This window comes from Sarcophilus harrisii, chromosome X, assembly GCF_902635505.1.
Source record: "Sarcophilus harrisii chromosome X, mSarHar1.11, whole genome shotgun sequence".
Lineage (NCBI taxonomy): Eukaryota > Metazoa > Chordata > Mammalia > Dasyuromorphia > Dasyuridae > Sarcophilus > Sarcophilus harrisii.
The window spans coordinates 69,121,437-70,274,869 of record NC_045432.1 but is presented as its reverse complement, the minus strand read 5'-3'; the positions used below and the strand labels follow the sequence as shown (position 1 = coordinate 70,274,869).

At 38.4% G+C, this 1,153,433-nt stretch overlaps 2 protein-coding genes, 1 long non-coding RNA gene and 1 pseudogene across 3 annotated transcripts; 1 reads left to right on the top strand and 3 right to left on the bottom strand.

The window, feature by feature from the left end:
* Nucleotides 1–7,764: 7,764 nt before the first annotated feature.
* Nucleotides 7,765–10,093, top strand: LOC116420313 (ribonucleoprotein RB97D-like). The gene has a single exon (XM_031944760.1). It carries the CDS (start codon nt 7,982–7,984, stop codon nt 9,794–9,796), a length of 1,815 nt encoding a protein of 604 aa, XP_031800620.1. The 5' UTR covers nt 7,765–7,981; the 3' UTR covers nt 9,797–10,093.
* Nucleotides 10,094–134,709: 124,616 nt separating this feature from the next.
* LOC116420245 lies at nt 134,710–193,641 on the bottom strand. The gene is made up of 4 exons (XR_004230549.1): nt 193,427–193,641; nt 188,015–188,064; nt 137,244–137,340; nt 134,710–135,201 (listed from the first exon to the last, which is right to left on the bottom strand). It is a non-coding gene; the product is annotated as an uncharacterized LOC116420245 (long non-coding RNA).
* A 53,046-nt stretch (nt 193,642–246,687) lies between these two features.
* On the bottom strand, nt 246,688–1,115,537 carry DIAPH2 (diaphanous related formin 2). Its single transcript, XM_031944530.1, has 27 exons — nt 1,115,372–1,115,537; nt 1,059,890–1,059,922; nt 1,056,749–1,056,925; nt 1,041,706–1,041,810; nt 927,791–927,930; nt 907,272–907,346; nt 907,122–907,191; nt 903,205–903,341; nt 901,284–901,392; nt 879,976–880,086; nt 875,474–875,592; nt 873,219–873,335; nt 871,451–871,569; nt 868,742–868,806; nt 866,589–866,693; nt 863,126–863,437; nt 861,903–862,017; nt 759,370–759,468; nt 757,377–757,471; nt 725,669–725,770; nt 711,942–712,181; nt 665,212–665,341; nt 551,012–551,136; nt 470,778–470,942; nt 430,877–431,012; nt 386,178–386,270; nt 246,688–249,928 (listed from the first exon to the last, which is right to left on the bottom strand). Exons 1-27 carry the CDS (start codon nt 1,115,492–1,115,494, stop codon nt 249,864–249,866), a joined length of 3,282 nt encoding a protein of 1,093 aa, XP_031800390.1. The 5' UTR covers nt 1,115,495–1,115,537; the 3' UTR covers nt 246,688–249,863.
* Nucleotides 328,181–331,841, bottom strand: LOC100926088 (annotated as a pseudogene).
* Nucleotides 1,115,538–1,153,433: the final 37,896 nt, after the last annotated feature.

Here is a 1,153,433-nt window from a genome sequence, read left to right as displayed (position 1 = left end):
TAAGCCCATTAAAGAAATCCTTTTGGTTTCACTGCTAATATTATCAGTCTACCCTTGTGGAATGTCAACGCATTCTATCCCTGGGCCAGTATAGCACTGTGAAATTGACTTTACCATCTGGCGCTATGCATTTTTATCAGGTGTTTTTAATTAGGTTCCAATCAGTGATCTCTACCTTTCCCCACTTCCCTCTTATTCAGTGCCATTAAGCTGGAACTCATTTCCAGTGCACTGCAGTGTGCTGAGGTGGAACCTCAATTGAATAGGATTTTCCCCCAGGTTTCCACACCTTACATATGCTAGCAAAAGCCATGTCATGCTTGCCCAGTGGTGCATATAATTCAATTTTTGTTTTATTAAGATATGAAGCTGACCATTACGTTTAAAAGCCACACAGCCTTAAGAGACCCACGTGAAAAAAAATGGGACAATAGATAAGAAAATTTAAAAAACATCTGTAGGGGCTAGGGAAAAGGAAATTTTGAGCACTGGAATTGGGACCTTGAAGCTAACCCACTGGAAAAAAGAAATATTTTCTGGATATAGACAGGTGAACTTTTCAGGGTAACCCTCAGCTTTTCCTTTCTTACAGATGTATGTTCCGACGCTCCCCTAGTAGGATTTGCAAGTACAGGAAAATTGCTTCACATGGGCAGTGTCCAGGGTTTTCTATTAATCCCTAAAGGTCTTCCCCCTTTGCTTTATTTTGCTTTTTAAACCTAACCACTCTATAAAAGAAACACAAGGAAGTGATAGGAGATCATTTTTTCCTCTCTGATTTTATGGTGTGGTGGTGGAACTGAAGGAAAAGTCAATTTATCAGCTCTATATTAAAATTGATTGCTAGGAAAGATCAAGGTAGAGAGGATTTAAGGCACTCCACACATCCACTCATCTTCCAGGGAGGAAACAGGCCCCGAATGGTGCAGTGATCCAAGGAGTAAGGAGTTGAGCCAAGCTTTGAACTCAAGCCCCGTGATTCCAAATCTATTACCCCGATGTCCTGACCCATAAGCCGATGGCTCACTTCTTTTTCTTGGGGACATTAGATGCAGCCGTGGCCTTCTGCCCACCACCCCCACTTCCCATCTCTGCGCTTATTTCTGGGTTACAGATGTAGATATGTCAAAGTTAAAGGGACACTGATGCAGTCTACCAGAAGAAAAGCAAAATCATTGTGGACCAGGTAAGGCAGCCTAGTGAGTGGCGGGCCCAGGATGGTCCCCATCCTTCCAAGTAGCCACACAGGTAGCCTGAATAAAAGGAAGTAACCCCACTTGTGTATTTTTGATGATTAGGTGTGTAGGTGTAGACCCAGCTGTCCTGTGAAATTGTAAGAGGATCTGTCTCTAAACAAAGAGCTGTGGAAGCATCCAGCTATTGCTTATCCAGGCATTGAATGCTATTTTTCATCCTCTGAATTAGCTCACAAAACCTTTGAGGACCACTTGGGCTCTCATTATATTCCTAGCACTTACTCTCAGTGCCCTGCATAGTATAAACAGTTGAATAAATGCTTGTTGACTGACTGTTGGAGAGCTCACTTAGGGTAATGGTAGTGAGATTTCTTTTTATTTCCTTGACAGTGATTTTCCCAAAGTTCTAGTCATATCCTTTGGGTCCTCATTTCCCAAACTTGGCCATCACACATATGTACCATTGAGATAGCCAGTGCATCCCACCTTTCCAAGGGAGTATCACCTCATCCTTGGGCTAGTAGTAGGAAATGCAAAGATCAGCTATCTGCAAGGATCTTGTTCTCCTTCCCCCCTCCTAGTGTTTTCCAAAAAGGTGCTGATTATGAATTTCTGTGTGATATAACCCTGCTGCTCCCCCTGACTTAAGTGCTGGGGTTTCTATATGGCAAATGACTGCAGAACAAAGAAAAATTTTGCCCTTTAAAAGCCTGAGAGGGTAATTCTGCTCACTGGTGTCTAACTGCCCACAGGTTTGGAACATTCTGCTCTCTAAGCATTTTAGAAATGTATGCTGCAGTAGTTGCAAACTTTCCTGTTTAATTGGGGGGGGGGAGTGTCACTTGGAGTATTAGCTTCAGTCTTCATTACCCTAACCAATAACTACATTCTTTGCTAGCAGTTTAAGTGACCCTGAAATAATTTATATATTTTTAGAATTCTCTCCTAAGGCAGTGGAGCCAACTACAGATTATTAAATTCATTGAGTTTTTCCTCTTTACACATTTTCTCAGTGCAGGTATGCTAAGACATTTGGCAGAAATGGAAGCTCTAGCAGAACAAGCAGGGACTCGCACAGCCATAATAATTACAGGATAATGTAGAACTAAAATAATTCTTCTGAAAGTTGAAGCTTAATATCATCTCTTTTTCCCTCCAAAATTCCCAGTGGAACAATTGACTCAATTTCTCCAGGCACAAATCTTTCACAAGCTCTTCTTCACTCTGAGTTCTCCTTCCCCACCAGGCTTGGATGGCACATAGCGCATCTTCTTCCTCATCTCAAATAGTCAATAGCATTTTAACCCACAATGCTTTCTTCATCCAGTTTTATCCTCCAGCGTTCTTTGGGGGCTCCAGCTATCTTAGTGGGCTGGGTAAAAATCTTTTGACAGATTTTCCTTTCTGGGAGCCAACTGCAAGTCCAAAATACTTCAGAGTTGAGTCCTTAGTCAAGGAATTAAGGACCAAGTAGAGTTCACAATGAGACTTCTTCAGATGGGTTTATGAATGGGTTTATGAAAACCAAAAGCCCTGGAGATCAAATTCGCCTCTTATTTTTCTCACAACCATCATCACCCAGAAAATATTAAAATTTGACTGCCTTCAACTATAATGCATTACATACACACATATCCATAAATCATATACACACATGTGTGCGAATATACATGCATGTGCATATGCACATATGAGTGTACATATACATGTGTTTGTATATCTCTATATTGACAACTGTGTTTTTTATATTCTCTCTGATTTTTATTGGGTATAAATTGTCATTGTCCTGGTGAGTAGCTAATTGCAAGAGGCTGTGTCATAGGCCAGCGATGGTCTCATGTGATTTCAGACCACATTTCTAAGTGAACAAGTCACCTTGGGATTTGTGGTGGCGGTCGCCATAAATCTTTATTGCAGGTAAAGGAATAGACTCCAAAATGTGTCAGTAATTCATATGATGCTATGATAGCTCATTTAGCTGAAACATGATAAAGTGTGACAGATGCAGCCTGTGACTAATCATGACTACCTGCTGAAGTTTCTCTTTGGGGAAAGCATGGTATCAGGAAGAATTTTGCCATATGAAAAGCATCTGCTTCCCCTACCAGGAAAATTGCAGGGGTACACCTAGCTCTTAATTTTCTAAAGGAAGATGACAGAGCCAAGAGGGAGCTTACATATTTGGGGCTTTCTATTCCTATTTTTTAAAACATTTAATCAACATGATCCCCTTGGGCCAATAGGAGAGTTCCCATTTTCCAGTGAGAAACTGTCCATTTCTGCTTGCCGCTAGTCCCTCTACCCACACAGACATTCTTGATGCCAACAATTAATAAGTAGAGGACCTAGCCGTGTCATTTAACCTCTCTTTGCTACTTCACTGGAGAAGGAACTGGTGAACCAGTCCAGTGTCTGCCAAGAAAACGTGAATTCACAGAGTCCCAGAAAGTCAGACACATCTCAACAACAACAGCAAATCAGTATCTGTAAGCTTCCTTGGAATAGAAGAAAGATTCCTGAAAGGAAGGAAGGAAGGAAGGAAGGAAGTCTTCAGAGGCCTAGGTCCAGGGGAGGGAGAAGGAGGGCTTTCTTCCTCATGCAGTACTCTTCCTGAACAAGGCTATGTTGGTAAATGCTTAACAAACAGCTTTACAACCCATTTCAGTTTCACTTGCATTATTTATATTTACTCCATCGTTTTCTTACGTCTAGACCTTCAATCAAAATGAAAAAAAATCAAGCTCAAGTTGATAGCCTAAAGACATCCTAAGTAGAAATGTTCCCACTGGCTCCAGTGCGGTCCAGTCCCAGGAGTGTCCCTCCATCAGGCACCTGGAATTGGCAAGGGAGGGTATCCTGCCTTGGCCCTCTTAGGGATAAGTTTTTGCTGTATATAGGTAGAAGGAAATGGGTTCAGAAGGCTTAGGCTGACTACCTGGGAATGTTTTTGCCCATGAGTTGTAAGGAGAGAAGCCATTTCAGATAGCTTTTACAAGTGGCACATTTATCCATGTATCAATGATGCTACATGATGGAGCTTGCACCAGGGCAGTGGCTGTGAATCTCTTCAGCTCCCCTTTAGCTTCATTTCCCTTGTTTCTCCTTCTCTCCCTGGCTGTCCCCTCCATTCTTTGGAGATGAATGGGCTCCATGTCCTTTTCCTGAGTTCCCTGGCTTGCTCTTCCTTTCAAACCTTCCTTGCCTAAGCTGGGTGCGTAAAGCCTTACGTGGCATGACTCAGCAAGTATTCTACCTCAAATCACTCCAACAACTGTCCATCTTTCCACCCTTTTCAGATCACGAGGAAGAGTGCAGATGAGTCCCTACTGGAAATTTTTACTGGCAAATTTCATTTACGAGGTGGTTTTCTTCCAGTCTCTGTATTTTCTTGATGGGTCTGGGCAGCAATCCAGTCCTAAAGGCAAAGGCTCTGTCATTTCCCTGCACTTCTTACAAGGCCACATGCAAGTAGACACTTATTAAGTATCTTTTGATAGTTCTCATACCTGAGGTTTGGCCTGGCTCTGAACCAGATTAAAGATCCTGTAATGGTACCATTTGAGGAGAGTGTACAGTATTCCAGTGGGTTTTTCTAACAGGCACTAGAAATCCACATGCATTTCTCTCCTTGGAGAAGACTTACAGAGTCTGGTTACAACTTTTCCCCTCCCTATACACAGTCAGGCACTGAACTCCAGGGAAATCTCACCTATTGAATTTCTCAAGACTTCAGATTGGGGAGTAGGGCTAGCTCAGCCTGGATTAGATTAGGAACATTAACAAGCAGTATAGCTTTAATGGAACCCACTCTCTGAGAACAAAATGGGGGGGGGCGTGTTGGAGGCACAATGCAAAAGAACCAAGCAACCATGGCCTTTACAGATCTACTCTTAGTTCAAATTAGTATCTATTTCAATTTCATTACAACAGAGCGAAGTGGAAGAAATGGATCCCTCAGAACCACAAATCAATACATAAACCCCGATCAATGGACACGAGGCTCCTCTGGATATTTGCAATCTCTCAGAACAGTTTGGCAGACTGGAGCAGGAAGTAATCCATTAGGTTCTGAAAAGAGTTAAGGCAACAAAGAAAGGCTAGATATCAAATTCTCGCATTTCTCCTGCATCTGCTTTATGAGAGCCAGCCTCTGGAACCTCTTAGCATGTGACGCTGGGCTCTGCTACACATACGGAGGGTTGAACTGTTTAACCTTTAATTACTTAATAATTGTTGGCATCAAGAATATTGATCGCTTGGCTCCCTGTGTTTTCTGGATTGTGCTAGACCTGGTCTTTTCAAAATTACCAGTGATCTCTTGATTGCCAAATCTAATGATATTTTCTCAGTCTTCATTCTTCTTGACCTCTCTGCACCTTCTTCTTAATACTCTCTTTTCACCTGGCTTCTGGGATACACTCTCTGCTGCTTTTGCTCCTACCTATCAGAGAATACTTTGTCATTCTTCTTTACCCACTAATGGGGTGGGTACCCCTTGGGTTTGATATTTGACCCCCTTATCTTCTCAGTCTATGCACTTTTATTTGATAATCTCAGAAACTCTCACATAATCAGTTTTGATTGTTATGCAGATGATTCCCAGATCCATTTCTCCAACCCTGCTTGTCCTCTCATCTCATGTGGCTGACAGCTATGGGATGTCCAGCTGGGGACATCCAGTAAGTTATCTTCATAGACATCTTGAAGTTCACTTGGCCAAAACTCAACTCATTTAAACCTGCCCTTCTGACTTCCCCATTGCTGTTAAGAGTAGCGCTCTCTTCTTAATATAGATGTCACCCACAATCCCTCTTTCCACTCTCCATCCCCCCACCAAGGTTTATTAATATCTGATCTCTTGCTGAGGTCTGTAATATCTCTCATATACAGCCCTTTCTCTCTATGACACTGGCACCACCCTGACATGGATCCTGGACAGTTCACATCAGGTTGGTCTTTGGGCCACAAAGTCCACCCCCCCCCAATCCAAACCATTTTCCCCTCAGCTCTCATGGTGATCTTCCTTAAACTCATATGTGGCACTATCACTTCTCTATTCTCTAAGTGCCAGTGACTTCTTTTTTTTACTTCCAGGATAAAAAATAAAATCCTCAGGCATACAAAGCCACTCCCTACCTTTCCAGTCTGGCACTATACCATGCTTTCAGAAATCTCCTGATAATTTTGTGATGATAATATGATGATGATTTACACCTCTTAAGTTGTATGAGGATAGAGTGGTAAGAAGGCTGGTCTTTAAGTCAAGTAGACTCCTCTTCCTGGGTTCTAGTCTGGCCTCAGATACTTCCTAGCTCTGTGACACTGGGTCAGTCACCTCACCCTGTCTGCCTTAGTTTTCCTATCTGTCAAATGAACTGAAGGAAGAAGAAGGAGAAGGAAATGGCAAAACCATTCCAGTATCTGTGCCAAGAAAACCCCCAATGGGGTCACGAAGAATAGGACACAGTTGAAAAGTAACAAAGGAAAGCTTATGGTTCACAGGGTTGTTGTGTTATATACAAGGTGACCCATGGGAACTCTAAATGTTAGCATGCATTGCTAGGTACTAGAGGACATGGGAAAGGCAGGAGTCTTCTGTGCTCGGCAAGGTGATGATAGTTTTTGTTTCTTTGGGAAGAGGATGGGCAAGGAATATGATATTATAGAAAATATTAGAGCATCCAGAGGACTACAGCACAGAAGCAAACACAGAATCGGGCAAAGATGTTGGTGATAGAGTGCTTTGGTCTATGGATAGCGCTATTATTTTCCACCAGCGTTTGGTGTCCCCCTCCTGCCGAGTCGCTGGGGGTCCGAGGGCAAGGTAGGGGATGCTTGGGAGTTGGGGCAAAGCTTGAGGGCTGTGCGTCTAGCCTCTTTTTGAAAGCAACTTGAGAGGCATTTATGATTTTCTTGCAAGGCGGATGAGGGGAGGAAGTACTAGGTAGTGGAGGCCCGGCTCCTGGGACAGTTTGCTGGTACTGTTTTGACAAGAGTCTTTTGTGTGGAAATCTAATTGTTCTCAGATGTTACTGAGGGCCCAGTGGTCTTTTGGAAGGTGGCCCACAGTCTCCTAGTAACCAGAGTCATTCTCCTCTGCAATAGGGTTTTCCTACTGACTGCAGTCAGAGGCAAGGTTTAGGCCCTGGCTAGGGCCGGGCTGAGGAAGGGAGGAACCCCAGTTGCCTCTCCGGAAGCTGCAGTTACTAGTCTTCCCAGTGTAGGGGCGCTCAACTTAACAGCCACAGTCAGTGAGTGGAGCTGTTGTGAGCATGCGCACTGAGTGGACTCTGCACGCTTTCTGTATGGGGCTGCAAGGGCGGAAATGGGGCGGGGGGGGGGGGGGGGGGGGGGGGGGGGGGGGGGGGGGGGGGGGGGGGGGGGGGGGGGGGGGGGGGGGGGGGGGGGGGGGGGGGGGGGGGGAAGGAGGGCGTGGTGCACGCCACTATCCTTTTCCTTTTTGAGTTTTTCCTCACTTGCAGACTTTATGAGTCTGCTCTTTTGAGCTTTTGCATACTTACAGAACATTTTAAGAGTCTGCATCCTCGCAGACTTTTTGCATCTTTGCTCCCTTGCAGACCTTGTGAGTGGACCGGAAGTTCAGGGTGGACCGGAAATACAGGGCAAGCGCTACACACGAGCCTCTTTTTCCTTTTGGCGCCTTTCTTCTCTTGAAAGTCTCACTGCGCCGCACTGTGCCGCACTTGCACCTCAGCTTGCTGGCCGTCCTGCTGCCCCTTTTTTGTCTCCGGACCTCGTGCTGCTCTTGAGGCTGGCCAGCCACAATGGAGCCAGACCTCAGCTCGAGTTTTTCGGTGTTGGACAATGCGCAGCTTTGTAAGCTTTTTGTCGGGGGTCTTAACCCGCAAACTGATGAGTTTGGCCTGAGGAAACATTTCGAGGCCTTCGGTTCCCTCACAGACTGTGTCGTGATGATGAATCCCCAAACCAACCGTTCCCGCTGCTTTGGCTTCATCTCGTTCTCCACCATGAAGGAGGCCGATGAGGCCGTGGCAGCCGCGCCCCACATAGTGGATGGCAACCATGTGGAACTGAAGCGAGCCGTGGCCCGAGAGGACTCTTGCAGACCAGGAGCCCACGCGCGGGTCAAGAAGATTTTTGTTGGTGGCCTTAAAAGTGACATGGTCGAGAGTGACCTGGTGGAGCACTTTTCGCAGTTTGGACCGGTGGAGCGGGCCAAGATCATCCTCCACAAGCAGTCGGGCAAGAAGCGGGGCTTTGGTTTTGTTTACTTCTTTGATCACGATACTGCAGACAAGGCCGCCGTGGTCAAGTTCCACCCCATCCAAGGCCACCGAATCGAGGTCAGGAAGGCGTTGCCCAAGGAGGACACGAGTCACTGGGGCCTTGATCTGCCGATCCTGGGGAGCAGCTGCAGCTGGAGACCTTCCACCCGAGCTCGTGCAGGTCTTTCTTCCAGCCCAAGCCCTGACCCCAGTCCCAAACCTAGCACTAGTCCCAGCCCCATCCCTAGTCCCAGCCCCATCCCTACTCCCGAAGTCCAATCTGCTGAGGGTCTCAAACCTGCTGGGTGGCGGGGGCCCAGACTAGCCGGATGGTTTGGCCCTAAACCTTCTGGGTGGTCGACCCCCAAACCTATCGGGTGGTCGGCCCCCAGATCCGGTGGGTGGTCGGTCCCCAGGTATGCGGAAGACCCCAGAGTCAGATCTGCCGAGAGCTCCACCCCTGAATCTGAGGGGGGTGGTGCCTCTGCATCTGCCAGGAGCCCTGATCTGAAACCTGATGGAGACGCTGACTCCAAAAGTGAAGGAAGTATCATCCCCACGCTTGGTTGGATCCCCAGGCCCAAATCTAGTTGGGGCCCCCAGCGCAAACCCGGGTGGGACTCTGATCCCAGATCTCGAGGGGGACCCAAACCCAGGGGAGATGATGACTCCAGACCCCCGGGAGGGACCCATCCCAAATTTTCCTTCACATCCTGGGATCCTGGCTTCAGCGCCACTGGCCCTGCGTCTGACCCAACACCTGCCTCTGATTTTGGCGTGGGCCTAGAGCCCAGCCCTTCTTTTACCTTAGGCTCTAGCTCCAAATCTGAGCCTAAACCTAGTGCAGGTCTTGACCTCAAGAGGGCCCCAAGCTATTACAGAGGTTTTACCAAGCCTAGTATTCCCTCAAACCCCAAAGCCGGCCCTGGCCCCAGGCCAGGTGGGCTACTAGGCACCAGGCCTGGCGGAGGCTCCGGCACCAGGCCTGGAGGGGGCAGCAGTGGTGGCGGGGGCAGCAGCTCTGGCCCCAGGCCCAGTGGTCCAGGCCCCAGGCCCGGGGTATCCGGCTCGGGCCCAGGCCCAAGCTCAAGCCCGGGCCTTGGGCGAGGGAGTGGCCCTCGCCGCAACATAATCCGTGGGACACGCGGCCCTCGAGGCCGTGGCCGAAGCTTTGAAAGCTCTCGCGGCTACCGTGGGGGGAGCGATTACCGTGGGGGGAGCGAGTACCGGGCTGGCTACAGCCACAGCCGAGGTTTCCTTGGGTCTTTGAAGAGACGCTGGGGTAATTGGGAAAATTGGGGGGGGCCTCCCAGAGGTCCCAGAGGTGGGGCCGCAGGCCCTGGGGGAAACTAGGAAGGAAGCATTTTGTTTTTGTAACCAGCTAGTAAAATATGGCGGTTTCTTCCCAGTCAATCTTTGTAGCACCCCCTTTTGCCGATTCATGTCCACTGAAGTCCCCTGTTCTTGCCCCTCCCCATTAAGATAGATTACCCCATTTATGAATTTGTCTATTGTAATCTTTATTGAACTTCAACTCTTTAACTATCTTGTTTGTTACTTAGAACCTGATGGTTTTTTGCAACAGCCTAGAGACTTAATTATTCGTCCTAATTAATGGTACTAGGGAAGGTGGATTGGAACTAGTTTGGAGTGAGGGATGGGAGGGTGGCGGCGGCGATGGCGGCGGCCCGATGGCGATGGCAGCGATGATGGCGACGGCGGCGATGATGGCGACGGTGGCAGCGGCGGCGGCGGCAGCGGCGGCGGCGGCGGCGGCAGCGGCGGCGGCAGCGGCGGCGGCAGCGGCAGCAGTGATCCTGTGCAGCAATGGCAGCAACATGACAGCGTTGGCTTCAAGGGGGAGGATTGGAGGGAAAGAGGGTCAGCTGAAGGGGGGTGGGGTTCTAGTGAGAAGGTGACTTGAAAAGAATTAGCCATCTGTTCCAGCAGAAGTAGTTGTTTCTAGGAATGATTTAGATGCTCAGATTGATTGTAAGTTCAGGTGTGTTTAATAAAAGTTTGTTTGACAGCAAAAATGTCTGTTTTTTTTTTTTTTTTTTGATCAGTTGGTGAAGCCACAGTTCATTACTACTTAAGGGGTTCTAGTTTCCTGATTTCTTTGTGTGGATTCTTAAAAACAGTGACATTTTTATCAGTTCTAAGGAACCACATAAACTGTCTGTATATCGATGAAGTTCAACGCATGGCATGGTACTCTGGTGGCCCTCTAAGCCATTTATCCTCACTTACTTTGTCATCTTACATAATCATAGTGAATAAAGACTTTTAGTCTTTCAGATCTCCTTTTTCTATTTTGTTTAATTCCTTTAAATATTAATAGACTTTTTTTGTATTCTTCATACTTAACTTACCTGCATTTTAGTGTATTTCTTACATTATGATACACACATCTGTCCAATTTTTTTTCTTTTAGTGCTTGACTTGAGCCTACAAGTTTAGACATCTTCCTACATTTTTTTCTTTGTTTTTCCTGCCCCTCTCAATGTGTAATTTGATTTGAATGTCATTCCTCACTTGCACAAAACTTCGGAAGCAATATGCGCCTTGGGCTGAAATTTTTGAAATTTGTGTACATAAAATATTAAATGATTTTCTAATTCTATTCTATTAGAATTTTACTCATTTAGTTTTTAACAACTAAAAAGTTTCTCAGTCATGGAGTCACAGATTCAGAGCTGGTGGGAATGTCAAACATAGTATAGACTAATCCTCTGAATTTCCAGAGGAGAATGCCAAGACCCAGAGAGTTTGTGGTTTTCCCAAAGTTGCCCACAACACCAAGATTCTCAGTTAATCATTGAGCCATCCCTCTACCCTCAGGTCATCCATCTTAGAAGCCTGCTCTAGTCACACAGACGTTTCTATGAAGATTTGTGGTTAGTGTATTTACTTGTATGCCTGTCAAGAAATATTTGAATTAAGCACAGGTTTTCCATTCACTTACTTTAGGTGGTGAGAAATGAATGAAACTGGGGCACCTAATGCCAGCTTTGACTTGACCCAAACCAGGTTCAGTCTTAGGGGCTTCTCAGAAAATTCTGTTTATTTTGCACCTAACAGAGTTTCCACCACAGGTACCTTAAATCTTGACTCTGCCTAAGACTATGTGAGCAAAAAAGGGCCCTCAACTCCCATGTGCAAATCCAGCCGACAGTGTATATTTTTAGATAGGTTAGGGCCCCCATAACAAATGCTAAATGATGGGAAGGATTCAAAAAAGTAAAAACTTCAGTACTGAATATCTGGGAGATCTGAAGCCAGGCCAACAGAGGGAGAGAGCCGCTAGTCTGTCCTTTGGCCTGGAAGAAGACCAAAGCGAGGTGACTATGTTAAGGTCAAGGCACAGTGTGTATCCTCTGTGTGTACCTCTGACTGATATGACCAGTGTGATCACTGGGAGAGAGCTGGAAGCCCATTAGCCTGGGGGCTAAAGTCTAATTGGGAAGAGCAGTGTAGAACCTTCTATCCAGAGACTGGGTAGTGACCAACTAGCCAAGGAACCTACCCAGCTAGAAGCCATAGTCTGAGATCCCCTGGCATGGGGCTGGCCCAAGGAAACGGACAAGGAGGAGACACCATAATGGACATCCAAGATTTAGCTCAAACAGAAGCTAGGGAATGGATGTGTCCTCCCCTTCCCCCTTTCTGGTCTCTCCTCCCCTCCCTTTCCTCTCTCTCCAACTCCCTACTCTTCCTCTCTTCCCTTACTCTTTTACCTCCCACCTTCCCCTTGTCCCTGTCTCCCCTCTCCTCTCCTGCTCTTCTTCTGTGTGTGTGCAGTATGTATTTTCTATTTTTATATTATCAAAGATCAGGAACACAAACTGACTGGAGCTGTGTTTTTCTCTCTCAGTACTTAAGTCTATGAGCAGCCATTTGCACAAGGGTACCAGGACCAGGTCCCAGTTTTAACAGGAACTAAGCATAAGGAGCCCTATGCTTCTCTTTTGTCTATCTTTTCCTCTCTGTCTCTCTTTCTATTTATATGCACATACACTCACCCCCCCCACACACACACACACATTTGACAGTGATTTTTTGTGTAGTGCATATATTAAAAACTTATAACAGTAATTGAAGTGATAGTAAATGTACCATAAGTGGTAATGTGAAATAGATTTGGGAGAGCATAATAGTTCAGTCAACACAGAATTTATGTCTTAGGCATCCATCACAGATTACAAAGGTTTGCTCTTTTATTTACATGAAATAGCTTCACAGGCTCAAGCAAATACAACTAGGCCAGGCAGAGTTCTGAATGAATGAGCAATTTGCTTTTTGGGCACACAACATTTTATAGCTCAGGGGAGACAAAGGAGTGGGGCCCATGGGGTGAGATCCAGGGAGTAAGTGGAGGAATCCAGAAGGGATTTGCTAACTCGAGGGAAGGATGGGGAAGCAAAGGCAGGGATCTAGGGAGTGACAAGAATATATATTAAGATGTTGAGACTGTCTTAAAGACAGTCTGGGAAAACTTAAGTTCCCATCAACTTTGTCTCAAAGGTTGAAGACGGGATGAATGGATTAACTACTGATCAACTTCACATCTTTTTATAACAACAGGACAGTTTAAGAAACTGACCTAATCATAGTTTAGCGATTTCTGAGAATGGCACTTTATGGTTCACATCCATTATACGATAATATTGATACATAAAATACAATTGTAACATATAGTTCACAGTCAAAATATAGACATCTATACACACATATGTATGTATTTACATATACATGTAATTTTATATTTATATATTCTGAGAAAAAAACAGGAATACAAACTACCTACTGCTGTATTCCCTGTCCCAGGATCAGAATCTCAGAGGACCAAGAGGACAAGGAATAGGCACTGACCCAACATGAACCAGGCCTGAGGAGATCTACCCACCCCCCTTTGTCTGTCTGTTTCTTTTTCTCTTTCTCTGTCTCCTTCCCCAGAGAAATAGAAAAAAATATTCTCAATTTTTTATATTCTAGACTAAGTGTAGGGAGTAGAAATTTCATGAAACTTCATTTCTTTGAACCTGGTCTTGGGTTTCAGAGGGGCCTTGTATAAGGGCACCAGGACAAGGACTCAGCTAGAGTGGTGAGCAAGGTACCGGGTTTAACAGGACCAGCCTGAAGAGCTCTCTGTCTCCCTCCCTCTTCCCCTCTCCTCTCCTGTCTCTGGAAATGATTGTCTTTATATGTTGTGTATGTAGAAAATAATAGTATTTTGTAAAATTAATACTATCCTGTATATAATATGTATATATAGCCAACTAAATAAAAGTATAGATATAAATATAAATGAGTGTAAATATAAATTATATGTATATATGCTTATATGTATAGACTTATACATACATATATGTATGTTTATATATCAACTGTGTTTCTGTGTCCCTTGATATATTATAAAAGGGATCCTTGTTACTAAGATACCAGTACAAGAAATGGGTCTTTCCAACTTGAACATGAACCAGGCCTGAGGAACTCTTTTTGTCTGTCTCTTTCTGTCTTTCTCTTTTTCTGTCTGTCTTTGGCTCTCTCTGTGTGTTTTCTGTGTGTGTGTGAGAGAAACAGAGACAGAGAATGTATGTTTATATGTATGTTTACACACTTAGATACACACATGCTCACATACATTTCATATATTAGTATAATGTGTATATAAAACAGTACATGTTACATAGTATTATAGTATACACACATATTGCTCACTAAATTAAGCTGTGGTGATAGATTTCCAAACAAATTTATGCGTTTAAATTTATATTCCTGTTTATATATTGTGGGCCATGAGCAGAGACCAGAAACTTCCTGCAGCCATGTTACTCTAATCAGGGTCTCAGAACAGTCATTCCAAGGGTACCAAAATAAGGCCCGGGTATCCTAGTGACCACAATCCCAGGTTCACTAAGACCTCAGGCTGAGGAATGTTGCTGTCTGTCTCTCCCTCCCTTTCCCTTCTTTAACTAGATAGATATGTATATATAGAGAGAATTATCTATAGAAAGATTTAAAATAGAGGGGGGGGCTAATGGCTCTTTCTAGATAATGTATATATAATGCCTTCTAATGCATATAATATGCCATATATGTAGTATAGTGTTATATGTATGTAATATAATATCATATATAGTATAATGCCTTATAAATAACATATGCCATGTATAGTATAATGCCAGTATATCCATAAATATAAGTATGGAGATATATATATATATATATATATAAAGAGAGAGAGAGAGAGAGAAATAGATGCATCAAATAGGCAATGATCAGATACAGAAAATACCTGGATCTCTCTTTCTCTATCCTTGGGTTTGAAGCTCAGAGATCCCTGGTACAAGTGCAAATATACCAGGGTGTCATTTGGCATGAACCAAGCTTGAAGAATACAACAGCTCTTTGCCAATTTATCTTTCGATGTATATCACACACACACACACACACACACACACACACACACACACACAGAGTTTTATTTTCACTGTTTTGTCTATATATGTATATGTGTATATATTTATATATAGTAGTCTTATGTACGTATTCCATATATTCTATATGTATTTATATTCTATATAGAATATGTGTATATATATATTACATATATAATATCTATCTCTTATCAGATATAGATTCAGATATGGACATATAATGGATAATGAACAGAAACAGAAACTGGCAACAGACATATGATTCTGAACTTTGACCAACTTCCATCTGAAGAGGTCAGGCTGAACACATGCAAAGATTTTAATGTAGAAATCCACTGCCAAACCGGGAAGGGGGAGGCAACCAAGAGAGTGGGTAAGACAGTAAGGAGGGGGCAATATTTAGAGCTGGATTAATAATAAGCAAAACTAGATGCTACCTCAAAGGGTTAATGAGGAAAATGCCTTAAAAGGAAAAACCAAAAGCCTTCTGTGGTATCTGTTCAAAGGGAAGAGGGGCAGCAGAGTGGAAGAAGTTTGTACTTACCCTTGTTTTCTTTGTAAAAAAAAAAATCGGGTAGTAGAGATTTAAGGCAAGAGTAGAAAAAAGGCATAAGGGAATATAGCATAGAGTGAATTGTACAATCATAATTGTTCACATGAAAAACTAAGAGCCATTCCCCAAGTGGTAAAGGGTCAAAGGATATAAACATGCATTTTGAAAGGAAGAATTCCATGGTATCATAATTATATATGAAGGTTAACATTTATGAAAAATGACCGAGTGCCCCACATTGGGCTAAGCCCTTTACACTTATTTTTATGTTCCTCACAACCAGCCCAGGACGTAGTTGCTGTCCCTGTGTAATACAGATGAGGAAACTGAGGCACCCAAAGCTTAAGTGATTTACTCAGGTTCAATAGCCATAAGAAAAGATGCTCCAAGTTACTGAGAGAACAGTAAATCAACTCAAAGGATCCACATGACACCCATTGGATCGGCAAATGTGATGAGAATGTATAATGGCAAATGTTAGAAGGGCTGTGGGAAAAGAGGTCTGGGAGTGCTGATAGTGGTGCTCTGGAGTAATCCAGCCATGGAGAAAGCCATTTGGAAGTCCACCCTCAGAACTAATAGGTGCTGTCTTTTCTTTGATGTGGCATTGAAGCTATGAGGTCTACACCCCAAAAACGAGCAAAGAAGAAAAAGGACGCATATGTGCCAAGATATTTACGGCAGCTTATTTTGCAGTAGCAAAGAGCTAGAAATAGGGCCATTACCCGTCGCTTGGAAAATGGCTGAGCAAATTATGATATATAAGGAATGGATGAGAGAGGGCCAAGTGAAGGATTTTTTCCCCTTATTCATATAAACTGTTAAGGATTTTCAAAATAACAACAGCAACCAAAGGTACAAGTATCTTAAAAGAATGAGAGAGGTTGGCAAGACAGGTCAGCTCTCAGGAGGTAGAAAGCATCCCGCAGTGTAACACAGAAATGCTAGAGTAGGGGGCATCCCATCAGGACAATTGATGAATAAAGTGAGGAACAACAAGCAAGTTGAACCTCTGCCAGACTGAGAGAGCATTCTGTTCCCTCAACTTTGGACTGAGCACCTTGAGAACTCTGCCACCAATAGAGGGGGAGATAGCGTTGATGTTTGTTTTTGTTTCTTATGTAAGTTCTCATATTTATGTTGTATTCTATAAAGGATGTGACTGATTTAACTGTTCTTTTTAGAAAAAATTATATAGTTTCTTTGTTTTCTAGTATATGATATGTTTTTGTGGTGGTGCAATGTCTTGAAAAATAGGCATATTCTTTTTAAAATTTTGATTTGGGGAGATTGTGCATTCCTTCATGCACTTTGTAGTTTTTTTTTCAGTCTCCTTCCTCTTTGAAGTGAATACTTTGTCCTATGATCTCACAATATTGCCAAATCTAATGATCTTTTCTTATTCTTGATCCTTTTTTGAGAGCAGAGTTGGGTGACTTGCTCAGGGTCACACAGCGAGTAAGTGTCAAGTGTCTGAGATAGGATTTGAACTCCGATTGTCCCAACTCCAGTGATGGTGATGTATCCATGGTAGTACCTGGCTGCCCCTCTTCTCTATCTTTGACCTTCCATTGTGAGATGAAATGTTTGTAAAGCATTTATGGAAGTGCCTGGCACTTCGATAAATGTCACTTGATAAATACTGCTTATGCCTTGTCTTCCTTCCTGTAGCATTCAACACTGTCAGTCTCCCTGAATTTTGGGGATCCTGCTCTTTCCTGATTCCTTCTGATTAATGGTTTGTTTTGTTTTCTGAAATTACTTAAACAACAAGCCTTCTTCTTCTCCATCCCTCCCATTTACCTAACCTTTCTCAACTTTTATGATTTTATTTAAATGATTGATTTTTTAAATTTTATTTTGTTGATTATCTAGTAGGAGTCTCTCCCTTGTTTTGTCCCTTCTCTAGGCTGCTGAGTTCAATGATTAACTTGAAATCTTCTCTTCTATTCTTTTTTCCAACTCCTGATCTTTATTCATTTTCTTTTACTCCACCCCCCCAAAAAAAAACCCAAACAAACATCTTTCCTTTGTCTCCTGGTATTTATTTATCTTCCTCTCTGGTCTCTTTTCTTATTTGTTGGCACTAACCTTGTTTTCTCTATATTTTTACTGGGGTTCAGTTGTTGGCTCCTTTCCAATTGCTATCCCCTCTATCGGCCCCCGCATCCGTCCTTTTTCTTTCTGCCTCACTTTTACAAATGTTAGTGAGATGTTTGATTGAGATGAGTGTCACACATCATGGAGAGCCCGACCTCCTGCCCCGAGCACTCTCTGCCTCTTTCCCAAAGACCGTACCATCTCATTTCTGGCTCAAACTTCCCACTACCCTGGGTGCCAATTGCCCATAGAAATACATGCATTTCCTTTTCTTATGGCCACGGAGGAACAGCAATCTCTCACAGAAGGTAGCCTTTTGTGGACAAACTCCGTCTTCCTCCAACCCCCAACTTAAATCCCCATAGAAGCCCCAGTGTTCCACAATAAAGGCACAACTCCTCTGCCAAGAAAATGTTCCAGTTCTCTCTCTGGCAGGATAGTCCCATTTCCTACTCACTCCTCATTCCCAGTTTCTTCTCTCTGTTCCCCTTCCCCTTGGGGTGCCTTAGGGGTGCACGCCACTCCCTTGTGGGCAGCCAGGAAGAGTTGCCATCCTTACAGAAATCCCCCATTGGTTTAAAACATCAAGGTTTATCACACATTCTATGCTGTCCACTCTTCTGTGCTTCTTTGTGAAAGCTTCTTCTCTGCCATTCCTTTCCCCAAAAGGCATTGATTCATCCATCAGAAGATTCACTTCCACTTTGCCTTCTCATTTTTTATGATCCCCTTAAGGATTTCATCCCTTATGTCTGTTTCTCTCTTAAGGGTTCCTTTTTGCTCATTCCTTTATCTCAAAAGTCAGTTTTTTTTTTTTTTCTTAAAATTCTAACCTTGAGATGATGGAAGATAATGTTTACTTAATAACTACATTTCTAGTGCTTCTGTTGTAGTATTTATAAATCAAATATTCTGCTCATCTCTCTTCCTTCTTTTTGATTGGAAGGCCTCATATAACTCTTTGATTGAATCCCATCTTTTTTATTGCTAATTAGGCTTAGATCTGCAACAGCATGTCATTTGGGGTTGTAGCTTGAGCTTCTTTGCTTTTCTGAATATATTATTCCATTCTCTCAGATGATTCTTAAGTGAAACAATACTGGTTTTCAAATTTCCTTTTTATTTGAAGGCTTTTTCTCTAGGCCGCTTGCAACATTTGTTTGTCATTGTACTTGTTAATATTTAACCACTTGCACGTTTTCACCTTTGCAGGATGTTTCTTTATTGTTGATGATGTTGTTTTCTAATTATTCGAGATTTATGAATTCTTTCAGTTGACATTTTGTTTTCTGTATTTCAAAGTTCTGAATGCTTTTCCTCTATTATTTCCTGCTTTATGATATTTAGGATGTTTCAGTTCTCTATGGGAATCTTGGCATCAAGTTCAATCATCATGGCTTGTACCAAACCCTTCTGTTCTTTTATTTCTCTTCTGACAAGTTTTCTTCCATTTTACTATTTTGAAGTTTCACACCCATTAATCTGTTTTGCAATTTAGACTTCAAATTGGGAGGGATTTTCTATTACAAAATATAAATTTTCTCTTCTACCAATTGTATTTTTAATTCTGGGTTCAGAGATCCTTTCTGTATTGGGTAGGTGACTTTAACTTTTGATTTCTATTAAATTCCTCATTTCTTCTGTTGGAGATTCTTATTGTGTGATCTCTGAAGAGTCCACAGGATTATGTTTTTCATCAGTTATTATTGGTTTGTTAAGGGATCTTTGTATTTTCTATTAAGTTTTATTCATGGTGCTTTCTGTTATTAGAATCTTCTGTGTAGGTTTATTTGCTTTTACAGTAGGCTTTTATTGAATTTCTTTTTTTCTCTTAGGTGTTTCAGCCTTTTAAAAAAATGTTCAATCATTTACTTCCTGCCTTCCTTCTCTCTTCACTGATGTACAAACCTCCCAAAGCCGGGTTGCCTGGCTGCAGAGCCGCCTTAGCATCCTCACTTTTGAGGATGTGTAGGTCAATGGCCCGGGAATCTGATCTCCAGTTGTTGACTGACCTGGGCTCAGGTGAGTTTCAGTGGCCCTTTCTGTCTAACCAAAAGCAGCCCTGCATATTCAGCACACTTGATTCCTTCTTCTAGTCAATTGGTCAATAAACATTTCTTAAGAACCTTCCTCTCGGTGGAAGCTGTGCTAAGTGCTGGGTGGACAAAGAAAGACAAAGGGTGGGATCTTGCCCTTGAGGTCTTCTGGATCTAGTAGAGAGAATACACCAACAACCAAGAACAAACCAGATTTATACTAGAAACTTAGATCTCAGGGAGCAGACTGTAGAAATGAGAGGGATTCTGAATGGCTTCCTTCAGAAGGGGGGATTTTAGTGGAGACTTGGCGGAAATAAGGAGGGGTGAGGGGAAAAACATCTGGAACTGAGACATGGAGAATCACCTTGGAGGAACACAGAAAGGGATGAGATGTAAGAACACTGGAAAGGTGCTAGGGAATGAAAGTCATTGAATTGGAGAATTTGATACTGATTTTTGGAACTTGTAAAGAGATGTTGGAGCCATTTATTACATATGGGAATGATGTGGTCAGTTCTATATTTTAGGGCAATGACTGGTGGCTGAATGGAAGGCAGACTGGAATGGGGAAAGATTTGAGGCAGACAGATTCCCTCCCTGCCCACTAGCAACAATCACTATAGTCTGGCTGTGAGAAGATGAGAGTGTACCAAGCAGGTGACAGTATCAGAGGAAAGAAGGTAATTGAGAGATGAAACAAAGGTGAAGTCAATTAATTGTGGGGGTGAGGGTTGGCCAGAGAGGGAGAGTCAGAGAGATAGACAGACAGACAGACAGAACTTGAGGATGATGATAACTAGGTTGCTTGCGGGGTGAAGAGGATGGTGGTTCCATTGAAAGTAACTGGGAAGGAAGGTGAGAATTTGCAGGAAAAGCTCATAAATTCATGTTGGGATATGTTGAACCTAAGATGACAATAAGACACTCAGTTGGAGATGTATAGCATAAGCTCCTTAAGTAGGGATTGTTTCTGTCACTTTCCGTCCTCAGCATCTAGTTGATTGGTTGTCATACTTGATGCTGGAAGAAGATAAAGATGACATCATTTTTAGGTTTCATATCTGGTGTGGCAGCCTTTGGCTGATCAGAACAATAAGAGCTCGGAAGTCTGTTCCACAGAGTAGAGCCCAGTGGCCCACATGAACACTCACAGTACAAGATGGCTCTAAATCTGTGTAGCTCCCATTTCTTTTGAGCTACCGCAGTTCGCTATCTAGTACACAGCAAGGGGACAATCAGTATTTGTTGATTGGTCTGTGAGATTCTCACCTTGTTGGAAAGTTGTGTCTTTTCCCTTTGTAGTTTTCACTTTCATCATACCAAATTTAGTGCCTAATTCCTTTGAGGTTGAAGAGCTTTGCACACTGAGAAAAATATTTCCAGTAAACTGAGGAAGGATCTATTCCTCAGAGCATTATTATGATGGCAAGAAGAAGCAGTGTGCCTTAATGCTTAGGAGACTCTGCATTTAGGATAGAAATTAGAATTTCAACCCTTGTCTGGTTTCATGTTTATTTCTTCTTCTTGTTCAGTTATTCACTCATGTCCAGGTCTTCCTGACCCTGTAGATGGTATCACATCAGGTGCAATGCTGCTCATGGGATTTTCGTGGCAAGGATACTGGAGGGGTTTGACATCTCCTTCTCCAGTGGATCACTTTTTGTCAGAACTCTCCATTATGACGTGTCCTTTCTGGATAACCCTGTACAGTAGTGGAATTCATAGTTTCATTGGGCTATACCAGCCCGTCACTGCTATCAGAAGCTGTGTGGGCCACTCAAACACTCTCGGCAACCCATCTTCCCTCTGAAGACCCCAGGTGCAGGAGCAGAGAGCTAGGGAGGAGTCCATTTTGTGTGCCATACTTGAGACCAGTCTGTGCTCCCAGCATTCAGGAAAAGCCAAGCCCAATCTGGGCTGAACTCGGTAAAGAGAGATCGACGAATGGGAGCCTTTGAAGCTGAATACAGAGGACAGAGACAACTGGAAGATTTGGACAAGTTCTAGGCGTGGCATTCAGCTGTCATGCTCAAGGCCTCCCAGGACTACTTAGTACTCACATGAGAACCAAGCTCTAATTCCCAATGCTTATTGGCCTTTGGCATCTGCCTTCTGGATTCTGGGTCACTCAAACTGAAGGGCATCAGCTCTTCAATCCTTCAAAGTGACAGCACAATCTTGGATAAGTAATGTGCCCTCTCAGGTAGTCAGCTAAAGGGTGAGGCTTTTTCTACACAAGAAATCTCTTTTCTTGATGAAATCCCAGGTCTGGGGTAGAGGAAGCCTCCCTTAAACCCTGACAGTGAAAAGCGACATTTTGTTTATTTGTGGCAGGGTGGAAAATGCCTAGGCAATCAAGAAACTTATGTGGTCCCCAGGAACACAGAAAGAAAGGTTCCGTTTACTGCCTATTTAGCATCTGGTGATCTGCTTGGGGAGGGCATGAAACAACGGCCCTGCTTACCTCTTGTGGTAAGTTTCTTCCTCTGCAAATTGAGAAGTTGATTTTGGATGACCTTTAAGGTCCCTTCCAGACCTTTTAAGGTGACCTATGAGGTCTGGGAGAATTTATTGACTATAGATGCCCTGGCATCCAAGACACACACACAGTGTGGTTCAGCTGCTCTGTCCCAGGATTCTTCTTGGGCCTAATATTTGAGGTTTCTCTGCTGCTAGCCAGAGATTAACCTGAATCCACTGAGTGGAAAGATCACGATCCTCCACAAATGACCCACCCAGAAACTCAAGCCTGAGACAGAGACAGAGAGAGACAGAGGGATAGGGAGAGCCACAGAGGCATACTAAAGATAGAATTCCTCCTTTGAAAAGAGAGGCATTCATTCTCCTAAGGAATTTGATGGGATACAGATTGCCTCAGCTCCTTGCAAGGTAGATAGGAGCAGTGATAAACTCTCTTAGGGGCCTAAAGTAAAAGCTATTTCATTTTCATTTTAATTACAATGAATTACTCATTAAAGGAAAAAAGTCTGCAGTAGCTCTCAGTCTCACCTCCCAGGTCTTTTTCTGTCCAGGATGAGTTTATAGGCAATCCAATTTTATACTACCTCAGTCCGGGTTATTAGCATATTATCAGTGATGGTTATTCAGTCAGTCAGCCATGCTCTTTCAATAGATAAAATGACATCACTTTTTTTCAGTTGTGGATGCTACATTGCTTCCAATGTTTATGCAGATAAAAGCAGGTGGGGGAGAGAGGGATGATCATGAAGTTGTATTTTTATCTTTGACTATATTACTGTCAGGAGCTGAGATTCTTGATCTTATTGGAGATTTTCCACAAAGACAGTCTGGCATAAGTTAAACATAAAAGCATCAAATCAAGTTAACAAGAATGCAGGAATACTTGGAAAGATTTGGCCACGTGACCCAGTAGCCTAGAACTGCTGAGCATTTTATTACTTCCTGTGAGGAAGGGTCATGTTACTAATAATGACTTCCTTTAATTGGTGACAGATGAAGTTATTCTTAAGAATTTCTAATTTAAAGGAAGCCGGCCCCAAATAATTTGGTGCTGCAAATTAAATCCATCCTTTTCTGTACTGGCTTACAGTTAGTTCACAATCAGAGAAGCAAGGATAACCCACAAAGAGGTGAAAATGTCCCTAGAATGCAGCTGACCGCTTATCTCAGGGTCCTAGAGATATTCTTAAAGGGTTTGGGGAAGTGGTGTTATAACAGAAGGGTCAGAGGGCCCCCACCAGTGTGTTCCACCATTGATTATCAATTGATATCAATTAGCTTTTAGAAATTGTTGAAGTGCGATGTCACTTAGTGAGTACCGAGCACCTACTGTGTACCAGGTACTCTGCTAGGCACTGGGTAAGCAAGTACAAAAATGAAATAACCCCTACTTGGAGGAGGCAACAAGTATATGTAAAACTACATGTGGCAAAATCAATAAAGACAAATACATTCAGAGTATTCAAATACAAGGAAATATGGGAGGGAAAGTGCCAGCAACTACATGTATTAGAAAAAGCTTTGTGCCCAAGACGGTGCCTAATATGCAGCTTAAAGGTAGAGAAGGACAAGTAGAGAGGAAGTACGTCCCAACAATCTGAAATGACCAGTACAAAGGCATGGAGATGGGGATGTCACGTGTAAGGAACAGAGAGATGGGTTTGACTGGATCACAGAGTGCACGATGGGGAATCGTCTCGTGAAGCTAGGACAAAATGATCCCCAAACTGGAGGGACGTTGTTCCCAAGAACAAGGGGACAGTGGACTCAAGGTTAGTGAGTACATATGGCGAAAAAGTAGCTCCTAGCTGCTAACTGGATGTGGTGGAGTCCTTGTGATCTTCCCCTTGGGCATTTTGTAGGTGCCTGGAAGGCTCCCAAAATTCTGAAGCTGTTTTCCTCAGTGTGTTTACCTGGTCCTCAAAGACACAATAGCCCCTACTATTTCATGGACTCTGTTAGGACATCAATAAGACATCCAAATCCTCAACTGTTCCAGGTTCTAAAGGCACCCTTTTTCTTATCAAGGATGAAAGGAAGTGACAACAGCTTTATCTTCCCTTCCCAAAGAAGAGATCACCCTTTTCTCTAGGCTGGCTTACCACTCAAATTATCAGGTTCCAAACTGAGCTGTAATTTTTCCCCAAATTCGCAAGGCCTGAGTCTCTTCAGTCAGTTTCAATCCGCTTCTTGTGGACTTTCAACTCAGCCAATGGCTTTCAGTCCTTCCTTGATTAAGGGCTTTTAACAACCTGTTTTAATGCCTTTAATCACTTGATTGATTAACTGGAGATTTTCTCACTAGATTAAAGTAGTCACTTTAAATGGATTGAAATAATTGATCCAATTGACCCCCACCCTAAAAATCATATTATTTTTCTTTTGGCATAATAATATTCTATTATATTCATTTACCACCATATGTACAGCCATTTCCCAATTGATTGGCACCCACTTTATTTCATTTTTTAAAAAAATTCTGCAGTGATACTGTGAATATTTTATTAAATTCTTTTATTTCTTTATTCCTGCCATCCAACCCCTTTTAATATATTCTAGTAGTAGGATGAATAAATCAGAGTTTGAACAAATTAATCAGTTTTCCTGCATAATTCTGAACTCTCTTACAATTTTATAATATTATTTTCCAGAGGATTGTGGCTAATTAACTAGTCCACCAATAGTGCTTTGGTTTATTTGTCTTACCATAAGCCTCCCCCCCCCATTTTATCATTTTGCTGGTTATGAGGAAAAACCTCATATTTATTTTAATATGGCATGTATGTATGTATGTGTGTGTGTGTGTGTGTGTGTGTGTGTAAAGCTTCATATTTTATTGAATAAGGATCCTTCCATACTTACATTTTTGAGGATTTTTAGCATAAATTGGTTCTGTATTTTGTTGGACTTCTAAATTTTTCTTTATTCAGTCATATGGGGCATGCTCTTTATCTGATTAGTTCATATGTTTTTTGTTTTATGGTTAATCACAATTCTGTCTTGACTGATGTAATAGTCAAGGGATGATCTGGAGGATTATGTTTAGTTTGAAGGACCATAAGTTAAGCAGGACATTAATAAAATGAAACATGTCCAGAGTATGGCAACCAAGATGGTTAAGGACCTTGAATTCATGTCACATGAGATTTTGTTGGTGGAATCAGGGATATTTGTCAAAGGAAATGCTCTGGGGATCCACTGCAACTGTCATGATGTATATGAAAGGTAATCATATGGAAGAGGAATGTCCAAAAGTGGGATGGGGCCACCTTGAGAGTTGGTTAGTTCTTTGGATCTCTAAAAGCAGAATTTGGATGAACTCCTCTCAGGTACTCTATAGTGAAGATTTCTTCACTATAACAGTGGAAGTCCTATCCAACTCTCAAATTCTGAGATTCTCTGGAAGAGTATGCTAGCCTAAAAATTTACTCAGAGCTCAAGGGAACAATCTCACATCTCCTCTGGCAGTTCACCTCATCAACCATCCCCACTCTCTGCATTTATTAATATCTCCTGATCTACTGCTTCTTTCCCTGAGACTATAAATCTGTCCATCTCCACTATCCTTTAAAAAAAAAAGGAAAACCCTTTCTTAGACTCTAGTTATCATCCTTCATCTCTCTTCCCTTATCCGAGTTGTCAGAAAACATTCTCTCTTCTCAGTCTCCACTTCTTTTCACTTCCTAGTCTTCTGCAATCTAACCGCCAACCCCATTGCTCCACTGAAACTCTATCCAAAGTCACCAATGAGCTCGTCATTGACAAATCTGGTGCTATTATCTAACTTCATACTTAAGTTAGTATGTGACTAACTGTGACATCTGACACATTATCAACCACTTTTTTTCTCCTCCTGGGTGCTCCTTCCGCTCTAGGTTTTTGTAACATTGCTCCACCTCCCCACCACATCTTTTCCTACCCGTCTGACCTCTTCTTGGTCTCCTTTGCTTGGTTCTTCATCCATGGCACACACTCTAACTGTGCTTATATTACCAAAACTCTTCCCTTGATCTTTTCCTCTTTCCACAAATTTCAGCAGTTCCCATATGTTTAATTTTCATTTTGCTGAAGATGTCCTCAGGACAAGGAAGATAATGCCATTACAGGTCAAAATCCTTATGAATTAGCTTTAGAGCACTTCATTTCTTGAAGTACTCAGTTAGCATCCTTCCACATGCATCTAGGACACACAAGATAATCTGCAGGCTTGAGCATGGAACACATCTTGAGATACCTTCTTGCCACAGAAATTCTTCTTCTTACATATGGGGCACTCCCATATGGGGCAAACGCTGATACATTCCATATGTGAGGAGGCTGAACATATGCTCCCTTCAGATGGGTGCCTAGCCCTTGGTTAGGGATCCTCTTCCTGGATCACTCCAGTTTCCACTCACCTTTGGGGAACAGAATGTGGGGTTCTGCTCCTGAAGGAAAGGAAACTAAAACCCCTTTGGGGATCAGTCCTGTTTCATAACTCTTCTCAAAAACAAACACTCTTCTTCAAAACAAAGCACAAAACAAAGTTAAATGGAACATTCTCAATGATAAATCAAGTGACCGGAAGGAGCACCTTTAAAATAGATGAAAGGAAATTGGAATAACACAAGTTTATTCTGCAACATTGAGAAATCACTGGTAGAAATAGAATAATAGAGTAATGAGCGTGTGTGTTTGTAGTATATATCCATAAAGCTACACCCAAAATAACATACCCAGCCCACCTAAATCTAATCATTAACAACAACAACAACAAAGATGAAAAGAAATAGGTAACTGAGGCCCCCCCAAAAAACCCAAAAAATGTGGGCACATAATAGACTACCTCTTCCTAATAACAGAAATCTAAGAAAAATAAGTAAGTACAATTGCCAAGCAAAGAATAAATAATAAATCATCTCACATTTAGGGGGGTGGTGGATTTGTTTGTTTTTAAGAAATACCAACCCACATAGTTGTGAGGGAAGAGAGATAAATCAGAATGCCACATGGGCAAGCTTTTCAATCTCAATATGTCCAAAATAGGATACCCACCCCCAACCATATCTCTTACTGATGAAGAAAGCCTTTCTCTCCTGGTGACCCAGGCTCACAGGCTTGGTGTTACCTTTGATTCCTGACTCTTCCTCACCCCACATATATATTCAGTTGCCAAAATTGATTTCTTCCTCAGCTGTAGCTTCTGCTCCAATTGCCACTGTCTTAATAGGCCATCACATCACCTCTCACCAAGTTTATGGCAGTGACCTTATAACTGGTCTTCTTGTTTCATCTGTCCTTCTCTAGTCTGTCCTCTGAAATGCTGCCAAGTGCTGTTCTTCAAGTACAGGACTAGCCATGGCAATTCCTCTTGAATAAATTTGGATGGTTCCCTGTTGCTTTGAGGATAAAATATAAATCCCCTTCTTAACTTGACCCCACCCCATCTGGCCAACCTCATTACACAGATTTTGATTCCCATACATACTCTATGATCTATCCAGACTGCCTTGGTCTTTTCCTCATGGGACACTCTTATCTCCTCTGACTTTTTCTATACTGGCCAATCTCCTCTACCTAAAATAGACTCCCTCTTCCCCTCTACCTCATAGAATCCATTACTTCCTTTAAGACCCAGGTCAAGCGAGGCGGCACAATGCACATTCTACCAGGACTGGAGTCTGAAAGGGCTGAGTTCAACTGTGGCTAATTACTTGCTTTGTTACCCTAGGCAATAATAATTATAATATCTATATAGTACTATATACTAAGCACTTTACCATCATTTTCTCCTTTTAGTATTATTACAACCATGATAGGTAGGTCCTGTCATTATTCCCATTTCACAGATGAGAAAACTAAAGCAGGCAGAGCTTCAGTGACTTGCCCACGGTCACACAGCCAGTAAGTGTGTGTGGTCAGATTTGAAATCAAGTTTTCCAAATTCTAGATCCAGCAATCTGTCCACTGGGATCTGAAGCATCTTCTTTGTCCCAGGCACTGCAGTAGCTGCTGGGGATACTGATGCAAAAGTAAGGTAATGCCTGCCCTACTTTGAAAGTAGGGTTTTTGTTTTTGCAGATGCCTTACTTTATATCTTTTGATCCATCCAATGCTCCCATGAGATATGCATGATGATTTACGGATGAGGAAACCACAGATCAGTGAGGTTGACAGACTTGTTTATGAATGGCATGGCGTGTTAATATTGAAGGCAGAGTTTGAATCTGAGTCGTTCTGACTCTAAACCCTAGACTCTATCCACTGTGTTGTACTGTTTCCCATCTAGGATCACAGGATTTCAAGTTGGAAAGGACCTAAGACGCCATCTTGTCCAAACCATTCATCTTCAGTATGGGAGAATGGAAGCCCATTCATCTACAGATATCAATAGATGAACGTGCTTCCATCTCCATGTGAATGTTGGTTTGGGGGGTCCTAGGAAACCCCTTAATTCAGGGAGAATGAAATTCTATTTGGATTCAGGCTTCGGTATGATAGCTGCTGTCGAAATTTATAAACCATTAGAGATGCCATTATTAACTGCTGGATGAGCTTGACGGCCAATTTCAGGATTGTTTAGAAGCACCTGATACTGCAAAGAAATACAGCAAGAGCCAAAAATAGCTGCAAAACTAAAAATCATTCTTCTGTTTGTCTTTTTTCCATTGTGAACTTTTCTGAAAGCTGGCACCTTGGCGCTTTCAGTTGCTAGGCACCCTTTCAAGTAAATAAATCTTTTTCCCTCCTAATTCTTGCAAGACTAGATATTTTCAATTCTTTTCCCCTTTAAATTATCTACTTTGATAACTTAAGGGAATGGGTTATGAGTTCTGGAGTGGGGGGTAGAGGGGACAGGGAAATAGAGTTGAACAGAATGAAAATCTCCACCCCAAAATTTTAATAATATATGTTTAGGAAATTCAAAAGAAACTCAACAGAGAAGTTGTGTCTGTATTTCTAACACGTATTTGGATGAGATGCATACCCCTTCCAAAATACTGCCTGTGAGATTGGCTCCATTTGGAAAAACCTGACAACAATGATAAACTCCCCAATTAGCTGTTTCAGAGGCACCATCACGCAGTGCAATAAACTAACAGCTTGAAAGTGAAGTTCAATTTGATTTGGACTAGGTATGGAGGGTTGGAATTTTCTCTGGGCAAACTTACCTGCTTAAAGCACACTTAGAAAATAACTTTGATGCAAACCCAGGAAACCAACACACTTTGCTGGCTGATGGTGTCACAGCCATTTGGAAATTGGCTAAGGGTATTAATCCCGTAGGCTGTCACGAATGCCTACAGGCTGCCTTCAATAACATTGATTTGTCTGTCAAGATGGGGTAAGACGTCAACATCTCATACAACCCAATTAAGGCTTTCAGGATACACTACTTTTTGCAGGGAAACAAAAGGTCTGTCTCTTCTAATCGCTCATATAGTTTAATGTATGCAGAGGATATCGTCATATTATAACAATGTGCGTGTACATATTTATGTATGTATATACATACTCTGACCGTTCTTTGAGTTGCAGTGAGATCTGAGAGTAGAATCACTGCCAAATGGGAAGCAAATACCAATTGTAGAATGAGGTGTTACCTGGAAAGCCATAGTATCCTTTAAATGGTTCAACTCCCACCTGCCAAGCTTGTTGTTCTCTGCGTGATCCTGAGGCTTTTGGGCCTTTGGTAAAGGACTAGCTGTTGTAGAGGATTCCCCCTGCTAGTCTTGTACCTGTCTTCAGATCTTGGTGCAATTTCAGTGATTATGCAGATTCTTCCAAAGGTAGGTTTTTTTTAGCAGGCTGCTATTGACTGACTGGAACAATTAAAAACGAAGAAAACACAACTGGACATTTCACAGACAAGGAAATACAAGTTAGAGGAAAAGGAACTCTTCCCTATTCACATAATAAATGGCTGGATTTCATGGAATGATTCAAATGAAGCAAGATCAAATCTGCAATAGCCTTCTGTGGTGTGCATTTCTATTCTGTTTCTGAATTAATGGTCAAAAATGGCAGAGGAGGCTAAGAATCACACCATTTTATACCATTAATCAGCTAGCATTTATGAAGCACTTACTGTGTGTCCAGCACAATGCTAGACCCTGTAGATGCAAAGACAAAGAAGGAAAAAATCCCCAGTGTCAAAAATTCATATTCTAATGGAAGGAACGAGTACAGAAATGCATGGAAATATACAATACAAATCAAGAGAGAATTAAATGCAATGTAGTTAAATCCAAGAAAGTTTAGGAAGCAGAACTTTAACAGCTGAGGGGATTAGGACAAGCTGACATTGATTTTTAAAATGCATCCTAAAGGAATGGGTATTCTGTCAAGCAAAAGTTAAGGAAAGAGTACATTTCAGGTCTGGAAAACAGCTATTGTGGGCCAGAGTGATGGGAAAGGGAATGTGAGAAAAAGTGGGAATACTAGTTTGGAAGCAGAAATGCAAATGAGGCATTATTACTTTTTTTTATAAATAGTATTTTATTTTTCCCAATTACATGTGAAGATAGTTTTCAGAATTCGTGTTTTACAAGATTTTGAGTTTCATATTTTCTTCCCTCCCTTCTTCCTCTCTTCAAGATAGTGAGCAGTCTGATATAGATTATACATGTGCAATAGTATTACACATATTTCTACTACAATGAGGCCTTAACAACTAAACAAAAGACTATTTTATCCTAGAGGCATTAGGAAGCCATTGTAGTGGATTGAGCTAGAGGGTGACATACTAATGAATGAAAATCATTCATGGCAGCTATATAGAGGGATAGAGTGGAGTTGTTAAGGCAGTGGGTCCGGGACCAACATCATGGGCCTCCCAACCCTTTGACTTGAGCAAGGCATAAGAGGATCTGGGCCAGTCTGCTCATTGCTTCAGAGATTCTGCTTTAGGAAAGGGGGTCCCTTTGCTACTGCTTCCACAGTTTTCTACTGTGCTTTGAAATCTCTAGTTATCCATCTCTACAACTGGTTTCCCATTCTTTTGGCTGAACTGTTCACCTTGGCTCTTCAGCTCAAGCATCTCTTCCTGTATCACAGTTTTCCTGGGTTTTGAGTTTGTCTCAGGTCTAGAGAGATAAGGCAGAAAGACCAGTTTGGAGAATATTGCAATAGTCAAAGCAAAAAATGATGAAAACTTAAACAAAGGTAGTAGCCATGTGAGTAATTCAGAGTAATAGAAAAGGGATCACAAAGGACTAAAGATGTCAGTGACATTGCAAGATTTGGCAATTGATTGGATATGTGAGATAAGAGAAAAGGAGGAGTCTTGGATAATACCAGTGTTACAAACTTAGAAGACTGAAAAGATTGTGCCTTTGACAGAAATAGAGAAGTTGAAAGATGTGGGATTTGAGGCTGAGTTCTATTTGAAGTGGACATCTACAACTAAGCTCAAGAAAGAGACAAGGGCAAGGTGCAAAGATCTGGGAATAATCTACATCTAGATAAAAATAAGATTGGGAGAGCTGAGAAAGTCACCAAGAGAAACTGTAAAGAAAGAAAAGAGCCCAAGATGGACCCTTGGGGAACACCAAAATTTAGGGGCATGAGACAGATGAAGATCCAGCAAAGAAGACTGAGAATGAAATCATAGACAGGAGGAGAACCAGGGAAGTAAGTTGTCACAAAAACTCAAGAGAGCAGAGTAACGAAGACAGGGTGGTGTCAAATGCATTTACATAGGTTGAGAAAGATGAGGATTGAGAAAAGGTCCTCTAATTTAGAAAATAAGAGGGATTGAAGACCCTCTATGAAGACAAAGAATGGATTTAATTGAGTTGGGTTCCCATCAATTGTGAAACAGCTGAATAAGTTATGATATAGGAATGTAATAGAATATTCTTTTTATATAAGAAATGATGAGCAGGGTGAAAAGCCTGGAAAGACTTAACCTGACCTGATGCCAAGTGAAATGAGCAGAACACTGTACACAGCAACAGCAAGATTATGATGATCAACCAGAACACACTTAACTTTTCTGCAGTTATCTAAGACAATTCCAATAGACTTGTGGCGGAAAATCCCTTCCACATCCAGAGAGAGAACTAGGGAAACTGAATGTGAATTGAAGCATATTATTTTTCTTTTTTGTTTGTTTTTTATTTCTCATGTTTTTTTTCCCTTTTGTTCTGATTTTTCTTTCACAAGATGACTAACATGGAATTGTGTTTAAGAGAATTGTGCACATTAATCCTATATCAAATTTCTTATCATCTTGGGGAGGGGAAAAATGAGGGAGAGAGGGAGAAAATTTGACACTCAAAGTCTTACAAAATGAATGCTGAAAAGTATCCTTATGTGTATCTGGAAAAATTAAATACTATTGAAAAATTTTAAAAATAAATGTTGAAAGCTATCTTTACATGTAATTGTTTAATTCCTTGTTTGCATCCCCCCTAGACTGAACAGTGACTAAAACATTTAATAAATCCTTATAGTTTAATTGGTTGTTTGAATTTAGCCTTAATTCCCCCATTGGTGGTCAAGCAGTTCACCAACCTGCTTCTCTTGCAGTTGGATATATAGCCAGCAATCCATGACTCCTGACAGTTACCAAGACAACATCTCAACTAGAACCTTGCTTGTAAAACTGTGTGATGGGGTTCTAAATGCGAGATCACATTCTCACCTTGGCAATCCAATTTGCTTGAAGTGATGGCTGCCACTTGGCTTCTACTTTTTGAGATACCTTATCACACAAGACTGTGCATCCTTCTGTGGGGCTGAATACATCTTAATGACTAGTATCCAAAAAAGTGCCAGAAAGATATCTTCTGATGCAATGTAATATAGCAAAAGTCATTTTTCTGCTGCTGTAAGAATCCTGTTAGCTATGAAGAGTGTATTAATTAAATTTATTTTTAAAAAATTCAGGCAACTTTGAAAATCCCTTTATCTGTATGATGACTTAATTTCTAGATAAGATAGGCACCCTGAAAAGTCCATTTTTTTCCTTTCTAATTCATCTTTGGTTTGTTTTTGTTTTTGCTTTTTTTGTAAATTATAGGTTTTTACAATTACATGTAAAGATAGCTGTTAACATTCATTTTTATAAGGTTTTGAGTGCCAAATTTTTCCCCCTCTCTCCTTCCTTCTCCCCTCCCCAAGATGGCAAGCATTCTATAGGTTATACACATACAATTGTGCAAACATATTTCCGTATTAATTGTGTTGTAAAAGAAGAAAAAGAACAAAAAGGGAAAACTAATATAAAAACAGTAAAAATAATGTGTTTTGATCAGCATTCAGACTCCATAATTCTTTCTCCAGTGGACAGCATTTTCTATCATGAGTCTTTTGGAATTGTCATGGATCAATATATGGCTGAGAAGAGCAAAGTCAATCATAGTTGATCACCACACAGTTTTATTACAGTGTTTTTCTGGTTCTGATCTCTTTATTTTATATCAGTTCATGTAAGACTTTCCAGGATTTTCTGAAATCCACCTGGCTCATCATTTCTTATAACCCAATAGTGTTCCATTACATCCATTTACCATAACTTGGTTGGCTATTATTGTGCACACATAGGTCTTTTCCCCTTTGTTATGATCTCTTTATATTCTAACCTAGTAGCATTATCGCTAGATAGAAAGTATGCACAGTTTGATTGCCTCTTGGCCATAGTTCCAAATTGCTCTCTAGAATGGTTGGATCAGTTCACAACTCAATCAATTGTGCATTAGTGTTCCAGTTGTTCCACATTTTCTCCAATGCTTATCACTTGTCTATTCCTGTCACATTAACCAATATGGTACCTCAGAGTTGTTTTTAACTGGCATTTTTTCTAATCAATAGTGATTTTTAAATTTTTTTTTCATAGGACAATAGGTAGCTTTAGTTTCTTCATCTAAAAACTACCTTTGAGATCATTTGATCATTGGTCAATTGAGGAACAGCTTATATTCTAATATATTTTACTCAGTCCTTTATATATTTGAGAAATGAGGCTTTTTTCAGAAATACTTGTAAAAAGTGTTTCCCATCTTTCTGCTTTCCTTCTAATCTTGGTTACATTGGTTTTGTTTGTGCAGAAACTTTTATATTTCCTGTAATAAAACCAACTCATTTTGCATTTCATAATGTTCTCTATCTTTTGTTTGGTCATAAATTCTTCCCTTCTCCATATATCTGACATGAAAACTATTCCTTGATTTCCCAAGTTGCATTAGTATTACCCTTTATGTCTAAATCATATATCCATTTAACCTTATCTTGGTATACCGTGTGAGATGTCAGTCTCTGCCTAGTTTCTGCTATACTATTTTCCTATTTTCACAGAAATTTTTATTTGATAGTAAATTCTTAAAGCAGAAGCTGAAATCCTTGAGTTTTTCAAAACAGTAAATTACTATAGTCTTTTTACTACTGTGTCATGTGTATTAAAACTGTTCCACTAATCAAACACTCTATTTCTTAGCCAGTATCAATTAGTTTTGGTAACTGCCGCTTTATTATATAGTTTTAGATCTGGTACAGGTTGGCCACTTTCCTTGGACTTTTTTCCCATTAATTTCTTTTAATACTCTTGACCATTTGTTCTTCCAGATGAATTTTGTTGTTATGTTTTCTAGCTACATGAAATGATTTTTGGAAGTTTGGTGTGGTACTGGATGAGTAAATTAATTTTGGTAGCATTGTAATTTTTATTATGTTAGCTCATATGAGCATTTGATAAATTTCTAGTTGTTCATATCTGACTTGATTTGCATGAAAAGGGCTTTGTAATTGTGCTCCTACAGTTCCTGGGATTGTCTTGGCAAATAGACTCCCAAATATTTTATTTTGTCTACAATTATTTTAAATGGAATTTCTATATCTCTTGTTGCTGAACTTTCTTGGTAATATATAGAAATGTGGATAATTTACATGGGTTTATTTTATATCCTGTGACTTTGCTTAACCTGTTATTTATTTCCAGAAGGGTTTTAGTTGATTTTGAAGAATACTCTAAGTATACTATGATCATCTGCAAAGAATAATGATTTTGTCTCCTCACTGCCTATTTCTTTTCCTTTTCTTATTGCTAAAGTGAACATTTATAGTACAAGATTCAATAATAAGTGCTGACAGTGGGCATCATTATTTCATACCTGTTCTATCGGAATAGCTTCTAGCTTATCCCCATTACAGATAAATTGTTGATAATTGTAGATAGTACTTATTCTTTTAAGAAAAGCTTCATTAACTATATCTAGCCATATGAAAAGATACTCCAAGTCATTATTAATCAGAGTAATGCAAATTAAGACAACTCTGAGATACCACTACACGTGTCAGACTGGCTAGAATGACAGGGAAAAATAATGCGGAATGTTGGAGGGGATGTGGGAAAACAGGGACGACACTAATACATTGTTGATGGAATTGTGAATACATCCAGCCATTCTGGAGAGCAATTTGGAACTGTGCTCAAAAAGTTATCAGACTGTGCATACCCTTTGATCCAGCAGGGAAAGGGACCTGTATGTGCAAGAATGTTTGTGGCAGCCCTCTTTGTAGTGGCCAGAAACTGGAAACTGAGTAGATGCCCATCAATTGGAGAATGGCTGAATAAATTGTGGTATATGAATATTATGGAATATTATTGTTCTGTAAGAAATGACCAACAGAATGATTTCAGAAAGGCCTGGAGAGACTTACACGAACTGATGCTGAGTGAAATGAGCAGGACCAGGAGATCCTTATATACTTCAACAACAATACTATATGATGATCAATTCTGATGGACCTGGCCATCTTCAGCAATGAGATGAACCAAATCAGTTCCAATGGAGCAGTAATGAACTGAACCAGCTACACCCAGCAAAAGAACTCTGGGAGATGACTAAGAACCATTATATCGAATTCCCAATCCCTATATTCTTGCCTGCCTGCATTTTTGATTTCCTTCACAAGCTAATTGTACAATATTTCAGAGTCCGATTCTGTTTGTACAGCAAAATAATGGTTTGGACATGTATACTAATATTGTATTTAATTTATACTTTAACATATTTAACATGTATAGGTCATCCTGCCATCTAGGGGAGGTGGGGGGGGGGGAAGGAGGGGAAAAATTGGAACAAAAGGTTTGGCAATTGTCAGTGCTGTAAAATTACCCATGCATATAACTTGTAAATAAAAAGCTATTAAAAAAAGAAAAAAAGAAAAGCTTCATTTATTCCTAGTATTCTAGGAACTCTAACTCTCATGTTTTTTAAATAGGAAAGGGTACTGTATTTTGTCAAAAGTTTTTTTCTGCATCATCATATGATTTTTGTTGGTTTTGTTATTGCTGTGGTCATTTATACTAATACTGAATCAGCTCTGCATTCCTGATATTAATCCCACTTGGTTGAAGTGTATTATCTTGGTGATAAATTTCTATAATCTCTTTGCTAATATTTTATTTAAAATTTTTGCATAAGCCCGCTTTGTGATGGCCAGAAACTGGAAACTGAATGGATGCCCATCAATTGGAGAATAGCTGAATAAACTGTGATATATGAATGTCATGAAATATTATTGTTCTCAGCTACGCCCAGAGAAAGAACTCTATGACTAAAAACCATTACATTGAATTCCCAATCCCTATATTTATGCCCACCTGCATTTTTGATTTCTTTCACAAGCTCATTGTACAATATTTCAGAGTCTGATTCTTTTTGTACAGCAAAATAACGGTTTGGTCATGTATACTTATTGTGTATCTAATTTATATTTTAATATATTTAACATCTACTGGTCATCCTGCCATCTGGGGGAGGGGGTGGGGGGTAAGAGGTGAAAAATTGGAACAAGAGGTTTGGCAATTGTTAATGGTGTAAAGTTACCCATGCATATAACCTGTAAATAAAAGGCTATTAAATAAAAAAATTAAAAAAGAAATATTATTGTTCTGTAAGGATGATTTCAGAAAGGCCTGGAGAGACTTACATGAACTGATGTTGAGTGAAATGAGCAGGATCAGGAGATCTTTATAAACTTCAACAACAATACTATCTGATGATCAATTCTGATGATATGGCCCTCTTCAACAGATGAACCAAATAAGTTGCAATAGAGTAATAGTGAATTGAACCAGCTACTCCCAGGGAAAGAACTCTGAGAAATGAGTGTGAACCACTGCATAGAATTCCCAATCCCTCTATTTTTGTCTGCCTGCATTTTTTATTTCCTTCACAGGTTAATTGTACACTATTTCAAAGTCCCACTCTTTTTTGCAGCAAAATAACTGTATGAACATGTATACATATATTGTATTTAGCTTATACTTTAACATATTTAACATGTATTGGTCTACCAGCCATTGGGGGGAAGAGCTGGGGGGAAGAAGGGGAAAAGTTGAAACAAAAGGTTTTGCAATTGTCAATGCTGAAAAATTACCCATCCATATATCTTGTAAATTTTTATTATTTATTATATATATTTTCTGGCTCTTCCTGGTTTGGGTATCAGCACCATTTTTGTGACTTAAAGTAATTTGATAGAACTTCACCTATCTTTCCCAATACTTTTTATAGTAATGGAATTAATTGTTCTTTAAATATAGATAGACTTCATTTGTAAATCTATCTGGCCCTGGAGATTTTTGCTTAAGGAGCTAATTAATGGCTTATTTGTTCTTTTTTTTTTCCTAAAATGAGGTTATTTAATTATTTTATTTCCTCTTCTTTTAATCTGGGCAAGTTATATTTTTGTAGATATTCATCTATTTCTCTTAGATCGTCGGATTTCTTGGCACACAGGCAAAATAACCCCGGTTATTGCTTTAAGTTGTTTTTTTGGTGGTGAATTTACTTTTTTCATTTTTGATACTGATAATTTAGGGGTTTTTTAAAAACCAAATTAACCAAAGGTTTGTCTATTTTTATTCATTTTCTCATAAAATAAGCTCTTAGTTTTATTTATTAGTTCAATAATTTTCTTACTTTCAATTTTATTAATATCTCCTTTGAAGTTCAGAACTTCTATTTTGGTGTTTAATCAGATATTTTTAATTTGTTCTTTTTCTAGCTTCTTAAATTGCATGATTAAACTAAATACATCGATCTGCTCTTTATTTTATTCATGTAAGCATTTAGAGAGATAAAATGTTCCCTAAGTACTGCTTTGGCTGAATTCCATAAGTTTTTGTATGTTGTCTCATTATTGTCATTCTCATGGATGAAATTATTGATTGTTTCTACAATTTAGTTTTTGACTCACTCATTCTTTAAGATTAGATTATTTAGTTTCCAATTAATTTTTAATCTATCCATAACCCTTTATATCATGTAATTTTTATTGCATCATCTGAAACAGATGCATTTCATATTTGTCTTTCTGTATTTGATTGTGAGTTTTTCATGTCTTAATACGTGATCAATTTTTGTGGAGGTTCCATGTACTGCTGAGGAAAAGGTATATTCTTTTCTTTCCCCATTTAGTTTTCTCCAAAGGCCTATCATATCTAACTTTTGTAAAATTCTGTTCAACTCCTTAATTTCTTTCTTGTTTATGTTGTGGTTAGATTTATCTGCTCCTGAGAGGGGGAGGTTGAGGTCTCCCACTAGCTTAGTTTTGCTATCTATTTCTTCTTGTAACACTTAATTTTTCCTTTTAGAATTTGGATGTATATTTGGTGCATATATTTTTAGTATTGATATTACTTCATTGTCTGTGGATAAGTATCTTTTAGCAAGAAATAGTTTCTTTTTTGTCTCTTTGAATTAGATCTCTTTTTGCTTTTGCTTTTGATTATGTTCCATCTATTTTCTAGGTCAGTTGTTTTTCCAATGTAGTATTTTAGATTTTCTTCTATTTTTTCATTCTTTTGATTTTGTTTGCCCAATTCTTAATGTCTCACAGAGTCATTAGCTTCCACTTACCCAAATCCTAACTTTTAAGAAATTATTTTCTTCCATTGGCAATTTCCCCCATCCTTTTCCATTTGGCCAATTCTGATTTTAATGGAGCTGTTTTCTTCTGTGTTTTTTTCCCATTTGGCAAATTCTGCTTTTTAAGGACTTGGTTTTTTCCCAGTCAATTTTTGTGCTTCCTTTTCCATGCTGTTGACTCTTTATTCATAATTGCATAACTCTCATTTCTTTTCCCAGTTTTTCTTTTACTTCTCTTACATAATTTTAAAAATATTTTTTGAATTTTTTCCAAGAGGACTTTGTAGCCTCTAGGCCCAATTTATATTCCCCCTTTCAAGCTTTTCATGTGGGTGTTTTGACATTGTTTTCTTCTTGTGGATTTGTATTTTGATGTTCCCTGTTGTCATAGTAGATTTAGCTTTCTATGCTCAGGGCGCTGTTTTATTTTGTTTTGTTTTGTTTTTTTGGGGGGGCTCATTTTTAAAAAGTTGAGTTCTGCTCTTAAGGTACAGGGAACATTCTTCTAAGCTTCTTGCACTGGGGCTCAAGGGCCTAGTCACTGGCTTTCTGTACTGGGGCCTCAGGTGCTTGTGGCCACCTCACTGTGCTCTAGGGTACTTTGGGCTAGTTGTGCTTATTGTGCCGGGAGTTCCAGGATTGACAGTTTGCCTGCTGTGCTGCAGCTGGAGGCCTCACAGCTGACCTGCTGTGTCACTAGCTTGCTGACCATGTGGCTTTGGTGGTTGATGTGAGCAGTGTCTTTGAGCCTTTTGCTGGCTTGCCTGGACATTGCCTGCACTAGGCTGCACTTCTCTTTTATCCAGGTGAGATAAACCTTTCCTGAGGTCCTTCTAGGTTATCTTGGGCTGAAAAGTTGTTTGCGCCGTCTTTTTGTGGATTCTGTCACTACAGAAACCTAGGGAAACTTAGGAGAGGTCAGGCACTTTCCTGACTTCTCTTTCCTCTCTTGAATCTGCCCCTTCCATCTTTGTCTTTTTCATGAATATGTCACAGATGATAAATATCCAGTATGAAACTACAGACTTAAGGCAAAAACAAAAGATAAGAAAAGAGGGTTACATCATTTCATGCGATAAGGCTAAGACACTGAAAGATCACCTCACTCTTTTTTCTTTCCAGCCACTGTTTGAACTTGCTAACATAAAGGTAATAAAGCTCATTCCAATATGTCTTCCTAACCACTAGCTATTTAATATGACTTTATTGTCTGTCTCTGGTTTTTATCCAGTTCTCTCCTTTTATACCCAATATTCACAGTTGCAGCTTTTCCCTTTTTCTTTGACAACCAATTTCACACATTAATTATTCTGTCTGAAGAAAAATACTTGAAATGTAATCCCAGTCTCTGTTCATATTTTTTCCTGTCCCATCACCATTTGAGTAAGTGAAACATGTACAATTTTTACACGCATCTGCAAATCTCCATTCTAATCATTTTGATACCTTCTGAAAAATTTCACTATTATCATCAAATCACTTTTTTCTCCTTTGATGACAGTTTTGTTTTTGTGATTTTACTTATCCTTTGTATGGCTTATTTAAACTATTTTGTGCGTTGAATTTCCAGACAAAAAAGCTAAGTTTAGATGCAGAATCACATTTTTTTAATTAAAAAGGACCTGTACTTGAAAGGTGCCCCCTCTATATCATATTGGACAACACCGACTCATTCTGTGTTTTCTTCCCACTGCCTTTCATTTCAAAGTATTGAGTACATTGTACAATATACTATGTGTTGGATTCCCAATAATCATTGTGTGACTTGAAAATAAATAGTATTTGTTCCTTTTCTTGTTTTGCAGACCATTTTCCGTGGGAACTATTCAAGAAACATCTTACATAGCTGGTTGCATTAACAAGTACATTAAAAAGTATGACTTTCAAATATATTATAATCTAGAGAACCCTTATTTTTGTCTCTATATGTGCTTCCTGTTGTCTCTTCATATTATTTTCTCTACTTAAGATTGCTTGAATCTGTCAATTTTCAAATGTAGCAGCTTTAGCTGACTCCAATTTTCAACAAAACTGACCTAAAGTAAAACTGTTTCAAATATGACAGTGCTGATTTACAAGCTTTCATGGTCAAAGGCCCAAGCAAAATCTTGAAACATAAGGAAAACTGCTTGTATATCTCAAAACACTCTAGTAACTGCCAAATACAGAAGAACCACTTAAATCATTTTCTATGGGATGTATAAAAAATAGTCACTACATAATAGGTATTTTGAACCTGAGCTAAGCCAGAACTGCCAAGAAACTACACATCCACGTAAATCAATAAAGCTTTTTTCCATGCCAAAATCTCTGTGATATGCCTCGCATCCCGACTGGACATTCTCATCAAAAGAATATAGTAAATGGGGGTGATATATTACAATGAAAATAAATCAGTCTTCAGGCAATAATTATCAAGAAATTCATGTTTGAAGAGAACATTGAGACAATATTTGTTGTTTAGAAAAGATGATCAAGAACACAGCAACAAATGCTCGGCTGTTCTCCCCCTCCCAGAAAAAGATCATGTGATCATAGCATAACAGCTGAGGATAGCCCTTCCACTTTGAAGGGTAGGTTTCCCCAATGAAGAGCTACCTCCACTTCAAGGTACTCCATACTCCTAAAATGATAACTTGTGAATACCCATTAATGTGAGGAGTGACCTAGAGTAGTAAGGTAGAGAACACACAAGCAAAGGCATTTAATGAAATGATGTACTAAGAAGAAAAGCAAAAAATTATTTCTCCTGTAGCCTTGGGGTACACTCTCCCCCAAATGTAGATAATAACATTGACAAGAGCATACAAACATAGGTAATGCCTAGAAAGGCACACATGTAATAATACATATTTAGAATGGCACTCATTTTTTTCAGCGCTCCAAGGCCAGTGATGACTCTGATTGATAGTGTCACGCTGCTCTCACTTCAATCTTGTGTTAGATGGGCTTGCACCCTACTATTATTGTGGTCCCTACTGGGGATGCCACGAGATGCTATCCTCCTGTTGCCTACAGGACACTGCACCACCATAGTTGCCAGCACGTATAGTTTTAGACTCAGTTTGGTGATTTCATCTTCATGGAAGAGCAGGCCCCACCATGCTTTCTGTCCTTTAAGCCCATGCATAGCTTTTATTTTTACCCTGAACTCTTTAAAAAAAAAATAAAGCAGAGCCCTTACATGATCCAGGACCTGCAAAAAAGCCTCCCGTTTTGTTCCTTCAGATTCTTAGTTACTGGGGGCCTCCTCCCACCCAGCTAATGCCCTAGCTTCTAGGCCTTCCTTTTAAACACTTTTCTGCCTCTGGGGCTAGATTCCTTGATGAGAGACCTTATTCCAATTTTGGTGATTATGCCATATACTTTCCATTTTCGATCTCTCAAGGCTGCACTTGAACCAAAACAATAGTAATCTCACTTACATACTACCCTAACTCCTCTGGATTGCTTAGTTTTTCAAACCTTAAGTTTCTTTCTTTCTCCCTTGTGCTTGCATGGGTAGAACAAATTACAGGAAGTTAATACAAGACAGAGGCCAAAGTCATCATCTCTTTTTGTGGGTAATCACATTTGTGGTCCCTTTAGATGCAGTATGACTGAAGTCTGAAAGGGGTGTGGCTTTAGACCTCTCCACTTGGATCACAGGTGATGGTAGAGATCTAAAGCCCAAAGGAACTTGAGAAGGCATTGAGTCAAACCATCTCTTTTATTACAGAGATCCCTGAGACCAGAAAGGTTAAATGATTTGCCCTATGCCATGCAGACAGTAAAATGGAGGTTTTTGGAGTCTAAATCCAATGCTTGTTTTGCTACTTAGTATGACCAAACGCACTTAACCCTTCTGTGACTCAATTTCCTCATTTAAAAGGTTCTTTCCTTTCACTTTTAAAGCACGTGAAAGATTTTTTAAACTTGTTGAAGATTTGAAATTCAGTTGATTATAGGACCAGACAATTTTAGTACATATATTAAAATCACTTCTTTTCCCCCCTAATTTATACATGGTATCAAGTAAACTGAACAGAACAAAATTCAGCACATCTAGCTTTGATTTCTTTTTTTAATCCTATTAACCTGGTTCAGATTCTGAGCCTATGATTCTCCTTGTTGCCGGGGGTGGTGAAGAAGCAGAGCTGGAGTTTGTGATGTTGCGTTGCTTCCGAGATGTTCATTCTGTAAATAGTATATCTCTGAGCACCATACTTGAAGATTGTACTGTGACTGTTTGGTAGCCCGAGAATACTGAAGTCTTGTGGCGAAAGCACCTTGACGGCTGTGCTCTTTTGTACCGAATACCCCACCTGCAAAAGACTCCCATAGTCTATCTAACTAACCTCTTCAGGGAGGGAAGATTCACTAAGTCCTGAGGTACCTTCTCTTCCCTTGGGGCACTGCTAATGGTTAGATGTTTTTTCTGTTCTTCAAACCTGAAGCTGACTTTGCAAACCGCTTCCTCACCTACTCCCACCACCCTTGGATTCTAATATAATAAATTTGGCAGCTTGGAGTGCAGCGGATGAAGTGCTGGGCTTGGAGTCCAGAAGACCTGAGTTTACATGTGACTTCTGATAGCTGCGTGACTTTGAACAAATCACTTTACCCTGCTTGCCCGTTTACCTTCAGTATAGACTGGAGATCCTAATAGCACCTCCCTCCCAAGATTGCCGTCGGGATTGAACAAGATAATAATTGTTAAGTGCTCAGCACAGTTTCTGATGAGTAGTAAATACTAGCTGGTATTACAGTTATTAACATCTGAGTTTTGTTCCCACCCACCCCCAGGACAGCAACTGAGAGAATACTTTGGAAAAGGAAAACACCTACATGCAAAGTTCAATAAGGGTTGATGGATGAGAGAGAGGCTTAGCAGTAGGTTACAAACGGAAGAGCCACAAGGGTGACCAACTGGTCACTGCATTATTTTTAGATTAGAGCTGTCAGATGACCATCACTTTCTCCTTGTGCACATTTCCCATATTTCCATTTTTATGTTGCTTGAGTAAGAGACTTTCCACTACTAAGTTTTACCTGCTACCTCTTTAGATTCTTAATATTTCATCTCCTGAACTTTCCCAGCCTCATTTCATCCCATGACTTCTACGGAATAATAATTAATTAGTGGCTCCGGAAAGCCAGCTATCAGAGTGGTTTGCTAGCTGTTTAAAAAGTCAGTTGTTACCACTACCACATCAGATGGGTCACTTTTGTTCCCTTCCCTACCCTAGGTACCTTCCTGTCAAAAACAGGAATTTGTCATTGTTTTCTAAAGAGGGATTATAACAGACTTATGTGTTGTATACTTGAGTACTCAATCCCTATTTAAAAGTAATTGCAGCCATGAACTAGATTCATAATATACACTCCCTCATGGATTGAGAATGATCACCTAATAGAGGCAAATTACCTCACCCAGGAAGCCATGTGATTTGCTTCTAATAGAAAAAAGCAACTCCTCTAAAGTTTAATGATACTGAATTTGGTATCTTTTAGAAGTCAATTATTTCAGTAGAGAGCAAAATGGTCTTCTTGGAAGAGGTCATTTACCTCAAACCCATGAGCAGTTTCCATCAGAGAAGTAATAATGTATTTTGGTCTTTTAACTCCATTCTTCATTTGGATCCTCAAATCCCAACTGACCATTTGGAAGTTTTTGTCTCAGTCTGGTTCCTTAGCCTTCTAGAATGTCAGGCGGCTCTATTCATCCTTCAAGTGACATCCTTAGAATTGAATATCTCTGAAGTCCAGGATTGTGTCTTTGTTGTAGACTATATAGACACTATCATCCTGAAATGCTAGGTTTTTTAAAAAATTGAAACTTTCTGAAAAAAATAGTTTTTTGTCTCTCAATGGATACACAGATAAAATTTCATCACTATGGCTAAAGGTCAAATGAAGTGAGAAGTGATTGCATCTGTTTATGGAAGACCCCAGTCAAGTTGACAGGGCCAAGTATTAGCTAAAGTGATTGGTGTAGCCACACGAAACAAAGTAGATGAAAAATATATTTGATCCAGCTTGAACTGGGCTTATGTATGTGGTGCTTCACCACAAAAGCTTTCCATTATGCCATATATTACCTAATGCTTACTTCCCCACACACACACTTTTTTCCTTTTTTCCAATTTCAATTTTTTTTTTTCATTTAAGTCCCCAGAGTTTAGCTCAGTATCTTAGCCCACAGCTTGTATCCTCAGCACTAGCACAGTGCCTGGCACATGGTAGGTGCTTAATAAAAGATTGTTGGATTAGATTGTCTTACCCATGGTAAACACTTAACAGATGATTTTTCCTTCATTCAATGGGTCATTCATTTTCATGGTCACTCACGTGTTTCTATGGTAATTATTTCTACCACTTAGTGTTTTCTTGAAATTTTCATTTTCTTTAATCACCAATCACTTTATCACAACATACAGGGATGTGCCAAAGCCATCTAGAAGGGGCAAACTGACCATTCGGTTTGCTGGTGAGTACTGACACCTCAGAAATCCACCGAGCTACAAATTGGACTTGATTTATTATTTAGTTGATTGACTACACTTTAAAAAGTCTTAATATTCTTTACAAAAGTCCAACTTAAAAGTCTGTGTGTGTGCTCGCTTTCTGTAGGAGAGCTCAATTGTTAAACCCTTACCAGCATTGCTGTGGGCTAAGCAAAAATGTAGTACAAGGCTGAGGGAGTCAAGGTCCAGAACCCACTACCACTAACAAACAACTGGCGTTTGTGTAGTGTTTTTCATTCATTGTCTTATTTGCACTCACAGCACACCTGACTTTATGGTGGCACTGAATTGGGTGGATTGGATACAAATGGGGAAAACAACAGTCCCTGCTCACTAGGAGTTTACAGTCTGGAGAGGAAAGCAGGGGGGATTCTGGGATTTGTTCAGTAACAGACTGGAAGGAAATCTATGCATGACTCATTTTATCATTAGTAACACTTTCTTCACCAATTTCTGAAGTCTCCACAGTCAGTAACACAGTAAATCAAGCCCTGATTTGTAGCTTACTAATTTCTTGAGATGTAAATGTTCATTTTGAAAACTTAACAACTGGCCTTATTGAGAGAGGACCAGGAAAATGACGATTGAGCACAGATAGCCTTGAAAGAAGCTGATGATTTTAAAAGACAGAGATGAACCTCTGGGTGTTCCAGGCCTGGAGCATAGTCAGTCAATGGACACAAAGATGAAGGGAGTGGTATGGGAATGGAGGACACCTTATGAGGAGCAGTAAGAAAGCCAATTTGGCTGTACTATAAATAAAGTAAATGAAGGAGAGTAATGTATAATAAGGCTTGGAATAAAAAAGTGGAGCCAAGTAGTGAATGGCTTTGAATGGTAAACAGGGAGTAAGTATATTTGCTCCTACAAATAACAGGGAGCCCCTGGAGATTATTGATTTGGGAACAGTGGATCATGATCTGACTTGCACATTAGGAAGATCACATTGGCAACTGTGTGGACAATAGATTGCATTGGGGAGGGAGCCGAGTTGGGGCCAAATGAAAGGTTCTTATAGCATTCCGAGGTGAAAGGCAATGAAAGATCTGACCGAGATGATCGCCATAGAAGAGATACCTTGTATAGGTATCAGCAACAATATTTGTCAAGTGATGACATATGGGGATGGGTTTGGGTAACTAGGAGAATGGCAGTGTCCTCAACAGTAATGAGGAAGTTTGGGAGGAGGAAAGGAAAGGAGGAAAGAAAACAGATTCTGGTTTGGACATAGTCTGAGAAACCTATGTGAAATCCAGTTTGTTACAGGAGACTGGAGCTCGGTAAAGACATGTGACCAGACACATGAGTCTGGGGGTCGTCAGCTTGGAAATCACCAAGAAAAAGAGGAAAGGGAGAGATAAGAGAACAGACCCCAGGACAGAGCATTAAAGGTCCCACTCCCTTAGCCAACATAGCATGGCTGCTGAGATAGCAAAAGAAACTGAGTACCAAGCTCCTGCCCCAATCCTATCCCTTTCCCCATTCTCACATTTATAACTGGCTTCACTAAATTTAGTTTTAAAAAAAGAAAAAACTGAATTTGAATTTGTTGTTTGTTCTTATCTACATAAGTTCATAAACTATTGGTTACTCTTAAAATTTTTAAATAAGGGACAAAAGGGGGGTTGGAATTTGTTTGTTTTTGTGGCAAAGAGGTAGTCTATGTTTTCTCCCAGGAAAACAAAGTTCACTTTTTTCTCCTTTTCAACCTTAGAATTGGCAGTGTTGTTTGTTTGATTATGAATCACGATTTCATTCCTTTCTCCCTCGAATTCTCTCTCTGAAATGGTAGAGCAAGACAAGGAAGTACTGTGTACATGTTTAATTCATTAGCTGACCTTTTCCCAGGTAGATATTAAAGTAAAAGATGCAAACATTTAGCTATGCAGTATAGAAATATTTAGACATGGAATAACTGTACCCAAGGGATCGGGTCTAAAATGTGTCTTTGGTCTTACTTAAATTGATTTTCTTTTCTTTTCCCTTTCTAAAACCCCACTTGACTTTCATACCTGCTAACATTGACAACTTACTAAGGGAAGTTCCTTTCATTCCTTTCTCTAAAAGTCATCAGGAGCAATAGCACAAAGTAACCATTCTTCCGATACGATGACATAAGAGATGGGAAATACTCCATCTCTTCTGGTCTCTTTACCACCCCATCTCAGTCATTACCCCCACCAATCCCCCAGCCTCTTGGCAAGCTTGTGACTTACTCCTTAGTACCATACAGAGATAAATTCTGGAATCATTTGTCTTTTTGTTGACAATTTGTATTTTTAATTTTTTTCAATGTACAATTTTACGAAAAACTTTTTTTCTGATATGCCTCATTTTGTTTATCTTTTTTTTTGGCTAGGTCTATACCATGACTGAGAATGAATGGCAAGGGTGGTATTCTCATAGCTTTACTGGCAAGCCCCTTCAGTTTTCAGGGCACCTGTCAGTACAAGTAGATATATCATTCCCAGAATGCTTTGAGGAATTAGTCAATATCATACTTCTTTTTTTGTGCCATATTTCTAGTCAAACTGGATATGTCTACATTTCAACTAGATTTTACATAAACATATATATGTATGTGTGTGTGTCTCAATAGTTCATTGGAAATATAAACCTCTGTTACAGATGTGAGACTTCTTACCATCTGTGCAAACCTATCAGGCTTTCTTGAACCGCCTTCTTCTCGTCCATGTTGTTTCATAAATGTTATAGAGAGGATCAATTCCACATACTAGAGACCATTTTCTAGGTTTTTTGAGTGTACGTACTACTATTGTAGCATTGAGCCTACCTATTGTCCCCAACTCTCCTTATGTGATCCACTTACCTCCTTTTGTGATCCTAAAATTCCTCAATGATGATCCCTCGGCAGAGTTGGGAAGACCTGAGTTGAACCTCCTTTCAGATACTCACTCTGTGTGATCCTGGGCAAGTCACTTAACTCCCAGTGTTATTGTGAGGATCAAATGAGGTAATTTTTGTAAAGCACTTAATGCAATGCTAGACATATAGTAGGTGCTCAATAAACATTTGCTGTCTTCTCTTTTCTTCTTCTGACTCTAGGCCCCACCCTCTTTCTATTAGACTATTTAGTTGCTTCTCCAAAGGCATTATGAGAATGAATTCTCTGGCTAGAGGAGAGCAGAAGGATGTATCAGGAAACAAAGGGAATGTCATTACAAAAGATAGGCTTTTTAAAATGCTGAATCAAATGATTTTTTTGTAAACAATAAATAATAAGCAGTACCTTTCAGGTAGTTGTAAAGGTCTCATCTGTTAGATTAATAGTAACTAACATTTATAAAGCTTTAAAAGTTTCAAAACATGCTTCACAATGAGGAAACTGAGGCCCAGAGAGGTTAAGTGGATTGCCCAGGATCACATGGATAGTCTGTGACAGGAGTTGAACTGAGGTCTTCCTGATTCCAAATTCAGCTCTTTCCCACAGAATACCCTTTGTTCTCCTAGAAATCATTCTCAAAATAACTCGGTAAAGAAAAGAATTTTTTGTTGTTGATTTCATTTCCTTTAAGGAGTGTTTATTGAGATTTTGCTCTTGCTCCCTCAGTATTTGCAAGTTGGGCCCCCTTCGTCCAGCTTGTATTGTTGTTTTCAATATGTGTGGAGTGTGGGCCAGCCACTGATTTCATCTTCTTAAAGGTCTTCTCCATTACTTGTTAAACATTTTAATGACTTTTTTTTACATCATCTTCATTTTATAGACAGCTTTTCGCAGTCCTTCTTAATTCTAGTGCCTTTACTCTGGTAATCATTTCCTGGTTTGGTATTGTTTTTCACTCAAAGAAGACCAAAATGGTATCACTATGTTGGAGTCAAGGTACAATGTGTCCAGCTATGGCTGACACTATTATGAGCTTAGGCTTCAGATGCGCTACCACAGGTCAGGCACAAATAGTTGACATGAACATTTGGAATGGAGATGTCCCTAAATTTGCTCATCTCGCATTTCTTTTGAGCTACTGCAGTTCTGCTTCACACATATAGTATGGCACTTTCTTTGATGTGGCCGTGACATGCTGAGTGGTCCTTTACAAGTGTTTTTCCATGTCATGCAACCAATTCCGGAGTTTGCCAATGAGATCTCGAGAATGTCCATGTATCGCTTCTCATCACCATGTGAGTACTTGATTTGTATGAGTTCTCTGTAAAATACTCTTTTAGGCAAATGTACATTTGCCATTCAAACAACATGCCAGCTCATAAGAGTTGCACTTTCCATAGTAGAGTTTGAGTGCTTAGCAGTTTAGCTTAAAAAAGCACATCAGCGTTGGGTACATTATCTTCCCATATGATCTTTGCAATCTTCCTAAGATAATTCACATAGAAATATTTCCATTTTCCTGGTGCTGGTAGACTGCCCAGGTTTCACAGACATATATCAATGAGGTCAGCACAAGTGCTCTGTAGACCTTCATTTTGGTAGTCGATCTAATACCTCGTCTCCCATACTTTCCTTTGGAGCCTCACAAACATTGAGCCAGCTCTGACAATGTGTATATCAACTTCATCATCTGCGTGAACATCCCTAGAATGTATATTGCTAAGAAGAGGCAACTTATCCACAGTGTTCCAAATTTCTCCATTAGCTGTAATCAATGGTTCCATGTGTGGATGACGTGGTGCTGGCTAGTGGAGAATCTGTGCTTTCTTGGCATTATTGGTAAGTCAGAATTAGCACAAGCAGCAGAAAATCTCAGCCTTAGAGGCTACATTGATGGCGTAGTCATCTGTGCACAAAAAAAGTCAGGCACCAGTTTTCCTTTAGTCTTGGCTTGTAGCCTTTTCAAGTTAAATAATTTATCATCAGGGTAGTAGTTTACTTTGATGCCGAAGGCTCTTTAGAACATTGCTGGAAATGGCATATTACAAAGTGTGGAGCCTTGCCTCACTTCCTTGATGACTGGGAAAATGCTAGAATATTGCTGATTATCCAGAACCCAAGCCAGCATGCTGTTATGAATTTGACATACAACACTGATGAACCTCTCCAAGCAAATAAATTTTGCCATAATTTTCCACAAGCCCTCATGACTGATAGTTTCTAAGGCCTTGGCTAGCTTTGCAAACAAATAACGTGTGAAGAAGACCTCTGTTCTGCTCCTGGCATGTCTCTTAGGGTGTGGGGGTAGCAAATACTCTATCAGCCATTTCTTGAAAATTTCTTATTTCCTCCTTATAGTTTGCTTGGCATATATTTGTTTGCATGTCGTCTCCCCATTTGATTATGAGCTTCCTCTCTTGTCCCTTTTTATATCTCTAACACTTAGCACAGTGCCTTGTACTTAATAGATATTTAATTTTAAATAGCTTTTTATTTACAAGTTATATGCATGGGTAATTTTTCAGCATTGACAATTGCAAAACCTTTTGTTCCAATTTTCCACTCCTTCCCCCCACCCCTTCCTCCAGATGGCAGGTTGACCAATACATGTTATATATGTTAAAGTATACGTTAAATACAATATATGTATACATGTCCATACAATTATTTTTCTGTACAAAGAGAACTGGACTTTGAAATAGTTACAATTAACCTGTGAAGGAAATCAAAAATGCAGGCAGACAAAAATAGTGGGATTGAGAATTCTATGTAGTGGTTCATACTCATTTCCCAGAGTTCTTTTGCTGGGTGTAGCTGGTTCAATTCACTATTACTCTATTGCAACAGATTTGGTTCATCTCATTATTGAAGAGGGTCATTTCCATCAGAATTGATCATCATACAGTGTTGTTGTTGAAGTATATAATGATCTCCTGGTCCTGCTCATTTCACTCAGCATCAGTTCATGTAAGTCTCTCCAGGCCTTTCTGAAATCATCCTGCTGGTCATTTCTTACAGAACAATAATATTCCATAACATTCATATACCACAATTTATTCAGCCATTCTCCAATTGATGGGCATCCACTCAGTTTCCAGTTTCTGGCCACTACAAAGAGGGCTGCCACAGACATTCTTGTATATACAAGTCCCTTTCTGTTATTAACCACTTGATGGGCATCTATCCACTTTGGAGAACAAGGTGTTAGAATATAAATATGGTGATTCTTCTGTCAGCAATAATGAAAATAGATCATTAGAGAAACATTGACAAATCTGTTCCATTTTCTCTCTATTTATTATTTCCTTGCCAGTTTCATCTAGGAATGTACTTGGGATGATGTGGTTCATTCGGGTCTTATGCCAAGCTTTCTTAAGATTTGTTTTAGCTTTCACTACTTTTTCTTATGTTACTCAGCTTCCATCACCCTCTCGTATTTTACAAATGAAGGAGGATTCCAGATCAGTGCAATCCTTGCTTACCATCTCTTTCAACTTGGAATCATCAAGTGTTTGCTGGCTGCCTACTTCTGGACTCTTAACCTCCACTTTGTGATGCTGCTTTATATCAGTTAAGATGTTGCAGACAAAGGCAGCAGGGATAGTTAATATCTTCTGTCTCTTTTTTCCATTTCCTAATTTTAGCGTTATTTTAACAGGTTAAATTGAAGTGATTTTAAGTGTTCAATGTCAATTGTTCATCTTCAGTTTTTCTTCTAAACTGATTTTTATTTTTACCGTGGTTCTAACGCTTGTGATAGAAATGAACTTAGGCTACCGATTCTGATAAGCCTACCATTTCAGTGACAAGTCATTTGTTTCCATTAAGACATAGGACATTTTATTTCTTGTCATTTTTTCTGTGTTTATTATATCTAATTCAGTTCACTTCAATATTGATTTGTGAAGTACCTACTATGTGCTAAAGACTGTACTAAGTCCTGGGGATAAAAATAGAAAAAAATAGACCTTGCTTCAAGAAGCTTACAGTCTAATAGAGAAAGACAGTATAGAACAGAAAGATTGAAGAAGGAGGGAGTGGCAGTGTACCCTGCATAGGAGCATATTCCATGGAGTCAAAACCAAGGAGAGCTGCTGATAGAAAATTAAGGGCTATAGTACTGGGTCTGTATTCCAAAGAGTTAATATAAAAGGAAAAAGGATCCATCCATACAAATATGTTTGTAGCAGCTTATTTTTGTAGTGGCAAGGAATTGGAAATTGAGTGGATGCCCATCATTCAGAGAATGGCTGAATAAGTCACGGTACATAAAAGTAATAGAATGTTATTGTTCTATAAGAAATGACGAACAGGTGAATTTCAGAAAAGTCTGAAAAGACTTATGTGAACTGATGCTGAGTGATGTGAGCAGAACCAAGATATCATTGTACTAAACAACAAAATGATGTGATGATCTATGGTGTTCTCTTCATTTTTATAATATATGATCGTTCTCTCTGGGAGCAGGTTTCTTGGGGAGGTTTCAGGAGGCAGCCTTAGTTTTGTTTCAGAGTAATAATCACTCCAAATGCAGCCAGCTGTTTAAGTAGTTCTTTATTGTTTCTTCCAAAATAGCCCAGTTAGCTTTCTTTGGTTCTGAGAGCTCTTGTTGCTAGCTTCAGCCTCTCTCTGAATCTTGGTTCTGCCCAACTGCAGATTAGTTTCTCAATCTCCCGAACTGAACTCTCACTCTGTCAATCTTCCAAAGTGACTTCTGGCTCTAGCTCAACTCTGACTTGTGGCTTCTTCTGAACTGACTCTGACTGACTCACTAAAGCTCTTTTTATGCTCGGTGTAAAAGGTTGACTCTTCCTCCGAGAGTGGGATTATGGGAGGTGTGAATTCACAAAGTTACAAAGTTAACTTTGTGTATCTCCCATACTTGTGAACTCCAATGTGTGAGCTCTAATGTGTAAACTCTTAAAGATGCAAACCCAAGCACACAAGCATTGCTTCCATCAATTCCACTTAGTACCTTGTTTCAAGTTCTGGCCCAGAACATCTCCTTGTAGGATCAGATCAATCATACTGAACCATGCTAAATTAGATAATTATTGTCTCTTTCGATTCTAATGACTTAAAACACTTTGTAAGGATTCCAACAATGATCAACTGTGGTGGATCTTCTCAACAGTGCGGTGATTCAAGGCAATTCTAATAGACTTGGGATGGAAAAGGCCAGTCACATCCAGAGTGAGAATGATGGAGACTGAATGTGGATCGAAGGATAGTATTTTCACCTTTTTGTTTCTTTGTTTTTCTTTCTCATCGTTTTTTTTTCCTTTTTGTTCTGATTTTTCTTGTACAACATGACATATGTGGAAATATGTTTTGCACATATTTAACCTCCATCAGATTGCTTGCTATCTTGGTGAGGAGGGAGGTAAGGAATAAAGGGAAAATATTTAGAATCCTCAATTTTGCAAAAATGAATGTTGAAAAATATCTTTACATGTATTTGGAAAAATAAAATACTAGGGAAAAAATTAAGAGCTGTTTGGAAAGTTCTGTGCTTCACTCTCAAAGCCCTCCAGTCAGAGGGGAGAAACAACTGAGGAAGTAGAGAACTTGTACAGTATTGAAAACTGAGTCAGTCTGTGTGATATGTCCTTTCAAGTGATAAACTTATTCTAGGGCAAGCATGTTTGTTCCTGGTGAAAACCAAGCAGTGCCCTTGGTAAATCATGAAAAATAAGTATCCTGTACTTTCTGACTCTCTTCTTGGAGAGAACATTGTGATATTTAGGCCTGAGATTTCTGAGAAATCTATAACCATGGTGGACCTTTTTATTTCTTAAAATAAATATATGATTTTTGTCACCTCTCACTGTGTAGACTTTCCACTTAAAATCACCAAGTGTCCTAGTGTGTGTTGACTTAGAGGATTGTGTCAAGATCTTTGCAGATTTCCAACTCTTCATTCTCAGTAGCAGATCTTGGCACACATGTTGCAGTGATCTTCATAGTGGTCTTTTGTTTATGCTTCTCATTAGCTCTGCAAGCTGAGATGATGGCGTATCTCATGAAATGACGTTTCCTGCACTCTTGGGCAAGTGATGAAACTTGTAGCATATAGTAGCAAATTCCTTCTTTTTGTCTTTTGGTTAATTTGTTTTCTATATTGATGTGGTTCTGTCCCTTTAATAGCATATTAAATTGTTGGTCATTGGACAGAGGCTGCACAGTGTTAACTTCATGTTTCTGGACAACCTAAAACAGGTATACTTCTTGGACCCTCTGTCCCCTTTTTTCCCATCATCTAGGGAAAGCAGAAAGAAGTCACAGAGGACCGGGGAATTTTTGAGGGATTTTCTTTAATTAATGGCTTGCCCTACGTGGTCATTCTTCCTGGTAACCATCACACGATGAAGTGTGGATCATTCTCCACATTTAGCTAGCAGACTCAGCCTGTCCTAGGTGGCCTGCCAGAGCTTATCCTCATTACTATTGTCTTGTCTTGCTGAGTATAGAGTCACCTCCATAAGAAGATGAGGCATCAGGTCCAAGAAGGGCTTTATAGAGGTTCAGTAAGATTTTTTTTTCAATTTGTTTTTGCTGAGGCAATTGGGGTTAAGTGACTTGCCCAGGGTCACACAGCAAGGAAGTGATAAATGTCTGAGATCAGATTTGAACTCATCCTCCTGACTTCAAGGGCTGGTAATCTATCCACCCTGCCACCTAGCCACCCCCCCCTTTTTTTTTTTTTTTACAACTTTTAAACTCAAATTGCTTTCAATGTACTATGGTCAGTAGGTTACCGAGAGCCATTGGTAATGCTTACCAATACTGACAGAAATACAATGATAGATACATGTGCTAAAATGTCTAATCATGCTTTCTTTTGTGGACATTACATTTATCTTCATGTCTCTCCACAGCTACAATGCTATCCAGTGCCCATCAGAAAAGATCTTTATAAGATTCTCATACAGCCACATGTAAGTAAAAACTCACTTTATAGGAAAAATAATTGCACTGAATTTCTGTAATTGAAAGGCACTAAAAATCACCATAGCTTCAATTACTCACAGTTTGTGATGAAATTTCACCTCATGAAAATGTGGGAAGTTAACCAATTTATTTATTTCTTTTTAATGCTTGATACATGAATAAGAGTATTACGATGTTATTTAAATCTAATTTTAAAACATAATTTACATGATGAAAATTGTTCTACTTCTTAATCAGAGTCACTCTGGTGGAACTGCTTTAATAAAAATTTCTTTTTTAATATAATTTGGCTTTCCTATTAAGAAAGGAATTCTTCTACCTCCAAATTCCAACTTGTCTCATATTTGACAACCATTTCCCAGATCCTGAAATATCTAAGGGCAGGTGAAGAGGATGAGGGCTGATAGCCAGGTCTCATATCTCTGGTATTTTTGTCCTGCCTAATACCCCTTCTCCTAATGCTGGACTCTCATTTCCCCCATTTCTCTGTATCAAGATAGCCCCAAAAGACAGAGATGAATTGAAAGTTTTCCTGCCTGCTACCCTTCCCAGGCCTGTTCATTCATCAAAATGCACCCAGCCTCCTTCAACTCCTTCCTGCAAAGGTAAATTCCCTTCCCATCACCAAGGAGAAGCTAGGGCAGCATGAACAAGATATGCAACCTCAGGGAAAAGAAAGGAGATATGCAAACTAAACAGTCTTTTTATGGGTATCATAGGAGTGCATCAATTGTTGATACCAGGACCTGACAGGATGAAATTGCATGGATTAGCTGAATCAAGACTTAGGGGTCGATGAATCCTTTTTGGGAGAGATGAATGAAGCAATCTTCTTTGTGATAATCATTTCTTCCTAACAGGGACATTTTTTCTTTTAACCTACTCACTGAAATCTGGACTTGGTTTCTCCCCCCCCCCCCACTGTTTTTACATATAATTTCACTTTTAGAGAAAATGCCTGGGAATTCTTTTTGACATTTGCACACTGCTCTCCTCTCAAGCCAAGGCTCTTTCATTATCCAGATCCCTTCCCCTCCCAGACATGCATAACCTCCTTCCCAGTCTCCCTGAGGCTGGTGACCTTGCCCAGCTCTCCCTCACTTATATCCCTTTCACTTGTATGTCATGGCCTCACCTCCTCGATGACTTGGTCCTCTTCTAGAAGGAAGGACAAACCACCTGAAACGTGTACAAGAAGCTATTTACCTACCCACAGAATACTGACTGACTAGTCAGTCGTTCTGTACAGGGCAAACCGGCAACAACCACAGTGACCTTTCTAAGCACAGTGGGAAAAGGGAATGAAAGATGCTCCAGCCATTCTCTTAATTAAAATATAGTTGTAATAAGTTTCAGAGAAAAGTAAACATTTTCTAATAGGGATATTGTAAAATATGGCTATGGCTCCACTAGAAGTAACAGATTTAATCTTGGGAATATGTCCTTTTCATTTTAGCTACTGGACATGAAAGCATTTGAAAGTGGAAATGGACCTCACATTAATAGAACCAGTATGCATCACTAGAATAGTCTCATAGAGAGATGGCTGGACCCATTTTAGTTTTACGCATTGTGTTAATGAGTTTATCGGGCCTTTTTTAAGTTTTCAGTGACATATTTTGGGTAGAAATTAGATTACAAATGTAACAAACTGCTGTAGAGTTATAATCACTCATAAATCATCAAAGTATGAAGTTAAAAAATACCTTATCAGATGCTATAAGCAAAGTAATAACAGTAAATAATAAAACAATGAAAAAGATGATTACTCTAATGATATATCACATTAAGGAAAACTAGATGCTTAAAGCTCTTTCATATGTGTATGTGTTCTCTTTGTTTTCTCTTATAAACTCTCTCCCTCACACACACACACACACACACACACACACACAAGTGCGTGCACATGCACATCTACAAACAGCTTCCTTCTATAACCTATAACCTAACCAATTTGGACATACAATGGTTTTTGGAGGGAGAGAGGGAGGCAGGCATTTTAGTAATGTGTTGATAACTGATGAAATCAAGCTTTCATTCAGTCCCCAAGGTGTTTGAAAACACTCAGTTGAATGATTGCATGTCATTCTGTTGTTTGCCATTGAGATAATTCTTTATTTTTGTCCCTGTTTCATCGTATCATCTATAAAAAGAACAATAATGTTTTCTCAGATATGATTTTTAAAAGAGCTAGGAAAACAAAATGCTTTGTGAATGCCAAATATGCCATTTGAATCTGAAGAAGCACAATATTGAAAACGGGCATTTAATAGGTAGCAATAAGAGTAGAGAGCTCAAGTGTAGTCCCTGGTGCAGATTATAGGGGAACAGTGGGAGAGAGTTGGAAAGTAGGTTCCGGCTAGATTGTGAAAGGCCTCAGAAAGCAAGCCAAGGAGTTGGGATTGTATTCTGCAGGCAATCAGGAGCCACTGCAGGGTTTTCTGCAGGGGATCAATGTGATCAGGGCAGTGTTTAAGCAGATAATTCGAGTGAATTGGAATGAAGGAGATACGAGAGCCAGGGAGGCAAGTTTCAAGGCAGTTGTAGTAAGCTGAATCTCAAATCAGGGCCCTAGAGCTGAGTAGTAACAGGAGAGATGGAAAGGAAGATCTACATAGGGGAGAAATTAGGAAGACTCAGCAGGACTTGATGACTGGGGGAAGGGAAAGCAAAAGGATTTTTTTAAAACTACTTTTAAGGCAAGAATGATAGGAGTGCCAATCAAAATAGAAAATTGAGTAAGGTGGAGGGGTGGGGAAACAAGTACAATTTTAGACATAGTGAGTATGAGGTGACAACAGGGCATCTAGAAATTGGACAGCTAGGTACACTGGGAGCACAGTAGAGAGAAGTGGGCTAGACATGAAGACTTGAGGAAGTACACACACACACACCATCAGAACCTGACCTGATCATGCAGGCAGCTTTTAGAAACTTCTGGATAAGAAACGTTTTACTTTGATGACAGTGCTGTGACTGTAATTAGCATTCTTGTCAGTATGCTGGATTAAATAGTAATAATGATCTTTCCACCCATGAAAATCAAAACTTGTCCATTTGTCTAAGCCATCACAAAATTGGAGCAGTTTAGAAGAAGTAGTGGGCTTCTTGAAATGTGGACGGACCTTGAGCTGGATAGGTTTAATATACTTGGACTCCTTTTCAGTGCCTTTCTTTTATGTGGTTTGCATGAGAACCTGGGAACATGCTGAGGGCAGAGTTTGAGTCCTTTGTACATAGCAAGTGTTTATTAAATGTTTTTTTTATTCATACATTTGTATAGAAATACTTTCAAGGGAGGTATTTATTGGTCATTGTAGGAGGGAGTTTCTGCAGAAGAATAAGCCGTATGGAATGCTTTATATTCTTGTTGGTTTAAGAAAGTGATTTACAAGACTATATCATTCTTTTCTCTAGGATAAGCATTTATTTTAAATATCATTTGCAGCTTAATAGTACAGTAAAAAGAAAAAACCACCAAATTTCTGGTGATGTTTTGCAAAATGTTTTTTTTAAATGTGTGTATGTGTGTGTGTGTGTGTGTGTGTGTTAGGGTGAGAGAGACACAAAATACAGTTAACTTTCTGCTTCGGAAAGTCTGGCATTCTTCCATGATTTGCCGGCTGTAGGAGCCAAAATTTGATTCAGGAGTTGCTGAAAGATTCTCCATGCTGCTCTGGTGGCCCAGAGATTCTGGCTTTGGACAGCACCATCTGGACCCGTGTGAATGACAAAGTCAAACCTCCCACATGCATTTGCCAAGATGTGCAAATCAATTTCTGGGCAAGGGCATAGGCTGCCACTTGGGTTCTCAGTGTTCTCCTTGGTGCTCCAAGTACTCCCAAGGTGTCATTGTACAGACAGGGCACAGAGGATAAGGCAGGTTTTTCTGTGGCACAGTGTGTTGTAAATACTCCAAGTTGCCAGCTGCAATTCATCCTGCCTTTTGGCAGCCCTAGCCACTCAGGCCTCTACCTTCCTCTCCTGCCATTCGGGGAACCTCTCTTGCATACAAATGTCAACAAGTGTCTCTTCTTTGGCAATTCCTTCTTAGAGGACCAGTTCACTGATTTTCCTCTAAATGGCATCAGCAATGGCTAGTGAGGCGGAGCTGAGATCAGCGGGTTTTTCCAGCTCAGGCACATCTTTCTCAGCATAATGAATGGTCCTGCTTGTCCTTTGTCTGTAGCTTGCTGTTTTGGGGCTGCCTGCTTTACTTTTTCCCTGTCATCCTTGAAAAATGCCTGAGCATCGGAGTGATTGCAGCAGAGTCCTCGTCCAAAGAATGTGATCCTGGACTCTTCTCCCCAGACGTTGGTATCAGTGTTGTAACTTTCAAAGACAACCTGAAGAACTTCCCCAATGCATCATCTTGACAGCTCCGTACTGCAAATCAGGACTAAGTCGGGAGAGAAATATGGAAGATGTGCTATAATCGACACAGAACAAAGAATTGGAAGATCAAGGAATCATGGCTTTAGGGTTGGAAGGAAGCTTAGGAACTATTTAATGCAACTTCTCTCTTTATAGATAAAGAAACTGAGACCCAGAGAAGGGCGATACCTTCCAGAACCACACAGAAATTGAGGGTCAGAACCAAGAAGTGAATGTGGGATTTGAATTCTGACTCGAAATTCAGTGGTCTTTCCATTGAAGCTCACCAATTGCAAATGACATTCATCTTCATGCTTTCTCTGGAACAAAGCAAATTGGTGTGGCTCCTTTCCAAACTATATTTGCTAGGTCTTCTGTAATCAACAATAATTCTGTTTTCTTAATCTCTTGAAGGCCGCTTTTAATAATAAGAGTTGGCCATTTATATATAGCCCTTCACTTACATCATCCTCTAAGGAAAGTAACCCAGATGGTATTATACCCATTTCTTTTTAACTGATGGAGAGAGAAACTTGGGCTCAGGAAGGTTAGTTGAATTGCCCATAGTGAAACAGTAAAGTACCGTAAGAGGCAGGATTGGAAACAAGATCATCTCTCCTGACTCCAAAGCCAGTGTGCTTTCCATCATAGCACATTTGCCAGCTTGGCTTCCACCATCCCTAAAGTCAAATGGAATCAATCCACTGTTAAGAAATAAAAAGTACCAAATATTTCTTAGAAAGTAACAGACCCGAACTTGCCAGTTGAAAATGTTACTGTCCAGGGTGTTCACACAGGTGCAGGTCTGTCCAACTGAACTTACCACAAATTGGTATCTGAATAGTATGGATTTATCCAAGCAGTTTTCTAAGGAAAAGTCCATCCCAAGGAAAGAAATACTGTAGGATAATTTAAGGGACTTTTTACCTTTCTTGTGGCTGCATTTTATTGGTGAGTTGACTTTCTTGAGTAGATGAGATATTTCCATACATTTATTCTAAATAGGATCATAAATTGAGAGCCAAAAGGGGTCTAGAAGTCATTGAGTAAAACTCTTTGAATTTGCAGCCATAGAAACTGAGACACAGAAGGATTGGGTATGTGCCTAGAAGAATGTTATTGTGTTAGAAAGGAGATGGAGCTACAGGGATTCTTTTAAGTCTTTTATGAGTCTTACTAGATTTCAGAGCACTCTAGAACAGTTTTTCTACTCATAGGACTTGGGGATAGGAAGGCTCATCTACTCTAATACTTTCTTTTTATAGCTGGGAAAACTGAGGTTTAGAGGTCAGGGTGTACACGACTTTGACTCAAAGTCACATAGAGGTGTGACTGGGAGATTTCCACTGACCCAAGAAAATCAAATTGAGTTAGTGATGCACCTGGCTCCTTCAGGAAGGCAAGGTCATTATATATTTGAGATTAATTGTCCCCGGGACTTGTAAAGTATGCTTGGGGATTTGACCTTGTTCTGATACTATAAGTGAGATGCTAAAAAACTCAAGGTCCTCTTTGATCTATCTTACAGCCTTCATGTGAGTAGATGTGACTGTTAGTAAGATTTATATCACTATGTAAGCTTCTTGAGTCATTCCTTCCTTCATCCAAGTGCCATATTACAAGCAGGTCTCTGGTAGTAGCAGGGATTATAATGAATAAATTGTTATATTTTTTTCTTTGGGATACTGGAAGTTTGAGACAGAAGAGTTTGGTATTTAATCATCCTCATATAAGTTCATGTTCTCTACGCTCTCTCTTGGCCCTGGGAAAGACTGGAGATACCAGTTGGCTCTCAAGGGCTTTAGTTCAGTTCTGTGACTCAAGGTCCCTGCTCATATCGGCTTAAGTCAAGTGTTTTAGGGCCCTACACCTTTCTGAAAATGAGTTAGGGTTACTCTTGGGCTTCACACAAACTAACAAAAAGAGGGAAAGAACCCATATGAACAAAACTTTGCAGAGCACTTTCTGTTGTAATAACTAACAACATTGGACACTAAGAGAATGTCTATAGATCCAGGAATGGCTGAACAAATTATGGTGTACAGATGCGATAGAATACTATTGTGCCATTAGAAATGATAAAAGGCACAGATTGAGAGAAATCTGGGTAATTTTGTAGGAAGTGAGGCACAGGGAAGGGAGCAGAATCTGGACAACTAGTGATACCACTGCAAGAATAACAACTTTGAAAGGATTAAGAATGGTCTGATCAATCTAGTGACCGTTCACAACTCCAGAAGACCAGTGACAAAACCTGCTTCTCCCCTTTTTGGTGGAGAAATAGTGATATAGATGTGCAGAATGAGGCCAGATATGGTCAAAGTAGGATCTGATGTCACTTAATCATGAGTATTTGTTATGAGAGAAGGCTTTTATGGAAGGGGTAAGGGTGAAGGGAACTGGTAGAACCTAAGATAATGCTGAAAGTGATGACCCCTGTTTAAAAAAAAGAATGGCACTGAAACATTTTCAGATGCACAGAAGATAAACAGAAGTTTAGAGGGAGACACAAACAAGCAGAATCACTTTGGAACGAGAATGTTGAATTTGTTATATTCTAGTCGTTTGTTTCCATTTGCTAACTTTCTTCATCTGAAAATGGGAATAATAATAGCACCTACTTCCCATGGTCTTTGTGAGAATTAAATGAGATTATATTTGTAAAGTGCTCACATAGTGGTTTTTTAAGGTTAGCTCTTCTTATAAAACCATAATATATATATATATGTATAAATAATTGCTATTACTTTAAAAAATGCATACAAGCTGTATATAATTGAGATTCACAGTTTTGTATATAGACTTCTTTTTCTGTCCTTTGTGTATGAAAATGTTGATATCTATTGATGTTTGTTGAGTTAATCACAAGAAATTAAAATTTAAAGTTAAATAGAAGAACTGATTAGATCCTTCTTATTAATAAAATGTCTTTCTACATTCAAAACCAATTGTTCTGTGAATGAGTGATTGGCCACATGCAAGGGAAAAAGAGATAGGCCACAGGTATTAGTTATAAATCTGGAAGGCTTATTGCAGGATGTTTTGTGTAACTGATACATATATCAGGATAGATGGAGATGTTTCTGAAGGCTTCATCTTGGATCTTGTCTTTTACTAAGCATCTGTGACCTCAAAATTCTGGTGAGCTGTTTGGCCCATGTGAGAAAGGTCACAGGGCAAGGAATAATACAGAAATTCCCCAGATGTCCATTGAGGTCAGACTGTGTGGTAAGCCCTAGGGCTGTGAGAGAACCAAGGCGTTTTTTAAGCTTATTTTATGTTTTGCTACTTTACCAAAGTAATTATTTCTTTCAATTAAGTCAAATCTCTAGACTTCTTAAATAAACAATCCCAGCGTGTTTAAAAAGCAAGTTTTATTTCCTTTTTGCTTATGTTGATTCCCTTTCTTTTTCTTAATGTTTCTAGAATGGTATAAAATAATAGTGATGGTAGCTGCCATCTTTGCTCTGCCTTACTGGAAAGTCTCTGTGGATTTTAGATAGATACTGTTTACCATATGAAGGATGGTTAGGATCCATTTATTCTGATGCTTTTTGATGCTTTTAAGCAGAAATAGGTGGTGTACAACTCGGTCTCCATTAGTGCAAAAAATGAATCCTTTGAAGTCAAAACATTATTTGTATATTTCCATTAAGCTGGAATCAATTACCATATTTTATATAATTATAACTTTGAATAGTGTAAAAGTGAATATATGCAACCATTTTAGGGACTTCATTATTCACATTAATTGGGACTTAGCTATAATGTCACATATTTAAAGCATCTGTTGATAGAATACTATGATTTTTGTTTCTTTTATTATTAATACATTTTCTGTTGTATTTATGACTTTTTTTAAATTGCATTTACCCTCCATTTTTGGTATAAATCTAATCTGGCAAAAGTGTATAATTTTTTGTAGCATGTTAGTATTGCCTCTTTTTTCTAACATCTTATGTGATATTTTTGCATCAATGTTCAAATAGAGACATTAGTCTACAGTTTTTTTTTTCATTGATTTTCTTTGACAGAGGAAGTATTTACCTCACAGGAGAAGCTTGATAGGATGTTTCCGTTTCCTATTTTTGCAAAGAACTTTTGTAACATTGGAATTAATTTCTCTTTGAATATTTCCTGTAATTTTTCTAAATGCATATAGACCTAAGGGATTTTTTCTCCTCCTCTTCGGCAATTTCATTGTGGCTTACTCATTTTTTCTTATGCTGTATTCTTTAAGGTCTCTATTGATTTTTCTTTTAAGCTGGGCATTTCAAATTGTTTTCTAAATATTCATCAATTTTGTTGTTATCTAGTTTTTGGGCATATAATTGAGCAAAATACATAATAATAATTTCCTTTATTTTTTCTTCACTTATTATTAATTCTCCTTTTTTATTTTTGAGTATAATAATTCGGTTTTCATCTTTTAGAAATCAAATTAGCTAGTGGTTTATTTATTTATTTTTTTCCAAGAACCTAGCTCCCAGTTTTACCAATTCCATAAGATTTTTTTTTTCAGTTTCATTTATCTCTTCTTTAATTTTCTGAATTTCTTTTTTTCTTTGTTGTTTTTTTTTTTAATTGTTGCTTTTCTGGTTTTTACACTTCCATTCAAAATGCATTGATCTCTCCTTTTTCTCTTCTGTTAATGAAAGTGTTTAGAGAGATATGTTTTTCTTTCAAGACCACGTTTACTGCATCCCAAAACTTTTGGTATAGTTTTCAATGTCGCAATTCTCTTTGAAGAAATAATCTGTGATTTCTATGGTTTGTTTTTTGCCCCACCAATTCCTTAGATTTAAATTATTTATTTTCTGTTTATGTTAGTATAATTTTTTCAAATGTCTTTCATTAATTATAATGTTATTATGTCATGTTCATCAAAGGATATATTTCATTTTCCTTCATTTGTGAATTTTTTATGCCCTAATACACGGTTAATTGTTGTAAAGTTGTCTTGTACGGCTGAGAGATATGTCTACTCCTTTCAGTGCTTATTCAGTAAGTGCCAGAGAGCTATCCAATCTATTATTGTTTCTAAAATACTGTTCAGGTTCTTAAGATGTATCTTGTTTATCTATTTTTGTTAGAATGTCCTCGTTCTGAAAAGGAAATATTGAGGTTTTGATTTTTATTTCCATAATTTGATTAGCCTTTCTTTTAAGTATTTAGATACTATACCACTTGCTAGATATGTGTTAAGTATTGATGTTTCATTATCTGTGGTGTCTTTAAGCAGAATGTACTTTGCATGTATGTGTGTGTGTGTGTGTGTGTGTTCACATATTTTTATCTGGTTCAGATAATTTCAGAGTTCATAAGATGTTCTTCTCCCTACCTTTTCCTTTAAGTATATATACTCTTGTCTTCATGTACCTTGTTATATGAAAAAAAAGTTATTGCTCTTCTTTCTCATTTTCACTATGTTTTCTTTCTTATTTTAAAACAAACCAAGCAGAGAAATAGAACATTTAGGCCTTCTGGTTGTCTTCTTTATCTCCTTCTTTTATCACTGAAGATAGTTGAGTCCTGCAGGGACTCTTCTTTGCCTGTTAGAGTATAAGTACTCCATCATCATTTAGGTCCTTCTCATTGTTCAGATATGTTTACCTTTTCATGTTTCCCTTGTCTTCTGTGTTTGCATTTCAAAGGCTCTATTTAGTTATAGGATTTTCAACAAGAATTCTTCCAAGTTATCTATTCTATTATAAGTCCATTGTTCCTGCTATAGAATTATGTTCCATTCTTCAAAGTAAATTGTTCTGTTGTAAGCCTTTATCTTTTTCCTTATGCATAACTATATTCCAAGAGTTTCTTTCATTTATAGTAATTATATCATAGTTTCATGTGATCTAACTGTGGTTCTTTGGTACTTGAATTTTTTCTTTTTAACTAGTTATGATATTTTTTTCTTTGACATGCAATCTCTAGGTTTGACCCATATATTCCTTGGTATTTTCAGTTTGGAGCTCTTTTAAGAGATGACCAGTGGGTTCTTTGCATTTCTACTTTGGTCCCTGAATGCTAAAACCTTGCAAGATATCTTGAAGTTTCTAGGCTAGGACCATGTCTTAAATCCTGATCACTCTGGCTGTCATTGATTGACCAATAGGACGTCCCAGGCCAATCCTCTTTTGGTCATCCTTTGGGTCAGAGTGAAAGTCAATAGCAATTATTTCTCTTTTGGCCAGAAACCCTGAGGATTTTTCCCTCCCGTATTGAGACGTGTGTGTGTGTGTGTGTGTGTGTGTGTGTGTGTGTGTATGTATTTTTGATAAGGTAAAAGAAGCCATTCTTTGCCTCAATTTGCTTCAGTTCTTAATCACTGAATGGGTGTTTGTCTCAGTCAAATTGAGACCTGTTAAAAATCTTAGTTTAAAAAGACCAAGGTCTACCATGCATCCAGGGCCATCTCCAGTTATTCTGATCTGTACCTTGCCGCTGGACCCAAATGGTTCCCGAGGAGAAAGTGAGGCAAGTGACCTTGCCCAGTCCTCCCTCACTTGCATGTCACCTCCTTGATGTCATGGTCCTCTTCAAGAGGGAAGGACAAACAATGGTTTGTTCCCTGGCATTAATTGGTCTGGGTAGTTTGCTTGTCTAATTTCTTGAATTGTGGTATCCATACTTTTTGTTTAATCTTACAAATATGATTATTCTTAAATTCTGTCTCCTGTGTATACTTGCAGGATAACTGGTTTTGATAGTAGACACCTTACATGTTCTGCTAACTGTTCAGTATTTTTATATTCTTCATGGTCTGCTGAAGTCATTGAGTTTTCTTTCTTCTGACTATGTTTTTACAGTTCATTATTCACATAAGATTTTTCATCTTCTATTCTAAGCTATTTATTTTTCCAGAATTTTTTCCTTAAAAAAATTCTCATTTAAATTCTCATTTCATTTTTTTTCTTTAGATGTATTTCTTCCAGCTATTCTTAGAGTCCTCACGCCCAACCGGTTCTTTTCTCTTGGGCTCTACTTGTATTTGTTGTTTTCCCCCATTTTGGGCAGGGGTTCTCTTTTAGGGTTCTCTTAATCCGTGTGTATGTACATTATGGTCAGTGCTTTTATCTCTGCTCATATGTTGGTCTGCATTTCTGGGAGGGAATTTTGTGCTAGGGACCAGTTCTTTCCCCCTCCTCGAGTGGGCAGCTCTAGTTTGGTTTTTGTCCATCTGGAGTCTGGACGTTTCTGCCACTGCAATAGCGACATCTCTCGAGTGAGGTATCTGGGACCACGTTGTACACTGCTATGACCCCTGGTTTCTGCTACATCTCTTGGTAGCTCAAAGGTGACATTCAATCTTTGTCTCCTTTCCTTGCATAATTTCCAGTAGGGAATTGTTCACCATGATAAGCCCTGGTTGGAAGATGGAAACCACACTGCTTTATGCAAAGCCCCCCAGAAGGTGTGTTCTGCTGCGGCTCTGGGTGCTCAAGATATGCGCTGTCCCATCCTATCTCTAATGGAGCTGACTCTGTCCCTTCCTGCTATTTTGATGGATTAGGGCTGAGCTTCTTCTCTCTCTCTCTCTCTCTCTCTCTCTCTCTCTCTCTGCCCAGATTAAGAAGCTTGCATCTGCTTTTCCCTACCCTTGCATGGCACTTTTCAGGCCCTGTGAGATTATACTGGCTTTAGGTTCCCCTGAAGTGCTTGCAGTAGCTTCTGTTTCCCCTGGAGTGCATGCCCCTCTCTTAGAAACCACAGCTATCTTCTTGTTTCCCTCTGTCACTTCTGATCTTTATTCTAACTGGTGCCTTGTTGATAGCTCTTTGCTAGAACGTACGTGGGAGCACTGGGCTCCTCTTCACGTCACCATCTTGAACAAAAGGTGAAAGGCTTGCTTTAAAATTCCTTTCATGATATATGAGATGGAGCTTGGTAGCAGAAACTGAGAAATTGAGGGTATGGACAAAGAGACCCCCAAAAGATCCCGAAGCTGCAGATAGAAGGGAATAAAATGAAAAGTTCTGCTGCCTCGAGCTGATCACTTAGCCTCAGTTTTCTCATCTGTAAAATGAGAACATTGGGCTAAATGGCATTTATAGCCCCTTCCAGCTCTAAACCTGTAACCAAATATCCTGAATGAAAATGATTGCATCTGGAATAAATCGGGAAAAGGGATAGGAAGGAATATGTCATATATTACTGGGGGGGGGTTATGCTAAAATTTGGATAACACCCTTTCCTAAAGAACTTGAAATCGCTTTCCCATTTTAGCTCTGATGTGCATAACTTATTTCCATATATTAAAAATCTGTAATTTCATCAGTGAGAGCCCTCTCCCAAGCCCTCTATAATTTAGTAGCTATTCTTTGAGAGTTGCTGTGACTGAAACATTCATCCCCTGGGGCTAACCTAATGATGAGCCTCTCCAAACTTAGCTAGGCTAGTCCTCAGATGGCAGATATGCTGGGCTTGTATGTGAAGCCTTTCCAGCTTGATAGGCTCTAGTTGAGAGTCTGTTTCACCAACTTAATCTTCCAGAACCCAGGGTCAGCTCGGAGTAGCATGTGGTACCAGAGAAAGTCATCATGCACCAAGTTTGCTTCAGTCTCATCAAATAGTGGTGGCTGTTATTCGCCATGTTTCACAGATGGGGAAACTGAGGTGCCGAGTGATTATATGACTTACTCAGGACAAAGCTGCACAGGACCCAGGTTTCTCGACTCCTAGTCAAGACTGCATTGCCTTCTGACAAACCCTTTGATATTTCTTCATATCATTTTTTAGCCTCCAAAAAGAGTGATATAGAATCTGCTAATGTAGATATCTTTGACATGGAATATTTAGCAAATGATTTAGGGATGGGTTGCATTGTCCCAAATGCTTATTACAGAAAAAGAAAGTTGCTTTAGACATCTGTTTTCTCAAAAACTCTTGAGCTTTCTTATTGGTAGTATTTAAAGAAAATTATTTTTAGTTGACATTTTCGATTTTAACGAGGAATGAGCAAAGCATGTGTTGCCGCAAAACACAACATTTGCACTCGAATAAGGTAGGTGGTAGGCTCTAATGTCTCAACTGGTGTCTGGTCCCTCATACACATTCTACTTTTTTTCTGGCCTCTGTTCAGGTCATTTCCAATTTCTACTATGCCCTTGTCTTTCCGCTCCACTATTTCCACCTCTTGAAATCATACCTACCCTTCCAAAACCCAGATTTGTCACCTCCCTCATGAAGCATTCCCAGATTCTTTCCCCCCTCCCTCCCCCCGAGATCATCTTTTCTTCTTCAGCAATCATACTGGTCCTGGGGAAATGGCACTTTCTCTTATGTACTGCTAATCTGTTTTGTAGTCATTTCGTTTCTGCTGAGCCTCAGTTCCATTACCTATAAAATGACTGGGTTGAGCTAGCTAGTGATGTGATCCCTGTATGCTCCTAACATTCTGGGATCTTAGGATTCTGTGCACGTCTTATCTGTCTCCTAGTCTGTAAGCATCATGAATACAGGACTGTGTCTTATTTGTCTTTTTTATTCCCACAGCACCTGGTATGTTTCTGTGCACATAGTAGGCACTAAATAATTGTGGAATTCACTAAGCACGTGATATGCCTTTAACCCATCACTTTTGTACATCAGTCCACCAGAAGAGGGTCTGTAGAGATCCCTCACTTAAAGCCGCTTTGTTTCTTTTCAAAGCCAGTTGAAACTGAATGTCACAGCAATATTGAGTGACTGATTTCCTCAATCCATAAATCCATCTCTGACCTAAAAGGCTCTTGGAATATATGTCTTTTGCAGTTTTGGATGCTTTTGCTGCCTTCTTGCTGAACTTTTTGAGATGGACCAACAGAAAGGACCTGGGGAGGAGAGACCTCTTCAGAGGTCTAGAGTCCCAAAGATCTTAATAATAAGAACAACAATAATAATAAAGCCAGTTTACATACCACCTACTATGTGCCAGGTACTGTGCTTAGTGCTTTATAACTTGCTGTTATTTCATTTGATCCTTATAGCAAACCCTGGAAAATAGGAGCTGCCATTATCCCTATTTTACAGATAAGGAAACGGAGACAACAGGGTTAAGAGACTTGCCTGGAGGCAACAGATGTCGGAGGCTGGATTTGAACTTTGGTCTTTGTCACTCCAGGCCAGCACTTGACCCAGTTGCCCACCGTGCCACCTTGCTGCTTACATTTAGATTATAGAGATCAGTCATTCAGAGGCTAGAAAAACTGAATTATGAGAGAATTCAAGTCAGGATAGCAGGGCTCAGGAAGTCAAGTTTGTTGGGAACACTAGGATCCAAGGAGATGAGGCACGAGTGATAAGCCAGAGCGAGAGCAAACGTTTCCATGTGGAGAATTAGACTTCTGTGACCACAAGTCTTCAGTTAGTAGATATGGACTCCAGTGTGCATGTATGACCCAAGAGGTGTTGAGCTTTCAATTTGCCTTAGGATGGTTTCTCCAAACACAGGTCCCACCTAAAAGATCCTCACCCCATATCCCTGCCTCCTTTGCTCCTCCCCTTTTGTCTTTTGCATCCAATATGCACAAGGAGTGAACATTTAAATTTTTATGGCAATCAGGGAAGAAATAAGTATCTCCATTTTTGGAAATAGAATCATCATCTCTCTCTAGCGGTGTGGGTGTGTAGATAGTGACCTGCAAATACATTTATGATTTAAGTTTGTGAACTAGGTGACGAGGCATAGTGGATAAAGAACTGACCTCAGAGCCAAGATGACCTGAGTTCAAGTCTCTCCTCTAATGCATACTAGCCGTATGACCCTGAGCAACTCACTTAGCCACTTAGCACTGAAGTAAATCCTCTAGGACTATCATTAGAGAAAAGGCAGTGGATCTTCATTGGTTCATCTGATCCTCACCAGAAGCTCATTTCTCCAAATCAGCTCCTGTCCCTGTCCACTAAATATGATATTAGGTTCTGGGAATAGGAATACAAATATAAAAGGGAAGTGGTCTCTGCTTTCAGTGCTTTCAGCACTGTAGGGATGCCCCATTTTTCATAGATAAAGATAATTTTTTTTTTTTTTTAGAAAAAAAGCACAAAATACCCAGAAAAAGAACTCTGGGAGATGACTAAAAACCATTACATTGAATTCCCAATCCCTATATTTATGCACACATGCATTTTTGATTTCCTTCACAAGTTAATTGTACAATAATTCAGAGTCTGATTCTTTTTGTACAGCAAAATAATGTTTTGGTCATGTATACTTATTGTGTATCTAAGTTATATTTTAATATATTTAACATCTACTGGTCATCCTGCCATCTAGGGGAGGGGGTGGGGGGGGTAAGAGGTGAAAAATTGGAACAAGAGGTTTGGCAATTGTTAATGCTGTAAAGTTACCCATGTATATATCCTGTAAATAAAAGGCTATTAAATAAAAAAAAATAAATAAATAAATAAAGAAAAAAAGAAAAAAAAGAAAAAAGAAAAAAAGCACAATGCTTTGGAGAGGGAGCAGGAGAGACCACTTGAGGAAGTGCTTAAGGTGAATGTTAAAGGAGAGTTGGCAGCTTTTTTGGCTGTTCCATTGCTCTTAGGAGATCACAGTCTACCAGATCTAGACTCCTAGATTTTTTTCAGACCAGTTGTTGACTAGCCAGCCAGGCCTCCCCCATCTCATATATGCAAAATCTCTTTCTGGAACCAAGTTATAGAACTCTTTATTTGTCCCTGTTAGATTTTATCTTTGGTTCACTTCTGTTTCCTAGTCAGTCCAAGTTTGTATTTCCGTGGCGTGACCTCTGAGATCCCTGCTCATATCTCGCCCATGATGGTATACCAGATGAAGGAGACCATCAATAAAACCACACTTACCAAGACAGTGAACGTCATTAGCCCTGTTTTTCTTATTCTTAGGTGTTTTGTTTTGTTTTGTTGAGAGGATGGGTATTTGTCCATTGTCTACGAATGAAGGTCAGGAGATCTGATTTCATCCCCAAAGTTTAAATGCAATTAGTGGTTCAAACTGCCTGTAAGAAATGGCATGTTCTGCTACCTGTGAACAGAAGCAAGCTGTGCGCATTGGAAAATTAATTCATCTCCGGTAAACAAAAGGAATGTGTTTGCTGCTTTCACAGCTCCATTAATGGCCTGGCTGCCCAATGTCACAACCCTATTTGCTATTTTCTTCGAGTAATGTGAAAGTCTTCCCTCTTGCACACATTAATAAAAGAAGGCTATGAATGAAGACAGAAACTATAAAGCAGAAATCCAAGAATATGAGATACCCTCAGATTGCTTCAGGTCACATCCCATTATAATAAATACTATTAAAAATCAAAATCTCAGGACAGAGAACCAGAAAAAGATGTCAAAATCCTGGCTTATGAACCACTTATTTCCAGTGGTATTTATGGTTGCAAAATCTGAGCACAGCAGGAAAATTTAAAGTCTCCTGGAACCTCTGACCTGAGCTGGATCTCCTTTTATAATTGTCTACATTTTCATAAGATTAAAAAAGCAAAGTTAGTATAACACTAAAACAAAATGGTGATTTCTTCAACTCTCTTGCCCCCTGAAAACCAAGAACCATGCCACATAGTCTTCAGCCTTGCCTCGTCTTCCCTTGGTTCAGATCTTTAGTGAGCGTTCTGTTATATCCCTCTGAGACGACTACAGCTTGGCCTACATCACCAGAACCACTCAACAGTAAATCCTGTGACTCAACCTGTGCCCCAGATGGCCACTGAGCTGTCAAATCACTCACAGGTGGCAGGGTTCACAAGGAATAGGGTAACAAGAGAAAGAAAGGACAGCTATGGGGGAAAATGAGTTAAAGCCAATGAGATGAATGCCCACCCTTCTTCAATATTCAAAGTATCTGAAAATTGATTAGTGTTAGTACCCCCTTTAGTCACAGATTGCAAGCTCCTCCCTGCATGAGCACATGCACGTCTCCATGAAACAGTAAATGTCCTTTGAGGGTTTCTGTAAAGTAAAAATTCATTACTTTGTGGACATCCTGTTAAGGATCTTTTCCCACACCTAGCTATGCTGATCAGTGGAAAGTAGTATGTGGCCCATCATTAGGCCAGTGGGCAACAAGTTTCAATTCGGTAAAAGTGATGAAAGTTTGTTCTGTGAGATCAACTCCATGCCATGATGATGTTTTTGAACAGAATTTTAGTGCCAACCCCACCTATCACACTCACAACTGCACCCATTCATTCGCCAAATAGTACCCACCGACATAGCGAAGAGAAGGCCATCCTTGTGGCACTAAGCTCAATAGCCAATCCTGATACATAGAGCCAGGGGCAAGCTACTTAGCTTTTTTTTTTTTTTTTGGCATCCCAGACAATTCTTTGAGACTAGTTATAGATGAGTTGTAAGGATCAAAGGACTTTCCGTAAAAATGAAATCATAGGTCTTTACCATTACCCTAACCACTACCACCCCCAGCCTGAAAACCACTAAGTACTGTGATAGACATACTATTGGTTACAAAGCTATCTAGGTGTTTGGAACTTAGAAGGCACTATAAAGGAGATCTTTAATTTGACTTTAATATATTTAAAAATTATACATAGAGATGTGGAAGGAAGGCTACCTCTGCCAAAGAGAGTGATATGAGCAAAGGCAAAGAGATAAAAAAGTTCATTCTAAAGTAGGAAAAGAGCAAATAGTCCCTGTCAATTGAAGAATAAAGTGTGTGAAAAGGGGTTGAGGTCAATAGATTGGCTCATCAGTTGAGGGAAGAACACAAAGAGCCCCCAGAAGTTAAGGAGTTGGGGTATAATTCCATGGGCAATGGGGAAGCGTTGAATATTTCTGAACAGAAAAGTGATGCAACTGAAGTATTTGGGGGGGGGGAGATGAATCTAGGTACAAGGTACAGACTATAGAAGCTGTTGTAATGATCTTGGTGTAAGGTGGTAAGGGCCTGAAATGTTATGATTGGAGTGCAGAGGAAAAGTTATGAATGGAAGAGTTCCAAGTACATGGAGGCAGCTCAGCAGATCATCAGCAGTCTCTTGATTATGCACTACAAGAAGAGAACTCATTCCAATAGCCAACTTCATTCCTCATATCTCCCTTGAAAGATCCTTTTATGAAATTAATTTCAGGACACAATGTTCTCGGGTACAATTTAATATGGTACTCGGGTCCTTCAACTGCAGGATTATCAACACATTAGTAGGAAACCACATGTTATTACGCAATTTTACCTAAGTGTTGACTTTAATTTTGACAAAGAGGAGATTTGCTTCACAGTGGTGATTGTGTGCTATAGGCCATTGAAGGGGAGGGACAATGGAAAGACTTGAGCAAAATGGGAATCCTCCTCCCACCTTGGTTGTTTCCCCACGGGGGAATGCCCAGGTTTGTGCACTTGGTGGTAGCTGGGTCTCAAGTACTCTGACACTGATACAAAGATGTCATAACCACATAGTGAAAATGTCTGTTCACACTGTTTTAAAAGGCATATAAATAGAAGATGGTGTACTGGATCTAGAATCAAGAAGACAGATTGAAATTTGCATCCCAATTCTTGAGGAACTATTACTAGTCACCTCCTTCTCTGAGCCATGATTTCCTCATCTGTAAAATGGGAAGATCTGGAGTTACCTCCTAGGGTTGTGTCAAGGCTCAAATGGAATAATGTACATAGAGTACTTTGCAAATCATATGCTAGCTGTTATTACGCTGGGCACCCTACAATTCATTCCCACAAAGTAACAATAACCTGAGAAGATACCTGTCTGAATTTAATGAATGGGTAGCTCTAATGAGCTCAGGAGAGGTTCAACTTTCCTAAATAAAGTTTGCATGGAGCCAAGAGTTAGCAAGTTACAATCAAATTGGCCAGTCAAATGGAATGGACAAATTGTATTTAACAAAAGCCAATGATAGGGAAGGGAATGCAATTTTCTCTTTCCTTGGGAAGTCACTGGCTTATGTAACTCCGACATTCTGGTGAATGTTGTAAGTTTTCATTATGAAGACATTGGATTTATTTGAAATCTATTTTTAAAAAATCAATGTCTCTCTTCCACCTGAGGGTTAGTTTATGCTGAAAAAAATCACATTATTTTTCTAATATTGAAATAAGTGCTTCCCCAGCTAAAATAAATTATTTATTTCAATAGAAGAAAATTGACATATGTCTAAAGTGGTTTCGTTTCACATGATTTATTTTGTTTGCCGCATATAATGTTATCTCCTTTATGAATGAAGTTAAAGTTGGATTTTTATTTTTATTCTCCTTAGCTGTTATAATTTGGGCAATTTCTCCCTCCAGTAAGTCTTGGTTGCTTTGTGAATGTGTGAGCAGAAAACCAATTTATATAGGCACATGGTTGCCCAATTCTTATGTAACTAGCTAGCCATGCAGATTAATATATTCCCAAATATATTCCCAAAATCTCCACTTCACCAAGCAGCAGTAGAGCAATGAAGACTTAACAAACAGATTACAGATTAAATCCTATCACTTGATCAAGTGATTTAATCTGTAATCTGTTCGTGACTTGGGATGAGTATATCTCACTTAAAAAAAACCAAAATGAGTAAAAAAAGTATGTTACTATTATATAGTAAGAGGGTATGTGAGGCATGTACAAAAATGTTTGTGGCAGCCCTCTTTGTAGTGGCAAGAAACTGAGTGGGTGCCCGTCACTTGGAGAATGGCTGAATAAATTATGCCACAAGAATGTTATGGAATATTATTGTTCTATAAGAAACAATCAGCAGGATGATTTCAAAGAGGTCTGAAGTGACTTACAGGAACTGATGCTGAGTGAAGTGAGCAGAATTAGGAGATCATAGTACATGGCAACAACAAGACTATATGATGATCAATTCTGATGGATGTGGTTCTCAACAACAATTAGATGATTCATATCAATTTGAATGTCCTTATGATGGAGAGAGCCATCTGCCCCCAGAAAGAGAACTGTGGGACCTGAACGTGGACCACAACATAGTATTTCCACTCCTTTTGTTGTTGTTTGCTTACATATTATTTTGCTTCTCTTTTTCTTTTTTTTTACTAGTTTGATTTGATTTTTCTTGTGCAGCACAATAATTGTATAAATATGTGTGCATATATTGAATTTAACGTATATTTCTACCATGTTTTAAAGAAAATAAAAAGAAATGTTAGTGTTTCCTGTTAATAAAAAAGAGAGTATGTGAGGAAACCCTTGTGTCATCGGTGGGAAACATGGTAGATTTCATTTGAGTGACTTAGTGGAAGGAGAAACAGATGCTCTTTCTGTGTAGGTGATTAATTACTATAATGGCAAAAAGAAAATTGATGAATTAGGGACATGGATGACAAATATGGCACTGAAGCAGCATGTAGTAGGGACAGAAGATTCTGGTTATCCAGACATTTGTTGGAGGCTCTTTCTCTTGACTTACCTAAATAATGATTTCATCCTTTAAAAGAAGAGGGGAATTCGTCTCCTGAATCTAACTTTCAGTCACAGGGAAGAATTGGTTGCTGGAAACAATGGGGACCTTGAGGAGAAGAGATCAGTCTCTCCTAGAATGGGTGACACAGGAGAGGAAAGTCAGGCATAGTGTGAGAGGTCTCCTCCAGATCTGGGGAAAGCACATTTGAAGATTTGGGTTCTGAGAAAAGGAGAAACCGTACCCCGTGGACTGACATTCTACAGATCGTTACCCTAAGCAGAATGTGACATTCCCAAGAAGGAATTTGTGAAGATGCCAGGAGAAATAATTCTAAAGAGAAGGAAGAATAGGAGTTGTCTGGAGCGTGAGGTTGCATAGGGAACTCATCAAGCATCTTAGATATTTTAAAAATTATTTACAGAAGATAGAAGCAAAGGCAAGTGGCAGAATATTAATATTGGGACATGACAAAACCCTCTTAAAACTAGCACCCAGATTTCTAAATCCCATAATAAGCAAAAGCTCAAAGAAATAAAAGGGATTCTTTCATTTGGGGATTGTTGGAGTTGGGTTTGGTTTGGTTTTGTCTTAGATTATTTTGGAGGGAAGAGACGGCTCAGAGAAGGGATGAGATCACTGCTTTGGGGCTCATTAGACAATGGCAACAGACAACAGAGAGAAGCCCAATTGGCTTGATTCCTATGTTATTTCTGTCATCTCTGCCAATAATTCTCTTTAGCCTGAAAATGCCCAAACAGAAATGACTGAAATGATTATTGAGCAGCAGATCATGGAAAACAGAAGAGGAACAAGAATATAAAAGGGCACCCATCCTTATTTTTGAAAAAAGAGAAGAGAATGAATTATAGGCAGGCAAAAGGAAACACAGACAAGCTGGGCAGCTTTGAAAGTCACAAGTTTAATGGGTGATAGGAGTAAAGCATTAATAGATATGAACTAACACAGAGTGAAGTTAGCAGATCCAGGAGAAGAATTTATTCCATTGTAAAGCTTCGTGAAGAAATCATGAAGACTGCTGAACATCCTGACCAATCATGGCTCTTAAGGGCCCATGGTAATAAATATCACCCACCTCTTGACAGAAAGATGATGAACTGAAGGTACAGAAGAAGATAAACTTTTTTTCTAGCTATGTCCACTAAATAAAAGTATTTTGCTTGATTGTGCTCGTTTGTTTGTTTTTTCCTTTGTTTCAACCAGGGGTTGGGGGAGGGAGAGGGAGGAGAGACTGTTGGAGGGGTAGGTAATAAATATATTCCATCCAAAAAAGGGTTTCAGTCGAAACATTTATCAAATTGCAGAGAGGAAAACAAAAGAAATTACAAGTGGAAGGACAATCAAATAGGAGAAACATGAAAGTAACTCATGAAGATTATTTTATATTTTTTAAAAAAAGAAAATAGCACAAAATAGAAACTTGTGGTTTCATGTAAAATTCTCTTTATGTCCTGCCTTGTATGCGGAGATGTTTTTTTTTGGTTGAAATTCAGAATAAAGCCAATACAATTTAAAGTTGCATCCAGAAGGCCACCAGCATAGTGAAAGAGTCCATGTCATATGAACATTGCGAGAAGGAACTTGGGAAGTTTAGCCTGGAGAAAAGAAGACTTGGAGGGACTTGATAGATTTTGGTGAGAGGTAGAAGTGACAATCACATTCTCACACATTCTTTGTGAGATGATTCAGAGAACTTCCACAAAACTGCTTGTCTGCAAAACCCTTCATAAAGACCATTTTGGCATTGCCTGTTTATCACTGGCTGCTAATAGACTAGTCTAACACAATAACATGGTACAAGCAAATGCACTTCTCGTTTCTTCCCAAATTTCACTGGGGAAACAAAAAAGTAGCTAAGAAGATGAGACTTAGTTTACAGGGTTTGGTAAACCATATCCATCCCTATTCCTGGAACGCAAACAACCCATTATTTGTTTGTGAAATGTGCAGAACCGGGCTGCAGGGCAGGTTTCAATCTCAAGCCCTAGTTTGCATGCCTTTAATTTACTGGAGAGGGAAATGGCAAAGTACTCTGATATCTTTGCCAGGAAAACTCCACAGACAGTACTGGCATGGTATGATCCATGGGGTCATGAAGAGTTGGACATAACTACTGAACGATTCATGAAATGACATTTGTTTTGTCTACTCACGTGATTTTACTTCATGATGGGCATGGAGGAGGGAGATAAAAGTTGACATATATGGTCAGATCCTGGGTTTCCTCAAGCTTCAGTGTGAACTGGTGTCAACTTGGGGATTTTCATCTCATTTACTAAGATGCAAAACTCATCCTGAGCTCCTCCCGGTTCTCCTTACCCACCTAAAGAGTGGTGGTTATAATGGAAGGGAAATTGTGAATCATGTGGCGTGTGTTTGCTGACAGTATGTTATTACATCATCCTTGTCTAGAATCATGAGAACTGCTGCTGAGTAAATGGACAGGCCATCTTTGTGAATGCTTCTGCAGAATACAGAATAATGGGTTTGTCAGTGCTACCTGCCACTATTGGCTTTGGTTATTTTGGTAAGAAGAAAGAAATCTCATGGAAGGGCTTGGTTTATTTCCAGCTTCTTCTTCACCTTCCAGTTGCTTTGCTCTGTTCTGACAATTCTCAAGTTAGTTATCATAGGGTACAAGGAATTCAGGAGGTGATCTCTTTGAGCCAGGGTAAGGCAAGCTGATGTTGTTAGGAAGGATTTACAGGGAGAATGAGGATGTCCCTAATACATTGTTGGTGGAACTGTGAATACATCCAACCATTCTGGAGAGCGATTTGGAACTATGCTCAAAAAGTTATCAAACTGTGCATACCCTTTGATCTAGCAGTGTTACTACTGGGCTTATATCCCAAAGAGATCATAAAGAATGGAAAGGGACCTGTATGTGCACGAATGTTTGTGGCAGCCCTCTTTGTAGTGGCCAGAAACTGGAAACTGAGTGGATGCCCATCAGTTGGAGAATGGCTGAATAAATTGTGGTATATGAATATTATGGAATATTATTGTTCTGTTAGAAATGACCAGCAGGAGGATTTCAGAAAGGCCTGGAGACACTTACACGAACTGATGCTGAGTGAAACAAGCAGGGCCAAGAGATCATTATATACTTCAACAATAATACTATATGATGACCAGTTGTGATGGACCTGGCCATCGTCAGCAATGAGATCAACCAAATCAGCTCCAATGGAGCAGTAATGAACAGAACCAGCTACACCCAGCGAAAGAACTCTGGGAGATGACTAAAAACCATTACATTGAATTCCCACTCCCTATATTTTTGCCCACCTGCATTTTTGATTTCCTTCACAAGCTAATTGTACAATATTTCAGAGTCTGATTCTTTTTCTACAGCAAAATAACGTTTTGGTCAGGTATACTTATTGTGTATCTAATTTATATTTTAATATATTTAACATCTACTGGTCATCCTGCCATCTCGGGGAGGGGGTGGGGGGTAAGAGGGGACAAATTGGAACAAGAGGTTTGGCAATTGTTAATGCTGTAAAGTTACCCATACATATAACCTGTAAATAAAAGGCTATTAAATTAAAAAGAGAGAGAGAAAATGAGGATGTCCAAAAGTTCCTACTTCTTCCCCTATCCATTTATTTTCTTCCACCTTCTTTGATTCCATTTCCTCTAAATATGAAGACAGAATTGTCTCAGACTTGAAAAATGTGTTCCCCCAAGGGGCCAAGATGTTCTGCAACTGGATGAATGAGATTTTTTGCAATTTTGACCCCATAAGGAAGCAGTCCTTGCGGCTAACTATTTAGTTTACATGCTTTTAGTTATTTCTCCCCTTTCTTGCCTTTTAAGTGCTATTAGGATAGGAGTACCAAAGGCCTTTGGGACTATTTGTACATGATGCCACAAGGGAGAATGATGCTAGATTATCATCTGATGCCAAGAGCTAGAGACGTTTCCTGCCTCTGCCAGATTGTCTTTTACTTTCTTTTGCATGATCCATGATGTTATTGGAATTTCAGTTCTCAAGTATAAGATCTAAAGTTGAAAATAAATCAAGGCTTCTATTCTTTGGGAGTCTTTCCCTATCTTTCCTATTATCTAGAGTGCCTTGCATTCGAATTGTTACCCTTAATTTTTAACTACACTTAAGTTAAGTTAAGGCTTGGCAGAGACTGTATGGAATGACTTTATGGGAGTTTTTTTCCTGTCTGTAAACACAGCAATAGTCACAGGCACACTGATTTCTTTTGTTTCAATTAAAGCTCTTCATAGCCTGGTCTTTCCTACATTTCCCATCTTTTTTCCATCTTACTCACCTCCATGTATTCTGTGATCCATCAGCCTCCTTGTTATTCCTCACACATGACACCCATTCTTCCAACTCTGAGCATTTTCACTGGCTCTCCCCCTTGCCCAGATTTTTGTCTCATCTTACCTTATCCTCCTAGCTTCTCAAGTCTCAGCTAAAAATGGTACCATAAGCAAGAAGCTTTTCCCAGTTTCTTTCTCCCTTCCCTCTGACATTATCAACAATTTATCCACTGTATCTTATTTGTATATGGGTTGTTTACATTTTTGTCCCAGAGTAGATTATAAGCTTTCCAAGGTCAGGGACTTTGCCTTTCTTTGTATCCCTAGCACTTAGCACAGTGCCTGGCACATAGTAGGCTCTTAATAAATATTTGTTGAACTGACTTGTCTTATGTTTTCAAATAACATTGGGGAATGTGGACTCATCCATAACATACAAATAAGGGAATTTTCTAGTAACTGATGAAACTTTCCTTGATTTTTTTTCCTTTTGTGTATCACCTTCATTTCCAGATCCTTCTCCTTTTCCCCTACCTAACAAAAAAAAATCACAAGTATAAGAAAGGAAGAAGGTATATTTACTCATTTTTTCCTTTAGGATGAACTTGGTCACTATAATTAGGCATGATTCGGTTTCATTGTGGCTTTATTCTTTTCATTTGGATCATGTTTAATATGTATATTGTTTCCCAATTTCTGCATACTTCTGCCCACCATCTATCTTCCCATGCTTCTCTGTATTTCTCATGTTCGTTGTTTCTCATGATCAGTGATATTCCATTGCACTCATATACCACAAATGGTATTTTCTGATTCTTGTTTATCTAGTCTATCCGACTGCTCTACTTTTCCAAGTAGGATCACAGTCTCAAAAGGGTGGTGACCTATCTTTGAAGTCATGTAGTTCAACCTACTGATACAGATAAAGAAACTGAGGCCCAGAAAGGTTAAGTGACTTGCTGGGAATCTCAGAGGTAGTAAGATAAGAGTTTTAATGCTCATTACTTTATTGTCTGATCCTTGAAGTAGCAGCACTGGGTCTCCTGAATTCCTGGGCAGGTTTCCTTCTTTCCCTTGAGATTCGCAAGACCTTTCATTCCTGTACATGAATTTTTGTTATACTTTTTTATTGTTCGATAAGGTTTTTCCTTGGTAGATTGATGAATATAACAACAAATGTATAAATTAATTTTGGACGTATGATCATTTTTGTTTTATTGCTTCAGTCTGACCATAAGCAATGAATATTTTTGTCATTTTTGTCATTCTTTATTTCTTTAAAGAGAGCTTTGTAATTATATTCATATGCCTTCTTTGTGCCAGAGTAGATTAACTTCCAAATATTTTAGGCATCATGGAGTTATTTTGAATAGGATTTCTCTTTGTATTATTTCCTTCTTCATTTTATTATTGTTATCTGGAAATGCTATTTTTGTGTACTTGTGTGTGTCTTTATTTTTTGCTGAAATATTACTGAAATTTCATTTTCTCAGTTTCTTTGCCAGTTCTCTAAGGTATTACAAGTAGGCCATCATTTCCTCAAAAATAGGGATTGTAAGTACTGTCTCCTCTTAGCTAATGTTGCAATTAATTTATTTCCCTTGTCATATTGCTATTAACAGCATTTTCATTATTACATCAAGGTTCATTGGAGAAGAAAGGCTTCTTTCCTTTAGTCCAGTATTTATTGAAAAGGTTTCTAGGGTTTCCCCATTACAAACAATGCTGACTTTTGGTTTTAATATATCTTTTTTTTTTAAACTAATAACAATTAGTTTTGCTTCTTACTGCTTTATAATACAGTTTTTGATCTGGTGATGCTAGACCTCCTTCCTTCATATATTTTTCATTTTCCTTGAAATTCTTGACCTTTTATTCCTTTAAGTGTGTTTTGTCATTATTTTGTTTAGTTCTGGAAAGTAAACTTTTGGTTTGTTCTGATATGATATCTGTATATTTATTTAAGTAATGTTGCCATTTTCATTACATTAGCTTGACTCAGTCATGAGTTAGGAATATTTCTTTTATTTAAGTCTTCCTTTATCTCTATGAAGAATATTTTGTAATTATGTATAAATGGATCGAATATTTTGACAACTGCCCAAGAGGAGCTAAGTTGACTCATCTCTTCACTCCCAGAGAATAAACTCTAACCTTTGTATAACCCTGCTACCACACCTGACTTTCACCCCCTCCCTTTCTAATTATGGCTTAGAGCGCTTGCAGAAACCAAATATTGCTGCCATCATTTCCGCAAAGGATGGACATCATGAGTATGTCTGTGTGGTGACTGTTGTTTGTCTTATCTCTGTGGCTTCTTAGACCAAATCTTCCTTCCTTGGCCACCCTATTTGAATGTTGTATCCAAGCACTTAGTGTTTTGTGTGGCATATATAGTAAGCAATTAATAAATGCTTTTTCATTAACTTTGAAGTTTGGAGGTAGAAAAAGTTTACAGAAAATGACTAGCTATCTTGTCGGTCATGTGATCCACAACCTTTCTAGGCCTAGTTCAGTCCGTTTTTGGAGGGGATTTCTGGACAGATTATATGAAAAACCCAAAAGATTTTGGAGTATATTTTTGTGTATGCATTGAAAAGGATACGTCTGGCATCCCAGTAGGACTTATTTTCAAGTGAATGAGGTCACATGATCTGAGCCTTCTTATTGGCGATGCTCATTAAGATTTTCATGCTGATGGCAATGAAAACAAAAAGCAGTAGACAAAAATGCATTCTGAAGTCAATGTCTGCCAGTTCATTTTTTTCATCCTGCTCAATTCTCCTTTGTTGTTTACTCTGTGCCATAAAAGGACCACATGGACCCTCAGACTCCGGTGTAAAACTCTAAACTATCCCTACATCTGGACAGGTATTTAAGTACTTTGGTTTCAGTAGGCCCCTCCCTCCCAACACTAAATGCAAAAGGAAAACGTAAGAGTTGAAATTTCAGTAAGGGAAATAATGAAGGTGCTCTCATTAATTTTGAAAGCCCAAATGCTTTTAAGGGCTGCCTTATATTTATTTAAATTTTTCCTAGCAAAGTGGTCAGTGCAATTATTGGGTAGGGAAAGGGAACATTACTCGAAATGCATTTATCAGAGCCAGATTTCCATTCCTTTTCTAATTAGTCCAGTAAGGAAGAAAGTACAGTTTTAGAACGAGCTTTTGGATGGAGTAAATCAAAAGGTACCTGGCACCAGAAGAGTGTTTTAAGCCTAGGAGAATGGGAGTGGAAGAATCAGAATGAGTTGAGCATGGGGAGGGGAGTGGAAAAGCAAATGGGAGATTTTTCTGGCAGGGAGAAGTTAGAATGATGAGAAATATTCTGTAAAGAATAATGTGCAGACTCTGATCCAGAGGGTGAAAATCTGGGGTAGGAGGCAATATCCCACTGCAGGGCGATCTTTTGCTGTCTGTGTTAAGATGAGATCAAAGGCAAAATCTGAATTCACTTAGTCTTTAGGCTATAGGAAGAGCTGAAAATACACCCCCTCCTCTCGGTTTCTATTTTCTTGTTGATGACTTAACAGCATATGATTGCTGATTACCTGCTTCCTTCATAAGAGAGAGCAGTCATTCACCAAGCCCTTTCCAAAAATAGGTGACTTCCTCTTCACTTTGCAGCCTGGGAAGTGTATTTGTCTTCAGTGGGGTCTTGTAACCCCTTTACAACTCATGTTTTCACTTTCCACGGCCCTGATCTTGTTCTGTCTGCTTTTTATAACCTCTATTAAAAGAAGAAACATTAGTACCTTCCTACTGAAAACTACAATGACCTGAATTCCCACCCTAGCCTTTGTTAAATGCTCTGAATTTCTTAGACTATTGAAGAAGAGATCCAATAGGACTTTTCCAATGTATGTGGCCCATCGGTAATGTATTTCTCTATTTATTCGTGCTATCATTTTGCCAAATTGCTAAGTTGTTCATTTTTGTAGCAGCTTGGAGGTCAATTATATTTTCGTTTCCAACAACATAATATATTACCCTTACACGGGACTTGCCGCAAGGTGTCTGACACACTCTATTTATTTATATTAATGTGCGTTTTGCAACTTGAGACCTTTCTTGACTTTATGCAATAGATGCATTCCTAAAAAAGTTGAGTAGACATTTGTATAGTATCACATTTGGCCATCGGTTTTCCCTATAATTTTAGAATTGCATATCCAAAGAAAAATTGTCTCCAAACATATAATAAAAAATCACACTTAATCCTAACATTTACTTCAAGGTGGATTCCATTGTGTTTCTTCCATTCATTCCATTTAACAATTCTTAGTCAGATGCATTCATTCATTGCATACAAATGCAATACAATATAACTGGCATACATTAAACTCCTACTATAATCAGAGCACTCTGGTTCCCCTTTGGAGAAATGTCAAGTTTAGCTAAAACACAATACCTACCCTCATGAAGCTTGTACCTTAGCAGGGGATCGAGAGAACACACTCATTGTTCTAGTAGTCATTGTTAGAATATAATTGGATTTAGCAAATAAGAGATCAGTGATGATCTTTGGCAGAGACATTTTGATGAAATGGCATTAAAAGACACATTTCAGGAGATAGAGAAGTGAGTGGTTGATGAGGGATTGGCTGCAACAAATAAAGGGGACTCTTTTTAGGACTTTATCAATGAAAAGGTAGAAATACATAGGGAGAGAGTTGGAGGCAGTGTCGGGATTTAAAGCAGGGAGACCTGAACATATTTGTAAGCAGCAAAAGAATCCAAGTAAAATTTGGATATAAAAGGAGAAGCAAATTTCCATAAGAGATAGGAGGAGTGAACATAACAGGAATACCTTTCGGTGTTAGTCTTGGCAAGAAGAAAGCCTGTCTGTCCCTCCTAGATAAGAGCAAACATTCTGTCAATCTGCCTCCATGACACCTTTGCCATTTGTCTACTTCTCTATACTTTATAAGGACACCATCCTATTTCAAGCTCTCCTCACCTCTGGTCTGAACTCTTAGAACTGCCTCCTTGCTGGTTTCCTTGTCTCAAGTTCTCTTCTCTCCAATTCATCTTTTATATAGATATCAATATAATTTTCTTTTTTAACATTCATATACCATAACTTATTCAGCCATGTCAACATAATTTTCTAAGGTACATCTAGCCATTTCGGTCCCTTGGACATAAATCTTCCACGGGCCTACATTTATATGATTAAGTTATTTCAAGATTCCCAAGATCTATAGAAAAAGAATAAAACCGAGTAGTTTTCAAAGTAAGAAATGCAATTTGTCAAAAAATTCATAAAAATGCACACCTTTTGGCAAAGATGATAATATATGAAAATAGTCGTCATATAGCTTGAAGAAGTTAGGCATTAATATATGGGTCAGGAAGCTGTGAAATGATCTGACTGCTGTGGACATCAATTTGGAACAATATTTGATTACCAAGGATCATAGTCAAAATTGTTCAGACCCTTTGATCCAGTGATCCCACTACTTGGCAATGAAAGTTAAAGATAGGTCCCATCTGTTCCAAAATATTCATAGCAGCATTTGTGTGGTATAAATAACTGGAAACTAGGTGCCCATCAATTAAGAGATGGCTGAATGAATTGTGGTCTATAAATATAATGGAATATCACTGTGCTTTAAGAAATTGTAGAGAACAAGAATTCCAAGAAACCTAGAAAGAATACATAGTGCAGTGTGTACAACTAGGAGGAAAATCTATATAATTTTTATAGAAATATAAAAGAAAATAGTACTAAAAGGCAAAATTCAAATTAAATGCAGGAACTGGTTGTGGTTCTAGGGTATCCTTGGTAATATCTGTCTCCCTCTTCTCAACAAATAAGATGATGAAGTTTGAGAGTTGTTACATACGTGATGGACAGGGTTGTTTTGCTTAACTAATTATCTTTGTTACAAAGAAGGGTTGTATGGGTTTGAGGATGAAGTTATTAGTGAGTGAATATTTTAAGGAATAAAAAAAAATAGTACAGCTGTTTTTTTTTTAATTTCAATGGTTCCCTATTGCTTTCAGGGAAAAAAAAAACACTGCTTAATGTGGCATTTAAAGCCTTCCACTGTCTGGCTCCTACCAAAGTATATGTTACTTCTCTTCATACTCTCCAAATTCCAGAGAAACAGTCCTACCAGGTCATAAAGAAGGGATTGTAGCCATCTAACTTGAATTTGAGAAGCAAAGAAATGAAGGAGTTGAAAGGAGAAGTAGTTGGGGAGAAGGGAGGTGAGATGCCAAATGGTCCCAGCATCCCTCTTTGCATGCATACTGGCTGTCCCCCAGCTGCTCCTCCCTCATCTCTGCCTCTCAGAATCCAGCTCTTCTGTCAAGGTGCCACTTGCTTGTTGTCTGCAGTCTTCCCTGATCCCTCCTCTTCTGCTGTAGCTGATGATGTTCTTTGCCCCTTCGGATTGCTTAGTACTCTGTTTCTTTCATGTAACTCAATTTGGGCTTTGAATTTCTCATGCTCCTTGAGGGCAGGAGCTATCATTTTAACATCATCCGTCACCTTTGGATCTTCAGGTCTTAGCACAGTGCCCTGCACTGAGCAAACACTTAATACATATTTCTTGTATTGATGTGGGGCACAGATACGGAAAGAGGTGAGCTGTTGTGGAGATGGGTTTGACATCCCATCAATGGAGCTGTCATCAGTAGAGCTGCTCAGGAGCCACACAGAGTTCAGTGGAGGGGGAAGGAACGTGTCTCTTTGGAAAATATGGATGTCCAGGTAGAGCTATCCAGCAGGCAGTTGGAGGTGTGCAATTAGAGTTCAAAAGGAAAGGACTGCCTGGAGAAATAGATTTACAAGTTAGCTGTTTAGAGGTAACAATTGAAGATAATGCCTGCAGCAACATGAAGAAAAGAGTTCCTGGCTTGTTTGCATCCTGGATCTTTTGACAATCTGCCTGCTATGGTTATTTACTTTCATTCATAATCAAAGGAAATGAAAGATTTTGACTAGAAATTAGATATATTTATATATTTTGTATGTGTAGGTATACACACACACACACACACACACACACACACACACAATTTCCCCTCCAAGATCTTGGATATATCCTGAAATATGTTCTTGGAGGTCTGTGGACTCCACATTAAGAATACTTACTGACTATGTCATCAATTAGGAAGGCAGCCCAGAGACAGCTATCCTTTCCAGCTTTGTGTCATCTATAAATCGATCACTTTGCATATCCTCTCTACTTTTATCCCAAGTCATTGATTAAAAAAAAAATTCCTACAAAACAAGGCCAAACACAGATTCCTGGGGTACTCCACTGGAGCCTTCCTGCCCTGCTGACATTAGATCATTAACAACTACTTTACTGGTCATCCAAGAGTTCTGTATCCATCTGATTGTATTGCTAACTCATTCAGAGATCAAAGTTAAATAGTAGTGGGAGATATTTTATCAAAAACTTTGCTAAAAATCTAGATAAATAAAGCAGCTAGGTGGCAGTGGATAGAGCGCTTGGAGGATTTGAATTCAAATGTGACCTCAGATACTTAACACTTCCTAGCTGTGTGACCCTGGGCAAGTCACTTAACACCAATCACCTCAGGGGAAAAAAAAATTAGATTAAATAATTTTGTTTTCCTCTTGGCCATTGTTTATGCCTGGAGATTTTTTCTCTTGTGTTATTCCAGGTAATATTTCTAGCATTATGTCAGATAATGGAAGAGAAAAGCAACATCCTTATTTTATTTATATATTTGTTGGGGTGAAGTCTAATATTTTCTCACTGCAAATAGTAGTAGCTTTTGATTCTAGATATATACTTTTTCTCCTATTAAAAAAAGATCTTTGTATGACCACTTTTGGTAGGTTTCTGTTTTTAGAATAAATGAATAATGTAAATTGTCAAAGGTTTGTTTTTTTTTCTGGATTTGGTAATATGATTTTGTGATTTTATGGGATTTTTTAGGTTTTAGTATAAATTCTTTTCCTAATGTTTATGTATATTTTTCACATCTGTAGTATAAATCCAACCTGGTCTTAGTGAATTTTTAAAAATATTTATTGCTGTGATTTTTCTTCCTAAGTTGTATTTAAAACTTTTTCATTGATAGAGCCATTAGTAATATTGGTCTGTAGTTTTTTGTTTTACCTTTCTGTAGTTTCGGTAGAGGCCTCTATTTGTCTAATAAAATAGTTTAGTAGAATATTTTCTTTCTCAAAGTTTGAAGTACAGTTTATGTAGCATTAATATTAATTGTTCTTTGAGCATTAAATAAAATTCACCTGTAAATCTTTCTGGCCCAGAAGATTGTTTTTAGTACCTTTTTATGACTAGTGGTATCTTTGCTAAGAAAACTCCAAATGGGGTCACAGAAAGTCAGATATGACTGAAATAATTTATCAACAAAAACCACCAGCAAATAATTTTATTTTTTGAGATTGAGTTGTCCTCATTTTTCTATTAATATTAGGAGGGTGTTATATTTTAGATAATGGTGTTTCTTTGGAATTCTTAATTTTGTGAACATGTTTGTACATGATAAAATCTGATCTTTTTACTCTCTGTTGATTTTTCCTCAATAATTTTTCTCTTTTTAGTAATTTTTCTTCCCTTTTCTTTGTGATTTGGTGCTGTCACTTTTCCTAGTCATTCCAAATCACCAGCCTTGATTTTTGTTTATTAATTTTGTAATAGCCTTTGTTGATCATTTAATCTATTTCTCTTGTAATTTTCAAGATTTCCTTTGTTGTGCTTATTTGGGGTCTATCTCTTGATTTTCTGTGGGTCTTTTCATTGCATACTCAATTCATCGATCTCTTTTTCTATTGATGCTTGTTCTTAGTGATGCGGTTTTTCCTCAGAGATCTGCATTAACTACATCTCAGAAATGTTAGTAACGTTGTCTCATTGCTATTCTCTTTTGCAGAATTATTCATTGTTTCTCTGCTTTGTCCTCTGACCCACTCATTCGTCATGATGTCAATATGAAGTTTCCATTTAGGCCCGCCTACTTTTCTTGTGTTCTCTTTATTAGTTCTTTTTTTTTTTAAATTGCAGATGAACTTCCTTGCATTGCTTTAAGTAGCCAGTATTGGCATGAAAAGAATCCTGGACTTTTAAGGGTCCAGAAGCCAGGGTTCTAGATTGCCTCATGCCACTTACTGCATTAGCTTTGGCAGATGATTTGACTGCCCTGAATCTCACTCTCCTCTTCCGCTGAAGGAGTATACTGGCCCAGATGGCTTCTAAGTCCCACCTAAGTCCTAATGTACTAGAATCCTTTTGGCATTCACTAGCATGACTGCTTTTTTGTTAATGTGTTTTGATTCAAATCTAAGGAGGGTCGACTTGTCAATTAGTGGTTTCCCCTCTGGGCCACCGTGCTCTAAAATGGTTCTGCAAGCTAGAATGACCTTGGGGAGTCCCAGATCCCCCTGTCCCTTTCAACCAGCTCTAATCAATCAAATCTCTTTTCATAGGTGCCAGTTGTCACAAACTACAGGATGCACAAAGCCAAGCCAAATAGGGTTGGGCCCATCTGTTTCCCTGCTTTAGAGAATCCCACTGCAGTTTGTTCTTCTGCAGCTTTCTGTTGGCCCTTTTGTTGTGGATGCCAGGGGGAGTGCCCAATTGCATGTTCATGCAGAGGTAACTGTTGCTTTCCTCCATTGCCAGGAGGGCGTGTTCCCAGATCTCTTGAGATTGCCAGTTTTCCCCAGGTCTTCTGAGGGTTTCCCACAAGTGTTAAGCAGCAGGAGTGCTATACAGCCCAGATCTGGTTCCCGTGCCTGGCCCTGCCTTAGGGCAGATACACAAGCAATTCCAGAGATTCTCTAAAGACTTTTACAGAGGGATTCACTTTTTCCCTCTTAGCCTGAGTTTGCATTAGTGAGAAATTCTCTGATTTTGTGATAGCATACAGCTCTGACATCATGCTCAAAAGAGAAACAGGAGTCACTAATCAAAATCCCTATGGGCCACATATTGATACAAGTGGTATCCTTATGCACCTGACTGCATGCAAGTGATATGGTCTCTCACCAGAGGGGCACATTTTTTTACATCAGTTCTCAGGCTGTTGAAACTACTCATTTTACACATGGCGTTTTGCTAACTTCTCACATGACTTTGGATTGCAGCTATGAAGTAAGACTTAGGGATGTCCTTCTAGCAGCTCTTGTCCAAACCTAGAATGAGCAGCGATTCTGATTTCTCCGCTTTGAAAGAGAGGAAAGACTCTTTGAAAGAAAAATAACTAATATAAGTTTAATTGTTGAAAATAGTGCCTCAGTACTCTGTGAGATGGCATAGTATTTAAAAGAGTCCCTTGTGCTATTTTACCTTGCTGAGGAAGCTAGTTGATATCTCCACAGAGATATGAGTGCCGTCGTTTAGTGCTCTTTTGCTTTCTTGAGAGCCGTGACATTGGCGATAGAGGTCAACACAAAGGGCACATTTAACCCAAGAGAAAGTAATGGGTGTACGTCTCTGAGAAATGATTAAAGAACTTGAGTGGGCAGTTAGGCAAAAGAGGCAGCAGCCTGAGCCAGTTCAGTTGGCCAAAAAGAAAGACTGCCTAGGGATAGCAGTGACTGTGCTCTGCCAAGTTTATTACTCAATATTCTTAGGCAGGTCTGACTTCTACCAAGTTTTCTAATAGTCACAATACTACAATTGGATTATTTGATTTATTTGTTTTTTTTTTTTTAATAATTACTTTTATTTATTTATTTAGGGAGGTACTCAGGGTTAAGTGAGTTGCCTGGGGTCTTACAGCTAGTACCTGATGCTAGATTTGAATTCAGGTCTTCCTGATTCCATGCCCAGTATTCTATCCATGATGCCATTCTAGCTGCCCCTGATTTGTTTGGTTTTTTAAAAAAAATTTGTATTAATATGTGTTGTATTACCACACTTAAAAGATACTTAAAATCTCTGATATAGAGATTTTAATCTATCTCTAAAAACAGATTAAGTGGAACCCCCAGACGGGGTGCTTATGGCTTACAAAAAGGATCAGTTTCCACTTTTATGACTTACTAATTATTAACAGAAAGGAAGACCATATGGTCAACTTTTTAATTTTTTCATACTAATTTTAGACAGTACATAACCTGATTTTTGTTGCTTTTGGCTTTTACTTGGTTATTGTACTCATTGTGTAATCATTGCTTTTGTCATTGTGTCCAAGTTCTTAGAAGTCTTCCCTCCTTTTTTTGAATTCCCTATTATTTCTTGTTGCTCAATCTGATACTCCATATAATTAATAATAACACAGTTTTTTTTCAGCCATTATCCAGTTGCTAGATATCTATTTTGTTTGGGAGCATAGATTTAAGATGAGATGTCAGAGGTCATTTAGTTCAAATCTGTTATTTTAGAAATGAAAAATTTGGGACCCTCTGAGGTTAAATGACTTGCCCAAGGTCATGTAAGTCTAGAATTTGAATCCAGAACTTCTGACTCTAAATGAATTTCTTTTTCTTTCTTTTTTTGTTGCATTACAACTAATACTGATATGGCATGATATGTTTATTCTTTTAGTCATTTCCCGCATTTTGATGCCAACAACTTATTGGAAGAAATCCAGTTGGAGTTGCTTAAGATATGGATATGGATATGACTGTAACCATATCTTAGCTTTTGTTTTTGATTTTGATCTTTGTTCTGGAAAGTCAGTGATGTGACTATATCCAGCTAGCTGGTTTGCAGTGAATGCCCACTCAGCATCTGGGCTTTATTTATTAAACTCTAATAATTTTGTTTTGGGGATGTCATTTGGAGCTTGGCATGTGCAAGGACTTCTAAATCTTTTTGAAGAAAGTATTAAGAACAGAGATGAGAAATTTCTGTATCATCTCTGAGACTTTGGCATCTCTCGTTGCTGATAACGTTATTGGCCATCTTCTTCAATGCCCAGCTTTGCGTTACAGTCACCAATTATTTTCTAAATTTTAAGCTTCAACATCCCAAAACAGCATTAGCATATCCACCACCGAACATGAAAAAAGGGTTGTAGATCAAATGTGGATCTTCATTTCACACCACTTGTTTTTTGTTTTTTTTTAAGTATATAGTACATTCTAAAATACTTGAAGATTTTGTTTTTTATTTATATATTTTTAAGAATTTGTTCTTCTTCATTGTGCTTCTTTGCCAAATTCCCGATAATTTCTTTTTTATATTTTTCAATGTTTGATGAGACTGCCACCCTCTTCCTCCTTTCTCACACCTCACAGGACAGAGTCAAAAGAAAGTAAAAGACAAATAAATAAATACAAACAGAACTTATTCTTGATGTGGCTGTGGTCAAAAATGAATGTCTCTTCCTGTACCTTGACACTGTCACCAGGACTCAAAGAGATTGGAAATGTGGCTCCTCATAGGTCCTCTGCAGACATATTTTAGTCAGTCATAAACATGGTTTTAAAAATAGGTTTTCCTTTTTATTCTGAACTTAAACACCAAGTAGAATGGGCATTTGAATAGACATGAAACTGTAAGGCTTTCTGATATATAGCTGGCTTTTCATTTTAAGCTGTGATAAGGTTAACCTTGAGCTTTCAAAGCAGTCGTGTTTATCTGGCCATCTTTGTGGCAATCATATATGTAAAGTATTCTGAAAAGTTTAAAGTGGCATGTAAATGGTCTCTGAGGAGTTGTGCAGTGATTTTAATGACCCCAACAAGAGAGGCAGCGGCAAGGAAGAAATGAATGGAGGACCAGGAATCACCCATCTTGTGAATAGCAAGAGTATTTAAGGATTTTGTATAGCTGTGAACCATAAAATACCAAAAAGTCTCTAAAGACTGAACGTTTTGTTTCACCCAAAAAGCAATGGAGAGGTATATGGAAGGAAAGAGCAGAGTATGTCATATTGCTGGCAAATAATTCCACAGGAGTAACATAATGGATTTTATTGGAAAGATATCCCCTGCCTCAAGTCTCTCCCCATTCTGTTCCTTCCTTCATATAGCTACCACAGTGATCTTCCCCATTCATGCACTCTAGTGGTTCCACAACACTTCTAGGATCAAATCTAAAGTCTTGTGCTTGGCATTCAGAACGTGACAACCTGGCCCCAGTTTCTCTTTCTAGCTTCGTTGCATCACCCTTCACAGCTCTTGTACTGTATCTCATTCTGATCTCCATCCTTTTGGTCTAGCTGTCTCCCATGCATTTGCTCCCCACCCCTGCCTCTTAGCTTCAGCTCAAACACCAGCTTCTGTACACATCCCATCACCAGCTGCCAACACCTTCTCATCTCACAAGTCACCTTGTACCTGTTTTGTATGTATCTGTGTGCACACGTGCTTGGCTGAGAACAGAGACTACCATGTCTGGTACTTAGTGGAAGCTTAAAAAAATGTTTGTCGATTGGAATGTGAGACAGGATAAGAAGGGAGACCAAAGTGTTCGGAATCCTCTCAGACGGGCAGCAGGAGCAGTGAGGCGCATAGTGGGGAGGCAGGAGCAGGCATGTCCCATATTGAACCAGTGCTACCATCAGACAGGTGCTAGAGCTGCCCATCCTAGTGAAGACACAGAAAAGAAAGTTCTGGTGACCAGAGACCCATCAAGTGACTCAACATCAGAAATTGATATGATTTGATGGGTACAAGTATCATTAAAGAAAAGATGTTAACATCTGTTGGGGTCACACACCAAGGATCATGGGACCCTTTCTGTCTAATTTGCAGCTACAACCTCCAATATAGGAGTTGACTCCCCCATTAAAATGTGACTCCTTAAGAGCGGGGAGTAGCTTTTCTATCAGGACCCCCAGGACTTAGCTCAGTGTTTGACACTTTGTAAGTGCTTTTTCATTTATCCATTGATATCCATATAATGTCAGGAGAACTAGAGAAAGCCTTCCCTCCCACCGGACATTGGATATGGCAGTCATGGACAAGAGTTGTGCAGGATGCAAATGGGTCACAGTGAACACCGATGGAGTGAGAGATCTTTTAACAATTCTTGAAATGACATAAAATTATTTCTGAAAGGAGAATGGCAACGGATTGCCAATCAATACATTTCTTAGACTGTGTGCTGCCTGTCACACAGCTATTGGAAGAAGTGGTCAGTGTTCTTTTGTCCACTTGGAAGAAGGAAGGAAGGAGCCAAGCTTCTTTTTTCTTGCTCAGTCGTGAATAAAAAAAGACGGGTCTAGAAGATAAGAGGTCAGATGAGTTCCTTGTTGAAAAGCTCTGCCTACTGCTTCAGGGTATTTCAAGTTACACATATGTAGCTTTTTCCTGTCTTTCAGCTGCTCCACCCTCTACCCCCTCACACCTATCTCCCCTCATCACCTACGTTAGAGGCATTATTGCCCGAGACCCATCAGATCCAAAGGCTGTAGAAGCCAACCGTTTTCCATGAAAACGAGGGTTACAGAGAGACAATGTTCTTCTACCCATAACTGCCACTGAGACCGTCCTTCAGAATGGCAATTTAGACCAAGTATATTTTCTCCATCTATTTTTCAGCCTTGCAACACTTAATCCTCCATGAGGTGGCCTATTAACAATTCCAATTGTTCAGTATTTGGAAAGTCAAATGATACTTGTGAGGGCCCAGTACGATATCTCTCAAAGTTCCATTTCTTATTGAAGAAATTTTAATATGTTGTTTGAAATTCTCCAATGCAACTGATTAATGTTGCATCATTAACACGCGCTACCGATTACTTTCCTTGCAGACCTGCACGTTCAGAAAGCCCACGTGGGAAGATTTGTGTGAGACAGGCTGGGACGCTGGCCCCTGCTTCTCACTTGTGCTTATTTTCATACTCTTGTTGAAATGGCCCCATCTGAATGATTGTACCTCGGGGCCAAGATCACTCTAAAAACGTGTACTTCCCTTCATGCCTGCTTCCCTGAAAATAGAATTGATGAGAATTCTTTTTCTGTTGAAATAATTTACTTTCTCCAAAGTGAAAAGAATGACAATGTCAGAGGTAGGCCACACTAAATGCTAGCTGTCCTATATACATAGCAACTAACTTGGAAGCAGGCTGTCATGGCTAAGAAAAACCAAAACCCTTCCCAGTGATATCATGTAAACTATCACAGCCGGAGGAAAACATTCAGAATGGGACTATTTTTAGAGTATGGTGTTACCTTTTTTTCACATTACCCCTCAGCATGGCCTCTAAAGGTAGCCACATATTCTAATAAATATGCATCCAAGTTTCCTCCTGATTTTCTATCCTTCCCCTGAAAAGCTCTTCCTTTTTAACTTTAAACTTAAATACAAAATCAGAAAAGAAAAAACTCTGATTGCCACATATCCAGAAGGACATGAGAGAATACCATGTAAAGCAATATATCTTCATTTCAAGAAAACTTATACAATAGATGCCTGACATTATGTTCGGAGCGGTCCATCTTTCCTTGCTTGTTAGATTTTCTTTTGTTCTCTACTGTGTGCTTTTTACTTTATTCTTTTTTCCCTTCCCCCCCATAAGAAGTGCAGCTATATGTGTGTGTATACATGCACTCATACACAGTTACATACACATATGCTTGCACACATATATACCCATACATGTACAGAGATGTCTATGGTCAAATACTATATCCCCATATACACTCACTTATATGTAAGACCAGACTCTGCTTATTTCTACTAGTTCCCTGTTTCTCTGAAGGTAGAGAACATTTTCATTCATAAGTCCAAGTCTTTTCCTATTTCCTAAATCCACAAACTTGTTATTTCCTCCACCACAACAATTTTCCAACCTTATGCTGTCTAGTTATTTTAAATAGTCTAAAACAATATTGATTAATATGGCTGACATCTAGTATAATTTCCCTATTTTTCTCTTGCGATTAAATCTATTTTAGCTTTAACTTTGTGTGAAATCATGATTATTACCCTTGCTTTTTTTAACTAATAAATTTTGCTCCTGATCTTTATTTTATGTTTGTATCTCTCATTTTTATAACATTTCCTGAAAGCGACATATTGTTAAGTTCAAATTTGTAATCTACTATCTGTTTCCATTTTATGGGTGAATTCATCCAATTCACATTCTAAGCTATAATTACTTGTGTTTATATTTTCCCGACTATCCTTCTCATCCTATTCCTATCTCTTCTCATTCCTCTATTTTGCTTTTGCTCACTTTTCTAAAGAATTGCTTACTTTTGCAGAAAGCTATGTTGAACAGTCAGTCATTGCCTGTGGTCAGGTTTCTGTCCTGACTCGGAGCCAAACTGAAGCCAAAGCAGTAAGCCACAGGCTTACTGTGTGTGCTCAAGATAATCCATTTGTGGAGGAAAGTGAACTGAGTTTGATGAATTTCCCTTCCCCTTGCCCTGTGCAAGGAAAGGTTCCCTTTCCTTGGGACTGATACATCTGAAGGCCACTTTTGAGAGGGCTTAGCCAAGGTCTCCAGGAAAAGGCATTAAGCATGTCTACCCTTCTCTCCTCTACTTGCCCAACTCTTGAAACTACTTTGAAGCTATGAATTCGGTCAGTCATTTAGCCTGCCATGTGCATGTCCAAAATGAGGCTAGGTGTGTTTCCAGGTGCTGGCCAAGACTGGCTCAGAGCCCAAGCAGTGCCCTCTGACTTGGCTTTGGACCATTGCTCACTGCCCTTTGGTGGCAGAGATTTCTAAAAGTAGTCTGACAAGCCGTTTAAGAGGGCAGTAAATTCTCAAAAAGGAGTTGCTGTGAATTCCCAGGCTTACATGTATTAGGGCCACTTTTCTTCTCCTGTTTGAAGTCTGCTGAGGAAAGGCTTTTGTTGGCTTGGAGAGAGACTCCATAGGAAGGAAATCTTATTTTCCACCCCTGTTTTTCTCACGTGCCTCAGAGTTCCATCTCTTCCAATTACTGACAAAAGCCTTCTTGCTCTTGTAAGCGCACTGCAGAGCCGATCTCCCTAGGAGAGAATGAGGGCAGGAGGGTGTTCTGCCTTCAGCACCAACGAAATCATCACTTAGGCTCTCACTGCTGAGCCTTTGTTCCCGGGATCAGGCTGAGGCACATGGGCAGCTTTCAGATTACCAGGTGGTTCTTTTGGCTTCTCAACTGGGACCACACTTGACCCAGGTTGGCGTAAGTGAATGTAAGGCACGGTACACAAAAGGAAAAACCAATCGTTGCACCTCTTCAACTTATTTTCTAGTATTAATCCCTGAATTCCTCTGAATCATGGACATAACTGGAAGAGGCCTGCCAGATGTGCTTGTTCAGTCCCTTCCTTCCTCCTGAGGAGGCAGTTGAAGCTTATGGAAATTAAATAGGCCTTGCTCAAGCTTGCACTGCACCTCCCCCAGACTTGCAGCAGCTTGAAGGGAGCTTAAGGGCCATCTCTCTCTTGGGTCTTCTCTTGCATGCTTGACTACCTTTGATCTTATCCCTTTGCTAGATCTTCCTCCAGGTCATATTCGCTAATGGTAGCGGTCCCTTGAGATTCCATACTGGCTTCCCTCTCCTTTCCCTCTATTCACAATGTCCCCAAAAGTTGCAGTTCACTTTTAAACTTTCGCGGTCCAGGTTGAAAAGAGAAGAAGTTCAAGGATAGAGAGAATTGAGGGATATTTATTCATTATTAGAGGGTGCAAGACAGATGAAGTAGCAGCCAAGTAGACTAAGGAAGAATTAGAACCAGGAAAGAGGCTGGGTTCCAACCCCCCAGGGAGAAGAGTATTGAGGAAGAGAAAGTGATTGACTATGTTGAAGGCTGCATAGAGAAGGCAAGAAAGATGAGCGTGGAGAAAAGGTCTTTTGGGTTACTTACAGGATGCTAAATAGGAAGGGGGAAGATCATTGGTAGCCTTGGAGAGGGCAGTGGACAGTTTCAGTAGAATGAGGAGGGCAGAACCATACGAGGGAATAGAGATACAGGATTATAGCCAGCAACGATGGGGAGATCGTCAGGGTTTTTTTTTTTTTGAGGATGGGAAAGACATGAACAGGTCTATAGGTAGGAAAGAATAATGAGAAGTGGGGGCAAGGCAATCTGCTGTAGAAGAATGGAGGGTCAGACAGCTGCCCCTAGCAGGAAAGAATCTGCTCAGTGAAGGAGGAGGTCTGTATCCAGTCTCGTTTCACCACTGGAAAGCTGGAGTCAGAGCCATGTGTGCCTTGTAAGTATATTTTTCAGTAAGTGTAAAGGTGTATGAACAGGGATTTGCCTGTATGTGTAGATGCAATAGACACACAACCCTCCTCCATCCCCACTCTTTTAAGAGCTCTGGTGCACTTCAGACACTTGGGACCAAACAGCAATTGTAGATTTATCCAATTGCCGCCAAGGAGTGAAGAAATCTAGTGGATCCCAATTTTTGAGGCTCTTCCTTATGACTGTCCTTCATACTGGGCACCTTCGCTTTATTTCCTTCTCAGCTAGATTCTACCTAAAGATTGCATTCCCCCAAATAGCCACTGGAGATGAGAGAGAAATGGATGCATATCATCAGCCAGATGTGATTGTACAACCGGTAGACTCTCAAGTCTGTTTGTAGCTATGGTCCAGCAAGCAGGCTGCTTCTCCTTTGGGTTGCAACAAAGGTTACGCTGCTGACTATAATCCCTCTCTGCTTCCTAGCTTGGTTTATAGCCCTGACCATGTTTAACTGTTGAGTCCCATAAGTTCAACCGTGGGAACCTTGACACATTCCAGCTGTGTTGAGAGTTTTGTCTGTTCTGCAGTGATTAATGAGCACCATGCTTTTGTTTAGAGGATACGAAAAGGGGACAGAGAAGGAGCTGGTCACAAGTCAACAAAGCTTCTGTTCCTAAATATGACCTCAAAAAACACGAGTTCTAATCATAAATATGACCTGGGCAGCCCCTGGTGATTGCTAAATATAACCAGTCTGCCTCTTTGGATCCAACTGACTAGTCGGTTTGTTTAAATGACTAATTAGCTTAGTTAGTTCAGTGAAGGCACCTTCAAGTTTGCTCCAACCAGCTTGGGGAGTTCTTAAGTTCCAATTCTTAGCAATCCAGAGCATGCCTTGAGTAAAACAGCAGAAAGAAACCCTCCCCCCATCAAATCAGCATTTTAAGACAAATTTGCATAAGCAAGGAGGAGAGGATAAGACTTTGGGATGAGAGCATGTGACACAAAGCGGGAGAGGAAACCAGAAAGCATAGGAAAGCTGCACTTGGAAGGTTACCAGTGAGAGGAAGCAGGGTAGCCCCAACTGGAGAGGGTTTCACTTCTGGGGAAGTACCAGAATCAGTGCCATTGGATAACTCCCTAGTTTAACTTGTAATTTTTATTCTCTGGATGCTAAGCAATGTGAGTGCCCTCTAAATTTGGACACTCCAGGACTAACTCTCAGTTGACCAACCCCATTTACAATTCTACCAGATGAGGATTCTTGTGCCCATTTGTAGGACAGCTGCCTTTCTCTCCAACACACATGTGGTGCTGTCTGTGGTGTACTCCAGTGGCATTTCCCACAAGTCAGAAAGACAGATTCCTTTTGTCTGATGTTCTTTTCCCATCGACAGAAAACGACAATTGTCAGGTTGTTTCATGGATTCCTTGCTCCCTGTAATAGAGGTCGCTCTGCCAGTCTCTCTGCCTTCCTTTCCACTATTGTTTGCAAAGGGATACAAGCTGGGAAGGATCTATGTATTTGTGGGGTCACATGGCACTAGTTGGCCCTCTGAAAGAGTTTTAAGTTTTCACATGGTAGGGAGAGCAAGTTAAAATGTTCAGTATCCATTTCATCCCTGACCAGTCTAGCAGCACACATCCCATGCCTAGGACGGGGCCTAGGCTGGCACCCAGCAGGAGCCTAATAAATGCTTGTCACTTGATTGTTTCATCACTATACAAACGCCCTGGCAGGAGGAGCAGGTTGTATCCTTTTTCGTTATACTTAAAAAAAACAAGCAAGAAAAAAGTGTTGCCTCTTCAAAACTCTAGATTGAAAAGTGATGGGTAAGTGGTGGGAGTAATGCCAGCAGTTGCAATATTATCAGCTAGGCTGTGTTGTCCTGTAAGAAAAAACCAAGCAAAGAAAGAAGTGAGAGAGATGTCGAACTAGACAAGAGCAGTGATGTGGCTGGGAGGGAGCGCATTCTTGAAGGCTTTTCCCTGGGGGAGCCCCTTGCAGGCCCTCTCCTGCCAAACCTTCAGTTTTGGGCTTTCCTGCCTGTGACGGCCCGGATTGAAACACTGAATCTGAGCGATTAGAGGGGAGGCGAGGGAGACTGGGAATAGAATCCAGCCCCATCCAAGAAGAATGAGGAAGAGAGGACACGATTGAAGTTAAGACAAAAAGGAGAATGCTTGGGGAGTAGCCGCTTCAACTCCAGTGCCTCAAAAACCTTGAATAAATAGTTCAATACTTGGAACTACAGGTATTGGTAGTGATGAAATGGATTGCTTTGATTTCTCCCAAGGGTCAAAAAGTGTACCACTGATAGGCGCCAAGTTGTCAGAGCTGAAGAAAAAAATATGGGCTTGGATGACTTACTTCCTCCCATCTCTCCTTCAGTTTGGTCATTAACACTGAACGTAGATTTATGAGGACAGAGGAAGGAGATGGAGCAAAGCTAAGCCGAGAGATTGGTGGGATAGCCCTGCCTAGGATGATAAGAAGGAAGAAGGAGGTGATTTAGCAGGATTTGAACCCTGCCACCTCCAGAAAGGCTCAGCAGATCAGGAGGTGCTGTGATCTCATTTGGGGACAAAGGATCAGTCTCTGTTCTAAAGTCTTTAATGTTTTGGGGAAATGGGCCCACCTTGAGCCTGAATTGGCTACTTCCCTAAGGGACTTTTATAAGGAGAATGATAGTTAGCTTTCTGCCCCATTGCAGATACAGATATATTTGAGTAGCTCAGTGAAGGCCATGCAGGAAGAAACTCAAAAGGTAAGATGTCAAGTGTCTCTGGGAATCCTGTTTTTTCCCTGCCCAAATATTAGACATGCTGGCAGCCATGTATCTGGGATACAGATAATAGGCAGATGAGCCCGTTTAACCTCTGGGGCAGGAGAGCTCTATAGAACATTCGTATCAGATTGTGTAATGTTAGGAGAGAGTCACACAAGATGTCAGGAGCAACTAGGCTGATATCCATCAAATAAGACATTTGCCATTGTTTAGGAAATGCATTGACATCCAATTAAGAGACTTAAAAAAGAATAAGAAGGTCTATTTCAGCAAGCTGTCGCTTCGGGTAAATGAATGTCATAAAAGTTCTGAGCTAGAAGCAATATCGGAAAGCCCCCAGTCCAACTCCCTCCCATTACACAGGGGGAAAACTGAAACCCTGTGTAGAGAAGGGGCTTAATATCAAAAAATAAAGGACTAGAAGTAGATGTAAAACAGTTTCAGGGCAATTCTAACACTAGGCTGCTTGCTATAAGATTGATGGATGAGGAGCCAGAGGGCTCAGTTTGAATCCTTGGCTGTGTGATCCCGGGCAAGTCATTTAAGCTGTTTGTTTTCTTACCTGTAAAATGAAGGAATTGGACCAGATGATCTCCCATTTCCCTCTCACTGTAAAAACATGATCCTAGGAATCCCACGGTATTGTGGACAAGGCCTGATCAAACGTTATGGTCAAAATCATTCTGTAACAGACTGGGTGACTAGTGGACGGAAACTGTTGAGAATGAGAGAGATGCTTTTCAGAGTCCTTTCAAGAATACCTTGAATTGAATGTTGATATGGGAGGCCAAGTTCAGTGTGAAGCTTCCATACTGTGTTTTCAGGAGCCTCAAATGATTGTAGTGGTTGATCTTGGACATCTCCTAGGACGCTATCCTCCTGTTCTGTGGTAAGTTGTTGTTTCCACTCAGAGTTCTTCAGAGATAGAGCAGGAAGGGCAGAAAGAATGGAAGGGAAAGGGAAAGGAAGAAGAATTTTTGTAGCACCTCCTGTCCCAGGCACCGTGCCAGGCACTTCACAATTATTATCTCACTTCATCTCATTTTGGGACTGTTCTGTGAAGTGAGAGATGACGATAATAGCATGCCTGGAGCCTAAATCCCAATTCCCATCTGAGTACTACTGCCATCTGGCCTTGGGAATACATTGAAATTTTATAGAGTCCATAGAATTAGAGATTTCAAAGGGCCATCTAATCTTGCCCCTTCATTTTCAAGGTGAGGAAAGTGAGGTTCCAGGTAGTTATCCCAGGTCACATGGCCAGTCAGTAGCAGAGTTTGGATTCAAACCATAAGAAAGAAAAAACAAAAAAGTGGGAAAAGTATGTCTTGATCTGCATTTGGTCTCCATAGTTCTCTCTCTGAATGAGGAAGGAATTTTCCATCACGAGTCTATTGGAATTGTCTTGGCTCACTGTATTGCTTGAAAGTGCTAAGTCAGTCACGGTGCATCGTTATACTATGTTGCTCTTACTGTGTACAGTGTTCTCCTGGTTCTGCTCACTTCACTTTTTATCAGTCCGTGTACATCTTTCCAGGCTTTTCTGAAATCCATCCTGCTCATCATTTGTTGTAGCAAAAAAGCATTCGATTACATTCATATACTGCAATTTGTTCAGCCATTCCCCAGCTGATCAACATTGCCTCGATTTCCAGTCCTCTGTAGGGCCTCTGATTCTCGAGTCCCAATCTTGTCCCACTGACCAGTGTGGCTGCTGTGGTGTACTATTAATTCCCTTCTGAAAGAGTATCTCTGACTCAAAAACAATATTCTCATCTAGCGTTTCAATTGGCTAATTAATGCAGTGCTAAATTTCATTTGTAGTATCACTCATTATGCTTGAAAGACTGAGAAGTTACCCTTTGGCTTTCTTTTTACCCACATATTGTGTTGTGCTCTTCTCATTAAGCCCAAGAACACTAATTAATAGTGGGAGGTTTGAGAGAATGTTCTAATTCTGATTTGCAACAGATTCCTGTGAAGTAAAATAAAATGAAGAGGGGAAGTCCTATTTTTAGAATATGTGGTAGCAAATAATAGAATAGCACAAGTACATTTAAAAAATAATATCTTTGAAGCAAGCCCGGGTGCTAAAGTCAGTTGCATTATAGTTTTCCCAAAATAATCCATCTCCCCCTCTTCCTCCTATTTAATTCAAGGTGCATTTCAGCATCTAACTTCCGTGTCTATCCCCGATACAAATGATGGTGTACCGACTCTATTCATTGTCCATCCGGTTACACAGATAGTACATAGTACTATCTTGATATTGCCTGCATAGGTATTGTCTGGCTGTTAGGCTTTGTTCATCCACTTGATTTGTTTCTGGGTGAGGAGTTAAGCTTAATCCTTGAGTGATGACTGGTCCAAGGCTCAGCACAAAGTCACCTACAAACAGGAACATCTAGAGGACCTTGCCATCTTTAACGAATTCCTCTTTGATGTGTATTCTGTGCTGGATCTCCTCTCTGAAAATGGAAAATCCCTTTGACAGGCATATAGCTTCTCTGTTTTGTTCCATACTTGATATTAATAGTCAGATGATCACTGACCAAACAAATCCTGGTAGACATTCTGTTGAAACCAAGTCCAGCTTTGGCGAGACCTTATCAAATGCCTTTTTAAAAAAAGTTAGCAAACAATAAGCATGGTGGGATTTGGGGTTCCAAGCATCTTTAAGCCAGTTGTTTAATAGTAAAGATATTTTCTTCTAGAGTTTACCTTTCGTAAAAGCATGTCTGTTTCCCTCTCATCCCTTTCTCAGCATTGGGAGAAGTCACTATAAGAAGGTCTACATGTTTGACTACCAAAAAACCTCCCTCCAATTTAGCTCAAATTAAGTGGGCAAAGTAGCCAGATAGTTGGCATGCTTATATAGGAAGCAGGCCAAAAAGACCCATACAGATTGAACAGGGCACCCTGAGACCCACATCACTAGTAACAGAGCCAGGGTCTTACAGTTGTATGGAAGACAATTTGGTCATATCTCCATATAGTCTGGGTGATGTCATTTTTCCTCTCTCAACCTGTTTCTTCTTCTGTAAAATGAAAGAATTTGATTGGGTTTCCTTTGGTTTCCTTCTAGTCCACAATTGTGTGATTTATGGATGCTTCCAATATTGCTGCAAGATTGCCATCTTCTCATATAAAGGGAGATGATACAATTTATCTCTTGAAAGAATGGTCAGATGCTCTGGGAAGTGTAGTGGAAGTTAGAAAATTCAGAGCTGTATTTTTTTTTCTGTGGGGATCCCTGGGTCTCAGGACATTGACTTCCCATTGGTGTAAAAGTAAGAGTTGGTTTTTTGTATTTTTTCCATACGGAAAATTGCTGAAATGAAGTATTTTAAACCAAAGGGATCTTTAGTGGTTTGTAGACATTGTGTCACGTTATAGAGCTTCCAAATTTGCCAAACACATTTCTCATGATGATCTAGTAAAATAATTAGAGTCAGTATCTTTCTCCTAGATGACAAAGATGAGGGAGCAAAAACCCAAGGCTCTAAGAGCTTGTTATTTGCTGATGCTCACAGAGCTAATTAATGCCTATCTGAAGTGAGATATGAACCAAGTCTACAGAGTAAGTCTTGGCATTCTTTAGGTGATGTCAGAGGGTCTTCACCATCTCTCTGTTTTGGATCACTCTGACAACCTAGGGAAGCCTATCAACCTCTTCTCCCAATCATGCTTTTGAATGCATCCCACTCTTAAAAGAAACACATTAAAAAAATTAAAAACAAAAAAACAACAAACAAAAAAGAAACACATTAGTAGCCCCCAGCTCTACTGTCCCACAGGTCCTACCCGCCTCTTATCAATGTTCAGCTGTACCATGCTGCCTTAAATAGTTGGGGTTGTGTGAGAGAAACAATGGCAGCAAAGAGGACTTTTTCAGGAAAACCTCCAGGAGATGTCTGTTCCTTAAAATGGGTCTCACCACTACTCACGTTGGTATCTGCTTCTGGAAGTGGGATACTTTCCACATGTGTATTATTTACACAGTCTCCTGATTCCTCCTTGAATCTCTCCCTTCACCTAAAGCTCATGACTTCCCAAGAGAACCAAACCCTAAGAATGTGGCATCAATTCCTTGTCATTGATTTTTATTAAGCAGGACACATTGCTAATGTCATAAATCGAGCCTGACTAGAAGTGGGCTCCCTCGGGCATTTGATGAGTTCATTTTATTATTATTTGTTCTCCTCCATTTTTTTCTTACATTAAGCCTCTTTTGTGTTTAATCTCTTGAGGGTCTCAAACTTGGCAAAAGTAACAATTTTGCTGTGATTTATTTTATTTTTTGGTGGGGGAAGAAAATAAATGTATTGTTTGTTCATTTCCTTCTCACGCCTCCTCAGGCTTTTACCCATTCCAGCTTGTTTACTTGATGAAAGAAGTTCAATTGTTTTATGGACACTAACTTTGGCAAGGAGCCTGATCACACTTGCTGAGCCTCCTAGTAGTGATATTAAGGAATTAATTAAAATGCTGAGACCAGGGTACCTACCTAGAGGGGTGATGAATGAGAATTCTAGAAAATCATGGGTTCCTCTTCTCCCTGTGTTTCTGTGTTGATTTGTTACAGTACCTCGAGGACACAGTATGTCACTTTCTGTTTCACTATGCAAGGTGACATGAGGCAATATGACATGCCAATTGTTTTATGATAAAGCTATAGGGGAAAACATCCCACCTCCCGTTTTGCCTCACTACAAGATAAAGCTGCTTCAAGAATCAAATGAAGTTACAATGACCATAAGTTCCTTTCAGACAGAAGGGATCCAGGTATCTTTGCAAAGACTACTTTTTCTTTATGGACCCACTTGAGTGAAACTTGATGGTGAACATTTGGAAACAAGGCAATTTACTCCTTTCCAACACTGACATGAGTGCAACCACAGTGTGGTGTTTGGAGTCTGCTCTTCAAGATGTATGCTGCATGCTCAGAGGGACTAATAATCAAATTAGACCACAACAAATGGCAGTTTATAATGCTGAAAGTAATGAGAGGTCAAAGATCTCAGCTCCACTTGGCGTTTTAATTATCCCATCTGATGTGACTCCATAGGAACATTTTTAGAGAAGCAGTGTCACACAGCTTTCGATGGATACTTTAAGTTTCATTAAGAAGATTTACGCAACCTAGTAGAGAAATGTGAAATATGCTCTTTAATTCCAAGTAGGGGAGAGACTTAGTTGTCTACTTCAGGGGTGGGAAGTAAACAGTCTTAATTTGGTGTTCAATTAAAGTCACATTTGTGGAGCCCCTGCTTTCCCATGGATGCCGTGGAGTGAGGTACTGCCTAACGACCCAGGAGCTCAAAGGAAACAGCCATATGTTTCGGTTAGGTGGTAACTGCTGTGGGCCCAAAATCCCTAGTGGTAGGAGCTGACCTTGGGTGACAATAAGTGGGTTTGTAATTATTCTGGATCTCTGGATGACCCTTGGTTAGGAATGGCGTAGAGGGATTGCTGTTCTGAATTGGCTGAGCCTGGATGACCTCATTTGTTTCCTTTCTGCAACATTTATCTGTTAAACACCTGCCATATGCATCGTGATAGATGCTGTGGATTCAAGAACAAAACAAGGAAAGCCTCTAGGATAGCACAGGAGACAGTATTTAAGAAGAAAATCTAGGCGACTCTAAGGGGCGAAAGCAAGGAGGGAGGGCATTTCAGACATGGGGTGGCACTTGTACAGAGATGTGGAGGTGAGTAACGTCTTTCCTTTTTACATCTGCTTTTTTGGTAATCTCATCTACTTCTGTGAGTTCAGCTATTTCTATGCTAGAACTCTCAGATCTGTATAGCAAGGTTTCAAAGAATCTTGAGCTCCAGGCTGGCATCTCTAACTGGCTTTAGGATATATATATATATATATATATATATATATATATATCGCCAGGCTTGTCCAAGGAAGACCCAATACAGAGACTTAGGAGATCCTCAATATCTGATCTCATGATCAGAGATTAGGACATGTGCTATGGTTCATAAAAAAGTAACTAAGAAGTAGGGATGGGGGAAAATCAATACAAAGCTGGATCCCTTACGCTTTTTTTGGAGATAGTTTCCAGGTAGAAATGGTCAATAATGCTGAATGCTACCTAGAGATCAAGAAGAAAAAAGGTCATGTTTAACCAGTAGGAGACCTCTGAAGTCCTTTGCAACTCTGAAGTGAACCAGGTCTTAGATTTTTTTTCCTCCAGAAGCTGGCTTTCTAAAATGGATAGCATAGATGAAAAAGAGAAATGGGGGCAGGGCATGAAGGGAAGAAGTGGAATTGTAATGCACAGTAGAATTGCATTAGACATCCTTATTTACTTTCCCTTTTGTGTATATTTTTCCATTCCCATTAGGGAAAGGTCATCCTTCATAGGATGATATTACCAAATTGAATTTCTTGTCATTTTGCTTGTCTCCCCATAAAAAGGAAATAGAAGCTTAAAGTTCCCCATTTAGCAGTGGTACTGATCCTACTATGTGTCAGTCACTCAGTAAGTATGTATTAAGCACATATTGCGGGCCAGCAACTGTGCTAAGCCACAGCAAATAGAACAACAGGCAAAAAAAGACAGTCATTTCTCAAGAATCCCACAGTCCAGTGGGGAGACAACACAAATAACTAGGTTGGAACAACCTAATGAAAAAATACATTGGGAATAATCTATGGAAGAAAGGCTCTGGAATTAAGGTGGATTAAGCAAACCTTCCTGTAGCAGGACAAGCTGGGACTTAAAGGAAATCAGAGGTAAGGAAGGAAAGATATTTCAGGCCTGGAGGATAGCCAGTGAAGGTGGCAAGAACCTAAAAGATAGAACATTAGTAAGATTGTGGAGTATAGAGAGAGGGGACACTGAGATGTAACAAGACTGGAAGAGACTGAGGGGTAAGCAACAGATTGTGAAGAGCCCTGAATAGCAAACACAGAGTTTCTCCTTGATTCTAGAAATGACAAGAAGCTACCGAACTCTGTGGAGGAGAGAAATGGCATGTTCATATCTTCCCTTGAGAGCTGAATAGAGTCTTCCAGAAGACCAACCTCTGAAACTCTGAAGTAGTTACTTTATTTGAATTGATATTTCATACTTTCATGAGGATGGAAACAATGACTTATCTACATGCTAACTTGAAATAATATAGATGAGGACATGTGACCGTTTCAGGAAATTCATTATTCGTGATAATCAGGACCTTGTTGTAGTCCAGGAGTGAGGTGATGAAAGTCTGCTCCAAGTGGTAGAAGCCTCAGAGGACATTAGGAGGCCCTTGGCAAGAGATTGGATAGAGAAGAGAGTAAGAGTGAGAAGTTGGAGCTACCACATAGGGTAATTGTGAGTCTAGGTCACTGGATGATAGTCCCCTTGACAGTAATAGGGAAGTTTGGAAGGGATCAAGGTTTGGGGAGAAAGGGCATCCAGTATGAGCTGTGTGTGAACTGATTCAAGGAGCCCTGTGCTATGTGAAGTGTCTGGTGGCATCAGGACTCCATTTGCTTAAGTTACTTTATACCTAGATGAAACGCAATAACTACCCCCCCCCCCCTTTTCCTGTAATAAACTCCAGTGACTTCCTATCACTTTTTGGATCAAATATAAAATTATCTGGTTGGTTCTGAATGCTCTTCATAACCTGGCCATTTGCTACCTTTCCAGTCTTCCTGAAGAAGTACTAGGTTGGGGGGGGGGGGAGGAGCGGTTCAGAATGTGAAGAACTCATAATAGATTTTATCATAGCCAAAAGGTTTTCTTTATTGATGTGAAAAGGCTCACTGGCCAAATCAAAATGATTTAGCAAGGGGCTTTGAGTGAAGGAGCTTTTTTAATAGGTCAGAGAGTAAGGATGAGATCTAGGGAGCTAAGGTGGATCCTAATCAAGAACAAACTCAGATAATCATAATGTTTACTGAGAACTGCTTAATGAGACAGAAGGAGCCCTGTATGCCCCCAAGACAGTCTTGGGAATTCTATCTTTGTGTGTGACTTTGCAAACAGTTTGGGCTCAATTAAAGTTTTACCTCATTCCTGACGATGGAGCCTGGATGGGTTCCTTAAAGTTCCTGCTCCACATCATTCTAATGGCTTACTCCTTTCCAAATATCTGTGGCACAGTAACACAAGTCTCACGGATATTCCTTACACATGATATTCCATCTCCCATCTCTGAATGTCCCACGTACCACGAATGCTCTCCCTCCTCATCTGACTGTTAACCTTCCTGTAATCCTTCAATTTGGAGCTAGTCTTAACTTTTGCAAGAAAAAAAAAACTCTTCCCATCATCCCTTATTGCAGCATCTTCTCTTTCCAATTACTCTTTGAACATATCTGTTTTGCTCTTCTCTCTTTTCATTTTATTCTGTTTCTTGAAAATTGGGGAGGCGAAGGTGGGAGAGTGGTAGTTTTTTATATGCCTAGTGCTTAGCATAGTTTAACAGGTGTTTAAGAAGTGCTGAATAACTGCCTGACTTATGGCATGTGGCCATGAGAGGATAATCTGGTCTCCTTGAGAGAATAAGGGAAAAGTATGTGGTCTCAGTGCCGCCTAGCAGAGAAGGGTAGTGATGGGGTGCATGCCAACATGTTGTTGGAATTTCTAGGCACCTCCCACAGAGCTTGCCCAAGGAACTGAATCGTCTCTCAAGGATTACTGCTTTCCTGTGTCATTTACAGAGTACTGACTAGCTAAGAATGAGTGTGAACAAGCCCCATATTTATAAGAGGGAGTGCAATGATGGGATGGGGGAATTTCTTACTCGCTCTAGCAGTGCTCACTGGACAGCTAGCTAGAGTTAGTTATAGATTTCTAAACTACTACCTGTGAGAGAGGTTCTGAACTGGGCATATCTGGAGGATAAAGAATAACTAATGGTGAAAATGTGCTTTGTTCTACACTCTCTGGAGGTTGATAGCATATTTCATCATGAGTCTTTTGGAGTTCTGTTGGATCATTGTACTGATCAGTTAGTTTTTCGCAGGTGATCATTCTTGTAATATTGCTGTTACCCACGTACAGTATCTTCCTGGTTCTGCTCATTCCACTTTATGTTGGTTCATATAAATCTTTGCAGGTTTTTCTGAATCAAGTGTTTTTGAATTTTGAATGAAGGGGATACACAATTGTATTCCATCATAATGATATATCACTGCTTGCTCAATCATTTTCCCATTTGATGGTCATTTCTCAATTTCCAATTCTGTGACACCACAAAAAGAGCTACTATAGGTACGTTTGGATATCGGGATCCTCTTTCTTCTTTGATCTCTTTGGGATATAGACTTAGTAATGGTATTGTTAAATTAATGGGTATAAACAATGTTATAGCCCTTTGGGCATAGAAACTATTATTTTAATAGGATGTTGTTAAAATGCTTCATATCAGGATATTTTAAAACCAAAATTTTTCTTCCCTCTTCTTCCCTACTTCAGCACACTCTTCTCTCCACTAGTTTTGTTTTCCAAGAAAACCTCAATATCTTTGCTTAAAAGATAAACAGACCACTTCTGTAATCAACCCTAGGCTTTAAAGTAGCAGGATAGCAAGTTTTGGCTCCTTGATATGTGCTACAAATGAATATCATGTGTGACTATACTTGTGAATATGAGTTACTGAAAAGAGTTACACCACTCTTTTGGAATGCAAAAATGGAATGCAAATATTGCATCCTAGGTCTAAGGAAACAGTGAGAAAAACCATTCTTGCTAAGCTTGACTACCAGCTAGCTGTAAGATGAAGTCAATGGAGAATTTAGTCCCATAGGACTGAGTCTTGGTGGATTCAAAATGCCTTTTCTCTCCAAGGAGGTTAATAGTCAAGTGGTAGTAGTCACCAGCCAAACCACTTAAAGATTGAAAATGTAAACTCAACAATTTAATTCAACAAGAATTTATTCATTGCCTACCATGAGCCAGCTGCACAGTAGGTGCTCCCTTTCTCACCATGCTTATTTGATGAAGCACAAGAAGATGCTTCCCTAATGCTGGGAAGTTGACCATATGCATAGCCATAAATCCACAAGCTGGCCACCTTGTGTATCAAAAGGGGATCGGCCACCCCATTTGCTTAATAGTAGCAGGAATATGAATGAATTCAGCAAGGGAGTTGCGATTCAATCAGCTGGAAAATTTGTCCTGTTGTCTTCTCCTGTTGGTTGCCTGCTTTGTGTTTCTCTCTCTAGCTAGTATGTGACATTTTGAAGAGCAGTCCTGATGTCTTTTAGGGCATCTTAGTTGAAGTGATTTGAGTAATGGTCTTTGGTTAGAACCTACATGGCTATCAGTTGGTATTTGTTGACTGACAATCTTGTGTTAAACACTGTGGAAGATGCAAAAGAATGAAGATAAGCCCCATCCTCTCCATTACTCTGTCAAGACCAGGGGTGTCAAAATCAAATGGAAGTGAGGGACCACAAAACTGCAGATCAGGATCCCTGTGGACACGTATGGACTCAGAAAACTACATATGTGTATTGTCTATGTTTTCTTTCAGTTTTATTTATTTTGTTTTTTCTAATGACATTTTAAGCTGATTTGGGCAGCACTTGGGAGTGCTGCAGACTGTGTGTTTGACATCTTTGGGCTACAGTAGAAAAGAGGCAAAAAGAAGAAAGGTATGAGTACTAAGAGAAGTATTATTTTGCATTACATGGAAGTTACATTTCCTATTTCCAAATTAATGAGTGTACACCATATAAAACCCTGCATTGATTTGGGGTGGGGGAGGTATTCTGCTACCAAAATGATATAAAAAAATCAAAGGAGTCTGGCAAGTGAGAGAACAAAAAGATTAAATCTCATGAAGGCCTTGGCTTACAAGAAGAGATGAAAGGAACTTAAAGTGTAGCTTTACTGTGATCACTAACAATTTACACATATTTGAAAGATATCCCAAAAAATGTAGGAGGAATTTGTTACCTAAGAACAAGAAGGTCTAATTAATTAAAGTAAAGGAGTTTCATTGACTGGCTTCTCAGTGGGCTCAATTCAATGAGCAAAAGCCTTGTTCTTTCTCCTCAGCATTGTACTATCCCATAAGGAGGACACATTTTTCTGAACAGAGAGAACCTTGATAATGAGAAAAGTCTCCCTCCATTCCAATTCCTTGAGCAACCACTTACTGTGCATCCTTTATGTGCTAGGTACTGATCATAAAAACAATAGCATCAACAACAAACAGTTCCTGCTTTCAAGCAGCATATAGTTCACTTGAGTGGGAAGGTATAATTCATAGAGAAATACACATGATACACAGCAAAATGTGATTAAAGACAAAGGAACTATCTAGACAGAGTATATTAAGCAAGTCTGAGCAAGAGAAATCGTTTTCAGCTTCAGGGATCAAGGAAGTTTTTATCAAAGGTGTCAGTTCCTCATTTAATTAAACAAAGAATTATTGAATAACTTTATATAATAAATAAAATACATAATAACTTTTTAAAATATTTATTTCAAACTAAATACAAAATAAGAAAAAACAAAATTTAAAAAAAGATGGGGAAAGGAAAACTAAGAACACAAAACATTGTCATATGCCCTGCAGAACATCAGGGAGGATTCTGTAATAAATTTCCATTTCAAGAAAGCATATATCATAATAGAAGACATTATTATATTCATGACTGTCCATCTTTTCTTTGCTTCCTTGTGGGCTATTATTTTATTCTCTGCTATGCAGTTTTTACTTTATTCTTGTTTTCACATCTTTCATCCCTCCCTACATTCCCAAAGCATGCTACAGTTAAGAACACACACACCCCAGTAAATATCGATTTCTCCTTTGATCGAATCTTTGTTTGATTTTGTCTCATGAATGATTACAAGTTCTACTTTTTTTCTAATAAATTATACTACCAATCCTTATTGTGTTTGTATATGTCTTATTTCCCATCCTTACTAACTGTTCTACTTTAGTTCTACTCTTTCATTTGCTTTGCTTTTATTTAACCTCTCCCCAACTCATGAATCCCTCCATTATCTTATCTCCCCCACATTTTCCCTCTATCTTTATTTATCCTTTCCCCATTAATCTACACACTTAATTCCACTTCTGTAAATCTTTATACCCTCCTATATCCCATCTTATCCTATTTCCCCTCTGCTTATTTCTTGATAGATTTTAGAGGGTGCTGTACTCTTCATGGGGTGGGTGTGTGTGTGTGTGTGTGTGTGTATTATTGTTCTCTATTTAAGCCATTCCTCATGTGAAGAGGTTTTAAGTACTACCAGCCTTCCTTCCCTATCTAATGCCTCTGTGTCATTTTTGACTGCACATCATTTGTATAACATGAATACTATTTTTGCCTTTTCCTAGCCAGTTTTGTTTTTTAGAGTCAGATCATATTCAGCTCTGCCCCAGTCTTTCTTTTCAACTATCTGATGTCAATCTTAGACATATGGTTTATACTTCCATGTATAAAACACAGTTTGTCCTTGTTGAATCCCTTGAAATTAGTCTTTAATGTTGGCTCTTATACGTTAAATTTTGTATTGAGTTCAGATTTGGTTGAGACAAAATCTTGAAAGTTTAAATTTGTTACAAATATAGTTTTTATACTTAAACTAGGGAAAGCAAAAAACAGAGAAAGAAAAGTATGGACCAATTTTCCTAAAGAATATAGATACAAAAATTTTAAATAAGTTATTATCAAGGACATTACAGCAATATGTCATAAAGATTATATACTATGACTTGGTGAATTTGTACCAGGAATATAGGACTAGTTCAGTATTAGGAAAACTACCAGTTTAATTGACTATATTAATAAGAAAATCAACAAAGATCATACTTTTATATCAACAGATGCACAAAAAAATCTTTGACAAAATATATCACCCATTCCTGTTAAAAACATTAGAAAGCACATGAATCAATGGAGTCTTACTTAAAATGAGAAGTGATATTTATCCAAAAAATAAGAGTAAGTTATAGCGGGGATACACTTCCCAGTTAAATCAGGGGTGTATAAGGATGTTCATTATCCTCAGTACTGTTCAATATGTATTGGAAATTTTAGCCTTTGCAATAAAAGAAGAAAAAGAAATAGAAGGAATTAGAATAGGCAAGGAGGAGACAAAACTGTCACAGCGCGGAGTGATGGTATACTTAGAGAACCAACAGAAAAAAAAACTAATTGACACAATTAACAACTTCAACAAAGTTACATACTTATTATATATACATATATATGTATAATTTAACTCACATATATTATCAACATTTCTATATACTACCAACAAAACCCAACAACAGGAGATAAAAAAGTAAAGTTCCATTTAAAATAACTGCAGACTATATAAAATACTTGGGCATCTACCTGCCAAGACAAACCCAGGGATTATATGAATTCAATTACAAATCACTTTTCACACAAAGACAAATCTAAAAAATTAAAGAAATATTAATTACTCATGAATAGGCCAGTAATAAAATGCAGTAGAATAATAATTATAACTAAGTGAATTTATTTATTCAGTACTATACCAAACTACCCAATATTATCTCACAGAGCTTGAAAAAACAAAAATAAAATTCATCTGGTAGAATAAAAGGTCAGCAATATCACAGGAATCAACAATGACAAAAAAAGTGAAAGAAGGCAGCCTAGTAGTTCCAGATTTCAAACTATGTTACAAAGCAAAAATTATCAAAACAATCTGGTATTGGTTAAGAAATAAAGTGGTACATCAGTGAAAAAGATTAGATACAGTAGTAAATGGCTGTGGTAATTTAAAGTTTGAGAAACTGAGAGATACAAGCTTTTAGGGTAAGAACTCTACTTTGGTAAACATTGTTGGGAAACTGGAAAGTAGTTTGGTAGAAAGTAGGCATAGACCAACATCTTACACTGTATGTAAAGGTAAAAATAAGGTAAAAATGGGTAAGTGATTTAGATGTAGAGGATGATATCATAAGCAAATTAGAAGAGCATGGGAAAGAGTACCTGTTAGACCTGTGGATTAGGAAAGAGTTTATAATAAAACAAGAAATATAAGGGTCATAAGAAGTGAGGTAATTTTTATTACATGAAATTAAATTAATATTAATTAAGTAAAATTAAACTAAACTAATAAAACCAATACAGCTAAAACTAGAAAGGAAACAGGAAATTGGGGGGAAATCACTACAGGAAGTTTCTCTGATAAAGGCCTCCTTTCTCACCTATATAAAAAAGCGTCATTCATGAGTTGATAAATTGTCAAAGGATGTGAATAGGCATTGTTCAGAATAAGAAATCAGAATTATCAACAGTTACAAGAAAAATGCTCTGAATTACTACTGATTAGAAAAATACACATTAAAACAACTCTCAGGTACCACTTCACACCTATCAGATTAGCTAACATGACAGAAAAGGAAAATGGCTAATGCTGGAGGGAATATGGAAAAAACAGGGATATGCACTGTTGAGGATTTTGAACTAGTCGGACCATTCTGGTGAACAAAGCTTTAGAATTGTACATATCCTTTGCCTCAGTAATACCACTACTCAGTTTATGTCCCAAACTGGGCAAAGAAAGAAGAGGGCCTATTGGTGTAAAGATATTTATATCAGGGTGTTTTTTGGGGGGTGACAAAGAATTGAAAATTGAGGAAATGTCCATCAATTGAGGAACAGCTAAACAAGTTGTAATGTGTGATTGTGAAGGAATATTATCACAGTATTATAGGAATTATTTCCACACAATTAATTCCACACAAGGAATATTATTGTGCTGTAAAAAAATTTTGAGTAGGATATTTTGAGAAGAACATGGACATATATGAATTGATGGAAAGTGAAATTAGCAGAATCAGGAGGACATCACACACAGTAACAGTAATACTGTAAAGATGATCAACTGTGAAAGACTTAACTACTCTGATCAAGAAAATGATTCCTGACAATTCCCAAGGACTCATGACAAGAAACAGTCTCCTATTGCAATGTCATAAATAAAACTGGTAAGTTTTTTTAATAGGTCAAGTTTTACTACACAGAACAGAAACTTTCAGTATATCTTTGGCTTCTGTACTACATATGCCTACCTGGAATGGAATCTATGGGATATTGCTGCTAGAGCCATAAAATTTAAGAGCAGTCTACAATGACGGGGATGATCCTAAAGAAGATTGCAAAGTGGGTGGCTAAAGCGTCAGCTCAGGGTAAACAAAGGTAGTAGTTCTGCTGAGTCCTCAGGACAGGTAGCTGACCCAGCAGAGTAGCTGTTGGCTTCTATGACATCTTTCCTCCCTCCCATCCTGATAATATAGCCTTAGATGATACTGGTACCGGTATAGTCTCCTGCACAGATGGACTTTCATGGCTGCTTACAGAATGGTTGCATCTTTCGCTGGTGCTACTAGTATCTTCTGAAGTCCTGGGAGTGCTGCTGTTTTGGCTGAAAGAATCCACAGCCTTTCTGGGAAAGTGCTCGCTGGTTCTATGACAGCTGCGAGAATAGTTTATCCAACTCCAGAGAGAACTGATGAACTCCAAATGCAGATTGAAGCATACTTATTTTTGCTTTATCTTTATTGTTTTATTTTCTATCTGTATTTTCTTTTGCAACATAGATACTATAGAGTTACATTTTGTGTGACTTCATATGTATAATTAATATCAAATTACTTGCTTTCTCAAAGAGGAGGAAGGGAAGGAGACAATTTGGAACCCAAACTATTAAAAAATGATCATGGAAATTTTTATATGCAATTGGGAAATATATATATACAAATACATATATATGGAAAAGACTCAATTAAGCCAAGTCTTTCAAAGAATGTTTTTTTAAAATTTATTAAAGCTTTTTGTTTTCAAAATATAAGAACATGGATAATTTTCAACATTCACCCTTGCAAAACCTCATGTTCCAATTTTTTCCCCTCCTTTCCCCCACCTCCTCACCTAGACAGCAAGTCATCTAATATATGTTAAACGTGTGCAATTCTTCTATATATATTTCTACAAGTATCATGCTACACAAGAAAAATCACATCAAAAAGGAAGCACGCAGCAACAAAAAGATGAAAATACCATGTTGTGATTCACATTCAGTCCCCATAGTTCCCTTTCTGAATGTGGATAGCTCTCTCCATCACAAGTATATTGGAACTGGTCTAAATCACCTCATGCTATTGACAAGAGTCACATCCATCAGAATTTTTCATTGTATAATATTGATGTTGCATTGTTGATGATCCCCCGGTTCTGCTCATTTCACTTAGCATCTGTTACTTCTAAGTCTCTCCAGGCCCCTCTGACATCATCTGGCTGCTCGTTTCTTATAGAACAATAATATCCCATAACATTCAGAAAACATAACTTATTCAGCCATTCTCCAACTGATGGGAAGCCGTTCAGTTTCCAGCTCCTTGCCACCACAAAAAGGGCTGCTACAAGTATTTTTGCACAGGTGTGTAGAGGGCCACAACTCTGGAGAAGTATAGTTGAAACAAGGTGTTAAAAATGGAATTGATGAAATGATGGTTCTCTATTTCACATATATACTTAGTACTTAGTATGGTGATGGAACAGTTCTCTAGTTCACACATATTCAGTATGCTGTAATGATATTAAGGTATATAAGGGATGAGAAGGACTGAAAATGATTCATTCCATCTTGGACCGGTCTCATGGTGGCTGTCCTGCCTCCTTCACTTCTCCACTAAGAACAAGGACTGGGGCTGATCCCGAGGTCCTCCAGAAAGCTTGCCTGAATATTACACAGTTGTGTCCCTTTCTCTCTTTTAAGATCTCTTTGGGATAAGGGCCCAGTAGAAACACTGCTGGATCAAAGGGTATACACACTTTGATAGCCCTTTGGGCATAGTTCCAAATTGCTCTCCAGAATGGTTGGATCTGTTCACAACTCTACCAACAATGTACCAGTGTCCCAGTTTTCCCACATACCCTCCAACATTTGTCATTGTCTTTTCCTGTCATCTTAGCCAATCTGAGAAATAGGCAATGGTACCTCAGAGTTGTCTTTATTTGCATTCCTCTGATCAATAGTAATTGAGATCACCTTTTCATATGATTAGAAATGGTTTTAATTTCTCCATCTGAAAATTGTTCATATCCTTTGACCATTTATCAATTGGAGAATGTCTTGTATTTTTATAAATTTGAGTCAATTGTCAATATATTTTAAAACTGAGGTCTTTATCAGAACTCTTGGATGTAAATTTTTCCCCAGTTTATTGCTTCCTTTCTAATCTTGTCTGCATTGATTTTGTTTGTACAAAACCTTTTTAAGTTAATATAATCAAAATTATCTGTTTTGTGTTCAATAATGTAACCCAGTTCTTCTTTGGCTGCAAATCCCTTCCTTCTCTACTGATCTGAGAGGTAAGCTATCCTTTGTTCTTCTAATTTGCTTATAATATCACTATGTCTAAATCATGAACCTATTTTGACTTTATCTAGGTATTCAGATCTTAGGTATAGGATAATGTTTTCAATGAAGGTAGAAAGACAACAAATAGGAAATGACAGATCTGACTGTATAGTTATCCGTTCTCATTCTCATTCTTGAATTTCACAATTGACCAAATTTGACTGTAATGCTCAAGGAGGAAATGAAAATGACTTTTGGGAGAGTGGGAGGACTTCAAAAAAACACATCCTAGACAATTTTCAAAGAACTCTAGAATTACTTTCAAGATATGTCAAAGAAAGAAAATTCCAGATCAATAGAAAGGGATCATATATGATTTTAACTCCCTTATCTAAGATATATGTAAGTATTTATTAGTAGCTGATCAGCTAGATGCCTCCTTGGTTATCTCTGTAAAAACTTGATGAGAATATAGAGAGACTGTCTTTGATGAAAACATAGGAACAGACAGGCTTTCACAAATGATTTTCTATAGTAGATCATATCGTCAGTCACAGTTTACTGAGGGATGTAGAGAAAATAAAATTCCACAATTTATTTGATTGCAAGAAAGCATTTCCATTGGGTCAGCAAAATGCAACCTTAAAGTTGTATTTAATAAACATTAATTAAGTACTTCTTATTGCAAGGCACCCCTCAAATTAGATGTCCTCTTTGCATATGTTAAAGTCTTCTTCCTTGTTAGGTGTAATTACATAAACATTATGCACATTATCAGCATCAGGTTAGAAAGAAAAAAGGGAGGTTTTACTAAAAGTGTTCTCCACTGTCATGAAAGCTGTCCTGTATAAGTGTAAATCAATGAGTAATTTTTTTATTTGTTTTTCATTTTCAAAATATATACATGAATAATTTTTCAACATTGGACCTTGGAACATTCTTGTGTTTCAGATTTTCCCCTCCTTTTCCCCACTCCTCCCCTAGATGGCAAGCAATCCAATATATGTCATATTTATACAATTCTCTTGCTGCACAAGAAAAATCAAAACCAAAAGAAAAGAAAATGAATAAGAAAACAAAATGCTAGTGAACAACAACAAAAAGAGGGAGAATGTTATGTTGTGAGCCACATTCGTTTCCCACAGTCCTCTCTCTGCGGGTAGATGGCTCTCTTCATCACAAGATCATTGGAACTGGCATGAGTCATTCATTGTTGGAAAGAGCCACGTTCATGAGAACTGATCATGCTATAACATTGATGTTGCCATGCACAATGATCTCCTGCTTCTGCTCATTTCATTCAGCACCAGTTCATATAAGTCTCTCCATGCATGTCTGAAATCATCCTGCTGATAGTTCTTATAGAACAATAATATCCTATCACATCCAGATACTATAACTTATTTAGCCGTTCTCCAACTGATAGGCATCCACTCAGTTTCCAGTCTCTTGCCACTATGAAAAGGGCTGCCACAAGCAGTTTTGCACACCTGGGTCCCTTTCCCTTCTTTAAGATCTCTTTGGAATTGAATATAAGCCCAGCAGTAACACTACTGGATCAAAGGGGATGCACAGTTTGATAACTTTTTGAGCATAGTTCCAAATTGCTCTCCAGAATGGCTGGATGTATTTACAATTCCACCAACCAATGTATCAGTGTCCCAGTTTTCCCACATCCCCTCCAACATTCCTCATTATCTTTTCCTGACTTCTTAGCCAGTCTGAGAAGTGTATAGTGGTATCTCAGAGTTGTCTTCATTTGCATTTCTCTGATTAGTAGTGATTTAGGGCACCTTTTCATATGACTGGAAATGCTTTTAATTTATTCATCTGAAAATTGTCTGTTCATATTCTTTAACCAGTTATCACTTGGAGAATGGCTTGAATTCTTATAAATTTGAATCAATTTTCTATATATTTTAAAAATGAGACCTTCATCAGAACCCTTAAATGTAAAAATGTTTTCCCAATTTATTGCTTCCCTTCTAATCTTGTCTGCATTAGTTTTGTTTATACAAAAACTTTTAAACTTAATATAATCAAAATTATCTATTTGGTATTCACTTATGAGTTCCAGTTCTTCTTTGGCCACAGATTCCTTCCTTCTCCACAGATCTGAGAGCTAAACTATCCTATGTTCTTCTAATTTGCTTGTAATATCACTTTTTATGTGTAAATCATGAAGCCATTTTGACCTTACCTTGGTATGTGGTGTTAGGTGTGGATCATTGCCTAGTTTCTGCCATACTAGTTTCCAATTTTCCCAGCGGTTTTTGTCAAATAGTGAGTTCTCATCCCAAAAGCTGGGGTCTTTGGGTATGTCAAACACTACATTACTATAGTCATTGACTATTTTGTCCTGTGAACCTATTGTATTTTGAAGGTGCAAACTGATCGACTGCTCTGTTTCTTAGCCAGTACCAAATGGTTTTGATGACCGCTGCTTTATAATATAGTTTTAGGTCTGGCACAGCTAGGCCACCTTCATTGGCAATTTTTTTTCATTAATTTCCTTGAAATTCTTGACCTGTGGTTCTTCCAGATGAACTTTGCTATTTTTTCTAGGTTTGTAAAATAATTTCTTGGGAGTTTGATTGCTGTTGAACTAAATTAGTAGATTAATTTAGGTAGAATTGTCATTTTTATTATATTCACTTGGCCTACCCATGAGCACCTGACGTTTTTTCTAACATTTTACATCTATCTTTGTGTGGAAAGTGTTTTGTAGTTGTGTTCATATAGTTCCTGACTTTCCCTTGGCAGATAGAGTCTCAAATATTTTATACTATCGACAGTTATTTTGAATGGAATTTCTTTTTGTATCTCTTGAAGCTGGACTTTGTTGGTGATGTATAAAAATGCTGATGATTTATGTGGATTTATTTTGTATCCTGCAACTTTGCTAAAATTGCAAATTGTTTCCAGTAGGTTTTTAGTTGATGCTCTAGGGTTGTCTAAGTATACCATCATATCATCTGCAAAGAGTGATAATTTGGTTTCTTCACTACCTACTCTAATTCTTTTAATCTCTTTTTTCTCTTATTGCCAAAGCTAACATTTCTAATATAATACTGAATAGTAATGGTGATAGTGGGGAACCTTGTTTCACTCCTGATCTTAATTGAGAATGATTCTAGTTTATCTCCATTACATATGATGGTTGCTGATGGTTTTAAATAGATGCTACTCATCATTTTAAGAAAAACTGCATTTACTCCTATACTTTGTAGTGTTTTTATTAGGAATGGATGTTGGATTTTATCATATGTTTTTTTCCGCATCTATTGAGATAATAATATGATTTTTGTTCGTTTGGTTATTGATATAGTCAATTATGCTAATAGATTTCCTAATATTGAACCAGCCCTGCATTCCTGGTATAAATCCTACTTGGCCATAGTGTATCATCTTGGGGATGACTTTCTGTAGTCTCATTGCTAATATTTTATTTAAGATTTTTGCATCAATATTCATTAGGGAAATTTGTCTATAATTCTCTTTTTCTGTTTTCACCCTATCTGGTTTAGCTATCAGCACCATATATGTGTCATAAAAAGACTTTGGTAGGGCTCCTTCTTTCCCCAGTTTTTCAAATAGTTTATGTACTATTGGAATCAATTGTTCTTTAAATGTTTGGTAGAATTCACATGTAAATCCATCTGGTCCTGGGGATTTTTTCTTAGGGAGTTGATTAATAGCTTGTTCTATTTCTTTTTCTGTAATGGGACTATTTAAATAATTTATTTCCTCTTCTGTTAACCTAGAAAATCTATATTTTGTAGCTATTCCTCCCTTTCACTTAGATTATCAGATTTATTGACATACAGTTGGGCAAAATAACTCCTAATTATTGCTCTAATTTCCTCTTCATTGGTGGAAATTTCTCCCTTTTCATTTTTGAGACTAAGATTTTGGTTTTCGCCTTTCCTTTTTCTAAACAAATTTTCTAAAGGTTTATCTATTTTGTTGGTTTGTTCATAAAACCAACTCTTAGTTTTATTTATTAATTCAATAGTTTTCTTATTCTCAGTTTTATCAATTTCCCTTTTTATTTTAAGAATTTCAAATTTGGTATTTAATTGAGGGTTTTTAATTTGTTCTTTTTCTAGCTTTTTTAGTTGTAAGCCCAATTCATTGATCTTTTCTTTCTCTATTTTATTGCAAGTAAGCCTCTAGAGATATAAAATTTCCCCTAATCACCACTTTGAATGTATCCCACAAATTTTAGTATATTGTCCCATTACTTTCATTCTCTTGGATGAAGTTGTTGATTTTGTCTATGATTTGTTGTTTCACTCATTCATTCTTTAGGATTAGATTATTTAATTTCCAATTAACTTTTGGTCTATTTTTCCTGGCCTTTTATTGCATGTGATTTTTTATTGCGTCATTATCTGAAAGAAAATGCATTTACTATTTCTGCCTTCCTGCATTTGATTTGGTCAGTTTTTGTATAGGTTACATGAACCGCTGAGAAAAAAATTTACTCCTTTTTGTCTCCAATTTTCTCCAAAGATCTGTCATACCTAACTTTTCTAATATTCGATTTACCTCTTTAACTTCTTTCTTATTTATTTTGTGGTTCAATTTATCTAGTTCTGAAAGCACAAGCTTGAGATCTCCCTCTAGTATAGTTTTACTGTCTATTTCATCTTTCAACTCTTAACTTCTCCTTTAGGAATTTGCATGCCATGCCACTTGGTGCACACCATATCATCTGCAGTATTGATATTGCTTCATTGCCTATGGTATCCTTTAGTAAAATATAGTTTCCTTTTTATGTCTTTTAATAAGGTCTATCTTTGCTTTTACTTGATCTGAATTCAGGATGGCTACCCCTGATTTTTTTGCTTCACCTGAAGCATAATAGATTCTGTTCCAGTCCTTTACCTTCACTCTGTATGTGTCCCTCTGCTTTAAATGTGTTTCTTGTAAACAACTTATTGTAGGATTCTGGCTTTTAATCCAGTCTGCCATCCACTTCCGTTTTATGGGAGAGCTCATCCCATTCACATTCACAGTTAAAATAAGTAATTCTGTTTTTCCTGCCATCTTATTTAACCTGTTATGCTTTTCTCTTTCCTTTCTCCCTTCTCTCCTACCCAGTATTTTGCTTCTGATGACCACCTCCCTGAAACAGCCCTCCCCCTTTAGAGCCCCTCCTCCTTTTTTACACCTTTCCCCTAATACTTCTGTTTTCCCTTCTATTAGCCTTTTTCTTTCTTTCACATTTCCCGTCCTACTTCCCTATCAGGTGAGACAAAGTTTCTTTATAATAGCAAATATTTCTGATATTCTCTCTTAGAGCCACATCTGATGAGACTAAGATATATACAATGCTCATCCCCTCCCTTCTTTCCCTCAATTATAATAGATCTTCTTTGCTTCTTCATGAAATGCAATTTCCTTTATTTAACCTCCTTTTCCCTCTTTTTCTAGAATGATGCCCTTTCCACATCTAGTTTCTTTTTCATATTAACATAATAAATCAAGTTATACCCATACTCTATAAGTAGAGAAATTCCTATAAATGGGAAGGTTCTCTAGATGTTCTGTTTTGTAGATAGTGTTATGGCAGTTCAATCAGATGAAAGAGTACTCGATGGTGTACATGGTCCCAGAAAAAAGATGAGCTTAGAGATTCATACTGGATATTTGAAGGGAATAAAGAATGTATTCTTCAGATTATAGCATATGATAGGTAGATCATTGAATTAGATCATCAGTTGCAATGTGTGTGTGCACACATGTGCGCATGCACACACACAAGTATCTTTGTGTGTGTACATGTCTGCCTGTGAATGTGCATGTAGATAATATACTAGGTTTTTTTATTTCTCACACCCATGGTTTTTAAATAGTGTACCCTATCATTTTATTGATTTTGGTTTGCTACCTTCCATAAAGGAAATCTATCCCTCTCGAACAACAACAACAAAAAAAAGCTGGTATGTGCTTTAGAGATATCTTAGGTTAAAGACCCCTCCCCACCTCAACAGGCTTATTAGAGCAATAACTAATATTGATAATAATCATTGTCATTTAAAAAGTTACATTTTAAAGGATTTGTTTCCATCATGATCTTTTTTAGAATGTTGGTACTTAAAAAGTAAACTTCAGTCAGTAGGAAAATTTGCTTATGTGGGAAATTATACTTAAACTAATTGTAATGATGCAAAGTACAGAAATAAAGTATTGTTAGATGTGCACATTCTTATCATCTCTATCAGAAGGTAACCATGGGCAATGGTCACATACGATAAAATTGGTTGAATTAATTTAGATTTTTCCACAGGTCATTATCAACCTGTAGTATAGTGGATAGAACCAGAAATCTTTATAGTCAGGAAATCTTGGCCTCAGGTCCTGCCTCTAAATATGTTCTGCATTTTGGCACATTGATGACTCTTTTCAATGTCTCCATACCACTCTCTCCCACTATACACTACAAATGAGTAGCCACTCTGTAGCAGGGAAAGGAATTTCTACCCTACGGTTTATGTCACTAATGGAATCATAGTTGATTCATCAAAACTGGTATTTTAATCAGAGACTAAAATGAATGGGAGGGGGATTATTTCCTATTTACATATTACCTAGATTTAGTCTTTTTTTTTTAGCATCTCAGAGCACTAGAGTTTATCATCATGGCAGTGCACATCTCCTGTCTGTCCTACCTCTAATATGTTTTGTATTGGGGCTCTGTTTTACTTCTAAAAGTAGGTATTCACAATTCAGAAGAGCAGGTCATCGTGAAATCAACCTCATTGAGTCACTAAGATGGCTGAAATGTTCCAGATGCTGTTGAGATGCTGTTGTAGTAACTGGTCATACCTCCATGCTTTTAGGCTGGCGAAGGATTATATTATTCCTTGACTAAAGAAGGTTCCCAGGTCAGAAAGAGAGAGGCAGCTGCCTATTGGCATTTGTTAATCAGAGTGAATAGGAGGGATTGGGAGGGGAGAGTGTGCCATGTTGTTTAAAGAGTAATTATCAAATCCAAAGGCTTCTTTCTGCCTTCGAACAATTCTTGGAGCACAATATCTGTTCAGGAAAGATGTGGTACCTGACTGGCAAATCTTCATCTCTTTACCACCACCCCCAGTTAAATTGTTAAGATCAAAAAACTTTATAGGAGCACTTTCTCTAAATTGTACACACACACACACACACACACACACATACACACACACTCCATTTTACTCAATTGGGTTGAAAATTAATCTGTTACAAGTTTAGATTTTTATTTTTTGTCATTTAATCTTGAAAGATGAGCACAGGGTTTGATTAATGGAAAAATATTCCCTCAGCTATTCCTGGTGTGTACATCCAAGGGAAGTGCTTTTAGTAGATATCCATTTTAATACTTCTATCTTCAACAAATATAAGTGGCACCTCTTGACTCTCAACAACTCTGTTTTTCATGTCATTGATTCTACTTGTGTCATAAGAGTGCCAAGAAATAATTGGTTGACATTGACTTTAAATAAGAGAGTGCCATCTCTTCAGGTAGGAAACAATTTGAAATACCATTCATGGACAGCATCAAAGTAGGATGTTGTATGTGTCTTTGTAAAGAATGGATCAGAGCTGTTGAAATAGAAGTACAAAATAGGCAAATGGTAAAAGTCAAGACTGTGAGTATAAGGGGATCCAAAATATTATCCGAAATGTCATCTAGGAGCAACTGAAAGATAAAGACCGTACAAAAATTGCCCCTGACTCAGGGATCTCCTAAAGGTCTCTTCAAGACCTCCTCTTTTTCCATTTAGCTTCATTTCTACATGTATCTTTGATTTCCCCAGCAAAAGGATTCCTAAAGTGAGTTCAAGAAAAAAGCTAATAAGGAACAGATGAAATACAGCAAAATGATCACTATCTTTCCTTGTATCATAATGAATTTTACTCAGAAAAGTGGCTTCCAATGTGTATCCAAGGCTTCAGTTCATTTAAAAGTCTACGTCTTTGGAACTATTTGTTGAAACTTTTAGGTAAAGAGGAATAGTAAAGAATGAGGATGTGAGGGAGTAGGGGGTGGAAGTAGGGAACTGAACCGTCTTTCTCTGAATGTACCTTTTTTAAGGGAACATCCTTAAATTTCAGGAGTTCTTTGGAATGTAAGAGGCCACTAGTTCAGTCTATATCTACACAATATGGTGCAATGGAAAGACTGCTACCTATGCAGTTAAAGAAACTGGGTTCAAATTCTGACTCTGCTGCTTCATATCTGGGTGACCCTGGACAGGTGACGACTCTGGGTCTCTTTTCCTTTGAAAAATGAGGGCCTCAAAGAGATACTGAAGAAGGGAAAGGGACCTGTATGTGCCAAAATGTTTGTGGCAGCCCTTTTTGTAGTGGCCCCAAACTGGAAACTGAGTGGATGCCCATCAGTTGGAGAATGGCTAAATAAATTGTGGTATATGAATGTTATGGAATATTATTGTTCTGTAAGAAATGACCAGCAGGATGATTTCAGAAAGGCCTGGAGAGACTGACAGGAACTGGTGCTGAGTGAAATGAGCAGAACCAGGAGATCATTATACACTTCAACAACTATACTGTATGAGGATGTATTCTGATGGAAGTGGATTTCTTCAACAAAGAGAAGATCTAACTCAGTTCCAATTGATCAACGATGGACAGAATCAGCTACACCCAGAGAAGGAACATTGGGAAATGAGTGTGAACTGTTTACATTTTTGTTCTCCTTCTCAGGTTATTTTTACCTTCTGAATCCAATTCTTCCTATGCAACAAGAGAACTGTTAGGTTCTGCACACACATATTGTATCTAGGATATATTATAACATATTTAATATGTATAAGACTGCCTGCCATCTAGGGGAAGGGGTGAAGGGAGAGAAAGGAAAAGTCTGAACAGAAGTAAGTGCAAGGGATAATGTCGTAAAAATTACCCAGGCATATATACTGTCAATAAAAAGTTATCCAAAAATAAAATAAAATAAAATTATCCCCATCCCTCCCCCCAAAAAAAACCCGAGGGTCTTAGATTAAATGGCTTCTGAGGTCCATTCTTGGCTCTAAATCTCTGATTCTGTGATCTTTGTTTAAGGACTTTTGGGAAACAGGGTTTTCACTGTCCCTTAAGGTTTTCCCGATCGACTAACAGATAATAGTAAAAGGTGAGAAACAATTCATTATATCAAATTTAAATCTTTCTCTTTGCAACTTGCACCCATTTTTCCTGACTGATGTCTCAGGCCAAGAAGACCAAGTTCAATCTGTTTTGCACATAACAATCCTTCAGTTGCTTAAAGACAGTTATCTTCTGCCCCACCCAAGATTTACCTTCTTCAACCAGTCCTTTCACCTTATATGATAGGACTTTCACCTTCCTAGTTTACCTCTTCTGGCCCTTTCCTTTTGATCAGTGTCCTTCCTAAATTGTGGTGCCCCAAACTACACACAGTGCTCCATATGAGGTCTGACAAGGGTAATTCTCATGGAAGTCATTGCCACCCTAGCACAGCCTAGAAGCCTTATTGAGATCTAAAAAAATTTGATGAGATGCTGAAGCAAAGGTGCTCAGTAGGGTTCTCTGAGAATTCTCCTGAATTCGACAGTGAATTATCATCTTGGTAATGGGGCAGGCTGAGCAATTCAGTGACATTTTGGGCAGACAGAATAATTCTGTGTTGTGTTTAACCGTTTTGTCACATTGATCCCCCAACCTCTTCAGTCATACTCTGACTATAATGTTGAAAGGTAATTTTGTCTGGAATAAGCCAGTATAAAAGCGATGAACAAGACAAGAGTCCTTGGGTCAGTGACAGTGGGAAGGACAATTGAAAGAAAAGATTATCTAGCCCAGTTCCCCTCATTTTACAAGTGAGGAAACTGAGATTCCAGAAAGGGAAGTAACTTACTGAAACCAGAACTTCGTCTGCCATTGGACTCATTGTATTGTTTTTACTGTTGGTCTGATCTCTCCTTGTTTTTGGTTTTGTTTTTAATTTGGAGTCCCTAACACTCCATAAGTTCCAAGAACTTAGATTAGCCACTATTTCTATGAAGTACTCCTTGGTTCTATATTGTCTGGAGCCACCTGATACCTTCAAGTTTTCTTAAATAAAAAGAAGTTTTGGCAGGGCTACCACTCCTGGGAGCTGTGAACTGTCATTTTTCCAAGCCTTCCTTTCCCATGTCCCCTGTTCCCTCTTGTCTTTGTGGCTTAAAACTTAGGCTCAATTTCAACTATAACATTCAAGATATTTGTGTGCAGAAAGACATTTGTTCTTAAAGGAACAGATGTACCCTCCAATCCCATTACATCTCTAAAGTGCTCACATATAATGAATTCATATAACATTTTTTTTGGTCTCAGCCGGCATGACCATATGCAGAGAAGGGGTCCCAATTACTTATACTCTACTGTCTGTACCCTATGGCAGGGCCCACATGGGTTGTATCTGGCTGGATCTAGAAAGCATACTAGTCTGAGATTCTAATGCTCATTCCTTTCCACTTGAATCCACGCACGGGATATTTCTGTGCCCACATCACAAGCACTGGACTTGGGAACAAAGAACTTGTGTTGATTTTTTAAAAAACTGGAAAACGAGATGTCTGCAGGGAATTGACTTCTCCAAAGTCACATAGATAGTTAATGGAAGAGTTAAGCTTGGAATCCAACTGTCTTCATTTCAGGTTCAGTGATTGTAATACTCTACCATTTAGAGAATTAACACTCTCACTCTCTCTCTCTCTCTCTCTCTCTCTCTCTCTCTCTCTCTTTAGCTCATGAAGGGGTAAGAAAGACATGAAATGTGCCATCACATCCTATTTGCCATTTAAACACATGACCCTTGCAACATCATACACATGGGGCAATGTATGTAAAAGCACTATGTACCAAATGCACTGTAAAATGCATACGCTTCAGGCAGTAGTAGTGGATTAAATTGGCCAGAGCAATAAATGTCTGGTCATGGCATCTCTGGAAGACATTTGCCAACTACTAAGGGACAGCTACCATTTCAAATAGGAACAAAGCCTACCTGGAGGAGGCAAAGGTAGGAGCTAGGCAGTACCATAATACCCAGTACATTGCAGTATAAGAAAGAAAGATTGGCATTCAAATCCTAATTCAGTCTTTTCCCTGGTGTGGGCAGCCCCAGGCGAGTCTCTTTACTTTGGTCTTCCTCAGTTTTACCTTATGTACTGTAGGGGTGACACTGGTACCTCCCCACATTTGTAAGAATTAAATGACAGAACAAGAACTATAAATGCACTGAAATCCCTGGTCCTAAATTTGTGTAAATTTCATCAGTGTGATGAATTTCCTCAATATGGGAAATCCCTAGCATAGGAACCTCTTCTATGTATTCACAATTTGGCAAATCCTCCAGAACTTGGTCATTAGAGAGGTCAAGTGGTTTGCCTGCAGTCACACAGCAACCATGTGGTTATGCTGCTTGGACTTGAATCCAGGTCTTGTCATGCTGAGGCTGGATCTCTCTCTAGTAGGCCATTGGGCCTTTCTGACAGGATCTGAGAAATTTGCCACTTGCAAAGGAGAGGATATAAAAAGTTAAACCCTGGCAGTATATCAGAGGACACAGAAAGCATGCTTATCAAATTTATGGATGAAATAAACCTTGAAAAAACTAACAAATACACTGGAGAATCAAAACTCAGAAATATCTGTCCAACATGAAACCAACAATAAGGAAAAATGTTAAACTCTTGCTTGTAGGCCTAGGGTCCCTGCAAGCTCTGAAGTTCTAGGATTCTCCAGCCAAATGAAGGAAAATGTAGAAGGTATGAAGAACACCTTCCCCCCCTCCCTAGAGGTGGGGAGCACATTTCTCAGCATAAAAGGAACATTGATCATTTTCAAGCTGATATGCATTTATTCAACACTCATTGTGTAATATGCATGGTTCTAGTGTGACCACCATTATCAAATTGGGAGGGAGGGTGTTGCTTCTTTTAATAGCATTTTCAGTATTTTTAAAAGCAAAGTTGAGTTGCTACTACTTCAAATAGGAACAAAGCCTACTTTCAGGATGCAAAAAGTGAGAGCGCTAGGAGAAACTCGGAAATCAAGTATGTGTACCAGAGCATTGGCTGTTGAACTGAAGGGTTTGGGGTGTGTGGTTTTAGGAAGGAGTGTTAGGTTCTGTCAACAAAAAGTGTGCAGTTGGGGCAGCTAGATGATGCAGTGGGTAAAACACCAGCCCTGAAGTCACAAGGACCTGAGTTCCAATCTGCCCTCAGACACTTAACACTTCCTGGCTGTATGACCCTGGGCAAGTCGCTTACCTCCAATTGCCTCAGAGATAAAAATAAGAAAAAAGAAGTGTGTATTCTCTGCCTTATTTCACTTGATGCATGTGAAAGAAGGTGACAGCATCCCCAAATCTCAGTTTGTGTGTTTTATTTAGTTGATTAGTCTTGTCCGCCTCTTTGTTTTCTTTGTTTTCTTGGCAAAGAGCCTGGCTTTTCCTTCTCCACCTCCTTTTATAGATGAGGATACTGAGGCAAACAGGATGAAGTGACTTGGTCAGGGTTACACAGCTAAAAAGTGTCTGAGGCTGCATGTGAACTCAGATTCCCCCCCCCCAACTAGAGGCCCAGCACTCTGTTCTTTGCATCACCTAGAACATGCTTTACAAGTTCTTTTACAGTGGCCTTAAATCATTACCCAATGGTGCGCCTCTTTCCCCATACTGGGCCTAGCATAGAATTATAGAATTTCTGTTATAAGGGACCTTAGAGGTAAATATGTGTGATTGAAAATCTCCTGTACAAGGAGACATGTTTTCTCCAGAGAGGAGAGACTTGCTGCCTCCTGGGGCAGCTCTTGTGACTACATGGTTTTCCCTGACACTGAGTCTAAATCTGCCTCCCTTCAATTTCCACCCACCACTCCTAGTTCTACTCTCTGGGGCCAAGAAGAAGAAAGTATTTATCCCTATCTATTGAACAGGAATTCTTTCAGTAGTCAGAGGACAACAATCATATCCTCCCTTACATCTTCTCTTCTCTGGGCCAAACAGCTCAGTGCCTTTGTTCAGTCTCTGTGCTCACATGATCACCACCATGTTCAGGCCCTCATCCCCTCTAGCCCGGAGCTTTGCAGTAGCTTCTCCAGCCAAGCCTGGACACAATGGCCCAATATTCATTCTGCATGTGAGTACATGCTGCCTCTGTTGGCTCGTCCACCCAGTGTAACTTCATCTATAAAAGGAGGTTAGTAATAGCACCTTCCTCCCAGCATTGTTGTTGGGCTAAAATAAGAAATTTCTTAAGTGCTTGCTATGGAAATACTGGGTATTATTCTGGTTGCTTTTGTCAGGAACTAAACGAATTCCTCAAGAGTAGGTATCTTGTTAAGCTTTTGTCTCGGTAACCTTAGCACTTAGCATAGTGCCCAGTACCTAGCAGTTGCAGAGGAAGTGCTTCTGGATTGTTTATAATGGTCTCCAGCTCTCACTCACTGCTCTACTTTTCCCCTTCTAAACATACTCTCCTTTGTCAGTGTGCTCCCTAAAATGTGACACTGAAAACCAGACACAGAACTCTAAACGTGAGCAAGGCCAAAGTACAGTGGCACTATTGCTTCTTTGGTCTTCTGGAAACTCTCTAAAGGCATGACTTCTTAGAATTTTTCCACTTGTAACCTCTTTTTGCCCAAGAAAAGTTTTATGCAAGCCCAGCTATAGAAAATAGGTATATGTACCAAACATGTATTGATAATAAATTGTAACTTCATGACCCCTACATTTGGTTATGAGATCCCATATGGGGTCACAATGCCTTACTACATACAGCCTAAGACAGCTGCAATTGTACGCTTTTTATTCATGCTGAATTTTCAGTCCCCTAAATTCCCCATATTTTCTTTATAAAAAGTTATCTGGTGACCTGTACTTAGGAAGCTGATTTTCTGAACCTAGATTATATCGTGCCCATTATCTTCTTCACATTAGACTTAGCCCGTTGTTCTAGTCTGTTAAGATCTCTTTGGATGTTGGCTCTATCATCTAAGCGCAGGGGTCCTCAAACTACGGCCCACGGGCCACATGTGGCAGCTAAAGACGTTTATCCCCCTCACCCAGGGCTATAAAGTTTCTTGATTTAAAGGCCCACAAAACAAAGTTTTTGTTTTTACTCTAGTCCGACCCTCCAGCAGTCTGAGGGACAATGAACTGGCCCCCTATTTAAAAGTTTGAGGACCCATGGGAAGGTGTTAACTCTTCTTTGTATTATCTGCAATTGTTTCCAAGGTTGTGATGATGTTTGTCAATGTTTTCCAAATGCCATAAAGCACAAAGAATTATGGTCAGTTTTGAACTTGTAAAGTACACTGCAATGGATTCCTGAGGGTCATGTTGATATATGTTTCCTTGATTTGGGGAATTCAGGAGGTAGAATCTGACAAACGAAAATTCTACAAGGGAAGTCTGTTCAAAAAACATGAGAACCTCTCCCAGGCTGAAATCTGAAAACATAACAAAAACAATTCCAAAGAAGAAGAAAAAAGAAAGTTCTCTAAAGAGACCAATAAGAGAACTCACCAAACAATATAGATTTTAAGGAGACTTGTACAGAAATTAGAAGTAAAGTACACTCGATTTTTCTTTTGCCTTTGTTTTCTCTGACAAAGTGAATAACCTTTGGATTAGAAAGGAAGGAGCCAAAATGACTAGGTAAGGAGTTGATATCCCAGAAAAGGAGAAAGTAAAAAGAACAGCCATGGCACCTGGCCCATGTGACCTGCTACCTTGTGCAATAAAAAAAAAATAGCATCTATACACTGTTGGTGAACTTGAAAAGACTGGGAGTGATATGGCAGTTCTGGAGAAGGAAAAATTTCTGATTTTCAGAAAAGAGAATGGAATCTCCAGCTATGTAAGCCAGGGCTTTTTAAATTTTTCTACTTGCAACTCCTTTTCAACCAAGAATATATAGATATGCAATTCAAACATTTACTGACAATAAATTATAATTTCATAACTCCCACATCCAGTTACAGGACCCTATATGGGGTCATGATCGATAATCTAAGAAGCTTTGATCTAGGCCAGTGGGCTTGACTTCTTTTCTTGCTAGATTTCCAAAGTATGTCGCTGGTAAGTAGTATTAAGAAAGAGAAGGATCTTCAAGAATAGTCATGCTCAATCAGCTCTTTTGTGATTAACCAACTTCCTAAACTGGTGGATCAGGAAAATGTCGTAGGGAATAGTTTGCTTAGATGAGATTAGATTATGATATATATCATATACATCTGATATATCTGATATATATATATATATATATATATATATATATATATATATATATATATATTAGAGTAGAATATGATATAGTCTCTTCGATTCTTGTGGAAAAGATGGAGAGATGCAGGCTAAAAAGTGCAATTAAATGTAGGATGGATAGAAGTCCAATTAGATGCATTAAACCATTTGGCCAGATCAAATAAGACTAGATGTGATAGGGGTAAATATCAGATTCCACACTTTGATTCCCAAAACAGCTTTCCATGTAGAGGATGAAGATAGCATTAGCTCATCTGGAAAAGACCTGGGAGATACAAGCAAACCACCAACTCACTCTAAGGCCACAGTGTGATAAAGTAGCCAAGAAAGCAAATGTAATCCTAGGCTTTTTATTAAGAGGCAGACTCTCCAAGAATAAAGATGTGAAATTTCTGTATTCATCATACTATATTTGGTGTAGTAGCTTCTCTCCTGGGCCCTTTATTTTAAGAAGGATTAATATTATTAATAAGCTGGAAAAGCATGATGATGACAGTGGTCCAAGAACTGTTGACACATAAGGACTGGCTAAGGAAAATGGGGAGGTTTGGCCAGAAGAAGAGGTGGCGCGGGTGGTACATAATAACTGCCTTCAAATGTCTTAAGACCTGCCACATGGAAGAAAGATTAGATTTGTTGTGTTTGGCTATAGAGATGGGTCTTTGAATCGCAGGGTCTGAGTTAGAGAGAGACTAATTACAACATTCTCCCATTTAAAGCTATCCCAAAGTAGAATAAGAGTAGGTGGGTTGCCCCTTATTGGAGAGAAGTTTTCACCAAGGGTGGAGTGATTACTTGTCAGGTATGGTATAGAAGGGAATCTTTTTTTGGACTTGGGTGTTTTGTTCTGTTTTGTTTTTCAGATTTGGGTCAGTGAGGCCCCTTCAAACTACTCTGAAACTGAGGGATTCACCAGAGGGTTCATAGAGATTTTATAGCACAAAATATTTCCCCTTTCAAGGGTCATACATCCATTTCAGGAAGACCACCAGTCTGAAAGCTACAGGACGCAGAAAGCAAGCTATATGACATGTTTGCTGCTGAACTTTTTTTATTGCATTTCAGAAGGTGTTAGGGAATTATAATCAATGAGTAGACTTGAAACTTTAGAGACATTAAGAAATTAGAAGCTTCTGGTTTTGCTTTTTGCTTCCATCTCATCTCTTTTTTCTCCTGGTACATCTTTTAGGTTTTGAGGATTTGTGGTTCTTGGCATTTGTTGACAGCAGGGCGTGTCAGGATGTAGAACAGAATCACGATGAAGAGAATCAGGAGAACCAACGTAGGCAGCACCACAGTGGTGACCTGTTGCCGGGCCTCCATCATCGCCTGCCTGCGCTCCTTCTTATCTCTAGCGCTTTCCCTCTTGGGTTTTCCCCTCATATGGCGCATCCTGCCAGGGAACCTTTCGAGAGCCAGGTTGAACAAGAATCTTTCTGTTTGGCTGAAATGGAAAAGCTCTTGCTCGAGCTCCACCACTGCTGCTGGCAGTAGCTTCTCTCTGGTTGGCTAGGGAGCTGGGTCGGGTGTCCTGTCAAGAAAGGAAATGAGGTTAGTATGGCACAGTCTGGTTTCCATGAAGTTACATCAGTTTGGTGATCACCGATTCCCAAAGTGCCCACAAACCTACTACTTTAATATGTTATAGAATTTTGCCAAAATAAAAAGTCAAGCTTGCCAATCATCCTCATTTTCAGAAATAGAGATAACATTTGCCCTCTTCTAGTGCTATAGCACCTCCCCCATTCTCAGTAATCTTTTCAAAAGAGCATCGATAATCAGCAAGCAGTTACATGTCAGTCTTTTGTCATTACCCTAGGATGTCATTCCCTAGGGTGATCTGAACTTTTGGATGCAGCTAGAGGTCCTCTCTTAACATCTCCTCATTTATCTTGCTTCACAATTTCATATTAATTATCATTGTCCTATCATTTCCAGGCCAAGGATTGCTCCCCTTAGAAGAGAAAATGGAAGCCAAAAAAATTCTTTTTGTCCCATTCAACCCAAGCAGCAAGCCTATCCTTTCTCAGATCCTCACTTGCCCTAATTGATATAGCTTAGAAAAGAAAAAAAAAAAGATCATGGCGGGGGGTGGGGGGGAGAGTTGGCGGTGGTGGTGGAAGTGCCCCAAAAGGAAGAAGAACAATGTTGTCTGTGTGTTTAGGTAAAGAATACTCTGTTCTTCGGGGTTTTCAGGGCTTGAAGCATGTGCCTAAAAGCAAAAAAAAAAAACAAAAAAAAAACCCACAATGTGATTTTTTTCAAAGAAGTGAAACAGGTAGGAGCAGTATAAACCAATGCATGCAAAATATCTCCATTAATTGATGCTTCTTTCTCTTTCTGAAATTTTCTTATCACTGGAGCTTTGGAGCTAAGACTCTTTCTTTTTTAAATCTCCATTAATTGAAATAACATATGGGAAACATTTAGTTAACCTTAAAATATTGTGCTCCATATTCATCATTGACTGCAACCATTTCCAAAACATAATCTCTTCAGGGAGTCAGCAAAGAGACAAAAGGAATTAAGTGGCCCAAGTCTTTCTGGGCCTCTCTTTGATCTCACAAGTCTCTGTCCCTGGCACATGAGAGATGATTGATAACTGTTTACTGAATGAATGCATGCAGTCATGCATGGGTTACAGTTTCACTGATGCAATCTTTTCCCCCTTTCCAAGGGATCTGAGCCACTTCAGGCTCACTCAGTGTATACTTCCCTTTCTTTAGCTATTCCTAGTTCTCATTAAAAGAAGAAAAGCCAACACTTGGGAAGTGGCTGGTTGGTTTTTGTAATGGAGATAGGATGGTCCGTATGCCAAGCAGGTATGGGTTCCGAATTGTAGCAAAAACTTAGTCCAGAACCCCAAATAGCATTGTGCTGACAACGGCTATTTAGAGGAGGCTGGTCCCCTGGGAAGAAACCAATCCAATTCCTTCTAGATCTGTTTAGCTTCAAGTCCATGGACTTGATTCTGCCACTGAGTTACTGAACCGTTTTGAAGAGGATTAGGGGCATGGTTTGACCCCTGTCTAAATGGCAAATATATTAGAAGCTTTGAGCTGAAGGGCATTGAGGCAGACAGAAGAATGCAGTCCCCTTTGTTATTACAAGTACAAGTTATTACAAGCTCAAAGGCCATGCTGCATGGGGTATAATTTGCAAATGGAGATTTACCCAACAGTCCTCAGTGCAGCATTTTTTTCAAGGCCAGTCCCTAAGTTCAGTTACTCTGACACTAAACAATTCCAAAACTGATCAATGAGAGTCAACTTCAACTTACCCTATATGTGCAAAAATAGCTGTGAGGAAGGAGCTAGGGAAAGTTCAATTTCCTGGTTGAGGTTGCTCCCTATTTTGTCTGGCATTTTGCATTCAGGATCTTTATCTGTTCTGTTCAGAGCTACCCTCTTTCCCCATCCCCCCCCTCCAAAGTCCCACCTCACTCTGACTCCTCAAAATCTGTTTTTATGTTTGGGTTCAAATTGATTTTCCTGGGAAGGGGGACCCTGCCAAGGCGGGTGGGCCAACAGTTGGTTTTGGGACATGAAGAGAAATCGAAGTTAGCATGTTCACCTGGTGGCGTGACCACCAAGAGCAGACACCAGCTGAATCCTCTGCAGTCCACCTGTTAGATAGAGTCGGTAATCTCTGCCAGAAATAGCTGCAGCATCTGTAAGACAAAGAATAAGCAGGAAAACAGAGACAAATAATTGGAAATGGAAATAGCCAGTTTCTTTTTTGAACAGCATGTACAGCAGACCCCCCTTCCCCTTCACCCTCTCCCTCTGTTTCCCTCTTCCTTCCTTCAACATGTAAATGAATATTGGCCACTTCCCTTTTATGTCTCACTGACTAATTCAGCTGTTCCTTGAAACTGAACTTTGAAACATATGGGCACACAGACCCATCTATATGCAGAATGATTCTTTAAACAGCATGTGAACAGTTTGGCATTACATGCTAGGTATCACACAAGCAAATTTCTACCATATAAAAGAATACATTTTCCTTATTGTGACACTTGAGATAGCAATAGCAGTAGCAAAGGGAAAAAAAAGACTGAGCTTAACTTGAAATTGTTCTACCCAACTGTTGTACATTTTCTGATACGAGTATTAGTCTCCATTAGCTTCTTATTCCTCCTTTTACGTATGGAGAACAGGCGCTATCATGGGATCATTCTCAGGATCCTGAGACCAGGAAATTCATCCAGGTGCTGAAGTGATCACATTTGATCTCAATTCAACCCTCCCAAGTTTAGGCTTCTCTTCTCAGACCACGCAAAGTATTTCTTTTTGTCCTTGTGTTCTCTGGCTTATTTTTTTCTTGGAGTTGGAGGGAAGTGAAAATTTCTTCTTTATGGGACCAAAAGGGAGGCAGTATAACTATAGAATTATGGGAAAGCATGGGAAAGATCTAGGTAGGGGACAGTGTTTGATCTGCCTTGCTGGAAAAGACTTAAAATTCCTCCAAATATCTAAAGATTAATTTATTACAAAATTCAGTGCTTTTCAAGATTGTGTGATGGATTTCTGGATCATGCACACATTGTATGTGATAAAGAAATTTCTGACATTAATAGGTGGTGTTCAGGCAGGTCATGTGACTTAGAAGTGGGATTATGTATTTGAACACCTAAATAATAGAATATGGATTATTTTGGCTCATGAATTATTATTAATGGTTCTCTGTCTCTCTAAAAATAAAAAATGAAGAAAGGCACGAAAGACCAGAAAGTCTTCTTCAATTGATGAGCCCTATCACTCTTCACAGTGCCAACGCTCATTAATTTGAAATTCACTGGTTCAGTTTTGAAATTATTTCTTTCCCTAGGAATCATAGAGTCTTACATCTTAGTAAAAGTCAGTGGCTTTATCAAATTGAGAGATCAAAAGAAATGAAGGATTGGACCAATGTACTCCAACTTCTGGTCCCCAGAGTTAATTCTTGCACATTAAAAGGGCTTTGGTGGTTAGTGAATATTATGATATAGTTGAGATCTAACATAAATGGTAATGATCTCATGACAGATTTTACAAACTGATCGTAACAACAACTGGAGAGTACAGAATGAACTTGGGTCACATGATCTGGGTTCAATTGCATCTGTGGTCTTAGCAAGGAATTTAACCTCTCTGTTCCACAGACAGCTCTTTAAGACTCCGCATTGAATAGCAGTTGCCAATCTGCATTGGTGGAAGAAGGTGTTTCCTCACCGTGAGACGCCTATGAAATCATAGGCCTGGATGCTGCTCTCCTCCTCCATCCCCCTCCCAAATGTGGACTTTTGTTGCTCTCCCACTCAGTGCAATAATCTACTTCAGGTTCTGCATGATGTATTTCATCAATGTGATAGCTAGCTATCTGTGCTTTCTCATGTGATGCAGATATTGTTATTTGTTTAATTGATGGCAAATTGAAACTCAAAGAAAGGAATTTAGAATCCTAGAATTTTGAGGACCAGAAGGGTCCTTTTATATCATCTCATCTAATTCCTTCATTTTACCTGAAGTCCTGAAAAGGAGAGTAACCCCCACAGTCACATAGTAAGATGCAGTTCACACCATACAACATTGTCTTGGTAATGGGGAGTCGGGACTTAAATGCAACCACTTTGTTATATTTGAAAATAGACCCTCTGTACCTTTACGGTTGTGTAATTCTGTAATTCAGATTTCTTGCTAATTAAGCCAGACTGGCCTCATCTCTCACCCCCCGAATTATTTGGAAATTATAAAGTAGTACGTTGTGGCACTGCTCAAATATAAACCACAGGCAGCTGAAAACTAATTAATTACCAAGTGAAAGGTAGCCTTGGAGCAGATGATACCATATTGGGTTGTAAGGACAATTCTAAGTTTACTGATAAAATCAATTTTTATCAGCTCACTTACACTCCATAATAAGGCCACTGTGGTCCTTCCTGCTCAAGGCACATGAATGAGAGCTAGTGCAGATTTGATTTTAATAAATACTGTCTGTGGGAAGCATGGACAGGGAAGAACAGATGTTGGAAGCATATGATAACAGTGTGTCAGGATAAAAAACCTGGGCATTTCTGTGGCACACCTGGTGTTTATGATACTTCGGCAACTTTTATAGCTAAAGCATCTGGCCCTGTGCTGCTGTTCTTTAATTTTCAAATACCCAGGATCTTATGCCTCTTGCAGTGTAGACATGTCCATCCGGGACAAAAACAACAGCAACAGGAAACCTGGCATGAGTCTCATGGAGAGACTGCTGCCTCTCCACAAGGAAAACATGGGAAATCTGTTAGTGAAATAAACCAATACAAGAAAGTGTGACAATTCATCTGTCTGTAACTTTTTCAGGCAGAATATCTTTCTGAAGAAGAAAAAAGTGTTTAGTCTAGAGTAGAAAAGGAAAATATTTTGCAGTCCTGACAGTCCTGATTCCCCTGCCCTTCCATCTTCTCTCTTAATGCCAGCCGGAGCACTTGCAGGTGAATCTGTTGAAAATAAACACAACAATGTACTCTACATTCCCGTCCAAGGGCAGTTGGTTACCTTGGGACAGGACCGAATGATGCTGTCCATAGTATCGGTTTAACTGACTGATGTGTCCAAAGCCTATTTTTTAAGGCTGGGTCCATGGGATAGAATATACCAGATTGAAATCTAATGCCTTTGACATTTTCAGATGTCTTGTCAAGTAAAAACGGTACAACCAATATTTCTGTGTACGAATACTATCGTTAGTGACAACTCATATTAGGTTTTACAAAGGGTGGTCCTCACGGACACCCTGTGAGGTAACTAGGGATGTACACTTTTACAGACAAGGAAACAGCTGCTGAAAGTAAGGCTCAAGTAGGTGAGCTCTCCACTGCTCCTAATTTTGCCCTCTGGAGCCAAACAGAGAAAAGCTGCTTTCTCCCTCCCCCCGACCCCCATCAACAAATGGCTTGATCTAGAGTTTTTCCCTCTGGGTACAGAGATCATAGATGGTAGGGCTAGAATTCAAATGAAGCCTTCTTAATGTCAAGTGTGCCTGATTCTAAATGAAGAACTTGATCTGCTCCACCAGTCTAAAAGAGATAAAAATAGTTGGAGAATGGTCTTACCATCCCAATAGTGGATTGGCTGCTAGTATGGATAGCCGCCGGCTCAAGTTCCTTTAATCGCTCACTTCAGAGCTGATGCTGTGATGTCTGAGTTTACTCTGAAATCTGTACCTGGGACAACAGATTGTTAGGACTAGAATAGGCTAGCGTCACAAACTGAAGTGAGCACACGATTCCAGAATCTCAAGAGTCTTAAAGGAGTTCAGAGGCCTTTGAAGCATACATACTTAACCTCTTCAACAGGAAGTTATTCAGCTTTATTTAAGAGGCAGATCCTAACTCCCAGGACTGTCCATGTCATCCACAGAGTGAAGCAGCCAGATACTCCGAAGGAATAATGGGAGGTACCACGTACCAGACATATGGTGAAGCCAAGAGAAACTGTCACCATCACCATCACCATCACCACCTTGACCACCATCTCCCCTCAGATTCCAATAGGGATAACTCAGAACTCTGAACCCAAGAGCCTTGGGAATAGTATTGCCCTGGATCTATTTTTATTCCCAGTGTTTAAACCAGTTCTTTGAGTAGAATAAATATTTTAAAAATTCCTTTTTCATTCATTTGTCATCAGTAGTGCTAATCATTTGGATGTTGCTAGCTTCACATAATGTGGCATTTCCTGAAATGCAATATCCAGAACTTAACATATCTAGAAATCATCTCTGCCCAAGCAGAGGACAGAAGGACCATTTTCCACCTTGTTCTAAACCTTGCATCTTTTCACATAGTCAAGGAGAGCGCCAGCCTTATGGGATGTGGAGTCAGCCTGTTTGCTCCTTTGGGTCTCTCTCTGATCCCTACCTATTTTGGATACCCACTCTCTGGCCCTACCTTTCTCATCTTATATTTGTAAGGTTGATTTCTTTTTAACCCAGAATTAAATAGTTGACATTTATTCCTAGAAAATGTCATCTTCTGTTTGGCTCTAGTTCTTAACCTGTTGGGCTCTTTGTTAACTCTTCTCAGTCATCCAAGATGTTGATCACCCTCACCAGCTTCTTCTCATCAGGAAATCTGATGAGAATTGCCATCTGTGCCTTCAACCATATCATTTAAAAATAGTTCCCTGGGACACTCCAAACTGACCCAGAACCATAAATAAACAACATTCTGGTGTGTTTGGAGCAGTTGCATGCCCCTTCATCTCTGCTGGGCCCATGTTCTTTTACCATCTTTATCAGTGACTGTCATGGAGGACGCACTTATCAAATTATAGATGAAGTGGAGCTTAAAGACAGTGGTAACATGTTGGATGCCAGTTAGGAGCTAACAGCATTTTGCCAGTCAAAGACAATTTTATAAGGTTCAACAGCAAATTTTTTCTCTCCCTCCCTTTCCTCCCCCTTGCCAACACAGCAAAAATGTGATACAGGTTAAATATGTGCAGTCTTTTGAAACATCTAAAATGAATGTTCTTGATGAAGGGATATTGTCCTTTCTCTAAGTACAAACTTCCTTTTTGAGGCCCTCACTCATTGTTCCATTAATAATGGCATGCTTAATTAAGACAACTCTGAGATACCACTATACACCTGTCAGATTGGCTGGAATGACAGGGAAAGGTATTGCAGAATGTTGGAGGGGATGTGGGAAAACAGGGACACTAATACATTGTTGGTGGAACTGTGAATACATCCAGCCATTCTGGAGAGCAATTTGGAACTATGCTCAAAAAGTTACCAAACTGTGCATACCCTTTGATCCAGCAGTGTTACTAGTGGGCTTATATCCCAAAGAGATACTAAAGAAGGGAAAGGGACCTACATGTGCCAAAATGTTTGTGGCAGCCCAATTCGTAGTGGCCAGAAATTGGAAACTGAGTGGATGCCCATCAGTTGGAGAATGGCTGAATAAATTGTGATATATGAATGTTATGGAATATTATTGTTCTGTAAGAAATGACCAGCAGGAAGATTTCAGAAAGGCCTGGAGCGACCTACAGGAACTGATGCTGAGTGAAGTGAACAGAACCAGGAGATTATATACTTCAACAATACTATATGATGATCAGTTCTGATGGATATGGCCCTCTTCAACAATGAGATGAACCAAATCAGCTCTAATAGAGCAGGAATGAACTGAACCAGCTACACCCAGGGAAAGAACTCTGGGAGATGACTAAGAACCATGACACAGAATTCCCAATCCCTCTATTTTTGTCCTCCTGCATTTTTGATTCCTTTACAGGTTAATTTTACATTATTTCAAAGTCTGATTCTTCTCGTGCAGCAAAATAACTGTTGGAACATGTATACATATATTGTATTTAACATATACTTTTAACATATATAACATATATTGGTCAACCTGCCATCTGGAGAGGGGGTGGGGGGAAGGAGGGGAAAAGATGGAACAGAAGGTTTTGTAAGGGTCAATGCTGAAAAATTACCCATGCATATATCATGTAACTAAAAAGCAAAAAAAATTTTTTAAATGGCATGCTTTAGTTTTCCCAGGAAACAAACCCAAGTTCACCAGACTGGTTCCAAAAATCTTTTCTTTTTCCATTTTTGAAAATCAAGTCAAGTGCCCTTTTCATCAACTTTCAGAAATCACTAATGGAGGCTTAAAATCAAATCAGCTAGCTCAGTATCTTAGGATATAGATCATCTATGCTCAGAGGCCATTGTCTCTAACTCCCATCTTTACTCCTGGCCCCAAAAGGTGAGTATTCATGCTCCAAAGCTGGCTTCTGCCCCACCAGGAGCCCATTTGGCACCCTTGCTGACAGGCTGCTCTGCTCCATCCCTGGGATTTTTTACTTCTGAATAGTGAATTCTCCTTGTGTGAAGATGAGGTATGAAGATTTGTAATCTGTCTGCCTGTTGGAAAATAGTGAATTTTTGATGCCTTAATTTTAGCCACCACATCAGGCTTTGTTAGGTATACTGATAGTGCTAAACTGATAGTACTAAATTTTTACAGCCCACAGCAGGAAGGAGTAAGGTCTTACCCAAGCTTCTTCCCTATCTGTTAGTAATGTATACTGATAAGGTGTTCAAGGTCCTTCAGGATAATCCTTCTGTAATTTCTGGTGATGATTATCTGGTCTCAAATTGCTATCATATAGTCCCCCATAAGCACAAATTTGCATGATACAGACCTTTGTTTTCTTCTCCTTTGTTGATCTGTTGCTGACTGAAACCACAGGAATGTTGCTCTTGGAAGATCTTTCAATTCCACGTTGTTTTTTTTTTGTTGTTTTTTTTTTTTTTTTTTTGATTTTTAGCTATTTCAAAGGTGCTTTCCAGTGGTAAATTACGTTGGGTTACATTTCAACAAATCTACTGAGTGGTATTCCCTAATCCCCTCACAAATACTGGGAATTCTGAGTGTTCTTAATGTTGAGTAAAAAGAAAGGCTGTTTACTCCAGGGATGATGGATAGCATTCTAACAGTCCGCTCCCCCCACCTCCCATCCCCTCAGCAACAAAACATCTTGTTGTGTGTGTGTCCATAACTACATTTCAGCTAGAATGTACGGATGCCAAGAAAGCTTAATCAGTCTTCACTGTTGCTCAGTGAAGCAGTACCTGCTTCTTTCAAAATTTCTCTGGATTCTGTGGATTATTCTGTATTTCATGTATGCCTCTTTATCCTTCAACAAGGAAACATTAACCTTTGTGCAGCTAATTTAGGGGGATGGGCCCCGTGTTTTGTTAACATCGTATTGTTGGGCTGTTTGTGAGGGGGATATTTTCTAGAACTATTCCGGTCAATTTTACAATTCCATAATTGTGAATTAAGAGTGTTGCTGCCTAGAAGTCAGTTGTTTTAAGCATGCTCTTTCCTTTTGGCTTTATCATTGTTGATGTGTTGTTGCTGTAAAAAGAGACAATGCTAAGATATTTTTTTCAGGGAATACTACCTAGAATTTGGTTTCATATGTTGGTGATAGCAGAACCTAAAGGTTCTTGGTGTAGATGCCATAATATAATTATTTTAACATGTCCAAGAATTGGAGAGTGTCATTGAATGAAAAGAATTATGTGATGAACAGGATGGTAACATCAAATGATGTCCTACTTGCCACTTATTATCCTGGACCAAGCAACCGTGCTACTACAGTAGGATGCTAGACTGTGATAAATTGTGGATCTAAATGGGCTATTAACAATAGTGACCTGCATGCAGGAAGTGATGGAAAAGGCATGATCAAGTACATGTATGACCAGAAAAAGGAGTGATGAGTGATATAACAAGAACAATAAAAAAGCCATGGCCATCCTGCACCTAGCCCCAGTATCCCTGAAGACAACTTCCAATGAATTGAGGAATTCCTCTATGGCAGACATGGAGAAGAGGTTCACAGGACAGGAAGACACAGATGCACTGTGATCTTCTACAACAGGATTGGTCATGCAGTTACTCACATTGATGAGATGACACATGTAGAGAAGTATACTTTCAGACTGAAATTATGATCTCTCTGAAGTGCATTAGAACTGTAATGATCAATAAAATACAAAAAGAAATGTAGAGATTGAAGAGGCTCTCTAGTCCAACTTTCTGACTTTAGAGATGGATCGATTTGACCAAGATCATGTGGGCTGGAATTAGAATTCAGGTCCTCTGAAATGCTTGCTACCATAATACACTGTATGGTAGATGGGTCAGGATGGTTACAGTCAGCTTCATTTGTGACTGCTGACTCCATTCTGGCATGGGCCTTCGCTAAAAATTCTTTCTTGGTCAATAAGCATTTATTAAATGCTTACTGTGTGCCAGGCATATAAGTGCTAAGGGTAAAAATAAAAGCAAAACTGGCCTTGTCCTCAAGGAGCTTAATCTCATTAGGGAGTATCCTGCCACATGCCTTTCTAGAAGACGTGGGGGGAGGCTAGCACCCAGATTAAAGCTTCACGTCACAGTGGTATCCACACTGGGCACGTAACTCCTTTCGGTCAGCAGCTCTGGACTATAATAACAGCTTGTTGAGGCTGTTGGGATAGGTATTCCCAAAGCAAAACAAAGTAACAACTGAGGATGTTTTGCAGTGCTCCTTTTTTGTGACTACTCATTGGGGTGGGGATCATAAGTTCCCTGTGTTCTGAATTTACTTTTATTTGTACCATGTGAAGCATCCATCATCTATTTACTCTGTGTCAATAAATAGGAATAAATAGCATTTTGCATGGCTTCTGAACAATATCAGGGGCTGCCAAAAACGGCTCCATTTGGGCCATTTCCTGATCTCACCCAGCCTCTGTGAGCACACAGATGTCTACTATTCTCTAATGTGCATTGTAATGCTGAAAATTTGCCAAAGGTCTTGGTACAGTTGGGGCAAAGGAAACAAACCAAAAAAAAAAAAAATACAACTGCTATTTCTAAAGTCTGCTGCACAAAAATTTAAGCTAAAACAATAAAAGTTTGTCCCCCTCAGTATCCACTGAGATTGCTTACTATTATAAGGACCCAGGAACCAATGAAAAATTGTTAGCAAATAATTCCTTATTAGCAAAGAAATTACACAATCATGGCGTTATACATAATTTTAAATAAGCAGCTTCTCATAATTATGAAATGTAGAGTTATAGAATCTAATTTAAATAATTTTGCAATTCTCTAAGGTTTTTAATCACGCCTATAATTTTGTTCAGGAACAAAGATTATAGGTTTCCCTTTTGTGGGAGAAGACAATTTACTTATCAACAGATTCTTATCATAATGGCTATGTCTATTTTCCTTTTTGGCCCTCATTTTAAATTATTTTTAATATGCTAATGTTGCCATTATTTAACAGTGTAGGTACGCATCAGACCTGTCATTGTATTCTCTTTAAAATGGCTTCTGTTCAAATTAGCTCCAATTTGATTGAAGGATAGGGCTGAGGCTCGTGAGTGCTGCCTATGGTGTTGCTGAAAAAGAAGACCATCTTGGTATCTCTACTTATACACTAGTGGCTAGAAAAGTTTGCTCCTTTGATTAGGGGCTTTGCCCACTATGTGGAGAGCTTTGTCATTCACCACTGACTACTCTTCAAGTTAAATTCCCAGTCAGTTTCCAAAGCAGTGTTCATACTACCTGCTGCAGTTCCTTAGCTACCCATTGTTAAGTTGCATCGCTGAAAATGGGGCTTTAGGGTACCCTAAAATATTTCCCTCAAACGGCACATTATCCCAGGGAAAATAATGAAGGAAAAGTAAGATCTGCGGACATTGATTTTTTCATCACCATTAGAGGCATTAACTTTTATTAATTAAAAAAGGAAGTTTCTCACTTTTATGTCTAGTGGCCCTAAATGTTCCCAATTGCACATTTAGCTAAATTACAACCATGACACAGTCTGGATTTCTTTTTTAGCAACTCCTTCCCTGTCCTTTTTGTTCTCAGAATATAACCAACATTCTTCCCTTGGACTGAACTGCAAGCAAAGTTCAACCATTGGTTAGCCCATACCTATTTTATCTAGTTTCATACTCAATGAAATCTCAATTCACACTCAATATACACACTCAGTGCAATCAAACGCCTTCATGACTAATTGAGAATGATTGTCTTAGTCAGGATCAAGTTGGCAACCAGCAAAATTCCAGGCTACTTTATTTGGCGGAATGCTCTTCTGTACTGGGGAAAAAAAGCTGTACTGCCTCTGTCACTCTCAATAAATGTTTCTTCAAATGAACCTGTCTGCTCGGAAGCCAAACTACTAAGAGACCATGGGCTTAATTAGTTGGCTTGTAGAGTATGGCCTCCAACACCTTGGTTGTTGTTTGAGCTAACATTTTCTAGACCTGAGTTCAGGGGTCATTAGACCAAATTAAGGTCAAAACTCTTATCTTGTTATTGTTTCAAGATCCCATCGAGTGTCTTATGTAGGTTAGCAGCCACACAAATGATGCTATACCAAAAGAAGTTTTCAGCATCATTAGATGATTAGCTGAAAACTAAAGAGAAATAAGGCATGCTAGAATGGTTCTTTCTCCACCGTGCTGGAAGGTGTGACTGGTGGAAAGGCAAAGGTCAAGTGCGAGGCCATGTCTTGCATTCCACTGTCAAGCTTTAGACAGAGCTAGCATTGGGGAGTTAAAGGACCAACTTTCACCCCATTCTTCTCCAACTGAACTCTAGGGCCTAGAGAATGTCTTCTGCATGTTTCTGTTCTCTATAGAACCTAACATGAAGCTTTCTCTTCTGTAAAGAGCCCACATGTCCCCTTTTCTTCCCCACCTACAAAGCAAACAGGGCTACAGTGTTCCCAGGAAACACAGATCATCTTTATCACATGGGGTCACATGGTGCAGATAAAAGAAAATGCAAGTACATCGGGCCATCTAGTGGGATGGCATAATTACTTTGCTAGGTCCATTGTCTAAAATTCTCTACCTTTCAGCCACTTTTCTCTTTGTCCTGGTTTGTGTTCAAACTAGGGTCCAAATCATCTCACTGATCATAAAAAATAATTGCCACTGTGGAAAAATGTTTGTCATTTTACCTTTTGGAAACCTTGTTTTCCTCCATAAATGAAGGCCCACCAGGTAATTCGCTTATGTCCTCTAGTTGGCTTTCAGGCCCTGGTCCAGCTAGATTTTCTTGGGTAAAAGAGAACTGCTGAATTAGTTACATGACTTAACCCTATTCTCAAGCATTCCTCCAGTCTTCCTCCCAACTTAAGCTTGAGCTCACTTGGTTTATCTCAGTGGAAAAGTGCCCAAAGGAAGGCTTTGAATGCTCTGAAGTTCATGAATCATCAAGGAATGTGATGGCTTCCATGCAGTCTGGATTTTCTAATGTTTCTAGTGCTTCCAGTGCGGTGCTCCTGCCTTTATTATCCTTTTCTATTAACATGTTGGATTCACTCTTCTTGCCCTGAACTTGAATTGAGGTTTCATTTTTTTTAAAGACTGTTCTTCTCCCCCACATCTCATTTTCCTCAGGACCTAGCCATCCCTTTGTGTGTCTGACTTCCTGTGTTTAGACTTAACCTTCACCAAGCATTCTGGCATCCTCCTCCCTCTCAGCTTCTTTGGCCATGCAATAATAAATGTGTTAAACAGAAACACTTGATGGGCTTTGTGCTCTCTGGCTTTCATCTTGAAGACACAAAGTTCCTGTGTAATCATTCACAGTTCTGTTAGGATCTCTCTCTCTCTCTCTCTCTCTCTCTCTCTCTCTCTCTCTCTCTCTCTGTGTGTGTGTGTGTGTGTGTGTGTGTATGACATGTTTGTGACAGGAAGGTGAATTTCTGAGGCTCACCTCTTTGGTCTAGTTCCCCCTGGTAGCTTAAAAGCATAGGAGACTGATGCTGTTTTGCAAGTGTACAAAGATCCTGAGCCTTTAGGAAGGACTACACTTTGCATTCTCAATAAGATTCTTTACTGTTTGGGTTGCTCATGGCAAAGCCAAGGAGGATACATTTATGTATGAACAAATCCAAAGCCTTTTAAAATATTCAGTGGCTAAGTGTGTATGGAAAAATATCTTGATATTATTCATGCATGGAGCCCATGAATCTTTTTGAATTTGTGATATACAGCTCAGACCGGTTCTTAGACCGGTTAGTCCTGAGATCTGAGTTAGTAGCCCTGTATAAAGACAAATCTCAAGCCTTTTGTCAGAGAGCAACTGTTTTAAAAAATGTTCCCAGTAAATCCAGTGTTATTGAGGGGCACTCATCTAGATGAGAGATTCTTACCCTGGAGTCCAAGGTCTGCAAACTTGGGTTGGGAAAAAAATTACATCTTTATTTTAACTAACTTCTAGTAGAAATTCATTATTTCCTTTCCATTAAAAAAAACATTTTTAGCAAGGGTCCACAGGTTTCCTCATAGCCAAAGAAATTCATGACAAAAAAGATTAATCCCTGCCCTCCACTCATCCACAGAAGCAAACAACAACAACAACAGAACAACAACAGCAACAACAACACAACCACAACAACCACCACCACCACCACCACCACGCAGTCTTTTGAGCCATTATTATTGCTAGGCCATCTGATGTGTCCCGTGGCTGGGCACCTGCTTTTCCAAGGTCAAACTGAGCTTTGGCTGCCTATCCTGCAGATTAAGGATCAACTGGAAGCACATTAAAATATTCAAGGGACATGTAGCCTCAAGCTTTTCCTGTAAGAGTACTTAGTAGAAGCTGGTACACTCTAATATGGAGATCATGGAGGTACTTGGGGACACTGGAGCTCTCTGAGATTCCAGTCTGATCCTTAGGATGTTGAGACCAAATTGGTGAGAGGAATTATGGATGGACCATGAAATATGGGGTAGCTACTCTCCACGTAAGGCTATGTGATATTTTCCCTGACATTCCCACATCTGAGTAGTCATGCAGTAATATTCCAAGGCTAGGGTTAGACAGGGTTGAGAGGAGATTCTCTCCTCTCAATTTCTTTTCTTTCAACATTAACAATACCCAGAATTCCCAGTAGCTCCATGATATTTCATTGGTAAGAGGGAATGTCCAGTTGAGGAAACTCCCCTTTCCAATGAAGGTCAGTGCTTCTTCTGCCACTTATGGTCTTAGAGAGTTGTTGCGATGTTCAGTGACTTGCTTGTGGTGACAGATCTTGTTGACTCTGGGACCGGCTCCATCCCCTACCCCGCCCACTACTTCTATATTCCATGCACCAACAATTGTATTGATGGTTACCGGTGGAAGGCCAGAATCATTTCCAGGCCTGCAGTGTTTACTTTGCTCTCTGGGGTCCTCGCCCTTGCCTTGGGTCTTCACTTGCTGACTGCCCATCATGACCCCAGTGCCCTTAAGTAGCTGCAATCTGCAGAGCTCTTCTGCAACAGTGATTCTTTTTCCAGAATGCAATTGATTTTCCTCACTGCAGCACACAGAGACACAATGCGCCCAGTGATCCATGGCTTCAACACAGTGTGCACAACAGCCTTGCCACAGGAGATGGGAAGACGGCCACTCTCAGGGCTGCCTGCAAGCCTCACAACAGACAGGAGACCCATGCAGACTTTTCCTCTGAGTTTAGGCTCAGAGTGCAATTGCATCACTAGAGTCAAGTGGGAGCTGCCATGTATTCCCAGAGAAAAGTGAGGAGTTTCAAACTACCTAGAAGAGCCTTTTCTGCGCTGCGTTTATCTGAGGCCAACTGAGGAAGATTATCCAATAGGCAAATGTTGTTTCTTAGTGCTTTCCCACTTGATGGGCTCTCCCTCTGGGCAGATGACTTCCAAAAAAGGTTCTGGATGTGGAATCAATTAAACCTGACCCCACATCCTAGCTCCATGGTGGACTATCTGTTTGGCTTTGGAAAAATCTTTTCGCTACTGTAGAACTCGGTTTCCATAGCATTCATATACCATAACTTATTCAGCCATTCCCCAACTGATGGGCATTTACTCAGTCGCCACTACAAAGAGGGCTGCCACATGTGGGTCCCTTTCCCTTTTTTAAGATGTCTTGGGGATACAAGCCCACTAGTAACACTGCTGGATCAAAGGATATGCACAGTTTGATAAGTACTTTGGGCATAATTACAAATTGCTCTCTAGAATGGTTGGATCTATTCACAACTCCACCAACAATGTATCAGTCCCAGTTTTCCCACATCCCCTCCAACATTCTATCTTTTTCTGTCATCTTAACTAATCTGAGAGGTGTGTAGTCATATCTTAGAGGTGTCTTCATTTGCATTTCTCTGATCCATTGTGGTTTAGAGCACCTTTTCATATGACTATAAATGGTTTTAATTTCTTCATCTGAAAATTATCTGTTCATATATTTTGAATTGGAGAATGGCTTGATTTCTTATAAATTTATGTCACTTCTGTATATATTTTAACAGTGAGGCCTTTATCAAAACCTTGGATGTAAAAATTTTTCCCAGTGTTCTGCTTCCCTTCTAATCTTTTCTGAATTTCTTTTGTTTGTACAAAAACTTTTTAACTTAATCAAATGAAAATTATCCAGTGTGCAGTTTATACTATAATCTAGTTCTTCTAGAGTTCCTTCCTTCTCCATAGATCTGAGAGGTCAGCTATCCTTTATTCTTCTAATTTGCTTATAATATCACTCTATGTCTACATGATGAACCTTTTTCTACCTTATCTTGGAATAGGGTGTTAGACGTGGGTCAGTGCCTAGTTTCTTCCATACTATTTTTGAATTTTCTCAGAAATTCCTGTCAGATAGTGAATTCTTATCCCCAAAGCTGGGGTCTTTGGGTTTGTCAAACACCAGATTACTATAGTCATTGACTATTTTGTCCCGTGAACCTAATCTGTTCCACTGATCAACTGCTCTATTTCTTAGCCATTTCTAAATGGTTTTGATGACTGTCACCTTATAATATAGTTTTAGGTCCGGCACAGCTAGGCCACCTTCATTGGCATGTTGTTTCATTAATTCCCTTGAGACTCTTGACCTTTTGTTCTTCCAGATGAACTTTGTTATTGTTTTTCGCTCTGAAAAGTAGGGTTTTTTTGTTTTGTTTTTTTTTGTTTTGTTTTGTTTTGTTTTTTTAGCAATTTGAGTGGTATGGCACTGAATAAGTCAATTAATTTAGGAAGAATTGTAGGACTCACTTTCTTAAGCAGTAAAATGGTACTAGATGACTCTGGAAGCTTTTTCCAGATCTAAGTGGAAATTAGGAAAATACACATCTCAAAAGCACCTCTGACTGTAGCAACATGCCTATGTACAGCCATGCTGAGCCTCCGTGGCCTCATCTCCGAGTACCTACCTCATAGGCTTTGGGAATGATCAAATGAGATAATGCATGTAATGCTCATTGCAAAACTGAAAGCATTTTCTAGTTGTTGCTTTGTTAGTATCTCTAAAGTCAAACTTCATACATTATGGCTTGTTCTCCCTAATCCCAAGGTTGGCCTTGATTGTGTTACTTGTGAAACATTAGTACTGCAAGGCACTGGATCTCTGAGGGGAGAGGGACCATGAAGACTATCACTAAAAGGCAAATAAATCTGCTCTACAAAACCCTTACAAATGGTCATCTAACCTTTACTTAAAGACCTGCAGAGAAGTGAGGCTGGCCCCAGACTGCCAAAAGCCCTGAACACCAAGCAAAGGAGTTGGAACTTTACACAGATAGGTAGACAGTCAGGAAGCCCTGCACATCCCTTTCAGTAATGATTTGGCCAAATCTGTGTCTAAGAAAAATTCTCATGACAATGGCGTGATTTTCAGAGGGGAAAGAGGAGGGATGCTACTAGGAGATCATGGTCAGAGCTATGAGGGAGTACCGCTACTATGATGGTGACTATGGAGTGATGGATGTGGGAAATGTTGCAGAAGTATTATCAATAGGATTTTGTAATTTTTTGGGTATGTGGGATGAGGCAGAGGGAAATCCAGCGTGAAAGATTGGGAGAATAGGTGTAAGAAATGGCTTAGCTGAGATGGGCAGAGCTTACTTACTAGCCATGCTTGCCTCAGCTGATCCTTTCTCCTCATCAGTCTTCAATTTTCCTATCTACAAAATGAACTGGGTAGTTTTGATGGCCTTTAGCTAAGGTCCCTTCCAGTTCTAGATAGGTGATCTTATGATAATAAGCACTCAGAAGATGACAAGATCACTTGTGGCATAATCAGTCAACAGGGATTTCTTAGGTGCCCACTTTGTGCCAAGCACTGTATAAGGTGCTGCAGTGGAGGGTGTAGCAAGACAAAAGCACAATGTTTCCTATGCACAAGATGAGCCAAGCCAGAGGGAAGGCACTGCACACGAGGAGAATGGCCACAACAAAGGCAGGAGGCGCGGCATTGTGTGGAGAAGGGCAGCAAGTTTAATTGGGCTAGAACAGTATGCTGGGAAAGAGAGAGAGAAGGCCATGATCAGAGATCCCAGTCTAGCTCAAATGAAACAATGTCAGCATGGCCAGAGAGAGGGGAACAGACACCAGGATTCAATTCTGTTTAACTTGAAGAACAGCAAAGGACCTTTGTGGATCAGCCTACCATATTCTTCTGATTTGCTCTTTAAAGAACAATACTTTTGAGCCAGATTCACCGTGATGTTACTTTAATATGTAAGTGGCACTGGGGAGCCAGGAATCGACCCCTGACCATGCCTGTACAGCTCACTTCCTTCCATTCTCCCCTTCAACTTTCCAAGAAATTTACCCCTTTCCCTTTTTGGAGCAGACTTTGCTTTACAGAACATGGCAGGGCAAATGGGGACATCAAATCAAATGAAAAGGGAAAGGGCAAAAATGCCCATGCTTGATTCTGCACTTGGCTTTTCTTACCATTTTCTTCTAGAGGTATGAGAATTCAAATTCATCTCCAGCCTTGTACTGTCTTTTCCTTTGTTCAGCTCCTATAAATTAGATCCCAAAGTCCCAGGTTCAGTCTGAAATCAACTTTTTCTCACCCTAGGCTAAAAAATGAGCTCTCTTCTACTTTTTCTTCATTTATGAGTCTCAACTCAAATATCCACCTAGCTTAACATTTCTGCCAATAAGGAACAAGGAAGCCTGCCTTGCCCCTTCTCCAGAAAAAGGCCACTGGATGGAAGGGGGCACTAAATCAAATGCACACAAATCCTTCCCTAATGTAGTAAGTTACTTGTGCTCTTCCCCTCCTCATAGTACTTTGCACACATTTCCTTTTCAATATGTTGGATCACTCCAGTCAATTGTAATCTCTTGAGGAGTGGAAGGCAGGAGAGGATGTAGTCCAGCTATCTGATGTTATCACAGGAAGTGAGGGACCAGTAAGGGAGCTAATGAAATAGTACTATCTATCCCCTACTGTCCTTTCACAAAGCCTGAAGTTCTCTATGTGAACTAATTAGGCAGTTGCCCACTGAATGATTTTGGGCACAGCCCTGAAGGTCATCAAAAAGCTAAATCTGGAGACATCTCTAGAGTTTGAGGCATCCGGTCCCGGGGGAAGCTTTGTGGACTGGGAGGTGAGATGTCTTTCTTGAACATCCTCCATAAGCCTCCACATTTCGCAGCAGAGCTATGTGCTCAACACAAGAGTCTCACAGTTCAAGGCAGAGTAGGGATGCATGTTATCTAGACAGATATAGACACAGAGATGTAGCATGAAGAGGGAGTGACCGAAAGAGAGGAGAGACAAAATCAGAAAGAGAGAGATGGACAGACAGATGAATGGATGGACAGAAACGTAAAATGATTTTTAGCACCCAACTTTGTAATCTGCATTATTAATATTTTCTCCACCATGTGCTTAAGTCTAGACAATCAAACACAGTTCAAAATACTGATGTTGGAAAAAGACCTATCATCCACTTTTATTCCTATCGATCCTAAAAATTATTAAGTGCCCATTTCAAAATGTTTACCCTAGACTGTATTTTAACATTTTATGAATTTTCCTTGTTTCTAAGATTCCTATAAATGATATCTCATTTTGTCTTCGGGAGAGGAACATACCCCAAAGGAGTTATACTAGTTTGGACATCTGTCTTTCTGAGCTGGAAGTGTAATGTGCCATGTTCTGGGGGAAAGAGGGAGTAGAAACTTCCTTATTTGCAAGACTGCCATTAGCCTTTAAGGTTGGTTGGACATTTTCACTTACTTTAAAATACCATTATTCATGTCAAGCAAAGGAAAATACAGGGGCCCCTTACTCCCACACCCTTAGAATAACAAACATTTCCCAAGTTTTTATTCTGCTAAGCTACATTGACTTGATGGATATGGACAAAAAGATCACTGTAGAAACAGGTCTGTCATTTCCCAGAATAAGGTTTTGGGATTTTCTCTGATTCCAAACTTACTCAAAGTAATACAGTTTTAATAAACACCGAATTAATAAAAAAAGGCCTATTTTGAGCTTACAAATTGTTAAGACTATTTTTTGTAATGATTAACGACAAATCATTTTCTAAAGCTTGGATCATTCATCAAAGGAACAGCATGCCCTTAACTCAGGTGTTCTGGGAATCTCGAGCTCTACAATGCGGTTTTAACTCTGTCTGTAGCTGAGGAATTCCCCAGTCACCCCAAAATGTGAACACATCCACAGGAAAGTAGAAACTATCTACACCCAGCTCTCGGCAACTCCCTGCTTAGAACGATCTTAAAAAATTCAGCCATCACCAAATGGAAATCACTGTGCATGGAGTCCCATTTCAAAAGAACACTAGAAATGTTATCTGAAAAGGCCTATGTGGTGCTTATGTCAGTCTCCTTTCAAGTGCTTTGTGCCCGCTGTTATCTTAAAGGATTAAAAAAAAGTAAGAGCAGTAAATGTGGGTCTGCTCCAAAGCTCAGATGTTTATGTAAATGGTTCCCCCCCACACACACTTTTTTTTTTTGAGTCCGCCTTTAAAAGGAGATATGTAGGTAAACTTTATTTGAAACAGAGGAATGAAGATAAGCCAAAGACAAAGGCAAAGGAGAAGCTGAACAACCTGCAGGATTGTTTTTCTGAACTCAAAAAAGCTGTGATGAGATGATTGAAAAATAATGATCACATAGAATACTCTTTTACACACACACACACACACACACACACACACACCTGTGATGTACCTCACTTTCCTGTTTTGTAAAAGAACATAAGCCATTGATAAATGGTCAACAGATATGAACAGGCAGTTTTTAGATGAAAAACACAAAAACTATAGTCACATGAAATTCTCAAAATCACCTTTGACTCGAAAAATGCCAACTAAAACAACTCTAAGGTACCACCTCACATCTATAAGATTGGCTAATATAGCAAAAAAAATGAAAATGTGGGAAAATTGGGACACTGAAACTGTTGGTGGAGTTGTGAACTGATCTAACTATTCTGAAAAGCAATTTGGATCTATGTCCAAAGGGCTATCAAACTGTGCATACCCTTTGATCTAGCAATACCATAATTAGATCTGTATCACAAAGACATCATAAAAAGAGAAAAGGACCTACATGTGCAAAAATATTTTTAGCAGCCCTTTTTGTGATAGCAAAATATCCATCAATGGAGAAATGGGCTGAACAAACTGGTATGTGAATATAATGGAATAATATTGTGCAATAAGAAATGATGAGCAGGAATATTTCAGAAAAGCCTGGAAAGACTTCTACAAACTGATGCCAAATGAAATGAGCAGAACCAGGAAAACATTACACATGTTACCAGCAACCCTGTGTGATGATCAGCTATGAATGATTTGGGTCTTCTCAGTAACACAATGATCCGAGACAAATATAAAAGTCTCAGAAGGAAAATGCATCCAGAAAAAGAACTGATGAACTCGGAATGTAGATCAAAGCGTGTTTTCTTTCACTTTATTCTTTCTTATGTTTTTTCCCCCTTTTGATCTGTTTCTTCTTTCACAACTGTGACTAATATGGAAATTTACATGATAGCACATGTATAATCTAGATCAAACTGCCTACCATCTTCAGGAGAGGGAAGGTGAGAAAGGGAGGAAGAAAATTTTAGAACTTAAAATCTTGTAAAAAATAAATGCTAAAAATTTTCATGGCAGGTAACTAGGGAAAATTTGTGTGTGTGTGTGTGTGTGTGTGTGTGTGTGTGTGTGTGTGTGTGTATATATATTTAAATGAGCTTGAGAGAAAAATGGCAAACTGCTCCCTTATCTGCTAAGTAAACCCCAGATGGGGTCAAGGATAGTCTGACAAGACTAATAGATAAAACAACCACTATTTATGATATTATTGGTGTAGGGAGCTCCCAATGGGTTCTTTCTTTTTCTTTTTATGTTTTTATCTTATACAAAAAGAAAAATATCTTTTCAGAAGAGAAACTTTTTTTGCATTGTTTTATTCCCTTCATGCCCCTTCCCAGCCCTGAACGAAACATAAGAAACTTTGAGGTAAGGCCATGTGCTACATAATAAGCCTTGTGAATTAGGCCTTGAAGATCTTGGTTTCACTTTTAAAGCACTTTAAAAGTGTGTGTGTGTGTGTGTGTGTGTGTGTGTGTGCACGTGCACATATGCAAAATTACTTCCTTCTGGGGTTAAGGGTTCCTTCCATATGTGGAAAGAACTCAAGTTTGCTATTAAAACATCCTTCTACTTTCCTTGGTCCCACTTTCCCTCAGAACCTGCAGAATCCACATAGATCTCAGTCTCATTGCAAGGATGGGTCCCCATTGTCTCTCATCCTGTGACTCCATATTCTTTCAAATCTTCTTCCCCCTTAATTACCTTGTAACTCTTGTGCCCTAGAGAACTCTCTCCACATGCTGGATAGAATTCTGGGCCTAAAGGCATAAAGACCTGAGTTCAAATTCGCCTTCAGACACTTACAAGTTGTATGACTAGCAAGGCACTGCCTGCCTCAGTTTCCTCTTCTGTAAACATGAGATGTTTGTAAAAAGCACTTTATAAATCGTAACTATTATGTAAGTATTGAAATATTATGTTAACTATTATACAATATTAATATTATAGAAACAATTATATAAATATTATCTTATTATCATTACTATCTCTCTTTCCAGGCCTACATTAGCAAAAACACTGTCTCTTCCCTCCAGATGCTTTACTTCTAATTTCCCATTAGTTGAAATCTCCACATCAGTGAATTTTTCCAAAATCCTTTCAGTCTTCAGTTCCTGTAGTGCCACAAGTAGCGTGCACAGTACCCTGAAGAGGGGATATGTGGTTCTGTGTGGATGCAAGTCCCTTCTCTTATCTTGTGTCTGAAAAAAGCACAAAAGCATTGCTGAATCTATACTAAAACAAAGGCTTCGGCAGTGAAGCAAGAAAGACACAGGACAAGAAGAAGCTATACCTTATTCAGGAGATGAAAGGAAAGAAAACCTTCCTGTCTGAATTCCCTCACCACATGCCAGGTTGTGTACATTATACAGTAAAATATTTTCTCCTAGTCATCATTTAAGAAGTCGTCACCTGTGCCTTTTATCCATTACCCCATTGTTACAAGGGTTTGGGGCGTTTTTTGTTTGCTTGTTTGCATTATGATCTGTACTCTACTGAATATCTTTCTTCTGTGTTTGCTTATGTCATCTCTGTGGTGCAGCACAGAATCAATTTTTGTATAAATTCTGTAGATCCAGGAAAAATATAAGTATACTCAATGCTTTTCCCATTAAGTTCTCCCCATATATTTATTAGAACTAGTTTATTCAATAGCATATTTAGCTTGGTAATTTTTCTTATTTATCTTTTGGTTGTATTTATGATATACTAATAATAGGTTGCTAAAAACACTATTTTTTGTTTCTTTTTGCAAAGCTTTTGTGGGTTTCCTTTATGAATTTTGTTGCTGAATTAATAAGGCTACATGCATTTAAGATTGATATACTCTAAAGAGCATTTTAAAATAACATGTCATTTATCTTCTTTAGTACTTGATGGTTTGAATTTAACTCTGTTCAATACCATTTGTGTCATTCTCACTTTCCACTGTAAATTTTAGACCATCTTTTCACTTTGAATCTATTTAGTTATCTGTAGACTAAAGCATATCGTTGAATACTTGGACTCATTTGCATTTATTGGGGAGGTTTACCCATTTTTATTTAGAATTACAGTGATCAGATCTCACTTTTGTTTGGCCATTCTACCAGAAGGGAATGCATACTTTTTTTTATTCTTCTCATCATTCATCCCAAGTTGCTTTGCCCAATATTAATAATTCTCTCAGATTCTTAACCTTGAACTTCATCAACAAAAGAAGTGTCATGTCAGGGTTATCATTTGGGGATTCTGCTGACCCCTGCTTTCCCACTGAGAAAAAGTAATTCTTTGAAATGTGTAGTTATTTAGGGCTGTGGCATTGTAGTAGCCACTGATGTTGTGATTTAAAAAATACTTAGCTTTTTTGGTTGGGAGGCTTATTTGTTTAAAGATTTTCTTGAAATGGCTGTGTCCCTTTAAACTTTTCAACGTCTGTTTGCTTCGCAAATATCCATCTCTCATCTTCATAAAGCATTCTCGGTTTTGTTGGGTGAATAATTCTAGGCTCCTGGCTTGTATTTCTCAATTTTGCAAATGTTATATTCCAAATTCTGCATCCTCCCTTATCTTCCTTGAAAAGTCTGCTTCTAATTCTAATTCTCTGGTCTGTGGTTTTTGTACTTCTAGCAGCTTGTATTATTTTTTTCCTTTCCTTATAGCCCTGGAGTATAACCAGGATATGGTAAATCTTGGGTTCTTATGCCAACAACACAAGACTGACATTTATTTAGAGCTTTACTTGCATTCTCATTTCAGCTTCACTAGAATCTTATGAAATAGGTGCTGGAGATATCAGTGTCCCCATTTTACTGATAGGGAAACTGAGGCTAAGTGACTTGTCCATGATCACACAGGAGTTAAGTGTCAAACGTCTTCCTTACTTCATATGCAGTACCATCCCCTCCACTACACTGCTTTCTTTTTCAGGGTCTTATAGATTCTTTCCCTTCCTTATTGCTGTTGCTACTTCCTGAGATATTCAAATGTGGATATGGTACTTCCACTCTTCTTCAGTAATGAAAATCATTTAATAAAGAAAGGTTAGTGGGTCTTTTTTTTTTCACTGACACCTATTTATTATCCTTGCGGTTTCCAGTAAATGTCTTCTTGATAACCTCACTCCAAATTTCTGCAGGTTCATCTCCCCATCTCCCCATCTCCTGGTTTGTCCCTTTTGTTGTATCTTTAATCTTCTTTCCTACTCCTTGGTGATGGCCTGCCAATGAGCTCCAAATATGAACTGGCTTTGTCTTGGGCTGCCATTCTGTGGGAGCGTGCTAGAGGAGACGGGCACTTGGATGAACTCGGAAAATTGTTCAGAGGGCAACAGATTGCCGAATGACACTTGTGCATGCTAATACATAATTTCCTAATGACACATAGCAATTCATAATAGCCTCTTCCATTTCTCAGAAGACCTAGTTAGGAGCAGTAGATAGTGCCATGGAAACATTGGTTGAAGCTGTACGATTTTTATGCATCAAATGTAATTTGGGAGCCTGAAAGATTTCTGAAAAGTTCCGGGCATCTGGAAGCATGAACAGCACCAGGATCTCTGCCACAAGATCACCCCCCACTCCTCTTTTAGATTGTTGGCTGCCATTTTGGCACCCCTCACGATGCCTAGAGGAGATCTAGGATTACATAAGCTAGTCAGCAAAAACCTGTTGAAATGAGGAAAACTAGTTTCTCTCAAAGGCGTGATCAGTGGTTTTGTGAACGCTTTTATTTTGGAGGGGGGATGGAAGGGTGGGTATACCCACTTGTCAATAATTTGACAATCCTCTTACATAAAAGAGTTGAGTACAGCAATAATAGGCACTAAATAAGCACGAGAGAATAGCGTGTTTGGATTTTCAAAGCTATTGAAAAGACTATTAGAATATATACTTGGTCTATAATCATATTTCTATTCATAAAAGTTCCAGAGACATAAGCATGCTTGGGCTTCCTGGGACAATAAATAAAGTTGAACTTTACTTCTTGCAAATGGCACTTTAAAAAGTCAGAGCCTGTCAATAACAGAAAGCACAGGCCATCCAATTACCCAGAAAGACTCAGTCTTTTTATGATTTTCAAAATGCTCATAAGCAAAGGTGAGCTGAGGGACTGGCCTCCAAGATTGGTTTGTGAAAGACAAAGCACCCGGCATAATGTCAGAAAGATGACCGGAAAACGAATGCTTCTGACCATCCCATCAGCAATCTCATTTCCTCGGGGCAAAAGGCTGAAGATTGCATGGTAGCAGAGTTCAGTGGGGAGGAGATCTCGGGGTGATTCCTGGGGTGCTGAGAACCTTAGTGAGGGAGGAAGCCCTCGTGTCAGCTTTGGAAACTGAAGGGCCACCTACCTACTTCCTGGAGTACGTAGAGAGACTCTGAGTTGCAGCTTCTCTCTACTGAGATCATCTTGTCACCACCTGGAGAGGGCAAAAAAGGCCGTGGCACTACCTTTCCCTAGGGAATTGGTCTGGTGATCTAGCCATCAGTATGGAAAGAAATGAAGGTTCGGCAGCTAGTATTTGGAAAGCATTTGCTTGGAAATCTAACATTGGATCATATATTAGAAATTGAAAAACCATCAATAGGAGGGGGGAAAAAACCTCCACCAAACTTGCAAAGCAAGGAGTCCTCTCACAGCAGCCCCTCTGCATTTAACAAGGCAGGACGCCAAGGAGAAAAGGAGCCCCGGATTCCTTTTGTCCTGTGCTTCCTTCCAGGTTGCTGTAACATCCTGCTGCCTCTGGCCTCCTCACATCCTTCTGGCCTTTTGGGAGGTTACCAAATACTCGATTACTATAGGTGCTGATTATGATCTTGTGTATATCTAACCTATTCCACTGCTCCAACACTCTCTGTCTTAGGCAGTACCAAATAGTTTTGATGACTGGCACTTTAGAATTCAGTTTGGGGCCTGGCACTGCTAGGCACGTTCTTTTGCATTTTTTCATTAATTCCCTTGAGATTCTTGACCTTTTCTTCTTCCAGATGAATTTCATCATTATTTTTTTAGTTCTATCAAATAAGCAGTTTGATATGGAATTGAATAAGTAGACCAATCTAGGCAGAATTGTCCTTTTTATTCTATTACCTCGGCCTATTTCCAGTGGCTTAGATCTGACCTTATCTGTGTGAGAAGTGTTTTGTAATTGTGTTCATAGAGTTCCTGAGTCTGTCTTGGCAGGTAAACAACCCAATATTTTGTGTCATCTACAATGATTGTAAATGGAATTTCTCTTTCTATTTCTTGCTGCTGGGCTGGGACCTTGCTTTCTAATGATGGAATTAAGGGTTTATAAGATAAGACCCAAACTGACCTGTCAAAGAGTCCAATTTGGGGACTTGGGAGAAAGTAGAGGTAGTGACCCAAGTAGAGATGGAATGGCTGGAGACAGCCAGAGAGGCATCTGCAAATCACATGGGTCCCAGGTAGAAAGAGAAGTTCCGGGTCCTTGCCCCAATATTTATTCATCCCTTTTTATATTATTTGTTGTTGAGTTCACAGGGGATTGCATGTGGCTAAGAATTGGTAATAGGATCCAATAATGTTAACATCCCCACGTGTGCCCAGACTACTCAGATCTTAAGTGTTTTCAACTTTATTTGATCAACCTCTGAAACAAGACATAGGAGACACAAAGCAGAGGCCTCGGATGCCAGCTAAGCAAAGGCTTCCTGGGCGTGATGGGGTTCCATTACAATATGATGCTGCTCAGGGTTTACCCCATCCCGACCCTGTTAATTGACCTGTGATTGAGGCTATGTAGGTCAAAACCCTCTAGTTGGAGGTCACTTAAGATTGCTCCTTTTGCTAAGGGAGGGTCTTGTAGCCCAGTCAAGTCATGAAATTCAAATGTTTTTATTTGCAAAATAAAATGGAAGATATTTAAATTGTTAGAGCAGGTCAAAATCATTTGGCTAATGGTTCCCAGTGCAGTCACTGCCCTTTGTAATCTAAGTTGACACTGCTGACAACAGCATTTTCCCTAACAGATTTTTCCCTTCTGCAACCGACGGTACCCAAAGTCAAGCCAAGATGGCTGGCGGGTCCAGGTGGGGCTCAGGTGGGCTACCAGATGCCAGTGAGAATTCTCTGGCCCTTGAAGGTCAATGCAGAATAAATGGAAGAAAGGGATATATGGAGGGAAAAAAAGAATCGGGGCCAAGAGAAAGCTGTACAGAGTGGTCAGTGGTGGAAGTCCGCTGCTGCCGTCTACTCCTCTGGCTCGTGGTGTTCCCTCACCCACCCTCATGGTCGTGGGTCTTTCTGCTCTAGAAGAAGAGGAGGCAGCAGCACTTCTCTCCATGTGTTCCCAAATAGGGCAGACAATTCTCTTGACCCCGGTCTCCATCGAACCTTACCCTACTTGCCCACATTGTCAGTCCCTGAGTCTCTTTGATCAGATGAACTTAACCCCTGTTTATGTGCGATGGCCACTAGGAACATGACTCATCAGCCAGTGCTCGGTAACTGCCCACTCTGTGCCAGGGCCTGTGCTAGGAGCCTGAGGGTGGGACGAGCCAGGGACCGGACCTGTAATGGCCCTGGTACAGGGAGCCCTGATGTGTGGAAAACCATTCTGCCAATAAGGCTCTGCATTTTCTGTGCAACTTAGCATCGTAGACTCAAGCTCAAGCACCCAGTCTTCCTTCTGTCTCATACTGGCTGTGTGACCCTGAATAAGTCACATACCCTGTTAGTGGCCTAGGAAACACTAAGCTGTAGAAATAAAGGTACTTCTCAGGGAGGAGGTGCTAGGAGGTGGGGCGGATTCCAAAGGCCTCGGCAGCTGACACAGCTGGTGGCAAAGGGCCTGGAAGGCTGCCCTGAGAGCCAAGACGGCCCAAGTTCAAATCCAGTCCTGGGCAAGTCATTTAACTTCTAGCTCATATTCCTCATGGGGACAATGGTAACTGTGTTTTATGAGGATCAAAGGAGGTCCTATTTGTAGTGTGCATGTGTGTGCATATGCGGATGCGTCTGTATTGTGTGCATGTGCATAGGTGCATGTATGTGTATATGCCTAGGTGTGGACATGTATATATGTGCATATATGTGTATAGGAGTGTATATGTACACACACACTCTCACACTCACACACCTATTACAAGCAGAAGCAAGGAGAGGGGACATTCCAAGCATTGGCCACAGAAGAAACAAAAAAAGAGGATTTGGGCTACAAAACAGCATGTGTGGATGGGAGCCACCTATAATAAGGCCGAAAAGGCTGGTGGAACCCAGCTGTGGAGACCTCGAAATGCCAGAAAGAAGTCTGCATCTGATCCTAGAGGCCGAAGGGAACCTCTGGCATTTCCCAAGCAGGAGGACACACCAGTCAAAGCTGGGCCCCACAAATCTCACTTGGCAGTTGGGGGGAAGATGGAAGGCTCAGGAAGAGATGTGACACAAGCCAGTTCTTGGACCAGTTATTGGAGGAATCTAGGCTTGGGTACAGAGGGCCTGATCTGGGCTGACACCCCTGTGATTGGAGAGAAGAGGGGCAGGCAGAGCTCCAGAGCTAGTGCCAAGAAGCCTTGGCTTCTTGAATTTGGGGGGGGGGGGGTTAAAGGATGGTGAAGCCTGAGAGGGAAATGAGGACCTGAAAGTTGCCCCCTAGGGGGGCATTCACTGTCCTCTTGGGTAATCTCTTCCCCCCAAAGAACTAAGAGAAACAAAGAAACTTAGCTGGGACCACGCTGGACAAGCCTGAATGCAGGTGTTTGCCAGGCCTCTGTCTGTTGGCATTTGACTGGTGGGAAGCTCCTAGGACCATGGTGACGGCCCTACCTTCCTGTAACTTACAGCTGGGGTCTATATTCTCTTGCATTTCCCATTGTTTCCTAGATCAGTATTGGTTTTTGCTCACTCTTCAAGAGCCTAAGGTATTTTTACCCACCAAATGCTGGCTCAGGCTCATCAAGCCCTACCTACATTTCCCAAAGTTCTTAAGTAAATCCCTGAAATGGCAGCTGCCCTATACACTCCAAGCTCCTGAAAACCCTGAGTTGAGAAAAGGGAGAGAGGAGGGCAGCAGGTCATCTAGGAGCAGAGCCCTCTTAGGATTACTCCTCAGCTGCCATGGAGGTAGGAAAGGTAGAAACTTCCCCTGTCACCTCCCCTCTTTGAAGAGTTCCTAAGAGAACAGACCTCCTCTCCTGACAACTTGCTTTATGCTATAACTGAAAGGGATCACCCGGATGGAACCCCTCCTTTCAGAAAGAAGCACATTGCCTGAAGCCAGATAGCCCAAGGTGGGGCAAAGCTGAGGGTCTGTTTTCATCTTATATTACTGGAGGATACCCTTTACATTCCTTCCACCCTCTCCCCCCCCCCCATCCAGTATTATTTGACATTCAGACACAAAGGGTCTAGACTATCATGTCCTTCCTCCCCCAACTCCGGCCCAGTCCTTTCAGAATTCCCTGCAATGGCATTCCAGCTCTGTGATGGGAGATTGATCAGTTTGAGATGTCCAGGAAGGATTTGATTTTGAATTTATCAGAATAATAAAAGATAATGTAATGCCGCATATTCTTAATCAGCATATCAAGCCAATAGTCATCTGAAACAGGCTTTTTAAAGTATATTCCGTATTAATCATCGTGATCACAGTTAATTAAGTATAGAAAGAGGAGAAGAAAACAAACGGCTCTTTAAAGCAATCCCAGCCCCTACCTCTTTTTAAGTTAAGCTATGACAATTTCCAATTGATTTCCAGCTCTTTCTCTTAATCACATATCTAATTCCTCATTGAATCCCACTGCCTATTTATGCGTGCACACACACCCAATTACTAGCTGCTTCAGAGAATTTTAACTCTGCTGGATAGCTGCTGCACAAAATCCTCTCAGAAAAGCCAAAGTGGTAACTTTATCAAAATCCCCTGGATTTCTGTTCCTCGTTAGAGCAGAGATGTGCACCTCGGCCAGCGTCCGCTTGCCCTCTTGGCTGCGCGGCAGCTTTCCCGATGAAGCGGGGCCTCCCCTCACCCTCTCAGCTGCCGGGATACATGGCGGACATGGGCTCGGGATCCCTATCTGTAGTCAAAGCGATCTTGAAAAATGAGCCCGCCTGGCTCAAATAATTTTCACCCAAGCATGGGGGTTTAAGGGGCTACTTCTCACACTCAGCAGCAACTTCTTTTCTGAGGGATTACTTCTTCACTAAAGCCAACTGGATAGGCCCATTTTCTTTTCCTCCATGCATATAAATGAAGAAGGGTATTCTTGAAAGGAAAGCCAAATAGAGAGCGATGGACAGGGAAAAGAAACCTACTTACGACCACAGGACAATAACACTTTCCTATAAGAATTCATTAGATAGGGGCCCAGAATTCTGAAAATGTGGGAGCCATATTCCCAGTACCTGTATACCGAGTGTTGGACCCAAGTTCAAACCCTATCTCAGACACTCACTCGCCATGTGACCACGGCCAAACCACTGAACCTCTATATGCCTTGGTTTTTTCATCCACAAAATGGGGGTGCCGGCAGCCTCTACCTCACAGGTTTGTTATGATGGTCAGAGAAGATATCTTAAAGCATCCTATAAATGCTAGTATTATCATTAGTGTGCTCTCGCACTGTACCTGCACTGTGAATTGAAAGCATCATTAGAACCCTGGACTCCTCGACCCATCTTTGCCTCTCGGTCCCCCTTCCATCCACATGGTACCAAAGAGTGGGGCCACTCTGGAAGCTCATGTTTATCTTCACGGTACTTTCCTTTAGGCGGAGCCAAGAGAAAGGAGGCACACCCTGGCCATGTACAACGTAGATGTCTCAGATCAATATTAGGGGTTACCATCGTCCCTGCTGGTGCAGAGAGCAGGGGATTAGAATTGAAGACAAAGCAGCAGTAACCTTCCCCTGCCTCAGCCAAGAGCTCCCGGAAGTATGCCCGGCACCACCTTCCCTGCACCACATGCCAGAATAACAGCCTCGTCCGGAGGTCCTTGGTGGTTCAGAAGAGTTGATTAAGGCTCTCTGGCTGTCTGTGACATTGCCAAAGGATATCGTGGATCCTGAGGGAATTTCACTCATTGACTTTTTAAAGTGTTGCTTTATAATGTTTGGGTATTAATATCGTTTTCATTTCTCCTAATACCTATTCATCCTACTCTAATGTCTTCTCGGGATGTGGAGATAAGCCTGGCTTCTCAAAGGCTATGCCAGGAGAGCAGAAGTTCAGAGAGATCCTTTGAGGTCAGAAAGCCTTCGCGTAGCAGCCCCCCAACAGAATGGATTGCCGTCATTAGAGGCCAGGCTGCCCATGTTCAGAGATTTATCACAAGCCCGGACACCATGACAACTCATCTCTTAAATGACAGAGGAGCTTTGATCTCTATTGGCAACCCAGATCCTGTGCGTGTTGTTTACTGAAATTCTGCAGGCTCAACGCCCAGGCTGAAGTAATTCTTGTTTGGTCCAAATTAGTTTTTTTTAAAGGTTTTGTGAATTCTAAACCTGTTCATAAAATGTGTGCTTTGGGAATGGGGTATTGGATATCGAACTGCAGTAAAAACAGAGCAAGAATATGCCAAATGGTGGCACGAGACAGCATTAATTGGCCTGAATTCTGGAGCATTTTGCTTCGCTAAATTCTAAATTCTAAATGTGTACTTTGGTAGACCATAACACAAAGTTCAAAGTAAAATTAAGAACTGAAGCTAATGTCTGTACTTCTGTGTGCCACAAGTTTGAGTGTTTGCCTCGTACTTAGGGTTTAACTATATTATTTCCAAGGATGAAAAAAGATCTGGCAAATGATAGAAAACCTGGGGAGCTTGGCACTCAGTCAAAAACATACCTGCTAAGCATATGCTTTAGCAGCCAGGAGAGGCCTTAGGCAAAGCAACCATGACGGCTTCCGGGTTTCTAGAAACCCAGCAAAGCCTAACAGACGTGACTGCAGTCCTCATTGGCAGCCTTATGGGAGCTTCCGGCTCCAAATACTAGGGCTTTGGAAAGGGCTCACTTCCTGCTCAGCCTTCCCTTACTTCTGCCTGCTGGGAAGGTTCTGGTGTGTGTGTGGGGGGGGGGGGCACGTGGAGGTGGGAGTGAGCTGGATGGTAGGCTCCCAGCAAAGGAGTGTGTGTGCAGGACAGCTGCGTAGCACCGGAGAGCTATAAGCAAGTGAGTGTGCAAAAGAGTTGAGGGACCATTGGAGAACCACGCCAGCCACTACAGCTCAGACCCCAAGTTCTGGCCTTGCAAGCCCAGGTATGCTGGGAAAAACGATGACATCAGCCCCAACTTAGCTGATAAAAGTTATTTCCTTTTACAAGAAATGGCCTAAGAGGGTACCAGGTGGGGGGAAGAAGGAAACAGCAAGGGCTGAATAATTTAAAGGGAAGCTGAGGGTCCGCAGGAGGCAACGAAGGAATAGCTTTTGTACTTAGATTGCCAAATGCACCCAGTGAGAATCTCATAAAGAAAGCGTACAGCCAAGACGCCAATGAGCAGGTGAATGAGCAGGCGGGCTGCTAGCAGGTGTACCAAGTCATCAAAAACTCAGCTTTTGCTCACTCACCATCCTGTCCTTGATGGCCGTTCTTGCTGCTTCTCTCCTGGCACGCTAAGATTGTTTCAGCGCCCGGCCTTTTGAAACACAATTATCCACCACAGAGGAATCCAGAGGTTTAGCACTGGTGGGAGTTCAGGGGGTCACTGAGCTCTTTTCCCCATGACCAAAGAAGCAGGGCAAACAGAAGGATTTAATAAAATACTTAGATAGGAAAAGCAATGAGTAAAGCTAGCCCCATACAATTACCAGAGAAGGTTTGGGCTACCTGGGTGCTGGGGCAAGTCTAAGTTCTGTACAACCCGGCCCACTGAGGCCAAGAAAATGAAGCCCGGTTCCCATTCTGTGGATGTGCTGATGTTCCATCGGGACCTGTTTTCTCCCGGTCCCAGGTAAACCCACTTCCATCTCCAGACTTGACTCATTCTCGGCCTCAGTGTTTCTATACACAGACCATCACTCTTTGCCCATTCTTTCATGGGCTTGTGGGAGAAGGCAAGTTTAGTCCTTTGGCCTGATGAGTTTGACCTTTCTTTTTGTCTCTGCAATAATAGCGGACAGCCCGCTGTCCATCCTGACTTCTCTAACTGGCAAACACAACAACCAGTCCATCAGCGAGCGTTCGCTACCTCGGCCCTGGCACCTGTGTTGCGCCAGGCACCGGGCTAGGTGCTGGGCATATAAAGAGAAAAATGAAATTCTGTCCTTCAAAGAACTAAAACTATGTGGGTAGAGATAATCTGTGCCTGTATGCAGACGTATGTCTACCTTCCCCCAAAAAAATTCCCTTTGCTTGGCATAGGGGCACTAGCTGCGGGCAGAGGTCAGCCCCATATAGAAGCTGGACATTAAGGAGATTTGAAGGAAATGAGGGATTCTACGAGGCAGAGATGAGGAAGGGGTTGCTACAATCATATAGGGAACAGTAAGGTTTGTGCAGCTAGACATGAGGAGCAGGATAAGATGTATATAACAAAGCGAGAGGGGAGCTTGGAACCAGCTTGTGAAGGGTATTAATCATGGAAGAGTTTGGATCAGCTTCCAAGTCAAAAAGAGCCATTGGAGTTTCCTGAACGGGGAGTAACCCAGTCGGCCCTGAGCTTTAGGGCTATCAAAGAAGAGCATTGCCTCACTCACTTGCTTGATATGTACATTCTCTTGGCAGATCTTATCATTTCTCCTTTGACAACATGTCACAGAGCCACCAGCCTAGTGTGTGAGCTCTCACCTGGACTCTTTCCATAGACACCTGAATCATCTCCCTACTCCAGATGGACATCTTCCTAAGGGAACCTCCCGAAGTACATGATCTGACCCCTTCAATAGCCCCCAGTGCCCCTAGGATCAAACATAAGGTCTTCTTTGGGCTGTTTAACAACCTGGTTTTTTTCTGTCTTTTTATATTTAATTTCCCTCTATATGTCAGTTCCACTGACCTGCCAGCTGGCACACAAGACACTCCATCCCCTCACCCTGTGCCTTTGGGTGGCCCATTTGGGACTTTTTCTCTCCTCGTCTACCACTCCTGGCTTCCCATACTTTCCTTCAGTCCAGTTCAATAATTCAGTAAACATATATTAAGCACCTACCATGTGCCAGGCACTGTGGCACATGCTGGCAATCCAAAAACAGGCAAAAGTCCCTGACCTTGTGGCGCTTACAATCTGATAGGGAAGATAATGTGCAAAGAAATAGATACAAAGCAAGCTGTAGCAAGATATGGAAGATCTACAGACACAGGAAAAGCAGGCTGGTAATGGTGTGAAGCATGCATTGGTTGGGGACAATAGAGAGTTCATAAAAGTGGAAAGGGGAGAAGAAAAGCGCAAACGGATCTTGGAAGTGAGCAGTGACAGGGTGGGGGGGGGGGGGAAGTGGGGTTGTAGATAGTGGAAATGACAAGGAGTGAACTGATGGAAGATTCGTCATGAAGGGCAATTTCACAGGACTTGGTAGCTGACTTGCTAGAAACAATTGATTATTTCCACATTACTCGCTGCTCGCTACTCATATGGAGACGCACACTTCAAATACCAGGCCATTGGTTGACGGACCGTGATGCCATTTGAGCTTCGCCACCAATGCTCCATTCAAAGAACCTTCCTTACGACACCGATTGGAAGGAGTTTCCCCACTGGTGTGCCCATCAATGTTTAACTATCAGCTTTCCAAGGGGGAAAACTATACATATATGACACAGTTAAGTTTAATCTTCATTATTAACATTTTTTCCATCACTTTAAGACTACTCAATCAATAAAATAATGAATCAAATCCTTCGCAGCCTTTGTAGGTGGAAATGCTCACACTACAAATTTAATGATCAGTTCAGGGAGCCAGTCGGAGCCCAGTTCCCATATGCCCCTGCTCCTGGCTTACATACAACCAGCAAGGGAGATGGTAGGGTTTAGATGTCCCACTGAAAGCTTGGAGGTAGCAAAGATTTCTCTGGTTAGATGGTGACCTTTGTTTGGAGAGCCTCATTTTAAAGTTACAGGAAAGAGAGCTAAGATTTCTCTAAAAGGCCTTCCTTCTTGGACTAGATTCTACTCCTCTGGTCTGAGGCTCTGGTTTCTAATACAGCTAATGACTTCCCTCTGCAGTGCTAAATCAAGGTGGCTTTATAAGGGAGATGACCTGGTGAGTTTAATTATCCTCTAAAGGGCCTCAAGTGGAAAAGGTGTGTTTACTACATAAATAACCCCTTAAGGAAAAGGAAACTCTGGCTTTTTTCCATTATTGCCCTAAAAGCAGTAGTTATGGGCTTTGGGGGGGGGCAATTTGAAGACCCCCAACCTCCTGTTCTCTTGGAACCAAAATACTGCAGTGAGGAATTGTTCAGAATGGCCTGCTGAAGGAAGTCCTGATTTTGGATTTTCTTCCTTCAGGTTCTGCATGGAGACCTTTCTTTGATCCCTCTAAATGCAGATGCCTCCCTCCCCTCCCCTCCCTCTGCTTGGCGTATCTTCTCTATGTCTCCACTGGATATGAATGCAGTCCATCTTTATAAATGTGCTCGCCTCCCCCAGTAGAACACATGGCTCCTGGGAGGAGGGATGGGTTCATGTTTTTGTCCCTCTGTCCACAGTGCCAGGCACATAGTAGATGCTCCAGAAATGCCTCTTGGTTGTATATCTTTTACTTTACCCAGTAATTCAGCAACATAATTCAATTCCTTGAGTTCACTTTGGTACTTTCAGCCTCTGGCACATGGACACAGTAGTTGCTTATAATTGTTTAGAGAATCAAAAACAAGACCCAGCATCTAAGGCTCCCATTCCCTCCTGATCTATGTTGGGTATACCATTAATGTGCTACCCATAATGAAGAGGGAACCCCAAAACTGAAAATCCTTAAAGGAGAAAATCTCCTTCAACTCTGTCTCAGTGAGGGGACTCCACCCCAAGCACAGTTTCATCTTTGTTATCTGGGTGGGGTCAGCTCAGTCCCAAAACCCCATTGAATTCAATTCCAAATTCTAGCCCTAGCTGAAACCTAGGGAGGAAGCAACCTGGGACTCCACCCATGAGCCCCCTTCAACTTGTAGTCAAAGCCCCCTATTATAAAAGAGCCAAACTAAGACCTTCTCTTTGCAGCAGTTCCAACCCCAATGGTTTCTGCCCACTGGAATATTGTTTCCAGTGCCTCTTTACTCTCACCTATTTCCTTAACTAGACTTTAACCTGACTTCCAATCCCCATAATAAACCTCTTTTATCAATCTAGGTTTTCAAGTCTGTAAGTTCCTTTACAGGGGACTCTTGTGCCGCCAGAAGGGAATCCCCAAAACTCCCTACCCTTGCACCACCGACTCCCGACTCTAACCCTAACCCTCCCGACCTCAATTAGACCTTATTTAACTCCCTGACCACCAGAAACCCTAATTTCATTTGGGTACCCCAAAGCCAAACCTCATCAATAACATTTGATATTCTTTGTGATAGTGATTGATAAATAAATGCCAAATGTCTGCACACCATATGCTCATGAGTTTGTAAAAGTCACACAGTACATTTCAATACTAGAGAATGTAAGGAAATAAACACTTATATACTGCCTGCTGTATGCCATGTACTCTACTAAGCATATTTTTTAAACAAATCTTATCTTACATGATTCTCACATCAACCCTATAGAGTAGCTGCTCTTCTTATACTCATTTTACAGATAATAAAACTGCACATCTAGGAGGTGTCTTGAGACCACATCTGAACTCAGCTCTTCCTGATTCCAGGCTTAGCTAACCTCCTGTTCACTAAGAAGCCTCCTAATTAATTCTGAGAAATACTAAATGCCCAGCACAATATTGGGGGAAACCCATTGTGGGCTCCCATTCGGGTTTAAAAGCAAGCAGTCGTTAGTCATAAACAGCTTTGGCAAAAAGAACATACTCTTCTCCCAAACTACACTAATTGCTCTTTTGGAGAGTTGTATTTCTGTTTGCAAAGGGAGTTAGCCCCAGAGCTCCAAGAAGATCTGAAGTAGTACAAAAAGGTCTCCTGATTTTGTGTCCCAGACTCAGAGTCATGCTGGAATCACCTTGTACTATTTGAGAGAGCTGATAATAAAATTTTCAGTGTGTACATTTATATTTTAGAAACTGCCAAATGCTGTCAATCAAGACTTGATGTTTTGCTTTATTGATTGTCTATATTCAAGAAGATATCGGAGAAAAGATTGTTGTGTGTAAGTCTATTTTTGGAGAGCCGCTCATTAAACTTTTAGCAATATATCCCTGCGTAGACCCCTTTGTCCTTCTGGTAAAGTGTACGTACCCCTTCTCAGAATAATGTTTTTAAATGTGTCAGAAAATGTATGGGATTACAAAAGAAATCAGTCATATGTAAGTAAGATCTCTTGTTGTTTTGAAGCTGAGTTCACAGATCCCAGGTTAAGTAACAAACTTGAGCAAACCAAGTAGATAAGTAATGAATGCCTCTGAGGCCCGCTCTAGCCATCAGTCTTAAGCATTTATGAAGCACCTGCTATGTGCCAGGCACCGTATGTCTGTGGCTTAGAGATTAAGAAGCTATTAGGAAAAACATGATCTCAGCTCCTCGTTGCAGCAGGAAAACATCTCGGCTTGAAAATGGCCAAGAAGCTAGGGAGCAGCTGAGATGGTAGACTGCCCAGTTTAAGAGTTAAGGCTGAAAGCGTGGAGAGATGAATCAGTGCTGTAATGATTCTAAAAGAGGTGAAGGGCAAGCTTATGATCGTCAGTGATGATGCTTGTTTGCTAGACCTGCCCTTGCATCATGTTGAATGGTAGCTAATGAATGAGTTGTGGTGCTGTAATAGCTGAGATAAAATAAAAGGAGACAAATTTGAGAAAGAAAGCAGCTAATTGTTCATTTTCATAAGATTGAAAGAAAATTCTCAGTTTAAAATTCATTTTGTAACCCATTCTCCATTTTTTTTCATGAAGTCAAATAAACTTCAAAAGAGGGGGAAAAAACCAAGTTCTAAAAGGAATATACAGGTTCTTCACTCTCAAAGATATATGACTCAGTTTGCTCTCATTATTCAACATATAGCGATGGAGTCATAGTAAGAAAACTTTAGTTTTCTTTCTTTAAAAAAAAAAAAAAAAAACTCTTTACAAGAACTTTTTTTCCATAGAGAGTGCCTAAGAACTGTTCCTATGTCCTGATCCCATGCTCCTGGCACTCAAATCCTACCCAATGCTAGGTCATTTAGAGCTTCTTAAACTGTGGCTCGTAATCCATATGGGGTTACTCATTGTGGGGGTCATGAAACGATTTATTTTCAGTAAACATTTGATTTCTCTGCTTAATTTATATACCCGTTCAGCTGCGGTCCCATGAACATTTCTCAGGTGAAAAGGGATGAGGCTTAATTTGTATTAGTATTTATGGAGGGAGCATCTCCAAAGTAGTCCCTAGGGAGCTTCCAGGCAGAGCCTCAAGGAGCTCTTTAGAGAGCAGAGATGGGCACACATACAACCATAAAGCAGGAAAGAAAGAAGATACAACCACAAGCTAAATTTGATCCAGAGGAGGATGGGCCTGAGGAATGAAGGGTCTTGAAACTGCTGTTCAAGAATGAGGTGAGGGAGCTGGGGAGATTTAGTTCGGAGCACAGGAAACTTAGGAGAATCCGAATCTCTTTGTTCTCCTTCCCCTAGCACTTTCTCCAAGGCTTTTCATCCAGCAGCTGTGTCACAAATGATTGCTGAAGAGAACAGAACTGAATGGAATGAATGCTACCTTCAGAATAATCAAAGGGGTTTTTACTTGGTTTCCTCAGTCCCAGAGGCCACAACTAGCACCAGTGGGTAGACTTTATACAGTAGTCCAAAAGGAGAAGGTGCTGTCTGTCCCTGGAGGCATGAAAGCAGAGGATGGATGGCCACCTGTAGATTTTGTAAACAGAGTTCATGCTTAAAGTTGGGGTAAGATACATAAAAACCTGTCTGTTTTTGAGACAGCATTTCAGCAATATCAGACTGCAAATAGGGATGGGCTGGCAGTGCAGTGGGAGCCATGGGTGACTGAAGTGTGACTGAAGTGCTGTCCTGACACCCATAAAATGGAGGGGATCGGGGGATGCCCTTTTGGAGTCAAGAGGGATGCCCTTTTGGAGTCAAGAAGAAATGACTTCAAAAATCCCTCAAAACAGTTGCTGTGTGAACCTGAAAAAAATTGCTTAATCTATCAGTTGATTGTTAACGCTATGTGGGCTTGGAAAAATGTCTTTCCTTTGTCTTATTTCAGATTCCCTGCAATAAGCAGTTCCTAATTCTGGCTGATGGGAATTTAAAGAAGTGCCGTGCTATATCATGCAGATAATATCTGCACCCACTGTGCCACACTCAGTACTTTGGTTAATCTTGTGTCCCCTCCCTAGAATGCCATTAAGGTGGACTTTGAAGGCCCAATAGGCATTCTAGGAAGGGGACACAAGATGAGCCAAAACACCGAGTGTGGCCTAGTTAAGGGGACAGAGGACAAGTCCTACTGTAACATAGAGAAAGTGGAGGATTGTCCCATTACCTGGGGCCCTCTTTGCATTTGGATGCTTACATAAAAGCAAAAGCCCATCCACGCAGCTTTCCCAGCCTAGATCTACCCTCATATACTGTGGATGGAATTTGATTGAGCTTTTTGACTTCCCTGGTTCCCAATTCAGTCTCCCAATACCGCTGGGAAAGTTCTTCTTTCTGGATCATAGGCACTTTAGAGAAGGAGATTGTTCAGAACGTGGAGTGTAAGAGAAATGTGTTGTCATCCAGGCACTTATAACAGAAACTAGTGGGTCAATTAATTCCATAGCACAGGGCTTTATGTAGCAATTTATACATTGGTCAGACTTTCTCATATGTTAGCACCCTCTATTCCGTTCATAACCATGTGAGCTTGGGAGGATCGGAATTTCTATTTTCACTTGACAGATTTTGAGAACACCAAGAGAAAAAGAGACATTCATTAACTTGCTCAAGGTCAGAATTCCCACCTACAAAGATAAAACATTCAGCCGAAGGAACTTGTGAATGAGTCACAGAGCCTGCCAAGGATTCTCAGCTACTTGTCTTAACTGGTAGTTGCTGGACAGGTCTGAGCTTGGCTAAGATTGGGGACAGATGCTAGTGTCTGAAATGGCTTCCCTGCAACGATGCTCCACGGTTGGATGGGTGACGAGATTACTGATCAAGCAGGTCATGCGACCGGCCTGAGATCTCCAGGAAGTGTTCCCTCTGGAACCGAAACCTGGGTCCTTGGGCTCCAAGCCAAACTAATAGACAAGTTCTGGGCAAGGAAAGAGCACATCCCTGGTAACTAACTGCATTTACTTCTCTGCTACATTCTCAAAGACCTACCTCTTCCCAAGGGATTCAGCAACCGTTAATAATCAATAATCCATGGTTCTCTGTTGGCACAGCCTTTGAGAAGCTCTCTCCAAAGTCTACAGTGAGGCATCAGGGTAGCACATCTGACACTTAGCAAATAATTGTCATTTTGTGGGAGTCTGAACCTGTGGGGTTTTTTCCCCAGCTAGGGGAACTCCCAATTGGAAAGTCCCTCCTCCCCCAATCAAAAATCAGTAATCAGTTTGCCCTTTAAATTGTGAGCTCTTTCCTTTTTGTGACCCAAGAACTTAACATCACACCTGGCACATGATAGCTGCTTAAGAAGTGTTTACTATCTGACAATCCCCTATTGTGGTGACCTGAATCACATGAGCATCTTCTGAGCTTAGAAAAATGGAGGAATTGCAGGTGCAAGAATTAAGTGTTGGGAAGATATCAGGATCCAGGAATCCTTTCATTATCTCTTAAGCATCACTAAGAAGCATGCTTGTTTTACCTAGAAATAAGGTTGGTCCAAAGGAAGGATTCTGGAGGGCACATGCAAGACGGGTAAAATGTCTCTAGGAGAAAAAAAGCTCAACGTCATCATCACCTCACAAGGACCAGACAATTTAGAATATCACATGTCTAAAGCAAATGTGTTAGGTTGCACCATTTACTTGCTCCAGAACACCAACATTCATTCAGGAATGTGGATACTCTCCCATAACTTGGTCACTTTTTTTTTGGCTTGACCCAATGCATTTTTAATCCCAATTCAGGTAGAAAAACACTTGACTATGCTAAATCATTGTTTTTATATTTAACAGCGTCTCATATACAGAATCTATGAGCCTTGCATAAAATTAATGGCACACTCAGGTTCACAGCAGCCACTTGGCAATCATGGAAGGTGAGGAAGCCTTTGGAGAAGCCTACCAAGTCTCCAGCCCAGGCACTTGCTCTCCCAGTACTTGTGGCTTCCCACTTAAGGAAGGGCAGGGACTAACACACTGGCACATTCAAGGAAGCATTATCATTGTTCTCCGGTGTGCACAGTACAGACAGTCCTTCTCACAGTATCATTAACATTTCTTAGTCAAAAAGGGCATATAGTTCTGCCTAAGCCCTCAGAGGACAGAGTGTCCCTTTAATACAGGAAGTTTACTCCCTTCAGCAGTTACCACATATCATACTGTCTTTTTCTAATATGGCAGTGTCTTCTGTGTGACTACGGGTGAGTCATTGCCTCCGAGAAACTCAGGCCATGCCTTATAGAAGAGATGCCCATCCACCATAGTGGAGAGATTTTCCATGTTGGGAGTTCCCCACATAGAGAAAATCACAGATTCAGCTCCCCCCCTCGATGACATTTACTTGTTAAGTATCAAATGTCCTGCCCTGATGCTTGTAGAGTTTGTATAGAACTTATCAAAGGCTGTGGCAGCAGAGAACAAGGTCTCTCAGGTCTTAGCAAGTTGAAAAGGCTCCAAGTTCAGGCCCAGTTCTGTCTGTTGTTAGAGGATGTTCATAGACTTGTGACCGGGATGGTCACTTAGTAATGTTGGGGGACATAGTACTTTGGAAAACTATCTACTGTACTATGTTACAGAGCAGTTGGGATCTAGCACCAGCTCCAGCACTGCCATCCCCCCTCCCCTGCCAGCTGTTAATGTTTCCTCTCCCTGAAAATTATCCTGGATGTACTAGGAACACTCAGTGATGTGCGAGCTGTCTCCCCTCAGGGAATGTAAGCTCCTTGAGGGCAGAAAAGATTATACTTTTGAGTCTTTATCCCCAGTGCCGAGCACAAATGCCCGACACAGCAGCCATCTAATGAATGTCTGCTTACTTACTTATTTGATCAGTGGAGGGAATATCTCCACTTAGAAAATCACAGAGCCTTGAAATTCTAAGGAAGTCATTTGGTTCCACAGGGAAATTATTTTAATTGAGAGTACATTTCAGAAGAAGAAAAAAAGGAGTTAAACTTCATGAAATTTCACAGAAAGGAGGGAGAGAAGGGGGAAATGAAGGAATGAAGGGAGGAAGGATGGAAGAAATAGAAAAAGAAAGAAGGAAGACAAAAATGGAGAGGAAAGGAAGGAAGGAAAGAAGGCAAAATGAGTTCTGTTTGAGTCATGGTGAGTTTGAAGTGCTGAGGAATGGAATATAAGAGAGTGACTGCCGCTGGCTACTGTCTCCATCAAGACTATCACTAATCTCAGGAGAATCTACAGGAAGAAAGGGATCACGCATAGAAAAGCTAAGAAGAGGGTATACAGTTTGATAAAAAAAAATCTCAACCCTTCTATAACTCCTTAGATGGTTTTCAAGAGTTGCTTTGACCTTAAAACCCTTAACCCTGTGGCCCAACCTTGGAAGGAAGGTCATTATTACACCTCTCCCAGAAGTTTTCTTTGTCCCTTTTAAGATCCACTTTTGTTCCAGAAACGCAGAGGTTGAGAATAAAAATTACCACCAAAAAATGTGGGTGGTGACTGCCAAATTGTTAAACAATTGGATTCCAAATCTTGCTCAAGATGGGCCCTCCCCCCTTTTCCCTTCAGCATCCTTGATGGGGCTGCCTTTAGGGACAATACCTCCTTTGGCTTTCTCCAGTTTACTTTCCCATAGGTTCCTGCCAGTCTGAAGGCACTGTAGTGCTGTTGCCCAGACTGACCAGGCACCTCCTTCTCAAGGGACTTAGCACTGCCTAGCAAGACTGCAGAAAAACCTCGAGAGAATCATTTCTAATTACTGCAGTATCTGTGTTTGAGCTGACCTGAAGCCTCACAAATCCAACCTTATTTCTCACTGGAGTGGAGAGCCTTAGAGCCATCGGCTGCTTTTCTTGATCCACGACACTGGGCGATTTTTTCCAATCTGCTTGGGTCTCACTAAGCAGTATTGTAGATTTTGGCTAAGTGGGAGGAGATGGGAACCAAGGTTTGGGGACTTAATGGTCACTCGTCACGGGTGGTGTTTGTTTATCCGGCTTGAATGCTTCAGAAAATTGGATTTTGAGTAAGTTTTTGCCCCTTTAACTCCTCAATATCTATTCATTCCAACGAAAGAAATGCTGTGTAAAATGGAGCTTGCTTGTTAATGCATGAGTAGGCCCAGTGGACACACAGGCTGTCTGTCACTCTGGGAGATGGCAGGCATAGTCATCTGCCTCCAGAGAATGAGCAGAAGCTCAAGTGGGAGGAGGGAGAGTGATCAGAACCCAAAGGAGAGCTGGCAGAAGCCCGGGCTCCACAACAATCTGGGAGCCTGCCCTTCTCAACTGACAGCTTAAGCGTATCTTGTCCATTGAGTCCTAGAGAAGAAAATAGGGAAGACTTTGTGCCTACAAGTCCCTTAGTTAGACTGATTGGCGTACATTTTGTCTGACTCTTGACTAATGATTGCTAGTAGTCTCTCAAGAAGCTGGGTTGCGGTGGCTCCTAAGTGTTAAAGAAGGGAGGCAAAGGGAACTTTCCTCTTGACCCTTTCTCTTTAGATGGGATTGGGGTGGGGGTGCTGTGGAGAAGTGGCTCAGTGCATTTGCTAAAGGTTCAATTCATCTCCACATCTCTTTTCTAGAATGTATTTGACTAGGCTAGCTTAGGACCACTGAGAGATCTCCAAATCATTTCTTTAGTACAATGATTTAAGTTTGGGTCTGCCTCTTTTTACCATGATCTCAAAATCTCAGGTGAACTTGAACTTGTCACATCCTCCCCCGCAACTGGCTGAAATGTTTTGTTCTGCCAAAGAACTATAAACCTGCTACTGTGCCTGTTCTCCACTTCCCTCCTTCTAGGCATTCGGGGGCAGTGGAGGTGAAGGAGGGGAAAGGTTGGCAGCTGAGTAATTCTCAAGGTTGAAAAGTCATCCCAGAGCCCACATGCTGTGCCCCCATCACATCTGTGTCAGGGAAGGTAGATGCTCTTCTCTTACTCAGTCACCATTTCTTAAGGTATTTTCCCAGTGCTCTTCCAGGTGCTGGGATGCAAAGACAAAAATAAAACAGTCCCTGTCCTCGAGGAGCTTCGGTTCCTTTCAGAAAGGACAAGAAGCAAATATGTGTGAAATAGAAACAAGCTCATGGGGGAGGGAGGAGGACCTACTATGTAGCTTTGGGAGAAAACAGAGAATCCCAGAGGCTCAAAGAGAAGGAAGTTGAAGCCCAGGGGGTTCAAACATGCCAAAGAAGACAGGAGATGGGCTGCTCCAGGTCTCCTACCCCCAAATCTCCAGAGTGATAGTACAAGTGGCAGAATAGTAGGCTACTCTTCTCCCTTGGGCAGCTGTAACAGACATTGAGAACAGCTTTTTGATATGTAGGTTATTTTCATGAGCCTAATCAAGCCATTTGATTCCGTTAAGTGAGCTGGGATGTGGGAAAATCCTGTGCAGGCCTGACTGTCTGGGGAAACTTATCAACACTGTGTGCTCATTCCACTAGGAAATGATGCAAACAATTGTAGGTACAGCAGAGATAGAGAAGGGATTTGCCATGACTGGTGGTGCTAAATCAGCCTGCCTCCTTGTCCTCTGATTGCTTCTTTTATACCTCTCAGCATCACGTTATGATTCAGGTATTAACATTGAGTTGGGGGGGGGGGAGTGTAGAACCACCATGGTCAATTTGTGATCCTCAGTGCCCCCCAAAGGAATTAGGCTGTGATTATGCTAGTGTGGCCTATGGTTAGTACACTGAACACCAAGTCTTTAATTGTCTGGCCCAGCAGTCACACTGCGATCCATCTCCTTCTAATGGAAGGGGGCCTTCCAGAGTGCTCCCAGGGACATGCTCAAGGTTCTTACTCTAGGCCTATCATGTCTGAGTATCTGCACATATGTGTGGGGGACAGCAGTGGGGGCTTTTCACTGATCAATTTTGCTTCAACACATTATACAGAACACCAGTACACTCACAAGTGAATGCTTCCCCCAACACACACGTACGATTGCCTCAAATATTTAAGTAAAAGGGCTTGGACTCGCCCTTCTATACTCCCACCATTGTCCAATGTGCTTAGTCAAGGTTTTGTAACCCTTTAAATTTGTCTTCACGGACGTGGCTAGAGTCATTGTGTATAATGTTCTTTCATTCTGGTTCGGTTCACTGAGCATCACTTTGTACAGGCCTTCCCATATTTCTTTGAATTCTTCACGTTCACCATTCCTTAAGGAACAGTAATAGTCTGGAGCATTCACATACCTCAGTCTATTCAGCCACTCTGCAATCACTGAGCATGCAGATTATTTCCAACTCTTAGTGATTATAAATAGTGCTGCTATGAGTCTTTTCCTTCAGATGGATCTTTTCTTATTGTCAAAAATACCCTTGGGGTAGAAGTCCAAACCCAGGATCACGGGGTCAAAATGTATGGACAGTTTTGGAACTTTTCTTGTATAACTCTTGTTTTCTGAAACAAATGAACCAACCTAAAGCTCTACCAGCAGTGGATCAACTTGTCCATTTTTCCCAATCACTGCACCCCCCCCCCCCAGCCTTAAATTTTTCCATCTTTTGCTATCTTTGCCAATTTAATGACTGTGGGGTCATAACTCAAGAATTCCATTCTCTGATGGTTTCGATTCACTAATTAGCATTTTAAGTCTCTATTTGGGCCTGGATTTTGCTTTTGTTTTCAGTGCTGTTTTTATTACATGATATTAAAAATCTACAAAAGACTCATAACCTTCTAAAAACATGTTAACACTGAATCACCTTTTCTGGTTTACTTGCATTCAAGCAAACATAACTTCACCCTGTTAAGTTTCAGCCACTTGGTCAATTTGGATATAAAATGCCCATAGAGCAGTGGATTTCTGAATAGGAAAGAATGGGATTTTGCAACCTCACAGAAAGCTATCTTTTATCATCAGGCCTAGTTTTGCAGGGAAGGTAATTAACTATAGGATGCCAGGCATTCTCCCTTTTCCTGTTAAGCTTTTTGGAAATTTTTGGTTATGATTGTCTTCTGCATAACATATGGTACACTTTTAAAGATGTGAATTGCTTCCTTCTTGCTGCTTAGTATATTTTGCTTTGGATGCTAAAACTGTGGAACTTGGTCGATACAGTGTTCTTTGGTTTAAGCTAGAGTTTCTTTTTAGTGATGTGCAAAGTCTACTAGTTTTTACTCCACCCTTTGTTTCCATTATTTCTGGGCATGTTTTTTTTCTGTTATTTCCTTATTATATGACTTTAACACACTACTACCACTATTCATGTGCAGCATACCAAATTATAGAGTACATTTTTTCCCATTTATTTTGCATTTTCTTTTCCCCAATAATGTAGAAAAAAATATTTTTACCATTTGTTTTTAAAACTTTGAGCAGATAAGATGACTGGAAAAAATAATGATGATTGTTGGAGGGGATGTGGGAAAACTGGGACATTGATGCATTGTTGGTGGAGTTGTGAACAAATCCAACCATTCTGGAGAACAATTTGGAACTATGCTCAAAAAGTTATCAAACTGTGCATACCCTTTGATCCAGCAGTGTTACTACTAGGCTTATATCCCAAAGAGATCATACAGAAGGGAAAGGGACCTGTATGTGCACGAATGTTTGTGGCAGCCCTGTTTGTAGTGGCCAGAAACTGGAAACTGAGTGGATGCGCATCAGTTGGAGAATGGCTGAATAAATTGTGGTATATGAATATTATGGAATATTACTGTTCTGTAAGAAATGACCAACAGGATGATTCCAGAAAGGCCTGGAGAGACTTACACAAACTGATGCTGAGTGAAATGAGCAGGACCAGGAGATCGATCATTATATACTTCAACAATACTATATGATGACCAGTTCTGATGGACCTGGCCAACCTCAGCAACGAGATCAACCAAATCATTTCCAATGGAGAAGTAATGAACTGAGCCAGCTACACCCAGAGAAAGAACTCTGGGTGATGACTAAAAACCATTACATTGAATTCCCAATCCCTATATTTATGCCCACCTGCATTTTGGATTTCCTTCACAGGCTAATTGTACAATATTTCAGAGTCTGATTCTTTTTGTACAGCAAAATAACGGTTTGGTCATGTATACTTATTGTGTATCTAATTTATATTTTAATATATTTAACAACTACTGATCATCCTGCCATCTGGGGGAGGGGGTGGGGGGTAAGAGATGAAAAATTGGAACAAGAGGTTTGGCAATTGTTAATGCTGTAAAGTTACCCATACATATAACCTGTAAATAAAAGGCTATTAAATAAAAAAAAAAAGAAAGAAAAAAAGTAAAAAACAAAAAACAAAAAACTTTGAGCAGAATACGTTTTTACAAGATGAATAAAGTTATGAGAGTTGGACCTGTAAACACTAAAGTAATTAAGCAACAGAAACCATCATTGATGGTACTTTAAGCTGTAAGCTGTTATTTATAAGTAGTTCTCGGTCTACTTCTACTTCTGTTTTAGTCTCTTCGTTGCTAACTTCCAAATTATTTGGTCCTAGTACTGGTGTTCAGTCTTCATTACTGGAGTTGTCAAGTGCTCTTTGCATGTTGCCAATTATTTTTGTGTTGCAGGTAAGGACGGGGATTAGTACCTATGGTTTATGAGAGCGGTGATTAGCTTATTATGGAAAATGTGGTATCTTATTATAAAAGCTCGTTCTGATGAAACTAGAAATGCATGAGAAAGTTTTACAGCCAGGACAGAGACTGGGCAAAAAACAAAAGGTCAAAATCGTAGCCTCTCCCTCCAGCTCCTGAAATTTCCTCAGGTTTACCACTTCTGTTCCTGTCATCTGTCTTCTGTCTGACCCCCTCCATCAAATGAATGCAATCACTCTGCATCTCATCATCATCATCATCACCTCATACCTCTAACTTCTAAAGAATCAAGTAAGCTGATAACAGGTTTGGATGTCCTTCCTCAGCATAGACAAAAAGTGCATTCTTCAAGAAACAACATCCTGCCCTTCTTGTCTAACCTGGAATGATGAGCTGTATCCATAATGGGCTTTCCTGGCTTTCCTGGAGATGGGGGGTGGGGAAGGAAGGATCACATAAGCCAAAGGCAGAGAAATTTGAGGACAGATGGATCCACTTTATAACCGGTTGTGAAGGGAGAAATGAAAAGCTCAGCCAACAAATTGGATATATAGGGTCAAGGAGTTGAGAATAATACTAAGATTCATTCTTAACAGACTGGGAGAATGGTAATGGCTCATCGGGAAGAAGGAGTTTGGGGAGAAAAACAGGAAGTTCTATTTTCAACCAGCAGTAGGAAATGTCCAAAAATCATGGGTGATGTGGGACTGAAACAGAAAAGGGTTTTGGACTATATCTATAGAAATGATAGTCATGTGCATATATTTGACCCCATGGGATTGGATCCAAGTTCACCAGGTGATACAGAGGCAGAAGAAAATAGGGTCCAGGACAGGCCTTGGGAGATGCTCATGGTTAGTGGGCATGACCTTGATAAAGATCTGGCCAAGGAGAATGAAGAGGAGTGGTCAGACTCACAGGAGCAGAACCAGGAGAAGAAAGTGTCACAAAAGCATTGGAAGGAGCATCCAAGAGAGGATGATTGAGGCTGGAAGAGAATTCAAGAGGAATGAGGATGGAGAAAATGTCCTTAGATTTGGCCAGGAAGAGATTGTCAGTAACTACATCTGGAGTGATTTCAATTGAATGATGAGGTTTTTGTACCTCTAACTTACTTAATATAGTGTTTGGCATACAGTAGGCCCTTGATAAATGTTTGTGGACTGATTTCCATTCATCTTAAAAGTACACAGACCCCTTTTTAGGTAAAAGTTGAGGGGTTTTTTTAAATTATGAAATCTATTACAAAGAAATGATGGGGAGGCAAAGATTGATGGAAAGCCTAGGCCCCAGCCTTTCATCTCAACCAGGTAAAGGCTCATGAATTCACTGGAATGTTGCAATGTAGGCTTTTTGAGGACAGGGACTGTAAATTGGTATTTATTTTTATGAGCACTTTCTCTCCTTTTTCCTCCCCAATTGAACAATTAAAAAAAACCCAACCTCACAACAAACACACACAGTACAGCAAAACAGATTCCCTCCTCTATCACGTCCAAAACTGTATCTCGTTCTGCATTTTAAATCTGTCACCTTTTTGGCAGGAGGGAGGTGTCATGATTCATCTCACTCCTCTAGACTCATGGAATGATTGCATTAGTCAGTGTTTGGAAGTGTTTCAAAGTTGTTTTTCTCTGAAATCTTTGTCATTCTACAAATTGTTCTAATTCTTTTCACTCCATTTTAGATCAGGCCATAGTCTCATCAGTTTCCACTAATGCAGCCTTATTGCCTCTTCTCCCTTTCTGTTCTAGCTCTAGGGGGAATACTGAAATCATGCTCCCCCATCCCCTACTACCCCTCTACCTTGTCTCTTGAAACAGTCATTTCTTGAACACAGCTTTTCTGTGCCAGACATCATGCTTGGCATTAGGGAATTAAATGTTCTGTGAGTGTTCCTCTTCCCCAATACATGACAGGAGGATTCTGGGCATGCAGCACCACACCAGCAAATGGGTGATTATCAAAGAAATCTAGGCTATCAAGAACCATATGAAAACTGGTCCAAATCACTAATTAAGAGAAATGATCATTAAAGCAACTCTGAGGTTTCACCTCGGATTGACAAAGATGACAAAAGAAAACAACAAACACTGTAGGGGCTGAGAGGAAAATAGGCATACTGATGCATTGGAGTTGTGAATTTGTCCAGGTATTTGTAAAGCAATTTGGAATTATATCTCAGTTACTAAACTGTGTATACAGTTCATATCACTACTAGGCCTATATTATCAGGAGCTCAGTGGGGAAAAAAAGCTCCCACGTGGACAAAAATATCACTAAACCAAAATTGTTTTGTGCCGCAAGAAATAATGAAATGGATATTTCAGTAGAATTTGGACAGAAATTTAAAAACTGATACAGAGTGAACTGAGCAGAAATAGGAAAGTAATTTATACAATGGTAACATTATAGAGGAAAAACAACTTGGAAAGATTTTCAAATGTTTATCTTCATTCTGGGGGACTCATAGTTTATCTATGCACTGATAAACCATGAGTCCAAAAGAATGAAAATGAAAACACCATTCACCTTCTGACAAAGAAGTGATAAGCTTAAAATTTAGAAAGAGAAATATATTTTCCAAAATAGTTAATTTAGGTTTTTTTTTTTTTTTTTTTTTTTTTTTTTTTGCTATACTGCTATAGATTGAGCTCTTTGTTTTCCTTTTCTTTCTTTTTAAAAAATTTGTTAATTGGCAAAAGGGAGGTAGGTAGTAGAAGGACAGATAAATTTTTTTTTTAAAAAAAAGATTTGCTATTTGAAAAAAATACTATCTTAAAAATAAAATGTAAAAGGCAAAAACGATATTCATATAATCTAAACAAATTGTATCCTGGACGAAGGTGGTAGAGTAAAAAAAAAAAAAGAAGAAGAAAGACCAAGAAAAATTTGGACTAAACTCTTATCTTTTCAAGAGAAATATGAGAGGAAATATCCTGGAGAGAGAAAAACAACAAAAGCAAACTTTAGGAATTTGAAAATAAGCAAAATAATCAAAAGGTCCATGGTAGAAGACAGGAATAAGATTTGTATAAACAAAACAAACCATAAGGACTAAGTAGTGATTTTAAAGAGAAAGAAAAAGTTCCAATTCATAACAGAAGTTGAGAAAGAATTCACTCTTATTTCCCAATATGTGAAAGGATTAAACTCATTACAGCAAGTGAAAATGGTAGATTGAATAAGAAACAAAAACTCAACAGGTTTGATGGATACAGGAAAAAAATGAACACAAACCTCCATATAGAATGAACATGAAATATAAGAACTAAATGTATTATACTTCAGGTAATCACAACAAAAAAATTGATCTTATCTAGAGGAAACAGGAAACCTACATTACATTGCATGACACAATGACCATTGAACATCCAAGAACCAAATGGAACAACACCCTCATTCTGAAAGGAAAAGTAAACTGAATTGCACAATAATTGAAGAGATTTGAACCTTCTTTTTTCAGAGTGAGATAAATCTAACAAATTAACAAGAACAAAACAATAGGACAAATTGTTGGAAAAATCATATTAGAAAGTTATAGTATCTAATGAATTGGAATAGTAAAGAATATACAATTATCTTTCTATTTACACAGTACTGTTATGAAAACTAATATGCTATATATTTTTACCACGTTTAACATATATTGGATTACTTGCCATCAAGGGGATAGGGTAGGGGGGAATTGGAACGCAAGGTTTTACAAGGATCAATGTTGAAAAATTATCTATGCATATGTTTTGAAATTTCAAGAGGAAAGAACATATATAATAAGTGGAAACTATCAAGAAAAGAAAACTCATATAAAAAGCAGCAGTATTAAACATATACTTTACAGATCAAAACACAATAATTTTAAAATCTGTAAAAGAAACATGAGCAAAATATGCAAATCCAAATAGGCTAAGGACAATATTTTTTAAATGAGTGAGTCAAAGGAAAATCATAAAAGCATTAAGTAATTAAGTTAAAGGGAAAAATATAAATGACAACTTACCCAAATTTATGGGATGCTGCAAAAGAATTCCTCACGGGAAATTGTTATCCCTGAAAGCATCATAGGGAAAAATTAATTATCTATCATACAATTAAAATATTCTAGAGAAAATCAACAGATTAAGACCCCTAAAACAAACACAAATGAGGAAAATATGGAAAATCAGATATAAATGATTATAAATAAAGTAGAAAAAAGACTCTTAAGCTAATGAAGAAAACAAAGATTTTATTAAGATTATAAAACTAATATATATAACTGCATTCCAAAGAATGAGGAAAATCAGTTTTCTAAAATATAAAAAAGTAAATTCACAACAAATAGAGAAGGAATAAATTATTAAGAACTATTATGCATAATTTCATGCCAACAAAATTGAGACTTCATGTGTTCATTTAAAAGAAGTTATAATGTCTTTAGTTTATGCATTGCAGTATTTTTGGAATATAGTTTATTCTCCTCTCTCTCTCTCTCTCTTAAATCCCCTTTGTACTAAAAGAGGACAGTTAAAAAAAAATACAGTGACTACAACTGCTATCATATGCACCAATCCTACCTGTTGTCTATTGTCTTTCTAACAAGAGGGAGGAAGGAGGAAGCTGTATTGCATATTCTGCTTTCCAGGCCCAGTATTAATGTTCTACTCAGGGTTAGGATTTCCCTTTTTTGATTTCCCTCACCTGCTCAACATATTTTTAAATACATACATACATGTATTTACATTTAAATACATACATGTTGTCTCCCTCACTGGTTAGCAGCTCCTTTTGCGGCAGCAAAAAACTGGAAAATTAGTAGATGCCCATCAATTGAGGAATGGTTGAATAAATTGTGGTGCATGAGGGCAATGGAATATTGTTTTTTAAAAATGACGAAGAAGCTGATTTCAGAAAGGCCTGGAAAGATTTCTGTGAACTGATACTGAGCAAAGCAAGCACAACTAGGAATACATTGTAGATAATAACAGCAAAAATGTGTAATGATCAACTATGAAAGACTCGGTTCTTCTCAGTGGTTCAGTGATCCAAAGCAATCCCAATAGACTTGGGATAGAAAACACCATCTGTATCCAGAAAAAGAACTATAGAGTCTGAATGTTAATCAGCACACATTATGTTCACTTCTTTTTTTCTGTTTTTTTCCCCTCTCCCATGGTTTTTCCCTCTTGTTCTGATTTTTCTCTCCCAACATGATTCATAAAGCAATGTGTATTAAAAATAAATAAAATATAAATACATACATACAAAGATAAGTCTTTTAGAGTATTCATGGTTGAGTATGCTACTGAGAATAGCAGTTATTCACAGCTGGTCATCCCAGAACATTACTATTACTTTGTACACAGAATATTTCTACTGTCCTTGAGTTCATGGAGGACTTTTCAGGGTTTTTTTTTCTTTTGAGAGCATCACATCAGTTCCCTATTTTTTTTCTGCTGTGAGAAGAGAGCTGCTATGAATATTTTTTGTACATATAGGTCATTTGGAAACTAATGTTTGGGCAAAAGATCACATTACAAATAATTAAGAGATGAATGGAAGGAAATGCCTTTTGCAGTCGTGGTTGGAGTGAGAATGCATGATTCAGTGAAGAAGAGAGGTGATTATAAAATATAGGGTATTCAATTTCAGCTACATAAAATTAGAAAACTTACAGAAACCAAACTATGTAGCTATGGTCAAAATAAAAGCTAGTGACTTCCAAGTTTTTGTGGGGGAAAAACTATCAACATAGTGAATTGACATATTTGCTTTCTCCAATAGTTATACACCCAAAAGATATCAAATCACTAACAATTAGAGAAATACAAATAAAACAACTTGAAGTATTGCATCATGTCTGTCAAGTTGATTAGAAATGATAAAAGAGAGAAAGTCAAGGCTGGAGAGGCTACAGAGAGACAAGATTACAGAAAGTAGAGATCTGAACTGGTCTGGCCATTCTGGAAAAGAAATTGGAGTTATTATTAATTTGTTGATAACATTTGATATTCATCTGTGATACTGATATAGTGATTAATGAACATCGATGTTGTCAGTGACAAAAACAAAAACTAGGTCATATATATATATATACACATATATGTATCACTGTATAGGATAATACTGTACTATATGGAATGATAAATATTAGGGATTAAAATAAATATGTGAGAATTTATATGAACTCACAAAGAGCAAAAAGGCTAAATAATATGCATAGTTCCTTATAAGAATGTGAATTACAATCACAGTAAAGACAACAGAACTCTACTTAAATGTAATGATCAATATTAGTGCTGTATGATTGATGCTGGACTATATTTCCTTCTTGCTGGAGAGTATGGGGTACATTTAATTGTAGGCACAGTATGTGGCCATGCATATATTTTAGTTGTTAGTGTAACATAAGATATGGGGGCCAGGGTGGTGATGTGACTTTATCATACAAAAGCAAAGTAAAATTGTCAATAAAACAAAGGGAAATAAATCTATCCTATTTGTTTTTCATTTTTCTGTTATTTGTGAATAACTACTTGTGTTCATTTTTCTATATTGTCATTTTTTAGTTTCAAGTAGTCTCCTAGATGGAAGGGTTTGTGTGTTCTCTTTGTAGAGATTAATTTTGTGGAGTATCTAGTTTAGTATCCTCTGCCTAACAACTTAATAAATATTTCATCATGATGTTTCTTCTTGATTTGGAAAACAAATGTACCTTAAGTTTATATCAAAACTAGAGAAGAACAAAATGGAGAAAATGTTGTATTTGAAAAAATAGTAACTTAAAAGTCTCCAGGGACAAGAGAAGGGTTAGCATGTTAACCACATGGACAATTTGGAAAGGCTGTGGCCCTCTTGAGAACTTGATGTGCTCCACAGAAGGATAACGAAGTAGGAAAGCTTAATGCAAAAGTTGTGGGAGAGAGATTACTGCTGAGAACCACTTCCAATAGCTGGCAAGGGTGGATACTTTTTCTGTCTTTCAGTATTTCTTGTTTCATTCTATAATTAATGAGCATAAAATTGAGTGAGGTATTAACTCTCTAGGTTAAAGAGGTAGCGAAAATGTGTCCAGCTCAAGAGAATGTCCATTGTTTTCCCTTTTGGGGGGAAAAAAACCTGGCTTTACTTAAGAACACATTTATTTAGTTCATCAGTATCTTTTTTTCCCTAAGTGAAATATGTGGTGACTGGACATACTGTAATGAGCCAAATGATGGATTTGGTGGCTAAATTATTTTGGTAGCTCATGATTGTTAGTCTGTAAGTGATCTATAATCACAGAGAATATGCTTGTTGACAATTGACGGGAAGGAAAAAGGAAGAAAAATCAATTTAGATATAATGATTTAGCTTGCTAATTTTACTAAGTGACTTAATGGTTACTGTAAGTTTCTTTCACTTTCACATACCCCTTTCCAAAAAAAAGCATGATAGCTTTGGATAAGAGTACTGTGCACTGCACAGATAATTCCTATCTTACAAGTATCAATCTAACTAACAAAGGCTGAAGGTTTTCAGAAAGTCAGCTGACTGAAATGGCCATCCTATTTGACACAAGCAAGAGAATATATTTCTATCGGGCCCTTCACAAGTCATAATCCAGTCTTCCACCCTGAGCTAGAAAATCCAGTGTGTTCCTTGTCCATCAAAAATGATCATATAGTCTCATCTATTTAATAATATTTAGATCATGTTCAGCTGTTATCTGAAATTTTTAGTCATTATTACAAACCATTTCACTGCCACAAGTAAAAAGAGTAAGATAGCTTCCAGAAATGGGTTAAATTTATCCCAGCCACAATAAACTGTATTTCAATGGCAGTCTTCCAAGTAAGATAAAGAGAAAACAGATTGGACATCAGAAAACTTGGGTTTGAAACTTCCCTCTGCTACCAATTTCCTTTTTACCTTCAACCAATCTTTGACCCTCTATGGGTCCCAGGTTTTTGCACTTTAAAAAGAAGTTATTTGAGTATTAGACCTCTAGGCCATCCTTGTGGTCTAAATTTTGATATTAGAGTCAAGACTGGATCATAAGACCGTAAATGGAAACCTGGAAGGTACCTGAGAGATTGTTTCCTGTTCCCCACCCTACCCTCTACCCCTTACCCCATTTCACAGGTGGGGAATCTGGGGCATATTTGAAATGACTCACACATGCCTGTAGTGTGGGTATAAACTTGGGTTTCTGATTCCAGTTTTTCTACTATAGTACCCCATCTTTGCAAAGTGCCTAACTTACTCCTATGGGATATATTATGCGCTGAGGAGATCTGTGGCACATTGACTGTTAAGGAGTTGGGATTCTGGTTCTAACTGGCCTGGAGTTATGAAGACCCAAGTTTAAATATTGAATTGGACACTTTCTAGCTTTGGGACTCTAGGCAAGTGACTTAATTTTGCTCTCCTTATCTATAAAACGGGGTAATAATAGCACCTCTCTCCCAGGATCTGGGGGAGTAGAAAATAAAATCTTTTCGAAGTGTTTAGCACACTGCCTGGATCATGGCAGACATTTTGTAAATCTTAGTCTTCCCACTCCCTTCCATCTCCTTGACTTCTAGTGATGAGGAACATAAGGAAGCCATCTATTGTACTGTTGGCCGGCTTTATTTGTTAATTGTTAGAAGTTCCTTATGGTGAACCGAAAGACCCATCTTGCCTGCTTATGTTTTTCTGGACACATTACTGTTTCTCAGGGTCCCAAAGTGTGGAACTGGGGCCTATCGCAGTTTGGGGATCAGTAGGATCGTCACCTCTCAGAAACTGCCCCTTATAACCGTTGACTCGGGTTGCCTAAAGCCTCGTAGTCCTTCTGCTGCGAATTACTGTCTGGCTTACAAACAGCACAAGTTTTGTCCTGGACTCGTTAAGGCGATTCCCTCTCTCCCCTCCCCCCTCCCCCAATCATTTCAGACTGTAGGTGGAAATGGCGGCTTCCAGAGTTCCCTCGGGGACTCTGCATGTGGCAAGATGGAAAGCCGGGAAAACTGCTCAATTTTCTGGTCAATAGCCTTGGGATCCAAAAAGGTCTCTACAATCTGAAAACTAAGATGTTTTCCCAGCTTTGCATCTTGCCACATGCAGAGTCCCCGAGGGAACTCTGGAAGCCGCCATTTCCACCTGTATGGTCCCACACGAGGCTTCTGGCCCATTCACCAGTAACCACCTCTGTCTCTCCACCTTATTCTCAAGAACGGTGTGAAAAACTTTGTCTAAGCCCTTGTAGAAATCTCAACAGACCACCAAACTCTCCCGCTGGCTCTTTGGGCCCTAGGCCGCTTTGTCGGCCCCTTGGGACGCCCCCGTGTAAGTTGAGCAGCACCTCCCTTAAATAGCCCTTTACTCTGGTTTTTTAAACCACCACCACCAACCCCAGTCTGCCCTCTCCTACCTCAAGGTTTTTCAAAGAGCAAAGAAAAGGACTTACTCGCTTGGAGTCCAAGACGAAGATGGCTTTCCTACCCTCTTCTTCTTCCAGACTGCAGCTAAGCACCGCCTTTAGCCCCGCCTCCTCGGACGCCTTACCCAATGGCCAAGGTCAAGCCCCAGTTAGCCCCTCTCTTCCTGGACTCCAAAGTTGCGCCCAATGCTCCGGTTGGTCCCAGTAGAGTGGCAATCTGGAACTCTTCCCATTCTCTCCCCGTGGGATGTTAACTCTGGCAAACTACACTTCCTTGAGCTTTTTAGCTGCCGGATATTCATGTACAACCTGGTCCAGAACTCCATAGCCCTCTCCCACCCAGATCCTACCCTACTCCTCTGTACACACACCTACCTCCCACGCAAAGCACTGGCTGACCATCCTTTCTTCTTTCTTTTTTCCCCGAAGTGATCAGCAGCGTGGGAGTGTGTGGAGAGGGTGAAGAGGGGGTTGGAGACTTCCAAGGGAGGCGACCTTGTGAAGCTCCACAAAATTAAGTCAATCTGTAACATTGGAGATAGTTTGCTCAGCCCCAGCAGCCTCTAGAGATACATTTTGTACAGTCAGTCTTCTAGAACCAGAAAAAAAAATACAATACAATGAAAGCCTTCTTTGGAGATCAGACCCCAACGTGGAGGAACGGGGAGTCGTGTGCCATTAATAACTCACCTAATCAAAGAGATGAGGCTAGAAAAATTATATCTCGGGGACCTTTTTATTTTTTTCTTTCCTTTACTGCTGGCTGTACCATGACAGACTTCCATATCCAGCCTTATTCTCTCCAGGCCTGGAATCAGGGAAAGCCAATTTCAGATTTGACCTCAGATACTTAACACCAATTGTGTGATCTTGTGCAATTCATTTAACCTCTGTCTACCTCAGTTTCCTCAACTGGGAAGTGGAGATAACCTTTTAGCACCTACTTTGCAAGGGCTGTTGCAAGGATTAAATTAGATAATACTTGTAAAGTGCTTAGCACAGTGTAGGTACTAAATAAAAATGCTTATTCCCTTCTCTTCCCTTCATATACATTTCCAGTTACCTAGAAGTAAGGTGGTCTTTGACAGTTCATTCTACCCCTTAATACTATTAGCACAAGCCCAAATGGGCCATGCTACTCAATGACCAACATTTTCCTCTCTCATGTATTTATCTCAAATCCAAGTAATCAGTGAGGTTCCCTGTACAGGCATTTGGGTCCCCCCTACCTCAGCACCCCCTTTCCTTCTCCATCAGAACCCTATGCATTTCTAGAGTACTTATTTCATTCTTGGGACCCCTCATTCATCTTTTATGATAGCACTGGCCAGAAACTAGAGCACAAGAGAGCCTCTGATTATACCATATGATGGCATCCAAGAACATAGTCTTTCATATGTTAAATGGCTTTTTCTTCTCATTTTTTTTTATTTGTCTGCTGTCACTTTTCATAACCCCAGTCAGGGTTTTTCTTGGTAAAGCTACCACAGTGCTCAGCCATTCCCTGCTCCAGCTCGTTTTGCAGATGAGGAAATTGCAACAGACACGTTGAAGGGACTTGGCCAAAGTCACACTGCTAGTGACTGGAGCCACATTTGAACTTGGAAAACTAAGTTGTCCTGACTCCAGGACAAACACTCTGACAACTCAATCCACTGAGTCACCTAACCTCCCTGAGCACTAAGGATACAATGCAAATAAGACATCCAACCTCCCCCTCCTCAAAATTTCCTATCTTGATTGAGACCCCTTCCAATGGTTTTTGAAGAAAGCCATCTGTACCCAGAGAAGGGACAGTGGGAATTGAGTGTGGATCACAATATAACATTTCCACTTTTTTTTGTTGTTGCTTGCTTATATTTTTTTTCCTCTTTTTTTCCCCTTTTTGATCTGACTTTCTTGTGCAGCAAGAGAAGTGTATAAATATGTATGCATATGTTGGATTTAACATATACTTAAACATATTTAACATATATTGGATTACTTGCCATCTAGAGGAAGGAGTGAAAGGAAGGGAGGATGTTTAGAACACAAGATTTTGCATGGGTCTGTCCATATCCTTTGACCATTGATCAATTGGAAAATGGCTTGGATTCTTATACATTTGAGTCAATTCTCTAAATATTTTAGAAATGAGGCCTTTATCAGAACCTTTGCATGTAAAAAGTTTTCCCAGTTTATCCATGCATATGTTTTGAAAATAAAAAACTTTAATTAGAAAAAAACTACAACAACAAAATAAATAAATTAGAAAAAAAACTTTCTAACTTTCTATCTCACAGCACCTCAGAGTTGGAAGTAACCTTAAAGGCCTTCTAGTGTGACCTGAATCTTTCCAAACTTTGCATGGAGAGGGACCCATTCACTGGCCCCCAAGGCCAGCCAGTCCACCTTTGTGTGGTTCTCACTACTGAGAACTCTAGAGTCATCTAAGCCAAAACTTGCTCCTTGCTTCATATCTCCTGTCCTTTGCTCTGGTGTAAGTGACAGTTAGCAAATGGTTCCTCAATCTTTCCCTGTCTAAACATCCTCACTTCCTTCTCAGGAACTTGAGCCCATTCATCATCCTGGCTAGCCATTTGGACACTCCAGTTTCTCCATGACTTTGAATAAATGTGGTGCCAGAGTAATCCAGATATGGTCTGTTGAGGGCAAAGGATACAGCGGGACAGTGGCCTCTATAATCCAAGACACTTTGCCTTTCTTAATGCAACTGAAGATGGCATTACTGCTCTGACTGGTCTAGCACATGAAAAATTCATCCATACATGAAACATTTAAATTGCAGGACAAGGCAGCATATCATTAAGTTAGATTAAATCCTGAAATAGTTTTAGAAACATAGATTTCCAACTAGAAGGGACCTCAGAGGTCAATCCACATTTTTCACATGGAGAAACTGAGGTCTCAACAGGTTCTGTATCTTGCTGAAGGTCATAACAGCCAAGAAATAGATGCAAGATTACAGACTAGGGCCACTGCCTTCAGAGCCAACCAGCCATCAGTCCACTGTGTCAAAGTAACAAGAAATCGATGCTACAGCATTTCAGAGGAGGGCAGGATCATTTGGGATTGGACTGGTTGAGCAAGATTTCATGAAGGAAATTTCCTCTGAGCTTCTTTTCAGGTAGGCGAGGTTGTGATAGGTGGCAAGAAACTAGCACATTTGCAGGCACAAAGATACGGAGATGAGAATTACCATGGTGTGTCCAGGGGAAGATGAAGTAATGAGCTTTTCTTGGAGAGTAAAGTTCAGGTTGTCTAACCAGAATGGATTCATGTCTGCAGAAGGGCTTGATGCCCAGCTGAGAAGGTCAGCTTTGTCCCCTTGGCAGTGGGCCGATTCTAACTGGCAATGAATTTTAATATTTATGTTGCTTTGGGGCTGTCTGGGGCTTCTTGACATAGTTATCTTGAAGATGACAATTGAAAACCTGGCTTGTACTCTGCAGTTGGGTGTTGAGGGAAAAAATCCCTCTCACACAAGTTCCAAATTAGATCATGACCGAACTTTAAGGATTTCTATGGGCCTCTAAAAAGTAGCTGAGGCACATAGTATATTGGGTATATAGTATAGCTGGGTTCACGTACTGATTTTTCTATTTCCTGCATATGTGACTTGGAAGAAGCAACCCCTCTTCTCAAAACTGCTAGAGGTACAATGATCACTCTTCCCATTTGGGACTTAACTGACATAGTAGATTATAAACTATCCCTATTAGATTGTGAGCTCCTCAAGGGCAGGGGCTGCCTTTTGCCATTTTATATCCTCATCTCTTATCATAGTGACTGGCACAGATTTGGCACTTGATCAGTTTTGATTAATTGATTGATATAGTTGATAAAGCACTTGGCAAACAGTTATATGCTCTATCCTGTAAATATCAGTGGCTGCTGTGTCTGTGCTCGAGGATGTCAGAATGTGAAGCAGAAATCCAAATATGGCTCTCAGTCTTCAGATTGGTTTGCATATGCTGGAGGGGTTACTCTTTTGCCCCCTTCATCCTGTAGGTTTGCTCTATTTTTCCAGACAGACCTCTGGAAGGACCCTGTCTATGAGGGAAATTGAACTTTCCATGACAAGTTTCCATGAATACTACATGGGAATTTTCAATGTATTGGTTCTAATTACAATTGATTTCTTCCAGAAAATAGGTATTGGTTCCATCTGAAAAAGTACTTAATAGAGAAAATGCTCTGATGTAGCAGCTGTATATTCAAGTGATAAATAGACTGAATGCAAGTACCTGATCTTGGTGACAGTTTCGATATAATTGTCACTGTTTCATTTAATGGGCACAGCTTTCAGGACAAATTGGCCGGTGTGCCCATGAACCGGAGGGGATAATATGCAATTGTCATGTTTCTAAACTCACGTCTTGTCCTTTCAGTAACTGATTTCTATAATCTCTTTCTTAGAGTGTCCTCTGGAATGAATGAATGAGCCACAAGAGTGGCAAATGGGAAGGAGACTGTGGCCCCTGGATTTCAGGTAGGACTGCTTTTTTAAAATTTATATTTCAACCCAAAGAAGAGTGATCTTGGAATTTACTGACCTGCTTGTCTTAGATTCTGATGAATACTATGGGCTCTCAGCCATGGGTAAGTTGCTTAGAGGATTCTCCACTTTGGCTCACCTATTGATACTCTAATCAAAGGAAGAGTGTGGTCAATCTCAAGGGAAGAACACCTGTGAGTCCCTAATGGTTGGAGTGGCATTCTCACCATGCTTCCATATCCACCTGTGCCCCTTTATTCCTTCTTCCTCTCTTCCCTGTCTCTTCACCCACTTTCACTCACCTATTCTCTCATCTCTTTTTCTTTGCTGTTTTGCTCAGTTCTTGTGTATTGTTTAGACTGCCTCACTGTTGACCTTAGAGGATGAGGCTCCATTCTGGGAGACAGTAAGAAAGTGGTTCTGAGAACCAGTCTTCAGGAGTAAAATCAGTTTGTGGAAGTCCTTCAAGTTCTTTCATTGACAGACCACATGCGTGATTGTCAAGGTCAAATTGCTTGTTGGCATTAGCCACGGTCTAGTGCACAGATTCTCAATGTGTCATTTGGGAGTAGGACAAGAAAGTGCTTTCCTCCATTAGTCGGAGCTGTGAGGGTAGCAAGGGAGGCAGAGACTGACTGGGGAAAAGAGGGAGGGAAGGTAGAAAAGAATCTGAGCAAACATCCAGCTTGGGTTGTTTTTTCAGTCGGATATGTTCTGAAAGTTCCTTGAAGATGATGCTGGGGAAAAGGGGGGAGAGAGAGGAAGGAGGCATCTGTAGTGTTTAAGCAGTTCTACTCTGTGGTCACTGTTCCCGTTGACCCTTGGGCAGCCTGGTCACACAGAACATGACAATGCAGAGGGCCGGGATTTGTGAAGCTACCATCTGTGCGTGAGGCCTGTGAAGTGTCCCATTGAATGTTTCTCTTTCCCCAACAAAGACTGGGAGGTTGGATTCCCCGTGTGACGGTGTTGCCCTTGATGGCTCCCCTCTTCACTCCTCTATCCTTGCTGGCCAGTGGTAGCACGCCCCCCACGCAGCAGCCTCTTTCTACTTTTGGGCCTGGGCCTGAGGTTGGTTAGCCAGGCGGGCTCCATCTCCCCTCCCATGTGGCATGCCCTTCTGTGGTGTCAGCATAGTGGGGAGTGGCAAAGTACTAAGTCAGACCTCGTCTGTCAGAGCGCATTGTTGTGATCCGTCTTTTCCATGACACAATTTAGCCAGGAGCCTCTTCCAGCCTTGCTCTCCTACTTCCCTGAGCTGGCATTCAGAGGGCATGCTGTGACCCAAGGGATATGAGAAAGCAGGTCTCCTTCTTCCTTGAGGACAGCAGCTACCTGAACCCGAGGACTTGTTGAACACTGAACCTTTACCCATCAGCAACTTCCTTGAGCAGCAGACAGCTCACCAGAGTGGGGGACCTGGAGTAACTGCTCCCCTCTGTGGGCCTGGGGAGGCAGCCAGGCTGTTGGCTCAACAACCGGTATCTGATTTTTTTCCCTTGGTGAATCTGTCCCTTGAAGGGCCTCGCCTAGCCTTTCCAAGTGGAGAGTCCAGTCCAGTAGTTGCATTGTGAGGCTTTTCTTAAGACCTGCGAGAAGATCAGTGGCTCAAGCTCTAGAAGGTAGGAGAGCCTCATTTCTTGGCCTCGTTATCAGAGAGTGGAAAACAGCCGAGGATCAGTGGCATGAAAGCCACGTCTGTCAGCTGTGCAGTTAGGCATCCCCTAAATATAATAAACTGCGGGCGGCAGCATCCACCTAGTGCCACCCCAGCAGATTACTGCCTCAGCCTTCTGTGTTACAGTATGACAAGACCAGTTTCAGTGAGAAATCGGGCCTTCTTCACAGCTCTTGTGAAGTTATTACTAGCTTGGCCCTAGCCATGTGGGCTACAGCCACAAATGGGGAGCCTTTAAAATCAAACCACAGTAAAAAACAACAGCCACCATACTCACTGCTTCACCACTGGACAAACTGCCCCCATGGGCACCAGGAATCACAACCTCATATGGGGTCTCCTAACTGAATGTGGTCATCCCAGTTTTGATTTATTATCAGGAAATGTTTGATTTATTTACCTATTTTACATGCCCATGTACCCGGAGTCACATAAACATTTTTTGGGTGAAAGAGGGGAGGGGGAAGGATACAATCCCAAAGTGAGGAAGATGGGACACAGACTAAGACAGAGATGATTGACTTTCCATTTCTTTCAAGAGCCAATCTGCCTCGAAATGGCAATCCACAGGCTCCTAAGAAGAAAGTTTTGTGTCCTTATTCCTTCTGTAGCGCAGAGCTGTCATTGGCTGTGGCCTGCATTCATATTGGGAAACAACTATTCTCTATGCTGTTGGGATCTCTTATTTGTCCTGGGCTCACTGGCTTTTTGATCAATCATTTCCATTGGAATCCAGGGCCTCCTGAGGAAAAGGGACTAGAGCTGTGATTTCAGTGATATAGGGGGCTCCCAGATGAGAAAACTCCCACTCCCTAACCAGGTTGGCTGGCCTCTTCTCTTGATTAGAGAAGAGGTCTTGAGAATAGCCAAAGGCATCAGGAAGCCGAGTTTGTCAGAATTACCCAAGCCAGACTGTGCCATCTGTGAACATCAGACTTGGGCCTTCCAGGCTCTAGAGCCAGTGCGATCTCCCATGCCGGGCTGCCTCTCACGAATATCCCACCCCAATCATTTTTTCTTCTGAATTGGTTGTGATTACTGACAGTCCCAGGGCCACTTCTTGTCACAAGCTTCCATTCCTGAAGAGCAGTCATTAGCTGTGAGGAGTGCAAGCATCCCTTCTCGTTAAATGCTGGGAAGCCAACCCTTGTGGGCAGCTGTGGCTGATTATCAGGATTTTCAAATTGACTCCGCTGCTGAATAGAAGCAACTTAATTCTGTGTCTAATTTTAATCTGCATTTCATGTCCGGCCCTATTGTGTTAAAGCATTTGTTAACATTTAAAGAGGGGGAGCTGATGGTATTGATCCCTCTTGCTTAAATTGGCTAAGGTGATCAATTTGGGTTGTAAACTTTTCATGTTTAAATGCATTACCTTAATACCATTTAAGTATGATCAATTGTCAACCCCATTAACCCATAGTGTACAGCCCGGATTTGGAATTAATTCAGTCTTTTCAGGATGATGGCCTATGGAGCACATTTTAATAGTTCTACAGCAAAGCCAGTGGGATGGGTTCTTGTGGCCTGGATGTTTCCCTGCGGGCTTTGTCTAAAGTGGGCCTTCTTTCTTCTCTGGGGCTATTAGAGCAAATGACCAAAAGTCTGCTCCTCTCAGTTCCCCCCTCCTCCATTAACCCTTGCACAAATACATTGTAATCATTAAAAATTCAGCTTCACCAGCCCTTATGGTAGGAAGGATTAATGGATTGCCAGAACTTGGGAAGAGGAAGGGACCTCAGTGGCCACTCAGACTAATCCACATACCAAGGACAGCTTGGCTATGCCCCCTTCAGGCAGTGGTTGTCAAGCCTCTGCTTGAATCCCGCCTACCTTGGCACTCCATTTGGTTTTTGAACAGTTCTCATTGTTAAGGAGTTCTGGCTGACACCGAGCCTAAATCTGCCAGTCACCAGCTTCTACCCATTCCTTCTGGTTTTGCCTTCTTGGGCCAACTGGAATGAGGCTCATCCCTTATCCATGTGACCCCATTGAGTATTTGGTTCACTGCCAGACTCCCCTGAGTCTTCTCTTCTCCAAGTTAAGCACGCCCACCTCTTTCATGAATGTTCATATGATACTGATTCTGAGCCCTTCTCCCTTCCGGTTGGGTGCCTTTCTCTGGAAGTTCTCCAGTTTACCAATGTCCTCCTCAAACCATGCTGCCCAGAAGTGAAACTAGTACTGATGATGGGCTTGTTACCCCCCCATTTCTGGAAACAGCCCCTCCTAAATGTAAAGCAAGATCTCATGAGCTGTTTTAGCCACCATATTGGCCTGCTGTCTTTTTTCCACAGGGATGGTGTAGACAGTGCGATTTATCAGAAATCTCTGAATGTCTAGGTAAATCACATCCATGGTATTACCGTCAGGTACTCATTTAGTCATCTAGTCAGAAAAGGAAAAGAGGCTAGTGCGGCATGATGTGGAGCGAGGCTGACTCTTCAGGTTCGCTGCCAGTCATATCTTTCTAGATTCTAGAATTTTCCCCAGAACAGAAAGTAATGGCATAGGCTGTCATTTGCAGATTGTCTCTTCTCCCCTTCTTGTAAGTCCAAACAATATTGACCCTCCTCGGTCCTCCGTTGTTCTTTTATATCATACTGAATTGTCCAGAATTTTGCTTTTCTTACGACTCAGAAGCAGGCAGCATGTGCATCTTGAAATTGGTCTTAAATTTTTCTTCATTTTCTCCCAGATTTTCCCAGATTTTGCCACCCCAAATTCAAGTCACCCAGGATACTTTTTCTTCTCCTTGTTTGATTTCTGTTTCTTGTCACACAAACTTCACTCTGGAAAGTCAGAAGTCAGAAACTCATTCTGGGCTTAATAGCAGCATTTGTTGTTTTCAGTAATTTTGGTAGGCCCATTATTGAAGTCATGATGACCAAGTAGGAAGTAGGAAGCTGATACACTTTTAAAAGAAACTCCTATTATGTGTTTAATAATGCTGACATCACCTCAATCAGCTTCCCATTCATCAGGTAATCCTTGCCTCAGTTTTGATATTCTTTAATTTTTACTTTTGTAAAGTAACTTTGATGAGAGGGTATAATTTGAATTACCTTTGCAATTTTACAACTTTGAAATAAACATCTAATTTGAGTTTATTATGGAGCTGATGAGATTGAAATAATGACCCAGGACAAAGCAAATGATGTAAAGAAAGAACTGATGAACGGTTATTGCTCTGTCCTAGCAAATACTCTCTGTGCATCATACTTTAGTCATAATTGCGATAGGTATGCTCCCACACATAAACTATCACTAAAGGTTCTTTCTTGTCTCCTTTCAGTGGTGTATGAGTAAATGCTTAACAACCACTTCTGAGAAAAAAAAGTACGCTTGATGTACTTTTGATTTTATTCTCTGGTATTTATATTCTATCCATCATTTTCTAGACAATCAACAAAATCATAAAGCAAACTTCTAACTTGTGGCATTTGCTGAGGTGGAAGGGTCCAAGCTAAAAAAGTGAACAATCAACTCTCATGAGACTGTGGAAGCTGGCTCTGTCATACCCCTGTCCCTCTCTGTGTGATAATAGGCATCTTGTAGAAGGAAGACGCTTGCTTGTTGTTTGCTTTTTGCTCTGAACTGGAATTGAGCTTTTTACACCTGTTTTCCTTTCCCAAAGTATTCAGAAGTATTCTTTCCTTCTCAACCACCTAGACTTGAAAATCAGTCATTAAAATCACATGGGAAGAGGGATTTGGGGGGGGGGTGGAGAATGAATGCGGGAGCTAACGTAGATCTCATCTTTTCTGAGTCCAAAGAATTTCTCCTTCCTTGTTTTGTCACTTCAGTCAACTTAATCATGAGCTTGCTTTCTTCATTAAGCCAGGAGCCTTGGGAATGGGATCTATTGCAATGGGTTTATTATAATAACATTTCATCAAAACCATACAAGTGAGCTTTGTGGAAAGGGATTTCGCCCATCTGAGGCTAGGATCTATTTAGACAGGGATAGCCTAACACCCCTGAGACTGATGCCCACCCACAAGTCCCTGTCCTTTTCTTGCCTGCATGCTTTGCCTGGGGCTCGTGACCCTTCAATAGGGAAATTAGACTTCATTTCACATGTCTTTGCTCTTCTCTTTTCCCTCTCAACTATGCGGGGCATAATTCTGTTTGTCTCTAATCAAAAGCCCCTCAGGGGCCTTCCTCTGTTAGCCAGGAGGCTCAATGAAGCCACCAGGACCCAGTTTCTTTACAGCGTTGCTAATTAGCTGCTTTTCATTTCACCTCCACTGAACACCCTCTGATCAAACACCAAGCAGGGTCTTTTTCCCCCTCCTCTCACTTGACACTTTCCTTTTCAGGAACCCAAAGCTGCCGGAGCCAAGCTCTCTCTGTTACCATAGCTGGTCCGGGAGAGGCTTCTTACTGAGCCTCCCAGGCTTTCCAGGACTCTTTGATGTTCAAAAAAGGTTGATGAGCAAGGAAAGAAACCTCAGAAAGAGAAGTATCTCTCCAGGATCCTCAGGAACGAGCCTCGAACCAGTGTTCTGTGTGGGCAGTAGGGCTCCACCGTTATGGTGGGCCATGACGGACCCTACCTCCACCCTGCTTGGAGTGGCATTTGGCTTCTAGAAAACTGCCTCCAAGATCCCTGCCGGCTGGAAACTGCTTCTTGATTCCCCTGTGGGGCTCTGGGACATCGGTTTTTCCAGCTCTGCCACCAGTGTTGGGTGGTGGGGCTGGATGAGACTGAGGCAAAGGGGTTTTCTAGAGCAGGCATAGAACACCCACATACATTTCTAAAGAGGGCAAAATCTCTGAGCCTGCCTGGGGTACCTTGGGGGCAGGAAGAAAGGATACCGGGATACCTGTGCCAAAGCACCCTTTCCCAACTAGACCCTCCAGGGTGACTCGGCCTGCATGCTCAGAGTTCATTGCATAGTTCTGGCCTTGCTAGGACTCTCCTGGAATTATGGGTAATATGCTTTTCTTAAGCATTGATAGTTCTGAATTTGTGTGAAATGTGTTTTAAAGATATTTTAGAACTAGAGAAATCCATCCTTAGGAGGAATCAGTCTATCCAAGAGGTAGACTGGTTTACAGAGGGCCGGGTTGAAGAACAAACCCTTATCTTAGCTCTGCCTGTCCCTCGTTCTCCAGCACACTACCTACAGGCTACTCCAAGACCTCAGTTCAGATGACCCCTCCTTTAGGAAGTCTTCTCTGCCCCCCAAATTGTCCATTCTCACTCCATCTTCACATGATTGGCATTTATCTGTGGATCTGTGTTCTCTGTGCCTTCCCCCAACCCCAGCTGAATAGAACTTTTGGAGAGCAGGGAAAATTGCACTGTTTTTTGATCCTTGGGTTTCTAGGAGGCACACCTTTAGATGTTGATAGAATTTACTTCATGATACAGTTGGATTGAAAGAACATAGATTTCAACCTGGGAAAGAACTCAGAAGCCATCCCTTCTAACTTCTCCTTGAAAGTGAATACCCTTACTGAGAATGGCGGGGGATGGCACGGGGGGGGGGGAGGAAGATAGTAACTTTGCCCAAAACACACAGATAGTAAATAAAACCCAGCTTCTCTGAATCCAGATAAATCCTGTTCTTTCCACTGGACATGATTGCTTCCTCCTTCAGTGTTTTCAGCTCCCCCAGTTATTTAGAATTGATGATGAATTTCAGCTCACATCCTGTTCAAATGACCTTGTTCTCTCTGAAGAAACAACAGGAGTGACTTCCTAGTGTGAACGTATAAACTTTGGAGAGCCGTGTAAATGGGAGCCAGCCCCCAATCCAGAAAGGGCTGTAACTGGTCAAGGAATTGATCACATTGAACCTGCCGGTATGAAAAGCCTCATTTGCTCAGTCACTTTTTTCAGTTACTATATTTGTCTGTGAAGAATAAAACTGTACCTTTCTAGAAAGCCCGCAGTCTCATTTTTTAGTAATTGAGACTGCCCTACACCTTAACGAGGCTGAGCCTAGCTTTTCTTCAACAAGTATAAATTCGTAACTGAGCCATTTGTCAATCGTCCCATTTGGTCTGCAAATGAGCCGCTGGGCCTTGCTCAAATCAGAAAATCAGGCAAGGCCATTCAAATCCAAATTAAATGTTAACATACTTTAAAAGAAGTGAATAAAAGAAAGGACTTATGAAACATCCAGACTCAAAAAGCGTGTTGCTTTATGAATTGGGCCAAGAGAAAAAGAGCTAAGTCCCTTGTGGCCATTAGTTCATTTATCCTGATAATCAGAAGGCAAAGCCAATAATCCAGTTGGGTTAGAAGGAATACAGATATTTCTTTGTATTTCAGCAGAGTCATTCAGCCCCTTCACAGATGGATCAGTTTCTGTGTATGGGAAGCAAAAGACCACGTCAGCCGGGAGAAGGCTCTTGAGTTAGGATGGCAACATTTGGATACTAAGACAACACACATGATACAGGAAAGCATCTCTCCCTCTGTGGACTCTAATCTCGGCGCACCGGCCTTGCTTCCCCCGGCACATCTTGTCCTGTGACAATGCACAGCCTGCCTCTGCCTCTGTGCATTCACGGTCTCCCTGGACTTCCTCTTCTTGCTCAGCCTCTCCCTTCCACATATATACACTTAAGGCATTCCAGGAATTCACGTGGAGTTTACTTCGCCCACTTCTTCCACACTTTAGTTCACGTGCTACCTCCCGTAAGGCTTTCTCATGCAGCCTCGTGTCTCCCACCCAGCTCAACTATCCTCTGACATGACTTGGTATTTACTTTGTATGTGTTGCTGTGGTTTAGTCCTTGCTGTCAATGATACCATTTGAGGTTTTCTTAGCAGAGAGATTGTAGCCCATTTTACAGATGGAGAAACTGAGGCAAATGGGGTGGAAGGACTTGCCCAGGATCACCCAGCTAGTTAGTGTCTGAGTTCAAATTTGAACTCAGGTCTCTCCAACTGAAAGCCCAGCACTCTATCTACCAGGCCACCTAGTTGCCTGCTTGGTATATGTAAGAGTGGCTATGGAAGGGGGAGGTCCCCATGAGAGACTTCAGCAAAAGTTAAAGGTCTGGAGGACTAAAAGAGAAAGATGCAAAACATTCTGTACCCTGGAAAAGATCTGCCATTTAATTGTTCAGTTGCTTAATGAAGAAGATTTCTTACCTTTGTTTAGGCTCTTGAGATTCTCCGAGCAGCTTGGGAGGGAGACTTCCCCAATTGAAATCGAATACCCTCACTAGGCTGAGAAGGAAAAGGCAAGATCTCACCCACCGTACGCCTTGAGGTGGCAAGCAATCCGAAAGCTGAGGGAGGTTCTGAGGGAAGTCAAAGAGCAGACTTCTGGCTGTCTGCAGAGAAAGGTGGTTATTGTCCCAGCCGAAAGAGCCCTAGTGTTCCAGCTGAAAAGAGCCTGCGTTTGCCCAGCTAATGCTGAAACCAGAAAAGACTCTTGCTGCCCATTGGAGAGCTGGCACAACAGATGGCTCGTTAGGACTCAAAATGCCATGCCCCAAAAGAGCCCAGCCACCCAGTGGCAGCTTGCTTGGCACTGAGTGGCAGGGAGCGAGCCGGCTGAGGGGCCAGCACAGCTGCCCACTAACCTACTTGGCCTGGCCAAGCAGTGATGGGTTTGGTAAGTTGAGGTTCCCAGATCACCCACCCACAAGACGCTGTGCTCTGGAAAAACAAGTTCAATTGAACGACCTGTCCCAAGGAGACCCCATCCCTTATGAAGAGTCAGCCCTGTTAAAGAGTGGGACAGCTATTTAGCCTATAGCAAGCATAGGGACTCTGCAGAGATAGAAAGGGCATTGAGGCCCTCGGTTAGTCACATGTGCTTTCTACATGTCTGCTTCACTATCAGTTCATGGCCACTCTTGCCTTCGATGGACTCCGTGTTTATGAAAGGGGGGATTCTGGGGTTGGGAAAAGTGATTTGTAAGTGTCATTCATGGTGTGCTGCTCAAATAAATGCCTCTGCTAAAGAACCAGCGTTGTGTGCTGGCTGATCGTGAAGGGGGCAGTGCGCCGGTGGTAGTTGGTGAGCTTATATTAGAAAGACAGCCACCTGAGAGGGTTCCTTGTACGCTTTTGAAAATGGCTCTCTGGGGACCTACCCTGCCAATGCCAGAATAAACTGGACAAGTGTGCCTCAAGGGAAGTGCTGCATTGATATTAGGAATTTACTTAGAGGTATACCTGCTTGGGGTAGCTAGACTGTGCAATGGGTAGAGCACTGGCCCTGGAGTCAGGAAGCCCTTAGTTCAAATCTAGCCTCGGACACTTCCTAGCAGTGTTGCTCTAGGCAAGTCACTTCACCTTGTTTGCTCCATCTGTCAGATGAGTTGGAGAGGAAAATGGCTGACCACTTACTACCTCTGCTAAGAACACCCCAAATAAGACCTCGGAGAGTTCGATGCAACTGGAATGACTGAGCAGCAGCAACAGCAAGTACCTTTCATATTGCCTAGGCACGTGAGAACGTGGGTTTCAAGCTGCAAGGGACCTTAGAGGTCACCAGTCCCCTCACTTTCCATACACACGAACAAAGAAAGTCCTGGTGAGGTTAACAGAAATAGTGATTAATTCCACATTTGAACTCAAGTCCTCTGCCTCCAGATCCATTGTACCACTTTGCCTCTTCCGTTTAAGGGAAATGACTCTCAGGTTTTTGGCTGTGCCTCATAGTTGGCAGATTTAAGCTAGAAGATCCTTGGATCCCCAGCACCCAGCCCGGTGTCTGTAGTAAGGCACTTAATAAATGTGTGTTTGTTTTGCATTCAGTTGTTTCCGTATTGGGGCTTCCAGCCTTCACTCTGGGTTCCTCTGGGCTGCATTTCTCTCCTAGGGCAATGAAGCTACCATGGCAGAGAGAAGCTGGAAGGCCACCTAGACAGGACTAAGGTCCTAAGGCTGGCTTGTCCCTTTGCTGCACTTGGGTGGTAGCATTGGTCCAAACCCTCAAGTGACGTTAGACCGCTTTGGGGCACTTTTCTTGCCATGATCCTTTCGATGAGATGCTTCCCCTTGGTAGTTATTGCAATCTTGGGGTACTGCTGTAGTACAGAGGCTAATGGAGGAGCAGAGGCCCTCTCCAAATCAAATATGTGTGAGATCTGCCCTCTGCTCAGAGGCCAAGGCTGCCTCAGTTCACCCTCAGCTCTGGGATTTCAAGGCTTACACAGAGACGGGCCAAAGTTAAGAAAGCCAATGGCCCCCATAAGAAACGCCCTTTTCTTGTGGTCCCTTTTGGGAGGTGGCATTCATCTTTCTTTTGAACCTTAATCAGAGATTTAGCGAATGAGCTCATGGTCCCCTCAGATACAACCTGTGCAAATTAAAGGAGATAGAATTTTCCAGACGAACAGATGTGGAAGCTCCACAAGGACAGTATTGCAGAGAGTGTGGTGCCAGGCCACATGGCTCCTCTACGCAGGGAGAAGGGTAGCTTCTGGGATAGCTCTGACTCGTGACCTTTAGATAGCAGGGACCCCACTCCCAGAGCTCATTTTTCCAGTTAACAGAAATCTGAGAAAGAATCCAAAAACAACTCATGGAGAAGCAGTGGGGCCCAGGTATGGGTGTAAATGGATCCGATGCTAGGCCTGGAGTCAGAAAAACCCCTAGGCATGAAACGGCCTCTCTCAGTTTCCTCAACTGTAAAATGGGGATAATGAGGATAATCTATTTCCCATGTCTCAAATGTGCACTTAGTCCAGTTCCCAGCACGTAGTATAGTAGTAGGTGAACGTTAGCTAGTATTGTTATTATTCTTAAACGTTTATTATTCTGTAAATATATTATTGCATACATTACATAAATATGATCATTATGAATTGATTCTTTCTTGCCCTGGTTCAGGTGCTGCCAGTGGTGGAGAAAGTCAATGAATATGTTAAAGAGAGGAAGCATTGTTATGTGGTCCTCCGTTCATCATTTGCTTCTGAGGACTCACATTTTCCCTTTTAGCTGTCAGACTTTGTATCTATCTCAAGACAACTGGCTGACACTGTGGCCGGAGTGCTGGACTGGAAATCGGGAAGGCCCAAGTTCAAATCCAGCCCCAGATGCTAGCTTTGTGATCCTTAACCTCTCCGTCAATGTGGCTCATAGCTATTGTACTTTAAGTAGATCTTCTTAAAGTTATGGAGGGTCTGAGCTTCTCCATTTAGGAGGCCAACAGCAGGAGGCCTTACTGAAGGGTTGCAGGGGTTAATGAATTCAGCGACTACAAAGTGCTTTTTCCAAAGACTAAAATCCAAAGTAGTCCAGTGCATTACAATTCATTTAAAACAATAGATAAACAAGGGATCCCCTGCCGCCCTTGATCTTTAGTGGCAGGCGTGAGAGTGACCGAGTGCTTTTGGTCAGCTCTCATACCATGTACCATTTCAGAATTAACTCTTTCCGTCCCTGTGTCTTGCATCCATTGATTTGTCCATTGGGTGTTGAGATTAGTAACTCTGGGTCGGCCTTGTGTTATCCTTAACCTAGTCTGCTGGGGCCAGTGACTGATGAGGAGAGAATCTCTCATCAACCATGATCTAAATACTGTAAGCCTCTGAAGGACATGGAATATTACAGAGATGGTCAAGATGGAAAGTCGTGCTGGGATGGGGAAATAGATGGGGACTATATATTAAGATCAGCAATGCCGTGAATAGACTTTTAGTGGAAATTAATAGGCCTGAAACTTAGTGGATTCACTGCTTCCTAGCTGTAAACTACAGCATTTCATGAAAAAAAAAAATGGTTCTTACTCTTGCGTTCTGCCGTGCAGATGCTCACAGCGTGCAAGATTTTCTTTTAGGTGTGAATACCGAGAGCTTCATTCAGCCATTCTGAGATTCTCAGTACCACGTAGGGCACAAAATCAGGAGCCAGATGCTCACCAAAGGCATTCTTCAGTGCCGTCAAAGATGCCCTGCATAGAATCTTAAGTGAGAAAAGATTCCTTACACAGAGTCAGGTTCTCTGTGGAATCATGTTAATGGATAACTTTGTGTTGATTATATATAGCCTCAGAGCACCATCAGGTCTTCTCAGTGGGAGGGAGCCATAGCTGCCCAAGGACGGTCAGCATAACAATCCACAGAGGAAAAAGCAAGTGGATGAAGAATGCATGTTGGCCAGGTCTTCAGTTAGATGGACAACTTGAGACTCCATTGACTTGGTCCATTGGCATGCCTTACTTTGCCAAGCACTGAAGATAGGCAGTGTTTTGAAGAGGAAGGTATCAAGTTAAATTGCATTTGGAAAACTGGATGATAGCTGTAAATTGCTCCCTCTTGTACAAACTCAGAATTTCATACCACTTTCTCCTCGTCATGCTATGGTGCATAAAATGGGAAGGAATGTCTTTTGTTAAGTGCCTACTATGTGCCAGGCACTGTGCTAAATGCTTTATGAATATACCATTTGAACCTTACAGCCTGGGAGATAAAACGCTATTATTCTCATTTTATAGCTGAGGAAACTGAGGCAGACGTAGATTTGTCACTTGCTCGAGGTGTCACACAGGTAGTATCTGTGACCAGATTTGAACTCGGCTTTCTCAGTGAAAAGCTGACACTTTATCTGCTCTTCCACCTGGCTGCCTCATAATAAGCACCTGCAAACCAAGAACACAGCAGGATTGAAATTGCAGGGGACCCCAAACATTCTACGCTCAGGCATAGTAACTAAGGCAGCTGTAGAATGCTACCAATACAAGTGGAGGGGCTCCCTTTATCATCTGCCACAGAGCATACTCGGCTATTCTGTGCCTTCTTCCCGTGCCCAGATGGGTGTTCTCTGTTGGCTTCTACTCATGGGTGACTGAGAATCTCCAATTGGTTGCTGAGTGGGATGAGCTGATGGTACCTGGGAAAATATAAAATAAAATGCCAATCTCCAGCTTGGACACTCTTGGCTGAAGGGAATAACGGAGTCTCTCCTAGGCTCCCAGTGTCCCGAGGATCCTGCCCATGTGGCAGCTGGCTGGGGGCTCCTCTATGCCAAGCTTCTCTCGAGATCATTGACAGTTCTTGCCTTTTCCTCCAGTGAGCAAGATGGTGACCACTACAACATCCGGAAATCTGTGGAGGCAGAAGCAGCAGCGTCTCATGACGGGGCCCCAGCAGCGACATACACCAGCACGACAGCAATGATGGGCAATGTCGAGTGAAGCATCTGAGTTGGAGAGAAGCCGCCAGAAAGAGGATCAGGCAGCTTTGCCCTTTCGCCGACCTCTCAGTCCCAGAAGCTGATCAAATAGTGCTGAGCAAGGTGCCATTTGAAAGGGCTGATAGGTCACTTTGTCAAACCGAACCACCCTAGTTCATTAAGTACCTCCTACAGGGCAGGTGCTGTGCTAAGTGCTGGCCTTCACAGAAAAAGCAAAAAGATTCCCTGCCTTCAAGGAGCTTGTAGTCCAATGAAGATATCACAGAAAGTGGCTCATACAAGACCAATACAGACGATATGTGAAGTCACTTCCCAGGGGAAGGTATTAGCAGCAGGAAGGAGATGGTACTTGAGTTAATGAAGTGAGAAGTCCAAGAAGATGAGAGGGTTTTACCTCTGAGGCTAATCAGCAAGTTGAGATGAGAGGAGAGTTTGGGAGCAAAGCTAATGAATTCTGTTATAGATGGCCTGAGTTTGAATTGCTTATGGGGCATCCAGTTTGAAATGCCTGTTGGGTACTTTATGATGTCGGACTGGAGCTCCAGAGAGGGACCTGGGCTGGATAACTAGATTTGAGAATCATTGATGGTGATAATAATTGACCCCGTGGGAGCTGATAACTTGACCAAGGGAGAGAGAAAGAGAAGAGGGCCTAGGATAGAGCCTTGGGGGATGCCCGCAATTAGTTGCTGTGACACAGATAAAATGCAACTGAGGAGTGCTTAGCAGTAGGTGGAGACCCAAGTCAAAGCACTTAGACCGTTCCAGAGAGGAGGGAATGTCCAAAAAGGGAAGCCTTTCAAGTTGTTCCATGTCTTGATGCCACTCAAATGCCAGTTTCCCAGCAGCTTGTCATCATAGTTATGAGTTGTTACTGACTCGGTTGCTGCCTGCTGGGATTTCTGGAGATTGAACACTGCTGTCTGTAAGAATCGATGACCTGGCCCATACCCCATTCATGTTGTGCCTTTGCTATTTCTCTCTCTCTCTTTTTGCTTCCCCTCTTTTGGAAGAACTCCCCTGCAGACTTTGTGGCCATAAGCGTATAGAAGAAATATTATTATTAGCAACTTTGTCTGGGCAGCTGGGCTAGGGGCTATGAGCCTGAGAAACAGAGGTTGAGCTTCTGAACCTGGGCCCCTGTAATGCTGTCCCCATTCTCCTACCTGCCTGCCTGTTCCTTCTCAATCTCCTTTGCTGTTTGCTCATCCACATGAGCATTCCCCACGGCTCTTGGCTAGGGTCTCAGCTCCCGTCTACATCCCTTCTCTTGGTGATCTTGTCGGCTCCCATGAATTCAATGATCTTCCATCTACAGGTGCTTCCCAGATCTGTATTTCCAGCTCTACTCCCTTGCATGTTCTCTAGTCCCGTATTTCCATCTGGATATCTCAAAGCTAGGTCTTTCAAACTCAACATATCCAAAACAGAGCTCCTCATTTTTACCCCAAATCCACCACCCTTCTGAACTCTCCTTTTGGTGTTGAATATGCTCTTCTTCCTCTGTTGTCCCCCATTGGCACCCTTGGAGTTATCCTTAACTCCTTGCTTGTTACTCACTCTGTGTATTCCATCATTTACCAAATCCCATATTTCTCCTTCTCCCCTTCTCCTACATTTCTTGGATAAGTCCCGTTCTCTCTCCCCACTCACCCACCACCCCAGTCCTAGTCCTCATCCCCTCTTACTGGACTGTTACAATAGCCTCCTAATTGGCCTCCCTCTCCTAAACTTCCTCTTTCTAATCCAGTCCCTCCTCCCCACAGCCTCAAGAGTGATCCTCCTAAGGTCCTGGTCTGCCCTAGGCATCCTATTCGTGCCTCCCGGATCATAGATAAATTCCCATGGCATTTAAAGCAAGAAGAACCGATTTCTGTTCAATTTGCAGCCTTCACACTCTCTCCAATCCAACCCTACTGCCCTATTTGGCATTCTTGTTACATGACCCTCCCTCTTGTGTCGCCATGTTTTTTGTTTGTTTGTTTGTTTGTTTTACACTGCCTATCTCCCATTCCTCAAGTGCCCTCTCTCTTCACCTCTGGCTTTGGGAATCCCAATTTTCCTTTTGTCTACAGCTTAAATCCCACTTTCTGTATAACGTATTTATGTTCCTATCTAGTCCTACTCTGTATCTAGGCTGTATCTGTTTTCTGCCTACTCACAAGTGTATGTGGTTTTCCCCCAGGAGGATGTCAACTCCTTGTGGGCAAGGATTCCTTCATTTCACCTTCTATCTCGACTTGTGCTCATTATAGTGCCTGGTACAGGGCAGGAGCTTACTCGTTGTTGTTTGGGTTCTTAAAAAGGAAGGAGATGACGGAACTGAAGGTGTGGACGAGTTTGTCTACTCCAAAACAGTCGCGCTGGGAAATAGTGCTTAGAGATCCAAAAAGCCAACTGAAGTTAGACTCGGTCTTGATCTCATTTCAGTATCAATGAGCTCTGGCTAAAAGCCGAATTGTGGTGCTCCCAGCAAGCTGTAAGAATGAACATATTCCTGTAGGTCTACATTCTAGCTTAAGTACCACTTTATGCCAAAACCAGAGATCTTTCCATACAAAAGTATTAAGTGAGCATGGTTCCCTAGTGTAAAGGAGGCTCAAGATTTAAGTAATTCAAATATTCCTGTGAAATGCAAATACAATTTCACTTATTATTAGGCACTAAAGTCCTATAATCAGGTTAGACATTAGAAAAACAATTATTTTCTTGGAGCTGTAAATTCATTTATTTGCTAACTATGATTCCTAGCTATGGCATGTCCTCCTAACATATTCTCACTGAAATAACAGCAAAAGTAGCATACCACCATTTGTTTTTTTCCTCTTTCTGTGTCTTCTCTTTTCTTCCACAAAAGCCACAATAATAAATTCTGAACAGTTGTGCAAAGTTTTTCGCCTTAGGGTTGAAAGCAGTGCGTTGTCTCCTTAAAAATGAAAATAGCAAAGCTCTCTTAGGCTTTTTTCAGCTGGCGCACTAATGGGATCCATTTTCCACACTGGGAAACTGGGCTCCAGTGTCCAGCCCCTCCCCAGCTCCCAGACAGACTCCTGGGAACTCCACACTGGCCTGGTGGGTGGGACTGGGCCGAGTGAGCTACAGGGAATTATTTACAGCGTTTGGATGAAAGAGACAAAATCTTGCTGCTCTACCAACCTGTGGGCCTTGACATCAGCAGCTCCCAGAACAGGTCTTGCGGGCAATCACTGAATGAGTTGCGATGATGGGCGGGGAGGCCACACAACCTCTGGCAGTTTTCTCACACAACAAATGGAAGTAACGTATTCAGGTTGGAGACATGGAGGAAGAACTAGGAAGACAGTGAACAGGATGGCAGTGAGAATACTTGTTTTCTTCTCCCTCTTTGGCTTGGGTTTATTGGGGTTGGGGGGCACTCCAAGGATTAATTGCATGGATGCTTGAAATCTGACCCAGAGGTAAACAAAGTCACAGCAGAGTCGCCCCACTAAGAAGACAGAGTACAGAGGAAGGGGTTGGCAAAATGGAATGACAGGACTTAATATTGGTTTATGCTCCCTGTCTTTGTGCTTGGAGAAGGAAATTTTGATTAAGAGATGTATCACTTTAAAATCAACTGAAGGAGGAAAAAAGACAACAGAATCAGAAGCTAAAAGGATACTGGACTCTGTGGCCAGTACCTGTTGTTGGGGAGCTTCCCTGGGGGATGGCAGAAATGGGAACTCTGGAGTCTGAAGGGTTAAAGCTGAAGGAAGTCTTTCTTTCAAGAAAGGAGACGGGCCACTGGTCTCGGGACCATCAATGATCCCGACAGCTAGAAACAAGATTGGGCAAGTCGGGAGGGAAATGAGATCGGAGGAGGTGGGAAATAGTTATGCTGGAGGTGACAGGCGAGCAGATTGCACTGATGCTGGGCCAGGCCCAAATCTCAGAGCCTGGGGAGGTGGGCGGTGGAATGATATGGTCAAAAACCAGGGGAGATTATTGAAGAGGGAGAGAGAGAGATGACTGGAAGCTAATAAGCTACACACAGTGCTGGTGATCAGTTTGCAGGGCCCCGGACAATGAGATGCAGAGGAAGCGCCTACTAAAGTAAGCAGAGTAGAGGACATAATGGACCCCCAAATCAAGTTTGAGGCAGCTGTAAAAATGTGAGGGCAGGGAGAAAAGGCAGGGAAATATGCCAGCAGAGAGGAGTCCTGGAAATGACATGGTACCGGGAGAGGTAGAAGATATTACTGGAAGAGATTTGTAGCAGAATAGGAGCCAGAGCTGAGCTTGGCCACGCCCCGGCTCCAGAGGGAGGGTGGCAAGATTTCCCTTGGAAGAACTGTCTGTGGAATATGCCCAGCGTCTTCTCCATGATTCCCTTGCATAACACTAGCCTGCTGCTGCCTCGTGGGACTCCCAGACATGCCGCAAGGGAGCATGGCTGGCATTGAAAAGCTGAGAGAATACTGGGTTACTCCCCTGGCAAATAATGTGGCCCAGCCTTGGATGGGGGATCTGGAGGATCTTTTCCCCTCTTTAGTTTGGAAGGAACAGGCTGTTCTGTATCTTTTTCTAGTAGCAAGTAAAGACTGAGCACCCCTTAGGGGTCACATCCATCCAGCAGGGATTGGTCCACTGGCCCAGTGCAATACATGGCAGCTAGCTGTCAACATGAGGAGGTCTCGTGAGCGCAAACCTGGCTTCCGGTCATGGAGGAAACTGCCCTCTCTCTGGCACTTGTCTTCTACCGAGTATGCTGGGGAAGAGTCCATGAGCGTCAGGATAAGGAGGAGATTGTTCTCGTAGACAAGTGGTCTTGCTGCAGCTCTCAAGACCACCTCTTCCTTAAGATGCAGCAGATTTTTCAATACCTGTGGGCCCACTCAAGAGCTAGGAATCTGGCTCCAAGAGTCTCGTGTGTTAATAACCTTGCACGAGCTACTCAATTGCTCGTGCATGAATGCTCAGGGAATATTTCGGCTTTATCTACAATGTTGAAGAAATATTATGGGTTTTACTTTGTCATGTGTCTTCAGTGGTTTGAAATGTCAACCACTCTGCAATGTAGTACCCATCAGCATTGGATTTGGCTTCATTGGCCAAATGGCATAAATCAGAATGTTCTTTTATTAGGAATCCAACCAGAGTTGTGGGTATGGTAGCCATTTGGAGGTGCTGTAGAGAAACTGCAACCGAATTCAATTTTCACAACGTGCCCACTATGTGAAAGCAGTGGGCAGGAAAGGTGGACGTTTTGTCGTTAGCAACAGGCTGACATTTTGGAAAGCAGCTTGTTGGCACGTCCCAAGTGATTCAGGATCCAAGCGCCGCTACCTGATGCTCTTGGTTAGACCAAATCTTAGCGAGTCCTAAGGCCCTGTGACCATGTCAGTGGGAAATGGTGCTCTGAGAACAAATGAAAATAGATGCTGTCATTTTTTTCTTACAGTTCTTAAATATAATATGGTTATTTCCTTTCATGTGAGCGGTCGGGAGCTAGAGACAGCCATGGTTTCCGACAAGTCACTCACCCCCCTTGATGCACATACAATACAGCATTAGAAGAAGCAGCCTTGTTCTTCCAAGAAGCCAAGGGAATGTTTCCCATTTGTTAGAGCACCACATGGGCTTCACAAACAAGCCCGACCAGGGAAAAAAGGCCCCGATGCCCAGTCTCTCTGGCTTGGCAGGTCCCCTGTATTTTCAACTCCTCTACCCATGATGCCGGCCCACACAGCACCCTGAGTGGCCGCAAGGGCAAGACGGGAGCATTTTCTTTATCCCTTCCACCTTGGAAAATAACAAAGGTTCAGTTCCCTCTTCAGAATCCCTACTTCACCTGCACAATATTGGACAAAACCCTCACACTCCCATCCACTCAATCCCCCCACCCCACCTCTTCTTTTTCACCAAGAAGAAACCCAGGGGCTGGTTCTGTTTTTTAAGGCAGCTGGGAGTTTTCCTTTCCACAGACCAGACATGGAGGGTTCTGAGGATTTGGCTCTTCCACATGCACATTTTAGTCTGAAATCTCTGACTGAGTCTTCTACCATCTTCCAAAGGAAAAGAAGGGGCTCAGCCTCTTGAACCTGCAAATCTTGGCCCTTGGGTATGCACTGCCAACCTCCCATACACAGGTTCGAGAACTTTATTATTTGTGGCCACAGAAAATAGAATGAGGCTGTGGGGAAGGCAATCCTTCCAGCCCAGAAATGGGAAATGAAAGCAAGATAGCATAGTAATTAACAGAAATGAAAATGGTTCTGTGTTCTCCCCCAGATTTCTCATGGGTGATAAATAGCCTTAGCTGGAGAGATTTTCAAGCTGGAAATTTTCATCCCACTTGCCTCTGTTTTGCAAAGAAATTAGAGACCGAATATAAAGATGTCTGTTATTTATCTGTAGCATTGTGATAATAATAATAGAGCAGCAGTCCAAATCCTTATGGGAACCTGGGGCTCAGCGGGGTCATTCGAATGTAATTCTCTTCCCATCAAAAGTGCACATTAAACCTTGGTTCTGGAGAAGGATCGAGCCAATCGGAATCCCTCCCTTGCTTGGGCGGGGCAGTGGGCACTGCATTTACTGAGTGGGTTGGTGAGTGTTGCTCTACTGATGGCTTTGTTTTTCTTTGTTACAAGGGCAGGGCAACCGGCTAGGGCTGAGGAAAAGGACTTATGTGGCAATTAAGATGATGGAAAAACTGGAGATTTCAACATAATTTAAAAAAATAATAAAAGCAACAAGGAAAATATGCACAGTTACCCATGGGCAATGGACCTGGCTCAGTATTGAAAAATATGTGTGTGTGTGTGTGTGTGTGTGTGTGTGTGTGTGTGTGTGTATAATGCCTCCAACTTCCTCGGCCCTCCTGCTCACCCCCCTGCAGTGAGCATCCAGGAGTAGAGGAACATTTGCGATTGAGAGTGGTCATCACTGGTGATTTATTTGATCGAGGTTACTTAATCTGTGGAAAATTCAAATCTGTTTGCAAAAGGGCTATGCATCTTCAGAGAGGGACTCTCCAGGCCCTAATGCTTCCTCCCAGGGACTCCCCAGAAAGTGAGAAGACCAGAGATATGTACACCCCAGGAACCACCATTGTTCCTTCCTGCCCTGCTCACACATAGGCTGCTTATAATATACAAAGGGTAACTTATATGTTGAGAGGACCATGAAACTAGAAATAGAGGCAATTCTTCCCTATTTGCCATGCAAGCCAGGGAGTGACCTAGTCAACCCAGAGCTCTTTTCAAAACCTACGTACTTCTGACATTTATTAAGCACTTACTAGGTGCCAAGTGTCCAGAATATAGGTTCAAAAGTGAAACGGTCCCTGCCTGGGAAGGGCTCAGAGTCCAACCAGGTGAGGTTACCTGCAAAAATGTAGGTGTGGAAAGGAAAGAAGGTAATTTAAGGGTAGAACTCCATCAGAAAACAGGGGTGGGGGAGGAAAAAGCAGTTATTTTTTCGACATGTATTGTGCTGAGCTCTTTAAAGATAAGCACTCATTTGATCTTTGTAACAATCCTGTGAAGCGGATGCCATTATCATCCCCATTTTACAGTGGGAGAAACCGAGGCAGAGATTGAGACCCTGTGCAACTAGGTAGTATCTGAAAGATTGGAACTTCAATCTTCCTGATTCTAGGCCCAGCACTCCATCTGCCACAAAGATGCATTCTTAATGCAGAAGAGGGTTAATACTGGAAAGGCAGAAAGACAGAGTGTAGAAAAGCTGAGCCTCAGAGGCGACCAGACATTCTGGGAGGGAGAAGTGAAGAGGTAGGGCGTAACAGGCACATGCAGAGGCAGAGATAGATGAGAGGTGGAGCCTTCTACATGTCCAACGGTAGAAAACAAGAGAAGTCATGCAGGTGAATAATCTACATTAGTTCTGGGATGAGAGATTGAAGTCAGGTTGTGAGATTTAAATGCCACGACAGAAAACCTCAGAGGTCATAGGGGACTTTTGCACCCTTTATTGACCTTTTTAGGAACCAACTGGCAAAAAATTATTTTTAATTATGGTCAAGGGCACATAGGTGGCACAGTGGATAGAGCTCCAGCCCTGAAGTCAGGAGAAGCTGGGTTCAAATCTAGCCTCAGATACTTAACATTTCTTGGCTGTGTGATTCTGGGCAAGTCACCTAACCCCAATTGCCTCAGCAAAAGAAAAAAAATTATGTCAGTCAGTAAGCATTTATTAAGCACCTACTATAGCTTAGGCTTGTACTTCAGGAAAAAATTCCTTGGCAGATGAGTGGAGGATCGACAGAAGAGAGGATAGACTTGAGTTGGGGGGCTGTGTAAGGGATGATTGGAGCAGTCCAGAGATGAAACAGTGAGGGCCTGGGTTAGAATCGTAGCTCAGTGGAGAAAACAGCTTGAATGCAAAAGATGGTATGAGATAGGAATGACATGATTTGACAACTGGGTCTGTGAGGTGAGTGAGAGTGAGGACTAAAGGATCATCCTGAGGTTATACACTTGTGTACCGGGAAAGATAATTGGTGTCTGTGATAGGGAGACAGGAAGATATTGAGTTTAGAGTATGTTGAATTTGAAATGCCCCTGGGGTGTCTAGATAGGGATGGCCCCTAGATGCTTGATGATTTGGGATTGGGACTTCCAAGAGAAACTTGGAGTTTACATATATATATATATATATATATATATATATATATATATATGTATGACATCAGTATAGAGCTACTGACTAAACATGTGAGTTAATGAGGTCAGAGAAGAAGTAGAAGGGAGAGAGAGGAGTGGAGGGAGAGCCCAGAACAGACAGACTTGGGGGTACACTCAGCATTATGGAGCATAGTCAAGATGATGAACCACCAAGAGGAACTGAGAAGGAGAAATCGGGCAAGAGGAGAATAATGCGAGGAAACGCATGAAAATTCTGAGAGGGGACAGTTTGCAGGGGAGGGGATGGAGTGGGGGATGGACCCGCCCAGACATTCAGAAGGCTCTGGATTCACAAAAGCCCATCTGACTTGGCAATGACGTCATCACTACTGTCTTGGTTTGAGCGATGGGGTCACTAGTCAGATTGCAAAGGCTCAAGAAGCCGGAAAACAGGACATGGTTAAAGTCTGCCAGCCAGAGGTCGGAGTTAAGCGCTTCTTGTAACCTGACAACCCAAGAGTTCCTTTGTGGAGCAAAGGAGCTCTATATACTACTTTAAAAGGTATCTATATTATCCTTGGATCAGTGAAAATTTTCTTGAATTGATTATCATAATCCCATGGCCAAGCCGCAGACGTGGGGGCCAATGGCAGTCATGCCACCCATACCCATAGAGACGGGGTAAATGGCGTCAGCCTGGCGAGAGGGCTCTAGTGGAAGGCCACAGTACTAGATCTTTGGCCTTGGATAGATGGAAACATGGAAAGTGCTCGTAGGGAGTTTGTGGAGCAGTTTGGTGTAACTCAAATAGAAATTGATTCCTGAGGGCTGCAGAGTGACTTAGCATACCTTCTGATCATCCATATTCCATGTCCTTGGAGCATCACAAATTAACATTATCTACATTGTTTTTTTTATTTATTTCATCAAGAAGTTGTTAATTATATTTTAATCTGGTTCCTGATGCCCTGGGGAGTTTTGCAGTACCAATTAGGCCCGAGTTTGCCATCTCTATTAGGGAGGACACAGAACTTGGCAGGGCTAGGCTCGATGACACAGTGGGGATCCATCGTGAGTAAGCCTACAAAGGGATGCTATTGATGCTGATGCTAAGTATAGTGTGCTTCCATTAACCGGGATAAAAATCAACTGGACCGATACAGACGATAGAGATCAGGGAGGCTGGGCTGATATCAGCTCAGGTGGGATCTGAGTCTGAGGTGAGGACCTAGGCTTCTGCTGGTACTTCAAGCTCGTATCCCAGGGTGGGGTTTCTCCTCACAGACCCAGATCTCGAACTTGGTAGATGTTCTTCAAGAGCTGTCCTGACTCCAAAACTTGTGGTGAGTGGGTAGGTGGCAAGAGTCCATCCGCAGGCAAACCTTGGTTCGGTCTCCATTCAGCTTGATATAAGTGGTGAGACTGAGCCCCAGAGAGGGCCTGGGCTTGGAAGCCCAGAATGTCAGGGGACAGTGGCTGTAGGGCTCACACTGTACAACCTTTTCAGAGTTCAAGGCGGACTCTGAGACCCTGGTAATGAAGAGACTAAAAAGATGTCCGAGAGCTAGGGGAGTCCTGATGACTGAGAGGAAAACTGAGGGCCCAATGGGAACATCCAAGCCTCGGAAGAGCTTCTATCTTGGAGCCCCAACTCTGACTCTTAGTAATTTAAGGCAAGCCATCTCCCTCTGTGAAACCTCAATTTACTCATTTGTAAGATGAGGACAAACTTTGCACATCCTCCTTGCCTCATAGGGTTTAAATCTTTTAATACCATAGAAACCTGTGCTCACTTTGCAGTTTCTTTTTTTTTTTTTTTTTACAAATTGTTTTTGCCAAAGGGTTTAATCTGTTAGATTGTATCTGGCTTTCTTCCCTTAAAGATATAATCCCCTCCCCATCTTTACTGGGATGTGTTAGAAGGAAACTTATTCAGCTTGTTTACCTGAGCAATTCCGTTCAGGGAGCATTTATTATTGCCTGCTGTGTGCAAAACCCTGATCAAAGTTTTAAAAGAAAGAACATTTAGATAAAACAGGTCCCTTGGGGAGTTTACCCTTTGGTGGAGGAACGAAGATGCCCCCTATACACACACACACACACACACACACACACTCTCTCTGCCTCTGTCCCTTTGTCTCTTTAGCTCTGTCTCTGTTTTTGTCTCTCTCTCTCTCTCTCTCTCTCTCTCTCTCTCTCTCTCTCTCTCTCCCCTTTCTCTCTTCTCTGTGTCTGTCTCTTTTCTCTCTCTCTCTCTTTCCCCCCTTCTATCTCTCCCTTCTATCTCTTTGTGTCTGTCTGTCTCTCACACACAATTAAAATATAGAGTTGCCCTTAATCAGTCAATCAACATTTATTAAGCACTTAAACTATTAGGGGAAGACAAAACATGAAACAAGGCTTAAGAGTGGAGTTTGGGAGAAGAGAGAAGGAACTGGGGGCTGAGCCATGCTGGAGAAGTCCATGTGAGTGCAATTGGATGGGAAAAGCTTGGGCTTGGGCCCACTCCTCACATAGAAATCCGGGCACATCCCATCACTGAGGTCATCAGTGTGACCTCTGTTTTGTGCACCTAGAAAGTGGCAGCTCACTTGGGGCCACCACTGATGCTCTTTGCCCCATTCTCTGAGGAGGAAGTAGACCAAACGAACATACCTTCTGATCATTAATGTATGATGTACATCCATTCTCCTTTCCTTGGAGTACCTTGCAGACCACCCTTCATAAACCCACAGAGCCATCGTGCCAGATGCTGTGTCGAGCACCACAGATTCGGAAAGAGGCTGTCTTTTCCCTCCAGAGCCTTACAGTCTAATGGCTTATGACTATACGTGATCAATGGACCGAAGTTCTACAAAGTTGGAAAAGAAAAGGGTCATTGAGTCCCTCACAAGGAGAATCAAGGGGCTCTTGGAATTGGATTTAAAAGAATGGCTAAGAAATCGAAGTGTTAGCTCAGTGTAACTGGTCAAGAAGAAACGAGTTCCAGTCCTGCCTTGCATCTACTTGTCTGTCTCCATTGTGGCCAGTGAATCTCTGTGTCCCAGGCAGCTGTGGGAGACTGGAGGAGACACAGAAGGTGACCATCTTTGCTGGAAGATGACATTTCTAAAATAAGGGCTGTCTATGCCAGTGAAAATACAGGCTCACTATCTCCCCCTAAAAAAGATTTGCTAGATCTCGGCGGCGAGGGCTAGGCAGAAGGCATTCCATACATGCGATAGGGTGAACCGAGGTTCCGAGGGCATAACAGTAAGAAGGCCCAGATATCCTGAAGACCTCCAAAAGAGGAAAAGGTGTGGTAAACTAGGAGGCCGGGTGGGTGGAAACAGATGAGCTTGGGCCAAATTGGGATTAGACGGTGGACTTGGCTCTGCTTAGGCAAATGTCGAGTTTGGGACAACTTTCTGGAAACTTCTTGCAAGAGGCTGGTATTTGATATCGGCTTCCCTCCCAATCCCACCAGTTTTGAATGGAACTGGTTTTCCTTACATTCAGCTGGAGGGCTTAGAGTACTGAATGCCTAGTCGGTTCAGTCAAAATAAGTTACCCAATTCAGTAGGCAAGAAGTGGTTAATTAAGGCAGAGAAGCAGAGAGGCCCCAGGGGCAAGGCTTGGAATCAGGAGAGGGCATGTTAATTCTGGGGGACAGCATGTCTTCTGCTCTGGAGCCCCAAATAGGCCGAGGCTCAGTCAGTGCCACTTACCAAGAGCCCACTGTTCAGGAAACTGAACTGAGCAGGCGGGCAGAGCCAGCCTCTGGGGTACAAAGGGATCAATGTAAGTCTACCTGCTGTTCCCTCAATGAAAGAATTCTAGCTACAGAAAAGATCCTCTTGAAGCTAGAGCTTGCCTCAATATTCTTTTGCCTAGGGTTTTAGCGAGTAGAAGTGTGTGAGAAGGGCCTGTTTAGAAAAGAGTGAGTTCCCCGGCCTACTGAGGGAACGTGTATAAGTGGTTTTCCAGCTGGGCATCCATCATTGCCCATCCTACCCCTGCCTCCCACAGACATATCACCCACCGTTCCTTTGGGCCACTAATGTCCTCTCCCCTCCATTGAGCACCACAGCAGGGCAGCTGTTTTTTCAGTACTCGTGTGAGGAGATCCCCTCTCCCAGTAACCATTCGGTAGCTTGTTTTATGGGACCCTGTAACCCTGCCGAGGCTGGCAGGCCTCCTGAGGAGCCTGGGCCCGGTGTTGGGTTGGTCACCTCCTCAGGGTCTCGGTTCTGATTTTTGTGTGAGAAAGAGGCGAGGTCACTTCGGGGCCTGACATTTGGCTTGCCCTCTGTTTCCCTCAACACGGGCTTCAGTATGTCATTCGAACAAGAAGATAACACCGAAATCGGCAGCACTCTTCTCCCCTGCTTCACAGAACGGACCAGAAGCCAGACTTTCGTGCCTCCCACACAAAATTGACCAGATAGGCCCTCAGTGGGGACTAATAGGCCCCACACTGACTAAAAAACACCCCCCACCATCCCTGCCCCAGAAGCCCATCTCCAGTGCTTTCATCCACTGGCTTTTCTCTTAAAACAGGCTGTGATGTCAGCTTTGCAGAAGCAGTTGTGTCCAAAGACCAACATGGCTGACGATTCCAGCAATCTCTGCTTCAGCCCCAGCTTCTGTTTTGCAGCGATGCTGTGATCCGCTGCACAAGCCCCGGGTGTGCCAACCTTGCCGATGCTTCAGGGCAGCAGACCCTGATGGTGGCCCTGTTCACTCCCTGGGGCAGGCAGCCTCTCCCCCTTCCAGAAGTTGTACTCTCTGGCATAAGCCCAGCTGGCTGCTTTGGTTCCTGCATAGGAGGGCTGAGATAAACACAAAAGGACTGCCTCCTCCATCCCAGACACACTGCTGCAATCAAGGTAAAGCGTTCCTCTGGCCGGGAACCATTGAGGGATCTGTGGTAATAGCCCAAAAAGTGGACAAGAAATGGAAGGTTCTCATTACCAATGGGGTTCCTGCAGAGTTCCCGCCGCTGGCATTCAAGGCTCCTTTGCCGTAGCCGAGACAAATTAAGGCCAAGTTGGAAGCTCTGCCTCCAAAGGACAATAAAATTTGTAACTGCTGCCCATTTACAACAGGCTTAAGTACAATGCAATAGTCTATTGATTATGCTAATGACATCCCCAGAATTGAGATGAAAATATTTGCTAGTATTCTAATTTGTCAGATGTGCACATTGATTTTAAAAAATCAATCTTACATAATATGGCTAACATGTACTTAAAGGAGAACTCCATTGCAGTGGCTCTTTCCCATCATGCATCTAATATATTTCACCGTGGGTTGTGTTACATGAGGCTCTAACCCCTTGACAAAGCACATAATGAACTCGTACCTTACAAAGAGAAATGATTAACCTATTTCTAATTACCTTTGGCAATCCGATTATATCTGAGTTCTTCCCCAGCAATCACATTTTAATTTGCGGGAGTGGAATCGCTAACATCCCAGACTGGCCTCGCCCCCAGAGCCTCCCGGTAGGAAACAAAGAAAGCGGATGCCCCGGGTGCACCCGGGTCGCTGGCCCTCGAAACAAGAATCCTCCAAGAGCCCGCGGGAGCTTCTGTCGTGGCCCTCGGGACCCACCGGCTTTCTTTCTGCATGGATTCTTGACCTAGTTTGCACGCCTAGTTAGGAACTGAAATTGTTTGACACTGGCAAAGTGCCTCCAACTCAAGTACCAGACAAGACCAAATGAGGGAAATGAGGCATAAATAAATTCTCTTTGTCCAGGCTATAGACACAGGGGTAGGGAGGGCAATTTCTAGTTAATCTTCCAAGAGACCTCAGCTGCTGCTCCTGCTCCTGCTCACAGGGAGACTGCTGGAAGGGATGCCAAGGACTCTGTGCATTTCTTCCTCTCCCACAGAAGGGATCTGTCTCTGACTGCCTGTTTGGGACAGATACATAGATGGGGATTCACCTCAGAAACTACCTTAGAAAATCATCCCAGAGGCCCATTGTGAGAGCAGCCCAAAGGGCATATGCTATTTTTGCTTTACTGGGAATCCAGACCCCTTTCCCTCTGCCCCCAGAGTTAGATAGGCCTCCTCTGGTCAGGTAAGCCAGTCAGGAGGTCACCTGCCTAACCAGCCAATCGCTCTGAGCTGCCCCTGTAGCCAACTGCAGGACGATATGCATTTAGTACTTGGCTTTAGGGCTTGACTGGGGGCTATTTTCAAAGCTGCCTGTGGCAGCAGGCTGTAAAACCCTCCGGTACTTCTGGAGAATGCGAAATAAGACCCTCAAGCCCTTCTGGCTTCTGAAGTCAAGGCAGAAACACCCATCTCCAGCCTGAAGTAATGGAAAGCAGATCCAAAGATCTCTAGTTGGGGAAGAAAGGGTCACGGGAGAGGGGAAAAAAGGGACCTTCCCCAAGTGACTTTGATCATCTCAAGAAGGACCTCCTCGGGAAATGAGGCGCTGATTCCTGGAAGCATGTGGCTAATGAGCACTTTGCACTTGTCTCGCCCTCATTGCTCTCCAAAGAGAAGGCAGGGAGCTACTCGGAACTTATGTCGTCTCCAAGAGTGTCAGGACCATTAGGAGAACTGGCTGGTAATTAGTTTCTATTGTTGATTGCCCAACTATCTGGTCAACTACCAATTCCTCAGCCATCTGCTTGGAAATTTCTAATAGGAGAAGATGGGTCCAGGACGGCAAGCTTTTTCTGAATGTCTTTGGAAAGAGGCCCGGGCTCACAGGCTGATTGTTTCCTCCTCCTCTTCTTTCCAGATTGCACGTGGCACGATATGTCTGTCTTGCGAGAGAAATCCAGACCCAAATCATCAGAGATTTGGGGCTGGAGAACCGGCACTTAGGCAAAGGATATACTGAGCAAAGTGGAGGTTTAATCAAAGCAAAGTATCAAATTACCATAGGTAACTGCAGAGTGGGCTCACCCCACAAAGCTCAGCTCTTTGGTGTTTTCATTCCGGATTTTCCTTCTTTCCTCCCACCTCCCCTTTTTTCCTCCTCTGCTGGCTTCTCCGAGCTGCAGTAAATCATGTTGTGAAATAAGATGAGTCGAAATAGCAAAAGCATTAAGATTTCACATTCTGCAGCATAACAATCAACTGCCTTATGTTGGAATTCAAGCTTGTTAGGAAAGCTCACAAATATTATCGTCTCCTGTGGTGGCAATTTACTCTCCATCCAGAAAAGTGGCTTTTACTAGCAGAGCCAATATCAACCGTGCCTTGAGAACTGCAGCTGGGGTCCCTTGCCCCTAATACTGACTTCTGCACCACGGGATAGCCATTTTTATTTGTGAGTTACAGAAATGGCATCTGTATCTAAGGCAGTCCATTAATGAAGTGATAGGAAAGGTTCTTCAAGAGGGGGATTTATTTCAGAACAGCAGAGCTGTGCCTGGGATGCCCTGGGACCCAAGGCTGCCAAATGTGGTCTAAAGTTCAATAGCAGGATGTCTAGGCCAGAGAGAGAAGGGAAGAGGAGAGGGGGAAAAAAGAGGAGAGAGAGGAAAAGAGGAGGAAGAAGAGAAGGAAGAGCAGGAGGAGAGGAGGAAGGAGAGGGAAACAGGAGGAAGAAGAGGGAAGAGGAAGAAAAGAGAGAGGAGGAGGAAGAGAAAAAAGGAAGATGAGGAGGAGAAAGAGGAAGAAGGGAAGAAGAAGGGAACAAAGAGAGAAAGGAGGAGGAGAGGAGGAGGGAGGAAAAAAGGGAGGAGCAATAAAATACTAAAGATTCCAGGATCTTTTGATGCTTAATGACTCTATGGTACCCAGAGTATGGTACCAGTTTTAGCCTTCTCTCTTGTCCCTCTCATCCTTCATTTTGATTCTGAGAGTTTGAGGAAAGGTTGAGTTAGCTGGAACCCAACAAATTCTCTAGGTGCCTTTCCTGGAGGGGAGTGGAAAGAGAGTTCCTGGGTCCAGCAGAACATTTGATGTCTTTGGTCCACATGATGTGTATGTTCTCCGGTGGGGATTGAGAGGCCCTCAAAGAGGCCTCTAAGGAACAGATGAGCTTTTCCAACTTGACTTTAAGGGGCAAGTTTGTTCGTATCCCTCTCCCCTTCCCAATGAGAAAATGTAGTCTAGCAGCATGAGTGGAAAGGCATGAATAAACATGGTGACTCTGACCTGATGTTGAAACTAAATTCAAAAGTGAGTTCCTCCCCAAATCTGACATTTAATACTTCATGGATCCTTAATGAGGGCTAATTACTATACCTGGTTTGGGACTGGAATGGGGAAAAGGTTATAAATTGACAGATCAGAGGAGGTAATATGCTGAATAGGAACGAGTCTTCATTTCCCTAACAAGCAAATAGTTATCTAATTGGGATTTTGACTGCGAAGATTAACCTGCAAGCTGTGGTACAGCAGAGGTGATATTTGGATTCTGGAGTCTGTCGATTGTGAATTCCTATTTCTTGGCTGTTAATGGAACTTGTTTAGTAACAAGAGAGAAGAGGGAGTGGTGTGCTCTCTCGTTCAGCTGCAAGAATCCCAAGAGGAAACATGATTCTCTGAGGTTTGGGACCTCCAGAGGCAATAAGGATGTTTATTGTGACAGGTAGAGTGGTTCAAATCGCACTGGGAACACAACTAGGTGTGTGATCATGAACGAATCATTTCACCCCTCTGAACCTCAGGTAATCGTTTGAGATTTTAAGTTAGAGCAAGGCTGTGATCTGCCGTGGCACGTGTCATCCAAATCTCGTGTCCTTTATGTTGCCATACATACTGCCTGGAACGTCTTGCTGGTTTGATGAGCTAACCAGCCAGAAGTCTGAACGGGTATCGCTCCTGGAGATGGTTTCTTCTTGAAAACATTGGGGATCTCGTAAGGTGTGAGAACATTGCCTGGAGTTTAGAGATGAAGTCTCCAAGTAGTGGAGTCTCTTCACTGTTATCCCCTGGTTCACTCTCCAAAACACAAAAATGAAAGGTAGCTCTGAAAATTCCAGAGGGACAAGCCCTCTGGGCCTTGGACTGGAAGCCTTTCCCAACTTGTCCTCCCTGGTTTGTCTTTGAATGCACATGATGGGCCTGAAGGTCCCTTCTGGCTCTCAAAGTCTGTGACTCTATGATACCTATATAGCCAGATAGTCAATAAACATTAATGAAGGTCCTACTATGTGCCACACACTGTGCTAAATACGGATACAAAAAGAGGCCAAAAAAAAATCAGTCCCTGCCCTCAAGAAGCATGTAATCTAATGGGGGAGACAACAAGGAAACTGATACATACAAATAAGCTATATATACGTGGCAGAAACAAAAAATCCATAATGGAGGAGAAGCCCTGGGATTAAGAAGGATTGGGAAGGGCTTCCAGGAGGGAGGATTGTTGCTAAAACAGGAAGGAAGCCAGGGATGTTAGAAGGCCGAGATGAGGAGGAGGAGAGCCTTCCAGGCCTGCCTGGGGTGGAGAAATGAGCAGCCTTAAAGATGTCTGTAGATGGATAGACCTTTCTGATTTTATGTTGTGTCCCCCCAGGGAAATGTAACACCCCCAAAAAACTTTCTTTTTTTTGTAATGTTTTCTTTTTATGTCCCTCAGTGCAGTGGCTAGCATTTCGAAGGTGCTTAATAATTGCTTACTGGATTGGTTGTTGGAGTTCCTAGACTCTCTTTACATCTATGGCTGGAAAGCCTGAGCTCAAGCCTGGGCTCAATTCTTGAATTTTACCCAAATATCTCAATGTGAGATGCAGCACAGGGAAGGGCGAGGATGCTGGGGTGGGGGTGGGAGGAAGGCCTGGACTCAGATCTTGTTTCCTGTACCAACATGTGACCCTGGGCTAGGCACTGATCCTCCCTGTGCTTCGATTTCCTCCTCTGTAGAATGGGCTGAGGAGCCTTTAGAAGTCCCTTCCCACTCTTAATTGAGGAGCCTATGATCCTTTGAATGGCTCCTTTATGGACACTGTAAAGAAGCATGCTCTTCCAAGACCTGGGGTGCCAAAGTCCTTGCTGTGCTTGCTGGGAGCTGGCTGAGGGAATCCTGAGGGGAGGCAGCTGGCCACTTGCTGATCATTCAGCTCTATGCTGTTGACTTGGACTTTTGATCATGGTCGTTGAAAGAAGTGGATAGGACTCTGGTGGGAAGTCACTGCTGGCACTGGCGAGAGTATGGGCAAAGGCCGAGTGGAAGGAAAGCACGGATCAGAGTCGGGGGCCAGAGACTGCTCTGCTTTAGCTAGACTGAAGGTAACTTGAAGAGGAGTGGTTGGGATGAGAACAGAAGAATAAAGTGGTACCCTACCAGAGAAGGCCTTGAATACCACTGGGAATGTGGTTCTGCACTAATATGAAGGCCACAGAAGATCTCTGCATGGAGAGCTGCATGTTAAGTCTATCCTCAAAGCTGTAGTGGTTGGGAGCAGGCAGGAGAAGAATGGTGATAACTCTGGAGGAAGTCCATTGCAAAGAACAAGCAGGTGGTAAGTGGGGCTCATACCATGGTGGAAGCAGGGAGGATGGAGAAGAGGACCCAGAAACGGACTAGATGAGAGAAGGGAGACTCCAAGCTACCGCCGAGGGTGCTAACCTCCATGAGAATGTGAGCTCGTGCAGGGCTCAGACTGCATAGGGCTCTCCTTTGCATCCTCAGCGCTGGGTCTTGCATACCATTGGCACTTAATACGTGACTGTCACAAACAAGAGAGACCAGGTAAGTGGTAGGGGCAGAGAAAAATAAGGAAGAGCAAGTCAAGGCAGGAGAAGAAGCAGGCCAGACTTTTGGGGTGCTGGAAGGAAGCCAAGGAATCAGCGAGGTGTTGAATTTGAGCTGTTGGCTCTACGTACATGCATTTGTCCATCCGACATTCAGTGAATATTTATTGTGCGCTTGGCTATGTTCGGGGGATCATGCTAGGCCCTGGGAAAGGTATGAAGGTGGGACCAGGAGGGAGAGAGTTTGCATATAGGTGCTTGCAGATGTGGGTCTGGAGCTTCCCAGAGGTCAGAACTAGCAATGGTAATTTGGGAACCCATGAGCCGAGTGACTGCAGTGTTATATTCTAGGTTGGCCATATGTCTGGGGACCTTTGGGAGGCAGTGGTAACTCCCTAGTGCTCCTGCTAGTGGGTTGCTACCCATATTTCCAAGTGAAGAGTGATGAAACTCCAACTCCTCACATCAGCTCGTGTCCACGGCTCAACTTTCTAAGGTTGTCTAGTGCCACCTTGCTTGTTCCCGATGTCACTCCTTCATACCCCTACTCTGGGCAATCTCCTCGAAGATCCCAGTTTCGGATCTTGCCCTTAGTCTAGGCCCTGGGGATATAAAGCCCCAAATTGGCAAGTGATACCCCTTGAGGGATTGGTTGATGGATCACCCCGGAGTCTATGGCTTATAGTCTGTATTCTACAATATGTAATGAAAATCTTAGTTTGACTTTTTTAAATGAACAAGGCACCATCTTGAAATTGCAGCAAGTGGAAAATCCCTTCAGTGCCAGTGGTATTTCCATGTAATTTGGCAAAAGGAAAAATGATGTATTGTTCTTTAATTCTCATCCAATGCCTTATGAATGCACAAATAATCGGTGCTATTTAACAAAGTCGTGGACCCAGTTCAAAGGCAGTGTATCTTCTCCCAGAGAAAAAAAATGCCTTCCCAAACATCAATTAGAAACATTTATTAGCGGGATGCGATTGACAGTTCACATTTATTTCCGAGAAAATAGAATGACTCATCTTCAGGCTGGGATGCTTACAAGGTTGCAGGTAGGCAGCGCACTCCAGAGTAATTGCTCAAGACAAGTGACCTTTGGAGGCTAGCATTAGTCAGTTTCAGAAAGAGAAAGGGAACGCGGAGGCAAGACTTATTCAGGGCTCATCCTTAGATTTCTTCAAGGCCCCCTTGAGTTTAAGCCATCAATATGTGCTATGCATAAGTATTGATTGTCTTAATAAATGAAGGAAAATTAGACATAGAAAATCACTTGGAGAATGATTATGTATTGACTCAATCCATCTGAATAGTGTCTATAGATATATCTAGCTTTTTGGCTAAGAATGTTGTTCTCGATGTGTCTTTATATATGTATGTATGTTCATAAATACATTATCTATCTATCTATCTATATATATATATATATATATATATATATATATATATGTAGGTGTGGGTATAAATACATATATCTATATGTATATCTCACATAATATACACACACATATACTCACCTTTTGGCCTTGACCATATTCCCTTTTCTCTCCTCTCTTTTTAAATTCATGACTTTTTTTTACACTAGTCATTTTCCCATATATTCTCTCATTGAACCCTGTCTCATAATAATAAAAAGTTAAGACAAACTGGATAAAATAACCATTCCTGGCAGTATATGTGCCATGCCGCACCTGTGAGCCCCACTTTTCTTCCAAGATATAGAGTGTGTTTCAGCCTCCATTCTCCAGAGCCCAATTCATCTGATTTCATCTAGTTTTTAGTATTTTCTATCATTGTGCTCATGGTTGCTACTTTTCCCCTCAGTTGTGTTGTCTCTTAGAGGCAACCTGGTAGAGGCTGTTACATTTGCAGTCATAAAGACCTAAGGTTTGAATTCTGCTTTGGGCACTTACCAATTTGACTTTGAGAAGTCCCTCATTCTGTAAGCCTCAGTTTCTTCATTTATAAACTTGAAGAAAATGATCATCCCAGTAGGATTTCCTTCTTCCTATTTCATATGGTTTGGATTGTTTTCCATGAGATTTCTCTGTTTTGAGAACTATTCATTCCTTGTAATTTAGAATTTTGAGTGAACATTCAGTATGATATCTATGAGAATTATTCTTAAAATTTTGTGGGTGATTGTGACCTATACTTTTGTCAGTAAGGTACTTTTTCTGGTTCTTTCTTGTAGAGTTCTACAGATTTGGGTTTATAGTATCAGGATCTTTCAGCCATTAGCCAGTCAAGAAACATTCATTAAGCACCTACTATGTGCCAAACATTGGGGACACAAAAAGAATAAAAACAAAGATTGTCCTTTTCCTCAAGGAGTTTGCATTCTAATTGGGAAGAATTGCACAATAGGAAACTGAAGACTGAGATAGAGTGAGACTACACTTGATACAGGGACATGGATGAGAATTCCAAAGCAATCTGTGAGTAATGTACCAGTGGGAAATGGGGAGAACGTGTTGAATCCCTCAATGAGTCTGTTATGTTACTTTATTAACAATAACAAGCCTTGGGTCCAGAATTCCAGCTACTCAATCACATCTTTCTAAGTCGCCTGTAGGTGCTAAATTTTGAAACCTACAGTGCTCTCTTCCACAGTTTCTACCCTTTCCTTGCCAAGTCTACATAGCTCAATAAAGCTGAGCTCCTTAATAATGAGGCTTCTATAGTTTCTGGTAGTAATGACTTCTGTCTATATTGCTATTATGAATACCTGTTTCCATTAACAAATCATTTGATCACGGCCATTTGTTCACTTCAACTTTGCCAACCCGTTGTTTGTCGGTTGAGTTTGTATGGATATCGCTCGTGGGGTGATTGTTGTCTCTGCATCCCCAGTGTCTAGTACAGCATCCTGCTCAAACTGTGTTCACGATATCATCATTTCTAAGTGACACATTTAGAAGAATGTCTAGAGAAGGCTAACTAGGATGGTGAAAAAATCTTGATTTTGCCATAAGACAACTGATTAAAGGAAGTGAAAACGATTGCCTTGGAGAAGAGAAACGATATCCAAGAACTTAAAGGGCTAGTACGTGGAAAAGAAATCAGACGGGTTCTGTCGAGGAGACCCAGGAGCCAAGGGTAGGATTTGCAAAGGGGTTAAAGAAATGGTACACAATGAATGGAACATAGAGGGTAGCTTTGGGAGATGACGGGATGGATGATTACTTGTTGGGCATGTTGGAGAGAGGATTCTTGTTCTCAGGTAGGAGTTGGTTGGTATGGCCTCCTAAATTCAATCCTTACTCTGTGGACCAAAAGCTAGCATTTCCTCATTGCTTCTTCATTTACTGTGTTGAGACCAATTTCCAAAGACTGACCTAGGATCACGTCAGACATTATAGGGAGTTCATGAAGTCTCCTAATCTGTCCTGACTCCATTCGCTCGCTTAAGGGCATTAGCCTAGGTTTTAAGGTAAAGAGGTTCCATGAGCTTTTTAAATACCTAAACATTATGAATACACAGGAGGACAAGAACCTCAAGAAAGACTTAATGAAGAAGAATCAAGGAAAGTTCATGCCAGTTCTTACATTCTACCATTTTCACTACATCATTTCCTGGATTCTAAATGGTTCATTCTGGTACTGTGTTTTCCCAGGGACGCTAGTATGTTCACAATCTCATAAGATGAGGAGCTCACTTTCTCAAAGGTTTCATTAGAAAACAACGACACAAAACTACTTTTTGTTCTGGACCTTATGCATTCTAACTACCTCCTTTGCTACCTCACTTCTGTAAAATTGACTTCTTCATTTGGTGATAGGGGGTAGTCATTTGCTTAAAAAATGGTAACCATTTCCTAACCTTATTTCTACTAGTTGGGGGAGATTACATCAGAAACATAGCTGTTTTATATAATGGATGCTTTTCCTGAAAAAAGTTGAATTGGTATTTATATTCTGAGTGGCACAAAGGAAATTCAAACTTCCCAACATTTGCCAGGGATGAGGAAAACTAGTTTAAGTCTATGAAAAATCGATTACAGAAGATTTTCTGGTATCTGTAGGAGTTTAACAGAGTTCTGAATTTTCAGTTTGATCCTTCTCTGTTTTTGTCTTTAATTTCCTATTTTCATTGCTAGTTAGAAGAGGTAAAAGGAGGGAGAGACTCACTCTTTTATTTTTTAATTTTTATTTATTAATTTTTTTAAAAGTTCATATCCTTTATTATCTCCTTCACAGTCTAGTTTCCTTGGTTGGGGCTCAGCAAGCTTTCTTTTATTTTATTTTTAATTATAACTGTTTATTGACAGAACCCATGCCTGGGTATTTTTTTAACAACATTATCTCTTGCACTCACTTCTGTTCCCACTTTTCCTCTCCCTCCCTTCACTCCTTCCCCTAGATGGCAAGCAGTCCTATACATGTTAAATATGTCACAGTATATCCTAGATACAATATATGTGTGCAGAACCCAACAGTGCTCTTGTTGCACAGGAAGAATTGGATTCAGAAGGTAAAAATAACCTGGGGAGAAAAACAAAAATACAGTTTACATTAATTTCCCAGTGTTCTTTCTTTGGGTGTAGCTGCTTCTGTCCATCATTGATCAATTGAAACTGAGTTAGGTCTCTTTGTCAAAGAAATCCACTTCCATTAGAATACATCCTCATACAGTGTCGTTGTTGACATATATAATGATCTCCTTGTTTTGCTCATTTCATTTAGCATCAGTTCATGTAGGTCTCTCCAAGCCTCTCTGTGTTCATCCTGGTGGTCATTTCTTACAGAACAATAATATTCCATAACATTAATATGCCGCAATTTATTCAGCCATTCTCCAATTGATGGGCATCAATGGGATGAATGCATTTTTCCAGTTTCTGGCCACTACAAAGAGGGCTGCCACAAACATTTTGGGACATACAGGTGCCTTTCCCTTCTTTAAGATTTCTTTGGGATATAAACCCAGTAGAAACAGTGCTGGATCAAAGGATATGCACAGTTTGATAACTTTTGGGGCATAGTTCCAAATCGCTCTCCAGAATGGCTGGATGTGTTCACAATTCCACCCACAATGTATCAGTGTCCCTGTTTTCCCACATCCCTTCCAACATTCCGCATTATCTTTCCCTGTCATTCTAGCCAATCTGACAGGTGTGGAGTTGTCTTAATTCGCATTTCTCTGATTAATAATGACGGAGCATCTTTTCATATGGTTAGAAATAGTTTCAATTTCTTCATCTGAAAATTGTCTGTTCATATCCTTTGACCATTTATCAGTTGGAGAATGGCTTGATTTCTTATAAATTAGAGTCAATTCTCTATATATTTTGGAAATGAGGCCTTTATCGGAACCTTTGAATGGAAAAATGTTTTCCCAGTTTATTGTTTCCCTTCTAATCTTGTCTGTATTAGTTTTGCTTATGCAAAAACTTTTCAATTTGATATAATCAAAATTTTCTATTTTGTGACCTCTGGTTCTTCTTTGGTCATAAATTCCTTCCTCTTCCACAAGTCTGAGACATAAACTATCCTATGCTCTTCTAATTTATTTATAATCTCATTCTTTATGCCTAGGTCATGAACCTATTTTGACTTTATCTTGGTGTAAGTTGTTAAGTGTGGGTCAATGCCTACTTTCTGCCATAATGAGTTCTTATCCCCAAAACTGGGAAGACTCACTCTTTTAAAGCTTATTCCACTAAAATATTTTTTCAAAGTCTTAAGGAAGGTCTCTCAAAGTCATCTGGTGTACACTGAGTTAGCCAATTGCAATTGAAGTGCTCAGGACATCACTGTCAGCATCAACTTGAAGGGTTGTTAGAATAGTTCCAATTGCCTGAAGAACCCAATGAGCATCCCAAATTTTTGAGCAAGCATGACGGTGTCCTCTGAGTATCTTTCCTGGAGGTGATGATGGGAGTAGAGTGCTAACATGGGGCAAGCTTCGAAGACCCATGGCCAATGGCCAAATTGTGCTGGTCCACCTTAGCCACTTAAGTTTCTGTTGATTTTTGGACTCACAAGGATTCTCTACTGCAGAGTTTACCTTGATGAAGGTGACAGTTGCAGAATGAATATATATGGGCTTTAAAAAGTATATCTTATTCCCTGGCCGTCCCAAATTGATTATTTGGAAATCCTTTTGCATCTCTAGTTTGGCTGGAGGATCCCAAAATGTAGGGCTAGACAAGGTTAATACTTTCTAGGCCTTGCAATTTCTGGACTGAGATAAAATCTGAGCCATGTGTTAGCATAGTTGCTAATGTGGCTACATCAGAAAAATCCTTAAAAACAAACAAACAAAAAACATTTGGAAGAGACAACTTCCAGAGTGTAGTGGGTCCTTGTAAAGCCTAAGCTTTGATTTGGGGCTCCAGATTACATGGGTGGCTTTGTGATCGCTAAGGACCGTCATTGGTTCTTCCCGACCAGAGCAGGCACGGCAGCCCCCCCATTTCACAGACATTCTGATAGGGAACGGGCCGTGACCGAGTTTGCTCAGCTGGCAAGTGACCTGGGTGGGCCTGGGGCTCCACAGCACCTCCTTCAGCCCAACCGACCCTGTCTTGCCATGCAACAGCCTCCTCTGAGTTAAGAGATTGAATTCCTCAGAGGATTTCCATGACAGCAGATTAGAGCGTGAAACCAGCCACTTTGGGGGACACTTAGCGGGCTGATTCTTTGAGGTCATGCATTCAATTTGGGGCAATTACTGTCACTTTAAACCTTCAAGATGAAGGAAGATAGTATGTAATTAATCAAGCAGAGAGGCCCATGAAGCTTTACTGCTAAAGATTTAACGGAATGATGGACAGACAGGGGGATATGGGAGGGAATGGCTCAGAGGTAGCGCTGGGGAGGGGAGAAGGGCCCTCTCCATTCTTGGTGTTAGCTGCTAAGCTTTTTGTGGTGCACTGGAGCGGGGATGAGGCAAGCTGTCGGGATCACAGACCGAGTCCCACGTCCGGGGGCATTGTTCTGAATAGGGGATCCAGACAGCAGATTGAGGATTGAAAGCTTTTTCTAAAGAGCTGGGGGAGGGGCCCTTCGGTGGCCTTTGCTCCCTCAAGCATATACTGGCAGCCTGGAACCTTCTAGCTCTGGAAAATGAAGGAACAGGGCCTTTGGGAACTATGCCTGCCTGGAAGCATGGGATTTTTCCAGGGACAAAGAACCTCAGACCCGGGAGGGCCTCTAGTCCAAATCCTCCCTGAGTAGTGGTCTCTTCAGCATCTCTAAAGCCTGCTCATCCACTCTCTTAAAAGGATTCCCTCGAGGGGAAGCTTGGTTCACTTTGGGAGAGGCCTGGGGGTTAGGAATATGTATTTGACACTCAGTTGAAGTGCCACTTCCCAGCCCCCTCCCTATCCCCATCCCCATCCCCTTCTCCTCCAGGCAAAACAAGGACAGACGTAGCCTTCTTCTAAATGCTGGCCAGCCAAATACTTGAGGGTAGCCTGGCTGAGTCTTCCCTTCTCTGGGCTCCTAGGCCCAATTCTTCCAACCAAGCCTTGTCATAGGCTGCTCAAATCTTACGGCCTTGAAAATGATTTTGCTAAGTGGGCTAGAACTGAAGACAAGAGCTCAATTGTGGTGGCTCTACTCATCAGTATCAGGAAGGAAGGGCCAACCCAGGGCACACCTGGATAGTCTGGGAGGTAGAGGAAGGATGTTCAGGAGCCATTCCTGGCACAGGTAGGCTTGAGGCAGATAGTTAATTGGGGGGCAGGGAGGACTGAATACAGGAACTAGTCACAGTTCTGCTGTGGCTACCAGAACATCCTCCCAGATTATTAGGGTGTCTTTGACCCGGTCCTGCTTCCTCACCTGGCTAGCTCGCTGCTGGAGATGGGAGCCTGGGCCTTTTACTCTAATGCTCACTGCACCACATTCGTCCACCGACACTTGATACATACCAAATCTCATGCTCAGGGCAGGGCCTGGAAAAATCAAAAGAAAACCATCATCCCTGGGGGAATATACCAGGGAAGGCAAGGAATAAGTGTGGCTTAGAGGGGCGGAGCATCGCCAGCCGAGGGGACTGGGAAAGGCCTCATGTGGGAGCTGCCAGCACCCCCACCCATGCTTGGGAAAAAGCCAGGGATTCTGTGAAGCAGGGGACATGGAGGCAGGAGGTGGAAGGTCATGCATAGAAAACAAATAGCAGGACAGCTTGACTGGAGTGCCTGAGGGGAGAGAAGGAACAGGGGGAGCAGGACCTTAAATGCCAGTCTAAGAAGTCTATATTTTATCTTAAAGGGGGAACCTGTGGGGGAGTAGAAAGAAGCAAAGGTGTCGGATCCAAAGGACCTGGGTTCAGATTGTGGTTCTGATATTTATTATTTGTATGAACTTGGGCAAATTAGGTAACTTCCTCTGGCCCCGGCTCTGCTACTTCTGGAATGGGGGCATTTGACTGGGCCCGTGTCTAGGGCCCTTTCCAAGTTCAATGTAGTAGACTTCTAGCCAGCGGGAGATGATACAGGCTGACCTTTGTATTAGGAAGAGCAATCTGACGGGCTGTGTGGAGAAAATTGGAGAGGGGCCAGCCGAGAAGCAGGAAGAGCAATTAAGAGGTGATATTATTTATATTATGAAGGTTAATGATAATACACAATGAATTATATATGTGTGTATGGATATTATTAATCTATCATTATATTATAAAAGTGAAGACCTGAATTCCAGTAGTGGCTATGTTAGATGAAAGCAGCTATGTGACTGATGGCAAGATCATTCTGAGTGTGAACCCCAGGGAAAAGGATCACTTTACATTTAACAGAAATTGGGAAATTTGGAAGAAGGGTAGGTTGGGGAGAAAGTCACGTTTGTGCTGCTTTGCCATGTTGAGTTTGGGATGCCTGGCCAGGACCAAGGCTCAGCAGAGTGAGACAAAGGCCATATGTATCAATCTGGGCGAGAATGTTGGTGTCTTGATTGAATCCACGGGACCCGTGAGATCTTCAGGACGGAGCGGGCAGCGATTGAGAAGAGGGCCTCTGGGAGACTGTATTTGCTCGGTAAGAAGGAGAAGATGGTCTAGCAAAGGAGCTGAAAGGGCACAGTCGGAAAGATAGGAAGGGAATGGAGCCAGGACCTTTTCCTCCTGCCTTGGCTCTTTACCCAGACTCCCATCAGTCCTGCCCTACCCTCTGCCTCATTCAGTTAATTCAACAAACGTTTACTGGGTGCCTACTTGGGGTAAGAATTGCAAAGTCTCAAACAACCACATTTCTACCCATCATTCATCCATTCATTCAGCCTACAGTTATCATCTCCCTGCAAAATGGCAGACGAGGCCCTGGGAGAAAATAGAAAAATGATCACGGACTGATGTCTGCCCTCAGCAAGTTTGTGTATCTTGGAAGAGATAGGACACATGTACAAGGAAGTGCAGTGCATGCCAGAACCTTAGATATGTAGAAGAGCTGAGCTGACTGTTCCTGGACATCACCTGGTAGGGATGAAAAAGAAATGAAAGGAGGAGGGTGACTCTTGAAAACAGGTTGTGATTGGATGGAGAGAGCTTAGTAAGTGGGGGGGATGGAAACTCATTCCAATTGGAGAGAACAGCAGGATCAAAGGCCCAGAGACAGGCAACTGTGGTAATCTGGGAAAGGTTAGAATGGTGTCCCGGGAGTGTAGGACGTTCAGAGTGGACGTGTGGAAGAGAAGATTGATTTGAGCCAAATCCTGGAGGCCTTTAAGTTTCAGGTAGGGAAGTTTGGCCTCGATTTGGTAGTTGATGAAAAGTCATTAAAAGGTTCTGAGCAGGGGTTTGTCCCATTCATTTGATGAATTAATGAGGGAGAAGGAGTTAATGGCGGGTCATGGTGTCCTGTGCTATTCTTTCCATATAACACTTGCTTTTCAAAGGGTCTTGCTCGAGTAGGGTCTTTGGGAGATCCCTTAAGTGACCCCACGATTGTGGAAGGGCAACGTGAGGTGAGCATCTCTAGCTTGAGCTGTGGCTACAGCTTGGGGAAATCCTCCTGCATCTTCCCGTCAGCACAGGAGGAGATTCCAAAGGGTTAAACGCACAATTCAATACACCAAGATTAAAGCAATTATTGTAAATTAGCTTAATCATTCCTCTATGTGCCTTCAGAGGCAGGTTTTTTTTTCCCATTGTCGCTACCAAATAAATGAAGGCTTGTAAATACAGATAAACTTAATTTTTAAAGGATTATCTATGCTCAAAGGTTCCAATGCTTTTAATTAAATTTCCCCCCGTTGTATAAAAACGAATGGCTGTGTTGTGGCAGTGTGAGACGTCAGGAGGGCACAAATGAAGTGGCGGTAAAATAGTGGCCCACAGTGAGACATTTGGCTTATTTTGATTTCTCCAAGCTAGGAGCCTGCGATCGGGCAGCGGGAACCTTCTTTTTTCAGCATCTTCCCTGCCAGCATTTGGCTGACTACCAGTGCAGGGATGGGGCTCCGAGGTACCTGGGATGCAGCTGGGAGGGGGGAGTCGGAGGTCAGAGGAGGCAGAAGAGATGCTCCCTCCAGAGAGGGAGGGAGGGAGAATGAGCTGTAGTTAGGAGCCTTCTCGGTCGGAGACTGAAGTTCCTACTGACGGATGGCAAGGGGGCTGGAGGGAGGGGAGGAGATACCATTCACACCTCGTGCAGTGTCTCTGCTAGGCCCCCTTCACAGGCTTTCCTGTGCCTCTGCAATGCTAATTATATCTGCTTTCAGGAAATAGAAGGCTAGAGGAAATAGCTGAGAAACACACTCCAAATTTCACTCGCAGGAAGTCCACTGATTTTGTGCCTCTGTTGGAGGTGGATGGCACAGCCTATACACAGGGAGGAAGCGGCTCACTTGGGACATAAGAAACCATTTCAGGGAAAACAAGGATGGTGTAAAGGGGCCACCGGCACATAAGAGTTTCTTTTGTTCAGATTCTCCCCACTCCATGCTCTAGATGATCTCTGAATGGCCCAGTAAGTGGGCCCTGGGGATCAAAGGTGCAATGGGTGGAGCCCAGGGAAAAGAGGAGTAGGTCCAGGAAGCTGAGGGCTGAGGACCAAGGGGCTCTCTCTGATCCTATCTCAATGCACTTGAGGAAGTTGCTTCCCTCCTATGGGTCGGTTTTCTCACCTGTCGAATGAAGGAGATAGACTAAATGACCACTGGCGCCCTGAGCTCTAAAGCTTAAGCCTAAGAAGCAACCCTAGCCTCGTAAGGGCATCGTAAGGGCATTGTCTACTAGAGGGCCAGGAAAGAGGCAGATTTGCCGTGAGAATGAACAGCCTGTGCTAAAGGGCTGCTGAACCACCCAAGTCCTAGTTTGAGCTGTCTCAGGCTAGACTGCTGCAAGTGAAGCCACATGGCCTCACGCCTGGGGCTGGCTTGCCAGTTCTGAGCTAGCCCGATGATGGGGGAGAGGTTCAGAGCACAGAGGTGTTTGCTTGATGGTTGAGATGGTCATCTAGCAGTTCTTAAGGGACTCCAATGTGCAAGATGTGTTGCTAAGTGCTCGTGATCCAAGGAGAAACCCTTGAGGAGCGTCCAGTCTAATAAGAGACGGTGGATCTGTGATTAGGTCTGGAACGGGAAAGATGGGGACATTTCAGGCAGTTGTGGTGCTGTGAAGCAAGGCTAGCGAGCCTCTGATTTGGTTCCTGGAAGAAAATGGGCATGGGGATAGTTGCTGGACCTGAGACTTTATTGGTGCAGGGAACTCCCAGGTGAGAAAACTCACTCCACCATAGCAGGTCAGCACCGAGAAAATAAGGAATAAGTCCAGAATGCCACAGAATCTTTGCCAGAGGGAGAGACATGGAAAACAATATTAGTTAAGATGTTACTGAAACTCCAAACCATACATAGAGTCACTGTTGCTTGCTGGCTGGGTAGAGGAGATAAGGTACAGGCGCTCAAGGGTTTCTCCTTGGAAGACCCGAGTTCAAATGTAGCTTGAGATACTAGCTGTGTGGACAAGTCACTTAACCCCTGAGATGCCTTCAGTTTCCTCCTCTGTCAAATGGATTGTAATAGTTAGAACGCCTCTCTCTCAGATGAAATCAGCTGACGTTTGGGGAAAGTGCTTAACATAGTGCCTGGCGCCTAGCTGCTGCTTTCGAAATGTTATTACTATTAGGATTATTTTTCACTAGGTTCCAGCTAGAAAAAAGGGAGTCAGCTGGTTGTGTTGGGACTTGAAGAGTTGGAGATTTCTGCTGTAGGCAGTGAGAGGGCACTGCAAATTTTTGACTGGGAGGGGGGCAACACACGTGCTGTTGGAGGCCGTTGGTCGGAATCCCAGCTCTTTCTTGCTGTGTGACTTCAGCAAATGACTTTGCCTCTCTGGACCCTAGTTTCAAAATCTGTAAAACAAAGGGGTTGAGTCATAGACCTCTCGGGCCACTTCCAGCTCTAAATTTATGACTAGAGCTGCACTCCACTCACCATTTCAATTTGGCAGTTGTCTAGAGAATGGATTGGGGAGAGAAGCAGCAGGAAGACCAATTAAGAGGCAATTATAATAATTCAGGCCGTAGCCCGTACTATGTGAGTGAAAAGAAGGGAATGGATGTGAGCGGGACCGAAGTGGGCTGGACGATACAGGGGTGAAAACCACATTGAGCCATTATCGGCCATTAACTCCCTCTCCCTCATTAATTCATCCAATGAATCATGGAAGCCCCTGCCCAGAGATCAGTTCAATACCGGGTTTGTGAGAAACTCAGCACTCAATACTCTACCCTGTCGTACGGCAACACTCAAAGGAAGGATTTCAGGGTTAAAAAGATGACATTTTATTTCCCGGAGAACCTCAAGGTTACTGAAAGCCCTGGGCATTCTTCCCAAAGCAATCCAACGCACTCTCTCCTCCCTTCTGCTGGCCTTTGGGCCCAGCTCACGGTGTCTCTGCAGAGTCCTAGCTCTGCAGATGTAGATATTGGCATTTCCAATGGCTCCCTGGGGTGGGTGGCGAGGATTTAGCACAACTGTTGGTCTCTGTAGAAACATTGGGACCTTCAAGGGTCCTGAGGCCTCACTAATGGGTCCAGGTAAGATCCCGTGTCCTTTGGAAAGAACCTAAAGGAAAATGAGAAAAGGAGATCCTTTGGAGTCCCTTGGCCATCTGGCTCCCAGATGCAGTGGGAGGGCACCTGTGGTTCCCCAATAGGGCCCGAGTATGATGGAATGATAAGGGAGCATTTGAAACCCGGCAAGGGGTGGGGATAGGAGGCTGGTCAGCAAAGGAGAAAGGCCAGGCTTTCCCCGCCAATGGGGAGGGATCGTCCGGGAGCCCAGTTCCACCACCCGCCAGGAAACAGTAAAAGAAAGGGAGCTGATGCCAACGGCTGAATCGGAAAGCACTTTCCCTACTTACTCTGGGGAAGACCCATTTGGCCTCTGCCCGGGGAGTCCACCCTGTGATGACTTTGAGTGGGAAGGCAGCTTTTCCACCTGTCAAGTGGCCTTTCAGGGATTTGGCCCCTAAGACATTTGCCAGGAGGATGGGAATATTTACCAGTCAGCTTTGCTATTTACACTTCCAGAGGTGGGGGGGAGGGAGCGGGTGGGCTCTCCCTGGACCAGGATACTTGGAGGAGAGTGTTCCTTGCCATCTGGGAGGTGAGGGCTGTGCCCGCTCCCAGCTCTGGCTCCACCAACTGACCTCAGAGCAGGGCATTAGCTTTCCATTATTCGCCATGTCCTCTTTTTCCCTGGCAACATTCTTTGTGACTTGATGGTACTAATGAGATGATGGATGCACAAGTGCTTTGAAAAGGGCAAAATGGCACAAAATGGAGGGATTCCATTGCTCCACAGTGAAATCCCATACTGGGAGATGGTTCAAATATGAACACGCCCACCTTCAGGCCTCGATTCTTTCATTTGGGATGGGGGGGGGGGAGGGTCAGGGGAAGAAACATGAAGGCTGTAAACCAAAGCTGGATTGGTCCATTGAATTCTACAATGAGATACTAATATAGCACCTACTATGTGTCAAGCAAGGTGCTGAGGGCTTTACAAATTCGATCTCATTTAATCCCCCTGGAAATAGAATTGGCCAAAGGTCTCAGGGTCAGTAAGTTTCTGAGACTACAGAAAGATAATAACAATAATGACAATAACTGTCATTTATATAGTACTTAAGATTTGCAAAATAATTTATATCCTGAGGTGTCCTGAGCAAACCATGTGGTGCTCTTCATTTCCTTATAGGTAAAATAGAGGGGGGAGGTTTGGACTTGATGGCCTCTAGGGTCTTTTCTGGTCTAAATAGATGAATGGCTCAAGTGCAGAGGCAATGGCAAGTGGGGGGCAGGGGAGGCCTAGCACAGCAGACTGTGAGCCTAAGGCAAGAGGAAGTAGGGAGGAATAGAGCCTGTACCAGGGACTGGAAAGTGTGAAAGAATTCACACTGAGGAAATGGAAGTGGGAAGATGAGCATGGTGACATCGCAGGAAGTAGGCAGAATTACATCATGGTACAGTGACTGCCCAGAGATGGGAAGAAACGGGTGAGACTAGCACTGGCCTGACAGGAAACCACCGGAGCCCAGAGGGGTCCACGGGATCCTCTCTGGAGGCCTCCCCCCAACCCATCCCACTTCCCACCAAAGACATGCACTTGCCGACAGGTCAAGTAAATGTTGTTGGCAATGGCTTCTCTGGATGGCGTTTTCTCATAATCTGTTACTTCAATTGAATATATTTCCTTTTCCAGGCTTCTTAACTTTGGCAGCAGTATTGTTACAGGGACTCACTGTTGGCTTTTTTCAGCCTCCCTAGTAAAGATCCAGGCTATCTTAGCCCTAAGGAAAAAGGAAAAAAAAAAAAAAAAAAAAACGGTCCCGAATCCTAGGTGGTTCTCCTTCCTTTTTCCACAAGCATCTGCTGGGAGCAAGGTCCTAAAGAGAACCTAAGGCCTCAAAGGGACTTTCCTTCTCCCAGCTCAGGCCTGTCTAGCCCAATCAGGTTATCCTCTGTGGGGATGCTCATAGGCCGATTCGAAAGGCTTCTAGAAAATGGGTTTCCTTAACCTTCTCTTGAATATCCACCACCCCTTGCACTTTGCCCCTAAAGCCCATTTCCTCTGATAGCAGAGTTAAAGTTGGAATGAAAAGGGACAGGAGGCCAACCTCTAATCCTGTCCTCAAAAGAGGAGAGCTCCATGGCCTCTCCTTGGAGATGTAAGTCCCTCTTCCATCTCCAGCTCCAGGGCCGCATTTACATATAAATGTGTTTATTTGTTTTTTAAGTGTTTCTTTTTAAATATGAGTGCTATATTACTGACAAAGTAATTCCCTAAAGGCAGAGTCCTCTGATATGGCCTAGAATCATGTGCTTCTGTTCTCCTTCAGTGCCCTGCTGACTTACTTTGTGAATGCAAGGGAAAATCCCATCATCCTCTCCAAATACAGGCCCTTCACTTTGGGCATCCCCCGTTTGGTCAGAGGATACTCTCTCGGGCCGGCAGACCTGTTGAGATTTTCCCCAGCCCCTCTGAGCCAATTTCTTGTCTCCTCTCTGCTTCATCTTCCCTCTCTCTGACACATGGATGAGGCCTACCAACATAAGTGCAGAAGGCAGAGTCAGCTTCCAGTTCTCCTCCCACTCTTCTCTGATTTTAAAGAATTGTCCGCCCCAAACTTTAAACAGAGACCTTTCTCCCTGTCCTGTCACTGAGGCTTTTGTGTATCTTACACCCAGTGAAGACTCCCAGCTATTTGTCCTTTTAAGTGAGTTTGAGGGATGGAGCATATGTGTCAAAGGGGATCATGAGGACGGGGGCACGCATCTAGATGAACACAGAAATGTACACGAGTCGGCGTGTATCATAGTCGACTTTATTGAATAGTAAGTGTGTATTATCACATAAAGGTTGTTCCCCCCCCCCCCAAGCTATTCATGTCATTGACTGGACGCAGTTTTTATTCATAGCTGAAATGAAAGCATCTGCCCATGCGGTAGCTTACGGATATCGAAATACTGTGACTGGGCAGCTCTGCCGCCAGCAAGTCGGCACGGCCGGGGGGCTTCCCAGCCTTGAGAATCAGCTTGCAAAGAACTCCTCGATTGCAGAGGTAGTTGGTGGCTCTACTGTAGCCCACAGAAGGAGAAATAGGGGTGGTTCCAACACACAAGAGGGAAAATCCAATCCGAGTCGAGTGGTTTTGGACTGGATGATCAGAAGGGGGCAGACTTGGGCACGGCCAAGAGCGCGCATTCCACATCCAAACATGCAAAGTGGTATGTGCGGACCATGATGGGGGAGGAGTGTTTAGCCACGACCCCGGTTTGGCTTGAGTACCAAGAAGGAATTAGAAAAAGTTAAACTTGATTTCTATGCAGAGACTAGCAAACAGTAGAAGGGTTCGGGGCAGTTTTCTGTATAAATGGGGTCTGCAGTTTTAACAGCAATAGACTAACCATCCGATTTCAGCAGCATCAGACTCTATGCTCAGTGGGTCCCTGTTTTCGGGAGGAAATTTTTCTCATATGATTTTGTTGATCTGAGCATTGGCAGCAATTGGTGGGAGTGGGATCCCTAGGAAGTTTAGAAACAACGCTTTGTAAACCATTTCACTTGAACTTCACAAAAGGCCCTAAAAGATTTGTCGTTCTTGGAAAAAAGGCATTTGGGATTGCTTGGAATACAAATATAGAATCTATCAATAATGGTTCTTTGATTCATCTTTTGAATACTAGAAAATAAGGCAAGTTCACATCTTAAAAAGGTGATCGACACACGGCCACTGCTCTCCTAACTTCACAAACTCGATTCCATAGCAAAATCTCCTCCCCCCCCCCCCGCCCCCTACCCCAACAGCCAGAAAAGCTATCCGAGGCCCAAAGCAGTCCCAGCGTGGAATTTCAGAAAGGCTCGCTGAAGTCTACAACACAGGCACTGTCTGTTTACATGAATTAGGAGAATGTTCTATTATCAACCAGAAAACTGATATGGTTGTGAAAATCACAAGGTAAAAAGAGGGACAGAGTTGTACAAAATAGGCATCTCAAGATGCTGCTGCAAGTGCGCCTCTGCCACGGCCTTTCCCAGTCCCAGGCCATACAAGGCAAAGCTGAAAGAAGAGAGAAGGCAGCCTCTGTGGAGTCCCTTCTACAAACGCTTCACTTGGTTGGATGGTTCTCGAGTTGATGAAGTGCTTCTTTTGACCCATGGCTGATGTTATTTTCCTCACTCTTAGAATTCGGGTGTCATTACAGGCAAACATCCGGGCCTTTCCACTTTCAGAAGTCTCCTGTGATGACCAGGTAACTTCCAGGATGGAGTTCTGTAACCAGATGCCAAAAACGTCCCGCCATACATTTTCCAAATGGAGCCTAAACCATAACACGCAAGTCTAGTCTCCTGAGGGGAGAAAGAGGGATCCGTTCTCTTTCTCTTGGCATTTGTTTTTACAATGGGAATTTCTATTTTAGTCTGTGATTGGAAGAAGACTAAGAAGAATGAGAACTTTTAGGCAGCTGACTTGGAGAGCCAGGTTCCTTTGGGATTGTGAGAGCAGTGACCACATCTGAGGAGAGAGGACCGATTTTGATTTAAGCGGTAGAGTATGGCAGCCAAGGGGAGGTGGAGAAGGGCGCTATTGATGACAATGCACACTGACCTTCCTTTTAGGCTCCTCTGTTTGCCTTGGTTACCAGGCAGACTGTAGGTAAGGTTAAAAGTAAGGCTTTTAGAGCTGTAAGATTCAGCATTCCCCAAGTGCCTCCAGCAAAAGGAAATCCTGCCATTACTGGAAATGCTGAGGATCGCACTGGTTCCACTGGTGAGACTCGGCCCATTATCTCTCCAGCCCCCAGGAGAACGAAGCAACTCCACAGAACATAGCTCTTCTGTTCTGGGGACCCTAATGAGAACAGAAGAGAGGATTTCCCCCCCTAAAGCCAAGAAGCCGTGGGTCATTTTGTGGTCAGAATAACAGTGAGGCCCTCCTCCTTTGATGACCAGATGTTAAAATGGTCACACGAGAGACCTCTGATAGGTATCTGTTGGATGTTCCCCACCAGCCAGCTCGGGACTCTGGGCCAGGTTTCATGCATGCTGGTTTGAAGTGATCAAGGTGAGGAAATGAGGAACTGGGAGTACTTCTCTCTAAACAAATGGAGGGCTCCCCTGGAGGCTGGGGAGCACAAGGAAAGGCTCTCCCACTGCCTTAGACTTAGCTGGTACTCTCAGTGTTCCACATGGCATGGTCAGGGAGCAAGGAAGAAGATGGCCCTGGAATGAGGAGGGTGGGCAGGATCCTTTTTGTCTCTAAGACGTAAGTCATGATAGTAGAATTTTGAGACTCTTCCTTAGCAGAAACAGGGAAACGTGAGGTGCTTTTTCTCAAAAATAGCCGTATGAAGTATCTGTAGAAAGTATACATAGACAAGTGCACAATTAGAAAAGAGCCCCTTTAAATCAACTTGAAGACACCCTCCGGAGATGATTCCATCAAAATTGGGCATGATTTTTGAAGCAGTAGCAAAACTCTAGGCTGACGACGAAAAGTTGAATTTCAGCCAAAGCACGGGAATCCATCCGATTGCCCTGGAGACCAGAATCTAAATGACGTGAGTTCCGCAAGTGTTCCGGTGGCCTCTTTTAAGCCGTGTAATCAGGCCCACTGAGAGGCCCTGGTTTTGCTCTTCTAGGCATGGGACCTCAGGTTCACTTTTCCTCTTCTCTATCCAGCACTGCCTCTCTTTATTTTCTTACCTGTCCCTCCTCAGCAGACCACCTGTGAATACACTCTCAATGCAAGTCCTTACACAGAACACCCGCATTGCTGATTCTGGTAATTGTGTTTCTATTAGTACAATCAAGGGGCTTTGAGATTTAGCAGTAGATTTACAGAGACACAGAATTTGTATTTTATTCACTTTCTTCTTGGCCATATAAGTCCATGCCAAACTCTGTTCAAAATGCCGCTCGGTTTCTGTCGCCACTCTCCGAGGTCTTTGGCCACGGGACTCACGCAGATGCGATGGCTCCATTGTGGCGGGAACGTGACCTTTCTAAAGGTGCCCGTCTGTTATCTGTAAGACAGAGAACACAACCTCCGTAAGCATTACAGCCTGGCTATTCCATAAGAGCAAGAGGTTTTTCAGACATATCTGAAAAAAATCACTTCAAATAATCATGTAGGTTAACACGGCCCATAAAAGCAACACGGCTGCTGGGCTGAGTCCTATAGTTCTGTAATCAGCAATAAAATGATTTTTGGGGTAAGAGAAGTCAGAGAGATAAAAGAAAGGAGAGGTGACAGCAGATTCACTGGCAGAGTTGTTAGTGCAAAAGGCTCCAGGGATGGTTAGTACCTTTTGTGGGAAAGTCTTTTGATTTGACATATTTGCATTTTCTTTCTCAGCTGCACTAGAAGGTGAGCCTGAGAGAGCCTAGCAGGAATGGGTTTAGGCCTTTGGCCCTTGACCTCTGTATCCCTCAGACCTGCTAGCTAGCTTTTGCCCGGCTGTGTGACTGGAACAGATTAGGTAACTTATGTGGTCATCATGGGGACGAAAAATGAATATCCCTCCCCTCTGACTATCATGGGAAGACCAAAGTTTTCTAGTACCCAGAGTCACCGAAAATAGTTTTTGCTTTCATGGAAAACTGCATTTTGATGACGATTACTATGTTATTATCACCTCTGTTTTATACCCAAGTTACATACAATTGATGCAGGGGAATGTCCTTTTCTGACATAAGCCTAGCATACTGAGAATGGGACTAGGTCCCTAGAAATAATGCCCACCAGCAGTACTTCTGTACAGGCTAACACTTTATACTTATTAATTTGTTAATTCACACAACATCCCCAGGAGGTAAGCCTGTTTCCTTCTACCCTATTATCTCCGCTTTAGTGATGGTTACACGGCAAATCACGTGCGATTGGGGTTATAATGCAGAGTGAACACTCAAACATTAGGTCAGGCTTCTTTGGGAGCTGGACTTTGGAGACTGTATCCTTCTGGGATGGGAGCTGGCTAATGAAGATCCGATGACATTGGGCATTATGTCTGTCTCCTAGTAAGGTTGGCCGGGAGCACCTCTGGATTGATTCTAGCTCCTTGATTTGCAGAACAGAGGACAGCTAACTGGCTCTCCTGACCTTGGGCTCATTAGCACCGTGTTGGAATCATTGAATTGCCAGGCTTCTTGAGGCCCGGGTTACTCTGAAAGGCCCAGTGGGTTTGGCTGAGTGGACTTTCTTTACAAAGAGACACAGCTGAGTAATGGGGAACTCGGTGATTCTTTGAAAGATGCCATTAATACCGATGTCATTTTCCAACAAGCATAACAACCATAAGTGTAGAAATGACGTTCACAGATAAAATGACCGCTAACTTAGATCGCACCACTTGGCCGGAAAGATCAGCTCGGGAGGTTCTTTTCTCTTCCTTTTGGCCCCTCGAAGCCAATGAGATCACGACAGAAGCATTCCCACTTCTAGTGGGCTCCTGCGATGGAAGTGTTCTGTCCTAAAGCTGTGGCAGAGGGGCATCCTCATGGCTACCTGAGCCCCAAGGATGGTGCTGGAGGTGATGGTTTGGGGACTTCCTCCTACAGTGGGGCATGGGGAAGCCAAGGGCACCTCCTTAAACATAGCCGCACTGTGAGAAATGTAGTATCTTCACGTTCTAGCCTCTTGGGAAGGGACCAAAGCTAAGTCTGGTACTTTACAGTGCCAGGTGGGGACAGGCAAGGGAAGTGTTAGAACGGGGCAATTGGCTGGGCCATCCTTTGTCACCTTCTGATCTGAGGTAACGGTATGATTTGGGAAAGACACGATTTGACCGTGATGAGTGGGAGGGGAGTTGGCATTCTTGACATGGGTAAAATACGCTATATTTCGCCTGTTGTATTTATCGTATCACCTGTGTCTCTACAGAAGAGCAGGGAGACGGTTTCTGTGGCCCTGGTGGACAGTAGATAGGGCACTGGGCCTCAGATATCTGCTAGCTGTGTGACCCTGTGTGTCATTTAGCTCCAGGAGAAAACTGAGGCAGACAGAGGTTATCTTCCTGTCTGCCAAAGAGGACAGAGAGGGTTCTACAAACTAAGGGGTGGAGAAGAAGGGAACCAGTAAATGCCAGGGACAGGAGGGGAAGATGAAATGCAAGGTCAAAGACCAGCAAGTAGGCCATTTTGATTGGATGGCCAATAAGTGAAGAGCTTTAAATGGCAAGGTTTCAGGAGTTTCTGGTTCGGAGAGATATGGGCAGATTTGTCTAGTAGCTGTCCTTCTTAACCCTGAAAATTGCAAGGGACAAGTCTTTTGGGGAAGTATGCTGTCTTAATGTTACACCCATATGGTCTGGGTGCGATTGTAGTGAAGGTGAATGATGAAGGGCGAGGCCAGAAGCTGCTATAACCATCACGGCTGGAGGGTGGATTAGAAGCCAGTAGAACAGCGGGAGATTGCCATCGGTACACAGGGGACATGATGAAGGCCTTAATTAGAACCGTGGCTCTGTTAGTAGAGAGAGAGAAAAGTGAGGGGTAAAGGGTAGGATCGGGCTGAATACAAAGCTGTGATAGCTAGTGGTAGCATACAGATAAGAGGCAGTCATAGAACACCATGGTAGAGGAAGCGCTGGGCTTGCAAGTCAGGAAAATCTGGGTTCTGCTATGACCTCCAATGTCCAGAGGAGAGAGCTTTTAGCTGTGAAAGGGATACTTTGAGGAGAGGGAATAGACTGTGACAGATTGCCAGGAAAGATGGATGTGACTAGAAGAAGAGCCATCACTTTGTCAGAAATTGAAGCAGAGGAAGAGCAGGAATGGGAACTTTTGATAGTGAGTCTCCATTTTCTCAGTAAGGCAGGAGCCCTTTGTACAGTAGGATGGGGAAAAGAGGTTTTGGTTGGATAGCCATTGAGAAAGCATGCCAGGAAGTGGATTCCGGCCCAGCTTCTTCTTTTTTTTCTTTTTTTTTTTTTAATTTAATAGCCTTTTATTTACAGGTTATATGTATGGGTAACTTTACAGCATTAACAATTGCCAAACCTCTTGTTCCAATTTTTCACCTCTTACCCCCCACCCCCTCCCCCAGATAGCAGGATGACCAGTAGGTGTTAAATATATTAAAATATAAATTAGATACACAATAAGTATACATGATCAAACCGTTATTTTGCTGTACAAAAAGAATCAGGCTCTGAAATATTGTACAATTAGCTTGTGAAGGAAATCCAAAATGCAGGTGGGCATAAATATAGGGATTGGGAATTCAATGTAATGGTTTTTAGTCATCACCCAGAGTTCTTTCCTCTGGGCGTAGCTGGTTCAGTTCATTACTGCTCCATTGGAAATGATTTGGTTGATCTCGTTGCTGAGGATGGCCAGGTCCATCAGAACTGGTCATCATATAGTATTGTTGTTGAAGTATATAATGATCTCCTGGTCCTGCTCATTTCACTCAGCATCAGTTCGTGTAAGTCTCTCCAGGCCTTTCTGAAATCATCCTGTTGGTCATTTCTTACAGAACAGTAATATTCCATAATATTCATATACCACAATTTATTCAGCCATTCTCCAACTGATGGACATCCATTCAGTTTCCAGTTTCTAGCCACTACAAAAAGGGCTGCCACAAACATTCGTGCACATACAGGTCCCTTTCCCTTCTTTATAATCTCTTTGGGATATAATCCCAGTAGTAACACTGCTGGATCAAAGGGTATGCACAGTTTGATAACTTTTTGAGCATAGTTCCAAACTACTCTCCAAAATGGTTGGATTCGTTCACAACTCCACCAACAATGCATCAATGTCCCAGTTTTCCCGCATCCCCTCCAACAATCATCATTATTTTTTCCTGTCATCTTAGCCAATCTGACAGGTGTGTAGTGGTATCTTAGAGTTGTCTTAATTTGCATTTCTCTGATTAATAATGACTTGGAGCATCTTTTCATATGACTAGAAATAGTTTCAATTTCTTCATCTGAGAATTGTCTGTTCATATCCTTTGACCATTTTTCAATTGGAGAATGGCTTGATTTTTTATAAATTAGAGTTAATTCTCTATATATTTTGGAAATGAGGCCTTTATCAGAACCTTTGACTGTAAAAATATTTTCCCAGTTTATTGCTTCCCTTCTAATCTTGTCTGCATTAGTTTTGTTTGTACAAAAACTTTTTAGTTTGGTATAGTCGAAATTTTCTATTTTGTGATCAGTAATGATCTCTAGTTCTTCTTTGGTCATAAAGTCCTTCCCCTTCCACAGGTCTGAGAGGTTAACTATCCTGTGTTCCTCTAATTTATTAATAATTTCATTCTTTATCCGGCCCAGCTTCTTAAACTGTGGTTCATGACCCCCACATAGTGGGGTCATACAATTATGATTGATTACTGATACATGTTTGATTTGTATACCTATTTTATATCTCTCCCTCTATCTAGGGACTGATCAAAGGACCGTCATGCAGTAGTGAGGGCCCAGTTCAGACTGAATGATACAGAGCAGTAGTGGGCCAAATTAGCGTGCTTGTGCCCCTTCCTCCAGGAGGGTTCAGCATAACCGGAATGGGACCTGAGATGGCAAATGGCCAATGATTACAAAAAAGATCAAAGAGTCACTTTGCGGGATCGAGACACGGAAACTCATCGGACAGTTAGGAAGTGTGGTCAGAGAGAAACTTCCTTTCTGGGGGTAAAACACATAATCAGGTGGGTGAGAGTGAGATCAATAGTATACCCGATTCTGCATGCAGTTGAGGAAATGAGATGCCAGAAAAACATCTAATTCAAAGTATCCCTACTCAGAAGGAGAAGTCATCTCAGAGACAATGAGGGGGTGATATAGGGAAGGAAGCCCTCATGATATATTAAACAATTCCAGGGCAATTCTCATCTCAATGACACAGTTATACTTTGAAACTAGAAACAGGTAGTACTGGGTAATCGATCCCCTTCATTACGTGCAAAGAAATCCACCCAAGGAAAAATGAATACTCGCATTATGGCGGTGTCTTAGGCCAGCAGAAGAGATGGAACTTATTTTAATAAGGACGGTAATGGAAAGCAATAATATTAAAGGACTTCACAGACTACAGTGACTATAGACATACAACTCCCATTAACTGTAATAGGAGTTAAGCACATGAAATGATAACTAAATATACTCCTAAATGTCTTTCCAATTGGAACCATGGTCTAGGTACTCGCATGCTTTCACACGGAAAATTGTGATAGTAGAATTGATTTCATGTGGAAATTGCCCAGGGTCAAGTGTGGGCAGTTTCCCTGGACTAGGGAATGGAGGAAACATCTGCACGGTGACCGTCTTTGCTCTTTTCATCTTCGTGTTCATCGTTAGCTTGATTATTAAGAGAGAGTCTTGATAGTTGCAATGGATTTATTAATTCAGGGGCTTGTTATCAGCATCAACTCTGCTGTGCCAGGAGAAAAAGAAATGATATTTTCTCAAGCTGCTGCAGTACGATTCCCTCACTTTTCTCTGATCCTTCCCTCTATTAGGACCCTTAGAGTTGCAAGTCTAATAATATTGAGGTTCATTCAAACAAACTCAATTATGGTAACTTTAAGGAGATAGAGATCCATGATAAAAGGAAAAACACATGGCATAATAACATAGCTTTAAGGCACTAAAACTTCATCCATATTAAGCTTCAAATGTCAAAAATCTCTACGCTACCTTTTATCTTCTAGAAACAAGATAGTTCCCAAACATGCAGAACCAATCTCCAGAGATTTTCGATGACTATCATTTACATAATTGATAAGTGGACTTCAGAGAGACTGTACTTTTGGAATTCAGTCAAAAATATGACTCACAGGGGAAAACAATCTATTATTTAGTATTTCAACCACATAAAAAGTCTGCTGTTGATTACCTTTAGGCCCAATGCAAAGCACGTTTGGCCTTTAAACAAAATGTCATTGTGGATTTTTTTTAATTCTGAACTTGACAGCGATCAAGTAAAATGAGCATTTTGACATTACAAAGCAGAAAGGAAAAAGGATTCTACATGAAGTCATTAATCTGTTACATGTAGTTCCCTCCCCCCCTTTCTGGGACATACTACATTCAACATGTAACTACTGAAAGCTGTCCTGTTTATCTCCTTATCTTTTGAACTGCCTTTCTTTTCTCTTTTGTGCATTAAAGAAAAGTGTTTCGGTGACTTTTTTTCTTCTAACAACCTTATGTAGACTGCTCTGTGTTCTCCAACCTTTGTAATAATCACGCTTAGTCAAACAGAGGGAAGTCCCCTGTCATCCATACCCCAACATATCTGTCTCACTCTACTTCTTGAATTCATGGCCTTTCGGGCAATTGAGATTGTTTGGCTTTTCTTTCCAGTGGGCTGTTACTGTACAGATTATTCTCTTGGTTCTGCTCATTTCATTGTGCATCACTTCATCCACATCTTCGTAATTTCTTGAAAAGCATTCCTTTCTCATTTCTTATGGCGGGATAACATTCTACAATGCTCATATGCCATAATTTGTTTTTCCATTTCCCTTGCCTTCCCTCCCCCATCCTGATGAGTTTCCAATTCTTTGCTACAACAAAAAGAGCTGCTATAAATATGTCTGTATATATGAATCCTTTTCTTTTATCCCTCTGAGCTAGAGAGCCTACTGGTGCTATTATTGGGTCAGAGGGGATAGATAATTCCAAATTGCTTTGCAGAATTACCAGACTGATTCACAGCTCCATCAATAGTGCATTAAGGTGCCTGTTTTTCTGTAGTTCCTCCAATATTTGTCATCGAATCAGCATGAGGCAAGACCTCAGAGTTGTTTTAGTTTGCCTTTTTTCCCAATAATTAGTGAGTGATGTGGAATAGTATCTTTTGTAAGGTTTTAGATTGATGGGAATTCTTTCTTTAATCACTGGGGAGCTGATATTGGGGAAGTAGTTAACTGTATAATTCAGATATGAGACCTGAGAAGATTTTTCCCCCAGTTAACAGTCTTCCTTCAAATTAGTTTTGTGGGTGCAAAAACTTGGACAATTTACATTTCATCATCTTGATTGGTTAGGAACCTATCTCCTTATCTATAGAAGCAAAAAAGTTTTCTTTGCTTATTGTGCTAATTTGTTTTAATGTGGTCTAAATCCAACTGGATTTCCAGTTGGAGCTTCTCTGAGTATCCGGTGTGGGCTCTCGATCTAAATTTAACTTCTGCTGGGCTACTTTTCACTCTTATCAAATAGTGAGCTCTTACCATGGGAGTGGAGGACTTGAAGTTTATCAGATGATTTGCTGCTCAGGTTCATTTCTTGGGTCTTATGCACCTCATCTGGTGCACTGATCAATTTTTCACTTGTTTTAAAACTAATACTAAAGAGTTTTGATGACTGCTTTGTAGTCGAGTTTAAGATCTAGTACTGCTAGGCCTCTTGCCTTCCCATTTCATTTCCCCGTTATTTTTCTTGAACTTCTTGGCCCATTGACACTTCAGATCATTACCTTATTATGTTCTAGCTCTATAAAGTAATCTCTATGTCATTTAGAATGGCAATGAATTAAGGAAAACAATTTGATTGATTGAATGAAATAAGTGTTTATCGAGTGCTTACTAAAACATGGACATAGAATTGTCGCTCTCAAGGAGCTCACATTTGAATGCATATGGAAGGTTTTAGCTACAGGTCAGATTGTAACTCCTGCTCTTTCATGCCCTTGCTATTGATGGATTCACATATTTTGTGATGTTGAATCACGTGATAGTGCCAAGAACATTCTTTTCTGAGTCTTTAAGGGCCACAGCCATGGTATCTGCAGAAGCAGTTACCAAGCTGTCTCTCCACAGAGATTGCTTTCCAGGAGTTTGGCTGGAGACACTGTCATTCCCCAAACACCTGAGTTTCCAGGCCTTTCACAGGAATCAGAAGAGAGACAGTGGACATGACAGTGGTGGAAGATCGACTGATCTGCCTCATGCTGCTTCATCTAGGCAGGTTCGCCTGCTCCCTTCTCCAAAGGAGTCATTTCCCTGCATCCTAGGTTATGAGAGCCTTGCTGTGAGCAATTAAAATTTGTCCAATTGCTTAAGGCTTTCTATTTCTGTACGGGGTGATTTATAATTGTGTTTCTGTAGTTACTGTTTGCCTTCTGGGATATACTGCCAAATATTTGATACAATCTGTAGTTATTTTCAATTACTCTTTCTAGGGGTTTATTTTATATCCTGCAACTCTGAGTTATCATTTTACTTAACTGTCAGCTAACTCTTCAAATATACCATCTCATCACCTGTAAAACAAACAAACAAACAATAATGCTTCCCTCTTTGCTTTTGATAATTCCCTCAATATTTACTTCTCAGGTTGTGGTAATTAGCATCCTAGTGCTACCATCAAATGAAACTGGTCACTATAGACATCCTTGCTTTATATCCTTCATTTTGGAGAAAAGGCCTTTAATTTATCTCAGTTACATAAAATGGTGGCTCTTGATTTCAAATACATATTTCAAATAGCTTATCATATTAAGGAAAGGTACTTGCACTTTTTAGTGGGGGGTCTTTCCTCCCCTTAACAGAAAAGGATGTTGAGTTTTGTCAAATTGATATAATCTTGTAAATATTGTATTTAGAATTTTTCTTAGATTGAACCATCCCTGAATTCCTGATATGACTCCAAGTGCCTAACATCGTATCCTCTTTTAAAAGTTTTAGCCTTTTGGACAATGTTTTTACATCATATTCATTAAGGATATTGGCTCACAGCTTTTTTTCCTTCTGTTCTCTCTCTCTCGCTGGATCAGGTTTCAAGATGATATCTGTATCTTAGAAGGGATCTGGTAGAATCCCTTTTTTTGTTATTTTGGCAAACAGTTTCTGTAATGTTGCAATTAATTTCTCTTTGAACGTCTGCAGGAATTCACTCGCAAATCTGTATTGTTCTGGGGTTGAGTTTTTTGCACATGAGGTGAAAAATACATTTACCCTCTTTAATGGGGTCTATATTTAGATCATAAGACCAATTTGCTTGCCACCAGGTGAAAGATCTTTAGCTGGATCTTAACGAAGAGAAATGATGAGACGCTAGATCTCTAGACTTGAAAACATCTACTGGAGTCCTAGATCTCTGCATATGTCTTTAATAGCATCTCTTCTCTTGTCCTTCTGCCTCTAAGTTTGGTGGACATCACCCTTTCGCATAATAGCTTTTCTTCTTCACACATAGAGAGTGTCCCAAAACAGTGCAGTTTAGAGATCTAACAATGCACACATATACATCCAATACACACACATAATGCTCAAATATATGACTATCTTTGTTATATATGCCAGACTATGAAACACAAATTTGGTCACAAGTGACAAAAAAGTGAAAATCCTCCTCTTCCTCCTCTCTCTGCCAGAGTCAGTAAGGCTTTTCTATCAGTCATCTGGGAACAGTGTCCTTCATTTAATTCATTTTAAAAGAAAAAAGCCATCCTCAGAATCTTTCTATTTGTAGATGACATGAGTTACCTAAAAATCCTGGATAGGCCGCTGAAATGATTCTCATTGTTTGTCCTTCCCTTCAGAAAGGACCAGACGAACATCCCCGGGGGGATGTCTTGGCTGGCATGTGAATTAAGGCAGAATACTGAAACAATGTTTTCAGGAAGTAGCAGGGAAAACAAAGAGATAATCCCATTCAAAATAACTACAAATTGTCCAAATAAATCTGGCAGTGGATCATTTATCAAAGTGCATATAGGAGCTACATGAATATGACCTAAATAACTCGAGAGGTATCAATGTTCATGGTTGGGCAAGGTTCATGTAACAACATTGGTGTGTATGGGATTAGACTAACACGACATGATTTTGGAGATTAAGAAAAAATTCACCTGGAGGAACAAAAAGGATGAGGATCTCTAGGGAGATATTGGGGAAAAGAAAGGAGCCCAGAACCTCCTGCTTTTGGACTCTTCTATCCAGGGCCTCTCGAGCTTTCCAGGTATATAGGGTGTACCATTATCTCAGATATATATATCGGTACATAGGGATACAAATAAACCATTTCCTGAGAATCAATTTTAACTTCCTTATCACCCCATGCAGTTACATGACCCCATTTGCCTTCCCACCCCACAGTTTGAGATAAGGACAGCTAGGTAGTACAGTGGATAGAGCACCAGCCCTGAAGTGGGGAGGACCCGAGTTCCAATCTGATCTCTGACACTTAACACTTCCTAACTGTGTGACCTTGGGCAAGTCACCTAACCCCAATAGCCTCAGGGGAAAAAAAAAAAAGGTCATACAGAAAATAAATCAGATAAGGTAAAGAAGACCTAGGAGCATTTGAATACAAAAATATAGTATTTGTTAAACCCAAGGGCACTAAGTACTATGGTAAGGACTCCTTATTTAGCAAAAAATAGGCATAGACTAATACTTACTGGCAAATATCAGAATAAATTCCAATAGGCTATATCAGCTGAATATAAAGGTTTCCAAAATTGGAGGTCAAGGTATTCGAGATGGTGATAAAAGACAGAATGAACAATTTAGATTACATACCAATAGATGAAAAGCTTTTCTACCTAAGTAAAGGAAATGCAGATAGAATCCCAGGGGAAATCTTTAATTTGGGAGGAAAAAAAGATCTTCATGGCATTCCTTTCCTGAAAAAATGTATATATCCAAGCTATACAAATGGAGAAGAGCTAATCTCCAAAGGTTCTAAACAAACAATTCTCCCAAATAAAGAAATGCAAGCTATTAACAACCACATGAAAATGCTCTGAATCAATAATAAGAGAAACGCAAATCAAAACACCTCCCAACAGTCAGATCAGCAAAGGTGATCCAAAGTGTTATTAGGCTTAGCATTGGGGAATGGCAAGCTCATTAGTGTGCCGGGAACTTTTTTTTAACCATTCTGGAAAACAATTTCAATGTGTCCACAGAACATCACTCAAATAGTACGACGTCTTTGACCCAGTTAGTGATATTATTTGCCTTGTGTACCCCAAGGAGATCAAGGATTCCTAGGTCTAAAGATATTTATGGGAGCATTTTTCTTTGAAGCAAAAGTGGTCATCAGTTGGAAAATGACTGAATACATTGCCATAGATGAATGTAATGGGATTTGCCTGCATTATAAGAATTGAGGAACACGAAGGGAAAGAACCAAGAAAACAACTTATCCAAATTCTGCCTGAAAAATAATGTGAAGAGAAAGAATGCCGAGCCAAACAGTGCCCAATCAAGACTTGGAAAGAGGGTAACGAAACAGCGATATGGGACAATGTGGGAATCCTTCCGTGTGGCCGATGCGGAGATTTGTTTTTCTTGACTGTGCGTATTTCTTATCATGCAGGGCTCCTCCTTGGAAGACAGTGATGGGGATGTAAAAAATACAGCTTCCCCATCCCTGAAATACATGTGGGTACATACATGCACACACAACACACACACAGAATGAAATTGAACTACAAAACCACAATTGTCTCCCTCCAAAACCCCTTGCTGTTTTCCTGTTAAAAAACAAAACAACAAAAACAACAACAACCCAGTCAAGTCCCATTGGACCATGATATTGAAACTGTTTCTTGAAATCTTTACTGTGACTTTGTTCCACGAGACTATATATAGGGATGTATAACAATTATTAGATTTAATATCTGAATGAATTCAGGTTCCCATTAGAGCTAAATGCTTCAATGACCCCATTATTTTGCTTCCACCACTCCCAGACCCCAATCGACTTAATTATTCTGACTAACGAAACATTTAGGGCATGAATTCCTGATTTGTTTTAAACCAGGAGGGACGATGAACAGCGCTTCTCCTTAAAACAAATCACTGTGCAGAAGAAATGAAGAGCGAGAGGCAAGTCCAAGACTGACAGTAGTTCATTTACCTGTCTTGTGTCACGTTTATCTGCATCGCCCTCAAGCCCGGCTCATCAGGCATACAGTAGGCATTTACTAAATGATGATTGTTTAATGAACTCCAAGGATGCGGTGACTAGGCTATTTCTATTACTCTTTAGTTCCCGGTATATATCTGTGTTTTCCTTTTTCCAAGTAACACTCAAGACAGGAAGCCTCCTTTAGCAGTTGAAGGGGGACCAAGCTCAGTTTTGGCCCTCTGCTAGATCCACTCATCTTTAAAGTTACTAATGTACAATGGGCAAAGAAAACACTTTGTAGAACAAAGCCACTGACAAAAAGGGGCAGAAATAAAAGCAGCCCGGAATTTCCACCCTGACAGTCCCCGTGCAACGAGCATGCCCTTTTACACCCAGATAGTTAAGGTCGTGTTCTTTGTCTTCATAAAAAGACAGCACAGCAACTCAAACCACCTGTGCTGGGAGTGAGGACTGCCATAGGGAGAGAATCTCAGAGACTTGCAGTTAGAAGGGACCTCGAGGACCGCCAGGTAGCTGTCTGGATCTGAAATTGCAGCCCCAAGTTGTCAGGCAGCCTTCATGTGAACACCTCCAGTGTATACTAGTGGCACCTCTGGCTGCTACTATTTCCTCCTAGGTTGTTATTGTTTTGTGGCTAAGTTCTCTCTTAACATCCCCCCCCCCCCCCCCCCCCCCCCCCCCCCCCCCCCCCCCCCCCCGCCACAACCCATGCTGAGCCTTCTTTTTCCCTCAGGTTTTACAGCCATCCTTGAAAGGTGTTCCCCCTGTCACTGTCAGTGCCCTTCTTTGAGCATGCTTCAACCTGTCAGTTTCTTTCTTTAAAACATGGGGCTTCCAGCATGAATAAAGCGTGGGCTGCTTCAGGTGGAGAACCAGGCTTAGAATGTTGACTGCTACTAATCCTGAGCAAGGCCCTGCCCAGTCTGGGTCCCCATTTCCTCATCTACCTCTCAATGGCACATCCTGTTATTGCAGCCCAACATCAGAGCCACTGTTTTTGGCTGCTGAATTCTATCCCCGCATTCATCCCTAGAGCTTTTGTCGGGGACATCTGCATCTCAATAGACTTCCCTATTCTCTGGCAGATTTTGTGAACTTCTTTACCCCCCTGCCATTTGTTTGTATGAGATTTGCTCATGGTTCTAGATGTTTTTATGTTCCAGATTCACCCACCCAGTAGGTGAGTGACTCCTTGCCCCTGTGTTATCCCTAGATTGCAGAAGTATGCTACATTTGCTTTCATTCAAGTCCTGGTTCAAAATGTTTAACAGAACAGGGTGGAGGAGAGGTCCCAATGACCCCACCTCCTAAACCACCCAACCTTTGCCTCCTCAGATCTTCTAACCTCTTCTCTCATTACTGGTGGCTTTCAAAGACCCTTCCAGATTTCATGCTGCCAATTCTGAATGTATGTTAATAGTACAAAAGAAGTTAAATTTCTTTTCTCCAAAAGCGAACAAGAAACACATACGATAATGAATTGGAGACTTTTATAGCATCCATTTCTTTCTCATCAGTGAATGCATTTGTCCTTTAAAAGAATGAAAGTGACATCAAAGTGGGCCCCTTACCCCTTGCCTCCTTTCCCTAATGATATGGAACGGCTGCTGAGCCTGCAGTAAACGTGTTGATGTCCAGTTGAATTCCCATCATTTTACAATCCAATCTGATTCCTTAAAAAAAAATAAGACAGTCCCAGGAGACTAGCACCAGCTCCTGCGTCAAGGCATTTCCTGCCATCAGCCTTCACTGGGCACTTCAACCCCAAGTCCCTGATTCGACAGAGCACATACAGGGTAAGGGGAGAAGTCTCTGTTTGGCCCCTCTCCAAAGGTGCCCGATGGGAGTCAGTACTGATTCCTTCCCAGGGCTACCATTGCAAATGCCAGCTGCAAGTCCAAGGGGAAGCTTATGAGCTCTTCCTTATGACGTTTTATTAAAGTGCAGCACAAGAATGCAGCTGACTCGGTGGAATTTTTCTTCTTCTTCTCTCATTCCCCACGATCCATTGGAGCAGGTGGCAGTTTGAGTGACATTAGTTCTACTGCCGGCCAGTGATGCTTCTTTCCCCACCTTGTCCCTTTGCATGCTCTAGAAAAGGAATGGATTCCAAGATGGAAAAGAGAAGGATAAGTCATCTTTTTCATAAAGGAAGTTCTTTTATAATCAAGCTGGCAAAAGTCCTCAAAGCTGCCGTTGCTCTTTGCTTTTTGTCCTTATGGCCACCATACTTGCCTCCCTACACCACGACTCCTCCCGTGTACCACGGGCATCTTTTTTTCCTGTACTCTCCACAAATTCATGTATGGTCATCCATACATGCTTTGGAAAAATCATTTTCACAGCTCTGTGTGGAGGATGGGCTGCTGACAGGAGAGAGAGAGAGAGAAAGAATGCACTAGTTATGAAGTCGCCACTGTAGTCCAGACCGTGTGAGCGAGGAGAGGATGGGATGTGGGCAAGACCATTGTCACCAGATATTGCAAGTTTCTTCTTCAAGGGTCCTCAGACGCTGTTGCTTAAGGCTGTCTGCAGTATGCTTTTGGGTCCCTCGCTGTCAGAAATGTGCCGTCTCCTGTTGTTCTGGGTCTTGGGGACCGTGGCTTTCCTTAAAGAAAGCTCTCAAGTTCGTAAGATCTCCCCTCTTAATATTTGACTCAATTGGCTGTGCCGTGTGCATGCGTATCAGGGGTGGAAAAGGGAGGTTCCTTCCATTTGGGCAGCAAACTTAAAGTAGATGGTCTTTGGGCAAACACCTTCCCTGTAAGTGTCATCAAACTTGCTTAGGCCAGCCCTCCGCTGAGGGCATCACGTATCCCAACGTGCACAGATTATTTAGTTAGTAACGGGTCTGTGTGTCAAATATGAATGACTTACATATTGATGAGGGAAGGATAAAGACTCGGGATGATTTCCATCAATTTAAAGAGAGGCATTTATTACCTCATAGCAGACTTGAGGGCACAGAGACCCGGTAGCTGGCTCTCTGCTTCCAAGGTGTTTACATCTCACCCGAGAGAAGCAACAAGAAGGGCATCTGCAGAGGGCTCTGTGTTGGAGGTGACACTTGGGCTGACCCTAGAAGAGAGGCAGCGAGAGCTTTCTAGGTATGAGGGACAGCCAGCGCAAAGGCCCAGTGCTGGGAATGTTGTAGCTGGATTGGGACCAGTTTGATGGGAATGGGGAGCAACACGGAGTCCCTCTGGAAAGCTAAGTCAGAGACAGTTTGAGCAGGACTTTAAAAGCCAAGAAGATGGTCTTTTTCAGCCATTGACACTTTGGCATAAGTGTTCTGGCCCAATCTCTCTCTGGCCACTGTGTGGCAGAGGACGAGAGAGGGAAGGGCCAGGAGCAGGGAGATGCAGCGCATGTTGATAATCTGGGCTAGATGGGATGTGGTCATACCAGTGGAGAAAAACAGATGAGTGGGAGTGAGACCAGGGACTTCAGGATGGTTCTGAAGTTGTGAATTGGGTGACTAAAAAGGATGGGGGTACCCTCAAGAGGGGTAAGGAAGTTAGAAAAAGTGGGTTTTAGGTGAAAGATGACATGCTGGCTTGAGACGGTCCTGGGATCTCCACGGGGAAAAGGCCAGCAGACTAGTTCAGGTAACTTGGGACAGAGAGGGAGACAGACAGTTTGGGGAAAATTTTAGAGAGATTAGACGAGAAGAGGGGCCGGGACGGCCAGAACCCAGGGGCCTCGGAATGAAGATGCAGCTGCCAAGTCTGCGCAGGACTGGGAGGAGAGGCAAAGGTCACAAAAACATGGGGAGGAGGAAGAGAGCACAACAGTTTTGACAAGAGCAATTTGAGGCCTGAGAATGCCTTTGGATTCAGCAAACAAGAGACTCTCGGGGGCCTGGGAAACCACCTCGGGACCATGGTGGGCTTGGCAGCCATGGTGAAATCTGGGCTAAATGGGCATTAACTATTCAGGGAGCAGCTCCTGGGCCTCTATTCAGGAAGTTAGAAATACAAATCCAGCCTCAGATGCTCCCCGATGCTGGACAAGTCACTTTACCTCCATCTGCCTTCAACATGGAGGTAATATAATAGCATTCCTAGGGTTGTAGTAAAGATTTCTGCTTTGTTTCCATTTAATTTCCTGAGGAATTAATTAACTTCCCTGGGACTCCTAAGATTCCAATTTCACAGTGGACTTAAGAGCCTGGAGTATCTGTACCTATGAGTGCACCTTGGGTTATTTTCCCCTCTGAATGCATTACTTTAGCCACAGGGAAGCTCAAATTCCACTTTTCAGCCCACTCATGAGCCTCAAGAGGTCTTTCTGTGCAAAATTTTCTGACCCAGAAGAACTCTGTGGCATCTGGGAACTGCTCTGTTCTTCCATTCTCTTAAGTTTTTAAAGTTACTTCTTAAAAGCAGTTATTAAATAGTAAATATGTGAGATGGAGTAAGAAAGATATCGAGTAAAAATGTCTATCGTCCTTCCCTCCATGACCTCTTGATGGAACGTGATCTCCTGGTACCGATGAAAACTGAATCCTCACAGAGATCCGGACTGCTACTTCCTGCCTTCTCATCTAGAAGGTACTGACTTGGAGGATTAATCTACCAAATGCCCCAAAAAGCATCCCAACACATTGTCATTAATTTACCCATTCTCCCCTGATGTCAATTTGCCTTTCTGTATGCGCCATTTATGTATTTAAAAAGCCTAATGTTTATCATTATTTCATTTTAAAATTTTTATTTCCTAGTCTAGAGAGCCTTATTAATTTTTACAATATTCCCTTTCTGGCTTGTAAGAAAAATACAGTGGATCTGCGGTCCTTTCTGAGATGTTTCACTTGTATATGGCCTTATCATGAATTTAAAAAAAACCAATTAGCAGAATTTTAATTTTCCCACTGATGTCACAATAGAAAATATTAGTAAAAAAATCACTCAAGGACAAAAGCCTTTAAATTCCATCTGTTACAGATCTTTGATTACATGAGGGAAATCTGGCTTGGCTCAGGGTGTTCTGGGAGCTCTTAGTGATGTCAGAAGGGTGGATATTTTTCTCTCATCTGTCCCCGATACTTTACATGAGGGCAAGCAGAGTAAACTTCTGTGCCCACAAGAGTGCTCTTTTTCTACAAGTTCCTAAATAAGCATCTTCTTCCTCATGGCCCCAGCTCATCTCTTGGTCCCAGTAGGGCCCAGGGTTTCAGCTTTCTGGCCGCCTCCCCGAATACTCTCATCTCCTTAAATGACATCCCCACGAGCTCATCTTGGACCCGCTCCCCTCATTTGGACACACATTGTCGGCAGGTATTTCACTTCTGTTTCCTCACAAAGGATTGGCGCCGGCCCTTCGTCTAGTGTGCCGTTCTGGACCCTTTTTGTCCTGGGGCTGCACAAACATTTCTGCTATGTTTCAAACCAAGCTGTCCGGAGACGCTATTGTAATCTGGAAATGTCCAGAAGGTCCGAGGGGAAGGCTTAGCAAATGACAGTGGAGCTTTAAGGCGAGATGGGATCTTCAGGCAGCTGTGGATGGTGGAGCTGGCAGTGAAGGCCTAGTTGGGGTCAGAGGTTGGTGATGAGAGAAGTGAAAGGTTGCCTTATGTTATCATTAGGGTCGTCCATAAAAGGCCTCCCTTCTATCCCTTGATGATGTGCTAGGATGGCTAGCTATAGCCAAGGGTATTCCTTCCTGAATAAACACAGAAAAAACCATGTTGGAAAACTGCTCAAACGAGGAAGTGAAAGGTGTTTTGTGGTCTTTGACAACAACGGGCTATACTGGAGGCCCTACAGGGGGCAGCTGTTCTAAACCCTCTCCATCAAGACTATCAATCCCACTTGTACTTGTCCCTGAGAAGACTCCCTTCCCCCCTCCAATAGCTTGTGCTCCTCTCTTAAGGTGGCCAACACCCCACCCCTACACACACATACACACTGTAGCTGAGAGAGCTTGTGAAATGGGGCTTGCTGGAATGGCTTCTTTCTCCCAGTGCAGTTTCTTCTCTTAAGGCAGAGTGAATTAAGTAGCCGCCCTCAGGGTCCAGGGTGTAAATGACGCAATGGTCCAGGCCATCCAAGGTGGCGTGTAGTGCTGGCAGCCCCATCACTAACGGCCCAAGCGAATCTGTGACAAAGCAGTTCCAGAGATGAACCAAGAAAACATTGCTTGAATGTGTGTACTTCCTTGGTTGCTTCATTACTATCGGACCTAGTATCCATATAAATGAAAGTGAGCCAAGTTCTTTTCACTAACTTGGCAAGGACATTGCTTTTGCGTTCTCCTTTGTTTCTTGCTTCAGACACTGCAGCCCTGGCTCTTGGCCATCTTAACACCTCTGTTCTTAATTTTCCTCACTTCTTGCTGGTCCCATCCCATCGGCCTTCTTTTAGCAACACCTCTCTGTTAGAACAGTTCCACTCTCACCTTTGCAGCCGGCTTGCTCTCCTACTTAAAAAGCATCAAAGGAAGCAAAACATAAAATCCTAGGGGAGGGGAGACTGCAACTTCCTCCAGTCTGTGGTGACGGCTTCCTTTCCGGGGATGGAGAGGAGGAGGGCTCTCCCTCACGGCCCCGTTTCTGTGTTGATCTTGAGCCGAGCGATGCCCAGGGAAGGCCGAGCGCTCGGTGGGGAGCCTCTGGTATCTTTGTCCCAGGGACATTTAGGTCTCAATGGCCACAAGTGAGTGATGGAGGATCTGTGCTCTCATGTGGCACCGTTACCCCCAGATACACCTTGAACTAATCAGGAAGGTGCTGTAGTTTCCTCTCTTGCCTGAGCCTTCCTGGCAAGCCAAAAGCTGGGCTTCAGACTCCCTTTTGGTCCCATCTTCCTTCTCTTGAAAAAACAGCTCAAAGACTACCCAGCTGACCCCTTTTGGCAATCCTTTCTTACTTGCTGAGCAACAGCCTAATTAATGAATGTCAAATTCTATAGTGGGTGCCAGGAAGAGTGGGAATTACCTTTGAAGGAGTGTCTGCTTAGTCAGCAAAGGAACAGGCCTGGTTCTGGGCACAGGGCGGGATTGGGAAATGATGGCCGGCAGAACTTCGGTGTGTCGAGAGAAGCCTGTACTGAGATGGGCATGGAAGCAAAGGCAGGGTGTGCAGGGCATAGAATGCTGGGCCTTCCATCAGGGAGATAACTGGACATTTGGCCCCGATTATCTGTGTGATCTGCCTCCATTCCCTCCTCCTAAGCTCATTGCGGAGATTGAGGGAGATGATGTTTGGAAAGGACTTCGTACGGTGCCTGGCCTGCAGTACATGCTGTTCCCTTCTCTCTTCCCTCAAGCCTGGAGACCTACCGTGGCCACAGCTGCAGCACGGATAGCCGGGAGAACAAGGATCGCTAGTCTCTTTCCCTCTGGGACTTATTCTTTCCATAAAAGGTCATTTTGAGATAAAAGCTGAAGTACCCCTTTTTTGCCAGGAACACCATTAGAGTTGAGGGGGACCAACCCATGGTTCAGTCTTCCCTCTCTCCCAATCACAGGTGCAGGTTCTCACCTAGGTGGGGCGGCATCAGGATGGGTCCCTGGCCCCAGAACAGATAGAGATGATTCTCAAATGGCCCTTGGTTACTGCTCCAAAAAAATGGAAACAAGTGCCCGTGAGCATGGTAGAGTGGACACCGGTGGGTGCCCGAGAGCAGAGTTTGAGTTGGTGGTGGGGAGGATTCTGGCAGACATTAGTTCCAAAAGGAAGATTCCTTCCCTTTGGGTCCCCGGGATTGAATTTTGGGCAGGGAGACTTTGGACTACACACTTCAACAGAGGCATATTTTCTCCTTTTCTAGATTCAGAGAGGGAAGAAACGCCTACATTTTTTGCCCTTTGTAAAGTCAGAAATTGTGGCCTAATGGCCAAATCCAAGACTTGTTCCCTCTGGGAGCTCGTCTCCTTGTGAGATTTTCCCAATGCTGCTCTCAGTTCTCCTACTCCTTCCCACACCACCTTGGTCACCAAGTTTTGTCCCTTTTCTCTATTAATAGACCTAGCACCCTAGTCTGTGGTGGCAAATTCCCAAGCTTGAGTCTCTCCGTTCCCATCCATCTCTCACACAGCTCTGAAAGTAATCAGTCTAGATCTATTATTACTTGCTCAAGAGCTCCAGTGGCTCCCTGGTACTTGGAACAGACAGAACCTCAAGTTTGAGATATTTATCAAACTCTTCCCAACCCAGCTTTCCAGACTCTGCCGAGGCACCTGCTTCTTTCTATCTGAAGCCTCTCCTGATGCCCTTAAGCAACTAGTGCACATATGCACCTGCTCTCTTAACTAGCCGGGGGCAGGCATGGGTTCATTTCTTGTCTTGGTATGTCTAGAGCTCAGCCTCTGGCATGTAGTAAGTATACGAAGACGAAAAGCTCGTCAACTAGTTTGAGGGGCTCGGTCACCAACACGCCTTGCGGCACAGCCCACATCCCAGCGGTGCTTCTCTTTGTAAGTCTTGCTCCCTTTTTCTTCTACTTCCACCCAGAGTCATTCAGACTTCATATTGCTTTGTTATGGTCAGAGATTTTTAATGTAACAAGATGGTGTTTGAAAGAAAAAGCGTGGCAAGCACATGCTCCCAATTACAGTTAGCGAGACCATGAGCCCTGTACCCACCGGTCCCAATGACTTTCGTTTTTCCAAAGACGAATCCTTCTTCACACAAGTGTCTATCAGCCGAATTTCATCAACAACACATGGAATGGGCTTTTTCACTCCATAGCCCCATGACCTTCAATACTGAAATGGGAGAATGAGAGGTAGCGGGGAGTCTGGGAAAGCCAACTAGGTGGTGAGCCGGAAGGACTGGGAGGATGGTGGTGCCCTCAAAAGTAATAGAAAAATTGCAGGGGAAGGGATAACACCTCCTATTTTGGACATGTTGGATTTAAGATGTTTAACAGGCATCTGGCGATGTGACATTGTGGGTAGATTTGAGAATCATTTGTAGAGAGATGATAACTCTATGAGAACTTAGAAGATGCTCAAGTAAAGCAAGCACGGAGGGAGAAAAGAAAGGACCCCACTTTTGATTTGAGGGGGTGATCAGAATGACGATACACTAAAGGAGGGACGAGATAGGGAAGAGAGTGCTCAGGGGCGGCTGAGAGGTTAAGAAGAGAGAAAGTCGAGTCCCCCGTTGTAGACGACCTCGAGGCATGAAGAAAATCAAGGATGGGGGAGACATGGCCATAGGGGTACACACGGGGAACCAGGGAGATGAGGTGATTCAGCAAAAGTGCAGAGGTAGGAAGCAGATGGATCCTCATTCAGAAGAAGAGTTTTAAATGCATAAAATAATCTACGTAGGTTCTACTGCAATAATTATCAAAATCATGTGTGTGTGAGTATAAAATAAAATTCCCAAGTACATGGAGAATACATTGGAGCACAAGGGCACAGAAACAATCTTCCCAGAAGCGTGAGAAGACAATGGCTTTACCCAGAGGACAAACACTTTCGTTAAGCCAAAGGCAAGGGTCCTCAAACTTTTAAAACAGGGGCCAGTTCACTGTCCCTAAGACTGTTGGAGGGCCAGACTATAGTAAAAACAAAAACTTTGTTTTGTGGGCCTTTAAATAAAGAAACTTCATAGCCCTGGGTGAGGGGGATAAACGTCTTCAGCTGCCACATCTGGCCCGCAGGATGTAGTTTGAGGACCCCTGGGCAAAGGTATAAGCTCTAGCGTGCCCGATAAATGAAAAATAGACGCAGACTTTTATGCCAATTTGCAAGTATCTTCTCAACTCTGTTGTTTTAATTGATTTTCTATCCAAAAACATAACGACAAAGATGTGACACTGAAATTAAAAAGGAATTACTACATTTTATTAGTTGGATTTAAGCAAACAATAGCAAGTTCTGCCCTTAGATTAGATGGGGGCCGGGGAAATTATTGGCAGATCTCATGAGAATGGCATTATTCTCGGAAATTCTTTTGGGGATGGGAGTGGATTTAGGAAGGATGCTTTACTTTTAGAATCAAAATACTCAAATTTCATACAAATCAATTTCCGGTTTATCATGATGAATTTTCTTTGATTTCTAGAGATGTCCCTCACACGATTGGCCATGTGGATCTTCCATATAGTAGGTCTCATTTGCCTTTGAGAAACCTCTCTAAGTGGATGAAAATAGATCTACTCTCCCCACTACTGAGAGAGTACTGTATACTTCCACTTTAACTCAGTTAAAAAAGAAAGGACATATTTAGAAGGAAAGAAACGCCTCTGAATTCAATTTATTCAGTTTCCCCATTAAAACTAAGTTGAAAATTGGATATCCAATTTACCACCGAAAGGGTATTCACATATTTCTGTTCAATCCCTCATTGCTTCTAAATTCACTCAAAAGGCAAGATTATTAATTCCTCCTGACAGAAAATCAAGTTTTAATGAGCAGCTGACAGCCCTGAGGAATTACGAGGCAAATTTAATACGATAGTTTTGACTAAATAATGTGCTTTTACATATATGACGAACTCATTATGCAGAATAATGAACACATAGTAAATGTTAGGCGCTAGATTTGGGACAAGTGAATATTTTGATCAAAGGACTCCTTTTCACCCCTATCTTTCTTGATAACATCCCCTTCCAACCTCCCTCCCCCCCCCCTTACATACATACACATACATGGAGATCCTATAGCTTGGTGTGTGATTATGGAATATCTGTTCTGTTTCTTGTCTACAAGTACTGGGCCCGAATCACAACAGCTCTCTGCAGTACCTGCAGCACCAAAGTTGAGTGCTGAGTTCACAGAGAAGTGGGGGAATGGAATGGACTGAAAAACTCTCTTTAGCTAGATTATTTTACTAATTTATTTTTATCGCAAGCTTTCTCAAGCATCCTTGAAAAATAAGTTGGCTCTAGATGGCTTTTCTACAAAGAAAAGATGAAAAGAATTCTAACCCAATCAGTTAAGACAACCATTAGAATTCAGATAAAAGAATGTCACTACTGCCAATCAGGCAGGCTGTAAGGCCAGGTGCCCCTTGACCCTGGACTGTTCAAGCAATATCTTGCTGTTCATTTTACAGGAAAATTGACCATGTCATTTTTCCCTTTCAGGGGTGGTCCCTATAGAGAAACAATATCCAAACAGATCGCCTCATCGTAGGTACTCTGCTACTTTTAAAGTAGCCTAAGTTTTAGGGAGTGTTTTGGATAGCATGCCATACCTCTGTCCCACCTGGGGTTTCCCTTCCCTAAATCCCGCAAATCTTTTCTGCCCCAGCCTCCTAAGCAAGTTAGCCTTTTCCCCTGGCAGTCCTCTGAGTTACCATCTAGTAATCCTGTCAAAAAACAAAACAAGGTTAGTTCGGTACAGCCTGCTCTTGATAAAGTCATGCTGGTTTTGGGGAATCACTGCTCCCCTTTCTATGTCTTCACTGGCCATTTCTATTAAACGGACTTCCAGAAGCTGGCCTACACTTGGAACCGTCTACCTTTTTGGAAAACTGGGACGATAGTTGCCTATGTACCGTCCTCTAGTGAATGACTTGCATTCTCCGTAGTTTTCCCAGTATCACTGAGGGTAACTCATCAATCAAATAAACAACTTCTCTGTTGTCATAGCTAGAAACTTTCATATAGTAAATGAAATGAAAGGATTGAACCCAAAGCAACTGTTTCCCCCTTCACCTTTCCTGCTCTTTTCTCCTTTATATCTTCCTCATTTCCATCTTTTTCTTTTTCCCCAATGCGACCGAATTTGGTAAAACATAGAAACAAGCCTATACCAACAAATTTAACTAAAATCACAAGGCGACAAGTAGAAATTTCTAGTGAGCTAACAAGAGGCAGTTCAGGACAGGAACTGATGTCTTGGAATAGGAAGGATAAAGCTTTGGTGGGAGCCCCTGCCCAGTTCTCTCCACCTTTCCTTCTACGATCCCATCACAATTTCTCTACCATCCATAAAAGTGACCTGATTGCTATTTTCAAAGTGCTGAATTCAAATGCTGTGGTGGGAAAAAAAAAACCCAAAAAACCTAAGGAGTCTAGCGAGTACTCCATGCATGTGGCTTGGGGCCCTTGCTCATTGAATTTCACTTCCTTCCCTCCTTCTTTTCTTGACCTGGTATTTTTCCTCTATTTCCTCTCCTTTAGATTTAGCATTTCAGTATAGCCCTTCATCCAGGAGATGGAATGTCATGGTTAATTGAAGAGTTTGGTTACCCACAAGGAGCAGATCGTTTCTTCCATACCTAAGAGTCGAGGCGTAGAGCTGTTTTATTTTTCTCATTTCTCTAGCTGTTGGTTTTAATTTCCCTGCTAACTTTTCTTGCCTGATGGCTTAAGACAGGTACATGGACAGAGATACTATAATAAGGTCCGTGTAATTATATGATCTTCTATAAGAAGAGTTACAGAATTGTAAGCAAAAATTTTCCTGTGTCTCTGTGGCAGATGACTAGAAAGGGATTGGAGAGAATCCCTCCTCATTACAGAAGGTGCTTCCTGGTGAAGCTGGTGCCTCCGCAGCTGACTATTCCGAGTTCACCTCACGCTTAGAGATGGAATTGCACAACTTTGAAGCCAGAGAGTAATGTAGAGTCCAGGGGAACGCAGCAGCCACAGGTCTGGATTTTGTAGCCAACCTGAATTGTTGGATGGTCCTGTGCCCCTCTGTCTACTGGGAGTACTGAGACCATCAACAAACAAATGAGGCTGTGCATTCAAAGTGCTTTGTGAACCTTGATGGGCCAGAATAACGGCAAATATCACTATTGATATATGATTAATTTGGATATTCAGCTTAATAATAAGGATCTAAGATTAAGCTTATTGTTGTCACTTGAGTCAGCCCGTTTTAAAAATGACCCCAACCAGTGCTAATGGCCACCACCATCCCGGCGAGCCAGCCGCTTTCAGTGTGAGCAAGGTGTCGGTCAGCAGGCACCAATCGCTATGCCGGGTGCTGAGGCTACAATCCCCTGCTTTCATCCTGTCAGGGAAGACACATACACATGGAAGGACACAGAGGAGCTTGTTCAAAGAGGATCCTGGCAGTTGAGTCTTGAAGGAAGAGTTGGAGCAAAGGAGGGAGAGCGTTCCAGTCGGCAGGAGCGACTGCAGAGTTGGCGTGAAAGACAGCCGAAAGAGGACTTGCATATTAGGAATAGAAGGGCAACTGGGCTAGACCCACAAAGCTTCTCAAACCGAATTGCCACCCCATAGAGGGTCTCCTAACTGGATGTGAAATTATGATTTATTATCACTAAACGTTTGATTTGCATACCTATTTTATGTACTAATAAAAATTTCTCAAGCGAAAAGGGGTCCCAAGTGGAAAAAGGTTAAGAAGCCCTGGGCTAGACAACATCCTGTGGGAAGGGGAATACCATACAATGAGCTGAGAAAGGGAGCTTGAGGCCGGGTGATAAAGAGCTTTAACTCCAAAGGCAGGAGTCTTTCTATTTGCTCATATAGGCAATAAGGAGAGAAACTGGACTTTTTGGAACAGGAGACTGACACGGTCAGACTGAATCGATAGCGGGTAAGAGTAGCATATGTGATTACAAAGCACTAGAAACTCCTCTGGATTTGTGTCCAAAGTCAGAGGGCACAGATTCTTCTTGTCCCTTTTGCTTTCTGTTTCCATTCTGAGTAGCAAATTGTGAACTAGAAAACAGCTCAGAAAGTAACAGCCACCAAACAGTGATGGTTCGATACATCATTCACCCAAAGCCTTGCAGAAAAAAAGATGAGAAGACTTTTGAGGGCAATCATACTGAGGACTCACTGGGCTCTGCCAGGCCCCAGTTTCAGCTGATGTTTACAAAGTCTGTTGCTTTGCTTCCTTGGGGTCCCTTGCTTTTTTGTGGCCGGGAAGCATCAGGCAAGTGCTCAGTGTAGCCAAGCTTGATGTCCTTATCCTGGGACCATCTCCTTTGCTCTCTTTATTTGCCATATCTCTCCCCGATAGATATCGTGACCCTGCTTTTTCTTTTCTTCATCCTTCCGCAACTACACACCGAGATGACCATGACGTTGATCTTGCCATCGCCCACCAGTCCCAAATTCCAAATTGATGAACTCAGATATTCCTTTACATATCAGAACCTTTTCTCATTCTCTGTTTCTCTTTGTCTTAATAGCCCAGATCCTATGCTCAATCTTCCCAGTGACTTTTAGTCCTTCTACCCCTCGGTTCGTTCCCGGGCCATCCGCTCCCTTCGCACGGGTGATTTTCTTCATTTTCACCCCTTCCAGAATTGATTCAACTGGATACTCTTCTTTGCTCTCAGATCCCTAGCCTCTGTGTCCTCCTGCCATTAACACTTCGCTGAACCCCAACACCAGATCACGTCTATTGTCTGTTTGCTTCACTTCTACTCCTGTGTTGCTAACTGGAGCTAGAGGAAATCACACAATCTGGATTTCACTACAAGTTATTTTTTAAAATTTAGTGATAGTTTCATGATAGCTGAAACTCCTTCCCTCCCCCACCCACCCTGTAACACATCTCTTTAGGCCACTGTCTGCATTACAGTGAAGATGAGTCTAGGAGAAGGCCTGCAACTCTTCTGTGAGTGGCTAATGATTTTTTTTCACCTAGCCACAGAGCTATTTAATCATTAAGATTGAATCAGAAAAGCGATTGTCTTAAAGTGGGGAGCCAGGTGTTTTTTCCCCCTCTATTATTTCTAATTATGTTGAGCATTTTCTAAATTAAAGTGGTTTCTGTGTTATAATGTGGTAACAAAATTAAAGACCCGCTGATTAAATATAGCTCTTATTAACAACCGGCAAATGTGAAAAGGTTATCTGAACAATATCAAAAGGAGTTTTCGGTGTAGCTTTTTAGTAGAAGATCGAATCAACACATAGTGGTCGACTTACTTCACTAGATAAATTGTATCAGATAGAAATCAACCATAAAAAGAAACTCAATTCAGTTTATCTTCACTTAGATTCCATGAGAGAATTTCTGGCACTCACAGAGTCCTTTTCAATTTCTTTCAGTATAATGTGCTACAGATACAATCGATTAAGGAACTGATTAGCAACTACTTTAATTATTTTCCAGTAGTTTTGTTCATTATCGACAACAGAGTGCATTCGGAAACTTCCTGGGCTTTGTTTAAAAAAATAAATCCACCAAGGTCTCCCGGGGGGATATGTGTTACCAACCTGAAAGGCCAGATTCCCTAAGGATAGAGGGAAGAATGTGAAATACTGACATTGAGCTTATTCCCTAAGCCACGCCTAACTTAGAAATGCAGCAACTTGCACTTGATTAAGATATCACAAAAAAATCCAGATTGACTGAAATAAAATGAAGAGGAAGGCTGGATCACAGCAACAGTCCAGTTCTCGTCCATTCTATCGCTGGCAGTAATGAAGAGCTGAATTGTTACTTTGAGCATTTAACTCATTCCAAAAATCTAAACCTGACAAGTTAAAATTCAGCTGGCACGTCCTTTGTAATCCTCTCCCCTCTGGTCTTCCCTAAGTGTGACAGGGCAGAACTGGGTACAACAATTGACCACCCAAAGGGCCAGCTGTGACAGGATGGCAACATGCCGGTCGGGGCACCAGCAGACATGTTTCTCTCTGCACTACAACTCTACCACTATTAGGATACGAGTCTAAAAAAACTTCCTCCTTTGTAAAATGAGGGGATTGGATGACATTTTATAGTTCCTCGCAGCTTTTCCCTATGATTATTTCTAACTCCAAAGTCCATATTGTATTCTCTTTTAGGAAGCTTACCAGATTTTATACATAGGTGTTGTTATAAACTGATTCTTATAACCCAGACCCTCTTCCTTGCTCCCCCTCCACAAAAAAAAAAAAAAAAAATCAGGATGAGGCTCTGTGGTTATCATCTCATTAAACATAAAGCTTAAGTTTATCTGAGAGAAGGAGGTGATGGAAAAGGGAGTCCTGGAGGTTCTCACAATACATACATATATGAGTATATGTGAATGCATACACATACACATCATGTATGTAGTATTTGTCTCTCATCACTAAATTGAGTGTACCACTTTTGTGGTTGTTGAAAATAGTGCATTCTGTGCTATTCCGGTCAAGATGGCTGCTCCACAGAAGGAGGCAGATCAGCTACCATCCCTGCACCAAGGGACATCCAGAAACCTCTGGGCCACAGGAAACGAGCCCACTAAGGTATGTCTGCAGGCAATAAGAATAACAGACCCTCAAAGAAAGCCTCTGGAGAAAATGGCAACCTAAGAACTGCAATCAAACACTTAAGAAAAAAGCACAGTGAATTTTCCACCAGAACTCTGAGGGTAGAAAATGGAAGATACCAGATATCCAAACCCACTGACCTAGAAAACAGGTTGAGGAGAGAGATTTTAAGAATCAAGAAACTCTCTGAAAACCATGATTTTTAAAATTATCCCAGCCACTATATTTTAAGGAATCATGAATGAAAACTTCCCATATCTAATGGAACCAGAAGGCAAAGAGAAGCTAGGAAAGGCCATCAGTCCTCCCGGGTCAAAGGAAAACAATACTGCAGTTGCATAGAATTAAGAAGTTCCACTGCTAAGGAAGCACATTCAGGATTACAAAAGGCAGGAAGCTTTTGCTGTTTAAAAAAGGGTCTTGGAATACGATATTCCAAAAAGTACAGACTTGTAACCAAGCTAACTTTTTCTGCAATGCTGACTATAATCCTACAGGGAAAGAAAAATGGATCTTTAGTGGACTTTGAAGCATTCCTGATGAAAAGATCTGAGGTGGCACTTTGAGATACAAACGTAAGAGTCCGGGAAAACCGAGAAAGGTCAGCGTATTTGAAGAATTAGAAAGATGATGATGCGGTGCTAACATTCTCCTAGAGGGAGAAGAAACAAGTGTCCCTTCAGAAGCTTAATGTCTTCAAAGGGTACTGAGGGAATTAGATAATGAAAAAAAAAAAAAAAAAAAGGACTTGGGAGGAGGTATATTGATTCTGATCTGAGGGTTTTGAAGGGAAAAGAAAAGGGAAAGTAAAAGTAACATGCAAGTGTAGGGAAGAGGTGGAACTTGGTATTTCTTGTAATTGGGGGATATGAGAAGAAGAGTATACAAGGATGAAAGAAGGTGTGTGGGCAGGACCTGGCGGCAGCTGAACTCTCCTTTTATCTGAACCAGAGAAAAGAGGGCAGAGGAAATAGTCAGAAATAAAATATACTTTCCAACATTAACCCGAAGAATTCAGACAAAGTCGTGGTAGTTGAACGTGATGAAAAAGATGATCTCGGAGAAAGCTGGGCAACAAAAAGGGGATGGAATTGGGAGAAGTTTGACATCAATGACAACGTAAAGACGAAAGATTAAGAAACTCTGATCCACGAGCGATCTATGATGAAACGTGTCATCCGCTTCCTGACACGGAGGCAATGGGCTCCTGAGACAGACCCGGCCATAGCCGCTGGGTAGATGTGCTCTGTTTGACAGTGTTCGTTTGTTCCCACGGATTTTTTCCTCCAACCTTTCGTTTTTAATTTGGGAGAGTGGGTTATAGGGAAAGAGGGGAGGTTAGCCCCATACTAAAAAAAAAAAGGGCCTTTAAAATGTTGTTCAATACGCAAAGAACCTCAGACCAAAAAAAAAGTCTTAAAAAATAACGTGGAGCATATGATATGCTTTTCAAACAAGCAAATGGTTTGTAATGGTTTCTTATACAAAGCTCTTTTTGTGTGCTGCTTGCGTGTTTCCTCGCAAAAACCATTTCCCTTAAGTGTATCAGATGTCCGTTTCACTTGTTTTGGTTTCTGTATACCTTGACAGTTTCACTGAGGAGTAAGAATAGCTGATGTTTATAATGATGATTCTTAGTCATTTAAATATGTTCAATTAAATGTTTGGGAAGAAAGGAGAATGTGTACCACTTTTTGGAAAGATTTTCCTCAGTGATAGTTTTCAAAAGTATTGCTTAAAGGAGTTACACAAAATTCACTTATATGGAATGAGGTATCATTAGCTGTATAGGCAGTAGATAGAGCACACAGCCTAGGTCAGCAAGAACCCTTTCCCTAAGTTCAAATCCAACCAGAGACACTAGCTGGGTGACCCTGTTTGCCTCAGTTTCTACACCTGTAAAATGAGCTGGAGAAAGAAATGGCAAACCGGTCCATGATCTTTGCCAAAACAAAACCCAAACATAGTTATAGAGAATCAGACTTAACTGAAAAATGACTGACCATCTATAGATGATCATTAGATACGGGAAGAAAAATAGAAAAAAAGGAAGCAGCCAAGACTGAGGGTAATTTTTTAAAAAATCTAGTTCATCTCATCAACAGTGAAAGTTTTCACATACAGTTGTTGAGACAAATAGAGAGTAATGCTTATGGATATTTCTTGTCATTTTACCAAGATTTCAGCTTTCAAACCAGTAAGGATAATTTAGCTCTGGTAAATTATAATGTATTCAAAGCGGATTGATACATAAAAAAACCAAACACCACCTCCCGGAGATTCCAAGTGCATCTTCATTTGAAAGAGCTACTGTGGCTTTAGATCAGCTGAAACGGGCCAGATGCCCACAATGAGCATCCAAGGAAAGAATAGCACTCAGTTCTCTGGCAATCTTCAAAGAGATGGAGTTTGTCTTTGTCATTATGGTATTTAGCATTTCATAGACAGAGCTGGGGTTGCCATCCACGCTTTTTGTCCATGTGTAATTGGGGGCTGATTGGAGCGCACGTGGCTATTTATACAAATTCCCTTCAACTACGTTATTATGTATTGGGATTTTATTAATCAATCATTTTTCTTTCCTTTGATCATCCTTGAGCCACTATATGGTAGTTGGTTAAAGTGATTAAAGTGAGTGAGTATCTTTCATTAGAATTAATTTAAATCTCTCTCTCTGGTTGCAGATGATTTGCTATCAAGTCCACTGGAACTAGCCTGGATCACCAAGCTGTTGAAAAGAGTCCCATCCATCAGAATTGATCTTCAGGTAATCTTGCTGCTGCTGACCACAATGGTTCTCCTCACTTCCCTCAGCATCAGTTCAGGTAAGTCTTTCCATTTCTCTCACCCTATTTCCTTCCCATCACAACTCTTTTTCTCCCCCCTCCGTCTCCATTTGTCTCTCTTCCTGTCCTTTTCCCACATCTCCTCTTAACCTATTTCTTCCCGACCCTGAATCCTGCCCTATCACTCCCATGTCAACTTCTCTCTTCCGACATTCTCCTTTTATCGCCTCTCTAGTCTAAATTTCGGTTTTCCCTACCTGTCCTTTAGGCCTATCTCTTCCCCCATTGACATTTTTTTAAGTGCGTGTTTATGGTGTTTTCCCCTCTTCAATCCAGTGAATTGTTCACTTCCTCCTTTTTTGGTATAGAGAAGTATCAAACCCAGTAAAGGTGATCAGTGGCTCAGTTCTTGCAAACACTTCACTTTCCATATATTAAGTAATCAAGGCCCAGAATGATGTTAAAAAAATATTTTCAAGTGAAACCCTGAAATCTTTGCTTATTATGGAAGATGGTGAATATAAAGGCTTTACAAGTAGTAAGTTGCTACTCTGAATAATGTAAAATACTTATTTCCTAGGTGCTCGGCTACAATCGGAGGCTTCCGGCACCACTGGCTTTTCCTGCCACTCCTGACAGGATGCTTTGTGGGCTCCCAAGAATTCTTTGGGTCTTCCCCTCCCCAGCATTTAGCACATTGCCTGGCATATAGTAAACACTTAATAAATGCTGCATCATTGACTCAGTGCGTACTTCTGTAATGTGTTTTGAATGCCTACACTTTCTCTTCTTCCTTTCTGGGAACAACCTAAAATATTTTCTCACGAGCACAAATGAAAGAAAGCCGGCATCTCTTTGAAACAAGAGAACAGAGAGGAGTGAAAATCATGGTGACCTATTAAGTGCCTCCAAAGTTCTTTAAAGGGGAGCCTGAAGTTGGGGTGGGGAGTGACAAATGGATGTTTGTGAAAAGGAAAGAGGAGTGAACAAAATGCCAACCCACACCAGAAGCTGCAGACTATGGAAAGTGTGGAAAACCCACCACCCCGAGATGGAGGGAGGGCACTTTCCTGGGCCAGGGCCCCAACATTTCCGAGAGGGAACAAATATGCGCCATATTCCAAAATACCTTCTTCAGTTTGCTTACTTGGCCTGGGTGGATTTGAATATAACAATTGCTCATATGGCTCTTTTTGAGCTTTCACTGTCAACTCATTTTTAATCAAATCACACTCAAAAAGACCAGTGGGACAGATGCACACTTTTACGATCGCAGGGAGCCCTGGTTCATTCAGTATGGGGCCATCGAGATGCTTCCAGCGCTTGCCTCTGGGCCTGGAACTTTTGTTACTCTTCAGTCTCACTCTTTCTTTGTGACTAGTCCCTAGGCATCTTTTGGCAGAGATACTGAAACCATTGGCCATTTCCTTCTCCACTGTGCCCTCGTCGTCCAGATAAGGAACTAAGGCAAATAGGGCTCGAATCAGCCACCTAGGGTCACACAGCTCATAAGGCTCTGAGGATAGAACCGACGCTGGGTCAGTTCCCTATTCACGGCATCACCTCGCTTCTGCCTGGCATGGAGTCCCGATTTAATCAATGTTTACTGAATGGCTGGCTGACTGGATTCCTTGGAGAAAGCACCGGTCTGCTTTTCTCCCCCCCAAAAGCCATGTTTGGGAAGATTTTAACAAAACCCAAAGAGATTTGCTCATTCTGGAGACATTCCTGACTGCTGCAGAAGGTCCGCTCACACCTTTCAGTGTCACTGCCGTCAAAGCTGGCTGGTGGGGTGGGGTTCCGTCTAGCGAAAGAAAACAAACTTGAAGCTGAAAATGATTCCTGCTTGCTATCTCTAGTCCCTACCTGATTGCTTTCCTTGGAAACCTTGAATCCAAAGTACAAAAGAGAACAACTCCAGCCTAGAGTAGGGCCTACCTTACCCAAACAGCTCCTTGCCTCCCAAGCTCCAACCCAGAATCCCTCTTTTGAGGCAGCCTCTGAGCTCAAGATGGAGACAGACCGGGCAGTACTTAAGCTCCTGGCCGGCCTCGATTCACGTATGTTTTCTCTCCGCAGCATGTGCACGGTACCATACCCAGTCCCAAGTGTTCCAATGTACTCTTTGTCATATCACGGTTACAAAATTCATGACACTTCTTAAAAGCCGTGACAAATTTTCGTCTTATTTTAACAAGATATTTACTGGTGCCAACACTTAAATGTATTTCTTCCCAAAAGATGTGGATGACAATACTCTTTATGGAAAAATCAATCTACCCAAATAGTCATAAGACAAAGCAGAGTGTATCCACACGTGTTGAGTGAATACAAAAAGATCGACACGGTGCCAGGTGACCCAGTGGTCTAGGAAGTCCCTTTTCGGTATCAGACGTCCCCAACAGGCCTTTTCCCCTTATAGCAAAGCCTAAGGTTTTTGCACCAGCAAATTGTATTTGACATTTAATCTCAAAATGAAGTTAGTCTAAACCAAAGCTGAAGCAGGGAAGTGGGGATGAAGCGATGAGATTGTCCACAGGACACAATTTGAAAAATCATTTTACTTTCAGGCAATTAAAGAGACAATTTAGAATGCTTCCAGTGAATTTTTTGATCTGGTTAATTACATTAGAACAACCCTTCCAAATAGTGACGGGCTAATACGTTTGAATAATTAGCCCTCTCAAAACTGAATTGGAATGTTTTAATAGGAAATAATTCAGAAGTCTAACACTCATCACAAAGTCAACTAAAAGGATCTAGGAACTGACTTCAGGCATGTTGTCATTTTCTGTTCTGACACTACCAAGGGCCCGTGCACATCGATGCAAACTCCATCTACTAAAGCATCTGAAAATTCCTTCTGCACTTCCGGCCACGTATAGAAACACACACAAATGCAGATGCACGGGCTCCCGTTTCTATGGCACCTTACGTAAAAGGCCAACTAGGATAAGCTCTCCCAAGATGACAGGGAAGCTCAAAGCCGGGCAGGTGCCATATCCAGGGTCACGTCCTGAGCTTCTGACACTAACTCTGCCTGCCGCAGTTTTCTTGACTGGCAAATGGGGCTTATCACAACACCTGCCTCCCAGGGTTGTTTTGAGGACCAGCTGAGATCATCTTGTAAAGTATAGCTCAATTTCTGACTCCCAATAGGTGCGGTAGGAACACTAGTTATTATTACTACTATTATAGCTACCTCCACCACCCCCATGGGCTCTCTCTCTTCAATTGCAACTGAACCATACTTTCTACCACAATACACTGCATATTTTGGTGCAGATAGGTGACATTTTTATTAACATTCATGACATCAAGCTGAAAGAGGGTTTGTTACTCAAGGATTGGCTACGCTTAATGATCTCAGAATTTTCAGGATTCGAGGGTTGCCCTTTATGTGGAAAAAAGGACTGGTACAGTAGCATAGCAGCTGCCTTGGAATCAGTTGGTTTCTTCTCAGACAGGGGTAGGTGAGACTCTGGGCAAATCACAATCTGTGGGAGCATCCATTTCTTCCTTTGTAAAAGGGAAGATAACACTACTTGTACTAATAGCCTTGAAAACCTTATGAGAACGGGAGGTACAGCTATTACTCTTCTTGGGCACATTTCAAAGCCCTTTTAATACAATCAGAGTCTAATAAGCATCTTTCAGGAGCTCTCATTGGAATGCAGAGCAGTCCTCCCGAGGCAGCTATTGAGTCTATACAGGAGGTCTCTTTTTGGTAGGAAACGTTTAATGCTTAAATTAAGCATTTCATACAGGCTTCTGGAGCTCTCCGCTCTCAAATTCCGACGGATCCCCGAGATCGGTACGAACAATGTACAAGAGAAAAATGTAAATGGACCCATTCGGCGTGCTCACACTGCTTTCAATTGCAGTCAATTTCACCTTTACAATACAATTCAGCGGTCTATATTGATATCAAGCATATTATATAAATACAAAAAGAGATTAAATTCCACTATCTCAGGAAAAACCCAAACGCTCACATAGTTCCAAGTTTATGTCTTCATCAGACACTTCTGACCAAATACTGAACGATACTCCCATAATGCCTAAAGAATACTCGTCTAAAAACATAAGACATGGACCTTTCCCTGCGATGTTGAGTCATATTTCTCAACCCACCAGCTGGCATTATATATAGTGAGGATAAATTAGAAGCTAGTAAGACAAGAAATCTGAGACCAAAATCATAGGCAAAGAGCACTTTTTGCAGCACATCTGATGGTTTACCTACAGAACCCTAAATAGGCAATTCAAAATTAAGATAAGCAATTCATAATTCACAGAAGTTGTAAATCAAGACGATTTCTGTGAAATGCCAAAAGATCCCCAAAGTTTAGTAGATACTAAATTGTGTATACTCTTTGACCTACTAATACCAAGTAAAGGCAAGAAAAGGCTTTTAAACTAAAGAGATCAGAGAAAGAAGAAAATGACTTAATAATTATGAAAATATTGAAATCGAGCTCTTTTTTGTAGTGACAAAGAAGGCATAACTAAGAGGGAATTCATCAGGTTGAGAAACAGTAAACAAATTCAGGGATGTCAATAGGCTACATGGACTACTACTGTGGCATAAGAAATGATCACAGGGGCTTTTACAGTGAAACCTGAGAAAACTGTGTGAACTGATAGAGTGAAATGAGCAGAATTGGAAGACCGAGAGACTAACAACAGTAAATACAAACAACCAAAAAAGTTCGATCGATACAATGATGAAAGCTAGACAGTATGCAGCACCTACACAAAAGCTGACCGTGTATTAGGGCATAAAATCCTCATAATCAACTGCAGAAAGAGTAAATGCTTCCTTTTCATACCACATTGCAATAAGAATAATATTCACGAAAGGGGAAGGGAAAGAGAGACTAAAAACCAATTGGCCTGGTTACTTGGACTCAGGATTCAGAGTAAGGGGTGTGGGTGTGTGTTTGGACATGACTAGTGTAGAGATTAACTTTGCATGACTACAGATAATTCTGTAAGAATTTTGTTTTTTTTTTAATGTGGGAGAAGAGGATATAGAGAGAAAAATAAGATTTTTGTTCACTGAAATTAATATAAAATTTAAATTTGGAAATAGTAAATGAGATTGTTACAAAAGAAGACCTGTATGAAGTTATGCAGAGTGAAATTATGGAACCATGAGACCAATTGATACAGTCAGATATTTTTAAAGACAGAGTAGCTTGAAAGACTTAGCTCTGATCAGCACAATGACCAATTATACCTCCAAAGGCTCAGTGATGAAGAGTGCTCTCTATTTTTGGGTAGTGAGGGGATGGACTCAAAATGCAGAAACAGACATAGTTTTATACATGACCAAGGCTGGAATTCGTTTCCCTTGAATATTCATATTAATTCAGATGGGAAATATTTAACAAAAGAAGTAAAAATACAAGAAAATAGAACTAATATACTTTTAAAAACCAATTCAACATGCAGCCTACAGCGTGACTGAGGGCTTCATCTCTATTTTATTTGATACCACTGCTCTAAAGTACTGGCTTATATCCATAAATATACATAGCCAAATTTCTATAGGGGGATGTTTAGAGCAAATGCTAATGAATGATTTGAACACTGATTAGCTTCAACCTTAATATCTCTTCCCAATTACCTCCTTTCTTCTACTCAGAAGCATCATACAGGCAAAATATGTTTCATCTATATTTCACTTCTTATCACTCGATAATTCTGTTTCAGAGATCCTGTTATTAACAGGATTAACATACCACCCCCTCTTTTTAAAATCCTTTCTTCTTTTTCTTCTCCTCACTTTTGCTAGTTAAAAAGAAAATCTCTCCCCATTTCTTCTTCCAACACATGAGCTGATAACATTACCCTCATTATGTCTTATATGTAAATGGAGTGCCAGTGATAACATAGCAAGAAAAAGAAAATCTATAAGTTCTGAAGAGAAATTAAACATAGGAAAACCACCTCAAGTTCTTAAAAGTATCTTCAAGTTCCCTTCAGAATCATTATAAGTGCCTCCATCTACCACTTCATCTTCTTATATTTAAACCGGTTTTCCCCCTCAGCATCGGCCTATTTGAAAACATCAAGGATCTGTAATTTTGTCACTGTAGGCAAGGAGTTGAGCTACAGTTATAGACTGGTACCATTCTTTAATGTGGTCCTTGAAAGCTGCTGTAAATACAAGAAAGAAACTAGGGAGCTTAACAGAATCCTTGAAAACCTAGATATGATAAATCTCTGGAGAAAACTGAATAGGGACAGAAAGGAATACACCTTTTTCTCGGCAGTATACGGCACCTTCACAAAAGTTGACCATGCATTAGGGCATAAAAACCTTAACAGTCAACTGCAGAAAGGCAGAAATAGTAAATGCTTCCTTTTCATACCACATTGCAATAAGAATAATATTCAATAAAAGAGCAGGGAAAGATAGACTAACAACCAATTGGAAACTAAATAATCTAATATTAAAGAATGTGTGGGTCAGACAACAAATCACTGAAACAATACGTAATTTCATCCAAGAAAATGGCAATAATGAGACGACATCCCAAACTGATAGGTTACAGCCAAAGCAGTTCTTAAAGGAAATGTTACATCTCTAAATAGCTACAGAAATAAAATACAGAAAGAGATCAATGAATTAGGCATGCAACTAAAAAAGTTAGAAAAAGAACAAATTAAAAACTTCCAATTAAATACTAAATTAGGAATTTTGAAATTCAAAAGATAGATTAATAAAACAGAAACTAAGAAAACTATTGAACTGATGAATAAAACTAAGAGTTGGTTTTATGAAAAAAACGAATAAAATAGATAAACTTTTGGTTAATTTCATCAGAAAAAGGAAAGAAAAAACCCAAATCACCAGCATTGAAACTGAAAAGGGGGAACTTACCACCAATGAAAAAGAAATTAAAGCAATAAGTAGGAGATATTTTGCCCAACTCTATAAGTCTGACGATCTAACCGAAATGGATGCATATTTACAAAAATATAAAATGCCCAGGTTAACAGAAGAGTAAATAAAATACTTAAATAACCCAATTTTAGAAAAACAAACTAAATAAGCCATCAATGAACTCCCTAAGAAAAAATCTCAAGGGCCAGATGGATTCACAAGTTTATTTTACCGAACATGTAAAGAGCAATTAACTCTAATACTATGTAAATTATTTGGAAAAATAGGTAAAGAAGGAGTACTTCCAAATTCCTTTTATGATACAAATATGGCACTGATACCTAAACCAGGAAGGATCAAAACAGAGAAAGAAAATTACAGACCTATGTCCCTAATATATATTGGTGGAAAAACTTTACATAAAATATTAGCAAAGAGATTACAACAACTTATCAGCAGGATAATAAACTATGACAAAATAGTATTTATACCAGGAATTCAGGGATGGTTCAGTATCAGGAAAACTATTACCATAATCAATCACATCAATAACAAAACCAACAGAAATCACATGATAATCTCAATAGACGCAGAAAAACCTTTTCACAAAATATAGCACCCATTCCTATTAAAAACACTAGAGAGCACAGGAATAAAAGGGAGCTTTTAAAAAAATAATCAGTATCTATCTAAAACCTACAGCGCACATTATTTGTAACAGTGAGAAGCGGAATGCATTCCCAATAAGATCAGGGGTGAAAGAAAGATGCCCGTTATCACCACTATTATTCAACATTGTACTAGAAATGTTGACTTTAGCAATAAGAAAAGAAAAAGAAAAGAATTAGAATAGGCAATGAAGAAATAAAACTATCACTCTTTGCAGATGATATGATGACATACTTAGAGAATCCTAGAAAATCATGCAAAAATCTCCTGGAAACAATTCACAGCTTTAGCCGAGCAGCAGGATATAAAATAAACCCACACAAATCATCAGCATTTCTATATATTACTGACAATGCCCAGCAGCATGAGAAAAGAGAAATTCCATTTAAAACTACTGTAGACAAAATAAAATACTTGAGGGTGGGGGTCTACCTGCCAAAACAAACCCAAGAACTGTATGAACACAGTTACAAAATTCTTCTCACACACATAGAATCAGATCTAAACGATTGGAAAAAAATATCAATTGTTCATGGCTAGACTGAGCTAATATAATAAAAAAAAATGACAGCTCTGTCTAAATTGATCTACTTGTTCATTGCCATGCCAATCAAACTGCCAAAACATTATTTTATAGAACTAGAAAAAATAATAACAAAATTTATCTGGAAGGACAAAAGGTCAAGACTATCAAGGGAATTAATGAAAAAAAAAAAAAAAAAGATGGTGGCTTAGTATCACCAAACCTAAAACTATATTATAAAGAAGCAGCATCAAAATCATGTGGTACTGGTTATACCAAATAGAATGTAGAAACATTAGAATATAGGAAATAGAAATAGAGTGGTAGATCAGTGTAATAGATTAGATACGCATAGCGCAATAAACAAGGTCCATGGCAATCTAGTATTTGATAAGCCTCCAAACTCCAGCTTCTGGAATAAGAGCTCAAAAATTGCAGGAAAAAATGAAAAATAATGTCAGAAACTAGGCATAGACCTCTATCTCACACCCCATACCAAAATGAGGTCAAAATGGATCCAGGATTTGGACATAAAGGAGGATACCATAAACAAATGAGGAAAACAAGGGAAAATTTACCTGTCAGATCTTTGGAGAAGGGAGGAATTTATAACCAAAAAACCCTAGAGAACATTATGAAAGGCAACATGGACAACTTTGATAGCATTAAATTTAAAAGTTTTTGCACAAACAAAACCAACAGAAATGAGATTAAAAAGGAAGTACAAAGCTGGTAAAAAAAAAGTCTTTACAACCAGTGTTTTTGATAAAGGTCTCATTTCTAAAATATATAAATAACCACATCAAATTTATAAGAATACACATCATTCCCAATTGATAAATGGCCAAAGGATTTGAACAGGCAATTTTTAGATTATGAAATTAAAGTTATTTATAATTATATGAAGAAATGCTCTAAATCACTATTTATTAGAGAAATTCAAATGAAAACAACTTGGGTTTGTTGTTTACCTCTCTAATTGGCTAAGATGACAGGAAAAGATGATAACTGTTTGAGGGGATGTGGGAAAAATGGGACACTAATGCAAAGCTGGTGGTCTTGTGAACTCCTACCACCATTTTGGAGAGCAATCGGAAACTCTGCCCAAAGGACTATCAAACTGTGCATACCCTTTGACCCAGAAATGCCATTACTGGATCTGTATCCCAAGGAAAGCATAAAGGAGGGAAAAGGACCCACATGTGCACAAATTTTGGTAGTAACTCTTTTTGTGGTAGCAAAGAATTGGAAAGGGAATGGATGCCCATCAATTTGGGGATGGCCAAATAAGCTGAGGTACCTGAAGGTAATGGAATGTTACTTTTCTACAAAAATGATGAATAAGCTGATTTTAGAAAAGCCTGGGAAGATTTACATGAACTGATACTGAAGGAAACAAGCAGGACCAGGAATATATTTTACACAATAACAGCAAGAATGTATGATGATCGACTATGAAAGACTTGGTTCTTCTCAGCAGTTCATTGATCCAAAGCAATCCCAATAGACTTTGGACAGAAAATGCCATCTGCCTCCAGAAAAAGAACTATGGAGACTGAATGTAAATCAACATATGCTATGTTCACGTCTTTTTTTCTGTTTTTTTTTTTTTTTTAAATCTCTGCCATGGTTTTTCCCTTTTGCTCTGAGTTTTCTCTCCCAACATGATTCATAAAATAATGTGTATTAAAAATAAATAAACAAAAAAGAAACCATAAAGGTCCCTTCTTATAAAAGCTTCTCCATCTTTTTTACTATTGTACTTGAATGTTTATTTTTGAAGTAAAGGCTTGTTTTCCCTAAAACTAAATGAAAAAAAAACTCCTGTGGCTGGAAAATGGCACTATGATGTAGCCAACCAAAGCTTTCAAATGGGGCACCTCCTTGGCAGGATGAGTCTGAGCTTGCCCTTCTCTGGCTTAGCCTTTCAGAGCCCTGCATCATCTCTCTGTGTTCCACAATAAGTCAATGGAGTAGGGCCTGGGCTTTTCGATGGCATTTAAGATACAAAATCATCATTGTTCTATTTGATTCCTGCTCATTCCTCAAGATTTTATTTTTTCCTCTTACTTTTCCTCTTATGTACAGCATGATGGATGATGGGGTCTAGATAGAATGAATACATAGATGAAAAGTGGTATAATTCCTATCCTCCTCCAAAAACTGACTACAAAGTTTGGCTGGAATTCATGAAGAGGAAGTGTGTGAAATCACCTGGGAAGATAAACAACTCTAGAACCTCAACTGCGACCTAATCCAACAACAACAACAAAAACCAGAATGAATTTAGAATAAAAATATGAATGAAAAAGGTCTCTAATATGTTATATAGATTCTCTAGCAATGATTTCTGAGAAGAAAGTTTTTCTTCTCATGTTATTGTTACCTTCTTTCTAAATCCGATTTTTTTTTGTGCAGCAAGATAACTGTATAAATATGTATACATATATTTTAACATGTTTAACATGTATGCGACTGGCTGCCATCTAGGGGTAAGGGTAGAGGGAAGGAAGGGGAAAGTTGGAACAGATACCCATGCATATGTTTTGTCAATAAAAAGCTATAATTAAAAAAAAAATCCTGGCGGATGTTCTACTTCTATAGACTGTCTTTAGACAGTTCTGTAACTGACTTTAGAAACCGTTGGGAGCAGCAATCTCTAAGCTGATTGGCAAAGCCCAGCACTGAGATCAAATGTGCACAGCACTTGTGCAGGAACAACATTGCCTTCTCTGACTCTCACTAGTGGCCTATATTTCCTATATTTTATATATATATATATATAATATTATTATATTATTCCTATATTATTTATAATTGACTTGATTACAGCACTAAACATTATCTAAAAAAAATCTGGTGACAAGGGGAATTTGGACAAGTTAACTAGAAATGATTCCACAGGCATGTTCTGTCTTAATAAAACTAATCTCTCACTGAGACAAATGATAAAGGAGAGAACACCATGGAAAGCATGGAGGGAATCCAAAGGTCTAGGAAATAACGGTCTTTACCAACTTAGACTCAGAAAAGATCAGTATGTCTAGGAACCAAAAGATGGTTAAAGTATAACTAGGAATTGCCCTAAATGCCTATCCACAGAGTTCCAAGACAGGGAAATAGAGGAATCAAACAATCCATAGAACTGACAAAGAAGACATAACTAAACTAACAAAATTCACTGACATTTAACCTTGTATAACATTTACCTTTGCATTATTAGCTTCGTGTAATGTAATCAATAGTTAACGCCTAACCATAAAAAACTTACTGAAATATTAAATGTCAAATGTAGGAACATATAAAGGTCAATAAGTCAGACACATGTCCGAAGACTATGTTGACCTAAAGAAAAGTATATGATCATGATTTAGTATAAAAATAAAGCCTGAAGAAGCCTGGGAGAAGTGGGAGCATCACTTCCATCAGTTCCTCACTCAAACTACCCCACGACTCCTGTCTTCCTTTGACGCCGACCCTATTCCTCCTACTCAGCTCCCTGGACCCCCTGTAGAGGTTGGACCCCTGCAAGAAATGACTGAAGCATGTAAGAAACCCACAACTAACAGCTAAATGTTCAAAGCAATGCAGACCCGACAATAATCACACTTTAAAAAATAAGCAAGTGTGCTTGTCTCAGGGCAGATTTTCTGTGTCTCTCCTCCCCACCTCCCCTGCCCCGGCCTGCCAAACATTTAAGAAAAAAACAAAAGGAGTGCCTCAGATATTAAAAAATACACAGATGAGAACAGAAGGGATTTCAGAAAGGGACATAGGCAGGGTGGTTCTATTGCTGTGGTGTTAAATGTGATACAAATTATGGAGGGGCGTAGTTTCACATACTGTCTTCTTTTTCTGTTCTTCTTTGGATAGTAAATATTTGTTTATGTTAATATCTGGAAAATTCAAAACACAAAAGAATTATTTTTTTAAAACAGACTTTTTTTTATCAGTTCCAAATTTTCCTGAACTAACAGACTTATTTTTTTTTGGTCTTCCACATATGAAACAGGAATCAAAATGATAATAAATATTTAGCATTCAGATCGCTGCCTATTAAAAAGAAGTGTCAAAACATCTCATTCAATCAACAAGTATTTATTGAATACCCATCAATCAAAAGCAACAAATATTTTTGTGTGTATTATGTTCCGAGCACTGCACTAGAGCCTGGCGGGGTATAAAAGGAGGCTTTGCCATGGCCCCTATCTGAGTACCTTATTACCTAGGTAACAACACAAATGGAACTTGCAAAAAAATAACTTGAGACACTAGATATCTCATGAAATCGTCTTTGTATACCCCATTCTCACAGGGAGGTGATCCTGGCTTCTTAAGGGCAAGACCAGCAGAGCACAAGCTCAGATAGATCTAACCAAGCTTAAAAGGCTTTGAGGACAACCTTTACTAAGTAGAACGAATGGGTCTTTAGAGGGTGAGCCCTTAGAGGATGAAGAGTTCAGTTACAGCAGCTCCTAAAACATGGATGGATTTCCATGTTCAGCAGTTCAGGGTTCAGCATTCAGTGGTGGTTGTTACCATAACTGTGATGATAGACTTTTCCACATAAGAGACAGTGTAACTAATTAAATGATGAACTAGGTGACATACCAAAGTAATGAACACACAAAACAGATATGAAGGCAGGGAACTGCCTACATCTGAATAGAGAACTCAGAAGCATAAGACAAAGTTAATATAACTTGATTTTGTAATAAGGGTAACCAGCTTTATTGAAGACTTCTGACAGGCCTCAAAGGATAAATGGGAATAAAGAAAGGCGAAAGCAATAATCACAATCCTTACTCTTGAGCAGCGTAAATTCTACTGGAGAAGTCACCAATACAAATAACTGGGTACATATAAGACAGATACGGAGTATAATGCAAGATGATGTGAAAGGGGAAGACACACAGGGAGCAGGAAAAGCTTCCTGTAGAAGGTGAAATTTAAGCCGAGTCTTGAAGGTTTGGAACAACCACTGTGGAAAGTAGGATACAAAGCAGCTAAGGAGAAGTAGAGTGTTGCCTTGCAGGAATGAGAGCCCAGTTCAGATTATGTAACATAAATTAAGAGTGTGTTAGCACAATTTCATGATTTCTTCTTGTTCTGTTGGCCACATATGAATCCAAGTGAAGGCAGTGGATGGAGAGAGTAATTGAATGTTGGAGCTTGATAAAGAATAATTGGTGATGAGTACAGAAGGGACTTAAGTGTGGAGGATGGTGGAAAATTGAACTGGTTCACTAGCATCTCAATGAGAGAAAGTTTGTTTTACGTTCAAAAACCCCATTAAAAATGCAGTGGTCAAATTCTAATCAAAACAAATGTTGAGGTTTTATCTCCTACCCAGAATACTGGCAAAGATATCAAAAAGTGGGAATGGTCGACGTGAGAAGAACTTTGGAAAGACAGCCATACTACTGTACTTTTAGTGGAATGATGAGCACGACAACAAATAAGTTCCTAAAATGCCCATTTCCTTTGCTTCAGAGATTCTTCTACCAGTTTAAGAAGCAAGGAGATCAAAGACCAAAAGAAAATCTTAATATACAAGAAAATATTCATAACAGCCCTTTTTTTTTGCTAATAACAAACGACAAACAGAATAAGTTGGAGAGTAGCTACACAAATTATGGTATATGATTATAATACGATATCATTATGTTATAAGAAATGGTAAACATGATAATACAGAGAAGCATGCAAAGACTTACATGAACCAAAGAAAAATGAAGTAAAACCAGAAAAACAATATCTAAAATGACAACTACATAAATAGAAATAATAACTACCACAATGCCATAAAAATAAAATCACCCCCAAAAAGTACAAAATGAGAAACAATAGACTTGGCCCCAAAGAAGAGATATGAGAAGACACTTCTCTAAGCTCCTCTGCAAAAACTGGGGAACTTGGGGGATGGGGTTTCCCAATGTGGTTTATAATGTCACCTTAAATAAAAAAGATATATTGGTTTAGGTGACTTTTTCCTCTTCTTTTTAGAAAACTTTATTTTAAGGAATATTTCTCTGGAGTATATAGAAGTAATTAAAAAAAAAGAATCTTCAAAAAGCACATCAATAAAAATCTATTAAAAAAAAACTTAACTAAATGTTAGAATCTTAACCCAAAGCATTCTTTTCAGGATTTAAAGCTGCTATTATAGAGGAAAAAGAGAAAGAACAGGGAGCAAAATCTGCTTTTTGTCCCCTAAAGTAGGTGAAAACTAGATTAATAAGGAGAGGTAGTTATCCAAGGAACTATGATGCAGTGACTGCTTGTTAAGAATTCTGGATATGTGATCTTGGTATGTTTTTTCTAGTCAGGAAAAAAAGATGAATTGACCCTGAGAGCAGAAGGTGAAGGTCTGAACTCTAAGAAAAGTCATTTCCTCAGTAGATGCTAGCTCAATTCTCAGTATCAATGAGTTCCTGGGATTTGCCTCTCAGAAAAATTCAATTCGGTTAATTAAAGTGCTAATTACAGCAGTCACCTTCTATATTGTTTTACCAAATGAACCTCATGGTATAAGGTATATGTCAAAGAATCTACTTAACGTATTAACTGTTAGATAGTTTCATTGTGAAACTTAGAACTCAAATGGTCGACATATTAGTCAAAATAAAAATTCTAGATCACCTACAACATTCCTGCATAGCATTTGGGTCTGTCACCTTTGGGAGGGCAGCAATCAAAAAGGAGAAGTTTATTCAATCTCTTTAATATTAGCTTATCTACTGAAAACCAAGAATATATGTAAACATTCACTGCTGATAAACATACTGGTATTATTTAAAACACTAAGAAAATCCTGCTTCTTCAAGTTATTCGGGTCTTAACAACTTTGGCATACTTCAAATAACCATTTTCTAATCAAAAGAGATATCCAGTTAGTGCTCAATAACTGCATGCTCTTTTCCTATATTTTATACATAAGCCTATTAAGAAATGAGCTAGAGGAAGCACAACCAAGAAGAAGTTGTCTGATTTCTCTCCTGTTTCTCTCAGAAACAAAATCAAATCAAACCTCTAAAAGAATTCTGGAGCTACAGAATCCATAAAAAGATGGAGTGAAACAGTTTTCCATCCCAAGAGAAAGTTCCATCCCAACAGAAAGACTACAGGAAAAGCCTTTCTCACTTGGCTGAAAGGGGAGCACAGCCCAAGACAGACAGAATCCAGGGACATCTTTCAAGAAATTATCCAGCAAACTACTCACATCAGGAATGAGCTCAATAGGCAACACTACCTATATACCATGAAAGGTATAGCACCCTCCAAAATCTATAAAGAAATAAGGGGGGAAGGAGAGGTTGATAGGGAAACAAAGGGTGAGGGAAGGATCCCTGGATGGGGAGAGGTTAAGTAATAGCAAGGTAAGTTATGGAGCAGAATTTAAAGAGTGAGTAAGGAGAGGAAAGATATGTGTGTGTGTGTGTGTGTGTGTGTGTGTGTGTGTGTATGTGTGTGTATCTATATATGTATATATAAATATATCTCTTAACTATAGCTTATCTGGGATTGATGGAGGGAATGAAAGGGAGAAAAAGAATAAAGTAAATAAGATGCACAGCAGAGAACCAAAGAACAATTTAAAGGTAATAAAGAAAAAATGGACATTCATGAATATGATTTCTTCTACTAATACATATACTTTCTTTATCTGGTAATTTGTTGTTATATATTTTGAATCCTCCCTGATGTTCTGCTGGGCACATGATAATGTTCTCTTTTGTTTTACTTTATTTTGTTTTGTATTCCTTTTCTTATTTTTTTCTTACTCTGTTTTTTCCAAAAAAAAAAAAAAAAAAAAAAAAAGAAAGAAAGAAACTATCAAGCAAAACTGCCCTGAGATCCTACAACAGAGGGTAAAATACTCATTGAAGAATCTGCCGATTACTTCCTGAAAGAGATCCCCAAAATGATTCAGAAATATCAGGTCAAAAAGAAAACACTTCAAGCAGTCAAAAAAACCACTCCAAATCCAAAGAATTCAGATATCAAGGAGCCACAGTCAGGATTACCTAGGACTTAGCTGCTTCTACGTTAAAAGATTATAGGGCCCAGAATATGACGTTCTGGAAGGCAAAGTATTTTGGATTACATTCAAGAATCAACTACCCAGTAAAAATGAGCATAATCTTTCAAGGCAAAAGATGGATATTCAATGAAATAGGGGACTTGAAACTTTCATGATGAAAAAAAAAACAAACAGAGCTGAATAGAAAATGTGAGTTTCAATTCCAAAACTCAAGAGAAACATAAGAAGGTTATTAAGAGAGAAAATAACATGGAATTTAATAAGGTTAAACTGTTTATATCTTTACATAGGAAGATGATACTTGTAACTCAATAACTGTATTTCATTGAGAGCAATTACAAGGAATATACTTTGACAGAGGGCATACTTATAACTTGACTTTGTTATAATTAAAAAAATAATGAAAAAAGGATTGCAGTGGGAAAAGAGGAAAGGGGAGGCAGTATTAGGTAAATTTTATCACATGAAGAGGCAAGAATGACCTATTACAGTAGAGTGAAAGAAAGGAAGCGATGAGTACTGAGTAATCTCATTAGCTTTGGCTCACAGATGAAATAACACGCTCAGTTGGGAATGAACTCTACCTTATCCTATAGAAAAGTAGGGAGGGCGAGGCAGAGAGATAGAGAAAGTATAAACACGGGGAAATAGGATGGAGGGAAATATACAGGTAGTAATCATAACTGTGAATATGAATAAAATGTAATGAAAATTAAATGGAAGCAGAGAGTACAATGGATTAAAAACCAGACACATACAATAGATTATTTACAAGAAACACATTCGAAGCAGGCACAGACATGCACGCACACACACACACACACACACACACACACACACACACACAGCAAAAGGCTGAACCAGAACCTATTACACTGTATCTGAAGTCAAAACAAATCAGAACAAAAAAACAGGAGTAGCAATCCTGATTTCAGATAAAGCAAAAGCAAAAATAGATCTAACCCAGAGACAAGAAAGGAAGCTACATCTTGTTAAAAGGTACCGTAGACAATGAAGTAACAACAATACTAAATATATATGACCAAATGATACAGCATCCAAATTCTCAGAGAAGCTGCCAGTTACAGGAAAATATAGACAGGAAAACTGTACTAGTGAAGAACCTCAACCTCCCCCTCTCAAAACCAGATAAATCTATCCACAAAATGAATAAGAATTAAGGAGGCAAATAGAATTTTAGAAAAGTTAGATATGATAGACCTCTGAAGAAAACTGAATGGGGATGGAAAGGAATATACCTTTTTCTCAGCACTACATGGAACCTATGCCAAAACTCATCATGTATTAAGGATTTAAAAATCTCACATTCAAATGCAGAAAGACAGAAATATGAAATGCATCCTTTTCAGATCATGACGAAATAAAAAAATCACATGTAATAAAGGACTATGGAAGGTTATCTTAAAAATTAATTGATAACTAAATAACCTAATCCTAAGGAATGACTGGGTCAAATATCAAATCATAGAAACAATAATTTCATCAAAGAAAATGACCATAATGAAACAACATTCAAACTTTTGGGGATGCAGCCAAAGCAGTTCTTGGTAGAAATTTTATATCTCTAAATGGTTACATGAAAAAAATAGAGAAAGAGCAGGTCAGTGAATTAGCCATGCAATTAAAAAAAGTTAGAAAAACATCAAAATAAAAATCCCCAACTAAACATCAAATTACAAACCCTGAAACTTAAAGAAGAGATGATTAAAATTGAAAAGAAGAAAACCATTAAACTAATAAAACGAATAACTGATTTTATGGAAAAAAAACCCCACAACAATAATAAAATAATTAAACCTTTGGTCATTTTGATTTTAACAAAGGAAAGGAAACCAAATTACCAGTTTCAAAATTGAAAAGAGTGAATTCACAACCAAATGAAGAGAAAATTAAAGGAATAATTAGAAGCTATTTTGCCCAACTATATGCCAACAAATCTGACAAGTGAAATTGATGAATGTTACAAAAATGTAAATTGCCAAAATTAACAGAGGAGGAAAAAAATATTTAAATAAACCCATTATAGAAAAGGAAATTGAACAAGTCATCAGTGAATTCCTAACAAATAAATCTTCAAAAATAGGCAAAGCAGGAATCCTACCAAATTCCTTTTATGTCATAAATATGGTACTGAAACCTAAAGCAGCAAGAGCCCAGAGAAGGAAAATTGTAGGCCAATTTCCTAAATGAATATTAATGTAAAGATTTTAAATAAAATATTAACAAGGATGTTATAGCACTTTATCACCATGATAATACTCTGTGACCTTGGAATTTATAACAGTAATATAAGACTGGTTCAATATTAGGATAACTATTAGCACAACTGACTACATCGAAGCCAAAGCCAACAGAAATCATGATTATCTCGAGAGATGCAGAAAAATCCTTTGAGAAAATACAGCACCCACCCCTATTAAAAACACTAGAAAGCATAGGAATAAATGGAGTTTTCCTTAAAATGCTAAGTAATATCTATCTAAAACCATCAGGAAGTATAATCTATAGTGGGGATGTGCTAGAAGCTTTCTCAATAAGATCAGGGGTGAAACAAGGATTCCCACTGTCACCACTATTATTCAGTCTTGTAGGAGAAATGTTAGCTTTAGCACTAAGAGAAAAAAAAATTGAAGGAATTAGAACTGGCAAGGAGGAGATAGAAATATCATTCTTTGCAGAGGATATGATGGTATACTTAGAGAATTCTCGTGAATCAATTAAAAACCTTCTTGAAATAATGAGCTTTTTAGGATATAAAATAAATCCACACAAAGCATTCACATTTCTACATATTATTAACAAAGCTCAGCATCAAGAGAGAGAGAAATTCCATTTAAAATAACTGTAGGCAATAGAAATTATTTTGGAGTCTACTTGTCAAGACAAACCCAGGAACTCAGTTCATATTGAACACAATTACAAACTACATTTCACACAAATAGTCCCTGGAAAAATATCACTTGCTCACGGGCCAAGACAATACAAAAAAATGACAATTCTATCCAAATTAATTTAATTATTCAATGCCATACCAGTCAAACTACAAAAATTATTTTATAGAATTAGAAAAATAATAACACCATCCATGTACGTGAACAAAAGAGCGAGAATATCAAAGGAAAAAAATGCAAAGAAAGGTGGCCTAGCCATACCAGATTTAAAAGTATATTATAAAAAAAGGACAATTCTCCCTAAACTGGTCTACTTGTTCGGTGTCATACCAATCAAACTGTCAAAAATTATTTTATAGAGCTATTTTCTCTATATAGCTATATTTATAGAATAAAAACAATAACAAAAATCATCTGGAAGAACAAAAAGGTCAAGAATATCAAGGGAATTAATGAAAGAAAATACAAAGGGAAGTGGCCTATGAGTACCAGACCTAAAACTGAATTATAAAGTGTCAGTCTTCAAAACCATTTGGTACTAGCTAGGAAAGAGAGTGGTGGATCACCAGAACAGGTTAAGTATATTAGACAGTAGTAAATGACTATAATAATCTACTATTTGATAAATCCATAGACTCTAGCTTCTGGGATAACAACTTGACAAAAAACAAAAACCAAAACAATTTGACAAAAACTTCTTGGGAAAATTGGAAAATAGTATGGTAGAAACTAATCATAAATCAGTATCTCACACTGTATACCAAGATAAATTGAAAATAGGTCCATGATTTAAACATAAATGCTGATACCAGAAGTAAATCAGAAAAGCAAGAAATAGTCTACCTGTCAAATATATAGAGAAGGGAAGAATTTAGGAACAAACAAGCGATAGAGAACGTTATGAAAGACAAAATAGATAATTTTGCTATATTAAAGTTTCTGTACAAACAAAACCAATGCAACCAAGATTAGAAAGCAAACAAAAATAGGAAATATTTTTTATACCCAGTGTTTCTGATAAGGACCTCATTTTCAAATATACGGAGAACTTGATCAAACTTATAAGAATTCAAATCATTCCCCAATGGGTAAATGGTAAAAGGATATGAACAAGCAGTGCTCAGATGAAGAAATTAAAGCTATTTATAGTCATATGAAAAAAATGCTCAAAATCCCTACTGATTAGAAAATGCAAATTAAAACAACTCTGAGGTACCACTTCATAGCTATCAGATGGACTAATATGACAGAAAAGGAAAATGATAAATGTTGGAGAAGATACAGGAAAATCAGGATACTAACACATTGTGAGTAGAATTGTCAACTGATCCCATCATCCTGGAGAGCAATTTGGAACTACGTCCAAAGAGTGATCAAACTGTGTATACCCTTTGATCTGGCAGTGCTACTACTAGGAACGTATCCCAAAGAGACAATAAAAAAGGGAAAAGAGCCCACACGTAGAAAAATATCGATGGCTCTTTTTGTGGTGGCAAAGAAATGGAAATTGAGAGAATGCTGATCAATTGGGGAATGATCGAACAAGTTGTGGCATATGAATATAATGGAATATTATTGTGTCACAAGAAATACTGAGCAGGCTGATTTTTTGAAAAACCTGGCAAGACTTACATGATGCTCAGTGACATGAGCAGAACATAGTACACGGTAACAGTAACGCTGTGCAACGATCAACTCTGATTAACTTAGCTCTTCGAAGCAATATATACAAAACAATTTCAAGAGTCATGATGGAAAATGGTATCCACATTCAGAGAAAGAACTATGGCAACTATAGATCAAAGCATATTATTTTCACTTTATCTTGGGTGGGAGGGACTTTTCCTTTTTGTTCTGTTTCTCCTTTCACAACATGACTAATGTGGAAATATCATTCCATCAATGCCCATGTATAACCTATGTGAAATTACTTGCCATTTGGGGGGGGGGGAAGGGAGGGAGAAAAATCTGGAGCTCAAAATCTTATAAAAGTGAATGTTGGAAATTATCTTTACATGTAATCAGAAAAAGTACTATTTACAAGAAAAATGAAATCAATATTCTCTACCAATTGGTAGCCTAACTAGACCCTTCTAACATTTATCTTTTTGGCAAGGCTATGATAAACCACGGCAGTTAAGGACCAGTAGCTTCTTCATTTAGGGATCTTTGCTGGACAGGGTTGACCACCAGACCATCAGGTGAATTACTAAATAAGCAAACACAACTTTGCTGCAGAAGGATCACAAGGCACATGAGGTTTCGGGAAATTCCTGCTTCAAAGTATTCAACATACATACAGGCACTTATGAGAAACACCTCCTGCATAAGAAAAATAGAACTTTTAACAATAATCCTAAGGATAAAAGATGACAGAATTTATGAAAAACAATTTCAAGAAATACCCAAAGCTGTCCAGAACTTTGTTCCAGCAGGAACAAAGGAGGAGAAAGAGCACAAACGTCTGTTTCTTGCTCCTCTTTGCATCAGGAGGGAAGGTAGGCTGTCATCCACAATGTCGCAGAGAGGATGTGAGGAGCTATGATTGCGCTATCATCTAGGAGAGGGAGGGAAGAAGGGGGAGAGAGAAAGCGAGACAGAGCGAAAGGGATGGAGGGAGTGAGGCAGAAGGGGGAAAGAGAGAGGGGGTAGAGGGAGAAAAAGAAAGGGGAGAAGACACAGGCGAAGCAGAGTCCAAAAGGCTTCTACTTCTCATATTGGCCAAGTGGAGGAGAAAAAGAAGAGAAAAGGAGAAACAAGCCTTGCTCTTCTGGTCATCTAAAAGCAGAGTTAGAAAGGGCAAAAGGAAGAATTCAAAGGACTTTATGTCTTGAAGTCTTGCTTATGTTTCCAGTTCAACCACCTCTTAGACTTCTAGAAGGCTCCTGTTTGCCTGCTCTCATTCAGGGGTCATTTGAAGACTCTCCTCACAGAGAGGTAATCCTTTTTATTCCTCCCTCACTGATCCCTTACAGAAGCTATTCTAAATTTTCTCATCCTCAGTAAAGCCTCATCTCCTCTTTCTCCTCCTTCCCCTTGTATCTCAACAAAACAATTTGCTTCTTTACTAAGAAAATAGAGACAGCACGGTTTCCATCTTCTCCAATTCTCACCATCACCTCTCCTTCTCTCCTCCTTTTCCCACTTCTAATCCAAGGTGGCCTTTCTCCTTGTCAAGGCCCAACCCCAAGAATTTGATACTACATCCTATCAGTCGGTTGGTACACATTTATCAGCTGTCCACTTGGTCAGCTAGGTCAGGGGCTGTCTTTTACCTCTTTTTGTATCTTCAATCATTTCTTCCCCAACTCTTCGAATCTTCTCTATCAGTTGGTCTTTTACCTACTGCCTTCAAATCTGCCCAACTTTCCCTCACTCTTAAAAAAAACCAAACAAACCCAAAAGCCTTCACTAGATACGTCATCCCTTCAGGCTATCATCCTATATCTCTTATCTCAGCCAATATCCTTGAAAAGGCCACTTATGTACACCCACTGTCTGTACTTTCTCTCCTTTTACACTTTAACCCCTTGCAGGGCTTCTGACTTCACTATCAGAAAGTGCTTTTTCTAGAGTTTGCAGTGATTCCCTAATTGTCCAATCCGATAGTCTTTTCTTGGTCCTAACTCCTCTAAACCATTCAGAATGTCTGAAAATGGCCACAGTCTCCTGGTTAAAACTGCTCTCTGGGTTTTCGTGGTATCGTGCATTTCTGGTTCACCATCTATCGCCCATCTCCTTGCTCTTTCTCGGGCTCTTTTGCTGGCTCATCATCTAGAAAAGGACTTTTAATTGTGGGTGTCCCTAAGGAACTGTGTAAGGCCCTCTTCTCTTTCTACTCTGTTTCTCAGTAACCTAATGAGCTCCCTGTGGTTTAACTCAGTTTTATGCTGATGGGGATTAGGTCTACATAATTCATTCCCAGTGTCTCTGCCTGGCTTCAGCCCCGCAGATATTTCAGGCCGGTACCTCGGAGACACCTTGAACTCAACATGTCTAAGATTGAACTCAGAGCTTTTCCCCCAATCTCTCCCCCCTTTTCTGTTGAAGGTAACTCCCATCCTTCCAGTCTTATTACCTCAATGTTATCCTTGCCCCCCATGACCTCAGGTCATGTAGCCATTCATTTGCCAAATGTTGCCATTCCTTCCTCAATAACAGCTAGTGGCACAGTTCAGGTCCTCTTCTTCCCTAGATTACTCCCTTACCTCACCTCTTACCTAGATTATTCCCACTTCCTAACTGGCTCCCTGTCTCAAGTCTCCCTTTACTCCACACTCCATCCTAAATACAGATCACAAAGTCTAACCATGTGACTCCCCAACTTAATCAATTCCCATAGTCTCCTACTATCTCTAGAATTAAAATCAAACTCCTGCATTTAGCTTCCACCAAAGCCCTGCAAACCCATACAACTTCCCAGCCTCCACCCTGGACACTCTACTTCCATGCTGGTCTTTCTGGTTCCTCACACACATCACTCCATCTCCCACCTCTGGGCCTTTGCACTGGCCACTGTCATGTGTGGAAACCTTTTCTACACATATCTTACATAGATACCCACGTGTTGTGTTCTCGGTTCTTGCTGGCACAGATTGTTTCATCTTTTTGAACTTGTTTTCCCAGGTCCTAGCACATAGTAGTTGCTTAATACATAAAAATTGCTGAGTTTTTCCCATCCCTCACCCCATGAGAAATAGGTGTAACATCTTATCTTCTTACATGCAAGTTCTGCCGGCATCACTCCTGGCAGTAAATAAGACACTTCTGATTTAAATGGTCCTGACCAAAGCACCTGCGTCACCATGAGTTTCCTGAGGGTCCACTCTTAAGGCAGGAGCAAAGTGAGGAAAAGGGAAGAGCTTCTTCTGCCTCAGATTAAAAGACCTCAGCTGCCAACTTCCGACGCCATTGCCAAGGATGGCTGAGCATATTCCTGCTCTACAAATTGTGTTCTTAGATCTCCTAGATGTCCAATGTACTGGGGTGGGGGAGGGGGAGCGACACATCAGAACTCGGGCCCTTCTGAGGATCAAATAAGGTGATGTATTTGAAAGCTACTTAAAAACTGTAAAGCACCATACAAATAAAAGGTGGAATTTACATCTGGTCATTTAAAGTATGTTGAAAACAATGATCTGAAGAATGTTGAGACAGAAATCAGACTGGAGCAATCAGCCCTCCAGACTTCTTGCTCGTGTGTGTGTGTGTGTGTGTGTGTGTGTGTGTGTAAATACAACTGCTAATTAGAGACAACTGACACCAAGAGAGACCCAAAGACCTCAGTCCTCAGCCAGGCTTGGGATTACAAAAAGCAACAAGCAGTTTAAAGCAAAACCAAGATAAAACAGTTCACAAAATGCACCATTTCAAAATCCTTTGAAGGTGGATGAATTTCCCAAATTCTCTCTCCCTTTTTTCTAGACATCAAAACACTCTCCTTTCAATTGGACAAGCTGAAGAATGATGAAAGGCCTAAGGAGAGCTAAGTCTAAAGTGAAGTCTAGCAGCTACAACAACTCAGGTTACATTTTACGGAACTGAGGATCAGAGAGGTAGAGACGATTGCCCAGACGAACACAGCTAGTTAAGTGTCCAGCGTCCGAGGCTGGATTGGAAGTCTGGTTCTCCTGACTCTAGGGCCAGTGCTCTGCCACTGTGTGCCACTCTTGCGGTGCATAGGGCCACCTTCAGTCACCCTGATCTATGTCATGCCATGAACCCACAGGCTGGAACTGCATGGACATAACAGAGTAATGGGCAGTTAATCATCACTTAAAGGCACAGTGGGATCTGGGCATTGTACTCAGTCCAGGGGACACAAAAGGTAGTGAATTCACAGTCTAATGGGCTCTCAACACACAGTCACGTACACAGAGGGGAGAGAAAGCCCCGAGTAACTGGGAGCTAGGCTCCCGGGGAGGCCCTGACATGGAATTTTGAGGGAGCTACCTTCTTTGGTGTCTGTGAAGTCACAGGTGAGGAATCTCCTCCTCCCAATGGAATGGGCACATTGGTTTTTTTGTTCAAACTTGCACCCAGAGCGGGCAGGCTGGCTTAGATGTCTGACAAGGCAGCCATTGACAAGAAGGATTCCTGGTCTTCCTCACCCCTCCCGTCCCAGTGGGAAGCAGGCAGGCCGTGGGCCATAAATCACCACCTTCAGTTCTTTTTAGATTTTACATGGAACATAGAGTCAACTCTCAATGATCTACGCTAATGGAGGGGAACCGAGGCATGGTTAATTCAAAATGGCAAATAATCTCCAAATCATTTATTTAGATTTGGAAAGCAATTGAAAATCCTCTGGGGCCCGGGAAGTGCGAGTCATCATTCAGGAAGATTAGACAGCGGTATGGCGGTATGGCGTCAGAGCCCCCTCCCCACACGGCTGCGTCACACTCGGCTCTGGCAGCTTTCATGGGGGGGGGGGGGTCTGAGGCACGAGCCCCTGGAACATCCAGGGAAGCAGGAGACAGCGGAGGTGGCAGGGGAAAAATCGGCCATTTTCTCTTGAAAGGTAAAGGGCTTTTTAAATTCCCCCCTTCTCGCACTGACCTTTAAAAACCATATAAAATCTCTAGAATGCAATTAGCAATGGATAAAATAGACTGGTGAATCTCCAATCCGTTCCAATCGGGCACCTGCTCTGTCTGATGCAGGGGGAGAGGGCACAGAGACCTGACGGTCACAGGTGGGGAAGCAGCAGCCTGGGGCCCGGGCTTGCTGTAAATCAGCAAGACTAACCTCTGCTGGTAATTTAATAAGAGCAAAACCTACAGATCATGGAGTCGACAGTAAATCCTGGGCATTTGTTAAAAAAAAGCTGAACATCTATACAATTACTGCCCGCCCCCAGTCTCTGTTTCTTCTTTATCATAAGCCAAAACCTAAGCCTTTGTCTCTGAGACGTAGACACATCCGAGATCTCTCGAGGGAACCCCCCCAAAGCTTAAATCGACATTCTCAGCTCAGTCCTCCCGTCAGAGCCAAGCGCTCTTTCAGGGACAGCTTAGGAGTAACCACTGGAGGGGTCCAAAGAACAAGACTGAGCTCTCCAGTTAGGCAAATGATGCTGATTTCTCCCAATTGCTTGAGTTTGATGGAATAACATGTGTAGGGTTCAGAGGAAATCATAGAAGTGCTTAATTTTTTTGAGGGGGGGGTTGTATTAATGAAACAATAAGACAGTAGGTAAGTGGCACAATGGATGGAATGCCGGGTCTAGAGTTGGGAAGATCTGAGTTCAAATTTGTCTTCAAATACTTCCTAGCTGTGTGACCCTGGAGAAGTTACTTAATCCCGAGTACCTCAGTTTCCTCACCTGTAAAATGAGCTGGAGAAGGAAATGGCAACCCACGCCAGAATCTTTTTTAGGAAAACTCCAAATAGGATCACAGAGTCAGACGTGGCCGAAAAAATAACTGAGCAGCAACAAAGAAAATTTGAGTCAACTGAGATCTCGCACAAGAAGCTTTAAACATTATGCTTCACAGAATCAGTCCCTGTATTTTTCTGATTATGGCAGGGATCTTGCTCTACTGAAGTAAAAACAAAAACTTTCCAGACCATTCCCAGGTCTAGAATAGGCAGCTTGCCCATTTCTACCACCCCGAATCATGGTGCTTCTTCAAAGGTCTGCTGTGATGCTCTGCCTACTTCCTCCCATCATTCACCAGATGGAAGTTCCCTATCCCCTCAATGGCCTCTTTACTAGCTTTAAAAAAATATTACCTTGGTCCTTTTTAGAATGGAGGCTCCTTGACAGCAAGACTGCCTGGCCTTGATTTTCACAGGACCTAGTTGGCACATTGTCTTCCTAGAGCATTCTAAGCACCTGAAGATGATTTGTCGAGTTGAAAAGAAAAAGCCTGGAAGGAGACACTGAAGGGCACAAGTAATGTGCCCAAGATGGGAGAGCTATCACCCTTCTTACATCTCCTCCATGACCACCACAGAGCGCATTCTCAGTTTCCTCATCTGGACCTATTATAAGGGAGATAAGGACATAGTTCTTGATATCTGCCTTTGGAAACTGAGGATGAATCAATAGCCCAAGAAGCCTGTCATTGCAATTTTCCCGACTGGAAAAAATTGGGTGTAGGAGTATGTACATAATTTTTATGAACATATATTATGTACATAATTGTACAGAAATGTGCAATAATTATGTACATAATTATTATACACACATACCTGGATGTACATTTCCCAGAAGGCTTCATCATTTCCTTCCTCCTATATACCTTTCCATTGGTCATTTTCTTTTACTTCTCCACTACCAAATTCTAGCATTCCTATTTACGGGAATACACATCGAGCGGCTACCTATAACTTCCAGGGGCAAATACGAAATTCTCTGGTAGACATTCAAAGCCCTTCCTAAACTAACTTCCCTGTGTATATCTCCCAAGTCTCCTCTCCCCCCAGTTTTCTTAACCCCCTTTTTGCCTGTCACTCCTCTATACAGGGACCAGCCTCTTTGGCACTTTCAGGACCAAGACACTCCATCTTTCAGCTCTCGAGACGGTCTTTGGCTGTTCCTATGCCTGAAATGCTCTTACAGTAGCTTCTGGCACTTCCCAACTAAAATCCCGTCTTCTGGAGGAAGCTTTCTCCAGCCATATGGAATTCCCATAACTTCTCTCTCTCCATCATTTCCTGTTTCTCCCATCTCTAGCTCATCTGTGCATCTTTATTTGCAAGTTGTTTCCCCCTTTGGATGTGGCTGACATAGCTAATGAAGGGGCCTCAGATGACATGCTTTAGGAGAGCAGCAAATGTTAGAGATCGGGAACGTGAAGATTTCCCACTGGCCATCTTCTCTGGCAAAAGGTTGATTTAGGAGAAGAGGCTGCTGATAAAATGCAGAGATACAACAGACGCCAAGAGCGGTAAACACACAAGCGAATTGGGAGAGCAGGTAGCTAGCGAGGGAGGGGTTTTACCAATTAATGATGGAAAAGCCAAGTTTCTTAGTGGGACTCACAAATACCCGGAAGAAAAGGAGCACTCCATGAGCTTGGGGCATGCCTCAGCTGCCAGGCTAAATACTGAAAGGGAGTTAGCTACCAGGAGGAAAGGTGGGGTCTGGGGTCTGAGAAGAGAGACATCATGTGGCACAGGAAAAGGATTAGGGGAAAGACCACGAGACAGAGTGTGTTGGCGGAAGTTCAGAGAATGTGGCATCGGCCATAAAGGAAAATTTGACCTCAGGGGTTCAATGTGTGACCGGGTGGAACCATGAGGCTAAAGTGATTTCTATCAGAGCCTTTTCCATGGTTGTTCCAGGGAACAATCTTATAGCTGCTCCAGTTTCTCTCTGCCCATCACACTCATCATTCAGGACTTTATGTATTAGACTCAGCTTCTCAAGGACAGGCCTGTCTTTTGCCTCTTAGTATTTCCACTTCTTACCACCTTGCCACATAATAGGTGCTTAATAAATGTTTATTGAATTGTGTTAAGACGTGTTCAGAGTACACAGAAAGGGAATACAGATAAAGAAGGGGCTGGTCTACAATCAAATTCCGGTACAAAGGAGAGAAGACCTGTCAGATCATTTCCAACACTAATTCTATGATCTGAAATGCTTTCCTCACAACAATCCTTTGAGAATTGAACAGTCACTCAATAATCATTTACTGAACACCTTCCGTATGCCAGGCCTGGTGCTGAGCACCGGGGATACAAAGAAAGGCTAAAGGCAGCCCGTGCCCTTGAGGGGCTCAAAGAGGTGAGCTCCACAGCTCCCGAAGGGGATGTGACTTGTGTGTATTCTGCCAGCACTGGGACGCAAGTCCATTTTTTACTGCAGTGTGCTCTCCCTGACGCCACGCACACATCACTGTGTGACCAGATCTGGACTGTGAATTAGTATAAAGGGGAAAATCAAGGCCGTGGAGTTTGGTGCTGGCCACACTCAATAGCAAAGTTGATATTTCCATATACAAACCAGTCAACTTCTTCCAAGAAGCCTCTCTAGCTTTTCCTTGCCTACCTTGATCATGAGAGCAAAGATTCAGAACTGGCAAGGGGCTTGGAGGCCAGTCAGCCACACTCCCTCATTTTTATTTGTTTGTTTTTTTTGTTTTTTTGTTTTTTTTTTTACAGATAAGGAAACTAAGATGATTTGCTCAGGGTCCCACCACCGGTAAGAGGAAGAGTGAAGCTGTGAATTCAGGTCTGACGACTTCCAATCCATCACTCAAGAAGCTGTCTCCTGATCTTTTCCTCTTTTCTGACTTTCTCAACGCATTTCTAATGGCATCACAGAGATTTTCTCACTTTAGAGCAGCAAGCCACGTTAGGGTCCCACATATGCATGGTGACCTCTACCCTGCCACTCTAGAATTGTTTCATCTGTGTAAATCTTGGCTTCCTATTAAGACTCGAAGCTCCCTAAGGAAAAGGGTGCTGCCTCTATCTTCTTTTGGATGCTTCCAGAGAGACTTAATAAATGCCTGGGGATTGGCCCCAGATGATTTCACACATCCCTTAGGGAACAGAGTTCATAAAACTGGAAAGGGCCCTGCTCATTTGGATGCCCTAAAGGACTAATTGGTTTCAATATGTACAATGGAAAGAAAGCTGCACAGAAAAGAAATGGGACTTTGGCCCCAATTAGCTTTCAAAGGTGATGCTTTTCACTAATTACCCAGCAAGCTGGACCCTTCTGAAGAAGAGTTTTAGCCCTGGGAGTCCAACTCTGTTAGATAAGAAATGATTGCATCCAAGGCCAAAACCACAGTTAACAGAGCTTTGTTTCTGTCACTTCGAGGCCCCAAATGCCTTCACGTTTTATTAAACCCTAAACTGGAGTGGGGTGGGAGAGAAGAAATGCAATGAAGGAGACAAGGCGTCTAGGTTTGCAGGCATCCTTATGCTTTTTTTAATAGACTTTCTAACCATGGAAATCAGACGAGTCTATTATAATTTCTATCTGTTCTCTACGCCAGATACGTAATCTCATTAGTTCTGACAAAGGTCAGGGAACTCAAAGCAATCAGTACATACAGTAATATGTTTTAATTCCCTTCATTTACAATCCGGATCCTCAGGGTTGCTGCATTTTAAGCCCTCGCTGGAACAAGCATCAGTCTTCACAAGGAAGAAAGGAAGGGCAATCCCCAACTGAGGAAATTGGTTTGCAGGAAAGGGCAGAGAACAAAAAGTTGAAACGGCCTGGCTGTCTTCTAGCCAGATCGCATTCACTCAATTCAAATAAGAAAGGACCCAAGCAATGCCAGCACTTCTGACCACCTACTGGCATAGGCCCCTCCTAGCTACGTGACTTTGGCCAAGTCACTTCATCGCCACCAACCATCAGTTTCATCAAATATCTCAAGTTGGATACCTGCTTTGAGTACTTGAGGGGATTTAGAAGGAAAGGAGGGTAAACTCTTCTGCTAAGTGTAAACCGCCAAACAAATGTAAAGAGCTGGGAGAAAGAAGCTAGGAGGAAGGAGCTGTCCTAATACTATTCAAGCCTCTAAAGCGCAACAATGACTTTTATAAACATGAAAAAGAGATTCCATCTACTTTCATAGCCACTGCTTTAGTTTAGAAGTTCATCACTTCTAGCCTGGACTACCATAAGGGGCTCATCATTCCTCTCCCCATCCTCTAGCCCATCAGACACAGCTGCCACAGTGAGGTTCTTGAAGGTTAGGTCTGCTTAAGTCATTGCCCCGTTCAATCAGCTCCAGTGATTCTTTCTCTATTGCTTCTAGGATCAAATGGGAGCTCCTCCCATGACATCACCTTTACAGAGTGTCCCTCAATAACCGAATTATCCATTCCTTCCCTTCATATATGCTCTGGTTCAGCAAACTAGCCTTCTGGCTTTTCCTCCGGCAGGGCATGCTATCACCTCTGTCCTGGCTGTCCCTATGTCTGCCACGTACTCTTTCCCCTAGCAGAAGACTTGGAGAAGCCCTTACTTTTATCCAGGCACAGCTTGAGCACTACCTTTTATAGAGAGCTGTCCACACCCTCAAGTACCCTGGACACATTTGGCATTTATTCACCATATGTTTACACCGTATGTGTGGTCTCTACTGACAAAAATGGAAGCTCCTTGAGAGCAGGGACAATTGGATTTTGGTCTCTGAATCTGTGATATCTAGAATGGTGCCTGACATGTAGCAGGCCCTTTATAAATGCTTATTGATTGACTGATTATAGCTGTCTGTCCTCTCATTAAAATGGCACGATTTTATAAATCTTTCAAAATCCAGAAAACCAGAGAATTCATAATTCTTTTTGATAGGAAAGTTAACTTGTCATCATGAATGTAACTTACAATAAGACCAAGTACTGTTATGAAATTTCTCTTTATTATAATGGAACTGGGTTTTTTTTTTAATAAACTTAAAACCCCTTTTAATTATGCAGGAGATCTGGTTATCTAAATTACATGATGATGACAGAGAATATTAAATTTAAGTCGTTTTTCCTATTGGTGCTAAGTAATATAAATATTGATATACACTATGTAGGCTCCTGCTCTCCAGGAGCTTACAATGGACTTAGAGAGGGATAATGCACACAAATATTACAATATGAAAGATACAGATTAGAGAAATCACAAAGACTTTGGAGGATCCTTTGAAAAAGACTTTCAGAGAGCTGGACCTTCAAGAAGAGGTAAGATTTTGATCTTAGAAAGCTAAGTTTAAGAGAATGGCTTTAATATAGTACATAACGGGGAACCACTAACGGTTTTTGAGTAGAGAGGCGACAGAGCTCTTTTGGTAGTCTTTCTTGGAATTAGACTAAATGATTTGGATTATTGGGGAATGTTGAGATTATAGAAATCATTTGCTATTTCATTTACCTGAAACAGGCAAGAGAAACCCAATAAAACATTTGCTTCTTAAAATTATGAACAGTCAAACCGATAAGCAGGTTGACCACCTGCTCATGTTCCAGTCTTATTATATCTTCTGGGAGAGGCACATACTGCAATTTTAAAGTGATCCATTCTAAAGAAAACCAAAAACCGTGGTTGCCAACTACTGTAAAGGAAACAAAGCCTTTTAGGCCAAATCTCATACCTAGAGAAAGCTAACTCCTAACTGGAACAATCCGATCCTTGAGATAACAATGAACTTCAGAGAAATGGAGATATATCAGTTTTCAAGTTTAACAGCCAGCTTAGATCATAATAATTAGGAAGGGCACTGACAAGTGAGATCTGCTGCCAGCTAAAACTGCCTATTACCATTTTTATACAAAGTATTTGGCATTTTCAATAAGTTGGTATAGATGTAAAGTCGGCTTTAGCCTGTTATTCATTCAGTCAGGACACAACAGATAGAAAATCTTGCAACTTCTTGAAAAGGTAAGTCCGAATGTTCCCGGATGGATGAGTTAAAAAAAAAAAAAGCCCTCATTTGCCACATTATGCTTCAGCAGTCACTGTGGCAGAATTGACCTTTCCGTATTAAGCACTGCATATGCTTATTCTTTACAAGCCATCCAAATCATTTCCAAAAGCTCGGAAGGTACTGGGATCTATATCGCAAGTTCCGAGACTGTTGCTTACACAAAGAAGGGGACTATTAACCACCACTTGTTTTTAGAAGGGATGAAGGTCTAGACAGGGTAACAATGTGAAATGTACCCTGTCTAGAATACATGCTTGTGATTCCAGCCAAGTGATGCCTTTGATAATGTAGTTGCTGGGCCTTGGGTTGTTCCCCTGTTCCCTCATGATGGATGCCCTTTCACTGGTTACTGCTCCCTGGTGAAAGTCACCATTGTCAGCATCGTGGCACGACATGACTAGTGTCACCCCCCGTAATGATCCTGCTGCTGAAATAGACGTGGCATAGAACAGAAAGGGCAGCATCAGTCATCGGAGAAAAGGATTCGGAAATACAGAGCCATTCATTTCTAAGGAAGCCTGAAGGGCCTCTGGTGGGGATGAGGCATCTCAGTATCTTAGAGACAAGCTAAAACTAACCAGGGTTACAGTCTCATATCTGCCCTACTGAGTTGCCACTTAAGACATGTACCACATGACAAGGAGCTGCTGCCCCGGTCTGTCCTAGTCATAAGGCCTTTAACAAAAGACTTTTCTTTGGAATATGCTTTAGGCTATGAGAAGGACCATGGTGGTCTCAACAGAATACCATGTAGATGACAGTCCTTGAAAAAATCCCAATCTAGGCGCTTCATTCCCCTGAACGAAGTGGGGGGAGTGATACAGAAAAGCAAAGACAAAGCATGGGATTGGGTGGGAGAAAGAAGGGGACATCGAAGATGTCCAGACTTGTGATTTCAGTGCTATAGGGAACTCTGTCTCAGATCTCTATCTAACCTAGTCTCTCCCCTGAACTCCACTTGAACTGGAGATCCTGTTGGAGTAAAATAGTCACACTCAAAAGGCTCCAAAACAGATTTAATCATCTTTTCCCTAAAGTCTTTCCTTACTTCTGGCAAGGACACCACTAGCCATCTGGTCACCCAGGTTCATGAGACTACTTTCATGTGTGATTTTTTTTAAACTCTCCATGTCTCACATCGATCCTCTCCTCTTTACCTATGATCACCACCTTAGCCTTGGCTTTTGTCCCCTCTTGGTAGAACTTAGTACATTGTCTACTCATTGGTCTTCCTGCCTCAAAGTGTCTCTCCTCTCCAATCCACCTACCATAAGGCTCTGAAAACGAATTTCCTTAAACACAGTTGCAACCGTATCACATCACTCTTCCCAGTGAACTTCAGTGGCTCTGGAATTCCTCTAGGAACAAATACAAACCCCTCCGCTTAACACTTCAAGCCCTTTACAAGTGGCTACATACTACCTTTCCAGCCACAGTGCCAATTCTATCCTTCCTCATACTCAACAGTCTTTCCCAACAGACGCCCCAGCAGGCATTCCATCTCTCCTCTTCAGGCCATCTACGCAAGCCTGGAATCCACTACTTCTGGATTTTTCCTCTTTGCCTCTGGAGAGTCCTGATCTTCTCCATAGCCATCTCAAGCAGCACCTTCTTCAGGATGGAAACCTTGTCATCCACCTTTGGGACCAAAGGCCAAGAAGGCCGTGTTTCAGGGAGCTTAACTCTTTTAGCTCTTAAGTGATTACTCTGGCTGGGGCCTTCACTGTCCTGGTTGGTGAAAATGTTGCACGCCTGGCTATGTCCAGTTGTGCTTCATATTTGAGGCCAGAAACATCAAAGTTGCAGCAAAACTCCTGAATGGGGCTCAAGACAGATTAAAATGAAACTAGGAAATATTTACCAAAGTAAATAAAGATACACTATGACACAGATTATATTTTCTAAGTCATTTTATGGTCCACAGGAATCCATTTCTCTTTGAGTTTGCTCTCTTTTAGGTTTGCCCTCTTGCCCTCCCTCCATCACCAGCCCCAACAGCCTCAATCCCTGTCCAGCCCTGGAACCATAATCAGGAGCTGTGCTTTTAAGGAAGCTAAGGATTCTAAGAGGTAGAAGAGGGAAAGGAATATAACCTGAAAAACATAGGAGGGGGCAGCCAGATGGCTGGGGTTTCAGTCAGCAACACCCAAGTTCAAATCCAGCCTCAAATACTTAACACTATGTGACTCTTAATCCAAAGTGCATCCAAAAAACCCAACATAGGAAACCTCTTATGCAGGTTGGTGGGAGATGGAATGCTGTACCCAGAAAACTTTGAATGAGTTCGTTCTGAATGGACACAACAGTGTGGGCAACGTGGAATAAGACAAAAAAGTTAGTGGGTCAGATGACGAAGAGTGAAGGCTGAGGATCCTGTTCCGGATCGGGCAACAGGAGATGCCAAATATTGTTAAGAAGGTTAGCAATGTTATGTCTGTGCTTTAGAAATAAGTGTGGCAGCTCCATGGAGAATGGATCAAAGAAGGACGACACTGAAAGCAGACAGACAACTATGAGAAGGCCAACTGGGCAATCTAGGCAATAGAAGATGATGCTCTGAATGACAGTGAATGAATAGAAGACAGAAGAATTCCTGTGGATTCAGGACAGATTAGACTGGGAGTAGAAGCTTTTGGAGGAGGGCTGGGCTAGGGGAGCTACAAATGGGGTTCCATTTTCAACATGATGAATTTGAGATGCCAATGGTATATGTAGGTAGAAATGCACTTTAGGGGAGCTACAGGGCATAGATAAATTTAGAAGACATTGGCACAGAGCTGACGGTCTGATAGGAGGATAAGATACAAACATAGATGGCTAATAAACAACATTAGTTAATAAATGCATCCGTGAGTATTAGGGCAGTTAGGAGGAGTATTTGTAGACAGAGGACAAAGGTATGAGTTGAATATGAAAGAATAACTAAAGAATAATTAAGGAGTGAGAGGGAAATGTACTGGGAGAAAGGGAAAGGATAAAGGTAGAATGAGGTAAATTATCTCCCATAAAAGAGTGCAAAAAGCTTTTATAATGGAGGGAAAGAGGTGGGGAAGTGAGCAGACTCGGTGATCTTACTATCACCTGGCTTATCAGCCCTGGCTTAAAGGGGGAATAATGTACACATTCAGCTGGGTAGAGAAATCTATCTCACCCTACAGGAAAGGAGTAAGCTACATAAGGGGACAAGAAAAGGGGGCTGAGCTGATACAAGGGATGGCAAATTGGGGTAGGAAGGTAGTCAGAAGCAAAACACTTTTAGAAGGAACAGGGTGAAAGGAGAGAAGGGAATAAATAAGAGGGGGATAGAATGGAAGATAATAACAGCAAGAGTAATTGTGAGAAATTTTGAAGCAAGTTTCTCTGATATATACACATACACATACACACACAGAAGAGAATCAAATTTATAAAAGAATCATTCCCAATTCATAAGTGATGAAAAGATAAGAACAGTTTTCAGATGAAATGATCAAACCTATAGTTGTATTAAAAATGCTCTAACTCACCACTGATTGAAGAAGTTCAAATTAAAACAATTCTGAGGTATTGCTACCTCATACCTAAGACCAGCTAAAAGGAGAGAAAAGGAAAATGACAAATCGTGGAGGGAAAGTAGGAAAAATGAGACATTGATGCACTGTTGGTGGAGTTGTGAACTGATTCAACCACTCTAAAACAATTTGGAACTATACCCTTTGGGTATAGTATCTACATCCCAAAAGGGATAAAAAAAAACTAAACAAAATGAAAAGAGAAAGAACAAGACCCTCTGGTAGCATGCCCATGCAATTGTGATATGGGATCATGAGGGAATAATAGTGTTCTGTAAGAAATGATGAGGACGCTCTTAGAAAAACCTGGAAAGATATACCTGCGTCAATGCCAAGTGAGAGCAATATTGTCACATGATCAGCTTGGCGTGCCTCAGTTATTGTCAGCAATGCAATGATCCAAGGACTCTGAAGGACTTAAGATAAAAAATGTTATCCGTCTGCAGAGAAAGAACTGATGCTGTCTGAGTACGGATTGAAGCATACTTTCTACAAACTTTCTTTATTTTCCTTGAGCTTTTTTTGGTAGGGGGTCTCTATTTTCTTTCACAACATGAGTATTATGGAAATGTTTTACATGATTCCACATGTATAACCTAGATTCAAATGCTTGCCTTCTCAGAGGAGGTGGGATGGAACAGAAGAATATGAGAATCTGGAGCTCAAAGTTTCAAAAACAAATGTTAAAAACTTTGAGAATATATAACTGGAGAAAAATAAAATACTGCATGAATTATTTAAAAGAGAAAACAAGCAAACCAATAAACACATCAATGAGGTTGAAAGCATTGATGTGAAGCCTGAAGGTAAAGGTCATTAATGAAATGGGGAACGAGAAAAGGCTTCGTGCAAAAGGTGGTGGTTGAACTGAGATTCAGAGGATGTACAGATTCCAGACACAGGGTCTGGAGAGGGAAGGATGGTGCAGGCAGGTATGGCAATATGACTGCCACAATGTATTTCTTTACCCTCAAGCGGAAGAAATCTGTAAAAGAATAGAAAAGTAAAGGAACCTGTTTAAGTAGGTAAAGCCAGCAGAATGACGTAAGGTCATCTTTTTTTTTTTTCCCAAGTCACCAAATATTTCTCCAGCATCTACTGTGCAGGCAACACTACACTAAGTAAGATGCCTTAGAGAAGATGCCATCTTGGGCCCTACAGATCTCACAGACTAGCAGGGGGAGAAAACACCACCTGTCACAGTCACAGTAGATATTATTTAATGAGAAGTGAATCTGAAGAGGTACAAAACCAAATGCCGCCTGAGATATTGGAAGGCTTCCTGGAAGAGGACTCATCAGATATTCAAGAGGTCGAGCAAATGTTGGGGAGGGAGACTACTCCAAGCACAGGTGAGAGTGAGAACCAAAGCCTAGAAGCAGAGAGGAGGACAGAATGTCTGATGGGGCTGACTGGAGTGGGTGGGGGCTCCCCCTCCATCCTCCATTTTAAGGAGGGTCCCAAGGGTAGCAATCTCACTTCTCAGCCAGCTTCAGGACTGCATCACGGCACTACCACCCTCACAGCGTAGTGCAATCCCTAGTGTGGTGAGAGGAGCTGGTGCTCTTAAACAGAGTGAGCACAGAAAAAAAGAAACCATGGAGGGCAGATAAAATAACTAATAAAAATCTGAAGATAATCCAGTCAGTCAGTCAAGACACAGCAACTTCTCTGTCGTGCGGTAGGGTCAGGAGTCAAATATGTAGAGAGTGGCGAATGAGCCCCTTGCCAGGTCAGGGTTCGATCTCTCCATGGATCAGTCCCAGGGAGCTTGGAGTGCCCTGAAGCCAGCATGAGGAGGCCGCTCACGACTGGGCCGCTGCTGGGCAGGGACAGTGCCATGCAGTGCCAGCAAAAAGCGAGTTGCCCTCAATTACGGCAAAGAAGAGCAAAGCAGCCGGCTACAGCGGTAAATCGTTTGAAGGAATTTTCTCCTTTTGCCTTGCTTCCATTATGTTCATGGGTTTTCTTCTTCCCCTTGCTTTGCTTCCTACCTCTACTTGGTTCTTGCCCAGCCCTTTCCTTTTTCCCAAAACAGAGCCACTAGAGTTGGGGCATTCGTGTTCCAAGTCAGTGTCCTGCCTGTGACACTTCTCCCTTTTCAATGCCTTAGTCTTGTCAGCCATAAAAAAGGACGACAAACCTTAGGCTACTTGCCTCAAAAGGCTCATGGTGAACCTTTCAGAACTATATCACTGGGGGAAGTTATTATCGGCATCAGTACAACTAGAGATGAGTGTTAGGGAACCTACTGTGTCCAAGATGGCGAATTAAGACACCTGTGTTTTGGTTCCAATGTGCCACCAGTTAGACCCAGAGGCCACCAGCTCACTTGGGGAACACTTCATTTCTTTGGTGCTTCTAAGCCTTATTATCCACCCCAAGGGAGCCTGGGTCATAGAGTCTTAGATTTGAGTTGAACAGCACTGTTGAAATCATCTGTCTGACATCCTCACTGGATCAATGATTGAGTGAGGGCCAGAAAAATGCAACAACACGTCCAGGATGCAGAAGTGCAAGTTGGCCAAGCTGGGAGTGAACCCAGACCCTGGCACTTCTCAGCATGGACTTTCTGATCTTCTTGACTCCTGTTTAGCAGCTGCTCTCCGAGGCCCCATCTGGCTCTGAGATCTGTAGAGCTACGTGCCAAATCAATGAATTTCACTTAACTAGTACAACTCTCAAAGCAACAACACTAAAGGTCGGCCTCATCCACTTAAGGAGGTCTTGTCTTGGAAGCATCTTTTATCCAATCACTTGTTCATTAGGACATTGTGTGTGTGTGGCGGGGAACAAATGACAGACATGCCCTAGCCAGACCCAGATATCTCATCCCTGCATGTTCCCTTGGCTTCTAGTCATTTTTTTCCTTTCCTTAAAGAGCCGGAGGAGGAAAAGCTCCAGTCCACACATCCTTAGATTCCCGAGACCTTCCTCCCCAAATGATCTAACAGTACTTGATATCTAGGCCCCATCTTTATTAAAGTCGACTGGAGTCACACAATTACTGTTCTGATGCTAACTTTCCATACTTCAAAGAGGGCTACTACTGAAGACAGGGGAACAAATTGATGTTGTCTTTTAGTCAAACAAATAAAAAAGGAGATGTTTGGTTACAGGGCAGAAACACATTTCAAGGACTCTGAAAGTGGATCACATTCACTCGCAGAAAAAAAATACTGATTAAGCACAAAGAATTTATAGAAACTAAGGACAAAGAATCCCCACTTCTCCAGAATGAGCAGCAGTGTGGCATCCACAGTAGAAAACAACAATTGTCTTTGTGGCGGAAGATCTGAGTTCAAGCCCTAATTCTCAGGAGTACTACTGTGTCCCCTTGCACAAGTCACTCTCTTACCCCAGTTTTGTCCCCATTTTGTGCTGACCGTAATGACTATTTGGAAACTTACAGGGGGAGAACCGAACCAAAACTGATGGAGGTCTTGCAGACGGACCAGGTCTTGGGAGAATCCTGGGAAAATTTTCCTGACAGATGAAATGGCAGATCAACCTGAGTCCCCAGGTGCCCAGGTTGAGCTGCCAGCTCTGTCCATTCCTGGGTCTTCCACAGACAGGGCAAGGACAGTCTGGGGCTGGTGGAGGCCCTAACTGTGATGGGAGAGGCAGATTTCCCAGGGATCTCGGTGCACACTCAACTTTTGGTTCAGTTAGCCAGGAGCTGTCCAGGCCAGCTCATAATGACTTTACCAATTACATGGGAGTCAGGATCAATATAAAGTTTTGTTCGGGAAATCCACATTAATGTGAAGGAGAGCTAATATATTGCTAGTCTATCAATAGCTATAGCTGAATAGTCAATGCGATTATAAAACAAGTTTGTCTGAAAATGAGTTTGAACCCACAAGTGAGCAGGATCAGAGACTGTATGACAGAGAACAGGTTGGATCACATAGAGAGAATGTGCACAGTATTTCTAAGGAATCTAAGCTGCTCACAGAAGGCCATTTCTACAACGGCAAGGTTTTCCTGATGATCTTATGTGGCTCTGAACATTTCAAAGGGCCATCAGTGTTGGTAACCCAAAGGACATTGTGACAACATTTGATGGGTACGAGGACGGTGCAGCCAGTACATTATCAAGAATGACTTGTGCTAGAGGACTGACATCAAAGACATTAACCGGAATGCACCCAAGAGAAGGAGGTACACCAGGCCAGACTTCAATCTCTCCACAGAGTAGTCCCAGGGAAGTTGGAGTGACCTGGGCCAGCATTAGGAATGCCACTCATGCAGATCGCTGAGAGTGCCAGGGCTGCTGCAAAAGTTTCTCGGATAGTTAGAGAAGCAGACAAAGGAGCCATTAGGTGGAACTTCTCTGGAGGATTTATGGGAACCCACGTTTAAGAATCTTAGAGCCCCAGAAGCTACGGAGGGGCTGTGATCAAGAGCAGTGCAGGAAATACTCATATTGGAAAAAATCATCAATCCATCAGAGTAAAGAATAATGAATTACAGACCAAGCCTGATTTTAGTTGCTTTCTGATCTTTGTTAGATGGAAGGAAATCCTATATTCAATGAACTTGTGATTCCTCCCAAAGCCTCTGAACTGCCTTGGAGGGGGTGTTTGGGGAATACTCGATAGACCACTTTGCCTATAGCACAGGGTAACTGAAGGAAATTAACAGGAGATAAAGCAGGTCCATCCTGTAGGGATCAAAAAACAGACGGCCTTATGTGCCAGATGAAACTTTATCCTGAAGATTTCTGAGCAGAAAACTGACATGATCAAGGATGATTACTCCAGTAGTGAGATGCACAGGAGAAAGGAAGGAGAATCTGCTGGCGGTAGGCAGAGCAGTGAGGAGGCGACTGTAAAGTGAGAGATAATAAAGGCTCCAATGAGGGTAGTTAGTGGCAATGGGAACATAAAGGAGGAGGCTGATGCAAGAAGCATTTAGAGAGAAAATGAGCATGATTTAATGATTCTGTAGATTAGAAGCTGGTGCAGGAGAGTGATGAGTCAAAGATGGCTCATCTAAGTTTGAGTCTGGAGAAGTAAAAAGATGGTAATGTCAAAAAAAGTGAGAAAACACAGGAAGAAAAACTGGGCTGCAGAAAATATGGAAGGGTCTGGTTTCCAATATAGTGAATTTCAGGTATCACTAGTACTATCGATGAAGTTGTTCCCATGAAAGTTTTGAATGGAAAAACACACCAAATGAAATGTCTAAAACTGCTACTTTTCAATTCAACATTGATGACGTTCTTTCTAACATAACTGGAACTATGTGAGGTGTAAGGGGCAGAATCGTGAAAAAGACAATCCCTGCTCTGGTTATTTGTGTTGCCTAATTATAAAGTCCATTTTAGAGCACCCCAAAGCTTACAAAGGAAGGCTTATCTAAAATAAATGCTCTTCTGTCAGTCAGACTGAACTGCCTCCTAAAAGCATCAGTTATCTGACTCACAAAGGCCTGCCCCAAAGCTGCCCACTGCTCACAGTGTACAGACTCAAGCGCCACTCCATTCGTTCTGGAACTGAGACTTTGGGGACCAAAGAATTAGCATAATACTCGGCATTTATTTCATGTGTGTGTATATACACATACCCACATATACACACACACACATACATATAACATATGTATACAGAATACTATATATCATTCTGGGCAGTTAGGTGGCACATGGATTGAGGACTGGACCTGGAATCAGAAAGACCTGAATACAACTCCAGCCTTAGACGCTTAAGTAGCTGGGTGACTTTGGCCAAATCACTTGACCCTCTTTGCAGCTGGATGTCTTCTGGGAAATGAGCTGGAGAAGGAAATGGCAAACTATTCCAGTATGTCTGCCAAGAAAACCCCAAGCAGGGTTCCAGAGTAAGACTCAACTGAACAACAACAACATATTATATAATTTACATATAATTAATATTAATCATGCTGTTAAAACTCAACAGGATCAACTCAGCAATCAGTTATTATGACATTTGAAAAGGGAGAGCAATCGGGGCTCTCAATTAAATTTCTGCTTCTGAAATTCCTAGGCTAAGCCAAGAATACTGGAGACAGGGGCAGACCTGAAATTGCAATCACCCATGTGCTTTTCTTAAGAGTACTCTGCTGGGGAGGAAAACACTATTTTTTACATACGTACATCATATTTGCAATGGACAAGAAGAACCCCGGTAGGTCAGCTATAAAACTCGAGGAGAAGTCATGGCATTTCCTTTAATCCCTTGTTTTAAAAGTATGTATTTTTGTACCTCAAATTTCATAATTCTAACATTTAATGATGATTAATTGTAAAAGACACGTGGAAGCCAATAATGCAGCCAAACGCTGCATTTGTAATTCATGTGAAACAACATAATTAGTTCTCCACGGGTTCATCGATATATTATTCTACTAAACAGAATACTTGAAGGTCCCACTTGAGTTTTAAATGCAATATGAAGCCTTCCTTGATTTTAAGCATGGCTTCCTCTGTGTAATATTCTCATAATTATTTTCCAGCAACAAGAAATATTAGGTTGATTATTTTTATTCTAGCTGTTATCCTATCATGCTGTGAAGAAAGCAAATGCATGAATTCATTTATTTCAATACAAAAGTGAAGCATGGTAGGCACCAGTTTCAAATAACTAGAAGAAACAAGCAGAATAAAGAGAAAGGTTCCAAGGTGAGAAACTTCATCAGCAAAGGATGGATTGCAAATATTAAATAATAAAAATGTTATCAGAACATAGCAAACATTTTATTCCTGGCAAAAGCCAAAACAACAAACCTCCAAAGCTGTGAGTTATATATTCAGAAAGAGAAATCCACTCTCTTCAGTTCCTAATTTATTTATTTTTTACTGAAGATAAACTGCCTTCCTCTAAGTGCAGCCTCCTTCTAGTTTACAGAAACAACAACTCCTTTATCTGAGAGCAGTGAGCAAAAAAGAAGCTCTCCAGGACACAGCTGTCTCTGTTCTGGGACTGAACTGCTGGACTTTAAATAACGTTTCAGGATGGCCCCTCAATAGAAATCTCCCCAAAGTGCTCCCGGTTTTTGTCCCTCTGGCCCTCTGTAATTGCTGTTTCTGGCAGATCCATCCCTTGCAGAATACACAATGCTTGGGGGGGGGGGGTAAAAGGCCCAAGCCACGAAGCTGACTTCCCATGTAAACATCTCAACAAAGTACTTTGCAGCCAATGCCAGTAGTTATTGAGGAGTTCTGTGGTCCCAAAGAAGAGGAATCGTGTGGGGCCTGGCATCGCAAACTGCTCAATGGGCCAGCCACACATGCACCAAGTTCATATAAATATTGCCAAAAGGAGAACGCCAGAGGCACCACAGGTATCCAGAGCAGGGCTGCAGAGAAGAGAAGCACTGGGAGGGCTGGGCAGGAAGCAGTCTGGGGAAATCTGCAGGTGTGCAAAGGTGGCAAAGTGATGGAACTAGAGCTACCCAAAGAAGAGGCCAAAGGGGGAAAAAGCACAAGAAAAACAAAACAAAACAAAACAAAAAACAGCACAAGGAAAAATAAATTTTAAAAAGCACAAACAAAACAATAGCACAAGAAAAAAAAAAAGAAGAGAAAAAGCCCCAGGGATGTCCCTAAGTTCAATTAGTAAGAGAAGTACTTACTAGCAAGTGGGAGCCCACAAAGTCTTCATCTTGTATTTGATGTAAACCACCACCCTGTCCAGCCTAGCTTGCAAAAGGTACCTCGCTCAACACCACTTCTGTTTCCTTATTAGAGGTTTTACACTCAGTTTCATTTTGAAGCAAGAAAGTACACACACACACACACACACACACACACACACACACACACATACAGAGTCCAAACAAGGGGAAAAAGCTCTGAAAGTGATGGAGTGAGATAGTTTTTTCTCTCTCCATAGACACAGAGATTACAGAAGCAGTCCCTGCCTTGCAGGGGGGCTGAAGATGCAATTATTCTCCACTTAACCAATAATAAAGGACCTCCTTCAGAAAGTTTTGCTTGTGGAACAAAAATTCCTAGTGTTCCTACTGATGGAGAGCAAAATGAATTGGCTCAGTGGGTGCTGAAAACAAACCAAACTCTACCTTTTTATAACTTCTATTTGCCGACCTAACTGGCCACGACCTCGTGAAATACCGTGAGATCTAAGAATTCAAATTATATGGCCCATACATTATACATAGCTCCAAATTGGCTCTACTGGTATCCCCAATACCTTGATTGATTGGCTGATGGTGGAGTTTTAGGAAACTGCAACATACTACACCACAAGACTTGCATGTAAAAAGTAGAAACATCACTGATGGCACATCTGTCAAAGAAGGTAGATCAGTCACATAGAATAAACTCCAGTGACTCCCTAGTGTCATCGGATCAAATCTAAACTTCTCTGTTTAGCTTTAAAAGGCCTTCATAATCATGTTTCTAGGCTCGATAAACCTCATTGTCCTACCCACACTCCCCAATTCAGCCAAACCGGCCTTTCTGTTCTTCACTCTTATCATTTCATCTCTTATCTCTGGGCCTTTGTATTGACTGTTCCCCATGCTTGGAGTGCACTCCCTCTGTACCTCCAACAGCCACAATACCTTCCCTTTTTAAAGATGCAGTTCAAGTACCACTTTCTACATGAAGCTTCTCAGAGCATCTCAATTGCTAATGTCCTCCCTCACAATCCATTCTGTGTGTGTGAGCACACACGCATACCTACCTTGTGCATTTCCTTTACATTCTCTCTCTCTCTCAAACTGGGGCTAGATATAGAAAAAGGGGTCAACTTCATAGAAATGATCATTAAAAGAGCTGATGATTTCAGGCTAGAAAATATAGTGAGAGGAGAGATCCTTGGGTTATAATGGCAATCAGGCTGAGATGGATGGTGACTCAGCAAAGGAGACTGACAGCCATAATATTATAGAGAAAAAAAAATGTACAAACATACATTATACATAAAATGAACTTAATATGTGTCAATATGGGGTAGCACTGTGGTACAGTGAATAGAGCGTCAGGCCTCATTTTCAAATCTGACCCCAGACATGAGTTGTGTGATCCTGAATAAGTCACTTAAGCACTCTTTGCCTCAGTTTCCTCACGTGTAAAATGAGCTTGAGAAAGAAATTGCAAACCATGACACTCTTTGCCAAATAACCCCCCGACAGGGTCATGAAAAGTCAGAAATGACTGAAAAATGAATAACAAAAAAGCGTAAATATAAAAATAAATACAAATGTGAAATAAGTGATGCAGGAGGGGTGTGTGTGTAGGTGTAGGACCTTCCTTTCCCGATCACCAATCATTATCTGAATCATATTCTCCAACTGTGGTTACACCTAAAGCTTCTGTTTTCGCTCTACTCTCTCACTTGATGATATCATGAGCTCTTGTGAATTTAATGGTCATTTCTAGGAAGATAACTCCTCTCTTTCCTGCAAGAACATAATCCTATCTCAACTCCCTATTGCATTTTACCTGGCTTGGTGCACAGGAATATCCAACTCATTATATCCGAGACAGAAGTTAAAGTCCCCTCGAGCCATCTTTGGAACCTTGCTGTGGTCACGCAGATGCCCCAGGCTCCCAAGCTCCACCTTCTCCTTGCTTCTTCACTCTCACTTTCACCCACAGCCGGTTGCTTACCATTTCCATCGAGACCTCTCCCATCTATTACCTCCTCTTCACCCATTCCAGTTCAGGCCTCATGCCTCTCATCTAGAAGATGTTCCCCGACTCCAGCTTCTCCCTATTCCAATCCATTCTCCATAGAGCTACTAATATGATGTTCCTCAACAGCAGGTTTGCCCCTATTACCGGCCACTGTTCAATAGCCCTCTCTTGGACAAGACACTTAGGTTCTGGGTGCTCAATTTCTCCATGCGTCTGGGGGATAAAGTGATAAAATGTCTGTAAAGTTCTTTATAAACCTTCAGATACTCTGCAGTTTTATCATTATGAGCATTAGCGCCTTTGGGAGCTCTGTTTGGCTGTTCCCAAACATCCCATCACAATCTGGCTTCAACCTGGTCTTCTAACTTTGTGACACACTCAAGTGCAAGAGAGCCAGACTCCCATTTCTATATGGATTTCCAGACAACAAGCATCAATTAGGCAGAGCACTATTACTCCCATCTGACAGATAAAGAAACTGAGTCTTTCTCAGGTTCTTGCTTACCCACAGTCAATGAGTCAAGAAGTAGAAGGCTCACATTGCAGACTAACCTCCTTTCCCCTTTTTGGACAGGACTGCTAACCTAAGATATAAGGAGACCCCTGGCAAGTAGTTTACCAAGATTTCAGCAAAACTTTGTTTTTTGTCTTAGCAAAAAACATTTATTTTGGTGGGTTCGTTCAGTGAGAGCTCAAAAACGGTCACAAAAATGAGCAGCTTGTAGACAGAGCTCAGGACACTTGGAATTTCTGGAGACTAGCTTTGTACACAGGCCTCTGCTTTGTGTACTCTGCAGTGCAGCAAGAGACTCACGCCAATGCCGGCTGGCCTAAGATCTCTCTCCTCAGGACATTTAGGAGTTCTCCCCACCTGACAGATAAGAATCAGGCTTTTACAATCTGCTCCTTGCTGCTCAGCTACCCGCCCCCCCCCCCCCTTTCCAAAAATAAAAGGCAAGACGTTAGGCAAGCTTCTTTAAAACAGAAAATGATTTTGGTCAGGAATTCTATTTCAAGTTCAAAGATTTTCGAATCCCAGAATATTTGTAACTTGGAGACATTTTATGGTCTGTTCTCTGCAGAACACAGGAGTCACAGTTATATGGACTTTTCCAAGATTGTTTTCCTTATACCTTGTAATATTCTCCCCATGTGCCAGAGAAGGAATAGAGTTCTAGAGGCTCTTAACATGTCCAGTCAGTCAATAAGCAGCAGGCTAACATTCAGCACAAAATCCCCCCCCCTCCCCTCCTTCCTCTCCCCCACTCCCCGGCTACTCCCACCCTTGTTGCTGCAAGGAATTCACTAAGATTTTTTAGAAAAAAAAAATTTTGGTGACAAATTACATTGGATTGTTTCAGAAGTTGAAAGCAGTGTCAGCGATGACTAGCTGGAGCGCCAGGACACTTGAAATTCCACAGCTTTGCTGTGTGATCCTGGGCAAGTCATTTAACTCATTTGTGGGAAGAAAAAAAAAGCACAGCTTTGTATTCCATGTCTTCTCTTCACGTACTTGGTGGTATAGGGAGACTCACGTTAATTACAGACAATACCAATAGCCCATCTCACAACAATTATGAATTAGAGTTTGTAATATTCTCCCCATTTGACAAATAAGAACTAGAGCTTTTGAATTTCCCACAGTAAGGAAAAGGTTTACATACCAGGTCAACCACATTACTTGCCTCCCTTCTTCTACCCCTTCACCCCAAGCTCCCCCCTTCCAGGATTACTAAGTGAAGTTTTTTAAAATTGTTTTTACTTTTTGTGGTTTTTCTGTATTTGTTTTTTATTTTATTTTTTGTCTTTGTTTTGATTTTTTAGGTTTTTTTGGTCTTTGTTTTGATTTTTTGTTTTTTTTTTCTCTTTTTACTTTTGGGGGTTGGTCTTTATTTTTTTTGTGTTTTTTTTTTTTTTTTTTTTGTCTTGGGGATTTTTTTTTGGTTTGTTTTTGGTTTTTTTGTGTGTAGAACAAAACACCTATGGTCTATGAATTTCATTTCACTGTTTTAAAGATTAACCAATCATAGACATAACATGAGAACAAGATTAGCACTCCAGGACACCTGTAACTTTAAATTGTAGAATCCAACTTTGTTTCTGCACTCTGCTGTACATAGGATTCACATTTGTATAGGGTTTACTAAATAGTTTTCTTCCCAACAATTATGAGGTAAACATTAATATTCTCCCCATTTAATAGATTAGAATCAAGTTTCTAGAGACTGTGACTTGCTCTTAGCAAATCAGTCAATAAGTATTTAGATGAATATTTAATGTTCCTTTTTTTTTTTTTTGAACAGTATCACTAATTCAGCACCTGAAGAGGATGCTGAAGGGTTGGAAGGATTTTGGCTAAGATTTTTTTATCTGAAAAAAACTTACTTGGGTAGCAAATTATATTTTTTCCAAAAGCTGAAAACACAGAAATGGCTAGCTCAAAGATCAGATTTTTAAGAACTTGCAGTTAACTTCAGAGCCCAGTTTTGTCGCACCTCACTCCTCATTCTGCACTCTGTAATATAGGAAGGCTCACACTTAAATAGAGTTTATCAGTAGCTTTCCTCACAATTATGAGCTACATTTTGTAATATTCTGCCCATACAACAGATATGAAATAGAATTTTGGAAGTTGTTACTTGCTCATAGTCACAGTAAGTACAAGGCTTGCATTTCAAATGACTCCCCCCAACACCCACCCACCTTTTATTAGGATTAGTAAACTAGTGGACTAGTGGACGAGGAGAATGGTACAGGGAATGAATACACATTTCAGAAAAACTTTGTTTCTTTTTTTGTTTTTTGGTTTTAGGACAAAAACGTTCATTCTAATTTCATTCTGTTAAAAGTTGAAAGTAGCTGAAAACAATCAGAGAAATGGATGACAGAGAGAGCAGATCATCGGGAATCTCGAGACTTGAAGTTAGAGTCCATCAGTTCTTGTAAGCTCTGAAAGCTTTTTCCAGGCCATAGATGTATTTTGCAGGGATACAATATTCTTCAAGCAGGAGATGACTGAGAAGACTGATCTGGTTGCCTTGGATTTGGACTTGAACAGCATTCCTGTCTTGAGGGATCTGGCTGACCGTGGCACTGGTCTGGCCACGTTGCTTAAGAAGAGCAGCTACATCATAAGGATCCAGTCCATAGGTCTTCAGATTCCGGATCAGGGTGACTTTTTTGTTGAATGCTCGCTGCGCCAGGATGATTTCAATAGGATATATTTTTCCTTTCTTCACAACGGGCTCTTGTCCATAAAAAGTCACTTTATAGGCAGACTGCAGTCTCCCCAGGCATCTTGCAAAGAGATTATCCCACGGAAGTCTGTCCAGGTTGAACTGCTCCGATTTCCCCAGGAGGCAGTCGCACAAGATGGAATCCAACTTAACAAAGTCTTTGCACTCTGCATCAACCAGCTTGTTCCTCTGGACGTAGTCCCAGAGGGTCCTGCGGACCTCACGGGCAGAGAGGATGCTCCCTCTCTTGAAGCCGGAGTCTTGGAAAAGAGCAGACATCCTGGCTGGGACGCAGTACAGGGATTTGATCTCTGGAGCATAATAGGACCGTTCCCCCTGCCTAACCTTCTGGGCGACCCGATAGTCTGGAGCCGGCTTGGGCACGATAAAAGAGGTGATACTGGGGTGCTTCCAGTCCACGGACACAATGCTTTCTACCCCTTTGCTCAGCTCCTTCAACTGCAGGATCTGCTGCTTCATCATCTGGTGCAGGAATTTGGAGAGCTTTCTGTAGCTCGACTTTTTCATGTCCAGCTGTTGCCCTCTGGGGCAGCAGGAAAACATGTGGCTACCCAGAAAGGTGCTAGTGAGCAAGGGCAGGTCGGCCTCGGTGACCCGGCTCTTCAGCGCGTGAAAAAAACAATTACGCAGCAGCTCATCCATCTGCTCTTGAAGGCTCTTATCGCTGGTGGAGGCCTGACTCGATTCTGCCACACCAGAGCCCTCCGCGGCTTCTACGGGAGGATTCTCTCGTGCCACCCTGATTCCCTTCCCCCGTCGCACCTGTTCCCGAACAACAGGGTTCCCCCGGGCCGCCCCCTCCTCTCTGGCATTCTCCTCGAGCTCCGGAGGAACCCGGTCCAACGGGATGACGGTGGGCGGGGATGACCTATCGCCTATGTGCCACAAACAGTCGAGGTAGGTGTGGAGCACAGTGAAGCCTTTCCCCTTGAGATCAGAGGCCAGCATCTCAGCGGAGGACATTTTGGCTACCGCGATGGCCACCGGAGCCCTGTTCCCAACCAAAGCGATGGCGCAGAGATCCCCCTGCTTTACCACAGGCAGGCCGCCGGAGGGTACCACGATCTCCGGCAGCAGGAAATCCGCTCCTCCTGCCAACTTTCTCAGCACGGTCGGCCATGTTGTGAAGGCCGGCAAAAGATCGGGGTAGGCCCAGAGAGTGTAAACGGTTGGATACAGGTTTTTCTCTACTTCAAAAAAAACAGGGTTTCTCCCACTCACATATACAGTCGCGGCGTTTCCTTTGTAAAGGCAGAGTCTCATGATGCTGAGCTCTTTCCTCCCAGGAATCCGTTCTCTGTCAACGTCCGGAAAAGTGACGGCCACGTCGGCCTGAAGCCTGCGCCTGTCAGAGCCCTTGATGGCAGCGTTTGACTTGACACGGAAGGACTTGGCGAACATGGCTGCGTTTGGGACCTCTGGAGAGCGGGGCCAGAGGTTTGGAGGCGCTGGCTGGGCTCTGATCGCGTACCTCGGCCTTAAAATACCTGCGAGGGCTGTGGCCCGAGCTGCGACGCCTGCGCCTGCGCGTGCGCATGCGCCTTCCTATGAGGGCGGGGCTGGGGCACACTTCCTCCAGCTAAGGGTGGGGTTTCCGGCCCCAAGGCTCTAGGGCTACCTTCCGATCCTTTAAAGGGCCCGGTCAGAAAAAAAGGAACCCTTTCCGTTCCTGACCGATACTTGTGCCACAGCCATAGACCGGCAGAAGGGGCCGTCCCAGAAGCCCTAGCAAAACTTTGGAGAAAACACTTGATAATTGTAGATAAAATGGATAGATATGGTCTAGATGATAATCCAATTAGATGCTTCAAAACCCTTGGGATAGTGGAACTCAAAGTGTTAATTAGACACTGTTAACACAGCAGGAGGTAGAGTACCACAAGAATAGCCTGGCCTATTTAACATTTTGTTTCAAGTACCTGGCCTAGCTTTGAAGGCCGGTCAATGAAAGAGAGAGCCAACACACAGAAGGCCAGGTTTTTGTTTTGTTTTGTTTTGTTTTTTTAATTTAATAGCCTTTTATTTACAGGTTATATGTACTTGTCAAGTTCTTAAAAGAGTCATGGGAGGAAGGAATAGTAAAGAAAAGCATATGACACAAATTTTCTTCTCATTGAGTAGTCTTTGTCATTCTGATTGACTAATGTAAAGTCACCTAATTTTTAAACTACCGATGAATGAATGCCCAAGCATTATTAAGCATATGATGTGTGCCAGGCACTGTGCTAAATTTCAGGGATGCACAGGAAGGCAGAAACAGTTCTGTCTTTCAAGGAGCTTAAATATTTTGATTCTTTTTTTTTTTTTAATAGCCTTTCATTTACAGATTATATGTATGGGTAACTTTACAGCATTAACAATTGCCAAACCTCTTGTTCCAATTTTTCACCTCTTACTCCCCACCCCCTCCTCCAGATGGCAGGGTGACCGGTAGATGTTAAAAATATTAAAATATAAATTAGATACACAATAAGTCTACATGACCAAACCGTTATTTTGCTGCACAAAAAGAATCAGGCTCTGAAATATTGTACAATTAGCTTGTGAAGGAAATCAAAAATGCAGGTGTGCATAAATATAGGGATTGGGAAATCAATGTAATGGTTTTTAGTCATCTCCCAGAGTTCTTTCTCTGGGCGTAGCTGGTTCAGTTCATTACTGCTCCGTTGGAAATGATTTGGTTGATCTCGTTGCTGAGGATGGCCTGATCCATCAGAACTGGTCATCATCTAGTATTGTTGTTGAAGTATATAATGATCTCCTGGTCCTGCTCATTTCACTCAGCATCAGTTCGTGTAAGTCTCTCCAGGCTTTTCTGAAATCATCCTGTTGGTCATTTCTTACAGAACAGTAATATTCCATAATTTTCATATACCACAATTTATTCAGCCATTCTCCAACTGATGGGCATCCACTCAGTTTCCAGCTTCTGGCCACTACAAAGAGGGCTGCCACAAACATTCGTGCACAGACAGGTCCCTTTCCCTTCTTTATGATCTCTTTGGGATATAAGCCCAGTAGTAACACTGAGAAGGCCAGGTTCTAAATAGATCTCCACAGCTACAACTCTGGGGAGAGACTAGTATGATCATTTTTAATGATCACCCCAGAAGCCTTCTCTTCTCTGGGCCAAACCCTGTCACTTCCCCAAAGCCGGGAAATACATTTACATTACAAGCAAAAAGTGAAACTACTTCCACACTGGATAATTAAGTAAGGTGAAGTGAGACATTTAAAGGTCTAATTTCTCATCTTACAAGCTCTTTGAGCCCTTGAAAAATCCTGTCCGAGTTCCCATTTCTACCCTGTGCAGAGATCTGAATCCTCAACTGCTCCTATTCCTTTTAACAAGGAGGCAGGGCTCATTCCTAAGTCACAGACCAGAGATCCAGGAGCCGCTGGGGCCCAGGCCGGGAAAGGCAGACTCCTCTGCCTCTCTAATTGCCAGTGTCTCCACGTGGAGGAGAACATCCTTAAAGAACTGAAAAATGGCAGCTGACCGGCTTTCTCTTTAGCAATAGCGGGAGATTTCTGCAATGGCTTTGGGCCTCTCCATCAGCTTCCTTTTTGACAAGAAGCTTCTCTTGTCAAATGAGGAAGGGGGAGCAGACTGAATGCCATCAGTTCAGAGAGCTCCAAGCCCCGGCCTGCTTCTGTGCTACCTTTCTCTCCAAAGACAAACTGAGTCTGATTAAAATCAGTGTTTTGACAGCCCATGTTTCTCCTCTGGTTTTGTTTGCTTCTTTAAATTGATGACAGGGGCACACAGTTGAGCTGGCAGTGGTGATGAAGAGGTCAGGCACTGAATTCAGTACCTTTTTCTCTTTCCTTTGGCCCGAATGGCCCTTTGAGCTCCCCAGTTATTCATATGGGCAGGAGGTGGGGCCCGACTGGCCTCTTCCACTCTCTGATATGAGGGCAAGCTGCACTGGCACTTATTGCTCAAAGTCCACAAATTCAATGAGTTCAGATAATCCAGGCAGAGAGACAGGGAGCGAGCCAGCCAGCTAGCAGAGAGCTTTTCAGTCTCAATCATTGTTTTCTTTTTCTCCTTCTCCGCTACTAATTCCAGTATGAAAACCTTTAAAAATTAAAAGCCTTCTTCCGAAAGGCAATCTTGTTTTGTGCCCGTACAAAGGAGCAGGAGAAAAGGTACTCCCCTCAACAGGGTCCGGGAAAAATCTGATTATTTCCACCACGCTCTCCTATTATTCACCTGTCAGTAAAATATGTCCTCTCATTGTCTCTGTCTGAATGCTTATTTTTATTGCACTCGGGCTATATGGTCATTTTTGGATTTATTACCAAGTTCTTGAGGTCTCCCCTGCCTTTTTTTTTTTAAGCATGTTTTTCTCTTCTTTAAAAAAAACACAAAAAACTGGGCCACATGCCTCTGAGGAGAAAGCAGTACATTATTTCATTCCCACCTTTTCTTCTTTTTTGGCATCTCTGAGGCCTGCTATGCCCAGAAGTGCTTCCACTCAAGCTGGACCATCAAATCAATTATCACAGCAGTCTGCTTTCTGAATATGAATGGCAATGAATGACAACAGGCCAGGCAAACTTTCAGCTTTGATTTGTCATTGGTAATGTAAATCTTTCCCTCCCCCCCCCCCAAGTCTGTTTTGTTTTATAGACATTTCTGAAGAAGGAGCAGTTTGGGGCTTGGTCAAACTCTCCCCCTGCTGTCGACAGCTGCACGGCATCAAATCCGCCAATAAAAGCTTTACCTTTTTCTAGGCAAAGTCACAGGGAATGATTATTGCCAGAAAACGTCTTCCACTGTCCCCTTGGTCCGCTTGTACCAAAGAAGGGCCCAGTAGAACCACCTAACTCGTTCGGATGGGTCCAAATGCCTGGCCCTAATGGTTCTGTGCCACATGGTACTCATTTTCCGATTAAGTGCCCTGTGAGGAAAGCTGCTTGAATTGTTCAAGGGGGGGGGGTGAGAGCCAGGCTGCTCGTTCACAAAGGCCAAGGCCAGTTCAGGGCACGGGCAAAGAGTGGCGCCCTCTAAGCGGGGCTACGGGGCACCTCCAGTGAGGAAGCCCGTATGCTCCATGGGACTTCTCAGGTGGCTCAAGGTTCTTCCCACGGCCCAGTAGTGAAGCACTCTCACCAGCCCTTTGGACACAAGTTCTTACAGCCGGTGGTTGGAAAGAAGATGAGTACCACAGCTGGGCACTGGTCACGGTCCAATCAACCAATAAGTATCTAGCAATTTGCCTATTATGGATCGTGCAACTTACTGGGCTGAGGGGATAGAGGGCAAAAGAAAAAAAAAAACACATTTGCAGGCCTTAAGAAGTTTATATTCTAAGCAGGGGGAATAATATGTATATACACATGTGAAATAGATACTATGGGGTGGGAGGGCAAGCACCGGCATCTCTAGAATCAGGAAAACCCCGATAGAAAACAGGGGTCCAACTCTGGGGGGTCACGGCCCCCTGTGGCAGTGTGGTAAAACCTAGTAGCCACTTCTCTTTAGATGCATAAGAATTATAGGCTTACAAAGGCAGTCATTTAACTGGAAATACAGTTATCAAGGTTTTAAAAAAAAACAGACAAAAATGAGCTAACAAACTTCAAGAATCCCTGAGGCAGAAGGTGGTACTGAGCTAGGTCTGGAGGGAAAACAGTGATTCAGAAATTCTGTGTCTCACTCTTTTTGAAGCTTTTCTTTGACTGGGCCAAGATCTGCACTCAGGCCTCCCCTCACTGTCCTTCTATCTCAGCCTTGACCCTATAACTAAACCTTCACTGGCTCTGCCTGGGAATCCCTCGTCCCTATGACCAAACCCAAATGCTCCACCGTCTGCCTTCGTTGCTGAATGTCTCCGGCTAGTCCCACGACCGGACTCGTCGGGCATCCGATCTCCACCGTTCCTCCTTGGGGAATGCAGGCCAATTCTCTGATTCTTCCCTGATCAAGATTCTTTATCTCCCCTTCAGATTCACTGGCTTCTTCCTCACTGCCCACAAACCTGTCCATAGCTCCCTGTCCTTAGGCAATCTTCATTAGACCCTCCCACCCTCTAAAGCTATGGATTCCTACTTCTTCTCCCTTTCAATCTCTATTTGTTGTTGCCACATCTTCTCTAACTGCTATTTTGCTAACTCTCTGCAATATGATTTTTCTTTTTTGCCCTTTTTTTTTTTTTTTGCTGAGGCAATTGGGGTTAAGTGACTTGCCCAGGGTCACACAACTAGGACGTTTTAAATGTCTGAGACCACATTTGAATTCAGGTCCTCCTGACTTCAGGGCTGGTGTTCTATCCACAGCACCACCTAGATGTCCCCTGCAATATGATTTTTGACCCCATAACTACAACAGAACTGTTTTTTTCCCTAGGTTACCAACAATCTCCTAACTATTAAACCTGGTGGCAGGTTCTGAGCCTTTGGGTTCATTTACTTTCCTCCTTTGGCTGACATTGCTTTTCTCTCTACCTGTATGGCCACTCTTCTTCAGGGTCTCCTTGGCTAGAAACTTAACTATCCCCAACCACTTAATGTGGCCATCACCCAAGACTCTGTGCTTGCCCTTCTCTCTATATAATCTCTTTGCGATCTCCTCAGCTCTCATGGATTCAGTGACCATATCTATGCAGAAAATGCTCCAACACAACTGGGCAACACTCATCTTTCTTCTGAGCTCTATGGAGTCCTGTGTTAGCAACTGTTTGCTCAACATCTCCACCTGGATGTCTAAAAGGCATCTTAAACTCAACACTGCTCTGCACTAAGTAACTGCTTTATAAACCCTTGACTGATGTCCAAAGGAGAACTTCTTACCTATCCCCAAAAGCAAATCGGTCCTTCCTCGAAAGGTTTCTTTCTATTGAGGCTGCCACCATGCTTCCAATACAACTCAGGCAAGGTCATCTTTTGTCTTTTTCTTACACCTTCCACCCCAATTGCATTCCATGCATTCTAACTTCCCCACATCTCTCAAGCATTCTCTTCTCACCGCTCCATTTCCATAGCCACCACTCTAGGGGAGATGCTCATCAGCTATCGTCAGGAACACGCACAGCCTCCACATTGATTTTCTTTACTCAAATCTCTTTCCTACCTCCACACAGATGCCAAAATAATTTTTCTAAAGCAAAGGTTTGATGATGTCATCCCCGGGCTCAAGTATCATCCATGGCTCCCTATTTACTTAGAATAAAAAAAATAGAAGACTCAGTCTAGCATTTAATAAAATCCTTCGCAGTCTGGCCCTAACTTACAATACTGTGCAAATGCCCTGGGATGTTTCATTTGGTTTCATTTTGTGAAAACAGTAGTCAAATGTATGTGACTCTACTGATACTAAGCTGACTCAGAATGTCCGATTTTGACCAGTGAAAGCTAAAATGGCTGGTTTCCTCGTTTTTAGCCAGCTCTCTTGCAGTGGAGTGCTGGATTTCAAGCCACACACATGTTCCAATGCTCCCTTTGGCTGTGTTTTGCTGATGTTCTTTTCCCTGTCAGTTTTCTAAGAATAGATATCACTATGAGGAAACATTCCAGAGTTGTAGCTCTTCTAGGACCTACTTCGATGACTTTTAGAGATTCCACAGTAGCTGCTGGTAGTTACGGAGCAGTTAGGTGTGACAAGGATCATTCAAGTTCACAATGAAAAGAGATAAGCAATACTGAAGCACAAAACTGTGGTGGGAAATTAAAATCAAGAACTGACTTTTGTTACCACAAAAGAGCTGAATTAATTCTCGGAAAAGAAATAAAGCTCTTTGGTCAGATCTTAGGGATGGAAGGACCAGTGCTGAGCTCTCTTCAGTGTCGTGCAGATGGAAGAAAAGAGAGAAAACCAGAGTTCTCAAAAGCCTGCTATCCGGGACTATGAAGAACAAATAAACTACTTAAAACCAAACTTGTCAAGGGCAAGCAAGACAAAGAGAGGAAGAGAGGAGAGTGGCACTGCCCACTCTGGTGTCCACCAGATTGTAAATCACCCTCTCCCCCAAACAGTTTTGGGGCTTTTTGCTTTTCACTTGGGCTTGGAAGTCTCATCCTTCTTGAGGTGGTGGTGAATTGTGATGAATATGTTGATATGCCAAGAAGCAAAATGGAGCCGAAATTATAAACATTTTGAAATGGAGATAGCATATCTCAAACTGATCTGGGCCCAGGCCACACATCACAAAGATTGGGAAACTTATCCAAAAGAAGGAAATAAAGATGGCAGTGGCCTGGAAATTCCCTTGCTTTGAACAAGACTCAAAAACTGGAAGCCGTGCTCACTGATAGACTTGACAAAATGGACAGCTCCTTCAATGTTTGCTTCATAACCAATGTAATACAAATGTGTTTTCCTGAAGAACGAAAGAATATGTTCCAAAAGTTTGGCCCCTAATGTCAAATCATGGCAAACAAATGGCTACAACTAAAAGAAAACATATTGAATATGAAAAGTTTGGTTTTTTTCAACAGTGCCCCAAAGTATAAGGTCTATAAGGTAAATCCATATTTATAATGATTTGACCCCGTCCCAATTAAGTAAGCACCAATTTCCCGTGCCATGTACTCCATCAAGTTATTAAGTTGCCTATTCCCTATCCTCAGAAATCAACACTGTCTTTCCTCTCACACAGCTTGTGGGCATTCTCTCCCTCCTGGTGAAATGCCCTCTGGCCTTACCTCAGCTTCTCAGAAAGCCTTGAAACTTTCTTCCTTCAAGGTTTAGCTTAAGCCACATCATTAATTAAAAAGCTCCCAAGTCATTAATGCTCTTTTCTCCCTTCAAATTCTCCTTTCTGTATTTACTTCTCTTTTTACATATTGTTTTCCTTCAGTAGAATGTAATGAGGGCTGATGCTTTTTTTTCTTTTTTCTCCTTAGCCTAAGAGTGTAATGTACATAGTAGGGGCTTAATAAGTGTTTATTCTAAAATACTATTAACCTTATTTTTTGAACCCTAAAACACATGAAACTTGACTAAAATTAAGATAGAAAATTACCACTTTCATACTACTCTGAGTATGCATTTAGAGGTGCATTTAGAAATTAACTATGTTTCTACTAATTTATTCAATATTTCATTCAAAATATTCTTTACATAATTACATTTCTTAGAATTTAGTTTAAGAACTGCAATTTCAAATTAGGTGATTTCAAGTATACCTATATACCTAGATCTGAATCAAAACAAATTTTTATCATCATCAGGCTGAAAAAAAAAAAGGCAGAAAAGCCAAATAATATGTTGTAAATTAACATAAATTTACATAATCACCAGCTCAAAAACAGAGTGGAATCTCATTTTATTTGCTACTTTTGTTAAAAAAAAAAAACCCTCAAGTTTTGCAAATAGTGCTTTCAGGATCATCTCAGCAAGCATCTAATAGTGGGCTAGGATTTCTGTTATTATTAGGCAGGAGCATTGTGAGCTGAATATGGTAAATGTGCACACGATTCCAGTTCCCTGGGGATTAGCGTACAATTGTGACTCTACCCTAAGATTAATTATTACATAACAAACATTCCTCATATGCTAAGAAAGACGCAAAGGGACTTGGCAAATTCCCACTTCCCAGAAACTAAAGCAGACTAAGTCCCATTGGTGTCCCGTTTAAGGGCCAAGTTTCACTAGTTTATTAAGTAATTGAGAAGAGATACGTTTTAATGTTCTTTTATTAGAAATCTCATGAAGGACTAGAACTGGAAAAGTGCCCATGAGGTTGGCATTAAATCTAAAGTCAGTAATAACCTCTGCATTACCGTACTTTGGCGAGCACAGGCTCACACAGATGTACGCAAGCCATTCCCTCCTAAGATGATTTCAATCAACTGGAACACATTCATTAAGCACTGAGGACATACAAAGTACTGGGCAGACAGAGATCAACACTGGGATTGCTCCTTCTCTCCCTCCAGAAGCTGCCATTCTCAGGGGGCAAAAACCAAGTTCTCATCAGAAGCAAACTACTTGATGGGCTTTTCTTTGGAAGCTCTTCTGGAAGTCATATTGTATAATCGAGGTGGAATGAAATTTGAGGGGAATTTCTGTCACCTCACGGACAAAGAAGCGATTTAGTCAAGGTTAAATATAACGCGGGTTAGATGGGAGGTCTAGAGACAGACACACACACACACACACACAGCTCAGGGCATGCAGTCAGGAAGAACAGACTTCAGATTAGGGCTCAGGCACTTCCTAGCTGTGTGACTTTTGTCTGCTTCAGTTTCCTTAATTGTAATTGGGGATACCTAGCAGGGTTGTAGTGAGGATCAAATGACAAAATAAGTATAAAGCTTTTTAGCACAGCGCCTGGCACCCAGTAGGTACCACATAAATGTTATTGTTGTTATTATCACCTTCATCACTCTCTGTGTACCTCCAGCTGAATCTTATAAGATACACTCACATGAATTTTCAAATACAATATTTATACTGTTTCCCTCCCTCTCCCTCAAAGCACCATCACTGTGTTGTCTTCCTCTCCTATGGGCTGATTAATAATAATTAATAATAGGAATGAGAATGCCAAGGTTATTTTTTTTTTTTGCCAATTCAGGAAGGCTTCTCCTGCCATACAGAGATGCAGCTCGGCATGCATATTTACTCAGTCGGCATGGGATTGCAAAAGTAAAACTCATATTTCAAGAGTGAATATCAATGAGTAGCCCCAGAAGAAAGGTGTTTTCTCTTTAAATAACTGAGTGGTTTAGATGTATTCTTAAATATCTTTCTTCCTACCCACTTTTCTCTCAGACTTGCCCATTTCCATCCTCCCAGTCACTGGGCTCATCCCTAGCTCCTCACTCCCCCTCACCCCTACCTAGAGTAAAGCACTCAATTAATAAATGCTTATTGCTTAATCAGACAAATACAGTATGGGACAGCTCACACCTTTCTCATTTTACTCCAGCAAAAGAGCAGGAAAGGCTTTATTCACAATATAGGAAGAGTAAAAGGACAAGAAGAAAGGAACACCTAGTTTGCTCCCAGAGCCAATCTGCTTGGATCTCCAGGAGCATTAAGTATAGGGAAATAGCAGAGCCCAGAGAACAAGCCTCCTTGGGAAGCTCCCAGAGATAAAAAGCTGCAGGGTTAAATTTACACATCTCCTAAGTCTTCAGTGAGTTAAGAGCAGAATTTCTGTGAATTATACTGGCTCTGTTTGGAATTATTCCCATACATTGCCCCAACCCCCTAGAAGTAAGGTGTGGGGCTATCACAGCTGAGATTCTCAGACAACAGCACTGTATGTGAATGAATTGTGCAGAGAAGCAGAACTTGCAGCTTCTCTTTAGCCCCGCCCATTTCTATAGGGCACTTGTAAATTAAGTCTCCCAAGATAAAGAGCAAGTCATGCATGAAAAGACTAGGTGCTCCAGATCTTATCCAGGGGCCCTGGGGGCTGACTACCTGTCAGAGAAGGTGGAAGCCTGGATGAAGCCTTGCTAAACTGACAAACCACAGATAAGCATCACCAAATCAAACTTGCTTTGCTTTGTTCAACCCTCTGAACTTTAATTACCTCATATTTAATTAATAAGGCTAGGCTAAACCAAAGCTTAGATGAAAGGAGGGAAACTTGTTTTCACGATTTCCCTATTCTAATGGCATCCCAGAGCTCCAGGAGGTCAAGCAGTGGGTCCCAGAAAGATAGCGATCCAACACTCCCTAAAAATGGCCAGAGGAGAGACTCTGCATCCCTTGAACAAACAGTATGAACAATTAAGGGCATATTAGAATCAGATCATCAGAAATGGACAGAAAGAAAATTTTGCTCTGAGCTAGTAAAAGAAAATATGTCCTTTTCTGGTTTTTAAGAGAAAAAGATACAGGATGAGGAATGCTAGTCATTAACGCTCTCCCCAAGGATCATCACTAACCAGTCATTCTTGATTTGTGAGAGGTCACCTCTCAAGTGGGCGCCAAATGCATCCTGTGCTATCTGCAGCCATCTTCCAGCCACGAGCTGGAGCAGAGCAGGGGAATGCAAATGCAGAAAATTATCTTTGTGACCCTACACCAGACTTTTTTTGAAATCTTGATTACATGTGATTAAAAATTTAACACTGAATATCAGCACAACCGATTCCGCTTGCTTGAAAACAATTTTGATGTCATCAATAAGCATTTCCAAACAACCTACTGTGGAGCAGGCGCTGTGCTGAGCTCTGGGAACGCAGAGAGAAAAGCAAATGGTGTCAGACAACAAGCAGCTTACATTCTACCGGGGGAGGCAACAGAAATATAGATAAACTAAATGTCCAAATATGCTTGGAGGCAGTGATGAACGGAAGTTGAAGCAGCAAGGAGGTGAAATGGGGGTGGCCTCTAAACATAGGGGAGATCAGAAAAGATTTCATGGAGATAAGGCTTGAAGGGAGTTTGGAAGGAAGCCAGGAATTCAAAGACCCAGAGATGAGGAGGGGCCAGGTGGCAAAGAACTTTAAAAGGCAAGCAGAGAGGCTTCCATTCCAGAAGCACTAGCGAGCCACCTGAGTTTACTGAGTTGAGGAGTGACCTAACCAGACCTGATCTTGAAGAAAATCCCTCTGACAGCTGAAGAAAGATGTACTGGACTAATGAGTGGAAGCAGAGAAACCAAGCTCAGGTGAAACATGACAATGGCTGAGTGGGAATGGGAATGGAACAGCTGGGAGAGATGGTATGGTGACAGAACTGAGGAGATGACACAAATGACAAGTTATGTTGTGGGGGGAGGGACAGTGTGGAGTAAATGTGGATAATGCTGATTTCGGGAGGGTGATCATAAATTTTCAGTCACTCCCCTCTAAGTCTTCATTGTTGTTCATTCTTTTTTGGCCACGTGTGAATCTCTGTGAGTCTACTTGGGGTTTTCTTGGAAGAGATCCTGGACTGGTGGGCCAATTCCTTCTCCAGCTCATTTTCCCAAGAAGCAAACTGAGGCAAACAGGGTGAAGTGACCTACCCATCATGACACATTTAATAACTGTCTGAGGCTGGTCTGAAACTCAAGAGGAGGAGCCTTCTTGACTCCAGGCTGGTGTTCTATCCACTCTGCCTAGCTGCCTCTAACTCTTCATTAAGATTCTTTATTCTGGTTTTCTGGATTAACTTTATTAAGCGTGAAAAGGATAGAGTGGCTTCTTCCTCCACTGACTCACAGAGGAACTTGGAAGACTGGCATTTAGGGAGAGAATTTTATTGATGGTTTAACTGATAGCAATGCCTCACCTTAGCCACCAGTTCCCAAAAGGGACTTGAAGTATCTGAGGAAATTACCGAGGGGGACGTGAAGTCTTTTGCTGATAGTCTCTCTCTGGAAGAATAAATTCTAGGTTCTGGGTCCACAGGCTTCAAAGTGTTTGGAGACATTTTGCTCCAAATTATCATGTGCTTCTGGTTCATCTCTTCTTCAATAGACTTTGGGCTGAAAGACTGTCTGAAAGGAATGCTACACTGGGGATTCTGGCTTCAGGCCAGAAGAGCTTGAAGTTGGCAAACAAACTTCGAGAATGATCAAACCCTATAAATTCCCTAATTTGAAAACTGCCCCAAAGAGTCAGCCCCTGTCCTTTAAAGGATTTTCTTTTATAGCGCCGGGGTTAAAGGTTAGATCTTTGAATCCAAGGGCTCCTGATAATAGTTACATGGGAATAACTACAGCCTCCTAACTTTCCCCTGAAAAGTCCCAAGCAGATGTGAGAAAATGGAGCAGGGACCATATGGAGGATGTTGGGTGTAGGAAGGAGCTGAGCAAAGGTTAATTCTCAGGAGATGCTGTCCAAGAAGAGAGACAGTAATAAAGTACATGGCCGTGAATGTTTATGTAAAACTATGCCAGGTGTGGATATGAAAGTGATTGAGAAATCTCAAAGCCAGGAGGCAAATTTGACATCACAGACACTACGGGGATTTGGGGCAATGGGAATCACGACTAGAAAAATGGTTATAGAAAAGTAGACTTTATTCAAAAGATAGTATAGTGGATAGAGTGCGAGGCCTGGCATTAGGGAGATCTGAGTTCAGATTAATTGTATAACTCAGGTAACTCACTTAATTTCTGTGTGTGCTTCAGTATCCTCCTCTGTAAAATGGAGATAATAATAGCACCTAGCTTTCAAAACTGTGGTAAGGATCAAATGAGAGAAAACATGCTAAGTGCTAGCTATTATTCAAAAGGGACCACAGAAGTAGCATCAGAGAGGCTCTGTATGTCAGGTAAACATGCATGTAATGAAATTCAGGAAGCTGGGTTCAGAACAGTTAGATTAGGTTTCGTGAGGGGACAATCAGAAGATCAGAAACAAACCTTCTGAAAGAGGTGGACTGTGGCACACAGTATTTATTCTGTCAGAGAGAGACAACTAGCAAATCAATCAGAATAAGAACCAGAAGCCATGGGAACATGTTATATACCACTTAGACAGAAGAAGGAAAAATACAAATAAAAGAACAAGCAAATCTCAAACTTGGCATGAGGCATGATGGAGTAAGGACTTGCACAGGTTCACAAGCTAGCAAAAGTAGCAGAACCAGAACCTGAACTCAGATCTTGTGACTCCAAGCTAAACACTGTTTTCACCACACTATGCTGCCTCCCTCTGTCCTTGTTTAATAATAATTACATTCTTCAAAAGCCAGAGGGTAACGAACAAAGGGAACTGCTATTCTCTGGATGTGGTTCTAACCAACAAAGAGGAATGGGCTGATGAAGAAGAAGTGATGGAAACCTTTGGAAGGAATTAACTTTCCCATCTTAAGAGTTCGTGATGGGGAGTGGAAAAATTATAAAACTCAGTTTCTAAATTTTGAGAAAATAGGTTTCAAAGGATTCAGAGAAAATCCAGATATAATTGAATGACCTAAAATTCCTCAGGGTACAAATCAACCAAAGAGAAGTGGGAATCTCTCAAACATCAAATCCCAATAACATAACAAAAATTATTCCAATGAGAAAAAAGAAGGACTTATCTAAAGTGACTTATGGAAACACTGTCAACTCCCCACTCCACCATACAGCTTAGCTATGTAAAAGTAAAGAAAAAGGGGAGGGCAAGTTATTAAAAATGAATACAGAAGAATGACATTGTCTTAGAAGAGAAGTTTCTGAAGTGCTGATGCTCAGAATGGAGTCAGGCTGGAAACAATGAGTCAATGAGGAGCTCGTGGTCTAATGGAGGACAAGACATGTAAACAGCTATATAGACAGAAGATCTGTACTTGGTGTCAAGGAGACGTAATCTCAGAGGGAAAGTGATGGAGCTGGGAGAGCGGTGGGAAATCAAGAAAAGACCTCTAGGACAATGGGGGATTTGAGATGAATCTTGGAGGAAGCCAGAGAAGCCAGGAAGCAGAGTCTTTACTATACTCAGGCAAGAAACAAATTAAAGAAGGAATGAGACCCATGATTATGGAAAATAAGACAATCATGGAATAGGGAGAAGGTATAAATCTACAACTATTATTTTATTTGTTTTTTCATCAAAGGAATAATATTTCCATACTGGCTAGGATAGATTTAACAATCCTAGATAAGAGAGGAGATAGTAAGAGAGATAGGAAATGGATTGTATGCCTCTTTCAGATATGTTAGGAAATGATTCTTAACCAAACAAAACTGGGTACAATTATAAAATATAAAATAGACAATTGATTACTTGAAAGGAAAGGCATATGCACATACAACACTAATGCATCTAGGATAGGAAGGGAAGTATGGTCAAATGGGGAAAAAATCCAAATCTTTGTATCAAATTTCTCTGATAAGGATTTAATATCCAAGATATACAAACTATGTGTATATGTGTGTATACATACATATGCACACGGATTTATATTCTATATATTTATTTCTACTTATATATGCATTTATAGTATATATTATATTTATGTATAATTTATGTTTATACATATACATTGTTATATATATGTATGTATATACATACACATACACACACATATATAAATAAAAATTCATGACTAAAAGCCATTCTCCAGTAGCTAACTTGTCAAAAGATATGAACAAATAAATCTCCAAAGAAGAAACACAAAATATTGTTAACCACATGGGAAAAACTCTAAATCATTAATGATGAGAGAAATGCAAATGAAATCAGCCAACTTTTCACCTGACACATTGCAAACTGACAAAAATGACCCCCAAATAGGAATACTCGATGTGGGAAGAGTTGTGGAAGGATAGGCACAATAATACATTGCTCAGGGTGGTATGAAATGGTACAATCATTTTGGAAGGCAATAATGGAATTAGGCAAATCAAGTGAACTAAAACTGTCTATATTCTTTTTTTTTTTAATAGCCTTTTATTTACAGGTTATATGCATGGGTAACTTTACAGCATTAACAATTGCCAAACCTCTTGTTCCAATTTTTCACCTCTTACCCCCCCACCTCCTCTCCCAGATGGCAGGATGACTAGTAGATGTTAAATATATTAAAATATAAATTAGATACACAATAAGTCTACATGACCAAACCGTTATTTTGCTGTACAAAAAGAATCAGACTCTGAAATATTGTACAATTAGCTTGTGAAGGAAATCCAAAATGCAGGTGGGCATAAATAGAGGGATTGGGAATTCAATGTAATGGTTTTTAGTCATCACCCAGAGTTCTTTCTCTGGGCGTAGCTGGTTCAGTTCATTACTGCTCCATTGGAAATGATTTGGTTGATCTCGTTGCTGAGGATGGCCAGGTTGTCCATATTCTTTGAAACAGAGATTCCATTACTAGGCTTATTATGCCTCAAAGAAGCCATCAATAAGAAACAAATAAATCCCTATGTATTCCAAAATATTTATAGCAGAACTTTCTGTGATAGCAAGTACATGCCCATTAATTGGCAAATAGCTAAAGAAACTGTAGAAGATAAATGTAATTATTGTATCACAGAAGATGAATGTAACAGAACAATACTATACTGTATACGTATGTGATGAATGTAGAGACAATTAAAGATCTATATGAAGTGATGCAAAGTTTATTCAGCAGAGAGAAAAAAATATATTGACCCCAACAATATAAATGGAAAGAACAATGACAAACCAAAAAAAAAAAAAAAAACAAAAGTGTATATATCAAAAGTACACATATTAAGCCTCACTTGAATAAAGAGAAAAGAGAAGATAGCCCAAATTCACATTTTCATGGAGCTGAGAGATCCACATCTATTACCCACTGCTCAGGTTTCTAGATTTTTTTTTCAATGCATCAATCGATTATGCTGATTTTTTCCCTTCCTGAAGAATATGATTTGTCATATGGAATGTCTCTCTGGGAGGGAGAACAGAAGGCTCCATGGGATACTCTGATGATGTAAGAAACAGAAAACATTAATACAAACTTTAACAAAAGACAAAAAGAACACATAGTTTCTCTCAATTGGTTCAACTTGTCAAGTGTACAAGACTTACAGGATGAGCAGATATGCGCGCTGAATTGCTACTGTTTATCTTTGAAAATTTGTGGACAGTGGGAGAGGTGGCAGAAACACATCTCACCCTCAAAATTCAAAACAGAAATAAATAGAAAAGGATAAAGTTGCAAAATATAGACCAGAAGCTTCACTGAAAGCTTCGGACAAAATCCTATAATTCATCATTAAAGAGATGGGTGATAAATAATTAGAAAGGAAACAATGGTCACTAAGAGTTAATCTGATCTCATTTCTTTTGTTAACAAGGTCACTAGCCTGACAGATCTAGAAAATGACAGTTTACCTGCATTTCAGTACAGCATGTGACAAAGTCTCTCAGTGTATCTATGTAGATAAGAAGAAGAAATGTGGGATGGATGATAGCACAGACAGATTCTCAGCAGGCTGAATGACAAAACACAAAAGCTGAGTCCTCAATAGGTCTCTAGTTCACTGGCCTTGGGCTTTGCAGTATGCAGTATAGCCATGTCAGAGGACAGAGTGAACATTCAGAAATATCCTGAAGGTTCGAGTAATGCATCAAATCAAGCAGAATGCAATTTAACCACTAAAGCCATCAAAGTAGAATTCTAGATGTTCAGGATGAGGGTAGCTTGGCTGGGCCACAACCTATGGAAAATGCATGTAGGGTTTGGGTGGACTTCGGCCTTCCCGGTTGCCATGCTACATTGGTTAACAAGATCTCAGGTTGCATTCAGTGAGTAGGTTATGAGCCTTCAGTAGCGAATGGGTTCTGGCTTGCGTTCAGTAGGAGAAGCTGCATTTTAGGGAGCAGTGAAAAAGTTGGAGCCAATTCAGCAATATAATCAGCCTGGGGAAGAGCTTTGAGGATATATCTTATAAGGAGCAGTTCAAGGAACTGAGGATGTCAATTCTGGAAAAGATACTTCTCTTCTCTGGGAAGTAGGATTAAAAATATAATCTGCTGGGCTTCAGAGGGCAGAATGAGGTGAAATAGGTGAAAGTTGCAAAAAAGACAGATTTGAGCTTGATGCTCAAAATGGTGGTGTAGGGTTGGGGGCATTGTATCTTTACCACTGGAGGTTTCCAAAATGGGTTGCCTCTAGAGGTAAGGGAATCTTCCTCACTAGAAGGGGTAATGAGCTATGTGACCATTTGTTGGCTCATGGAATGCTTCTCAAGTATGAGGTGAATTCTGAGATCTTTTCTAGCTCTGGGCTTCCACGTGAAACAGGACTAGACTCCATCTGGCATCTTTCCCCTCATGCTCAAGCACATAGCCCCATTCCACAGTTCTGTTTTCCATCAGTGACTCCAGAACTGTCTGCCTCCCCACCCTGAGACCACAAAGTGAAGCTGGGAGAGATAATGGGCTTTTACACAGTTCATAATAGGCAGAGAGGCAATAAGGTTGGGGCTGGAAGAAATGGACTGAGAGAAAGGCTTTTTAAAGCATAGTCAAATACCTACGCAAAGGATATGGGACATGTTAGCCAACTTGCCCATCAGTTAAATGGTCAAGTATCCCCCTAAACATTTCCTTATCCTTTGCTTTCCTCTTTTTCTTTTTTAAACTCAGTCCCACATCTGAAAAGACCAATGTCAACCCTGCTTCTCATAAAAAGCATTTCATTATCCATTTCTACTCCATCTTAAAGTGATCCTCCTGCAATGAATAGTGTATTTGGAAACTTTTCTCAGTGAAATCAACTCCAATATCTCTTTGGAAAACTGGCAGCTCCTAAGAGACATAAAGCTACTTCTCACAGACAATTTCTTAACCTGGATATTTCCTACAGTTTGGAGACAGCAGAAAAGTACAATTTCACTGTTCCTGCTGCATTAAGTTTTTGCATTGTCCTGAAAAACCCCTGAAAAGAACTACTGAAATCTCCATGACATGACATTATCTCCAGATGTTTGAATCTCCTCTGCTTGTGATTTTTAAAGAGCCCAAGAAAGAAGTTTTGAACTGTGAAGGAAAAGGTAAACTGCACATTGCCAAACACAATCAAAGAGAGTCCAAATTGAGACACTGTCAAATAAAGTTTCAAAATAACTTTCAAAAATAACTGAAGATTTCAGAAGCTTAAATCATAATGTTTGGTAATATAAGCTTTAAAAGCTTAAACCTTCACAATGACATGACACGACATCCCTGTGTGACACACCAAAAGAAAAAAAAACTAGAGTAATGATTCCTAAAAATTCGTTATTCATCACATTCTAGGCCAACTCCACGTAACAATATTAGATCTGTGCAAAGACCCTTGTGACTCCACATATTTCACCTCATGACTTCAACTCAGCTAGATGTCTTCAAACAAAGGCGAAATTACCACTCGCTCTGGATGCAAGTAGATGAGATTTTTATTCAGGGATGGGCTAAACCCACCTTATCTCCAAGGTTCTTTCTAACCCTGAGCTTCTGTTACTTTTGGATCCACTTCTTCTCTCCTGTTTCACCTTTGAATTTTCTGGTGCAGTGTAGATTTAACTACTTGCTGCTAAGCCTTTTCTATTTGATGGTTAACCCTTATCCAGTCCAGGGGGGACAAAGGGCTGATTTTACTTGGGGACTGTCTCGATTGTAAATAATCTACCAAGGCTCAAATGAAAAAAAAAAAAAAAACAATCGCAAAGACGTTAGAAAATATGTAACTAAAAACATAGCCATCATTATGTCGTGTGCAGAATGCTGAACCAAGTACAGGTCAACATCTCCTCCCTCCACCCTTCTGCCCCCAACCCAGTAGTTCTTTTTCTAACAGTGGCTCAGTGCTGGGCTGTGGTTACAAGATGAAAATTTCCCCCCAATGAGACTTGAGAAAGCGCCCAAATCACATTTGTACTTCATCACTTGTCATGCAGGTCATGATGAGTGTGTCATGTTATAAAGAAATGGAGTCCACTCCAAGTCTGTATTCTTGCTTCTTTCTTTAGAAAGTAATAAGGTAATGAATAGATGCTACTTTCAATGATCTGGATGTCCTTCACTATTAGAATCCATTGAATTCAGGCAATGGATAAATATTCATGAATGTACACTCTTCTCAAAACAGGGATTTAGACAGTCTATTCCATTAAACATAAGTTGATTTTTCTTCCAGGTGTCAGCTAGGGAATCAACATTTCGGTCAGTGGCCTTTTCATGATGTTTGTCCTAATAGATGCCACCTGGAAGTAAAAGCAACTTATGTTTAATGGAACAGGCTGTCTGAATCTTCTTTCTGGTAAGGGGATGGTTTCGTGAAGAAATGATTATGATATGAGAAATAAGAAAGACTTATAACTTCTATTCCGACTTAAATGATATAAATAAAAATCACCGATGAACAAACCACTGTCAAGTTTGTCTTATGTATCTCTTTACAGAGCTTGGGGCGCGTGGTTTCATTCAAATAGGAATTCCCAATGTAGAAAATGCCGATACTGATGCTGACCTGCAACTCTGCATCTTGGGGGTTTGCTTGGGGGATTAAGAGGTTAAATCATTTGGCCAAGCTCACACAGCTAGTTTGTGCCAGGGGTGGCCTTCCAGACTCCAGTGCTACGCATTTACCAACTATACTGTGCCGAGCTTCAGTTATGTTAAGTGCTACCGGAACTGGATCAATCTGTTTCCAGCCAATAGTTTCACCGTTTCACAAGCAAATATCTTGCTTGGTATCTCTGGACCACCCTAAGGCCAATTCCCGAAGAACTGATTTGTTTAGCTACATAGCCAGTCTGATTGGGTTGATAGCTGCTATTTTAGTCTGCCTTTTTTTAAGGGTCCCAGGGATATAACCATAATGATAGTATCCAAAAATGCTTTGGAGATATTGATTTCCTAGTGCTAAAAACAACATATGCTATTTTTTTAAATAAGAAGAGCACTTCATATTTATAGAATGTTTTAAGGTTTGCAAAGTAATTTACATAGATTATCTCATTTGATATTCACAACAAACGCAAGAGGTAGGTGGTATTATTGTCCCTTTTGTATAGATGGAAAGATTGGGTTTCATGGGAAGTTAATTGCCCAGGATCCCACAACGAGTAAATATGTGATGATAAGAGTAAATCGCCTTCTCCCTCGCTTCAAGTCCACTGCTTCATCCGGGATACAGTCCTGTCTATTCAAGCATAGGATCTTGATAAAGCCACTGCCTTCTCAATTTCTTTCACAAGCTAAAAAATATTCTATTTCCTACAACAAGCCCCTTCACTCACTTCATATTTCTCTGCGCCACTGTGATTCCCATAGCCATTTTAAGAGTCTCATGATGACCAAATTCCTACATATGATGTGGCTTTAATGATGAGTTTGAAAAGAAAGTGCTGACATCTCTTCATCCTGAAATAATAAATTATAAATGCCCAGGCCTGCTTGACACAATAGCTTTGAAAATATAAACTCCTGTTGCTTTGCTAACAGAAAAGAGGCTCGTTCTGTAGTGTCAGTGCCATTGTGCCAGGCTAAGAGGGGGAGAAGGGCATGGGCAGAAGGCTAGATGCAAGCTGGCTTGGCTCCTTTTGAGTCTTAAGGATCCCAGAGCCCTCTCTGGCCCCACTGCCGCTGCCTGATTGGAAGCTAATGCTTGCAGAGCAGCACTGAAAAGCTTGTAAGGTCCCGGAGGGCGGCAGAAAGAGCCACACACACAGAGGTAGGTGATTGATAAATGTCTTTTGCCAATGATGCCGATGAAGAGGAGGCCAGCAGCGGCCACTTCTAAGTGGCAGTAGCCACAGGCTCCCACTCAGGGTGTGGTGACCTTGCGTTGCACCCTCTGGCAGCTGCACTCTGAGACAGAGCAGCTGGGAGGGTGCGGGGCCTCATAATGCCGCAGAACCCAAAGTGGTACAATCTCACTTCAATCCATTAAGGGGGAAAAATGTATTCCCCCGGCAGCTTGCTCTGATTGACGGCTCTTCTTGACTGACCTAATGACCCTTCAGCCAGAGAGCCTTCCCATGCTCCCTCCTGAAAAGCGAGGAAGGAGAGTTTTACTCTAAGCAGCAGTTTCTAAGCCCCAACAATCGAACCACAGGGCCATGGCTTCCAAATACCAGCACAGACATGTGTTGGAGGCTAGTCACAGCAGGAAGGCCGTCAAGCTGAGTTTCCAGCTTTTATACTCCCCCTGCAAATCAGCTTGGACCAAATTGTTACCCGACTACAACATGTAACAGGTTTAGATTAAACATCTCATTGTATACGCTGTAGATACTATATCATCCCTACTGGGATTTTCCAAGGGGCTAGAACAAGGGGACGCATGTATTTACATAGGATTTTATCAGGTATCGCAATCTAGTCCGCAATCTTTCTTCCAGTTTTTAAGGTTGTTGATCATCTTAGGGCTATCTTAGTTTTATTTCCTCTCCTGTTCCTTTGGACCAGATGAATACATGCGGCATATTCCTTAGAGCAAAGATGTACAGTGGGGACAAGCTCAAAGCAGGGCCACCTGAAATCCCACAATAAATCTGAGGTGAAGGCCTATCATGATATACTACAGGATGCAATTTTCCCTTGAAGTATCACAGTTATCTTCTACTTCCTTTATGGCTAGGGATCTATAAAATACAAAGGTAGAAGCATTCATTTAGTTATGCTAACAGAAAAAGAACAGGGACAACCATCTTTTAGGGAATTTGAGGGGGAAATAAGGAAATAACTTTCAAATCTTTCCAAATTCGATAAGCTTAATCCTATGCAGTAAGTTAATAGATGATATGACTTCCAAGAATTATTGTGTAATGATCATGCCTAGTGAAATCCAAGGTGAGAAAAGCCATGAATAACTTCATCTGATACTCAAATAAAGCACATGACCAACACCAGAACAGTCTGGCAGTAAAGTAGACTGGTTCATTATGAACCATACCTTCCCGGGAGGAGAAGGGGAAAAGGTAGAGGAAGAGGGAATGAGGGAGAGAGAGAGGGTATCTGAGGTGGGACAATACTATCCCATTATTTTTGAAGGAGAAGATAGTTTTAATTATTTCTTGGTGGTCTTCTGCTCTCCAGGATGGTTGTCTATTTATTGACTGATTGCTCCTGGAGTGGGGGGAGATATATGGAAATGGCAGGAAGACTCGAGTGGTATTTCAGGACAGGGTTCTTAGGTGGAGGATGACGAATTCAATGTCTTACACATTCTAGTCCCCCACTTTAAGGAATGAGTTAGAATTTGGAGTTGGATCATTTGCTTTTCAAGTCTTGCATCTGGTTAAATTATAAAAGCTCTAACTGGACATTTCTGGAATCTAAATGCTCCCGTAGTTTTGTTATTAAGGAGGCACTACTATAACTTCAACAATAACTAAGTATTATTAAATGCATATGAGTGAAAAGTGTTTGGTACAGGAAGATCAAAAAGGAAAAAGGCCCTGCCCTCAAGTAGTTTATTTAAGAGATTGGGGGGGGGGGGAGAGATACTACAACAGAGACAGAGATAAATATAAAGTAGTTTTAAAAGGAGGAGAACATTAATAGAAGTGATGTGTGTGTCCAAATTTATTACTTATTTTTGGGAGGCAACTGGAACTAAGTGACTTGCCCAGAATCACACAGTTAGGAAGTGTCTGAGGCTGGATTTGAATTCAGGTCATCGCTCTATCCACTGCACTACCTAGCTATCCCATCTTTCTTTTTAAATGTTGAGTTCTAAATTATCTCTCTACCTCCCTCCCACCTCTTCCCCACCCAGCGAGGAGGCAAGCAATACGATATGAATTATAGATGTGAAGTCATGTAAGCCATGTATCCACATTAGCCACGTTTCCAGAAAAATAAAGTGAGAAAATTATACAATTGGCACTCAGAATCCATCAGTTCTCTCTCTGGAGGTGGACTGCATTTGTTTTCATCATTTGTCCTTTGGAATTGCCTTGGATCACTATTGATCAGAATCTTTCAGCTAAGTAAGAAGACTGATTTTTAAAAACAAGCTTTATAGAACTTGGGCATCTCAATCAGTTTTAAGAGAACAGTACTATGGGAGGTTATATGCAATTTTGGTGATACTACTACTGCTCAAAACACTGTTGATGTTCTTCTTTTGCAATTGCCTTCAGAGCAATTTAAAATCATACCCAAGGCCATACAGGTGGTTAATGCTCCAGCCTAGTCCATAACCCACATTGTTCCATTGCTTTTGCTACTACACCGCACAGGTCAGATGGCATCATCACAGACAACCTTTATCTGTGAGTTACATCACACAGGATTAGAAAGCCTTAAATTTACAAATTACTGGTTTGCACGGGGTCTACTGCTCTTCTTTATTGATGCTAGCAGAACTATGAGCCTGGATAGTGACAACAGTTACGTAAAGCAGCAGATAAATCTCAAGTCCCTGCTGTGTCCTAGAGATACAAAGACAACAATGAACTAGCCATCACCTGTAGGGAAGTCAATACATCTACATAAAGGCACATGTGTAGATGTGTAGAGATTCAGAAAAACACTACACCAACAAGACAAACAACAGCCGAATTAAGTTTTTAAGAGCTTAAAATTGCTCTAAGACTTCTGGCCCTGGGTCGCCTTCTCTCTAAATACATCCCCCCTCTCCATAATCTCATCAGTTTTCATGCACTGAACTAGCTTCTCTCCACACGTGATTCATACCATTTCAGTATTTCCTCTGAGTTTCATTGGTGGAGAACTAACTGCCAATTTCCTCCTCTTCTTTTAAGATGTAGCACAGGAACTATCTTCTTCATGAGGCCTTTCCTATTCCCTTCCCTACCCCCACCCCAAATGATACTGGCCTATCTCCCAAATTATTTTGTATGCAACTTCTTTGAGTATGTATTTTTAAAAATTATATAATTTTTTTCAAATAGCAGAAATCCATCATCATTCTTTATCTCTTCTCCCCTCCCCCTGCAATTGAGAAATACAAAAGAAAGGAAGTACAAAGAAAAACAAAAATGCTGTTAGATACATATATAATCCAGGAAGACAAATCTCCCCATTGGCCCATTCAAAAATAATGTTTCATGCTGCACTCTTATTCCTTATAACATGCTTCATCATTTGTCCTTTGCAATTGTGGCTAATCATTATGCTCATCAGAGTTCTTAAGTCTTTCAAAGTTGTTTGTTTTTATGATATTTTGTTATTATTTGAATTTTGACTATGATTGATCCTCAAGTTTCTTTCACCTCCAGGTCTATTATTTTTGCCTTATTATGGTATACATTTTCTTCTATTTTTTTCTTCAGTTTTTTGGACTTTGTTTTAATATTTCTTGTCATCTCATGATGTCATTTGACTTCTCTTCAGTCCACTCTAATTTTCGGGGATTTTGTTGCTCGGACACAGTTTTGTCTCTCTTCTGTAAAGCTGATAATTCCCTCTACAATTTTGCTTCCATAACTCCTATTCCATTTCAAAATTTGTTTCCTCTAACACTTTCATATCATTTATAATAATATTTTTAAAGCCTTCACTTCTCTCTTCCAGGAATTCTAGTATACACACGCAAACACACATATATAATCCATATGTCTGTGTCTATATGTATGCTGTGTATATGCATAACCATATAAACATGCACAACACACACAGATGAATCATCTGTGTAGAAAGGACTGACTGAACACGATGGATGACGAAGTAATAAGTAAGATATTAGTTTCCTTTATTCTTCCTTACTTCAGGTACCATACCGACTGCTTTCAACCACCTAGCTGTCATCTTCTATGGCATCACTCCTACCTATCTTCTTCCTGGGTTAGCGTGCTTTCTCACAATTGTACCAGGGTCTTTTTTTCATGAATTAGATGACACTGAGATTTTATATGGAGAAAAATTCACTCCTTCTTCAATAAAAATAATTGAGTGTATTTGGTTGAACATGAGACAATATTTGGAGCCCTAATCCCACAGATGAATATATAAGATTTTTTTACTCACTGTAGGCCTCTGCCTATGAGACACCTCAACTCTAGAGTCCAATCTAGAATTAGCATACTGAAAATATTATTAACACTCCAACCTTCACCCCTACATATGGAAGACAAATAGCCACAAATTGTAAATAACTTCAGATGATTTATATCAAAAAGAATTCTACAAAATTCTATTATCAACATTTAACAGTTTTAGTGCAAGTCAGTTAAATGAGAATTCTAAAACTCGTTCAACTGAATAAGAATTAGGCCTGTCGGACAAAAGTTCATAAGGGGTTAATTAATTCACACGAACCACATAGATCAGCTAAAAATGGGCTCATTATTCTAACCCACCAACTTGGCTCCTCCGTCTTGTCCTCAGCCCATAAGCTAAGCTGTTCAGGTTGATCTGTTTGTTTGAAATAGCAAATGTCAAGAAAGCGAACCGCTTTCACAGAAATGACTAGTCACAGACTCTATGAGACTATGTAGGGAGTGTGGAGAGAGGATGGGGTATGGCCAAGATACACTAGTGCAGAGAAAGAAATAAGACTTACTAGTTTGTCATAGCTGAAAACATTTCACAGGCTTCCATATTTGTAGCTCGCACACGTGCACACACCCACCCGCCTGCCTCTCTTCACAGTCTCCACCTTAGTGAAGCAGGCTGCTTCTTTCCTCCATAAAAAGCATTCTTCTCAAACTAGTAATTTGAGGTTCCTAGAGGCCAAAGGTATTCTTACAGTCCAAGTTCATCGCTACGTATACACCCTTTCTATACCTGTCTTTATGCCATTCTCAATAATAAAGTATTCAGTGGGTACTGTAAAGAATATCTAAGCTATATAAAAAAAGCCTTGAGGAAGATGGTACTATCATCTACTGTAAAGAAACAGCTTTTTAAGCTTATTAGGTGGGTGTAGGAGACTGTAATAGGATTATGAGTTTTGGTTTAGCCTGTCCATCATTTCCAAATCCCCATAACTAAAGGGAATATCTTCATAGGGGTCGGAATTTAATATTTGAGCTGCTTTATTTAATTCTTCCTATTTCATAATGCTGAGTGTTAATTAGTTCCACCCACTTTCTTCAGGCGTGTCAATAAGGAAACTTGGAAGCCAGGAACCTGCTGAATTATGGATTAACCAGTTCTATAATAGGATGTTCAAGCAGCCTAGTTGGCTAGTGTGGGGCATAAGGTTATCACAGCCACAGGAAAGCATTAAAAAGACTTTCGTGGGTTTCTCCTTCAAAAGAGTCACATAACTGGGCACATACAAACTCTATTTCCAGGGGTCAGGGGGTGGAGGTAGCTCAATGAAATGGCAAGACGAAGCATTTGTTTTTTTCAGGGTCAGAGAGATACAATTACATTGATTTCAAATGATAAACAACATTTTTTTTCTTCCCATCTCAATAGATAAGGGTTAAGAGTGAAAATTTCAAAAAAAAAAAGTATGAATAACTCTTCCAAGCTAGAATATGACATCTTTGTATCAGCATTCTCAATTTTGGAGACATACTCTGACCTCTTTGGTGCTGTACAAGCTATGGTCTTAGCATTTATTTGTTAGAACATACCCAAATGTATGCATTTTGCCTTACTGCCACTGACATGATATACATAAAGGATGACATTAAAGCTGTATACCACGGCAGCAGAACTGAGGCCAGGCGCCAACCCCCCTGCAACATGGCAGTCCTCTTTCGCCATCGAGCCAGTTCAGAGAAGACTAGAACTTCCTCCAATCTACTCCATGATCTGGCTAACTTATGAAAAGGGAATCTGTAAAATGAGGTTTTGTCACACACTCTTGGAAGTCTTCTTCATGCAGGGGGGGGGGGTTAGATAGTCCTGTGAAGCAGGTGTTACCACCATTCCCATTTAAAAGATGAGGAAATTGCATCTCAGACAGGACAAAGTAACTTCAATATTCTATTCAATCAGCCTCGGGAGAATATTTTAGCTTGTCAAGGACCTCTGTCATCTGATTAGTGCTAGCTATCCCATACAGCTCTGGGTCATCTTGCAAGTCTAAGAGGAAGAAAAATGGTAGATAATGTTTGCCCAACTGATTCCTGGAGCACTGCACTGGAGACTTCCATGAATGGGCATGGCAACATTAATGACTACCCTTTGGATCCCTTCATTCAGTCAGTTCCAAATTCATCTCATTGGTGGGGATCATGCCATAGACAAGACATCTGAAGGGATTTCGTAAGTCTAGTCTAGGGAAGATATAACTTCTGTCTTCAAGTATTCAAAGTACATTCATGTCAGAGGAGAGATTAGATCTGATGGTCTTTTCCCCAAAAGGCAGTGGAATCAAGGCAGATTTAGACTCGATGTAAAGACAAACTTCCTAAAAATCAGGGGATTACGGATCAGCCCCAGTACCTGTGGACTCCGAGAGTCACTTTTTAGGAAGGGATGTTGATAAGCTATAGAACATCAAAAGAGGCTGCTAGTATTTTAAATGATCTAGAGGTCAGAAACTGGTGATATCTATCCTAGAGAATGGGAGACTTATGACAAAAGACATATACTTGGGTGTCATTTCTTCAGGTCCCTACTCAGTAAAGAAAGTGCTAGGGGAAAACTTCTGGACAAAACAGTGTTTCCCTCTACTTGGTATCTTGTGGCAGCGTGTGGCACAACTGTTCTCATGTGACCAGGGGGTCAGTGATCTGGTAAAGGCTGGAGACTGGAAAGAGAAGGCCTCTCAGAAGCCAGTTCATCTTCATTCCTGTTATAGCTTTTGTCCTCAGATTTTTCCCAATCATTCTAAGGACATGTTTTAAAAGGCCAGACAAGAGCATGGTGTTTTCTAAGTTCCCAAGCAAAACTCATCTTTAATACTGATATTTTCCTGATGAGGTAATGCGGCTGTTAATCATGGGAGATCATAATCTTAGAAGAAAAAAAATTGCACATAACCCACAGAACAAGTCAAAGATTCATTGTGGATATAAATACAGTGGAACATATTTCTAATTTTGACCTGCTTGTGAAGAGTGGAAGAATAGACATCCAAAAAACACATATGACTGGAAAATGAGAGGGAGAGTTCATATATGAAGACAGGAAAGAGAGCTAGGGAAACTTACAATGGTACCCTCAAGACTTTAAAAGAATCAGTGAATGACACTGAGAGAATGGGGAAGATTAACAGAAGAGCATGGTCAAGAGTTGTACAGGAAAGCATGATTTGGACTGGTGAAGGTGATTACTACATCAGTGGGACCACCCCACCTCCAATCCATTAAATGAAATTAGAGAACGTAAGGGACAACGAACTCCATTAGACTCTGACTGGATTATCTGTATATGGAAGGGCCAGAAAAATTCGTTCAGTATTGGCAGAGAAAATGGTATTGCTTCTTGGTGAGAATAGTTTTAGTAAGAATTCAAAAGAAGAGGAAGAGAGCTTGCAGAGTCAATGGAGAGCCAACTATGGAGGAAAACCAGCTCTTGAGAGTTCCCTCTTCACTTTTACTCACACCTTCTCTAAAGAACAGCAAGGTGGGATAGAGCATTTCTTACTCCTTTTCTTATTAGCAATGTCTTCTTATAGGAGCAGCATATAGCAGAAGGGAAACATGAATTCACATGCAGTCAGACACGAATGAATGAAGCCTTCTAAGAAATTCAGTTGTCGAGGCAAACAGAAGCAAGTCAGAAAGGCGTATGATGCCAGGAGCTAGAATCCTGCTTGGGACATGGCCAAGACTGTCACTGACCTGAGGATATGGGTTCTAGTTCTTTACTAAAGATCACAGCAGTATCTTGGCCAGATCAGCTGAATTCAAAGATGGAGATAGTGAAGAATAAGAAAGTATCAGAGCCCTAGAGGGTCAAAGCTAGCCCATGGGGAAAAACTCAGACAGGAATGATCAGATGGCTATCAAGGATATCTAATAGCTATGGATTAGCTTTGGAAGCTTCTTCAGCTTTGGAAGTGTAAGCAGTTCTTCTTTGTATGTATGTGCTATGGCCATATGGGCTCCCCAGTCATGTGTCTCTTTTCTTATGAATTCTTCCTGGTGTCCATTCCTCCCACTGATACTGGGTGTATCTGTAGAAGAGTATATTCCAGGTTTTGTGAGGGGAGGAGTTTTATTACTACTGCTCTATAGCATTTCAGCGAATGCCACTTGCTGACTACAATAAAGGTAACACACTGGTGGGGACTTGTGAATTATAGTTTCAGTTTTTTTAGTTGCCCAGTCACTACCTTTATACTAAGCTTAGAAAACTCCTACATCTCCTTACAGGAATGGTGATTTAACTATATTTCTCTTATCTAGATATGTGAAACTGAGTTTCTGAAATAATGTAAGACATAACACTGATGCTCATTACATATTTGAATTTTTCACAATTTACACAATAATAACAATATTGTAAGTAAAGACAAACGACTGTGAAAGGTTTTGGAACTTGGATTGATGCAATGATCAACCACAATTCCAGAGGACTATCAATGGACTCACTTTCTAACAGATGTCATGGACTCAAGCTGCAAAATGAGGCACGCATTTTTGAACTCAGCCGATGTAGAAATGTGTTGCTTAATCTTTATCACAAAATTAACTAAAAATAAGTGTCGCAGTGAATTACAACAGCAGAGTGTCTAGCAAAGTGCTACAGGTAGATAGATAAACAGTTTTAAGAGATGGAGCTAGCATTTGAGATACCACTGCAAAGCTTGGTAGAAAGGAATGAAAATAATTCCCATTCTGATAGCACTTACTATGTGACAGGCACTGTGCTAGGAGCTTTACAAATATTCCCTTGGTATTGTTATGATCCCCATTTGACAGAAGAAGAAACTGAGGCAAACAGAAGTTACATGACTTGCCCAGAGTCATACAGCAATTAAGTGTCAGAGGGTGAATTTGAACACAGACCTTCCTGGTTCCAGGCCCCTTAGAAGACCTTGCTGTGACTCCTACCTCATTTACCTATTAACTGTGTGTCACTGTGCAAGATATTTAACTTCTCTGGGCATCAGTTTTTTCCATCCCCCAAAATGAGGATAATAAATAGCAAATACCGACGTACTATCTAAGTACTACTTTTAGTCTTATTGTTATTCCAATGGTATTTTTAAAAATATACTCATTACGAAAGGTAGAGTGAGTGGCAAGTTTGATGCAATTTTACTAGTGCGGTAAAAGAATGATGGTTCTTTAGACAGCAGGCTCTGGAAAATTTTTTAAGAGACTGAATTATTCATGATGTGATCTTAAAACATTGCAATACTGTGCAGAAACAAATATTTCTTCTGCTCCCGTGTGAATGTCCAACAATGATCAAAGCGTCAATCAACAAAGGTAACACTGAATAGTATTAACATCACATCTGGCCAAGCAAATTATGTTCCAAACATGAATGCCATATGTTACACATACACATACAGATGTTTCTGTATGTGTATGTGTGTATTTAAAATTCCTGATGCTCCAAACTTGGGAGAATAATATGAGCTATAAAAACAAGTTCATTAATTTGATAATACAAATAAACTTAGTACAAGCTTTTCAAAATCTCCAGACCAGCCTGGGCATTCCAGACCCTTTGGGAAATCAAGTCTTCTAGAAAGCCAAAGTTTGGGAAGAGTTGAGGACATGGCACCTTTAAGCACTAAAGCTTAATTAAGCCACTTTGGACATAAGTCTTTATTGAATATATCACATACTCCCCTACCTTTTGAAATAGAGAATATGAGACATAATGTACCATTTTCTTAATGACCGATGGTCATCATGATGTCAATTATTCAACCGAGCCTTAACTAGAGAAATGCCCTGGAGGCCTATCCAGGTGTATATGGTGTTCTATTCCCACATGGCTGTGCTTTCGGAGTTCTTACTCATGTTCTTAGTTTTTATGCCTCTTCCTTTGCTGAGAACGTTCACTTCTCACTGCTAATTGGCATGCCTGTCTCTTACAGCCCATCTCCCCTATTCTAATTTGTGGCTTTTAATATGCTGTGGGATGGGAAACCAGCTAGCTGAGCTTGTTAGCACTGCTGAAAATGACAATAAACGGGCCCTGTATGAGGGCCTTTTCCAAGAGTAAAACACATGGGCTTTAGCACATAGACTTTGTGACCCTCTGTTTCAACTGCTCGAAGACCCTCGTGGCTTACTTCTGAAGTTGTGGCTGGCTTCTGCTTAGATAAGATTGCCAAAAATTCCATTTTAGATGGGGGAGGACTTACTGCATTGCTATTGTATTGAATCCCAAATTATTTAATGAGTAAGCTTGGTCTAGCTTTCATCCAAGACAGTATTTCATAAATTAGAACTCTATTTAAAATTATGAACCTTATATGGCAGAAGTAAATGTATACATGCTTAAATACTGACACTATACATACACTATGGTCTTAGCTTACCAGAGTGCCTGGAACAAAGTAGCGGCTTAATAAATGTTTATTGATTATTTGTGTGCGTGTGTGTGTGTGTGAGAGAGAGAGAGAGAGAGATTGAGGAAACACCCTTTTAGGAAAAACACAACTTTTCTCTGTCCCTTCTTTGAAAAGCATGAACTAGGTTCCAAGAAGAGTGATTGGTACCCTCTGTAGAGATGCTGAGCAAATCTATAAAGTTTTAATACCTAAAGAGGGGAGGCAAGAAAAAAATATGATGGAAGACAAATGAGATAGGAACATAAAATCTTTGTAAATTATAACTAAATTCTAGCATTATCTTCTACAAATTATTGTATACTCAACTAATAGCTTATTGTGGTTCAATAATGGATCCATGGTACTTTGTATTTTCCTTTTGAACCCAGGAAGGGAAGAATTCTGTAGTTAGATTGCTTCTAGTCAACAAAGGAAAAAAGATACTTGATGCTCAACTTCTTTTACAAGCAAGGGATGCTTCTTTTTCATTGTCCTTACTTCTGGCAGGCCTGTTCATCAACAGCTAAATTATGCACAATAAGAGGATGAGACTTAGGGTATGTGAAAATGAGCATTTATCCTCTCCCTGGCCAGAGGGATACTTTGGATGATCTCAGCAGGAAAAGTATCGCTTTTGACAACCTGATGAATTTATCATTTGTGGACAACTCTTGGATATGGATAGCTTGTATTTCCGTATAAGTGTCAGGAAGACAGATGAAAACTCACATAGGAATTTGCTGTTTCTGTTTCCTAAGAGAACCAAGCCAGCCCCAGCCATCATGATCCTGAAGACTTCAAAGTGGCCAGATGCTGATGGGCACAAGTAATGTCTGTTCATATTGGAATAACAACATGGAGATATCTGTGGGAATCTCAATAGTAGCACATCCAAGCTGCTCTCCTAGAGATTTACTTAACTATGTGGAATTCATTTTTTAGGTCATTTCAGGCCATTTAGTACTAAGATATTCAATGAATTCAATGAATTCCAGCTCCCATAAAACAAACACTAATAATTCAGATTTTCACTGGAACTCATGATGTCCATTAAAGTCTCACAGCGAAAGAAGAAGGAAGATCAGAATATAGCCATCGTTCAATAAAACGTATCGATAGCAGCAAATGACATTTCAGTCAATCACTCACTAAATGCCAGGCATGGTGGTGAGGACAGGAGATTTAAAAACAAAACAAAACAAAACAAAAAAAAAAACCCAGAACTAGTGAGAGCAGATTTCCTCATCAGAGCTCCTGAAAGACTGGGATGATGGCAATAAGGCTGCTCTAAGATCCACTCTGAGTTCTCATACAACTTGAGAAAATAGAAAGTTCATCTTGGGTGGAGATGTTCCAACAGATGGCAACAACAACGTCCAATATAACACACTCCCTGGTTACAGCTAAACTCCTCAGTAATTTGGAGTTATATTTTAATTATGCATTTAGTCAGTTTTACTGGATTAGTAAATGAAATCAACAATCTCTTATCTGTCTTCCTATTAAGCAGATCCAAAACCAAACGAACCTGGCAGATATCACTTCTCTGTAACAAAATAGAACACAACTAAAAGAAACAAAAAGAAACTGTTTTCTCAGAGGGATTCAGAGAACTGAATCCCAAAGCTACAGTGTGACGATCACTGGAAAGTCTGTGGACCTAAAACAATACGATGTTGTCTAAGTTATCCTGGGATTTTCATTCAAAGTCTCATCATTATCCTTCATTTCCCTTCCAAGCAAACGAATAGCTTTTCGGGCTCAACATCACATTTAATTCACACATTCCAAATGTGAAATAACTACAAGAGTCTTCTTTGCAACTGTCATTAAATGAGTAATGATCTATTAAATGAATAATGGGAGGAGTAGCAGCAATAATGAGAAGAATAAATACCACGCATGCTACACTTAAAGGAGCCATTCATTATTTCATCAGTGTGGGTACATCCCCTCCACACACAGATCACAGCCCCTCCATACCCAGATAAAGAGATTTGGGGATCTGTTAGAGGTGAAAAAGCCCACCCCTTAATAGGCGGCTATCTAGCAATGACCCCCTGATAACATCAGGCCTGGTATCCACTTGGAGGAAGTGCCAGAGGCAGCCCAGCTTGAGTCATGTGTGTGACCTATTCCACATTTTCCTTGTGCTTTTGTCCTGAGGTAAGTAGGATGGACATGAAAATGGATGTGACTTACCTAAGGTAATACTCTAGCCAATGACAGGTTTTTCCTCTCTTTTCCTTGCTCCAAATCATTTCTTTTATTTCTCTTGCTTTTATTGTCTGTCGCTTTCTTATCTTTTTTTGCATATCAAACCATACATCCTCCCTGTAAATGACTTTTTTCACCTCGAGGTACACATCAAATCAAACACGATAGCTTCTTCATCACCCTGCTTGTGTCCCTAGTAGGGGCAAAATGGAGCAAACCCCGGGTCTCGTTTTAGGAAGCATCCCGGCCTCTGAAACTTCCTAGCTGGGTGATTTAGGGCAAATTGTTTAAATTCTCTTTAACTCAGTTTCCTCACCTATATAATGGAGATAATACAGAAATCTATGTCCCATAGATTTGAGGGTTTTGAGGATAATCTGAGATAATAATTGTAAGACACTTAGCACTGTCCCTGGAACACAGTAAGTGCTTAAGAAATGCTTGTTTTCAAATTTCCTTCTCTTGTCTGCTATGTGTAATTTTTAAAAAAAAATGTTTCATTGACACTCTTTCTTTTTACACCACTGTCATGACTTCCAAAACAATGTCCACTTCCTAAATAAAAGTCTTTTCTTTTCAACTCGTATACTGACTGACTGCAACAAATAATTACAGCCCAACAAAATACATAAAACACCAATACAAAATTTGTATTGTATTGGTCATGGCTGAAAAACACGTCTCCTTAGAGACCTCCAGTGTATCAGTCCCCCACCAAGAGGTGGGAAGCCTGCCTCCTATCAGTCCTTCTTTATCCCGCTCTCACACTGGGGCCTGCCCAGCCTCTGTTGCAAAGAAATAGCAATTCTGTGTAAAGGCCTGAAGAGTTTGCACGGCCATAATGACGTGCTAAATCAGCATGCTACAAAGCAAATCTCAACATCACTTATAGGACTATAAGAGGCCTCTGATATTAGAAACTTGAGAAAGGAGCAAGAGCTTGAGCAAAAAGTACTACAATGGAGATGGAAGAACTGAGGGTGTGGAAGAAAATAGGGTGCTTCAACTTCTTTCTGGAAAGCAGAGACTGAATACACAGCTCCTTTTCACTTGGCCTGATCTTTAGAGATTTATTATTCTAAAGCTTTCAAAGTCACTAAAGGAGCTCACTACTCAGCAGGTGGGGATTTCCAAGCACTGTCAATATTCACTTGCTCCCATGGGAGCCATTAAATTCTATACCAGGTTTGGAGGGGGTGGTGATGGTGCAGAATATTTTTCAGAAAGCTGTAAGGTTAAATCTTGCACCCACTCCAATTAAGCATATCCCTGGACTGCCCTCAACGTTTTTTTCAACAGGTCTACAGCACAATTTTATAACATGCTGGGGTATATTTGTCTCTTGATACACATGTACAATTTCTATTAGCATTAATGGGAAGAATCACCAAGGGAAATAATACACATACACACACACACACACACACACACACACACACACACACACACCACATAATGTCATGGAAATAAAAGGGTTTTATAGCCATTATTCATTTCCAGACCTCTTGAAATTCGAGGAAATCAAAGTTTAAACAAGAAAAATAAAACAACACAAACTAGCTTTATGCTTACTTTGCACCCTTTATTTGGACGCCACATCATTCAAGCAAGGAACATGAACTGATATCCACACAATACCCAAGAATCATTTCATCTGCCTAAGAAAAGGGGCAGCTGCTTCACAGGCTTAAACAAGCTCCCCAAGAACGGAAGATAGTATATGATAAATACCGTAGCCAATTGAAAATGCACAAGTGATTTGGATAAGTAGAATGTAAGACACCCAGCATCATGGCAAGCCGAGCACTCTCACAAACATTTGTGCGTCCTGCTAATCTGAAGCACAATGGAGATTCACTCAGGGGCATCATGGTGGGCCCCAATTCAAACATAGTTCCCTTTGGTTCCTGTGCCTGAAACTCTCATTCTTCACTTAGCCATTGAGTGTGGCTTTAGTGTGGTGAAATTCTCTCGGACTGTAATGGGAATTGTTTTGTTAAGAGCCTGGTAATTCCACTGAAAATTGGGGGTTGGATGTTCCAAGTCCTCTTTTTGGAAAGGCAATTACTTCTCATGCAAAGTAAAGCTCATCAGCATGCCAAGGAGTTGTTCATATTCTAGTCCAACCAGCAGATATGATTTAGTTTTATCACTCTGATTACAAAAATCATCAAATAAAATGCACATGTAGTAAAAACAGATTATGCAACAAATACCTGTTCTCAAATAGCCCTGGTTTGAATGCTATTATGAATAGGCTTTCCATTCTGTAGATGATCCATATTTATATTGATCAATAAAAGCAGAGACTTCAAGCCTGCAGTACTATCTTTGTACAGAAAAGCAGAGCACATTTATTATTAGAGAGCCCTTCTTTATCTTTATCATGTTTGGGGTAGTGCTATAAGAGGCTGTAGGTAAAATAACAAAGTCATCTTAGTGGATACTTTTCCAATTCTTGGCTTTAAAAACCCAAAAGAAAAAAATCATTAGCATAGCAAGTGACAGGAAATTAAATAAATTAAAAGATGTCATCAACAGAATATGGTCCTGCCAAAGGACCGATAATGGTAGTACAACATTATCAAAGATTAGCACTGGGTTTCTGAAAGGTGGTACCAAGGCAAGAGAGATATTATTGTCAAAGCACAAAGACATTTAGACAATAATAGCCTAGTATATTAACCCGTCAATGGTTGAGTATTGCCATCTTATCTCGCAGACAGAACAAATGATTCTAAAGAGTAATACTATTCCAGAGTCTCTGCATACCTAGTGGGAAAATTGGATGGAAATGGTTTTGACAACCAGCTTAGACATTTCAGAATCTAATTCACCCTTGTTGCTGGTACATAGTAGGTACTTAATAAAAGGTTACTGACTGATACAGGGACATACAACTTGAACAATCGTCAGTGCTGGATATCTGGTTCTAAACAAGTTGGTTTCTTATTGTCTAAAAACGATTTTTATTTCTCTCTTCCAGAGTGTGCGAGAAGCAGTGGGCTGATAAATTTTATTGGCCGACATGAATTCCACTCCATAAGGCATGGAAAAAAAAGAAAGCAAGATCATCATTCTCACTTTTGGTAAGTTTGAGGGAAAAAACCACACAAAAACAGCAGAGATGGATACAGCCACAAACTACCATGTCCATCAGTCTGATAATACAGATTTTAAAAAATCTGCGACATACATGAACTGATGCTAAGTGAAATGAGCAAACAAGAAGATCATTATACAATTCAACAACAATACTATATGAGGATCAATTCTGATGGAAGTGGCTATCTTTGGCAATGAGAGGATCCAAATTAGTTCCAATAGAGCAGTAATGAACAGAACCAGCTACACCCAGAGAAAGAACACTGGGAAATGAGTACAGACCACAACATAACATTTCTACTCTTTCTGTTATTGTTTGCTTGCAGTTTTGATTTTTCTTCTCAGGTTATTTTTACCTTCTTTCTAACTCCTATCTTTCTTGTGCAATAAGATAACTGTATAAATACGTATACATATATTGATTTTAACATATGCTTTAACATATTTAACATGTATGGGACTATTTACCATCTAGGGGAGGAAGTTGAGGGAAGGAGGGGAAAAGTTGAAGTTTTTGTGAGGGTCAATGTTGAAAAATTACCTATGCATATGTTTTGTATATAAAAAGCTATAATTTTTTAAAAATCTGCTAGGGGAGTCAGAGAGTTTTTTACTTGTGGATCGGCCTGGAAAGAAAGACAAAAAGAAAAAGAAAATAAAGAAAAAAGGAGAGAGAGGGAAAGAAAGAAAGAGAGAAAAAAGGGGAAAAGAGAAAGAAAGAGAAAGGAAGGAAGAAAGGGAAAGAGAGAAAAGGGGAGAGAGAGAGAGAGAGAGAGAGAGAGAGAGAGAGAGAGAGAGAGAGAGAAACACAGAGACAGACAGACACCCAGAGAGACAGACCCTCTGTAATCAGGAAATGATTTACAGCTAGGGAAAAGGGAAGAGTCTGTTGTGTGCTTTCTTTTTTCCTATTCAAATCTGTGTGAGAGGCTTTCAGGACAGCAAACAGAAATGAGATGTCAAAGCTGAGTAAGGCACATTTGGCTTCATTTTCTTTCTCTCAGTATTAAATTGAAACAGAAATGGCAAGACTATCTGGCAAATTGCCCTAACTACTTATTTTTTTTTAATTGTATTTAATACTTTTCCCCCACAAGGCTTTTTAACAGCGACCATTTGATAAACATGAAGGTATTACAAATAACTGCAATGGGGGAAGGGGAGAGGGAGAAGAGTGTGGAATGATGACAAAAACACTTTCAAGAGACTGGCAAGACCAAGCCAAGCCAAGCCACCTACTATCTCCGTGATTCTGGGCAAGTTCTTAAAGCTTTCTGACCTCGAGTTTGCTCAGATATAAAATGGCCAGCAGAGTTGTTTAAGGGATCGAAGGAGATTATACAAGCAAAAAGATTTCAGCAAGCTCCGAGGTACTACATACGTCTTACCTTTGTAACATCTGACGACCCATGACAATGACTCCTAAGATGTGCTCGTAGGCTCAGAGATCAGAGGGAGAAAAACTAATAATAACTGAGGATGGTAGATTGCCCAAGGTCCCAAAGCTAGGGACACAGCCAGAATTTGACCTTGGTTCCTCTGGCTCGGAATCTTGGTCCAGAGTGTCATGGGTCCATCACAAATAGCCTGTGGTTCTCTGGAGAGTTTGAGAGTTGAAATAAAAGGAATGGTCGATATTTACAGAGCATTTTAAGGTTTGCAAAGCACCCCTGCAAACACTTTCTCCTTTCAAGAGGCTGTGACTTGCCCACGTACAGATGGGTAAGGTATGAACACAGGTGTTTCAGCCTTATATTTCGGCAACCGATACTCTGCAGGCCTCTCTCAGAAAGGGATCTCACTGCTCCCTTCATCATCCAAGACACATAAGCAAGCTATTCTTTGTCAAGAAGCAGGAGCAATAGCTTTGCCCTGCCTGTCCATGTTCTATTGTTCTGATGAACAGTACGCACTCAGTATACTGACATGGAGTCGACCAAAAAGGCAGCAATGCCCTTTAAAAACACGACTATGCATTGTGCTGAGCCTCTTCAAACAGACCTTAAAGCTGCAACTTCCCTGCAGAAAGCACCTAGAAAAACTAATGGCACAGAATGCCACCACTGCAGCTATGATATTTCTGAAGTAGGACATTCAGCAAAGGGCACACCATAGTCATGTTTCTAGAAACATTGGGCTTAATTCCTCTGCCAAAGATTTAATAGCTTACTGGAGCCAAAAAAAAAAAACATAAAAAAGAAAAAAAAAGAAAAAGCCTCAACTCTGTGAAAGAACAATTAGCTCTATGATGGAAATTTCCTTAAACTAATATTAGAAAGAAAATATTTCAGAATTGGTTGTTTCCACTAATTTCATACTCCAAGGCTAAAAGAAAAGGTCATGGCTAAATTGGTACAAAAGCAGTGTGGCAAGTACTGCCCGCTGGGGCGATGAATACCATCTGACCAAGATTCCTTTACCCCTACTCCTACCAGGACAGGGGCCAAATATTACAAAGCCCAAGAAGAAGCAAAACAAAGCCTTGCATCCCAAGCAGGCTTCCCCTCCCTTCTCATCTGCCAGAACCTATAACCTATAATCCTACCCTCCTTCCTACTAGAAGGAAACCTATCTGAGAGTCAAGACAAGAAGCAAAGTACTCTGCAACATAGGAATGCTCCAATACAAATGGGATTAAATATTAACTTACCCAAATAGGAAGTAGGACATGGCACATATTTCAGTATAAGAAGATCAGTGGCTGTACCACAGAGATCCCCCTGTACATGGGCCACCACATTAATATAAACCTCTCTGCATAGAACAAGAGAGCTTGAGCTTCTCAAAGGCAGACACTCTGTTTTTGCTTCATCTTGGGACTGAGCACATTTTCTGTATATCATAGGCACTTAATAAATGCTTGCCGAATTGGACTAGATTCAAAAATTGGCAGAAAAATCATTCAAACGTAATGTTCTCAGTGAAACAAACTGGTTTAGACAACATTGTATTAAGCAGTCCTGCAGATACAGGCTTTGATCATAGACATGGCTGCATTATTCTGGCCAAATCCTCAGGCCTCTCTTGACCTTGGACAGCTCCCTAAGTCTCACCTACAAAGTCGTCAACAAGTAAGCTGTGCTACATGGGTAAAGGAAGCATCCTTTAGGCACGGTTCCCCAACTTGAGAAAATCACCACTCTTTAATGTATTCCTGCTATAATTACAGTGCCAGCCAAATCTCTCATTGCTAGGGTGCTTCTATATTTACAAAGCACAACAGTCCTTACAACCCCAGGCAGTTTGGCATTTTGCTTTGCACACTCGAATGGTAAAGAATCCTCGCTAGAATATGGCTTAATTGTAGGCCTGCTCCAATGTACTCTAGCATTTCTTAGAAATGGATTTAGAAAAATACAGGAGAAAAGACCAATATCCTTCAACATCTAACCCACTGAAAGCCAGAGTTGATTTTTTTTTAAATTATAGACACGCCGCATTTGTCAGGTAGGAAAGAAATGTACAGAATAATTGGAGGAAATGTTTTGCTAAAGATTTCACTCCCAGGTAGTTTCATCTTTGGACAGAATTTTTTTTCCATTTAAAAATAAGAATTTCACAGTCAACTCTTAATTATCTAAATGGAGCTTAGTGTAGTACCTACCTTGCATATGGAAAAGTAATCAACAGATATTTGACCAGAGTTGATTTGCATGAAATTATTTATTTAAATAATAATAATAATCGTGATAATGCAAAAACACAGCTCAGCTGTAGAGCACTGTGATCGCTGTAGCTCCTGAGTTCCCACAAAAAACAGAGAAAAGCAAAACTTGCTGGAAGACAAGTTGAGAAAAGCTAAGCATGGAAATGGGACTTTTTCCAGGACTTTTACGTGGGCCCTGTCATGTGTGTCCTTTAAATGGCCTTTCCTCATTATGCCCCAAAAGTTATCAAACTGTGCATACCCTTTGATCCAGCAGTGCTACTACTGGGCTTATACCCCAAAGAGATACCAAAGAAGGGAAAGGGATCTGTGTGTGCCAAAATGTTTGTGGCAGCCCTCTTTGAAGTAGCCAGAAACTGGAAACTGAGTGGATGCCCATCAATTGGAGAATGGTTGGATAAATTGTGGTATATGAATGTTATGGAATATTATTGTTCTGTAAGAGAAATGGCCAGCAGGATGATTTCAGAAAGGCCTGGAGAGACTTACATGAACTGATGCTGAGTGAAACGAGCAGGACCAGGAGATCATTATATACCTCAACAACGATACTGTATGAGGATGTATCCTGATGGAAGTGGATTTCTTCGACAAAGAGAAGATCTAACTCAGTTCTAGTTGATCAATGATGGACAGAAGCAGCTACACCCAAAGAAAGAACACTGGGAAATGAGTGTAAACTGTTTGCATTTTTGTTTTTCTTCCCAGGCTATTTTTACCTTCTGAATCCAATTCTTGCTGTGCAACAAGAGAACTGTTGGGTTCTGACAAATGTGGCGTGTCTATAATATATTATATCTAGGATATACTGTGACATATTTAACGTGTATAGGACTGCTTGCCATCTGGGGGAGGGGAGGAGGGAGGGAAGGGAAAAGTTGGAACAGAAGTGAGTGCAAGGGATAATGTTGTAAAAAATTACCCAGGCATACGTTCTGTCAATAAAAAGTTACAATTAAAAAAACAAACAAACAAGCAAATAAACCAAAGTTATCTGCTCATAGAAAAAAAATAAAAATAAATAGCTTTCCTTCCCACCTTTGCCCACCATGTTCCTAGCTTGTACCAATGAAAGGACAAGTCCCCAAAAAGTAAACAGGATAGGCCATTGTAAACACTCATTGTCACATATTTTCCCCCGTTAGAAAAAGGAGTACAAAAGTCCCCACAGCAAAGATCCTGAAGTTCAAACCTTGTCTGAGCCCGATTTCAGAGAGCTACCAAAGAAAGAGAAAGGCAGAAACCCCGAGGCAGACTGGGAGAATTCCCAAAGCTGTGAGAAATCACTGAGGTAGCATGAAGGAAAGGTAGGAAACAGAGAAGGAATCCCCCAGCCCAATGATGTATGGAGGGTTGGAAAAACAGTTATTCAAGTAGCAGTTTTGAGGCTAATTTGCAAAACAGGTGAAAATGTGAAAGCTGGCCATACTTTCAGCTTTTGGTCTTTTTTTTAATCTCCTTTAAATTTTACTTAGCCAAAAGTTTTATTCCTAACTAGGCCATGCAAACTAATCAATACCGTTTATGGACTCTGAGGAAAAAAAAAAAAAAAGCTCACACTGCTGGATTTGGTATTTCAGAATACCAATACTCCTTTATACCTCACTCCTTCCATCCCACTCTATCCCAAGTTTCAAGAGTATCTTTAATTCCCTGGAAAATCATTGGCTGGAAGAGTATTTCAAAACTGATTTTGAATGTAAAGTCCATTTCCTTTAGTGCCCGTCTAACACAGAGGGAGCCTCCTGGAACTCATGGGCAGATAAGGGGAAGCATGACAGCCCTTGTTTGGAGCTCCCAGCAAGGTCTCGTGACCCTCCTGACACCATTGCCTTTCCTGATTGGAATCCGCAATGTGGTGGCAGACAAGACTTACCCTTTTGTAACCAGAGGTTCAAGTCTACATCACCCATATGTGTCTTGAGAAGACAATTGCTTGCATATGCGGCAGAGCTTCCTAAGAGCTTGAGAGGAAAAAGGACACAGGTGATTCCAGACTCTTGTCTGGAAGAAATCCCAAGACAGAAAAGACTTTGGGAAATGGCAGACGTGGAAAGGAGCCGCTTGCTCAAGAAATCGCTGATTTCCAGCTTGCTTCACCAGAGACTCCAGGGAATGAGTGCTTGGGAATGAGATCACAGTCCATCTGTTTTATCTGTCTGTCTGTCTCTCTTGTGGGGGCACATGCAGAGCAGAGATTCTCTTTTGTGTAATAAGCATTTGGCGGGAAGGAATCAAGCCTTTGGAGATAAGCTAAACTCCTTCCTTTTTTCAGGACAGTACCAGGAAAGCAGCTTCAAGCTAAGAACAAAATCCTTTTCCCTACTTTAGCAATAGCTGGGGAGGTACAAGTGGAGGCTCATGACCTCCTCGCATGGCATAGCTAAATAACCGAGGGAGACATATGCATAACCTTCATGGGAAAGCTCCACAGGAAGCACTTTTATTTAAGACTTCTTAGCAAACTCAGCTAATATAGCCATACTTTGAGAATCAGGGAACTAACTATTTGATACTTTTTCTTTTGATTTTTACAATCTAAATCTCGCAGCATAGGTCTACTGTGTGACTTACCAGAATCTCAGCGCTGCTGCTGCTGCTGCTGTTAACATGCTCAGGATTTCATGCAATTCAATGCCTTTGTCTGCTGTGAATATTGTGAGTAAGGTACCCATGAACTGAGGGGGTAAAGTCCATTTTCCAAGGTGGGTCCAGAAATGAACAAGGATAGGAGATAACAGCAGGAGAGCACATACAGACTTGGCCTTCCCAAAGAAATCTTGAACCTTGGGGAGCTGTCCAGGAGGAAAATGGCTACAGGAAGTGAGCCCATGCCTGGGCTCCCTACTAGTACTGTGACTTTTAGAGGAATGTCAAACTACTGGGGGGGCAGGGGTGACAAGAGGATGAAGTCGAGAAGGAGTTCTTCCTGTTGCTTGATTATCCTTTTTTTTTTTTTTTTTTTTTTTTTTTTTTTTTTTTTTGGTTAAGCAAAATTAAGATGATCGTTTCAGTGCCATTACTTATCTGGGACTACTAGCATGATAACCAAGTATAAGCACACCAAGATCTGAGTCAACTTTTGAGTTTTCTAAATGGTTGGGGGCAAAGAAAGTCATCTATATGATTTACTATGAAGAATCCTCCAGTCATAGACAGTGCTGAATTGGTTGGTCCGTGGGCTACAAAACATCCAATCATTTTGTTAAATTGACCATAGAGTCATGCTATTTTAAAACAGGAAGGGACTTTGAGGATCATTTGTCCATCCTCCTGAGGCCCATGGAGAAAAAATGCTTGCCTGAAGTCACATAGTAACTGACAGAATCAAGGGGAGACTATGGCTCTCCTGTCTTTTTTATTCCATTTTTTTAGATGGCAATTCTATTTTGGGAGACACACAGACGCAGAGAGTGATCAATAAAATCTAGGCCTTCATTAAAGAATGCAATTGCCATGTATTCCATATTTTGATAATATCCCCTAACAATAACTTAATGTAGCCCTAGACTGAGCTTGCTGAATTGAACACAGATCATGATATACACCATGACTCGGAGGTCAAATCCCATCTTAGCTACTTAATACCTGTATAACCCTGAGAAGGTTAGACTAGATGGACTCCAAGGTCCTTCCTAGCTTTAAATTTGTGATTCCACACTCAAAAAGACTGAAGAAAAAAAGAACTTTTTTAACTTGGTCCAAAGGGATCCAAAAAAATTAGATAAAGCTAAGTATGCGGATGAGTGATTACATCGGATACCACTTTCCCTCAATGCCCTCTCAATCTTCACAAGTTGTGACAATGTCTTTTCAGAAATCTTCTATGGAGTAAAAATCACTGAAAAAAACAGTCCTGACAATGAGCCGCTTTGCATTCTATAGCGCACTGCCCTCTGGGAAGAATTTTTCTAAGGCCAACCTACGGACACATTCTTGTCATTGTAGCAAAGCTAGAGGCTGATCCAGTTTTTTTCCATTTCATGGTCACAGATTCTGATGTGGCAAAGATGACATTAAAGGAACCCTTTTCTATCCCCCAAAATGGGGCTCATTAAGAGGTTGTTGTTTGGCAAACTTTCTTAGTGATATAATTACTTGACCCTTCCCAAGCTATCACATTCTCTCCTTTGTTTAAAGGGAGAGTGGGAGATGACGCTCTGGTCACCTGAGAAGCTGAACATACCTCAAGAAAACCAAATGTGTGAAAAATACAAAACACCAGGTGTACTTGAAAGGAGCCTTATCTGTGGCAATTCCCTGTCCAGGTGTTGAGAATTCATTTTCATTCTGACAATAAAATGAAATCCACATACCAGGAGGGGGACTTACAGTTAAAAACAAGCTCTCATCTTTGTCTTTACCTTTTCTCAAAATCATTTTTCCATTTGATTTCAATTAGCTTGTGATATTGCAGTAAAATTAAATCCACAAGCGCTACCAACAGTCAAGTCCCAATTATTTGCACCACTGAAGGTGAGCACTGGTGTAAATAATTGAAAAGCATGGATTATCAACACAATGGGGTCATGGGCCTTTGTTCACCGATATACCTTTCCTTGTGGGAAGCATCTCTCGACACACAGATAACTGATGAACCAATCGGGGAGGAGGGGGACAACAAAGATAGTAAATAGGAAAACATTCTTCATTTGGATCTCGAAGGGAAAGTAGATTTGCACTGCATGTAAGGAAAAAAGTTCCAGAAATTAGCACTGTCCAAAACCAGTACTGTATTATTCCTCCTTAGCAAAGCCCCCATCACCGGAAGTGTTCGTGCAGAAATTATACAACAACCTTTCAGGGGTCTTCACAGACGGGTTTTTTGAACTGATGTGGGGAAGTTGGGCTCCAGGATCTCTCCAGTTTCTAAGATTCTCTGCAAAACATGTACAGTTGCCAGAGATGTACCACGGGACATCACTGCATAATGGACATGGAAACAACCTGAGCCCAAAAGGCCTAACTTTCCAAACAACTTCGTGCAAATCCTATCCTTTTTTGCCTCTTTCCTTTTGGTTCAAGATCTACCCTGACTCTGAAACCACTGCTGAAAGTTATGAATAATGTATGACATGAAAGATGCCTGCTCACTGTTTAGAAAGAACTAGATTGTTACATGCTACATACGTACAAGGCAGATAATGGAAAAGACTTATAAGCCCAGAAATCTCAAGGCCACACCTTTCCACTGAAAAGCAAAAATGGTATGCTGGCTTGTCATCTTGGGACAAACAACTGAAAACTTCAGAACAGCCCTGCTCACCGCCTGAAAACCCCCAATTCCGATTGGATCGATTCGCCCAGGAAGCCGGGGCCAAAGTGGGATGGTTTGTCAATTACTCGCTTGTCAATTCCCTGACTCCTGCACACCTCCCTCCATTAGGGACCACTGGAGAGACTGACAAGAAGGTGCCTTGAGAAGCTCTCAGTGCCCTTTAAGTACAGAACATTATCATCATCCTTATTGCTACTGCATGAGCTCTTTGTATTTCCTCCACTAAGTAATTGGGAACTTTGCACTGAGAGCAGACCTGTCGCGGTAGAACAGAATGTGACTGGAGCTCAGAACGGCAAGAGACAACAGGCAAACATACGCGTGAAAGACAGGAGGAGAGTCACAGCATAGGCTGAGGTGCCAGAGTTTGTATCCATCCGCCATTCTTCTTCCCCTGTTAAATCGAGGTGGCACCAAATGGAAAGGTCATATGGGATATAAAACTACTCCCAAAATGAACTTGGCTCCGGCACAATTCTACTTAGAGTGCAGTACCATTCAAGTTACCACATTTTTCAGCACCCTCTCTCTCTATTCAAAGTTCAGTATGATGCCAAAGCTCCCCTAAAGGAAAAGGCTCACAATGCCATAAACCTCCTCCCATCTTTACCAGTCTTCTCCTCTGCTTCCAAGTTCAGAGAGAGGGACAGACTTACTCTTACCTAGGATACCATAGCTACTTATTATAACAAGTTTGCAGCTGGAAGGGATCTTGCAGTTCACCCAGTCCAAGCTCCTTATTTTGTAGAGAAAGAAACTGAGACCCTGAGGGATAAAATGAGCTGCCTGCTCTCATTCAGTAAGGAACCAGCGCTGGGATTTCAATGAGGTCCTTTGATTTCCCATGTCCCATGCTACCTCCCTTGTGCCCATACTTTCATCTGCGGTCTGTTTCTTCTCAGACCTTCAATTTCTCTGTCTACAAATATATCTACAGATCTTGGTGCCAGGAAAAAAAAACCTCCTAACAATTGGAGCCATCCCAAAGTACAAAGAGCCGCTCAGCAAAAAGTGGGACCTGCTCGTTGGAGGGCTTCAAGGAGAGGCTGGCCAATCGCCTATCAGCTATGGCAGAGTGAAGAACGCCAGACCATATAACTGCTCTTAGTATTCCATGACTTTTCCATGACCTCCAGGACCCAATACAAACTCATATGCTTGGCATTTTGAGCCCTTCCCAACCTGGCCCCAGTCTACTTCTGCAACCTTATTACAACTCCTCGTCTTCACTTACTCTTCAGGTGATCCCATCTCCTCTTGATCCCCCACTAAGAATCTCTAGTTTCATTCAGCTTCCAGCCTGAACACTTCTTTCCTCCATGAGGTCTTAGCTGATGCTTCAACTCCTACTTCCTATCCCCCACCCAAAAAGGATTTCTCTTTTGTTCATGCTCTCACTCCTTATTTCTGCATGTGTGAGCTCTGGGAGATCAGATGCTATTTCTTTTTTGTTCTTGTTTCCTCAATGCCCAGAGCAGACACTGGTAAAGAACTGGCACTTGATAAATGCTTCTTATCTATGGATTTTGAGGACAGAAATCTGAATCTGTAAATAGCCGAGGACATGCTTGGGTGATGGGGAAGCATCAGATTGTATTCTGTCATCTTTGCTCCAGAGACACACAGAAGATGATCCCTGGCCCTTGATGGTGAATGATAAATGACAGAGGAAGACTCTCAAAAAGAGAACCGGAAGTCTCTCTTATGACAGGATGATGGCTATCTGGTGCCTTGTGTCATATGCTATGCAACCTTCCAACCAAGTCATCTCCAGATGCAGTTTGGATCTTGCATCAGAGAGGGAGAGTTCCGTTGAGACACAGAGCTGCTAGCTACACATTCAGAAAAGCATGGCTGCCTCTACTCCACATTACAGTGCTGTGTGACTCAGAGTGAACATGACACACAGCCTTATGTCCCAGAAAATTCTCAAAGACTGGAAGTTGCAAGGAAAGGACCAATCTACATGAACAAAGGCACTTCCTCCCATTTCCTATGCAGATGAAAACACTTTCTCCCTCACTGCCCAAATAGAAAACCTATTAAATGTGCGCCGGGGCCAAGCATCTATTGCTGAATCATAACTAAGTAGGTGGTCATGTAACTTAAGTCACTGGCATGGCTACGAATTTGAGACAACCACCAAGAGAGTTATTGTTATGCATAGAGAGTTATTGCTGCATAATTATTATTATGCAATTATTATTGCTTGTTTTAACTCTATCCCATACACTGATATCAAAAGTAAACCTGCTAAATTCATATTCCCATGAGAGTCAACTGAAACTGACCTTAAAGCTGCTGTCCTGCAGAGATCACCAGGAAAGAAATGGGCAGTCGAGCAGATTACATGACATCACAGAGAAGACAAGCCAAGTGATTGAAATTTTTATAGAGAACATCAACAGCGCTTGATTAGAACAATTTTGCATGTAAATAGGACATAACGTGCCCTGTGTTCAGTTTTTCCTCTAGCTGTTGTCAAAGACTGTGAGCAGGAAGAGAGAGCTGATTCCAATCTTCACTTTTCTTGCTTCTTTGATATACAACCTGAGCCTTGTTAATCAGCATATGTACATATCCCTCTAAAATTAAAATGCCCTTAAGAAAGTAAATGGAAAGGAAAGTTTAAAAAAAAAAAACCAAACAAAAATTATCCACCAAATGAAATTAACACAAAAGACAAAGAAATTTTATATAGTGCAAAGTGATCAGAGAAAAAGAAATCAAACAAAATAAGCCTCCAATTAATAGCATTTAACAATGAAAACAAAAGTATGCTCAAGGCTAAGCAGGCAAAATCAGATACGATCATAAAGAAAGCTGGGAAACGGGAATGAAAATTCTAACATCTCTGTTTGCTGTCTAACATGCTGCCATTCCCAGGACAGTCCGTACACAAACTGCTATTCACATAGGGCTTCTTTTCCCTCCAGATGAACTCCAAGCCCTCAGCCTCATTCTAGACAATAACCAATATCTCCCAGAACCCCCAAGGGTCACCATGAAGAACTATCTCCACAACAATATCTTCACTGCCGATTTCCTTTCATATCCTCAGGGGGTTCATACATAGATACAGATTGTTCAGGGCAATCCTAAATTAAAAATATATTGACAAACTGACTCTTCCCTTTCAAACCACTGAAATGCCTCAAAAGTTCCAACACTTCGGTGAATTGAGTCATTAAACAAGCATGTAAAAATAGACATGTCACAAAATTGAAAATCACAAGCTAAAGAAATGGCTCAACTCTTTGAGCAAATGCCTGCATATTAGCCCCTGTTAGGATGTGTGGTCTAGTAGGAAGAGGGCTGTGTGAAAGTGGGTAGGGTACTGAATTGACAAGCAAAGGACTCAGTTCAAATCTCAATTCAAGTATTTATATCACTGAACCTTTCCATCCTCATCCACCAAAATGGAGGAAGCAGAAGAGATGGTGTCTCAAGTTGCTCCTAGCTAGCTGTATTCTGGATCTTTTCATATGTGTGCCATGGAGTGTTTGTTCACAATTTGACCATAAAACATGCCGATCTTGTACTGTGATAAAAGCACACACGGCTCTGGTGTATGTGACAAAGACAAAGTTGACCCACCAGGCTTCCATATTTTTGATTTGGAAAACAATCACCAGACTCCGCTTTTTCTCCTTTCACTGTCTTTTCTTGCTTATAGGCTCAACTGCTTTTGCCTAAAACAATCTCTTTGCCACCTCCTCCTTAACACTCCTCCTTTTTTCTCTCTTTTGAACCATCAGCAGCTACCTCAGGATCACTCTTTATTCCATCAAAGAAAGGATCCTGGTCACCAACTGTCAGTCTAAGATTAGTGTTAGCGCCACCTGGATATCCAGGGAAGGCGTGCCATCAGTAATACGGACCACCACAATCGATCAAAAAGGCCTCTATTAAATTGATGACTTCAAAAAGGGCTTAGCACGTGGGGGCAATATAGAAAGGTTTATTTCCCTTCCACCTCCCCACAGCTACTCTATTCCCTGGACAGTGCTGGCTAAGAGGGTACAACTCAAAGGTCAAAGAAGTTCTTACCTTAAGGTGTTTGCCTTTCAATGGACTTTCAAAGCACTAAAGCAGGGCTCCTCAAACTTTTTAAATAGGGGGCCAGTTCACTGTCCCTCAGACTGTCGGAGGGCCGGACTAGAGTAAAAACAAAAACTCTGTTTTGTGGGCCTTTAAATAAAGAAACTTCATAGCCCCGGGCGAGGGGGATAATCATCCTCAGCTGCCGCATCTGGCCCACCGGTCGTAGTTTGAGGACCCCTGCTAAAGTTACCACAGAGTGTGAATGTTTCTCCAAAGTCTCCATTCACCTCCCTAACTTCTAATTAAATCTGCTTTTTCTTAAACACCAGTTTTCAAAGTACATTAAACATAGGTATTTTATATGTAGCTCTATAAACAATTATATTTCTCATTTTTAAAACTTCACATTATGTGAATATTTTCTCTTACTTTTAACTGTGTATGAAAAAAAAAGCTTTTGAGATTTAAACTTGAAATAAAACTGCTACATATAACACTGAAAGGGAAAACAACTTCTGAGTTTTTAATAGAATTCTACAATGTGGCTTGCCTATAAACTGGGCTCTTCCTGTACCCAGAGGATCCGGCAGCTGCCCTACCTATCATATCAATCTACCTATCTACAATACAGTAAACTACAACTGTAGATGGTTTTTATAAACTGAATCAAGAAAAGGGTGATGAAGAATCATCTTTCCAATGATGGCTTAGTTTCCTATAAAGGGAAGTGATGTCTTTCACTTAATAAAGGTATGTTCAATTGAACTGAGCTGTAAATCAAGCAGAGTTTTTGATGACCATTTGTCTAATGGTTCTAGGTGTGCCTTAGACTCAATGACCAACCCTCAGATCTCTGAGCGTTGGGTCATCTCAACAATCTTGACTGTTCAGTGAAGCTGAACTTGGTCATCTGTTTAAACACACACAGCTCAGATATTCTGGGTGTACAGACATGATTATAATAGTGATGATGATAACCAACATTCATATCGAGCTTTGAGATATGCTAACATTTGATCCACATTACCTCACTGAATCTAATTCCAATCTCCCTAACTGGAGTGAGCAGAGAACTCCTGGTACAGGAAACTCTCTCTACTGAGGTGGGCTGGCAATTGGAAACTAAATGTCTTAGAAAGTTGTCCAGAGAACTATGCTCAAAAAGTTATCAAACTGCGCATACCCTTTGATCCAGCAGTGTGACCACTGGGCTTATATCCCAAAGAGATCATAAAGAAGGGAAAGGGACTTGTATGTGCACGAATGTTTGTGGCAGCCCTCTTTGTAGTGGCTAGAAACTGGAAACTGAGTGGATGCCCATCAGTTGGAGAATGGCTGAATAAATTGTGGTATATGAATATCATGGAATATTATTGTTCTGTAAGAAATGACCAGCAGGAGGAATACAGAGAGGCCTGGAGAGACTTACACGAACTGATGCTGAGTGAAATGAGCAGGACCAGGAGATCATTATATACTTCAACAACAATACTAGATGATGACCAGTTCTGATGGATCAGGCCATCCTCAGCAACGAGATCAACCAAATCATTTCCAATGGAGCAGTAATGAACTGAACCAGCTATGCCCAGAGAAAGAACTCTGGGAGATGACTAAAAACCATTACATTGAATTCCCAATCCCTATATTTATGCCCACCTGCATTTTGGATTTCCTTCACAAGCTAATTGTACCATATTTCAGTCTGATTCTTTTTGTACAGCAAAATAATGGTTTGATCATGTATACTTATTGTGTATCTAATTTATATTTTAATATATTTAACATCTACTGGTCATCCTGCCATCTGGGGGAGGGGATGGGGGGTAAGAAGTGAAAAATTGGAACAAGAGGTTTGGCAACTGTTAATGCTGTAAAGTTACCCATACATAGAACCTGTAAATAAAAGGCTATTAAATTAAAAAAAAAAGAAAAAAGAAAAAAAAAAAAGAAAAGAAAGAAAGTTGTCCAGAGCATAAAGGTGAAACCAACCAACCGATCGATCCACAAGCATTTATTATGAACCTCCTATGCACCAAGCTCCAGAACTAGAGATACAAAGAGAAAAAGCAGCAGTCCTTGTCCTGGAGTTTCCATTCTATAGGGTGATGTGATACACCCATATACATAGATGCAAAATAAATACAAGGTAATGGGTTGAGGGAAAGACAGACTACAGTAGCTGGAAGAGATCAGCAAAAGCTTCAGAGAGAAGGCAGAGCTTAGATGAGTTTAAAAACCACAGGTTCTTAAGAGTTTCTTGTTCAGTACAATCCAGGACTGTGGTCAGACAGACAATTCAGGTCAGGGGAAAGGGAGGACTGAAACCTATAATAGTCGGGCTGCCTTCAAGACCAGATCAGCTCCCCTATTTTCTGTACCACGCTCCCCTCATTTTCTAATATTAAGGTGATTGAATCACATGATCAATGATATCAGATTAAAATGACCCAAATCCAAAGAGAAGACTTCATTATTGGAACTTTGGGACCAAATGACAGTCACTGCAGGGACTATAGGAACTAGTCATTATGGAAAAGGTGGACATTCATTTACAAATGAAGGAAATTTCTAGTTGAATGCATTCCATTCTCTCTGAATGACACTAGACCATTATACAGAGAAAATAATCGTTCAAATCATTTTTTTTACATAGAATCTACTTTGAAGATGACAAGGAAATGAAGGTTGCTATAAAAGGAGTGCTTTAGAGGTCACAAAGAAAATTATGGAATCAGTTTAAAGGGAGCTAGAGAAAAGTAAGACAAGCATATTAAATTTAGAAAGGGCTATATTAAAAATGAAGCATTTTCTTTAGGCCTTTGCTATTTTTCAAAATAAGAAGGTTCAGATTTATCTTCATAACTGTTTTTCTGGGGGAGGGGTAAAAATGTTTTCCCCATACTAAGGTTTTTTAACCTTTTTACACCAAATTTTTTTTAACCACCAAATTGGTGGTTTTTAACACCAAATTGGATTGGAATTAGGGCATACGCTTCATGGTTTCAGCAAAGCGAGGAGCACCATTATCTACTTAATATCTCTTCTGAAATCCCAAGCCTGTAATTCTTCTTTTCTTTGCTGCCTGGCCCTGTTTCTTGTCTCTGTCTCTTCTGAGGTACGAAATGACACCTTTTATATTTGTACCATTATCTTGCTGAGATAAATACATATATATATATATGTATTTATATATGTATATATATATATATATATATATGTACACACACACATATACACACAAATACATATTGCATCTAGCGTTTTCTCTTTTTTCCATGCTATAAATCGAGTTGTCCCTTGGGACTCTCCTATGAAAATTTCAGTATCAAAGCATCGCCGATGTAAGGCTGTAACAGCCCTTAGAGATTATCAAGTCCAGCTTCCTAACTAGGACAGAATCGGAATCCATATCTTCCCACTTATTTCTTTGTTACTTTTTCTTTTTTTTTTTTTTTTTTTTTCACAGTGTTACTGCCTCTTTATAGTGATTACAACTACCCATAAAAAATCTAGATATGGTCAAATTAGTGATCAACAGTTAAGTGAAAGTGGGTAGGCTAAACCAGGCTAAAGCAATTCTACAGCAATAAAAACTCTTACCATATACAGACTGGATACATAAAGAAATTCAAGGAGGGAAGGATGTGAAAGTGTTCTGGATGCAGAACACCTTTAATCGGTGAGTCACAAACAAAATCCAGATTATCAGGAGTCCATGCTTTGGAAATCTAGAGGGCCTCTGTGCCTCTCAGCCTAGCAGATGACCTGATCTCCCATTCCAACAAGCAGTTCTGTCCACCCCCACCTCTTCACATTTTCCACATATTAATTTCTCTTCCTTTGCTCCAGCCTGAGAGAAGGTAGCTCTTGCTCTCCTTGTCTGGGCTGATGCCCTCTCCTCGTGTCCCTGATTCCATCTCTGTCTCTGTTTGCTTTCTTTCTCATTTTAAAATGGCTTTAGCCCACTAAAAAACAACTTATAAAAACATAAGAGAAGTAGAGTAGCTTTCCTTTTAAGAAGTACAACTGGGTTGGTACTGAAATAATTCATACTCTTTCTTTTTCTCTCTATTTCTGCTATGATAGTTCAGGAAACAGCAGTGCAGCTAAGGTACTATTACTAAGCATGGGAGGGAACAAAATTAATTTGTACATTCTAAGACAACATTTAATTTCCTTTACTACCTTCTCCTGTCTCTTATCTCCATGCCATTCCAACCTGCCAAACCACCAGTCTCCCCTCAATCCAAACTTATCTCAGAACTAATTTTTTCTGGGAAAGTAACCCAATTAGCAAGAAAGCATATTCATAGGTACCCTTGGGCAAATAATTTCCCATCAACACTTAAAATAAATTTTAAGAACTCAGGAAATCTCAGACAAGAGAAAGCTAAATTATTCTAATACCTTCTTTCAAGAGAATGTATTTCAAATAGGAAAAAGAGCACATTTGGGGTATAGGCTGCATAGCGTCTGTTATACCGCAAGCATGCCGTGACTAGAGACTCAAGTCTAACTGAACAGAATACTAATGGCGGAATGGATGAGCACCAGAATGCCCACTGCCGCTTGCCCTGATCTTTAATTATCAAGCACAGAGAAAAATCTGCATTTCAGATTTCTGCCAACTTATCCAACCCATTAGCTGTTCCTTTCTTCTTTAGGTGGGTTCCTATGGGCAGCTGTACATGGCAGATCATTTCTTTCAACCATTCAACAGAATAAAATTGCTTTAATATTTACTGCTTTCTATCTTGCTGACATGCCGCTGTCTCTAATTCATCTGCAGCCAATGTGCCAATATCTGAAAATATATTATCAGACACGTGGTCCATCCAAGCCAACACTGCTGCAATTTTGTCTGAGCGGACCTAATTAGGAAGTAAAACAGGCAAGAAGGCCCTTTGCTGACACTACTCACTCTCCTCTATTTTTGTTTACTTCCCAGTACAGCTGGAAATCCAGCAATAAGCCTTTTCTATCCAAGCGCTTGGTTATTCTTTAGCTAATTCAGGAAAGGGAAGACAAGGCAGCTTAGCAGAGTCTCTGTATCCATGGTCCGTGACCCACCAAAGTCCCTTTCCACCAGGGGCAAGGGAAAGGAAGAGGTGGCTCCTGCTTCCATTCTCTAAAGAGCAGCTTCAGTTGAACCCCACAGATTCCCATTCAAACGTCAGACAGGAAACAGATCCCAAAGCCAAAGGTAAAAGGTGAGAGGATTTTCCGACTTCTGAGCTTACCTGGGTTGCTCTTTGGATAGCTGGAAATTGAGAGGGTTACAAAATAAAAAAAGCAAGATCAGGGACTGCATGGCAGTCCACTCACCTGCAAAACACCATCGTGACATCTCTATGGCAAATCTCACTTAACAGTTTCATTCTACTCCTGACTGGAAATGCCCATCTCATCAAGCAAGAATCTCAGAAAATGACAACTTACAATATGCAGAACTGAGTGCAGTTTTGAGCCCCCACTCTAGATGGGATTTAAGTGCTTTTTGAAACTATAAGTCAAACCTTGTGATGTCATGTTGGTAGTCTGTTGAACTTATCTAAGCAGAGCTGTCGGCTGAGCCCAGTGAGGCAAAGCCTCTAGGACAGGCTGTTCTGTGACATGTTGGGGAGGAGCCTGTATTATGGAATGATGGCCTACCTGGATTTCTCTGGATCCTCTTCCTTCGATCTCGGAAAGCTGCACCTGACTGCAGAGCCTCCAGCAGATTATCCATCACACCCGTCTCACCCTCTGAAAGAAAAGAGAAAGCAGAATTAATCCTGGAGCATTTCAAATGAGAAAAAAATTTAAAAGCTGGAGAGGTCAGATTTGCATAATACCCCTAATTTCAAGACACAGATTTTTGTTTTTTAAACAACATGGCTCCTATGACTCTTTGGTACCATGGACTAACTACTGTGTTTATTATATACCATTAAGCAAAATTCATCTTTTCAACTGGAAGAGCTGGTCCTTTGTACTACTGATGATGGCTTGAGATGCAGATAAACATTAGCTGATCAGTGAGCTTCCTATGAAGATTCTTCGAAAACGCTCCAAAGGGAGAAACCACTGGTCTCCTTTAATGCAATCAATGCCGAGGGAGTTCTTTGATGAGGCAGAGTTATACAAGGTTAAATACTGATTGTATTAATATAGCAGGCATTCAACTGTCATCAGCTATGATCTCCAAAGACACTGTTTGCAAAACACATTTCCATTTTATTTCAGCTTAACCCTTCCATTTGCCCATTCCACAAGGCTGGCATCAGCGGGGAGGAAAAGTTGACCAGTATTATTTGAATAACACAGCCATTCTAAAGAGGGAGATAGCATCCAGAAACAAATTCTTTCTCCCCTTCTCCCCCAACTCTGCGACTCAGAAAAAAAACCTTACTTTTCAAAATATTATAGCTAAGAAAGTATATGTCAAAGACTCTTTTTGTTATATAAACCGTGTCTAGGAAAATATCTCAAACACATTTTTCAACAGTTTTTTCTCTTTTAACTTGTCGTACTTGGTCAATGAAAAGAAAAAAGTCTCGACGGTGCCTGGAATCTTGCTCTTTCAGTTTAAATGACCATCAACTCTATTGTTTTGTAAACTCCTTAAAAGACAGGAGGCCAGTACAACTGCCTCCTAATGCATGGAAAACAAAGTGGGTAAATCTGTTTCTACTTTTGAAACTCTCTCTGGAAAGTCATCCTTGGATCCATGATCTGCTGAAACCCTCTGATTTTCCCTCCACTCTCATCCCTCAGCCTGATCCATCCCCAAGCCCATTGTCCGCCAAGAGGCTGAGCCCTCTGGGATGGCCCCAGCTGGTACCCGCTTCCCCTCTAGCTAGGCCTCTTTCTATCTTTTGGACTACGAGTAATTGGGAGCTTGCTCAGGAGACACTGCATGGCGATACCAGGCAAGGAGGAAGAGTGGCCATGCTCTTCATGCCTTGCTCCAACTTGCAGAGCGTCCCTTTGCCACTGTCATTCAGCCAACTCTCCTCTCCCTGTTGATAAACCTTGATAGGATCTGCCTTCTCTCCATTCTCCGTCATGCCCCAGTGGCTAACTATTTCAACTAAACACTACTAGCAATTCTTTAATTCCTTCTTCCTACTTCAATTCTTGTCTGGCCAAAGCCTTCAGCTTCTATGCACTACCTCTCTTTCTCTGTTCCTGTCAAACTCTCCTGAAAAAAGTCACAGAATCACAGAACTTGAGAGCTGGAAAGGTGGCCATCTAATGCAACCTGGACTTGAAAGGCATATCCACTAGAACATACCTGACAGTCATTCAAATTGCATATTCATAATCATTTAATGAGGTCTTTCCTGATTCCTGTCCTCTTTTCCCCCAATCCTTTAGAATATCAGTACTCTCTCCCACTCTCATTGGTTCTATTTTCAATTTTAAGTAGATAGACCCCAGATCTAAATATCCAGGCCTAGTCTTTCCTCTGTACTCCAACCCCGTATCCCTAACTGATTTGGGGGCATCTCAAATTAGATGTCCCACAGCTATTTCAAACTCAGTATGTTCAAAATAGTACACATTACTTTGCTCCCCGAACTCTCTTCTCTAACATCTCCATTATTCTTGAGAGCAGGCCAATTTTCACGTCACCGAGTCTCAAGGGTGTCATTCTTGCTTTCTCAGTCAATAAACATTTACTATGCCTACTTCATGCCAGCTTCAGTGCTAAGTTCTGGGGATACTAAAGCAAATAAGAAGAAAGACAATGTTTGCCCTCAAGGAACTTACAGACTAATGGGAGAAGGGGAAGTACTCAAAAAAGTTGAGAAATCAGAGGAGAGGAGAAGGGACTGGGTAGAGGGACATGATGGAGAAGCAACATAGTTGGTGGGGACTGGGGAGAAGATATTTTGGAGTTCGTGGCTCTGCCCTCTGGGCACAGGGTCCAATCAGAGAGGCAAAAAGGATGATACTGATGAAATGAGACAGTACCAAGGTTGATTCAATCTTGGAGGGTAATGAAATTTCCCTATGACAGGTATTCCTTACTCATTCACCTCACAGAGCTAATCAGTTGTCAAATCTTGTTATTTCTATCTTCCCAACATCTCTCTCATATCTATCCCCTTCTGGCTTCCCATAGCACACAGAGAACACCCTAATTCTGGCCCTCATCTTCTCTCACTTGGACTGTTGTAATACCTTTCTAATTAGTCTTCCAGGCTCAATTTTCTCCCCATTCCCATCCATTCTCCACTCGGCTGCCAACATGATTTCAGCAGGTCTGACTATGTCACCTCTTCCTTCAATAAAGTTAGTAGCTCCCTATTAACTCTGGGATCCAATAGAAAATCTTTTCTTTGGTTTGTAAGGCCCTTCACAACCCGACCCTTTATTACATTTCCAGTCTTCTTATATTTAACTCCCTTTTATGTAGTCAGATGACCAGTGTATTGAGCAACCATGGATCCAGAGGACTAATGAAAAGACATAATGTCCACCTCCTGCCCGAGAAATGAAGGATTCAGAGTGCACAGAATCTCTCTCTCCTCTCCTCTCCTCTCTCTCCCTTCCTTTCCCTTTTTCCCTCTCCCTCGTTTTTCATCAGGGGTTTTTGTACCTTTATGTGTCCTGGACTTGTCTGGCAGGTCAGTAAAGCCCCTGAACCCCTGATCAGAATAATGTTTTTAAATGCATAAAAGATACAGGATTACAAATGTTGTTACTTCCCTGAGGTGCTAAATTGGATAGAGAAAATCACGCCACTGCTCTAACTGGGTCCACTACACTCCCACAAACTTGCACCCCTGCCCCTTTCCTCATCTCCTATCACTCAGATGCCTTCTGCCATGTCTCCTTTTTCACTGCCGTTGCAGCTGAGGAAGCGGCCTTCATCCTTACCAAGGCTTTCGTCCCTTCATGCTCGCATTACTGCCACAGCCTGCTGATGGATCTACCTGCCTCAGGCCTTCTCTTCAGCCCAGTCCATCCTACTTTCAACCCCCAAAGAGATTTTCCTATAGCACAAGTCAGGTCATGTCACCTCTAACCCCACACTCAGTAAATTCCAGGGGCTCCCCATCACTTCCACTGTATCTCACCAATAAAAAATCAGTTCTCTGGCATTCATAGCCCTCTGTAACATGACTCCCCTGCCCCTCCCACACCCCTTTCCAGTCTTTGCACACCTTCTACCCCAACAGGTTCTCTTTGATCAGTGCCACTGGCCTCCTGGCTATTTGCAAACTGGACAGTCCAGCTCTCAGCTTCAGGTCTCCAAGGCCTCGAATGTTTTCTCTCTTCAGCTCTGACTGCTGACTTCCTGGTTTCCTTCATACCTTCTCTAGCCCCACTTAACCCTAAAGTCTTCACTTGGGTCATGGTTTTCTCTTTCTGCAATACATGCTCTTTTGGATATATTTGTTTGTTGTTGGGAGGTCCTGGGGGCTGAGGATGCCTTTGCTCGTCTCTGTGCCCAGGGCTGAACACAGACGGTGCTACATATTGGGATCTCAATAAGTGTTCACTGACTGACTTAGAACACGAGGGCCTGGAAGTCAGGGAAGGTTTATGTCTGTATTTTGAGATCCTAAGCATCCTGCCACCTATCAATTGTATAATGCCAGCTGAACTGAATAGAAGAACAACAGCATCTCAAAGTTGGAAGGAACCCACCCGGTGGAGAAACCATCTAGCTCAACGGAAACCTGAATGTGAATCCCTTCAACTTCATCCTCAGCAAGTGGTCATCCAACCCCTGCTTGAAGATCCATGGCAGTCATCGCTCTGCTGGATGATTCTTTCACCTTAGTTATGTTCAACAGTTCCTTCCATTTGGGAGGATAATAAAGATTGAAACACTCTCAAATTGTAAAAAGTACAGTCTCTAACACACACACACACACACACACACACACACACACACAGTCCTGAAAGAAGATGGGACAATTTCTGATTATGTTCTTCATTTCACACTTCAAGATGTTACATTTGTTAGAAGGAAAGAGAAGGTGAGAGCTTGAAAAGAATCTCAAGCCTTCTAGTTCAACCCCTTCATTTTACAGATGAGCTCAGTGAGTGGAAATGCCAGCATTGTTTATCCAATGACAAGTCTTTGGAATTAATGACAACAAAAATTTCCCCAGGGAAGAATAAAAGGAAAGAAACTGAACATCCAATAGCTGCTTGACAAACACAAGGAAAATGAAAGGTGGAAATAGGCCTTCAGTGGTTATGCGGGGTCAGGTCATGCAGAGTTTTTGAGAAATATGAGTATTACAGGTAAATTTTAATCCAATGATGATCGATTTTTAATCACAAAGCAAGGAATGACTTTTAAGTTACTTGTTAACTTTCTTACTGAAAATTATCGTTGCAATAGCAGATGAATTTAAAATGAAATAATTTACTCACTTGAGATTTTTTCTTGAAAAAAAGACTATTGTAATGATTGTCAAAAAGTTTTCTGTGGGTGAGAGAGAGAGAGTTGAAGAGGGAGTAAGAGAGAGAGTAATGAAGAATGAGGGAGAGAAAAAAGAAAGAAGAGGAGAGAGGCAGAGATACAGAGAGAGGGTAGAGAGAAGGAAAAAGGGGGAAAGGAGAAAAAGAGGAGAGAAGAAGAGAAGAGAGGAAGAAGCAGAGAAAAGAAAGAGAAGAATGAGAACAAGAGAAAAAGCAGAGAAAGAGAGAAATCAGTGCCCCACATTTATGTTCTTGCAAAACATAAATAATGTACTGAGAGAAGGCACTTCTTTTTTCTCACTTATTCTACAATAAATTTAGAAGAAGTTGACTGTTCTTGATGACATGTATAACTCCACTAAAGGAGAGCAAGATAAATTTAATTGGGAGTTCAGTTTGCCTGTTTGAAACAAGATGGCAACTGATCAAAGTTTCTAAAGGTATGTGTGCCATCAGTAATTTTAAAGGTATTTCAATGAAATTCAGTAAGGGAATAAGAGTTTCTGAGATAGATGATTACACTGATCAAGGTCCATAGTTCACAACTACTCATTTTTAAGTCCAGGGGTTTTGTAGTTTGTTGTTTTGTACTCCTGTAAAAAACAGCGATATTTCTGAATTCAAATCAACCACTGCCTGAAGATATTTGACTTAGTTTACTGATGTAGTTCTATGGCACACTCAAATGCAGAATTAAAGCTTTCCGAAAAACTCAACCTATTTATGAGTGAATTAAGCACTTCCCGGGAAGTATGTGCCAAATGTTGGGGATACAAAAGCAAAAGGGAGAAAGTTCTGCCCTCAAGAAGCCTACAGTCTAATAGTAACAGCACATATTAAGCAGTGGTATCCAAGAAAAGGTGTTTAGGTCTGGGAAGTCCCAAGGAGTAGTCAGTGCAAGGTTTGTCAACAGGCCCTGAGCAGAAGCAATGGGAGTGTTCAGGTGATAACAGGTCCCACAGCAACAGATGAGGAAAGGAGAGATCTGTGATGAAAAGGCAGGGTTTTAGTATGGAGGTGGGTGTCAATGCTTCTCCTGGGTATGGTATTTGGAAGTTCTGTTTGGAAGATGGAGCTTTTTTTTACTCCTTCCTTCCTTTCCAAACTATTAGCGACCAAAATGCCTTGGAGTTTTTTCTGTGTGGCCAGGCTTGGACCTATACTATCTACTTTAAAGAATCTTTGATAATAAGAAAGTCCTCTGTAAACCTTAAAATGCAAGGGATACATTAGAACTTCTCCTTCCCCCTTCTACCTCAAATGGCTAGTAAATTCTCACTGTTGTTGAGCAATCATACTCCATGATCCCACTTGGGGTTTTCTTGGCAAACATATTGGGAGCAGTTTGCCTTTGCCTTGTCCAGCTCATTTTATAGAGGCAAGCAGGATGAAGTGACTTGCCCAGGATTACAAAGTTAGGAAGTGGCTGAGGCTGGAATTGAACCCAGGTTTTCCTCAGGATTCCAAATCTAGCACTCTATCTACTATGCCACCTAGTTTCCCCTCAGTCAACACATCACTTGATCTCTTGTTTATACTTATTTCTTTGCTCTATTTGATTGTGAGCTCCCTGAGTGCAGAGACATTCTTTTGCTTGACTGTGCATGGCACACAGTAGACATTTAATATTTAGCAACTGAAAAACTATTTTTACCCCTAAGTTCCCATTCTTTCATCCTCAACATCCTCATTCTAATTGAGTCCTACTCCAATTCTACCTGCCCCTTTTACTGTACCCTTCGGGATTCCCATCACATACAAAATGAACTAGAGTTTACCCTGGAACTCTACCTTTTATATTCCTTCCAACAACTTATACTCACTGACACCTAACTTCCTCTAAATAATATTGTGTCCTTGGAATAACAACGTCCCCTAGTAAAAGGCAGTGAGCTGAGGAGAAGAAAACAATGAGCCAGATGCTGAACTCTTTAAGAAAGGAAGGAGAATGACCTGGAGATCAGTACACAAAAGCCATCACGATCTGAATACGATAAAAAAAATGAATTAAGTGAACATCAAAGGAAGAGTAGTTGTTGAATGATGGCGGCAAAGGGAGAAATGAAGTTTCATAAAATAAGGAATATTTTATGACTTTTTCTCCAGGAGATTTAATGTCATTAGGAATTGCGAGAGCAGACAGAAGTGGTGCTAGAGCAGGAGCTCTTAAGCTTTTCTTATGTTATAAATCCCTTTGGCAGTCAGGGAAGCCCACGGATCCCTTTTCAGAATAATGTTTGTTGACTATATTTATAATGGAAGGAAATGTTAAATTTTAGTTAGAGGTTAGTGAAAATAAAGATTTACCTTTTTTCCCATTCAAGTTCACAGAATCCCTAGTATCTATCCACAGATCCCTTTGGGGGGATGTTCTTCGGGGGACTACAAGTTAATAACAGCTGAGCTAGAAGGAAGTAACCATGAATTGTATTCTTAAGAATACAAATTTCATCTGTCAATAAAAATTTATTAAAAATAAAAAAAGAATACAAATTTCATGTGTAATGACAAATGGTACTTTCCATAGAACTCTGGGCAACCAAAAGTTTTCAGTTTTGGTATTATTAGCCAAAGACCAAGCAGTGGAGAAAAAATTGAGTTTGTGAACAAGGTCAGCAAAGTGACCTAATGGAAGGAAGAAATATAATAATAAGCAAGCTGTGGAAAGTGGAATGGTCCAAAAAACCCAGCATTAGATTCAATTTTTTCAATACTATCTATCCAGCCTGATCTAGAGTAAGAAACACACAGCAAGATACAGAAGGCTGCTCACTCATAAAAGAAAAGGAAGACTAAATCCCATCTTTGGGCAGACAAAAATGAGGGCACGGGCCTGACATTTTGTCCAACTGTACAATACAAGGTGGAACAAAGGGTATCCAGTAATGGAAAGTCAGAAGAAGGCTGCAAAAACACAGCTAAAGTAACACCTGTAATTGGGACTTAATGTTGGTAGATAATAGTGCTCATAACATCAGGGAATGATTGAAAGAAAAAAATCCAGCAACATAGGGAATTGCTAGATAAATAGATGATCCAAAGGGAAGAAGAGTTGTTATTTTTAACCCAGCATTCTACAGAAGGCAGGGATCCTTTAGTTGATAGGATAGCTTTGTATGTCAACTTGTGTGTGTGTGTGTGTGTGTGTGTGTGTGTGTGTGTGTGTTGCTTAATTGAAACTGGAAGAAGAATAGCGATAATGGAGACTTAGAAAACAAACAGATGGTAACTAAGATAATAGACTATGAAGTTATGGCCATGTAGAGAGTTTAGGAAAATTAAGGAATTATCCCAAAGAGATTCAAAGAGGGCATGTATAAGGATAGAGAAGGTTCTCAGGGACACCATGAAAGCAGATGTCACTGTTCAAAAGAAAAAATATTCAATGGGGAAATGAGGGCCAGGAGCGTGGAAGAAATGACTAGAAACCATAGGATGAGCTAAGGGCAAAGAAATAATTACTTTATATTCAGGAGTTGAAAATTGGTAAAGCAAAAACAGACAAACATTTGGCTCCCAGGGTAAGGTGGTACACAGTGCATACACTGCAAAGTCAAATTAATCTCAAAGCAATTAAAGTTGAAGCCATAGGGAAGGAAAACCAGTTAGCTGCCAACTCTGCACCTATCTTATCTGTTGGTCCCGGACAGGAAACTGTTTTCCACGTCTAAGGTAAAATCCCAAAGTGCAGTTTCATGGTGAAAGCTACTCTTAAATAAAGAATTACTGCCCTGGTTATTTCACCTAAACTCTCAGAGGGGCTACTTGGAGGTTACAAAGTTAAGGACTATTCAGGCTCAAAAAGGCAAATAAGAAAGATTCAAGGTTTCCAACTGTGGCAGATGACAGTAGTATCCGCTAACAGATAAATTCTGCTGTCCAGATCATTTACTTTACATGATCATTTAATGAAAAAAACAATTCAAAGGCCTAAAGAATACAAAGTTTGAAAGGAAGTCACTACCCATTCTTTTTTTTTTTTTCTCTTTTAGTTATTCAATCCAATTGAACAAAATTGGTGCTAGATAAAGCTGTAACGAAGGTCTCTCTCAACAGCATTCTCTTCCCACTTTTGTCATATACCTTATCTTTTTTGGTCACTCAGTAATTAAGCATTTATTAAGCACCTACTGTGCCAGGCACTGTGCTAATGAAGGATATAAAGAAAAATAAAAGGCATTCCTTCCTCTCATGGAATTCAGCCTAATGGTCTTTTCTCCTTCCCCTATGGTACCTAATTTCAGCCCAGATGCTCCCAGTATGGTCACCCTACCCAGGCCTACTTACTTGGTACAGTTAAAAAAAAATCTAAAAGATTAAAATTGATTTATAATTTGTGTGATTATGGTGGCTGGTTCAACATACTTTCCTTGAAATATTTTAAAAGCTGTCATTGCTAATCCAAAAGAATGGTACTCTACTGGTGACATTTCCACGGAGATTTTCTTAACCAGAGACCACTTCCTGAAAGTTTGCCTGGGAGGAGACACCCATTACAATAAACTATGGCTCACATAATAATAAAAGATAATAATTTTATTCTTTTCCCCCATTTTTTTGGTCAGTTGTTGTTGTTAGTCCTTAGTTCTACAGGACCATGACATCAGGGAAGTGATGCCACAACAAGCAAGTGAATCGGTCTGAAGTGAAGGAGGGCTGTACAAGGTCACCTGCCTCTCTTTTCCCTCCAGAGTCATCTGGGTCCAGTGGCAAGAGATAGATCAAGCTGACTGGAGATGGCCCTCTGCAAGATTAGAGAAGAGCCTTAAACATTCTGTCAAGAAACTGACATTCAAAAACCCTGAAAGTTAAAGCTTACCAGAAAAACCACTTTTGCTTCTGGGTAAAATATGTCACATTCAATATTTCAAATATTTAATATTTTAAAGTGATCTTGAAATATTTTTCGCGAATCCTATTCAATAAACTCCAGTGACTCTATTATCTTCAGGATCTAATACAAACAGTTCTTTGGGGTTCTGAAAGTTCTCCATAACTTGACCCCTTCCTATCTTTCCAGGTGTCTTATACCCTATTCCCCTAGATTTTCTCTTCAATCCAGTGACACTTAGCATCCAACATGCCCCACCTTCCAATGCCAAGCTTCAGCATGGTCCCCAGGCCCACAATGCTCTACCTCTTCCTCTCTGCTTCCTGGCTTCCCTAACTTTCTTCAGATCTCAGCTAAAGTCCCACTGTTTGCAAGACAGCGCCCCCAGTTCTCCTTAGTCTTCATTTCCTCTGAGAATATCCCTAATTTATCATGTCTGTAGCTTATTATACATGGCTATTACATGTTGTCTCTACCAATAGAAAGTGAGTTTCTTGAGGGAAGGGACTGTTATTTTTTTTTTTACACTTTCTTACTATTCCCAGCACTTAACACTGAGCCTGGCACACAGTAGGTGACTACTGTTTTTCTGATATCTGTATTGATTGAAGTCATGAAATGACAGTAAAATTTGGAGGAAGATCTTTTCAATATTCTATTTTGATACCAAACAAATCAAGAGCCAGACAATGACAGTGGTATATCTAGAGGAGGTCATGCAAGAAGGATTCTGAACCAGGTTCTGAACCCACTGAGGAAAGAGAGGGGTATGTCTCAGAAGTGTGCAGATAACAGTCATCAAGAATTACTTTAAGTGCCACATATGGATTGAGTGAAGCACCTCAAAGGAGGAGAGGTTACTGAGTGATGGTAGCAGATCGAGAACCTCACGTGGGGTGGGGTTCCTCAGACAAAGTATAACATCACAGGTTACTAAATAAATACTAAGCTTTTTGGTGAATTCTATTTTTAAGAGTCAATTTGTAACTATACTACTTCCTGTTTCTTACCTTAGACATGCCAATTCCTAAATGTTGTGTGATATTTTGCAAATTGATCAGTTGAAAATTATTTTCAAATAACTAGCTAAAAGTCCACAAAATCAAAAGCAGGTATGGATACTTTAGGATTTCCATTCTTTGGGACTTCACATTATAAACTGGTGTATTCCAAAGATAACATGTCCACTGGGATCTTGGAATGAATTTGTTTCTTTAATCTAAAACTTGCTCTTGTTAAGATTTGTACACATTATGGAGAGGCAGCATAGACTGGTGCATAGATACCCTACAAATCAGGAAGACCTGGATGGAAGCCCTCCCTTGGACACTCAGTGGTCTAGCTGAGCTACTTAACCTTGCAAGGCTCTAGGCACTCTTCAAGGCTGTAAAGTCTATCAGGAAAAAGTTTTCTCACCCAGGAGTTCTCTAAACCAATCAAATCCCAAGTCCACTCCCAATCCTATAGTTATCAGATGCCTTCTAATTACTGGTTTAAATCACTACAGTGTTTTCTAGAAGTGGGAAAATAACCCCTGGGAGCAGCTAGCAGTTTATCTGTTAGGGATTAGGAAGATTAGGGATTAACTACCAATTTATTAGATCTTTACAACTTGACTTTGATGTTGGCAAGGGAGCTTGAAAGGAGAAGAATGGAGAGCTTTCCTAAGGGTGAATGGAACCGATTATGCAATCAAATCCTCAGCAAAATATTGACTGACCTCTTTTTTTCTTCTTCTTTTTTTTGCTGAGGAAATTGGGGTTAAGTGACTTGTCCCACAGTCAGGAAGTCTTAAGTGTCTGAGAGCAGATTCGAACTCAGGTCCTCCTGACTTCAAAGGCTGGTGCTCTATCCATCACACCACCTAGCTGCCCCTATTCCTTTACTTAAGAAGTGACAGGATATTAAAAAAAACCTGAGGACTGCTTGCTCTCCACTTATCAGTTGACAGCTAGATTTGAAGACAGCGACAGAGAACTCAGGAAGACAGACTCAAGTTCATTGAACTTGAACATTTACTAGCAATGTGACTCTGAGCAAATCACTTAACTTCTCTCTGACTGCTTCAGTTTCTCATCTGTAAAATGGGGAAAATAATGCAAGACAGCGCCCCCAGTTCTCCTTAGTCTTCATTTCCTCTGAGAATATCCCTAATTTATCATGTCTGTCTCCTTCCCAAGGTTGTTATGAAGATCAGATGAGATAATATTTGCAAAGAACTGCACAGGGCACGGATCACAGTAGGCAATCAATCCTTCCTTCCTACAATCTGAGAAAAGAGTCTCCACAATCGGTAAATTCACGAAGTGGCTGAGATGTCAAACAACTATTCCAATTCGTTCACTTAACAGATGAAGAAACTAGGTCCTCAAAGTGGCAAGAGATGTGCATGAAGACCCAAAGGAGTCACGATTCTTCTCAGGGGGTCGAATTTAGAAGAGACCAAAGATGTCATTTAATTTATCCTTTCCACCTTAGAGATGAGTAAACTGATGAAAGAGGAAGCAGGTGAAAACAGATTTCTTGACTCCTAATCCACCTTCCCTTTTCCTGCACTGAATCCCGAAATAATTATGTCACCATGCAAGTGGATGATTAAATATCAAAAGAGGAATACAGAGAATGCCATAGCAATTCAGAAAAGTGGGAAGATAAATTTGGGAGGGCACTGGGTAGATATCTCCTGGAAAAATTGGATCAGGAAGGGAATCAAGGGGTCAGGTACGTGAACCAAAGCTCAAGGTTAGAAAGGAGTACGTGGGACTACAGGACAGTGAGGAAAACCAGAATTACTAAAATGAAGCCTGGGGTTGATCAGTAGAGGAAATTCAGATTGATTGGAAAGATGGAGGGCAGATTAGGCTGAGCACTGAAAGGCAGGTTCAACATTCTGGAAGCCAAAGGAGTTATTGAAGTTTCTAGTAGGGAAGTGACAGTTGATGTAGATATTTCAGCAAGACTAACCTAGTAGCTTTTCATAGAAAGGGTTGCTGTAGGGACACCAGAAGTAAGATGGAAAATTCTCATCTTACATAATTCTGTACCAATAAAGCATCTGAGATCAGTAGTCATGTAACTTAAAAAAAAAGTCCACACCCAACTATGCCAGCTGTGATTCTTTTCCATGTAAGGTTAACTGGTCTAGTTTGGGAAAGGAGAGTTTCTAGTCAGGGGCCAAACACAGGCTTTGTTCATCACGTGTGGTATCACATTAATGCCCTGTGAAAAACTCTCCTTGTTTGACATGAAATATATCTCAGGAACAGGGAAAAAGATTAAAGAATTGTTTCCTCATAACAAATTTATTAGTACAGCCAACTTTCATATCACTGGTTGTCCTTCGTTCTGAAAGAGGACCAAAATAGCATCACTATGTAAGAGTTGAGTTACAATGTGCCTGGCTATGGCTGATCAGACCAATACGAGCTCGGAATGCTTGGCCATAGGTCGTACTGTGTGAACACCGGGGGGGGGGGATACTCTCTAACTTTGCGTGTCTCGTGTTTTCTTCAGACTAATTCGATTCTGCTCTGCTCAATGAGCACTGCACCTTCAACTTCACCATACTGGGAGGTCCCGGCCAGTGACTCCTACATCACACAATCGATTCTAAAGTTCTTAAGTGATACCTTGAGAATGTCCTTACATCACTTTTTCTGACCACTTCATGAGCACTTGCTATGTATGAGTTCTCCATAAAGTAATCTTTTGGCAGGTATACATTTGGCATTTGAACAGTATGGCCACCCCCATGGAGTTGTAAAAATGTTCAAATGTTATGCTCTCTGCAGGAGAGTTGGAATGCTTGGAAGTTTAGTTCAAGAAAGGAACTCGCTGTCTGGCACTTTATCCCCAGTTGATCTTGAGAGTCTTCCTAAGACAATTCAAATGGAAGCGATTCAGTTTCCTGGCATAAGACTGGTTATACTGTCCAAGTTTCACAGGCAATAACCAATGAAGTCAGCATAATGGCTGTGTAGACCTTCAGTTTGGGTGTCATTCTACTACCTCTCTTCTACACTTTCCTTCGGAGCCTCCCAAACAACGAGCTGACTCTGGCAAAGTGTGTGCCAATCTCATTGTCAATGGGGCCATCCTTGGAAAGTATACCGCTAAAGTAAGTGAACATTTGAAGCATTTGAAACTTCACCATTTGCTGTAACCGATGGTTCCACCTATGGATGGTGTGATGCTAGCTGATAGGTGACCTGTGATTTATTGGTGTTAATTGTTAGGTTAAAATGAGCACAAGCAGCAGAGAAATGAGCCTTACAATGGCTAGGGCTGGTGTATTTGTGAAAAAGCCACAGTCCTACTGGTTAGAAATAGCAAATTATATTACCATAGACTATATACTACTAACTTATTCCCAGACAAGTATTTTAAAAGGTGAAACCACCAGTTTTTAGGAAATAGATGCTAAAAAAGAAGGTTTATTTTTCACTGATGTTTTCACTGTTTTTCACTGATCAAAAGCAATTTTTACATTCTCCTATTTTTCCTGGTTTCAATAATAACAAAATCAAATTCCTCTCTTGCTTATTAAGAAGTGGGGGAGACTGAGCAAGTGGTTCACCCCCATCCCCCCAAAGAGTTGAAAGGGAAAACACTAATTCTTTCATTAAGATTTAGGACTAATGCAACAATGTCCTAAGAGCAATCTGCTCTTTTAGTTGGTCCTATATAATCTCATCAGTGAAATCTCAGAAAACCAAGCTGATTTAATTTAAGGCTCTGAAGGGAAATTGCAGTCCAGAAAGAAATCCCAAAGACTATTTTCATTAGCTGAAGAGTGGCAGCTGGTGACTTTAATAGAAGGAGAAGATGACTATTGCCTTCTCCCTTCAGACAGAGAGAGGCCTCGAATTGCCAAAGTGGCTTTCTTTGGCAAGAGAAGTGGAAGAAATGGATTAGCAATTGTTGAAAGCAGACTCTCTACCTCTCAAGGCCCTTGTGATACTTGAAAAACCTTTGTGACCCTATCTCATTCACAAGCTAAGATAACATTTCGACTGTATTCTATAAAGCAAAGAAAAAGAATGTGGAGAACCTGTTCATTTCTATAATGAACTTTCCATGATAAAAGCGGCAGATTGGGGACTGATCTCTATCCCATTTCCCAGAGTAGCTGTTCTAAAGCTCTTCTCTCCTCTAGCCTTCCACATCTCCCTCTCCTCCCAGCCTCTTAGCCGAGGACCTTGCCTCATATTTTATTCAGAGAACAGAAGCCGTCACTCCTGACTTTTTCCTCTTCTCCCCTTCTGACCATCCGTTATCATCATTCATTCCCCATTCTCTCCTTTACTTCAGTCTCAGATACAAAGACAGTCCTTCCCTTTGCCAAGGCCAGCACGTGGAGATAATCCTTGAATCTCACCCTGTCCCACCTTTTCCATCAGGATGAAATCATAATCATCCTCCTTTTCACTCTTATCTTCATTCTCTTTATCTACTGCTTTTCTTCCTGCTTCCTGCAAACATGTCTTAGTACCTCCTATTTGTAAAGAAAAAAAAAGTTTCACTAGATCCTACCCATTCTCTTTAGGTTCTGTCCTCTATGTCTCCTCCCTTAGTCAAACTCCTAGAAAAAGCTCTCTACACTTCTTCTCCCTGGCCATCTTTTCACTATCACCTGGACCAGAGACCATGCCCTGAAGTACTTAAAACCATTCAAATCTGCATGCCTTGCCCTAGAGCTTCCAGGATCCTGATTTCCGAGTGCCCCACATACCCCTTTATATCTAAGATGGCTCTAGACACGCTTTCCTTGTGTCCTTGGCCATCTTCTCATTTGCTACTTAACCCAATGCTTGACTTGGCTCAGTTTAATAAATTCTTTTGTAGTCACTGATTTCTTCACATCCACTCTTTGCTATCTGGTTCCCAAATTCATTACTCAATAAGCACTGCTCACCAAAAGGACTGCTCCTTCCTGACCTCTCTGTTGGCCACCCTCTCCCTTCTGTATGCTAGGATTTTTGTCACCACTGCTCTCTTAGTCCTCCTCCTACCCATGTGACCATCCTTCCATCTGCTTTGCTTATTTATCATCCATACCAGGGACCCTCAAACTTTTTAAATAGGGGGCCAGTTCACTGTCCCTCAGACTGTCGGAGGGCCGGACTAAAGTAAAAACAAAAACTTTGTTTTGTGGGCCTTTAAATGAAGAAACTTCATAGCCCTGGGTGAGGGGGATAAACGTCCTCAGCTGCCGCATCTGGCCTGCGGGCTGTAGTTTGAGGACCCCTGATCCATACTGAAACACTTCACTGACGGTGGCCCCTAAAGCTTTTTACTGGGCCTCCTCCTCCCTGTCTGCTGGCTCTCATTTAGTAATCCCATTAATTCTCAGAGACTGAGATATCAGTCTCTATGGACTACTCAGGTTTCATGTCTTTCCTGCCATTGGACATTTGAAGATGGAAATCCCAGAAACAGCTCAACTTCAACATGGCCCAAATGGAACTCATTCTCTTTCCTCCCAAATGTATGCTTTTCCCCAATTGCCCTCTTTCTATCAAGTGCACCATCCTTGCCCTCTTTCTATCAAGTGCACCATCCTTCAAGTGTCCTAGGCTTGCAACTTTGCCTATGATACTCTTTACCTCCCACTCACTCATTCTACACAGCCAAGCTGTTGTCAAACCTTGCCCTTTCTACTCTATAACATTCTCCCATCTGTTCCCTGCTCTCTGCCCAGACAGTCACTATCCAGGGTCAGACCCTTATCATTTCTCACGTAGTCTAGAGCAACTAGTCTCCGCCCCTTACACCTTCTCCTATTCCAATCTATCCTCCCCAGAGCTGTCAGAGTGATCTTCCTTAAGCACAAGACTATATTACTCCCCAGTGGCTTATTCTCACCTCTAGAATCTGACAGAAGTCTTCTGTTAGCAGTTGAAGTTCTCCAAAACCTATTTACTTCAGAAGTCAGTTCAAACACCAACTTCTACATGAGGCCCTTCCTGTTTCTCCTCGCTGCCTCCCACCCTCAGCCCCTCAAATCCAGTTTGTGGACGTACAGGTAGTCTTCCCTCAATAGGATGAAAGGTCCCTGAGGGTGCGGTCTGTTACTTTTTGTCTCTAAATTACTAGATTTGTAGTTACATGACTTGAGTTTCAATTCTGCTTTGGACAATTTTACTCTGGGAATGACCTTAGACGAGCCATTTAACCTCTCTAGGCCTCCATTTCCCCATCTATTAACTGAGGCACTAAGTAGTGACTCAAAGAACCCTTAAGGTAACTATCTCTCTCAAAATCAGATGATTTTCTTTTTCCCTCATGGTCACATCCAATCATTTACCAAGAGTAATTCAGGTACCGTGACCTCTTTCCCACATCACCTCAAATGGACAAGTTCATGATGTCAACAAATGTTTTCCCATTGTTGGCCTGAGTCCCCCCTCTATCATATTTTCTGTATCATGCTTATTACAAATGTAAGCTGTTGTGTCCCTTCTCCTGACCCTCCCCCAGGTCAATCCCAAGGTAAGCTCCTTCAGGGAGAGGCCCCAGTAGCCCTTTACCCAGCAGTGTGTCTGGGAGGGCCCACACTTCAACAGGTTCCCATTCTCCCTGAGGGTGGCCCTTCACTGGGCCAGGAGAGATAGCAATGCATCTCGGCTCTCCCAGCCTGGCTGATTCTGGGGCATACTACCTGCTAAAGGTGACAGAGAGCCCCGTCCTACCCACCCTCCTTCTTCAGTTCTAAAATACGCTGCAGGGAAGGTGAAGTGGCCATTCCAAGCTGAGCTCTCTCATCGTTCCCTTGCACAATTTGTAGCTTGTGCTATAGCCTGAATGTCTCTCTCTTCTCAGTGAAAGCAGAACTGAAAGCTACCTTGTTGCCTCTCAGCTATCCACTTCCTGGAAATTAAGGACTGAGTCAGGATCTGTTTACTTATTTTCAAAATGTTTGAATGCCACTGGTGGCTTCTGAAATCTGGTGTATTTTATTCTATGCATTTAAAAACATGGTTCTGAGAAGGAGCCCAGAGGCTTCGCCAGTCCCACTGCCAGGACTCCATGCATAATAACAGGTAAAGAAGCCCTTACCTAAGTAGGAGGCTTTGCTAAAGGGATATGGGCCTGAGTAGAGCAATATCTGCTACTCATTTTTTTTTTTACTTCAGCACTCATTCATAGAATTTGTCAAGGTTTTATGGATTAGTTAAGATATAAATATAGATATGTGTGTATAATATATATGTATATATATATATATATATATATATATATATATATATATATATAGCTATATCTCTATATCTCTATATGTATTAGAGTTAGGAAAAAAATGTTGATTTTCCCAAAGCTTTGATACATGCACTATTTCAATGAGAAGTGAATTGACCAATCCACTCATTAGACAATTTTTCAGAGGAAAATCCTGTCCTACACAGAGGGAAAAAAATCAAATTTATTCTTTTTCTTGGTGTGAGCAGCACATGGACTAATGATCACTTCTTCAATATTACCCAGAATATTTATATACTTGTCAGATTTCTCACTCCTTATTAACTGCAATTTTATGATGGTGTATTAGAGTTTTTCAGATGTAGAAAAACAAACCAACCCAGTTCAACCTAACACCTAATTACATTTCTCATGCTCTTTGTCATTTTAGTGACTTTCACGTAAGAGAATGTTTGCATGCCTTTTATTAATGTCAGATAATGACTTTTTTTCCCTTTTGATAAAAGAGGAAGGGACCTTTTCCATTCCAAATTCATTTTTTATCTGAACGGTTCTGATACTACACAAATTCGCTGCAAATAAAATTATTAGAATACACATTAGAGTCAGTGACCAGCGAAGCAGATTCTGAGCATTCCAGGAACACATTCATCAGTAAAGAGCATCAGAAAGACATTTTATATCAAATTCAACTTTTAAGCAAGACGGAATAATTCCAGAGTTCCTCAGATGACCAAAACAATTTACATAACAATCACGATTAGCAAGAGCTGTCTAACTATTGGCAAAGGCTGACAAGGGCAACTGCAAAGATATTCCAGAGTCTTAACTTGGAAGAAAGTGGAATAAAACAATTGGCATTCTCCTCTTTCCTCCTCAAAATCATTTCAATAAATAAGAAACTGAATAATTGAAGATCACATTGTGTCTAAGGACAGTCGAACTTGCTCACAATCAAGCTTTTTGCACTGAATGACAGGTTGGTGTTTCACTAATGCACTCTGACTAGATAAGAAATATCTTTGGGCAAACCCACCAAGATCTTTAACCTCTTTTCTGCCACAGATCTCTCTGACAAGCTAGTGAAGCCTAGGAAGCCCCTCAGAAAAAAAAAAGGATTTAAAAAGAACTAAAGACAGAGGATTAAAAAGGAAGTCAATTGTACTGAAAGAGAAATATTACCCTAATTTAAAAGAGAGCCATGGACTTCAAGTTAAAAGCCCTTCTAATTGACCCTTCTTCCCCAAATGTATTTAGGGAAGAGCCCAGCTAATCATTTCTCTTAGATTTTGTGGTCCAATCATTTTGTGACTTCCTCTCTTCGGAATCTCATCGGAACTGATCCCTCAGCACCCTGGAACCTACAGCGAAGCCAGCGTGGTCTCTCCTTCTCTGGGCTGGCTGCTCTTCTCATGAGCATAGGAGGTCTGGGATAGTAATGGCCAATTGTGGCTGTTTCACTGCCACTGAGAGGGCATGTAGTTGCTAAGAGAAATCTTGACAGATCTACCTTTTTAATCTGATGCCCAAAGGCCATCTATAGTTCTCTCCTGAACTCATTTCGGAATGATCTGGTTTTACAGGGTCTCTCTCTAGTCAATCCACTGATAAGGCCTTCTTGTAAATTCATTTTTCCCTCCACTGCCCCTTAGTGTTTTATGAGCCAAAGATGCTTATAATATACTGTCATCCTTCTCCATATTTTATAAATGAGGTTGGATTATAAATGAGTGTTGTTCTTGGTTACCATTTGTCTCTACTTGAGCAAAATGATCAATTATGATAGAGCTTTTCAGCGATATCAAACTTTTCTGAGAAACGAAATTTTATCAGTAACAAAAGAAAAAACCTATAATGTTCTGATCAGCTACTGATCAATTGATTAGCCAACCAAATAAACATTAAAAACATATTAAGCACATAGTACATGCCAAGCAGTATGGGCGGCTGTAGGGTAATAAAGTAATACAAGAGATGATCTCAGACCTCATTTTTAGTGGGAGACTGCATATATCCATATCTATACACATACAGGCACATATATACAAAAATAGGATTAAAAAAGCATTTTGCACGCACACACACAATATAGACAAGGAAATTTGGGGAAGGGTGGAGCTAAACAGCTAGAGGGGAACTCAGGAAAGGAGGTGTTTGAGCAAAGTTTTGAAAGAAATATGGGATTGTAAAGGACAGTGGTAAGTAGGGAGGGTGCTCTAGCTATAGGAGCAATCCTGTGCCAAAACATAGAGAGTAGACAGAATGCTGTGTGCAAGTAATACCAAGGCCAGTGTAACTTGACTAGAGAATATGTGAGGGAAGTGTAACATATGATAATGCTGGAAAGTCAAGCTGGGCCTTGTATGTGAAGAAAGGGTTTAAATGCCAAGCAGAGGACTCTGTATTTGATTCCAAAGGGAATAGGGAGCTACGGCAGGGTTTTTTTTTTGTTTGTTTGTTTTTGTTAGCAGGGAAATGCCATGGCCAGGGTTTTACGTTAAGAATATTACTTTGATATCTATATGGCAGATGGATCAGAGGAAGAGATGATTATGTCAATAGTCTCAGCAAGAAGCAATGAGGATCCAAACTAAGCGACAGCCCCATGGGGAGAGAGAAGGGAAGAGACACAGTGGAGATAGAAAAGAAAAGATTTGGCAACTGACTGGATGTGGAGATGGGATAAGAAAGAAGAAGAGGTTAAGTATGACTTAGCTTACAAAGCAGAAAGGAACATGTGCTTTCTGGGACTCTTCCTGAGGAAAGTCAATCTGATTCTCATGCCTTTTCTTTAAGCTAAAAATTTCTTTAAGAAAAAACCAAACCGAGGAAGACATAGTCCTAGAAATCTGGCAAAGTGTCAGTGGCCATTACAGACCTTCACCGGCACCCGGAGATGTGGCAAGACAGGCCAGAACGAGAGGAAAGCGACTGCAAAAGATGTTGGAATACACCCCATGCTGAATCTGCAGGGAAAGTTTGACTTGACAAAGTATTTCTAGCTACAGATAAGATGAGACACAGAAAACAGGTTGGCCTGCAGTGTCTAATCTAATTGTGTGACTACAGAGCAGAGGAGAATGGAAACTGAAGGAGATGGCCTCACTCCCTTCCGAGGAAAACTTAATCGCCGAGGCAGGTCTCATCATGTTATTTATAAATCGGAGAGTTTACAAATCCATTAGATCACCCAACAGAAAGTAATACATCAGAAGTAGGGCTATAGTCCGAAAGATAAAGGAAGAGAGGAGAGAAGCAGAGATATGAAGGGAAAGAAGGCACCAAAAATTTTAGGGGGGAAAGAAAGGGTCTGCCCAGAGATAACAAGCCACATATTGAAATTTGGAACTGCTTCCATCAAAAGAAATGAGGATCTTGCCTACCAAGAAAGAGCTTAAAACTTGTAAAGTGAGGCCCGGTGTTTCTGAAAAGTTTTGCATCCTTCCAATTAGCAAAGATGAAGCAATATCCAACTAAAGAGTGGAACAATAGCTTCCCTTTTTACCAACAACAGCCAGACAAGCATCGACTCAAACATCTCGAAGGGAAAGAAGTAAAATCCACATTTAAAACAGGTCTTTTTTAAAAAGTAAAGATTAGACACTGATACCAGGTTCTGCTTCACAAACAAACTGAAGGGAGTAGAGCTTCATTTGTCCTCCAGGAATCCTGTCTTCTATCAGGAAAGTGTAAGTGTGAAGTTAAGGGCCTAGTGTTGTTCTCTAAGCCCAGGGATTGGAGCACTGAGCCAGGAGTCAGAAAGATATCTGGTCAAATGGAGTCTCTGATATTTACGGGCAAGTCATTTAACCTAGGCCAGCCTCAGTTTCCTCAACTGTAAAACAGGTGATGATTGAATGAGGCAAGAGCTATAAAGGCTTAAGCATACTGCCTAGCACTTAATAGTGAATTAAGAAATACTTATTTCTAGGCATTGACCCACACTTAACACCGTACACCAAGATAAGATCACAATGGGTTCATGATCTAGGCATAAAGAATGAGATTATAAATAAATTAGAAAAAACATAGGATAGTTTACCTCTCAGACCTGTGGAAGAGGAAAGAATTTGTGACCAAAGAAGAACCAGAGATCATTATTGATCACAAAATAGAAAATTTTGATTATATCAAATTGAAAAGCTTTTGTACAAACAAAATTAATGCAGACAGGATTAGAAGGGAAGCAACAAACTGGGAAAATATTTTTACAGTCACAGGTTCTGATAAAGGCCTCATTTCCAAAATATATAGTGAAATTACTCTAATTTATAAGAAATCAAGTCATTCTCCAATTGATAAATGGTCAAAGGTTATGAACAAACAATTCTCAAATGAAGAAACTATTTCTAGCCATATGAAAAGATGCTCCAAGTCATTATTAATCAGAGAAATGCAAATTAAGACAACTCTGAGATACCACTACACACCTCTCAGATTGGCTAGGATGACAGGGAAAGATAATGCGGAATGTTGGAGGGGATGTGGGAAAACAGGGACACTAACACATTGTTGGTGGAACTGTGAACACATCCAGCCATTCTGGAGAGACTTTTAATGGTCTCTTCTAGGAGAGTGTTATGTAAAGGGGGCCAGATAACATTCCCCTTTGGGGTATTGTCTGGAGACTGTTTGCTATTAGTCTCCTCAGGGTTGCAAACCTGCTCTTTTTCTTTATAGAAGATATCGATTGTCCTTTTGATTTTTTTAACTCATTTTTAAAGCCTTTAGGGTCTGCCTTTAGGGCAAGAGGGTTACCAGCTTCCTCTGAAGAGCAGGGAAAGATGTAAACAGGGTTCAGGCAGCTAGGTATGGGAGTGCTCTGGGCAAAAGTCACCCCCCCCCCAAATGGAAGTGATTCAGCACAGGGGAGCTACGGAAGTGTCCAGTGGAGAACCCTGCTGTGTGGTTTAGCAACTGTCTTAAGGCTAGAGACTAAGCAGTGAAAATGTCACTACCTGAGGCCAAAGCCCCTAGTGGGGCTGTGGGTATTAGCAGCTGACCTGCGAATAGCCCTGTTCAGGTGGGAAGTGTCTCTGCCCCAAAGCAAATTGCCCTGTGAAAGTTCTATTGCCCCAGGCTGAGACCCCCACTGTGCAGATTAGAGGCTGCCCTGGGCTGTGCCCCCCTGCCGTGCAGGTTTGCAACTGCCCGAAGGAAAAGTCCCGTACTGTGAGTTGGGGCTGCACAGTTGTGCTGTGATCTATTCTGAGTCACTTCCGGTTTGGGGTGGGAATAGCCAGATCCTGTTAGGTTCTGGCATTTTTTAGAGTGGCTTTGATTTCTCTGCTGATCTACTGTTTTGCAGAGCAATCAGTCTATGCCAGTGTTGTCTCTGTAATGTTCTAACCATAGAGACCACTCCCACTGGGTCTGCACACTTTCTAGTTCTGTCCCTGCTTGCGCTGATCTTCTCCCAGGCACCTCAGGACAAACCTTTTCTGACGAAATTCCAGATTATCTTTGGCTGGTGAGTTGTACTTTTAGTCTTCGTGACTTTTACCAGTCAGGCACTATTTTTGAGGCTGAATTTAATGTTGGTTGTGAGGGTAACAGAGAGCTTAGAAAGTCGTGTATGCCTTCTCCGCCATCTTGGCTCCGCCATCCGCGCCCCCCCCGCCCCGACCATTTCTCACGCTATACTGGAGTTCCATAGAGCAGGGCCAATTAAAGCATCTGTCCAAAGACAGATACTTTTCATTTTCGATTGTTTTCAAATAAAAAGAGAGAAAACCACCTTTCAAACTGGATTGTTTAAATGCATCTATAGCTTCTGACATGTAGTAGGGGCAAGACAAGTTCTTCCCACCACTACATTTCTAACAAGCTTCAACTGGGCAAAAGAAAAGAGTGCAAGGGGTTTCTGGACCAAGGAATACCAGAGGGAACACATTTTCCTCTCACATAAGCACTGTTCCAGGAAATCAAACCAGGCCAGGCAGCACTACAAGCCTTCGGTTCACAGCTCGGGGTAAGAAAACCATGAAATTTGGCCGAAAGCCCTTCTTGTGATCAATATTGCATTTCATAAAATAATAATGGGTTAAGGAGACTGAGCGACCAGAACAAGTACACAGGAAGTTTCCTGAGGGCAACAATTGGGTCATCTTTCATTAAGGGCCTCAGCAACTAGTAGAGCACCTAGAAGACAGCAGGTCCTTAATAAATGCTTGCTGAATAGAAGAACAAAGGGGGTTGCACCATGAAAATGGGATCCACAAAACCCAAACGCTTAGGATTTTCAAACTTCTATCATATCTTAAATGGATACAGTTTAGGAATGTGATTTTTTTTCAATTTCAGATTTATACTCATACAAAAGACACCTCCTAAGATGTCCTTGGGCCACCCTTACATACTACAGAAGACAGAGTACTGCACTGGGAGGCAGGAGTGCTGGGTGCAAATTCTCACACAGACACTTACAATTTATGTGACTCTGGACAACTTGATTAGTATCTCTCAAGCTCAATGTCCTTGTCTATAAAATGGGGATATATAGACTTGCTTTTTTTCCCCCAGCTCACAATTCCATTGGGAGCAAAATGCTTTGGTGAACTTAATACACTGCAGCATTACATATGTGCTTCCCCCACTCAGCACAAGGCTTCAGAATAAGAGCTGAATTAGAATCTCTGCTCCGCCACTGCCTGGTACATAACATTACCCAGGAAGCATGAGGATTAAACGAGTTGATGTACATTAGCTGGCTCCTAAGAGTGTAAGGGCCACAAAACCTCACTATTATTAGCAGTAGTCTTCTCTTCAAGACAACTCTGAGTCAAAGTTTTCTCAGACCCAAAGGTTCAATTCATTTTCTTTACTTGAGGGCATCCCGAGAGAATCCAGTCAAACTTCAAAGACTAAGGACTTGATCACACTGGAGGGCTCTCAAAGGCACTCAGAGCAAAAGATGGTTTTGTTTTGAAAGTGGAGATTCCAAGTGGATCCTGATCCTGCTTTAGCACCCCACTTCTTTTGGTCACACACACATGTGTGCATGTATATATAAAATATAGGTTTTAAGGATAATCATGAGAGATTCTCTCCATGTCAGCTATTATTCGTATGAGCTGCCACAAATGGAGGCCCCTTCCTCGACCACCCAGAAACCACCTGAGCCGCCTGAATGAACAGCTTGATCAAAATATCACAAATCTGATTCGGTCCTGTGAGATGGAAGATGACCAGGCCTTCCCATGTACTCTTCTTCTAAGTTCTCCAGCCCCTATGCATCATCATGTGACCTAGCGATATAATTAAGGATTCCTAGGCTGAACCAGCTATATGACACCTGAAGTTTCTTTTTTATCATGTGTTTCCCGACTGTGCCACAAGGCCCCTGACAGCATCAATTGTCCGAATTTCCCTTAGGCCTCCATCTTAGCACAGTGCCAGGCACACAGTAATTACTTATCAAGTGCTTTTCTTAATCCGCTTGATCATTAATCTCTTATTAGCACTGTGAGGAGAAAAGGGACAAGTGGCAAAAGGTCTGACCCTGAAATAAGGAAGCCAGGCCTTCACATCCTGCCTGTCATGAACTAGCTCTGTGACCCTGTGCAAGTCCCAGCTTCCCAGCACATCCGATCCTTTAAGACTATATGCTAGAGGTGAGAGGGATGCAGATCTCCATCAGTGGAGGGAGTTTTCAAATTGGGAGTTCACCACTGAAATCTCAGGTTTCAATTAAAGTTAATAATTAGCATTATCGAAAAAAATAAGTCACGCCAATGATTTCGGAACTATTCTCATGACGCAGAGGGAATTGGTGTTTCAGATGGCCGGTCAATAGTCAACAGGCACACAATAAGTGCTTACCATGTGCCAGGCACTTTGCAGATCACATATTCTAATCGGAGGCCATGCTTTTCACTGGCAAAATAAGATATTTTCAACTTCAACTAAATTAGCTTGTCCTTCCTATTAAACACGTGAGAGCTTGTTTGCTTGTGAGGGGACTGGATCAAAATGGGAAACGCAGTTCTGTGGGGATAGTAGAGGCCCCCAGCCCACAGTTCTGGGAACCACTCTTCCTCACTCCCAAAGATGGGAAGCCACCGAGATCATTGACAAGAGCAACAACAACAAGTATAAAGGGCAGTTCACAGTTGGATAGCACCTACTATGCTCCAAGCCCTTTTCCAAACGCTTTGAAAATATCAGATTTGATCCTGGCAACAGCCCTGGGAGGTACGTGCTGTTATTATCCCTATTTTCACAGATGATGAGACTGAGGCAAACAGTATTAGATGATTTGCCCAGGATCACACAGCTACTAAGTGTCTGGGGCCATACTTGATCTCAGAAAGAAGAGTCTTCCTGACTCCAGGCCCAGCTCTCACCATATAAATGGTCTCTAGCTCAATCAAGCAGGTCTGTCAGCTGACAGACTCTTGAGTGAATTATGTAGCTTTTTCTTGTGCACACAGTGGGCACTTAGGAAATACCGTGGGAAAACAGTAAAAGGTTGGCTTGCCTTCAGAAGCAGGCAAAAATCTTTAGGACACAAGAGATCCTTAATTCTTTTCTTAAGCCACCCAGGAGACTCAAGGCTTCAATGGGGGAACAAACAATTTCCAAATTAAAAAAAAAAACAAGTCATTAAAGATTGTTGGGTAAAAGTACAGTTTGTTGCTACTGCAAATGTGTTTGCTGTAATTACTGACATGAATTTAAATGGATTTGACTGAGGCTATACTGGAGCTAAATTAATTGCAGCGTTGATGCATAGCAGCTGTTCTTCATGTTACACTTTTCTGCAACTGGAATGTGAATATCAAAATATGAAAACAAAGCAAGTTTCTAATAAATGAACAGGCCTCCTCTGGTGCTGGTTCTGTTTGCACATGCGGCATCCATTACATCCATAGGTCTGAGCTTGGTAGTACTGAATAAGAACCAAGCTGTGTCGAAGCAGTGACTACCCCACCAAGACTCCTTCGTGACTACCACGCTCACTTAGCCGTTTCTTCAGGACAAGGCAAACGTGCGTTCTTTTCTCAAATCCAATTCCAAGCCAGGTCTGATCCGAAGGTGGCACTGAGGCTGCTCAACACTAAGGAATCGAAGCCACGGCCCAGAGACTCCCAGGACCACAGAGGTCTCCTCTCCTGGCCCCAGAATTCCATAAAGCTTTAAAAAATTTGTCTTGGTGTGTTTGGAATGAAATTTTTAGCCCAATACAGAACTCATCTCCTAGCTTGGGATACATACACATCTTTGTATGCTATTCCAAAGAACATTCACTGCGGGTGTCAAAAAAACATTTTCCTGCTAAAGCATAGTATAGGATAGAAATCTCAGGACTTTCCTACGGAGTGATCGAGACCACGTACATCATTATATTATATTTGAAATTGCAAAACAAGCCTCCTATCTTGGCTGCTCAGGCAATTTCCAACAAGGTACAGTAAAGCCTTGATTAACTGAAAACCTCAACCTCCTTTTTGCTTTTTCATGTGCTTGATTGAAAAAAAGGCAAGTGACAAAAAACAATCAAAGATCACAGATCACAGATTAAAAAAAAAGAACTTTTTGGGGTATGTGGGAATAAGAACTATAGAATATCAGAACAAGAAGGGACAGTAGAGATAAATGGTATAATAGGTTAGTCAATAGGAAAACAGTGTTGGGGAAGTCACTTAAGCTGAGTTTCAGTTTCCTCATCTGTATAATGGGAATAATAAGAGCCTTGACATGTCAAAGTTGTTGTGAGGACAAGATCGGGTAATATCTGCTTCGCAAACCTTGCCATACTATATAGATGTCAGCGATCATTATGATTACTACTTTTATTAGTACTTATTACTATTAGTACTAGTACTACTACTACTAATAACCAAACAATTTTAAAGTGCTTACTATGTAGTAGACACTTTGAGAAATGCTAGGAATACAAAGAAAGACAAACATCAGCCTGCTCTGAAAGGATAACCATTCTAATATGGAAGACAGCATGTAAATAATGAAGTATACAACGAGAAATCCAAGGAATGGAAGGGTAATCTCAGAGGGAAAAGGATCGACATCTAGAGATTCCAGGAAAGGTTTCCAGAAGAAGGAAAGAATTTAGTTGAGTCTTCAAGAGAGCTAGAGAGACTAAGAGGCAGAAATAAGGGGAAAGAACATGCCAAGCATGGACAATTGGCAAGTCAGGAGACAGGCAAGGAAGCCAGGGTAGCTAATGGGAGAGTGCAGAGGGGACTAAGGTATAAGGAAGCTGGAGACCAGGCCAGGTTCTGAAGAGCTTTAAATGCCCCAAACTTAAATCTCTCTCTCTCCAGCAGAAGACTACTAGAAAAGCCTTCCAGATGCAACATGATGGACTGTAGTAGGTTGTGGCTGGAGGAGAGCGCAGAGAAGGAATCCTAACCAAGAAATAATAAATAGTAAAAGTAGAAAGGACCAGAGTCGGCACCGGTGTTGCCACATGGCTGAATGAGGAAGAGCTGAGAGTGGGTGACTAAGTGGTGCTCTTGACAGGAATATGAAAATTGAGTAGTGGGGAGAGTTGGGAGGGGGGGAGGGAAATAATGAGTTTGAAATGATAGCAGCTAGTATTTATGTAGTACCTACTGTGGGCCATGCACTGCATTCAAGTGTTTTACAGACATTATCACGTTCAATTCTGATAACAATCCTGTGAGACAGATCCTATGATTATCTCCAAAAGGAGGCCTAGAACAAGGCCATAGGGAACACCTAGAGTGAGCATACAGGGTATGGATTAAGATTGTTCCTAAATAGAATTAAGGAAAGGTCAAGCAGGTAAGAGAGCCAGGAGACAGCAGTGCCATGAAAACCTAGAAAGAAGACAGGATCCAGAAGGATGAGGGGATTGCCAGTGTCTGAGGCTTCAGAGAGGCCAAGAAGAATAAGGATGGAGAGAAGGCCATTGGATTTGGTAAAGGGATCACAGGGCACTTTGGAGAGGGCAGGTTCAGTTGAATGATAAGAGTTTAGAAGAAAAGGAGAGGAGAGGAGACGAGATAGAAGCCCTATTAAGGAGTTCAGCCACGAAAGGGAGGAGACATGGGATGACAGCGGGGACGGTTGGACCAAGTGGGATTTCTTTTTAAGAATACCAGAGACATGGGCATGTTTGTAAGCAACAAGGAAGGAACGAGCAGATAGGGAGAGAATAAAGATAAGACAGAGAGAGGACAGCAGGGGCGATTTGTTGGAGAAGTGAGGGGGAGAATGGATAAAAGGTTCATGTAGAGGACTTGGCCTTGGCAAAGAGAAGGGCTACCTCTCCATGCAATACTGGCATGGGAAATGAGATAATGGAGGGACAGCGACGAATCCTCTGTTTCAAAACTCTGTGCTGCTGCTATACAATTAGGTGGTAATGCAGCCAAGTGTAAGCTTGAGAAGGGTCTGCAGAAGATTTGTGAGGGTGAGATTGGGGGAGAGTGATAGATGGCATCAGAACACCAGATTGCCTAAATTTTGGACAACCAGTGAAAAATTTATTTTGCTCTCTCTGCATTTCCCTACCGAGCATTCTCTTTCTTTTCATCTCTAACTCCTGACTTTCCGAGCTTTCTTCAAGTCTCAGCTAAAATGCCTTTTTTCCACATGCCACTCCTCCTAACCGGTACCTTACCTCCAAGATGGTCTCCAATTTCTACTGCTGGCTCCCTTATTAAAATGTGAATTCCTTCAGTTCCAAAAGACTCATGATGGAAAATCCCATCCACATCCTGAGAAACAACTACAAAATCTGAATACAGATTGAAGCATACAATTTTCACTTTTTGTTTTTTCTTTCTCATGGTTTTCTCCTTGGGTTCTGATTCTTCTTTCAGAATCTGACTAATATGTAAATATATTTAATATGATTTTACACGTATAAGCCATATCAGATTGCTTACCATCTTGGGAAGGGAGGGAGAAAAAAAAATTGGAACTCAAAATCTTATAAAAATGATTGTTTAAAAATATCTTTACGTGTAATTGGGAAAAAAAATATGAGCTCCTTCAGAGTAAAGGTCAAATTTCTGCCTTTCTTGGTAACGCCGGCACTAAGCATAGCAATTGGCACGTGGTGAGTGCTTAGCAAATTCCTGTTGACTGACCAAGAAAGATAAAAGCAACCCTCAGTCCACCATGATTTCCCTCTGTTTCCAAAGAAAACAGTAAGGAAATCAAGTAAAAGGTACTAAAGTTAACAAAAGTCTGTTTGGGGACCACCCCTAAGTTCTGACTCAACTGTTAATACTTGTCAAGTATTATCACAGTCCAATTACCAGTGAGGTCATACATGATTGGAAAGAGTGGGTCAAATCCAAGTTGACCTTGTCACAATGAGTACAGATGGGGGACATCAAGAAGTTATAGCTAAATGAAAGGAGGGTTGAGAAGTGAGAAGGGGCAACATAGGAGCATTGCAGAAAACACCTTGGGTGTGGAATCTGAACACCTGGGTTCAAGTGTGCCCTCAGATACTTAGTAACCATGGCACTGAAGCTTTCTCACCCCAACCCCTGAATGGAGAACAGAGATGACGGCTGCCAGGACAGTCATAAAGAAAGATTTGACAAGCCTTAAAATAGCTGAGTGACTGGCGTTACTACTGTGCCCCTGCTTCACAGGCTGCATTGGGCGACAAGCAGAAAGTACTTGGTATCGATATATGATCAAAGGAAATGAGAAAGAAATGTTATTTCATGGGACAGTCATGTCGCTTTGCAGTTAGAGTTCATGATGAGGGTATGTGAAAAGAGCACCATGAAGACATCCTAACATGTGGCATGATGAAAGAAAAAGATAAAGAAATTATAGTGAGAACTCAACAAGACCCTGCACATGAAATCAATGCAGATGTTGGTACTCAGTCCAAAGACGGCCACGGAAGCAAAAATGAGGTTGGAGCATCTCACCAAGGAGAATGAAATGAAAGAGGCCAAAGGCTTGTCCACTGTCAAGAAATCTCATGGCTGCAAATCATGAACATTTTCTTTATGAAAAAAGTCTAAAAGCACTAGACATGGCAAAGACCTAACTAACATCAACACAAAAAATAGTACTGACTACATTCTCACTGAGAAGCAGTATTACATAGTGGGACAAGGGCACACAGTCCCAATTAGGAAGAACCTGGGTTCCAATTCCACTTGTGACACAATGGCTCTGTTACACAAGGCACACCTTTTGGGGTCTTAGGAAAGTCTAAGACTTAAAGTTTGGGGAAGGGAGTTTACTCCCCAAGAGTTCCCAAAACCAATGACTAAAGAATAATCAATTAGGCAATAAATGTCTAGTTACTAATGTAGTGATTACTATATAATCAGCTGTTTTTGTGTGACCAGATGATCAACATGTTAGATCAAAAGTCAAAAGCAACATTAAATTAGGGAAAAACCCATAAAGGTTGGAAGACTGTAATGACAATTTAAACAGATGGTGGGAAACAAGAGGAGGAAGGAAATGGCTGCATTATTTTTGACTATGTCCATTTTTAGAGACGCTTACCCGAGGTAAAGTAGTCACCACAAAATAAAAAGCTGAAAAGACTGCCAAATCGCTTGAACCAGCAAACCATTTCCTCATCAAGTGGGGATACATAATGCCTAAAAGGAACCCCAACTTCAAGCTCTGTTATGAAGCCACTGGTGCATTAAAATACAGGCCAAATAACAGCATGCACAGAATTGCTTTCCCAGAGAAAATCAGTTAAGGGGAAAGAAAAACTAGCAGAAACTTTGACACAGATGCCAAACAAGTCATAACACTGCAAGATCATTGGTAGATAACCCCCTTACTGGCAGACAACAAATACAGATGAAAGAAAACAGGTCTGTCAATATTCTCAAGTATTTATTCTGATTATAAAGAATAGAATCTAAAGAAGGGAAAGGGACCTGTATGTGCACGAATGTTTGTGGCAGCCCTTTTTGTAGTGGCCAGAAACTGGAAACTGAGAGGATGCCCATCAATTGGAGAATGGCTGAATAAATTGTGGTATATGAATATTATGGAATATTATTGTTCTGTAAGAAATGACCAGTAGGATGATTTCAGAAAGGCCTGGAGAGACTTACACGAACTGATGCTGAGTGAAACGAGCAGGGCCAAGAGATCATTATATACTTCAACAACAATACTATATGATGACCAGTTCTTATGGACTTGGCCATCCTCAGCAATGAGATAAACCAAATCAGTTCCAATGGAGCAGGAATGAACTGAACCAGCTACGCCCAGCAAAGGAACTCTGGGAGATGACTAAAAACCATTACATTGAATTCCCAATCCTTATATTTTTGCCCACCTGCATTTTGGATTTCCTTCACAGGCTAATTATACAATATTTCAGAGTCCGATTCTTATTGTACAGCAAAATAACGGTTTGGTCATGTATACTTATTGTGTATCTAATTTATATTTAAATATATTTACCATCTACTGGTCATCCTGCCATCTCGGGGAGGGGCTGGGGGGGATGAGGGGAAAAATTGGAACAAGAGGTTTGGCAGTTGTCAGTGCTGTAAAGTTACCCATACATATAATCTGTAAATAAAAGGCTATTAAATAAAAAAAAAAAGAATAGAACTATAACCTAAATTCCTAATGTGAGAAAGTGGCTGAAGAATGACCAAAGAAAGCATCTGTACCCTAGTAAACATGTACAAAAACATTCTATGTTCTGAGAAATGCATTTGTAAAGGGATTCTGGAACTGATTTGTTCATGATCTCTTCACGACAAAAAGATTCCAAACAAAGGGGAGACCCCCAAGAAGAGGGAAGTACTTTCAATCTCCCATTTCTTCTTTACCATCTACTATAATCATCTATATGTCAGATCTATCTGTGGTAAAATCATGAGAAGTAAATAGGTGGCCTTTCACAGGTGGCTTTCTACAGTTTAATCCATTTTCATAGTCATATAGAGGACTGAAAGGTACAGAAAATATGTGTTCCCCACTGAGTTCTACTGTTTGTTGACTTCAAACAGACATTTGGTTCCACAGAATGGAAGTAGTCATCTTTCCTTCAACAAGGTGCCTCCCCCACACAGGATATTAAAAAAAAAAAAACAAAAAAAACAAAAAAAAAACTTCAAAATCATAGGAGATGCAACCATGGAGATAACTGTTCAACAATCTGCTGAGGATCAACACCAACTGGGCAAAACTGAGGGAATATAGCCAGCTATGGTATTTTCCAGTGGTCTAGAAGTTGGCCAATGCGTATCACAAATGGAAGGAGGACTGTGAATGGATTCTCCAGTTTCCAAAATGTCAGCATACACCTCTTGGGCATATTTACTGAGCCCAATCAATAAGGACTTATTAAGTGCCTACTATGTGGCTAGAAAATAGGGATACACGTTCAAAGAATGAAACGATCCTAATTCATGAGCATGTAATTAAATAAATAATAGATGGGAAGGGAGGGCACAGAGCAGCTGGGAGGCTCCAGAGAGACTTCATGTTGGAGGTGAGGAGAGGGCTTTCCATTAATCCCTGTGGAAGGGACAGAGGTAGGAGGTGGAGGGTCTGAAATGAGGAGCAATGAGATGGACTGTAGCAGGCAGAAGGGGAAGAAGTTTATGATAAGGCTGAAAGCATAGGTTGGGGTCAGGTTGTGTAGCATTCTGAAAGCTCAAACAGATAACTTTATATTTTATCTTAGACAACAGAAACATCTGGGAGTTTATACAGGGGATGATAAGATTCTATGTTCACTTAAGGACTATTATTTTGACAACAGTATGGAGAGAAGAGACTGGAAACAGAAACCAGTTAAGAAGCAGTTGCAATTATCCAGGAGACAGTGGCTGAGGCCTAAGCAAAGGTGAGAGTTGTGTGAATAAAGAGAGGGGTTTGATGAAACTCATTTGCACAACCATGAGAAGGTTGACAGAGAATCTCTCCACCTGGTTTTGATCAAATTTCAGATCCCAAGCCAGCCTCGGTGAGATGCCTTAATTCTTTGATAACAGGTCATCAGATACAAGTGAGGCCCAAAGAGGTTCAATTATTTGCCAAAGTATTTTGTCATCCAGGTAATAAGTGACAAAGTCTGGATTGAAACTCAAATCTTCTAATGCCAATCCAATGTACTGCTTTTTATCACACTGAAGTGACTGCAAAGAGACTGAAGTACGGACCAATCTTAGGTTACGGAATATCCTTATGTTCCCAATGAACATTTTCATCGAGGACAGTCAGATTCTTTTATCATAAAAATGGCACATCCTGATGTTACAGGAAGGAGATATATTTACCTACGGCACTTAAATAATTGTTCCCCAACCCCCAAAATAAATCTACAACGTACCTTATTTTGCTGACATCTAAACAGTACAACTAAAATCATTACTGTCTGCTAGGTTTATTAAAAAAAAATAACAAACTGAAAAATTTCCCCTTTATAAAGTGCTCCAGAAAAGTAAGAAGGTGATTCATTTTGAACAGAGTTGCATTGCTTGAAATACCAGCTGAAAGCAGCAGGCCAGTTTAGGGCAACAGATAGGGAGCCAGCGAAGGTGATCACGGTTCTCTTCCTGGATTGCCTTCAGTCGAGATCCTTGCCTTACTAAGTGGCCGAGTTCCTCATTGATATAGTTCTGAGCTGCATGTTAGCATTTGTAGGACTTTCCTGAAAGATCCCCCCATAAAGGGTATGAAAAGAATCAACAGTGAGAATGGTATTTGAATGTCCTTTAGGTTAATACCATTTGGGGATTTTTCTGGAATCTATGCTGCTGGTCTTGACTAGGCTGGAAAGTGGGAAGAATTCTGCAAACAACCGAGTTCCTGTACTAGTGATTCAGTTATGTTTTAATCTGCACTGAATTAGTCCATGCATAATTTTTGGTGAGATTTCTTTTTTTAAAAGGCAGACAATTTAGAAAGACATCAAATATTTGAATGAAGCCTAATTCAGATTCTTTCCAGGTCCACCGGTCAAAACTGTTAATATGGTTTCAAAAGATGAATTCATTAATAAGTCTGACTAAAACAGCTCATTCTTTCTCCTTATGCTAGTAGTAAAAAGGTGATTCTAATTGCCACGGTAATCAGATATAATGAAGAACAAAACTGTTCCTGATTAAATAACATTTGCATCAGAATTAAAGTTAGAGTTTGCAGTTCTAGAAGAAAGCTTGTTTTTCAAGTATCACTTTTATATTTTAATGCACTTGGAAAAAAAGCTTCCTGGTTAATTTCTCAACTTTTTCTAAGCAGAAAGAGAACATTTATATCCTTTGGAAGACTGCTTAATTTAAGCACATAATCAATTTATTATTCAAAACATAATCAATTTCTTCACCTTTTTCTTAGAGTGGTCCTAAAATTCATTTTCATATATCCAGCAATCCCAAAATTGTGGTCATACCTAATACTTTGCAGAAGTTATACAAAGTCAGTCAGCATGCTGGAGAGAGGCTCTGAAAGTTGTTGGTCTTGGGATCCCTTTACACTTCTCAAAGTTTCTGAGCTTGTGTTTATGTTGGACCTATCTATCAATACTGTATTAAAAGTCAAAATGATTTAATATTATTCTGAACAGAGTTTCAACCCTTTGAAGGAATCTTCCAGGCCCCTTTCCCGTTCCCAGACTATCATGCATCATGAACTTTGAGAGCAGTGAATAGAAAGCGAGCTTTAGAACCGAGACCAGCTTGGTCCAAGTGCTTCCTGTGACAGAGATGCCACATGATCTTAAATAAGATTCTTAACCATACGTTCTTAAACATACAGGCAACACTCTGGGACTAAGTTGCACAGAAGCCATCGACCTGTGTCACAAGACGAAGTCCATCACTTGGAAACTCTCCATCGCTGAGATCAGGTTCGGTATCTCCCCCTAACCACTATAACATCATACACATTTTTCCCCACATTTATTTTTAAATATGATGATTCAACAACATACATCAAAATGCAGGATCTGAAGTTGCCCTTCAAATCATTCACCAAACATATTCAGGTTCTCACACACACATAATAGGTATACAGATCATTCACTGCTAAATAAATCATAATTTTGCAATGCTCACATTCAGTTATGTGACCCCATATGGGATTGTGAACCACAGTTTAAGGAGCTGGAGACTAAATCAACAAGCATTTACTATGTGCTAGTCCCAGAGCTAAACGAAGGTGGCAAAGACAAAAATCAAACAGTCTTTGCGCTCAAGGAACTTTTATTCTATTAGGGGATACCTGCAAATACATGGAGATGCAAGGGTCCCTGGGAAGGGCTACAGCAGCTGAAGGAGCTGTAAGAGTTCAACCTGCAGAAGGTGGTCTTCTTTTTTAGAAGGAAGTGAAGGAAGGATCCTGAAAAAAACTAGAAAGTTATTCAGTAGAGAGATGAGGAAGGAGAGTATCCATGCATAACAACCAGCACAAAGACAGAGAAGAGAGAATCAGAAAAAGTGGTGGCACAGCCAGGAAGGCAACATGCACATGTCAGTGGCAGAAAGTGAACCCAGGCCATTCTGCCTTCAAGGCTAGTCTTGACTCCAGTAAGAAGGGGTGTGTGTGTGTAAATGTTTACAATATTGCTTAAGGGCTCTCCTGATCATTATCTAAGCTACAGTACACAGCTTAAATAAATGTATGTATGTATATACATCATCAACATTATAAATGGTTAAATTTATACCACCAAAAATTTTTTTTGGGGGGAAGAGACCTTCTGAGGCTTCACTGTAGTGTGAAGGTGAGCTGAGTTTCTTGAAGCCTCACTATACTAATGGTGTGGTCTCTGGCAGTTACTCCCATGCTGATGGACTATTTGCAGCTACTTTGTGTTGGAGCCTTCCAAGATCACCCACAGTCAGACACGCTGTACCTTAACCCCAACACAGTGATGCTATTTTGGTGCCCATTGAGAATGAAGAGGCATGATCAGTAGGGGTGGATTACATACTTGCAGCGGAGGACCTGTTGAGCTTGGACCAGCCTGGATAAGACTGGAGATCCTCATTGTAAAATCAGTGACAACATAACTCTTCTGAAAAAAACATCTCCCAAGGTGAGTAGCTATGATCTATTTCAATGGAGGGAGCTGTGACAAAGTCACGAATGATCCAAGTATTGAAAATTACAAGAAATCTAAAAAGCAGAGGAACAATGAATGGGGGACGGGGAGGAGGCAATGGGCTGAAACACTTCAGCAAGAATAACGTGTTTAAACAGTCATCTAAGTACCAAAGTACTGGAACAGTAGATGCTCATCAATTAGGGAATAATCAAACAAGATGCTGTATGTGAATGTCATGGGAAATTATTTTATAGTAAAAGGAACAATAACTATTAAGAACATAGAAAAGTCTGGAGAGACTTAAGTGGACTGATAAGTAAAATCAAGAGAATTAAAGAAATCGCTAGCCCCAATGACAACAATGGAAAATGAAACGCCACTACCAATCACAAAAATGGCATCTGGACATTATGTCCAAGGACCAAAGATGACCCTGAAGAAGAGAGAGAATGCAATTTCACACTTTCATACTGTATTTCTCAAAATGGCAGGGCATCTCAAAAGCCATCTACATCGAGTCCAGCCCTCTGATTTTACAGATAAAAACTAAGGCTTATAGAAGTTCAGTGACCTGCACAGGTTCATATGGATCATCAACATCCCCCCTTTTTTATATCTTATATTCTAGAGAACAGTGTGGTAAATCTCCATTCATCAGAGATTTGGGTTCATAGGCACTTAATTTTCCTGAGACTCAGTTTCTTTATTTATAAAATGGGAGTAATGATATCCACAAGGTTGTTGTAAGGCTCGACTAGGACAGCAAAGTGATTTGTAAAAACACTCTTTTTTAAATGGCAGCGATTGTTTCTTATTATTAATAAGCGTCTGGGATACAATCATCGCCTCAATTTTTTGATTGCTTATTCTCTCTTGAAAAAAAAAATTCATTTGAAAGGCTTTCTTTGTATTTACTGGGGAATATAATTCCCTAGAAGTATAGTTTCAATGTTATTGTTACTTAATCCTGAGCTCAGCTATCAAACCTAGGTGATAAAAATAAGCATGATTTTGCTTTCCACAATTATTGCTACGGATAATTACATTCCAAAATGTTCTCCACTGATGAATGTGTATAATTTTACATGCCGGGCCGATATATCTTACCATTCTTACTTTTAGCATTCCGGGATCCTGACAGTGAGTGGTTTGCCTAAGATTACATTGTGGTGAAATCACTGAGAAAGAGAACAATTGTTCTCACTATTGGCTACTTCCCCAAAGTGACTTAGCTTTTGTTTTTAACCTATGGGATGCTTTCTCCACTGTTTGCCTTACAGTAAAGATTCTTGTCTTGGAGGAGAGGTAGTGGACGAAATGTAGGAAGTGACAGAGGAAAAGTCAGGCAACCCGAGTTCAGATCCCATCTCTGCTAGTTACTATTCCTGTGACCTTGGGCAAGCTCTCCTGTAAACTAAGGGAGGCAAGGTTGGGTTTAGACTAGATGGTCACTGGGATCCCTTGCAACTCCTATCTATGAATCAGAAAGATGGCCAAAAGATTATTATGAGGTTCAATGGGGGTTGACCAAGTCATTGAGAAGCAAGAGCATTGTTTTTCAAAATGCATGAATAAAATGGTATACATTACACATTGGCTTTGGTCGTTACCGCTACCTTTTGGGGCTTCTCTATCATTAATATTATAGCTTTCTTGTGATAGAAACTGGGGTCTTTTATTAAAAAGCAAAGGACCATGGGTAGCACTTCAGGAAGAAAAGAATGCCATTATTTACAGCTCAAGAGCCTGACATTTGTAAATGCCTGAATCAAGAGAGTAAACTGTGCCCAGCTCTTTTTGATTGGTCTGAATCTGAAGATAAGACAACAGAAGGCACAGAAGAGAAATCTGATTTGAAAATTTGCCTTTCTTGCTTGGGGCCCTGAGATGAACATGGGCTAAAAGCTGCTATTTTCATAGCTGTCCAGAGGCTTCAATCATTTTAGAAAAGGCAGTTAGCCACATCTTGGCATATTAAAAACAGAAGCTAAAACCGTGTGTGTGTGTGTGTGTGTGTGTGTGTGTGTGTGTGTATGTGTGTGTCTCAGACTAGGCTTTCTGTTTCTCTGTCACACTAATCCAGGGCTGACCATATCTGCAGAACAACTGTGGAGGGCTGTTCCGCCCTCTGGTCATGAGGTTTAATTGGGGAGTAAAACAGAATTTTTGCTTTCAGGATTGCAAAACCTAACGTTCTGTCAAGGACAAAAATTCAATTTAAAAAGCCCATGGAATCAGCAGAGTTACTGTGTGGTTTAACAAGAAAATAAGTGAAGTGATTAAAAAAAGGATGAAAATCACTTTCAAAATCAGTAGTGATGAGATGGTCCATAAGCATTTATTAAGTGTTTACTGTGTACTGAATGGAAGCTCTAACAGGATGGGCAGTAGGGAGGGTGGACATCCGAGGGCTGAGAGCTAAGTATTAAAGGAACTTTGGAGGTTAGCAGGGAGCCCAGCCTAGTGAAAAACATGTAAATAGATGGAGAAAACGGGTTTGGGGATGAGCAAGCTGGTTTGGTTGGCCATGGAGGAATGACCAGGAAATAGAGGCTAACCTGGAAAGGCAGGCTCTGGACCAAGATTGGGAAGAGTTTCGAATGCTCTAGTGACTATCTGGCGGCATGGCATGCAAGTGTGTGCACATGAGGTCAAGTACTTGTCTTCACTAGGATCTGGATTCCTCACTCCTGAAGGTGAAAGGAGGGAGAAGCATTATTTTTAAGACCTCCTTGGATTATAATCTATGTATATCTATATAATCTATGTAACTCTATGTACAGAGTTAGTTATTAATAGCTCTCTAGCTTGTCTTCCACTCCCTTTTTTACCATTATCATCTTCTTGCTGGTTCCAAACCAACTACATCTCGTCTAGTGAGGACCTCCTTTCACTTCCATCATCTTCACTATGGAACCACCACCCTGGGTTCTAAGTAGGAGGCTCAACTGCCACATCACCTGCCCCAACACGAGAGCTCTGGAAAGAAACTGGCAGATTTCTGAACCGGGTAGAAAAGGTAAGCTAAAGACAAATGGGGATGATTTTATGGGTGTGAATAATCTACTGCCTGGTGCATATCTCCTTACAATAGAAGAGCCAGAGGCAGGTTAAGTCAGTCCATGTTCAGCCAGATCCTTTGGAGAGGTCACGGCTCTCTGGGTCTCTGAATAATGGCAAAGGTCTGAGTCTCCAACTGGCAAAGTTGAGGCTCAAGGCTCAATCATTTTCTCCTTTCCCTATTTTTCCACTTTGTAATGTTCATTAAGTCCTTTTTGCCAAGCAAGCCGGTCCCACACTGTTCTTCATCAGGCCACGAGGCCAGGCTGTACGCTCCCTAACGATCAGGAAACTATCAAGGAAACATCCATTCATACCAGGGAGCTCTCATATCTCTAAATAAAGAATGCCACAGCACCTTAATCAAAAGCAAGTATAGGCAATTAATTTAATAACAGGAAAACTAGCTTCTACCCTTCCTTACCCCCCCTTCTCCCCCTACCACCTACCCACACATGAAGAAAAACAATCTGCTTTAAGCATGTATCCACCCAGATGCCCAATTTGATCTCCTGCTGTTTCAATGCCTTCTTCCCTGGTAGCTACAGTGAGAACACATCACTGCCATCCTGGAACAGAGAGGGTGGGCCTGATTCTCTACTTGGTTCCATCCAAACGCAAGTAGACTCTCCCCCTTTTTCCCAATTGATTTCTATAACTCAGAGTTAACTTCACACAAGACAAAACTCTCCTTTCCCTGTTCCTACTCTGAGCTATCTCATGCCCATCCATCTTTGTAGCTGCCCTGCTTTGCCCTTTTTCCATTGGGCCTTCAAGAAGGAAGTCCCATTCTGAGCTGAACAAACTTTTCTCTTGGTTCTCCTTCCTTTATGTCCACTCCTCGGTCTCTTTGACCAGCTCTTCATCCTAATGGGCCCTCTTTCCCTTCTCTTCTTTAAAACAACTTACTTGCTGATCTCATTGGCTTCCACAGGCTTAATGATCATCTCCATGTATATGGCTTCTAGATTTCTGGATCCAGCCCCAGTTTTCCCTCTAGTCTCCAATCCTTCAGCAGCAGCCACATAGTGCATATCTCATCATGGATGTCTCCTAGACATCTCACTTGACACATCGCAAACAGAACTCATTAGCTTTCCCTCTCAAAACCTTGCATTCTCCCCAAATCCCTATTACCGTTGAGGGCATATCATCCTTCCAGGCTTCCAACCTCAGCTTTATGCTTGATTCATTCTAACTCCACCATGACTACTTGATAAACCCCAGGGGTTCCCGTCGCTTTTAGGATCCAACATAAGCTCTTAGGGTCAGTTTTTAAATTTCTTCCAGCCCAGCCCAAGTCTGTCTTCCCAATTGGATTCTAAATTATTCCCCTCTCCACACTCTAGGATTGGGCCAAACTAATCTTCTTGATTCTCTTCAACCAAACACTCCACAATCCTGTCTCCACACCTTGGCACAAGCTGTGCCACATGCCTCGAATGTACTGCCATCTTGCCTCTGGCTCTTTGAATCCCTTCCTTCCTTCAAGGCTCAGCTGAAGTAGTGCTATGCATATAGAATTCTCCTGGCTACTAGTGTCTACCTCATTTCTAAAATAACTATTTTAAATTTGTATTTACTTTGTTCATACTTAATCGTGTATATGTTGTCTCCCCTGAGAGAATGAAAACTCTTCTTGAAGCTAAGCAACAGGGGAATAAAGGGCTGTTTTGGTCTTTTACATCCTCAGTATCCATTATGGTATTTGCCACATAGTAGGCTGTGAAAATACCTGCCAGGGTTCTATTTGCACTTTCCCAAATGATTGAGGTAAGTCTATATAATTTCTTTTTTTAATTATAGCTTTTTATTTACAAGTTATATGCGTGGGTAATTTTTCAGCATTGACTCCTGCAAAACCTTCTGTTCCAACTTTTCCTCTCCTTCTCCCCACGCCCTCCCCCAGATGGCAGGTAGGCCAATACATGCTAAATATGTTAAGGTATATGTTAAATACAATATACGTATACATATCCATAGAATTCTTTTGCTGCACAAGAAGAATCGGACTTTGAAAAGTCTAGATAATTTCTTAAAAACCAAGGAAATTGGTGCCATAGCTTGATTGGATCAAGGGTTAAGATTTAAGCCCTCTAGGTTGTGACACTGCCTTTTGGGAGTCAAAGGCCACTCCTTGGGCCCTTGAGGACATGAAAATGCCCGAGTCAGTTCTTCTAGCTTTACTGAAGTCCCAAAGACACCAATCACTATATTCTGCCCTACCACTGCCCTGCTGATCCAGACTCCTGTCTGGAGAAGAAGGGAGCTGTATATATCCAAGGTAAGTGTTATATCTTTGGTGAATACACTCATGCCATGGTTAAGTATACCTTTAGTTAACTGTTGATGAGCCTATGAGGACTGCACTTTGTTCTTCAGGATTACAGCTGAACTACCATGGGATACGCCCGAGTGAGGCCCAGCCTATGATGCAGGTGATTAACAAATGTTTGTTGAATGATGGATACAGTGGGCATTTAGGGCAAGACTAAGTAAATGACTTATTCCTCACTATCACTTCCACATCTTTCCTCTGCAGTCATCACTTAGCAAGCTTTTATCCTTTGAGGTCACATGGAAATAGTCAGGCTTTAGACTTCATCATCACTCCAAACTGTGAGACTTCTATAGCATTCCACTCTGGATGATCTCCCTAAATCAAAACTCGAAGGTTGTGTGTGGAGTCCCCAGATGTGCAACAAAAATAATAATATAATAAAAATGCTAATAAAAACTAACATTTGTGTAATGCTTACTATGTGCCAGGCACTATGCTAAATACTTTACAATTATTATCTCATTTCATCCTCACAGTAACCCTGGGAGGAAGATGCTATTATTATTGCCATTTTACAGATGAGAAAGCTAAAGCAAACAAGTGTTAAATGACTTGTCTAGGGTAACACAACTAGCCACAGGCTATATTAGAACCCGGGTCTTGTGATTCCAAGTTCAGTGCTCTCTCTCTACTCGACTACCTAGCTGTCTACAACTCAACATGCTTTGTGGATGCGCACTCCTAAAACTAAAGTGTGCGCCCCCCCTTTCAACAGACAGCCACTCAATAGAATTCTGTCAAATAAAAAAAAAAGCATTTACTGAAATGGGACAGTGTTTACAACTCCTCCCCTACCTCAGTTACATTCTAACCCAAATATACATGCATCAGTGGGAACAGTAGACACATACTGGAAGTATATTGGAAGATACAATGTCAAATGAGCCAATGTTACCCTCACTGAGCACCTTCTCTACTTTTACTCAAGAACTGATAAAAAAGTAATAATGATAAAGTAAGTGAATAAACCCATTACAAACTTCAGTTACTGTCTCTTGCCCGGGACTTCACAGCTGCTCAGTCATTTTTACTTGTTACTGATTAACTAATGTTATTAGTTGTTCTAAATCTTTTTTTAAAGTCTCTTAAAACTCCTGCCCCAGCACAGATTATAAAGTCGTACTTCATTGAGGAAAATTAAGCATTCATTGTGAGCCTCCTCATCTCTAGTGCAAAATCCTTCTGTATCTTCTTGACCCTTCATCAAATCAAGAAACATTTCTTAAGAACCCACTATGTGCCAGCCACTGGGCAAGGTTGTGCAGACACAACGGCAAAAATAAAATAGTTCTTATTTTCAAGGAACTTACATTCATGAGATCATAGCTTTAGAGCCAAAATAAATTATAAAGGCCGTGAAGTCCAACCCTCTCATTTTATAGAAGACTAAAGCACAGTGAGGTCAAGTAATTTGTCACACAGCTCTAGACACACACAGGTCTAAAGCGGAGAGGTAAACTTAGGTTCTCCTGATTCCAAGAAAACCCCTCTTTTCAGCACATCATGTGATCTATTCATCGTAATGGGAAAGATAGCACACAAGTATATAAAAACAAAAGCAAGGTAATTTAGTGGGAAAGGATCAGGAAAGGTCTCATGAACAAGTGATGTTTGAATTGATCATTAATGAAAATTTGGTACTCCAAAGGGAAGTAACAAGAAGGAGGCATTCCACACGGTGCTAAAACAAAAGCACGGAGGCTGAAAGTAGAATCTCAGGGATGAATAGCACTAATGGATACAGAAGGACTAGACTAAAGAGCGCATAAATGGGAGCCGCGTATAAGGAGCACAGAAAGGTGGCTTGGGGCCAGGATGTCAGACAGAGAAGTTCTGATCTAAAAGCCATGAAGGAGCCACTAGAGTTTCCTGAGGAGTGACAGGGCCAGATATGTGCTTTAGGAAACTCCCTTTGGTAGAACAGATTGGAGGGTGAAAAGATTTGAGGAAGGGAGACTAACTGGGGGAAGGTGGTACTAGAAGAAGCCAGGTGAGCGATGCTTAGGGGCTAAGGACATGGCTATTGGAGAGGAGGGAAGAAGAGACGCATGAGAGGGATTGTGAAGGTAGAATCAACAAGACATGGTTTGTGACTGGAAACGGGAAAGCGGGGAGATTGAAGAGCCAAGGAGGCCACTGAGATTTTGAGACAGTGTAGCTGAGAGGATGGTGACACTCGAGGATAATAGGTAAGTTTGGAAGAGGAGACGGTGTGGCAAGGAAAGATAAGGAGCACTTCCTACATGGGTTGAGGATGGCTGTAGAATTCCAGTTGGAAATCTCCATTAGGCATCTAGGGATGTGAGAGTAGAGCTTAGGAGAAAGAACAGGGCTGCAGAAAACTGGAAAATGGGCATATTCTACTATTTAAACAGAAAACAACTTAGCTGGCAATGTGGCAGTTATAAACTTACAAAAGCCATCCCTGAACTCAGATTGTCTCTGGATACATCCAGATACTTGCACCTTCATGAAGCCCATACCTTTGTTCATCTCCATCAGCTGTTTCTTCTTTTTCTGACGTTCCAGCTTTTCTTGCTCAGCTTTCTCTTTGGCAAGCTTAGCTCTTTTGCTCTTCTCCTCCATTTCTCTTCTCTTGTTGTTTTCCTTCACCGCTTCCTGCATTACAAAATATAAAACAAAATGTTTTATGATGGAGGGACTTTACTTATGATGGAGGAAGCAAAAATTTGGAGGGACTGAAGATTTTAAAAATCATGTTTACATGCAGAAAAAGGAGGAACTTCAACTGCCTGAAGATAAACTTGTGTGCTTTGCAGAAAAAAATAGTGGAATAATTTATCTCAAGACCATATCTCCTTAAGTATAAAATGTGAGAAGCAACCCAAACTTTCTTGAGTACCCAAATATTAGAAAAACAAATGATGCAAGTATTACTTCTTGAAAGACTAACATTTAGATTATGTTTTGATAAAATGAAGATTTAACATAATCAACTCTGCTAATAATTCATTATTTCATCACATACCCTTTTTTTTTTGTAAATATACACCTACTAATCCAGAGAACACAGCATCTGTAATATCATTACAGAGATGAAACATGTGAGATTATCACAGTGTCTTAGCATGTTTAAACAGATCATTAGGAATGTAAAAAAAAAAAACAAAACTTTTTTTGCTCCTGGGCCAGCAAGATACAATAACTGCCAAGATAAGAGGAGACCATATTTCAAGATGCAATCATTTGTTCTGGAAAGACATTGGACGCTCATGAGAGGATTAGACTATTCTATTAGCTCATCTGAGAGGCTAACTTGAAACAACCAGAAATGGTTCTCTCAGATCACACAGGGTTCTAAAAAAAAATAAAATAAACCAAAAAAATTTGTATCGATAATGATATTTTTATATCATCTACACAGAACTATCCTTTATAACAAAGAAGAAAAAAAGTAAAAAAAAAATGTTTAGGAAAATTAAAGAACACAATGAAAAAAATCTGCTATTATATCCAGTGTTCTATATCTATAATCCTTCACTTCTGCAGAGCAGAAAGAAAAATGCCCTCTCATACTTCTTTTTCAGGGGACCTAGCTTGGTCATTAAATTTCTCTCTAAGCACATAATAATGCTTTCTCATTGAGTCATACATTGAGTACAATGTGTTTTTGTCCCTGCTGCTTCTCCTTACTTCCCTCGGCCTCAGCGCTTTCAAACCTCATACTTCTCTATGTTTATCATATTCTTTGTTTCTTACGGCAAATTGATATTTTATTATATCAGCATACCACCATTTGTTTAGCCAATCCTCCAACCAAGGGGATCAGATTTGTTTCTTTCTATTTTGACAAAAATGGATGCCAATCAATATAAGGATAAATGTGAGACCTTTCTATCACTAACCTTCAAGAATCCACCTAACACTGATCTCTGGATAATCTTAATCACTTTTTAATAATAATTCCAAATCAATTCTTAAAATCGTTGGACAAACTCACAGTTCTATCAATAGCTCATGTTACTAACCATCTCTTCAACTTTAACTATTGTCATCTTTTATCACATTTATCAATTTGCTGTATATGAAATGAGAGCTCAGAAGTGTTTTGATTTGCATTAATGATATAGAGCATTCTTTTATCTGAATGATTATAGTTTGTAATTCTTTTGAGAACTATTTGTCTTTATTCTTTGATTACTGTCCTATCGGGGAATGACCTTTGATCTTATTTATTTCATTGGCTGCCTATTGATGTTGTATATTAGACCCTTAGCTAAGATATTTGATTCAAGTTTTTCTTTTTTACTAGCTGATATCTTCTTTTTAAAAATTCTACCTTCATTAATTCTGTCCATGAAAAATGATTTTAGTTTCATGTAATCTTTTATCTTTTGAGACTTCCTCTGTCATTAGTCGGTTCAGAGTTCATCTTCCAGTTATCGCTGTAAAAGGTACCTTTCCAGAGCTACAAGCATCACAACTGCTTTTTAGAAAAGAAACTTCCTTGAAATTGGTGGATTACCACTATCCTTCTGATCAAAAAGGTTCCCAACTCTGCCATCCTCAATTGCTCACTCTCACTTGTACCACCAAGCCGATTCATTGCCAAATCATGTCATTCCTACCTCAACAACACTTGTCGTATATGTCTTCTCTTCATTCATGCAGTCATAACTCCAGTCTGGCTCTTAGCTTTCATTTGGATGATTGTAATAGCTTTCTAACAGAACTTCATACTTCAAGGCTCCCCCAACTCCTATCCATACTCCACTCAACTGTCAAGGTGACTTTTCCAAAGCATAGCTATTCTACACATCACACAAATATAGTAACTTGCTAGAATTTCTGGAACATGATATATCTCCCACCTCCATGTTTTGCACTGGCTGTTGTCTCACCATTGGAATGCTCTGCCCCCTCTATCTTTGGCTTCCTAGAGGACCCAAGCTCAAATCCTTTTATCTGAAGGAAGCTTCTCCCATCCCCCTCAGCCATTAGTGCCTAGCTCTCCTATATTACCTTTTAACTACTCTCTCTCTCTCTCTCTCTCTCAGAAACCTTGTTTTGGCTTTTTTTACATCTTCAAAGTTAGTATGCAGTAAATGCTTACTATATGCTTGCTGTCTGACTTTTCTTTTTAGATTTTTTGATCATTGCCAAATCTAATCATTGCCAGAATAAAAATGGGAGAGTGGATCTCTGTGACCTTTTATGCAACCATAATTTAGAATTTAGAAATCACTGTAAATTATTTAGGAATGATATACAAATGCAAACTATGGTACTAGAGAGAATGGTGGACTGAGTTAAGGGGAATCTGAGTTCAAATCCTGTCTCAGGCACTTAATAGTCATTTGATCCTGGATAAGTCACTTTCTGGGTTGAGCATGCTCATCTGTAAAAGGAAGGGACTAGACTCAATGACCTCTGTGTTTTTTTTCCAGCACTAAATCTATGATGCTCTTATAAAAAACGAACAAAAAAAAACTGTGAATTATATCATCACAGCCTTATCAAACTCTGAACAAGATATACCCTGGCAGCTGAAATCACAAAGGAGAAGCTGGCTCTATTTCACAGAGAGAGAGTTCCCCAGACTACAAATTCAGACTTCAATATATCCTGGAGACTTTAGTCAATGAACTGAAATGGAATCACACCACTGTCAAAACCGATGGTGCAGTGGATAGGAGTCAGGGGGACCTGATATCAAATCTGGCCTCAGACACTTAATGCTTAGCTGTGTGACTCTGGGCAAGTCATTTAACTCCAACCACCCTCCCCTAAAAACAAAACAAAACAAAACAAAAAAACAAGACAAAATCAAATGAAAAAACAAACAAAACCAAACTCACTTAATTTATCCAGACTTAACAGTGGCCCATAAAAACTAAGAGCAACAATTTGTAATGGATTTTGTCCTTTTTATCCTAAAAATGGATAATCTCCAAGTTTCATGTAAGGAACTAGGCTAGAGAGTCTTTATTTATACATAGCAGAAGAACTCAAAATCGTATGGGAAGAGGACAACAACCACACCATTTCCTTCACCTTATCGGTACTAGAGGTATCCAGAGGATGTTTCCAGTCAGCCTAGGGCAGGGGAGTTGACATGTGAATACTTTTATTCAACTTTTCAAAGCAATTATTCTATCCCCCTCCACAATGGTCTGTACAACCCTAAATATAAAGCCATTCTAGTAGGGTGATGGCTTGTTCCAGGACCATTTTTATTTGAATCCCATCAAAAAGAAAGAGAAATGACATATTAGTAATAATAATAAGAGCTGACATTTGCATAATGCTTTCTGGTTGGCAAAGCACTTTTACGCACATCATCTCACTGGATCTTCAAAACAACATATGGCAATAGGTCCTATTAATATACTCATTTTACAGATAAGAAAAGTGAGACTCTGAAAGCTTAAGTGACTTTTTGCTAAGGGTCATCCAAATAGAAAGTGACTGAGATAGATCTGCATCTGGGTATTACTGATTCTGGGCACTAGACTAAAGAGCCTTTGTTTATATCATCTGAACCATAAATATTAATAAACTTGTAAAATAAAATTTTTGTTAAAAAATATAGGTTAACAAATGACCAATGGTAAGACAGTTAAAAAAAAACACAATCCTAACCTCCCAAAAAACGGACTTTCTGATCATAATTCAGGAATCTTTAAACATCACTGGGAGGTAGTCATGCATCATTACTGGGAACACCAAAGGTTTAAAGCTGCTCTGTGCTTTAGTATTATGTCATGGCTAAAAGGGGTTAATTGAGAGCACGCGTGAAGAGCAGACCGATAAAAAGATAAATGCATTTGAGAAAAAAGTAAACTTACAAACAAATCTATTTTCTAAGAACTGATGAAAAGCAGAAAAGTAACAAAAAATTTATTGCAAAATAGATTCACCACCCTCATTTTAAATCACTTGCTGAAATCACTCCTGCTTTGCTGAAAAATATGAATAAATTAAAAATCTTATTTCCCTTGCTGTGCATAATTAACAAATGAGACCTATGGACTAAAAATGTCATATGCAAAAAAGCTCATGTAAATGCTAAGACCTCTCATCTATTCCAATTAGGCTGCAAGAAATGGATGAAATGGTTTCAGAAAATTCCAAATAGTTCCAGTCTAAGGGTAGCAGCCACATTCAAGTCACTTTTTAATCTAAAGAAGCGAGTGAGTTCTTTCTGGGACTCTGTGATTCTGTGACAAGTGAGTCATACCACCTGCAAACAAAACAAATAACACCAAACTAGCTCTTCCAATTGCTTCCCCTCCCTTTCCTTTCTCATCCTATAGTTTTAGGGTCACTTTCAGAAAACATGGCCACTTTTGTAGGGATAACATCTGCTTCCCTATCCCAAGGAGGTTCTCCTGGGAAGACCCAATGTGAGCATGCTATCTGGTTGGAGTTATTATATACATTGTTTCTCTGATTCTGTTTACTTAAGAATATGTGAGCATTTTCATATGTTTTAACTTCATTATACATTACATTTCCCTTTCTATCCTCTAAAGTCCGGTCTTTGTCTCTCTTCTACACTCTGGTCTTACTAACTGCAATCCAGATATCTCAAGTTGGATATCCAATAGTCTCAAACTCAACACATCCAGAACTCATTTTCAAAGCCCCCCAAAGTAATCCTTTGGTAGTTTTATTGTTATAGTACTGAATACATAAAATTAGCATGTATTGTCATTTTTATTGTATTGGTATGGCCTGTCCATGAACAACTAATTTCTTCAATTTTTCAGATCTATTTCCGACAAAGAAAGTTTTCTAGTTGTATTCTTCTAGATTTTGTGTGATTCTAAATAAATAGACTCCCAAGCATTTTATATATTCTGGGGTTATTTTAAATCAGATTTCTCCTTCAGAAAACTAAGTACCTTTCCTCCCCAAATCTCCTTTCTTCACAACTTCTCTATTATCATTGAGGGCATCACCAAACTTCCAGGGACTCAAGCCTGAAACCTCGGTGTTATCCTTGACTTTTCACTCACTTTAAAAACCTTACATGGACAACTAATGTCCAGATCTTATTTCTACATATACAATATCTCTTCTAACCCTCCCAATCACTAATGACAAGGACATAACCCAAGTACAGACTGTCAACACCTTTTACCTGAACTATCTAAACAATCTCCTAATCGGACTTTGTACCCTAAGTCCTAAGTGTCTGTTGCTTTTTGTGTCTGTCTGTAGCTCTCCATTCCAACCCATCATTCATATAACTGCCATAGTGATTTTCCTAAAACGTATGTCTGACCATGTCGCTGCTCTACTTAATGCCTCTTGGATCACATATAACCTTTCTATTTAGCTTTAAAATCCATTCTGATGGTTTCAAACCTATTTTTCCAATACTATTTTACATTATTCCTATCCTTAAATTTTATGATTGGGGAAGACTAATATCATACTGATTTTTCTCACACAGAAAACTTAATTCTTTCCTCATACTTCTCCACTAGTTATGTCTCATGTCTAGAATGCACTTAACTACTCCCTCTTAGAATCTCATTTCATTCGAGGATCAACTCTAGTTCCATCTTTCACCTAACAACCCCATCCTTCTAGAGATTGATTCCTTTCTCACCAAAATGGCTTTGTATCTATTCTGGATATCTTTATAAACCTATAAGGGACTCTTATGTTTTGGATTTCCAGTGCCTAATATAATACCTGACACATGGTAAGTGCTTAATTGTGCTTGTTGGTTGGGTGACTGAAAGAATCTCAAAATTTCCTTAGAGGTCATTTAGTCTACTCCGTATTCATATAACAACACCATCACAATAACTATTGGCATTTATATAGTGACGACTATGTGCCAGGCACCATGCTAGACAATTCTCAAATATAATTTCATTTGATCCTCCAAACACGTCTTCAAGGGAAATGCTGTTATTATCTTCATTTTATAGTTGAGGAAACTGAAGCAAATGTCAATTAAATGAGTTGTCTAAGGTCACACAGCCAGTGCCTAAGGTTGGTCTTCCTGACTCAGGTCTAATGCTCTACCCTATAAGAAGATATTGATACAATTAAAAAAAGAAAAGGAAGGGCAAGATTCAAGAATGAAATGAAAGCAAAGTCAACAGGACTTGGTGACTGACTAAATGAGGGATGTAGATGGATAAGGCTCAAGTGATTCCAGAGCTTCAAGTCTGAGTGCTGGAACAATTGGTATGCCACTGGCAAGAACAGGGGAAATGGAAAGGGAGCTATTTGGGGAGATAGGATGAGAAGTTTGCTTTCCTCAATGGCTTCTTTATTAACTTTATTTTTGTAAAAACCAATTTTTAACACTCTGGGTTTTTTTTTTTAAATGTTGACTTTCAAATTCTATTCCTCTCTGTTCTTCCCCTCCTTCAGATGGAAGGCAGTCTGATATAGGTCCTACATGGACAATCATGGAAAACATTTCCCTATTATTTGGTGATTAACTTTAAATAAGGTTTGAGGCTAATGAGATAAAGAGATGCAGAAGAAGAAAAAAACCTGGTGCAAATGAGCTATATAAAACAAAACTAAGGATTTACAGAGGCTCAACGAAGGAGCTAGCTATATGAGAAAGGAAAGGAAATGACAAACACAAAGGTGTTTGATTTTGAAACACGAACGAGTGTCCAGGTTCCTTTTCTTCCTCAGCAGTCTCCAACAATCCAACGCACTTGATAAGTGCTAGTCTAGCATTATTTATGAAGAGATCTCAATGTAGGATTAGAAAATTGTGACTTAAATCCTGGATCTGCTACGAGCTACCTGCATACTATCAAACAAATCACTTGAACTCTCTCTGGCCAACAATTTCCTCATGAATGAATAAGCAATGTAAAATGAAGGAATTAGAATGGATGATCCCCAAGGGTTTTCTAGTTCTAAGTCCTATCATCCCCTCTCTCCTTCATTCCTTAAAAATACAAACAAAAGCAAAAATGCTATAATGTTGAGTCTATTTCTAGGATGGGACACAAAAGCAAATTTTTTTGGTAGCAAGATTACACTGTAACATCATTTATACAGAAACACCCACAAAGAACTCCATCCATTCCCCATATCAAATGGTAAGTCATGTAAGTCATCACTGGTGGTAATAAAAAATTAGCTTCAGGCCAAGAAGCAGGGTCAATTTGACTGGTGAGAAGAACCTGTTATGTTGCACCATTGGGTTCATTAGGTCAATAGCACCACATCATGACTTTTTGTTATTGGTTATCAGGCAGTGTGTCTGGAATGAAGTATTTAGAAGATGGGTCCAATGTATTCTGCCCTCATGAAACCACATTTGGAATGCCATGGTTAATCCTGGACACCACATTTTAGGAAGGAAAATGACCATCTGGAAAGCATCTGAAAAAGGATATATAGACCAGTGGTTTTAAATTCATATACAAATGGAAACCCCATATGTAAATAAAGACATTTCTCCAGGTGATCTCTCAGGTTCTCTCCAACAAAGATTCTGTGACTTTGTTGTGTTCCATTAAATCTTACTACTTCCAAACCATAATGTTAGACTATCAAGGCCTTTTTGCATCCTGACTGGATGATCTCTCAGGATGGCTATTTCTCCTAGCTTTGTGTCCTATTCATGTTCCAGGCAAACTGGTTTATCTCCTGTTTTCCAAGTTTTGTATTCCATTGCTTCCCTTTTGCCTACATAGACTGGCCTTCATGGCTGGAAAACACCCCTTCCTCTTCCACATCTCCTATAATGCTTACACCTTTCCTCAGCCTTTTTGACACTGCTCTTTTCCTTTATAGATCAATAACTTCTTTATATTATATTATGTTATTTTCTCTATATGTTATATACATAATATATAAAATATAATATGTGCTTCCTATGCAGGAGTGAGGACAGTATTGTCAAAAAGCAAAAGTATAGGGGTTGCATAGTGCAAAGAGCAGAGGAAGTGGGGGCAGAACACCTGAAGTCGAATTCTAGTTCCATCACTTGCTAACTAGATGATTTTGGCCAAGTCAAGTCTTTGTGCCATTTTTTAATACAGAAGATGGAAATTCTAGGCCATATAATACCTTCTGGGTAGGAAACTACTTTAGAAAATGGAAAGGATTAGAAAAATGGTAGTTATTAATAGCAGTGAATATTTGTTAATTTGATTATGAATACTCAATAAATGTTTATTTTAAAATAATTTCTAAAATAAGGAAAGAAGAATTAAATATAATTATCTAACTGCCTAACAATAAATTACTTATTGAATAACTTCATTCTAGGGCTATACTTTTATGTCACTTGAACAGTCCAGGTGAGAGATGCTAAGAGCCTGGAACAGGGTGGTGACCATGGGAGTGGAGAAAAGGAGATGTCTGCCAGAAGTGTTGTAGACAGAGAAAGGATGACACTCTATACAGAATAAATGGGAGTAAAGAAAGGAGGATAACTCTGAGGTGGTGAGCCTGGATGAATAGGAACATGGTAGGACTCTCAAGAGGAATAGGGAATATATCCCATATGGAACATATTAAGTTTGAAAAGTATGATGGGCATATATTTAGGTCTTCATAAATGTTTATGGAATTCAATTGATCACATGCTATATGAAATTTATTCAATATCACTAGTGTGGGCCTTTGTTTTCATTGTAGATACTGGAGTATTTTGCTGTTCTTTCTCCAGATCATTTTTCAGATGAGGAAACTGAGACAAAGAGGATTAAGTGGCTTTTCCAGGGTCACACAGGAAGTAAGTGTCCGATGCTATATTTGAATTCAGGAAAATGAGTCTTCTTGACTCCAGGGCTGAGACTATTCACTGTGCCATCTAGATGCCCGTAAAGGAGAACAAAGCAACAAAATGGATTAGAAAGCAAATTCCACCAAGAAAAACACTAGAAACAAAGAATTCCCAAGAGTTAAAATAAGAAGCAGATATAGAATTTATTTAAAAAAGAGAGAGAGAGAGAGAGAGAGAGAGAGAGGAACAATTCCAATCTCTGAAAAGATAACATTAAAAAAAATACTTTAAAAGAGATAAGTAATTAAATTACATTATGCTTAAAAGCACAATAATTAAATAATATCAAAACTCTCTATATATGTGTATATATATACATATGTAAATGTTTATATATGCATATATACATATACACACACCAAAAAAAAAATGGCATTAGCATATAAGTATTTAAAGGAAGAGCTAATGGAACTGCATGGATAAATAAACATCAAAGCTGGAGTAGTTAAGCACCTCAATGTGTCCTTTTCAAATCTAGATAAATCTAAGAAAAATGTAAACAGGAAAGAATTTAAAAAGATAAAAAGAATCTTAGAAAAATTTTACATAGTAGATTTCTGGTAATTATTGAAAGTAGTATTCATATACCTTGGTATGCACAGCAACTATATAAAAACTGACCTTGTGCTAGTGCAGAAAAACCTCAAGTGCACAAAAAGCAGAAATATTAAATATTATTTACTGGTCAAAATACACTAAAATTAAAATCAATAAAGGGCATTTGAAGAAAAGTGTCATGCTTATGTAAAGACTAAATCATATCATCCAAAAAAAGAGTATGTGAAAGAATAAGATTCAGAGAAATACTAGAGCATTGTATCAAAGAAAATAATAATGGGGCAATATATGTAACATTTTGGAGTGCACCCAAAGCAGTCATTAAAGGAAAATTTCTTTAAACACTTTTCAAAAGAAGGCTAAAGTGGGCCTGCCAAAACAAAACAAAAAGCAAATTAGATAAGCAACAAATTTAAAAATTTAAAATTTAAATTTATTTATTTATAAATTTAATAAAAAAAAATTTAAAAACACTAACCATAAAAAAAAATTCTGAAAACCATATTATCTTTATTGTTGTCACTAATATTTCAGAATTATGTCCAGGAAAAACAAAATCTTGAGTCTGAGTGGGAATAAAGGCCCAAATTGTGGTCTGGAATGAAGTTTATAGATAATGTGGTCAAGTCAATTCCACAAATATATATGAATACCTAAGGATGTGACATGGAAGATGTGAACAAATAAAGAGATTTTGGCAAGCAAATGGCAGGTGTCCAGGGTCTGTTTTTTGTTTTTTGTTTTTTTGTTTTTTAATCTTAGAAGATAGGGCAAGAATCAGTATGAGTCCAGTTTGGAAAGGTAAAAGGCAGCACGGAGCAGTTGTCAAAGTAGTGGCTTTGTAGTCAGAATACCATGACAAATCTTGACTGCCACCTGCTACCTTTGTAGCTACCAAGCAAGGCCTTAATGCCCTTTGAGTATCATTGCTAAAATGTCAGGATTGAACTTGATGCCTATTACATTTGCTTCCAGCTCCAAATGGATGGTCCTCTTATCTTCTGTAAGGGGCTGAAGGTACAATGAGAAAGTGAAAAGCAGTCCTTGCAGCAAGGGAACTTACATTCTACTGGGGATATAACATGTAAATAAACATGCTCCTAAAGAGGAGAACAAGAAAAAGCCTCCCTTGGGATTAGGACTTGAGTTGAACTTTGAGGAACCCTTAGGATTCTAAGAGGCAGAGATGTGGAGGTAGGAGACAGAATGCCTAGTTCTGAGAGGCTGGATTGGAGAAAGAAGAGACTGGAGGTAGAAAGAAAACCGGCAAGTTAATACAATGGGTATCCAGATGAGAGCTTATGGAGGTATGAACTAAGACAGCATCCATACTGGTAAGGAAAATGGCAATGTCCCTGGTCTGGAGGAACTTATATCCTCTGGCAGTGATAAACTATATATACAAGTAAGTGTAATACAAGAAAATTTGAGAAGGGAGAGTGAATGATTCATTTATTTTCTATTTTGGTGGTTAGGCAAGCTTACAAAAAAAATTGTACTGTTTGGTTAATCTGTTGTTGCCAATATGAAAGTGAAAAAAAAAAAAACCCTGAATTTAGCAGAAGATCTGGGCTCAATTTATGGTCCTGTCCTGGGCCTCAGTTTCTTTGAGTGTGAAACGAGGGATTTGGACTTGAGCACAGTTCTCTTCCATGTCTAAATCTACATTTTTTATATATATGACACAGCTCATCATTCTGATTTCCCCCGGTACTGTTGAGAAAACTTCTAGCCTGAACCTCTGGCACAAACGTGAACGTACCTGAGGCAAGGCCATTACGGTGGGTCCTCGGGCATGTGCCGCCTCACCATTATTGGATATCATTTGGGATTAAGAGCAAAGATGGAGAAAGTGAGTTTACACCAAAAGTTCCTCTAAATTCATGGCTATAAATGACTCTCTTGGCAGAGAAAATGATTCACAGAAGAAAACAATCTGCTGCCCAAGAAGCCTTTGCAAATAGGAAGCAAGCATGCGTTTCCCTCTCGTGTTTGTCAAGATTCACTGAAGCAGCCCTCTCGTATTCAACCCAAGCAGCTCACTGCCGAGCTTCCTTAGGAAACAAATTCAAAATTAATGCACTTCTCACATGCTGTCTGTATAGAGCTGGAGGTTTGACAGACAAACAGATCTTTGTGTACCAGTTCGGTAGTGAAGAGAATCTCTAAGGTAAATTATTAAAAACCAGAAGAAAGAAACAGGCTGTTATGTGCAAATCTCCTTGGATATTCAACTTGCAGTTGGTTACAAAGTGGTCATGCACCGATAATGAAGGCTGCCTGTGATCCCTAAGGCCTTCTTTTCAAAATTTGCCTTACAACTGCAAAAAACATGTGATCTGAAGTTAGAAGGCAAAGCTGCCTCTGCCGTCACAGTCCATTAGAATGCTGAACTCTGATTAGCTGGAAGTTCATCTCCAATCTGCAGCACAGCAGAGGTTGGAAGATGCAGCAGGTTTTTACAGACACATTTGTCTTGGTGCAAATTTGAGCATCCCACTTTCTATCTGGGAAAGATAAAAACAATTGAGTTCGACATGCCTCTGTGACCCTCTACTTGATAACATCTATGAAGTACTTTGAGCTCCTATAGAAAGGTGCTTTATAAATATAAGGTGTCTTTTATTTTTATCTTGCAGTGAAGAACTGGAATGAATCCCAAAGAAAATAATTGGTAGAATATTTTAATGGAAAAATGTCTACTGGGGAGGGAGGCATAACCAGTGGGGCTCCTGAGCTATCGGTCTGGGGTTCCTTCCTTGGTTTAATGATGTCTCAGATAATGGAAGAGAAAGCCCCGGCAGTAAGATTTCAGCTGGCACTAACGGTGGGCTGGGGGCTTAGCACGCTGAAGAAGGAGATGATGAGAATTTCAATGACCTTGGCAGGTAAAAACACAGGCACACAGAGCCCAAGGTCACGCTCATTCAAGATGCCTGCCCATGGGCCGGATGACACGGCGTCCTGCAGGAGCCAATTCGGACATTTCATCGCCTTTCTTATAAACAAATGTTTCCTCAAATCACACCATAGGTTCTCTGTGATTTAAGCCCTCCAGTTGCTTTGCTCGTGTGGAGAGTGGGGAGCTGGGCAGTCAGCAGCTCCCTCCTAATCCTCTTTCCTAGAGATCCAACTCTGCGTTCCTCCCACCCTTCGCCCACCTTTGGCGGTCCCTGCAGTACCCAGCACTGACAGATGAAACGGGCTGTCGTATTTGCCAAGATTGCTGATGACAAGGTGGAATGTTGTACAGGATGGAATTGAAATCTCACTGCAATGTAGCTAAATTGCCTCCCACTCGACTCTAGGGTACACTGCTTTCAGAGAAGGACATTAAAATGGCCCAGTGTGTTCTCCTCCAAACCGCCCTGAGGGTGAGGGAGTACTCAATGGGCACTTTTCAGGTCACTTATAGTATTTTCCAGGGTATTAAAAGTACGGCGAGTGGTCAGTAATAAAAGACTTAAAGGCGTTACCAAAACAAAGCAAACTTAGTTTTCTAGAGTAAGACCTATAATGCCTGAAAATAAACCCAAAGGGAGCTATACAAAAATCCAAACAAGCAGGGCTAGTCAAGGATAAATAAGGCAACTAAGCCTAGAGGGCAGGAGGAATCTCGGTCTAATTGGAAATACAAATGAACATAGATTTCTTGGACTCAGTCTAAACCCAGGAATTCTATGTCTCCTTCATTCACAACGAAGCAATATTCACTTATTTCTTCTACACTGAGTTAACAATGAACAATCCTTCAGCTAACCACAGACTATCCTTTACATCTGGATGCCTTGGGCATGGCTTGCTTTCACCGGTTTACCCGCCAGAGGCGGCTTGTCTCTTCTTTGGAGTAGGGTAGCACTGTAATAATTTCCAAGATTCATGATCTCTCAGGAATGAGTGTTCCTTTTACTGCTTGAGATCATGGTGCTGTGCTCCTATGCAACACCCTTCAATGTACTTAGTGCCCTGAGGACTTTTTTTTTATCAGTTCTTTAAATATTTATGGACATTCCCCATGAAATAAAATGCAAACTCTCCAAAACCACATGTAAAAAAGTTCTAAATCACAGAGAAGGGAAATAAAAATCTACATACCTCTGAAATTCTAACTCCCCACCCCTGTCAAAATGAAGAAGTTGACAAGAGAAAACAGTCATTGTCAAGGGTTGGCTGTGTAGAGACAGCCATCCAGATACAAGTGTTAAGAGAGCCCGAACTGGTCCAACTACTATGAAAAAACAATGTGGAATTATATATGCAAAATGACTGAAGCGTTGGCTCAGTGATATCACTGCAAGGCCTTTAAAGCAAAGGAAGTCAAGGACAAAAGGAGAGATCTCATAGATAGGAAAATATTTATAGAAGGACTTTGCCGGGTGGTAAAAAATGAAGGGAAAAGGTATCCATCCACTGGAATATCCACTGAAATCCAGAATCTCAGGACTGGAAGGGACCTTAGAAGCTACCCCATTTACCAACACCTGAATCTCCTCTACCATTTCACTAAAAATAGCCATATAGATTGTGGCCTAAGACTGCCTCACAAAGCAGCCCATTCCATGGAAGACAGCCCTAAGGATGTGCAAATTTTCCCTTTCAATACTCAAAATCTGCCCCATCACTAGCTTCAGGCCCTTCTGGGGCTAAGAATAACAAACTAAACCATTCCACAAGCACATGAATAGTTTTTATGTCCCTTTCTAAGATTTCTCTACTTTGGTCTAACTATCATCCTGCCTCTCTTCAGTGGGGGCACTCACTATGTACCAGGGCTTATCAAATGTTTTCCAAAGAAATACTGTAGGGAAGGGAAAAATAGCAGTTAACATTTATATACCATTTTGGAGTTCAAAAAGGATTTTGCTAAGAAAAACCCCATGGGGTTGGTAGTATAAGTATCATTAAGTGGTCTACTTACCCAGTCAAAAAAGAAAATGAGGTTCATTTGGTATGACCTGGGCTTGTGGCCACAGAGCAGATTATTTATGATCACTGCTTCCTTTTCTAGACGTTCCAAAACCATCTCCTTAATGACACATTTCTAGAATTTTGTCAGGTCTATACTTTGCAGAACTCTCCACGTCCCTTTTTTAAAAAGGGGGTTATTTCCCTTTCTCGAGAACCGTGGCTCCTTTATCACATTTCCTTGAACACTGGCACTGGCCCAACATTTACATCTGTCAGCTCTCTCAGTACCCTGCAATGAAATTCAGCTGGGCCTGGTGACTTGAACTCATTGATGAGTTCATCATCCCTATATGCTGCCTGATCTCACTTGCCTTGGTTCTCTACACCTTGCTAACCCATTTTATTCTATACTTCTCTATCTAAAGACCACTTCCATTGGAAAAGAAAATAAAAATAAAATAAAAGGTGAGAAATTCAGTCCTGTCACCATTGCCCATAATCATCACTGCATGGAGTCTAAGCAAGGAGTGGTTTGGATGCCTTTCCATGATCATTTTTAGGGCCTCAATGGAGCTTTCAACTCAACCCAACCCAACAATGATTTCTGATTGTTCTTTACCAGCCCCTGGTCATTTGGAAAATGACACAATTGTTAGAGTTGGCAATTTTCCTATTCAGCATGAGACACCCGCTCTCAGTTTTATTTCTGATGCTTTTTGTTTAATTGAGTTGTTATTGAGTTTTCTCTGCATCCACACTGAGCTCTCTAGATAGCTCCCCTTTTTCTTCCTCTTCATCATTTTTGTATTTCATGAGAATTTTATTTATGGAGAGGTTCCTTTTCCTCTTCCTTCTATATACTCTTTAATCCAACTACTCTGGGCTACACCATTGTTCCTCATGCTCTCCATTCTTCCTTACATCTACCTTTTAGTTTCCTGGGCTTCCTTTAGATTTCGTTTCAAATCCTCCTTTCTGCAGAAAACCCTTCCAGGTCCCTCCAGTTACTACTGCCTTCCCCTCTAATATGATCTCTGTGTGTGTGTACATACCAACACACATCTATATATCTTTTTCTTGTTACTTCAGTCATTTTTCAATCACCTGCAACTCATATGTGTCTATTTACATGTTTTCTTCTCCATTAGACTATAAGTTTCTTGATGAGCAGGACTATTTTCACCTATCTTTGTATTCTCAGCATGTAATACAGTGCCTGGCAGATAGTAAGCACTTAAAAAATGTGCTGGGACCAAATGATTTATTCTGCAACATGTTAGGCTACAGTGCTGCTTATCTTTTCTTTGAACCCTTTTACATTTATAAGTTAGATCTAATATTTAGAGTGCATGGTAAACTAGCATGGCTTTCCCTCTCCTTCTGCCATGAATTGTATGATGAAAATGTTCTCCAAGATTCCTTAATTTCCATTTCCTCCTTTCTGATCAGCACCAGGTCCAGAAGAATGGTTCCTTTTGTTGTTTCCTCCCCTTTTTAAAATGTGAAATTCTCATTAAGGCAGAGCCCTCACTTCCTTGCAGGATAGCAATCTAGATGACTGCAGATAATGTGGTGGAGTAGAGGAAGAGGAATCAGAAGACTGAGGAATGACTCCTCTGCGAGATGGCCCTTAAGTCAGTCCTTGAACAGAGTTAGGGGTTACAAGGACATTGAAGACAAAAGAGATGGCATGTGCAAAGGCTTGCATGTGGGAGATGGCACGCTGTGTATGGAGGAATGATGAGCATGAGAAGACGTGTACTATGCAGTAGAAAACACTTAAGTCAATGGGCAGGGTATTCAATAGATCTGAAGTCAGAGAACATGAGTTTCAATCCAAATTGGTATCCTATGTGATCTTGGGACAATTACTAAACCACTGTGGGCTTCAGGTTTTTCAGATGTAAAATGAAAGAGCTGCATAAGGATGACTTCTAGAGTCTCTTTTGAGCTCTACAGCTGTAATCTAATGAAGTCATTTGAAAAATGCAAATGAGTCTAAAGCTTCAAACCATCCACTAAAATGACAACATTTTTTAAAAGTAGTTCTACTATGCCCTAAGTGTTATCAAATTGTCCATCCCCTTTGATCCAGCAGTGTCTCTACTGGGCCTGTATCTCCAAGAGAACACAACGGAGGGGAAAAGATCCCCGGGTGCAAAAATGTTTGTGGGAGCCCTTTTTGTAGTGGCAAAGAGCTGGGGGTTCAACAACTTACGGGATGTGAATGTTATGGAATATTATTGTTCTATAAGAAACGATCAGCAGGCTGAATTCAGAGAGGCCTGGAGAGACTTACATGAACTGATGCTGAGTGAAGTGAGTAGAACCAAGAGAACATTGTTCACAGCAACAAGATTATATGATGATCAATTCTGACGGACAGGCTCTTTTCAACAATGGAGTGATTCAAGACAGTTCCCATGGTCTTGTGATGGGGAGAGCCATCTGCACCCACAGAGAAGACTGTGGGAACTGAGTGTGGATCACAACATGGTATTTTCACCTTTTTTCTTGTTGTTTGCTTGGGTTTTTTTCTCTCTTTTTGGGGATCTGATTTTTTCTTGTGCAGTATGATATATGTGGAAATATATTTAGAAGAACTGCACATGTTTCACATATATTCGATTACTTGCTGTCTAGGGCAGGGGAGATACAAGGGAAGGAGGGAGAAAAATTTGGAAGAAAAATTTGGAACACTAGGTTTTGCAAGAGTGAATGCTGAAAACTATCTTTGCATGAATTTTGAAAACAAAAATCTATTATTAATTTTTTACAAACAAGTAGTTCTAAAATGAAAAGTTGGAGTTCTCAGCACTACTTGCTCTTATGGGTCACTGACAACATGTGCTCTGTTACATGAAAGATTTAGTGACATCTCGTTCCTTCCCAAATTACCAAGAGTATGGAGACACTTACATGAAATGATACAGAGGAAAGGCATCAGGAAAATAATATGCATGATGACTACAACACAGTAAATGGAAAGAAGAAAAGCAACAATTTGTCTGAAACTGGACATCACAACAGTCTAATCAGCAAGCTGGACACCAGGGTAGACATGAGAGGGTAAGTTCTCTAGAGAGGTGGCAAACTAGGGATGTGCAATGCTACGTATAATGATAGACTTTTGCAATGTTTTTATTTCTCCTCTTTTTTACTCCAAGGGACAGAAGGATATATTGGGAGATTCAAGTGATGTAAAAAAATTCCAAGATAATAAAAAATGCATTGTAAAATGTGCATATACAGATCTGCTTACATGCTGTATCTTTTCAACAAAATGTAAGCTCTTTGAAGGCAGGGATTGGCCTTTGTTTTGCCTACCATAGAGATTTCTTTATAATAAACACTCCATAAATATATGTGTGTCTGATTGGACTGGATTATCGTTCAGTACAAATTTTTGAAAAGAAAAGAAAAATGAGGGCTGAGAGTGAGGTCAGCAATATCAGGATAATTTGTCTTATCATGCCATATAACTGACTCAGAAACTGATTAAAACACCTATTGAAGTGTGGGGTGCTAGTGGTGCTAGTGATGCAGACGGAGTGAGGGAAGAGGAGAGTCGTTATGATTTACATCTTGGGAGAGACTCAGACACATGGCTGAAATGTTACATCTTTAATGTACTAAAATGAGATGATAGGGGAAATGGTGCAAAAAAATAGCCTTCCTAATTGATCTAATTGTATTTATGGAACCCCTCCTACACTTATATGTTAGGTATCACTGGCCTATTCTCCCCTGGGGATAGCAGGAAGGAAAATGGGGGTTTGGGCCTAATTGTGACTCAACTTTCTGTCACCCCGCCTGCCTGGCAAGTTGCTTGAATTCACTAGTCCTGGGATGGTGGGACGGGGAAGAAATATCACATGGGACACCAAAGGGTGTTGTTAATAAGCAAGTAAAAAAAGAGTCTCCATCAATGACAGCTGTTCCCTCAAAGACAGTAAAATCTGATGAAGGAGAATTTAGAAGTCTTCCTCTGGTTTCTCCAAGGTCTCTCCTAAGAATATACCACGGTTCCTTCTAAGTGCTAAGATGGCCATCTGGTTTGGAAGCTGTCCCCTCCAAAACCCATGAGTCCAAAGAAACCCAAACCAAAACAAATGGTGTGATGGGCAGGTGAGACAAAAGCAATGTTACCCAACCATACAAGGCAGGTCCTTTTTCTGGGGAAAATTTTTTTTCTGGGGAAATTTTACATAGAGCTTCTCTTTGAAGGGCATCTTTTCCCATGTATTCACAAGAGTTATAAAGGCTTCTGCTTATCAGCAGAGAGAACTACATGGGTAGGTGTTACAAAAAAGGCAAATGAAGGACCGCTAGAAAAATACAAAGGAAAACAACACCTAGAATTCTGCAAAAGCCTAATGTGTTGTCTAGGAATAACAGCTACCATTTATATTGTGCTCTAAGGTTTACAAAGCGCTTTCCACCCATATCTCATGGGATTCTTACAGCAGGCCTGAGATATAAATACAATTATTTCCCCATACTGAGTCAGACTAGTAAATGATGTGACCAGGGTTGCCCACAGTTGTTAAGTAGCTAAGGCAGCTTTTAAATTCTGATTTTCTAGACTCCAAGTCCAATACTTTTAACTCAGGTGCTATTAACAGAGGTAAATGGGCGGAGGTCAATGGGCCCAGGTCTGGGAGTGAAAACCATATGACTCCTTGTCAAGGATTCTATAGAAGGGATTTCTATTCAATCCTGATGGCCTGGATTATCCCTCACATCCCCCTCTTTTTTCCTCCAAATCTAAGAATGAGAGGTTTAGGTTCTCCTGTACCAAACATGCCTCCCCTCAGTGTACCATACTGTCTGAAGAATTATTTCTATGGCTTAAGGTACTTTCTCAGGAGGCTTCTATAAAAAGGTTCACACCTGTAACTGCAGAGATCATCTGACTGATACCAAGCTAATAATAGGGCCGTGAAGGGACATCATGGATAATCCAACCATGTGGATGGAACAGACTGAAAAGCACCCAAAATACATGGTGTCTTCAGAGTCCTGAACAAACACAGCGGCACAAGTTGGTTGGTCAAATAGCACATATCAAGTACACGTTTCACTACTGGCCTAGTGCCTAGGACGGGCCTCACTGAGAGTAGATAAAGCAGATGCACTTTGAGGGTCATGAGACATCAAGAAATTTGCATGTAGTGACTGCGTCTTAGATTTTTCAAATTCCTCTGACTTCAAAACATACTTCTGCCTCCACATCCAGATTTATCACTTCCTTTATCACAACTTTTTGGCTCAAGTCCCATACTGAATGCTAATGACAGCCCTGATAACCAATGCATCTGAGTGATTTGAGGGAAAGAAAATTCACTTAAAATGAATTTTTATTTGTCTGAAATGCTGTTTTTCAGAAACTGGAAAGCTTGCTGATTCCCAGGACAAGGAGCATGAATTTGGCAATGATTTGAGGAAAATGATCGAGCTCCTCCCAGGGCTCTGCTCTTCTAAGTTTAGAAAGACAGCTAGTCAAAGGGACACAACATGGCTCGTTTTTCTGTAAGCTTCCTGCCTGGCCCCTCCCCGTAAGAGTCAAACTGTCCCAAATTACTTAACTGAGATAAGATGAATGTAGAGTTAACTCTGAAGTCCTTGAAAAAACACTCCTTTTTCTGACCTCTTGTATAATCCACCTATCAACAATTTCCAAGGTGTATTTGGACATCCAGACTATGGAACATTTCTGGGTTAGCTAAAGGCAAAGAAATTAGTTTCAAATATTACTTGCGCCACCTACTACCAGCTCTTTGGTCTCAGTTTACTGGTCTAAAATGCAGGGATGCTACTAAGCAGAGCACAGATTCTTAAGCATTTTTATATGTTATGGATCTCTTAGGCAGCCTAGTGAACTTTATGGTCTCTTTATCAAAATAACATTTTTCAATCCATAAAATAAAATATATAACATTCCAAGAGAAATGTTAACAACAACAACAACAACAACAACACAGTACTTACAACTGCCAGGCACTATGCTAAGTGTTTAGCAAATACTATTTCATTTGATCCTAATAATAATCCTGAGAGATAATAGCTATTATTAGACCCATTTTGCAGATTAAAAAAAAAACTGAGACAAATAGACATTAAGTGCATTGTCCAGGTCACCCATCTAGTAATCTAAATAAGGTTACCCAAATTGTAGAGGAAAAACTGTTCCCAGATCTCAGATTAGATGACTGTTAAGCTTTCTTCTACCTCAAAATCTAAGATCCTACGAGAATTATGGGAAGGCTTATACTATTAGGTTCTTGAAAAACATCCATGTAGAAAGCTTTAAGCTTTCCGTTATCTCAATATTTTAAATAAACTGTAACTTCAAACCCAAAGAAGAAAAGTCCTTTCAGCTTCTGTTAGGAGCAGCGTGAATAAGGAGACCTTCCACTTTATTGAAATTGACCAAGATCAGAGAAATACTGGAACGAAGGTCCAGCATGGGGTTAGAACCCAGCTCCCAAGGAATACTTTTTTTCATCTGTGATGGGCTTGCAGCTGGCTGGTTTGGGCTTCTTTAGGAACACAGGAATGGGGGCCAGGAATGAGGCAGAAAACATTGTGAGTTTGTTAGTTCTGTGGCTCCCTAGCAATGCTAATTTAATTGCTGGCATGCTCAAGGTATATTTGTCCAGAGATCACCATCAAAGGCACAATACTGTATGAATGGAATATCCAAATTAAAGTTGGACCTTTAAATAAAATTATAAAAACTCGCAAAAAATTGAAAGGAGAAGCGCGGTCTTAGGTGTTTCTTATAAGTTTCTATAAGTAGGTAAATGATGGTAGCAGAATTGGTTTCAACAAGTGCTCAAAGGCAAGGAATAACTTTATTTCATTGACTATTCCATCACCTTATTTTTTAAAGCTCACAACGAAGATAAGTAAGTACCCCTCACAAGGTAACCCTACTTTATTCCAAACACTAAAAGCAACTCACACAAGGGAAATGCTAGAAACTGACCAGCAAACACACCATTCTATTGTTCTGTAAGAAATGACCAGCAGGATGATTTCAGAGAGGCTTGGAGAGACTTATATGAACTGATCCTGATGCTGAGGGAAATGAGCAGAACCAGGAGATCATTATATACCTCAACAATGATACTGTATGAGGATGGATTCTGATGGAAGTGGATTTCTTTGACAAAGAGAAGATCTAACTCAGTTCCAACTGATCAATGATGGACAGAAGCAGCTACACTCAAAGAAAGAACACTGGGAAATGAGTGTAAACTGTGTTTTTGTTCCCAGGTTATTTTTACCTTCTGAATCCAACTCTTCCTGTGCAACAAGAGAACTGTTGGGTTCTGCACACATAGACTGTATCTAGGATATACTGTGACCTATTTAACATGTATAAGACTGCCTGCCATCTAGGGGTGGGGGTGGAGGGAGGGAAGGGAAAAGTTGGAAAAGAAGTGAGTGCAAGGGATAATGCTGTAAAAAATTACCCAGGCATGGGCTCAGTCAATAAATAAAAAAAAGAATATATGACAGGAAAAGGAGGAGGTAGGCTGGTTGTGTAGGGACATAAAAGTATTTAAAAAAGATGAAAAGGGCTTTTTTTTCCCTGGGGACTAGAATCACAGAATGTGAAGATATGAAGGAATTATGTTCTGCTATTCAGGTTTCACTAAATACCTCACATACAGTTTCACCAAAACTTCAAGATATTTTGGAATTTTTAACAATTTACACAATTGCAGTTTGAAATTATTTTCTGCATATAAAACAGAATTGAGAATAATGTAATGGATAGAGGGCTAACTTTGCAATCAGACCACACACTAACTGTGCGATTACTGGACAAATCACTTAGCATAAGTCACTAGTGACCTAGATGACTTTTAAAATTGTAAATTAAAAATGAGTTTCAGATATGTATGGCAGCTATTTTTACCAATGAAATCACAGATCTGGAAGCCCTCTAATATATGGAGGGGGAAGAAATGAGGAGTGTGTACAAGGGAACAGGTTGGTCTATAATCTTTTATTTTTGTTGAGATTTTGTTTTTTTATAAGATTTTCCTTTTTTAAACTCTCCTTTTCCCCATCTCTTCTTCATCTAGTTAATTATCTCTTAAAAATCTTTTAACAGTCTGATAAGTTTATAGATCAATTATGCCAAATATTTACATAACAGTTAATATCTATGTTATTTGAATTTTTTCTCAAAAAATAAGAAAACCTATAAAAAACATAGTAAAAATATCTAAAACAAGGAAGGACAAAGGAAAGCAAGAAGACTATAGGTCAATATTGCTAATTAATACTTCTTTGAAAATGTTTAAAAATACTCTAGCAATGTTGGATTTATATTAGGGATACAAGAATGGTCCAAGCTTAGGAAAACAAAGCACAATAGTACTCATATTAAAAACAAATAGCCCAACTCTACCTTGGAATATGGCCCAATGGGGCACTTCCTAATAAAAAGAGAAATAAAGCAAGGATGCCCCCACAGCCACTGTTAGCTGGTCATTCTGTTTTAGCAGTCAATAAATTGTTGAGAGCTCCTTGTAAATTTTCTTAGTGACAGTGTTTGCATACAAACAACAAAATAATTATGACTCTGATCCATTCACTAAGGCTCTTAAATAACAGCCTAGAGCAAAGAGAAAGCCTAAGAGGATTGCAAGAGCACTATGATTCCAGAACACAAAAACTGCATTTCACTAGAAAGGTTCCATGGCCAAGATTTTCCCAGTAGCTAAAAGATTCTACCTGTACTAGGTAAGACATTTTGCTTTATGCTGAAGTCCTTCATTTACTCAATGTTTTCATACATTATCTAATCTGATTGAGGTAGAGCATCTAAAGGGAAATAGAAATGCCTTTGAGAAGAAAGGCCCAAACAGAACTGCTTTCCCTTGCTGTGACAGCAGTAATGCCAGCCAGGACACCTACTGGTCATGAGAGTGATGGATTAAATTTGACCTTCTAGGCTTTCGTCCTCACTGGTATTTTGAAATTTCTCACAAAATTTCCAATTATTTATTCTTAGCCCAAAGAAAACTGAGCCAAATCAATGAAACTGTTTATGAATAATAGAAGACTGCCCCCAAACTACACACTTTCCAGCCTGCATAAACTAGGCTTTTTGGGTAACTGTTATTAAAAACACCAGCAGAAAATTATTTCAACTGAACACTCATCGGGAATAATCCATTAATTTAAAGACAGAAACTATAAGCAACTGAAGAAAATAGCCTCTGAGGATCTTCCATCAATGATTGTGAAGAAGTGAGCAGAAATAACAGGGTCCTGCTGATAACCCCTTCTATAGTACTAAGAAAACACTGTCTATGCTTCCAGATGCTGAAGAGCTCTGTCAAGATGGTCAGATGGTTGTGGGCTGTGCAAAGCAAAAAAGGACTCTATTTTTGTATTAAAAACTTCAGACAAAACCCATAGAAGAAAGAAACATCACTTTTTTTTTTCATTAGAAGAAGGGAAATAAATCCTTGAATGTTAAGGTCTTTGGCATTTTTTTTTTTTTTGCTTTCTATAACAGTCTTCTGAAACTAAAACCTAAAGAAAAACAAATAAAAGGAGGTGTATTATTGAAATTAGATTGGTCCTAGACAAATTTTTGTTTTTTTAAATCTTAAGTGATATTGTGATATGTGAGGTTTGTTTTTTTTTTTTTAATTACATTTCAGATCTTTTAAAGATCAATCTTTGTAGTAGCAATATTGGCCAAAAGACAGAAATAAAGGTTGAAACAAAGGTGTGCAGAACAAGAAAATAGAATGCTGAGCTTTGAAAATACTCCCCAAAACTGAGCATAGTAAGGTGGGACAGCTGTAGATTGATCTGGAAGGTGTAGACATTTTTCTTGAATTGAGAGAATACCTTCACATGGCTGCTTCTTATTTGATTTCTGTCAAAATCTTTCAGAAGTTGGATTGGCAGGGATCTTCCCAAGTTAACATTCAAATAGTTTACATATGATATATCAAAGTAGCCATCTGTGGGATTTTCTCATTTATTGGTACTTTATATTAAAAGCATAAGCTCCATCAATTTCCTGAGTGTCTTGGTTTAGCCAGGTATACAATCCCGTCTTCTGCAAATAGAGCAATATTAATTGCTTTGCTGCCAACATTTATTTTTTTGAAATGTCTTTTTCCTGTTTTATTGCTATTGTATAAATGTCACAACCAATGAAAATTAGGAGTGGCCGTGGTCAGTTTGCATCTGGGCTTCTTCCATTCTATAGCTCCCTTTGGGATCACATATGATACAGAACTATTTTCCACCGGTAGTATTCTGCTAATTTGAATGCATATTAACAAAATAATTCATCATTACTTTTGGATCATTTCCTTGTTTCCACGTGGGTAAGCCTAAACCATTTATTCACTATATCGTTATTTATTGCTATTTTTATATAGCATTAAAGCATATAAATGGAGCACACACATTTTCTGCATTTCTTCACAGGCTCTGGAGATCCTTTTCACCTCCTCCTTGCACTGACATATCAGGTCCCAAAGGGGTAGCTACTATAGTTTCTATCAGAATCCCAGGAGTAACTATGAGGGTTATCTTCATAATGTAATCACTCCTAAGTCAGCCCGGTACACTTTGCCCCAAAGTTGTTAGTTGACATTATTTAGTTCATATCACCCAGACCTAGACTCATCTCAGAAATAGGTTTTTATTTTATGGTACTGTTGGTATAAACTAGTGCCCCTAGTTTATACCTCCCAAAGCATGTGACCGTCTCCCCATCAGTAGTTGCAGAATCCAAAGGAAAATGGATACAAACTTAGAGAGCACATGTGCCAACAGAGCAACAACATACAGCTCTTGAAAATCCCTTTGGAGGAATCAGCACGTTTCTGTGAGGCAGAGTGGAGTTAATTGGCTAGGCTCCTAAGGGAGCTCCAAATTTGCCTTTCCTCATCAGTCTAGTATGTTCCCAGCTACTGATGAGCAGAAACTGTCCTCAGCCCTTGTGGTCCCAAGAACATGGCTAGTATAGCAATGGTAAAATCCAAAGCAGTCAATTATCCAATGTTCATGATGGCCTCCTCTGATTAAGACATGAAGAGATGAAGAAGCAGAGAATGGGGCCCAAGCCCTCTTCTCACTCTCCTACCCCAAATCCTTTTCAGAGGCTTGGCTACAGGCTTCTCTCACCTTCCAGTCACTTGAATCCCTGATTTCTAAACTGCTTTGCTATTTTCTAAATCACCCACAGAGTGACAAAGTCTCTCCACCAATCACAGCAGACTCCCTACTCAATGTTATTCTACTTCAGGGGTCCTCAAACTAAGACCCGCGGGCCAGATGCGGCAGTTGAGGACGTTTATCCCCCTCACTCAGGGCTAGGAAGTTTCTTTATTTAAAGGCCCACAAAACAAAGGTTTTGTTTTTACTCTAGTCCGGCCCTCCACCAGTCTGAGGGACAGTGAACTGGCCCCCTATTTCAAAAGTTTGAGGACCCCTGCTACTTCATCCAAAGGCTTTTCAAAGCATCCAAATTGACTTTTCCAATTTAAGGAAAGCCTACATATGACTAAGGGATTAATTCAGTGAGGGCATCGAAACCTTGTTACACCTGATGAACAGCTGATGTATGTTCTAACTTGGAAAAAGATTCAAAGCATAGCATCATGTCACATACTTTAAGTGGTGTAAGATAACTGATTAGTGACTCAATTGACCTCTTCCTTTACACTTTACTTTACCTACATCTTCTTGTGGCATGTCACCCATTATGAACTTTATGTAAAGTATTTTCAGCAAAGCAGTATATTTAGTTTCTTGTTTTAATTACTATGTAAACCTATTGTGTTTCATTGGGTTAATCAGTCCATATGCACTTAGAACCGTAATCTAGCTTAGAACGTTTCTTCTGTCATAATAATACCAGAAATGAATATAAACTTTCATTTTGTAATAACACTTTCCCCTATAAACATATATACATTATCTTTCCTGGGTAACTTTTGCACTATTCCCCTGTTTTTAAAAAAATTTTAATTTTTTTCCTCCATTTACAAGTAAAATATATTTTTAACATTCATTATTAAAACTTAGAATTCCAAATTCTCTCCCTTCCTCCCTTTCCAAAACCCCTCATTAATAAGAAAAGAAATTCACTATAGGCTATACATATGTAGTCATGCAAAACATTTCGTATTACTCAGGTTGTGAAAAAAACTGACCAAAAAAACCTTCAAAGAAAATAAACTAAAAAAAAGTATACTTCAATCTGCATTCAGTTCTTTCTCTGGGTATGGTGCATTTTTCATCTTAAGTTGCTCAGAATTGTCTTCTGATCATTGTATTGCTGAGAACAATTATGCCATTGACAGCTGATCGATTCACAATATTGCTGTTACTTTATGCACAGTACATTTTACTTTGCATCAGCTCATGGAAGACTTTCCAGGTTTTTCTGAGAGCATCCTACTCATCATTTCTTATAGCACAATAGTATTCTATCATAATCTCATCCCACCATTTGTTCAGCCATTCTCTTAACTGATGGACTTTCCCTCAATTTCCAATTCTTTGCCACAAGAAAAGAACTGATATAAATATTTTTGTATATATAGATCCTTTTCCTTTTTTTCTTTGAGATATAGACCTAGTAATGATCTGTAGGTCAAACGACTTGTTAGGTCAAAAGATATACATGGTTTTCTAGCCCTTTGGGCAAAGTTTCAAATTATTTTACAGAATGATTGAATCAGTTCACAACTCTATTGTATGCACTTTTTTCTTACCTCTTTTATGTGAGATAATTTACCCTTTTCTACTCCTTTCCCCCTTTTCCCAGTAAATTCTTCTCTTATCTCTTAACACTATTTTTAGATAACATCTCTTCATATTCAACATGTATCTGTTATGAGTTACAAGTATCATTCTTTTCATGCAGAAATGTAAAACTTTTAATGTTATTAAGACTTTCATGATTTCTCTTTCTCATTTATCTTCTTACTCTTTTCTACAGTCTGGTATGTGAAAGTCAACTTTTCTATTTAGCTTTGGTCTTTTGATCAAGAATGCTTCAAAGTCTCCTATTTCATCGAATATCCATTCTGTCTTCAAGGATTATACTCAGTTCTGCTGGATAATTCATTGTAATCCTAGCTCCTTTTGTCCTCTCAATATCTTATTCCAAGCCCTCTGATCCTTCAATGTAGAAGCTTCTAAATATTATGTTAGCCTGGCTGTGGCTCCAACAAACTAAAATTGTTTATTTCTGGCCACTTGAGGTATTTTCATCCAGATCAGGGGTTCTGGAATCTGGCTATAATATTCCTGAGAATTTTTCATTTGGGAATCTCTTTAAGGTGGTGATGGGTGGGCTCATTAATTTCTCTTTCACCCTCTGGTTCTAGAACATGAGGGCAGTTTTCCTTGATAATTTCTTGAAAGATGATCTAGGCTCTTTTTTTTTGAACGAGGTTTTCAGCTAGGCCAATAATTTTGAAATTATTTCTTCTGGATCTATTTTCCAGGTCAGTTGTTATTTCAGTGAGATATTTCACTTTGTCTTCAATTATTTCACTCTTTTCGTTTTGTTTTACTGTTTCTTGAAATCTTATAAAGTCATTATCTTTCATTTACTCACCTATAATTCTTTTAAAAATTATTAGCTTTTTATTTTCAAAATATATGCAAAGATAGTTTCCAACATTTACGCTTACAAAATCCCATATTCCAAGTTTTTCTTGCTTCCTTTTCCTTACTCCAGATAGCAAACAATCCAATATAGGTTATAAGCACGTGCAATTATTCTATATGTACTTCCACATTTATCATGCTGCACAAGAAAAAATGGATCAAATTTAAAAAAACAGTAAAAACAACAAAAAAGATGAAAAGACTATGTTATGATCCATGTTCAGTCCCCACAGTCCGATTTGTGGATACAGATGACTCCTTCCAGTACAAGTCCATTGGAACTCGCCTGAATCACCTCATTTCAACTATAATTTTTAAGAAATTATTTTCTTCAGTGATAATTTGTACCTCTTTTTTTTTCCATTTGACCAATTCCAAAGGATTTTTTTCAATGAAATTGTGCTTCTTTTTCCATGTACTTTTCTGCCAGTTTTGCTTTTCAAGGTATTCTTCTCCTCAGTAAATTTTCATACATCTTTTTATCATCTGTCCTAGTCTTCAGTACTTTTTGATGTTTTCTTTATTAAGCTGTTGATTCATTTTTCATGACTTTATTACATCACTCTATTTTTCTTCCTGACTTTTCCTCTACCTTTACTTGATTTTCAAAATCCTTTTTGAGCTGTTCCATAGCCTGAGACCAATTCTTATATTTCTTGGACCTTTTGGATGTAGGAGTTTTGAATTTGCTATCTTTTTCTGTGTTTTGATCTTCCTTGTCACCATAATAACTTTTAATGGTCAGAATCTTTTTCTGTGGTTAGCTCATTTTCCCAACTTATTACTTTACTTTTAACTTTTTTTTTTTTCTGAGGGAATTGAGGTTATGAGACTTGTCCCCAGTCACACAGCTAGGAAGTATTGAGTGTCTGAGGTCACATTTGAACTCAGGTCCTCCTGACTTCAGGACTGGTGCTCTATCCACTGCGCCACCTAGATGCCCCACCTTTTAACTATTTGTAAAAATTGGGCTCTGCATCCAGGGTAGAGGGTACAGAGTCCCAAACATCAAGGTTTTTGTGCAGTTGTTTTCAGAGATATTTCTAGGGATCTGTGAGTTTTCAGTTCTTCCAAGGTGGTATGAGCTAAGAGGAGGCATTTACTACTCTCCTGGCTTGTGCTCTAGTCTATGGGTAACCACAAGTACTCTTTTTCTGTTCTGGTTCTGGGAGGAAAGACTGATGTATTAGTGCTCCTTTCTTCCCCCGGGACTGCCACCCAGAACTGCAACTTAGATCTCAGATGTACAAAGCAACAGAATCCCATCTCCCTGCTAACAGAGAGACCCCTCTGATCTCCTTTTGACAAGTTGTTTGACTCTTTACTATCTGTGAACAGGGAGCTCTGGAAGTAGCCACTGATGCAGCTAATTCAACGGCTTCTGAGGCCTGTTCTGGATATGCTGGGATTGGGTCTATGCTGGTACAGTCTGCACTAGACTGTGTTCTACTACCACCCAGGTGCTACAGACCTTTCATGCTGACCTTTTAAGTTGTCTTTGACAGGAAAATTGTTTCACCCTATCCTTTTGTGGATTCTGCTGCTCTAGGAATTGTTTTATGGCATTATTTACAGATGTTCAGAGGGGCTGGGGAAGAGCTCTGGCAAGTTACTGCTTTTTCCTCTGCCATCTTCCTCTCTGTTTTTACGAAACACCCTTCTGAAAATTTTAATGACTTAGCCAATATACTACCTAGAGGGTTCATATAATTGGTAAGCAAAGGTTTTATCTTGGGTGTTTTAAAGATTTATCTTTTTGGCTGAAAGCCCGAATTGTTGTTCAAAGACTTCCTTGAAGTGACTATGCCTCCATGTAACCTTTTCAAAGTTCTGTATACATCTCAAATTTCTAACACTTGCCAACATAAAGCCTGCTGAGTTTTGCTGGGCATATAATTCTTGGTTCAGGGATCTTGCTTCTTAAATTTTTAATTCATTCATTCTAATTCCTGTACTCCTCTGAAAATTTTTTGTTGTGCTATGAACTATTTTACCTTGGTAAGTGATTTCTAGCCTTTTTTCCTGGCACCCTGTGGCATTTTTTCCCTTATCACTGTTACCTTGGAGTGTGACTAGGACGTGTCTCGGCATGCTCTTTTCAGAACCCTATGGATTCTTTCCACTTGTCTTTGATTTTATTTGTCAAAACAAGGAACTATTTTATGACAATTTTATGAATGACAGCATCCCTGTTTTTTATTTTTTTCTAAGGTCCACTGGGATGTTAAAATGAGAACATAACATCAAGATCTCATTTGGATCTGTTACTTCAGTCTGTGGATTTTTTTGGACAACATTTTAATTCAGTGATTTTTTTTTGAAACCTGTATTTTAGCTACTTACAATCATGTATTTCCTACTGTTCTTCCCCTCTCTAAAGTACTAAGTCTGTTATCCACTGTTTCTATGAATTTTTTGACATTTTAAATGTATTTGGCACTTTAGTCATTTCCTTCATCATTGCCTCTCGATTATCCTTCTACTAAAATGCTTAAAATATTTTTATCTTCTCTTTGGTCTTGTGATGTTCTTTATACTGCTAAAGCCTTGATTAATGTATTTTAATTTGTCTCTTACCAATCTGAAGATGTCTTGTAGGCTTACTCATGTGGGTTCTTTTTCTAACTTCACTTGATTCAGTTGCTCTATACTATTTTTAACTGAGTGGCAACTAGGTGATACTGCAGTGAATAGAGTGCCAGGCCTGAAATCAGGAAACCTCATCTTCCAGAGCTCAAATCTGGCCTTAGACACTCACTATCTGTGTGACTCTGGGCAAGTCACTTAACTCTGTCTGCCTCAGTTTCCTCATCTTTAGAGTGAGCTGGAGATGGAAATGACAAACCACTCCAATTATCTTTGCCAAGGAAAGTCCAAATGGGGGTGGTAATAGCATCTACCTCCCAGCATCATTGAGATGATCAAATAAAACAATAATTGTAATGCACTTAACACATTGATTGGCACATAGTAAACAGTCTATAAATGTTATCATTACTATTATCGTTGTCGCTCTTATTATTATCATCCTCATCACTTGATTCCCACTGAAAACATAATACTTCAGGCCATTACTGTTTCTCATCTAGAATACCTGAATGGCTTATTAATTGAAGTTTCTGCCCCTGGTATCCTGCTTTGTCAATATCTCCTTCCCTCCACTGTGTAAGTGCTTAAACTATATTTGCTTGGACCATATCATATCACTCCTTCATGAAGAATCCTGAAGAAACCCTCCTCATAGACTAGGAAGTACAAAGGCTCATTCCTCACATCCGAGTATAAAACATAAGGCTCCAACTTAATTGCCCAGCTTTATTAGACACTGCTTACATTCTTCATTCTAACCAGGACACAATTACTTAATCAGGAAATCTCTTTCTACACTTTTCATTCAATTTGTCAAACAGTTATCAAGAGCCTGTTATATGCGAGCTACTACTTGACTCTGGACATAGAAAGACCAAATCCAAGACTCCCTGGACTCAAGGAGCTGGGGGCTTATACTCCATTCGGCTAATACAATATATACATATATTATATATACTATATATATGTGTGTGTGTGTGTGTGTGTGTGTGTGTGTGTGTGTATACACACACAATAATATATATATACAATGTATATACATATATATGTATATATACATACATACATACACACACACAGAAAGAGAGAGAGAAGTTACAAGAGACAATGAGGTATAGCAGATAGAATGATGAACCTATATAATCAGTAAGCCCTATGTTCTAATTTTGCCTCAAATCACTCTGCTGACAGTGAATGAAAAGGTATTTCTTAAATGTGGAAACTATGCTAATCCCTGAGCTAAAAACAAAGGCAAGCACGCCAGTTTCTGCCCTCAAGAAGCTTAGATCTCAACAGCAGATAGCATTGCGGGGTGGGGGGGGGTAAGCGGGGCATGGTCAGGGTAGTCCATACCCTCAAGAAACTTATTCTCCTGGGAAGAGAGATGTCATGTTGTGAAGTGAACCATGAAGGGAGCCAAAGTGCTCTCAGAAAACTTAGTCTTTTAAAATCCCCAGGGGTCAAATTAATATTTTTAATAACACATATCGCAAACTTTAATTGATGATTCATGTCATTTCACACTGGGCACCAAAAAGTAGAATATTAAAATATAGTAAGATGAAAAAGTAACTCGAAAGTTACATTGATCACTCATTAAAATGCCTATTATTCTAAACAACGCAAATTGATAGTGCCATTGCCCATGACAGTTGTCAATCATAACAGCAGATGATAATTCGGAAATGTACAGGACTAGCATGTTTTTGACCACAAGAAGATTCAAGTAGCTCATTTTCTCAAAAAAGAATACCTAGTTCGCTTCTGAACTCAGCATGGAAAAACAAGAAGCTAAACTAAATTTTCAATCAACTGAAAAATACAAAGGTGAAAAAGAGTATAGTATAGAACATAAAGAGGATACAGAAAAACCTATTATTTCAGAAGCTGACAACCATGAACTTATTCTTCTGCCTTTACTCTCAGAGGTCTTTATATAAAGGCCATAAGAGATGTTTTATTAATGATCGGTATCTCTGACCAATATAGCAAGACCACTGAAAATGGCCAGCAATACTCATGAGTTCTACATAAAGTTACTTCTCGCTGATGTTCACATATAATTAAACATAAGCTTCATGTAGGGACTACTCTTTTCTGGAAAAAAATCACATGTTTAGACGAGCTGGTAAGTCCCAAGGTAATTACATTGTATTTCTAGGCATTGTTCAGTGTTGTTTTTAATCTATATCACTGTCTTGTTGTTGTGATCTCATTAGAAATAAGTAACTATTTGGATGTCTTGTTTTTAATCATGGCCAGAAAAACAGAAAACACATGTTTAACATCCTTCTTATTTGTAAGCTTTAATTATTACTTTTATTCTTTTGGTGAAACAGGGTTTTGCTTAACTCCTTGTGCATTATTATCCATCCTTCTCCCTCTCTGGGTAGTATATTTCCTTTTCTCATCTCCTTGATAACGGATTTCTTGTCACAAACACTAGGCATCTTTTCATTACCTTCTGGGTCAACTACATCTGTGACTCTTTAGAAACCACTATTCCTATGATTTATATAGCCTTATAACTACCAGGAGAATAGTGGTGTTAAGAGGGTAAGAATCCTGAGATAATCAAAAGGATGCACTATTTCCTGAATGTAACCAACTCTGATGTACATCTCCTACTCAACATAGACTTAGGTGCTTGTTCATTTGTACCACCTGTCTAAAATTCATTCTCTGATAAAAATAATTCAATGGGCTGCTCCTCCTATACATAAACACATTTTAAGTTATCTAATAACAGGTGAAATACAAACTGATGAAGCTTTATATGTAAAATTAAATACATGTCGACATGTATTTATCCTGACTTCAGGACTGGTGCTCTATCCACTGTGCCACCTACCTGCCTCAACTTTTACTATTTGTAACCTCATATCAATCTGACCAGCATGCTTTTTTTCATCTACTTTATTTCTCTACTGTGCGTAGTTAGGCCATTCTCTTTAAAAAAAAATAGGAATTATGATGGCAGCCAAAAAATAGGACATGTATATTGGGTTCAATGAAAAGGTGCTAATAATCGGCATTGTCTTTTCAATGATTCAAGAATTCATTTAAGCATAGGTAACAGTAAACCATATTTAATTTAATCCTACTCTGATGATTCAGAAAGTATATCAACCATCACTATAATAGCACAATGTGGAAGTTCATAAAGAAACACCAATGATAAATGCTGGATAGCGGATAATAATGTATTCCATAATACCCTTTGAAACTATATGACAACATAACAAATGCTCCTTGGTTTACTGTACAGATGTCTGTCTGTCTCTCTCTCTCATATTCAACCTCTCTTTCACTACATTTCCCTATTGCTTTCAAATATGTTTCTCTCTCTTATTCTTTAAACAAGGCCCCTCAAGATATCACCTCATTCCTTGCTTCTTTTTCTATTTAAACTAAAGTTGTCTACTTTTTCTTTCACTCCTCATCTCTTTGCATCCTAGTTTTTTATATCATCACTTACAGAAAACTAATCTCCTCTCCCCAAAAAACCACTGATTCTTGATCAATTTCTGATGGGCTTTTCTCAGTCCTCATCCTTTATCCTTCTTGCCTCTCTTGCAGTGTTTGAGAACGCTGACCACTATCTTTTCCTGGACATTTCCTCCTTTTTAGATTTTTATGACTTTCCTTTTCTGATTTTCCTTCTACCTTTCTGACCACTCCTAAATTTTCTTCAAATCTATGCAAATGACTCATAGATCTACATACCCAATTCTCTTTTCTAAGTTGAACATTAGTCCAGCATCACAAATTGCCTGCTGGATACTTGAAACCGGATGTCTCAGAGGAATCACTAATTCACAACATCTCTAAAGGAAAACTCATTAGTTTCCACCCCACCCACCAATCAGCCCTTCTCCCAAATGTCTGTCTTTCTGTTCAAGGAAGCACCATTCCTGTTTCCCAGGAAAGTCAGGATCACACTCAACTCCATCTCCCAACCCTACATATCCAGTGTTCTGCTCAATTTTGACATTACATCCAAAGCACATCTTGCATCTAACTTTTTCTTTGTCACCACTTGACTGAGAACACATCACCTTTCAACTACCTATTAAAAAACATTTTCCTTGGCTTCCTTACCTCGGATATCTCTACCCAGCTGCACCTGCTCCTCAATGGGATCAGCCTCCCAGAAACTCTAGCTTCAGGTAACACAAAGCTCAATAATCTATGCAAAACCTTTGCTGACTCTCCTCTGGACTACTGGTATTGTCTCTCCCCCTTACTTTGTATATATCCTCCAGAGTCTTTGCTATTTACATGTTGTCTCCCTCAATGGACTATGCTTGAGCTTCTTGAGACCTGGGAGCTTTTCTTTTCTTTTCTCTCTCTCTAGCACCCAGCACATGGCATGGCACACAGTAGGGATGGAATAGAAGGATTAGATCTAGCATATCACTGGAAGAAGAAATTTCCAGATGGAGAAATGCCTACTACCAAAGCAATTTAGCAGTCTAAGAGTGTTGGCTACAGTAGGGGACTGGCCCGGAATCACAGTCAGTATGAATGAGAAGCAGAATCTGAACCCAGACCTTCTGAGGCTCCAAGATCAGCTTGATCTTCACCCTAACAAGTTCTAATCACCCTGTTTGGTGACTGAATTTCTGTGAAGATTCTTTTCTCAAAGTGCTCTGTGGATAAATAATTTTTTTTCAGGCAATGCCAGGTAGTCACAAATAATGTTAAAATGATGGGACCCATAATTATTTAAGCTTCATTACAACCTAATTAATCCTCATATATTTAAAGGTATACTGTATGGGAGAAGGGAAATTCTGTTAAAGTTAGATTAAAAAGCAATGAAGGAATATCCATCATAAAACACAAATGGTACCTTTATTTGCAACTTTAATATATTTCTATATTTCCTCCCTGAATTCCTCTCTCCCTTAATCCTGTGGCTAACTGACTCATTAGCCATAAGCCTAGTGTCAGATGTGAACCTCTGGGGAATTATACCATGTAAGTTCACTTCTGAAGGTCAAGGGTTAACTTAAAGTCTTGTTTCAACCATCCTAATTCCGGCTCTGATGAAAGCAGTTCCATTTCAGCAAATCTTTCATAAACATCAAATATGTGTTGAGCTGTACTAGGACTGGAAGAGGTAAGAGACGGATATGAAACAGACAGATAACTATAATACAAATCAATACAAAATGGGATAAATCAAGTACTGACAAAAATGCTTTGTGATGTCCAAAGCAAGTAAAGTCACTGGTGATTGGGGCAGGAGACAAGGAAAGTGGCGGAGAAGAGATAGTCTTTGGTACAGTCTTTAAAGACCAGCAAGAAAACAGTTTGGACAAAGACAGGTAGGTAGGCAGGCACAGGGCACACATTGGGATGATAAGAGAGCAGGCCAGTTTGGTCTTTACTAACAGACTGTGCAACAACTTTTGAAAGGAAAACTCTGCAAGGATGGTAGAACACCACAAAACAATCATTTGGGAATTCCAACCACCATAAGAGACGGGGAAATTAGGGAAAAGGTACATTTCACGGACACTACATTTTAGAAAGAACATTAAATAAGGTAGAGAGTGTTCTGAGGAGGGTAACCTGGAAGGTTGAAAGGCCTCAAGTTCATGGACTGAGAATTGGCTGAAGGGCCTGGGAAAAGACAAGGGTCAGAGGAGACAAAATTGTTGATTTCAAAGACCTGAAAGACTGTATTGTAGAGAGAAGACCAGGTTCATTCTGCTTGATCACAGAGGAAAAAACTGGAAGTAATGGATGAAAGATGTAAAGACACAAATAAAGGCTTGATGTAATGAAACATTTTTAATTAGAACAATCTCAAATTGGAATGGGCAAGATGACAAATGGTCAGGGATATTCAAGATGAGATTCTCTGAGAGTATGAGTTGGACTACATGGCTGCTGGAGTCTCTTTCAACTTTGAAGTTCTGTTATTTGGCAAAAACAGTGGCATACCTGTATTGTGGGAGGATGTACACATGGGATCATATATATGTATAAATATACATATTTGTCTTGTTTTGAGGAGATGTACACACATACAAACATGTTTACACACACAGAGTTATAATCTCAATTCAGTAAGAGAAAAACTTAAGTGTTGTAGAGTGACATTTCCCCAGCTGATGGATTCAGGTGGCCTTGTTATCAACCTACAATCCAAAATTAATTATTTTGGGGAAGATATCGCCAAACTTAGATGAATAATTTATAAGTATTCACCCACACTTTAACAAAGGATAGTCCAGATTAGAAAATTTTCTGGGCTTGAACATGATAAAGTTGGAATTTTAGGGAAGATCACCAAGTAGCATCCCAAGTTACACTTGGTTACATGTACTTTTTCTCTCTTATATGAATGAACCAAATTAAGATTTAATAAGCCTATTCTTCCAAGTATACAAAAGACTCTCTGTCAAGTGTGATAACACCTTTAGAACACTGGGCAATCGTTCAGGAAATGGTCTCTGTAAAGCACTGCAAGTCTTGTAATAGTCTGGACTGCTTAATATATCTTCAAAAGACAATGAATTAAGGAGGAGGAATAACCCAGGAAGAGACTTTCTGACATCATTTTGCAAAATGATACAAGCTATATATTTGACTGATCCTGATGTTTTCTAGATCTTAGAAGATTATATTTGGATCTACCTTTAAAAAGTCTAAAAAGAATTAAAAATCCAGTTTCAGTTTATTTATTATAACTTGACTGAAGTCAAACTCCAATAGCGTATCACGGCACGGCATTTTTGGAAGTTATGTCAGCACAGCTTAAGCACATTTTGTGGGGCTGAAATGCTTCCAGGTTCAGCCTGGCAATAGATGTTGCCCCTGTTTGATCTATTACAGTTTGAGGCGTTCAGCCACAGGAAGCACACTTGTTGGCCAAGCAGAGAAGAGTGCCAAGCAGTGTCAGCAGAGGGCTCTCCCAAGAACTCAGCTACTATGAACTCAACACTAGTAAGCGCCTCTTTGGTAGGGGAAGTTTACCTGCTCAGCTGCCTAAAATATAATAGAAACAATTTCTAAGGCACCTTTCCAAAAATAAAGGAAGGCTAAAATTCTCACTAATGACATTAATAGCAATCAAGAAATTGCATAAGGACAATTAACAAATATGCACGGAGCACCTGGGTAAAATGCTGTTCAGTTTGGAGGACCAGTGCTGAACATTTTTTTTTGCTATTTGACCCTAAGTTAGTCATTTAAAGTCTGCTTGCCTCAGTTTCTTCATCTGGAAAATCAAAAGAATGATAGTTAAAATGAGGACAATAATAACTCCTTTTTAGGGTTGGTGTGAGGATAAAAATGAGATGCTTGTAAAGTACTTTGAAAACCTTAAAGTAAATGCCAGATGCTATTATTATTGTTGTCGTTATTATTACTGTTCGTGTTTTTTTTTTAATTAAAAAAAGAAGCAGCAACAAGAACCTGAATATTTAAGAGAGGGGAAAAACATATTTTCCATAATTCATTTTGATCCATAAAAACTGATGAAGTATAATACTTTCCTTGAACATTCTCCCAACAGCTAAAATTAATTTTAATGCCTAAGCAAAATATTGCATGACAGTGAAACATGTAGGGTTCACTGACAAGGGATATTCTATTCCCAAAATCTCAGAAGAAAAATAAAGACTATTTGTGCAGTCAACCTGCCGAAATCATTGACTGACAGAAGCACAGAGGGCGAGGAGGAGAACTACACGTGTACAGAGCACATGCGTTCCAGTCTGGGCCCTACCCTCAACCACATGTTTAATGGAAATATGTTATTAATGTTATTGATTAAATATGTTATCAATTAAGGTGACTCTGGGAAAATCATTTTACATCTGTTTATTAGTTTCCTAAATTTCAAAAAGGGAATAATAACAGTCTCTACAAAGTCTACGAAGACTTTGTATGACTGCTTCACTTAACGCCAATTCATGTGCAAGTTAAGACATCACTGTGATATGTCATTGATCCTCTTTGAAAATGAAGGACAAATAATACCAACAATAGTCTGTACCGTGACCTGATTCTAGCATAACACTCTGTACACAGTAGGTGCTCAATGAACTGAATTCAAGGCACAAAACCTAATAAGGAGCTTGGAAAGCAGAAATTCAGAGGAAATCCCAATTAGTGTGACTGTTAATTGCTGTTCTTGGTTAAGAGATGGGGAATATAGTTCTCTTATTTTTTAAACACAGGAATCATTTTTGTCTCCTACAATTCTTGTTTTGAATTTTTCTGCCACTGTATGTTCAATATTTTTGCCTCTATCTTCCGAAAGTGTAGATGAAAGGAAGTGTTCCCATCATCTATCTACATAATAGAGTCTTTTCTCTTCCCAAGAGAATATCTTAATCCCTATCTGGCCACACCCTATTACTGCTGCCAATCATTCCTATTGCCAAGTATAATCCACCATTCCTACCATTCCTCCTCAACTGCGAAAGGATCTTTGGGGACTCAATGCCATTTCCATGGTTCAATTCAACATCAGATTCTCATTTTATGCTATGCAAGAAACATTCATAAATCATGAACTTTCAATGTATTCGATGAAAGAAGATTGTAGATATTAATTTTTTAGTTAAGTTACATTAAAATATTATGCCGTGTAAGAATCTGGACCATTAAAGAAACAATTCATCCATTTTATATCAGATTTCAAAAAATCATCTCTAGTGTATAGCTGAAGTTGAAGCTAATTCATTTAGGGCCTCATTATATATTCACCCAGCAAACAATTTTATCCATGTCATATTCATAAGACTCCCTGTCATTGCCTGTTAGAGTAATAGAACACAAAATCAATGCAATCAATGGGCTCCATCCATTAAGAGAGTTTGGAAAGTTTGGACAAAGAAAACACGCAGGGCTACAGAATGTACTGGCCATATCTTACTCACCAGGAATAAGGTGCGGAAACTGCTGATGTCACCGAAAAATTCATCGATTGCCACTGTTTTGGTGTCAAAAATGAAGTATTCGCCAAGATTGTCATAGAGTTTTATCATGTTGTTGTGCATGGTGAACAGCTTTTCATACTGGTCTCTGGCACTCTTTGCAAAGCTGTAGGTTTGTGTTAAGGAAAAAAAAAAACCCAATGCTACATCCAAAGGCAGTTTTTACAAGGTAAGATGGATTTGTCATTTCTAAAGAGCATTTTTGCAGTACAAAAATATCAGAGGATTTATTTTGGAAATTCACTGGTACTGTATAGGTAGGAAGTATTTACTACAACTGCAAACCCTTCACCCCAACACTAAGAAGTCTCAAAGGTACTTAGAAAGAGAGTATGAGATATGAACCCCTGTATACAACCAGAGAAAAAGAAAGGGAAGGGACCTTGAGAGACCTATCTTCTCACTTATCCGTTACAATATACTTTCCTTACCATAGACTAGAATTAAGGTAGCTTGTGGGGGGGATGGAAGGAGGCAAAAGGCTACCACATCCCACCCCTAATGCACTGATCTTGTCACCAACTAAAACCACCAAGGTAATTTACTTACTTGTAATTTAACTTTCTATCAGATTCTATTTCTTCCATCATGCATTTGGGAAGCTGATTATTTGAGCCTAAGTACAACTTTATGTTTCTGATCCTTGATTATGAGGTCCAGCCCAACTCTTCTGAGATCCTGTTCAAACCTTTCAAGATTCTGATTGTCATCCATTGTGTAAGTTAAGCTCTCTAGTTTTACCATCTATATGGAGAAAATTCTGTACATTTTGCTATGTCTGACCAATCAGTATCCCACTGCTCTGGAACAGCAGACAAAGGACCACATGATCATGCCCCTGCCTCCTTATAACTGCTGAACCATCATCATGGTTTTAAATATAGATGTGCACAGGCTAAAAAAAATCTACTTTAGATAAATTGATATTTATATAAAAATTCCCACTAAGGAACGGTTTGCTTGTCACTTGAGGGCCAACTTAACTGGAGGATCAGAGAGGATCGTCACCTGAATGGTCACGACATTTCTTGAGGAACACATCAGAAAGGGAATGGCATTCTGCATCTGAGAAGTAGGATGGATTCGAAGCTTGCTCAGGTTTCAAACATATTTTCATCACATTCAAGAATTGGCAAAATTACCAAAAAAAATTACTCATTTCTCAGGATAGACCAAAAAAGAAAACCAAAAACAAACACAAACCCAGCAACCAAACCATTTCCCCCCAGTCTCTTTTCATGAAATAAAACAGAAAATAAGAAATCAGTCATACCAGGGACTTAACAGGCAAAACATTTTTCCAAGGTCATTTACTTGTAATCTGTTTATAATGCAAGGTATTAAACTGTTTGCATATTTCTGAAAGCTCAACATCTGTACTGCACAGTGGAAAAACCAAAAGATAATAAAAAAAAATGCCAAGACTCCAAGGTTTCCATTTAACACAATACACTTTTTTCACCTGATAATACTGTCCTTGAAGTTATATACAATTCACGACAACAGAAAATGTTCAATGAAATCCTAACAGACCGAGTACATGGACCGACAGCAAGGGCAAACGTAGAAAATTCTAGAAATGGTTTAGTTCCATTGTGTGGACCTTCATTTATCTTCCATACAACTATTTTGTGGATGAAATATGGCACAGATGGAGAGCAACACTAACTCCAATACTAGAGTCTTTGAAGTGAAAAGAATCTGGGTAACATTATCATCCTCATGAATTCATTCATCTGTCCTTTGAGGCATTCACTAAGTGCCAACTACTTGCAGGCTATTAAGCTATATGCTGTGAGAGAAAGGATGACATGACCCCTGCCCTGCAAAAAGTAACATGGGTGAGTGTGAAGAATTTGTTTTTAATAGTATTTTACTTTTCCAAATATATATAATGATGGTTCTCAACATTAATTTTTATAAAACTGTGTTCTAAATTTTTCTCCCTCCCTCCCTTAACCTTCACTGTCCCACAGGTTATGTATGTAGAATCATTTGAAACATAATTCCATATTTGTCATGCTGTGCAAGAAAAATCAGACCAAAAGGGAAAAACACACAAGAAAGAAAAAGCAAAGGAACACACAAGCAAGGTGAAAATATTGTTTTAATCTACATTCAGTCCCTGTAATTCTCTCTGGATGTGATTGGCATTTTCCATTTGAAGTCTATTGGAACTAGAATCACCACATTGTTGAGAAGAGCCAAATCCATCAGAACTGATCATCACATAATCAATCTTGTTACTGTGTACAATGTTCTCTCGGTTCTGCTCCCTTCACTCAGCATCACTTCATTAAGTCTTTCCAGGCTTTTCTGAAATCAGCCTGCTCATATTTCATTGCCTTAATATACCATAACTTACTCAGCCATTCCACAATTGATAGGCATCCACTCAATTTCCAGTTCCTTGCCACTTCAAAAAAGAGCTGCTACAAACATTTTTGCAAGTCAGTCTTTTCCTCCTTTTAATTCTCTCTATGTGATACAGATTCAATAGAAAGACTGCTGTATCAAAGGGTGTATAGCCCTTTGTGAAGTATGGAAATTTTAAAAAATCAATTATTTAAAGGACTTTTCCTTGTTCTATTAAAATAGATTCATAAATTCACTCAATTTGTCTAGCTTGAAATTTACTTTTTAAAAGACACATAAAATTAATAACAAAATCTTTTAACCACAGATCCTCAATAGAAAACAAAACACATCATTTTAATACTGTGACAATGTGAACTTAAAAAAAGCAATCATCTCTCACATCTAAGACATAAATCTCAAGAATTAACCTCGTGAAGTAATGAACTGGTTCAACCACTGGAAAGCAAATTGGAACTATGGGCAAAGAGCAATCAAGCTGTGCATCCCAGTTTGACCCAGCAATACCAGTAGGCATACCACTAGCAATACCACTAGGTCTATTTCAGAAAGAAATCATAAACAAAGGAAAATAAACTATATGTACAAAAAGCACTTATATCACCTCTTTTTGTGGTAGCAAAGAACTGGAAATCAAAAACATGTTCATCAATTAAGGAATGCTTGAACAAATTATGGCATATGATCATGATGGAATACCACTAGGCTATAAGAAATAATAAGAGAGGTAGTTTCAGAAAAACATGGCAATAGCTATATAAACTGATGCAAAGTGAAGTGAGAAGAACCGGGAGGTTACTATGCACAGTAACAACAACATTGTTAAGATGATCCACCGTGAGAGATATGGTTACTATGAACAATATAATGATCCAAGACAATTATAAAGGAATGCTTTTCATGATAAGGAATGCATTGATGATGAACACTGAGTACAGACTGAAGTATGGCTTTTCATTATACACACACACACACACACAAACATAACACATATGCATATACATACATATTTACATTTTTTTGCTTTTTATTTTGCAGTAAGTCTAATACAAAAATATATTTTGCATAATGTCACCTGCATAATTGATATCATGTTGTTTGCCTTCTCAGTATGTGGGATGGGAGAGAGAGAGAAAATTTAGAACTCAAAATTTAAAAAGAAAAAAAATGTCAAAAATTAATAATACACTTATAAAGATTTTTAAAATGAGGCATAACTTGAAAATTAACACACATTTTTAAATGACTTTAGCAGTGAGCAGAATCAGAACATAGTACACAGTAAACAGTAAGATTATGCGATGATCAACTGTGATAGATTTAGCTCTTCTCAGCAATGCAGCGATCCAAGACAATTCCAATAGACTTGGGAGAGAAAATGTCAACTGCATCCAGAGAGAGAACTATGGAGTGAATGGGGATCGAAGCAGAGTATTTGCAATATTTTGTGTTTGTTTATTCACTTTTTCTTTTTTTAAGGGTTTTTCCTTTTTGGTCTGATTTTTCTTGAACAGCATGACAAACATGCACATATGTTTAGAAGGTCTGTACATGTTTAACCTATACTGGATTGCTTGCTGTCTTGGGAAGAGAAAGCTTAGGGAGGGGGAGAGAAAAAATTGGAACACAAAATCTTACAGAAATGAATGCTGAAAACTATCTTTGCATGTATCTGGGAAAATGAAATACTAGAAGGAAAAAAAAGCTTTCAGCACTTAATTATACAGAGTGTCCCAAAAGTCTTAGTGCAACTTTCAGCTGCTGAAAATTGCATTAAGACTTTTGGGACACTTTGTATAGCCTTCCTTTTAACTAGCATTACCCATAAAGTTTTATTATATTCAAATTTATTTGCTAACAGCACTATTATTTTACTCGATCATACAGGAGGGTGAACTTAGGATTCAGCTTAAAAGAGCTGTAAGTCAACCATATACACACAGATAACAAAAGAGCTAATGCTTTTCACGTTTTTCTGATTGGAGAAGTTTTGTATTCATCAACTAGATTCTCAAGCTGAATCCATTAAAAGAAATACGTATATATTTTTTTAAGTTGCTTCAACATATAACTGGGAAGATGGTGATTTAAACAAAATCCCTTAGAAGAAGGGTACTCTTTACAGTATGCGAAGCCCATTTATAATTTTCCACAATGTGGACAAGTTCTGTTGACACAGAATTAGTTCCCTGAGAAGTAAAAGCCAAAGGCTTGTAGAGAAAGGAATTGATGCATTATCTCCTGTCGGAAGTGAGTCCAATTAGTCCTTGTACTTTCTCACCTTTTCAGGCTATACATTACTGACCCAAATTTTAATCCCCAAACCCATGAATTATAAAATGTCAGTTCTGTTGAATTGTTGAGAAACACGGAAAAATCAACGTGAGACCCACTTAACCTTCACAGAAGCTGGAGTTAGAAACATGACATAATTATCCATTTAAATGAAAGGAAGTCACAGATATATACTATATAAGAACTAGAGATAGCATTAACTTGTTTTCATATAACCTTTGAGAGAAAAGTTCCAAAGGAGAACTCCCATCAACCCCATTCCTCCATTTATTATGAAGTTAATTTATTCAAGGTTGAGTAATATTTGAAATCAATCTACTTAACAAAGGATCTAAGAAAATGATTAAAAAGCAAGTACAACTACTGATGAAAATTCTGTCAAGAATATGGGATGACCGACTTAAAAATAATACCAAGACAACAACATCAACTATACCTAATAGCTTTCATTTGAGTTCCAAATAATTGCCAAGTATTTCCTCACTGCTTCTCCCAATCAATTTTTTGACGAAGAGCTATGGCGTGGATGTGGGAATCACATCGTGCATATGCTGGTTCTTCTTATCTATAGTTTTAATGTGTTCTCCTTGGTGAAGGGGAGACCAGAAATTAAGGAGGGAAAGGACAGAAAGAAGAGGGAAAGACACGAGGAGAGGAGAAAAAGCTGGAAACCCAGAATAAACGTCTAGAGACTACTGGGGAAGAGAGAACAAAAAATAACCTTGTTCCAGTGAGATCTAATTCTGGGACAACTGAGAACAGAAACTCATAGGAGTATGGGAGTGGGAAAAGGACCCTGGAAAACTGGAGTTGGGGTCCCTCTATGACTGTAACAACATTTTAACCTCCATTTCCTTCTCTGAAACAGAGGGGGTAATATTGGTACTATCTTATCACAGACTCTCACTTTCTTATTACGAACAAAGCATTTTGTAAGCCTTTAAAAAGTGTCCCCATGCCATGGTTTCTGGGATCCCATATTAGTATTATCCTGGGCAGTGACTGAAAAACACTGTTAATTGACACAGGCTGAGGGACAAGCATAACAATGAAATGTTTCTTTCTTTCTTTCTTTCTTTTTTGACTTAGGGATAGCTTAACTGGCTATGTGATCACTGGGTACTCAATCTCTAAATGACTCTGTTTTCTCATCCATAAAATAATGGGACTGGGTTAGATCATATCTAAAGCATTTTTTCCCTGGATATTTCAGTGACACTTCAAACTCAACATGTCTAAACCTGCCCCTCTTCCCAACTTGCCTACTCTTGTCAAAGATGCCATCATCTTTTTAGCCACCAGATGATCTTCACTTCTTCCTTCTCTCTTATCCTCCATGATCCATCAGTTGTCAAGACATGCTGAATAATTCCAAAATATCTCATGCAACTCTCTTTTCTCTTCCCTACTCACTATACCAGAGGCACCCTAGTGAATGCATATCATCTTGCCTCTGCTTAATAGCCTCCTTTTTCCTAGCTTTCCAGCCTCGGCCAACTCTAATTCATCCTTCACACAACTGCTAAAGCATTTTTCCTGAGAGAAGTTCAGAATATAAACAGAAAAGCTACAAAAGAGTAGTAAAGCAGTACTAGCATTACAATGTTAAATCTAATCACCAATTTTAAAAAAAGCTATATGTAGTGTAGATCCACTGGGCCATAAACAAATATTTTCATATATTCTTCTTGCCTAAGGAAATGTTCACGTTGTATTTATCAATTTCATAATTACAAAAATCAATTAAGCAGTGTTCCCGAGGGCCAGGGCAGCCCCAGTCATTGCCTACTGCAAACTATTTTGTGGTTCCCTCCCGATTCAAACAGCAACTCTTTAGCCTGGCAATGAAGGCTCTTTAGGATCAGGCTCATACAGCCTTTCCTTCCCAGAATTCCATTCTATTCCATGTTTCATCCAAACCAGACTGCCAGTGGTTCCCTAATTGTATTCTGCCCTTTTCCAACTTTGAATTCATGCTTCTCCTTCCTCTATTATAAGCTACCTATCACTGAAAGAAAAAGCTGTGTATTTATTTCTTAGTCTGGTTCTGGTATCCCCCCCACCAGGAAGCCTTCTCTAGAGCCCCCAGCAGAAAGGGATCACTCCTCACACAAATGTGAGCGAGCATCTTGTCTGGATCTTTATATCGTATTATGTGTATATACCTTGTAAACCCATCAAGGATGTTCCCCTCTCTTTGGGGACTGGAGACCAAATCCTTTGGATTTCACTATACTTTTCCCCACCCTTATTTCTGTTCTTTGGACATAGTAGGGACTAAATAAATGTTTGATGAAGAGAATTGAATTCTCTGACAGGCCTATAAATTTGCAGCCAATTTTCTATATTCCTTCCCACTACTCCTCATCTATTTTTTAAAGTTCCCTCCCCAAACCGTGGATGAAATGAGTTAATATATGTAAAGGGCTCTGTGCTTCTTAAAAAGCATTATAGACATGTCAAATATCATAATTCCGTGGTGAGGAGAAATTATAATTTTTATTCCCTTCCTCAGCTCAATACAACCTAATTCAGCAATCATTCATTAAAGGCCTATTATGTTTGAGGCCCTCCTCTGGTCTACTGGGAAGAGACAAGGAGCCCTACTCCCCAGGGAGCTTACAATTGGTTTAACATATTCCTTAATTGTGCAACTGTGTTCTTTGACCTTGAAAGAAATGAGATAGTTTATATGAAAGATGATCAATAAAAATCACACGACTATCCTCCATTTTTAAAGGAAAAACTTTTACTAAAAACAAACAGCTCAAGCTTCAATGGTGTTTAGATTGACAGTGCAATTCTATCTTCAATGTGTGTGCCATCCTGAGCAAACACACTGTGATCAAACAAATTAAGTCATATCAGAAAAAATGTGCTTCCTTCTGTTTGAAAAATAAGAATCTTCTGTTTGCAACACAATCTTTACTTTCCTGTCATGTAAGTTTGTAAATATACAAAAATATTTATACATTGTTTAATCTGGGGGTTGAAGTTATGCTTGTTTTCCTGCTGGAGTTCAAAAACGTGTGTGTGTGTGTGTGTGTGTGTGTGTGATGTACACACATGTGCACATGCATGTAACTCCATGACTTCCTAACTTAGAGAGACTCACAGCTGTGCTCAAACAAGAATCCACTCCAACTGAGACCACGCAAGCTCTGCTTGATGACCTACAGCGAAGGGGAGCCCAACATCTCCTAGGACAATGTTACTTTTCAGGACAGCTCTAATTGTTAGGAAATTTTTACAGTCATCAAATTAAAATTTACTTCTTTATTCCTTCTATCCATTACTTCTACCAATCCCCACTGGGATCAAGTATTGAAAGTCCTTCAACTTCTTAAACAACCATTAAGTTGAGGCCGATCCAAGATGGAGTAAAGGAAGGAACTCATCCAATCTCTCCTCCAAACCATTCTAAATTCCTTCAAATAACTACTCTAAACAAATTTTAGAGCATCAGAACACCCAAAGGGATGGAGTAGAACATTTTTCAGCTGAAGGCAACTTAGATCAGCAGGAAAGGCCTGGGAAGCTAGAGTGGGAAATCAGCAAACAATCCAAGCACAGTCTGCACCAATGCAGCCCCCAGCCCCGGCCCCAGCCCCAACCCCAGAATCAGCGAGGTGGAACCTCTGAATCTGAATTGGCAGCACTGCTGCTGAGTACAGGACCTCTTGGCCCAGGGACACCAAGGAGGACTGGGAAGGTCTGTGACAACAGGGTGGGAGTCTGGCATGAAGTCATAGCCCAAGGTATGACAGCATACCCTTGGCCACAGAGTTGACAAAGTAGGACTCTGTTGCTTTAGCACACTAGATCTTACAGCTAGAGTGGGGCAGAGACACTCTGAACAATTCCAGGGTTGAAAAGAGTACCCCTAGAAAAAGCTCTGAAAACAGCCACACAAAAACCCTGAAGCTCGGGACAGGGCATCCTCTATCCTGGAAACAGACACCCACTTTAACAAAGAGTTAAAAGCAGAGTAATAGGTTACGACAGCAAGCAGAAAGAAAAAGTTTCTGACCAATGAAAGTTATTATGATGACAAGAAGGATCAAAACACACATTCAGAAGAAGATAATAAAGTCAAAACTTACATCCAAAGTCTCCAAGAAAAATAAGACTTGGACTCAGGCCATGGAAAAGCTCAACAGAGATTCTGAAAATCAAGTAAGAGAGACTGAGGAAAAGTCATGTAAAAATTGAGAGTGGTTACAAAAGGAAATACAAAAACATAATGAGAAGAAAATGATTTAAAAATCAAAATAGGCCAAATAGGAAAGGAGAAATCAAGATCCAATAAAGCAAAACCCAAAACCTGAAAAAATAGGAGGAAACTGTGAAATATCTCATTGGAAAAACAAATGACCTGCAAACTAAATCCAGGAAAGATAATTTCAAAAATTTTGTTCTACCCAAAAATCACGATTAAAAAAAGAGCCTGGACATCATCTTTCAAAAAATTATTAAGGAAAATGGTCCTGGTATTCTAGAACCAGAGGATAAAATAGAAATTGAAAGAATCCACTGATTTACCTCCTGAAAGAGAACCCAAAATAAAAACTCCCAGTAATATCATAGCCAATTTCCAGAACTCTAGGTCAAGGAGAAAATACTGCAGAAGAAAAAATTGAAGTATAATGGAGTCACAGTCAGGATAACATAATAGTTACCATCTTCTACATTAAAGGACTGTAGGACTCAGAATATGATATTCTGAAGAGCAATGGAGCTAGGATTACAACCAAGAATCACCTACCAGCAAAAATGAGTATAATCCTTCAGAGGAAATGGTGCACATTCAATGAAATAGAAGATTTTCAAACATTCATGATGAAAAGACCGCAGCTGAATGGAAAATTTGATTTTCAAATGCAGACCCAGGAAAAGCATAAGGAGGTAATCAGGAAAGTGTTATCATAAGGGACTTAATAATATTTATCTGTTTATATTCCTACATAGAAGTATGATACTTGTAACCCATTAGAAGTTTCTCATTATTATGTCAGCTTGAAGGAATAAATATAGAGAGCACAGGTGTGAGTTGAATATGACGGGATAATAGTAAAAAAGATAGAATTAAGGGGGGGGATGTACTAGAAGAAAGGGAAAGGGAAAAGCAGAATGCTGTAAATTAGCTGCCAAAAAATGAGGGAAGAAAAAGTTTTTACAGTGGTGGGAAAGAAGGAGGAGGAGACGGTGAAGGAAAGAACCTTATTCTCATCAGAAATGGTCCAAAGAAGAAATAACATACACACTCAATATGGATACAGAAATATCTTACCTTGCATGAAAATGGAAAAGGAATGGGGTACAGGAAGTAGAGAGGGGGATAATAGAGTGGGCATATTGAGAGAGGGATTAGTCATTAGCAAAACACTTTTGAGGATGGGCAGAGTGAAAAGAGAGAGAGAGCACAGAATAAATGGGGGGAAATGCAGGTATCATTTATAATTATAAAACAAATTTTTAAGCTAATTTCTCTTATAAAGGCTTATTTGACAAAAATAGAGGGAACCGAGTCAAATTTATTTAAAAAAAATAAGAACCCGGCTCCAATCAATAAATGATCAAAAAATATGTTCTATGCCCAAAGGGCTATAAGTTCATGCATCTCTTTTGGCCTTACAATACCACTATTAGGCATGAAAAAAATAGTTTAAAACAAATTTTAAAAAGAAAAAAGAGCTATATATACAAAACTATTTGTAGCAGCTCCCTTCTCAAGGTAAAAAATTGGAAACTGAGGGGATCCCCATCAATTGGGGAATAGCTGAATAAACTGGGGTGATTGTCAGGGAATGTCAATATGTTCTACAAGAAATGGCGAGCAGAAAGCTCTCAGAAAAAAAAACAAAAAAACTGTAAAGTCCTCCATTAACTCAAGCAAAGTAGAATGGATGGTATACAAAGTAACAGCAATGTTCTGGGATAAGCTGTGAATAACTTTGCTATTCCCAGTGGTATAATGATCCACAGCTACTCTGAAGGACTTATGATGAAAAATCCTATCCATACCCAGAGAAGGAACTGATTTGTATGTGAATATAGATTGAATCACTCTCTCTCCTTTTCTCCATCCCTCCCTTTTTCTCAAACTTTATTTTTCTTGAGGGATGTTTTTTTACTAGGGTGGGATATCTATGTTTTTTTTTTTTAACAACAAGACTTTTATGGAAATGTTATGCATAACAATGGGAGTTTGGGGGTGAAGATAAAGGAGAGACTCTGGAACTCAAGAGTTAAAAAAAAAAACAAATGTGAAAAAATGTAACTAGGGAAAATGTTAAATAAAACAATAAATTAATTAATAAATATGAACCAAACAACTATTAAGTTCCTTTTAAGTCTTTTCTTGACCATTATATGAATTCAGGTCAAGATCCTCTGCCCATCCTAGCTGTCCTTTACTGAACCCTCTAAGTTATCAATGTGCATCCTAAGATGTGTTATTTAGAACAAAAAGGAAGCCTTCAGGTGTTCTGAGCATAGTCCAATGGGGCTGCTGCTTTCCTGAGCCTGGGCAATATGTCTCCCTCTGAATGCCATCTAAAGAAGAACTGGCTTTTTTTAATTTGGGGGACCATCACATCACAATTAACTTCAAGTTGAGCTAGAGATGGACTAAAATCCCCAGATCTTTTTCAGATAATCTGAAGCTTAGTAATGCTCACTCCATCTTGTCATTATGAAGTAGCTGTTCCCAAGTGAAGCATATGACTTTTTGGTGAATTATAAAAATGAAATTTCTTCTAACTACATTTGGCCCCATTTTCTATCCTGGAAAGATCTCAAGTGATATTGAATTTGTCTTACAGTGTTAATTCTCTCCCAGCTTTGTGTCATCTGCCAATTTCATGAGCAAGCTATCTATGCCTTCATTCAAGTTTGCACGTGGTATAGAACCCATGGCCAAACACAGATTATCACTGGAGTACTCCACAAGAGACCTCCCGCTGAGACACCAGAAAACCACTGTGGATGACTCTTGGGGCCAGTCGCTCAAGCAGTTTGGAATCCACCCAATTACAGTATCACTTGGCTTATCATACATCTCCAATCTTTCCAGAAGCATCACACTAGAGACATTGTCAAGTGCTTTCATGAAATCAGAGTAAATTTATCTACATCATTCCCTGATCTACCCATCCAAGAACTCTGTCAGAAAAAGAAAGTTATTGTGGCACAGCAAGGGATTCTTGGTTCCAGTTAGTCACCTATAATCCTTTTCATAGTACATTCTAGAGTTACACCTGGAATCCAAGTCAAACTCATTGGTTTATGTTTAGCAAACTTCATTTGCTTCTTCCTCATGAAAATTGGTATAAAATTTGTGCTACAGATCACAGTAACAGTGACAATCATATTAGTCCATTCTTTCAGTTTCCGAGAACATAATTCATTACAAAATAACATTTTTCTTTGGGCAAGGTCATTAGTTATGAGCATTAGTCAGGAGCAGAAAAACACGCAGATATAACTATTGTGATGGGGGAGTACTCTGGTACTGTTCAGCCCACAATTGTATTTCCCTGCTACAACAATGTTTTGGAGTGGTTTGTTGAGTTGCTCAGTGAGGTTCATTAAAAAAAAAAAAGGCATGTGCTGAGTGAAATGAACAGAACCAGGAGATCACAACAATACTATATGATGATCAATAGTGAATGGATTCTCTTCAACAATGAGATGAACCCAATCAGTTCCAATAGAGTAGTAATAAAGTAAACCAGCTACACCCAGCAAAAGAACTCTGGGAGATGACTAGGAACCATTACATAACCTTCCCAATCCCTCTATTTTTGCCTGCCTGCATTTTTTATTTCCTTCACAGGCTAATTGCACACTATTTCAAAGTCCGACTCTTTTTGTACAGCAAAATAACTGTTTGGACATGTATACATATATTGTATTTAATTTATACTTTAACATATTTAACATGTATTGGTCAACCTGCCATCGGGGGGAGGACATGGGGGGAAGGAGAGGAAAAATTGGAACAAAAGGTTTGGCAATTGTCAATGCTGTAAAATTACCCAAGCATATAACTCGTAAATAAAAAGCTATTTAAAAAAATTAAAAAGAATTTCAAGCATAAAAAAAGGCATGGAGATCATTAACTATAGCTAAGCAACTCCTTTTTTGAAATAAGTGAAAATAGAGCATCTGGTTGGGTTCTCTTTCTCTGAGCCATTCTGGAGTACACGTTTCCTCTTGCAGGAATGAAAGGGGCAACGAGAATAACCTTTGTAAGTGCATACGGATACTCTAACAGATAGTTACATCTAGAAATAAAATATGTAAATGTCCAGTGAAACGGTTTTAAAAAACAATACACAAAATGCAGCTAGCCTGATGCAGCACAGATCAACATTAGACTTATCCTATCTGAAATAAGATTGCAAAAAAAAGGAAGCCCCTTTTTTATCAAAAATTAATTTTCCCTCATTTATATGTGTACAGATAAATTCTTTTATCCATGAATGCCTAGGCACTATTCAGTCAGAATAGAACATGCCAAAATATTGGGTTGTTTGTTACCTTGCCTTTAAAAACAATTTTTAAAACAAACACACATTAACTGAACAGCAGATGGCAAAGAAAATTATTTAGATTATAGTGGAGGGTGAAGCGTACTCAATGAGTTCTTTAAAGATGGAAACCTAGGCATAAGAAACGCCAGATTGAGAAAGCAAATGGAATGTCTAATCTGATCCTTTCATCACTATGGATATGATCCATTGTGGGTTTCCATAAATACATGATCATTCTTAGAGTGGAACCTTCAAGCTATTCTGCATATGTGTCTACATTTGTGTGGAGGAGGCAGAAATACGTTTTTATATCATAATAATGTTAAATTTTTTGGTCGTTAGCTTAGGATAAAAATTTTTAGCGATGTACTAATATTTTCTAACATTCATTAGTGGATAAAAAACTAATAAACAGAATGTACTAATAGAAAAAGTGTTGTGGAAGATGGTAGCATATTCATTTATTAAATAAAAGAAAACTCCATTTTCTGTGAACTCTCATCACTGGACATGCAGAATAATGGCTTTTAATTTTATCCAAACAGCAAATTCTTCCTACTCTCAATTTGGAAAAGAAATAAGAAAAACAGAGACCAGTTCCAGACAGGAACATTTGGCATAGAATCATTAAAATGTCTGCACATTTATTATTGATTGAAGCCTTAGAGTTAATAAAACACAAATAACATTTTGACTAAATCAAATTTTAACCAAGATTCATAAACTAAAGATGAATAATGACAGATGTTAGAGATCTACAGAAAAAAAAAAACATGGAACCTTAGTACTTAGGGGATTAATAACAATTTATCTGTTAACAAATGAAAATAAGAAGAAATCAAACTTCTACATATTATTTACTTGAAGCTTTCACTAGTCTTAAAGTAGCATAAACAGAAATCTGAAATTAATAATGACAGGGAAGTGAAGAGCTTCACTTTGTAGGTAGAATCTAACTTTTTAGAAATCTCTTCTAGGTTTTAAATTTTTGAGCCAACTCAACATAATGAAAACTATACAATTTCTCCAGTTTCACTCTTCTGTGAACATATGGGTATGTCTTCAACACCACTGCTACAAACTGTTATCAGTAAGACATCCCAGCTATGTCCCACTAGCATATCTCACTCACCTGAGACCAAGAAGGTCAGCCCTGGCAGACCAACTACAACCCAGCCCCACTCAGCAGTATTGGTATGGAATAAACAGTCCCTTGAAATCCTGTTTCAGCCAGTATGCTATTTTTCATCCAAGCACTGAATTGTACTAGGCACAGTATGTGCAAAGAGTACCAAGCATCATTCCCTTCGCTTGGGAAATTCAGAGGCAGATGCAAGTCACGCCAAGTCCAGAAACATTTACTGAGCACCTACCAAGCACGAGGGATACCTAGAAAGGCAACTCCCCAGCCCCCAAACCCAAAACAAAACACAACCCAGTTCCACTTCTCAAGGGACTGAATGATCAATCTGATAGTTGAGTAAAGTGATGGATTGGAACAGTGAGAGATTTGAGATAGCAGATTACTACAATAGTCCAAGCATGAGGTAAAAAAGATCTGCACCAGGAAGGCAGCAGTGTCAGAGGAGAGAAGGAGGCATACAAGAGCAATGATACATATATAAACTCAACAGGCCTTGGCCACCATTTGGATCTGGGGAGTAAGAGACAGTGAGTGAAGAGGTGAGAAAGCCCCCAACTGGTGAGCCTGGGTTACGGGGAAATGGTTGTGCTCTCGATAGTCACAGAAAAATTAGGAATAGGGGATGCAGAAGGGGAGGGAGAAGCTAATGAGTTCAGTTTTGAACACATTGAGTTAGATGTGGCCCACAGGCAGCTGGAGATGTAAGAGATGGAGGTCAAGAGAGAAGTCAGGACTACCTAAGTGGGGCAGAGAATCATCAGCACAGAGCAGATAATTGAATCCCTGAGAGCTGATGTGATCATCAAGTGAAAAAGTACAAAAAGGGAAGAGATAAGGGCCCAGGGCATAGCCTTAGAAGACAGAGTTCATGGCTCCCTTACACCTCATACAGTAAAGTAAAGAGAGAGAACTTTGGGGTTCAGCTTTTCAAGTTTCTAAACCAATTCCTTCCTTTCTTATTCCTATCCACCTGCTCATCTGTTTCATTACCAAAGAGCTGGATGGCTAACCACACTAGAGCCTGCCTCCTAAGAAAACACAAAGGAAAACTGACAGCTAGGTGAGGAGCGACTCAAAGGGCAATATACGAGTGGGCACAGTGACGATCATCTGATCACTTAGAAAGCATGAGGCCGTTTGTTCATAAGTCACATGTGGCCCTTGAGTGGAGCCCAGCAAAACCGCCGACCAGCCCTTACTTTCTTTCAGCCGATGCCTCTCAGGAGAGAACCTGTCTGGGACGGCAGAACCTGCTCCTCTGAGAGCGAGGGAGGTACCATTATGGACCAATGACAAATGGGCTTATATTGGTCACTAATCACCAGCCCAACAGTCAGCCATTTTACTGGCCCAGGAATCAGTCTCTTTTTGCATTAATGGGAAAGCAGGTCCCAAGTCCTGAACAGGTGGCGAGGTGATTATTTCTGCTAAGTTTCTAAATTTGTCAGGCATTAATGAGAAGCTAGTTTCCTAAGCTATTTTGGTGCTAATAATATATGGCTGGCTCATTCCATACACACATCCCCAAACAGTGATAGAAACATTATTAAGGGGAATCAGTGTTTATGGAGTGTTACATATGCTACCCGCTGCGAATCTTTTGCAATGTTATTTTATCGTGGAAAGCATAAGGAAAAGGTTGGTATACACAATGGCAGGCCTTGGTTTGTTCACTCAATGCCTCTCATTTCCTTGCAGATGGCAGCTCTTTTTGTTCTAAATTTGACAATATCAGGAGAAAAAAGTTGCATTTACTTGGGCAGATTCAAATAAAAGTTAAAGGGGGGGGGGGCAAGGGGAGGAATTTCACCCAATTCTTCTACTAGTACATAGATTAAATCCCTAAAAGGCTTGAAAAACAATCACTAAACAAAGGTTGAGTAACAAAAGCTACAATTCATTAGCTCCTATCCAATTTCTGGCATACTATAGTATGCACAAGGCATGTTTCATAACCTATCAACATGTTTTGACTAAAGTCTATGAAAGGTGAAATGTCACTTCTGAGTCAGGTGACAATCCCAAATGAAATCCATCAGGAACAAAGTGTCAGATCCCTAAGGTGACATCAGGAAGATAAGCTCAGCAGTACGTGTCCCCACTCAGTTTTGGGTCCCCAAACTATAAGTCCACTGAGCATAAATTCAGGAAGCTGTGGCATAAAGAGGGAGGTAACAGGATTTGAAGAAGCCCCAGCTGGGCATCCTGGCTTTGTACCTATTACCTGTGTCACCTGGGACAAATGGCTTCCTATCACCAAGTCAGGAATGTGAGAGGCCCTTAGGCCTCAGAGCCCTCCAGAAGATTTTGGTCACACATGATGACTTTCTGAGCAAAGACAAACATTAAGAGGCATTTATGAAACAGAAAACACTCCCATTTTCCCCATGCTCTGTTAAATGAGTAGGTTGGCCTCAGGGATATTGACGATCCCCTCTATTCTGAGTCTACGGCTCCATAAGTAGCTGCCACTACTACAGATGCTAATAGGAAAAATGTGAGCACATACAAGTTGATAGAGCTATCATGGGATGTTGGTCACTCAGCCGTGCTTTGTGCTGCCTGCATCACTTCAAACTCAATTTCCCCTTTAATCACTGCCAGGCCTTCCATTTCTCCCTTTGCCTCCACCTTCTGCACCTATTCTTGGCCATCATAACAACTTTGAGTCACCTCGGGATGTTCTCCCATATTATTATCTCTGCTCTGACATAACTTTTGTTTCCATCTTTTTTATGTTATTTTATTTTCCCCCCCTCAATTGCAAGTTTTTTTACAATCTTAGCATCACAGTTAACAATTCCCCAACCTCTTTCTGGTGCCATTCACCTTCTCTTTATCTGTGGTTGAAGAAAATCACATAGTGACTCTTCTCTGCTAAATGCAAACACATCTGTGTCTCTCCAGTACATAAAAACTAAGACTTGATCTTGACACCCTTTCGATCTATCATCTTATGGCTGTCTTTTCTTTTACTGTCAAGCTTCTAGAAAGGGCAATCTAAACAAGGTAAGGAGAGTCAGTTAGGAGGAGAGCACTCAGTGGTCTTTGATGAACTCATGTCACCAGATCCAAATGAACTGCATTCCAAGTCACTGAGAGAGCTGGCAAATATAATTACTGTGGGATGTTAAGTGATTTTTGAAAGACAGATGGAGAAAAGGAAAAGTGATATAGGACTTCAGATAAGCAAATGTTAACCTGATTTCCAAAAAAAAAAAAATAGGAAGGAGGGTGGAGTTTACAAACTATCGGCTGGTGTGCTGGAGCCTACCTTCTGGCTAAATTCTAGAATGCATTATTTAAGGAATGATTTAGATGTCTCTACAGCAGAAAGGAATCTAGAATAATGAACTAAATATGGAAGGAATAGAATATTGAAGGAATCTAGAATATGTGAGATTAACTTCATTTCCTTTTTTTTTTAACATCCTTACTAGACTAGGGCTAGATGACATGTTAAGGGAGGACTAGCACCTCCGGGATGAGGGTTGCCCATCTGCCTTTGGCATCTGCCTGCTTTACAAAATTGTTCACCCATGATTCCAAGAAGCTGTAGCATGGACAGCCATCATACCCTGGTAAAAACCGTGTCTGCAGATGGGCTAAACCAGGTTGAGACTGGCAAACCCCAAATTTATTAATAAGTTAGGGGGAAATTTACCCCAAGCATGCTAAGACTTCTCCCAGTTTAATAGGTTGATGAGAACAATTTACTCCAGTAGCCATGAAGGCAGCTGAAGCAGGTGTTGCGAGACACTTAGAGCACAGACATCACAAGCGCCACAGACATCCACTGCATTGTACGCCATCTCCAGGTATCTTGACTTTTGTCTTGCCACTGGACTTCCTTGACTTAGTAAGAGAGAATGGGGCTTATGATTTTGTACAATTCTGTCTTGCTTAAATCTAATTTCACACACAAGACATCATCTATGATGTCATTAGTCTGCTTTGAAAATGAGCAAACAACAAGTAGATTAGAGGTTTCAAGGAAATATTATATAAACAATTTACTTAGATTTTAGAAAGACAGAAAATAAAATAGACAATGTAAACTACTTGGAAGTATTTTTTTCCACGAATAAAACCAATGCAGCTAAAATTTGAAAGAAAACAGTTAAATGGGGGAAAAAAGTCTTTGCAGCAAATTTCTCTGACCAATGTCTCATTTCCAAGATATATAAGGAACTTATTCAAAGTTAAGAAAATAAGACCATTCTCTTTTCAATAAATGGAGAAAGGGTTTTAGGGTTTGAATAGTCAATTTTCAATGAAATCCGAGTTATCAAAAGTCAAAGAAAAATTCTCCAAATCATGACAAATTAAAGATATGTAACTTAAGGCAACTGTGAGGTACCACTGTATATTCATCATATTTGCAAAGTGGACAAAAAAGGATAGTACCAAACACTGGAAGTACTATGGGAAATTGGCACATTATTGTATTATTAGTGAATCTGAAAACTAGTCCACCATTCTGGAATGCCATATAAAATTCTGCCTTCAACGTTACCAGACTGCATATTTCTTAACCAGGTAATAATAATGCTAGGCCTAAAACCCTAAAGGATGAAAGAAAGAGGAAAAGTTACGACAAGAGTGAAAATATTTATAGCAGTTTTTTTTTTTTGTACCAGCAAAGAAATGGAAACTAAAAGGGTGTCTGCCAACTGGGGAATGGCTGAACAAATGATGGCAGAATATTATTGTACTTTAAGAAATAATCCAAGGGGGAGCCAAGATGGCAAAGAAGACACATATGACTTTCTAAGCTCCTCTCATGCCCTCATGGACCAACATTAAATTCAGCCTCAAAAATAGTGCTTGACTGGTAAAACACATGAAGGTTAGAAGCTCAACAACTTACCAGCCAAAGATAATCTGGAAGATCACCAGGAAAGGTTTGTCCTGAGGGGCCAGGAATAGACCATCTCAGGCAGGGAGAGACTGGCAAACAGAGCAGACCAGGAGTGGGGGTGACCTCTGCAGCAAGAGATGATTTTCCCATAGGCTGTGCTCTGCCTTAATTATAAGGCAGCAAAATCTGGGGGAGGGGTTGAAGGGAGGGAGGGAAGAAGTTGGAACAGAAGTGAGTGCAAGGGATAATTTTGTAAAAAAAAAAACTACCCAGGCATGGGTCAAAAAAAAGTTAAAAAAAATATAAGGCAGTAAACCAGCAGAGAAATTAAAGCCAAAGACCGAGGGTACTCTCTAAACAACGCCAGAACCTAACAAGATCTGACTATGACCACCCAAAACCGGAAGTAACTCAGGCAGACCTGTAACACAGTCCTGCAGCCACATCCTACAGTACGGGGCTTTTGCGGGGGCAGGTACAAATCTGTACTGCAGGGGGGCACAGCCTGGGGCAGCCTCTAATCTGCACAGTGGGGGGCATGGCCTGGGGCAATAGAACTTTTTCAGTGAACTGTGCTTCCCTGGGCAGGGACACTTTTGGCCCCTGTGGGACTATTCACTAGTCAGCTGCTAATACCCACACCCCCAGGGCGGGCTTTGGCCTGGGGTAGTGACACTTTCACTGCCCAGTTTCTAGCCCCAGGGCAGAACTTAGCTCAAACAAAGGGGTTTTTTGCAGAGTACTTCCATAACTCTGCCTTGCAGGCCTGAGTTACTTCCGGGGGGAACTCTTTCCCAGAGTACTCCCGTACCTCCCTTCTCTTTGTAGCCTGTTGGCAGGACAGCTACCAATCCATACACCTATCCTTGCTCTGTGGAGGAAGCTGGTAACCTCCTGGCCCTGAAGGCAGACCCTACAGACTTTAAAAAAAAATGAATTAAAAAATCAAAAGGATCATCGATAGCTTCTATACAGAAAGAGAACAGGTTTTCAACCCCAAGGAGACTAATAGCAGTCTCCAGACAAATGTTGGTCTCCAACACAAAAGGCTCTCCTAGAAGAGACTATTAAAAACCTTAAAAGAGAATTAGAAGAAAAATGGGGGAGGGGGGAGGAGAGAAGCTATGCAAGAGAGTAACAACTTCCTGAAATGTGAATTGGAAAAGGTAAAAAACTCCCAAGAAGCGCAGGAAAACAGAATTTGTGAGCTGGAAAAGGTAAAGAAATTCCCAAGAATGTTGGAGGGGATGTGAGTAAACAGGCACACTGATACGTTGTTGATGGAACTGTGAATACATCCAGCCATTCTAGAGAGCAATTTGGAACTATGCTCAAAAAGTTATCAAACTGTGCATACCTTTGGTCCAGCAGTGTTACTATTGAGCTTATACCCCAAGAGATACTAAAGAAGGGAAAGGGACCTGTATGTGCCAAAATGTTTGTAGCAGCCCTCTTTGTAGTGGCCAGAAACTGGAAACTGAGTGGATGCCCATCAGTTGGAGAATGGCTGAATAAATTGTGGTATATGAATATTATGGAATATGATTGTTCTGTAAGAAATTACCAACAGCATCCTGCCATCTGGGGGAGGGGCTAGGGGGGAGGAGGGTAAAAATTGCAACAAGAGGTTTGGCAATTGTCAATGCTGTTAAGTTACTCATACATATAACCTGTAAATAAAAGGCTATTAAATAAAATTTTTGAAAAGTGCTACCTTAAAAAAAAGAAAGAAAGAAAGAAAGAAAGAAAGAAAGAAATGACCAGCAGGAGGATTTCAGAAAGGCCTGGAGAGACTTACATGAACTGATGCTGAGTGAAATGAGCAGGACCAGGAGATCATTATATACTTCTACAACAATACTATGTGATGATCAATTCTGATGGACGTGGCCCTCTCCAGCAATGAGATGAACAAAATCAGTTCCATTGGAGCAGTAATGAACTGAACCAGCTACACCCAGGGAAAGAACTATGGGAGATGACTATGAACCACTACATAGAATTCCCAATCCCTCTATTTTGTCCGCCTGCATTTTTGATTTCCTTCATAGGCTAATTGCACAATATTTCAAAGTCCCATTCTTTTTGCACAGCAAAATAACTGTTTGGACATGTATACATATATTGTATTTAATTTATACTTTAACATATTTAACATGTATTGGTCAACCTGCCATCGGGGGAAGGGGATGGGGAGAAGGAGGGGAAAAATTAGAACAAAAGATTTGGCAATTATCAATGCTGCAAAATTGCCTATGCATACAACCTGTAAATAAAAAGCTATTTAAAAAAAAAGAAATAATCAAAGGAAGGATTTCTGAGAAATCTTTGAAGACTTGTATGAATCAATACAGAGTGGTATGAGTAGAGCCATCAGACCAATTTCCACAATAAGAACCTCAATATAAAATCAAATAGTTTGAAGAGACTCAAGAATTTTGATAGATGAAATGACCATGATTTCAGAAGACTGACAATGAAGCATACACGTGCGCGCGCACGCGCGCGCGCACACCCACACCCACACAAAATTTTTGCTTGATTTTGCAGATTTATTAAAAATATATTTTTCATTTTTGTCTACTTGGCACAGAAGATGATGAGATAAAAATGCTTACAAATTCAATATATTTTTAATTTTAAAAGATTATACTACAGTGTCACATAAAGCCTTGCATGTCACTCTTGTAATAACAGTAATAATATCTAGCACTTGTCTAGTGCTTTAAAGGTTTCCAAAGTACTTTACAAATACCTTCTCATTTTATCCTCACAACAACCACATCAAATAGGTGATACTATCATTTTAATTTTACAGATAAGGAAGCTGAGGAAGACAAAAGTGAAGCAAAATGCTCTTAAGTCCAACAGCTAAAAAGAATCTAAGACTAAATCTGCATTTAGGCATTCCTTTAGGTCTAGAACTCTATCTACTGCAGTCTTGTGGACGTGCTGGCACTTTAAATAAAAGTGGGATAGTCCATACTCTCAAGAAAGTGAGATTGTATACTAGATAATAGTACAATTTTTAAAAAATTAATTAGTTTGTATTCTGAAGTAAACAAATGTCAAATAAAAAGAACATTTCCATAAACAAAATAGGACCGAAAAAGGTTTATATGTGAAATAAGTCTTTATTATGAAGCAAGTCTCCATTATACCCAACTTACTTTTGCTTTTTTATATAGCATAAACATCAGCATGAAACATTCAAAGCTGTTCTGAATATGTTTCATTGTGGTCTTTCTTCTATTCATTTCTAAGCACTTTAGAAAGCTTCAAATAATCTTTAAAAAAAAATAGGAGCAACTGTACAGCTAACTTCTCTTCCTCCTATCTTTCTGCCCTTGAATTGAAAACAAAAAGGAAAAACAAAAATAAAAGTCTCCATTACAGTCCTCATTTCTCAACTATCTAAAGAAGTGACCCAAATGTATAAAAATATGAGCCATTCCACAATTGATAAATGGTCAAAAAACATGAACAGGCACTATTCAAAAGAAGTGATCTATGATCATATGAAAAAAAAACAAACTCTATATCATTACTGATTTAAAAAATGCAAATTATAACAATTCTGGGGTACTGCCTAAAACCCTATCAGATTGGCTAATACAACAAATGGAAAATGACAAATGTTGGAGGAGACATGGGAAAATTGGGGCACTAATCTACGTTTGGTGGAGCTGTGAACTGATCCAACCATTCTGGAGAGCAATTTAGAACTATGCCCAAAGAGTGATAAAACTGTAAACAGCCTTTCACCCTACAATATCACTACTAGGTTTGCATTCCAAGAAGATTTTTTAAAAAGGAAAGAGCCTATATGTATGTAATGTAAAATATGTATGTATGTAATAATATACATATGTATATCAGTACTTTTTTGGCAGTAAAGAAGTAGAAACTAAAGGGACGCTCATCAACCGGGGAATGGCTGAACAAGTTGTGGTATATGAGGATAATGGAATACAATTATGCTATAAGAAATGATGAGGACACTTTCAGAAAAATCTGAAAAAACTTACGTGGACAGATGCAAAGAGAGATGAGCAAAATCAGGACAACACTGTACACAGTAACAACAATACTGCACAATGACCAACTTTAAATGACTTGGCTATTTCCAACAATATGAAGAACCAAGAGAATTTCAAAGGACTTATGAAAAATGCTATGTCTAGAGAAAGAACTAACAGAGTCTGAATTCAGACTGAAGCATATTTTTTCTTAATTATTTTGTAGTTATTTCTTTTGGTCTGCTTTCTTCCACAACATGATTAATATGAAAATATGTTTTGTTTGATGAATATGTACAACTTATATCAAATTACTTGTCTTCCCAATGAGAGGGGAGGGAAGGAGCATGAGAAAGACTTGAAAATCAATTTTTAAAAAAAGAACCATTAAACTGTTTTTATATGTAACTGGAAAAAATAAACCATTTTTAAAAACATGATAAAGACTAACATGGAACAGGAATGAGATCTGTTCTGCTTGGCCTTGAAGTACAGAAATGGTAATATGTGAATTTTGCAAGAAGTCAAATTTCAGTTTGATATAAAGGAGCTTCCTATTAACCAGAGCTAGCAAGAGTTGAAATGGCAACTTCCAGAGAAAGTGGGATCTCTTTTATCAGAGGTCTTTAAGGAGAACCTGTAGGATCCACTTTTTGGGTAGAACACAAAGGAAACTCTCATCTAGACACAGACTGGAAGGGATAGCCTTGGAGGTCCTTTCTTGGAGAATCTAGGAAACTTTCAATATTTTGACCAATTTGTAATGTCCATTGGGAATATAGGATTAGAACTTTTGCCATTTTATGACTTTACTGACATTTTCTCGCATTTCAAGCACCACAGAACTTAAACGCACTTGTAAAATGTGCCAGTATTCTCTAGGGTTCTGCTAAAACTCCTGTCCATCTGTCTTAAGGGTGTGCTACCAACTCTGAACCTCCTTCCTTCTATGGTTAAATGAGCTAAAGCAGAAAGCCAAAGGCCAGGCAGAACAAAACTCTTGTAGCATAAAAGAACTCTGAAAATCCTAAGTAGCTCATTATGCTTTTAGCTCTGAGGGGTGGGGGGACTAGGGGGTGTTATTCAGTTGTCTTTGTCACTGTTGTATATACAGTGGTAAACAATGCCAGCTACCTGAAGAGTCCTATCTTACCCCATGCTGAAAAGTTGCTAGTGTCATTAGACAGAGCAAACACACAATGGCTACAAATGCAAGCTCAGGATTAGCCATAGGAACTCTGGCCTATCTTTCAATTGCCTATTTATTCCATAAATGTTTGCACTACTGAATGTTTCTATTATAGGGGATGGTCATTATGACACTTTTAGCTACACTATTAAGTTACTGGGCATCCAAATAAAAGCCAAGGAACAGAATTCAAAAACCATACAGAATTCAGCAATAATCCCCAATGTAACCTGGATCACAAGGAAAGAACCTGCATGTAAAGGGCTGAAACTCTGAATATGTGCACTGGAATCAGACAACCCAGCACTTAAGGCTAATTACCCATTGGACAATACTCTATTAGCATATGCTTGGAAAATGGCCCTTCTCACTATTCTGTGCTGGCTCAATAATTGGTGTATGCAGAAAATTGTAGGAGGGATTTAGGGGGTCGAGTAAGATAAGGTCACTTTGGCTGTGGACAAGGAGGAGAGAGGAGGTTGTGGAGAGCTTGTGGAGTTTTCGTCCATCTCCTTTACTTCTCCCCCTAAAGACCAAGGACTTTTGCTTATCCTGACTCTGGTTGATTCTAAGGCATCCAGAATGCTAACCCGGACTTCACACCTATATGTATATAACGATTCATATGTATGGCATATGTTGTGTTATTATGTCGTCACCTCAGATTTCCCGTTATGAACCAGTCTGCCAGGTAAAATCCAGCAGAGCCATCTGCAATCTCACTTGCAGATGAAGTGTTCCCAGACCTATCTCTCATCCTGACAAAGGGGGCCAAAATCAATTACTTTTCTGTAACTTACAAATTTCTTGATGTTAAAACCAGTGACAAACACAGAAATTTCTTGTTTTTGACACTTTCCTTCTAGATGCCTCTTGGCACATATATGTAATTTTGCTTTTCAAGACGTTATTAGTATTCCATAAAAACAAAGGTGAAGAATTAGAAAATACAAAAGTGCCCTTTGGGAGTAATTACAGAAAAACCTTTCCTGTACATTTTTAATGTACAATGTGTTTGTGTCTCATTTCGTCCAGTTCACAGGATATTATTTTTTTGCCCTGCCCTCTAAAACACCAGGAAAGCAAATGTTCAAACTTATCACAATGTATCACAAATAATATTTTAGATTTCTAATTGGGCCTTTCCACAGTTTTTTTTAAATGAACAAATATGAGAAAGTACAAATGTGCCTCCAAATAATTATGATACACAATAGAATATGCAAATTATATGAGATTAAGAAACCCCGCTTTTTATGAACTGATGTATTAGGGGATAAACGTGGGGTTCTAATATTTCTCTAATAAACTTGCAAGGAGATTTTCTTTTTTCTTTCCTTTTTTATTTTATTATAGTAACTTTTTATTGACAGAATCCATGCCAGGGTAATTTTTTTTTACAACATTATCCCTTGCACTCACTTCTGTTCCGATTTTTCCCTCCCACCCTCCACCCCCTCCCCTAGATGGCAAGCAGTCCTATATATGTTGAATATGTCCTAGTATATCCTAGATACAATGTATGTGTGCAGATCCAAACAGTTTTCTTGTTGCACAGGGAGAATTGGATTCAGAAGGTAGAAATAACCCGGGAAGAAAAACAAAAATGCAAACAGTTTACATTCATTTCCCAGTGTTTTTTCTTTGGGTGTAGCTGCTTCTGTCCATCATTGATCAATTGAAACTGAATTAGGTCTCTTTGTCAAAGAAATCTACTTCCATCAGAGTACATCTTCATACAGTATCGTTGTTGACGTATATAATGATCTCTTGGTTCTGCTCATTTCACTTAGCATCAGTTCATGTAATTCTCTCCAAGCTTCTCTGTATTCATCTTGCTGGTCATTACTTACAGAACAATAATATTCCATAACATTCATATACCACAATTTACCCAACCATTCTCCAATTGATGGGCATCCACTCAGTTTCCAGCTTCTATCCACTACAAACAAGGCTGCCACAAACATTTTGGCACATACTGGTCCCTTTCCCTTCTTTAGTAGCAAGGAGATTTTCTTGTAAGCCATCTTCTAGAATCTCAGAACACCATAATCCAATTTATGGGCACCCTGAATTTGAAGGAGCTCTGGGTTCAAATCTTGTTTCTATTACTTACTGCCTGTATAAATATAGGCAAATAATATCCTCTCTCTAGGCCTCTATAAGATGAAGAAACTGGACTAAATGGTCTGCCCTGATGGCTTCTAGTTCTCAAGTCTATAATCCCAAACTATAATTAAAAGCTTAGTACTTTATTTCACTTTAGCCCAGTCATTTCCAGGATTCTGAGTTTGTCATTTAAAAAATCCCAACTTTCAAAGAGTGACACATTGCTTTTCCAAAGATTTTATGTAGGGAAACTGCAGTCCTATACAATCTTCTCACAAATGATTTCATATTTTGAAATAATAAATGGCATTCACTGCAAGCAGATAAAGGTTAGATGACTCAGACATAGAATACACAAGCACATCCTTTGGAATTAAATCATAAAAGCTCTGCTGATGACATTTTTCCTTTTGTTTCTTTTAAAGTATACCATTTATCTTAGCTCCGAATACCTAACAAAAATGATTCAGAAAGATGCTTATTTCGAGAATTAGTCAAATCAAAGACCATGTGAGTTGGCAAGGGCATCTGGTTTACTCTATCCCTGAGCAAGCATCACCTCTGCAATACTCAACCTTTGCTTGAGGGCCACTAGTGAAAGCGGTCCTCCTCAAGCTCCCTCTTGAACCCACCTCCCCTCTACAACAAAGCTCTACCTTCTGGTCTTAAACTTCCACCCATCACTCCAAGTTTTGCCTTTGATGTACACACAGAGGACATATAATCTCTTTGCTACCTGAGAGCCTTTTAGACGCTTTAGATACAATGCCCACTCTCTTTGAACTTGCCAAGTCTCAAAAGTCTTTGCTTTTCAAGGCTAAATACACCCAAATCCTTCATCTAGTCCTCCTATGGATTGATCTTAAGTCTCTTTGCAATCTTGGTTGCTCTCATGTGGCTCTCACTAGCTTATCAATGTCTTTCAAAGATATGGCACCTAAGACTATACCTAATACGCCAAATATCATCCAACTGCTACAAAGTACAATAAAATCCTCAGCTCCCCAGTCCTGGATGCTATATCTCTTTCAATGTAGCCTCGTATCGCTATACTGAGCTTTAAGTTCACTAAAACAATGATAGCCTTTTCAAACTGCTCTCTGCCCATTCTTTGTTAACCTTCATCTGTGAAGGTGGCTTTTAGAACCCAATTATAAGTCTTATTACCTTTACAAAATTTGATCTTATTCTCTTTGACCCCATGTTCTATCTCACCAAGATGTCCTCGGACACTGACCATCACCCAACATGTCAGCTGTCTTTCTCTTTGCTTTGGGTGATCATGAAATGCGCCATTACTACTTATATTCAAGAAAATGATACCAATGTAAAAGGTTTAATTCCTGATATTATTATCAACATTACTGATCCCTTTTGGGTTTGGTCATCCAACAGTTTAGAATCTGGCCCACTGCACAGATGGCCAGCTCCAACTTCTCATCTTGTCCTCAATGATTATATGAAGCTCTTTCATTCTGCTAAAATCACAGAATACCAGATGTACATTCTTACAGGACCTACCAGTTTAGTAATGGCCTGCAAAAAATGCTACAAAAGAATTACTAGTTCTAAAAATTGCTACAAAAGTCTATTTTTGGTCCAGGCTACAAGCAAAATGGGTTAAAATGGACAAACACAACTCACAGAGGTAGTTATGAAAATATTTAAAGCCCCTGATCATAATAAACAAAAACTTTGTTTGGCAGTAGAGGGTTATTTCAGATTGGTATATGAGCACATATTTTGCCTCTACTTCATAGAGGACTAGGATTAAAAGATAGTTTGAATCTAAGTGAGTAGATTTTTTAAAAATTCCAAAGAATTCTAACCACCATAACTAGCTATGAAATGCTGTTGATGAAAGCCAATGAACATTTAGTAAGTATAGCTATGATATTGAAGAGATCAAAAGATCATTAAGATTAAACCCCTATTTATGTGACTCGTACAATTTAGTATATCAACAACTTACAAAATTTTTTTTGAAATATTAGATTTCAATAAGGTCTTCCAAATAACCTTGTAAGATGGTACGATATGTACTATAATCTTCATTTTTCAGGTAAGGAAACTGAGGTTTACATAGATTTAAAGACTTGCCCATGCCCAGAAGATCAGTATCAGAAAAAGATACTTCAGTCTTAGTTCAGTGCTTTATCTGGGGCCTAATTCCAAAGTTCTTAGGAAAGAAACAGCATAGGTGACACTTGAGAGATAAAAAGCAATAAAAGAAGGAATCATCAATCTGTATAAATGTTTTTCTCCTTATTATATAACCTCTATGCTTTGGCAATTTTTGAAAAATTCCCAAGGAGGTTTACTGGAGAAACACAGATTACACTGGAAAATGTGCTTGGATATCATACAACATTTACAGAATTAAAAGATTTACTTATAGAAATTTAAAAGAACTACTGACCCCTCAAAAAACCCCAAACAAAACAACAAAAATCCTAGCGCCTATTAATCCTCGAAAGTATGTTGGTACAATAGCAAGTATGAGAAAACATTTTGCTATTCCCAATTCTATTTTGAAACTACCACAGATCTAAAGTCTGGGTTTTGCCCTCCAGGACTGGATGATTTTAAGATACTGATTATGATCTTCATATCTCCAAAACATCAGCATTCCTGAAAGCAGTAAATGTAGCCACTGATCAGAGGGCGGCCAACACATGTTCTCAACTGGCAAACAGCCACAGATCTCAATCTGGTCTCACTTGTGATGTGCGTATACTTTAATACAAAGGCTGATGGTGTGCTTTTCTATTAATGCATCTCTGGATCATTAGCCAAATACACATTCTGACAAAAGGGCTCAGGACTTTGAGTCAGAGGTCAACAAGGTTTGAAATGAATACTGGTTTTAATTTCAACTAGAATTTTCCCATCAAGACAGGAGATGAGTTTCAACATTAGACTCATTTTCTCTGACTTAGTCTAAGGTGGGAGGTTCATGTACAATGACAGTGATTTGTAAACAACCCACAATGTGATTAACAGGAAGTCAGGAAAGAGGACAAAATGACACTGCAAACTTGCACGTGGCTGTGTATTCTCTAGGCCTGGAGTAGTTAAGGCCCAAGAAAAAAAGGTACTTGGCCTCCAGAACAATAATTCTTTTTCAGCATTATTTTGCCAAATCATTTGAGTTAAGCAAAATTAATAAGTGGAACCACTGACCTCTCTGAGACAGGAGCTGAGGAATTATTTGGCAAGAGGGAAAAGTGATGGCAGGGTTGAAAAGACTTCTGATGAGATAGATGTCAATGTTCCCCGTGTCTACTTGGGCTGGTTCATTTTCACAGATGACAATCAGAATGGACACTGTAATCCTTTTGGTTCAAGCTTGAGAGAGAGTCATCTTGAGTCCCACAGCTCTTATTGCAGGCAATTTGCTTTCTCATCTTGCCTAGGCACCCTGCAATGGCTTCTGTTACCTTTCTTTTCCATGTCCTGCTGTTCCCTCTTACTGAAGCTGTAGAACATCTAACTTTGATTGGCCTCAGATTTGTCCCAATTACAAACCTTCTTGAAGATTTTGCTCAAGGCAAAGTGAAATCCCGAAGGAACTTGCCTAATTTCTCCAAACAGCTTTCCTGCATAAAGCAAATTCAACAGTAGAGTCTGAAGCAAGGCCAAGATGAGGGAAGAAATGATATCTCTACCTACCACATCCTCTCCATCTCTCTGGCTTTTGGGGAAAAAGATGTAAAGCTTTTTCCATTTCATTTGGGATCAGACAAGAAAGGAGATGGTTCCTAAGAATAGTGAGAAAGGGCCCATTTACATTCTACTACTAAGGAGATATCTTTGAAATGGTGGTTGGGTATGGTTATCCAATGGCAGTGAAACAGATCTATAGTTTTACAATACTCACCTACTTTAAGAAAAAGAATAAATTCTATTTCTCTGACATTTTAAAAATGAAGCTCATGAAAAATAGAGCCAAGGATATAATCCCAATTGTCTCCATCCCAAATTCATAGCACATTTCTGTAATAAGAGAGGTGAGTGACTCCTGTCATCCTGTCTCCTCAGTCTTACAAGAACAGCTGAAGCAGTGTTTGTCTCATCCAGGGTTCCAACACTGAAAAATTCCTTCTACCATAGAACAAAAGTCTTCTCCATGGTGCTGCTAGTATGTGTTACAGACACCAAAGACACAGAATCTATATGGGAAACCTTTACCTAAGAGAACAGCTTCTATAATATGCAAAATGAAAACAGAGAAATGATTTCATTGAGGTCAAAGAGAACTGACTAATTTACATCTTCTTTATTCCAGAATATACATGTATACATGCTTAAAACACACACACACACAGAGAGAGAGAAAGAGCGAGAGAGAGAGAGATTGCTGGGGTTTAGCTCTGTCTTACTCCTTCTCTGTCTTAAGACAACTCTGAGATACCACTACACACCTGTCACATTGGCTAGAATGACAGGGAAAGATAATGTGGAATGTTGGAGGGGATGTGGGAAAATTGGGACACTGATACATTGTTGGTGGATATGTGAATACATCCAGCCATTCTGGACAGCAATTTGGAACTATGCTCAAAAAGTTATCAAACTGTGCATACCCTTTGACCCAGCAGTGTTACTACTAGGGTTATATCCCAAAGAGGTTTTAAAGAAGGGAAAGGGACCTGTATGTGCACCAATGTTTGTGGCAGCCCTTTTTGTAGTGGCTAGAAACTGGAAACTGAGTGGATGCCCATCAATTGGAGAATGGCTGAATAAATTGTGGTATATATGAATGTTATGGGATATTATTATTCTGTCAGAAATGACCAGCAAGATGACTACAGAAAGGCCTGGAGAGACTTACATGAACTGATGCTGAGTCAAACGAACAGGACCAGAAGATTATTATATACTTCAACAACAATACTATATGATGATCCATCCTGATAGACATGGCCCTCTTCAATAATGAGATGAACCAAATCAGTTCCAATAGAGCAGTAATAAATTGAACCAGCTATACCCAGCGAAAGAACTCTGGGAGATAAATACCACCACATAGAATTCCCAATCCCTCTATTTTTGTCCACCTGCATTTTTGATTTCCTTCACAGGTTAATTGTACACTATTTCAAAGTCCGATTCTTTTTGTACAGCAAAATAACTGTATAGACATGTATACATATATTGTATTTAACTTATACTTTAATATATTTAACATGTATTGGTCAACCTGTCATCTGGGGGAAGGGGTGGGGGGAAGAGGCAAAGTTGGAACAAAAGGTTTTGCAATTGTCAATGCTGAAAAATTACCCATGCATATATCTTGTAAATAAAAAGCTATAATAAAAACATATATATTGCATATATGTAACATAAAATTGTATTTTCCCAACATAATTTATTTATATATTTTCCCAACATTATTTCTACCATTGATCAAAGTCACAAAAGTACAAAGTTCACCACTAATGCTAGTAGACCTGGACAATGGTACAGAAAATCAAGGTAGCCTCTGCAATTTCTTTCTTTACCAACACAGATATTGTAATGGAAAATTCTGTTCTTGTTTATTCAAAAACAAAATGATGTGGAAGAAGGAAACAGAAAGGAGAAAAAAAAACAGGGAAATGAATTTAGAAAATTCTAAGACTTAATTTTAAGCATGATATAAAGGAAAGAGAATCTCAAGTCATGGCTTTAAATCTCAGCAGTATCACTTACTACCCTTGTCATCTTAGGAAGTCACTTCCCATCATTAAGTCTCAACTGTACAAAAAGAGCATTGGGCTTCAGCGTGGTGAAGTGGAAAGGATGATGCTTCTACCAGCTGAGCACCTGGTTTTAAATCCTGGTTCTCATGCCTTAATGCTCATATGACTTTGGCCAAGTTATCTGAGCTCCATGGGCCTCAGTAGACTCAAATGAAAGAAAGGATGGAGCCAGAAAATCTCTATGATCCTATGATTCAAGAATCCGATGAGCCGGCTCCCGATGAAGGGAAAACACTGACATGAGTCATCTCAGATGATGATTCCTGATAGGCTGAGGTTCCTACTCCCTATAATCAAGTAAGAGAAGAAAACAGCTGCAGAAACCTCAGGGAAAGAGCCAAGTTTCCAGAGGAAAAGGCTTCAGGGGGAGAACTCCATCACATGAAACCTCAAAATTAAAGTAGTCAAAGAAGGAAAGAGCTTAGAATTTTTGATTATGCTAAAAGATGATCTTATCCTCTTCAATATACGAAGAAAACTGAACAAAAACTGGTTACTCTCAGAGTTTACGGGTAAAAATTTATGGTAGCCCTAAGCTACCTTGCTAGATTACATGAAATTAGCAATACTTTTAAATGAAGACACCAACACTACTTACTCTAGTCTTATCAGTATATTAAAAGAAGTTCCTTACATCTTTTCAATTATCATGCTCAAACCTTGTCCAATTAGTTTTTCAGAGAAACAGTCGACCAAATAACAAAGTCACTATAATTGACTATCATACCTCACGCATTATTTCTCTTTAAATACATATAATTCGGAAGAGGAATGACAATTACAATAATATATTGCTAGTCCTTTCTCATTTGAAGACAGTAAAACAGACTCATCAAGCTACTTAACATCATATTCATATTACACTGGCAGTCAAATATAATCAATTTACAATATGGTGATTCCAGTAGGATTCTTCAAAACTTCTAAGAACTATGTCTTCACTGGCATAGTCAATTGCCTGCCAAAGGGCAAAAAGTAGCTCTTTCCTGCCACAATAAAAACAGAGGCTTAGGGGACCATCAGTGCCTACTGATTACCCTTGAATTGGTGAAGCTCCTCAGATTAGCTGCTATGATGAACACACAAGAGTCTGTAGCAAGCATTTATTTATTATCAAGCAAATAATTTACTATCAGTTTTTTTTTTTTTGTCAAGTTAATAACTTACTATCAGCCTGTGCAGACTAGCTTTTCAGGTTAGCAGGCTCTTTGAAGTTGACACTTTGTAAAGAGACCCTTTAAGAACTCACTGTCACCTCTAAACTACAATGAGGAATCAAATTTTGTGAGATAAACACCACTTTCCCCTGACATGACCTGTCCATAGGGGATTCTTCACTACTTCACTTCGAAGCTATAGAATTAGGACAATTATTCACAGCAATCTTTGTGTCTCTGTGCGTAACATACCCTTCTCAGAAAAGGTTACCAAAGTAAGGCAAAGGCAACATCAGGAACTCATGATTACAGCTTCATTGAGTTCCCACATTATTGCTACCATTGAAGTTCATCTGGATTTGATTTGTTTTGAGGTCGGCCTGAATGGTAGTCAGCCACCCACTGTGATTTTCAGTATTTTTTATAGATACTAACAGAAATGAATTGCATGTTTATCAACTGCAATTCCACATAGAATGTTTATAAGACTTGGTTGCAACTGTACTCATGACAATCATTCCAGCTCATCAAATCCAGGTTTTAAACAGAATATCCACCCTGATGATTAACAACAATCAGGTCTCTATTCATTTTCACAAGTCAGAAGTGGAACTGAGTGGAAGCACTGTTTTGTATAGATTTGCTTTGTCTCTGTGTTCCTCTTCAAGGTGGTTTTAAATAACTTTTTAAAAGTGAAAAACTTTGATTTTTATTTTTTTTATAAAACACAGGCATCCCAAGTTATTGCAATTGTATAGCTTATTTGGGAATTTTCCATATTCAGAGGGATGGGATTTGTTAGCAAGTTTTATGATTTTTTTTCCTATCTTAAACTACACATTTTTAAAGCAATTTTGCTCTAGGCCTTTTCACCTAATGTTAAGCCTCATGGCTTACAAGAATAAATAGAAACATGAGAAAATAATACAAAACACCAGTTGAAAGCATGTACAATTTAAAATAATTTCTATATCTCTAAACAGAGTTGTAACACAGTTCATTTGCTTAGGAACTCCTGCTTATTAGAAATATCCTGTGTCGCTTGGGAATGAGAATCAGAACAAGGAATTAGAATTTGTAAAAAAGAAAGAAAGGAAGAAAGAAAGAAAGAGAGAGAGAGAGGGAGGGACAGAGGGAGGGAGGAAGAAAGAGACAGGGAAGGAAAGGAGAGAGGAAGGAAGGAAGGAAGGAAGGAAGGAAGGAAGGAAGGAAAGGAAAGGAAAGGAAAGGAAAGGAAAGGAAAGGAAAGGAAAGGAGAGGAAGGAAGGAAGGAAGGAAGGAAGGAAGGAAGGAAGAAAAGAGAGAGAGAAAGAAAGAAAGGAGAGAGAGAGGGAAAGAAAGAAAGAAAGAAAAACAACAACAACCCACTACATACCACTTCCTGCTTACCATAACTCCAACTAAATCTGGATTGCTCACCAATAATTGTTTAAGAAAAGTGACAACAATTTAGCTTTCAAGCTGCTTAATGGAGTAAAGAAGTGTTATCAAATGTGGAAAATAGAACGCTGTTCATTTAGGAGTAAACCAATTTAATCCTAAGTAAGACAAATACTACGTATCCAAAGTTCAAACCTGCTTCACAAGTGTGGACAAATGACTTTTCAAAATAAAATTGAAGCATAAGACACAAACCCAAGATTACAAATGAATTGCTAAAAACATACAAGTAAGAGTAACATTCATACACAAATCTTAGCTTAATTAAACAAGACATAATTACATCTTCTGGTTACATTAAATGAGGGCAAAGCTAGTTACAGTCAACTTGCAATGACATCATTTAGGATTAGCCAAAGAGAATCAATTCTGCATATGCTAAATTTATATAAATATAACTACAACTCGTTTGTTAAAGAACTAAAAAGCTATTATGTAGAGCAATATGCTCTCAAACTGTGCACATACCCTTTGATCCAGCAGTTTCTCTACTGGGCTTGTTTCCTAAAGAGATCATAAAAAAGGAAAAAGGACCCACAAGTACACAAATGTTTTTAGCAGCTAAGGTATTGGAAACTGAGTTGATGTCCATTAGTAGGGGGAATGGATGAATAAGTTATGGTATATGAATAAGAAATGATGAGCAGGATGATTTCAGAGAGGCCTGGAGAGACTTACAGGAACTGATGCCAAGTGAAGTAAGCAGAACCAAGAGACACTGTACATAGCAACAAGACTATTCTGACATATTTGGCTCTTTTCAATAATGAGGTGATTCAAGCCAATTCCAATAGACTTGTGATGGAGAAAGCCATCTGCACCCAGAGAGGGGACTATGGGCATTGAGTGGGGATCACAAAACAGTATTTTCAGCTTTGTTGTTGTTGTTTGCTTACTTTTTTTTTCTTTTTGATCTGATATGTATAGAAGAATTGCACATGTTTTACATGTATTGGATTACTTGCTGCCTAAGGGAGGGGAAAAGGGAAAGAGAAAAAAATTGGAACAAAATTTTGCAAGGGTGAATGTTATACTCTATGAAATATTTTGAAAATAAAGTTAAAAAAAGGAAAGAAAAGAAAAGAAAAAGAAAATATGCCCAAAGGGCTATAAAACTGACAATGCCCTTTAATCCTGCAATACAAAAATCTGGTCCATGTCCCAATAAAAAAAGAAAAAATACCTACGTGTACCAAAATATCTGTAACAATTTTTTCCATGGTGGCAAAGAACTGAAAAATAAGGGGATAATAGTCAATTGGGAAATGGCTAAATAAATTGTGGTATATGAATGCAATGGAATATTACCACATTTTTTCTATGTAAAAAAAATTCCCATAATAATCAAGTTGTAAAAGAAAACATAAACCAAAAAAATTATCAAGAAAAACAAAAAAAAGTAGAAAAAGCATGCTCATTCTGAGTCATACACCATTGGCTCTAACTTAGATAGCATTTTTCATCATAAGGCTTTCAGAACTTTCTTGGATCATTATATTGCTGAGGACACCTAAGTATCCTATGATCATTCATAGCTGATCATCTTACAATATTACCATGACTTTGTGCATAGTGCATTTTACTTTGCATGAACTCATGAAGTCTTTCAGAATTTTTTTGACAACATTCTGGTCATAATTTCTTATAGCATAATAATATTCCATCATAATCTCACATTATTTATTCAGCCATTTCTCAAGATGATGAGCATCCCCTCAATTTCTATTTCTTTGCCCCCACAAAAGAGTTGCTATAAATATTTTTGTACACATAGGGCCTTTTCTTTTTCGTTTTTTCTCTCTTTGGGGATACAGACCTAGTAGCATATTACTAGGTCAAAGGGTATGCATGGTTTTATAGCCCTTTAGGCATAGTTCCAAAGTATTCTACAGAATGGTTGAAATCAGTTCACAACTCCACCAATAGTACATTAATGTCTCATTTTCCCCACATCCTCTCCAACATGTCATTTTCCTTTTCTGTCCTATTAATCAATAAAATAAGTAGGTAGTTTACTTAAACTGTTTTAATTTGCATTTCTGCAATCAATAGTGAGTTAGAGGATTATTTCATATGGCTATAGATAGCTATGATGACTCTGAAAACTGTTCATAACTTTTGATCATTTATCAATTGGGGAACAGCTCTTTTTTTTTTTTATAAATTTGACACAATTCTCTAAGTTTGAGAAATGAGGCCTTTTTTTTTTTTAATTTAATAGCCTTTTATTTACAGGATATATACATGGGTAACTTTACAGCATTAACAATTGCCAAACCTCTTGTTCCAATTTTTCACCTCTTACCCCCCCACCCCCTCCCCTAGATGGCAGGATGACCAGTAGATGTTAAATATATTAAAATATAACTTAGATACACAATAAGTATACATGACCAAAACGTTATTTTGCTGTACAAAAAGAATCAGACTCTGAAATATTGTACAATTAGCTTGTGAAGGAAATCAAAAATGCAGGTGTGCATAAATATAGGGATTGGGAATTCAATGTAATGGTTTTTAGTCATCTCCCAGAGTTCTTTTTCTGGGCATAGCTAGTTCAGTTCATTACTGCTCCATTAGAAATGATTTGGTTGATCTCGTTGCTGAGGATGGCCTGGTCCATCAGAACTGGTCATCATATAGTATTGTTGTTGAAGTATATAATGATCTCCTGGTCCTGCTCATTTCACTCAGCATCAGTTCGTGTAAGTCTCTCCAGGCCTTTCTGAAATCATCCTGTTGGTCATTTCTTACAGAACAGTAATATTCCATAATATTCATATACCACAATTTATTCAGCCATTCTCCAACTGATGGACATCCATTCAGTTTCCAGTTTCTAGCCACTACAAAAAGGGCTGCCACAAACATTCGTGCACATACAGGTCCCTTTCCCTTCTTTATAATCTCTTTGGGATATAATCCCAGTAGTAACACTGCTGGATCAAAGGGTATGCACAGTTTGATAACTTTTTGAGCATAGTTCCAAACTACTCTCCAAAATGGTTGGATTCCGTTCACAACTCCACCAACAATGCATCAATGTCCCAGTTTTCCCGCATCCCCTCCAACAATCGTCATTATTTTTTCCTGTCATCTTAGCCAATCTGACAGGTGTGTCGTGGTATCTTAGAGTTGTCTTAATTTGCAGTTCTCTGATTAATAATGACTTGGAGCATCTTTTCATATGACTAGAAATAGTTTCAATTTCTTCATCTGAGAATTGTCTGTTCATATCCTTTGACCATTTTTCAATTGGAGAATGGCTTGATTTTTTTATAAATTAGAGTTAATTCTCTATATATTTTGGAAATGAGGCCTTTATCAGAACCTTTGACTGTAAAAATATTTTCCCAATTTATTGCTTCCCTTCTAATCTTGTCTGCATTAGTTTTGTTTGTACAAAAACTTTTCAGTTTGGTATAATCGAAATTTTGTATTTTGTGATCAGTAATGATCTCTAGTTCTGCTTGAGAAATGAGGCCTTTATCAGAGAAACCTGTTTCAATTTTTTTCACAATTATTCTTGCTAAATGTATTTCCCCCTATTTGTTCTATTCTCTTTCTCCTTTCACCCTGTCCTTCCTAAAAAGTGTTATGCTTCTGACCTACCTCTCTTCCAGTCCACCCTTCCTTCTATCACCCCCATCTCTTATCCCCCCCCTTTCCCTCCTACTTTCCTGCATTCTAAGACAGATTTTTATACACAACTGAGTGTGCACATTATTCCCTGTTTTAGTCACTTCTGATGACAGTAAGGTTCACTCATTCTTCTTTACCTCTCTCCTCTTTCCTTCCAAAGTAAAAGCTTTATCTTGCTTCTTTTATGTGTAATAATTTACCCTATTCTATCTCTCTTTCCCTCTCTCCCAGTACATTTCTTTCTCACCCCTTAATTTTACCATTTTAAATATCATCCTTTTAATTCAACTAACACCTGTGCCCTGTCTCCATAAATCCCTCTAACTGCCCTAATAACAACAATGTTTTTGAGTTGTATGTATCATCTTCCAATGGAGTGATGCAAACAATCCAAGTTCATTAAATCCCATATTACTTCCTTTTCCCTTTGTACTTATGTTTCTCTAGAATCTTATCGTTAACAATGAAATTTTCCATTCGGCTCTAATCTTTTCATCAGGAATGCTTGAAAGTCCTTTATTTCATTGGTTTTCCATTTTTTTCTTCTGAAGGATTATACTCAGTTTTGCTGAGTATAATTCTTTATTGCAATCCTACTTCCCTTTCCCCAAAATATCATATTCCAGGCCCTCTCTCATCCTTTAATATAGACACTATTAAATCTTGATATACTGTCTGGAATGTCGCTATAATATTCCTGGGAGTTTTCATTTTGGGATCTCTTTTAGGAGGTAATCAGTGAATTCTTTTATTTTCTATTTTACCTCCTGATTCTAAAATCTCAAAGCAATTTTCTCTGACAGTTTCTTGAAAGATGATATCTAGGCTTTTTTTTTTTTTTTTTTTTGATTATGGCTTTCAGGTAGCCTGATAAATTTCAAATTATCTATCCTGGATTTATTTTCCAGATCAGTTGTTTTTTCAATAAGACATTTCATACACTCTTTTCTTTTTTTCTTTTTCTTGGCTCTGTTTTATTGTGTCTTGATTTTTCATAGTCATTAGCTTCCATTTACTTAATTATTATTTTAAGGTATTATTTTCTTTAGTGAACTTTTGTACCTCCTTTTACACTTGTTCAATTCTACAATTTTAAAAGTATTTTTTTTTTTCTTCAGTGGGTTTTTTTTTTCCCATTTAGCCAATTGTACTCTTTAAGTTTTTTTTTCCCCTTCAGTGAATTTTTCTCAACCCATTTGGCCAATTGTACTTTTAAGGCATTCTTCTCATTAGCTTTTTGTACTTCTTTTGCCATTTGGCCTAATCTGTTTTTTAAGGTGTTATTTTCTTGTCTACTTCATCAAGTTTTGATTCATTTTTCACAATGTTTTTGCATCACTCTCATTTCCCTTCCCAATTTTTTCTCTCTCTTACTTGAATTTCAAAATCCTTTTAGTTCTCTTTTATGGCCTGAGATCATTTAATGGTGTTCTTGGAGGCTTTGGATGTAGGTGCTTTGACTTTGTTATTGTGTTCTGAGTGCGTGTTCCTTGTCACCATGGTAACTTTCCATGATCAGAATCTTTTCATGTTGTTTGCTCATTTCCTCAATCTATAACTTGACTTTTAACTCTTTGTTAAAATAGGGTTCTGCTTCCAAGGTGGAGGATGCACTATGCCAAGGGTCAGGGCTTTTGTACAGCTATTCTCAGAATTAGTTCTAAGGATCCGTGAGTTTTGAGTTCTTCCAAGGTGGTATGATGTAAGGAGAGAAGTTTACTATTCTCCTGGCCTGTGTTCTGGTCTGTAAGTGACCACAAACATTCTTTTTCTGTCCTGGAACTGTGAGGAGGGTCTCTGCTGCAGTGTTGCTGCATATTGTGGTATGCTAGTGCTGTCATTGGCTTGGGCCTGCCACACAGGACTACAACCTGGATCTCAGGATAGGTAAAACAATATAGTCCTGCCTCTGTGCTAGTAGAGAGACCCCTGCAATCTCCTTATGACCAGTTGCTCCACTCCTTTACCGTCTGTAGGCTGAGAGCTCCAGAAGCAGTCACTGACACTGGTACTGATTCAGTGGCTTCCAACACCTGCACTTAGTTTAATGGGGTCAGGACTGTGTGCAACCTGCACTGGACTGTGCTCCAATTTCACTGTGGTGCGACAACTTTTCCTGCTGACCTAAGTTGTCTGGTTTCTGTGAACTGAGAGGTCTGGAAACTGTGATTGTTGCCACTGATTCAATCACTCCAAGGCCTGTTCCTGGTTTGCTGGGGCCCAGCCTGTACCTGACTGTGCTCCACTCCCACCCTGCTGCACAGAACTTTACTTCTGACTTTCTAAGGTGTCTTGTGCTGCAAAATTGTTTCACTCTATCTTACTGTGGATTCTGCTGGTCTACGATTTAAGCCTGAATGCAGATGAAAGCAAATACTCGTTCTACTTTTAGGGTTTTTTCCCCATTCTCATGGTTTTTTCCTTTTGTTCTGACTTCTTTCTCAACGTGAATGATGGGAAATACGTTTAATATGATCATGCATAGTTTTAAACAGTAAATTTCATAAGACTACCAATATTTGGAATGTAACAAAAATGTGAAAAGATTAAAGAAAAGAAAGAAAAACAAGACTGAAATCATCTGAAAGAATATTTCTTGTATGTCTTTTGCCATCCGACTTAATTTAAAAAAAAAACATCTCAAGCTCGTAAGGTTTAAAATCCCAACAGAAATTTAAAAAAAGTAGACAAGGGGGTGTAATAGTATCAGACCTCAATCTAGCTCATAAAACAGTAATTCTCAAAGTTATTTGGAGATTAGTTTAAAAAAAAAAGAAAAGCAGATCAGTGGAACAGACTAACTAAATAAAAATGAACTGAAAAGAAATGGACTAAGCATGGTAGACAAGTGTTTGATAAAAATAAGAAAGTAAATTTTGGGGAAAAGGCTTTCCTAAACTACAAGAACTACTGGGAAATGGGAAAGTCATTTGGCAAAAGTTAGATTAAAATTTCATACCAAGTAAGGAAATAATAATAATTTTAATAATATGAGCTAGCATTTATATAGTTCCTAAGATGTGCTAGACAGCGGCATTTTACAAATATCATCTCATTTGATCTTCACAAAACCCCTTCAAGCTAGATGCTGTGATTATCCCTATTTAGCAGATGAGGAAATGGAAACAGAGGTAAAGTAACTTGCTGAGAATCACGCAGTGGAAGAGTCGAAATTTGAACTCCGCTCTTTCTGTCTCCAGGCCCAGTGCTCTGTGCACTGTGGTACCACTTAGCTGCTCCATAGACAAACCTCTATCTAAATAAAAAACCTATATTAAAAATGGAACAGAAAGAAGTACTTTCACAATTTTAGCTTATAAACATCAATTATTTTAGTTTCAGACAGATCCAAAATGAAAAGTGATTAATAGCTATCCAAACAGAGCTTAAAAAACAGATATTTGGGAAGGTTAGAATGCTTTCTTACTGCCAAGCGTTCATGATTTCTGCAATTGCTCACAGATAAATGAATTGCTATTTAGAAGCCACATTAACAGGATACTTCTTCTTCCTGGCTGACTAAGCGGAGAGGAAGAAGGCTTCTGCTCAGATAGGCCTTCAATTCAACTAAGGATCCATTTCCTCACATACAAATAGACACAGATAAAGTAAAATGCTTTCCTAGCTCTACTCCACCATACTCACACATTGCAGAACACAATAAACATTTACCCAGCTTCACACACATACACATTCTTTAAAAAAAAAATCGAGATGTAAATCGAGGCCTGCTTTTTTTTGGAGGGGAAGGAGGAGTTTAAGTGTATTATCATATCAGTTAAATATTTGGAGAATAAATCATACTGATACTGGAGCTTCTTTAATGGAATTTATTTAGACATTCCCCTTTCACAAATGTGCAGAGGAGGAAGATGAAGAGATATAGTACCTCATTTCCATACTCCCAAAGGAATGCAGTCTGCCCCAGAGAGGGGAAAGGGGAAAGAAAAAAAAAATGACATATCCCCAAATCTGAGGATACACAAAGGGGTAGGTGGTGATGAGGGAGTTAACATTTCACAATAGCTCTCAAACCTAAAAGAAACATAGGCATATTTTCTAATATACAAATACTTAGATTAGTTAATGGAGGTAAGAAAAGATATTCTCTCATAATCTAAATTCTGGTCTGCAGAAAACAAGCAGGAGTCAGCTAGACTTAGAAAATAAACTGAATAACATGAATAAAGGTTTTTACTGATCTGAAAATCTAAGCCTTGGAAGAAAAGCCCCACAGCAGTGATTTAAGAAGATTCCTATCTCAAATCTGACACTAGGAAAAGAGGAGGAAAGGCCATGGTCTTCACACTTACTTCTCTGTTTATTGGATTCCCTCTATGGATCTACAAAATTGTGGTAGAGAAAAATGCCTATTTCTAAAATGAGGTATTGTCAGTGGAAAACTATTTCATCCATAGTTAAAAGCCAAAGCAGGAAAAGGCCCTGGTTGGCCTATAAAGAAGAGTCTTAATGGACCAAAGGGGCTTCTGATTGGGATTAATTCCCCCAGGGAACTCAATCATATCGAGTTTCCAGAGAATCAGCCACTAGCCCCAGGGCCAGTTTGTGGTGTTCTAGCACAGTGAATGAAGATTCCCTCATCTGCTCTTCTACCTTTGGCTTTGGTCTGGATACAGCACACACTCCTTGTCTTTTGGTGGGCCTTACACAAGATTTGGGGAAAACGAAGGCAAAGCATGAGGGTAACAAATGATTGCTTACTTCTACCTGAAATGCAGACATTCTAAAATGACATTTAATGTCAAGAAAGAGAAAATACAGGCTGACACGTGTTTGTTCTCTCTTCTCTCTGTGTGTGTCTGTCTCTCCCTCTCTCCTTCCTTTCCTCTCTCTCTCCCTCTTTCCCTCCCTCTATATGTGTACGTATGCATGCATGTGTATGTGTGTGTGTGTGTGTGTGAGAGAGAGAGAGAGAGAGAGAGAGAGAGAGAGAGAGAGAGAGAGAGAACCTCAACAATCTCAGAAAGTTCTAAATCTCTGATTAGGTATTTTTGGAAGTAAGTACCAATGGATAGACCATAAGACTAGCTCTCACGAAAACCTTAATGTCAATCCTGCCTCAGAGACCTATTAGCTGTGAGACCCTGAGCCAACTTTTGACCTTTTTAATCTCACTTGCTTCATCTGTAAAAGTGGAGATAATAATAGCACCTACATAACAGGAGTTTTATGAGGATCAAATGAGTCAATATATGCAAAAAGCTCTGCAAAACTGGAAGCCCTAGACAAATGCCAGCTCTTTGTAGTGAGTGATCCTAGTTTTTCAACTTAAGCTTAACATAAAGTTACCACAGACCTTGCCTGAAAAAAATGGAGTATTGCTTGCAAATGGGGCATCAAATAGAGGAAGCCTTGCTTCTAGTGGGAATGTATGGCCTATCTTCTATAGGTGAGTGGGAAAAGTCAGAAAGAGACATTTTTGTGGTTTTTCCTTTGGCTCAGTGGTGGATCTAACAGAAAATATTCCCTGCAGTGGCTCTGGATGATTGCCCCTCCTTTTCAACATACATGGGTCACCTGGAAATCTACTTCAGCAGTAATATTCAAGGCTATCTCTATTAAGCTTTGGTTCTTCCTTTGCCATTAAAGTCATCTGGGTTCAGCCAAGCTGCTCCTCTTGGTTTGGAATTTTGATTTTGTCACAAATATTTCTTTTGATGTTACTAGATAAGACATTTTTTCACATGTTCCTTTTCTCTTTCACCCTAAGCTCCATGAGGGTGAAGGACAATATCTTTTGGTTTTATGTAATTTCCAATGCTCTATAAATTGTGGGTTATTTAAATGTCATATATAAGTAAATGGAAACACAGTAGATTCTAATATATTCATGTTCTGTCACTAAATCTCTGGGCAAACCTGACCATATTTCTTGACTTCTCTAGATCTCCATTTGCCTTACTTGTAAAATGATAGTATTCTACAAAATGATGTCCTAGGTACCTTTCAGCTCTGAAATTCTATAAAATGAACGCAAAGTCTACTTTCTAGATTTGCTATTCTGAATTAAAGAATTTGTAGTCTTCTTTCTACAAAGTCAAGGGCACCCTATTATATTAGCAGTCTTTCAGGCGATATGAAAGTTAAATTCACTCTGGACCCCGGGGGTCCCAGGACAATGTACAGAAGCTGCATATAATTTAATAAGCCTCAGGGATTTTTTCTATAATCAAATTTGGCTCACTGAGGTTTATGCAGTGATCTCTTGATAAAGAAAAATAAGAATAGTATTTCTTCCTTGGTTATCAATTCCGTATATATATACTAATGAGGTATTAAAAAAGAGATGTTAAGATGTTTTTCTAGAGCTCATGAAAGCTGTGAAACTGACATCTTTAAATTATCCTCAGAAGAGGTCCAGTGGCAGTCCATCTTTCTCAGACTCAAGAGAAAGGTATCTTATCCATGTCTCTAAGTATCAATCTCTACTATTCATTTGACAGCTTTTCTCATCAGAAATTCAGATGACAAGAGGTGTTATTAATGTAAGACATAGTAGTATGTACTGTAAAGTGCCAATTTGTCAGTCAGGAAATTAACTAAGATGTCAATTCAACTCTTTTAGCTCCTGGTCATTATCAATCTCAATCATCACAGGAAAGAAAATGGAGCCTTTAGTGCTGAAGATGCATCAATTATTCTCTACTTTTTGAGAAATTAAGTGCTCTAAGAATTTGTACCAACAGTTATATACAATTCAGTTCAGCTTTTCCAGGTGCTACGAGTGCAAAGTCAACCCAACCAGATGACCAAACAAAAAATAAAAACCCCTACCCTTAAGAGGTTTGAATTCTATTTGGAGGAATAAAAATACACACAGATAATTATTTCCAAAATATTTAATATACTCTTATCCTAGAGAAGAGTTCCATCCCTTTGGAACCTCTGAAACCACTGCTCCAACACCGTACAATACAGACTTTAATGAGCAACAGGAGGTTGGAGGTGGGGAAAAAGAGACCCATGATCAGAGGCGAAGAATAAGTTAATCTATCTAGCAGCATACATCAAGGTCTAGAAGGAGAATGTGGAGCATTTGCAACATAGGCCAAGCCAATCTCTAAGTGCACCTGTAAATTCATAAGAGACAACTAATGGCTTTGCCAATGATGCCATGTTGCTGAATCATTCTCCTCCCTGGGCTACACTTGTTGTGACCAATGTTTGTTGGATTAAAAAGCTTTCTAGACATTATTATACCACTCTGAGTCAGTCTTATCACTTGACACAGCCTGCCCCCCCCCCCCCCGCCCTTAGACAAGATAATCAGTTCCAAAATTCTTCCATGGGGAATGATGGAGCTGTTCTTATAAGATGAACTTAGAATGCTCTAAGGCTACAGAAAGGGCTAACAGATACAAAATTGGCTCTCCTTTACAATGGGCTTAAGAGCACAATTCTACATATTGAGCTTCCTAATGAGGAATTTCCAGAGAAATTTGAATCACAAAAATATGACTTTCTAAATCCCTTCATATTTTCATTTTCTTTTACATTTAACTGGAGTTAGAACACACTGTTTATTATATGATTGATTCATTCCCATAATGAAATAGAAAAAAATAATCCCAAAGTCCAAAGGATTTTTTGGTTATATTTCTATACGGTTTCAAAATGCTAGTTATTCTCAATCCAAATGCATCAATCTCTGAGGTAGCTACCTCAGAAATCACAAGTGGTCATATTTCATTTTATAATTATACACATTTATTCAATAATTAACCAGTTATTAATTTTCAAAATCAGACTTTGAATAAAATCTAATTACTTAGATTACAGCCAACAAGGCTGAGGAAATAGCACATTGAGTGAAACTGGAGCCTTCTCAAGCTCTGAAATCAATCCAAGACAGCTGGAAGATTTAACTCTGTTCTTTATTTCTACAAAAACTATACATGTGTAGACCAAATCTCCTCCTTTGTCAGGAAGGCCGCAAGACTGACTGACGCATGTAGCACTGATGCTAAGCCACAAAAACTCCTTGGAGATAAGACAGAAATTACAGTAGGGAAGTTGAAAGATACTAAGTATCTTTCAAGGTACAGAATCCAGGCCTTAGTCCTCATCCCTGCATGATTCTCCTTTTCCTTTCTTAAAACAAAGACTAGTGATGCATATTTTGGAAAATGTATCTTCCAATTCAAACCTTTGGCATTAAGCCTTTTGAATCCCTCCTCCCCAAAAGCACAGTGATTTGTCAGCTAACATCTGTTCCGGTCAACTACTACCTGAAAATGAGCAATCCCCAAATCAACAGTGAAATGACCAAGCAAGGCGTTCTGGGGAATTGTGTAGGATACTTCCCTTTGTGAGTTCATGTTTGCCATAAGTACTGTTTTCCTGAATAAAAATCTATGGGGAAATTGACAAAAACACCTTATAGTCATTTTGATCCGCTGTTCCTATAATAAATCTAGATCATATGAGAAAAAGGAAAATAACACATCAGCACAACTCTTTTCCTTTCAATATCCACTGTCATTATGTTTAGTTTTTAAAATGAAGCAGTGTGTGGGCTCAAGAATAGTATGTAGGCCAGTAATTGTGGGTCATGTCTGGGGTGTCTTCCTCAAGAAAAGTATTTCCCAATAGGCCTTCCTGTGGACCTGTTTTTTAGCTCTGATTTGTTGTGTGTATAACATCCATATACCAGGGCTAGTTAGCTCACATCATTAATGAAGCCAAGGTCATGAGAAAGGGAACTCTGTATGAGCCAGTTAGCTCTGCACTAAGAAGAAACAAGTGATCCCTGCTCAGAAATCAAGCCTTTAATCCTTGCTGGCCATTGTGCAGACCGATGCTACTGCCAACAAGGGAAAGAGGAGCCAAAGAAAGAGCAGATGGTGTGGCTCCATCACAAGACACTCCAAAACAAGTGAGTGCTTGGAAGCCTAATCCTTCCAATCTTCCTAATAAGAGAACACGTATTTCTCTATTCAGAAACTACATCGGAAGAAGACAGTGGCCTGTACTGCATCTGGGAGCCTCTGAAATAACTACGATAATCTAACCAAAGTCCATCAATTCCTCTACTGATACTATATAAAGAACAGAAAACTATGATTTATGAAACATCAACACTGAGGTAACCCAGAGGTCAATTGAAAAATGTAGAGAGCTCTGGCAACTTAAGTGGCTAATAAATGGTTTTTCATTAGTTCATTCCTTCATGGTGGACATAAGCATTGACCACTCATAGACACAAAAATGGCATAAATGACATTATTAAGATCATATGCTTTACAAATGAGTGAGAAGGCAAGCTAACAGAGGGAAAGACCAAGTATGGCACTGCTTTCTCAAAGTATCCCACGATACACACACACACACACACACACACACACACACACACACACGGCCTTTCGGTATATTGGATGGATCCTCTATGGAGGATCTGGGGCAAAGTATGGTCAAGAGTCTCACAGGATAAGAAAGGATAGACAGTTATGAGCTGTCCCTGATTGGGGAGTACCAACATGGATAAAATGCTGATTCTTCCAAATATCAAAGCAACCCTTCAAAATAGGCAAAACATACTCTGTCTCTTCATCCTTTAATGCATACCAGAAATCAATGAGACACCTTAGAGGAAAATATGACTTTTTTTAAGAAACAAGAACTAAATACACACACAAATACACACAAAACTCTGAACAACTTTCTTACCTTCCAATTGTGATAAGGCATTAATACAATAACATCAATGCTAATAATCCTTCTGGCACTTTATTTTTCCTGTTTTCCACATGCCAGCATAACAACAGAACATTAAGTTCATGTTAAAAATTTTATGTCACCTTTGCCAACAGCTATTCTGTACTATACTTGATATCATATACAAAGTAAAGATCAGCTATAGAATGTCAAAGAATCAAAAGAACATAAAATCCAAACCAATAGGAGAATGATGATTTTCTGAGCATAAATTTTGTATGACACTAGAAATTACAATGAAAAAAGACGCAAGCACCTCCAAATAATCTAAAGACAGTAATTATACAATATTTATAATTCTGAATTTTCTTTAAAATATGTCATGAAAAGAAGCACAGAAAAGATTGTTTTAAAAAAAAAAAAACCCGAACTTCTGGTCATATTTTTTTAAAAAAACAGCAGAAAGAGGAAGATAATGTCACTTTTGCTTAACAAAATTTAAAAAGAATCCTAATCCTAATACTAGACAACACAGACCGAAACAGAAATTTACAGTGACAGTAACATTAGAAGATTTTCTTGCCCCGAATCTTTCATACCACATGCAACCTTTTAAGCTCTCTTTTTGATCAATCTTCCCTTACATTTAATTAGCAAAAGCTTATCTGACTTGTCAAGCATTTTCTACTCTAACAAGCTTGAATTTGTAAGCTTGATATACTGCTTAAGCATTTAAATACATTTTTAGGTTTGCCACTATGGTGGGTATTCAGTGGCCCCCTTATTTAAGAAAGCACAGAATCACAGCCTCTTGGAATTCAAAATGAGCTGAGGTGTCTACAACTCCTCCTATACCCTAATGGACCAATGAGCAATTTACCTGCGCCTGAAAGTCTTCATTTAAAGCCCTTTCTTTAAAACATCTTTTTGTAGAGTACCCAGTGATTTACATTATACATTCTATGTTCCAGCTAAAGTGGCCTCTCTGCTGTTCATTAAACTAGACATGCCACCCCACCCTACCCCTTCATTTGGCAGGGTGCCTCTGACGCCTGAAACACACTCTTCCTTTGGACCTCTACCTCTGACAAGATAACTCAGAAAGGACTTAAGCGGTTGTCAAGAGAGCCGTCAAGAGACAGCTCTGGCTGGCTGAGGGTAGGCCTAGGAACAATGGGCAGAACTCACACATGGGCAGATTAAGCCTCGGATGCGTATATCTCCAATGAAGAATAACTTCCTAAAAATGAAGGAACTGAAAGCAAATGGCACAGGGAAAATATTTGGGGAGGCTTAAGTAAGGAAAAAGAAAGAAAGAATGAGGAGTTTAAGAGAGGAGTATTTGTACCTACTAGAATTTTCCATGCTACCTTGAATTTTCCTAGGAGGCAAGGGCATTTTAACAGAACAAAACTGGTCACCCATCACTAAATAGCGTGATAATTTTTTTTTGGTTGTTGGCCACATTGTATTTTTCTATCAATCTAAATCAGTCTGCTTAGGCTGTTTGAATCATACCCTCAACTTTAAGACCACTTCTGTCCCAAAGGGAATATGGAGGGTCCAAGACCAATGATAAATCATCATTTCAATATCAAATCACCTCCTACTTGTACAAGGGTACAAGGTCATGTCTCTTCATTTCATCTACAAAAAGAGAATGATCAGTGACCAATGCAGACAAATCATGGCTCCAAAAGACTGATGATAAAGCAAGCACATTTCCACCTCTGGACAGGAAACTGATGAATGTTAGATACCAAACTGGGCACATGTTTTCAGACATGGCATATAACAAATTTCTCTTTTGCTTAACCAAACTTATTTGTTAAAAGGGACAGCTTTTATACTTCGTGTGAGAGAGATGTGGGAGGAACACAATATCAAAACTAAAAAGGAGGAGAAAAGAAAGTATTAATGAAACTTACAAAGCACGCAGAACACAGCAGAAGGAAGTTCAGTAGGGAAAACAGATAAACCTGTTACTTTTGGAATCACCAAGTAAAATACATTCTTTTAAAAAAAAATCTTGATCTGCATATAATAGAAATTCATGATATTATGTAAAAAGCTCTTTTCTGTTCTTTGTATACAAAAATGTTCATGCTTGGAGATGTTTGTAAAGTTCTTAATAACAAAAGAATGCTAAAATGAATCAATGAATGAATGAAAGCATACATGCAGGAATAAATGTTTGTTGTACTGAATTACCTGTCACCTACATAAACTGAATCTGAAAGGATCATCCAGACAATGAAAGGAGGGTAATTAACATCAACAATCTGTTTCGCTTCTAGGTTGCCCAAATAAGGAACTATTCTTACAGACATCAGCTCCCTTCAAAATCTCTTTGTGCAGATGAGAGAATATTTTCTTTTCTTTTTTAACAGAAGAAGAGATGAACTAAGGAAAGAGTAATAATGACTTTCCCAAGATTAGATAACTAGTCAGCGTCAAGGCTTTTGTTGTCATTGTTGTTGACTCTGCAATCTCAGGAGGCCTAATGACAACATGAGGGTGATGCCCTGACTTGCTCATGAACTGAAGTGTCTCCTCCAGAGTCACAAGAATCTAATGGCAAGACAAAAGTCAAGATGACTGCCAATAGCCCAGGAAAGCCCTAAGACAAATCATCTACCATCAGCTCCCAGATTTTGTCAGCTGAGCAAAATGCTTTGCAGATTCTATCATTGTAATGACAGTAAGAACCTGCATCCTTTGGCATCAGTGCGCTTTCCATTGAAGGAAATGGCCTCAGAAGATACAAGTCACACTCTTGCTAAGTACTTGAACTTGCTAAGTACTAAGAACTTGAACTTGAAAGATTTGATTTCTACTGGAAGAAGAGGAGTAGTAGAACTACTATTCCCTTCTCATCCTTTGGAAACTCGATATGCATTTATACATCAGTATCAGTTAGATGCCTTGCTTCTTTTGTTTTACTCATTATTGTCAACCAGTGTAGTTACCAAGGGGGTTAAATAGGTAAGTGAGCAAATCAGAGAAGCTCCCCACTCACTTTTCACAATCAAGCTGACTTGAACTTGACTGTCTGAAAAAAGGGAGAGTGTGGGACAGATTTACTTATAATAGAGGTGGTTACTAATTCCCTTAACAACTCTCTTTAAACACTTTAAAATCAGACACCTTGTTTGTTCACAAACTATTTTACTCGTGATATACTTAGCCAAAATAAAATCAGAAATCTAAAAATAGCTGATGGAAAGTCATTCATTTTTGTCGGGCCTTAATATGGTCCCCTGGAAGCTGCCTTTCTTCATCCTCGCTTCAAATAGAATGCTTTACAAGATCTGGGATTTCATGTGGAAGGATACTCCCTAAACCAATACAGCTTATAACCCTACCAAGCCTTGAGATGATAATCATGAGTTGCCAGGGGGAAAAAAAAAACAATCACCTGATCTCTAACTTGTTGGTGATGTTTCCCAGCAGAGCTACAGTGGTCCCTACTGGAGTTACAATGTCTTGCTGCCTGGACTTCAAAGTTTCTACATCTTATTGGGACCATCAGTTTGCATTATGCTAGTACAGATTTTCAGAATCCATAGTCACTTCCGTAATATGATGAGGCATCAAAATAGAAATGTTCAGGGAGGTGAGAATTTTATTCTAAATGTAATATTAATGTAAAAAGTGTTTACAAGTCAACATTTTACATTAGATATGCTCTCCCTAAATATTTATTTCGGACTTGCTGTGGCTACTGACCAGGGAAATGAATGTATGGCAAATTAATTGGCTCTGGGTCATACAGTTCTTGGAAAACTGGGCCTGCTAATGACTCAGAACCCAGAAATGCCCAGAATAACTAAGTTGTTATGGTAAAAAAAAAAAATGTGAGCATATTCATGCTAATATTAAGAGAACAATGAAAGGGAGAAGATTAAGGATGAAATCAATACAGGAAGGTTGGCTGTAACAAGGAAAATGTGCTGCAAATGATTCCTAGACTTTACAAATTAGCACTTTTTGGGTGTGAGGCAACTGTGCTGGCAGAGACAGAAACATATGAAGACAACATCCAGGTGTCTCCTTCCATTTACAATCCCATGAGATTTCTTTCATTCATTTGGTTGTTATACTGTTAGTATGTAACCTGACAAATTCAATTTCTCCAAAACCAAAACTTCAAAACTGAGTTTCTAAATGAGGAAACAAACCTTTGGCTTCCATAGCAGACAATTAAAAAAAATTGGAAAACCTCATGGTAGAATAAGAGACTACCTCTTTTGCTCCTTTTACAATTCAGAACATTAAATCAACTTCTCTTTGCCAAGGATATATGCTTAAACAGCATGGTACCAATAGTATATTTTTTCTTTTCAGGTTCTGCAGACTGACCTAGGAAGAAGGTCTGCAATAATTTTCCAAATCTCTTTAGATTTTATGACCAAGACAGATTCAATCATTTCCCTAATCATCTCTTTTCCTGCCTGTCTCCTATCATATTTCCACTGTTTTAGGGATTATAAAGCAATTAGTGGCCTAAAAAGAAGTGAATATCAATATGGTTCAGGAACTCTGGAAAAGGGCAGGGAGGTCTTTTCAATCACAAATAGCTCCAAATGCAGTAAATAGTAAGAATGTTAATCTATTAAAAACCCAATTCAAAGAAACACCAACTTGCTCCAGATGGATTATGATATTCCACTGCTATGTTTATATGTAAATATATATATATATATATATATATATATATATCACTTTTCAATATTTTATCTGCACATTATGCTCCACATGAGATTCAATAGCACTATAAAATGTAAAATAATCCTAAGGGGCCAAATGTGTTTGACTTGTGGTATTAAGTTTAAAGGAATATATATCCTGATAAAGAAAACCATCTTTCATTTTCCAGGGGACCTAATACAGACTCAGAGCACATTTGTACATTTCATTTCCCTTAGTTCTAAACTACTGTAGGTACAGGTGTAAAATGGCCATGGCTCACTTTAAATTAGTGATAGCTCAGAGCTATATAAAAGGCCTAGTAGTTTTAATTTTATTCAGCATGTCTCTACCTTAGGGACCTAGGGAAATGGAGAGAAGTGCATTGCATATTTATGAGGCCTTTGGGACCCTGACGGGCTTCCAAATGGCTTGTTTGTTGCAATCTGCTTGTCAAACTATTAAAGAAGTAAAATCCACACAGAATCCCCTATTGTATATGCAGACTTTTTCTGTTAATTAAATCAAAACTATGTAATTGCATACATCTCCCTTTTTTATGCCTTGCCTAGTGTTTCTGAGCCAAGGGTCACCGAACAGATTTCTGGGGTTTTATCTTTCAAGGAATCTTGGACAATTTTAACGTCTAGGTGGGAGAAGCCTTGTTGGAAGAAAGTCTTGAAGGTAGTTTGGTTCTAAAGAATCAAACCCAACCCCTTCATCTCTCAGATGAGGAAAGGGGGATCCAGAACCAGTGGCCCGCCTATGGAAAGTAGCAAAGGCTGAGCCCAGCTCTTCCAACTCCAAAATCGGGGTACTGAGGACATAATTCAACAAATCTACTTTGCTTCTGTATCCTCAAACTATCTGCTTAACTGGTACAATAGCATGATCATGACTGAACCTTTGCCCTGTCCATTCACAAGCTACTTCCAGCTTGAGGTAGCAGGCCAACCTGGCCTAACAGCTTGCCTGATAGAGGTCAGATCAAATCTCCAGCTCTGTGGTGCTGGATTTATTAAGTAATTTCAAGCACTGGTTCTTAAAAATTCACAAAATGAGTTGTTTATTCTAATTATTCATTTCTTCTAACTTCATTTGCTTTTATTCAGATAAAAATCAGCTTCTCAGCAGTCTTCTTTGATGCTTTGGATTTCATAAAACACTGACAGGGTTTTCAGACTCAAGAAAGACATTACCAAGCTCGTCAAGCCCACAAGCAGGCATGGAGGAGGTCAGTAATAAATGCTACCGTTAGCCAAAGTGCCACAGATACACACAAAAGCAGGACAGTCCCTTCTGGCAATGAGCTTACATACTAGCGGGGAGGGTTTATGACCCGTTCACCCCTATACAAAATGCACGGAAAATAAGCACACTCTACTGGGAAGGGGGTATCAGGAAAATACTCTACAAAGAGGGGGCACTCGGACTGAGTCTTGAAGAATTAGTTTCCAAGAGGCAGAGGAAAGCAAAAGTGACCTATCCTAGAACTAGGGCCAGTCTCCCTTTGTCTTAAAGGAGTGGGTGATAGAAAATTGCAAGCAGACCAAGTCTGGCTGAAGTGGTGAATGAATACTTGCAGGAAATTAATGTGCAATCAGTCTGGAATAATAAGTTGCAATCAAATTGGATTTGTGGGGTGAGGAACCAAGGATAACATCAAAGTTATACAATCTAGGGGACTGGAGGAATAGCAGTGCCTTCAAGAGAAAAACAGAAGTTTAGTTGACGGGGAAGATTATATGGGAAATGGCCAATTCTAAGAAGTGCTAAAAGATTTTACCAGGAATTTGGAGGGAAAAGGGGAGGAGAAATAGAATAACAGCTTGAGAGCACAGCAGGGGCAAATCAAGATTTTTGGTAAGAACAGGGAGGAAAATGGGAGACTGTTTGAAGGCAACAGGAAAGGAACCAGTTAAATTTCCTCATTTGATAATTGGAGAAACAAGGCCCAGCAACATTTACTGACATTCACTTGGGGAAGTTTGAGACATGGAACTAAAACTTGAACCTCCAAAGACCTTTACTCTCCACAGGGACCTTCATTTATTTATGCAACAAGCACCTACTATGTGCAAGGTTCTGTACTTGGTGTTGGTGACAGCAAGAGAAAAATGAAAACAAACAAACAACTCCTTTTTCTCAGGGTGCTTTCAGTCTACCAGGGAATACAATAAACAAACAGATAATTAAATGGATTATTTGAAAGAAGATTGACCATGAACACGAGGATCATCAAGAAAAGCAGCATGTAAGTGAGAGATTCCAAGATTCGGAGGGACAGGGAGATGGAAGCATATTTGGCAAGAAAACAGCCTGGGGAAAGCACACGGAGGTTTTCTGCCCACAATAATTTCAATGACTTAAAGAAAGGGATTTTCACCATAATCCAGAGGACAGGGTTCTACAGCTTTGGGAACTATATAGTCAAGGTATTCCCTGGTTTTTAATTTTTCCCATTTTTTTCTAACTGAATCACCACTCTAACCCTGCTTGTTCTTTGAGTTACATGAAAGAAGTTGAGGCACTTGAGGCTAGATTACCTTGGGTCTTCCCGTTCACATCAGCATAACTATTTACAGTTGTCTTCTTCCTATCACACCTATTTCTTAGATCATTACACTGATTCATAGCTGAGGTCTCTTCACATTCTGGGCAGAGAAAAGGGAGATATAGTCCAAGAACAACTATAAGAGTCAGTCCTGGACAGCAGCTTCCTTAGAGCAGGTGAGACCTGACACAAATAGTGTGAATTTAAGCCAAACAAAATGAAGAAACACTGGACTATAAGAAATAGGAAATTCCTGTGATCTTGTTCCTACGTGGAGATATTACTGATCCACAACAGCTTTACTTTGTTTCATTTTTAGATGCATGTTTGCTGGATGTCTGGTGCTAAGTAGGCCCAGACTCTATATGTTTGACTAAGCTGAGCAATACCAGATAAGCTAGCCGATTCTATGTGAAGAGGCAATCTCTCTTCTCTGAGCGCCATTTTTATCCAAGAAAGAGCTTTGTTTTGATTGTATAAGACAAAAGGGAACAGAGGACAACAACCAACAGCAGGAACAGCAATACTTGATGGCAGTAGCCAAGAGTAAACAAACAGAACCATGGGATTGTAGGCGAATTACCACAGGCTGAAATATCAGTTAAAGTTAGCAGTGACAAATTAGATGTTAATTGGAATACCTAGTCAATAGAATCACAAAGCAAATATTATTCTAGCCCCCAGGTGACCTAATTAGTCACTTTCTTATCACAATGCCCTTTAGAGCCATTTTTTATGTGAACACCACCCCACACACCTTAGGCTTATAAAAATAACTAAGAATCATAACACTGGATTTTGACCTGACTTAGCTGAAATTTGACTCCCCCATTTTCAGTAGCTGCATAGTGCTACAATTATTACCTAGAATGATTTAATGATGAAACGGGGAAGCTTCTGACATATAACCTGACCATGACAAGAACAAAAAGTTGTAAGGCGTTTCTCATTGCATGCAATGTGTTCCAAGAGAACGCACTGGGCCAACTTCAGGCATTCTACAGAAAAGATACCATACGAGAAACAGATGAATGAAAAAAAGGATCGACTACTAAGATGGCAAGAACAAGCAACAACAGATGGGTATTGTATGGGTTCCACGGGCATCGAGATCTCAAAAAGTGTGAAGAAAGTCTCTGACACATGGGGCGGGGTCCCTTGTAGTGAACCCAAGTTAGGATGGGGACAGAATGAACAGCCATGGATGGATGGGTTGCGGGCTGCACATTGAAAAATGTAGGCCCAGGGAACAAAGCACAGATCCTCTGGAATCCTGGAGGATTTTGTTATAAATTCTGATTAAATTCCTACCCACAATACACATTTGGATGACAGATTCCTACTTTTCTCAAAATCTATGACTAAGTGAAAGCTTCATATACCTGGTTCAGCAGCAGGAAAAAGAATGGGTTGTGTACAGCTAAGGAAAATGCCATAATGTTCCCAGGCAGTGTAGAATTCTCTAAAAGGATATTAATTGTTTCCCTGTCCTCATTCAGTATTTTTTATACCTACTCATTTACTATCCATTAACTTAATGAACGAGGTATTTACAGTTAGACCTCAAAGATCATTCATGAAAAATGTTAACCGATTCCAGATCTAGTAACCAGCTTTTGTAACACCAAAAAATACTACTATTTTAGTTATCTTTTATCACCCATCTAGGAAGGTGCAGAATCTAGGATTCTGCCACTATCCAACCTATATATTGACATGCATTTAAAGATGAGTTTATAGTAAATGTCATACTTGACTTTTCTAACAAAGTATCCCAGACACTTCAAAACAAGTTCCTAAAGAATTTTTTTTTTAAAAAAGTAGCACAGAAAAAAAGGAGGACAATTAATAGCTGGTCCTAAATATTAGCATGCAAATTTCTAGAGCAGAAGTTGATCACCAAGTTTCAAGTTTATTATGGTACTTGAGCTGTACTAAAATCAGTTTTGGAGACAATGGCAAAAACAAAAACCTAGCCTACTCACTAGACTAGGAAAGAATATTATATCTGACTTAAACTATATATAACATATACATATATGTATATTTCTAACATTACTGTGGTCTATTCCATTTTGCCAATCAATTCTCTTAATTGAAACTGCTCACTGTACTCCTAAATAATTAAACTTATTTAATAAACTAGAATGAGGGACCTTCTTTTTTTTTTTAACAAGGGTAGATATAGCTTAATAATAATATAAATAAAGCTTGACTTACCTATCCCTTTATACATGTAACATTTTCAGGGATGAACAATCCTCACGTAAGTCATGTAGGTTTAGGGCACATGTACTCACTGCAAACTATATCCCCCAAATCCCCACTTTCAGCTTACTATTTAATTTATTATGTTTCTTAATTCTCATCTTGGGTACTAAGGCAATGAGGGAGTATGTCCTGGCACTGCCTCATAAACTAACGGAAATGTATAATTTCTCATTTATTAGCTCTGAACTCTTGCTCCAGTTTATTAAATAAATTGGAAAATCGTATTTTTCTCATACTTCTGCACTCCTCCTCTAGTCTTGCAGACTAGAATAAACATTAATGTTGCTAGCTATAACATTTGTTAATAGGCTAAAATGAAGACATTTAAGTATTTCAATTATGTATCAAAGTGATAAAAATTACAACCAATGTCACTGCTTACCACTGTCAGAAAATGCTTATTTCTTAATGCTAGAAACCCAGGTCTCTCAGGAGAGTGATTCAAGATCTCTCAAGAATTCTCCTCGGGTTATTTTCTTCACAGAATATTTTCTCCACAAGATAAGAATGAAACTCTGTAGTCTTAGGAAATATCTTTTCAGACTCTCGAGAGGAAAGAAGACCTGTCTTCCTACACATATTTTCTATGTGTCAAGCTCGGGCAGCTCTAAACTACTTGTACTAGTTTCCAAGGCCTGAGGTGAGGGTAGGGACAAAGGCTTCCAATTGGGGGGGAAAATAATATGCTAAGGATGATGTGATTTCCATCTGGCATAAACTTTGGGGATATTTCTCAGGTTCTGCAAATGTGCCTACTTGCTTTTCCTTTCTGTTGCCCACAACCAAGGAAACCAGTTTTTTTCATGTGAAAAGAATGATTTGAATTCAATAATCTCTAAGGTCCCTCCCAATACTAATAGTCTATATATAAAAAGAGAGAACCAGCTTTTGTGTTCTACATTCCATGAAAACACCTCTTTTCTGAGAACAGTTTCCTTCTTTTCTATCCAATGGTCTCTCCACTCTCTCTTTCATGAAACATACAGTTCTATACATTTTTTCTAAAATTTGTTTTTCCTGTAAATAACTAGGAAAAAACAACAACAGAAAATAAAAAGGGCCCCCTCTATGTTTTCTACACTGAATCCCTGTGGACATGGGCACTTTCTTTCTTTCTTTTCTTTATTCCTTCATTCACAAAATGAGGGGCTTCAGATTCGACAGAGTTCCATTCTATCTCTGACATTCTATGAATCCTACTACATCCCAGAGCAAAACTCGAATGACCCAGAACTCACTCAAGTCTAGTTAGATGAAGTCTCATCTTCTTTCCAAAGAAAGTATTTGTCAATTATTATGACTTCTAATTTGAAACTCAATCCAACGTGCATTTATTCAGTATTGACTATGTGTCAAGCATTAGGTTAGGTAATGCATCCACAAAGATGAAAAAAAGAAATACCTTTTGCTTTCTCAGAGCTTGTAATCATCCCAAAGATGGAGATGGGGAAGAGAATAGCTACATAAAGACAGTTTGAATTATATAAAGTTTTGGGGGCAGAGGAGAGATCTAGCAAAAGAACACCAACGTTTAAGGAAAGAAAGCTTACTTTCAGCCTGGGGGACAAAATAAGTGACATCTGAGATGGATTTTGAAAGAAGAGGTCTGCGATAGGTAGAAATGAGGAAGGAGGCCATTCCAGACACAAAGGTAAAAGGGGATAGGAGACTGTATAGTCCAGTCTGACAAAAACATGGGACTCTTGAAACACACCACCAAATAAAGCTGAAAAGGTAGGTTGGAGTCAGGTGGACATGCAAAAAAGTCCATATTTTAGTCAAAAGGACCGTGAAGGCCTCAAGCAAGCAATGGTATGACCAGACGTGAGCATAAGCAAGGTTATTTTGACATACAAGCAAAGGCTGGGTTACAGGGGAGAGGGCCTAGAGGGAGGAAATTAAGTTAGGAGCCTGATTTATAATCAGAACCAAGGTGGTAGTGGAATGAGTAGAGGGCAAAGCTAGACAAGAGATTCTGGAGTCTGAAGGGGAAGAAGAACAGAGGGCAGCCCCACAGCACCACCCTATGGAAAGTGGTCTGGATTTAGAGGCAGAAGGCAGATCTTCAAATTGTACCTTTGCTATTTGCTAGTGGTATTTCCCGGAGCCTTGGGATGTTCTTCTACATTGACTGGTGGTGTCACCTCAGGCAAATTTCTTCCCCATCCTGGGCTTCTACAGAATGAGTGACTGTGACTAGAGGATTTCTCAAGGTCACTAATGTGATGACCGGCGTTAGCATCCTGGATACTTTAGAATCAGCCGGAGTCAGGATAAGCAAAAGTCCTTGATCTTTATTCTTTATCAAAGGGAGAGGAGAGAGTGTAGACACAGGAATCTCCTCTTTTTTCACCATGGAGAGTCACACTCACTTGTCCTACTCCACCCTTTTTCCCTCCTCCCAATCTCCCTATATACCAACCTCTCAAGCTAGCACAGAATAGTGGGAAGGGGCATTTTCCAAGCAAATGCTAATAGAGTATTGTCCAATTGGAAATTAGCCTTGATTGCTTGTTTGTCGGAACCTCAGTGCATGAACTCAAGAGTTTCAGCCCTTTACACACTAAGAACTCCAGATCTAGGGCCCTAGCTAAGATGGGAAGGACATCAAAGCCATCAATAGGAAAAGACAGTTCGGGGGGGGGGGGGGGAGAATAATAACTTGTTTTTGGACATGTAGGGTAAGAAGCCCGTGGGTTTAAGGGATGGCTATGCAGAACTCCAGTTTGAGTGAGAGATTAGGGTAGGCTGCCTAGATTTGAAAAATATCCAAAAAGGGGTAATCAGGTCATTACAAAAGATGGTAAGACTAAGAAAAAGCTTTTGGGGAAATAACAGGGTCACAAAGAGAGCCATGGGGGATGGGGAGGAGAGGGAGCCACAGGTGGGAACCACATAGGAAGACAGAGACAAACAAGTGAGGGAGACTGAGGAGTGGTCACGTAGGCAGGGAGGTTACTGGGACAGAATGAAGTCACAGCAACTAAAAAAGAAGAGAGTCTCCAAAAAGAAAGGGATTGTCATCAGGATCAAATGCTCATGGGCAAAGAAGAAAAGGACCGAGAGGGAAAAAAGTATCAAACATTGGACTCCGCACTGAAGAGATTGCTGTGGAGTCCTTGGTAAGAGTAGATTGAATGGGAAGGAAGAGGAGGCAGAGAGCCCAGAGAAGGGCTTCTCTGGGCTCGGAGGAGAGTGGCCTGACCTGTGTGTCAAGCAGGCTGGGAAAGCTGAAGACATCATCAGAGCTATGGTTTTAAATAGCTACCACAAAATGCAAAGGATTACAAAGAAAATCAAAGATCCTGAAATACAGTCATCAACATATTGTTTATAAGAACAAGTTCATAGACTCCCACTCTGGAGCATTCTTTCTTGGAGCTTAGACGTGATCTGAGTGAATGAAAAATATGAATGAAATAAGGATAGTGAAGGAAGTGTAAAAAATGACCAGGCCAGGGAAAGACTGTTTGCTTCTTTCTATATTCAAGCCAGAGAAGACCTGAGTATATTGTAGACAGTGGAGAAGGAACTCTTAGAAATAGCAAGCAAGAAAGATGAGATTTTTGCTCCTTGGTCCCTATTTGTGGCAGTTACAAACATCCCGGTGGTAATGAAGGACAAAGTGCATGGCAGGTGCTCCCTGGGGGTGGCCAGATGGGTTTTGTCCATGATACTGCCAGCTCTGTCTAGAGAAGAGTGGTATGTAGCAAATACTCATTAAATGACTGACCAATGGCTGGTGACCTAAAGCATCATGTTCTTTCACTTCTGTTTGTTGTATTTCCTAAATAGAAATGACCATGCTGAAAATATAAAAACCATTTCAGGATGATCACCATGTAGCAAGAAGGACTTCAATAGTGGTTTTCAAAGCAATTTGTCTTATAGGATCAGATCCTGAGAAGTACAGTATGGGGAGAGTAGGGAGCCTTAGCTCACACTGGGCAGTATTGCACATGGAAAAAGAACTTTGAAATTTCCCTCCAAGTCACTTCCTTTGCGATGTAGGCAGTGTTATGATCATACCCATTTTACAGATGAGATAAAAGAAATTCAGAGAGATGAGGTAACTTGACCAACATCACAAAGCAACTAAGTGTTCAAGGCAGAAGTATAACCCCAGGGCCCCTGACAGAAAGTAGAATTGTGTTTCCTCTCACTTAGTAATGTCTCTATTTAGAGAAGAAAAATATGAGATAAAGAAAGGACCTTTTATTTGCCCCAAATGTCAGGGTAAAGGAAGAGCAGACTTGGATCAAGAGTCCAGGTCTGTTAAATTAATTTCAACATTCCCATTGGATCCCAAATGTTCTTCACTTGCCTCTTCAGGAGGATGGCCTTCTGAGATGCCCACAGGGAAGTTTATATAGTAATCACTTACTGAATCACTGGAGCAGAGTCTTCGGTGACACAGGTCATGCTTAGGACAGGAAGTCAACAAAATGCCCCATGGGTTTGAATTATAAAACTGTTTATGTACACAGTAAAATCATCCAAGCATGTTCTAAGCCATCATAAATAGTCATTAATATGTTACACTTTGTAAAATAATAACCAGAGGGAGTAGAGGAAGACAGGGCTACTTAATACAATTTGGGGAACCGTTGCCAAGAGAAACAATCTGCAAAAATACAAGCTGGCTTCAAATCAGCATTTGTCTTGTTTTTGTGTTGGAAAGTTGAAACCGAGAGAAACTGAGAGGCCCAATGTGCTTATATTCTTTAGCCCTTGGAGATTCATGTGGTAAATGGTTCAAAAGATAAGAATACTGACTTCACAACATTGAGAATTAATGCACTAGACCTTGACAAGCAAGAGCTTTCCCTGAGCCTTTTTGGGAGGCAATAGCTTTGAAATATCTCCTTCCAGTCGCCTCAGTTCCTTTCTGGAGGCATTACCTGGGCAATCTGGGGTCAACCTTTTTTATGTTGCAGAGGGGCTGCCTAACCCCAAAAGGGTGGAATGTCATCAATAATAATATTAACAAGCATTTATAGAGCACTTTAGAAATACGATCTCATTGTTAGCCTCGTAACACCTTTGTAAGGTAGGTGTTATTATTTTCTACATTTGGCAGATAAACTGAAGCAGAAAGAGGTTGAACTTAGCATGGTGATACACCTAACAAGTACCTTAAGTTACACTAGAACTCAGGCCTTCCTAACTCCTGGTCCAATGCTCTCTTATCTGCTGTTGGACTCCAGGGGATAGGAAGTTGAGGCTTTCTTTTCTAGTTTAGACTACAGATAGGATCTGATACTTCCTGCTTTCCATTCAGCTTAGTGAAAGCAAGAGCTGAATTTCTCAAGAAATTATTCTGCTAAACAAGTTACTTTGAGAAACAATAACTCATGGCCAAATTTCATCCTCATGTAAGAAGTGAGACAATTACTGGAGACTTAGGATGTGTCTCGAGTGTGACTGTGGGAATAGACTGTTCCAGTTCTAAGGATTGTCATCCCTCATCTTAATGACAGTCCAAAGACAAAGAGAGCTCGGGCTCAGGGTACTGCAAAGGTCAGCTGTTTATGTGCAGATGCTATTTATAAAGACAGTAAGTATGGCCTTAACAGGTTAATGAAAAAAAAACCACTTTAATGGATTAAAATGTTATGCAAAAGGGACATGTGGCAGATGGTAGAGCTGAGCAACATTTACTGCAAGATCTAACTAGGATACAGCTGACGACCCCCATTGCAATTCATATACACCATTCTTATTACTGACAAGTTGGCAACTCATTACAGATTCTTAATGTGGATAAAGTCAGATGGAACAATCAATAATTGGCTAGTTAATTTATGTTACAAATCAACTCCACACACAGTCCAAGTGGCAGCATCCTGTGTAGCAAAATCAATTCCATTTCATGTGCATATTTCCAGTCATCTCCATCATTTCTTGGTTGGATAGCAAATATTAGATAGCTTATTCTCATAGATCAACTGTATTTCTCAGCCTCAAAATTAAGCAAACCAGCTTCTGTTATGCCATGGGAATCTTAACAACAATAAAGGATGTGTCCAAAAAATAAATTCTGCTAACACTTCAGAAAATCAACAGAAATCAAATTTCATATGCACTGTTACGGCTCAAAGAATTAGCCTGTCATTTTTGACGAATGCAGCAAATTGCAGTGATTGTGCTTCAAAGGCCCAACTGAAATAGATTTGGCAATTAAGAACATGTGTTGGTTTTTAAAAAAAAGTCAATGAACATGGAGGAATAAAACCATCAATATTTACGACATACTTTGAGAACAATAGGATCTAGCTTGAAGGTATGCAAGGGGCTTTACATATGTTATTTCATTTGATAAGATACTTTACTGAAACACAATCAAATCCAAGTGGTGGAGACTTCAATAGAATAAAAAGGATTCGGCTATTGGTGCCCCTTCCCCATCAGAAATGCTCCATTTCTTCCCTTAAGTGCCTCCCTTTTCAGAAAGAAGAAGGCATCAGAGCAGGAGATAACACGCTTAGACAAATCAGAGCCAAGATAACTACCTTGGCACCAGTTGGAGAGGCTTGTGTTGAGATTAAGATGCTGAAAATTTTATAGTATCAAAATCACATGAGAGCAACTGGACATATCTCACCAACACGCCCGGAACATCACCTTGCACAAAGTAGGAACATATTCAACATTTGCAGAATCAAATATCATACACAAAAAGGTCACCAATGACATACATTAGAAAGCAATCATCAAAGTAATGGCAGACACTAAGTCCTTGCAAAGATGAAATGATTATACAAAAGTCATCTCGAAATGTGCCAGCCCAAAGTTCTAGGAAGAAGTCTCATTTTCTGGCCAAGAGGAATAGATGCTCCTTTAACAATAGTAAACAGAAGCAAATTAAACAACTTGTCCATATACAGCCAGCCAATCCATCGAAAAAAGGTCACTCAATGTTTTGTACTGAAACAAGAAGCACTGTATTTCAAGAATTCTAATTTATCCTACAATTGTTGGAGCAAATTTCATTAGAGGAATGCTAAAGAAGGTATTGCTCTTCAGTAATTTCAGTGGTGTCCAACATGGCAAAGATAATGGAATGGTTTCCCATTTCCTTCTTCAGCTCATTTTACAGATGAGGAAACAAAGGCAAACAGGCTAAAGTTATTTGCCCAGGGTCATACAGCCAGTACATGTCTGAGATCACATTTAAACTCAGGTCTTCCTGATTGACTCTGTCAACTGGCCGCCTAAGAAGGGAGAGAGAGGGCCAAAGAGGTCCAGAGATCACTAGCTTCTGAAAAAGCCCTAGACTACATGTGACTACTTAGTGACCGTCACCCTTAGAGGAACAGAAAGTTAACTTCTTACTCCCAATCATAACATCAAACCCAATTTGCCTTCTTCACTAACAACCACTTTTACATTTTTTTATTAAGAAATTAAACACCAAAAAAGAACATTTCCAACTACACAAAAACCACAAGTAAACTATAACTTTTTCAAAATGTGTGTATATGTATGTGTATATATCTATATAATATATAAAATAAATATGTATAAATATAATATAATAAATATATATAAAATAAATCCCACCTGCTACTTTCAGAATTGTCCTGATTGTCAATGGTTCCTACTGAACTTTTGCCATTCACAGAATTCTGGAGGGTATAAATGTGAGGGAAAAATTGCTACATAGTCCCAATCTGTGACTCTCACTCATCTCTTCCTGTTGCAATGAAAATGATGCTACCCTCTATCACCTAGCACCATTCATTTTCTCATTCCCCATTCACATCAGCCCTATTCCTGATCTTTGCCACTTCTACACTCTCCTCTTCTGCCCCCGGTACTCAACAATATCACCTCTTTTGAATTTTTTTACATTCTAGATATATTCCTTGATCCCACAAGGAATCTATGGTGCCTATTGGCCACCAGAAAAATTTTGCTCCCTTCTCAAAGATTTGTCATATTTTTGGTGCATACTCTTCCTCTGTATGCTGACCTCTGCTCTAATCTGATGTTTCCTCCAACACCCCAGTCTCCTAGTTCCTCAATATCTTCAACTCTTAAGACATATTCTTCCACTACATATAAGTTGTATAATGGAAGTCATCCACTTTGTCTCACCATTCACAAGAATTCCACTTCCAAGATCAAGAGGACTGAAATTCCTTTATATAACTAAAACCTCCTCTATCATTCCATCTTACCCTGTGCTTCACTTACTCCAAACCTATTGATTGCCCTCACAGAGATTTTTTGCCTTTCCTCAGTATTCTCCCAGGCCACCACTTCTATTCCAGCTTTATGTTGTTCCCTTTTCAACCTTGACCCTAAATAATTAATGAATTCATCTCTATACTATCCTCTATTCTTCAATCCTTTGTTCCTCAAGTCTACTTGAGTAAGTGGTGTCAGTAAATTTGTACTTATTTCCCTATTAGTGCCTTGGAGCATATTTTCAAGTGTTCCTTTATTTCTTTACAATATATCCTGTTAGGGAGAATTTTCCACCAATGAAGAGGAAATTAGAGAAATAATAAGGAATTACTTTGCCCAACTTTATGCCAATAAATTTGATAACCTAAGTGAAATGGATGACTACCTACAATATATCCTTTTACCAAGTAAATATCTGTGCAAATTCACTGAATATATAGGATACAAATCAATCAACAAGTATTTATTAATTACTATGTACTGTGCTAAGTGCTGATGATACAAGAAAGAATGACAATAGTGAAATTTTACAAAAATACATTTTCTTCCTCAACCATGTTTTCTTAGTCAGTCATTATTCATATTATCTATACAAATGCTTTTAAAAATAGTTTTGCAATCAAAATTGCCTATTTTATGTGTTATAATTCCCTCTTTCCTTAGTGTGGCCATGATTTCTTACTTAAGTCATTATGTGACTACTTGGTCTCATTTTCTCTTAACTTTTAAAAAGGTATAACATTTATAGTGTATTTGCCTACTCATTTTGAGCCTGATATGGGATATGACGGAAGGCAGTGAAGAGAATCAGCTACACCCAGAGAGAGAACTATGCGAAATGAGTGTGAACTACAACAGCATTTCCACTCTTTCTGTTATTTTTCACTTACATTCTTGTTTTCCTTCTCAGATTTTTTTTTTCTTTCTAGATCCGATTTTTCTTATGCAGCAAGATAACGATATAAATATGTATACATATATTGGATTTAACATACACTTTAACATATTTAACATGTATTGGACTACCTGCCATCTAGGGGAGGGAGTGGGGGGAAGAAGGAGAAAAGTTGGAACAAAAGATTTTGCAAGGGTCAATGTTGAAAAATTACTCATTGAAACGAGCAGGGCCAGGAGATCATTATATACTGCAACAACAATACTATACTTCAACAATACTTCAACATCAGTTCTGATGGACCTGGTCATCTTCAGCAATGAGATGAACCAAATCAGTTCCAGTGGAGCAGTAATGAACTGAACCAGCTACACCCAGCAAAAGAACTCTGGGAGATGACTAAGAACCATTACATTGAATTCCCAATCCCTGTATTTTTGCCTGCCCGCATTTTGGATTTCCTCCATAGGCTAATTGTACATTATTTCAGAGTCCAATTCTTTTTGTACAGCAAAATAACGGTTTGGTCGTGTTTACTTATTTTGTATTTAATTTATACTTTAATATATTTAACATCTACTGGTCATCCTGCCATCTAGGGGAGGGGGTGTCGGGAAGGAGGGGAAAAATTGGAACAAAAGGTTTGGCAATTGTCAATGCTGTCAAATTACCCATACATATAACTTGTAAATAAAAAGCTATTTAAAAAAAAGAAAAATTACTCATGCATATGTTTTGTAAATAAAAAGCTATAATAATAATTAAAAAATAAAATAAATGTAATCCTTCCAAAAAGACTAGAGCTATCAAAATACTGTTCATTGGAATGCAAGCAAGTTTCAACACTAGAAAAAAATCAACAGATAGCATCATATTAAAAAAAACCCAAAGCACTCCAAATGATGTGATTATATCATTAGGTGCAAAAGAAGCCTTTGACAAAGTATGACACTTATTTATGCTAAAAACCCCACAAAGAATCTAAATACAAAGGTCATTTTATTAATATTAGTACCAAAGGTTAGTATTATTTAAAATGAGGAAATATTATATCTTTTGCAGTAAATACGAGAATAAAACAAAGACATCTACTTTCATCACTGCTATTTGACACATAAATAAAATTACTAGTAGTAACAAGACAAAAGAAATAAATTAAAGAGAAAACACAAATAAAGAGCAGGCAAAATTATGTACTAATAACAAATTTATGTGCTAATGACATGATAGTTTATTTAGAAAATCTCAGAGGACCAACTAAGAAACTAAAACAAAAAGCAGCAAATAAACCCACAAAACCCAAGAGTATTTCTATATAGAAACAAGAAAATAAAGGAATTAAAAAAACAATGGAAAGGGAAGAAGTCCTATTCAAAATATGTGGAAGTCAATCTACCAAAAAACAAAACAAAACACTCAAGGAATATCAAAATCAAATTGATTTCAAAACCTTATTTGACAAAACATTGAAGGACTAAAATAACTGGAGGAATATTCATTACTAATAATTGGGTCATATTCATATAATAAATGCAATAATGCTGCCTAAATATATTTACAAGGTTAACGTTGTACCAAATTACAAAGAGAATACTTTGTAGGTCTAGATAAAATAACACAATTTATTCCGAGGATAGAAAAGTCGCAGGGGTCCTCAAACTATTGCCCGTGGGTCAGATGCGGCAGCTGAGGACGATTATCTCCCTCACCCAGGGCTATGAAGTTTCTTTATTTAAAGGCCCACAAAACAAAGTTTTTGTTTTTTACTATAGTCTGGCCCTCCAACAGTGAACTGGCCCTCTATTTAAAAAGTTTGAGGACCCCTGGGACTGTAGAGTTTCAATGGAAATGATTGTAATTTAAAAGATAGGTTATTTAGGCTAAAAAGGTATTTATTAAACAGAAGCACCATGCCAAAAACTGTATAACCCAAAAGCTGATAATCAGCAGATGAAATAACCTCCAAGGTCCTTTGAGTATTATATGTTTTGTTCTAAGCTATCTTCACACTACAACAGTTTATAGTCTAAGATACCTCTTTGTTCTAACATCTCATGCTCTATGTTTCAAAACCCCTTTCAACTTTGACACTCTCAATTCCATGTTTTAAGGGCTTTCCTAGTTGTGACATTCTGTGTTTTGTTATTATCAGCAACTCAGCTTGGTCCATGAATATCACACTTCCTCCAGGATAAAATCATCACCTGAAATCTTATCATCCTGCAGATTGAGCTTTTGATCTGAAATATGTTCTCAAACATTCTTAGTTACCAATCTCCTCTGACTGGAGAGCTGGAAAGCAGAGCAAAAATGTCCTCCCAAAGTCTTCCTTTATATAGTGCTCAGCCTCTTACATTTTCTTTTATCTACTTTGCTTGGTTTGGACTCCACAAACATCATTTCCCTACCCCAGGTACCAGGTAGTGGTTTCCCACACACACACTCTGCTCTTCAGCTTTTTGTTTCCTTTTGTCTCTTCATTAGATGACAAGCAATAAATTTCTTCTTATTTATTTATACCACCAATATGAAGCACAGAATCTGGAACATAATAGGTATTTAATTTATGTTTACTGATTATTGACTAAGGTACCTCCTAGCTCTGACATTCACAATTCTGCTTTCTAAGATCCAAAGCAATTCTGACATTTTTTTTGTTCTGTTACTTAAAAAAAGAAAAGAAAAAGGGTCTCATTGGTATTTTTTGCTTTTTTGCCGATATTTTGCTATATCCCTTCACCTTTATGCCTTCCAGTGAGTTTCACTTATAACAAAGAATGTTTTGAAAAAAAAGAAAAAAGTGGAAGAAAGAAAAAAAAAAGAATGAGCAATACTAATCAGTGCATCAAAAAGAGACATTGTATGTTACTTTATAAAACTAGGCAAGATACAAAATTTATTTGAAGAAACAAAAGGTCTAGAATCTCAAGGGAAATTTTCTCAAAGTAGGGATAAAAAGAGAATAGTATCTCCAGAAATAAATTATATTTTAAAGCAGTAAATAGCAAGTCTATTTGGTACTGGCTAAAATATGGAAAGGTAAATCAGTAGAACAGAAGACATTAGTTAAGCAGGAATCAAAAACAACTGAACTCAATAAGAGAATGTTTGATAAAAATGAGAATATAAATTACCTGGGGAAGAACTTGTAATTTTACAAGAACTGCTGGGAAAATGGAAATGATTTAGGAGAATTTATATTTTGATCAAAATCTTACACTACATATACCAGAGCAAATTCAAAATGGAAACTTATCATTTTGTAATACTATGTTAGCTGTGGTACTCACACCTCATAAATACCCTCCTGCCTCTGATCAAAAGGGCTGGAAGGTAGAGCCAAAACATCCTTCCAAAACCTCCATTTAAGAAGGACTCCCAGACTAGTCATCTCTTATTCCATTTCCTACCAGCTTTCACTCCTTGCCCTGGATTTCACAATGTCCCCCCACCCCACTATTCAGCTTCCTTTTGTGTGTTGTCTACCCCTATAAGTTTTTAAGCTCCTTAAGGGCATGGACTGTCTTTCTTTTTTATATTTCTGTCCCTACCCCTTAGCACTGTGCCAGGCACATAGAAGACATTTAATAAACAGTTGGATGAAAGAATTCTTAATCAAGGAAAGGATAGAGGCAATTATAAAACACAAAAAAGATATCATCTTGATTACATGAAATTGAAGTTTTGCAAAAACAAAATCAATCCTATTGGTATAAAAGGGGGAACCTTCAAGTGGGGAAGAAAAAATTTTTTGTACTTAAAATCTAAGATAAAAGCCAATTAATCAAGATTTGTACACATATTTGCAATACTTCCCTATATAAGACCAAGGGCAATTCTTCAATGAACAAGCAGTCAATGAATATATTCAAAGACTTCTTAAAAGAAGCTCAAGCTCTTCTTGCTAGCCACATAAGACATTGCTTTAAATCACAAATAATAATAGAAATATAAATCCCAGAATCTCATTGTGATCAACAAAGATGAAATAGTCCGTATTTGACAGACTCTTGAAAGACAAGCACATTTACTATTGGTAAAACTATGAAATGATCTAGCCATTCTGGAAAGCAATTTGGAACAATATCCTAAATGTCACTACCCTTTCAGTCAACAATAGCACTATGAGGCGTATACCCCCAAAACAAGTCACAGAAAAACCAAAAGAACCCATATGTACATAAATATTTATAACAGCACTGTTTTATTGAAGCAAAAAACTACAAACAAAATGAATGCCCATCCGGTAAGGAATGGTTACACAAATTACTGCATGTGAAAATGAAGAAATAATATTAGGCCACAAGAAGGCCTAATATATTGAGGTTTTATCCAACAAATTAAATTTCCATAAAAGATGGAAATATTAAATTTGAGAAGGACTTCAGAAAGACACATACACTAATTGCCTAGTGTGAATTGGGCCAATCATTGTGGACAGCAATTTAGAATTATGACCCAGAAATTCCATTGATAGACATGTATTCCAAGGAGACTGAAGATAGAAAAAAGGTTACATATACATCACAATCATCATAACAGTGCTTTTGATGGCAGCAAAAAACTAGAAACAAAGTAGATGACTATTAACTGGGAATAACTAAACAAACTGTGTCACATTAGAATATCATTACATAATTACCAAGTCATTTTCAGTCACACTCAACTCTTTTGTTGAGTACAATTTGGGGTTTTCTTGGCAAAGATACTGGAGGGTTTTGCCATTTCTTACCCCAGCTCATTTTACAGATGAAGAAACTGAGGCAAACAGGGTAAAGTGATTTGCCCAGAGTCACAAAGGCTAGTAGGTGCCTGGGACCAGATTTGAACCCAAGATGATGAATTCTTTATTTGCTTTATACTGAAGTTAGTTCATATCCACCATGCCCCTTTCCATAGTGTGTACAATGCTTTTGGTTATCCACAGACTGCTGCATTACAAGGCTTGGAGCCATACAATAAATATGGAGAGAAAATCAGCATTCAAAAGATGAGTTTTTGTTTGAAGAAAAAGTCTGGGAATAGTAAAGGAGCCTGACAATTTCCAAAAGGCAAGTCCATCCTGCTCTCCTTTCTCCAGGTTACTTCTGGGCTAAAACTATTTAAATCACTGTACCTTTCTTTGTATTCTAATTCTCTCTGTGTCTCTGTCTCTGTCTCTCTCGTATTAAACATTCACATACAAAGATGGATATGCTCTGCTGGTCACTCATTCAACAGAGTGAATTTCACACTCTGGACAAGAGCCATTATCTATGTACTTATTTTTTCCCCTGTGGATAGCTAGGACAAATGTTTTTGAGTGACAAGAGATGCCTTCCAAGAAACTCTAGGATGTCTTAGGAATACACATCACCAATATGATGTCACCCACAAACAAGAGCATCTGATATAACTCACCAGGGATAGCAAATAACTTAGGATGTTCTCCATGACAATGGCCAATACCTTTGGTGAACGTACATTTCTCTGTTTTATATCTTGCCTGATGGACTAAAGAATTAGAGAACCAGCTGACTTCTGATGCTCTACCTTCCAAAGAACTTTGAATAATATCGAGGTATTCAATGGGAGCGATGTGGTTGAGAGTCTTAAAGGGAATGTTTTTTCTCTCCCACATCAAATGCTTTTTACAAATAAGCCACTAATATGACATATGATGAGATCTAATATTTTGTACATCTTCCGGGCAATAATAAACATAGTTAATCTTGTAGTCTCTTTCTATCTCTTGCATGAAGGTACAAATCCAAAAAACTAGGGTTTATGCACTTTCAATTCAAGCATATGACCTAGCAATAAAAAATAGATCTTTTGCTGTAAAAAAGATCATTTTCTGGTTGACACTGCCTTTCAGCCACGAGAGCCTTTTGGTCGGCAGGACGAACCTCTGGCAGCTGCATTTTTCATTTGTATTTGAACAGACTGATCCCGTGTTATTAGAGCTCCTGATTAAGCTCTTTAAATAAAAAAGTCAATGTTGAAAGAGGAAACCACTGTAGTTAAGCTCTATGTAAACGAGTAATAGGCAAACCTCTGGAGGTTTGAAAGTTTGGTTTGGATAAGTCCCTAAATCTATTCGAACCAATTTCAATGGAAAAATCACCTGCCACAAGGTTGGCAGGGCTTTAGGGTTTTGACAGAATCTGACACAGCTTCTGAAAATAGTCCTGTCCAATCCTCAGCCAAAGGTAAAAGTATCTATAATGAAAAGGTCAGGAATGACTCTCACAATATAAAACACATTCACTGTTTGATTCTGTGTAAGATTGTTTATATGTTTCCTACTTTAAGATGCTTTTGGCATGCATCCAGGATGTAAATTAATTATAATTTCAAGCAAAAAAAAAAGTTCTTCATATGTTGAAAATGCAAGAATTAAACCAGGAAAGAGGCTTCTTGATAAACTTATATGCTTTAACTGAAGTGAGTCCATACATACTCACAGGTATACAAACACAAGGAAAAACATCTTCTGAAATATCTACTAGGAGCAAAAATAAACAATGTAACTGTCAAAAGGAAAATAGAGGGCTAGATTAGATCACCTTCAAGGGTTTCATTTTCTGTTCTGATAAAGAAAATAACTGAGACTCGAGAGAAAATGCACCCTTAATCAATAGACGATCGAGGAAGCATTCTGTGCTTTAATGTAAAATAATTTCGGCCGTGTCTTGATTTCAACAAACGAGCCAAACCTACCCAAAGCCAATGCCTGACTATGTTTCTCAATCAATCTTAAAATTTACCCTTTAAAGGAAAAATAGCAGTAATTTTCCAAAATGGTTTTCTCTGAAATTATATCTTTCAATATCCTCTGCTCTTCATGACAAATGACCTATCCATATCCTTAATCAGTTCCTTCCTCTCCATGTTACTCCTTGAGAAAACTCTTACTCCTTCAGTCAAACAACCTCAGACTAGTTGCGTCTCCTGTTCTTCCCCTGTTTTCTTATCCTGGCAGAACAGACAGGCGGTGGTACATTGAGAGGAGAAGGAAAAGCACCAAAAGAAAAGGAAAGGATTTATTTTTGTTGTTAATTTTATTGATCTAACATCTGACATTTAGGTGTACTTCTTCATTTTAACTCTGATTATCATTTACTGAAAAAGGCTTGGGAAAAATGAGTTTGTATCCCTTGGGATTAAGTAAGTCTCTTGTGTTTCTGTTCCCGTTTCAGAAATGATTATCTTAATAGAAAGGAGTAGCAGATTAGAACTATACAATTGCCCTGCAGCAGAAACCTTCAATCTTTTTTGAATTGCTTAGAAAAGATTCCCTTCATAAATATAATTGATAATTACTTCTCCTCACTCCTTTTCCCCCATAGGACAAGGAAACTCCAGGTGTTGATCCTTGCTTGACAGGGTGCTAATGTCATTAACATTCTGTCACTACTTCCTGTCAATGTGTTAATAGGAGCACTGTGCTCAGCCACTCCCTGTCCTCTATTTCAGAGAACCGAGTTAGCCCTCAGTCAATCAAAAAGGTAAGCTGATTTCTGACAACAGACATTTCTGCTACAGACAAAAAAAAAATTCCCCCAAAACAGAAAAGACATGGTAAAATGTTTGCTGACAAAATCAAAGCAATAACGTTAATGGAATTTTAAGGCAGTTTATGATGTAAAGAATGCACATCAAGGCATATGAAAAACCTATTCCAAGAACACTGCTTAGGAAAATGGTCCTCCATCATATCAGGAGAAGCAAAGGGCACAAAGGGACTTGGTGAGATTAAAAGAGGAAGTCATATTCATAGTCACACTACTCAATTAGGCACTTCTAATTAAGAAGCCCAAAATTACAAGGAATGAAGATAGGAATACTAACTGAATTCAAGTCAGTGAAAAAATGGCCCAAACAATTAGCAAGCTGTTGTTATCACAAACGCTCCCCCTACTACCTAACTCGAACAGATCCTATTTTTCACATTTAACAAATTAGATACAATCAGACCTCTCACATTTGCACCAAGGCACACACGTACATGCACACACACACATACACACACAATATGTATATACATACACACAATTTCTCATAGCCTCAGGGAATATAGAAGATGGTACCCAGCAACCTATGTATTATGGGTAATTGAATTATAACTGCAAACTTTGTGCATTATTGAAACCATCCTTTTAGAACCCTATTCTAGAGCGATGGCATTGGGCCTGAGGTAATCAGCTTGAACACCGAAAGAAAACTGTTACACATGAATGTGCTTTATTGTGACAATGTTTAATTATGACCTATTCTACTTGACAGGTGTGTCACAGCCCAGACTGCCATATCATGAGCACATCTTGCCACTAACTTGGAGGATTGTCTTAGGTCTGTGTTCTCAGCTGTACAAGGAGGCTAGGAAACTCTCTAAAACCCTTTCCTATTTCAAAATGACATGGTTCTGAGACTTCTAGAGGTGCTGCATGTAGAGTCCTGCCCATGAGCTCATAAAACATTTGTCTTCCTGACGAGAGTGCATGATGATGGGCTATGGTAGCCATATATGACACCTAGTTACAAACAAGTGCAGATCTCCAGTAGTCTATATTCTTATAGTAAGTGAAGTCTTTCTGAGGGGAAGTTACTTCTATGATACCCAATTTAATTAGTCAAAGACACAAGATAAAATGCCACAAGGGGCAGATGGGTTAGGCAGCGATTAGGAAATACAAACTATACACATTTGCAGTCTGGTGCCCTGAATTAAAATTTGGTCTGAGCACCTGCTACCTAAGGTCATCTCATTTCTCTGGGCCTCAGTTTTCTTTTTTTGTAAATGAGGGGATTGAGGCAGGTGGCCTCTCAAATCCCTTTCATTTCTAAACCTATGATTCAGAGAAAACTGCAATATGGAGAATCACAGCCTTAATTTTAAAACAGGTTCAAACACTATAAAGTTGTCAAACTCTGCATCTAATATGTCATCCCTGAGTAGGTGTCTCAGCCATTCAATGTAGACAGACACACAAGGGGCTTACTTGTGCGCTTATTTCTTCTCATGCTAGCTACCCAAGGGGGTTTCCAAGGTACGAACGCATTTTTGGAGGGTGGGCTGAGTTGTAACAGCCTGAATCAATAATTTCTACTTTAGCAAACAACTCACTCAATTCAATACTCCAACTATTTCTGTGTAATAATTTGCTACATGTTTTATTTTGTCTTTTTTTATGTCGTGCAAAGTAACAGTCCCATACATTTTAATATAGTTTCCAATCCCCTTGTGGACAAACAGTCACACTTTAGTGCCACTTAAATGAAGAAAAACCATTCATCTGTAACTTGCAGATACACAAGGCACTGTATTTTCATTTTTAAATGCCTTAATTACCTGCATATAAAGTGAGAAATAAAATAAGAAGCCCAGGCCAAGTTCATATGGGTTTGAAATTACTTTTCTTTTACTAAATGAACAACAAAAGCTTCTCAGTATTGCAAGCTGTTGTGTGGCTATAGGCCAACCGTTTAAAAAAAATGTTAACAATGGAAAGATCAGAATTCAAAGACATGAAGAAAGTAACAGAATCAAAAAGAGGACAAAGTAGGAGGTGTTGGCTGCCATCGATTAATGGCATCAATGCAAGAGGACCAAATTAGTCATAAAATAAATACGAACTTCATGATGGATGGGCATCCTTTGACAGAACTATCAATTCGTTTCACTGATCCCACTCATGAAAAACTAGACTTTCCCTGTCCTGAAAAATCCACCCACATAATCTGCTAAGACTTAGCATTCCTTACCATATCCTGGGTACATAAATGGTAATTCATCAACTTTAATCATTAAAGGAGAAACAAAAAGAATAGCAACTTCTCTACATTCTCCAGCATCATTAGGTGATCATTCTGATGTAACTGCAGCTCAGTAACACCGATCTCTAGTTGAAGAAAAAGAGGAAACTAAAGCAGACAAAGGAGCAACAGCTTTAACCTTTAAAAAAGATGAGTGCCATGCACTTCTTAAAACAACTGACTTATTATCAGATAAGAATAAAGAGCATTTCTTTCTTCCCTTTGGGATGAAATGGCGATATCAATCTACAATTCAGGATATCTATGAATACCCAAAGGAGTAGGACATGGTTTTAGTATTTTTGAAAACCAGGCCAGAAGACAAACTAGAGAGAAGGGTCTTGTCAGAGGGAAAAGGAAGCAGTTCTAAGACCAGCTTTTCCAGAGAACTCAAACTTTATAACACAAGGACCTTCTTGCTAAACAAATGCAATTTTCTCTAGCTTTGCTTTGGTTTCTATATATCTATACTGAGTTCTAAATGACCATGCAAACTATTAACATGATCAAGCCTGCATACACACACACACACACACACACACACACACACACTCATAAGAGAGGCAGAGAGACTCTGATGTCCAGCCATACAGAATGTATGTATATATAGACCACTGGTTCTCAAACTTTTGTTTTCAGTATCTTTATCCTATTAAAAATGATTGAGGATCTCTCCAAAGCGTTTTTGTTTATCTGGATTGTATTTCTAGACATTTACCATATTGGAAATAAAAACTATTTTTGAATTTGTAGACCCTCTAAAAGGGTTTCAGAGAGCCCCAGGATGCTCTAGACCATACTTTGAGAACCACTGATATAGACACACAGAATTTCAGGATTCCCTCGGAATATCCCATATGTAGAAATCATTTGCTAAATCTTGCTGCTTCTTTCTTTCAGCATCTCTCGCATTTGACCACTTTTCTCTACTCACATGGTCAACACTTTAGTTCAGGTCCTAATCACAACTCATCAAAATTATTGCAAGTCTCATCATAGGTTTTCCTGTCTCAAATCTGTCCCTACTCTCCTTTCTCTATATATCAGGACCAAAGTCATTTTCCTTAAGTATAGGTTTGACCATATGATTCCTCTACTCAATCAGCTCCATGGATTCTTATTGCCTCTAGAACAAAATACAAAGTCCTCCGTTTAACTAACGCCCTTTACCACCTGACCCCAAACAACGTTTCCAGCCTCTTTGGACATTATTCCCCACCCCACATTCTATGATCTCTCCAAATCAGTCTTCTCTGTTCCCCTCACACAGGATACTCTCCCATTTCTCTGCTTTTGCATTCCCACTGAATGACCTCTGTCCTCACACCTGCTCCCCCACTTCACAGGGCCCCTTTCTTATTTTAAGATGTAACTCAGACACTATCTTCTGCTTCCCCTTCCCCTCCCTCCTTGAGCTTTCCCTTTTAAATTCCTTTAAATTTAGCAGCAGTTACCAAAACTATTTGGTATTGGCTAAGGAATAGATTAGTTGATCAGTGGAATAGATTAGGTTCAAGGGATAAAACAGTCAACAAATATAGCAACCTAGTCTTTGACAAACCCAAAGATCCCAGCTGTTGGGATAAGAACTTACTGTTTGATAAAAATTGCTGGGAAAATTGGAAACTAATATGGCAGAAACTAGGCATTGATCCATACTTAACACCGTACACCAAGATAAGGTCAAAATGGGTTCATGACCTAGGCATAAAGAATGAAATTATTAATAAATTAGAGGAACATAGGATAGTTTACCTCTCAGACCTGTGGAAGGGGAAGGTCTTTATGACCAAAGCAGAACTAGAGATCATTACTGATCACAAAATAGAAAATTTCGATTATACCAAACTGAAAAGTTTTTGTACAAACAAAACTAATGCAGACAAGATTAGAAGGGAAGCAATAAACTGGGAAAATATTTTTACAGTCAAAGGTTCTGATAAAGGACTCATTTCTAAAATATATAGAGAATTAACTCTAATTTATAAAAAATCAAGCCATTCTCCAATTGAAAAATCGTCAAAGGATATGAACAGACAATTCTCAGATGAAGACATTGAAACTATTTCTAGTCATATGAAAAGATGCTCCAAGTCATTATTAATCAGAGAAATGCAAATAGACAACTCTAAGATACCACTACACACCTGTCAGATTGGCTAAGATGACAGGAAAAAATAATGATGATTGTTGGAGGGGATGCGGGAAAACTGGGACATTGATGCATTGTTGGTGGAGTTGTGAACGAATCCAACCATTTTGGAGAGTAGTTTGGAACTATGCTCAAAAAGTTATCAAACTGTGCATACCCTTTGATCCAGCAGTGTTACTACTGGGATTATATCCCAAAGAGATTATAAAGAAGGGAAAGGGACCTGTATGTGCACGAATGTTTGTGGCAGCCCTTTTTGTAGTGGCTAGAAACTGGAAACTGAATGGATGTCCATCAGTTGGAGAATGGCTGAATAAATTGTGGTATATGAAAATTATGGAATATTACTGTTCTGTAAGAAATGACCAACAGGATGATTTCAGAAAGGCCTGGAGAGACTTACACGAACTGATGCTGAGTGAAATGAGCAGGACCAGGAGATCATTATATACTTCTACAACAATACTAGATGATGACCAGTTCTGATGGATCAGGCCATCCTCAGCAACGAGATCAACCAAATCATTTCTAATGGAGCAGTAATGAACTGAACTAGCTATACCCAGAAAAAGAACTCTGGGAGATGACTAAAAACCATTACATTGAATTCCCAATCCCTATATTTATGCACACCTGCATTTTTGATTTCCTTCACAAGCTAATTGTACAATAATTCAGAGTCTGATTCTTTTTGTACAGCAAAATAATGTTTTGGTCATGTATACTTATTGTGTATCTAAGTTATATTTTAATATATTTTAACATCTACTGGTCATCCTGACATTTAGGGGAGGGGGTGGGGGGGTAAGAGGTGAAAAATTGGAACAAGAGGTATGGCAATTGTTAATGCTGTAAAGTTACCTATGTATATATCCTGTAAATAAAAGGCTATTAAATAAAAAAAATTAAAAAAAAATAAATTCCTTTAAATTTAACTAGGTTGTATACATTTGTACTTACCCCTTATTTTCGCACTGCAGGTATTTTTAAAGTCACTTGCCGTCTCTTCCACTTGAATAGGAGCTGATGGGGAGTAGAGATTGTTTCAGTCTTTATGATTATATCCTAAGTGCCCCGGACAGTACCTGACCCATGAGTAGTGCTTAATCAACACTTGTTGATTGAACCCTCCCAATACAAACCTTCAGGGTTTCTAACCATGTTATGATTTCTCTTCTCAGTATAGAATTTTAGTAGAAAAACTTTCTGCTTAAACAACAGACTGAGGACCACAGAAAGGTGCTTGAGACAATGTAAAGTGGCAGCAGTGCTACCTTATGAACGGCAAACCCTTCAATAAAAACCAACACTGAAAAGGCTCTTTCGGCTGCTACTAAAATTCAGTCAGGGTAAAAAGAGAAATGTAAAGAAGACTTGAATAAGCTCCTGAAGTTAGACCTGACCCCATTTCCCCCATGAGATAAGAAAGGATATAGTCATCTTTTCCACGAACTTGTCATGTTTGTCTTCTGTCTTAGGGAATTTTTTAATGTCACATTCCAAGCGAGTGATCTGTTGCTCCATGGCATCAAGATTGCTCTTGAGAGTTTGAGCTGAAACTGAAGAAGAAAGTACAGAGTTACAGGGACATTCCCATCAGCTGTTCAACTATGATGACAACCCAAGGTAAAGCAACTGGCCTTTTTAAGGTAGACAAGAGTCCCATTAAAAACTCATTTTTCTGCATTATACCTTATAACAATTCTACTCTTCATAAAATAAGTAAAAATGTATAATATACTATACCAAATCATCATGTTTAATGAGAGAATGTTACCTTTTATTCAGCCATTAGTCCAAATGAATTCATGTCTATTTAAATTCATTGATGGGAATTCTAATATTTCATTCTTTAAAATCTAATTTGAAGATTAAAGAGAAACTATGGTTCAAACAAATCTTATTAATGCATGTACTTGGCTAAATAAATGATTTAATATTAAACTATATCAAATCTTTTTCTTTTATTGAAAACCAAAAGCTAGCAATGTTTCTTTTTTTGCATCTTCAAAACCTGCAAATATTGAAGAAAAAAATGAAACGTTGAACAGAGAGAATTTGCAGACAGACGCACACATACACACAACTTCAGTATAGCCGCTAATACAAGAATCCATTTCTTTTCGTTATCACTAACATGATTTAGCACTTTTCTGCTTTTATTTTCTTTGAAAATGAAACTTTTCAACAATTGCATTCCAACTGCAGAAAAATGTCCCATTTCCAGCTTTCCTGGAAAGGTTTCCCCTTAGTCCTCTCTGCAAATAGCGTGTTCTTACCACACGACTACCAGTTTTATGACAAGACATATTTGTCAGTTTCAGTATTTGGGGGTTTCTACTAAATGAGCAGGGACGAATGGCATAAATGCGGGACAACTGGGCCTCGAAATTCAGGACTCGGAGAAACTCACACTAAGCAAAGGAAAGCAAAGCAGAATCACATTACAGTGCTTTCTTTTAGCTCAGGAGAAATGTTTGGCTTCTTCTGAGAAACATAGGAGGATCAGAATAGAAAATTCCAGAGCCTGTCAGCCACCGCCCCCTCCCACCTCCCCCAGCACACACATTCCACTATTGCAACCAACTCTTTGGATATGAATTCCTCATTCTGACATGAACACCTTCATAACTCAAGAGAGAAATCGCCTGAAATAGACATGGAAGTTCAAGACACTGAAAATCAAACACCAACACCAAAGACAAATTATTTTTTGTATTAATCTGTCAGTTCCAATAGCAGCATCTGATTTAGTTTCATTTGCACAGATCTGACAAGCTTGGAAATGATTCTGTATTGGAGAAGTCTGAGGGAGTTTTGTCTTGTCAAAGCACTCCTAATGGCTCAGCAATCATTGCTGGCTTTATTTAAAAGATGGGTTTGGTAGGAAGGAAAACAAACTCTCTGACTTCAAAATTAAATCAATTCCTTTCAGGCAGGTGTGCCATGCATTGGGCTAATTATTCAAGGGATCCATTCTTCTCTGCTGCTTGCCTGCAGACTCAAGAAACAATGATTACTTAGCTCACTTGTGTCACAGAGAAGCCATTCTACAGTGGACTAAGTGTGCCTGGGCTCACTAGGGACATGGATGGTATAAAAGGACTGAGGACTTCACCCACTGCTTGTTTAGGAGTGAGATGTGCTCAAAAAACTCTTCAATACTAATAAGATTTGAAAAAAAATCAGCCAAATGACTTTCAACCTTCCTAAAAGTAAAGAAGAAATTATATTTTCCCATCTACCTATATGCACACATCTATACATACATATCTATAAGCACCCTCTCTACATCATATCTTGCCCAGACTGTTATAATTGCCACCAGAACGATCTCCCCACCTCAAGTTCCTCCTCATTCCAATCCTTAAACATTGGACTACAAAACTTTCTCGATCAATAAACACCAAGGACTCTCTCTCTCTCTTGCCTCTAGAATCAAGATAAATATTGGCAGCCAGGTGGCTTAGTGGATAGCATACTGGACTGGGCAACAGGAAAAGTTGAGTTAAAATTCTGCCCCATATTGACTTTGTAACCCAAAACAAGTCAAAAGCTCTCCCAGATTCTGTAAACTAGGATAATAACACCACCACTTTCATAGGGTTGCAAAGATGAATTAACATAAGTGAAGTACCTTGTAAAATTTAAAAAGCTATACGAACGCTACCTATGATCATCATAAGTGAATTCCCATGGTGGGCATTTCAAGTTCGTGGTCCCAATCTACCTCTGAACCCTTATTACCCAAAAATTTCTGGGCATTCTTATTGGTCTTCATACACAGTCCTCCATTTCCCAGCCCTGGGAAAATCTCTCAGCTCTTTGCAGAGTCCACTCTAGCTCCTTTGTCTACACAAAGCCTTCAAGGATTCCCTCAGTAGTTGGCACCTTTCCCACAAAATTAGCCAGCAGGGATTTATTTGGTACACACTTAGGTACCTGCTGCTTTCCTTATAGGAATGCCCCCTCTTTTAAGGGGATCTCTATTCCTTAGCACAGTAACTGGCATCTAAGGGAACTTAAGATATGGTTGTTGACTGATTGACAGTCTGCCATTATCCCATTTTGCAGAAGAGAAGGAAATGAATGAAAGCTAAGAGCTAGTACTTATATAGTACTTTAAAGGCTGCCAAAGGTTTTAAATACATTATTTCATTTGAACTAAGATAATGATAACCATATGATAACCCTGTGAGGTCATTATTAAGGATGCTGGCCTGATTTTTAAGACAGGAAAACAGGTTAATAGGCACAATACTCCAGCTCACAGCACTACTGAATATTGGAAGGGAATTGCAAATGAAAGCTTTCCTGTCTTCCAGTTAGGCCCTGCATTCACTATACCATGCTGATTTCTCCAAGCTACCTTTTATTGCTGTGAGGAATCTGCCTAGCAACTTTACAAGGGAGAAAAAAAAGCGGCAGAGGAGCATTGCATTATCACGACAGGTAGCAAGACAAAATGGAGAGAGAAGCAGCCTTGGAGCAAAGAGATCCAGGTCGATTTCTGACACATTCTCTAAGCAATTTGGGGCAAGTCTCTTCACCAAATGAAGTTTCTGGATCATCATATGTAAAAATCGAGATTACATTATTACACAAAGAAGGAGCTTTATAAATCCTAAAGACCTGTAACAGGTAAATCTTTCAATATTATTTTAAGCCTAGGCTGATATAAAGTAGGAAAATGTATTAACATTGTTAAGTAACAAAAGCCTCTCTCTGTTATCCTTCCATTTTTCTCCCATTCTATGGAAAATTCCCTTCCCAAAGTCACTTCTCTGCTGCATAGAAGTTTTAACAAGTTCTGCCTTGCTGGAAAAGGGTTTGATTAAGGTCCTGATAGCAGACCGCATATGCTTTCCAAGGCCTGGCCAAAGTTGGAGGAGCTGGCCACTTGGCAATGGAGTCTTTGGCCATAAAAATCAACAAAATAAGGAAAAATGCAAAATGGCCTCTAGTCTTAGGTGGCTCCCTTCCACTTTTGCAGTGACAGTGATGAGTTGGTCAAAGAGGGCCCACAGTGCTAAGAAGTATGTGGTGTTTACATTATCTATGATTTAATGGTTGGTACTCTACATGTGAAATCCTTGTATAACAAGCAATCACACTAGAAGAGTTTCATTAAATCAGCTTTTAAATTCATTCATTCTCTCTCTCTCTCTCTCTCTCTCTCTCTCTCTCTCTCTCTCTCTCTCTCTATATATATATATATATATATATATATATATATACCAGAAGCAGGAAGATGCAACTAAACAAAAAGATATCTCACAGGTACACCTTGGAGAGACAAGGAAAGGAGCTGGTTTTATTATATACCTTCAGTTAATCAGAAGTATTATTTTATGGGCTATTTGGTCATCTTATATTACAAGAGGCTGATAGCTGAAAAGACCTCCACAAGTGTCAAGTACAATTACTTCTAGATATTTTCAAAAGAACTTCATAAAAACAAATTGTAGCTTATCCAGTGACACTGGTTTCAAAGGACTACAAGACTGAAATATTCTGGGGAGATACTCCAACTGAAATCAATGGTTTATGGGTAAGACTGGCAAGCCTGTTACTATTTAGTTCTTCCTATACACTGTTCATTCACTCATCAGATAGAATCCCAACTGCTATGTTATTATTTATAGACTAATGGCATCAAGTGAAAAGATTTTGTTGAAATTGCTAAAAATTATTACAGGGCTCCTATCAGTATTTTAGACTGAATATTTCTGCTTTGTTTTTAAGTTTTAGAAAAAAATTTAGCCTCCAGGGTTTAGTGTCTTGTGAAGGTAGGCATTGATCAATTTTAACATGACTCATTTATCTGATTTTGTTCTCATCTTTTCCTAATCTTAAACAAGATTGGTCCACAAGAAACAAAATGAGTGGTTCAGTGGGAAAAGGAACAACATATAAGAGGTTAGTATCGCTGAAAGGTTAGCAACATTTGCCTCCTGTGAGGTCTTGGACTTGAAAGTTTAATTCTGTGGCTACCATATCACATATGCTAATTATTATAGGGAGCTTTAATGTCAGTAGAAACATTTTCATCTGATTTATTACAAGTGAATGATTAGTCAAATTGGTGGCACTTTACCTCCTCCCCAAAATCTGCTTTTTATATCTGCTGCTAAATTACTGAATCTGAATTATAATCCTGAAAAATTAAATTATAGCTATTGAGTTTTTTAATATAGGTTTCTTCTTTGTACTCTCTATATAATTTTTTAAACTCACTATACTCATTTGTGTTATATATAGCAGAAACTTTTCCCAAGGTTTTATTTATCTATTTGCTTTAGCAGAGAAAAAGTACACGTTTTCCCTGCTTCTAGCAATTATGTTAGTGGTTTTCCAATCAATTATGACAATTAATGTTACATAATTTCTCCAATTCCTCTTTCCATTGCTATTAATGGCAATACTGGTACAAATAGTTTGAGAGATAATTAGAAAACAAAGAATCCTCCACTGACTGAAGAGAGATATAAAAAGCCTTTTGAAAAATTAACAGCATACCCTTTTGAACTAAATAATTTACCGCTATTCTATATTAAATTTTGACCACCAAGTAGTAATACTTCTTTCCTTTGTACCCCCAGATATGACAAGCACAAATGAAGTAGAAAGAGTCTTGGAAAGCAGCAAGGTAATGTACACGCTGTCATTTTCTAGAACAAAATACACTTATTTGTAGCATGCCCATCAAAGGAGCACAACATTAAGGTAATGCATCCAAAAACCAGAGAAAAGAAAAGGGACATTATGGGTGGCCTGAATAATAGACACAATTGAATTCTTCCTGAAACACATTTAAAAGTTAATATTTTCATTTTGTGTGAATATAGTCTATACAAATGAAGAAACAAAATACATAAATAAATGTGTTTATGATAAAGTGAAAACAAAGCTCATCATTGAGGGTTCAATGGACTTCAAAGGAAAACAAAAAGTAAAGATTATCTAATTAGTAACAAAAATGAAAGAATTATCATTCATCTTTAATTCTTCGGGGCTATGTAAGGATAGGGGAGTTAAGTTTTAAAACATCTGAGCATACATTTTAAAAATCGAGTAAATGGAGTAAATGGAACAGAATGCATAAAAATAGATTAAAAAGTTATCAAATATAGAAGAATTCAATAACCATGAGTTTGATAAACTTGAAAACTAATTACTTGGGAAGAACTCCCTTTTAATTGAATAAGAAAACCGGAAAGCCATTGTGTAAAATTCTACATCATACAAACACAACATGTCACATGATATTCCAGAAGGGAAAAAGCATTACGACCAACAATAAACAACCAAGCAAAAATGAGTATCTTACAGGAGGGAAATAAGATATTTAATGCAATGAAGGACTTTGAAGCACTTCTGATGAAAAGACCAGAGTTAAATAGAAAATTTGACTGAGAAGTTACAGATTATTTAAAAATAAACTCTCTGCTTTCCCATATGAGAAGATGAAACCTGAAGCATCTAAGAACTTTATTATCATTAGGGCAGTTAGGGGAAATCTATTTAAAGAACATGGACACAAGTCTATTAACGAGAGAGGATTTCAAAAAGAAAATAGAAAAATGAGATTGATTGGGAGAACAATAAAGGAAGGGGAAGAGTGGGAGAAATTATTCAATGTAAAAGAAGTACATAAGGAAGAATTTTTAAAGTAATGGGGGAAAGGGAAGGAAACCGCTAACACCTGCAATCTCAATTTCATCTGAACTGAATGAAAGAGGAAAGAAAGGGAGGATTCTGAGAAGATGAGTAGGTTGGTATATTTCAAATTCTCCAGATTCCCCCACAAATAAAAGTAATTTATGCCTCAGGGTGAATATAGAATGGTAAAAAATCAAGAACATTTGGGGCAGGATAAGGTACAATTCAATAAGATCTGAAGAAATACCCCAAGCTGGGATTAACCCATGTAAAGTGCAAACACTTCCTGGGTAGCTCCCCTGAAAAACCTAGTAGGGACCTCCCTGGATGAGTTGGGTATGGCTGGATCCTCAGCAGAAACCACAGAGATTTTCATCTCTCAGATTGTTTGTTGAGTTGGAGTTCGGGAAGATGGAGTGAATTTCTGCTGATTAGGCAGGCCAGGCCTGCTGCTGATATGCGGCCCTGGGTGAGAAGGGAGTAGCACACCAGGAGTATACAGCATGGGGGGGGGGGGGGGGGTGGTGCAGAGACACTGCTGTCTGTGGGCACTTGCAGTAGGGTAGTTTGGGGTTCCTGGTCAGAGGGGAGAGCTAAAGGAAAGATTGAAGAACCATTCCCCCACTCCACAATTAGCGATGCTTACACTAATATCTATTGCTAAAAAAAATACCTGCAAAGAAGAAAGAACTCCATCAGTAAAACATATTATAGGAAGAAGGAAGACTAAGATTCATTTTCAGAGGAGGATACTAGTTTAAAAAAAAAACTTCTACCTCAAAGAGTAATGTGAAATAGCTCCCTGCCCAGAGAGAATTTATAGAACTCAAAAAAGAATTTAAAAATCAATTGAGAGATACTGAGTAAAAATTTTTTTTAAAATCCAAGAAAAACAAGAAGATTATGAAAAAAACAGTTAACCAAATAGAAAAGGAGGTAGAGAGTCTCAAACATGAAAATAATTCTTTGAAAATTAAAATTGGAAGGGGAAGCCGGTGAAGCTATGAGAAATAACAAAATAGATTATAAATAGTGAGAAAATAGAACGGAATGTGAAATATCTTAAAATAAAAATGATAGATCTGGATAAAAAAGAAAAAAATCTAAGAATAATTGGACTGCCAGAAAATTGTGATCAAAAAGAGAACCACGACACAATTATGTAGGAAATAATCCAAGAAAATTGTGCTGGAGTGATACAACATGAGGGGAGAGTAGAAATAAAGTATAGAGCAACATTTTACAATAAGCTCAAAATGGGCACATGATTTAGACAAAGAGAAATATCAAAAGCAAATTAAAGAATCATTGAGGTAAATTACCTGTCAGATCTTTGGATGGGGGGGTCCATGACCAAATAAGAGATAGAGAGAGATTCATGGGAGGTAAAATGGATAATTCTGGTAACATAAAAATTTTTTTAAAAATTGCACAGACAAAAGCAAAGCAGTATAATTGGAAGAAAAGTAGGAAATTCAAAAGGAATTTCATAGCAAAATTCTGTAATAAATGTCACATATCTCAAATATAAAAACAACAGTAACAATTCCCCAGCTGATAAATGGTAAAAGGATACATGGAGATAGTTTTGAATAGAAGAAATCAAAGCTAGCAACAGCAAAAAGTGTCCTATATTATGAATAATTAGAGAAATCAGATAATTCTGTGATACCATCTCATACTCTTAAGACTGGCTAAGGTGACAGATAAGGCAAGTGACAAGTGCTGGAAGGGCTGTGAGAAAGTAGGTACAAAAATGCACTCTTGGTGGAATTTTGAATTTGTCCATCTGTTCTGAAGAATAAATTGGAACTATGCCCAATGTACTAAAAACAAAACAAAACAAAACAAAAACCCCCCAAAAGCTGCATATCCTTTGAGCAATTCTGCAACTAGGCTTATACGAGACTGATGGAAAAGGGAAAATATCCATAGGTAAAAAACAACATATAACAGCTCTTTTTGGCAACAAAGATTTGAAACAGAAGACATGCACATCAATGATTGAAGAAGCTATGGTATATGACACAGCATCATGTTATAAGTACCAATGAATGGGATGATTTCAGAAAAACCTGGGAATTCTTACATGAACTGATGCAAAATTAAGTAAGCAGACCAGGAGAATAATCAATGCCAAAAGAGCAAGATTATAATGATAATCAACTGTGAAGACAGGGTTATGTTCCAACTTGTTTCCTTCCTGAGAATATAGGAAATGGTTGGCTTGACATTCTGAATAAAGTGAGCTGTCAGTCTTTCAACTATTGATATTCCCCTCATGATATTCCTATCCTAAGGTCTCCACTTATCAAATCAAAGGTGAGCATGGTAACTCTCTGACTGTGGGAGAACACCACTAGAGGTAGCACAGGAAGCACTGCCAAGAACATTTTGCAATTTTTTTTTAATAAAATGTGAAGTGAATAAAACATGATTAGGAACACGGAAAAAGGAGGAGTATGTGACCAATAAGAACTTCTTGGATAGGAATAGCAACAACAAAGTGTGTATATTGTGAAGTAACATATAGGTTTAATTTGTTGGGAAAAGTATACAAGGATTTAGCTGCCACTTACTTGGCCGTATCTACCTTCATCCACTTAGCATGAAGCACAGTACCTTAAGGAGATGCTTAATAAATGTTTGTTGAATTGAATACTACATATGGACAGTTTAGATTAGAAGGAGGTTTATTATTCTAAATATTTATTTATAGGCCGATTTTGGAACAACTTGGAAAATCAGCTTTAAACGTGATGGGTAGGGTGCCAGGCAAGATATCAAAAGTCAGTCCGCCCATAATGCACCTTTATAAGAAAAACAGAAAGGGAATAAGAGAAATTCTTAATACGAGTTGGGGGAGAGAAAAATAGTGGCTAGAATAGTTGGATGGTGATACACATTCTCTCGTTAGCCTATAAATAAAAAAAGACATTATGTATTTACTACATGCTACATGGCAAACATTATGCTAAGCACTGGGGATAAAAAAAAAAATAAAGAAACTAAGACAGTTCCTGTCCTCGGGGAATTTTATATTCTAATAAGGGGAGACAATGTATGGTTCATGGTAGTCCGGGAAGGATACTTAGGTTTGGAAAGCCAGAGGGAAGGTGAGTAGAGTCACAGAAGGGAAAAGTGACAAATCCTAAGCAAGGTCAATGACAGAGTAGATTTAATTATGGCTCCAGAGCCAGAAAGAGGGGAAGAGGGAGGAAAGAAGGGTCTCAACCAGAAGGTAATGACATGGTAACAACAGAGCTGGCAAGGAGATAGTCAGGGGATAAAGAAAATTGCAACTGCAGTTGATCTTAAATAGAGTAGACAATCATCCATCACTATTGTGAGCCCCAGGGGAGGAGATACTCCTGAGTTTGCTTTGGGATCTAAGAGGAATACTTTATTTTAAAATTTTAAAATTATTGTTAAGTTTCCAAATTCACCTTTAAAAAGATAATTATCACTCCAGATCCATTTAAATGTTTTTCTTTCCCAATTAAATATTTTAATTTATATACTTCATATATTAACAATCCAGAAATGGGTAAGAAAAAAAGTCTTTGAATTCAAGCTCTTCTATTTGTTTATGGCCTATGATCTTGAGCAAATCATCATGTCCAGGCTTCAGATTTCTTATATAGCAAGTGATGATCTCTACAATTTCATCCAACTCTAAATTCTAAGGTTTTATAATCCTGTGAATTTATCCATCATCATCTTTAATTCGCAAACAACTAAAACTAATGCATTCTTGAAACAAATCAATTCTTTTTAAAAATAAACTTTGATGTTTTCTACTTTCATAAGCATCTACATTTCCCAATATATCACTTTCCCTCTCCCAGTAGCAGAGAAGCAATACCTTATGATAAAGAATTTAAAAAGAAAGAAAAAATGCCATAAAACTAACCATCATCCCCCAAAATATCTAATGTTTATGGACAGTATCTAAAAAGAAGGGGGAGATATTTTCTCCTAAATCTTCTTTAGTATTAAATTTGGACCTTGAAATTTCACAGCATTCAACTGTGATCAATATGTTGTTGCTCCATTTGGCAATCATGGCAATGATGTTTTCCTGGTTCTGCTAGTATCATTTTGCATCAGTTTATAAGTCTTTTCATCTTTCTCTGTCTTAATCACAATCATCATTTCTTACAGTGCCCTTCTTAATCAAATTGCAAATGATATACCATATAAATCACAAATACATTTCCCTTCTTAAATGCAGAAAAATTAAATATTCAGGATGGCAATCCAGAGGTCATAGTGAACGAGACAGATTCGCTATTGCACTTTTCCACTGTAAGATTCCTAATTTTCTCTTCTTTTTTTTTTTAGCTTCACACCACTGTCTCTCTGGTTAATCTTAAGAGGACCTTACTTATTTCTTACAAGAAAACAAAGGTTATCATAAACATCTCTTCTGACCAATTTTATACCTCAAATTCCCATCATATCACTCTTTCCCTGCCACAGACCCTCTTTTTTTCTCGGATTAAGAGAAAAAAATTGATTATTCTACCTATCAGGGTCAACCTTTATATATGTGCCCTTACTCTTCCCATTCTCTCTAGATTCCTCTAGGAAGCTTCCCACCAACTCAAGAAAAGAGTACCTTTACCTATAGGCTCTTAGCTGACTACAAACAAGCCTAGCTAAGTGTTTTCTCATTCTCTCTCTCTCTCAAAAAAAATTGTCACTTGATCTTGTCACCCCTGAAACCTATATTTCTCTAATCTTTCACAAACTCCTAGAAAAAGTTATCTTACATTCATTCACTCTATTTCCTCAATTACCATTCATTTCTCAACTTCTTTTTATCCAGCTTTTGATCCCACTACTCAAATGAAAATTCATCCTGTATGGTTACTAAGTTTAATGACTTTTAACTCAACTTTCACCTGCTGTTTCTAACACTTATGTCTTCCCTACTTGATATTTTCATACTCCGGCTTCTATGATAGTATGATTAAGTGCCACATATGAGGCACTTAATAAAAGTTTATTGGTTAACTACTTCTCAGTCTCTTTTGTGAGATCAGCACATGTGTCTGGCCCTTTGAATACAAGTACACAATCTTTTTAACTTTACTTTTTTATGGTGAGCTTACCATTCCCATTAAGTTTGACTATGTCTAGTAAGAAAAACATCAAGTTTATACATACATGTACATATGTATCTATACATGCACACACACATATCAATAATTGTCTACTGGATATTTCTACCTGGACATAGCAGAGTACATCAGTAAGTAGCTAAAGCAGAATTTGAATGCAGTGTCTGAAGCAGAATAAGTATTTAATAAATATTTAGTGCCAATTCCTGTATTCTCTCAACTGTGTTACTAGGATGAAGTCAAAGGCATATTTGGGCTAAATGAAATAAAAGCTTCTAAAAATTTGAATTGCCCCCAAGTAGAAAGGTCTGCCTGGGGAAGTCATGTGTTCCCCTTCATTGGTGCTCTAAAAGCAAAGGCTTGATGATGGCTTATTGGGAATGTTGGACAAAAGACTCTTGCTCTACAACAGATAGGACGAGACAGCTTTGACTTCCAGCTGTGAGATTTTGCTGTTCTGAGATCATTTGGAGCATACCAAATAACAACCTAAGAAAAATATCTCTTTTTCTTTTAGAGAATCAGAAATTGGCAAAGTTTGACTCCCGAGGGGTAAGAGAAGGATGGATTTTTGTGAGGTGCTGATATGGGTCCTATAATAAGAAGGCATAAGATTGCATTAGATTAAAAGTTGGAAGGTGCCAGATCTAATAACATTTATTTTGGTTTTCCTTCTAGTTCAATGAATGTTTCTATTTTTTCATTTTAAATTAAATGCTCCCTAGATATTGTATGAGCAAGAGATGCTGGACTATATATCCTGGAATAAGTAAACCTGAAAGCAAGAGAAATACTTTACAGTCAAATGAAAAGATGTTTTTTCCAGCTACCACTGCTACTACTTATCCGATACCACTGTTTCATCACAGTCATGGCAGGAGGTAGGGAAGGTAGAAATGAACCATTTAAAATGTGTGGGACAATTATCTGGAGCAACATCTAGAAAAGAAAACATGAAGTGAACCTTTGATTCTCTCCAAAACAAACCTCAAAAGTGACTTGAAAATTCTACCACTTATTCAAATGAAGTAAAATCCAGATGTAAATTCTACATTAAAAGCTAGACAGAATGAACAAAGGGAAAACAGAGAAGGGACAAGAAAAATGGGAGTGACGATATTTGTACAGAGTCTTAAACTAAGGTTCTTTACAATGTGCTTCTGCAAAGAATGACATGGAGGCCAGAAACATAATCAGAGAAACAAGGGATAAAAGGCCGAAGACACTTGAGTATAATTTAAACAGAAACTCTTATCAAAAGTAATCATAAAGGAAAAGAAAAGCTAAAACGACATTCATAAAGAGAGGTAGGAATTTCAAAGACTTGAGCACTGTGGGGGGTGGGGAATGAACATTTTATATTCAACTTATTCAAAGATTCTTTGAGTTCTTTAAATAGTACAAAACATTTCATGGATGACAATTCTGAAAGAACAGAAATAAAGTGAATTCACCCAAAGCCAGAAGTGCTTTTAGATAGAGCCTTATACATAATAGGTACTCAAAAAATAATCATTAATATGATTTCAGACCATCACAATATGGTAAAAATGCAAGCAACCTTAAATGTTATCTATTACATAATATCACACTTATTTTATAAAATATTAATCATCAACTAGTGATTACTGGTTACAAAAGCGAACAGTAGATCAGTGGAAAACACTAAGCAAGACCCACCGGCAATCAGACGCAGCAACCATTTTTCAATAAACCCCCAAATACAGACAAATTCAGCAAGAACTACTGGAAAAATTGCAAAGTATCAGAAAATAGGTTTAGATCAATATCTTGAATAGAAATTGGTAATGTCATTAAAAATACAAGAGGAGAGAGATCTTTCACATGTTAGTAATCTACATAAAGGTTACAAATGAGCATAAAAGATCATTTATTTCAAAATATAAACGCTTTTGGATAAACAAAATCAACGAAACTATAATGATAAAATATACTATTGAGTAGGGAAAAATCTTGCAACAAATATTTCTGATAAAACTAACATCCAAAAGCTATGAAGAATTGATATCTGTGTGTATCTATGTACTCATGATGAAGAGTCCTTATCTAAGACATAACGTGTTATAAGAAAGGAAGGACTACTCAATAATAACCTTTTGAGAACTGCAGTAAGGATAAATGAGACAATATATATCAAAGCATTTCACAGACCCTTAAGAGCTATATAAATGCTAATTATAACACATAGTCTCTTATATACAAAAAAATTTACAAGATATTTCTCCTCTGTAAAGTTTGAGAGAAAAACATTTTTACATTCAATTCATATTGTAAATACCCTAAAGTATATCTGAAATTTGGAATTTGTTGCTTTTGTCTAATATAGAAAAAATGTCAGTCTTCTAAGATCAACTAGTTTTTTTTTTTTTTTTTTTTGCAATGCTGATCTCAAAATTACAGGTGGCTAGGATGAGATACCCTTATTAAAAAACTGGCAACCAAATGCAGAATGGAGATTATCTAAAATTAACCAGTATTTGATCAACAACTAAGTGGCAAACTCAAGATAATTATTTGATTAAACAAACCAAAAAAAATGTGGATGAAATACCAACCACTCAAGAAACATTTATCAAGCACCTACCAAAGACCTCATGTCAAGGAACTTATCATCTCATAGGAGAGGAAAATGCACAAAAGGAAGCTAAAAAGAGTGAAGATCATACCCGAGGATATTTGCTTTAGGGGAATGACATCTGAAAACCAAGTAGAGTAACTAGTGGAAAATGAAGAAAAAAAAAATGCTCTCACAGACAGTTTTGGCTTTTCCTTTGAAACAGTGATAGATTCCTTTTGTATCAGAGGGACGTGATGGCAATCAAGAAGCATTCCAACTCTCCAGGATTCTGTGATACTTTAGAATGACCAAGCCTTTCCCACAGAGACCAACTAGTTGAAAAGGCAATATTTGTTTAATCATAAGACAATGTGGTTCAGGACAAGGCTCTTAATAAATGTCTGTTGATTAATTCATGGAGGATCAAAGTTATAGCCACTAATGTGTAGTCCTAACAAATGAAATAATCTTTGGGATGGGAAAGAGCCAATGGTCTAAATAAAGAGAACTGGAAGAATGTGCCAGGAATTTAGGAATTCTTAAGAATGTCCAGAGAAAGAGAAAGCTCAATTATTAATCAAGCAGTTACTTAAGGTACGTACAGCTTCAGCTACACTAGGTCCCAGGAAGACTCCAATACAACAGATAGGGAAAAAAAAAAGGAAAACAAGGAAGGGAAAAAAAATGTGAAAGGTTATACAATTATCCACTACAATCCTGAGGACATTATAGATATGAGACCTCTTAGAGAGTAACAGGTTGTCTGTAAAGTATTATACGTGCCTTCTTTTTCACTGAGTACATACATTTAATCTAAATATAACAAACAAATTTAGGTCACTAAAATTGCAGAACAAAATTGTATCACTGCTTTGGTGAATGTGTATCACCAACATCAAAACTTGTATGTATGCTTTTGAGAACTAAATGTGGAAAAATATCTTGAAAACATTCTGATTTTAGTATTCTCAGCATGTATGCTACAGAATTTCTCAGGGAAGCTGAAATGATAATACTTTCTAATAGCAAATGACACTTTCTTGTAAGAATACATTTCGAAAATGGGAAAAATTTATATCCAAGGGTTCTGATAAAGGCCTCATTTCTAGAAGATATAGAGAATTGGCTCAAGTTTATAAGATTACAAGCCATTCTCCAATTGATAGTCAAAGATATATGAACAGAACATTTTCAGACAAATAAAGGCCATTTCTAGTCATAAAAAATACTCTACATTTCTATTGATCAGAGAAATGGAAATTAAGACACCTCTAAGGTACTACCTCATACCTCTCAGATTGGTGAAGATGACAAAAAAAGATAATGATAAATGTTGGAGGGGATGAGGAAACATTGGGACACGAATGCTTTATTGGTGGAATTGTGAACAAATCCAAACATTCTGAAGAGCAATTTGGAACTAAGCCCAAAAGGCTATCCAACTGAGCATACCCTTTGATTCAGCAGTGTTTCTATTGGGTTGGTATCCCAAAGAGATCTTAAAGAAGGGAAAGGGACCCACATGTGCGAAAAAGTTTGTGGCAGCCCTTTTTGTAGTGGCTAGAAACTGGAAACTGAGTGGATGGATGCCCAGCAGTTGGAGAATGGCTGAATAAATTATGATATATTAATAATATGGAATATTATTGTTCTATAAGAAATGATCAGCAGGATGATTTCAGAGAGGCCTGGAGAGACTTACATGAATTGATGCTAACTGAAATGAGAAGAACCAGGAAATTATTGTACAGGGCAACAAGATTACGTAATGATCACCTATGATGGATGTGGCTCTTCTCAACAGTGAGACAATTCAGGTCAGCGGTTCCAATGATCTTATGATGATGAGAGCCATCTCACCCAGAGAGAGGACTGGGGGAACTGGGTGTGGATCACAGCATAACATTTTCACTTTTTGCTGTTATTTCCTTTCATTTTGTTTTCTTTCTCTTTTTTTTTCCTTTTTGATCTGATTTTTCTCATGCAGCAGGATAATTGTGGAAATATGTATAGCAGAATTGCACATATTTAACATATATTGGATTACTTACCATCTAGGGAAAAGGGTGGGGGAAAAGGGGTAAAAAGTTAGAAGATGAGGTTTTGCAAAGGTGCATGCTGAAAACGATCTGTGCATATATTTTGAAAATAAAAGGCTATTATTTTTAAAAAGAATTCATTTCTATTCTTCAAATTATAGTGAATACGAGATTTTCAAGGACACAGGCAAAACAAGGAGTCTTCTAACCAGCACTATGAAGTCACTGGCTTCTCTGGTCCCTAAATGCAGCAGGTACCATGATGACATTCATAATGATACATGTTGTTGTCACTCCATTGTTTCAACTGCATCTAACTCTTCAAAATCCCCTTTAGGAGGGACCTGTATGTGCATCAATGTTTGTGGCAGCCCTCTTTGTAGTGGCTAGAAACTGGAAACTGAGTGGATGCCCATCAGTTGGAGAATGTCTGAATAAATTGTGGTATGTGAATATTATGGAATATTATTGTTCTGTAAGAAATGACCAACAGGAAGATTTCAGAAAGGCCTGGAGAGACTTACACAAACTGATGCTGAGTGAAATGAGCAGGACCAGGAGATCATTATATCCTTCAACAACAATACTATATGATGATCAGTTCTGATGGACCTGCCCATCCTCAGCAATGAGATCAACCAAATCATCTCCAATGGAGCAGTAATGAACTGAACCAGCTCCACCCAGAGAAAGAACTCTGGGAGATGACTAAAAACCATTACATTGAATTCCCAATCCCTATATTTATGCCCACCTGCATTTTTGATTTCCTTTACAAGCTAAGTGTACAATATTTCAGAGTCTGATTCTTTTTGTACAGCAAAATAACGGTTTGGTCATGTATACTTATTGTGTATCTAATTTATATTTAATATATTTAACATCTACTGGTCATCCTGCCATCTTGGGGAGAGGGTGGGGGGGGGTAAGAGGTGAAAAACTGGAACAAAAGGTTCGGCAATTGTTAATGCTGTAAAGTTAGCCATACATATAACCTGTAAATAAAAGTCTATTTTAAAAAATCCCCTTTAGGGTTTTCTTGGCAAAGATCCTAGAGGGCTTTGCCATTTCCTTCTCCAGTTCATTTTACAGATGAGGAAACTGAGATACAGAGGGCTAAGTGACTTGTCCAGGGTCACAAAGGTAGTATCTGTCTACCTATGTGATCTTGGGCAAGCCATTTAATTTCCTTCCCCCAACTTCAGTTCTTCATATGAAAAATGGTGATAATAATACCTACATCAGAAGGCCCCTACAGGCATCAAAGGAGATAGTATTTGTAAGGCACTTTGAAAAACAAAGCATAATGTAGACACTGGTAATTATCAGTTTTGCCATAATTATTTTGTTTTTTTTTATTAATTTTAATACACATTGCTTTATGAATCATGTTGGGAGAAAACATCAGAACAAAAGGGAAAAACCAAGGGAGAGAAAAAGAAACAAAAAAGTGAATAGCATTGTTGATTTACATTCAGTCTCCTTAGTTCTTTTTGCAGATGCAGATGGCATTTTCTGTCCAAAGTCTATTGGGATTGCTTTGGATCACTGAGCCACTGAGAAGAATCACATCTTTCATAGTTGATCATCGTACATTCTTGCTGTTATTGTGTACAATGTATCCCTGGTTTTGCTTGATTCATTCCACATCAGTTCATGTAAATCTTTCCAGACCTTTATAAAATCAGCTTGTTCATCATTTTTATAGAACAATAATATTCCATTACCTTCATATATCATAGCTTGTTCAGCCATTCCCCAATTGACGGGCATCTACACATTTTCCAATTCTTTGTTGCCACAAAAAGAGCTGCTACAAACATTTTTTTTACACATGGGTCCCTTTCCCGCCTTTAAGATCTCTTTGGGATATAAGTCCAGTAGTAAGTAACACTGCTGAGTCAAAGGGTATGCACAGTTTGATAACGTTTTGAGCATATTTCCAAATCGCTCTCCAGAATGGTTAGATCAGTTCACAGTTCCACCAACAATGATCAATGTCCCAGTTTTCCCACATCCCCTCAAACATCTTTTCCTGTCATTTTAGCCAATCTGAAAGGTGTGAGGTGGTATCAGAGTTGTTTTAATTTTCATTTCTCTAATCAATAATGATTTAGAACATTTTTTCATATAACTATAAATAGCTTTCATTTCATCATCTGAAAATTGTTCATATCCTTTGACCATTTATTAATTGGGGAATGGTTTGTATTTTTTATAAATTTGACAAAGTTCTTTACATATTTTAGAAATGGGACATATATCAGAAATACTGTCTTAAAGATTTTTTCCCAGATTTGTATTTCCCTTTTAATTTTGTTTTATTTGTATAAAACGTTTTTAATTTAAAATGATCAGAGTTATTCATTTTGCCTTTCATAATGTTCTCTAGTTCTTCTTTGGTTATAAATAAATTTTGGCAGTGTGACTGCTATGGCACTGAACAAGTAGACCAATTTAGGCAGAACTGTTATTTGTATTATATTAGTTCAGCCTTCCCATGAACAATTGATATTTTCCCACTTGTTTAGATCTGACTTTGTATGAAAAATGTTTTCTAATTGTGTTCATATAGTTCTTAGGTTTGTCTTGGAAGGCAGACACCTATATGTTTTATTTTAAATGGAATGTCTCTTTTTATCTCTTGCTGATGGACTCTGTCAGTAATATATATATATATATATATATATATATATATAAATACTGATTATTTGTGTGGGTTGATTTTAGATTTTATACACACACACATATTCATATTCTCTCTCTCTCTCTCTCTCTCTCTCTCTCTCTCTCTCGGAGAGAGGGAAAGAGTAAGAGAGACAAGGGCAGGGGGAGGGAAAGCGCACAACTTTGTTAAAGGCATGAATTGTTTCCAGTAAGTTTTTGAATGATTTTCTAAGATTCTCTAAGTATATCATCATACCATCTGCAAAGAATGATCATTTTATTTCTTTATTGCCTATTCTAATTCCTTTAATTTCTATTTCTCTTCTTATTGCTAAAGCCAACATTTCTAACACAATATTGAATAATAATGGTGAAAATAGGCATCCTTGTTTCACCAACCCCAATCATATTGGGAATTTGTCCAGCTTCTCTCCATTACAAACAATGCTTTCTGCTGGTTTTAGATAGATACAGCTTATTATTTTAAGGAAAGCTCCTTTTATCTCTACATTCTCTAGTGTTTTTAATAGGAATGAGTACTGTATTTTTCAAAACCTTTTTCTGTTATCTATTGAGATTATATTCCAATACTATGGAATTGTAGTTCTATACTATTGGTTTTGTTATTGATATAGTCGATTATGCTAATAGTTCTCCTGATACTGAACCAGCCCTGCATTCCTGGTATAAATCCCACTTGGTCATAGTATATTATCCTGCTGATAAGTTGTTGTAATCTCTTAGCTGCTATTTTATTTAAAAATTTTGTATCAATATTCATTAGGGAGACTGATCTGTATTTTTCTTTCTCTCTTTTGGCCTTTTCTGGTTTAGGTATCAGTACCATATTTGTGTCAAACAAGTAATTTGGCAGGACTTCTTCTTTACCCATTTCACCAAATAAGTTTACATAGTATTGGCATAAATAGTTCTTAAAATGTTTGACAGAATTCACTTCTGAATCCATCTGGTCCTGGAGATTTTTCCTTAGGGAGTTCATTAATGGCTTATTCAATTTCTTTTTTCTAAATGGGACTATTTAAGTTATTTATTTTCTCTTCTCTTAATCTGGGGAATTTATATTTTTGTAAATATGCAGCCATTTTGGTTAGACTGTCGGATTTTCTACTATACAGCTGGGCAAAATAGTTCTTAATGATTGTTTTAATTTCTTTTTCATTGGGATAAGTTCACTCTTCATTTTTGATGCTGGTGATTTGGTTTTCTTTCTTTTTTCTAATCAAATTAACCAAAGGTTTATCTATTTTGTTGTTTTTCACAAAACCAACTCTTAGTTTTATTAATTAGTTCAATAGTTTTCTTAGTTTCAATTTTATCAACCTCTCCCTTGATTTTCAGAATTTCTAATTTAGCAATTAATTGGGGAGTTTTAATTTGTTCTTTTTTAGTTGTTTTCTAGTTGCATGCCCAATTCATTGATCTCTTCGGTCTCTATTTTATTCATGTGACCATTTGCCTCTTCTTCTGGATGCTGCCCCACTGATCTGCTCAGCTACTGAGTCAGGAATAAGGGTCTCGGTTGCTGATTTGCTGTAATTAAGACCCTCTCAGTGGCTTACCCAGAGTCTATCTGAACTGGACTAAGCACCCTTTTCACCCCAGTGAGACTGACCTTTGTTAAAGTTTTTCCAATCTATACTGAGCTAGAGAGGGGTTTCATTCCATCAGACTCTATTCAGAGGCTTGGTTTTATGTAGTTTTCAAGGGAAACTGGGAAAGCTAGAGCACTTTCTGTCTTCACTCCACAATCATGGCTCCACCCCCAGAAGTCTACTATTATTATTTTAAATTACCCATGTACTCAAAGGATTCTTAAAAGATATATACCCCTGTAGTAAGACTTTTCAGATGTCAATAATGGTTTATTACATGAATATGTTTGTATTATTTAAATTTTACTAAGTTCAAGTATATGGAAAAACAAGCCTTCTAGAAGTCAGGCTTCTTTTGCACCACAATTCCCCACTTCTTTTCTGTCTGCAATCCCAGCTCCTGGGAATACATTTTACAGATGAAATCAAGGGTAAGTTCTAAAACCATTGCCAGTGTCTACATCTAAATTTCTTAATAAAGGCTTGCTGATTGTTTCCCCAAAGAACATAAGCTCTTTGAGAGCAGGGACTTCTTCTGCTTTTGACTTTGTCTTCCCAGTACTTAGCACAGTTCCTCACTTATAGAGTAGGTGCTAAATGAACAAAAGAGCAGTTCTCCTTGTCCCAAACCATCTTTTCTTTTCAATACACCCTAGAGATTTAAGTGGCTGCTATTATTCTTTCTTCTGTTGGGTTCTCTTCTTCCTCTGCAATCCCATCTACCCTATACTCTTCCTCCCTTTTGCAATCATCAATTCCTCCTTTCCTTTCTCTTCTCACTGCTACCACTCTGACCCAGGCTCCCATGTCCTTACATTTCAGCTACGATGGCAGACTTCTAAGTGATCTTTCTTCCACGATCCTTCTTCAAAATATTACGATCAGATTGATTTTTCTCAAACACTGATTCATCATCCTATCACTCTGACTTTGGGTTAAAAATAAATCTGTGAATTCTACTCATAAATGCTCCAGATCTAACACACTATGAAGGATGGTTACAATCTCCTAGAGATGGTCACTATTCTAACAGCAACTCTTATGCTATTTCCCCAGAATTTGAAGGTAGCCATTAAGGGTGGTCCCCCAGAGAACCCACTGGAGTAGTGCAAAGCAAAGGTTCCAGGTGCACAGTCAAATAACGGTTTCTTCCTTGACACAGGTAAAGCTGGTCATCAATGAAATAGGTATTCCTACTAACATAAATGGGCGGCTAAGTGGCGCAACAGGTAGAGTGCTGAGTCTAGAGTCAGGAAGACTCAAACTCCTGACTTAAAATCTGACTTCAGATATTCACTAGCTGTGTAACCCCAGGCCAGTCACTTAACAGTTTGCCACAGTTTCCTCATTCGTAAAATGAGCAGAATAAAATGACAAACTAATCCAGCATCTTTGCCAAGAAAACTCTAAATGGGAAGATGAAGAGGTGGATATGAATGAAAAACAACCAAACGGCAACAACTACTAATACCCAAGTGTCACATGGGCAATGACCTGAGGATGCTTGATTTGAGGTAGAGGGCAGTGGGATTAGTGCTTCTTTCTCCTATTGTATGAGCTACAATTTAGATCAATTGTTCAAGTATGCAAATCACATTTCATGTACAGATCCCTCACTGATCTTATAAACAACAGCTCTCAGCTACATTTTTAGCATGGTATAGGAAAAGAAATCTCCATTCTGCTAAGATAATCTTGTTTTATGGCATCTCCACAGATTTTTTTCTTCGCAAATTGTGACTACTGTCACCCTTTAATGAGCGGAGAGGTGTAGAGATTCTAATTTTATTTGTTATTTCATTCATTTAGAGGGGGAAAAACCTCCCTCTAATACTTTTCAGAAATAGAAAAAACGATATCTTATTTACATAATTGTAAATTGCTCATTTTCTTTTCTCCATTAGTAGAATATTGCTGCCTAATAAAGGGTATGATCTTAGAAAGAAAAAAGTAAGTACATAGTAATGAGCAGTGCCAAAGCAACAAGCAAAGTTGCAAATGCTATTTTTTTCATGCCTTTTGTACACGATATCAATAGTTTCACTTTCTACAGGAACTCATTCTCCTGATGAAAACAGTATTTTCTTGGTTTCTAACATCCCTAAAGAATTTAACACATTAACACAATAATTTTACTTCCTGTAACTTTGTTTTAATTGCAGCCCAAAGGCTGCATGAAGGCATGAGGCATGAAGGTGATTTCTGACACCCTGAAACAAGGTGAATCTCTCTATAAAAATTCAGGGTTGTAATTTGATAATGAACATAATTAAAGGATTCAGGAATTTGTCTAGCAATGGCTTGCAACTTTAAATTTTAAAGTCAGCTTGGTTGAGCATTATATAGCCAAACAGTCAAACCTGAGTCAAAGACAATGTGATGGGTTACCTGGTTGCTTTCTTTAAAAAAAAAAAAAAAAAAAAAAAAAAAAGGTAAAAACCAAACCAAAACCAAAAATAGGATCCAAGAGTCCCCCTACTCCAAGAGTTCTATTAGAAAGCCAGCTGCTACTTCACCAAGACATTTGCCAGGCCATAGCAATTTGAAGAGCTGGGACACATGAAGACATGTTTCTGAGGGCTTTGTGAAAGCATTTTATTACTGAGAGTCATCTTGGTTAAATCCTTCTCAACTACCCTGCCAAGGAAAAAACCAATCTCTCTGTAAGCTCCTTCAGGGCAACAGCAGTGTTTGTTCCTCACAGTGCCTAACAGATGGGAAGTTTTCTAGTAACATTTGTTGAATCAATCAATGAACTACTAGCTACTGCCCAACTTGGGAAATCCTTGATTTACTAACAGTAAATTATATAAATGTTGCATTAATTCTACATTCATAGAACTTGGAGCACTGTTTCCATTTCATGTATATTGTATTCATCTGTTTTTCTACTCATTTAGCAAATCTTGTGTATATTATGAGTACCTAATCAATACTGTTGAGGAAAACGGCTAAATATTTGTCAAGTTTAGATTAACTAATTTTGATACTACAAAATTTCAGAGTTATTCATTTATACAGTGAATTATGTATAGAGAACTCTAGATGGCAAAGACTCAAAAGGAGTTATCTTTCACAAAGCAAGAGAAAGGTATAAGGGATTGGGTAGTGCTAGTTCTGAATAAGTCATACTATAAAATAGAAGTAGAATAAAGCATGTTACCAAGGGACTGTGTGAGCAAGACAGAAGATGGCTTTGTCTAATGCTGACAGCATGGGAGAATTCCAGTATGCTAAGTGCACCTGTGCATGGCTACCTTGTGGTAAATGTATGGGAGGCCATGGCTGACATAGATGGCCCCATATGGATGAGTTGTCATTTGGGTCAACGAAAGGAAAACCAACAAAAAAGACATCACGCTTCCATTTGGATATCCATTTATAATATATTCATATCAAAAATGAAGTAGTTGGATACATGTCCTTATTCCCATACATGTAACAGTGAACATTTATACAATGTTTTATGATTTTAATGATGCATTGTGTCTATCTATGACAGAAATCAATAGAAATTTTTCAACATAAGGAAGGGCAAATGACTATCCATAATACGCATAACTCCACCTGGCCATATGCAGTGGAACAAATCCAGATTCTGATAGCCTGCACCTGCATATTTACATTCTAGGCTCTGAAATGCAAGCTCATTGTTTACCCCTTAGTAACAAGCACCAGCATGTTTTTAATTACACTGCATATTTCATATCAGAGTATTCATTTTGATAGACTTGGACTGTACCAGCTATTCTCCAGGATATACTGCAAAAGAGAGACTGCCGTTAATGGCACATCCATAGCGCAATGTGTTCCTGAAACATCATTCCCTCATCTATAATACTTAGGAAAGCAATACGGTGTTGAGATCACATTGGCTCTCTAACTCTCTTTTCTGAGCTCTTGGCATCTAAACACCACAATTTACCAGTTGATTCTCCACTGGCTGGTATAACTAGAGTTATTTAATGCATGCCTACCTTTTCTGCCCCCCGAATATAAGCCCCTTGAGGAAAGGGAGTTCTTTGTGGTATTCTTCCTCTATGGAATTTACCGCCCCTTTCTAAGAGGGCTCCCTTCTGATCTATCCAACCTCCAATCCTTACAAGTTTCCAACTAAGCAGCTAGGGCAAGATGAACTGTATTCTACTTTTAATTTAACCTGGGAGGAGAATATGGCTTGCGTTAGTGAACTCTGCGGTCACTTTGAAATACTCCCTTTGGGAAGGAAAGAGTGATTCATCTATGAAATCTGAAACAGACATTCAAAACTAAGGAGAAAATCAGACTGATGCCTTGAATCTGGTGAAGCTCACACCTTTAAAAAGCTGCATCACCTTATGGCAGGTTCATTCACCACAAAAAGAATAAGAACACAAGTTTTCAGCATATTTCTGGACTATTTTCTTGCTTCACAAAGGAAGCAAGAAGCCAACCTGAGACTGTGAAGTTAATGTTTTTAATGAGTACAAATTAGAAACAGCGGCGACCCCATAGATACTTCTCAATGAGCAACTTTTCAACAATTAAGTGGCATAGGACCCTGGAGTCAGGAAGACCTGACATTCAATATTACTTCAGGCTCGTACTACATGAAGGCCTTGGACTTGGAAAGCCTCTAAGGCCCCTTTCACCTCTAAATCTCTGCTACTATAATCTATAATCCTAGCATGCTTTGAGATTCAGTCTTTGTAAAACCTTCACATAGCCACTTCCTTCATTCTCAGCTCCTCCGAAAAAGAATTTCCCATTTGAGTAGTGATTACACAAGGTGACAACACAAATGAAAGAAATGACCTTTGTAGCATTCAGATGCCACCATCAATGGATCATTTAAGTAATATTTTTAATGCTGATCTTCTCAATAATAAGCTGATAGAACAAGACAGAAAATTGCTTGTGTGCTTATAAATAAAAGATCAAGTCACCTAGAATGGATCTATCACATATATCAACACATATAAATACCCATCCACTTATATTTTCAATGATAAAATTTAAGGGAGATAAAAGAAAAACACTCTCTAAATTTGTCTAACACTCATTCCCTCAAGAATCAAAGAAAATTAGTTTGTTAGATTTACACACAATTATAGAGAAGTAGCATCATTAAAGCCAGAAAGTGGTTTTATTGATGGCCCTCATTGTTCTCAGTCCATAAATGAAACCATTTTGCTCTTAACGACCATAATCCCCTCCTTAATCTTGACAGTGCTAAATTACAGTTGGATATCTAATGTTCTCCATCTTTCTCTTAGTTTATTAAAGTGTAAAAAGATTAAGCAGATACTAAGTGACCTGAAAATAGTTATAGAAAGATCATATCAGATTTTTATTTACAAATCCAGGGATAATTAGCCAAAGTGGCATTTGTCACGGTTTTAGATGAAAAACCTTATAAATGGTGACAACTGATGCTTAACAAGGAGATCAAAGACTGAAAGAAAGATTCCATAGACATCAAAATATTTATAGCAATACTTTCTGTCTTAGTAAAAAAAAAAAAAAAACAGGACACAAAGGTTTTCAGATACGGCTAAACTGGGGCATTTTAAAGCAATGAAATATTAGTACAATGATACAAATAAGGAATATGAAAAATACAGAGAAATTTGGGGAAATACTTGTGAAATCACTCAAGGGGGAAGAAGGAGAACCAGAAAAAATATATATTCAACATAAATGTGACAGAGGAAATGAGAAGATTAACAAAATAAAAGAGCATGCAGTGAAATTATAAAAAGGAAACCATACCAAAGAAGAGATGAAAAATAATATATCTCTCTGCCTTCTCTGCTAGGACATGGAATACTGACTATGTATTCTCAGGCTTCGGTAAGGCGCAGGTTGGTGATGCTGAACTTCTTTTTTCTCTCTTTTATTTATTCCTTGCTAGAAGAGATGGCATTTTGAACAGGGGAAGGATATATCTGGATACTAACATGTAAAAACAGAAGATAGAAATAAACTGGAAAAAAATCGTGCTGACAACCACAAAGCTGTGTCCATTCTATAAACTATATGACTCCACAGAGTTTTCGGATCACTGCAGATATAAGGAGATGGTTGGTCAAATGAAGGATCTCCACAAGGAGAACACATGGAAACATCACTTACTATTATCTTCCATGTAAATTGTTATTTGCATGTTATTTCCCTTTAGAAAGTGAGTTCCTTGGGGGCAAGAAATAAGTTTTTGTTTTTCTGTGTTTGTCTCCAGTGCCAGCACAGTACCTGGCACTTGGCAAATGCTTTATAAACGCTTAGTGGCTGACCAGTGTGTACTCATTTTCTGTTCACATGCAGCAAAAGGAATTAACATTAACAAAAAAGGGACAAACAACACTTAGTTTAGAGTTGGATGGTAAAAAAGGGGGAAACCGATTTTAAAAGCCTGTAAATCCATGTGTCTTGTTTTTATCTATTTCCACAAATATTCAAAGACATAAATATAAGGCAGAAAGGAAGGGCAAAATCATAGAAAATAAGAGGTCATGTTAAGACAATCTGATAAAAAAAAAAAAAGGTCTTGAACAAAGTATTTCAGAAAAGAGGAAAAAAGAAAGAAATCTTTCTTTGATAGGGAATTTCCTTAACTGGGGAGAAGGGTGGTAAGAAGAAATGGAAGCCAGAAAAAGGTGCCTTAGGACTATTATAAAAAAATGTAAACAATGATTTCAGTCATCCCTTTGAAAATGTTATACAGCAGAAAAGTTCTGGAATAAAGATGAGACATTCACTTTGAATTGAAAACTAAAGACAGCTCAAGGACAAGGCCATCACTTAGATAGGGAAACAAAGCTCCTTGTGGACATTTAAGACAAAAATACCCTTCAATCTCCAGGTAATTTTCTCTGCAAATTCCAGGGTCACTTTATACTAGGCTTGTACTGAGTTGGAAGTATGTAAATGATGGCACACATTGCTTCCATGACCCCTACAGACCTTCTGTATTTTAACTACAATAAACCATCCAAACGTTACCGAGCATTCAGGAGGTATCTATGACCAAATTCTCATGTAAGAGTTCTCATCATTTTTAATGATCTACTTCGGTTTTTTGTACTCAGGTTAATATGTGCTGGTTCAAAACACTTTGCCATTCAGAACCACATGCTCACTGCTTGATGGTCTGCATTAATTTATCCCTACACCATTTTATTCTGTTGAAAATTAAACTAAATGACAAAGCAGAGATACAAGCCCCAGGACATGGTTGAAGAACATCTTGAAATACCACATTTTCTCCTATATACAATACCATGAGATCTGCTAGAAAAATGTAATTAATTGTTAACTCTTGTGAAAAAAAACCCCAACCATTTCTATTAATGCTAATTTCAACATTTTTGTCATTCAAAAATTTAGGCTTGCATTTAAAAAAAAAGCAACAGGGAGATAAGACAGATCATTTATAAACAGTGTATATCCAGGTCATTCCTAATCTAGACAAAAACTGAGGAAAAAGGAAGGGGGTGGGAGATTAGAAGTGGGGATACAAGAGGGTGTGGAGGTAAGGGTGAAAGAAGAGGGAGAAAGGGAACAAAACAAAACAAAATTTTAAAATCTTTTATTAAATGGGGGAATTGACAAATTTTACACATTGACTCTGTTGTATTAAAGAAATTTCAACTTCCAGCATGAGATAATCCCTCATTTTTCAACAAAAGACAAGGTTTTCACTGCCCTTCGGGTGTATCAGAAGATTTGTGTTTGCACTGGCTTCCTTCAAGCTTAACCATTAGCAAAAGAAGCTTTGGTTACTAAATTATATATCAACCAACCCTCTTCTGGCAGTTCTACAGGGATGAATCTTAACACCTGTGCTAACGATATTTTTAATTGAACTGGACCCTCTGAGGGACTAGGGAATTTTATTTTGTCTTTATTTAGCTGGCAAGACCAAACAAACTGCACGTAGTTGGGTTTTTTTTATTCTTCTATTAAGTGCTAATGGGTTTTACTAAACTCAGTGCAGAGGAGTTAGTTTCTAATCATTTTGATATACTTCTGTGGTATCACACAACTGAAAACTTCAGATTCACTAACTATGTACAGCATACAAGGAAACTTGAGACTGCGGCAATGGCAATGGTACTACTAATAAAAGGAAGTATTATTGAAATAAGATACCAGGCAAGGACATGGTCCTCCTTCAACTAAACCCAGCATTTTATAAAACGATAACTAAAAGATCAAGATAAAACTGAGACATGCATGCTCAGGTCATTCATACAAACTAAGGACAAATGAAAAAAGAAGCCCTTTGAATAATTTTTGACATACACATCAATGACTATGTTATAAATACCAGCTACTCATGCTGAAAGGTCTACTTCAGATGGCAAGACTGTAATAATGCCACTGATAATGAACAATGTTCATGTCATTACTTTTATAATAATAAGAGCAACAACCACATCAAGAATAATTATGGGGAGTCTGGGCCTATGAGATAGGGAGACACCTTCAAAAAACCTTTGTGGAGATAAACAGATCTCTGGATATATAGTGGGAAGAGCCAGAAGGTAACAGGATAAAGGAGAATTGACACCAACCACAGCCCCATGCTTTCCCATAAAGAGCTCTTTCCATTTCTCTCATTTTCATCATATATGCCCCCACGCCTGCTGTTTCCTGTGGTCCCAATTCCACTTTAATCCCCTCAATGTTACACTAGGGCAGAGGAGTAGAACCAGAATATTGACTCATAAAGTTATTCCTTTATCTGAGGGGAGCAATTCAATTCAACTACACAAGCCAGATTAAATGTCTACTGAAGCCTATTACACTTTTTAAAAGTTTTATTCTTGCCAGATTAAATACCTAGTGAGTCCTAGCTACTGGCCGAGGCACCAGAAATGAAAAGACAAAAATTCGGCAGTCTTTGTCCTCAAGGAGCTTACGTTCTAATGGGAAAAACAACATGTACACATATTAGCAAAATAAAAATATGTACAGGATGATTAAAAAGTATTATCAAAGGAGATCACTAGCAAATAAGTTTAAGAGAGTTCTCCTGTAGGAGAGAGCCGCTAAATTGTGCTTTAAAGTAAGCCAGGGATTCTGTGAGTAGGTGTGAGGAAAAGACCTGTAGCTGCATAAGGGAGAGATGGTGGAAAAACACAAGGACAGTGAATGGGATCCTGGCTCAGGAAACAGTACAGTGTTCAATTGGGTAGGACATGGACAACAGGAGGAGGTGTACTGTGCAGTCAGTATGAAAAGAAAAGTTGGAGTCAGACCATGAAGAACTCTGCATTTCAGACAAAGGAGTCCTTAGAAACACAAAGATGACACTGTGAACTAGGTGGTTGTAATGTTCTCTTCTCTAATGTAATGTTCTCTGGGAGGAGGTTTCTTGGGGGGCTTCTGGGGGCAGCCTTCATTTCAGATCAGTGTAATCACCCCAAATGCAGCCAGGAGTTAAAATCCAAATCCTTTATTGTGTCCTTCAAAGTCTTGAGCTTCAGCCCCTAGCTCCCTCCAAATGTCTCCAGTCAGCACAAAGGTAGAAAATGGAATGAATCTGACTCTGCCTCCGAGGGGGCTTGTCCTTTAGTGGGCTCCTCCTTATATATGCTCTCTTAAAGGTGTGAATCTTGTGGAACTATAGTAAGTACTAAGTAAGTCTAGAGAACTGTTAAGCACCCTACTGAACAACCATTGTCTCTATCAATTCCACTGATTCAGTACCTTGTAAGAATTCTAACAGGTGGTGACCATGTGAAAGGAGAAAAGAAAATGGATACAAGAACTGGTGACAGGGCAGAATTGACACTCCTTGGCAACTGAGTGTCAAGTGATGGCACAGAAGCGACAAGGATACTGGGGGGAGGGTAAGTGTGAAGAGTTGACATCGAAATTGTGACACTTTGTGACTGGAAGAATAGTGCTGTCTTCAAGAGAAACAGGGAAGTTTGGCATTAGAGGAGTTGGGCAGGAAGGTGTTAAATGATGAGATCTGTTTTGATCAGGTTGAGCTTAAAATGGATTGAAGTAATCCAGCAGACTTGTTCTGCTGGCAGCTGGAGATGTAGGACTGGTGTTTAGTAAAGAGATGACGAATGGATATGAAGACGCGGGACTTACGGAGAAGAAGATGAGCCCATGAGAAGACAGATCACTAAGAATGAGTAGACTCGAGAAAAGACTCAGTAAGCAAAATTGGTGAGAACTAAAAAAAGGTTTAGTTAAAAAAAAATTATAGCAATTTGAAAAAACTGAAAGCCACAGATGCACATTGACTTCTTTAACTGGGAAGGAAAAAAAAACTGGCAGCAGAAAGAGCAGAAGAGAACTTTCAAGAGCACAGCAAAGGAAATTACTGTTTGAATAGATGTGCAGTACTTTTTAGAAAAAGGAATCAAGAATACTGCCATACAAGGCTGGCTGGGCAAAGAATATCTGCATAGTGTCCAACAACATTCAACATTCATTGTGTAAGTCAAGTGACTGGAAATTGGGGCTCTCCACTATCAAGAAAACAAAACAAAACAAAACAATCCTAGAAAATTTGACTGATTCATTGCTAGGATTTCATGACTACAGGGAGACCAATTTTTAGTTCTGCCCTGGCCTTGCCAATCTAAGTGGGCTGTAATTCTCAGTGATGAATATTGTTCAGGAAGTAAATCGAATCATTCTGACATCTTTAAAAGATATTCTCTTGGTGAGTTAAATTAACTGGTGTAGACACATGAAAGGTCTGCCATGGTACAGCCTTAAGCCTTGGGAATACACACACACACGCACGCACGGGTGCACATGCCGGGGAGGGGAAATAGGGAAAGGGATAGACCTGAGATTTATCCATACAAGGAAATCCAGAGTGAGGAAATTCCTGCTAACAATGCAGATTGGCATCTTCTCTGAAAGTTAGGCATCTCAGAGAGTTGCCTAGAGCACTGATAAGTCAAGTGCCTAGGTGGCTGGGACAGAGCAGTTGGGACCGGAGTCATGAAGACTTTGTCCAAAACCGGCCTCAAACAATTACTAGCTGTGTGACCTTAGGCAAGTAACTTAATATCTGTTTGCCTCTGTTTCCTCATCTGTAAAGTGGGGGTAATAACTGAGCTACCTCCCATTTGATCTTTGTGAAGATCAAACGAAGTAATATTTGTAAAGCACTTAGCTCATCACAGAGTAGACACTATCTAAATGCTTTTTGGTTGACTGACTTCAAAGATCCTTTTTTTGGTCAAATTATAATAGATATTCTTTTTTATTGTAGCTTTTTATTGACAGAACATAATGTATGGGTAATTTTTCAACGTTGTCCTTTGCAATCACTTCTGTTCCAACTTTTCCCTTCCTTCCCCCCACCCCCTCTCCTAGATGGCAGGCAGTCTCATACATGTTAAACACGTTAAAGTATATCTTAAATACAATGTATGTGTACATATTTATACAGTTCTTTTGTTGCATAAGAAAAATTGGATTTAGAAAGGTAAAACTGGGAAGAAAAACAAAAATGCAAGCAATCCACATTCATTTGTCCACATTCATTTCCCAGTGTTCTCCCTCTGGGTGTAGCTGGTTCTGTTCATCATTGATCAATTAGAACTGAATTGGATCTTCTCATTGTTGAAGAGAGCCACTTCCATCAGAATTGATCCTTACATAGTATCATTGTTGAAGTATATAATGATCTCCTGGTTCTGCTCATTTCACTCAGCATCAGTTCCTGTAAGGCTCTCCAGGCCTCTCTGTATTCATCCTGCTGGTCATTTCTTACAGAGCAATAATATTCCATACCATGCATAGATATTATTTTTTAAAGGGTAGAGATTAGCATATATTTTCTTCTTCATCATCATCTTCATCACTCTAGGTCATATAGCCAGTATGTGTCAGGCATTCCTGGCTCCAAATCCTGGCTCTTTATCCATCATAATAAAGCTTAAAAAGTTGGCTGGGGCCAGGTTATAAAGAACTTAAAAAGTCAAATGAAGGAACCTCTATCTGATTCTGAGGGAAAGGGGAGTAATTGAATGAGAGTCACATGGTCTGAACTGTGCTTAAGGAAAATTAACAATTTTAAAGTAGAAAGACATTCAAGCCAAGGAAGCTAAAGAGGACACCACTGCAATAGTCTAAAAAGAGGCTCTGAGGACTTAAAAAACATATAGTAGCCTTCTGAGTAGCAAGAAAGACAAGGAAATGATACAGAGAGGTAGAACCAGCAAGATGCAGCAACTGGATAAACAAGTGAAGCGAATAATAGTGATGAGGCACTAAACCTTGGAGAATTCACCCCACAGAGAAGAATGGGACCTCTTAGGAGAGTCAAATCCATGAGCTGGAGGTGAGGGATGAGTGGTGATTCAACAGCTGTTAAAGCAAAGATAGAAGGCCAAACTGTAAGCCAAGGAACATGCTTTTTTTGCTAGGGAAGAGTGACATCTTGCTGTACCTAGGGGACAGACTTGGTTTTCATACCATCAGCAGAATTCTGGGCAATTTGGGATAGATACCTGAGAGGGAGGAAGTCAGAGAGATGGGGGAGCCACAAAAACCCAGAGCACGGAGAGTATTCAGAAAGACAGAGTCTAACGCTACAGAGAAGTCAGAAAGGATAAGGACTGAGAAAAACCGCTAAGATTTTTACGGTTTATGAGATCATTAGGAATTCTGGAGAGAAGCCTCTTCCATTGAGTATTGAGTTTGGAAATAAGATTGCAGAGCAGAACCTTTTCCCAGTCAACTCGCTGAAAGGAAAATGGTATAACGGGACCAGAGGGGTGAAAGGCTTCTTTTCATAAACACTGAGGGAACTGGGTCCACTTATGGACTACAGAGAAAGAACTAGAAGCTAAAGTGGGAGGGGGGGGAGCAGTCAGGATTGACTGACAAGGTAATCTATTAGAAAAGATGGGAGCAATTTGTATCCAGAGCACATGATGCGAGGGTAGCCACATCATGAGCAGGGTTGAAGTAAAGGATAGAATGACATCAAGTAGCTTTGAGATCAAGGATGGAGGTGGGAATTCATTATAAATGGCTACTCTTCACCAAGTTAAACATATATTGATTGTCAGCTGAATAAGTAAAGGCATGGTAGCTTTGATAAGAAGAATGAAAGTTTAGAACAGTATCTATGACTTGTTAGAAAATCCATTAGAGAGTATAGTTTTGCCTTGCTATTTATATTAAGGGCTCACGTACAGTTAGATAGCAAATCTGAATTGATACATTAACTTGCCCTCTTCTGAAAAATGCATTCAACAAACTAAATTTGGAACTAATAGTGAAAGATTTGTCCTTCAAATATTTAGGGGTCAAGTGTCCAAAAAAGGAAAAATGATGAAAAGCATTTTGGTACAAATACACAGTGAAGAGTACTTTATATAGATTAAGAGAAAAAGAAGCATGTCAATCTAAATAGGACTCAAAAAACGTCCCCTCCAGTGTGCATCAAGGAAAACCGGGTTAGAAACTACTTAAAGAATTACTCTGACAACTTCTAGTCCTTCATTTCAGCTCAATGCAACTCAACCCAAGAAGATCGAACAGGGGCTGCACATGATGCAGTAGAAGAGCAGGGGGCAAGGGGCAGAGCAGTCAGGCAGAGAACTGGCACAATCGGGAAGATCTGAGTTTGAGTTCAGCCTTGACACAAAAGGGCTATGTAACCCTGGGCAGGCCACTGTCACTTAATCACTTGTGGCCCCTCAGCAATTGTCTAAGACCATAACTTTTCTGATCTATAAGGGTTAAGAGAGTTTCTTCACTGGTAGTCCTTCACATCATTAAAATCCCAGATCCCAACCCTCCCTTTTCTCCTTCCCTACTTCATGGTTACAATGTGCAAAAGAGATAAAAAGAAAAGATAAATACACAGACGCTGCCCTCATGGATCCTACAGGTCACTAGGCACAATTAAAATAGGGTTCACATTTTGATGGTCACAAAAGAGAACATATACCTTAAAAGAGAAAGCATAAACAGAATAACCAAGGAATTTCTAGATGGAGAGAAATAGCTAATATTTATATAGTGCATATCATATGTATCTAATTGGATTCTTACAACACCTTAGGGGATAGATGCTATTATTATCCCCATTTTATAATTGAAGAAACTGAGGCTGCCAGAAATTTGCTGGCGTGGTCAGGATTACACAGCCAGTAAGTGTCTGAGGCCACGTGTGAACTGAGGTTTTCCCGAGTACGGGCCCAGTACTCTGTCTACTGTGCCATCAAGTAACTTTGTGAGAAAACTTGAATTCTTATGGCTATGCACACATACAAATGTCCCAATATACAGACCTATGCATACGTGTTAGTGTGTTGAGTGCACACATGCGTCATGGCTTCAATAGTGCAAAGTTCATTATACAAAGCACAAATTCACTCTAACTTTAGTATGGTGTCTTTCTCAATTAGTCAACAGGGCACCAAAGGGTTCCCCACCCAGGGTCACCCTGTCTAGGGTGTCTAGAATGACTTAGGCTTGCCTGGCTGGGCTCACATGAGCAAGCCTCAGCCATCGGGTTTGTCTTTGCTGAGACAAACCACAATGAGAACCACAAGAACCACAATGCCGAGAGCCTGGAGTAAAGGTGTGCCTGCTGTTCTAACTTTCAGTAAACAAATTTTGGCACCTAAACTACTCCGAGACTCCGTCAAGTAGTTTTATAGCACAGCTTCCTAAAAGAAAGCAAGCCACAAAATGCCAACTGGCTCCTAGGAAACTGGCCTTGCTTGGCCTGTTTCACTGGTTTTTAACATGGCCAATGTCATAAGACAGGAGGTTTGGTGCTGAAGGGCTAATTAAGACAGGGAGCCCTTCTGGGGCACTGTAAAGGTATCACTTCCTTCTTTAACAGTAAAGCTTCTTTCTATTTTCCATTACTTTCCATTGTTAGTCAAAAGTGGCCTAGGTTCTTTTGACAGATAATCCTGAAGAAGAGGTCTGTGACATTTCCCTGCATAATTAAGGACAAGTCTTGTAACAGCTTACAATGTGGTAGGTGAGCCTCCTGAGTTAGTATTCTACTTATATCTTCAGACGTTGAACCATGTTAAGCAGTTAAGTGACAAACTTTCCTAGCTAGAATATTATACGTACACACAGAACCCATCCGTCCATACACACACACACCACACACAAAATGATCAATGTCTGAGAACTGGATATCTCCACAATGGAAAAAGAGCATTTTAAGTAGCAAAGAGCAGGTACTATTTAATGGTACAAAATCAGCAAAAATGCCCCATTATTTATCTAATAGACTTTACTGGCTCACTTCCAAAAATATATGAGGGTACAGACATATTTAGAATCCCCAAGCAAAAAGCACATCATTAAAGCCTATTAAAGAAATGACTCATTCCTCTCTATCCATCTTTAATGAAGAGACATTGCTGATAGTGAGCAAAGGCCCTCATTCACATATCTTTTCCAAAGACAGAGAGAAATGACTTCACTGGGCTGGACTCAGTGAAAACTTCAGTTCCACATTCTTCCAAGTCATGGCACATATTTCCTTCTTGGTGGCTATAAATCATCTGCATCAGTGTTATTAGAAGTTGTATTCTTAAATGTGTAGGAGAGGAAAAGCTCCCAAAGGTACAATCTGTTGATTGAGCTCTATAAAAATCTTCTATGGCAATAAGCAAGAAACCTTCAATAAAATAAAACTGCCTAATAGCCAAGAAAATGACGTACAAAGGATTCTCCGAGGGAGGACAGTCAGCCATGTCTTCTCATAAGAGGGCTGATTTGATGAGTTAATTATGTTTTCATTTTTCCATCTGTTATTTTTAAAAAATACAACAATAATCTGGATTTCATGTTATATACAAATTGATTGAATATATTCTTTGGTTGGGCAAGGAGAAAGGGACAGGACTCAAGCATCATTACATTAAGATTATACAAACTCCATCTACCATTGGAATGACTAGAACACTTCAAAATTCATAGAGTTGAGTATTCTGTGTTGAAAATCTTTACTGAGAACATAAGAAACTAGCGACATTACAAAATTAACATTTTTCTAAACCCCTCTGGAAGCCTTTCTAAAAATATACAACAATGGGGTTCTCAAGACTTCAAAGATATAAACAACATTAATACTCTTCCCCATCATTAAATATGTACAAATATACACAAAACTACACAACACAAATAATCAAAATATCACAACAGAAAATGAAGCCAACGCTTCTCGTTATTACAATATTCCAGTAAAAAAAAAAAACATTTTTTGTCCATTCTTTATCCAAAGTGTATAGTTGATGAATTCTGCCTGTATAATCCAATGATTATCAATTCTACAGGCATGTTCAAAAGGATCTTTCCACAAAAATCATTTAACTTAGTGAAAACCACAAGTACTTTCTTCACTTCCAGCAAGGAATACCAGTGTATGTGATGAAGAAAAAAGCCTTTGCTACCAGCAGTAAACCGTATTACACATATGTTTCTCCCCATCTCCAATATGATTTCTTCAAAATAAATTGTGCAAAACCCCAATAACCTTCTGCTCTATAATGGAAACAGATGATTCTGAAACATGTTAGATAAATTGTAAGTTTGGATTAGAAACTACAACTTGACCCAAAGAGAATTAATAGGCTTAACAATTAAGTTAGGATGGTATCGACGCTACAATTATATGTATATCTTCAGCGCAAATGTACTCCTAAATTACATAGGCACATTAAAAAGAACTTTTTGAAAGACACTACTAAAATGTTCATATCCTCTGATTGAGCGCCTCTACTATTGGCTTTGGTTCCCATGGGGCTAAAGATAAAGAAAGCACAGTCTCATGGAAGTGTACCAAAATTTCCAGAGCAACAAAAAGCTGTAATCAAATTATGTCTGCAGCTTGGCTGAACAAACCGTGGCATATGAATGTAACTGAACACTGCTGCAGCATAAGGAGCAAACGATAAGAAGAATTCAGAGAAACTTGGGAAGATTGATATGAATCTTCTAATATCTATCATTAGAACATCAATCATTATAATCATGTAAATGGAGACAACACTAAAAGGCAAAAAAAAACTAAGGTTAAAACAAAATAAAAGCAATTTTGACTCCAAACTACTAAATTTCAAATATATACATAGATATCCTTTCTGTTAAGAAATGATAACTCTTGCAAATGGGAAATTAAATACACTATCACTTATAATCACCATATTACTTCATTGTTTTTAATGAGACAGCACTATGGAAGTCCTTTATTAGCCAAGGTTAATGTGACAAAATAAAACAATAATAAAAAATGGAATTTAGAAAAAAAGACAAAAAATAGGATCTTCCTTAATAGAGTATGATAGATAATTCAGAAAAGGAAAAAAAAAATAAAGACAGATACGGAATGCAAAATGATGGATATTTTCAAGCTAAGAGCTTAAAACATTTCTAACATTTTAACAAATTCTTTCTTTTTATGAAATAAGCCTCAGCTTGCTCCAAAAAATCCTGACAAGAAATTATATAGTTGTCTTTTTCATCCAAAACAGAATTTCTATGGAACATAGGAATTGATCGATCATCAAAACCTTATACAAAGGATTCTATTTCTAATATTTACTGTCTAAAAGCTAGATCCCACAAATTCAATCTGTTATACTAGTGAAACTCCACTACAAAGGTGTGAGGGCACTGATAATTACATCATTAAACAATGATGAACAAATCCCAAACCTATATAAAGCATTTGACTGAATCTGTTCTCAAATAGTAAATTATATAAAAAAAGAAACCATCAATAAAATAAAACCTTACAGTACAAAAGAACCAAACGCCTTCCCATACATTCAAAAACAAAGCAGACACTTAAAATTCAGGCAGAGAAAGGAATCCTAAAATGTTGGCTATTTAACAGCAAATGATTTTATCTTATCTCTCTCTTTTTTTTTTAGTGGACTAAAGGGGGAGAATGGTAGGAGGATCATACTCTACTGGAAAAATAATTTAATGAAACTGAAAACTATTATCATAAAACTTAGATATTCTATTTCAATAAATAATAATATTGATTTGACGCACCTTTGAGCAATGAATACTTCTCCAATTATACGAATATGTCTTTATTTGTATTAAAAAGAGTGTTTTGTAATTGTGTTAATATAGTTCCTATATGAGTCTTGTCATCTAGACTCCCAAGTATTTTATACTGATTGGAATTATTTTAAGTGGAATTTCTCTTTCTACATCTTCCCCACTGGATTCTGCAGCTAACATATAGAAATACTGATCACTTGTGTCAATTTATTTTATGACCTGAAACTTTGCCAAAGTTGTTAATTGCTTCAAATAACTTTTTTAACTGACACCTTAGGATTCTCTAATTAAATCATCATATCATCTGCAAAAAGTAAGTTTTGTTTCCTCACTGCCTATACTTCAATAAATGATACAAGAAAACTGCCTAGCTCTATTAGGACTAGAAAATAAAGTGAAAATAGAAAGAATGCAAATATCAACTGATAAAAGAAACCTCAAACTGAAAAAAAAATCCAAGAATGTCATAGTCTAGCTTGAGAGCTTTAATGTCAGAGGAAAAAAAATATATTTAAAAAAAAATAAAAAATTGAAAAGGCAGTTTCAAGTACTCAGGAATCTGTTCAGGGTCATATTTAGAACTAGATGAAATCTTTAAGGTCAGTTAGTCTAACACCTTCAATTTTGCAGATGAGGTTAAGTGACTTCTCCAATGTCATACACATAGTATTCAATGTAAGATTTGAATCCAAATCTTTGACTCCAAATCCAGAGCTCTTTCCATTAGACCAACTGCCTCTATCACTGTAGCTAAACACTTTAAAAAACAAATTATAGTTCAATGTAATAGAAGTATAATTATCTGGGACCTGCACAAACAACTTTTAGGTCTAGACAACAAATCTCAGGAAAAAAAGAGAAACAGAAATGAAAAATCATAATAGACTTTTGCACTTAAGACTCAGCTCAAATTCCACTCTAGACATGAAACCTTTTGGGACCTCCTCCCTCTGCTTTTGCACTCCTTTCTCTTCATATGTGATAGACAGATACATAGACATGAATATTAATAGATATTCTGTATATGTTTGTAAAAGTATATGCTGTCTTCCTGTTTAGACTATAATAAGACTCATGGGGGTAGGAATGGTCATCATAGTGCAGAATACATAATGGATACTTAATATAATATTTGATGATACACTTGAAAAGACAAATAGGAAATTACTGAAACAGTGCTGGTGAAGGGGATGAGGAATTAATCATGAGCTAACATCCCACAGAGTTACTACAGAGATATGTTGGAATGTAAATAGATATTTACAAGAATACATATAACATATCATATTATCAATATTGAATGACCCAGGGCTGAATCAATGTAATTTCTTCTTGACCAGGGAGCTAAGTACACAGTGAATAGGGCATGGCCCTGGAATCAGGAGGAACAAAGTTCAAATGCAGCCTGAGATACTTGATGCTTACTAGCTGTGTGATGCCAGGCAAGACATTTAACCTTGATTGCCTTGTATATATAAATGAATGGATGGAATGAATTAAAAAAAAAAAAAAAGATTTCTTCTTCACCAAGGGTGAAGCTCCTTTGAAGGCTGTAGCTGATTAATTTTTATCTTTCTGTAACCCTTATTTTCCCACCTTCTTGTCACTTGCTCTCTTTAGCACCATTCCTGGCACAAAATAAATTGCTGATTGAAAAATGCAGTTTATATAAAGAATTTAGCATCTCTTTGTGGTTGTCAACTGTAGCGGACCAGGAGGTAAGAATCCTTTCCAGGTCTTGAATCTTACAATAACTTGGCTCACCAAAACTCCCTTTTCTTATTGCAACAGAAGAGACTGCTTGTCAATATGATAAATAAATAATCTAGTGACAGAAGCAAAATGTAAACACTATTCTTTGGATTAAAGGCAAACCTTTGAACTCAGGACAGGAAAAACAGCCCATAATAGACTAAAGGCATTTGGGAAAAAGATACTTGAGACAATGCTTCTGATAAACTTTACCCTGATGTGCATTTCAACTATTTGCATCTCTGTCTAATTAACCAAGATCCAGGGCTTAATCATTTACATCTCAGTAGATCTTGTTTGGTAGAGAGTGTACTTGTCTCCAGTATATGAGCATTTGAGGTATATATTTATTTGTCTCTATGATCAATAAACTCTGAAGAGTTCATAATCCAGACTTCTCCACCTAGCCCGGGTATGTTTTCACACCCTTAATTCACTACAGGAGCTGGACTCCAACAATCAACTATAACTCCATTGGCCTCCACACATGAAGATATTTTACAAAGAAAATCCCCGGGGAAATTAGAATATCTGTAAAATTTTGCCTACTCCCCCCCCCAAAAAAAGCTCAACAAGCCACAGCTCAGAATAAGAATCTCATTGCATAGAGTAAAGAAAATAGTTTTTCTGAAATGCCTAAAATGCAAATTATGAGCCTTATGTATTCCTACTTATCCAGTGGAATGAACATAATAAAAATTACAGTTTTACTGTGCTCATAAGCTCACACTTATTCAGGACCTTCTAGTTCACAAAATACTTCCCTCAAAACAGCTTCTGAGGTATTTTCTCCTTTTAAAGGAAGAGGAAATAGAATATCAGAGCTATGAAGTAGTTTGCCCAAGGCAACAGAGTTAATAAATGAGGGAACCAAGATTTGCGTCTAGAATTTCTGCCTCTAAAGTTATTGAGCTTTCTGCTATATGATACAGCTTCTAGCCCTTCAAATAGGTGTAAATCAGGATTTTGTTTAATGAAGTAGCTATACTTCGTAGTAGCAAAGAACCAGAAACAATGTAGATGTCCATCTAAACACAGTGATTGATGAACATAATAGAATGTTGCTATGCTATAAGAAATGATAAAAACAATGAATATGGAAAAATATATGAAGATTGATATGAGCTGATGCAGACTGAAGTCAGCAGAACCAGGAAAATAATATGCACAAAACTCACAACAATGAAAACAAAAGGATAACAATTACAACAAAAAAGAAAGTGAAGGATGTTGTTATTATAATGACAAAGCTGGATTCCAAAGAAAACACATTTTCCTGCAGCTTTTTAAAAACATAAAGTATATAGAGATGAGGGTAGGGGTAAAGGAACATTGGAACACTGCACACATAGCTGATTTTGAGTGCTGTTATCAGGCTAAACTGCTTTTTTATCTCTCCTTTATTCTTTGTTACAAGGGATGGCTCTTTGGGGAGGAGAAAAGAGAGCGCCAATTAAGGAACTTGGAATGTTTGGAAATGAAGGTAATGTAAAAGCCCAAGATCAACAAAATGTTCAGCTTTTCACTATGTACTATGTACAACTATGTACAATTCAAACAAACTAAAGTGCCCTACAAAAACCCAACCCAACTACCAAATAATGCTTCAAATGATAAAATCACTATCAGTGCTGATCTAGCTTACATTTGATTTTCATCTCTCTACTCCATAGGCCTATTTTAGCAAAAAGTACTTTGGTTTGTCAAAGATAAAATGCATCCTTACGCTGATTTCACTGTCTTGTGCATTTTCTCTTTCAACAGGGACAGGGCACAATTTTCAAGTCAGAGTACTTCATAACAAGTCCAGCCCAGGTTAGCTCCTAGCCTCATCAGAGTTTAATGAGACATTCAATCTAAGAAATAAATTAAATGACATTCTGGGATCATGCTTAATGAAGCGGGTATCTACGGAAGCTCTAGACTGCAATAGTGTTCTTATAATCTACAGAGAACACAATAGGGGACTCATCAATCACGAGGGACAAAATGGCAGTCTGTAGAATAGAAACTGTTGACCCTCGGTAGCTCCTAGTCTCATTCATGATCCAGAACTGGTTTCTTGTTACCCTGATACTATAAAACAGTTTCTGAATGTTTACGCTAATTCCATATGTCAATGTCCAATCATCATCATAACTACATACAAGCAAGAACTGTGTAGATATTGCCTATGAAAACAAAAATGGATAATAATATTCAAACAATAAACATAAAGCAAGAAGGTATGGGATTTCTAGAAAGCCCGAGAAAACCAGAAAGACAAACAAACTGAATATCTCAAACAAACTAAGAGGTGTCATCCCTTAAACCTCTAATCTAAAAGATGTAAAACAAATATCCTACTGATGGAATATTGGCAGTCTATTTTTCAAGAAATAAAATTCTTTCTTTTTGTTCAGTCATTTCAGACTCTCTGTGACACCATTTAGGATTTTCTTGACCAAGATACCAGAGTGATTGGCCATTTCCCTCTCCAGCTCATCTTCCAGATGAGGAAACTGAGGAAGGCAGAGTGAAGTAACTTGCCCAGGGGCCACACAGCTAGTGTCTGAGGTGAGATTTTGACTCCAGACTTAGCACTTGATGCACTGCAGTGCCCCTTAGATGCCCTATGGGTAGAAATAGAACTCCTATCCACTGTTTAACTATTCTGCTTTTTCTTGGGTACTACTAGGTATGGAACAGCATAAATCTTGTGTTTAGATGGACCTATAAATTAAACTAACATCATCTCTTATTACATAATTTTTAAATGGAATAAACATTATTTAAATTGCAACATTATGATCAGTAAAACTAATGGTGATGGAATGCAATCAGAGAGCTACAATTCCATCAACCAAATTCAGACCTGTCCCAATCAATTTTTGGAATTATTATTAAAAAAAACCACTTATTTTAAAATTCTGAGAGTTGACCTACCCTACTGAAATACCCCAATACCCCAAATACTCTTCACTCACTATTTGCAAAGCTTCCCATAAAACATTATTCCATGTGGAAAAATTCCATGGAACCACCTTCTTGTCTCATGACCAGATTTCTGGAATCCCCAGTCTCTAAATCCACCTATTCTTGCTTGTTTTGAGTCTGGCCGTTCCAAGCTTCACAGGGCACATCATCACCCACAAAAGCTTGGACCTCTAGCTACTGCTATATTCTCCCTGTACTGGTTCCTCAATGGTGAGCTAGCTCATTCACCCAGCAACTTATGCCTTCTTTGAGATTCTAATTTCAGTATCCCTAAGGTCTACATTTCTTTTACCTAAAAGTTTTCTTGCCCTTCAGAGCTCCCTCTTATCACCAGTACTTAGTACAGTCAGTCCCTGGCATGTAGTAAGTGTTTTAAGCTCACGAATGTAAATTCTTGGGAAAATTGTTCACAAAGAAAAGGAATTCTGCTCTGTCCAACTTGTTTAGTCAGTGGAGATTTAGCAATTGTGTGGTTAATCTGATCCTTATGGGTAGCCAACCCCAACCCCAAATATGGAGATAACAGCAGCCAAAAAGCAGAGTCTGTGGCTCTTTGCAGCAACACATGTAGGTATAAAAACTGCAGTCATTCATGTGAAGAGGAAAAAGTGTCCCGTTACTACCAAACTAGGCCTGAATCTTGGCTGAAATAGAGGGTGGGAACCATTTTGGATAAAGTTTATACCTCAAGGTCTTACAATTAGACACAAAGCTGCAATATACAAGATAAAAACTCATTAGGCCCACTCCCCTGGATTCAACAAGTCCCCAGGCTAGATGGCTGGCTCAACTTTTGTTAGAGACCTCCAGGGACTGACCGGCCACACCTTTCCTGGGGAGCTCAGGCCGAGGTTTAATTCTGACAGTCCAGTTTGGACTTTCTCAAATGTCACAGAAAAGGTGATTTTAATTAGAACTCCAAGAAACTCCACCAAGACAAAGAACAATTGACCAGCATCTCCCAATGGGAAACCATGAAACGGACAAAGATAATCAAGTCACCTCTTTGCATTCTCTTTCCTACACAAAGGAACTCAAATTGGTTGGGACTTTCCAGGCAGAATCTCTTCACTAGGCCCTAAAGGTTCTTTGTTACTTTCCTCAGAAATTACAAGTGTTTTTTTCAGTTTCTTATTCATGTGTAGATTGAGATTCTTCTCTAATTGTTTCAAGTGAGAGGCTCAGCTCCTTTAATAAGGCTGAAGGTCCTCTGGGGCTAGCATCCAGACGCCCCTCCAAATACAATGGTCACAGTCTCAAGAGGGCCTCTGTCCTCTAAAACTCAAGCTGAAGAAAAAACAAATAACATGCCTGGAAGCAACTGGAGCTCTATTAATGAGCTTCATTGTGTGATGATAAATCTAACTACCCGAGGACAAGGACTCAACACCTTTTCTCACCCCATGGACCCATTCAGGAGCAGTTTGGGAAAGCATAAGGGCTTCTTTTCAGATTCAAAGTTTTTAAATAACTCAAGCGTTACATTTCAGTGGATTTCTGTTAATGAAATTCACTTAATTCCTAAATCTCTTCCTAGACATCTTGGTTAAAGATGCCCTAAAATCTGGGATTATGGAAGAGAACTGTCAGGTAGAATAGCAGAAGGTAGACTTCCTCTAAAGTCTGAAGAATAAGAAGAAATTCCTTTTTGTGTTGCTCTAACAGGAAGGAGGTCAGGAGATTCAGTCTACTGCCTTCAAATCAACTCTTTCACCTTAAATTGACCTGAAATGGTTAGCCCTTTAAGGCCTCTTCAATTCTGTGATAAAGCGTCTTTGCTTTTGGTATTTTCCCCCCTAATTTTCTGCACCAAACTATAAACGACAGAAAACTAATGACATTACTTTTTTCTTCATAAGTGCATTTATTTCGCTTTAATTTCTAGGTTGACTTTTTACAGGAACGCCTCAAATGTCTGGTTTTTGAACAATCCTCTAATTTCTCCAAGATAGGGAACTAATCCTGAGTTATCTGAATTCTGTTTCTTTCATATGTGAAGGTCCTTCTCGGGAAGACCTACAAATGTTGTTGGAATTGAAATTGTTCAATTTCACTTTTCTGACTCAAAGCTTGAAGCACAACTTTTGGGGGTTCTTAATGACATTTTCAGTGCTTCTTGTGGGGGGCAGGGGTTCTTGAGATATTTTGTTTTATAAAAATTTCTCTTGTTCTCGAGGGGGACCTTGGACCCTTCATTACCTCCGCATGGCTTGTCACAATAACTCTACGTGTGGCCTCCCTTCTGCCAAACGTTATTGCTTTTCAGGAGTTTTGTGGTACAAATATGTTATTTGTTCCCTCTCCTCCAGCTTCTATTTAGAGAGATTTTTGATCATACATTGAAGTTTTCTTATTCTGTCTTTTTAAATTCTATATTAAAAGGTCTAATTTCTCCACCGCTATATAGTCACAGAGCAAGTTAAATGTCCCATAGGTACCTCAAACTCAGTATGAACAAAATATAACTCAGTATTTTTTCCTTCTCCCCAACCCTTTCCTCTTCTAAACTTCCTACTACTATGGAACTCTATTGTCCCAATCACTGTATAGAAGCCAGGAGAGCAAGTTGAGAAAAGGGGGAATAAAAGCAAGGAAGGAAAAGGCTCACAAGTCAGACAACCTCTCATTCCCTACATTTACATCACTCCTGGTCTAGGTACGGCCAAGAGTCCAATACAGGGGAAAACATATGGACAATGTTGACAGGAAATAAGCTTATCCCCCATTACCTAGGTGGCCCAGTAACTACACTGTAATGCAACAGCAGGAGGAGGAAATAGTCCGAAACTCTCAGAGAAAGCCGTGAGATTCTCATCAGTGAAGGTCTTCAGAAGAAGGCTGGATAACCAACCTCTGGCAAAAAAGTTGTGCAGAAGATTGAGGTCAGACATGGACTATATCATTTGCAAAGCCACTTCACATACAGAATCTATATCACTACATAAATAGAAACTAGGTGAACAACCACATTTATGGCCCAGAGAGAAACTCTAAATGTGTTTCAGAAACGCAGGTATCACTTTTGGAAAGCTCTGTTAAAAAGTCTCAACAATTTTGTTTACTGTAGACAAGGAATTTGCTTCTAAACGATCCTAGCAATGAAATGAGCATCACTGAGCATAGAGCTGGAGATGTGGAATGAGATTCTTGGGTCTGAAGCCCATAGGCCAATTTACCATTTCCATGGGATGAAATGGAGATCACTTAGTCTAAGGCTCAATTTTATCTGTTACATGGGGATATGGAGATGGTAACATGTCTGCACCTAAGCTCTCAGGAGGAACGTGCTTACTAAATTATAAAGAAATTGCCCTGTATAGACAGCAATTAAACTTAGTCTTTCCCCCTCTAATATGTACATTTGGCCAGTCTGGAAGATTTCACTTATGACAGTCTTAAGAAAAAGTCTCGCTTCGAGTCTTCCTACCCAGTGTGGTGTCAACAGCAGCAATAAAGGAGTAGCCTCCCTTCTTCAGGAGAATGTGCTGAAGGAGGACAGGCAAGCCGTGGGAATTCATTCTCTGTGTGGAGATGACCAGGTTCAGACAAGCTCCTTGACCATTCTGTAATTTTGTGAAAGGGATTAGGGGGCAGAGGCAAAAACAAGTGCCCAAGTTAGCGTTCTTTTTGGCTATTAAACGGCTTTCCATATGAGTTCATAATTGAAGCATTTTGTGTGATTTTCTTCTTGGAATCTCAACCATGTCTCTGTTTATTAACATTTGGTGACAAATCCCTAGTTATTAGTTTTGTGCATTTGATACCACTAGAACCATATTTTCATTTAAAACTTTTCTGTTAGCACCTGCCTGCAATCTTCTCTTAGATCCTACTCAGCTTCAAAGCAGACAAGACACAACAGAGGAAAATGGAAAGCACACACTTAATATCAGAGAGCTTTTCTTTGGAAAAAATGTGACAGCCTGTAAAAGCGCCACCTCCCCACACATACCCCCAGTCCCGTTTTGAATGATTCTCCTAAGAAGCTGCAGCCCAGCCTCGCTGGGTTCTCAGGGCAGGCATGCCCCCACTCATTTTAGCAGAAGAACAGCAATGCAATAATAGCTGTTTCTTATCCTGGGCTATTTATTTTCTTTACTAAGAAGGAGCTCAATTAGGGCCAACCTTGTCCTAAGCAAAGCTTATTATCATTGTCCCTGTTCTAATTATATCTTTCCCACCTAGGAAATCGAATTACTATCCAAGAAGGAGACTGAATTTTTCTTACATATGCGTTTTTTCACTTACAGTATTTAAATCAACTACCCCCCACCCTGGAGGGAGGGGGGGACAGGTCAACCTTCTCCATGGCTCTCCATTCAGGATAAAATCTACCACTGCTACTCTTCCAGCTCACGTGGCCAAGCCAAATATGGGCAGGCACCAGGTGCTCCCCCAGGCTCCCTTGGACAGCTTTTGGGGTCTGAAGGAAGCAGAACAGTTCATGGTTGAAATAAAGGTTATTAGAATAGATGGGAAAGAGCCCAGCCTCAGCAATCCCTCCTAAAAACAAACACAAACAAATAAACAACAACAACAACAAACAACCAAAAAAATCACCAAAGGAAAACAAAGAAAGCAACAACTAGAAGGAAGAGAAAGGGACTAATGGCCCAATGACTAAGGTAGCAAAAAATGTCACAGTCAGAGGGGAGAAAAACCAGAGCAGCAGCAGCAGCTGCACCCAAGCAGCAAATGAAGGGGCTGAGCCACAGTGGGCCCCGGCAGGTCTTTTCCAGCTGAAATCTAGGTCAATCCGAGATGGACATCACATAAAAACCAATGAGGAAAGAAGGGAAAGGCTACCAAGTGAGAAAAGGACTCAATGGCATGACCAATTGTTTTCCAGGAAAAGGAAAGTAATCAATTGTATAAAAGGTCCTCCCTCCCCTGGACAACAGAACCATGACTTGAACTTGTCTGATTGGCCAAGGAATTGGAATTTCTACATACGATCCAACTGAAGAATAACCATGATTTCTTAATTGGTGGAAGAGTTCCAAAGTTAGTTTTTTATATCAGATGTGCACTCTTCCTTGTAAAAGATACCCCAAAACAAAATGTTCTGGAATTTGGAAAGACCACTGTTGCCATTAGAGTCTATAAGGAGATTGGGTCTTTTCATCCCATGACTATATTGTTAAAATTAGGGTATACATAACTTTGAAATTATAAAAAAGTAGGTTCATTCACCAGAATTACTGGGAATAGGTCTTAAGCATGTTTTTAAAATGAACTAAGAGAATATTAACTCAGATCATTTTCCACTCAATACATCTAAAATGCAGGGGAATATTTTTGCTTACAACACGCTGAGGGTGGGGGAAAATGTGACTAGCCTGCTGGCATATTAAATTTTGAACATCTAGTTCCCATGAGCTCCATGATGTGATTTCTGAAATCTTAACTTTCTCTACACATAAAGTACCCTACAGACAAAGCCATTTACCGTAACATTGAACCCAGGTCTTGAAGTCATAAAGAAATAATAGCAAGGAAACATTTTATGTATCACTATATAGTTGCATTCAGCAAATGTTCATAGATATCATCATACAACAAAATTTGGCATAACGCTAGTCTGTCTTGGGCTCTGATCTAAACAGGAGTCATCGGATGTTGTACTTTATTTTGTTTTGATGTTAATGGGATCTTTTGTTTATATATCACTTAAATATATATGAGAACTGAATTCAAATTCGGGATCAGACACTTAATAGTCCTGTGGCCCTCTCAAGGTGACTTAACCTCTGCTTTTCAACGTTTGCTCAAGTGTCTACTTCATTGTTAAAATCCGAAGAGAAGATATTTTTAAAGCATTTATCATGGTGCTTAGATCATTCTGGTTTTGGTTAGTCATTTTCAGTTGTGTCCAACTTTGGGGACCCCTTTTTGAGGATTTCTTTGGCAAAGACACTAGAATGGTTTGCATTCCTTCTCTAGTTCATTTTACAGATGAGGAACTGAAGGAAGCAGGGTTAAGTGATTCGCACAGAGCCACACAGCTAATAAGTGTCTGAGGCCAGATTTGAACACAGGTTTTCTGAGACTCCAAGCCCAAAGCGTATCAGTTACTTAATAAAAATACTCTGCCATCACTTAAGAGGAAGAGGGAAATTATCAACAAAAATAATTAGCACATTGAAAATATCCAAAAATACATGCACACTTGTGGTCCTCCCACTGCTTCAAAGGAGAGAGGAAAGACATTTTCACCTCTCTTATTCCTTGAAGTCGTTTGCTTTCTGTAATTTTGTAATTCTTGTTTTTCTTTGTTTTGTGGCTTTTTCCCATTTACATTGCTGTAAGTCACTGTTTTCTTTCTTTTTTTTTTTTTTTTTTTTTTTTTTTTTTTTTTGCTCTGATTACTTTATTCTGGATCAGTTCATATAAGTCTTTCCATCCTCTATATTTATCCAATTTGTTTCTTACAATACAATAATAATAACTAGCATGTATACAATGCTTTAAGGTTTACACAATACTATTGATATGTTACCTTATTTAATTCTCACAGCAACACAGTAAGGTAGGTGCTATTATTATTCCCATTTTGCAAATGAGGAAACTAAGTGTTAAAGAGGTTTAGTAACCTGGACTCACAAAGTTACAAAGTAATCTAAAGGAGAATTTGAACTCAGGCTTTCATGATTTTAAGTTTAGTATGCTATTATGCGACTCTACTTTCTCATAATCCATTACATTCATGCAGCATCGTCTGTATAACCATTTCCCATTCATCGGGACTATACTCTGCTTCTAATTCTTTGCTATCACAAAACAGCAGTGCTACCCATATTTTGATGTATCATTGAATAGACATTTATTATAAAAATTTAATATGTGCCAGATACTGCACTAAGTGATAAGGATGCAAAAAGAGGCAAAGACAGTCCCTCAAGGAACTTACATTCTGAAGGGGAAGTCAACATACAAATATATAAAAGCAAGTGATATATAGAATATATAGGAAATGATTAACAGAAGAACATCAGGGGAATTAAGTGGGAAGGCTTCCTGTTGAACTTGGGACTTAAAAGGATTTAACAGGGAGGTTAGCAGTCAGAACAAAAGAGGGAGGGCATTCTTTTTTTTTTTTTTTTTTTTTTTAATTTAATAGCCTTTTATTTACAGGATATATACATGGGTAACTTTACAGCATTAACAATTGCCAGACCTCTTGTTCCAATTTTTCACCTCTTACCCCCCCACCCCCTCCCCTAAATGGCAGGATGACCAGTAGATGTTAAATATATTAAAATATAACTTAGATACACAATAAGTATACCTGACCAAAACATTATTTTGCTGTACAAAAAGAATCAGACTCTGAATTATTGTACAATTAGCTTGTGAAGGAAATCAAAAATGCAGGTGTGCATAAATATAGGGACTGGGAATTCAATGTAATGGTTTTTAGTCATCTCCCAGAGTTCTTTTTCTGGGTATAGCTGGTTCAGTTCATTACTGCTCCATTAGAAATGATTTGGTTGATCTTGTTGCTGAGGATGGCCTGATCCATCAGAACTGGTCATCATCTAGTATTGTTGTTGAAGTATATAATGATCTCCTGGTCCTGCTCATTTCACCTCAGCATCAGTTCTGTAAGTCTCTCCAGGCCTTTCTGAAATCATCCTGTTGGTCATTTCTTACAGAACAGTAATATTCCATAATTTTCATATACCACAATTTATTCAGCCATTCTCCAACTGATGGACATCCATTCAGTTTCCAGTTTCTAGCCACTACAAAAAGGGCTGCCACAAACATTCGTGCACATACAGGTCAGAGGGAGGGCATTCTAAGCATGAGAAACAGCCAGAGAAAATGCCCAGAGCTGAGAGATGGAGAGTCCTGCTCATGGAATAGACAGGAGGCCAGTGTCATTGAATTAAAGTACATGGTAGAGAGTAAAGACTAGAAGAAGAGTAGCAGGGTGATAAAGGGTTTTAAACACCCAAAAAAAGATTTGGTATTTGATCCTGGAAGCAATACAAAGCCACTGGAACTTATGGAGAAGGGAAAAAGACGTGTTTATACTATATGTCTGAATGGCTGAAAGGAGGATGGATTGGAATGGGGAGACTTGTGGCAGGCAGATCAACCAGCAGCTACCGCAATAGTCCACACACAAGGTACCTGGACTGAAAAAGAGGCAGCGGCAGAGAGCGGATTCGAGTGTTGTTGCAGAGGTGTACCTACCAGGCCTTAGCAAAAGACTGGGGAGTGGGGGGAAGGGGTAAGAGGAATCCAAGATGCTTCCTCAGTTGTGAGCCTGAAGGAATAGGATGGTGGTGTTCTCTACGCAATGGGGAAGATAGGAGTAAAGGAGAAGTCGGAGGATAGAGAATGAATTCTATATTAGACATGTTTAAGTTAAGATGCTGACCGGACATCCAATTTGAAATCTCTAAAAGGCAGTTGGACAGGTTAACAAGAGAAGAAGGAGAAGGATAGGGAGATCTGACAATCATCGGCACAGAGATGGTCATTAAACGAGCTCGCTAAGTAGCGTGAAGCAAGAAGAGAAGGGGAGTCCAGGACTGAGTTCAAAAGAACACTTACAATTACTGACTGGGATCTGGATTAGGATCCAGCACAGAAACAGCAGCCAGATTGGGCAGGGGAGACCCAGGAGGCAGGGGTGTCCAGAAAGTGTTATGCCACAGTCTCTTTGAACTGTTCTACCTCAGATTCCCTGTACTAGTTTCCCTCATTGTCCTAACTGAGTTTCCCTGACTTGTTCTACTTCAGTTTCCTTACCTGTTCTGCCTCAACGCCCTTAGTTGTAAAACCCCACTCTGGTCCATTAAGACTGAGGACCATTTGCTCTAAGGTTATAAATTGTCAACGTGAGACTCGGGATGAGGGGGATATCAGACTTCCTGACTCCTAACTCCTTCTGCCTCAAGAATTTATGACACTACCCCTCTAAATAAAATATTCCAAAAGACTACCCAGGATACCTCATTGACATCTTTACTTCTGTTTATTCGAACATCCTGACTCTGGCTTTTAGTAAGAATGTATAGCCTCCCCCTCATCCTGACAGAACCAAATGGATCTGTAAAGAATTTTCCTGCTTCTTTCCTCTTCTTTGTTTGAAAAAGTCATATAAAGACTTGGGATTCTCCCATTCATCACTGGATCCTTTGAGATGAGAGTCCTGTCCAGTCAATTATACTCTCCAATTAATAAAATATCAAAAACTCTCTAATCTCTCTCCTGCCTCAGTTTCTCCAGCATGACAAAAGTACCCAGCAAAGGATAGAGACATTTGAGCCCCTTAACTGGATAGACATAATTCCAAATGACTTCTAAGAATGGTTGCACTAATTCACAACTCTATCAACAAAGCAGTGCTTTTACCAAAGTTCCTCCAACGGAAACTCTTCCCAGATTTTGTCATCTCTGATATTTCCTTAGCTAAGAGCTGAACCCTCAGGCTCCTTTGAATTTGCCTTTTTCTTTTTATAGCGATTTAGAACCCAGCTCCATAATCTGTGGCTCCTGACCCCATATGAGGTCATATACTTGAATGGGAAGCAGCTTAAAATTATGATTTCTTATCAGTAACTATTTGATTTGGATGCCTATTTTATATACCTATATACCCCAGGCCATGCAGAAATTTCTCAAGTGAAAAGGGGGTTTTGACTGGGAAAAATTTGAGAAGTTCTGCTCTAGAGTATTCCTTGCTGTGGCCTCCCTTGAGCATGGTGAGTTGATGAGGCAGAGTTCATTTTTTCACTCTGATGCCCTAAGCAGGTTTCTTCCTCACCAGTATAGCTGAGCTCACCTAGACAGGCTTCTCAGAAGCTAAAAGGACACTGGAAAACCAGGGTGGGGGGGGGGGGGGAAGAGGGCTTCATCACCTTCCTATGCAACCATTTTGCAAGTCAACATTGAGGAGCTTCGTAGGGTCCCTATCACCATATTGTCAGGACTGCCAAGCACACGTCCACTTCAGCAACAGAAATCTCTGAGGTCGGAGCAGCTCAAGTTAGGGTTCTTGGTCCTTTCATACAGAACAAATGGATAAATGGCAAGGTAAAGGGGGGATTCACCCTCCATAGTTGGAAATTTTACCCACCAAGCCCCAAAGGGAGGGCAGAACAAGACAGCAGATTTCCAGGTCAGGTCACTTGTTAAGCTGCTTTAAACCTAAGTAATAACCAAATAAAATAAACCTGTGTATCGCAAAATTGAATCCATGATTTGAGAGCTTTCTACTCTCTGTTAGCATCATTTTTCCACAATATGAAATACCCCTCCCCCCAAAAAGCCAAGCAGAATCTAATCAATGGATTTGTTCAACGGCATGAGCTCCCCCACTTCAGAAAAGCTCAAGGACAATAAAAGGCCTTCTTTTTGGCCCAGACAAGCACACCTTTAATTCATTTTAATAAAATGAGAGGCAAACCCATAATTAAAAGGAGCTTGACAAACTCATTTAATTGCATTTCTAAGGCAATAGAATACATCAGAAGCAAATAAACACAAAGAATTCACAAATCTGTAAAAGAAAACATGGATTCATTTTAAATGACATTGTTAATGCTAATTTAAAAAGAGAAACCAGTGATGGGAGCTGTATCCACAGTGCCACCTTGGCCTGGAGTGCTGTTTGTTGTTTTTATGTAGCTTGTAGAAGCAGATTCCACAGTGTGAGTGTACAAAGAAAGTACATTGGAGAGGACAGGGAAAGAGAGAGGGAGGAAGGAGGGGAGAGAGAGAAAGGGTAGGAGGAGGAGAGAGGAAGGGAAGGAGGAGGAAGGAAAGAGGGAGAGAGAGGGGAGGGAAAGAGAGAAGAAGGGGAAGAAAGAGAAACAGAGACAGAGAGAGGCAGATAGATAGAAAAGAGGAGGAAGAAGAGAGAAGGAAGGGAGGGGGGGAGAGAGAAAGGAAGGGAAAGGGAGAGGGAAGGAAGGAGGGGGAAGAGAGTGTGTTTGGAATCCATGACAGGAATAAATAGCCCAAAGTTGTTTCGACACCTTTTGTCTTGGGCGTTTTTTTTTGTTCTTCCCAGGCACAAGCTCCAACAATCTTTAAAGCACCACTGCAAAGGGTTTGTGAGGAAGAATAGTCTGATGAAGGCAGTGACAGGGGCCTGAATTTGGTGCTAAGGTGGGGAGACACACTCCTTTATTCCCCGCCTCCCGCCAGAAATGTGGTGGATTCTTATGTGGAAAGAGCCCTACATTGTCAGACATGGTCAACACGCTGGCTCTTTTTGTTGAACTGTTCTGATATGCAGGTAAGGGGTTAAGAAGGGAGAAGCAACAACTGCAGAGTGACCCCAATGTTTTAAAAACTATCATAATAGCAGACTTCTAATTCACTGAAACCTGTCCTCATTTTCTCAGCACAAATGTAAACCCACAGGAAGGTAACCAAAGTTCAGATGATGGACAATCAGCCTCCCCTCCTCCCCTCCAGTCTACCCAATAATCAATGGTTAATTCTACACAGGCTGGATTCCTGTTGGGCTTGTTCCAGTTCCAAGTGAGCTCCTCTCCAGCATTTGTTTTCCAAGGCCTCACAGGGGCACAAAGGCTCCATCTCACCACCGGACTTCTGGTGGAGGAATGTACTTCCCAAGCTAGAGTCAATCACTGTGGTGTCTTGACCCTGTCCACGATTCCACAAAGTACTTTGGATCAAGTTTCCTAATCCTAGGGCTCTGTCACCCATTCATGTGGTTAAAACCCATCCCTTGTGACCTTCCTCGACTTCTTTCTAGGGGGTCCAGGTACTTTGAAGAGCTTTTCCCATGATTCTCTTTGGTTCTAGCCAATCTATTCTTAGACTTGATCATTCTAATCTCTCTATTCTCTCACTCCCTCCTTTTGATGCGGTGCTGTATATCCCATGATGTCATAAATCATGCATTTATTTCTGCAAAAGCTTTTCAATTTCACATAACGGAAATCATAAAATTTATTTTGTTGTCACTGTTAAGAGCTGCTGGTATAGGTTAACAATTCTTCCCTCATCATCCATAGGTAGTAAGAAGGGAAGTGATCAGTTAGGAAAAGATCTTCACATGAAATATCTGTGATCAGAGTCTGCTATCCAAGATCCTTAAGGAATGGATATATAAAATATACATTTATACATATGCATATATGTATGACACCACAAGCACTCCCCAAAGACAAAGAGGTCAAAAGAAAAAGCAATATTCAAAACAACTATGAATAAGGACCATAAGAAAAGTCGCTCTAAATCACAATAAGAAAAAGGCAAATCAAAAACAACACTGAAGTTTCATCTGTGACCTTATAAACAGGAAAAGAGGACAAAAGAGATGTGAATTGGTCCAATTACCTAGTGAAAGGATTTTAAATTCTTCTAAAATGTTCATGCTCTTTGATCCAGAGATCAAAAGACTCCCTAGAGGTCAAGCCTACAAAGAAAAGCTCAGAGGATCCAAGGGTAGAGCTAGAAAGTATCTTGGAAGATAATACCTAGACCAAGTCCTTTCTTTGACAGATGAGGAAAGTCTGTAGTGTCCTACCTACCCAAAGTAAACCAGTCTCTAAAGGTCTGAGGAAGAATTTGAACACGAGTCTTATGAGCAGATAGATATATCTGAGTCAGACCGCCCAGATGCAATGAAATGTTGACAGAAACACTTTAGGAAGCAGTAAAGAGTGGGTGACCACTGCAGTACTATGGTGAAACAAAACGTAGTACCTGTGAATAGGTTGAAATATTACTGCACAGTAAGAAATAATAACCAGATCCCAAGATTTATGGGGTAGACTTAGATGAATGACTACAAAGCCACGTTGGGAAAACAATAGTCCCAGTGACTACAAAAGTGTAAATGGAGAGAACAAGAACATGTCAGGGGCCCTTCCCTACAGAAGTAAAACATCAGGCTGATGAGACGTAGCGGATATTACTTTTAAAGTTTACGTCTGCCAACAATAAATTCACCTCACTCTCAATCCCCATTTCTGCTTCCTAGAATTCTATAAGGCCTGCCTTCCTCACTAAACTGAAGACATAAAGCAAAGGGCTTGGAAGAAGCGAATTGCCCCACTCAAGGGCAGCCTGGGCCCACTTGGGGCTGCTGAAGATCTGGGCCATGTTCAGCGCTAGAGCAGCACCTCTGAAGTGGAGGCAGTTTTCCATGTGAGCTGATGGCTTCTTTCCACAATGGCAAGGAAAGAGTTAGCCCCTCTTAGCATCCCTTAAAACTTGGAATCCTTGTGCCAAGAAGAAGGCTGGGGAGGAGTTTATGGAGGACAGTTATTGAGTAACGCTGCTAAAAGTGACAATGCACAAGAATATCTTCTACAATACAATTCATGGTTTAGATTCTGTGAAAAGAACTGGCTATTACCTTGTGATTTTTAAGTTAGTTACACTCAGAATTAGCCTCATTCTTTTTGGAAGAAAATATGAGCTAAAGTCTTTGGGATCATGGCTTCTATCGCTGCCTTTTTCACTTACTGCCATTGTCCTGATCCAGTGCTGATCCAGCCCCATCACCCTCTTGCTTCTCTCCTTCCTGGCCTCCTGGCCTGTTTTTGATTCTCAGGAAGTCCTTCTCTTTTACTATTCTCTTTCAATGTCCATACTCTGCTTCTAACAGACCAATACCCCACCCCAGGCTGCCCTCCTTCAATCTTCTGCAATAGAACTTCTGCCCCTACCTCTGGAAACCATTCTCTCCAGGACATCTTTAACCCTAACATAATGTTTGTTCCACTGGCTTTTCCACTAACCTGCTCCTCCCTGACCTGGCGGCACTGGATTCTGGGAGTCAAGTCTCTTGATGATGTGCCCTGGCCAGGGCTTCTATGATGGGGAGTTTTAGGTCTTCTCTTTCTGCCTGTTTCCATCTCTCCCACTAGTTCTTCATGCCTCTTACAAACCATGATTCACTCCAAGATCCTTTCCTCTCCTCTTCTTTTTACTTTGAGAAGTAGTACAGTGGAAAGAATACTGCTGCCTCAGAAAAACATTCAACTTGGGGGTCTGGGACTCAAGGTCCAGGTTGAACTCTACCAACAACTTTTTCTACGTCCATGAGTTAAGTCACTTATCCATTTGGGGATTCAGGTATACAATGGGGTGACTAGGTTTCTCTCAGGTCTAAATCTATGAGCTCATGATGCTACAAATTCTCCTCAAGATTCTCCTTTCACTCAATGGACAAGCATTTCTTAAGAATCTCCTTTGTGCTAAGTGTTGGAAATAGGAAGCCGATAATGAAACCTCTCCAGTTGCCTGGAAGATTGCACCCTATTGGGGATTTTGATATTAGATACATAAGCATGTGATGGGGGCTGCTTCCCAGCAAGGGAGGTGAGAATGTTACTTTTACCTATTTTGTGGTACTTAGAGCTGTAATAACTTGCATGTAGTATGTGGCATAAATCTGCTTCTATTAACCTAAGAAAATTGTACTAACTTATTTTCAAAATTACGCATACATGGATGTAATTAAAATGTTCTGTAGCATTGTAAATTCAAAGTAATTTAGTGAACAACCTTTGTTCTTTTTACTGGAAAACTAACATCTGTCTGTAATGACTATGTTATTAAAGTTATGCAGAGCAAAGAACTCAATTAATTTCATTCTTGTGACAGTTAAACCATAGACTCATTCCTGAGCAGATTGAAGTGAATAGCATTTTTAAAAGTTTAACAAATTTCTGGCAATTTCTCTAATAAGTAACATCCTATGTCTTCCCTACATAAAACACACAGATTATTAAACTAGCCCCAATCTTTCACCCTCGAAAATAGAAGCACCAATAATAGAGAAAGCTTAAAAAAGCAGTCAGTTCTTCAACTCTCTGAGAATCCTCACCCTTCCCACGACAATTATAAGACCAGCATGAATGATGCCTTGAGTATTTCAAGACATTCTCACTTCACATGTAGGTCAGAAGCATTTCCATATCTATATACGTTACATGTCTTTCTGTCTACCACTTCCTTTTCTCTCAACTCTTCTCTTAATTCCCCCCACAAGCTGTTATGATTTATGTGTAATTCCTGAAGGGTCTCACAATGTGGAAATGATACTTTGCAGAATCCTTATGTAATACAGGTAGAGTTTCTAAGTAACAGGATAAGAATACATGTGTAAATTTGAGGCACTGAAGGGGAGCACTGGACAGCCTGCCAGAGTTCAAACCCAGCCTCAGACCCATAACAGATATGGGACTCTGGGTTAGTCAATTAACCTCTGTTTTCCATAATTTCTTCAACTCTAAAATGGGGATACCAACATCACCTCCCTCCCAGGGCAGTTGTGAGGATTAAATGAGTGGATTATTCAAAGCCTCTGACCTTATGCAAGTATCCAAATAGATCTATGGTCTCATTGATTCAAAAGTTCCTCCAAGAATGCAGAACATACTCCAACTCGTCTTCCTGGCCTCTATACTCGTTATCCATACCCTCCTATAAATTCACGAACCCAGAGAATGCCCCAACATGGCAGAAGCTCTTCTCACATTTTCTTGACATCTTAGTATTACCAGTGGAACGCTCTGGCTATACCGCATTTGTCACTCTCTTTTCACTAGAAGAAAGCCAACTCGTTTCTTCCCAGGGGGCGCAGTGGATAGAGAATCAGTCCTGGAGTCAGAATACTTGAGTTCAAATGCGGCCTCAGACACTTATTAGCTGTGTGGTCTTAGGCAAGTCATTAAACCTTTATGTGTGTCAGTTTCCTCATGTGTAAAATGGGGAATAATAAAAGCACTCACCTCTCCTAGGGTTGGTTTGAGGAATAAATGAAATAACAATCATAAAGCTTTTAACACAGTGCCTTGCACACGTTAAGTGCCATATAAAAGTTAGCTACTATTACAGTGTTATTAATCCTCATCAGCCAGCTTACACCTACTAAATGCCTCTCCTTTACCCTTAAATATTTTTGGAGACTGTTGCTTTTTAGGTCGTGCTGCTAAAAGCAATACCGGTTGAATGCTGGCATTAAAAAGGGAACCTTTGCTTTTGTGCAAAGATTGGGGTACAGAAGTGAGCTGTGCAATTTCTTGATGCAATCCAGATGTCCACCTTCCTCCTGCCGAATTCTGGGCCCAACTCATTGTCTCTACTCTCTGTCCAGATACATACATACATATATACATGTATCTATATACATATATACACACATATACATATCTATATCTATCTATAATTGTCTCTACTCTCTGTGTACACACACACACACACACACACACACACACATACACATACACACAAAATAGCATAAATTCTCAACCTGGGCTTTGTGGATAAATTTCAGGGGATCTACAGACTTGGGTGGAAAAAAATGATCACTTAAATTCAATATAATTGACATCCTTTGTAAAACTATGCACTTTATTTTTATGTAGTTAAAATCTGATTGTGAGAAAGGATCTATAGGCTTTTCCATACTACATATAGAAAAGGTGAAAAACTCTCGCTCTTTCTTAAATGGTCAGGCCAAATTCTTCAGAGGGAATATGGATCTGTTTTAAAAGCTCCTGAATATTCTGTGACTCAGTGCAGCAGGCAGCATAAAGTCATCCACAGACAGGAGCTGTTGTGGGGTCTCACTATTCCTGAAAAGCCCTGCTTCATTTTGAAACAGTACTGGATTTCCTTCATGACCATGGTAAACAACTTTGTTGACAATACAGCTTCCTGGTCTTTGGCTGATATGTGTGATTAGAGGGGCCAGTGAAAAGGGTTATTTCTATTCCCAAGTAAGCAAGAATAATTTTGATGTATGGATGGAAGATGCTCTGTTGAAAAAGAGATGGAAATAGGGCATTTTCCTCTAGCAAATCAACTGCTGTGTAATAATCAACAAATAAACTTCAACGGGATTTTTTATTCGCCCCATGTTTCAGTCAATTGTGAAATGGTAAAGACGCAATCCACTGAAAAATCTCATGTATTAAAATCCACATGTTCCCTATCAAATATTGTCATCAAGGATGCCCCTGGTTTGTGTACAGTTAGCTCTCCTAAAGATTTTGTAGCGATTGGATAGTAGGTGTATGTCAACTATAACTATGGTCAGGATTAATAAAATTTAGAGATAATTTTTTCTATCATGAATTGAGTATCTTCCCTACCTCCCCATTCCTTTTATATTAATCATTTGACATGCTCACAATCCCTGTTGCATCTGGCATGAATCTCTTCTATATGGTCTTGTTCCAATCTAGGTGTTTTTGTTTCCTTAACCAGGAGTATTTTTTTTTTTTTTTTTTTTTTAAGATTTCAAAATAAACGTAGTAATTCTGAAGGAAGACCTATGATATATTTTTGCATATATGCTAATGCAAGTATATTCTACATCTGCTTTTGTACACCCTAGTGGGTAGAGTCCCATTATTTGGGAGGGAAAGTAGGAGAATTAACCTTTCACAAATATACATATTCAACATACTGAAGACAGAAGAGTAAGGTGGCCTATATAAGATAATCTATGCAAGATGTCCTCAGCAAACTGACATCCTTATCTAGTTCTAGAGGAGACAAATATATATCCAATAAAAGCACAGTCAGAAAAATAATTATTCACGGCTCACGTGGACATGAGGATGGCTCCAATACTTTACATATCTCAAAGGCCCACTCTCTAGGATGAGTTCTTAATCTTTTTTGTGTCATGACCCCACAAGACAGTTTGGGGAAACCTGTGCACCCCATTCTCCAAATCATATCTGCTGCCTACATTTATCACTGAAAAAATGCTAGATTTCAATGAGATCGTGTAAAAATAAATATGTAAAACATTTTCTTCATCCAAGGCCACATGCCATCTGAAATCTATTCACAAATCCCAGGTGAAGACCTCTGCTCTAAGAATTTGCCATTGAGCATAAAGACAGGATGCTAAATCTAAATGTGTTTGGGCTTCAGTTTCATCAGTTTTAAAATGCTAAGAGTTGGCCTAAATGACTTTGGAGATCTCTACCAGCTCAAATGGTAAGAAACCTAGGTCCAAAAACATCCAAATATCAGCAAGATGGAAAAAGCAGAGAGGTGCAATCCTGGATGTGGTGAGGGGAGAAAGAACTGAGAACGGGGCAGAGTTCTTGTGACTGACTGCTTGGGGCTGGAGAGGAAAGCATGGCTTCCCGAAGCACTGGACCTCTACCTGGATTTGGTCTCATCTCTTTTTCTGTTGACAAGGACCTCCCTTTTCCCCACCCTCCCCAACCTCCTCCACCCACATACACACCAACAGAAGCTTCACCAGGTGTGAGATTTCTATCAATGAACAAAAGCTGAACATACCAAGGGATGAATGAGGATATGGGCCTGAAGGTGAATGCATTTGGTTCCTGATCACAAAGCTCATCCAGTACAAAGAATGGCCATTTTCTCTCTTATTTCTGTTGTCCATGCAGCACATATTTATCTTAATGAGTACATGGCTTTTTAAATGAGAGTTGTAAAACAAAATGGCACCATTTGCATTTCAGAGTAATCAGTAATATCCAGCTTGAATTTTGTCCAAAACAATAATAGTGTTAAAGACAATCTGTCTCGTGTTGATCTCTTCAAAATGTGAAGTTATAGCTTTAAAAATCTGCTATAAAATGATAAAGATGTTTCTCAGGTATATTGAAATTGGGAGAAGAGAAAGTTTAGAATGATGATGAAAATAGGCCAGGCTTTGTTCCTATTTAGTAAATTTATGACTAGCTTCTGTTAGGGGCCTCTGCTTCCTGACCTTCAATCACTGATTCTGAACATTCTGATGTTCTTTGATACCTTCGACCTCACTTTCCCGACCTGCTTTGTGGACTCGAGCAAGTCAATTCATCTCTGAGCCTCAGTTTTCAACATCTATAAAATGAACTAGTGGCTATGGGAAAGTCACTTCCCCACCCAGTATGTCAAGCAACTGTTGGGAAGCCTCAAAGTTACCAACAAGGTGACAATCTGCACTGTTGGCATCAGTCTGCATTCCAGGAGTTACTGAAAAAAAATGAAAGCCTTGATTCACACAATTCACAGGTTGGTACAGGATTCTGATAAGAAAAATGTATGGAAAAATAGTTGGCACTGGCCAACATTTAAGCCTTAGAAGATACCAGCTATAATAATAATTATCATGAGAGCCCATATAACCTCTTCATGAATGGTTCTTTGCCCTTTAAAAAGAGCATCTCAAATCAGAGTCTTAGCTATTTATTTCTATCAGACTTGAAAGTTTGCAAAGTGCTTTACAAATATAATGACAGTAATATTTACCTTAAACTTACAGAATACTGTTTTTTAAAGATAGACGTACTTTACAAATATCAAAATTAAATTCATTAGATAACCCATGAAGGGGCAGCTGAGGGTTTAAAGAGGAAGGGGGAAGAGTTAGACAGTGACTAGTCCAAATTTTAGCATTACTGTTGGTATTATTTTTAAGCATCACCATTAAGAAATATAGACTCGGTATTTTTTTCCTCATTTTTAGCATCTTATTCTTATTTGGAACTTAGAAAATAACCCACAAAAATTGACACATATTAAGATAAGAACAAGAGGATTCTATATGAAACCCCAACTGCACTGTACATCCGTACACAGGCAGTTCAGAATGTTGGCTCCAAAGCTCTCACAGTTTTCTCTATTTCCCTTGAAACTCTGTTCATTCTCTTCTAAGCATTTTCCTTAAATACTTCTCATTTTATAAATCATTCTGTATCTGCTCACTTCATTCTGCCTGAATTCAGACAAATCATTCCATATTTTTCTGAATCCATCCTGTCTGCCATTTCTTAAGGATACAAAATAGTGAGGAACTGAGGCTGAACCTGGGTATAATCTCCACTATTCACTGTCTCTCCCGCCGCCACTCCCCCCACCCCGGGCCTGTCAATTTTAGCTTCAGAACCTCTCTCTTGTGTCATGAGAAATGACAAAGAGGATGGAGTCAGAGTAAATGCAAAGATTTTTCTTTGTTCCCATCTTTTGCACATGCCCCCTTCTTGCTTCTTAGAGTTGCTACCTGGTACAGGCTCTGATCACCTTCAGCCTTGGTCTCACTGCCATAAGGCTCTCAATGGACCGCTTCTTAATCTCCATCCTGTTGTCATTTTGGAATGGAAGGTCCACACGCAAGTAGAGAATTTGATGTTGATATAAAGGGTCAAAAAGAACTGAGACAGAGGAACAGAAAGAGATCATGGCTGAGCAGGGCAGTGGAAATGCCAGGGAAGAAGGAGGGAACGGAGCTGGCTTTGGAAGCATTTACTGAATTCACTGTCAGGCAGAATTTTTTTGTTTCTTCTCACAAGAAGGAGGTGCGTACTTTTTCCTTCAATCAGGCTGATCAATGACTGACAGAATAATGACTAATAAAAGGCATTTCTACAGAAAGAAATATGTCAGCTTAAAGACATAGGATAAAGTCTATAGGAGAAAAGAAGAGGGAAAAACAGGATATTAAAAGTGGGGTAAGGGAGTCAGGAAGACCAGAGCTGAAATCCAGTCTCAGATATTTCCCATCTGTGAGACACAGGACAAGTCACTTAAGCTCAGTTTCTTTAGCTAAAAATGGACATAATCTCTACCTCAGGAATTATTGAATCAAAGGAGTTATTTGTAAAGTGCCTGGCACATAGCAGGTACTATATAAATGCCTGCACTTCTCCCCCCTCTCCCTTTGTCCCTCCTTTCCTCTTTCCCTCTCTCTTTCTCTTCCTCCTTCCTCCCACCCTCCTTTCTTCCAGGGGTAGGAGAGAAACCAAAGCAACTCTATTTTGTGTGTACTTCCTCTTTTTTGCCCCTCAGCCCCTACTCCAAACTCTGGTGAAACAGCAAGGCCAGTGCTATCTATTAGGATGCTGTTCCAAGACAGGGATAGGATCTGTCCACTCCATATGATAGATAGCGCCTTCACTACTCCTACCCTGCAAGCCTCTGGCAACAATCCCTGCTCAATCCAGAGCTACCCCATCCCCAAGTCACCTTCTGCTAAATAAGCTGTGTCCTTTTGTTCCTTTGGAGAGTCTGCCTGGGGAGCGGGGCTCCCTCTTGGGCAAACTCAACCAACCCCCACCACTTCCTCAGTCTCTACTTTGGGGTTCAGGGTATGGGTTGGGTTGAGATTTGTTATACTACTGAAACGTTACCCCGACTCTCTAGGCGGGAGGAAGAAGGAAGATGATGTCATCCGGCAGGGCCAGGGCTCCAGGGCAGTAGTGCAGGTATCCCACATTCCAGGGAATCCAGGGCTCAGGCAGACAGAGCAATGGCTTCCTTGATGTGGAATGGGAGGGGCCCATGAGAAAGAGAGCACTTGACTGGTAGGAGCTAACTCCTTCCAAAGACTCCCTACTTAGCTGGCAACAGTGTGGCTTTGGGGCCCCGAGAACTTGTGGCCGGGCCCACAACATATTCTATTTTACAACACTTTCTGAGCACACCTGTGAAGGATGGCTACACACAAATAAACAGCCCAGAGGACGTGTTGACAGGTAATTTACATCTGGATTATACACCGAGAAAGTAACTACCTCTAAGCATACCTTTCAGTCTGCAAACAATATTTGTAGTTTAGCTGGCACTAATCTTTGCAGTCTTGTCAAATGCTTTAAAGAGACTTAGCAGAACCAGTGGCAGCAAGCTAAACTAATCGTAGGCAGCTGATGCTTAGTTCACTGAGTATGAGCAGCAGAAATAACCAAAGTGGGGAGGGAAAATGTGTTTCCCTCCCCACAGGCAGTAATTTCAACCCAAGGAGCACTTTAATACAAATGTAGTAATTAATCTACACGCAGGCACACATCAGCATCACAAAAAATGTCATTTGCCACTCAGGCCCCAGCATAGTGACGTTCCAGCTGCAGAGCAGGACTGGAAAGACAGCTGAGACATTCTGAGTGCCCCAGACCAGGGCTGCATTCTCCTGAAAGGACTTTTGAAGTCAGTGCACATTTCCTAAAAGCAGGCCTCCCCAGCTGTTTTGTTCCCCACCCCCCCAGTAAGGGTGGGGGTTTTTCTCCCCTTCTTTGGATTCTATTGGTCAGATCCCACTTTATAGGTTCCTGTTTCCATGGCAGGCAGGCAGAGCTACGGCTCCACCTATTGTGAAATTGTTTCAAAACCAGGAGCAAATGACAGGCAACCAGTTAACAAGGCTCTGCCGTCGTGTGCCTTAGTTTGGCTGAAATGACTTTTTTCCGTTCTTCGTTATGAGGAGCAGCTTGCCGGGTACCAACCAGAAAGGGGAGGGATATATTCAGAAAGGAAGGCGAGAGGAAATCAAAAATGCCAAGAAAAGTTTTACAAACCAAACAGGAGAAAGAGAGAAAAGGAGACTGTCCATGATTCTATTCTTTTGCACTGTCTCAAGGATGGAAAGCATGTAAAGACAGTTGTGTGACAGAGAAAAGGTTCTCCTGGAAGGCACATTTTTTTCCTCTTCCATTGTGTTCTGGCTCAAAGCTGTGGCCCTGTGAATGAGGTGACTCAGGAAACTGAGGCAGATGCTATAGTCCCAGCTAAGGACCCAAGGCTGCCACCTTGGTCACCATCGTTTCACTGTGGATCAGATCCCTCCCCTAACGGTTTATATTACCGTCAGACTCAGAACTGAGGGAGGATGGTGGTTAAGCTTTCCATCTACCAGCAGCACTGTACACATTAGATGCTGACTAAATGGCAGCTGAATTAAAACCCTTTATTTGCTTCACAGTAACAAACCTCACCTCTCAGCCCCAACTCAGGCAAAGGAGAGAGGAACGATACCTCCAAAATAGTATCCTGTCTCCCTCACCACAGAAATCCCAGCATGCATAGAAACAAATTCAGACGGCTGGAAAAACCAGCTAGTAGCGATGAGACTACACATTACACAGTCTTCATGAACACTCAGATATACATTTTATCTCCGATGTGCATTGTATCGTTTCCCCCAAAAGGCTGTAAGGGACCGTTTCGCTTTGGCTTTTGTGTCTCAGTACCTAGTACTGTGCCATCCAATTCATGTGTGGTGAGTCAAGTGAGATACTATTTCAAATTTCTTAACACTAAGTAAATGCACTTTTTGAAAAGAAGTAAAGAAAAGAATCTAATTTCTACAAATAGGTGAGATCCAAGCATTCTGGTGCTTTGAGAATATAAAGTCTAAGAGACTGTCCGTGGTCATCGGCACGGTTCCCAAGCAACACGGCTATTAGGTAAAAATGCCATCTTGATCGGCCCTCTCCCTGGAAATCCCATCAGAAAGCTCATGGTAAAGCTGAATTTCAGACTGACTCTTCACATCCCTCAAGATAGTAACCTAAATTGAAAATTGGTTTCTTCACACTTAAGCTATGCTGGTAAGGCAGAGGGAAAATGTTCATCTTGTACTCTTTTTCAGGACATAGGACAATTTCCAAAACAATTTTTAAAGTACTGTTCAGAGCATATATTAGATTCGATAAAATGACAAGAACATGGAAAGATCAGTATCCTGGGACTTCATTGATTGCAACACATTTTCCAATACTGTTCTCATGGAACGTTTGCTTCTGGAATATATGAAATGTGATTTTTGAACTTCACTAGATATCTGGGGTGATAAATGAGAGAAAACAGGCTTCTTTATGAATACATAAGCCCCTCATTTATGAAAAATCCCTCACGTTCAAATTGTCTCTGCTGGCCAGTTCTTTCAACCTTCTCAGCAGATAATGCCAGAAAAGAAAGTGAGATGCTCAAAAATGTGTTATTAGAAGGACTTATCAAGCAGCGATTTAAAGATCATTTGAGAGCATGGAGCTGGGAGATACATTCATAAGCCATTAAGAGGAAATGAACAAAGACTAAACCAGTGTGGTTACAGAAGGAACAAAAAAAGAGGGAATAGGTTTGGGAAGAATTTTAGAGGGGAACACTGAATAAGATTTAATGGCTACTCAGAGGTTGGGCATTGTGTGGAGAGAACAGTCTGAGATGATATTAAAGATACTTGAAAGAGCTGATGACAGAATAGTGATATAACAAACAGAGGGAGAAAATGAGGAAATGGTACTGCAAGATAGAGAAGTAGGATTGACATCATTCTGAGGTCCAGAATTCATTTTGTAGGAAGAGAGAGTGCTGGGGAATAAACCAACTGACCCATAGTTGAGAGACATCAGTGTGCTTGTGGGTGAATTGACATTTTACCACTCCCCATTATCTCCCTTCTCCAATTCAATGACAACTCCAAGGTCTATTTAATATAGGACATCAAGCGTAGCCCAATCACACTGCTACTCTTCCAAAACTTATTTACTCAATTCTCCACCAATTTTCATAACCTGGTTCTCCACAGTATGATTCCAATGTAGCCTTATTTCATACTACCCCACATTCTAATGTTTTCAACTGGTCATCTGCTACGTGTGCCATGGGCCGCTTCCACTTCTCCAGCCTTTTGTTCATTGCTCCAGCTCTGGAGTCATCTCTCTTCCCTCTAGCTTAGGGATTCACAACTTTTTTTTTTAATCATGTACCTCTGAGTGTCATGTGATAAATGTTCTTAAATGTATAACAAAACTACTGAATAAGAAAATATTTAACATAAAATAATTACCAAAATACATAATTTTAAGTTTATAACCTTGCCGTTTCTGCCTCTACTCCTTTGGAGATGAGAGAGGCCCAAAACATGAAATAATGTATATGACGAATTTTTTTGACTTGCTGATGAGATTTATTTTCCTCCCTTATTTTTCTTTAAAAATAATTTTTTGTAATTTTTGTAAACATCTGGTAGTTCTCGGGGAGGGGAAAAGGAAAGAGATAAAGGAGGGGGGAGATTAAGGTGATGCAAAATCAAAAATTCAATTCAAAATAAATTAAAACCTTTTTTATAATCTAAGTTGTAGTATAATTGCTCGACTTCATGCCTAATTCCTCTTTTTTAGAATTAAAGCTCTTTGAGATGCAGAATTTACATTTTTTGATGATTGTATTCTTAGCTCAGGGTTCCGAAAAATCAGCAGAGGCTTAATGTTTATTAAAGTGTAGACAATTTCTTTGGAGATGCAAAGACAGAATAAACTATCATATTTTCAATTACCAGGCTAGTATTTTGATGTTATTTTGCCTGGGGACAATGACCATTCGAGGTCTGAGTTAGTTCTCTGAATATATTCTCTGCTCTCCTTGACCTCATGGGTGTTGCTTGCTACAGCACTGACTCTTCCCATCATCAGTTTAAGTACACGTATCTATCATCCAGTCCTCCATGCCAAATACTAATTCTCTTCTTTCCAACATGTTTCCATGCATACCTACAAAACATCCCATTCACAATTGACCATTTTACAAGAAGTGACCAGAATACAAACACAGGCTGGCTAGCTTAGGGTTTTTCAGAAGGAAGGTTTCTCTTCTTCCACAGAAATCTCTCACCATAGCATCCCTTCCCGCCAATTCACAAACAACTGAGCTATTAACAATATACCACACAAAGCTGGAGTCAATTGATAAAACTTGGCTGAAATTGGCTAGTTGATATAGATTAGGAGGGTTTTTTTAAGAGGAAAAAAATCAAAGCAAATAATTTGATATCTACAAAGAATAATTTTGAAATCCATTTCTCAACAGTAACTTAAAAATGGGTTACACTCAGGAGGCAAACATATAGAATTAACATTTCTGTTAAAACATGAAACAATGCAGCTATAGCCAGAAAAACACGATGTGGAAGAATATCCTATGTCGGCAGGATGTTATCTGTAGAAGTTGTTTTGGAACACAAGTAGAGCACCCAGCATATACCAGTTAATTATGTTTCTGCACACATTTATGTAACAATGTATATCACAATACGAAGGAGATGTAAAACCTGGTATTCAGAACCAGCCAACTGGAGCAGCACAGCACGACCATTTCTATTTATCTAATTTTGGCAATATCATTTTGTATTTATTCTCCATTTTTACTCAGATGGAATTAAACCTTCTACCAGGAAATCCCGTGGACAATCCAGCAACAATAGGCTTTCCTTGAACATAGTTTGCTGATCTTTAGTGTCAGAGGAGATCTTGATTTTTTTTCTTAAAAATCATATTCTTTCACAACTAAGCAACCCTTCAGGCACCCTGTGCATTGGGAGGACCCAAGAAAGGAGAAACAAAACCAAGAGGACACAGACACCTGCCAACGGGGGCACAGTAAGTGGGTTTAAGAAGATGTAAACAGATGGATGATGGTTTTCTTGATCTGGCATACACATAAAGTTGTGGGCACTACTGAAAAGGAAATGGTAAGTCCAGAAATATCTGTGAATTCCTGAGATTCAGGAGGTATACAGTCATTAAATTAAAGGGGAAAAGTGGCCTAAAACTCATGCTCACGGCCTAATGGGCTTGGAGGCAACTTCGTCATGGTTTGTTTCCCATATTCCCATTTCAAAAAAAAGAAAGCAATACTTTTTGTCATAGCTATTGAGATACTTTTTATAAACTAATTAATAATGATAAACGCTAGAAGAAACAGCTAAATAGTGCACTGGATAGAATAGCCAGCTTGCATGAAGGGGGAACATGAGTTCAAAAATGGTCTCGGACAATGTGTCACCCATGGCAAGTCATTTAACCCTGTTTCCTCAGTTTCCTCATATATAAAATGAGCTGGAAAAGAAAAAGGCCACGTACTCTGCTATCTTGGCCAGGAAAACCCCAAATGAGGTCACAAAGAGTCAAACATGACTAAATGACCCCAAAAAAGGCCTAGAAAGTTCCACTATGAATCTATACGTAGGTATCACACAATACTGCTAACTGTATATGCCTTTAGCTGAGACATTTAAAAACAATTACCTGCTTCCCCAGCCTGGTACTACATTGGGATTTAACAGAGGCTCCCCACCAGTGTTAAAGTGACCATAAAACATTTAAACCAATAGGTTTTGGTCGTAACACATTGTAACTGAACTGAAAACCTAAGGAGATCCCCAAGGGCCAGAAGTACAAGAACAGAAAGGGAGGCTGCGGCTTCATCTTAGATCCTACACTCATCTTTCTGGGCACAGCTTGAGAAGAGTGGCAACCAAAGATGGCACTGCAGAGACAATTGCTCTGTTAGCCTTCCCCACTACTTCTCTCAAACAATGGGAGCAATGTGTAGCCCTTGGTCCTGTTCTCATTTTCCTCCCCACCTCCCATCTCTTACCTTATCCCTTAAGCAGCTTAGTGAAAAAAAGCAAGGGCCAGGTATTTTTATAAGGATCAAGTGAAGTACCATAAAACGAGATATACCTGTACTAATGGCTACCATTTATATTATGCTTATTACTTACCAGACAGGGGTCTAAGACCTTGGAAAATATGATTTAATTTGATCTTTACAATAGTCCCAGGTGAGAGAGGAAGGTACTATTATCATTTTTTTACACATGTTGTTACACAACAATACTTTGCGCAGAGTCAAAAAAGGTCCTACTTGAACTCAAGTATTCTTGACTTCAAACCTAGGCACTCTACCCACTGCACCATTTAGATAGCTCCATAAATTTGCATCCTTACTGCAGGCACATTCCATCTTACTGGTGCTTCCCCATCCTCCAAGTAGGACCTTCAGGGACCATGCCTGGAAGGGTTTCTGACCATCAAATTTTTGGTTTTGTTTTTTTTACTCAGTCATCCTCCCTTATCATCTCTCCTCCCCACCCCTAATCCTCAGAAAACTGTCATCAGTGTAGTATCCCCCTAGCCACAGTAATGGGTATGTGGATGGAAGACCCTCCTTTGTGCTTTCCAAGATACTAATTCTCTTCCCCTCCAAGAACTGCTCAAGATGGATAGTATGCTCCAATAGAATGTAAACTCCTTGAAGGCCACACACTATTTCAGCTTTTGTTTTTGTATTTTTATCCAAGTCTAGGCATATATCAAGTACTTTTTATTTATTCCTCACAAAGGATTGTCCTGAAGAAAGACTAGGCCTCCCCAAATCAGAGAGATTTTTTGCCTTTGAAACAAATTACACAAAACTATGTAATCAATTCTTAGAAATAGTGATGAAAAAGCATTTTGGTAGAGGTTTTTCAAACACCATTCATAAACTCCTGTATTTCCACTATGTCCTTTAAATATTTTTCTATGTAATCTTTGATGATAGTATGCCTTTAATTTGAATTACACAACAAACTTTTTCAATAAAATAAATGTGACAGGAAGAGACCATACAGTAACACTCAGAATTTACATGGACGGGATTTTTCTGGTATCTCAGCATCTGTATAAACTTTTAGAGAAAGTTTCATGGTCACAGACTGCGATGAGCCATACACCTCACAAAAATGGAAGGATGTAGTCTTCCATTAATTTCTAAGTAATCAATAAAAGAACAAGCAATTACAATAAATGTGCTAATAATAACAGCAATAATATCTTACTTGTAGTAACATTAATTGGAGAATGGCTGAATAAGTTATGGTATGTGAATTTTATAGAATATTATTACTGCTCTATAAGAAATGATCAGCAGGAACAGATTCAGAACTGATGCTAAGTGAAGTGAGTAGAACCTAGAGATCTTTGGACACGGCAATAAGAAGATTATGAGATGATCAATTCTGATGGACGTGGCTCTTTTTAACAATGAGATGATTCAGGCCAGTTCTAAGGGTCTAGAGATGGAGAGAGCCATCTGCACCCAGAGAGAGGGATATGAGGACTGAGTGTGGATCACAACATAGTATTTTCACTATTTTTGTTGTTTGCTTGCGTTTTGTTTTCCTTCTCATGTTTTTTATTTTTTCCTTTTTGATCTGATTTTTCTTGTGCCGCATAATAGTGGGAATATGTATAGAGAAACTGCACATATTTAACATATTGGATTACTTGCCATCTAGGAAAGGAGGTAGGGGGAAAAGAATGAAAAAAAAAACCTTTCAACATAACGTTTTGCAAAGGTGAATGTTGAAAATCATGTATGCATATGTTTTCTTGACATTTTGTTCTTCCAGATGAATTTTGTGGTTATTTTTTCAAGGTCAGTAAAATAGTTTCTTGGAGTTTGATTGGGATAAAATAAATAGATTAGTTTAGGGAGTGTAGTCCTCTTTATTATATTTGCTGAACCTATCTAAGAACACTTGATATTTTTCCAATTGTTTGGATCTGACTTTATTTGTGTGAAAAGTGTTTTGTAGTTTTGCTCATATAGTTCCTGACTTTCCCTTGGCAGATAGATTCCCAAATATTTTATCCTGTTGACAATTGTTCTAAATGGAATTTCTCTTTGTATCTCCTGCTGCTGGATTTTGTTGATGTATAAAAATGCTGAGGATTTATGTGGATTTATTTTGTATCCTGCAACTTTGCTAAAGTTGTGGATTATTTCTAATAGCTTTTTAGTAGATTCTCTTGGGTTCTCTACGTATACCATCATATCATCGGCAAAAAGTGATAATTTGGTTTCCTCATTACTTACTCTAATTCCTTTAATCTCTTTTTTCTTCTCTTTTTGCCAAAGCTAGCATTTTTAATAGAATACTGAATAGTAATGGTGATGGGAGCAACCTTGTTTCACCCCTGATCTTAATGGGAATGGTTCCAGTTTATTCCCATTACATTTGATGCTTTCTGATGGTTTTAAATAGATGCTACTGACTATTTAAAGGAAAATTCCATTTATTCCTATACTCTCTAATGTTGGATTTTATTAAACTATGCACGTTTTGAAATGAAGAGTTTTAATCAAAAAAAATAATTATCTGTGCCACAAATCTCAAATTCTTTATCCATATAATTGGGCTTCTGGCTACTTTTTAACCTTTTGCCTACACGGCACATTGTCAGGGTCAAAATATATCAGTAAGTTTAGGGAAAAAGCTTATCTGTTTGTTCCTTCCTGCATTATCACTCCCCTTAAAAAAAACTCTTCCTCAAATAAGTGTTCTTTCTTATAAAAAATAGGTATAGTGCAGTAGAGCAAATGAATGTATGGGTTGGCCATGTTTCTAAATGTGTGGAAGAATATTATTAAACACCTACTTTTTCAGTTGCTCCAGACACAATAAGAAATCATAATTGTTCTGGTCTAAAAACATTTGCCAGGCTGCCCTCTACGTACTGCTTTATAAAGATAGGTGAAGGGCAAAAAGCTTTAAGGACATGAATTAATGTTGTAAATTAAAGGAGTAATGTGGTGACAAAGCATATTTCTAGTCTGGTTAAGATCTTGGCCTTTCCTCCAATTTGGCTCTGACCCAGGCATCTCCATTTCAAATCAGTCAGTCTTGGTCAGAATGAGTACCTTTGATTACTCCTAAACATCTGAGAGGAGATGCCCCAGAAGAAATGTACTAATTTCCAAGGACACAATGGACAGGGTGTTGGGAAAGAAAGTGAAAGAACAGCACTATGTCACTTGGGATATTTTTTTTCTCTGTAGGTTAGAAATACTTGGGTATTTGAGTAATGTGAGATTTAATTTAAAAAAACTGTTCTTGGTAAACATAACATTTTAAGAACAGTATTAATATTTTTTTCTTCATCAGCTGTTTGGCTTATCCTGCAATACCACTTCACTTTTCTCTACTCCAGTAAAGAAGAGAAACATTTTTGACATTGGAATCAATTCTTTGACCACAGTCCTTAAGCCTTTCACAGTTGCTCAGCTTTACATTTAAAAAGGTCATCACATGATTATGAACCACTACATAGAATTCCCAATCTATTTTTGTCCACCTACATTTTTGATTTCCTTCACAGGCTAATTGTACACTCTTTCAAAGTCCAACTCTTTATACAGCAAATTAACTGTTTGGACATGTATACATATATTGTATTTACCTTATACTTTAACATATTTAACATGTATTGGTCAACCTGCCAACTGGGGGAAGGGGTGGGGGAATGAGGGAAAAAGTTGGAACAAAAGGATTTGCAACTGTCAATGCTGAAAAATTACCGATGCATATATCTTGTAAATAAAAAGCTATAATATTTGTCAAAAAAAGAAGTCATCATATAAATGGTGTGGTTCTACTCATTTCATTCTTCATTAGTTCAAACAAGTCTTTCCAGTTTGTCTGATTAAGTTGTGATTTGGAGCAACCTTTCCTATGGTTATTACTAGCTTGTATTTCTTACTTTGAAAACTGATAGAGCTCTTTGGGCACAGAGGGGTTAGAAAATGGCTCTTGTTGTTCTCACACGTTGGTATAATTTCCCTATAAGATACAATTGTTCTATGACATACAGTTCTGATATGGGTATCAGAACCTTAATTGATCCATTTTTTCTAAGTCATTTTTAACCATTAATTCCCCAAGTCATTTGAACCCAATATGATTCTCCCTTCCTCACTTTAAGTACTTGATGGCTACACTAATCACTTGGCAAATCACCACGCCCTGTCTTATGAGATGGTTTTGTTTACTGTACTGAAATTTCATTCTGTTATTGTCATTACAGTTTCTTTTCATGATGCAACCCCAACTACATAGAGAGTATCTTGAGGAGAGGGACCATGCTGGCTTTGTGCTCCATGATGTCTTGTTATTGGCACTGCCTAGCAGAGGATGCACAGAATTTTATGATAATTTCAACCTCAACAAATATTAACTATTATGTGGAAAGAGAGCAGTGAAATATAGAATGGAGAAAGCATGATAGAGAAAATGAGGAAATGAGACTAGAAAAGTCTCTTGGAATCAGGCTGTAAAGGACTTAAAGGACCAAAACAAATGATGTTTACACTCTTTCCAAGAATGAAGAGAGGATAGGCCTATATGATTGCCCCCTCCCCTTTCCTATGCATACTCAATATTCCAGCCCAAATGGATTATTCCACACCACCTCTGAAAAGCTGGTACTTGTTTCCATTGTTTTTTATGACTCAAGTGCACTCTCCTTGCTTCTCCTCCCATGACAAATCTATCACAAGTACATGGAGATAAGAAGAAGCTGAACACCCACTTGAGGATTCCAGCTTTTGCCAGCTGCTACCTGGAGGGGCCCGTTTATTCATTCTCTGGGGCTTCACTTTGATCTCCCATTAATAAGGAGGTTTGAAATCTTCTTTAAGATTACATCTGGTGTTCCAGAGGTGGAGCAAAGCCAGGAAGCTGCTCTAGCTCTCCCAGTTTTCCTTGAAAACCAGATGAAACCAAGCCTAGGAACAGAGTCTTCACAGTGAAACCATTCTCCAGCTCACAAGAGATTAGAAAGACTTCAAGAAGGGTCAATCTCACTGGAGTGAAAGAGTAGTTCAGCCCAGCTCATATGGTGTCTGAGAAAGCCAGTGAGAGGCTTTTAATTATATCAGCTCAGCAAATAAGATCCTCAGTCCTGGCTCAGTAGCAGGGCAGACCAGTGAGTGGGACAGCCTCCAATCGCAGAACAGGAGGAAAATGGTCACATGAATAAAATAGAGAAAGAGGAGCTCAATGAATTAGGCATGCAATTAAAAAAGCTAGAAAAATTACAAATCAAAACCCGCCATTTAAATACCAAATTAGAAATTCTGAAAATCAAAGGAGAGATTAATAACACTGAAAGTGGAAAAAAAAACTGTTGAACTAACCAATAAAACTAAGAGTTGGATTTATGAAAAAACCAACAAATTAGATTAAACCTTTGGTTAATTTGATGAGAAAAAGGAAAGAAAAAAAATCAAATTACCAGAATCAAAAATGAAAAGGGTGAACTTACCACCAATGAAGAAGAAATTAGAATTAATTAAATTAATTAAAATTAAGGCAACAATTAGGACCTATTTTGTCTAACTGTAAGCCAACAAATCTAAAACCTAATTGAAATGGATGAATATTTCTGAAAATTACCAAAAAAAGGAAATAAATTTCTTAAATAGTTCTACTTTATTAAAAGAAATTGAACAAGCCATTAATGAACTTCCGAAGGAAAAAAAATCTCTAGGGCCAAACAGATTTACAAGTGAATCCTACAAAACATTTAAATAACACATAAATTCAATACTCTGTCTTGCCAAATTTCTCCTATAACACAAATATATAGCACTGATACCTAAACCAGGAAGAGCCAAAACAGAGAAAGAAAATTACAGATTAATGAAAAAAATTACAGATCAATGAATATTATTGCAAAAAATTTAAATAATATATAAACAAAGAGATTACAATACCCAGGTGATACTCTGGGTAGGAAGGAGACATTACTGACTAGTAGAATCAATATGTGATTAGCATGAAGTGGATTGTTGCAGTGTCTTTTTTTTTAAATACTAGGTCCTCAATAAAAACTTAAGATCAGTAGAAGACCCAACTGGGGAATAATTCTCTTCCATATGTGGTCATCACCAATGATGCAAAGCTAGTGAGAAAGTGTGTGCACCATCTCAAAATTTGGAAAAGAGAAGGGGAGTGTTGGGCACCATCTGATATGCATGCTAGATTTGGGGAGAACAGACTTCAAAGTGTTTAGAGAAAGGTTAGACAAGATTCCAGATACTAAAGTTCTATTGAAGGAAAAAGGGTGTAAAGGTCATCACAAATTCATAAAATATAAAGAAATATAATTCCAATGAAGAGAATAAGGGGAGAATTGTATAAAGACACTAAAATAACTGAAGAGAAAACTCATCAACCAAGAAATGTAACCAGAATCTGACCAGAAAATGAAAGCTCAAGCCCCAGCTCTTTCAGGCATGCTAGCCTTCTCAAAACTCCCATGATAGCCCCAACAACAGTACAAGGAGGGGGGTGGGGTTAAGTTTCATCTGAATCAATTCAAATGCCTACTACACTTTTGGGTATATGAGAAATCCTAATTGACTGAACGATATATTCAACCACAGGCATGCTGTCAAGATGAAAAAGATCCTTGATTAAAAAAAAAAAAAAAAAAAAAAAGGCACACCCCACACAGTTTTCTAAATATCTAATTCTAGATGCTCAGCAAGCCTGCCCTCCCAAGAAGGTCATTGTACAAAAAGCAAAGCAGAACACCTGGCCCTAGGGCAGAGTAAACACTTCAAAGAGCAAAACCTAAGCCAGAATTGGCCTCAGAACCTGACAGTGCACTGTGGAGTCTGCACTGTCATCAGGCATTAAGATGGGCAAAATGCAAGCATGCATCTAAAATTAGCTTTTGAGATAAGCAACCAGACACTTCCTAGAGAAGGGCTTTCTGTTCCCCACACTCCAAATCCAAGATAATTACTAAGTGTGCCTGATGTAGGGCCCCTAAGAAAATGACCCATTCCATTCTTCCCACGATTCCCAATGGCAGCCCTGAAACTCTTCATCATCTTATTTCTGCCAATGTGTGACTAACAATGGGGAAGATGTGGAAGGGTTTTCCAGAGGACAATGACAGAACTCTATTTCTTATTACTGAAAGCCCTTTTAATCCCACTGCAATAATGGTATGTCACCCCATACAAGACAGAAACATTTAACAATGAGAGCATGGTGAGATTTTCAATTCTCAGATGTCATTAGTGCACTTTGGAAAGATCTGTTATAATCAAAAGTGGAGCATTTAATTACTTCCATCAGTGTGAAAGCTACTGACGACAATATGTACTTATCTTAGAGCGGGAGTTCTTAACCTTTTTGTGGGTGTCATGGAACCCTGTGACAGTCTGGTAAAACCTATGGACCCCTATTCAAAATCATGTTTTTAGGGGTATAAAATAAAATCCATTTCAAACAGCTATATTGAAATAAAGATGCAGTGGTTTTTTTTTTTCCATTCAAGATAGCAGACCCCCCCCCCCTAAAATTCATGTACTCTTTAGGGAATGGGGAGAGAGCCCAGACTAAGAACCTTGGCTTTGGGCGATTACAGTTTGAAATATAATTGCCTCTTTCCCTGATATCAGCACAATTTCTGCATTTTAAACATCATTTCTTATTAATTATTGGTAATGCTTTTGTTATAGTCATAAGTAGTGAGAGCAAATTAACCAAAGAGAGCACTTTATGATTCATTATCCCAAAATAATCAAAATAGTCCCTGAATTTCTGCTTTAGCACTATAGACAAATGTACTTCTTTTCTCTATTATATCTTGTTCTCCTCTAGTTATATTTATTTACTGAGTTATAATATTACATCTCATGAAAAGCAGTCCAATATTTCATTAATGTTATCATTATTGTCATCATAATCTCGCATTTCCACCATTTTTCCTGAGTCCCTAATTATAAAGATATTATACGCCTGAATTCTGATAGAAAACCTAAATCAGTGTACTTTTATTGGCACAAGGCAGGATAAGTCTTAGTTATTAGTGCAAGGGAGAATATGTAACTGGTAGAGGACAAAGGTTTCATTTGAAAGATTTCATCTTGCTGAAACATTTTGTCTTGTGCGTTCTTCTGCTTTTTGGTGGGGAGTGGTATTTACTTATTGAGGACCCAAATTAACCAAGTATTACAAAAAGACAAAAAACAAAGGAACAACTAGAGAAAGACAGAGAGGGGAGGGAAGTGAAGTGGTCAATACATAAGTGATGTTTTTATATGTAAAAGGCAAGGAAACATCTGGTAACAGAACTGAAGGTAGTGACAGAGTTCCAAAGACAATCTATTGAATGAGGGTCACCACTTTGGGAACAGTATAATAATAAACAAAATCTAATCAGGAAATGTAGCTTTAAAAAAAGGAAAGATTTTAAAGAAATAACATTTAAAGAAAAAGGGACCAAAACTTAAAAGATAACCTTCTGGGAAGCTCCACCTATCCTGTTTACACTGTACACAACAATGGTGGCAGATGAAGCATGGTATATGGCAGGTTCTAGTTTCTTCTCAACAACTCTGCTGACTGGCTCAGCCGATGCAGCAACAACTCCCACTTCATTTTTATGGTTTACAAAGTGTTTTGCCCACATGGTTCCTCTAAGTCAGAGAGAACGTGGGTATTACTACCTTTCCACTTTACATATGAAAAATCTGAAACTACAAGATTAAGTAATTTGCTATGGGTGACACTGACAGTTACCACGGAAGCCAAAGTTTCCAACCAAATCTCCTGCCTCTTAAGCTCGGAGTTCTGGCCACCACAGTGTCCCTCTGCAGTTCGACATAGTTAAGCCCTACATGATGACCAAAAGCATACACAACAAAATTGCTAATGTAGCATAATTGATACACTGGCTAATGCAATTTTGCAAACACTATAATATCCTTGAGCCAACAGCCCATTCCTTCCACTTCTTCCATTTAGAAGGTTTTCCCTTAATAGAACCGAATTAGCTAAGCTATAGGGTATACCCCAAAATAGCTAGTCCTAATTGTTAGTTAATTGTTACCCAATGGAAGATTCAATAAAGGGGGCATTATGCAAAGAAATCTTCTCTGTCTGCAACAAAAGACAACAGGTACAACAAGACCTGTGTCTTGCACAGGGACATTCTTATTACCATATGAATTCAGAATGAATCTGAAGAGTCCCAAACCTCCAGTTGCAATAAGGTGCCAACAGTATAAGAGCACACTCCGGGATAATTTACCTCTCAGATCTTTAGAGAAGGAAGGAATTTATGGCTAAAGAAGAACTACAGAACATTATGAAAGGCAAAGTGGACAACTTTGATTAAAAAGTTTTTACACAAACAAAACCAATAGAACCAAGATTAAAAGTGAAGTACAAAGTTGGGAAAAATCTTCACAGCCAGTGCTTCAGATAAAGGTCTTGTTTCTAAAATATATAAAGAACAATGTCAAAGTTATTCTTCAACTGATAAATGGTCAAAGGGCATGAACATGTATTAAATATATAAAAATAAATATGAAAAGAAATTAATCATTTATACTTATATGAAAAAATCCATTGAATCATTATTGATTCAAGAAATGCAAATTAAAACAACTTTGAGGTACCCCCCTCACACCTTTCAGATTGGCTAAGACGATAGGAAAAGATAATGACAAATGTTGGAGGGGATGTGGGAAAGTTGGTACACTAATGTACTATTGGTAGAGCAGTGAAACCATCCAACCATTCCGGAAAACAATCTGGAACTAAGCCCAAAGGGCTATCAAACTGTGCATGCCCTTTGACCCAGGAGAGCCATTAGTGGATCTGCATCCCAAGGAAATCTTAAAGGTAGGAAAAGGACCCACATTAGCAAAAATGTTTGCAGCAGCTTTTTTTTTTTTTTTTTTTTTTTTTTTGGTGGTAGCAAAGAATTGGAAAATGAATAGATGTCCATCATTTGGGGAATGGCTGAACAAGTTGTGGTACATGAATGTCATGGAATATTATTGTTGTATAAAAAAAATAATAAACAAGCTGATTATAGAAAGGCCTAGAAAGACTGACATGAACTGATGCTGAGGGAAACAAGCAGAACCAGGAATACATTGTACACAATAACAACAAGAATGTGTGATGATCAACTATAAAAGCTTTGGTTCTTTTCAGTGATTCAGTGATCCAAAGCAATCCCAATAGACTTTTTTATATATGTAGCTTTTTATTTACAAGATAAATGCATAGATAATTTTTCAGCATTGACAGTTGCAAATCCTTTTGGTCCAACTTTTTCCCTCCTTCCCCCCACCCCTTCCCCCAGATGGCAGGTTGATCAATACATGTTAAATATATTAAAGTAGAAGCTAAATACAATATATGTATACATGTCTAAACATTTATTTTGCTGTATAAAAAGAGTCAGACTTTGAAATAGTGTACAATTAGCCTGTGAAGGAAATCAAAAAATGCAGGCAGACAAAAACAGAGTAATTGGGAATTCTATGTAGTGGTTCACAGTCATCTCCCAGAGTTCTTTTGCTGGGTGTAGCTGGTTCAGTTCATTACTGCTCTATTGGAATTGATTTGGTTCGTCTCATTGTTGAAGAGGGCCACCTCCATCAGAATTGATCATCAAATAGTACTGTTGTTGAAGTATACAATGATCTCCTGGTCCTGTTCATTTCACTCAGCATCAGTTCATGTAAGTCTCTGCAGGCCTTTCTGAAATCATCCTGCTGGTCATTTCTTACAGAAAAATAATATTCCATAATATTCATATACCACAATTATTTCAGCCGTTCTCCAATTGATGGGCATCCACTCAGTTTCCAGTTTCTGGCCGCCACAAACAGGGCTGCCACAAATATTTTTGCACATACAGGCCCCTTTCCCTTCTTTAAAATCTCTTTGGGATATAAGCCCAGTGGTAACACTGCTGGGTCAAAGGGTACGCACAGTTTGATAGCTTGTTGAGCATAGTTCCAAATTGCTCTCCAGAACGGCTGGATGTATTCACAATTCCACCAACAATGTATCAGTGTCCCAGTTTTCCCACATCCCCTCCAGCATTCTGCATTATCTTTCCCTGTCATTCTAGCCAATCTGACAGGCATGTAGTGGTATCTCAGATTTGTCTTAATTTGCATTTCTCTGATTAATAATGACTTGGAGCATCTTTTCATAAGGCTAGAAATAGGTTCAATTTCTTCATCTGAGAATTGTCTGTTCATATCTTTTGACCATTTATTAATTGGAGAATGGCTTGATTTCTTATAAATTATAGTCAATTCTCTGTATATTTTGGAAATGCGGCCTTTATCAGAATCTTTGACTGTAAAAATGTTTTCCCAGTTTACTGCTTCCCTTCTAATCTTGTCCGCATTAGTTTTGTTTGTACAAAACCTTTTCAATTTGATAGAATCAATTTTTTTTTTATTTTGTGATCAATAACGACCTCTAATTCTTCTTTGGTCATAAATTCGTTCCTCTTCCACAGGTCTGAGAGGTAAACTATCCTATGCTTTTCCAATTTATTTATAATCTTATTCTTTATGCCTAGGTCATGAACCCATTTTGACCTTATTTTTTCTGTAGTCTTTTTGCTAATATCTTTGTTTAAGATTTTAGCATCAATATTCTTTAGGGAGATTGGTCTATAATTTTCTTTCTCTGTTTTCAACCTACATAGGTTTAGTTATCAGTACCATGTCTGTGTCATAAAAGGAATTTGGTAGGACTCCTTCATTCCCTGTTTTATCAAATAGTTTATATAGCATTGGGGCTAATTGTTCCTTGAATGTGTGGTAGAATTCACATGCAAATCCATCTGGTACTGGGGATTTCTTCTTATGGAGCTGATTAATAGCTTGTTCAATTTCTTTTTCTAAGATGGGACTATTTAAGCAATTTACTTTCTCCTCTGTTAATCTGGGAAGTCTATATTTTTGGAGGTAGTCATCCATTTCACTTAATTTATCAAATTTATTGGCATAAAGTTGGGCAAAATAACTCATTATTGCTCTAATTTCTTCTTCATTGGTGGAAAGTTCCCCCTTTTCATTTTTAAGACTAACAATTTGATTTTCCTCTTTCCTTTTTCTAATCAGATTTACCAAAAGTTTATCTATTTTATTGTTTTTTTTATAAAAGCAACTCTTAGTTTTATTTATTAATTCAATAGTTTTTTTTTTACTTTCGATATTATTAATTTCTCCTTTTAATTTTAGAATTTCAAGTTTAGTATTTGATTGGGGTTTTTAATTTGGTCTTTTTCTAGCTTTTTAAGTTGCAAGCCCAACTCATTGATCTTTTCTTTCTCTATTTTATTCAAGTAAGCCTCTAAAGATATAAAATTTCCTCTTATCACTGCTTTGGCTGCATCCCACAAATTTTGGTATGATGTCTCATCGTTGTCATTATCATGAGTGAAATTATTGTGTCTACAATTTGCTATTTCACCCAATCATTCTTTAAGATGAGATTATTTCGTTTCCAATTACTTTTCTGTCTATTTACTCCTAACTTTTTGTTGAATGTAGTTTTTATTGCATCGTGATCTGAAAAGAAAGCATTTACTATTTATGCCTTCCTGAATTTAATTTTGAGGTTTTTATGTCCTAATATACGGTCAATTTTTCTATAGGTTCCATGAACTGCTGAGAAGGACGTATATTCCTTTCTGTCACCATACAATTTTCTCCAAAGAGCTATCATACCTAATTTTTCTAATAATCTATTTACCTCTTTAATTTCTTTCTTATTTGTTTTGTGGTTTGATTTATCTAATTCTGAGAGTGCAAGATTGAGATTTCCCACTACCATAGTCTGGCTGTCTATTTCTTCTTGCAACTCTCTTACCTTCTCCTTTAGGAAGTTAGATGCTATACCACTTGGTGCATATATGTTTAGTACTGATATTGCTTCATTGTCTATAGTACCCTTTAGCAAGATATAGTTTCCTTCCTTATCTCTTTTAATTAAATCAATTCTTGCTTTTGCTTGACCTGAACTCAGGATGGCTACCCCTGCTTTTCTGACTTACATGATAGATTCTGCTCCAGCCTTTTACCATTACTCTGTATGTATCTTGCTGCTTTAAATGTATTTCCTGTAAACAACATATTATAGGGTTTTGACTTTTGATCCAGTCTGCTATCTGCCTCCACTTTATGTAAGAATTCATCCCATTTACATTTATGGTTAAAATTACTAATTCTGTATTTCTTGTCATCATAATATTCCCAGATTATGCTTTTCTTTCTCTTGCCCCCTCTTACCCCCTTCCCTAGTATTAAACTTATGGGCCCCACTTGTATCACGCAGCTCTCGCTCTTTAGGATCCTTCCCTCCTCCCTTTGAATCCCTTCGCCTTTCTAGTGCCCTTCCCTTATTATTTTTTTTTCCTTTTCCCTTTTCCTTTTCCACTTTTTAATGAGGTAAGAGAAGATTCTCTGTAAAACAAATATGTCAATTATTTTCTCTTTGAGCCAACTCTGATGAGAGTAAAATTCACACAATGTTCCTCCCCCTCTCTAAGTTTCCTTAGATATGATAGGTTTCTTTTGTCTCATTGTGGGATGTAGCTTCCCTCTTTTTATCTACCCTTTTCCCTTTTTCTGACACTATCCCCTTTCCATTTCTACTTCCCTTTTTTATGTTATATCAGTGAAATCAAATTATACATGTGGTCTTTATGTATATCCACAACAGAAATGCAGTTCTCAAGAGTTCCTTTTACCTTTTTCTGCTTCTCTTGAGTCCTATGGTTGGAGATCAAATTTTTGGTCTAAATCTGATTTTTTCCTTAGAAACAAATGGAATTCTTCTGTTTCATTAAATGTTCATCTTCTTCCATGGAAGAAAATGCTCAGCTTAGCTGGGTAGTTTATTCTTGGCTGCATCCCAAGTTCTTTTGCCTTTTGGAATGTCAGATTCCAGGCCCTTTGATCCTGTAATGTTGAGACAGTCAGATCTTGAGTGACCCTTATTGTGGCACCTCGGTATTTGAATTGTTTTTTCCTGGCTGCTTATAATATTTTTTCTTTAGTCTGATAGTTCTGAAATCTGGCCACAATATTCCTTGGGGTTTTTATTTTAGGGTCTTTTTTAGAAGGTGTTCGACGAATTCTTTCAACGCCTATTTTACCATCTGGTTCTATTATATATGGGCAGTTCTCTTTGATGATTTCCTGTAAAATAGTACCTAGGCTCTTTTCATCATAATTTTCAGGAAGTCCAATGATCTTCAGGTTCTCTCTCCTAGATCTATTTTGCAGGTCTGTTGTTTTTCCAAGTAAATAGTTGATGTTTTTTTCTAATTTTCCTTTTTTTTTTTTTTTTTTTTTTGGTTTTGCTTGACTGATTCTTGATGTCTGAATGAATCAATTATTTCTATTTGTTCAGTTCTGATCTATAGTGAGTTATTTTCTTCATTAGCTTTTTTGAAATTTCTTTTTGTGTATGTCCAACTGAGTTTTTAAATGAGTTGTTTTGCTTTATGGAATTTTTTTCCATTTCACTAATTTTTTTTACTGAATTATTTTCTTTTGGCAATTCACAAATCCCACTTTCTTGGGAATTCTTTAGCTTTTTCAATTCATAAATTCTGTTTTCCTGCACTTCTTGGGAGTTTTTTACCTTTTCCAATTCACATTTCAGGAAGTTGTTGCTCTCCTGCATAGCTTCTCTTTCATTTCCCCATTTTTCTTCTAGTTCTCTTTTAAGGTTTTTAATAGTCTCTTCTAGGAGAGCCTTTTGTGTTGGGGACCAGCAATTGTTGGAGACAGTCTGCTATTAATCTCCTTGGGGTTAAAAACCTGTTCTCTTTCTGTATAGAAGCTATTGATAATCCTTTGGATTTTTTACTCCTTTTTTTAAAGCCTGTAGGGTCTGCCTTCAGGGCCAGGAGGTTACCAGCTTCCTGTGCTGAACAGGGACAGGTATGTGGATAGGTAGCTGTCCTGCCAACTGGCTACAAAGAGCAGCGAGGTACGGTAGTGCTCTGGGAAAGAGTTCCCCAACAAAAGTAACTCAGGCTCAAGTGCTTTGCAAAGAACCCTGCTTTGCAGGTTAATGACTGCCCTGGGGCTAGAAGCTGAGTAATAAAAGTGTCACTACCCCAGGCCAAAGCCAGCAGTGGGGCTGTGGGTATTAGCAGTTGACCAGTGAATAGTCCCACATGGACCAGAAGTGTCCCTGCCCAGGGAAGCACAATTGTACTGCGAAAGTTCTATTGCCCCTGGCCGAGCCCCCAACTGTGCAGATTAGAGGCTTCCCCCGGACTGTGCCATGCAGGTTTGTAACTGCCCCCACTAAAGCCTGGTACTGCAGAATGTGGCTGCAGGACTGTGTTATGGTTTTTGCCGAGTCACTTCTGGTTTTGGGTGGTCATAGCCATATCTTGTTAGGTTCTGGCATTGTTTAGAGAGTACCCTTTGTCTTTGGCTTTAATCTCTTTGCCGGTTTACTGCTTTATAATTAAGGCAGAGCAGTTAGCCTAAGGGAGAGTAGTCTCTAGCCAGAGGTCACCTGCACCCCTAGTCTGCTCCAGACCCTAGTCTCTCCTAACTCCCTGCCTGCCCTGGTCTGTTTCCGCCCCTCAGGACAAACTTGCCTTTACAATCTTCCAGATTATCTGCCCCTCCTGCCCCCCCCCCCCCCCCCCAAATAGACTGGACAGAAAATGCCATCTGCATCCCGATAAAGAACTAAGGAGACTAAATGTAAATCAACATAAGCTATGTTCACTTCTTTTTCTGTTTTTTTTTTTTTAATCTCTCCTATGGTTTTCCCTTTTACTCTGATTTTTCTCTCCCAATATGATTCATAAAGTATTAGAAATTATGTATTTAATACATATGTAAAATGTAATATGTACAATACGTATTAAAATAAATAAATTTACTGGGAAAATATTATAAGAACTCAAACAAGTTAGGATCTGTACAATTATGGTCATGACTAACTAAAAGGTGGTATTTTTCATTACATCTGAGGAGTAAGATGCTAATCAGATATACAAATTCTTTAACTAGCAACCTTTGAACACATATTCCTTGATTCAAAAAAATAAATGGAAGACATATATATGAAAGACATACATGGGTTCAAAATAAATACACTCTTTCCAAGACTGACATGTACAGCTAAGTTATAATTCTATCCCCCCAAAAACAAAACCAAAGCTGTAATGGAAATACTGACAATCTCAACTCTAGTAGCACAAACAACATTCACTGTAATAAAATCTTTGTTGAGGTATAACTCACATCAAAAGTAAAAGCCAAGGGCTATGAATAGCTCAGTACACTGAAGCTGGTTTTTTTTTTTTTCACTACATTCAAAATTTTTATTCCTTTTGTATTCATTTCAAAGTAATACCTGGTGGCTTTTCAGGGACTTTTGTATTTTCTTTTCTTTTAATATGCATTATATTAATATCTCAACATGACTCCTTATGAAGAATTTTTTTCTCATCTTCAGCAACTAAAAGTGCTGATGGAACTTTGGTGAGATAAATGTTATTTTTATCTGGCCTTGTTTTTCATTTTTAATATTCCTGGGAATGGACTCGTTCTGTAAATTGGGAGAAATTAGGGATTCTGATTCTCAAAGCCTACATTAAAATTGGCAGTGTAAAACTAGAGAGAATAATGTTCCACAACTGTTTAATTAGCACTTTGGTTATTTTTTCCCCCTGAATGTCAAAGGAGTGATTTCTTTTTTTCCTTCATACAATTTTTTAAAGACAGAGGAAACCAAATATTTGAGTCAACAAACTGCCCCAAGTCACAGAAACAGTCCCCATTTATTTTTAATTAAGGTTCTTACAGTATTTCAAGTCCTAGCAGCCAGGTACACAATACTCCATTTGGACAGCTGTGAAAGAACATCACCACAAGCCCAAGACAGGGAGAGGGATGTCAAACAAGGGGAAGAATTACTGTTCTTATCTTGACATTCTCACCTCTAGTGAATACATTTCAATAATCTATATAGTCAATGCTTTTCTTTCTCTGGCAGCTAGATGGTGCTGCAGTGGAAAGAATATTGGCAACAGTCAGGAAGTCTCCTCTTCCCAAGTTCAAATTCAGCCTCAGATGCTTCCCAGCTGTGTGACACCCTGTTTGCCTCAGTTTCCTCATCTGTAAAATGAACTGGAGAAGGAAATGGCAAGCCTCTCCAGTTATCTCTGCCAAGAAAATCCTTGAAACGATCGCACAAGTACCTATTATTAAACATTTCACACTTCGTGTCCCATAGGTATCTAAAACCACATGGTCAAAATAAAACACAGCACCTTTTCCCCAAAACCCAGCTCCCTTCTCACCTAGCTTCTTTCTGTTGAGGGCATCACTATCTTTATAGTCACTCAAGTTCATAACCTCAATATTACTCTTAACTTCTTATTTTTTCATTCTATACATATAAGTAAGTTTCCACCTCTTCTCATTACCATCAAAACATCTCTCCACCCACACAGCTTGCACCCTGGCTCAAATCTCATCACCTCTTAGCAGGATTATGGAAACTGCCTCCAAATAAGCATCCTTGCCAGAAGCCTCTCAGAATTGTATCTACTCTATGAATGGTATCAAAGTCCAGTGGAAATGAATCCCTCCTGGCCACACAGAGACTTAGAAAAACACATATTAACATTATCTGTATCATGTATAAAGTCTTTTGTTAAACATTTCCCAGTTAAATTTTAATCAGGTTCAGGCAACAGGACACATCTGTTCCAGACAATTGACAAGATAATTTACTCTAGTAAAGGTCTGACCATATCATTCCCCTATTTATTAAATTGAAATGGTTCCCTACTGTCTTTAAGGGTCAAATCTATTATCTTTAAGAATTAACCATAAATCCCTCTGTCTAGCCCTTTCCAACCTGGCCCCAGCCAACCTTGGTAACCTTATTACACATTCCTCCCCTTCACGCAGTCTACAATCCAAGCAAACTGGCCTCCTTCCTGTTACTCCAAGGCTCTTCCAACTCTCTTCTTCAGGTATCTGCACAGCCTGTCCTGGAATATTCTGCCTCCTTCTTCCTCTTTATGTGAAAAGCAGACAATCACTTACCTTTTTAGGAAGAAAGCCAAGGATTCAGGTAGTAGCAGCTTGGGCCCCACTTAATAACCTTAGTAAATTAAGTAAAATTTACTTAGAATAAGAGTATGATCACTTTCTGGTGGAATACTCTATTTGTCCATAATTTACAAAGACAGCAGACTGCAATTTGAGAAGTAGCACAAAGGAAATACACTTCCAGTCAGATCTCTGGATTCAAATTCTGATTCTACCATTAACCCTTTCTATGGCATCAGCCAAATCACATAACTCTTTTGCTTTTCCCAATTCCTCACATGTAAGATGAGAGAATTTGGGATGGATAACCTTTAAGTCCTTTGCAACTCAAGATCTGAATACTATGGTTGTAAACAACAACAAAAAAGTATCTTGGAGAACAAAAAGTAAGTAAATGCTGCTCTTCTACTTAGCTTTAGTAATTCCCTATTGCTTCTCCAAACTCCTCAGCTTGGTATTTAATGGCCTCTCCACTCTGGCTCCCCTTTCAGCCTTGTTCAATTACCTAACATTCCGGCCAAATTAGCTTATCCCCAAATTTAGCGTTCCATTTTCTGCCTATTGGCACTGCATAGACACTCCCTCTTCACTTGGTGAAGAAAACCTGGTAATGCTAGCTTTTTAAAAAATTACTTTTTTTTAAAGATCAGTTCAGGTGTAACCTCCTATGAGTAAAATCTTTCCTAATATCTCTAGTGGTAGGTGCTCTTTTTCTCCACAAAATAGCATGGATTTATTTAAACACTCACACACATATTATTCACAAATACCTACAATTAGCTTACTTTCTAATGAAAAGGATTCAAGGTGTGTGTATATAAGATAAATAGAAAATAAGTGAGTCTTTGTATTGGCAGGGCCTATCACATAGCTTAGTATATAGTGGATACTTAATAAATGTTTATTGGTTTAAATATATCTGCTAATTCTTGTTCTCTGATGTGTACATTTGATTGAATTTTGGCATGGGGAAATATGGTTTTACAAAAACCCTCAAAAAATAAATCTTCCACTGACAGTAAAATTGACTTAGTTGTGAGATGGGGAATATTTTATGCTCTGAGCCTTCCTAGCTCCATAACTACACACAACCAACTCATTTAACCAGTCTGGGCCTCAAATTCCTTATCCAACAAATGAAAATCATACTGCCAAGAATGCCTCCCTTAAAAAAGAATATGGGCATTAAATAAGCTCTTATATGTAAAGCTTCATAGAAATGTCCTCTACTGTTATCATCTCAAGAATATGACACTGAGAAATGGTTATATGATGATAATAGAAAATCTCATATAACTATCCCATTTTAGAGATAAGGAAATTGAGGCCTAAAAAAAGTTAAAACATTCGTCCAAGTTTACATGGTTAATAAATATCTGGCTCAGTAGGCTATCTCATATTTCTGACTCTGAAACCCAGGCTCCCCCTCCCCCTCCCTACACTGTTAATTCCCAGAATTTTACAGCTGCCACTGAGGCTGACAAGACTGAACTGATGACAATGTAAGAAATTAGAATTCCAATGAAGATAGTGGAATCAAAATCAACCTCAAAAATATCAGGAGCCAAATGTTAATGATTCTGAATTCAGTGATGGTTTCCTTTTCTAATCTTCCCAACATTTCTACTGAGAACGTTTTTCACATTTTTATGTCAATTAGAGTTTGCATCTGTTTAAATTAGTTATCTCTTCTCAGCTTACAAATAAGTTGCCTTTTTTTCCCCAAAAGAACGAGAACGATGCAATCTGCAAATACTTAAGATGTTAACACATACATATGTGCACAAAAAATTGATATTCAACACACACTGGGGCCTCAAGTCAGGAAAACAAGTTCAAACCTGACCCCAGACACTTACTAGCTGTATGATCCCAAGCAAATCATTTAACCCTGTCTGCTTCACTTTGCATATCTATAAAAATGAGCTAAAGAAGGAAATGGTAAAGCATTCCAGGATTTATGACAAGAAATTTATGACCCCTAATATATATAAGAGAGTTGAACACAACTGAAACAAATGAATGACAATATATATGTGTGTATATACACATTCAGATTCATGTGTGTATGTACATTCTATATAAAATGTTTTCTGCATACAAACATGTACATATATGTGGATACGTGTATATACAGACACACATCCAGCTGAAGAGCTTCCCATTAGCTAGAGAAGATCACAGATACAACTATTTGAGAGAGAAAAGAGCTTGTGTTTATGTGTGTATCTACAGACTAAGCTTCACTGTGTATTTTCAAATATAGCTTCCTTAGGAGATCTGTCTTAGATGTTGAAGGGCCTAAAACAATGTAAGAACAACAAAAGAAACCTTTCTCTTTCAGTGCACTACTGTCTGACCCTTGCTCATCTTAGGCAGAAGAAATAATTTCCCAACATTGTGCTCCTCATTTTAATTTCCATTTCAAATCAAGTGTACACCGAGTTACATTAATTGAAGCAATTAACAGAAATGTGGGGGACAAGTCATTTTCCCCTGAAGAATAAAATGCTCTATGAATGGAGATGCAGGAAGAAATGTCCAAGAGTACTTTGAGCACACACATATAAATTATACTCCAAAGAGAGGTAGGGAAAATATTTGTGGACCAAATATGACAGCCCCTACCTAGATAGTTGCATATATGCCAGAGATTCACAGATTTGGAGCAGGAAGGACCTTGGAAGGTCACCTACTCCTTCCAACCCCCTTATTTATGAGATAGCCCAGTCAACACTGGAAAACCCAATAGAGGTGCATGAAGATAAAATCAAAACAAGTCAAAAAAGGTTTGTCTCCTCTCAGCTCTGAGGGATGTACTTTGAAGTACCAGAAAAGACACAGAGAAGTCTAGTTTCTTACTGCAATTGGATCTTGTATTCCACAGACCAAAAAGAGTAGAAGGCAGAGATTGTTGCCTTCTCTTTTAGGTAGGAACTTGTTTCATACTGTTCATGGAGGAAAGAGAGACAGGGAGTGAGAGAGCCCACAGAGTGCTAGGCTCAGTGTCATGATGACCTGAACTCAAAGCCTGCCCCCCCTTTCTATTAAAATAATTTAATATCTCAAAACAATTTCACATGCAAAATAGCATTTATATTTAGAAAAAGAATAGATAATTATAGGACTCGATACCAATCCTTTTATTTTCTTAGATGAGGAAACCAAGGTTCACTTATCTTATTCGATTCTTACAAATCCTCTCAGAACTAAGTGGACCAGATAGTCTGCATCTGATAGATGAAAAAACTGAGTTAATGAAGATTTCATATCTTGGCTAGTGCCATTCAGAAAGTGGGAGACTTGAGATTCTTAGGCTACTGAGATTCTAATTCTCACCAGTAATAATGATTTGTGCCAATTGTTTGATAATTTTTAATGAGCTTCCCTGTCAGAGCTTGGATCCTCTTTTATTGACTCAATGACATGTTACATTTAATGTTGCTTTTCCTTTAGATATTTTGAGAACTACATAGAAACATCTTGTCCCAAAATGTGAGTTCCTTTTTTTTCTAGATGAATTCAGTCTTCACCATGATATAAAGACAAATGAGCAATTAAGTGAGTTGAAGGCAATCACATAGTGAGTGCAAGAGGCCTAATTCCTACTCGATTCTCATCTAACCATGAGTCCAGCATGCTTTCTATATCGAATTAATCATCTTGCTCCAAAAAATTCAGGTCAAATCTTGAGGAAAAAATAGATTTTGGAAGATAATAGCTAATGATGTTAAAGCTCCTTTCTAACTGTTGCTAAGTCATTTGGCCTCCTAGTATGTCCTGCAATTCTGGGTAGGCTTATCTGTCCACACAGATAGATACACTGCCATTTACACTGATGGAGAGAGTTACCAAGTCGGGACAAAATCAGAGATCAACCACATGTTTACCAAGGGAACATATGCCCATAAAATCATTTTTGTATAAACTTCTTAGATGAAACTACAAAAACATACTCATTGAACAAAGAAAATATAACACATACAGAATATTTAGGATTTTTTGAAAAAAGTAACTAATTTCTAAACACATTTTCTAAATTGAGAGGGGTAAATTGTCTTCACCTTTAATAGTTTCTAAACTGTTCTTTGTATTTTCTCCATTTTCATCTTCAAAAGTAAACAGATGTCTCTAAACATAAAAAAGGCAGCTTGGCCAAATAAAGGCGCCCACTTAAGAAAATGTATAAAAGAAAAATGTTTCTTTTACTGTATTTCTTTCATTGCCCCAGAACTTACTTAGTTATAATCTTTTATCCTTGTTTTTCTCTTTTCCCCTAGATTGGCACTATTCATTATTTAAAATATGAAATTATGTATCATGTGCCTTCTCTTTCCTTCTGTGATAGCGAATAATGATGATGAGGCATCATCTTGAAGAAATTGGAACTCTTGTGATCATCTTCTCTTTGATGTGGGGCAAGGATCCTTCCATTGGAGCTGAGAGAGGTCATTCAAAAAGAGATGAACATTTACTTTTACAGACTAGCTGTCAGTTTTGGGGGAAATGTCTTAAAATTCACCCAGGAATAAAGAAATAAAAAAGAAAATCCTTAGGCACTTAAAAAATGATGGCGTGTGTGGAGGAGAGTGATGAAATAACATTAATATCCCAAACATAGCTAATTCACAAGCATGGGTGAGAAAATAATTTCTAATTTGGTCAAAGCTGGCTTAAGGTAAGCAACACTATGTGCTCATCTCCCTATCTTGCACCCTTACTAGACTGCATTTTTCCAAAGAGCTTTCAGATTTAGACTTTCATTTTAAAGTCACAATTACCTAATGTTGTAAGTAAGCAGGGTAATGATAATTATTTTAGAGAGGAGGAAACAGTGGAATGAGTGTTTAAGTGACTTGACCATCAGTCACGATATTAGTGACAGATGGAACAGCAGATCCTTGGCTTCCTGATTCCTCAGTCCTCTGACTCCTCAGAACTGGTTCAGATTTCTTTTCGACTCTGCTACAATTGTACTTACCAGAAGAATTAGCTAGGCAGCGCAGTGGACAGAATGCAGGGTCCAGGGACAAGGACAGCAGAGTTCAAATCCAGCCCCTGACACTTACCAGCCTGACCCTGAACAATTTAACCTCTGTTCACCTCAGTTTCCTTAACTGTATAAAAGGCAAAGTAACAATATGTACCTAAAAGGTAGGTGAGAAATAACATTTGTACAGCATGTAGCACAGCCTGTAACACAGCAGGTTCGATAACAAATGGTAATTTCTAACAGGGCTCCAGTTTGCTGCTTCCACGTGGGCACACAAGTCCATGCACAGCCACGGCGCTCATCTCCTCCTAGATGTCTTCTCTTCTCTAGGTTTCTACAACATTGCTTCTTGCTCCTTTCTGGTTTTCCAATGCTTCTCAGCTTTCTTGGCTGGATCTTCATTCAAGTTGTGCCTACTGATTGTTTACTGGGCATCCCACAGGTCTCTGTTCTGGTATCCTGTCTCTTTTCTACTTGGTGATCTCATTCAGCTACCAATATTCAATTATCACATGCCTGCAGATGACTCCCAGATCTAAAAACCTAGCTCTAGACTGTCTGGTGAGCTTAGTAACATAACATCAACTATCTTCTGGACATCTCAAACCGGATGCCCTATAGACAGCTCAAGCTCAACATATCCAAAATGGAACTCACTAACATTTCCCCAAAATTTTCTGTTGCCCCCAATGTTTAGTACTCCAGGTGAAAGTGCTATCATCTTCCCAGTCATCCAGGCTCACAACCCTGACATCACACTCACTGTGTGACCTCTCACTCACTTACTCAACCTGGATTGAACTTTAGTCAGTAAAAAGTGGCTCACTCCATGCAAGACTGAACATGGGTCCAAGTTTTTCTGTCCAGAGAATTTTTGCAGTTTCCATCTTCCAGGTTTAGCTGTAATTTAAGAACCCCATTGGGCAGGCACTGTCCATTCAATTTTTTTTCTTCTCTCCAACTAAGAGGGGATTTTTTAACAGCCTTCAAGAAAGGAGCTACTTCAGAGAAAAGACAAGATATCTCTGAGAAAAAGATCAATTTTGAGAAAAGAGTTCTTGTGTCATCTAGCTTTCTACTACCAATGTTGAGCACAATACCTTGCACACAGCAAGTACAAAATAAATGTCTGATAAACTGAGTGAAGGAACAAAGGAGGAGGAAGTTGAACAATGTCAAGGTACAATGTACTTGACTGTGGGATGATATGATAATTATTTATTTTGATTTCTGTTCTCTTAAGATGTTTCTGAGATTATACATACTGCCAGTCCAAGAGGTTTAAAAATTAAAACTGGAATTCGATACCTAGCTAAAAATAGAGATGTCAATAAAATGAGCATATACTCTCTGCTCCCTAGTAATTCTACTAGACTAGAATTGATACATGCTCTTGGGATACTCTAGATATTGGAATACTAAGCATTGCTTAGCTACTTGAATTTATGGGCCTAGCTGTGTCATATTCCAATTCTACTGCCGCTTTTTAGACATATTTTTATATCGTTGATTTAGGCTTCAAAAAGCTAAAGTGAAATAATTTAGGAAAACTCATACTTCAACACTATCCCACAAAGTTAAAAGCTCTATGAGTGTTAGGGTTTAGCCCATAACTCAAAGATTTTTCAATAAAACCAGCAATAGACAACATAAAAGTTACAGTTTTTCAGGTATTAGATGCTAGAATAACAGAAACATCAACAGTTATACATTACATTGAGACAGTCTGTCCCATCAGGTCCTATGAAACTCAGCATTTCCTGCTCACCATAAACCTTTATTGCTCTGGTAGCCTCATGACAGCAGGACCTCTCCATTATTGCCCTAACTATTCCTCTAAACCTGAAATCTCCTGTCTTAAGCAAGTAAAATATAGGCAAAGAAATAGATTTAGTTTGAAAATCACCAGCAAAGTCAATGATTTTTCCAAAGTCTTTGGACTGGCATTTTTCCTTATTGATCTAGAAATTCCACGTCACATTCAAGTCATATTGTTTTGATACCTTATGGTCTTTTTAAAAGAAGCTCACAAAATCCCATTTCCTTCCTGAAATCAAACTTATTTCCAAGTCAAGATGTCACGGGATTAACCCCATATCCTATTTTAACATATGATCGTTCTTCTCCTAAAACATTGACAATGAATTCTATGAAGTTCTCAAATGTTTACCTTCTCTCTATCTCTTTATGTTTATATTTCTGTGGTAAACTTTGAATTATAAACTCTGTTAAGGTGAGGTGACAATTAGGCTTTTTTTTCTGGGCATAATAAGGTTGGACTCAACAGTGATAATTATGAAGACTACACTGACAGCTATTCCCTAAAATTCTTGTTAAACTATATTTACTTCTTTTAATAATTTTCTTTTTGTCCCATTTTCTTTAGTCATTTCAGTTGGAAGAGTATAAATTTCTAGAGAATTTCCTCTCATCAAAAGAGGGTAATTGTGAACTACATTTTAAAAAACAGGAGGCACAAACAGCTAAACACAGTTAATCACATAAAATGGTTTGCCCGTCTAAACAGGGTAGACGTCCAATGTAGCGGCTGGTCATTAACAGCTACATTTATTTATGCTGTTCATAAGAAGTTAATGCTGTTTATAGAAAACGTAACCAGCTTTTATCTTGTAGAATGGAACAAATTTAAGTGAAGTGAAACTCATTTCAGATTTATGCAAAACCTTAGGATTAATAGTAGCTTCAAATCCATTAATATGATTTCCCCCCCCCCCCATCCAATGGAATGGTTTTAATTAAACTTTACTAACCCTTTTGGCTTAATCCCTGGAGCTGACCTATAAAACACTAGAGGTTTTAAATCAAACTGTAAAAATCCTCAAAGCTGCAAGTTAAAGTGTTAGCCACAGGAGAAAACCAATAAAGGATTTATCAAACATGTCTAGTAAACCAGCAATGTTTTATACAAAAGAGAGATGGAAAAAGAAAAAGAAAAAGTCAGGGTGAGAGTAGAGGAAGTAAGGTGTGTATGTGTCAGAAGAGAGAACAAAAGACAAAACATTAAAATTAATTCTTCAGGGCAAAAAAGTATTAGTGCTATAGAAGTACGTGCAATACATAGAGAGAACTAAGGGCCAATTGAGCGACAATTTTTTCTCTCCTAAGACTCATTTTTCAAATCATGAATGAACAGGAAGATGTACAGATGTGTAACTGAAATGAAAATGACCAGAGAATTGTATTTAAATTAGAATCACAAATTCTGAAGACCACATGAAAACATGCTCTAACCATAAAAAGGAGAAATATAAATTCAAACAACTAAGTTTTTACCTCGTATCAGACATACAGGTAACACATTCAAAAGATGAGAATAGTAAGTGTTGGAGAGACTGTGAGAAGACAGGCACACAGATGCAGTTGGTGGAACTGTGAAATACTTCAACTGCTTTACATATTATAGCAATTAAAGAGACTACAATGTCGTATTCTTTCCATGCTGCAAGAAAGCTAAACACAGAAACAAATATCTAGGAGACGGACAGCAAAATATACAACACAGCACTATCTGTATGAACAAATAACTGGAAAGAAAGGAGACTGCTATATAAAAAGGAATGGTTGACAACATGGTAAAACGATGCAATCAATTATTATTATGGAGTGAAAATGATGTGTTAGGTAAATGTTCATGTAGGTCATATACATATATATATATATATGTATATATATAATATATATATATACAATGTGTATGTATAAATACATACATGTGTATGTGTGTGTGTAGAATGTAGCTCAAAGGGAGGAATGATTGGAAATATCCAAAATCTCAACCACCCCTCATCAAGGAAGACTTTGATTATCGTCCGGGGGGGCGTATTGCTCTCTCCATCAAATATTAGCTACACAAAAAGGGAATATAAATAAACTGCTTTATCTTAGCAGATAGGAAACAGAAATCATAGAGGGTATATATAAAACAACCAGACAAAATCAAACAATACACAAAGCAAACGAGATTCCACTGGGAGTGAGCTATCTTAGCTCAACCAATAAAGGGTTTCCATTCACACCCAAGGGGAAATTCTCTAGGGAGGCAAGGTGTAAACTGGGGCCACGTTCACACACTAACTCTTCCATGTGTTTGCTGCTTTCCAAAGTCTTTTTGTTCTCCCAAGGATTCGATCCCTAAAGAAAATCTGGAACTTCATGTCTCACAAAGCTAGAACCAAGAAGAGAAAATGTCTCCTTTTCTAAGTTCAGTTAATCGCTTTCCCTTGTGCACAGATTGGTTGAGCTCTGCACTAGCAAAGGAAGAGCCACAGCAACAGATCAATATACTCGGGAAATGACAGACCTTTCATATAAAGATCCTGAAATAACACAGAAAGCATTATTAGTCATTACTCTATCACATTACAGACTCAAGTCTATATCAGGCTTCCAAAGCCTAGTAACAAATGAGAGCAGTTATAAAATGATTTAAACTAAACTAGTTTTTCTTCAATCACTGAGTTTCATAATTCAAGTAAAGACCAAACCAATTTCATCTTATCTACATGAAAATGCTTAGATCGTACCTTATGCTCCCAAATATTTAATTCTTTTTTGGCAAGCTATGGAGGGGAGAATTGTAACTATTTCACCAGGTGATAATGTGTCATCAAACAAGACTACATAATGCTAAATTTGTGTTTATTTTTTTTTTGCCAGCTATCTGAATACACATAAACACAAAGTATCATTCAGTCATGATTACTGTCTCAATAAAGAAGAAAAGATGTTTACATTTTACAAGTTAAATGCTTTGGTATTTCTATGAATTATCTTTTTTTCTGATTAAATACCAGAACATCATCTTCTAGGGCTTTAGTAGTAAAATATAAACAAAATGGACAGGTACTGAACAGTACCTTGACAAATGATAGGCAGACGTCATAGAAAAGTCTTCCTGATTCCAAGCCCAGTGCTCTATGCATCCTGCCAACTGTTAATGTGTGTCTATTTGATATCTTGAATACCAAGCCCTTATCAAAGAAATCTGATAAAAAGATTTTCTATTTATGCTAAGTACATTAAATTTTCGGTGCAGAAGGCTCCGTTTTATGCATCAAAATTATCTTTTATTCTTTATAATGGTGTGTTGATATGTGTGTATGTATATGTGTGTGTGTGTGTATGTATCTTACTTTATATGTATATCTCCTACCCCTAGCTGAGAGAGATATATTTCTCATCTAATTTTTTACAATAGGATCTTTAATGTTAAGGTCATATATCCATTTAGAATGTCTTTGCTATGATATGGTATTAGGTATTGATCTAAATGTAACTTCTGCCAAACTGTTTATCAGTTTTCTCAGCAGTTATTATCAAATAAAGAATACTTTCCTTGATGTGTTTTCTACTTTATTCAACACTGTTTTTTAACCAATACCAGATAGTTTTGACGATTGCTGTTTTATCCTTTGTCCCTAACACTTTTCAACATCTCCCTAGATATTTTTGATCTTTCCTTTTCCAAATGAATTCTGTTATTATTTTATCAAGTTTTATAAAGTATTCCCTTGGCAATTTGATTGGCATAGCAGTAAAAGTATATATCAATTTGGGGAGTAGAGTTATTTTTATTATATTGGCATGGTCTACTCTTGAACAATGAATATTCCTATAGCTAATTGGGGTTTTTTTACTTGTACTTTTTAAAGAAGTACAATATAAATGAATTTTTACAAGTCTTCTGTGTACTTCAGTCAATCATTTCCAGGTATTTTGGGGATTTTGTAGTTATATGGAATAGGATTTCCCTTTAAATTATTTCTTCTTTTTTGCTATTATTGTATAAAATGCTATTGATTTTTTGAGGATATCACACTCTCAACATTCTTGATACTATCTTTGCTGATTTCGTAAGATTTTCCAGGTAAAACTTTATATCTTCAGCAAATGGAGAGTTTTATCTCCTCTTTCCCTATCTTAATGCCTTTAATTTCTTTCTTGTCTTATTGCTGTCACTAGCATTTCCAGAACTATATCAAATAATAGCAATAGATACTAGACCTCCACAGACCCAAGTCCTAGATGACAAAAGTCCACTTGGCTTTGAAAACACACTGTTCTGATACTTTTCAGTTTTGTCTATTGAGTTGGCCAGCACCAAATAAATGTTGTATTATATCAAGGTCTTCACAGACCATGCTAGACATTCATTTGATTATCTTTCCCCAATCTCCTTGATATCCACTTTCCCCTGAAGCTACGTCCCCTCAACCCTAAGCTTTCTAACACCATCATAACACATCATAACACCAGAACCACAGAGTTCAATCATTACTTCTGGAAAGGTAATGTCAATTGATTTCCCCAAGATTATACTTCGCACCCCTATGATTTCCCAAACCAAAGTACTGTTCTCTGGCTACTACTTCCTTATATGTGTCATTTCCCCCTATTAGGATGCCATCTCCTTGAGGATAGGCACAATCTTGTTTTAATAATTGTATTTACTGTGGTTGGCACACACTAGTACTTAATGGATTCTTTTCATTCAGCTATATATGTACAGTCAAAAACTGGTTTCTTAAGGCAAAGATAAAAATCTAATTAGAAAAAATGAACACGAGAATGATGGCATTCAAACAAGGAAATTACAAGCAGATCTATTTTTATTTTTTTTTATTTTTTTTATGCAGATCTATTTTTATTCAAACTGTTGGCCCCACAAAATGGGAAATAGATTAAAGCACAGACATCTACATGGACTATCACTGTATCCTTAGGAACCTTAACCATTTGGAAATCAAAGGTCATAACAAAATGATGAAAATAATCTAAAAAGTGCCTCATCCAGTGAACATATCCTTGCCAAGATGAGAAAGCACCTCCACATTATAGTATAAACTAATTTGTAATAACTTCCAAAGGATAGTGGTGAAAGACTACAAGCAGTATAGTCTTAGAAAAATGTCACAAGCACTAGATTTCTCAAGCACATGGATGAGAAAATGAGATCTAGAAGGGACTTTCAGAGCCATCCAGTACAATATTATTCCTTACAGCCTACATTTTCCTTGAGAAACTGAGGAATAGACAGGCTGGTTGTGTGCATTGTCCAACCCTAGTAACAATGAAAGAAATACAAAAATAAAGCTATGATCAGGCAAGAAAGTTTGGTCTAAGGATCCAAAGAGGCACAATCAAATGATGAGGAATATCTTTTGGTCACACTATAATATGAAATAGGGTGGAGAACCGATCAATCTTAGACATACACTGAAGATGAACCACAGACTAGGCCCAGAGTTGAACAGATGGAGGAAGAGATTGGGCTGAATGGTCTTTGGAAAAATTGGGCAAGGCTTTCAAAGACTCCAAGCTTCCCTGTGAACAAAAAGTTCATCATTTAAAGGACAATATTCTTGCATCAGTTCTGTATGGCTGCAAATCATGAAATTCTAGTCTCCAGAGAATTAAAGATAAGTGTGAAGACCGTGTATTTTAAAATCAGCCGGAGTCAGGAATTCAGGTTAGGGGAAAATTGTCAATCTTTATTCTCAGTGAAGAAAGATCAGAGGTGGAAGGGAATCGGCGATAGCAATGTTGCAGCTGAGTCAAGAAGCTAGCTAGACCAGCAGCCACGCGACCAGCAGCTAAAGGAGCATGGAACCCAGGTCAATCTCTCCCAGCTTCTCTTCCTGTCTCTCTGCCTCCACAGACCAAAATCATCATTTCCTATACAACACATCAGGACTTGCACAGAAGAGTGGGTGGGGGCCATTCTTTATCCAATCATGTATATCAATAGAGTATAGTCCAATTACTATTTAGCCTCAGTGCATCAACTCAAGCCTCAGCCCATTACAGATAAGGCTCACTCAAAAGACAAAAGAGGAACATGAAAAGTATGAGTAATCAATCAATATTTATTAAATGCCTATCATGTGCCAGGCAACAGATTATTAGGCAAGAACTATGAAACTAAAGTTATTTAAAGGAAGCTAGCAGAGAAAATTAAGACTGAAAAAGAAGATGGGGTTGCCTTGTGGCAAGAGTAAGAGATAAGTGAAGGACATCTTGAGTACTTCATTAGTGTCCATGCAATGTCAAGAGAAGTAGAGCAAGGTCTCTAGCACAATGAAGAGAAACCATGTGAAAGCTTCATGGGAGCCACGTCTCAGGCTGTGATCTACAACCACTGTATAGTTATCTTGGTCAGAAAACAAAACATTAAAATTTCTGAGTATCAGTATGTCTGACAGATGTGGTGCTTACTGAAAGACTCGTGTAAACACATCTTAACTCCCCCAATTAAATTGCAAGCTCTTTAAAAGCAGGGTCTATGGCTTACCCTCAGTTGAATGTAAGTACACTGGAGCAGATACTCAAAGGAGCAATAGAGAGTATTCAATCAATTAGTGCTTTTAAGCTGACTTCTAATCAAACATCCTTTATCAAGCTTCCTTTAGAATACCTGAATACTGGCTGTTGATAGTTGACTATTAGGAACTGTTATGTCAATCTGTTCTTCATTACATTTTCTCATATCTAAGCACCAATTCCACAACCTCCTAGTCAAACTTGTCATCTGCAACAGAGACCACACCTGGGAAAGGGAGTTCTGCTTTAGTGATTGAGAAACCCTCATAGGGTAAGTGGTTTACACCAAAAATTGTCATGACAGCAATGACAAAATTTTAATGGAGCAGTGGACAGAGGACTGGCCTCGAAGTCAGAAAAAACTGAGTTCAAATCCAAGCTCAGACACTGAATGACTGTGTGACCTCGGGTGAGCTGTAAACCTTTGTCTACCTCAGTTTCCTCGACTGTAAAAAATGGGGATCATAATTACATCATCCCATGCCTCCCAGGGTTGTAGTGAGAATGAAAGGAGAAAATTTACATCTGTAAAATGCTCACATTTGTAAAGTGCTTAAATCAGCACAGTGTCTGGCACACAGTGGGTACTTAATAAATGCTTGTTCTCTTCTCTTCCCTTTGATAATGTTCTAAGCAGGAAATACTCACCCAACTGTGTTACAGATTTTTCTCCATGACAAGCATATGGATGTTAAAAGCATTATAGATTTGTTCCATCAGCTGTTTAAAAACGAAATGATCACCCGTACACAATGATTTTGGTGTTCATGGAAGAATTACATCAAATTCTGAGTGCTTATAAGAGCAAAGTATCATTTGCACTTGTATTTCCTGTACTTAGTCCAGTGCTTGGAATAAGATAATCACTCAGCCAATGCTTTTATTTAGGGGGCAACTAGCAACTTCAGGAAATACAGGAGTCATGAGGACCTGAGTTTAAAACTGTCCTCTGACACTTGACACCTACTGTGCAACCTTGGGCAAGTCACTTAATCCCAATTGCCTGGTTGGGAGGAAAAAAAGGCTTTTTCATTCATTCACATACATTTTTATATATTCAGAAGCTGTGTGCTGGAATATGCTAGCTACTCTTGAGGACAGAAGAAAATATTTAATAAAGTCCTGCTTATACTGATATTTCTAAGGAATTTATGATTGCAACAATGATGGCAGGTCCTCATTAATTACATTAGCCCCTCATAGTAAAGAAGGTGTTTGAATTCCATGTTTTTAAAGAAAGTCCTGCTCTTTCAATATCGTCAGATTCTTCTGCCTGCATGTCTTGGCCAATGCAGACACTGACATGGCAAATACTTAGCCGTAATAAAAATATATAGTCAGAGAGCCAGTTTCACATAAAGCATCATGAGGAGAAGGACTTCCCCTGTAACTGGTATAATCTGACAGAATATGTGATCATATCCTTTTCATCCTTTTGTTTCCTCCAATTTTATCTTTAATTGGGTTCTTATCTAAATGGACTGATATTCTTTTTTCCATTTCTTCTGAAAACATTTTTAATTGATTTTAACTAGATTACTGAAAAGGCATGCCCACGTCAGGGGATTTAAGTCAATGGTAAGGGAATAGAGGTAAAGGGAAGAAGTAAGCAGATTCCCAAAGTAACAGGCCACATAGGGGTAAAGGGAAAGACCACTGCCCCTGGAGACAAGAAGATCTGGAGTCTTATGCTATTTCAGACATCTACTAATGTCATGCAGAAAAAAAAAATCACTTTAAAACAGTGCCCTGGGCAACTCTATCAGATTTTATGTACACACAAGCACACATGCACATGCATACACACACACACACACACACACACACACACAGTTCCATGACAAAAAGCAGTACACCAGATAGGCAAGTAGATCCATGCCACAAAAAGAGCTGAAGAGCTCCTACTGTGTACAGAACAGATGTTGACTGTATCATCAGAAAGAAAACATCCCCTATAACCCACCTTCTTAAAATGTGCTTCACAACCCCATTTTGGGTCTTGTAAAGGAATGTGGGGGGGTCACAAAATTATGATTTTTTTATCAGTAAATGTTTGATTTCTACATCTATTTCATATACCTACATATCAGGGTGGGGGACATCCCATAAAAATTTCTCACATGAAAAGAGGTTAAAAATGGGAAAAGTTTAAGAAGCTCTGAGCTGGAGGAAGTAGTAAGGGAAAGATCAAGTGGGGGATTAGAGGAGGAAATGAGAAAGAAATGAAATAAAACCAGTGTCTTCAAGAGAAGAGGGGGTGGAAATACACAGAGATGATTAGAAGAAATAAATGCTTTTAGATTACATGATTTGGTTCAGTGAACCATAGTTCAAAAGAAGTTCTATGTTGAGCAGAACGGTTTTGAAGAGGTCATCCTTAACAACCAAGGCCACACAACGCCTTCAAAGTTACCATCATTTCACTAGGACCTTCAACTGGGGCCAGAGTTGTTCTGTGGACTTGAGGTTGGTTATGTTTTGTTTGGTGGGAAGAGGAAATAAGATGGGGGAGATATACACAGCCTATTACCTATGATTACTAACCAAGGCAGTTTCTTCTTCTCTTTATGACTGAAAGTGGAGTACCCAATCTCTCCTGTGGATGGATTTTTCTGCTTCTTACTAATCCTTGCTTCCTCTAAGCCCTTCCCATTCATTTCCATTGTGAACTTTTGACACAGTAGTTCCTCGTTTTTACTCAACTGATAATGCTCTAAAAACATGAGTCCTCTGGAAAAATATAGTGACCTTTTCCCAATACTAAACTGGGTGGACTCTGCAACTGTACAGCACATTGAAAATTGCTAATCAGATCCATCCTAAAATTTTCTCTTTTAATAGAACCTGAAATATGGGTATGATCTCTCATTAAAGAATGAGCCCTAAATCAGATGTTCAATATGCTTTATTAAAACAAATTTTAAAAAATTAGTGAAGGCAGAAATAAAATGAAAAATCACAAAAAGATGGGAAGTTAGTACAAAGATTTATTTATATAGCAAAGAGCCAAACACATATTGCTGTCTGTGCTTCCACAATGTTACTTTGGCAGGCTGGAATGCCTGATGTTATCAAAGGAAATTATAAATTAGGCTCAATTTTTAAGACAAATAATTTAAATCAACTACAAATGTAGTGACACGAACAAATCTAAAGTTCATACTTCAGCAATGGACATTTTAATAATGGCACTGATGTGGCCTAACAGGAACAATGATTTGGAATGGCAGTGATTCCATTATTTCAAAATGAAGCAAATGACATTTCTTTAATAGTTAATATGTTAACAAACTAAATGCATATTAACTACAGACATGATTTCTAAAAAGTTTAAATTTGATTATCTGAAGGACAAGTGATATATACTATTGAAAGTGAAATAATCTTTTTAATTATCTGTGGTAAATAATATCTCATATGATATATAAAAGATATTTCGTACAATAATGAAAACTGGAAAGACTGGAGAACATCTAGGTAGCACAGCAAATAGAGCCCCGGGCCTGGAAAGGTCACTTAATCCTATTTGCCCCAGTTCCTTACATATAAAATAAGGTAGAGAAGGAAACAGTAAACCATTCCAGTATCTCTGCCAAGAAAACCCCAAATGGGGTCATGGAGCCTTAGACATGATTAACTTAACTTAACAGACAGAGATGAAAGTGTCCTTAGAAAGAAAATCCTTAGATGAAAGGTCTTCAGTTCTCATTTTTCATATGAAGAAAGTAAGCCACAGGAACTTTAATAATAATAACACATTTATACAACACTCTAAAGTTTGCACATTATTCTAGCTATATTATCTCTTTTGAAATCCTTAAGGCAGGTGCTGTTATTACCCCCATTTTACAGATGAAGAAAGTGAGGCAGAGAGTTAAGTGACTTGCCAAGGGCTATACATCTAGTGAAATATCTGAGACAGAATTCAAATTCAGGTCTTCCCAACTGTGACACCAGTGCTCTTTCCACTGTACCAATAAGCTTCCTAAGTGGATACTTTCTAATTTATAAACCAGTCAGAGGTAAAGTACAGGTGAGAGCTAAATTTTCCTAACTCTCCAGCTCCTCATTGCTTCCATAGCAAGCTTGTTACCCACTGATCTTCTATATCACATGTATTCTGTATCTGAACTATTGCCTTCCAAATATTTGGCATTTTAACCTTGTATGTTTTTTTTTTAAATCAATAGATATTTACCATTAACAACTTGGTTCAGGGAAAATGGCAGATAAACGTGCATTCTGGAGATAATATTCATTTGTTGATTCAACTTTCAACAATGCGTGATAAATAGCATTTGCCTTAAACAAAAATTTCAAAACATCTGCTAGTAAGGTAACAATTACAGAAAAGACTATTAGCTGGTGAACTAGGACACTACAAATGTTTAGTGAAGCTAGTGGCTTTTAAAAATATTCAAATGGAAAAATAAAATGTAGATGCATACATATATGTAGATGTATTGTTATATGTATATTTATACACAACGATACCTTTGAGAATTAGCTAAAAATAAATGTTAGATTCAGTAATTTAAATTTCTAGTAAAAAGATGTTATTTACTCGCACGTTTGAATTGTTATATTTCATAAATAAGATAGTATATATGCTTTAGGAAGCTTACTAACAGTCCTCAAAGTCCCCCCCACCCCCCGCCAAAGATTTTACTTGGAAAGATGACTAGGTTCATGTTTAATACCAGCTCATTTTCATTATTTCAAAATAATAAAGACTATGCTAAAGTAGATTTTTCTTTTTAATGAAGTAAAAGGAAATTAAGTATTCATAAGTAAAACCTTAGAGCAAAGCAAAAGTTCAGAATATTAGATGGAAAATCTCAATATAGCAAAAGGATACACTGAAAAAGCAGAACAGAAAACCAAAACAAATAAAATTCGATATATAACAACAAACTTCAGGGTAATTTTTAAAAATATGCGAATTAAAAGAACATGTACAATTTCTAAAAACTTAAGTCACAAGACCAAGACATAATTTCAGAAGAAAACAATCAGAAAACAGGACAAAAATCCTCAAAGAAAAATGTTCACTGGATGGAAGTACAAGTATGTCTGAAAGTGTTCAAAAAAAGAGATAAGTGGGAGAGTAAAAATTGGGGAAGAAATGAAAATGATACAAGAAAGTGATAAAAGAACATAAGCAGCTCTGTAAAAAGATCACAAAAATACTAAAGAAAATGACACAAAAAACCAGAATTGGTTTAATGGGAAAAGAAGCACAAAAATTCACTAGGGAAAAAAAAAAAAAAAACTTAAAACAGAATAGGTTGTGGGAGGATTGTAGAATTGGTCAAAAAATTCTAAACTCTTCAAATTTCCTCTACAAACAAAACAAAATAGTGCCTTAGGATAAACACAGACAAATAAAGCCAAAAAAGAGTTGGAGTAGAATAGCTGTCCTCTTGTGACTAGAGAAGATCCAAAGAAATAAATCCCAGAATAGACGTTTGGACCATGGGAAGTATAAACAAATCCAGGCTAGTTTCAGTGAAGCAACAAGTGGTGAGCCTTGGGACTAGGTAGATTGGGAGGTAAATTCCTCCACAACCAAAATAATTTTTACTTCCCCAATAGCGTAAGGATTTAGAAGTCTCAGAGGGGGAAGACTGAGGAAATATCTGCTGATAAGGCACACTAGGCCCAGCTGTGCTCCCAAGATATAGGCCTGGGCAAGAAGGATCCAGCAGACACCCAGCAACTATGGAAGCAGTGGGGCAGGGATGCTTCTAGCTATAAGCAGTTACAGGACTCGTGAAGTTCTTGTTTTCTGGTTCTATTACAGAAGGAAGAACTGAAGGAGGACCTGAGGTCAGAGGCACCATCCTCCACACCTCAGGACTAGAAGTGATTACAAACAATAAGCTCTATAAATTTAAAGCTGCTGAAAAAGAATTCATAGAAGACATTTATTTTTAAAAAAAGAACTTTAGAAATAAAATGTGAGAAACTGAGGGAAAAAAATTAAGAACAATCCAAGAAAAACAATTAGTTTATGAATAAAAGTCAACCAACTGGAAAAGGAGACCCAAAATCTTAAGAAAGACTACCACTCCATGAAAATAAGAATTGGCAAGGCGGACGTCAGTGAAGTTATAAGAAACAACAAAAGAAAATATAAAGAATTAAAAAAATAGATTGTGAAACATTTCACAAGAAAAAACAACTGATCTGGAAAAGAGATCGAGAGAACATGAGACTACCTGAAAGCCACCACCAAAAAAAATTATCTTGATACAATAATAAAAGAAGTAAATAAGAAGATAGTCTTTTAGTGTTAGAATAAGAGGGAAAAGTAGGAATAGAAAAAAATCCATCAATCACCACCTGAAAGAGATTCTACAAGGAAAACCTATAGGAATATCAGAATCAAATTCTGAAACCCCCAGCTCAAGGAAAAAAAATAATATAAGCAACAAAACAATTAGCCCATCAGAAAGAGATAGAAAGAGAAATTCCACTTAAAATTATTGTAGACAAAATAAAATACTTGGGTTTCTACCTGCCAAGACAAATTCAAGAATTACATGAACACAAAACATTTCTCAAACAAATAAAATCAGATCAAAAACAACTGGAAAAAATAAATTGTTCAAGGCTAGGATGAGCTAATATAATGAAAACGACAATTCTGCCTATTGCTCTACTTGTTCAGTACTGTACCAATCAAACTTCCAAAACATTATTTTATAGAACTAGAAAACATAATAACAAAATTCATCTGGAAGAACAAAAGGACAAGAATATCAAGGAAATTAATGAAAAAGAAAAAAAACAAAGGATAGTGGCTTAGTAATACCAAACCTAAACTATATTATAAAGCAACAATCATCAAAACCATTTGGTACTGGCTGAGAAATACAATGGTGAATCAGAGGAATAGATGGGATGCACATAACATAACAATCAATGCCTACAGCAATCTAGTATTTGATAAACCACCCACACTCCAGCTTCTGGAATAAGAACTTACTATCTGACAAATATTGCTGGGAAAAATGGAAAAATGGAAAATGATGTGCTAGAAAAACAGCATCTCACACCTCATACCACTATAAGATCAAAATGGATACATGATTTGTACATAAAGTATGAAACCAAAAAAAAATTAGCAGAACAAGGGATAATTTACCTATCAGATCTTTGGAAAAAGAAGGAATTTATGACCAAAGAAGAACTAGAGAACATAGATAACTTTGATTACATTAGATTTAAAAAGGTTTTGCAAAATAAAACCAACAGAAACAAGATTAAAAGGGAAGTACAAAACTGGGAAAAAAAATCTTTACTAACAGTATTTCTGAAAAAAGGGATATACATATGTATATATATACATAATATATATATTTAAAGATATTAAATCTAAATATATAAAGATATTATGTTTTATGTATATATATATATATATATATATATATATATATATATATATATATTTAAAGAACAGCATCAAATTTATAACAATAAGTCATTCCTCAATTGGTAAATGGCCAAAGGATATGAACAGATAATATTGAGATGACAAAATTCAAGTCAGTTATACTCATATGAAAAAATGCTCTAAATAACTATTGATTCGAGAAATACAAATTAAAACAACTTTGAAGTACCCCCTCACACCTCTCATATTGGCTAAGATGACAGGAAAAGATAATGACAACTGTTGGAGGGGATGTGGGAAAGTTGGTACACTAATGTACTATTGGTAGAACAGTGAAACCATCCAACCATTCTGGAGAACAATCTGCAACTAAGCCCAAAGGGCTATCAAATTGTGCATACCCTTTGACCCAGGAGAGCCATTAGTGGATCTGTATACCAAGGAAAACAAAGGAGGGAAAAGGACCCACATGAGCAAAAATGTTTGCAGCAGCTCTTTTTGTGGTAGCAAAGAATTGGAAAATATGTAGATGCCCAGCAATTGGGGAATGGTTGAACAAGTTGGGGTATCTGAAGATAATGGAATATTATTGTTCTATAAAAAATGATAAACAAGCTGATTTTACAAAGGCCTGGAAAGATTTACATGAACTGATGCTAAGCTAGACAAGCAGAACTAGCAATACATTGTATATAAAAACAGCAAGAATGTGTGATGATCAACTATGAAAGATTTGGTTTTTCTGAGCGGCTCAGTGATCCAAAGCAATCCCAATAGACTTTGGACAGAAAATGGCATCTGCATCGAGAAAAAGACCTAGCAATGGCTACAGTGAAAGACTACAGGTCTTAGAACATTATATATTGAAGAGCAAAAGAACTGGGGTTGCAGAAAAAATATCATACCCAGTCAAATTAAGTATAATCCCAATTGGGGGGAAAAAGGCCATTGAATTAACTGCCAGACTGTCAGGATTTTGTTGTAAAAAGATCTGAACTTAAGAGAAAATTTGACATACAAAATCCAAGAGAAATACAAGACTAACATCAAATACTAATGACAAGGAACTCAATAAAGACAACCTATTTATTTTTTATATGTGGAAATGTTTAGAAACCATAAGTGTCTAAGATGGTCATTGGAAAGTGGATAACTTGGAAGAAAGATTGTGGTAGATCAGAATATTATTCTATGTGATAGAATTCTACAAAGCATCTAAGTGATGTGATTGTAAAAAAGCAAAACCATGTAAGAAAAGTTAAAAAGAACAATTATCTCACACAAATGAGACACAAGAACTGACACAGAAGAATTAGATGGGGGGGGGGGAGGAGGAGAACAGGTAGTTCTGGAACTCTACTCTCATCAGGAAAGGATTAAAAAGAAAACAAGCAATGTATATGTAGAAAAAGGGTATAAAAATCTTCTAAATTCATAAAGTAATTAGAGAGTAAAGAGGATAGTGATGAGGGAGAAAATAGTGAAGGGATTTTTAAAAATGTTTAACCATATTTTAAAATATTTAATTATATTACATAAGGAAAAACAAGTTTATAGGATGAAAAATTGGGGACAGTAACTGAAATTATAGTAGATTGATTCTTTCTTTTGAAAACTGAAGTTGGCATTTGCTTCTCATGTCTTCCAAGGAATTTCTATATTTTTCTCCAAGGTGATACTTTTATCATACTAACTGTTTAATATCTAAGAGAGGTAAAGAAAATCTATAATTTTAATAATCATTCAGAAGTTTATAATTCTAGGTTATCATGATGAACAATAATACCATCAAAATTATATCAATGCTCTGTTTTGAAAAAAAGCATAGTCTGTAAGAGCTGGAAGAGGCATTAATAATCTTCTCCAATCCCTTCTCAATATAGATGAGGAAAGAAAAGATCAGGGAGAAAGAAACTTGCCTAAAGCAACAAAGGTAGTTAGGACAAATATAATATCCTTAAGATGAGGCAGGTGGACTCAATGAATTGAAGGTCTGCACCATATCATGGTTTAGTCTTTGTCTGAAAATTTCCCAGAGGAATGAGAAGTGAGAGAAAGGGCAGCAATTTGCAATACATGGCAATGTACAAGACACCTACTTTCTTTTTTTTTATTATTATTATCAAACCATTCAAATTTATTCATTCACAAGTTTCGATTTTAGCATATAAGCATCTATTTTTTCCGATTCTTTTTTCATTAAAGCCTTTTTATTTTTAAAACATATGTATAGATAATTCTCAACATTAAGCCTTGCAAAACCTTGTGTTCCAAGAAGGAATATTTCTCTCCCTCTCTTCCCTCCAGCCCCTCTCCTAAGCAGCAAGTATTGGATTACTTTGTGTTAAACATGTATAATTCTTCTTTTTTTTCTGAGGCAACTGAGATTAAGTGATAGGGTCACATAGTTAGGGAGTGTTAAGTGTCTGAGGCCAGATTTGAACAAAGGCCTTCCTGACTTCAGGGCTGATGCTCTAACCACTGTACACCTAACTGCCCCTGTGTAATTCTTCTATATATTTCCACAATTATCATTCTGCACAAGAAAAATCAGATCAAAAAGGGGAAAAATGAGAAAGAAAACAAAATGCAAGCCAACAACAACAAAAAGAAGGAAAATACTATGTTGTAATCCACGCTCAGTCCTCTGCTGAATGCAGATGGCTCTCTCCAGCAAAAGACCATTGGAACTGTCCAGATTCATGTAATGAAGGGATTTTTAGAGAAAACCCTACTCACATCAGATCTGGTTAAAGAAAGAACAACATATACATTTACAAGAGAACAAAAATTGTCTAAATGTGTAAAGAAACGAGGGTGAGAGAACAGGAAAAGCAAGGGTATAAAAGAGTGTATACACTAATTGGATAAAAAGAAAACATATATATTTGCTAGAAGTAAAGCAAAGGAGGTGGGAGGAATAGGAAAAAAGAGATAATACTTAAACAAAGATCAGAAGTAGAATTTATTAGATAAAAAATGTAGGGATAGTAATCATGATCTCAGAAAAAATGGAAGCAAAAATAGATTTAATCAAAAGACAAAAACAGAGAAACTACACTATAGCCTAAACAACCAATATTGTCTTAGATTATTTAAAATACCTAGAAGAGAATAAGGCTGGAACATTGCTGTGGAAAAGGAAAGGATGAGTTGGTTGATTAGAAAAATATGGAAAGACCTGGATGAATTATAAAAGAAGATGTTATCCACCTTCAGAGTAACAGAGGAAAACTAATGGACTCTTACCCAGACAAATATAAATGTATCTGTGTACAGATATGTATGGTTATAGATATCTATGTACATGTGTAACTGGGGCGTATGTATGTATCTATGTTTGGTTATATGTGTGTATATACATACATATATATATATATATATATATATATATATACACATCTGTGTATATGATTGTGTATATGCATGTGTATTATTTTTGTGTGTAGGTACACGTGTATCCAAGCTTAATTGTAGCCTTCTTGGGGTAGGGGGAAGGAAGGGTTAAAGTAAAAAGTGGACAGTAGAGACCAAAAGAAAACATATAATAAAGCAAAGATGGACAGCTTTGAATACAATATGTAGTACTTATTATATAGGCATTTTTGAAATGAAAATGTATTGTTTTATAGTCTCAATCCTTTCTTATGTTATGTTGTCCACATGGTAGAATGTTTTTTTTATTTTGCATTTAAATTTTGAATATTTTTTTAAATAGCAGAGTAGACAAAATGGAAAAGGAAAGAAATTCTTACTGAAGAAAACAATTCATTAAAAATTAGAATTGGGTAAGTAGAAGGTAATGACTCCATCTAACTTTAATAAACAAAAGAAATCCAAAAGAATGAAAAATAGAAAAAATGTGAATATGTCATTGGAAAAAGAACTGACAAGGAAAACAGAAAAAGGAGAAATAATTTAAGAATTGTTGAATTACCTGAAAGCCATGATGAAAAAAAAGAGTGAGGGGAGGGGAGAGGAAAAAAGGGAAGGAGAGGAGAGAGAGAGAGAGAGAGAGAGAGAGAGAGAGAGAGAGAGAGAGAGGTAGATAGCGCCTAGACATCAATCTATCAATATCAAAGAAAACTTCCATTATATCTTAGACCTAGAGCATAAAATAGAAGTTGAAAGGCTCTACCAATCAACTCCTGAAAGAGATCCAAAAATGAAAACTCCAAGGAATATTATAAACAAATTTCAAACCTTCCAGGTCAAGGAGGAAATACTGCAAAGAACCAGAAAAACAAACAAACAAACAAAAAACAAAAACAAAACAAAACAAAACAAAAACAAAAACAAAAAAACACCACAATTTAAATACTGTGAAGCCATAATCAGCATCACACAAGATTTACTATTTTCCATAATAAAGAAGTGGAAGACTTGACTGTGATATTCTAGAAGACAAAGGAGCTAGTATTACAACCAAAAATAACCTACCAAATAAAAGTGAGTATAATCCTTTAGGAGGGGAAATGGACATTTAATAAAATATAGAACTTTCAAGCTTTCCTGGTTAAAAGACCAGAGCTGAAAAGAACATCTGAAATGCAAACAGGAGACTCAAGAGAAACATAAAAGAGTCATCATAAGGGACTCCATAAAGTTAAACTTACCTACATTCCTTCTTCCTCCCAAATGTGCAAAATATTAGGGGAGTTTTACACACACACACACACACACACTCTCACTCTCTCTCTCTCTCCCTCCTTCCCTCCCCTCTCCCTCTTTTCCTCCCCCCCCTCTCTCTTCTACAAACACAAATATAAAATAAATATCAAACTAATAAAAGAAGCCCTAAGTATTGCCAAAAATTCAATACTCATAGATGCACTATATAAACATAATGAAAATGTTATTACAATTTTCCAGAATGAATTTACTACTTTCATATTTCTAATACATTAATGATATAATTGTTCTTAAACTAATACAGAGTACTTCTATTTTCATAAGTTGACTAAAGATGTGAAATATATGAAAAAGTATTAAGAAAATTATAGGGGCCTTTATATAATTTGTAAATGATAAAACATCTAAAATCAGATGCACACTAATGAAAAGTGATATCCTGGTACACGATACTTCAAAGAGAAAAACAACATCAGCTTACCTTTCTTATGAAAGTAAACCACCATGGGAATAAGACCTATTCACTGGCTTCATAATGGAACAATTTAAAGGGAAACTCACCACCTCAGAACAGTCATATTGCTTACCCTTGCTTGCACTTTCAACATGCTCCAATTCATCTGGAAATTTAAGGATGTCCCGGTATTTTTCCTCACACATTTCAGCAAGAAAATGTAAAAGTGTGGTTTTTTGATCTGATGATTTAGTGTCTCTGATCTAGAAGAAAATGGGAAGCAAAGCCATTTGAATAATATCAACACAAAGTCCAAAGTTATCTCTTAATTTTCTTCACCCATCATTTCAATTCAATTTATTGTTCATTTAAAATGAAGTTGTGCAGAGTAGTTTTCTAATGAGGACTATCAAGAATTCTGCATTCAATTATTAAAAGAAACACAGCTTTTAAAAGGGAAAGACAAAGTATGTTAAAATTAACCATTTTTTATAAATTCTTCAGGACATCTTCATATATATACATATATCTTTTTTAAGCCCACTTTTAAAACTCCTTTTATTTTAAAATGATCCCATTATTTTCCCCAAACCTCAAGATTCTGTGCTCTGGATCAGAATGGCTTAAATCCATTTTTAAACTTTTAGATATTGCTAAAATTATTTTCTTTATTCTTTGCTTACTATTATTAATTTAAATATCATAGGCAAATAAAAAACGCAATCATGTCCACTCTGCCTACAAAGGATCAGCCAGGTTCCACTCAAGTAGTTCAAGGGACAAAGCAGTCACACTATTGTGGGGTAAGTCACCCATTTCCACCAAGAGTTAGACGGCTCTTAGCTTGCAGAGTTGTTTTTTTTTTTCTTAAGCAATTTTGAACTATGTCCTTCAAACGCTATGTAAATATCTTTTGACTCTGAGAAACTCCTACTATAAAGCTTATTCCCCAAAGAAAACAGAAGGAAAAAAATACCCATATGTAATCTAGATATATGTGATGGGAGAAGGAAAAGTAGAAAGGGAGGAAGGGAGAGAGGACAGGGAAAGGTGGGGAGAGAGAAGAAAGGAGAGGGAGACAGGGAGAGAGAAGAAAGATGCTCTTTTTGTGGAAGCAAAGTAACTAGTGGGCTGCCTCCTTACTGTGGAATGACTAATAAAAGTGCAGTATAAAAATACTTCTGACGACACTGGGCGGTAAGAAACAATGAAATAAACAGTTTTAGAAGGCAACTAGGAAAACGTGTTTGAAATAACATGGAGGGAAGTGAGCAGAACCAGAAGCCCCATTTAAAGAATAACAACAAAATTACAAAATAAAAAAGCTTTTAGACTTGAGAAGTATGATTGGCAATGAGCTTGTTTTTCTTGCTTTGAGTGTGTGAGACAGAGAGAGAGAGAGAGAGAGAGAGAGAGAGAGAGAGATTAATTGTTAAGTGAAAAAAAACAATGTTTGAAAAAAATTTTTTCATTAGATAAAACCAAAATCTGTGTCTGTTCAACTTCTACTGTCTATGCTTCATTCATGTCCCTGTGGCCAAGCAGGAGCGCCATATAAGAGCCTTTCAAATACTTGAAGAGAAGTAACACAGCTCCCCAAACCTTTCATATCTCCAGACAAAACATCTGCAATGCTGATCTACCTGTGTGCCTTGGCTACAGGATCCAAAGTACATTGAATGCTTTACTCCTCTGATGATCTATAGTATCATAATTATCCAAAAAATGCCACAAGTTCATCACAGGCGGAATTATAAAAAGTTTACAATATCAAATACACACACACACACACACACACACACACACACCCGCTGTCTTTGCTCTAAATATCTAGTATTTTCTTTGATATGACATTCATACTAGACTAAGGCACAAAAGAAATCAAGAATTTACTTAGTGAAGATGCAAGAAATATGGTACTGAGTACCTAGATTTTTCATTCTATTGGATGCTCTTCCAGACAGATATTTTAATTCGAAAACTCAGAAACAAAAAAACCTTTCCCACTGATGTTCATATACAGATTTACCCAATATAGAAAATGAATACAGGCTCTTAATAGGCTTAGAAAAGTCATATAAGAGAATTTTGGCACTCTCTAGGAAAGAAATTCAATTCCTACTGTTTTGATAATTAAAGATAAAAGCCTTATATCTCAATTAATAAATCAAGCCTATATTTATGACTTTCTTCCAGTTTCTTAAAGTTTTGACTCATTGAAAAATTTAAAATCTTCCCCCAAGAACAGAAAAATAAAGAGGGAAGTTAGTCTTAATGGTAGACAGACAATGTCAACCATGGCAAAGTTGTGATAGTTCAACTGGCCACTTCAATTTCACAGGCACAATTAGCTTTTCTGGATGTACTTTAAACACAGTAGCTTTCTCTTTCACAATAAAAATCTTTAATATTTGATGTTTATCATGCTGATTTACCAAACACTTGAAGTGTCAGGAGGGTGAAACAATATAATCCCTGGGGGTAGTGTGACTTTAGTAAGACTTGCTGTTTTATAGGAACAGGAGGAAGTGCATTTAGAGCGAGTGGTCTGAGAATTGTATTATGTTTTTGCCTGGCATTACTGCAGTCCGCCCATTTGCAATGCTAGGTTAAGCAATAAAAAATACAAAATGGGCATTTTTCTTTATTTTTCTTCAAAAATTACTTTGAAATTTTAATAAAACTGCTAGTTGCCATCTAAAAGTCTAGCATAATATGCTGCTGGGGGAAAAAAAAACACATTATTAACTCCATTTGGTAGCCAAACTCTGCTCTGTACTTCCGTTTTTTAAGACAGAAAAAAAAATACTCTTTTTCTATGGGAAGTCTATGGTGCCACAAAATGTGTATTGTTCACATAATGACAAGAAATGTAATGCTCACAAAGAGAGTTCGTCAGTACATAAATCTTGGATGGACATCAAACGCAGACAATGAGCTGAGTCCAGGACGAAGGCAGACTAATTTGCATTTAGGAATCTATGTAAGGCTTTTAATACGCCCAAGCTTCTCCCTGAAATAGAGGGCCATATTTTTTTACTATCCAAACATGCAATAGTGTATGGCTGTCAATCATAAAATATAACTTTTCCCAAATAAAGCTGTGGTTCAGCCAAAAGGCTATGACAAACACCATGGTGGATGACCGTAGGCAGCAGCAATACTTCTGGAAAAGGATTCTGTGGCTGAAGTAAGGGAAAAGATGGCATTGCATCAGTGTAAAAGGAGGCCAGCTTCTTGGCATATGCAAAAAGCAAAGATTAATACCAGTATCCAGGAAATGTGTGAGATAGAGGGGAAGGCCAATGTTTGAGGCTAAGCTGTAGAAGTATTATGGGAAGAGCGGGACAAAAGTTGCAGATAAAGCATAGATATGGATGGCTAACAATCTGCCCCGCTCCCAAGGCACCCATGTTGATGCGCCCATAGATGTGTCAATGGCTATGAATAAAACCATATTAGTACTGGGATATATGGCTCATAAAAAGCTTTCCTCATAATTATGCAACTCAAGTACCATTATTCCTATTCTCTGCTATTCTTTTCACCATTCTACACTGTCATAATTCATAAAGAGAAGTGACATTTTCAAAGCAAAATTAAAATCTAAATCAATTTTAGATTGATAGTTCAAAAGCTTCTGGGTTGGAAGGGATCTCAGAGACTTTCTGGCAAGGTAACATCATCTCATCAATGACTCATTTTTAGGTCTGATCATTTAATCAATCAAATAGTCAACAAGCATTTACTGTTTGCGCTGGAGCCAGGCACTGTGCTAAGTGCTGGGGATACAAAGATAAAACATTTGTTACCCTCAAGGGCATGTCAAGTCAACAAGGTTTATTACAGAAAGCACATGGGACTATGATGAGGCCTAAGAAGTGTAGAAAGGGACACAGGGAATGGCATGGAAAGGACTTTAAAAGACAGAGGACTTCACATTTGACCGCAGAAGGGAGAGGGACCTGATGCAGTTTATTAAATCCAGAAGGGACATAGTCAAGCCAGCACCCAAGCAAAATCACTTTTGACAGCTGATCTACCCATGCAGCTTGGCGGCTTCTCTGCAAGTTTGCACAGGGCACTAAAAGGTTGCTTGACTTCCCCAGGATCACACAAAAAGTCTATGTCAGAGGAAGGACTGGACTCGGGTTTTATGTCAGCTACAGGGACTGAGTTGAGGTTTTTATGGCTTTGAAGCCAGTTCTCCATCCACTGTACCATAGTGCCTTTCCATCTATAAATATTCATACACATTAATTAGCACATACAAAATTAAGGCAAGATAGCTTAAGCATAGGAAAGTGCTAACTTCTGAAGCTGAACCCTGAAGAACATCAAGGATTTTAAGAGGTTGTGATTGAAAAGAGAACACAATAGACAAAGGTAAGGACAGAAGATGGGAAACTCCTGTGTGAGGGGGAAAAAAGGTAGGCCAGTTTGGACACTACACAGAGCATGCAAAGGAGAACAACGCGAAAGAAACTTGTAAGGCCAAATACCAATATTTTGTGGAGTGAATAGAGCACCAGGCCTGGAGTCAGGATGGCCTGAGATGAAATCTGGCCTCAGACAATTCCTAGCTGTGTGATTCTGGCTAAGTCACTTAACCCTGCCTGCCTTGGTCTCTTCATCTGTAAAATGAACTGGAGAAGGGAATGGGCAGAAGAAAACCCTAAAAAGGGTCAGGAAGAGGCAAACACAAATGAAAAACAACGGAATGACAATGTGTATGGAAACAAGAAAGAGAATAAGGGGTTACAATGGGAAGAACTTTAAATGTAAGACACAAGAGTGGACAGGGAATTACTGTGGTTCATTGAGCAACAAAGTGACATGAGGAGGCCTTTGCTTTGGGAAAATCACTTTGGAGTTGTTCGAGTATATTGGAGAATAGACAAGACTTTTAACAAAGACAGAAAAAGGGGCTTGAATCTATCTAACTACAGGTGTGGACAAGAAAGAGGGAAACAAAAAGGAATGGGAGGGATAGGATGAGCTGAAAGAAGTTGCTTTCCTAGCAGCAAAGAGACTCTGGAAAAGGGTCACTTTTTGTTTGCAACATGGACTAAGAAGAAGAACCCAAAGTAAAAAAACTGCCCCTTCATAGCCAACAAATATCCACAACTGTAGAAGCTAGGAATAATTTAGTTTTTTGTTTTTTTTTTAAGTCTGCTATTTTATTTTTTCATTAAACTGAATTACAAGGGGATAATACTGAAATACCTAAGAGTGCTTCACTATCAACTGTCAAAGCACCATCAATTACTAAGCTATACTGCTATTTTAATTTTAATTAGCATTTGACCAACACATAATTAAACTTGGAGATTAGTAACTAAATTTATATTAACTACATCTACCTTATCTCTAATCATTTTCTCAAGTGGTACACAAATAGAAAAGACTTGACTGGACAAGGTCCAGCTTGGCTATTTGTAGCTTTGCTAATAATGTGCTCTGATGTTCTGCCATTCAAGCATCATTTTTGCTTTAGATCTGATAGATGTTTGCCAGGTGAATTTGGATAAATGTAAATAACTTTCCAATGTCAATATGCACACCGGAAAAAAAAAGAAATTTAGCCAAGAGACACTGATGCCAATGTGCTGATATCTGGTCAGAATCAGGTTCCTTTGCTTATGGAAAACCTAAGCAAAGTCCCAGACTCAAGAGTTCTAGTGGATCCCTTGCGTTGTGAACGGCTGAGCTCAGTAAGCCGCATGCAGTCTTGTTGGGCCCGGCTCCTTTTAAGTTATATTATTTTTCAGATGAACTTTCAACCATTTCTTCTTGTTTTTTTTCTCAGTGAAGATGGAGACCAATGGTCCCGATCACTGTTTAACACCTTTTATAGAATTCAATATCACAAGATGCTCTTAGAAAAACCTGGAAAGATTTACATAAGCTGATATAAAATGAAATGTGCAGTATACAAAATAACAGCATTATTTTAAGATGATCAACTGTGAATAGCTTTGCTATTCTCAGCAATACAATGATTGAAGACAACTCTGAAGGACTTAGGATGAAAAATGCTATATATCCCTAAAGAAAGAACTGATGGTTCCAGAATAAGACTCAAGCACCTTTTTTTAAAAACTTTTTCTTGAGGAGTTTTTTGGTCTATATTTCCTTTAACAACATGAGTATTATGGGAATATTTTGCATGACAACGACTATATTGAATTGCTTGACTTCTCTATGAGAATGGGGGTGAGAGGGGAGGAAGGGAGAGACAGTAGAACTCAAAGCTTTAAAAAAAGGATGTCAAAATTGTTTTTAACATGTAATTGGGGAAAAATAAAATGCGAAATAATTTTTAAGATTAAAAAAGAATTCAATGGAACTTAGCAATTAATAGTTTAATATTTAAACCTAAAAATAATTCATGTTATTTTCCTCTTTCCATATTTGTCTCCAGAATGCTCCCAATCTCTTCCAAGTAACCCATCCAAAATACTATGCATGCAACACACTACCCTCTCAGAATCTCTGCGTCGGAAAGGAACTTCAGGGGCCATCTAGTCCCACATGGAAAACAATAAGACTTGATCAGCAACACATTCAACAAGTAGCCAGTTAGCCTCTGATCACAGATGTCCAGTAAAGGAAAGCTCACTCAAATCCAATATTCTATCCCCATCTCTGTGCCTTTGTTCTGCACCTGCAATCCCATTATATTGAGAATTCATTCCCTCCTTACCTGCATATCCTTTAAGAGCATCTCAGACACCAGTCTGTGCAAGAAACCTTGCCTGATTACCACCACAGTATCTTCAATATAGCACTTAAGAGTGTTTGTGTGTGTTTGTGCTCTCTTTCTTTACACACACACACACACACACATATATATATATATATATATATATATATATATATATATATATATATATATAATTTAGCCAACATTTATATAATACTTTGAGGTTTGAAAAGCACCTTACAAATAATATGGGATCGTCACTACAATCCTGGAAGGTAGATGATATTTGTCATCTATTTCTGGACATCAACTATTTCTACTACTTAATTAGTTTGTCTATGATACAGTCTCATGACAATATCAGATTTATTTCTGCCTTGCTTATCTTTACCCAAATGTTCTCCTAACTTATTTCTCCACACCTACCTTTGGAAACTGGATTTCCACAAATGACTTAACTGCTAAAATGTGACTTGAGTCTTTTACCTATCTTTCCCCATTATCTTTTACCTATCCTACTGGTTTTATTTTATTTTTTTTTAACAAGTAACACCATTTAATAGCAAATTTGGTCACTGGTTTCATCCTACCAAATCTCAGTGGGACTGAGAGGTCAAATTAGTTATCTTGCAGGAGAAGCTCTAATTACTTTTTCTTGTTGCCCCCACAAACTGAATACATACTGAAATCTTAGAGTTAACTGTTCTTTCTTCCCTGTCACTATTGTTTTTTTTTTAATTCTAAATCCCTTTCATAATTGTTTTTGAACCATTTTTTCAGATTGATTCACATGCTCTATTACCACTTTTGTTTTACTGTAAATGAGTTCATCACCACCTGCCAGAGTTTGTCAAATTCCAAAAGAAAGTAATCTCCTAGAGACTAAGTACAGATTCATTTGTCTCTTTGTATTCTCAGCACCTGGCATCCTATTGGCCCACCAAAAAGAACAGAAACAATGCTTGCTAAAAGACTGAATTTGAACAATGACAAGTGCTAAAATCAAAACAAAAGCATATGGGTCACCACAAAAGTAAAACAACCTAGAATCATAACCAGCAGGCACTTCTAAAGTTTAGCAGGTGAGCAAGAGTCCACTTACATCTTCTTACCTTCTATGGAATGGGTGTCAGTCTACTGAAGACAAGTAGATCTTTAATGTGAAATCACAGCTATAGTAAGGTGGATTGACATTGGCTTTCTTTATATTAAGATTGTGAGTAATGCTTGGTGATGATCTTTCATTATTTCTTATAGATAAACAAAATGGCTCTTAGATTCATGTGAGTAGCCGGGATTTGGCTCATGAATGTAGCCCAATCAAGCATCCCCACAGAAGAGGAAGGGAGCAATCAGAATTTGAATCCAACATCTACCTTTGCTTTCAGGCTCTTTTCCCTGATTAAAAAGGTCTTACCTCAACTTATTAGGAATCTTAGATTCTTTCAAGGCTTGGTTCTGGTCTCCCCCCCCCCACCTTGTTCGTGTTCTCTCAATCATCAAATTATGTTGCATTTACTTAATCTCTTCACATGTCACATCTCCACTCCCCACTTCCATATCTTTATGGTAGCTTCACTTCCCATCCCCATGCTCATTCCCCAGTAAAATGTAAACTCCTTGAGGTCAAAATGTTTATTTTTGTCTCTTTATTCTTACAGAGAGTCAAAATTGTCACTGAGAAGCAATGACTACCTAATGATGCTGTATGTTAAAGCAAAATAACAATCTCATATTAATATGAAGTCATAACCATGCAAGACCTTTGATCTCCAGCCACCTTCTTTCCCCAAAAGTCTATAACAAAGGCATACTGTATTTTGACTGTACACGCAACTGACTTTGGACATGATAATGCTACTTGTATATGGCTAGCATGCACTGGACTACAGAGAAGCTGCTAACACAACATTCCAAACAATGTCAGGCCATCACCCCTGTCATACCAGTTGAAACTGGTATGGTCCAAATGGTTCTCTGGTCCAAAGCTAGAGGAAAGGGCAGAGCTCTTCTATGCCTCAGAGAAAAACAATGATTTCCAACTGATCCAAAAAGAGCCTGAAATCAGTGGATACACGCACATACACATACATATTGCATATAAAAGTTAAGATAAAAAAAATCACAAGAAGAAAGAAAGATGGATTAATACACTTAGACCAGTTTCTAATACCCTAAAAGACAGCTAAAACAGCCACTCATGGCTTACTTTGAAGATGAGTATTTTTTTTTCTATTAAGAATGGTAGTTGTCCCTTTAAATTAAACATCTAAAACAACATATGAAATGGCTAGCTACTAAGATCAAATCTTTACGAGGAAGAAATCCATGAAAACTGCCAAAGGACACTTTAGTAATACACATGTGAATAAGTATGCTATTACAGCTTTCCTCACTAAGACTATAAGAGTTTACTATTTAGTAGAAAAAGAATGAATCACCTCTTTTTACTCAAATTCAATTTCAGAACACACATTTTTGGAGCTGTTTCTTTATGGGGGAAGTTGGGTTTGGAGTAGGAATGAGGTAGGCCATCCATATCCACGCTTAATTTCAATTTTACATTAATATTACTGGCCTCTTGAGATAGTTCTTCAGTAAAGATGGAAGCATCATTTAAAAAGCAAGCTTAAAATTCTATATCGCAGAAGGGACCTTCTTGAAATTAGTGAGGCAAGGAAAAGGTTATCAACTGAAAGAGAGCAAGAGGTCTTTTATTTTCTAAGAATATTAGTTAAATTTGACATGACATCTAAAGCAGACCCTCTGTATTTCAACTTTGAGTTAGACTAAGAATGGGACTCCAACTGATAAATGATCAAAGGATATGAACAAACAATTTTCAGATGAAAAAATTAAAACCATTTCTAGTCATATGAGAAGGTGCTCTAAATCACTTGATCAGAGAAATGCAAATTAAGACAACTCTAAGATACCACTGCACACCTCTCAGATTGGCTAAGATGACAGGAAAAGATAATGATGTATGTGGAAGGGGATGTGAGAAAACTCAGCCATTCTGGAGAGCAATTTGGAACTACGCTCCAAAAATTATCCAACTGTGCACACCCTTTGACCCAACAGTGTTTCTATTGGACTTCTATCCCAAAGAGATCTTAAAGGAGGGAAAGGGACGTGTGTGTGCAAAAATGTTTGTGGCAGCCTGTAATGGGCTGAGGTTTGAGTTGATGCACTGAGGTCCCAAGTACGTGAGGCTAAATAGTAATTGGACTATACTCTATTAATATACATGATTGGATAAAGAATGGCCCCCGCCCACTCTCTGTGCAAGTCCTGATGTGTTGTACAGGAAATGACGATTTTGGTCGGTGGAGGCAGAGACACAGGAAGAGAAGCTGAGAGAGATTGACCTTGGGTCCATACTCCTAGCTGCTGGTCGTGTGGCTGGTGATCTAGCTAGCTTCTTGACTCAGCTGCACACATTGCTATTGCCCATTCTCTTCCACCTCCGATCTTTCTTCACTGAGAATAAAGACTGACGATTTTCCCCTAATCTGAATTCCTGACTCTGGCTGATTTTAAAATACGCGGTCTTCACAGCAGCCCTTTTTGTAGTGGTTAGAAACTGGAAACTGAAAGGATGCCCATTGACTGGCAAATGGCTGAATAAGTTGTGGTATATGAATATTATGGAATATTATTGTTCTGTAAGAAACAACCAGCAGGATGATTTCAGAGAAACCTGGAGAGACTTACATGAATTGATGCTGAGTGAAAAGAGCAGAACCAGGAGATCATTGTACATGGCAATAACATTATATAAATGATCAATTCTGACAGATGTGACTCTTTTCAACAATGAGATGATTTAGACTAGTTCCAATGATCTTGTGATGAAGAGAGCCATCTACACTCAGAGAGAGGACTGTGGGAACTGAGTGTGGTCCGCAACAAGACATTCTCACCCTTTGTTGTTATTTGGTTGCACTTTTTTCCTCCGTTTTTTTTCCTTCTTGATCTGATTTTTCTTGTGCAACAAGATTATTGTACAAACATCACACATAGATTGGATTTAACATGTATTTTAACAGATTTAATTAGATTTTGGATTATTTGCCATCTAGGGGAGGGCGTGGGAGGAAGGAGGGTGAAATTTAGAACACAAGATTTTTGTAAGGGTCAATGTTGAAAAATTATCCATGCATATGTTTTGAAAACAAAAAGCTTTAATAAAAAAAAATAGAATAAGAATGGGAAAGTGGGTGGCAACAGGGGCTTTCATGCTGCTCTTGATCAATGATATCCTCTATTGAAAGTTATATAACAATGTCTTGTAGAACAAGGCAGAATAACTGTAAGAAGTAGTTGTATTCCTAATTGCATATTAAATAAAATAGCATCAATTGAGGAATTATTTAAATCTAAAGAGAAAAGATGAAGGATTTCAAGACACTGAAAACCGACACACTCCAGAAAAATCTCATTGATAATGAAAGAGAAGGTAAAAGTCATGCCAAGGACTTGAATAATTTTGAAGAGGAGATGAGTGTACTGAAAACGGAATTTTAAAAAGCTTTTTTGAGTTTAACAAAAGAGATACAACTAACAGATCAATTATACAAAACCAAGGTAATTCTACCAGAATTCAAGATATACTACCATCAAGACAGCACAAGCCCCTTGAATTACTCTATTTTCCTACAATATTTGACCGAGAATATAAAAATTCAGTTGACTGTGTACAACTTTAGATGTTTCCTAGGAAGTATTACAAGAGCAAAGATAGAATTATTTAGTAACAACCCTAAGAACAGGAATTAAATATCATTATGACAAATATAGCTAGAGCAAACTACCTTAAATGGACTTTTTATTATTATGTCTAATTTTTATGTTGCTTAATTTTCCACCATGGGGAGATCATTGCAATATCTGTCGAGCATAAGAAAAAGAAAACTTGAGCATCCAATTAAAGGCAATGTAAAAATAAAATGTAATTAAATTACAAATCTAAATTTAAAAATTAAAATTATTAAGATTAAATTCAAATGACTTCAGATAATCAGGATATTCTCAACCAATAATTAGTGAGCCCTAAAATACTGAAGTGACATTGTCAAAACAATTAAAGAACAATTTAACATCAGTCAAAAATTACTGAGGCTTGAGAGACAGAGAAATTAAGAGTATAAAGAGAAAACTTTGAAAAGGATGGGAAAACTTCATATATGGTTTCTTAACTGTGAGAGGCGATAAGGGAGACAACCTAGAACTCAAAAATTTTAAAAAATGTAAAAAAAAATTGTTTTGAATGTAACTGGGTGAAAATATGAAATAAATAAATAACTCAAGTAACAGAAAGACCAACATACCAAAAGTTGAAGTCGGATCAAGTGTAAAAGGCTAAGCTTGCAGAAAGAGGGGGAGGAAGGACACTCGGGTCCAAAGTCTTAATTTACAGGGACATAATTACAGGGACCCAACCCAGGGATGATAGTGCTTGCTTTCAGTGCCTTCATCATTTTCCACGTGGTCACAAAAGCACAAGACTGGATGATGTGAGGAGATGCACAGAAGTCTAAAATATGTCTTCCAAGATCCGATAGTCTAACTGAGGAGATGCGTGTACAGAAATAAAAAGAAGACAAAGTAGTACACAGTCACTGAAGGGAGGTAGATAATGAGTGCTGTACCAGTGCCTCATGCTCTAGAGGATGAGGACTGAAAAGAAAGCCAATGGATTCAGTTAGTAAGAAGTCACTTGTAACTTCTAGGTATATCACATAAGTTAAGCAGTGAGACCTAAGGGGGAACCGGATAACAGACAGAAGGATAAAAATGAAAGATAAGGAAATAAAGGCAATGAGAAAACATCATTTGAGGAGCAGCATATATAAGGGAGGACAGCAATTAAAAAGATGTTTAAAAAAACTACGAGCAACTCAAGTTTAAGTAAGTAAGGAGTAAGGAATGAGTGAGGTTACACACATGGAAGAAAACTAGCAAACAGCCTACAAAATATGTTTGTTTGTATATTTATAGCATCATTATCAACTTAAAAACTCAAGCAGTGGGAAGCTGTGGTACCTAACTTTCAGCTCACCATTGTCTGCCAGCCAACCACCTGCAGACTAGATGTTCTTCACTGCTGCTTTAGATATAGCATTGTATGTATGCATGTATATATGTATGCACTGTACAGAATTTCAACTTCTACACTGATTACAGCTTATGGGAGGTAGGGCAGCTCCCACAATTACAGCTCTTAATATGAAAACACTTGAATATCTATTAATGTGGAAAGATTAGAATTGCTACCTAGCATATACTGAGAACGAGCAACATCAGCTGAAATGGGTGCAAGAGGCTATCTAACGGAGACTCCTGGATCCTAATGTTTGCAAACATGCTTCCTCACTCCCCCAAAAGTGTATGAAAACCACATCTAAAACTGCTGCCGTGGAATGTATATTGCCTGCTACATCACCAATGATGATCCAGAACACAAATCTGGCCTAGATCGTTTCTCTCTTCCACATATACCTCCAGATGCAAAGTCACTTCTGCCCAATAAACCTGACTTCTCTTTTAATAGCATCTTTCACAAAGAACCTTGAATCACAACAGGAGGCCACCAAAACTGTTATGCCAATGAGAGAAAGGAGTTGTTAAGGTCTTTTCCAGGATCATTTCTGTCTCACTCACTGTTTTTTTTGGTACTTGTGACAGACCTGGTTTGCAAACAGTTTTGCGGCCCCTAAGCCAGAGAGGCTGTGTCTACACCATCCCCTAGTGTTCCGTTGGCATCAGAGGGGAAGAACATTTTGGCTTCCAGTCCCCCTCGGCACACCTTCAGACAGATCACCATCAGCAATCAAACTGGCATTAGCTGCACAAAAACGATTATTTCCTGGAAAGAAGTCTAAGCAAAGAAGATGAGCAGAGGCTGGAGAAGGGACACAAATGACCTTCCCCTCCCATTCTGGCTAGGGAATATGGATTCCTCAGAAAGGAAAACTGAGTTTCTCAAAACATACAAATTAAACGTAAAACACTAAGGATATTACTTAGGGAAAAGCTTCACAAAGCATTTAAACATCACTATTTTTTTACAGGATTGCTACCAGTTCAAAGGGCCATATATAGAGTATTCTCTGAAGATTAAAGAGAATATCATAAAGACTGCATTTGAAGAGATGCAGATTGCTTGCTTTCATAGCTACACAAATGTCCACATGCTCCTTAGTAATCTAATCAACAGGTTCTGGACTACATGAAAAAAAATATAATTAACCAATTTCTCTGTTAAAGAAACAGTTCTAACCCAGAGCGAGTCTACCCAACATTCATTTACACTGGCTCGTCCTTGGAAATAAAAGATATTGAAATGCAGTGAAGCGAGCTGGGTGGGTCAACAGTGGAAAGCCATGGCGACAAGCCATCACATCATACAATTCTACCACATTTCTTTGAGTGTGCTTGCTTTTTCTTTTCTCTCCATCACACACAGCTGCTTTTCACTATCATATTTGTATATTCATAGAACAGTTAATATTTAAGCAATCATGAATGCTCTGGTGCCTATATCAAAACAGCTACTCCTGCTTGCCAGCCTGGATACAGCACATGAATTCTAATGTTAGTCGCCTTTATTTAAACAAAATTAAGTTCTGTGCTCTCTGCCAAGGGTTGTTTACAAATTATTGCTTTCTTCAAAAACACCACACACTGCAATAACACCCAGAAAGATAATGTATTTTTAAGGATTTGCAATTACCATAAAGACATTAGCTCTGGAGCTATGACCAGACAGGTTGAATACATGCTTTCCTGGCTTTATTTCTAAATCTGTCACCAAAAATGCTTTTCTGGGCATTACAGGACCAGGGATGACACTAATTTAACCAAATTCAATTTATACTGAAAGCATGTCTCCATTCCTCTTGGAGACCTAGTCTTTTCCTTTTTCTCTTAATTTTATGGTTAAAATAGTATTTCAAAAGAAGGAGAACAGATGATATCAACAGCACAAAAGTCAAGCAATTTGTGAGTTTTACACTTGTTAGCTTAATTTATGGTAGCAATCTGAGGAGTGAGCCTTCAAACTTCAAACTCTGACGACATTAAATTCAATACCAATTCAACCTCATTATCACCTTCAAGTCCATCAGGGCCCTAGCCCGGTGGTCTGCCAAAGAAGAACATTCAAGCTGTACTGTCCTCCCTGCTTCCCCTCCTCCCCATCCCAACCCAGAATGTTTAGCCCACACAACTCAACCAGAAAAATGCTCCACTTACTCGTGAGCCTGGATGCTCATCTCACAACCTTCTATGATACTCTGATGGCTTGGTCACCTTATCACTTGACTGACACAGACTGGAGCCCTGCCACCCCTTTTACATCACTCAGGCTTCTGTTTTTTACCAGAAATCTAGAGAGGATTGACCCAACACGCCTCAGACTTCCCTATCGTCATTTGGGAGAACTCCTCTCCATTGCGGGTTGGCCATTTCTACCAAAGAGGCCCATCTCCTTTCCTGGTTAGCCACAGCTCTCTTTCTGTGAGTTGTCATTGTTTATTTTAATTCCTCCCGACCATGGTGTGCCATGATTTACAATCACATAGCTTAATGCTGGCCTAAAGTGATGGTGCAGTAGTGAACGACTGAGTATCATTTAAAGAACTGGGCAATTATCCACATTTATGCATTTCTGCCTCGCCACTTCTTTTGTTCATTTGCAAGACCAACTTTTTTTTTATTTCTCTCAGTGCTGGCAGAGGATATACAGGATAAGGCTTAAGGCTCTCCCCACATCCTCCCCACAGGAAGGCAGGAAGAAGGACATGATCAGATCAAGAACATGATAGAAATTCATGCTAGAGGCAACTCAATCTGAAAGGTACTCAGGGATTGATTCTCAAGGTAGTTCCAAAAAGAAGATTCCAAAAAAAACATAAAGGATCAGCATGTACATTAGGATTTTGTGTGTGTGTGTGTATGTACCTGCATGACTGTATGAACTAAAACAAGGTAACCAAGATATCAACAGCTACTGACTCATAAGCCAGCTGTTTCCCTTCAATGATTAAAGTATAGAAAGTGCTTTACAAACTTTCTAATGATCTATGTAAATGTCAAGTTATTGTTATTATTATTATTTAGTATGGTATAGTGCCCAAGGAGCAACTCTTGCTTCAAAAACTTATTAGCTGTGTGACCCCTGAGTACTCAAATTCGTAGACTTTTAGTTTTCTCAAGAACGATGATGATAACGATAAAGTAGGGAAAATAAAGGCACTCATTTCACAGGGTTCTCTGTATCAATAAGCCATTACAGCTTAAGATTTTTGAGATAATTCTGCATGTAAAGTACTTTCCAACATTAAAGATCCAAGGAAATATAAGCTATTGTTTTAGAGACAGGAAGACCATCCTTGATGCAAAAGATCAGAACAGAGGCTTTTGCAAATGAATACTAACTACTTTGTGGTTGTACAACTGTGAGGAGCATAGGTCTGCTATTAAGTAACTGTAGAAAATTATTTAACTTAACAGAACAAAATAGAGGTTTTCCCAGAAAAAAAAAAATAAAATGGTTCTTAGATATACATTGAAATCTTATCAGGCCCTATAAAAAAATCTAACTATAGAGAAAATTGGTCAGTGATAAAGGACTAACATCAAATGAGTCATTCAGTGGAAAGATATGTGATCCCCCAAGAAGTTCAGCAACAATGTGATTAGTAACTTACTTAGATAAGATCAAAATAATAGAATTTTTATTGATTGCAAAATTCTACATATGCATCGGATACATTGTTCTAATTGCAACAAACACCAGAATGGTGTGAAATTCCATCAATAAAATCCATACCAATGGGAAACAGATGGATTGAAACACTGGCAAGGGGAAAAAAGGGGGACGAAAAATGCACACTGACCAGACTCGCCAATATAGCTAAAATAGTAAACAAAGTCAAACTCCTTCTATTTCTACCCAGCAAGAGAACAACTACTTTGAATGACTAAAATGGTTGAAATACCTGAAATAATTTTTAAAAGGTAGTCTGGCTAAGAGCCTGGCACTTCCACTTTATTTCTATTGAATGTGGGTAGAAGGCATAAGTACTATGAGATTCCCAGAGCCTGGTCCTTTCAGTAAATAGGATCAAGTTTGTCACTAACAACATGACTTAACAGAAAACCCCAAAATGGGGTCACAAAGGGTAGAACACAACTAAAACTACAGAATGACAAGAAAGTTAAATCTGCATGGAGAAGATAATCCAATCTATCAGAGTTGGAGAAATCACCAAGAGATAGTATAGGGATAGAGCCAAGATGGCAGATTAGTGAAAGGCTCGTTTGGACTCTCTCAACATTCCCCTCTATATAATTTTAAAATAACACCTCTAGTAAAATTTTAAAGCAGCAAATCCAACAAAAGGTCATGGTGAGCCATTTTTCTGGCTTAAGAAAACATAGAAGAGGTCATCCTGCCATCTGGGGGAGAGGGTGGGGGGTAAGAGGTGAAAAATTGGAACAAGAGGTTTGGCAATTGTTAATGCTGTAAAGGTACCCATGCATATAACCTGTAAATAAGAGGCTATTAAATAAAGAAAAAAAAAAAGAAAACATAGAAGATTAGCAGGGTAACTCTGTGACTTCAGGGGGAAGCCCGTTCAGAGCCAACATAACAAAGCGGCACCAATAGTAGCTGCAGCAGAAGCAACAGCAGCAGCATTAGCAGCAGCAGTTTTGGGAACTCAGCCCCAAGATAGTAGTGGGATCAGACAACTGGTTGGAAGAGATTACAGGAGAAACGGGCTGGTGCAGGAGGAATTCTCCAAAATTCACAATGCACAGGAACTATTTCTGTTGTATTTCCATGTGTGGTAAGACCTTTTATTTTTACATTTTTTCTATTCCATAATATATGAGACACTGGATCATAAAAAAAAAGAAAAAGACAGACTACAGGAGGCCATTTGCAGGAATTAGAAATGGCACCTTTATTCCTATATGCAGTTATGGGTTGCATTTCCAGCATGGAAAGGAGTTCTTGGAGTCAGTTACAAGGGAATAGAAGTCCTGAATAGAATTTCAAGGCAAAGGTAGGACTAGTATTTGTGGCTGTAGGGAACAAGGGGCCTTTCTTGGTACAAATCATGGCACAGACCAGTAAAGCGAAGACCACAAGTCTCCCAGCACCATGCCAACTTAAAAGCCACAAAAACTTACAGATCCCCCAAAGTAGCTGTGAAGACAGCAGTACAAAAACAAAATCCAACAAACTTGCAGCTTGGAACAGTGGCTGCCCACCATCAGTTGAGCACAGACCAACTTTTACAAAGATCAAAGTCAAGAAAAAGACTGGGAAATGAAGAAATGACAAAAAAGAACTTGACCATAAAAATCTATTATAGCTGCAAAAGATAAAAACATAAAAAACTATAATCAAAGCCTCAAAGAAAAATACTAATTTTACCAAGCCCAAGAAGAATTCCTGGAAGACTTCAAGAAAGAAAAGAACTCTTTGAAAGGAGAATGGGCCCAATGGGAAAAGAGGCACAAATTCTCACTGAACACAATAGTTCCCCCAAAATTAGAATTTGGCAAGTGGAAGCTGACTCCATGAGATATTAAAAAATATTTTTTAAATGTCAAAAGAATGGGGAAAATAGAAGATGTAAAATATCTCACTAGAAAAACTTGGGACCTTGAAAATATATCAAGGAGAAATAATCTAAGAATTATAGTATTACCTGAAAGCCAGGATCCAAATAAAGAGCCTAAATATCATGTTTCAAGAAATTATCAAGGAAAACTTCTCTGATATCTTAGATCTAAAGGATAAAATAAAAGCTGAAAAACCATTGATCACCTCATGAAAGAAATCCTAAAATGAAACAAAAACTCCAAGATCCAGAGCTTCCAGGTGAAAGAGAAAGTAGCTTTAATCAGTCAGAAAGAAAGAATTAAAATAGTATGGAGCCACAAGTAGATCACGCAAGATTTAGTGGCTTCCACATTCAAAAGAGTAGAGGGCTTGGAATAAAATATTCCATAAGGCAAAGGAGCTAGGATTACAACTACAAATAATCTAGCAAGCCAAACTTTCACTTGCCTAATTCTAATTTTTATAACATGTTGGGGTGATAAAGAATAAAGTCAATTACAGAATGGAATCAGAATCAAATTTATTCTCAAGAAATAAGCAGGCAGTTTTCAGAAGAAGAAATCAAAACTTTCTAGGGTCATATGAAAAAATGCTCTAAATCACTACTGATTAGAAAAAGGAAAATTAAAACCATGGAGGTATCACCTCAAACCTATTCAAAATGACAAATCCTAGAGGGGATGAAGGAAAAATAGGTACACTAATGGACTGCTGGTGGAGTGGCAAAGGAGTCCAACCATTCTGGAGATCAATTCTGAATTAGGCTCAAAGGGCAATCAAACTCTATATATTGGTTGATCTAGCAATATCACTACTCAGTTTGTATTCCAAAAAGATCAAAAGAAAAGGATTTTGTTTGCCCCAATCATTTACTTAAGTAAGCCCATTCTTCACAGACGGTACAAGGGCAAACTTCTGACTAGCCTCTCAGATCACATAATCCTAATATAGCGGAAGCTGGGCTCACAGCTGGACTGCACTCATTCTTCCTCTCTAAGTAAGCTAACAATTCTGCCAACTACAAAGTCCAGGGATCTCCTGTGCTTGACAGCACGCCATCTTTCAAACCTGGATGTAACTGGAGTTGGTGAATCCCTTCAACACACACCAAGTAAGAGTAGAAAAGCCAAAAACCCTTGCTTGACAATTCCTTCTTACTTGAAAGCAGGCTTCTTAAAGGTAAGCAGTCTACTGACTCTCTGTATCTCCAGCCCTTAGCACAGTGCGTAGCACATAGTAGGCACTTAATGTTTATTGACTGATTGATTAAATACTTTTATGAAAACACTTCTTTCATAGACTCACAAAGACACATTAAGATATGTGTGTGTGTGTATAACAGTAGATTTCTGTTCTTGTCTACAACATTCCCTGGCTCAAACTTGACTTCCTCTTCCTGTTCTTCCTCCTTTTTCCTTTTCCTTCCCTCCCCTTCTCTTTTCATCCGTGTCTTTTGGTATTCTCACAGCTAGCCCATTAAAGGTCCTATAGTTTCTTCAAGGGGGCAACTCAGAACAACATAAAAACACACATGGGCGATGCCAGGGCACACACGGGCCCAGTAGCATCATTTCATGAACAATAGCTTCATATGGGCTCCAAATCCCCTTTGAGCATGATTTTAGGAAATAAAAGGCATTTGTTTTCAAACTTACTAATTATATCTACTAAATGCTGTTCGTGTTGTCAACTTTCCCCCACTGTGAGAATTACAAAATCAGTCATAAGATTAAACCAAGAAAATGACTATAGCAATTCACAGAATACTAAGCCAGCTGGGTTCATTTAAATCCCCTATGGCAACAATCTTTGTGGTGATCCAAGTAAAACCTGCAGATATAGTCCTATAAATCATCACTTTGGGGATCTGTTCCAGTGCCAAAATTATTCCCTGTCACGCAGATATGTGAGGGACACATTACTCCCACTGCCCCAAAGTCCTGAAAATGGAGGTATTGGTCATCTTTGCCAGGAATCTTACCTTCCTGTTTGGTAAGAAAGCAGCTCTTGGGGCAGCTAGGTGGCACAGTGGATAGAGCACCAGCCCTGAAGTCAGGAGGACCTTAGTTCAAATCTGACCTCAGACACTTAAGACTTCTTAGCTGTGTGACCCTGGGCAAGTCACTTTACCCCAATTGGCTGAGAAAAAAAAGAAAGAAAGAAAAAAAAGAAAAAAGAAAGCAGCTCTCTCCTCAAAGGATTCTATAGCTAGAACTGAAAAGACATTTTGAAATCCCTGAGCCAAGAGTCTTATTTTGCTGACGAGGAACCTGAGGCTGTGAGAGCAACTTCCCCAGCATGACATGGAGAGGAGGTGTCAGAGGCAGAGTTGGACCCAGATCTTCTTTCCTCCAAGGTCACTTTGGGGTTAGTTACTTTGATAAGGAGACACATTATATTTTGATAGCAATCATTCCATTAACCATTGTGTAGCCCTATGTCAGGGAATGTACTCATGATCCAAAGAGAAAAAAAAAAGTTTCTAACCTCAAGGAGTTTCCAGTCCAGTCTAGTACACATCAAACTAAAAGCAGAGGCTTCTGGCTTTGGGGCTAGAAGGGAACTCAGAGGCCAAGTAGTCTATATCCTGCTTTTTGTGGCCAGGATCACAGAGCTAGTAAGTGTGTGAGGCCAGATTAGAAGGTCAGGGTGATTTGGGTGAAGAAGGTATCAGCAGCTGGGGGAACCAGGAAAATCTTTATAGAGAAAATGAGCCTTGAACTGAGCCTGGAAGGAAACCAGGTATTGGGGAAAAATGGAAAAGGAGGATGGTAAGGGTCTCGGTAAAGGCCTGGAGGCAGAATAGGAAGGACTAAGTAGAAAGAAGCACAGAAAGGTCACAAAATACATGGAGTAAAGTAATAATTAAAAAGCATGGAAAAGTGGCTTGTGTATAGATAGTGGAGGGCTATACATTCCGACATAGAGTTTATATTTGATCCTAGAAGGAGAAAGAAATCACTGGAGTTTATTGACTAGGAAAGAATCTGGTTAGGGATGGGGACTAGCTTCCCCCCTGACCATTCAGTTTGAAGGATAAAAATCCAAAGGCTATGGACCTCCCCTCCCCTGAAACAAGATCAAATAAATAAGACTCATGTTCTGCAGGAGTACCTCACCATGGAGAAATGTTTTTAAATCCACTGTTAAAGGAGTAAAAGGCATCTCAAATCATCAAGGACCTAAAGAAACCTTTCCTAATCTTCAAATAGCATGCCTGGGATGTCGCCAATGCAAACAAAGCAGCAAGAGACTCGGGGCCAACAGAAGAGGACGTCCTAACAGAAGGTTTAGATCCATGTGGTCAAAGGCAAACAACACAAAGGCTGATATCTTCACAACATTAGCTAAGAGGGAGGCACATTCTTTTGGGTGGCTACTAGAAAGAAGCCAAACTCTAGCAAAGTATGAGAAAGCTAGCAGGGGGTGCCGGAGACTGGAAGAATATCATGGAAGACTTATACAACCCCATGACTTCCTGCTCAAGAAAAAACCTCCAAAGCAGAACTCACTCTTTAAGGTACTTTGGTACCAAGATAGCATTATAGTCACTACAAAACAATATGCATATGCCCTGGTACATTAACAAGTTGGCATTCAGGTTGATAAATCAATTATCTGCGAGTTTGATTAGTGTAAATTGGTTTTCTGAAACCTAATAACCCCACTTAAAACGGATATATTTGAGTTTGTAAACCTGTAAAACCAAAGGAACAGATGATGACGATTCCTGCCATAAAGTCAAGTCAGAGTAACTGATTATCTTCTCTCATTAACACTATCCACTCCTAGTTGTAGAACTATTCTAGTTCTCTCTCACTTTGTGTGTGTATGTGAAATTTAAAGATAGCAAATGAAGTTAAAAGAAATTTATAATTTTGTCAATTTCCAAAACTAAAAAACTGATGCCCACAATTCAACTTCATAATTAAGTATAATACAGCATTGTTAATAATTAGTATCACAAAGTCATAACTCAGTTTAAGAATGCCTACTTGGTATTTTAGAAAGAGCTTATGCCCATCGATTCATATACGGGATTTCAAAGAGCCAGTAAATCAATCCTGTTTCTCTCTAAAAATCCATTTCAAATCATCACCCTATGCCTTATTTAAGAAAACATAGCCACTCTTATTTGACATGACTATTTCTTTTCTCTCATCCCCAAAACAAAAAATGAGGCTAAATGAAATCCACATACTGTAAAATACATTGCTGTAACAGAAAAAGACCAAAGTGGCCAATACCCAATATGTTTGGCTGCTTTGTACACTGGGCATTCACATATTCTCCCTAGAGAGCTTACGGAGACACATGGGAGGTAGATATAAAAGCAGTAGTTTTAATGTATTCAAAAGTAAAAGCTACACCAATAATTAAACCCACACATGAACAGACAATACATAGATTGTGATGGACAATGATGGTGGCCACAGGTTCAATTACAATAAAAGGAGAAAAGACAGGAATCAGAATCAGGAGAGAGTAAGAAGGGGAAAGTCCAAAGTTTCATACAGAAGTATAAGTGGAAAGAATATGGAAAGCATCCTCAAGGTATGATAAGTGTCCCTGACTGTATTGACAAGGAATACTAATCAGTTTGAGATCAGTCAAATTACATTTACAGACTACTGCTCTGCAGAGAATTTAATAAACTGAAAACCGGGGGTTATAATGAAGTCTTCAAACAACCTTAACTATAGTGTTGTAAATGTGATGATATCTAAACAGATGTAATCAAGTTCTAGGAAAACAAACAAGTGTTACATTGAAAATATTAACTGACTAATCTGTACCAATGAAAAAATTCAGGATATTTAGAAAACAATCACTAAATAAACTCAAGGGCCATTGGTATGATTTTCTTGGGGAGATCTGTGGGGGAAGACAGGAAAAGTTAATACTGAAAACAAAAAGCTTTTTTTTTTTTTAAATAGAACATATTTTTATTTATTTTTTTTTTTTATTTATTTTTTTTTTTATTTAATAGCCTTTAATTTACAGGATATATACATGGGTAACTTTACAGCATTAACAATTGCCAAACCTCTTGTTCCAATTTTTCACCTCTTACCCCCACCCTCCCTAGATGGCAGGATGACCAGTAGATGTTAAATATATTAAAATATAACTTAGATACACAATAAGTATACATGACCAAAACATTATTTTGCTGTACAAAAAGAATCAGACTCTGAATTATTGTACAATTAGCTTGTGAAGGAAATCAAAGATGCAGGTGTGCATAAATATAGGACTGGGAATTCAATGTAATGGTTTTAGTTCTCCCAGAGTTCTTTTTCGGTATAGTTAGTTCAGTTCATTACTGCTCCATTAGAAATGATTTGGTTGATCTTGTTGCTGAGGATGGCCTGATCCATCAGGACTAGTCATCATCTAGTATTGTTGTTGAAGTATATAATGATCTCCTGGTCCTGCTCATTTCACTCAGCATCAGTTCGTGTAAGTCTCTCCAGGCCTTTCTGAAATCATCCTGTTGGTCATTTCTTACAGAACAGTAATATTCCATAATCTTTCATATACCACAATTTATTCAGCCATTCTCCAACTGATGGACATCCATTCAGTTTCCAGTTTCTAGCCACTACAAAAGGGCTGCCACAAACATTCTGCACATACAGGTCCCTTTCCCTTCTTTATAATCTCTTTGGGATATAATCCAGTAGTAACACTGCTGGATCAAAGGGTATGCACAGTTTGATAACTTTTTGAGCATAGTTCAAACTACTCTCCAAAATGGTTGATTCGTTCACAACTCCACCAACAATGAATCAATGTCCCAGTTTTCCCACATCCCTCCAACAATCATCATTATTTTTCCTGTCATCTTAGCCAATCTGACAGGTGTGTAGTGGTATCTTAGAGTTGTCTTAATTTGCATTTCTCTGATTAATAATGACTTGGAGCATCTTTTCATATGACTAGAAATAGTTTCAATTTCTTCATCTGAGAATTGTCTGTTCATATCCTTTGACCATTTTCAATTGGAGAATGGCTTGATTTTTATAAATTAGAGTTAATTCTCTATATATTTTTGGAAATGAGGCCTTTATCAGAACCTTTGACTGTAAAAATATTTTCCCAGTTTATTGCTTCCTTCTAATCTTGTCTGCATTAGTTTTGTTTGTGACAAAAACTTTTCAGTTTGGTATAATCGAAATTTTCTATTTGTGATCAGTAATGATCTCTAGTTCTGCTTTGGTCATAAAACCTTCCCCTTCCACAGGTCTGAGAGTAAACTATCCTATGTTCCTCTAATTTATTAATAATTTCATTCTTTATGCCTAGGTCATGAACCCATTTTTGACCTTATCTTGGTATACTGAGCGTTAAGTATGGATCAATGCCTAGTTTCTGCCATATTAGTTTCCAATTTTCCCAGCAATTTTTATCAAACAGTAAGTTCTTATCCCAAAAGCTGGGATCTTTGGGTTTGTCAAAGACTAGGTTGCTATATTTGTTGACTGTTTTATCCCTTGAACCTAATCTATCCACTGATCAACTAATCTATTCCTTAGCCAATACCAAATAGTTTTGGTAACTGCTGCTCTATAGTATAGTTTTAGATCTGGTACAGCTAAGCCACCATCATTTGATTTTTTTCATTAATTCCTTGAAATTCTTGACCTTTGTTTTCCATATGAACTTTGTTGTTATTTTTTCTAGGTCATTAAAATAGTTTTTGGGAGTCTGATTGGTATAGCGTCTAAATAAATAGATTAGTTTAGGTAATATTGTCATCTTTATTATATTTGCTCAGCCCTATCCAAGAGCATTTAATATTTTTCCAATTGGTTAGATCAGACTTAATTTGTGTGAAAAGTGGTCTGTAATTTTGCTCATAAAGTTTCTGATTTTCCCTTGGCAGATAGATTCCTAAATATTTCATATTATCAGTAGTTACTTTAAATGGAATTTCTCTTTGTAACTCTGACTGTTGGATTTTGTTAGTGATATATAAGAATGCTGATGACTTATGTGGGTTTATTTTATAACCAGCAACTTTGCTAAAGTTGTGGATTATTTCTAATAACTTTTTAGCAGAATCTCTGGGGTTCTCTAAGTATACCATTCATGTCATCGCAAAGAGTGATAATTTGGCTTCCTCATTGCCTATTCTTATTCCTTTAATCTCTTTCTCAGCTCTTATTGCTATAGCTAGCGTTTCTAATACAATATTAAATAGTAACGGTGATAGAGGGCAACCTTGTTTCACTCCAGATCTTATTGGGAATGGTTGCAGTTTGTCTCCATTACATATTATGCTTACTGATGGTTTTAAATAGATGCTGCTGATTATTTTAAGGAAAAGTCCATTTATTCCTATACTCTCAAGTGTTTTAATAGGAATGGATGTTGATTTTATCAAATGCTTTTTCTGCATCTATTGAGATGATCATATGGTTTTGTTAATTTGGTTATTGACATGGCCAATTATATTGATAGTTTTCCTAATATTGAACCAGCCCTGCATTCCTGGTATAAATCCTACTTGATCATAGTGTATTATCTTGGAGATGATTTTCTGTAGTCTTTTTGCTAATATCTTATTTAAGATTTTAGCATCAATATTCATTAGGGAGATTGGTCTATAATTTTCTTTCTCTGTTTTCAGCCTACCTGGTTTAGGTATCAGTACCATGTCTGTGTCATAGAAGGAATTTGGTAGGACTCCTTCATTCCCTATTTTATCAAATAATTTATATAGCATTGGGGCCAATTGTTCTTTAAATGTTTGGTAAAATTCACATGTAAATCCATCTGGTCCTGGGGATTTTTTCTTAGGGAGTTGTTTAATTGCTGTTCTATTTCTTTTTCTGAAATGGGACTATTCAAGCAATTTACTTCTTCCTCTGTTAGTCTGGGAAGTCTGTATTTTTGGAGGTAGTCATCCATTTCACTTAGGTTATCAAATTTATTGGCATAAAGTTGAGCAAAATAACTCCTTATTATTTCTCTAATTTCCTCTCATTGGTGGAAAGTTCTCCCTTTCATTTTTAAGACTACTAATTTCATTTTCCTCCCTCCTTTTTCTAATCAGATTTACCAAAGGCTTATCTATTTTATTGGCTTTTTCATAGAACCAACTCTTAGTTTTATTAATTAGTTCAATAGTTTTTACTTTCAATATTTTTAATTTCTCCTTTTAATTTTAGAATTTCCAATTTAGTATTTGATTGGGGTTTTAATTTGGTCTTTTTTAGTTTTTTAGTTGCAAGCCCAATTCATTAATTTTTTTCTTTCTCTGTTTTATTCAAGTAAGCCTCTAAGGATATAAAATTCCCTCTTATTACCGCTTTGGCTGCATCCCACAAATTTTGGTATGATGTCTCATCATTGTCATTATCTTGAGTGAAATTATTAATTGTATCTATAATTTGCTGCTTCACCCAATCATTCTTTAAGATGAGATTGTTAGTTTCCAATTACTTTTGGTCTATTTCCCCCTAACTTTTTGTTGAATGTAGTTTTTATTGCATCATGATCTGAAAAGAAAGCATTTACTATTTCTGCTTTCTTGCATTTAATTTTGAGGTCTTTATGTCCTAATATATGGTCAATTTTTGAATAGGTTCCATGAACTGCTGAGAAGAAAGTATATTCCCTTCTATCTCCATTCAATTTTCTCCAAAGATCCAACATATCTAATTTTTCTAATATTCTATTTACTTTTTAATTTCTTTCTTATTTGTTTTGTGGTTTGATTTGTCTAATTCTGAGAGTGCAAGGTTGAGATCTCCTACTATTACAGTTTTGTTGTCTATTTCTTCTTGCAACTCTCTTTAACTTCTCCTTTAGGAAGTTGAGTGCCATACCACTTGGTGCATATATGTTTAATATTGATATTGCTTCGTTGTTTATGTACCCTTTAGCAGGATGTAGTTACCTTCCTTATCTCTTTAATTAGATCAATTTTTACTTTTGCTTGATCTGAGATAAGGATGGCTACCCTCTTTTGACTTCACCTGAAGCATAATAGATTTTGCTCCAGCCTTTTACTTTTTACTCTATATGCATCCCCTGCTTTAAATGTGTTTCTTGTAAACAACATATTGTAGGGTTCTGACTTTGATCCAGTCTGCTATCTGCCTCTCTTTATGGGGAGTTCATCCATTTACATTTACGGTTAGAATTACTAAATCTGTATTTCCTGCCATCCTAATACCCCAGATTGTGCTTTACTTATTCTTGCCTCCCCAACCCTCTTTCTCCCTTAAACTTATGACCCCTCTTGTATACTGATACTTATCCTCTTTATAATCCCTCCTCTCCCTTTGAGTCTTTTCCCCTTCCTTCCTATTACTTTTTTCTTTTCCTTTTCCTCTCCCCTGTTTTAATGGGCGAGAGAATTTTTCTAAAACAAATGTCAATTATTTTTTTTTCTTTGAGCTAACTCTGATGAGAGTAAGATTCACACAATGTTCCTCCCTCTCTAAATTCCCTCAGATATGATAAGTTTCCTTAGCCTCTTTGTGGGATGTGGTTCCCCTCTTTATCCCTCCTTCCCACCTTATTCTGCCATCATCCTTTTCCATATCTACTTCCTTTTTATGTTATATCAGTACAATCAAATTATACATGTATTCTTTTTGTATATCCACAACAGAAATACAATTCTCAAGAGTTATTTTTACCTTTTCTGCATCTCTTGAGTTCTATTCTTGGAGATCAAATTTTTGTTTAGTTCTGGTTTTTCTTCAGAAACAAATGGAGTTCATTTGTTTTTATTAAATGTCCATCTTCTTCCCTGGAAGAAAATGCTCAGCTTAGCTGGGTAGTTTATTCTTGGCTGCATCTCAAGTTCTTGTGCCTTTCGGAATATCATATTCCAGGCCCTTCTTTCCTTTAATGTAGAGGCAGCCAGATCTTGGGTGATCCTTATTGTGGCACCTCGGTATTTAAATGGTTTTTTGGTGCTTGTAAAATTTTTTCCTTAATCTTATGTTCTGAAATTTGGCCACAATATTCCTTGGGGTTTTATTTTAGGGTTTCTTTCAGAAGGTGTTCGATGAATTCTTTCAATGCCTATTTTACCTTCTGATTCTATTACATCTGGGCAGTTCTCTTTGATGATTTCTTGTAAAATAGTATCTAGGCTCTTTTTTTCATCATAGTTTTCAGAAAGTCCAATAATCCTCAGATTATTCTCTCCTAGATCTATTTTTCCAAGTCTGTCGTTTTTGCAAGTAGATAATTCGTGGTTTTTCCAGTTTGTCATTTTTTGTTTTTGCTTGACTGATTCTTGCTGTCTCAATGAATCATTAGTTTCTAATTTGTTCAGTTCTAATTTTTAAGATTATTTCTTCAATAGCTTTTATTCTTTCTGTATATGTCAATGAGTTTTTGAATGTATTGTTTTGTCTGTGAATTTTTCCATTTCCTAATTTTTAGTGAATTGATTTTTTCAATTCACAGATCCTACTTTTCTTGCGGTTCTTTGTTTTTCCAAATCACATCCTACTTTGTAGTGAATTCTTTATTTTTTATGTATTTCAGGAAGTTATTGTTCTCTTTGCTTTCTTTCCTTTCCCATTTATCTTCTAACTCTCTTTGAGACTTTTAATGGCCTCTTCTATGAGAGCATTCTGTAAGGAGTGACAGTTCTGATGCATTTTTGCTGTTTGAGGTCTCTTCAGGTTTGTTGACCTGCTCTTTTTCTGCATAGAAGCTTCAATTTCCTTTTCATCTTTTTATTCATGTTTAAAGCTTTTAGGTGGTCTCCTAGGCAAGGGGTTACCAGCTTCTCTGCAGAATAGGGAGAGATGTAAACTGATTTCCGGCTCCAAGGTATGGGAGTGCTCTGTGTGAGAGTTTTCTCCTTCCACAACAGGAGGTGGATTCAGCTACTGGCCGAGCTTATCAAACTGCTTAGGTAGGGCTGAGTGGATTATCGATTGCCCTGGCTAGAGAACTAAGTGGTGAAATGTCATCCGCCCAGGCCGGGAGCCTCTTGTGGGACTGTGAGTATTAGCAGCTGACTGCAGAACGCAGACAGCCACAAACTCTGCCCAGTGTCTCTGCCTGATGCAATCGCCCTGGAAAAAGTATTATGGCCCTCAAGCCGAGTTCCCCTGCGCAGATTGAGGCTAACCCGGCTGCGTCCTCCTGCCGTGCAGGATCACAACAGCCCCAAGGAAAAGCCTCTTACTGCGGGTTGGGGCTGCGCGCTTGTGCTGAGATCTGTGCCTTCACCCTCGGTTTGAGACTCTCCTCGGAACCTAATTTCTCTCCCAGTCTGCGCCGATCTCCCCCCTGGCCCCGGAACCAACCTTTTTTGGCGAGACTGCAGATTTTTTTCGGCTGGTGAGTTGTTCTACTTCTTATCTTTACGAATTGTAGCAGTCAAGACTATTTTTGAGGCTTGATATATTATTGATAAAGAGGGTAAGAGAAGAGCTTAGAAAGACGCGTGTGTCTTCTCCGCCATCTTCTGAAAACAAAAAGCTACCTAAAAATCAAATTGTCTAAATATTGCTAAAAACAATTTTCTGTGACATCTGGCCTTCAAAAAACCATAAAGCTTTTCCCCTGTCCTGATGGGAAATACTTGGCTCCTTGCCCATGACAAACAAGGAAAAAGTAAATATATGCTATATCTGTCCTTCATTTTACAAATATTTTTCTTAAAAGAAAATAGTTACAATGAGGAAGAGTTGAGGTGATATGATTAAAAGTAAGCATCTTTAAAAGTTATGATAATGACAAAGTATCATAGCCTTCTAGTGGAAAAAAAAAGTAACAATAAATGCTAGCAAGGATGAATCTACTAGATGTGCGACCCAGTAGAGTAGGTGACCACTGCTTTTTCAAGGGCTGATATTGAAAAAGAGGAAGGAGAAAAGCTGAAAGGGGTAGAAAAGGTGAAATGCAAGTTGTGAATCTGACAAAACACGCTATATGCAGCCAGGGGAAGACCTGCAAACATAATCTTCCAACAAAGGTAATAATATAAAAGACAAGCAGGGCCAAGGATATGGACCAAAACTCACACAACATATCTAGCAAGGATGTTCCATTAAGTCAGACACGAAACCAAAAGAAACACGACAAAGCAGAAGAACCCACAGAACAAGGAGAGGTCAGGGAGGGAATTCCATGTCCGACACTGTCACTCATCTACCTCCTGAGAGATCACAAGAAGATATTTAAGGTCAGAGTTGGAGTTTCTTCAATTATTAGAGCAGGTGACTACCACTTACATTAGCTCCCAGAACCTCAAGGCTAATCTGAGAAGCAAATGAGATAATGTTGCCCCCAGAATAGATCACTGGCTTAAATTTATTTAAATGAAATTTGAACCTTGCCCTTCAGTACAAGAAAGTTAACTTCACAAATAAAAGAGGAAGATCTGGATACAGAACGGTAGTTCTGAAAAAGATCTAGAGGTCTGCTTGGATTTAAGCTCAGTCTGAGTCAACATTGTGATGAGGCAGCTCAAAAAGCTAATATGATCTTGGCCTGCATTTAGGAGACTATAGTTTCTGGAAATTGAGGATATGACTATAATGTGTCCTAGTCAACTCTCACTTGGAGTACTGAAAGACCCTAGCTTTTGGGATAAGAACTCACTGTTTGACAAAAACTGCTGGGAAAATTGGAAATTAGTATGGCAGAAACTAGGCATTGACCCACACTTATCACCGGACACCAACATAAGGTGAAAATGGGTTCATGACCTAGGTATAAAGTATGAGATTATAAATAAATTAGAAGAACATAGGATAGTTTACCTCTCAGACCTGTGGAAGAGGAAGGAATTTAATGACCAAAGAAGAACTAGAGATCATTACTGATCACAAAATAGAAAATTTTGATTATATCAAATTGAAAAGGTTTTGTACAAACAAAACTAATTCAGACAAGATTAGAAGGGAAACAGTAACCTGCGAAAACATTTTTACAGTCAAAGGTTGTGATAAAAGCCTCATTTCCAAAATATATAGAGAATTGACTCTTAATTTATAAGAAATCAAGCCATTCTCCAATTGATAAATGGTCAAAGGATATGAACAGACAATTCTCAGATGAAGAAATTGAAACTATTTCTATCCATATGAAAAGATACTCCAAGTCATTATTAATCAGAGAAATGCAAATTAAGGCAACTCTGAGATACCACTACACACCTGTCAGATCGGCTAGAATGACAGGAAAAGATAATGTGGAATGTTGGAGGGGATGTGGGAAAACTGGGACACTGATACATTGTGGTGGAATTGCGAATACATCCAGCCACTCTGGAGAGCAATTTAGAACTATGCTCAAAAAGTTATCAGACTGTGCATACCCTTTGATCAAGTAGTGTTAGTACTGGGCTTATATCCCAAAGAGATCTTAAAGAAAGGAAAGGGACCTGTATGTGCAGGAATGTTTGTGGTAGCCCTCTTTGTACTGGCCGGAAACTGGAAACTGAGTGGATGCCCATCAGTTGGAGAATGGCTGAATAAATTGTGGTATATGAATATTATGGAATATTATTGTTCTGCAAAAAATGACAAGGAGGATGATTTCAGAAAGGCCTGGAGAGACTTACACGAACTGATGCTGAGTGAAATGAGCCGGACCAGAAGATCATTACATACTTCAATAACAGTACTATATGATGATCAGTTCTGATGGACCTGGCCATCCTCAGCAACGAGATCAGCCAAATCATTTCCAATGGAGCAGTAATGAACTGAACCAGCTACGCCCAGAGAAAGAACTCTGGGAGATGACTAAGAACCATTACATTGAATTCCCAATCCCTCTATTTTGTGCACTATTTCAAAGTCCAATTCTTCTTGTACAGCAAAATAACTGTTTGGACATGTATACATATATTTAACTTATACTTTAACATATTTAGCATGTATTGGTCAACCTGCCATCTGGGGAAGGGGGAAGGAGGAAGAAGGGGCAAAATTGGAACAGAAAGTTTTGCAACTGTCAATGCTGAAAAAATTACCTATGCATATCTCTTGTAAATAAAAAGCTATAATAATAAAAAAGAAGGGCATTGGTAAGTTGGAGAGTGTTTAGAAGGTGGCAACCAGGATGGGCACAGGTTTGGGGTCTTTGTCAAATGAGGATCAATTGAAAGAACTGGACATGTTTAGCTTAGAGAAAAATAGGAGAACTTGAGAGGTTTCTTCAAGTATGTTGAAGGACTTGTTTAAAGGAGGGATTCCCTTGGATCCCTCAAAGGGAAGGTCCTCAAAGTGGCAGAGGAAGACACAAAGAAGCCCATTTTCACTTGATGTCAGAATCAACATCAGAGTCCTCTGAACTATCCCCAAAGGGATAGAGTTGCCCAGAGAGTCTCGATAGCCACTTGGCAAGGATGATACAGGAAGGGCTCTTTTTCTTTATGGACTAGGTTAGGTAACTATAAAGATCTCTGCCAAAGTATGCCATCTGACCATCTGCAAAGCCGATATGTAACTAATTAACACATATGTTATAGAGTTAGACATGAATGAGAGACTGAAAATTTCTATTAAAAGTACCATATATATTTTTACATGATTTCATGTTCTGTGTACATTAATATAATAATCTACTTCAGTAAATATTACAGTATGCTGTTTAAAGATTATTTGGTGTAGAGTTTTATAGAATAAAAACAGCATCAAAAGAAATCCATGAAAGATATATATCCTCTCTCCCCCCCTCTCCCTCTGTCTCTTTCTCCAAAACAAAATTAAAAATTCCCCCACTGGTTCAGAACCACAAAGGTGGCACATTCTTGTTACAGTCTAGAAAAAAAAATGATGCATGGTTCACAATGATAATGAGAATCCATTAAGTGCAATACAATGAAATACAATGGATTTAAATAAAGGTCAAGAATCAAATAATCTGAACAAAGCCAACTTTTTCAACATGAAGACAGATATTCTCTCCTTAAGTCACCCTGTGGTGCTTAGTTATTTCAAAGGCACAGAATACTGAAGACCAGACTGACCCATAAATTACTGGGTGTTTGTGTCTGGTGGTCATGAATTATGAAGAGAAGGAACCATGTGTCATTATAATAGACAATATACCACAGTTTCTTAAACTGTAGTTTGTGACCCCATATGGGGTCTCATAACTGAATGGGGGGGTATGAAATTATCATTTATTATCAGTAAATATTTGATTTGTATACATATTTTATATAGCTTTATACCCAGGGTCACATAAAAATTTCTCAGCCAAAAAGGGGTCACAAGTAGAAGAAGTTTAAGAAGCCCTGTTATATGTGCCATTTCTTTTTCAAATACAATGTGATACTTCAGAGTTCCTACCCATCTTTTTTTTAACATTGGCAGAGTTCTTAAGAGAGTGATGGTGAGGTACAAAACCAGGTATATGGCTAGTTATGGCTAAGAACTTCCCATGCTTTTGACAATGGGACAGGAATTTAGTAAGAGCCTTTACTTTCCTTATCTGAAAACTAACAATAATAATTCTTGCCTTGTGTCCCTGACTTAGATTTACCAAGATGCTGAGTGAAGTGAACAGAACCAAGAGAATATAGTACATAGTAACAGCAAGATTTGTGATGATCAACTGTTATGGGCCAGAACTCTGAACTTGAAACAAAGGAGTCTTACAAGGAACTAAGTCAGTGGAACTGATAGAGACAATAGTTATCTCATTTAGCATGGTTCAGTATGATTGATCTGATCCTACAAGGAGATGTTCTGGGCCAGAACTTGAAACAAGGTACTGAGTAGAACTGAGGAGACAATGATTAAATCTAGTTTAGCACTGATTTAATCCTGCAACAAATAATGGTTTCCTATTGATATAATGATTGGTGTGTACTCAGTGTACAGCATATGAGCAAGAAGCTCTCAGGGCCAGAGGAACAAGTGCACTGGAAGCTCTTGGAGGCTGAGACATTCATTCCATCGTCCACCATTTGTGGTGGCTGGAGGCTGAAGCACAAATCTTTGAAGTTGGGGAGATTCAGAAGCTAGAGGAGGCACGAGGAAGCTCAAACTCTCAGAACCAAGGAGAGAGATAGGCCTCCAGAAAAACTAGCTGAGCCCCAAGTAAAGGAGAGAAGACTTTGAGGGAGACAATAAAGGATTTGGACTTTAACCCCTGGCTACTCGTGTGGTGATTACTGAACTGAAATGAAGGCTGCTCCCAGAGACCCCAAGAAAACCTCAAGAGAGAACACTACATTTTAGAGAGAACATTACAATCAATTATGATAGATTTGGCCCTTTTCAACACTGAGGTGATTCAAGGCAATTCCAAAAGACTTGTGATGGAGAGTGCCATCCACTTCTAGGGACAGAACTATAAAGACTGAATGGGAATAGAAGTGTAGTTATTTTCACCATATTTTTTGTTGTAATTTTTCTTGTTTCTTTGTTTTTTTTTCCTTCCTATTTTTTCTTTCACCTTTTGATCTAATTTTCTTGGGCAGCATGATAAATATAAAAAGAAGTTCAGAAGAATTGCACATGTTTAACCTATATTGGATTGCTTAATTGTCTATGGGAGAAGGTGGGGGAAGGAGGTTGAAAACTGGGTGTATGTTGAAAACTATCTTTGCATGTATTTGGTAATATAAAAAGCTATTAAAATGTAAAAAAAAAAGAAATAGAAAAAATGAGGCAAAATCATGGGAAAAGGAAGCTCAATGCATGAGAATACCTGGAAATGATGCCAATTGGATTACTTTGGCTTCATCAAATGACAAGTCGGAAAAGTATTTAAGCTCATCAAGGAAATACTGCAATAATAATTGGGTACCACAAGATTGACCACCCAAGATTTCTATGGCTTCTACTATGTGCCAAGTAGTTATGCTAGGTTCTGGGGAAACAAAGGCAAAAACAAGAAATTCCTTGGGCTCAAGAACCTTCCATTCTCCTGGGAAAGCACCAACTTCTACTAAAAAGATGCTAAGAGATGAATAAATAGATGCTAAATATATATACATATATATATATATGTTTATATTTATATTTATATAAACAGCCAGGAATTGGGGGAGGCACAGAGCATAGCACTAACAACTGGGAGGAGGCAGGAAAGGCCTTCTGAAATAGAGCACTCTAGACAGGCCTTGAAAAGAGCTGTGGGCCCAAGAAGTGAAAGGAAGCAGACAGATATTGAAAAAAGGCATGGAGATATAGCAAGTGCCATGTCATATACGCAGAACAGCTAGAAATAACAATAGTCAACATTGGTGTGGTGCCCACTACATGCTAGAAACTCTTTGTGCTTTATAAATATTACCTTGTCTGATTCTTGTAGCAACCCTGGAATTTGGATGCTATCATTATCCCTATTTTACAGAGAAGGAAACTGAGACAAACAGCAGTTAAGTGACTTACCCAGGATCATAAAGATAAGAAATGTCTGAGACCATATTTGAGGTCTTCCTAGTTCCAGGTCCAGAGCTCTCGCTTTACCACCCAACTGTCTCTAATGATAGTAATTATTAATAATAATGATAAGGATTTATAAGGTACGTGAGGGTTTCAAAAGTGGATTACATATTATTTCATTAGATTCTCATAACAACCCCATGAGCGAGGTTCTAATTATCATCCATATAATTATTATTACAGAGGAAATGTGTAATATTCTTCTCTAAAATTTAATGTTCTCTGGGAGCAGGTTTCTTGGGGGCTTCTGGAGACAGCCTTAGTTTCAGTTCTGAGTAATCTCCCCAAATGTAACCAGATATTAAAGTCAAAATCCTTTATTGTGTCTTTCCAAGTCTTGTCTACTTCCTGGGCCCGCTTAGCTTTCTTAGAGAACAATCTCTCTCCTTGGTTCCTGCGGCTAGTCCTTTCCCTCTGCCAGCTTCTGCCTCTAGCTCCCTCCGAATGTCTCCAGCCAGCGCAAAGGTGGAAGATGGAATGAATCTGTCTCCTCCTCTGAGAGCTTCTAGTGGGCTTGTCCGCTACTGGGCTTGTCCTCCCGGCCCTGAAAGCTTCTTGCTTATATGCTGTACAGTGAGTACACACCAGTGTATCACTAGGAAACCATTATTTGTTGTAGGATTAAATCAATGCTAAACTAGATTTCACCACTATCTCCTCAATTCCACTTACTTAGCACATTGTAAGAATCCCAACAGATGATCAGTGGAATAGGTTAGGTTCAAGGGATAAAACAGTCAACAAATATAGCAACCTAGTCTTTGACAAACCCAAAGACCCCAGCTTTTGGGATAAGAACTTACTGTTTGATAAAAATTGCTGGGAAAATTGGAAACTAATATGGCAGAAACTAGGCATTGATCCATACTTAACACCGTACACCAAGATAAGGTCAAAATGGGTTCATGACCTAGGCATAAAGAATGAAATTATTAATAAATTAGAGGAACACAGGATAGTTTACCTCTCAGACCTGTGGAAGGGGAAGGACTTTATGACCAAAGCAGAACTAGAGATCATTACTGATCACAAAATAGAAAATTTCGATTATACCAAACTGAAAAGTTTTTGTACAAACAAAACTAATGCAGACAAGATTAGAAGGGAAGCAATAAACTGGGAAAATATTTTTACAGTCAAAGGTTCTGATAAAGGCCTCATTTCCAAAATATATAGAGAATTAACTCTAATTTATAAAAAATCAAGCCATTCTCCAATTGAAAAATGGTCAAAGGATATGAACAGACAATTCTCAGATGAAGAAATTGAAACTATTTCTAGTCATATGAAAAGATGCTCCAAGTCATTATTAATCAGAGAAATGCAAATTAAGACAACTCTAAGATACCACTACACACCTGTCAGATTGGCTAAGATGACAGGAAAAAATAATGATGATTGTTGGAGGGGATGCAGGAAAACTGGGACATTGATGCATTGTTGGTGGAGTTGTGAATGAATCCAACCATTCTGGAGAGTAGTTTGGAACTATGCTCAAAAAGTTATCAAACTGTGCATACCCTTTGATCCAGCAGTGTTACTACTGGGCTTATATCCCAAAGAGATTATAAAGAAGGGAAAGGGACCTGTATGTGCATGAATGTTTGTGGCAGCCCTCTTTGTAGTGGCTAGAAACTGGAAACTGAATGGATGCCCATCAGTTGGAGAATGGCTGAATAAATTGTGGTATATGAATATTATGGAATATTATTGTTCTGTAAGAAATGACCAACAGGATGATTTCAGAAAGGCCTGGAGAGACTTACATGAACTGATGCTGAGTGAAATGAGCAGGACCAGGAGATCATTATATACTTCAACAACAATACTATATGATGACCAGTTCTGATGGACCTGGCCATCCTCAGCAAGGAGATCAACCAAATCATTTCCAATGGAGCAGTAATGAACTGAACCAGCTACGCCCAGAGAAAGAACTCTGGGTGATGACTAAAAACCATTACATTGAATTCCCAATCCCTATATTTATGCCCACCTGCATTTTTGATTTCCTTCACAAGCTAATTGTACAATATTTCAGAGCCTGATTCTTTTTGTACAGCAAAATAACGGTTTGGTCATGTATACTTATTGTGTATCTAATTTATATTTTAATATATTTAACATCTACCGGTCATCCTGCCATCTGGGGAGGGGGTGGGGGGGTAAGAGGAGAAAAATTGGAATAAGAGGTTTGGCAATTGTTAATGCTGTAAAGTTACCCATGCATATAACCTGTAAATAAAAGGCTATTAAATAAAAAAATTAAAAAAAAAAAAGAATCCTAACAGAAATGGGCTGAGAGGTCAAGTGGTTTGTCCAGGGGAACTCTGGGAAATTTGGCTACATTTTCTCCATCACTTTCTTAAGCCTAGACCAGGGGTCCTCAAACTTTTTAAACAGGGGGCCAGTTCACTGTCCCTAGACTGATGGAGGGTCAGACTATAGTAAAAACAAAACCTTTGTTTTGTGGGCCTTTAAATAAAGAAACTTCATAGCCCTGGGTGAGGGGGATAATTGTCCTCAGCTGTCGCATCTGGCCTGTGGGCCGTAGTTTGAGGACCCCTGGCCTAGACAATCAACAAAAAAATAAATCAAGTCCTGTCCATTTCCAAGGTATTAAATATACTATAAAATGAATATTGGATCCCAGAAGCCAAGTAGGATAATCAGCCAGATCACCTTGCCAGAGTTCTACAGTTGACGTACAATTCAAACTCTTATCTTCTGGGTTCCCAGTCTAAAGCCTCATCCATTATACTGCCCAGAGCCTCAACTTGGAGCTTCAGATTCATTTCAGTTGAATGAGCATTTACTGCACCAGGCATCGTGATAGATGAAAAATAAAACTATTCTTGCCCTTAAGGAGTTTGCCATCTACTACAAGCAAAATACTCAACGTGGCATTGTCCAGGGACATTATCAAACTTCGCCATACGTTTGGCAGACTCCACAATGTAGGCCTTAAGTCCTTTGTAATTAAGTGTATACTCAAATGGTCTAGGGCTTCTTGCTGAAAGCAGCAAATTGTGTTCTTAACATCACTGAAAATGGAAATTAGCATTAGAACAATTTATGTGGGAAAAATGGTGTCATTTATTTTTAGCATAATCAGTGGGTTAGGAGGGACAGTTCTCCCCCCCCCTTCTGAAGATATAGTTGAGAAAGAACAGTATCCAATTATTCTCTGAAACTTTGGCTTCAAGTTTTCAGCAACCACAGCTAATCATGCTTTAGTATCTGGCTAATTCAGTTCAGAACAATTTACATAACGGTGTTCTCCTTATGGAGTCCAGTTAACATCTCTGCCATTCGACACAGTTACAACCAACTGCCTGCATTTTGTCTTCACAATTATATGTTTGCAAATAGCAGACAGTATTTCTTTCTCCTAATAACAAGTAGTTCCCTAGAAGGCATTTCCCAAAGGATGAAAAATCAATGGGAGGCACACACAGAGAGACACAGAAAGAAAGGAGGGAAAGGGAAAGAGACAGAAGAAGTGGGAAAAGAGGAAAGGGGAGAAGGGGAAGAGAACATGAGGGAGAGAGAAACAGAGAGACAGCGTGTGTGCGCATGCTTATGCATGCATGTGCATGTTGAAGTGGGTGTGGGAGAACAGGGAAGGATGGAGGAAGAAAGGGGTTTAAAAATTCTTAGGTCTCTCTTTTACTACATGATACCATTTCCCAATAGATTATTTTTATTTTATTTGAAGATGGCAAAAATCTTTGTGCTGAATCCTTTGAGCATACCTCTAGTGATACATGTCAGATCAGTGCTGTATAGAAGAACTTTTATTTGACAGGTAGATGACAGGAAAAAGGCAATCTCCCAAACAGAGTCTGGAAGTATAAAATTTGCCTGTAAGATTAATGTTCTCTTTTGTTTCAAAGTATAAATAACTTACTCATTCTTGTTTCAAAGAAACCCATTTATGTGTAAATAGTATGAATGATATAAATATAAAATATATATATATATATATATATGGGTACTCTTCAAAGCACATTAATTTAATTAAAGAAAAAAGGGGTATTACTAATATTTAAGAACAGCTTTTCTCCTAAAATGTGGTGCATTAGTGAAATGGAACCTGACTTGCTGAAAGAAATGAAGAATACATGAAAAATACAGAGAAAGAGGATCAGGCCTAAGTCTATGAAGTGAACCAACACGAAATAAACAGAACCATTCTATACTCAATGGCTATAACCCAAATGGAAAGAACAGTGACAAGACCTCCCTAATATTTGATCGTTACAATGATCAAGCTACACCCTGAAAATAAGGAAAGAAGATGTAAGTCTTGTTTTATTGTCAAACTGGAAGAGGGCCTCTGAGCAGGAAACAAGACCTGTACTCTCAGACTCAGCTGATGTTTGCACGTGTGATAAACTACAAGTTCTTGTGCTTATTCTTGGGCTCTCTCCTTCCCTTCCTAATTCTTTTTTTAAAATTAATTGATGGCTTTTGTTTATACATTGCCTAGCTATCTGCTATATCTCTATCCCTTCCTCCTCTGAGAGAGGTATCCATTAGCAAAATGTTTTCTCAATGGGTAAAAAAAAAGCAAAAAATATAACAGAACTGATCGATTACGTCAAAAAATTTGAACTGCTCTCACTGTCCCTCTCTCCTCTCCTCCCCTCCCTTCTCTGTCACCTCTCCATTCTCACTTCCTCACTTTTTCTCTCACTTGCCCTGCCTCTCTCTTTCTTTCCCTCTCCCTTACTCTTTGCCATGAGAGAAAAGCCAAAGTAAAGAAGGTATTTGGAAATGAAGGTGCTTTATAAACAAATGGCATTTTAAAAAATTATACATGTAGATGATATTTAGTTTTGATATATTTTTATGTTTTTCATTTTATAAAGAGCACTAACTAGACACAAGGCCAGAGTTCACACTAGCACACTAGAAGGGACCTCTGAGGCACACTCCCATCAACCCCTCATTTCACTGAAAAAGTTAATCCCACCCATACATGTTCAACAACTTGTCTAAGATAAGATCACACAGGTGGTTATTTTCTGACCCTGGTTTTGAAAGTTTCCCTGCCTGAGGCCATTTTCCAGTGGACCATGCTGCATAGGGAATCTGATAGTTCTGTCTGAAAAATGGACTTCCTGGGTTTACTGCCTTCCACAGGCTCACACTGGAAAATCACGCCCCTCTAGGGGCTACAAGCAACTCTCCTGGACTCAAACCTGTAGAGCAAAACTACAAGATAACAAAATCCAGGAGTCAAAAGGGACTGGAACAGTCATCTAGCCCAACTCATTTACAAACTCAACCCGCACTGATTCATACCCATCAAAAGGTGGTCCAGCCTTTGCTTGAAGACCTTCAGGAAAGAGAAAGAGAACACTCTTTAAGAGAACCCATTCCCCACTTGCCTACATCTCATGGGTAGGAAGCTTTCAAGTAAAAGGTGTCTTAACAGTTACAGATTTGCATTTGTGAAGTGAGTTTCCTTAGCTCAAAGGTTGGTACCAAAAAGAAAAAAAAAAGAAATTATCAAACCTCTTTCGTGACCTAAGGGACCATCATTGATAGGTATTTTAAAAGGGTCAGAAGAAACATAGGTAGGATGATCCCATGGACTAAATGCTTCAGGGGGAAGTCAGCCAGGAGGAATGGAAATGTTCAAGACATAAAGAGAAACAATTTCAACGAGGAGGAAAAATGAGATTTGTCTGATGATACTGATGTGTAGGTATAAGATACTCACAAGTCAAATTAGATTTTAAAAGAAATGTGCAAAAGATGAATAGAAGAGCAAGGCAGAGTACTGTGAAAGAGTATCAGGAATACTAAGGATCAGAAGACAGAAGCAAAGGATAATAAAAAGAAGGTTTGTTTGTTCGGGGATTTTGTAGTGATATTCACATGGAAAGGAACATCTAAGAAAGGGGAAGGTCTTCACCTGGGGTTCATGGTAACAATCGTAACGGACAGGAGAGAGAAGGCAGAGACAGCTGTTCAACTGGTGCTTCCGCTCTTGGCCAAGTTCCTTTACACTGGAAACTGAGCCAGCATTAAAGAGCTCCAGTTGTCCCTCTCAAATTCACATCATCTAGCTCTGATGCACTACATCCTCAGGCCTTGAAAAGACTGTCAATAGAATTGCTGAGCCATTGTCAATGATACTGGAATGAACCTAGAAAATGCAAAGGTTAACACAGGACTGGAGAAGGAAAATGATGTTCCAACTTCCCAAAAAAAAGGAAGGGAACAGAGTGTAAAGCATAGGCCAGTCAATTTGCCTTCAATTCTGAGGAAAAGTCAAGGAGGAACTGTTAAAGACATGATGAGTGAACATGGAGAATCAGAAGCAGTAATCACAAAGAAGGGGCATGGCTTCATCAAGAGCAGACCTGATCAAGAATTTCAAGGGAATGGATGAAAAAAAAAATGAAGGTGGCCTAGCTGTATCAGATCTAAAATTATATTATAAAGCAGAAGTTACCAAAACCATTTGGTATTGGCTAAGAAATAGACTAGTTGATCAGTGGAATAGGTTAGGTTCACAGGACAAAATAGTCAATAACTACAGCAATCTAGTGTTTGACAAACCAAAAGACTCCAGCTTTTGAGATAAGAACTCACTGTTTGACAAAAACTGCTGGGAAAACTGGAAATTAGTATGGCAGAAACTAGGCATTGACCCACACTTAACACGGTATGCTAAGATAAGGTCAAAATGGGTTCATGACCTAGGAAGGCATAAAGAATGAGATTATAGATAAGTTAGAAGAAAATAGGATAGTTTACCTCTCAGACCTGTGGAGGAGGAAGGAATTTGTGACCAAAGAAGAACTGGAAATCATTATTGATCACAAAATAGAAAATTTTGATTATATTAAGTTAAAAAATATTTGTACAAATAAAAGTAATGAAGACAAGATTAGAAGGGAAGCAATAAACTGGAAAGACATTTGTACATTCAAAGGTTCTGATACAGGCCTCATTTCTAAAATATATAGAGAAGTGACTCAAATTTATAAGAATTCAAGCCATTCTTCAACGGATAAATGGTCAAAGGATACGAAGAGACAATTTTCAGATTAAGAAATTTAAACTATTTCTAGTCACATGAAAAGGTGCCCCAAATCACTACTGATCAGAGAAATGCAAATTAAGACAACTCTGAGATACCACTACACACCTCTCAGATTGGCTAAGATGACAGGAAGAGATAATGCTTGAATGTTGGAGGGGATGCAGGAAAACTGGGACACTGATACATTGTTGGTGGAACTGTGAACTGATCTAACCATTCTGGAGAGCAATCTGGTACTACACTCAAAAAGTTATCAAACTGTGCACACCCTTTTACCCAGCAGTGTTACTACTGGGCTTATATCCCAAAGAAATCTTAAAGGAGGGAAAGGGACCTATATGTGCAAGAATGTTTGTGGCAGCCCTCTTTGTAGTGACAAGGTACTGGAAACTGAGTGGATGCCCATCAGTTGGAGAATGACTGAATAAGTTTTGGTATATAATGTTATGAAATATTATTTTTCTTTAAGAAACGACCAGCAGGATGATTTCAGAGAGGCCTAGAGAGACTTACATGAACTGATGCTAAGGGAAATAAGCAGAATCAGGAGATTATTATACATGGCAACAACAAAACTATAAGATGATCAATTCTGATGGACGTGGCTCTCTTCAACAATGAGATGATTCAAACCAGTTCCAATTTTTCAGTCATGAAGAGAGCCATCTACACCCTGAGAGAGGACTATGGGAACTGAGTGTGGACCACAACATAGCATTTTCTTTTTTTTTTTTTAATTTATTTTATTTTATTTTATTTTTTGTATTTTTGTTCATCTTTTATTTCCTTTTTTTTCTTTTTTTTAAATTTATTTTATTTTATTTTATTTTTGTATTTTTGTTCATCTTTTCTTTTCTTTTTTTTTTCTTTTTTTTTTTTTATTTAATAGCCTTTTATTTACAGGATATATGCATGGGTAACTTTACAGCATTAACAATTGCCACCTCTTGTTCCAATTTTTCACCTCTTACCCCCCCACCCCCTCCCCTAGATGGCAGGATGACCAGTAGATGTTAAATATATTAAAATATAAATTAGATACACAATAAGTATACAACAACATAGCATTTTCACTCTTTCTGTTGTTTGCTTGCATTTTGTTTTCTTTCTCAGTTTTTTTTTTCCTTCTTGATCTGATTTTTCTTGTGCAGCAAGATAACTGTATAAATATGTATACCTATATTGGATTTAACATATATTTTTAACATATTTAACATGTACTGCCTGCCATCTAGGGGAGGGAGTGGGGGGAAGAGGAAAATTTGGAACAGAAGGTTTTGCAAGAGTCAATGTTGAAAAATTACCTATGCATATATTTTGTAAATAAAAGGCTTGAATGAATGAATGAATGAAGTAGACCTGGTAAGAATAACCACATTTTCTTTTTGTGATAGGGTTACTAATGAGTAGAGGAAGGGGATGCTAAACAAAAAGCTTCTTCTAAAGCATCTCATACCATCTTGTAGAAAAACATGAAGAAAGAGAGAACAGTTCTCTCTCAAATTGTGGTTCTCAAATTCTTCCACAGTGGTAGAACTCTTCAGTTAAAAAACAAAGAATCCTTTGGCAGAAATCTTGTAGTAAAATCTTAAATTATCTAAGAAAATTAACAAACAACATAAGGTTCATTTTTTTTCAAAACTCATTTGGGGTGTTTCTGCATTTTTTGCTAATACAATTCCCAATGGATTCATAACTCATTGGATGACCAGGCTCGAAGAAGCCTTGTTTCTGTTTAAACAAAAAAAAAAAGACTCTCAGTATCAATGAGGCAAGGGCTTTTTGCTGAAGGGTCCCAGGAAGGTGGGCTTTGTTCTGTGCTATTTAAAGGCTCTTCAACTTTACAGAAAGCCTAAAGCCGAGATAGATATCTTCACATGGAGCAACAGTCCAAAGGACAGCCAAAAGCACTGCACTGAATCAAATACAATGAGATTCAATAGCAACTAATGGAATGTCTTGCACTTTGGTCAAGAAAATGAACTTCTTAAGTCCAATACAGGAGAGGCATGGCCAGAGTGAAGTTCTGGAAAAGATTGGGAAGTTTTTGAGGACTGTAAGGTCAGTATGGGTTAATGAAGTCATGACACAGTCAAAAAAAAAAGCACATGTGATCCTGTACTGCATTAAAGGAAACTTTTTAATTACAGGGAGAGTGTCATCCTACTGGACCTGGCCCCAATCAGACATCACCTGTGTCCAGCTTTAAGCATAAAATATTAAGGAAATTGATAAACTAGAGCATATTTAGGATGATGAATGGCTTTGGGATCACTACATGTGAGGATCACTTGAAGGAATTGGACAAGTTTAGCCTGAAGACAAGTAGACCCAAGGATGACAAGATGGGTGTCTCCAAATATTTGAAGGGCTCTTATGTGGAAAAGAATTAAGATTTCTTCCACTTGGCAGGAACCAAAGACAATTGATGGCAAGAGAGGCTGGTTTAGACTCAATGTCCTAATAATCTGAGCTGCTACAAAGGTGGAGTGGGATGGTTCCTTTCCTCCAGGATTTTGAAGAAGAGAAAATTCCCTTCATGTAGAGGTTGGGTTAAATGGCCACTGGGATTAGGACAGATAATCCTAGGAGATACTAGAGCAATACAAGTATAGTCTCCAAATGATGTTTCCAGTGACCAGATTCCAAGAGGCTGAAGCCCTGCCTGTGCTCACATGGTAAGTGTAGAATAGTTTAGGGCCTCTGACCCCAACTCCAATGTTTGTTATTTGATGAATGGTCACCCTGACTGAGAAGTCAGGAAGAGCTTCTGCCCTTTCTCAATGCAGAGGGAGGGACTAGGTAATTGGCAAGTCCTAAACTGAAGGCTTCTCATCACAGAACAGGTAATAAGCTGGATCAGTTCAGGTACCTCACTGAGAACTCTTTACACAGATCTGTCACAGGTTCAAGACAAAAGCATTAAATATCGAGACCTACAGATAATGCTTGCCTTCATTTATCACACAAACAAGAAATGGGTCTTACTTTCTTACAAGATCTGGAATTCTTCAGATACATAACTAAAACCTCACACTATCTTCAGATGTGAAAGAGGAAAAAAATTCCCAAACCACGCAGAACAGGGAATTGTCATGTGTCCAAGGAGGCCTGCTCCTTGTCAAATATGGGCTTTTTCTCAAGCTGCTTTCTAATTTGATGCCTCTGGAGGGTGTCTAGTTAGCCCTCTCTGTAGGAGACAGAGCTCATCTGGGAAAAGGCACCTAGGACCATCTGAGGAATACACACTCACTCCCTATAATGTCTACTACAGATATTAGTCCTTAAAACACCAGCAAAAGCAAAGCAGTCATCAAGTCCAAAGATGATATTCAATTCGTTACAGAAGTCAAACTTTCAATTAATGCAAGAGATTTCTGGAACCAGCAAATGTTGAAAAGGAAAATAAATCAAATCACTGAAAAACGAGTAATACAAAAGCAAACATGTGATTAACTGCTAAAGCACTCCTTTTTCTTTAGGATTGGCAAGAGGGATTGTATTCAATTCAATGATAAAGAAAAGAGTTGTGAGATTTTGCTCAGGAATATAAAGGTTGCATGCCCAATCCCCATATTCCAGATGTATTACAGTGCAGCCTCTGTACATAGTAAAAACTAGTTAAGCCATGCCTAATTTGCATGCATGCCTGGGCATACAAAGGCTTAAGTATTCAACAACCTCATCTCATCCATTTTCCATTTATTTAATAATCTTTTATTTTGTCTTAGTCGGTATAAAATGAGAGCTTAAAGAGTGATTCATATTCATTATGACTCGAGTGAAGGCTGGAATTTTCAGGTTTCTAAATCACATTTCAAATCGAACTCAGAGAGGAAAATACTAGGGCACTGAAATTCAAATCTACGTGGGTCACATCATTGAAGGAGCACAAAAGAACTTTCTGCTTCTTTTCCTAACTCAGTTTTTCCTTTGTTGTTTCTGACTGTCTTTGTTTTTAACAATTTAAATCGGTAATTCAAGAGGCCACAATGGTTCTCACAAGAAAAAGCATGAGCTCCTCCACCAATGTGATTAAATTTCAACCTACCTTACAAAGAAAGTTGATGTTGAAACCCAGCGATTGGGCATTTCGGGAGCCTGAGTTCATGTAGTTGCCAACTAGGAGTACCAGCTCTAAAAGTCGATTAAAGCTTTCACTTTTTTTCATTTCTTCACAGGCTAGAGTTACTGCCATGATGCCTGGTTTGATGTTGTTTACATGTTCTTCAAATGTGAGCTTGAAAAGGATGCTATGGAGACGAGGTCTTAACATTTTCACTGAGCTCATCTGCAAGACAAAGGGATTCTTGGTAAGAATGCACATTGGGAAAAAAAAAAAGATTTTTTTTAGACTTCCCTCTGGCAAGAGAGAAGCTCATGCAGAGCTCTGGATTATAACACCTCCTTAAACTGTTGTCTTTTTAACCTTATGTCTTTCCTTAGATATTCACTTGGGAGAATGTACCAGAACTTTCTCTGAAAACAGTGAGCTAGTCACCCTAGACACCTCAGTGTAATGAAAGTGACTCCATTAATTAGAGAATTACTTAAGTTCAACAAGTGCATTTACCTATACTGACTACACTTATAATGGGTTCCTCCAATGCATATAACTTTTACGGGCCTCCTTCTAGATCAGTGGTCCTCAAACTTTTGTTCTCAGTATCTTTATCCTATTAAAAATGATTGAGGATCTGTCCAAAGAGTTTTTGTTTATGTGGTTTATAGTTATAGATATTGATCACATTAAAAATAAAAACTAATTATGAATTTGTAGACTCTCTGAAAGGATTTCAGAGATGCCTAGGATGCTCTGGACCAGACTTTGAGAACCACTGTTCTAGATGATGTAGGAAAATCTGTTGCAAGATATTGAGAGGAACTAGTAGGCCAAATGCAAAGAGACAAGAGACACAATAGCAAACAACACTGTTGAGGCCTGGTTTTTTGAGAAATTACCTTTTGTAATCTCACGTGTGTGTGATAGATCTATATCTATATATAACATTCATGTTCTCTATAAAGAATTTCAAACACTTGGCAAGATGTGGCTGCTCAATGTGTCATGGCGAAATCATAGGAACTTACTTTCAAGTACACATTTCAAACATCCTTATATTGGTTTTGTCCAAAGCAGTTCATCTTGGTTTTAATTACTTGTTTCAGAGCCTGACTGCACATTAGACATTCCCTTTGGAACAGTTGCCACTATTATGAATGCTTTCTTAATTTTTCATAACCTATGAATAAAAAAAACCTGGCCTACACAGAACAATTTTTAGTCTAGCGATGAGTGACTAGGCTAGGAAAGAAGCATATTTTAAACAAAAAGAAAAGGAAAAAAAATTCTAATTTCTAATCACAAAAGTATTCTTACACATTCTTTGTCTGAAGCACAATGCTAGACATACAGCACATATGTAGACAACAGCAGCAAATATTGTTGTTCTGATGTTTAAAAAGGCTATTTGACCATTAAAACAGAAATAATAATAATAGTTATTTGCATGTCTTTAGGAATTGCCAATATATGTTTGTACGTAAGTGTGTCTAAATATATATTACATATGTAATTATATCCTCACAACAACCCTGTGAGTTAGGTGTTATTATTATCTCCATTTTATAGATGAAGAAACTGAGGGGGAGAGAGATAAAGCAAATTTCCCAGGATCCCACAGCTAGTGTGATCTGAACTTGGGCCTTCTGAACACCAAGTCCACAGCTCTATCAACTGTACCACTCGGCTACCTCCACGAGGAGATCTATAGCACACCCAACCTTTCCCCATCAGAAAAGCATAGTTTTTGTTGGAGTTCTTGCAATCTGATCTATCAGAGGGGGAAATTATAACCAAGTTGGGTCTTGAAAAAGAAATAGTTATTTATCTCTCTTCACTCTACCGCACCAACTTTCTTTGGGTCTCTGCTTTGGATAAAGTCTATCCTGGAAGGAAGGTGTCTTGTCACCCTTCTCAGTGGGCTTCCTTCCCAAACAAAACAAGGTGGTTTTCAGAATGATTCTAAAGACAGATGATCATATGAAGCCTCTTGATAGAGGAGGTCTTATTCTGTCTCTAGATCATTTTTAGCATATGACCCAGTTCCGTGTTAGTATACTCGATTGTGGACAGGCACTCGGAGGCCATCATTTGCTGTGTTACCTGTCAAAGGCTTTCAAATATTAATGCCACTTCTTTTCCATTCCCTTTTCTGTGGGAAAGTCCAGTCCATTTTCCAATATTCCACCTTACTAATGAAGTGGGAATTCTATACAAGTGATGCATTATTTGGGGGGGATTCTTAAAAAAATAACTGCGGTATAACTTCAAGGTCTCTGAGTCTCAATAATCACTTAGCCTTACTCTAAACAAGTAGTGTATGCTGTGAGCTATCAATTTATATTCCTAATTCATTCTTTGAAATTTAAAGTTCAAAACAACCTCCATGGACATATATTCTACCTCCCTGACAATGGATGAATTATTCAGTCTCTGCCAAAAAAAAAAAAGTCTCATGTAATATATTGAGGATCGCACAGCAATAAGTATGGGAGGCTGAATTTCAACTCCAGTCTTCATGACTTGGTCTCACAAAAATAAGTAGCATTAATACAAGATGTTACTGTTTGTAAGGCATTTTACACACATCAGATCATTTGAAAATTATAACAACTCTAGGAGGCAGTTATTATTATTCCTATTTTACAGATGAGGAAACTGAAACTCAGAGAGATTAAATGACTTGACAAATATCACTCAGCTTGTAACTAGAGCCAAAGAGGAACTCATATTAACAGCACTCCAAAGGGAATCCAGAATCCCGATACTACTGCCACACAGTGTCCTGCTCTTTCCTTTCCAAGGTGATTCTCTCAGCCCTTGTTTTTGGCATAGACAGTTACAGTGGCAATCCTTCCAGTAAGACAGAGGACCACCATTTGTGGTTGGTAGACAATAAGCACTTAATGATTCCCACCATCCTCTTTAGCCCACTAGGCCTTAATATCTGCTCTATGACCATGCCCACCAGACTCCTAGGAATTGACAATGCCCCTAATCACCATCTATAGGCTTTGCCATCCATTCTGAAGCTGTCCCCCTTAAGAGCACCAGGTTCTTTTTAACCACCTTACAGTTGAAATTCTTCCTTATATGCGTTCTCGCTCTCTCTCTCTCTCCCTAATGGAATGAGTTCCTTGACAATAGGGACTATATTTTCTATTTTTCTTCATGAGGTTTCATAGTCAGTAGAGATAATAACTAGATCAGGGCAGCTAGGTGGTGCAGTAGGTGGAGCACCAGCCCTGAAGTCAGAAGGACCTGAGTTCAAACAAATCTGCCCTCAGACACTTAATGCTTCCTAGCTGTATGACCCTGGCCAAGTCACTTAATCCCAAGAGCCTCAGCAAAAAAGATAACTAGATCTGGGCTTTTCACTGACTCGGGACTCCCAAACAAACAATCTCTCTCTAGCAATGCACTTTTCACAACTTCTATGACACAGAGCTGTGAGGATACAAACAGGTTAACAGATTTGCCCAGGAACCAATATGAAGAGAAAGTCCAAAGCCCGTTCCCAAGAGGCAGTTTACCTCAGGGGAAAGGTGGGAGATTCTTCTCCTTAGTATATCAGACTGGTTCTATCTCTCGTTAGCTAAGTTTCAGTCAATGAACAATTATTAAGGCTCTACCATGAGAGGGATACAGTGCTGTGCTCGTCAAATAAGGCAACATTGGTAAAAAGTACTTAGCACAATGCCTGGCACTTGGTAGACACCCCACTGGTATATCATGCAGCTCCTGCCTTCAGGGAGCTTAGATTCTTATGAGAAAATACAATATACAATACAGAGCTGAAAAATGGGAAGGAAATAGCCATGAGGAGTGAGGAGCTTACTGATATAACATGGAGAATGAAACATGGCTAGTCTGAGGCATTCAAAATGGAGATTCTGTGAGAAACTCACTGGTGGGAGAAGGGGCTTACAGAGGTGGAGGGAGAAGGTAGCTGGAGCATGATGGTCAAGGCCAGAGCGTGAGCAGTCATTTAACCTTGTGGGTCTAAGTTTTCTTTTCTATCAAATGGCCATTTCAACTCTGAACCTAATTTTCTAAAAGGGCTTCAGTAAGAATCCCAAAATTATAATGTAGAAAAAAGACATGTGTGAAATCATTAGAGGGCATTTCAAATGACATGGCATAATTATGCAAACAAACATCCATTCCTAGCTCCACACTTCAACACATAGTTCTTAAGTACCTACTGTATGTCAAGCCTGATACTAGACTTCTGGGGATAAAAATCATCCTTTCATGTAGGAACTTAATGTATACATAAAAGGAATTAGAGAATATATACAAAATAAATGCCAGGTAATAAGGACAGGATAGGTAAGGGGGGGGGAGGAAGAAACACTACACAGGAAAAATCAGAAGAAGCTTCTTGTAGCGGATGACAGCTGAGCTGAGCCTTGAAAGGAGCTGAGATTCCATGAGGGTGAAGTGATGCAAAAGAATGTTACAGGCACAGAGGTAAAAAATGGAGAACATCAAATAGGCCAGTCTGTCTGGAGCATCAAGCGCCTGAGGGAAAGTGATGTGGAATCTGCCTGGAAAGATCACTTGGAAGTACTCTCTAAAGGGCTGTAGCTGCCAAACTGAGGAGTCTGTATGGAATCCTCCAGACAAGAGAGAGTCAAGGACTCCATTCCAGCAGGAAACTAACATAACAAGCCACAGTATTTCCTGTTTAAGAGAATGCTTTGATTCCATTCAATTAAACAAGTTACTAGGGCGTCCAGCAGTGGGCTACGCTAACTAAGGTGTATAGATAACGCATCCCCAGCCAGGTACAGAATTATTAAAAAGCACTTGAGTACACTTAAGTGATATAAGTAAATAGAACAAACACTATGCTGCAATATATGTTTGTTTTCAGTTGTCATCCCTTGCAGCACAGGAGATGACTGGCATTCTCTGTTTCATAATTCATTCCTTCAAGTGCTGTGGGACATTGACCATGGTGCTGTATTATAGCAGGGATTTATTTGTGTTATGAGGTACTTGTCTATCAAAACCACATCAAAGGGCTCTCATTTCTTGGGCTGATTTACACTATATTAAAAAAATGCAGTGAGAACAGCTACAAGTGGGTTATTTCCCCAAAGGGTTGGAGGTACTTTTGTTTATAATCTAAGTCTTATACACTCCACTACCTATGCAGCTGGAGAATATTGCTCTGCAATCCAAGCATCACATTCATTTGCAGAAAGAGGGAACAAACATTAAAGAACACACCAGACCGATCTCTATAACGAAGAGCAACACAGAAAGAGACAGCACATCAGTAGAATGCAGTCTTGCTCAAGGCCATCTATTTGGAGCCGGAAGGGACCTCCCGAGGCATTTCGGCCAAGCCTCTCTAAAGCCAGTGCTCTTTCCTCCCTGTACGTATACCTGTATGTTCTTGTCAAAAGCTAATACATAAGCTAGTAAAAAGCAAAGAGGGATGACATTTTCATGCTAAAACTCAAAAACATAAGCAATTTTCATTTTGATTTCAAATCGGCGAATGTAATTTTATACCAAAAAAAGAAAAATAACATAGATACTTTATATATACTTTGGAAATGTGGACATTTATTTGTTCCTAAAAGGGATGTTAGTCATCACTTAGTCCAACTCCTTCTTTTTACAGAAAAGCAAACAGACATGTTAATTGACTTGCCCAAGATCAAATGGGGAGGAAGTAGCAGGCACAATTTCAAGGCAGGCTTTCTGACTCCAAACCCAGTTCTCTTTCAAGTGAAGCAAAATGCTACCACCCATTTAAAAGGGTCTGCTGTCTTTACTGTTTACATCTAATGTATTCCTGCTTCTCTTTGACACTGTTTACCTCATTTTTCATCGTGGCACATAGATCTTTTCAGATTTTCTTGTACTCTTTATTGTTCTCATTTTTTATGGTACCATAATCACCTACCATAACTTGCTCAATAATTTCCCAAGATTGGAAATAGAAATTATTTCCAATTGTTACCTAACACAAATCAAAGAGCAATAGATACTTCTGCATTGAGAGATCCCTGGCCTTTTCTTTCTTGTAACATATTTAGGGCAAGAGTTAGAAAACTGTGAGCTCTAGACCTAGGAGGGGAAACAAAATTATTATAAGAGATCTCTGAATCCATACGTGTATTAAATATTGCCATGCTAAATTTCATTTAGGTCCAAAAATATGCAGGAAGGATTTAGAATGATAAACAAAGAAAATGTACAGCAGAAACTGTAAACAGGCATTACATTATTTTCCCCAAATTTAGATACTATGATTAATGAAATACAAAATCAGTTAAAAAAACATTACTGAAAAAAAGGGGGAGGGAACAAGGCCCAACAGTACCAGATCTCAATGTATGTTTCAAATCGAAAATCATCCAAACAATTGGGTACTAGTGAGAAAAAGAAGTTCATCAGTGGAACAAATTGGGTACGCAATACATAGGAGCAAATGAATCAGTAGTCTGGTTTTTGATAAATCCAAAGATCCTGGATATTTGGGCATGAACTCAAAATTGTTGGGAAAACTAAAAGCAATTCCAGCATAAATGAGCTTTATATGAAGTCTTCATGCTGTATATACTAAGATAAGCTATAGATAACTATAAGACTTAAGACATAAAAGGTATGTAAATGTAAGCAAATGAGAGGAGTAAAGAAGAAATTATCCATCAAATCTAGAGTGAGGGGAAGAACTCATGACCAAAAAAATTGATGGAAATAATTAGAAAAAGTAAAAAGAACAATTTTGAACACATAAAAATGAAAATTGCTCGGCACCAACAAAACCAATACAGATAATATTAGAAGAGAAATAAGGAAAAACCACTAGAAATATATCTGATGGAAGACTCATTTCTAATATATACAGGGAAATAAGTCAACTTGATAAGAATGACAGAGATTTCCCATTTGACAAATGGACAGAGGATATAAAGTTCAAAAGAAGAAAGCAAAACTATTAATAGCTACATAAAAATTCTCTAAATCCCTAATTAGAAAAGTGAAAATTAAAAACAATACTGAAGTTCTAATGCCATACTGCTCAGATTGGCAAAAATTAATCCAAAAAAAAAAAAAGGAAAATGCCAGATGTGCTATGAGAAAACCAGTACATTAATATAATATTGGACTGGTTCAGTCATTCTGGAAAGTAATTTGAAACTATTCCCCCAATGTTCTTAAAATGTGCATTGCCCTTTTGATCGAGTCACACCAATTCTAGGGATATATCTCCAAAGAGATCAAATAAAGAGGAAAAAGGAAATGCTTCATATTACTTTTTACAGTAGCAATGATTTGAAAACTGAGGGGGTGCCCATCAACTGGTGAAAGGTGGAAAAAGTTGTGGCATAATATGAGATACAATATAGTATGTGTCTTTAATAAAAGCTAATCGAGTCTACTGGCTTACTGTAAATGGGAAACATAACAGCAGGAGCTTATGAACTATACTAACAGGGGTAGCCATCCACACTATTACCCCCTAGAGTCCTGAGAGCAATCTACCCTCTGGGATGGAAATTTGTGGAGGTGAATACAACTTGAGAGAGGACTCTTGAGAGTTATTACACTTCTACCTATGAACCATTTAGTCTACAAAACTAAGTATAATCTTACAAGGAAAAAATGGAACTTTAATAACATGGAGGACTTTCAAGCATACTAATGAAAAGTTCAAAACTGAGCAGAAACAAAAAACTGAAAACACAGGAATCAAGAAAAATATTAAAAGATAACTAGATTTGAGCAAATGCAAATTGAGATATATCTGAGCATGTCTAAATTCACCAAGGATACCTGCAACTATACTAATGCTTTTGACTGACTGATTCAATAGAAGTGTGTGGGCCTTGTTCATACTTAATTCATTCTTACAATGGACTCAGTAGAATGATTCTCACGAAATAAAAATATTGGGACTAAGTAGGGAGGGGATTTACAATTCAGGTGCCAATTTTCCTTTACATATACAAAAGAAATAGAAAATAATTGGGGGAGGGCCGTTAACAATTAGAGAGAACCAGAAAAATCCTGTTCCTTTGGGGGGCAGAGGGGGTTGCACAAGCTGAACCTTTTAAAGCACTAGAGTAGAGGTAAAGAGGGAGTACTTTCCATGCATGAGGAATGGTGGCACGCTATATGATAAAGAGTTCCGTAAACGCCACATCCCTGCACGACACTTAGCATAAGCTCCCCTGAGGTAGGTACTCCATTGGTTTTTTTTTTTTTTTTTTTTTTTTTTTTCCACATAGGCTCAGTACCAAAGTACAGGGACTTGTGCAGCACAGCTGCTTAATACAAGTTTGTCATTGGATTAAAACAGTCCATAAATGTGGCAAGGCAGGCCTGTATTAGGGCAGTTGCACTAAAAATAGAAAGGATTGGAGGTCTGTGAAAGATATTGCTAAGATATAATCAACAAGATTTGAAAATGCTGTGAATGTGGGTGGTGAGGGAGAAGGAGGCAAAGATAACAGCCAGGGTGACTGAGTTAATGGCAGTGCCACTGACAGAAATAGGCACATGAATTAGGAGGAAAAAATAAAGGGAACAAGAACATGAAAGCCTGCTTGGGAAAATTATAATATACAGAGTACTTTATGTAATCAATTTGTTCCTCCAAAAATCAAGCCAACTGATTTTTTCCCCAAAGAAAATTGAGGTCCCTCTCAAGATGAACATATGGCTCACATACACATGAGAAGTAAAAGAAATGGATATACTAAAGACCTAACATTAGAAAATATAGAATACACGGAAAAGGAAAGGGAAATGGAAAGGGGAATAGGAAAAGGAAAGGGAAGGGAAAATGAAAGGGAAAGGAAAGGAAAAGAATGTGGCTTCTTCAGTGAATAAGCAAATGTACAAAATACTGCACACTGCTATCATTCGAGAGAAATCAGCATTCTGTATGGAAATGAGTGATCTGTTCAACTTTAGCACTTACTGTGTGCAGAACACTGTGCCAGGTAGTGGGAGCCACACAATACTCTGCTAACTAAAACACAGCTAATTTCTGTCCTCAGATGTAGGGGGAAAATGAGTATTTTCTTTTTACCTGATTGCATCATCTTTAATAGAATGCATTTAGTTCAGTTCATCTTTATTAAAGAAGTAGAGAGTACAGTAACTTAGCTAGGGAATGTTGCCTCCAAAGGTAACTGGAAAAGCAGTGGCCTTCTTGCCCCAGACAGTGTTAAACACAAAGAAAATGGGCCAGCAGGAATCAGGCCCAGGTAGCTGGGATTGCAGCTACAGATACTCAACGTGCCACAGGTCGGCTAGGGATTCAAACTGCCCAAGCCTTTCCAGAGAAGGTGTGTGGATTTTTCTTAAAGTGATGGAAATATGTATAATTGGAATGATGTCCTAAAGCTGATTCTGAAAGGGAAAGGTTAAAGGACAAGCCATTGGCAGGCTGTGTGGCCAGGCTTCCCCAGACGGATAAGTATTGCCTCACAAAGCCCATTCCACAAGGCTGAGAAAGTCATGATTTCAGGCCTGCCATGATTGTCAGCAGGTTTTCAGGAAAACTTGCAGGAATTTAAGTACTACTCATAGCATAAGTCTAAGACATTGGTTCTCAAAATGTTTAATCTTACAACTCCTTTCCCCTTTATATTATGAAGAACTTAAGAGGTTCCAGAGAGCTTTCGTTTATGTAGGTTACAAAAAAAATTACTGTGAAAATAGTTCTGACCTTTTAATATCCTTAAAGGGTATCAAAGATACCCAGGAGTGCTCTAAGGACTCCTTGAGAACCAATGGCCCAAGCACATGCTGACAACTCCAATACCAGTAAGTATAGAAGCATCACCAGTCCCATAAAGACATGCTTCCAAGTGTCTATCACAACTAGAAATGACATTGATTGTGATTTTCATTTGAAATGAAGATAAAGCTTCAAAAGTATCCCAATGTTTGATTTAACATATAATTGTGCTAAAGCTATGAAAATGTATGCCAATTTTCATTCAGAAATAGGAGACATATCAAGTTGAATGTTTCAATGAGTAACCCAATTACGATATATTCCTTTGCTTAATGAATTTTAAATATCTAACTGACCTTTATTAAAACTGATGGGCATACTGATTATGTGATTAAGGTAAATTATTAAAACACCAATTTGATGCTTTAAAAATCTACTTTTCTTCAACTCAATTTCTAATATCTTATTTTCTCTCATACTTGTGTCTGAAACATATTCTTACTAATAACACAAGTCAGATTGCCCTTAGTGAACTTTTTCCTATAAAAAAAGACTATAAATACAGTTGCTAATCCAATTACATGACATAATTTTCTTTAAAAGAATCATGCTGAGTCCTAGGTAAAAGTAAAATTTAACGACATTTTTATGCTAAAAGATAATGCTATCTACTGGATGTCTTCTTCAGTAAGGTTACTAAGCTAATAGCTGGGGACACAGTAGGAAAGCGCTTGATAAAAGCGTCTCATAGTATTCTTGTAGAAAAGAAGATAAAAGAGGGGAAAAGACTCCTATGGGCAAAAACGTTTGCAGTGGCCCTTTATGTAATGGCAAGGACCTGGAAATTGAGTGGATGCCCCTCAGCTGACAATGGCTCAGTAAATTATTGTACATGAAGGTAATGGAATATTGTTGTTGGAAATGAAGAGCAGGCTGATTTCAGAAAAGTCTGGAAAGACTTACATGATCTGGTTTTCAGGGAAGTGAGCAGAACCAAGAGGACACTGTACATAGTAACAAGATCGTGTGCTGATCAACTGTGATGGACTTGGCTCTATATAATGATGAGGTGATTCAAGGCAATTCCAAGAGACTTCAGACAGAAAGTACCATCCGCATCCAGAGACAGAAGGATGAAGACTGAATGTGGATCCAAAAGCATGGCATTTTCACTTTTTTGTTACTGTTTGGTTCCATTTTTTCCTCACTGTTTTCACTATAAATCTGATTTTTCTTGTGCAGCATGACGATTATAAAACCATATTATAGAAGAATTGCACATGTTTAATCTATATCAGATTGCTTGCCATCTCAGGGAAGGGTGGACAGAGGGAGAAAAATTTGGAACACAACGTTTTGTCAAGGAGAATGATGAAAATAATCTATTCATGTATTGGGAAAAATAAAATACCATTTTTAAAAAAGATGAAGAGATATAGGCTGAATGGCAGCACTTTTAGACCAGTTTAGAACTAAACATGAAGAGTATGAAGAGAGGTACAACATCAATCAAGAAAAACATCTACAGAGGAAGATGCATGTTGGGATGTTATCCCTAGGGCTTTCCTGTTAAATATTTTTCAATCATTTCTATAACTGCCCTGAAAAAATATATGCAAGAGTATTTGTGTGTATGTGTGTGTGTGTGTGTGTGTGTGTGTGTGTGTGTGTGTGTGTGTTCATCAAAATAGAGATAACACAAAGTTAGGAGACATGGCCAAAAGATGAGCAAAACAAGATATACAAAAATCTTGAACTCTAGGAATGATGGACCAAAACAGAAATAGCTGCAATGAACTCCTCTTCATTTAGCAATGCTTCCCAAATCCCTTCTTAGGAATGTTCATTTCCAAATTTAAGTAGGTCACTTCTTTGGAAAATAGTTTCCTGTTACATTCCATCCCCTCCAAGCCTTTCCAGCTGGGTTGGATTTGATAGAGCTTACATTCACTTGGCACAGTCTCAAGGTCATAATGAGACATCCAAAGAAGACATCAATTGGAATTATTTATAACATTTCTCACAATCAATCTACAAAACTGAAATTTGGGAACACAATAATTATCTTAGTAATTTTCTTCCTAAGTGTTGTATTTCACTAACTTCTCTAAGTATTTCAGATGGTGGTGTATTAAATTACTCATTGCCTAAAAACACTGCTTTAGAATGTCTTTGATCTTTCCACAAGTGGGTGTGAAAGGATGATGGGCAATGAAAAAAATGGCCAACTTACTCTTTATGTACTTAAAGGCAAAGATTTATGGTTATGAATATAAACAAGAAAATTGTTCAATTTTACATTTTGTTTTTCGTTCTAAACATTATGCCCACTGATTCTTATAACCTCAGAAGTATGTGTCAGTATAATTTTCATTTTATAGATAGTGAAACTGAGGCAAACAAGTAGCTTGCCCAGGGTCACCCAGCTAATAGGTGTATTAGATGACTTTTGAACTCAAGTCTTTCTGACTCCAGTTCCACTGCACTAACTATTATGCCACTTAGCATTATGCAATCTATTACACCTATTTAAGTGAGCAAAACTATTAAAATATAAGTGTGTGTGTAATGAACCCTTTTTTTACATCTCTAAAAACAAGAGTTTGGCCATAATCTGCTTTGCCAGAATTCTCTCAAATTTTAATCTAAAGCTAGATTTTGGAAATATAAAGTACTATGTCAAAGGACCCCCCCATTTGAAGAAAAGGATCAATAAACAATAATTTGAGTGGAAGAATAGCATAAAAGATGTCAATTGCTTAGCTCTACGATGAGCTACCAAAGCCTTGACATGGAACATGAAGACTTTTAATGGAAGTGATTCAAGTTCTTGGTTGCTTCTAGATTAGGATAAGTAATTATTTAAAAGTACATTTGCTGTACAAAGATCAACTGTGAATGATCTGGCTATTCTCAGCAATACAATGATCCAAGACAATTCCAAAGGACTTAGGAGAAAAATGCTCTCCATCAAATCATAAAGGAAGGAAAAAGACCCACGCGTGCAAAAATGTTTGTAATAACTCTTTTTGTAGTGGCAAGGAACTGGAAAGTGAATAGATGCCCATCAATTGGGGAATGGTCAAATAAGTTACAGTATACAACTGTAATGGAATCTTACTATTCTATAACAAATGATGAGCAGGCTAATTTCAGAAAAGCCTGAAAGACTTACATGAACTGATGCTGAGAAAAGTGAACAGAACCAGGACAACATTATATACAGTAACAGCAAGATTATGTGGTGATCAACTATGACAGACTTAGCTCTTCTCAGCAATGTGGTGATGTAAGACAATTCCATTAGACTTGGGATTGAAAATGTCATGCGCATCCAGAGAAAGAACTATGTAGACTATGCATCAAACCATAATATTTTCACCTTGCTTGTTTGTTTATATGCTTTTTCTTTCTCATGTTTTTTTCTTTTTTGGTCTGATTTTTCTTGCACAATATTACAAATACGGAAATATATTTAAGAATATTGTACACACATAACTTATATCAGAATGCAAGCTATCTTGGCAAGGGGAGAAATAAAGGAGGGAGAGAGAAAAACTTTGGAACACAAACTCTTACAAAAATGAATGTTGAAAACTATCTTTACATGTATCTTGAAAAAGAAAATGCTACTGAGAAAAAAATAATGTGTTATAACAATCAGTCCAATTGAAAAGGTACACATTAATACTAACTGGGAAGCTTGGCAACACAGTGGATAGAACACTGGACTTGGAATCAGGAACGCTCTTCTTCCTGAGTTCAAATCTGTGCTTAGACACTGACTAGACATGTCATTTCACTCTTTTCCTCAGTTTCCTCAACTGGAAAATGAGCTGGAAAAGGAAATGGCAAACCACTTCAGTATCTTTGCCAACAAAATACCAACTAAACAGCCTTAAGAGTAATTACAAAATTAAATCGACAACTGAAATGTCTTTCTTGTAAATGTAGCAAACGATAACTCTAAAATGAATGTATGAGTCCCTCCATTACATACCACAACTCCAAATTGTTCCGGTTCACAGAGGTCATCATATTCATTCTTTAGTTGGGCTAAGGCACTAAGTTCCTTCTGCTCAGGAAGATTCTTCACCAGGTTCTGAAAGAAAGTAAAAGTGTACACAAATATATATGTTAGACAGGTCTTATTGTCTCTTATGTAATAAGTATATCAGGAGAGGAGTTTTAAGATAAAGGTTTCACTGCGGCTCTTTGCTAACATAAAAAAGTAGGGGTGTGTGTGTGTGTGTGTACGTGTGTGCGCGTGTGTGTACATGTGTGTGCACTCTTCCCCAATAGAAGGGACAGTAAAGCAAAAGGGCCCCACACTGAAGTCATGAGCATTTCTACAACATATCAAGGCTGTTCCATCCATTAGCCCACCTAAGCTTTGTAACAAGGTCCTGAGGCAGGCACTATGGGAATTACTACTCCTGTTTTTCTGATAAGGAAATGAAGGCCTTGCCCATGGCAAGGTCACTCATGAGAAGGAGCCACAAAGGCTTCTTGGCTTCAGATCCACAACGTATGTTCAAGATGGCCATGACAAGGGTCAGTTGTTTAATCTAAACGCCTGACTACTGTACACCACCACCTTTAACATTTGAGTATTCACATATGGCACAGAGAGATATGAATCATGCATCAATTTCTCTCTTTCTCTATGATTTTTCTTTTTTAGTCAAAAGAAAAGTTTGAACAAGTTGACAGTGTGAGTTCAATGGCCAATAGCATGGAATGGGGTTCTCTGTGAAAGATTTCATTTGCTTATAAAATAGTTTATTCCCTAAGTCCTATATTTTAAGTTATTAGAGTTTCAGAACTGACCGATGACTGAGGTTGCTGGACTCTAATTCAACAATAAATTTATCATGCTTGTGTCATGTCCATATTATATTAATTTACATTATAAAGATGGGAATAGTATTCTAAACTTACGAGTTGTTGGACCTTTAATATGGAGTCAAATTTTCCATCTTTATTTTTAATAGGAAAACATTTGTAAACTAAAGCAAACTTATGCAAGCATGTGTCTTTGTATGTGTATGGATGTGTCTATAAAGCAAGAAAGAGAATTGACTCATAGCCTCATGCAAATTCATACTTCAAAAACTATCCATACTTCAAAAATATCATAAAAAAATAAAAAGAAAAAACTCTGGCCAGCATAAATCTAATAAACCGTACTTGGCCTAAATGAAAATTCCCCATTATCAAAAATGGCACTATTTATGCATATAATGCATCCCTATGTTTAATGGGGAATTAAGCAAAAATGATAACATCTGCTGCATACTCATGTTTGATGCCTGAGAGAATAAAAATTGATTAATTCATTTGAACAGCTCCAGCTAATCCTAGATTTTGGGACAGACCTAATTGTTGTCATGTTGGCCTTCAACCAACATGTGAGGAAACTTTACAGAATTTCAATAGGTTAGGAACATGACATTACAATATAAGGCCAGACATTGTCATAAAGCTTTAGGACAGGGGCGAGAACCTGACCCCTACACCAAATAACATTCAAGGCAAGAACAGTCCTGATTTTTCGATATCACATGCTGTGCGTTTCTTTTTTTCCTTCACTCTTTCCCTTTCCCCTACATTTTGCTTTCCCTTGGGGCTAAATATATTGCTGGCCTGTGACTTAGGAAATGTATGGACACATTAATAAATGTAAAAACATCTGGGGAAAAGAAATTTGCATTATTCAAAAATACAATGTTTTTTGATATAAGGAAAAGGGCATATTGAGAGTTTTATGTTCCGAAAAAGAGGAATGAAGATTAAAGATTGATTTCTGTTTGTCCAGAGAATGGGAAAAAGATATATAAAAAGACTCATCTTATGTTTTCAAAATCAAAATACTTGTTGATGCATGAAAATTATTCATTTTTGTTTGCTTGCTGTTAATGGGATTTTGTGAAGTATTCCATTAAGGAAAACAAAGACTGATTTTGATAACTTGAGTGATTTTCACTACAGTGAAAACTAAATTAGAAAGATTAGGGATAATGTTATTAAAATTAGGAAAAAAACAATTATGCATACATCAAACTCTGTATCTCAATGATAAGTTTTAACTACCTAAACAAAGATTATGGAATGGATAAAGCCCCAAGAGGAAATAAGATTGGCATCTAGGCCTTTTTTTCTATTACTGTTACTCCATGCAACAGGTGTCCTGCTAGTTATTTTGGAAAGCTCCATCCTAGATACCACAGCAAGTCCTGACATGTTCTGCCTTTGTTCTTAGCAACTACACAAAAATAAACCCATTCTATGATTTAGCAAGATATTTCTTTTCTCTATTACAGTACTCAATTTCTCCATCTCTAAAATCAAGGAATTGCATTAGTTGATGCCAAAACTGTACCTTCACCTTTAAATATATCATCTTTTTAATTTTAAGAGCAATATTTTATAACTATTAAAGAAAGAAATTACATTAGGAATGACATTATAAGTAATGATATATCTCAATAATTATGTCTCTGGTATGAGTAAAAATCAACAAATTTTGAAAATGCCCTGTAAGGACTTCTTTAAAATAGTCCTTAATTTGGACTTTGTTACCAATTATTTTTGCTCCTCAATTCACCAATATCAAGTAGTCCATTGTGACTTGTTTTATATTTTTTCAGGAATCTGAAAATTTTTGAAAAAAGAACAAGCCCCAAATGACATATATTGTTTTGTTTTGTTTTGTTTTTTGGGGGGTGGTTATTGACATTAAATCTGTAAGGGAAAGACTTGATTTGCTTTTCTAGCATCTTAATAGAATTTCCTTATTCTTATCAAATATAAATTAATGTTGATATCTGGTTTTGGTGGTTTTCCATATTCAAGAAGGTTTTTCCACTTTAAATATGCTATAATTTTTTTTTTAAATACTGCTATAATAAAGCAATCACCAAGACAATTCCAATAGATATGGGATAGAAAATGTCACCTGCATACAAAAAGTACTATGGAGATTAAATATAGATTAAAACATACTATTTTTGCCTTTTAAATTTTGTTTGCTTTTTTCTCATGTTTTTCCCTTTTGTTCTGATTTTTGTTTACAGCATGATCAATATGGAAATATGTTTAAAATGATTGTAAAATGCAACTTATGTGAGATTGCTTGCTGCCTTGGTAAGGGAGAGGTAATGGAGACATGGAGGAAAAAAAAATTGGAACTCAAAAGTTTTGCAAAAACTGAATGTTGAAAACAATCTTTATGTGTATTGGAAATGCAAAATAGTATTGACATTTGAAAAATAAAATTAAAAAAAATAAAAAAATAAACCCATTCATAGAACTTGGATCCTGATTTGTGGCACCACTTTCCCTTACAGGACAAATACTGTACAACTAGCAATGCCCAGTAAGGTCAGTATAGAAACAAGATTCAGAATGAAATGATTTCTCTTGAATTTGTGGCAGATTAAAGTTTCTAGTAACTCTGGAAGTGTCAACTGGTGGCCAATGATTCAGGTGCCCTTGAAATATTTCACTGCTGGTAACCAATTGGCCAATACATTATAACAACATCAATAATAGTAATAATAATGGCTAGAAAAAAATATATATGCATAGCACCTACCGTGTGTTAGACACTGTAAAAACAAAGGTTAAGTGACTGACCCAGGCTGCACAGCTAATCCATGTGTAGTGCTGGATTCAGGCTCCAGGCTCTATTCATTGTCTCACCTAGTTGCCTCCTGACAATTATTTACATATTTTAACACTCATATGTAATTGATGGCAACTCCAAGCCACTGTCAATATAAAAGCAGACACCAAGGTGGAAGGCAAAAATAGTTGAGATGAGAGATGGGAAAGTGAGATGTAAGTATTGTCACTTTTGTCATTAAAAAAGTAGGCCTTTAGGAGTTCTCTACTTTAAATGGAAAGCTCAGTGTTCACTATTGAAGTCAGTCCCCTAGCTGAGGCCACTGTGGCTGACCTTCCCTCTAAGCCAATGGAAAGGATCATCATTCCCTGAGGTGAATTCACTCCACTAGGACCTGTTTTTCCCGTGAGATGCTATTACTTAAGTCCAGCAAACGGAAAAACAGTTTAGGTTTAAAAGATTTAAAAGTTTCCAAGTTTCAGCCTGAAAAATATCAGTAAGGGGAAGTTAAGAAGCAAAACCCCACAAAGAAAGCCTCCTCTTAATTCTCCCAGCAAGGAAATTGTTGTCATTTGAATAGATTTTTCTCTTCATCTTTTAGAGATCAAAACCTCCATTTTCTAATGACTGTCAGTGTGAGGAAAAAGAATTCCTCAACAAAACAGGGACCTTGAACTACTTTCCCCATTTTTGCAAGTACTCCACAAATACTTCCAAACTTTATTTTCTTTAAATGTTAATTGCCCACTTAAAGGTTAGTTTAGTGCAGGTATTGAACCCTGATGCCCTTTCCTTCTTGCCAAAACATAACCTTTCTTTCCCGTCTCAAAGCATCTCATTAAGTCACTCCAGTATTAGAAGAACATATTAAGTGTTCTTTATGATTAAGTCTACTCAGCCCGATTCAACAAATATTTAGTGAATGGCTCGAGTAAGAGACTTTTTCAGGCACTACAAGGGATCAAAAAGAAGACAAAACATTAATTACATATATGCCAGTGCTCATGCACTGAGGATTCAAAGAAAAGCAAAAAGAATTCCTGCCATAAAGGAGCCTCCAGTCTAAGAGGGCAGACCACATGTAAACAACCAAGTGAAAACAAGATGGACACTGGCTAAGCCAGAAGGTAGACTCAGAGAGAGTCCTAAGATTAAGGAGGACTGAGAACTGCTTCTTGCCAAAGGGGAGTCTTTAGATAAGACTTGAAGTAAGCCAGGGAAGTCAGGAGGCAAGGACAAGGAAGGAGACATGGAGAACGGCCAGCAAAAGTGCTCAGTTTGGGTAAGTAGAATGGCATGTCAAGTGTGGACGGTGTTACCGGATCCCAAAGCACTCAGAGGTAGTAAAGTATAAGTAGACTAGAAAAGTAGGAAGGGGCTAGGTTATAAAAGGCTTTGAAAGCCAACTCGAAGATGTTATATTTGGTCCTTGACATACAGAGAGCCAACAAAACTTACCAAAGAAGAGAAGGATATGGTCAGAGCTGCATTTTAGCGAGACTGACTTGACAGCTAGTGTTGGGTAGATTGGAGAGGCGAGAAATTTGAGGGAGGGAAAACAATCAGTATCTACTGTAAAAATTCAGGCATCAAGGGAGGAGGGCCTGAAGTAGGGTGGTAAGAATATCAGAGAAAAGAAGAGGAAGTATATGAGAAAAGCTGGAAATGACAGAACTTGACCACAGATTAGATATGGGAGGGTGAGAGAGAGTAAAGGATTGAGGATAATACCTAGGTCATGAGCCTGGTTGATGAGAAGGTGGGGGTCCCCCCCCCCACAGCAATACGGAAGCTTTGAAGTGGGGAGGCTTTAGGGGTAAGGCAAAAGACATGCTGAGTTTTAACATCTTTATGGGGCATCCAGTCCGGTAAGAGACACTTGGAAATGTGAGACTGGAGCGTCAGCAGAGATAAACAAGGATATGTGACAATCAGCTGCATAGAACTGATAAATGAAACCATGGGAGTTGGCGAGATCTCTACATGAAATAGTATAGATGAGAAAACGTGTTAAAAGGGGGAAAAGTCTACAGAAGCACAAAGGAAGGAGACAGTTCTAGCTCAGAGGGATCAGAAAAAATATCATGGAAGAAATAACATTTATTCTATATTTTGAAGAATGAATACAATTTTGAGAACCAAAAGAACATTTCCTGAAGAACAACATGAAGTCAAAGACAGTAGCAAGAAAGTACCTATTATATTTGAGGGTACACCATGCTCCCCCCAATCTCTTTCTATAGCTTTGTGAGGACAGTCAGTTATCTTTATAATTAAACAAGTTCTAAAGTAGAATAGTACCTCTAACTTATAACACAGATGTGTGTTCCACAAAGCCACCATTTGTTTGCTGTAAGAACGCAACAACACTGCCTTTAGCTTTAAAAATGAGGGGAGGATTAAGGAACAGGCCTGAAAGACTTGATCTAGAGTGCTACTTTTAACATACAAATTCTGTGACCCTATGCAAGGCATTCAACCTCCTAGGGCCTATGGCCAAACATCACAGAAAAGCTGGCACACTGGCCATCAATGGACTTGGTCTATTGCCTAAGAAACATTCTAACTTTGGACAGATTCATGCTGAAAACACTGACCCCTGGGTTATGAACTGGGATATGAACCCTTATGGCTCTGGAAGCTCCTAAAGCCTAGTATTCCACTGCGCATTGGTGGAGGAAATTCATATGGTACTGAAGAGAGCAGCTATGTTTATTGACAGTCATCAGTAATCCCTGCTGCTGGAGCAGGCTAAGGCAATGATCACTTGAACTAAGGACTTTAGAGGCAATGTAGGGCTAAAGACAAGTGGCTGTGCCCACTAAGACCAGCACCAATATGATGGGCCCGCAGAACAGACAGCCATTATGATAAGGAGGGGAGGAGTGGTTCAGGTCAGAAATGAGAAAAACTCAAAATTCCTGTTCTTATCAGTAGAAGATGGGGAACAGGAATGGGTGCTTGTAATTCTGGCTTAAAAAAGATATGGACACTCAGTCTCCAAAAATAATAAAAATTATTAGAGACAATCTTCTGTTTTAGGGACATATTTTGCATAATGCTGGCCCCAACTAAAAAGCCCTCTCAATACAATGGGAAGGAATATTACCAAAGCTTAGCATAATGCTGCAAACTTGACTATCTCACATCAGTGAGAGCTCAGCCCTAGGGATTCCTGCCCAACCTGTCACCTTGCTCCAATCTTCCCCCTTTGCATGTATACCCTGGGGCTAATCTGGCTTTCTCGCCTTCTGTTCTTGTGCTCTCTTGATGTGTCTCCACTGAATCCCCTGCCCTTCTAACCAGGTACCCCTCATCATACAACTCTTCAGTTTGATGCCTCTGGAACCAATTGCTCTGTCCAACACTGTGTCATTGTGAGAATAGTGTGTAATACAATGCAGTGTGCATCGGGTTGTTATACTCCCAGGGGGAAGCTTCTGCACTTCCTTCCATTAAATCTCTCTTTTCCTGACCAATGGACCAATTCCAAAGTCACCAGCTACCTATAGGGAATTTTCCACTTTGATATCCCAGCACTCTTTTTAAAAAAAAGGCATGTATTTTCTTCGGATGTTTGTTTTCTCAATTTCCCTTTTTTGGAGGGGATCAGTGTCACACCCACCCATTTTCCCACTTAGAAACTAGCAGACTGAAAACAGGCCTAGATGCAGAATTAAGAAAGACTACAGCCAAATCCTGGGTCCAAATTATGCCAATTATTAGGCAAATTATGTAGACTCAGTGAGCTTCATGTTTCTCCTCTATAGAATGAGAATAATAGTGTTCATGTTACCTCCTTCACAGAAGTAATAGGAGGAAAGAACTTTACAAGCTTTAAAGTTCTATAGAAAAGTTACTATTTAGTATGGTCTAGATTTCTAATCTCAAAGTTATTTTTTATTTCTCTACCTCTTCCATCCCTGGCATCTAATCAGTCACTAAGCCCTGCCCATTCTCCAGTCTCTTAAGTTCAAACCTTGCCGTCCATTTTCTAGTCCAGACAACAACACGTGAGACTTAAGCATTTTCTAATTTAAGTTCAATTAGATTCCTCAAAACTTTCTAATTCTGCATTCTATATTAATACAGGTTTACAACTCCTGTAATTAAAAAAGAAAAGTAACTGAATACATTATGCATGTAAAACAACTCCCACAAATGTCATGATCTTATTTGCAGGAGGAATCTATCATTTCTAAATTAATTTCTATGATTTATAATTAAGTCAAAAGATATTTATCAAAAAATACGCTTTTGGTGCCAACCATCTTTTATTCTGTTTCTGTCCCAATTTGTACTTAAAGAGAATCACAAATCATCAAGGCTTTAGATGATGGTGTTGAAATTCAAAATCCTCCTAAACAACATTCACACTCTTTTGATGACCAGAAAGCATGTGGCCCATTTGTGTTAGTATCTGCATTTGGAGAGTCCTCACAAAGAATAGTACAAATGGCACTTCGGGTACATTGCCTTTTTTGTGAAAATAGATTCTGTTTCAATGGCTCATTAATTAAAAAATTATTTCCATACAAAGTAGAAAGCCAAGAGAAGTGGACAGTCAGTTGATGTTCCACAATTTCTTGTATTTCTTTAAGAAGGAACTGAGTGGGGTATAGGGAGCCCAAGTTGACAACAACATAATTCCGCCTGTGACACAAGGTCAAAAAACAGAATCAAGGAGAGCTGTCACAATAGAACTACTCCAGTAAGGGAAGAGAAAGATAACTGGGAAAACATCCTCCTTCACTAAAGAGGAACTCCTTCTTTTCTGAGCCATGGATAGCTAGACTGAAATTCAAATCACTTCAACTGGAAAATTTGCAAAAATAAAGACGGTATCCTCCCGAAGCACTGGACAGAAAATATGGCAATGTTCTGAGATGTTCACAAGCGCCCTACTTAAATTACCTAGCTTGGCTATCATCACGCCAACACTAGAAAGCTGCCTTTGTTCCATGACTGCCCAACATAGCGCAAGGAAAATCAGAGACTCAGAAATGGAAGGGACCTCAATCATTGAAGGCCATCTATTTCAACTCCCTCATTTTCCAGAGGAGAAAAGTGAGACCCAGAAAATTTAAGTCAAAGAATAAATATGCAATTATTTGGCACTACTGTATATGCTAAGCCCAGTGCTAAACCTTGGGGATAGAAAGAAAAGTGCTGACTTAACAATATTCTTCTTTCAGTACTCTAGGGTCAAGTCAGATTAACCTTCTTGCTTCTCCTCCTATGATCCATCTTCCACCTCTTTGCCTTCATGTTAGCTGTCCTTTACACCTGGAAAGTACTTAAGCTTCACTCCCATCTTTTAGAATCTCTGCTTTATCTCTAGGATTGGCTCAGACACAACCTGCTAAATGAAGACTAGAATGGTTTTCCATCCAGGATTTAGTACCTTCTTTGCATATACCTTGCATTTATTTGGCATATTTCCTATAAATACTTACATACTTACACAATATTCTGCCCCCCCCCTTAAAATGTAAGCTCTTTGAAGTCAGAAAATGTTTCAATTTTGGTTTTGTCTTTCTAAAACAGAGAAAACTATCTGGCTTTTGGTAGTTACTTTGTAAATGCTTGCTGACTATATATGAGACAATGTAGTAATGGTAAGCAGAGGGCTGACCTAAAATTCAAGATGTCCAAAGCTTTCCTCCTGCCTCAATACATAATAGCCAAGTGACCACAGGCAAATCACTTAAATTCCTGGTATCCCTGGCAACTCCCCAATACTCTGTATATTATCATTACGAAAATGGAGAAAGTTTTTCCAGCGAGGTTTCCCATCAAGGAAGATAATATAATTCCCAAACCAACACCATTCTTTTGGCCACCATAAAGTCAGATTTGAAAGTCCACCACTAGAGGCTAAAAAAATCTTCTCTGAGCCTATACAGAGACAATATGTGTCTAGTCAACATTTTGGGAGCTTTCCTCTGATCTGTCTCAAAATTATCCATACCTCTTAAGAAAATGATCAAGTTTGAAGGAAAGAGATGATTTTGAAGTGACATGGTCAGTTTTAATATTCATAGATGCACAATTAAAATGAGTAAAATGAATGAATTCAAGAAAAATTAACTAGCTGAACAAAGAAAAAAATGAAATATCAAATCTTAGAGTTCATTTTATTTGAAATAATTCCCCAGAAGCAATATTCCAATAGATAACAGTATATCTACCCTGGGGTATCAGGTTTCAAAGAGACATTAATATCAGTAATAGTCCTTGCTTTATTTCTTAAAAATTGATTTGTTTTCCAAACTAGAAATACATGTACATATTTATTCTAACATACATTCAGCCAGAAGATCCCACTGAAATTAAATCTGAAACAATGAGATGGCAAAAAGCAAAATAGATTCTCAATCATGTTTGCGGAACACTATCAAAATAAATTGCTTATTACATACCAACATGCACAAGATGGTGAGTCAAGAGAGGGTCAGTGAATACAATTGTTATTTCATACATGTCTCACCATCTTCAATCTAGCATGCTATATCATTCAAAAAATATATTTTTTTTCCAAACAACAACAACAGTAGCAGCAGCAGGTAACATTTACTTAGTGCTTACGATGTATAAGACATTTTGCTAAGCACTTTACAATTAAACATATGTTATTTCTAAAAGGTGAGGACTAACAGAAATGAAAGAATTTTTGGCAGGAAAAAGATAAAAAAGAAAATGAATAAGGGAAGCAACAAACAAATTAGACAAAACTAACTATAATGTCTGTATAGAGAAGGACCAGTAATGAGCTTGATGATAAGGAGGGAGGGAGAAGCAATTATTAGAACTCAGGAATTTGTTCACTAAGGGACTCACCATAATGTCTTGCTGTCAGTTGGTCAATCAGAGATCAACAAGCACTCAGTAAGCACTTACTATGTGATAAGCACTGGGGAAACAAGGAAATGCCAAAACATGTCCCACTCTTGAGGATCATTCTCTCTAATAAAGGAGGCAACCAGTAAATAATTGGGAGCAAAGGAGGCTACAGAGTAGGCGGAAGGTAATTTCACAAGGGCAGCAACTGAACACCAGGGAAGTGGTTGGAAGGCAGAGGAAAAAATTGGGAGAATAACTAAGGCTTAGAAACACAAAGGTGACCATGAGGGATACAACATTCCTGGCATGTGAGAAACCCAATATAAAGACAGGTGACAGGAAAGAAAATATTATATTTAAAGACCTTAGAGATGGAAGAGTGTGTGGAGGAGAACAAAGTATAAGAAGTAGGAAGAGGGAAGGCTACAAAGGCCTTTAAGTGCCAAACTTCTCGATATTTGTTCCAGGGGATAATAATCTGCTCCAGGAGCTCACTGAACAGGACAGGAACATACTCAGACACTGGGCTTCCAAAAAAGCCTATTAGCTGAGTGGAGGATGGATTAGAGGGAGGAGAACGTTAACAAAGAAAGATCAACTAGATGCCTATTGCAACGGTACAAGCAAGAGCTGCTATAGGTGAAAAATAGCTCATCACAATCTCTGCTAGGGGAAGAAGACAATGACATATTGAGAAGGTACTCACAGGAAGATGTGGCAACAAACTACATATGTGGGTGAGTGGGAGAAAGGAGTCAAGTTTAACATCTACACTATGAGCTTAGGTGATTGCTAAGATGAATATTTGGTACCTACTGGCCTTCCTTCTACTTTTTTTTCATGATTGCATGAATTTGTGAACTTTTGGTCCTTTCAAATAAATTTTATTATTTTTCATCTCTACATCGTAATCATTTGATACTTTGAATGGTATGGAACTTGATATGTAAATCATTTTGTGGTTATTTCCATCACATTGGCTCAAACTACCAATGAACAAGTAAATATGTTTCTAATTAGGAACAAGGCAGAGTCAAGATGGCAGATAAAAGGCAGGGACTTGACTGAGCTGTAATAAAACTCCTCCAAAGACTTTTAAATAATGCCTTAAAACAAATGCTGAAGTGGCAAAATCCACAAAAGACCGGGGCAAAAACAATTTTCTATCCCAACACAACTTAGAAGTTTGGCACCCAAGGTCCTTCTCATCAGGTAAGATAGAGCCCAATCAACTTCAGGGTGTACTAACACAGAGCAGGCCCTGGCAAACCAGGAACAGGTATTGGGGGTGACTGAATCAGCATCTGCAGCAGCTGTTTCTGGAAATCTCAGCCCAAAGTAGATAAGAAGTTTAACAACTGGTCAAAAGGAAATAACAGAGGTCTCTTCACTGGCACAGGGGGTAGGGACAGAAAAGAATCCTTGTGGTCACTCACAGACTACAGAACAGTCCAGTAGAGTAGAAAACATCCCTCTCTTCTTTGATAATACCATTGTGGAAAAACTGAAAATTTGCTGCTGCCTAGAAGTATCTACACAAACAGTTGCAAAAACCTCTGTAGCTTGGGACAGGGGACCTTGCATCCCTCGAAGCAGAGCCTCACTTTATCATAGGGTTAAAAGTCAAGTCAAGAAATAGGCTAAAAAATGAGCCAACAAAAAAAATCTGGTTCCAGAAGGTTACTTTCATAACAAGGAAGATCAAAGCACACACTCAGAAGACAGCAAAGTCAAAATTTCTACACCCAAAGCCTCCAAGGAAAATATGAATTGGTTTTAGGCCATGGAAAAACTCAAAAAAGGTTTATAAAAACAAGTGAGAGATAGAGGAAAAATTAGGAACATGAGACTGATGCAAGAAAATCATGAAAGGGGGTGGAGCCAAGGTAGAGCCAAACTTGGACACAAGTTTCTTTCTGATCATGTCCTCTGACCCTCAGCCTAATTAGCAAATCCAGCCTCTGAATTAATTCTGGACTGGCAGAATCCACAAATGTTGGGAGGGCAACAAATTACCAGCAGAAGATAATTTTGAAGCTCTCCAGAAAAGGTCTGTTTCAATCTGGCACATATTCCAGGGAGTGCAGGCAGTGCAGAGTCCTGGGGTGGTGAGTGCTGGAGAATCTATAGGAAGGCAACTATAGCAGTGTTGGTTACTCTGCCCTGGTTGCAAGTCAGTAGATCAGCAGAGAAGTTAGAACATCCAACACAAACACAAAACATAATAGTGGACCCCAAAATGCCAGAAACTCACGGGATCTGGCCACACCCACTCTATACCAGGAGTGAGTCAGCACAGACTCAGCACAGCCACTGCCACTTGTAGAAAATGCTTGGACAACCTCCCCTGCCCTAAAAGCAGATCTCAACTTTTTTAAAAAAATGAATGAAAAAGCAAAAAGAACTCTGAGCATAGATAGTTTCTATGGTGAAAGAGAACAGATTTCAAACCCTGAGAAGACTAAAAGCACATTGTCTCCAGATAAAGCCCCAAAGGGTACAATAAATTGGTCCCCATCACACAAGGTTCACCTACAAGAAATTACAATAGATCTTAAAAGAGAGCTGGAGGAAAAATGGGGAAAGGAAATGAGAACTTTACAAGGGTTTGGAAAAGGAAATACAGAAAATATCTGAAGAAAATTCATTACAAAATAGACTTAGTGAAATGGAAGCATATAACTCCTTAAAAATTAGAGTTGACAAAATGGAAAAAGAAAACAACTTTCTAGAAAACAGAAATTGTGAAATTGAAAAAGAAAATAACACCTTAAAAAGAGAATTTGTGAAATGGAAAAAGAAATTAACTCCTAAAAAAAGAATTTGTGAAATGGAAAAAACCCACAAAACAAAACAATTCATTTAAACACTCAATTGGACAAATACAAAAATAACTAAAAAAAAAAAGTAAATGAAAAAAACAATTCACTAAAAATCAGAACTGAACAAATAGAAATGGACAACCCAATGAGACATTAAGAATCAGTCAAGCAAAACAAAAAAAAAAAAAAAGAAAGAAAGAAAGAAAGAAGGAAAAGAAAAGAAAAGAAAAGAAAAAACAAAGAAAATATAAAATACTTGGGAAAACAAATGACCTGGAAGATAGATCTAGGAGAGAAAATTTAAAGATTACTGGACTTCCTTAAAAACCATGATAAAAAAGAGCCTAGACATTATTTTTCAGGAAATCACCAAAGAAAACTGCCCTGATGTCACAGACTAGAAGGTAAAATAGCCATTGGAAGAATTCACCAAACACCTCTTGAAAGAGACTCCAAAGTTAAAACTCCAAGGAATATCGTGGCTAAATTTCAGAACTATGGGACCAAGAAAAAAATATTGCAGGCAACCAGAAAAAAACAACTAAAATACTGAGGAGTCACAATCAGGATTACCCAGGACTTAGCAGCTTCCACTTAAAGGATCGAAGGACCTGAAATCTGATATTCTGAAAGGCAAAAGAACTTGGAATGCAGCCAAGAATAAACTACATTACTAAACTGAGCATTTTCTTTCAGGGAAGAAGATAGACATTCAATGAAATGGGTAAATTCCACTTATTTCTGATGAAAAGACCAGAGCTGATCAAAAATTTTGACTTCCAAATATATTTATTCCATATTCCAAATTCAAGAGAAGCATAAAAGGTATTAAGAATTCTTGAGAACTATATCCCTGTTATGGGTATACATAGATAGTGCTTGTATAATTCGATTTTACTGTTATAATATAAAAAAGAAACTAGAGGTAAAAAGGGGATTATAACAGAAAAAGGGAAAAGTGGAGGGAAAAAGAGGGAAATTACATCTCATGAAGATGCAAAAAACCCTATTGAAGGAAAGAAGGAAAGGGGATGAACATTGTGTGAATTTTAGTCTCATCAGATTTGGTTCAAAGAGAGAATATTAGACATATTTGGTTACACAAAGAAACTTCTCTCACCTTATAGGAAAGTAGGAGGGGAAAGGGAAAGAGGTAAGCTAATAGAAGGGAAAACGGAAATAATAGGGGAAAGGTTAAGAAAGGGGGAAGGGTTCTAAAGAGGGAGGGCTGCTTGAGGCAATTGGTAGTCATAAGTATAATACTGGGGAGAAGGGAAAAGGAAAAAGGAAAGAGAAAAGCATAATTTGGGGTAAATAAGATGGAGGGAAATACAGAGTCAGTAGTTTTAACTATAAATGTGAATGGGGTGAACTTTCCCATAAAGCAGAAGTGGATAGCAGACTGGATTAAAAATCAGAACCCTACAATATGTTGTGTACAAGAAACATTTAAAACAGAAAGATACATACAGAGTAAAGGTAAAAGGGAGGAGCAGAATCTATTATGCTTCAAGTAAAGTTAAAAAAAAAGCAAGGGTAGCCATTCTGATCTCAGATCAAGAAAAGCAAAACTCGACCTAATTAAAAGAGATAAGAAAGGAAACTGTATCTTGCTAAAGGCTACCATAGACAATGAAGCAATATCAATATGAAACATATATGCATCAAGTGATATAGCATCGAAATTGCTAAAGAGGTTAAGAGAGCTGCAAGAAAAAGCAGACAGAAAACTATAATAGTGGAAGATCTCAACCTTGCTCTCCCAGAACTAGATAAACTGAGCCACAAAATAAGAAAGAAGTTAAAGAAGTATATACAATCCTAGAAAAGTTAAGTATGATAGATCTTTATTACAAGATTGGGCTAAGACTTTAGAAGAACATAAGATAGTTTACCTCTCAGATCTGTGGAGGAGGAAAGAATTTGTGACCAAAGAAGTAGAGATCATTATTGATCACAAAACAGATAATTTTGATTATATTAAGTTAAAAATTTTTGTACAAACATAACTAATGCAGACAAGATTAGAAGGGAAACAATAAATTGGGAAGACATTTTTACATTCAAAGGTTCTGATAAAGGCCTCATTTCTAAAATGTATAGAGAATTGATTCAAATTTATAAGAATTCAAGCCATCCTCCAATTGATAAATGGTCAAAGGATCTGAAAAGACAATTTTCAGATGAAGAAATTGAAACTTTCTAGTCATATGAATAGGTGCTCTAGCAGTTACCAAAACCATTTGGTATTGGCTAAGGAATAGATTAGTTGATCAGTAGAATAGGTTAGGTTCAAGGGATAAAACAGTCAACAAATATAGCAACCTAGTCTTTGACAAACCCAAAGACCCCAGCTTTTGGGATAAGAACTTACTGTTTGATAAAAATTGCTGGGAAAATTGGAAAATAATATGGCAGAAACTAGGCATGGATCCATACTTAACACCGTACACCAAGATAAGGTCAAAATGGGTTCATGACCTAGGCATAAAGAATAAAATTATTAATAAATTAGAGGAACACAGGATAGTTTACCTCTCAGACCTGTGCAAGGGGAAGGACTTTATGACCAAAGCAGAACTAGAGATCATTACTGATCACAAAATAGAAAATTTCGATTATACCAAACTGAAAAGGTTTTGTACAAACAAAACTCATGCAGACAAGATTAGAAGGGAAGAAATAAACTGGGAAAATATTTTTACAGTCAAAGGTTCTGATAAAGGCCTCATTTCCAAAATATATAGAGAATTAACTCTAATTTATAAAAAATCAAGCCATTCTCCAATTGAAAATGGTCAAAGGATATGAACAGACAATTCTCAGATGAAGAAATTGAAACTATTTCTAGTCATATGAAAAGATGCTCCAAGTCATTATTAATCAGAGAAATGCAAATTAAGACAACTCTAAGATACCACTACACACCTGTCAGATTGGCTAAGATGACAGGAAAAAATAATGATGATTATTGGAGGGGATGTGGGAAAACTGGGACATTGATGAATTGTTGGTGGAGTTGTGAACGAATCAAACCATTTTGGAGAGTAGTTTGGAACTATGCTAAAAAAGTTATCAAATTGTGCATACCCTTTGATCCAGCAGTGTTACTACTGGGCTTATATCCCAAAGAGATTATAAAGAAGGGAAAGGGGCCTGTATGTGCACGAATGTTTGTGGCAGCCCTTTTTGTAGTGTCTAGAAACTGGAAACTGAATGGATGTCCATCAGTTGGAGAATGGCTGAATAAATTGTGGTGTATGAATATTATGGAATATTACTGTTCTGTAAGAAATGACCAACAGGATGATTTCAGAAAGGCCTGGAGAGACTTACACGAACTGATGCTGAGTGAAATGAGCAGGACCAGGAGATCATTATATACTTCAACAACAATACTATATGATGACCAGTTCTGATGGACCTGGCCATCCTCAGCAATGAGATCAACCAAATCATTTCTAATGGAGCAGTAATGAACTGAACTAGCTATGCCCAGAAATAGAACTCTGGGTGATGACCAAAAACCATTACATTGAATTCCCAATCCCTATATTTATGCACACCTGCATTTTTGATTTCCTTCACAAGCTAATTGTACAATATTTCACAGAGTCTGATTCTTTTTATACAGCAAAATAATGTTTTGTTCATGTATATTTATTATGTATCTAATTTATATTTTAATGTATTTAAATCTACTGGTCATCCTGCCATCTAGGGGGGGGGTGGGGGGTAAGAGGTGAAAAACTGGAACAAGAGATTTGGCAATTGTTAACGCTGTAAAGTTATCCATGCATATAACCTGTAAATAAAAGGCTATTAAATAAAAAAAAAAAATGAATAGGTGCTCTAAATCAGTACTGATCAGAGAAATGCAAATGAATGCAAATCTGAGATACCACTACACACTTCTCAGATTTGCTAAGATGACAGGAAAAGATAATAATGAATGTTGGAAGGAATGTGGGAAAACAGGGACACTTGATACATTATTAGTGGAACTGTGAACAGATCCAACCATTTGGAACTACACTCAAAAAGTTATCAAACTGCACATACCCTTTGACCCAGCAGTGTCTCTATTAGGCCTATATCCCAAAGAGATACTAAAGAAGGGAAAGGGACCTGTATGTACCAAAATGTTTGTGGCAGCCCTATTTGTAGTGGCTAGAAACTGGAAACTGAGTGGGTGCCCATCAGTTGGAGAATGGCTGAATAAATTGTGGTATATGAATGTTATGGAATATTATTGTTCTGTAAGAAATGACCAGCAGGATGATTTCAGAGAGGCCTGGAGAGAATTATAGGAACTGATGCTAAGTGAAATGAGCAGAACCAGGAGATCATTATACACTTCAACAACAATAGTATATGAGGATCAATTCTGATGGACGTGGCCATCCTCAGCAATGAGATGATTCAAACCAGTTCCAATTGTTCAGTGATGAAGAGAGCCATCTACACCCAGAGAGAGGATTGTGGGAACTGAGTGTGGATCACAACATAGCATTTTCACTCTTTCTGTTGTTTGCTTGCATTTTGGTTTTTTTTCTCAGTTTTTTTTTCCTTCTTGATCTGATTTTTCTTGTGCAGCAGGATAACTGTATAAATATGTATACATACATTGGATTTAACATACTTTAACATATTTAACATGTATTAGACTACTTACCATCTAGGGGAGGGGTGAGAGGAAGGAGAGAAAAATTTGGACCACAAAGTTTTGCAAGAGTCAATGTTGAAAAATTACCCCTGCATATGTTTTATAAATAAAAAGCTTTCATTTAAAAAAAAAAAAAAAAAAACACTAACACAAGTTTTAGCAGCTTCTTAATTAAAAGGATCTGTGGGCTTGGGATATGATATTCCAAAGAGCAAAGGACCCAGGATTATAACTAAGAATCACCTATCCAGCAATGGTGAATAATTTTGGGGGGAAAACACGTACATTCAACAAAATGGAAGATTTTCAAGCATTATTGCTGAAAAGCCTAGAGTTAAAAAAAATTGACTTCAAGATCCAAGAAACAAAAAGGGAAACAGGAAAGGGAATTCAAAAGGACTTAATAAGGTCAAACTATTTTCATTCCTACATAGAAAGATGATACTTGTAACTTTTTCATTACTAGGGCAGGTTAAGCATGAGTATAAATTAAATATGATGGGATAACTAAAAAAAATAAAATTCAGGTATGAGAGAGGAATGCACTGAGGAAAGGGAAAGAAATAGGTAGAAAGAGATGAATTATTTCACATAAAAGTCAAGAAAGAGCTTTTACAGGGAGGAGAAGATGGGGCAAGTTACAGAGAATGCTTGTGTCTTACTCTCACTGGAATTGGTTCAAAGAGAGAATAACATATACATTCAATTGTATATACAAACTTATCTTACCTTACAAGTAAGTAAACAGGGTATGGTGCTTATAAAGGGGAGGGTGGATTAGGGGATATAGTAATCAGGAGCAAAACACTTTTGAGCAAGGATAGGGTGAAAGGAGAAAGAGGATAGATTAAATGGGGGGGGGTAGAATATGATAGAGGAAAATACCAATAGCAATTATAACTTGAAAAAAATTTTTGAAGCGAGTTTCTCTGATAAAGGTCTTATCTCTCAAGTATATAGAAAAATGAGACAAATTCATAAAAAGTAGGAGCTGTTCTCCAAGTGGCAAATGATTAAAATATACCAAGTCACTTTTTAATTGAAGCAATCAAAGCTATCTATAGCCATATAGTGAAAAAAAATTCTCTTAATCACTACTGATTGGAGGAATGCAAATTAAAACAATACAGAGGTAATATCTTGTACATATTATATTGCCTAATAGGACAGAAAAGGAGAATGACAAATGTCTGGAGAGAATATGGGAAAACTGAGATACTGATACATTGTTGGTGGAATTGTGAAATGATCAACCATTATGTGGAACAATTTGGAATTATGCCCAAATATTTATAGCAGCAATATTCTGGTAGCAAAGAAACTGAGGAACTGCCCATCATTTGGAAAATGGGTGAACAATTTGTGGTATATTATAGTGAAGGAATACTATTGTGATATGAGAAATAATAAGGATGCTCTCAGGAAGACCTGGAAAGACTTACTAAACTAATGAAAAGTGAAATGAATAAAACCAGGAGAATACTGCACACAGTAACAGCAGTATTATAAGATGATTAACTGTGAATGACATTAGGTATTCTCATCAATACAATGATCCAAGACAAGTCTGAAGGAATTATGACAAACGTTATCTTATCTCCAGCAAAAGAACTGATAGAGTCTGAATCCATATGAAAACATATTTTTTTCCTTTCTTGATTTTTCTTGGGTCTATGTTTTCCTTTATAATATGACTAACATGAAAATATGCTGTGTGTGGATACACCTGTATAAGTTATATTAAATTGCATGCCTTTTCAATGAGGGTGGTGGGGAAGAAAAGAGAAAATTTGGAATTTAACTTTTAAAATGAATGTTGAAAATTGCTTTTCCATGTAATTAGGGGAAAATAAAATATTAAATTCAAAAAAAAGAAAAACTAAACAAGATATGACTTCAATTATTTAGATCTGTATATTTATATTAGTGTTTTCTGATCAAATACAATCAAAGTTCTTGGTTATCTTTGTACATAGACAATCAAATATTTAATGCATTTTGTGGCAATTTTAAAAAGAAATTTTTCTTCTCTCTCTCAAGTTTCATTAATAATACAGAGAAATGTTTACATTTTATGAGAATTGTGAGGCACTTTGATGGTGTTTAATAGAGCTCCAAAAAGACCCAAATTCAAATCTAACCTCATATCTATTAGTCCTTTAACAGAAGGAAAGTCCATTAACTTCTGCTTGTCTCACTCTTCTCAACTATAAAAGAGATAATAATGCCACCTATTTTCAGGGTTGCTGTGAGGATCAAGTGACATACTATTTGTAAGGCACTGAGAAGAATACATGGCACAAAGTAGATAGTACATAAATGTTTATTCCCATACCATTTATTTTATTTTCTGTAGCTTTTCAGAAATGTTTTAATCAATATTTAACTAATCCTCTAACATTCTGTAAGTAAACTCTCATGTCGTTTGAAAAAAATTTATTTCTCCTTTCCCTAAGCTTATTACCACAATTTCTTTTAGTTATCTGACCTAGTATTTCCAGTACTGGACTAAGTAACAATAGTTATTAAAAAGAGTTCTTTGATTTACTCCTAATGTCACTAGACAGGCCTCTAATTTATCCCCAGTACATACAATGCAAACTCTTTAGACAGATACTATTTGATAGTATCCATTTATTTTTCTGCTTACCCCCCAAGACAAATGGACAATGAATGTTGAGGGTTTTTTTTTACTGTACCTACCGATACATATACTTTTAAAATCATTCTTATTGATGTAACCTAGTATATTTATAATTTTCTTGATATCCAAACTGTGCATACCCTTTGATCCAGCAGTGTCTCTACTGGGATTATATCCCAAAGAGATTATAAAGAAGGGAAAGGGACCTGTATGTGCACGAATGTTTGTGGCAGCCCTTTTTGTAGTGGCTAGAAACTGGAAACTGAATGGATGTCCATCAGTTGGAGAATGGCTGAATAAATTGTGGTATATGAATATTATGGAATATTACTGTTCTGTAAGAAATGACCAACAGGATGATTTCAGAAAGGCCTGGAGAGACTTACACGAACTGATGCTGAGTGAAATGAGCAGGACCAGGAGATCATTATATACTTCAACAACAATACTATATGATGACCAGTTCTGATGGACCTGGCCATCCTCAGCAACGAGATCAACCAAATCATTTCCAATGGAGCAGTAATGAACTGAACCAGTTATGCCCAGAAAAAGAACTCTGGGAGATGACTAAAAACCATTACATTGAATTCCCAATCCCTATATTTATGCCCACCTGCATTTTTGATTTCCTTCACAAGCTAATTGTACACTATTTCAGAGTCTGATTCTTTTTGTACAGCAAAATAACGTTTTGGTCATGTATACTTATTGTGTATCTAATTTATATTTTAATGTACTTAACATCTACTGGTCATCCTGCCATCTGGGGGAGGGAGTGGTGGGTAAGAGGTGAAAAATTGGAACAAGAGGTTTAGAAATTGTTAATGCTGTAAAGTTACCCATGCATATATCCTGTAAATAAAAGGCTATTAAATAAAAAAATAAAAAATAAAAAAAAAATTTTCTTGATATCGAACCAACATTTCATTCTTGTTATAAAACCAAACTGGATATCCTATTGAGACATACTGCTATAGCTTCTTTGCTAATATTTTATTTCAATTTTTTTGTACTGATCCTATAGTTTAATTTTTACTGATTCTAACTGGTTTATGTATTAAGATTAAATTTGTCCATAGAAAGAATCTGGTAGGATTTCTTATGTTCCTATTTCAGCAATTCTGAAATCGATTGCTCAGTGAACGTTTAATACAATTAATTTAAAAATCAAGGTGATGGTCAAGGTCCTTCTTTTGGAAGTTCATTCATGGCAGAGATTTGTTTATGAAAATCTTGCATTTCTTATTCTGTTCATCTAAGCTTTCTGTATTAAAAAAAATTCACTCATTTTATTTAAATCATCAGTTTTATTAGAATGTAGATGGGCAAAGTACTTTCTAATGATTTCAATTACTTTTTCATTTGTTGAGAATTTTTTTTCATTTTGATGTCAGTAATTGGTACTCTTTCATTTTAAATAATGGTGTATATGTATTGTTATTTTAATGTTTATTTGGCTTTTTAGTCATAAGCCCAATTCAGAGGTCTGTGCTTCCTCTGCTCTGTTGATGAAAGTGTTTAGAGATATAAACTTTCCCCCCAAAGACTGGTTCTTTGGCTGCATTCCAAGTATTCTAGTATGTTGGCTTACTGTAGTTATTTTGAGAAAATTAACTATTGTTTTTGTGATTTATTCTTTGACACATGTTCTTTAGCAATGTTATTTATTGTTCTTTCATGTTTTTATTTAAACAAACATACATGGAACACCAGAACCATTAAATAATCTTTTATTGACCACAACACAATAAAAATTATAATCAGAAAGTGGCGTTGGAAAAAGAGTTTTAAGTGGAGTCTAAATAACGTAATTAAGTTACTAAAGCTTAAAACTATATACTGAAACTTAAAGAGACACCCCATATATGCCAACTGTTAATAAGTCTTTGATAACAAATCCTTTTCATGGAAATTTGATACAAACATGTTTTCCCCCATTTGATGGCTTCCCTTGTTATCTTAAGTCTAATTAATTTTCTGTATACAGAAACAATGAATAACTTCGGCAAGTACCAGAATGTAAAATAAACCCACAAAAATAATCAGTCTTTCCATTTATTAAAAACAACACTTGACAAGAAAGAAGAAATTCCACTTATAATAATTTTAAAATGCATTAAATATCTGTCAGATGAACAACCAAGACACACTCAAAATATATACAAATAAAACAACACCACACTCTACATAGAAATAAAAGATGGTTTAAATAATTGGACAGATGTTTATTGTACCATTTCAAAATGATAAAAACGATGACACTTGTAAATAATATTGTTCACCTCATGCTATGCCAAATTACCAAAGGATTATGTTATAAAATGAGGCAAAATAATTATAAAAGGCCTATGAATTCTAGGGAAATATTTTCTTAAAAGAAGGAACAAAGGAAAATCAGTACTTAAACTATATTATAAAGCAATAATCATTAAAAGCATTTAATATTGATTTAAAATGAATGGTTAATCACTGAAAAAGACAAGTTAAACAAGATCTGGAAGCCATCTAATCAAGGACCCTGTTTTTTAGTAAAAACAACCAATGGGGCAAGGACACTTTTTAAGCAGATCTACAGGAACAACTGACCCTCTCAAATCTTCATGCTTCCTGACACATCTGAAGCATTTGTCCTTGGTGACTGATCACTTTCCACTCTTTTACCACAATACTCTCCTCCATGTGCCCACCAATCATTCCGGAAGCTCCAAGTTCCTTGCTGTTCCTCAAACAGAATTCTCCATTTCCCAAATCCATGTTTTTGCTCTACCTCCCATCCCAACCCCCAGCCACTCAGTTGTAAGTTCTTTCTTCGCTAAAGTTATCTTGTGTATATGTGGGGTAGGGGTGGGGACTGGTGACGATATGCATCTAAATGTTGTCCATTCTTAGAATTTTCTATTTCTCCCAAGATGAAGCCCAAATTCCTTACCAGTGCATTCAATGTTCTTCAGAATCTCACACCCATCAGTCTGTCCTAAAAGTATTCACCTTTACAAACACTTCACTCTATCCCAAATGTTTTATTCACTGTCCTGCAAATATACCTAGACTATCAGTTGGAGAAGACCAAAGTAGCCACTGGGAATGTCAGTCTGACCTTTTCCTATGCAAATTTAACAGGACCCAATTCCAAACTCAACTCTTCCCTTGCTTTCTTTAACCATCCCAAAAGAAATTATTTCACTGTCTTGGCAATTAACCAGGACCTGGTCCTATGCCATTTCTAGCCAGTGTAAATGAAATATTTTTGCCTGTTTTACATTGACTATTTACATTCACACAGAATTTCTCTCCCCTTTTATATAATAAGTTAAATGAGGGTAGAGACTGTGGCTTATACTTCTAGCACAAATCATCCAGTCTAAGAACTCTCACCAGAAAGATTTGATCTTTTATATTTTTCAGGAAATGGGAATGCATCAAATATATTTTAAAACTTTTGGTTTAAGTGGGAAAATTTTAGAATTTTATCCTAAACAAAGGTACATAATAATTATGATTACAAATATTCAAAATAATATAAGTTACTCTGCATTTCAAAGACAAGGACTAGATGAACATGTCTGTCTTTGCACAATTCCTCTAATTTTTTTTTTTTATTTGGGAAAAATAGTTATATTAATGCAGGAGAAAGAAATAGGAGAGGGATGTAAAGAAAGGTAGATGAGACTAATATAGCAAATTTTCATCTTTGGGCACTGAGATATGATATGCAAAGTTCATCTAAATATTCTTGATTTTGAAAGTTAACCCTCTATTCTGGGATAGAAATCTCAAGTCTATCCCTTTATAAGAGATTTAGTGCTTCTAATTGCCATACAAACTCAACCATCAATGCAGAGGGCTTTTTATAGAATTTTTTCCTCTTGTTTAAAAATATGTTCCTTCTCCTTCTCCTTCTCAAAATAACTTGGGTTAAGTGACTTGCCCAGAGTCAAAATCTTGTACAAGAATCTCAGATCCAATAGGAAGGCTCATCTGACAACAAAGACAGCAATACAGGGCTTCTTGTTAAAGCATGAATTTGGTCTTTAAAAACAAAAAGTGCTCTACTCACTAACAGTAAGTTACTAGAAATATGAAACTTCAAAAACAAGTAACAGAAACCCAAACCCCAACCAATGAACCTTTGTAATTCATAGTGACAGGCTATACTTTATACAATATATGACTGAGGATATTTGCAATTTAAGAGCTATTATTAGTTTTCCTCTCAGAACTGGCAGTTCAATCTGAGTGACTTCAGTGGTAGGGAAAATGATAACAAGCAGATCTGTAAACAAGTCATATTAATTTATTTTCTTTATGCCAGTATCAGATGTCCTACAAATTTAGTTTTAGGAGTTCATATAATTCTTACTGAAAATAAAACATTAAAAAATTGTACCTTCATAACCTTTTAAATATTACCATTGAAATTTCTGAAATCAAAGGATTTTTTTTTTAAAAAAGCACTTTCATTTCTCTCAAGTCACTTGAAATCATGAGTGAAAACAGTGATGAAAAGTGAAATCTAACTTGAACCGTGTTTTTGCTCAGCTCCCTTTCAACTTTATGTAAAAGGAAAAAGCATTATGCAAAAAGTACCTAAGTACATACTAGGGAAAAGAGGATCTCATAATTGTACTGTCCTTCATTTTATTTTTTAGCTTGGACCCGTGATTTCATCAGGGCAACTAAATGGTACGATGGATAGATTGCTGGGTCTGGATCAAGAAGACTGATCTTCCAGATCTGAAATCTGGACTTAGATACTTACTCTCTGTGTGAACATGAGCAAGTCAATTCACCGTTTGCCTCACTTTCCTCACACAAAATGAACTGGAGAAGGAAATGGCAAACTACTCCAATATCTTTGTTGAGAAAACCCCAAATGGGGTGACAAGAAATTGAGCAGAACTGAAAAACAATCCAAATACAAAACGTGATTTCATGAGTATAGGGAACTCTGGAGAAGAAACACTCTCTCTTTCCAGGGCATCTCATAACTAGGAGAAGAAAGCTCTGCAATTTAGAAAGATTCCCGGGGCATTGGCAATTTGGGACTTGCTGAGGGTTTCCTGACCAGAAAGCCGGCTCTTTCCCCACTGAGCCATGTTGTCTCATGGCCTTTTAGCTTGACAGACAACGCTACCCAGGCTAGGACAAAATATATACTCTAATAGTTAAATGGGAAAGAGAATACTGCAGTCTATTGCTCACTTACAGAAAATGCTACCACCTAGTTTAGACCAGAGATGGATTTAGCATCAGAAATTTCAACTCTGACTTTCCCACCACATGTAGAGAAGGTTGCTCCCCTATTTCTCCCCATCAAGAGACATCTATAAGCTCGGTTCCTATACCCATATTCGTAGTCCTATTAATCCAAGTCAAAACAAAAGAGCCACAAGTTACAAAGGATTTTCAAGTCTATCTCATTATCTCTACCACTAGAATGAACCTGCTGAGTTTCAACAGTGTAGGTTCAAGTACTGAGAATTCAATGCAAAGCTACTATGAACCGGGAATTATAGGTAACAGCAAGAGGAATGACATCCCATAACTGGAATAAAGGAAGAAGAAAGGACCTAAGCCTCTTCAATCTGTAGCCAAGTTCCCTATTCCCAGAACATCCCAAACCTTCTTGCTCCCCATATCTCTGCTTGCTGAAATCCTTTCAGAGCGATATGAAATGCTACTACATGTAAGACCCTTCCCCTCTCCAAACCCCACTATCCCCCCCAAAGCCCCTTTTTCTTTATCTCTCCATCCTATAGTGATCATATGTAGCACTGACAGTTACTTGTATATGGGTTTCTATATCGGAGGTCGTATGCACATGAGAGAGGGACCGTGTCTCATCTTACGTAGGCATCGCTCCTAGATACCAAGGTGATGAATGGCGGCTCCTTGCTCTTTATACTTCCTTATGACTTAGTATATACACTGAGTTGTGACCAATATCTTCTTCTTGGTAAATATCCCCCTATCTCCTAGTCTGGTTCTATATTTTTCAATTTTTTTAAAAAAAATTATTAATGGAAAAAGAAAAGTCTTTGCTTTGTTTGTGTCATTTAATGGCTTATCACTCACACTCAGGGAAAATATTGTCAGTTGGTGAACAAGCATTTAATGTGTGTCCTAATTTTTTAAGCACTGTGCTAAGAGCTAAGGATCCAATAAAGCTCCACTCCTCACCCCAAAAAGGTAGCAATGGGTAAAAAAAAGACAAGGTCACATGTAATTAAGAAAGGACACTTGGTTGTTGATGAACAAAGTGCTTTATTTCAAGGGGTCATGGATTTCAAGCTCAAAGTGACCCTAGAGGCCTTTGGAAACAGCCTCTTTACAGATTGTATAAAGAAATATTTCCTAAGTGTAAGTCACCATGGCATAAGTACAGGTATAAAGTTAAGAACAAAATTGTAACAATGGGAAGAAGTTTCTTGCCTAAAGAGGCAACTGCTTTAAGACTCGAGAGCTACATATTTGTGATCACCACTGAGTATAGACAGCTTTTTAAGGGCAATGGAAAAATGCACAGTGGGGCTAATTAGCTCATGGCAGATTACCAGGGATGACTTACACTTAGGAAATGGTATTAAAGATCTTTTTGAGGACAAGTATGATCAGAAAGAGAGACCATCATGTTGTGGAGTTGAAGAAAAGGACAAGAGACAGTCTCTGCGGCACACTGATATCTTAAAATATGAATATAACCAGACAAAGGTGGTGGTTGTATCACATGAATATGGAAGACGTATGAAGAGGTAGAAATATAAAGGGAAAAAAATACATGGAAAAAAGCAGCCATTAAATTAGACAGAGAGATATGTCAAAGGACCCAAAGAAATGAAAAAAGATAGCTGGGTGAAAGAAAATAGCTAGGAAGGAAGCCAAGAGGAGCTACAAAAGACCAGTGAATTAAGAAATGTGGAAGCAAGAGGATGAAAACACCCAAAGTATTTTGATAAAATGCTTTTCATATTTTTTATCATCTCATTAAAAGTAATTAATTACACATTTCACAATGAAGATGAACTGTAAAAAATATTTAATTATTGTTACTATTACTGACAATATTTCATTTCCCCCTAAAGAACCATGAAAATGAACTTGGTTAACATAAGTTCTTAATTAACAGAAAAATGCACTGAAGTTCTACAACCTTACTGGAACTCTAGACTTAACTGATATACTCTGTGTCTTTGGAAGTCATAGACCTTGGATGCACCAAATTGCATGAGAGACATAAAGGGACAGATAAATACACACACATTTCAGTGTTTGATGCTCTTCAGAATCCCTTCATCCAGCAAATTGACATCAACTTTAAAACTCATATATCTTCAGCTGCCCCTATCCCTAGATTCCCTCCCTCCCTCCAACTGGATCCTCAAATTAAGGATGATGCCCAGGGGAGTTATTTCAGCATTTCCCACATAGTAACATTTCTCTGGACATCATTGTACCCTCATGCAAGGGAACATGCTCCCTCCCTTCCCTCTTTTAACTTCTTTTTATGTGTTATCTTTCCCAGCTAAATTGTGAGCTCCTTGAGGGCAAAGACTTCCTTTTTGGCTTTCTTGGTGTCCCCAGAACTTAAACGCAGGACCTGGGACATAGTAAGTACTTCATAAATGTTGACTGACTGATCTAAATAGAATAATAACTGGAAATATAGGTGGGGGGAAGGGGGAGAATGAGTCTATTAACTGTGAATGTAAAAACAATTATATGAAGTACAATGGGATTCTGTTTGTAGGAATAATTATGCTCTAAAATGAGTTAAGTGGGGGACTTGCAGGAACTATTTTCCCCTCTAAGGTAGAAGAGACAGTCACCTGTATTTGATGATAGGTACAGTGTGGCCTGCAGGCCAAGGAAAGCATTCTTGTCAGCATTGCCTCTGCTGAACAACAGATTTAAAAGATGATGTGATTTGATGTCATGTGACACCACACCTGGAAAAGATTCATGTGGCAAGAAAGGAGGTACTGCTTTGATGTGGCTGTGCCATACAGCCAGAAGGCTCTAGCAAAGTACAATGTCCTGCACAAACATATATCATCTATAAATGAGAGAGGAAGGAGACCAGACTATCCATAAGAAGCAGTGGCAAGATATCCTCCATGGAGGCATTTCTCTAGGTCCAGAGATGAAAGGAGAGCCCAGGGGCTTTATTTCTCTTCTGCTAAGGCACAAAATGAGCACCCAGGAGAATAAAGATGGCGGTTCATTTGGAGCAATGCAAGGAAGAGATGGAAAGAAAATGTGAGCGGAGAATGGAGAGAAAACAAACAACACATACAGGTCCAGCAGGGGTGCAGCTCGTCCTAGAACACAGTTTCTCAATTAGTAGTCAAAGGTTTTAGAATAAATGGAAATTTCACTTCAGGAATCCACAAGCTCGGGATGTACGGTGGAATAAAAGAGTCAGAAGGCATGTACTATATTAACAGAACTGTCCGAATCCCAACAAATAAGGTGCCAAAAGAGAATGATTTCTCTTGACTTTATGGTGCTCTATCCCTACAACATCCCCCATGGATGATTCTATCTACCTAGCTACTCTCTCATCCAGAAAGCCTATTCGTTCACCATGGTAGAGTGACTTAGTTCTTCTGCCCTTCTGACTGATTCACTATCTCTGATTTGAACTTCCGAAGCTAAAACAGAGGTACTCTCAAAGTTATTCTCTCTGCCCTCTTTAAAAAAAAATCCATTCTCATAGTGTCAACTATCATCTCTATTGCTGTGTGAATTGGGAGTCAAAGGATCTCAGTTTGAATCTTGGCTCTGCTACTATCTGCTGTGAACTAGGATGAGTGACTTAATGGTTTCAGGCACAGTTTTCTCCTACATAAAATCGGGGAGGTTAGGTTCCCTTCTAGCCCTAAATCTCTGATGCTAAGATTCCAAAATTTCTCCAAGGATGACTCCTCTTTGCCTGTCTCAGATTTCTGCTTACAGGTTCACTAAATCATGTCTATACTCAACATGTATAAAACCTCTACTTTCTACTGATCCACTCCAAAAAATACCCACTCCCTATCATGTGGCTTCCACATGTCTTGCTGTTATCCAGTTCTGAAATTTCAGAATGATTTTTAATCTACTTTTGACTCAGAATCATACCTTTTCCTAATCTCCAGCAATGAAAAAACACATCTGTCACTTCCTCCAGTGTAAAGCTTCTTCCACCTGCTACTTTTAGTCAGTCCTACTATGGTGGTTTCAATGTGGGCCTAACTCAATCTCTTGGCTCTCAAATCTCCCTTTAAAAAATTCTATAGGACACCAGAAGACCATCTTTCTGAAATACCATCTGATTGTGTTGTTTTCCTGTTAAAAACATCTTTAGGATTTTACAAATATCTTCAAATTGTCAAAAATCCTTAGGATGGCATTCAAGGCCTCTTGAAGCTACTCTGAATCTCTATTTCTAATCTGATACTTGGTAGTTACTCTCCCATAAAAACAAACAAAAAAACCCAACATTCTTCTGGCTCCCATGTAAAGTTGAATTTTCTCTAAAAGCTGGTAACTTCACTCTGCAGTCTTATCTCCTATTACCACCCCCAACCAAATCTCTAAATTCAAACCCATACTGCACCCTCCACCTCCATACCCTTGCTCAGGTTTTTCCTGTAAGCATAGATTGACCGACCTCTTCCACTTCATCGAATTAATTCCTATGCCTCCTGAAAATTCATCCTAAATGCAATTTCTCCCACAAAGCTTTTTCTTCATGAAGTACCTTTCTTTATATGTTTCTAATGTACTTATTACATGGTACTTTGAACTAGAGTTTATCAAATGTTACCGTGAATTACAAGAGGCATTTTGTTATCTTCTTAACAGCACGAACTACAGCATTGCTCAACCTGGCAGCCCCTGCAGGGTTTAGTATAGTGTTTTGTACAGAGTGGGTGTCTAATCAGTGTTAGCTATACTGTATCCTAAGACTTCACTGGTCAAAGTAAACCATGAGGATTTCTTCCCTGCGTGAACTTCTATAGAGCTTATTTTTAATAACAATCATTTAGAACTCATCATAGTCTAACTTATGTAAGGGACAAAATTGTGTGTTATTATCACTCTATGTTTCCAGTATGTTTCTTATTTTAGGACCACTTCATTCTGGCCCACTTTCTTCCTAGCAAAGAAACAGCTTTTGTACTAAGAGGGATTATGCAAAGGTACTCTTTTCACCATTGTGACACAGTGCAAGAAACACAGAGAACCAAGTTAAGGAAGATTCTGACTTTCCTGTTGGCACATTCAGTCAGAGGCTAATTGAAAGGACAAACAGGTTTTAATTAGATTGAGTCTAAGTAGAATCAAGTGCAATGTGTGTCCAAAGTCTGGAACAGGGAAGAACCAAAGGATGCAGCAAAAGGGAAAAGGAAAAGAGCCCACAGGGAAGGAGTCTCCACTGCAAGAAGAGCTCAAAGTTAAGTATTTAAAATGATGCAATATGATATTGCTGGAATCCAAGTGATATACACAATGACTGCTTGTAACACACAGCAATGTCAGGGATCATTTTTCTGCTATATTTAATCCACAAAAGAATGCCTCTAAGTGTATTTGTTGTGTATGTGTATCTTAATGGGAATAAGAGAAACACTGTACAAGCTCATGAAAGACTTGCTTGGTATTTCTCACGTCCAGAGATCTAATAAGTCATGATGCAATTGCATATTCCCATACAATGAAGCAGGAGTGTCATGGTGCTTGAAGTACAGAAGCACAGTGCAAGGTACCCCAAGAGACTTTCAGGTTCCCACTAAATGGTAACTTACACAAAATAACAGCATGATATCATGCTATCTCCAAATGAACAAATCAAGAAGGGAAGGGGGAGATAGGAGAGAAGAACAGGTCATAGCAAAGGTCCTTTCACCTGTGCACAAGCACTTGATAATCATTTGTTCCAGAAATAAAAAAATACAGCTCCACGTGCATAATTCTTACAAATGCTCCTCAATACTCCTAACTTAGTGTTAACTGAATATACAACATTGGACATTTAAAGCTTTCCCCTCGATAAGGAAACAATAACCTAGAAAAATCTTCTGCACAATGAAGTAAACATTATGAACCAATTTGACTTACGTGAATTAAGGACTCACTCAACATGTCTTCATTCACCTCCAAAATGATGTTTTTTATATCTTCGTAAGACATGCGATAAGAACCCAAGAAGATAGCTAAAATAAGAGATTTCATAAAAATTAATCTCAATATTAAAAATCAAACCTTTCAATGCATATTTCACATTTTTGTTTTTATTTTCATCACATAAGCAAGAGCCACTTCTAATCATGAGATCCATACTTGTTATTAAAAGCTGTTACGAGTCAATGTGACCAAGACCAAGACAAATGTTGTGGTCTTGGAGCCCAAGATTCAATACTGATATATATATATTTATTACAAATAAAGCCAAAGTGACAAGGCTTCTGTTCCTAGGGTGTTTCCTTTCATCTCAAAGCAGGAGCTCCAGTGGAAATAGTCAAAAGCATCCCCAGATGATTGAGAGATAACAGCTCAATTTCTTTTTCTCAGGCATGAAGTTATAGTAACCTACTAAGTAACCATATCATTAGTACTACAATTCCTTTTCCTCAAAAAATTCAAAGCGTCTGAATAGTCAATGTTAGGTGCCTCCCTGCTGGGACTCCTCCAGAGTGGTCTGAACTTCTTTCTATTTGGACTCACCGTTTCCTCTGTAAAGCATTTATTTAACTGGACACATATCATTATGTCTTCCTATAGCCATTTGCAAATTATACACACCAAAGTACCACAGTTTCTCTGAAAGTATTTTTTATTTTTTTAAGCAATACCCTTTCATCTTAGTTTTCCACTGAACTTAAATTTGTGCCAAAAGTTCTGAAACCCTTTCTTGGTGCCTAGAACTACACTAGTCAAGCGAGTGATTCACTTGCTTGGAAAATCAAAAAAAGCTCCTGATTTTCGAGGTAATCTAGGGGAGTGCTTCTCAAAGCATGATACCCGAAATATCAAGAGGTCAACATCATTTTCAAAATTATCTAAGACCTTTTAATTTTTAACACAAAAAATATTAATTGATATAACTCAAACAAAAAACTCTTTGGGGGATTCTCAATAATATTTTAGGATTTAAACAGGTCCTGAGATTAGAGTTTAAGAACTACTAAGTTAGGTTTCAAGGGCCAATAGAAAACATCATTATTAGAACTATTACGGAGAAACTGCTAATTACATGCTGAATAATGGTATACAAAAACACTTTTTAGATGTGGTGTGGGCCCAGTCCCAATATCTCCACTACAGTCAATGGGAGAATCCAAGTGAATCCTCCCATAAAGCAACTCATATTCCCTGCATAATAATCTTTGATAAAATGGACCTTGATATAGTACTGCAGTCATTGATAAAATAAAAATGCTGTTGTTATATTTAAAAAAAAAAAAAAAAACCTCTGATACATAAGCAAAAGACCCACCCAGCCACTGATCACATTCCACTGAGCATGTTTTGACTCCAGAGTGAAAATTATCCCATATTAAAGACTTTGATGAATACGTCAATAAAGAACATCAATTACATATTTGCTTTTGCAAACTGTATACTGGCTAGCTATAGGTTTCAAAGATCAGACTATATTTTGAATACAGAGTCCTCTGTGTGCACAGAAAAAAACCAGAAAATTTGCCATCTTTGTGCAAAAGTACATCTATTCAGCAGGATCACCTATATACCTTTTAGAGAGATAGAAAGGAATAGAAAATAAGACAGCAGAATGAAGACAAATATTGTGAAGGTAAAGTTCTCAAAGGAACCTTTTTCAGAATCATTTAATATCTATAACAATTTTATCACAAATCAGCTATGATTGCAACTGTTTTTTAATGATCTTAAAAAAAGAGAAAATACTTTCTCCCAGGAAAGCTATAGACAAAAATTAGCTGGAAGAAAAGAATATTCAAGAAAACAAGCAAAGCATAACACTGAGCTGATAATTTCATGTTTGAAGAAGTTAAGAATTCACAGTTTTCTTTAAAGAATTTAGTAAAAATGGGGGAAGAGGGTTAAGGAACCCAAAGAATGATTTACATACAGAGATTCTGAGCAGTTTTTCCATCCAAAATTCTCAATTCTTTAATTTTTTTCTTGGCAGCAACTTTCTTTTCTTCTGGGACATCGATGTTCTTTTTAACTGAAAAAAAAATTGAAAATACACAATTGCAACATTAGAGTAAGCCATATTAACTACATTAATAAAGTTCATTCTGAAATCAATAAATGTGTTTATTTCATTAGTTCAGGGAGGAGGAGAAACAGAAAGATATAGACCTGTTTAGAGGTTTCCCCGCAAATTAAATACTAGCTCTTAAGCAAAACAGATAAGTGAAAGAGAACCAAAATCAATCGTTGCTTCTTACCTAATGTGTAACATTAATTATCACTACCATTACCAACAATATCACTGTAATTAATATGCAGTAAAATCAGATTAATTTGGCTGGACATGGTGGCCACTGCATACCCCTTTTACAACACTTTCTAATCTATATGGTTGATTCATTCAATATTATTATATTGAAGCAGAGATAACATTAACTACTAGGAATCTGCTAATTCAATACTGCTGAGTCTACTGGCAACATTAGAGAAGACTTATGTCTCATAATCCTATTATTGGCATCACTATGAATATACATAAAGTATCTGAAAATCTACTATCTCCCTCTAGTAAGGAGGGAATTGGAGTCAAGGGAACTTGGCTTCAAATCCCAACTTTAACATTCAATAGCTGGGTGATGAAAGGCAAATCACTGGAACTCTCCAGTTTCCGTGTTCTCATCTGCAAACCTGTCCTAGCCATCTCAGAAGTGGTTTGGGGGCTTAAATGAGGCAACCTATGTAAAGCACTTTATGAAACTTAAAGAGCTACATAAAAGTCACCAGGTTCATTAAAGTTATTTCCTTTGGCCAACTCTCTCGTCAGAGGAAGAAAGCTGGGCCCGAGTCCCATTGGGGCTAGCCTGAATCAAGCCAAGTCTCGGCCTCCCCCAGCACTACTCCACTCTGCTACGGAGTGGAAGTAAGAATCGGGTCCCCAAAGTACAGAAAGGCATCATCAAAGAACTTGGAAAGCAAGACTTTACAACAAGAAACCAAGCAGAAGAATATCCATTCCAAGGTGTAAATTACCTTTGAATATAAACTTGAATATCTAGCATATGAAGAACTGAACTACAACACACTATTTGAACAGAAATATTTTGGTAGTGCAAGAAAAAAGGCCTAAGCAGCTTAAGAACCATGCCTTGCCAGCTTTGGAAAAGCAAATCTACTTTTTTGTTTAAGGGAAAGGGATTCTTTTATTATTGTAAGGGATACTCTGGAAGGAAATTTCCTTTCCTAATGAAAATCTCAGCTGCCTTGTCCTCAAATTCCTCCCTGCTGAGAAAGCATTCCTCCTCAGTCACCATCACAGGTGCCGAAGTCTTTTCCTCAAGTCTTCAGGGCTGACCATGTTGCCCTCTACACTGAACTGCAGTGGCTCCCAAAAATGCCCAGGGCCAAAGATAAAGTCTTCAGTTTGGCCTCAAACTCAGGCTTTGCTGTCTTCTTATGCTTTATTCTCGTCCACACCTATAGGATCCAGCTACACAGAACTACTGGTTGTTCCTCAAAAATGGTGCTTCATCTTCCATCTCCGTGTATCTGTACTGGTTCTTCCTCCATGCCTGAAATGGTGTCCCTCCTCAACTCTGCTTCTTAGTTTCCCTGTCTTATTTCACTTTCTGCAGGAGGGGTTCCTGGTCACTCAAATTTCTTTTACTCAGTTCCTTCCCTTCCTGTTCATTCTTCCCTTACAGGACCTTGCCTACATAAATCTCTTTATCTAGGTATTTACATGTTGTGTCCCCAGTTAGAAAATGGACTCCTTGAGGTCAAGGAATATTCTGGTTGAAGGAATGAAACCTGAGATCAAATTTTTGAAATTACCACTGACAATGAAAAATCAATGAGTGAAATCCAGTGCCGAAAACAATTCAATAGGTCACTGAAGCTACTCACCTTTTCTAATAGCCAAGAAACTTTCAATGCAATACCCACATGAGGAGCTACTCTTTTTTGAAATAGTATTTGTTATTTCTAAATGCTTTCCTGAGAAATCGCCACCTCACACTTGAGGGACTGCTTCCTGATTAGCACTGAAACATCACACTTCTCCCTATAGTAGTACAACTGTGATATGTTAAAAATTGCTAGGTTCCACAATGACTACAAATTTTTACGGAGTTGTTTATCTTTTCACGTTTCTCTACCACAAACAAAAACAATTTTGGACTCAGACCAATTTGGAAATTGTGAACTACTTGGATGGAAATAACATGATGTTTTTACTGTCCAAACACGGGTGACACGAGAATCCTTATTCCTTATCGGCATAACTAGAAAACATATCCTTCTAAAGGATGAGGACTATATTTTGAGGAGATGCTTCCTCATGCAAATGCAACCTAGAAAGCCAAGGGAGTTGAAGCCAACATATTGTGCTAATTTGAGTATTTAAATCAACACTGTTTAAAGACAATGACAACCATGATCATATTGGTAGTAAATACTTTTTTTTTTTTTTAATGGACAGTAAGTGTTATGCTGATGAGAAAGTCATCCCAATGGTTCCATTCAATAGATTTTCTAAAGCATCATTCTCTTAGGCTTCCACTTAGCTGAATATATGAGGTACCCAATGTTTCTTAGGAGGTTCTGCTCTTTTAGCTCCCAAGACTATTATCCCAGGCCTCTTCTAGTGTTTTTAATAGTCAATATAGGGTGCATGTCAAATATGACTCTCTTTCCTGGATGACTCTATCACACATTCTAAGACAGAGCATTCATTGCCCAAGATTTCTATCATTTCTAGTTCGGTTACCTGGATCCAGGGACACAAAGCAGAAGACTAAAAGACTTGGGCTTAACTTCTTTTGTTCTGCCTTCCTCCCTTTCTTTCTCTCCTTTCCTTTCTCTCTCTTCCCAACTCTAATATTCCATCATTATACAAAACTCCCAATGAAGCAACTTTCTGTATAATGGATAAATGCAACTTAAAGTCTTAGAACTGCCAAGGTAATGCTGGAGAAACTGAGCAAGATAGAGATTAGAGAGTTATTTAATAATTTATTAAATGGGAGAGATATACAGAACCAAATGGATCCACGATTTGGTCCCAGGGCTGAATGAGACTATCGTCTCCAAGAATGCAGCCAACAATATGACTTCTCAATCACTTATTATACACATGGCTCAGATGCAGGGGGTAGACTGAGGCAGGGGCGGAGTCAGGGTGCTGAGGGGACTCTGACAGGGTGGGATGAGCTACTGGAGATGGGATGACATAATCAAGGGGAGGCACCTGGACATGGGGAGAGGCATCTTGATAAGACGGTATCTGATATTCTAATAGCTTGGGATGGGGAGAGGCATTCTGATATTCTAAAACATAAGATCTTTTATCCTTATCAAGTATTCTGATAAAAAGGGAGGAGAGATTTGACAGCACTGAGAAGCAGGGAAACTGAAGGAAAAAAAAAGAAGGCAGGACCATGTCAGGATAATTAGGGAAACTGAGTCAGGACAATAAAAGGGAACTGTAGCATAATACCAAGTCACAAAGACATTATGTAACTTGCTTCCTCACAGAACCAAAATACATTAAAAGTAAGCTAAGGCTGAAGGTATTGTGACTCTAAGTAGTCAAGCTATAGCCTATATTTTTTGTCCCAAAATACGCTGCTCCTCAGTCTTGATACACAGGAAAGGTTCATAACTACAAATTGTGTACAAAAGTGTAGTAAGCTAACTCCAAGGGTAGGGTCCCCTCCCCTTAGGATTCTATAGGGAGAGACCAAGAGAACACTTGATGAGTAGATAATAAAGCAATTCTTAAGGATTCTCCCAGCTCTGAGATTGTATAATTTTGTGATCTAGGATTGCCCTCTGCAAAGTGTCTCAGGATTCCTTTCCAATCTTAAAAATGATTGAAGACCTCAAGGAGTTTTCATCAATGTTTATTTTATTGAAAATCAAAAAAATCTTACTATTATTATGAAAAAAGCATTGTGCTCAAGGAAAGGGTGTCAGGGCCCCCAGGGATCACACTTTGAAAACCTTTTGGACAGTGATCATGAGGTTATTAGGAGGTCCCTTCTGAGGCTAAACTATATTTTATAATCAAAAGTGTTTAGCCCATTAAGTTAATCCATTTCATGTAAAAAGTGAAATCGGTTGCAATATTGAAAATCCATACTGTTATGACTTAAGCCGATGTCCTTTTATTTTAAATATTTTTGTCAGTCACCCAGACGATAAACATTTATCAAGCTTATACTATGGGTCAAGAACTGTGTTAATCCATGGGGATACAATCAAAGGCCAAAACAGTCCCTGCCCTGCAAGGAATCATTCCAATGATGGAGGAAAAAAAGTCAAAATTCTGGCATAGATTAGCACCAACTTGATGGAAGGAAATCTCAGCTAGTGGCCAGGGAGACTATTAATATTATTCATGAATCTAGTGTGTAATTTAAAATATCGATTACTTTTCAATAATAATTCAACTAAATTTTCAACTGATTTCTGATATTTTTTCATGGTATAGCTTGGATGCATAAAATTTACCCAAGTCAGAGGATCTTCTTCACATTATGAGAAAGAAGAATTAAAAAGATGAGTATTATACTTGTGAAACATCAATTATCTATAGATAACATAATGCATGTCTGTGAAAAAGAAAAGACCACCACTTTTCTTTCATGTACTGAAAACAATGATTCACTAAAAGGAGAAAGTCTCAGGTGCGTACAATATGTACATTATAAAAGCAGAGAGCACGTATACATACATACTCCAATAAATAAATGTCTACATGTGTCATCAAAGATATCTGAAAAAACAACTGGTGAAATGTATAATGCCCCTAATTTTAGAGTAGGATAAACCTTTAAGGGCCACTGAATAGAAGCCACTCCAAAGAAAAATCTGCTCTACAACCAACCAGACAACAGGACCTTCAGCTTTTGCTTCCTTATCTCCAGGGAGAGGAAGTGGACTGCTTCCCCAGACCCCCTTTTTCTACTTTCAGGTGCTTCTAATTCCGAGAAATTGATGGCTCAGTGAGTAGAGGGTTGAGCCTGTAATCAAGAAGACCTGACTTCCAACACTGCCTCAGACTCCTGCTAGCTGTGAGATGCTGGGCAAGCCACTTCACCCTATTTGCCTCAGTTTCCTCACTTGTAAAATGAGCTGGAGAAGGAAATGGCAAACCGCTCCAGAATCTTTCCCAAGAAAACCCAAATGAGGTCATGAAGAGTCAGAGGGGAGTGAACCACAACAATTCTTAGAAAGTTACCCCCAAAATCGCCTCTTAGCAACTCAAAAGCATTGTTCCAAGATCTGCCCTCAGGGCCCAAGGAGGTAATACTCCTTTGATAAAGGCCCTTCAAATAACTGAAACTATCACCTCCTCCTCTACCCCCCACTCTAGACCTTTCTCTTCTCCCAGCAGACAAAGGGAACGCTCACTGTGTATCAATCTTTAGAGCACAAAATGGAGCCAGGCCAAAAGTATCTAGCTAGAGTGGGTAGAGAAACTGTGCTAGAAGTTCCATCAAATGCATAATCCTTGCGATGTTGCTGTTGGAGGAGATTTCTCCCCATTACCTTTAGTACTTTGGTACTAGAAAGATCCTGTAATTAAAGACAGCAGAGTCCAAGTTCTGGTGCCGGGCACAAATCTCCCCCCCCCCCCGTCCCCCCTTCCCCTCCCCGCCCCCGTTAAAGGAGGCTTAGGCGACAGTTTGGGGACACCTGGCAAGGCCCAGGCCAGAATAGCAAAGCAGATTAGCAAAGCTAGTAAGCAAGCAAGTTTTGCTTTTCAATTGTTTTCCAGTTTATTTGGTGAAGAGTAACATATTTGTTTACCAAAGCTTGTAAAGAAAAAGCTGATGCAATATGCAGGAAGAAATTGTTTTTCACTTGAACCAGTCACAGTATGTGCTGCTACAGCTGTGAAATTTGGACTTTCCCTATTGCCTACAGCTGTGCACTAACTAATGCAGCCTCCAGAAAGGGAAATTCATTGTGACACCCACGTGGTACCTTAAGTAATCGAGATGACATTACCACAAGTGTTCCAGAAGTTTAGAGCATATTCAAACAAGACTAACGCTCCTAATGGCAGGAATCACACACAAATACCTTATAATGAGGCCCTAATTAAGGAATAAACCTTACTGGTTGGAGTTTATAAAAGCACCCCCCAAACCAGGGAGCACATGTTACTCTGAAATTAACATCTGCATGACTAATAGACTTGTACACCTGTTCATTAAGCCAATTACTAGCGACAGCTAAATGTCACCAGAACACTGGCTTTAACAACGCAGTTAATTTTTTATATTTTAGGAGGGAGCTCAACAGCCCAGGTGGCAGCATGCAAAGGTCAAAGATTATCATCTTCTAAGTTTGAAGGGCTTACTTGTTTGTGGCTTTCTCTAAAAACAACAAGAAAGAAAGAAAAATAAGATTGAAATGCTACTCAGAAGCCTGAAAATGGGATGTGCTGCCTACCTCATACTGGGAGATAGAACAACCTGCCTGCTGAATGAAATTGTCCCAGGTCTTTCCTGTTAGGCTTTTAATAACTTCTCCTTCTGGGTCCTCCTTCATTCAACATTGAATTTTCTTCCCAGCAGACAGACCTCCACATTTATTGGAGGAGGTGGACCAGAATTATATAAGAAGCCTAGGAAAACATAGGGTGAAATGCTTATCTTTGAAGGCAATACCTTTGCAGATCATGGATGAGATCACAAATCTAATGCAGTGTCTGGGTATCTGCCTGCAAACGTATGGTTCTCTTCATCTTGGAGATGAAGCTAGCGGGCTCACCATATGTACATTTCACCGAGTAGAATTCCATGAACTTTCACAATTCTGAAGATGAATTTCCCAACCCAAAAAACCCAGAAGGCTACAAACCCACCTCCTAAGATTGTGAATGAGGAAAATGCACCGGAACATAAGAATAGCACAAATGTATACCACCAACCTAACACAATATGCTTGTCTTCAATTTCCTGAAGATCTCACTTCAATGTCTCACCTCCAAACGGTTTGCTTTGTGTTTTCTCTTCAACCCCACCAATCGCATGCGTAATGCACCTGAGGCAACAGTCCTTTTGCTTAGCAAGAGGGGACAGTAAACAAATCGCCAGAGAACCAGAGTTCCAGAAGGAACTCAACAGGTGTCTCATGAAGGTCTATTACTAAAGCATCCAAGACAGATGGTTGAGAGGAGAAAGATGCCAACAGTGCCCCCATGAAACACCAACCCCATCTTTAATCACACTTGCAGCCAGAGTCCTCTCTGATGCCTAAGCAAACTGTCCTTTTTGGCATTTCCTCTTTCTCATCCTCTGGAGATAAGAACAACTGCTTACCATGTCTCCTTCTATAACAAATGATGGGGAAATAATCCATTAAGAAGAAATCTGGGCACCAGATATAATTAATAAGTATCTGAAGTCTTAGATAGCAGAACATAGGGAACTACGACAAATATGTCACACCGAAAGCCATCCCCCCCCCCCACAGATAAATGACCAAAAAATATGAACCAACAGTTCTTAAAATAAGAATGACAAACTATTAATAGACATGTGAATGACCATGCCACATCACTAATAATGAAAGGCAATTTTTTAAAAAAGCTTGACGTTTCACATCACACCAAGCAAATTGGCCAAAATGATGAAATGAGTGAATCATCAATTATGGATGGATTACAGAAAGACAGATACATTAATACACTGTTAGGAGCGTTTTGCATTGAACCACCCATTCTTGGCAGCAATTTTGAATTATACTTTAAAAAAGAGGATTTAAATCTTCATACCCTGAACACATCTTGGACCCAAAGAGTCTACTGCTAGGCATATCCGACTATCCTTATATTAATAATAGTATTTTCCTATCTCCTACTCTGCGGCCAGCACTATGCTAAGTCTTTAAAAATTGTCATATTTCATTCTCACCACAATCCCGAGAGATGGGTGCTATTTTCATCCCCATTTTGCAGACAAGGATAAAGGTTAGATCATCTGCTTAGTCACATAACTAGTAAGTGTGGCATTAAATTATGGGGGAAGGGGAAGAGAATAATCATTTATTAAATGTCTGCTGTGTTTCAGGCACTGTGCTAAGTGCTATATAGATATTTCATCTTCACAACAATCTGGGTGGTAGATGTAATTATTAGCCCCATTTTATACACAGGATAATTGAAATAACCAAAGGTTGTGACTTGCCCAGGGTCACACAGCTGATAATTGTCTGAGGCTAGATTTGACCTCTGACTGAAGTCTCCCTGACTTTGGGTCCAGTGCTTTGTCCACTGTATCATCTCGATGCCTACTTCAAGAAAGGGAAAGACAAACGCCCCACATACAGCAAAATATGTTACAACACTTTGGGAAGTAGCAGTAAACAGGAAATAAGGCAGATACTCCCTGACTGGAGAATAGGTCCATAAATTACAGTCCTTAAATATAATGAAATACTAATGCAGTGTGAAAAGAGGTAAAGATGAATATTACAACAAGATGCATATATACTGCCAGAAAGTCAAGCAAGCAGGAATGGGACAACAATACAGGAAGAAGGGTGGGAGAGAGGGAGGAAGGAAAGAAGGAAGGGAGGGAGAAAAAGAGGGAGGGAAGGAAATGGAGGAGAGGAAAGGAGAAAGGGAGGAGAGGAAGGAAAGAGTTAGAAAGGAAGGGGAGGGAAGGAGGAAACAGTCATGATGTTTCGAGCACTGTTCTAAGCACATGACAAAGATAATCTCATTTGAATCTTACAACTCTGAGAGGTAAGTGCTATCATTATTCATTTTATAGATGAAGAAAGCAAAGAAGACAGAATCTAAGTGACTGGCCCAGAGTCACACAGCCAATGGAACACTTAGCTGCCTCAAAATTCAATGAAATATAATTAAAATACACAAGCCTGGCATTGAACAGCCCTTCACTTCTCTGCAGAGATGGGGATGAATGTAAAGGTGGAACATAGCATACGCTGTTGGATTTTATTGATGTGTTGGTTAGTTTCACTAAGCAGTTTTCCCCTCTTGATTTTTTTTTTTATTCCTTATAATAAGAATGGATCTCTGAGTGGGAAAAGTAAAGGACTATATTGGGAAATTATATAAAAATAAGAGAGCAATAAAACATATTTTGAAATGAAATCATTTATCAGTAACCTTGGAGAGAATAGGGATCAATCTGGTGATAAGACTGGAAAGCATGCTACAAGAGGTTGGAAAGCGAGACAAAAGAAGGTATAAGCAATGGATGTAAGCAGTTTTTTTTTTCTTTTTTGATAATGAGGGTAGGAGATAGCAAGAGCACAAGAATAAGGCATTATGGGGACAATACACAAGAGAAGATGAGGAGAGATGGATCAAGCATACATATGGTGAAGTTGGCTCAGGCAAGCATATGGACCACTTCTATATCTAAAGTAAGCAGAAAAAGAGGGGAAATGTTCAAAGGCTTTCAGACAGAATAGGGGATAAGTAATTAACCAGTATTTATTACCTACTTTGTGCGAGGCACTATAGCAAATATTGACAACAAAAACATAAAAATGAAAGTCGCGGACTTTGAAGAGCTTAAATTTTTTTTCATTCTTATTAAATCATTCTACATATAAGTTTACACAAAATATATACAGGATCAACTATATGGAAGAAGTGAAGCAGGAGGGGAGCTAGGGATCAGGAAAGGTATGATACAGAAAGTGCAGGGCAGCCTTTGAACAGTCTTGAAAGCTAGAGGAGATGCTACACAGCAGAGGGAAGGTGGGGACAACTATGGCATGAAGGGCAGCTGAGTGCCTTGGCACAGAGAAAAAAGATAGGAAGAAAAGCCAAAAGGCCACTCTGGTTGGACTATATATTATAGGAAAGGGAGTGATGTATAATAACATTAGGGAGACAGGCTGGAGTCAGGTTGTGAAAGACTTTCAAAGTTGGGAATGTATATGTTTGGTAAAATCACGGAAGGTTACTGAGCAAGGCATTGAGATAATCAGAGGGGACCTCCATGACAGCCTTGAGTCCCTCTTTTCTCACCCAAGATGAGTTGAGGACCTCAGCTGAAAACAGTGGAGGTGAGGGGGGTGAGGAAAGCTTGGAGGAAAGAAGGCTTAGAATGCCTTCTAAGCCTGCTTTTCTGTCACCTTGCTCCAAGCACTGTATAACTTAAAAGGGGCTACCCTGAAAAGATCACTTTGTGGTTTTCTTTCTTTCCTGGGTCCCTATGACTAAATAATTCATCACCTAAAAGTCAGGTTGCAATGACTTTCTCTGAGCTAGGGTCCTCCTTGGAAAACAAAGTCTGCCATTAAGATCACATTCTCAGTACCAGGAGAACAGATTTTTAAAATTAATGTTAAATGATGTAACATCGCATATAAACATTTACTCAGTGAGACTGACTGGGCACTGTTCATCATATATGGATGTGTTTCCTTCTATCTTTAAGATAAAAAGAGAATCAATCCTAGCTATAATGGTATGTGATAAATACAGATAAAGTTGAAAGTAGGACAGGAAATTCCAGAGCAATACCCATCTGAAATGTAAAGTTTTCTTGGAATTGGCTTCTCAAAGAACTGCTGCTATTATTAAATATGTAGAATCAACATGGAAAGAGCGAGTTGTGAGCAGGAAGAGGAAGAATGATGTTGGCCAGATACTGGGGAGGGGGGCATATTACAAGACAATTAGAGTAGTAAGGTTTACCCTTGAGCCTGCAAGAGGTAGAAGAGGAAAATGATGAGATGATTGCAGTCGGCTTTCTGTGAGCATGATTCAAGCAGAGATATAACTTCTTACATGTTTCAATACAAACTGTTCCACATGCCCCTAGAGAGATTCTGAACTGGGATTTCAGGAGAGAACTATAAGAGAAGTGTTGCAAAAGAAACAAATCAGAGAGCACCCAACCTTGTCTCCTGTGTCTGCAAAGTTTTGGGGGGATCAGATAAGTGCAGCAAACTGTGAGGCCTGGGAGTCCCTAAGAATTAAGGAAGCTGAAGATGGGAAATGACCGAGATAAAGGGATGATGGTGTTACTATGGCTCCACTGGCAGAGTTAGAAAAAACTTTAATAAGGAAGAACCAAGGAGTAATCCTGGAAAGAATAAGAACCAAAGGATGAAGAAAAAAGGCTGCAGATGGAAAAGCTTCAGAGTGGAAACACCTTAAACTTACTGATCTATTCCAGCCTCAAGCTACCTTCAGAGCAAAGAGAAGGAAGGATGGTGATAGCTTTGAGAAGTGTGCTAAACACACAAGTGAGCTGACAAGGAAAAGATTTATAAATGATATGTTTCTATCAGAATTTCACAAAAATTTCATGAAGAAATACATCAGATAGTATGGTTGAACATGCTTAATTATTAAAAGGCTCAAGAGAACTCACAGGGCCATTCTGACTTCAGTTTGATAGAATTTTTTTTTCTATGCTCTCAATGACTTATCGATTTACTGACTTTTAAAATCCAAAATACCTGTTTTGTAAGCAACACCTAGACCTGGGAATTGGTTTAACTTTCTTCTTACAACATAAATTTATCATTTAAGCCAGTTTGTTCTGTGAATATTTACAGTTGTTATGCTGTTATTTTCTTGTAAATGTTGGAACAAGGAGAAATCTAATTTTCAATAAGGATTTTAATTGCCTAAATTGAAAGAAAATTTAACAGGGAAGTAATATAGAGTAACAAGGCATATGTTTTTAAAAACCAGAGTGATGCAGCCTTGGAATAGTAATATTCTTTTTCTATATAACTTTATTTTCCCTAATTACATTAAAACAATTTTTAACATTTTTAATTTTGAGTTCTAAATTCTATCCCTCTCTCCTACCTCTTCTCTCCCCTTTCTGATATGTTAAACAATCTTACTGTAAAATATAACTTGTGAAAGAAGACAAATGACAGAGAGAAAGGGAAGGGGGAACGGAAAGAATATATACTTCAGTCGGTATTCAGACCCCATCATCTCTTTTTTTGTAATGGCAAAGAGTTAGAAACTATTATTATGTGCTGCTAAGCAATGGATGATAAAAACGATAGTATCAAAGAAACCTGTCAAAACTTATATGCACTGATGCAGACCAAAGTAAGTAGAGAAAGTTGAGAAAGAAACTTGACGACTCTCATCAATGTGATAAGCAGTCATGATTTTAGAGCACTGATGATGAAGTATTCTACTCACCTCCTAACAGAGAGGGGATGGGTACATGACAAAAGAAGAAATTTGGTGATGGTAGGGTGTTTGTTTTTTATTTGACCATGCATATTTTAGGAGGTTTTTGTTTTTCTTATATTTTCCCCTAGGCAGGGAGAGTGGGAAGAAGAAAAATAATAAATGCTTGTTAATCGAAGAAAAAATGAATTCCAAAAACAATAGAATTGCCTTGAATTTTTTAAATATAAAAGAAAGAAGAGACTCAGAACTAGGACTTTATAACTCTATCCTAGCAAAATGTTTCCATGTGACTCTTGTCTAATAGAAGTTTGATCTCTGCTTCACTAACTACATTGTTTCTGTGGAGTTGATACAACTCCCCCTAAATAAGTTAATACTCTGTCCTTCAAAATGGTCTACAACTCTCCAAATACATAAATCACTTCCACCAAGGCAAACCTACAATTAATCTGCACGTTAGACGCAGTGAGGTTTGATGATTTACCCATAATAGAATACAGATAATATTTACCAATTCCAAGATGCAGTCCTAGACATAGCTGACACTAAGTCCAATCCATTACTACTAATGCCTCTCTCCCATTCATAATCTATAAAAAGATACGAAACTTCTGAGAAGTATTATTAACTCAAAACAATTTAAGTAAAGAGAGTCAGAGAGAACCAATGGCTTGATCAAAATTGTACATTAGTAAACTGAGACCTTTCATGCTTCAAGCGAAGTGTTTTCCCATAATGCCCATCAACCCTGCTACCATATAAATGTGACCATTCTTTAAAGTAAGGACCTACTGACTTTATCCTCAGCATAGACCATAGCTTTAGGCAGTGAGCAGGAATTAGAGAGAAAAAAGTATTGGACTAGGCCACAGGGGTCCTCAAACTTTTTAAATAGGGGCCAGTTCACTGTCCCTCAGACTGTTGGAGGGCCGGACTATAGTAAAAACAAAAACTTTGTCTTGTGGGCCTTTAAATAAAAAAACTTCATAGCCCTGGGTGAGAGGGATAAACATCCTCAGCTGCCGCATCTGGCCGCGGGCCATAGTTTGAGGACCCCTGGACTAGGGATTCAGAAAATTTAATTTCAACCCAAGCCTTTATACTCAAAATCTCAGCAGCGCCTGCTACCATACTGGGATACCTCTCTACTCAGGATGCAGGCAAGGTACAGATATTATCAGTCATACCCTCAAATATTCTCTGACCAGTAATCAAGTAATATTTGTAACTGGAAACAAACATGTGCCATAATGAATGGACAATTGTGAGATAAGAATGTAAAAGAATATTATTACATGAAATTAATATCAAGAACAACAAGGACAAAGAATACAAAGAAATAAGAGCAAGTTCAGTTTTTGATGTCACTCAAAACTGTAAATGAATGGACAGAAAAAGAGACAGGTACTCAGATTGTGACATCAAAAGTGGGTAGCAGCACAGTCTAGTGATGGCACTGGCATCCAGCAACTATGTAGACAGGTCTCTAGTATGTTGGGCAGGTTATCCATGGAGGATTTGTGAAAGGATAAGAACAAAAACTCCTAAGTTCAAATCTTCCAAGTCATTAAAATGAGAAATTCATTTAACCTCTCTGTGCTGCAGATAAACTAGGTCATGCTAGATCTAAATTTGATGATCCTGTAATCTCTGAAATGCAGACTAAGTAAGTATCAGAGAAACTAGGGGGGAATGGTGACAATTCCGTATCTGGCACTGGAAGCACTAAGCAACAAGAAGACCGTAGTCTCAATAACTCACCTTGTAGCTCTCAAGCAGTATTCATCTGTGCATGTATAGGAAGCTAAATGTGATAGAAATAAAGATATTTAAGAGGTCAAGGACGATTTTGTGTGTGTGTGTGCTCTGTTACTCCTACCAACTCATTTCTGTGGCTTCCAATGACAGGAAGAGCAAGCTCTGAATTGAGGAATGAAGGAATTCAGTAACGTTTTCCATTTATAGAACTATGATCTCTCTTGACAATTCTATCATCCTTATAATAAAAAAAAAATATGAGAGAAGCCTTGGGCGTGGCCCTAGGCACTACCCAGAAAGCACAGGGAACTGAATATACCAGTGTATTGAAGCCGGGAGAAAAAATGCTAGATTATGCAGCCTGTTGACAATATTTAATTGTGCTTCTGCTAAAAGGGCAAGATTAAATAATCAGTCAAAAAGCATTTACTATGGGCTTATCAGTGCTAGGTACTCTACAAAGGGCTGGAAATACAAATACAAGCTAAAAGCAAAAAGAGACCTGTCCTCAAGAAGCTCAAATTCTAACGGGGGAAGTCCACAAATAAAGTGGAACTCCAAAGTAGAGCAGGACAAGGAGGTAACTCAGGAAGGCCTATGTAGCGTGATCTAGAGAATGAGGGATGGCTGGTGCGGTGGGCCACAAAGTGAAGATTCCAAATAAGAGCTAACATTTAGATAGCATTATAAGGTTTGCAAAGTGAAATACACATTATTTTTTTTTTTGAGCTTCACAATAATCTTGGTAAGGAGGTACTATAAATATCCCCATTTTTACAAATGAGGAAACTGAGATGGAGGTACATTGGCTTGGTCAGCTTCACATGGCTAGTAAGTAACGGTTTTAAGGATGACAAAAGGTCTTGCCCACATTATCTCAGTTGCATATTACAACGATACTAGGAAGTAGTGACAGAAAAGAAAACCATGGCTCAGCAAAGGGAAAGGATTTCTACAGCCAAGCCTCCAAGCCAGGTATCCTGATTCCAAATAGACAGCTTTTTCCATTCTAGCAAGACATTCTTCTCCACACATGATTTGGCAATTAGAGGAAAGGACTGAGCAGGATAGAGTTTTATATGTTTTTCTATTACAAGAAAGCACAGAAGTATTGAATTCAAGAGCAACTTGACTAGGACAGATAATTTCAGCATAAAACTGGTCTATATCAGAGGCAATGAGTGGAACACAGAATAGAGCGCCGAGCACTGAGTTCAAATCCAACCTCTGACAGGGATTATTAGCTGGGAGACTGAAAAAAGTCACTTAACCTCGGTCTGTGTTCATTTTCTCAAATGTAAATTGGGACAATAACAGCATCTACCTCTCAAGGTTGCTGTGAGGATCAAATAAAATATTTAGCACAGTACCTGGCACATAGTAGGTCCTGTATAAATACTTATTCCCTTCTCCCTATGATAATTTACTAGAAAAGATCAATAAAATTCTTTTTTAAAATGTCTATAATGTTCAGCAATCTTTGATGCATCAACATTTGAAAGATAAGTGAGAAAGATGATAGAGCATTTATAAAGGTTCTTATTCTTTGATAAAATCACTCAGTCCATGGTCAATAGAGACCCACCTCTCTGTCCTTTATTTTCTGATGACACAACAGAAGTAGAAATGAAAAATGAAGGTGTCACACTAAGAATCCTCCACACCCAGGCTATCAGTGCCTTCTAAACCAAATATACATATGGCGCCCAATGCACACAAGACTTATCTACAACTGTCCTTGAGGAAACTAGCCATCAGGCAGATCTAGTTATGTGAAACAACTCATGACTACAGATAGAATTTCAATAATATGTGAGGAAGATATTTGTGATTACAAAAAACCACTCAACACCATCACTACCACAACTTAATGGGTAAGAGAAAAATGAGCATTTGATGAAGTTAAAAGTTTTCTAATGTTCATTGTGGGTGTTCTGTTACATCAAGGTCTTCTCCACCCCATTACCTATGGAAAATAAACTGGCTGCAACCCAAAAACCTGTGCAGCTTACTGAGGCTGTGCAAACCTCCAAGCAGAAGAGCATAATAAATGTTCTGAAAGCTGCCCACCACACCAAGCACAACTGGACAGGCATGAAGTGCACCAATGAGACTACACGTGGCCCCCCACCTAATTGAATGCATTTGCATTGTCTTTGACAGAAAACAAGCCCTTTTGCAGAAGGAAAACTTCTAGGGTCAATTCCATGATAAAAACTTGATCAATGAAGGAGCATGTACAAAACATAAACTTCATGGAACAGGCAGAAAAGAGCACGTGAGATAAGAAGTATTCAATGAAATCAACGCAATCACTATTTCTTAAATTCCCACTCTGTCTAAGCTATAATTATATTAGACAGTGGAGGATTACAGAGAGTAGCTAAGACCCAGTACCTGCCCTCATGAAGTTTGTGGTATAATAGATATATAAGATACCAATAGAAACAACTATCATTCATAAACAATAAACACACTGGGAAGGACTATGTAGGTATGTTCTGAGAGAGTGCCATTATCAACTAAGGGATCAGGAAAAGCTTTTATTTAGAAATGACATTTGAGGGTAGATAGGAATTTTAACACAAATAGGGTAGGGAAGCTATTCCACTTATTCAAGATCATGAGCAAAAGCTCAGAGAAAGGATAGTAATAACACCTACCTATGTGAGGATGGGGGGGGGGGAGCATAGGTAAAAAACAAACCAATTTGATTCAAGTGCAAAGATCACCAGAGAAGGAAGAGATAAGGCTAGGAAGGAAGGGTGGTTATTGTGGAGAGCCTTGAGTGTTCAGGAAAGGACTCCACAGGAAGTCACTTAAAGGTTTTTAAGAGGAGCAATATGACCAGATATACGGGAAAGAAAGCTTTTTCTAGCAATGTTCTGAAGAGAGGAAGGAAAGGTTATAGGAGGGCTTAAGACTGGAAGACCTACAACTGGGAAAGCAATAATGAGGCCCTTATTAGTACTTATTATATATCGATAGGTCAAGGATTTGAATGGCAGATAAAATAAGGAATGAGGTGATGAGGAGACAAATAAGGAAGATATAATGGACAGAAGATGGTAACTGACTAGATGTGAAAGGAGAGGAGAAGAGTACACTCAGCAAAAACACCAAGATTATGAATATAAGAGACTAGGTAAAATAGTAGTGCCAAGAAACAGTGAAGTCAGGACTTTAGCAGGTTTTGAGGAAAATTTGATTTTAGCAGTCTGAACCTGAGGGCAACATATGAGAACATAAAGAAGAAAAAGAATTATTGGCAAAGACTGAGAAAGAGGTGTTAGAAATGTGCTAAGAAAACAAAGCAATTATGTTGTCCATATACATAGCTGAGGGGAGAAGAAAGTCTTCGGCAAGAAGCAATTAACAAGTACTTCAAAAGCTACAGAGGGGAGGGAGAATGAGGCCTGAAGAAAAGGGATATTTATAGTCTGAATGGTGGTGCTTCAGAAGAGTGGTGGGTACACAAACCCAATTGCAAGATGTTGAGATGGAGTAGTAGAAGGAGGAAGAAGAGGCATCAAATACAGACAATTTTTTTCAGGAGGCAACTGGTATAGACAAAGTTTTTAAGAAATGTTAGAGTGAAGAGAAAGAAAAAGATGAGATTGTCTATGTAGAGTAAGAATGATCAATTAAAAAATCTGTTTAGAAAGGCTCAGAATCTGCAAAGTAGCATCCTTGAATCCTCACTGTCTCATACCTCTCATATCCAATCTGTTGGCAAGACCTGTTTATTATACCTTTGTAACACCTCTTGAATACATTCCCTTCTCCCTTCTGACACTGTCAGATATAGTCCCTCATCTCCTCATGCCTGGATGAGTAAAATAGGGAGCCAGGTGGTACCACAGTGGCTAGAGCACCAGTCCGGGGGTCAGGAAGACCTGAGTTGAAATCCAGCCTCAGACACTTATTAGCTGTGTGACCGTAGAAAAGTCACATAACCTTTGAGTTCCTCAGTTTAACTCAGTAGGGACAATAACAACACTTAACTCTCAGAATTTTTTGAGGATCCATAAACAATCTTATGCCCTTCTTGTCCATACACCAGCCTTTTCAGAATAGCTGGGTAATTTGATTTCTCTTCCAGGAGTCTCATCTCTCTCCAGTCCACCTAACTGAAGGCACAGGTCTGACCAAGTCACTCCCTACTTATTTTTATTCATTGATTCATTCATTGGGCAAAATAAAACGAAACTTTCCTAGTCAAAAAACAAAGAAACAAACCCTCAGGGAACGAGTTAGGTCTTGACTCCATTAGAACCTTTTCATAATGGAAATTCATGAAAGTGAACTATGCAGTCCACACAAAATGGGAAAATGACTTTAAGCTGATCATTTCAAGAAGAGTTTGCTCTGTCCCTCTTTACTTCTTATAAAAAATTATGTCCTCTTAGGAACGATCTGAAATTCCACAACATCATGTCAAGGTGGATGTCTATGAGAGCTTTTAAAAACAGTTGCTAGGAAACTAAGCAGCAAATGCTCAAATTTGAGCGATTTAAAAAATTCATCAACTGATACAATCAGACTATGCTTCAGATTAAAATTTAGTCTAGTGAAATATATTTTAAACACATCTTTTGGAATTATATGTTATTTCTATTAAATATTACAAAATTGCTTTTAATCTTCCATACCAATTCATCAAAATAGATTCCTTTCGAAGGATACAAAGGAACCTCTTTAGTCTTCTATCTCCTTCTCAAGCAGACCACTTAATAAAGAGGTAGCAGTGACCTCTGTTTTTCAATCCTTTAATAGTGGCAGGCAGCAGCTCTAACCCATTTCCCTATGGCAAAATCCTGCAGCATCAAGTTATTGTACCAAATAAGTAGAGCTATTGACATTTATATAATATATATTACATAACATATAATACGTAATATATAATATATAAAATGTTTTAGCAAAAAAAAAAAAACCCTAACACTTTAAACATATTATCTCATTTAAAGCTGAAAACAATGAGAATCCTTTCCTATTGTCTACTTCTTCAACTGCTCATGACTCATTCTGTAATGATTTGTATCATGATATTTCTTTCAGTATCAATTTATCTAACTACATGTTATCTTCTCTAATAGGAAGGGAAGCTACTTGAGGATAGGGTTTGTTTCACTTTTTAAAAATTATCATCTCCATTTTCCCCTTGAGGAAATTAAGACTCACAAAATCAGACTCTAAGACTGGGCAACTTATTGTATTTATTTATAAGGGAGAATGATGAGTCTGAGAGAATACTGCACTTATAAACCCAGGAGACTGGGGTGGAGGGGAAAGGCAGTGCCTTTGACAGAAAAAGGAACCTTTAGAAAAAAGCTGAAGACAATGACTTCCATTTTTGGACAGGAATGAATTTGAGATGTTTTCAGGACATTCAGTTGGAAATACCTAACAGATGATAAAAATGCCATGGGACTGAAACTCAGAGACAGCAGGGGCTAGAAACATTTGCAGAGGATTATAGATTAAAGTTTTATATCTGGAAAGGACTAGAAAAAAGAGGTCATCAATCCCCTCACTTTACAATAAAGAGATTGAGTCTTAGAGAGCTTAAATAACTTGCCCATAATCACAGTGCAAAATCAGGTGGGATTTGAATTCAGTTCTTCCTTATTTTAGAAACAAGAGAGAGAATACAGAGAAAACTCAGAAATGAACCAACAATAGATTCTAAGATAGACTAAACATCTAAGAAGAGAACTGGGAGAGGAGTGACAGAAAAATTAGGAGCAGAAGGTAGTGGCGAATAGGGCTCAGTGCAGCCAAGAGTTTTAAGAAGGAGAAGAAATGAGAAGAGATCATCAAATATTGCAAAGTTGGTACTACTATGTTAAACTTAGTTTTTAAAAAAGATTTTTGGTAACCTTGGAAAGAATGATTACTAAAAGATCAGAAAGTAGATTGCAAAGAATCAAAGAATGAATGGGAAGAAAGAAAGTGGACGTAATGAATAGGGATGCTTTTTTCTAGGAGTTTGGCTGAGAAAGGAAAGAGACACATGGGATTACAGTTTGAGGGATGTTAGGATAAAGTGAACTGTCTTTTTTAGGTAAGCTTAAAGGCAGAATAAAAGCAACTAGTGGATAAAATGTATGGTGGAGTAATCTGATGGATTTATCCAGAGTCACACAACTATTACGTGTGAGAAACCATAGTGAAAACCACATCTTCCTGATTCCAAACCAAACACTTGATCCTCTGTGCCAGTAGAACTGCTATTCAAAATTTAGTCCAATTCATTGATCATATATTGAACACATATGTAAAGAGGGATTGGTGCTATTTATTCAAGTGGCTAATTATCTAAATAATTAGCATTCTTCATCCCCTCTTATTTTTTTAAATGGGTGGACAGACTAACGGAAAGTGATCATGGATGTCCCTTAGGAGCTCGAAGGAATTATCAATATCACCCCCCAAAAGGAGTAAGTGAAGGGTCTCTGTGAACTAGACCTTTGTAACTTTCTTTTGGACTCTGAACTAAAAGTCTTTCATGACAGGAATAAGTACCTTGGCCGGACACAGCTCTCCGTCTTCTCTATCTTGCTTAGTATTAATAGTCAAAGACTCATGGAACACAACGATCTCTAATGTAAGTATATGCATGAAGGGTCCCTGTTGGAACACTCACTTCAGCTAGAACTGTTAGGCACCTATGCCAAAGAGGTCATAAAGAAAAAGCAGCATCTAGAAGGTACAGGGACCAAAACACTGGACTTGGTATCATGAACACTTGAGTTCAAAACCTGCTTCAGGCATTAACTAGCTGTGTGATTCTGGAAATCATAACATCTCTCAAATTCATTTTCATCATCAGTAAAACAAAAGCGTTGTATTGGATGGCAGCTAAGCTCTCTTATGGCTTTATATCAGTGATCTTGTATGATGCTATGAGAAGCCCCATACATAAATGAATATTGCAAATAGCTCTTTCTGTGGTAGTAAAGAAATTAAAATCAAAGACATCATAATATTCACTTATAAATGAATTCAAATAGATTTCTGTTTAGCATTTAAAACCTTTTTCATCTTAGACCAAAACTATCTTCCTAAGCTTATATTACTTTATTGCCCACACAGTTATTATTTCTTCTATTGGTCTGATCAGCCACAAACACACTGTAACTCGACTCAAACACAGTGATATCATTTTGATCCTCTTCGAGTACAAAGGACAACAGCCAATGGCTTACTCCTGTTTGTTACACTGATTCAGTGAATTTTTTTACATCTTTTTCTATTTGTCAATTCTGCTTTTAAAGGAGTTCTTTTCTTCACTGGGTTTTTGGGCCTCTTTCACCATCTGGCCTATTCTGTTTCTTAAAGAGGCAACTTTTTTGTACCTCCTTTACCAAACTATTGACTCTTTTTTTTCCCATGATTTTCTTCTAATACTCTCATTTCTTTTCCCAATTTCTCCCCTACCTTGCCTTATTTAATTCTGAAAAAATCTTTTTGTGCTCTCCCATGAATTCTTTTTGAGTCCACTACTATTTCACCTTCTTATTTGTGGCTTTGGATGTAGCAGTTTTGATTTTGTTGTCTTCTGAGTTTGTGTTTTGATCTTCCCAGACAACATAGTAACTTTCTATGATCCGATTCTTTTTTTGTTGTTTGCTCATTTTGTTAAAGTTGATCTCTGTGCCAACTTTCCAGGGAGGAAAAAGTATTGTCCTAAGCTTCAGATTTTTCATGCTGCTATTTTTCAGAGCTAGTTCTGGGAATATCTAAGTTTTCACTTCTTCCAACATTGTGACCTAAGGTGAGGCGAGGATATTGCTTTCCCAGACTGTGTTCTGGTCTGTGAACAACCAAAAGAGCTTTTTTTTTTTTTAGCCCTAGAGCTATAACCAGGGTTCCTGCTCCTGTGCAGCCACATGCTCTAATGTGCTAATGCTCCTTCTTGCCTCAGGACTGCAATTTGATTCTACATAGGAATAATGCACTAGAGTCCTGCCCCAGTGACAGCAAAGGGACACTTGTAATCTCCTTCTACCAAGTTGTCTGACCCCCTTACCACCTTTGGGCTGGGCCTTCTTGCTATATCAAATAAAATATTTGTAAAATATTGACACTTAGTAGGTACTTAATAAGGCTTATTCCCTCTCCCCCCCAACTTTCCCCTTCCCCCTCAGCCCCCACCATGTAAAACAGTACATCTTCCATCTCTTCACCTTTATACTGGCTGACCCCATGTCTACAGTATTCTCTCTCATCACTGCTTCTTCTTCACAACTGATCAAGTATTATAAGTTTTTCTTGATCCATCCCTCCTCTCCTCTGCTAGCAATGATTCTTTAGCCAGTCCCACGTTTACCTTGTTTTGTTACTGCATATACCTTTTCATCTCCCCTGATGGAAAGAAAACTCTTTGAGGGCAGAGGCTGTTGCCCTAGCACCTAGAAGATTTCCTTACACACAGTAATAATTAAGTCCTAGAATTTATTTAAATAGCTGCTCCAAGTTTCATGACTTAATGTCTTGCTGTGATTCTTTTGCTACTCAACAAATTCAGAAACACGCCTTCCCTTGTTTCTATATTTATGAACCACAAAATCATTTTCAAGTTGGTCATTTCTCATAATTCTCATTTACTTCCATTTTCACAAGGACTTATTCCATTTACAAAGTGTATATGTGTATGACATGTATGTGTGTATATTTATGCCAATGTGTTTTGAGGGGGTGGTGGGCCAGGGAGAATCAAGATTGTTTTGAGAATTCTCAAATTATGTCTGAACACTGCAGATTAATACAGTTTGTAAAAGATCTAAGTGCTACCACTTGAAAAATGATATATCAACAGGCCTAATCTCACTGAAGGTAAAATGCTGAAAGGAGAAAAAGCAGGAAATAATTATAGTTTAATGCAGAGAGGCAAAGAAAAATGGAGAAAGCAGAAATGATCAAGCAACAGCGTGTAAGAACAATTTTTCCAGCAGAATTTGAGCGTTACACTTTCCAGAATTCACTCCTTGAAAATTCTCTGATCATTTCCAGCCCAGTCATTTTAACAGAGAAGATGAAGGAGGCTCAAGGAAGAGAAACGATCATTCAAGTTCATGTTAGCGGGAGAACTGGCACAAGAATTCAGAATTTTGGCCTCTGCCCTCTCCAACTTTTTATAGCTACGGTTGTTCTTTGATTACAGAAAGTATTTTGTCATATTTGGCTGGGCAATTTGAGTAATAGTACTTCAAATGGACACTTGGAAACCTCCAAAAAGATCACTGATTCTTTTTTTACAAGGGAATGAGAAAGAGATGGCTAAAGATAAGTATTTGAGACACAATGGATGGGGGAAAATTACAACAAATAATTCCAGGATGGGTGGAGGGTATATTAAAACAAAAGAAAACTCCATAATTCCCATGTTTACTTTTTTTAAACAATTGACTTTCTTTAAAATATATATCCTCTCAGAATTTAGAAAGATTTTTTTTTATCACCTAAAAACCAGTTGTTAAAACGAGATAATTGAACTAGGTGATTTCTAAATTCCAACTCTGATTCTTGCCATGTAGCACTAGGGTATAACAAACAATGGACCTAGAATTTTTGATAATCTTGCTTTTTAGTGTGAGCAAGTATCGCACATATTTTCTGGACCTATAAGCACTAAATTACTAGAAGGGTTTAAGATCTTCAGTTCCAAAGGTTTGGTGTTACAAACAAGATGACAAAATCTATAATATCAGGAAACATTTGTCAACCTCTCTAACAGGGCCAATCACGAGGTCCTGCTATTACTGGCTGAAGTAAAAGTAGTTTACCAACATTTAGGTGTATATGTATGCATCCATGTATATGTTTGAGTAGATATAGATGAAACTGCAAATACATGTACGTATTTTGTTGTTTCACTTCAATTCTGACTCTTCATGAACATCATCTGAGTTTTTCTTTCCAGGGCTGGCACTCTATCCACTCTATCCAATGTACCTACCTGTCCACATATACATAAACTTATACACATATGTATACCTGGCAAAAAAAAAAAAAAACCCTGTAAATCAGACATAATGCCTACATAGTCACATTAAAACATACTGCTGTAGATTTCCTCAATTAAAAAAAAGCACCTTGCCTTTAAGTCCCAAACCTGTGGTTCTACTGGGTTGAGAAGCTCTAGCAAATCAGAATGAATAAGTAAATTAAGAGCCTCTAGAAGATGAGCAACACAAACAAGTGACATGGTACAGGAGAGGGATAAAGATCTAGTTTCTCTAGTACCGGCTGAGAAGATGGGGGTGTAGTGGAATATAAAATCAGTGGCAGTCAAAACCCTAACAGGACAGTAGAAGCTGCAGATGGAATCTCAAGAACATTTCTTTAGGAGAGGTCTAAGAGACAACTGTGTGTGAGGACAATAACAGCTCCACTCTGCCCTTCGGCAGCTACTATATTTGGAGGATTCTGATAAGTCCTGGCCTCTCGTTGGAGGAAAAACAGACAAGCTCTGGTTTATCAGAAGGGTTGAAGGTAAGTCAGATGTTAAGAGAACTGAAAAGCTTAGTAATTAGAGACTCTACTGAAGGAATTTTGGGGAAAATGTTTAGCTGAGGCAAAACCTAGAAGGAAAACAAAAGCTTTCTTGAAGCATTTTGAGGGTTGTCAAGTGTAAGAAAGATTAGATTTTTTTCTTTCTAGCCTCAAAGGGTAGAACAAGGATACTGAAGAGAAAAAGCACATTCAGTCTTCATGTGCAGAAGAATTTCTTAATAATTAAATCAGCAAAAAAGGAAGAATGAGAAACTCTGGAGGCATTATGGCTCACTTTCCTGTAGGCTTTTAAGCTGAGGCTACATGATCATTTGTTGAGATATTAGAGAAGGGATTTTAGTTGGATACACTTTGTTCTAGAGAGCCTCCAAAATCCCTTCTGGTTTCAAATTTTAAAAGGTGACTGTTGGGAGGGGATTTGATCCAATGGTACCACTATGAAGCACATGACCCAAAGAGGTCAAGGAAAGAACTATTGACAACACTTTTTGTTGCAAAAAGAACTGGGGGGGAAAAAGGTGGGAGTGGCTGGATAATTTATAGTATAAGAATTTAACAAAATATTATAGCAATGTAAGAAATGATGAAAGGACAGAAAAACCTAGAAAGACTTATATAAACTGATAATGAAGAGAACAGAAAAAGCAAAGGAATTTGTACAATGATTTTAAGAATGTAAAAGGTAACAGAGAAATTTAAGAACTCTGATCAACAACAATGATCAATCATGACTCAAGAAAACTGCAGACCCTTCTCCTCCTACCAGAGAAGTGATGAACTCCTGCGAAGAATGAGATAGACATTTTCAAACACAGTCAAAGAATGGATTTTTTTTTTTTTGCTTGGCTATGTTTGTTATAAAGAAGGGCTTATATTTTTGTAGGATTCAAGATAGAAAAAAAAAAGATTGCAAAAAGCGTCAATAAAATATTTTAAAAATACAATGAAGAGGAAGAGAGAATATTTGGAAGGGGCCATAGACAAGCATGGCAGTGTTAGTACTGTCAAGTTAAGCGTAATATATACTTTAAAACTTTATCTACAATCTCTCTTTTCTGTCTTTTTTATTTGAAAATGTTTCTGTTTGCTTCTATTTATCAAGTGAACAATAAATAAAAAAACTGGGGAGGGGGGGAGAGATGTATCTTTGGAAAGGAAATGCAAAACAAAAATATTATAGAAAACTTAAAATGTCAAACAGAGATATCGCTTGAAAAGTGAAGCCTGAGAACAGTCAACTATTTTTCTAGATACTCAGAAATAAATTTGAAAATATTTTAAAATTCAGGTTTGTCAAGCATCTGCTAACCACAGCCCCCTCAATACAAACACGTCGATTAAGTCAGCAGCTGTGTGATCAATCCACATATTCCCAGAGCCACCTGGAAAGAATGCAAATTGGACAACCTTCTTCTGAAGAGATAATAAAGCGTCTCCATTGCATTTCTACCCTCTCCGTAATCATAAAAGTTAACAACCCTGTCAAGGGAGATAAAGATAAAGAATTATATTTGTACTACTTTTAAAAATTATAATCAGTCTTAACTATCACTTTAAGTATGTTGTATGTTGTGAAGGGGGGGGGGAGGGCGCCTTGATTTCCTATGGAATTTTACATCATCATCCCTAAAAACAAAGAACAAACAAACAAAAAACCCACACATTCAAATGGCTATGTGCTGATCAAAGAAAGGCAATATAGCATTGAGTAGAAGCAGCTAACTTTGGAATTAGGGAGACCTGGGTTTAAATTCTGACTGATATATACTGGCTGTGGAAGTCTAGGCAAACTACCGAAGTGCTTTAGGCAGCTTTCAAGACTAAGAGCAAGACTGCATTGGTGGAGGGAGTTTCCCACACTGGGAGTCCCCAATGCCACTAAAATCAAAGACCCAGTTCAAAACATATAATAGAAACTATATAAAAGTAAAGGATAGATAAAACTCTCAAGAATTCAAGGATGTTATATCTTAATTTCTTTTTGCAAAAGGAGAAAGGTATAATAAGGTCACAAAAGAATGTAACTACATATAGATATATATATGTAAATGTTTAACAAATTCTATAGAATTCAATTAAATCTAAATAATCTGCAAACTCAGTCTGCAGTGTGGACATTAAAATTTAAAACTGAGCTTTTAAAAGATGAACACAATCAAAAGAACATGAAGAAATAACAATGATTAACCAAAAGGAATAGTTAAATAGGAGGCTTACTATATTACTCAAATATCACAAGACTCTCCTGCCTCCCAACTCCCATACCTGCCCTTTTTTTAAACACTAAATAAACTCCAAGCTTACTCCAGATTTCCTGTTAGTAATATACAAGTCCACTCACTGGAAAACTATGATTCCAGCATATGCCTATTACTTGTCAAGGTCTATTTCAGATTTGGTCAATATGATGGGACTGAGAATCTTTTAACATTATGTCATGCTTATCAGCACTAATTAATGTGACAATTTACAAAAAGATATTTAACGTAAATAAAGAAACGTGTATAAAACACAAATGAGTCTCAAAGAAACCTGGATACAAGTACTCTAAGATTTAGGGCATATAAAAATATTACTTAAAGTTATTATTAAATGATTATTTCCATGCTACAATAAAGGATGGAAGTCACAGCATCTATTCAAGAGGGATTTAGGACAGAATTGATAGGTGTGTGGAGATAGATTTTAAGAGAGCACAGTGATCAGAAAGAGAAAACAAATTGAAAAGTGTGACTAGCTTCAATACCAGATACCAAGTAGATGAAGAAAAAAACAACAACAAAACAATGAAGCTAAAAAGCACAAAGCACTTGTATTCTCTGTTCTCATATAATGTCTTATTTGACCAAAACATCTAGTCATGCTGCTCAAGAAGCAATGCTGGAGAAAGCTCAAATTACTGTCATTAGTTCATAGCGGACAAATGTTGCACAAATGTTTATTAAGCACCTACTACGTGCAAAGGCTCTGTACTGCCTTTAAAACTGAAGCGAGACCTTCGCTCTTCTGCTAAGGAACAAGACAATCAAAGCTAGGTGTTCATGACAACAACTTACTATGCTTTTTTTCTGTCTGGGAAAATTGTTTGGCAGAAAGGCGATTTTAGAATAAGTAAAGGAATGTGGATGGTCCAGAAGGAGTCGATATTTCAGAAAGGAATTAGGGTTGCAAATAAACAGGATTAAAGAAGAATACCACCATCTTTCCCAAAGGAAATTTGTCAGAATGTGTTTCATCAAAAACTACTTTACCACTGAAAATGAAAATGAAAATAAGTACTGCACGAGAAAGGTCTACTTTAGACAGAGGGGAGTAGCCATCTGGAGTCCATTCCCTAGAGCTTTTACCAGATGAGCATCTAAGTAGGTTCAAGAAAAGTTGAGATAACCCTTATTGAGCCAGATTGGGTTTTGAAGAGTGACTTAGTGCCATGCATGATTTCTGTTCCCAACTCTTTGAGGTTGGTGTCATAGAGGTGACCTATAAGGCACTGTCACAAAACCTTCTTAAGCCGAATAATTTACTGGTCTGACCCTGTGTAGCAACTGGTAAATTCTATGTTCTTAATTGAGTTACAGAAGTAACTCAGCCAGAGGGTTAATATCTGGCTATTAGACAGTGTAGGAGTCTTTTCTTTATCCAAGGACAGCCAAGTATTTGCTATTCTTCCTCTGCACACACTAATTGCTATTAAACAAAAACTCCTCACCTCTAAAACTATAATTATAATTAAGACGCTACATACGTACTTGCAATAACCTTTCAATTGGACTACTTCCAATGAGCCATGTGTTGAAAAGAAAAGTGAAAACCTATGTTTTGACTAAAAAGGTTATACCCTAATTATATTTTTCACACTTTGTGTTTTATCATTTTAAAAATATATTATTGCAAATTAAGCTACCGGTATCCATCCTTTTATAGTGCTTCCTAATACACTACCTAGTATTCTCACACTGGACTTTCTTTTAAAGAGAAAAAACAGCCCAGGTACTATTCTAAACGTTATTACTGTCTAAAAAGAAGGTAATACATGTTCAGGAAACGTAATCAAAAATGCTATCTCTTCTTCACACTCTGCACCATTTTAAAAAAGCACAGATACCTCTAAAAGAAAATAATCTAATATGGGGAATAAATGGTGACAATGGCCAAATGTTTATCTTCAGGCTGTTTTTGTTCTCTTTTTAACACCCCCTCCTTTGACAGGCACAGCCATTTCCGTGCCTTCAACAATTGTCTCTGGGAGGTAGCATTCCCAAATAACCCATATAACTGCATCTAATTCCCAGCATGCTTCAATTGAAAGCCAACTGGAGATGGAAGTCAAGAAATCGAATCCTGACTCTACTCTTTATAGGTGAGCTATTTTACCTCTCTAGGCCTCAATTTCCTTCTCTGTAAAAGGGGGAGGGGGGAGTTGCTAAACGAAATAAGGACTTCTAAGGTCTGTGATGCCTTCAAAATTACAATCCCATGAAACCCTCAGACACCTACTACAACTCTGCTTTTTAAATTTTTCCCTTTTTATTAATATGAACAGCAAACAAATATTTTCCCACACAAAGAAGAAAAGAGAAGACTACCTTTGAAACTGTGAATCTCCCTGACCTACAACTTATTTAAACACACACACACACACATCAAATTTAACACATTGTTATAAATCCCACCCTTGGCAAGCATACTATCTTCTGAATTTGCTTTGGCTTTCTTCCTTGTATTAAATGATTCATTAACAGCTTTTTTTCCCCCTTTTTAATGAGCACTATCATATTCTACACCCCTCCCCCCCAACCTGGCCTCTAACTAGTCTCCTCCCTCAAGTAAAAGCCTTCCCTTGTAATTGATCAGCAAGGCCAATCAGAACTAAGTACCACACTGGCTGCTTTTCCTTTTCACTCTTTGAGAGTTGTGATAGATCAATACCTGATGGTGGTTCTCTCACCTGGGACAGTTGTTCCCCTGTGTTTAAATGGCCTGCCAGCAATTTCTATTCATCACATCCCAAATTCAGCTTATGATTACTTTGGGAAAGTAATACTTTTTTTTGTTTCTCTTAATGAACGTGATGGTTAAGAATACAGATGAGTGGAGATGGAAGGAATCTTAGATATTATCAACCATGCTCGTTTTCAGATAAGGAAAGTGAAAACCAGAAGTATTAAGAGACTCCTTTCTGTCAGGTGATATATAGCCCCTTTGGAGGAACAGAATTACAAGAAGTCAGGTTTCCTGGGACTTGAATCACTGTTCTTTCCCAAAACACTGCAATGCATAGACATTCACGAAGCGCCTCCACTTCTTTCCTCATCTTAGTCTGCTTTCTTTCAGAAGGATCTATATATTAGTATACATTAGAGTGGTGTACGGCATGTGGAGGAAAACAATTATCTGCTGGATAATTGCAAAAAATAATGAAAACAACTTAAAATGAAGTCATACTGATTTAAGAGGAGACTTTTTTAAAGCTGAAAACGTGACCATTTCTCAATGATGTTGTGAAACATTATCTAACATGGCCAAATAACAACTTCCCTTTGTTATCTCTCCAAATGGAGAGCTCTAATGAGTCAGAAATGGAACAACTATCTCACAGATAATCAAGCCGATAAACAAGTGACTCTTTTCTTCTGCTGCTTTTGTACAAAGACTGGGCAAATTTAATTTGGGGATGCAGAAACACACAATTATGATTATATTGTGGTGGACATCATGCCCGGCTTCAACCTGCCTGCTGTTTCCTGCGTCACCATTAATGAGAAGAAAGCTTGGTGCCTGCATGGCTGGAATATTTCTTCCAAATTATGTTGATTAAGTATGTTGTACCCACAGCACTGGCTGAAATTGTTTGCTTTCCTCTTAGCATTTTAATTTAGAGCTTTCTAAATGCAAATGTAAGGAGGGAAAGGGGTTCAGAAAAGGAGACAGTCACTAGAATTCTGTCTTGTTCTTACTTCTAGTCTAACAGCAGCATTATTGTATTAATAGCACATTTACACAGGAGCTACACGGTTGACCCTCCAAATACTTTGCAAATGATAAATGCTGTCCATAAATATCCTCTACTTGATTTCAATAAAACTAAATTGCAATTACCCTATATAAAAAGATCAAATGTTATGAGCGACACTGCAAATACTGCAAATGGTAAACTAACTTCCCCAAATGACCAACGTCAATTGTACAAAGAATCTTAGTATCCAGAGCTTCTGGCTCAAAATGATGTGTTCAGCTGGGGAGATAATGAAGTGAAGAGAATATTGAACTTGGAAGAAAGACAACCTGAACTGGCTGTGGGTCTCAAAGTCAATCATGTAACCTCCCAAAGCCTCAGTTTTATTATTTGTAAAAATGGGGAACTACTTCACAGAGTTGAGAGAATCAAATGTAATAATACAGCACTTACTACAATGCCTGGTCCTTAATAAAGGTATACCTGCAACAAATAATTTTGTAATCTTTAAACTACTACATAAATATCAATTATGATTTCATAATTGAAAAGTGTGAATCCCACCTTTAAGCAGATAATGCCCTTGCCACACCCTATATTTTCTACTTCCTTTTCTTTCCTCACAAGCCAACCCAAACCCTACTCCCATTTTGCAGAGGACTCCCATTAGAAGTCATTGCTGCATTCCCAAATTAGCTCAACAGCTCTGAATGGTTTTGAGTGGAAATGTACTCAAAAGAAAAAAGGGGTGGAAAAGGAGACACTCTGGGGCCTCCTCACAAAGAAAATACCCCATTCAGTCCCGGATCAAATTTAAGAACCATTTAATGTCTATGGTCCCATCCTGTCTCTAACTACTGATATGACAAGTTTGTGAATTCAAAGGTGGCCTCAGTTACTAGCTGTGTGACACTGGCAAGTCCCTTAATCTATTTGCCTGTTTCCACAAGTACGCAGTAGAACTAATAATGAAACTCACCTCCCAGGGTTGTTGTGAGAATATCATTGTAAAGTCATTTGCATCCCGTCAGCCACTAAAACCCGCCGAAAGGCTATGTACACACTTTCTATGTAGCAGGAATGGGGAGGCAGTGGGAGCTCACCTCTCCCCTTCTGTAGGAGCCCAGGGTAATGAGGCAGATGATCTGAATGGAAAAAAGGATAGTAGCAGAGAAGATAAAGGGAGAGAAGGCAGGAAACCTTGCATCCACAGGTAGAAAACCAAAGAGTCAATAGGTAGTCCACAGAGAACTGCATCCATCAACAGATAAACTTACTCTGGGGAAAGAATTATAAATTATGAGTAAAGCTGGCAATCATAAGAGGAGTATAATTATGAAAGCGAAATTTCTATCAGTTTTTACTGACACTGTTAAACTTTAACATTTCAGTGGATCTGTGATGCTAGAGTGGATAGAAGGCTGGATTTTGAGCCTAAATATGTGGGCTCCAGCCTTGACTCTGAAATGGACTACCTATGTAACCTTGGAGAAGATACTTAAAATTCCCTCATATGTAAAGAGAACTGGATAAGCTGATCACGAAGGTCTCTCTGACATGGCAAAATCATGATGTCTTGATGTTACTAATTTTCTCTGATGGTGAAAATGGCAACCCATACAACTTTTGTTCACTGACACAATTCTTGTCCCAGAGATTCTCTGGGTAATATCCTACATTGAGTTGGCCAGTCTGTCACACAATTATCTACCACAATCCGATGGCTAATCTCATCTCGTGTCTGATCACATTATTCCTGAATAAAGTACTTTATATTTTGGGCCAACAGCAAGACAAAACAAAGCATAATGAAAAGAATAAAAACTATAAACACCTCAATTAATAGATTCCACATCTCACTGATTTTTCTTTGAAAGGAACATCAAAGTATTTAAAAAAAAAAAAAAACAACCAATCTCATGATTGAGGCCAATTCCAATGATCTGGTGATGAAGAGAGCCATCTACACCCAGAGAGACGACTGTAAGAACTGAATGTGGACCACAACATAGCATTTTCACTCTTTTTGTTGTTGTTTGCTTGCATTTTGTTTTTTTTTCTCATTTTTTTCCCTTTCTGATCTGAAGTTTCTTGTGCAGCAAGATAACTGTATCAAGTTGAATACATATACCGGATTTAACATATATTTTAACATGTTTAACACATATTGGATTGCTTGCCATCTAGGGGAGGGGGGCAGGGGAAAGGAGGCGAAAATTTGGAACACAAGGTTTTTACAAGGGTCAATGTTGAAAAAATGTCCATGCATATGTTTTGAAAACAAAAAGCTTTAATAAAAATATATATAATAACAAAAGAAATATAGGGAATTTCTGATTTTTAAAAACCAGTTTCAACTAAGAATATTAAAAATATGAAATCAATTTGAAACTTAGAAAAACATTCAAAAGAGATAGTTTTACTTGTCATAATATTTAGCTGTAGGAAAGAATGACTAGTTTGAAAATAAGTGTGTATTTTTTAAACAGCTTTCTTTTTCTCTACCCACACATGCTGTTACTAGGCATAAAATCCAAGGAGGTCAAAGACAAGAAAAGCACTATATACATCAAAGAATTTGTAGTAGTACTTTTTTATGTAGGAAAATAGAACTGGGGAAAAAAAGGAGATACCCAGAGCAAATCCTGGTGCATAAGACAAGGTAATATTTCTGGGCAATAAAAAGCAATAAATATGAATAATGAAGGAAGATAGGTAAAGATTTAGGTAAACCAATGAAAAGTGAAATAAGTATCACAGAAAAACATATCTACAATGAATGCAACAATATAAACCGGAAAAAAAAAAACCAGCTTAATGTCAGCTGAAGATGAAAGCTACAATGGTATATGAGAAGCAGCAACAGTTTGTTCTTTGGGGCTAGCTAGAGACTAGGAAAGGAGCAAGAATATAATAAATTATAATAACAATATCAAAAATTTTCCAGCTCTTACTATGCACCACAACAAACTTGAGTAGGTCTAATTATTTACCTCTTTTAGAAAGGAAACCAAGAGAAACAGGGTAAGTGACTTGGCCAAAGTCACACAGTTTATAAATAAATTTTTCAGGCCACATCTGAACTCATCTTCCTGATACCAGGAACAGTTTTCTATCTACTAGACAAGGCTCCTTAAAACTTTTTTTTTTACTTCCAATCCCTTTTTCTTCCAAGAAATTTTTATGCAACTCAACCTCGAATCTGAACCAAGATGTTTCTGACAGCATTTATTAATAAAGTATGCTTATTATGTGTTTAGAACCAAGGCTACAGTCAAATCCCACAATGCAACATAGGCAAGAGCTTCCAGAAATGCCTTGGAATCATTACATATTTGATTTTGAATTAGTTTTTGGTCACTGCATTCAGAAACCTTTTATTATTCTTAACGACCCCCCCCCCCATTCAGTAACAGTTTAAAACTTTGCACTATACCACCTAGTTGCCTTCAGATAGAAGGTAGCAGCAGATGTGTGTGAGTATTTCTTAGCACAAAACAGGAACAAAGATTTAGCACACAGATCCAGGATGAGACCTGAAGATAAATAACAAAAGTAGGGAGCTTTTCCATATGATAAAAGCTGTGGCCAAAAGCAGTCTACTTGGAACTTCAACCAGGGCAAGCTGCTGGCACAAAACCCAAAGCAGGATCAGTAGCAAAATAAACTCCAAACATACTGAGAAGATGGATTATGGAGGAGGGATAGAGATGAGAAGAGAGTTAAAAGAAAATAAAGAAAGGATAAGAACATCTGATTGGGATCTAAGAAAGAGGAAGTGAAGAGAGCTGTGAGAAAGTTGATGACATATATAGACCAAGCATATACCACATTCTGTATACTCCCTGTCTCTTACCACTTTTTCTTCTTCAGAAAAAGAGGAACAAAGTATAGAGAAGAAAAAGCACAAGAAAACAGAATGGAGGGAAATTTCTAATAATCCACAACTAAGAATAAGAAGAACTCACCCCTAAAATAGAAGAAGATAGCAAACTGAACTAGAAAGTAGAATCCAACAACATACTGAGTTTGTTTGTGTTTTTATAAAAAACACCACACAAAATATAAAGATTCACATAAAATGAAGGGGCTGCAACAAAATCTAATATACTTCACCTAAACAAACAACAAAAAAGGTAGGGATAGCAATCATGATCTGAGAAAAAGGAAACTACATTGTGCTTAACTGCACTACAGGCAACAAATTAATATCAATATATAAAATAGACCAAATGGCAGAGTATCTAAATATTTAAAAGTTAAATGAGTTACAATGAGAAATATACAGTAAAATAGTTGAGAGTTTCAAAGTATCGCTCTCAAACCTTCATCAATCTGAGAAAAAAAATAAAGGACATTAAGAACATGAATATATATTTTTTAAAGTTAGATATGATAAAATCCATGGAAATTCTCTTAATTTATATATCATGCATAAGGGCATATAAATTTAATTTCAGCTACTGGCCAGAAAAGTACATCTACTACAAATTAGTAGATGATAGTAAAACCCAGAGACCAAAAATATCTTCTACAAAAATGGAACGATCAAACTTGTCTTGTCTCCAAGTCTCCAAATTGAAGAAAAAGTACCTCCTTCCATTTATTGGAAATGTTAGTGGTCATGGGTATATAACACAGAGTATAGCGCACTGTCAGTCTCAGTTGATGTGGTTCTTTTGGGGGGAGTGTTTGTTTTGGGGTTCTGTTGTTATTGTTGTTGTTTTTTAGTCATTTTCAGTTGTGTCCAATTCTTCATGACCCCATTTGAGTTTTTTTGTTTTGTTTTGTTTTGTTTTGGGGCAAAACTGCTGGAATGATTTGCCATTTCTTTTTCCAGTTAATGTTACAGATGAGGAAACTGAGGTAAACAGGGTGAAGTCACTTGCCCAGCATCACACAGCTGCTAAGTATCTGAGGCTAAATTTAAACTCAGGTCTTCCTGACTCTAGGCCCTCCTGGTTCCAGGCCCAGAGCTCTTTCTACTATGTCACCTATATGCCCCTGGTATATTGGTTAGTTTTATTTAACAGATTTTTTCTTTCTTTTTTAAATATTTTTATTATAAGGTATAGGCTACTGGGTAACAGAAAGAGAAGATTAATATATTTGAAAGAGTGATGTAAAGACAAAAAAGAGAAAAAGAAATACTTTATATTTGTAAAAACAAGAAGAGATCTGAGTATAGTCATTCCATGTTTAACCTTGGTATTCTGACCTTGGCCAGGACTCTTTTAACTACATCCTACAATTCTGTGCTCCCTCTCTCTGTCTCTTTCTCTCATATAAGCATTTCCAAAGTAGCTGAGGGTTGGTGAAATTTGCTCCTTTTAAGCAATTTTCTGATATGCCTTTATCCAATATAGGTAGAATGAACTGTGTCAGGAAATGTGCAAAAGATGAAGACTGTACGAAGTATAAACATTAGTTAGATTATGATGCAGTAAAAAACAGGATTTTTCTGACTAGACTTTAGAAAGGCCAATGCATGAGATCAGATATGGAGCTATATATCACAACAAGTATTTTCTTTTTCACATGTCAATGCTACTTAATTGATGTAGATGCAATAAGCCTCAAATCTGTAGAATAATTTTTTTTTTCTTCTCCGTAAATGTGTAGTCTTCTTTCTGAAAGATTTGTAGTCTCATTTTGCATTTACTCAATATAATAATGTAAGAAAGACATGATGCTGGAGTGGATAAAGGTCAAAGCTTCAAACAAGGAAATCAAGTCAACAAATATTTATTAAGTATAAACTGCATGTAAGGCACAATATTAATTCTGGAGATACAAGGAAAGATTAAAAAAAAAAAAAAGGGAGGAGGAGAAAGAGGAGAGGGATTAGGGTAAACTGGAGGTAAATTTCAAAGGGAAGACACTAAGACTCAAAGGGACTAAAACAAAGCTTCTCACAGAAGGTGAGGTTATCTTGAGATCTGAAAGGAAGAAAAGCAAAGAGACCAAGATGGGAGGGGGGGGGGGTTGAAATAGGAAGCCTCAAGGGTGATTTCACTGAGATAAGGACTTTCTAGCATGAAAATCCTTTCACTTTTACATAACTTTTTTTTTTTTTTTTTTTTTTGCAAATTGTAGTTGGCATGTATAGAATAAGTTGAAGTGATTAGTTGGAATAGTTGGATAATTACCTGAAATAGTTACATAAGTTGAAGTGATTTGTTCTAGGATACATCAGAGACAGCTTGAACCAAGGAACTCCAGGCCTCTCCCCTCCCATAAATCAATTAATCAACATTAAATAAGCACGGAGAGAGTGCCAGGCACAGTGTTAAGTACTAGGAATACAACTACAAATTTAAATTACTGTCCTCAAGGAGTTTACAATCTAATCTGGGAGATAACATGCAAACAGAGTACAAAGAGGAGATAATTAACAGGGGGAAGGCCCTAAAATCAAGAAGCCTTGAGAAACATAATCTGTAAAACATAGGATTTTAGCAGAGACTTAAAGGAAGCCTGGCAAGTCATTAGGAAGAATTGAGGAAGGAGAGCTTCCCAGGCATGTGGGCCAACCAGAGAAAATGACTGGAGGTAAGAAATGAAGCATCTTGTTCCTGAAGGCCTTTGTCACTGGCCTGAAAAGTACATGTCAGGCAGGAAGGTATAAGAGGATTGGATAGGTAGGAGGGGGCTAGGATATGAAAGGGTTTGAATGTCACACAAAATATTTTGTATTTGATCCTGCAAGAGCCACTAGACTTTGTTGAGTGTCACATAGTCACATCTGCACGTTAGGAAAATCACTGGTGGCTGAATGGGAAATGGATTGTAGTCGGGAGAACCTTGAAGCAGGTAGACCTACCAGCAGCCTATTACAAGGGTCCAAGCATTAGGGTCTGAATCCCAGGGGTGGCAGTGTCAGAGGAAAGGAGAAGGAATATGCAAGAGATAGTGCAGAGGTGAAAATGTGAGGCATTAAGAGACAGTAAAGAATCTAGAATGTGAGCCTGAGGGACTGAGAGGATGATGTCACTCTCTACAGTAATAGGGAAGGGGGAAGGGTGGAGGACAGAAGGTTTAAGGGTTTAGTTCTGTTTTGGTCATGTTTAGCTTAAGACATCTACTGATTATCCAGTTAAACATGTCTGAAAGACAGTGGGAAAGGTGAGACTAGAGGTCAGTAGAAAGGTTGAAGCAGAATAGAGGGATGTGACAATCATCAGCACAGAGATGATCGTTAAATCCAGAGAAGTTAATGAGCTCACCAAGTGAAGTAGTATAGATGGAGAAAAAATGAGGGCTCAGAACAGAACATTGAGAGGCACTTATGGGTTACAGGCTGTGCTCTGGATGAGAACACATCAAAGGAGACTAAGAAGGAATGAAAAATGTATCCCAAAAACCTTAAAGAGAAGAGGATATCAAGGACAAGAGAAGGCTCAAGGACAGTGTCTAAAAGCTGCAGAGAAGTCCAAGGGGACACAGAAGAAGTCATCTGACTGGACAACCCAGAGATCAATCATTTTAGAGTTCATTTTGGAGTATTTAGTTTCAGTGGAATAAGATCCAAAGGGGGAGTGTAAGGTACAAGCAGATAGATTTTTTTTGTTTATTTTTTCATACCTCAAATGCAACTTCAAGAGTATTGACTGCATTCCTGAAGCAGCTTCTGAGATAGTGGGTGACCTCCAGCAAGTCACTTAATCTCTATATCTCTTTCTTCTCTGTACAATGGGTAAATTAATAGCATCTACCTCCCAGGTTTGTTGTGAGGATAAAATGGGATAATATTTGTAATATTACTGTAAATAACATTTGTAATATTTGTAAATATTTGATAAACCTTAACATGCTATATAAATGCTATTATTATTATTATTACTACAGGTGATGGTGGTATTACTCTATAGGAAGCATGTAAAGCCATTTGATCTGAGGGAATTAACGAAATCATATAGTCGAAGCTCCTCATTCTACAGATGACAAAAAAGGCCCAGAGAGAAGAAATTTGGGGACGGTCAGACAGCAGCAAAGGTAAAGCCAGGATTCCAATTTTTATTCCAAATGTCAAATGCAACATACTCTGCAATATAGTATATGACCCCATTTGCAGCTAATGCTCTATTTTAAGATTACTAATCAATTTAGCTCATCATTAACATCTTTTAAGGGAATAAGGGTGGGAGAGACGCTAGTGAGAAAAGGTTATATTCTAATATTTAAAAAATTATTCAGAAAAGAATGGAACCTTCATTTGTAAAAGAACATACAATTTCTAAGTGGAGAGGACCTTCCAGAGAAGTGAACTTCATGAGGATAAAAATGAGAAAACAGAGGCACTGAGAAGTAATGTGATAATATGGAGCACAGCCAGGTTCCAACATATCTTTTATATTCCCATTTATTGTTAAGAATCAAAATATTGAATGAATCCAACCATTCTGGAGAGCAGTTTGGAACTCTGCTCAAAAAGTTATGAAACTATGCATACCCTTTGATCCAGCAGTGTCTCTACTGGGCTTATATCCCAAAGAGATCATAAAGAAGGGAAAGGGACCTGTATGTGCACGAATGTTTGTGGCAGCCCTCTTTGTAGTGGCTAGAAACTGGAAACTAAGTGGATGCCCATCAGTTGGAGAATGGCTGAATAAATTGTGGTATATGAATATTATGGAATATTATTGTTCTGTAAGAAATGACCAACAGGATGATTTCAGAAAGGCCTGGAGAGACTTACATGAACTGATGCTGAGTGAAACGAGCAGGGCCAGGAAATCATTATATACTTCAACAACAATACTATATGATGACCAGTTCTGATGGACCTGGCCATCCTCAGCAACGAGATCAACCAAATCATTTCCAATGGAGCAGTAATGAACTGAACCAGCTACGCCCAGAGAAAGAACTCTGGGTGATGACTAAAAACCATTACATTGAATTCCCAATTCCTATATTTATGCCCACCTGCATTTTTGATTTCCTTCACAGGCTAATTGTACAATATTTCAGAGTCCGATTCTTTTTGTACAGCAAAATAACGGTTTGGTCATATATACTTATTGTGTATCTAATTTATATTTTAATATATTTAACATCTACTGGTCATCCTGCCATCTGGGGGAGGGGGTGGGGGGTAAGAGGTAAAAAATTGGAACAAGAGGTTTGGCAATTGTTAATGCTGTAATGTTACCCATACATATAACCTGTAAATAAAAGGCTATTAAATAAAAAAAAAAGAATCAAAATATTTAAGCTCCTTGAAAGACGGAACTGTTTCTGCCTTCCTGTGCATCCCTGAAATTTAGCACAGTGCCTGGCACACATCATATGCTTAATAATGCTTGGGCATTCATTCATCGGTAGTTTAAAAATTAGGTGACTTTACATTAGTCAATCAAAATGACAAAGACTACTCAATGAGAAGAAAATTTGTGTCATACCCTTTTCTTTACTATTCCTTCTGTTCCTTCCTCCCATGACTCTTTTAAGAACTTGACAAGTAACTTCTTTTCTTGAATCCCGGCATAAGCCTGATTTTGTTAGGAAAGTTATCTTGGAATCCTCCCAGAACACAGAGACCAAGCTTTTCAACTCCCAGGATACAGGTCCTCTTCTTTGAATACAGTATCACCCATACTTCTTTATTTTAAATAAAAGCTAGGTCTCACCTTTAACCAGCTTTGTCTTTCAAGAGACTGAAGGTAAACTTTTTTCTCATTAAGTTAATTGGTGATAATGAAAGGACAGCTCCACACTTGCCTACTTGGGACTTTGCAGAGAACTAGGTCTGCCTTCATTTGTTCTTGCTTTTGTAAAGGTCCCAGTTTATTTGGTTCCAGAAATTGAGACTTCTCCAATTCAAAGCCTGAAAATTTTACTTTAAAAATTTTTATACTGTTTTAACTTCAGAATTTCTCTTCATTAAATTCATGCAGAATCATACCCTATAATGTTGATGCCCCATAGATCAAGAATACTTATATGAATGTATTCATATTCCATGCTAATTAGTCCCCATACACATCATCTCTTTCCCTCGTATGTCCACTACATGTGTGTCTGTCCAAGATTGCTCATTAAATCTGCTGTAGTTCATTTGAGCACTGTATCACTGTGTCCGAATTAGACATTCCAGATTCGAGGCCTGTATGTTTCCTTCCTCTTGTGGGTTTCTTACAAAATCTTTACAAGACAAGCTCTGGTCATGTTGTAGAAATAATGCATCCAGTAGTCAATATGTTCTCTAAGTGTATAAACAAGGTTATCACAATGGTAGATGGGTAACCTCAGTGTCTTGATTGTGCATGCAGGTAATATGACCAATATCTGACAAGGCTGGAGAAGGAGCAATCCTTATTCTTTTTAATGGGGACCTCTGAGACCAACATTGGTTAGAAAAATACCAAGTATACTGGTAGAGGGAGATTTTCCCTAGATTATTCTATAGCCAAGTATCATGTTTCCCATAAAAGCTAAAGCAAAACCCTTGCCCCATCCTAAAACAAACAAAAAAAAAACCCATCATTTTCTTTTTAAAAAACGGTTTCAAAAATTAAAATAACAGAGTGTGTTCAGCAGTTACCATGACAATATATTCTTACCTTCACTATTAACAGACCAAATCCAACTTGTACTAAGTGACAGAAGAAGATTAGATTAAAATAATACAGCGGTGCAGGGGTCTCTGGTATGGATTGATTTTTAAATCATTATATGGTTCAAGTTTCATTTTTATCTCTCCCCCGCCCCCTGCTCTGTATTATGAAAGAACATTGCTAGAGAAGGAAGTATTTTACTTTCTCTTCAGAACTAGTTCTGTGCAGTACCAAGGTAAGAGATTCTGCAGTCTTGACAATACACATTGATTTTCACTTTCCTATTCTTTGAAACCTTAAGATGACAATATTTTGCTTTAAAGCCCTAGCTCACCCACTATATATAGGTTGTTGTTTGTTGGTGTTTTTTTTTTAGAGGCCTATTAATACAATGAATATTATTATTAGCAATCACAATTTAAGAGAAAAATAAGCATATAAAGATAGGCAAAAAGAGACAATACTAACCATTTCTGCTCATGACATGGTGACTTGCTTCAAATAAATCAAGCAATCAGCAAAAGAAGTAATTGCAGCAATTAGTAGCATCAGCAAAGTAGCAGAATATAAAACAAGCCAACAAAAGTTTTAAAAAATTCTATATAGAAAATTTTAAAACCAGAAGGAAAAAAAAGGGTATTCTCACTCAAAATAACGATAAAAGCATCAAATATCTAGGAGTATATCTACCAGTGCAGATTCAAGATCTATATAGATATAACTACAAAATATTCCTTAAAGAAATAAAGAACTAAATGCTTCAGTACTCCTGGCTGGGCTGTGGCCTAAGTAATGAAAATTCCACCAAAATTAATTTAATAATTTAGTGCTATGTCAAACTACCAAGGGTATATACTTTAAGGAACTAGATGCTCCCCCATATTCATATAATGAGGCAAATATGTAGAATATAAAGTGAAATGATTTTGAAGTAGAGATAACGAAGAAATAGTATTTCTAGCATTATAGGGAGAGTATTTATTGAAAGTAATTAGTATTCATTTAAAAATAGAAAAAAATTGATCACTGAAACCAAGTAAACAAGGAAGAATCAGAAATAATTAGACCTGATATCCCAGGTATGGAAAACTTAAAAATATGAATTAATTATGAAAAACACTATACAGCTGACAAGAACTGCTAATAAAACTTAGAAGCAGCCTGTTAGAAATTAGGTTATACTAACATTTTCCTAGCCAAAATACAATAAATTAAAAAGGTATGTGACTTAAGTATCATAGGAAACACCATTAAAAATGAGAAAATAGGTCAAAAACCTTCAAAATTATGGCTAGAATTATGGCTTAATGTTTAATCAAAAAAGGACAAAGACAATTACAAAAGACACAATAAATCATTCCAATCACATCACTGAAAGACTTTTAGATCAATAAAATTAATGCAACTAAGATAAAAAGTCAGTGGTCAACTAGGAGGGAAAAAAAAACACTTTTCCTCGAATATGTGATAAAGATCTATTTACACAAAATATCTAGGCAACCAACATATAAGAACAAGAACCATTCCCCAATAGATAACTGGTCAAAACATATGAACAAAGAGGTCTACAAGGAAGAACTACAAATGTTTTACAACCATATAAAGAGTGCTCCAAATAACTAATAATAAAACAAATGTAAATTAAACCAATCTTGAGAATTCATCTTATACCCAGAAAGCGGGCAAAAGTAATAAAAAGGGGGAAGAATGTTGGAGGGACTCCAACACTAATGTATTCTTGGTAAAACCTATGAATTTGTTCACATACTCTAGAAAGAAATCTAGAATTTCAAATCCAAGATTCCATTGCCATGCATAAAGCCCACATAATCTGAGGAAGCCTAAGATGGAAAGCAAGCTTCCAAACACAGCCAAATGATTAATATAATACTTTTTGCAGCAGCAAAGAATTGGAAATCAGATGCCAATAGATTGGAGAATAGATAGACAAGTTTTTAGTAAATTAATGTAATGGAAAAAATAAGCAAAATAGACACAGAGTAGCACCGGAAACCTTGTATGAAATGAGATAAAGTAAAGTAAGCAGAACCAGGAAAAAAATAGACTCAACTACAACATGTAATGGGCAGGGGGGAGAAGAATGACAAAAACTTGAAATTATATGCTATGAAATTATATATATAAAGACTGAAACTGACCACAAAGAAGAGAAGTACCTCCTTCCTTTCTTCAAAGAGATATAAGGCAATTTTGGATAATGTCAGACCTTTTCAAAAACTGTTGTTTCGTTTTAATGAGCTCTTATTTTTCTGTCATTTTTTATTCTTTGTTATAAAGCAGTGCCCTCTGGGGGGGGCAGAGGGAAGGATCCATTGGGATTATGCAAAAATAAAATCGTAGATTATGTAAAAACAACCACAACAAACATTTCTTCAGAACCTGCTATATTTTATGTATTCAGGGTTGGGGAGACACTGAAAAACAAAACAACAACAAAAAACAATCCTTTCACTCAAGAAGTTTACAATCTAGCATATGAAAGATGTAACTGCTTTAGGGTCATAGGACCAAGATAAAAGACTAGACATTTTCTCTGATCCTCATGGCTGTTCAAATCTTACAAAAGCGTGATTTATGAGTAAGAAATAAAACTAATTTTACCTGCCTGCACAATCAAGGAAACAATAATTAGCAAAAAAGACTGACCCTGAACTTCTAATGTGCCTCTGCAGTACCCTTTCTCTCACTATCCACCCACCAAGCTCCAACAGTGCTACACAAGCCAAATTAACCAAAATTTAACAACATTACTCCAGCCCACTCCTCACCTCCCAGTATCCAGAAAACCAAAGGCAAAAGTTACTTTCTCATAAAGGGTATCTATATAAAACCAAAATCAAATATTATACACAATTGTGATACATTAGAAGCTTTCAGTAAATTAAAGATATCAAAATCCCCCACTATTATTTGATAAAAATTCTGGCAATGTGAGCAGTAGCAGCAGTGAAACAAGAAAAAGAAAGTGAAGGCATATAGATAGATAGATAGATAGATAGATAGATATAAAGCACAGATAAAATTATTTCAAACGATTGATGATATTGTGGCTTAGAAAATCCTAGGGAATCAGCAAAAATATGAGTTTAGACAATAAATAAATTCAGAAAAGTTGCAAGTTACAAAATATAACCTCACATATTAACAGCATTTCAACATAATAACAAAATTCAAGAGACAATAATAGAAAAAATGTTCCAAATCACTAATAATAAAAAAAGTGCACATTAAAAGAACCTGGAGGTTTCACCTTACATTCTGCAAAATGCAAAAATAATAATAGACGAAAATTGTCAATATTGAAAGGGCTATGAAAAGACACATTGGTGGAATTATGAATCCATTTTGGAAAATAATATGGAAGTTGACAGAAAACTGACTAGAATATCTGTATCTTTTCACACAGTAATTCCATCACTAAGTTTATAAGCCCAAGAGGTCACTGAAGGAGAGAGTCCTCATACACAGCAAAATATTTACAGGAACACTTTTTTGTGAGAGTAAAGAAATGGAAACAAAGACACTCACAGATTTGGGGAATGGCTAAACAAACTGTGGTACATAAATAGATTGTAAAACTGCAGTACGGTAAAAAATGATGAAAGTGGTGGTGACACTTTAGAGAAGTCAGGAAAAGACTATCATGAACTGCTAAAGAATGAAGTAAACCCAAAAAAAGCACTATATAGAATAACTATAACAATGTTAAAGAAACAAAGACCCACACATAAATGTACATACACATCAATGTAAAATTTATATGGAACAAAGAATAACTTAAAAGAGATAGGGGAAGACAGCCCAAACCATCTCTCTGTAATGCTGGAGAGGACCACAAGTCTTCTACAATGTGCATATTTTCAGAATTTTTAAATGTAGTTATTGATTTTTTTTCTCTTTCTATATTTTATTTCAAAATACTATTTATTATGATGACATGATCTCTTGTAGGGAGAATGGGAGGAATAATGGGGAAAAGTTTAGTTATGTAAAAAGAAACAAGACAAATTAAAAATTTATTTTTAAAAAGAAAAGAGAAATGGCAATGAATTACTTTTGCTTCACTCAATATTCATGGGGAAAGTAGGGGAAGAAAAAATATATTTAAAATCCAATTAAAAAATAAAAATGAAATAAATTTAAAAATAAAAAAGCAGCAAAACACTTTTGAGGAGGAACAAGATGAAAGAAGAGAGAGAATAAATGAGGGGAAATACAGTTAGCAAGAGTAGTTATAAAAAAATTTTTTCGAAGCAAGTTTCTCTGATAAGGTCTCATTTCTCAGACATAGAACTGAATCAAATTGACAAAAAAATAAGAGACATACCCCAGTTGATAAATAATCAAAAGATACGATCTGTTGTATTGGTCAACCTGCCATCTGGGGGAAAGGGTGGGGGGAAGGAGGGAAAAAGTTGGAACAAATGGATTTGCAATTGTCAATGCTGAAAAATTACCTGTGCATATATTTGTAAATAAAAAGCTATAATAAAAAAAAGAAAAAAATGAGCTAGGCACAGGAAAAAAAAAAAAAAAAAGATATGATTTGTGCCCCAAAGGCTATAAATTCATGCATATCCTTTGACCTAACAACACCACTCCTAAGCATGAATATGAAAAGAGAGTTGGAAAAAAACAGAGGGGACAAGGAAAATGACTTATCTACAAAAAATATTCATAGCAGCTCTCTTCTCAGGACAAAAAAAAAAATCAGAAATTGAGGGAATGCCCATCAATTGGGGAATGACTCAATAAACTATGGTATGTTTATGTGCAGAATATTATTGTTCTCTGGAAAATGATGAAAAGGATGCTCTCAGGAAAAATGCAACTCGGAAAGTCCTCCATGAACAAAGTGAAACATATTGGATACAAAATAATTGCATGTCCTGGGATGATCAGCTGTAAATGACTTTGTTGTTCTCAGCAGTACAATCATCCACACCTATTCTGAAGGACTTGTGATGAAAAATCCTATCTATATCCAGAGAAGGAAGTAATTTGATTTGAATACAGAGTGAAGTATTCTCTCTCTATATTTTTCTCTTTCTTTTTAGCTTAATTTTTCTTGAAGGTTTTTATTTTCATTAGGGTGAGAGATCTATGTTTTCTTTCACAACTTGACTTTTAAGAAAAGGTTTTGCATAACTTCACATAAGATTTCTTAATTGTAGGTAGGGATAAGAGAGAGAATCTAGAACTCAAAAATCTTAAAAACAAATATTAAAAAAATTGTTTTGAATGTAACTGGGGGAAAATAATAAACACATAAATTTGAAGAAAAAATAAAAAAGCAATATATATATTGGGTTTGAGATTCCATTAGCATAGGAAACTAAATGAACAACTTCCCTCTACCAATTCAATCTAGTAACTTCGCTACACCTTAAAACCTTGGACAACTGCCTAAAATATTGAAAGACTAAGTGATGTGTTCAGTGTTCACTGGGAATTTGTGTCAGAAGCAGAACTTGAATGTAGGGCTTTCATATTTGAGGAAAACTTTATATCTATTATGCCACGTTGCCTAAATAAAATGTTGTATAAAAAGCAAATTAAAACACTTCAGTCCTTTACAAATGTGTACATGTAAATCTTTGGATTTTGATGAAGCCTCATAGCTTCATTTTCATTATCAAGATTATAATATGGTTTTAAGTAACCTTCATATGCTCAAAAACCTTTTTTTAATAACCCCCATCTATCAACCACAAAGGAAGTGAATAAGGAGATTCCTAAGTAATTGACCCTATGAAATTAATTAATTTTGTGACAATGAATTTGAAATCTCATCTTTAGCTCAACATTTTTAGTATGTATATGTTTCATACATTCATAGTGCTTTGAAAATTTTTAAGGGTTTAAATAATTCATAAAGTTCTCTAATTTGGTTAAAAGTTAAGTTATGATATGCCAGTGATCTTTAAAAAAAATTTCAAGGACAGCAGAAGAGGAACTAATGGCGGTGACCTTTTAAAAAGACGTTTACTACTGCTCCAATGCAACAGACTCCATTTAATAGGTCTTGCATCTTACTGGTGTCAAATGGTATTTCCAGACTGGAAAATAAGACTACTTTGGATGGAATATTTCCTAGTATTAAATGTTGCTAACTAGTTATAACTATTTTCTCATTGTTTAATTCCATTTTTATATACCTGCCTGCCCCCCTCTAAACAGCTATTAGCCTTTAGAAAGAAACCTAACTATATATGCAGGTCAAGTAGTATCAATAGTCTACAATTAGTGCACTGGGAATAATTTTCTAGTGAATAGAGGTAGAAAAACAATTAGCATGGGTGGCTTCTGAATCTGATATATATTCAAACGGAGAAAAACAAAATCTAAAAAACTGAGAAAGTGACAAATTGACCTGATCTTTACAACAACAACAAAAACCAAAACTAAAGCTATAACAAACAAAACAAAACAAGATAAGAAACAGAAGATTCTTATGTTTTGTTTTGTTTTGTTTTTTAACAAGGCCCATGTGGAGGGTTTCTAACAGTCTAAGTATTGTCTACTAAGGTCAGACATTCATTAAAGACAAATCTTGCTTTATGTTGTACATGTATTTTGCTGGAAAATTCCCTGTAATTTTATACTCGTTTTAAAGGCTCCAAAGTTCACTAAACAAATCCATCATTCAGGCAAATCCGTTCCTAAGGTTTCTCCTTGGTATTTAGATCACTATGCTGACTAATATTTCAAAAGGGATGCAGAGGGAATTACAGGGCACTTTCCCTGTCACCCCCCCTCAGTTATATACATAACTATATAAAATACCCACATAAAAGAGGCTTCCTAAGAAAAATTTGGAAGACAAGTAGATGAAACAAAGCATGGAATAAAAAAGTAAAAAGATGAATAGGAATGCCAAACAAAGTAAAAGCAAGGTTAGAATCCAAAGAGGAGGTGCAAAGAAATGGTATATTTGAAAGAATTGTAAATGAAACCACTAAACTTTAAAATTCCCTTCTGATGAAATGTTTGAGCTTGCTTCCCTCCTCATTTCCATTAAGAATAGCTGTTGGTTTAATCAATACAGCACTGGACATGGAAGCAATCTGAATTTTGAGCCTGCTTCACTCCTGCAAAATGTGTAATCCTAGGCAAATAATTTAACTTCTTTCAGCCTCAGTGTCCTCATGTGTAAAATGGTGATAACAGTAACACCCACCTCACAGGCCCAGTGAAGGCTCTTATTATACGTCTATTGAACGACAAACAATAGTACAAAAGCTATAGAATGATAGGCCCATTAAAATACTACTAGAAAAGTTATGAATTTCTTCCCACATTCTGGAAAAGAAGTTGAAATGACACTTCAAAAGAAGTGACTAAAATGCCTATAACTTTTGACACAGAGATCTCACTTGAAACTGAAAATAAATTATATGTAAATCAAATGGCAATGGCTAAACACACTATAAATGAAATGGAATCTGTGCTGTACTGACAAATATGATGAATTTAGAGAAGCATGATGCAAAGTAAAAGAAGCAGAACGAGGCAAACAAGCTATATAATGGCGACAAAACTCTGTAATCATAATGAGTGGGCATAGCCCCCACCTTCTACCTTCTTGTTAGAGGGGAGGAAAACAACATGGGCACAGAATATTATATCTACTGCATTAAAACAAAAAGACAGAAATAAAGTTAAGATAGAAATAATAAGGCAATATTCTTCACTTGCAGATTTGTATAAGTTTCTTATGTTTTTCTATCCTGGAATGAGGCTGTGGGTAGTTTTATTTAACTGTTCCTCTTCTTTTTTCATCTGCTGCCACAAGGAAGAGGGAGGGATGTACTCAGAAGAAAAGAGAAGGTAAAAAGTTATTGATAAAAATGAAAAAAAATCAAAAATTGATAAATGGAAATTCTCCTATGGAATTTTCAAGATATATATTCCACCAAATATCTCTAGTCCTCTAAGACATAAAATCTGGCTTTATTCCTTAGGGTAGCAAAGTATATACAATGGCTAGTTACTCAACCAAAAAGTAGGCCTTGGAAATAAAAATAATAGAAATAGTAGCTCTTTAAGGACTGCATTTCCAAAATCCTATCTACTGTGCCACCTAGCTGCTCTGAAATGCCAGAGTATTTAGAGATACCAACTTTTAAGGAAAAATAGAATTTAAACATAATTACATATTTAAGCCCTCTTTATAAGTGAAAATGAAATGAAATCATAGTTCAGAAAATATAACTATTTAGGAAGGATTTACATTTTTATGTAGCAAGAATAATGGACAGAAAATAAATTAGCAGATCCCTACAATATAGAAATGAAAAAAATATCTGATACTATTTGACAAACCCAAAGATCCTCACTTTTGGGATAAGAATTCATTATTTGACAAAAACTGCTGGGAAAACTGGAAAATCAGTATGGCAGAAATTAGGCATGGACCCACACTTAACACCGTACACCAAGATAAGGTCAAAATGGGTCCATGATTTAGGCATAAAGAAAGAGATTATAAATAAATTAGAGGAACATAGGATAGTTTACTCTCAGACTTGTGGAGGAGGAAGAAATTTATGACCAAAAATAAACTAGAGATCATTATTGATCACAAAATAGAAAAGTTTGATTACATCAAATTAAAAAGCCTTTATACAAACAAAACTAATGCAAACAAGATTAGAAGGGAAGCAACAAACTGGGAAAACCTTTTTACAGTTAAAGGTTCTGATAAAGGCCTCATTTCCAAAATATATAGAGAATTGACTCTAATTTATAAGAAACCAAGCCATTCTCCAATTGATAAATGGTCAAAGGATATAAACAGACAATTTTCAGACGATGAAATTGAAACTATTTCCACTCATATGAAAGAGTGTTCCAAATCACTATTGATCAGAGAAATGCAAATTAAGACAACTCTGAGATACCACTACACACCTGTCAGAATGGCTAAGATGACAGGAAAAAATAATGACGAATGTTGGAGGGGATGTGGGAAAACTGGGACACTGATGCATTGTTGGTGGAGTTGTGAACGAATCCAACCATTCTGGAGAGCAATCTGGAATTATGCCCCCAAAGTTATCAAAGTGTGCTTACCCTTTGATCCAGCAGTGCTACAACTGGGCTTATACCCCAAAGAGATACTAAAGAAGGGAAAGGGACCTGTATGTACCAAAATGTTTGTGGCAGCCCTGTTTGTACTGGCTAGAAACTGGAAAATAAATGGCTGCCCATCAATTCTCCATTCTCCAATGGTTGGGTAAATTGTGGTATATGAATGTTATGGAATATTATTGTTCTGTAAGAAATGACCAGCAGGAGGATTTCAGAGAGGCTTGGAGAGAATTACATGAACTGATGCTGAGTGAAATGAGCAGAACCAGGAGATCATTATACACTTTAACAATGATACTGTATGAGGATGTATTCTGATAGAAGTGGATATCTTTGACAAAGAGAAGATTTAACTCGGTTTCAATTGATCAATGATGGACAGAAGCAGCTACACCCAGAGAAAGAACACTGGGAAATGAGTGTGAACTGTTTGCATTTTTGTTTTTCTTCCCGGGTTATTTTTACCTTCTGAATCCAATTCTTCCTGTGCAACAAGAGAACTGTTAGGTTCTGCACACATATATGGTATCTAGGATATACTGTGACATAGTTAACATGTATAGGACTGCTTGCCATCTGGGAGAGGGGGTGGAGGGAGGGAGGGAAAAAGTTGGAACAGAAGTGAGTGCAAGGGATAATGTTATAATGAAATTTTTTTCAAAATAAAAAGAAAATTTACATATAAAAAGAAAAAAATATCTGAATAATCTATAAAACTGGGCTTAATCTAGTACAAGAAATATAACAGGGATAAACTCTTTTACTTGGGACAAAAGATAAACTTTATGATTACAAGATGGGAAAGGAATATGATTAGACAACTGTATTTAAAAAAATGTCTGGGGGCTCTAGATAATCTCTGTTGTGATGGTCATTGAGTAATATAATTTGTTGTTTCAGTGACAATGATGGGGATGATGATGATGGGGATAACTAATATTTATAGAGTGCTTTAAGGTTTGCAAAGCACTTTGCATATGTTATCTAATTGGAGGTTTTCAACAACTTTATTTGAAATGGGTGTTATTTTTGTCCCTATTTTACAGATGAAGAAATCAAAGCTGTGAAGTTATTACTTTCCCAAGACCTCACAACTAGTCTGAGAGCAGATTCCAATCCTGATCTTCCTGACTACAATCCAAAACATTCTTTAATTTCATTTAGAACGTTCATTCCCCATTATACTTAGACCAAACATACATGGAATATGGTGTTCAGTTCTAGAAACCACATTTTAGGAAGGACATTAATAAAATGGAGAACATCAAGAGTAAAACAACTAAGATGATGAAGGGCCTTGACTTGACTTGAAGAATGCTGAAAAGAACTGGGGATTTTTAAATCAGAGAAGATAGGGTATGCCAGCTGTCTTCAAAATTTGAAATGCTGTCACATGGAACACAAGTTTAGATTTCTTCTGGTTGGTCAAAATGAACAGAATTAGAAGCAATGGGCAGAAGCTAAAAAGAGCAAATTTAAGCTGGATATTAGGGGGAAAATCTTTCCTAACAATGACAGGTAATTAAAAGTGGAATTGGCCACCTATGGGAGGAAGGGAAGAGAAAAAGGAACACTTCTTCGGTAAAGGATTTTAAGGAAAATCTAGATGGATCTATGACTTGGCCAGCATTTTTAGTGAGAATTCTTCTTGGGTATGAGTTAGACTAGAATGCCACTGGATGATTTCTGACTCTGACATTCAATATGAGGGAGAAGGGGTGCAAGATACAAAAAGTGACTAAGATGTAGAAATGAAAGGTAAGAATATTTGAAAGAAAAGGGAATAAAACATTTAATCAGGTGGTCTTTATATACATTTTCTTAGTACTTTAAGAAATACATATATTCCTCAAGTACATTCAAGGTATTTTTAGCCTATGTCTACCTCTACTAATATATAAACCAGAGCATTAATTTACAATCATTAGTAATTCAAGAGTGGTGCAATCAGTGGTTCAATTTTATTTTCAACTGTTCCATGAAAATGAATTTAAATAAAAATTCAGAAGAGTTAATGGTAATTTTGTACCTTAAGAAAACGTGACCTTGATGATGAACTATTCACAGTATATTGTCTGTAAATAGGTTTGTGCATTGCTACACCAAAAACACATGTAATATCTGTGGTGTAGGTACAGCAAGAGTAACGCTGATGTCAACTAACACAAATTACAAATCATATAGGGATCATTTTTCTCCTGATTTTTCCCCTTCTCTTAGATGCCAAATCTCAGTTATAATCTCTGAGTACACACAGAGCATACCAGAACCATTCACAAAAACATCTTATATTTGTAAGAAAAGACATTTTATCATACTGCTTTTTGAAGAGAATGATTTGTGGGGGAAAAGGGAAGGCAAAGAATAAAGAGGGCTAAATCTGACTTTAGCCACAAAGATGAGCAAAATCTCTATGTTGGTCAGGGTGAAAAAATATGTGTATTTGTTGTGGTCAGAGAAAATTGTACCAAGTATTATGGAGAAATACACACAAACTACATAGGCCCAAACATGGTACAGTGATATCAAGAGCATCAGGCCAGGCTTGAAGTAGTAATTCTGCTAACCTTCCCCTTACCACACCTTCCCATTAAAAGTACTCTAAGGAGCTGGATGACGGCACCACCGTGGAGCTAGAGGACTGGCTCTGCTGCGAGTACCTGGCCTCTGCGGAGCCCAGGGTCCTGCTGCAGATGCTGAGACTGCTGCAGCCCCTGTTACTACCCTGGAGCATGCACATGTGCGGGAGGACAGCTGAAGTGTGCCCCACCACCACCCACACAGGCCCCCAGAGTGTGCCACCCGCCCCCCACACCGACAGAGTCACTCCTATCCACTCTGTTAATGGTAATATCTACTCTGGGGCCTGCAGACTCCTCTCACATCGCACAGCTGTGGAATGGCAAACCAAACTTGGCCTTGTTTGGGACTGGCCACCCACCCTCCTTCTGTCCCTCATGGACAACACAGAGCTGTGGCCCCTACTCCAGAAAGGAAGGGACCTCCATGGCAACTTAGCCCACTTCCTCCCCCTGTTGTTTGTTTGTTTGTTTTTTAATGGAACTTTTATTTCATTGTACCTTTTAAAATGAATGACTTTATTTTCCCCACTGAGAAAAAAAAAAGATGAAAAAAAAGGTACTCTAAAATCTTCAGGGAAATAAATATAAATATTAAAATTAATAGCTGATATTTTCTGTTTTTGAAAATTTATTATTGGACAAATATAAGTGCTTATAAATCATTTGCTCAGGATCAATTTTTGAATTATTACATCGTAATAATATCAATCCTTTATTATTGCCTATTTAGCAATTAAGCTTTTTAATTTTTAATAAGAAATAGCTTATAGCTTCAAAGTACTTTCCTCAAAGTAACATCTGAATTGTAAGGAATTACTGTACTCATTTTACAAATGAATATAAAGGAGTTGTGCCATGCTGCACTGAGATATATCCATAAATAGCTCTTGTTCCTCTAGCACCAACAGGAGGTCTGTAGCACTGACTAAGTATTTTAATACAAAAAGATATTTCAGCTCGATTGAGAATCAACCAAAGGAGTTGTGTGAGATGGGAATAGAGGATAATGAAGAGTGATAAGTATGGATAGGATAGCAGCAGGACAGCAGAGAGACAAGAGATGAGAGGGGAGTGATCATGGTGCCCAACCCAGGGCAAGAAGGCTATAAAAAGCCAGTTTTTTTCATTAGGAGAAGAAGAGTTTCAAAAGAGCAATTTCAGTGGAGTGGCAAAGCTAGAAGGCAAGATGGAGTATGTTGAAAGGAAAGCCGGGCGAAAAAGGAAAGAGACAAGTGAGTACAGAATTTTGTTAAAGGAATAGCCCTGAAAAGAATAAGGCATCAAATGTATTTATTAAGAAGCAAAAACCATAATTCTATTTAAAACAATTCTGTGGTTATGGAATATTACTGTTCTGTAAGAAATGACCAGCAGGAGGAATACAGAGAGGCTTGGAGAGACTTACATGAACTGATGCTGAGTGAAATGAGCAGAACCAGGAGATCATTATACACTTCAACAACTATACTGTATGAGGATGTATTCTGATGGAAGTGGCTATCTCTGACAAAGAGAAGATCTAATTCAGTTCCAATTGATCAATGATGGACAGAATCAGCTACACCCAGAGAAGGAACAATGGGAAATGAATGTGAACTGTTTGCGTTTTTGTTTTTCTTCCCAGGTTATTTTTACCTTCTGAATCCAATTCTCCCTGAGCAACAAGAGAACTGTTCAGTTCTGCACACATAGATTGTATCTAGGATATACTGTGACATATTTAACATGTATAGGACTGCTTGCCATCTGGGGGAGGGGGTGGAGGGAGGGAGGGGGAAAATCAGAAGTGATTGCAAGGGATAATGTTGTAAAAAAAATTACCCATGCATATGTTCTATCAATAAAAAGTTTTTTAAAAAATTAAAAATAAAAAAATAAATAAAATAAAATTGTACATGTAAAAAAATTTTGTGAAGTAAATATATATATATATATATATATATATATACACACACATACACACATACACACATACACACATACTATGGGAGATTTCAGTATCTTTACTTTTATAATGAAATTAATTTTTCTACTATTTTAATGAGATTACAGTAATGTTCATACAAGTAATTTCATTCATATATTACATTGCGAGTACTTTTTTATTCAAAAATGGACTTAACACTTGACCATTATAATTCTGAATCACTTCTTTTCTCCCTTCTCAAAATCATCACTCAAGCAAAATTCCATGAATGGCAGGCAAGGAAGAAGTAATGGAGGGATGAAGGAAGGGAGGGAGGGAAAGGAGAGGGGGGGAGGGGGAGGGAGGGAAGAAGGGAGGAAGGAAGGAAGGGAGGGAGGAGGAAAGGAAGGAAGGAGGAAGGGAGGAGGAAAGGAAGGAAGGAGGAAGGGAGGAAGGAAAAAAGAGAGACAAAGAAAGAAAAAAGAGAGACAAAGAAAGAAAGAAAGAAAGAAAGAAAGAAAGAAAGAAAGAAAGAAAGAAAGAAAGCAGTTCAAGCACTACCAAGGGCCCCTGCTCATTGGAAACTTGGGTTTGTTTCAGGCGTCATGGGAATGCTCCTCTTTATGTGGGCCCTTTGTGCAGCAATGAATGGAATGGCTACTGATGCTCTCCAAATAAAGGCCCCTCAATCTCTCTTCAATAGAAGCAGGTGCTATCGAATGGCTACTGTTTGCACTGTGACTTTCCAGACAAAAACTTGACACAAAGGGAACATACAAATAATTCTTGGGAGGCCTCCTCTGGGAGGCTCCAGCACAATGGCCCAGCTGCAGCAGGGCCACATGTGTCATTCTTAAGGTCAATTTGGTATCTGTGTCTATTTTATAGAACTATTACAAGCTGATTTATAATCATACATCACACAGAGTCAACATTTAGGGTTATATTTTATTACTTGATGAGTGTATTAGTAAAAAAAAAACCATTTATGACAAACACGCTTTAGGCGATCAGTGCTTACAGCTTTAACTCAATTATGCAAAGGAGAACTTAATTCAATTATGTATGGGAAAGGCATTTATGGAAGATGTTCTTTCCATGAGCATCATATCTTAGACTGGGCCATTGTTTTGCAGTAGTGGTTGTAATCGAATGATTGTGCACTTACATGCTTACATGTCAATGTCATGGAAGTGTAAAGTTCTTATTCATGATACAATCAGGACCCACACAAAGAGTTATATCAAATGACTTTTGCAAAGTAAACAGTAGATCTGGGCCTCAACCAAGATCCAAAGAATAAGAGCTTCTCTTCAGAAGTTCATTTTAGAGCGTCGGCGACAAGCAACTGACTTAGAGTGTTCAGAGATATTGTTTGAGGATAGTGAGTTCTTTTCCTTGGCAGCTGACAGACAAGAAGAATCAAGTAACTAACAAGCATTTCATACAGTCCATAATGACTCTCTGTCAGCCACTGGGTAAGGTACTGTGTATGCCGAGAAATACATGCAATGGTCCCAGCCCTCCAGGAGCTTACATTAGACTAGGGAAGATAACAGGTAAGTGTAATAGAGCAGAGTGTACTAAAATAAATACCAGATAATTTAAAAAGCTCTAGCAGCTGAAGAGTTTAGGACAGGTAGCCTGAGTGGAGACAATAGAGTAGCTGATGATTTTGCAAGGTACATGTCTTACAGTGACAGGGAATTGCCAGTGCAGAAGCGTGGGAAAGAAGTAATAATTAATAAGGCTGGAAAGAAAAGTTAGGTTGTGAAGGGCTTTAATGGAATATAGAGGAGTTTGTTAGAAAGTAAAAAAGTAGTCTAGAACCTGAGCCAAGTAAAAAAAATCAAGAGAGCCACCTTCAATTTAAATTTTGTTTCATTTTTCAAATTCTCTAGTTAATTTGAAGTTTTGATTTTTAAAATTCTAACTTAAACACTAAATAAAGTAAATAAAGTAATAAAGACATCCATGAACCAAAGAACCAAAGAACCAAAGAAGAAAATTGCAAATGAAACTATGACTGTTGTTATATATTTTCAATCCTCCCTGATACCCTGCTGGGCACAGGACAATGTTCTATTTTTGTTTTCCTTTTTTTGTTTAGTATTCCTTAATATATAACAAAAAAATTAAGTAATATAAACAAATAGACCAAAAATAGAGAAAAAAGAAACTATGTGGTATAGAATTTTACTCCTTTTTAAGTATAAAATAAATTTAGCCTATAACTTTCCAAGCTGACCTGCTTGTCTCTGATTCCTTCTCAATTTCTTTTGGCCTTTTTCCACAGGAAGTCTTTCCCTATCCCTGTTAATTTTGGTGCTTTCCCTCTGTTGATTTTTTCCATCATATCCAATCTTTGCTTATTTTGTACAAAGATGTTTCCCTGTTTTCTCTGCTATTACACTGTGCACTTCTTGAGAACGGGAGCTATCTTCTACCTTTCCTCTTACTCCCTTCTCTCTCACTTCCATACTCTTATTTATAATTTCAATTCAAAAGTTCCAAGGTTTCTCTGTTGTCTTAATTTCAAGTATAATATCAATAGGAACAGAAAGATAACAGTTCTTCTGGATCTTAAATTGTATTCTAAAGCAACAATCATAAAAACCTCTGCTGAAGGTCCTAAAGAAGTACATTCTTCCACAAATACAACAGCAAAGATTTTTTTTAAATCACAGGGTGGAGAAGAATCAAAAAGATCAAAGGGAAACAAAAGATAGCTGCTCTGCCTCGTCTTGGACTACGCAAGAACACCAATAGGAACAGAGAAAGAAGTCATAACTGAGGAAACAGAAGTCAATGCAACTTCCTGCACACAATCAATATACCAATAAACATTTATTAAGTACCTAATACGTGCCAGTTTTATGCTAAGTAAAGAGAATACAAACTGAAATCAGAAAAGACAGTCTCTTCCCACAAGGAGCTTGAAATCTAACAGCGTAAAGCAACACATGAAAGGAAACTAAAATAGGGCGAGCAAAGGTGAAAGGAAAAGGTTGGAGAAGGGGAAGGGAAGAAGGTACCAGGCACCGAGGCCTGGTGAAAATCTAGTCTAGATTTCCCTAATATTGAGCTTCTGGAGCATAACAGAGCAGTCACTCAGAAGTTTCAGCCTGAAATATGCAGGCAGTCTTAGCAAGGAAGCCAGAAGCCAGGACAAGGCAAAGTTAGGGATGGAGGAAGTGGGGGTGGGAATAGTGTTATATAATCCATGACATACCTGTTCCATCCCATTCTAGAACAAAAGACAAAGTCAGGTGACTTAACATAGGTAACTGGCAGGGTACTGCAGAACTGATCACTTGTAGACACAAAAGGGTGGCTTTGCAACAGAACTTAGACCAACAAGACCTCCAGCACCTTAATGAGGCCTTTCAAGACCACAGCAGGAGATAGAACCAACTGACTGCCACTATGGGATTGGGCAAGGATAAGGCAACAGTTACGAGATTAGGCCTACATCATTACGGAGCTACCAGAAGAGACAAAAGAAGTCAGGAATCATGACAGAATGTAGGAAATTATTTAGGACAACCTATTCAAAAATGCAGTTGATGTCAGCAATGACCACACTGTTTAGTCCTTTGGTACATAACCAGTGTTTCACCTCATCAAGGAGGACAGAAGAAGGCAGAGCCCCTGCTACCCCACCTCAGTACAAAAGCCCAATTCAGAAACTAAAGCAAAAATGACAGCAAGGAAAAAAAAAGATAATGAAAAAATAGAATGATCTAAAAAACACCCAAAAGATTGACATAGAACAGAGTAACCAGAGTAAATCTAACTATAGCCTCCAAGAAAAGAATGATCTGATCACAAAAAACGTCTAATACTGACTGGACAAAGCAAGAGATTTTGTTAAGGTAAAAGGCTGTAACAGAATTATGCTTCAACTGAAGTAAAAGAAAAAAAGGCAAGGGTAGCAATCCTCATCTCAAACCAAGTAAAAATAAAAACAGATTTCATTAAAAGCGAGAGATTTTTTTTTTATTCCGATGGACAATGATAGCTATGAAAAGAAGACAGAAAACCTTATCCAAGTAGTGAAAATTGCCTAGAAAATAGATAATATGATTCAATGAGAAATATGATTCAGTGAGACAACAAGAAATGTTAGAACAAGATTATAAAATTATAAGAGTGAAAATGAGAAAAAAGCATATGAAGAACCTATTACTAAAAACAATTTACCTAGAAAACAGATTAGAAAGAGTATTTAAAAAATCACCCAACTCTCTTGAAAACCATAATCAAACAAAAATCCTAAATACCATATTTCAAGAAATCATACAATAATCTGTCCAGATGTATTAGAATCAGAAGACAAAATGAGAAGAGAATACACTAGTAAACTCCTGACAGCAATATGAAACTGAAAACACTCAGCAATGCTTAATCAAAACTGATAAGGCAAAAGAAAAAATAGTGCAAGCAACCAGGAAGAACCAATCAGGATCTCAGAAGACAATACTATGAATGCTTTCCCAAAGGACACAATAATTATTTGGGGGATTTAATAGAACAGAGAATATATAAACATTTCTTATTTAAAGAAAAAAAAAAGCCAAGTGCTGGGTAGATTTTCTGAAAAGCTAACAGGAAATAAGAGAAACCTACTAGTCATAGTACAATTTAAAAAAAAAAAAAAGCTATACTGTAATCCTTTAAAAGAAAGGATTAAAACTTAAATGAAGACTAAATAATTTAATCATAAAGAAACAATCAGTTTAAGAACAAAACAAAAACAATAATTTCATAAAAGAAAATAAAAGAAAACTTTTTAAGTACACCTAAAATAATCCTTAGAGAAATATTTATATCTTTAAATACTTTACCAAACACAAAGAAAAAGTATAGTTTAATGAACTGAACACAAAAAAATAAACCAAAAAAATCTAGAAAAGTAACAAATTTTAAAACTTGCAAAAAAAGCTAAAAACAAAAATTCTGAAAATCAAGGTGACCAACAAAATTTAATAAATAAAACTAGTAACTTTTTGGGGGATGGAGGGAACTAATAAAAAGAGACAAAATTGTTTGCTTATCTGATTTTATTAAAAGAGGAAAAAGCAAATTGCTAAAAATAAAAGAAATTCTAACAAATGAAGGAGAAACAGAATAAGTTATTAGAAATCATTTCCCCAATAATAAAATGGATAGGTACATGTGAAATATAAACTATTCAGCTTAGCAGAATAAGAAATAGAGAATTTAAATAGCCCAGTCTCAGAAACCAAACCAAACCAAAACAAAACCTAAACATATTTCAAAGGAATTCCCAAGGAAAAAACTCCAAGGAAGGAACAGATGAATTTACAAGTGACTTCTATTAATATTCAAGGAACAATTAGCTTCAATATTATATAAACTGGAAAAAAGGGAAAGAAGACATTCTTTCAAACTCTTTCAATGAAACAAATCATATAAACAGAGAAAAATAAAGTATAAGGGAGAACCCCCAAAACAAAAGCCAATATTCCCGGGTATGAATGCAAAAATATTAAATAAAATATTAGCAAAGAGGCTAAGCAACATCCACAGAAGATTATACACTATGACCAGATTATATTTATGCTAGGAATTCAGGGTTAGTTAACAATTGATAAAACTACAACTACAATAAAGTATGTCAATAATAAAAAATTGAAAACCACAGTTGAAGAAAAACATTTTGATAAACTAGTAATACGTATTTATATTTTTAAAATATTTAATAAAATGCGAGTAAATGAACCTTTCATTAATATGGCAAATAGTATCTAGAATCAAAAGAATTATATATAATAAAGGAAAGAAGCCATTCAAGGGAAAAGATGTTCATTGTTACCTCTATTAGTTAACATAATTCTAGAAATACTAATTATAGCAATTAGATGGGAGAGAAATTGAAGGAAAAACATCAGAATTTTTTAAATTGTTGCTTTTTGTAGATATTAGAGATTAAATATTCAAGTGTTTGGCTATTCTAGAATAAATATATTTTGGAAATAAAGGAATTTAAATTTTTGCATAAAATGTAGCTTGGGAGTCACCAGTGGGATTTAATTATATACTAATTCTTGAACTCTCTCACAACTCAGGACTAGAAGTAAATTTAAATACCCAACTTCTGCTCACAACCCTCTGCAACTAGGTCTTGATTACTGAGAATAATGAATCCCATGAAGTAATTAAAGAGAATGTATTTGAATTCTCACTATCCAAAGTTATAATCATGTCAAATATAACTATTGGCTCAAGCCAGTGGAAATATATTCTGAAAGTCCTACTGGTGAGGTGGCGCTAATTAGAAATGAGTTTTATTTCTATTTTACCCTATTTCAACTTACTGAGAGAAAAGGATTTCCTTTCATTTCTGTGATTCAGCCATTGGAAACTGAGGAGTTTATACACAATATGAAGACCAGTTCTACCCTGTATGGTTAATCCCACAAGAAAGAGAGCATGCATTTTCCAGCTATGGGGATGACCTAAATCTACACGTAATTTAAAGATAATCTTTTTAGAAAGATCTAAGAAATGAACAATACTCCTGGGGAGTCATTTTAGATGCTACAAAGGACCAGGGAGACAACCAGGGAATTAAAAATCTCTGCCCTTCTTAGAGTGGACATCAGTTACATTTCCAGTTCCAATTTTGAAATGTTTTATTCTTAACAAATCTCATGGATAAATTTAGAATCATATTCTAAGTGAAATAACAAAAAATAAAAACAATTTAAACTGTTCCTAACCTATTTAACTGCCCAGCAACCCAATTGGTGAAATAAGAACAAGTCTCTCTATTTTTAACATTTTCCACATTTTTCTATCTATTCTAGTTATCTCCCAAAAGAACACAAGGACCTTGAACCCCAAAAGTAGGAGCTGAAGTTTTGAACTTTATACTTGATGGAGTTTCACTCTTTGCACATAAATTACAGCTTCATTTGGGGGATCCCTCCCTTCCCTCCATCTCCAACCAAGTCACAATCTTTACCTTATATATTCTGAATAGAGAACAGTTTGTAAAGCTAAAAAGTGTCTATTTTTAAATGGTCTCTTATTGATCAACATTCATTCCTATAGACATTTTGCTTCCTTGAGGCAATACCAAAGTAGATTAGTCAACTTCACTTATCTCCTAACTGAAAATGTTTTATTTTAGCATAACTGCCACAAAGTAGAGCTATGGATGATCAAGATACGGAGTCTAAACTATTAGATTATATGGATAAAAAGTAAATGGCAAATAAAATATGAAGTCTCATAAATCTTTTGTCAGTAAAGGATCACGGGATGCCCTTTGATTCTTGGTAGCTACATTCTTTATGCTATACAGCATGAATCTAAATCTATTTCAAATATGTTGTTCTTATAAATATTTAATAGGGCAGAAGTTAAAAAAACAGAGATATATATTTTCATATACTAACATTCCAAAGAAAATACACATTTTACAAAGCATGGATTTCCATTCAACCACAAGACTTTAGGAGAATCTAAATCAATTAACAGTTTCAGAAAGACGATGAAAGCATGTAAAATTCTATGAAGTCTATCAAAAAGAAAATTGTGGGAATAATGAAAAGGTAAGAAAAACAGTCAACCCGATATGCAAAACAAAACAATTAAAATATGAAAATGAAAACAGCAACAATCCTAGTGACATTACTGAAATTCAAGTCAATAGAGCTATAATGAGTAATTTCAAACAACTACTAAGTGTGAATCAAAGAATAAAAAAATCCACAAAATGGCACATTAAGAGGAAAGTAAGTCTTACCTACTAAAGTCATATACGGATGAATTAAAGTTATATTTGAAAGAATTTACTCACTTTCAAATAAATCTTTCTTCCAAAAACATGTCTGGATATATTTCAAAAATGGACATGGGCATTTTTCTTTTTTTTTTTTTCTTTTTTATGACAGATTAAAATTCCATACATTTGACTTTTTACTGAATTTAGATCATACTTATCATTCTAAGTGATTGAAGCACCAGGGCTAATGATTTCACACTAGTTAAAACAAATTCATTTGACCTCGCAGGCTATAGCTTAAAGAAACTGACTCGGAGACCTTGTGTCATTAACACTGATCTATCCAGTCCTGAGTAATTTAACCTTAATAGCAAGGTATAAAGTATTCTAAATAGTTGGCCTGAGGTCATATTATCAATCTTACTGCAATATCAGTAAATTATCTATCCTCTATTTCTTGTTAAAGTCAACTAGTCCTTATCGTGTTTTCTTCAAAATTTAAATCAGTTCAGTTTAAATTCACTATCACTTGGAAAAGGCCATGTGTACCCAGAGAAAGAACTATGGAAATTGAATGCAGACCAAAGCATACTGTTTTCACACTGTATGTTTTTTCATTCTTATTATTTTTCCCCTGTTGTTTTAATTTTTTCTTTTACAATATGACTAATATGAAAATGTGTTTAAAATGACTGCACATGTATAACCTATATCAGATTGTTTGTTGTCTTGGTAAAAGGGGACATAAGAGTGGGAGGGAAAAGGAAAGAAAAAACTGGAACTCAAAATCTTACAAAAAGTGAATGTTGAAAAATATCTCTACATGTAATTGAAAAAAATAAAATACCATTAGGTTAAAAAAAATTCACTATCACTCATGACTGGGGAGTACTGGTAAATTTTTAGCAACCAGCATTTCTTCATCACTCTCAAGTCAACACAAGAAAGATAACCAAAAAAACCTACCCATGATTAGTAGCCTTTGCCAATTTCCAATGTGCAAAAATGCTCACGCTAAAAATTTAACAAAAGACTCTCATGAGCCAATCTGAACCGCCTCCAGTAATCACCTCTCATGATCAGTATAAAATTCCACCCATGAAGAATATGAGGTCATCATAAAAATGTTATCCCCATCTCACATGCAATTTCTTTTTAAATTATCCTGGCACATAACTCCAGTTTTTAACTGGAGAGAATTTAAGAGCACCTTGCTAAGTATATAGTCATTCGTTTTGCTTAATACTTAATAAGAAATAAGGCCCACAAAAGGCCTGCATCCTTCTGAATACAGCACTAAATTAGATGTTTTGTCTGTGGAATACTGTATATCTCAAGATATGCTTCAGCTGTACCCTTGCTCAAAAATGCTTCCAACCGTACTATAGCCTTTCCATTCTAATGTACTAGTGGTGATATTGTATGGTGATGAGTTCATATTTCCACAGTTACTTAAAATTCCCGGGGATGCAGTTGCCAGCAAGCTACCATCATCCCTATTCCCTTTAGAATACAGGGATAATCCAAGTACAGGAATCATGGTATTAGCAATTGCCCTTTGTCCCTCAGGCATCTGTTTTACATAATGACATGGCAATCTCAGTCTTTCCCGAGTTATAGATCTTCACTAACAGCCTTAGTTTTTCAGTCAAATCCTCTTTCTTTTAACACTTTAAAAGGAGAATCAATAAATGGAACATTCCCTGCAAAATGGATAAAACAGAACTGAACCATTTACTGTGATTTTCAAAATGTATTCTAAAGCATACCTAGTTGAAATTATAATGTTATTACATACATTAGCTAAAAATGGTTAACAATCAATCTAAGTGATTAAATTACTATCGAGAGGTAGATCGTAAATGATCAATATTTTTCAATTAAAAAATTTGGTTACCAATTTCAATGTCTGGGCAAGATATCATTAAATACAAAAGCAGAAATGAAATGTTTGTGAAAATACCACCAACTTATTAGAAATTCTTGATCAACATGGGGTTCCATTATATCATTGATATTTCTCTTGAAATTGATGCACATACCATATACTTACAAAAGAACAGATTTATTAAGATCCACATTTCAATTTTCAACTAAAAATCAAGAATGATTCTCTCATTAAGGCAAAGAGCTTTCAATGGATTAAAAATGAGAATTCTAAACCTTCAGCCCTATCACAACAGATAATATGTTTGTGTGTCTACATGTACAAAAAGGGAAAAAGAGGAGGAGAGTAACAGAGACAGAGAGATCTAGAAATAGAATTTTATATCCTCTATTATATAGATATAACTCTATTTGTAACCATTTTAAACTTCAAAATAGGTGGTAACAATTTCTAAGTAATGAATCAAGCTAATAATTGTCTAAAGTTAGATTTGAATTCAGGAAAATGAGTCTTCCTAATTCCAGACCCAACACTCTATGCACTATGATGCCATCTAGCTATCCATATTAAATATGTTTGGTGAGACAGCTGGTAGCAGAGTGGAACGAAAGCTTGGTCTGAAGTCAAGAAGACCTGATTTCAAACCCATCCTCAGAAATGTGCAGGGAAAAACAATTGATTTACCTCTCTTTTTTCAACTGGAAAATGGGGATAATAATAGCATTCACATAACAGGGATGTTTGAGGATCAAATAAGATAATATTGATGGGATAATGAACTAAGGCCCAAATATAAATTTTTAGATTTTTTAATTTCCCCATTTTTTTTCCATAAGCAAGCTGAGTTTCTCAAAAGCATGACACTGTTATGTATTTTGGTGGTATAAGGACAACTGCATACTTGCCAATAATCAGAGATGGTGCTTTAATGGGGAGAACATATATATTTGTCACTGCAAATGAAACTCCAACCATAAAGTTCTATAAAAGTTGTCATAAGGTTATAAAAACATGCACACTCTGACTCAGAAATACCATTATTAGATTTGTACCCCAAAGAGATCAAAGGAAAGAGGAAATGACTTATATGTACCAAATTATTTCTCGCAGCTCTTTTTGTGGTAAAGAATTAGAAACAGAGCTGATACCCATCCACTGGAGAAGGGCAAAACAAGTTGAGGTATATGTTTGTGAAGGGCTGCTACTGTACTCTAAGAAATAACCAACAAGATGCTTTCAGAAAACCCTTGAAAAACTTAAATGAACTGATGCAAAATAAGGTGAGTAGAAACAGGAAAACACTGTACAAGTAATAGCAATATTATGGAATGATCATCTGGGAAAGACTTAGCTACTCTGATCTATGCATGATCCATGCTAATTCCAAAGGATCCATGAGGAAAAATGCTATACACCTCCTGAGAGAGATTTACTGAACTCTGAATGCATATTTAAGTATATTTTTTTCTGGTTTGAGTGTGTGTTTTCTTTTGCAACATAGAAAACAAAATGGAAAGATGTTTTTGCATGAGTTCACATATATAACTGATAGATGGCTTGCCTTCTCAAGGGGAGGAGGTAGCAGGTAGGAAGAGAATTTGTAATTTGAAATTTTAAAAAAATCAATGCTAAAATTTTTTGACATATAATTGGGAAATACTTAAAGAAAGCCTGGCACATAGTAGGCACTTAATGATTGTTCATTCCCTTTTTCCTTCCCTTGTAATTGGTTTTCTTTTTAATTCTCTGTATTTTTTATGTATTTAAAACCATGAATCTGAGCAAGGACCTATTGGTTTGACCCAAGGTAGGAGGAAAAAGGGGAGTGGCCCATGACAGAAAAGGTGGCCAAGACCTAAACTGGATGATCTCATTTGAATCTAGAATTCTCCATAAAACTGTGAGCTCCTTGAGAGTTTAGATTTTTGGTTTGTTTGTTTTTGACTCTTCTTGGAATCCTAGAGCTTAGTGTGGTGGAACAATAAATAGATGGAAAGCATTAACGATACAGCGTATGTAGAAAAGTTTCTGTAGGGATTTTAGCTGGGACCCAAAGAAAGGCAGGGAAGTCAAGGAGTACAGATGAGGGTGGAACGTATTGCAGGTGTACAATACAACCAGAGAAAACACCCAGATGCAGTGTTAAAAGGTTACCAGACAAGAGGAAAATGGCAAAAATGTTTGGGGAATGAAAATTAGAGTGCTGTGTGAAGAACAAGAAAGTCAATTTGACTGCTCCATAGAGGATACAAAGAAATAGGTCTACTGAGACTAGATGAAGATGTAGGATAGGACTAGATGATGAAGACCTTTAAAGGCCAGCCAAAAGAGATGATCATAGAAGTAACAGGAAACCAATGGAGTTTACGGAGGAGGTAGTCACACTTGAGCTTTAGAAAGATCCCTTTGGTACCTATATGTGAAGGAGGGATTGGAGAGGAGAGAGACTTGAGGCAACAAGACCTATCAAGGGGTATAGTAAGAGTGGCATTTTAAGTGAAGGAACCTGGGCTAAGCATGGGAAACCTAAAAGTACCTTGTTCATTCAGATGGACAAAAATAAAAATGGAATTATACTCTAAATCTCTTTTTTTTCATTTTCTCTATAAGTGACAAGAAAATGGCACCTATCAATTGTTCCCCAGTCTAAGGTAATTTGGGCTCATTACTTGAAAGTCATTTTAGTGCTTTTGGACATCTGTCACTCCAGGAGTCTCTTCTGGCATCTTTCAGGATTTCAGGGTATTCTATGACAATACTAAATATTACCTTACCTCTCATCTAATCCCCTCATTTTAAAGATGAAGAATCTCTTCCTTTAGGGAAGAAGAGATCCAGAGCTACGTTCCCAAAGCTGTACAGCTAATTAGCAACAGAGCTGCAACTAACATTAAAGTATTAGCGCATTCTACGTCTCTCTCCCAGGTTCCTTCCCACATTTCAATTTAATAAAGAATATGGCATCATGCCTGACCTGGGAGGTTGCACTTTAGTAGATCACGCCAAATTTCCTCAGCTAGTCTAAGAGAATTAAAGTAATATCTACTACTACTACAGACCACAACTGGGGCTAGCTGTGATTTGGTCCTAAGCCAGGAAATAGACATCCAAAGAATATGTATCAAGAGTTCAACTGGAAGTGAGAAATTATAGATTCAAATTCCAGCATTGTTACTTAATCAGGAAGAAGATTCCTAAATTGTCTTTAAATCCTAAATTCCTTTGATCCTATGACTCACACTCTTTTGTTCTGGGGCAAATGTAAACAAGATGGAGAAAAGCAATAATTTAAGAAACACTGGCACACAATTTCAAATAAAGCAGGATATCTGGGGACAGCTGGGAAATGACAGTAGTACCAGACAGACAAATCTAACATTCAGCAAATTGGAATGGGGTAATTCTTTTAGAGAATGTGCACTAGGAAAATATTAAACCCATTAGGCAAAAGTATCAAAAGTAGCAGGCTGTGTCTTGAGCCAAGAAGAGTCATGAAAGTAAATGGCAGTCACATTCTGGTGTTTACAAGCACACAATGATAACCATCAATAGAATCATTCTCTTAATGCTAAAAATGATATTATGCGTGGTGTAGTACTTAAATGGATATAAAGAAAGCTGATTAGCTTTTATTCTTACTCTCTCCCATAAAACTGCCCAGAAGTCATTACATGTTATAGAGGGGAAAAAACAGCATTTTAAAATAACTAGCTGCCACTGAGTGCATTCTAATTGTACCAAATATGTTTTGTTTGTTTGTTTGGTCTATTTTCTGCGAAATCATTTCAAATGAATCAAACTCATAGTTTAAGGTATTCTCCAAGACAAATAAATGAGAACAATTTAACCTTAAAAAGAATCCAGCATTTATTATCATCTTCAAATTTCATGAAAATAAATTACCCAACAGTGAGCTTAGATTTCATGAAAAGAAAAATAGCAAGTCGATTTCACACCCAGTGAGCTGACTCCCGACTGATTCAAGTAAAAAAAAAAAAAAAAAGATGATACTCATCATCAACATTTTGACAGAGTGGAACTTGTCACCACAAAATTGTACTAGTATGCCAGGCTTCTGGGGATCCACTAAGAACCCACAGAGTAGACAGTAGTTGCTTTCCGACTAATGGGGAGACAATCTGTGTGTGTGTAGATGTGTTTATATGTGTATGTATGTATCTTATACAAAGTAGATAATAAGGAAATTTTAGATGGAAAAGCATAACCGTATTGGCGATTCTAAGACAAAGAGGGGCCTTGTGGAGGCAACTAGGTGGCCCTACAGTGGAGAGAGAACTGGGAGAATCTGGCTTACAAGCAGGCCTCAAGTACAAATCCAGCCTCAGACCCTGGCTGGGCAAATCACCTAACCACTCTCTGACTCAATTTTCTCAGCTGTAAAATGAAGGTAACAATGCCCTTGACTTCCAGATCTGCTGTGGTGATCAAATAATATTTGTAAATTATTTTGCAGACCTTAAAATTCTCTATGTATGCTAGGTGTGATTACTGTTACTTTTGTTACTAATTCATGGTAGAACTGAGGCTAGGATCCTTATGGCCTGATTTCAAACTCAATCTCCTTTAAATCTATTAACTGTTCTTCCCTCTTCAGAAGTTTCATGGAGAAAGGGATTTGTATCACTTACTTTTGTTTTCCCATACCAGAGCACTGTGCAAAGTTGGACATCAAATAGGCGATCAATAGATGTTCTTCAAATAAATGCTGAACTGAAGCCCAAGATTGTAGATGGAGGGAAACCTTATGAACAGGAACCTTTAAATGGGAATCCTAATTTTAAGTATTACTTTAGGTACATCTAAGAAAGATACTTATCTGGGATTTTCATGTACAGACAATTATATCGATGACCTTAAGCAATGGCTAATAGGGCATCTCTCTAAAATTTATTTCTGGGGCCGCTAGGCAGGTGAGACTTAAGACAACAGGTTTGAACAGTGAACACTATGATCATTACAAGGAACAATCTTTTCAGAAGGATTCACAATTTCAGTGGGCAATTTAGTTTTAAAGGACTAAAGATTTAGATTGACAGAAACCCGCAAGTCAACTAATTCAACCTCCCTCATTTTACAAAGGAGGAAACTGAGGCCCAGGGAAAGTAAATGCCTTGCATAAGTTGATACAGATATTAAGTGTCAGGCTTGGGATTCAAATCTAGAGTCTCTGATCCTAAAGCATACTGCCTCTATTTCACAAATCTAACTATAAAGTTATGTCTACGAAGACTAATAAATAGTTTATGTGTTTGTAAAATTTAAGACACGAAATATTCTCTGATCTCTTGAAGTTTATAAAGCAAACATGTTCTTGTGAAGCCAGCAAAGCAAGAGACTCAGACTGTCTAAGACTGACAGTCTTCAAGAAGTGGAACAGACAAGTTTAGTATTGTCTTAGAATATACTGAAATCCTGAAAGATGCCAGAAGAGACTCCTGGAGTGACAGATGTCCAAAAGCACTAAAATGACTTTCAAGTAATGAGCCCAAATTACCTTAGACTGGGGAACAATTGATAGGTGCCATTTTCTTGTCACTTATAGAGAAAATGAAAAAAAAAGAGATTTAGAGCATAATTCTATTTTTATTTTTGTCCATCTGAATGAACAAGATATAGGAAGACATTCCAAATTTCAGAGAACTCATTAGAAAATATTGTATTATTTAAGTCAACTCATAATGTAAATTTTCTTAGAACTCAATTATTTTACTCGATTATCAAAATGTCAATTCAGTGTCCTGGACTCATGCACATTTGGTATTCAGTTAAAAGGAGGTTCAACCAAGACATCAAAGGCAGATGTTCCTGTTCTTTCGCTCTAGTTTGGAAAGAGATGAGTCACTGAAAAACAGATGAAGCCAAACAAAAAGGCTTGAAATACTGGGGGTGATTTTGATTTGAAAGTAGAAAGCAGAAATAAAACTTAAAAACATAGATGTAACAAAGTATGTTTAATGCTTAAAAACATAAGAATGAGGGGCAGTGAGATGGCACAGTGGAAAATGTACCAGCCTGGAGTCAGGAGGACTTGAGGTCAAATCTGGCCTCAGACACTTAACAATTACTACCTGTGTGACCCAGGGCAAGTTACTTAAATCCAATCGCCTCAGCAAAACAAAACAAAACAAAACAAAACAAAACAAAACAAAACAAAACAAAACAAAATAAGAATGAAGTTCCCATCCAAATGAAGAGTTAATATTATATATACATGAATCAACTCTGACCTGCAGAATGACAACACACCCTTGGCGAGACTAATACACACAGTCACAGATAAATGACAGCAATATCAAGCCTTGATGTATCCCATTTGCCAATTTCAAGGTGCAAATGATCACACTTGAAGTTTAACAATTGGCTTTCCCATGCCAGTAGGAATAGGCTCCAGCACCCTCCTGTACTTCACTAAGGATTGACATCACTAGAATGATACTACCCATATAATGCATCTTCCCATCTTCAAATTTTCTTGGACTTTGTTTTCATTTGTATACATCTATCTGCATTTCTTCCAAATGTATTTATCTGGTACATACTTCAGTACATACGTGTTGTCTGTTCTGACAGGATGTCAGCTCCATGAGCTTTCGCTTTTCTCTTTGTTCTTTCCCCAAGCACAGCATCTGGCATAGCCTGACAGACAAGCTACCACATCACTTTAGCTATTCCACCAATGTATTCTACTCTTCCTTGACCATCCCACGTGTTTTGTGCACAGGAGCCCATTTATAAATGTTTGAAAAATGAACTGAAATTATGGCAAATGAGATGGGACAATTCAATTGAATCAAGGCAAAATAAAACCAATGGAAGAAGCTTCAGTACAAGGTTTCTGTGGACTACTGTTTAAGAAAAGGCAAAGTTAGAATTCCCACTAAAAAAGAGATCTTAAAGGTCATCTTATCTCATACATCCCTAAAGCATGAACTGTCTCCACAATACTCCCTGCCCCCAAATGACCTATTTCTTATAAAGTTTTTCCTTATTGCTAGCCAAATCTAATGATCTGCAACTTACGCACTGCTCCTCAGTGAGCCTTTTATCACAAAGAAAAATAAATCTAATCTCTGTTCTTCCCCAAACCTCCATTTTAAGGAAAGCGTGGAAGCCAATATGAATCATTCCTTCATTCTTTGCTGGGATGTGCTCCTGACACTCCAAATTTCTTTTTTTGGATTTTTTTTTTAATTTTCAACCTTTTACATTTTATTTATCCCCCAATTACATGTCAAGAAAATTTGGACATTCATTTTTACAAGATTTGAGTACCAAATTTTTCTTCCTCCCTCCTTCCCCTTCCCTGTTCTGAACATGGTAAGCAGTCTGATCTAGTTTATACATGTGCTACTGATGTGAACTCTAAAACCATCTTGTCTTCAGGAATTGTTAAAATGAGCCCATCTTGTTCCGATTATCAATCATCATAAGGTCAGTTTTCCCAGGCTGTCTTGTTAACACAGGATGATGTGAAGCCTGGAATCCACTGTTAATAGATTCATCCTGTTTCAACCTCTGAGACTGTTTTGATTAGCATATCTTTAGACAACCAAACTCCTGCCTGGTTCCTCTCCTTATTTCCTAGATCTTGTGCCCTTCCCCTTCCTACCCTTTCTTAACCCATTCACTCCTTGAGACTTTAAAAGTCATTCCCCTCAAAAGAAAGTTGCTTAATCACCTGACTCTGCCTGGCCTAGTCATGCTTGGTTAACTCCATGAGCTATTTCAGATAATCAAAGGCAAATCTCTCTAACTTGGAATGGATGTCATGTTGCTAACCATTATGCTCTCCCAAATCTATTTCATATATCTATCTCATATTATTGCTTCATTTACACCTATTTAAACTCGGCGCTGTTAGATTTAGGCCACTGAATGACTTAACCAGACCTCAGAGACTGACTTTGTCACCCAGTATATGTTAGATATTCTGCCCAGCTGGACCATGTGCGGACTGAAAAAGTATGTCCTCTGGTCTCTATTTAATTCAATGACAAAAATTTTCAATAGAGTTGGGCCCTAAAGAATTCTACTACTTATTGTCTTCCTGTGTAATGTGAGTCCATGAAGCAACATGGGATCCCTTTACTTAGCTAGTTCTAATCTGACTGTAATGTCATACAGAATACATTTCTCTATCTTGCCAACAGAGACCATGAGAGAGAGGAAACACCTTCCTAAAAGAATGCTGTGATTATGACATTTTCTTAATATATTCATCTAGTAACTCTGTCAAAAAAGCAATGTGGTAAGCCTGAAATGATCTCTTCTTGAAAAAGGCCATCCTTTCTAAGGGCTCATAGACCATTTCTTTAAAAATGTGTTTCACTGCACATGTTTATCCTCTACTGAATTACTTGCTGTCTTAGGGAGAAAGAAAAATACGGAACACAAGGCTTTACAAGGGTGAATATTAAAAACTATATTTGCATGTATTTTATTTTTATTAAAGCTTTTTATTTTCAAAACACATGCACAGATATTTTTCAACATTCACCCTTGCAAAACCTTTTGTTCTAATTTTTCCCTCCCTTCCCCCCATCCCCTCCCCTAGACAGCAAATAAATCAATGTAGGTTCAACATATTTGCATGTATTTCAAAAAATAAAAAGCTATTATTATAAAAAATTTAAAAATAATAATGTGTTCTAATGTTTTGCCAGAATTCAAGGCCGAGTTCACTAGTTTATCATTAAAAGGCTCTTTCTTCTTTACTTTTTAAAAAATCAAGATAACAGTCACTTGTCTCCAATCTGTACAGCACTTCACCTGTTGTCAGACTTTTCAAAGATCACTTGATTTCAACCATCAAAATTCTAAGTTCTTTCTATTCCCTGTAATTTCAATTATTTTCATTAGGTTTCTTAAATTATTTGAGGGCAGTAGCTAGGTACTCTTTTACTTGTCTTTAGTAGCTAACCTCTAGGAGGTCAAGGCTGTTTTACCTTTGCACATACATACATATATATATCTGGTACTTCATATAATCCTTGATTCATAGTAGGCACTTAAAAATATGTGATAATTTACCTTGGATTTTCAATCTCTCTTACCCATCAAAAGAAAAAAAAAACACCAGAGACAGATAACTATGAATGAGTATATTTGATAATTCAAAATTTTAAAAAAAGGACACTGTAAAGCATAATGGGCTACACATATATCTGCTACATCTACCTAATTCTGCTCAGGCAAATATTCAAATGAGTTTGCTTTCCCTGGGCACTGAATTGACAAAGTAAGTGAGTCAATAAGAAATTAAGTATCAATTTTGTATACGTAATATCGGAGTTCAGAGTTTCACATGCACTCTTCTTCTGTTGTTTTCTGGTATACAAAATACTTATGTTGATATTCATCAAGTCTGTGCTTTAAAAAAAAAAAGAATAAAAAACTGAGTAGACAAGACTTTCTAGAAAAATGTGTTTTGAGCCTGGTTTTGAGATAGGAACTTCAAACCTAGTTGATAAACAGAGACTATAGGATATCTTTTTCTTAGAGGAAATCATATGGAAAAGCATTTAGGTCACCATAGCAACTTGTATAAAAGGCAGATACATTGATTTGGCTGAAGCACAATCCTAGCAAAGGAGAAATGGGCATTCAAGATGATCGGATCAGGATGCAGGAAGTGAACAGGAAGAAAGAAATGAATTGCATGTGGCAACAGAAGCTTGTTCTAGATTCGGAAAATCTTCATGAATAATCCACCAGTTAGATAATCAACACTATTCATTATACTCGTCTCACACTTAAGATAAATAATACGGTCAATCGATTTTTGTAGAATTAATGCATTTGGGACACAGAGAATGAAGTAGTTAAGGGAAATAATCACTTGAATGAGTTGGGGCCTTGAAATTCACTGGTCTTTTTAAAAAAATGCATTCAGCAAATCATAACAGTGAACATGTCAAAATAAAACATTCCCACCCCTAGACCAGTGGGTGATAAGTAAAACTGTAACATATACATACCATACTAAAATCATCCCAGTGGATAAAGATTAGTATTCACTAATTACTACTTTTCCTATCATAAAAATGATTTCTTTAAGAGCACCACTTTTAAAGTGGTGCTTAAAGCACCTATGGAACAGTTCATGGTGCAGTGGATAAAAGGCTGGGCCTGAAATGAGGAAGATGTGAGTTCAAATCTGATCATTTATTACCTGGATGACCCTGGGAAAGTCACTTAAATCTGTTTTATCTCCATTCTTCATCTTTAAAAGGAGAAGGAAAAGGCAAGCAACTCCAATATCTTTGCAAGGAAAAACCCAAATGCAGTCAGAGACAGTTGGACAGGAAGGAAATGACCCAACAATGACAACCACTACTTCCATCATAGCAAAATACAGAACCCAGATGATAAGAACCCGAAATTAGCAAGATATTTAATGAGAAACACATTGGCTTCCTCAGTAAAGCACAGTATAATTCACCTGTGAATATGGAAACACCCTCTACCTTTTGAGCCAAAGAAAGGTTAAGATGATAAAAACAAACACCATTTTATTGGATATGGAAACACCCTCTACCTCTCGAGACAAAGAAAGGTTAAGATGATAAAAACAAATACCATTTTATTGAATGGTATGAAGAAAAGTAGAAATATGAGCTGGACATGATCATCACTAAGTTCCTTTAATTCTTTTGCTATTAGAGTCAATTATTTGCCTTTAAATGATGAAGTTACTCTCTGAAAGATCTTTTCAAAAAAGAAATGTGGAAAGGATGACATTTAATACATCAAAACGGTGGAAATATGGACTTTTGCAAAAAATGGAGATACAAATGACAAGTAAGGATGCCCTCTAGAACAACGCAGTTCTAAAATGCAGAAGACAACTCACAAATCTCAAGCCGGTCAGGTCTCAAATCTGTCACCTTGAAAAGCACCATTAAGCAAAAGGGCCTTGCACTTACTGGAAAGCCTATATAGGCTTTGTATTTCTTTATGCTAAAACATTCTTTAAGAACCACAAAGTTACAAATTAAATAACTACATATGGATTGACTCTTGTGGTCTGAGTATCATTGTACTATTTAACTGAATATATAGGAATCTGGTGAGTACTATGTGAAAATTATATCTTTTTTTAGAAGGATCATAGAAAACATGGGTTGACATATATATAACACATAACAATACAAGGACCAGAATATCAATAATCTTAAAAATATCAATGCAAATTTTTCAAAGACTTTTACTTGCAAATTCCTGTCAAAAGTAGCAAGACTGGTCACAAAACTATTCCTTTAAATTCTTATTTTCCATGAAGCCTCTAATACACCAACAAGATACCTATCAAACAAAATTCTTTCTTACACTGACAGCCCAAAATGGGGAGAGAGAAAAATAGCTGCCCATTTTTCATGTTTTACATAGTCTAAGACTTAAGAATCTTCAGAAAAAAAAGATAGCAAACTGAACATGAAGGTAGGACAAAACTTTCAATACGTTAAGAGTCAAGGTCTAATTTATCATAATTGTGGAGAGAAAATACAGCATTTATACTGTCTCTGAAAGTTTGCAAAACGCTTTATAAATATTATCTCATTTTAGCATCACAATAATGCTGCAATTAAGTGCTGCTATTATTCATGTCTTATATGTGAGGAAATGAAGCATACCAATGTTAGATACATGGCCACGGTCATATAGCTAACAAGTATCTGAGGCCAAATTTGAACTCTTCCACCCAAATTCCAAGTCTAGAACCCTCTCCATGGTACCAAAGAATCTCAGAAGTGCACAGGTAACCAAATCATGGAGCAGAAGAATACTTGATCAGGAATCCTACACAGTAAGTTGTCAACATGCCAGTACTTGAAAGTCTCCAGCTAAGAACTCCAGCGAGGTCATGAACTCTACCATCAGGCAGTTCTAACCATTTGGAAATGTTCCCTCTTACAGAGACAAAAATAGTATTTCTACAGCTTCCTCCCACTGTCCCTAGTTCTGATCTCATACAAAACAAAACTGATGATCCTGTTACATGGGAGCAATCACTTAAAGGCCTTCAGAATTTTCTTCTTCAGGCTAAATACCCTGGTCATGCGGGGCACTGAGGCAGGATATGAACTCAGGAATCAATATCCTGTGCCCTGCTTAAGGCAGACTCTTTTCAATCAGAAATATGAGTTCCTAGCTCCACATATAAATGTTCAATTTCAGTTGCAACAAACATCAATGATCAATTAATTAATAGCTAAATCAATTTTAACTAATTAATTAAATGACTGAAATTCAAATTAACTGATTAATAATTAAACATCAATTCAATGGTTAAATAATTCAATCAATACATGAATTTTTATATTACATGATCATTTTTATTTATTTACACTATAAATTATATAATATAATCATAGTCAAATATAATTATATTAATTTATGTAATTGATTTTATTAATGAATAAGTTAAATTAATGAATTTTTAAATGAATTAAGTTAATTAAATGGTTAAAGTTAACATGATTATTAACATGATATGAAACAGGACATTACTACCAGTTTATATGTACATAGTGATCACAATCAGGCAACATACATACTAAAACATTGTAACTAAATTACACATCGGGGCTTCCAAGTTTTGACACAGCACATGTCCCAATTACAGCAAGTGTTTAATGAGCTATAACAAAAACTCAAGCATATTCCGGCCTTATCACAGTTTTTTTTTAAAGGCAAGTGTATTGTCAGCTATAATTCAAGCACCTACTTAATTTTTGTCAACATTTTACTGATAAAAATACCTTAATAAAATCATTAACCTTTAATGAAAAGTTTTAAACACATCAAAATTAAGTATTTTTCACTACCAATTGGAACATTTTACAAGGTCGTTTTCACAAAGCACAAGTGAAAAGAAAGCGGATCAGTTTGTAAATGCACTAACATTATTTTAATAAAATTATGTAAAATGTGGAATTATAAGATTAACTATGGCTCAAATTTTTTTATGGTTATTATCAGTAACTATGTGGCAAAACAATTTCAAATTCAACAGTGACCATTTCTAAAAATTGCATTTAGTTGTGAAGAAATTACTCTGATATCAAAACTGTGACTAAGGTCCTAATATTTAATGGAATTATTTTGACATTTAATATCACCTCTTAGATACCAGGCCCCAAAAAATCTTATTTCCAGATTAAAAACAATAAAGGAAGAAACAAGCATATTGCTAGATGTAGAGCTTGACTGAAAATTTACATTATTCTAAATTTTTTTTGCTTTTTAGTCTCTTATTGGGAAGGCCAATTATTTTATAAATAAAGATTTCAGCTTTCATTAGAACTCTTATAAACGGTAACTGATTATAAAAATCTGCTTTTCATATTTTTAATTTATATCCTTTTTGAAATTACAAGTGCCTAACAAAGTGCATTCTTTAAACAGAAAAAGTACTGATGAAGGCAGAAGAACTTTGTTAAATAACAAGTCTTAGCAACAGAGGACTAGAAAGAAACATAATGCATTTATCTATCGAGTTATCTGCATTCACTGAAAATTCTGATATGTGTGTATATACACATATATGTATACATACACAAATGCACACGCATCCAAAGAGGAAATCTGATATGGTAGAATACATTCTGGTTTAAAATTTTCATATACATGTCCCAAAAGTGTGTGTTCTTAGTGTGGTATTAAGCTAGTAAAACTTAAATATTATTAGCTATAAAGTGTTAAAGTATTATAAACTTTGAAAGCTTAAAGCTGCACTACGATTTGTGGGATATACTATATATTGGTATACAAGTTGATTTCCGAGAGCCACCTGGAAAAGGCATAAGAGTAACTGGTAAATAAACTGGGGGGTGAGAAGAGTTACAAGTACAATCACACTACAGAAACAGAGTCAAGAACAGAGTGCCAGTTTTGCCACTTGTTTGCTATGTGACCTTTAACAAGTGGTCTCACAAATAACCTCTGTTCTCAGTTTTTTTTTATCCACAAATTGAGTGGTATACTAAACAGTTTCTAAAGTCTCTTCCATCTATAATATTCTGAGATCCGTAAGAAGTATTTCACTACAAGACTCAACTGCTACGGCCCAGGTAATAAACTTTGTTGGTCTGTAGCAAATGCTTAATAAGAAAAGGGATCCAAGACATCACTATGAACAAACAACAAAACTGGTTCGTCTGAAGAAATATACAGTGAAGATGGGAAGAAAAAACTTGACATTCCCAGTCATTCCCACATGGGGCAGTCCTAAATCAACAGCTGAAGAGTCTGTATGTTTTCATTCAAGAAAAGATACTCTTAATGAACATAATCAGTTTCTCCCCCTCCCCCCAGTTATCTTTACAAATAACAGTCCTATCCATTTTCTAGAAACCTCTCTGATCTCAAGTTCATGAAGGACTCACTTTTCCCTATGTACCTGTCCATCCTGTAGAAAAATGCCTAACCTCTTGTCTAAATGGATTCATAGTCTTCTGCCCTTATCTTTAAACTACTCTGTAGGGGGAACAAGTCTCTTGAAGAATTCTCCTTATGTTTCATGGGAGACTACTTTGGACAACTAGGTTTTGCAAATCTGTAAAATTGCTTTATTTTTTCATGTTATCTAAAACTAAGAGCTATTATTATATGCAATGGAGATAAATACCCTTTCCTGCGAGATCATGGATTAAAATAGATCAATTATCACTATGATTATTTTATATACTGCAAGAAATGAGAGCTATATCTTGGATAAGAATAAAATAAGAAAAATAAATGAAGGATTAAGCACACACAAGAAGCAAACAAAATTTTCTCTTTTGCAAATGATATAATTATTTAGAGAACATCAGGGAAGAAATGAATGGAGACAAGATGGTAGACAAAAGGCAGGGACTCATCTGAGTTCCACCAAATTCCCCACCCCCAAATAACTTTAAATAATGCCTCAAAAGAAAATCTATAGCAGCAGAACCCATAAAAAGCATGGAGTAAAAACAATTCTCTGGCCCAATACTTAGAAGGTCAGCAGGAAAGGTTTATTACACTAGGGTGACAGTGGAGCACAGTTCAGTGTAGACATGTAGGCAGAGCCCCAACAAACCAAGAAAAGGGCCTAGGGAAAGTCTTCCAGGGCTTTTGGCCCACTGATGGTCAAAGCATTGGATAACTGGGCAGAAAAGGATTATAAGGGCCCCTTTGCTTGCACTGGGGGCAGCACTTTATTTTATTGCCCCTTTACTGATCTAGGTCATGGTCCCAGTGTGAAAAAGAGAATTAGCAGACTAGAGATTGGGTTTGCAGGGGAACAGGGACCCAGGTCAGAATTGCAGGGATAAAAACAATGTTAGTAGTCACTCACAAACCAGAAGACAGGCCAGAAGAATAGTAACAACACCTCTCCTTACATCACACCACCATGAAAGAACTGAAAACTTACAGACCCCCAGAACTACCTGTGAAAAAAGAGACCACAAAATATCTAAGCTTGAGATAGTACCCCACCCAACCCCAGAAGCAGAGCCTGACTTTAACATACAGTTAAAAAGTCAAGAAATAGGTTGTATAAATGAGCCAACAACAAAACCAGATCCTGTCCACAGAAAGTTACTAGGGAGACAGGGAACATCTAAATACATACTCAGAAAACAAAATCAAAACTGTTACATCCAAAGCCTCCAAGGAAAATGTGTATTTCTGTCAAGATCAAAAAGAATTCCTAGAAGACTAGGTCAAAGAACATTTTTCAACATAAAGTAAGAGATCAAGAAAAAATGAGAAAAGAAATGACAATGATGCAAGAAAATCATGGGGGGGAAAAGTCAAAAGATTGGTAAAGGAGCCACAAAAGTACTGAAGAAAAAACATTTTAAAAAGCAGAATAGGACAAAGTGATAAATAGAAGCATAAAAATCCACTGAAGAGAAGAATGCCTTAAAAAGCAGAATTGGCCAAATGGAAAAAGACTACAAAATTTCAATGAAGAAAAGAACTTAAATGTAGAAATGTCCAAATGGGAAAACTGTTACAAAACCAAATCACTGTTATCAAACAAAATCAAAAGAATGAATAAACAGAGTACAAATTATCTCACTGGAAAAACAACTCACCTGGAAAATGGATCCAGGAAAAATAGTTTGAGAATTGCTTAACTACCTGAAAATAATGGGAAAAAAAGTCCAGACATAATCTATCAAGAAATTATCAAGGAAGGGGACAGCTAGGTGGGACAGTGGAGAGAGCACCAGCCCTGAAGTCAGGAGGACCTGAATTCAAATCTGGTCTCAGACACTTAGCACTTTCTAGCTGTGTGACCCTGGGCAAGTCACTTAACTCCAACTGGCCTGGAAAAAACTTATCAAGGAAAACTGCCCTGATAGTTTAGAACCAGAGTGTAAAAACAGAAATGAAAAGAATCCATCAACTTGTGAAAGAGAGTCTCAAATGAAAACTCATAGGAATATTATAGCCAAATTTCAAAGTTTCCAGGTCAAAGAGAAAAAATTGGAAGTAGCCTGAAAGAAAAAATTCAAATGTCATGGAGCCACTATCAAGAGGACATAGGATTTAGGAGCATCTACATTACAGGACCAAGGGGCTGGCAATATGATATTGAGGAGGATTCTAACCAAGAATCACCTGCCCAGCAAAACTGAGTATGATACTTCAGGGTGGAGAAATGAATAATCAATGAAACAGAAGACTTTCAAGCATTCCCTATAAAAAGACCAGACATGAATAGAAAATTTGACTTTAAAATACAAGACTTATGAGACCCATAAAAAGCAAATTTCTCTGATTAAAGGCCTCATTTCTTAAATATACAGAGAACTGAGTCAAATTTATAAAGATAAAAGCCATTCCTCAACTGAACAATGGTCAAAATATATGAACAGTCAGTTTTCAGAAGAGGTAATCAGAGCTACCTATAGTCATGTGAAAAAATTATTTAAGTCATTATCGACTAGACAAATGCAAATTAAAACAACTCTGAGGTATCACTCTGTACCTTGTCAGATTGGCCAAAATGACCAAAAAAAAAAATGACAAATGTTGAAGGGGATGTGGGAAAACTGAGATATTAATGTATCATTAGCAGAGTTATATACTAAATCAACCATTCTGGAGAGCATTTTGGAACCAGGCCCAAAGGTCTACAAAACCATGAATACTTTTTGAACCAGTAATATTATTAGCTCTTTACCCCAAAGAGATTTTTTTTGAAAGGAAAAGGATCTGTATCTACAAAACTATATATAGCGGCTCTTTTTGTGATAGCAAAGAATTTGAAACTGAAGGGATGTCCATCGATTGGGGAATGCCTGACTAAATTGTAGTATATGATCGTGATGGAAAATTGTTAGGTGATAGGAAATGACAAGCAGAATAGTTTCAGAAAAAACTTAAATGAACTGATGCAAAGTGAAAATACTAGAATCAGGAGAACATAGTATACAATAACAACAATGCTGCAGATGATCAACTGTGAATGATTTAGATACTCTTAGAAATATAATGATTCAAGATAATTCTGAAGGATTTATGATGAAAAAAGCTAACCAGCTCCAGAGAAAGAACTGTTAAGAGTCTGAATACAGATCAAAACATATTTTTTTAACTTTATTTTTCTTAGGGGTTTTCTAATCTATGTTTTCTTTCATAATAAGATTAACACTAAAACAGGTTTTGAATGATTACACATATATAATCTATTTCAAACTGCTTGCCTTCTCAATGGTGGGGGAAGAAAGAGAATTTGGAATTCAGAAATTTTTAAAAGAATATTAAAATTTGTTTTTACATGTGATGTAAATTTACAAAAAATAAAATTTTAAGTGGTTTAAAAAGAGAAGCTCAGAAAGTCAGTTAAATTAATTGAAACAATAACTTCAGCAAAATTGCAGAAAACTGCCACTGCAAGAATATGGTTTGTTTGAATATGTATATACCTTACAAGGATTTTCTTTTCTTTTGTATTCTTTTTCTCTTTTTCAATGTGGTGGTAATAAGGAAGGGGGATAGAGAAGGTGGCTATTTATTAATTAAAAAAATAAAATTTAAAAAGGTTTAAAAATTGCTACCTATTTTAAATGCATCCTAGAATGCTGTTTGAAAAGATAATTACGAAGAGAAAATTCATTATCTCTTTGAATTCAAGGTTCTAGAAAAATTTCACAAATTGGGTAACTAAAATGGTACTAAATTACCTCTCTGTCAAAATGAAGCAAAGAAGAAAAAAAAATCATACTTAATATTCATCAAAGTCCTAGATATAATGCAGTGATTTAGTCAATCTACCATAAAGTCTTCTTGTCTAGCAGGTTCAGTGTCAAGTTTTTTTGTGTGTGTGAGACAAAGTCTTCTACTTCTCTGGATCCAACTCTTAAGGTAAATTGCTTGATAATTATGAATCAGTACAAGTAAGCCGAGGACATATTTACAACATATTCCATGCCAACAATTTCAAGTCACATAAGGTCCCATGGGTCCCTAACATGATGTAGTATGACAAAGGGTCCCTGATTTCAAAAATGTCAGTTTCTCTCTTTACAAGCCTAATCATGAGCCGTCCTGCTTTAAGGAGAAGAAAAGTAGCTAACACTGATGTAGCATTTACTATGTGTCAGCCATTGTGCTTTACAATTATTTTCTCAACTGACTCTTACAACCAACCTGGCAGATGGGTGCTATTTTGTATCTCCAATTTGCAGAGGAAGAAACTGAAGCAGAAGTGACCTGCCAAAGCAAGTATCTGAAGGCTGATAGGAATTCCAGTCTTCCTGACCTCAGCCCTGTGCTCTCACCACTTGCTATAGCTAGAGTCAAAAAGTCTTAAGCTTCTGGTAATGAGTCTCCTGAATTCGCTTCAGGATACAAGCCTTACTCTTGTTCATGAGATGAGACTTAAGCCTTTTCTGACCCAGTTTGACTTTTAAATGAAGTTAGTCAATAAGCAGTTTTTAAGCTATATGCTAAGTGCTGCACTAAATTCTGGGGACATAAAGAAAAGCAATAGATAGTCTTTGCTTTGAGATAGCTCACAGTCTGGGGGCGAGGGGGAGACAGCATACAAACAGCTATGTCCAAACCAGCGATATCCTGGAAAAGGTAGGGCTAATCAATAGAGAAGGCACTCGAATTACAGGGGATTGGGTAAGACTACCTATAAAATGGTGGATTTTAGTTGGGACTTGAAAAAGGCCAGTAGCTACAGATACCTGTAGAGGGAGAACATAATAGCTATGGAGGACACTCAATAAAAATGCCTCAAGTCAGAAGATGGAATGTCTTCTTCAAAGAACAGCAAAGATGCCAGTGTCAGTAGATCAGAAAGTATATAGAATGGATAGGGGTGTAAAGTACAAGAAGACTGGAAAGGTAGGGAGGAGGTAGGTTATGAAGGCCTTTGAATGTCAGTGTATGTTGAATTAATTCAGGGAGCACTAGCTAGGTCTTCCTAGAATTTCTCTAGTTCATAATGTGTGTCTGAGAGGGGGAGGGATAGACAGACAGAGAGGGAGACAAAATGAGGGAGGGAAGGAGGAAGGCCAAAAGTCTTTTGACTAATTATTAGGAGGACAGGGCCTAGAATCTGTCCCTTGAGACTCTGGGTCCAAGGCTTCTACTAATAAATAATGATGCCTGGCTAAGAGTACTAAAGTCCTCATACTATGAGAGTCACCAAACATATAAGCAACTAAATGACTCATCACTGAAACGCCTTAAGATAAACCTCCTAATGTCAATGTTTAAGCTACAATTTGCTAGTCTGTTATAATGTGGCATAATTCCTAATGATTAAAAATATGACATATCATAAAAATATGAAATATATTTGTAAATGAAATCGATATCGCTGATACTACTAAATATGAGACACTTTTAAAAATAAATTTAGACAGTGATGCTCTAGTTTCTTAATGTAATCCAGAACTCTGACTTGGAAAAAAATAAAAACTAGGATAGAAATGCTTATAAAGTCCAGATTGTGTACATTAAACATCTTCAATAGCTCAACCTGCATTGGTTGTAAAGAGTCTAGATCATCTTATAAATGAAAAAGTCACAAAAATATAAATCATAATTTTAAGGGCAAGGAATGATTATGATGAAAACTATAGCACCTCTTCAGTTAAGGAAGAACATAAAGGAGATAAAAAATTTTAAATGCTTATTTAAGGAAATTCATAATTTGAAATGGGTATTAATTCTCTGTACTAGTCACATAAATTCATAGTGAACTCTTTGCATCATTATTGGGATAAAAGATACCAACTGGGAAACAGTAAATGACCATGATATTCTAAAACTCAGATTAAAAACAAAAGGCTCTTCAGAAGTATCAGTCTAAAGCTTAAGTGAACTGCAATTCTTACCCAGTTTTTCTAGCTCTGAAGATAAGTGAAAGTTACAGATATGTATGTAAAAAGGCATCTGCAGCCCTTCCTCTAGCCCAATTTTTTTTTTGTTGCCTGCCTTTCCTAAGCATCTGCCTGCTAAGTATATACATTTACTTCAACCTCAAGCAACTAGGTACAGACCAACCCAGCAAGAAAACCCCGAAGAGAAAATTGTGTATGAGGATTGTTATAGAGTGAAAGGATGCTAGCAACAAGAATTATAGCAGAGATCAAACAAACAAAAAAAAGATAATCCTTATTCAATAGAACATTCCAGTTATTGACAAAAAAAAATGCATCTCCCAAATCAAAAAATGCATCATACCCATTGTGACTTCAAAGCGGCTCTTCTGTGCGTTAAATAAAAAGAGTCCTTTCCAGGAACATGTTTAAATATAAATTTTATATTTTTCAAAAATTCTGATTTTAAGCATCACCAGGGGAAAAAAATTTGATATAGAAAAAAAGAAAAGGAAAAGAAGATTTTATATGAAAACATAAATCCCTATTATATACAGATGGGTTTTTTTAAAGTACATAATAAATTCAACATGTTCCATTCAAAGCTGTCCTGCTTGTATGTTGTCTTCTGAACTTCTCTGCGCATTTTTAAAAAAATGTTTCAATGCAACTATTTCCACTCAGATGAAAGAGTGTTCCAAATCACTATTGGTCAGAGAAATGCAAATTAAGACAACTCTGAGATACCACTACACACCTGTCAGATTGGCTAAGATGACAGGAAAAAACAATGATGAATGTTGGAGGGGATGCGGGAAAACTGGGACATTGATGCATTGCTGGTGGAGTTGTGAACGAATCTAACCATTCTGGAGAGCAATCTGGAATTATGCCCTGATCCAGCAGTGTTACTATTGGGCTTATACCCCAAAGAGATCTTAAAGATGGGAAAGGGGCCTATATGTGCATGAATGTTTGTGGCAGTTCTCTTTGTAGTGGCCAGAAACTGGAAACTGAGTGGATGCCCATCAGTTGGAGAATGGCTGAATAAATTGTGGCATATGAATGTTATGGAATATTATTGTTCTGTAAGAAATGACCAACAGGAAGATTTCAGAAAGGCTGGAGAGACTTACATGAACTGATGCTAAGAGAAATGAGCAGGGCCAGGAGATCATTATACACTTCAACAACCATACTGTATGAGGATGTATTCTGATGGAAGTAGATTGCTTCAACAAAGAGAAGATCTAACTCAGTTCCAATTGATCAACGATGGACAGAACCAGCTACACTCAGAGAAGGAACACTGGGAAATGAGTATAAACTGTTTGCATTTTTGTTTTTCTTCCCGGGTTATTTTTACCTTCTGAATCCAATTCTTCCTGTGCAACAGGAGAACTGTTCGGTTCTGCACACATATATGTGTATCTGGGATATACTGTGACATATTTAATATGTATAAGACTGCCTGCCATCTGGGGGAGGGGGTGGAGGGAAGGAAGGAAAAAGTCAGAACAGAAGTGAATGCAAGGGATAATGTAAAAAAAATTACCCAGGCATATGTTCTGTCAATAAAAACTTCAAATAAAAAATAACCAAATAAAAAAAGGAAAAAAAATGTTTCAACGCCACTCTTTTCTTGCTGTCTTTGAGCAACCCTACAGATAGCTCCCTTTTTGTTCCGAAATCCCTCTCTCAATAAACAAAAAACCATAATTGCTGAAAGAAATAAACATAGTTAATCAAAACAACTCCTCACTTTTACCATGTCTTTTTTAGGAACTTAGGAGAAAAAAAAAGAAAACAGAAGATACGTTTGCTTACTCCAAGACTAAGAATTCATTTGCTTTTCAGTAAAAAAAAAAATCAGATTAACCAGGAAAAATCTTTAAACTGTCCAAAGTACAAACTTTGGCCAAAGAGCAGCCACTTTTTCTACTGACCATCTCTTTCATCTTTTTCTTACTTTCCACTCGGAGCATACAGCATGTGGAGGAAATTTAGGAGAATAATGGGGCCAAAGACTTGCTAGCTAGAGCAAACAGCTACCTTCCCTTCCTCAGCTTGTAATGAAAGTTACACAAAAATCCGACAGGAGTGATAACCAGTTCAAAAGAGCTAAACTTCAAAAAGATTTTCCACATGGAGAACCTATTGTGAAAACCATAAGCAAAATCACAGCAAAAGCTGGAAGATTTTTTCCAATAGGTTTGGACTTCAGCTTTGTTCTCATTAGTTCTTTGTCTTTATTTGTTAACACTGGTCACTTTTCAGCAACTACCCTGCAGTATATAAAGCATGCGTACAACTGATGTGTGCCCCAATCAAAGAAAATGATGTCTTTCTCAAAGCACATCATCTATTCATAATTTATGAAGAAATAAGCATTACCAAACAATTAAGTTAAAGTGACATGATAGTATTAAGATTATTTTTAAAAGTATCTATCCAGATAACTCTCTGATCAAGAAAAACTTAGTTAAAAAAAAAAAAAGACAGTCTGTCTCTTGGAATGACAAAGTAAAATGACTTATTTGGCAATTTTATATATCTATATTATCATAAAAATGTTTTAGATTTGAAGTGACAAAATATATCTCTATGACCCCTAACCAAGTCACTTTAACCTCTCTAGAACTGAGTCCCCTCCATTTAACAATGCAAAAATGGAACTGGTTGGCTTCTCATGCCTATTCCAGCTCTAAATCAATGATCTTATGGACATGGACATGATATGAAGTTTCTGTATCTTAATCAGACAAAACAAAACAGTAAAACTTCTTTGAAGACATTGAATATTTGATTATTAGCAATAAAATTATAGCGAGTAAAAAAGTCTTTTAGATCTGGAATTATATTCCTGTATAATAAAGGAAACAAAAGAAATGTTTCTATCACTACTGCAGAAAACCCTACTTGAAAATGATAACTGTTCATATGTAAAATGATAGGGTTGGACTAGATCCCAAAGACCCCTTCCAACTTTAAGTCAAAGATTCTAAGAAATGTTGAAAATGAAATCTGGGAAGGCTTCATATGAACTAATACAAAGTGAAGTGACAATAAGAATGACAAAACTGTAAAAGACAATTAGAAAAACTTAATCCTGATCAAAACAATGACCAACCATGATGCTAAAACAAAACAGTTCCATTTTTTCTTCTTATTTTTTTCCAGTGGCTGGGGGTGGGGTGGGGAGAACAAGTGGGAAGAAGAGAAAATAGATAAATGAAAAAAATTAATTGAAAAGTATACACATAAGAAATTCAAATTAGTTAAAGCCTTCTATTAATGAATTAAAAACAAGACCAGGGATTCCATCGCATTGTGGAACAGTTAGAATTACTCTCTATATCACAGATAAGTCCCTGGTTGAGCCCTTTATATGATTTTAGAGACTGAAGGTACCTTTGAGATCAACTAGTCCAAGCTTCTTATTTGAGAGATAAGGAAGAACATCAAGGCCCAAAAGGCCAAGTAGAAGGTCAAGATCATGCAGGATCTGAATTCTAAGTTTCTGACCCCAAATCTCTTCTCACTATACCATAGTTTCTCAAGTAAGAAAAATGTACAAATTATTTCAAACTCATCCCCACTACAGAGAAGACAGCACAAAAGTACAAGACCTAGTAACCAAAGGCCAAAAGCATCTTCCACATAAATGGATCAAAGGATTTTCGAGTGGAAAATATTCTAGTACAATACCCAAAATCTTCAAAGAACAAATCAACTGGATTTGGGGAGAAAGATGACAGCTTTGAGGTAATAATCTAAGGATACTCTAGAAAATTCTAAAAAGAATTCAGTAGTCTAACTGTCCCTAAGACTGAAATTTCAGAGAACTAGATTTCCAATGAATATTTTCTAAATATAAACGATGTCTAGTCATAAAAGCAACTTAGACAAGCTTCCTGAAGTTTTATCCTTGAACACATTTTGTGTATGTAAAGGAAATCACTATTTTCAAAAGATGTACACTAGAGTTTTTTAAAAAGTGCAATACCAGCTGTTACGAATATAATGTCTGTTTGAAAAACTCTGATCCTGGAATTTTAAATCATGTATTTTTAGCAGATCTTGAACATCTTACAATACAATGAAGTATGAAAATTCATAAATTGCCACTGGGGAAAAAGCAGACGCATAGGAAGTAGAATCAAAAATGGCAGCAGTTAGCAGGGATATAATCTGATATTGTAACAAGGAACTGTAAATAAAACCTAGGAGAGGAGAGATAGCATCTTTATGATTGTTGTTAATGGAACAAAAGGTATCTAATCATATCAGCTTCTCTTTTCAAAGAAAATTACAAATATCCTAATAGCATCACATGTCACTGAGTAGTTACTTCAGCTGCCTTCTATTAAAAGGAATTACATGCTTTCAAACAAGGCATTCCTTGCCCATCGCCTGCAGCACATTATCAGTCTATTCTTATCACATTAAGCCAGACACAGTCAGTTCTCAACAGTCCATACTAATGGACAGGATATGGATAATTCAAAATAGTTGGTAATCCAAAAATTATTCACATTTGGCTTTGGAATGAATTTTATTGTTACAGTAGATTTACCTTCCTAATTATGTTTTGCTTAGGCTTATGTTAAAATTTGTTTACCTTCTATGATTCAGTTTCCCTAAGCATATATCAACTGATGATTGGAGGAAAGGAAGCAAGGATAGGGAGCTAGGAATCTGAAGCACTATGGAATCAAGGGAAATAAATCACGTCTTAAAAACTGGCTATGGCTCATACCTATAGTAGGTCATATGAACAGGGCAAATACAAATCTGACTGTATGATGATAAAGAACTTCAGATACAGTAAACTAAAACAAACTGCTTTGCATCATAACATTAACAAATTCAATTCCATTGAATCAAAGAGGCATTTCTTAAGTGCTTACCCAGGAACTAGGATAGGTATTGATGAATGGAGCTACAAAGGCAAAGGTCAAAAAGTGCCTGGCTCCAAGGGCCTAACATTGTATTAGTACCCAGATAAAGAAATATACAAAAATTTGGGAGAAGCAAGAAGCAAGGCAAACTCGCAGCTAATAAAAGAGAAATTTTAATGTACTGATATAGTTATGAATTCCACTTATAAAATAATCATTTTAAAGGCCTCATTTCTAAAATATATAGAGAACGGATTCAAATTCATAAGAAAACAAGCCATTCTCCAATTAATAAATGGTCAAAGGATATGAACAATTTCCAAACGAAGAAATTAAAGCCATTTCTAATCATATGAAAACTTCTCTGATAATTATAGAAATATATATAGAAGAGTTGAATATGTTTAACATATGTTGGTATTACTTGCTGTCTAGGGCAGGAGATGGGGAGAAGGAAAAAAAAATTTGGTTTTGCAAGGTTTTGCAAGGATGAATGTTGAAAATTATATATATTTTGAAAATAAACAGAGTTACAAAGAGAAATTCCATTTAAAGTAACTGCCGATAGTATAAAATATTTGGGAATCTATCTGCCAAGGGAAAGTCAGGAACTACAGAAGCAAAACTATAAAACACTTTCTACACAAATAAAGTCAGATCTAACCAACTGGAAAAATATTACGTGCTCTTGGATAGGGCGAGCAAATATAAGAAAGATGACAATACTCCCTAAACTAATCTATTTATTTAGTGCTATACCAATCAAGACTCCCAAAAAAACTATTTTAATGACCTAGAAAAAATAACAAAATTTATATGGAAGAATAAAATGTCAAGACTTTCAAGGGAACTAATGAAAGAAAAATTAAATGAAGGGAGCCTAGCTGTAGCAGATCTAAAACTGTTATAAAACAGCAGTCACCAAAACCATTTGGTATTGCCTAAGAAATAGACTAGTTGGATCAGTGGAATAGGTTAGGTTCAAAGGACAAAATAGTCAATAACTTTAATAATCTAGTGTTTGACAAACACAAAGATCCCAGCTTTTGGGATAAGAATTCACTATTTGACAAAAACTGCTGGGAAAATTGGAAATTAGTATGGCAGAAACTAGGCATTGACCCACACTTAACAACATATACTAAGATAAGGTCAAAATGGCTTCATGATCTAGGCTTAAAGAATGAGACTATAAACACATTAGAATAACATAGGATAGTTTACCTCTCAGACCTGTGGAAGAGGAAGGAATTTATGACCAAAGAAAAACCAGAGATCATTATTGACCACAAAAGAGAAAATTTTGATTATATCAAATTAAAAAGCTTTTGTACAAACAAAACTAATGCAGACAAGATTAGGGGAAAACAATAAACTGGGAAGACATTTTTACAATCAAAGATTCTGATAAAGGCCTCATTTCCAAAATATATGGAAAATTGACTCTAATACTATAAGAAATCAAGCTATTCTCCAATTGATAAATGGTCAAAAGATATGAACAATTTTCATATGACGAAATTGAAACTATTTCTAGCCATACAAAAAGATGCTTCGTCATTATTAATCAGAGAAATGCAAAATAAGACAACTCTGAGATACCACTACACACCTGTCAGATTGGCTAGGATGACAGGAAAAGATAATGTTGAATGTTGGAGAGGATGTGGGAAAACTGGGACACTGATACATTGTTGGTGGAATTGTGAATACATCCAGCCATTCTGGAGAGCAATTTAGAATTATGCTCAAAAAGTTATTAAACTGTGCATGACCTTTCTTCCAGCAGTGCTACTACTGGGCTTATATTCCAAAGAAATCTTAAAGAAGGGAAAGGGACCTGTATGTGCAAAAATACTTGTGGCAGCCCTTTGTGTAGTGGCTAGAAATTGGAGAATGGCTAAATAAATTGTGGTATATGAATATTATGAAATATTACTGTTCTATAAGAAATGACCAGCAAGGGTCATCCTGCCATCTGGGGGAGGGGGTGGGGGGTGGTAAAAGGTGAAAAATTGGAACAAGAGGTTTGGCAATTGTTAATGCTGTAAAGTTACCCATGCATATAACCTGTAAATAAAAGGCTATTAAATTAAAAAAAGAAAAAAAAAAAAAAAAAAAAGAAATGACCAGCAGGAAGATTTCAGAAAGGCCTGGAGAGACTTACATGAACTGATGCTGAATGAAATGAGCAGGACCAGGAGATCATTATACACTTCAACAACAATACTATATGATGATCAATTCTGATGAACATGGCTCGCTTCAACAATGAAATGAACCAAATCAGTTCCAATGGAGCAATAATGAATTGAACCAGCTACACCCAGCAAAAGAACTCTGGAAATGAGTGTGAATCACTACATAGCATTTCCAATCCCTCTGTTTTTATCCGTTTGCATTTTTGATATCCTTCTTAGGTTAACTTTACCTTATTTCAAAGTCTGATTTTTCTTTTGCAGCAAAATAACTGTATGGATATGTATACATATATTGTATTTAACATATACTTTAACGTCTTTAACATGTATTGGTCTACCTGCCATCTGGGAAAAGGGGTGGGAGGAAGGAGGGGAAAAGTTGGAACAGAAGGTTTTGCAAGGGTCAATGCTGAAAAATTACCCATGCATATATCTTGTAAATAAAAAGCTATAATAAAAAAAAAAGAAAAAAGAAAGAAAAAGCTTTTAAAAAAAGACCTAAAAATGCTCTAAATCACTACTGATTAGAGAAATGCAAATTAAGACAACTCTGAGGTACCACTATGCACCTCTCAGATTGGCTAAGATGACAAGAAAAGATAACAATCAACAATGGAGGGATATGGGAAAATTGGGACAGTAACACATGTTGGTGGAATTGGTGGTGTTGGTGAACTGATCCAACCACTCTAGAGAGCAATTTAAAACTATGCCCAAAGAACTATTAAACTGTAGATATCCTTTGATCTACTGGGACTGTATCCCAAAGAGAGCATAAAAAAGGGACGGAGTTTCACATGTGCAAAAATGTTTATGGCAGTCCTTTTTGTAGTGGCAAGAAACTGGAAACTGAGTGGCTGCCCATCAGTTGGGGAATGGCTGAATAAGTTATGGTATATGAATGTTATGGAATATTATTGTTCTATAAGAAACTATCAGCAGCATGATTTCAGAAAGGCCTGGAGAAACCTATATGATGCTGAGTGAAGTGAATAAAACTAAAAGAACATTGTACACAGCAACAACAAGATTATGTGATGATCAGTTCTGAAGAACTTGCAGTATGATAATTGTGGAAATAGAACAGAAGAATTGCATATGTTTAACCTATATGGGATTACTTGCTGTCTAGGGGAAGGGGTGAGAGGAAGGGAGGGAAAAAATTTGGAACACAAGGTTTTGCACAGGTGAAATTATTCATCCATGTTTTGAAAATAAAAAGCTATTACTAAAAAAAATAAACAAAATTATCAATTCCAAAAAACCCAAGAGGGTTTTTCATGGACATGATAAACCTGCATTTGTAACTTCAGTAAAGAAGTAAAAGTTAGTAAAAAAAAAAATTAGTAGCAGACATTATTATTATTATAGACCTTATTAGAATGATTCTAGCATGTAAAAGTATAAAGAACAATGGAAATTAAAATAAGTGATTTGTTCACAGGATTTCCAAAAATGCAGAAGAATTTGTTTTTGCAAAAATTTATGTTATTATGATTGGATATTTCAGTGAAATAACCTCCCTTGGCCTCAGTTTCCTCATCAAGAATATGAAGGTACCAGGTGACATGGCCTTTGAGGTCCCTTCCAACTCTAAAGCTATGACCCTGTAATCATAAAGCACCCTAGTCAAGTATAAAATGCCAGTGTTGGTAGGAGGAAGGATGGGAAAAGAGGGGAGAGACAGAAACAGCTAATTTTTGTGATAGGAATGAGGGAAATGTGATATGCCAATCATTACAGCAAAGTCCAAATCATGATGATATATACCTTATTAAATAGGGTTTTAATGTAAAGCCAATGTCACTGTAACAGTGTGGTGAAATCATTTATTAACAGCAACATAAGGAAGTCTTCTACCAAAAAATCTGTTTGTGGCAGACTGACACCCTAAAGAACAGCTAAGCAATTTAAGTCAACTTGGCTTTGGGGATAGTTCCATAACATTGAAAATTCCACTATTTCATTATTTCCAAATAGGATTTATAAAATAGTTTTTCTTTAATTATTCAAACCACTACATAATCTATGTTTCTTCATGTACTTGTAAAAGCTATTTAGAATTGTAAGCCTATTTAAGGCACAATCTAAAAACAAATCAATTGATATGTTTTCCAGAAGTCATTGCTAGTCCATCCTCTTGGTATATCAGAATATTCATTCTTGAATCACCACCTGGCAAAGTATGGTTTCAATTACTAAAATCATCTCATTGTTCTTCTCTTTCTTTAATTCCTAGAGAATTCTGATTAGCTTCAGTCCTATTTTACAGATGGATAAACAGAGGCAATGAGAGAGGAGGAGATAGTGACATGTCTTCAAGGATAACTGCTATCCAATCCAATACCCTAGATCTAAGTACTGTTTTTTTAAAAGGATGTGTTCAAGTTCATGATGCCGTGGCCTTCACTTCCTCTACATATCTAGGGGAAAAAGCAAGAAACATCTGAAATGTTGGCTGAAGTGACCCATTTGTGTAGTTCATATACCCATAACTGGTATAAAGAAAACCAAAGACACAATAGCATTTTCATAATAGAGTCCACATCCATTGTTTATATTTTCTCATTGTGTCCTTTCTCTCTTCAAGTCTTTGTAACGAAGCTTCTACATCCAATGAGCTTGGCAAACTTTTAAGAGGCATAAAAATGTTAACTGCTACTGCTGTTATTTCTGCCATTGCTGAAATGGCTCTCTCTAAATTCATTAATGACCTCCTACATGCCAAATCCAATGGTGGTCTTCTGTCATCTTCATTGATCTTTACAGGGTTACATGGCACTGCCTCTCCTTCCTTCTGTCAATGACACTAGAATCTCCTGATTCTCCTATCTCTGTAGCCATTCATTTACTCTCTTCTTCCCATGAGTAGTTTCCAAGGATTGGTCCATAATACTTTTCTCTCTTCTTCTTTCAGGCAGTTTAATTAAGTCCCACATCTTCAACGAATACCCCTTTGCAGATGATCACCAAATCTATACTATTTTTCTTTGGGGAAGAGAGACAGGAGGAGCTCAGTTGAATGAGGAAAATTCACTTCTTCAATAAAAATGAATTAACTCCATCTAGGGTTTTCTTGGCAAAGATATTGAAATGAATGGTTTCTATTTCCTTCTCCAGCTCATTTTACAGATGAAGAAATTCAGGCAAATAGAGTTAAGTGACTTGTCCAGGATCACAGGGTTAGCCCGTGTCTAAGGCTGAATTTGAACACAGGTCCTCCGGACTCCAGAATTAGCACTCTATCCACTGCGCCATCTAAATCCAAATTCAAAGCTCTACAGAACTTATATCCCATTGGAGCCTCCAATTTAGTAAGTCCTAAACAAGGGTCATTAGCTTTCCTTCCAAACCTACTTTTCTTCTGTCTTCATTATTTCTGTCTAGGGCAACATCAATGACTCAGTTTAACATGTTGCTTAATTGGAGTTTTCCATCTATCAATGTAGTCCAACCTTTTCCAATTCCCCCCTCATATTACTTGCCTATAAAAGATTCACCATTTGTTTAAAAAAGCAGACTATTTAAGAAAAAGAAAATCAAGCAGAAGAATATGCAGATTAGATAGAAGTGTCATTCTACTTTCCAAAGGCAAGGGAATATCAAAAACAGGGATCTGAAAGCAAGAAAATCATGCCTTTGATATTTCAGACATTCCACCGATATTCTACAGAGCTTATTTGAATTGTTATTACTCCAGGTGAGCAAAAATTAAAAAGAACAATGATATCAAAAGGACACAAAACTTGTCAGTTTTATAGATTAAACAATTCCAATTGCAATTCAAAGTTAATAGCTTTGTATTTGCAAAAGAATTTGTCAGGCCGAATTATTGTTATAAAAATGAACTTTAAAAAATGTACATTAGCAGGTCTTAGCCAGGAGTCCATGGATGGATTTTAGAAGGTCAGTGAACATGAAGAGGGGAAATTATATATTTATCATTGTTTTCCTTTGGAATGCTATATATTTTACATTATGAATTTAAAAACTTGATTCTGAGAAGGCAACCATGGAACAAAAGACGTTAAACGTAACTTATCTATTAATAATTGAAACAGTTTTCTTTGTTTACTCTAAAGTGCTCAGCAGTAAGGTAAAGAAATGAAGTTCTTTTTTATTCATAACTTTTTTAAAAATGTGTCATATTATAAATCTACTCAAAAGGTAAGGAGACTAAGAGTAGGGGGGATCCTGAAAATCTGCTTTTTAACTCTATAATCATATCTAATAGTAATGTGGGAAGGAAATTCCTGCAAATATACAACTGACTCATTTGTTATTAAAGGCTCCTATAGGCTAAAGGTATGTCAGAATGTCACTAACAACTTTCAATGAAGGCTGCAAAGCAATGCAAGAATGGCCCACTCAGAGGCATATTAGGCTTAGTGGTAGTATACCCTAATAGAAAGTGCAGTGCACTTAGAGACAAAAGGCCCATGGGATCCCAGCACTGGCAGGTCCACTTATGAGTCATTAGGATAAAATGAAATCATAGAATCATGGAAATAAGAGCTAGGAAAAAAGCAATAGAGATCAACTCTTTTTTCAGTAGTCTCATTCTGCAACAGCAGAAACTAAGGTTCAATAGCAGTAAAAGCACTCTGACCTAGGCCTGGCCCTCTCCATTGCAATTTTTGGTGTGCCTATCGAAAAAGCTTCATTTTTTCCTTTCTCTTCACACGTGTGTGTGTGTGTGTGTGTGTGTGTGTGTGTGTGTGTATCAGAGACACTTAATAAATATTTGCAGTATTTTGAGAGTTATTGTTATAAATTCTCAAGGAATTGTCTTCAACTTCAATAAGAGGAACTGCATCTGGTGGAGAACACATAAAGGGTTTTCTCACATAAAGTCTAAGGCAATTTCTGGAACCCTTGAGACTAAAAAGTAAGGCAAATCATCTTTTCCTCACCAAGCAAGACCCATTGGTGTCTACCTGAATGCAAGGGCCAACAGGTAAATTCACTCCTTCTTTCAATAAAAATGAATTAAGTACCCATTGTATGTGGAACACTCTGCTAGACACTGGAGGGAGTCATTTTAGAGAAAGAGCCAAGCTAAGAGAATAAATCCCAGGAGGTGGCTGAGAAATAAACACAGTAATAATTCTGAATATCACACGAGAAGTACATTATAAAGTTACATATGTTAAGTAAGGTCCAAAGAGGAAGGGTATGCCATAGAGGGCAGATGACAGAAGGCTTCATGGAGGAGGTGACTGCTAAGGTGGGAAACAGAGGAGTCATATTTCAAAGTCCACTCATATATATCTTCATGTAGATAAATGTCACAAAACTTGTCAATGTGACGACGATAGATAATACCAATTATTTTTGTATATGGAAACGCCAATGACTTTTGTTTTGTTCAAATTGCATGAAACGATTGTCTCAAAGCATACAAATTATTTATATGATACAAAAGGTGAGTTCATTTCCAGACAGAATCAGTGCATGCTATTCTAGTTCACCACCTGAAATAGCTCCCTAAGGCCTCTCTGTTTGCTCCCCTGTGTATTAAAGTTCCCAGTCAAGGAACAAATATTGTGGTAAGATTTGTTGGGAACCCAGATCTTCTGGGCCACACTGCCCTCAGAATAATCACGTACACACTGTTGACTGTTCAAGGTGACATATAATTATTTTCAACTTGATCTCGGGGAGAGTCAGTATTACTAAGACAGATAGAGATGGATTATATCTTTCCAATCTTTTCTTGCCTTTCATTATTTCATTAGGAGAAGGATGATGATATGACAACATTTAGCAATCAAGTAAAGTATGGATGCTACCAGGGAAGGGGCTCAATCTAAAGAGACTTTAAGATGATTTAAAAGACGATCAGGGAACCCAAGACTCCAAGATAGAATGATGCACAGAGTCCAGAAGAGAAGTGCCCAAGATCACACAGATAAGAAGTAGCAGAGGTGGGACTGAAAACTAGGTCTACAGAATTCCTCAAATGACAAAGCACGGCTCTTTACAAAAGAAAAAAAAGTGCTTTAACATAAATGTTTCAATTAATTTCTAACATAGTTTTGGACTTCTGCAGTAATATTTCAATTATTCCAAAAAGACATTTTTATGCATTAGTAATATTTATAATCATCTCAATTTTCTCTTATCACTACTGAAGCTAAATTATATGACTGAAGTCTATTATTTAAAATGCTCAATTATATTAACCTTTTATGTTTATTCCCTATATTTCCTCTAAGCAGCGAAAAAATTCAGAAATTCGCTTGCAAGTTTCACATGTACTATCTTTGTTCTTCCTCAGGTCCCTAGAGAACCCTAGAAATTCTAATTAGTATTAGCAGTTATTGCCTACATGTTTTATTATTATTTCAAGTGTAGTTAATATTAACAGTCATTACTCTAATTCTTGTATAATATTGCTATTGTATTTGATTACCAAGGATCTTTGCAAGCAATAATGACCATATCATTATAGGCCCGCTGGTTACATTCTGCTCCAAGGTCATCAGATTGAATTCTTATTACAAAATGGAGGACAAACCCCAAAATAAGAAAGTACCCATGAAGAGTATCAAATAGCATCAGTAATGTTTGCTTCAACTATTTGTAGTCCTATATAATTTCTTTCATTAATCGGAAATAATTTTGAAAAATATCATCATGATTATACTATTATAGCTAATAAGGAAATTCAAAATATTCAGTGCAAAACAATTGGATTTTAGGGTTGGGAAGGACCTCAGAGACAAGGTACAGTCACTATAATTAATATTCAATGGCACCTTGCTCTAACCTAATTAATTTTTTATAAAACACTAAATGAAAATAAAAACATCTACAGTGCCTAATAAAAGTAATTTAAACAGAAATGTTGAGAGCACAGAACTTTGTTTTATAAATGTATTACCTATTAAAAAGGAACCACCAGAAATGGTAAGTCTGAGTAACAATTTATGACAGATTCTACAGCTTACCATTTTTAAATGTTTTTTTCTAATTTGCAAAACTAAGCTACGCGAGTACTTACATTCTTCCTTAAAACTCAACATGACTTTCCTGGTAAACAAGGTACACCGGTTATATTTAACTGCTGCAGGAGAAATCGGGCAAGGACCTAAATGAAGGGGAAATATTTTTTGGATCCAGCCTCTGGGAAAAATAGTCCCCAGAACTGGAAGAATCATGGAAAGGGGTCCCAAGGTAAGAGAAGAGGGCAACGCTAAGTAAGAACCTGTGGCCTGCACAGTAGTGAGCGGGCAGTGAGCTGGGGAGGAAAGACAAGAAACTAAAAAAAGCAAGACTAATGTGATTTATTAATCCTCCACAAACACAAACACAAATACAGGAGCACTGCTATGAGAATCCAAAGACTTGAGTTCCAGGCTCTTGTCCAGACACTTTCTCCTGTTGGCACCATAGGCAACTCACTGAATTCTTCAGAGCATCTGTTTGTTCATTTGTGATCCTTGCACTATCTACCTCACATGACTTCTGGGAGGAAAAGCTCAACAGATATGAGAGCAATTACTGCAGAACTAGAATTTCATTCTGTATCTTCTGACTTCAAGTCCAGTAAAGTCTCCACTTTCACAAGATAGCTCTTATATACTTAGGATAAAATGTTTTAGTCTCTCTATAGTAATGCTATCAATAACTAGGCAAAAGTTTTGAAAAAGTGCTTATCTCATTTTGAAAAAGCCCAAGTCATGATTGCAAAGGGCTCTGAAGGCATCAGGAAACAAGGTCCAGAAAGGCCAAACAAGGGAGCTCAATGATAGCAAAAAGAGGTCACAGAAGGATTTCTTCCATTGCTCTCTAGTGTATGTCAGTCAACTCAGAATAGATTATGAACAAAAATGAACATCTCACAAGTGAAGAAGAACGTGAACAAAAATACTGTGGGGTGGATTTAACTGAAACAATTTTGATGTACTTTTATAAATCTCCCAAAAGATATGCAACCTGAATATTAAAGATAGCATTAAAATTAAAAGAGATCCAGATCAGATACCTTTAACAATTATGACTAAGGTATGAATTCTTAGCCGAATAAGAGATAGTGAGAATCATAAAAGATAAAATGGGTCATTTTGATTACCTGAATTTGAAAAGCTTTTGTATGAACAAAATTAATATTACTAGGATAAGAAAGGAAGAAAACTACTGGGAAAATAATTTTAGCAAATATCTTTGTCAAGGTTATGATATCCATGACAGGTAGACAAATAACAAAAAATCCTCCACAGATATGAAATAGCAATTCTCAAAGGAAGAATAACTATTAGAACCATAGGAAAAAATTCTCCAAATCGTTAAAAATATAAGAAATGCAAATCAAAGCATTCTAAGATTTCATATCACACAATAAATTTGCAAAGATAAGGGCATAAGAGGATCAATCAATATTTGAGAGCTCTGAAAGGGTGGGCATGCCAAGACATTGTTGGTAGATACGTGAACTGATTTAAAACATTCTAAAAGCAATGTGATATTATGTTTACAAAAATGCTTAAAAGTGTGTATATCATATACATGTATTGTATTTAACATATACTTTAACATATTTAACATGCATTGGTCTACCTGCCATCTGGGGGAAGGGGTGGAGGAAAGGAAGGGAAAAACTGGACAAAAGGTTTTGCAATTGTCAATGCTGCAAAATTACCCATGCATATATATCTTTTAAATAAAAAGCTATAATAAAATTTTTTAAATAAATAAATAAAAATTACATTCAACAACAAAAAAAGTGTGCATATCCTTTGACCACGACATATTACTATAAGGCATATCCCCAGCAAGTCAATGACAAAAAAAAGGATTAAAAAAAAGGTCCCATAAATACTAAAATACTTAGAGTAAAACCTTTAGTAGTAGGAAAAAAAAACACCCTGAAAAATAAGTAGATTCCATTAGCTGGGAAACAGGTAAACAAGTTGTAGTACATGAATGTGACAGAATATTACTGAACTTTAAAAACCAAAGAGGATGAAGAATATAGAAGATAACTGGAAAATTTATAAGAATTAACACAATTTGAAGTAATCAACAGCAAGAAAACATTCCACAAAATGACCCTAATAAGTTAAATAGACAGAATATCAATAAAAATCTGAAGCAAAATGCTATGAATTTATAAAAACCAAGACTGATCCCAAAGATGAGAAGAAGGTACCGCTCTCCCTTCTTTGATGATGTATAGATCACCCTCAATAATGTTAGATGTTTCTGGTGTGTGGATTAGTTTGCTCAAGTATTATTTTCCCTTTTTTCCCCACTGTTTAAAGGGATGGTTCTTTTGGAGGCAGAGAAGGGATACTTTGGTAAATCTAGATGAAAATATACGTTAAAAATAAAAAAAACAGGGGAGTCTTTAAAAAATGGAACTTCAAAAATTCATATTTCCAGATCCCAGAATAAGTGTCATACCTCATGAAATAACTGGAAAAGGTATTTGTCACTTCAAAGTATATCAAATAACACAACATACTGCTTTTTGAGCAGAAACCTGACTTTAGGAAAAAATACACTAGAATGGCTTAATTATTTCCTGTTTAATTAATGAATTATATAGAGAAAATGTGACTAAACTGAGTTACTTAACCTTCTGAAGCCTGCATTTCCTTATAAGTAAAACAAGGAAAAAAATTGTACCCATTTTGCTGATTTATTGCATGTATGTGTATATGTGTGTGTGTGTATATATATATATATATATATATATATATATACATAGATATATATGTAAATAAAACATAATATAATGGTCAGTTTGTAATTTTAAAGTAGGAAAAGTGCACACAGGTTACATATAAAGCACTTTCTAAACTTTAACGTTACATATATGACATATTATGTATACAACTATTAAACTATTATTATTACTTTCATATAAATTGGAAAAAAATTTATATTTAAATGATAACCCAATTATCATCCAGGACAATTAATGAAAACAATTGGGAGCTTTACATCTATTTTAAGTAATTCAAATTCCAAAAGTATATGAAAGGTTGAGAAGTTGTTAAACACTCAGTTCCAAATATGGCACTCTTACTAAATCACAGTTCATCAAATACCCAATTTGGAGCTAAGAACATAAAATCTGCATAAAAGTATCATAAAGAGCTCACAATTATACAATGCTTTAATTTCCTTATAAGCCTCCCAACAAAAAAAAAAAAAGAGGCAGCACAGGAACTATCAGCCATGATTTATACATAAGAAAGGTTAAATGGTAGGCCAGGGTCACATGGTTAATAAGTTTCTTAGGCAAAACCTGAACTCAGGCCCCTTAACTCCAAATCCTATGCACTTTACATTGTGCCATCAAATAGATACACAACAGTTTTGGGAATAAAAGATCTTCATAGTTCAAATGTCCAATGAAAGATTATTTCCCTTGCTGTCAACGTTTATATCAATTTCACTGAAGGCTGAAACACAAAATTGGTATTTTGTTCTATTATTTTCCCACAGATAGTGAAGCAATATTTGGATCTTAGCAGGCTCCATTAAAAAAGAAAATTTTGTCATTAACACTTTAATCCCCCAAAATTGTAGAGCTCAAATATTAAGACAACCCAGAAATTATAGACAGATATTCAAACTTTCCTCCAGGAAAGCAGGCCAACAGCAGACTCAGTTTAGAGTCAAACTATCATGACTTGATATCATTAAAATTGGCTCAACTATCCACAAAGTTTTCTTCCTAAATTTTTTTGGGGAAACACAACTAAAAAAATCCTTGAAACATTCTTAGAACAACACGGGGAAGACTTGTTAATGGTAAAAAAAAATACTTCATTTTTTTGTAAAACCCCCAAAATGTACCTTTCAACTGTGTTGCAAAAGTGAGTGCCAGTTTTGCAAAGAGATCTGGATTTTCAAACTTATCTTCCTTAACTTTTAACCAGAAGCAATTCTCTGATATTTCCCGTGGCTCGATCTGAAACAAAAAGCAGCAAGAATAATGTGGTCAATTATTACACATTTAGTTACAAAAAATTAAGTAAACCTTTATTTAAGCAAGCTTGATGGCCAATTCATCATTTCTGTCTGCTTTTCACTGCTTCAGTTTTAGGTTTTGCCCAAGCAGTTTTCTGGTCCTTATTCATTAAGGAGAGAGACAGCATGGCATGGTGAATAGAGAACTGGCCTGGCAGTTCCAGTCTCACCTCTGACTCATAGGATAGATAATTCATCTCAGTTCTCCTGGCAGCTCTCAGGTTATAAGTTGCAGAGAAGATAGCAGACTTCCTGGGTAGAGGAAGTTCTCTCATTTGGAGTTCCACAAGTACCTGTGAAATCTCTAGCCCCTATCCGTATCTCAGCCATTTATATGGAAAGTTTCCATTTTAAGCAGTTCATAAAGGAAAAGTTACACCAGCAAAATATTCCACTTATTATCCTGACACAAAAGTGAAGGTTTTCCATAATGGCCATCACATTGTAATGAGACTCTGAATCAGGAATGCTCTACAGCCTTCAAAGTATCAGCTGCTACTGATGATAGTCATTGATTATCTATGTGCCAGTTCAAATGGTTACTGTACCCTGATTCATTTAACAAGCAACCCAGGAAAAGGAATGGAAAAATATTATTTCACTCTTTATTCCTACTAAAAGTATCAGCCAATACTCATAATAAGTATAGCAATGACAAGATAAACCAAGACATTCCCAAATGCCTTTATATCTGGATTATCGATATTCATCCCTTATCCTGCCTCACTAATTTCTTTTACTGTTGGCATCAACTTGAAATTCATTTTCACTTCTTCCAATGACCTAGAACGATCCTACCTCCATCACTTTGTGAATTCTGAAAATCTTAAATGGTTAACCGAAAAAAATATTTAACTTAGCAGTTATTAAACAATGAAGTAAAGATTCTAAAAGAAAAATTATCACTATAAGCTAATGATGTATTAAAAACAGTTCTAGTCTTTGCTACTGATACTCTTCCCCTTTTTCAACCATCAGTTCCATTATTCCTATAACAATGGTACTCAGTACCCCTGTGTGGGGTCCCATTCCCAGAAAAGAGTCATTACCTTGGACCAATTGATTCTTTTCATGGGCACTTCTGGCTTATATAATTTTTTTTGCTTCATTCCAAAAGGAAGGGAAGCAGATGCTCCAGGAAGAGGAGGAGCAGCACCCAGAGGTGGTGGAGGAGGAGGCCCCCCAAATAAAGGAGGCGCTGGTGGTACAGCTCCTCCAGGCAAAGGAGGGGGAGGAGGAGGAGGACCAGGTACTCCAGGCAGAGGCGGAGGAGGAGGTGGAGGAGGAGGAACAGCACCACTTGGAGCTGGTGGTAGAGGTGGAGCTGGCAGAATTCCTGATGAATCAGAAAGTCCAGGTCCCTGAAATATACATTGGAAATAACAGACATCACAACACTATAATGGTTTCCATCCTTGCTAAATTAAAAATCATATTTGCTATTCAGGATATTAACAATTCAAGTAAAACTTATTTGGAAGGGGTGATGTTTTCAAGTTCATGCATATTAATATGATCCCTATGTTTTCTTATTATCATTAGAGACCACATTTGAAAACTTACTTTTACCCTATTTGCAAAATGACATCGTTTATTTTTATTAAATAACCTTTCTAAAAAATAAGTTTCTTATTATGCAATATATATACTAAGAATTAAGTATTTTGTAAAATGGCTTGGACCTGTTCAAGCAACTGGATAGAATACAGCACTAATTAGGACAAGGTCATGAATGTAATCCCCAAATGGGCCAATTAACTTTGCACAAATAGAATCTCTCATAGCCCCTGTAACCCACTTGTCTAATAATTATTGTAATAATACTAATGAATGTTTTAAATTTACATAATGATCTATATTTATCAAAGGATTTCCACTTTCATTATCTAATTTGATTCTCATAGGTTTATAAGCCAACCTGAGCAGGTAATATATTATGCCCATTTTTACAAATGAACAAACTGAGGCCGAAAGAGTATATGGCTAATTAAATGCAGAGTGGAGAAAAAGAGGTACTCTACTACTCCCCACTCCTACCCCCTCCCACACATAACATTGCAAGTATTATCTAGATACAACCAGTTTAAAGTGTCAGCCTGTTGACAAACCAACTTAGAAAAGATGTTGAAAGAATAACAAGGAGGTCAGGCTGGTTCAATTATGGGTTTATGAAAGGGAGCAAGGTGTAAAGAAAGAGAAAAAGTAAGAAGATACCAGGTGAAGAAGAAATTTAAATGTCAGAGGGCTGTGTATTTCACACTAGAGCTACTATTGGAGTTCACTGAGTAGCAGGATGCTGCACTGAGAAGTATACTTTCAAAAAGTTGTTTTGGTGGTGGTGTGGAGAAGGATTTGCAGTGGTGAGACACTTGAGACAGGAAGGCCAATCAAAAGGCTATTATGATAGTCCAAGTGTGAGGTGACAGGGGCCCAGTTTACAGTAGAAGATGGCTGAATGAAAAGAAAAAAATTTGAGAGTATGGTTGTAGGGAAAGAAACGATGAGTTCTGTCAAGTAATTGCAAAAAGCATTTATTAGGTCCTTATTAAGTGCCAGACATTGGCAATTAAAAAAAAATACATACATCCATACATAAACACACACACACACACACACACACACACAATATAGACCCTGCCCTCAGGAAGCTTACATTCTATGGGTGAAAACAATAGGAATAAGTGGAAGAGAATGGAAAGTAAGGTAGAAGGTTGGCTTTAGACAGGTCAAGGAAAAAGCTAAAACAACCAAAAGGGGAAGTCAGACTGTGTTTGAGAGCTAAGGGTGTGTGTGTGTGTGCAAACTTTGTCAGTGCAAGGAATGTCCATCCATATAGGAAAATCACAGATTGTTCAAGTTAATGAACTGCATTACAAGAACCAGAAAACATGTACATGAAGTTCATGAAAATCATTCAAATTTTTAACCACTTATTTAATAAAGTTTCAGGGATTAATAAATGACATTGTAGAGAAATAAAGTGAGATAAAGGTCAGGCTCTGCCCTTAAGCTCATGAGGAAATCTCCAGGTTTAAATGCGATTCATGTCATGGATATTATTAACAAGCAACACAGAAATCCCGAGGAGGGAGAGATGACTTTGTTTGCTGTACAACTAAAGACTGTGAACACAAGTTGGACTTCAAGGGATGAGAAGGCAAAGAAGAAGAAATAAATCAGAGAACATTGCAGATGAAAGAAGTAGCTTGAAAAATAAAAAATGCAAAAAATTCAGGAGAGGTTAGTTAATTTAATTAAGTAAAAGGGAAATGTTGTGAGGTAAAGATCGAAGATGTTGGCTGAAGAAGGAGAGCCTTGAACAGCTGGTTAAGAAAGCTGTATTTATTAATGGGGCAATAAGAAGTGAATGAGGCCAGATAAGCAGAATAAGTACATGGCAAAAGCTGGCTATTCAAGAGATTTATTGGAAACGGTGGAAATTATGGATAGAAAGAGTGAGGGATGATAGAGAGAAAAATTGCTCGGTAGTGAGAGTGCCAGATGGAAAAGTTACCAAAAACACTATAGAGGTAGCATAAAAAATTTGGCAAATGATCATATGTGAAGGGTAAACAACAGAGGCAAATCCAAAATAATGATGAGTCTTAGAATCCAAATAAGTAGGACAGCAGAAGCAACCTTAGCCAAAATAACAAAGCTAAAATGAACTGAACACAGATTCAGTTTTGAACAACCTAAGTGAGATAATGCTGCTTTATAATAACACATCCAGGTGGAGATACTCAAAGGGCAGTTAGAAATGAGAGATAAGAACTTGGAGAAACATAAGGAGTCAACACATAGATTTGGCAATCGGCATGAAGGTGAGAGGGCAAATGAAGTGTGTGGAAGAAATCACTGAAATGAAGAGGGAAGAGGATCTCGAATGCAAACATGAGGTGCATCTGTATTTCAAAGATGAACCTGAATGAGTAAAAAAGACTGATTCAAGAAGGATCAGAAGACTGGAGCACTGTCAAAGTCAAAGACAAAGAAATTCACAAAAACAGCCATCAGCTGTGTCAAATGAACAAGAAGTCAATGAATATGGGCATGGGGATGTTTCAAAGATCCTTTGAAGAGGAGTTTAAATACAGTGATGAAAACAAGAAGTTAAATTTTAAAAGATTCAAGGGTCAGTAGTGAGGAAATTAGAGTGGTCAGTATATATTTGCTTAGGCTGTAATCAGTATGAGGAGAAGCACTTACTAACTAACGGTTTCTCCATAGTGTTTTGTTGTTGTGAAGTATTTTACATACACTGATTCATTGGGCCCTCACAACAAATCTGGGATTTTTTAAGGCAAAAATCATTATGCTCTCTTACACAGAACATAAGTAATCTGTTCAAGGTCACACATCTGGAAGGTGTCATCTGAATTTAAATGAATTAAATGAAGAGCCTTTTCTCACGGAGCCATGGATTCTTAACAGGCAGCCAGCCAGTAAGGCCGTTCTCGACTTCCCTCCCTCCCAATGCTAACATCTCAAGTCTTGTTCTTGGTTCATTACCTGAGCTCGGAGCTGTTGGAGTTCCGTCTCAAGTTCTTGTATTTTCTCCTCTCGTCGTTGAAGTTCAGCCTGGGCCTCCTGTCGTGCTGTGAACTCCTCATCAAACTGTAATAATCACTTACATCAATGTACTCATCCACCTATGAGAAACTTAATACTAAGCTTTGAAAAAAAGGCTCAACAATGGCACACAGGAAATAATTAAGGACCAGGGGAGGGCAAGGAGAAAAAAATATTTTAAACAGGTCTACTAAGAAAATAACATTATTCAGGATGGTCAAGTTCTCTCAAAATATTAAATCCTCACAAATGTCTGATACAAAAATATTGTGAGTTACAAGTAGTTAGGTATCAGATATGATCTGCCCAAATAAGGGACAAGCTGTGCTCTACTGAGATCACAGATAAAGCCAAACACAAATATTCTGCTCAATTTGGAAATGAAATTGAAAAGCATAATTATCAACAGACTTCAACAAAAGTCATGTTCTGAGAGTAAGAACTTCCATGAAAGAACTTTCAAAGAAACCCCAGAATATTCCCCAAACATCTTTGGCTGGCTCAAAAACCAATGTTGAAAAAGCTGTCACCGCAGTAGTCTATTACAGCAAAGGAATTCATTGTGTTAATGATGCTCATTCTATACAAGGAGTAACAAAATTATCCATATAAAAATATTTCCAGAAGTCACACCAATGGATGGCATTGAGAGATATCAAGCATGGAGATACACATAAAGAATAAGATCCATAGAATTCTGAAGCCCTCAAGCATCCTAAAGAAAATCTAGTTCACTTGCCTCATTGGAAAAATAAGGCAAGTGAGGTTTGGGAAACTCAGGAGTCTTGCCAAGGTCCCAAACTGGTTTCAAAGAGATCGTCCTACTCTCCCTCCCAAATGGCAATTTAGTTCTGTTTCACTCAAGTATACCAAACAGCTCTAGTGACTCTTGCAAGAGGAAAACTTCTAGAGGTCACATCATAGCCAAAGTATTTCCTCTCAAAACATGAGAAAAATTCACTAAACAATGAGATCTGTTTATGATCACTTTTAGAAGACTTGCATAGAGAAAAGAAGTAGCATTTATCCCAGACGTATAGTGTCATCGTACAAAAAACATTCAATAAAAACGAAGCACAACCTACAATTTGCAGATGGAGTTTTGGAAGTGCTACTTCAAAAAACATATACTAAATATTATAAAGAGAAAGTCTTCTTCATTAATCAAAAAGTGTACAGATCTCTTACTCTGGGTGCTATACTTGGAAAAGGGATGGCTGCACACTAACACTTGCTGCTTCAGTCTTTCTAGTGACTGAGTGACTTATGGCCTGTCTCCAAATGCCCTGAAGGACCTTCACTAACACTGAATTAATAGATCAACGAGAAAGACAGTTATCTAATCTCTAGGCAAATCATATCATTGAAGAGACACTACTGGACAATGCATTTCATCTCACTAGTAGAAAACTATTTGCCTACCTGCATGCTTTTCTCCTTTGCTCTGGCATCAAGTGATGAAGAGAGAAAATAGGTTCAAGAACCATAGGTGGATGCTCTCAGGAAAAGCTCAATAGCAAATATGGGCTTTTGACTTGCTCTAATAAAAAAGCCTGTACACAATCCCAACAAAGACTATGGCCATGCGGACTAAAGAGTCTTTCCTACAACAGACGCTACACAAGAGTTTGAAGTTTGTGAAGCAGAAAATTCAAAACTCATTTAAATGTTAACTTTGTTTCCACAAGGAGAATTAAAGTTCTCTCTTAGGTAGGACAAGCCAAACAGCTTCCAGCTCTTTAAAGAGCTATCTACCATGAGGAAGAGAGTTGTAGGAAATAAACAGAAATTTATTTTTCATAACTGCTATCATTCAGATCATTTTAGCATCTTATTTGTTGTCATTTTAATAGCTTTTATGGTTTCTTTTTCATAGTGTATTAAGAGTGATGCCAAGGGAATACTGTGAAATGGCGATCTTATTTTATGAGTAGAATTTGTCAATATTCAATGGTTATTAAATTGGTGAAAACATATAATATAATACAGCATGTCCCTAAAATAATTTTTGCCTGATATCCTGATTTCTACATAAAGGTGAAAAACTTGATTAAATTATAAAACAATATCATTCTGGCATCGCATAATCTTACCTTTTTGGAAAATTCCGCTGCTTTTTGTTCACTTTCTTCTACTTTAGCTTTGTCTACACATGCATCTATTAAGATTGACCAAAAGCAATTAGCAACGATGACATCACATACTTACAAGGAAAAAGCTGTAGCGCTTTCAGAATATCTTCAGCTAATTTGAGGGAGAATCTAGTCTGTCCCTCAATAATGTAACTTCAATTTTTATATGACAGATAAAAAAAGCTGTGGGGGGCGGGGAACTTCTCCATGACATATATGGAACATAAACTATTTTTTCTACCTTCATTTAAGACAAACTCACTGGGGCATGGAAAGGTATAGAGGAAATTCTTGCAGGATCAGTTCCTACAACATTGAGAGGTACTCTGCTACTATGGAGAAACAGGAAGACCTGAGTTTAAGTTCTATCTCTAAGATATGAACTGGGCTATGGAACTAGAGAAACTCCCTAAGATAAAAAGATGCACAGAGGTCTCCACCTGCACTGCTACAGGGTGTTTTATGACCTGCGTCTTCCCCATACATGTTCTGTCCCTATGCCTTTCTCCAATATTAACAAATTAACTATGTCAGTGAGTTTTGCTTTGTGAAATCACAGAACCCTTCTGACTTGTTTTTCAGGATTTCATATTAGAATTAGAGCTGTGACAAAATAAAAACATAATTTATACCTCACATGGGGACCATAGGGAAAAAAAACTAATCAAGTCTAAAGTGGTACTAATAAGCTGAAGAACCAAATGGATATACCGTAAAACTTAATAAATTTAGGCTGCAAATGGTAGAAATGAAGTTTATCTTCTGTAAGACAAACTACATTAATCTAATCAGAAAAGATTTGCTAAGTTACAAGTTTAAACCAAAGGAAGAAAATAGATGACATTTTTTTTTAAGAGTAAGTTTCCCAATTATCTAACCCCATAAGTTTCCATACAATCAATGTATTATTAATAGATCATTCTTATTCACTCATTAAAAACATTACCTAAGGGCCTTAAGTATTCAAACCTATATTGGTCACTACTGAACATTAGAAGAAAGCAACAGAATCATATTATCTTAAGAGCTAGAATGGACTTTTTGGATCCTTCAATCTAACCTTTCACCAAATGTAGAAATCTCTTCTTCAATATCTCTGCCAGAGGGACATTAACCTCTGCTTAAATACTTGTAATGGTGTGAAACTCACTATTTTACTAAGCCAAATATATCATTCTTTGATATTTTTAACTATTTAAAAGTATTTCCTCACATAGAAGACCACTAATTCATACTGCATCCATCACTGAATAATCAAATTTCATCTCTTCAAAAATATTTAGTATTCATGTTTTTCAATAATTCAGACAGAAATATTCTCACTTTTGCTCAATTTGTGAGAATTTACTTGACTTTTTAAAGCATGGCAAGGAATTTGTTCTTAGAAAAGAAGACGATTCCATAAATTCAAGGAGAGATTTGTAAATAGAAAGTAAAAAAGGTCTATTTTCCTGTTAGAATAGAAGCTAAGGATAACCCAGCTGAATCATATTTTCATCATAAAAATAAGTTTGACTCTTGAAATACACAAATGTCTACAGCACATGATAAGTACTAGACCAATTTTTATACTATATGTTCTCCCTTATGTTTACTTAGCTCAAGCATAATAAAGATTATAAGGTTTAGAGTAATAATGATTTCCCCTTGGCACACAAAACTGGATTATTGAATCACCATCACTAGGAATTGTGCCATGAGCAATTCTTACTCTTTTATCAGTGATCACTGAATCATAAAACTTGAGAGCTGCCAGAGTTCACATTAGAGAGTCAAAGCCCATTGACTTATACTTAGGGCACACAAGGGCCAGAGTTTCAATGCCTTTCCTATGCCACACAGCTAGCTGTTGGGACAGTAGTGGAGGAGGAGTGTTAGTGCTGGATTTGTAACCGAGGAGTGTTAGTGCTGGATTTGTAACCGAGGAGTGTTACTGCTGGATTTATAACCAACACTCCTCTGGTCCTCCAGCAAGCAACTGCAAAGTTTTTAAAAACATCAGAAGCCATTAAAGACTACAGAATATTCAACATCCTTTACCTATTTAAGGTAGAATTAAAACTGCTTGAATAGAACACTGATATAAGATCTAACTGGATATAGGGAGTTGAAGAATCTCTTTGAACTACTTCTAAAAGGTATCTAAAAGATATCATTATAGTCGATCCTTGGCGGGGGGGGGGGGGGGGGGGGGAGAGAATGGGGACTCTCTCCAGTCGAAAGGAATGTGACAGGACAAATTAATCACTTTCACAGATATAGATGGGCAAAACAGACATGCATTTTCATTTTTCAAAACAGTACTTTAGGAACTCAATTTTGATGTTAATTACAATTAAGTTCTTATGGAGTTGCATGCAGATGCCTCAGTGGAACTAGCAGAATCAAAATGAATATCCTGATGATAATAAGGCATCCACAGAAACACTTGACAGCCTCTGGGACTGAAAATATGTCTGAGGGGGCTAGAAAGAGTCCAACGGGAAAGCATTTCCAATTATCTACATGTACATTTCTCACAATACTCAGTTAACAACAATATTCATAGAATAACCAGAGACACAGGACCTTAGGACTCACACTATTTTACAGAATATGGAAAATCTGAAAAATATTTCTTTTCTTTAAAGGAAAAACAACAAGGGGAGTATTGAGGTTTTAATTACATACCTATCAGATGAGTGAAGTCAACATCTAATCTCTGTCGATATTTGAAGTCTGGGTCCATGCCACTACCATGGAGCACTATCTGTGAAACACATTCTTCGATGATCTTATAATATTGTGGCCTAGTGATGAAGAAAAGCAAAGCGGTATTTGTCCAGCTTTCAGAAAAAGTTTTCTCAAGAAGTCAGTTGGAAGGAAGAAGAAAGACTAAAATGAACTTTTGTTCTTTAATTGTCAAATTGTGAAACTTCCACAAGAGACATCGAGAGAAGAAATGTCTACTTTTGAAGATATTAACCTTATTTTCTAATTTACAATGAAAGAATCTGAGGAAGCTACTCAAAAGGTAAATAATCTTTTCTATTTGGCTTCAACCTTGAATTTTCATCTGGGGAAATGGAAATTGGCCAATTCTTATGTATGGCCTGCAGCTATTGAGGACCAAGGAAAGGAAGACCTCAAAATCAAAGTCCTTGATACTGCCAAATAGTCCAACGTCTAAAAGAGATTTCGTTTTATTCATGGAAATGACATTAAAGAAAATGTTACCATCTGCTTTGCCACTCCACCCTATCACAAGCTTTTCAATCTAACTTGCAGTTGAAACCTCCTCTATCAGAATAAGACCTCCTTGACAGCACTTAGCAAAGCAAGTGCTTACTAAATGGTCTGGCATACCTGTCTTCATTCATTGAATCATAAAAAATGGGAACAGGAAAGAACCTCAACAATCATTCTATTCAATTTCTGAATTTTATAGATGGGGATACTGAGGCTGACAGGGATCAAGTCCTTTCAGATGACTCGGGACAAGACAGGTTTTCTGACACCCAAAACAATGCTTTTTTCACTACATCAGTGAGTGCTAAACTAAAATGTTCGGAGTTTGACTCTCCACATTTGCAAATGGGAATAATAGACTCTGGACAAAAATATCTCAATTATCTGACATTTTTAGGAGTGTGAAGGCAACATCATTAAATTTTCAAGATAAATAAGTCAGCCTCTCAGGGTCTCCTTTTAAAAATACATCAACCATCTGAGAAAGAAACTTTACAAAAACTGTTAACATATGCACTTGTCTTCTAACAAAGAAAATACTAAAATTAATCATAGTTTTTTAGTGATTTATCATCACCACCACCTTCCATTACCATCCTAGCCATTAATACTGTAACTCTTCCTCCTTATTTGCTATTAAGCATAATTTCTGTGATGAGTCTGTTTGCTTCTAATTTTCTTCTAATCTGCTGGAGTCTGAGAGTCAGAAAATCAAAGATGGATTTTTATTTAATTCAAAGTGTGACTGTGCTGTGCAGACTTGACAAGAAAGAACACTAGCTGAGCCCACCTAAGTTTTAGGTTTCTTATTTCACCTGCCTCTGGAGACAGAAGATAGAACTAAATGCCTAGCTATGTAAAATATTTGCATTATTATTCTTTTGGAGGTTTAAATAGTAATCATTACATGGATAACAGTGAAACAGGAATAAAAATAAAATATTTTAACAAAAATACCACATAGAATTACTTTTATAAAAAAAAAAACCATGACTGAGCACACTATTCAGAATCTCTTATTTCCCACCTAAGATACAAAAATCAGTAGATTAGCAGAACTGATCCAAAAAAATCTTATCATCTCATTCTGTCTATGGGAAGATGCTCTCTTTGTTTCTTGGCTGATGCGTATATCTGAATTGATATCCCTTCTAATATATTTAAACATGAATGCAAATTAAGAAAAAATATTACCAAAGTTTATCCTTACCTGACATAATAATCGTTTCTGATGAGCAAGAAATGTTGTAGAATAGATAGCAAGTAATTTTCTGAAGAAGTGTCCTTTAGCATGTTGTACAGAAGATGATAAACTTCATTCATATCAGTAAATAGTCAGTTAAGAAAAAAAAATCCATTTCATTTGTCATGCAAGACTTCTTTTTTACCATATTACCCCCCCTTCAAAAAAACTAATAAAACCAAATTTACCATTTTATTTTGGTAAATGATTTTTCAACTTTTTCACTGAATGAGTTTTGTAACATTTGCATGAACAGATTATGTTTTCTGAAGTGACATGTTCTGAAAGCATAATTAAGAGAAAGGATTTAAGGAAGTGATCTTTTTATATTAGTCCTTGAAAATATGTTGGATCATCATTATTTTTATAAAAGTACAAGGTGGCCATTGCTCTATATTTTTTTAACAGTGGGATCTTATTAAAATAGTTTATTTTTCCTACATATGTATTTTATTTATTTTACACATATATTAACTTTTTACATATACATTTTTATTAATCTTGTTGGGAGAGAATAATCAGAATAAAAGGGAAAAATTATGACAGAAGAAAAAAAAGAGAAAAAAAAAAGTGAACATAGCATGTGTTGATTTATATTCAAGCTCCATAGTTCTTCTTCTGATTGCAGATGGCATTTTCTGCCCAAAGTCTATTGTCATTTTTATTAGTTTGGCCTGCCCATGAGCAATTGATATTTTTCCAATTGTTTACATCTGACTCTGTGTAAAAAGTCTTTTGTAATTGTGTTCATATAGTTCCTGGGTTTGTCTTGGCAGATAGATATTCAAATATTTTATTTTGTATACAGTTATTTTAAATGGAATTTCTATCTATTGCTGCTATTAGGGACACTGCTATATCATCAGCAGCAGTATAAATTCGAATGATTTATTCTGACAATATGCATGACATTAGTGTTTATTGGTTTCTAACCTCTTAAGTCTAAAAGTTGCTGGAAGCATATTGAGGTCTCAGTTTCCACTGCCATATTTTATGCTAAAGATGTTTAACATAAAATAACAGAAGTAGCCTTATTTTATCTAATGACATGCTTAACAGATCAAGATAAAATTAATATCTTTTTATGATTTCAATATTTTATTCGATGTAAAAGATAAAATATATTTAATTACTAGACACATTGCTAGTATTCACAATACTTTCATTTACTTAAAGATAGCTAACAGATGTATTTAAATTTTCATTTCTAGTAAAAATATAAAAAATGAAAACATCTTCAACAACTTTTCTACAGTATTACATGTGAGAGAGTAGCATGAAGTAAATAAGATGGCTCTTTTAAGAAACCTTATCTAAAGATGGTTAGTGACAAAAGTATAAAAATGTGCTAATTTATAGCTAATATCTCCTATAAGGATAAAGAAAATAAAATCCTATTATTTAGAATCTTTTTTGGCCTCACTTAAGAAAGGAATATTAGTACCAGAAACATCATTTCAACTGGGGGTCAGTATGATTACAAACTAAGAAGAGGTTAATAAGGAGCCATTAGTACTTCCCCACTTAATTTGCTTATCATGATTCCTTGTGTATCATGTATTAAGAGTAGGGAAAGACATTGCTTCTTAAGTAAATCCTATAAACTCATCACGGTATGAGACTAATGCCTAGTGGATATCATATTACCCCTTAGACCTTCAGTAATTTCAAAAGAAATTATCATTGAATGACAATTAAATTTACCAGCTATACTAAACTCAAATCACTAACCCAAATCACTATTATATAGAACCTATCCATTTTTCAAGTATATCTTATTTTTAATTTAGCAAATAAGTTATTCATGTGTTAGAAGTTACATCTGAAAAATCAATGGTGTGGAATTTAAATAGAACAGTACCTTACATGAAGATATATACGCCCACCGAATTTTTACCCAGAAGTTCCAATTTGTTTCAATGAACACACCTTATACAAACAAGAACCTTCCTATGACATGGCCCATAATGGGGCAGATTTTCATACACTCTAGATCCACTGAAAGGCTGACTTATCAGTAGTACCAGAAGCTCATTAAAAGCAGTCTAACACTCCCACAGCATGAAGTCCAAATACAGGAATCCAGTGAATCTCCACTAAACTTAATGGAAGCAAATTGGGTTGGCAGACAAGAACATCATGTAATGAACTATAAAATTACTCATCCAAACCTTCTTCAGAAATATATCAAAAACAATTTCTGTGGTTTATCAGAAGGATATTCCATTTCTGCTCGAATGTCATTGAGACGATGGGATAATTCATTTAAGTCATCATCTTTGTTCTCATCAAATACTCTCAACTGGATATCAAGTTCATCATTGTCTTTTTCTTTCAGCCCCTAGTATAAAAAAAAAGAACTTCAAAGTAAATAAATGTACTTCCAAATAACATTAGCTATTTCACTTATACCATATATAGAACAACCTCATTTTCTATATATACACGTGTCAATAGTATCAAACCTTGATTCAGATACAGCATTTTCTGAGGAAATGCCACTGTAGCTAATTTCCAGATATCAAAATAAAAGGACTTCTTCAAATACCTATCTTTCAGTTTTACAAGTGAAAGTCCTGTTCTGCCAATGTACTCTCTATAAACCTATATTTAATGGATTCCTATTACCTGGGTACACTATTAAAGAGTTAAAAACTAAACTCACTCTGTTACACAACTACACATGCAAATAGAGACCAACTGCATTAAGGACAAACAAACAAAAAGATATATATTCAAGCACAACAGTCCCAAGTATGACATGGAAAGTTGCAGAAAGCCTCCCCCCTTTCAAAATGACATTTTGTGATTACAAAGCAATGAAATTATTAAAATTTTTTTCTTAAATTGACCCAAAACATATTCTCCCTTTACTCCCATTTCATCTTTTTTTTAAGTAATTCCAAAACAGTCATTTGGAGATTAATACTGTTTCTTGTAATACATTGTATACACATACATTACAATCTTTTAATGATAATCAAAATAAACATAAAAAAGCATTTGAGTGTGCCACATTAGAGACTGTTGGGTTCAACATATATCAACAGCAATATCTTTAAATACGTCTCTCCTTTAAGTTGCAGTTTTCAAGACTTGAATCAATTTATCCCAACTGAAGATGATCAAAGTTGATAGAGCCTGTGGGACTAAGGTGTTCTGGTTTAAGCTTGAAGTCTAAAAGGAAGATGTAAGGATTCTGCAGTTTAATGAGTCAAATATATTTTAGAGGGAAAATCATGTGATTATTCAATGGAATAAATATAAATAGAGTTAAGGTTATTTCTGTCACTAAAATTAAATACAAAGGTCAAATTTTCATGCCATTTTAACTAATTAAACTATTAGTTTATTAAGCTAATTAAACTATTGCTACTTTATATTGTATAGTTATAATTAGGCTAAGTTATTAATTAATATATTGTGCAATTATAATTAAGCCACACCATTAATCATTAGACTAATTAAAGTAAACTTAATTAATTGAACTAATTAATTGAACAATTAAACATTCAATAAATATTTAGCACTGCTTTTATGTGTGTGTATTCCACGTAAAAGAGCCTAATCTATATTTTATTTTTTAATTGGAATTAACTCAAAACTAATTATATATCCTGATTTTAACAGAACTTACATTGTCATAACACTGATAATTTGCAAAGCCAAACAATCTAAATTTGTTGGGCAGTGATATGTAATAAGGTTTTCTATTTTTGAAAATAATCTACTTGGGTTTTCTTTAAACTGTGGGATATTTCACATTGTTATCTTATGGTGCCAAATAACATGTGACCAAAAATCAATGCTATGTTGAATATAGACTTTAAAAAAAATAAAACTTGGAATCAACATGAAGTTATTGTGTTGGAATTAGATATCCTCCACAAAGAAACAAAGCTGAGGATTATAATACGCTCCATGGCTAAAATGATTAGCAAAAATCTTAAATGTAATATTAAATTTAAGTATTAATTAACTAAAATATTACTTGAATCTCGAATTAAATTTAAATAGGGTCAAGGCATTATTCACATAGCAGCTGTACTTAAATCTTATGACAAGTCTTTTAAGATATGGTAATAAGTTCTTGAGATAATCAAGATAATAAAAATCTGAACTTAATAATTGCGATATCCTCAGTGACATACCAAAACCTCTTGGCAGAACATTTAGATTGTATTATCTAAAATGTGTTTTTTAAAATACTTTTCAAAAATATTCATCTTTAATCAGTTTTAAAATCTGCACATACTCTTTATACATTAGTTCAGTCTTAATCAATTACCTTTTATATATACATTGTGTGCATAATTTTTCATGATCCCTACTAAATGTTCAATTAATTTAAAAAAAAAAAAAACAACTTTCTTCCTCTTTCCTACACTATCTGCTTCCTTGACACATCTAAGAAAACCAAGAGCCTTTTCATAAATGCTGCCAGCATACTGCCAGTGCCTCAGGCCCAGACTTTCACTTGATGGTAATTAAAAATTCTCTTCCAACTTTTTCTGTTGAATCATGTCTGCCTCTCCATGACCCCATCTGGGGTTTTCTTGGCAGAGATACTGGAGCGGTTTGCTATTTCTTTCTCCAGATCATTTTGCAGATGAAGAAACTGAGGCAAACAAGGTGAAATGAGTTGCCCAGGGTCACACAGTGGTAGCGTTTGAGGCCAGATCAGAGATGAGCCTTCCTGACCCCAGGCCTTGCACTCTATCCACTATGCCACCCACCTAGTTGCCTTCTCTTCCAATCATGGTCAAATTAATTTTCATTTGTCTCTTAAACACTAAGATACTAAAATAAAAATATAAAAATACAAAACAACACTCATGTCAGCCTGCTTCTCCTCCTCCTCAAGAAATTAACTGAAGATATTAACAGGAATTGGAAAAAGATTTTATTAAGAAAAAAATTCTAGAGTTCAATTTCTCTTGAGTATTTCAACGACACATTAAAAAAAGAATAAGGATGCTGGAATGTTGGCTGAGAGATGGATTCTTCTTGATTGCTAACTAGATTGGTGAAAAGTTCTACATTCAAAATGTCTTTAAAATCACTCATCAAGGAAGGTTAAAAAAAAAACCCAATGCACACACATACTTTAATAACTCCACTTAAAAAGTCTCTCTCAAAATCATTGTGACTTTAAAGAAGCCCAAAATATCCAATACCTATCAAAGAACCAAAAATTTTATGACAAGCCTGAAAAAGTTTCATCTAGTCTTAAAAGCAAAGAAAACCTACTTCACATAAACATAAATCTCCCTTGCCCCTAACATACCCTCTTCACCATTCCCCATATAGCTTATCAGCCATGCCCAAACTACCAAAGGATATGAGTGAATTATTTCTAAGACTGAGACATCAAAATGTACAGGGAAGTAATTGAAGTCACTTGCTGACATTCAAACATATCATATCATGGCACTGTATGTCATACCTCATTATCCAGTAGGAACAAGAATAAGGTACACTATAGAAAAGAATTTTCTAGACAAAGGAAAACCATCAACCCTTTCAAACATCAAAAGAATTTTCTTTTATCCATTTTGGATGGAAAAATATGTTTTTTCATGTATTAAACATTTTCCTGCCACCCTACATGGCACACACTGACCATGTTTGAACCTTGCCTAAATGACTTAAAGTCACTATCGTAAGCATCTTTAGTTGTCCTATGAAGTGACACCCCGAGTTTCATGTATTAAATGACTCACAACTGTTAGAATTTTGAGCTTTTTTGTCAGTTGCTCATCACTTTCCTGTCTCTTCCTTTGCTGGTGGCTGTCAGGTGTCACTTCACTGATAGAGGTCCCATAGCACCGGCACCCCAAATACCACCATCACACCAAATATACACACATACATATCCTGTCACTTCAAACTTACTGCTTCCAAAATTCTATTTACAATAAGAGGACATAAACTAAAAACCGATTCCAAGGTTCTTTATGAATATGTAACACAGACTTTGTTTATGTGGACTTCACAAATAATCTAGCTTTTTCCCTTATTTCCTAATTTCAGCTTAGTTCTAGATAACTGGGGCTGCTCTGGATAACCAATATTCCTAGAGGCCTCTAACAAGGCCAAGGTCAGAGTCCACTCAAGGTCTCACAGCACAGATTTAACAAGGAGAGACCATAGGCACTTCAGAAGGACCTAAAGAATAAATGTGTTCATTTATTCAGTGTAATCCTATAAAAAGAATATCAAATGATAAAAAATGTTATATCAATTAAAAGCCAGAATGTAGTTTTCTAGCAACCTGACGAGGATGGATTATCCATACGCTTCTGTCCATCTTCAGAATGAAACTAAATTTAACCCACATAAGAGAATTAAAATAAAGGTCTTTTATCTCCTCAGTACTCAAATCTCAACAAATAAATAGCATCCCAACTCCTGGAATAGAAAAGGGAATTCCCTGCTAGAGCCATTATTAACAGGTTTGAATTTTCTGATACGTAAATGTACTTATGTATATGTGTGTATATATTTATATGCATATATATTCATACATATATACTTATATGTATATAGTAGCTATTACAAGTAATATCTAGAGTTTTGGTGGCCAAGGCTAAAACATATAAAATCTTAGAGCTGAACAAATTGAAGAAGTTACACTTGATAAATTAGATTTACCTAGATTTGTTTACTACCATGGAAAGATACCAAACTTCAACTGGAAAATAAATCCAAACACATCACTTACCGGTAACATTTTCTTAAGTCCAGAACGGAGAAACTCATTTCGTAAATGTATCCGAAAATCAAGTTCATAAGGAGAGGTAACAAGGGCATTTATAAATTGCATGCAGGCGACCTACAAGAAGAAATCAAATTTAATTAAAGAGCAAAGCCAAATATTAAGAAACTCTACACTTAATGCACAAAAAAATTCATCTCTACATCAACTAAATGTTTTTACAATATAAAATGCCATAAGAAACACACAAAGAAATTGAAAATGTCTACCATTTCAAAGCTCTGGAAATCTGGAATATTTTAAAATGGTATCAATTGTTTAAAGTCTAATAGCCAGAATAATTTTGATTTCATTACCAGATATGGACCACTAGATAATATCACATGTAATGAATGGTCAGCTACAGTCAAATGTTTAAGCTGAGGACTACAATTTGATCTCAGAGAAAATTAAACTCCTTTTGTGAAAAACACATAAACAAAACATTTATGTTTCTCAGCTACGGTATGTTTAAAAAAAAAAAAAAAAGGGGGTTCTTCCTTCCCTTTTGAGTTCCTTTCTTCCAATCCACTTAATTACAAGGTTTCAATCCTACATTACAAAAAAAAATTTTCTTCAATTTATCGAATAAGATTACGAATATTTTTTGAGACGGCATATGGAACAATGAGAGCCTACCATAACCAAATAGTATGACGTTCTTCCTGGTTTTTGATTATGGTATATTTTCCCAAAGTATATATGTAGCTTATACAGATACATAAGATGAATTAAGTTATTATGGCTAAATAAATGTATGCAAGTAAAATCAAATAATTTAATATGCATTATGACACCAATATTAATGTCTGTTTCAAGCTAGAGTAAATAGAATTATTTTCAAGTAAAGATTTCTCACTAAGTACATCAGTTAAAATGAGTTTTGCTCCCTCACTAGCCATACCTAATCCTTCTTTCCCTAAAGTTACCTATTCTAAAAAGATTCATCCCCTCTATTCCCCTATCCTACCACCTCCAGGCCCAGGAAATTGCAGGACAGAATGGAAGCAACAAAATGCTAATTGCCAGGTGTTCCATATATTATTCCCAAATAGAATTTCTGGAAAATGCCTACTGAAGTCTCAGGCTACTGGCTAATAGTTTAACTGAACAGCTGCACATTTTAATTGATTTGTTTTAAAAACAGACTACCAGTAATATAATGCTAAAAGGGCTAACACACACACAAAATCTGCTAGGAGACTCCTGGGAAATAGCAGGTTTGATAGATGTTAACTTCAAATAGGAAAGGAAACAAACAAATCAATAATTTCTACAGAAAAAAAAATCAGTACCAAATGAAACCCACCCCCCCAACTTGAATTATATTCCTCATCATTGTGGAACGAAATCTAAGGAGAACAGATTTTGAATGAAGATGCCCTTATCAGAGTTGCAACCTATTACATTAGAGCGTCAGTCTTGGTATTAGGAAGAATTAGATTCAAATCCTGCTGCTGATACATATATATCAATGGTGTGATTCCAAGTAAGTTCTGTAACCTCTCATCTCCCTTTGCTACTCCTTAAAACTCCAAGTTCCAGAGTTGAGGGCCATCCATCGCATGTGTGGCAGAACTGTCCACAGTAGCAGCTCTCTCTTTGGACCAAATCACCACACGAGGCTACAAGCCCAAACCCAAAGCACACATGGCAATTACTAGGCTGAAGTATACTCGGGTCTCACCACCCGACCTCACAAAATTAATAAATCAACTAAGGTAACACAGGTATGTAAAAAAGTACGATTGTAATCAGATCCTAAAAACGTAAGCAGCAAAAGTTTCCAAGATTTTGCCAGTATAAGTGACATACAGGTTCAATAAAGGAATTCCACAAACAAAATTTGGGGATAAAAAAATGACAAAGTTCATCAAACCATCAAATGTGTCAAAATCCTAAAATGAATAGCACCATGCGAATAGATCAAAACAGATAGGGAAGGCAGAGCTTTTCAGTTTACATCTAGATCAACTTGGTATATATCATATCATACCATGCCCATGACCCTGGGTTTTCAAAGCCCATTCTTGGAGGGGACATGCCCTACCGCACTGGATGACCAAATCTGTCAAATAAATGTCAAGGTCACAAAGGCTCGTCACTAAGGGCAAGTCCATTTTTGAAGCCATAACTGATTTTTGAAACCATGGACTAAAGATGTAATGAGGGTCAGTGGAGGAAGCACCCACAACAAGGAAAGCAGAGATCCCTGCGATACTGAAGCAAGCGTATACTATCTGACACAACAGGAACTTGCCAATTTGAGGATGACCCAGCAAAGTCTCCTACTACACGGGAGGCACCTATTAGAGACTGCCTTAATTAAGGGGCAAGTTAACCTTGATATTTATGATAGCAAACCCCAGTTATTCACATAGTTGAAATCAGCTGGGAAGTAGCTTTGATATTGCACATATCCATAACTATATTATCATCATATCTGCCTGAATGAGCCTTATTATGTTATAACTATGATATGACCGAACAAGCCAAAGTACATGTCCAATCCAAAATTAATAGAGAGAAAAGTTACCATCTGCTGGGATTGTTTTTGCCAGAAGAAATTCTAGCTTAATGGCTTGTATTAATACATTACAAGTAAAGAGAACATTTGCACCAGAAACAAGTTAATGAGTCTTGCAGTTCTCCACCTTTCTACCTCTATACCAATGGAGGTCTGTGGATCAAAGAGGAACTTACTTTAAATTGTACTTATCCTGCATCAACAGTATGATATAGAGTAATGTTCTTATTTATTTCCAGGGGATGGACAGACTATTACAACAACATAGCAAAAGTATTTTAGTTCTATAGGTTTCTATTATCTTTCCCATTAGAATGGAAGCTCCTTGCAAGCAGTGCTTGTTCATTCACAGAAACTAATGCAAGGCCTGCAAATAGCAGGCCTTCATAAACGTTCTTCATAAACGTTACCTTGTCTTTTTTTTTTTAATAGCCTTTTATTTACAGGATATATACATGGGTAACTTTACAGCATAAACAATTGCCAAACCTCTTGTTCCAATTTTTCACCTCTTACCCCCCCCCACCTCCTCCCCTAGATGGCAGGATGACCAGCAGATGTTAAATATATTAAAATATAAATTAGATACACAATAAGTATACATGACCAAACCATTATTTTGCTGTACAAAAAGAATCAGACTCTGAATTATTGTACAATTAGCTTGTGAAGGAAATCAAAAATGCATGTGTGCATAAATATAGGGATTGGGAATTTAATGTAATGGTTTTAGTCATCTCCCAGAGTTATTTTTCTGGGCATAGCTAGTTCAGTTCATTACTGCTCCATTAGAAATGATTTGGTTGATCTCGTTGCTGAGGATGGCCTGGTCCATCAGAACTGGTCATCATCTAGTATTGTTGTTGAAGTATATAATGATCTCCTGGTCCTGCTCATTTCACTCAGCATCAGTTCGTGTAAGTCTCTCCAGGCCTTTCTGAAATCATCCTGTTGGTCATTTCTTACAGAACAGTAATATTCCATAATTTTCATATACCACAATTTATTCAGCCATTCTCCAACTGATGGACATCCATTCAGTTTCAGTTTCTAGCCACTACAAAAGGGCTGCCACAAACATTCGTGCACATACAGGTCCCTTTCCTTCTTTATAATCTCTTTGGGATATAATCCCAGTAGTAATACTGCTGGATCAAAGGGTATGCACAGTTTGATAACTTTTTGAGCATAGTTCCAAACTACTCTCTAAAATGGTTGGATTCGTTCACAACTCCACCAACAATGCATCAATGTCCCAGTTTTCCCGCATCCCCTCCAACAATCATCATTATTTTTTCCTGTCATCTTAGCCAATCTGACAGGTGTGTAGTGGTATCGTAGAGTTGTCTTAATTTGCATTTCTCTGATTAATAATGACTTGGAGCATCTTTTCATATGACTAGAAATAGTTTCAATTTCTTCATCTGAGAATTGTCTGTTCATATCCTTTGACCATTTTCAATTGGAGAATGGCTTGATTTTTATAAATTAGAGTTAATTCTCTATATATTTTGGAAATGAGGCCTTTATCAGAACCTTTGATTGTAAAATATTTTCCCAGTTTATTGCTTCCTTCTAATCTTGTCTGCATTAGTTTTGTTTGTACAAAAACTTTTCAGTTTGGTATAATCGAAATTTTCTATTTTGTGATCAGTAATGATCTCTAGTTCTGCTTTGGTCATAAAGACCTTCCCTTCCACAGGTCTGAGAGGTAAACTATCCTATGTTCCTCTAATTTATTAATAATTTCATTCTTTATGCCTAGGTCATGAACCCATTTTGACCTTATCTTGGTGTACGGCGTTAAGTATGGATCAATGCCTAGTTTCTGCCATATTAGTTTCCAATTTTCCCAGCAATTTTTATCAAACAGTAAGTTCTTATCCCAAAAGCTGGGATCTTTGGGTTTGTCAAAGACTAGGTTGCTATATTTGTTGACTGTTTTGTCCCTTGAACTTAATCTATTCCACTGATCAACTAATCTATTCCTTAGCCAATACCAAATAGTTTTGGTAACTGCTGCTCTATAATATAATTTAAGATCTGGTACAGCTAAGCCACCATCATTTGATTTTTTTTCATTAATTCCTTGAAATTCTTGACCTTTTGTTTTTCCATATGAACTTTGTTGTTATTTTTCTAGGTCATTAAAATAGTTTTTTGGGAGTCTGATTGGTATAGCGCTAAATAAATAGATTAGTTTAGGTAATATTGTCATCTTTATTATATTTGCTCGCCCTATCCAAGAGCATTTAATATTTTTCCAATTGGTTAGATCAGACTTAATTTGTGTGAAAAGTGGTCTGTAATTTTGCTCATAAAGTTTCTGATTTTCCCTTGGCAGATAGATTCCTAAATACTTTATATTATCAGTAGTTACTTTAAATGGAATTTCTCTTTGTAACTCTGACTGTTGGATTTTGTTAGTGATATATAAGAATGCTGATGACTTATGTGGGTTTATTTTATAACCAGCAACTTTGCTAAAGTTGTGGATTATTTCTAATAACTTTTTAGCAGAATCTCTGGGGTTCTCTAAGTATACCATCATGTCATCGGCAAAGAGTGATAATTTGGCTTCCTCATTGCCTATTCTTATTCCTTTAATCTTTTTCTCAGCTCTTATTGCTATAGCTAGTGTTTCTAATACAATATTAAATAGTAACGGTGATAGTGGGCAACCTTGTTTCACTCTAGATCTTATTGGGAATAGTTGCAGTTTGTCTCCATTACATATGATGCTTACTGATGGTTTTAAATAGATGCTGCTGATTATTTTAAGGAAAAGTCCATTTATTCCTATACTCTCAAGTGTTTTTAATAGGAATGGATGTTGGATTTTATCAAATGCTTTTTCTGCATCTATTGAGATGATCATATGGTTTTTGTTAATTTGGTTATTAACATGGCCAATTATATTGATAGTTTTCCTAATATTGAACATAAACGTTACCTTGTAAAGAAACTTGGAAGTTGTTTTTTTTTAAGACAACTATCAAAAAGGAAGAAGATTGTGATATATTAATTTATTACCTACAGGTTCAAATACAAATGAATACTGAACGACAGCAGCATCTAAATGATGTTTCAATATAATTTTTATAAATGTTGGGGGAAACGGAAGATGAAGGGTGATTTTGTACCTGCCATCTACTTCCACAAATATTCCACAACTTTTCAGAGTAAAAAAAAAAAACAATAATAAAATTTGGGAGAACAACATCCAGACAAAGCTGACCTATCTTAAAGGAAAAATGTGTATTAGTCTGAAAGGAACCCTCAGAAATGAGTCCAGGCTCCATTCAGCCAAAATTTCTAGTTGAAATTCCACACGAATGCATGCATTTGACATTTTGCATTTTCTCCGAACAGTTAAACACAATCTTCTTGTAAAATGTCATCGGAATTGACTGACCATCACACCACGTCTTGCCACAGAGCACAGTCTAGTAGGAGGTTTCAGCTGTGCGGGAGGTAGCCAGCAATCAGGTAGCACACGAGTCTCATCGTCTGTGTATATATGGAGGGAACAACTGAGGAGGAAGAGGAGTTAAGGCACTCACTTGCCCACAAGGTTTCAGAATGAATGAAAAGCCAAGTCAAGCTTCCAACTGCATATCTCCTGACTGCTAATTCAGTGTTCTTTCTATAACACACAAAAGTAGCATCATTCAATAACATTTCCCACTTTCAAAGGAGAAAAGGAAATGTTTTTGAAGTATAATTTTGACCATTAAAACGCCTGCTTTCAGACACAGAAGTCCCTTTACAGAGGTTTTTTAGATTACCAAAATATTCTCTTTCAAATCTCGTTAGCTTTTCAAGGGTAAACTTACTCACACAAGATAAGTGAGCAATTTGTGACTGAAGCAATACCATTCTAGAGCCCTGCCATCGAGGCTGGCCTAGCTTTTCCTAAGCCCTACTCCCTGTAGACAAGACAAGATTTTCCTTAAGATGGATGGAAACCCTCCTCAAAACTGAACTGCCCAGAGGCAGCGCTTCCTAGTCTGCTAAGCAGAAGACACCAAAGTAACTATTCTCTCAGGCTTCTGAGCTATCCACCAGCAAGGTCAAGACAGAGGCAGGGAGACTCAAGGGAGGCAATGCTTTAGCCTCACTTAGTATCATTCTGGGCTCCGGCTGAATAAACTTCCTGCTCTTAACTGTAAAACGGTCTATGAGTGTCTCAATTCATTCCAATTCTGAACATGAAGCTCCGGGGCCTAGTCTACAATCCCTTTGGAATGATCTTTCATCAGGATTCACATCGAAAGTACAAGTAAATTTGCAGCATCATGAATAAATGCATTGAGGCATAGCTGTGAATTTTCCCCCCAAACTATTTATTGCTAAAACTAAATTACAGTCTAAATTTTTATATTTAATCAATATGTTTCTTTAGCTTATACTTAAATTTCTATATGAATTTGCTGTCATACTACATAATCAATACATACATGTGCAAAGTCATTTTGTGTACATATAATTATAAACTAAGCACTACTAGTGTTTTCTGCTCCACTAACCATTTAGCCCAAGGCCGCTTATTTACATCAGTTCTTTTCACTTTTGTATTTGGTCTCAAGGAATGGAGGGAAAGATGAAGACCACCCACTTATTTGCAAATTAGCTGAAATATAATGAAAGCAAGAATAATAATTATTTTTGAAACTGATTCTGTGGACCCAAGAGCCAACAACGAATAAGGCATGCTTCTCCACTGAGAAGAGACAAAAACAGACAGAATGTGTATCTAGTTCTCAAGAAAATAACTTCATGTTCTATTCAATACAACAAATACTTGAGAACCTATTATATGTTGGAGACACTCTCCTCCAAAAATGGGGATCCAGAGTCGAACATTATACAGAACCTGCATTTCAGGAGTTTACATTCAACTCTTTGAGGTAAGGAAGATAGAAAAAGTTGATAACTAAAAATATTGGGAAAGAGGAGGTAGGAAAAATGCTCGAAATTAGGCAATCAGCAGATGAGTCATGGAAAGGACAGGACCGGCCTGAACTTGGAAGAGAAAGATTCTGAGAATTACACAGAAAGTGAATGTACATTTCAGACATATAGCTTTGTCTATGTGAATACAGAGAGAGGAAGCAGAATATGGAGATCAGGAAAAAGAGATTCTAACATTGGCTAAAACGTGGAGTTCATGTATATAAGTAATACTAAATAATGCCTCAAAAGGTAGGTAAAGGGCAGTCTACAGAGTTTGTACTTTATTCTAGAAGCAATAGGGAGTCATTAAATAATCAGACCTATGCCTCAGGAAAGTTATTTTGCCAACTTTGTGGAAGACTGGAAGAAGGGACATCAATCAAGAGACTCCCACAGGAGTCCGATTAAGAGACAATGAAGACCCAAATTAAGGTAAGTGTTTATATAGGAAAAGAGAAGGAGATGGATGCAAGAGATATCATGAAGGAGAACTGGCAAACTCCAGCAAGAGACTAGTTTTGAGGGATGAGGGAGAAGAAATAATTAAGGATGATTATACTAAGTTTCAAATCTGGGTGAATGGAGGAAGGGATGGCTCTGGAACATTATTTAACAGAAGTTCTCAGGGGCTTCTTAGTGAGGGACATGCACTTGGCTGAAACAACATAGCAAATGCTGATTTGTCCCCAGTGACAAAGGTTGTGTTGAATGGGACTGAGTCAATTATACTTTATGGAGTGAATGGACTCGTGTCCAAAACTCTACTCACTAGGTAGTCAGTAATAGTGAGACTTCACACCACTGAGCCCACTCTCTTTGAGGCTCTGTTGCTTCTAATTTCTCTACTTTAGTCTTTCCTTAAGAGGGGAAGGAGAGATCATTTTTTCGAACCTCCCCATTTCCTTCAGCAACAAGAGTGACTACAACAGCAACAAGTCCTTGCCTAAGTGAGACAGAAATCATGGCCACCAGCTTCTTATTCTCTGTTGCACTTCCCAGGCAAAGGTCAGTGTCTAGGCTTCCTAAGAAATGGATTTTTCCAGCTTTGGTCAAGTCTGAGAGGTCCAGAGATCTTCAGTAAGATGCCAGCCAATTATAGGGAGAGGAACTGAGCAAAAAACATACTGCTACTGTCAGGTCATCCTGTGACTGAACAATTCAAGAAAGTATAGACCACGGCCAAGGTGGCTGGATGATCAGAATCAGGCAACGTATATACAAGGGGAATGAGAAAGAAAACTATCGATACTTTAGTCTCACAACTGTATCTTTGTCTTCCAGAAGAGAAAAATGTATATGGTGGGGCATCCCTGTATTGCTTGTGAAAGGATACTTACGAGCCCCTTCCATTTTAATTAAAAGAAATTTCCATTTCTATATGGTAAGAAGCAAAAAAAATTATCATATACCTGACAGTAATATTTTGTACTTTTCTGTAACAAGTGTTTTGGCAAAAGACTCTAATTTCTACTTGAAGACTACCCAGGGTGCATGATGAACCTGAAAGTTAAGCAAAACAAGACCTCTACCTCCATTGGGAATCGGAATAAGAAATGCACAAGACTGGAAGGCATGAATGGACTATGCTATGTAGTAGAAGAATAGTGGTAGATATGCCATCAGTGAAATATGGGATTCATTGATACAATGAACCATCATCCTATAAGAATGAATCAGGCTGGGTACTCATATAGTCCTCAACATAGTACCTACAGCACATAGCAAGCACTTAATAAATGTTTACTGATTACAGAAAAATGAGGAAAGATGTTACCAACCTATTTGAAAATTCAAAGAAAGACAAAATGATGTGGCTAATATTTAATGGTTATAGAAGTGTGGACAATAGCATAAATTGATTATTTCTATGGTATAAATGTGTGAGAATGTAAATGATGGCTTCTTTTTCTTTTTTCTGACGTCCTCATTTTATGCTCATAATATTTTAATGAGGAACCTTCACTTCAAAGTTTTGAGACTGTCAGATTGAATAATTTATGCTAATTGATAACTATAAAAGTAACATAAGATTTATCTAAAATAATTAATAGTAATGAAGACAACTTCTAAAAGGTCACTAGAAAGAGTGAAAAAGATATGGTAATTAATGCAAAAGATAAAAGTGAAACTATGTAAAGAATAGACATTTCAAACAAAGAGAAAAGAAGTGACATGAAAGCATTTTGTATTCCTCAATCACCTTTAGTTTTAAATATTAAATGGCAGTATTAGAATGAAAAAAATTGTTTTCAATTGCTTTTATTTTCATCAATAAATTCATAGGCAATTATTAAGAATTTTCTATGTGCTAGGGATCAGTCCTGGGAGTACAAAGAAAAAGCAAAAATAGTCCCTGCCCTCAAGGAACTTATATTCTAATGGGACAAGCAACATACACAAATATGACCAATCAGTATATAATTACTAAGCAACTACTAGGTACCAAGCACAGTACTAAGCACTGAAGAGACAAATACACATAAAAAGAGAATCCTTGGCTTCAATGAGTTTATGAGCTCATAAAAAAACCACACAAAAGGAAAATGAAAAGGGTAGGGGTCACGGAAATACTCAAGAACATACTGGAGTAACCCAAAAAAATTCAAAAGGAGTCCAGCTTGTGGGAAACGAGATGACTGTCCTTGGCCCCCACCTGAAATGGAGGTCTCTGAGCCCCTGAATTAGAAATCTCACAAGATAAATTGATGGACAGTAAGTAATCTGAAAAGCAATGACACTAGGAAATGGACCAAGGAAGGCCCTTTGTCTTAACAGATACAAGAGATGAAACATTAAATAAATTATGGTAAATGTTAACAGGGATCTTAGAGGAATCTAGACATTTGCTCCTATATATGTGTGTATGCATGCATATGTGTGCGCTACACGCATGTCCCTGTGTGTACATGTGTACTACAAGACAGTTAGCAGGCAAGGGATGAGCAAGCTTTTGGTAAGACTGCAAAACTATTGTGACAATAGCTTGAATATGAATTAAAAATTCTAAAAATACAAAACAACATGGAACTCAAAGTACGTGCTACCACAATACCTACATAACAATACAAAAACATATTTTTTAAAAAAATTACAAAATATTTTCATAAAAACTAGATTTCTTACTGGCTTTCCTTCAGACTTGGTAGAAGCCTGATAAGACTCAGATACTGATGAGGGGCGGTCTGATGAGGTTTTTGACATGCTTTTTAATCTAAGCTGCACAGAATTCTGGGCTGTACTAAATAACTTTGGGTTGAGATTGTGTGGATTCTGTATGTTAGAAGTAAGCAGGTTTGAAGGGGACACTGAGAATAAAGTAATTTGTTCCCACTACTCCTGTCTCTACATTTTTTTTTTATTTAATAGCCTTTTATTTACAGGATATATGCATGGGTAACTTTACAGCATTAACAATTGCCAAACCTCTTACGCCCCCACCCCCTCCCCTAGATGGCAGGATGACCAGTAGATGTTAAATATATTAAAATATAAATTAGATACACAATAAGTATACATGACCAAAATCTGTCTCTACATTTTATGGAGTATCTTCAAATCTTTGTCCCCAACATTGGAAGATAATTGTCATGTTCCACTTCTCCTCTCCTCTTCATAAAGACTTCTCTTCTTCAGGCTAATGCATGATTTTTAATTAAGCACTTTTATTAGGGCAGGATAGCATAAAGGGAAGTGTCAGAAGTCAGAAGAACTGAGTTCAAATTGAGTATTTTATTACTTAATAGCTAAATGAATCTAGACAGGTCACAACTTCTTAGCCTCAGCAAAGCACTTTGTAAACTATAAAATGTTTTAAAAAAAATTTTTTTTTATAAATCCATCAGTCATTATTACTTCTCTCCTCTTTCACGAGCTATTATCCCTAATATGTGAAAGAAAAAAAATTAACACTCATGAGATTTTGCATTAAAGGTGAGTTAGAAGGATTTTCATGAGAAGTTAATAATGTGTTTTAAAGTCCAAAAGAAAGAAGTATATAGCTGTTATTTTAAAATGTAATTACTGCTATATTTTAACAGAATGACTTCCCAAGACTGCAATAACATTTTGAGAATTCTCAAGATGCTACAGAAATAGAGAAGTCATTCGGTTAAAATACAGCACTAATTACTTTCTTTTAAACAACAGAGCTGTGTACACTGCCTTTGGCTTGGTCCTCCTAGTATGTTCAGGACTGCTTGTAGGTAGTGTGAAGTCACATGAAGAGCCTCTAGACACCAAGCACCATGCTTCCTCTTCACAGACCAGGCTCTTGGACATCACCATTTTCTCATTTTCAAGGTGAGACCAAAAGAGGCAAAGTGATTAGGCAACAGAGAACAAAACCAGCCTCATTCTTAAAGAAAGAGAAGAAAACTTAGTCCTGTAAATAGGGCCACAAAAAAGAAAGAAGAGGAGACATGCTTCTCTACTCCTGTGCAGTGGGAAGAGGCCCATGGATCTGGAATTTTGCATTTATTTTCATCAGAAAAATTTTCAATGTACTGATATATTTGTGTGATTTTTCTTTTCATCTTCCACTTTTTCTTAAAAAATAGTTTTATTATATAGAAGAGTTCTTTGGGAGAACTGTGGGGGAAGAATACTGGGCCAAATTTAAGGGAGAGAAAAACAAAAGTTGTCAATTAAAATTTACTTTAAAAAAAGATAACAGTTCTGATGAACCAAAAGTAGGTCACATTTTGGTCAAAATAATAAATTCAAAGCCTAAGACCTATAGGGAAATGTATCAAATTAATAAAAAAAAGTTAGGAAAGAAAAGTTAACAAGTCAACAAGCATTTACCAAGCACTAAGAACATCCCAGGCTTAGTGCTACTGTATTAAAAGTTAGAGTGTGACGTAGAGTACAGAGTAAAAAGGAAAGTACTGCCAGACCTCAAGGAGCTCAAAGTCAAATGGAGGAGTCAGGATGTAAACAAGTGCACACAAACAAGAGATGTATACTACAAACTGGAAGAAAAGTCAACAAGAGGATACTGAAATTAAAGATGAGAAAAGACTTCTTTAAAAAAAAAGGGATCTTAGATGACAATGAGAAGAAGCCTGGAAAGCCAAGGAGGGAAAATGAGGTAAATAGTTCCAAGCATGGGGGGCACAAAGGGATCTTAGCAAGGAACCATCTGGAAGCCAGTTTCTCCCACAATACCTTGGCATAATTCAGGTGTAACAAGGCCAGAAAGATAGGAAAGGGACAGGGTATTAGGAGTCTGAAAAGCCAGAAGATTTTACTGGATTTGAGAGAAACTTGGGGTAAGAGTTATTGCAATAGTCCTTTAGCTTTTCTCTAGTCCCAGGGTCATGAAATAAGATATGGAAAACATATTCAGGCTTTAAAAGGAAATAAAGCCACTTGGTGTTCCTGGTGGTGATGGTAGTGTTGTATTGTTATGCCACAGTTCTCTTTTATTGTCCTGACTCAGTTTCCCTAATTGTCCTGCCTCAGTTTCCCTAAATTGTTGTATCTCAGTTTATAATTGTTCTGCTCAATCCTGTAAAACCACCCCTCTCTCTTTATCAGAATATTTGATAAGGATAAAAGATCTTATATTTTAGAATATGAAAATGCCTCTCTCCATCCCAAGCTATTAGAATATCAGATACTGTCTTATCAAGATGCCTCTCCCCATGTCCAGATGCCTCCTCCTGATTATGTCATCCCCATCTCCGGTGACTCACCCCACCCTGTCAGAGTCCCATTCCCACTCTCAGCACCCTGACTCCACCCCTGCCTCAGTCTACCCCCTGAGTCTGAGCCATGTGTGTATATGTCATTGAGACCTCACATTGTTTGTTGGATTCTCAGAGACGATAGTCTCATTCAGCCCTGGGACCAAACCATGGATCCATTTGATCCCAGTAAAGCTCCTTGAGGGTAAATACTGGCTTGTTAGGTTGTACTTTTATTCCCAGCCCTAAGCACAGTGCTGGGGACATAAAACTTTAATAAATTATTTTTCATTCATTTATTCATTTATTACCTGTTAAGCATAATGCTATTGACTGAAAATACAAGTTCAAAGACAATATGATACCAGGACTCCAGTAACTTACACTGAAAGGTTTAATCACGAAAGCCAAGAAAGGGCGTTTTGGTCTGTAAAATCTCAGGGAGTAAGCAGTATATGAAAGACACGCACTCTCCAAAGGTCAACGACAGTGATGTCAATTGAATGTTCTCAGAGGTGGAAGTGTGTTGTGGTGGAGGGGGGAGATAAAGGGGGTCAGAGAGAAAAGGAAGAGAAGCTCCATTAGGTGAAAGATGCTCAAGGAAAGAAGCAACGTTTTGAGAGTTCAGATTTGAGGGACTTTTCTCCCAAGGAAGGTCTATGCAGGTCTGGCTTGGGAAGTACAAGTGAAATATTCATTCATTCGTATGCAGTGGGCCCTCAAGGTACATAAAACAACGATCTCTCTTTTCAACAATGAGGTGATTCAAGCCAGTTTCCATAGACTTGTGATGGAGAGAGCATCTGCATCCAGAGAGAGAACTGTGGGACTGAGTGTGGATCACAACATAGTATTTTCACCTTTTTGTTGTTTACTTGCTTTTTTCCTTCTCATTTTTTTTTCTTTTTGATCTGATTTTTCTTGTGTAGCATGATAAATGTAGAAATATGCACAGAAGAACTGCAAGTGCTTAACCTATACTGGATTACTTGCTGTCTAGGGGAGGAAGCGGGGAGAAGGGAGGGAGAAAAATTTGGAACACAACACAGATACAGACATACTTTGCTGAAGTGAATTTTCAACTTAAGATAAAATCTAAAAGGGGAAATGTAGCAGCACCACTGCATCCCATCAAAGAATCAGGACTTAACACTGAGGAGGTGCTAACATTTATTTATCTTTCCCTGGCCAAAATAAAGGCCCTACTTATTGAATCTTCGGATAATCTTTATGTAAAGAATAATTTTTTAAAACGATGATTCTATAGGTGAGTCCAAAGGACTTGCTAGTTCAAAATTGTGATGAAATGACATCATACATGAAGATAATGGTCTATAATTTCAAAGGACTCCTAAGATGAATGCAATGAGGACAGTCACAAACACAGATTCTGTTACTGTCTGATTTTTGGTCTATCGATCAAAAGAAGATAGGAAAAAGGAGCATAGCCTCACTGGCAGTGTTACATGCTTTAGCAAGGCAGTATCCATCTACCTCCCTTGCTATAGTCCTAACAGATACCATCTTTGAAATAGTTCTGGCAAATAATTTGGAAACACCTGTTGTTTTACATGTAAGGGCAGGATCAAGTAATTAAACCAATCAAATTATTAAATCCCACCTAAGGAAAATGATGAAATTATTTTCCTGGTACCTTAACCAATTGTGAATGACTCTAATTTGAATAAAACTATCCAAGATATTCCACATAAGGGATATCTACTCATCAAGTAGATATACCTAACAAACCACTGGATGAAAACAAAAGTTACACTGCACAGGGAAGAGTGTTAGGATTCACTCAGGAAAACTATCAAGCCAATTAGGGTCCAAGAAAGACTGAAGTTGACCAAACATCTGCACTGAAAAGATGTGAGTCACATTTGAAATGCAATCATTTCTGGGGGTGGGGATGTTAAAGATAGGAGACTTGCAAAATCAAATCCAACAGAAACAAGATTAAAAAGGGAAGTATAAAGCTGGGGAAAAAATGTTTATAAGCAGTGTTTCTGATAAAGGCCTCATTTCTAAAATATTTATAAGAATACAAATCATTCCCCAATTGATAAATGGTCAAAGGATGTGAACAATTTTCAAATAACAAAATTAAAGCCATTTATAGTTATATAAAAAATGTTCTAAATCACTATTGATTAGAGAAATGCAGATTAAAACAACTCACACCTCTCAGATTGGGTAAAATGACTGGAAAAGATAATGATAAACATTGGAGGGAATATGGAAAAATTGGGACACTAATGTACTGTTGGTAGAGTGGTGAAATGATCCAAGCATTTTAGAGAGCAGTTTGGAACTATGGCCAAAAAGCTATACAACTGTGCATACCCTTTGATCCAGCAATGCCATTACTGGGTCTGTATCCCAAAGAGATCATAAAAGAGAGAAAAAGACCCACACGTGCAAAACTGTTTGTAACTGCTCTTTTTATGGTGGCAAAGAACTGCAAAAAGAGCAGATGTCCACATCAAGCTAATGGAATATTATTGTATAAAAAATGATGAATAAACTGATTATAGAAAGGCCTGGAAAGACTGATATGAACTGAACCTGAGAGAAACAAGCAGAACCAGGAATACACTGTACACAATAACAAGAAAGTGCGATGATCAACTATGAAAGCTTTGGTTCTTTTCAATTGTTCGGTGATCCAAGGCAGTCCCCATAGACTTTGGAGAGAAAATGCCATCTGCATCCAGAAAAAGATTAGGAGACTTAATGCAAATCAACACATATTATATTCACTTCTTTTTTCTAATTTTTTTTTATCTCTCCCATGGTTTTTCCCTTTTACTCTGATTTTTCTCTCTCAACATGATTCATAAAGCAATAGGTATTAAAAATAAACTTACTACAATAAAAAGGAGCCTTAGCTCTGACCACCACCATTCACAACTCATCTTAGTTGAAGGAAAATGTAAAGATCCATAGAACTTTTCTCCTTTCCATCAGAATTTTAGCAGCTTAGCAACACTGGCTGCATCAATACTCCCCAAGGAGCTCAGCAAAAAAAAAAAAAAAAAAAGACAGCATGCCTACAAGGAACTTCTTGATCACCATCCCATGAAGGAGAAAAAAAAGACTTCCTTTAACCAGAATCTGTAAGGCACCTCTTTGCAACATATGCTCTCTAAGTTTGAGCCCACTTGTTCTGGATTCTGTATGCACTTAAGGGAGTGTATCAAACTTTGGAGGGAGGGCAATATTTTATAATTGCTTTAACTCTTGGTAAAAGTCCAAATATAAAAGTTAATAAAGTCTAGCGAAATAATAAATAATCATGGAAGAAACAGTCCTGGGAACTCATGATCTTTTTGCTTTAGGGAAGTATGTCCAACATCTCGGGTTACCCCCTAAGCACAGAAAGAAACTAGTAGCTCCACATCAGTCTAGGAGAATAATCATAACAAGAACTGGGACAGTAGCTCCAGGGCTCAACAATATAGAAATGTATATACACCGATTCTATCAGTAGTTAATCTGAATGGGAAAGGGCAACAATATCTTGAAATTTTGTTTAGAGAAATACAATTCCATCCTAGTTTATGCCCAAAGTATCAATTTATTATTAGCTCTTTAATTTCACAGACCAATTTTCATTAAGAATTCTGAGAATGTCTCTTCTACAAAGGCCTGGGAATGGACAGTGGCTTAATGGAACTGGGTGTCCCAATTTCTACAATATATGAGCAGGAAATTGCCAGGAAACCTTGTAGCAAGGCAGACAGTGGATTCAATAACAATATTTCCTTAATGGCCTTTAATCATTAACTGCTTTGCAGCTTTTTATTATTTTAATGCAATTTATTTATTACTTGCACTTATCATCTGCCCCACCACTTCCAAACCCTCAAGTGAACAATTAAAATAACCCTCATTACAAGTATGCATAATCCATCAAAACAAATTTTTTTTCAATGCCCATGCTGAAAAATCTGTCTTGTCCTGCCTGTACTCTGAAGTCCATCACACTTCCCAAAAAGAAGGTGGGAAGAATGCTTTCCACTAAGTGTCTTCTACTGGTCATTATCATTGCATGGATAAGAATTTGAAAGTCTTTCAAAGCTGTCATCATCATCTCAATTGCTCTCCTTTCCCTGAACACTTTACTCTGTCTCAGTTCATTGAGATTTTCCTAGTTGCTACTGAAACTGTTCCTTTTATAATTTGTAATAAATTGTAATATTGTATTGTAATAAATAAATAAATTGTAAAATTGTAATATTGTAATAAATACACATATACCATAATTTGTTGAGCCATTCCCCAATAGATAAGCACTTCCTTAAATATTCCAGTTCTTTGTCAATTAATAAGGTGCTATGCACACACACACACACACACACACACACACATACGTACATGTTTTCATATTTCTTCGGAGTACAGGCTTAGTTATGGTTTCAGTGGCTCAAAGGGCATGTATAGCCGAGTGACTTTTAGGAAACAGTATCACATTTTTACTGGCTGTTTCCCATGCTTAGAATTCTCTCCCTCATCTCTGTCTCCTAGCTTCCCTGGCTTGATTCAAACTATACCAACAATTTTAGCTTCTACAATGAGCTTTTCTCAAACCCCTTTAATGTTAGAGACTTCTCTCTGTCAATGATCTCCAACTTACTGTGTCCACATATTGCCTGAACATAGTTATTTGCATGTTGCAGCTTGCATTAGATTGAGTTTGCTGAAAGAAAGAACTGTCTTTTTTGTCTTGTGGATCCTTAAGAAAGCACCTAGAATACTGTAGGTAATTAATGTTTAATCTACTGACTTATATACTGTTCATAGAGGCATGGTTTAGCTATTCTGAAGAGCAATTTGGAACTATCCCAGCACCAAATCCCTAAATTGCATAGTCTCTGACTCTGTTATATCACTATGAGGATTGTGCCCCAAAGAAAGAAGAAAAAGACTCCTATGTACAAAAATTGTGATAGCAGCTCCCTTTGTGGTGGCAAAGTGACCATTTACTGGAGAATGACTCAACAATGAATGACCTGAATGGAATAATGTGGTAAGAAATGACAAAAGGAGTGGTTTCCAAGAAACCTGAGAAGACTTTCATGAAATGATGCAGAATAAAGTGAATAGTACCTGGAGAACAGGTGCTATACTACTAACAAGAAAAGCAACCTTGAAACACTTGAGAACTCTAATCAAGGCAGGCACAAACCACAATTCCGGAGAACTGATGATGAAGCAAGCTATCTACTTCCTGACTAAAGGATAATGGATTCCAGATGGTAAATAGACATATTTTTGAACATGACAAATGTAGGACTTTATTTTGAGCATACATGTCTGCTACAAGGGTTTTGGGTTTTGCTTTTTCATTTGGTGAGGGAGAGCTCATGAGAAGAAGAAAAATAATAAGTTTTTTTCACTGAAAACAAAAATAAAAAGTGGGATCAAAAAACCTGGCTTCGACTCCTGGCTCTGAAAGTTGTGATTTTTAGTCATGTCTGACTCTTCATGATCTCATTGGAGAAAGTGTTCCTGGATACAAGAGAGGTTTGCCATTTCCTTCTCCAGTTCATTTTACAGATGAGGAAACTTAGGTAAATGCTGAAGTGACCTTCCCAGGGTACCACAACTAGGAGGTGTCTGAGACCAGATTTGAACTCTGCAAGATAAGCCTTTCTGACTTCAGGCCAGGCACTCTGTCCAACACAATGCACCCAGTACAAACTAAGATCAATAACTTAGATGCATTGAGCTTCACTGTCATGTTATAGAACAAGGATCTTTAGGCCTCAAAAGTCCTTCTGGATCCAAATCCCCACTTTCACTTAGTGTTACATTCTAAGTCTTATTTTTAACTAGAGAATGGAAACTGTCTTCGCTGTTGTCTTTTTATTCCAAGTGCCTGGCACATAGGCCCTTCAGAAATAGTGTTGAATTGAACTGAAGCAGTACATTAAATAAATGGCTATGTGGTCGACAAGGCTTCTAGATTTGGCTCGTAGACAGTCACGGCTCTGTGTATACTGGCCTAAAATAGATACATAAATAAAACTCATACCTTCTTTATTTTTAGATGATGGCAATGCTACTAAATGTTTTTGTTTTTTAATCATCAAAACCTGCTATAGTTTTTGGAAGTGAGATTCGAGCTTTTAATCAGAGTAAATGACAAGTACAGATTGTGGTTTGAGAAGCCAAGGCTATATCTGGATCTAAACTTTTCCATTTTGGAGACACCATTCCCACTTTGCCCTTTTCCGGTAGGGATTAGCACCTGATGCCCTTTACATGGGGGAGAAGGAGTTGGAAGATTCTGTTTCGAAAGGGCATGATTCACATTATCAAAAAGAAAAAAACTGTCAAGAGTCGCAAGTCTCTGGAGTTTAGCTGATGGAGTAATCAACTGAATAATGCAGAAAAACTTATCTCAGCAAGAGCATTTCTAAGAGCCACGATGGATGTGCACTGGGGGGAAGCAAGAGAAGCCATCTTTGCCGCCATCTTCTGTAAATGACATTTTTTATATCTAAGCGGACACTGGTACCAGTGAATTAGGGAATGAGTGAAGAAATGCTGGTATATGAATGTAATAAAACAATGTTCTCCAAGAAACTAGGAAAAAGGTAAGTAAAGAGAAACCTGGGAAGATAAAGATGTAATTAATTCAGAGAAAAGCGAGTGCAACCGGGAGAACATTTTCTACAATTACAATCACAGTGTAAAGACAGAGAACTTGGAAGATTTAAATACAATCAATGTAGTGACCAAGCACAATTCCATCGGACAGTGACAGATTGAAGATGACGTTACATATTTTGGGACACTGAAAATGTGGGAATTGCTTTTTTTACATGACAAACTCTATTTGTTACAAGGGGGTTGTTTCTTCTTTTTTTTCTTCAAAATGGAAGAAGGATGGGAGAGGAAATAAAAACTTATTAACTGTGAAATAAACAAACACATAAAAAGACAATTCTATCCAGGAAAGGAGAAAGTTACTTTCCAACTACATTCATTCAGGGTCCTACCACATTAGATGCCAGTGCATGTGATGAATAATTCCATAATCCAGTTCTAAAATCAGACTTCAATGTTTTAAAAAAAAAATAAAAAATACTTTCCTATTAATTGCATAGGAAAATACAATAAAAAAAATTTTCTGAAGCTTTGAAAGGAAATGAAATAGAGAGAGCTATGTAACAGCACACAATCACAGTCCACATTCATTGCAGAATATTTTAAAAGTTCTCCCTAGGAGCACATTTATAAGTATGGTTTTTAAACACTATGGATAACACTGCTCTAGTTTAATAAGATATAGCTGAACTAAAGGATATTTCCCCCTGAAAGTCACCTAAAACGTTTAAATTAATTTCACTGGTGCCAGTAGTAGTTTACAAAGTATCATTGAAGAAAGAGATACTATTGTTGGTAGATTGAAGACACGTGTTACTTTAGAAATGAAAATTCATTTTTTGACTACTTAAAGAAAAAAAAGATTACTATTATCTGCTGTTGGAAAAAACTAAAAGAAATGCAGCGCTGTAATTTCTCCCATTAGCTAATCAATTCTTTATAACTTAAATAATTTAACAATAGCAAATGATAGAATATCCTTTGATGGCTCAAGTGCACTTAGACCATGGGGCACACAAAACCACACTAATGCCTTTAAGAGAGAGAAAACCACCAAGATGTTGTTAATCAAAAGGTCTGTTTCCTAAAACATCTGGGAAAAGGCAATTTTCATTTTCAGTTTATGTTCCCTGCCAAGCAAGACTAGTCTACATGAAGCTCCACTATGAAACCGGAACCAAAAATTTGATTAAATCCAGTAATTCCATTCAATGAGATAGAAAAATCACAGAAAACTGTAGTTGGCACCAAAAAAAATGTGTACTTTTCAGATCAATAAAAAGTCCAAGTGTGGCATTCACAATAAACTGTGACATTTCCTAGAATTGAACATTTAATACCATAAAAAGAGTTCAGCTTTTTAATAACATGAGTTTTACTTTCAATGCTAAAGTTTATTTTAATAGTGCCAAAAATAATGCAGCAAATATGCCAAAAGATGAACTTAATCCAAGTGAATAAGCTACATGGGTAGAGGAAAAACCCACCTGTAATTGCAAGGTTTCATGGTTCTCCAATCCTTCCACAATTGGTGAAAATCGTTCTTTATTGTTTCTTTCAGCTGCTGTAGTGATAGCTCCTAAAAGTTTGTCTAGACTGATGGGGAAAATAATAAGAAAAACAGTCAAAATGATAAAAATAGTATATGATCGAATTATCAATTCTTTAAGCCTTCCATTTTCTTTCCCTTTGCTTACATCTGTAAACCCCATTACTGCTTTTAAAAATGTGTTACTATGACACGTTTCTAATAAAATGCAACTGATTAAATTATAAATTATGACTACCTCCTCAAATTCAAAATGAGATCAAATGAATTCCTTTGGGGAAAGTCCTTAATGATGCTAATATACCCATATTTTACGTGATAAATATTCTAATTCCAATCATTTCCTTTTTTATCTTACTCCTTACACCTAGTGAAATTAACATCTATTTAACAACAAATTTAACACAACATGACACCTATTGTTGATAGTAGTTAATGCCAATAGGAACAACCCATGTTTTATGAATGAGCTCCTTGAAAGTCAACATGAAAAACAAAAAGCAATGCTAACAATATTGACATTCTTTTACAACAGAACAGAAAATAATACCTAACTGGAAAGCTCAGATAAGAAGGAAACATGCCTATTATTAGTCTTTTACAGATCAAATTATCTCAACAAAAATTAGCTTCCTACCATGATTTAATCTTTGACAGTTATAATTTATCAAATTGAGTACTAAATTGTAACATTTTATCCCTTTTAAAGACAATTTGCTTTCATGCAGCCTATTACTCTTCCCAAAAGATTTCTGAAATTAGTATCAAATGACATCAAATTATTTTAGGATAGATTCTCTTCTAAAGACTAATAAAACCCTGACATATTAAGAGGACGATTCTTTGTAAGACAGAATCTGCCATTTTATACTGTGATATTGTTCTGACATAAAATACTATTAAACCGAGATCATGGTTTACCATCTGCTCCTTAAAGTTTTGGTTTCTCCTCGGCAAAAAACCACTGATTTGAAAACATTTCCCCATTACTGTTTTGCTAAGAGAAGTGGAAAACTAATGGTCTTCTTGTGCCAGTCTTAAACCTGGGAATTACACATAGGACATGTAAAGAACACCAAAAGCAAGAGTGAGCCATGGGACAACTAGCTTGTCTACCTCACATCAACTGGAATCTACAAAGGGGGACAAAGGGTACGAAAATGTAAAGTTGCAGTTAGTGAATTCAATGGAAAATTCAATTTACAACACAGAGACCCCCATCCAAAGGATGCTAACCAATTCCAATACTGACTACAATGCCTGATTCTAGGTAGACATTTGGTACAGTGATCTCAAAATCAACGCCATTAAGCAAGTAGGCACAGGCTTTTCCTTCATATGTGTTATGGTTCAAATCGGCACTTGGCTTCCACAGACAAGACAAAGTACAAGTTTGTAAGTCTAAGAACTAGAGCAAGTAACTGATTCAGTGGCCAGCTCCTTTACCCTAGACCCTCTTTTGGTTACTGTATAAACAAAGCAGGATCTTGACAACAAGAAAATAAACCAATCACCATCTAATCTAATGAACACATGAACAATTAGTTTGATTCTGTCCCCTCATTTTTTCTTTCAAATGGCTGTTTACCATTAGGTAGGCAGAAGTGATGTGCTTTCTTTGAAAATCTCACTTTCAAGAAGAGCTTCACCATTTGGACTAGACTGCATCTTTAACAATCTACTAATAAAGAAAGGATAAATGCTTGAGTGTAAAATAGCTAAGATAAATGTTACTCACAAATTCCCTAAACTTTTGCAGTGTTTTCAACTCATTTCATTTATATGATAGAAAAACATAGTTTTAATGAACTTTGCAAGGTTTTTCTTCTGAGAAACAAACAGAATGCAGTATTACTTACATGTTATCTTCTCCAACAATGCAAATAGCAGACAGTATTTTTACTATTTCTGTCATCATACTGGGCTGTCTGGGATCAATTGCTCTTGCTAGCAATAAAAGGCTCCTTTCATCACCTAGAATTCTTTGCAATCCAAACTATCAAAAAGGGAGGAAAAAAGCAGTAAGTCAGGGAGATGGAGGCTGGTACGCATACATCATGTTTATAAAGAGAACATATTTAAGCCAACAAATAAACCTATTGCTTTTCATTGATTTCCCACATGATAACTCGAAAAGGGGAATTGTTAAATTGTTTTTATTCAAAAGAGTTCACAGGATCCAAGCTTTAGATCTGGAAGGGATCCTAAGATCTTAGACACTCAAACCAATCCCTCATTTTATATAAGAGGGCATTGAAGCGTAAAATAGTTGAGTCCCTTGAACCAGGTCCCACAACTAATATATCTGAGGCACGATGGATGATCTCAGGTCTCCCTGAATGCAGCAAACCATGTTGTCTTTTGGAGTTATTAGTATTTATATTTGAAATGCCACATCTTCTACCAATACCATACAGGTACAATCTCCATTATTTTGTCCCAATAATCACAAATAATTTGGAGCTATGTGAGACTAAGTAGTTTTCCTGCCTCAAAGAACTAGCAAGGCATAGACAGACAGACAGACAGATAGACAGATAGATACAGATATAGATAAGATTTTTTAGAAGTCATTCTACCTATGTCATTGAGTATGACAGTGGATATTTGGAATTTAAAGTTAAAATTATCAGTAAGAAACACAGTAAAATGTTTAAATTGGAATGCTCAGATTCTCATTAATTGGGAAATGGCTAAACACATTAAAGCCAATGAGTGTAATGAAATATGGTTTACTATAAGACAAACCAACAGAAAAGATTCAGAGAAATTTGGGAAGATTTGGCTAACAGAATGAAGTGGAACCAGGAAAACAAATGACACATTCACATAACACTGGGAGAGTGGAGTGTAGTAATAGCAATACATAGAAAGAAGAAATGAGAATCAATGAAACATTCAAAAATACAAACAAAAGAATACATGAACTTTCAGCAAGAATCCTAGGCAAAAAGCAGTATTAGAATTATCATATTAAATATAAACCAAATACAAAAAAATTTTGTACATGATATATTCATGGTTCATTATACTTTATATGTAAGTGTCCGTGCCTGTTGATGACTAATAAGTTCATTAAAAAATTACTAAAAAGAAATTGGAAAAAAGGGAAAAGAAACTGAAAGACTGTTTTCTATAGTATATAATAGCCAAAGAAGCAATAAAATGCATGTATCTTCCCATAATTCTGTATTATGCTAAAAACTATGAAATGCAAGTTAGCATTCCTAGGTTTTCTTAGGATAATACTAGGATAAATGAGGCAGTATACCATTTTCCTCCCTTTCATAGGCATAACTGTGTATGCATATTTTTTCAAGAAAATTCCCCAAAAGTATGGTTGTCATAAAGCTGAACATGTCTAAGACTTCACACACGCTACTGTTCTTAGAGACCAATAGCTGGGCTGTAAAGCCCAATGTGAGCATTCAAGAAAGTACAATTGTCATCAATCAGAGTAACTTTTAATAGCAAAAATCTAAACACTGCAGTGTTCACCAATGATTTTACAGACAGATCATTTATAATAAGGAATATAAAAAATTAAAAAAGGAAATGGAGGAGGTAAGTAGTAAGAGAAAAGGCAGAGTAAAGGGAGATAGGCATATAGAAAAGTACAGGTCAAAATGAACGAGTCACTGGCAGTTACTAAAGTTAAAGTGTTTTAAAAAAAACTAAAAATCAGAGAGAGAACCAATTTAATTTTCCAGTGATTCTTTCACTAGGATAATTAAAAAAAAGTTGATGTTGAAATCATTGATTTAAAAACTACAACTTCATGGTGCAATATAAGCCATAACATGGATATGATTTAAAAATTCCAAGCAGTTTCTTAGAGTTTCATCACAATAGGACTTGGCTAAATGAAAAGTATATTTTGAACTAGACCTGAAATTTCATTGGTATAGGGAATTCTCAGTGAGGAAAGGCCCTCTACCAGGATGTAGATCAATGCTTGTCTTAGAGAGCTGCCTAGGGCACTGAAAAGCTGAGATATATATATATATATATATATATATATGTATGTATATGTATGTATATGTATATGTATATGTATATGTATATGTATGTCTATGCCTTCCTGAGAGTGATAGCAGTTTTTTGTCCACTATGAAATTCTGTCTTTGGGGTGAATATAATGGGGGACAGGGATAAGAGTCACACAGGAAAGGCAGGCATGAATGGGTTCAACATGGCATCACTGAAAAGACTAACTGCATCAAGGAGGCCAAAGGTCAATTTGAAAATGTGAGTATTGGAATTAAAATAAAATCAAAATATTAAGTGACTATATAGTAACTGGGAAAAAATTATTTCAACTTAAAATATATTGCACTTGTCATCACCTCAGACAAAGGGATGTTTCTATAAGGCTTTCAAACTGTAATATGTCAACATAACTTTTTAAAGGGGAAAAAAAGCTGCTGAAAGGGACATGACACTCACTTTCTGACATGTATAACTTTTATTGATTAAAACTATCCAGGAATTCTAAAAAAGTAGAGAAATTTGGTAGCAGTCAGTACAAATGATCGAAAACAGTTCTTCCTGTCCAGACTTTCCTGGGCCAAGAAGAATGTATTTTTAATGTAATCAACTACTGGCTGAACAGAAAGGAAGAAAGGCCCCCAAATATACAGAGAATGGTGCTTTCTTTAACATTTATTTAGATATGAATGTGCCAAAACATACAGAAGAGTTGAGCAAACTGGTTTGTAATCATGACAGGCTTCTTGGAAAAGGCTACAAGGAGGATCAGGGAGAATTTGCTATCCACGATTCTGAAAGGGCCATTCATAACTTATCGGGAGAGAAATTCTGTGCTGGGTTATGATTTCTCGTTTCTTTGCAGTCGTCTTTGTTGCTACAGTGGTCTTAATACACACACACACACAAAACTTTGCTTTTTATGAACACTGCTTACAGATTATTTAAATGGACTATCTTATTGCATTAGTTATTAATAGTTATATTTCACACTTGGCAAGTTCATTGTTATCACTACAATTATTTATTTCTATTAAGTATTTTGAGATTATTAAAACACCATCTGAAGGGAATTAAGTAATTAAATGAATTAGTCAATGATATTTCACCTATAGGCATAGAGAGCAAATAGTTTCCAAGCCAATAACTTTAAAATGGCCTGTGGAAAAAGAAACAAATTATATTTTTCTTTCAAACTACTAAAAGTCTAGACTATTTTTAAAAAGACAAATATTTCTTTCAAATCCATTAAGCAATGAAAATGTAATTTGCATTGGACATATACATGCAATCACCACTCATTCCAGCTCCTCCCTCCCCAAATCTTTTAGAAATATTCTTTCCAAGCAAGGACCCATTAACTCACTGCCATCAATTTAACATCTGAAACAGGGAAGTATTAAAGCAGCAATGGTCCTGACAAATGAGCCAACAAAGTAAGGATCCATAAACTTTGATTTGCTTCTCTCCACCCTCTATCCCCCACCTCATGAAGTCATAAACAAAAATCTGGGTCTAGAAATATTACTGGCTATACATTTTTTTTCACAAATATTAACTCATTACTATAAAAAGGATTATTTATGTATGCCACTTGAAAACATATGTCCTTAAAAAATGAAACAATAATTACATTTTGGTCAAAGTATAACTTTAAAAGGGGAGAGTCTAAATTAAATTTGTCAGGAATCTTTTATAAAGTGACTATATCTGTGAAGATTGTTATGTATCGAAATTCCTTAAGGAAGACACGTTAAGAAAATCAGAGACAGATATAAATTCATATTACCTTGTTATTCATAAATGCTTTCAGGCACTGAATAAGTTTATGCTGATTCTTCTTGTCAATATTCTCTTGCCTAAATATAAAAAAGAAATACTTTATACTGCTTTTTAAAAATTCCTTCACTGATAATTTTTGAAAATATGTGATTCTTACTGTTTCTTATCCAGAAGCTTCTCTAATAGATCCAACAAGACTCCAAGACCTTCATGGCCAAAGTTATTGACCCAGCTGTAAGACAAACAAATCCAAAAAGTAAGCAACTTCAAGAAATAATAACTTGAAACAAAGTCAGGATTTTAAATGCTAGGAAAATGATTGTGCGCAAGTGTTTTTCCACCTTCAATTTATATCAAGTTTCAATATAACATTTTTATAGACTTATAAAATGAAAATATTCTCAATTAAAATGTACCACGAGAATAGCTTCAAACACATAGGTAAGTAAGGGTTTTAAAACTGAAATTATATCACTTTAAGAAATTTGAAAATTATGTTTTAAAAGAACCAGAAAATCATGCTACTAACAAAATATTCACATGGAAAAACCACCCCAAGATAGTCGGATAAATACATAAAGGGTATGGTGTGGGAAACAAGTACAAGGGATAAACATGTGAAAAGGGTTAAGGAGCAATACTTTGAAGAAGAAATGAAATCTCCATAAATACGTTTTTAGAATTACTTCTAAAGGATGATATTGGCTAAAAAAAAAGATTCATTTTATGAAATATTTACTATTACCCAATGCTATTCCTTTAATTTGTTCTAAATTATGCAAAAGCAGTTGCTACAAAACTGAAGTTTAGGACTTTTTACATTTTAAGATTATTTCAGTTGCCTAATCAAAATTAAAAAAAAAAAAAACAGAAAATTTTAAGAAATAAGATACCTGGTTTTACCAGCTCTATTACAGAACCATAGAATGTAACAGCTGGTAGGAACCAGAGAGCAGCTAATCTATCCCATACATAGAAAAATCGCATCTAAAATATACCTTCTGGAAGATAACCTATCCTTTGCCTGAAAACCCCTATTGAAGGGCAACCTTCTGTCACTCGATGAAGCCCATTCCACTTTAGGATATTCCTAAATGTCACCGTGTTTGTTTTTTATCCATGTTTTTATATCATATCGGTACTTATCTTTTTCTGATACCTTCGGCCTGCTTCTTGCATATTACGACTCATTCCCGGGCTGAAATCCCCACTCCCCAACTCTCTACCTGGGTGCACATTCAGAAAACTTGATGGAAGAGGGGAGAATGGGGAAAGCCATCCCCAAGAGAAAAACAAAGAGATGCCTTCCACTATAAAGACAAATCCTTATCAAGACAATGAGTATCCACGATTCCAGGAGACCAGGGATACATTATGAGACCTACTTCCTAAAAGAGAGGTGATAGACTCAAGGTGTAGAACAAGATATATTTTTAGACACAGCCAATGTAGGAATTGGTTTTGCTTGTGTATTTGTTAAATTGACTTTTTCTTTCCTTCTTTTTTCCCCAATGTTAAGTAGAGGAACAAGAGAAAGAAAAGTAAGATTTTTGTAGACTGAAAAAACAAAAATTAAATGAAAAAAATTTCAGTGGGTGACATTGTGGAAGGGAACTCACAAATAAATGAGATCATGGAGCCATTTAAACATCTAAGAAGCACAGTAAAAAGGCTAGAGGGATTACTTGGGCTTCAAGTTATTCCCTTAACATACATAGTATAGTTCTTAGTATCTAACTAGGCATTTAATAGTCAGATAATTTTTTGACTTTAGCCGGCAACACCTTTTTTATACTTTATTTTTATACTTTAGCACTTATATCTTAATGCCAAATTGGAATATCTCTTCAGACCATCAGTCTTGCTGTAGATATTCGATAATCTAGCACAATGTTCATTTATTGCTTTGCAAAGAAGGAATGAAAAAGCATTAAGTGTTTTTTCACATACCAGGCATGACTTCAGGTTTGAGGATACAAAGACAAAAATTAAAAATACCAGTCCTCGAGATGTCACTCTATTCCGAATTGTTTTGCCTTTGAATCAGCTTTTCCCTTAGACAACAACTCTTTCTAAATGTGCTATAAGTTACCAAATTTTTCTCTTTTTGGAAAAACATTTAGTATTATTTATTTGCAGCATTCTTTTATTTTTAAATTTTGTGTTCTGAATCCTCTCCCTCCTTTTCTTCCTCCGTCCTTCGTCTACCCACTGAGAAAACAAGCAGTACTACATGTGAAATCATGCAAAACCGATTTCCACATTAGCCATATTTCAAAAAAGAGCAAGAATAAAATGGGGAAAATATACTTAAATTTGCAGAGTCAATCAGTTCTCTCCCTCTCTCCTCCCCTCCCTCCCTCTTTCTCTCTCTGTCTCCCTCCTCTCTCTGGCTCTCTCTTCCCCTCCCTTTCTCCCTCTCCTCCCTCCCTCCACCCCTTCTCTCTTTTCCTTCCTCCCCCTCTCCCTCTCTCCCTCATTATGCCATTGGAACTCCTTTGTACAATGGCCTCCCAGTTCTTCTCCTCTCTTTTTGCACCCATTGATCCAGCTTTCGGCCGGGTGGTGCCGGCATTCGGCAGGCCGACGGGCGACTACCTCACGGCTCAAGGCCCTTCTGGCGAGGACGGAAGCCCGAGGCCCCCTTCCCGCGCTCCCCACCTTCTGCACAGCCGCTGTTTACTCACAGGTGGCCTCATGCAGCCCTCTCACTGCCCTCGTGCAGGTGTCCGGAGGCAGAGGCCACGTGGAGGAGGAGAATGGCCTAGGCCCAAGAGGCTGGGAGCAGGGAGGAAGAGGGCCTAGTCTGGCAGCGAGGAGGCAGCAGAGGAGACGGGGGAAGACTGGGGAAGACGGGGGAAGACCGGGGAAGACCGGGGAAGACCGGGGAAGTCCGGAGCACTGCTCCCCCAACCCCCCACTCCCTGGCCACAGGGCCTCGGGCAGAGCAAGGCACAGCTATGCTTGCACTCCTTGGAGCAAAAATACGGCTATTGTCACGGCAAAGCCTGGGGCATCCAATGGGAGACTGCTCATGCATGGGGCAGCAGGGCACCAAGAAGCTCTACTTTAAGCACTTGGGAAGAACTTGCCAGAAGTCTTACAGCCACACGGAGTGGAAGTGCCCGCCTATCAGAATTGTAAACAGACAAGCTGTTCCCGCCCACTGAAACTGCCCCGCAGCCCCCCAAATTCCTCCCTGGCGGGATCTGTGGGGAAATGCAAAGGCGAACGCCCCTCCCGTGACAAACACATCATGGAAGTCAATGAACATGTCAAGAGTCCACATGTCATTTCTGCAGACAAAGGAGCTTTCAGTTTGCCACCTTCCCTTCCCTCAATTAAAAGACTAATTAAGATAGTAGGAATATTTGACAGAACCTTTAAATAAATGTATTATTGCCAAAAAAAAAAAATCTTGCCAATTTTTTTCAAACGACCTTCCTCATCATTTCTCATAACACAATAGTATTCCATAGGAACTGTACACCACAACTTGTTCAGCCCTCTCAAACTGAAGCGTATTCCCTCGATTTCTAAATCTTTGCTATCACAAAAAAGAGCTGCTATGAATATTTTTGTACATAAACGTTCTTTTCCTGTTTTAAAATCTCTTTGGGATACAGCAATAGTAATGGCATTGCTGGGTAAAAGGATACACACAGTTTTACAGCCCTTTGGGCATAATTCTAAATTGCTCTCTAGAATGGTGGGCCCAGTTTGCTACTCCACCAAAAGTTCATTAGCTTATATATATTTTTCCCTCATCCCCTCTAGCATGTCATTTCTGATATGTATGAGCTGGTACATCAGAGCTCTTTTAATTTTTATTTCTCTAGTCAATAGCGATTTAAAGCATTTTTTCATAAGACTATACTTTTGATATCTTCTGCTGAAAATTACTTGTTTTGATTCTTTGACTATCTGTCAATTGGGGAATGCTCTTATTTTTTTATAAATTTGACTCAGTTCTATAGGCAATATATACTTGAGAAATGAGGCCATTATCAGAAAAATTTGGTTCAAATTATTTTGCTATTACTTCATTGCCTGTAGTACTCTTTAGGAAAATGTAGTTTCCCTGATTATCTCTTAATTAGGTCTACTTTTGCTTTTCCTTTCTCTAATATTGCCTAGTGTCACCCCTGCCTTTTTGACTTCAGTTTCTTCCTTCTTTGAACCAATTACAATGAAAGTGAGGTTCAAGCACTGGCCACCATACCACCACTTCCCCCTCCACTGTAAAAGCTTTTTCCTTGTATGCCTCTTTTACGTGAAAAAAAATTCCCCATTTTGTTTCTCTCTTCTCACAATATATCTGTTTCTTTACCCTTCATCATTTTTTTTGGGGGGGGGAAGGAATCACTTCAATATAATCAATTCTAATCAATAGCCAAGCCCGCTATCAAGGTAAATTCTTTTTAACCACCCTAATACTAAGAAAGTTCCTAAGATTTATAAGTATCATCTTTCCATGTAGGAACAGAATTAATTTAACTTTATTGAATCCCTTATGATTACTCTTTTGTTTACCCTTTGATACTAACTCCAGTCTTATGTTTGAATGTTAATTGTTCTCTATTTAGCTTTAGTGTTTGCATGAAGCATGCCTGAAAGTCCTCTCTCTAACTAAAAATCCACCTTTTCGAAACCCTGAAGGATTATACTCAATTTTGCTGAGCTGGTGATTATTGATTGAAATCTTAGATCCTTTGCCCTCTGGAGTGTCATATTCCAAGCCCTCCAGTCCTTTATTTTGGAAACTACTAAATTTTACGTGATCTTGACTTTGGTTCTACAGTAGTTCAATAGTTTGTTTCTGGAGGTTTGAAGTATTATCTCTTTGATCACAGAGCTCTGGCTATAATTTTCCTGACACTGTGCAATGTCTTTCATGAGGTGATTGGTGAATCATTTCAACTTCTTTACCCTCTGGTTCTAGGATATCAGGATAGTTCTCCTTGATAATTTCTTGAAATATGTCTAGGCTCTTTCTTTGATCACGCATTTCAAGTAATCCAATAACTCAATTTTAAAAAAAAACTTTAAAAGTTTTCACTAAAGTTTTCAACATTCACTTTTATAAGATTTTGATTTTCAAATTATTTTCTCCCCCCCCTTCCTTCTTTGCCCTCTCCTGAAGATGGCAAGCAAGCGGATATAGGTTGTACATGTATAATCATATTAAACATTTCCCCACTAGTGATGTTGTGAAAAAAGAATCAGAACAAAAGGAAAAAAATTACAAAAAAGAGAAAACAAAGAAAAAAAGTGAAAACAGTGTATTTCAATCAGCTTTGAGACTCTACAGTTCTTTCTCTGGATGTGGATAAAATGTTTTACATGAGTCTTTTGGAATTATCTTAGATCACTATTACTGACAAGATGATAATGCTGTTATTGTGTACAATGTTCTCTGGGTTCTGCTTAATTCACTCAGTATCCATTCGTGTAAGTCTTTTCAGGTTTTTCTAAAATCTTCCTGCTCACCATTTCTTATAGAACAATAGAATTCCACTCATATATCAGAATTTATTTAGCTATTCCCCAATTGATGGGCATTCTCTTAATTTCCAATTATTTGTTACCATGAAAAGAGTTACTATAAGCATTTTTGTATATGTGGGTGCTTTTAGCTTTTTTATGATAATCCAATAATTCTTAAATTATCTCTCTCTGATCTATCTCCCAACTTAGTTGTTTTTCCAGTGGAGTATTTTACATTTTCTTTTATTTTTTCCATGATTTTGACTTTGTTGTATTGATGTCTTTTGAGGTATTGGGAAATTATTAGCTTTCACTTTCCCGATTCTAATTATAGAGAATTCTTTTCTTGTATGAGATTTTATACCTCCTTTTCCATTTGGATAATTCTACCTTGAAGATGATCCCTTCAGTGGATTTTAGTGACTCTTCTACCATTAGGCCAATCTTGTTTTTCAGTTATTATTCAGTATTTTTTGTGTCTCTTACCAACTTGTTAATTCTCTTTCCATAACTTTCTTGTATTACTCATTTCTTTTTCCATATTTTCTTCTACCACTCTTATCTCTTTCTTTAACTCTTCCAGGAATTCTCACTGGGCTTGGCTCCAATTAGCATTTCTGTTTGAAAGTTTTTTTTTAAAGCTATATTCACTGTGTTCATCTTTCCTACCACCTATTAGCTTTTTATGATAAAAAAATTCCTTATTTTCTTTGCTTGCTCATTTTTCTAGCCTATTTCTTTACTTTGAACTTTATATTTAAGTTGGCTTCTGCTCATCAGGGTATAGGAAGGCATTATACCAAGCATGACTTTTCTATGCAGCTTTTTTCAGAATTAGTTAGAGGGATAGAGGGATCTGCAAGTTTTTAGTGTTTGCACGATGGTGTGCTGCTGAGAGAGGTGTGGTCAGGGTTCTCAGAGTCTTTACCTAAAAAGGACCTCTGGTCTTCTGCTTCTGCAAGCACTAGTGCTCTCTTTGCCTTAGAAATATGACCAGGGCCCCACTCTCTTATGACCAACTCCAGCACTCCTCTCTTTCATGGAAATGTTACCCAGAAATGTATATGAGCAACAGAACTGCTGATGAGTTCCAGTTTTACCCAATGCCAACAAAGGATCCTTGGAATCTCTTTCTGACCAGCTGTTCAAGCCTTTTGCCATCTCTGGATTGAGAGGTCCTGAATTTGCTGCTTGTGTTCACTATAGCTGCTGCTGCATGTGTGGAAAGGCCTTCTATATGACATGACTTCTCCTAATGTTAAGTTTTCTTAGGTGAGAAAAATGTCTTTCCCCTGACTTTTGTTTGGTTCTGCCACTCTAAATTTAATTTGAGGCATTACTAAAAAAGAAATATTGAGAGTTCACCGGAGGGGCTGTACCTCATCCACCATCTCAGCTCCATCCTACACTATCTTTCTTGAAAGAGGTAATCTGTACATGATTTAATCCTTTCCATGAAGACTCACAATTATCATTATGAATGTCACTTATCTTCCCATGTTATAGATGCAGATTCAGTAGTTGACATGAGCCACAAAAACTACTTTTTTGGAAAAATTCCTGAAGCCACCTTATGATTTGGCTATTTGGTTTTTTTCCTAATAAAGATAGAATGAATCCTGTACCCCATGGAACTGTTGAAGAGAACTATCTTTCTACAATATTAATTACTGATTCAAAGGTTATAGCAATTTTCCCTCTAGAAAATCACCCCTTGGTTCTGTTGCTATTTCTTTTGAGACTCGTGCCATAGCTTTGATAACTATAATAGAATGAAAATCCTAAGTCACTCAGTCTCCAAAGGCTTTCTTTTATGGCAACAGGGTTTAATTATTGCTTGATCTCCCATAAAATTTTACCTGTAAAACACTGATATTGCTTTTCAATGAATTTGTTTTTGGGAAAGTCACATTATTGCTAATATCACAGAGCTTATTATGAATTACAGGATTTTATTGTTGCTGTTTTTTAAAGATATCACTATTTAAAGAAATTATAATTAGGAAGGGGCAAAACCATTATTCCAAACTAAGTCTCTACCTCAACATCCAGAGATCTCACCATAATACCAAGTTAAGACCAATTTGCCATTCATGTTCCAAGCAAAAAGAATGACCACAAATGACATATTTTCATGTGTACATGACATTTTAATCAAGAAAATTCTCAAACTTTGATGGGTTTTGTTATTATTTTAAGGGGATAATTTATTCTGATATATCTGACCAAAATAAATAAAAACCAATCCTTAACAAAAGTGTCTGAAAGCTAATTAGTCTGAAAAAAAATCAACAAAAATATCCTCCTCTTCAAACTTCAAAAGCCTGCCAAGGAAAAGATAGTTTTCATTTTCTGTTCTGTTCTGTTCTGTTTCTGTTTCTGTTTCTGTTTCTGGAATGTATCACCATAGGTCAACTCTTTGTCCAAAGACTAAAGTTTCAGATACTATATTTCCTCTAGATAATACTGATATAAAAACTACTTGAAAATAAAAGACTTAGAAGGTCTAAGTTGGGGTTAAGATAGTTCCAGATTCATTCATTACACTGCACATACAATTGACAAAAAACAATACAAAATTGTTCTATAACCATTTAATAAGTTTCCTTTGATTCATCTCTGTTTTTGAAAGGATTAAAAAATAGGATTTCCATAAGGAATTCTGTGAGCTGTAAGGTAATTGAGATCATGTAAAGAAAGGTAATGTTAGTCCTATTATCCCTTTGTCACTGTTTGTACAGGTCTTAAAGCAAGGAAGAGGTATGTGTTCACTACAAAGGATGCTATTTCTATATAATGTTGTTTCTATTCCCACATGTAATTTCACACTTACAACCTAAATCACTAGAACATCAAGTAAAACAAAGGGGATTTTCAATATTCTTGAAGGATTTAGAAAGTTGTTAAAATTACAAAACACAACTCTGTTAACTTCAAGGGAAAAAATCTTTGTCCTCTCTTTTTGGATATGAAAATTATAACTAATTTTTAATTGAACTGTATAAAATCACACAAAAATGCCATTTTTTTAAATATAAAAGAAATATATCTGGATTAAGCTGAGGACATCCCAATCTAATTCTCATCAAATATCAGTTAACCAGAATGAAAATTAAGAAGTACAAACAATACAAAACAATGAATAATCCAAAGGACATGTATTTGAATCCTGAGTGTGTCACCTAAAACACTGGGCCAAAAAGGGAAATATGATTAGCATTATCAGCTACTTTAAGCAGATAAAATAAAATTAATTTCACAGTCATTTGAATTGGCTGAAAAGAAAGCATTCTATTTTCTGACAATATGTTTATACTTAGAAAACCCTAGAGAATTCAAAAGGAGAGGAGGTATGGTCACTTGCTCTCCTGGCCTGAGTTGTGGTCTGTGAGAGACCACAAGCACACTTTCCTGCCCTGAACTGTGACCAGCATCCCTGATCTCTTGTGACCACAAGCTCTGGTGTACTATTACTTCCCCTCCGTGGGCATGTAATTATAACGCTGAACTTCAAACCAAATCCACATAGAGATCTGCACCCAGTAACAGTGAAGGGTTCCCTGTAATTGCCTTCTGACCAGCTGTCCAGATGCCTTACAATCTGTGGATTGAGAGTTCCAAAAGTTACTGGTACAGCAGTTGCTGTGGCTGATTCAATCACCCCAAAGCCTGCTGTTGGTTTGCTGAAGTATACCCTTTACTAGTGCACCTTGCCTTGGACTGTACTCTGCGCTCACCCTGATGGATCAGACCTTTCTTGCAAATTTTTTAAGTTGCCCTGAACTGGAATATTGTTTCATCTTATGCTTCTGTGGGTTCTGCTACTCCATAGTCCATTTTGAGACATTTTGAAAAGTTGTTTGGAGGCAAATGTGGGAGGGTTCAGGCAAGACCTTTTCTCTGCCATTTATGCTCCATCCTCTTATCCCCAATTTGGGGTTTTCTTAACAAAAATCATGGGGTAATTTGACATTTCCTTTTCCAGCTCACATTACAGGTAAGAAAACTGAGGCAAATGTGGTAAAATAACTTGCCAGAGTCACACAGTGAGTGTCTGAGGCCAGACTTGAACTCAAGTCTTTCTAGTTCCATATCCAATCTATCTAGCTGTGGTTGGTAATATGAGACTAGAATTGACAGAACATAGAAATGGATATGTGTGCACATGCACACATATAAAATTTTTATTCTTGTATCATATGTTTATACATATACAATTTATAAAAATAAAGAAGATAATTAAACTGATGGGAACTAATTGAAAGAAAAGAGAGTATAGTAGTAAAAAATCCAAGAGAATGCCCTAGAGAATAACTAGAATTGGATATAAAATATGGATACTAGTCTACAACACTAGATCAAGAGGGAACAATCAGAATTCAGGAGGACAAACAACAGAGCAAATTACCATCAAAGTCCAGAGAGTACACAAGTCCAAGGTGGGCTGTGGAAGGGATCTGTCCCTAGCATTCCATGATAAGGAGCCGTTGTAAGTTCCAAGATGAGAGAAGCAAGTTCAGAATCAAACAACAGTAATGTGACAAACTCCAGGAGCAGAGAAAGGTCTCAATTTAGACGATTCTAAAGTCTGCATAGGAATAACAAGGACAAAAATCCCAGACAAAAAGGGAGCCTGTAGTTCTGTCCTTAAGAAGCAGCAGGGCTTCCCAAATGGCTCATAATGGAATGGTTAAATAGTAATTAATCATTATCAACCCCAAACCTAGGTCAAAAATTTGCAAAGCACAGATCGGGGACAGGAGAGAAATAATTAGACTCTAACTTGCATCAGACCACTTTGGGGATTAAGAAAGGCTTGCAGGTCACCAGTGTGAATTGCTTCTGAGAGCCTAGAATAATACAATATTCAATACTCAAAAAAAGCCCACAACAGAACAAGCCCAGATCTTCCCACTAGAAGTACAGAGTCTGGCCCTAACATCAAATCTACAATCAGGAAATGGGTTAGAAGAATAACATCCACAATGAAAGCCTCAAAAAATATAGCTTGTGCACAAATTCAAACAGAATTCCTGGAAGAGATGAAGAGTAAAAAATGTTTTTATCAATAAAATAAGAGCCCCTGAAGGAAAAAATGGAAGAGAAATAAAAGCTAAGTAAGAAAGAATTATAAAGAGAATTAACAGCCTGGAACAAGAGTTAGAAAACCTCGCCCAAGCAACAAAGTCTCTGAAAATTAGAATGGATCAAAAAGAAATAAATTACTTATAAGACAACAAGAAAAATTATAATAAAGTCAAAAGAATGAAAAAAGAAAACATAAAGTATCTTATGCAAAAACAATTGGCCTGGGGAAAAGATAAAATGAGGAAAAAAATCTAAGAATCACTAGATTACCTGAATGTCATGACTCCCTCCCACCCCACCCCTAAAAAAAGCTTAGACAATGTATTTGAAAAAAAGAATGAAAGTAAACTGCCTTGATCTCTAAAAATCAGAGGTTAAAGTAGAAATAGAAAAAAATTTAATCGCTCACCTCCCGAAACAAGCTTAAAAATAAAAACTTCTAGTAACATTATAACCAAAATTCAGAATTTCCAAGCCAAAGTACTGCAAGTGGGCAGAAACAAAGATTTCAAATACTGAGGGGCTACAGTCAGGATCAAACAAGATTGTGCAATTACCATTATAAAACAGCTATAAAGAACAAAAGAATATGATATTATTCTTTTAGGATATAGGATATAGGTTTATAGCCAAAAATAACTTATTCAATAAAACCGAGTATATTTCTACCAGGGTAGGGGTATACGCAGAGAGGTGGAGGGCAGGAAATAGACCTTTCATGTAACAAAGGACTTTCAAGCATTCCTAATAAAAAGATCAGAGATATGTAGAAACTCTGAAGTCTCAAGAGTGAAGAGAAACATAAAAAAAAAAAAAAAACCAGGAATAATGATAAAGGACTTACAACTGCTTACATTCAAATACGGGAGATGGTATAGGTGTTCCCTATGAATCCTATCATCATCAGAGGTCATAAAGGGTGTTAGAGTGGTTCCAATACATCTTGATGATCCTAACAGAAGAATGGAGAAAAAGTAGAAAAGGAATACAATCTATGGGTGAGGGAGACAGGGGAGGAAAAGAAGGTTAAAAGAAATGATCTCACATATTTAAGGTACACAGACATTTATATAAACTAAGGGGATGGCAGTGGGGGCTTCTGAACTGGGCAAAAGGGAAGAATACACACATACAGTTGCACCCTGGGTATAGAAATGCATTGCAGTCACCAGAGAAGCAGAAGAAAAGGGTGAAAGAAAAGAGGAGAGACAGAAAAAGAGATAGAAACAGAGACACAGAAAGAAAGGAACAGAAATTTTAAAAAACCAGGAAGAAAAAGGAAAGGAAGGGAGGGATGGAGAGAGGGAAGAAGAGGAGGGAGAAAGGAGGTAAGGAAGAAGGGAGGATTTTTTTTTTGAAGTAGAAAACAATTAGAATCTGACAGGATAGCCATAAATTGGAAGGAATAGTATATAAATGTGATGGGATACTACTGTGCTGTATAAAATGATGATGAGTAAAGTAAAACTCAAGGAAAAACTGTATGAAGTAATACAGAGTAAAGTAAATAAAACCAGAAGAACAATGTATAGAATAATAAACAATGGGTAATTCCAAAAATTTTTAAAGAATCAGAAACTCTGATCAGTATGATGGTCAACCATGATTCCAGGAGGAATAATAATAAAACATGTCAATAAAAAGGTGAGGGATTCAATGCAGAATAAGACATATATTTATTTAGATTATGGCCAATGTAGACATTTGTTTTACTTAACTATATGTTATATACTACACGTATGTAACAAGAACTTTGTTTTGTTTTGTTTTTTTATTTGAAAAGGAGGGGGAAGAGATGTGAGAGGATGAATTTTTTTTTCTAATTGAAACAAATAAAAGATAATTAAAAATGTAAAAGTTCTTTGCAGAGTTGAAATTGCTTCTTTAAACAAAAGAAAGCTAAGAGGAGAAAATAATCAATCCATTTGAACAAAACAAAAATTATCAGCTGGTGATAACGCACGTAGAAAATTCTATAAAATCTTGTTCCAAATTTTGATACTTGTATTTAATACATAAATTTCAATTGCAGAAAATATTTTAAATATCTGTCTTCTGGATCCCTTAGAAGCTCTTTGGTTATCAGGGCCTAAGTCTAGTATCCTAAAGGGATTAAGCTAGAATCCCAATCAGAATTTGGGAGTCATTCACAAGCTGGTGCCAAGATAAATCAAAGGAGAATCAGAGCATGTAAACCAATTCTGGGTATAGAAACAAAAAAAAAATAAAATAAAAGTTAGCCTGAGACTTTTTAACCTCAGAGAGAGCTGAAAAGCTAGTATGTAGATTACAGGTCAATAAACCAGTCTGGAAGCAATCCCGGAGAAGATTCAGATCCTTTCCCCAGGCCTTGATTTGAGTCTGCCCAGAAAGTTATTCATAACTTAGGGCTTCAAATGACAGGAGCCAGCTCACAACTTGGTTTCTAGGGGCTCCCGGCACATCATGTTGAGTAGTGGAGGTTTATCTTGTGGGCATTGCATACAAGAATAAATTCATAAAAAAAAAAAAGTTCTATAATGGAACAAAATAAAGAACCCAGAAATAGAACCCAATGAATATAAAAACTTGAGTTTGAAGAAAAGTACACAAAAGTTCTGAATGGTGTAATGATCAACCGTGACCATGAAGGACTGATAAAGAAGCATGCCTTCTTCCCTTGGTTGATGGATAAAGGATTACAGAAGGAGGATGATATAGATGCAGATGTTGGTGTAGGTGTAGATGTATGGGTATAGATACAGATATCGGAATGGGTACAGGTATGGATGGGTATAGGTATAGATAGAAAGATCCTCAGATACACTTGACTAATCACTTTGTTTGGATTAGTGGCAGGCACCTAGTAAAAAGGTGTTGACTGAAGACTACCTGGAAGGGGTGAGTTAGGATGTAATTATCTAACATCTTTGATCACACGTTCATTTGATCCACCTAGAACTCTGAGCAACAACCATTCACATGATTTCCATAGTACTCACAGTATACAGAATGTCATGTTGGTTGAGCAAAATTATTAGATAACATATTACTAATAAAGTAACATTAACTTGGATGAAAAAGCAAGATACTGCACTGAAAGGCAAAAATAAATGTGCTTCTTGAGTCAAAAAATGGTGGGATCTGTTAATAGACAGAGTCAGAGAAATAAAACAAAAGTACAAATTACTGTTAGTGTCAGATTTCTTAGACTTTCCCTAGTGACTGTAACCTATTCACTTGGTGATATTGGTTTTGAGGCTTCTTTTCCCTTAGAAGATGATATAGCCAAGGGCATATTTAGCTCCAGACTGAAAACATTTTGTATAGCTTCAAAGTACTTAGAGATCAGAAAGGTATCTCTACTAATACCTTTCAATGTTCCCAGGGCAAAACATCTCTCCCTGGTCACCATGTCCATGTATATGTAGTCCTCCTTCAGGGCAGCGATGTGCTTTGTTGCTTTACTATTTATATGCACAGTCCTAAGAACAGTGTCTAATCCAGAGTAAGCATCTAATAAATGGTTTTAAAGTTATTATTTTTTTTCATTCAAATATATTCATTAAGACTTCTCCCCATTCAACAAATCCTAAATAAGACCACCCTCACAATACATAATGTGAATTCATTCCAAAAGTAATTTTCCAAAAGAGGGAGGGGAGGCAGAAATGGCACAATATGCCCAACCTTGATAAATATGATACTGAAGAGCAGAAAAAAAAATAAGAAAGTACAACTATTCTGAGTTGTTTTTGTTTTTGAAAGGACAGAATGAAAGTGTGCATCTAGAAAGCAGATTAAATGAAAATGCCAAAGGGCAAAAATGAGATAGAATAGAATACATTTGTATTCTCTGAAAGTGCAAACTTGGGTAGACATTTTCTTTTTTCTCAGATCAGATTGTCATTTCATTTTAGGAAAATGGGATTGTCCTATAAGTAAGCTTCTCTATTCCTTTATGATAAAAAGGGAAATCTTTTCCATAAATTCTCAAGGATTTTAGTCTATCTCACTTAACCAATTGCTTTGAAGTAAACCAATAAATGAACTACAAATACAGGAAAGCAAACAGCAGTTTTTATCAACATATTTTCAGGAAAAGGTTGATTACTAATGGAGTTCCAAGATTAACAATAGGTGTTAGTGAACTGCTGGCCTGCTGCAATAACAATTATATTTCCTTTTCAATATAAACAAATCTCATGGTAAAGAAAAACAAAGACAAACAAATCATTTCATTCATTTTCAAACACTTTATTTCCTCTCTCATGACAAACCAGACTGGGACCCTGTGACTCTCAGATCTAACAGCATAAGCCTATTTTATCTAATCGATACCATTACATTAGATTGCAAAAGTACATCAAATAAAATATTTGCTGCTGATGAATATGGCCAATTGAAGAATTTTTTTTAAGAAAAACACTTTTAAAGTTTTAATAATTATTATAATAGCCCCCTTCATGGCGGCTTAGACCAAAATGGAAAAAAATTACATATCAAAAAACTTCATATGTCAAGTAAGTTTGAAAATAAGATAAGCATCTAAGAAAGTCAGTCTAAGGACACACATAGTAAAAGTCTGGAGTATCTTCTAAGGAATCAGGTTTGAAAAATTCACTCAGAATTTCACATACACAAAAATTCTTGAATCCTACACAGGACCTAAATGAGGTCATCCCAAAGAGTAATAACAAACAGTTGTTTGACGGTCAAACCAAAGTGTGTTTATTAAGTGTCTATAATGTGCCAAACATTATGTTAAGTGTTTGAGGATACAAAAAAATAAAAAAAAAATAATGAAAAATAATAAAAGGAATAATAATAAATAATAATTAAATACAATAATAAAATATATTAATAATAATAATAATAAATAGGAATTTTGAAAAGCAAAACAAGAATCAAAAGAAATCTATTATGTTGAGTTGATCATAACAAGTACAAGTGAAGAAGTCCTGGGCTACTACTAGGTGGAGCTGGCAGATAGAGCATGAAGTCCTGATAAAATTACTCCTTGAGTCAAACAGGGAAGGGCCCCTGATGGCTATCAGTTTAACCTTATAACCTCTGTGGAGGTCATGGGTAGTCCTACCTTGCTATGTCCAGTCAGAAATCCAAGTTCTTTCAAACCCCCATAAATCTGGCCATGGCCCACATTGTCTTTGCTCAACTTCTCTGGATTAATCCCGCCATGGCATTCTGCCTCATGGCATCTTTACTCTTATCTCTCCATCATGCTTTATGGTGTCTTTGTCCATCTTACAGCTAACTAACTCTTTTAAGGTGTTAAATTCCTCTATCGATTTAGCCTGTCAGTTAAGGGCATACTCCCAACCTTATGGAATATACCCTTTTTCTGTGATTAATTGTGAGTTCCACTAAGGAACTTGTTTTTTATATTGGTAATTGTTAAAACCATTTTGGTGTCTAGTTATATCCTCTTTCAACTCTATTTCATATTTACCACTCCAGTGTCTATTGTTTCTCTTCATTTTGTCAGTAACCTCTTCTCCTAAATGAACCTACCTTTTGGCAAAGAGAATGGCCATTATGAATTCTTCACATGACTGAACCCCAACATTTGGTGCCTACATCAGTCTCATCATCTGGTGCTAAACTTCAAGCACATCATTTGGAACTTGAAATTGCTACCTTGAACACATCAATGAGGGACAGTGTGCTAATGCAATATTAACAGTTTAAGGGATGGAGGTGAAAAATTTTCCCTCGAGTTTCAACAGGTACTGAAGAAGTTAAAGAAGGAAAACAATTAAGGGTAAAGTGGTTCTGTTCTGAGGGATTCAAGAACGGAAAAAGAATGGAAAGTAAAAGAAAAACTATAGTAATGTAGAAAAGAGAGACAAAGGAGTGGAAAATGCTATTTTTCATAATATAATATACAAAGAAGAAGGGATGGGGAGAATAGGCATCAGGTGAACTTCTCTTATCTGAAATGGAAAAAAGAGAAATGAACACCAATAGTTTAGTATAGAAATACATCAAATGGGTGAGGAGGGGTATAACAGCTGCAAACAAAACAGAAGGATGAAAACAGAAGGAGAAAAAGGGGGAGGGAAAATACTATAATGTATGAGGATGCAAGTCATTAGAAAAATGGCCGAACAAATTTTATAATGTGAATGTAATGGACTATTACTAAGATATAGAATATGACCAAAGAGAAAATCTCAGAGAAAGGAGGGTAGTATGAACTGATGCAAAGTGAAGTGAAGAGAATCAAGGAAACAATTATATAAGAAAAACAACTTTGGAAAACTCAACTCTGATAAATTCAGTGATCAACCACATGTGCAAAGGATGTATGATGATACACGTGACTCAATTCCTGACAAAGAAATCAGGCACAAGACACAAAAAGACAACTTTTTGGCCAGGGGAATTAAATTCATTTATTTGTTACAAAGGTGTTTTCCCCTTTCTTTCTTTTGGTGTTTAAGTAGGAGGAAGGGTTGGAAAAAGGGGAATGTAAAAAGGTAATACTATTCACCCAAAAGTAATTGAAATAAGGAAAAAGAAAGGATTCAGAAGGAGTCACAGACTAGCAGAACAGTTTTGACAACGTGGGATTTAATTGTTTAAGGGAAGTAACATAAAATGGAAATTCATAGTTTCATATACAATCTTTTTTGTTATGCTGAGTAGACAGAATTGTTCTTTTTAGTCTACTTAATTCATAAAAAATAAAATTTGTAATATCCATACATAACTAAATGTGAATTTTTCTACTTGTTAAAATAAATTATTTGAGTGATTTTTTTTGCCACCTCAGTGGCCTGGTCCAACACACAGCTGAAAAGTAATTCCTTCTACAGCATACCAAAATATAACTATAGGCTTACTGAAGGCCTCCAATGAAGGGGAACACATTATAAATCTTCAGTGAGCTCATTCCAACTTAAGTGGATGCAGTTATTAAGAACTTTACTCCATGAACCAATGCTGAGGGAAGTGAGCAGAACCAGGAGAACACTGTACACAGTACCAACAAGATTATGGGATGATCAACTGTGATGGACTTGGCTCTTTTCAAAAAATGAGATGATGATTCAAAGCATTCCCAAAAGACTTGTGATCGAAAATGCCATCTACAGCCAGACAGAAAACTATGGACACTGAATGTGAATCAAAGCATAGTATTTCCACCTTTTTCTTTGTTTTCTTTCTTGTGCTTTTTTTTCTTTTGGTCTAATTTCTCTAACACAAGACAAATACATGTGATTAAAACAATTGCACATATTTAACCTACACCATCATATGCCTTGCTATCTTAGGGAGGGGGGGTAAGAAAAGGAGGGAGAAAAATTCAGGCCACAAAGTTTTATAAAAATGAATGTTGAAAACTACACCTATTTGGAAAAATAAAATACTATTGAATCATTTTAAAAAGAACTTTGGTTGAAATATCTAGCTACAAAATCTGTAAGATTGAGCTTTTGGTTGGCTGTGGTCATTCCTTCCATTTATAGTGTTGCAGTCACTTTGAACATTATAAATTTATAAATGAGCATGATTTGCCCCCTCTCCACTGCACACTTTGTGAAAGGTGAGAGAGAGGTCCACAGATGGGTTACCTTCCACATATTTTCAACTTTTCCCAATGTACTTAGTTTTGTTGTTGTTTTTTCCCTCTTATTTTTTTCTGTTTAAAAATGTTATTGATTGTAAGGAATAGCTCTTTGGGAGGTTGGGAGTGCAAGGCTTGAGGAAATTTTGATGATGAAAAAGCAAAAGGTATAAATAACAATACCGTTGGTGGGTTTTTTTAATTAAGCTTTGCCATACAGGGAATTCTCAAACCAAATTCTCTGCTAGCTGATTTCTGTTTGTTTTCTTTCACGTAAAGTTCATCTCTCTTGTTCTGTGGTCAGTCCTACATTCTCAAAGAGGACTATGATATCAGAGAGGTGATGCCGTATCATGCAAGTGAACTGGATTTAAGTGAGGGAAGGGCTGTGCAAGGTCACCTGCCTCATCTCTCTACCATCATCTCAAAAAGAATCTTGAAATCTCTTCAATTCAGAGAAAAACCTACAGGATCACATAGACATTGTCCTGCAGATGTCTAGAACTCAGTCCACTGAGAGGATGTGAACTGGGGGGCGGGGAGACTTAAAACAGATTTATTAAATGAATACAGGCAGTCTAGCCATTAGAGACTCAAAGAACTTTTAAATGAATTGAGATTCATGTCAGTAAGTCTTATGATGACATGAAAATCAAATCTATCAGGAATGCATCAGGAATACTATACAAATTATCGTCTTTAGCAAAGATTCTTAAAGATTTACTATTTAAAATCAACTTGTTTGATGTAATTTTTTTCTTATTGACATGCAGCACTTTCAGTGATTCAAAATGGCTCCCTGACATTAAAATTCTTCTTTTGAACCCTAATGCCCTATGGCTGGGAATCAATTTTCAACGAAATAACAATCATAGAAAAAATTTAAATAACACCTACTAAGTGTCAGGCACTGTGCTAAGCACCTTATTATGTTATTTGACCGTCACAACAATCCCGGGAAGTTGTTAATGTTATTATCCCCATTTAAGAAACGAGGAAATGGAGACAAACCTTGCCCAGTAGCATATAGCTAGTGTCTGAGAATGGATTTAAATTCAGATTTCTTTCAGCCCTCAGGCCCCAGACTCTATCTACTGAGCCAAGTGTCTGCTTCTACTATGGGTGTCTCAAAAAGCAACACATGGAACATATCAGCAATGACAACTTCCATATATAATGTAGCGTTAAGTATATTCTTTAGGAAAAAGAGGTGGGCTCATAATTAAAGTGAAAGCAAGAGTCCAATATCACAGGGTAGGTGTAGATATTGACAGATGAATCATATGCTTCCTGGATGGTTAATAAAATGCTCTATGTTGATCCTAGGGAAGAAGATGAGCTAGAATTGGACAAAAGGAGAAGGTATAGAAGGGTCGCTATTTCTGAACCAATGGAAAAAGCATTTCCATAAGTGGGATCCCCACGCACTGAATCATAATCTGACTGGTTGTACAACCAGAGCTCTGCCTGGCTAGCCTACTTGAGGTCTGAAGGGCTGCTGCAAGCATGTGCTGGGAGATAGAACAAAATCAGACATATATTTCAATCCAGCACTTCAATTGCTGGAACTCCATGCCAGAACCATTATAAAAAAGGAGGAGAAGGATGTGTATACACAGATATATTGATTTCAGATACTGTATGAGTAAGAAAACAACCAATATGTCCAATAACGGGCAAAATTATTGAATATCATGTAATTGATTGTGTACTATTAAACATGATAAACATGAAGAAGAGAAAGTAGCACAAGACTATTAGGAACACTCTATGGGAGTCTGGCAGGCATTTCACATCCCCAGACCTCAACTTTCTTCAACTACATACACAATGTGAAGGTTGAACAAGATGACCTCTGAGGTCACTTTCAGTTCTCAATTTATGATCTCTTGACTCCTGAGGAGAAGCTGAGTGCAATCAGAAGGACCAGCATTATATGTGCACTGACTAAAACTACAGAAAAGATAAAAAGGAAAGCAAAACAAAGAAGAAAAATGGGTTCTGCAACGGTGAGCTGAAGGACATGAGAACAAGCTTATTTGTTGCTGTGAGTTCCTTCTTTGGGAGACATCTGCCTAAAGACTAAGAGTCTTTTTCAATATGTTTAATTGTTTTTGTTGATGGCCACTGATATGATAGAAAAAAAATTCAATAATCATCAATGGAATGAAAGAAAAACCACTTAACTATATTATCATACCAAAAACAATGTTAAATTATTTTGGAAATTATTCTAGAAATTAAACTTCTACTCATTTTTAAACTGTCAGCAATAAACAAAATCCTCATGTAATTCAAAATTTTAACTGAATTTACATATTTATATATGTTATTTTAAAAAGGCCAAGCGTCATTTCATTTGCTTGATTCTTAAATCAATATTGAAATGTCTTAACTATTATCAGTTTCTAGATTAATAATAACTCATGCTGTTCAAATGATATGAAAATCAACAATATCTAAAAACACAGCTATGTAATATCAATATTGAGAATTATAAAAAGTTATTTTTGAAAATGTGAAGGACATACCTGACAGGATTGCTGGTTAAGGATACCCTCAGAGATTCTAGGCAGTTAAGAAGTTTTTCTTCTGAGATGCCAGACCGTAATTCATGGACATATTCTTGGGAAGATAAGGTACATTCATGCTTGCTATTTTTCAGTCCTCCCTACAAAGGCAAAGAGACATACTATTTTAGACAAGAGTAAAAAATAAATTACTAGAGCAAAACAAGAAATACTTTATGCATATGATTATGTTACTTCATCAAGCAGTGACAGAGAATGCTAGGTATATACAGAGGAGGTTTTTAAGGCATATTTTGGGAATGTTGACTATTGAATACAGTCTGGTGATGTTATGTGCCTGAGAACATCCTAATCACTACATTTCAAAGGGAAAATCATGGATAATGTTTTCAGTCTGACAGGGAATGTGGACACCTAGTCTACATAAAGTGACAATATAGTCTCTAAAGTGACAATATAGTCTCTAAAATGCTTGGATGAACAAATCCAGGTTTAAGATTAGCCTGTCTCAGCTTCAGGATAGTCTATCTTATTCTTTTTTAGGTTAAGAGATTTCCAGTATCATTCAATAAGATACAGAGAATAAAATGTAATTAGTATAAAACACTATATACAGGCCAAATGCATTCATTTAAATATGCCAGCAATCAAGGTGATTTATTGAAAGTAACAAGCCACCTAAAAGTTTAAAAAGCAAAAAGCAAACGTTCCAATTCAAACAAAATTTATTATATGTTAACTCTGTGCACAGCATTGTGCTAGGTGCCGAGATAAAAAAGAAACAATAAAACAATATTTAACTTCAAGGAACTTAAGAGTCTAGAGAGGACCACCATCATGTACACAGATGTTATACAATAAATGTGTAGATAAAGACATATAGATTCTAATGATACAGACAGATGGAGGCTGACGTGTAGACAGACACATACATTATATCTACACAGGCAACTAGGAGGTACAGTGGAGAAAAGGCTGAGCTGGGAGTCTGGGAGACCTGAGTTGAAATCCAGCCTAAGAGACTTATTAGCTGTATATTCCTCGACACATCACTTAACTTCTGTCGACCTCAGTTTCCCCAGCTGTAAAATGGGTACCATAATAGCATTTCTCTCACAGGACTATTGGAACAAATAAGAGAATATTTGTAAAGTCTTTACCATAGTACCTAGAACATAGGAGTTGCCTAACAGTGTTTATTTCCTTCCTTTCTTCTTATATGTACTTACAAAGTAAATATAAAATATAAAAATGGAAGCAAGGAAAACATTAACAAAGAAGAGAATTCCAAAAAGGCATATTCCCATCCAGTTTGGCAGAAGCCACATCTGCTAATCTGGTTTAAAACCAGGACAATTAATCCCCTTGAGCAGCTGGAAATTTAATATAGAGGCCCTAAGTTCCCTGAAAAACAAAACAAAACAAAACAAACAAACAAACAAACAAACAAAAAAACGAGCTCGTTGTCCAGACTTACTAAGCAGCATACATGGTGCTAGGGACACAGGGGACACAGAGGCAAGCAAACAAGAATGAATCAGCACCTGCCCTCAAACAGTTTTAAGTCTGACTTGGCGGGAGAGGGGGTAATGGGGGAGGAGAATTGCAGAATAACATTCAGTACATGACGGAGACAAACACTGATAGAAAATGGCCCTTAAGTGGCGGCTGTGACTTCATGGACATAAAACGCCAGTGCCAGAAGAGTTGCACTCTTCAAGCTTAAGGGACTCACCCACTGCCAGGTGAACAAAAGTGAATAAAGAAATATCATTAAATGGAGAGATAAAAACCAGGGGCTGTCTTTGTTTTAAACTACTAAAATAGAAACAATACAGAAAAACTTAAAAAAATTTGTTACACACTGATACAGAGTAAAGTGGGCAGAATGGGACAATAAAGTAGCAAATGACCATAACATTGTAAAGGGAATTAAGAATTCAGATGGACGCAATAATCAATCATGACTCCTCCAGAAAATTATAGCAGATCACGATTCCAACATCTTAACCCAGAGTTGATGGTCTAAATGCGCAGAATAGGAAACCATTTTGAAGACAAGCCCAATTGTGGATTCGTTTGTCTTGATGATATGGAATTTGTTACATGAGAAGACTTTGACCTTTGTTATTTGGTGATTTTTTTTTGAAGGGGTATAGTGACATACACAAAAAAGAGAAAAGAATTTCAATGAAAGTTTAAAAACAGATAAGAAAAAGAGCAGAAGGGAATTCATAAAGAGATAAAGACAAGCAAGACAATTTGAGAACTACAATGGCAAATTTATTACATTCTTTTTAAAAGTCGTCCATAAGAGATTTATAGTTTTCACACAATCTTTTTCTGTTCTTTATGGAATGTACTGACCCTTTCATATGGGACTCATTTGATTGCTGAAAGAGGAAGAAAAGGAGGATTTGTATAAAGAAAAATGATAAAAAAAAAAATACACTTGTGAAGAAAAACGGGCTATAAGACAAAACATGAGGAGTAATACATACTTTTCTGAGAAGCAGTGAGAGAACTACATTTGAAATCAATACACTATCAGGATCTCTTTGGAGAAAGAGTACCCAAAAAAGTAATGAAAGCTGCTGGGCATTGTGGTCCATACAGTCTTTCAGGGTTGCTAAGCACTTTAAAGCACTTTACATATATTATCTCAACTGATCCTCACAAAAAAACCCATTTTTATAGAGGAGGAAACCGAGGCAAACAGAGGTTAAACGATCTGTCCAGGACCAGAATGGAACTCAGGTGTTTCTGACCCGAAATCTAGAGTTCTATCCATTGGGCCACATAGCTGCTTTAAAACAAAGCAAAGAAACAAACAACATGATTTTTCAAAAGTTAAAGTCTACGTAGCTGAAAAAAATTTAAGTTAGACAATTATCTGGGAACCATGGGAAGATTGAATAAAGACTGTTGGGATCATATCTGATGGATTTATTTCTTGAGTTTCATCATAAGGGAAAGGTTTCCCATACTAGAAAATCCACACATGCCAATACGAGTGCAGAATAGGTGAGCGAGACGCTCCCAAAAGGAGTGGGAATTCATGTCATATTTGGCATACACTTACATATGGAAAAGACCATTGTGATAATGTTTATCAAGTTCAGAATAATACTTTTCAATTATATTTTAGATGACAAAAAAAGTCTAAATGAGCAATGATGAGGGTTTAAAATAAAAGGCCAACTATGTGTGTAGAAAGAACTAAACAAATGCACCAGATGTAGACATAGAAAGATCTGTCAACGGCTCAGTTATGAAGGATAATGAAGAACCAAAAAACACTGACGTGTTTATGAACCTAAGAGACCAGAAAAATGGTATTACTTTAGAAAGAATTAAGAAAGTTTGGAAGAAAATTGGGCTTGAAGGGAAAATAATGAGCTCTCTTTTAGACATGCTGAACTTGAGATGTCTCCAGGATATCTAGCTTGAAATACTCAATAGGCAGATGATGCTATATGACAGAGGCTGATGAGGTAGGGTGGGGGGGTAAATGGGAGGAAGATGAGAGCTGGCTATATAGATCTGCAAATCAGCTATATGGAAATAAAAATCCTGGAAGCTGAAGAAAGTCACAAATGGCAAGGTTATAAAATAAGCCCAAGAGGGAACCTAGGGGATCCACTTACAGCTTAAGGGTATATGCAGGATTGTACTGTGACGCCATTTCTCCTAAAGTCCACATTTTGTTTCATAGCTATTAACTTATGATATTATATATCAGACTGAGATCTGAAAAGAGTCTTAGAGATCACCTAGTCTAACCCCAATTTTACTACTGAAAAAACTGAAAATCTAAATAAATTAAATTAATTCTTTAAGGCTCCACGTGTAGCAGAGCCACAATCTTAAACTAAGGTTCCCTCTGACTCAAAGCCCAAAGTTCTCTTCCTCTTTTTATTATATGAGCAGCCAAAGATGGAAAAGATGATGAGCGTTAATGATTTATTAACCCAGTACCGTCAATTTCACACATTCCCACAGCCACAGAGGAACAAATCTATTTCTTAACCCAGGCAGAAGGCAGGATGAGAACAGGGGTCAGTGAGTTGTACAGATTGGTGGATTTGAAACATTTTTAGTAGATCACATATCCTAAGATATACATCCTAGACAGGACTTAAGAAACATTAAGTTTTATTCAGTCATACAAAGGAGGAAACGAAAGCCCACAACATTACGATGATTTATTCAAGACCTCACAACTATTCTACAACAGACTGGAATGGATCCCATAAGTACTCCAATGTGCAATAAGCTTATACTGCTTTACTGCCTTCCATTATCAAATATATATTATAATATAGAATTGTTAAACCTCTATTACAAAAATCAAGGGATTGGGAGCTTAATCAATAAGGTTAAAGATGATATTTTTAAATTCACCTAAAAGCAAAGGAATACGATAAATTACAATCTAGCTATTTTTAACAGGGCTGTAATATAAGAATGGCTTATTATTAACATCCTGTTCTGATACCGAACAAAGGAAACAACTAGATAATGGATGGATAATAATGGAAATTTTAATTAGCTGCTCTGTATGAGATTAATGAAAATTACCACTGTGCCCATTTGATCTTTAAAAAATAATGCAGACAAAAGTTAGCAATTAGTGTATATCATGCCATTCCAAAGGTAGGTGAACAAAAAGGTACCCTAATTTGAAGCTATTCCATAATTTGAAAATTATTAGGCTAAAGGTATTTGTCAGCATAATAATATTTATACTTTTACATTATAATACACAAAGAACCTAAAGGTATTTGGGGTCAATGAGTATCCTTTTTGATTAACTTAATTCCTGAATCAGTTCGTTAATGGCAGATTCTATAAAAACAAACAATATTCTCATGGAAGCAGAGCTCTGAAGTTTGGATTACTTCTGATTCGAGATTGAATTATTCTGAGCAAAAACATAGTCCTCTCCTGTAAATATAAATTTATAACTGAATCAAAGCCTTCATATTCAGAAACCTCAGCTATTTCTTCTATCAAAATTAACTAAAAGGTATGTAACAAAATAATAACCCCTTGGGTGTGTTGGTTTAAATTTTTTAAATAGTCATTATTTGGTTAAAGGAAATTTAGCTTTAAAATGCATCCTCCCAAAAGGAATCTCATATATTAAAAATCTACACGTGTTAAAAGCATATGCAATTCTATGAAAAACACATCAGATATAATTTTGTTCTATTATTTTCAAATTAATATAAAATAGAGAGACACCTGTTAGCCAAAGGTAAGTTCCAATGTCCTGAAGTGGGCCTCACACAAACCGAGGCTAACTGGAAGGCTACACCGGACACGGTGACAAGTTTCCAAAGTTCAGGCTGAAGCCGATACTATGTTGACTGCATCAAACCTTGGAATGCTACTGAGCCTTCCAAATGATATTCAGAATCATTAAGGAGCCCAATCTATACTAGATAAAGCAAATGGAGAAATTATCGAGAGAATAATATACAAGTGAATGGCCAGATCACTGAGTTGGCTACTGTAATGGATCATCTACCTTGGAAAAACACCATAAATGGACAAATGATTTTTTTTCCCCAAAATAGGAAGAAAACAGCAGGAAAAACTGAAAATGAAAAATTTTACCACACTTCAAAAATCTCTAATTTCTACCCTGAATCATAATCCAATCTTTTTTAAATAGCAACATTCTTTAAGTAATGCTATATGACAGCAAATCACAGCTTACCATCACCTTAGGAAAAATTACAATTTCAAGTCAGGGAAAGTACAATGGGAAGACTCACAGTGGGTATAAACAGGCCACAATGTACATAAGCAACAAATTATGCACAAAAGTCAGTGTACCAGACATCATATCCACTAAAATGATGGCCAGAAAGGGAGGCGAGCCAATCATAAAGCAAGCAAGCAACAAATGCACACAGAATGTTCATTCTCCCAAGTCCTGGAGATAAGGAGGGGAGAAAACGGCCCAAATGGCCAGCTTAAGAGGTCAGAGAGGCATTTGGGGATATGGGCCAAGAAAGGGCAGCAGAAAGACTAAGGCTAGATGTAAAGATCTGGGATTCATCAACAGAGAGATGACACTAACTCTATGGAAACTGATAAAGGCATGGAGGGAAATAGTACAGAGGGAGAAGGAAAAAGAGATCAGGATAGAGATTTGAGGTATGTTCCTAATTAGGGAGTGTGCCCTAAATGCAGCTCCAAGAAAGAAGACTGCTAAAAAAGAATGGGAAGCAGGTGAGAGAACCAAGAAAGAGCAGTGTCATCAAAATCTAGAAAGGAAAGACTCTACAAGAGAAGAGAGTGACTGATGATGTCAGAGGCTGTAGAAAGGCCAACGGTGAGTACTGAGAAAAGGCAATTAGATTTGGCAAGTAAGAGAACATGGGAATTTTGGAGAGTGATTGCAATTAAATAATGAGCTCTGAAGTCACACTGCAAAGACTTTGGAAGCAAGTGAGAAGAAGGCAAATGGCGGCAACTTGTGGAGGTGGCTTTCCCAAGGAAATTAGCTATGAAAAGAAGATGGAAAAATGACAGAGGGGATGTCAGGGTTAAGTGATGGTTTCTTAAGAATGGGAAAGACATGGGCATGTTTGTGGGAAGCAGATAAGGAGCCTACATATAGAGAGGTAAGAAAGAATAAGAATAATTAACATTGATATACTTTATAGTTTTACAAATATTATCTCTTCTTAATTCTCATAACCACCTAGGGAAGCAGGTCCTATTATCTCTATTTTATCACCAAGGTTAAGTGACTTGGGCAAACAAGTAAGTTAGGCTGGATCTCAATTCAAATCTTCCTCATGCCAGGTTCAGGCTCTACTCAATGTAGCACCACCTACTTAAAAGAGCAGGGAGCACACTTAGGGGCACAAAAATTTGCTGGAGAAGTCGGAGACGACGGAGCAAAAGAAGAAAGGATAAAGAAAGATATATGAGGGAGATGAGATGAGGACAAAGAGGAGAAGTGGAGAAGAGGGAGCTCTCCTGGAATGGCCTGTTTTCTTCCATGGAATTCCCAGATGAGAGACTGGCAGGAGAGGTGCCCTAAGAGGCTTTTGAGGAGATTAGACTTCCACAACAGATGCTGTGGAGAGTCAGGTAGTGAAGTGATTAGGGAAGGATAGGGAGGGTGAGCTAGGGGGCCATGTTGGCCCAACGGAGATAACACAACTCTGCAGCAGCCACAGCCAGTGTGCTCTTTCTCCGAGGAATCCAGGTTTAGGACTTGGTATGGTGAGATAATGACAGGATAAAGATTTAGAGAGTCAAGGGTAAAGGATACATGGAATGACATAGGAAGAGTATGAGACCACAAATATATATCCTTCATATGGCACTGTTAACCTGGGAGGACTTACAGGAAGGCACAGGAAAGAATGAGGCATCAAGTGAAAACACAATACGCAAAGAGCTCTTGCCTGTTTGTTGGTTCAGTCAGATAAATAGTGCACCAAGAAAGTTGTCATCATGAACAGGAGCCTCTTTAACCTCCTTCCCCAAACCTAGCACACCCCCTAACATGAAGCCATCAAATTTGGTAAATATTTGCTGAAAAAAGTGAGCCACCTCCACTTCCCTGAAGTCCAAGTGAAGAAAGAGGCTACAATAATGTCGTGGGCATCATTAGCAAAGTAAAGAAAGATGACTCAACATACTCCATATCTTTCTACTTGAAAATTTTCATCAAGTAAGCAATCCAATGCTTTCACTGCTCTTCAGTCCATCCTAGCACATCCTTTTTATGTTTAGCAGTTGCGTTGAATAAAAGTTAAAAGTATACTCCTATCGAGTTGGGAATTGAGTGCTTGCCCATCAAGTGAGGAGTGAGTGAACAAGTTGTGGTACAAGAATGTAATGGCCTACTAGTATAGTTCTCTAAGATATGATGAGCAGGCTGATTTCGAAAAAGCCTGGAAAGATTTACGTGAACCGATGCTGAGGGAAGTGAGCAAAAACCAGAATGCTGCACACAGAAACTGTGCGATGACCAACTATGACAGACTTAGCTCTTGTCAGCAATTCAGTGATCCAAGACAATTCCAATAGACTTAGGATGGAAAATGTCATTCGCATCCAGAGAAAGAACTATGGAGCCTGAAAGCAGTGCAAAAATTATTTTCCCTTTTTTGGGTTTTTTTGTTCTTTCTTTCTCATGGTTTTTCCCTTTGGTTCTGAGTCTTCTTTCACAACATGACTAATGTGAAAAAATGTATAACATGATTGTACACATATAACCTATATCAGATTGCTTTCTGTCTTAGGGGACAGGTGAAGGAAAGGTAAGGAAAGAGAAAAACGTGGAGCTCAAAAATCTTCCAAAAAATGAATGGTGAAAACTGTCTTTACACATAATTGGAAAAAATACCATTAAGAACAAATTTTTAAAAAAATAAATTGCTTATTCATGGGCATAAGAGATAAGGCTGTTCTACGTAAATGAAGCCTGAAGTCAATCCCAACAAAATCACTTGCTTTTTTTAGTTTCTACCTCAACATCTAACCCTTTCGGTAAGTGTCAATGTATAAAATTGACCAGTTTAAATTTCATTTACTCCCTAATCCCCTACTTATGTGCCAGTGTGATAGATATTCAATAAGAAAAAAATGACCCAAAACGAGGCAGCAAGAGGAAATACAAGAGACTTAGACAATTTAGAAACTAAATATTATGCCACAGAACACTAGAAGCCAACTCTTTAGCTATCCATCCACAATGACAATATATGCATATAAATCCACGTGTACATACCTCTCTTTATACATGAGTATATGTGTGTGTATGTGTGTGAGCCAAACACGTGATGAACTTCAATATTTTGCCAAGTTCCTAATAAAAATATTTTTAGTCCCTTCCACATAGACAGAGAAAAAATAATTATGAAATCCCTATGCAGCAACAAAAGGTGAAGAATCTCAAAAAAGTTTTTGTGGCAAGAAAGGGAGATATTAGTCAGTACCAAATCTGAAATTGCACAATAAAGCAATAATGTTTAGTGATTTGGTACCAGTTAAAGAAAAGAAAGAGGTGGATCAATAGAACAGCATAGGATCAAAGAGAGAAGCCAAGTATTTGATGAACCCTAAGACTTCATTTTCCAGAAGGACTCATTATTTCACAAAAACTCCTAGGAAAAATGCAACCTGGCAAAAACAGGGTTTAAACCAATATCTCATACTATACCCCAAGATAAGTTTCAAATATATGTAGCTCCCGTATATAAAAGGTCACATCATAAACAAGTTAGAGAAATAAGAGAGAAATTACCCTTCAGATTTATAGACACAGAAATTATTCAAGACTCAAAACTTGAGGAGAGCCTCATATGAGACAAAATGGAAAGTTTTGGTTACATAAAATTTAGAAGATTTTACACAAATGAATTCAATTCAGAAAAAAAATTAGAAGAGAAGGAAAACCAAATCTTTGCCACAGTTTCTCTGATAAGGTTCTCATACCCAAATCATGAAAGGAAGTGATCCAAATTTGTAAGACCAAGACCCATTTCCCACTTGATAGTCAAAGGATATGTACAAACAGTTTTCAAAGGAAGAAATTCAAGCTATCAATATAAAAAAAAATGTTTTATATCAACAGTAAGTAGAGAAATGAAAATTAAAGCAGCTTTGAAGTTCCACCCCATAGTAATCAGACTAGCAAAGCTGACAAGAAAAGAAAATGACAAAAATTGGAATTTCTTTCCAGCTATGGGAAAATAGGTACATTTCGGCACGCCACTGGGGAAGCTCTGAATTGGGTCTAGTCTTTTTGGTAAGCAATTTGGAACAATGCCTAGAAAGCTACCAAACAGTGCTGTACTCTTTGACCCAGCTATACCACCAGTAATCCTAGATATCAAAGAAATAGAGGGAAAGGATTAAGATATACAAAAATATTTATAATAGCTCTTTCTGTGACAGACCAAAATTGGACACTATAGGAGTATCTCCTATTGGGAAAAGGCAAAGGAAATTACAGTATATGAATGCGAAGGAATTTTATATTATGCCATAACAAATAATAAAATGTTTAATTTTAGAGGAAACTGGGAAGACCTCTAAGAACTCATTCAGAGAGAAGTGGGCAAAACCAGAAGAAAACTTCATGTCATGATGACAAGGTTATAAAGACTTTAGAACTCTGATCAATGCAACAATAAACCACAAGTTCAAAATAATAAAGATGAAACAGACTACTTACCTCCTAACTGAGAAGTGTTGAACTTAAAATACAGGAACATTCACTTTCAGACACAGAGGTAGAAACTTGTTTTACCAGACTACACGTCTATGCATTAAAGACTTAATTTTTCTGAGAGGTTTTGGTCCTCATTGTGGTTAAGGTAGGGAGTAGATAATAGAAAGTACAGTTTATTTTTTTAGAAATACTTGCTAGTTAAAAGAGAAAGATAACAAACTAAAGAAAAATGAGGGAAGAAGCCCAGTCCACTTATGAATTCTCTGTTAGAAAGATTTTACTGACGTTGAGTCCCCAAAGGGGTTTATTTAGAAATCAATAACTTACCATATCTGACTACTAAATGCAAATAAAGACTTGTAGAGGAAACATAGCTTATTCTGGTGATTAGTAAGATGGCAAAATGACTTTTTCAGCTTAACCCCCTTACTTCACAAGCCCCAAACATTAAGAAATGTGCCAAATATACAGTAATTAAAATGTGTCAAAAACAAAAGATAGAAATATGCCCAAAAAGTAGCCAAAAAATAGAAACAAACAATGTACCAATCAAGCAAAGAATGGCGAAATAATGGAATATTATGAAATGCTATTGCATATAAGAAACAATAATATAAAATATTATTATACATAAAACAATTTTCTGAATAATAATTAGAAAAACACATGAAGACCTTGGGCGAAGTGATACAAAACGAAGTTAGAAGAACAAAGGAGACGACATACAGGGCGGCTATAATAATATAAACAAAATATATATTGAAAGAACATTCAATTATGAATAATTGAATGACCCATCGTGATGTGGGAAAACAAACATAAGAGACTACAAGTATAAGAACTATATCCCCCAAATCATTAAATTACATATTCTTTGACCTACTGATACCACTACTAGGTCTATATTCCAAAGACAGCAAAGAAAGAAGAAATGGATCCACATATGCAAAAATATTTTGTAGCAGCTTCTCTCCATATTATTTACATATCATCATTATTAAATATCTCAAAAATATAAAATTTCAGTGACAGTTTTCTCCTGACACACAAAAGTTGACTCCTTGATCATCTTAGATTGTGAAAGACATTTTAATGAAACTCAAGTCAAATAAAAAAATAAAGTTGATATTGCACAATACAATTTCATAAAATAAATGAAAAGATGTATATACTTAAATTCAGAAACTATGTGATGAATAATATATACCATGTCAAGAATAACTTAATTCTGATGATGGCATATTTGATTAAACATATTGGAAAAATGAAAATAAATATTTCAAATGATGAAGAAATGTTTTTCACATACACAATTCATATTGCATTTTTCTGCTGTTTTCTAAACTACGTAATTCAGCTGTTTTGGCCACTATACTGAGGAGCCTGAAGGCAAACATTCCATTCTAAAAGGAATCCACTGGGGAAGGCTTCCTGGCAGGTCCTAGGCTATAGAAAAGGGACTACATATTTTCAGATAAGGCTAATATATTGGTTTGTTTTGTTTGCCTTAATTATTACGTCTAAAATTCAACGGGACAGGGTCACTGAGAAGTGACCTTTGTTTGTTTAAGCATTAACAAAAGGTTTTAACAGAAAAAAAAAAAAGAACAGTTAGCTTCAAACCGCCAATGTTTCAAGAGACAGAGTGGCTCAGGACAAGAGCATTAAACCTATCTGTGAATTTGTAAAATGTGATCAAGGGGCCTGTCCTACTGATAATCACCCAAGCAAAATCACACTTAGGAATGTGCTGGAAAATGCTCACCAAAGGCTATGGAGAATGTACATATGGCATACTTTCAGCTTTAGCCTGCATTATTAAAACTTTTTTTGTAAGTCTAGACAATAAGCCAGGAAATGGTTTAAGCCCTGATTTTTAATGGCTATTGATTTTGTAGATATAAATGCTCACACTAAAAATTTAACAATCAGCTCACCAGTCAGCTTGAGCTGGCCCCATCACACCAGTGAATTCACAGTTAGAGATTAAATAAACCAGGTTTGTGTTTAGGAAACATAAGAAACTGAAAGGAATAATACAAAATACCAAAATGGTAGGAAGCCAGCTAAACTGAGAATCATAGGTTATTTCAGTATTTGGAATCTGAGGAATAAGAATGTAGTATAATAATGAGTAATTACAGCACAAACAAAACAAGAAAGAAAACAAGATTATCTCCATCTTCACTTATTCTCTCTAAAGCATCTAACATTGCAGGTACATTCTTTAATCCTCCTTCCATCTTTTTCAGTTTAAAGTCCTTTCTATTACATTTCTAAGAAATCCATTCTTTCCAGATTTTGTTGAATATACTCCATTTTTGACCAGGAACTGTATTGTAAACCACGATCCAGAAAACTAAATCCTATTCTTAGGCTTCGTGTTTTAAAGAAAACTTGGATCAAAATAAAAACCCAAGAAAAATAAAGTTTTTTTTAAAAAAGTATGCTTCAATCTATATTCAAATTCTGTCAGTTTTTGATCTGGGAATGGAGAGCAGTTTTCATAAATCCTTCAGAGTTTATACTGTTTGCTCTTCCCCCAGCTATTCACTTTCCAAATTAATTTTTCTCTTCCACATCCTTTGTATTCAAGCTGATAACAATGAGGAAAATACAAGTGTCCCTGTGGTTTCTAGTTTCTTGTCCAACACAACTTCATAATCATTGCTTGTATTTATTAGATTACTTCTGCAAAAGTAATTTGTACCTACAAGAAACAACCTAACGAGTCTCAACCATTTTTATAACTTGGACAGGTTTCTGTTAGATCTTGAAGACATACACATACATAGGAAGACAATAGAAAAACAAAGTACCCATTTTCCCATTTAGTCATGGGCTCAAATCCCCATTTGCAATGCCCATCCAAGGCAGATACATCTATACACATGCGCTTGCTCAGTATAGAGTGATCAACCTAACCAGGTCTAGACAGATAAACTTCCTGAGGGAAGGGGCTAAGTTTTGGCCTTTCTCTGTATCGTCAAAGCCAGGGAAAGGGCTCAACTCATTTGAAGAACTTAATAATGATTGATGACTAATTCCAAAGTAAATTCTAAAAATATATGAAAAAGACAAAGGAATTAAGAGTCTTTATTTCCATAATCTGGACAGATCTAATAAATCCATGGAAAATACCTGGATATGATGAGAGGTGCTTGCTATGTAATTGATGGCATTTATAGTTTCCTTATGCTTTCAGTGGCGGTTTAAAGTAATTTATGTCTGCTCAGAGTATCAAATTTTAATACCCTTTACAATATATAATAAATAGTAGAAAATATTGTTTTTTTCAAAGCCTTAGCCTAACCTGAAAGGGCAACCAGATGAGCCTTTATCCAAACTAACTTTAGAATAGTACAATCAAGGCATCATGGATATACAACAGGCAGGAAAATGAAGAAGACCTGGGATCAAGCTGCAACTCTGACATGAACCTGGGCAAGTCACTTTAACTTGCCTGTGTGCCAGGCTAGAGGCATCCAATTCGTCAAGTGTGTGCTCCACGTCCCATCCATCCCAGGAACTACAGTTCCTCATGATGATAACCAAGACACACTACAACACAACCAAATTCGTGTCTTTATTTGTGTGCCTGCCTAGTAGCACTTTACCACCACACCCCCCGGACATAAGTGATCCTTTTCGAAGTCAGAAATAACATCCTGTTTTTATAAAACAATTATTTTTTTTTTAAAAACAACACTTACTTTATAGATGACACTTTTCACTTAATGTGGTAGGCTGATCATTTGCTTCTCAGTGAGAAGAAAACACAAAGAAGTCCACAATTTAACACATATACCCCCTAAAAGCTTCCATTTCTTATCTCTCTATCACCCAAAGTAGAATGTAGGAGTTATTAATTATCCCCAACAGTCATGTTAAGATAATTAGGCCCAGTTTGTTAGTAATGTCATTATAAACTTCCTTCCAGAATTGACTATATGCCTTTCAGGCATACAAATATATTCAGTAAGGGTCTTGGAAGGCAAAGAGTATAGCTCATGATTTTTTAATGTAGATGTTTATTTTCCGTAAAAAACAACAATTTATGCTACATCAGTCAGATGTATACTGCCAAGTCCACATTTCTTCAAAGAGAAAGAAAAAAATAACCAACACCATCTGGAGTTAAGAGCATTAATGTGTCATTCAGATAGTCTCAACTGGTAGACTTCAGGGTAAAATTCTACAAAGAAGAAGTTGCTTTAATGTGTAGTTTGGGGGGAAATAGGAACTCTTTCAGAATAAGAAATTTAACTCTCGTATGGAAAACTGGAAACTCAGAGTACATTTTCACAAGTACCAATACAAAAACTCATTTAGTAACTTTTAGACCTTTATGAGACACCTACCCTCTTGAAGGCATTGTGGTGGGTAGACAGTATAAGATACATGGAGTGGCTAAGACGTGGTTCTTGCCACAAAAAATCCACTAATAAGAAAGCTTTGTTCTTCACTGATTATCAAAAATCAGAACCGATCTATCAGAAATCCAAAGGCTCAAGGCAGCAAACGTTATAGCATCCGAGATTTGCAAACAGACGAGCCGATGGAGGCCTTCGAATCCAATGCCCTGCTTTTTTCCATGTAGAACCGAACTCAAGTAAAAGTAAAAGTATTTCCTAGGTTCAAAGGAACTCTTCTGGATACCAAGTGCACTGGTCCAGTTGTTACAGCAGGCTACCCTCTCCAAGGGCTCACAAATACCAAATCCCAGATCCTTCAGCTACAAACGCAGCTTTCTTTACTACACAGCAAAAACTGGTGCCTGTTCTACAAGCAGGATATGCCTTACTCTCTATCATCACAGGAGGAAGAGATGGAAGGCACGCCAAGTTTTCAACAGGCTGAGCCTCAGTGACCCAAACACCAGTTATCTGTTTGAACCTTTCTTGCTAGATCTCCAGCTGACTTCAGAGAAATCTCCTATCGGGCTCTGTATTTTACTCTAGTCTGCTTACCATTTGTTTCTTGTTCACTTCATCAGTTTCCACGAATTATCACCTCTAAACTGTAGACTCTCAAATTTATAACCTTCCAGCTGAAATACTGCCTTGCTTCAAAAACTGCTCACTGAGGGCTAGCCGAGGTGGCACAGCAGACAGAGCACTGGTCCTGGAGTCAGGAGGACCTTAGTTCAAATTCTATCCTCAGACACATATAGCTGTGTGATCCTGGACAAGTCACCTAACCCCAACTGCCTCCCTCTGCCAAAAAAGAAAATGCCCACAGGACATGTTCAGATGGAAGTTTCACAGGCATCTCTAATACAGTACGTCCAAAATGTAACTCGCATTTCCTTCTAAAACTAATCCTTTTCCAAACTTCCTTTTTTTCTATCAAGGGCCCCCACAATATTCCTATTCATCTAGGTTTACAGTTTGGGAGTTATCACGGACCCTTCTCTGTCCCTCTTCTCCTGTCCCCAAAATTCAATTCTTTACCAGTATGATCAATTGTCTCTCCACAATATTGCTCACATCAGTCTGTTTCCTTCCCTCTACTTAAACAGTGACCACTAAACAGAGGTGTATGACTTATTTAGGAAGGGAAATGAAAAAGCAATTACACGGCACTTACTATGCATCAGGTACTGTGCTAAGCACTTTGTAACATTTAGTCTTCATGACAACCCTGAAAGGTAGTACTATTATTATCCCTGTGTTATAGCTGAGGAAACTGAGGCACACAAAAGTGAAATGATTTGCCCAGGGTCTCACAGCTAGTAAGTGTTAGGGTCCCATTTGAACTCTTCATAACTGCAGGTCTAGGGTTCTACACAGTGTACCACTAATTTAAAACAATCATTTGTCATGGCTGCACTTTGCCACAGCAATCACTGGGTGTTTCTACGACTCTAGGATGATGATCATATAATCCTGAATGATGAACTATCGGCCTGGTGCCCTCACCTTTATTTATATCTCTCTCAGTTGAGTATTGGCTTTAAAAGCACACATATGTACTTCATTGCTGGCTTTTGTCCTATTTTTAATTCTACAGTTTGAAAGAAAGATATCAGTGCAAAGAAACACAAAGGTACCTCTTAAAATGTCTGCTTCAAGGAATTTTAGACCTATTGCAAAAGTTGGTGGTGTGGGACGGTAAAATATTTGAATATAATTCAGAGCCACTGTGGGAAAGGATTAGTCTCACAAAACTACAAAAGAAAGCACAATTAAAAGAAAAGAAAAATGAAAAATAATACCTGGTAGCCTTCTTGAAAGGAGAAGAACAGCAAACAGAGAACTACTAATCACAGCTATGAAGAAAAACTGGAATCGGCAAGACAATTGAAAAATAAAAATGCCAAAGATTGTCAAAGGGTTATTTTCACTTAGGAAACTGACTTTTTCCTTCAAAGTTCTATCAAACTCTTTCCCAAAAGAAGTCTAGATGAGCCAAGAATGCCTGAGCATTTCATCTTTACCAACAAATTGTTCTGAGGATTTTTTAAAAATTTCAAGTGGTCCTAGAAGTCTAATGTCTACTAAGGGAATAATGAATTCTGAAAAATATATTGCTATACTGAGAAGGAGAATTCATCTTGATTATAAAAAAAATTTCCAGATCGAGAAAGACTAAATTAACATGACCTACTACCACACCACATATCAGGAAAGGTTAGGAAATTTATTCAATAAATGGAAATTTATAGGCTTTCAGTGAGGTAGAAACTTACCTCATCTAGACTACCTAGACAAGCCATGACTTATAATCAAGGCTAGATTTAGCAAAATGGAATCTGGTCATCAAAGGCATGCTTAATATCCAATATGATCTAAGGAAGAACTAAAGAATGTGTTCAGGTTTAATAAACTCACTGACAAACTGTATAAAACAAATAAATGTAGCAAAAGAATATACTGTTTGCAAAAAAAGTAAAAAGTTGTAAGATTTATTTACATATCGATTAAATTTTACTACTGGACATTTCCAACACCATATTCTGATTGAGGCCATGATTACCTCACACCGACTATTCCAACAGCTTCGTAGTTGGTCTCTCTGTTTGCAGTACTCTCTCCTGTGGACAATTTAGCATGCACCTAGATCTCTTTCTGATATTAATGAAACATGATGCTGATCATATCTCTGCTCTGCTCAAAAACTGACAGTGGCCATTTATGGCCTCTAAAATAAAACCCAATAGTTCTTAGTCTGTCTTATAAAACCTTCTACAACTTAGATCTAACTCTAACCTTTCAATCAATCAATCAACCAACTGGTATCAAATGCCCACTATTGAAAGGTATTATGCTAGGCAGTGTAGATATAAATACAAAGAATGAAAAAAAAAAAAAAAACCCTAGAGCTTATGTTGTGATGGAGGGAGATGAACATATGTGTGTGTATACATACATACACATATGTGTGTATATGTATATATAGACATATATATGTATGTATCCAGAATCCACAAAAAATGAGAAAATATTAATATATACAAAGCAGTTAATTACAAGTTTATATAAATTATAAAGAAAAGTACAAGTTAGTTTGAGATGGGAGGCCCTAGAAGTTGGGGAATCAAGAAAGGTAAAGATGATCATTACACTGTAATTTAAAGGAAGCAAAGCAGAAAGAGGGAAGCAGATGGCATGTTCCAGCGATGGGAAAGGAAGAGAACAAGCATTTATTAGGGGTCCTCCCCAGACAAAAATTACTTCATTTAATTCTCACAACACCCTGTGAGGTAGCTGCTCTTTTGACTCCCATTTTACAATTGAAGCAGAAAGAAGTTAAGGTTGTTGTGCCACAGTTCCCTTTTGAAGTCCTGACCTAGTTTCCCCATTGTCCTCTTTAGTTACTCTGCCTCAGGTTATAACCTTTCCCTCTTAATGTTTGATGAGATAAAGGTCTACCTCAGTTGCTCTGCCCCAAAACCCCAGGCTATAATCATTCCCTCTTAAATGGTTGATGAGATAAAGGTTTTATATCTTCAGGTTATAGACATTCCTTCTTAATGTTTGACAGGATAAAGGTTTATCCATTTTAGATGTCATTAGAATATCAAGCCAGCTATGCCATCCTTGCTATGCCAAGGAGGCCTCTGCCCACGGGATAATATTTTCCAGTGCTAGCCGCTCTTTACCCTCACCTATTTCCCTAATGAGACTTTATGTCTCTCTGTCAGGATTTCTAACCTTACTTCCCGATCCCTATAATAAACCTCTTTTATCAATCTAGCTTTTTTGGGTCTGTAAATTCCTTTACAGAGAATCCCTGCACCGCCAGAAGGGGGTTCCCCAAAACTCCCTACCCTTGAGCCAAATCCTTGCATGTAAGGGAGCTAAACCTCTCCATTTGGTTCCCTGAACCCCAAACCTGCCACTAAACCTTATCATTTAACTCCCTGACCACCAGAAACCCTAATCTCATTTTGGTTCCCTAAGTCTAGAAGAAAAGTCTAGAAGGCTTGGAGGCAAAGAAAATGAATTGTTTTAAATAAGTTAAAATTAAGATGTCTTATATTCTGTTTGAAACATCCAACGGTTAATGGTGATAGAGACCAAAGTTCCGGGCAAATAACTGGGGTTGGCTATACAGATCTGGGAGTTAAATATTGAAATTAAACTTCATAATATATATGAAAAAAGCTAGTGAAAAGCTAGTGAATGGAAGGTATGTGAGAAGATGAAGTCAAGGAGAGCAAGAAGTTTGTCCACTAGGGAAAAAGAGTTTCCAAGGGCACAGTGGAAGAGGTAAGCAATGTTGGAGTGACAAATGAATAGGAGATTAGGGAAAAGGAGGATGAAAGAACAAGAAAAACTAATGCATGATGAATTCACATATATAATGGGGCAACATATTTTTTGCTTTTGCAGTAAATGGGGAAAGGGGCAAAGGAAAGGACGGAATTTGGAACTGAAAATAAACATTAAACTTTAAGAAGAGCCTAATGTATTCAATGTTTTTGCTGATCCAAAAAAATTAAGTAAAAAATTTATTCTCTATTTTTAAATAGAGTTATTATGACAATGTCTACTTCTTATATAAATACTACACAGATATGTAGTACGCATATACACACACACATATACATATGTAAAGATATGTATCTATATATGTACATATACATACAAGAAGCTAATCAGCCTAGCCTGGGGCCAAAGTTCAGAGCAACATCTTACCCTCCTAATTCAACTCACCAAGGAAAGCTTCCCATTTCTATTTACTTATACCACATGCGTGCGATAATAGCCTTACATGGAACTCCTGCCCTCAAAGGTAACATGGTAGAAATTCTGATTTACACAAAGGGAAATTATGAGAACATAGGAGTTGGAAGAGAACTCAGAAGCTATTTACTCCAACGACTTCATTTAACAGATGAAAAAACCGAGGTACAGGGAAGTCATCTAATAAGTATCACAGGCAAGATTTGAAGCCAGGCGTTCTGGCTCCAGAGTCATTGATCTTTTCACTCTGACACAGTGCAGATAAAGGATACCACTCCGAAGAGTTTACTTGCCTAGCAAAAAGCAAAGACAAGAAACCAGATCGTGAATATCAATGGTTGCCTGCCATAGGAATTGTAAATAGCTTGGTGACAAAGACGGGAAACATTCCCTGATGTTTTATCCATTTTGGCTCTCTGATACCTCTTGTTGACCTTTTTCCTATCAATATATTAATTCCTACCTGGGTCACTGGCTCAATAGCTAATTCCAGTGAGCTCAGACTATCTCCTTTTGGTAACTCAGTTGTGGATCACTGCCTGCATAGAGGCTACAAAGAAGATAAAGTGAAGCATGAGGTTTAACTGGATAATTCTCTGGTAACTTAGGTTCAAAAGAAGCTAAATCATTAGTACACTGCTGTCACCTTAAAGGCGGGGAACTGTCCTTGAGCCTGTGCTGTTTAACATGTCTATTAGAGCTTGCCATTTAAAACATTTCATCAACCTAATAAGACTAAGAGTGACAGAGCAGGTGCTGTTGAATAAGAGGAAGTTTTGTCAACCGAAACCAGGAAAGCATACATTGGGTGCAAAGCCAAATTCGATCAGTAGTTTTGATGAAGTCCGATTTTCTGCATTTACAGATGGTGCAAAGGTGGGAGAGTTAATGTGTGGGGATCCTAAAGGACCTGGATGGGTTTGGATAATAAGGTGAAAGACAGATAATGACATTTAATTAATAAGAATAAATGTAAAGTCCCAAACTTCAGTTCCCTAAACCAACTTTCCAGTAGAGTATGGAGCAGTATAGCTAGACAATAAATTATCTGAATAAAAGAGAGTTTAAACTGACAGAAAATTCAATATGGGACAAAAATAAATTTTGATCCCCAGAACAAGGGACATGGCAGGGACATGAAATATCTTTCTAAGCTCTAAGCACATTTTAGTTAGGATATTGACAGGCTGGCATGTGTCCAAAGGAGAATGACCAGGATGATGAAAAAGCACCGGAGACCATGTCATGCAAGGTTGGCTAAAAACTAGGTAGGTTTAATCTAGAGAAGACAAGGCTTAAAGTAACCAGGAGATAAGTTTCTATATATCTGAAGGGCTATAATATGGAAAAACTATATTTGCTCTCCTTGGCTCCATAATGTAGACCTAGGTGCAAAGATAACAATAAACTAACTTTAGATCATCTTTTAAGATTTGCAAAGCACTTTGCACATATTATATCAAGCGATCATCGCAATGCCACAGATCAAATCCAGCTCTTTCAAACCACCTAGCTGCCTCCCTAGCAGTGACTTAGAGATTTCAATAAGGTGTCACTAGATTTTATATATATGAATAAAAACCCCTTTATAATCGTTCAAGCTATCCAAATGTACAATAGGATACCACAGTAGATAATGATTTCTTCCTCTATAAAGAGTTGGGTTTTTTTAAAGCAAGATGATTACTTGGGAATGTTGTCAAGAGGCTTCTGCAGATACGGGCAAGACACGATAACCCTAAAGTACATTCTAACTCTGAAACTACAGAATATTCCTCATCCCACAATTTCATTCTTTTCAGAATTAGACCTCATTACATCAGAAAGAAAACCCGCAAACATCAGTCACCTGCTAATGGTGAATTTTAAAACAATTAACTTGAATTGAAAAATTGTAAATTTAAAAATTTCCATTTCAATTGGCTTTGTGAACACAATTTTTTCTCCTCTATAATTCAGTAGCGCCTGACCATCAATTTTCAAGTGAGGTGATTCATTTCTGCACACATGATCTCACACAGACAATACAATAAATTGACTTTTTTGTTATTAACCTTTAGAGGCTGTCAATTAGAAAATATTTTAATTGGCAAGGAGAAGAAAATGTGAAAGTAAAAGCCAACTTTTATCATCAAACTATGTTAACTTCAGTAATTTTGTGAAACATTACATCTCCTTTAAAAGACCGCCAAAAATTACAATGTTTCATTAATCCCATAAGCATCTTTGTAAAGTGAGATATATTATCCCCATTTTATAGATGAGGCAAGTTTCTTAGTTAAATACAGCCAGGCTACATAGTGACAAATGGAGCTGGGAATAAGAGACTTATGGTATGTGAATAGGTGTGAAAAAAAATACCCATGGACCTCTATTTCCTATCTTATACAAACTGATTAAAGACAGGTGGCAGGCCCAGAGGATAAGAGAGTGCTAGGCTGGGGGTCAGCAAGACTCATCTTCCTGAGTTCAAATCTCAGATGCTTATTAGCCACGTGACCCTGGGAATGTCCTTTCATCCTGTTTGCCTCCATTTCCTCATGTGTAAAACTAGAGAAGGAAATGGTAAAATCCTCTATTATTTCTGCTAAGAAAACCCCCAAAGGGGTCACGAGGGTTTTGAGTGAAGACTTGATTGTAGACTGTAAAACCCAAAGTCTCTTGGATCGTGAGCATCAAATGCTACAGAACAAATTTACCAAACTCAAGTTCCAACCTATCTGGACTTTATTTTGCAAGAGCTCAGTCATCCTACATGTAAAAACAGATACAGAGCAACCGATTCTGAAGAAGTGAAAGAAGAAAAGGATAAAGCAAAAGAAAGAAGGCAACAGAGTAAAAGAGGGAAAGGTGATGGAAAACAGAAAGAAATGCTGAAATGAAGATGAAAAAAAAAGGAAAGGATGAACAGGAAGAAACAAGGATTCAAAAAATATCTTGGTGAGCTAGATTATTGGGCTGAATTTAATGAGAGCCAATTGAATGGGATAAAAGCAGTCAAATATGCATACATTCAAGAAGCAAACAAGTAAAATACTCAGGTTTACAAAGGGGTTCACAGGCATTATCTTATTTGATCTTCATAATAACGCTGAGAGGTAGATGCTATTATTATTCCCATTTTACAGATGAGGGGAAAAATGAAGTGATTTGTCCAAGGCCATAAAGCTAGTAAACAGATGAAGTCACATTCAAACTGTATTCCCTATGTCAAGATACTGATGAGGGTTGTGGCCCCTTTAAGAATTGATTTATTTCTGATTCCCAACCCCTCCTAGCTGATGCATTATCAATCCAGGAAGCTAGGACCTTTGATTCACAAATCCTGCTCAAAAGCATCCCTTTGAATTCCAATAGAAGATCCGGGCCTGTCCCAGCCCCCATTGGATCTGAGCCAACTTGGGCTCTCCCAGCCCTCATTCTAATGATCTGCTCACGTTTCTCAACCCCCACCAAGAAAACTCAAGCCCCTACTGAAAGCCAGCGAGGAGCCAACTTGGGACTCCACCCATGGGCCCCTTTAGCTAAATCTCTCCTTATAAAAGAGCCAAGCTGGCGCCCTCTCTTTGCAGAGGGTCAAAACATGCCAGCCTGATGCCTGGCATGCCAAGGAGCCTCTGTCCACTGGAACCCTGTTTCTGGGTTCCTCCTCTCTCTACCTTCACCTATTTCCTTTACTAGACTTTAACCTTACTTCTTATGCCCATAATAAACCTCTTTTATCAATCTAGTTTTTCAGGCCTGTAAATTCCTTGATGGGGACTCTTGTGCCGCTTCTAGACCTCATTTAACTCCGTATCCTTGCGCCAAATCCAAAGGGACTGCAGGGGAGCTCTATTGGACTCCCTGTACCCCGAACCTGCCACTAGCTCTCAATTAAACCCTAATTTCATTTAGGTAGCCCAAATCTAGACCTCATCAATACCTCTCAGAAATGAGGAGATGGAAGAGTCATGGCTGCAATGAAGTTCATATGAAGAAGTTAGATAATGGTGCAATTTCCTCAGGTCTCATCTGACTAGTGGAAATCTCTTTAAGAGTGAAAGGTCTTCAAGACTGAGAAATTAATCTCTTTTGATAGATTTCTAGACATTGTTAGGCAGTGGAAAGGAGAGATCTTTTGAGGAAAAAAGCCCGAGAGCAGTCCCTCAGGTCACCCTGACCTACTCCTAAGGCTAGAAGTGCTTCTACTGACAAGGCCTGGGATACTCTATGATACTTCAAATGAACATATGGCTCCATCATGAAGCACAATGTACTAGTGAGAAGTGGGTCACACTCACACAAGAGGATAGTGATAGCTTCCCATCCAACCTCTCCTGGCTCCGATCCACCCTTCACACCAATGAGAGATTCATATACTTTGTACTCAGCTATGGCCAAAGCCTTTGGGGATCTTCCTACAGCAACAACAACTTCCGACGTACAAATTCCTCAGCCTAGCATCTAGGGCCCTCCGCAATCACTCCTCTTAACATATTCAATTTTCCCTAAGCTACATTTTAATCAAACCAGACTATATCCCACACCAAGTACAAGTCCGGCGTGGCCAACATCTTGGTCTTTCGTTCAATGGCATAAAGAAGAAATGAACCTTCTTCACTGCAACCCTCCTAACCCTCCTTCAAAGCTTTCATCAATTGTTACTCATTCTTCAGTCATCAAATCAGAAGCACCATCTCCTTTTTCTTATCTCATGCAAGATATCCGTACCCTCTCATACACTTACATTTACATTGTTAAAAATATTCATTTGCACATCCTATCCACTTTACTATACAACAAGCTCCTTCAAAGCAGGTTACGTGTCTTACTTATTCTAAGTGAGGGTAACTGCAATTATACTTGCATGTTGGCATTTTCTTATTATTCAGGAATTATAATTACCTCTAGTTTTTACCAACATGGGAATTAAATTTCAAGATCTCATCTTCTCTTCTATTCTTTAGTTTTGCAAATAGTAATGCTTTAATTGGTGCTTTTCATTCATTTATTCCTAAGGGCCACACATTTCCATATACTCTAATCACTTTCTTGGAAGTGACCAAATACTACGGGAAATCATAGCCAATTCCTGACAGATACCTGGGGGAATCTTGGCAGCATGACATGGTACAGGAGTCATTAGAGTGATTAATTTTCAACACCAGAAACGGAGGAAACAATACTTTCTACGGGGTCTCTCAGACCCATCAGTAAATGAGTCATAGCTATGGGTGTAAATTAAGCAACGCCTTCTATTGTCTGAAGGCCAGGGTGCAACTATTCCACTTCAAACCACCACCAAAACAGCAATTTATCAAAATGACCAAGACCCAAAGAGAGACGAAGGAAAACTCCCTGTCTGGGATGGCAAATGTTATCATCATAAAATGAAGCCTCAGACATTTCTGCCTACTTACTCTAGATGAGCCAGCTGAAGTTCCCAAAAGCCATGACCTTAGTATTTTCATTATTTAGATATTTCAAACTTGACATTATTTCTATTCAAGGCATAATGACAAATCCTCTAGATCTTTTCATGTCCAATGATCTCCCGAATCTCAATCCATCTTCACTTTTCACAATTTAAAATTATTCCATGGCAAGATTTCATATGCCAACACTAAAAACTGTACTCAAAAATTAATGATAGTATATGTTGCTTATTTTGTTTACCTTTACTTCATTTACAAGAGAGGGCCCTCTTGGAGCAGGCAAGTCATTGGGAAGTGGCAGCCTTATTAAAAAGCATCAAGTGGGAGAGGAGCAATCCATGATAACAATAGTGTAAGCTTTATCCAGTCCTGGTAGCGTACTTAAAGTCGTAAAGCCTCAACAAGATCACCATTAGATAGTCTCAAAAGGAACTATCCCAATAACCATATACAGATTTTTACTGTCAGTATAACTGAAAAGGAAAAGTTCTACATCTTTGTTCTAAAGACAATACTGTTGTTTCAATCTTCTGTGTCAAGGCTTAAGTCAAATTTGATGGCTACACTCTTATTTTGAACCCTAATTATTTTATTAGGAATTTTAGCTTCACTATACTACTTTAAAATGCTCGTTATTACTAGACTAGGTAGCTTTAGCATTTAAAAAAATCCTCTCTTAAAACACTTGCGATTTTTTCTTAAGTTCAAGTAAGAATTCTTTAATAATGGAGAATATTACTAGTGAGTAAATATGAACATAATGCTTCTGTATAGATATACATAAGCCAATGCAGAAAAAATGTGCCTGCATTTGTACAATTCAATTTAGTCTTTTACAAAATGATGAGTGTTTAAAAGCTTCCTAGCATCCATTTGACAAATAAACACTATTACTAACATAATTAAAATGACAAAATCAAAACAGGTTTCCATAAAGGGACATATGCCAACATGACACAGAAGACAACTCAGGCACTTCTGCACTCAGGCAACTCCCCTCCCTATTCCTGGAATCGGTACAAGTCATACGCTCTGGGTTATCTTAGCAGTCTTCCAACTGATCTCCCTTTTCCCTATCTTTTCCATCTGCAATCCATCCCACATTCAAGTACTGAATGATGTACTTCTTCCCATCTTCCAACATTTCCCTGGCAATAAGGTGAAAGGATTTAAAGTAGATTTTTGAGGACAGATCTCATGTATATGTGTGACTTTCTCTAATGTACAACAGAAAAAAGAAAGCTTTTTGCTTTGTACCCATTTAATTTATTTCCATTCAATTTCATTTAAGTTGTTGAGCATCTAGTGCTCATCTAGCTATGTGACATGATGTGCAATGGAAAGATTTGTGCAATGGGAGGAAGATTCTAATTATATGCTAAATTTATATTATAAAATTTAGAGCATTCTGTTGATAAAAAATACACCACCAGGAATGGAGAACATTTCAATGCTCTGGCATGCCAATGCACTTAAAAGACACTCAGATTTTCTGTAGACATTTTAACCATCAGGTAAAAAAACCAAATGGGTCCAAGATGTAACCATGAACCAGATTTTAGATTTCTACAGCTCTTTTGAGTTGAAAAAGCTACTGTGTTTTTCCTCTGGCCCAACTGAAAGGTTCTTTAAAATAATAGCATGTAGGATCTGAACATTTCTACAAATACACAGGCTCTTGTTATTTTTGGAGAACTTAGCTTACCTTAGCATGGCAATGAAATAACCAGCTATTTTTCACATCGACACTCAGAGAGCTTTCACCTCATCTTTTTACTCCATACATCAGTAAGGTGATGTGTGGTGGCAAATATTATCAACTCCCCACCAATACTGTAAAAGATAGTTATAGTCACATCTTGCCTCACACATTAAAATATAAGCTCCTTGGGGAGCTTATTTCTTGGATAAATTCCCACAACAGTGGACACAGGGCAGTGAAGGGAGGAGAGGAGCAAGAAATTGAATGAAAAAAGGAAAAAAGAAACAAGCTGGACAGAAACATCAGTTACTTAATTAGAGATCTGGGGCATTTTCCTTTTCAACTGACAAGAAAACTCTGGTATTAGGAACACATTAAGTTTCCACATTTTTAACATCCAAGAGAATCTAACAATATAAGATGAATTACCAAGCAGGGGCAGGCAGTGGTCTCAGAAAAATATCAAGACAGAAAAGATGATTTGAGTTATGAATCTATTGTTAACAATTAATAGTTATAGCAACTGGTACATATTAGTAACAGCTATGGGTTTTTAAAAAAAGATTTCTAGGATATCTATAAAAAGAAAGGAGTCTAATATTTGTTTTTTTTTTTTTCTTACCAATAATCAGGTAACAATGTCAAAGAACCTTAACAGGTTATACCAATATGGAACATTTTAGAAGAGAATGGTTAAAGTGAGATCATCAAGGTGCTCCCTCCCTTTGTCCCACCAGCATCTTTAGAGCCAGAGAAGATAGCTTGCAGGGTATCATGAACTATAATTTAGCCATCTATGTTTGCATGTGTGATTATGTGTGCACACATGTGAGTCTTTAAAAACCTTGCTACCTTCTAATTCTCTTACCCTTGGCAGGTAACTGAAATCAACCTAGTTACCTCCTTAATTGTCATTACTGTCTCCCTTTCATTTAGCTTCTCTCTTCCCTGTGAACAAAGGTTCAGTCATCCTTACCAATTGCTATGAGGCAGGTAAATAGGGAGAAAGGGGACTCAGGTGAAAGCATTGCCATCATATAAACCACCACCTCTCCTCAGAGCCCAGGGAGCTGTAATGGGCTGAAGCTTGAGTTGATGCACTGAGGTCCCAAGTACATGAGGCTAAATAGTAATTGGACTATACTCTATACATGATTGGATAAAGAATGGTCCCTGCCCACTCTCTGTGCAAGTCCTGATGTGTTGTACAGGAAATGACGATTTTGGTGGGTGGAGGCAGACAGAGGAACAGGAAGAGAAGCTGGGAGAGATTGGGCCTGGAGTCCATTCTCCTGGCTGCTGGTCGTGTGGCTGGTGATCTAGCTAGCTTCTTAACTCAGCTGCACACATTGCTATCGCCGATTCTCTTCCGCCTCCGATCCTTCTTCACTGAGAATAAAGACTGACGATTTTCCCCTAACCTGAACTCTGGACTCCTGCTGATTTTAAAATATGTGATCTTCACAGGGAGCTAGTCCAGGATCCTGAACTCAAGAGTCTTGAGAACAGCATAGTCATCTTAAGTGAAACACTAACAATGGAGAAGAGGACTACTATTCTCACCACTAATATCAACTGCTGACTCACTGCCACCAATGAACACACAAACTCACATGTCTCAGAAATAGCAAAACCATCTTGGACCAAAATTCCTACTTCCACACCAACCCTACAGCCATAAAGGAGGGGAAAGGATCCATAAGTGCAAAATTTTTTGTAGCAGCCTTTTTTGTAATGGCAATGAACTAGAAAATGAATAGCTACCCATCAGTTGGGGAATGGCTGAATAAGTTATGGCAAATGAATATTATGGAATATTATTGTACTATCAGAAATGATGAGCAGCCTGATTTCAGAAAAGATGGAAAAGACTTACATGAACTGATGCTGAGTGAAGTGAGTAGAACCAAGAAAGCACTGTACATAGCAACAAGATAATGCAGCAATCCACTGTGATGGACGTGGCTCTTTTCAACAATGAGGTGATTCAAGGCAGCTCCAATAGATGTGTGATGGAAAGAGCCTTCTGCATCCAGAAAGAGAACTATGGAGACTGAATGTGGATTGCGACATAGTATTTTCATCATTTTTGTTGTTGTTTGCTTGCTTGCTTTTTGTTTTCTTTTTCATTTTTCCTTTTTGATCTGATTTTTCTTGTGCAGCATGATAGTTGTGAAAATATGTATAGAAGAATTACACTTGTATCACCTATATTGGATTATGTGCAGTTTATGAGAGGGAGGGAGAAAAGAAAATTTGGAAAACAAGGTTTTGCAAGGGTAGATGCTGAAAACTATTTTCACATATGTGTTGAAATATAAAAAAACTATTATTTTTTTTTTCAAAAAAGAATTTGGGCTCCTTGGGAGCAGGGACCATTTTACTTTTCTCCCTGAGCCAATCCCAGAGCTAAGAAGAGTGCTTTGTCCACTAACAAGTATCTAAAATAAATGCTAATGTTGAAAACTAAGTATAAATTTTGAAAATAAAAAAAACTTTAAAAAATAAAATAAATTTTTTTTTCATTTATTTACTCATTCATTCATTTCTAGTTTTACTTTAGGTAAGTAAAGTAACTTGTTGAGATGCTCAGTGACATCTGTCTTCTTATCTGTACAGTGAGCCTTCCATTACTGATAATCACAAAGATACCACAAATCCATGTTCATATCCTTATTAAAATACTCCTTAAAGAATATACTTCATAGACGACAGGCCTCCCTTTGGTCCTTTTACTATTCCACAGAAACCAATGTAACAACTGGGTGTCCATCTACTGGTTACCACTCGATACATGAAGCATCATTCTTTTCCAGGAACACATGACCTTGATGATATCTTTTATATCTGCAGCAATGCAGAATCTCTGAGACACTGTCACTGTTAAAATTTGGGCAGTGATCAGCTTGGGATCACTGAAAGAAATGGACAATTTTGCAGACACGATCTATTCTGATAGTTTTCTCAAACAACTCTAAGTGCGGCTCTCATTATATATGGAATGTCAGTCCAAGATTCATAGTTGTGTACGTGCCCATATCCACACACTAAATCATAGGATGTCTTTTTTGCTGTGTCAATATGCCTTTTTAATCTGCTTTGTTTTGCCAATGTAGGTGGGGAGAAGTTGGTGTCAATCAAATAATTATGGATGTCATAAAGAAGGCATTGTAGTATCCCGAGGATCATAGCAAATCATTCCACTATTATCTAGAAATGAGATCATTTAAAGAGTATCAACAGAAAAGACTTCTGTTTGAACTCCAAGGACATCCTTCATGAAACTAGAAAACACCTTAGAGGAGTATATTTTCCCTTTTATGCCTTTGCTATTATTAATATCCCTTCAGTTTATTAAATAAAATCCATTCTATTTTTATTTATCACAAAATCTTGAATTATTTAAAGATATATGTTGTGATCCAAATGTCTTGTTTTAAATCTGTAAAGTACACATGGAAGGATAACATTCTCTACCCATGTCAAGCAATTGTGTATGTACAAAGAAATGACTTACTTTAAAAATTAGTTTACAAAGCCTGCTATTGATCTCTCATGTCAATATCAAGGAGACCACCTGATATGTGCACTGGCTATTCTCAAGATTTTATAAAGAGAAAAATGCAAGGATATGAGCTAGCATTTCCCAGTCTTCCTGAATGATATTTTTGGGGAAAAAATGATGTACATGTTTTTCCATTCCTTGGAATCTTACCTTCTGAAATCTCTTGAAAATAAAACAATGAATATCCAATAAAAATTATAAGCCACCTTCACCATGGATTTTCTCTACAGATATTGATTCAAATATTGCACCAATCTTCTGAACTCAAATCTAGCCATTTTTCTTAACTTCATCTTCTTAAGTATCACTGCCACTTCTTTGCATAATATTTCCAAATGCAAGAGTTGTTTAGTTGTGTCCAACTCTTCGTGACCCTGTTTGTTGTTCTCTTGGTAAAGATACTGGAGGGGTTTGCCATTTCTTTCTCTGACTCATTTTACAGATGAGGAAACTGAGGCAAACAGGGTAAAGTGACTTGCCCAGGGTTAACTTGGGTAGTAAATGTCTTGAGACTGAATTTGTAGTCATGAAGATAAGTCTTCCTGACTCTAGGCCCAGCACTTTATTATCCAATGCACCACCCAGCTACTTCATAAGATAGGCCGGCAAAATCCAAACGTGCTGGTTCCATTCACAGGTCATTTTCTCAATTACCTTTCCCACCCTGGGAAACAATAAAGTTCATAACCTTCATCTTCCTACTCCATAATATCTTACAATCAATTAGCAAGCACTTATTAAGTGCCTATTATGTGCCACACACAGTGTAATATAAATCAATTTGTACAATAAGGCCATGTTCCCACTAGCTGCCATGTGATTCTGATGGCAAGGACATGAAGTATCTACTGGCTTAGGCAGTTTGGGGCCCTTTTCAGCCTCCTAATTTTCTCGAAACGGTGATAGTGTTCATTTTTTTCTTGATGTCCATTTTTCATTTCCCAGAGCCAGCAGTCTATTTAAGGAGAACATGTTTGAAATGCTATAATGGGAAACACTATCTCAACTTTAACTTATTATTTAATTTATTATTTACTTGATCACTGCATTAATCAATAAATGTCTGACTACAGATAGACAATGGATTCTAAAATTACTACTAAAAGCGGAACTAGTCCTTGGTCTTTTTTAACCTTTTACTTGCTAGGTAGAACAGTGGATAGATTGCCAAGCCTGAAGTCAAGAAGATTCATCTTCCTGAGATCAAATCCTGCCTCCAACACTTCCTAGCTGTGTGACCCTGAGTAAGTCGCTTCATCCTGTGTGCCTCAGTTTACTTATCTATAGAGAATGAGCCAGAGGAGGAAATGGCAAACTACTCCAGAATCTTTGCTGAGAAAACCTCAAATGGGGTCACAAAGCATTGGATACCACTGAAAAAAATCAACAAAAAACCTTTTAGTTGTTAGCCCCTCAATTGTAACCAAATATGTGGAGAATGTAATGTGACTGCTCGTCCTCATGTTTTACCAACACTGTTGGCAGTCGTAATAAATTCCTTTTATTTTAATTAGTATAGGACACATGTAACAAGGTTCAAGTGATTACTAATCCCTCTTATTCTCACTAAGAATAAATAGTTTGAAAAAATTATAATGTTTCTAAAATGATAATAAAGAGTAAATATCACTCTACTATTGACAAATGAAAAGAGCCACTGGGCCGTTTGCTAACCTAAGATACGTTCATACAGCACTAAGAACCAATAGTCATTCCCATTTGTCTGTATCACTGAAACCACAGATATTAAGTAACTCAGTATTACAGTGTCAGGAATGAAATGTCACACAGAGGAATATTTGAGGTGTCTTCTCTTGCATATTTATTTACAAGCAAAACTATTTATAAAATTGTGAAAATGTGACTTTCACAGATAGTTACTTAAATATTTTCACACATCATAAAAACTAATGACAACAGAAAGGAATCAGAGCTGATCTTACTATTCAAAACCTATCAAAATATATTAATCCCACAAATGTGTCTTCTCCATTTCAGAAATGCCAAAATCAACATGTCTATGATATGAAACTATTATCTCATCACCCATTAAAATCACCTAAATGTTTCTCCTCAAAGTAGACTGGAATTCATAAAATTATATACAAATGGACATTTAAAAACAGTTTTTAATCTAAAAATAGATATAAAAGGAATGACCCAAGAAATGCTTGGAAAACACAAATTTATACAACTAAAGCAATTTTATAATTCATACTTATTTTTCTCTGCTTTGTATACACACCAAGGAAGTTTTTTTTAAAGATTCCAAGCTTACCAAAATAGTAACAGCACCATTTATTGTGACAACAACAACATAATTTTGCTATGCTGATGAAATGAAATATTAATACAAATTAAAAAGAAAATAAGGAATTTGGAAAAACATGGGAATTCTTGTATGAGGTGAGGCAAAAGAGAGTAGTCAGGGAACTTTTGATTATGATGGCAAAATAAAACATTGTAAGAAGACCAGCTTCTCCAGCAAATATCTGTAATCAATCCCAGAAAGATTAACGATAAAAAGGAAAAAAAAAGAAAAAAAAGATTTCCTCCATCAAGTCCAGAACCACATAAAAAATAGCCACAATTGTATGAAGAAGAGGAGGCTGCTACAGGGAAGCCAGTATGACCTCAGAAGCTAGTGGAGATATGGACAAATAAAAAGAAAACATCTGTAAAGCAAAGTAGAAGTCTGAGTCATGTCATTCATGAGCCAGAACCAGAAAACTTAAGCCAATAACCAATATCTAAAAGGAAAATTCAAAACAAAAGACAAAATAAGGGAATTCATTAGAAGTTATTTTGCCCAGATATATTCCAATAAAAGTGAAAACTAAAATGAAATGGAAGAATATTTACCAAAAACAAAACAAAACAAAAAACAATCAGATTAACAAATTAAAGAGAAACAAGAAAAGAATACACATAAGCACAATATCAACCAAGATAACATTAAATGGCAGCTAGGTTCTTTTTACCTGAAAAACAGGTAACTCTCAGCACAGAGGTAGATGACTCTGGGGGAGATATACTGCAGACATTGTCATATTCAGTTGATTGGGATGGGGGAGAAAGGGTAGGTTTTGCTTGGGTTTTTTTGTTGTTATGTACAAGGTAGGGTCTAAGACAATTTTCAAACACAAATGCAAGCTATCGGTACACATATGAAAGAATGTTTCTCATTGCTATAAAGAGAAATGGAAATTTAAATAATCTCACAACAGTTCTATTAGTGGATTGCTAATGAAATATGTGGTAACTGTTGGCGGGCTATAAGAACACATATGCGTACTAATGCTCTGTTGAGAGAGATGTGAATTGGTCCAACTCTACTAAAAAACAATTCAAAATTATGGAAACAAAGTTACTAAACTTTACATAAAGTTTACTTACTACTAGGAAGAGATGACATAGAGGTCAAATACAGAAAGATTTCACAAATACAGAAATATTTTTATAATATTAAAGATTAGAAAGATCCAAAAAATGAAGCCCAGGAAGAGCCTGAAGCAGGTTCCTGGCCCAAAGTCTCACAAGTTATAAAGATCAAAGATGGATTTTGAACCCAAGACCTCTGATTCCAAAAGCCATGCTCCTTCCACTGTGCCATGATGCTCTCTCCTTAGTCTATAGGCATAGAAAGAAGCATATGTTGTCAGATCTAGCCAATGTGTTGCTTTGCTTTGCTAAACTTTACTTTTTATCACAAAGAAGGCTAGAGAGGACAGGATAAAGTCTTTGAGAACTGACAACCATAGTTTTTTTTTTAAAGAACAAGAAGCAAACCTGAAACACATACACACACACACACACACACACACACACACACCACAGTTCATTTGGATAGAGGAGTACACTAAGAAACAACTGCAATGGAAAAACAAGAGGCATGAGGAAAACTGTAAAAACGAGCAAAAAAAAAAAAATTCAGTCTAATAAAAGTATGAACAAAATATCAATAATTTGAGCATCCTAAAATGTCAGAGGTCAAAGGGAACTCAAAGGTCAAGTAATCTAGCCCATATCCTCTGTAAAGTACCAGACAATCATCCAGGCTCTACTTTAGTACTTCTGATGAAGAGGAAACCACTAAATCCCATGGCAACCCACTCCACTTCAGGTCAGGTCTAATTGTTAGGAAAATACTCCTAGAAAAATTAAGACTCCTCAAATGGCCTCCTTGCAAACTGTTCTTGGTTCTGGCTTCTGGGGCCAAACAAAAAAAAAAAATCTAATCACCTTTCCACATGAGAGCTCTACAAATAACTGGGGACAGTCATTACATCTTTCATTTGTCTCCTCTTCCCTAGGTTCATTATCCCCAATTCTTTCAACATGGAATGGTCTCTTCACCATCCTGGTTGCCGTCTTGTGTAAGCCAGTTTATCTTCTCTGTGAACATTCTTAAACTCCTGGGCTTAGAACAGCACACAGTCCTCCAGCTATGGTCTAACCAGAGCAAGGAACAGAAAGATTGTTACCCCCTTTGTTCTAGAAGCTACTCTTCTATCTGTGAGCCAGGGATCCCATTCATTTTTTAGTATCATGTTACTAACTCATATCAAACTTAAAATCTGCTAAAAAGCTTCAGATACCATTCAAACAAATTTCTGTTTAACTATGTCCCCCTGACCCTGTACATGTGAAACGGATGTTTTGGAAGTCCAGTTTAGGACTTTATATTGATTCTTACTGAATATCATCTTAGACAATTTGGGCCCATGCTCCTTCTTGCCAAGGTCTCTTCTGGTAATCCATTGTGTTAAAACTGTTGTAGCCAGCATCATATCCTCATCAAATTTGATGAGCAAACCACTTACGCTTTTATCTTAACTGATCAAAATGTTAACTAGCATATATCCAAGTACAGATTGCTGGGACCTTTCTTGCCAAATGAAGTTAGAAATTTTATCATTCTTTATCCTTATCTCTATCATATCAATAGAGTTTTTCACACAGTAAACCCTTAATAATAAACTATTAGTTGGATCAGGTCTCAATAAATGAGAATGTTTAAGGACTTAAACTTTTCAGCTAATTTTCTCATTAACTGAGAGTTGGCACTTCACCACTACCCTTTTTATTCAAAATTGTGTTGTTGAAAATCCTTTATCAATATGGTATCAACTCTGCTTTCTTCTTTTAATAAGTAGATAATTGAATCTTTCAGGGCCTGAGGGTCATCATTATGCACATCAATCATCAGATGATTGGGTTACAGATGTAGAAAGAGTAAGGGATTAAGCCATGTGTACTGACCTCTCACCATGGATTACTCATAATCTCAGATCATTTTGAGAATATACACTGATTAAAGTGTCCATTTACAAAGGTTTATACACTACAATTTGTTAACATATAAGCAAAACACTCTTCGGTGATTTAATACACTGTATGGCTCAGGAGAAAACATAGTAATTACTGTAAAATAAAAATTAATGACGGAAAAAACATGCTTTTTGCTGCTTTTAGGCACACCAAAGATGGACAAAATGATGAAAATCACAAGTTTCTGCTCCTTTCCATTTACCTAATTGACCCTTCCTGAAGGAAATGCAATTATAAAAGAGTTAAGACATGAGAAAAGCAGAAGATATTAAAGGAACAAATAATAATACATCAATTTAAAAAGCCAATCTCTTCACTTTCCTACCAAAGATGACTTGGAAACACAGTAGAATGCTAGACAAGAGAGATGTTAATAACTAAGTTCAGTAAATGGTCTTCAAAACAACCAGTGATTACTTTACACTGATACCTTACATATAGGCCAATAAGTCCTCAACTTACAAAGAGCTTTCCAAAGTTTATCTGCAAGTCTATGGGAAGTCATAGCAATTTATTCCAACCGAAAACGGCATAAATGGTATTTAGCTTCCTAGTTAGTACACCAGAAACTTTTAAGCTTATAATATCGCCGACAAACAACAATAAAAGGTTTATTATTTTTCATTGTTTCTCTGGGAGATAGTATATCACAAACGCCAGCAATGCATTTCTCTTTTCTCTGATTTCCATCTGTACAAGAGAATTCAATTCCTTCTACCCTCTGCCCCCTCATGAAAATCTCTCTTGCTTCCTCTCTTTCTTCTCCTCTCCTTTCTCCTCCCTCACTAAAACAGGTCTTTATACAAGTACAGCAAGTATATAAACAAGAAGGGGTTAAAAGGTAAGGGGTGACTCCAAAATTGTTTCTGCATTTCAGGAACCATCCATACATTAAAATATACTTTAAATCAGGGTCAGCCACAAATATGGTTCTAATCTACAAATCAGGAAGAGGCAAAATAATGAAAGAAAATTAGAGACTAATCTCCCTAATGAATATTGATCCAAAAATTTTAAATAAAATATTAGCAAAGAGATTACAACAACTTATCAACAAGATAATAACTATGAAAAAGTGGTTTTTATATTAGGAATGAAAGACTGGTTCAATATAAGGAAAACTACTGCCATAATTTACCATATCAATAACAAAAGTAACATAAATCAGATGGTAATCTCAATAAAAGCAAAAAAGACTTGTAACAAAATACAGCACCCATTCCCATTAAAAACACTAGAGAGCATAGGAATGAATGAAGTTTTCCTTAAAATGATAAGCAGAATCTACCTAAAACTATCAGTAAGCATTATTTGTAATGGGGAGAATCTAGATGCATTTCCAGTAAGATCAGGGGTGAAACAAGGATGTACATTATTAACCCTATTCAATATTATACTAGAAATATTGGGAGGCAGCTAGTTGGTATAGTGGATAGAGCACCAGCCCTGAAATCAGGAGGATCTGAGTTCAAACTGGGCTCAGACACTTAACACTTTCTGGCTGTGTGACCCAGAGCAAGTCACTTAATTCCAACTGCCTCAGCAAAAAAAAAAAAAAAAAAAAAAAAAACAAAGAAAGAAAAATTGGCTTTTGCAAATGAGGAGGTAAAACTTTCACTTTTTGCAAATGATGATATACTTAAAGAATCTTAGTGAATCATCCAAAAGCCTATTGGAAACAATTAACAGCTTTTACAAAATTGCAGGACATAAAATAACCCCACACAAATTATCAGCATTTCTGTATATTACTGACAAAACCCAGCAGCAAGAGATAGAAAAAGGAAATCCATTTAAAATAACCGTAGACAAAATATTTAGGTGTCTACCTGCCAAGACAAATCCAGGAACAATATAAACATAATTACAAGACACTTTTCACAAAAATAAACTGAGATCTAAATAACTGAAAAAATATCAATTGCTCACAGGTAGGCCAAGCTAACAAAAATAACAATTCTATCTAAATTGGTCTACTTGTTCAGTGCTGTATCAAACTTCCAAAAAAAATTTTATAGAATAAATAGAAAACATAATAACAAAATTGACCCGGAAGAACAAAAGGGCAAGAATATCACGGGAATTAATGGGACAAAAAATACAAAGGACGGTGGCCTAGCAGTACCAGACCTAAAACTCTATTATAAAGCAACAGTCATCAAAACTATATGGTATTGGTTCAGAAATAGTGGTAGATGAGTAGAATAGATTATATGCAACACAACAAGCAATGACTATACTAATCTAGCGTTTGCTAAACCCCGAAACTTCAACTTCTGAAATAAGAACTCATTATTTAACAAAAATTGCTGGGAAAACTGGAAAATAATATTAGAAACTCAGCATAGACCTACATCTCATACTCCATATCAAAATAAGGTCAAAATGAATACATGAATTTGGCCTAAAGGGTGATACTACAAGCAAATTAGAAGAGCAAATTAGGATAGATTACCTATCAGATCTTTGGGGAGGCAAGAAAATTTTGGCCAAAGAAGGGAAGGCAGAAAGGGGCCAGGCAGTAAAGAGCTTTAGAAGTAAAATATGTTTTATACATGATCCCTGATGCAATAGGGACCCACCAGAGTACATCAAATAGGATGTTGACATGATCAAACCTGAAAAGTAAGAGTTTGGAGTCAGAAGAAACCTGAGACAAGGAGAACCAACAAATGGAGAACAACCAACAGATGAGGTGTGAGTTGAGGAGGGCCTAGACAAGAGAGTGAACTACGTGAGTGGAGAGAAAGGATATACTGTATAGGAAAGGTGCTGTGAAGGTAGAAAAGAAGATTTGGCAATGGAATAGCTACATGGAATGAATGGGAAACAGTAGTAGTACATGAAACTGAGGTTGAAAGCCTGAGTGACTGAGAAGGGGATGGTGTCCTCAATAGTAACATGGACGATTGGAAATTCTCATATTACTGGGAGCTCTATTAATGAGATTTACCTCTTTAAAAAGATAAAATAGCTATACTATAGCGTTATGTATTTAGCAGATCTCATTAACTGGCAGTATCACATGGAATTATAATTTCAGACATTTCAGACAATTCAAGCAGAAATAATTCACAGTGAGGTGAAAAGAATTATTTAGTGTTAGGAAAATTAGCATAATTAGACACGCAAATGGATCTGTGACCCATCCTGTGTAACCCCATCAGATAAATAACATCAACAACAACAAAAAAAAAACATGAAATGATACATCAAGAGAAACAGAAAAGCTGTCAACCAAATACATACCTCATTAATGTTAAAAGAAAAAGGTATGGATATATGTCTTTAAAGAATATGATTAAAAGGGGGGGGGGTTTAAAAACTAGAATTGGGCATAATCAAGAACTAAAAATTTTCCCACCAGTATTGGGGTAAAAGAAAGGATGCTCCTTTTCGCCACTATTATCCGACAAAATACTAGAAATGTTGCCCACAAAGATAAGAGAAATTATGGGAATACACATCAACAAATCTTTAGATATAATCAAAATTTCTAGACTTTATTTTTTAAAAATGCCTGGAAACAATAAGAAACAATTCTATTCAAAACAATCACAAAATAATTAAATTATCTGGAAATCAATCTCCCAAGACACACAAAGGGATAAACACAGCTAAAAAGCATTCTTTAAAAAAACAAACAACTGCACAGATATTCATTGTTCCACACTGGTCCTTCAAAATAATAATATTATTATCCTCATTGGTTTATAGATTTTGTTGGTGTTCAGTTGTTTCAGTCAGACTCCTTTGTGACCTCATTTTGGGGTTTTCTTGGCAAAGGTACTGGAGTAGTTTTCCATTTTCTTCTCCAGCCCATTTTAATGTGAGGAACCTGGGGCAAAGTGTTGCTTGCCCAATATCACATAGCTAGCAACTGTCATAGGCCAGATTTTAACTCAGTTTCCACCAGTACCTTCATGGCTATTTTCACTTCACATATCTTACAATATCAGAAGACAGAATTCATTCAAACTACTGGATACTAGTGTTTCAAAAGCACAACAGCAGAATGTATCAGAAAATCAAGATCTAGAAGCAAATAAACACCATAATCCAGTATTTGAAAAATAACAAATGTTTTATGGGATGTGGAAAAATCTGAGGCACTACTTGTGAATGCAATACTTGTGAAGTTGTGACCTGGTCCAACCATTCTGGAGAACAATTTGGAACTATGCCCAAAGGGTTATCAAACTCTGCAGACCCTTTGATCTATCAATACTACTACTAGGTTTGTATCCCAAAGAGATAAAAAAAAAAGGATCTACATGTACAAAAATAGAAATCATTGCTCTTTTTGTGATGGCAAAGAATTAAAAACTAAGAGTAATGCCTGTCAACTGAGAGAATGGTTGAATAAGTTGGGCTTGTGATTTGTGACAGAATACTACTATGCTGTAAGAAATAACAAACAGGATGATTTCAGAAAAATCTGCGTAGATTTTTATATGAATTGATACAAAGCAAAGGAGAACACTATACATGGCAACATCAATATTTTAACAATGATCATCTGTGAAAGACAATGATTTAAGACAGTTCCAAAGATTTCATGATGAAAAATACTATCCATGTCTAGAAAGAGAACTTATTTAACTTGGTGTGTAAATTGAAATATATTTATTTTCATTTTATTTTTCTTGGGAGTTTTTTGCAAAATGGCTAAAGTAGTAATGTTTCATATGTATAATGGATATCATACTTCTTACCTTCTCAATGGGTTATAGAGGGGAGAAGGGAGGGAGAGAAACTAGAATTGAATTGAAAATAAAATTTTCTAAAGAAAAACTGAGCCTAGCCGATAGATGGCTGACCTTAGAGTCTCAAGGAAGTATTTGTGTGAAAACTTCTGTCATCTGTACCAATGCAAACATCCCTGCTCTTTCTCAAAGAATTTAGCAGTATGCTAGCAAAGAAGACTTTATCAGAGTTGAGCAAAGGAGCAAAAAATATCGCTGCTTTGGCCACAAGACATATTGGAATCGATAATGTGCTGCTAGAGGTTAATTTTGTCTGTAGAACAGGACAATAAGCATTAAATGCAAGTTTTTCCCCTAGATTTGTTATACTTATTGAATAAGTAGTTGAAGGGCAGCAAATAAAAAGGAGGGGCATACTTACAGAAGAAAGAGACAGTTCTAACATTGAAGTGTTTTGCTTACAACTTATTGTCTCAGACTGGGAGCTCAGAATTTTAAGGGAAAAAAAAGTTAAAGCTAATTAGAAATCCTTTGAAACTATTTCCTGGAGTTCAGACAGAGCATTTACATGAGCAAAGTCATCTTGGCAATGTGTTAGTAAGAAGGTGATGGAAGTGGGAAGAAGACTCAGAAGTGGTTCAACAAGCCTATTCAAAACACCTCCCTACCACTACTCAAAATACATAAAATTAAGAGGATACTAAATGAACAAAATGAATATGAATAGAGCTACAAAATGGGGAAGGGATCTTTACATCAATGTTTTCAATAGAATTCTGAAATTAGAGACAGATGAAGCAAAGACAAATACATAAGTAACAGTCATCCTCCAACAGAACCAAAGGCTGTGAAGAAAGGTTTATGTTTTTTTTTTTAATAAGCTTTTATCAAAGTCTTCTGTTTCTTATATCACTATGGTTGTTCCCAGTATCCTTTGTCCTCCTTCTCCTCCTCCTAGAAAGCCCATCCCATAAAGTAAAAAAAAAAAAAAAAAAAGTTTTAAAGAGGAAAAAAAAATCAGCAGAAATGATTAATGCGTTGAAAAAGTCCAAAACAGGTGCAAAGTGTAATACTTGCAGATCTCCCATGTCCACAAAGGGATAGGTTGGGAATGTCTCCTCATAGCTCTTCACTTGACTCTCGCTTGATCTTTATAATTTTTGCTATATTTATTTTTGATTTTTTGGTGTATAGTTGTTCTTTCCATTTGCATTGCTGTTGTCATTGCATATACTGTTTTGTTGGCTTTCTTTACTTAACTCTGTATCAGTTCATATGGATCTTTCCATGATTCTCTGTATTCATCACATATATCAATGTAAGATAATGCAGAGTAAGATTCCACTATATTCATATACCATTGACTAATGCGGATGCCCCAAACTCTTTCTCTTTCTCTCTCTGATTTTGGGGGGGAATACCAAGCTCTCCTCTGAAAGACCCGCCTCAGGGAATCAAGATAAAGTGGTTTCATTCTGTTCATTCTGTTATCTGGGTGGGACTGGTTGAGTCTAGGACCACTCCTAACCCTGTTGAGTTAGAAATTAGCCCAGAGACACTCATTCAGTTCCAAGATTTTCTATTTTGATTCCAGTTCAAACTGCTCCCGGCCCCCATCAAGAACTGCCCCCAGTTTCTAATCAAGGCTTCAATTATAAAAAGAGGCAACTTGAGGCTCCTTCCTTGCAGAGGACCGAATATGTCATGCCAAGGAATCTCTCTCTCCCCTTGGCATAAGCTGCAACCCTCTGTCCACTGAAATGATATTCTCTTTCAGCGTTACTCCCTCTTTATCTTTATCTCTTTATTTCCCTAACAAGATCTTATTCACTTTCTCTGCTAGGATAGGATTTTTCTGCTAAAAACTTTATGTCTCTCTGTCAGGACCTTGCCACCAAGGACTTCAGTCTTTCTATTCATGCATAGCAAAGGCTAACTTCAATGCCAATAATAAACTTCTTTTTGCCAGTCTAGCTTTTTGAGTTGGTAAATTCCTTTATGAAGGACCTCTGCACCGCCAGAAGGGGTTCCCACAACTCCCTGCCCTGTGCCGAACCTCATTGTTTGGGGACACAGCCCCGAACCTCATCACCATGATTTGTTTAGTCATTCCTCATTCGATGGGCATCTATTTTTCCCAATTCCTTGGTATCACAAAAAGTACTGCTACTCATATTTTGGTGTATATGGGAACTTTCTTCTTACTAATGGCTTCCTTGGGATATGTGCCCAATAACGAAATTTCTGATTCAAAGGGCATATACATTTTAATGACTTTATTTCTATAATTCCAAATTGTGTTTCAAAATGGTTGTAGCATTTTACAACTCTACCAGCAATATTTAGTGTGCCTATCATTCCACAACTCCAACAATGACTACTGTCATTTTTACATATTTTATAATTTTCAGTGTATATAAACAATATTTTGAAGAAAAATTGCAAGTTATCATCTACAATCAAATCACTAATAAGAAAAATTTATTCACAATGATGATAGATAAAAAACAGAAATAGCCAGTATTGCAAATATTAGGGAAAGATATAGAGAAATGCCAGCAGCTCCTCTAAATAAGATCACTATTTCTTAATTAGCCTTTACAAAAAAGAAAAGGGTAATACTTCCACTTATTTTTGAATACACATATATTGCTTCACCAGGAAATTACCCTAGATACAAAAAGAAGCATACTGAGATACTGCTCTTGAATTTTCTGATCTTGTTCTCTTCACTCACTTTCTAGATTAAGATTTTAGATTAGCATTTTAATGGATGCTTTTTCTAATGTCCACGTGAAAAGTTGTGCGTGTGAGTATGTGTGTGTGTGATGTAAAGTCATTAGTCAGGCTAAATAAGCCACTTTTGATCAAAGTAACTTTTAATTAGCTAACCATTTAAACATGATAGAAAATAAACAATGCTATCTCTTGAGACATTTACCATATTTTTCCATCTATAAAACTTGGTGGGAGGGATAGAGTTGATGACAGAAAAAAATCTTTTTATAAAATGAACTAGTGACCTTAAAAATATTTAATGTTTATTTCTTTGGTATCAGTGGGACTAAGTGAAAGACTAAGAAAAAAAAAAAAAGACTTTTCCTTTATAAGTAGTTTTTAATGCAGTTATTATATACTGTTTTTAAAATAAATTTTGTATAGCACTAACATAAATAACAAAAATAGAATGTTAAAGGTAATAAACTTTTATCTTGTACAAAGGTGTGTTTAATAATCCAAAGAGATGGCGGAATGGTAAAGAGTAGGTATCCCTTCTCCTAGATATACTAAATCCCACCAAAAAATAGGCATGTCATCATGTCTTTCTTAAAGTCACTGCTATTTACTGTTATCCACTACGGGAAAATGAACAAAATCTTAGAACATATAAGATATCTTTTAAAAATCTGATTGACAAAAAGTTATTAAATTTATTAGGTCTTTTACATAAACTAATGAAAACCTTGCAAGTGAAATAAAAAGCCAAGACAGTTTTATTATTTCCTTCTGGCTTACATTGAGTCAAAGGGTCAACTGTATTGTTCCTTTTCTGGTATAAAATTGAAATGTCTGCGTTTTAAAAAGAAGATACAGGAGGTATTGCCTTTTATTCAGGGGTGCAGTTGGGAAAATTTCCATACCGAAACACAGTACATTTCCCCCAGGTAAATGCTACCTTATGCAAATGAAGCAATTCCCATGGAGAAAACTTTAAAAAGAGATTACAATTCTGATCACTGTAGATGTTTTCTCCTTCAGCATGTTTAATAGAATGTCATTAATTTGCAATGTGTGAATATACTGACAGAAGGCTGGTGGTGGTTCTTTGTAACATCTAAATGAGAAAAGGAGAGCTGAGCTGCAATTGGGGATAGAGAGTAGACTGGTGATTTCAGAGGTATAGGACACTCCCATGGAAGGGCCCCCTCTACCAAAGCAGATGACCACCTATGCCGCAACCCACATGTCTTAGAATTGCCTACCGAATAGGTTAAGTGACTTGCCTAGGGTCACAAAGTCAGGATATGTCGGGAGGAAATCTTGAGCCCAGGTCCTAGAGGTTACTGTCTCTCATCAAGCAACTAGGCATACAAAATACAAATCTTACAAAATTACTAAGAGGAAAAGCTTTCTTCAAAGCCTACCCAATACACTGTATATTAATTCCAAATCATTCTTATCCATTCATTCAAATGGTCTCTCAAGGACTTCTACTAAGAAAGTTGTCAGCCTAATTCCAATCTTAGCATCTCAAGAGTAATAAAGCCAAATTTCTTTCTGTCTGGACTTCCTTTCCCAAGTCCATTCCCCAAGGCATTAGTCACCTTTTACTGACTTTATCTGCACACATAGACTTGGAAATTTCACCTCACCCCAAAATTGGGTATTGTCAAATAGAGAAAATGTAAACATAAATGAAAACACATAAACATCGATCATCAGACAATACTAAAACATTGCGAATCATTTAACTGGAGTGGTCAAGGGAGACTGACAGATCGCCAAGCATGGAGCTACATCTTTCTAATAGCCCTAGAGACCATATGCAGCTGAGAACTCAGAAATACTTCTCCGGATACCCTCATGATTCCTCCACATAGCTCCCAAGCTGTTATTCATTTCTAGATTCACTGCAAAGAGTCAACATCTATTGTCCAAGAGGCCTCCAAAATGGGCGTGGAGTCAGATTAGACTTCTAATCCAATCCTGGCCAATGACTAGCTATGTAAACTGGAATGAGAGCCTAACTTAGCTGGTTCAAATCATGTTGTCTTTAAATATAGATGATCTGTGTAGTGGTAGAAAAGGAAGGGTACAGCATTGCCCCTTGTTCAACATCAGTAATGTTATGTGAAGAGTCCAACAGAGCTGGATAAGGTGTTATAGAGTCAAGAAGACCCGATTTTAAAGCCTGCTTCAAAACCCGAGCAAGTCACTTCCTCCTCTCAGCCTTAGTTTCCCCATGTAGAAAATGGAGATAAGAACAGTACCTACTTCCTAAGATTGTTGTGACAATTTTTAAAATGAAAGAATGCATGTAAAAACACTTTTGCAAACAGAAATGCTAGCGGTTATTCCATTAGAATAAATCTAACTCTTGACAGGTAAGGGCCCACAGACAGCCTTGCATAATCCTAAACTATGCCTGCCTTATCCTGGTTCTTGTACAGCCTGATTAAAGATCAAAGAGAATAGACAATGGCTCAGGTGCCCCAGAGTAACAGGAGATTACCATGTTAGAATGACTCAGTCTTCCCTTCCCTGAGGAAAAAAAATGACAGGCTGGAACGCTTAGATGATTTCTATGTATTCTAAGTAGCATTGGGAAACGGCTGCTAAGCAGAAGCCCACTGGACCCACATAATGTGGCAACTGTCATTTCTCCCTGCTGTGGCTTAAGAAAAAAACTACGCACTGCCTTATATCCTAAAGTTCTTCTATTCTAAATTGTAATAATGGCTTCCTGGCCAGAACATCTCCAAGATCCTTTCGAGCTCTAGTAGCTAGTTCTGGTAGTTGTCTACAAGAATTCAAAGGTCAATCAAATGGGAAAGGGTTTAGACCTCTGCTTGGCCCAAAGAACAGATGTAGGACCAGTGGAGGTAGTTCCAAAAAGAACCTCACTAGTTATAATGGCAATGTATAAAAAGGGACTAGGCAGCCTCTAGAAGTTTGAATTAGTTCCCTTCTCATCGGAAAGGCTCAAACAAAGGCTGGAGAGACAATTGTCAAGAATGTACAAAGGATTATTTTCCAGATATGGGCTGAACTGGATGGTCACCAAGGGCCCTTCCAAATGAAAGTGGAATGAAAAACATTTATTAAGCATTTACTATGAGCAAGGTACAGCAAGTATACAGATAAAGTGAAGACAGTTCCTGAAGTCAAGGAGTAGATTCTAATTTAAGCGAAACAATGCATACAAAGAAATGGTATTTTTCAGAACACCAGGGGATGTTCTGGTTTGATTACTAGGCAGGGAAAATACAGACACAACAGAAAATCAGAAGACAAGACAGCCAGGGGCTGGAAAGCTGTATGTGAAGCACGATATGGCCTGGTGAGTTAGAGACGGGCAGCAATATATAGGGAGCAAGTGGAGTTTACATCCAATCACTTGGACATTAAGACAGAATTTTCAATTTATACCTATGAAATTCTATAATGCTGTAATATTTTAAGATCATATTCCATCAAAACATATAAGCTAGGAAAGGGCATAGCATTATGTAATTATTTCTATTTCATTATTTCTGAAAAATATCACAAAGAAGAATATCCAGAATTAAAAACACAGCAACAATTTTACTCAAGATAATGCCATGAAAATATTCATAATATAGCATAACCATCAATGTTAATTTTTAGAAAATGAAAATTCAACCTTCAAGCAATCTTAGAATGACAATTTTAAATTGCAAGGGCAAATGAAGGGCAAAAATGAAAATATTCTTTCATTATTAAACTATGATATTAATATTTGGCAAAATTGACAATAAAATATCTGATTGGTAGCTCAGTGTATTTGAAAGAAGTCATAAGTAGATCAAAGTTAGCAATGTTGAATAGTGAGGATGTTAATGATGATCCATCATCAGAATCATAACAGCTAATATTGAGATGGTACTTCAGGGTTTAGAATGTGCTTTATATTACATTTCATTAAAATGTAAGCTCCCTGAGAATATATAAACTGTGGGGGGAGGGTTGCCTTTCTTTGTATCCCCAGAACTTAGCACAGTGCCTGGCACACAGTAGGAACTTAATAAATGCTAGCTGACTGACTGATTGTATGTACATAGATGTACGTACATGTGTTGCTTTTGTTTCTCATAAAAATCCCATGAAATAGGTTCTCTTATTATCACCATTTTACAAATGAGGAAATCGAGGTAAAATGATTTATACAGAGCAAGTGTAAGGCCAGACTCATGTTCAGGTCTTCCTAAGTTCAAATTCATTTCTCTATCCACTATGACACTTAGCGGGCTTCTAATGAGACACTTAGCCTACAATAACTAATTATTTAACAAACACTTTTTAAGACCATGCTATGTGCAAAACTCTAAAATAGCATTCCTTCTCCCTTTGCCCTGTCATCGCTCATGCCTTATGAAACCCCAAATCTGGATAGCTCCTACCATTTCAACTAATGTTTCTACTAACGGATCCCCAGATGACAGTGGGAAAAGTCTTACAATCATGCTGACAGAGCCCATTCAAAATTTAAATGTTTTAGAATTACAAAGAAAAAGATTAGCTCCAAAGGAATTATATGAGAAGACCCCGCCACTATTTTTTTTTTAAAAAAAAAAGGGGGGGTCTACAAGGAGTAGAACATTACGGATGTCACAGAGCTCTTCAATGTATCCTTGATTTTGGTGAATTGCTTTGTTTCTCTTTTTCCTTTTTAGCACAACTCTTTGAGAGAAATAATGCCTCTCTATAAGAGATGTAGCAGGAAATTAAGGTAATGCAAAAAATTCAACCATTTTTTTAAAACTTAGAACTATTAAATAGACTGCAAAAAAACATAACCTAATCACCTTTGATCCCCTTCCCCTCCCACATATACATGCAATCTGGAACCAAATCTTGCTGTCCACTTGCTGCCTCTCTCTCTACTCACAGAGCCATCCCCCCACTCTACGTGCCATCCTTAGCACCTTTTGCTTCTTGCAATGGTTCTTTTAACCTTCAATTTTACTGAACCTATTATCTGAATTATTTTCTTTGCTGATTCCGTAAGATTCTCTCAGTGAATCAGGTCATCACCAAATAAGAATAGTTCTGTCTCTTCTTTGTCTATCTCACGCCTCTAAGTGACAGACTTTGGACTGTACATGGAGAACCCATTCAGTGGGACAGTGAGGAGTGTCTCACTGTCTTTATGATGACATTTTATGATGAACTTGATGGATATTTAAGAAAACTAAAAAGGATAAAAGGGCTACCACAAGGGTTAGTAATACCTGGCCATCTTAAACAATTTTGTAAAAGGTTGACTGTCACCATGAGGAAAATGAAAGTAAACTGTCTTTGTACATTCAGCAAACAAATGTTTCTTCTAGTTCACAGGACATGGACTACCATCATCAGGATGCCAGCTTTTGCGTCCAATCTACTTATTATTTTTCCAGGCGTTCTAATTGTTTTTTAATCTCTTATTTCAGTTGATTATTCACTTATACCATTTCCCCATGAATTCTTGGTGACTAATTCATTATTTTTCCTAAGGTTCTGCTTATGATTATTTTGGAGTCATTTCCTTTCTCTATGATTTTATCTTGGTATTCTTTTAATCCATAGTATCTCTTCATCATAGCTGGAGTTTTCTTCCGTTTGCTCACAGATATAGCTTCATTTACATGTTCTGGATTTTGTTACCAGAGTCAGGATCTGCCTCCTTCTATATATATTAAACAGAATGATAAGGCCCAAATTCTGTCTCCTGCTGTGGTCCCAGAGTATAATAAAGTCTGAGCAGGATGAGATCCTGCCCTATCTCTCATTCAGAAGCTACAATCCCATATTCCCTGGCTGACAGACTGCTTGCTAGTTGGCCTGTCCTTTTCCTGTGATCCTGACCTAGGACAGGAATTCTTAACTGAGACCACGGGATGGACACAGTCCTTTCCATCGCTCTACTTTGCAACCTTGATCAATCTCTTCTCTGACTTCACCAGCAGTTGGACTGAGCTTGTTCCTTTCTTTGTGCAATACTCTAGCAGAGATCTGAAGCTTCGGGGCTTCAAGTCAAACCATGATTCTAAATGATTTCGGAGTACAATCCTAAGCAATCCCTAGACTCCCAGCCATGATGATCTTGGTTTGTTTTGTCCTTGTGTAGCTTTCTACTGGGAGGCCTTGATTCCCGTAATGTACCTTGATACCCATTCTATTTCGTTGTATCATCCTTTATGGAGTGGGGGAACTGAGTAATGTTTTTCTTTGGTTATGCTTCATGTGACATCATCTTCAATGTTAATAAGTGTTGTTAATTAAGGTTAACTCTAAAGCCCATTGTTATTAATTCCTCAGGGGAATTAGGATTACCTAAAACTTTTTACGCTGCCATTTTAACCAGAAGACTCTTGCTTTTTACATGTGTCTACATCTCCCTCTATCTTGAAGAATCTATCTTTTCCCTCTTACCAAATTTCTTAAAATTAATGATCTGTACTCCAGCTTGGTATTTCCTCACTCCCCCCAATATGGAGATACATTTGCAAAGATGTATTAACTGACAGAGTAAATTTATATGCATGTACATATGTATTGTATACATACACATCCAATCAGATTGTTCTACCAGTACATCTTGTAAAACCTGTGTATAGATCATAAAGTAGCTGTGGCCAGAAACATCATTTTTATCCTCCTTTGAGGATTTAGAATTATATGTACTATGAAGAATTAAATATATGGCCAAAATTGTAAAGATATACATTAGAATCCCAATTCAATGGCAGTAAAAATGGCTTCTTTAATAGTAAACTGAAATACTGACTTAGGGAAATTCATTACAATTCTACATAGACTTAGTGCCAATATTAGCAACATGCCTCGAGGTTCATTTGTTGAAAAATTTCTTATTCAGCATCTAGACTGCACTGGTTTTTCCACACAGAAATGAGCAGGTAAAAATGGTTAGTGCTTCATAATGAGTCAACATTAACATAATTACTTTCCATTTCATCTATTACAGCACACTGTTTGACTCTCTCATTTCTTTTCATTTTAATCATTCCTTTAGAACACCCACAAGGCCCTGTTAAAGAAATGAGACTTCAGAGGCTACACTATAGAATTGGAGGTGAGCTAAATAGTTTTGTAATTTTCCAAAGGAAATGATCAATTGTTCCACGTTAACATGTACTGTATAATTATGTACACCAACACAGTATTTCCTTTATATATTTCAAAATAATATATACAATGAAATGATACTATGGAAAAGTTTGAATGCCATCTACTTTAGCAATAAAAGGTGTGATACATGATAAGCAGAGTACATAAACATATAGACACATAGACACACACCTATATATGTACTTATATATAATTTATAGACCAATATGTCTATGCATTTAGATAATTACAACCAGGAGAAAAATTTGCGAAGTAGCATGATATATTCTAAATAAATGTTGAACTCAAGGATCAGGAAACCCTGATATTTGCAAGCTGTATAACTCAAGGCATCTCACTTACTATATCTACGATTCAGGCAACTCCCTTTACTTAAATTCAGAAAATATTTATTAAGAGCCCGTGATGGGCAAGATGTAAGAGTTGCCAAGTTGAAAAATAGCATAATCCTTACCCTTGAAGAGCTGACAATATACTGGGAATCGGGAGAATCTAGAGGATATATCATGTATGTGGAAAAGTATAACAAGACAGACGGGGATGAAGGGAAAGATCACTTTCAGTCGAGGGAGAGAGAAGGGAAATTAGGAAAAGAAATTATCAAGTAGACAAAGTGAGTACGATGAGATCCTACGTTCCACAGATTCTCAATGGCATTCACTAAGTAAATGTGATCAATATTTTTGTACAATTAGCTGCTTTTCCCTTTTTTGATGTCTTTGGGATATACAGTGAGTAATTGTCAATTACTTCTCTCTTGAATTTTCTCCCTGTAGAGGTAGGTGTCCTATGTATAATAAATTCTCAACATTCACTAATCAATTATGGGCAATTTATATTTTAAATTCAATTTTCCACATTTTTTAGTACTCAGCATATACTTAGCATAAGTATTTTCAAATATTTCTCTTTATTTATTCATTCATTCTATCCAAATATGATTAGAAGACAGGGAGAAGAAAGCCCAACATATGCATAAGCTCTTTTTTCTTAAACAACAATGTGAAAAATAGAAAAATAGAAATTAAAATTGTTAACCATCTGAAAGTTTGCACACTGTGTGGCTCTAAAGTGCTTTAGCAAGCATTTGCCATTTGCCAGGTACTATTCTAAGAAAAGGCAAAAGGATGTTGATTTTTATTGGAAATACTATATCTGGTCATTTTCTGGAGCTTATTGTGCATAGATAACTATTCAAGGGCAAGCCGAAGAAGTGCTGGAAGTTTGAGCAAGATAAAAATGATATCCATTTACATGAACTCATCATATACAGAAATCAAAAAAATATTAATAGTTACCAACTCATGCCGACTTTATCATCCCTACAAATTCTCTGGGGTCATTAAAAGTATAGAGAAATTTCACAGAGAATAATTTACACCTGTACAGAGTATACCCTTGAGGAAAGAAACAGGTTTTCACAAATGGACTTCCCGATCTCCAAAAACTCATCATTCCGCAAGATGAGTTCAACTCTCTAACTCACACGTTCTCAAATCATTTCTCACTCAGCTACAGGAAGCTATCATGTCCTCGTGCTGAGCACTCTTCTTTTCAGCCACCCCAATTTGATTGTCAGCTCCTTGAGGGCTGGGGCTAATCTTCTGCCTTTCCTTGCCTCACCAGGAGTTAGTAGATTTGCCTGGGACCTAGTAGGTACTTTCGTCAATGTTCATTGGCTCTAATGCAGGTTTCCTGTAAGCAGACCATATCTGGGTGTTCACACAATTAACAAAAATGCAGAAAATAAGAGCTCTGACTATGATCATAGTTTGTTGACAGCACCATGAAGGATGTCCATGGTGCAGCTCTAATATAAAATGGATTCACCACGGAGAGTAGTCAGCAGATGCTTTGTTGTGCAGGGGATATTGTGGTGTTTATATCAAGTACCAGAACACTGCAAAGCCTCTAAAATGAGAAGTCAAAATAACTCAAAGGCCTATTATAATACTAGAGGGGAAAAATGGAGGTCACATTAAAGACAAAGAAGAAGGGAAAGGAGTTGTAAGGCACAGCGAGAACTGAAAGATAAAAGAGTATGATCAGCTAAAGGAATTTTAGAGATCACGAACACAGAAGTAGAACCTTTGTGGGGGCAAGATGAAGACTATGAGCATCTCTCCATACAGCTAAGGTGGAGTTGAGTAAAAGGTTGTGGGAGATTCTCTGAGAGAGGATCAATATATATTTGAAGAACCCTAAAATAAGAGTAAATGTTGTGACAGAGTAGACTTTAAACAGGTAATGAGGAGTATTGTAACTTGGACAGGTAGGTGAAAGACTGGGGGGTGTTAGGCCTGGAGTCAAGAAGACTTTAATTTCAATTCAGCTTCAGACACTTACTAGCTGTGTGACTTGGGCTACATCAATTAACCTCTGTCATAGTTTCTTCCACTGCAAAATGGGGGTAATAATTGTACCCAACTCTCGGGTTATTGTGATCAATTAATAAGGCAATATTTAAGATGTACTTAGAACAGTATCCAGCACAGGATATAAATCCTTGCTCCCCACCCTTCTCCACCAGGACCAGTGAAGTCAGCGGGAATGACGAAAATATATGACAAGTACAGGAAAAAAAAAAGGCACATTGAGAACTATGATGTTAAGAGCCAAATGAAAGTGTTTCACTGTTTTGGATGGAGAAAATACTTTGCTATAATGTTTTTTTTTAATCTCCCACAAATCTTTTTTAGGATGAATTGCAGTAGGGAGAGATTTGAGGCAAGAAGACATTTAAGAAGCTGTTGTAATAATCTGGAAAAGAAGTGATGAGGGCCTGAACTAAGATAGTGGCTATCTGAGACTGAACCTAGTTGACAGGAAGGATGGTAAAAAGGGAAAGATGAAGAGGGTAGAATTTGAGGGAAAAGATAAGGTGCTGTTTTGGGCATAATGAGGGACAATTCTAGTTGGGCCATTGAGTAAGACATCATGTGGCATCAATTGTATGATAATATCAGCAAGGAGCTCATCGTATGACCAACACACAGGTTTTTAAAGGATTTATTAAATGTACGTGCAAATAAAAATGTTAAAAGTAGTGCCTGGAATATTAGGCTTTTCAGACTTAAAATGCCACACTAATAAATGTGGTTTATTGAAAATGTATGTATTGCACAAGAAGTTTGAAATATAGAAAGTGCTAACCAAATTTCTCCTCCCAGATCACTGCCTTGTCATGGCAAAGGGTCGTGAGTAGCTCAATGAAACTAGGAGCTATGCCATGCATGGTTATCCAAGAAGGACAGGGCAAAGTGGAAAATGGTGATTAAAGGTGATAAATACACTATTCCAGTATCTTTGCCCCAAAACCCTCATGGCTGTATTAAAACAACAAAAGAGACAATAGCAGAAGGTGAGCCCCTCGGATCAGAAGGTGTCCAACACGCTACAGTACTGCAAGATCTACAAACCAAAGTGAGCTACATGTGCTCAAACAGGAAATGGAAAGTTTCAACATCAATGTCTTAAGTGTCAGTGAACTCAAACAAGGAGGAATGAGTGAATTTAATTCAGGAGATCATCATTCACTGAAAAAGACCTTGAAGTTGGGAAAGATAGAAAGTAAAAGGAGAAGACAGCCGAGAATGAGATCAATAGATGGTGTCACGGAAGTGACGAACATGAGCTTGTGCAGACTTTGAGGGAGAGTAGAAGTCAAAAGGGCCGAGCACTCTACAGTCCATGGAGTCGCAGAGAGTTAGACACAGTCAAACGACTGGACAACAACAAAAATACAATTTAGCAATAACGTTGGTTTTTGAAACACATGCATATCACAGCCATATGATGTTAGACTTTCTCACTATGCTGGCTAGTTTGGCCAAGCATTTTTCCTTTTTTTTAAGTCTTTGTTATGGAAGATGGGTTTCTGACACAGGGGAAGGGTATTGGAATATAGTAAAAAATGTAGGAGATATTTAAAAAACCAATAATGTTTTTAACTACACACATATATATATCTCAATCCAAGTCCAGGCACATTCCAAAGGCACTGAATCTTTATTTTTTTTTCCTCCAAGTAATATGACAATCCTATAGGTCTCTAAAGCATTTTCTCTCATTTAAGAGTTCACAAAAGCACATTAAGAAAGGTATAATTCGAGGGCTGAGAGTAAATCCAAGGCCATTAGACTAAACCTTAACAATATAACTTGATTAGCAACTGTTCCTGTGAATTCCTATTGTAAAATAATTGGCACTTAATAAGTATAAATGGATAAATATCTGCCTCAGCACTGGTACGTAAGGACAGCTGCTGATAGATACAAATAACAAGCTTTAGAAAGAGAGTTCATAAGTGGGAGAGGGAGATTCTCCTGTAGCATACTGTCAATCATAAATGGCAAGAGCATGAAAAAAAATTAAGACATTTCTTAATATTAAATTGAAACTGCCTTTTTCCCCCTCACCTTGTAACTCTTTAACTTCCAAAAGAGCCTTACCAATAAGAAAATCAATGATATCAGCAAAGTCAAAGCAATGGCACGAAGCAATTTTCAATGGTTTTTCTCTTCTGGTTTTCCATCCATGAATAAAACATTGTCCATTCTTAGAATTCAACAACAGAATTAGCTAGCGATGCACATTAGATGTTGGCATCTAATGAAACTACAATATTCATTTTCAGAAAAAAAAAGTTAATAATATGACTCAGCTCAAGATACACAAGGGAAAAAATGCTTTTCCTATAATGTGCCTTTCCTATACTGAAAATTTTACTGAGGCATGACACAAATTTCAATTGTGGAAAGGAAGTTTGGAGATAAAAATGATCTCTTTCACTGTCTAGGCAGAAGTTTCTGATCATTTTATTTTGTGCTCAAGGTGACTAAAGAACCCTTTGCTTTTCATTTCAAGTTCTATGCCCTGGTGCTACAAGGGCAAAGCAGCATTCTGCTACGTCCAGAAACAAATGAATTTTTAAATTGCATTCGAATGCAAAGGTCTTGGTGGAATTACAAAATGAAATTATGAGACCACATCGCAAAAGTTACGGCTTTCCAGGTACTTGGTTGGCCCATTTCTCTCAAATTTCCCCTCTCCTCCTTGGACTACAAATGGCTTTCACTTTTCAAAGTGATGCAAGCTAGACTCTCCTCACAGACTCATTGGTTCCAACTTGGTAAAGAGAACGAAGACGAGGACTAGGGACGACAAGCTCTTCCACCTCTTCTTTCTCCTGCCGGGCTAGAATAAGAACAACTGCTCTTGTCAAATTCATTAAGCCAAAGAGGTGGCCATGCCATAAGAAACAAACGCAAGAACAGTGTTGTCAACAGCCTCAATCTGAACAAGCGACCCAAGGGATGTCTACAACAGGTATTAATCCCAAGCATGTCCAAAGACTCCAGAAACATCTAAAGAACAAATAAGACAAAATCACTATGAGAAAATACTTTTGAGCAAAAATTCCTGGCATTTCAGCTCTCAAAGAATTGACAACAGACTCATCTCCAGGAGACAGAAGATTTCTAACAAAGGCAATCTGAGATGTTCTAGTATAGAGCCTTAAGTATGCTTGTTTTCTCTGTTCTATATTGTTTTTGACTTGATCTTTCAGACCCCTTCTTCACCTAAGCTCCTGACAGGGCAGCACTATGATCAGCTCCACTCTGGGTTGCTGTGCTGGTGTCATTCCTTTGTTGAATAAATGGCTTAATAAAAATGTTTAGAGTAGGAAACCACTCATGTTGAAAATAGGAAATGTCTCCTTTAATGGACAATTAAGCATTACCACATCGATGTGCACGGCATACATATTTCAATGGACATTTTTAAGCAAGATTTAAACCAGCTTTGCAGATACGTAGGGGGGAAAAGTCCACCAAAGTTTTGCCTCCAGAATGTTTATGAGGTCCTTTCCAACTTTACTGTTCAGTTAATGATCCAACAGTGAGTTCTCTATCATTGAAGTTATTCAAGCAGCCGCCGGAAGGCCACTTGTCAAGGAGCTTGGAGAAGGGACTGGCCCTCTGGTACACGTTAGCCGTTCAACTCAGAGGTGCGGGATCCGTTTTGGAAGGCGCCAATTCATTTCGATCAACGTTACTTAAGAATCTATAACGTGCAAAGCACCATGTAGGCAGTAGACTCTCTAGAATGGATTCTTTAGTTTAAGTTACCATTATTCTACCCCAAATCTAGTTGTAGTTGTTGGGGGCCACTAGGTGACGCCAGAGTGTACAGAATGTTGGATCTAGAGTAAGAAAGAGACATCTCCCAGAGTTCAAATGCAGTCTCAAATACTTCCCAGCTGTGTGACCGTGGACAAGTCATTTCACTATGTTTGCCTCTGTGTGCTCATCGATAAAATGAGCTCGAGCAGTAAATGGTAAACCACTCAATATCTTTGCCGAGAAAACAGCAAAGGGAATAATGAAGAGTCAGACATGACTAAAATGACCAAACAAGAACAAAGTTGTTGTTGACTCTGGGGTGTGTGTGTGTGTGTGTGTGTGTGTGTGTGTGTATGTGTGTGTGTGTGTGTGTGAGAGAGAGAGAGAGAGAGAGAGAGAGAGTGAGTGAGTGAGTGTGTCCCAAGATCCACCAGGATATTCAAAACAGGTATCTGGTTTCACATTTCTAAGGATTCTCTTCAGAAAGTACTTGGAAGCCCATAAAAAGCTACCTCCATCTCTTGTTAGCTAGATCTATATGTCATTAGGACTCACCCACAACCTTTTCATCTGGTGTGATTCTGGTCCAGGTCTTCCAAGAAACTTTTCACAGAGAAGTGATCCAATATGATGAAAGCCTTTCTCCCTAGTCTTTTGATATTAAATAATTAATATATCAGTTTGAAGGTCATTATTATTCCTATTAAATTGTTTCTCTACTATTTGGGGTGAGTCGGCAGCTTTCAAAAAAGAACTGAAAAGTTTTGATCCTTTCATTACAGTAGAAAGAGCACCGGACTTGGTGCTCTGAGTCTTGGGCTCAAACTATAGCCCCACCATTATTTCGAGAACATGCTGGCCATGAACAGGCACATCTTTTAGGTCAATAAACTTTAGTGTCTCTCAGGAAGGTAGGGAGGTAGAGAGGAAAAAGAGAAGGAAGGAAGGGAGAAAGAAGGGATGGAAGGAGAATCAGAGGGAGAGAGAGGAAGGGAGGAAGGGGAAAAGAGAGGAAAGGAGGAAAGGAAGGAGGGAGGGAAGAAGGGATAAAAGGGAAGGAGGAAATGAGTTGGATTTGTTAAAAAAAAAAAAAAAAAACATTTGTTAAGTACCTACTATGTACCAAGGCACCATGCTAAGTACTTTATAAATATAATCTCAACTTATTCTCATAACAACCTGAGAGTTAGGTATTATTATTATCCCCATTTTACAGTTGAGGAAACTGAGGCATAGAAGCTAAGTGACTTGCTCAAGGTAGCACAGATCAAATCTCAACTCAGCTCTTCCCAGCTCCAGACCCAGCGTGCTATCTACTGTATCACTTCGCTGTCTCTAAATCAGGAAAGAACACTGAGAAAGTTGAAAGATGGGTCCCATATGGTTGGTCATCTGGGAACTAGAATAGAAAGGCAGGTTGAAAAATAAAGCAGAGGTGAGGGGAAGGCAGTCTAAATAATGATTTTTGCCAAGACTTAATCATACCTAGTATACCAAATAAGAACTCAATTCCATGTTCTCCTGGTTTCTGTTAGAAAATTAAGGATACAAAATGGAAATAAATTTCCTCATTTCCAATGAGTTTAAGGACTTGCACATTCGTCAGTGACAATCTGATAAATTATAGTATCTTATCAACATTTTAAAACTAGTTCATGTAGTTTTAGAGAGGATTTAATAAGCTCAGTGGGAAAACAAGTTTTTGCTTAGTATTCGGGAGCAATTACTCTTTCAAGAAGACAGTTATCACTTATTTATGTTGGAAAGTTTCTATATAAAAATGTGGTATATATTATTATCCATTTCTTCAGATCTATAAAGAATTGAGTTATGATCATTACTTCTTCAATGAGTATAATCTTCCAGTGCTTTAGCATCAATTTCTTATAATTAACTAATTCCCTCAAATTAAAGGATCATAATTTTTATATTCTATGATCAAATATTCAAATGAACAGTAATTTCATATTAGTTGTTATGTAGTTACAATTTACTTTTCTAATCACTTTTTCAGAACTTCCTATTTTATCTCCTTTTACTCAAGCAACAAGAGGAGCCATTTTCTCCAAACTTAACAAAATACTTCATCTAATACTCCTGGCAAGGAGCAATTACCTTATGACATGATGTCACAGACAAATGAACAAATTGCTCTGATGGTGCCATACGATCCAGAAAATTCATGTAAACTAAGACAATTCTTCTCCCTACCATGGCACGGCCCCCCGCCGTGTGCTTCACTGCTTATTTCCCATGTGCTCAAAGCATGTGTTCATTGCCTAATGTAACAATGAATGCTAGAAGAGTGTTCTCAAAAGACAGGAGATAATCACTTTTTTAAAAAAGAAAAGAAAAGATCATCCAATGCGATTCCCTAATTCAATACATGAAATATATAAGGTAACAAGAAAAGTATGACCAAGTGTGGACATCAGAGGCAAAATGGAAAGGTGGCCTATAAAAAGTCAATTATTGACAAGGACGCTGAAGACCCTTCCAAAGCACTTTCCTAAAAGCCTAGGAAAAGGTGTGTACCAAGGGAAAACAGCCCAAATGTGAGAATGAGTGAACCTCTTGTTGTTTGTCCTTTGTTCTCAAAGGGGACCAGGACATCAAGGAGGTGATAACACAACATGCAAATGAACTGGATCTGAGTAAGGAAGTTCTGTGCAAGAAGAACCTTGGAGGGAAATCCAAAATCTAAAAAGGGAAGATCTTTGAATACAGTCAAAGAAAAAGCTAGCTAAAAAAAAAAATCACACTTTTTAGACAAAAGAATAAACAAGATATTAAATTCAACAAGCTTTTCTTAAGTAACTGCTCCATGACCAACACTGCCTTATCATTTCAGGTACTAGGGTGGGGATGAGATCAGTACAAACAAAGGCTCAAAGTTAACTAAATTTGTGGAAAGCTTATCTGACAGTAGCAAAGTTCATGTCAAATAACAGAAATGGGAGGGGGAATGTTAGGGAAGCTGGAGGTCTGGGAAGGATTTGAAAGCCAGGCTAATTATAAGATTTGGAAATAGAAAAGATGAATCTATCAATCAGCAAGCACTTCTTAAAGCTCTTAGGATATAAACCCAAAAGATAAACAGTACCACTGAGCAGCATTTGTTTTAATGGGGGGGAAACCCCATGTCCAAAACATAAACAAGATCATTCAGGATGGGGAAGGTATTTGCAATGGAGGTTCCAGAAAAGGTCTCTTGCAGAAGGTGTTCCTTGAGTTGCGTCTCAGAAGAAAATCGGGGGATTCTGAGAGGGGAATGCATTCCAGATATGAGTGATAGCCAGTGCAAAGGCTTGGAAGTAGGAAATGAACATCAAGAAGAAAGAACCAGAGGGCCGGCACAGCTGGACCATCGGCTGTGTGGAGGGGACAATTGTATTATAAAGCTGGAATGTCAAGATCTTGGAGATGGTCCTTTAGAGACGGCAGAAATTAGACGTCCAGCTTGCTCCACCCTCCAGAATAAGCTGATTGCTTCAATACTGCTAACTCAAGCCTGATCACTCAGCCTACTCTTCCCTCTAATTCAAGTCCTCCTAGTGCCTTCCTTCAGGGAGGGCAGAAATTGGACTTGCCCCTCACTGCATCCTCCATCTGCAACTTGGTCTGGTTTTAATTCCAGAGAACAAGATGCCCCTGGGTGATCCAGTGGTGGGTCCTCCCTGTTGGCCTTCCTGGGCCCCCGTTCCAGCTTTCTTTTCTGTGAACTCCTTGAATGCAGGGTCTGCTTTCTTTTACTCATTTGTTTCTTCAGTACTTGGCACAGTGCTTGGGGCACAGTAGACATTTAATAAGTGTTTACTGAATTGAAATGAAATTTTAAAAAATCTTCTCACTTTATATCTGAGGAAACTAAGGTGAAATGATTTTATGGTAACAAAAAATTAAAAAAAAAACTTTATGGGGAAGATATGTAAGACTAAAAACTGCCAATTTCAGTTTCTGATGTGTAATGATGGTGCCAGTGGAATATCTGGGGAGAATGTCCTTTGACCTAACAGTACCACTACTAATTTTATATCCCAAAAGAGATGTTTTTAAAAGCAAAAATTTTCTAAAATATATGTACAAAAATATTTATAGCAGCTCTTTTCTGGGGACAAAGAATTGGAAACTGAGGGGATGCCCATCAACGGGGGAATGGCCGAATAAATTGTGGTATGTGATTATGATGGAATCCTATTTTTCTGTAAGAAATGATGAGCAGGATATTCTTGGAAAAATCGGCAAAGTCCTCCATGAGCTCATACAAGTGACATGTACTGTGTGTACAAAGTAACAGCAATATTGTAAGATGACCAGCTGTGAATAACTTTGCTATTCTAAGCAATATAATGATCTAAGACAACTCTGAAGCACTTGGGATGAAAAACACTTATCTATATCCAGAGAAAGAACTGACCATTATCTGAATATAGACTGAAGCATACTGGGTTTTTACTTTATTTTTCTTAATGTGTTTTTTTTTGGAAGGGGGGAATTTCTTTCACAACATGACTGATATGAAAATGTTTTGTACAACTTTCCATGTGCCTTCTTAATTCCGGGGTGGGGTGGGGAGGGGGAGAAAAGAGAGAATCTGGAACTCAAAGTTTTAAAAACAAATATTTAAAATTCTTTTACATGTAACTGGAAAAAAATTAAAATACTAAATACTGGAATATCTAGGCGGAGATGGTGCCCATCAGACCACTGAAAATGGGGAATGAGTTCAGGACAGATCAAGAATGTATAGACAGATAAATAAGGTAGCCTTAAAAAACAAATAAGTTCTTTGACGAAAGTTTCATTTCTGTCTAGGTAACTAAAGCACCTAGCAAAGTGTCTGGCATGCAGCAAGTCCTTAATAAATGCTTATCTTGATAAATAAATAAATAAATGCTGATTGACAGGTATACATGGGAATAATAGAGCAGATAGGATCACAAAGGAAAACTGGGAAAGGGTCCGGAACAGAGCCTCAGGGACTATCCATGATCAAAGACTGATAGATGGTTAATGATTTAACAAAATATGATGATGACGACAATGATGACAACGATGACAACAACAATAATAATAGCAACAATCATGTAGCACTTACTATGTGCCAAGCACTCTGCTAAATGAGCCCTCACAATAACCTGGAGAGGTAGGTGCCATTATTATCCCCCTTTAATGAGGGGGATAATGAGAAAACTGAGGGAAAAGAGGTTAAGTGACTTGCACAGGGACACGAAGCTTCGAAGAATCTCAGAACAGATGTAAATTGAGGTGTTCCTGACTCCAGGCCCCGGGCTCTAGCCATCGAGTCACCCAGATGCCCCAGTCAAACATAAGGAGAATCAAGATTCCAAGAAGAAGAGGAGGTGAAGTACATCCAAAGCTACTGCAAGGTCATGAAGGATTGGGTCTGTGAAAAAGCCATACTATTCAGAGACCATCTCTGACTTGATGGAAATTTTTGCAAGTTTTATAAAGAGATAGAGTTGAGCCTAGATGCAACCAGTCTCTTAGAAAACTGGACTGGCCACAGTACATCAACAGGGTAGATGGAAGACAAAAATGTCAATTGGAAGGTTCCTCCGCTCATCCCAGCATGAGACAATAATCAGAGATTGCGATTTAAGTGCATGAAGTGATGAAAGTGAGTCAGCTAAGTTTTGAAAAAAGAATCAACAAGAAACAGGATTTAGCTGGGAACAGACCAGATGAAAAAGTTAAAGAAGAATGAAAATATGACTTCAATCTAGAAGATTAAATGAAGGGAGAGGCCATGGACAAACAGCTGAGAAGGGGATGTAAATCAGTTACTTTGTGGGGTTTGGGGGAGAGGCAAAAAGCTTTATTTTGGACATGTTAAAATAACCAGGAAAGGGGTAAAATATAATAAAATCAAGATAACCTATGACAGAGGCTCATAGCCTTGGGGTGAATTTTTTTTTTTTGTGTGTGTGTGTGTGTGTGTGTGTGTGTATGTGAGAGAGAGGGGGGGGGGGGTTTCTATGAAAATGGATGGCAAAAAATTACATATTTATTATCACTAATCTTTGGTGACATTAGTAATATTCTAGATTCTGGATACTATGCATTTAAAAGCACCATTCTGAAACAGGGTCCATAGGCTTCATTAGGTTGCCAATGTTCTGGACACCCACAAAGTTAAGAATCCCTGTCCTACCTAGGGAGCAGAAGGTCAGGGAGGGCTAGTGTTTTCTGCAAAAAAGCTGAGAGCAGAAACCATGCAAATGGATAAGTTCAAGAGGAGAATGGAGACTAAGAAGAAGGGACTGAAAGCACAATTTTGGGAGGCACCATGATTAGAAGGATATGTAGACAACAGATAAGACAGAGACATCCATAAAGAAAACCAGGATAATATAGTATCAAAAAAAGAAACTTTAAAGACGTAGCAGATAGTTCATGATTTCAAATGTGGCAGACAGGCTGAGGAAGATTAATTAAAATGGCCATTCTATGAGAAACTCAATAGTTTCAGCAGAATTTAATTCACTTCAGGAAAATTTAAGCACCAGCTAAATCTAAGACATTATACTGGGTTCTGAGGCATTCCTTGCCCTCAGAGAATTCCCGGACTACTGAAAGGAGACAAAACATCCATATTCAATTACAGACAATCCTAAAAATTAATTTCAAAAGGAGAAAAGTATAAAGAACTGAGGTTGGGGAAAATCAGGAAAGGTCTCCAGAAAGAGAGAGTCATTGAGTTTTGTGCTGAAACACTAAGAAAGAAGAGAACAAGTGAATCTCCAGTGCAGGGCCTTTCCTCTTTGGCATTCTTCCTCTTTCTCCTCTTTTTAGCTTCTTTGTACATAGTGATTTGTATATTATCTCCCCCATTAGACCACAAACTCTTTGAGGGTAGGCACCATCCTCAACTTTTCTTTGAATCCCCAGCATCTAGCACAGGGCCTGGCATATCCTAGGCAATTAATAAAGATTGATTGATTGATTTGAATTTTAGGAATAATAAATGCTACCATTTATATGAAGCTGTAATTTTCTCAAAGCACTCTACATACATTATCTCATTTAATCCTCACATCATGTGAGGCAGGTGTTATGACTAATATTCCCACTTTGCAGTTGAGGAAACCAAGGCATACAGTGATTAAGTGACGTGTTCAAGCTCACACAACTAGTAAGTGTCTAAGGTCAGATTTGGATGGGGAGCTTCCTGCCTCCAGGTCTAGGACTCTACCCCACTCTGTGCCACCTAATACCTGAATAGCAATTTGACGGCTCTGCGATAGAAGAGACTAAGCAGCGAGATCATTTTCGAGGCTTTTGCACGGTCCCGGGAAAGACATGATGACATTTTTGAGGTTTTTGCACAGTGCAAGAAAGCCATGATGACAGCCCAGAATAAGGAGAGAGGACAGCTGGCCACCTTATAGGCTTAAGGGCGCAACTGCTAAAATGCTGACACATCTTGTTTGCAGAGGATAAAGAGCCATTCATTGAACAGCCTATATATACAAGAGAAGGCCTTCATATGCTTCGGTTAAAAAAGAAAACGAACGCCTTTGTTAGAGGCAACGTGGTCTTGGGTTTTTAGTGCACAACACTATTGGATTCCAGCAAAGATGACCGGACCTATGGCATCATGTAACTAAATCAATATTGTTTAATTTCCTTTTATTTCTTAGCTTTTTTATTTCCAAAATGTATGCATAGTTTTCAACATTTATCCTTGCAAAATCTTGTGTTCCAAATGCTTTTACTTCCCCCTCCCCGCCCAGACAGCAAGTATATAGAGGCTATACTGTATAGGTTAAACATGGGCAATTCTTCTATGCAGATTTCTACATTTATCATGCTGTACAAGAAAAATCAGAATGAAGCCTTATATCTTAAACAGAACCTCCCATCCTCTGAGTGTTAGAATGACATCAGAAAGGAGAAATCCCCGACGACCTGAAAGTAGCTCAATGTTCTAACCCACCAATCTGCTATATATTTTCCACCGATTTCTTTCTAGTTACTCTCCAAGTTGTATAATCATGCTAAGGTTCTGCTTATATTTTGTTAAACGCTATCTTAATTCATTTTGTCAGATCATCTACATCCACATTTTTAGTATATGCATTAAAATGATGGTCTGAACTGTCCCCTTAAGCTAATTCATCTCCTTCACAATGAGATAAAGGACTTCAGGAACTGAAAGTGACAATAAAAAAAATGGTACCAATTGTTGCTTAAAGTAAAGATTTACTAAAGAAATCTTTCTGCATGATTTAATGATTGCTTGCTCCAGCAGTACGTTTCTTTTGTCTGGCCTCTAATCCAGCTCCCTAGAGTGCCTTGTTCAGTAGGCAACAAAACAATGATGTAGGGTTTTGACAAAGAGTCTATCTCCCTATTGAGGTAGCATTACAGGATAATAGCTGTCTAAGCTATATAATTCAATGAGATATATTTTAGTATTAAAATATCTGTTAATCAGGGTTTTTTTTTTAAAGCTGCAGTGTTCAAAACTCAGAACAATATGTAAAACATTCTTTCACCAAAGGGAATGACTAATCTGCTGTACAGCTTTGATAAGTTACAAGAAATAGGTTTATCTCAGAAGACTGGTTATGATTAATATGCAGTATTCTAAAGCTCCTTAGCTCTGTATGGTCTCTCTCTAACTGAATCTAATAAAGATAGGTCACGCATTTTTCATATTCCTTTTTCACCCATGACAGATCTCTAATAGGATTTATATGCATTTGATATTAATTGTATCGGGGACTGTACCAACTGCAATAATCCTTCACTTCTTGGCCCTTTTTAAACCATACATAAATTACAAAGTTTCTATTTTTTGTCTCACTGTGAAGCTCACTAAGGAGCGACCATATTTGCTACTAATGATGGAGAAGCAGAAAGTGGATGAAGAATTACTGACCATCTAAGTTGACTCACTGGAATAGCTGGAGGATCCCCAGCGCTCCAAAGCTCTGGCGGAGAGCTGCAATGGAGGTCTCCTCCCTTGGGTCAGAGCGGCTAGCGCATGCAACAAACCCGCACTCTGAATGGCAGAGCAAAAGGCAAGTTGGCAATAATCACCTCACAGAAGGACGCTGGCAGCAGCCCATCATTCGGGTGAAGAATTGCTTTTCTAACCATCTACAGAAATAACACGGGAAATGTAAAAATGAGATAGTGCTACCTCGAATGAAAAACACAGTGTCCTGGGGACTCCGACAAAAACGGTCCTTAATTTGAGCTCGGAGCCCCAAGCAGCCTCACTTACATCTGGGAGAAAGAGATGCTTCTTATGAGACCATTCCAATTATAATTGCAGTTTAATAGAAGTGGACAATTATATTTTCATATCCCATATTCTGCACTGACACATAAGTAGTAAAAAAAAAAATTCATTCAGCAAAAGTATAGCGAGGGATTTGAGAAACTAATAAAATGTTGCTCCACACTCCATCAAAACACTAGGTTATTAGTGAACAAAATTCAAAGAAATAAAAGTAGGTCACAGTTTTAATGGTTTGTTTTTGGCTGAGAAACTACATACAAATTCAGCATGTAAACATCTTTCACGTAAAGAAAGAGGGGGGAAAATCACCATCTAAAATCTATATGAGTGATTTGACTTTAAGGCAGTAAGTCATATTTCCCTTGACTCCACACTGAAATGGGTAGGGAAGAGAAGGATACAGCAAATGGGAAGACAAAATACCTCGCATGACTCAAAGGTCACATTCCCTTTTATTCATTGCCATATACTCATATACATACTCATATACCCCATCCCGAAGTGTGGAGGGATCATAGAGTTAAAGGCAGATAAGGAAATAGATCAGCTAACACCCCCCAGGATATCCTAAGACAGCCCAACAGACATGGCTGCCAAGTCCAGCTTCAAAAACTTTGTTCAAATACTTAACCAAGCCTTCAGACCCTGCATTTGTCTCTGTGTGGCTTAAACTTAGAACAGGCTAAGTCAGTCGGTCAACAACTATTATACTTAGTGCTTCCTGGGGGTCAGGCCCTGAGCTAAGCACTGGGGATACAAAGAAAACCATGAACACGGTCCCTCTGCACTCAAAGAGCTTACATTCTACTGAGGAAGACAACAGGTATATGAGTAGGTAAATATAAAAGATAGAATAGATGGAGGGTAATCTCTAAGGAAAGGCACTAGCCCCAAGAGAAAGAGGTGAGGGAGAATGGAAAAGGCTGGAAAGAAGCCAAAAGAGCTAAGGACAGAGATGGGGAGGCAGAATATACCAGTCTCTGAAAAAAGACCACCAGGAGCCCCAAGCATGATTGGGCCATCTGTGCAGCTCAGGACGAACACTGAAACGCTGCCTCATTTTAGGAGATTATAGGTAGTAAGTTTAAAAGCAGCTGGTCTGTACACCCTCTTTTAACACGAGTATCAGTGAATTCCCAGGTGTCTACAATCTGACTGTAGCATCTTTTCTAAGAGTAAATTAAATTTAAAAGGTCAACACCCTTCTGAAAGATGAGTTCATCCACAGTGGTCACTGTTTTTTCCCAGAACACAATCTACAACTTATATTTTCTTTTTTTTTAATCTTGCTAAATATGCCCTTCCACCCCAGCCACTATGGTCCCCAAGGACCTTCTCCTCTCCCAAGCACCAAATCATTTCAGGTATGTTCTCTCATAGCTGGCTATCCCTAAGCATGCTCTGAATGGCCCAACATGTTCCTCCAAGACCTGCTTCCATAAGCCATCCCTTACCTTTTCTAACATGTTCAAATATTTCCCCCTCTACTGGTTTCTTTCCTTCAGCTTTTAGTCTTGGCGAGGCCTTGTCAGTAGCCACTTTTTCCCCTTTCTTTTAGACTAAACTTCCACCTGACTGATGAATCCTCTCCAGGGCCACACCAATCAATCAATGTAATGCAGTATTAGTGGATTTTGCAAAGCATTCAGGCTTCCATTTTGCTCTCCACTTGAATCTTGCGAATCATATGAACAAAAGAAAAAGATAAAATCCTCAGAGAAAAAGATAAAATCCTCAGGTAGAGGAACAAACACGTCCCATGGTTTGCCAAGAGGCACCCAGCAAATATATGGCAAAGCCAGAATGACCTCCAGGTCTACAGATAACTGCCTCCTCCATGACAGCCTCTTTCTAACCCTTTAGATTTCTGCACTTAGGATAACACTGCTTTCTATTACTCTTGTCTGTTCTAGATACATATTTTTTTTTCCAGAGACTATAGCTGTGGGGACTTGGAGTCTTCCTTCTTTTGTAGTGTATGTACAGTGCCTGGTGCCCATTCTATACTCAAAAGGTTAAATCATTCATCTTAACCAATCAAATCATTTCTCTTTTGAAGGACATCTGCTTACAGTTATTTTTCCATTGGGAGTGATGGATTTGCTTCAAACCACCTTCAGGAAGGCTCCTAGAGAGCTCTTCTTTCTTGTAATCAAGCATGTGTATTTAATGAAAACAAGGGCAGGGAAACAATTGTTATGAACAGAACAGAACTGACCACTGTAAGAAGTATGTAAAGCTTATTTTGTATTTAATTTATACTTTAACATATTTAACATGTATTGGTCATCCTGCCATCTGGGGGAAGGGGTGGGGGGAAGGAGGGGAAAAATTGGAACAAAAGGTTGGCAACTGTCAATACTGTAAAATTACCCATGCATATAGCTTGTAAATAAAAAGCTATTAAAAGTTTAAAAAAAGAAGTATGTAAAGTACAGATCCTATGATAATCAGTCTTAACTGGCAGTATGCTCTAAACAATTCTAGTCACCCACCTAAATTCTTTCCTTATTTGAGGAATGAGAAAGTGAATTCTCTCAAGTCATTTTTAGCCAGGTCCCACATACAGATCCTACCTTACTTACCAGTTCTGGAACCACAGTACAGTCAATACTCCCATTGCTTTTGTAAAGGCTGTATCAAACAAGTCCTCTCTGGCTCCCTTCACCAGCCCTCCAAATTTGCCACTAAAATGCTCCCTCCCCTCCACCCCCACCACACACACTCCACTTCCCTCACTAGCTTGTCTCCCATTAGCATGAAAATTCCTGGAGGGCAGAAACAGACTTCCCCTTAGTTTCCTCCTCACTTAGCATAGTGCCTGGGACAAAAACAGTGTTTAATAAAAGCTTTTTGATTCATCCATCAGAAAATCTGATAAGCACATCATCCTTCATCCAAGTCAAAGCTAAAAATGATACACAACACAGAGCTAAACACAGATCCCTGTGGCAGTTGACTGGAGACCTTCTACTCCACTAACACTGAACTAGTTCTAATGATAATATCAATCACTCAATAATTAACAAGTATTGATTAAACAAAAGCAATGGCCCAGGCACTAGGAATAAAAGTTCAGTGAGCAAAAAAAAAAAATCTACTCACAAAACACTTCCATTCTAACGAGGGAGATTAAGTCCATGGAAGAACAGAGAGTACATAAATATAAACTGAATGAGTACAAATTTACACAAAGTAGTTAAATCCAAGGTAGTCTGTGAAAGGGAGAGAAAGCACTAGCAGTTGTGAAACAGGAAAGGTTTCATGCAGAAGATGGTACCTGAGCTGCATATTAAAAAGAGGAACTCTATGAAGTGGAAGTAAGGAGGAAATGTATTCCAGGTAGGGGAGACAGCCAGTTCAAAGACAGGAAAAGGGAGAGCCAGAATGTTCTATGTGAGGAATAGAGAAAAGCCCAATCTGACTAGATCACAAAGGAGAAGGGAAATAGTACTCAATCCGGTTGGAAAGCGAGGTTGAGACCAGGCTATATACTTAAAATATATATGTGTGTGTGTGTGTGTGTGTGTGTGTGTGTGTATGTATAACTATGGAGTTGTGAAGTCACATAGTTAGATCCACATTTAGGGAAAACTATATATTGGATGGACTGGAGTGAAAAAAGACTTGAGGCAGAGAGATCAATTTGGAAACTGGTGTAATAATCTGGGGAGGAAGACCTAAATTAAGGTAGTGACTGTATGAATAGAGAGAAGGGATCACATGCCAAGTGATAACAAAGTACCAGAAATGGCCAGATCTGGCAACAGATCGAACATGTGGAGTTAGGGAGAATTCTGAACCTAAAACACCAGAAGGATGAGGGAACACTAGAAAGACAGCGGTCTGGCATACGGGAAGGTTTAGAGAGAAAGAGAATCAGTTGAGTTTCAGATGTCTGTGGGGTGTCCAGTTTGAAATGCCCAAGATGTAACTGGTGATGCAGAAGTGAAGGTCCAGGGAGACAATGGGAGAAATGCACAGAGAGATGATACTTAAACCTGTGGGAAGTGATGAGGTCACTAAGACAAAGAATAGAGAGAGGGAGAGAAGAAGGGTTGTGGTCAGAAACAGGTGAGGCACCCACACACACTCAGGAGCATAATAGGCATGATAAATCAGCCAAGGAGACTGAGAAAGAGAGGAGAAGGTGGTCAACGATGGCAAAGGTAGCAAAGGAGCCAAGAATTAAAAAAAAAAAACTGGCCATAAGATTTGGCGACTGACGGATGATCTGTAACTTTGCAGTGACTTTTTCAGAGTGCAACTAAGCAAGGGAAGAGAAACATAGCTTTGCAGGCATGGAAGAGCCCAAGTGACAAGTTTTTTAATAGAGGAGACTGGGTATGTTTGAAGGCAACAGGGAAGGAGCTAGTTCATAGTCAAAGTAAAAGGCTGGGATTTTAGGGAAGGGGTCATGTGATCTACTGCAGTAGAAAGGAAGGGCCAGAATCAAGGGTGCATGGAGAGGGACTAGCCTTGACAAGCAGAAGGGCCACCTCTTTGTTAGGGACCAGGGGAAAGAAGGAGCCTGAAAAAGATGAAGAGAATGGGAGAAGTGAGCTCACATCAAATGACCTCGACGGTCTTAATAAGGAAAAACTGAGTTCAGCTGAGAGAACAACAGGTGGACAGGTTTAAAGAGGACAGAAAAGGTCCAGAACAGCTTTTGTGTAGATTGAAATTGGGAATCAATCAGAGGAACAGAAGTCTGGCTTCAGGCAGGGCCCAGTATTAGGCTATCGCCTATCTTCCCCAATTATCCATAATGAATCTGCATTTAGGGTAAGTCTAGTTCTAACCCTGCTGTGAAACAAAATCATCGATAGTCAAAGCACGATCAAGCACAATTAAACCATGGGAGGCCTGGCCCCACACAAAAGAATTCTAGCTTTAAAAGGGGCTACTCGTAGACTGAGGATGGGCATACATTTTTTTCAAGGATGTGAATTTACTGCTAATTATTTAACTAATACTTCCTAGGAGCCTATTTTTTAAATGTAGCTTTCATTTCAAAATGTAATGTGACGGTCTTGATATTACAATAATCAACATTATGAGACACACAAACCTATTTAAAATATCTGAAATTTAAATAAATGAAAATTCAGATGTATTAACCAGCATCAGGTCTCTGAAGTGACATTAAATTTACATATTATCAAAATAATGCCTTTATATCAATTCAAGTGTTCAACTGTAACATATGTTCTTACCATAGGATTAAAATAAGCAAGAATATTCAAAATGGTGTGAAACAAATTAGCACTGAGCTTATATATGTAAGATACACTGGCAAGTCCCCAATTTAGTTACGCTTAATTTTCCAAACCTCATTTCTAAGTCAGTTGCTTGGACCATGAAACACATCTTCCTTTAGAAACCATGTGATAAATTGTGATTAGGTTCCCAGGATAGGCCACAAAAATCTATATAACATTTACTGGAGTAGGACTACATTAATAATATGCCTAAACCATATGGCTCTCCCATACCGGATGGGCTTCAAGCTTTCCCATTAGGAAAAAATCTCCTGATTATCACAGCAAAATACACGTGAGAGGAGCCGGTAGCGGAACAGCTCCTTCACACAAATCCTAGGGCAGAGGTGAAAGCCACTGGCATTGTACCATCAAAAATAGCATTTACTTCCCCACCACTACCCCATGCCATAAGAAATCCAAAGTGACAGCTTGCTAAAGCTTTCATTCCTGAGGAGTTTGCAAAACCTAAATGTTGCTGCAGACAGTGTTCTCTTCTAGATCTGACAGATGGTAAGAAGGCTTTTGCCCCATTGGGAATGAGACCCCCATTGACAACAAGCTCCATGCCTTGTGTGTATGTCCCCCTACCATGCATCTCTGAAAAGTGAACATCAATCAAATGGAAACGTCGACTTTGAAAAGCTTATATACAACATCTCTTAGCCTTAAATCTTTCATTTTACCTACATTTAATAATTTTTGTTGAATGTTTTTGTCCTTCCTAAGTCAGATATCTTAGGAACTCCGGACACCAGTCTCTCAACCACTTAGGTGCAAAAACTCATCCATTTCTTGAGTACCCAAGGCCATAAAACATATAATCCCCAGTCTTTATAGCATAACGGGAATAAGACTTGGCCAGAAGAAGGCAATCCCAGCTTTATCATGCACTACCTTGGTGATTTAAGACAATTCACTTAATCTCTGGAAAGAAGTTTCCTTAGCCATTCTGTCAAATCCCTTTTGACTTTACAATTTCCCCAAAGAAGATACTGAGGCTTCTCTTGTGGACTGGACTGCCTCTGTTAACACTGTGATAAGGGTAGTCCTTGGAGCCCCCACTTTGTCATCCATCGGTGCTGAAGCCATTGACCATTTATGTCAGGTTCAAGTCAACCGCTCTCTAGCCAAACTTCCAACTGAAGAAGAGCTTCCGAATGCCAGTATAGGCTCCTCGGGTGACAAAGCACCTGGTGCTGATTCTATTCTGGCTGATATTTATAAGGTGGAGGTCCACTGCTCATACAAAAGCTGACTGAAATTTTCTGGGTTATGTGGCAAAAAGAAATTATCACCTACGAGTTCAAGGACACCTCCATTGTCCATTTCCATAAATGTAAAGGAAATAGGTTGCACCTACTGGCGGCAGCATTACTTGACAGAGTACTAGAAACATAACTCTACAACAATAAAATAAACAAAAGCACCAAAGGGATATGCAGAGATAAAATTAGAAAAAGAAAATGGATCTGGGATTATTAAGAAACAGTAACTTGGGCGAGGTAGTAAGATCTGTACCTCTAGGGTCACTTCCTGCTCTGGGATCTATGATGCTGTGATATAAACCAAACCTACAAAAATTGTCCTTTCTTCTGTATTCTTAAGAAAGAGAGAGAGAAAGAGAGACAGAGAAGTAGGGGACAGGGAAGGGGGGGAGAAGGAAAGAGAAACACAGAGAGAAATTCCTTTTGACTGGCTCCAAGACCACCTCCCTCTTTTTAGATACCCTGTTTTCCAGAACTTAGGCCCAGCAAGCAAGCTGTGCCCTGACCTTGCCAGAACAACCATCCTTTGTGCTTTGGATGAACTCTACCGCAACAAATCACTGAACTTATAGTCCCTGAACTCAGGCAAGCACCAACAAGCCCAGACACGAAGCCCTGCTATGAATTGAATTTTTGTCACTAGACAACTCTGTCTCACTGTTGCTATTGTGCTATTGTGCACTGTTGCTACATTATAGTGTGTGGTTCTTTATCTAGCCACAAGCATATAAATCAAGGTTTTTAGCCCCATTGCCTCGGGTCTTCTACTAAAGGAGACACCTGAAAGGTCTAATTTCTCTTCCCCAATGGAAAAAGGAAAGCTTTTTGCTTTTAACCTATGTGAGCATTTCGGTCCTTTGTTACTAGAGCTGACACTTTCGTGGGATCACAAATCCAGAGCTAGAAGAGATCTTGGGGGTTACCCAGCCCAACCCCCTCATTTTACATATGAGGAAACCAAGACACAGACCAGTTAAGTCACTTGTGCAAAAGTCACACAGATTGTAAAAGATCAAGGGCAAAATTTGAAGCCAAAGGCAGCACCTTTTCCACTGTACCAGGCTGTCTCTCATTCGTTGGGAAAGAGAATATAATTTTTAAATAAAGGTTTAAAAAAAGATTGTGAAGAAAGCCTTTAATATGTTTTGTGATCCCTTGTAACAAACTTCTGGAAGTATTTGAACAAGAGTCACACAGGATAAGCAGGCATGGATGGACTGCTGTATGCATTGTTGGAGGGAATAAATACTCACTTTAATGAAATCCCCAATTAGCTAAGTATCTAGTAAACCCTTACTAAAGGCTTGTCCATTGATTAATTGATCATCCCAGTCAAGAAGAGAAAGGACCATCAGCAGAAGGCTGGCCAAACCACGTTAGCACCTTTTTGTTCCCAACCACAGCAACTCATTAAGAAGGTCAACTAAAGCACCAAGGGGTACTAGAATCATCCCTAGACAGGGCACCCTCTCAGAAGAACCCTGGATCCCTGAGGTACCAAAGCAATGATACTTCTACTAGTTATCAGGGAGGGGAGGGAAAGGGGTCCTGCTAATTGGCCAGCTCCTTTAGCTAAAGTCATCTTCATTCCAAATGCATATGTGTGTGTTTACATATATATTCATACATATATGTATATACCAGATAAGGGTATGCATATATATGCACATATATTTGTGCATACATGTGTATATATACATATATAGTCACCATTCAACTCCAACTTTTTGTTCAGGTTTTTATCATTATTCTCTTTGTAAAATGTGATCGCATATGTTCTTTACTAATTATATACTGACAGCTGCTTGAGAATATGTCTAAGGACCTTTTATGTTCCTTAGGGTCAGGACTAGTTTAGCTTTCTATATTTATGCGAATGGATATCTTTTATCAATCACTGCAACTTAATTTTTTTTTGCCTCAAGCATGAATTTCTATAGAAATCACAGATTCTTAAATCCCTCTCCAAGGTTACTGAAGATCAATACTGAACTATAAATTACAACTCAAGTTTTCATTTGAGTTTAAATGCAAAGAGAGTTTTATTCTCAAAAAAGAAGTTCATTTGATGCAAAAGCTTAAAACCTTAAGAGTGATTCGTACAGTGCTAATCAACTATGCTATAACTAAATAAGTTATAAACCCATGTCATACGTAGGCGTGCCAAACCAAATTGAGTATTATTAATCCATTACAAAAAGTTCAAAAACTTTGAGATTTAGGCAATATGCAACAAAACTATTGCCTAATTTTTGACAAAGAAAATATTTTGATAAAGGGTGGTGGGGAGTGGAATAAATCTTAAAATCATTTTTAATCATCTCATTAAATTTAAACCTTTTGCATTAAAAATCATCAACTTCCCAAGCCAGAATATTACAATCCTCCTGAAAAATGCTATCTTTGAAGGCTTCAAAAATATATTAGTTCCAAATCCATTTCTTAGTTCCCACTGAGATTTAAATTACCTGAGACTAATAGCCTCACCACAAGAGTTCTCTCTCCTGGCTGGTAAGTTGAATTCACCAGCATGACAGCTATGTTTTATATATGTAAATTCCACAGGTTTACTGTAAATTCATGACATCGACAGCAGTGGTTTCCTAAAAGATTGGTATTGCGACGGAAACAAATACAGAAAATGAGACAGGAAGTACCTATAATTTTTCCTCCTTGCCTATTTTATTGCAGTAATCATGGAAAAAATGGAGATAGTCTAGAGCATACAAACTACGACAGCAGCCAAAGGCAATGTAAACCAGAAGAAAAAGAAACATTCTACTATAAATCAAGGTAAGCAATAAGGTTTACATCATGGTGCATAATATAAAATTATTTTATTACACAAGCCACAGCTTGCATACTAGCTTCAATTATTACATTTTCTAGAATTTGGCACAGGCGATATTAAAAGAAAATTTACTAGCAATAACATATACAGTACTGACATGAGATCTTTCCTCCATTTCCATTTCACATGCAATATCTGAAGAAGACTCCAGATATAACAGCAAAACAAAAAATATATATATTTAGAAAAATTAATGCAAGTCATCAATAAGATCAAACAATACAGATAAATGTAAACTCTTATACTCTTTGGTTCAAAAAATCAACTTTACAAACACATGCAGCTAGTCAGCAGCTGATGTGAAAAAGATCTGGAGGTTTTAGACTACTACAAGATCAGCATGAGGCAATAGTGACATGGCAGCCAAAAAGCCAATGTAATCAAAGACTCTGTTGAAGGCACAGGATCCAAGTCTGTTTAAGGCAATAGTTCTGCCATCCTCTGCTTTGCTCTAACCACATCTGGAATGTCGTATTTTGTTCTAGGCAGCATATTTGATGGAAGACACAGAGAGTATATACTGATGAGAGTGACAAAGATAATGAATGGCCTTGATGGCATGCCACTGGGGACAAGGTAGATAGAGACATTAGGTAGGAGAAAAGATCTGAACATGTGATAACAGATAAGTATATGAAAGATCAATTAGCCTTGATTTGCTTGGTCTCATAAAGGTGAGGCAGGAATAGAGGGTAGGAATTGCAAAAAAAAAAAAAAAAGTCATGAATTTAGGCTTGATAAATGGAAAATTTTCACAACCACAAGAACTATTCAAAAGGGGAAGGGACAATATTAGGAGACTCTGTGTTCCCCTTCACTAAAGATCTTTGAAGTCAAGGCTGGATGATCACTAATTGGGAATGCTATAAAAGATATTACAGGTATGGTGTGGAATATAGGGCTCTGAGGTTCCTTTTCTGCTCAGATTCTCTGATCAGTGTCTTGTAAATGAAAACAACAGGATGCAAAAAAGTCAAACAGCTCAGCAGATTACCAGTTTCAGAGGCTGAAAATCTTACTTATTTTTTTCCTGATCTTTGAGCTCTTCTGCTAGATATATATGCTAACAATATTGCCAGCAATGCTCTAACTAGAATTAGGATGGCTTCTTAAACTAACAACAGAAACTGACCTTCATGTTACTTAAGTTCTCTCCATTGTAAAACTTGCAGATATTATTCATGTTTAATACTAAGATGAATGTATAATTTCATTAATGGTTGTATTACCTCCAAAGATGCCAAAAATTTATACCTTCTTCGAGTCAGGAGCAAAGTGAATTTAGGTAAAAAAGCTTTTGATAAAGGTGTTATATAATCTGAATATTACCTTTAGAAATATAAGCTGTAATATTAAATGAAGTATTCAAATTCCAAATAATCACCAAACAAATCAATACAGTAAATCATCTTATGTTGAAAGTGTGAAGAATAAAAAGCCATCCTAGATAGCTAATGGCCTACACTCTAGCATTTTTTGTTTTAAGAAATAGGGAAAGTTTTTTGAAAGAGGAATTCAACTAGGTTTTAAAGAACAAGCAGAATTTGGAAAAGCTGGAGGAAGAGTAAAATTTAAAGAAATAATATGATTAAAGGGACAGAGTAGGAAATGAACATAGAGAGGAAAACATAACAATTAGCAATAGGAGATAAGGTTGGCTAAAAAGCATAGGACCATATTATACGGAGACTTGGAAGTGAAGATGACAAGGATACACTTGATTCTATAGCAACAGCAGAGCTGATGAAAAACACATTTTCTTGCATTGTTTTTACTCAGTCATATCTGAACCCTATCACCACCACCATAACTACTATCCACCAGAAATTAAAAATCAAATGACCCCATTGTTTTTTCATAATATATAAGCCTTATTATGCCTTGCAATTATATTTTAAAATTAACTGTGTTGGACTTCTGGCCAAGATGACAGAGAGGACCCACACATCTATCTAAGCTCCTTCTTGCTCTCAGAATACTTTGTTTCATGACAAGACCTCGGAATTAGGGCTTGACTGAACAAACCCACAAATAATTACCAACAGAAGATATCCTTGAAAGCCAGAAAAGGTCTGTTTTTTGCTCGTGGGTGGGGACAGTTAGATCAAGCAGACAGCGAGAGCACCAAAGGCAGTTCACACTGAGCAGACCTGAGGAAGGTAGAGTGTGATCTCAGCCGTTTCTGTGAGGAGAACTTTACCACAGTGTGGCTACTTTGCCCTGGCAGCAAGCCAGTAGATCAGCAGAGAAGCTATAAACACAAGGGGTAAAGACTATAACCCCAAAAAGCTAGGGTCTCTCAGAACCTGGCCACACACACCCAGAGTGTCTCAGCATGCTCTCAGAGTTTCAGAGTGCACATGCAGCACAGCCATTACTGTCCTGCTAGTGCCTCACTACTACCCCCTGCAGTCTGTAGAGGAAGCATGGTAATACCATCCAGCCTCTCCCCCCCCCCCCCCCCAAAAAAAAAGCAGACTGCATTTGCTTTTTTTGTTAGTTTGTTTTCTTTCATTCTTCTTTGACAAAATAAGCAAAAAATTAAAGCGCATTTTAACTATTGATAGCTTCTATATGGATAGAGAGCAGACTTTAAACCCCAAGGAGACTAAAAACAGACTGTCTCCAGATGAATCCCCAAAGGGGGATATGATCTAGTCTTCATCACACAAGACTCTCATAGAAGAAATTAAAAAGGCTTTCACAAGAGAGCTAGAAGAAAAATAGGAAAAGGAAAAGGAAAGGGAAGCTTGGCAAGAGGTCTGGGTAGAGTGGATAAAGAAATCAATGCCTGAAAAACAGAATTAGTGAATTGGAAAAGGTAAACAATTCCAAGGAAAACAGAATTAGTAAGTTGGAAAAAGAAAATAGCTTTCTAAAAAATAAAATTGGAGAAATGGAAAAAAAATTCCATAGAACAAAATAACTCACTTAAAAACTCAATTGGACAATTAGAAAAAGAAATAAAAAAGTGAGTGAAGAAAATAATTCATTAAAAATCAAAATTGAACAAATGGAATTCAATGGCTCTGAAGAGACACCAAGAATCAGTCAAGCAAAACCAAAAAAATGAAACGATGGAAAAAAATGTCAAATAGCTTCTTGGGAAAACAAGAGACCTGGAAAATAGACCTAAAAGAGATAATCTGAGAATTATTGGACTTCCTGAAAAATATGATGAAAAAAAGAGCCTAGACACTATTTTCCAGGAAATTATCAAAGAGAACTGCCCAGATGTTATAGAAACAGAGGGTAAAATAGACATTGAAAGAATTCATCGATCACCTACTAAAAGGGACCCTAAAATCAAAACTCCAAAAAATATTGTGGCTAAATTCCAGAACGATCAAACTAAGGAAAAAATACTACAAGCTGCTAGAAAAAATCAATTCAAATATAGAAGATCCACAATAAGGAGTACTCAGGATTTAGCAGTGTGTGTCCATGTTAAAGGAACGAAGGGCCTAGAATCTGATATTCCAAAAGGCTAAGGAGCTTGGTATGCAGGCAAGAATACCATACCCAACCAAAATGAGCATTTTTTCCAGGGAAGAAGATAGACATTCAATGAAATAGGTGAATTTCATCTAGTTCTGATGAAAAAACCAGAACTAAACAAAAAGTCTGATCTCCAAATATAAGACTCAAGAGAAACCTAAAAAGGTAAAAAGAAATCTTGGGAACTATATTTCTGTTATAAAGATACATAAAGAATACATGTATAATTTGTTCTAGAAACTAGAGGTGGAAAAGGAAATTGTACCAGAAGAAGGGTAAAGTGGGGGTATTAAATCTCACGAAGAGGCAAAGGAAACCTATTATATCTGAGAGAAAGAAGGGAGGGGGGGGGTGAACATAGTGTGTACCTTACTCTCATCAGGACTGGCTTAAAGAGAAAAATATTAGACATATTCTATTTATGGAGAAACTTCTCCCACCTCATTGAAAAGTGGGAGGGGAAAAGTGAAAAGGGGAAGGAGTAAGCTAAGTGGAAGGGAATACAGAAATTGTGAGGAAAAAGGGTAAGAAAGGGGGAGGAATTCGAAGGTGGGGGGAGGGATCCTAAAAAGGGAAGGCTGGAAGAAGCAAGTGGTGCTCACAAGTTTAATACTGGGGAGAGAAGGAAGGGGGAAGGAAAGAAGAAAATCATAAACAGGGGTTAACATGATAGCAAGTAATACAGAATTAGTAATTTTAACCATAAATGTGAATGGGGTAAACTCCCCAATAAAAAGGAAGCAGACTGGATTAAAAGCCAGAATCCGACAATATGTTGTTTACAGGAAACATACTTGAAGCAGGGTGATACATACAGAGTAAAGGTATAAGGTTGGAGCAGAATCTACTATGCTTCAGATGGAGTCAAAAAAGGAGGGGTAGCCATCCTGATCTCAGATCAAGCAAAACCAAAAATTGATCTAATTAAAAGTGATAAGAAAGGGCACTATATCTTGTTTAAAAGTACCATAGATAATGAAGCAATATCAATATTAAACATATATGCACCAAGTGGTGTAGCATCATAAATTCTTAAAGAGAAATTAAGAGAGCTGCAAGAAGAAATAGACAGCAAAACTATAATAGTGGGAGATCTCAACCTTGCACTCTCAGAATTAGATAAATCAAACCATAAAATTAATAAGATAGAAGTCAAAGAGGTAAATAGAATACTAAAAAAGTTAGATATGCTAGATCTTTGGAGAAAACAAAATGGAGACAGAAAGGAGTACACTTTCTTTTCAGCAGTTCATGGAACCTATACAAAAATTGACCATATATTAGGACATAAAAACCTCAAATTCAAATGCAGAAAGGCAGAAATAGTAAATGCATCCTTTCCAGATCACGGTGCAATGAAAATTACATTCAATAAAAAGCCAGGGGAAAATAGACCAAAAAATAATTGGAAACTAAATAATCTAACAATAAAGAATGATTGGGTGAAACAGCAAATCACAGACATAATTAATAACTTCACCCAAGAAAATGACAATAATGAGACATCATATCAAAACGTGTGGGATGCAGCCAAAGCAGTAATAAGAGGAAATTTCATATCTCTAGAGGCCTACTTGCATAAAATGGAGAAAGAGAAGGGTAATGAATTGGACTTGAAACTAAAAATGCTAGAAAAGTAACAAATTAAAAACCCCCAGTCAAATACTAAACTTGAAATTCTAAAAATAAAAGGAGAGATTAATAAAACTGAAAGTAAAAAAAAAACCTATTGAATTAATTAATAAAACTAAGATTTGGTTCTATGAAAAAACCAACAAAATAGATAAACCCTTACTAAATCTGATTTAAAAAAAGGAAAGAGGAAAATCAAATTGTTAGTCTTAAAAACAAAAAGGGAGAACTCACCACTAATGAAGAGGAAATTAGAGCAATAATTAGGAGTTACTTTGCCCAACTGTATGCCAATAAATTCAATAACTTAAATGAAATGGAAGAATACCTTCAAAAATATAGCTTACTCAGATTAACAGAGGAAGAAGTAAATTGGTTAAACAGTCCCATCTTAGAAAAAGAAATAGAACAAGCTATTAATCAACTCCCTAAGAAAAAATCCCCAGGACCAGATGGATTTACATGTGAATTCTACCAAACATTTAAAGAACAATTAGCCCCAATGCTATATAAACTATTTGAAAAAATTGGGATGGAAGGAGTCCTACCAGATTCCTTTTATGACACAGACATGGTACTGATATCTAAACCAGATAGGGTGAAAACAGAGGAAGAAAATTATAGACCAATCTCCCTAATGAATATTGATGCTAAAATCTTAAATAAGATAATAACAAAAAGATTACAGAAAATCATCCCCAGGATAATACACCATGACCAAGTAGGATTTATACCAGGAATGTAGGGCTGGTTCAATATGAGGAAAACTATTAGCATAATTGACTATATCAATAACCAAATTAACAAAAACCATATGATCATCTCAATAGATGCAGAAAAAAGCATTTGATAAAATCCAACATCCATCAAAGAGAAGATCTAACTCAGTTTCAATTGATCAATGATGGACAGAAGCAGCTGTACCTAAAGAAAGAACACTGGAAAATGAATGTAAACTCTTTGCATTTTTGTTTTTCTTCCCAGGTTATTTTTACCTTCTGAATCCAATTCTTCCTGTGCAAAAAGAGAACTGTTCAGTTCTGCACACATATATTGCATCTAGGATATACTGTAATTTATTTAACATGTATAGGAGTGTTTGCCATCTGGGGGAGAGGGTGGAGGGAGGGAAGGGAAAAATCGGAACAGAAGTGAGTGCAAGGGATAATGTTGTAAAAAATTACCCTGGCATGGGTTCTGTCAATAGAAAGTTATAATTATTAAAAAAAAATCCAACATTCATTCCTAATAAAAATACTTGAGAGTATAGGAATAAATGTACTTTTCCTTAAAATAATCAGGAGCATATATTTAAAACCGTCAGTAAGCATCATATGTAATGGGGAAAAACTGGGACCTTTCCCAGTAAGATCAGGAGTGAAACAAAGTTGCCCACTATCACCATTATTATTCAATATTGTATTAGAAATGCTAGCCTTGGCAATAAGAATTGAGAAAGAGATTAAAGGAACTAGAGTCGGTAATAAGGAAACCAAATTATCACTCTTTGCAGATGATATGATTTATACTTAGAGAACCCCAGAGATTCTACTAAAAAGCTATTAGAAATAATACACAACTTTAGCAGTTTCAGGATACAAAATAAATCCACATAAATCAACAGCATTCTTATACATCACCAACACAATCCAATAGCAAGAGATACAAAGAGAAATTGCATTCAAAATAACTGTCAACAGCATAAAATATTTGGGAATCTCTCTACCAAAGGAAGGTCAGGAATTCTATGAACAAAATTACAAAACACTTTCCACACAAATAAAGTCAGATTTAAATAATTGGAAAACTATTAAGTGCTCTTGGATAGGCCAAGCAAATATAATAAAGATGATAATACTACTTAAACTAATCTATTTATTTAGTGCTATACCAATCAGACTCCCAACAAACTATTTTAATAACCTAGAAAAATAACAACAAAATTCATAGGAAAGAACTAAAGATCAAGAATTTCAAAGGAATTAATGAAAAAAGAATCAAATGAAGGTGGCCTAGCTGTACCTGATCCAAAACTATATTATAAAGTAGCAGTCACCAAAACCATTAGGTATTGGCTAAGAAACAGACTAGTTGATCAGTGGAATAGGTTAGGTTCACAGGACGACATAGTCAATAACTATAGCAATCTAGTGTTTGACAAACCCAAAGATCCCAACTTTTGGGATAAGAATTCACTATTTGACAAAAACTGCTGGGAAAACTGGAAATCAGTATGGCAGAAATTAAACATGGACCCACATTTAACACTGTACACCAAGATAAGATCAAAATGGCTCCATGATTTAGGCATAAAGAATGAAATTATAAATAAATTAGAGGAACATAGGATAGTTTACCTCTCAGATCTGTGGAGGAGGAAGGAATTTGTGACCAAAGAACTGGAGATCATTACTGATCAAAAAATAGAAAATTTTGATTATATCAAATTTAAAAGCCTTTGTACAAACAAAACTAATGCAAACATGATTAGAAGGGAAGCAACAAACTGGGAAAACATTTTTACAATTAAAGGTTCTGATAAAGACCTCATTTCCAAAATATATAGAGTTGACTTTATAAGAAATCAAGCCATTCTTCAATTGATAAATGGTCAAAGGATATGAAAGACAATTGATTTTCAAATGATGAAATTGAAACTATTTCTACCCATAATTCCATAGTTCCAAATCACTACTGATCAGAGAAATGCAAATTAAGACAGCTCTGAGATACCACTACACACCTGTCAGATTGGCTAAAATGACAGGAAAAAATAATAATGAATGTTGGAGGGGATGCAGGAAAACTGGGACACTGATGCATTATTGGTGGAGTTGTGAACAAATCCAACCATTCTGGAGAGCAATCTGGAATTATGCCCAACAAGTTATCAAACTGTGCATACCCTTTGATCCAGCAGTGCTTATATCCTAAAGAGATACTAAAGAAGAGAAAGGGACCTGTATGTGCCAAAATGTTTGTGGCAGCCCTTTTTGTAGTGGCTAGAAACTGGAAAATGAATGGATGTCCATCAATTGGAGAATGGGAAAATTATAGTATATGAATGTTATAGAATATTACTCTTCTGTAAGAAATGACCAACAGGAAGATTTCAGAAAGGCCTGGAGAGACTTTTATGAACTGATGCTGAGTGAAATGAGCAGGACCAGGAGATCATTATACACTTCAACAACGATACTGTATGAGGATCAATTCTGATGGAAGTGGCTATCTTCAACAAAGAGAAGATCTAATTCAGTTTCAATTGATCAATGGTGGACAGAATCAGCTACACCCAGAGTAGGAACAGTGGGAAATGAATGTGGACTACTTGCATTTTTGCTTTTCTTCCCAGGTTATTTTTACCTTCTGAATCCAATTCTTCTTGTGCAACAAGAGAACTGTATGGTTCTGCACACATATATTGTATCTAGGATATACTATAGCATATTTAACATGTATAAGACTGCCTGCCATCTAGGGAAGGGGGTGAAGGGAGGGAAGGGAAAAGTCAGAACAGAAGAGAGTGCAAGGGATAATGTTGTAAAAAAAAATTACCCATGCATATATTCTGTCAATAAAAAGTTATAATAAAAAAAAAGAATGATGGATGGAAACTAATGAAAACTGGAATCTAACCCCAAATTCTGGCAGTTATTAACTATGGGAACAATTTATTTTTTCTTAGTCTCATAAAATAAAGAGATTGGACTAATTGTTCTTCAGTCATAAACAATTCTTTGTGACCTTATTTGGGGTTTTCTTGGCTAAGACACTGGAGTGGTTTACCATTTCCTTCTTCAGCTTATTTGACAGATGAGGCAAGTGAGGCAAACAGGGTTAAGTGACGTGCCTAGGGTCACAAAGCTACTAGATGAGGGCAGATTTAAATTCAAGAAGAGGAATCTTCCTGACTCCAGGCCTGGCACTCTATCTGATGCATTACCTCAGTACACTGCTGCAATTTTAAAAATGCTGGATTTGCAAGCAAGAGTCTCCACTGGATCTGTATCCCAAAGAGATCATAAAAAAGAGAAAAAGACGCACATGGGCAAAAATGTTTGTAGCATCCCTTTTTGTATCTTCAAGCCAGAACCTGAGTGGATGTCCATCAGTTGGAGAATGGCTAAATAACTTATGATATATGAATGTTATGGAATATTATTGTTCTATAAAAAATGATCAGTAGGATGGTTTTAGAGAGGCCTAGAGAGACTTACATGAACTGGTGCTAAGTGAAATGAGCAGAATCAGGAGATCATTATACATGGCAACAACAAGATTATGATGATCAATTCTTTTTTTTTTTTAATTTTTTTTTATTTATTTAATAGCCTTTTATTTACAGGATATATACATGGGTAACTTTACAGCATTAACAATTGCCAAACCTCTTGTTCCAATTTTTCACCTCTTACCCCTCCCCTAAATGGCAGGATGACCAGTAGATGTTAAATATATTAAAATATAACTTAGATACACAATAAGTATACATGACCAAAACATTATTTTGCTGTACAAAAAGAATCAGACTCTGAATTATTGTACAATTAGCTTGTGAAGGAAAATATGATGATCAATTCTGACCAATGTGGTGTTCTTTTCAACAATGAGGTGATTCAATGATAGACTTGTGATAGAGAGCCATTTGTATATAGAAAGAGGACTGTGGGGAGTAAATGTGCATCACAAAATAGTATTTTCACCTTTTTGTTGTTGTTTGCTTACGTTTTTTCTCTCTCGTTTTTTTTTTCTTTTTGATCCAATTTTTCTTGTGCAGCATGATATTTGTGGAAATGTGTTTAGAAGAATTGCCCATGTTTAATCTGTATTGGATTACTTGCTGTCTAGGGGAAAGGCTGAAGGGGAAGGGAGGAGGAAAAACTTGGAACACAAGGTTTTGCAAGGGTGAATGTTGATAACTATTTTTGCATGCATTTTGAAAATAAAAAAGCCATTATAAAAAAGGATTCTGAAGAAAAAAAAAAAAGAAAACGAAAAAGAAAATTAACTGTGTCAGTAACCAGTCTTCTCACTACTGTTTCATCATCATAAGGCAAAGTAAATTTGAATTTCCTGACAAATGTTCCATGATAGTAAGCTTAAAGAGAATAAATTTCAGAATGTAAGTATACAAAACAGTGAGCTCTAAGTATTTTAATGATGTATGTCATCATCAAAAATAATTTTGCATACACCTCCCATGTATATGTTTACTTTTAAATTATGCATATGTACTAGTATTTAATGTTCAGTTGTTTTCAGTCATATCCAACTCTTCATGACCCTATCTGGGATTCTCTTGACAAAGATACCAGAGTGGTTGGCCACTTCCTTCTCCAGCTCATTTATATTGAGCTAATATATTTATAATATTAAATTAATTTATTAATATTTATTAATTTATTATTATATAGAATATATATGTTATTAATTTATTAATATTAAATATATTAGCATATATATATATATATATATTGAGAATTTTCTCAATACTACCTACAAAGTTCTCGCTATGAGTTAAGTCCTTTTCAGGGCTAAGCCCTTTAGGAGGTTACTCTTTCTCTCTTTATAGCGCCTTCCCTCTAATGGCATCTTTCTCCTTACTCTGGCTAATTGGTTAGTCTAACTATATGCTTTCACAACTCTATTTCAAATTTACCATTCCTGGTGTCTATTGTATTCCTTCATTTTGTCTGTATCATCTTCCCCTAAATAAGCAAAAGAATTAAAAATAAAAAAAAATTCTTTCTATGGATATCCAGGTGACCATCAGACTATAACTGCCCTATAGGGCCAACACCCTACTGAGAAGTGGGAAGGTTGGAGGAGTAAAATGGGGGAGTATTGAAAGATAAAGGTAGGAGTGATTTAGAGATGAGTCCCATAATTATCTGACACAGGAAGTGACCTACCTTTCACTTTTTCCATTGGTTGATCCTAAATCCCTGGGACTCAGACTACTACCCCAACTTTACAGACCGTTGTACTAAAAATCAAAACCACAGAGGCAATGCATACATCACTCTAGAAAATCAACCATTTCAGCAATATCTGTTTTCACAGGTATTTTACTTTTGAGGAATGAAAGACATTCATGAACATTCTACTGGTTCTAGCAGAAATTAATTTTTAAAAAACCACTCAAAACTTCCATAAGGTTAAAGATAAAAATTAGTGTAGTGTACAGGGAAGGACAAAGTCATTTTAATGAAATTTTTAAATGACATAGTGAGATGCTTCACATCAGACAAGATCTAGAAATGGATTTTAATATACAGCATATTTATAAGAGCTATGCAGCAGAAAGCCTAACTAAATTCCAAATAGAACAATTGCAGTGAATGGAAGGTTCGTGTCAGACATCTCATTACTTTAAATTCCACTACACCTGCCTAATGTCTGCTTGTGCAAAAACTACTCCTGGATAAAAGCCAATGAATTAGTATGGGTATAATTACCTCATAAAAGTACAAACAAAACAGATGTTAATTGTTTAATTTCTTTATTTTATTTGTTACTTTCAGTAAGTAATAGGAATGTTTTTATAGATTCTCTCCCAACAAGATTTGGCAGTATCTTAAGAACTATGGGAGCAAAAATTAAGATCAAAATGAGTGACTATATAATAAACAGTTTATCGACTCTTTTAATAAAAGCATTATCAAGCAATCTTTCTATCTTGTTTTAATGCAGCTTCAATCCTTAATTTGTTATGTACATGAACTTATACAATGTGTCAGCTGATGTTAATCAGCCTCCTGAAATGCAATAACTCAAAACTAAAATTAAAATTGTACAATTGTATATTCACATACAATCTGAAGAGACATATTATAATTGGATATTAAAAACAAAAGCATGAAATTGTTTTAGCAGCAATTTCAGCCTAATCATCTGTTTAATATAGCACGGTATTGTCCAAATGAAGATCTTGGCTCACTAGCTACAGTAATTCAACAGTACCCTCAAAATAAGAATGAAAAGTAAAAGAAACAATTTAATTCTTATTAACATAGTCCTTTGCAACAAAGACACATCTCGGTCTTCTGGATTTCGACAAAGTATCCTTATTGTATAACTAAAATAATCAGCTCACACACATCAAATCTGCAAACATAATAAAGGATGAAAAATTTAATATCGGCAGAAATGCAGGAAAACAAGCACGCTGCTTGAGTTTTGAACTGCTCTAACCTTTCTGGAAAACAATCGGAAATTATGCAAGCAAAGTTGTGCAATCATTCATACCTTATATTTAGGGAATCTCACTATTAGCTCTATATCCCAAGGTGGTTATAGACAGCACATCTGTATAACAATATTCATAGCAGCATTATTTGAAATTGAATACATACTATATGCCCAATGACTGCAGAATTGCAGAACCAACTGTGACATGGAAATATATGGATTACTATCGTACCATAAGGAACAATGAAAATGAAGAAATCAAATAAATATGAAAACTGTTAAGATGTGATGCTAAGCAAGCAAAATAGAACCCCCCCAAACTGACCATTACTATAACCATGTATATGAAGATAAGTTTAAAGAATAACCAAAAGATCAAAAAACATTCGACTATACAGATACTAACTCATAAAACATACATGCATGAATAAAACAAGACTGCATAAACTATCAGTCACCATAACTCTTTTCAGATGTTTTCCTTAACTATGAAAGAAAGGACAATCGTACCCTAGGGAGATGCAATTGAGAATATGATAAAAGTTTGCATCAACAAAAAGTTCTCAATAAAATTTTTCCAACTAAATAATTTTATGCCATCCTAATTTCCTATTATTAATCTTAGAAAACTAAAATGTTCTTTCTAAAAACTGTTTAGATAACACCTGAAATGAAACCTTCCTTCATTTCTCAACTAGAAATGATCCATGCCCTTGTGAGTCACTCCTATTTGAGTCACTATTTGACCTAGTCTATATAAGTCATCATATCACTACCACCACCACCACCACTCTCATGCACAATTTTAGGATGTGGAGGGGGAGAGAGAAATGTATTCCTACTTTGACATTTCAGTGCCAAAAGACACTAGGGATCCATGTGAACCGAATTACAAAACTAAATTGCCAATTACTTAAGTTGTTAATAGAATATCACTTGATACCTAAATAATTATCCCACTTAAAGTTTGAAATTTGTTTTACAGAATGGAGATATTGCTAAAAAAAGATAGCTCTCAAATAAATATTAGTGTGTTTTTTGTCTTTCTTTTCCTCACTGCCTAATCATCAAATGTATACATGTAAAATATATGAAGATACTTTAGCAACACAGACCTAATATTACTGCCTTCCCTTTGCATGTTTTATGTTCCTTGGAAAGGAATGCTGCAACATAGAATTTCAAGAGTAATAAAAGACAGTTCTGTTAAAGACTCATTTAGCCCATGCTGCTTAGTGACACCTGCCAAGAGTTTTTCTGGTGACAACGGTGGGTACCTGCTAAAGCAAGATGACCGAGTGCAATGAGTAAGAACAAGACATCCTTACTGGAACCTGAAAAGAGCTGATATTGTATTTGGCAGCACTAGGACATAGGCCACTCAAATTTCTATGTCAGAAACTATCTCGTTCCCCAAAGGGAATATTGCACTCAGTCAGATTAAGTCTCCTTTTCCATATAATAATATTTGAAACAATACTACTACCTCTGAGTGTAATTCAAAACCTTAAACTCCTGACAAACATCCAGGTTCAAGTGTTTACTGTAGTTCCCCGTTCTCTTTAGCAATCAACTTAGATGCTGGGTGACTTTACTTTTCCAGTGTGTCCAAGAAGGAACAGAAACTTCAATACAGCAGATATTCCCTTTGGATATGATTATAAAACATCATTTCCAGGTAAAAGGTCATATGATAAAAATGAGAAGGGAAAAAATGTCTTCCAAATTTACAGATGGGGGGAAGTTCGTAATCAAACAAGGGACAGATGATATCAGAAAGACAAAATAAATGACTTTCATCATAAAGCAATTGCATGAACAAAATCAATGCAAGCAGAATAAGAGAAAATGCTGAAGAAGAGGGAGAAGTCTTCACTTCAAATAGCCGCCTTATAAAATTTGAATACCTTAAATCTGTAGAGACTTAGCTAATCTAATTTAATGAGAATATTACCTAAATTAATCTTTAGATTCAGTGCCATACCAAACTACCAAAGGAGTACTTTAAAGAACTAGAAAAAATAACAAAAATCATCTGGAGTAACAATAACCAAAAAAAAAAAGGTCAATAATCTCAAGGGAGATAATAAAGAAAGAAAAGAGGAGAGAGAGGTAACTGCTAAATCTTAAATTATACTAGAGCAGTAATCATAAAGACTGGGTACCAGTAAAAATCTAGAAAGGATGATCAATGAAACAGATTAGATATTCAATACACAAAGGCAATCTAACAGGAAAATAGTTTTCAATAAACCCACATACACCAACTACTGGGATAAGGCCTCGCTATTCATTTCTGGGAAAGTTGAAAAGCAGTCTGGGAAAATAAGGCTTCATTGAACATTTCACACCATATATAAGAAGGAAAAGTATCTATTAAATGCCTACTGCATTCTAGACGTGATATTAAATGCTTTATAAATATTATCTCATTTGATTTTTACAAAAACTTGGGGAGAAAAGTGCTATTATTATCCTCATTTTACAGTTCAGGAAACAGAGGCAAACAGTGGTCAAGTGACTATTTAGAGTTGTGCAGATAGTAAATATCTGAAGCCAGGTTTGAACTCAGACAGGTCTTTCTGACTCCAGGACCAGCATTTTATTGTATAGTATATTATTATCATATCATATATTATGATAATTTAGTAAGCTCTAAATGGTTTGTTATACAAACAAAAATACATGTAGTTAAGATTAAGTGGAAAATCCTGAACTGAAAAAAAATCTGTGCAACAAACTTCACTGATAAGGTCTTTTAGCTAATGTATTTAAGGAAATGATATAAATATATAAGGACAAGAGCTATTCCTCAAAAGATAAACAGAAATTATGAACAAGTGGCAGGAAGAAAGCCATCAACAGTCGTATGAGAAACTGTTCAGAGAAATGCAAATGAAAGCAATTTTGAAGTTCCACATCATAACCTGCAAATTGGCAAAGATGGCAAAAAAGAAAATGACAAAGTGCTAGAGGAGTTATGGAAGGACAGGCCCCCTGATGGGACCCATTGGTGAAGCTGAATTGGTCCAGCCATTTTAGAAGGAAGTTTGGAGCTAATGCCTAAGAAGTCATTAATCGGTGCATACCCTCCTCTGGAGTCAGGCCCTTTGATTCCAAATCCAGCATTGTTTTAAGCTGTACAATGCCAAAGTAAGATGCTATGAAGGGTATGAATTAGGAAGAAGACCAAGGGAATAATAAGAAGAAGAGGGTGGGAGAGAGATTATAAAAAATTAGAATCATTAAGACTTGGCAACTGATAAGATATGAGAGGGTGAGAGGAGGGAAGAATTAAGGTTTCTCCAAGGCTGAAAATCTGAATAATTATAAGGATGCTGGTGCCCTCAACAGAAATGGGGAATTCTGGAGGAGAGTTGGATTTTTGGAGGGAGTAGTAGAGAACATTTTGAACATACTGACTTCAAGATGGCTTTAGGATATCTGTCCAGCAGATAAGTGTGGAGTTCAAGAAAAAAAAAATTAGAACTTAGTCTTTCAATTGGGCATTTTACTCCAGGTAAATGAGAACTAAGTGATGGTTTTGTAAAAGAATTAATTTAAACAGTGACCTGGCTATACTGACCATAATACCCAGGAAAGTCAAGGAAGCTATTGCATTTAAATTCCCTTGATAAAAGTCCACTCTAACTAATCGACACTCCTCGTCCCCCAGGACAATGTAAGCTTCCTTAATTCAGGGACAATTCTTTGTTGCACACTGGAAGAGTTTTGTGCATTTGTATTGTTTATTAGATTGAACATCATGATCAATAAAAGCTGACTGGAGACCCAACGTATGTGTGACACTCCTCTCGGCACATGGCAAAAACACCTAGACAATAGCAGCCGACTCTTCCTCACAAAGTTATTTTGAAGATTTGAAGCACATGATGACCAACAACTAGAAATGCAGGTCTAAATCTCCGGTTTAAAAAATCATACAAACACAGATTTTTTTTTCACCTTATATATTCAATTTAAGCTATTAAATTCATTTTTTCTAATTTGTTTCTAGAAACAATGCAAATACAATGATACACATGGTTTCCAGAATATTAACAGGATCTGAATTGTGACAAAAACAAATATTACTTACTAAGTCTGCAATCAAGAAGATTTACGTTTTTTTTGGAAACAGTCCACTAAAGCGATACTTTACTCCTGCAAACATTCTATAACTGAACATTTGCAAAGTGCGTTACATATGTGATCCCATTTGATCCTCACAACAATCCTGAGAGGGAATTTCTATTTTTATCCCCACTTTACAGAGAAGGAAACGGAGGCTAAGAGAAGTTAATTTCTTCCTAGGTATGTCACTTGCCTAGGTCACACAGTTACCAAGTGCCTAAGGTAGTCCTTGAATTGAGGTCTTCCTGTCTCCAAGTCCAGTACTCTATCCACAATGCTATTTGTATGGGGAGGTTCCTTTCAAACTCACCCATCCATGGAGTGGTTGCATAGATTTAAGGAATGTTGGGCAAACAAAAGTTCCAATGGGAATATCCGGACCTTCTAGATTAGGTAAAGCATAAGAATCATCATAAAATGAATATTCAGAGTGTCTCAAAAATCTGAGTGAAGTTTTAAGCTAGATATATGTGTGCATGTGTGTATTTTTTTTTCTCTTCCTTTTGCTCTTATACTTGAATCCTGCTATTAGTAAGGGATGTAAGTTAACAAAGGCTTTAAGACAATGCATGCCCAAAAGGAAATGTACCTGTCCTGCTTATTGGTCATGGAACCAGGAAAGTTAAATAAGCTGATGCAAAGACACCAAAAACTATACCAGTACAGACCTATCCAGTGGTCTAAGACCAAAGATTCTCCCTCCTGGCATATAAAAATAAGGCCCAATAATGTGTTTTGCATAGAAAATGAAGCTTAAAAAGTAGTCAGAGGGTTATCCTCCACTCCAGGGTCATAAAGACAGATCAGAATGAGGGAAATAATATAAACCTATTCTAAAATTAGGTTGCACAGATGCTTCAATGAGGCAACGTCTACTTTATTTATAAAACACATCACACAGATGTACTCAGGAAATTCAAAACACTAACACTACAAAATCTACACAGATCTTTTCCCACTGTTCTTGTATTTGTTCTCTTTCCATTTCCCCCGCCTTAAATGTCCTTAAGATGACTTGTCCCATTCTTTCTACTCCTCTGACTTCTACCCTGTAGATCAGGCTTTTGTAGCCTTTAGTCTGGGCACCGTGTAGCAAAAGGAAATTGAATTTGGAATCAGAAGACCTGGCTTCAAAGGATATGCACAATTTAGTGCCTTCCTGGCAGAGCTCCAAATTGCTTTCCAGAATGGTAGGCCCAATTTGCAGCTGCACCAATGTGCTCTCTCAGGGTGATTGTCTCCATACAACCCCATCAACAATTTGTCGTTTTCTTTTTTGTCACCTCTGCCAATCTGATAGGTTTGAGGTAGAACTTCAAAGCAAACCATATGTAACAGACATTTATGTTTTCACATATAATCTTTTTCTGTTATATCTTGAATATAAAAAAGTTCATGTTCAGAATGTTTCATTCAGAATGGAAATTTTTTTTTAAATCCTAGAGAATGAGCAAAGATAATAATTGAAACAACAGCTTCCAAAAAAGTAGCAAGAGACAAAAAAAATAAATAAATAAATCAAATTCTCCACTCAAAATAGATATTATATACACATTATACAAATAAATTATATATATTATAGATAAGTTTTATACATGTTATATGCATATTATGTACATATACATTGTATATATACACACACATATTTTATTACACACACAAACACACATACACACATATATAAATCCAGGAAGACATAACACAAAGGGGGAACCCTATTCAAAATTAACTACAAAATGCTTAAACTAAATGGAAATCAATCTAACCAAGCTATATTCAAGGTCTATATTGATGCAGTAACAAAACTCTCTTGTCCTGTCCCTCCTTCTCTCCTGTACTCAGACTCAGATCTCTTGATTGTACTCTTACATCTTTCCTGGTCTACCTCAGATAAAAAGGTGTTAGGGCAGAAAATAGGATTAGATTGTGCAAGGAAAACAAAGTCACAGGTAATTTTAAAGAGTTCTATAATAGGATGTGATAGAGGAAAAAGTTAATTTAATTATAAACTTCAATGTTAACAAGATAAATACCATAAATCAAGAAAAGTACATTAGAAAAAAATTTAAATATTTTTCTGAATGAAAAATATGCACAAAACATAGAATTACATTAAGAGACCAGAACATAACTTATCATGCTTCAGCTGAATCCAAAGAAGCAGAAGTTACCATTATATTTTCATATAAGACTACAACAATAAAAATAGATATTGCCAAAAGACAAATGAGAAAAGTAAGTCGAGCTTAAAGGTCCCCTGATGAAACAATAGTAATAACTATACATGACAGATATTCCTCTTTCAGAATTAGTTAAATTCAACAAATATAGACAAGACAACAATTTTGAATCTCAATCAAACGCTGGAAAAGTAACTTTGATAGGTTTATTTGAAATTACTTAAATAGGAATCTAAAAGAGTATTCTTACTTTTCAGCACTGAATAAAACATTTACTGAAAATATATAATATGCTATTGCATAAGAACTCAAATAAACACAAAAAAGCAAACATGTTTAAATATAACCTTTACAAAAGTTAACACAATACAAACTAGAATGAATATGAAAATTATTCATGAAAAATCATTCATAAGATGCAAATGCAAATGAAGACTAAGTAATGATAGCTAAAATAATGAATGGAACAAAGAAGAAATCAATGAAGTAATATTTATTGTAAAAGAATTAAAAAAACACATAAGGTACAGCTAGATCGAGGAAGGGAAGGAGGGAAGGAGGAAAGGAAGGAAGGAAGGAGGGAGGGAGGGAAGGAAGGAAGGAAGGAAGGAAGGAAGGAAGGAAGGAAGGAAGGAAGGAAGGAAGGAAGGAAGGAAGGAAGGAAGGAAAGAAGGAAGGAAGGAAGGAAGGAAATTTATGAAATGCAGCTAAAGAATCCATAAAAGAAAATTTCTCTCTCAGCCCTCAAGCCCAGAATCTAGCACATTAGTAAAGAAAATGCTCTGGAGGAGCTATGGGGGAAAATGCTTTGAGAATACTAATTCGATGTCTGTAAGCAAGATGAATTCAAGAGGGCAAAAAAATAGAGGCAAGAAGACAAATTAGGAGGTTACTGCAGTCTGCATGGGAAGTGAATTAGGTTGGTTATGGTATGAACAGGGAGTTGATGGGAGAGATGTTCTAAAAGTAGAATCAACAGGACTTATCAAGATTAGATATGAACATAAGTGAAGAGTCAAAAATGGTTCTTAGTGAAGCTGGAAAGCAACAAATTAAATGGAAGGATAGGTATATAAGTATGGAGCTCAAAAGGCAAATAAGATCTAGGATCATCTACATAAAGATGACAGTTAAACTCAGGAAAACTGATAAGATTCCCAAGAGCTGGAGGCAGGGGTGGAGGTAAGTAGAAATGGTGGGAGAGAGAAAGAGAAAAAAAGAGAGGGGCAGGGACCAAAAGTAGAGCCCTTTCATCAAGTGACTTGGACTGTCCAATTTATATTTTTGCAGTCTTAATCTGTCACTTCCTGCTCCCCAGCCCCCAACTTTGCTCATAAAGCTTACACAGCCCATGACTACTACCTGGATAAAATATAAATTATTCTGTTTGGCATTTAACACTTCACAATCTAATTCAAACCAATCTTTCTAGACTGATAACACAACTACACCTCACATATTCTATATTCTAAACATTGGGCCTATTTTTCTGAAATTAACACTCTGTCTCCCATTTCTGTGTTTTTAAACAGGCCAACTAACCCCCATGCCTGGAATGCTCTTACTCTTCCTTCTTTTCAAGTGGCACCTCTTATATGAGGCCTTTCTTGATTCCCCGAGGCATTAGGACCTCTTCTCAAAATTACTTCTTGATGTTATATTTTCTGATCTTTGTATATGCTGTTATCTCCTCCTAAGCTTGCCATAAAAGGTAACATCCAGGAGAGCAGAAGCTGTTACATTTTGGACTTGAGTCCCTACTGCCCAGCACAGAATAAACATCTAACAAATGCCTATGGAACTGAATTTCAACTCGGGTCAAGTATAATGGGCAATGTTGGTATGAAGCTAATAAATTGCTTTCTGTCAACAATCAGTATTAACCTGAAAGTGACTTGCTCTCTCCAGGGTTTTAACACTATTAGGTAAATGTGTTCCCCTATTTCAGGCAAATAAATTCTCTAAGGATAGAGGATCCTTTGAGAGTAGAAGTTCCTTTGAGTCTTTGGGGGTTGGGAGAAGAGGTCTGATGAAGCAAAATCTATCAACATAATTGTTTTTCTCTTACAGAGGACAGTCTCAGAAGATTATAAAAAATTATCATTCCATAAAATAATGAAAAATGAGTTTGCAGAAAAAAACTGGTTCATGAACAAATTAAGTTCATTAACAAATATCATTAGAGTTGAAAGCCAGCTTTTCAAGGGCTTCATAACTTGAACCCTTTGCCTGGTTTTAGTTTCCTTCTCTTACTTTCTTTCATATACTCTGCAATCCAGGGACTCTGGTCTCCTTGGTTCTTGACACAAGAAACACCATCTCTTGACTCCATGTACCTTCACTCAGTGACCCCCAGAAAGCAGAACCCCCAAAATTTCTTTTTCCCCCCATCTTCATCTCGTGGCTTCTGCAGTCTCTTCCAAGTCTCAGTTAAAATCTCCCCTTCCAGAAGAAGCCTTTCCCATTCCTCCTAAATATTAGTGCCTTTCCTGTCCTATCATCTTGAACTTAACCTTTAAATATCTTACCACCACACCCCTGCCTACAGAATTAGGAATTTTGAGGGCTGTGACTGTTGTTGTTGTAGCTGCTTTTCTTTGAGCATTTAGCATAGATCGTGGCACACAGTAGGAACTTAATAAAAGCTGACTGGAGTTGGAAGATAGTAGACAGATAAAAAAAATGGAAAATCACTCAACCTTTTCATAATGCATAATTAATACAAAACAACACAAATGTGTAAGAATTGCAAAAAGATGAGAGAGCTGAAGCAAAGAAAAGTCATTTTTTTTTTTACAGAAACAGGAAAGAAATTGGGAAAGGCTTCACAGAAGTGGAGGAAGAAGTATTTAAGCTGAGTAAGATTTCAATAGACAAAAATGAGAATGAAGGTTTTGAGCACAGCATGAACAAAGGCACAGAGATAACATTAGCCAACATTTACATAGCGCTTTAAAGTTTGCAATGCCCTTCATATAGAATAAATTATCTCATCTGAGCCTAACAAGCTTGTACAATAGGTATGGGTGTTGTCTCCATTTTACAGATTCGGAAAATGAGGCTTTAAATTGAAAAGACTTGCCCCAAATCAAACAACTACTTAGGTAATACAGGTAGGCGTCCAAACCAGTAGGTTTCCTGCCTCTCAGTAGGGCCTTCTTTTTACTATACTATGCTATGAGCATGTACAATATGAATAGGGCAGAAAAGGCAAGATGAGTCCAGAAGAGATGACTGAGAAGTACATGGGGAGAGGTTTGAATATTAAGCTTATGGACATTATTTGCTATGCAACCACAAGTCACCAGAAGAATGACATTAAAGAACTATGCCTAAATTGGCAAATGTGATGAAGTAGAAAGAACAATGAATTCGGAACAAGATCTGGATTTAGATTTCCACTTTGGCTCCCCACTGGCAAATGTGGATCTCTATCACTTACCAGCTATGTGACCTTAAGCAAGATACTTCCTGTCCCTGAGCTTCCATTTCTTAATTTACAAAATACAAGTGTTAGACAAGATGTTTTCTAAGATCCCTTGCAGCAATTAAGTCCTATTCTGAAGATTAATCTAATAATGATATGTAGCTTGGAATGGGATGGAGTAGGGAGGGGAGAGAGAAAGAATAGAATTAGGAAGACTGGTTAAGAGGCAAAATATAAGAGTCAAGCAGGTGCCAATGAGGGCTTGTAACAGGACAAGTACCTGCAAGCTGCAGGAAAAGTAAAAAAGGGGAACCTATATGAAATAAATTACCAAGGAAGAAAAGACAGAACTTAACAACTTTTTAGATATAAAAGGTCTCAGGAAAAAGGGAAGAATCAAATATAACTGAAATTTCAAGCCTGAGCAACTAGGTAAATAATGGAACCATTGAAATAAATAAGGTTAGAACAAAGAGCTGCTTTTAGAGAAAAAAGTCATTTCCATTTTGGACATATCGAGTTTGAAGTATCAGCCAAACATCTGGGTAGGCCATTGGAAATGGAAGTCTGGAGCTTGTGAATCAGATGAGAAATGGAGATAAAGATTTTGGAGTCATTTCATTTTCTGAAAAAAGGATCCTTGAACAATCAAGGCTGTATTTCTCCAATCTTTACTACATGCTGAACTCTATAGTGGCAGTAATGAACCTTACATAAAAATTATGCTAAGTAAAATTTTTCAACTACCTGTAACAGAAATAATACATAATGGACTAACTGGCAAAAAATGCTAGGGTGCTATATAGTTATTTCAGAGTTGAAAAGTCAAAAACATTAAGAATACAGTATATTTTTTCAACTGCAAAAATCAACACAACACAGAAAAATGAATAGCTAAGTTTTTTAAGAAATTCATACAAAGCTTAACTATACAAGGAAAGAACAGTCATCTATATATCTAATCACTGAACAACTTAAGTACCGCATCATACATGTACAGAAATGAACCTGTAACTAGTATGCATGACAGAAATGAAACCTCGTTATTTTATTATTCCAGTAGATCCACAATCTCCTCAGTGGGACATTCTTTTCAATGACACAGATTATAATCTATCACGTTGTCTCATAACTGCATAACTCTTATTCATACTTTCCCTTAAATATCCAGAGGAGGTTCAGATTGTCCTACATTATTTGGCTATGGCCTTTAATAGCATAGAAGCACCAATGGACCATTTGGGGTTATTCCTCTTTCTCTCTCTCTCACAATACATATCGGTATTTCTCCTTTTCTTATCATACATTTTCAAAATATCATCTTTTATGCCATTTTTGGTAAAGGAGTCATCAATGGCAAAAGTACTACAGGCTACATAAACCTATTCATCTCTCCTTAAATAAATACACTGGGGAAAAATTTTTTTACAGAATTCTTCATGATAAAAATTCTCTAAATGACATTTAACAATAATATTCATATAACAGTTTATGGTAAATAAAAAGCATCACTGCTATTTAATAAAAGAGGAAATGGAAATTTAAGAAGTTTCAGTGAGCTGTCCAATGTAACATGGAAAAATACATAGGAAAATTGGGTTGACAGTCAAATACATGTCTCTGTACAATGTTCCTTCTACTAAACCTATGCTCAGAACTGCAAAATTACTGCCAGCCCAGAAACAAAAAATTATCTCAATCCTATTGGCAAATTTCAACTAATTTATAAAATATAAGTGTCTCGGACGAGTGGGTACAAGACGCCCTTTCCCAATTAACTAATCAGAGACATCATCAGGTATAAAGAGAAAGCATTTATTTAATCCCTGCAGGGAGAGGCCCAGACACACCTGGGAGCCAAACCGACTCATCCAAGTGCTTCTGGGACCTGACCAGCTTCCGGCTTGTCCAGGATTTAAAAGCAAAAGACCAGAGCCTTCTCATTGGATACACTAAAGGGTCGTAACCATCCTCACCAATGTTGGCTGCCTCCCACAGGTCAGGACGCTTCCTGCAACTTCTTGTATCCTAGGGTTTCAAGGTTCATGCTCCAGAGATCAAATGACCTCCCCAGGGTCCCAGCTCTAAGAACAGGGATCATGTGACTCAATACTGAGAAATACTTCATCCAATCAGTCCCATTCATAAGTTAGAAAACATGAGTTAGCATCTAAACTTTTTTTTTCCTATTAAATGCTCATGGTACTAATTAATCGTTCTGTATTTGGGGGCATCTTTAAATATTGAATTTACCTATAATAAATGTAATTTTGCTTATGGCAATACATCCTAAAGTTAAGGGAAGGCTTGGTTAAGGCAATGTTCTTTAAGTCAGTGAAGATGCAGAGAATTTAAAAGGACAAAAATAAAAACAAAACCCAAATACCTAAATCCAAAACAAGTATATCTCATCTGATTATCTTTATTAAAATGTAAGGAATGGGAAAGTAGCTATTTATTATACTTATGGATGTGAACTCGGAAAAAAATTAAATTGCAAGTTTAACAATGTTTATGCAATTTTTAAAAGATCACTATAATCGCTCACCATTAAACAGTCTCAAGTCTTATTTTCATCTGATTACCACATTAGTTTTTTCCCTACTTTTTATGCACCAGTTAAAAAGTAATGAAATTAATCATTTTTATTCTAATTGAATTTAGATATTTTCAACAAAATTGTCACTACCATAAAATTGAACATTTTACAGTAGCAGCTATTTCAGTTACCAAAACTAAACAAGAAAAAAAAAAAATGAGAATGGAATATGAATGCAAATGTTCTGTCATTATAAGCAAAGCTACCTATAAACTCCAATAATGCACGGTTTGTCTCCCCCTTCTGGCTTGCACAATTAATTATGCAGAAAACACTGAGTAAACCAAGATTGAAATCTTCCTTGCAACTTTTCCCTTTATTCAAATAATTAGCACAGAACAACTATACCATAGACCGCTTACAAATCTTACAATCACATCACCAATCGAGGACTGAAATATCAGTTTAATGCTCTACCCAGGTACACGAACCAACTCCTCAACGTTGTCATGTTTAATAGTCTTTTAGGGATACGATTATAAATTCGGCTAGCAAATGGTTATACTCAGAATACATTTTCAAACTAAACAGGAATGGATCCTCAGTACGACAAACTCTCATAACCTAGAGAACCATGGAACCACACAATGAGGAGAAAATTGATTCAGATGAGTGTTCAGAATTCAAATTTTCAAGGAACCTGGTTAAATTACCCACATGAAATTCCTATAATTTTCTTACCTAAAGTGAACAAAAAACGATGAGTTATTTAACCCCAGAGTATGGAGGGAAAACAGTATCTGTGGATTAGGGTCAGACACCATTCTCTGCTACTTCCAAATGGTATGTCCCAAGAACAAACCAGTTCCCCTCTCCAGATTTCAGTTTCCTCCCCTGTAAAATGAAGGAGTGGGACTAGATAGCTTTAGAGATCTCTTCCAGCTCTAAGTCTAGGATCCAGTGATCATTTCTAAACAATGGATACCTTCTGCACACACAAGGTTGCCTAGAAGTGGTTGATATGGCCCCTACTGAAATCCCTCTGCCCAATGCCACTTCCACGAGATGCTACACAATTGTTCTGGGCGTAGATGCTCTGAGTGTAACTCCATTTGATGTCCTGTGCCACAACCTCCCTTGCTAATCACACATATGTAAAGCCCTAGTTTCTTGCTAGGACATATCGATGTTTTGGTGAATGAACAGATGAAGACAATAGGGGTTCCTGTGACAGTATTATTTTCAAACCTCATCAGAATTTGATTAAATCTTCTATATGTAGTTACATTTTCCCTTAAGCATAATCTGATGGTACATCACATAAAAAGACTTGAGCCTTCAGCCCCTGGACTACGAACCAATTAATTTCAACTTGAAATAATGACATCACTGGGGAAGGGATTCTTAGTTTTGCCAGTGTTTTGCTACTTTAAAAAATGTGCTATAAATATTTCATTACATATGGAATCTTTCTTTAGATGGTACCTTTGGCTATTAACTAATTCTGTTTTTGAGCACATGCTACATTATACACAAATTATCTCCTTCTCAGGGTTAGGAGACACTCCATTGAAATTAGAAGGGATAAAGGTTCCATTGGTCCAGTCTCTTCACCCTTCTCCAAATCATCTATCCTATGTGTACATATTTGCAAGGAGAGATTGCACCATCTCTCATTGTAACCTATTTCATCTATGTCAAATCCTGTTATTTTATTAATCCCCTAAAACAGCTTTGTCAATGTTATCCTGAGGTGATATAACAATCTTTAACCCACTTCAAAGCCCACTGGCAAACATCTAGACCAAATAAAATATGGCCGGCCTCCACTATGCCACAGAGGAATCCCGTATCTTCATTTAAGTTCCTGTTATAGCTCCAATCCTTCTCCCATCTGTGTTGAATCTTCTCCAATTATTCCATCCTACAGTGATGGTTCTCTTCTAATCCTATAATACTCTACAATCACAACTTAATGAGATATCCCATTAGACTGTAGAATCTACTTCTTATTAACTCCCACCTTGCTTTGCCTTATAGAGCCAAAGAGAAATTAAATAATCCTACTTCTATGTGCAAAGCATGTTCTAGGAACCACAAAGGGATACAAAGACAGTTAAGCAACAAAATACAAATGTAGTGTTACAGGAATCCGGGAAAAAAAGGCCTGACGTCTGGCTAAAGTGATATAGGAAGGACTCGTGGAAGAACTGGCATACGAGGCTTAGTTTAGAGGAATAAATAGAATTCCAACAGATAAAAGACCATTGTAGGCTGAAGAAAATAAAGGAGCACGGGCAGTAAACTAATACGCTGTTGATGAGCTGGGAATTGGCCCAACTGTTGTGTAGTCCAATTTGGAACTCTGCAAATGATGGGGAAAAAAAACTAAATTGTTCGTGACCTTTGACCCAGTAATGCCGCTACTGGAAATATACTCGATGGAGGTAAAATACCCAAATAAATGCTCCATATATATCAAAATATTTATAGTGGTGATTTTTGTGGTAGCAGAAAAATGGAAACCAAATGGGAGCTCATCAATAAGAAAAGAGCTAGGGACAGCTGGGTGGCGCAGTGGATGGAGCACCAGCCTTGAAGTCAGGAGGACCTGAGTTTAAATCTGGGCTCAGACACTTAACACTTCCTGGCTGTGCACTCCTGGGCAAGTCACTTAACCCCAATTGCCTCAGGGAAAAAAAGAAAAGAAAAGAAAAAGAAAAAGAGCTAAACAAATTGAGAATTAAATGGAATATTACTGCATCATAAGAAAGAGTAAAATCAAGGAAGGCAGAGAGAGATAAGGGTAGACTTAATTGTACTAGCCCAACATGAAGAAAAGAAGAATCAGGAGAACAAGATAAATGATAAATAAAATAAGAGACCTCACTAATAGGCAGCCCAACTCATGTTAATTGCAATGACCAAGACGCACCTTTAAAAATTTTTTTATTTAATTTGATTTTCTTAGGTTATATGGGTACATTCATTTTTAACATTTTCATGAGTCATGTGGGGGAAGAAAAATCAGAACAAAAGGGAAAAACCACAAGAAAGAAAAATTAAAGTGAATAGGTTAGATCTACTTTCAGTCTCCATAGTTCTATGGATGATGATGGCATTTTCCATCCAAAGCCAACGTGTATCTTAAGAGAGTAGATGAGAAATTATCAACTCCTTTTCTTTTAAAGGAGTGACCATGAGAATGAAGTATTTTATATGTTATCACTGATTTATTTCTTTGTTAATCACTTTTGTTCAACTGTCAGTTGAGTGGGTTTTGTTTTTCATTTATGTTTTTGGGTTTGGGGGTTGGTTTTTGTTGTTGTTGCCATGGTCCAAAGATATTTTTGAAATCTCAGTTTGGCTTCTGATCTCATTAGTGAACTGAAACTGCTCCCTCCAAAATTCTTAGTCATCTCTTAACTGCCATATCCAAGAGCTAATCACATATGACCAAAACAATAATTGATGAAAATGTGTCCAAATGTGTCCATTCTTTGAACATACTTAAAGTGGACAAGTTGTAATGATAATAATAATAGGTTTGCAAAACACTTTACACATGTTCTTTCATTTTGCCTGCATAACAACCCTGAAAGATAGGAGCTATTATTACTCCTATTTTAAATATCAGGAATCTGTAAAGTGATTTGCCTAAGAAGTCTAGTATGTATCAAAGGTCAAATCTGAACTCAGATCTCTTGATGATGTTAGGCCCGTCACCTCACCACCTAGCTGTCTCAGGGACACACTGCAGATATGTTGATTCTAAACATTGTAGAATAAAAGTTCTTGACAAACGGTTTCCATTTCTATAGCAGGCAATCACCTTTTCTCACTTGCTATTGCTCCTCTGCATTCTCCCTCCAATACTGCTACCCACTGTCACAAAGTATAATTTGACAGCTGCAGGGCTACCCACTATGGCAGATCAGAATCCTCAAGCTCCAGATCACCGCTGAACTCTCATTGAAAGGGTCCATTGGAAAACCCAGAGCTGATTCTAAATGGCAATGACAATGTTCAACCTCTAGCTCTCCTAAAAATCTCACCATCCAGCTATCCAAATCCCCCACATGATCCCATCCAAAAAAGACCCTGGGGGGGGGGGGGCAAAACAGTTTTCCTCAATTTCCAAAAACAATTAGGAAAGTTTTTACAACTTTACCTTCAGAATACCTCTATTTAAATTTCAATAAGGTGTTCTAGGGTGTTTAGAGGGATGGGGGGGGGGGCTTGGAATCTTAGGAAAAGTTGAAACTATATATTTTCCCATTGCATTATATTCATATTAGATCTAGATAGCACAATTTGACTTCTCTTTAAAATAATAAGGCTGTAAAAAGTTGTCAGAATTTATACAAATTATGACTTAGCAAGGTTTACTATAAGCAAGTTTAACTGAAATTTATAGAAACTGGATTTATAGATTTTAAAATTCAAAATGTGTTGTTTATTTAGGTGGTAAAAGAAGCAAAAAAAACCAAACAAACCATTTTAGGTGCGCTAGGGAGTAAAACTAACAAAGTTCTTGAGATGTAAAACACATCAGCACTAGGTTTTCCAATGTATATTATATTCAAAAAGGGCTAAGCCAAAGCTAAATGAATATACATTTAATATTCCAGCCTGAGGCCAGATAGCCAAGCCAAACTCCACAGGGATTTTTTTTAAGGCCTGATAACATTTAGGAATTCAAGCAGTGGCCCACTTAGGGAGGTGTTGTGTTCTAAAACATCACATATAAGCTCACTAAGCGAAGTTTCGTCCTTCTAGGAAAACACGATCAATATTCTAAGTGGCAGTCAGTTTCTGAGACTCAAAAAGCTATGATTTAAAGTCATAGTGGAAATGCCCCCCACTTTAGGGCTTGTACTAGAATCCACCAAACATTACAAAAAACCCTGGCTAAGGAATGGGCCAAATCAAGAAACAAAAGACATGCAAATTAAAACCACTTTCATATTTGAGGTCACACCTCCCAGAAAGGCCAGGGGGGGAGAGGCTCCAGCAGTAGTACTGGAAGGGGGAAGAGGAGTCCAGAGCAGCAGATCCTCTGGAAAAGACTCAAGTGGCCACAGCAGCAAGAGCAGCCATCATAAGGAGGACCAGAGGGTCATGCTGGGAGTAAAGCTGGAGAGGACCATGACACCCTTGGTCTAGCCAGGAAGGAGAACCATAAAGGCAAAGTAATTTTGCCAAGATGGTGCAGGAAGTAAGCTGCAGAAAGAGGTAAGGAGCAGCTATGTGAAGCTAGAGCCTGGAATCAAGAGGACCTGAGTTCAAATGCAGCCTCAGATACTTACAGACTATGACTGGCTGGACAAGTCACTTCATTCTGTTTGCCTCAGTTCTCTCATCTTTAAAATGATCTGGAGAAGGAAATGGCAAAGAACTCCAGTATCTTTGCCAAGAGAACCCCAAATGGGGTTACAAAGAGTCAGATATGACTGAAAAACCGCCTTCTCCTGTACTAAGGGAATACTCAAATGCCAAAGTCATTGAGTTTTCCTAATGTTAAAGACACCATGTATGGGTTCGACAAGAATTCAGACAAATGAATGCCCCAGATAAAAGCCATTTTTCTTAGAGATCTTTGTGGCTTATCACTAACATATTGACATCAAAGTAATCCTAAGATCATATATCTGATCTTAGAGATCATCTCACTTTACAGATAAGAAAACAATAACTTGCCCAAAGCCCCAGAGAGCCAGGATTTACACCCAGATCCTGGGACTCCACTGTCAGGATTCTTTCCAAATGTTCCTGGAGGAAGAGTAAAGATCAAAGGTGGGAGAACTAGAAGAAGACCTAAAGAATAAGTCAGCAAGGCCAACACTGGTAGGTGGAGGCACAGGTCCTTTTCCCTTGACTTAAAGGAGATACAAAGGCACCAGTCATTCTGTACAGAGTTCCAATAATTAGGATACTTATGATATATCAGAGCCCCAAACCCTAAGTCGGGCAAAACCCGAGGCCCAATCAGTACCACAGTTCACCAAACTGTGTTTAATGGCAAGTTATCTGACTTTACTGAGCCTCCATTTTCTCTTCTATAAAACAGAGTGGATTATATTTGTAGTAAGAATGTCACAGAGATTTAGGGAGGATTCAACAGCAAAGTATCTCAAGGATTCTCTATATTTCAGCTATTTTTATTACTTCTCACCAGTACCCAACTGAAATTTGTACACTAGTCAAGTGCCTTAAAATGGAGGAGGAGTCCTATATATACCATCCTATTTTGTCATCAGTGTTTCACAAGCAATCTTCACCAAGTTATCCATGTACCTTTTGTCAAATAGAAGTACCATGTATATTATCAGGTCAAATTAAGAAATCAGGTCAAAATCTAGGTCAAATTCCGATTGGCTCTTAAAACCAATATGGATGACTCTTGGTATGGTACAGAATGGTAAATAACAATTGTGTTAGAATGTTGCACTTTAAATATCAAAGGCTATTCAAGCTGAAAGGGACCTTAAATGCTTCTCATTCCAAGTCTTCATTTTATAAATGAGAAAACTGAGCCAGAGAAGAGTCATGACTTAGACAGGGACACAAAGACAATGAATGCCATTAGCCAAGAAGAAAATCAGAGGCCCCAAGTATCTAGTCTACCCAAAATTTCACTACACAATAGAAGTAAACCATTTCCAAACACAGGAAATAAATCCAAAGGCAAATCCCAGCCTACTCCCAGCAGCAGAATTCTTGTGTAAAGTGTACCTGTGAGCACCAATGCAACACTAGGAAGAATTGAAGCAGCATAATAACCATCTAATGTGAAATACATTATCACTGGGATCCAGAGAGAATGCTCTTCTTTGAAAATTGGAATTCAACTTAGTTAAAATCAGAAAAATAGAACTATATTCTATTTTTGAAGTATTTAAATAATATCGTTAATGAGATTCAAAAACATGGGAAAACACTTCCCCTCAATGTTTTTCTCTTTCCTTCAGTGAGAAACAAGCAAGAAAAAAAGAATCAAACAAACCCAATTCTAAAATCAATATCAAAAACTTTTACAATGCTCAAATCTCCAAAAGGACAAATGTAATTCTGGGGCAGGGGACAGAAGAGAGGAAAACAACATATTATTTGTACTCACCATAACTTTACTTCCAACTATCTGCATACAGTTGTCAACGGAGAGTGATTACGGTGTAAAAAAAACAAATAGCAACAATATTAGTAACCAGAAGCTTTTCACAAAATTAGTTAAGTGTTTAGTAAATTAGTAAATACTTAGTTCTACTAGTTATATAGTTTAGAAATAATACCTGACTAGAAACATTAACACAATACTATCACCATCTTAAAAAAAAATAAACAAGATGCTTTGAGATTATTGACTTGGAAAGTTCAGACAAAAAAGATCTAAGTATTATTTTAGACTGACTAGTTTTAAAAGCTTACTCTGAAAGGGTTCATCATTCTAATGCAAAGTAATAGACTTGAAAGTAAAGGTGAGCATTAAATATTTTTCAATTTTATAGTTATAATCTAAATGAATACTAAGGAAAAGAATAAAATAATTTTAGAGATAGATTTTCTCTTTATTATGACAATCTTACAGTTAATATTGAGATGTTCAATTTTTAAACATGAATGCAGCTTTTGAAATTCCAATAAGTAATTTAAGAAGTGGCCTTTGAATTTAAATCTTAAATATTTACTTAAATCAAACTGTAAAAAACCCTTCATTTTTAAAAGGGTAAAACCCACAAAATGACATGTTACCTTCACTGCTCTAGTTTTCTAGGTAATTATTTTATATGTCAAGAAGGATTATGATATATTGGATAAAGACAAACAAAATAAGATCCAAACACACTCTAATATCCCACACGTTAATCCTCATGAGATAAGAAACTCCAAAAACTTTGGCTGGGTTTTTCCTTGAAAAGGGCCTGAAGGCCCCAGTCCAAGTTCTGCAGACATTAACTCTGTAAAGAAGGGAGGAAAGTGATATCCATGACTAGTATTCTCTACCCAAAATCCAACTAAAAGCAAACCTTTTTTGGAGAATTCACCAAAATGGCACAGTAGTCTGAATGGCCAGCTGCACTGGTATCCTCCTATTTACCACTTTTCTGTGATGGGAAGCCCATGCTGCATGGATCCCAAGACTGTCCCCAATGCAGTAAGTGCCCTCTTTCAGAGCATTTTTACTCGAACTGAGCTCCTTTTTAAATGCTGCTTATGCTAGGCTTCTCACATCCCCAAAGTCATCCACTCCATAATGATCTTCTGGCCATTTAGGTGATGGAAGATCCCACAAAAGATTATTTTTTAAAATGATCCACAGAAAGTTGTTTTACTTAAATGATGATTTTACCCCAGTGAGGGAGGAAGGGAGGGACAGAGGGAGGAAAGAAGGAAGGAAATGAGGAAATAAGGAAAAGGAAGAGAAGAGAAGGGAAGGGAAGAGGGAGAGAAAGGAGGAAGAAGAAAAGAGGGAAGAGGGGAAGGAGAAAGGGAAAAGGAAAAGGAGACAGGAGAAAGGGGTAAGGGCAGAAGGGAGAGGAGGCAGGGGAGAGGAGAGAGGAGAAGGAAGAGGTGAGAAAGGAGACAGAAAAGGAAAGGAAAAAGAGGATGGGGAAAGGGGAGAAAGGAGAGGAGAGAGGGAAAAGGGGAAAAGGAATGGGAAAAAGAGAGAGGGGAGAGGGAATAGGTAAGAAGGTAGAGAGGAAATGGGAGAGGGGAGAGGAAAGGAAAGGGTTTCTATTTTTAACTTAGCACAACCATAACAATGATATGGTAAAGTCTGCCAATCCTAACAATGAGAAGAAATACAAAGCATAAAAAGGGGACCAAGGCCTGGCAGAACTGGTCATCTGGGTCTGATTCACAGTGCATCCAGATTGTAACATGACTGATTTTGGCTAAAATACATATCAACTGGACACACTGGCAGAAACAAAATGAATTGTCTGCCATTCCATTATTCGGGTGTTTTGCCACTGAACCATAGAGAAAAAGTTCTAATGAAGAGTGTTCTCATATGTGATACCAGCAGCAAATCATAATCAAATTGCATTAAAATAAGGAAATAAGATGATATATAAAAATATATTCATGTATGTATGTGTGTTTGTATACATGTACATAGAAGGACAAAGAAATGTTATGTGTCCATACTCACAAAATCCATAAGAGGTGATAGAGAGTTGGTCAGTAGGATATGGGTTCAAATTCTGAAACTGCCCCGTACTGCCTCTTAAACCTCAGCCAAATGGCTTAATATATGAGTGCTCTGGGTAATTAGTGCTATGAGTTACAAAGCAGTCACAAATGTGCTTTGGCACCATTTTTATATGAAGGGGCAATAAAAGGGTTTTTTTTTTCCCTTTTCCCTTTCATACAGATACACATACACACTACATATATAAGTATATATGTGTGATCTATACATATATGTATGTCCATATAAAGTTAAATATATGCATGCATCCATATGTATTCCCCTCCCCTATTTTAAGTAAAAACTTGCTATTCTGGCATCTGATGTGATAAGACTCAGTTTTCTTTCAAGTTGATGCTAAAAAAAATTTTCTAAAAGTTAAAATCATTGAACTACTTAATCTCTATTTTAAAATGCATAACAAAAGGCTAATATTATGATAGAAAGTGATAGCCAAAATTAAGACCCAAAAAAGGGATCAGGATTCCATAATTTAGATTCAAAGCTTCTGTCTTCTAAACCTCAACTCCGCCCCAAACAGCATTTTAAATGCTTCCAAGTAGAAGGAGTTGCAATGCACAAAACAGCTCAGGAAAATCCAAGGGAGTCTATTCCATCTGAGTTCATACATATCTATCAGATCACGCGAGCTGGTTGGTAATTTAAAAAAAAAAAAAAAGCTCTATCATTTCTCTTAAAGAAATGGAGAGAAAAAGGTTGTACATCTTTAAAATTCAAAAATAAATCCCACCAAATTAAATATAAGTTAAATTGTTGCAAATGTATAAAGATTCAAATATTTTTGAAATGGATATTTTACTGACTATTGTTTCCTCAATTCCTATGAAGCCAGTCAGAAGGAAACTGATATCAGGATAATCCATTTAGGAATAGATTTTGAAAACTGAGAGATTTCATTTGATAGGTTTGGAGTTGCAGGGAGAAGGTTTCCCCCATAACTTAAGTAACAAGTAGGATATGCAAATTCCCTTCAGTAAAACACTGCCTTCTAAAGTCTATTGTGGTGATATAAATCTCATTTTAAGAGATATGTCACTATTTGCAATCACTACTAAATCCTTCGTTCCTGGCCTTCGGAAACAGCTGCCGATAGTGCATTGCCTCTGCCCACTGTATCACAGTATATTATATAGATACACACACACACACACACACACACACACACACACACACACAGTGCCCCAGTCAGTGCAGCTGGGGCAAAACCAGAGCGCCATCCCAAACAGGCGTGACAACGTTCACTGAAGCAAGCAGCAGACACAGGAGGTCTGCTCCTGAACTGCTCCCCCAGTCTTTGCACTGGAGACAAAACGAGCCTCTATAAACACCCACCAAGCTTAAACCTCATTTAATAACCGCTATGAAATGGAGGGGCAAACGAGAACTATGCAGGAGCCTCATTTGCAGACCTGGCCAGCCCGCCTTCCCCGGCTTTTTTCCTCTTCAGGGCTCACCTGAATTTAGCATATCGCACAGCAACAATAAGTTGATTTGAGAAATGGATTTCTAAGCTCTGTCTCTCTATTTGCTTTCCTTTTCCTTTAATGTCATTATGCAGAAATAGAGAGAGAAAATAGTGAACATTTATTAATGAGATTTGAAGAAACAAAAATGTGACTAACTGCAGATTCGGAAAAAAAAATCCATTTATTTTAAAAAACCACTAATTCTTGCCTCCATGTTTTTAAACATGATGGGAAAAGAGCTTATACGATTCTTTTGAAATGATGCCTTTAAGAAGCTCTAGAATATTTAAAGCACTTTTATAATTTATATAGAACAGGTGTCAAACATCTCTCTCCATTTAATAAAGGGTTTCTTTAAAAAAAAAAAATAATAACATATCAGTGCAAAAAAGCCAGGTCTTATTTTTAAAAAGAGCACGCTACTCTCAGCCTCTCTCTCTCTCTGTCTGTGTGTGTCTCTCTCTCTGTAACAATCCAAATTACAGCCAGAGGGAAGAAAACCTTGGTTAGACATCCAGGCGTAACAGCCACATGCACAGTCACAAATGATGGACTTCTCAGAGGAATCATCATCAGTAATAGGGCCCAAATTATGGATATTGTTTGTCTCAATATTCTCCCTCCACATCACCTTCAAATAAGGAGATTACAAAGCAATTTCCTTTGTTTTAATGATAGAAAAGACAGCACTCAAAAATGTCTAGCCAAAGCCTTGGAAGCTTTAAAATATGCTCATCAACCAGCAAAATATTAGCAAATGATACCTCAAATTTTGGCCCCCTAACAGAAAAGGGCTACGCGCACTGATCCCAATAAATACTGGCTGGACACATTTTCTATTGGACAGTTTGGTATTTCTTGGCTACGGAATTGATTATGAGCTTAATAAGGCTTCAACTTACTCTTTTCATTCTTTTTTCATCTTGAACACAAACTAAGCCAATTGTAATATGGTAATCACAGCTCAGTGTGCTCTGCATTTGCAGGGAGAACAGCTGGGCAAGTCCTGTCTCCACCACTTATTGCTTACCACCCACAGGCCCCTGGATAAACCTTTCCGAGCCTCAGTTTAGTCATCTGTAAATAAGGGGGCCTGGACCACAATGCTTTCTAAGGTCTCTTCCGGCTCCATATCTATAAACCTATGACATAAATCTGACTGAAAATTTTTTTCTTGTCCAATTGAATATTATAAAATTTAAAAAAAAAAAACACCCTGAAGGTCAAAGTTGAAATTAGTAGCAAGCTGATATTTAAATAAAAAGTCAATAGATTAAAGAAGAACAAAATTGTACTTAGTCATCACACTCAGTCCCACTTTTTTTAAACAACTATGGAAGAGCCATTTAAAATCTTATTTATTTTTTGAAATCACCACATGATTATTCATGCACTGTTATCTGTATTTTGCACTCAGATTTAGTTACATAGGTTTACTAGTGTTCCTGCCTTTAGGTATTTAAAGAAATACCACGGAATCTACAGTCTGCATTTCCCAAAGCATTTTACTGTAAACAATAACTTGAATGCAAAAATGAAAAGAGATTCATCAGAATTTCAAAGTAAAACCCTATGCATCACCTAATTCTATTGAAAACGACGCTCATGGCAAATTTCACTTATCACTGGAAACATATTTCTGCCCTTGGATACCGAAAACAAATTAAAAAGAGAGCTGTTGCTTTGCTCAGGCAGCTGCAATGCGTTCTATTTAAATTGTTCCATGTTCAGATTCAGCTTGCTTCAAGTATAATATAGAACCAATGCACTAGTGAAATTCAGGAAACACCTCATTTGTAATTTCCACTGGAATCACCGCACTTACACAGAACTGACATCATAATTTTATGATGTATTTTTAAGAGGGAAAGAATTCGATTTTTCACCAGTCACCTTTAAAAAAATTTTAAAACCCATTACAGCTCGATTTAATAAGCTTTACTTATTAAATACTCCTTCCCTGAAATGTAAAAATTGTGAGATTGAAATGTATTTTCTTGGGAGAGATTTAACTAGAAGCCCATTGCTGTAATGGCTTCGTGGGGGGAGGGGGAAAACTGAAAGAAATAGCCTTCTCTCTGGGTGTCTATTGTCAAACAGTTAGGCTCCAAGTTTATCATCACTCCTGTCACTCGAAATGCCCATTTCAAATCTCTGAAATCTTGCAAAAAAACACACTTGATGAGAACCACTATTCAATGCTCTCCTATATAATCAAATAACAATGCAATGACTGGCATGAAGTAATTTACATGGTTGGTATCACATATGAAAAAGTAAAGAAACAAACTCCAGTGATTCAGATCTGGCAAACGGCTGTGAATTCCATGCACCCGAATATCAAAGCTTAATAAAATTGAGATAAATGACAGGATGCGATGATTCCCAACCTGTGAGTCCAAGGACCCCTTTTTATTGTTAAATTCCCAGAAGATCACAGCTGTACCGAGTGGGAAAAAAATCCCTGCTAACTGAAATCTTTTCTATTATTCAGTAACACCTTTAAGTGCTTCTACCATAGGGCAGGAGAAAGAAGACTAGATTGGGATGCAGATGATCTGGGTTTGAAGCCCAGCTTGACTATCATTCTGCTAAAGGTACATTTGTTTATTTTTTGGTAACAAATTCCGTTCAAAAAGCTTTTATGTAGCTTCTACTATGTACTAGGCACCAGGGAATCCAAAGACAAAAAGACCCATGACTTTATACACACACACACACACACACACACACGTAAACACAAACTATATACCAAGTAATTTGGGGTGGTGAGTAGCACACATGGGAGACCCCTTACTTAGCTGAACCAGGAAGGAAGCTCAGAATTTCAAATGTGATACTAAGTTTAGTATGAATTATTCCAGGCACTGGATTTCTGTACAAAAGGTACAGAAATGAGCAATAGACTGTTATTGGGGGGGGGGGGGGGGCAGAGCTGGCAAATCACTTTGGCTATAACACATGGAAAGTGAAAAGGAATAAAGCATGCATCAATCTGAAAGGGGGGGGGTTCAGGCTGGAGCCAGATTATGAAGGACTTTAAATGCTTGCTAAACCCAGGCATTTGGGTTCTAATTTCAAAGCAATAGGGATACACTGAAGCAATTTCAATAACAAAGGTAACTTCCAGGGCCAAACTAGGTTTTAAGAACCTCAATTTGCAGCTATGTGAAGGCTGAACTGGAAAGGGGAGAGACTAGAAATTCAACGGGTCAATAAGGAGGCAATTGGGCTAGTGAAGAGGATGATGTTATGGTTTATTGTGGAAAAGGATTGATAAACCTTGGATGTGACAGACTCTCTAGTTTAAAGGAGCTACAAAAGAGGCAAAAGTCAATGCTTAGCATGCATGTCTGCCATTTTGTAGACCCTTTCGTAACAACTAGCTTCCAACTCCAAGAGGGGTCTGTTACAGATTGGGGACCAGCGTACTACCCCTATAATCTAGAGCACTAATCATTTCCCCAAAGATGGAATTATTTTTAACAAATAAGAAGCACATTTGACTTGAAAAAGACATCTGTGCTTTTCAGGGTGCTCTAATCCAGTCTTACCATACAAACTCCAATCCAAAACTCCCTCCCAACTACCCCCAAATCTTTCTCCCTGGTTCTTAATTTTTTTTTAAATGTCTCACTTCAGATTAACAGGTAGTTGTGATATATGCAATAAATTCTAATGAATTTAATATCTGCAGTCGAGGGCATTTTAAAGTATATAATATAAGCAAAATGTTATGGTTCTTTTTACTTTCCACATAGCCAAGCAGGGTAAATTGATACAGAAATAGGAAGATTTATAATTAAGAGCAGAAGCAAAGGAGGCCAAGTTCATCCACTGGTGTGGCTACTTACCGATTTGGCAGTGGCCGAAATGTACTGGACAACCATTTCATGCTTTGTGCCAAAATCTTTATCTCGCAGAGGAGCTTTTCTTTCTTCATTTAGATTCATGTCTTCCTAATAAGACAGAGAACATACACTGTCAGAATTATTGGTCCATTTGCAGAGCCCAAATCAAACCATATAAAGAAGGGCTATCTCATTGTACACAGGTATATGTTTCTATGAAAGGAAGAGTTTCAAATTTCATTAGCATGTTCCCACTCCCTACAGATCTCTTTTATCCTTAAAGACCACCAAGAATCACGTACCGTCCTGAGCAAAGCTACTCACTTTGTAACGAAAAGAGATTCTAAAAGCCTCTTCCTGGAGGTTCCTGCTCTTGGCACAGAGCCATTATCAGAACAGACCAATAAGATTTCCAAAGTTACATCTGAATCACAGTCCAGAAGAGATCTGTTCTAGTGGACTAGTTCCAGATGACTGATACTAAAATCAAGTTCCTTCCTCTCTCTGCTAAGAAATGGTGAACTGGAGGCATAAAATATTACAAATTCTATCAGTAATAATCACTGTATTATTAAACAGTTTTATTGTAAAATATTTGGAAGGAAGCATATTATGGAAATAATAGAATTCACATATCTCTGGCACTTTGCAAACATTATTTCATTTTATCCTCACAAAATCCAATGAGTGCTTTTAGCCCCATCTTCAATGAAAACTGAAACCCAGAGAGGTTGTCATTTGCCAAGAATAACACAAGTGAGATAGGAAATGCTGAGGTAGGATTCCAACTCAGGCCTTCAGGATTCTGAGAAAGTATTCTCTCCCTGTGCCGGAGGACTGTTGGGTATGCAACTGAGAAAGAGGGAGTGTGTTGATTAAGAAGTGATAGATATACCAACAAAATATTTTTTAAGGTAAAACTGGAGAAAAGATGAAGAAAATATGCTGAAAAAAGAAAAAAAAAATCCACTCAATTAGAAAGTAACCAAAGTATACCACCAAAGCAAGGGAACTCTCTACCTTCCGGGGGCCATAATACCCTACTCTCCTTTGTTTAATGTTATATCACATGCAATCCCCAAAACGAGATTACACGACATTTATTTTAATAAAATTAACTTTAGGATGCATGATATCCCTTCAGGCCACTGGAGACCACCTGATCTGTAATGTGCCCAGGACTGGGAACAGCTAAGATGTATGACACCCTTTAATAGAAATGATTTCTAGCTCTCTGTCCTAGGTCTTCTCTCCCAACACCCATTGTCCTTGGCAAGCCCAAGGTTTCAACTAAATGCTTCTAGTCCAATAGAGAGAGGCCACCACATACAGCAGAAAGCACAGTTAAATTATTTCAAGTCTAAATTCCAGGAATTCTTTCTTACAAGTATGATGGTTTATTTTTAAGATACCACCTCAAAAAGGGCACCATCAAAATCTCTCAACTAACAAAGGAAAACAGGTACTAAGATTAATTTATTCAGTTTTTTAAAGTGTTGCCTAAAATGAAGAAGGTGATTTCCTGATATTAAAAAGAGGAAATGACGTGGCCAAAATGGACTCAATTCTACTCCCTCTAATCCCCTACCTACCTGACAATCGATAACCTCAGTGACTAAGATTATACTGTCCTACTAGCCCAGAATCTACTCCCTCCCATTCTTTGCCTCCTGCCACAAAGTATATGCAACTTTCCTCCACTTTCCAGCAGTTCCCCCTCCACTTCTAGTTATAGAATTATAATTAAATCAACATAGCCTTGTGTAAGAGTGTGTCCATGTACTTCCCCATGACTCCACTCATTAGCTACATGATTTCATAGACAAAAAACCTTTGCCTAGCTACCACACTTCTAAATATGTTGGGTGTCTATTAACATGTAAACATCTGCGGGGAAGGCAGGCCCTGACCTGCTTTCCTATCTACAGCCCCAGCATTTAGTAAGCTTAATGAACACTGTTTCATTCATTTATTGGTTTCCAGTCACTGACTCCCCACCCTCCCCTACTTCTACCTTGGTCCACACAGAGAGCACTTTCTTTTGGAATTCTCCCCTTAATTGTAATTCATGATATAATGTATTTGCTTTTATGTTTTATCATGAGTTATGCTGGAGTCAGCTCAAACTGGCTCATGGGAGGTGACATATTTTTCAGGCCACAGAGATCATTAAACCCTAAAAATCAGGGTCTTGATTTATAGTTTTGTTGATTGTCTAGGCCAAAGAAAACAATGGGAGAAAATGTTAATAACAGATTCAATCTAAAAGTCTGTTAGGAGTATACTGTTCCCCCAGAAAGCCAACTGTTAAACATTTACCAGCATACAACTGCTCTTATTCCTCAACTGAGGTAAGTTAGACTTCATTCTGTCTAAACTTCCTCTATATCCAAAAACCATCTGCATGCCATAAATACATAGATGAACTTCTGTTGAATAAATGAATGAACTTATACTATATCTTCACATAAATTCTAATATAAAAGTTTTCAATTTTGGATGAAGGGTACTTAACACAAGAAGAGAAAAATATACAATTCCTTTTGTTTGGATTATCTCAAAGTGTTTGACAAGCATGAGGAAATTCTGCTTTATGACTCTAATTTGCTAAGCGATAGGGAGAGGTAAAATGCAGATAAACATCTAAGAAAAGTCATTAACCCTTCTGGGCCCTAGAAACCACTGTCATTGTTCAGTTATGTCCAACTCTTCAAGATCCCATTTGGGTTTTTTCTTGGCAAAGATACTGTAGTGATTGGTCATTTCATTCTCCAGGTTCTTTTACTGATGAGGAAACTGAGGCAAACAAGGTGAAGTGACCAAAGCAAGTAAGAGTCCAAGGCTGCATTTGAACTCAGGAAGAGGAGTCTTCCTGACTCCAGGATAGGTGTTCTGTGCACCATGACGCCCCCTAGCTGTTCTATCTGAAAAACTGGAACACTCCTAATTCTGCTTTCACAGAAGTGAATTAAGCCCCTGCCAGTTTGAAGATCAAAGAAATATAGTTTTATCATCGATCTACTGATCAAATTATATTGATCCACAAATTCTTCTGAAAAAATTTTTGATAGGGTCAGAAATTTAGAGAAGGAAGGAACCTCAGTGGTGCCATACTTCCATACTACAGATGGGACAACTGAGACCCAATGAGAGTGAATTGTCCAGAGTCCCCCAGAGCTCAAAATTGGAAGCTGGGACTTTTACCTTCAATCCAAAGCTCTTAGCACTTTATTTCTACCAAATATTCCCCCAGTCTAATAATACTAAGCAGACTTTTTCCATTAGTCAATGCTTCTGATATTTAATTCCAAATATATAATGTAAAAATGAAACTGATGATGGCATATTTAAAAAACAATCATTCATTGTGTTTTTAAATTATTATATAATTCTGAACTTAACTAAGAAGATGGTGGTTCAACCACATAGGTGGTTGAATAGAAAAAGAAGAAAACAAGGCTCTCTACTTTGGAAAAATATGTAGTAAACTCAAGCTATAGTTTTCAAAGCTAGCCTAGTCTCTTAAGTCTTTCTGCTGGAAATTGAATGGATGCCCATCAATTGGAGAATGGCTGAATAAATTGTGGTATATGAATGTTATGGAATATTATTGTTCTCTAAGAAATGGCCAGCAGGACGATTTCAGAAAGGCCTGGAGAGACTTACATGAACTGATGCTGAGTGAAATGAGCAGGACCAGGAGATCATTACATACTTCAACAACACTGTATGATGATCAGTTCTGATGGACATGGCCATTTCCAGCAATGAGATGAACCAAATCAGTTCCAATAGAGTAATAATGAACTGAACAAGCTACACCCAGGGAAAGAACTCTGGGAGATGACTATGAACCACTACGTAAAATTTTTTTATCCGCCTGCATTTCTGATTTCCTTCACAGGCTAATTGTACACTATTTCATAGTCCGATTCTTTTTGTACGGCAAAATAACTGTTTGGACATGTATACATATATTGTATTTAATTTATACTTTAACATATTTAACATGTATTGCTCAACCTGCCATCTAGGAGAGGGAGTGGGGGGAAGGAGGAAAAACTTGGAACAAAAGGTTTGGCAATTGTCAATGCTGTAAAATTACCCATGCATATATCTTGTAAATAAAAAGCTATTTAAAAAAAAGAGTCTTTCTGACCCTCAGTCTGGCTTCTTCTGTAGATTTTTTAAGAGGATGTTCTCTTTTTCTTCTTTTTGTTTTTGCTATCCTTACCCTAGTCAATCTCTCCTTCCCACCTAATACCAATGGATTAAAAAGAAAAAGAGATCCTTCACAAAGCAACTTGCTGCAATGACTTTTCCCCTCAGTGACCTGTTTCCCTTCTAATATTTAACTGGATTGGTTTTGTTTTTCCAGGAACTTTTTAATTTTATGTAATCAAAAACTGCCCTTTTCTACCCCTCTTCTTTCCTTTTCTTCCCCTGCCCCACAAATTAGAGAAGAAAATGGTCTATAACAGTAGTACCTGAGTCCTCTAAAGCAATGGTGCCAAACTTAAATAGAAACAAAGGTGACTAAACCATACAAAAGGATCCCTGCAGGAATACTGACTCAGAAAACCACATATTAGTATTATCTATGTTTTATTGTATTTTAATTTTGTTTTGTTAAGTATTTCCCAATTAATTTTAATCTCGTTCAGGCTGTGCTCAGGAGTATGGTAGGCAGTATATGGCTAGCCACTGAGCAACCTGCTTTAACCACAGCCCTAAAATAAAATTCTAACGGGCTTCAGAAGGTTCAAACAATTTTCTCTGCCCATTATGTAGCAATATGGATCAATGTTCATCTTACTAATAATCTATCAAACTGATTATCAATCCAATCTGGTCATCTGGTACTACAAACTACTAGAAATATTTTGGCAAAATAAATTTGTCACCTCTTATGAAAAATAAAATTTTTGCTCTTCAGTGGGTTCTATCAAATGCCATTCATATGCAATAATATTTAGCAAGTTTTCATGTAAATACCAATGTTAGCTCTGACATTTTTTATTACTGCCCACTGAGTTTATATAGCAAAGGGAAATGATTCGGCTAAGCAGCCAAAGAATTTCATTTTCTTTCTTCCTTTGTTTCCCCACCTTCCTTTTAAACCTGCCAAAGAGGCAAAAGCACAGAGGACATGAATGGGTTTTCCCCAGCACGTTAGTACTAATACAAGTGTTTGGAATGGAAAAAATATTCAAGCCACTCTTAGAAGGAAATAAAGCCATCCCTTAACTTTTCACAGATGGCCCAAGTCAGAGAACTACATAGTTAAAAAAGAAGTATTGATCGATCTCGTTCAAAGGTACCCTCTCCAAGAGCTCACTTTTTAAGCAAGTATCACTTCAAGATACAATGAACTATGGCCTGTGTTCATAAATGAGTGCTATAAGCAATCAAACTAGTTCAGTCTAACTAGTCACTAACTAGGAAATATGAAGTGGGTAAAGAATGTCAAAAGTCTAGAGCCATGGATGCAGCACGGTGGATAATCAATCAACAAGCATTTTTGAACTATCAGGTACCACGGAGTGTATTTAAGCCCAGAGTGTGCAAATAGCAGTCTCTGTCCTCGAGTAGATTATATTCTAAGGGATGATAAAACAGTGGATAATAAAGCTAGTTTAAAGAAATCTTGTTAACTTACCCTACACCAAAGAAAATCTTCCCAAAGACATTGAAAAATAAAAACGGAAAGACCAGAAGCAATAGAAGAATGGAAAAGACATAGAAGAACAATTTCAATGAACTTTTTTTCCAACAGAGATAGTAAAACTACAATCTGGATCCTCAAGCCTCATCTGGATCTGAGTTACTTACAGAAGAGGTAGAAATGGCACAAAAGAAAACAAACACGAAAAAACCAGTCCTCTGAGATCAAGTATATAGAGAAGAAGCCCATTCAGAAGGCAGGACAAATGTGAGGAGACTGAAGGACCAATATACAAATTCTCTGCTCGGGGGTCAGAAGAAAAATTGTCAAACTTTATTAATAGCTTCAAAAACTGACAGAACATCAATAATTAATTACCTATAAACTCTTCCATATGTACAAAATCTTTATGTTGTCATCTATTTATTAATTGAAGGCATCTTCAAAAAGGGTATTAACTTGGAACAAGGAGCCTTTTACAAACAATATCCAACAATGGACTACATTATTATCATCTCACAAATGACTGAAAGTTATAGAAATATAAGATTCCCACAGTACTTGTTGTTTATTGATTACAAAAAAGCATTTGACTTGGTGGAACAAGATGTGCCTTCAGACTCTTTTACAAGCTATTTGCCATCTGAATATCAAGATCATTTTTGCTTCTATAAAGGATGTAACAACACAAACGATCCTATTCAATGACACTCTGATAATAAACATCAGGAGGGATAGAAAAAAAAAATGGAAGCTGTATGCTCACCAAAAATAGTCACCATTGTGCTGGAGGAGGTTCAGCATAGAGGCTGGGTTGAAGAGGGATTTCCTGTGACTAGTCCTGTTTGTGGATGACATTGTGTTGATTTCTTGGATGGGTAATATAGAGGAACAATGAGCTAAGTCCAGAGTTGAAACAGAGGAGAAGAGCTGCCTGGATTGGTTTCAGAAAATTACAAAGCACTTTACTAAACCCAATTCTCCCATATCAGCAAAGGTCTAACATTTCAATACAAATATTTCATTGGTATTTCACTTCTGCATGGCTGTGATACCTGAAAGAACAGTGTCTCTGAAGAACTAAAAATGAATATCCCTTAGAAGAAAAGGGATATGGTGGATTTAAACAAGCTACAACAAATAACCAACAAGGAAGTCTGCAGAATAAGAGTAACAGATGTGATCAAAGAATTGTATGACAAATGAAACGTAGGCTGGTCATCTAGTGAGAGTAAAGGATGAAGGAGTGGACAATCAGATTGTCCCACTAGTACTCTGGTGATATTAGTAGAAAGCTAGTAGAACTAGCTTTATTATCCACTGTTTTATCATCCCTCTGGAATGCTGGGAGAATGCAAGAAAAGATACCAGCATATTAGATGGACCCTTTCTGACAAACTCTTGGGAGGACATGGTCAAAAGCTTCACGGGATAGGAGAATATAAATGAGTAGAGAGCTACGTCATTGGAGGAAATTCTAGAATTGATAAAATCACAGATGAATTTGAACATCTTCTTCATCAAGTAATCTTATTATACTTTCCAGTGAATTTGGCATTCAGAATAAGTAAAATAAGTGTTAGACGATATCTAATCAAACTAGAGTCAAAAGTGACAGCAGAGAAACAGAAGAAATAGTCAAAAAAAATTTAAATGATACTGATTTGTGCTAAGACCTCAATTAACAGGAGCCAATTTACTTGGCTCTTTCAAATAACTGGAATTACTCTGCACTCTATTCACAATAAGAGAGCCAATGACAAGTAAACAAATGGTAAAAGAGATTTAGTAAAAAATACAAACATTATATTATGTAGTCACTGCAGATTTAGGCTAATCTGCCATCCCTTCCACAACTAAAGCCCTGAAAAATGAGACTTGATATTCGTAATTGTGACCCCAAGGCATTGCAAGATTCCCGTGGGAAGATTCGATTATGTTCAGTATATTGTGCTTAATTTCTTGTGAAAGATTTTCAATGTGGTTAGAAATTTAAAGGATTTTTCTGGTTAACCCTGAGTTAACCAGAAATGTGTTCATCCAAACTACACTATCCCCCTTTACCCAACATTTCAGTTGGTTGAGCCTTTACTCCTTACTCTGATATTGCCAATAAAATAATTTATCCAACATATCATATAATGTAGCTATTCATAATTGGATAATGATATCTTTATACAAATTTTGAGCCATATTTCAGCCCTGGGACATGTCTCAGATCTCAGATCTCAAATATTAATTTACTATTTAGACTAAAGGGTCTCACAGTATAAAGTCCTTCCAAATTTATAAAACCTTATAAATTATTAGGATACAAAAAGGAGTCCCAGAAAGAGAACACAAAGTCACCATAACTCAGATGTTACATGGACATCTTTCCCATAGTTTGCACAAGCAAGGAATCCAGTAAGAGTGAAATGAAAATAATTTCATACTTCTCAATTTGGTTAAGGAATTCACATTCCTTCCCAATCAACTGGGTTAATGACATTTTAAGTTTTCCATTACTAAGCTGATGGCCTCTCTTTTCTACAGGCATACCAGGATGGGGAAAAAACATCACCGGCAACTCAATTATCAATGGCAAATATTTAATCCCAGGCTGAGTTTCCGTTGCCACCCAGCACACCTCTGAGTAGCCTTTTCCTGTTAGACTTTCTGCATTCAGAGAAATCATAATAATTATAGTTTTCATTTAAGCAAAATCATAGTCATTGAAACTAGGTATTCTGTTACTCAAAAAAAAAATCATGTGGCCTTCTTCTAAGTCAGGTATAAATGATTTTTATCTGTCAGTTATTGTGAATTTTATGTGTAACTGCACTGCCTATTATCTATATATCTAGTTTAAATTATATAGTGTGAGCACACAAGTTTGGAGCAATGTAAAGCCCAATAAGTTAGATACTAAGAAAGGCACTAAATCCAAGATTTTAAAAAACATATTACATATAAAGATCTTGTCTGTGATTAATAGTTCTGTAAGATTACGATTCAACATATTATGGGGGCAGGGGGAAGCTAGCTTGCATTTGAATTTTTACAAGATAGTTCTAGCCATTATCGGTTTTGATTATATTTCAACTAAAGGTTCACCAGAAAGTATATGATTTTCTACACTGAAGGCAAGTGCATGCTGACCTCCCCAGAACAGAAATTCCTAGAAAACTGGTTGTTAACATACACCAAAGCATCTTATCCTTTGATTTCCATTTTAAAATTAGAAATATATTGCCATAGGGGCAAAAAGGTAAGACCCAAGATTTAATTTTTTTTTAAATATCACAATCACAAATGTAGCAGGCAAACCATTTAAAAATCACACATTTTCTGACAGAACATTGGCAGTATTTTTCAAGTCATAAAACACACCCAAAAAATGTTGAAATGGAAAGGTAAAAACTCTGCAATTCCAAAGACTGTATGGATATGGAGAATGGGAAAGTTGAGGAGGGCAGGGAGGGTGTTACCACACTTATGCCTATGCTTTAGAAAAATCCACTTGACATCTAAGTGGCAGATGGATTAGAAATGGAGAACTATACGGCAATAGGTGATGAGGGCCTCTGTGGCCACATGAGTAGAGAGAAGGGGAAGTATGAGATAGATGTTGTAAAGGTAGAAACGATGTCATCTGGCAATTCCAAAGACTAACTTCTCTAGGTACTGAATCCATGAGGGAAACCTACTTTATGAGCTGCTTGACCATTTAAATTTTTTTAAAATAAGAATTGCTTTTTATTTTTCAAAATACATGCAAAGACAGGTTTTAATATTCATCCTTGAAAAATCTTGTTTTCCAATTTTTTCTCCCTCCTTCCCTTTTCATCCCTCCTCTGGACAGCAAGTAATCTAATATAATGACCCTTTAAATTCACTTAAAAAAACACAGCATGGCAAAATGACTGTATGGATATGTATACATATATTGTATTTAACATATACTTTAACATATTTAACATGTATTGGTCTACCTGCCATCTGGGGGAGGAGGTGGGGGGGAGGAGGAGAAAAATTAGAACAAAAGGTTTGGCAATTGTCAATGCTGAAAAATTACCCAGGCATATATCTTGTAAATAAAAAGCTATAATAATAATAAAAAAAACATAGACCTTTAAAAACCCTATCAGTCTCTTTGTAATCTGTTATTAATAGGTTTATATTAATTATTTTTATGCTAAAATCACTACCGTTTAAAGAAGCACATGAAGAATCATTAAAAGAGCTGTTTCTATAGTTAGTTATGTCTATAAGTGAAGAGTGATACATAATAGGAAAATAGTGTACAACTGTGTACAAGGGATAAGCCAAGAAAGACATCTACTTGAGGAGAGAGAAAATGCATTTGGAAATGACAAATGAAGGGCCCATGAGTTTCTTGGGTGAATGCTGAACTGAGCTCACCTTATGACATCAGATCTGCTACATCCAACCTACCCTCTTCCATCCATTTAGGAGCCAAGTTTTCTCTGTTCATAGTGACAAACCACGCAATTATCTAGGCCAACTGGGAAAAAAGCTCATCAGCTACCATTGTAGGTAGCACTGAAGGTCATTCAAAAGTCTCCAAATCTAATGATCCATCAATTAATGAACCAATAAACATTGCTGAAGCAACTGTCATGGATCATGCATTCTGCTGGGTGGGCACTGGGGATACAGAGACAAAAATTAAACAAAACAGGCCCAGAATCGGTAGCCTTATATCCTGCACAGGGAAGCAACATGTATTTATAAATATACATAAAAGAAATACAAAGTAATAGGGAGGGTAGGAGAGGTCAGAGCTGCTGGGGAGGAGAATTAGGACAAGTCTCATGTTTAAGCTGAATCTGGAAGGAAACAAAAGATTCTAAAAAGAGAGAAATGAGAGAAAAGGCCGTTCCACTGACACAGGACAACAGTGCAAATGCATGGAGGTGGGAAGTGGGGTCTGGTCGAAGAGGAACTGTATCAGGCCCAATGTGGCTAGAGTACAGAACGCAGGTTGAACATTAACAGGTAAACATGGAGTGAAGGCAGATCAGGGCCAAGTAGTGAAGAGCTTTCTAAATCAGACACATTTGATTCAAAAGGCAGCAGAGAGTCACTGGTGTGTGAGTAAAGAGTAGAGAGTGATATGGTCAGAGATGAGATTTAGAAAAATCATCACAGCTGCTGAGGAGAGAATGGACTGGAGAAGGGATAAATTTGAGACAGAGAAATCTGGACGAAGAGTTTACTGCAATAATCCTGACACTAGGCAATGAAGGCTTGAATAAGGGTGGGAGTCATGTAATAGAAGGGGGTGGAAAGAAGAAATGTTTTGGCGGTAAAAACATCAAGCCTTGCCAAGCAGTCTGGCTATGATGAATGAGGAGACAAGGAACATACTAAGCTTTCCGATTTAGGTGACCGGAAAGATGGCGGTGCCCTCAATTGAAATAAGTAGAGATGACTGGAAGACAGGTAGATTGTGGTAGAAAAGATGAGTTCCATTTTGGACAGATTGAGCTACAGGTACCTACAGGACAGCCAGTTTGAAAAGTACAAAAGGCAGTTGGAGAAGCATAACTAGAATTCAGGAGAAAGAAGACTAGCTAGAGACAGATGGATTCAAAGACAGAGAGACTGAATTAAGGTCATTAAATCCATAGAAATAGCTGAAGTCACCAAATGAGATTATGTAAAGACAACAAAATGAGAGTCTGAGGACCGGAGAACTAGACCGAGCAGAGATCTTTGAGGCCCTCCAGGTCATGCTCTTTGATGGCAAACAAGGTGAGTGAAGCTGAGAGAGGCGAAGCAATGTGCTCAGGCTCCTATGGCCACTCAGCCAGTCCCCAAGTTCCAGGCACCATGCTGAGCACAAAGCATCCAAAGGAGATCCTGCCCTTCCTGTCTTCACAAAGGGGACATTCTAATGGGGGCGACAACATGTAAATAGTTCGGTATATACAATACAGAGATAGGCTAGATGGAAAGTAAATATGGGAAAGGAAGGCCTTAGTAGCTGGGGAAATGAATAAAAAAGCCTAAATTTGGAGCTGAGTCTTAAATGAAAGACAGAACAGAGCTGAGGGAGCAGTATTCCAGGCAAAAGGCTACAAGCTGAGGGATGGAGTACTAGGAACTGTCAATAGGCCTGCTGAGTCATATCAGAGAATGTGTGGAAACAAGCAGAGAGAACGAGACGGGAAAATCAGGAAGGGGCCGAGGAGAGAAAAGTTTTAAATGAGAAACAGAGACCAATATATTTGATCCTGGAGGTTAACAGGAAACAAATGGACTTCATGGATATGGAGAATGGGAAAGTTGAGGAGGGCAGGGAGGGTGTTACCACACTTATGCCTATGCTTTAGAAAAATCCACTTGACATCTAAGTGGCAGATGGATTAGAAATGGAGAACTATACGGCAATAGGTGATGAGGGCCTCTGTGGCCACATGAGTAGAGAGAAGGGGAAGTATGAGATAGATGTTGTAAAGGTAGAAACGATGTCATCTGGCAACAATAGATATCTGGGGTGAGAGCACACTGATGAGGAGGATACCAAAACTGGGACACAAAATAGCTGAGAGAATGGTACCTGACGTTAAGCAAAGTTCCGAAGACAGACTGGTTTGGCAGGAAAGATAATGAGCTCCTTTAGGCCTGATGAGTATTCCAACCATAATCTGAACACAGATCTTTCCGACTTCAGTTTTGGCAATCCATAAACTCTACTACACTGTCCCAGTCTAGAGATGGTGGATAAATGAAAAGTACTATTCCTGGCTGCCAAAAATCAAGTCATCACAGATACCTCCAGCTGGAAGGAACTCAGAGGTAATCCAACCTCTTATTTTACAAATAAGCAAACTGAGAGCCATCAAGGTTATGACTTGCTCAAGTTGACAAAAGCATCAAACAAGATGAAAGAGGCACGACAGTTGTTCAGTCGTGTCTGACTCTTCATGACCCCACCTGGGATTTTCTTGGCAGAGACCCTGGAGGGATCTGTCATTTCCTTCTCCACCTCATTTTACAGATGAAGATCTGAGGCAAATGGGTAGAGTGACTTTGTCAGAGTCACAAAGCTAGGAAGTATCTGAGACTGGATTTGAATTCACAAAGACTCAATCTTTCCGATTCCAAGCACAGCTAGCGGCCAGTTGGATGGTGCAGTGGATGGAGCGCTAGACCTGGGATCAGAAAGACTTGAGTTCAAATTCAGGATTTTTGCCAAGAAATGCCCATATGGGGTTGTGAAGAAGCATGATTAGGCAACAGTTTTTTCTAAAAAGAATGAATGGCATTGTGCATAGTAGACAGCAAGGAGTTAAGAAGAGACAACTTCTAATTTGGCTTTTGAAATTCCTAGAGGTGTGACCCTGGGCAAGTCATTTAGCAAGTCATTTAAATATTCACTAAGTGTTCATCTATAAAATAGAGATAATAACAGCACCTACCTCACAGAGATGTTTTTAGGATTAAATGAGATATTAAAAAAAAAAACACTTAACACAGTACCTGGCACACTAGTAGGCACTATATAAATGATAATTCCTCTTCTTTCCTTTCCTTAGAGGACCAAAAGCTCAAAGAGTCAGCAATATGACATGGGAGCCAAAAAAAATGAACCAAACCGAAACAAGCGTGGGCTTCAGTGGCCGACTAGAGGAAGTCACGGGTACTTATAGAATATCATTTAAAATTTATGCAGAAAATAAATACAAAATAATGGGGAAGGTGGGCTTGTAAGTGTAATCTTGGGGTACATTGGGAAAGATACGATTGCCAGAAATAGGAGGTGCCTGCCCTTCCATTCTCTGCCCTTGCCAGATTTCATCTGCTGTACTGTGTGAAGGTCTGGGGGCCACAATTTCAGAAGGAGCTGGAGGGAATCCAAGTAGGAAATCATGATGGTAAAGGGCCTCAAGTCTTGTATACATGAGAAGCAGCTAAAATAAATGTGGAGGTTTAGCCAGAATTAGAGAGGACTCAGCTGACTTCCTGTATTTATAGGACCGAAGGCACAACAGGAGCATTTTAAGCTCACTGTCAGGAAACATTTCCTCAACACAGGTGACCCAAAGGGGAACTGGGAGGCTGCCTCCTAAGGTGGTAGATTCAAGTCTTCACACAACAGCTGGATCAATGACATCCTGACAGGTATATTATGGTGAGGGTTCCTTTTGGGTACAGGTTGCACCAGATGACCTCTGAAATCCTTTCCATCTCTCAGACTCCATGATTCTGGGCAGTCAAAGCTGCTAGATAAAGCTTGGCTTGTACTTGCCTACTAGATCCCACAGCAAGTAAACAAAAGATTACACACAAGTTAATTCAACCTTCAGAGATGGTGAAAGCTTAGATAAAAGAATCAAAGAATCCTCCCATATGCCAATAGTAGGTTGATTATTAGGCTCACACTGAGAACATGTTTGCTAAGTCTGGAGCATTGTCTGGGCAAGAAAGAAGACAGATAGGAACTAGAGAGCATAAGGTTAAACATAACTGATCAAACGGAGCAAATATACAAAAGTAAAGAAAAAGAACAAGGGCTCAAGCCTTCCGAGTCTCATTTCTGTTGTAAATAGTTTTCTGGGCACATGTTTTTGTAACTCCAGCCTTCCCCATCTCCCAAAGCCCTGAATATTGGAGTCCCACGCCGCTCCTGTTCTTGGCTTCTCAGTCTATCCAGTGTCGGCATTCTCCAGCCAAACAGTCCCAGTACCAAAGAGGAAGAGAATGACCTGACATAGCTTTCCCTCACTTCCTCACCCCAATGAGCAAAGTTCCTGGACCTGTCTTGTATATTATAGCTAAAGGCTGCGCTTCTGAAACTCAAGGTACAAGAACGCCACAGGGAATATTGTAATGGCCACGTGTGTGGACAAAACATTGTCCCCACTGGACAGCCAGCTCCTTGAGAACAGGAACTGTTTTGTTTGTTTATTCTTTCTTTGTAACCTCAGCACTTAGTATGCTTCCTGACACATAGGAGAAGCTTGATAAATGCTCGATTGATTGACTGTTCCACATTGTCTCAGACTACTAATAATGTCAACAAAAAAGGCAAATGGCCAGTGGTGAGCCCGACAAACAGCTGGAACTGTCAAAAATAGGGGCAAGGAAAAAAGGGAGAGAGGATTAAAAGAAGGTACTTTAACAATGAATACCCAATAGATATGATCCAGCTACCAAATAAAACAACCCACTCACTTCAAAAGATAAGGGGTAGAAAATAAGTAACTTACATAGTACCTACTAGATGGCCCCCAAGGTCCTGTCCTTCCCTCCCTCCCTTCTTCCTTCCCCCCCCCCTTCTCTCTCCCTCTCTCTCTCTCACACACACACACACACACAGGCACACACATCAATTTACATATTTACATCAAAACAAAGGGTATGACTTACCATCATTTTTTCAAAAAGATCCAGCACTTCCTTTTCAGACAAATTCAGGGATCGCTCCTCATATAATGGCTGTGCTGCTGGAAACTCGGTCATGGCAACTTGAGAGTCAATGGGGTGCTGAATAAGAGGTTTCTCTTTCTTGACTCCAGATTTTCTAAAACTTGTGATTCGGTCTCGCTGCAAAAAGGAAGGAGAAAAAGCTCTAAGAAAGAGTTCAAGAAACACTAAGAAATAAAGCATCCATACACATCAAACATGTCACAAGTATGACAAAACATTATTTTAAGCTGCAAACTCTAATGAGAGAGTGTACTGTTTTGAAACTTGAAAGTAGTTCCTCAAGTGAGATTTGTAGGGCTAAGCACAAGTCCCCCCTCAAACGTTTCCTCCTTCCCCAATGCCCAAAAAGGACATTCCACATCTCCTCAGCACAAAAATGACAACAGCCAAGCTCCAAGCTTTGGATACATATATGTGGAAAACAAAAGGCCTTGCTTCTAAAAAAAGGGTTTCATAATCCAATTATAGGAAATTGGACAGCAAGGATTCCTTCCTCCTAAGGACTAGGAGATATTTTCACGGCTAAAATGTCAGTGAGGATGACAGTCCATAGGAAGAGCCAAAATCTGGGGTGGCAGTTACTTTCAGTAAGGAAAATTTTAAAAGGCTATTTTGTTGTATATTAAATAACAGTTGAGCAGGAAAGCAAAAGATAATATCTTATTTCTACATGGCCACTTTTCTGAGGCCCGCAGTATTAAAGACAACCAAATCTTGAGGCACTGTATCACAGCACAATCTCTATTAAATAGTTTGCAGTTTCACAGAAAAAAAGTTAATTGCTTAAGTTGTGTTTAAAAACAATTCCAATTTTCGTAATCTGAAAAAGGTATTAGACAGCATATAATTAGTCATGTCCATAAAACTGAATACCGTTCAGTTTTATTCTGGTTTCCTTGTTATTAAGCAGCACATGCATACCTCCAACATTTAGATGAAGAAGTCCAAGCATTCCATTCCCAACAACAAGGATGGGTTCCAGCCCATCCATGCTGATATCACCTCCCCATCTACTAGTGGTTTACCCACAATCCTGTCGCTTTGACATTGCCAAAAAGAAACATGGATGTTATGACCAAAACCTTCAACCCTCATGAAAGAGTAAATGACATTATTTTAATCATCCAAAAAACAATTTCATGAAAAAAGGTGTTTGGAAAGTAGCATAAATTATACATAAGCATAAAGCATCTTATTTAGGGTTACCAAAATACCATCTGACTCTGGGTGGGACACATAAGATAGAACAGAATTCTAAAATTGAAGACCTGGAAACAAGCTTGCAAGCCTGTTCAACCCTCCCCTCACCCCCGATTTTAATGATCAGGAATCTATGGCAGAACCAAAACCGGAAGCCAAGATTTCTGCCATTGCCAAGCCCCATGCTAGTTAGCTAGTAAGCTACATGTATATATGTCTACACACCCATAACATATGCATACATACACATACATAAATCTATATTCACATATGTATATATGGGTGTATATATACACATGTGTGTATGTGTATACATAATATGGTAGTTCAAGTTCCCATGGATCTAGGATTTTTAAAACTGAGTTTATAGAGAGAAATTTTCCATACAAAAAACTGAAGCAACCCTAAATAAGGCATGCAATGTATCGAACATATATGTTATAGTTCAGAGTACACAAGGTTATTATGGACATTAAAACATCTGTGTATGTAGGAAATTGATCAATATGGCATGGTCTTTCTCCCATTAGTCCACATATTAGCTAATAAAAAATTTAAATAAGATCATAGACTGAGTGGCTCTGAAGCCAAGGGGCCCATAGAGAGATTTTAGAAGGACTATGAACTTGAACTGGAAAAAAGAAATACCTTTATTTTGACTAGGTTCTAAATGAAATTTAGCATTTTCTTCAATCATTTGAAAAAATCTTATTCTGCGCAGGGATCTTTGGGCTTTCCCCAGAATGACCACTTTCTGCCCAAGTGTCCAGATGACCCAACAATGATGAAGAAGCCCTGGATTAGCAATCAATGGGCCCAGTCTAAGCTGGGCAGGTAGGGTGAGACAATGGGAAGAGAGCTTTATTTGGAGTCAGAGGGCTGATGTTAAACCTCTCATTTACATGACCTTCACTGACTCACTGAACCTCTTCTGGGTCTCAGAGAGTAGGATTAGATGACTTCTAAAGTTCCTTTCAGTTCAGTCTATTATCTATTCATTTTACAGATAAGGAAATTGAGGCTGGAGGAAATTAAGTTGACCAAAGCAACAAAGGGATTTACCACTAGAGATGACATTTGAGCCCAGTTAAGTGCCCTTTCCATTATATACCATGCTGCCATGAAAGCACACATGTAAAAATCATGGTACTAGGGCTCTTCAACCATTTATTGTTCCCTAAGTTTTAAATCTCTTCTTTTTGTCTTGAATTCCTAAAAAAATTTTGCCCATATATTTCCAAAGGGAAATGAAATTAAGCAAAACAACATCAATATGTTTAAAGAACCAGTAATAATTCTACACTATTATATGTAGATAATTTCTAAATAAAAAAGGTTTTATTTAATATGTATAAATTGAATTGGTCAGAAAGCAAATGATAGATTTAAATTTTGTATCAGTAACCGTTTCCATTAAGATTGGTGATGATGGTATCCAATTACTCCTGAACAATTTTATCTTTTTTTCTTGCTTATTATTTGACATGTGATTTTCTTGATTCAATAATTAACCATTGAATGTGAATATCCACCAAAGTACAACTAAAGTACCTCATTACAGCACAGAAGCCAAATGTTTATCAGAAAAGGATGCAATTAGCTTTAAAAGGGTTATATCAGCTTTTAGCAATTGTTGCTGTTGCTAATAAATGTAATGTTTAAAAGATATGTAAAATAAATCCAAGTATAACTGCTCAATACCAACAATAGTGAAGGGGAAAGGGCTTTCCACAAGACAGATATTATATAGTGTATGTATGTAGGTATATATGATGATTTCATATCCTTACGTACATGTCAATGTTTTAATGTCCATATACTTTAGTAAAAAGATAACATGCATTGGCAATCTAACATAACATGCTAACAAGGCCACCTTACCACATCATCGGCCAAAGTTTTTATTTGAATGTTCTATTAAAACCAAAAGGAAACAAAAAAAAAAAAAAAAGAAGAATTACCTGTCAGACATTTTTATGTAACTGGTATACAAATTGCAATATGAAAAAAAATACACAAAACTTTTCTTCATTTATCAAGACATTTCATCTCCAAATGGTAAATTTTGCAAAAACACATCCCAACATGCATGTGCATGCATACGCAAATACGTGCAGCAAAACCCAAAAGAGAATTCACTCAAAGATTCTCTCTTCTTCCCCCTCCCCACTCCAATGTCAAACCCAGTTTGGAATAAAAGTGCTGAATGAGAAGTAATTAAACGTCTGTGGGTTAGGCACTGAGGAAATGTCAGGGTTCCACAGTTTCTGTCATACTGGATCTTAAAAGTCCTTAGAGTGTGTAGCACATGCACATAAATAACTCTAATATGAAATATCCAAGTTCATCAAACAGGTGCCAAGTATTCTAAATTCTAAATTTAGAATCTGGGTTGAATGGGGATGGTGGGAAGAAATCAGGGAGGCCTGGCAAGAGGCTGCTTTTTAAATGGGCTTTAAATTAAGAGGAAACACCCTCCCAGTCCTAGAAAAGGGAGAGGCATTGCAGACATTGATAAGAGGAAAAGGCAGAGGTAAAAAAAAAAAAAAAAAAAAAAAAAAAGGGGGAGGGGGGAAGGGCAGGGAGAACACAAAGGAGAAATAGCCAGTGGATCAGGGTCTCATTCCCACTTGTTTGTTTTTTTGTTTTGTTTTGTTTTTGTTTTTGTTTTTGTTTTGTTTTTTGGCCCCTGACTGGCTCAGAGTAAATGTAAATAGGAATTGTTGCTGTTTGGGCCAAAAACAATGAGATTCTTCTCCTCCCAGACCGATTCCTTTTTATTGTTTTTGTTTGTTTGTTTTGTTTTGTTTTTTAGCTTTTTGGACTGGGTAAAAGAGAACATGCTTTGCTTCATTTCTTACCTAGTCTTAAGGGCATTGCCTCAACCTGAGACCTGGAGAAGACTGCAGCTTAAAAAAAGGCTAAGCTCACCCACTACATCCAGCGCCATCTCCAGTCATCCTGATCTATATTTGGCTGCTAGACCCAGATGGCTCCAGAGGAAGAAGAGGAGCAGGAGACCTTGCACCTCCATCCCTCGCTCAAATCCCATTCACTTGCATGTCATTGCATCACCTCATTGAAGTCATAGTCCTCTTTGAGAATGAAGGACAAACAATGAGGTTGATGGCTAACGTGAATGTAGGTATAGAGGGAGAGAGAAAGCTAGAAAAGTAGGAAACCATCAAATTAATGAGGGCCAAAATTACTAGGCAAAATAGCTCCAGGCCTACCAGTATACATAAATTAATTAAGTCTGGGAGCAATGTGAAGAATAGTTTAGAGATCATGTATCAGGGAGCCACTGCAACAGTCCAGGGAGAAAGTCAATAAGCATTTCTATAGCACCTACTATGCCACAGATAGTTCTGAGTACTTTACAAATGTTGTCTCATCTGATCCTCACAACAATTCTGCAAAGCAGGCTCTATTTTGAAACCCATTTTTATTAGGAAACTAAGGCAAATGGAGATTAAGCTACTTGCTGAGAGACACAGCTAGTGTCTGTGGCCATATCTGAATTCAGATCCTCCTGACTCCAGGACCAGAGCTCTGAGAACAGTGATGCTCCCTGGTTGCTTCATTATATCACATAGACAGCTATGTATCCAAAACACTGTACTAGATTCTGGGAATGCAACAATAAAATAAATCTAAATTTAAAGATCCCATTCAATAACAGATTGGGCATCCTATGTAAATCTGTATATTTGATAAGAAAATGTTTCTTTCCCCACATAGATTTCCCATGCTTGAAAATTTATGACGATAAATGTTGATGTTAATGAATATATTACTTAGCTCTTCCTTTAATAACTGCTTAAAAAGATATAAGCTTTATCTGCCAAGAAAAAAATTATCTTTAAAATTAAAAAGAGATTATTATGGTTTTTTACCCTGATATTAAAGCATACAAATACAATGAATAAGTTTCCATTCATTTATCTAGCACAGGGGAAAGTATTACCACCAACAAAGTATGAGTTAACTCAGTTCTCTCAATATATTAGTCACAAAAATGAGAAACATGTAAAAGCAGATGAAACCAATAATTAAAGAAACCATAAAAGTTGATTTCATAAAAAGCCTGAATTATATTGACTATATTGATTATATCCCCATCTTAAATGTCAAAGAAAAATATTTACTGGATTAAAGAAACAGATTTTCACATATAATGAAATTGCAGAGACAAAAAAGCACATTTTACCAAAAGGTTAATGATTTTATGGTTTTCCATGATAAAAATTGAGAAACAAAGGTGGAATTTGCTCCAAAACTTAACTGCAAAACAAAAAAAGAAGATAGCTTTTGGCCATATCCCTAAATGAAAAGGCATTTATTTGGGAGATATAAAGATAAAAGGCAATATGAGGGTACACTGACCATGTATTATCATTAAAAGTAAAAAACTAGAAACCAATGGTATACTATACGAGCAATCAGACTTGATTAAAAATTTATGATCAACTATATTAATATAAACTCGTACTACATATCATATGAGCATAACTCTAGAATCTCAAACCCTGAAGGATAAGAGAAATGTTGGATTTAGTTATAAACTCCGTTAATGTTCTGATTATAATACAAGAGTCATTCATTACTGAAAGAAAATTAAGTTTTAATTTTCTCAATCAGCCAGAAATTAACAAAAACAGCAAGAAATAAGGAATCAACTCTCTCATGGTTAGTGTTATATGGTAATGCAATGATTTAGAAACAATGCTGAAATTACTCTAGTACTAGGGAAATTGGCCAGCTAAATAGCATATAATTCAAAAAAAAAAAAAACAACTTTCTCCAACTGAAAAGAAAATAAGACATCAGTTTTCTATGCTTTCTTCATCTCTGAGGGGGGAAGGATGCGCTAGACTTATAATTTCACCAAGAATAGGGAGAGTTTCCAGTTGTGTGTGCTCCAGCAAGAAAGAATGGTAACTAACTCATAAGAACTGCTTACAGCATCAAAAGTTTAAATGACTTGCCCAAAGTCACACAGCTAATGATGGAAGTTGAAGGCAGGAATACTGACTCTGAAGGCATCTCTCTAGCCACGATGCTAAACTACCCTCAAATAAGGAAAATAAATAAATAAATGATTTCTACTAAAATAAAGGAATAGGTAATCTACGTTTTAATAAATCTCTTCTGATTTTCCAAAGAAGACTAATCAATTAATTCCTCAAGGAAGACAGTAAGCGAGAGCCAAAAATGTCATTAAAATCAGATTCCTCTCTCCTAAGTCGAGATACAATGCTCACGCTGATCCTTAATAGCCTTATAAAAGAAACTAAACTAAATATTTCACTTATCCAACAACATACTTCACTACAAAAGTAAACATTTTACATAGGCTATACTATAATGTAAAAAGATGCTGCAGGAGCTGAGAAGAGGCCAGAAGACATGAACTGATTACTGAAAGGAGCAGCCAACTAATAAAGGGCTATTTCTTCCCAATGGTTACAAGCAAGAGACTGACTAAAGAGAGACCAAACAGAAACCTAAACCTGGGTACCCAAAAGGGTATAAACAACTACAGAACAGGAAAATGCCTAACAATTTGGTCTCTAAGCAGCAAGTAGAACAAGAGGCAAAAGATCACTATCATCAATAAGACCATCCAGTCCCTTTCAGTCTTTCTCCAGGAAATGATTTCTAAGGACCTAAAGCATCATGAGAACTAAAAAGATTCTCACCACTACACATCTTGCCAGGCCTGCTGTAGTCTTTTAAGGTACAACACACACACACACACACACACACACACACACACACCCCTGTATAGATGTAGGATAGAAATAGGGCAGATCAAGAGTTTAAAAGAATCTCCTGGCCACAATTTAAACTGATGTTTATTGTTGCCCAGTTGTTTCAGTCATGTCCGACTCTTATGGATTCCATTTTCTTGACCAAGATACTTGAATGGTTTGCCATTTTCTTTTCTAGCTCATTTTACATGAGAAAACTTAGGTAAACAGGGTTAAGAGACTTGCCCCATCACAGAGCTACAAAGAGAAGGAGGAGGAAGAGAAATCAACAACAGAAGTAAAGAGTGGATTAAAATGCTATCTGGAAAAGGGATTTGGATTGCTAGACCACAGGTTAAATATTTTAGTATCCTAACCTGGTCAAAGATGAAGAATATTTAAGCAAGGGTGGAAAGAATTTATTTGCCTATTGTCTTCCAAATCTGATTAAAGGGACTATTAAACTGAAGAAGAAAGGAAAGGGAGAGGGGGGAAGCATTTATTAAGTGCCTACTATGCGCCAGGCACTCTGCTAAGCTCTTTACAAATATTATCTCATTGAGCTCACAATGATCTTAGGAAATAGGTATTATTATTATTCCCATTTTACAGATGAGGAAACTGAGGCAGGTTCAGTGACTTGTCTAGAGTCACAAAACTAATATGTATGTAGGGTCATATTTTAAACTCAGTTTTTTTTTGTTTGTTTTTTACTATAAGTACATCCACCGCACTGTCTAATTGTTGAGCTATTAAGAAAATAATTGCTTATTGAAAGTCAACAAGCTAGATACCATAAAAAAGTAATGACGATAAAATAGATTTTTTTTACATTTTTTGTGTCATGAATCCCTTTGGTAATCATAATGAGACCCCTTTTCTGAGCAGTTTTCAAATGCATAAACTCTGGAGCTAAAGGTTTTATGAAAGAGAAAGAACACAAGATCATAGCATCTTGCGAAGCCTTTTCCCTCATCATGCTTTCTATACTGTGCCTATCCTTCTCTTCCTCAAACCAAGCTCCGATGGGGCATCTTCTCTCGCCTCCAATCAAGCCTCTTCTCAGCCACTGCCACAGCATGAGTCTGGCAGCACTGGAATAAGGCCTCAGTGCAGTCCACTCTTTCAAGGGAATCTAATGGAGAGGGGAGGAGACAAAAAATCCAATAGCTTCCAGGAGTAGCAGGGTCGAGTAAAGGGTTTCTTTCAGCTTAGGGGAAACTTAGAAATGTTTGCAGGTTAACAGAAAGGGCCCAGAAATAAAGGGATTGAAGATGCATGAGACTGACGAGTATTGAGGTCATGGAGAGGGAGTGACAGAAACTACTGATAGAGACAGGGCTTAACTTGGGCAGGGAGAAATTCAAACTCTTTTAAGGCTTGAAGGAAGAAGGAATAGAAAGGTGAGGACACTTAGAAGAGTCAAAGAACAGAAGAAAACTGAAGGAGTTAACTATCCAACAGGGGGAATGCATATATCGCTATACCCATTTTAGACACAAGAAAAATGTGCTTCAGGATTGCATGACCCAGCATCACAAGTCTAATAAACAGCAGAGCAAGACTTCAAATCTAGATCTTTGAGCAATGACGGATTCCATTGTGAGGCTCATAAATGGGCATTGGGAACAATTCTAAAAGAGAAGCTCCAGTTTATTGTTGGGGGAGGGGGAAGGAAGGTCTAAAGGGAGGCCATGGCAGCAGCATCGTGGGAGCAGAGGAGGAAAAAATAAGTGTACAGGCTTCCTAAATGACTTTGACAGAGGCAACATTTTCTAGACTGCTTAAATTCAATTCAATCCAACAAGAATCCACTACGCACAAGGTATTATATTAGATACCAGTGACACAAAATAAAAAAATCAGCCACTGCCTCCAAGGAGCTTCCATTCTGTTGGATTTCCTTGTGATACATAATCTGTGATATGAATTCTCTTCCGGCCATAAACAAAATCACTGAAGAGAAAAAAAAGTGAATGGCCTTGTTGCCACCTACAAATCTCAAGGATAGATATGTCCTTAATCCCTTGGATGGTAACAAAGGAAGTGACTTAGAGAATGATGCTGTACTGTCTGTTTTGACAAACAAGGGAAAAATCAATCCCAAAGAATAAAAGACCATAAAGTGGCCTTAATTTCACTGTTGTAGAGTAGGAATTAAATTACCATATAATTCTCATAATAAAGCTGGTGAGATAATCACATCTTCCCTATAACAGCCACTACTTACAACTTCATTTCTATAGAGATTACATATTTGATCAATAATCAAGTATAAAAGAGAGAAGGAAGTTCAGAAACAGACATAGACAAGCAGAACAGTTTAGAACTACCATGTTACATTTGTTACATACTTTTAAAAAAAGCAGTACCTAAGAGATTTCTGATTACATGCATATCATTGTTCTATTCAATAGACTTACTATATATAGAATTGACTGTGTTTGTTGATGTTCAAGTTTATAATAAAGAAAATTTAATAAAATAATAATCAAAGGTGAAGAAGTGTCTCAGGAAAATGCACCCTGCAATACATGGTCCTGTATACACAAACTATTTAGAACATCATTTTTAGTAGAAAAGAATTAGAAATAAAATAGATCTCCACCGATTGGGGAACAGCTAAGCAAGAATATGACAAATACAAAGAAGCATGACAAGACCTATGTAAACTAATGAGGAAAGAAGTAAGCAGAACCAGGAAAACAATAAAATAATGACTGTAATGTAAATGGATAGAACAGCAAAATCAAAACTAAATGCCACAAAATTAGAATTCTTGAACTAGAATGTAAAGATCTAGGAATATACTCCTTTCTTTCCTTCCTTTGCAAAGGTAGGGGACTCCAGAGTGAAAGACTACATGTAATGTCAGACTTTATTTATGTGTTGTTGAATTTTGCTTAGTGATGTGGTTTCCTCTTTTTGTCATTCTTTGTTCTAAGGTCCTGCTTAAGAGGGAGAATGGTACAACAGATTGGCAACTGTAAATAATATGAAAACCAAACATATCGATAAAGATTTTTAAATATAGCAAAGCTTGAGGCAACTAGATGGCATAGTGGACAGAGCACTGGCCCTGGAAACAATCTAGCTTCAGACATTTAACACTTACTAGCTGTGTGACCCTAGGCAAGTCACCTAACCCAATTTCCTAGCCAAAAAAGAAAGAAAAAGAGTAATAATGAATATTTCAAAGCTTGATTTAAAGAAAAAACTGATCCAAAGCAATTACATTTCATGTGTGTCCTACTTCCTTTTAACCATGACTGATTAACTTCAATGGTAACACAGAATAAATCTGAAATATTCAATCAATGTTGCCATGTGAAAGCATACATAATTCAGCCAAAAGTGAATGATTGCATTAAAAGTCCCAGGCGGATGACTTGAAAAGCTATTTAACTCTATTAATAGTTTGCACCATTAGTCTGTAATTGTAGCACTGAGTCAAAAATCTTTGATGTAAACTTTATCATCTTCTCCAAAGTGACTGTATTACATCTACTCAGTTTGCTCAGATTTGTGTGGTGATTCTTACATTTTGCTCCCTTCGGGTTTAACAGATTTTTCAGAGTAACTCCCAAGAGCAAACTACATAAAGCATCAGACTAATTTAAACTCCATTTTTTTTCTGTTGTTTCCTTAAATTATTACAAGTAAACTTCTAGGGTGAGTTGACCTTAAATTTGATACTTCCAGTTTTACCATTTTACTATTCATAACTCTTAACAGCAAGACATCACCTAATTACTTTTGAACTAAGTTCGACTTCCTGATCCTATCTTCTCATTTGACATTACTGCCTGAAAACTGTTCTCAGTGGGTAAACAGAACATGATAAAACTTTCAAGATCTCCAAGGATCTGTGATTTTCTGGTACAAAAAGCAGAAAGAATGGAGTGACTTTTCCGGGATCACCTACCTAATCAATTAGTATCACAAGGTCAGATTTGAATACTGGAGTAATAACTGACAATGGAGAGAATGCAGAGGAACTTCACTTGAATTTTTTCTTTGTTTTGTTGGGGGGTTTATTTTTATTTTTATTATTTTGCAAAGGAGAATGACCTTTACACTGAAAAAATCCCACCTTCCCATAAGGCTTTGCTGACCCCTTTTAATTGTAGTACCCTCCTTCTGGTGATTATTTCCAATTAACTGCTCCAATATGTTTGTTAATGCTGCTGCCACCCAGTTAGATTATCAACTAAGGGAGAGAAGGTACCATGTCCTTTACGTTATTTTTTATCCCCAAGCCTTGGCACAGTGCCTGGAAAAGAGTAGGTACTTACTCAATATCTATTGACTATCCTCTTTTATTTTCAGGATCTCTTGTGTTTAGTTAGGTTTTTGTTGTTGCTTTATTAGTATTGTTTTAATTTGCACACCCAACTTTTGTTTTCTTCTCATTTTGGCTAATGAAAGTATTTAAAGAAAAACAAAGTTTCCCCTAAAGATAACTTTGGCTACATCTCAAAACTTTAGCTACATTGTCTCGTTCTTAGCAATTTCTTTTATGAAACTATTACTGACTGAAAATGGATCACAACATACTATTTTCACCTTTTTTTATTGTTTGCTTGCTGGTTTTTTTCTTTGTCATTTTTTTCTTTTTAATCTGATTTTTCTTGTGCAGCATGGTAAATGTAGAAATATGCTAAGAAGAATTACACGTGTTTAACTTATATTGGATTATTTGCTGTCTGCAGGGCAGAAGGGAGAGGGAAAAATATGGAATACAAGGTTTTACAAGAGTGAATGTTGAAAACTATTTCTGAATGTATCTTGAAAAATAAAAAAGTTATTATAAAATAAAAGAGGGGAAGAAACTATTGTTTCTATGATTTATTCTTTGACTTACCAATTCTTAGGAATAAAGTACTATCCATTCAAAATTCAATCCATTCTTTAAAGGTTCTTTTTTATAGCATTGTGCTCAGTAAAGGATATCCTGAATAATTCTTCACACTCCTTAATAATCACCAGTAAAAATCAATTCAGATGCTTAATTTTATTTTTATCTCATTTGTCATCTTCTTAGATTTCTCTTGATGAGAAAGAGATATGTGGAAGTTTCCACTTACTATAGTTTTATTGTCGATTTCTCCCTATAATTCAGTTAACTTTTCCTTCAAATACGTAGATACAATGCCATTCGGTAAATCTCTTTTAAATACTGATATTAATTCCTTACCTATGGTTGTCTTTAAGCATAATGTGGTTTTCCTGCTTATTTCTTTCAGGGGTATCTAGTTTTACTGTCTTATCTGAGGTTATGATTATCACCTCTCTCCTTTTTGGAATTTGCATAAGGCATTAAAAAAATTCCATTCCAGTCCTTCATTTTTACTCTGTGGGATCTTTGCTTCAAGTACATTTCTTTCAAATGATGCACTGTTGGATTTTGCTTTCTGCTCCCCTCCTCCATCAATCTTCTTTCACTTGTAAGATTCCTCTCTGGATTGACAACTGCCCTCCTGGGCTCCACAACCCAACTAAAACTTCTTTTCCAGATAGCCTTCTCTAACCCTTCTAAATTCTAGAGGCTCTCTTCAGTTAGGTGCTTCCTATTTATGCAGTATATTGCTTGCTTTGTTCTTATTTGTTGGACTGCCTCCCCCTCTAGAGCGTAAACTCCTCAAGGGTAAGGACAGTCTTGTGCCTCTTTTTGTGCTCCCCAGCACTTCCCACAAAAGCAGGATGTTTATTGCTTTGCTGATAATTGATTTATTATGACTACACTATGTCCCCCCTGGGGACTAGCCTACAAAGTCACCTCCGAGACTGAATTCTTCACCCAAACCAAGCTTCTCCAATTTTCTTTGTTCACATTTGAAGTGTAGAGCAGATTTTGGCATGAGAAAAGAAAGTGCTGGATTGGGAGTCAGGAGACCGAGGGTTCAAATCCTACTCACTCTGTGACCATGGGCAAGTCAATTAACCTTAAATTATCTTCATGTCTTCATGTATAAGATGGACACAAAGTTCCTCTAAGCTATTCTCTAATTTTTCTATAATACACCCAAGATTTCAAACAACTTTTATAATTGTTATAATGGAATATTAGAAATATGAAAGTAGGTAATGATGAAAAGAGATATTTTGAATAACCCAGCCTACTTTAATAGAAGTGTTCTTCAGGTATAAATCATTATCTGGTCAATCAAATCATGTTTTAAAAGCTCTAACGCTGCTAACTAAAGGATACCTATAGTGAAATCTTTTTGAAGTCAACAATTTCTCTCAAATTCCCATAAGTTTTCTAAGTTCATATTTTTCTAAAAGGAAAACTGATTTTTAAAGGTTGACAATATTTTAAAATGAAACTCCTATAGCTAGGATTCATGAATGACTTATATAAACATATATATGTTTGATATAATTTTTAATAATTGTATTTCAGTATAACTATTTTCCTCGTAATCCTATATATTTTATTTTATGTATTTAAAAACATTCTTTTGAAAAGGGGGTTATAGGCATCACTAGAATGTCAAAGGGGTAAAAAAATATAGTTAAGAATCCCTGGCCTACACAATCTTCAGCTTATAAATGGGCTGTGGTCCTCCATTGGTTTGCTAAGTTATTTTTAACTTTTGTGTTAGTTATTAGTTAGTTAGTGAAGTTGTAAGACATCATATGGAATTATTATATCAAGTACTAAGTGCCACATTTACAAAGCACAATGACAAACTGGTACTTATCAGAATGTGGTAGTTGTTGTTCATCCTTCGTTCTTAATGGCATCGTGAGGGTGACTTGCAAGTAAATTGGATTTAAGTGAGGCAGAGCTGTGTAGTCACCGGCCTCACTCTTTCCTTCAGAGTCGTCCAGTGTCCAGTGGCCTCTAGGTGGCTTTTTTTAAGCTAAGGTGATCATAATGGCAAAGGGCAGTCATCGTGGCCTACCCAGAATACTTAAAGCAACCAGATTAGGGAGCTGTGCAAAACTGGAATGGACTGCCACATAGAAAGTGTTTCACTGGTCATCTGCAAATGCAGGTTTGATGACTACTTTTTAGGGATGTCATCGACAGGAAAGGCTGAACTAGCTAACCTCTAAGATCCCTTCTACCCACACTGGTTAGCCTCTCAAAGGCTATTTAAGCCCCCAAAAAACCACTTTTGATAAGAAAATAATATCCTACTTTTGCAACATTAATCTTTCCCTTTCTCTAATTTCCTACTAGATTTCAGACAGCTTTCATGATGTAGTCTTATCTCTTTTTCCTATACAGTTCTTTCTGTCTCTATAAATTCACTGAGAGATGGGAGTTTGTTCCATTCATTTTTATATCCCCCATAATACCTGGCACAGTGCCTCATACAATGGTATTCAAGGCATATATGTTGGATTTGTGCTTTCTTAGGGAAAATGCTTTCCATGGAATTCAATGCAAAGGGAATTTAGGGTAGCTCAGAGAATAGTTGTGTGCTGCTACAGGTTCCCCTCAAGATGGAAATGTGGTAATGTTGGGAATACAGATATACACACACACATATCTGTCAAGGCTATGACAGTTCCCAATAGATACCCAGTGAGAAAGCAATAGGGCAAGTCAGGAATGACTTCTCTTGGCAACAGCTCTGGGAATCTCTAGTCGGTGTCTATAGGGAGAAGGGAATGCAGCTCCCAGTTCTATAATATCAAGGGGCATTCACAGGCAGGAGTATTCACATGTCAGATTTTTATCAACTGGGGAAAGGCCCATACTCACATTTTGATTTAAGTTTCATTAGATCACAACATAATATTCTCATTCTTTTTTTGTTGTTCGCTTGCATTTTGTTTTCTTACACATTTTCTTTCCTTTTTGATCTGATTTTTCTTATGCAACAAGATAATTGCATAGATACATTTACATATATTGGATTTAACATACATTTTAACAAATATAGAATATATTGGATCGCTTGCCATCAAGGGGAGGGAGTGGGGGGAAGGAGGGAAAAATTTGGAACCCAAGGCTATGCAAGGATCAATGTTGAAAAAGTATCTATACATATGTTTTGAAAATAAAAAGCTTTAATAAAAAAAAAATAGACTAGGGAGACCTGGCTCTGCTGTTTATGATCTGTGTTATCTTGGGCAAATCCCTTGGCCTCTTTGGGCATCCATTTCCTCATCTGTAGGAATAATGAAAGGGTTGAACTTGACGCTTTCCAAGTTCCCTTTAAACCTGAGATTTATTACCATTCACTTATATTTCTGTTTCATAATTGAAGAACAATTAAAAAAGCAACAACTCCCCCAAAAAGTTTCATTAGAAATTCAAGGCTCAAAGTGATTTCCTATATGTAATTTCATCACAAGATTTGGTATCTCCAAACCTCCTCTATTACAGTGACAAAAACTTTTGGCAAGCAAACATCATCCTGTTTTGTTTTTTGTTTTTGCATTGCGGATATTTATCAAGAGGGTCATGACTAGGGTCATTTCTGTTGACTTTTTGAGAAATCTTGAATGATTTTACTGTATGGTTGAGAGGTATCTTAGTGGAAGAGAGTCTTGAATTCAGTGTTTTACTCTTCCAAATCAAATGTTTTTCCATAATCCACAAAAAAAGCATAGGTCTTTGTACTTGCTACAAGTCTCCATCATAAAATATTGCTTACAAAAGCCCACTTGTTCACTAGTAATGCCCTCAGTGAAGATACAGATCATGTGTAGGTGGTGTTCCAATATTTTGTACAGATGGGAAAGCGAGCATATTGGTAGGAATATATCAATAGGTTCTTGATTGCCTTTTTCAGTGATCAGTAAGGCCCCCAATTTTTCCCATGCCTTTGGTATCTTCCCCTTTTCCAGATAACTTGTGAATCCATCCAACATCATGAGAGTTAAGTCACTTTTCAGCATAGATCACCTCAATATAAACTTACTATTATCCAGCTGCTTTTTCTCTTTTGGTAAGACAAGTAAGTACTTGCTAACTAAATCACTTTTAGAGTTCTTTTTGATCTTCCTGCTATTGTAACTGATTAACACTGGGTTATGTTTCTGTTTAAAATCATTATGAACTGAGTCTATGTTATTTCTTGCGTCAGTTATTTAGTTTTCATTATCAATTGCCTACTTTAAGCATGTGCCATCTTTTTTTCCATAGTAATCTTTCTTGCAGCTTTTTTCCTAATTCTGATCTTTGCTCTGACAAGCCAGTCATCAGACTATATACACAGACAGCTGATTCAGAAATGAATCCCACATCAATAATCTCTATTAAAATATTATCAAGTTCATTTTTTGTGTTATCTAGTGTTCATTATGTCCATCAATTAATTACTAGTTTTTTTTCTCAAACCATACATTCTGCTCAATTCTCTCCATCCTTCCCTAGTCCCTCTTTCCAATGAAATCATAAAATGTCCAAATATAATAATTTACTATGCCTTGAGATAATATTTCTCATTGCTTTTCAGCATACAGTAGCACCAGTTCCCTTCCTGCCCTCTCTAAGGCTTAGTTGGGAGTGATCCCTCCATTTAACTCCAACTTCTTTCCTTTTGGTTTCCTTCACTGCAAGTATAACAAGAGTCATATGATTCAACAATTCAAGTAGAATTTCCACTTGGTGCTCCATTGATACCCTTGACATCTCAGAATAAAATGAAACAATCCTCTAGTACATTGAGCGGACTTCCCACAGCGAATTTACAGGAAGTAGAAACGAGGCAGGCACATAGGATAGTTAAGTATTGATGGGTTGCTATCTGTATCATTAAAAGGAATATACAGATCAATGATATCACAAATCCATTTGCACATCTGAAATCTTGTAAAGCAAGAGATGATTAGCTCCATTACTGGCACCCTCGAGAAAGTGAAGGTTTGTCATTCTAAATGACATTAGAATCATTTTATAATTCAATAAAGAAGTTGGAAAATTTCCCAGTCATATTACCTACATAGAAATAACAACCATCTTTTTATATAGTTTCATACTGCTTGCCCACAAAAAAGCATTCACCCTCAGTAAAATACAGGTAAGGGTAATTGACCTATACATAGCTCAAGAAACTGAGAATGAAAAATAAATTTTTTCCATTTAGGCCTAACTTGCATTTGTCTGTACTTTAAGAAGACTGCTGAAAAAACAACCTGGGGCAATGTGCCACGACTGAAATAAAGCTATAAGAAGAGGTAACGACAGAGCTAAACCCAAAGCAGGACTGGATGGTGGTAGTGGTAATGATGATGAGGTGAAGGAGGAGGAGGAGGAAGAGGATGAAGATCACAAGAATAATGCCAACAGTGTGCTTTTCTATCACACTTCCAAATCTGCAAGATTATCTCCATTGTTCCTCGCCACAATCCTGGGAGGGAGGTGCTATTATTATTCCATATTAAATATGAAAAAACTGAGTTTTGAGGGAGTGTCTGAGGTCTTCCACACTCCGAGGCAAGCACCTGACCTAATACACCAATTAGCGATCTAACTCATTTTGTCATATTGGAAAATATATTTTATCAATTAAAATGGCAACAAGCAAAAAGATATTTATTAAGTGCTTTCAATGTGCCAAGCACCATGCTAAAGTTCTGGGAATAAAAGTACAAGTAAAGAGATATAGACCTTCCCTCAAAGAGTTTACTATTTAAGAGAAGACAACATACAAAAAAAAAAGAGAGGGAGAAATGGGAAAGTTCTCAGTACTGGGACCTGGTAGTGAGTTCCAGAGACTCAAAGGAACAGCGGAAGGGGGAATGGAGGTCAGCCAGCCCAGGCTCGGCCACAAAGTGGGGATTGGGCCATTCCAGAAGAAACAGGCCAAAAAGGCTGATTTTAAAGTAAGAATATAGATGAAGCAAAGTGTTGAAATTCACAAGCTCAGGAGCACAGCATAAGTGATTGGGCTTTAGGGATTCTCCACTGAATTTCTCAGGGAATTGAGAACCTCAGCTCCTGTCCTGGCGACTCTAACCCTAAATGCCTTTCAGGTCTAGGAAGATCTGATCTAATGAAATCATAACAAACATGCAACTCATTCATCTGTTACAAGACTTAATTAGTAGAAGTATGACTACCATACATAGAGGATTTTCCAGGCCAGTTCTGATTTCAAGAGAAAAAAAAAGTACACAACACTGCTTTGCAAAAGGGATATCTCTGTAAGACTATATGTTCTGACTTTTTATTTAATAACTGGCAGCAGTAAACATAAGGTTTAAGAATTAGCACAAATTACCCCCATACTTAGAATTCCCTGGGCCAGAGATCATTTGCCCCAGGAAGTACATTCCTTTGGTTCCTTGACCTACTTAGATCCAAGTACCTTCCTTATATCAATAACACAGCTCTACTTAATTGTAAATGAATCCTAAAATAATTCCCATTTATTTGTATCACAGGAATGAAAAGTCTTAAAAGATAAGGTCAAAAAACCGCACCTCAATTACTAGACTTTATTCAAAAGTATTTTATGATTCACTAATTTATCAATGAAGAGATAAAAGACAAAAAAAAAAAGGAAAAATCTTGAGCTATGTAGTATCTATCAGTGAGGACAATTCTACTTTTTTAATCAAGAACTTAGCAACTTCCTATTGAATATTTGGGAGACTCAAAATTTTTACTCAATCTATCCACTGTGACAGTCTTGTATACTAAAAGTCAATTGACTTTTAGAGTAATATCTGGTTTTGGATCTGTCTTTTTTTTTACTTCAAAGTTGGGGGCAGAGACAGAAGAACACTAGTTTGGGGGGCATGAATCAAATGACTTTCACAGATTCAAAGATGGCAAATTCAAAGAATTAATAGAAACCTTTGTGTTTATATTACGAACAGATCAATTTACCATGAAATTTTGATAGAGAACTTTAGACTTTAAAATATTTCTAGCTATATACATAAGCCAGTCTAGAATATTATATTTAAATAATTAACAATGTTCTGATTTTTTAGAATTGGAAATTCTTTCCCAAATAAGTGTTCAAAATCCTCATGAGTACAACTAATATGTATAGTTGTTTAGTCACATCCGACTCTCTGTGACCCCATTTGAGTTTCTTTGGGTTTTTTTGCGCAAAGGTCCAGGAATGGTTTGCCATTTCCTTCTACAGCTCATTTTACAGATGAGGAAACTGAGGCAAACGAGGTTAAGTGAAGCCACATTTCAACCCAGGTCTTCCTAACTCCAAGATCAATACTCTCCTCACTGCACCACCTAGCTGCCCTATAAGATACTTACTGGTTGTCACTTAATATTCAGAGGGCCAAGTTAATTAACTTCAAATTGCTATAGTATCTTCAATTGTAAAATATTAACACCCACATCCTAGGGCTGCTATAAGGATCAAATGAAATAATAATATTAAACGATTAGCACAATGACTGGCACATAGTAAGTACTTTTAAAACATTTGTTGATTTCTTGATTCTCCCAGTTGACAAAAGTCCTCCAAAAATGATAATTCTACCTACAAGTTGTGAATGTTTTATGCCCCCCCAAGAACATAAGCTCCTTAAGGGAATGGACTGGTTCTCATTTTGCCATTGTATCTTCACCAACTAATACAGTGCCTCTGACAGAGGAGTTACTTAATAAAGATGTGTTGAATTGAACCACTTTTTAAAAGTGTTTCCTATGTTTCCAGACACAGGTAATACAAAGCCACCTGCTCTGGGTGCTTATAATTAGTCTGCCACCTCAGAAAAGGTAAAAAATGCCCCAGAGGTTTTTCTACCTCAAACTGTGTTACCTAGGGCTACACAATGCCACATGAGCATTTCAATCAAAGCCTAAGATCTACATTTTTTAAAAAACAGAACAAAGAAACTGAATAGGAAATAATAACAAGTCGAAAGTATAGACGGAGAGTCTACCCCTGGTTAATATGGCCTTTATGTTATAGGGTGTTACAAAGGGATGGAATTAAGAGGTTCAAAAAGGAAGGGAAGGAGGAATTGTTAATCAATCAGTAGGAGCTGACAGACAGGAAGAACTCATATCACATAGGACAGGAGAAAGAATTTTTTTTTTGGGGGGGTAGAATGAGGGGGATATTGAGCGATGTAAGTAGCCTCATGCCACACTTTCACAGATTCACACTTTCAGAGGCTTTTTAAGCAAAGGGGGACATCAAGCTGAAGAGAGATAACTGGGCAGACTTTGAGAGTTGCCTCCAGCACTGAGACATTAAGTGACTTGCCTAGGGTCACACCACCATTATTTCTTAGAGACAGGACTTGACTTCAGATCTTCTCTAGCTACTACACCATGCTGGCTTTCAGTGACTATATACTTGCGTGAATTAATGGGAAATAGAAAAGTCAATTTGGACTAAAAAAATTCAATGGGTCTAACATTTGAGCCTACTTGCATGACCATCTATGTTAATATGGGGTGCTCGAGATGCCTATTATCTTCCACTACTAAATTCCAATATACCCTCTCTAGAATTCTAGACATAATAAAATTCCAATCGGTGGCGAAATCCCGTCAACTCTATATCCACAGTATAGCTCCTCCTCGTGTTGTTTTCACCATGCAGGCTAAAACCGACGTCGTTCCACTCCCCAGCACGTAAGCTACACAACTGCAGAAGTAACTAACTGATCTCCCTATCTCCAGGCTCTCCTCTCACCCATCCAGCCTTCACATAGATTTCAAAAGAACTTCCCTAACACCCAAGCCTTTCTTACCAGAACACTCCCACACTCAAAAAATCTTCAGTAGAGCCATCCAGCCAACAGAATCCAAACTCACTAACCTGGCATTTAAAGCCTTCCAGAATGTAGTTCCAGTCCACCTTCTAGTCTCATTTCAGAATCTTCCCCGCCTTGTACAGAATCTACATTCTACTGAATTCGGACCCTAGCCACCATGATTTCTCCCAGTTCAACTCTCATGCATGGAATGCAATGTTTTTTAAGGCTGAGCTCAGTCAAAGGCTTCCCTTATTTTGTACCCCTCACTACAAGCAAGTATTCCCTACCTTTTTCATTGGTCCCAGAACTCCAATCTGATTGCTTCCTTTGCTCCCATCCCTTACTCCCTCCCTCCCTCAGATTATATTTAGCAGTAGTACTATATAAGGCTGCAAAGTATTTTCCAGAAGTCATCTCATTACAGTCTCCCAACAACACAATAGAATATAAGCTCTCTACATATAGGAAAAACTTAACGGCTGACTTTTGTTCTCTCTATCTAGTCTGCTTTTCTTCTCCGGTTATTTATTTGTTTGTTCCAGGTAGGGTGTGTGTGAAGGGATTGGGATTTAAATAACATTTTGTACCAACCAACATACTACTTGGTACTTGATCCTATAATGTAGTGCTAGATTTCTTTAGCTAATACTAATTTACCCCGTCCCTTCTGCCTGCTAACTAAAAGCAGATGGTACAGTTAAACTTTTATAGCAGCCAATTCTTCTGCAAAACAGATCCAGAAAGTAACAGGAGAAGGTAGGTGGTTCTTGGCATTTCCTTTCCTCAAGAAATCAAGAAAAAACTTTGAAGTAATGGGAGATATTAATTTGACTTTCTATCTAAGCCTGTATATTAGGAGACAACTTTTTTTCCCCTTTGGAGGTAGAAAGTTAAAGAAGGGGGGCAAAGAAGGATTGTAATGAATGGTAAGATAAGAATACCTGGCTGTTTCATTTGCAGTACGACCTTATTGTGTTTTTTTCCTTGCAAGAAACATGCAAAAAAAATCAAAATTGAAGGCACCGTATGTTATATAATACATATTAAGCATGCTAGGCTAATTCCTGACCAGAAAAAAATTTATAAAAGGATTTTTTTTTTCACCAAAGCCAAAGTCACGTGAAGAAGGAGTTGGCCAATGACGGCACAGTATTTACAACAGGTGAAACATTTTCTGTTTGCTACCGTTTTGAAGCTGCTTCTGGAAATGCATGATGAAGGGCTCAGGGCCTTTTCTCTCCCCAATTTAGAGCATGCTTCCTGTTAGCTTAATGCAGGGTGATGAAAACTCTTTTTAATTGGCTGCTGACCAAGAACTGAGGGTGCATACCAAAGGCATTAACAGACTAAACAGCCCTGTCACTGCCAGCAATTACTGAGTGTAGAGAGAAAAGAAATATTCTAAACTCCAGGGGACAGAAGGGTCAGCAGCCTGCTCTCTTACATCACATTTCCCAGCAGGCCATGTAAACTGTAAACAGGGTGCTGCCTGTTTCTGACTCTGTTGTACATATTCTTCCCTGGTCTTAAGAGGAATGAGTATGAGAGACAGAAGAGATTGGCTTACAACTGTGTCAGTGCCCAAAGGTGGAAGAGCATGCCACATCCAGCAGATGGAGTCCATAGCAGGGTCCACTGGTAGCCACAGCAGCCAGGTCCTGTGAGTAAACAGCCCCGGCATAGGGCTCAGCTTGACCTGGTACAGCACTGGGTCAGTCCAGCAGCCAAAATGCCTATTCCTGTAAGCTAAGGAGCAACTCCTCCACTGGCTATGACACATCTACAAGTGGATGAAATAGTGAGATAGTTGCAGTCACCAATCTGAGTCCTTTCTCTGCAGGGACCTTGATGGTCAAGGACTGTGGGCTCCTAGTTGCAATGTTTTTTATACTTTGGAAAAAAGTAAGAATCATTACTAATTTTTTTTTTCTGAACTCATTTGGCATCTATGTGAATAGTGAGAAGGGTCATATATGTGACATGCTGATAACAGGAAGTTGACAACCAAGGTAGTTACGGGGATCATAAGAAAGCACCAAATTTGGCAATTGTTAATGCTGTAAAGTTACCCATGCATATAACCTGTAAATAAAAGGCTATTAAATAAAAAAAAAAGCAAAAAAAAAAAAGCACCAAAACTCATCAGAGACTACAAAGGAGAGGCCTTTCTTTTTGACTTTCACTTTGCTCATATAGGGAACTGTGGGAAAGAGTAAGAAAAAAGGGTAAGGGGAAGTGGGTACCTTCTCTGAAAAAGGACTGAGTTTCCCAGGAGCATATCCCAACTCAGCAAAGGGAGATGTGTGAGTTCTGGGAGGAAAACACAATCCAGAAGCAGGATGGACTACAGAATCATCAGTAGAAGAATACAGAAACAAACCAGTCCAGATATGAATATGAAGCATTTATAGAAACTTCAAAATACACATGTGAAATGATACCTGTAAAGGAAGTAAAAACTACAAAAACCATTTCTATAATATCCTAAAGCAAAAGAAAACAACTTTGAAAGACTTTAGAATTCTAAAGTCCCTGACCAATCATGATGAAAACAGCAATCTGTGAATCAGTAAAAACTACAAGCACACACCCGATATGTGTGCATCGATTCACTCATTCTTTCTTTCATTTATAACTGGGTCATTGATTAAAAGACTGCTAGACAGCACAGTGGACTGAGGGCTGGAGTTCATAACCAATCTGAGACCCTTATTAGCCAGTTGATCGTGTGCAAATCACTTAAGCTGCCCACCTCAGTTTCCCCAACTTTAAGGCAAGGAAAATAATAGCACTAGATCTGTCAGGATTGTTGGGAAGATAAAATGAGATAACTGTAAAGTGCTTTGTACAGTATCTAGTACGTAGAGAAGGCTTAATAACTTACTCCCTTTCCTAAGAATCACATGTATCACAAACTTATGTAAAAGTTACACAAGTATCTCTGTGGGTGTGTGGATATGTGGGTGTGGGTGTGGATGCACACATATATTTTAAGGATGAGATAAAAAAGAAAACACTCTGGGATCCTGCAGTCAATAAGGAATCCCTACTGTTTACTAAGGAGGTCAGAGCTCCACTTTGGAACAACACGTTTGCAGCTGTCCCAGGGATGGATTAGAGCACAGACTGGAGGCAGGGAAACCAATTAAGAGGCTACTGCAATGCTCCACAAGAGAGGAGGAGGAGACCCTGAATTAAGTGGGCGTCTGTGTGAGTACTAAGAGGCATGGGATCTGAAAGAGATTGTAGATGATGTAGTGCTTCGCTTCTCTTCTCTTGCAACCTTGGGAGATTCAAAGGATCGCGGGGACCTTCATCAAAAATAGCAAGGTACAAAAAAGAGGTCAGGTGTGTGTGAAAATTTAAAAAGTCAAACACGGATCATAAAACCTGCATGTCTGCTCATCCCATCCCATGTCAAAATGAGGGGGAGAGATGGGCTCGTTGCTCATCGGGACAGATGACCTGAACTCTCAGGACAGGACGAAACTGGGGATAGAGTTTACTTTCTAAGAAAAGGCCCACCTAAGTCACCAGCTGTTCTTGCCCCGGTAAGGGGGAGATAAAACTGTTCTAAGGGCTCAGAAGGGGAGAGACTGGGAGTTTGCACTGCAGAGGGGAGAGGAGTGGTGTGCCACTGCACCTGTAGCAAGCCCTCTAAGTTGCCCAGTGGGGAGGGTGGCACGCTACCTTTGCCTGATCACATACAGCCTGACTTCAAACCACAGCCTCCCAAGGGTGACAGCGAAGGATGCTTTCTGTGTTTCAGGGAAGAGGCACTGATGTGGCCCGTCAGTGGCCACTATAGCTATTAATTACAAGGGAAACCAGGATGGGTGGCGAGAACGATGAACACAGAGAAACGAAAGAAGAGGGTCAATGAAATATTTTTAATACTCTGAAGAAAGTTCAGAAGGAACACATGAACAGGACACTATTGATGCTTTCATATTCAATTTCATATTGATTTTAATAAAAAAAAATGTATGTAACAAAAGAACAGTTTCATATCTAGATGGCACAGAAGACAGAGTACTAGATCTGAAATGAGGAAGACCCGAATTCAAATCCAGCCTCAGTCATTTTAATGGCTATTTTCACCCTGAACGAGTCACTTCACCTTGGTCTACCTTAGTTTCCTTATCTGTAAAATGGGGACGGTAACAGACCCTATGTCTCAGGATTGTTGGGAGGATCAGATGAGCTGATATTTGCAAAGTGCTTTATGAATCTACAGCATTACAGAAATGCTAGCCATTTTCATTAGCTATTAACAGTCCTCCCTTTTGTATATAGAAATATGCATGTGGATGTTTAAATCCATAATTAAAAAAGAAAAAAAAATTAAAGGCCCAGGATCCAGGCCAATTTCCTTGAGTCCAAATGCATCGTTTCTGAATCAATATTTCTGAGAGAAAGGATTCTCAGCAGACAGCTCTTCCAAAATAAGAAGAGGGGATGGAGGAAGAGAGAAACTTGAAATCAGTAAGCACAGCAAGAAATATACTGAGTGAAGAAGGGGACTGGGGCTCAGCTTCCCTAGCTCATGAAGGCTAAGCAGCTTTTTTACTAAAACCACATCAAAACCTCCTAGGATCCTTCACTGGCTGCCAGTCCTAAAGACAAAAGCCAGACCACAACAAAGGCAGGAACAGTCATTTATTTATTAAGCATCTACTGTATGCGAGGCACTGGGCTAAGTGGCTAACTCATTACAAATATGATCTCATTTGATCTTCACAACAACCTTAAAAGCCAGAGCCTATCACAATCTCTGTTTTCCAGGTAAAGAAACTGAAGCAAACAAAGCTTAAGAGACTTGGACAGGTTACAAAGCTACATACATCTGAAGCCATATCTAAGCTCAAGTCTTCTATCCACCGGGCCCACTGAGTCGCCTAGTCAGTTAATCAATAAATATGTATTGTGAGCCAACTATATGCCAGGCACTGTGTGCTGGGGAGAGAAAGAGAAAGAGAAATGGAAAGGAGGAGGAGGAGGAGGAGGAGGAAAAGAGAGAGAGAAGAAGAGAAGAGAAGAGAAGAAGAGAGAAGAGAAGAGAGAGTAGAGAGGACAGGAGAGTGGAGAGGAGAGGAGAAAAGAGAAATAGTTCTTTTCTCAAGGAGTTGACAATCTGACGTGGGAAACAACATATGCAAACAGCCATAGATGACCAAGACATGTACAGAAAAAGCTGAGATGATCCAATGAGAGAAAGCATTAGAAGTGAGAAGGTGGGGAAGGCTCCCTGTAGAAGGTGGGATCTCAAGAATTACAGGAAAGCCAGGAGGCAGAAGTAAGAAAGCAGCCCACAAGCCCAACAGCCACTAAAATGTATGCATGGGGGCAGTCAAGGAAAATAGCCAGTCAGGAGGGGGCATTCCTTTTAAAGGGAAGGGCAAAGAGGCCAGGATCACCAGAATACAGAAGGGGAGGAGAGAATTATACAGAAAAGGTAGAAATGGCAGGTTATGAAGGGCTCTGAACACTCAACGGAGGATGTTGTATTTGATCCTGGAGGCAACAGGGAGTCATTGGAGTTACTGAGTGGGGAGGTGACAAGGTAACATGGTTGGGCTGTACTTTAGGAAAATCACTTTGATGCCAGACCTACAGTTATAGCAGCACTTTTTGTAGTAGCAAAGAACTAGAAACAAAATAGAAAAAACAATCATGAAACAACTGAAAATAAATGCTACAGGGGCAACTAGGTGGCACAGAAGACAAAACACTGGCCCTGGAGTCAGGAAGACCTGAGGCAAATCCAGTCTCAGATACTTACTTGCTGTGTGACCCTGGGCCAGTCACTTAACCCTGATTGCCTTCCCCTCTCCTGCCCCCCCCCCAAAAAAGGAAAAAATAAAAGAAGAGAAATAACTATAAAATGATAAAGAACAAGGCTGGCCCCAAGGAAGAGATATGAAAAAACTCCTCCCCCTGAATCTGTGAGGTTTCTACTCTACAAATGTGAAATAGTATACAGAATATCAGATTTTGAAAAATATGATGATTTACTTTACTATGTTATTTCTCTTCTGTTTTTATATTAAGATTATTTGGTGTGGAGTATGGGGCATAATATTGCCAATTGTAAAAGAAAGATATAATAAAAATCTATTTTTTGTAAAAAGGTCATGGATGGTATTAATTGATAGCACATACTAGGATGGGAGTATTTTCTCTAAACATTTATTTATATTCCAATAGCCACTACCAGAGACTCCTTCAATTTAACTTTACAAAAGCACAAAGCTTCCCTTTATTTCATAAACATATTTTATGAAATAAACAGGAAGTCTTCTCATAACAAGTGAGTTCTAAAGGAAGACAATGATAATCAAGAGAAGCAATAAGTCAGAGTAGATGGTGTCTGCTGCCTCAGAGGCAGGAAGACTTGTGCTTGCAAATATTAATCATAATAAATAACTGGGTTTTTTTTCCCATTCATTCAAGTACCATCTCTAACATTATATTGACTATGTTGGCCTAGAGAAGTTATTTAACAGCTCAATGCTCCAAGCTACTCTCGAAGAGCTACTCTCAAAGACCTTGTTACTTGAAAGTACTGACAAGCCAAATTGGTAGAAGGGAGTTCCTTACCCACAAGTTCCCTATATCCATGAAATTACAGGTTCAATTCCTTACCTACACCAAGTAAGAACTATGGAAAACTGTAAATATCCTTCCAGATAACAAATAGAAAAGTTTAGAAATAAAAGCTCACCAAGTCCTAGTTCATGTTAATAATCTAGTATATAGCTGTCATTTCTTAATTCATTTAAAGCTCTTTTATATAACTATTTACTTTTTAACTTCTAACACTTTGGGGAAGGTAGATAATAAGAGTCAGTGAGATATACTAGATATACCAGAAGGAGTACCATATTTAAATTTTATTCAATAATAGTAATCTAACAACAGTTTATTAAACATCTACCACATGTGAGGCAGTGGACTGGGTGCTGAGGATCAAGGAGCAAATAAACCTAGATCCTCTCTGGGGCTTAATCAGCATGCCCAAACCAGAAGCAAGCAAACTATTTTATTGAATCGATGCTGTGTTTCCTCTCCATACCTGTTCACTATTTTAGTCATGCATATTTTATTAGTAGTATCAATCAAGCCACAGGTAAACTGGATTCAAGTGAGGAAGCTGTACAAAATCTTTGGCTTCATTTTTTCTGCCAGAATCACAAAATCCAGCGGCAAGACAAAAAGTCAGGATGGTTGCCAAAGGCCCGGGTTGAAGTGGGTGACCTCAACATTCACTCTCTGACAAAGCTTCAAGCATTTCCCAGCACTTTAGTGGTCTCCATTCTTCTCATCTATCCATTCGAATCGCCAGGGGAAGGAAGTTCTTACATTCTTGGGGTAGGCATACCCCTAAGTCAATGCAGGGTCAGAGGCCTGTCAGTTATCCTATACCTGGTTAGCCCATCACTGAGGCCCATTTTCCTGGGGTGTGGCCACTGGGCAGCTACAGCTTCTTGGAGACTTAGGTGTGAGTCTGTCAAGTGTTTATCATACAAGGCCACATAGTAGGTACTATAGAAATGCTAATTCTCTCCCACTTCCTTCCCCACATAAGCATAAAAGCCATCAACTGGAATTTCAGAATAGCCTAGAAGGGGAAAACAATAAGGAAGCCTTGAAAGATGAAATAATTCAGAAAGGATAACAAAGTAAATTCAAGGAAGTTTAATTAGGATAAGGTGAAAAAGGGAGATTCTATGGGAGGAGTTAAGAATCAACTTAAATTACTGTACGTTAAATTAATTGCAAGGACCAAGCACTAATCTAAGAAGGGGGGAGGGGGGGAATCAAACAAAATCAATATAAAAGAAAACCAATCTAGCCATTATGACAGTAAATATGAATGAATGAAAACTCCTCTATAAGACAAAAGAATGAAAGAAGGCATAAGCAAACAAAAAATACAGAGTATATATTGTGACAGCATATATTGTGACCTCAATTGTATTATAGATATTAAGAAATAATCTCAGAAGAATGCTGACTCTGAAGGCCTTTTTCTCACTTAAATCTAATCACTATTCCTCGAATAGAAGACAATCAATTCCAAGAAAGAACGTTTGATTCCCTAAAAGACAGAATTATTCTTGGGCTTACTGTTACCAAACCAAAGAAAGAGTACATATGTCTCTGTTTAATTTAGTTAAGAGAAATATCTCTTTGTTCACCTCTGACCAGACTGAAAGGGGAATGAATAGTTAAAAGAGAGTGATCGGTTTCAAGGGGAACATTTTTTCCCAGGATACAATGGAATTAACGTTACTATTTGTTTAGTTAATTAAAAAACACTAAAAAAAAAAAAAAAAAAAGAGGACTCTGATTTTCCATTGCTATTAAATACAATCTTTCATTCCATTGCTGTGAAATAGTCTTTCATTTTAGGATTACTATAAAATCTGGAGTCAGGAATAGCTGAGTTAGAGTAATTGCTTAATCCCTATCTCAGTCTCCTGATCTGTAAAATAGAGACCAGAATAGCATCTACTTCCCAGGATTGTTGCAAGGATCAAATAACATATGAGGAGGGTTTCATAAACCTTAAAAGCTACAGAAATGGTAGATGTTATATTCTAAGTGGAAATTACTTGAGTCAGGGAGGGAAACAGTGCCAATTTGAACTATTCTTCAAGCAGGAATTACTTATTAATAAACTGTCTCTGACAGATTTTGGCTAAAATGTCAAGTATAGAGCTTTTCCTTCTGCAATATAGACCAAATAACATAGTATAATTTTTTACAGAAAAACAGCCAATTTTTAAAAACAGTAGCAACACATTGATTGCAGGGCACTTTAGTCAGATCTGGCCCTATCTAATCGCACCCCCCCCCCAATTTTTTTTTTTAAAAAAAGGAAGAATAGCTTAACAGACTTGAAAAAAATTGTAAAGATTTGTGGCCCTTTCTGAATGTAAATATTAAGGTAGAAACACATCACAGCACCACAAAGTGACTATTATCTAAGAGTCCCAAGAAAAAATTTAATAAAGCTTTTTATTTTCAAAACCTATGCATAGATTTCAACATTCACCCTTGCAAAACCTTGTGTTCCCAATTTTTTTTCTCCCTCCCTTCCCCCATGCCCTCACAGCAAATAATTCAAATATGTTAAGCACGTGCAATTCAAGAAATGTTTTTAATGCTCAAATAGATGTGTGATCTCATCTCTTTGGATATGTTCTCCAACAACACAGATTGTCACTCATCCAGCTCTTGTCTATGTCCTCCCATAAGCTTATCACAAGGAATTCGCCCAGAATGCCGGATAGCTTTCTCCCTTTATGACATCTCAAGGATACCCACTGGAGTGTGTATACAATAGTAGCAGGGCAGAAAATGAAGATGATTCAGCAAGTTCAGAGTTGAATGACTCAACTCTCCTCCTAGACATGGTCTCTGGAAGTCTGATTTGACAGGAAGAACAATAGAAAGGAAAGTGGCCAATCTGAAGATGAAGATACATGGGCCTCAGGAGTTCAGATCTGAGTTTCTTAACTCCTACAGAGGGTCTCTAGAATTCTGGTTTAAAGAATAGAATAGCAGAGCCAAAACAGGCTGGGGTGAAGATAAAAACACGTCATCCACAGTGCTATAAAAGCTAGCAATTAATAAGAACATTAAGCACATTATTTGGACATGAAGAGAAACTAAGTAATAATATCTTAAATGAGGGAGTCAAAGAATAAATTCTTAAAAATGACTGCTAAAGAGAATGTCACCAATGAGACAGCATATCAAAATTTGGGACATGCAGTTAAACTGTTTAAAAAAAATTCTCTGGGAAAAAAAAAGCTAATAGAATGCAAAGAAGATTTCTAAATTTGGTCATATAATGTTTAAAAACTAGAAAAAACAAGAAGATATTATCAAAGTCACCAAGACCAGATGAATTACATACAATGACACTGAAAGCATATGTGATTGCTGAACCTCTGTCAATCATCTCTGGAACATCACAGAGGATGAGAGAGACTGGAGAAGGACAAATGTCTGAGTTTTCAAAAAAGGAAGAGAACGAAAAGCCAGTAGTTTGATGAGAAAGCCCAACAAAATTGTAGAAGGAATCATTAAAGAGGTGCTTAGCAAACACCAAGAAAAGAACGTGGTGATCCCAAAGAACCAACAAGGCTTGCCCGATAACAGCTCATGGCAGGTACCCCACTGCCCTCTGATAGTATCACTAGCCTGGTAAGTGGGGGAACATTGGATATATTATTTGCCTAGAATTGACAAAGTATATGACAGGCTCTTAGGATGTTCTTATGGAAACATGCAGAAAGCTAGACAGGATACAAAGGCTGCTCATTAACAAACAGTTCAGTGTCAGGTTAGAAGATCTTCAGGAGCATGTCTAAGGCACCTGTGCAGGATCCTTCGACTACTTAGCATTCCATCGATGACTTGAATATAAAGGTATAAATGGCAGGTTTATCACAAGTGCAAATGACAGAAAACCAGGAGGGAAGCACAAACGATGCATCTCAAAGTCAGGACCCAAAAACATCTTGATAGGTTCAAACACTGGACCAAACTAAAAAATTTAATGGGGAAAAATGTAAAGTATTAAACTTGGATTTTAAAAAAAAAGTGACTAATATAAGATGAGAGAGGTACAGCTAAAAAATACAATTAAAAACAGAATCAGAAATGGAAAATGATCTGGGGGCTTAGTGGCCTGAGCAGACAGGCCACTATAATATGATAATGTGATACAGCAAGCCATCAAAAGAAAAGTCCCTAGACTGCACTGAGAGGCAAAGCGATGCACTAGTTCTGCTGTTCAGACCACGTCTGAGAACTGAATCTCAGGAAGGGCTAACAGCATCCAAAGGAGAGCAAGTGAGACTGTCAAGAGGTTCAAGGTCATGTCACAGGAGGATCAATTTAAGAAACAGAGGTTGTTTAGCCAGGGGAAGAAGAGGGAGAAAGGAAAAGGGAAGGGACATGACAGCTATCTTCAATTATTTGAAAAGCTGGCGTACAGGAAAGGAATTAAAATTGTTCTTCTTAGAGCCAATAAAGTAACATACATACCGATTAAAACAATGTCAACAAAAAGAATCACAAAAATCTAGCAAAAGTAAATGCTGAAAATTATAAAGAATCAGCATGGCTCAGAAGAAAAGCTGTGAGAAGATACCCCCACACATCTTATATGTGTATGCACATATTTTCAAACTTTTTCAATGTATTGATCAGCAATACTGACTTTTTCCTCTCCTTTCTCTTTTTTGACTTTAAGATCATTTATTTTAAGGGATGGCTCTCTGGGAGGGGAAGATATATTAGGGGAAATTATGATGATATAAAAGAAATAATAAAAACTTATCATAAAAAGAAATTAAATAACAAAAAAATAAAGAAATAAACTTGTTTTGCTCAGCGCCAGATGGTAGAAATGGGAGCGGTGAATGGAAATTGCAAAGAGGCAAATTAAGTATGACATGAAAACAAGCTTCTTACCAATTAGAGCTGCCCCACAATGCAATGGGTTCCTTCCCCCCTTTCCCCACCTCAGGTCTCCAAGCACAAGCCGGATAAGCACTTGTCAGATACACTGAGAAAGTGCTAGTTGTTCAGGCAAACGGTGGACCATATAGCCTCTTGGACCTTTCCAGTTTTAAGATTCTCAGATTCTCAGAACAGACAAGGAAAACATCTAAGCTTGGCTCCTACAGGTCTCCTTTTCTGCCCTAGTTGATCTTACCCTTTTTTGTTCACTTTGAGAGTTTTACAAAGAAAAAACAGACAAACAAACAATCCCACTTGGAATCCACAGCCAGATGACACTAATCTAACAAATAACCAAGCAAATAACTGCAGTGAAGAATACTATGTGGTATGTGAACTTCCTTCTCTTCTAGTCCTTGACCCAATCAGAATAAAATCTTAAGGCTAGAAAGAAATTAGCCCTAATTGGCAGAATGCAAAACAGACTCAGAAAGTGAAGTGACTTGGCCAAAGTAATAACTGGTTTGAAGAGAGAAGAGAATATGGGTCTCTTTAGGCTTAATAACCTGAAGAACTGCTTCCCAGAGCTGTCGTTAAGACCCAATGAGATGATGCAGGGAGAGCATTCTGCAAACCTTAAATAACTCTAGAGAACATCAGCTGCTATTACTTAGAAAGCAACTTTACTACAGAGACCTCCATCTCACATGGCTGCTGTGGGGATCAAATGAGATAAGAGATGTAAAGTGCTTTCAATCCTTAAAAGACCATATGACTGCAAACCATTGTTATCGTCATGCAACAAAAACCCCAGGGAAAGGGGAGAAAAGAATATCCCCTCTACCAAAAAACCTCCTAAAACCCCACTTCAGACACACACTAGCCAAACCCCGACTCTCTAGGTTGACAGATATCCCCACTACTATGTGACACTAGAACAGGTTGCTTTATTTGGCCGATATTTTGGATTGGAAGGAAGGAGAAGGGAAAGAAGATGGCAAGATCAGTAAATGTCCCTCACGTATGAGCCTAAGGTTTAGACTTGCTATTGACTACTCTCCCCCTCAAATACAGTTTATAAATAGACCAATGTTCTCTAGTACTATGATAACTGTTCATAATGGCAAAGTGCAGGCTCCAAGTTAAATTCCTAAGAAGAATACTATCTGTTAAAACAGCAATGAATTTGGGGTTGCAGAAGCCTGAGCAAGAGCTGCCTCATTATGATCAGGCCCTTAAGAAACTAGCAGAGCATCTCCATTTACTTTAAAAGTCTGGATGATTTTGTCATTGAAAACAAGTACCACTGAAATTCATCCACAGACGAGATTGCAATTTACAAGTCCAAAACCTAACCTAGAGCACTGTTTCAAATATTAAAATGAGGGTGCTCATTTCCTGCAGTGGTAAAACTCTCCATCTAGTTTATTGTAATTCTGTACAGCATATTAAATGCATTCAGAAGTCATCAACGAAGACTAAGTCCTAGTAAAGTAGGGGAAGTGGTACCAAGGTCAAAATCCATAAGAGAGTGAAATTTTAAAATCAAATCATGGTGATTATCAATCATTTACTCAGATTATTATAACTTGTATTTGCCTGTGCTACTCTTTGATCAGATAATAAGATATAAGCTTTTAATGAGAAAACAAAGAAGAAAGAAACAGCTGATGGAATTACAGGCTGGAAGTGTGTGTTGTACTTCTGGGCACCAGCCTTCCTTACTGGAGGCCCCTCAGAAAAAGCTAAACCATAGTCAAGGTACTCTGTGGATTTATATCCACTCAAAAGCCCATACTTCATGAGCCCTTATTTATGTCTATGTTTATAAGTCAAGCAGAAAACACAAACAGGTTCAAGCAAAAGCTAGAACACTTCCTGATAAAGACGGGGCATTTTCTCCCACAAATACACATACCACCAGTGAGAAGAGTGGACACAGCTAGAGAACACGTGTGGAGGGACACACATGAAGAGTCACCGCATGCCTCCAGTGGTGGGGATCTGGCAATGTCCTTTAGTGAGGTTATCATGTTTCTCACAATGCTAGGTAGTAGGCCACTGCTCTAGGGGTTGTGGTGCTCCTAGGTTCAGGCAAGGTCTTCCTCTGAAGTGTTATCTCTTCTCTCTAAAAGCAGGAAAGGAACTGTGCAATTTCTTTTAGTTTAGAATCCAAAGACTTACGCTTCAACTCTTTCCATCAAAACACAGTACTTACATTAGGAGAAAAAAATCTTAGATTAATTTTCTTATGGAAAGTCAGCTGTCATTTTTCTCTCCAGGAGAATGTACCCTCCAGGGGTCATCTTACTTTGGAACAAAGTACTGAATATAACACGGAACCTGTACCCTCCTGCTTGCCAGGAGTTTCTATTCCAAGGCTCTGTTTGGCAGTCAGTTTATTATCTCTCTCCTCCCCAACACTTTCGTTCAGAAACCAAAGGTTTCCTCCCAAACTGAAGGTCTACAGAGTCCTTGTGCTGACCTAACAGTTGTATGCCTGTGAAACCTGGACATTATAACCAGCACCACGCCAGGAAACTATCACTTGCATTTGAATTGTCTTAGGATGATTCTGAAGATCCCCTGACAGGATAAGGTACCAGACACTGAGCTCCTTTCTCAAACTAAACGGCCAAATATTCTAACTCTCCTGCAGAGAGCACAGCTCCTTCGGGCTGGTCACATTGTTCGAATGCCAAATGTACACCTGCCCAAAAAAAAATTATTTTATGGAGAACCCACACAGGGCAAGTGCTTATTAGGTGGTCAGAAAAAGCAGTACAAGGGCACTCAAGATATTTCTAAAAAACGAGAATGTATGACATGGGAGACACTGGCAGAGGACTTCCCAGTATGGTGTGCCCTCACCGGAGAAGGCGTTGTGCTCTGTGAATAAAGCAGAATTGAATTAGCCCAGAAGAAACGCAAGATGCATAGAATTAGAGAAACCACCCCAAAAGTTCATATGGACTTATTTTATGTCCAACTTGTGGCAGAGCATTCTCAGCTCATATAGGTCTGATCAGCCACAGTTGGACACAATGTAAATCAACTCTAACACAGCAACGCCATTTTGGTCCTCTTTGAGAACGAGACAACAACCAACCAATCAACTAACCAACCATTTCAAAGTTCTATCTGACTTGGGGTTAAAATTTCTTTAGTAACTCCTGATTAACCCCTTATGAGAATTCTACTCCTTTAAATTCAGGGAGGAAGTGTATAGAAAGAATATTAAAATCATACCATAAACAACCTAGGTCTCCCAATGTAAATGAAAAGGCAAGAAAAAAAAATTCAATAGAAACTGCCACACATCATGTTTCAGCTCAACGCTTGATTCCTGCCTTTATGTTCATGTGGTCTACAATAAGCCTCCCAAGCTTTGATCTGCCTTACACATGCAAGGATTAGCAAAGGGAGGAAAATCTATCTCTGACAGGAACCCATCCAGGTTCCTTACATGGTTTCAGACCTAAAAGGGATTTCCTATATCTTGCCCAACATAATGTGGTTTGTATCTTTGTGGAAACACAGGCTGAGACATTAAGTGACTCGTCCAATGTCAAGCACAAAGTTGGTGATAGAACCATGACCAGAATCTATGCATTTCAAACTCAGTCTAGTGGTCTTTGCATTGTACCGATTATCTTTAAGAGCTCTGATTAGAGAGAAATGCAAATTAAGACAATTCTGAGATACCACTACACACCTGTCAGATTGGCTAGAATGACAGGGAAAGGTAATGTGGTATGTTGGGGGGGATGTGGGAAAACTGGGAAACTGATACATTGTTGGTGGAATTGTGACTACATCCAGCCATTCTGAAGAGCGATTGGGAACTATGCTCAAAAAGTTATCAAACTGTGCATAGCCTTTGATCCAGCAGTGTTTCTATTGGGCTTATATCCAAAGAGATACTAAAGAAGGGAAAGGGACCTGTATATGCCAAAATGTTTGTGGCAGCCCTCTTTGTAGTAGCCAGAAACTGGAAACTGAGTGGATGCCCATCAATTGGAGAATGACTGAATAAGTTATGGAATGTGAATGTTATGGAATATTATTGTTCGGTAAGAAATGACCAGCAGGATGATTTCAGAAAGGCCTGGAGAGACTTACATCATCAGTTCTGATGCTGAGTGAAATGAGCAGGACCAGGAGATCATTATACACTTCAACAACAACACTATATGATGATCAATTATGATGGACGTGGCCCTCTTCAACAATGAGATGAACCAAATTAGTTCCAATAGAGCAGTAATGAACTGAACCAGCTATACCCAGGGAAAGAACTCAGGGAAATGAGTGTGAACCACTACATAGCATTTCCAATCCCTCTATTTTTGTCCACCTGCATTTTTGATTTCCTTCACAGGTTAATTGTACACTATTTCAAAGTCTGACTCTTTTTATACAGCAAAATAACTGTTTGGACATGTACACATATATTGTATTTAACATATACTTTAACATATTTAACATGTATTGTTCTACCTGCCATCTGGGTGAGGGGGTGGGGAGAAGGAGGGGAAAAAGTGGAACAAAAGGTTTTGCAAGTGTCAATGCTGAAAAATTACCCATGCATATATCTTGTAAATAAAAAGCCATAATAAAAAAAAGCTCTGATTAGAGAAAAACACTGCTAATAATGCTTTATAGAACTAAACAAAAGAATAACAAAATTCATTTCTGAGAAACAAATTATCTGGCATATCAAAGGAAATCATGAAAAAAGGTAGGAATGAATGGGAAATGGCACCTCTAGATCTGCAACTATATTATAAGGCAGGAGTCATCAAAACGAGCTGGTACATGTTAAAAAACTTGAAAAGTAGCCCACTGGAGTAGAGTAGACAAAGAAGAATCAGAAACAACAGAATTAACTAATCCACTGTTTGCTAAACCAGAAAAAACCTACCTACCTACCAAAGAACTCCCATTTATTAAGAACTGCTGGACAAAAATGGAAAGCAGTATGGCAAAAATTCTGTTTAGATTACTGTCTTATTTCATATGCCATGATAAATTCAAAATGGATACGTAACCTGCATATTAAAGATTATACCATTAAAAACCTAGAAGAGAAATCTACTTTTCATAAGCTTGACTAGGGAGTAGATTTCTAAGCAAACATAGGATAATGGTAAAAGACAGAGATAAAATAGATCATTTCAACCACATAAAACTGAAAACCTTTTGCATAAACAAAATACATACAACTAAGAAAAGGAAGCAATCAACTGGGAAAACATACCATGAAATATCTCTGATAAGGGTCTGCCATCCAAAAGATATAGGCAACTAACAGAAATTTTTAAGACCAAAAGGCATTGCCCATTGGGGAATGGGAAAAGGATATAAACAGCTGTAAATTATTAACAAGCATATGAAAAACTGTTCTAAATCCCTAATAAGAGAAATGCAAATCAAAAGAACCCTGATGGTTTACCATCAACCCCCCCCCATGCCCATAGTAAATTGACAAAGATGACAAAATATGAGAATTGTCAGTGTTGGAGAAGCTATGGAAAGATGGGCACAAAAATGGTAGAGTTGAGAATAGGTCCAACCATTTTGGGAAGCAATCTGGAATTATGTGAAAAGAGAAAGGATAAAATGTCTATCCCCTCTGAAGAGAGATTCTACTTAGAGGTATATAACACAAAGAATCCAATAATTAAAAAAAGACTCCATATTCATCAAACTATTTATAGTGCCACTTTTATAGAGGCAAAAAAATAGAAACAAAAAACTGCTCATTGACTGGGGAATTACTAAACAAATTGTGGTATGCAAATGTAATACACTATAAGAAAAGAATATAGAGAATCATGAGCAAACTTACATGAAATGATGGGAAAGTAAACAGAAGAGAAATAATATACACAATTATTACAATAATGTGTAAGAAAAGAAAAAATCAACAATCAAAACTGAATGCTATGAAATTATGAAAACCAAGCTTGAGTTTAAGAGGAGATAAGAGAAGGCACCTCCCCACACTTCTCTGCAGAAGAAGGAAACTATGGTATGGAACACTTGTATATAACATCAGACTTATTCAATATATTGGTTAGTTTTGATGAATTATGTTTTCTCCACTTTCATTCTTTGTTATAAGAGATGGCTCTCCAGTAATGAACTGAACCAGCTACACCCAGTGAAAGAACTCTGGGAAATGAATGTGAACCACTACATAGAATTCTCAATCCCTCTAGTTTTGTCTGCCTGCATTTTTGATTTCCTTAACAGGTTAATTGTACACTATTTCAAAGTCCAATTCTTCTTGTGCAGCAAAATAACTGTATGGATATGTATACATATATTGTATTTAACATATACTTTAACATATTTAACATGTATTGGTCTACCTGCTATCTAGGGGAGGAGATGGGGGAAGGTGGGGGGAAAAAGGGGAAAAGTTGGAACAGGTTTTCCAAGGGTCAGTGCTGAAAAATTACCCATACATATATCTTGTAAATAAAAATCTATAATTAAAAAAAGAAAAATGTAAGTGATATAAAAACAAAATCTTTGAATTAAAGTTTTTCTTTCTAAAGGAAAAGGAAAAAGTAGCAATTAAAGATCAAATCACCAAACCTGCCTATGCAAAAATAATCTTATCTCCAAAATCTGGACTTATGCCAACTTTTCTAAAACACAGCTATGTTGGAAAGTGAGGTATATTAAAGAAGCAAAAATACGTTTGGGAGACAGGCGTCTGTGTTTCTAAGGATCCATCTGAGCTCAAACCAATATTCTATCAAAAATTTAAATGCATGATCTTTAGTTCCTGGAAACAAAGTGAGGGGCTTTGCAAAAGAAAAGCCAGACAAACTAGCATATCCGTGTATGTGTACATACTTGAATGCATGGATGTGTGATAGGAGAAGTAAAAAGTTAAATCCAGAGGGGAAGAAAAAGTTTAAACTGCAGTGGGTACAACATTTGAGTACTGAGAGCCCTGCTGCTCAAATATATCTTGTGTACTACTTTCCATTGTGCCCGATTTTCAAATAGTCTTAATTCTAGAGCCGGAAGGAACTGCAGGCTCTACAAGCCACACATGAGGAAATTTCAATCCAGGAGGTCACGTGACTTGCTCAAGTTCACACAGAAAGTAAGCACTGGAGGCAGTGTGCCCAGCTGCCTCTAGGCTCTTCCAGTAGACAGTGGCAAAAACCCTAAAGAATTCCCTATTGAAATGAAACATCATTTACAAGTATTTATTTACTGAGCCCCTAAAATAATGGGAAGCCCTGGGAGCCACACCAAGTTGTGCTGGACTCCATAAACCGAGTCTACCGAGGGGAAATGAGATTTAGCCCAAAGATGCCGGGTCATCCAAGGCACTGTAGGTGGCCAAGGACTAGCACAGAGACAAAGGAATAGCAAGAGTGGTAAGAGAAGGCATCATGGAAGAAGACGCATTGAAGCAAAGCCTTCAGCGATAGGCAGAAGAATTTCAAGAGGGAGATATCCAAGAAAGACATTTCAGGATGAGAGGGCTTGAAAAGCAAAAGCAACCAAAAAAAAACCAAAAAGAGGAAAAAAGCCCAAGGAATATTTAAGGCCAAGCATGCAGGCAAACTGAGCTATAACAAGAGAAGCAAAGAAAGGAAAAGCTGGGAAGAGACTGCCGCCAGAGCCTGGAAAACCTTGAACAGAGGCTTCGGGTGTTTAGAGTTCAGCACCTAGGAATCACTAGAGTCATCACAGGGTTTTGAGCAGAGCAGGCACAAGTTCCTAGCTTTGCATTAGGCCAATTATTCTAACAGCCTATCTGTAGGTCCTATCTGCCTGCACTACAATGCAAACTGGCAGAGAAAAGAAATGAGAGTGTAAAGTACTTCCACTGAACAATGCTTTCTATTGTCCCCTTAATCTCAGTTTATCAGGTGAGTCCCTGTCCATTTCACTTTAATGGCTCCTAATGAAGCAAGATGATACATCAGAGTCTCACTCTGAAGAGCCTTTAGAAATACTAAGGCCGTTAGTAATACTGAGGCTGCTTTCATAAAGTTAGCTTGCAAATGCATCTAGCTCTACCTACTAGGTAGGGTATCCTCCTCCATCCCCAACCATGCACATTAAACTTTGCATAGTCATTCATACTAGAAATTTCAGCTAAGATCTTCCCCCTCTCATCTCTACTTGCAGGAGATGAGATGCCATGCAAATGGGCTGAAATTGAGAATTGAGTCCAAAAAGTAATTTCCAGATTACGGCTCAAGTTTGCTTACGAGTTAATTCAATTATATTGTTGAAGTCGATAATTAATTTCAATTTAAAGCTATAACAATTTCATCTTCAACATATGTGTTTAGAACAGTCTCTAGATCCTTCTAGTTATATATATGTTGAGCATCTGTTTCAGGTCACTTGGATGTTATCATGGTTTTTTCACTATTGAGGAGAACCAAGAAAAAAATTAGTGGGAAGGTGAAGAGAGCGGAGACAAAACACAATCTTCACACCTTCTGCAATTAACACCTACTCTAAAGCATCCTTACGATTATCATTTATTAAGCCCCTATTGTATGTAAAGCACCCAGTTTACCCCCAATAAACTAGCCTGGAACCAGGCTAGGAAAAAGTAACTGAGGGTTCAATTTAAAAAGAGATCTATTAATTCTGACTAAGCTTGGATAATTAGGTGACAATAGAATAGAATAGAAAATTATCATTTTCTTGAACTCTTCGCATTGGAAAGAAGTTGAATCCATGTTTTCACTTTTAGCCAAAGGAGTGTGACAAATAATGACTCAGTGGGTTAGTTTACCAGCACAGTGAAATTTCTAGTTTTTCATATATAAAAAAAACCTTTCTAACCTCTTTAGAACTTCACTACCCCCACTGACTCCATCAAACAACAACCCAGATTTAAAAGAAACTTGGGGAGGCGGGGGGGGGGGGGAGGTTCAGATTTTTACAGAAATTTCATCACTCTGAGATACTCCTCACCACTCATCTGAAGATGTAAATCATATAACCTGTGCCCTTCCACTGAGAAGTTAGGTGATTTACCCATGATCACATGATCTATATGTGTCAGAGGTAAGGCTTTGAGCCAGATCAAATCTTTCCCTTTCTAACATTCTGCAGTTTACACGTGATATTCTATCTGCCATCTACGTGCCTCAGCACAGGCTGTTCTCCATGTCTGCAATGTACTACTTCACAGAATCGCTAGCATTTTTCAAAGTCCTGATCATGTACCACTTCCTTTTGGAGGCTTTTCTTAATCCTCTCAACTGACAGCGTTCCCTCCAAACAAATTCCTTAGCCTTACTTCAAATGTATTTGCCTACATATGTGCTGCTCTCTCCCTCGCCCCCAAAAGAATGTATGCTACTTGAAGAGAGAAACCATTTCACAGAAAAAGATGGACTTCAAGAATTGGGGGATGGCTAAGTTGTAGTAGCCATGATTGTAATAAAAATACTACATTTTCGTATGAAATAACAAACACGAAAGAGTTAGGAGAAACATAGGAAGAATTTTAGGAAATGATAGAGTGAACTAAGCAGAATCAGGAAAACAATATATGTGATAACTACAATAATGTAAATGGAAAGACCAATAAAACCCAAATGGAATACTTCACAACAAATTAAAAGTGCAAAGTTTGTATTGGGAAAAGCTGGGAAAATGGACTTCATGTACTTGAGTGAACATAATAGGGACTATGTGTATGAAACACTCAAAATACTGTCAGCTATCGTCAACGTGTGGCTTCATTTAGCACACTGTTGTTGTTGTTTTTTTTTTAATTTATTCCCAGATTAGACTTGTTAGGGAAAGAGGAAGAGAATGGTATGTTCAGAAATGAATCTGAAATAATAACAAATGATATCAATTGATAAACAAAGAAAACTACTTTGAAAATTGAGCTATTTCAGGAAGAAGCTTGGGGTCAATAAATAGTACTGCCTAATTTGCCAAGTATAAGGCATAGTTTCCCAAGTAACAGACATCCTTCTTTCCTCCTCATAGGCAGCATCCAAAAACTATGTACTGATGGGCCCATTCGATGATTCACCATCCAACTGGATATCAGAATCTGGATAATAGGCATTCTTCATCCTTTTGACTGTTCCAGTAAATAGGTTGAACTCTTTAATGAGCACAGAGATCTCATCATTTATAGGGAAACTCTCTTCAATTTAAAGTCTGCGCTGGACATCCTCCATGACAGCACCTATGTTAAACATTCATCTCCTTTATTCTTAAGATATTGTTTAAATTTTCAAGGCATATCATATGTTTTGTTAAATGTGTTAAAAGGATGGTTTATCCATTACTTGGATGAAAACATAGATAATTGCATCTTCATCGGGACAAAGCTGAGGAGCGGCAGCTATTATGCTACATAACGATGAGTCTAACATAAAAATGAAGAAATGTAACAGGTATATTGTTTACCTGGTACACATTCAGAAGAGGGTGGCAAGGTTAGTCAACTAGAGACTAAGCCATAACACTATATGATGAGTTGAAAGAACTGGGAATTATGTTATCTACAGAGAAGACTTGGGATGGAAGTGTGGAAGAATGCCTACTGCTTTATAAACCTCCAAATGCTATATCAAATGTCTGCAATGATTCAAACAACAGAAAAGTCCTCATGGGGAACAACTAGATATATTGTACTTGGTCCCACAGAACTGGAACTCAAGTATGAAAAAATGGAGGAGGCAGATATCAGCTCAATCTAGAGAACATTGTCCTAAAAATATCATCTCTCTAAAATGGTTTCAGGACATAGGTAAGTTCTCCATCACCAAAGGTATAGCAAGCAGAGATAGTTCTTTGCAGGGATTAGGCTAAGTGATCACTGAAGCCCCTTTCTGACTGCTATAATTCCATTATTCCACTCAAGAAGGCTTCACTAAAATAGAGGTTAAGAGAAGGCATTGGGGTGTTCCAGACTGGGAGGTAGGGAAAAGAAAACATTTACAAAGGTATGAGAAGATGGAAAAAACCCATTTTCTAAACCTGAGTTTGGCTTCACTGAAAATGAGAGCTATAGAATAACTGCAGATAAAGTGGAATAGATTTGGGGTGAGATTAGGGGACACTAAATATAGATATTTAGAGCTGAAACCACTCCCAGAAGTCACCTAGGCCAATCCCCTCATTCTACAGATGAGGAATCTGAGTTTGGACTTTTTCCTACATGTTCAGAAATCACTGAAGAGTAGAGAAAGCTATTGTGAGAAGCAGCATTCCCAAAAGAATACCGGGGTAACCAAGAAACACAGAAAATAGTGCCTCAGTTTCCTCTTCTGTAAAATGAGGATCATAAGAACACCTGCCTCCCAGAGTTGTGGTGAAGAGCAAATGAAATAATAATTGTAAAGTGCCTGAAATATGGTAAGTATTATCTAAATGCAAAGAAGGAGTTAAGAGAAGACCAGCCAAATAGCAGGTGCCAGATGTTTTATTCTAGAACATTATGCCTGTTAAGAACTGGAATCTCTAACAGTTGATTTAGGAAAGTCTCTATAAAACTATACTACCTTTTAAACAAACTCTCCACAGTGAACTCAGTAGAACAAAAAGGCCTCTCCAGCTATTACTTCAGTCAACCCCTAGGGGAAGAAAATGGAAGAAAATAGACACAGTATCTGAGCTGCACACCAGCTGCCACCACCACTACAACTGCTGTTGACGGGGCAGCCAAGCCAGCCAAGTGCTAAGTGGATCAAACCAGCAATTCAAACTCAAGTACTACCTCCTCTCAACTCTGGTGCACATAGCTCAAGAGCTCTGGGAAGAATAATGTCCCCCAGACTATCAACCCTCTCCAGTCTTGTCCCTCAAGACAGTGTAGAAGAGAAGACTTAAGGAAATGGGATCTGGCAACTGCATCTACGCAGGGGTCCTCAAACTACGGCCCGAGGGCCAGATGCAGATGTTTATCCCTCTCACCCAGGGTTATGAAGTTCTTTATTTAAAGGTCCACAAAACAAAGTTTTTGTTTTTTACCAGAGTCCGGCCCTCCAGCAGTCTGAGGGACAGTGAACTGGCCCCCTAGTTAAAAAGTTTGAGGACCCCTGTACTAGCGATTCAGCCCCCACCTCCTCTGGACATACAGCGACTGAAAACCAAAAAAAGGCAAGTTTTCAACAAGAGAATCCTTAGCATTGTCAAATGATTCGCCCTCAAAAACAGATGTTGCTTTATCAATGAAAATGATATGAAAAAGATGAATTGCCATCTGCTTTGTTTCTACATCTTAAGGACCACTGGGCCTTTCCATATGACCAGCAGCTGAAGTTTCTTCTATGTGGTATCTTTCCCTGAGAGAATGGGCCTTCCTAGAGAGCAGAGACCATCTCACTTTTCTAACTGTATTCCCTGGGATTAGCACAGAGCTTTGCACATAATAAGTGCTTAATAAGTGCTTTTTTAAATTCATTCATCTATCCACTTTTTAATGGAGGTTTTTATGTAATATAGATTTTAGAATTCAAACCCAGCCTCTTTATTTCTTAGCTAAGAAAAACAAGCCCCAGAAAGTATTAGTGGTGCATTAGGGGGAAAAGGTTGAGAATCAAGGAATCTGAGTTTGAATTCCACCTCTGACACTCGGTGACTTAATGAGCATAAATAAACAAGTCACTTATGGAATACTGAAAGTGGTGTCCTCACCTGGAAATAAGGATGGAGGTATATTCCCTATCTCAAAGAGGTGTGGTAAGGAGAAGAGCCCTTGTAAGTGTGTTATTACTTTTCATAAATAACTTACACAAGGTCACAAAGCTTAAGCAGAGACTCAGACCCAAGTCTTCTGACTGCTAGCTTGCAGAATTCAGCTAGATAACGGCCTCTCATCTCTGTGTGGGCCCCAATTCTCTAATTTCAAGGAGTCTTTTAAAAATCTTTTGCATCTTCATTCAGTACTTCTATTCCTATCTAATGGTCATTTGCTGCATTGGATCTCTTTATCTAAAGCATGTAAGGCAGAAAAAGACAATTAAAGTGCTGTATTTTTAAAAAATTGATGAGAATGCTCAAAGAACTTAAAAGAACCAGCTGAAAACATTTGATTTTCCAAGTGGGAATAGACCAGAAGTTCTTAATCTTTTTTTGTGCCGTGGATACCTTAACCCTTCTCAGAATAAGGATTATAAATAAGTGAAAGAAATGCTAAATTTCAATTAGAGGTTAGGGAAAACAGAGATATACATTTTTTCTCATTCATGTTCATAGACACCTTGAAATCCATCCATGAGTTCCCTTGGTTTATGGATCCTAGGTCAAGAACTTTGGGACTAGATTAAGATCTAAACTTTCTCCCCTAGAAAAGATTACCTGAACATTATTACAACTAATCTGAGAGGAAGAAAAGTAACAAAGTTTTTCACAGTCACTGTATGTTAATGGATAAGCACCTATTTTCATGCTTGCAATACCTGTGTGAGAGCATCATTTACAGTAATCACTTCTCCCTAGAATCTGCCATAAAAACAGGTCGGCAGCAGTCTTGGTTGCAAATGACTCTCTAACCCTTCATAGATCAAACTGTCCTCATTTCTTAAAGATGTTACAATAAGCTCAGGCTAATAAACCTTTTAGCCAAAAAAATTTTTAATTTTGATCAAAATTACCTTTTTTGGGGGGGGGGGTGGAATTAGGGAGGAAGGAGGCAGTAAGAAATATGACTAAACCCAAAGGAAAAAGTATCACTATGCAGGAGGCCTGAGACCAATTTCACTATCAACTTCTAATTTGGCAAAGGGTTACAAAATGGGCTTCTGCCCTCGATTTCTATAATTAAAGAGAGTCAATATGCAGGTTAGACAAGGGACTATACTGAAGAATCAATACTAAATGTCAGCCACCATGCTGTAGTGGATGGCACACTGCAGAAGAGGCAGAAGAACTAGATTCCAATCTTCATACTACTGCTGACTAGCTGTAATGGGCTGAGGTTTGAGTTGATGCACTGAGGTCCCAAGTAGGTGAGGCTAAATAGTAATTGGGCTATACTCTATTAATATACATGATTGGATAAAGAATGGTCCCTGCCCACTCTCTGTGCAAGTCCTGATGTGTTGTATAGGAAATGACGATTTTGGTGGGTGGAGACAGAGAGACAGGAAGAGAAGCTGGGAGAGATTGGCCTGGGTTCCATGCTTGTAGCTGCTGGTCGTGTGGCTGTTGGTCTAGCTAGCTTCTTAACTCAGCTGCACACATTGCTATCGCCGATTCCCTTCCACCTCCGATCTTTCTTCACTGAGAATCAAGACTGACGATTTTCCCCTAACCTGAATTCCTGACTCTGGCTGATTTTAAAATACGAGGTCTTCACATTCTAGGGGGGTACCACCTTTAAAAGCTTCAGGTGCCTAAAAGTAAAATGGGGAACACCATCTAACCTGAATAAGAGGGATCCTAATCAGGTAAGCTTTTGAGGTTCCAAACTGTAAGAGCTGATTAATACTCTATAGTTAGTTAAGTACCAAGAGCAAATTAGGCACAGGATGGGATGAAGAAGAATCATTCACCCTAGAAGCTCAGCAGTTTGTGCCACATGTGGACAGAACATTTTAGGAAGGATATTCACAGAAACATCTAGAGCAGGTGTCCCTGAACTTAGGTTTGAAATACAGTTTTGACAACTGTATTTCATCATAATAGATTTCCTTTATGGTCTTATTTGTTTATATTTATAAACACATAAACTCCTAAAAAATTTTTTCGAAGAATTCATTTTCAAGACTGCCAAAGGGATAAATGACACACACAAAAGTCAATGATTCCTGCTCAAAAACAAGTGTCCAGAATGTTGAAGGACCTGGAAAAGGAGGTGACGGTTCCACCACATAGTATCCTGACCAAAACACGTGCAGTTTGGTATTCAGTTCCAGAAAGACACTGACACAAAGTGTCACAAACTGTTATCTGGGAAAACTGAGAGGCCTGGAGACCATACCAAAACACAGGGCACTACAGCAAAATACAGAGCAGGTGAAGGAAGTGAGCATATTTTGTGCAAAAAAAAAATATTTGAGAAGGGCCAGGAAAAGGTTTATAATCATTTGCTCTGAATTCAAAGTGTGCTTGCTTCTGCTTGGCCTCAAAGGGAAAAACAAGGAAGAATGGGAAGAAATTTTAAAGAAGCAAATTGAAGCTTGAAATAAGGAAAAACTGGTTCCCAGGTATGAGAGCTATCCAGGCTGTACTTTGACACCTCAGGAGAGTGAGCGCCACCACCCTCCCCCTCAAAGCTGGTCGGGACTTGTTGAATATGTTGTGGAGTGGATTCCTGGTCAGGTAGGGCTGGATCGGACAGCCCATGAGGTTCCTTCAAATTTTGAGGCTCTGAAATTTACAATTCATTTAGAGTCAAAATATGATTCACACATCTAAAAACAAAAGTCAAAGATATACTTGAGGTAGGGCTGTATTAGCCCAGTGATTGGGTACCTCAAATGAACTAACCCTAACTCTTTTGTAGAAACTTTTCATAGCCTGGCCTCTCCTTACCTTCCCAGTCCTCTTATACCGCACTCCCTCTTAGCACAGCCTGCACTCCAGAAACAGTGTGGGCTATTCACTACTCCTCCCACATAACCCTCCATTGACCAACTTTGGGCTTTTGCACCAGACTTTCCCTTGTGCCTCAGATGCTCTGGGCTTTCCACCTTCCTGGCTTCCTTCAACTCTCAGCCACAAGCTCACTTCCTGCAATTAGTCTTTCTCTGTCCCGCATAATGTTGATGCTTTCCCACTGAGATTTTGTCCAATTTATGCTGTAAATATCTTGTTTTAACGTTGTTGTTTGCAGGTTGTCTCCCTCAATTATATTGTGAATTCCTGAAGGTCAGGGATTGTTAGAGCCTTTCTATTTTGAGCACTTAGCATAGTAGCTGATACACACAGAGCATTCAATAAATACTTGTTGATTTGTTTAAGAGACTAGTGGTCTCCAAAGTAGAGGCCACAATGTAACTTCAATGACATATGATTAACCGACTGGAGGACTGGAAGATAAGCAGACCCTCCCCAAACAGCCAATTGTGGGGGAATGTTTCTAATACAATTTTACCACTGAGTTCATCCAATCCCATCTCTCTCACAACTGGCTTCTCATAGTAACATTATTTGGCTCTCAGGGCAGATTAATCTACACTCGTGTATCCACACAAAGAAGGCAAAATTCCTCACCACCACCCCCAAAATCCCAATGCCCTGCCCCACAGATCATGAAAGAAAGCCATGGCAGGTCGCCCTCATTAAGTAGGCTCCACAGTCTGTAAATGTTCCAGTCCAATGACCCCTTTCCCCCATTCCACTTTCTGTTTTTCAGCAGTAAAAAATAAGTAGGCATGGATGAGAGACCTCACAACTATCATTCCAATGTCTTTCCCATCCCCCATCAAACGACAGCCTGCCAAATGTCCCTGATCCTCCCCACCATCGCCCCAGTCTCTCAGGTTCTCGACCTCCTCTTTCTCCTTGAAAGCTCACTCCTCTGAAGCTGCTCTCTTCAAAGTCACCCATGATGTCTAACTGCCAAATCTGATGACCTTTTCTGAATTCTCAGCCTTGTTGACCTCTCTGTAAGATTTGATACTGCTGACTCCATTTTCTAGATATACTATTCCACTATTCTCTGCTCTCAAGGTTGCTGAAGTGAATGAATGAAAAAGCATTGATTTTAGAGGTTCTTAATCTGAGGAGCATACACTTTTTAAAAAATATGTTGATATCTGTATTTTATTATAATTGGTTTCCTTTGTGAGCCTATGTGTTTTTACTTAATATATTGAAAAAAATTATCCTGACAAGTCCATAAGCTTCACTAGACTAGGAAAAGCATCTGTGATGCAAAAAAGTTTAAGGGATCTGACATATTTATTTACCATGATTTATTTACTCTTTATTATGTGTCAAGCACTGAGTTAAATACTAAAGATATAAATGCCTTTGAGGAAACTGTCCCTACCTTCAAGAAGGTCATATTCTAATAATGGAGGCAACATATGGAGGAGTGATGACCTAGTGCAATATTTTAGTAGGAAAAGTTACAGGAGTGGAGTGGAACCCCAGGGAAGGAGACAAACACATGTTTTCAGGTAGCAGTGACAGACTTGGTTTGATCACGGCTCTTGAACTGGATAAAGGGGAGAAAGTAAGACTAGAAAGTAAGGATATACACTACAGAAAAATGCTTTGAAAGAAGATGGTGAGGCTGGGTCTGCATACATATAGAATGGGGCAAATGAGGCACTCCCCACAATTAGGTAGAGGGAGGGGATACTTTAGCTGAAAAGGTTAAGTTTTCCCAGGTAAGGTCTTTGGTCTGATGGAGGTGATAGTGATATAAATGAAGGAAACCTGAGGGTAGAGAAACAAGGAGGTCAGTTCTCTAAGTCAGAGTCTCTGGTGACAGAGGTTGGCATAGGGAGTAGCATTTTATTGTATCACTTCTAAAAAAAAAACTTCTCTACATGAAAACATGAAAACAAAATATTCAAACCTTTTAAAAAAAATTTCTAAATCAAAACTTCCAGTGCCTTTTAAATGCATTCATCAAGAAGTAGTTCAGGCCAATTCCAATAGACTTGTGATGGAGAGAGCCATCTGCATCGAGAAAGAGGACTTCAGGGTCTGAGCGTGAATCACAACATGGTATTTTCACCTTTTGTTGTTTGTTTACTTGCTTTTTTTCTTTCTCATTTTTTTCCCTTTTTGATCTGATTTTTCTTGTGCAGCATGATAAATGGGGAAATATGTATAAAAGATCTGCACATGTCTAACATATCTGAATTACTTAGCATCTAAGGAAGGGGGTGGGAAGAAGGAAGGGGGAAAAAAACTTGGAACACAAGGTTTTGCAAGAGTGAATACTGAAAACTATCTTTTCATATGTTTTGAAAATAAAAAGTTATTATTAAAATCATTCATTAAAAATATAAAAATGTAACACCTTCTAATTTGTTTACAAGAACTGATTGACACCTGTAAGGATAGAAATTTACTAGCTCAATTTCAACAAAAGCCTCTGTGTAACTGGAGCATTAGATTGGAAAAATGAGTATAATTACTTAGTAAGCATGTGCTGAACTTTTCTTTGTGAAGGGTCTTTTTCTAGCTACAACAGTCATTAAAACCAGGTATCAAAAACAACTTACCTTAGAACTAGAACTCTGAATCACTGTGTCACAAAGCGTTAAATCAAGATTTTCAAAGATAATTAGTAAAAATATTGTTAATTTTTTTTGCAAGCAAAAACATTTTATACTGTTAAATGAGTTTGAAACTATTTCCTTTTTCAGAGAGGCAGAGTCACTTGAGCTCTCCCACAAGTCCCTCCAATACTTTTAAATAGTGACTAAATAAATTCTAGAACAGCAGAACCCACAAAGATGGAGTGAAACACTTTCTCAGCCCAAGACAACTTAGAAAGTCAGCAGGAAAGACTTCTTGCACTAGGGTGAGAAAGGAGCATGATCCAGCACAGACCAGGCCAAACAAACCAGGAGCAACTTAATAAGTGACAGCAGTGGTGGTTTCCAGACCCTTCAGTCCACAGATGATAAAGGGATAGAGATTTACAAGGGTCCCTCTGCTGGCACTGGGGGCAGGACTCTCTTGCACTGTCTGTACTTGGATCTAAGTCACAGTCCTGGATCTTAGTCCCTGCGTGAAGAGGAGTACTAGCAAGGCAAAGGGAGCTAGGGATATAGGAAGCTAGCAGCTAGCTACAGGGGAGCAGGGATACAGGTAACAGTTACAGAGTATAAAAGAGTGCTTAGGGTCACTCACAAAACAGTACATAGTAGAAGACATCAGTAAACATACATCTCCCTAGATCATACCACCTCAGAGAAGCCAAAAACTTACAGGTCTCCAGAGTCATCTCTGAAAACAGCTACACAAAAACCCTGAAACTTGAGACAGTACCCCGCTCCACTTAGGAAGCAGAATACCACCTTAGCACAGAGTTTATAAAAAGAAGAAGAAAGAAGAAGAAGAAAGAAGAAGAAGAAAGAAGAAGAAGAAAGAAGAAGAAGAAAGAAGAAGAAGAAGAAGAAGAAGAAAGAAGAAAGAAGAAAGAAGAAAGAAGAAAGAAGAAGAAGAAGAAGAAGAAGAAGAAGAAGAAGAAGAAGAAGAAGAAGAAATAGGCTGGAAAATAAGCAAACAAGAAAAAAAATAAAACTTTGACCATACAAAGTTACTAAGGTGACAAGATCAAAACACACTCAAAAGAAGATAACAAAGTCAAACTTCCTGCATCCAAAGCCTCAAAGAAAAATTTGAATTGGTCACAGTTAGACAGTTAGACAGTTAGAATTAGGCAAGGGGAAGTTAATGACTTTATGAGACATCAAAAAACAATCAAACTAAAAAGAATTTATAAAAAGAAGATAATGTGAAATAAATCACTGGGAAAACAACCAACCTGGAAAATAAATCCAGGAGAGATAATGTAAGAATCACTGGACTGCCTGAAAGTCAAAGAGCCTAGACATCATCTTTCAAGAAATTATCAAGGACAACTGCCCCAATATTCTAGAATCAGAGGGCAAAACAAAAATTGAACGAATCCATTGATCATCTCCTAAAAGAGATTGATTCCAAGATAAAAACTCTCAGGAATTTTTAGCCAAAAATATTGCAAGCAACAAAAAAGAAACAAGAGAAATATCATGGAACATGCAGTCAAGATAATATAAGATTTAGCAGCCTCTACATTAAAGGATCATAGGGGCTTGAAATATGATATTCCAGAAGGCAATAGAGCTAGGATTATAACCAAGACACCTACCAAACAAAACAGAGTATAATCCTTCAGGAGAAAAAAAAAGGATAGCTAATGAAATAAAGGACTTTAAAGCACTCCTGATGAAAATACCAAATGGAATAGAAAAGTTGATTTTCAAAAGAAGAATAAAAAGATAAACAGGAAAGTGAAATCATAAGAGATTTGATAAGGTTAAACTGTTTATATTTCTACATGGGAAAATGAGATTTATAACTCCTAAAAACATTCTCATAATTAGGGAATTAGAAAGAGTAAACATAACAAAGCAGAGATGTGAGTTGAATGTGATGGTGTGATTACCTAAAAAATAAAATTAAGGGATGAGAAAGAAGAATGCATTTAGAGAAGGAGAAAGGGAGAAGTAGAATAGGATAAATTATTTGGACATAAAAAAGGCCTGAAAGAGATTTTCCAGTAGAGGGGGAAATGGAGGAAGTGGGAATGGGAGCACATGAACCTTCCTCTTATCAGAACTGGCTCAAAGAAGGAATAAAAATACACACTCAGTTGGGCATAGAAATCTATTACCACACAGGAAAGTAGGAAGAGAAGAAAATAAGAGAAACAAGTGGGAACTGATAGAAGAGAGAGCAGTTTGGAAAAGGTAAAAGACAGAAAGAAAACATTTTTGAGAATGAACAGGGTAAAAAGGGAAAGAGAGTAGAATAAACAGGGGGGACAATAAGAGAGAAAGAATTATATAGTTGGTAACAGTCGAACTTAAAAAAATAAGAACCACTCCTCAACTGATAAATGATCCAAGAGTATAAAGAGGCAGTTTTCCGACAAAGTAATCAAAGCTATCTATAGTCATATAAAAATGCTATAAATCACTATTGATGAGATGATAATGTTGAAGGGAATGTGGGAAAATTAAAACACTACTGTACTATTGGTGAAGTTATATACTGATTCAATCATTCTGAAGAGCAATGTGGAACTATGCTCAAAAGGCTATAAAGCCTAGAATATCCTTTGGCCAAGCAATACCATTGCTAGGTCTGTATCCCAAAGAGATTTTTTAAAAAGAAGGACCTATGTGTACAAAAATATTTATAGCAGCTCTTTTAATGGTGGCAAAGAACTGGAAATTGAAGGGACATTCATCAGTTGAGGTATGGCTGAATAAGTTGTTGTACACAATTGCGATGGGATGTTGCTGTGCTTTAAGAAATAATGAGCAGGATGCTCTCAGAAAAACATGGAAAGACTTACATGAATTGATGCAAAGTGAAATAAGCAGAACCAGAAGAACTCTGTATACTGTAACAGCAATATTGCATTTACCTATTCTCAGCAAAACTATCCTCCAAGACAGTTATGTAGGACCATCTCAAAAGAAAGAACTGGTGAAGACTGAATGCTGATCAAAGATATTTTTTCTTTCCTTTCTTTGTCTTTGATTTGTATTTTCTTTCATAGAATCACTTACATGGAAATGTGTTTTGCATGACTACACATGTATAACCTATGTCAAATTGCTTGCTTTCTCAATGGGAAGAGAGGGAAGGGAAGAGGGAATGCGAAAGAAAAAAAAACGAATGTTAAAATTGTTTTTACATGTAATTGGAAAAAATAAACTATGAAATAAGATTTAAAAATAAAATATTTCTCCATGTCATTATTTTTATTTAGCTGAAGTCTTATAATATATATATATAATTATAGCCCAATAGATTCTGGGTATAATTTATCAATGTACCTATCCATGTTGAATAAGTAGGCTCAAAAAAGTTTACTGGTTGGGTGTTTAGAGACTACTCTTCCAGAGAATCAAAATGTCCACAAATGTCTCAGCACAGTTGAAATCCCAAGATGAAACATGAGTACCAAACAATACACTCCAGTATTTCTTCTTAAGAGATGACTGTGTCTTGACTTGCAGTTTGGTGATATAGTATATAGAGCACCGGTCTTGCAACAGGAAGACCTGAATTCATATCCTTCCTAAGATATGTCCGACTTGTGTTAAATGAAAATAATAATTGCACTGATCTCACGGGGATAATGGGGGAATATATGTGCCATGCCTAGCAAAACCTTAAAGTGCCATATAAATGCTAGCTATGATCAAGACTAAACAGCATACTCCTATCTCACCTGACAAAATGCATTCATTTTAAATGATTCGTTTAACATGCCTAATTTAGCCTTGCAGTTAGATGATATACTCAAGTCAGAGACTAACTAGACGGTTAAGTCATCACACACACAAAATCAAAGTATCATTAGTCAAGATTTGACAAGTGTTAAAAACAGCAGGAAGTGACTACACTGAGTAGATCTCTCAAGTAAACTTGAACATTTCTAGCTTTTAAATCTTGGACAAAATCCATTAGTTTCCCCCAGAAGGCAGTTAAGAAAAATGGGTCTCCTTAGTACTGATTAAAAAGCTCATGCTACATTAATAAATTAAAGTGATCCCCTTTTACAGGAAACATGTCCTTGAACTTCAGTTTTCAGAAACCACATAGAATCTAACGGCCTCCAAAGAAAAAGACTTTGTGTTATCTATGACCAGTTTCAACAGCTAAGTGGGGGAAATGGGTCTAAGCAACTTTACTACTGCCGCTGTTCTATCAAATAAATAGCTCTTAGAAGACTGAAGATTTGCAAAAAAAAAAAATAAATAAATAAACAATTGTGTGAGACATACTAAAATCTTAACAAAGACCACGGTACTTTTTATTCAGGCAAATAGTTTATTTAAATTCACAGGTGAATTTTCTTCATTACAGATCACTTATGTCAGTTTGTAGTGTTCTTCACTGCACCTCATGGTGCCATATGGGCACTTTCCTCCAACAGCCAATAACTTTTGTTTAAAAAAGAAGCTATCTGTAACACTGCTCATAAATAAGAAAACAGTAACTCCAGTAAAAATTACTTAAGTACAACAAGATAATGGAAACGCTTAGACAGAATGTTTTATTCTACCAGGATAATTTTTTGGTTGAAAAGTCCAAGTGAATTCTTTCCTAAGAGGTCTTACAGCTTCCAACATTTAACTTTTAATACCCAAGGCGTAGATTTCAAAGAGCTCAAGACTAGGAATAAGGATTAGAACTGTGATTTCCATTGGTATAGAGAATTCCCAGGTGGGGAATCTCTCTCCAATGCAACTGATCACTTTCTCTGCAAATAGACAGTTAAGAGTTGCTGCCCAGGGTTAAGTGACTTATTTAAGATCACAAGGCCAGTAAAAGTCAGGGGTGGGGCTTAAACTCTCCCAGCTCAAGGCTAACTTTCTTTCAACTATGGCCTGCTTGCCTTTCAACACTAAAGGAATTAAATGCTTCAAAAAAAAATGCCACCAGTTTTCTGTCTATAATGCGTTTGGCTTAAAATGTTGTTCTCATAGGTTTGTTTTTATTTGCTTTGCCCAGTCGGCTTTTAAGATACATTGTTAAATTATTTATGCTATTTAACTTACATGTTTAGTTGAAGGGAAAAAAACTTTCAAAGTATATTGTAACAACAGTGTTTCCTTGCTTAAAGCAGTGTTTCATATGGGATAGCTTGAAGAGCTTTGGGAGCTGGAGCTGACAGTATCACGTTCAGCTAATAGCTACTTTCACCACCACAGACCTATCTAGTTTCTTTGTCTAAGACAAGTGAAACATAAAAGATGGAACAGTACAAATGGCCAAAGGCGAGTTAAGAATAGAATCAAGGTGCTATTACCAACAAAGATAAACACTTTTCCTTGATAGGAGGCTTCTTAAAAGCAAAAGCTTCTTGGTAAATGGCCCAACCAATTACTTGCAACTTGCAACTACCAAATAATGTTGAAAAGTAAAAAGGTAGTTCTAACATTATACTCAAAGCGGAATGACACACCTTACCACAAATTCAGAAGAGCAGAACTTCTAGGCTGAGTGATTTTGAGCTAAAGGGGATCCTCTGACACTCGAATTTTGCTGATGAGGATCTGGGGAATGGGGGAGAAGGGGGCCGGAGGTCAGTTTTAAGTGACATGCCTAAGGTCATACAGGTATGTATGTGATAAGTATACAGGACTATGGTCCATTGTGTAACCAGGAGTTTCGGCTCCCAATCCAGCAAGCTTTCCAATATCACCAGGTTCTGGTGATAGATACCTTCATACAAAACCTGGAAGTTTCTTTTTTTTTTTTTTTTTTTTTTTTTTTTGCTGAGGGAACTGGGATTAAGTGACTTGTCCAGGGTCACACAGCTAAGAAGTATTAAGTATCTCAGGCCCGATTTGAACCTAGGTCCTCCTGACTTCAGGGCTGGTGCTCTATCCACTGTCCCACCTAGCTGCTCCTGGAAGTTTCCTTTGACAAGAGATGACAAAGTTGAAACAGAGTACCGAAGCAAGTAGGAGCCCAACACCAAATGAACCAAAGGTCGCTGTCTGAGACAAGTCACTTCCAGAGTTTGTGTGACTCATAAGAGTTTGTTTCTGTCCCAGAGTTAGAAAGAACAAAGTGGGTGCTCACTGACTGGGGAAGGGCTGAACAAATTGTGGTATGTGAATGTAACGAATATCACTGTGCCAGAGCAAAATCACTGACGAATTTAGAGAAACGTGGAGAAATTTGTACAATAGATACAGGAGGACTCGAGGAGAAAGAAAATACACAATGACTAAAAAAAAAGTCAAACCAAAACTAAGAGAATGAAGACAAACACCAAGTAATTTTAATGACCTATCTTGGAGAAGAGACAAATAAATGCACCTCTCTCCTTTTGATAGAAAAGTAGGAGAAATGCAAATGCATCTTAACTCACTGTCTTCTGCCACAGACAAAATGGCTCAAGAAAAATGCAGGTGGCCTTCTGTGACAAATCAGATGGCATGGAAAACTGAGTTTCCATTATCTTTTCAGATGAAGCAAGTAGTTGTGGAAGTGGTTTCTTTTATGTGAGGTACTGCAGTTGACCTAGTGCTAGACATGGGGTCAAGAAGATCTGACTTTAGATGTGCTGCTGCCCGTCTCCTAGTCTATGCTAGCTCAGATGGACTGCTCACCATGCTACACGCCCGGCCTATCTCTGAGACACTATGTAGTAGAAGTGCTGGAAAAACAAAAATCTTTGGTTTGGTCATTTTTTTCTGGCTGTTCCCCCCCCTCCCCCCCGACCAGAACGTGCTCTCTCCTTACCTCCACTTCCCAGATAAAATGCCACCTACCAGAGGTAGCCTTGCCCTTTGTTTCTTCATTCTACTGCCTTCCTTCGGCTCATTTTTTCCCTAGTCATTCCATACATTAACGGGGCTCCCCCATTAGTGAGCAATCCTGGAGGAGAGGGGCTGTCTTTTGCCTCTTCTTGTACCCCTAAATGCCGAGATGCTTTAAAATGTTTATAGACTGAGTGACTGGCCATAATGTCTACTTCACAGTTAAAAAGCTCACGTGGAAGTGTGAAGTAAATAAAAGTAAACTCAAGTATGTAGAAATATGAAATATAGAACTGTTTGATTTGTGATCTAGAGATAAAGCTTGTAACAAACTGTGCTGCTCTCGCTCTCCCATTCTCCAAAACAGCTTTCATTTCATTGATGTTAGCAGTCCCTCCAATGATGTGACTGACAAGTTACTGTAAACTCAAAACTTTCAGCGTTGCCTCTTTCATGTGCTGACTGACTCACTGGAGCAGACAAGGCTTCCCCCTTCCCCCCTTCCCCCCCTTCCCCCAGATCTAGAAAACCCAAGTCGGGCAAGAGTGAAGGGGGAAGCTGCTACACGATTGCCCAATGTGATCCCTTCCTTTCCTAAGGCAGCGGCAGGAAGTAGCTGTAGCCAGTCAAACTTGGAGCTGGCTGCCTAGGGCTCTCAAACTTTCAGTTGGCAGCCAAGGAGAAACCCCACCCCACCCCCTGCCCCCCCCACTGCCCGGGCTCCTCATGACTGGTGCCCAACCACACCAAGGGGAAAAGGGGGGGGAGAGGCAGAGACAGAGAAAAAGAGAGACAGAGACAGGGAAAAAGAGAGACAGAGAAAAAGAGAGAGAGAGAGAGAGAGAGAGAAAAAGGGAGAGAAAGAGAGAAAAGGGAAAAAAATAGAGAGAAAGAAAAAGAGAGAGAGAGAGAGAGAGAGACAGAGAGAGAGAGAGAGAGAGAGAGAGAGAGAGAGAGAGAGAGAGAGAGAGAAAGAGAGAGGAAAGTAAGGAGCTGGAGGAAGACAAGTGTGTGTAGACTCGTCTTCCTCAAGGAAGTTGCCTGAGAGAAGGAGGGAGAGGTGCAGCAGAGTCTGGGGGTGGGGGTGGGCTCCCCCGGAATAGGGGAGCAGACGCCGGCCCGGGAGGGGAGGGGTCGTCAAGCGGCTCCCCGGCCCGAAGCTCAAAGAGCAGCAACGGCAGCAGCTACAAAGAGGGGTGGGCAGGGAGGGGCGCCGGCGCGGCGGGTACGCGCACAGAGTCCCGCGCGCCCGCGCGCGCACACCCCAGCGCCCCCGTGGGCTGGGCAGGCCCCTTCCCCAGTTCTTCAAGGGGCTCCGCCCGCCCTCCCCCACCCCCCGCAGCCGAAGGAGGGGAGCGGAGGAGGGGGCGGCTCTTCGCCCCCGCGGCGGGTGGGAGGCAGGCAGGCAGGCAGGCGGGGCGGGCGCGCCGGGCGCGCCGGGGCTCGGAGGTGGGCGACCTCGGGGGGGGGCCCCCTCCCTACCCCCCCTCCCTCCGTGGCGAGTGTCTCCCCCAGCCCGCCCCCGGGCAGGACCAACTCACCAGCTTGGGCTTGTTTTTGGTCTCCTCGTCGCCAGCGGCCCGGCCCCCGGCGCTTCGCTTGCCGCCCCGACCCCCGCCGGGCTCCTCGCCTCCGGGGCCCGCCGCCGTCCCGGGCTGCTCCATCTTTCTCGGACCCCCGTCACCTGCGCCCCGCACCCCGCCCCGCCCCGCCCTCAGCCGACTAGCCGCCGGACCCCACCCGGGCCGCCGGGGAGAGAAGGCAGCCCTTGGGGGCGCGGCCGCCGCCCTCGGGCCCTGGGGGCGTCCGCCCCGAAGCCCACCGAGCCGAGCCGAGCCTCGGCCGCTCTCCTAAAGGACGGCCGGCGCCGCTGTGGCCGGAGGCGCGCCTGTGGCTTTAAGAGGGCCGCGGCACATGTGATTCTGCCGAGTGGCCGCTGACAGCCACCCGGGCACGGAAAGCCGAGCTTCCGACTCCGCTGCCGAGTCGGGCCGCGCTACTGAGCATGCCCGGCGCGCGGGCTGGAGCCGGCCAGAGCGCTGCCTCCCAGTCCGCCCGTCCGCCCGTCTGCCCGGCCGGCCGGCCTCTCAGAGCGCGCCTTTCACTTCCCGGGGACGGGACTCCGGGGGACGGGCGGGGGAGGGAGGGCGCGGCGAGGCGCTACCCTGGGGGAGGAGCCCATCCTTCGCTTGGGGAAGCGGAGGCCAGTGCGCTAGGCAAAAGTTGTAGTGACAGCTGGAGAGCCACCGAAGGTCACGCCCCGCCGGGGCCACTCGGACTCCCGATTTCTCACCCCGTCTCTCCCCTCTTTCCACCCCCCCCCCCATCCCCGTGCGTGGACCTTGTGGAAGGTGAGATACCTGGAGCCGCAGCTCGACTTGACCACCCACTGCTCGCATGACCTCAGGACTGGGAAATGCCGGCTAACCAATCTGCCACTGTGTTTGACCTTGGCCGGCTCGCCTTCTCTGGGACTCAGTTTCCCTTCCCTTCCCCCGTGGAAAAGGAAGTCGTTGGAATAGATGATCCCAGAGGTTCCTTCCAAACTCAATTCTGTAACTAGTGTCCTTTGGAAAGCCACCAGAAGCAAGACTCGACAGGCTCCTCACCTCCAGTCTCCCCCCTCCAATATCAAGACAATCGGCCCAAGTGCAAATCTAATCGTGTTATTCCCTGTATGTACTCCATAAACTCGAGTGGCTCCCTATGGCCTCTAAGATCAAATCAAATCCTGTAGCGGTTAAAGCCCCGGAAGGCTTTGGCCCCAGCCCTTTTGGGGCCTTATCACACTGCTCCTCCTCATGTGTATGTTTGATCTGACCAAACTGATCTTTTGCCGGTTTCTCACAACATGCAGCCTCCATCTTCCGGCTCTCTATATTTTTGTTAATTCTCTCCAGCCCAGAATGCACTTCCACAGCTTCAGTTGCTTTCAAAACTCAGCACGAGGTGGGGGTCCCTCAGCCACACTTCCCCTCCTTCCATAAATTCCCCTTAGATTTATGTTGAATCCCCTTCTAAGTTGGTTGATTCTTGCCTTCCTTTTCTTAAAGAGGACCAAAATGACCACTGTTAGGTAAGTTAGTACATTTCCGCCCAGTAGAATGTAAACTCCTTGAGGACATGGGCTTGTAGTTGTGCCTTTCCCTGAGCCCAGCCCAGAACAAGGCATTTAATAAATGTTTGTTGCTTGGATGCCCAATCAAGTTTATACTACTTACCTATTTATTTGAATGCAGTGAGCTCACATGTCAGACAATCACAAAGTACCGCCTAAATATGTCCCTCTTTAATGCCTCACCCATGCCATACAGTGGAATATAAGCTCTCAAAGATTTTACCAGAGAAGGGCTAGTTCTGGCCGGTCCTACCACAACAATCAACCATATTTATGCGGCACTTCGAAGTTTGTGAGGCAGTTTGCCTACTCACCCGCTCCTCAAAACAACCTTATGAGCTCAATACTACAGATTCCCACCATTGTTCGGAAGACCTTGAAACTCCAAGAGCTTACCAAACTTGCCTGGGAATCTCATAACCACAAGCCACTGGAACCAAACCACACTATTTCTTGAACTAGAAAAGCTTCGAAAATGACTATTACTTGAAGGCCAACAAGGGCACTACCTCTTCCTCTGATAAGTTTTTACAGGGGACCCATGAGAGGCATAGAAATAAAGCAAATGCTTAGGAACTTGAATTTACATTTTTTGAATTCTGAAGCTTGCAGACTAGGCTGATCGTCCCACTTAAATATACAGAAGTAGTCTGGCACTTGCAAAATTCTAAAAAAAAAAACCAAAACAAAAAAACCTACCTCACCAAAAGTAGCATTGACTTCCTAGAGAAATGATGGATTCCCCATCACTGGAGGAAGTGAAATGTAAACTGGCTCATTCATTGCATGTAAAGAGATGGGATTCTATTCACATATGGGCTGGAATAGATGACTTCTGAAGGCTCTTTCATTGCTAGGAGTCTTTGGCCTTGCTTTCACAAGGGGAGAGAAGGGACTATGATATGAGTCACGTTGATTTAGTTGTTGTCCTGTAATTTATGTAAAGGTGACATGGCTTTCAATGGAAGGTTTTGTTGTTCAGATAGTTTCAATATGAGTTCCATGTCCAGAGGAACTCAAATCATTTATGAATCAACTGAAAAGAGATGTCCCTGATCGATTGTGTTTATATTTTACTTTAAACTCAACCCCTGCTCTTTTAATTCTTGGTGTTTATTTTTCAGTATTTTGTTACAGTTAATGTCAACAATGAAAACCCTTTCCGATATGGAGGACATTGGCCACCGTTTGAAGCCAACAAACCAATGTTGCCCCGGCTGTCTAGCAAGGCACGGTCAGGTGATTCGGGAACTGGCACCACCCCAACTAGAGTCTTAGAAACAACCTTGCCCCACCTACACGGCTCTCTTTTCTTTTCTCTGTCTTGGGAAACAAAGAAAGGTTGGGCTAGAGAGACGCACCTGAGCCAAAGGGCAGTATGAGGAAAGCAGATATGGCCCACAGCTGGGATTCTCTGAAGTTAGGAAAAAGCCACCACAGTATTTGGTTTCTCGTGTGCTTCCTTCTCCTCTATAAATCCCAGTCTAGGACTAGGAAACGTAAAAAGAACCAGTGTTGGGGGAGAGATACTTTAACGGAAACAAGACACCCCCCAGCTCCTTGGAGAATGCTCCCTCCCCTGGTGTAGATGGGAAACCCCCGCCCCCCTACTATCTTCTGAACGATTCAAGTGTCCACCTTTCCACAGAGGATCTGCCCAATGCATTGGAGGCCTTCTACTAGTTCTTTTAATATCTCACAAGTAACAATTATAGAACAGGGATTGTCCATCTGTTCTCTCTCATTCTTACTACATAACCAGCCACCACCTCTTCTAATTATATTGTACATATCCTTGATTTTGAGATAAGAAATGTGATTAAATTAACACACATGAAGTAATTAGGGAACAGTTAGATGCTAGACTCCCCCTCGGTGACGCTATCCTCATAGAATCCCTAGCTTGTCTCAAAGCTCAGTTCAAGCACTTTTTCATAAATGAGGCCTTTCTAACACCCTAACTGCTAGTGGTCCCCTCCTAAAAAAGTCCCTGGACTCCATATATACTTGTCTTCATCCATGTTGTCTTTCTCATTAGAATATAAGCTCCTTTATTAATTAATTATCCTTAATATCACAATCATTATTTTGCAGACAGGGGAGGACCACAGATATGGAACATTGCATAGAGTTTTAGATTTTGTTTCAATGTATTGATTTTGTCATTTTTTTTTCCTCTTTGACCTTTTTTTTCCCCTTTACAAATATTTATTATATGGGAAAGCTCTCTGGGAGGGGGAGTGTAGAAATTGAGGTGATCTCAAAACAAAATATATTTTTAAATTATCTTTAAAATGAATGTGAGCGTGACAAATATAGAAATTTGTTTAAAAGGATTGTACATGTATAACCTATATCAGATTACTTGCTGTCTTCAGGACGGAGGAAAGTGAGGGAGAGGGAGAGAAAAAAATTGGAACAAATGAATGTTGAAAAATATCTTTACATGTATTTGAGGGGACAGATACTATCGAGGAAAAAATGAATGTGAGCTCATTGAGGGCAGGGACTATATATTCCCAGTACCTGGCATATAATAGGATTTTCCTTAATAAATGATTATTGGGTGACTCAAAAATTGTAGAAGCTTGTTTAAAATTACTTGTGAAACCACTTAGTCCAGTATCAGAGACCATCATATCTGCATGGTCGTCCCCCCCACCCAACACCCTGGAATATAATTCATCTTAGCCAAGAGACAAACTCCTTTCTTACCTACTTAATTACTTATCTCTTCATCTGTCTGTCATATAGTAGGCACTTCATAAAAGTTTATTGATTCTTAACTGCAACTGGCAACAATTTCACCTTAATCAAGTTTTTTTTTTTAATCCCTTCTGTTTCCCTAAACACTGAATCAAGCAGAGTGGCATTGGAGTACCTTAATTTACCCTCTGCTGTCTTTCAGCATCCCACAGAGCCACAATCCTTTCTTTTCCTTGTTTCTTGCTTTCCTCACTCTGCCATTTGTTATTGTTAACTCTCCAACATTACTTTGTATTCATTTTATATTTGCTTCATGATGCACATATCGTTCCCTACATATTGCCCTTGAAGACAATAAATCTTTTTCCTTTTGTCTTTGTATCTCTAATGCCTAGCGTAGTGTTAGCACATGGCGGGTTCCTAATAAATGCTTGTTCAATTAGATTGATCCAAACTTAACTTTTTAAAAGCCTTTTCTGTTGTTTTTGGGAATGGAGTGAGACACTGAGTTCCTGTTGTTCCATCAGCATTATGGGCTAGTAGCCCATCGTGGAGCAGTCACCAGGAGAGTCAAGTTCCATGCCAGAGGACAAAGCAGTCAGAAATCTGGGCAGATAAGAAAAGAATATGGAAAAAACATACAAATTCAGGAACATAGAAAAGATAGAAGAGTCCATACAAAAACTAGAAATGCAACTTCCATAAGGTAGACCTAACACTGAGGCAAAGCTTAGCTTAGCCATGAGTCCAGATATAGAACAAGATGAGTTACCGAACATAGGAGCCAAGAAGAGCTGTTGACTGGTTCTGACGGAATCCTCAACAACACAAAGGTAATGGCTGAAGGCAGGTGAAGAAGTCTGGGTGAATGAAGATTATAGAAAATACTAAGTGTTATCTGTTACTTTTCTTTCTTGCACCTACTTTGACTTTTAGGAAAATCCTAGTGAAGATCACTACATTAAAACATGACAGGAAGGCATGAAATGCCTCCGAGATTCTAGGTGCTGTTCTGATTCTTAGAGATATAGAGAAAGTCAAGGCAGTCCCTGCTCTCAGGGAGTTCACAGTCCAATGGGAGAGACCACATACAAAAAATTACGTGCAAACTAAGGATAGCTAGGTGGAATAGGGGATGAAGTGTAGGATCTGGAGTCAGGAAGACTCATTTTCCCCAAATTCAAATATGGTTTCAGATACTTGCTAGCTAGGTGACCCTAGATAAGCCTCAATTCTTCATCTATAAAGTGACCTGCAAAAGGAAATGGCAAACCACTCTAATATCTTTGCCAAGAAAACCTCAAATGGAATCACAAAGAGATGGACAGGACTGGACAACAATAACAAATGTGCAAAGAAGACTTATGCGTGATGAACTGCAGATCCTCTCAGAGGGAAGGCACTATGATTTATGAGGACTGGGACTTCAGCTGAGAAGTGAAGGAAGCCAGGGAATCCCAGAGGCAGAGATGAGGAAGGAGAGAATTCTAGCCAAGAGGGACAGCCAATGAAAATGCATAAACTTGGGAAATGGAATGTATTGTTCAAGGAAAGGCAAGGAGACCAGTATCGCTGGATCAGAGAAAATATGGAGAGAAGTAATTCTCCTAGATTTGCCAGTCATTAAAGGCTCTTTCTCCCATAACTGAATCTCTAGGATAGTAACCCAATGTCACTTTCAGCTTCTAGGATCTATATAAGGAATGACAGACTTTGATATATTCCCTAGTCACACCACCTCTGATTTTATTCTGTATGACGAAACCAATACATTGAGTTTCATCTGGAAACAAGTACAAGTTTTAGAGCACAGAATATGTGCTCCAAGTAATAACTGCCATACACTTCTGTAAGGTTTACTAGATGTCTTGTAGAATTCACCTTTTAGCCAAATGAAAAAGCATTCAATTTTTGCACAAATTAAGGCCCAGCATATTTGAAAGCCACGGTGGATAGAGCATTAGGCTTGGAATCAGCAAAATTTAGATTTAAATCCCACTTATTAGTTATGTGAATCTGGGTATGCCAGTCACTTTACCTGAGCCTCAGTTTCCTTATCTGTAAATGGGGGTGATAATAGCTTCTTCACATGATTATTATGAAGATAAAATAAGAAAGAATATATTTAAAGTACTACATAATTATTGTTATTATAACAGAATCATTATTATCATCATTTGTAGATAAGTATAATGGATTATAGTAGTCCAGTGTGGAAGTCGTTCACTTATTTAATCAACAAACACTTATTCAGTACCTCTATAGTAAGTATTAAGCTATCTCTAAATGTAAATGTTTTATTAGCAGAAGTATCATGCAATTACAAATCTATTGCCTATTCACATTTCTAGTTGGTGAATGTAAGCAGGTGTGACATATTACAATAAAAGATTGCACAAGGAAATATTGTAAAGGATGTCATCAAAGAGTATTAGAAAAGGAAAAGGACCAGTCACTTGACAGGAGGAAGAGATGACCTACTGACGGACAACCTCCATGCTCCACTAGTAGTCACACAATGTCAAAAGAACTAGAGGAAGGTCCCAGAATGTTGGGTGGACTCCCCACAGATGATTTACAGGAGGATAATTTACAGGAGGAATCGGGTAAGAATGGTACAGTAGGAGAGGGCATCGATGGGTTATAATTTGTATTCTTGGGAGGAAACATCCATATTAAGGAGCTCCATTATAGTTTCAATATCCCTTTCAAGACCATATATTTCAATAGATTCCATTGATATGGGTACTACCTGCAATGATATAGATGACATCCATCCATACTTTCACCTGCCTTTTATGAATCATACCTTTATATCATTTCATACAGACAAGTTATCCTTGGTAATATACTGCTACTTACTTAAACCTAACTGCTTCTCTTTCCATTGTCTTACAATTTTGATTCTTGGATGATTTAGGTGTTTCATCATTCAGTCATATAGCATTACCAGAGCTCTCACTTTCTCCTCCTCCTCTGTCCACAGAGGGAATCATGTCCTTGGGGGAGAGGGGAGAGAAAGAACAGTGGTGCTCTGTCCAAAGGAATATACATTTTGAATGCTGAAATCTCAGCAAGATAGTTTGGAGTTTATGGGCTAGATTTCTTTCTTAAGGACTGTGCTTTAAACTCACATTACTCTGGCTATCATTGATCAGTAGTAAGTCCCAACCCAAGCCTCACTTAGTCATTGTTTAGGTCCCATGGCTCAGAATGAATGTAAGTGGCAATTGTTTCTGTTTTGGCCAGAAACCTTGCAGATCTTCCCCTCCCAGATTGATTTTTTTTTAACTAGGTAAAAGAGGCCATTCTTTGCCTCATTTCCCACCTAGCCTTAAATACTGAATGTGCTTGTCTCCGTCAAACTGACACCTGGGAGACACCTTAGCTTAACAAGGCCAAGCTCTCCCACTGCATCCAAAGCTCTCTCCAGGGGTTCTGATCGATATCATGCCACTGGATCCAGATGGCTTTGAAGAAGAAAGTGAGACTGGTGACTTTGCACAGCTCTCCCTCACTTCAATCCAATTCACTTATAAATCATGGCATCCCCTCCCTGATGTCACGATCCTTTTCTAGAATTAAGGACAAACAACAACAAACATTACTAGAATATTGATGTTAAAAGTGTTAGTCCTGTGTCAGAGAGCAAGATGGTATGATTAGAAATGCTACACGAAACCAAGACAATTATTAATATATCAGAATAAAGAAAAACAAGACTAAAAGACATCAGAATTCAGATTAAAAACATTGACCAATCTGAGGACTGATGATGAAACATACTTCCATTATCTAAGCGAAGAACTGGTGTACTTTGGGTGCAGAATGATGAATAAACTGTCCAGCTTAGTCGCTCTATCAGTTTGTTTTACTTATCTGTTTTTATTTGTTATGAGAGAAAGTTCTTTGGGGGGAGGTGAAGTGGAAGGGGTATTGGGAAATGACAATGATGTAAACATTACAAACATCAAACCCTTTTTAAAAGTTCCACAATTTTCCAAATGCCATCCAGTTTACCTCCTTCTGCCCAATTCAGGGCCCAGTCCATACCACCTTTCCAAGATATGTCCTGATGAACCACACCACCGGTGACCCACCCAACTCCATGCAATGGCCTACATTGCATAGCTTACAGTGATTCTTCCTTCACTTGGTTTTCCATGTGCATATTGTTTGACCAATCTCTTTCGAATAGCCCTCAATTTCATTGAGGAAGCCCATTAATATTTGGGACTGGATACAAGAATCATCCCTCAGATCTTTCTGTCCTGGACTCTCTTTTCTTTTCACTCTGTACTCTCTCACTCAATGACCTCATCTGCACCTCTGGGTTCAATTATTATCTGGAGGTAGATGATTCCCAGATCTAGCTATGTACCCATTGCTAACCTCTGTTCGAAGCTCCAGTTTCATATAAATAGCTGTGTCTTAGACATCACAAATTGGATCTCCCACAAATATCTCCAAGTCCACATCGAAAGCTGAATTCATTATCTTTGCCCCCCAAAACTGTCTCCTTTTCCTGTTACTATCACCATCCTCTTAGTCATAGCTCAGGCTTACAACCCTGGGATCACCCATAATACTTTTTCTCAGTCAACATACCGGGTAAGTTGCTAAGTCTCATTGTTTCTACTTTCACATCTCTTCTATGTACCACCTTCTCTTCGCTGACCCAATGGCCACGCTGGTGCATGCCCTCCTCACTTTACACTTGGACTATTGCAGTAGCCTTCTGCTTTCTTTCCCTGCCTCGAAGCTCTCCTTCACTCCGATCCAATATCAACATAGGTGTCAAAGCCATCTTGCTAAGGCCCAAGAGGACCAAGTCAAGGCCCTCCTCCATGGCTACTCCACAAGTTCCTTATTACCTCCTGGGGTAATCTGAAATGCCTCTTTATCTTCCTAATTAATGAAGATTAGAATGAACCAAATAGCTACATTTAATCTGAAAACTCCTTGTTCTTGTTACATGAATTAAAAAAAAAAAAAAAAAAAAAAAAAAAACCACAGCCCACAATCAACTTTAACTAAAAACAAAAACATGATTTTATGACCTTATGCATTACTTTCCCCCTCCTTCACTGGACCGACTTCCTCTGGGTATAAACCATAACTAAGAGCAGAAACATTTTCACGTGGGAAGTATTTTCTGTCCCTTTCCCTGCCTCTTCCCTTGGCTGCAGTGAGGAAAGGATGAGAATACCTCCAGCATGGCGGCCTCCAGCCAAAAGGTCACCTCCCATTCCCGGGGCTGTGGACTAGAAGGGGAGGGGCTGTGGAACCAACTGGAAGTTAGCCTGGACCTAAGGGGAACATTAATCAGCCTTTCAGATCACCTTTACAAGTCAAATGAATGCTATCACTTCTCTGGCAAGCTGTGGAACCTCTGGTAAAAAAGAAAGTTGATAAGTGGGTGTAATTGGCTGAGCGGGTGTAAAGGCAAAATAGCAGTAAGTCAAATTGCTAGAACTTCAGGTGCCTAATTATCTTAGAAGACCTAAAAAGACTTCTTTTGGTGACTGGGATTTGGCCCGTATTTTCTCTGTTCAAATCTTTCACCCTTCTTGGATAATCTGCATTTAGACAAACCAGGTTCTACCAATCTTTATTTGGTTGCAACTATAAAAACATGGTCCAGGATTTTTGACTTCAAATTCCAAATCCAGATTCTCAGTTCTGAGCCCCAGATTCAACATACAATTTCTAACAATTACTCACACTGATGATTCTGGGGCTGCCAGCTGCATTGCCAATACTGTCTACTTGTTCCTATTTGTTATACCTAGAACAGAATAGAATGTTATATATAATATATATATACATATATGCATATATATGAGTGGGGAGAAGTATGGTTCCTAGGATCATCTAATTTAAACCATAAATCAGGGGAATGAAACTGTGATTTCCCCATGATCACATAAACAGATTGTTTCTTTCAAAAAAAAAAATAGAGGAAGGAGAAGGCAATGGGATGAAATAGGATTTGTTGATGAAATGAATAGATACCAAAGAGAAGATTTCAAAAGAAATGAAAAGGTCCAGCAAGTACTTTTCTCCTCCCCATCCCATTAACAAATGTGCCCAAGAAGATAACAGCAATCACCAACTCATGTTACCACTTTCTCGTTTTTATGAAATCTTCATGACAATGGCCTATACATGGATCAAGGGTATCCTAGATAACAACAGGATAAGTGAACATGAAGGCTTACACAGATTATTTTCTGTAGCAGACCAAATGTCTTCTCAGTCAGGCTCAGAAGTGTGGAGAACATGAGTCCCTATTTTATCTATAATTTGTTCATTTCCATAAAACACAGCTTCCTGGAACCAAATTCACCACCACCACATACACATATACACACACACGAAGAAAGACAACATATGATAAAAGTACATGTAATAATAAAGACTATAAGATATCATTGTGTCTATTTTTATTTCAATAAAACACAATTCCCCAGAAACAAATTTAAACTCCATTAAAAAAACAAACTGATCTCCCTCCCTTATGTTAAAATCACATGAGATACTATGTTAGATATCCTTATGGAGCAAAGCTCGTTCAATGATTTAATAAGAATCAATGATGAGCAAAGCATCAAGCAAGACAACATAAGCTCGTCCACGCTGTATCCCTATCAATGACAAAATTTTACAAATCTTTTCATAGATGACATTGATGACTTTGTACTAACTTCATCAAGTATCAGAACATTCATTATAGGATCTTCTCGCTGTATTCGAAAGAGACCAATTTAGCCGTCTACACTGAAAAAAGCAGATTGCCCAGATAAAGACATGCAGCTAGATTGATAGTAAATTGAATAAATCCAGTTATAGGTGCTGAAAACAGACAATGACAGGGACTAGAATTAAATAGAAAGAAGAGACCAGACCAGATAAAATTTGGAGGAATCATCTAACAGTTTTAGGGATTGCAAATTATGCAGCCTTATACAAAGTCCAGCTTTTTCGAGCAAATATTGTAGGATTAGAAAAGATTAGGAATAGTATTGCCTTATAAAAGTGTTAACAGGAGAGATCCCTAGAGTGGGCCATAGCTCTGACTCTTTCCTGAGCAACATCTACCTTGAGATGATGCAGCAACATGGCTTCATAGCCCAGAAGAGCCACTCATTTTGTAGGCTGTAAGAAGAAAAACAGAGGGTTTCTTTTTAAACTAGAACATCGTGCAGTGATCTCTTCTCGGCAACACAATGATCTAAGACAATTCCAAAAGACTTCCGATGGAGATGCTATTCATATCCAGAGAAAGAACTATGTAATCTGAAAGCAGAACAAAGCATATTATAAAAATTTTCTTTCTCGTGGTTTTCCTTTTATTCATTTTTTCTTTCTTGTGTTCTGTTGTGATTTTTTCACAAGATAACTAATGTGAAAATATGTTTAAGATAATTGTACATGTATAACCTATATTAAACTACTTGCTATCTTGGGGAGGAGGGAAGGGAGAGAGGGAGAAAAGTGTGAAACTCAAAACCTTACAAAAATGAATGGTGAAAACTATCTTTATGTGTAATTGGAGAAAATACTATTAAGTACCAAAAAAGGCTGTTCTCCAACCAAATGCCTCCCATCCATATGTTAAGATCTTTGAAGATTTTTTGATAAACACAATAGAAATGTCTTTTGTTCATTATTATCAAGCAACTCATTTTAGCTTACCAAAAATTTTTATTATCAAGGAGAATATTTAACATAGAATCCCCAGACCTATTCCCTATTGCTGTTGAGGTACTTCCAAAGCTACCAATTGCAATGAGCCTCAGAATATTACAGTCTCCTAAATCAGATTCACTAGTGCTCAAGAATATAACCTAACTGGGCACATAGGAAGAAAGCAAGTAGATGAAGGATGTCTACAGTCCAGACTCTGCTATGTAGTTAGATGGAAAATCAAAGAGTTGGCCTATCATTACTTGGATCTCGGACACTGTGAATGGACAGTGACCTGGGCTAAGTACTGAATAAGAGGAAGAGTGGTCTGGGTCATATTAAGAAAACTGCAACAGTGCTTTCTTTCAATGACTTCCAATTTCTCCTTGAAGTAAAATTCTATCTTTTTAACATAAATATCCTTCTAATATTATTGTTCTATAAGAAACGACCAGCAGGATGAATACAGAGAGGCTTGGAGAGACATACATAAACTGATGCTAAGTGAAACGAGCAGAACCAGGAGATCATTATACACTTCAACAACAATACTACATGATGATCGGTTCTGATGGACGTGGCCCTCTTCAACAATGAGAGGATCCAAATCAGTTCCAATTGAACCGTAATGAACAGAACCAGCTACACCCAGAGAAAGAACACTGGGAAATGAGTATGGACCACAACATAACATTTCCACTCTTTCTGTTATTGCTCGCATTTTTGTTTTTTCTTCTAGGGCTATTTTTACCTTCTTTCTAAATCTGATCTTTTTTGTGCAACAAGATAACTGTATAAATATATATACATATATTGCGTTTAACATATACTTTAACATATTTAACACATATGGGACTATATGCCATATAGGGGAAGGGGTGGGGGGAAGGAGAGGAAAAGTTGAAACAGAGGTTTTTGCAAGGGTCAGTGTTGAAAAATTACCCATGCATATGTTTTGTATATAAAAAACCATAAATATCCTTTTGCTGATGCTAAATGCCTGTGAATAATAGAACACCAAAATCTCAGGGGACTCAAAACTTCAAGTCACCCAAAAGATGTGATGGACACAAACAAGAAGGAAATTTTGTGTACAAAATGCCATCCAAATTTGTATAACTAGAAAAGGAGGTAGACTAGTGATATACTGAAGGTAAGGTACAAGGGATAGTCTGAGTGTGCCATTAATAATTAATAATAATGATAACTAACATATAGTGCTTTAAGATTTGAAAATAAGTTTACAGATATTATCTCATTTGATCCCCACAACATCTCTCTTATCGTCCCCATTTTACAACGCCAAGGAAAGTTAAGTGACATCAAGAGGAAGAAAGAGCGAGATGTGCTGCCCAAGTGACCAGTTCCAGTTGAGTCCCCAGTGTGCGGCACTAGTCCCAGAGGTTGTTGTTAGATTCCCTATAGAGGAATTATGAAACGATATGGAAAGGATCAGGACGCCATGAGAAGTCAGAAAGGTGCCCACTAACAAAAATAGAGATCTGTCAGGGTATTAAACTTTTAGAGATAAGATTGAGAATCCTTGACAACTTTCAGTCTTCACTTGTTAACATTTATGAACATCTGGCATTTTTTTTTCTTTGCTAGGGTCCTTAGAAAGCATCATTTTAAAGACACATCTTCAAAGAGCATTTGCTGACCTTTTTCCTGTGGCAGTCACTGACTCAATACTTGTGTTTCAGTTTGTAACACTGCATTTGAAGAACTAAATAGAAAAGAAGCCAGTAATGAAGATTCCCTGGAGTAGGCAGAGATTTGTGATCAATTTATCCCTTGGCTCCCAGGTAAAATGGTGGTATTATGAAAAATCATTTTGAAATGACTGAATGCTTCTTGAAAGTGTATCACAGCTCTAAGATAGCTTTTTGAAGATAGAGATTCATTTAAGAGGTACAGTACTTGATAATGAATTGGGTTCTCTCATGCTTTCCCCCCCCCCCCCAATACTGTATGTATCAGGAAAAAAAAACTGGTCTGTATCTCATCAAACAAATTCATAGTTCTTGGTTTTGAACTGTCTTGGGATCTCAGAATTCAATAGCAATATCAATAACTTAGGTTACAGTGTACTCTTAGACTGGCTCCTGATTTGTGCTGTGCAAGGTCAGGACCACCTTAATGCAAGGGAAAAAAGGACATTTTCTATTTTTCTCTACAAACACAAGCATATTAGAAAATTCTGTCATATATAAATTTTCTGACATACATATAGGGCAGGAATGATGTAGGTTTTTCTAAAGGAATTTTTTTAAGAACTGGGATGAAGGATGATAGTGATACCAAAAAAAATTATTATAGGAACATTGATGAAGTGTTTTTTTGAAAGTGGAAGTTCCCAGAGAAAAGCAAGAAAGCAAGGAAGCTTAGGTACTAACATGCTGAATATATCTTTAAAAATAAGCTGTTTTTAATGGAGATTCATAGTTTCAAATATAGTTCATTTTTTTCTCTTCTTTGTATATGAAATTCTCATTCAAAATAACAAAATTGATATTTTAAATGGTACTGAATTTGTGAAAGAGGAAAGTTAATTGTTTTAAACCAAATTCCTACAGTGAAATGAAGTCTCTTGTATGTAAACTTCCTCTTCTTTTGTCCACTTCCTTCCTAGATACCCCCATTCCAAGGATTTTGAGTAATTCTGACTCTATTGTACAACACGGAATCAAAAATCATGAAAATCATCTTTATTTCATGTGAAAATTTCCTCTGCTTTTGGAATTACTTCAATATTCCTTGGGAATTTCCAAACAGCATCTGGTACCATAAGATTTCAACCAACTGAGCCCCATTTCTAAAAGATATGTATCTGTAACAAATAATTGTTTCTTCTGATGCTGATTTTTATTTATGTGTAACCAATGATTGTGTATTACATTTTATGTCATTTTAAACAGCTGTAAAATTAAATTGCCTATTATCTTGCAAATAAGTTCTGCTTTTTCCTCCTAAAAATAAAAAAGAAAATCCTGTCATAAAAATTGGATATTTTAGACAACACTTTAGACAAACAAAACAGATGAAGAAGGTAGATTTTAAAAAGAAATTCCAGCTCAATATGTGGCTTTGCCAGCCTGGTAGTTTTCTGTGGCCTTGTAACTTCCCTTACCTTGGTTTTATCGACATGGGTCCAGAGCAAGGGTATGCTGGTGCCAACTCCATGTGAGTCACAAGAGTCAATTGTTAAATTTCTATGGTGAGCAGAAATCAGTAAACCCTCTAAATTAGAGCTTAGTTTATTGTTTTATTGACTATCTGGACTTAAGAAAATGATGGAAAGTGTCTTAATAATGCAGATTAAATTCAAAGGTGTGTCGAGTGTATGTGATTTTTTTCTGAGAGTCACTTGTTAAATATTTATCAGCACACCACTGGTCCGGAGCCTGATCCTTTAGCTTTCAATGACTCATGTGACTCATTACTTAAAAAGAATCACTGTAAAGGTAAATTGAATTCATTTATTCAATCAACAAGTTGGTAATTTAATGATCAGGAGGCTTCTCAGAATTCTAAAAAAATTCAATTTATGCCTCTTGTTTCTGCAAAGTAAAGTAAGGTAAACTCGAGGGCAGGAGCTGATTCATTATTTTCTTTATGTGTGGGGCATCTGGCACATAGTACTCATTTAATAAATGCTCATAGAATAGAATGAAACACTTATTAAGCTAGGCACAAAGAATACAGTGACACAAACCAAAACAGTCCTTGCCCTCATGAAGCTTATATTCTACTGTAAAGAAATACAAAGTACATATAAAGTCTTTTTTCCTGTCTGACCTGTGCCACTTTAAGCTTCTTCTGAAATCTCATTGACTTTAGGCCTGACATCTGTTCCACTTGGGCCACTGTCCATTGCTTCTACATTTTCTGGTTCTTTTATCATTACTCGATTGCTTGATAGTTTTTGACGATGAATATTAAGGATCAGAACATATAATCTCACTTCAGGATCTTACATATGTGGGTCAGGAAATTTGTCTTTGAAAATATATAGAGCAGAAACTGAATTCGGAGGTACAGAAGAAGAAAAATTAGTTCTCCTGAGAAATGTGCTGGATTTCTAGGTTTAATTTCGGAATCAGAAGTAAGTTTATTTTATTGCAGAGAAGAGGGACTAGCCCAGAAGTAACTGCATAGGAGTCAACTCCTATGAGGAAATGTTTTTTTTTTTTTCCAAAAGAAGAAAAATTGTAACATCGAGAGAAACATCTACAGTCAAGTATGTTGAAAACCAAGGCAGTACATCACACTCTTATGAAGCTAGATAGTATATTTCTCTTGTGATATACCTGCCTCTTGAGAGTCATGGAGATAGCAGCTTTGACAAAAGTAACAAAACACATTAGCAGATTTCTCAGCAGAATAATATTTCTAGCCACAGGCAGAATATTCAGAAGTTATGCAATTTAGTTTGAGAGTAAAGTCCTAGAATTCCATAAGGATATAAGTGATTTAGCTCCCAAGAGTGATCTGGGCCATGCTAGACTCCAAAGGATTTATTTCTATATTCACATTGATCTATCTTTTTTATGAACAAATAGATTGGACAACTTTCCAACTAAAGAATAATCCATGTATTAACTAGAGTTTTTGTCTTTTCAAGAGAGAAGTTGTGGGGTCCGTGATGCTTTCTGTTATTGACCAAGTAACAGATTAAAAATTTTAGTGTCTTTAGTTAAGATATTTTCATGAAGAATGGCTGCATCAGTAATATGCCAGAGTACAGGCCAAGAGGAGAAAAATGAATCAACTAAATTTATGGTCATCTTTAATGTTCATATCAGATCAAGTATTTGGCTTTTCTCTCTTTCTTTTTTCTTTCTCTTTCCTCTCACAAATAACCATGATCTGTTCTCTAAGCCACCTACTGTACAGTAAGTCTATCGTCCATGCCTAGAAATTTTCTTCAATATGTACAACTTCTCAGAGTAACAATATCTATATTTCATGTTAGTAAACTGACTCCTCAATAATAGAATGAGTTTTATTATCTTTCATTTAAGTCTTTGAAATAATTGACCAGTTTTATAGAGATGGAAAAGAGGCATTACATTAGAGGTTATCATTACAGGTCCTAGGAAGAGTTCAGTATGCAGGGAAAAAAAATCATTTCTCCTTTATTTCAGGTACTTTAACTTCCTGGCTAAAGTTTCATCTGTTTGGTCAAAATGTCAATTCTCCATTCATGGGTTACGGTATGCAAATGGTTTGAGAAAACTGGAACTGGGGAAAGAAGCCAATGGTATTCTGGACGGGGTGGCCTGTGGACCTCAAAATTTCCCCACCTTAGAATAATGTGCCATTAATAACAGCATTAAGAATGTCATAATTTGATTTTCAGTTTGCCTATCAAAGCTTTTAGTTGAAATAATCACAAAACCCCAGAAGGTTGTTCTGGGGTTTCAACCTTCCCCCAACCTGTTAAATACTATCGTTCTTGTGTTTAGAGTTATGTGGATCACCTTTTCTACCTTTTTAGGTGAATTGGACACATCATGTATTTAAGACTTCTGACTTAGGATATCTACCTCAGACATTGTGTATTAGATATTATTGTCCAGTAAAGTGTAATTGCCTAGAGGCTAGGAATAGTTTCCTTTTTGTCTGATTGATGCCTCCTGGCTAGCCAAATGAATAGGCAGTTAGAGGGCACCTAATAGGCACTGGGCACTGTGTTTGCTGGGGGAATGGAGAGACTTACAGGAACTGATGCTGAGTGAAATGAGCAGGAGATCATTCTATACTTCAACAACAAGACTATATGATGATCCATTCTGATGGACGTGGCCGTCCTCAGCAATGAGATGAACCAAATCAGTTCCCATAGAGCAGGAATGAATGAAGCAGCTACACCCAGGGAAAGAACTCTGGGAGATGACTATGAACCACTACATAGAATTCCCAATCCCTCTATTTTTGTCCACCTGCATTTTTGATTTCCTTCACAGGTTAATTGTACACTATTTCAAAGTTCAATTCTTCTTGTGCAGCAAAATAACTGTTTGGACATGTATACATATATTGTATTTAACTTATACTTTAACATATTTAACATGTATTGGTCTACCTGCCATGTAGGGTTGGGGATGAGGGGAAGAAGGGGAAAAATTAGACCAGAAGGTTTAGCAAGGGCCAATGATGAAAAATTACCCATGCATATATCTTATAAATAAAAAGTTTTAATAATTATAATAATATAATATATAATATAATTTTAAAAAGCTGGCTTTCCCTGTATTCAGGTTCAGCCCTAAACTGACAAAGGAATCTGGTTCCACTTTCTAGACAATTGGCACGAACTGTTTAATAAATCAATAAGCTCAGAAAATTGAACCTTTGTTTCCCTCAGTCTTTACATCTTTTACCTGGTACAGTGCTGGCCACAGAAATGCCTCGTGGATTGAACTGGATTTTCATGAGAGTTATAGAGAAGATAGTATAATAATAATTCACATTTCTATAGCACTCTAATGTTTAGGATTTTCTTTTCTCAAGAAATATCCTTCTCTCTAAATGTTGGGAGCAGGGAACTTTCCCTGCCCCGTAAGAGAGTAATAGAAAGAATTCAAGTGAAGAGGCCAAAAATAGGCAGCAAAAAGGGAGAAATTGCGCACAAAGTGAATGAACTAGAAAGATAGTGGGACTGGAATCTACCTCTCTGTTACAAGAAATCAGAGCTGAAGATTTCAAGGGCAGAGAATAATTCCAGGCTGGAAGGGCAGGAGTCAGCTATTCCATGTTGAATCCTACCAATGAATACACTCTGCAATAAGCTAGGAGAAATGATAAGAGCTAACATTTATATAGTGCTTACTATGTGTCAGGCAGTGTGTAGCACTTGAATTATCTTATGTGATCCTCACAACAACCCTGACAAGTAGGTGCTATTATTATCCCATTTCCTAGATGAGGAAACTAAAGCAAAGATTATGTAATTTAGCAGGAGTCACACAGTTAGGAAATGTCTGAGTTAGAATTTGAACTCAGGTCTTCACTGTGTGAAGGTCTCTCCGGGATGTTCATTCCAGATGTGGCACTTCACTGAGCCACCTCTATTGCATTTTTGCATTATTTTATTGCTTTTACTGATTCAATGACAAGAGTAAATCATTACATGCAGTTAAAGATGCCCTTTTGGTTCCTGTAGGGAGTTGGCACCATTATCCCAACGTTATATAACCAGGGTTCAATAAAATATAGCAATTTCAAAAAGTAAGTGGAGTTTCTGGTTGGACAGGGATTCAGAGCTGATTTTCTTTTCTTCTTATTCTTCTTTTTTTTTTTAATAAATGCATCCTAATCACACCTGCATGATCACCTAGAGATGAAAGGCAGGGCAAAGAAAGTGTTAGCAATAACTGCTTATATTTCTGTTAACAACAATAGCTTATATTTCTTTAGCACTTAAACCCTTTACTTAGAAGGGCACATTGGACAGAATCAGAAGCCTGACGCTGGAGTTCTGAGTCTGCTGATAGCAGTTTTTGTGATTTGAATTGAGTCATTTCCTTTCTTTGGAATTCAGTTTTCTCCTCTGATAGATGTGTTGGGGGTGGGGTAGGAAGATTAGTATAGTGTAGGTAAACTTGAGTTCTTCGGGGCTGTCTGATTCTGCTTCAGGTGGGGGGAGCTTCTCTTTCAGCCAAACATAACTAAAGTGAGTCTTTGCTTTCAGTGACAAGTGAAGAAGAGCTTTACAAGACAATCAAAGATTTCTCTCTTGCAAGCTTAGCAAGAGTGCGCTGCACGTGAACTTCAAAAATGTTGAAGGTCATAAAGGACAAAGACGGAGGCTACAGCAACATATTTAAAAGATTATCAACAATGACCAGGGTTGGTTGTAAGCCAAGTAAGAGTTAGTCCAATGTTAAGAAAAATACGAACATAACAGAGCATAACGATGATAAGAACAACAATCATATGATTATGTCCAGAGATGTTAAAAAACCCATGTGAAAAATACAACATTCTTTTCTATTAATATTAAAAACATAGGAATAAATAGATCTTTATTTAATGTTGCAAGAGTTGTCTAGATAAAACAGAAAGTAAGTCTTACATGGAATGGGTCTAAACTAGAGGCTTTTCCCATCAGATCAGAGGTAAAGCAAGGACATACAGTATCACTATCACTATTTGATATAGTATTAGAAATACTAGCTATAGCAATCAGTCCAGAAAAAGAAATTGAGGCAATTAAACATAGGCCAAAAGGAAATAAAGCTATCACTTTTTTTTTTCAGATGATATGATGATTTACCTACAAAACTATAGAGGATCCTTAAAAAATTAATTGAAACAATGTTAGCAAAATTGTAGGATATAAAATAAATCCACACACATAGTCAGTATTTGAGTATACAGTATAACAATAAAGCCTAGGACATGATAGAAATTCTAATCAAAATAAGTTTTTGTTTTGCTTGGTGTTCAGTCAGATTCCAGTTCTTTGTGACTGCATTTAGGGTTTGTTGTTTTGGCAAAGATACTGGCATGGTTTGCCATTTCCTTCTCCAGATCATTTTACAGCTGAGGAAGCTGAGGCAAATTAGATGAAGTGACTTGCACAGGATCCCATAGCTAATAAGTGTCTGAGACCACATTTAGACTCATATCTTCCTGACTCCAGGCCTGGCACTTTATCCACTGTACCACCTAGCTGCCCCTCAAAATAACTACAGAGAGTATGACATATTTGGGAGTCTTTCTGCTAAAGAACACATAGGAATTAAATTAATATAAATACAAAACACTCTTTATAGAAATAAAGACAGAACTAAGTAAGTGAAGAAATATTAATTGCTCATGTTGGGCTGAACCAATATAATGAAAACGACAATACTACCCAAATATAAATTAATTTAATTGTTCAGTGCCATACCAATCACACTACCAAAGATTTATTTCATAGAGCTAAATAATAATAATGGACTCATCTGGAGGAACACAAAGTCAAGAGTCTCAAGAAATAATCAAAAAAGGTAGAAATAAGGGGGCCGGTAGACTGAGAGATGTTCAAAAAATATGGTCAGGTAGTTTTAAAAGGAAGGAGTCTAAGCTATCAACAACTATATGAAAAGTTTCCCCAGATCACCAATAGTTAGACAAATGCAAGTTAAAACAACGATAGATTGTACCTCATATTCTTCAAACTGGCAAAAAATGGCAACATAGAAAACGATGATTATTGCAAGGGATGGGAGAAGATATCACCCTTATACACAGTTGCTGTAGTTGTGAATTTGTATGACCATTCTGGAAAGCACTGTAGAATTATATCCAAAAAGCCAATAAACTGTAAGTATACTTTGACCTGGCAATACTACTCCTAGGACTATATCCAAAGAAATTAAAGCAAAAGGAAAATTACCTATATGTACAAAAATATGTATACCAGCTATTTTTATAGGGGCAGAGAACTGGAAATTAAGGGAGTATTCACTGTGGGGGAGGGAAGGAGCAGGGCTGGGTGGTATAGTGGATAGAGTGCCAATCCTGGAGTCAAGAAGAGTCCTCTTTCTGAACTAAGACCTGGCCTAAACTCTTACTAGTTGTGCAATTCTAGGCAAGTCATTTCATCCTGTTTACCTCAATTCCTCATCTGTAAAATGAACTGGAGAAGGAAATGGCAAACCACTCCAGTAACTTTGCCAAAAAAAACCAAAAAAACAAAAAAAACCAAAAACCACAAATCCCAAACAAACCCAAATGGGGTTACAAAGAGTCAGAAAGGACGGAAATGATAATAAGAACCATCAATTGGGGAATGACTGGACAAGTTATGGCATGTGAATGTAATGAAATGTTACTATAGTATAAGAAATGATGAAAAGGACAATTTCAGAGAATTCTTGGAAGACTTTTTCCAGATCTGATCAAGAATGAAATAAGCAGAGCCACAATTTCTACACATAATTTCTACAATAACAACATAATTTAGAAAGACAAGTTCAAAAGACTTAACTTTGATCAAGGCAATGACCCACTACAAATCCAGAGGACTGATGAGGAAGTGTGCTACCCATCTCCTAAAAGGGAGGTGCTAGACTCAAGATACAGAAGAAGAAATGCATTTTTGGATAATATCGATATGGAAATTTAACTGTACATATTTTTTACAAGGGTTTTCTCTTTTTTTCTTATTGGAGGGGGGGGGATGAGGGATGGAGAAGAAGTATAAAGAGAGGAGGTAGAGTTATGGTTTCCCCTTAACAGAAGACAGGAAATCAGACAGAAGGCCAGAAGGAATCCCAAACAAACAAGATACCTTTGAAAATTATATGTTGAATCTATTATATACTTAAAAAGAAAAGCCAAGTGATACATAATGGAAGTTCATGGCTTCATGTGCAATCTTCTCCTGTTCTAGAGAATACAAAGAAAAGAACAAAAAGAAAGACATTTCATTCAGCCTGAGATCTCTTCCTACTCCCCAAAGGACCATCAATTTAGAGCTGGAAGGACCCTCAGAGGCCATCTAATACAACTCCCTCATTTTACATTGGCTCAGGAAACCGAGGCCTAGTGAGGGGAAGGGACTTGTCCAAGTAGTAGAGGGCAGAGGAGGCCTTATGAACCTGGATCTGTTTTGACTCCAAATCCATAGCTCTGAATAAGCCTGCCTACTACTTGGGAAGGTCCAGTATATGGCCAGTCCCTCAAGCCAGTCCCAGGTCTAAACAGTTGTTAAAGCTGGGGAAGGAACTTCTGCCCAGCTGCTTTTCTTCTACCATAATTACTCTGTTAGGAAAGAAAGATATTGGGAGCTGGGCAAGATGGTAGAGGCTGCCCCCAAACTTCCTTTACTGGACTCTAAGAAGTCTCTCTTTAACCCTCCAAAATCCCATTTTTATTTGCAACATGTGAATGGTTCCAGACAAAAAAGGAGAATAAGGAAATGAGGTAAATGTGGTCGGTAACTGAGTTACTACAGCTCAGTGGGCCGAAAAGGTCACAGTTTGCATCTCAATTGCAATAATAAACAGGGAAAACTGTGCTTCCAGCCCAAGCAAAAGAGGTCAAGAGGCTGCTAGAAAAGTTTGTTAATTAATTAAGCATGGGCTAGGATTGGGGCCACCCACAGGCAGTCTCTAATCATTTTGGAGAAAGAACGGAGAGTGTGGAACAGTTATGAAAAGATACTTGCAAGGATTTCTCTCCCTCTTTCTCATAGTCCTCCCCTTGTTTAATTCTCTCAGGGTTTTCCTCTTGCAGTATCAAACTTAAAGCCTAGAAGATTGGTCATTGCTAAATCATTTGAGGAATGTATTTGAAATTCAGGAACAAAGTGTATGATGCAGAAGCTGCTTGCCAGTATACTTACTTTTTTTTTAAAGGACTGTATCTTCACTGATGTCATTTGAGAAAAGAAGAAAATGTTTTGCATTTGTCTTGGGATAGATTTCATTTCTTGATACAAATAAAAGGCCTTTACAAGTGAAGAATAATAGAAGTAGCCAAGTAGCTCTACATAGCTAACCTGACTAAAAGTAACGTGGGTAAAAATGGATGCTGACCCAAGAAATACTCTGGGGTCTGTCTCATCACAGGCTAAGGTGAGGTAATACTTGTGGTTTGGTTTTTAATAATGGGACTGGTATCTCCAGTTTCCCACTGTGTGCTTTGTAATTTGTTCTCTCAAATCATCTGAATTTGTCCATTTATCCTACTGCAAACTCAGTCCATTTGAACTCCCCAGTATTCCTTCCTTTCCCTGCCTCATCCTATGAGGTAGAGAAAGGAACTGGAGTAATCTTTTAGCTCTCTGATGGAATTATTCTTGCTAACTTGGGAACAAGCACAGTGATTTCTAGTTGCTGAAGGAACAAGAGGACTATCAAATGTAAATGTAACCCATTTTAAAATTGTATGATCTTTTAAAATCATTATTTAAAAATTATACCTTCGAAGATTTTGTATCCTGTGGTAAAGCACCAAGCTCCAATCATCTGCCTTGGAGCTCTGATGATAATTTCTTTGAAAGTTAAGATATAACAGTTTGATCATCATATTGAGAAAGGTTCCATTTTCCTACAAGCTGTTACTAAAAGAAGTGCAGAAACTTGGACATTTCCAAGTTCAAATTTTTAAAAATAATGATAATAATGGCTTTTTATTTTTTTCAAATACATGCAGATAGTTTTCAACGTTTGCCTTTCTGAGATAGCAATCCAATATAGGTTAGACATGTGCAATTTTAAAAAACATATTTCCTTCTTTGTCATGCTGTACCAGAAAAATCAGATGAAAAGGGGAAAAAAAAACATGAGAAAGAAAAAAAAAAGCCAAGCAAAGAAACAACAACAACAACAAAAAAGTGAAAATATTATGCTTTGATCCACAGTCAGTCCCCATAGCTCTCTGTCTGGATGTGGAAGGCTCTCTCCGTCCCAAGTCTATTAGAATTGGCTTGAATCGCCTCATTGTTGAAAAGAGCCACCCACTTCCTTCACAGTTGATCAGCACCTAATCTTGTTGTTGCTATGTACACTTGGTTCTGCTCACTTTACCCAGCATCAGTTCCTATAAGTCTCTCCAGGCCTTTCTGAAATCATCCTGCTGATCGTTTCTTATAGAACAATAATATTCCATTGCATTCATATACCATAACTTTTTCAGCCATTCTCCAACTGATGAACATCTATTTAATTTCCGGTTCCTTCAAGCTCAAAGTTTTTGCAAAACAGAAAAGGTAGCACAATCCAGTGGAAGGAGTATATGATTTTGTAGTTAGAGACTCTGGGTTCACTGCTGATAAATGTTTAACAACCTGTTCTGCAATCTTTCCTACCTGTGTGACTTTGGAGAAGTCATTGAATGTCTCTGAAGATCAGATTTACTCATTGGTAGGATGAAGACTTTGAACTGGGTGATCTTTCATCATTTCTGATTCTAAGATTTTGCTCCTATGATCTTATATTAACCTCCATTCATTCAAATAGGAAAAGGGTTTGTTCCCAAGATTATCATCCAGATACTTTAAACCATATCCTTGCTTTTGAGTTTGATAAAGGGTCTGCTTTCATTCAAATGTAAACATTTCTAAGAAGTATTCATCTCAAATGTCATTTTCCTTCTCCACCTCCACTCCTACTGTTCCCAGATAAGAGATCTACCCCCCCAAGTCCCATATAAATTCTCTTTTTTTTTTAAAAAAAATTATTATAGCTTTTTATTTACAAGATATATCCAATTTTCCCCCTCCTTCCCCCCATCCCCTCACCCAGATGGCAGGTTGACCAATACATGTTAAATATGTTAAAGTATATGTTAAATACAATATATGTCTATATGTCCATACAGTTATTTTGCTGTACAAAAAGAATCGGACTTTGAAATATTGTACAATTAGCCTGTGAAGGAAATCCAAAATGCAGGCGGACAAAGATAGAGGGATTGGGAATTCTATGTAGTGGTTCATAATCATCTCCCAGAGTTCTTTCCCTGGGTGTAGCTGGTTCAATTCATTACTGCTCTATTGGAACTGATCTGGTTCATCTCATTGTTGAAGAGGGCCCCGTCCATCAGAATTGATCATCATCTAGTATTGTTGTTGAAGTATATAATGATCTTCTGGTCCTGCTCATTTCACTCAGCATCAGTTCCTGTAAGTCTCTCCAGCCTTTCTGAAATCATCCTGCCGGGCATTTCTTACTGAACAATAATATTCCATAATATTCATATACCATAGTTTATTCAGCCATTTTCCAATTGATGGGCATCCACTCATTTTCCAGTTTCTTGCCAGTACAAACAGGGTTGCCACAAACATTCTTGTACATACAGGTCCCTTTCCCTTCTTTAAAATCTCTTTGGGATATAGGCCCAGTAGTAACACTGCTGGATCAAAGGGTATGCACAGTTTGATAACTCTCTGGGCATAGTTCCAAATCACTCTCCAGAATGGCTGGATATATTCACAATTCCACTAACAATGTATCAGTGTCCCAGTTTTCCCACACCCTCGCCAACATTCCGCATTATCTTTCCCTGTCATTCTAGCCAATCTGACAGGTGTATAGTGGTATCTCAGAGTTGTCTTAATTTGCATTTCTCTGATTAATAAGCCCATAGAACTTCTGATGAATTAAATTTCCCAACAAAATAGAGCTTTAGCTTCCCTCCTCCCCAATCATTGACATATCCATGAAATCCCATCACAAAATGTATTCTCTTATATTGTCTATTACATATTACTCAGAACTGTGAGAACTGAAGCAAATCTAAGTATGTTTTGCAAGTCTTTTAATATCACTCAGCAGTAACAATAATCAGGCATTACCTATTAGAAAATTATATTGGTAGGAAATTCATATCTTTTTGTAACTTGCCACTTAGACACAGAAACCAAGCCTGGAGAATATGATTTTAACATAATACTGTTTATGCTATCATTAACATTTCTTAGAACCTTATAAAAATAAGATAAAATCAAGGATGCATAAATGGAGTTGTACTACAGGAACCAAGGGTTTCTGTTATTGTTGTTGTTGCTTATTAGCTTAAAAATAGATAAAGAGCAAATGATGAATGGAGGAAAAGGAAGCTAGGGAGATGCTATAAGAGAACATTTAGCAGATGCTATTTTAATGTGGCTGCCATTACTCTGCATAGCTTCATACCTTTATGAGTCTGTTATAATGGTGGCAAGGAGATCCAGCCCCTTGCATCTGTAACTAATAATACTATTCTGGTTACCTTCCATTCAAAGCTCGAGAAGATGATGGCAATAAGTCTTTTCAAGCTGCAGAGAAAATGCTGTCCTTACTTTCCATCCTGAATTCTCCCTGGTTTCAGCCTAACTAAAGGCAAGAATAGTTTTCCAGCTGCAGAGAACATATTTTCTCTTCTTTTCTTCCTGGCTCATCCCAAGACTCATTTGGTTGAAGGGGAGAGTGACCTTTCTCAGCTTTGTAGAGTATATGCTCCCTTCTTTCCATACTGGATTTGGATTTCCTCCAGAAGTCAATCTGAGCTTGAGACTTAAGAAAGGAGGGAGGAAAGGACAGGGGAAGGGGGAGAAAGAGAGAGAGGGGAAGAATGAGAGAGAGAGGGAGAGAGAGAGAGAGAGAGAGAGAAAGAGAAGAGAGAGACACACAGACAGACAGACAGACATGCTTCATTCTGGGCTCTGTCTTGAGTACATTCTGGGCTCTATCTTGAGTGCATCACTTTTCTATGGTGGAAGTTGTTTTTCATGATAGGTTCTTTGGAATTGTGGTGAATCACTGTATTCACCATTGATTATATTTACAATATTGCTATTATTGTTCTCCTGGTTCTGCTCACTTCATTTTGTATCAATTCATATAAATCTCCCTGGGTTCCTCAGAAATTATCCCCTTCATCATTTCTTACAACACAATAACATTACCTCTTCTTCATATACCATAACTTGTTCAGCCATTTCCCAATTGATGGCTATCCCTTCACTTACCAATTCTTTGTTACCATAAAAAGAGCTGCTATAATATTTTTGTACATCTGGATCCTTTTCTTTTTCTTGGGTACCTTTGGTGTATAGGCTTAGTATTGGTATTGCTGAGTCAAAGGATACGCCCAGTTTTATAGGGTTTTTTTTTTAATCAATGGGTATGGCTGACTGCTTTTCTTCTTGACCCCCTCAAAGAGAACCACAGCTTTGTCAAGAGATCATAGTGTGTAAACTTTTCAATTACCCATTAAAACCTATCATTGTGCCGATTGATTAAATGTGTTTGGGGACCTTCATACCTAAGTGGATGATAGTAATGGTTATATGAGGAAAAGAGGCAATAGAGGGGACATACAGCAGCCTAGGAGATGAAATGCTGGGATTAAAGTCAGTGACTCTGGACAAATCAGCAAAGCTCTATGACCCTCCTGGGGTCTCCCACATGGAGAAGATGACTGGGGACTCCTTTGCGTGTGGGTCAAGGGCGAGCAGGGAGTTTGAGGCATTATATCAGATCACAAAAGACCAAGAGCCCCTATTTAGGAAAGAAAGAGGAGACTAGAAATCAATAATAATAAACTAGCACATGAAATATCATGCAAGATTTGGCTTAAACTCAATCTGAATCCAATTGATTTGGAGAAGACACTTTGAGGGCTTTGGGCAGGGGAAAGAAAGGCTGGGGTGGGGGAATCCTGTGAAGCTTGAGCATTGGAGCTCTTGGCTGCTGGGGTGGTGTTTCTATTCTTAAATAAGTGGGAAAGATACTTCTGCCCCTCTGGGGAAAACTGGCTTGCTGGGAGAAAGATCCATATGGAGTGACTAGGCTGCTGGGGAACAAAAATATAGGCTAAGAGGTCATTGACTGGAGTCTCTGGGGTCTGAGCAGCGTTCCACAGAAACTAAAAAGAAAGGATGTCCTTACAAATTTTATTTGGGCAAGAATCGATCGGAAGTGAATTTCCAGGATATTCTCAGAGCATGAGGCCAGTCATCAGTGGGGGGTTGATAAATTATCACTCTGAAGCCTCAAGACCCCGACAGGCCAATGGATTTTTGGTGATCTGTTTAATTCCCATCTTTCTAACTAGGTGTTCGATAGTATTTGATTTGGAAGGGAAGTTGAAATTCCACACTGAATGTGATTGCAGAGAAACATGGTGAGGAATATTTTTCCCCTGAATCCCCAATTGTATTCTTCTGCCCTTCAGGACAAGGTCTGCTTTCCTCTGTAACTGTCTTACTCGGGTACAACATGAGCACACGCAGTGCCCACGCAAATGTATCCTCCCCATTTCATTCTCCTCAGCTATTGTTTCTTCTTGGGGTACGTGGCAGAATCTCAAAGTGATTTTCTAGAATTTCAGGGCCGATACTTTCTAAGGACCCATCTTCTTGTCTCCCGGGAAGACAGAAACAGCTTCCCACCAAGTCTTCTCCTGTCCATTTTCTTCATCTCCAGGGCTTTAACTAGACATTTTCCCACTGGGAGCACTGAGGAGAAGAGAGGAAGTCAATATGGAGAGTGATCTGTGAGAAGGAAGTTCACTGTGGTTCTGGCCTCTGCAGGGGGCCGAGATTCCTTCCAGGACATCTTGAAGTTTATAAATTGCTGAAAGGGGGAAGAAGCAAGCCTTGCGAGTGTGTCTCCCTCACCCTTTACATTTGCTGCTCTGAGGCAAAGTCCTGGCAGCTGCACCCTAATGAGAGCTTTAATTGCCTTAGCAGCCACCCTTCCTTCCTATAGCAGAGTCACACAGCCAGTATCTGAGTCTGGATTTGAACTCATGTCCTCCTGCTTCCCGAGCCAGCGCTCTCTCTTTGCTCGTATCCTCTTTGTACTGCTCCTCAATTTCCAGTGACTTCCCATTGCTTCATAACCTACTCTTAAAAGCCCTCCACGTTCCTCCCTTCCAACTACTTCCAACTACTTTCTGCTTAAGCCAAACTATATTATTCTTTACCCCATTCCCTGCGAAATGTCCTGCACCTTCCTTTCTTGGTGCTTTGGCACAAGCTATTATTTCCCATGCCTGTAATGGCTACCCTCTCTCTGGTGCTTTATGTTGTGAATTCTTAGCCATACATTCAAACACAACCTAAATAACGCCTCCCCTATAAAGCCTTCCTTGTTCCCCCTACCCCGGCTTTAACCATTCTTCTCATAGCATTGTCTTTTGTCCCTCCCTAACAAACTTGCATGTCACTGTGTCTTGTAATCATGGAGCTATTGTGTGTGTGTGTGGGGGGGGAAATCCAACGGTCAAGTGACTATGTTCCCTTGATACTTAGCTTCCTGTATATAGAAGTGGGGACCTTTGGATAAACTTTTCAAATGAACTCGGGATGATCCTAAATAAATGGCTGCCAATGTTGACTTTTCCTCTGGAACCTCAGGCCCTGCGACTGAGTTTGGGAACTAGAACAGTCTGTGGGGATTTAGCCACACTGTGACTCAACAGGCTGAATCTGACCCATTCAAGAGAATCCGGGACTCCCATCCCAGCCTTCTCTGGGCAAACTGAGCAAAAGTGAACAGTCAGGCTTGGGCCCAGCATTACAGGTCCTATTACCGGCCCGGCTAAGTCTGCCTCCTCCTCAATTATTGCAAATTGCTCCCCACTTTGAAAGCAGATGACTGGCAGCAAAGGAGTATGTATTTTTACCATGTTTAACGTATATTGGATCACTTGCTGTCTAAGGGAGGGGGTGGAGGGAGTGAGGGGAACTGGAACCCAAGGTTTTGCAATGGTCAATGGTGAAAAGTTATCCTTGCATATGTTTTGAAAAAAAAAAAAGCTTCAATAAAAAAGGAGTATGTATCTCACAAAATCAGACTCAGGCTGACTTGGAAGGGACCTCAAAGGCCATCCAATCCAGCCTGTACAAAAATCCTTTCTAGAACATTCCTAAGAAGTGCTCATCTAGTCCTTGGCTGAACATATCTTATGAGGGGGAGCCCAAGAAATCTCAAGGCAACCCATTTTACCTTGGTGTCAGTTCTAACTGTTAGAAAGTTTTCCTTTACATGAATTCACTTCTTTTTAACACTCGTTTATCCAACGCTTCTTATCTGCAAGGTTTGGATCTGTGCTGGTGATACAAGGACAAAACAAATTCTTGCTCTCAAGGCACTCACACTGTATTGGAGAAAATAACATGTACACAGATAAGCAGAAACATGGGACAGAGGGTGTAGTTTTTCTCTGCTTCCATCACCCCCCAGCGGCAGCTGAAAAGTTATCTGTTGTCTCACGCTGACCCTGCCTTGAAAGTGGGTATGCCCACAAGGCCTGTGATACAATAAGGGCCAAAGAGTCCCAGGAGCAGATGTTATCTGCAATATGGCCGGTGGGCGGCTTTGCTCAAAGGGAAGGTGAAAGAATATTGGGTGTGAGAAGGGTCTTTCTCTTGCCACCATCAGGGGCTGTCCCTGAATGCGCTTCTGCTATTCTACAAAGAAGGAGCAAGCAGTGGAGAAGGCAAATGGCACCATACTGCCCGGTGGGCATCCTCTTAATCAGCAGAGGGGCAGAATCAGAACTCTCACCTATTTATACAGCAAAATAATGTTTTGGTCATGTATACTTATTGTGTATCTAATTTATATTTTAATGTATTTAACATCTACTGGTCATCCTGCCATCTAGGGGAGGGGGTGGGGGGTAAGAGGTGAAAAATTGGAACAAGAGGTTTGGCAATTGTTAACGCTGTAAAGTTATCCATGCATATAACCTGTAAATAAAAGGCTATTAAATAAATAAAAAATAAATAAAAAAAAAAAAGAACTCTCACCTAAACACCAAAAAAGGCTTTGGGCTCTCGTCTCTGGGATGAGTTCAGGCTCTGATTCCCTGTGGTAATTGTCTTTAGTACTTTGGGTTTTATTCCTTTTGCTTTTGTGGTAATGAGTAATGGTTACACACAAGGAGCATGGTTAAGTCCTGCTTATAAAATTGATTTCATTACACTGTGCCTGTTGTGATTGGAATCTATTGAAACTCCATCAAATGGAAGAGGGCAGAGACTCCTAAAGGATGGAGGTTTAAATTATAAGGATCTAAATGGAAGATCCCCACATATACCGCATCCCTAGACTAACCTGGGGATACTGGAGATCAAGTCCAGCTTCAGACACTTCCTAGCTGTGTGACCCTGGGCAAATCACTAAATATTTGCCTCACTTTCCCTACGTTGATTGGAAGAGGGGCATTGTTTTGATTATCGACTGAAGGAAAGTCTGGAGCCAAAGGATGCTTGGTGAAGGAGAGCTGTATCTTGCTCTTGGTGCTTACTGCCCCCGAAACCATCTACAATTTTGAGAGGGGACATCTCACAGAGGTGCTTATTTGCTCTCTGTTGCTCTCTTTACTTAAAAGGGAGAAAAAAGGGGGAAAGGTAAGCTTTCCTTTCCTTATAATAGGAGGCTTGGAGCAGATCTGGCAAAGCAGAATCCTGTTGAGTGAAGAGCTAGCTAGGTTTATGTCCATTTGTATGTGATTGGATATTAGAAGCTTCAGTGGCTAGAAGTAGCAGTATATCTTTCCCTTCTTTTCTCTTCTTTTACTGCCTCCAGTGAGGACAAGTGTAGGACCCTGAAAGAGTTTGGATCCTTCTCTGGGAGCCCTTGACAGTTTTAGGGCAGGTTGGAGCCAGAGAACCACACCAAAGAAAGGGGATTACACCACACCACACCTGGGGCAAAACTTGCTTTATTTCCTTCCTTCCTCCAGCCATAATGTCCACAGAACTCATCCCATAGATCTGTAGCAAAGGTAACGGATGCTTTCTTGCTTTCTCACCAGTCACTGTCTGACAGACTCTGGGAAACAAGAAACCAACCAGTACACATCAGAGATGAGACCTTTTCCAGTCCAAAGGGGAAATTTTTGAAATCATATTTGTAACCTGGCCCTCCTATTCTGTGCTCTTTTCTTCCCCCTACCACCAACTCATTGAGAGCAGAGACATTTTCCTTCTCCTTTTTGTTTCTCTGGTACCAGCACGGTGCTTCACACACAGTTTTGTTGTCATTTGGTCATTTTTCAGTTATGTCTGACTCTTCGTGACCCTATTTGGACTTTTGTTGGCAAAGATACTATGGTGGTTGGCCATTTTCTTTTCCAGCTCATTTTAGAGATGAGGAACAGAAGTGACAAGGTCTGAGGTTGGATTTGAACTCATGATATAAGTCTTACTGCCACCAAACCCAGTGTTCTCTGTATTGTACCACCTAGCTGCCCTTTGCACACAACAGACATTTAATAAATATTGGCTAAATGGCATGAAATTCTCTTTCCTTCTTTTCTTTCTCTTCACAAAAGGAAAAAACCCAAACAATTCTTAATAGATCTGCTATGTTGCCAAAAAACTGTTTGAAAAGTCAAGAATTCAGTTGATCAATCCATCGTTTGTTCAATGTGATGCCAACTGGTGTGACTACTTATTTGACAGAATTGACCACTTCAGTGGGTACACGAGACAGAGGTTCTCTCTGTGATTTCTGTGGGGCAGTATTTCAACTCAATTTTTCCTCAAATATTTCTTAATGCTTTTAAATACTTTCTTCAGTGTTTTGTGCATATCAAGAACTGAGCAGACATATCCATTGAGCTGTCTGGGATGAGCACTTAAGATTGCTTTCCCCAAGAGATTTCAACTCATTCCAAACCTATCAGAGTATGCAAGCAGCTGAAATTATATGTTTTTTCCAACTTGTATTGCCTCGCACATATCAACATTAAAGTGTATCTGGAATTGTTCATCTGTTGCCCAATGATAACATTTGGTTAGCTCCCCAGGAGTGCTGCTTGATTCTCCCTCATCTTGCTTGCCTTTAATATTCATTCCTGATCTCGATTATTAATAAATTTATGGAACTGCAGCCCCAGTAATAATAGCCGGAATGGAAGCACCTGACTATTAACCTTTTTTTGCACATTTAGAATTGGCCATTTATTTTTACTTTTAGCTGCCTACTTCTTCGCCATTTTATAATCCACAACGTCAGTGAAACTTGTCCACCCTCTGGTTACCAGATTTAATATGGGAGTGAGACCCAAGGGACTTGAGTAGGCTGCCTTTGCCACAGTGCCACTCTCTTCATCCAAAGGCTGCAGATGCAGTTCATCTATTGCATATGAGACACGTAGAGCTTCTTTTTTTCCCTAAAAAATATTTCAGATCTATTCCATTTCTGCTCAAATATTCATAGTGGTCCCTTCAACTAGCTAAATGTAAGAGAAAGATTTATTTTTGTAGATATTTATTCATCAGATGCTTTAGAGTATGAATACTCATCTCATTTTTCTATGTATAATGGCTTAGAAACCTACACCAGAATATAATAAATATATATGCATATGTATATATGTATTTATTAGTGGTGGCCATGGTAGTGGTGGTAGGGTGGTGGTGGTAGTGGTGATTTATCTCGGCAATTTTCTCCTCTTAATTTTTTACCAGAGGTGCTACAAAATTTCTCAAAGAGAAGAAACAAATAAATATTATTCTCAAAGAGAAAAGGATGAAATTAACAACAACAACAACAATGATAAATTAATAAGACAGAACAGGTTAAATTTTGTTTTCCCTGATGTTGTAACACAAAAGAGCTAACACGGGAAATTGTAATCATTCTCTGGTGTATAAAGAACCATAGGTACTGAATCTACTGCAATAGATTCATCAGAGCAACAAAACTCCCTTTATTACAGTGTCTGGGAACTAATTACATAGTAGCTACCAAGGTTTTCACTTGTTCAGGCCTAGAAACAGTGACAATCATGATATGCTCACCATTGCCACATCTTGGTAACCTCTGCGGTTTGAATTTCAGTTCTAAATTCAGTTCAGTTCTAAATAATTGGCTTCAGCAGGATAATTGGGAAAATACTATACAAAAATCGCACATGTTTAACATATATTGGATTACTTGCTGTCTAGGGGAGGGACTGGGGGGAAGAGAGGGAGAAAATAAATTCTAACACAAGGTCTTCCAGGGGTGAATGCTGAAAATTCTCTATGAATGTGTTTTGAAAATGAAAAAGGTTTATAAAAAATAAATAGCTACTGTAGAGAGCCAGCACTCTGGAGAAGTATACTTGAAACAAGGTGTTAACTCAGAGAAATTGGTGAGACAATGGTTATCTAGGTTACATATATACTTAGTACTTAGTATGGTGATATAATGGTTCTCTAAGTTCACACATAATTAGTATGCTGTAATGATGTAATTACAATAAGATATATAAAAGGTAACAAGGACTAGAAAAGAGATGTTCTATCCCCCTCCTGTTCTGTCTGCTGGAGCCAGTGCATCTTTATCAATCAAAAATTAAAAAATTAATAGTATAAAGGGCTAAATTTAGGTTACCTGTGGCTCCCCCTTTCTTTTGTTTTTGGAGGAGCATCTTGATGTCTCTGTTTCTCCTCTCTACTATTGTCTGTCCTGGAGGATTAAAAGATATGGCACTGGTGTGTAAAATACTGTGCACAAAAGTGTGCAAAATGTTTACAAGTATATGTGGAGAGTTCTGGCTCTCTACAAGCTACAGTAAAATTTCAATCAATGAATCAATAGCTTCTAATTTTTTGAAAAAAACTCCAAGAGGGACAGGCATTGGTTTTTTTTTTTTTCATTTTGTCTCAATATCCCAAGTACTTATCACAGTGCTTCCACAGTAATAGGCCTTGTAAAGGGACAGCAAGGTGGTGCAGTGGACAGAGCACAGGGCCTTAAGACAGGAAGACTTCCTGAGTTGAAATCCAACTTCAAACACTTCCTAGCTGTGTGATCCCAGGTAAGTCACTATACCCAGCTTGTCTCAGTTTCCTCATCTGTAAAATGAGCTGGAGAAGGAAATGGCAAGCCACCAGTATCTTTGCCAAGAAAAGCGCAGACGGGGTTGGGAAGAGTGAGACATGAGTGAAAAGACAGAATAGGTGCTTTAACACTGAATTGAATTGAAAAAACACACAGGAAAAGATCACTGTGTTCCTCCTTGGGAAACCTCGGTTCTAGTCCCATTACTGCCACTGGATGATGTTGGATAAGTTACTTCAGCCTCCCTCACCCTAGATCTCACCAGTAAAATCAGGAAGTTAGATTAAATGATGTGTGCTTGCTCTAAGAAACTCACCTATTACTACAACACTTGATCTGTTGCAACTATACTGACTCACATTCACACTGAGGAGTTAGGGAGGATGGAAAGTCCCAATGGTCCTTAACAATCAAAGAAATATGGAAAGTTCCATTTGTTTTTTAACTAATTTTTTTCAATGAACAAAAATCTATTTTCTTTCCTCCTTCTCTCCCCATTATGGGAAAAAAAATTCTTGGAACAAATATGTATACGATACATAGATTTTCAGGCAAAGCAAATATGTTGATGTGGTTTACTTATTTGTTATAAGAAGGAGCTTTTATTAGGGGATAAGTGAGTCAGTGGATTATGAGAGAGAGGGTTTTTTCAAAAAGATGCCATGCAGAAAACATTAAAATAGAAGAAAACAAAAAGAAATTGAACAGGACACATTTAAAGTACAATTTGGTTCAATTTACTATACACTTTTAAATGACAAAGAGTATATAGCAGAAAATCATGTTTTCATATAGAATCCTCTTTCCCCTCTTCTTTGCATATTAAAATATTAATATTTAAGTTTATAATGAGAAGAAAAATTTAAATAGAAGACAAAGATTCAGAAATCGAGAACTCTTTTGCTCATAAAAATTGTACATCTGTGATAACCAGTTAAAATGACATGCTTTACATATTTTTCTAGCAGGTTTCTTTTATTTTTTAAGTTTTATTGGTGCTTTTTATTTTTTAAATGGTCATATTTAAATGATCATCTCTCAGATTAAACCTTCTCTTTGTAACAAAGAAAAAGAATGAAATGTAATCAATTGACAACACATATGACAGTGTAAAATCTACATCTCACAGTAATGATGATACAATGAGAGCTGGCATTTACAAAGTACGTACTATATGCCGGGCACTTGACTAATTTCTTTCTTTCATTCTTTTTTTTTTTTTTTTTAACTGAGGCAATTGGGATTAAGTGACTTGCTCAGGGTCACACAGCTAGGAAGTGTTAAGTGTCTGAGGATCTGAACTCAGGTTCTCCTGACTTCAGGGCTGGTACTCTATCCCCTGAACCATCTAGCTGCCCCCTAATTTCTTTACAAATATCACCTAATAGCAACTAGATAGTATAGTAGATAGGGACTGAAGGCAGGAAGATGAGTTCCTGAGTTCAAATCCAACCTCAGACACTTAATAACTGCCATTTCTTCGTATTATAAACTTAAATATATATATGCACATATTATCTCATTTGATCCTCATACTAGCCTTGAGAGGGAGATGCTATTATTATCCCCATATTATAGATGAGGAAACTGAGGTTTAGAAAGTTAAGTGATTTGCTCAGGCTCATACAACTAGCAAGCATTTGAGGCCATATTTGAATTCAGGTCTCCCTCACTCCAGGCCCAGAGCTCTAGCCACTGCACTACTCTACACATAATCTTCCACCTCTGTACCAAGAAGAGGGTGCCTCATAATCATTTGTTCTCTGGGACAGAGCTTGGCCACCTTTTCAGTGTCATTTGCTTTTATGTTACAGATGTTTTGTTTATATTTTACTCTCTTCATTCTGCATTATTTTGTACAAATCTTCCAAAGTTGCTCCAATAAATCAACCAATTAATCAATAAATATTTAGTAAATACCTGCTACATAGCAGACACTATACTAAACCTTGAGGTTACAAAAAAGGAGTAAGATATTCCCTGCCTTTGAGGAGCTTACAGTCTGATTGGGGGCATTATAAATAAATAATTTATTTATGTAAATAAATATATATATATATATATACTATAAAAATAAATATATATAAATAAATAAATTACAAATAAATCTATACAAAGCAAGTTATATGTATAATGAAGAGGATTTTTTTCCTTTGAGCAAATAGTATTTTTTCCACTCCATTCATCTACTACAGTGTGTTCAGCTTTTCCCCAATTGATAGGTACTCCCTTCTTTTTCGCCACCACAAAATATGCTGCCATGAACATTTTGGTAGATACGGGACCTGCCTGGCAGGTTTTTTTTATGTTGTTTTTGCTTTATTTTTACCTACTTGGGGGTATTTCGAGTGATATAATGTTTGCAAAACATTCTCCATACCTTAAAGCACTACATTACTGAGCTTTTTTCTTGTATGCACAGAAATAGGATCATTAGGTCAAAGTATATGGATAGTTTAGTCCTTTTCCTCACATATTTCTGAATTGTTTTCCCAAACAAATGAATCACTTTGCAGTATAGCCTAATGCAGGTACAGAATGGAAAAGCAGATAAGATATCTGAAAGGTTACTAAAACACCTTAGTTCATTTGTTTGTTTAAGATTTCGATCCTACCCAGCTCTGGAAAAAAAAAAAAAAACAAAAACTTAAGGTCGCCTACAGATTAAAATGCAGACCAAAATGTCATTGATGAATAAAACAAAACTAAGACCATCAGAAGGAACCAGGAATAGATGCTTTTATACACCTGAGTTAGGCATCTCAAAGCTGTTTAGTGTTTGTTGAATTGAATTGAATTGAATTACAATAC

What these genes read in the sequence shown, in the direction of transcription:
- LOC116420313 (XM_031944760.1), top strand. Translation starts at nt 7,982, where the DNA reads ATGGAGCCAGACCTCAGCTCGAGTTTTTCGGTGTTGGACAATGCGCAG.
- DIAPH2 (XM_031944530.1), bottom strand. Translation starts at nt 1,115,494, where the DNA reads ATGGAGCAGCCCGGGACGGCGGCGGGCCCCGGAGGCGAGGAGCCCGGC. An exon ending in AAGCATTTATGAATAACAAG is followed by an intron (nt 903,342 to 907,121) that starts GTAATATGAATT and finishes CCTTTTTGATAG; the next exon opens with TTTGGATTGCAAAGAATTCT. An exon ending in TCCAACAGCTCCGAGCTCAG is followed by an intron (nt 863,438 to 866,588) that starts GTAATGAACCAA and finishes TGTATATTTCAG; the next exon opens with GGACCTGGACTTTCTGATTC.